The sequence below is a fragment of the Dicentrarchus labrax genome, unplaced genomic scaffold, assembly GCF_905237075.1.
Source record: "Dicentrarchus labrax unplaced genomic scaffold, dlabrax2021, whole genome shotgun sequence".
NCBI lineage: Eukaryota > Metazoa > Chordata > Actinopteri > Moronidae > Dicentrarchus > Dicentrarchus labrax.
The window spans coordinates 4,262,489-5,300,836 of NW_026136717.1; the positions used below are offsets into that span (position 1 = coordinate 4,262,489).

The 1,038,348-nt window shown below is 40.7% G+C and overlaps 15 protein-coding genes and 1 non-coding gene across 41 annotated transcripts; 3 read left to right on the top strand and 13 right to left on the bottom strand.

Annotated features, from left to right (window-relative positions):
* Positions 1 to 19,169: 19,169 nt before the first annotated feature.
* Positions 19,170 to 654,219, bottom strand: nrxn2b (neurexin 2b). Of its 10 annotated transcripts, XM_051375279.1 has the most exons (24): positions 653,984 to 654,217; positions 581,797 to 581,928; positions 573,493 to 574,913; positions 529,739 to 529,759; positions 485,683 to 485,712; positions 448,137 to 448,154; positions 382,909 to 383,210; positions 369,010 to 369,033; positions 359,883 to 360,044; positions 352,021 to 352,459; positions 350,099 to 350,482; positions 347,625 to 347,828; positions 344,220 to 344,246; positions 320,915 to 321,034; positions 319,239 to 319,620; positions 317,537 to 317,727; positions 297,903 to 298,076; positions 292,913 to 293,032; positions 125,812 to 125,993; positions 64,588 to 64,759; positions 51,567 to 51,656; positions 38,798 to 39,123; positions 32,750 to 32,828; positions 19,170 to 22,287 (listed from the first exon to the last, which is right to left on the bottom strand). In XM_051375279.1, exons 3-24 carry the CDS (start codon positions 574,202 to 574,204, stop codon positions 21,404 to 21,406), a joined length of 5,043 nt encoding a protein of 1,680 aa, XP_051231239.1. In that variant the 5' UTR covers positions 574,205 to 574,913; positions 581,797 to 581,928; positions 653,984 to 654,217; the 3' UTR covers positions 19,170 to 21,403. The 10 variants fall into 10 exon arrangements, with proteins under 10 accessions (XP_051231239.1, XP_051231246.1, XP_051231238.1 ...); XM_051375286.1 differs by lacking the exon at positions 581,797 to 581,928 and having other exon boundaries at positions 19,170 to 21,702; positions 653,984 to 654,219; XM_051375278.1 differs by lacking the exon at positions 581,797 to 581,928.
* Positions 654,220 to 791,126: 136,907 nt separating this feature from the next.
* LOC127349506 (RAS guanyl-releasing protein 2) lies at positions 791,127 to 830,484 on the bottom strand. Of its 4 annotated transcripts, none has more exons than XM_051375312.1 (17): positions 830,117 to 830,484; positions 819,837 to 819,964; positions 819,496 to 819,598; positions 819,147 to 819,203; positions 818,703 to 818,834; positions 818,019 to 818,169; positions 816,675 to 816,848; positions 811,914 to 812,030; positions 811,183 to 811,464; positions 806,978 to 807,052; positions 806,371 to 806,493; positions 805,269 to 805,384; positions 805,040 to 805,181; positions 799,125 to 799,161; positions 796,061 to 796,219; positions 794,669 to 794,731; positions 791,127 to 792,687 (listed from the first exon to the last, which is right to left on the bottom strand). In XM_051375312.1, the coding sequence occupies exons 2-16, from the start codon at positions 819,904 to 819,906 to the stop codon at positions 794,673 to 794,675; spliced, it is 1,797 nt and encodes a 598-aa protein (XP_051231272.1). In that variant the 5' UTR covers positions 819,907 to 819,964; positions 830,117 to 830,484; the 3' UTR covers positions 791,127 to 792,687; positions 794,669 to 794,672. The 4 variants fall into 4 exon arrangements, with proteins under 4 accessions (XP_051231272.1, XP_051231274.1, XP_051231271.1 ...); XM_051375314.1 differs by having other exon boundaries at positions 806,371 to 806,490; positions 819,837 to 819,967; XM_051375311.1 differs by having other exon boundaries at positions 819,837 to 819,967.
* On the top strand, positions 828,963 to 839,601 carry alpk1 (alpha-kinase 1). Of its 4 annotated transcripts, none has more exons than XM_051375301.1 (14): positions 828,963 to 829,237; positions 832,424 to 832,579; positions 833,098 to 833,252; positions 833,330 to 833,528; positions 833,855 to 833,914; positions 833,990 to 834,076; positions 834,183 to 834,259; positions 834,381 to 834,476; positions 834,623 to 834,727; positions 835,410 to 837,228; positions 837,397 to 837,544; positions 837,628 to 837,790; positions 838,461 to 838,647; positions 838,763 to 839,601. In XM_051375301.1, exons 2-14 carry the CDS (start codon positions 832,474 to 832,476, stop codon positions 838,972 to 838,974), a joined length of 3,414 nt encoding a protein of 1,137 aa, XP_051231261.1. In that variant the 5' UTR covers positions 828,963 to 829,237; positions 832,424 to 832,473; the 3' UTR covers positions 838,975 to 839,601. The 4 variants fall into 4 exon arrangements, with proteins under 4 accessions (XP_051231261.1, XP_051231258.1, XP_051231260.1 ...); XM_051375298.1 differs by lacking the exon at positions 828,963 to 829,237 and adding an exon at positions 830,706 to 831,752 and having other exon boundaries at positions 832,396 to 832,579; XM_051375300.1 differs by lacking the exon at positions 828,963 to 829,237 and adding an exon at positions 830,706 to 831,752.
* A 1,552-nt stretch (positions 839,602 to 841,153) lies between these two features.
* Positions 841,154 to 844,022, top strand: LOC127379190 (ependymin-2). 3 transcript variants are annotated; one of them, XM_051428474.1, is made up of 6 exons: positions 841,154 to 841,316; positions 841,956 to 841,990; positions 842,112 to 842,246; positions 842,959 to 843,145; positions 843,256 to 843,368; positions 843,482 to 844,022. In XM_051428474.1, the coding sequence occupies exons 1-6, from the start codon at positions 841,250 to 841,252 to the stop codon at positions 843,509 to 843,511; spliced, it is 567 nt and encodes a 188-aa protein (XP_051284434.1). In that variant the 5' UTR covers positions 841,154 to 841,249; the 3' UTR covers positions 843,512 to 844,022. The 3 variants fall into 3 exon arrangements, with proteins under 3 accessions (XP_051284434.1, XP_051284435.1, XP_051284433.1); XM_051428475.1 differs by having other exon boundaries at positions 843,256 to 843,335; XM_051428473.1 differs by having other exon boundaries at positions 841,155 to 841,316; positions 843,256 to 843,343.
* A 691-nt stretch (positions 844,023 to 844,713) lies between these two features.
* LOC127379191 (ependymin-like) lies at positions 844,714 to 847,656 on the top strand. The gene is made up of 6 exons (XM_051428477.1): positions 844,714 to 844,900; positions 845,116 to 845,150; positions 845,296 to 845,430; positions 845,519 to 845,711; positions 845,891 to 845,978; positions 847,203 to 847,656. Exons 1-6 carry the CDS (start codon positions 844,834 to 844,836, stop codon positions 847,318 to 847,320), a joined length of 636 nt encoding a protein of 211 aa, XP_051284437.1. The 5' UTR covers positions 844,714 to 844,833; the 3' UTR covers positions 847,321 to 847,656.
* A 2,085-nt stretch (positions 847,657 to 849,741) lies between these two features.
* Positions 849,742 to 851,335, bottom strand: cskmt (citrate synthase lysine methyltransferase). Its single transcript, XM_051428472.1, has 2 exons — positions 851,157 to 851,335; positions 849,742 to 850,458 (listed from the first exon to the last, which is right to left on the bottom strand). The coding sequence occupies exons 1-2, from the start codon at positions 851,236 to 851,238 to the stop codon at positions 849,770 to 849,772; spliced, it is 771 nt and encodes a 256-aa protein (XP_051284432.1). The 5' UTR covers positions 851,239 to 851,335; the 3' UTR covers positions 849,742 to 849,769.
* A 3,273-nt stretch (positions 851,336 to 854,608) lies between these two features.
* otub1b (OTU deubiquitinase, ubiquitin aldehyde binding 1b) lies at positions 854,609 to 860,523 on the bottom strand. The gene is made up of 7 exons (XM_051428471.1): positions 860,419 to 860,523; positions 859,010 to 859,071; positions 857,718 to 857,816; positions 857,427 to 857,545; positions 857,162 to 857,246; positions 856,497 to 856,691; positions 854,609 to 855,177 (listed from the first exon to the last, which is right to left on the bottom strand). The coding sequence occupies exons 1-7, from the start codon at positions 860,501 to 860,503 to the stop codon at positions 854,980 to 854,982; spliced, it is 843 nt and encodes a 280-aa protein (XP_051284431.1). The 5' UTR covers positions 860,504 to 860,523; the 3' UTR covers positions 854,609 to 854,979.
* Positions 860,524 to 861,016: 493 nt separating this feature from the next.
* On the bottom strand, positions 861,017 to 878,054 carry nectin4a (nectin cell adhesion molecule 4a). Of its 2 annotated transcripts, XM_051428470.1 has the most exons (12): positions 877,649 to 878,053; positions 874,187 to 874,348; positions 873,370 to 873,564; positions 872,525 to 872,692; positions 871,348 to 871,626; positions 870,872 to 870,989; positions 867,091 to 867,245; positions 866,826 to 866,982; positions 866,338 to 866,413; positions 865,883 to 865,945; positions 863,351 to 863,542; positions 861,017 to 863,211 (listed from the first exon to the last, which is right to left on the bottom strand). In XM_051428470.1, exons 3-12 carry the CDS (start codon positions 873,461 to 873,463, stop codon positions 862,813 to 862,815), a joined length of 1,701 nt encoding a protein of 566 aa, XP_051284430.1. In that variant the 5' UTR covers positions 873,464 to 873,564; positions 874,187 to 874,348; positions 877,649 to 878,053; the 3' UTR covers positions 861,017 to 862,812. The 2 variants fall into 2 exon arrangements, with proteins under 2 accessions (XP_051284430.1, XP_051284429.1); XM_051428469.1 differs by lacking the exon at positions 874,187 to 874,348 and having other exon boundaries at positions 877,649 to 878,054.
* Positions 878,055 to 878,858: 804 nt separating this feature from the next.
* Positions 878,859 to 885,769, bottom strand: fcer1g (Fc epsilon receptor IgFc epsilon receptor Ig). 2 transcript variants are annotated; one of them, XM_051428982.1, is made up of 5 exons: positions 885,560 to 885,769; positions 881,479 to 881,570; positions 880,584 to 880,631; positions 879,803 to 879,826; positions 878,859 to 879,708 (listed from the first exon to the last, which is right to left on the bottom strand). In XM_051428982.1, the coding sequence occupies exons 1-5, from the start codon at positions 885,627 to 885,629 to the stop codon at positions 879,655 to 879,657; spliced, it is 288 nt and encodes a 95-aa protein (XP_051284942.1). In that variant the 5' UTR covers positions 885,630 to 885,769; the 3' UTR covers positions 878,859 to 879,654. The 2 variants fall into 2 exon arrangements, with proteins under 2 accessions (XP_051284942.1, XP_051284941.1); XM_051428981.1 differs by having other exon boundaries at positions 881,479 to 881,573; positions 885,560 to 885,768.
* Positions 885,770 to 886,006: 237 nt separating this feature from the next.
* ndufs2 (NADH:ubiquinone oxidoreductase core subunit S2) lies at positions 886,007 to 894,960 on the bottom strand. The gene is made up of 14 exons (XM_051428980.1): positions 894,820 to 894,960; positions 892,939 to 893,042; positions 892,345 to 892,535; positions 890,831 to 890,951; positions 890,514 to 890,626; positions 890,187 to 890,261; positions 890,007 to 890,084; positions 889,831 to 889,916; positions 889,491 to 889,610; positions 888,309 to 888,438; positions 887,226 to 887,321; positions 886,832 to 886,915; positions 886,357 to 886,414; positions 886,007 to 886,227 (listed from the first exon to the last, which is right to left on the bottom strand). Exons 1-14 carry the CDS (start codon positions 894,924 to 894,926, stop codon positions 886,190 to 886,192), a joined length of 1,401 nt encoding a protein of 466 aa, XP_051284940.1. The 5' UTR covers positions 894,927 to 894,960; the 3' UTR covers positions 886,007 to 886,189.
* A 783-nt stretch (positions 894,961 to 895,743) lies between these two features.
* Positions 895,744 to 929,112, bottom strand: kirrel1a (kirre like nephrin family adhesion molecule 1a). 3 transcript variants are annotated; one of them, XM_051429059.1, is made up of 15 exons: positions 928,781 to 929,112; positions 913,375 to 913,524; positions 908,705 to 908,854; positions 908,466 to 908,623; positions 908,201 to 908,351; positions 907,779 to 907,884; positions 907,361 to 907,509; positions 907,041 to 907,168; positions 905,192 to 905,318; positions 904,838 to 904,938; positions 903,102 to 903,318; positions 902,326 to 902,430; positions 901,965 to 902,092; positions 901,566 to 901,679; positions 895,744 to 898,419 (listed from the first exon to the last, which is right to left on the bottom strand). In XM_051429059.1, the coding sequence occupies exons 1-15, from the start codon at positions 928,824 to 928,826 to the stop codon at positions 897,685 to 897,687; spliced, it is 2,565 nt and encodes an 854-aa protein (XP_051285019.1). In that variant the 5' UTR covers positions 928,827 to 929,112; the 3' UTR covers positions 895,744 to 897,684. The 3 variants fall into 3 exon arrangements, with proteins under 3 accessions (XP_051285019.1, XP_051285018.1, XP_051285020.1); XM_051429058.1 differs by having other exon boundaries at positions 902,323 to 902,430; positions 928,781 to 929,109; XM_051429060.1 differs by having other exon boundaries at positions 901,566 to 901,643; positions 902,323 to 902,430; positions 928,781 to 929,107.
* A 2,094-nt stretch (positions 929,113 to 931,206) lies between these two features.
* On the bottom strand, positions 931,207 to 931,280 carry trnar-ucu (transfer RNA arginine (anticodon UCU)). The gene has a single exon. It is a non-coding gene; the product is annotated as a tRNA-Arg (tRNA).
* A 7,852-nt stretch (positions 931,281 to 939,132) lies between these two features.
* LOC127379201 (uncharacterized) lies at positions 939,133 to 948,480 on the bottom strand. Of its 2 annotated transcripts, XM_051428523.1 has the most exons (10): positions 948,243 to 948,480; positions 946,542 to 946,687; positions 944,891 to 945,014; positions 944,618 to 944,717; positions 943,698 to 943,909; positions 943,253 to 943,386; positions 942,101 to 942,230; positions 941,811 to 941,904; positions 941,647 to 941,722; positions 939,133 to 941,520 (listed from the first exon to the last, which is right to left on the bottom strand). In XM_051428523.1, the coding sequence occupies exons 1-10, from the start codon at positions 948,307 to 948,309 to the stop codon at positions 941,431 to 941,433; spliced, it is 1,173 nt and encodes a 390-aa protein (XP_051284483.1). In that variant the 5' UTR covers positions 948,310 to 948,480; the 3' UTR covers positions 939,133 to 941,430. The 2 variants fall into 2 exon arrangements, with proteins under 2 accessions (XP_051284483.1, XP_051284484.1); XM_051428524.1 differs by lacking the exon at positions 946,542 to 946,687.
* A 706-nt stretch (positions 948,481 to 949,186) lies between these two features.
* On the bottom strand, positions 949,187 to 962,769 carry LOC127379200 (interleukin-13 receptor subunit alpha-1). Its single transcript, XM_051428522.1, has 10 exons — positions 962,380 to 962,769; positions 959,815 to 959,945; positions 956,499 to 956,664; positions 956,268 to 956,367; positions 955,182 to 955,348; positions 954,900 to 955,027; positions 953,609 to 953,747; positions 953,170 to 953,269; positions 952,524 to 952,608; positions 949,187 to 950,841 (listed from the first exon to the last, which is right to left on the bottom strand). Exons 1-10 carry the CDS (start codon positions 962,444 to 962,446, stop codon positions 950,743 to 950,745), a joined length of 1,182 nt encoding a protein of 393 aa, XP_051284482.1. The 5' UTR covers positions 962,447 to 962,769; the 3' UTR covers positions 949,187 to 950,742.
* Positions 962,770 to 964,133: 1,364 nt separating this feature from the next.
* dock11 (dedicator of cytokinesis 11) lies at positions 964,134 to 1,031,640 on the bottom strand. Of its 4 annotated transcripts, none has more exons than XM_051428664.1 (54): positions 1,031,350 to 1,031,633; positions 1,024,748 to 1,024,865; positions 1,022,663 to 1,022,751; positions 1,021,714 to 1,021,796; positions 1,020,993 to 1,021,059; positions 1,019,334 to 1,019,429; positions 1,017,840 to 1,017,974; positions 1,016,891 to 1,017,074; positions 1,015,900 to 1,015,979; positions 1,014,679 to 1,014,762; positions 1,014,347 to 1,014,487; positions 1,012,554 to 1,012,844; positions 1,009,447 to 1,009,569; positions 1,009,238 to 1,009,320; positions 1,008,678 to 1,008,800; positions 1,008,340 to 1,008,416; positions 1,007,279 to 1,007,463; positions 1,007,056 to 1,007,121; positions 1,003,770 to 1,003,862; positions 1,001,553 to 1,001,676; positions 1,001,269 to 1,001,381; positions 1,000,972 to 1,001,055; positions 1,000,760 to 1,000,849; positions 999,920 to 1,000,041; positions 999,749 to 999,818; positions 999,515 to 999,640; positions 999,113 to 999,184; positions 998,507 to 998,653; positions 998,174 to 998,257; positions 997,613 to 997,724; positions 997,184 to 997,222; positions 995,342 to 995,523; positions 994,506 to 994,619; positions 993,597 to 993,672; positions 992,270 to 992,358; positions 987,713 to 987,833; positions 987,337 to 987,403; positions 986,822 to 986,869; positions 986,391 to 986,536; positions 982,950 to 983,065; positions 982,447 to 982,584; positions 979,207 to 979,389; positions 978,650 to 978,763; positions 976,982 to 977,197; positions 975,177 to 975,234; positions 974,173 to 974,279; positions 973,644 to 973,766; positions 972,319 to 972,432; positions 971,402 to 971,548; positions 970,782 to 970,992; positions 969,371 to 969,561; positions 969,004 to 969,104; positions 968,717 to 968,855; positions 964,134 to 965,703 (listed from the first exon to the last, which is right to left on the bottom strand). In XM_051428664.1, exons 1-54 carry the CDS (start codon positions 1,031,452 to 1,031,454, stop codon positions 965,614 to 965,616), a joined length of 6,297 nt encoding a protein of 2,098 aa, XP_051284624.1. In that variant the 5' UTR covers positions 1,031,455 to 1,031,633; the 3' UTR covers positions 964,134 to 965,613. The 4 variants fall into 4 exon arrangements, with proteins under 4 accessions (XP_051284624.1, XP_051284623.1, XP_051284625.1 ...); XM_051428663.1 differs by having other exon boundaries at positions 997,184 to 997,240; XM_051428665.1 differs by lacking the exon at positions 997,184 to 997,222.
* Positions 1,031,641 to 1,032,801: 1,161 nt separating this feature from the next.
* Positions 1,032,802 to 1,036,719, bottom strand: haus4 (HAUS augmin-like complex, subunit 4). The gene is made up of 9 exons (XM_051429536.1): positions 1,036,522 to 1,036,719; positions 1,036,176 to 1,036,315; positions 1,035,791 to 1,035,922; positions 1,035,475 to 1,035,615; positions 1,035,143 to 1,035,239; positions 1,034,865 to 1,035,010; positions 1,034,486 to 1,034,616; positions 1,033,817 to 1,033,885; positions 1,032,802 to 1,033,538 (listed from the first exon to the last, which is right to left on the bottom strand). The coding sequence occupies exons 1-9, from the start codon at positions 1,036,586 to 1,036,588 to the stop codon at positions 1,033,352 to 1,033,354; spliced, it is 1,110 nt and encodes a 369-aa protein (XP_051285496.1). The 5' UTR covers positions 1,036,589 to 1,036,719; the 3' UTR covers positions 1,032,802 to 1,033,351.
* Positions 1,036,720 to 1,038,348: the final 1,629 nt, after the last annotated feature.

A 1,038,348-nucleotide genomic window follows, 5' to 3' on the forward strand; every position in this document is an offset into this window, starting at 1 on the left:
TTTTGCAATTCGTCTCAACATGCTTCACCTGCCTCTGTGCCAAATTGGCCACTGTTCGTGGTTGACTTTGACAGGCCTATATGGTCACATTAAAACAACAAAAAAAAACATCCGTCCTCGCACTTGATTTCACAAGTAACCCGTTTCAACAGGAGCATGTCCGAGATAGGACTGTGAAGTGCACGCCAGCGGTGCACAAACAATTACACAGCACAACGCCACCACAAAACCTGCCTGTTTTGTGGCACCCGATAAGAGAGCCCTGAATAAATGTGCCTGCATGCATGAAAGACTTGAGAGGGTTGAAGTGTTTGCAGGGTAAATATTGCGGTTGGCCTTCGTGCATGTGTACAGAACAATTACATGCTTCATTGTTGTGACAAAAATGGGCCGAGACAGCAGCTATTTGCTGCTAATTTAGCTTGAGAAGTCCCCAGCAGTGGGGGGACAAATCTCATTGGATACTGTATGTCAGCAGCTACACCCTCCTATAGGCTGTAGGCTGCAGGCTGTGAAAGGCTCCATTGCAACTCTACAGGATGACAGATAAAAATGACTCAACCGTAGTGGACAGTAGGTTTGCTCTAATTACTGTATAGTGGATCCATTGTGGATTATCACATCTTTAGGTTCATTTACTAATGGATGAATACATTTTCCTACATTTTCCAGCCAATTCTGCAGCAGCAGCAATTACCAAGACAAGGCACCCTAACAACGCATACGTTATCTCTGTTGTTCTTGATGATGATGTGAGGCTGGTTATAATTCAACCTGTCACTACGTCTTGCCTGACTTTCGGTTTGCTAAGATGATTTTTGTCGCACTCATTTTCTCAAGATAATCAGCTACACGCAGTGTGAGCCCAGAATGATCAGATGACTAATGCACTCAGAGAAAACACAATATCCGTACTTGATATTAATCAGGTGGGTCAGTCATTAGGCCATCTCCAGACACTGTGGAACTGTGATGAAACATGAAGTTTGAATTAGAGCATGACCAATAGTCTTGAGGATGATAATAAGGACGCAACCAGTGTTGAGCAAGTTACTGAAAAATAGTAACTCATTACAGTTACTAGTTACTTCTCTCAAAATTAATTTGATTACTTTACCAATTACTTTTAAATGTTATTTAAAAAATAAAATAAAATATTGATCCTTAAATTAATTGATTCTTAAAGTAAAGAGGAGAAAAGTGATAAAAATGAAGAAAAAGAGACTAAAATAACTCAGATTCTTGTATACCAAAGAGAACAAAAGGAAGTCTGAGCATGAGGATCATGATGATATCATCAGCACTGGTAGGCTGCACTACTGCAGAGGGCTGATGGTGCAGTTAATTTGTCTCCCTGAGACTCCGTCCCTGGAGATTTTAGAGTCCATGTGGTGATTCATGACCAGCAGTGGTGCAATTGAACATTTTAAGAGGAACCATGGGTATACAGTACAGCATAAGCCTTAATAAATGGTGTTCTTAAGAGCCATTCATAGCCTGTCCTGAGCACTGGGAAATGATGACGGATCGGTTTTCTTTGCTGTGCCTCATTTCTTATCCAAATGAAATCCGGGAGGTCCATTCATCCCGCTTAGGAGATAATAAATTGGTTGAGTTGTTGCCTGTATATAGAGCTCATGAGTTGACCCACCTCTGTGCTTACTGTGTGCTGGTATCCTTTTACCTCCTTCCTCTACCTCCTCTCTTTTATGTTCACTTTTTTCAAGTATCAATTTATAAAGGTCGACAATAGAAACTTCTGTCATTCACATGCACGAATACATACATAAATAAAATAAATAACTTACAGCCAATACTGTTCTGTCACTTATACGGCTTGAACTTTAAATTTCAATTATAGGAGTATTGGCTTTACTAGTTCTACAAGGCTCATACACCTGCTTACCCTGCTCACTGTTTCAGGGAGCTGGATCCTATCCCAGCTTGCATTTGGCTAGCGTGCTGCTATCAGTACAAGCACTTGGAGTACTTTAAAAGCTGCACCACAGCCAGTATTCCTATGTAAAAAATACAGTAGCTTAAAGACCTATGTTATAAATTGCAACTGAGACACAAATGCTCTATTTGTCACCGGTGGCAGAAATTAAATTTAGTATAAGGCTGAAATCTCACATAGGCCAAGTGATTGCACTTTAGGGCTTTGGAGTGCAGGATAGCTAACCTGTGTTAAAGTAATACTCCATTAAATAATTGATGGAAAAATTGATGATCCCTTTTTATCTCTATGCTTGAATGGTGTTCATTGATGTGTAACACTACCCTCAATGGCCAATCACAACCAGAGATATTGCTGGAATAGCAACCTCCGTACAGATGATATGGTTAACACATGTCTATTGTACATAGCCTCATGATGCTCATCACTAGTTTGTAGTTACTACTTGTAGGTTTAGTCATCTTGGATTCACAATGGTTGCAATTTATTCCATCAGTGAGCCCTGGCCGAAAACGTAAAATGTTTTTCGATACGTGTAAAATGTATCCAAAAAAAATCTAACAAACCACTCCTGCAGTGTGATCCGCTTCCACTGTTGATCCAAAAAAATCAGTGCTCGGCCCAAAAAAATTCTAAATGCGCTTCTTCTGCAGAGCTTTGGAGTGGTAAGGTACAACACTGATACATTTAGCTATGTTGTGGAGAAATATTTAGAATTTGCATTTGGGAGAATTTAAACAGCAGCAACAAGGTAGTGATGAGCTTATATGGTTTCACCTTCAGTATCCACTTTAACTGTGCTTGAGCTCCAAGCATCATCGATGTAAACGCAGTCCACCTCCTCTTGTCCTACGCTCTGTTGGTCCGTCTGTCGAGTGCTTGATCTGGGATGTAACAACTTTTATAGTTCCTAAACATAATTCAAACATACTGATTAGTTTTAGTTTCTTTTGAAATGATTTTGTAGGTATCAGTTTCTCACAGAATAAGCTGTGCATTTATCTGTGCATTTTATACTTTTATTTTCACCAAATTCTAACATTTGATAGCCAAAGCTTTACATCAATTCCAGCCTGCTCATCTTGGAACGGTATCCCTCTCTGAGCCACAGTTCTCGAGCTTTCCATGTCTTCAATGAAGATGTTATAGTTTACCTCTTCCTGAGGATATACATGTCATTATTTTATTGTTTCCAATTATTGTTTGATCCTGTAGCTCTTTGAGATTGTAACTGATGGCTGTAATGTGACAGCAGACTGGTGATATTGCTCTCATTAGACAATTAATCACTAATAAAGCTTAGATCTGTCACTATGTGAACCTGTGATTAAAAAGAAACGTAATTTTCACTCGAGCGAGTTTAATTATTTTTGTGCTGTTAATAGCTCCAATAGTGTACTCCGTCCTGTTGGTGATAGCTTTGCAGCATGTGGAGGAGTTTGACAATTATATATTCTACAGTAACTCACAATTTGAGGTGTTGATGGTAAAATCCAGGCAGATTTTAATGAAGCAGCTTTTACTCCTTCATATTTTGGAGGATGGGAACATTGCGTGTTCACATGTGGAGGTGATAATCAAATGTTTGAGTAAATGAGATCCCAGGAGACCCAGTGTGAGATCCTACGTGATGTTATCATAATGCTGATTTCCATTTATGACAGACAGGTACAAAATGAAAGACAAAGGGTTTACCAGTCACGATGTTTAGTGTTTTAGAGTTAAAGGACAAATGTCCAAACAAATCTGAATACATTTCTTTGGTTGGACTATGGGGAACTTGAGCAATGCAGTTAAACTGAATATTAGCTGGCATCAAGAGAGATTTCTGGGAGGCTTCATCCAAGGTGTGGATTTACACCTGCGGAATGTTTAATGAGTTGTTACAATTTACATATCCGGGGAGACACAGATGTGAACAGATAATGCTTTGTTAACTGTAACACTAAAAGGTGTTGTAGTTAGCAGTTGGAGGTTTCTCACTGTGACAGTTAGGTGATGTTTAGAGACATTTTGTGACTTTTATTGGACAATTCGACAGACAACTCACAGGGAATGATTTCTTGCAGTTCCGCTGCACTTATAAATATGTTATATATATTCACAGTTTATGAATTTCACTTTATCGGTAACACTCTCACTTTGGCATTACTTACATATAAACTCAGCTCAACCTCATAATGTTCAAATGATTCAAATATTATTCAACGTTATTGTAATTTAAAGAAAGGTAGCAAACAGTGCACAGTCAAAATGCAGAATTTACTGAAAGGTCCAACATTTAGGAGGATCTATTGTCAGAAATGGAATATAATATTCATAGGTATGTTTTCATTAGTGTATAATCAGCTGAATATAAGAATTGCTTTTGTTTGTGTTAACTTAGAATGAGCAGCGGGTCCTCTTGTATGGAGTCCGCCATGTTGAACTGCCATGTTTCTTCAGTAGCCCAGAATGGACAAACCAAACACTGGCTCCAGATAGAGCCTTTCGCAAGTTGGAAAGCTGAGCTCTATTTAAATGGTTGCAATCTTCAGCTTCACCGCTTGATGGCTCTAAATCCCACACACTGGTCCTTTTAAGTAAAAGTGGAATTAACAGAAATCCATGTACTGTACATAATCTTGGTTTCCCTACTGAGTATATCCCAATTTGAGCCTGACTGATATATTGGTTGGCCAATATTATATGCTGATATCAGCCTATCGCTGACATATTGTTATGATATCTGTGTATATGTTCTTTTCTGGTATATCATGCAGAACTGTGATTTACAATACTGTGGCAAGCAGCACAGAGTAATAGAGAAGAAGCAGCCCTCAGCAATATCAACTAGAATTTGTTGACAATGTACACAGATCAGCCATAACATTGTGAGCACTGACAGGTGTAGTGAATAACACTGATTATCTGGTTATCATGGCCCCTGTCACACAGTGCATCACAGTTTGTTGGTATGGGGCTGCAGACCAGGGTGCCCAGGTGGTCACAATGTTATGGCTGATCGGTATACATGGTAAATTATTTAACATGTAATGTTAAAAAATATTAAATTTGTTTAGGAATACAGCCTTCTGAGTACCTTTGCAGAGTCAAAACGCTGCAAAATCAATGCTCAATCCACATAGAAAAGGTCTGTTTTTAAAAATTGGTATCGACTGAAATGTACTGAAAACTGTCAAGTAGCAAAGGTTATGATGGACTGTGTGGTCAGATTAGTTATCTAGTCTTTATTTGTTCTTTAATTAGACTGTGTTAAGATTACATTTAAACAACATGTGAGAACTTTGGTTTCATTTGTTAAATGTTAGAAAATGTATGTAACAGTATATTATTCAAAGTAAGTTATTGAAATGTTTTATTATTTTTGGACAAGTACTAATTTAAAAATGTGGGGGTTAACCACTACATTTAATGACTAGAGCTGGACTACGTCCAATTCTGTGATCGGAATAACACAAAACCTTTTTCATTGCAGTAACTCCCACAAGCCTATCAGGGAACCACAGAGACATATGCAGGCTGTGAACCCACCACTGTGTGGTTTTATCAAGGTTACATCAACAACAGCAGCTCCAACGTTGACTTGATTTTATTTGAAATCCCATTTTTCTGTCTTCACAAAACTGATATTTAAGCTCATAAGTGCATGCTTTTAAACACTGGATGATGGTAAGTTATCAGATAGAGGGAAGTTAGAAACGACCTTGTCTGAAAATTGACACATCTAATCAATGAACCACTGTTACACTGATTTGTAATGCAAATCATGCATAATCAGCATTGTGGCATCAGTCATTATGGTTCTGCGAATTATTGTCAATAACTTTTATAGTTTAATCATTTCTTATGACTCTGTATGGAGGACCTGTAGGTTGATAGCAACCATCAAATGAAGCAACCTCTTTTATGGTCCCCCTCAGCCATTGTTTTGTTGTTAGTGATGCAGTTTTCCAGCAGTGGACTACATATTAGAATTTTGAGTCATTTCCATATTCGAGAACTCGGATTGAATTATTGAGTCTTTGCAAAAGAAAAGAAATAATAATGGAACGTAAGAATATGGTCCAAAATGAACATACAGGCAAAAATACGGGTGGGGAACGGTTATCCTGCTTTTCTGTGCTGCACAGACTGTGGATATGTTTTTTTCCAATCTCTACAAACATTCATTTGCTGCAATAATTTCAATAATTAAATAATTAATTCACTTTTTCGTCTACAGCTATGGCTATAGGCTATGGCTAAACAGTAAATGTAGTTCAGACCTCAGTTTCACCCCGCTTTCTTCATTCATCTTCTACGCTGCTGTAGTTGTAGTTCACCATAGTGGTAGCTATGCTAATGGGTCTATGGCTCAACAAAGGCCATTAACTCACAGATGCCTCCTCCATTCACAGACTTTAACGGGAGCATATGTCCAGTCACCATATTTGTTATGAGCCAGCTAATCCTCTAGCATCCCACAGGTGCTTGTTAGCAAATGAAGTGATGAGAAGTTGCCGCCTTCACTGTTTTCTCCCCGTGCTTAATCTGCAAATAGTTAATCACTGAACATTGCTCGCTCCGCATGTTCATTTGGCCTGCTTTCACTTTTATGCCTGGTGATGTGTGACACGATCTGCAGATGCACATGTGCAGTATTGAGCGAGTGCTCGATAGGTTAAATGAATACTGACGTCCATATAGGTAGTCATGTCCACCCCTACTACAGGATGCATCAGTTGCAGCCAGGACCCTGTTCGATATGATTTTACAAAATAAAAATAACAAAATAACTTAATGATATCCAAAACTAGACTTTGACTGGAATTAGTGTGGTACCCTTAAAAAATGTATCCCTGGTAATCAGAGAATACAGTAATGAAACACCTACATTTGAAATAGATGAAGTGAGACAGGAAGCCTTTTTTGGCTGCATACAAAGCTCTTACACTGACTTGTGAGCTGTGTGAAATGATATGATAAACAATCCCACTGAGAAAGCAGAGCAGCAGTGAAACTTGTCATGTTTAAGGTGTAATTCAATATGGCAGTACAGAATGTATCCCTCTCCAGTCCCATTCCACCCTTTTATTTTCCTCATTCCATCTGCTCATGTTACTGATGTATTTTCACTTTATTCATTCATGTTCTTTTACTGAGACCGTCTTGAAAAATGTTGGAATGTTCACTGAATTCATTACATCTTCCTCTGTCTGCAGTAATGTGTGTGTCACACATACTAAACATGAAAACACACACATGCATGCAGCTGTATTCTCATGTACATGGTCACAATTGCATCCACAATGACAGGACACACCGTGGCCTTACTAATGCCCAAATATATGCTATATTTACACACACACACACACACACACACACACACACACACACACACACACACACACACACACACACACACACACACACACACACACAAAACACTTACTTGTGCACATGAATACAATATGCTCACACTGACATAATTGCACACCTGCAGGTATTCACACATACTCAAAAAAGTATGGAACCATTCACATGTGTACCTACACTATTGCAAACACATGCTGAAATGTATACAAATGATCCCACTGGTTGCATTAGTTGGTGTTTAGGGCTGGATGATATGATTGACATAAACACCGATTGTGATAACTAGAAACTTTGATTAACTAGTCACATTACATTATATCGCCCTCCTTCGTTTATGGCCACAAAAACCTAAGTTTAGCCTAAAAATCTCTGTAGTTAGGTGATAATTATATGTGGGTTATTCACATTGCACATTTGATTTATTGTTAACACTAAGTACTGATTAGAGCTTTGAAAACATGCACTCCCGTATAACAGCATGTGCACTGTAACAGCCCTACCACTTTCTGTTGACTGTGTTTCTCAGCACCCTAACCTTAAATTAATTCCATTTCATTACGCTAACCTCGAGTTTTAATATGCGTGTGTTTGCAGCTGTTTATGCGATTAGCTGTAACACTGATGTCACAGTGTGCATTAACATCTTATTTCTCATCCAGGCAGGTCTGCAGTGCCCGTCACCCATTCCACACACATATACACACACATATACACACACACTCACTCATTAGTCCAGAGAGAGTGCAGTGTGGTAATGAGTGGATCCTGCTTGTGTGATAGAGCTGAAGTGTCTTTGGAGGAGGCGAGGTCAGCCGGATGCTGCTTCAATGCCACGGCAGTTTAATTAGAGCGTTCTATAATGGAGCCCTATCTGGAATAGCCCTTAATGAGCACCTAGTCATTCTATGTGTCCTTAATTTGTTCCACATAACTGAGGCCATGAATAATCTCAAACTGTGAATGATTATCTAAGGCCGGTGGGGGTCGGGTCGGGTGCAGAGGTGAGGAGGGGCGGATTATGGGTGAAGTGTGTTTTGGGAGTCATTGTAGCTTTTCACCACGGAGCCTGGAGCCGAGGCGGGGGGGGGCAAGCTTTGAGGTGTGGACAATGCAGTTTCTGCAAGCCTCGACGTTGACTTTACATTCCCCCAAACACAGGCGCACGAGCATAAGGATGATGGTTGCCATGGCAACTGGGCAAAAATAGTAGGGGAGGGATGCCGGAGGGTACACACATAGACACACTCATCAACACGCGAGCCCTCTCAGAAGCTGAGTGATTTTGCAATCTCGCTACACTTTTGTCTCCTCCCTCCCCGACATCTCTCCATCTTTTGTTCCTCACCTCTCGCTCTCTCTCTCTTCACACACTTTTGTGTGAGTGTGTACTGTACGTGTGTCAGACAGTGTAATCTGCTGACAGCCAGATTGATGGGTAAGTGTGGTATGTTTGTATGGCTTCATTCCAGCAGCGGAGGTTTGGAGGCAGCTACCTGTTCATCCATCATCCTCCTCTCTGCCCCGCAGTCTGGATTTTTCTCTGCAGTGACAGCCACTCTCACACACACAAATGCACACACACACTTACTTATGTCCCTATATATTATAGGCACAGGCACACCCATACTGCCTACTGAATAAAAACATACTTTTGTGCTTGCACATTCTTACTTACACATGCCTGCACTGGTGTTCACACTGACACAAGCACACTCACATTCATGCATGCAGACAAAAATACACTTCAAAAGGCAAACTTCAGTGAGCATGCACACACACTGCATAAGGCTTCCCTTACATTTCTCGAGCTCCCTCTATGCCCCATTTTCAGCCCCTGCTCACCATCTTGTATCCAGTTATTTTACCCCCCTTCATCCCCTTCCTGCTGCTGCACAGCTCTGCGAGGCTCCCTTCCATTTCCGCGTCGCTCCTTATACATATTTGACTTGTAAATTGAGGCTCTATTTGTGTCATGCCCAAGAGGTGCTGTCAATTAGTCTAAACACCGTGACGCATCTTATGAGGAGAGAGCAAGAGGGGGAAGAGGGAAAGTAAAGAAGGGAGGTAGGGAGAATGACAGAGAGAGCAACCCTGAGAGAGAAAAAGGGACAGAGATAGACAGAAAGTGAGGTAAATACAGTTGGGAAGAGAAGGAGGCAAGTAGGAGGCTTTTGTCTGGTGTAGCACCATAGAGGGACCTCCCGGTGGTAGAACAAATCCCACATCAGTGCGAGTGTCATCCGACAAAACCCCCCCACTCCAACCTACTGAGCGTCTTGGCAAGAAGACGCTCACCCCCAGAGAGCGACTGAATGCAGGGGAGCGTTGGGATTCATACCACACACGCTGGCTGTCCAGCATATGTTAGAGTGGCCTGCTGGGCGAGACTCACACTCACATAAGGATGTCGAAATTGACTCACAACACACACCCTGTCATGAGTGATCAATTATATGATACACAGTGGATGGACATTATGTAAATTCAGCAGATGTTTAGAGAATATAGCAGTAATATCGTATCAGACAATAAAATAAAGGAGATACAGACACCAAGATGTTTATGGTCTTCACCAGGAAGAGACACATGGAAGCTTCACTTGTTGTTTGATTAAGACTAGAGCTGCAACGATCATTCAGTCGATTAGTTTACAGCTATAAAATTAATTTCCAGCTATTTTGATAATCAATTAATCATTTTGAGTCATTTTATATTTAAAAAATCTCCAAATTCTGATTTCAGCTTCTCAGATTTGAGCATTTTCTGGTGTCCTTAGTCCTTTTGTGTGTGTTTTTTTTTTTTTTTTTTTTTTTTTTTGCATGACTGGACCATTTTATAGTGGTTTATTCTAATGTCAGAAGGACATAGAATATAAAAACATTTTAATGTCATGTATATACTGAAGGCTTTGATTACTATAGGGTTTGCTCGGCCCCACAAAATGACACAATATATGAAGGAATCAGAATGTAAACCATTTTTATTGTGCAAACTGCAACATAGAAAAACAGAACTTAGAAATAAAAAAGATAGACCAACAACTTTAACATTGCTTGCTTTTCAAAAGTAAATCTACAGACATGGTGACCATTTTAGTAAATGTTAAAGTGAGAGTGGGTCTGGTTATTTTGTAGCTAACACTTACTTTATGGATCATTATCTGCTATTAACATGAGGTTACGGTTATTGCTTGACACATTTAGTTGTGTTTCTGTAATGGAAATTGATGATATTACAGTGATTTACCATTCATTCAGTCTTGCCATTCTCTAAATTTCAGGGACCGATACAGATAGTGACATTAATATTTATGTGTTATGGCTGCAGGACCCTGGTGTTACAAACGCTGGTTCACATACGGCACACTCATCATTAATGTTATTAGTCATACCTGTGACACTGACCCTATACTGACGATGTCAATCCTGCTCAGTCTGTACCGCCCACAGTCCTAAGAACCTGTGAGTGACCCACTGTTAGCATCAAGACAGTGGTTAACCATAATGTGTTTTGGAATGTGTGGAAACATTGTTGGCATATAGTAATGATTATTGAATTTAATGGGCAGCAACTCTGAGCTAGTTTAGCAAGCATCTGACTTGTGTACCCAATAATAGGTGTTGTATGTAAATCATTTTAGAGTACATGTGATTCCGTTCCATTGCTTTACAGAATTTCTATTAAAAAGTGGAGTGAATCTGATTAAACCTATGAACCAAATGCAAAATGGCTAACTGGTTGCTAGAAAAACCACTACTCTCTAGCCCCAAATTTCGCCTGCACTGTGATAAGTGATAACCCACAAGTGTTTTAGCTGTTTATATGTTAGGATTTAATTGGCAAATGTCAAGACATCTTTTGATTTTGTATTACGTAGCGCAGTGTGAAATTCACAAATACCTACATTTCCACTGACTAGTAACATACATTAGTGATAGTCGATTAATATGGCGGCCAGTGAATTGTGCCCACTATCTGGCATCGGCTATGCCTGCACTCACGAGGGCTGATAAACAATACAGTACATGTCTGCAGGCAGTCTTGGCAGTGTGGCTGCTGTGGAAGGATGTTAGTGCTTCCCTTTGTGAGTTTTGGGGAGGTGGTGAAAAGGTTAGTTTGGAGCCCTGTACTGCATCCTGCTGTAACCGTTTTCCTCAATTTCCGCAGTCATTATCATCTTTTATAAATGTTAACCTGTTTCTCCTTAATGACAGCAAATCTAATGTAAAACTGTTACTGGCTAACGTTAATATATATTATGTTATAATGTTTAAGTAATGCAGTTGAATAACGTCGCTTCTGACATACTCTTCCCCGCTCTTATTTAAATGTCAGTCACATTCTGAAGTTTAAAGCATCACCCAGTGTATGTTTTTATTTCATTAATTCCATCTAAAACAACTTGTTTCTGGCTAAGATAAGCATTAGATTGTGCATGGGAAAAATGGAATTATACTTGATCAGTCTTGATAATGGCATTATATATTGGCCAATGGCTGCCCTGCACTCTAAATATTGGCATTGGCCACTGGGTCAACCACTAACAGACACAGTTGACAGTGTTTGTGACACTGTTGTAATAACCCTGGAGTCATTAAGTCATTCAGCAAATACCAAAGGTTCAGGGTTTGGGTTCAGGGTTTGGGTTTTTGCATATCACATTTCAAATAAGTTTGTGAATGTCTGAATGCGAAGCTGCAGTGAACCGACATTAGTAATGTTGGATAACAAGGAACACTAGCTTGTGTTAGGTATGTCATCGGGTGCTGTTGTTTTGTAAACAAACAGTCTGTTTCCATCCAGGGTTTCTCACCTAAACACAGTGTGTGTGTCCTTGAGGCCTAATCAATGTGCTGAATGCAGATCCCTACTTATACAACATTTGCTATGTAGATTTTATTTAAATATTCTGAAACTTGCTTTGTTTAGCTCCAGGTTTGCTAGCTAGCAGCCCCCCTGCTGGCACATTGTTCTTTACCATAGCAAACAGTTCCTCAGTGAAATAGTGTAAAATAGTCTGCTGGAATATGTTGACCAGACTTTTTTACAGTATAATATATAAATGATAGAGCCAAGTATTGCTCCATAGTGCCAGAAGTGGTCAGAAATTCCACAGAAAACTTTTAATATCAGTGTAACAAGTAAAGCGTACTGTGGATTGGGCTTGTCTTTTTCTTTTAGGGTTGTAGTCTTTGAACTGCAGCACAGTGTTCCCTCTGCAGTCTGCAGGTGTCCGTGGACGTGCCTTTAACATGTTTTTCCAGGTGCCTGTATACTGAGCCAGGTGACAGAATGTGAGGATTACCTGCCTGGTTGTCTTTGGGGACTTCAAACAAAGTCTGCTCCCGTGGGGCCCCCCTCTGTCATAAACGCCGCCTTGGGTTGGATGATCACACGCACGATTAAACACTGAACAACACGCACACACGTACCAACCAAACACACAAGCATCTCACAGCCCATTTGAGCCTTTACACAGAGAGGCAAATAAACAAATTGAGTCTGAAGCTGCATCGCCTTCTCTGATACTCACATGCACACACACGTGCACTGATACAAGCACACTGCTGATGGTTTGCATGGCAGGGGAGGCTGCTTAGACGGTGTCATAGCTGATAGTCGGTCTAACCAGTGATGTCATATTATTTGTGAAAGCCAAGTTCTGAGGATGTTTACAGCAAAGCTCTCTGGCTGTGGGGAAATGATGCCACAGCTTTGTTTTTGGCTTTTTACTCCTTTTAATTTGATGAATGTCGAGCAGAGCGGGGCAGAAACAAAGCTCTCTCTGTTGGAGCATTGAGTGCGAGGAGGTTGTCTAGTTCAGCCTGGGAATATTTGAGATGTCGTATCGTAGTGTGATCCATGCATCATATTTAACAGATTGGTGGGTAAACGGGGAAAGTGGCCATGGGGTACGTCTCACAGTTGGATAGAAGATTGAATGATGAAATAGGGAGGAAACACCACGCAAAATGGAGTAGAGATGTCTCTTTCCTTCTTACCTTTACTAACCTCTGCTCCAGATTCACTAACAGAGCTTTTGATTTGATACTGTCTCTGTGCGTGCTGATTCAATCCCTGTAGAGCGACTGCTGCAGACTTTTGAGTCACTGTTTTTTTAACTTGATTATGGAAGAATCTTTTTATGCTTGGGGGATGGGGGAGTGGAAAACGCACAAAACTAAAGCATCCCTCACATTTATCACAATGAGAGCTTTTAGAACAAACTGGGTTTCCTTTCAATATTCTTCAACTTTTAGCAGTAATGCATATTTAATGAATTAATCTAAAAAAAAATCAATCAATCACTGATTAGGAGTCTTTATAAGTATATAAGGAGTCTCAATATATAGCAATGAGCCATTTAATACAATTGATTCAAAGTAAAAACATGTATCTCCATCTTTAAGATACGCCTTTATTTTAAAATTCCCTAACATCCGTTATCTGTCTCTGTCCATTTGAGCTTTTTATGAGGACGTAATGACGCTCTAATGGTTTAACTGAGTTGAATTTCTTCAAGGAAACAACTTTATTCTTTTACTGCAGGGAGTCTGTTATTTCGCCCTCGTATACCTCTGACAACAAGTGAATATTCCAAACAATAGCTTTATATATGCTTATATCACAGTTTTGTAGCCCTATTTTAACTTGTAGTTTGTTGATCGTAAAGCAAGTTAATAGTTAGAGGGATAAATTACAACTTCTGGTAGGGCTGTGCTGCTGCTGCTGATGCTGCTGGGACCGAGTGAAAGTTAATCTTGGCCACAATAACAAAACTCTGTTGTTAAAATCTCACAGCAGGGATTAACTGAGTCAGAAAACTGCATAATAACTTTATTATTTGCCTTGTGTGAAGGGAGGCAGAGTGAGGGATGATTTTCTGTTTCACATAGCCTGCTGGGAACTGACTCTGTTTTAGACTCCCCTCCCTGACTATTGCCATTCAAACCTGTTACTAACTGCTCATATTAGTGACTGTCAAGACATCTGTTACACTCCCAGTCATCATGTAGCCTAACTGATAGTGTTAAATGGGCATATGATAGATTGTATTGTGGCCGACTTTGTCGTATCAGAAAAGATTGCATCATTGTCCAAATAATCTATATACTACTGTATCGTGATGAAGCTGGTGATTTACACCCCTGTGGACTACACCCTGGTGTCTGAACTTGTTGGCTTACAAATGGTATGTTGGATTTCCTCTTCTGCGACTGGTGTCACTTTTCCATTGGAAAAAGGCACGTAAGATGTGGGACCAACTTTTATTATGTGTGAAGACAAAAGAAGGTAAGTGTAGGTAGGATATTTTACATTTGATAAATAAATCAGTGCTCTCTGCTGGACAGACTGTGTAATAGAAGCACTGTTTCTAAATGACTTAAACCATATTTCTGGGAGTTTGGTACTGCAATTTGTTTTCTTTTTGCCGACATATCTGCAATAAGCTAAATCTGCCAGCATATCAGCCCAGCCCACTGATCAGCTCTGTTTACTCATTATTTGAATTTGTGATTACATAAATATGGATCCGGTTTCACTCAATGGCAGGAAGACTAAGACGGGACATGAGGACTACTGCCACCTTGCAACAGAACTCCTGCTATGTGGAGAGGTATTTAGGGGCTGATTTCATCAGGACCAGGGCCAGTCTAAGTGGTGGTTCCATCAGTGAAAGAGATTTGCTGTGTAGTTCTGGAAGCAGGGGCTGCATTGAATGGAAAAAAAGAACAAAAACAAAAGTCTGGTGCTTGATGTGCAGACCTCATTGACACTGTGATATGTTTCTTAGGAGAAATGCTTTTGAACTGTTTGTATTTCAGTGGAAGGAATTTTCTGCTAGGCAATCCAGCCAATAGTTGTTGACATATTTAAGTGTGGGCCACTCATGAATCTGTACATTTACATGTCATGATATTTTAATTCATGTTGTGTCATTTTACTTAATGGTTTTAATGAAATTGCCAGGACGGTGGCCTTCCTCACTGTGAAAAGGTTTCTAGAATTCCAGGAAATCAGTGAACAGTGAATAGCAGCAGTTCTAGGGCAACATTTATCTTTTCCACTGCCACCACTAGAGCATGTAAAACTGTAACACATGAGAGGTGTGGAGTCTAGCACAAGCTGTGGTGGTAAGTGATTTACTTTTGCACTTTCTTGTACTTTTGTTTTTGCTACGTGATTTGCTGCAATATTAAAGGTCACTTCATTGTTCCAGCAATCCCACTCAGTCCTCCCCGCCCTCCTTAGTATGCTTGTGTATTTTCTTGGCAATGTTTCTCTGCTTCTTGAATTTGATGCATCAGTAGTTATATATGTATTTAAATGTATAGTATTGTGGAGTACTGTTCGTACTTAGGGGCTGTTGGAATCAGCTGTTTAATTGGTCTGTCATTGGTATCGGTGTTTCAGTGGTGGGTATGGAAGTGCACTACATGCCCCATTAGCCCATCATGGATGTAGGCCTTGTAAACAACTGTTTCTGTTGTGTGTTGAGTGCAGGCTGCAAATAATCTCAACAAGGTGCAGAGCATCTAGGTATGCTTAGTTTGCTATGAGCACATCAGCTAAAGATACCGCCAGTATGAGGAATCAGTCCAACAGTTTGTCTCTATGTAAAGAGGTCAGCTGATCTACAGGAAACGTGTCTGTGTCAGTAGAACATCTGCTCCTACAACACTGTTTTACCATACAACCATTCCGCTGATGCACTTTCATCAATGTTCCTGCATGCAGAGCCTGCTGGCTGTTGCACAAGGCTGAGTGCAAACCATGGCACACTGCTCTGGCAACAGACAGGCATACTGTACCTGGATGACTGTTAATGTTAGAGCTGCCCGATATGGCAAACAAAATCATATTGTCATTACTTTGACAGATATTATAATTGCAATATGACTCATGACCAGTGGGAATCATTTCTGCATCACAATTTTCCTTTACACTGGAAAAACAGACATTTGTTGAAGTCTGTAGTACCAAACAAACATGTTTTATTACACCTAGAGAAGAAGATTTGTAGGCCAGTGTATCTCTGCAGCACTAAAGTACTTCATTATAATGCACACACAGGGATAGCACTATACCAGAAATTCCAATATTCCTCAATACCCAATTCAATAACACGATAAAAATAGGGATATCCTGATCAAAAGTTTTTGCCCCGATCCCCATTTAATATGTATGTGAAACCGAGTCCCAATCCAATACTTGTATTTTCCTCGATAATACAGCTGAGTAGCTCTGCATTTAGGCTGTAAAATAGCTTAACAAACTCTTTTTTTGGTCTTGTCACTGTCTGGAGGGAATTTCTCCCTGTCCTGCAGTGTTTGGTGCTTCATGCAGCCTTTGCTTGAGTTACCTGAATTAACTGTTTTCTGTTGAGTGTTTATCTTCATTGTCTGTGCATCTTTTGCGGATGACATTAATAAATTACTCATATTGGCTTTTTGCTTTACCACTGTCTCGACTCCGAGCCGGAGCTCAGCCCCGCCCTCCTGCACACAGCTGAGCGGAGAGAGTTGACAACGGTTGCACTGTGCACGAAAGCTTAGCGGGTAAAACATCCGTACATCTGCACTTCTTCCAATGACATTTAACAGCAGATTAGAATATTTTCGCATGTGCTGCCCCATAAGGTCTGGAAGAATTGCATCCCCAGTAGGTTTGGTACCCACAGTACTGTAGAAAAACGAGTACCATCAAGTTTTCTGAATTTAGCATCTACTTGGGACCAAAGTATCGGTTCTTGTGACATCCTACTCTCATTTGGACATTGCTCTTTGCCCTATTACAAAGGCTGAAAATATCTCATGAACTGTTGGATGGATGGCCATGAAATTTGGCAAATGTATCTGTGATGCCCAGAGGCTGAATCCTAATAAGTCTGACGATCCCCTGACTTTTCATCTAGCACCATCATTGGATCAAAATATATATTACAATACTTTGGTTTATGACCAAATATCTGCAAAACTAATGACATTCCCATTAACCTCAGCTCTACTTTGTGTTTCGTGCAATTAGGAAATAGAAATTAAAACTGAACATCCTAACTATCAGCATGTTAGGATTTTCATTGTCAGCTTGTATACATGGTGATGTTAGCATTTGTTCTTAAAGCACCACTGTCCTTTTTAATACAGACTCATTACACAGCCTATGAAGCCTGAGAAATGACTTAGTGGATGTGAATAAAAGCCGTGCTGTTTGTGTAGAAGTTACAGGGTGTGCCATATTTATGTGTTGGCAAAGGTGATGCTGTGAGTTGAAGCAGCTCTGGATCAGGTTAGCCTCATATATTACCATGATGATAAATAACTAGCTTTTAGATAGAGGAAAGGCTAAGTTAGGGCCAAACATAGCTGGCTAACCCACTCATCTCTCTGTCTCTGTGATTCAGGAGCCTGGGCCATGAGAATCTGATGCGCTGATGCTGTCCACTTCACAGCTCTTCAGCAGATTGCTCTTGAAGGAAACATCACGTGTACGGTGAGTCACTGCTGAAAATATTAGCAAACTGTATTTAAAGTAGGTCAAATTAACCAGTGCCACTCAACAAGAGACCTGTCCAATTATCCTAACATAAATACTCAATTTCTCACTGAGCCCCAATTCTGTGTCCCAGTCCGATGGACAACTAATAGACTCAAACTGTGTATGAGTGCCTTAAGTTCTCTAACAGTGGACTTCTGTTATTTTTTATTTTACCTCAACTACAGAGAGATGCCGGCCTTTACGTATCTCTGCTTTTAGATAAGTACATTTTATCATATCATCATTATAATGTAATCAATCTTATCTGTGGCAGTATACCTAGAAGATTTATGTGCATTTGAGACTGACAATCTAGATGATCAGATAGTTTTGAGTTTTAAAACTGTAAGTAAGTAAATGACTACGACATTAGAGCACTCACCTCAGTCTTAAACAGAAACAGAAGTAAAGCTGCTGTGAATGCATGTTGCTCCTGATTGGAGAGGTGTTGAGGACTGTACTTGAGTTGTGTGATTGCTCTTTGGAACATTAGCATGCTTTCAACATGGTTTTTAAACATCTTCACCAAACTGATTGGCTACTTGTGATGATTTATCTTGCACTATGTAAAAAAAGTATTTTCCTATTAGAGTTGTAAAGAAGGAATGTAAACGTTAAGCCTTAAAATGCCTTTAAATATGATTTTGACAGGTACCATTATATGAAGTTGCATTTTTCAGTCTCACTTTTAAATGTGTTTTTAAGAAAAAAATTGTATTGATCATGCTGTAACAACTACACAACAAAACCAACATGGAACCAATACCAATTTTCCTTCATTCTTTTTTGCCAGTATTGACATAAAATAAGTCTTACATTGCATTTATAATGGTCTTTAAAGGGTCTTACATTTAACCCACTGAAGCTTGCAGAAACCCTGAATACAATGCTCACATAATATTCTGTTCAGTTGTGTGTGTGTCGTATATTCAAACAGCAGACATTAAGAACAAGACATATTTTGGAGTTGAAATTTCTTCAGTCACTAGGATTGAAATTAGATGTTTTTGCAAGTTTTGGGTTTCACTTATTGGGTTGAATGCACATAGTGTAAGTCACTCTGGATAAAACCATCAGCAACTGTAGAACGCCTCTATTACTAGAGGTCGGATTTAAAATACAGGGAATAAACAAAAATATGTTACCAGCAAGACCTGGTTAGCCTGGTGTTTGACTGTTTCAGTTCTAACTAATATAAACACCAGCTTTGTCTATATATAAATGTAAGTTTTTATAACTGTCCAAATATTCATTGGGCTAAAATCAAATTAGACTGAGACAAGGAGACGATAAAGAGACCACACGACACCGGGAGTAAGAAGTATATAACCAAGTGTATTCCCTCTGTTAATGTACACATATTTAGAGTCATCTCACTGGAACACTTTACAATAACATTTAGAAAGAACAGGAAGATACTGGGAGGAGTATGCTTGGAATGGAGAAAGAGAAACCAGACTAACGTGGCAGGAGGGTGAATCGATGGAGCCTGTCATATGAAATGGCTGCCATCTTGTCTCCAGCCATATAGACAGAAATAGATATAAAACAAGTAAAAAATAAAAAACATGGAGGATGGATAGAGCCTGCTTTCTCCACAGGGTGTGGGTGACATACAATCTGCCATACAGAGAAAAAGGAATAGATGCAGGACGAAAAATAGATTGAGGATGACAGATGGAATAAAAGGAGAGGAACCTTTCTCTCCTGGAAAAGGAGAACAAGTGGTTTCATGTTCATAACCCAAATCACATTTGCTCAATTACCAAAAGAAAATACATAGAAATTTCAGTTTCCCGGAATCATAGTCATTTTTTACTCCAAACAGGAATGATAGTAGGGAAAACACATTTCTCTTAGTAATGGGATGAGAGTCAAATATTTAGACATTTCACAAACTTTTTTCAGGATTTTTCTTTTCTTTTCATGGTACAGTTTTCTTTTTTTAATAGAGTTGAGAAAATTGGAATACTAGAGTTCTGTTGTACATCTTCCAGGGAACTGCCGTTCACCTTTTTGTTTGTGTGCTCTTCCCACAAAGTTTGCTTTGCCCATTGGCTGCCATCAGTCCAGTCAGGCTAGAGAGGGGCGAAAGACACAAGTTGCTTTTTCAGCTGCAACGTATCTCTCTCCACAGTGGAACTCCAGCTAGAATGAATTCAGAATTTCCCTAAAATGTCTCTCATTTCTCCAGAGAAAAGAATCAAATAAAAAAGAAAAAAAAATAGAAGAGCAAACCAAAGTGACTGAGTCTTGCAGCAAGGCATTGCATCAGCCGTACTGTTCATGAGAGGGGTGGGGTCTGGGGACGGGGGTTTGGGCGGTGAAACTGTTCTGACGTCGAAAATCCTAAAGTCCGTCTTTGCTGCGCATTATCAGCGTACTTTTGCTTTTCCACTCGCTCACGCTTTAGGTCCATATGTTTCTGCAACGTCTATACATATATTTATAATTATATAGAACAGAGTTCATCTTGTTTGCTGGAGGTTTTTTCTGTTTTTCGGTTATTAGTAACTGTAAGGACGTGACGCAGTTTCTCTGCTGGCGCACTAGGGGGTGCCTCGGAGCCCCAGAAACACATGACACAGATCTGCTGGAACAAAGGACGACCAAGGGGTTTTGGCCTCAACAAGTTTTTGGCAGCTAAACGTACAAGTTAGCATCCATTAGGTCGGAGCGGTGGTATCTCACATAGTTGCTACGTTTAACGTTGTTATGATCATCAATCATAGTCATATTTTTTGTTTTTTAAACTCCACAGAAAGAAAAACAGTTTTTATCTCTTTTTCGTAAATGAATACTACATGCTTGAAACACGGCAGAGTTCACGTTGCATCAGCTGCTCAGCACCGTAGACAAGGAGAGAAACAGAGTGCATGAGCGAATGAGAGGAAGAGAGAGAGGTCTGACGAGAGGTGAGAGATCAGAGATGTCCAACGCTTACAGAGGTGGGAGAGCTGGGTTTGACACAGTGTTTCTGTAAGCTGGCAGTATATTGATTTTTCCAGAGGGATGTCAAGTTGCTAATTCAAGCCTCGTTGGAAAATAATATGTTGATACTGTCTAAGGTGGCTGCTTACACCACAAGCTCGCCTCAGAATGAAGTACAGACCTTGACACAAATACTGATGGTGGTGCTTTCTTACAGTACTCAAGATATTAAATAACCTGTCATGTACTAATCCATAAATCACTGTTTTATCAGCATTTGGTACACGGTTGTTGTTGGCACAGTGTGTGTAGAGATCTGAGGTGTAATAGGCTTTCCTTAAATTCACACCGTGGTTAACATTTAATAAGTCAAATCAATCAAAGCTGAAAGGTGTGGACAGAACTGTGATGTCACATTGCTGTCTTATTTTACTGCCTCGCTCTGAATAGACTGGAATTGGTAACATGTATGGCCACCTGACAATACTGAGTTTTGAATAAATTTACCTCTGTTATGTTTTCTTTATACTGCCTTCTCTCTCTCTCTCTTTCTCTCTCGTCTCTTTCCTTCTCTAAGTGCGTCTGCTGTCTGTCTCTGTGTGTCACGGCGGTGCGCCCTCAGACGTAGTACTCTTTGTCTTTGTTCTTCTTGTTCTTGGTGACCGTCTTGGCAGTGCTGGGCTGTTTCTCCTTCACAAGGGCTCCGTTGCTCTGCGTGGCTGAGTTGCTGATGTAGTTGCGGCTCTGGTCCACCTGGTAGGAACCTTCGTCGCGGTTGCGGTACTTGTACATGGCATAGAGCAGGATAAGGATGCAGAGGGCGGCGGCCGCCACAATGCCCACCACCATTCCTGTGGTGCTGCTGGACTGCTGCACCTCCACGGCACCGGGGAGCCCTCTCTCAGGAGACGTGGGGTCTGGAGTGGGAATATGGGGGAAATTTGGGGGGTACGTTATTCCTGGAACTCTGCGGTGGCCCGGGTCTGACGAGGGGTGGGCCGGCGGCAGCAGCACCTGGTCCCGGGTGTTCATTTTCCCAGCGGGGATATTGTTGCTACTGCCGCCGGCAGCCGGCTTGATGCGCGGGCCGAGCTGGTCGGGGTTGGCTGTGGGGGTGGAGGAAAGAGGTGGACGGTGGGAGTTGGGGATGCGAGAGAAATGGCGGTCTCGGGGGTTCTGGACCCCACCCTCGACGGCCGGGGGAGGAGGGAGGACAGTCCTGTCGGTGACCAGGGGGGAGTTTTTGTAATAGTCCTCGTCATCCGACTCGGTCATCTCCCCCGAGCCGTACGCCGAAACCTCGATGGTCTCCTCGCAGTCCTCCTGGTCCAAGGGGCAGGGGGGTCGGCCATTTGGCAAGGGGAGGGACTCTTTGGTGGTTTCGAGTAGGGTGAGGAAAGGGCGGTAGGTGGTGGGGGGTGAGGGGATTACTGGGTAGCGGGTGGCGATGGATGGGGGGTCTAGGGAGTCCACCGTTATTATGGGCAACACTAATTCACCTCCTAGGACAAGAAAGAGACAACGGAGGAAAAAAAAGAGTGTTAGAGACCACCTGAGACAGAGACCACCTCCAGATCAACAAAAGAAAAACATTTCAAATGAATACAGCAACACCAGTATTAGAACAGCACTAAAACCTAACATGAGGTTAGTTCTAAAAGTTTAGTTAGTCTGTTCTGTTTAAAAATGTTAATATGCTGACTAACTCTGAACTTTAATAAAATACAAGATCTAAGAAAATACTGTATCCTGCACCTGCACTGACCTATCTCCCTATACTGCATAGACCTACATGTTATAGCACTAAAACAAGATAAAAGTAGACTACAAATTACACTGAACAATTTAACATCTATTGTATTACACAGCCTATCGTTCACTGCTAAATGTCTAGTGTTACCTATGCTTACTACACTAACGCTCAGATGTTTCTGCTGAGATTGGTTAAATAAGATAGCAAACCACGAGGTTCAGGTCACTTACATCAACAAATTGGCCGCATGATTTTTGCATGAAAAAAAAAATTACAAAAAGAAAGCTGTGTAAGATTGTTCTCGGATAGTGATAAACAACTTCCCCCCCTTCTTTACCTCCTCTCCTCTTTAGTTTCTTTATTGGGTGAAAAATAATCAGAATGTAAAGGAATATATTCTTGAATTATTCATTTAGTTTTTTTTTAATTCTCATGAAGAATGGGCTCAATCCCATTTCCCCCCCTTGGGCATGGTGGTTTCTATGGCTCATTTCTAATTAGCTTAATCTGTAAGCAAACCCTCAGGAGCTGCTGCCCCTAATTTCTAACCCAAACTCTCAGTACAGTGAGAGACAGTATTAAACACTACTGCTCCCTGATGCCCACTTCCCTCCCAAACACCACACATAAACATGGGGCAATGATGTTCTTCTTGAACAGCCACCCACACAAGTGAACACTTAAAAAAATCATCTTAATGAGCCAGAATTTGTTGTCAAGCTAGTTATGTAATCAGATTTTTAGCCCACTGTGAAATGAACACCCAAATTAAATCAAGCTTATTGGGTGTCTAATAATAGCATTTGTAAAAAGTTGCATTCATTCAGGAGGAATACCACAGACTGGAAGCCCAGCTGGAGTTAATGGTTAAACATATTGGGAGTATGTTAACAAACATGGCAGAATATCAGTAACACTACATTTGACTTCATAACAGTTTTCTCTTCAGTCTGGCAAATGTGTAAAGGTCACAGTCAAGGAAACATTTGAAAAACATGGCAGTGGGGATTAGATTATGGCACATCTTGGGGAGCGGGGGGAGAAAAAGGGAAAGGTAACAGCAAAACATGACCAAAGAAATGCCAACATCACCAGCATAAAATCATGACTCTGGCTCCGTTCATTTGATGAGGTAAATCAGAGTGACTCAGAGGGAGAGGGGGTTGGATAAGGCAGTTCAGGGATGATTCGGGGTGGAGGTGTTAAGATGGAGGAAAATTCCACCCATGGCCTTTATTCAGCTCAGAAACGCTAAAGCACCACCCAACCCCCCCAACCTTGTCAGTTATACAACCATACATTTTCAATCAAAGAATGGCAAAGGCTTTGTTATAGAGGGTGATGCATTGAGTTAACAAAGCCACTACACATAACAGCATATAACAACACACTTGAGAGAAACAGGCCTTGAAATAAAGCAAAATGTGAGAGAGCTGTAAAGGAAAAAAACTTGTGATTCTTCAACCCTTCTCCTAACTTCTTATTCCTGTACCAGTGCTGGAAAGGCTAGTTTCCATGGCAATGCTAAAGTTATTTCTCTCCATTATGTTTTCTTTCTGTGTTTGAGGGCTGCGTTTCACCTTGAAGGCTGAGAGGACAGCAGAGCGTGGTGGCACATTTGAGGAACAAAGAAAAGCCAAAAACCAAGTAAGATTTCACAAGTTTAGTGCTTTGTTTTATTTTTTTTCCCCCTCCTCCTGCAACTTTGACAAGTTACTTCACTAGCACCGGTTTGGGGAACTCAGACATAGTTCCCCAGAGATCTAGGACTTACATGTGACTGAGGGTGACGGGCGAGATGGTGTCACTATCTTTACTTTGCCATCTGTCTGCATGGTGGAGATGTTGCAAGTGCAATTTCAAGCTTTATACCTTCTGCTCGGTGTGCAGCCCACCAATTACTAAGGAGGTCCCTCCACTCGCTGTGTGCCCCACTTAGAGTACATGTGACTGACACTGCAAATGGAGGGTCCTCTTACGGTAAACTCTTATTGTAATGGCCGCAGGATCAGGAACCCTGCTAAAATCTACTTATTATTATATGAACCCTAAAAAAGACATTCAGGGGGCAAATCGAGATATTCAAAGAATGTTTTTAACAGTAAAGGATTGTTCTGACAAATCACGTCACTCTGCTGTACTCTTGGAGCCAAAGCCTGAAGGCAGTATACCATTACCCAATATGGCTGGCAGGCAGTGGCTACTAGAAAAATAATGAGCCTCAACCCTCATACACAGAGCGAGCCACATCTCAGCACTCTAGGCAGTTATCAAGAGAACCATCTTTTCATTTCCTGCTGTGTGACCCAAGCCTACTGCACCCATAGTTCTTAAACCAATCAACAAGTTCAATTGGCTCTCTCCTTCTCCACGACTGCACCCTCTTCCCTCTGTATGCAGCAACTGATTGTTCAGTTTACACCCACAAGCAGGTCGCTGACAGCCTGGGACAGTTGACTTGAGTTTTCACAAATGACACGTGTGTTCACAGATGTGCTCACCTGCTGAAATCTGCCAAGAACCACACACTGATATGAAACCAGAGGGGTCCTGTGATGGATCTGTAACATGCAGGAGGTTGTCACTGTCAATCCAAGAGCAACAGCATGAGATATTTAATTAAAACGATAACATAGCCTACTCCTATGTTAAAAATACCTAAAGTCCCCTTCCACTTAAAGATGTGTGTTTCTTTGTGTTGTTCCTACAGTGTGATGTTTGATCTTCACTGTGAAGCATGATGGATATACAGAATATGACACAAAAGAATGTTTTCACATTCGTCTGCTGAAGTTTCTCGGCGCTCATTGTAGGGCTGCGCAATGAATCAAATATTAATCGCTATCACAATTTTGGCTTCCCACAATTAAATTGACGTGATCGTCCACAGTAGTGATGTTTAAAATGTGTGCTCGGCTCACAGAAAGTACAACCAGCCACACCCTGCAGCTGCAGCCTGGATACTTTTATTCACAGAAAAAATGCAGCTTCACATTAAAAGCATTTAAGTGGTGAAATGAGTTGACTTTTATTTTGAAGTAGGTCACAGGCAGTGCAAAGTGTTTGTCAGTTAGCATGACACTGGCTGCAATTGTTTAACCAACGTCATTTTTGGACATTTTTGCCAGCGGATCAGTTGGAAATACACAAGAAGAAGCAGCAGCCACTGTGAGCTGGAGGAGGAGGAGGAGGAGCTGCAGGCGACATGCTGCACACCTCCAACTTCACAACCAGGTAACCAAAGTTACTCTCACTGTCACTGTTCACAGACTCATGCTGTGTGTAGCACAAAATCAGACCACAGTTGCGCACAGAACGATGAATAAAAGGTCAATTATTGCGTGACTACTTTATCAAATAAACATTCGTTCGTTTTGCTGCCTCCAGTATTCTGGGACCTGTGGTATTAACCAGGTGTCAGTGCAACTGCATAAGACCAAATCAGAGTAATTGTGATTATCATTTTGGCCGTAATCATGCAGCCCTAGCTCGTGGAAAATCTGATTGTAAGGGGCGGGGCCTATGAGCATGATTTGTGACATCACAAATAGTCAGGAAGTCAGTCCTGGTCCAGTATGCAACTTGTACAGTGTGATGTAGAAACTTGAAGCCACCAGTGCACATCCACTGAGAATGGACTTTACAGTGAAGTAGGAGACATCTTGTGTCCAGCAGGGAAACTTTAGGAATGACCAACATTTCTGTCTTTCTAAGACCAACTTTCTAAGGATTGGGATGTGGAAATGATACATTTTGGTGGGAAAATCAGACACACAATATTGTTCCAAGCAGACTATTTGTATATATGTCTGGAGGGGATCTTTGACATTAAACCCCTCACTCTGGACCTTCCAAAACCAGTTCTGATGCAAACAGTGCTGTAAAACACATATAGCATGATTCCAGTGTACGGGCGTCTGTTTTTTTAACATAACGCTGTCATTTCTACATTAAAGCGAGAGAGACTCAAAGACATTCAGCCTGAGTGATTGAGTTTGACTCCATTGATTTGAACAGCTGAGGCAGTGGAACCACGTTTAGCCCTGCATGATGAAATTTCTTCTTTATCTTTACCCACACGCCACTCCACATCGCTGCCAGTATGAGTCATCCCCCCTTTATTTACTCAAAATGAGAACAGGGCAGATGGATACTGATGCATCTATGTCGGTCTCCTAACAAACATCGTTACTCTGCCGATCACGTCGCCCGCTCACATCCATTTGAAATATTTAGAGCAAAAAAAGGTTGTTTGGAGTTTGACTATTCTATAATTCAGCTTTGATTAGGCTGCAGATGGAAAAATCCAACAGTGTGTCCGAGCATAATATATTTTCCCTTGCTTGCTTTTAAATCACACTATAATAGGTACAATTACGGCTGTATAACCTGTGCAACAGGAAAAAAACCTGTTTCTTCATACGTACAACTCCATAAACTGTTTACAACTGCTGTGTTTGCTGCGTTGGCTGCCATCGCTCTTGGGCAAAGTGATTTATTTTGACACAAAGGGATGATGCTCTGCTCATATCGAGTCGCACCGAGAGTCACATATTGGCTACAGTCAAAGTCACCTCCCTGCAGCTCATCAGCACCTGGATCGACTCCACAAAGCTGGCTGGATTTGTTTTTCTGGCCAGCTCGGTGTTTCCACCTCACTGTGGTGTAAATCTTAGACGTGCACAGAGAATATCAAAATCTACTTCACCACCTCCCTGCCTTTTGCTTTGGGCCTGTTTCTGGCCCACTTCATGGTCTCTAGATCTGGCTTTTTTTCTCATGCTCTGGTGCTGGATCTGCCTCACATCTCTTTTACACTGTAAGCTTTCCTTCAAGTGTATCTATTAGATTAAACTGCAAAGCCAACGTGGCTCTTGGAAAATACAAGTAATGAAAAATTAAGTAAAAAAAGAAAGCACTGGGTTAGATGGTTCAGACAAATTGTGAACCAGTGTTTCTCCTGGGAGACACTAGGATATTTGTTTACAGTTTGAAGTGCGAGTAGAATGACACCCTGCTGAGAAAGCAGTGGCACAAAGAAAAATAAGGTTTTGCAAACATGGATAGTTTGTAGCAGAAATACTTAATGACAAAATGCACCATTGACCAGTTTTGAAGTAAAAATGGTTACAAGGCATCTGAATAGTGTTGAATAATGCAGTTCTTTGGTTTTTGATATGAACAGTCAACAGTAGACTGAGCTGACTGAGCAGCAGCCTCTGCATTCATTTCTTTAGAGCCAACAAATGTAATAACTCATTCCCCTGACTTATCTTTATGAAAGCAATATTTAATCCTTGTTTTTACCCCAGTGGATCTCTGATGAAAGAGCCATCCTGTACACAAACTACTGTAACATTCATAAATAGATGATTCAGAATGTTTTGCTAAATGATGTCATTGTTATTACTAATAAATGATATGTGAATCATTTAATCATTTATTAATATTGTTGACATTTGTTTTTTTCCTTTTGAGCTCTTTTTTGTGTTCTATATAATTTCTTTCTAATCCAATTTCTGTCTTCTATATTGTGATTCCTTTATCTTGTCTTTTGTGTCTTGCGTAAAGCACTTTGAATTGCCTTGTTGAACAATGCTATAAATAAATGTGCCCTGTATAATGTTATTATCCACATGTTTTATTACTATTAAGACATATATAGAATCTAGCTGAAAAGTTTGTGAACCGTGAGTCTGCCTCACAGCGGACTGATGAAACTAGCTTTCCCCAGACATATCTTGCACAATATTTTTTTACAGATATAGCAGTATGATTCATAATTATTGTGGGAATGTTCACTCAAAAAAATAATTAAATTAAAATCATCCTGTGACTTTGGTTGGGGTCTGTCCAAAAAAAAATTATTTTTCTTAAATATGGAAAATAAGATTTGTAGGTCAAGGCAGCTCTGCAGCAGCACAGTACTTCACCATAATGCTGTTTGTCACACATTTTATCTTTATCAAAGACAATAGCAGTTTCTGTGATTTGGATATTGCAATTGGCCATATTGCAATTTCCCTAATATTGTGATCAATTGTCCAGCCCTCTTGGCATGATAAGACTGTATGGGTTCACTTTGGTGAGACTAACCTGGTTTGATCTGTTTCAGGTTGTTTCAAGGTATATTGAATTGATAAAAATACACCTGTTACTTCATATAACAAATGAATGTTCTGATTAAATAAGGAAATAATGGAATTTCCAAATGGTCAGTAGGTTCACGGTTCAGGGTTCAAGCAGCACTGTACAAATAGCCTGCCTGGAACAATAATGTGTGTCTGATATGGTTTTGCTGCAAAAGAAGTTTTGCACCCTTAAAATGTTCAATGAGCACAGAGAAACTTTCCACACATTTCTGATTGAAGAGGGGTTTTAACACTTTGTTCTTTGTTATGATTACATTACCTCATTATCTATACAACCCTGACATCCTTTCTGACATGCTGCTCTGAAATGGTTTTGTAGCAACAGGATGGCGTACTGATTGGAGATCATGCAGAGGACACTGGTTGAAGCCTCTACATCGCCAAACATCTAAACTATGGACCTGTGTGATAAACCCGGGGTTGTTTACATGTGGTGGATGGCTAGCTAGGGGAGATCAATAAAGTACCAAACTGACAAATAACTGACACTGACAACTGGGGTTTGAGTCACACCAGGTAAGGGGACTTAGGGGGCTCTGGGTCATCCCTCATCTATCAACCAATCTTTTAGTTTCGCTGGTCGACCTAAAAAGAACATTCGCAGGTTGTCTTTATAGCATATCGTCTGATGAATTATTGAGGAGCTCCTCAAAGCTCTGATCTTGTCAGAGTAAAACCGATATAGTGCCTACAACATCCTGGGACTGATAAGTAGCTTGGAGGTATGCGAGAGAGGAGAAGTCGGGCTGAGGTAGAGAAAAGACAAAGTGAAATATGGAGATGAAATGAAAGCGTTTTAATGAGCAGGGCTTGTTGGAGAAAGAGCCATTTGGGTAATATCTTCTCTAATTGTGCATCACTGAGAATACAATTAGTGTCTATAGATGACTTTTCATTTGTGTGTTATCGCAAATATACAAACATCCTTTTTAGCAGCTTTTTTTTCTGTGTGTGCATGATCACTTCCTCACTCTACCCCCAACTACATGTTTCATCTTTGTAATCCAGGTCCCCACTTCCTGGGTCTCGTCACTCTTCTGACAGAGGCTCATTAACAACACTGGAAGATCCAAACCACAGCTTTAATTGGGTGATGTAATTAAGGCTCCCTAACAAAGTCAAAGTTTAATTAGCCTGCTGGGAAAGGCAGGAATCATTCACGGGTATTTTTTGCTCTGCTCGCTCCCTCAGTTTCGCGTCCTCTTCTTCCTCTCTCTTGCAAACTCTCTTTTTCTCTCTGTATCTCCGTCTCTGTCCTCTCCCCCATTTCTCTCTTCAGCTTTGAGCGCAGAGGAACGTGACGCAAATCTCAATGAGGGTCAGTCCTTCACAAGCGCAGCTCCCTTCCAGCTCCTTTCCCGCTCATCTCTTCCTCGGGCCCCTTCCTCCCTGCATCCTGCGCTTTGTCTATTTTGCATCCAATCTGAGCACGACAGCAAAGCACGCGACTGCGGCCGCCGCGCAAACACTGTCTGGGCTTTTCACATTGAGGGTCATCGTTAAGCACTAGACAGCCCAAAAGCTTGGGCAAGTTGCATCCCTTGAATTGTGTGTTGTAGTACTACAGCTGGCTGTGTGTACTGTAAGGAGTATTGATCCTCATGTATTCACAGCAGTCATATCTCGTTCAGCTTAATAGAAAATCCACAGCTGTGCTTAACATTTTTTTCTCCTTCCTGAAGGCAGTTCAATATCACTTTCTCAAATGTAATTGAAAACACTGGGAAATGGTCCTATCATACAATGAGTACAGGCCTGTGTTTGTGGAACACTGATTGAGAGGGGACATGTTTTGTGGACAATCCCGATTCTTCTCTCCTTGTCCACAGTTTTTCACCCAGGCTTATCCGACCCCGCTGGCTTGCCTCGCTGAAACTCTTGTGGCATCTGGAAGGTGCGATATGGAGCATGTGCGCGTGTGTGTTTGTTGTTTCTAAGGAGAGAGGGCTGCAGAGAGAAAAGTTTACACCCACAGAGCGAGAGAGACAAGTGTCTGTCTGGAAAGGTGAGCACGTCTGCCACTGTGTGTGTGTTTGTGTGGGCACACGAGAGAGAGAGAGTTGCGTTTCCCCACGGGAGATTAAGCCTGGGCATAGCATCCAGCGAAAAACTCTCATTTCTCCTTTCGATAAGAAGGGAATTGAGTCTCTATTTCGGTCCCAACCACCTACAGAGAAAACCACAGGAGAATGCTACCCTTGAGTTTCTCAACACAGGTTCAGATCAGTTTCTCCTCACACAAACTTACCGATTGCTATAATCTCCTGCCATTTACAGTCCAACATATATTCTATTCACATCACTAATCCCCATTCCTGAAAAACTTTGAAACATGTAGCTTAGGGAAGTGAAGTGCTTTTTCACAAACTTACTATTATTGTAATCCATTGTTTTTTAAAGGTATTTTTGGGGCTTTTTATTTGATGAGACAGGTGAAGATGGACGAAGATGGACAGGAAACGGGAGGGAGAGAGAGGGGGACTTGTTCTTTCATTGTTTGCTGAAGGTCTGCTCTATCCAAAGATCAGGCCTTTATGTTGTAGAATTCATGGTGGACCTATATTAAGATTAGCGGTACATTTTCAATTTTGTTATTTACATTTCTTTCTATTTTGTAAAAGCCTTAAATGAGCCCCTAATAAACTGTTTATGCTCAAGCTTACTTTTTAAATTTCTTTCTTTTTTTTTTTTTTTTTTTTTTACCAGGGATGGGTCTGAGGAACTCAAGGGGTAAGCTATATAAACAGTCTTCATATGCAACAAAGTAAACGAATGAGAATATATGCAGTTTAAGTACAGACCTGAATGTAGATCAGGTGTAGGCATGGTTTCCTAGAGAAGGCTAAGTGTTATAATCTTGTGCTAAATGTTCAGTCATCTCTTGTCACATGTTAAATATGGGTCTTTTTAAATATAGAATTTTAAAGCAAAATCCCTCTCATCCAGTCAAATGTGACTGTTAGTGGCTAGCCAACCCAGTGCACTTGCTCATAGGTGTGCATTTGAATCTCAGTTGGCAAAAACTTATTTTCCATTTTCCAAAGAGCGTGGTCGATGTTTGATTTATTAATTTTTCCCTTGCCTTCCTTAATAATCCTGTACAGCTCCATAACTCTTCACTGCTCTGCATCGCGAATTATTTGCTAAATTATGCCCACATGAAAAATAAGAGAGATTGAATAATAATAAACTACTTTTTGTTTGATTCATTGCAACCTGCCCATTGATCTATTATATACAAACAAAAAAAAGTGTGCATTTATAAGATTCTCATCTTGTATCTTAGCTGTTATTATCTGAATCCCTAGAAGTCGGCACCATAACAGCGTGTATACTGGCAGCGTTTTAATGATAGGTTTCATTGAGGCAATTGCCGTTTTCATCCCACCCACACCAGTCATTTAAATCTGTAATGCCATTTAACAACAAAAATCTTGTCAGACAGAATCTTTCAGGATGAAATGTCATTAAATGTGGATCTGCATATCTCTATTTTGATTTTTTGCAAAGCCTTATTGTAGAGGAAGAAGTCATTTGAATCACACTGATTCAGCGTACGTGGTTCTTGGCAGTTTCAAGTATGGTCGGCTTAATAGAGCTAGAAACCACAGAGGCGGGGAGTAAAACACATGGCCTTTAACTTCCACCTCCTGTCATGGTGTCAGAACATTACTTGACCCGCTGTTCACACTAACAGTGCCTCAGCCACCAGGCCTGCCAGCCCACAGCTGTGTGCCGTGCAGAACAAGCTGCGTTTCCACGTTGAAACTGTCCTGGCTTGTTACAATCGGGGCAGGAGATTTGAGCAACAGCTGGGTAAATGCCAGATACTAACACTTGGCTGAGCGACTGACGGACCACGGTGGTGCTGCTGACTGCCTGCTGCTTTGAAAACCAATAAGAAAGGGTACACATCTGGCCAGTCAGAGCTGCATATAGAGGGCTGCACAGTCACAATATAAAAGTGGAGTAAGGGATATAGCAGTAGTCTGTTCCTAGGCTGCACTTTGGTTTCGGACACCAAGTACTATGAAGACAGAACCCCCTGAGTTGACTCACCATTTCCAGGCTCACACTCCTCCAAATCTTCGTCATCACTAGGACACTCAGCTGATGCTACCAAGAGGTCATCCGCATTCTGGAGGAACAGAGACAAAAAGCAGAGCAGATATAGTCAGGTCAAATTTTATTGGATACACAGAACATCGAAGAGGATTAACCACAGCCACAGATGTCTGCTTACACACAAGCTAACGCAACCAGTAGAGACAAACTTAAAAAACGCTATAGGTAATATAAACCCTACTGTGGATTTATTGTTGAGCACTTTAGTAGTAGCACATTTGCTAAAAAATACGGAGGTGGGTAGCTTTATGAGTGGCACCCATGTGTATTTATGTAAGCAGAGATGTGAAGCTTGAGGGAAGTCAAAGTGAAAAAAGCTTTTTCTGACCAAACACCAACCAGTCAAAGAGGTGTAGCTTGGCATCCTCCATCGTGTGGGCACAAACATCAGAAAATGCAGGCACTATTGCACAATTTTCATTTACATTTATCTATATCAGGAATCTTTCTTTCTTGACCCAGATTGTAGACATTTCTCTGTGACATTTGAACTATGTGATGAAGGAGACAGCAGACCTGAAGTCTGTTAGAGTTTAAAAGTACAGCAGGTACAGCAGCGGGGTCTCAAGATGAAAACAGATTAAATCTGACAAGGTGGTTCCAATTTAGTAGCCAGGGTTTGTCCTCACTCCTGCATGACTCACACAGCTGCATGTCTAGACACTGAACCCCCCCTACCCCACTATCCCCCACCCCTCCTCTCTTCTCAGCCTCTGGTTGTTATTCAAGATGGGGTCATCCGATAGAAAATGGGGGGCTTTTATCAGCATAATTGATTCGAGCGCCACAGTGCTGCGCTGCGTTTTCTCTCCGTTATTAATCCACGGTCCGGGTGTAATGATTTATTAATTACATTGTGTGAGTTTGAGTGTGTGTTCACATCACCTGGCTCCGTCAAATGGGCCTAATGATGCTGCTTCAGTTTCCCAGCAACATCTCCATCAAACATGCACTCACATTTTCTATTCCATCTATGCAACCAGCACCTGCCTAACGCCACATAAAACGGCGCATAATGACTGCTTTAAAATGTGCACTTCTATACAAATTAAGCAACCAGGACATCAATAAATGCCCACATCAGGGTGTGTTTGTGGCTGTAAATGAAAACTTTTTTCAGTAATCCAATGTCTTGCTGACTGTCAAATGGCTGTTTCAGCCTCCTGGAGTTATCACAGTTGTAATTCAGTGCAACATCTGTGACACACTTGTAAACAGCCGACAACATCAGCGCTGTGTCTAATTTATTGGATGGAAAATTGTGACACAAGGCCCACTAACCCAGTGTACTGAGAACTGCTGGAGGACTGCTGAAGGAGGAGTAGCTCCCTAACTCCAGTTTGAACTGGTTAGAACTTTTCTTATCAGCCTCCAAGTTGAATCCACGAGGAGACAACTTGAAGCGTCGCGCATCCTTCCAGACAAATCTGAGTCCACAAACACCTGGGAGTGCTCTCCACTTAAAACAGCAGCAGCAAGGACGTAGCTTGTGATCTTAGTTTTATAACACCCTGGCACCAAATTGAGGTCACAGCGAGACAAGTGATGACTCCCAACTGTTTCATGGAAACCCACAGTATCAAGGGGTCAAGGGAAGAAAAGAAAAAATCAGACCCCCACACACACATCAAAAGGTAGATCTTTTATTCTCAATCATCAAAGCGCATTATTCCACTATGATCAAAGCTACAGCACGGCGGGTAGCTCAGAGCTGTTGGAGAAATTGAAATTTAGGTTTCCGCTTGCTCGCTTTCCGCCACCCTAGTCCTGTCTCCTGTCTCTGCTGTGTCTTGGTGGGTACAGAGGATATTTATTAGAGCGCTATAGTTCCTGTTAGCTTTGCCCAGTGCTATATATGGTATTTCTATGTTTGCTTTAGCACAAGATTATACCACAGGCTACTAGCCAACGGGTTATATATAGATATATAGTGTGAGTGGGAAAGAGAAAGAATTCGGGTATTCCCCATGCCACTGTGATTAAGATAACTGATGCAAGGTCAAGAGGTTAATTTCAACATCTACTTTTCTGCAGATCAGTGATTGCCTGTATAAAACTGTAATCTATAGTATAATTTAAAATTCCTTTCAAAAATATTCCTGAGCAGTCAGTGAATTATCCATTTCATGTAACATTCTGTATATACAAATTAATATAAAGCCTGCAAACTGTGCACAGACTGCCATACTAACACTTAATATTGGGTTAATTATATGGGTTCATTAGAACAACCAGTAATTACCAAATAAAAGTGGAAAACCAAACTACCACTTAGTAAAGAAGAGTTTCACAAAACATAGCTGCAGTCAGAACACATTGACTATGTAAATCACTGCCTAAATAACAGCTCTGCATTATTTAAAGCCACTATATATGGGCTTACCTGGTTCCTGGCCCTCTAAATCACTGCCCATCTCTCCAGTTTTTAAATAGAGATTTAAATAGGTCTTGTGTGGTTGATGATGCCCCTGATGTCAATTTCTTTGACTGGAAAACAAAATGAGCCATCCAGAGTTCTGTAGGCCGCCTACAATTAGGAATGGGGGCATCATCTTCATGTGCGAGATACAAATAATTAGCAACAACATGACAAACATTATCTGCTTCTAGCAACACTACAGCAGCTTCTGTGTGTGCTTCTGAAAATAACGTTGACTAACAGAAAATGGAAAATGACTAATGAACACGACACACCGTTAATCCAGTTTAACCTAGAATCTGAAAATAAGTAAATTTATTCTGAAGATTGTTAAATACTTTTTCTCAACAGTGTTATCTTAACCTTCTGCCCACCGTTGCCGGTGCATGTAACTGACTGCATGTAAGCGACCTTGGGAGTCGCAGATAACTTCTACCCCAAAGCTTTTATGTACACAGGCTCGTATTTGCAAGTTTTATCAATGCTTTTAGAAAAAAACTGATGTTTTCAAACACAATTGTTCATTTTTTAGACTGATTAGTTAACGGGCAGCGTTTCATGCCCGTCTAAGCCGAAAAAATTAATGACCCTTCAGGATGTAGGGGCACCCTGAATAACTCCTTTCACTTTGTGACTCTGCAATGAAGTGAGAAAAAAACAAACAATTAAATATATATTCTACTACTCCATAATAATAATAATAATAATGTTCATTCCTTAATTTCTTTGTGTTAAGTCTAAATGTAAAAGACATTCCTAGTCATAGTGCTACATAATCGCTGCCCATATTTGAGCTATTAACAGTGTTTATCTGTGATTTTGATTGAGTTTGAGTTTTATATGAGTTTAGAGTTTCAGTATGAGACTTGCTTTTCCTCATTTATTCAGCTACGATACACACCACCACTCATGCTAAATATCAAATTTTCTCTATTTATTCCAAACTTCTGCCATAAATATAAAAAACAACATTTCCTGTGCACCACAGGCTTTCTCCCCAGACAGACATACCAGACGCAGAGTGCTTAGAAGAGCAAATATAAAAGATTTCATACACTGTCTACTGCCTCTCAGCTGTTCAAAATCAATGTAATCCTCAACCTTTCATGACTCCTTTGTTTAATTTTACTCAACTACAACTGTGTCTATTCTACACAATTTTAGAACAACAGTTATTCTTTTCCCTCCCTTCACGGAACCGTGTCTGTTTGATTCTTTTCTTCGTCAAGGGGGAGCCGATGAGCTTGCCAGGCCTTCAACACCTCCAAATAAGAATGAATTCCAGAATAAAAGATATTTAGTCTCACTGGGACCATCTGCATGAATGATAAGGTCTGTGTTAGCCAACTATACGCCCCAATAAGGCATTTATGTTTTTGTGCGCACAGTAACATATTGCCTCTTTGATCATTAAAGTATGTGGATGAGTGACTCATTGGTAATGTCTATTCATTCTCACACACATATCCTTAATGCTATTTTGGGCTACTGTGATAATACACTACATTCAGCTAGGCACATAATAATAATAATAATAATAATATTAATAATAATAAAGAAGAAGCTGTTAAAATGTGGGTACATTAGCTGAAAAATAGATTCTTAGCAATAAAAAGCAATCTAAAGGTGGAACTCTGCTTTTTTTATGACCTAACAAACGTCAGTCACTGAATGCAGCACACATTAAGACTTGTAAGAATACAGAAGCAGACAACACTCGGAGTCCTTTGCTATCCTAAAATGGTTCCAGATAATTTATCAAACGGCCGTCTAGGGCTGCCAATTTCACATCACAGACCACTGCTATACAAGCTCATTATATGCTGAACACGGAAGAGTGTTTCCGCCAAGAAGTCTGGAGGCCAGAGATATGATATTGAACGGAGTGGATGGCTACATGTGACATCTTGGAGTCAGGTTCCATTGATCTCATGTTAAGAGAGATGACGCAGAAACACTAAACCACAAGACCATTCATCTGAATAAGTCATGCCAACCGGGCACGCCAGAGACAATGTCGTCTATAAAAGAGCTTTGATTGACCTTTAAGTCCCAAAAAATCTCACCTGCTTGTACTTACATAGCACCCTTAACATGAGTTTTTTGAATACAAGCTGGCATCACTACTCTGATGAGTCTGTGGAGACTTCATTTAGGGACTTTTTCTAAATGTACAAGACAACAACAAATAACCAGGAGTTGATGCAAAACCAACATTCCAATTTTCTTTGAACTGGTTGTTTGCGATACAAAGTGGCATGAATCGTACACTCGTGCCATTGACGGATTCACCTTGACTTCACTGTAATTGGCGCTGCTGCATTTGCTCAAAATGAGACAGGCTTTCAAAGGATGGAATCTGCTAAGGTTTGAGATGATGATAAAGGGACAAAGAGTGAGCCGGTCTAAATATATTCAGAATCTGCTGATCAGGGTTGGCAGGGACGAGAGCGAGTGGCTTGCTGACTGATCTCGGATAAGCTTCTGTGGACATGAATAGTGCTAATGAATACAACTGAATAAGAGAAATGCGCTGGTAATTGGCACCTTCCCTTTGTGTTTTTCCTGCGACATCAGAAAAGTTTGTTGCACGGTTGAAGTTTAAAGTATGAAATGGACAGCTTTCAAGTACTTCCAGTACAAAGTGATTACAATAACATATAAATAGCTGACATAATGTACATCCAGCATAGATCTTGCAATGATGACTGGGATCACACTTACCTTTAAAATGCTGTGCAGCAAGGTCTTTTTGCACACACACAGCTTGTAACTAATGATATTGGGTATGAACTAGAGCATATTCCCCCCTGGAACTCATGGAGCCTGTTATTAGGTCTTTTTATGAGAGTAGTGGGCCTGAAGGACCCACCTCTTCCATCTTTCAGTATGTGAGCAACGGTGCTTCCCTACTGTTTGCTAATTGTTGCTTACCATGATGGTGATGGCTACCCTTAGCACATGTAGATAATCGTCAGACCATAAATCACAGCCTTTCACATTCACATTTATAGCACCCTAAGCTCTGATGTTGCTGCCGCAGGATTTCCTTTTCATTATGTTCCTCCCCTCTAGCCTTTGTTGATCTGTCTGGATGTGCTGTAATTTCCAGCATCCTACCACGTCTCAGGGTTTAGTCAGCCATATCTTCTTATAGGAAATCAAAATTGCAGTGTTGATTGGTCTAATAGGACTAGCAACACAAAGCTGTTATGCGACACCCTCTCAGTTGAGGGGCTGTTTGAACATCTGAATGTGGCTGAGGGCTAAAAAGGGAGAGCTCACACAAAACTCTGTGCTGAGGACGTGACTGTTTGACCTTGCAGCTGACGTATGATTTCTTTTGAAACGCACCTCGACTCGTCCAACGCGGGCCATCTGGTTACTTGGCCATGCTGTTTAATCTTTCAAATATTGTTTTCAGCACTTTGAGACTTTGGAGGAACTTTAGAAAGCCAATTAAAAGTAACTGGCAATGTTCCATCACAATGCACTGCACCACCTTTTAGCTACAGCACATTCTTCTCAGTATGACTCATGTAAACCAGCTTGGATCTGCTCACCTGTGTGACACTGTCCCTCATGGTGGGCGAGCGCTGTTTGCGGGTGGTGGTTGTGGCCATAGTGGTGGTTGTCTCCATGATTGTGGTGGACATATCAGCCAGCGGGGTGGTGGAGGTGGTGTCAGTAGTGAGCACCGAGGGCACATCACCCACCAGCCGCAGGTTGCCCTGGGTCTGTACATTGGGGTCGCCCTCGGCTGCCAGTTTGAGCACCTGCAGGCCATTGTAGTACAGGCCTGAGATTTGGCCCTGGAAGTGGCGTCCCTTCTCTCCACCGCCACCAATTTTGATGAATGCCTGGCTGTTGAAGATGGTCAGCTGACGACCTGATTAGGAAGATGAAGAAATGACGAAGAGGAGTGAGGAAGTGGGGGTAAGAGAAGAAGAGAAACCATGGAAAGAGGGAACAAAAAGGAGAGAAAGGGCAAAATAATACAAATCAGTCATGGTCTCTGGGCGAGCTTGCACATGAAACACAAAGTTATACACAGGAACAGTGTGAAACAGGGGAGATACAGGGACTGTTTCAATCACGTGGGATTCCCCAGGCAACACTTTAGGGAGATTGGACCCTGGTTTGCTGCAGGTGGAGCCATTATTGGGCTGGGCACGTGCCACTTTTAGAAAGGCAGCCTGAATATGGCAGTCAAATAAATTGCAGGGGCAGTTGTGGCTTGACCCTGAGACTGAAGGTTCACAGTGAAATGCATCTCATTTGCCCTGAGATGGAATATATTAGAACACTGCTGGGTCTGTGTCATTGACCTCCAATGCACCTGAGCTGCACAATGATAAAGTACCTCTGCCAGTGGAAAAAAATGTCGCCCCGCTCTGCCATCCAAAGGAGGAAAATAAAATCCTCATTGGAAGGAAATGTTTAATTCAGCAGGGGCTGTTCCTCTCTGTGGTCATTACCATTCATCTGGATGGATAGATGGATGAAGGGAGGATAGGGTCGACCATTTAACCAGGGTCCAATACTAATGTGTTACCAGGACTTGTGGTGAAGGGGTGGAGTGGGGGAAGGTCTGACAGGTGTAGTTTTTCTCCCTTTATTTTCTCCAGCTGATGTTTGCTTTTCTTTATACTTTTTCATTTTTCTACCCCATATTTGCATCCCAGCTCTCCTCTGGGACATCCCACCATAGCACTTGGACTGATGCAACCTTGACCCCTGTTATGAGCCATGTGGATGTGAGGGAAGATGGACAGTGGAGGGAGGGGAGTGTTGGAAGGTTGTGGGTTAAAAACAGACCTGATGAGGTAATTACTTGGAGGAGAAGGACGGGAGAAGCCAAAGAGCTTTTTTATGGGTAAATCAATCCCTGTAAGAAAAGAGGGACTGTGTTTGTTTGTGAAAGGGATACTACACTAATGTGTGCATCTGCAAAATATAGGCTCTCTAGAGATGGTGTGCTACGGACCACTGAAATGAGAGACCCCTCTGGCCTGATGGGAGTGTGTTTTTCTGTATGCAGATTACACAGGTATGAAAGACTACGGCTGCTCCTCAGTGCATGTGTTTTGCACATTTGCACTTCATGCATGTCATTGGCAGACAATGACTTCCGTGTGCGTAATTGTGCTTAATGATGACAAATTAAGCCTCTGAATGTCTTTTGAATGTTGCTATTGTTTCTCAGTGGGAATGCAAGCCAGCGAGGACAGCCTTCCACTCATCAGCGTGGAGACACTAGGGACAGGCCCAGGACCCATTTGTTTTCAATTAAGAAAGCTGAGAGGGTATTTAATCACTGTAATTATGATTTACTCTGTGTCTATATGGGTGCACTTATTCTGACATATGTGTATCACCCAGGTGGGTGGGACTATCAGACATATAGTGTCTATTATTGCACATGCATGTATATGTGGGCATAAAACCACATATTCAGTATGTTTCTGTAAGTTTTCTACAGAAACACATATACTAAGTGCTGTAGAGATAAATCTATTCCACTCAGATGGTCCATTATATGTGCTATCCCATTATTAGACCATTAGGCCTGTCAGGAGCCCACAAGGGACCCGACTCCCGTCCCCTAACTTGATAATGATGAGACTTAATGTCTGGCATATGCACTGTTGACATAATAACTAAGTCTCACTCTATTATCTCATCACGAAGCATGTTTGGTGTGGAAGTGATTGGAGGGACAGATTGTCAAATTGTGGACATCAGCAAGGAAAATTACAGGAGAATAACCAGGCACAGAGAACCCCGAAACATCACACTGGATCACACTTAGAGATGCACATTGGGTCTCAGCCCACATAATGCCCCCCCCCTTCCGTATCACTCTTCCAGTGTCCTTGACAAGAGGACACGCACAGTACATGCACACCCACATGTCAGCCCAGAGGGTCTCCCATTTCAAGCAGCCCCAGTTGGCCACCGTTCTCCCGTAAAGGGTGATGGAGTGCGGAGAAGCTGAGGACAGACATCATCATCCATGTTCCTGAATGCTATCGGTCCCCTTGGTTTATCAAACGGCTCGAGTTCCTTTAAAAACAAACTCTCCCTTCATATGAGCAGCAACTCCAAGACAGTAGATGATCTGTTCAGACAGGACAGTTTACTCCTGAGGAGTTATTGGTGTCACAGTTTCACTCCGGGTCAGTGACACAGTCATAAGTAAGCCATATTGACAAGCGGCTTATGATTATAATGCAGAGTCGGGGGGATTAGTTATACCTCCGAAAGTTAGTACACATGTATCGGCACATGGTGACATATTTCTGTAAGTGTCCAAGCGTTCGTGGGGTGACCCATTTAATCCTGCGTTGCTGCTACAGCATGTGACAATATCCTTCTTCGTAATAAATAAAAAGGCGCAGGAAGGCGAGCCTTGAGCGCAGGAGAGCACTGTGACGGCCATTTATGGACTCATCTCGTCTGAGAGAGAGAGACAGAGCGAAAAAAACGGAAGGTGCCCTCTAGACTAGATGAAGGGAAATCAGTGTTTGTTTTTGGAGCTGTCTGCTCGGGATGAGACTCTAACAGGGCCTGATGAAGTTATTGTTTCAGGGTCTGCCGGGTCAAATCAAAAGTGACATGCGGTTTTAGAGCCAATTTTGGCGTCGGGCATGAGAGGGGGTGGTGTGGAGGGGTGGGGGGGTAGAAAAAGAAGCCTCTGCATGACAAGCAATCACAGTGCTTAATATGACAGGGCTGGATGTGGCGCTGCAGCGGAGAAGAGGGTGTGTGTGCGTGTATATAATAACTTATGAAATATGTCAGTGAAATGACCTTTATGTGTGTGATAGTTGGCCTTTTCAAGTAGTGTGTATTTGCCCAACATTTATTTACATACGTCTTCCCCTTTGTGTGTGTATGTGTTTCCAGAGCCTGCGGCGTGTGTTTGGAGTAGACAGCAGAGCACACGGGGTTTGCACATTGATGAGGGTCTATTGGACCAGTTTGGCGGGATTGGGTGGCTGCTGCCTCGCCTCTCTCCCCAGGGCTGTTAAGGTGATAGGCATTTAATGGGCAGAGGCTAGGGATGGGAGGGGCCGAGCGGGCGGGTGGGGATGAGGAGGTTGGGATTGGTGGGGGGTGGCAGGCAGCCAGCCAGCCAGTCATTATAACAGGCATTCACAGCTGTAGACAATGCCTTAATTAACTGCAATGCAGAGACTGTAATGGTCAGGCTTCTGCAATGAGCCGCTGCAGACACCGAGACACTGAGCTGGGAGTCAAGTTTGAGACATCTGTTTCTGTTTTAGCTCGTATCGGTTTATCCATGCCTCTACCTCTGTTTACCTATTAGTGCTGAGTGATATGGCCAAAAAATAAAAATAGCTCGGATAATTCCAAATTGTAATCATTTTTGTCCTCCTGCAAGACTAAAACAATTAACACATATATTTAGATCTAGAATAAAAAAAAAAAAAAAAAACTGCACCAGTTGACCCCTTTCCGCTCTGTGCTCCAATAATGGTTGAGCAAGCCTCGGTCAACTTCCTCCTTCCCTGTGCTAAGATATGCTATGTGCTAGGCTAATCTATGTAGAAAAGACACATTTTGTTTCGATGGCTAAAAGATAAAAGCGACATATATAGTCACATCTTATGTTAGCTGGCTTATGTTAGCTAACTAGCTTGTGTTTGCTACCATTAGCTGGCTAACTTAAGATGTGACTACGTGTCGCTTTTATCTTTTTACCACCTTCAAAAAGTTGACCATGGTTCTGACAGAGGCTTGCTCAGCTGTGATTGGAGCACAGAGGAGAAAGCTGAGGCTGATGGGACTGTCAGGGTATTTGGTCATAAGCCAAAGTATTGTAGAAATTACAATTCTGACTTGAAGATGGCGCTAGAAGTAAAGTCAGGGCCAAAGAAACACAAATGTCTGTGAAAAATGTTATGGCTTTCCATCTAATAATAGAACACATACATCCAGTCTAATGATCAGTTTCAGCACTGATGGAGCAGAAACGTCTGCACACTAATTCACCCGCCTCTGCTATTTGCATTGCTTCATGATGTCTGCAGACACCTAGCTACCTGCCAACATGGCAGGGTAAAAAAGCAGAAACTCTTCAGACTCCCAGGGGTTCACCTCTTGTAACCAGAGATGAAGTGTCATCAGCGAACACAAACCCAGCGCTCAGATCAGTTTGCAGTCTGTTTTTAGTCTATCCCTCTTCTATGAGATCACCAGAGACACCTGGAGTCATGGAAGTCTTGTAAACCGCAGCAGCTGCACATATACTGTATCTTCATGTCACAGTTTACAGGACTGTTGTGACTCAAGACAGCTAATGTTGCCAGCTATTATTTATGTTGTTTTGACTGAAAATGACCCTTTTGTGCACGTTGTAACACATCATGCAAGGAATGTATCCATCTGTCTTTCCATAGACCTATTTATCCATCTACGCATCATCTGTGAGAGTAGTTATTTTTTTCTTTTAGTTTTGTGCATCCCCGCCAAACTGTCAGTCCCTATTACATTTAAATCCATATAGTATGTTCTCATAAAATCCATAGGGAAATATGGATTGCATAAAGTAGCACACAGTGCTTCTCAAATTTGTCACAACAAAGTGGTGTAAAATTAGCTCTGCATAATAAAGAAATATGCATAGAAACATGGTTGAAAGTGAGATATAAGCAGCATAAAGAGATGGAAGGGAAGGCTAAGGAGGGCTGAGCAGTCAAACATATTGTACTTATAGTCATGTGAATCCCAAAGCTAAGTTTCCAGTGGAGATTGCAGAGGATTTTTCTCCCCTCCTTGACTAGAAATCATGCTTCAGAGATGCTGCAGCTTTGTAAATCCTTGCTCCTGTTCCACAGCCTAGAAATACAGAGTATCCTGGCTAGGAGCTGTACTTTGCTGCTTAAATAGGGCATCTGGGTAAAAGAAGGCGGGCACAACTATTTCTAAAGGCTTTATCATCCGCAATCACACCCGTCTTTGGTTGGATCACCCGGGGGGGCTTAGTGGCTGATAGCCTAGCAGGCGTCATGGAGGAGTGAAAAGCGCTCCGACTTTGATTTCCACACCGAATCATTGTGGTAATGACCCCTGCATGTCACAGCATCTTGTGCAGCTGGGAAAGAGCGTTTATTTTTACATTTATAAGGCACAGTGTAATGCCCCCCACCCCCTCCTCTGCAGCTGGCAGGTGATCAATATGAAAGGAGATGTGGATTTTCTCATGAGACTTTCCTCAGCAGTGTCCCGAAACAGAAGATGCACCGTAATTGGAACTGACTGCAACTAAAACAATAAGGTTTCAAGTAAATCATCACTATTCAGGATACTGATCCGTAACATGCAATTTACTTTTTTTGGTAGTGGCCTGACTTATCTATCAAATGGGGGACACGATAAAGAACGAAGAGGTTGGACAGGGACTGAGAGAATGGGGACATGAGAGCTGACAGGAGCAAGAGAGGATGACAGACGAGTAGGACAGAGAAAGAGTGAGCCTGCATGAAGATAGAATGTCAGAGAGACAGAGCGAGGGCACAGAGGGAGGGAGGGAGGGACGGAGGAGAGTGGATGACAGGCTTGATAAAAAAGAACAAGAGGAATTGTGCAGTTAAAGACAGTGGGTGAGGAAGAGAAAGACATACAGTAATACACAACACTAAGATGCCAAGAAAGAAGTGGAGGGAAAAGTTATGGCAAAAGAAAGCAAAAATAGGTGCAGGAAAGTGCACTGAAGTTCCCATGTAGATGATAAGGAATGGCTGGTGAGTCACCTCTAGCTTCCCACCCTCTTTCCTGAGTACAGTCAGCTAATCACATGGCTAACCTTGTGGTAATAATGACAGGGTTTAATGATATGTACCTGTCTCAGTCTGAGGCCATAGCTTCCTGCTAGTGTATGTATCACTGCATCCCTGTTGTCTGGCCAGAAAAGATGCTCATATAGAGGAAGTGGATATACATTTACACAAGGGCTGGGACGAATACTAAAATAACATGCCTCGCCAGACATGCTGTCAAAAATACTGGTGTGAAAATAGACTTACTGTAAGAAACAGTCTTTGAATATAAATTGCACCTATTGTGTTACTTAAGAAGATGTGGTACTTTGTAAGGTGTGGGTTTAAAAGCTAATTCTCTGTCTTCTATTAGTAATAATGAAGCTGTACTCTCAAAATCAAATTTGCTGAGAATTGTGGGAACACTAAGGTTTTCAAACAGTCTATAGTTGTACAGGCACATAGATCTCCAGTGAAAACCCAAGGAAGAAAAGCAGTGCAAAGTTTGTTCCTATTCATTTTCTTTAGCATGCGTGTGCTGCTTGCCATAGTCATGTAAATTGTCAGACAAGGTCAAAGGTTGCTTATTTGCACAGTGTCTGCTAACGAGCAAGCAACTCACAAGCACTGACACAAGCGAGAGGTGGCGGAGGCCTTTTAGCGCGACTTGTTTGCTACCAGTGGGTCTTCACCGTAATACGAGATTATTATCTATAATTAAGGTGCGCTCACTTTAGGTTTGCCTGCACATCAAGTGGTTTAGATAATCTGGCTAGACTCGTTTACAAACTGTCTGATCATGTGACTGTCTTTCTTTCTCCGTTGGACTTCATAGAGATGTCGCTGTACTCCCCAATCTCAGAAATCTTGATGAGTACAATGTTATCATATCAGATAAAAATGGCCAAAACTATGAAAACGTGATGAAAGTTGTAATAAACGTCTTCTGGCTGGGTTAACTGAGGTCTGTCATTTCATTTTAATAAACCTTGTGTTCTTGTAGGTGGCACTCTTTTCTTTGTTCAGTCATGTTGGCTAAAATTGCTCATACTAAAAGAAAATGCAGAAGGCATCACTTCCTGTGTGCCTGAGGATTTTTCTAATGAAAGACCCATCTGCAGATTTAAGAGGTTTTATCAGTTGGGTGCAGGTTGCATCACTCCTGTTTGATGTCAGGTACAAATAGAGTCAAATTCTATTTAGATGACTTCTTCAAGTGTCCTATAAACTGCTGCAGTAACAGGACCAGTAGCAAGTTTCCAGTAGCAGCTTTGCATCGATGCACCATCCTCCTCGACTTTTTTTCTAAACAGAGAGAAATGGCTTGTCTCAAATGAGTTGTGGTCGGTAATTACAAGCTGAGCCGAGCCAAGCCAGGGAGTGGGCTTGGCTTGGGCCACGCTCGCCTTCCTAATGCACAGATTGCTTGTCGGAGGCTGTGAAATAATGGCTGTATGTTTGCTACAACCCCCAGAAAGTAGGTGGGGAGGAGGGAGGGGACGGCAGCTTGATACCATGCTCTCGCCAGGCTTGACCCCCTCCCCTGGCTGTAAGCAGCTAACATGGAGGAGGTGTTTGTTGGAGGGAGGCAGAGGGAGATTGAAGGGGGAGAGACTGAAGGGGGGTGGGGGTGGGGAGGTAAAAGGATGATCTAAGTGTACCCATCCCCGGAGGAAGGGATATGAAAAGGACTGCTGCTGGAGAGAGCAGTATCTTCCTCCCTCCACCGTCATCATTACGCCTCTCTCATCCTCCTTCTACTCCTGTTATCTCACAGAGAGGAGGGATGCCATATGGTTGCAAGGAGCTTCTATCTGAAATGTTTTCTCTTAGCTGAGTTGCAGGGTGGGAGGGATGGCCCAGAATTCACCTCTATCAATATATTGCTTTGAGATGTGCAGAACAGAAAGTTGGACCATTTGCACGCACAGTCTTTATGGGTTTGTGTTCACAAATCCTTCATGCGCTTGCAGAATTTCTAGTATGTGTATCAACAAACAAGAACTCCCCCTATTTCCATTTTCTTCTCTCCAGAAAAGAAAAAAGAATAAGGAGGGAGAAAGTCGAAGACTGAGCACAATGGGGGTGGGGTGGGATGCTGACAAAGTCGATTATGAAGTGTTCCCAAGTTATCTCCTCGGCACAAGGCTCTCTTTGGTAATTAAGAGCGTTTTGCTTTTTTGCTCCTCAGAAGTTGGGCTGGTTTGGGTAAAACACTATGAATTAATTGTGTTTGACAATGGAGATGAGGGGCCAAATGCGGCATGAAGTCAGACTGAAAGCCTTGAGAGGCAGCGTGGAGCCCTGAGGTACTTGAAGGCAGCTGAGGGCGCCGTGGTTGTGGCGGTGAATCTGCAGGACTTTGGAGACAGTAGATTAGATTTAATTATATGTGGCTCTTCCTCTGATCCTATATCTCAAACAGGCGATACTATCGAGGGAGAGACACAGGGAGAGATCGCTTGATGGTTAGATACTGTAGGGACAATCTTCGCTCGTTTTATTAACTCCAGCTGTGATTATGCTGTTTTTAGGCTATTTCATGGTGGGGGACCATGGAATAACAACAGTGTCCCTTCTTTGCAGCTATAGAGCTGCTTTCTCACAGCCACTTTCCTACTCATGAGCAAGCATTTTCAACATTCATACACTTTCCCCCGTACTTCCTGCAAATATGGCCATAATAGTCAGAGAGATCAATTGAGAAAACAAGAGTAACTCAGCGGGATACAAAACTCATCATGGGGTTGCTAAAAGACAGACTCAGACGGATTTGCTCTCTGCTGACTGCAGCCTGATGTCAGAGAATCTCTGAAATGAAGCTGGGATCATGAATAGCAGATCTGGACCAATGCCTGGCCTGAAGATGTTGATTTGGGCTCTGGCCCCACACCAAGTGGGAGGATTTGATTGCTTTTGATTAGGGAATGGGGGAGCTCACACCAGACCATTAAACACTGAACATTAAACCCAGTACTCCAGCTTGGATTTTAGACCACAGAGACTCGATGTTGTAGTATTCCTCCTCTCCTCCTCCTTGCACTCACGTAGCTCTACTAAAGAGCTGGATGGCCATGCTGTTGGAGAGCTCCAGAGATAGACTCCTTGCCAGAAGGATATACAGTTCCAATTCTTCAGAGGCTTTATTTGCTTCCTTGCTCATCTGCTAAAAGGAACAACTAAGGAGAATTGATTCTTGCTGGTTATTTGTTATCTTTATTTTCTAGTGGAGCTCCCTGATGAGATCAGGAAGCTGCAACACATTATTATTGTTTCCAAAGAAACAGGCTACATCCATGTGGGGAAATACTTTCCATTTTTTTTTTTCAGTGAAGGCTGGCATTGGTGGTTAAGGAAAAGATAAAGAGGGAATAAAAGGGAGTGAGGGGTAGGAAGGCCAGATAGAGAGCAGAAAACCTGGGATGACAGATCCATCACGAGGCGAGACAAAGACGCAAGGAAAAGGGGGGGATGCATCTGAGTAAGTTTTGGCTCATATAGAGCTGTTGAAAACTTTTGGCACTCTGATTTTTCCCCTCCATTGGGTCCCCGTAATGGCTGCCATTTTGGATTTAGTCAGCAGGCACAGAGTCGGACAGAGACGCTCACTCTGATCTGCCTCACACACAGTAGCAGAGATGGGATAAGGGCTTCAGAATGACACAGTGCAGCTCTCTTCCGTGACACTGCTGGCTCCAATGACTTTCATTATATCCTCATGTGACTAAAATACTGATTTGTGAGAGTGATTTTTTATTTATGTCAACACATGAACATAAGAGTGCACGAGTCTTGAGAGGAATGGCACTGTTGTAGTACCAATGGGATCGGAGAGGTGTGGAGGTTTTCCATGCTCGTCGGCATTCACATTTAAGGCACTTGAAGAGGAGACCCATGGGGCTGATTGTGGTCAAGAGCATGTTAAGACCTATACCAAAGATTGGAGACCAAACCCATATATTGGTAACACAGCCTGGACCATTATTGGACATATTACAGGATGAATGATCAAGGCTGTTTACCACACGACAGCCTGTAACTCATTCAAATGTGCATACACCCTTCACTCTGCATTGCAATATAACATATAGAACAGTACGTTCAAAACATGTTCCATTTCCTTTGTGGTGAAAACAATAAATGTTAAAGGGACCTTTTATTTATTTCATCAAACACATTTTGTTTCAATGACCCAGGGCAGGTGCGTCATTTTTGAATTTTGTGTTCAGTTATTTGCTTTGTTTTAACCCTCTGAGTTTTGCATCACATATGGAGGTGACAAGGGGAAGATGTCGGAGATTGGTTTCTTTTAGTAGTAGTTAGAACTTAGTTAGCTTTATTATTTAGTTTTTGTCCCAAGCGATCGCCGCGACCTGTCCAAGTTCTTCCAAATACTGACATCCAGGTCCAAATGTTAAACATCATTTATAACAAGGTTATAACTGAGGGCTCTCTGAATTTGTCACCAGCAGGGCAAAGCTGGAAAATGTTTCCAATCGATTCAAATCATGGCTAGCGGCGGAAGGTGGGGGGTCATGGGGAGAAGCCCTCAGCAGTTAGTGTGGGTGGAGTTTGATTTGCTGTTAGGTGGTTAGATTCTGCTTAGAAGTTTCTTAGCTTTAAGTTCTAGCCGCTTCCTTATCAAAGCAACAAACAGCTTTAACCCTTTGAGCTCGGAAATGTCCGCTAATCCCCCTTGTTATCTAGACTAATATGTCTTATATGCGAAAAGTATCTTAGAAATGCTCTACCAAAACCACTTTGTCTCTTTAGTCCATGACGTGTGTATGACATTTCTTTAACAAATCCAATCAAATTAACAAATATGCAACCTTTCACATTTTTCTGAGAATGTACCCTGATCAAAGCCCTCACTTGAGGTTTGATGGGATTATTTGTTTATTTCGTCTTCCTACTTTCTCCCAATGCTGTCATCTACATGATTGGATGCAGACTCATCTCAAACTATAGAAGAAAGGGAATAATACATTCGGTTTCAAGCTTATTCTCTTTAGAGTTTCATAGCATGCACAAATCATTTAATAAGTGGGTAAGTCATTTTTTATTGATCCAGTTTTTCATTCAGCTTTCATCTCCCCAGTCTTTTTAATTCTGATTTGTGTCCTAACTGTCCTCAGCAGAAGTGCATTCCCTGATGCACCGGAGGAGAGCGGAGAAGTCAATTTATAGAAGCTGGAGATGAATGCAAGGATTGTTTTGTTTCCATGAAATAAATATGCACGCGCTTCAGTTATCTTGTTTGTCTGTCGCCATGAATACTTCATTTTGCTCTCGGAGACAAATTTTTATCTTCTGAATTCATCCCTGCATGTGTTATTGTTCACAATACCATTTCAAAGGAGCACCTAAAGCTAACTGGTTAATGCTTGAAACTCTTAATTCGAGATAATCTAAAAGCATCTCTTATGCAAATAGAAAAGATAATGCAAACCTTACTGTAAAGTCTTTAAGCCTTGGATATTCTGATAATCGAAACCAAAACCATCCATTTCTAAAGATTCTCATCACTAAACTGTGGGTTATATTCTGCTAAATGGTACTGTATGTGCTCTTGTTCCCCTCTTTTGAAACTACCACACTTCACAATATGCACAGAAGTGCATGAGAAATACATCCGCTATGCTTTTACTGCAACACAGAAACTATTTTAAGACTCAGCTCCATTTATTGGTCCGATTTATTTTATCCCTCTCTTTTTGAAGAATCAACCACCTTCAGCAGCACAAACACACGGCACAAGACAAAGACAAAGAGGTTGGGACATTCGGCACTCAAAGGGTTAAAGAATCATCACTTTGATGGGACCACATTCGATACTTATGGCACTAGTTATGCATAATGTTGGGCGGAAAATGGCACCAACACACTGCAATGAATGTAGACTGATTACTGAACACTTCAACAGTCCCTTTAACTTTTAGTGACTTTCAGGGGGGGTTCTTTTTTTCTTGTAATTTGTCTTTGTTTTTGTTTTCATGAATGATTAAATATAGTCAATGCAAATTCACATTCAGCCAACAAAAGACACAGGAAAGAAGCAAACGGAATCAATAGGCTATTTTCATGTGGTCAGGTTATTCGGGGGTTATGTCGGGTTATTTGGGGGTTAATTCTCTGAAGAGATGCAGCCCCAGTTTAAGGTGCTTTGGATATGGTCCCCTGGATTTCTGCATACCAATGCTAGAGAAAGGTGTTATTTTGAAAACTGAATATTTTTTTAAAATGCCAATTACAATTTCAACTGGGCGAACTAGAGTGTAAAATAATGTCAAATATGTGATGGAAATTCTGAATTCGAGGTTGGTTTTTCAGACCAAATAACATAACTAATAATTGAAAGGAATGAGTTAGCAGCAAATTATTATTAGGCATGTTAAATTTGCTGTGAATTATAGGGGACCTACAGTTCCGTTAAAGAGCCAAATCACATTCACCCCTGTTGTATGGCACTGCACCTCCCCCAGAGTGGTGGTTAACGGTAGGTTAGGCGGTTAGGTCATTAGTGGAGTTAAAGGGATTTTATTACCTTTGTCGAGTAGCCACTCATCAACTACCCGACCGAGTCGGTATGGGATTCTTTGTCTAGCAATAGCCAGGCGCTCATTATCAAAGTTCCCTTTAAGAAATTTGGAGAAGACAAATTAAGAGAGGTTACAAAGAAATCTGGAAGTTAAAAGGTTAGAGGTTAGAAGGGCAACATGGCAAACGTTTAGCAAGTTATGTACTTTAAATCAGCTTTAGTTAGGACAGGAAGAACTTGAGGATGTGTTTTTGGGCTGGTTTGTTTGGTTAGACAAGTTAACAGCACACTAGTTACCTTGAGTTTAAGTTTTTTTTAAATGTACTAACAAGTTAAACAGATTTATGAATTATTTAGATATAGTATGATTTGTGTTAACTTAATGATAGCTGTCCGCAAAGAAATGCATTAGCAGTAATCAAGCTAGAATCACACACAGAACCAGCAATCATTGAACAACAGAATTAATACACTGAATGAAAAAAGCAGAAAAAAGGCATCTCAATGTCAGCAATAAACCCATTGTTATTTCACATAAGCATTAAATAAACACACAGCAGAAAAAAACATTTCATGGTTGTTTCAAGGAAGACACATTTTAGTTCCCATTGCACACAAAGAGTTCCTGATTAGAAAATCACCACCTCCCAAATCCAGCAACAGGATGGCATTCTGCCCGTGGAGCTTCCCTTTGACTCCAACTCTTCTACCAAAGTGAAAAGGATTTAGTGAAACTGTCAGCACTCAGGTTTTCTCAGGTTTTTTTTTCCTTGTGCATTAATTGAGCACTTCTCAGTGGCACTTGGCAATTAGCATCACTTCATCAGCGTGTCAAAGAAGTTTCAACGCCGCTGTGCAAACTTATTATCCCTCACTTCACTTCAATCAACCTCTGGGTCACGCTGCGCACATCTCCAACACTGTCAATAGAGACAGAGCTGGAATTAAGGGGAGATGAGGGCTGATGGTGGCCAGGCTGGGGGTTTGATTAAGTCTAATGTGGTGGCAGTGTCAGAAGCTTAATTAGGAGTTATTGTCTATGTCAAACGGGCTCCCAGAAAACCATCACTATAATTTACTGGAAATTATCTAATTTATAACATGTACGAGTGAGAAATTGAATCAAAAGTGTGTCACTTGCTAGATACAAGGTGTTACACTTGAAATGTAAGGGTGTGTTCACACTCAGTAGCCTATGTTTGAGGTGCACTTAATTAACCCCCCGCTACTCCACGCATCACAGAACTCAGAAAAACCAAGCTACCTATGAGTGCAAGTAACTATTTACTCCTGGCTGTGGCCACTGTAAGCCAAAATGAACCAAACAGATGACTCCATTACACTAGATGTTTATGTGATGAACTGTAGCTGTGGTTTCATCCTAAATTAACACAAAACAAAATCTTAAAAGTTTCTGAAAACACAATATGAGCAATTTTGTGCCTGAATGTCTGTTTTGGAGGTTTGTGACACTAGAAAACACTGACACATTGAGTTTGGGACCACAACAGGAAACAGAAGAAGCTCTGAAGTACATCCTGCATCCTAACTATTAGATTTTGCTCCCCCCACTGCTCCGTGCTGCTGCTTCTGCTGCAGTGATCTAAAATAGACCACCTCTCAGTTCTGCAGTACCTACTTCCACTCCCCAGGGGTCTCTCTACCCACGCCTGCCTGCGCAATAATGGTTCACAGAGGCCGAGGGTGTGTGTGTGTGTGTGTGCGCGCATACTGTATATGAACATAAACACTTGTTTGTGCATGGGAAAAGAGGGCCGCTGTGAGAAAGATAATGAGAATTGAATGAAGGCAGAAAGGCAAAATGAGGAAGACTGGATTGAATGAGAGCCGGCAGACGTATGGAGAAACATATAGAGGACGAGCTGGATAAACATATAAGAGTAGGTGGTAATAATGTACTATATGACTCAGTGTCATTGATATGCTGCACTTGTAGCTCTTGGTGTTCATGTAGGTAAGAACTGACTCACCTCCTGTGAGCTCAGAAACAGGACAGGACATGAAGCTGTTAAACTGTTAATGCAGGCTTTGATTTTCCTATAATAGATATTATTGCAAGTGATGACATTTTTTATTGCCTGCAATAACTGCTCAATTAAACCCCCCTGTAGTATTTTGTAGTATTTCCAGTGGTTTTTAGCGACTTGAAGGTGTCTGTAGTGGCACAACTGTTCTAAATTAAGAGTAAACTGTGTTGCAGCATGTTAGTGGGACCAATTACATGCACGTGTTCACACTGCACTTAGGATTAGTTAGGTACTAGTCTGCCTTCTGGAAAGGCAGTGCAGCAATTACAGTGCAGCGCACACACAGCCCTGTTTTTAGAGAGGACATGGGCACTCTGCAGCAATCTGTGAATTAGAGAAGGAGAGACAGATGCTGCTGGTAGCACGGAGACGAAGGAGAGGGAAAGATGGGAAAAAATGAGAGGGGTGTGGTAGCGGTGGGGGCGTTGTTGAGAAAAGGGGATCAAAATAATAACAGCGAAAGGAAAATAGTGGGAGGAAGCGGTCCTTAGTGAGATGAATCAATCCTGTGTTTGTATGTTCTACTGCTGCATCCGCTATCTCAGCCACAAATCCTGACTACATCTCCTCCCCCTTCTAACTTTCCTGCCTGAATCACAGTGAGGCAGCCACTTCCAGTAACTTCATCTGATAAAGGCCCCCATTTCTCCCCAAATAATAGTTGATAATGAGTAATAGCTGGTGAGATGTACTTGTCCCCCTAGTGGCAGCTGTTAGACACTGCAGACTGGAAGCTACTTCTCTTTTATCATCCTTTTCCTCTGTGCCTCCTCTATGGAACGTTTCCTTCCTATTTAGCTTCCATCACTCTTTCCTTAATCCCTTTTCCTTGTCTTACTCACTTTTTCATTCCTTCTTGCTTGCTTCTTTCCGTCTAACCGCTCTTCCTCTTCTGTGCTTGCCCTTGTTCTCAAACAATCATTCATCCACACTTCATTCTGTCCTTTCTCTTACGCTCCTGCCAAAGTGCATTTTTATTTCTTGCTCCCTAATTCCTACCATGCCCCATTCTCTCCTTGCACCTCCATTACCTCCTTCTTGCCTCCCAATTCCCTCCTCTTCCATTATTTCTTCTTTGTCTTTTGATCCTATCTTCCTCTTCCTTCCTCTGTCTACTATGTCCTACTTACCCCCCTTGCTTCCTCCACAATTCTCCCGTTTTATTCATCCGTTCCCCTCAAATTTCTTCCTTCCTTCTGCATTTCTCAAACTTGCCCCCTTAAATCCCTCCTTTTGTTTTGTTTACCTTCACTCCTTCCATCCTTCTTCATTGCCTGGTAACAGAGTGAGTATATTACCAGGAGATTAAATGTGGTACATTGTGACACAGCCACTGCCATCCATGACTACACACTCTCTCACACACACACATTCACACACACACACACACACACACACACACACACAGAGTCTGACTAATAGTATCGTGGGGAGAGTATAAATGCTTAGAGGGAAGTGTGTGTACAGTATGCAAATGTGTGTGTATTCTTTCCCCGGCAAACACGAGTGAGTGACAACATTCTCATCAATAACTAAAAAACAACGGAGGAATCAACAAACAAGGTTTTGTGTATCTACTCAAAACAGAAAGATGGACCCCGGGAAGTAAACTGCGGAAGTGATGGATTGTGACTGCGAGTCTTGTTTGAGCCAAAAAACGTACGTAGAGCCACAAAGTTCTGTCGGACAGATTTCTGTGACATCTACACCGCGGTAAATCTGAATTCCTCCGTGTCCTGCTTGTTTGTTTGCATCTGTTTGCGCTTGGATCCTTGGAGAAATAAGTAATTCTGAGTGAACCAGTGAAACTTTTCCCTTCCCACTCCTCTCCCCACCAGCTGAAGCCTGCTCTGCATGAGAATGGAGGGATAGATTAAACAGCTGGGTCCTTGTCTTCTCCCTCACCGCCATTATTGCGCTCACTCTGCTCCCAAGGCTGTTCCCTTCGCTTGATGTGAGAGACAACAAGAAACAATGCTATTGGACCTGGAGCTCAAGGAAATCTGATATTTAAAAGAGAGAAAAATAAGCTAGTAAATCAAGCAGCGGTCCTAAGCCGTTATATTCTGTCTTTACTTGCCAACCTTGACTAATGGACAGCAGTGGCTACTGTGTGTTTATATGTAGCCTAACATTTCCTTCAAGGGGTGATTTTACGTGTCAGTTAACTCGGTCAAGTCTGAGGAAATAACCCCATATGACGTCATAATGATATAATTAGGGCTTGAGACAAAAAAATGTAGAATTAAAAACCCACATTACAATCTTGGGGTGAGCCAGTCAGTGAACATCCAAAGAAGGATATTATTGGTTATTGGCATTGTGGGAAATGTAGGCGAGCAGGTGTACATAAACATATCTCATTCACAATAACCCGAGTAAACTCTTATTCTGACAACTTGTAGGATAATAATATAATATGGCCATTATCTCTTTTACTGTTGGTTTACATGTTATGTATTTATGCACAGCAGTCACTAGCCAGTTATTTGGCCCCAAGCCTTTAACAAATGAGTCTTCACATTTAAATTGTATCTTTCTAAGGCTTGGTTGTTGAGATTACAAGAGACGTTTAAAGTATTTTGGTAATGATCTATTACAGCTGATTATTCACAAGGCATACTGTACAACTGGTGGACATACGGACTAAAAGCTGGTCTATTCCAATTATAGGTGCATATAAATAGTGTACCTTAAATAAAATGTACGCCAAGGTATGAGAGTGAGTGCATGTAAACACTGGAGTCTGGTCCACACTTATCCACACTAGTCATGTGCAGTTGACCAGCCAGCATGCCTGCGGCTCTGGACCCCCTGAGGCTCAGTACGTCCACCCTGAAACACTGGTGGTATCTTCACTCTGGAAGCTAGAAACCTGTCTGTCCTCCTCTGGCGCCCCATGTTCGGTGCCTGGAGCATCGGCTGCATTAACAGCCCTGATGGGGGCCTGTCCTGGGTGGGTATCACAGCTGCTGTGCTGGGGGCAGGGCAAGGGCACACAGATTGAGTGGCACCTCTGGGAGACACAAAGCAAGGACGGACGAGAGACCTGCGTGGTGTGCTTCGACTGTAGAGTGTCTGTTTCTGTGTCTGTCTGGGAGTACTGATAATCCAGCATATGAATCACACGCTGTTCTGTCTTGCTCTCTGTCTCCTTCTGTATCGGCTCATATGTGTGCGTCTGTATGAGTACATGTGAGTGTGTGTGTGTGGAGACTCTCCAAGGAGCCAGCTGTATATCATGTAGCTCTGCAGGCAGCCAGATGCCCTTGTACAGGACACCCACATCGGAAATCCATCCACAAGAATGGAGATTACATTGGAGACGATTGGCCACCGGCCATCCCGCGCTCCCTCCCTCTCATAGAAACCTCTCTCTGTCAAGCTAGCCTCATTCTGTTTTTCATTAGGTAACTTTAGATGGATTGTTCTCATATCCGCTGGGTGTCTTGGAGCAGATGGGGAGAAGGAACTGCCATATGCACTGTAACCCTGTAACCCAAAAGTCTTATTTTCTTAAAACAAGTAAAAACATTTGCCAGAAAAATACATATTGCAACCTGTTATGTCATTTTCTTCCAGTATCTTGAAAGCAGAAAGAATAAAAAAGTTCGCTGCACTAGAATCAATAAAGATTTTAGAAAATTCTTCAAACATTGTTCAAATATTCTTTGTGCACAGGCAGATTTGTACACTTGTTTAAAGAAAAGAAGACTTTAAGGGCTCATAAATGGATAATTTTTTTGCAGGCATGTTATGTTTCTTCATGTGAATTGCGCAGGGAAAGAAAGTGATTTACATACCCACCACTCTGCTTTGTTCAACGTAAACACATCGCCCACCGATTGTGTCTGCACGCGTTTGAAACTGATGAAATCTCACTGTTTTACCTGCTCATTTATCTTTCATCTGTGCAGCAGTTATCAATCCAATGCGCTCGTTTTCATTTTTTCCCCTCTCGCTTCGACAGGATCCTCACCACCTTTCATCTTGGCCACGGTGGATTTGTGTGAGGGTGGCTGCGGGAGTGAGCCAGAGAAAGCCCCCCCGCTGCCGCCACTCACACACACACTCATGGAAATCAAAGTTGTCACTTCTCTAATTACCTAAAGCAATCTTTTCCCTCTCCTGCTCTGCACTACTTAGCTGTCTCCCTCTCTCTTCCTCTCTCCTCGTCATTACTTTCTTTACTATTTCTCTGTTCTCTCTCTCTCTCTCTCTCTCTCTCTCCCCCTCCATCATCTCATAGCCACAGGCCAATAAGTGGAGATACCTTCCAACTGTGTGAGATCCAATCAGAAGGAGTCGCAGAGCACCAGAGGCCCAATAAGAACCCACAGAAAGAGGGGGAGCTGTCATCAGTGACGAGTGACTGAGCTGGCCGCCCTCAATTAACTCTTTCTGAATTTTTTTTTTGCTGTTGATGAGTAAAATAAAAATCTCAACTATGCCAGATGTCAGTTATGCTTCACATCAGATCAATGGCCTAGGAGGACTAACAGGTCCAATTATTTTGCTTAGGTGTGTTATTTAACAACAATGACTACGGGAATTAATAGCATGTGTAATTTACATGTTAATTTAGCCAAAAGAGTCACTGAGCTACTTAATGGTATATCAGTGGTACCATTGAAACAGTAATTCCCTTCTTCACAAGGGACAAAGTCTTCAAATCCTTTTCTTAAGTAGAAGTAGAAGACAAGAGCTCTACGCTCATTTGCGGTTCAGTATAAAGCTGAAATAATTATCCGCTTTCACCTCAAATTCAAAATGTTGATACTTATCTGTTCTTAAATAATTTAAAACTGGATAGCTAACTACTTTATATATTCTTGATGGTTTTAACATATGATGTATCATATGTTTTATACCATTATATGTTTTTCATGTAAAGTTATAACCTGAAACTATAGAATAGCCGTCAAACTAATGTAGTGGAGTAAAAAGTTCAATATTTCTATCTTACATGCAGTGGAATATAAGTTAAAAGTAGCAGAAAGTAGACATCAAGTTTAATTTGTATTATTTTTAACTCAAATCAAATACCCAATGTGCAGGTTGTAATGATAACACTACAGGCCCGCCTTTAAATGAGCCTAGCTTACAGTATATGGAGGTACTTGTTTAAACATTAAGATAGTAAGATGGTTTCCTGCCAACGGTGACACAAGGCCACACTTTGCTCTGTGCATCAGCCCGCACACTCATCTATCATCTTCTGCTTGGTGGACCATCAGTCACACAGGGCTGCTTTGACACTCCATGCTTGAAGGCCGAGCTAGTGAAGTGAAAGCTAGTCCGCGCTCAGCTTAAGTCCATATGCCTCCAGCCATTTGTCTGACTGTGTTGTCTTATATAGAGTGCACCCCTCTCCTGTCCTAGTCCTGTTGCTTTCCCCTACTTTTAGCATTTTAACTGGTACCACTGAGTGCTCCCATATTGCTTTTGCCAAAGGGAAGAGGTGAGCAGATCTTCTGGGTTGCCTCTGCCTCTCCCTCCTCACACTGTCTCTTTATCTTCCTTGCTTATTCATGGTTGGTTTTCTTTCTCTCTCAGCGTGGAGGTCGCAAAGACAAAGATGGATATCTAGAAACACTGGAGACATAAAGGCTGTGATAAAAAGGGGTAGGAGGGAGGAAAGAGAGCAGCCGAGAGCTTTGTTGACCCCTTTTCTTGGACCATTTATCCGAGGAGTAAGAACATCTTAACAGCTCAGCCGGAAGAGCTGGAGCTGACCTCGCCGGCACAGAGTCTCTTCTCCTCTGTGAATCCATGTCTCTCTTCTTCCCTTTTTCCTCTCTCTAATGGTCAGCCTTCACGCTGAACGGATCCCCTAAATGCCGTACAGAATGAAAACAGGGAATGACAATAGCACTCTCTTTGTGCTTTGTCTATTTTTCCTCTTTCCTTCCCCGCACTTGATTTATGATCTGTATTAAGTGGTGTGTTGATCTACTCAAAATGAACACTGTCGCACTAGAGTGCATTACGAGTAGCAAGTAATGTTTGATATGAAATTATTCCTGGGCTTGTGTACAATGCCATATTGTGTGTGTTTGTATGTGCCTGTGTGTGCTGTATGGTACTGTACCAGCTACGTGTAATCTTCCCTGCTGTGATGCAATCCAATTTGCGAAGTGCTTATTATTCAGTAACATGCAAAGCCTCATCCATCACTGCAGACAGGACTTAGCTTCCAGCACATATACTATGATCTCGCACTCCTTTTTTTTTCCAACTGTTCCCTCACTTCATTCCTCTCCTCCTTCATTTTCCAGGCACTTTGTTGTAGAGTACTATTGCTTTTCATGTCTTCTATATCCCCTGCCTTCAACCCCTTCATCCATGCATTACCAGCACCCCCACCACCACTTCCTCTTTCTTTTAATTCTACTCAACTGCAGCCCTGTCGGAAACTGAAGCTAAATGGCAGCTTTATAGAAGATCTACAGCCTGTAAACACTGGCAAGTGAGAAAGAAACAGTGCGTGTGGAAAAAAGACGACGCACTGTGCGCTCTCATTGGTCATAATGACACAGTTATGAGGCAGCAAAATATGGTAATCACAGCCAATACACTGCAATGGTGACAATATAACTACGGTTGTAAAATGCATAATGATTATTCAAAACTCAGGGGGCATCACAACAAAGTCCAAATGCCAAGTGTGGTGTAAACCCACAGGAAATAGATGGATTCACCATTTACTGTGGTGAATTACTATAATCAAAAAAGAGTTAATGTGAGGTGATTTGGCGATTTGCAAAGAGGGAAGATGATGAGATTGAGGGGGTGTGTGAGACAAAGCAGAGAGACATTCAACACCTGCTTTCCCACTCGCAGGTATTCTCTCAAACATGATATACATCCATATAAGCCCATTAAAGCGACCATATATGTATGGATCTGTACATATAGCCACACAAAAGCAAACACAAAACATGTACAGACACACACCCAGACAACACTATGCTCAAACACACTGTCTCATACATCACACACACACACACACACACACACACACACACACATACACATACGCATGTATTTGATTGCCACTAAAGAAAACTTAATTTGAATTTTTTTAGTTTATAGAATAACATAATACTGATTGACTCAATCTTTCCATATATGCACTTCAACAAATTATCAGAGGTTAAAAAAAAATTACAACACTGTCTCCGCTGCGTGATTAGCAAGTCAATTCTGGGAAAAAGCATTTAATTTAATATTACATTTATTATCAGATTTAATATCAATATTATAGATACTTGAATCAGATCATTAAAGTGAAACGATAAAACTTTAAAAAACGAAAATTACACATTATTTATTAACAAAAAAAGGCACCCTTCTTGAATCCAGTGCACTCAGGGATTTGTCGCTACAGTCTTACTTGGTCAGGTATGGCCATTATCTTTCGGTCGCTAATATTAGCAAACTTTTGGTACATTGGACATCACTCAGTTTGCTGACCATGTGACTCCCTCCACTACTGTTATAGTAGGTTTTAGCATTTAGCATCATAACCTATTCATCACTTGTGACCATTGTTTAGCAAAAGATACAAAGTAAAGCTGTAGTCTGATAACAGCTTAAGGTTGAACTTTTTTAATCAATTCAGAAAATGAGAACTCTACTTCCCTTTTGCAAAACCGAAATGAAATGAGAAATTCTTCAGGGCAATGGTATAAAATTGCAAATAAACTATTGCAGACTACACAATTAGCCATATCATATCTGCTACCTTTCTCACAGCAGATGACCAGTAAATAAAGGGAGTCGGGTGTGAAATGATACAATTACAGTCCGTATGGCACTTCTGCTAACATCTGCCTGTTTATCTGCGGCCAGGTTGAGGTGCTCAGCGTGACACAGGGTTGATTTTTTATTGAGCCACTCTGCCATTTTGGGAATGTGGAAGGTGGGGTGGGCCAATAACTGTTGCTGCAGGACCCACTGGGGACACCTGACACACTGGATTAGCTGGCCGGGTGCTCCTCTGACACTTTTTGTCTGCTTTCTGTCCATCAAATGAATACATGCACACACACACACACACACACACACACACACACACACACACACACAAAGAGTGACACACACAAGATGCACTATGTCATGGACACGGATAGACGCGCGCACTGTCTCACATAGAATCAGACTGAAACACCCACAGACACACACTCCCTGAGGATTACAAACATCACTTCGTGGGACATCAGGAGACGTGTTGCTTTGCTGTTGAATGTGCCTGACCCGTGACGACCATGTTTGCTGTCAACATCCTGTCTCTACAAATCATCACCTCGCATTGGCCTTCTGCTTATAAGCCTGCTGCTGGCAAGCCTGGGCAGTAGGGGAGGCTCCGTGTGGGAAACGATGCAAACGCTTCAGAATCTTACGTATATATTTGGACTGCAGCTCTAATTATAGTGTGTAAATATGTGTGTGTCAGAATACGATACAGAAAGATAACCTGTTACGGTGACATATTTACAGCCTCTCTTTTATCCCCACTGTCCTTGTCCTTGTAGCAGTCCATTGGGAACTTTCACATTTCTTAGGCCACAGTCCACGAAAGAGTAAATCCCACATGTAACTCTCTGTATGCACAAAGCATTAGACAGGGCTCAACACTGCAGTGGCATCCCCAACGAGACTGCCTGATGTGGGTCACAATCGTCCCTTTGGGGAGGGAGATTTCACAGGGCTGTACGTCGTTGTTGTGTTAGAGGAACCAGACAAATGTGGCACCTGTAACACCTAACCGAACGTTCCATTGGAGGCATCTTTCATGACAACTTGCTCTGTTTTCTTCTAAATCTAGCTACATGGACATTTCAAGATTCAGGGTTCCACTGGGACAGCATGGCAAGGATATCACATAATATAAGCCTCAAGAAAACGAAGTGGGTCTGATGTTGTGAGTGGGGTGTATTTTGTCCCGTTTAGAGAATCATCAGATGTCTAAATCTCCAATCTGGGTCACAGGAACTTGATTCACCAAGGGAGCCCCCCCTATTTCTTTCTCCTCTCTATAAAATATAACCCCTTTCTCTCTCTTTACACACCTCCTGTGTCAGATATGAAGTTGCCATCCCAACACCCCCACTGCAATCCCTCACTCACTCTTTTATGAGGGCGCATTCCTCCGCCCTTTTGTACCACAGCCTCAACCGAGCTTTTGCTTTCCTAATGTGTAACATCTCTGTTTCCCCAGGACGCCGCCCCACCAGACGATGATGACTGGAACCTTCAAAGCAGGTGCCGGCGCCTTCAAAGCAGGAGCCCAAAAATAGTTTGAGTGTATCTAGCTCACATAAATGAATCAAAGCTATTCTACACACCCACCAAGCAACCCCCCCTTAACTTTATCTATTTGCCTTCCTTAGTCCCCATAACCTCCTAAAACTTCAGATGGGCTCCAGCCCCCGGCAGACGAACGCAAAACTCATCTAGTAAACTAACAAACAACAACAAAATAACACTCTTCAATTCTTGATCAGCAGAGGAAAAGGAAAGAAAGATTTGACAAAGACAACCAGAGCGGCGAGGGGGGCGGAAGGGAAGAGGAACAAAAAGAATACAATATGGGCTGTGCATTAATGTTTCTTGATGAAACAAAACATACATTTGGATGATGACACTCACTTGTCAATGTTAACAGGCTGCTCTGCTGTTATTTTCTGAGTGGTTAGCACTATTGTTAGTTGAAGGCTCCTCTTTGGAGCGTGTTCTGTAGCGAAAAGGGCTGAATTTCCATCATAATAACAACTGAAAAGAGTGAACTGTCACAGGGCGCTTCCTCTCCTGGTTGTGATGCATGCCCCTCAGTCCGGCCTCGCTGTGCTGACGGATGAGCAAGAGAATACGCTTCCCTCAATGCCAAAACAAAGCCTCAAAATATGGGATCACTGCTGAGACAGAGAATGTCACAGACCCATTGCTCTATATGTCAACTAGAGTAAATATCATGGCCACATTAGTAGCACTCTCCCTGCTGTTTGAAACAATGACAATACATAAAAAGTGTTTTTAGACAATGGTCATGTACTGCATTGATATCAGACGGGATGGACAAAATTGGTTGTAAATTCATGAATGTACCAGAGCTTAGAGATTAGTTTTCCATGTGATCATTAACTCCTATCACTGGGGAGTCTGGCTTAGGGTGGTGTTAACCAAATGTAAACTTGTGACGGGAACGCAAAATGTCTTCCTGTGAACAACCATGAACAAAGTGGGAACACATTGGAGAGAAATTAAGTGAGAGCTTCTGAGCAGCCAAAAATAGCCTCATAATTCATGCTTAAATAGAATACCATGATAGTGGTTAAACAACAAGCTGGGGAATTAGCACACTCCCAGTAGTGACTCATCGGGTGTTTGCCCTCGTTTAAAGTCTGTATGTGTAACAATGTTGCGTCTGTGTTTATCTTGGAGCCGAGGCATGACTTATAAACACCTCCACATACTTTCCCAGCATGAAAGTGTCCTCCCTCTGTATCCTACCTGATACCCATGCTCACCAACCATACCTGCCTGGCATACTCATATTCTGCTGGCCTCGATTCAATGCTGGCTTTCACAGTGCCAGGAGCTACAATGGTAGACCAACTGCAGAGAGCTGGATGCTCTTAGATGGAAGATTGCTTGCCTTAGGAAGGTTGCTTGGCTCTTCCTGCCTTTTAGACCAGAACCTGACTTAATCACCTAGAATAATGCAGGCACGCTCAAAATATGAATGTCACGATAAATAAACTAGAGGCCTCACAGAATGTTCTATAAAAATCACTTTTAGTGGCACACGGAAGACTGAATTAATGAATAATAATTATTTTCCAAAGCTCCTTCTTTCTCTCTCCAATGTGTTACCCACTGTGTTTATCTGAGAATTCAACATGGTAAAAGGTTCAAATCCAACAATGATAACTCCCTCCCTCCCTCCGTCCCCAGATTGGGGCCCCTGTTCCTACCTGAGGGGAAACGTTCGATGACAGGCTGGTTGTCCACCTGTAGTGTGGCATTGCCACCACTGCGTGTGAACCGCACCACATGGTATTTGCCGTCGCTCACCATCACCGCGCCCTCCTCGATGATTATGTCGTCCGTTCCCACGTTGAAGATCACGCCGATCTTTCCCCGTTCCTTTAGAGAGAGGACAACAGAGAACATCATGAGAAAAATGCACTTACATACAGAAAAACTCAACTTTATTAGTAAAAGCACTTTATTAGTACACGGTGAAGGTTGAACAAGGTTAACGCAGACAAGTCATCACAAATTTTTTCCTTTATGTCCAACCTATCAAATAAAACTGCCCTTTTCTCCATAATTAACAGCCCATTGTTTCACAGATAAAATTAACCCTTCCCTGTCTGACGTCCCGCCCCAACATCCTTGTTCAAAAGTAAATACAATGTATCTAAGAAGTTTGATACCAGTTCAGTGATTTAAGTGATTTAGTCCCATGAATTAGAGCCTTTAACAATGGGATATGGAACATTCTGTACTCTAGCGGCATTCTAGTGGGAATGTCAGTCAGTCAGTCCATCACTTTGGTCCAGACTTAAATGTCTCAACAGCTACTGGATGGATTGTCATGATATTTTATATGGATAGTCATGTCTCCCTCAGGATGATTTGTAATTTAGTGTTTAGCTAAAAGCACTATTGTGTTAAGTATGCATTTAGCAATGTGCCTTAGTACAGCTTTGCAGAGCCGCAGGCGTGGCTGTACTGTAGACTTGAAGTCTTGTTTTCACTTTGAAAACCTAAAACCACATTTCAGGAGGTATAATGAACACTCTTTATTATTGATGTCCCATTTCATATTTTTAACCATCAATAAATACGCTCTTAAAAGTCAGGTTTTGAGCTTGCATCACATAATAGGGATCCGAGTAAAGAACCTGCATTAATGTTAATGCCAATAGACATGATAAGGTTGCTCCTTTGCTGTCCTATGGCAAAAATCTAAAGATTTTCACCAAAAAAGGCCCTCAGCACCTGTAGCCTGATGACGCTGTGAGCATCAGATCTCACACACATCGGCCTGATAAAGAACAGAGTACTTGTTGAGGACTCAGGCACCTTTAGTATTCATCAACCCGGTGACCCCCTCCCCTCTCCCATCTATTAGTGTTGACAGCCGCCCACTGCTTCGAGTTTATTACAGTCAACCGCCTACTCTACTCTCATCTCCCGCCATCTCTCTGCTCTCCCTCTGTGGTTCCTGTCCTCAGTCCCAGGAAAGGTCAAAGTCATTTACAGAGTTACAGCCTGCCAGAGAGGCACAGAACAAGGGTGAGAGAGAGAGTGAGAGAGAGTGAGAGAGAGAAACAGACAGAGTACATACCAGACAGCACAATTACAGACAAATCCTCTGTCTGGCAGTAAATCTTCTGTTGCAGTTTTATTCTACACAGCCATAAGATCCAGAGCAGTGACTGTCCTGTTGCCCATACCATTGGCAGGAACATTTCTGGTTGTCACTTCAGGTCAAGCTCATTTGAACAGACCGGTCACTTTTGCACACCGCTATCTGCCCATTCCAGCAACAACTTCATTGATTCCATTATCTCATTAGCTATGTGCATTTATTTTGCCACCTTCCATATGCTGAGACATTCAGAGGTGAACGTGTGGCTTTCGCTCGCAGCGCTTTTCCATTATTCATGGCTGATTAAGTATTTAAAAAAGGAAAATAAACCACCCTTATGTTAACAGAACTTAAAATAGCAAGTTAATTGAGTAAATAAGTGCAGAGGTTGTGCGGTAAGTTAATGAGCAGTATAATCACAGCCAAATTTATGTGCATCCTAACCACTCTTTGGTGCTGTATAAAGTGGTTACAGTATTCAGACAAGGCCACAGTATGGCCATGCACTGATGACAGCCACGATTAGAGTATTAATTGAGCATGCTCAAATGTCACTGCCAGTGCTGGTGGCCATGATTAATGGCGTAGAAGGATGCACTGAATATAAGACACAGTTAAACAGTCAGAATAAGTAAGAAGAATCAATATGGAAGCACAACAGGAAACAGCTGTGAGGGCTCTCCTACGTGGAGATCAGAACTAAGTTAGACCAGGATGAGTTTCTTAGAGTGGAGCTTGATGGACTGGCTCAACAGATGATCTCATTCTGCAAAGAGGGCTGAACGTCTCAAATAGCAAAGTGCTTCCAGCTTCTTGGGCACTTAATCAATTGATTCATGTTATGGACTGACCCTCGCAGTCTTTCTGCCCGCTCTCCCTATGCATGCTGAAATCCAATATTGATTCTGAGACATGAATATGAATACTGTCAGAGAGCGATTAGCGAAGCGCATGTGAATGAAAATTTAATCAAAGCTTTGACTAGTGATACCTTTGAGATACTGCAGCAAGAAAAACAAAATGGAGAGGGTGAGTGAAATGCTTTTGGGATCATCTCCATTACGGCCCATGCACTAGGAAGCTTAGAATAATCATGACACCTTTGCCTGGAGAATTAATTCAATTTGCTAAGGCAAAGCAGAATGAATCCATGCTATTATGACTGAAAAGCAGAGGGGAGAGTGAATTTGAGTGATATTTACAGAGAGATTAGCATTTGTGTTCCGCAACATTAGGGTTCTTCCCGGTGTTGGGGGAATGTATTGAGCCCATTACGGTGGGAAGCCGCTGGGAACCAGTGCTTTTTTAAAAATGATTTTAGTGTAGCGGTAATGACATTTTAATGGCCATTTCCCTTAAGCGAACATATCTCTGGAAACAGAAGGAAAAAAACCTCTTTGAATGACTGGGAGCAGTCAAGCCTGCAACATTGAAATGAAGGGACTGGTGGGTAACTGACAATAAGCCCTGGCTGCTCTTTAAACACCACTGCTTCTAAACTACTGCTTAGCAGCCCTTAATCTGCTGCAGCTGTCGGCTAATGTCAGGAGTAAGAATGTTACGATTTCACTCTTTTATCCAGAGGTTAGCTCATCTTACTTCTCTCTCTGTGGGTCAATCAGTGGTGTAGGTAGGGGGTCCGCTGTGGACTAGAGGGAAAGAGCTTTGCTTTATGCATTTTCAATTACAACCGATTAAAACCTCAAGTGCCTGAGGAAGACAGCATTTCTTTGAGTTCCTGAGTTCAACTAAACAAAGATCTTCAATGATAGGGGTTGGTTGGAAATACCTACAGATGGGAATGAGATTCACTGTCAGCCAAAATCAGTTTCATAGAGTTTATCTGATGAGAAAGCTAGTTAAGAAAAAACCTCTAGAATATTAATTACCCAAGCACAAACTTGACGTCCTTGGCAAATATGTGAGATCTTGATACAACAAAAAGATGTTTTCTGCACTGAAGAAACTGCTGATCAGCTGCTCACACAACAGTGAGTTGATGACAGAGTTTAGCTGCCAGACAAAAAAAAAGTTTGTGTAATCCTCTCATTAGAGTCTCTGCGTCCTTTTTCTCAAAGACAGAGAAAATTGGCTTTGGAATTCTGTGCAGCAGCCACAGACGAGAAAGAGCAGTGCTGGAATACGGAGAGCATTTCCGTCTAAAATATTTCAACATGACCTTGCGATGCGCAAGAGCGCGTCGAGGTAAACGCTGCCGGCGAGATCGGAATGAGAATGAGGCAGCGCCAGAACGAGGCCGCGGTAGGCGTGTGTGTATCAGGGTTATCAGGCAGCCTCAGAGAGCTCTCACTGATCACGCCGAGCAGAAGAGGAAGAGGGAGCGGAGTAGGAGGAGCAAGGGGCAGAGAGAAACACTGCGCGATAAAAGGACAGAGGGAACCTTGATGATCCTCCAGGGCCTCAAGGTACACTGAGTTCAAAGCTGCTTTTGAAGATGTCAAGATCTCGTTCTCTGTTCGCAGCACACACTGGTAGTCAACGAAGAAGGGGAAAATAGACAAAGGGGAACGGGGATGCATTTGTGAAGGATTTGTTTTTTGGTTTCATGTCTTTGTAGACAGCTCAATCATGATGTGCTTCTTCTCTAACACCCCCTACAGCTCCATCTCCGCACACATCTTCCCCCTGATCTATTTGCATTTCCTCAATGTCTTTGTGCATTTCCCTCTCAGATCTGCTACATGAGCGTCAAGCGATTAAACAGAGAAAAACAACAGAGGTGAAACTGCTGCATGGACTGGAGGGTGGATTCAGCAAGCCAGATATGGTTGTTTAAATCACTCAGGGCATTTTGCATTTTGCTGTATCAACGCACCTCAAGAGACGGTCCAGAAACGTGGCTGACCAGTTCAGGAATTTGCTGATGCTAATGATTTGGTTTGACAGATTTCATATTAATAGTCCTGTGGGTGGTGGAAATGCAAACTATTCATCAGCCTCTTTCTCGTTTCCCCAATAATGATCTATCACAGCCTGTATCTGCTTGAGCCTAACTTGACATACCAGTGTAAGTATGCGGAGCTGCAGTATTTATGAGCTTATGAATCAGCCAGTGGAGCAGCATGGACAGAGAAATGACTGATAAATAGATTTTTACTGGATGCCCAATGAAAAGCAATACATTTTTTTGCCCTCTTTTTCTATGGACACACACATCTGACACCACGTGGTGCAAGGCAGCTTAATATTTCATACAGTGTTACAGCTTGAGCAAGCATTTCCACTTATCTCTCTGCACTAATGTTAAATTTTATGTGCTATTTACAGTCACAGATTAATATTGGTGGATATTTTCTAAGATATCTCACTGCCTTCTGCAACCGAGACAGATATACCATCATATGTTATCTCTGCATCTCCCTTTTCGGGGTAATTCTGGCTCTGTGCGACTAATCGGCTTGTCAACATGTATGCATAATGCCTGTGAGAGGAGATCTGCCGTGGCATCTGCTACAAGAAGAACAGTATAGCGGGGCTAATCTTCCACTCTGAAACTGCAGCGTTATGTAAGAAGAAACAGGCTGTTGCATAACATGTAGACTCCTTACCGGCTAAATCACCGCACTTTCCGTTCACCTAACGTCTTCAGAGTGTCTGTGACAGGAAGAGGCAAACACTATGAGGACCAATAATCATTTTGGAGCGGGAATACTGTTATTTAGCAATCGGATTTCACATTTTCCCTTCTCAACATTCACCTCAAATGACACAGGGCTCATACACTCAGAGCTACATGTGCTTTGTTTCGATCTGGGCGACAGAGAAAAAGAGGAAGGCGGTGACAAAACAGTCACTTTTTGGAGAGGATATGCTTGGTTTAATTTACCACACCTTCTCTCGGTTTCCGCTCAGCCAACTCATTTGTATGTGTTTGCCGTGATCTCCAGCAGTCACCTTGACAAAGTTGCCCCCCCATCTCCTCATCTTAATAGCACTTTATCTCTCTGTCCCTCCCCGCTCCAACTCTTTCATTGCGTTGCCTCTTTTCAGTGACGGTGGTCACGGCTGTCCGTTCTTTCCTGCTTTGAAAACGACAAGTGGCCGCTCTGACCGAGAATCAGATCTCATTGAAAAATTGATGAGTTGTTAGACAAATGTGTGTGCGTCTGTGTGTGTGTATGCATCTGAATTCGTCTCCCATCTGAGCATGACTCACGCTGGGCATGCCCATTTGTCCCAGAGCGCACGCACGTGCACACGCACGCACGCACGCACGCACGCACGCACGCACGCACGCACGCACGCACGCACGCACGCACGCACGCACACACACACACACACACACACACACACACACACACACACACACACACACACACACACACACACACACACACAGCGTGCCAAAATACTGCAGAGGGAAGCAACATTTATGCTAAAGAAGGAGGGGGGGAATAAATCAGCCAAAAACATCATCCTCTATAATCCTGATTATGTTGTCAGCTATCACCAAAACTCCTCATTCACTCAGTGTCAGCCTCCAATTTCGAGCACCAGAAAAACAACACAAACACCGACATATAAACACAAGCACACATACATACTGAGTTGATTCTTGCATGATTTGCACCACTGAGACTGCTGATGGATGGTGTCCTTCAGCACAATGACCATCAGACCTGTAGGTGTAGACCTGACCTAACCACTCTCACCATAAACACACGCACATACTTATATGCAAAAATGAGAACGTCCTTTAGTGAGGTTACGCTGAACCCAGCCATACACAACGGCCTTGTTTACAAAGCTGCAGAGAGCTGATGGATACACACATGCACACACACATTTGTGTATGCATTTTCCTAGTGGCTGGGATCCAACTGATTGCACAAAGCGTGAAGTGGAGTGTTGCTGCTTTGTGTTTGATGAACAATTGAAACCATGCAGTCGAACATTGGCATCTGTGCATATAAAGCACTATATTTACTTTATACAATACTGCTGTTGTGGCACACTTGAAGGCAAAAAAAGAAAAAGATAGAATAAAACTCCATTCCCTTCAAAAGTAAGCGCATTCAAGATAATTTGCAGTGGCTCAGTGGTGCAAATTTGTGTTTCAAAGTTCATAAAAAGTTGAACTCTACATAAAAGCATCACACAGATTTGCTATGAGCAAGTCCACTGAAATACTTGATAATTGATTTCAGTCTGAAAATGTGCTTAAACCTCAATTAATTATGTTTTTGGCCACTTGCGGGAAGTGCAAGAAGCTGTCAACAACTTTTACATACAGTATGTGAGAACACAGTTGCCTATTTTCACATCCAGCAGACAAAGAGCAATATTAGTATTCTGGTCACTGCAAAAGATAAATCCAATATTCACATTAATATATTTTGGTTCTGATCTTTAGCTGCTAAATGCTCCTCCATGTCCTCCTGCTAGTTGCTTACTTTGTCCTTCTGCTGTTTGGTGTTGAAAAGGTAGTGATGGTTTATCAGCTGTCTTTTAATATAACCGGCGCTGGCGCGAGCAGGACGCTTATCCAATTCTTGAATTTCCCTCAGGATAAATAAAGTATCTATCTATCTATCTATCTATCTATCTATCTATCTATCTATCTATCTATCTATCTATCTATCCATCCATCTATCCGTCTATCTATCTATCTTTTGCTGAAAACTGCCTCCTGCCAAAACAATGAGCTAAAATATCCACAAAAATAAAGGAAACTGCAGAGTTAGGTGAAAATGTTCTGCAGAGGCAACACTGATATCAAATAGAGTCATTAGAGCCATTGTTCATCTAAAAATATTGATTAGAGCAGCTTTAATATTGTTTTAATTTGATCCAGCACGAAGTGAAACAGTGACCTACGTTAGAGGTTAGCTTTAACTTGCAAAAGACTGGGATGGCAACAAGTTCAATATCCTCCACAGGGGCTCTTTGACAAGGCACAGTTTATTGCCACCTTGCCTGTGGGTGTCAAACCTATGACCTTTTGGTTTGTACAAAGCATCTTTTTCATAAAGGCCACTCTGTGCTTTTCATTCAGGAACACGTCTCTGCTTCAAAAGAGAGGAACTTGAAGCATCCATCAAGTGTTGTCAATCTGCTTTTCACTCACACTTCATAAAAAGAAATTAGTAAATCGGAGAGGTGATATTATGGGAATATGCCACCATAGCACTAAAATAGAAACATCACTTACATCTCTGACTCACTTCCTGACAAGATATGTGTTAAGAAAGAGTGCATTTATCAAGATGCACAAGTGAAACCAGCAGATTTCCAAGATGTTTCATGTCAAGGGCCAGCGTAAGTTGCCAGCCAGAGATGGATGGAGGAGATAAAGTAGAGAGAGGAAGAATTTGCAGGATAAACAAAGCATACGTTTAAGGAATAACAGAGAAAGACGAAGTAGTGGAAATATAATGATATGATGGAAGAAACCGTAACAAAAAGCGGTAAATAGAGGTACAGCTGTTAAAAAAAGAGTTGAGTGAAGGGTAGGGAGCCACGACGCTGGAGCTGTGGGGGCGTATTCCTTGAGGCAAAGTCAGAAAAGGATCTCTGTTAACTGTGGCAGTAGAGATCGATGTCCATCCGCCCACTCTTCATCCCTTTACTAAAAGACAGACATCTACCAGACATTGGTAGATATTTGTCAGTTTGGGTGACTTAATGTGGGACAAAGAGGCTTACAAGACCAATAAAGTTTCCAATCCACGTCGTTTTATCCTTTTTGTCTCTTCTTTTTGTATTCAATTATCCTTTGCCTTTACCAGCTCCACATAATCCTTCATCAATTCACTAAACACTAAGATATGGCAATAATCCCTGTTATCTCCCGCCAAGCTAATTATACTGACTACCTTTCTGGGGACAAAGTGGAGCAATAACTGATGCCTGAATGACATTTTATCAGTGTTATAAAAGTCTAAGAAACTCACTGTTTCTTTACACTAAGCTGTTTTAAAATGACTTTAAAATGTCTGGCAATTGTGTATTTGCTAGTCTAGTTCTAGATTCACTGCCAACATATTCTATTTTTCTGGCAACTGAAACAGTAGATGCTAATAAAGTGAAACCCAAATGGCAATCCAGTCATTATGTTCTTGCAGCCTATTAGAACAATAAAAGCCTCAAAATCAATTTTTGACTTTCTTCAGCGAGGAATGACTATTGCCTCACCTTCAGATGTCCTCCATTATTATTTTTCTCACTTTAGCCTTTACCTTTCCTTTTTCCTCCTTTTTCTCAATTTTCTAATCTGTCTGGCCTCATCACTGGCACTTTCACTCCCCAGAGGCTCATTACTGCGTTGACTGGAGTTGCTAACATGGGTTTGGTAGAATCCAATTGATCCATGCTGTCTTGTGAGTGATCCGAGAGAAGGAGTTGATACCCAGACTGCTCTGTGGGTGATGAAGAAAGGTGCAACAACTCAAAACAAAACAGGTTTGTACATCATTCCGCCTGGCAGCATAAATCTAGTCAGCAAACTGTGAAATGAGATAGCTGAGTCCTTGAATATTGTGCTTAATCTGTCTTTTGTTTAGTAGCTTTGTACAATAATAATCCTTTCTGACATTGTATGGGTTAATTCTGTGGCACAGTCTTAACTTTATGTCTTACTTGATGCTGGAATGAAGCCAAAAATGTATGAAAAAACTGTCTCTGCTATTTATCCTAACTGAGACATTAAAGTGGTTAACAGTTTGGAGATGCAGATAGAATTAAACAGTGGTAACATGCCACTCAATGTTAAGATGTTTAAGTAGTTTCTTAATCCATGAATGCTGACTACAAAATAACATTATACCGTAACATTATATAGTACATGTTAATGTTAGTGGATTTGTGACAAAAACAAAGTACTACATTTGGGTTCCTAAGCTGCAGTACATACGCTCTCTGCATCCAAGCCAGTCCAAAAATTTTAAAATGCAGAACTTTTCTTGTGTTCAAGCTTTCTGACCTGTTTTAAAACAGAGCTGTGGAAAGTGTACCCAAAACCAATGTGCCTAAATCAACTGTAAAGAAACCTGCTCCAAAGGGGATTTGAGAAAGGTCAGACCCTATCTGAAATAGACCTGATGCAAAATGTGTCTGACCCAAACTGACCAAAAAAGAGAGAGAACAGTAAGCCATTTCGTAAAACAAATAGCAATACGTGTACTCAAAGCTGTCTCAAAACCACATTTTTCTTATGTGATAATTATGATGGGCCACCAGATCATGGCTGATATAAATATTAATACAAATTTAAGACATGTAGCAACAAAGCAGGACCTTAATCCAGCCTGATTAGACTGCATGTAATTTGCAAGTGGCCTGACTGGAGTCTCAGCTTCAAGCCTTACTCACAAGATACTGAGTGGGCCCATAAAGACCTCTACCCCTAGTATACTGCCATCTCAAACCTGTCTCCTAGAAATTACATTGATACCAAATTGCTTTCCCAATTGCACAGCTTTGCAGGAGTACAACGCACTTTGAACCAAAGAATTAGAGTTCACATCCTGAGTTGAAAATGTTACATTCACTATCAACACTTACGCAACTTGCCAGATAGGTTAACTAACAACATTTCCTCATCATATTAATAGAAAATGTAATCGCGCCAGAATTACATTTCCTTCAATACACATTTGCTGTTGCAGATTAGTTGTATATAAATGTAATTTATAGGACACAGTGTGGGCCATCTGCAACTGGCCAATCATGATTTATTTCCTCCCACAGAGAAATCCAGTGTAGACGCCATAAAACAACAGGCCTCCAGTTACAGTTAGTATCCTGACATACACTTGCATCTCCATATTCAACAGCATTTGCAAACATCCCAGAGTATATTTTACTTAGAGAATACTGCCATCCTAAAGTTCTTTCTTTTAAGATTTTACTGTATGTTGCATTGTTGTTGGATTAAGATGGTATGTGACTGTGTAACTTTGTAAAAAACCTGCAGGGAATGAACACAAGAGATGAGCCAGTTTGGTTGAGCAGTGGTAGTCAGAGTTTTGTGTGAGAGAACAGTGTATAGACAGACAGCAGAGGAGTCGTCGTCCCCTCTGCTGTCTCTTTTCATCTACAGTTTGCACATACAATTTGTCATGCCCGGGTATACACTGCAAAAAAAATCTGAAATGGGAGATTACTTCTTTTTTGTCTTTTCTTTGTGATGTGTTTACACTTTGACTGTATGACTTTGTGTGTAACTGTGGGCAAGACATGTGTATTGATGTTTGTTTCGGTGTGTGTGTGTGTGTTCTGGAGCAGCCCGTTCCTCTCTGTTGAGGAGAAGTGAGGCAGGCAGCTGGCCGAAATTGAAGGGAATGACTGTGACCTTCGGACAAAATCAAGAGCAAAGTGTTTTCTGTGTCTATTGTTTTCTCCACTCTTCTCCACTTTCTGTCCTCACAGCCTCATTTTCCTTCTCCTGCTCCATCTCTTTCTTTTCCTCACAACTGCACAACATAGCAGGCAAAAAAAAAAAAATGAGAGCATGAATCTGTTTGCTCCCCACACCCCACTTTTTCCTCCTTTGTGGTTCCAAACCACCTTTGATTGAAAACAGCAATGGTACATATTGTACAGTCTGTGGTTTACACAGACTTAAACAGTGCACTTTACTGGCATGACGAAGAAAAGCTCTTTGAAAGTAAGAGATGGAAAATAAATGCCATGCTGTGCTTCCATCAAAAGGCCTGAAGTAGACTTGTACTATAAAATGCAGCAGCATGAAGGGGTATACATAAGTCATCAATATATGACCTATACCTAAGTAGGCTCTGAAAGTAAAAAACTGTGTTTCTTTTGATGTGGACCACAGACAGTCGCTTAGATTGCCCTCTTTCTAACTCTTACTTTCTCTTACTCGCCTTATTTGCTCTATTCAATTTCTTTTACCTGCCTTTTTGCTTCTCTCCATCTGTTACCGTGACAACTCTGTTTTCCTCCCTTTTATCCTCTTCCTTTCTCCCTTTCGCCGTTCTCTTTCTGCCTTTTAGTCTCTGCTGTCAGGGTGTGGGGTCAAAGCCCAGTAGAGAAGAACGGCTGCCGAGCACACAGGCTAATATTTGCCCTGCGCTAAACTGTGCAAACATGGATAAAGCGACCACAATCTCTTTCTCTGTCCCTGGCTGTCTGCCTTGTTGTCCTTTCATTCCCTTCCTGTCTGTCCTACGTTGCTGTAGAGCTGACTGCTGGTTAAGCAACGCACACACTGTGCATGTGTTTCACACAAATCACCGGCTGAGAGATAATTCTGATACACACCACACACAGATTATGGTGTCTTTCTACATCAGTGCGTGTAGATTATTGGTGACACCTGTGCCATCCTGTCCAACAGGCCTGCAAAAAACCATACACTTTTAAAGCTTATAGTGTTCTCGAAGACATCATCATCATATTCCTCACAGTGGTCTTCATCATCACCATCACTGTTTACATTTATGATGTCTTATTTATTCTCCTGTACAGCACTTTGGTCAACTTTGGTTGATTTTAAAGTGCTAAACAAATAAAGTTGGATTGGATTGGATTGAATCAGGCAACATTATGGGGCAGCCGGACTCGTGAGATGATAAGATCACGCGAGAACCCATCTTGTCAGGCTTCATTCTATGCGTTTGTGGCCCAACCACAGTGGTACACAATAACGGCTCCCATCAAGGTTAGCGTAGATGCTGCTTGCCTCCATTCTATCAGAACTGGAGAGTATTTCTTCATTGAAAGAAGAGCAAAGAACAGCACTGAAGGCCTGTGATAGACAGATGGTTCAAAAAAATCAACTGCTTGGTATTTTGTGTACCACCAAGTGCCTAACCTTAACCTTAACCATGATCTTTAGCATACAATAGTAGCAATAGCCAAGTATCATAGACCCCCGTCCTCCAGTTTGTTTGATTACTTGAGTCAGTTACTCACTTTTTATTCTACCCAGATTTCAGAAATGTCCTTAAAACCTTTAAGCAAAGAACAAACAACATTTTAATGGAAAAATAAGCCCTGTGTCACGCAGGTGTTACTGCATTATATTAAAATGTGTTTCAAACATCCTGTCCTTAGCTGGACGAACCTGGTAACTCATAACATGCTAATTCATAACATATTCATGCATGCCAGGCCACCTTCACCCCTGAGCACCTCTATTAGAGCCAGAACTGTCGCCTCAGGTCGTTGGACTCACATCTGTCGAGTGCTGCTGAAGAGCTTGTTATGTTTGTGGCCTAAGTGACAGCAGTGGCCCCACTAGCCTCCAGGCCTAAAATTAATCTGCCCACTTCTACCTTTGGATATTTGATTAAGAAAGGACTGAGTGAGTGTTGGTGAGTATCCATGAATTTGTGCTATTAATGGGTTGAGAACAAAATGATCCAGAACCAGAACTATAGGTTCAACACAATACAAAACTAAACTCAAACACCTAGACTACACCTGTGGAATCAGACCATAAGCATCAGATGCCCCAATTCGATTCAACAACCAAATCAAAGTGTACTTCACTTTGTGGGCATCAAATATATGCAGTTGATTTGCTTGAAAATAACATGCAATGCACACAAATGCATTTCCTTCCTCACTTTAAATAAGTTCCTTAACTGCCAAATGTGCAAGTTTGGTCTGTGATAGTCACTTGCACTGTTCAACCCTTCACAGAAGTCACCTTCTCTCAGCCCTAATTAGCCTAATGACTGTCAATCACACATCACAGGTGAAAGTGGTGTTCCACATTTGGACCTCTTTTTTCTGCATGACCAAACACCACCAAACGGTTATAAAACCCAGCATCCGAACCACAAAATAAAGATGATAACATTTCAGTAAAGACATCAGGTGTCCTATATACTTTTACGTCTTGTGCTGCATGGGATTTACAACGAGTGACAGTACTTAAAAACAAGTGGAATTCCCTCACTTCACTGCCTTTTCTAAGAGAAACACAACTCACTACAAACATGACTTGTTGGGATGAACAATTTATGCAATGTTAATGATGTTTAGTGAATAAATGTGTAATGACTGTATACTGTTTTGTTGTGTGTGTAAATCTCACTGCATATTCAAAGTTACACTGCTGCTCAGATAAAGATAAGAGGTAAAAATAAGCAGAGAAGGTAGATATACATAAAAAAAAATAATTCCCTGTCAGATATGGGAAATTTGATTTGCAGATAGGGATGGAAATAAACTATGTATCAAGTGAACTGCTTTACAAAACGCAATTATTCTGATTTCTCAAAATGTTGCTCAAAGGGAAAAGGTAATTTCACAGTGACATTAAAGACACTGTTGTACCCAATATTACTGTATCCAAACACAAATGATGATTAATAATCACTGTTGTAGATAATGACACCATTTAAATTCTAGCTCCTAGATCTAAATAAATTGCTCGTTAAAATCTACAGAGGCATATGAAAATTCAATGAGCTGTTAGAATACTGAGATAGAGTCGGAGTGCTGCAGCCCATTATCTACCTGAGTAACAAGAAAACAGTATAATAGTTCAAAGTTACCCTAATGACAATGGTTGTAGCTTTGATGAGGTTTTGTGATGTAAAAAACACAAGCAAACTTAACTGACCATCCACAATTATCCATTAACTCTCCATAAATGTTACAGCTAAAAGTCCATAAATTTCACAAATTACTCAAGAGAAAAACATTAAGGGGGTTGACGCAGGTTTGCTGTAAACAAACGGCGCACTGTATATTAAACAGCAGCTAGTGAGCTCATATGGGCTCACAGCTGAGAGGCGCGCACTTTGCAAATGAAACGAAAGTCACATATTATCATGCAGCGAATTACAAGAGATAATGAATCATTAAATGTATAAATTACTTTCTCCTAACCTTTACCCTGTGTCTTGCTGGTATGAGTGCGTTCAGTCATACATGATGTGGATGAAAAATTAACAATGTGTTGCAATCACTCTGAATAGAAGCACATACATGAATATTGTACCATACATGGCTCTCATCACATTCCGCTTGCATAATTAGTGCATGAACTCTTGTGATAAATGCCAAGGTGGTGTTTGTGATTCTTGTTTTCCAAAGGAGGTAAATACAGCAGAGCACAGTGCTAATGTTGTTTGTGACTGCATGCAAATGCTTAAAAAAATATTTTTTCACAAGTGACAGTTACAAAGTTGCTCATAAAGCATTGCGGCTGTCTTCCAGCAGTGACGGCTGTGTGTGATTTTTGTTTACAAGGCGGCATCACAGTCTTCAAAGACCTCAGTTTGAACTAAACCAAAAGAAAGGAGAGGAAAAAAAAGGTTTTCACTCTATCTCTTCTTGAGACAGCGGGGGATGTCAGGGTGCACATCTTCTAACTGGGACTACACGAGATACAAAGTGACAATGTGGCAGGGCGAGACCGGACACACACACACACACACACACACACACTCGTACTGACAACCTGCTCACACCACCCAGGTCATTAACAATTCTAGTGTTATCACCTGCTACCACAAGACTAGCTACTACAACAGAGCCCTCATATCATAACTGGCCAGTGAATACCTTGTAAGGTACAAGCTGTGTATGCTCTTAGATAAGGTAAAGGATAAGGCTGCCAGTCTTTTTATTAATCTCAGCAAATCTCCTGAAAAGACCAAAACCAACAGTCAGTTAGTATGTCTCTCAATACTTTTTCATTTCCCAGCCTGTCTGTGGATCTCTCAAGAAGGAAATGTTTAAAAAACGAATATATAATTTCATTTTTAAAAAAGGGTACATCATTTCCTAAAACAGCTGGCCACTCTAGTTTTTAACAAATGTTACTCAAACAGGAGGAAATAGTGCATTCGTTGGGGACTATTTTCAGTGCTAAATTTGGTGTGCAGTATTTCTGGCAGCAGGATGGTGAATGTGAGATTAAGTCTAAATAAACTACAGTCTGTGTTCATGGTAATGAATAAAGCATGTCAGCTAGTGCAACAGTGTGGCTCACTGATGCGTTTTTAATAGTTTTTGGACTACAGTGGAGCTCTGTGGCACAGAGGAAGAAGATGTATCAGGCTTTGGATACACATTAGGGAGAGCAATTTGCATCGGTGCACCGGCAAAAAAGTTCAAGATGCTATTTCCCCAATTAAAAAAGTGTGCATCAGATACAACAAGAAACAGTGTAGATAGGAGGGAGCAATCTAAATATAAAGTTACCTCCACATTTAGATTTCTCCCTCCTCTCTACACTGTTTCTCAAGCTGCTTAAGAAGAACCAAAGAAATACAATCAAACTACCTTTTACATATTGAATTGCATAACATCATATTCCTTTGCATTGCATCACACCGTAATAAGGGTGAATCGTATTGTATCACATTGGGAGTTGCTTCATATGTACAGTATCTTTAATGTATGGGATTGTTGGTATCAAGCGTATCACATCAGCCTCAGGGATGGAGATCCATCCAGCTAATACACACACAAACTTGTTAGAAGGATTTGATTAGGATTAGTGAACAACCTTCATAGAAGATCTTGTCTGTACAAATATATATTAAACCAACCAATTAGCACCTTCTGTAGGTAACCATGTGCCCACTCCCTTTTTCCTTTGTGTATGTGCTACTAAGTGTATCCTCAATTCTGAGTGACACTTTATCAAATACTGGAGTTTAAGAAAGTCAATGCACGTTCTTAAACTCTTATTCTAGATGATATTTCTCCATTTAAATGAAAGTGTGATCATACGTGTGGGTGGTCAGCTTTCCAGGTGTGACCCGGCACCCCCAGCAGGTGATAAACGCTGCTGTCTCGCCAGCCGCAGGTGCTCTTCCCTCTCTTGCTATGTCACCATAGCAACCCTACCATGCCAGTTTAGAGCGCCGCCGGCAATGCTCGTCAACAATGATGAATTATGTGGCAAGAAAATGAAAGGCTAGTGATATCGAACACTCACGGACTGGCTTTCAGTTTGTTTCTCCCCTCCTTTCTTTTTTTTTTAAAAACCTGGTCCTGTACATACACACATACCGTATGTCTGGACATAACTGAACCATTCCCAACACACACATGCATACACACCCTGGCTGGGCGCCCAAATATTGTAGAAGAACTAATGGTTACACTGAAAGTGGAGAGCAGGGAAAGAGTCAGTGCAAACATCATTCTGATTGGGCTGTCAACTAGCAGCAACAATTTTCCATAAGTGTCGCGCACACACACTCCAAATACAAGACAAACACACACTCCATTAAGATAAAGCATGTGCACACACAGGTATACACAAACCACTCATACAAATGCACGAACTACTATCCATCTACAGTAATATCTGCAGTTACAGTCTTTCCTTAACCCATCTGTTCTTCCACTACAAAGGCCAAGCTTGGTCAATAAATGTTTTCCATTTTAGTGTGGAATCATCGGCACTTTCAGAATGTCCTCCCACCAATTTTAGTAAACTCACTGTTGTAATCTGTAAAATCACTAAAAGGAAAATGCAATTTACCTTTTTACCCCCTTTGACAACTCTTGTTGGCCTTCTTTTATAGCCTCAAAACCCACTGACAGTCCAAATGTTAACAGTAGAAAGGGGCAAATGTATAGGGCTATTTTTCCCACTAACATTTTGAAAGATTTTCTACACCCTAGTGAGCTGCAAATATTTCCTTGGCTCCTCAAACACTGGCACAAGAAACTCTACAGACAATTATCTCCACATGTGACACCCCCACCAGCAAATATCCTGTGCCATTATTACAGGCCTGTGTACCCTGCTTGTGGCTGGCTTGTGATTTCCGTGCCAGTGGGCAAGCCCACCTTGGTCAGGTCACTGGAAGGATGCCAGCGTTAACTGTGTGCACATATGCCCATCTGGCCTGTGTGGACATGGAGTGGTCTGGATGAAAGGATGGAGGCTAAAGCAGGAAGGTGAGAGAGGGGTCACATCCCTCTGGCCGGGTAACAATGGAAGAGTGAACATGATGATAAATGTACAGAAACGCATGTGCACTGAGTGAACTGTGTAGACTCCAGCAAGGGTCACGACTGATTAAAATGAATCAGTTCAGCGATGGAAGGCACACACACACAGGACTCATGACTTGTGTTTATATGTGCAGGTATGAGAAAGACACACACACACACACACACACACACACACACACACACACACACACACACACACACACACACACACACACACACACTGGATTTATGAGGCTGTGTTGTTGGTTATTTACAGGTGGTGCTCTGCTCTATTTACTGTCCATAACTGCGGACTGTTGGCCTTGTTTAGCACTGCTGGGGCAGAACCACTTACTGTACTGTCAGATAGTGTGTGTGTGTGTGTGTGTGTGTGTGTGTGTGTGTGTGTGTGTGTTTACACATGTGTGCGTCGCTCCCACCCACCTTGCAGCTACAAAACCCACCTCCCTATAAATCCAAGATGATTTATCGTGAGCCCCTATTTACTCTCACTCCTTGCGTGTGTCGCCTGCTTCACCACACATCATTGAGGCGTAAAACAAACGCCACGCCACTGTGCTAGCTCACAAGTTTAGAGAGAAAAAAAAAACTGTATTAAAAAAAGAAATCACACATCAAATATCAATCACAGGGCACCCCAATGACTCCCACTTCTCTCATTACTGCTTTGAGGAGCGTGGGAGTGCATATGAGTCTCCTCACTTGATACTCAGACAGTACCCATTCTTCCCCGCTTGCCGCCTTTCCTCCCGAAAACCCTAACCAGACATCTTATCAGCCGATCAAGCAGACAAATCTTCCTTCAGAATATACACCTCATCACTCCCCCCAAATAAATGTTTTCAGCGGCAGCAGGGGGACGATGGATGGATGGATGGATGGATGGATGGATGGATGGATGGGTGGATGGATGGGTGGAGGGAAGGAGTGGAGAAGATGAGGAGAGGGAGAGTAAAATGAGAAAATCAGACAAGGAGGATATGCTTAAGGCAGAAGGACAACCTCTCTTAACAGAAGTTCATAAATACCAGTGATTTAAACTGTGAAATGAACATTCACCTCTAAAACTCTTCATCTTCATGTCTCCGACTACACTAAGTGAAAAGGAAGGACATTTTAAAGTGAAAGAAGTGCAGCAGTGTTTCATCCTTGAATCTGAAAAATGTAAGCTAGCTGAAAACTAAAAACTCCTGGACAAACGATCCAAATACACGTGATTCTGAACAAAACTCCAGGACGTGATATTGGCTTAGCCTGACATTCTTACCCTAACCAAACCCAGTCCTCATGCCTGAACCTAACCAACACAACCAAACTGGGCTGTGTCTGCTCATGAGCAATTTACGTTGCCTAAATAAAATCTCAAATGGACCATACATGTATGTGGTTGAATACAATCTTGTTTTGTTGGTCATTCTACATTTGAAAAATGAATAAAATAGGGCCTGTATTAACCTTATCATTACACTTTCAGAGAGATGAACCTGAATCGGTTGCTCTAAACCACAATGACATCTTGGAAAACAAAAACTATGGCTCACTGTCAAACATTAAATATTCTTGGCTCTACCTCTTTATTTGGGTTATGTGTCAAATTGAAACAGTCTCTGTGACTCCCATGATTTAGTTTGATATTCTCCCGATATGAAGGTCCTGAGCAGGAAATGCCACATGAAGAGACAAAGAGAAAAAGCTCGGGTTTATGTTCTGCGCTTGCTCTTCCTAATGTCAATGCATTTTGACTGAGATCGTGTAATACATGTGAGTATGCATGCAGAAAATGCAAGAGATTGGTGTGAGAGCTCGTCTACATGCACACAAACACAAAAACACAGACGCGATGACAGGCAATAACCGAATGTGTGCTAATGTGGGCAGTGCATTGCACAGCGTGGAAATCCAAACATGCAAACACTACTACTGTGTGTTGTGTTCAGGCTCAAGGCACAGGCACTGTGCATGCTCTCTGCTGACATCCAGAAGTAATTGAATTAGGGATCCACGACTACCTAATATATACACTACAACAGCCTCTCTGTACATCTGTGGCAACACCAAAGGCCATGCTTGGGCGATAACATGGTGGAGTACAGTACAGTATGTGCTGTATAAAGAGGTAGTAGGCTGGAAAAGAAAGGTATAGAAACACAGTATGCTCTCATTCAGATGAGATCAATGTCAGTTTTGATGTATCACACTATAATACACCAAGTTGAGCTGATTGAGTCTGTATGACAAGTGACAGGGCTTAAGAAGATGAGTGATTTAAAAGACACCAAAAAGAATAACAGCTAGAAAATGGATCCCAGGGGAAGGAACTGTAAACTGCAGAACCATATGTGAGTTGAATTCACTTAGAAGAAAAAGAAAGGTATAGCCTGAGGTGAGATCAAGAGAAATAACAGTGTGTGTTTGTAAGTAAAAAAGTTAAGATGCAACTAGATGCTAGAATCTACTGTTTTTGTTTACCCAGCATGTGCCCACTGGAATCATGGGAGAAACATGCCCCCCGGAAAGCTATCTATCTACAGTATAAGCGTGTGTGTGTGTGTGTGTGTGTGTGTGTGTGTGTGTGTGTGCGCTGAAGAGATAAAGACAGAAAAAAATGGGAATAGACTTGAGCCGACAACTTTGCCAGCACGCATCATCGCCTATCTTACACACAGACCTCACAATACCTCAACCTCCACTTGAGCCTCGTGCACCAGACACCTGCCCCCCCGCCACGACAGCCAACCCTGACACACACCACCTGCTGCCAGCTCACACCTGCATGCTGATGTATTAAGACAGGAACACACACAGACACAAATACGTAGGAAGGGCCTGTTCGTTTTGCTGTATGTGTGAGGACCTTGTGTCGACTGCTTTTATTTTGTAAAACAGGGCACATTATTGGGAGCGTGTTAACAGAATCAAAAACATAGTATTATGTTGCACCCTGAAACTCAACTTGTAATCCTAAAGCAGACCTTTTAAGACATTTAGGCAACCAAATATATAAAATCCGCATGTCATAATATAATATTATCAGTTGCTAGCGTCAACGAAATGCAACACTTCACATTAAAAACCTGCCGGGAAATGGAGGGATTATGCCCTTTGAGATCCCAAGAGGCTTTTAATGTGAATCAACTGTTCAGAAAGTGTCATGTTTCACTTAAAATCAATTGAAAAATGGCAAAGTAGAGCTAATTGCAACTAATTATTGAATGAGAAGAGCATTTCTGTTTAAAAGAGAAACCTAGTATGTGATAACTGCAGGACATTACTGTGCTGTTGTACTGACAGAATTAGTACCGTGGGAATATACTGTATCCTAATTTTTCTTTGACCCAACAGAATATCAACATTATCTCTACAGCCTTGCGAGGAATCTTTCGTATTAAAGAAGACAAAGCTACACACGTGCATGCACACACTCGCACATACTTGCCCCACTTGCAAGTAGCCTACATATTAAGGAGAAGGTGAAGGCTAACGGGAAAAGCTTCAGCGAAGTATTTTGAGAGCTGGGGCGATAAACAGAGACAAAAGCATATAAAAAGGGAACGGAGAAGGATGCAAAGAGACAAGAAGTCAATGAGAGTAACGTCATGACCGCTCTCTGCTCCCTCTCGAGCAGCCATGAAACAACAAACTTTTTCCTCAGCTTGTTAATTGCAGTGGCATTGGCAGACGTGCGTGTCTCTTTCTCATTAATCCATTTCTTAATTACAGAGCAGAAGGAAAACGCAGAGGCGCTTCTGCCCGAATTTCTCCTAATGAGCCTCCTCCCTTTCCTTCGCCAGTCACCCGTCTTCTCACTCCTCTCCCTGTCTGCCTTGGTTCTCGCTGCACCTGTGTCTGCCTCTCTGCTGTTTCATGCAAGTCCCAACCAAATTCCAGTCAAACTTTAGAAACATTACAAAAGTGAAATGCTAATGAGGTGAATCTTTATCAGCTGGGTTGATATGAATAAACATTTTATTTCATCTGTAGGAAGAGTTTGTGGCCATATTTTATTTTTGCCTCAAGGCCAAAATGGTCATACAACTAAAACTGGTGCCATACCTAGAAGTGACAGCATGTATAACATTTCTTCTGGCTCTGTTGGATGCCTATTACATAGCATTGTAAATGTACTATTTACTCAATGAATGCCTTTCTTTTTCTGTCACATCTTAACACCTCTTTATTCCAATTAAGCATTTTTTCTTTTGTGTTATTGAGGCCATTTATTCAAAGTTTTCTGTCTCTATTCTCCTCATTCATTTTCATGATCGCTTAATAAATGTTTGCATAAATACTACCCAGCTGGTAGTTCTCTCCCCGCTTCTCTTTGTTCTTGTTATTGTCTGTGTCTCTCTTGAACTCTGTCCTTGTCTATTTATCTCTCTCGCAGCCTCTGTCTCAGCCACTCCCCTGGTTTCTCTTCCTCTCCCTGCACTGTAAACATTAAATTATAACTCATACCCTGCGTGCTTGGGTGTAAAAATAACATTCTTGCACAGCTAATAGCACTTTATATAGCAGACAATGTATATTTAACTAGAAAACATGCGTTTGTGTAAGATTTTCAGTCATTCAGTGTGTAGCTTTTATTCGACAGATTGAACAGACGTTCTTTTGTGATTATGGATTTGCTGTGTCAGTGTGCATTGTACAATTAATTTGGTCTAATAAACACACAGCTCAATTGATCATGATGAGTGTGTATGCAAGTGTGTGTCTCTGTCTTCCTTGATCGCAGAGATAACGCATAATGGAGATTGATTACTGCGGCACTGATCGAGGCAGCTGATCTGATAGGGTAGCGTGTATCTGTCAGGGTTGGGTTGGGTTGGAGATGCTTTACTGAGAGCTGTTTACATGTCAGAGGTTCAGCGTACATGTTTAATACTTGGCTGTTCTTCAGTGACTTTTTAGACAAGTGGCAGGCAGGGAGGAAGAAGCAGGGGGAAAAAAAATAAAACACAGATTGCTGCCTCTGCTTTGAATCTGTCTGAATGCGAAACAAAGCGACCAGGCGCATACAAATAAAGGACACGCATACGACATCATGTGCTTATCATGGCGACAGGAGAAGTAACGGCACTTGGGTCCACGGCCAACGCGCACACTCCCACATAGTTTTGTGAGGTGATGACAAGCACGAGATACAAGTCCTATTTCCTGATAACCCAGATGCCTCAGATCTGGCACCATACTGTAAGTGTCTTGACAGTGTCTGTGTGAGTGTTGGTGTGTGGCTTCTTTGTTCGTGTGTCAGAGATAATGTCAGATACTGAGACAGCAGGATGGCGTGTGTGTATGTAGATGCATCGGTGTAGTGTTTGCGCCCTTCAATCTGTGTGCTTGTGTACTGTACGTGCTGTGATGTGTGTGTATGTGCCTCTGTGTGTGTCACATTAAAAGGCCTTCTCCCCTTATCTCTCTACGAGGATTAGAGTGCATAAGCTAAGCCTGGGGGCTCTGATTCGCCATATCAAACACTATCAATGATCGCTGGACGCCGGCGCTGAGCTCTCTATTAAAGACCCTCTCATATCCAACAGACAGCAATCTAGCAAAGGTAATGGGCCACAGATAGCTCACTCATTTGACACTGCTAAAATGGGATTATTCAGCTCCACTGTGATTGTAAAAGAAAAGGGTTGTGATAATTTGTCATTTTGATTGACAATGTTTATTCGCAGGACCTTACCATGAATGTGTTTTGCTGTATGTGTGGCCACAGAATGTAACCACGTGTTAAACTCTTACTGAAAGGGTTGCAATAACTGATATATGTGATTATATTTGACCTGCTGCTTGGTAACTTTTATAAAAAATAACCTTCAGTCATTATTGCTGAAATTTTTCACTGTGTTTTGACAATAGTACATGAGACAGATACTGTTAAAGAAAACAGGTACCTCTGGCTCGTTCGAGCACTCCTAATGGCATTTGCAGGAATCCCCCGGGCCTGGAGGAAAACCAATCAGAGCCGAGAAAGATACAAAGATGCTTTGGGAGTGTCATTCAGAGAATCCCAAAGCATCTATATTTGACGCCCTGGGAATGACACTCAACAGTCAGCTATCTTTCTTGACACTGATTGGTTGTTTTTGTCCAGGCCCGGTGGATTCTTGCAAATTAGGGGCACTAAGAGGAGCCAGAGGAACCAGATTTTTTCACAGATTATCTGTCTCATGTACTACTGTCAGGATATAGTGTAATGTATAGTATACAATTTCAGCAAATATGACAAAAACATTTTTTAATAAAATGTACCTATTGCAGCTTTAAGTTTAAAAATTATGATTTTTACAAGAATCGACTACAAAAGAGTGGTAAAAACAAGCATCACATTGAGTCACCAGTTTTTCCTGCAGAAACGTGTTTTAGATTTTATGTACAAACTGGAGATTTGTTTACAACTTGACTGCATGTAAACTGACTGCGTTACATGGTTTGTTACACAGAACCATCTGAGAATCGCAGTTGGAAGCCTTCTGGTTAAGGGCAGGCACAGGGCCCAAAATTAACACCCATCAAGGACCAAAATGATGAGTAAATCTTGGAAGACTATTTGCCATACTGGTGGGTAAATGTTTGTACCAAAATAGTAAAAGCAAAAGTGGACACAGTTTTGCTGTCGGTTTGACAAAAACAGCTCATTCAACTGTTCTTATTGTCAGGTGATTATAAGTAACACACTGGAACTTAACCATAAATATATACATATAGATAGCACAAATTGTGCAGTACAGGGATTTGTTGGGTGGGTGGGCTGCAGATAGGGCAGTGACTACTTGGGACATTTTTAAGCAATGAAGTTGCATGGAAGGAAGTTTGTAAGAAATAAGGCTTATATTTAGAAAATGTTGAAGTTTTGCCAATAATGGCTTGTTTCAGAGGTCATACAGTCTCCTTAAAATCAATCAGTAGAACACTTATATGAATTTTGGCCGCAGTTCTGTAATGATCTGTCTGCATAGCACACTACAGTTAGTAAATGCAATAGGAGACTATTGAGCTGTTATTCAGTGACAAAGGGAAGCTGGAGGGCTGAAACAAGTTGTATTCAGTGGAGGTTGAGTTGTAATCCCAGCATACCACCTCCTACAGGGGCCAAAGTGATTTCAACATTACCGTGATTCAGAGGGTTCTTCCTTAAGCTAATATTGCCTTCTAGCCAGACCTGGGGCATTCAGTGCCCAAGGCAGAGACAGAACACATATTTCAATTTTGACTTAGATAGCCTTTTGGTACGGCACCATGACCCTTTCCCTAGACAGCCGATGAATCAAAACATCTATTTTTTTAAATGCAAAATAAGAAGGGAAAGAGATGAGGTGAAAAACGCTGGTTTTAAACCCCCTGGGCAAGAGATGTTTTTGTGAAGCTGTCTCGGCCATAAGCGGAGACTGACAAAAAAGATAAATCCACTCTTGTCGATGCTGCCTGTCTGGGACGAGCTCCTGCCCGACGAATATTTTAGTATAGCTGTAAAACGCTGGTTTGCTCTTGCTTTTGTCCATTTTGTTGGGTTTTTTTCTGAATCTTTTTATTCGACGAGTAAAACTGTCAGAGTGAATGACGTGTTTTGCATCACTGCTTCACTCTTACACTAAGAGAAGTCAGTGTTGAGAGATTGCATCCTGAAATGGATGAGTGAGTTGGATAGAGCATACAATCTAGTTTGTAGGACAAAACACAAAAGTCTATGGATTTTGGTTCATTTGAATGCAAACATTGTTTTACATACAATTACAATCAATCACCAATCACTCCACTGATTTCAAAGTTTAAAATCTAGCTCCCAACATTACCCAATAATTTCTACACTCACTTTCAGTCTGACTAAGGTAGTTATAATGCAGCAGACAAGCACTCTAGAAATGCTTAACTAAAATAAGACAAAGACTGAGTGCGTCCTGCCTGCAGATATAAAAGGAAGCTTTTGATGCTACTCTTCCTGCAGAGATATTTCAGCTCAGGCTGAGTGGCCATTAATGGGGAGTTGAATGTTTTTTTCCGTCTGTATTATGATTCTCCCGGGAAGTGCAGGTCCGGTGATAAATGAACAGCCACCTGGGAAATATTGGAGCCGATGGGAGCCATTCTGGCTCCATTATTCTCAATAAAAGGCAGGTCAACGTGCCTCCCCACCCTCTTGCAGCCCCTCCCTGCTCCTCTATGTGTCAATAAAAAGGCCTCAGTGAATGGAGCCGGGGAACATCATTAGCTCAAAGACAGGCCATAGAGTCTTGAGAGGAATGCAATGATGTGCCTCTTTGAATGATGCTCATGAGAAATACAAGATTTGTTTTTGAATGAGAGCTCTGTTTGCATTATGTGTGTGTGTGATGTATAAACTGATGTGTTTGAGGAGGATTTTTGCCAGGAGTTATTGTTTTTTGTTCTCAGTGTGAGTACGTTCCTTCTCCTCAACTGCATATGGGTGAGAGAGCTCCTACATGTACATTTAGTGATGGCCCTCCATACACTCTCTCTCACACACACACACACACACACACACACACACACACACACACACACACACACACACAGGTGCCCCGTGTTTCTGGTTACGAGCCTCAGTGTTGCCGAGATTCTTTCCATCGCCTACATGTCAGCAGCGGTGAATTGTTTTTCCTCCGCAGCCCGTCTCGCTCTGCTGTGGCTGGAGATTGGAGTCCTGACCCAACGTCTTGAGGACGGTCTCTATCTCATGCTGGCATCTGGCAGCCAATAATGAAAGCATTTGAGGTCTTCATCTGAGACCTCTTTCCCTTCCTGCCTTTCTCACAGCCTTTTTTTTCTTTCATTTTCCTCTTCGTCCTCCAGGCTCTGGCTCAGTGCAGCCTGACATTCTGTGTCTGTCCATCAGTCTCCTGGACCCTTAACTGCATCCTCACCAATTGAATGGTCCATCTTGCTAAAGTGTTGGCTATCAAAGAGCTTGCTGTGTAGTCGACAAGTGATGGAGTGTGCTATCAGTGCCAGAACATGCTGTACTCTACTCCTGGACCCTCTCACTGTCTCTAGCTGTGGCCTTCAACCTGTCACTCATTTACTGCACTACCTGATCTCGGACAACAGATGTGCATGTACACTGTGAAAACTTTTAGCTAAGGATTAGGGAAAACTGCCATGATGCACTTAATGTATATAATAAATCATGCTTCAGAGACGGTCCAGTAATGTCTGGCATTATGCACACAGAAGCTTTCAGAATCTACAGGACTAGCCAGTGCTGGCTGCTGACAAGAAAGCTCACTGGGGAGAATATCCCTACAGTGCCTGTATTGTACTCATAGTGAGGGAGACTAGAATTGGCAAAAGACAGATCACCTGGCAAGCTAAACTCCATTTGTACTCACTTTTATACCCTGCACCTGTCTACACTACAGAGAGACTGCAGTTTATTGTATCATAGTTTTATGTCATAAATATAGGCTGCTTGCTCATCCTGGACACCATTTTAGTTATACAAAATACAAATGTGTCTTTGCACACCATTTTAGAGCAATCCTGAATTTTTATTTAATTTTTTGGGGGTTTTAAAATGCACTTAATAATTTAAGCTTTGATGGTGTGTTGATGCATTTATTTATTTAGCAGACATATTCAGCTGTCAACTCTGATTGGATAATTGAAGCATGAAGTGTCATTTCTGAGTAAAATACCTCTCCGTTGTATAACTGGTAGAGAGCATGTGAATTGCCAAATATGAAAAGGAAACTGGCAGATTTAGTTAGTGTAATACTATACTATATAATATTTTTTCACCAACATCTTTTCTAGTTGAAAGATATGTGATACATGCTGGAATTATTACTATTATTATTAATAATTATTTAAATCGGTCCCTCCTTGTGCCAAACAAGTTATCTTGGTATCAAGCATGTTATGTATTTGTTAAGTATAGAGAGTTTGGATGTTACTTTATATTAATATTGTCACGTACAATAAAAATGTGTGATAGTGTGCCAAATAAACGAAAAGCTACTATAGAGGTTAATAGGTTGGCTATCAGCTAACATGCTAACCCTATTCACTCACAGTTAGTTTGTGGTCGCTAACGGGAGAATATGTTCACACTTTTTATAAAAGAAATGTATTTGTACTCACTATTCATGTTTGACTTGTGTGGAGATGTTTATACTTCAGCAGGAGGTTAAATAAAAGTGGACGGTGCGACAGAGCCAAAAGGCAAGGACAGCTTCCTTCATTTTGGCTCGGGTCAACACTTTCTAGTAGGGCGGACAGATAAATTGTATTTTCATTGTCATCGCCAGATAAACATGCACAGTGAACACATGGCCGGAGACTGCAAAAATACAAAAACTAATTTCATATAGGGATGGGTACAGAAATCAGATATTGAAAGGGCCCCAGACTGGAGTATCTATAACGCTGCAGCCTCCACACACACACACACACACACACACACACATACACACACAGCAAAATCAGCAGAGAGCTGATCACAGGGGCCCCGGTCACACTGAAGTTAACTACCGCTGACAACAACTATGCTGGATACTGTAAGTACACGCAAAAACTTTCACAAGTAACAAAAAGGAAAAACTTCATCACAAGCATTAACATGTAGAAAAGCGATATTTTAATTAGCTCTGACCGCAGTCTCTCATCCACCTCCACTATGATTTAACGTTACTGCACAGAGCTAGCCCAGCTAATATCATTTGCCATGTAATCTTAAAATTTCAATCAAATTTATGTAAACTTAGCTGCTGGCTGAGACAAACCAGCCCGCTCTCTCCACCAGGCAGTGAATCACATCAGAGGACAAAGAGCAGATTGAATGACTGATACTCACTGATGTCTGTGTTTCTTTCTAAACGTTCACTCAGTATCTTGCTATCAGGAATCTGATTTATTTCATGGACAATTCAGATTTGTTTTCAGTGAGTTATTAGTGGCTTTGCTGTTGTAAACATTACTGTTTACATTACTGTTGAATTGAGTTAAAATATTAAATTCTAATCTGTTTCTAAGTAGTCTCAAAAACAATTCTAGCTTATATCCACACTTCAATATTTGTTTATGTATTTCAAGTCATATTCTCATAACAATATTGAACATCGCAGATTTCCCTCCAATCGTGCAGGCCTACTTTCTAAATGGTTTGATTGGTCAACAAATTTGCATGTCAAAGTCATGTCATGTGAAAGCTGAACGCTGTATAAGGAATGGCGTAGACTACCTTACCCATGCAAGCAAACTGTGTGCTGTGATTATACTGACATGAATCAATTGTGCTGCTAAAATGTGTTTACACTACCGGCCACGCACCAAACAGCAGACAGACAAAGCTTCTGACTAGCTACCAGCTTAAGAGTCGGATATCTTTCAAACTGATGTTATGACCAACGAGGTCTTCCTCACAGACGGTTCATTCGTGGTTAGTCATAGGTGAAAGATAATGTATTATTCAAGGATAGAAATGATAATATAGTTATATTCCATGCTAACAGTCTCATGCGGCTTTTAGGGTTGATTATAATAATAATGCTGACATCCAGCCCTACACCTCTCACTATTTTACGACTAACAAGGACATTTACAGTAGGTTGGTTCCGACTGCATGGCATCATTAGGAGGTTGGTTCCGACTGCATGGCATCATTAGGAGGTGAGTGAGGGTTAATGAAAAAGGCTTGACAAATGGTTTGTGGTTGGGCTCTGGTAATGCAGCCATGTTCCTTTGGCTACATTTCAAAACACCTCTGTGACAGCTCCAGCCGCGACCATGGTGAGCTCTCATGTTTTGCTTATGTAATGAGCCCCCTCCACCACCACAGCTGAAATGCAATTATCATTTGGCTGACACTAAAATGCGTTTTCTCGCCTGTGGCCACTCACGATGCTATTTAGAATTTCTTAACTTTAGGCGAGGGAATGGAAAAAAAAAGCTTTCTCTCTCTCTCTCTCTCTCCTGTCGTCCTACTTTTTGGGGGTGAGCCGGAAAGGAAGATGGGAAGAGCTACACGAGAGGGGAGGAGGGGTGGAGGGGAAGAGGAGGAGGAGAGGATGGATGGAGTAGGAGGAGAGGGATGATGGAGAAAGGGAAGAGAGGGAGAGGTTCTGGGAGGATGCGATAATGAGGACAGTTAATTCAGAAACAGGGTGTGAGAGGCAGAGATTAGCCCGCTAGCAGGGCGATGCAGTCCACAGATTTTCTGCTCTGAATGGCTGTCAGTGAGGGCTAAGGGGCTGGGACGGGCCACCGAGTCGAGAGGAGAGGAGCGACAGTTTTAATTAAGGAAGTGTTTGGGTAAATAGGCATTTCCAGGTCAACGTATACTGCATGGGAGGGCAGACAGGGAGAACGAATGGTGGAGGGAAGAAGGAAAAGGACGGCTAAGAAAACTCTCAGCAATGACAGCAGTCAATGTTGGCAAACAAAGACAGCTTGTCTGCTTCCCTACTAATCATGTTTATCTCAATCCTCTGTATTCCATCTACTTCTGCATGCTTTCATATATGTATGTGTAGCACACTGTCATTTCCTTTATCCTTCCATCTAAATTGACACAATTGAACTGTCCTCCAGGCTTCTCCTCTTCTACTGTCAAGTGTTTCTTTTTCCTTTCTCCTTTTCAAGTGATCTGGAACCAGCGGCTGAAAGTTCGTCACAGGAAGCCAACCCAGCCTTGCCCGCTGTCAAAACTCATGATTCTCAGAGAGAAAGCAGCAGTGGTTGGTTGGTTGGTTGGGGGGGGGGTTGACAGTCTGATCTTTTATTTACTAAAAGGTGTCATGTAGGATGCAGTGGATGTAAGGAGTTTGTGCTTATCATTAACTGAGTGCATGCTGTGTGTGACTATGTTAACTTCCCATTCTGTGTACTACTGTTCCGTCTGTTTATGAATGCTCATTCTGAAAAGCACCTTTTCACAATGTGTTTGGTTTTTTTTTACTCTAAACCTTATGACCTTCACCAGTGTTGGAGGGCAAACTTCTGCCTCTCACACATTCATCTACATCCTCCGCTTCATCCCTTTATCTCCAGCTCAATCCCCCTCTGCTCGTCTCTGCTTATTGTCCCAGGCCTATGCCTAAATGCAGCTCTTTCATCTTTGTTTTTATCTGTCAGATCAGTGAGGCGCTAGTCCCACTCCACACAACTCCTCAAAATATAAAGTTAGAAAGTCTCCCAAATCCGGGCAGATCAATGGATAAGGGTTGGCAGGCCTAGCTAATGGAATGCAGCTCGTGCCCTAGATTAGGATGTTTTCTTTTCGCTTGGCTGTCCTCAACCCACCATAAAGCCATAAAAAATGCTAGTGGTGGAGTGGGGGGAGGGAGGGGGAGGGGTGGGCAGACCACAGGCTGGTTGCTTGCTGAGACAGACAGGCAGATGGGCAGACTAACAAGCAGAGAGATGGATTCATACACTAGGAAAAGACTGTCAAACAGCCAAGAGAGTGACAATGTGCCGCTACCAATAACACTGAAGATAATAATGATCTTTTTCTATATAGCACTTTTCAAAACAGAGTTACAAACTCACATCAATAAAAAAACTTTTTTTATAATCTACTGTGGAAGCTGTAACAGCAATAAACTTGCCATCATATAGTCATTGCTTGAAGGAATCAGCATCACATAAACAAACATTGTGCCCCCTCACTAAGAGCCAACAATGTCATTGTTCAGTAGCGTACTGCAAGCACATTTAACTCACAAATGCAGTTGCTAAGTTCAGGGAACACGGCTATACTGCTACAACAAAGTCCTATGGGAAAAGAACCTCGAGTGCTCAAATGATCAGACAGGTTGTAAAACAGCAGACAGCCACATTATCTGAACTCAGGGTTCCTGCAGGTAGAATTTAAGACCTTTTTAGGATCATCATGAATGCAGACCTATTCTACATCAATGCTATTGAAGAATAAGAAGGAAAATAGTTATTTCCATGTCGGTTTCTTTTTATATTTGTTACAGCAGAAGCGAGACTGAAAAATGTCATATTAACATAATTATTTCAATCATTAAAAAAAAAAAAAAAAAAATAAAAAAAAAAAAAAAATTTTTTATAAAAAAAAAAAAAAAAATTTTTTTTTTTAAATTTAAAAAATAAAAAAAAATGGCCCCCCCACAAAAAAATTAAAAATCATATTTAAACGAGAAACTCCATATTTAAAGGACCACTATGTAGGATTTTGTTCTGCTCATGTTTGCACTCCATGTCCTACTTGAACAATGCATAGTGTATATACTTTCAGTTATAGTTTAATATCTTCATTTATATTTTGTAATTTTTTTTGTAATATTCTTTGTTCTCTGTTTTGCACTACTTTGCCCTATTGCTGCTGTGTCAACCTGAATTTCTCCAAAGGGGGATAAATAAAGGAATATCTTATCTTATCTTATTGGATTTGTCTGTAGACAACCTGGGAATGAGAACGGGCTGTTAAGTGTGTAGGAGAAGTGTATAAAAACCAAGAAGGCGGCCAAAAAACGGCTCATTCTAAAAGGTAACAATAATAATGATTCCTATATTCAGGTGACTATTCACTAATGAAAACATACCTATGAATATTATATTCCATTTGTGGCAACAAATCCTCCTAAATATTACACACTGGACCTTTAAGGCCTAAAATTCTAATTGTTTCTGTGTCTGATTGTTGGATTTTAGACCTTTAAAGACCCCGCAGACAACCTGAAGCCCCATCTGGCTTCTTTCTAGCAATGCCATGGCTGTCTTACTTTCAGCCTAATCTAAGCAACTAACTTGGAGAGTACAATGCTGTATTACCAGTAGGAAAGATGGGGAAAAACTATAAAAACAAGACCTGAGTTGTAGAGTAATTACCAGAAAGTATACTGTACTGGTCAGCTCCCTGGAAGGACTGTATTACTGCATGAATGTGAAGCAGAGAGTTGCAGAACATGGCTGCCTTACCCCGCATAAAAACAATGACAAATGAACATCCAGCCAAACCTACAGAGAGCACCATACAAAAAATCGTCTGCAACAGGAATGGACATTACATAGGTGGGATTTCTCAGAGCAGCGTTGGGACAACAAGGAGAGCAGAGTCTGAAACGAGAAACTGAGGATGATCTAGATGATGTAAGACTGCGCCGTTGAGCCCACACAGGAAGAGAGCAGGGCAATAGAAAGTCCAATGGGCTTTTTCTGATTACATTGTTGCTAAATGGGATTAGTGAAGAGGGTATACGGTTGGACGCACTCAGCCACAGAAAGCCCAGTGGAAGAAGAGGGAAATGCTCATAAAAGATGGATATCTTTCTTTCACTCCATCTCGCTCACTTTATCTTGCCGCTAATAGCATTTTCAGGCAGGGCTCGAACAATGAATGCACCATCTTCTCCTCTGCAGCTTGGCTCTGAACTTAATATTTGCTTGTGAAACGGAGGTCTGTCTGTGTTCAAAAGAGCTCAGAATACAACACAGGAGCTCATTGCTGTTAGGACAAGCTAATGCAGCATCTTTAAGAGAACCAGAGTCTCTTTAGATGTTCAAACCTAACAAAGCTGGTACAGTTTGTACATTTTGTCTCAACTCAAAAATAGTCTTGTGCTACTTTGGTAGGTTGAGGAGCCACAGAGAGACTTTCTGAGCGAGAACTGAACATTGTCCTCTGAGTGACACTGACGCTTCGCTGTATTAATTAAAGTTAAATTAAATTTCAGAGATCAGAAAAGAACCGCATGGACCAGTGAGCAACACTGATGGGAGAAGAAAGACAGTTTCAGTTTGATATACAGAATTTGAACAGTGATTGGTAATCCAGTTCAACAAAACATATACAATCTAATATATCAAAAACTAAATACTGGAGTATTTCCATGGAAGTGTTGAGGTGAATTATTTCAAAAACCACCAAGTCATAGTTAGTGCCGTGAAAGAGTTTGCAGAAGGTGCACTGCATGGGATTTGTCAGAAACAAGCTTTTTAGAGCCATTGACCTGAAATTATGGCACATTGTTGCGAAGTTCTAACAATTTCAGCTTCTGATATTTCAAAGGGCGTCAAGTACTTTGTGGTCGGACTGAAAGGCCCCCCACTTCATGGTCAATTATGTGGACTTAAAAAACTCAACTACCTACAAGGATACCTACCTACAAGGAGAAAAGGGGACAAACTGGATAAGAAATTGTGCGTGAAGCACATTCTCACCAAGGTGCAAAGCTACTTGAGATTTTGATTATCATCCCAATCAAGTAAACTGCTCTTAACAGAAGAGGCTCACATTGTCCGACATCAAGTGATGAAGGCAGAGGGGAAGCAGAGAGGAACAGAAAATGAAAAGTAGGAAGATAAAAATGTACAGCAACAAAAGACTCCTGGAAAGTCTTTGGTGGCAAGTGTGGCAGAGTAATTGAATAGAAAGTGGTTTAAAAAAAATCACATTAAGAGCAATGTCACTTCTTAAAGGAGGCAACGTCGAGTATGGCTGATATTATTGAGAAATACATCACTTGTGTTAAAATGCTGCCTTCTCACCTGAGGGGTTTTATTCGTAATGGTTTTATTGAAGAGCTTTACTGTAACATAAAAATACTGGGGCGCCCGGTTAGCTCAGTCGGTAGAGCTGGCGACCCATATGCGCAGCGGCCCGGGTTTGAGTCTGTCAAATAAAGGCCAAAAAAATAATACTTTAAAAAAAAAAATACTGTACATATATAGGTTAATCAAATTAACACATATTGAAGGTTAGCTCCAAATGCTGGTCACTGTAAGTTACCCTTCATCCACAAATGTCTGTGTAGATGAATGAATACAACACAACCCAACAAGAGGTTTTTTTAGCGCTATGTTGCTATTCAACGCAGTGGATAATTATCTGTGAGTTAGCTCAGTGGTTGTACTCCCTTTTCCTCAACAATCCACTTCTGCTTCAACTTCTTAGTTTGTTCATTCTCAGTTCATATTATAACCAGTCCGCTTAGCCTTAGCCTCTGCCTCTGTGTCCCATTATAACCATTCTACTCTGCCTCTGTGTCCCATTATAACCAGTCCACTCAGCCTCTCTGTCCCAGTGCGCTCCACAAAAGAAGAATGAATTCATAAACAATGTAGTGAATGTAGAAAGGATCCACTGTGAGCAGTGCAGCATTAGCATTAATTATTTCCACCTGTTGGTCACGCAACATCTTAGGTGTGTTTAATGTCACTCAGCATGCACGACGGGCGTCGTATTCAATCAGTGGTGTATAAAGGTAGATACGACACAGTTATGTTAAACGCAACCCATAACGATGTTGTCCTTAATTTGAGCCTGCACCCCTCGCACCCCCTGTCACTCCAGTGAACGTAACCTTACACATTCAGTGCGTATGATTTCCAGTGTCAGCTCACTGAGAGCTCTGCTCTCCTGCAGCTGCAAACACACCAGCAGCTTCTCCTACTGCGGCCACTCATTTGGCTCTTTTCTTCTGTGTCATCCCCAGTTTCAGGACTTTTTTATGTGAGCTTTGTTATTACTAAATAGATGTGACTTGAAATGTAGCGAAGTACAATACTTGTTATAAAAAGTACCTCAGTCAAAGTAAAATTGCTGATTTTAAGTACACAAAAAACAATTTCATTACAGTAAGGAGAGTAAATGTATAAGGCTGTGTATGTTCACACTGCAGGCACAAGTGGCCTGAATTAGATTTTTTGCTCATATGTGACTCAGATCAGGTTTTTGTATGTGTGAACAGCACAAATCACATGGAATCTGATCTTTTAAATTCAAATTTAAAAAACAGTCAGATCTGAGTAATAAATCAGAACTGAGTGCTAAGGCTTGCAGTGTGAACGTAGCCTAAGTTATTCCACGACTGGTTAAATCTCTGTTGGAACACCCAAAAGGTACATGTATGTTTACATTCTGTTTACTTTAGCTCAGTTTCACACCAGCACCTTTCAGATCCTTTTTTAATCAAGTTTAAGGGGACAACCCTGCAATCATTGGGCAAACCTCCATCCAGTTAGGGTTTAAATGTTTCAAGATTGTGCACTAAAAGGGCTAAAAGCTTATTTAGTCTCGTATTAGCCCTCGGCTAAGGGTAGACCTGGCCTAAGAATATGTAGTGTGAAAAGCCCTTTTGTAAGTCATAGCTTCCAGTCTGCAGCCTGATGGAGTGCAGTGCTGCAGTGAATCGGTTAAAGCGCTGTGCCGCTGGTTTCCAATGGGAGTGTGGTGGGGTAAAAGCCGAAGTAATTATCCCCAATATTTTCACATCAATATTTTGAAATCCCAGTGATACAATTTCCATCGCTGTTATAAATAGTGAGTGAATTCTGTTCTGAAACTACAGCTGCTGTGCCGAGGTGATAGGATGTAGCGCTCACAGCTCATGTCGCCAGAATTAGTCAGCACAGCTGTCGCCACTGACTGGTGAAAATGAAACCATTATTCACAGCCTATGTAGTGCAGATGGGAAAGAGAGATGGTGATCAGATGACAAATATATTGTACTGAATATAGCCTAATTTTCAAAGCAAAAGCCAACCAAATTAGTGCTGTTTGTTTGCCATTTGATTTGGTTTGTCTATAGGCTAATATGTTTGTGGCCTAAATATTTGTTTCCATTGCTGTATAATTAGGCTAAATCCTGCCTTTCTGTTCAGCCAGTAGGGCTGTTGAATATATTTTTTTATTTTGTCTGTTATATGTCCTTTGTCAGTACAGATTTGGTTTCGCCTTCACAACAGATGATGTATGCAGTTTGTAATACTAGTAATAAGATTATTTAAAGCGCACAAGAGAACATTTGTCTGTTACAGTTTGAAATAAGCTGGCCATAAAAGATAACTGTGTGTGACGTGTACCCATTTAAATTTGCAATAAAGCTATTTTAAGATCTGAAATGTAAAGTGCCCTTCAGTGATGAAAGGAAAATAAGGTGCGTGAAAAAAGATATTCTAGGACACTGGTTAATGTGAGACAGTTAAGCTTCTGACATGTTAATTTCCTGCTTCAAAGTGACCATTTAGAAGCATACATGCGCACGACTCCACGACAGTATAACAATATAACAACAATACATGTCTAATATAAACATGTCTAACATCTGGTGACCATTTTAAGTAATGGCTATTAATATCTTTACTTTGGGTCGGATTAATTTTGGAGGGAAGACTGTTAGATTGCCCAGTGATCAGGGCAGTGCAGTGGATGTCATTGACTTTAGTGGGTTGTGATTACATGTGTGTTCTGTGGTTAAACTGGACCTAATCTGCATAAGTGAATATGAAGATCATAGTGTATGTGTCTGAGGAAGCAGTAAAATGTATGAACCTGTGTGAGTGAGTGAGTTTATCCATTGAAGTCATATTTTGATCTGGTTGATCTGGATGAACATGATTTTCTGTTGCTTGCCCAACCCACAAGGCTTTTTAAAATATGTAACTCCACCTAATATGTGGGGAAAACTGGGAACTACAGCATTCTCAAAGAGATCTGAACACAGCCCTATCCCTACGGTTATCATTGTGACACAAAACATGCCTGCGATCTTGTTTGATAAGTAGTTTGGAGTAAAACGGGGCAGGCGAGAACCCCCCTCAGCCCTGTTGTCTTTGTTCCTTGGGGAGTGTTTCTGTCAGCGCTGTAAGCAACGGGCAGCACACTGACACAGCAGAATTGTAAACAGCTTCATTTACATTTAAGGCATTCAGAAAAAGCGTGTATCCACAGTGACTTCTACTGACTGAGCAGTTTGGAGAAATGTGTAAATCGTACCTGTGATGGTTCTGTAATTAGACAGACTTTCTAGGCCATCCACATACTGTGCAACTTTGACTGACCTGATCCTTGATCGGACTTGCCTTTAAATAGAGCAGAAAGTATCCTGACTCAGCAGTACACCTGTTTTACTTCATTTACTACAAATTTATGATATTCATGTATAATGTTTTCTTGATTATTGTTAACCATTGTCTATTTAAATGCTTGAATATTGTCTTAATGTGCAACTAAGCACTTAAATAAGGAATTTGTCTTCATTCTATTTTGGATAGCGACCATGAGAGACTGAATCAAAATAATTAAAAACAACAGACGAGACAACAAGCCAACATATTGACTTATCATCCAAAGGTGAAAAAAGTCAGTTACAGAAACATCTTCAAAAGTCTGAGGCGAAAGAAAAGATGAATCTTTTATTTTTAAAGAACCATTTTCTTTCCATGTTGTGTAAGCTGACAGGAATTGGCAGGCTAAGCTACAGGCTTCTGTTAGTCAATATCCCGCAAGCCCTTCCAGCTAGTGTTTGCCATAATCATTTCATATTTATCTTCCCTGACCAGATATTCAAGTCATATATACCTCCAAAAACTGAAATATTCACTAAAAAGGGCTCATTCGTTTTCCGAGTGAATCTAAATGGCATTGATACATATAGTATGATCATCACCCTCAGGGCGCCATTTACATTTTAGCACAGAGTTGGAAAGGTTACTGATTCACAACTGGATGAATTGTCTTAGTCATTCCCCCTCCTTCCTCCTGACCCGCCATCCTGGATTCATCTATCCAAAACTATCAATCAAAGTAATTAAAAAGACATCACTGAAATGTCAATGAGCTGTAATAAAGCTTATTAATGGCGCCCACATTTCGTGCTGTAGCCGTCAAATGATGGAGGGCCAGGTGTTTGTAGCCAGAGGGAAAGTGGCGTTTAAAAGAACTGTGATCACTAATTGAAAGGTCCTGGAGGCTTTTTTTGTTGCTGTGACTCAAACTGAGGAAAATGATAACGATAAAATGCATTCGCTTTTGGTGATCATAGTTCTTGAGGTTGAATCATAGGTTTTGAAGGGAAGCAAGGTTGTGCTGAATACACAGAAGTGCACAGTGGAAGCTGGGGTGGGATAAAGAGAGATGACCCAAATTGAGTGCACCTTTTCTAGGCCTCGGCACCTCGGCACCTCGGCACCCCTCCTATCACAGTGTCCTTCAGAGGAAGGGTGGGCCTCAGTGATCAGACTAGCAATATCACTCTGACAGACTCAATCTGATACAGGGAATCATGTCTCCCATAGGAGGTGGAAAGGACGGGGGGCGGATAAAGAGGGCAATAAAGCAAAAGAAAAAAAGGAAAAAGGAGAGAGGGAACTGACTGAGAGAACAGTCAGAGAAATGATGATAAAGAACAAAGAGCCCGGGGCAAAGTGAGACGTTATGAAAAACTAAACCACTCCTCAGTCCTCAGTAAGAGAGATGGAGTGACTGGCACTCAGGTCACTTGACCTGACTCAGTCATCATTTATGCAAATTAGAGTGGTGGGGGACTGGATGGGAGTGAACCCTGATCCAGCTGTTCATACTGAAGTGTGGAAGGACATTTGAAAAGGATGGCAGTTTAGAACAAAACAACACAACAAAACAAAACATGGCTAAAGTCAGTTTGATTTTGCAGCAAACTGGCACAATAATCCTCCCACAGTGCAGTCATGGGGGTATTGGGCTCTCCTGATCGCAGTGTGCAATGATCTGCACCATTTGGTGTTGGACCAATATGGTCTGAACTGCCAACCAACTGCAACATTGCCACCGTTACTACATGAATGGGCTTCCTAAACAATGCCTGCAAATCACTGCTTTCCTATGGCACGAAGTGTGTGTGCTAGTCTCTTTGCATTCTCCTAGTGGTTTTTGGCTTTGCATAAAACATTTTTACAAATGCTTGGTGCTAGGCGTTCTGGACAGAATAGCCCCAGGGCCACAGAGCCGTTTTGCTCTACAGAGTTTACAAAGATCATTCTGAAGTGTTTTGCCATTCTTAAAAACACAAAACACTTCCTCAGTTGCTGTTACCTTCTTAATGAATGGGCTAATGTGAACATTACAAGAGCCTCCCTCTCTGAAAAATCGGAACCCACGACCCTCCCACTAACCAACAGGGAATACCATGGTTTGTAAATAGCTCTTACTCATTAGACAAGAGACATTTTATTGTGTGATAAACAATAAGCTGCCAAAGTCAGTCATTCTGCCCCCACACGATGAGCAAGAAACAGGATGTGATAAGATCCAAAAATGGAGGTAATTTCATTTTTACCAAGTTGCTGGAATAGTGTGCAGTTTTGACATTTACCTTTGATCTATAAATATATTGTGTTATGTATGAGCAAATACCTAATAACCAAGTATGAATAAACCAGTACAATATGTGATTTGAATTTTATATTATGCGATTATACAGGATTTTGTAGAAACTGGTTTTGATAGGACTACGTGATCAGCCCACCTCATCCTCCACACACCTGATGCACACACACACACCAACAACAAGGTTTTGCAACCCCAATTACTGGACTGGTAAATATAACCATCCTAGAGCCAGTGCTGAAGAGGCTGGAGCCAGATGCTTCCATTTTGGCTGGAAGTGAGGACGGGACAAAGCATGGCAGACGGCGCCAAGCAGCATGATGAGAAAACAAGAGCCAGGAAGAGGGTGTGTGAGTGCGTGTGTGGGGGGGGGGGGGCACAGATGATGCAGCCTCAGTGACAGACCACACAATCACTAGAATGGACTTGACAGATTTAGAGCATGCAGATAAAGGTTAGACAAAAGTTGAATAGTACAAAGTAGAATATAATAGAACCCGACCAGCTTGGTTAAAAATACAGTTACAATGAAGCAAAATGTGATGTCATATTACACAACGAGAGGTAATTTTACATAGTAGCAAAGATTTGTTATAGTTATTGGACTTTCTGCATTGTGTGTTTGCACATACCCCTTTTGTGTGAGCGTGACCAACGCTGCAGGGCTCTGTCATCAGGCCCTAGTGTTGACACTCCTCTGTGCTGTAGGGACAGTGGGCACACCCACACAACCATACACACAATGCTGTCCCTCTGAGCTATGGATACTACACCACACAGATCTGTTAACCAGTACACTAAGAAATGCGCCTACACACATCAGATGAGCTAACATTAGTGGTTTGTAGACAAGCTGCTCTCATGTTGTGTTTGTGTATTTGACATGTGGAATGTAATGCATGCGCCTTGTCCTGCATGCATGCTTAGCCACAAACAATGAGAAATAGCACATACAGTGGAGCGTGCAGAATGTAAATACTGCGTGTAAACAGGCCATATCCAGTATATTTTTATATACTTTATAGCCTACTTGTATGTTAGGTCTAAGAGCCTATCAAACTCCCACTGTGGCCTTTTTGGCGTCATATATCCATTGAGCCAAACACTGAATACTTTATCTCTTTGGCAAACGCTTTGCATCCTATATGAATGAAAACCAGCAACATAAAAAGGAAAATGATGTCCAATGCTCTATTAGATTGTAAAGCTGCCATTTTCAGAGCGCTGCACTTCAGAAGGGTATTATTTGCACGGTTAGAAAAAAAAGAAAATATAGCGGTGTAGATACACACAGACAGTTATACATCAGACGATGATTACTTAATCCATAGAGTGAGCGTTTGGGAAACTCAATGAGATGTCCATAACCAGCATTTCCAGGCAAGCCGGCAGTGGGATGTGCACTGTAAGCGTTCTTGGAAGCAGTAAAAGATCGCCCGTCGTCTCAAACACACAGCTCACTTAATGTTAAGATTCAATTCACACACACCTCTTTATTCCTTTACCTCTTCCCCTGCAACACGTGCAGCGCTGTGCACGTAGATGTCAGACACAAAGAACAATGGAGAAGTCTGCACATGCATACACATATGAGGATGCACATGCTCCCGGTGCAGTCCTCCCGACAGCTCTTATTAAAGCCTGTGTTATATCTGAGGTGGCAGCGATGAAGTCGCAGCCCAGGGCTCATTTATTTAAGAGGGGGAATAATGAATTCTTTGTGGCATCTCATCTTCCCATCACTATTAATCTGGCTTTCTGCAGGTATCTGCACAGTGATCCATACTGCATGGGCCTCTAGACTTGTGCCTCAAACATTCAGGTGCTTTACCCACGACAGATTTACAGCCTCTCACCCAGAGGATGCTAATTGTGCATGAGTTTTACAGTCTCCCCCGAGTCCCACAGAGCTGCTAAAAAATAACATGCACGTCGTCCATCACCGATTGTCTCGGTGCAGCACACAGTTATGGTTATTCTACATAGTAGCCTTTCATCACTACTCTAATTTTTCCTTTTCTTTACTCCCTCTTATTGTTTTGCTACTGACACGTGAGAACACCTGCAGCCTACTCTTATGTTCGATGCTTTGGAGGGCCATCATTTTTCTTTCACAACGTGCACGGCACACGCAAACACACACTCCCGTAAACCAATTTGTGCCACAGGCAGACGAAGAAGTAATTTACCCTCCATTGAAAGTGCCTAAAAAGAAAGGCAGGGATTAACCGCGGGCCAATTACAGAGTTGGCTAAACCCCGTCTAACTGGAACAAATACATGGCTGGGCCCAGCCTTTTTGAACATGCATTAAGTTGACCATCTTCAGAGGAAGGTGAATAAAAAGGCCTGAGAAAGAGTAAATGAGGAGGCTAGATGGAAGGAAGGAATGAGAGACAGAGCTAAGGCACGATGGTTCAACAAATCTTTTTGAAAAACCCAAAGGAGTCAAATTTAGATTTTTTGGTTTAATGATGGTGCAGCCTGAATGCCACTGAAGTTGTTTTGCATACAGCCAATGAAATCATTTCATTTCAAACTGTCCTTGCCTTAAGCAGCCAAACAGTGGTCTGCTACACTATAGACTTTGGGCTGCAACCTATTACCAATGTCCCATTCCCTCCACATCTTGCATTACACCTTAGTTAGCAGCATGAGCAAACAAACAAACACTGATGGACAAAAAGCACACAGCAAACCTCAGTTTGCAGACTAGAGAGCCAATTCAGCTGTAACACACTGGACAGCTTAAAAACAAGACTGCAGAAGTCAAGATTAGTCTGTTTAAATGGTAAATTGTGTTGTTATTTCTCAATACAACTGCAAACTGCAATACTTCGGCATTGATATCAGGTGAGCTAAACCCAATAAACCTCTGAAGGGAGGTGAAACGTGGAACAGATCAAAACTGAAAGAGCGAAAAATGACTGGAAAAAGAAAGATTAAAGAGAAAGATCTAGATGTGGAGAGACGGTCAGTGTCTCAGGGCAGGTTGTATCCATCCTGACTTTGACAAGGAGTGAAAGGTTGCATGACACCCTGGCCTCAGCTGACATTAACCCATGTAGAGTGACACCAACAGAGTGAGAAAGGCCGAGGACGAGGCCATGCTGGAGGACACTCCCGGGTTGTGATGCATTATGTACCCGAGTGACATGAAGGTCAATGACAGCCGCCCCGCATAAGACGCTGATACGAGCTGTGTGTTGATGTCTGTCTGCTTATGTCTATAACGTGCACCATATTCCAGCGCTCAGAGACTGTCCAAATCTCTCTGAAATACAGGTTATGTCCTCGCTTTGACAGCCTAGTCGGCTCACATTTGGATGCGAGAAGGAAAGAAACAGATAAAACGAGAATCCCTTTGGATGGATCCCTTCCTTTCGTACGCATGTTGAATCACCTATGTGAGCGGGGGTGGCACAAGGCTGCCGTGCTCCCGCTGGAGAATGCATTCAGGAGCTGCCGCTTTATCAGTTGCCACTGAACACAGCGGCGGTGACATTACACGATTCCCATCAGATTCAAAGTCAACTCTCTTGACATTTTTCTCCTGCTCATTGCTGTTGCAAAATGGCTGCCAGTGAACAAATGTCCGAGAGCTCAAGGACGGCGTGTAACGGTACTTCCAGTAATTAGAAGGGATCAGCGCCATCGCAACAAACACCTCTTATATCATGGCTAATAGCATCAAAGTAACAGATTAAACGTGCTGTAGGACACTGCGAGGAAGTTTACAGTTTAATTAAAGCCTGTTTTAACTTTTGTGTTTGATGAGGGAATTGGTGCCTCCTACCCCCTCACTAGCCAACAGGGAGTGGAATACGAGCACCGCATCTCTAAATACGGCAGTGAGGAGACACTGGCATATGCTGTTAATATCCTTGTAGAATAAACGCAGCTGTAACAAGCGTCATGGCTGCATACATTTATTGGCTGGAGTGTATGGGAATGTGCCTGGAGGATACCATAATGAAGTATTTAGATTCTGCAGCTGGTGCTTTTTAGGGAGGTATTCTCTGAGCACTGTTGATTGTAAAACGAAAAAAAGACGCTTTTATGTCACAGTTTGAGTCTCTTGACATTTCTATTTTAATTGCAAAGTTATTGCTAATAACGTACATATGTTGTATATATTTTCTAGTCTAAAAGGGGGCGGGTGGAAGTAGGGATGATAAATCAGCAGACGTTGCAAAAGGACAGACACAGGTGTTTTCTCACCATCTGTCTCATTCTGGTGATGTGAAAGTGCGTGAATACTAAGAATACTAAATACGTGTGAGAATGAGGGAGCTGTCTGAGAGAGGTGACGGGTGTGTGTCTGTGACCACACCCTCCCCTCTGCGCCTGTCACAATACCTCACCCCATATAACTGGCAGATTAGGGCGACCTTACCTCTCTTTATGTCTCCAGACAAGCATTAAACTTTCTAATATGGCTCCACAGCGAGCGGGGGATCTCATTTTATAAATGCTCGGCTAAATGACCCGCCAGCCGCCACGGGTATGGTTCCGTCTTTACTATTTCTTTTTCATTTTCATCATTCCAGGAGATAATTAAGAGTCGGAGACTAGGCGAAGATGGTAGTGGAGGGGTGCTCCCGTCCTCTCAGTTGCACAGGGAGGTATTTCGTCCCTTAAATTGCCATTCAGGCCAAGTTAGTGTTAATTTGTTGCCAAGGGGTAACTTTAACCCCTCTTTTCTTACTATCATCTAATATACTTCTCATTTAAGATACTGCCTTCTGTGAGATGGGGGATATGCAACACTGTAAGTCAGGCATCACCAATATAAGGATGTGGCCTGAAGGCTAAACTCAAATCTTTCAAAATAAGTATTGTAAGTATTATAAACTATATACTATTATATGCTATATTATAGTATATCATGCCAATAAATAAGTCCTGATTAACTTATATATTTAAAAGCATTAATTATGTAATATATAAGTCCAGTGTGTAACATTTAGGAGGATATATTGGCAGAAATATAATATAATATTCATGGAAATGTTTTCATTAGTGTATAATCAATCAAAAATTAGAATTCTTGTTTGTTTGTAAATTTAGAATGAGCTGTTTTTAATCTGGGTCCTCTTCTACGGAGTCCATCATGTTGAAACGCCATGTTTGAGTTTTATGGCCACTATAGTTTCTCCTACACGAATAAGATGGTGAGGTGACAGCGCCGCAAGCAGCGACTGCATCACTAGATGCCACTAAATCCTCAACACTGGTCCTTTAATAGCGTAACAAACAATAATAACTTACACTAAAATCATATGTATTATTTGTTTAGGTATCATAAGACCTTCTTCCGACTGTAGTCAGAGAAATGCTTCTTTAAATACACCAAAATAGAGATTGTGGTAGATGTAGCCTACTGTTGGCATACTAATGGCATGGCATGTGAATCTACACTCTGAAAGCAATCTTCTACTAAACCCCAGATTACACATACGCTTTACTAATCAGCAAGCCAATTAGACCTACTGGAATAACCTTTCCTGCTATCTGTTTCACCCAGCTGAGCACGGATATAAAATGATGGTTGCCGCTGCAGTTCACATATGTGCATTTTAGCGTTTATAGTTTGCATGCATGCGCTTGAACTATCTAGATTAATATTTCTTCCTTTAAACAGCCAGCTGCAGTGAGTAATACTCTGTAGCCACAAGATATTTTTTGCTAGTTTTTGTGGATGTACACTCATTCTGTTTGGCATCAGGGGAAACAAAACATAACACTGCGTGGTACACAGAGGTAGGTGTGGTCTTGGAGCACTTTGTGCTTAACTGTGAGCAGTGAGATGGTGGTACAGTAAATGGGTGTCAAAGAATGTTTAACCTTTGTAAGAACCTGCATTAGTTTGTTATTGCTTACTCTTTACAAAATCCCTGACTATACTTATTTTTGTATTATTTTTTATGATATGAGCCTAAGAGGGTAAATAAATTGAATTTAGGCAGGTTCACCTTCCTTAAGGGGATTGTACACACTGCAGTAATGTACTGTTGTGCATTTAATAACATTTTGATTAGGACTTGTCACGTCTTGCATCAACAAAATACAGCATGTAATCTTGTTGTAGTACCAGGGAAGACTGTAATGTCCGGAAGGGTCTGATAATGACTGAAGTGACTACTTACAGCTATTTAGCCCTCTACTTCAGTTGTCCTGTGATAGGGTGCTTCCAGAGTCACATATTGTTAACTTGCAGTGAATCAAATACAGCAAAGAAATATATAAAAAGCTATAAACTTTCACTGAAACTTTTCATCTATGGATTGCTCTCTACTTGCTCTGTGTGCCCATAATTTCAGCTGACACCCCCTGTTACGCATTTTACAGCTGAGTGTCACATACTTGTCTCGGGAAAGCAGCAGTATTTCTCTACTGGCATCAGGCCTTACAGGAATATGTACAGGCTATTTGCCACACTTTTCATGTCACATCAGATTCAGTAGCTAACTTGCAGCCCCCTCTGACCCTTCTCTCAGATTTCATCCTTTTTCAATGTTCAAGGACCCTCCAGATTTACACATTAAACACTGGTAGTGCTGTACCAGCTGTCTAGCCGACTCCCTCAATCATCAGACCAGATGTGCAGCTAATTGTCATGGCAAGCGTGGCATCTCAACACCCCGCTGTGACAGCTTCCAGCATGGGGAGATTTATGAAGCATGTGTCTGTACGCATGTTTGTATGTGTATGTGATAAAGTCCCCTTCCCGCTTCCCCTCTAAACCTTCTGACCCCTGGGATGTCTCTGTCAGCAGTGATGCAACTCTAGGCGTAGGTGCTGTCAGATAGGTGTGATGGAGATGAGCTTGTATCGAGTCTTTAGCCCACCCATGAAGGCCAAACAGAGTGCAAGCGGGATCCCTCACACACAGCTGCAAACTTGGCAGGGGGGCACCAGACCTGAGAGGCACCATCTGACCCAGAGAAGGCTCACTGATCTGGGCCTTGTTAAAACAGCAGGTGGGGGCCCTCAGAATAGCTCCTGGGTGTCCTCCTCTTCTCTGTGTAACTGGCATCAGATCATCCCTCCCAGGTGGGTTGAAAATGTGTGTGTCTGCAGTGTGTGTGTGTGTGTGTGTGTGTGTGTGTGTGTGTGTGTGAGAATGAGACAGAGTCTGGATGGCTGGGGAAGTGCCTGTTGTTTACGCATCTTATTTTCTCTCTGATGATAATACATCTGCTGCTTTTGGAAACAGACCATCGTGCGCCATTACATCTGTTGATTAGCTAGCCGATTGCTTTTGATCAAGTGGATGCAGAGAAGGGCATTACTGATGCTCAATACATCTGCCTTATGACTGCCAGTGTAAACAACCCTGGAACGCCGCTGTAAGCGATTGCTGTTAATCCATCAGGGAAATGGTCTCCTCGGCCTCGACTATTGCCTTTTTCTAATTATTGGGACTGCCAGCTTTGATAACTATGCCCTATCTGTCACATATGTATGGATTGCGCCCTGGTTGACTGAGCGAAGATTGCATGGCAATGTAAACCGGTGAGCAGGTGGAGTAAGCAAGACGGGGAAAAAGCTTCATTTGTCAACGCAGATGACTGTGGTCCACCACTGCTTCCATTCATCATGCTTCAGTGGCAGTGATGTGGATCATACAAATCTGACATGCTTTTCTGAATGTTGCACCCTACATATGCCCTGTGGATGAGTCCATAGTAGCAAAGTGCAAACTGACATCCAACCTGGTCACCATGGAAGGGGCTTAGGCTCAGCAGAGTGGCTGCGAGAAGCTAATTTTCATCTGTGTATTAATCAAACAGGCATGTGGGTTCAGCTAATTGCTCTGGGAAGACATCCAACAAGCAAGCCTTCTTTTCCCTCGAGTTGGCCCAGCTCTTTGCAGAGCATAGGAACAGCTTGACGGCTACTGCCCCAGTCTTAGTTGAGTGGGACGGATCCATGTGTCCAAAATGCACAGGATAATAGTCAAGAGTTGGTGGACTCTTTGTCTTGTAAGTGACTTCTTGCTTGCCCTAATGAGCCAATGCTACTGCCAAGTATCCTCTTTAACTTTACAGATATGGTGGGAAATGTCAGATTCTCTGCTGCTGTGGACACATTTGCTGATCTGCCCACGTCCCTAAACGTCTCACATCATAGCCTACACTGAAATAATGTCAGCACATTTCCCTTTTTTGGGCACTATATAAAACACAGCTTCCTACCCTTATTATAGTCAAACTAGCGACTTGTTCCTCCCTTATTTGCAGCAACTCTCCCTCAGCCTTTTGCTACATCAGCTACGGATATAAGGGCACTTATTCAGCATATCATTCTGAAGCCTGGCTCTGTGTAAGTACAAGCACTGACTCAGCAAAGAGGGAGTGGAAGAGAAAAACAGAGATGTAATAAAAGAATTAGAGAGACGGAGAGTTAGGAAATGAGGGAACAAACAAGAATAACTTTAACCTTCAAGCAACATCTATCAATTCTGTTTGGCAAATTAAAATTTTAAAAAGGAGCTTCAAACACATTTAATGATGTCTGTGTTTTCTGGCTCCTGGTTGAGTATAAAGCTCACAGTTTACTTAAGAGATTACCTTTGCTTTCCTTTGTATTTCACCTTTTAATTTGCACTAAAGCATCACTACATGAGGGGAAAGAAAGAAAGAGAGACGAGGCGGGCGTGGTTACAAACTAAATGGCTGAAGGCTGTTGCTGATTCTTGCATCTGATTGTCCCGAACCCAACCGGATGATCCGAAGAAAACGGCGGTACAGCCAATTCCCAGCAGCAGCAACTAAATGAATGAATGATGAACTTCCTTCTCCTCCTAAATTGTGCAGGAATAATACAATGGCACCAATCCTTCAATCACTTATTAGAGGTTCCTCCCTTGTGGCTTTACTTCCCCTAAATATAAGGGAGGGAGCATGTGAGACAGCGCAGCTCAGTGAGAATCAAAGAGCCAGAAAATAGTCTTGATTCTTGACGTATATTCTCAGTCTGACACAGTTTTTTGTTTGGTATTGTTTTTTTCCACATCTCATAAACGTGTCACAAAAGAAATGATCTTCTCTCTCTTCAGGTCTCGATTCACACAGCTCTTATGAATGCAAGCTTAAGGAAACAAAAGCCCTTATTTTGTTTTGTTTACTGAAGCCCATTTGCAGTTTTGGCTGCTTGTGTATTTCCCTCCAACTGACCCCCTCCCAGGAGAAGGAGCGAGACGCTGTACGGCAGCCTGAATGAATCAAAGTGAGTGAGAGCTATACTATTTATTTCCCCCCTTTTCCCACCCTTCCTCTTCCATCTCTGATCATATTCAGAACCAATTCTGACACAAAAGAGACACAAAAGACACAAAAGAGGATACGGTCCATGAGTACATACTGACAGGCAGACAGATTGTTGTTGAAAAGGGGGAAAATGGGGATTGAGTGAGAATAGAGAGCATTAGGCTGCTGCAAAGTCTGTGTGTATTTATGTTGACACAATAACTGATATTTTAATTCTGTGATACATAAAAAAAATGTAATATGGGAACATATATGTGGCATAGATTAGCTTAAAGCCAAAGAGGAGGGGTCTTTATGGAGGTATCCTTATGCACGAGCAACTAAACCACATAAGTCTGTTTGTGTATATTTGCAAACATAATCCACTCACTCCTCTTTCTCTCTTTTCTATCTTCGCCCTCTCTGTACACACCTGTCTCCAACTCAATCACCGCCTTCCCTTCAAATCCAACCAAAAAAGCGCTCTTTACAGCAGATTCACCAAAGCAACACGGCAGCTGCAGCCAACGAATCCTATTTGCACCTTATCGGTCGGGTGATAGCGCATGAAAGATTCAGCAGTGAGCATCCATAGGATGGTCTCTGCGACACAGTTCGCACAGACCTCGGGGGCCCATCGTGCATCGGTAATCGCCGGTCTGACAACAGGATTTCATCTCTGGGGTAAAGAGAGAGGAAGACAGGACAGTCGACTTCTCTCGCTGCTCAGTGAGCTAAAACCACAGTCACTCATATCAGTGGGGATGGATTACCGGTGAAAACTACTCCTCGACCCATAAAGAAGAAAAAATTGAAAAGACAGAAGGGGTCGACGGGCTAAATGTGAGGCATGAGGACATTTTTTGCTCTTGAAGGAAAATTCCTTTATAAAGTCTATTTTCTTGGACTTTGCCAGCCATTATTTCTAGGAGCAAATGACATGGGAACTTAACTGTTGTTACGATATGGGTAGTATGTCCAATTGAGCAGACAATCAGACTTACTTAGAGAGTGAAAACTGTAAAATTATTACCCAAAACTGTCCGTTGTACACATGTGTCACTGTCAGTAGACCATAGACTCATAGATTCAACTTGACTCAACCTTGCATAATTATGACTAGATGACAAGCTGTCACAGACAACTCTTAACAGTTGTATGATTGCAGATTTGGTTGGGTGAAGGCCAACTTTTTACAACTTGGATAAAGAAACCAATCATTACGATAACTCCAATATGGCATACATACGATATTACTACTGACAGTTTTACCTCCAAACAAAGTGATTTAGATAACTGTTGGCTGGTTTACAGCTGCTCTGCTCATGTTGACACAGCGAAGTTGCTGTGTTAACATCTGTACAGTGTTAACAGATAGAATTGATGGCAAAACTACAAACTAATGACCCCAACTGTAAAAGGCCAGAATTGTGTCATTTATTCTGTTCTTTTCAATCTCCCTCCTTCCCTCTACTGTCAGCCTCTTGTTTCCTCTCCAAGCAACAGAAATTAATTGGCAGCAGACCAACAGCTCAAGTTACGGTGAGTGGACTAAATATACTTGGCCTGTGGACATCGACCATCAACACACCCACGCAGTGCATGTAACGGCACTTGTTGTACACAGACTTTATCAGTGGAGCAACCTCAGCGACCTAAAGGTGAACCCCGTCTGAACTGAGTAAATGGAAAAGCATCATGGCACACTCACTGCCATGTTCCTGGTCTCGCCGATTGCCACTTTTTCTTCCACAGAGGGATGAATTTAACTCACTGCTGAACACTGGCTGTGGCATTTATCTTTTATTCCCAAAAGAAATTATAGTTTTAAAAAAAGTGCTCTTCTTATCTTTGCTCTACACTGGTCTCTTTTTAAGATCTTCACTCTCCGTTCTGACCAAATTTATGCTGACGGCTCCGAACATTCATTCTTAATGGCGTTCATTTTCAGCACAACAAAAGCAGTGAATAATGAAGTGTTTTTTCCTGGTCTGCCAACAGCAGAATGCTTGATGGACTTGCAAAGTTAAGAGTGGCGACTGAGAAAGGATGCATTCATCATTGCTGCCTTGAGTACATCACTGGGGGCTTGGAAACACAGACATGTGCGCTCTGCATGGATGAGCAGATGTAAACATCTTTTTTTGCCTCTCCTGGCCTGTAAGACATTCTCTTGTAGTCCATCTTTCTCTCTATGGCTCTGTTGTTTTTCACTCACTCTGTAAGTCCATTTCTCTTTCTACCTATCGGTCTTTCCTGCTCTGCTTTCAGTCTCGACTGTGTTCAAGGTAGAAACATCCTGCCAAGGGTAGTTGACAAGCACACCCAGATAAGAATGAGAAAAGGTTCAGTAACAGTGTATGGGCTTTAAGCTGACCACAATTTTAAGATAGGGGTGGAAAACGTTCAAAACACATTTTTGGAGTCGACACTGAAAAGTCTGAAAGTGTTGATTTTCTTCACAGCAAAACAACACTCACACTGTTTGGGCAATAAGATATAGATTATATTTTCTCTGGGAAAGTGGGCCAAAAGTGATGTAGGATGCTCATTTGGTGGTCGATTGATATATTAAAGGGGAGCATGGACTCACAGCGGTTTTACAATCAATAGAAGACATAAGCTTTATTAAAACAGTACAGAAAGTCAATAGACAAACTTTCATGGAAAGGGCAAGAATGAATTATGGATGTGGTGATGAATCAGAGAGGGGAGAAGACATAAGGGTCAGCCAAAGTCCAAAAAGTATCAGATAAAATGCTAACAGGCAGCTTTCAATGATACTCAGCAGACAATTATAACACACACAGAAGCTGAGGGAAAGAGTTAAATATGAAAACTGCGTGTTCGTATTTGTAGGAATTGTGATGTTTGTTTAAGGATGACGTATCCACTCTGAAATTCCTGCATGTGTCAGCATTATGAGTTAATCATGGAAGAGAATAGTTTTAATGAGAACCTTCAGAATAGGGCAGATACCTGTGCGTTCAAACAGAAAATGAGTGTATTAGTCACAGAGAATCGCTAATAGCGGTGGCGGCAGCAGCAATAGTAGGTGTAGATGAATCAGAATGCTAATGAAGGCATCATTTCTAATGAGTAATGTTGTATGAATTTAGAGTTGTGTTAAATAAATGGGCTGTCCCGTCTGTGCCGGCCCTGGCGCTTACTGCAGCGAGTGATGGGGAGGCTCAGCTAAAGTGCATCCAGAGGGAGCTGAGGGCCGGATGTGCAGCGGTGACATTTGGAAAGGACCTCACAGTGGTCATCTCCTCAGGGCACCTCACTAAGGACAAAGTAGACTGGATACATGTGCTCTTTTTTTCCTCTCCATCTCTGTACGTGCTCTTAATTTCTTCCTGTCCTCCCCTCCTGTTCCCTTCTTCCTCCCAATCTCATGCTACTTCTCTCTCTCTATCAGCTCGGACTGTCAAGACCAGCTATATATATATTTTCTTTTTTCTTTAGGTTTCAAGCTGATCCATGCAGGCGTGTTGTGAAACCCTTACATGTCGGGCTCATTGAGTTAAATCCTAAATCTCTGAGATTAAGAACCCACCCGACGAACGGGAAAACGCTGCACATTAAATTTTGAATAAAACCTCACAGGAGTAGTGAAGACAACAACTGTCAGCACGATGCAGCACAATGCTGATAACATAATCTGTGTGGAAAATTATGAAAATGAAACACATGCATCATATTAGATCGCTGGTAGACTCGCATTTATCAACGCCGTGCAGTCGTACAGTGCTCATCTGGACTAAGCTGATGAACGTATTGTGTATACACTACAAGTACAAAGGTTAGATGGGAGGAAGGAGAAGGCAGACAATGACCAGAAAGAATGGAAACAGGATAGTTTTGGCTTCCCAGGTGATTATTAAAGGCAGGACTGAAACCATACAGACAGGCCTGCTCCCTTGGACCCTAATAGCTTATTGATCCAGAAAGCCTATCCACCACTTTGCTCTCACAGGATACATAGCCAGTGTGAGCTACAAGTACAGTGACCTACAGTCAGTAAAGATTGTTGAGGCCAGCTTGTTAACAAAATAATTAAGTTTTTTATGGACTTCTCATTAGTCAGTTTCAGTATTACATGTGTATTTTAAATGGTATAGACAGCTAATTTGCAAAAGACTATCCTAATTCTATTTGCCAGTAAAGATTTGAATAGATTTGAATTGGTAAGTTGAACAAAGAGACAACCATTTTCAGTAGGTGTAAATATGAGGAAACTATAAGCTTAGTCCTGAATACTCCTTATCCGTGGTTTTAGATAATGCTTTCGGGGTGGGTTAGGGGTTTGTGCACATCTCCAAGTGTCCTTTATGAAGAAACTAAACCCCAAATTGCTTCGGATGCGGACAAAAGCATCTGCTGATTGAGTTTAGCTTCAGTGAATCCACAAATTGGAAACATTACATTACAGTGTGCCTGGCAAACCAAACTCACATCCTTGTAGCTACAGTACAGCGCAGATCAACTGTGAAGATCTATATTTACCAGAAGATATTGGAAACACAATGTAATTTCATCCATTACTTCCTGAGTGCATCTTCCTCAAGAGTACATCAACACTGTATTATATAGGCAGCCCTGCTCTGTGGAGGTTTAATCAGATTGTGCTTCTGACCACACATCAGTCAGCGATGCTAACACAGGTGCTTTCCATCCAGTGTAAAAGGCAAAACAGCTCTTGTGGTTGGCGTGCAGCCACAAGTACGACATGCTTAATACAATATGTGCTTGAAATGCTTCAATCCAGTGCAGTGAGGCGGGACTTTGTGACAGTACGTAATTCAGTGTAGATGTCCATTCTTTCAGCAGCTGCACAGTTGACAAAAGAAATGACCCTCTAATAGCCCATTTACATTTAGATCTGATAAATTAGCCAAGCCGCACGGTGTAGTGAAGTGAAGCTCCACACTTCAGCAGTAGTCAGTTACTTCTTGGATCCATGAAGTGCCACGCATCTAAAAATCCAGACAAATCACCAAACAGGTACCAGCAGAGGCACTGCTTTAAAATGGTCATCCAAAGAGTTGTGAGACCCTCAGGCCCTCTCACCGCTCAAATAGATGGATTTTAGTAATGAATGGCTAGATATGAAAAGAAGTCTACCAATCCTCGTGAAGGAGGTGGGATTTATATGAAGGTCCAGCTCCTAATCCCCTTACCCATCCAAAGTTAGCCACCCATGATGAAACCTCTAAGGTAGAATCTGCCTCCCCGTCAGCTCCCGCCCTGCCGGCCCCTCCACCCGCAGGGACAATTAATTAGTGATGCGAAGGGGAAGGATTAATCGATATGCTGTCAGGCACCCGCCAGCCGAGGAGAGAGACCCTGCCAAACCCACCAGGACCCGATCTCATTACTGACGGCGGCCCACGCTCCCCTTTGCGAGGCAGCTGCATTCATCAAAGCAATGGCTCCCTTTCTCCCCCAATTGTTCTCCACGCTTCATCCCTCTGTCCCTCCCTGCATGTTTGGCTTTTACCCGGCTGACAAGATGAAGGAGAGTAGGTTGGAGAAGTGACACGTATTTAAGAAAGGAACGGTGGGAGAGGGGGTGAGAGTTATAAATAAGGAAATAACAAAAGAATGTGTGGGGCTGCCCTTGTAAATTGTGTGCATGTATTAAAGTGTGCACTAGGGCTAATCATACATGTCTTGTGAGTGAATGTGAAGGTGTCCTTGCAAATGTGTCTATGAGCAACTCTGGCAGCTAGCTGGAACCTGAGAGCAGTGTGTGACTCTGTGTGCTACTGACAGCTAGTTAGGAGTAAAGGCGTACTGTGTGTGTGTGCGTGTGGAATGTGTGTGTGCCTGTACATGTACATGCACACGTATTCCCTCTGTGTGTATATGTGTGTCTGTGTTACCGGGGGCGGGGAGTTGACGATAAAAGCCTCTGCCTCTCTCTGACAGTTTTATCCGCATCACCATCTGCCTTTATCTGACGCCAGCATCTCTCGGCTCCCCGCTGCACTCTCAAAGCTCTCCATCCACCCCGTTCCACTCGCCACTCATCTCATCCCAGGCTGCTGTCAAACATCAAATCACGTTTTTCAACCCATAATTAAACAGCCACTGGCTTAAACCCTTGACAGATGACCTGTGGCGGTGGTATGTCCCCAAAAAAGAGGAGCCTTCCTCTCATTAGGCGGCAGAGAGAGGAAAAGAGAGCATGTTGCAGCTAATGAAGTCAGATGCTACACTTCATGTTTTGTACATGGGGATGCTGACCACAAAAAGCCTCTGTGTCTGACTCTATTCCTTTCTCAATCAGTGTTTGTCACACGCTGGGAGAGGGGTAACGGTTGGGTCAACTGGAGAAAATATAGCTGTGTCCCTTTTGCTTTACCCCCGTCCCTCTCTCTCTGCCCCTGCTCAAAGTAGACAGTTGTAGTGAGCGATGGCTCCCTAACCGGTAATCAGAGGCAGCCCTTATTTAATGCTATGAGCCAGGACTGGACAGCCAGTGATGGAGGTACTTGGGGAGGCCCGCTGTGCGCTGTGCACCGGCCCATAACTGCAGATGAGACACTTCCCACAGAGCAGTTAGCGCGACAACTTGCCAGCTGTAAATGTAATGACTGTCAAATGTGAGCGGTGCCCGTGAGAACAGCAATAAATACAAACAGACACCTCTAAAAAAATATGTTAAAAAAGACTGCGCAAGTCCTAGTTTGAAAGGTGCATCTAAACTGCTACAACTTTACCATCTGTCAGGCCATTTGGAAAGTTTATGAGTAGCTCATGAAGAGAATGACTCTGATATTTGCTCCTTTCTTCATTAATGACTCATCTCTGTGCATAACAAATAACCCCAATTTGCTGCTCAGTTCTTTGTGCATTAATTGCCTTGAGTGAAAACAGCTACATAAAAGACTCCACATTTTAACTGTCTTAAGCAAGGAATATTACTTCTGCTTAGATTAAAGAACCTGCATGGTAATTTCTATTAATATCTGATGAGTCATTAAGCTGAAGATAGTTTAAGTTTTGTGAGGCCCCTCTAGACAAGCTGTTTCCTCCATATTGTAATCAACAAACATTTTTTAGCGAGGGAAGCAAAACATGGGACAATCTTCCAAACCTGGTCTACCTCAGTGCCTTTGTTTACCACACTGGGTGGGGGGGGGGGGGATGCCTGCAGTGCTGTCACCTGAGCCAGGTAGCAGGACAGCAAAGCATGAAACTGGAGAAAGACGAGGCGTTCTAGACAGACTGAAAGGAAAGGTAACACTTGCATGCCCAGTTTTCAATTGTTTGTGTACAGGAGTAAAACGAACAAACTCAGACTATCATGTCAGCACAAAATAAATGAATGTTTTACTTTTGTTTGCACTGAGATATGACTGTGTGAAAACACACCTGACTAGGCCACACAACTGCAGCTTTCACACTCCGTTTAGTAAGGCTAAGGCAGGTGTGTGTCCTTACGACCGTGCTCGAACCGGCTGGTGTATCGCCTAAAATGGCACTACTAGATTGTTCACCTGTTCTGGAAGTTCTTAAATTCTATCACTGCCGCCAACATGAAAAATATCGGTGGACATTTTTAAGTTGCCTTCAGCTTGATCAACAAGTTTGAGTCATCACACCATTTGAAAATTTAAAGTGATGAAAATGGCACTTAGTTTTGACATTCTGAACTGGCAGAAAAGAAAACCTGCTATTGGCTTCAAATTCTTATTTTTATATAAATTATAACCAGTTTCTTTTTGATATGGGTTCCAAGGTCTTGCAAGGACATCTACCTTTTCCAGGAGCCACAGATGGGAGATTTAGCTATCAGCCCACTTCCATATCTGTCTGTACCCTTCATTCCCTGAATCTCACACCCCAGGCCCTGATGGTGGAAATGTCATGAAGATTGGCAAAAATGATGTCCTGCCCTCCCAAATGACCATTTTTACTTCTGTCAAGTTAACATCCTGTGAAAGACATCGTGGGGACTGGGGGACATCCTGTCTACTAAATCGAAGAAAACAGAAATGCTCACTGAAGTAATAAAAGTTGTGTCTGTACTGACTCTCCCTCAACCAAGTTCATCAAAAATGTTCTTAACCACTACTAATTCTCTAAACTATTCTCCTACATGGAAAGACAAAGCTGATTCTAAATGTAAGGTCCACTTTACTGAGCTCTTCCCGGAGCTGTCAGACGAATTTCACGCCCTCTGTCAGCAAATGGACCTTGGTCAGGTGTCGTCTCTTGACCAAAGTACCTTTCATTCACCAAGATCACATCCCAGAGAAAGATCACATCCGACACCAGAGACCATTCATGAATAGAGATATGGGTTATGATCTCCCCCCAGTACAGTATACAACTGCCAATTAACACTTGACTGAGGTCCTCCACTTGGGTCACGTGATGACACCTGAGCAAGTTCTACTTGCTGAAGGAGGCTGTAGCGTATTATTGAAAGACCTGGGAATAGCTAAGTTAAGTGGACTTTCTATCTTCCACACAGTAAATGCATCATTTTATTTGGAATGTGAAGGAGATGAACTAGATAGGATCAGCGGCAACAGCCCCTGATGGCTGGATAGACCAAAGTGCCGTATAATGCGAAAACCCCACAACAGTGACTGCCTACCTCAAAAACAGTTGCAAATTCAAACCTGTGCATTCCTCGGGGGTTACAACATGTTCATCTGAGCATAGTGAGTAAAAGGCGGCTGGACTTGCTAAGGATTCTTGAAAATGTTTCACCATTCATCCAATAGGCTTAATTAGTTCTACTGACTCTTGGGGAGTTCTGTGGTATTTAACTTATGCGGGTGATTAAATACAGAGAAACTCCCCACCAGTCAGTAGAACTGATGAAGTCTGCATGCTGAACAGCAAATGTTCTTCCAGACCAGACAGATATTTCCAACCTGGATGACAGAGAATCTTTATAGACATATGAGCAATACTGCACTGCAAAAGCAATATGCACAGTCATGTTTGGTCTGCTTAGGGATGATTCATTCCCATGGCATTTTCCAAATAATGAATTTCAAAGCTTTTTTTTATCTACAACTCTTGAAATGTCAACTAGAAAGTTTACAGCACTTTCAGACACACCCACAGTAAATAATTAGGGAAGTGCAAGAAACAATGTCTTTTCAGAATATGGCATGTCCTTTTTAAAGCAACCGCAGTCAGCACATTCAGCACACTCAGCATAAGCATCTCAACCCACAACCTCGACTTTACATCTCCTACCCTGGAGCCTCATGACAGCATGTCAAGGAGATGTAGTGAGTGATGTCCTGCCTTCTGTCAGGTGAATGGACAGAAATGGAGGGCAGGAGTGGCATGAAAGAGGTAGAGACCTGGTACGGGAGGAAGGGTATATAAAAGGGACGGGTGGTTGGTGAGAGATAAGGAATAATGCTCTATCACATCCTCGTGGCTATTATCAGCCGAGCCCACCAGTGCACGTATTTATAGTTAGACAGACAGGGACAGCATCAATCAGTGATGTGTCACACCCTGTAATGACAGGAAATGGTTGTGGTCCGAGTCTGTGGGCCGCTGACTCAATGATACAGGCTTAAAAAGGCCATTAACTATAGCATTAATTAATTGCGTCATGAGTAATGGTGGATGTCTGCTGACAAAAAACAGGAATCAAGGACACCTCAACAAAGCAATGCATTTTTTTTCAAATTGCCTATGTCCACTTTCAAATATGTCAGTGAAATCCAATTAGAATCCATGTAACAAGCTAACCTGGAATGAAAAGTGAAAGGCTATTTTTGAACCACTAGCCAAAGCTAACGAACAAGGCCCCAGGTATTGGACCTCAAGGCCACCATCACTGCTTGAACGTGAAGCTATTTTGTAGTTTGATTGGGTCCGTGAGGCCCCCATCAGGCGGGATGATACGGGGCCACGGCTCCTGGGTTCTCAGGTCTAATTTGCCTGTACTTCTCCCCTCAAAGAGAGACGGGCATAATTAACAGGACCCAAACACCCACCGTGGGCTGAACAGAGTCATTTAGGGGAGCGACTCGGGAGGAACGGCAGCAAATGAAATGTAATTGCAATGGGAGCAGAGGAGCCGGGCGGGTGTGTCGGAGTCACTGATGTGTGTGTGTCAGAGGGAGAGAGAGAATGAACGGGCCAGACAAGAGGGAATGAGGGAGTAAATGAAAGACACAGAAGTTAGATAAAGAATATGCAGTTGAGAGCAAAACACAGACTGATAAGTGATCAGGAGCGACGGGCAGAGATAAACCAAGAGGAGCTATTCCTTCAGATCAGTATAAAAAACTACTGCACCTAAAAACTCTACACAAAGTTGAATCTAGGTTAAAGGATCAGTTCACCCAAATTACATTGAAAAAAGACATTATCTTGCCAACCTCTGGTGGAATCTGGCCATGTCGATAGTTGTGTTGTCATTTCCCCAGGTTTTTGCGATATCTGCCTCTGCCTATCTTGCTGTGATGGAGGTAAATGGAATTTTGTTGTGGTGCTCACAGCATTGAAATTACATTAAAATTCAACAGTGATGCCTCATTCCAGAAACAGTTTCTTGTTACTCAGAATAATCCGCAGAAGGCACCGTCAACAGTTTTAATGGGAACTATTTCTTAGTTTATTTTTTATTCCCCTTTTCAATGCTGTGACACAGCAAGGGAAATCTGTTCAGTTCCACTGTATTTTACTGGTTGCAGAAGTCTCAGAGATGGAAATCTAAAAAAATAGGGCAAGTTAATCTGATACAATCTGCATGAAGAGATACCACTAGAGATAAATGAGGAAACATGTTTTTGCAATTTGGGGGAATCAAATATTGGTTTTCTTTTGATATTTCTTTGGCCCATTGGTTGAATCATATGTGACTCTCTCCAAACAATCTTTTGAATATTAAAAAGCAACAGAAATATTCCTAAAAAAACTGGAACTGCCCCTTTCAAAGTTCAAAGTTGTTGCAGTTGAACTTCATTCCCACTTCAAACCCAGCATAATGCATTGAGTCCATTGCATTTACAAATGCAATCTTTCATCCTCACAGTCATTATCATTATTTATCACCAATGTTAAGAGCATTCAAATTGGCCTTGACCTACTTGGTGCATCCACCAGCTCTCCCCCACTACAATTTCACCTATCCCTCTCTCTTTCCCATCATCCCTCCCTTTGTCCCTCTCAGTTTACGGAGCACTGGATGAGAAGTGACCCTGGGTCAACTATGTTCCTGTCGCTTCCAGGCACGGGCAGCCCAAAACAAATTGGGGTCACCGGGATGTTCGAGTGGTGTGATCACACACCCACAGACAAACACACACACATGCTTGTGCAGATGGCTGAGTGTAGATAAGTGTAGATAACAGTGATAGTGTCTTATCACTGCGCACTTTAAGAGAGTGTAAAGGATCTGCGGGAGATCTTTTCCAGCAGCTGATACAGTAACACTGTAGTTGTGAATCTATGTACTATGTTTTATTTTGTGACTTAAGCAACATGATGTGTGGATCAGAGTCACCAGGTGTGGTCTTGGCTGGTAACTAACAAAAAAAGCCCCCATTAAAATGAAAATGAGCTTTGAATGTAATATTGGGTGGAGGAAGCACAGGGTCAATGAGACAATTAGAGCCTGTGTAAATGCATTTTTAAATGCCTGCCGTCCCTTAATTGCCATTTAAAGTTATCATTAGAGGTGGTTTTAAATGACCTTTAATCCTAACATATGAAAGCAATAAAAGCAGAGATGAGGCTAATAACTAGTTTGACAGGGGATAAAAAGAAATGCTGTTGGGTGATCAGTCATTTTCTGGACTCACAGATTGTGACCCTTGCAAGTACTACACACTAAAAAATCTAAATGCCATTTGAAGAAACCTACTAGAGAGGGTATAACAACACAACCTTGTGAAGCTGGAGCTAGACTTCCTCAAAGGATTATTTTGGTTTATTATAATTTAGGTCTTACTTTCATAGTTTGGGCCATCCTACCCATCACACTTTAATTCATGAAACCTAGGAACACACGCTGACACTGCTCAAAAGAATGGTCATCAGTCATACAGCCCCACCACTAGCGCCATGCACACAAACTCCAACCTAGAAGCTTAAAGGCTCCAGAAGGCTCATGATTAATAGCAATATATAGATCAAGGTTTTATCTTTTACCAGTCAATAGTCCAATATTATAATCTTTCCCTCAGCCTCACTCTTACTATTTGTAGTTTCTGCTTTATTCTCCGTCCCTTGGTGCAGGCCATCTTTTCACCATTTTTGACATCCTTTCTCTCTTGCCTGCATTTCCTTCCAACATTCCTTATTTCACTAATCCCCTCCCTCCTTTTTCTCATTCTCCAGTGACTAGCCTAAATGGCCCCAAGTTCTCTCCTAGTCCCTTGGCATCTTTCTACACCCTGCACCAAACTTTATTTTTACCTTTTCACCTTCCCTGTCCTGGTACTTCCCAATCCCCCTTTTCTTTCTGGGTTTTCCCCAGTGATTCATCTGACTGAATGTAGCTTAGGGTACTTTCCCATTCCCCCATAATTTCACCCCCCCCTCCCTTCAATATCCCCAAGGCGGTATCTTACTATGTGCAGCTCCAGATAATCTCCCAGTCCCTTGGCACTCTCTACCCTGACCAGAACGGCCTCCTTCAGCTGCGTGCTGAAGCCCACTGCCAGCCGGTCTGCCCGTGTGCTCGGCCGGTCATTGGGTGGCCAGGTATATGTGATGAGGGCTCCGCCTCGCCCGAAGATGTAAGTTGTCCCAGCTGCAAAACACAAAGAGGGTAGAAAAATGGGCGTTATCACTGAGTTAGAACATAATAACAACTCTTTAAAAGCTGGAAAGAAAGATGTTATTTGTGTTTTCAAACACAAACAGAGAATATCTGCAGTCAGAAAATACAACAGAAAATAACATGATTGCAAAGGCTGATATGATATTGTGTTTTGTCAAAACATTTCATATAACTACCATTTATGAATTATCTTCTTTCACATATTCTTTTGTTGAGTTGAAGTTTATGAAAATAAGCTGCAATAATATAATTTCCTTTTTCTGAATTGAATACTACTTAAAGAGTGCATGATAAATATAGTTTTGTGCTTTAAGTTTCAAAGCCACATACTGACAAACAACAAGAACTCTATTCACTAGCATTTCTGTGAAGAGAAAAACGTCAAAATCAGTAGCCTGATTATCGTACTTTAAAACAATTATGCACATAATAATAATAATAATACAAAAAACCTATTATGTGGCAGTGTATCATGAAGTCATGTTTAGCTTTAGCACTAGTACTAGCACCAGTGTTGGCTGTCACTCCCCTTTGAAATGTTAATCTGCCGAGCCGCTGCAGTTTCAGTTGCACTCAGTTGCCTGCAGTTGCGTTGCATCCAAACTAGGGCGAACTGACAAACTTTGTGTTGGCTATGCTGTCAGTATAACCACCACCCCTCAACGTCAACAAAAGAAATTCCTCAGATCTCCCTGTCAAAGGAACTTTGCCTCAACAGTATTTTGAGTTCCAACCGAGAAAAAATATTCTACCCTCCTCGTGCACTGAGCGATTTCATGTTTGAACCGTAAAAGAGTTAGGACTTGGCTGGGCTCCAATACGCCTGGTGGTGAATGAGAAATGACGGGCGTTGGCTGTGATTAGCATAGAGTAAGGAAACCACAGGGAACTGCTTTGAGCCCTGTGGGTTGTCTATCATAAATACACATACTGTACATATAAAGACAGGCTGTATGTGTAGATACTGATGTATATGTAGCTATACTCAGAAACTCACTCAAAATACACACACAGTTGCATTACCCGATATCGTTTTTAGAAACAATACTGACGACACAGTTTATAAAAGCTGCCCAGTTGAATTGAACTGAAATGCCATTATCAAGATTACCAGTGTTCTCTTATGTGGCTCATGAGTTAAACTTTTAGACACAAAATACCCCAAAGAGTATATACTGACTGACTGAAGAGCAGGATAGTCTCTTTCATATTTAGTTTGATGTCGTTTTGTACATGACATTCTGCTTTCTGAACAAAATGTTTGTTCTAGTTTCCAGATAAATAAGGTTCTTTCAAGTTTTGTTTTACTACACAGTTTGGCCCCTGGTTATGTGTCAGAAAAAAAAGCAAATTAAACAAAATTTCCAAGAACCCAATGATGCCTTCAAATAGCTTCTTGACTGTTTCCAGATAACAGTCCAAAGGCCAAAGATTTTCAATTTGCACAAAAAAAACGAACAAAAGCCTCACTTTTGAAACGCTGCAACAGGCAAGTGTTTGGCATTTTCCCTTGTTAAATAATTGATTATTGATTATTAATTATTGAAACAGTTTTTCTGTTGATTGGCTAATCAATTAATGCACCAATTGCTCTATCTGCAGCACTAATGCATGAACACAGCAGTGGATAGCATAGGTTCTCATCCTGTACCCACGCTTATGAAAGTACATACACGTGAGCACACACACTCAGACACACACATGCGTCCTTGTTTTGTCATGCCCTACAAATCTCTCTGTCTAGGTGTGCTCAGGTCAGAGAGGATGGCTGCAGAGGCTGTGATGACTGCAGGGCCAACAGGCCTTCAAACAACAACCACAGCAACAGGTCGCACACACTCTTAGTCATACACAGGGAAGAGGCAGGCTGATAAAGAATGGAGACATGCAGTCTTCTTGTGCGCACACACACACACACACACACACACACACACACACACACACACACACACACACACACACACACACACACACACACACACACACACACACACACACACACACACACACACTCACTCAGCTACCCGACACTTTCATTATCTAACAATCCGCTGGTAGCCATTTGAAATCGGCTGACACACACAACTATCCTCCCTCTCTCTCCCTCTCTCTATTGCGCTTCCTGTCTCCCTCTCCCTCTCTATGGCTCTCACCATCCCTCCCCCTCCCTCCCTCCTCCTCCTCCTCTCCTCCCTCCCTCCCAGCGGAGCTAAGCCCTCTGCTCAGCTCTTGTTGTTTTCTCGAGGCTGTATTATTTTAGCGCTGACTAATTATCGCAGCATGGCAAGGAGGGCTATAAAGAGGCTGTGTGCCAGAGGAGGGGGGAAAAAAAGAGAGGATGAAGAAAGACAACAGGGTACAGAGGCAGGGAGTAAAGAGGATGGTAAAGTGCAAACTGTGGAGAGATGGTGGGGAGAAGAAGAAAGTTGGCGTTCTCTTTTTATTCTTTTTCTTTCCTGTGTTTATTAACAGTGCAGCAGCAGAGCTTTGCAGACACTGGGCGAGAGACAGCTGTGGAGAAAGAGGAGAAAAGATTTCTAAAATGGCCGACAAACCGAGAGGGAGGGGGAGCCATGTTGTGATAGATGAGAGTGGAGCCATGTTGGGAAAAAGAGAGAATGCTTGATGGCAGCTGAAGCTGAGTGCATGTTAATGTATGTGACTGTAACAGAAGAGAGAGAGTGTGAGACACGAGGAGAAAAAGTTGAGAGAGAAGTAGTTTAACTGCTGCACACACGCACACGCACACACACAGACACACACACACACACACACACACACACACACACACACACACACACACACACACACACACACACACACACAGATGGAATGTAAAGGTGCAGCTCCACCAACTTTACAAGTTAATTTTCACGTCACAGGGATTACTGCTCAGCTTGTGAAAACAGATGTGGGCATTTAACAGGCAGGGATGGTCTTATAAAGGACACTATCACGTTGCATGAAGTTTAGGATCCCATGTTTTTGAGTTTGACCCGTGCAATCAACTAAAAGCCAGGATATCTCAGTGTCTACTGCATCAATTTCAGCCATTCTTAAATTTGTCTCAACTTTATGTAAATGCAATTATCAAATGCTAGAGTGCCTTGTTACAGGAATCCAAAACTCAGATATAGCACAGTAAAATTTCATTTCCGCTATAAGATCCTAATCGGGCCATGCTATTTTTGTTAATTCTATCACTGTGTAGCGGATAACAAATGATTCAATTACTAAAATTGTAAAGACATTTTCATTCAGATAGTCAGATAGCTGTTTACTCGCAAGATGACACATAGACATGATATGATATCACACAGGAGTGAGCATGAATGCTCTTCCATCTTTGTTTTAGTTCTAACATCATTTCAAGTGCCTCTACTATTAGGGATTTCAGATTTAATTATATTCTGCCTGGGCCAAGAGTTGAAGAAGGAGCCCAGAAATCAGCAGGGATGCTACTCAAAAAAAACCCATCTCGAATGCTGGGAGATATAATTTCAAATTTTTGCAAAATATATGTGTATATTAAATCAAAATATGCTGTGTTTTTATAATAAGAGTTACTGTGGTCCATCTCTTATATGGTATTGGTCCTACAGGTCCCATTCCAGCACTGGTTAGTGTATTTAAACTTTAATTTGTGATACTGTGAATCACACTAAATTCCACTTAAATGTCTAAGAAACTATGCATTCCATTCGATGTAATAGTGCAGAAACACAACATGGCATCTTTGTTTTGTTTTTTTCATTTTTTGTCTTGGATCCAGCAGATGCTGTAATACAGTTTCAAAGACCCTCAAACACTAATACCAACAAATATTTAATTTAGGGTATATCACAAATTAGATATGCAGCACGTATTATCGCTGCTTACGTGTGTACTCACAGTGAACTAATTCTCATCAATTAACACCGCTCTCATGCAGAGCATCTACCATATGCTTTGTCTCCCCTAGAGAGTTTACTGTACGCCCGACGCCACTGTCACAGTCACACTTGTCACTTATCACTTTGTCTTTATCATCAGCACATTCTGTTTGAGACATGAATGTCACAAACAGAATGTGCAAAAGTTGAAGAAAAAAACTGACACAACAAGAACTTCTACACTCTGGGAGTACTTGGAAATGCTTCTCTCTCGTTCTTATATCCATCCGATGAGCTTGTGTTGACTTTGCCTGCTTTGATTTGTCCAGCTGATAGTGGCCACCTGCTGCTTTGTGCACTTGTATACGTGCGTTCGTGTGTTTGTGTATGTGCACTCTTCTCTCCTCTAAATGAGGAGACAAAGGAGGTGCAGAGTCTCTAATGAGTAGCCTGACAGGGCGCATCCATGTGTCACCGTTTCTCCCAGCAAACACCTGCTGCTCTGGTTGAGGCAAAATCTACCCAACACTGCAATGCAACACATATAAATAAAGGGACGAGATGGAGCGAAAAAGGTGTTTATCAAACCCAAGAAAACACATCTGAAGGGCATTCTGCCCTGGTTGTCTTCAAGAGTATGATCTCCGTACAATCAGAGTATATCTATACATTGTGAGATGCTCTATGTTTAATGGACGACACCTTTGGCAGATAAACGAAAGCAGAGATGAAATATTTGGTTCAAACAAGTTTTATGTTGATTTTCATAGATGATTCAAATAATCAAGGTCAGTGTCTGCCTAGAAATTAGTCTAAAGGTTTTGGTCTGCTCTCCAAAATGGTCAGCACTAATGTATGTGATGTAAAATAACCGTGAAGTACATGTTTAAAATGTAACAAAAAACACCAGTATTGTCCTTTGATTAGCTGGTATACACCAGACTGTCCTCACTATAAGGAGATCTGCTATGATGATGTTTACCTGAGAACTGTCCTCTTGTGGTCAAGTAAGGAATTACTATCCTCTCTCAGAAGTAATGGTGAAGTAGCGTGATTGTGTTGTAGCAACGCAAAACCTCTTGTGTTGGGGTTTATAGTTGGGCACACAAAGTGACTTTGACACTGAGGGCTTGGCTTTGTATTCAGATTGTTTAAATCGTGACCCTGACCCTAACTGCAACCACTTTTCTGTGTGCCTACGTCCCGATGTGAAAATATGTGCATTTGTGTGTCTGCAACTTCTTAAGAGAACAAGGCAGACAGAGGAATTTGCATCTAAGTTCTCACAAACAGCAACTGTTTGCCTTTATTGAAAACTGTGAGTTAAAAGTAAATTAGTGCTGCCTTGGGAATTGTCTGCAAATAAAAACCTGGCTGGTTATGGATTTCTCTGACCTTCAGTCCACAGTAGTCTAATCAAGCAATCTGCCTGCCCGCTATCGCTAGAATAACAACAATGATGGAAATGCTCTGTTGCATTTGCCCCTCACATCCAAAAAAGAGGCTAAATATTTATTACTTTTGTCCAATTAGCTCTTGCACCATCGATCTGACCAATCAATCCTACCTGTGGCGCTAGAGGTGGAGAGAATGCAAAGAGATGAATCAAAGCATTGCGGGACGCCCCTTGATTATTATTTCCATTCACATGGGTTGGTTGGTAATTTGGCTTGAAGAAGAACGGACAAAAAAATATCATTTTCCTTTGTCTAAAGATCCGGTGGAAAAATAATCAGAAAAGACTCATGAATCAAAGCAGTAATGAAAAACCTATTGATTTTGATTTTTTGCACCCCTCTCCTTTTCCACACTCTTCTTCTCTATATTGGGGTGAGAGGATTTAGGACTGAGTTTGTCATCTGGGATTCTGCGAGGGGGCATTGATTTAGTATAGTGGATTCTAGGCCACTACCATCTACCGTGGGGATAAACAGGTCATATCGGAGAAACAGATGCCATGATTTTTCATTAAGGCCTGCGTTCAATGTTGCAGTGTCGAACGCCAGCTGCAAAGCCTCATGGGAGCTGACAGCGTGAAAACTGGTGACAGACCAGTGATAAAATGGAAATTGCAAGAAAAAAAAGGACTGATGGTGGTGATAAAGTCAATACTTAAGAGGCAATAAGCCTCAAGGTGCACCAGCACTGGTATGCTAGCAACTTCCAGAACAGGTTGGAAAAAATGACATATTTGATAAATACCAATCAGGCTTCCATCAGAAACACAGCACTGAGACTGCTCTGCAAATGACACTGTCATGCAGTTAGACTATGGTGAAATTGCCATTTTAGTTCTTCTAGATTTGTCTGCGGCCAATGACACTATTGATCACGCTTCTCTTTGTTTTTGTTTAAGTATTTCACTTTTATTTTGTATAGTGACAGGAGAGAGACAGTAATGGCAGGGGAAAGGGAGGGGATGACATCCAGTAAAGTGCGGTAAGGACTCAGCCTTGATATGTGGTTTGTGCTCCACCAGGGGAGCTACTGGCCCCAAATCACTTCAATTCAAATTGATCAGCTAGAACAATGGGATGGGTTATCTGGTGTAGCACTACATATTTTGTATCCACTGATGACAAGGTATTCCACTCCCTAGACTTGTGGGGTGCCTTAGCGGTCAATTCCTGGACCCTCTATATTTTTTATTATATATGCTCCCCTTAGGGCACTTGATCTATCAATTTATGTATTTTATCATTGCTATGCTTTTGATACACAACTCTACTTATCTGTAAAGCCCAGGGACCTCTCAAACTTAAGAACTCTGTACAAGTGGGGCAGAAAATAGTCACTGGAGGTCTTAAAAATGTTCTTCAATTAAATCACAGAAAAAAAGAAAGTTTCTACTAAGTCTCTACAAATATCCCCCAACACTTCCATTCATTGGCTTCTAAAATAAAATCTTTGTCCAAAAATCTAGGTGTCATTTTTGACTACCGACTGAAATGTTATTAACACATAAATTCAGTCCTGCTACTTTCACCTGAGATATATTGCAAAAATATGCCTACTGTTCTCTCTCCAGCAGTTGGAAATGGTTATCCATATGTTTGTGTCCTCTCGCTTAGACTACTGTAATGCTCTTTACAGGTTACAGTTGGTCCAATACCCTGCTGCAAGATTACTCACAAAGACCTCATATTAACTCAGCTATGATGTCATTTCAATTCAAGATCGTCCTCCTCATCAGTAAGACTTTGAATAATCACGCTCTAGAGGCTACTAGTGAACTACTAATGCCTTTTACCACTGCTTGGCCCCTTAAGTCCTCTGAACGAGGCCTGCTAGTTGTACTCGTTCAAGACTGAAAACACAAGGAAACCGTGCGTTCTCTGTCTTGGGTCCCAGGCTGTGTAACAGTCTCCCCCACTGGGAGTCAGGTGAGCAAACTCTCTTGAGTTTGAAGTCACAGCTGTAGACGTATCTCTTTCCCAAGTGTTTTTGTGCTTGAATCATGTACACTGTTTTGATTTGTGATTTGTTCTTTTAACCTTTTATCCTTTTATAAAGCACTTTGTGACCTAGGTTTTGAAAGGTGCTATATAAATAAAATTTTACTTACCTTACTTACTTACACCCAGGTAAATTTATACACACTTCTTATTTTAAACTCTCAGACAGGCTCTCAAACAATAACTTAATAACACACAGATGGTTCCTTCAACCTTCATGTATTATTGCATCAGTGCAGACTGATTCTTTGAAGCAGTTAAGGAGAGAGACAGAGCTATTGATTCCTTTTAAACGAGAAGGCTGGAACCTTTTTTGCTACATTTTTTGACACAACATATATTTCAGAGACACTTACAAAGGGATGTGTAGACTGGGAAAAAAGACAGAGAGAGAAAAGGGGGCTGAGATGAGACATTTGCCAAAAGTTTCCAGACAGCTGTTGATCTTTGAAGTTGCAGAGTTACATACACACAGACCCTGACAAGAACTTGGTGAATTGCACACACGCTTTGCTGACATTTTAGGGTCTTTACATCTTCTTTTCTCACTTGTGCGGGCATACACACAAACACCCTCAGATGCAAACATTCCCTTTTCGTAGTCTAACAACCTCCTCAACATTGCCGCCTTTGCTCTGATTGCTATTTCTCTGTGGCGGTATATAAGAAAATGGAGAAATGGCATCCCAAAGATTGGCTGCATCTAGAGTGGAAATAGCAAGTCATCCCCCTCTGATGTGGTTGGATAATATTCCTCTTCTATCTATGCTTTCTGCAAGATTGCTTCGAAGGATGAGAGGGCCCTTCCTGTTACATGAGGTGAAACGACACTTGATTACGGCAGTATCAAAGTTTCCAACACTTTCCAGAGTCCAGTTAGGGACAACACATGATGTATTAACCTGTTTTTTCTACATACATGGATTTGTTAAACATGATATCTTTTTGAAACATGCTAAAGAATTTCGACAAGATGCTAATCAGATGTAACCTGACTGGGCCAGATGGTTTGTTCCCATCTGGGAAGTTGTCAGTGGAAACTGTTTGATTTCAGAAAATACTTGACAGGTGATTTGATGAACCATCTGTCTATCACTGTCTATCAAGAGCAGTCTTAAACCAATCAGCTCAACAAACCATATAACATAGTCAAACTCTTACTGAAGCCAGTCGATAGTTGAGAATCCTATCAATTCCATACCTTGAGGAAATTCAAACTGTTTCTTTCATTAAGACTTAGTTTGATCTCAACAGACTGATGAGAGCTTTAGTAGCAATTGGGTCTGCAGAGTTCTGCAGTACTAGTTGGGAGAGGGGAACATTGCACCTCACTAGCCTGGGATATATTGGAGTAGAGTAATTGGACTGACCTTATACTTGGAAAATAATTGGACTGATTATACATATTCTACATACTGCACATACCCTTGACTCTATCACCATATCTGGAGATGAAATATGTTCCTTTGAACTACAGTTGTAAAGTAGGAAGATCTGTAGGAAGTGACTGTATCACCAATTAAAATGTCTAAAACAGTATGTCAGTGTGAGTGTACATGTCATTTAAATCCTCAAAATGTAATATATCAGACTAAGAGGTCACTCAATGCTATTGAGGTCTAGCATTCAAGCTGCGTCAGCTAGCAAATTGTAGATTTTGTTTTGGGGGCTATTGATGGTAAAGGGCTCTGTGGGAATACTTCATGTGGGAAGTATCGAGAAAAACGGGCCAAAGTCATCTACCAAGAATCAAAGAGGTCATTTACTTCTGATGGCAAAGACCATTATAGATATTATACTTAGACTTATAGACTTATATAAACGCCTGGGCAAGCTCCATCTGTTCATACAGCATGTGAAATGTGGTTCAAAGGTCCTGGAAATCTAGAAAGTGGACCTTAAGGTTGAGCTTATTCTGTCACACATACTGCTCCTAAGGTCAAAAATAAACTTTCATGGTGAAATCTAATTGGTGGTCAAGTTAGAAAGTAACCTTAAACTTTAATTTTGTTTACCTATAACAGCGCATGTGGGCAGCCTAGTAAACTAGCCTGACAGCCTTTGAACACCAAGGCTATTAATCAAAGAAAGATAGAAGTCTATGGCTGGTCGGAGGGTGTGGCCACAGGCCTTTCCTCGTACACTTGAAGGGGGTAACACACGCAACACCCCCTGCAGGCACTCAGGCCTGCTCGGGTCCAAATCAACCAGGAGGATGGCTAACAAAGCCAAATGTATTGATTGTAATCCATGACCAATCCATAGGTACCATGCCTTCCTATATTAAACCTGCTATGATATTGGGGTAGTGCCATTGTCTGCCTGTTTTCCAGTTTATATTCTTCTAAAAGCTCCAAAAACTGTGGCTCTTTGACTCCCTTAAATCAACCCGATAATGTATTCCCACCCCAACTGCTGCACTATCTCCATGAAATGTTTGTATAAATAAAGCTGCAATCTCAAGACACTCAATCTGCCGAAACCAAACCAATAAAGTATAGGGAGTTTGTTATTTTAATGTTCAAGAATGTAGACTGCCTTTAAGTTACATTATCCTCAACACTGTAGCTCTATCCAGATTGTAATGTGTGAACTCCTGCATAGTCATCAGCACATTATTAGGGATTCTAAGAGAAGGGAGTCACAGATTTCTTTGAAGTTTATTGGTGCTTATTTGTTTCTATGATGATACCCATAACAGGGAAATAATAGCTTAGCCCTCTCTTTCTGAACCAAATTACAGGCTACAGACAAAATGGAACTGATTTCAATGGTAGATTGTACCCACTTAAAAGTAATTCTTAAAATCACGTTTTTCTGTCTAGCTTTAAAGATCAAACCGCAGAGCCGGATGACTGAAAAAAAAATGGTTTATGTGTTTTGAATGGCCTCATTTACTTAATTTAAAATGTTAAAGTAATTTATTTAGAGATAACAAGACCACTGGAGTATTTTCTTCAAATGATGGTGTTAGTTGTGAGCTATGTCAACAGCACAGACCTCTATAAACCATACCTCAGACTGTTCAGAAATCACTTCTGTCACCTTGAGATGTCTGATGATTGTTACCCTTCACGATTCTACCTGTGGGGACTTGATACACAGCTGTACCTTTTACAATTCAGCATTAAAATGTTTCTACTCTTTTGCTGTCGACACCAATGATGTGCTTGCGAGGTTTGTTTGAAACATTTCAAAATGCTTGTTATGTCCCTGGAGGGGATGCTACTATCAGAGAGTGATTTTTGTACAAATACCATTCCCCAGCTAGTACTCAGATGCTACCCTTGTGTTTTTCAAAATATCTGTAAATAGAGGAATCCAAACGGGAGTAGTAGTAAGGAGGTGGGGGTTAGGCAGTAACGACACCATGAGAAAGGCTGCCAGGGGGTCATGCTTTTAGACTGTTTTACACTCTGATAAGAAGCAAACTGTCTTTAGAAAGGTTGCTAGGCAGGACAGCACATCTGTGCTGCATATATATCATCTAGAAAGCTTATTGATCAGCCCAAAATACCCTCCTCTGTCTGATAGCCTGCTCGATAGTCTGGTGAGGTTGAGACAGTGACGCCCAACAGTGCTGCTTAGAATGAAAGTAGCAATATTTATTGTAATCACAAGCACACACACAACTTACTGAGGCAGAGGCTTTCGATTTACACGTTGTTCAGCATTGTTGTTTCACAGAACTAGTCTGGGTTCTAGAACTGGGAGCACTGAGTTATCATTGTCAATTACTGTACTGTTGTGTAACTGCGATGATTGAATCAACAGTTACACAAAAAAACGACGTGCAGAAATGTAAAGTGAAGATGCCAAAAAGGAAAGATCCCAGTCTCCAAAGTACTGTGAGGCTGGTTAATAAATATAAGTTTCCATTTGGTTTCTGTTGCTAACTTGAAACCGGACCCGGAATATAGCAGTCAAAATGTAGTGTTGTTCTTGTTTGGTTTAGGAAAAGACTCTTGGCTTCCCGAAAAAAGTCGAACAGTGCCAAAAGGCTCCAGTTGACTTGCAAAATCATAACATGTAGTATTGACTTTGAGACTTTTGAGGGGCAGCAATATGACCTGCAGCACAGAGTCAGAAATTTATTTCACTTGCACCTATACAACGCCGCCCCAAAGAAACTATTGCTAAAAGGATGTGCATCAAATGTTTCATTTAGAAGGTAACCCAGCAGGTTTTGAGGGCAGTTTCTACATAAGGTGAATTATTGTTAACATTGTTTTCCTGAACAAAAATAACTGAATAGCCTAGCACATCGCTACACCATCTCATTTGGTTAGTTGTTTCTGAAGTTTACCAGTGCCTGTGTTTATCAGTGTTAATGTACATTGTTCACGCATGAATGCAATTTTTGTTCAAACACTCTGCTCATACAAGGGGGGGGGTCTGACACCTTAATACCAATTACTCCCAAGCTGCATGCTCACACACCCCAGCTCAGAAACACATCTATGAACACACACACACACACACACACACACACACAGAGCAGCAATAACAGGAGCAACGTTCCACATTAACCCTTCTAATAGCATGCCAATCAAACAGCAGGAGCAGACAGAGACGTGAATATTTCAGCTTCAGGCACTGCCCTGGGACTCAGTTGTTTAATTATTTACCCTGTTTGGGGGGGTATGCACTGCAGCACTGACTAATTCAACCTCCAATCCACCACCACCACCCCACAAATGCTAAGCCTGCAAAATATGGTAAAAGCAGATGACACTTCTTATTAGCAAGACTTTGGCTGGTGTTTATGTTGAAATATAGCAGTGAACAGCCGGCAGTGTGCTTGAGAGAAACAAAAAGAGAAAGGGAAGGGGGGCTAGTGCTTGGAGAAAAAAGATGAGCAAAAGAGAAGTCTGAGGAGACATGCATACTTTGCACATGGGCACTGTCAAACACGGACATGTGCTGCATGAACAGATAATAACAGACCTGCTCAGAATAACAACCTTATTTCCCATACAGAGTCATTAAGCTGTGATGTTCTGAAAAGGTCAGACTGTTTTGTTGCTGCTAGACCTATGGGAATACAGGTGTGTGTTTGTGTTTGTGTGTTGAGGGGGTACAAATGTGCAAGCAAGTGTGTGCACTTCTTGATAATGTTTAATATCCACAGATCCATTAGTGTTAACATCATCCTAATTATGCTGGAGGGGGCTTCACAGTACGTAAACAAACACAGGCTAAAGCTGGTGTTAGCCAATCCATCCCTGAAGTGGTGACCTTATGAAATGGTGGCTCAAATTGTAAAATTACACAAGCGGAAAATTTTTTGCATGAACTGTGCTCACAAGCCATTAAATGGACGGACATGAAATGGATATAAAAGTATAACAGTGTATACCGTAGACATAATACTTATGAATAATATAAAGATATTAGATAGCAACTAACAATTCATTGTATTAATCAATCTGCCGAATAAATTATAATGTAGTATTTAGTCTACAAAATGTCAGAAACAACTTCCCAAAGCCCAAAGGGACTTCTTTAAATTCCTTGTTTGTCCAACTAACAGACTAAAACAAATCCTCACACCAGATTAGCCAGAAGAAGTGGATGTTTGGCATTATAGCTCCAAATTTTCTTAAATGATTAATGACTAATCGATGCCACACTTAACACAAAAGTTATCAGTAATCCTTATCTCCTCGTGTCCTTTCTCAAAATCCAAAGGACAACTTGGTTAGACATTGTGAGCCAGTGTAAAACACTCAAATAAATTCAAAACACATTAAACTACCAGAGTTTCCCCACTGGATAAAATTAGTCTCCACTGACTTCACCTCTCCAGCCTGTTACATGCATGTAATAGCCTCTCGGAAATAGCACTTGTCAGAAATAGAGCGAGCAAGCCAACACCTTGCACAATCAGTTTGTCCGAGCAAATATCAACTTCCACTTTAGCAACTTCAAGTCTAACATGAAATAGACCCCTGCAGCCCACTTGACCAGCGGTTGGAGCAACATTCTAAATGGTTCTTTAATGAAATGAGCTGAGTGCACTGTAGGGCTCAGATAACTTGTTATTGTGGTACTAGAGGTGTAGGAGTGGTTGAGAGAACAAAGAAGAACGTGTACGGCTAAGGGAATAATGACCTTCATCTTGGATGAGGAGAAAAGTTGGTTTTACTGGATGTTAGTTGAGAACAGATGATGTTAGAAAGTGGGGGAGGGGATGGAGTGAGTGATTGAAGGCAACAGAAAGAGGCTGAAAGAGACCAAGAGACGCAAGGGGGATCAATGGCAAGCCTCTTCCGAAGAGCATGAGCGCAGATCCACTCCGTTTCATTCCCCAGGACTGTATTCCTCAGACTCCAGGGTATCCCACATCAAAGGCGGAGTGCAGAGATGAAAGAACGACATAGTCTGTGGTGGATGTGTGAGGTGCATGCATTAAATATTGTGTGCATGTGTGTTGAATGTGTTCTGACACACACGTATGATGAGCTGGCACAGGTCAGTCCACACAGGATTTCGGGATCTTGTGAAGCTTTGGCTGTTGTCAACACATGAAAGCTGCTGGGAGGGATTCAATATAGCACGACTGCATATCCATTTCTACCCACATAGAAGGTCCATTATCTATTCACTCAGCTATCATGGGCTTGCATCCATAAAGATTAGCCTTAGAGGAAAAATAGAGCAAATATAAGCCTGTGTCTTTGAAGACCAAAGGTGGTCCACACTCCGTCTGATCTCATGAGAATTCAAGTTAAACACACTGCTGTGGTGGTTATCGAACTAAATAGCCAAATGCTAAACGCTACGAATGGGTTAGACCCAGCCGATACGGCAAGAAGGCGATTGCAAAAAAATAAAAATCCACATGCCAGCTCTCTGAGGACCCTGGGTAGTCATCTGAAATGTCACTGGTGCCTCTGTTCTCTGATGTCGAATCAGTGTTGAAGTGCCTGAATAAAGCAGAGACAGTCGATTGTATTCTTTTCGTCTTTCTTCCCTCATCTCACTGGGCCCAGGGGGACTCCTGGACAGGGGCGACTGTCTGAGTACACCTGTCACAGAGCTGATAATTCACATGTGGGGGGAGCTGGAGAGACAGATGAGCGAGGCGAGGTATGGGAGATACTAAATAAATGACTGTCTGTACTTTACTTAGAGCCCTTCAATGGGAAAGAAATCAAGCTGAACCAATAATGTGACAAGACAAAACCCAAACACGGGAGAGAAAGGGGAACAGAAAAGAAGATTTGCTGTGCCGTGTCTGGAACCACAACATTTAGCCAGAGGCGCGTCACTTGCTCGTTCTCTCTTTCTCTAACTGCCTGCCTCTCTTTCTCTCATTCTCTTTCCTTAATCTTTAACCCTCCTTTTGTCCCTCCATCCCCTCTCTTTTTCTGCAGGTTGGCAGTCAAACATAGCAGGCTGTGGCCGTTACGTAACAATCCATTTGTTGGCGGGTGCTGAGAGACTGCTTGGCGGCCAATGCACAAGCAGCATTTCAGACCCTTAACAGGGGGTGGGGAGGGAATAAGAATTCACAGACGCTTGTGCGCAGAAACAAACAAACAAACAAACACAGACTGTAAGAGGATGGAAAATAAACACTGGGGTTACTGGTGGAGGCCTCATGTTCTTCTCTGCGGGTGCGTCATGTAAGCTGAGGAGCCAAATGGACTCTCAAGCAATCTGTTGGGTTTAATAATGTTTCGCTGAAGTCACTGACACTTATCCCAATGAGCTTCATTTGTGTTGTATATAAACACACTATAGGCTGTCACATATAGGAGCTGTGCATGTAGTTTTTTTAAAATAGAAATTTAAACCTAGTTTATGCCCTGCATGTTAAGTCTGTGGGATGAAATCAAACAAGGCTTGGCTTTCCTGTATAATATGGTCAAAAAAGCCAGGTCATGCCTACTACATAGCCCAAAATCCCAAGTTTGTCTCTGAGAGCTTTACTATCACTACAACACACAACAGTCTCCATCCAAAGACCATTGATTTGGATACAGAAAAGAAAAAAACATGACTCATGCTTCTTGTAGTTTAAAGGGCGAGTGTGTAGGATTTAGTGGCATCTAGTGGTGAGATTGCAGATTGCAACCAACTGAAACACCTTGACTCAACCAAGCACGAAGGAGAAACTATGAGAACCTTGGGAATAACGTCAAAGGCCCTATATCATGTCAGTTTTCTCCACTCTACTAGTACTGTAACATAAGCACAACAATTCTTATTTTCAGGTGATTTATACACTATTAAAAACATACTTATGAATAACATATTACATTTCTGCCAAAAGTGCCTTCTAAATGTAACACATTGGACCTTAGCTATAAGAATAGTAACCAATCATAATCACTGATAAAAGACCCCGATCAGGAAATAGTACTGACAAACAATGTCATCTTGCTGATAGCGGTGTTCAGCCAGAAAATGCTTATGTCATTTTAGGGGGCAGTTATAGAGTATTTTGATGTTTAATTGTGGAGGCAATTAAAAATAAACAACTTTGTGGAGGCAAAGGAGAGGGGAAGTAGAAATGAAGTTAGACATTGTGTAAATACCACATAAGATACACTGAGCTTACTGAATGTAGCAATAGTGCTCACCACACTGACTCAATAAAGATGTTGCAGGTGTCTGAACTAGACACTGCACAACAATAACGCTTCACCTGCTGATGTGCAGTGTACCTTTGACAAAAGCTGTCCTCCAAATTTAAATGGCACAATTTATATTTCAATGGGTTGGCGCAGAGTGAAAAAAAGAGGCCTCTTTGTGTGTCAGTGGCAGAATGTTGTGAAAAGTCCTTGCTCATTGCTTTGACTGCATTAACCACATTTATCCTTACATACGTGATCATTGTTTCCCTCATACGGATTTTGTTGACTTTTCCTAGCATGCTCGGGGCAGTCTAACCTTCAAACCATGACGTGCACATGTAATTTCCTCTGTTCGCAGCCCGGAGGGGTGCTTGAACCTAAGCAGCATTGATGAATACAAAGATGCTGCACTTTCATGACGGGAAGGAACAGTGGGGAAAAACACAGGCAAGCGCTTCGCCCCAAGCTATCTCGGAGCCTGTTGAGTATGTTTGGACAATGCATGGCAGCACTGGTGAGATGGGCTGTTACGAAGCCATTTACAATTCTTAAATGTCACGATGGTGTAATTCTGTAAAGGAGGAAGAATTAAACCAATGCTGAAAAAGGCCGAACTTTGCAAAGACATTTGTTCTCATTGCATGCTCATTCAAGTGCCTTTAAGTACAAAGGACTGTTCTCTCTCGAAGTGAAATAAGACTTAGGTTATAGAAATGAATTGGAGCCAAGATGGCTGAAAGAGATGCTTGGAGGCAAACAAAGGACTAATCTTATTTCTCGTCTATCTATCTTGTCTTATTAACAGCAGTGAGCAGATAACAGCACAGTTGGCCCTAAACAGAAACAGAAATGTGATTTGATGTAACCAGGCAGCCATTCCAGTGTCAACACACTCCAGTGGCATCTCCGCCACCGCAATAACTCCAGTACCTCAAACAACCTAAACTCATTTCCCGAGCTCATACTTAGTGTGTACGCCGTGGCTAATGAGGGAAATTAGACAAATAACGAGTACAGTTCACCCTGGATTTGAGTCAACACATCTCAGACAACAGCCAGTCTGGGGGGCCTCACAATGGCAAGGAAATATATTGTTTCAGCCAGTTCTCGCTGGTAAACAAACAGCAAACATTTTCTCTGTAATTAGCAGAGCTTCCCTGCCAAAGCACGGACAGGAACTGGTGATTACACTGATCACAGCAATCTTCCAGAGCCTTCAAGATGTATGACATATAAGCTTTCACTGCATATTCGTTAAATCATGTAGTGTATCTCTGTACCCTGCTATCTTTTGACAGGTTGTCTTTTTTCTGTGTTTTCCGACTGTCTCTATGGGACAAGGTGATAAGACAAGTTTTTGGCTGCCTGAGCACAGGTGGAAACACCTTGAATACACAACATCTAATTGTCGAGCTAAATGGATGCAAAGAGACTGAATGTAAAAAGGAATTGAATATATATTTTAGCTCTAAATTAGTGCTATATGCCTTCAGGCTCATCAAAATAACACGTCTCTACACAGTGCATTGACTTTAACAGGGTTTATGATATGAGATGTGAGCTCCAACCTTGCCATAAATGATGTCGGCTTAAAAAAAAAAAAAAAAAGGATTTTCACAGACATCACGGCTGAATGCCCCTCTTGGCAGGACCAAAGGACGTGCCAACAACACTCAGAGAAAAACCTAAGAGGATAATTTTCAAACTGGAGCTGATTTTGTACACAGAAAACTCCTGCAGTTCCTCTACTTTACTTCCTCATTTCCTTTCCCTCCCATCACTTTCAGTCAGCAGATTAAAAAAGGGTTTCACGGATGTCAAGAAGTATTAGCTTCTTGTACAAGGCTATGAGGATACAGGGATAGACCTCCTCATCTTGTGCTCTCTCTCTTTCTCTTTCTCCCCCTGCATCACTCCAAGAGTTCAGTGTATGTAACTAAGCAGAGGCCCCCTACCTCTCGTTCAGTGAAACTGCACTGATGCTCATTTAAACAAGATTTACGGAGGGAGTGGATAAAAGGCAGCTACACGTGAGTCATACTGGACGCCACTTTTCTCTCCTTCATAAAAGTTGTAACAATTCATTTACAGATAAAATAGTTGGAGCCAGAATTGCATGTGCTTGCAAAAAATGACAGTAAGAGGTAATGAACTGACCTCGCTGTGAAGAGGTTTCATAGGGACTATTTCCTCAGAAGAAGGTGGATTATCCAAAGTAAGTGCGACATAAACAATGCTTTAAATGCAATCTTTGAAAATTGAGTAATTTAATTTCCTTCACCTCCTCATTCTATTGGTTTGAGGACATCTCAGAATTTGGGCAAATAAAAGCACTCCTCGCCTGTGTTGCTATCGTGGTATCTCTGTGGTTTGTTTGAGTCTGATCTGTGTGCAGCTGAGTAGAAACTGCTGTTTTTCAGTGAATTATGGATTTATTTTGATCAAAGGAGAGGTGGCCGATTGGTGGTTTGGAGAGTTTTATTTTGTTTCTGTAAATGTTAAATGAAGTTATGATGTTACAATGGTCTGCAAGGTAAAATTACCGTTATTGTTTCTGGAGTAGGGTGAGCGATAGCATTACTACGGCTGTTTTTAGTTAAACAAAAGGTCTGTCACTGTGGGGATCCTTTCCTTAATCTGAGCCTGTTGGTTGCCACAAATATTTTCTCATCTGGCTCAGTGAATTAAGGGTTTATTTTGAACAAAAAAGGGGTGGTGATTGTGTTAAAGACTTTGGAAAGACCAACAAAGATTTCATTTGAGGAACTGAGTCTTTAAAAATGAATTTATAGCACATGTTAGCAAAGTAGTGGCAACATGAAATACATGATGGGTGCTTAATTGCATATGCATACTATTTTTACAGTACCAAGTGGAGCTTTTCTGGTGCAAGGACTAAATATGATGAAAGCATACATAATGATATATTTTTAGCTCTGTTTAGGAGCTGGGCTTTTTGTGTTTGCCTGAAACTGTAACCGTGTAGGTGTGCACTATACTGTTCTTATGCTGCAGAAGACCCATGAACAAATGCAACGAATCATGCATTTATTGCTACATCCCACAATCAGGGAAAAACAAAGAGCATGGGTAAAGAAAAAATGTAGATTTCAGCAGTAGCAAGTGTTCTGTACAAGGTCTGGTTGAGCTTGTCAAAAGACACAAAACTAGAGATCTCACGCTGGAGTCATAGTCAGAGGTGAGATTTATGGGGAGAGGAGAGCATGAGGAAAGAGAGAAAGAATGAGCTGGTGTCAGCCATGACGCAGGCGTGCTAGTAGCGGCTGCAGATGGAGCAATAAGATGACATTTTGCTCTCCATTTCCTCCCACAGCTGTTGCTACCAGCAGGCAAACGCTGAGGGAGAGGGGGAAAGAGACAGAGATGCATATAGAGAGAGATGGATAAAACAGAGTGGAAAGGAAGGAGAGATGATGAGAAGGGAAAGCAGCGATGAAAAATTACAAACCCGCACCTCTGCATTCGCCTATTACTTCTATCCCGTGCCCTTCAACTGCTGCTGCTACATTCTCTCTGTGTTACCTCTTTCCTCACCTCCCTCAATCTCTGCCCTCATTTTTCTCCCAGTCTCTCTGCAGAAGCCCGACACAGGCCGCGCTCTGCCAGCAGGCTAGTCCAAGGTATGTGGGGGAGGCCTTGCTGTTTCTAATGAGATGCCCTCTGTGAGATTTCAAACATCCACCGTGTCCCTTGCCTTCAGCAACCACCCGCACAAAGTGGCGGACAGGGAGAGGTTAGAGTAAAGGAGGGGAAGGATGGAGGGATTAGGATGAAGGAATAGAAGAGATGAAGCATGAGATAGAAAAAGGGATTCAAGATGGAGGGAGAGGCAAAGAGTTAGAGGTGGAACCATTTCTTTTCTGACCTCAAGTCAAGTCACATAAGGTCCATAAGTCCAGCTTTTTTTTTATTCTGAAAATTGAAAGTTTGGTTACTGCAGCATCTACATGAATGGCTTACAAAACACATATAAGACAGTACAAGAAAATAAGATAGTCGTCAGGCATGTAATCTATAGCCAAAAGTCAGTCATCTATAGCGTTAAAGATCTGAGGCTGCACACTGTCTCAGAGTGGGTTCAGAAGTACACGGTATAACTCGAGGGCAAGACCTAATTGTGCTTGAAAAATTGATCAATGAATCTTAAAACTAATCTTCCAACAGGCAGACAGTGAAGAGATGCCATAACTGGGGCGACGTGATATTCTCAGAGGACGAGAGAGAATGAATTAATAAATACCTGAAGACTTGTGTTTTTCTTTTTAAATAAAATGCCATTTTTATGCTCATGGCTGCACTAAAATCCATCTCAACAATCTGTGTTCTGAAATGTATCTTTCCTTAAAGTGGAAAATATCTGACAACAAGGTGAAACAATTTCAGTCGATGTTCCACTGCAAATCAAGTTGAGTTCAGAGCCATTTTCTCAGCACAAGTAATCTGCCTTATTTCACATTATTTGCTGGAAAATAATGCACTGAAAATGCATCTTTATTGCCTGGCTTTTCAGGAAAAATAAGACTTATAGACTGAATTACATTTCAGATGTACATAAAGATGTCTCATGTATTTTGAAATCCTCAGGATTAAACAGTTTATTATAAAGTCTGAATTTGTGCGTGCAATATCAGGTGGCTTACAATGTTAAATAAAACAGTGTTTAATTATGTGAGCCGTATGATCATACAGAAACTGTGGTAGTGTGTGTGACTGAGTGGGATGGCTTTAGTAAGTAATGTAGCTGCTCACACAAGCATATACAAAAGATAGCAGCTCTGCTCCAGAGAGGAGGGGGCAGCCATTAATGAGAGAGATGGGAGGATTGCTGTAATCAGGAGCTACAGAGAGTTGAGGGTTGTGTGTGTGTGTGTGTGTGTGTGTGTGTGTGTGTGTGTGTGTGTGTTGCTCTCCTTTTGCTTCATTTGCCCTACGGTGAACAGCCACCACATGGTCACAGCGAGACCACAAACCACTCACTTTACAGCCATCACATGCCTTCTTCTTAACTGAATGCTTGACTTTGAAATCCTTCCATAATGTGTGTCCCATCCTCTCCTCAGTCTCCCCCTCGCTTCTTTTTTTGTGGAGCTTGTTAGCTTCGGACAACTGCTGCGCTGCCCAGTCAGATAACTGGGACACTGGTGTATTGGCTGGCAGGCAAATTGGGGGATTGAACACATCCTTTGCTCTGTCAGGTTCTTTTACACATGTGGTCAGGCTGTATCTCTTTAAGACTGGATTTAATGCATTAAATGATACTAAATCTCTCTCTAAAGCCACTGTAATTACACAAAGCAACCACTGGGGGTGCACAGGCATGACAGAAGAAGAGCAGCTCACGACTATCCAATGGGCTGAAACAAACTGGGTTTTAGTCTTATTAGCTGTTATTGCCATGGTTAATAACAACACCCCCAATCCCCTAACATGATAAAAATATTTTTCGAGGCACAACATCAGCCTCCCGCCTGCAGCCTCTTGCAATAAATCCCCTTAATGCAATTTTAGATCCTTACCCTTGACACGTCAGCGAGCTGGCATGTTTGAAATATAAACACGATCTCTGTGTTATTATAGAGGTATACATGTATGAATGAGAGAGTGCACGGAGCAAACGGGAGTTACAGCACATAGAAGGAGTGATTTACAGTGGCCCACAGTTTTGCAATGACCTACTTTTAATTGGGCAGGGAGGGAGAGAGATCTTTAATAAATGCATCACAGCTCACACTCTCATTTCCATGAGGTTTGGAGAAGTCTCCCTGCTCTTCACAAGCCTTCTCATGTACCATTCTGTAGGTGCTATAGATGCTGACATGGGAAGATAATTTAATTAACGCATGCTGAAAGTCAAGATGGGAAACTTTTTTTTCAAAGCGTTGCTCTGTTGAGTTGCACGAGAACCATTTCTAGATTCTAGAGAAGTCTTTCTGAATTCTTCTTAAAAACAGGATATTTTTCGATACTGTTAATTACAGTGAAGTGGATAGCGCTACAATATTCTTCTTATACAAGACATAGTATTCCATGTTCAGAGTTGGGGTCATAATTGCATTAACACTACTACAACTCGGAGTGTTAAAAGCTTTCTATCGTGGATAATTTACTTTTAGCAAGCCATTTCTAAGTCTCTGCTTGCTTGCTAACTAGTTTTCATGTGCTCTCAATCACAGCAGGTGGTGTTAGGGTGTTAAAAGTTTGTTGATGGGAAGCGTGTCCTGAGCAGTCAGCCTGCTGTAGCTGTTATTAAAACATATAATTACTCTCAAGATCATTTTCACACCAATTCACTCGCTGTGTGTTTTACTGCTAACCCTTACACTGTGCTGCTTTTTAACAAATCACAATTACTATTTTTTTGAATGTTTTCCACATACTCACTGGTATGTGCAGAAGATATCCCCGGGGTACAACTACCTCTGGTTGGAAAACTGTTTTAAAGTATGCACTGTCAGTGGACAGTCAAAATAAATAAATAAATAAAAATATCTGTACCATGAGCTTGGTGCGTGAAAAGCTGACAAAGAAGTTGAAATGATGAAAGAGGAGTGGGCTGGCTCCTGCTTAACAACAAACACGAAACAAACAGTGTGTGAATCAGAGAGTGACATGCACAGTGAGATGGTGACAGAATGAGAGAGCATTAATGACAGAGAGGAAGAACACAAATGTCAAACACAGTGAGTCAGACGTGTCGATTAGCGAGCATTGTGTGTATATATATATATAATATAAATAGCTGTTATGAGTGTTAGTTACTATATGGATAAACGGCTAGATAGCTAGCTAGAAAAAAACATAAATTGCCACAATCGATCAATCAGTCAGTCAATAGCTGAGTCACTCCCTCGCTCTCTGTTTCATCCCGTCTCTCTCTCTCTGCGCCCCCCTGCCTCTTTAAATCAACCTCACTCTTCAACGCCGTCCACACTACTTGACTCGTCGTTAGTGTTGCACTAATCAACCGCCGCCCATTAAAATCCATTCTCTCCCTAGCGGAGGCATGCTGGTGACGGGGGGGGGAAGTGATGGAAATTGGCCTTAATAACAGACACACAGTGTTTGCGGTGTCCACGCTGCAGCACAATCAGAGAGGAGAAAACAGGAAGAGAGAATGGATGTTGGAACAATGAAAAAGGAACTACCCTACATCGAGGAGAGCACCAAAAAACACAGCTGACCTTTACAAAATGGGGACGCTTGTCAGTGAGAAAATGGAGGCTGATGCAACTAAGCCTCTAATCTAGAGGAGAGTTTGTGTATAAGCTGCTTCAAAAACCTCCAAACCACTTTATAGGACTCAATTTCTGGGGGACAAAGTGACGCGATGACTAATGTCCGGCTAAATATTATTAAGGTCAAAGTAATAAATCACGTTGAAGTAATAAATCACTTAATGTAGGTCACTAAACTATCACCTCACAGGAAACTTTGGCCCTGGAGCCTCACTTTGGGTGAATTTACACTTTCAATGAATTGAAATGGATGGACACAGGGGAAAAAAATGGACTATAGACAAAGAAAGGGACCAAAGCTTTACCTTAAAAGCAGTGAAGAATAAAAGTCATGATCAGTTTTGACCCTATTTAAGTCACTTTTGACCAAAAAGGTTCAAGTTGACATGATAAAACACAATCCTAGAGAATAAAAGGTTGAGATAACCTCCACAGTTTGCACATAAAAAGCACTCTCTAAATCTTGCATCACCTCATTCTTCAAGAAAAAAAACAGACAGCCTCCTCCTTCTTCACTCACTGAAAGAACAGTGCAGTGACAGTGGCAGCCATTTTGTGCCTGTGTTTTCCCCCCAAGCCTAAGTGCTGAGTGAACAAGGAAAGAGTTGGGATGGGAGCCAGGACAGCGTCTTGGCAGGAGTAGATGTACAGGCCAATGCATGACAAATGAGTGTGTCATGCATACTGTTGAGCCCGGGCAGGGGCCTCCCCGGCTCATCCGTTTGGTGAACACGGCACAAGTCAATTTCACTACAAAGACCCCCTCGCTGCCACTTACTTCACTCCTCCCTGCCTCCTGTATCTGGAAAAGGATGCAGGGAGCTGTCTTGATTTGGCTCTCCAAGGAGGAGAGGGGGATTGAAGGGGTGGGAGGAAGAGTGCAAGGGGTGACAGAGAAATATGGGAAGAGGAGATGGAATAAGAAGGAAGTGGGAGGCTGTGAAGAAGGAGAGAGATGGGCAGCATGAGCAAATAAACAGAATGTGCGCAAGGAGATGGTGATGAAGTGAGTGAGAATTAATGACAGCGAAGGGGGAAAAAAGGAAAAAGCAGAAGGAGTCAGAAGTTTCAATTTGTAAGCTTCAACCACTTTTTTCCCCACTGTGAGTATTATTATGATTTCATGTTTTAGAAAAATACTCCTCGATAGGGGCCACAACTCCATCAGAACACATACAATATGCATACAGAGCAGAGCCCTTGTTCTCCCAGCGACAATAAATCATCCCCTCCTGACTGTTTTATGCTCAGCGAAGCACTGGCTTTGACGACAGTTCATTTCATGCCAATTGTTCGCCGCTTTTTCCTCTCCCCCCCAGCTCCCTCATTCTCTTTTCATTCGACAAAGACAGACTCCTGCATGCGTCTGATTAAAAAGCTCTCTCCGACAAGAGGCAAGATGTTGGCTGCTACGGGAGCAAATCAATGGCACCAAATGGCTCCCTATACTTTTGTAAGTGTGTTTAATTTTTAATTCGGCAAAACATGTTGTGCATACATACAGCTGACCTGCGTGGGTGAGAGGTGCAAAGGCTAAATAGATTTCTATGTTCACCTGAAATCCTCACTGATGCTGAGTCGTGCTGCAGAAACCAAAGGCAAACAACATGCGTAGTGTTGACCAGCAAGAGCAGCCGCTGTGTGCCGACCAGACAGTGCATCTGTCACTTTGTTTATGGCCTACAAAAGCTCAACATCTGACAAAACAGCATATATGCTGAAACATAGAGCAGGGCTCCACAGAAGATGGAAGATCATAGATGTGGTGTAGCTTTCCCTGGTGCTGTTAAATCATTGCTGTGCCCCACAGCTGTCTTCTTTTGTTGCTAAAACAGTTTCTCTACGTCTACGTGTGTGTTCGTTTGTGCAAGGCCGGATGCCGCATGTTAAGCAGCAGATGCTGATGTTCCTGTGATAGGAGCTGCTTGTAAATCTCCTCTGCAGACAGTGGACAGACAACAGTCCATTATCCGTAGTGACTGCTGGCTCTGATCAGCTGCTTGACCCAGGTCAAACCCCCCCTTGCTCTACCACTCCACTTTGTTTACAGCTTGAATCTGAGCTCGATGGATGCAACTGACTTCAGAGGAATCAACACCAGCATGTTTTAAACGTTTCTAGTGTGTATTAGACATTCATTACTTGTCCAACTCATGGACCACAGACACTACACAGATTTATTAATCAACAACAACTCACAAGACAAACGTGTTGCATAATCTCCATAGGCAGCATCATATGGTGAACATATTAGAGGAATACTGTGGTATTTTGGGAAATACGCTTATTTGCGTTCTTGTCGAGTGTGAGATAAGAAAATCCATATTGCTCTCATGTCTCGGCATTAATTACGAAGCTAGAGCCAGCAGGCGATTAGCCTAGCTTAGAGGGGACGTATGTGCTGGAATCATTTCTTGGTCAATGACTTCCCCAAAACTCTACTGGTTATCTGGCAACCTCACTGTGACAGCAAGAGAAAGTAATTACACACAGCCAAGATATAATCCAGCAAATAACCCTGCAAAACCACATCTTGTTGTTTCTACACACAGATTTTTGAATGGATTGACCAAATAAGATATAAAGTTAATTAGTGAGCTTTAGAGGTGATGTAGGTGGATATTCTCACCTTTAGACAGAGCTGGCCTAACTAAAGCTAGCTAGATAAGCTAAAGGCCTGCTAGTTTTAACTTCATATTTACCATATAGACATGAAAGTGGTAATGATCTTCCCATATATTATAAGCATATTTTCCAAAGTGTCAAACTATTTCACGTTCCCTGTGGAGTTTTGACCTCCACTATGGAGCCGTTTAGCTCAAGCAAGTACATGAGGAGAAGCATGCACATTCCTGTCAATGGTTTCACACTATTTCACTGATTTACAGGTGGTGGTTACACACCATGATATGCTGCAATGCGCCAGCCAAGACAGGAAAGACACCGACTGCTAAAAAGGATTTAAACAATGGTGGATTTACAATACTTGAAAAGTTGTCTTTGCAAATGTCTTATAAGGAAGGGAATGGATTAAATTCACTCATTGCATTATGGTGAGTAACAGTGAACAAAATAAGAACGCTCCACAGGGAACCTTTAACTACATATGTGTACCCACCAACACCCTCAGCTATACTATGAGCTTTTCATGGGCATATAGAGCTATGCTTTGTGGGGAAATAAAATAACTAAAAAAGTAAAAAAACACAGCATTTCCTTCTGCACATGGAACCTACTTCAAAATATTTTTTGTCCTTTAAACGTATCATTATTTATAATTACACACTGCCAGCAGCTCGATTCTGGTGTGAATTTGGGGTGGGATTCAAACTTAACACTGTATGTGGAAAGAGATAACCTGTTTAATACAGCCTGAACTTCAATAATAAAGTGAAGTACAGTATTTAAGGACTGTTTTAAGGCAATGTTTTCATATTTTGAACTACACCAATGGGACAGAAGCTCTATTAGTGTGTCTTTGGATAAAGGACTCATTTAGTGCTGCTTATGAGCAGTTTTATTAATCCCTTATTGTGCATAGAGAAGTTTTTTGGAATTTTAGTGGGTAATTAAGGCAAATCCACAGTGTCTCTAGAGGAGACGTTGGGATTAAAGATGATAGGATGACTTATTTGTACTTAGAAATCTGTCTTGTACTGCTTATGTTGTCTTTTTTTCTCCTTTTTCAAGTTATCTACTCAATTTTATGTTTCTCTCCCCTTGATTCATCCTTTTTCTTCAGATTTTACGCCTATACAACCCAATTACCTTTCTCCTGTGTCATCTTCTCGATCAGCTCTCTCATCTAATCTCTGCTAATGCAGGTCATTGTCATTGGAGGAGGAGGCTTGACTGTGTCAGACAGCATAACAAAGCACTAATGATGCGCCGCCAAATTAAATACCTGTAATTGTAATCCCACCAGATGGGAGGCTTAATGTAGCATTGCTCCAAGAGATGTCAGCCCAGAGATGTTAGTTTGCCAGCATCAGTTGCAGAGTGAGTGCGTGGTCATGTGACTAACCAATGAGAGATACAATAGGGGAGGAGGAAGAGAAAGAATATGGACAGAAACTTGGGTAAAAGGTGAGGAATCAAAAAGAAAAAGAGACAGGTGAAGAGGAAAAATCCAAACTAGGCAAGATATTCATGAAACAGCCCCATTAGCCTCTTCTAAGAAGAAAATAATTGAACCTCTTCACCACCTCCTTCCCCATCAGACATTAAGAGGAAAATTTAGTTTTGAGGAGCGTACAATTTATTGATGTCACATTAAAGGATTTTGGGGTAATGAAGTCCTTAAAAAAAGGGTGAAGCACCCAGGGTCGCCCACAGGCTCCGTCATCTGAAACCGTCCTATCTAATTAATCAAAGGTTTCGGGATAGAGACCACCCTTAAGGTAAGTTAATTAAAAACACATTTTTCTGCAGGCTGTATTAAGTTTTCACCTCTGGAAAAAATAAATAAAAAAAATTAAATAAACTTCTTGGCTTGCCTCTGGTCCTTCAGAGGCATAAAGTGAAAAAGCCAACTGCTAATTTAGAGCTATTCAAGGGTAAGCGGATTGCACAGAGTGAGGCTTGCGGCTTAGTGCAGATTGCAGGGCAGTGTGTTTAATGCAAGAGAGATAGCAGGGTCATTTAAAGCACCACTGAAACCAGCAGCTCCACTCCCTGCAGCACCAAACCTCTGTTCACACGTCGTCTCTGCACCATGTTCACTCATCTGCTCCCTGCGCCTCCCTTTACCTCCCTCCACCTCCCTTCTTCTCTGCATTCACTTCTGCTTCCTTTAGTCATGCTTATGCTGTATATTTTTCCTGATCCTGATTCATATTCAACTGAAATGCAAATACAAAAACAGTAAGTCTCCAAGGAGTGAATGCATTGCTCAAACATTGCTGATCAAATAGATGATGGTCTCCCTACTCTTAACTGCTGCTTGTCCATGTTTAACGTCATTTAAAAGTCTATGAATTCCTCAGGTCTTGGTACAATCAGATGTAAGCAGCCCACACAGTTTTTTATATTAGAAGATAAATGTGCGTGGGCTTTCAGAAGTCACATAATTTATGGTGAAATCGTTGGCTGGGGGTATTTTTATGTTATTATATTTGACACCATCACAAATGTGATATTGTAGAGGTAATTTGCAGAGGTCTGGAGGACTATCATATAAACTTGACTTCAGTGGGACATTTTGATTTCCATTCAATCAAAACAAGGTTTCTTGAGCAGACTGCGAGAAACTCGAGACAGTCCACTGTCAGAAGTTGATGAGAGCCAGCGTTCATTCAGAAGTCTCAAAGGACATTTCCTCCACAGGGAAACAAATGATTAAAGCTGAGGGAAGAGCAGTGGTGACTGTATGTATTGTTGTTTTTATTATATTGGCTGTATGAGCATTTTTCACAGCTGAACAAAGCAGGTAGTCTCCCAAAGGCTAAATTTTAGTCAGTCAGCTGCTGACAAATCCAACAGCAGATGATCAAAACAGAGAACAGCTGGATCTCACTGCCACATCTTCAACGTCTGCAATATACATGGCCATTCAGAGAGCCTTAGATATTCTGCATTTCATGTCTGACATCTTTAGAATGTACACATGGCAGCACCGATAAAAACAAAGTTGCTGAAGATTAAGACATTACAGCTCAAACAAGCTAAAACTAGAGAAAAAGCATGTTTTGAGGCATGGCCAGGGTGCCTGTAACACCGTTTCATACTTTAAGCATCACTTAGTCAAACATAAAGTCAACATAAAGTACTCCTTGCTCTGTTGACTGATAATATATCAGCAACTACTACGTAATGAAATACTGAAATTTCACAAGCAAAAAGTTGTTTTTTTAATCAACGTGCTTGTACTTTTGACTTTTTAATTTGGAGTTTTGCTTTTTAATTTCCTCTGTTATTTTTTATCTAACTTTTAATATTCCTCTTTCATTTTGGGGTCAATGACAAAATGCATAATACACAGTTCTGTGATTTTTAACTGCACACAGAAAACTTTCAGCCACAGGGAAGAAAAACCATCAAACCTGCCCCTGTCTCATTGTACAAAACACTGAACGACTGTTGATACTGGACAATTGTGCAAAACCCCTGATTATACTTGATGTAAACCATTCATTCACACAGTTTTTAAAATTCTCTACAGTACTGTATGTACCTGCTCATGGCAACTGTGATATGATTGACGTTAGATTAAGATAGTGGTAATGGCCTAAAAGCTATGGTTCAGGTATATTTAAGGGCCGAGATGGGACACAAACTCTTTAACTCAGACATGTTGCACGTCAGTTCCCCACCCAGACCTCTACGCCCTTACATTTTGCATGACTACATGACAAAAAACTATTTCCTGCATTGGGACTAAATGCTGGACATAAATCAGGAGGCACGAATCGTCCTCTGGGCTATACACAACATGAGCTGAGATTAAAGGTGCAAACAGATGTGTACAGAGGCTCTGATAACATTCCGATATTATTGTTTTCACCTTCACCTTCAGTCCTTTCAGGCAAACTCAAGTTTTTTTTTTAAGTCAGGATAAGAAGCAGTCATTGGGAGACGTGCTGCTTTTCATCTGTGGCTATTATTCCAACAAAAAATTTAACAAGTCACAGCCAGTCAACACATTGTTGAAACTGTTATCACATCAATGATACATTGTAACACGGTAATTTTCTTGAATGGAGCTTATTTCATGTGTTTCGACTAAATCTCTCACATACACAGGTGCCACTATTTTGAAAGCCCGATGTTGTAACCATCGATTAAACACTGCAACCAATGAAGGTCAGTGGTTTAATTGCACAGTGTGTAATTTCTCCCGCTAAATAATGATAAAAGATGTATTTTGATGACACCGTGAAGTGGCGTGGGATCATGGGAGTTACTGTCTTCATTCTTAAAAACAGACGAGGTATTATTAAAGTTTTATTCATGCTATATTTAGTCCCGTTCGCCGACTTCCTTCCTCACTCCCTGGTGCATTCTGTGTTTCCCCGGAAGTTATAGCGACTAGAGGGGTTAAAGACGATATGATGCCATTGACAGGGGACCAAAGGAAATGCATAATTACCTTGAATAAAATTATGGATTTCTCTGGGTTTGAGCATTCTTGAAAAGATTTGAGATAATGTACTGTAGGTACACAACTCAACACACAGCACATTTTTCCTCTTTATCCCATAACAATAATTACTTCTCTCATCCCTCTATCCTGCCCTGGGAAGAACATTCTGGCTAAATGTAGAAGAGTAATGACAACATTTAATATCTCTCTCTCAGTTTGCAGTTTGCAAGATGCAATGTTCCCGTAACAAGGTTGTATCTGTATTGGGTTTTTCTTTTCAGTTCAAGTATCTCTACACTTTTATGCCTTTGAAAAAAAACCTATGTTGTTTCATCTCATTCCTGCTGCCACGTCTCCTTGAAACATTGCATTTCTTCTGCATCCCAGATGTCTCATACTTCACTTGCAGCAATGCCTCTATTACCTGTGTTCTCGCTTCTCCACTCTAACAACACGTCACCATATGATGCGTTTGGTGTCATTTACTTTCACCGTAGATAAGTTAGACTGATGCAGTGTGTGGTTTTAAAGTTGTCCTTGTTAAAAAACCTTCTTAAGTTGTTTTAAGACAATGCAGTTCAATGCCCAGGAGGTGTAATGAGAAGAATTACAGTTTTACTTTGAATAACAATACCTTGATAACATCTAGTAGTCACATTGCATATCATTACTATATTAATATGTCTACCAAGTGTTACTACATTTTACACTGGTAAACATCTCAAAGATATATTTCAGGTCTTGCCACACTTAAGGTTACACTGCAAGCCTTAGCGCTGAATTCTGATTTATTTCTACCTTATTGCTTTTTTTGTTTGTCTGTTCACACTCTTTTATGTGGCACAAATCAGAATTGAAAAGATCAGATTTTGTGTGATTTATACTGTTCACACTGTTAGAAAAAATACGATCTGAGTCACATATGAGGAAAAAAACCAACATTTAGGCAGCTTGTGTGAACAGGCATGAAAGTCAAATGTCTGCTTTGCATTTGAAGTATCATCTACACTATGCATTTTATTTGCATATAAACTGCCTAGCAAGACAAAGCACAATGAGAGTACCTTTGGATGTTTGTAAAATGTTAGCAAATGCATTAACTGTTAGCAAATGAGGCAGGTGGGCCTAATCACTGGTTCATTCTTTTTTAAGAATTCTTTTTCTAAAAAAAAATCTGAAAATAGACTACATTGCAGATAATCTCAAATCTAAAAGTGGCTTCGATAGCAGCTGCTCCTTGTAAGTAAGACTTTATGCCAAATTCCAAACCCTATAAAACATGATACTGTGGTCTGTTGTTTACTATCAGTGAGCTGACTATCGGATAAACCTCTAAATTCAAACCGTAATACAACACAGTGTTATGATTTTCTTGTGGCGTGGAACACGGTGGTCATTTTCCCCCTCACACTCATGCTGATTATATTGTTGTCGCCAATGAGGTAAGAGGGCCTTCTCAAGAAAGTGTGTAAATGATTCCAATTACAGAAAGCACTCCATCTGACCTCATGAATTTAAACAGGTTCATGTATTCCAAATACAGCCGTTCGACAAGATCAAATGGGAAAATTAAATTGGAACACACGAGCTCCCGTTGTAAGGCACCGCAAACGCCATCTTGCTCTCTTTTCCTGCCTTATGAGCTGGGAGCTGAATAACAGCACAGGACGTGCCTGCTCTGATATGCATCCTATGCAGAGCAAGGCAGAGGGAGAGAAAAAAAAAAGACAGAAAAGATGGTTCTCATTATTATAAAAAAGGACAAAAGGAGACAGAGAGGAATAATGAAAAGACAGAAGGGTGGAATAAAGCCAGAAAGACAGATGAGCAATTTGCCTTTGTGCTGGAGAGAAAGAGGAGGGTGGTGGCAGAATGCACATGGAAATGGAGGGAGAGCGTGAGGGAGAGAGGGCCAGACAACATGAAGTGAGCGAGAAGTGAACATGTTGTCTCTAATGCAGTCGGCTGTGAGCTCTAATGAGCAACCCAATGATACTTTGTAAAGAGGGACAAGCACAGAGTGAAAAAAGTTAAAACAAACTCCAAATTTCCACCAACTGGTTTGATATAAATTGGCCCATCAACAGCGCCAGGGTGGTGGCATGAGCTGCCCTCATTTACACATACAGGAGGTAATTTGCCTCAAAAAATGCCCCCTTTTATAATCACCATATGTATTAATATTGCAGTCTCCTGCCTATTAAAATATGATACATAGAGGAGTAAGTATAAAATGAATCAGTGGTGGAAGGAAGTGAGATGCATTGCAATCCACTAGTCTATTAAAATTTAATGCTCCGCCTAAATTCTGAGCCACAAAAGCTGGCTCTCTGCAAACTTATAGTCAAGGCTTCCCTCCATTTGAGCTAAATATGTAATTAAAAGCCAGCAGCCGCTTGTGCCTAAATCACTGCCAGAATGACAGCGCTGAGTTTTCCAGAAAACACTGTAACTACAGTGCAGTATGTGAGTAACTGGCCAGTGAAGAGGGCTGTAATTTAAAGCATATACTTTCTGTACAATGGATCTATTTTACCAGCTTTTCGTAGCTTCACAGGTGCACTGATACAGATGTAAACCATTGTCATTCTCATTCAAAAGGACTAGAATCCCATTAAAAGTCATCAGGCAGTGGAAAATCCTCACTACTAAAGAATCCTTGAAGTCCATTCTGCACCTCTTTTGTACCTGCTGCCTAAGCTTGGTGCCATACAGCCTCTGCCTTTTTCTAGCAAAGTAAATGAACCAAATAAGTCAATTTGACATTTTAGTGTGCAAAGTGCAATTCTGTCACTTACCTATTTGGTTGTTTTCAAGGCATCAGTAGCAGCAGGGGGTGGAGCATGAGAGAAAGAAAGAAAGAAAGAGAGAGAGAGAGAGAGAGAAATTCTTTAGTTCAAATGCACCTCAACGAGACTGTACATTCATCACATACTGATAAATTCATCACTCATTTATCATACTTAGCCACAGCTTCTTTTCAGAGGATGTAATAAATGCCGTCCTTTACACAAAGTCATTCATCCAGGACAGAAGAGAAATTCGAGGCAAAGATCAAGAGCAGCACGTAGAGTAGGCGGAGTAAGAACCTCAAGATGTGACGTAAAAGGTGCACGCCAAAATTCTTGCATCCAAAATATGTGTGAGTTAATTTTGCTGCTTCTGCTATCTTAATGTTGTGTCTGGGTCAAATAAAAGACAGAAAATGGAGTGGCAACAACATCAAAATACAGCCAACAGGCTTTTTTTCTTCAGCATAGACTATCCATATTTCTAGGGTGTAGTGACCTAGTTTGGCAGTGGTATATAAGTGGTATATAAGCAGGACACACAGTCCTGTGTTCTGACAGTGTTTCTCCATGCCTGACTATTGGACTGAGACATGCAGCCAATGTGTAGTGATGGAAATGCATCGCGACGAGAGGGTCTTTCTGGGTGAAATCACATGGATAGGAAAATGGGTTTGAGCATGTCGGTTTTTGCAATTTCCTCTCACCTAAAGATACAACCGAGGTGTGACTCTGCCCCAGTTTCTGTGCAAACACACAACCAAGAATTCTAAAGTCATATTTTAACAATAAGTTACCCTTATTTAGTAAAAGGGGAAAAAAGAAAGAACCTACGAGTGAACTACAGCAGCGTCTGCTATAAATACTGCCATCTGGAAGTGGAAGAATATGCAATTGCCTATCGAGCTGTATAACAAAAGGCTAGTCTGCAAGACCGTTGAAAAGCATTTTGATTCTGCTGAAGTCATGTTTTTCCATCTCCTCGCTTTCCACTATCTAGGTCAGCCAAGGAAGATATTTGGGGGAAGGCGGGAGGGGAAAAAAAGAGAGGAAAGGATAAGGACTGGTGGTGTAGAGGGTGTCTGTGTCTGTGTGCGTGTGTTTGCGGTTGTTGATCGCTTCCCATTTTCTCACTGATTGGGTGAAACGGTGTGCAGATGGAGCCGGGTATTGAAAAAAAAGGGGAGAGGCAGCTCTCCAAATGAAAATTTGGCAAGTGGCGGAGGTTATACTTCATTGTTTATTAGCAGCTATCTTAAAAATTTCCATATCAAACGGAACAAGCAACAACTGCTTTGTTGAGCATCTTGGCCTCCTTTCAAGGGAGCAAGGAGCCTGTTTGGGGGGGGTTGGATGGAAGTGGAGGACGTGGGTGGTTGTGGTTTGGGGTAGAGAAGAGACGACAGAATGGAGGAAGCAAAGAGGCTGGGGCGGCAGCCATGCTGAGAGACAGAGTAAGTTCCAGCTTTCAAACACCTATCTTCTGTCACAGAGGGTGCGGAGGGGGAACTGTTCCATGTTGCACCTCCTTAATTAAAACTACCATCACACACACACACACACACACACACACACACACACACACACACACACACACACACACACACACACACACACACACACACACACCTGCTTTACTTTCTCTGCTCACATTAATAGAATCAAGTCTGTGTGCTATCAGATACCTACTATTTTCTCCTGCTAAATCCAATTTGCTGATATTTCCAGAATGTCTCTCCCCCCTCTGCATCCCTCTTTCCTCCCTCCCTCCCTCTGGTCCATCCTTCTTATCGGATTGCAAACAAACTGTCTGGCTCTGTGTGCACTGATTAGTAACACACTGGCGTAAAGATGGGAAGGTGGGAAAGGGAAGAGAGGGAGGAAGGAATCAAGGATGGAGCGCATCCTTCAGGAACAGCAGATAAGCCTTTGCTACTGCTTTGACTTGCTATCAAGGCTGACAGAAGCACGGAGGTGAGGTTGTCTTAAAAAAGACAGCGAGAGAGTGAGATTGATACCAAACACATAATCAAAATACACTATGAACACACACAAAGAAATCACTCTCCATATCCTGTGTAGTCTTAGCGTACAGTCCATGCAATCTCCATTTTCCTCTCCCAACTAACACCCCGCCCATGTTAACGTATCATCCCGCAGAGATGATACGACTCCATGCCAGGAGAGGCCTGTGTGTCCCTGCCAGCACCCACAGGCTTCAAAATCACAGCGAAACACCACCCAAACAAAGTGGCACCGGTGGGGCACGGCCTTCTCCATCTGTGTCATGCCAGGAGGGAACATGAGACCATAAGGGATGCTGGGATTGCTGCAGAGCCCCTACCATTTACTGGCATTTCAGAGAGAACGAGGCGGAAGAGGGGAGTGGTGGCGTCCGTAGAACACTGTTAGCATGCAAATCAGGACGTTATTTAGTGTTCAGGGTGAGAGAATTATGTTAAGTGTTGGTCCATGCTGTGTTGGGAACTGTTAATCTTTACCAAAGACTGCATGAAACAAATAGGAAAAAGGATGTAATTTTTTTATTTTGTTTTTCTAAAACCTTCTTTAGGACAGGTAATTACATGGAACCTCTTTTCCAATCCAGTGTGTTATGACTGGATGGAGTGAATTGAATTTTTGCAAATACATTAAATCTAAACATTTTCTTGTTATGTTATTAAAAAGAAATGTACAAGGCAAGGAAAAGAGACAACAACATACATTTCACTGTTTAGTGTTAGTAAATCACTGGATCGATCAAACATTATATGTTGCATTAATAGCAGTACTTCAGGAAAGTTTGATTAATGTCATGATAATACCATTTACTGTGATAGACATGATGATTGCTAGATTGTTAGAACCTACATCTTGCGCCAATTTCTGTGTGCTGCACAGCATCAACACTACATTTTTGTATTAGCCTTTGGCTCAGTCCCTGACAGGCCGGTCCACGCTTGCCTTGAGCGTACCGAGGTCACCAGCACCGCCTCAGGTCACTGGTATCTTGCTAATGACCAGGAAATTGCTCAGCAGCTGTCCGTTGCCCTTTGACATTCTCTCCTTAGTTCCCTATGCAGCTCACATCTGACATTTTGCGTGCCTTTCCACAAACGCCTCCGTTCTACAGTGCCCAGTACACTTGGCCCTCCCTCTGCTCACTATCACTATCAGCCCCCCAACATCTTTATCCGTTTTAGCCACCACTCCTTCCCCACCCCTCACCCAACACTTCCATGATAAATGTCATGAGAAGCCTTCTGGGGAATAATGGCGTTTTAATGCCAAAGACAAAATAACTATAAAACCATTACAATGCAGCGGTAAAAGGGTGCACCCTGCTCCCTCCGGGGGATTCAAAATGCAATTAAAATGATAGAATGATAATAACAAACACGGATGTAATGTTGTGCCATCAATGAGCTTTGTTCAGTCAAGGCGTGGGGTTATCAGCCTGTGGTGAGGTTATATGGAAATGTAAGGAAAACTAACATGGGCACTGATTCGTCTTCACTGCATTGTGAGTGTGTGATAGTTCTTGGCCCTGGGGTTAACTTTGGCCCCCACCTAGCCTCTCACCTAAGCAAAGAAAATATACAAAAGCAATAAATGAAATAGTAATGCAATGCTGCAAGAGATGAAACTAAAATGGCCTTTGTTTGTGCATGTGTGTGCAGAGAGACGGAGAGGAAGTCTGAGAATGTGTGTTCATGAATAGCGAAGGGCTTGAGTGTGCAGCGTGTGTGTGTTCTTTGAGGTGAGACGGTAAATTATTTACAGTCTCAAACCCCTGACAATGCCACCACTGTGCTGGGGAGCGCCAGTGCCTCAGGCAAACAACCCTCCTCTCTTTTTTACCTTTTCTACCTTTGTTTCCTGTCTGCTTCCCTCTATGCCATGGTTCTCACACAGTTTTCTCTCCCTCAAGTGTTCTTGTATTATAGCAGATAGCGGAATGTATTCATTCATGTAATGCAAACAAACTAATTCTCCAACTATCAGGTGTTTTGGTTGCGGCTCGAGGTTTTAAAGACAGCAGCGCATCAAATATGAATATAGTTCTACTGTATTCACCTCTGAAACATCACATCTCTGCAGCTTGATGTTGATTTGCTGAGTCAGAGGGACAAAAATATCAAAGAATGCAAGAAAAGAAAAGAAAAGAAAAGAAAAGAAAAAACTGAAAAACAATAGAATCGGACCAACAATTTTTACAATGAGCGTAAAGGATAAGCGCCACAGCTTGATCAATTCCTCTATTTCTTGTGACACCAGTGCAGCGAAGGACCACTCTTACATTGACACTATCTTTCCCTCTCCTGGACACACAAGAAACCCAGGAGTGAGAGGAGGGAGGAGCGAGGACTCGATACAAAATGAAGAGCGGGGAGGCAAAGAGGCGACCGAGCGTGTTTCTCTTCAAGGCCTTTGATGTGCTGGGAGACTGGAGAGAGGAGAACAGAGGAGGGGATGGAGAGGAGGAGAAGGACGGTGCTGTGGGGTAGGTGTGTGTCGAGGAGTTGAGGTGGTTTCATTTCTTGCCAGCGTGGGGTTTCTCTCCCAGCAAATTGGCTCCGGCGATTGAAAGTCAGTGAGGTGAGTGAGAGGAACAGGGAAGCTGAGGTGCCTGTGAGATGGGGCGGGAGATTTCCCAGGGCTCTTTTCACTCTTTCTCTCTCTCCCTTCTTTTAGTTTCTTTCACCCTCCTTAAGCATTTATTTCAAGACATAATACCGCGGTAACATCATACCCTCTTCAGTGCAGGATTGGAAATAACAGTTCTTCCCAATGGGCTTCCTCTCCCACGTTTAAGACTCAAGCTGCGTTTAATAGCGTCAGACAAGGATATGCTGTTGCAGCAAGGCCTGCTTTCACCTGTTACAATATCATCTCAGCGACCACAACTAAGCAGGATAATTCAATGTGTATGCCTCCCTGTCTCACAAGGTAGAGTTGTATTTTTCACATATATTTCACAAAAGCTTTTTTTTTTTTTTAACATAAACCACTAACTTGAGGAGTTTTGAACTCTTCAAGAAAAAGTTTCAGCACAGTCTATCAGACACTTTTCTCCAGTTCTAATCCTATCTTCACTGAGTAGGATTAAATAACTGAAGGAGTAAAAGCATTCCAGTAAACTTTTAATATGAATCTTTTACTATGAATCTTCCTATCATAGTTGTGACCTTTCCTAAAGCTCTTACAATCTTCTGCACATTCCATATTAATTTTGAAAATGTCAAACGAAGCAAACTTAAAGAAATATATTGCATATATTAAGATCCATGATATTTGGGGCAATATTGTTAAATCCTGTTTATTATAGTACTAACAAACTCAGAGTCTATATTTAAAACACTGCTTTTATAAACTGCCAGTTATCTTTATGATGCGATGAGGGCTGAGAATTCATTTATGCTTTCAGGGAAAGACATAAAAATGTAATTAAATAGAAATCTAAATCTGAGAAGGCCAACAAATATAGGCAGTGATGACAATTTAAGTTGCACATTTTCATTAAACGGATGGATTAAATTATTAAAATGCATGTGCTCGTGAAGCTAGGGTTAGAAACATCTTCCTATGTTGGTTAATCAGCTTGTGAAGAAGCAGAGGAGCAGCAGTCCCAGCAGTGGAGGAGAGATCCTTGGTTTCAGCACCATGGACAGCTCCCCCGGGCTGCTGCAGCTTGTTCACACTGGTCAGGCCAAACACAGGTCTGGACCGGGATAAACAACACCAGGGAGGATTGGCCTCGTCTCAGAGTGTTTCACCACTGCAGCCTGGGTACACACAGATGCCTTGCATGCCTATGATGTGGCGCTACAGTGTGTACGAGGCCCTGGGAAAGATGACACGGCTTTTCCATTAGGTGAAGTGGTAGGGAGGTGTATCTAAACAACAAATCTCCATCTCTCTTCAGGGCAAAACCCAGAGAGGGTAGCGTGGCTCGGCTTGTTATGTGATGTGCTGAAGCTAAGCAGGCAGCAGGCTTTTGCAGAATACCACAACGTTTAAATTGTGCTGTAAGCAACGCTGCACTAAAGTGAAATGACTTAGGTATGAAGGAACTGTCTGTTTTGTGTTAAATTCAACTACTGAGGCTCTGTAACAGCTATAGAACAGATCACAAAATGAATTGCTTAAATCTGGGATTCAGCATCATTGCTGAAGGACAGGACAAGAAACAGCAGTCAGACGATCAAACAGGTTGTAAACAACTCCCAGGTTAGCCAGGAAAAAATAAAGGCTGACAGCAACAGACCAGCTTTTAGTTCAAGTTTGACCTTCCATACTTACTGTACTGTAGTTGTGAGCACATACAGATTTTGTGTGTCATAAGGGATTTTTACAAACATTTTGGGTGCTCTCACTCTTCATTTTACCTTTAAAAGTGTTTTTATAACTACCTTAAAGGGAAAACTTGCCACATTTTCTGTCCAATAAGTGTTGATGGTACATGTAGTCAATTGAAGCAATAAATTCCTAACTGCGTGCTATGTGGACAGAGAAACAGTTGTGACATCTGTTGTTCCTCCGGCACAAGCGCTGTCTTTTGACTTGCACAGTGATGTAGTTGGTGTCAAGGCAGAAGTACAGGCTATTTCAGCTTGGAGCTTGAATGTATAGCTACATGTGAAAAAGAAATGGTCAAACTGCAAGAATTTATTTTGGCTTTAAGTAATTTTGATTAGCACCCAGCAGCTTACTCATCTTGCTCCGTGAGCGTGGGAATCAGAAGCTCACGCACAATACATCCTGGTACATGTAGGCACTGCCGGTGCGGCTCCGCCAACAGGAGAACTCAGTTTCCTTTGTAAATTGACCACACACTGAGGAATTTATTGCTTAAATTGATTACATTTACCATCAACAATGATTGGACATCCACAAAAAACATGGCAAATCTTGAAAGAAACCATGACTTTCCTTTAAGTAGCAGCCTAATGGAGGAGCCAAAAGCCAATCAGGTAAAAGAACAGGCAGGGGACAAGTATGTGGAACGTTGTTTTTAAAATAGCATTTGGGTGAATGAAAAAAGGAGGTCACATATGTTATGCATTTTAAAAGTGATAGGACCGCTTATACTGTTTGTTTTGGCCTCCTTTCTCTTTGTCTCCAGACCTCTGTCCATGTAACCACCAGCTGTTTCTTGGTCTCTCACTTAGTCGATATGTGTCTGATTCTCTCCTTCTGCCCATCTGTTTGTAATTCTGCACGTCTATCTGGCGCTCGCCAGACTAAACACACACACACATACACACATGTTCGGTTTTTCATTAAATATACCAATGACAGGATATGACAAGCTCTCCCAGCTTTTTAATTTAGCGCCGGTGTCCGCCCACCTCCTCAGAGAGCTGGTCTAAAACCTGTCACAGCCAACTGTCGAGGGATGACAAGGTAATTAATAGTGTTTCACTACAATGCAGCCAACTCTTTTAGGAGCCGGACGGACCGGATGAGCTGAAAAACAGGGGAGCGTATGGAAAGAGGAAAGATTAGGCGACAGGGACAAGCAGAAAAATATCGACAGAAGCAGCAAGAAGAAACAGGAGCAAAAATAGTTTGGTAAACCACACCGATGCCCCTCTTGACATTAATTGCTGTATGTAGAGGATGCAGATATAAATGTTTCAAACCAAAAAACAAACAAGCGCAAATCAGATTCAAATTTCTTCTTCACTCTCGGCCCCAAGCAGATTCAGTGATTGAAAAGCTGCCGAAAGATGAGGGGTAACTGTGGACATTTTATGAAGCCATTAATCAGCAGGGCAAGCACCCTCAGAAATATTTAGTATCTCTAATCCAGACCAAGCTTGCCACTGTGTTTCATCCATCTCTCTTGATAAAGCGTTATCCAGTGATGTATAGGAGGGTATATATGCGCATTCTGCAGAGTGGAGAGATCAATGGCGCTAAAGGGCTGTTCTCAACCTCTTTGATAGATCACTGATGTCGCTCATAAAGCTAGCTGCCCCAGCTAAAAATAATTTAGCACGAGGAAAGGCCAGTGGATTTTGGTGGTCTAAGGCCAAAAATGCGTCAACTGGAAGGCATGCGGGTAAATTCAGTCTAGAAAACACCCCATAAACGACTAAATATTGAAAAGAAAGAACGAAAGTTGGTCTAAAAGAAATCATAGAATCGCAGGTCAATGCTATATTGCAGCCAAGGACCTCAGACACTTTTATTTTGTCCCAAAAGGTGTGTTGGATAGTGTTCAAGAACCTGATACAGGAACATATTACAGTAATATTCCTGATTTTCCCAGCAAAGACTACAAAGACGATTAGCTTACTTCCTTTAACCCAGTGTCATACACTGATTTGATTCTCACTGTGTTCTTTTAGAATGTAAGTAAGCTGAGAGATGGTAGAAACGTCTCTCTGGGAGGACATATTCTCACTACTTTGGAAGAGATCAGAACAATGTTGCACATCAAAGATATCTGGTTTCCCTGGTGATCCAGCAGGAAAGCAAATCACACTATGAGTCATTTTAGGTTTTGAAGGGAAGAGAGGATGTAATTGCTAAAATAACTGGATGAAATTAGTTAAGGTAATGATGTTATTTTTGTTTTACCACTGCCCGGAAGCATTTGTGAAGAAAACAAGGATCCCTGTGAGACTGCAAATTCAGAGGCACATATGTGCTTACATACACTGACAACTTCCCGCACTGACACGCGATGAGAGTTGCAAACACCCGTCCGCATGCACATTCTCCTCTCCAAATGTCACAACATCATTATCATGCAGTATTGATCCCGGCGAGGGGGATCCATCTGAATTCCAATCAGGATAGATGCGACAGTTCTTTGGCTGCCGCACCGCTGCTGTCTTGGCCAGTCCTGGCAGTAAACACGCTATCGTTAGTCCGCTCACGACCGCAGATGGCCACAAGACGCTGGAATCTCCCTCTAAAACATCCACTGATTAGAACCAGAATACCTGGGCGCTCTGTGTGTGTTTGTCACTCTGCACTATTCACCCCCAGGCTGAAATATGTGCCATTGGTTCAATGGATCAACTGGGCTAAAGGGTGTTTCTGATGTTTACAAATCTATATTCATAATCCTGAATGAAGTAGCTACAACGACTCTATCATGGCAGTTGCTCGGTCATATATCATAGAGCAATTGGTCATCACCTCCCTCTCTAGCCCCACACACTCGAACAGCTGGGAGCCCCTCCAGGCATGTGGAACTGGCATGAGGATGATACAGAAGACAACACAAAGGGGGAGCTAAACATACCCAATTACATCTTGCTGCAACATGTGGGAGTGGTAGCCTTGTGTGTATGGCCTCGAGAACGCAATGCTAGATGATGTTTTGCAATAGGCATGATGCATTTGACCTTTACGCCTGGCTTACGCAATGTTTATGACGTCTGGTCATCACCCCCTTTTGATCAAAAGTATATATCTAGGCTATTTTCTGCTACACTGCTGGAGCTGACAGTTCCATATTCCTTGTGCATGGACTTACTTGTTCTCACTTTCTTTTCTTTTCTCCCTCGGATCTTAATGCAAGTGCAGATAATCAGCGATAATCTTATCTTCTTCTCTCAATCACTGTGATCTTGCCTATTCAGTGTCATTAGCCTGCCCGACTCCCCTGTTTCCTTCAATCACTTTTACTATTTCAATTTTCTTTTTCTTCCCCTCTCTAGCTTTGTCTCTGAACACTGCATTAGCATCAACGCTGCCACTCAAGAGTTCAAGTGCTCCCTCTTTCTTTCTTTGCCTCTTCCTCTGTCTCTTTCAATTCTCCCCCACCCTCCCATTGACAGTCAATCACGGACAAATGAGAGGAAGCTATTGTAAGGTAATAAAACTCTACAGTGGGTCATATCATCTACAAACATGCACTCATACTCCGCCTGCTTTTAAAGCCTTTTTGCCGATCTTCCTGCTTCCGTCAAGCATATAATCTATAGAGGAAAGCAAGGAAGGTCAGATGGTTCTCTCTCGCCATTTTCTAGAGGTCTAGGTTTCAGCACACACACACACACACACACACACACACACACACACACACACACACACACACACACACACACACACACACAAGACAAATGTGTCATGTAAAGTGCTATGCTCCCACAATACTGCTTATTTTAATGAACCTTGCTTTCAGGGCAAAAATTAGAAACATTTTGGCTGCGTGCTAAAGCTAAACCTCTGTGTTGCTGGTGACGTATTGTATTTGGGGAGCAATAATAAGCAGCTAATGAAAAATCCTGGCGAGTAATGTCGGGCATATTAAAAATCAAACAACTGCGGCAGTCTGCAGTGAGGCGAACCCACAAAAAAAAAGAAAAAGAAATATGGATAGCTGCATCTGCTTTGCATCAAAGGCCGAAGCGCGGAGATTCTCATTACAGCTCTTCTTCCGTTTCATCACTTTCATCCCAAGGCCATCCACCTCCCAAACACAGATAACAGAGGCACCCCAAATATCTCTTTTAAAGAAACTACTTAAAAATCCACAGTCAAAGAGAGAGAGAGAGTGACTCTGAAGAGTGTGAAAGATCCTCTCAAATAATTAAGGAGTGGGGCATGCATTGCAGATAATGAGTTTCTAGCATCACTGGCTACACAGTATTCCCCCGTCTTATCACCTGCTGCTGTCACTCACTAATGAAGTTGCTATTTCCAATTACTGCTCCCTATTAGGAATCATTATTAGGCCTGGACTGTTATTGTGGTTGCTTCTGAGGAAGGAGATAGAGCGCAAATACACACAACACGTCAGTCAAATCACAGGCTCACTATACTGTAAGAGCAGAGTTATCACAATACTTTACAGGCTTTCATGTTTTAAAAAGACACTGAGCTTCTTAGTCTGGAGCTTCTGTGAGTGCTTTGAGTGTGTGAGTATACCAGTGTGTTTCAGCCATTCATACGTACATGTTCATACAGTAGAGGCAATAATGTATTGGTAGTATGGGCAATCATCAAGCTTGTACATAGGACATAACATATACTTCTTCTTTCAAATACAAACTTAAATAGCATCAGCAATAAAATACACCCTTACTCAAATCAATACACATGGTGGCTAATGATGGGAAACTTTAAATGGTTAACTGTGTAACTGTCATGTCACTTACTTTATGACTAACCACTTTTTTTGTATTTACTGTCACCATCCTGTCTTTGTCACTTGTGGCAGCCATTCAATGAAAGTGACATAGCCTAGTTTTTAGTAATAGCTATAAAAAACCTCAAAAGGTTGCATGCCAAATGCTTCTGTCACTTTATCTCCCATTTCTGGAGCCTTTTTCTTGTTCCATTGTGATTTCTTGAATCGCCCTGGTTAACCAACCCAACGCAGAGGGCATACTATTGTGTAGAGTTATTTTTAGTGCAGCTACAATGGAGTCTAATAGCCGAACAAGTTTTCAGTGATGTAAAACATAACCCCCTCATCTTACAACATGTACAAGAGGAAACCCATCACAGGAGAAAATAACTTTCACTCTGACAGTGGTACAAAAGACCAGAATGCAATGCAGCTGCAAGAGTTAAAATTTCATTAAGGGGCTCTTTTTTTAGACGGAAAAATATCTCACTCACATGCTCTCCGAATGGCTTCATTGTGCCCTCTCCCTCATATGCAGGTCTACGTTTAAAGAGTGTGTGTATTCAGTGATATAATCTTGACTGCATGCCTCATAGGATGGCAGATGGGAGCTGGCAAGTTCAGTGTGTGTGTTCTGCCTCTCCATCGACCAAATACTGAAAAACATGTAAACATATTCTTTAAACCGTATGCTGATTTGTGATCTTGAAATTTACAGGAGTGTGTAGCTAGCTGGAGAGCTCAGAAGTCATCAAGAAAGAGATAGAAGATCTTATTTACCAAATCAGATTTTGGGGGGGGGGATTTGGCTGTTTTATTCATGCACCATTTTGTTGTATTTATGTGTTTAACCTGGCAACATGTGCCTTTTTTTTGTTGTGTGTTTCCAAGAGTATGTGTGCCGTAGTGTGTGTAAGGAGGTGTTTGTCCTGAGAAACTGACATGTGTGATCATTACTGTCTGCAATGACTGGCCTGTTCGCTCTGATGCTGCACCTGATCAATCTCTGCCATCTGCTCTGACACGTAGCAGCCTTTCCAGTGAAGTGTCACAACACACACACTAAAAGACACAGCATGCAGGCCAACTGGACGGACAAAGGATGGACATTTGCCTGTGCTTATGTATTTGTTTATCCTTAAATTGCTATTGCACATTATTAACGTTATTTATGTTGGCAGGAAAGCAACATCATTTGCATTAACTTTGTGTATGTGTGTGTTGTGTGTGTGTGTGTGTGTGTGTGTGTGTGTGTGTGTGTGTATTGGCTTGAAGCTACTGTAATTGTTTGTTTACACTGAGGGCCAAATTTTCCTTGTTCAAATAAGGAAATGTGTATTATTTATCAACCGGGCGCAGAGGGGCACTGTGTGCAATCAGTGCACCTCTCTCCTTCATTGATATGCATTTAAAGGGAGAACAGAAAAACAAGAGAAGATATGATCAGTGGGGTTTAGTGTGCTTTCTGATGGATTCACACAATTTACAGGAGTCAGCTTTGGTGGGAAAATTCCTGCCTCTAAAAAGCAAGGTGCAAAAATGTGCAGGAATGCTAGGTCGGGTGGGGAGGAATTTAAATGAACCTGTATTCTACATAAATCTCAGTGACATTGGGGAAAGGGTGAGTGTACCACAAAAGTATGCAGGGGAGCTACGGTAAATTAGTAAAAAAAGAAAGCCCACCATTAATAAATCAACATAATGTAACTATTTTATAACACCAAAGTGCAGACAGAGAGTCGTGGCTGTGCGGTCATTAAACTTGAACTGGAGCCTGACGTTCACTGAGTTGCTAATCCAATATGGCAATAGCATTAACTGGAAAGCAGTCCTTGTTGCTGATAAAGTAATTAGCTGCTGCCTTAGTAAGTCAAACCCTAATTACATGCACAAACAGAAAGAAAGGCGCCAGCAGACGTTTGTACTTTGCTTTTTTAGGAACACAAATCTGATCTAAAGTGTTTGTAAGATATGATTGAAGATAATCGGACATATAAAAATAGACTTTCAAAATCATGTCTGTGTTCTACAGTATGTTCTTTCATTCTCTAGTTGAGTGTTTATTATTCCTTTTTATGTAATTTTGTTTTTCATAGATGTGACCCAGGAGAACTCACTACCTGAAAACCAAAACGAGCTGAAGCCTGAAAGAGAAGTGGAGGAGTGAAAGAGGGAAGACAAAGTCGAATGCTCTCCATGAGAGAAGATCCTTGGGCATTTCAGACTAAATCCTTCTGCAATCAGTGCACTGGATTTCTCATTCAACTGACATGAATACATGCACTCTTGCTGCTATTATCACATTTTTATCACGCCGGAGCTAAAAATTGACCAAGGAGAAGTGGAAAATAAGCATAGGAGCTGCAAGGTGGTGGGTCAATGTGGTACTCTCAGAGGGTTAACACTCTCCCTGATATTCATGCCCCTTTGTTTAAAAGACAAAAAGGAGATGGAGTGAGAGACGAGGAGTGAACATGGCTGTGTGACTGCGGTGATGCATGAGTGGCTATTTCTGCTTTCAGTGCCTCCACCTCCCCTGAAGGACGCGGTGAAGGATGTGGAGTGGGCAGAGCGCTCAAGGAAACCAAGGAGAGAGGCTGCAGGACAGAGCCAATAAGAGAAAAGACAGTGAGCCATTACAGTTATTAATCGCAGACAAAGAAAGAGATTTGTTCATGTTTTGCATTGTTCACAGCAACACAATCCTATTAAGCAACTCAATAGTAATTTATTCATCGTGTATGCTGTTGTACTTTCAGAATTTATTTAACTACCCGTGTCAACAGAGTGCACCTACGGTGTTCAGATTCAGTGGATCGATTTAAATTTGGGTCGTAAGTAAGGTTATGGATGGGTGAAATTGGTTTTTGAAAGTTAGTTGGCTTACCCATATTGTTTTCTGCAATAACACCTAATTAATCTATGTCTTTAAAATGTCGCTCACTACAGCGCTCTACTCATGTCATAGCTCCCAAGATGACTAAAGTTTGAGTGTGAAGACAGTTGGAAAAAAGGGACCAAAAAAGATGTCAGTGGCGTGTCAGGAAGGAAAATAAGCCAAGAGACAAGGATCTTAATGTCGATGTCAACTTCAAGGATCAGACAATCGAAGGAAAGAAAACAGATATCAGACAAAATGATGATTTCTTCCGCTTGACTCAGCTTGTACAAACTACAGTGAAATCTGCCTTAATTTGCATTTGTTCCAAAGAAGAATTTTAGTTTCCCATGGCTAATAACACTATTTCTTGTACAGACAAATTTCTAAGGGAAATCCATGATTTTTTTTGACTTTTTGACAAGTTAATGGTCCGATGTAAAATATTAAGTATGAGCATCAAATTATCGCCTTAAGGCACCTTCAAACTAAAATTATTAAAATTTTGGTTCTGACTTTCAAAAACCCTCCACCGTCTCAAGCAAGCACTGCCTAAGACAAGTATGCAGTGTGTCCATGCACGCAAACAAACAAAAAGCACACATCCACACCCACACACTTAATCTGCAACACTCTATCTACTCCAAAGAGAAAACATTTAAACAATAAAACAGCGATTACTCTGAGCTAATTCAATAAGACCCAGCTAATCATTTGTCCCCAATCTATTGCACTACAACGTGTTTGGAAAAAAAAGAAGAACATGCTTGTGTGGGTGAAAGGCAGCCGATGCCACAGAGGACGACTGCTTTACTAATTTCACAGAGGGGCCGGGCCCATTTGCTTTGTAGTTGCGGCACGGACAACAAAAGGACGACCTCAGCCAAATCGAAGAGTACATCTGCTCTGTCTCTCCTCCCATTTAACGCACTGAGAGACACGGAAAACCTTCGCTCTGGGGAGCCACAATGTCCTTGTGAGCAGAGGAGAGACAGTCTTTAGAGTGAAATAAAAGAGACAGAAAGACAAGTATCTTTCTTTTTTATTACCAGACATGTTACAAATCCCTTAATATATAACCTCAGGTTTTATAATGCAATTAGAAATGGCAAGGAAAACAACTCAATTTAGCTGTTGCTCTTCATTTGTGACCATGTTTCGCACTATTCTCTTCAATACAGCTCATTCGCCTTTTCCTCCCTCCATCTTTTCCATGTAAGGATGTCAATAAAAACTGCATGGATGACCGACTTTTCTCACACACCTGGTATCATTTGCTTCTCAGCAATCCAATAATCATTTATACCTGTGATGGCATCAGTCAGGGGAAGCTAATAACCCAGTCAATATTGGTGATGAGTGTAGCCAACACTGGCCAGCTGTGTTGGCCTGTTAAATCAATGCTATCCAATTGGTGTCCATTGAGACTGGAAGAAGCAGCATGATGAAGAGTCCACAATCCACAGCTTGTATCTTCTGGTAGAGTCAGTGGACAAAGATTTGTGGTTAGGTTTGGAAAGATTTTTGCCTTTGTTGCTCTTACTTTGTGAGTATCCTTTCTGAGTGGGTCAATGACTGCACTCAGCCCATAGATTACAGATCTGTATTAGAATACAAAACACATCCTCTACAACCTTATAGAGCCAAAGTACAAACGCACACACGGGATGGGCTTGTTGGAAGTACTACTTTGTTAATAAGCAGAACACCTGTGCTTTCAATTTCACGTTGCCAAATCCTGTGATGAATGTGCTTGCTGAATCAGTGGCCCATTGATTTGACCTCTCCCTGCTCATCATGCCACTTCCTCTAGCTTCCATCTCATTTGGGTTTCCATTTTCTTTTGTGGAGCTAAATGCTAACTTGGACTCCTTCCTTGTCTGTGTCCTTAATTAATGCTCAGCTTGACAGCTACCTGTTCCGCTGCTTGGCTGCAGCGGCACAAAAAACAAATCTTAACTATCTGAACTGTAACAGCTTGTCTGACAGTCATTAGCAAGACATGCAACTTTATCTAAGACAACTGAAAGCTGGCAGACTTTTTTTCTGCATAGCAAGTGCTTGTTGAAGCTCACATCTTTGTTATTTTATTAAATAAAATAGGTCGAAGCTATATTCTAGATGTATCTTTGAAGTGATTATCACAAAATTATGTTCAACAGGAAACAGATAAAGAATGAACCTAATTTTGGAGTAATAGGACTGATGCGGCTATTTAGCTATATTGGGAATGAGTGGGCATGTTGCATGTGATTCAGAGAAAGAAAATCTTAGCACACTACATGGTGGGTGGGTGTAGTCATGGAGTTTGACTGTGTGAGTGTGTGTGAGAGTGTGTGTTCTTCCAGCAACACAGCCTCAGGGAGCCTCACAGCGGTCGAGGCCTGGGGAAAGTGAAAGGCCTGCCTCCTACGTTCACAATCCAAAGAGGCCGCACTGTGCACTCTGTTGTACTTGCTATTGACTTTAATGGTAAGTGCAGACATGTCCAACCAATCACACATCCCATCACCAGCCCTCTCTGCTCTTTGACCGCGCTGTCACCTACGCACCGCAACTTAAAAACACGGCTGATGCTTAACAATAACTGATTTACCTTTAAAGAATAAGCAGACATTATAGACAAAGTCTCCCTTGATAGCCTTCCCCCGCAGAGGTTATGTGCAACTTTGCTTTCCTCTAATCTAATCTCCAGATACTGCTTCATAAAAGCTCCATTTGAAATATGCTTCTCATGCTTTTTTCTAAATCCCCGCCTACATCTCGGAAGCTGTTCTCAGATCATTTATCAGACACTTCTCTCCTTTGAGTAATCAACCTTATGGCATTGCGAACATGTGTCCCTGCCTTGTAACCACATTTGAAGCCCTAGCTTTGACCTCCCATGTGAATAATTTTAAATCCATAAGATTATGCTACCTTTTTGCTAGGCTGGGCTAATGAAAGCAACATAAATCCCCAATGGAAGTTAAACCAGAACGAACCTGCAGGTGTGTGCATTAGCTAAGGGTTTATTTGACACCTTAGGCCGAAAACCAATGAAGTCCAAAAGCGAAGTAGCTCTGTAGGTCTGTAGCCAAGGGGAAGAGAGGGCACTAGTGAATAATTCACTAGGCAGCTTCAGAGTTGAGTCAGTGGCAGGAGTTGAAGGGAGGACTTTGGCCAGAACTCTGTTGCGGTTAGCTAAATAATTGATGGCTTCAATCAGCAGCTGACACGGTCCCGGGTCAGGCCTACGCCAAAATGATACATGGTAAATAAAAGAAGATGGGAGATGAAAGAGAGAGGCAGGCAGAGAGAGAAATAAGAGGTGAGATATAGCGGAACATGGGGTCAAGAGGGGAGGACAGTGAGGGAGGCGACTGGACTCTCAACGGTTCAGCTCAACGATGTGCTTATTCGTCTTCAAACTCTGTGGCTGAGTTCCATATATTTTATGTACACACTCATCCTAAGCTGAGAGCTACCACGTTCAGAGTGTCTCTGGTTTTTACAGTTTCCCCCATTTGCAAATCAATTTCCTTTTTTTATACTGGAACATTTCCTGGTTTATGAGCGCTATGAAGGTGAAGTATGGCTGAGGGGTAGAACCCCTCTCTTTTCTCTCTTTTTGGTACCAGATCAAAACCCCTTCAGGTATACAATGCTTGTATCTCTCATTTCTCACTTAGAGATTCTCCTATGAATTCATGTTCACCTCCAGTCAATATTAAAGTCAATGCTTGTTCTTACCTGCAGCAAAACCACACAAATCCATTCATATATGCCTGTTCCATTCACCCTTATGCTATTATATGTTTTTTTGGTCTATGAACTTTATCATAAAAGCAACACCAGTGTAATAATGTATATGAGATCCTAAGCTGCTACCTTACTGCCTCGGTGCCCCCTGCCACCGCAAAGCACCAATTGCATTTGCTATGCATTTCCTTCTTCCTCTTGAATTTCACTGCTCGCCTATCGATTGTTTGGTGCTATTCTCAGCTTCCCCTCAATAGCCTCACTCTGTGATCGCCAGACCTAACCTGATTGTCGTCACCGGTGGGTTAGAGACATGCAAGTTCACAAGCAGAAACTGAATACAGAAAGGGATATATGGGGGAAAAGAGGGCAGGAAGATGGGAATAAAGCAGTATACACCTGTGATCACCCAGCTGCTCCTGCTAATTTCAGTGAGAAATTGAAAGAAGCGAGGAAAGACAAAATAAAGCTAGTGACAGTGAGAAATAATATTTGCCTGGGTTAATCAGCCAGCTGGGCTAGACAGATGTGTTAAAGAAACTGCGAGAGCTGAATACTGTTGTGCAGTTTGGTGACAAAGATGAGCTAATCCAACAAAATCCTCAAAGAAGGCATCCACTGAAAGGTACAATTACACCTGATGAGCTCTGCGCATCTGAAAATGAATGTTAAATAGTTAGATACCAATAATAAAGTGGACACGTGGAAACTGGTGAAAAACAAAAAACTGACCGAGGGTTATTTCATCACCCAACATGTCAGGTGTGCTTTAACAGCATGGTGATATAACTGACTGCCTTTTTAAAAAAGGTTTTACAGAGCGTCTGAATGTGGACGGAATGACAGTGCACACAATGGCTTATGTGCCCAATTACCTTCATTGACAGGCAATTTTGCCATGAGCTGGCAGCTATTAGCAAGCCATCACCTTCTGTTGGCAAGACCGTTTCCAAATAAAGTTCCCCCGCAGAGATAGAGTAAGCATAGTGACCTCCAGCACACTCAATTATGGAATCATAATCCAGGACAGTGGGCTGCTCTGACTAACTCCTAATTGGTGGTCTTTTTATGTATGAGGTTAGCTTTAAGATGGAGCAACGGCGCTGTGGGGAAATCAAGGCCTCTCGCCAAGCCTGTCACTCAACCGGAATTGCTTAAGACTGAATTACTTTCCATCCTCAAACAGATTGGATCATTGCTGTGCATTTATTCCCTGCTCTTATTCATACCCGACATGCTTATGGGTGGCTAAAAAATGATCCCAGAGGTATTTAATCTTTTATTGTGTCTAATTGTAAGTACAGATCATGAAAAACACCATGAGATCATGTCCGACCTCACGAAAAGACAAAACCTGTAAAGGGGCTGCTATCAATATTAGAATCTCAAGAAAACAGGGATTTTCATAAACACGTCTGTTGCTATTATTCTTTCCAGTAAAAGCAATATCCTTTACTTCACAACAAGAGATTAACTCTGATCTAGCTTGCAGTCAGTGCTACAAACACAACAGTGAGCTGCAGGTGTCATATTCTCGGTGAGGTCTGACGGATAAAACATATTGGATTGGACCTACATACCCACTGCAACAGACATCACATATCTTGTCTAACTTCACAGACTGTAACTGTAATGCCTAGCAGCCAATTCTGTGTGTTATAACAGAGTAACTTAAAAGACAAGTCATGATATATAAAAATAAATGTACCCAACACAAAAATGCACGAATCACAGGAGACAAATACATTTTCAGTGAGCTACCACACATGCAACTAACTCCTACATGTCTCTTTTTTATGATAATGCTGGGTAAGCTACTGTTAGTGCTGAAGCATTACCGCTGCCTACAGAAATGGGGAGAATGCAGTTTTGTTTTGTCATTTAAAAGATTGGCTTATCTGTGCTTTACTGGCTGGATTTTTCCTGATTCTGATATGTCTGTGGATGAAAATCACCTCATTTTATGACTCAGATTTGAATTCCCAGAACTGTTGGCTTTATATAATTAAAACGTATTCTCATCAGTCTGTGTCATGATAGGCCGTCAACAATAATGCATTTAGGAAAGTCCTGAAAATAATATGCACTCGAGATTGAATCTAACGGTTGGTTCCACTGAAGTTAACACAACCTATAGTTCACTGTTTGTCACACACTACCTCACTGTCTGCAGTAATGCAAGCACATCTATACTCTCATACTATGTGACAAATCAGGAGAAGAGAGAGGCAATAATAGTATAAGACCCACTTAAATGTGATTTGACACACATTCATGTAATATAAAGAAACACTGACAGTCACATACTACACAAACCAGGTGATTACTGTGAGGTGAATTCTTGTCATGTACTGTAAACATAAATCAAGGCTTTTAGGATGAACAATCAGTGATAGTAGATAAACAGACAGTAAGAAGAGAAATCTCTGTGACGCCTGGCATTTGAGTGTGAGAGATTGACAGACTATCAACACTGTAATCGACCAGGGAGTCATTTTAATACACCTAACCGCCCAACTAATGGAAACCATCTGACAAGCAAACCAGGGCTGATTCCATGTATCAAGAGAGGGCGGCAAGGTGAACACCAACAAAATGTCAGCTTCAATCAAATGTGAATGACAGCCTTCGGTCTTTCACTGACAGTCGAGCTCTCCATCCACTCACAGCCGCCCGAGAAAATGTGTATCCATTTGCCACAGGTTTTTATTGTGTTTTACTCTTATCCTCCACTTTGCTACGGGGCAACTCTACTGCAGACGCTGAATAATCTGTGAAGTGGCACTTGGCTGTCTGTAACCAACTAGCCACTCAACAGTAACCACTTAAAGCTATGCTATGGCTGAAAACAGCAGTCCTTCAAGGGAAAATCCACTCCAAAACTAAACTACCGTACGGCAGCAAGGGTTTCGCCATGCGCTGTGCATCAAACAAACAAGAACTAGAATTTTGTAATATTAGACAAAGTCAAAATTCATTTTAAGATTGGTTGCAAAATACTAAAATAGTCTGAGTTATAACTGAATTGGGTTTAGAATATCTATCCTTTTTACAGCTTACAGTAGTGTCCTCCCTGCTTGTTCAATCCCTTGTGTCACACATAAACATGGACTAAATTATTGCCCTATTATTAAATCAACTGCGGAGATTCTATTAGACGCATTCGATGGGGGGGAACAGCTTGTTTATCAAACACCATGCTGAGCTTCAATTAGTCTAAATAGTCCAGCCTACCAAGAGATATACACTGCATTAAGCCACAGGGGTGAGTCCTCCCCGTTTATTTAAATGTGATACATCTGGGTAAAGCTTAGCATTACAAAGGCCATAACAGAGTTCATTTTCTTGTGAGAGTGGGGGAATTAAGCTGATTAATACAGTAGAAAAAGGAGAGAGCCCTATACCTTTCTGTCACTGGATCTTTTCATGATCAAATTCAAAGGGAGAAAAAGCAAACTGAGCCACTGTGAAGGAAATGTCAAGGGATATAAAGGCTAAGAGGTAGCATATATCCACCACTCACTTTTGCACACACACACACACACACACACACACACACACACACACACAGTATCCTATCTCAGCAGTTCTTACCTTCAAATAATCTTTTTTTTTTGACAGTGGGTAATTGCAGGCTGGATCATGAGAACCAGTGGCCTGGAGAAAAGTGTGAATGCTTCAATGCTCTGACATTCCCAGAGTCAGGTGGACAGGTGATAATCATGCGCACCGTGCGTCTTAATGCAAACTGCTTTGGCTATGTCACCATGCCTTGTGGAACACATTGCTTTGGGTTAGATACATATGCATTGAGGTGTGAGGATGATGTCCTATATGCATGTCAAACAGCAACACCATCTGAAAGACAGTGTCATACCTGCTGTCAGACCTGCAGTGCGCACACATCATATCCTTGTACTTGAAACACGGTACATGCTAGTGATCCCTCTTTGTATTTGGTAAAGAATAATGTCATCCCAAGATGGGAGTATTTTTGTGAAGTATCTGTTTTTCCAGTCCTGACTGTTTTTCCTGTCATGCACCAAGACACATTTAAATCAGCTTAGTTGAACATCTCGGGCTCAGTCAGCCACAGTCACTTTCAAACAGCATTTAAATAACTCTAGGAACTTGGCATTTCGTTACTCAAGTTATCCATTTCTGTTAAAGAGAGGTCAGAAATAGCATGACAATGCTATTATCAAGCCTTACACTTGTATATACATATTAATAGGGATGCTCAATATTGGCTTTTCTGCCGATATCCGATATTCCGATATTGTCCAACTCTCAATTTCCGATACCGATATCACCCGATACCGATATATGCAGGCTTTTTAAACTAAAACTGTTGGTAACAACATAACAGATCTCCTATTGTGGAATTAACACATTATGCCTAATTTTATTGTGATGCCCCACTGGATGCATACATAAATGTAACACTGCTTTCCAAATGTAAACACTGTGCAAAATAAGAGAACAACTTCAACTTTCATTCTATTAATACTGAAAAGAGTGCTAATGCTAATCGCTAGCTACGCGCTAATCGCTAGCTAAGCGCTAGCTTTGGTTAATGTGTTTAATTGTATTATGCACCTGAAGGAGTGCTAATGTAAATTCTAAGCCAATTGTTAGTTTGCTTAAGGAACAGCTCATAGCAGGGTCAAATATTTAAGGTACATTGTGTTAATATTAAAATCATTCAGCTTTAAATTGTTTGCTTGTTAGCCACGGTTAGCAACCAACCAGTCTAGCTGTAGTTGTTGTTGTTCTACGTCATCTAGCGCGCGCCAGTCAACGTCCCATGCTGCGTTCATGCAGGCTCGGAAATGCTGAAGCCTACAGAACAAATATCGGTTATAAAAACCTGATACCGATAATTCCCGATATTACATTTTTTTGTGAATATCGGCCGAATTATCTTATGAATTAGCTAACAGAGTTGTAGAGATGATACAGATGAATTGACTCTTGATTGGGAGAATTAAAAGTGAATAAAAACCTCAAAATGAACACATTACCAAAATGCTGTACGGCCAAAGACCACTGGGCTTGGCACCAGTCATGACAAATCAAGTCTCTTTTTGTATCCTTGTAAAGCCGTGATGCATCAACGAATCAACAACGACCGTACTTCTCCCAAGAGTAAACTAATGTCCATGTGTAGAAGATGCAGGTTTGCTGCTAGCATATATATGGCACCTTAAATTACAGCAGCTGCATCGTGATGCAATAAAGCTGTCAAATATGTTGGATGTATTACATACATGTAATCATATTGTATGCATAAACCTTAAAGGATGTTTTTGTTTTGGTCTCTTGGGGGAGAGAGATGGGAAACATGGAAGAGAAAAACAGGGGATGATGTGACAAAGGCTCATGGCTGGGTGAAATCATGGGCATTGTGTGTAAAAGCCCAATAAGCAGGTCAGCCTGAAAACAACAGATTTTCTTCTATTCATTTGTGGCTTTTCATAATAAAAGCATATTTCTGCATATAACCTCGCAGTGGCCACATTGCACTAAGGTTAAAGTGATCAGAGTTAAAGTTTTTTTCTACTAATATCTCTATTGAGTGTCACTAAAACTGAACCGCAAATGTCTGTGTCACGACGGGGATAATAAGACAGGAGGCAGAATGAAAGAAATAAGAGCCAGAAGAATGGGGGAAGTCAGGTGGAAAGCAACCGCTAACTGCTGGCAGGGGACCGTGCCAAGCCTTGGCCTGGTACATCAGCACATGGATTTATAGGCTGATTTACCTCGCTACTCGCCACTGCATAGGCCATTAAGTTTGGCTCCAACTCCTGCCCTCCACATCCACTTTCCTCCATCTCCTCCCCATCACTAAATCTGTCCGTGTAGCATACACTGTCACTCATCCGACTTCTCCGTTGCATAATATTGTCTATATCCTTTCTCGATTTCACTCCTGCCTTTCTTGACCTCGTATTTGTAATATTGGACAGAATAATAGTTATGGGTCAAATGGTACTCCAGATCTACTTGTTATAATGGAACTAGCCTTTTTATAGTGTTGAAAACCTGAAATCCTCAGCTATCATAACACTACCTATCTCTCATCAAGTGGACTCCAGGGCGCACTAGTGGTAATAAGTGGCAGGATCTCATCAACAAGGCACTGAACTTCCTGTTAGAACATAACCTTCTCGGCAACTACATGATGTTCCGGTCTCCGCCGATACCACTCTCAGGACCCCAACTCCTCTCACTCCCGGGTGCCCTTCAGTTCCCCATGGGGACAGTCATTACTGCAACGATGCCCCTCGCCACTTTTTATCGAAATGAAAATGTACGAACCGCTGATTACAGAGGCCATCGGAAAAATCAATTCTCATTTCGACGGGAAACATTTGTCTTTGTGCTCAGGCGGCCAGCGGAGATTTGACAGCAAAGTTTAACGTTAAAGGGTAAGTGGCTGGAGGGAGGCAGAGAGACACTGAGCGAAAGAGAGGGGTTAGCATAGGAGAGGACATTGTACTGTATGTGGGTATATTTGCGTCACGGTTGCCTTTGATGTGAAGAAGGAATGGGGGGAGGAGAGGAGACGGTCGAAATTCCCCCTCCTTTTATTGATCGTTTGAGGACCACAAGCAGTTGAGGACCCTCAGGCAAGGCAGCGGACTGGAGGACAAACACTGAGAAAACACTGAGAGGCAGAGTAACTATGTGAGTATATTAGCAGAAGATCCACGAGGGAAAAAAACTCTTTCTTAGATCCCTGACATTTAATGTGACATTACTGCTTTATAGAGAGGCTACAACAAATACCCAGTTAGACAATATGACCGGGTAGGTAGCAAGACCCCAGCCTACCAGAGTGCATCTATATTTTACCACATTTTAGCTGACAGCATAGTTGCACTCTTGACTTAAAGACTATTACTTTATCCTTGTTTGCACATGCATCCTGAATTTCTAATACGGTCCATATGGTTAGATTTTAAAGCACAGTTAGCAAAGCTCAAGACACTTGACACTTGAAGTGAAAACGGCAAACCCCTCTTTAGACTGAAACAAATTAGAAAATTAGTTTCTGAAAGAAATCACTCCACATGGCGGAGAAATCGTTAAGTAATTGGTATTGATCAACAGCCCTATCAGCCCCCCGCAGATATATTATGGTCATTTTGTGCAAAGTAGAAATTGCCACTTAAAGTGGGACATAATGAACAGAAAGAGGTCAATGAGGCACTTGGTATTTTCATAGGGACACCCGCAGAGCAGCACCTGGAGCACTCAGAGGACTCACTGTTCGACCCTCAATGGGACTGGCATTGGCTCGTCATGACAAGACATGTAGTGAGAGATGCATTTCTTATGACAACCACATTTTATCCCGGGGTTGGAAACCATCAAAACACTGATGGGAGAGACAGAAAAGAAGAAATAACAAAAGAAAAATACAAAAAGAAATGACAGGTACATTGGTGCCAAACACAGCAAGAGAAACATTTTGATTTTTTTTGTCCGCTTTTGTGTTTCAGGTTCACTTTTTCCCCTCAATTTAACTGTTGGTGGCTGAAGCACAACAGAAAAAATATTTGACAACAGAGATCTGCTGAACTGAGACGAACCGGAGCGGGCTGGCTCCTGGCAGAGGCCCTGGGTACACATTTGAAATAGAACCTGGACAAGGACACACATACAAAGACACACATGCACACATACATTTACCTGCCAAAGGCATTTTGTACCAAAAAATATCTTTCATAGACGCAGCTAATGTGCATTACAGCAAATGAAGGATACAACCCTGGCAGGGGAAATTATTTTCATATCCGAATGTTCTAGGCCCCTTTTAATGCAAAGCTCAAAGAGCAAATCCATTTCACACGCATAACTACATTCTCCATTTCCTCAGCTGCCTTTATCAAAACACAGAACACCTCTGCCTGGTTAAAAAAGATCCCCTCTTTAACCACCATTATCGAGTAACACCACTGCATGTACTGGTAGCCTCGAAAATAAGGGATAATACTATCATGCCTCCTACAGATCAGAACTGCCAACAAAGACTAGTTTAACTCAAGGGTGGCAGTACTGTACTCGACAACAACACAACAACAGTGTACTTTTGTGTATTTGTTTGTTAAAAGCAGTGAAATCTAGGTGGAAGGAAGACAAAGGCATTCTAATTCCCTAAATTAATAGCAGCTTTGACTTTGCACGATATACAGCGGCCTACATTTATTACTGCCTCCCTTAGCTTATCACGCCTCTGTGTGTGTGTGTGTGTGTGTGTGTGTGTGTGTGTCTTCATATGTGCAGGGATGAGAATAACGGAGACAAAATTGACTGCATCGGCTTAGAGTAATAACTATGTGTAGCAGATGGGGTATGGTGGGTTCAAACCTGACTATATCACAAACGAATGAACAGCAATATTGTGGGTATACTCCATTATAATGTATGTTATTAGTCTGCCGCGCATTCTGGCAAATCCAATATTTGAGTAATTCAGCCTGGATGTGAGTGTCGCTGCTGTGTCTCAGAAATGAGAAAGTTTAGTTAGTTTTGGATGCTGTTCTTTGTCACTGTTTTGCATGTAAGAAGAAATCTACTGTGTTGCATAATGAGTTGCACAAGTGGTACTTGTGTTAAATGGGTGTTGAAATAAGAATGCTACTCTTGTCTTTTAATATGCAATATAAAACGATAGAAAGTGAATTGTGTTGACTATATTGTGCCCTTGTGTTTAAACAGGATCACACCAGTCAGCAGCCAGCCTTGAATGCTTTACAGCACTGTAACATTGTTGGAAAAGCGCTCTATTACTTTTTACTTTTAAATAAATGTTTATTCAGTAGAAAGTACTTTGTAGTCCTCCATCCACATAGCCAATTCGGTCTCGATAGAGATGACTATCATTGGATGGGTATTGCTGGGCATGGCCAGTTTGGTTAAGTTGTAAGTGCAAAGATTATAGAGAAGAGTAAAATCAACCAGAAGAGTGAATAGGATAAGAAGATGGAGATGCAAACATGCTGGAGAGGAGGATGAATGAGCTGAGCGGTCTGATGAGGCAGCGTGTTTTAATGCATTGTGGACAGTGGCTCAGCTAGTCACCTTTCCAGCAAATTATAGCCTACCCTCTAGCCTGAATGTGTGTGATTGTGTACAGTATGTGCGGGCATCATGTGCCTCCTCCTGCAGCAAAGACCAGTATTTTGGAATGCTCTGAATGTGCCTTCTGCCTGTGTAACCTGTAAACACAGTGTGCGGCGTGTCATCTTTAGAAAACAGAAACTGCCAGACCCGACTGCGAATACAGCTAGAATGCTTGTCCTGCTTCGAAATAAACAGACATTGTGGAGGACACATTTAGCCTGAGGCATATATTCCATATGAATATAGACAGTGCGCTTCAGAGGGTGCATATATATAGTATCAATTTAATTCACAGTTTAAAATTCCTATGGAATATTAGATGATTGGAATAAAGCAACATGTTATGAAGAAGGATGCCCATTTTTTGACCGTCCTCCCACATTATACTGCAGAAACAGTGTGATCAGCTGTAACTGTTGGGTGGGGAGTGGTTGCTTGAATTCTCCTATTATTTTAACAAAACTGCAATGGCTGAGGCAGCATACCACAGCTCTGCTCTCCCCGAATTTTAACTTCATTAAATTTTCAACTCTTTTCGTGAGTCTGCAAACCGAGAATCGGAGAATCACTGCGGCAGACAACTCATGACCGGCGCAGTGTTTGATTAAAACCAACGACAGTCCCATGGGAACGACGCTCAGTGGCTATTTCATGAGCGCAAAGAGTTTGTTTACACTTCGTACTGGTAGTGAGAGACAACATCTTCCAGACAGTGAAAAATAAACTCCAAAAACAGCGAGGTTTGAACCCCCATCTCACACTCTCTGAGGGACAGGCAGGTAAATTTCCATACATTTCGTTAACATCTATAAATTCCATTACATTATTAACTAAATTATCTTTTCAGGTTAACACAGGGTTGCATTCAACAAAATAGAAAATATGCTTAAGCAATACTGAAAATTGTAACTTGTAAAACTAGCATATTCTTGTATATAGTATACTGTATACTGTCAGCATTCAGTGCATTGTACATAATACTGTAGCTTATGAAGTGGGACTGCTTCCTGGAATAATAAACTTTCACATAACAGGTATGAGATATCCACTCATCTGTCCTCAAACTGGCCCCTGGCTATAATAGGTATGCTTTTGTAGAAGAGATGCTTGTGCCAGGCACTAATTGGACACATGAAAGGACTTGTGGTGCCTTCACACCACCCCATCAGTTTGTATGATAGCACCTGCTGTGGCTGTCTATGATTGATCTGCTCATAGGTACAGTGTGCATGTGAGTGAGTTGTGCGTGTGTGCGTCACACTGTTGGGCGTTCAGATTTTTCATTCTCCTGCTCTTTCCACTGACCCCCATTTTAACCAAGCACTATCATAGTGGAGTTCAGCACAAGCAGATCCAGAGGAGGAAGGAAAGGGTGGTGAGGAGGGTGAAGGTATATAAAGAAGGGGACAGGAGAGAGAGAGAGTGTGTGTGTGTGTGTGTGTGTGTGTGTGTGTGTGTGTGTGTGTGTGTGTTTTTTTTGTAAGAGAGGAGCTGGAAGATCACCTTTCCTCCTTCCATATCCCCGAGCAACTTTCTGGGTTAATTGAAAAGATGGGGATTGGATGAAGAGCTGTGCAGCTACACGGGGGTAAGATGCCAAATGCTAATGAGCTGTGAACATATTTATCTATTTATATGTTTATGTGTTTATTTATTAATCTGTTTGCTTGGTTGTTTATTTCAGTTGGAGGGAATTCAAAATGTGGGGCTCATACAGAGATTAGGCTGCAGTAGGTGTGATTGATAATTTAAATGTGTTTTTCCGAATGGACACTTTTTAACATAACTTTTCAGACGGCAATGTTTTGGTCATTTCCATACAGAGAAAACGATGATTACCATAAGCTGCAGTTAAATTATGCCTGGAACAAAAGCTAGTAATTCTACAGTATCGGTGCTTTAGTTTTTTATTAAACTGGAATCAAAACAAACTTTGGGGAAATCAAATAAGAGCACACATACACACATACAGCACCTTTACATGCACACAAAGTCCACAAATGTCACACACACAGGCCAGGTTATTTTTTTCAGCCACACATAAAAGTTAGAGTGGATTTGACAAAAAGTTTAGCAAAGCATCAAGATGAAACAATAGAGAGGCAGGCATGCGCCACAATGCACACTGTCTGCAGAGAAGCCAGCACACACACTCACACACACTCAAAAATCCACTCCATGCCTGTGTAACCATCTAGATGCCCAGCTGTGTTCATGGAGATTTGGCGAACAAAAGCAATCTGACTGGTAACAGGATCTGTTGGAATACTCTAAACCCGTCCTGACCTGGTGTGCCAAACCCGTGTCAAGGCTTGGACCATTACTTTTCCTTTTCACCTTCTTCTTTCCCAGCCTCAGCAGGTGCCTTCTAACACGGCTGAACAGGCAGGCTGCGCAGCCGGAAAACAAGCAGTCATTTGGAAGAGAGAGGAGAGTGTAGATGACATGGTGGCAAGAGCAGGGCAGAGATGGCATCAGTTTCAGTTGGACTCAGCAGATGGATGGATGGACGGATGGATGGAATGATACGGAAGAAGAGGTGGCAAAGGAGAAAACTTAGAGACCCGGCAAATATTCTGAATGGGTGCAGATGACCTACACCCACTTTGCCTACCACTGTGGTCTCATTTGTCCCTTTTTCTTTGTCCACTGATCTCCCGTATAGGATTTACAACTGTTCCTTAATCTGACTTTACATCCTTTCTGGACTATTAAACCTGAAGTAATTAGGTACATAGATAAATATTCCAATAGATGACAGGTAGAGGGAGAGGGGAAGAAAAAAAATTAGGGACGGAAAATGAAAGAAAACCCTCCAAAAGGCTAACCAAGAACTAAATTAAAAAAAGAAAAACAAGCATTCCCCACTTACACCTTGTAGCACTGACTCAAAAAAGATAATTGTTTGAGCGCTGCAAATTAAACTTCATCCATCTCAGTTGTACTGAGGTGGCAGCAGAAAAATATGACTCAAAACTTGGCTAAACAACACCCACATATTATGCATTAGACCACCAAGGAGAAAATATTTTGAAGTATGGACAAATTGCATTTGCATCTCTGTCACAGTGGATTAAACCTATATAGTGCACAAAGATGGATTTTTCAAGAGTCCCTGAAGGTCTGTGGTGCCATTTTAAAAAGCAAGATACCAAGATAAACATGGTGCATGTAAATTTATACAATCAATATTTCTAATATTCTCAAGATGATTTTTTTTAGCTTACCCTAAATGACATTGTGATTGTGCACATTGACAAACAACTCGAGCATGGAATAAAAAAAGTCTATGTGAAGCAAAGCAAATAAATAAACCAACAATAACAAAAAAGCGAAAGGAGTGATGGAGCTACCCCACAAAAACAAAGAGGAGTTTCTCAGCGGCGCATTAGATCCTTGTCACAATTAATTTGGATCATGGTTGGAAAGCCTAGGCAGGAAATCCTGTGCCAGGGGCTGGAACAGCAGGCGTGGGAGGGCCTGTAACCGAACCAAGGGAGGGTGGCATCAGTATATGTCTGGCAACAAAGCAGGAAATGACCCTCGCCCTGCAGCCTGGGTTTGGGTTAATGAGAGACTACAACCACTGAGGGGGGGAAATAAGAGAGAGCGTTTTAAGGAGAGGGCAGAAAACTACAAAGATGGGTGGATGAGAGGAAAAACAAGGCAAAGCTGCAGAGAATAGGAATTTGTGTTGATTTCTGAAGTCCTTAAACGTCTCTAAAACTCATTCCGCCATCCATTCGCTTTCCTTTAAGGGTTCTCATAGGCAGATTGAAAGGAATATTTAGGCTGCAAGTAACAATTACCTGCACTGTCAATTTAATTGTGACTGTTTTGCAATTCACTGATTAACTGTTGAGTCTATAAAATGGTGAAAAAAGCCAATTACAATTTCGGAGATTCAAATGTTAGGGCTACAAATTACTTGTTTTGTGTGACAAGGAAATCATCAACAACAAAAATATAAACCATAAGCACGCACTGTGAAACAGTGTAGTGGGTAGTGGATACCAATGGTTTTGGTTTTACTTGTTTGTGGGAATTATACTAATAAGTCAAATATGGGGATGATTTTGAGGATTTTAATATGTTAGCATCTGTTGCCAGACACCATATTAACTGATACTTGGAATAATATGCAGCTGCTACTATGACAAAATATGTGAATGTTTGTGGTTGACTTTGTATTAATACGAAACTCCAGGCCTTTGGAATCTCTCTTCAATCTCAACTCCCAAAACACATAACAGATAACACAACAGAGCAGAGGGAGGCACAGACACTGGCAAGCTTTACTGAAGAGAGAAACTCTCCATATTTATTTATATCATCAGCCCCGTGGCCTAAATATTTAGCCAAAAGCCTGCTTCAAAAGAGGGCCTCAAAAGCAAGGCCATCCTAACCAAGGCTCGCGCTACTCATTAAAATCAGAAGAACCTGTACAAAACACTTTCACATAATGGAGATTTCTCGTCAGGCAGACAGTACTATAACCTTATTCTTCCTATATCTTCCCAACTGCAACAAAATTAAAAAAGAAATATTTGATAATTATGGTGGTATAAGATCCAGAAGTAAATATGTAGTTCTTATTGGCTGGAAGAGTTGTTAGTGGGGACAGAGGATGGGGAATGAAACTTTGATGCAAACTGAGGCATGTAGGATTCTTCCTGATTTTAGAGGACCAGTGTGAATGATTTAGTGCCATCTACTGGTGAAGTTGCAGATTGCTAACAACTGAATACAGCTCACCCCGGTTCATGCCAGTGTTTGGTTTGTCCGTTCTGGGTTACTGTAGAAACACTGCTCCCTCTGTAGATAAAAAATGGCCCATCAAAACTCCTTTAAGATCACGTACTGTGCAATGGTAGTCCTACAGTTCAACATTTTGACTGAAAAGGGGAAGTATAGTAGAGCAACACTGGGAGACAAGAAACCTACTCTGAGTAACATGCACAGTAGGAAGTCAAGAAATTGACTTTTTGGTGTCAGATCGGCTACTGGATTGCAACCTCTGCCAACACATTTAGTTTAAGCAGCCTTTCCTAACTCACTTATGTAAAAACTGTGTTCACATTTCTCACTAACAAGCTTATTTTTCTCTTTTTGTAATATTTTGTATCCAGAGGCGCTGACACCCCAATAAAGGCTCTCTTTCCCCTCCTAAAGCTGCCCATAGTTCTGAAAGCTTTTTTATGACAGATGTATTGCGTCCTTTCTCCAGTGGTCCAAATAAAAAGCTAGCTTTCTTATCCCCATTTATTTATGGTGAAAAGCTTCCTTATTTCAGGAAATACAACACTTTATGTAATAACACTGTATTATGTAATAACTCACCAAAACGTAATACATTTTCACTGCATTATGTAATAACACCCACATTTTGTAATAAACAGCATGAACATGAACATGTCATACATTTCCCTGTGTTTTGTAATAAATGCATTATGTAAGAACCAACCAAAATGGATGTCTTCATCTGTGCACATTATATTTTTTAACAATTATTCTAAATTAAACAGACATTAAGTCAGACTCATGTAACCTGTGGACCCCCTTGGTGTTATAGTTGACTCTGACCTTAATCTAAACAGTCACATAAAAGCATTAACAAGATCAGCTTGTTGTCATCTTATAAATACAGCCACACTCAGGGATTTCATGTCAAATATTTAAATATAAAATATTTTTGCAGGGTTGACTACTGTAGTGGTCTTTTGGCAAGGCTCCCCAAAATTATTCAAAATGCAGTTTATCCCACATTTTGAAATAACCACCATGTAATAATTTATTATAAAATATGGGAAAATCTATTACATTTTGGGTGCAGGGTGTTTATTATAAAATGTGCTAGACTGTTATTACATAATGAAGTAAAAATGTATTACATTTTGTCAAGTTATTGCATTGTGTTATAACAAATACATTTACGGAAATGTATGTAAAATAAAAAAAATTCTACATAGCAATAAGCCAATATTCCATATAGAGAAAGCTGTACTGGATAAAAACAAAGTAAGCCGGTGCCAAAAGAGTTCTTCTATAAGAAGAAATTTAGATCCGTGGAGTTAAGCATATGATGTGATGTTACCTGATGCAGCCTTAGACATTTTCCAATCACCTCATTTAACAACTTTGAGGCCCTGCAGTGCTGAAAGCGTACTGTGAATTATATAAATGCATTAAAAATAAGTATGCAATTCCCACTGCATGCTGCCTTATTGAAATGCTGCATCTAACCTGAGGTTGCAGTTTCATTGCACCTTTCTGAGCCAAGTGTCTAGAATGCAGCATATGCTTCTTATTATTTTCCCATTCTCCCTCTCTTCCTTCTCGTCCCACTAGACCTTTGCGATGCCTCGTCTTCAGTCTTTCCTGCAGCATTCCCCTCATCCCTTTCTATCCATTCTATCTAGTTGCCTTTCTTCATTCCTCTCTCCACGTATCTCCCTCCCTCCCTTGCTTGCTTTTTTCCTGGCCCCTGTAAACTCATACATATCCATGTCATCCTCCCTACAGAGTGCCAAGTGCGTTAAGCACAGCTTGGAAATTAATGGCCCCTGAGCAATGCAGCGGCCCCAGCAACATCACATGCACTCTCTGGCTGAGACGGTGGGGAGGCTGTTAACAGTGGTGTGAATGCAAGATGAGAATGGATGCATATGTGTATGCAGATCTTTTGCTACATAGAGATTAAAGCAAGATCTAAAATAAAATATCCACCATTAAAATAAGGATAATAATGTTAATGATGGGATTATGCACCTTTTAGAACTCTTAATGCAACATCTGTTATGTTTAGATACTTTAGATTTATTTTTGTCATATTATTTACTAACATTATCCACTGAAAAAGTTGCAACAAAATAACTCCATATGGGAGTAGCCGTGATGCTAAAAATTGCTCCATTTGCCTATTTTACAGCACTATCTTGTAAACCAATGGATAGATCATCTAAATTGGATATGTCAGAAAACATCAGTGAGCATGAGCGAGCATTAGAGAGTGCTACATATAGCCATCCAACCATAAGGGATCACATGTCACTTTCCTATATTACAGTGGTGCTTTCACAAAGTCTAGTCAAATTAAAATTGGTGCTAAAAACAGAATTCTCAACCTGGTGTTAACATATTCCCATAATAATAAGAACTTCAGTGAGGACATAAATACAAAATTACCAGTATTGTGAAACGGACACTCACTGGTGACAGCTTAAACTCTGACTTTGATACCTCAGAACGCTTGCTTGTTTTTTATCTCATACTACCAGTGAACGTAGGTTACAACCGTCTTTCCATGTCCTTAACTAAGTAATCTAAGTTGATTGAACTAAGATCAGAAAACTCTCATATTAGTCATTTTGGAAGACAATGACACACAACCTATGAATCTGAGGACTTGTTGAGTCCATCCATCTTTATTTTATCTTTATCTTTATCTTTATTTATTTAGCAGACATATTGTCACTGACATTTGCCCAGGATGAGTCCACTTCAAACTGGATCGTTATCTGAATCAAAGGAGTCTCTGTTTTTTGTTCTCACTCTGTCTTAGTGAGCTATGCTAATCACACAGGTGTAATTTGACATACAAATCCTGCAAGGTTCAAATCTACATAAAACAGAGAAGACGAAACATTGCGTGAGCTGATTTTGCAGTGTAACCTAAAGCGTAATGGAGGTAATGGAGGTAATATGGACAAAAAATAGAAGTGAATGCAGTAATGGATAAAAAAAAAGAACATAGGATAAAACAGACGCCATACAGTGGCTATTGGGGGGGGCAAGTCAATATAAAGCAAAAGTCGGAGATAGACATGATGAAAAAAACATTACGCTTATGAAATATGCAGGTCTAATGTGAGCTGCAGGGACGTGTGAAACCCGTACGCCGAGCCAGGCAGCATGGCATATTAGGCTAAAGTGCTCCTTTCTCTTGCGTGCTCCACCACCTTTATCTATGTACTTTAAACACACTAACTCACAGACTCACACACACATACATACATACACACCCTAGCCCACATTTGATTTGCCCAACTTTTTCTGAAATAACAATGAGTGATGGCAAACTGGATCCCATTGAAAGGAAAGTCTTTTCTGAGCGAATCAGTGACCATAAGAACTCTCTTTCCCCAGCTCCTCTGCATTTCCCCGGAGTCTCTTTCTGAATCTATCTAGCCGGACTGAGGCCATGCTTCTTTCATTTAAGCATTATACAGGAGAATATTATAGCAAAGATGACTTCCTCTCCATCATCGACTTCTTTCTTTACCCACTCTCTTAAAATCCCTTGGCAGTGCCTCCATTTCTAACAGAAGCTGAATTGAGTTTTCTTCTTTGTGTTTTGCAACCTTTCCATTTTCCCTTTGTCTCTCTCTCTCTCTTTATTCCAGCACCCTTATCTTTATCATTCCGTCCACTTCCACCAGTTTTCTTTCTTTCAGTGAAGCCTATAAGCAATACATTGAGAGGAAGAAAAATGAGCGAAATAAGAAACAAGCACGCTATTGAAGGATAGACAACAAAACATCTTTCCATCTAACATGCACACACACATACACCCACCTCACCCCCACAAATATGTCTGTGTGTGGCACAGAGATAGCAGCAACACAAACACAGTGATCTCTGTTCAAGCTATCCTGAGGCCGATAAACTGTCTATTCTTTCCCCCCCAAAGTGATAATTGCTGTTATTAAATCATAAAAACTGGCACTTTAAGCCATCAGACGCACTCAGACAAAGATACACCCCTGAACAGATCCTCATATTTGAGCTCGTTTGCAACCCGCACATTCAAAAAAGAACGTTTTGGCAGTCAGATGTCAAGAGAGTGATTGTTGGGTGTTGACCATCGGGGGCATAAATAAAAACCCTGCTGACTCGTGGTCATTATCAGGAGTTGACAGCATCACTAAAATGCTGGCAAAAAGTGGCGATGAGATTAGTGGGCCTGTTGAAAGAGACGCACGGCCCATTTGGCCTGCCAAATGCATGGACATAATCAGTAAGCACTATATGGCTGTTTGTATAGATAAGAGTGGTTCAGACAAACTGCAGCATGAATGAGGACTGCCTCAGCTGGTAGACCCTCACAAACACACCTACACACATGCATTATCCATTATGAATGCAAAATACTATTATATATCAATTATACTGAGATGGCACCGGCTGTCTGACTTAGGAATCACCTTCACTTTGAAACCCCTATATATGAAAAGAAACCAAGCTTCTTAGAGACACGCACACTCCCACCTCACACACATCTGACAGGTCTCATGCTGCGTACGTCAGCATTGTGTCGAAGGGAGATCCTCTTCCTGGTGCTAAGAGGATTGGCTGGCTAAAGACCAGTGACTCTGAAGGCTGCAGACGCCCTGATGAGGGCTTCAGAAAGAAAGAAGAGAGCCAAGTCAGGAGAGCCGGGAAGCTAAGAGAGAACCTGAACTGGGTTTAATAATCGCACTATTATTAAGTCTGCTATCCAAGACAGGCGAGGAACATCGGCTGGTTGGCGTGCTGAGCAGCGCTTTATCTGCAGGAAAGGCCTTAGCCTTGATCCATCGACGGTGGAAGGTCATTGCTTTCTGTGCAGAGCTAAAGAGTACTCCCTGCTATTATTTTTATCTTTTAAAATTTAAAAATGGCTGCAAAGGGGCTCTTCTTTGTCTGTTAGACATAACAGAATAATCAAGGCGAGCGCTTCACCTTTCGTTCTAACACTATTTCCTCAGGCGGTATCATTTTTTGGTGAATACCACCATCAGTAGAAGTATGAGACTCTACATTTAAAGAAAATTTAGATAATATCCTCCAAACTGACATTTGCAAGACACCTAGGTTTTTGTGGCTTTATTCCAATGTGAAGTTCAAAACAGGAGTGAGAGGAAAGAAGCAGTGTAAAACACGCACTAGAGCAGTGCAGTGAGGGCGCTTTGTACTCTGCAGACTTTGGATGCAAAGTAGCCTGCTGTTCAACTTCCACTGGACATATATTTGCTTGTTTGATTGCATAAGATAAGGATAAAATAGGTTTGAGTATTTATCTGTTCCCTTGTACACAACATGCATTTCTGGCTGTGCTGGTTCTGCTCTCTGTGTAACATCAAACTGTTACCAATCCTCTCTTCAGTGGCCGCCCAGCTCTGCCTCACCCCATGCGTTCCTACAGATGGGTGCTTAGTGCGGCCAAGCATCGCAGGCATAAAAGAGACAGGTACAGATCCACTCCTACAGGAGCGCTGAACCATCCCTTCATGCTATGCACTGCTGAACTAACATCTTTTTCTGTACAGAGTGACTCCAAGCCACATGCATATACAAAAGGACATGCGTTGTATTTGAGTACAAAGCATATCACAAATTGTCTTGTATTATAATTGAAAAAAATTACATTTTACTGATTTGATTCTAAAACCTCCATAAACTTCTTTACCTGTTCTCTTCAGACACTACCGCTGTTTGTCTGTACTGGCAAAAAATAATTGTGATTCACAATACTATCATCAAAATGTGCTTAAAACTCTTAAAATGACAGTAAAACAACACTTTACCTTACATTTTGTTAAGAAACAAATCGTTTTATTACATCACAAAGAGGACCCCTCAGACAGGCATTCATTCTTTAGTTTGTAATCCATAGTATTTCCAAAAATTCGGTTGAACTGTCTGTTTGTGAGGGATACAATGGGCTTTTTTGAATGACTGTAAAGATGCAGGCTCCCCCTTGTGGCAATACATCAGTAAATCAATACAGGACTGTACGTGTACAAGTCACTAATATGCACGGTTATTTTTTTTTCGCAATTCGGGATACTGTAAAATACTGTTGCATACCAAATGTTCCTCTGTATCAGTGTAAGCTACGCCATTAGGCACTGGTAATCAGATGAGAAAAAACACTACAAGCATTTGAATGAAACAAATTAAATGTGGAGCACTAAAAGAAATATACTATGTATAATAACCACACCTTATTTAACCACAACCCTCAGTCCCATTTCTGTTCAAAAAATGTATATCCAAGTACGCAAGCCATTCCTACATGTCGACATTTATTATTCACCACAGATAAGAAATTCTTGTCCTATGCATTAAGCCCAGATGTATCTCTGCAGAACAGCATTAGGCATCTAATGTAGCTTTCTGCACCACAGCTCGGTGTTTTCCCCATCTCCCCCATCAACCTTTCTGTTCCATATGGTTCTATCCATCAACTACCTAGCCATCGATCAGCCTTGGCGTTACTTTCTTCTCTGTCTACTTGCTAGGTCGAGCTCATAAAACATCCCAGACATTATTGTGCATTAGACAATAAAGATGTGCTGCAGGGAAAATCCATTAGCTTCTATAGAGAGAGGTGGCATGAATAGAAACGTCTAAGGTCTTGACTGAGATGATCCATCTTGCTCTCTTGGGCTGACGTGCAACAGCTTTTGTGCTGTAGGTGAGTGAACATGTGTTACATTGAGAGCCGACTTTCCCCGGGTGGATTTGCATGCAAGTGTGCAGGGGCAGATAACGTCATTATGAGGGCGGGAGGTTTCAATAATGTGGCACAGGAGGAAGTTGTTGGGAGCATCTGTCTCTCAATCTATTTCTATCTCTTACACAGTTTCTGTCATAGACACACACACAAACACAAACACACACACACACACACATTCTTATGTTGTTTACTCTTTTTTATCTTGCCAGTGGTGAGATTTCAGGATGTCCAAAACTTTGATGAGTATGACATTCTGACCACTATTGGCTTGATCTAGTACTAGTATCTAGATATTCATGCTCCCATAGAGGAAGATACCCTTAAATTCAAGTGACCCTCCCTGAAATTTTGTCTACCACCATTGTCAAATTTTACCCTTCACCAACACTAAAAAATCAGCTCACAAAAATGTATGGCCATATTTCTATGAAATTTGCGGTGAATATTGATCATCTCTTGGGGATAAATCTGAATGTTTTTGGTGCACTCCTGACCTTTCCTCTAGCTCTACCATTAACACATACACTTTTATTTTTTACAGAGAAGCATAACTGGCAGATTGCTACGTTGTTTACTGAGCATGTTGGTTGAACCCCTTCCACTTTGGAAGTTATATTACAATGTAGATGGCAGATTACCATGAATTTCCTGAACACAGTCACATTCCCAAAGAGATGAATCCTTCAGATATGAATCACCTTGTGGCCTGGTGCTTCCCTCAGAACACATTTCACAATTCTTGTCGTACTACTGGTGAAGCTCCAATAGATTTGGCAAAACGTTTGCATAATGTTGGGTATAATTAACCACATAGCCTCTAGGGTACTGCTAGCAGGGCTGTAGACCTTTAGTCTTGTTAAACATTTATTTATGCAGGGACAGTCAACTGAGCATGCATGGTCTTTTAGAGCAATACTCTGACATTCATACAGTTCTACTGGGAGCTGCCCAGAAAGATCAGAGTCTGCTAATGCTGGTCACAGCACAGATGGACTGCAACAGTTGTTTATGTGCCTTGGCTGCCTCTCCCTTGAGAGATGATGTTGGTATTCTTCCTTCTATAACACAACCGAGCTCCTCTTACCTCAAGGTTACTGCCTGCGCCTACTCACTTCCACTGTCGAGTCCCATTCATCCAGTTGGTTATTTCCTCCATCTTTCCCTGCCACAGTTACACTCTAACGGCTGCCAAATTTCCCTCATTTTGGCTCCATCCTTCCTCCTCTCTGCCATTGTCTTTCAGCTGGGCTATAAACTCAGGCTAATGTATGCTCTTCTCTAAAACAAGGGGTGGTCTCTTGGGAAGGGTCCTAACAGGCAGAAGGACAACATGCTCCATCTCTCTCTTGCTTCTAACTTTTTAATGACTGGGGACTTACAGCTCTTTCCTTTTTCCCCCCGATCACAGTTTATTCATAAGGCCACATCTGGAGTAAGACTTAACATGGAACTTATGGAGTCCCCATTGTTTTAAATTTGTAATGTGTGTGTGAAAACAGTGCAGGAGAGCACATATACAAAAGGAATCAACAACTAAACATGCATTTAAGAAATATGTTAAGTTGTAGCCTAGTTACTATAGTTGGGAAACAGAACTCTCTGTTGTTTTCTAATATTTTTAGTTACAATCCCTACCATGATTCACATTTTCTGGTATGTTTTAAAGACAAAAAATATAACTCCTATAATGCTTTTATTGGGGTGTACCTAACAAATTCTGTCCAATTTGAAATGACTTATCATAAACTACAATGTATCTATTTTGGCTGGGGGCAACTTTTTCACTGCCAGTGATCAGGGCAAAAAAGAAAATGAAACAAATGAAACAAATCATAAACTTTCAAACTATATATGACAAAACAACACTGTAAATTCACTGTATGTTTCAATCTATGAATCAGTGTGTCAATACTGGTGAAAAAACTCCTCAAGGGCACTTGATTACAGCTGCATGTCGTCCATTACATGATTAAACATATAGTTTTGTCTTTTCCTTTACTGTTTCACACATACTATAGCATCTTCTTGCCATTATCAGAAAGATTCCTAAGACAATCAACAGTGTGTTTTATTAGGGTTCACCAAGCAGGTTTTCCAGTTCTCCGGGCATCCACCAAGCACCATGTCGACTTCACAGTTGAAAAGCCTTCTGTCCATGAGGCCCCACTTCAAAGTAGCTTTCATTTCTCTGATCACAACATTCGGAGTACAAATTCCCTTTCATGCTGTGCCCCAAACTTTGACCTTTTCGTCCACCATTCCATCTGATGTGTCCGTTCGCATCACGCCCTCATCTGTCTCCCAATGGCACCTTTCATCAATCCCAGTGGTCACTGTGCCTGTCAGTCTACACCTGCTATCACTCTTCATTTCAGTCAGCGGGAGACCTCTGCAAGCTGCCTAACTAACCCCCTAACTTGCTGGACTGGCCTTGGTCTGAGACCCTCCATCACTCCACAGCTGTCTCCTTTGTCTTGTTTCACTTCCTAACACTTTATTTTTCTTCTGAGAGTCAGTGATGTCTCCAGGTATCGAACAAAGAAAAAGCAAGTCTGTTTTAACTGGGAACAGTCAAGTGTTATTCTTAAACTATAATCAAACAGTAGAAGATGAAAAACTGCATTTCCAGTGTGTAACATTTTGGAGGATCTATTCATAGGTATGTTTTCATTATTGTATAATCAGAAGAGCAGCCATTGGGTTGCAGTGATACTGCTTGGAGACCAGAAAGTAGCACTAACCTGAGCGTACAAGTTTATATTTAGTTAAAATATTAACTGTTTAGCAGTTTAAATACATACCAACTTTACCAAATCACCCAAACATTTTCTTAAAGTCTTATCTGAGGTGTGTTATTGCCAAAAAACACAAAGCCCAAACAATGGTGGCTGTATGAGTTTTTCTCCAGAACCTCACTGGGGCATGATGCAGTGGCCATTAATGTTTAGCAAAATTAATTAGTTTGTTTTTATCAAAAAAGTGAAATTAGGCATGTGGTGTGTTCCACAGGGCTTGCGCTGATATCTGTGACTACTGGGGAAAATAGATGGATCTGTGCAGTAAAACAGTCGAATATTGTCTTATATCAAAATTTGTCAGGTTCTGGAACCTCAGTGAAATGAAAAAGGCCCGGAGTGGTATTTCATCACTGAATGTTTTTTAATAACTCCGCATATTAATAGCAGTTATATTTGCAGGTAGACATGTAGTGTGAGTGTTGGAGCAGTGCCAGACTGTTGGTTTGTTGGTGTGTATAACCAAGGGCCTGAACTATAATGGCTCATTCACTCTACAGGTAGGAGGTTCAAGTGAGGCAGTTTCCCTGACAACTCAATTTAAACATTCAATTTTAAAAACTCATTTATCAGCGTTGGGCTAATACACTCTGTGCTGTCTCATATTAAAACCAGTGAACTGTATGTGCACACTGTTCTGTGCTTATGTCTCTGCCACAACAGCTACGTGTTGTTGTGTCTTTAAAGGCAGGTGCGTCAGAGCAGGTGTTCACCTGCTGTGTGTGCACTGTTTGCTAACAAGAACAGACACGGATGCATAATTCTGTTGCTGTGCAATGAATATGTGTGTGTGAGTTTGTACAGTAAATGTACAAACAGCCAGGCCCAGTGACTGTATAATTCAGACTGCAGGATACCCGAGGGTGCAGCCCTCTCTCCTCGCTCGGTTACTCACCAGGAAAAGAGGGAAATACGCCCCTGATCCAGTGGATGCTAGGAAACAAATTGAGCTAAAAGGTCAATCTGCCTCCTACCTCCCACCTAACTTTAATTAACAAATCTGTTGAAAATGCCAGGGAACCAGAGGCTATGAAAATATCACACGGTAAAGTTGCTTCTTCTGCGCTACTCAATGCTAATTGGGTACCATTTAATAGACCAGTGACTGGATGTTGATCATTAGCTAATACACCCAGGCTTTGTTCTATTGCTGGAATGGCTCTCATGTCCTAATGCTGTATAGGTAAAGTTCTTATGACTAATATCTGGTGTGTATTACATTGATTCTTTCTGTCAGAGCTAAAATCAACTGTCAAGTCAGAGAGAGTCAGAGACTTCCGATTCTTCGCCGACAGCCATGCTTGCTGAATAAACTTGGGATGGAAAAAAAAATCATAAACACTGCGCCTGCCAAAAAGAAAATCTCTGAGTTATGCTGAGACACAGCCATTAGTGAGATTGGCAATGCTCTCTCGTACTCAAGTTATCCCCTCCAAACCTCCCTGATTTTATTCGCTCTTCTTCTATCCCTTCATCTATCCATCTATCCTTCTGTCAACCCGCGTCTCAATTAACAGCAGGAGAAACAGAATTGCACTTTTATTTGTTTGGAGTCCTATAACAATGCCACGTAATCAGTCTGAGCAAGACTAAAGGGAGTGAGAAGCATAGGGCAACAAAACCAAAGTGGTGGAATTGTATTAGCTGTAATGAGAGGACCAGAAAATAAAGATAAAGCCTCTGTTGAGTCAGTGCAAGGAGGGTAGAGATGGTGGTAGAAAGGAAACTAGAAGGATAAAGAAAATTGGGGTGGGGGGGGGTGGGCATGTGGCATGAAAGGGTGCATACTGTATGGCAGAGCTGTGGAATAAAAATGAGTCGGAGAGGGGGAAGCAGATGTCTGATTCACCCTGGCCTGGCACTAAGCTGAACAAAGCATGCAAGACTGGAAAAAGAAGTAAAAGCCATAGATAGATGTAGGTATGTCAAGGTTAAAGATGATCTGAAACAGAAGAAATTGAAAGGCAAATGCAAAGACTGGGTGAAGACCAGAAAAGGATGTTGAGATATAGTGATTTCTACATGGAAATTGGGAGCTGGGAGATCCCTATTAGAGTGGCTTCTCTTTTATACACCATAGCTTTTAGGAAGCCAAGCTTGTAATATCTGAAATAGTAGACACATTAGGAGTTGCTGGAAAATAACCATGGTAATCACATTCATCACTCCAAACAGACAATATAAATATAGTTAATCATGTGGAGGAATCCTTTTGTGGTTTGTTGAGAATGTTTTGCTGGTCTGGATGTTAGGTTGCTTGCTTAGGGGGACATTACTGTAAAGAAAATGTTAAAATCCATCAGGATTAATTAATTGTATTATGTCATTATTATGTTCCATTGCCATATTAAAAGTTACACTTCTAGCAAACAGATAGCGCCATTGCTATGGCTGGCAGTTTTACAGTCTGACAACTCAGGTAAATTAATTTTTCCTTATCACAAGCAGACTATGTTTCTAAATACAACTATGAAATAACACTGCCTATCCTTTAAAATGGATAAAGTTGTTCTTTTTCCCCCCAGTTGTCACCTGAATTATAAAGCAGAGTAATGCAGCCCGGAGGCTTGTTCAGTGGGTTTTAAACTAGGCCTGCATGGGCTCTGGTTCTCTTCGGCATGCCTCCACAGTTACTGCCCTGCTCTGCTCCACCAAGGGGAATGCCCCAGGGGAGCCAATTAAGAGTGTCCACTGTGCCTGTGACAGCTGCTCTAGCCGCAGACCCGAAAGCCTCCAAGCTCCACATCACTGATGGGGAAATACAGCAGAACTGGCTGGGAGGGGAGGAGATGGAACAGGGAGAGTCAGAGAGGGGAGAGGGGATCAATAAAGACAGCAGTCGACCTGAAAGCATCAAGAGATCACGGTATGTTGGAGAGGAACCCTTTATGGGGAGTGGGGGCTACACTGGGACTCCGGGCTGTGTACCATCACTTCAGCTGTGCAGGGTGAGTTACAAAAAGACTGTTACATAAAACTGGACCTATCTTTCAACAAATGGACATCTTATCTATTGTAAGCAAAATTCTGATCATTCTTCTTAATAGGCTGGTCACACTAAATCATTTCTGCCATAGAGATTTAAACCGTTTTATCATTTTGTCCCTGTGTTACCTTTTTCTATTCTCAATACAGTGTAAAATCTTACTTACAGAGCTGTAAAATCCACTGGTCTTTTAAAACAACCTAGTTTTGTTCTTCTGTCCTTCATATCCTCTTATCATTCTATTCCTTCTGCTACTTTTTCAAATCATTTGAATAATTTATTGGAGTGCAGAACACAAAATTCTCCGTCATCTCCTTGTCAGAGAAGAACAGAAATCAGTGAGACGAGGAAAGTGAGAGTAAGCAGTATGATGTTTTCAGAACACAACATTGTTACTGAATCAGGGGAAGTTTTTAATTGGGGCCTCTGAGATAACCCGTATGATGCATATAAACAGCAGGTGTGGTGGTGGTGCAGTGATTATGCATTCCAAGATGTATTCTTATTTTCTAACTCACATACTGTAGAAAGTGAGTCAAATTCCTGCTCTAATTTTTTTTCAGGTGTTTGCCTGAAACACCCATGGAGCTCTGCAGAGTGCGATACCGTATCTAGCCATGGATAACACCACTCTGTTGTTTCCAAAGAGGAGGTTTTAGAAGAAAGCTTTTCTATTTTTTCTTCAGAATTCCCACATGCCTTCTTTTCTTCACCATTGATTGCTTAATGCAACACAAAGCCTCTGTGGATTTCATTTGCTCTCACTAATTGATTAAGAGCTGTGACTTGAGGGGAAAAGTGAACAAGTATTCCCCTTTTCTAGTACAGTCTGTTATTTTGTTCAGATAGTGGCTATTTTCTGGATAGCTCTGACAGAGGTGTCTAGCCTAGGTGCCACTGGCCTCAGATTCTGTCATACTGGCAGCCACCCGTGGGCTGGCAGTGGGATGAAAAGCTCCCTGTGCCATGTTAAAGAAACAGGCCATGTCAGCACACCTCCGCTAGGTTTACCACTGGAATGTCACCAACCACCTCCTGATACAGGGCAGTGTCCGGGTGTCTCCTCACAAGTAAAAGTCCTGCATTCAAAATCTTAAGCAAAAGTACACAGCAATATCATGAAAATATACTTAAAGTGGCACAAATCCTCATTTTGCATGTTTCAGAATAATTCATATAACATCAATGGATTGTAATTACTGGTACATTAATGAATAAGGATCACTAATGTTGCCGCTGGTAAAGGTGAGGGTAATTTCAGATACTTAATACAATGGCCAAACTTTGAATGACGTAAGAGTCGAGCTCCAAAAACACTTTCCATTATTTAACTTAATACATTTAATATCTTTAAGTAAACCATCCTACCATCATAAACACTCATGCTTTTCCACTTCATGCATAAACAGTATTTAAATATAGTGTTAGGTAAATTACAATGGAGTTTTATATCGTAGCTTTTGGTTATGTGATGAAAAAAGGAGAAACCCAGCATGCATTATTCTCTCATACAGTAATCCCTTGTCTTATTGCTTCTTCATTGTGCAAGATGTCCTTGAGTCTTGAGTAAATATGAGGAAAAGATTATCAGTTATCTCTTGCCACACCTGTAACAAGGTATCTGTTCACTTCAAGCGTGCAGGGCTTAATTCGTAATCAAACAGCAATGAGACGCAGACAGAGTGGAGTGGATATTCTCCTGCCAATCAAACCTCAGCTTCAACTGTTTGTTTGGAGTGAAAGTCACCTTTCCAGATGCCTGAACGCCAGCTCTTCTGCCACCCACACACATACATACACTGCCTACACGCACATATACACGTGCATTATACATAACTCCACTCCTACTCTGTGCAGTGAGAGAAACCGTCTGTCAGTTTCCACTCATCAAAAGGTGTTGAGATGACACTTAGTAGAGCATTTCTAAACGCAAACAATATAATATACGTTGCATGACTTCCTAACGAGCTTGGCAGCAGATTCCATTTCACAAATTGTACTAACATGCACGCAGACACAGATGCACACTAACCCACGCACTGCAACTACTTGCTTTTCTTCATCTCCTTCCTTCTTCCACAATGCAAATACATTTTTTCCTATGCAGTCTTCTGTGGAACACTCAATTTTCTCCTTGCAACATCCCACAGGTGCAGACAAAGAAACAGTTAAAATAACAAACACCAGGTCCCTGTTCAGCCAGCCCCACCACCCACTGTCTAGCCTCATTTCACCTGACAACTTCCCTCTAAAGCGACCTTACCTCATATCTGACATTTGCTATCATTAAACACCATCCATGCCCTGTTGCTAGTTCAAAGGCTTGAATGTGTGGTTTGGAGGCTGAGGTCCACTACTACCCTGTACAAAAGGCATTTGATGGTCAAGCAGACTGACCGAAGGGTGTTGAAGGTAAAGAAAGGAAGGTCTGGTTTACAATGGAAAGCCAGTGCTGTTATCTGATGGTCAGGTCTGACAGGTAATTACAGAGAAGTAGTAGTGGTTGAGCTGGGACAGGCGGTTCTCTTTACTTGGTAATTGACCACACGAAGGGCCCTCATGGATGCAAACTGAACCACTAATATAGGAAAAAGTCACGTTTGCTGGATAATCAACCATACTGGTATGTCACCAGTACACTATTTGGAGAACTGTCATATCCATACACATGTCCTTTGGTGCCATCTTGACAGATTTTGCAAATGGCCCCATGGTCACATTTACTCTCAATGCTTCTTGTTTCAACATGGCAACAGTATGGAAGCAGTGGTGGAAAAAATAGAATCAATTGTGTGCTTTGGTGATCCATTGGACAAAGGCACATATTGGTATTCACAATGTGGCTGCTGGCTCTTGACCTTAGTCCCATTTCTTGAGAGAAATCAGAGTTGCCATAAAGATTTTCCATAGGGATCCTATTTTCCTATGAAAGGCTTGTAATTGTGAGGGTGAAATAGCAGTCCCTTCAGGAGGGAGGTCAGCTAACCAATGAGAAAGGATCATAGGTGACATCCTGAGGGAGGAAGCCCCGGACACTTTGGTCCTCCACTGAGCCTGTCAACAGTCTGATTAATACATGTGGCAGATCAGAGACAAAGAACATAAAGAAGGATACCAATCCTTTTTTCACTGCCTTCTTGTGTACTGCCTGCCCACATACCAGACATTAATCAAGGAGGAAAAGAATTGTTTTCTCTCTACAGCATGGCACAAAAAATAAAACTTCATCTGCGTCTGGGGCGAAGGGAGGGGTAATGTTGTGTGACATTCTCTTCATATCGCTGAGCTAGAGGTCACCTCCCGGCACTGAGAGAAAAGAGAGAGGGAGAAAAATAACGCTCTCCATCTCTCACCTGCTCGCCCACTGTGCCTGCATTCATCAATCCTCTCCCCCTCGCTCTGCTCCTGTCCTTCCATCTATCTGGCCTTGTGTGACACACACACAGTAACAGTGTACCCATAACACATATTGCTACCTTTGCCATCAGCACAAATTGACTCACATGGCCAGTACTTTGATTATGACATGAACTAACCAACATCCCCTTCCATGATTACTGCTGGGAACAAATGAAACAGTACGGGAACCATAAAGCAGCCTGAACATGCATATCAGGGTTCTCATTTTCTTAGCCAGCATGCATTGGTGGTTTTGTAATTGCTCCTGAGCTATGACACCACAGAACAAACTTTTGCAGGTTCAATTTACACCGTGTAATTAATTTGATTGGTGGAGGATCAGTGAGACAAAGGCTTCATTAAAAGGGTATGTCATTTTAAAATGTGACAAACACACTCTGTGTTTAAAGGTTCAAACACAAAATCTCTCACATTAAAGTGCATTTCCGAAGCTATCTGTGGGAGTGGGCATGATCAGTAAGGGATTTTGTGTGTGTTGGAGGAACAGTTACATTTGCGCAAATGGAATGAGTCATTTTAGATTGACAGACTACAGTACATTTACAGTCTCCCCACATTATAACTTGTGAATCCTCTGCATACTTTCAGCTTCTCTGAATCATTGACATCTCATAGTAAAAATAGATTTGGAATCCCACATCTTCCGTATGTGTGACATGATTGAAATGATATCCAAAAATAATGCTGTGGGTTGCTTGGAGGGCAACGGCTACAAAAAGTTTTAAATGTTTCCCGTTCAAGATTGTGCAACAGTTGCATCCATTATCTACCACTTAAAGGCTTCTACAAGAGCCCAACATCAATCTTGTTTATGACTCTTCTATAGTCCTGACCTTTTGATCCCCAAAGTACGGCTTATGGACAATAGCCTCTACCTGTGAGTGAAATACAATCAATACCTGGAGAGCTTTATGTTTCTCTGCACTGTATGAGAAACCACAGAGCAGGTCCAGCAAAGAAGATAGGGGGCTATGAATGGGGGGAGGAAACTGACAAAGCAAGACTGATGACTGACAGGCAGGGAGCGCACTCTCTCAACAGGGGAAATGATTCAAGTCAAGTGCAGTGCTGGGAACTCCGCCTCTGCATAAAGCCAAGCGCACAAGATGGCTATATATCACTTGGGCCACTCATTGCAAACACACTCTTATATCTGAAAGAAAGCGGGAATTAAAATAGCAAGGGATCTTAACCACGAATAAGAGTAATGCTGAGCAGAAAAGCGTTGGGAAAAAGAAATTACAAAAACAACACTAAATCATTGGCAAACAGATCAAGGCTACTGCGCAGGAAATGTTTCAAATGCAGACAGAAGCAGACACTTAGACAAGTGGACGGCGGAAGGTCAAGCACGTTCGACAGCATCTGAGCAATGGTGTCCAGGTGGAGGCTGTTTGTTTGGCAGTGCCAGGATGTAGCCTTAATTAGCTTCATGCCAACCATCCATCTACCTTGAGCTAGATCTGTCTGGCTCCGTGTAATTCCTCAAATGCCAAATGACTTTTGCTGCTTCCCCAAGTGAATCTTGTTGCAATTTGTTTGCCTTTGTCATGATGCCACCGTGTTTGTTTTGGTAACTATAGAGCAAGCCGGCCTGTAATCTGATCATTACAGGAGCCAGCATAACTAAAAATACAACCAAACCAATGCAAGGGCCACTAACAGCGCAATAATACCCAGTCCCTGTAGGATTTAGTTTCATGTTGACAGTTAGTTGTAATCTAACCCAGTTTGTGGGTAAACCTAGCCCTCTATCCAAGCGAAAAGGGCAGGACTGCTTGTGTCATGGACAGCCATTATCCTGAGTGATGAATATGCTGTAAGATAGCATTGCATTCACAGAGTAGCTCCAAGGTTTCAGGACACAAGATACACAAGTTTAATTGAAACGATTTCAAGGAGCCTAAATTACTTTGGAGTCAAATTCAGTGTAAATTCTCAGTATTTAGCAGGAGTGTTCAATGCCAGTTTCAATTTAATGGCTAAGGGGCCATTTAGTCCTCCAGCATAAACAAATGAGCAGATGAAATGTCATGTTTCTCCCTGTTACATATTTCAAGAAGATATTCTACACTTAGCTGTGCAGTTTAAAATGGGATATTCTGAGGAAACAATCCATTTTCAAATTCTCTGCCAGACCGAGCCTCTTAGCCCGCCCACGTGTCCTGCCATTGGCGGTCAATAATCTTCCCAATAAGGAAACATTAGCTGGCATGTGGAAGAAGAAGAAGAGGGGGAGGTGGATAGGGTGAAGCTCGAAGAGGATGGGCGACTGAGTGATTTGCCTTACATACAGGCCATGAGATAAGCCTCTTGGTTTCCCCCTTGGCAGATAAAGGCCCCCACATTACAGTTATCGTTGCAGACAGGTTATACACTCCACTCTCTCTGTAAGTACAGGATGATGCTGGATAGGCCTTCACTGCACCACCACCATTAGGAATGCTCTGCCTGCACTGTCCTCAACTGCAATCAATCTAGTTTACAGCCACTTCGAGTTATCGCTTTCACTTGACTCTCACTGAGTAGATATTGACCTACACTGTTCCTCCATCCCATGAGGGAACAGGCTACACCTGGTTCATACCCAATCTGAATGTCAGATCCTACAATTAGATAGTTTCAGATTTGCCATAAGCTATACCATAAGATCTTTTATAGCAGTTTGATCATGGAAAATCAACCCTATGCTGGTACTAATGCAAGACATAGAAGGAATAATGTCAAAATATCTGCCAAATGGCTACACAGTCAATGCTTTTGAAATATCTGAGATGCTCTTTTTTCAGTCAGATGTGTGTAATAGAGTGGTAAGTGATGAAAAAGAAAAATGTCAATGCACATTTCAATTGTGCCATGGGGCAGAAGAGCGACTGGACTGAAAGGCAAAGGCTTAGGGCTCCTTGGCCCAGAACTGTGAATCTGAGCGTGGCTTTGGTTAGCCCCAAATGGGACCGTCACCTGGGCGCACTTCTGAATAACCTATTTCCGCAGTGAAATGACTGATGGGATGGGATAAGATGGCAGCGGCACAGAGTAGAGTGGAGCAGAGTGGAAAGTAGCGGGGGTTCGCCTATCTTTGGTTCTGCTCCAGTAGTGACTTGGTTCATCTCTACAGCCCCCCAAAGGCCCCAGGGAGGAGATTTAAGTGTGTCAAGGCTCTGTGTGCAAGAAGATGAGTTAGGGCTTCAAACACACACCATATTGAGACTCTATCACTCTCTGTAGTTCTCTCTCTCTTTCTCTCTCCAGCCTTACTTTGCCTCCCCTGCTGCACAAGATCTCCTTCTTTTCCCTACTCTATTAATCTCCACTCTTTCCACCATTCTTCCTCATTTCCACCAGATATCTCATCTTCCCCCCCTCCTTTCTCCGATATGGAAGCTGCATGCAGGGATGACTTGTGGGCACATTAGGGGTAATGGCAGGGGGGAATGATGGTGATGGATGCCGTGTCTGTCAGTCATCAGAGTCCTGACACAGATGTGTCGGATGAAGATGCTGAGATCTTTGAAGTTCACTTGAACTTTGCAAAGTTACTTTCTGCCGGTAGAGCATGCGTGGGTGTGCGCATGTGTGTACATGTGTATTTATGTGATAAAGTGTATGCACTGACGCAGCAGGAGGTTGCTGTCTGTCAAACTCCTTCAGTAAACCTTTATTTTCATGTCCTGATATATTTCAAACTGTGAAAATGCACGTCTCTACTGAAGCAATATATCACATTTTGCCTTGTACACTTGAACCTCCATAACAACGCAGTGCAACTACAAGGAATAATTAAGCCAAGAAATCAGTGGTCCCAAAGGACTGCAGTAAAAATAAATCATGGGCATAAAACAAGCGTAGCCAATACACTGGCCCGTCCCATGGGTTGCTTCCTCTGTCAACAAGACGAAGAAAACAAAAGCTGACAACAAAACCCCTGTTGACATCCTGCTCGCTGTGAGTGCTCTCAGTCAAGGAAATTACATTTAAATATTTGAAGGCAACACACCCATAGACATTTTTTTTTAATACAATGAAATCCAGGATGGAGCCAAGCAGGAGACCAGCTGAGCAAAGCTAGCTCTACAGATAAATGTTTAATGGGCCATACAGCGTTCACCATAGGTGGGGAAAACGAGACAAAGAATATTGCTGAAGCAGGACTGATTAGTAAGGTATCAACACTGAATTAAATTGAGTAGATGAAGCCTTAAGATTTTTTACTTTAATAGATTTTTGTAAAAACACCATGGGATACTGTCAGAACACGCATCAAGAACTAAGGGAAATTATTCAGGTAAATTACATGACTGTGAACAGAAGTCACAGTGCTTGTCTGCAGCAGCTAGACTCGTTCTCTGATAATCCTTGCAAGATGTGAAAGACACAGAAAGTGGTTTCTAAATAATCTCCTCAATTTTGGTATGCCAGGTTTATTGCAGATACTTTAATGTCTCATCTTCCTTTTGGATTATCCTCTCTAAGATGCAACAGTACATATCCAGCATTCAAATCCACAATCAATATTAATAGTCCTGTGCAAATAACTCTATAACAATCATACACATATTTTGTAAAATGCATTGTATATGAATTACAAATAAAAATCTTCATATTATCATCTTTTAATACATATAATGAATTTGTGTGTGTGTGATGTTTTGTAAACATCGATGTAAAGTGCACTGACAAAGGCACAATTTGCTGCCTGTTATACCAAGCTGTGTCTAAAAAACAGACCCATGTTGTGCTCAGTTCATGAGCTTCACGTCTCTCAGCACCGTCTGTGATTACAAGATGTCATGTAGTGGAATTTCTGCACAGATCTGCACAATGACCAGCATGATATAATATTTGGTAATAAGTAAGCCTATTAGGTCTTGGACAGCTTCTTTTGGAAACAAACTGAAAATGGAGGTTGTAGGTGGGGAATGTTAGCTGTGGGATGGGGAGGTGTGGTTGCATTCACATAGTTGCAAAGCTGATGAAAGCGTTTTCCTCTGCCTCATAAAACTCCTTCGGGTTGGGTGGGGTGGCAGAGGTGGCGGTTTTTCAAAGCATCAGTCATGCATAATACAAGCCACTTTGTTTATTAATGGTGAGCACTCCCAGTGGAGACTGAAATCCTTGGCGCGGGCACCCAAGTTGCACCGCTTTAATATCTGATGGCTAAATAATTAAAGCGGCCTTACATCACCGCAACCTCTGAAGATCTGGTCCCCTCATCTCTGCCGTCTACAAAGCCAAGGCGTTGCCCACGCCGTGATGCACTCCCACTGATGTGCCCGCGGTGCTTTCATGTGTCATGGCAGGGAAGGTGGGCGGGAAGGAGAGAGCATCCTCGCCACACACTACAGAGTAACCATGTCACCTCCCCTGAGCTGAATGCCAACTTTTAACACGTTTTCAGAAAGCTAAAGGAGCCAAGGAGGAAACAATTTATTATTAAAACCCAAGAGAAACTGCACCTGCTTCTGTTGATCAAGGACATAATTTAGCTTGTAAGGACAAAAAAAATGATTTCAAGATATTATTCTTGAGAACAAGATACTATATCAATACCATTATGCAAGACTGCAAACATATAGTGCCAGGAGCATAGCTTCAACCATGTTGTGTGCTATTACTCTGTGTGGTAAAGGTGACAACATCAGCAATGAAAAGACCAGAGACTAATAGGTAACTTGCAAATAACAAGAGCTTGAATGCCATTCCCATTCATATCCGTTAGTTTGTGACATATGGATTGGTGCGTGGCTTCCCTCGCTTTGGAGGGGCATTAATCAAACCCGAGGCGGAGGAGGATCCTCATCACCTCGGTCAGGCAAAGTGCTATCTTTCCTCTCCTCACTTGTGCCTTCGTTTTAATAGAAAAACTATGAATGGCTGTGTTGGGCGAAAAGCGTTCATCTGGCTCCTGCGGCCGTGTATGACACCTTATTTCGTGTCGGCGCCCCAAACACGCGAGAGCAAGACAGGGCAAATCAATTTCACTGGCAGGCAGGCTGGCAGGCAGGAGGGGAAGATGTGCTTGCTAGCTAGCTAGCTGCATGCAGGAAGACTGCAGAGGTGATCGGTGTACTGGTGCATGTCAAACTTTATCTTGTCCTAACAAGAATATTTTACTGTGCTGTATCTCACACTAATGGAAGCATGTGGAATTGAAAAAAAAAGAATGTTTATTCATTTGCACAAGAGAGCAAATAAAGAATAGATTAAAAAAAAGTGAAACATTTTTCATTTCATACAAAATCCCATAAATTATGATGATGTATGTGTGTATGATGACTCCATGCACATCTCTAATGTTATTTCAGCAGCAAGCACAATATTTTGATTGAACCTGATTTAAAAAAGCTACCTAAAATCTCTAAAATCTACCTAAGCTTTTAAAACGACTTTCATGATTTGGTGGTTTTTACATGCACATTGTGTGTTGCCTCTGAATCATCACCCAACAGCAGGCTTCCTGTTGATGTGCTGACCTTACATTTGAGTAACAAAAACAGATCCAGACCATTCTGCAGCAGGCAACTATAGCCAAAGCTAGAGGACGACAAACCCACAGGGTCCACTTCCGCCCCCAGCCTGGAGGTGTCAGAGAAGTACAAATACTCATGCAGAAAAGCAAGACAGCCACCAAAGAGACACTCGTATGGCCAGCAAACACATACCCATACCTATAGGCAAAGTAGGCAGCATAAACTTTGAGGGTACTGCTGAAGTGTGTTTGTGGTATCAGACAACGAGAATGTGGATTCAAACTGCTGCAGAGAGCTGCTTGATACACCCACTCCTGAATTACTCTTCATAAAATGTCAAAAATGCACTGACCTGAAGCCAAGTACCAAGCAGGAGACCAAGAAGTTATTGAAAAAAGAAAACCTGTTAAACTAACTCCCGCAATGGTGGGCTCAATACTTAAAAATCTCTGAACTAACTGAAGTTGATGACACACTCACTCTGGTTGTGGCAGCTTTTTGGAGGAGTGTAGCCTGGCACACTTGGCTCATACAGTATATGTCTCCTTTCACAGCAGCACAAATACTCAGGTGTAAAAGGGGGTTGGGGGGGGTGGAGGTGTGGGAGCAGGACAGAAAATGTCAAACCAGCAAGCTTATCTTAACTGGCCAGAACACCTGAGGCGTCCTTTCTGTTTCTCATCACGATGTGCGTGTCCATGCATGTGGTTGGTGTGGAAGGAGAATAATGAATACTAATAGTGTTCTCTGAAAGAGAAGGGTTGTGACTTGACTCTCAAAGGAGAGCGCTCAACAGCTCTACCCCTCAACATCCACACACACACACACACACACACACACACACACACACACACACACACACACACACACACACACACACACACACACACACACACACACACACACACACACACACACACACACACACACACACACACACACACACACACACACACACTGCACCTGACCTCCTCCTGCAGCCCCGAGATAAAGTGGTGATTATCAAACATAGCAGCTTGTCATTAGCACAGTAACCAGTGATATAGGCCATTGGTGAAAGAAAAGGAGAGGACTTGAGAAGAGAGGGCCACACACTGGGCAGTTTTCAGCAAAGGTGGTACTTGGACCTCAGGACTCAGAGGGCTAGTGGCCCTGCTTGTCCAGAATAGGGCGGATGGATGGGTGTAGGCAGCAGCTGACCTCATCAGTATGCATGCGCAGTCAAGCCAAGCAAACAACAACGCACAGAGGACTACAAACAGCGACTGTTCTCCCAAAGGAAGTGGACCAGGGCATGCAGAAATCATGCCGCCAAAGGAAGAGACAATGCAAAAGGAAAAAAATCTTAGAGGATAATAAGCTCTGAGGGATAAATGTAATATAGACTCAAGGTAAAGTGAATTGAGACAGATGGAAAACACAACAAGGAGTAGAAAGATGACAATGGAGAGAATGGTTCAGAAACAACACTGACATTGGAAGTAATCAGTATGGTAATTATATGCTCAAGTTAAAAAGGTAAAGAAATCCATACCAGAGATGACGATGGGGAATTGAATTTATACTGGGAGGTCAACATGTGTGAATATACAATATTTCTCCAATTACTTTAAGGGCACTGCAAGGTGGGTTGCCATGATTACCGAGGACCAGTGAAAGAGGAGGGGCCGATGAATTCACCGCAACAACCCTCTAATTAACATCAACACAGAGTCCAAGTATAGGGCCTGTGGCTGCAGCTTATTTCACAGTATGATATACACATACAAATATTGCATCCAGTCTTAATGAGTTGTGGACAAACACTTATACAAACAGTAAATAATTATATGTAGTTGGATTTTAATATTGCAAATATAATAATGTATATAATGATATAATGATGCGTTTTTGTAGATTAACCATTTCTATTTTCAGATTTCAATGCTCATTTTGTTGATGCAATTCATATTTTATTTTATCTAAATTTTGAACAATCCAGCCTTCTTGCTCTGCTGTAAACAAAGCTTTGCTGGAAAGATAGCTATGGATGTGTTCTACTTTGATGGTCAGGTTGCAAGACTGAACATAAAAGAAAACAAACTGTGTGATGCGCAAAAAAAGCTACTCAGACAGCATAAAAAAAACAAAAAGAAGGCCTGGATAATGTGTGAGCAGTTGTAATTAGGGCCTTCTCTGAATCTATAAGCATTTGATGTTTTGAGGTAATCAAGGTCAACCGTCTATTTCCTGCCTTCGTTACTTCAGTCTATCGTTTCTTCCTCTGTTTCCTAGGTGACCAGTTATGATGGGCAGGGCAACAGAAGAATGATGCTGCTGATTCTCAAAATTTTGTCATTAGCCACTGCGGGAGATGTTTCAACCTTGGGAGCCTTTCTATAATATTAATGCAAACTTGTAGAGTATTACAAGGCACATGCAAATACACACACACATATGTATACACCAGGCTCACTCCTTAAAACCCAAGTGGACATATTCTGTCCACTGCCAAGGACAAAGTGATCCACCCAGCAGTAAAATCTCTTGGAAGCTCTCCATCTAAAACATCAAAGACAGGCTGAATCAAAATTAGATTTTTAATCCCTTTAGCCCTATGCAGTGGGGTGTTCAGGTATGGATTACCTTGCATGGCAAACATTTCCTTTCTCTATTTCCAGTCCAGAGTCATGAAAAGTGTGCATGTTTGCAAGCACAGATGTGTTGATAGATGAGCAATGAACGAAGCCAGAGACACCAACAAAACCGCAGTCATGCCACTGGTGCGAAAGAGTGATGATCACACGTATAAACAAGCCATGGGCAAAGCTTATTAGTTTATATTTGGAATGATGGAGACTGTTCACACCTCAGTGCAATCTCCCTTGATTTGCAGTGCTAGTGTATTCATGCATGTATTGTAAGGAAAATGGGAAGTGCTTTGAATGCAACACATCTATAAAGCATAATTAGGAACCGACTTACAGGAGGCATTTAAGACTTGTCAAGGTATGACAAGAGAGTCATACCTTCCAACAAGAACGATCTCATCTAAGCAACATGCCAATGCAAGACTAGACAAGACAGCCCAGTGAAATGCCACAGTTCAGTGGTCAAGACTCTCCAGTTAGCTGTAATCAGAGCCGTGTGGGTGAGAGTTTGCTGCATCTGAATAGACAGTAATGAACTGCTTTACATATAGAAGGCTGCAATTGGTTGCTGTCTCGGACAGACACAAGGGGCATTCTAAATCGGGCAGCTCTTCATCCATCACAGTGGATGATGGTTACAATGGAGATCTTTAATCAGTGGCAATTGGTGGGTCCCAGGCTGTGGCCTCTTCATTCTGTGTGAATACTGATATTGGTTAGCGACCACTTTATGAAATGGAGGGAGACGTGTGCACAAAGCGCAAAGCATGGTTCCACCTACGTATAACCTAGCCAAGCTTATATGTCATTATCATATGTGGCATACATGCTATATGTAAGTACAATATATTTTCATTTTAGTCCATATGAATTATTGAATTGCCCCTCACTGCATGTGTAAAATGTTGTTAATGGCTACAATCATTCTATCTGCTGTACTGCATGTGTGTATTTATCGATGGGTGGGTGTGTGCCAGCAAGTAAGTGCAGCATGGCCCTGCAGGAGCTCATCCAGACAGATGTAGCATAATAATGACATTGTGGGAAGAGAGCAGCAGATAAGGCCTGAGCCTTGAATCTCATAGACCCGATATGTTAAACCCAGGGGTGGGTTCAGGGCCACAGTGACAGCTTAATGGATGATAGGTGCCTTCCTTCCGAGCAAACAGTAAGACTCGTTTGGCATACCGTGCGCAGGCAGGTGGAGGGCTTTTGGAGCTGAAGTGAGGTCTGACCAAGGTGGTGGTGGTGTGTGTATCTGAGTGTCTAGGGGTGGCTACAGTGTTGTGACAATGACACCCAGTTGAGAAACTGTCTACCGAAAAAGGCTCTGAAGCAAGTGGGCTCTTATCACTGAGTGGGGTATTAGTGCTGGTAATAAGCTGTGCCACTTGGTTGACAATACATGGAGAGCTGGCATTTCAGACAAGGACTTGATATGCCAGGCTGCAATGGAAGTATTTATGATGGCAATTGAAATTGACTCCCCACACAAGAGCAGCATTTCTAATGTGCGTGTGCTGTCTTGTAGTAGATAATGAAAATGCTGGAAGTGTGCTACTAAAAACAACACAAACCGAATGAGAAACAGCAGCGTTTTTTGTGTAGGCGTACATTAGTAACTGCTACAGCATACTGCCAGGGGAAAAAAGAACAGCAGTTACAGCCAACCAACCAACAAACCAAATAACTTCTCTGTCCTGCTTTAGCTTAGCTGCTTTTCCACTCAACATGTACTTTATGCATGACTGTCAAACTTGCAACATATGAGAACAAACACAGAAGACTGACAGGTGGGCCTGTGCAGTGTGGGGTGACATCCCTGTCTGAGCTTGAGCTCCAAGCTTGCTATGAAAATGAAGCCTTTTCCTTTTCACAGGGCAAACAGACAATTTCTCTTGCAGACCAATATCTTCTGACAGCCATAAATCCAGAGAGAGCCGGGGAACATTTTTATGTTAATTATCTCAATTTAAATAGCTTAGCAACTCGAGATGTGAGAGGTGCAATCCAATTATCCAAGCTAGACGGAAGAGAAGGCAGGAAAATAAAAAGAAATAGCAATAAGAAGAGGACACTAGTTTGAGCTGCCATTTTAGAGGCTAAAATGCCTCTTTGCTGTTTCTATCTTATGACCTACAGTAGAATGTGCTTTTAGGAATTTACTTTAAAATAGAACAATGAAAAATATTTACATCTGGATGGTATGCTGTCATTAAACAATTTTATATTGGAAAAATAAATCATTCACATGCTGTTTCAATTACTGAAAACAGAGATGGAAATGATGATTGCTCTTACATTGATCAGCTACTGACTCAAGATCCCCACATGTAGTAACAATAACACATTTGACAAATAGGCCCAATGCTTACAAGATGAGCTTAGTTGTTATTAGTAAAGGTTTTTGAGACAAAATTTAGACTGAAGCATTAACCATAGATCCTCCTGCTTCCCTCATGTCAACAGTATGGAAACAGTTTGGTTTAACTAAACCGACACCACTAATATAGAAGCACACACAAAATAAGCACTGCTTTCAGCTGCATTCAAACTCAAACTGTAACTCATCTAACCAATAATAAAATATATTTATCTTTTTATATATATGCATATATATTTACCTTACTTTCTTTATATTCAAGTAGGATGGTTTTGCATCTTTTAATACTTCATTGTAAAAATATATTTATATAACCATAAAAGGGTTAGCTCATCAATTTGTCATTGACACATGGAACATTCCTTCACATCTCCTCTATGACACAGGTTAGCCCTCATTTGTGTGCTCAGTCACACGTGAACTAAGAGGACTTGGGCGCATGAAGCTGTGGGCTAGGACGAGAATATGGATAGCCATAAATCCAATGCAGTACTGAGCACCAGGGAAGAGGCTGCATGTGCGCTGATGATGTCTATAGAGGCTCACCACAGCCAATCGACCACAGAGGCTGTACGTGATTGATTGATACGGATTACAGGTATACTGAAGCAAAAGAAAAGAGCAAGGGGAAGGAGGTAGAAGGAGAAGGACAGACAGACAGACAGACAGACAGACAGACATAGGGCTTGTTGGAGAAACACTAAGTGAACGCAAATGGGTCGACGTGAGCATAATCATGCTGAGGAATCAATAAATGGTATTAACGTCTCTTGTCAAAGTAATATATGTAGAGGGTGTTAAAAAGGGGGCAAGGGAAATAAATAGAGAGAAAAAGAGGGAAGAAAAATTGCAGTGGAAAAAGCTTGGGTTGGGGAACATCAAAGGAATCATCAGTGTGAAACTCTGCCTCGTCCCTGACAGCTTAGGCTAAGAACAGTGCAGCAACTGATGCACCACAAAGCACTGAGCCAAAGACATATACTGTAGAAAGTAGGACAAAATAAGGAGTGTTCAGGCAATTATCAATGGATCTTTCTGAGTACACAATGTGCCATGACACACAACATGTGAGATTTAGCATCTCCACAACCAGTTAAGGCCATTCTCTTTTAGTGGCTGCCATCGTGCGTCAACAATTACTACGGATGGTGATTACATGAATTTAAATTGGCCACAGTTCAATACATCAGTAGACCCAAGATGGCTGCTGAGCTTGAAAGACAAGTAGCAGGACCCAGCTGGCTGGGGATGTGCTGCAAAAAGCCCAGAAGGGAACAGCTTCTGGAAACATCATCCGCCAATTCAGGGACATGAATCAAGACACTGGCCTATAGGGAGCTGAGGCAGTGAGGTTGGTTGCCCAGGCCTGGCTCCTCTCTGTCTTTCCAGAGATGACAGAGATCAATAGATGGATGAACCAATTGCCTGAGCTTATGTACTCAACTTAGAGCTCATTGCCACCATAAATCAACCCCTTGAAGAAAATTAACTCCCATTGACCCCTTGAGTCACACTCACACATGTACTTTCTCATGTCTCTCAGCAAAATCACTGGTTAATCATTAGCTGACCAGTTCCACAACAGTGTGGAAAGAAATGGAAACAGATGATCTTACCATGGCCCCCACGTGTAAGAAAGGGCATCCGGTTGATGGCAATGGGCACAGTACCATGTTTGTTGTGGAAGTGGTGGACGTGGTGGGTGGTACTGAGGGAGGAGGAAACTCGGGCGGCAACAGCTGGGCAGGGGAACACCAGCAGCGCCAGAGAGAGCACAAGCCTAAAAAGGAAGGCCGGACTGGCCCACACCACGGGTGATGCTGCTACTGGCCTGGGTACCAGTAGCAACCCTCCGTCCACTTCCACTTCCACCTCCTGCTCCATGGGGGCGGGGCCTGAAAGAAACAGAAGGCCCCTCCCCCTCAAACGGCACAAACAGGAAGTGAGCATCTCAAATGAATCCAGGGCCCATGATCCCCTGCTTTCCAGCCCGGGGAGGAATTTTTTTTTTTTTTAAAGAAAATACGGATGAAAAAAAAATAAGCCAAGAAAGAAAAAAATGATCCTTGTTTGAAAATCCCAAAAATGATTGGAAAGAAAAATCAGGGAAGAAAAAAATAAAAAAATAAAAAAATTACAAAATCCTTCCTGAAAAGAAAGACCCCAAAAAATCCTCCAACAGTCTAGTGTCGATATCCAAAAGCTTCTGACTGGATCCTTGAGAACCAAAACAACTCCCGCTCCTCCCCTTAATCAATTATACCTTTTGTATAACACGTAACCTCTTTTGTTTAACAGGCAACTTCCTTGGCACCCTAAAACAAATAATCACGGCTTAGCAGCACCGATTTAGCAAATACATGACTCCATCTTAGCTCCTTGAAAAATATCTTGTATACAGCTCTTTGAGTTAATTGTTCGACAGCGTTTTCCTTCGCCTTGGGGAGATCTTCAGTGAGTTTCTCCACCGATAATCCAAGCCTCCATCGTGAGGAATAAGACTTCCGACATCCCTTCGGAGTTTTTTGGAGACAACTTAAATGGAGAGCAGCTGGATAGAAAAATACATCGGAGCAAAACCAGGGTGCAAAAGGGAGAGGCGAAGAAAGAAGAGCAGAGGCAAGGGTGCTCAGATGAAGGGGCAGCCAAATCCTATTTCAGGGCTTTGAATCCCTGAAGGAGATCCAAAACCGTTCAGTCTGCAGCTGAGAGCGGGAAAACAAGGGATGAATAAATAGAATACAGGACTGGCAAGAAAAAAGGGTTTGCGAGAAGGAGGACAAGACGGTTGGCTATTTCCAAGTGCGGCGGCGCTGAATTCCCTCTCCTCTTTTCTGACAAAATAAATCAATATGGGTCATGGAATGAAAAGCAGCAGCAAGAAGACACCTTAACAGGATTAAACCATAACCAAAGCTCTGAACCAGCATCAGAGTGGTTGATGTCCAGTTCAACAATCCTCCAATCCCTAGACTTGTAACCCAGCTCCGTCCTACTTGTGATTGCTCTTCACCCTTTGAGAATATGATTCCGTTTTCTCTGCCCCTTTAGACACTGTTCTGGGTGGGAGGCAGATGAGAAGCAGCCTATGGTCCTCTCCGTGGGGCTCCGACACAGGGTGCTGCTTCTGGCTTGCTGAGAGAGTCTGACGATGCTGCTGCCGCTACTGCCGCTGCTGCCTCTGCTGTGAAATTCATGCTAATTGAATCAGAAGCTGCAGCAACGAGCGCATCCTTCCTGCCCGCACAGTTCTCCCTTCTGCTTTTCCTCCGATCAAGTCAGCCAGCCCCCCCCCCAATGGCACACACGCACAGCTCTGTACCGGGCAGGGCAAAAACCAAGAGTCAGTGGCAGAAATAGAGCCGAAAGGGGAAGGTGGACACACTCGGATCCTTTGAATGCACAGACGGTGACTATGATACATAGGGCAGAGCAGAGACACACAGAGAGAGAGAGAGAGTGTGTTTGTGTGTCTGGTTGGAGCAGCGAGCGCGAGAGAGCGAGCGAAAGAGAGAGAGAGTGGGAGGGGAATGAAGGAGGAGAGCACGCACGCAGGAATGATGGTAGGCACACATGCATGTTGGGTTTGTTGTTTGCACACATAGACACAGATGTTTTTTTTATACGCTGCCAGGAGCACATCCTCTGGAGTATGTAAAGCAATGACATACTTCTGTGTAGGTGAGTGTATGTGTGTATCTGCCAGTCACACTAAACACTGGTACAACTACAAACAAAACATGCAGACGATGGAGAAGCCAATAATACACGCATTCATGAGGGGGACTGTGAGAACCCGACATCAGTTGAATTATTTACTGACTGAAAAATGTATTAAAGAATATTTCCCCTCTTTCATCTGTACAGACATTTCCATTGTTATTTCTCATGCGTCTACACTTTTTTCTTCTCATCTATTAATCCTCTTCTCTCCTCCTTTTGTCTATTGACCCCTCTGCACTCAGCATATCTTTCAAGCTTGGACCTTAATTCCCCCCTTTGCATGTCGTTTATTCGCTTCTTGCACACCATGTCCTCATTTTCCGCCATTTTTGTCAAAAAGAGGGCGGGGTACATGGTGTGGGCAAGACAGAAAAAGAAAGACTGACAGGTAGGGGCACTAAGAAAACATGACCGTAAGAGGAGTGGGAGGAACAAGGGATGCAAAATAATGAGGAGGAGAAAGATGCCAGCAGTGCAGAAAGTAGACACTGGATTGCAAGAAGAGGGGAAGTATGAGAGAGAGAGAGAGAGAGAGAGAGGGGGAAAGAGCTAGAAAGAGAGAAATGGAGGTAGATTGCGTATCAGATAAATCATGGCCGATAGAGATCTCACTTGGGACAGGAGCTCAGTGCTAGAGACAAGAAGCAAGAAAAATGGCCAAAACAGGAAAAGCCAGTGCAGGTATTCTGCACTGATGGGGAGGAAAGAGTCTGGACTATTACTCATTTACTTACACACCCACACACCCACACACAAGCAACTCTGCCAGGTGGGAACATCCCAGGGGAGAGGCTATGAGAGATGCTGTGCTTGCTGCTGTCAGGGTGAGGGAGATGTGACATCTAGGGTGACCGGGACACGTGTCCTGATCTTGCACCAAGACTGAACTGCTGAACTCAGAGGAAGGATTACAGAATAAAAAAGAAAAGAAAAGAAAAAAGCCCTCCCACAATTCATCCAAATATGTTCTGTCCAAACCCAAAAGCGTGTGCCCATTCTCTAACTTTCAGTTTGCTGCTTTTGCTTTGGGGGCGAAGATGGTTCGCTAATCCTCCTTTGCGGCTGGAGCATGACAAAACACAGTCCATCCCGTACTGAGAGAGTACTGAAACGTGGAGAATTTACTGTAACTGAACAGGTATGTCTTTAAACTTGATTGACCCAATAGGTCCGTATAATGTTGTATATTGCAATCCAATACAACACCACAATCAAAAAATGAGGGCCGAAAACAATTATAGTTTAATCAACACCTCTCTGACAGGCTCTTAACAAATCCTAAGAAAACCTCAACCAAAATGTAACATTATAAACCTTCCACACTGTACTCAAGAACATGTCTACTTAAAAGCCACTATTATTGTAGTGCTATTGAATTTGACCTTTTTGGCCACACAAGTTAATGGTCGAATGAACAGCGTTGTCCATCTGAAGTGTCATATACTTATTACATTTACAGTAATGAAGATGGTGAGTAGGATTTTTTTTTTTTCCTTTCACACACTGACTCATCCAGTGCACTGATTTTTTTTTAGCCCATTCAACTGAACTTAAAGGTCCAGTGTGTAACACTTCAGAGGATCTATTGAAAAATGGAATATAATATTCATAGATAAGTCTTTATCAGTGCATAATCACTGGAAAATAAGAATAGTCTTTTTGTTACCTTACAGACGTTTTTATCTACAGAGCGAGCTGGTCCTTTTACATGGACGCCACCATGTTGAACTGCCATGTTTCTACAGCCCAGAACAGACAAACCAAAGATAGGGCCTTTTTTGTTAGTTTCACAGCCACTGTAGTTTCTCCTACACACTTAGGATGAACTGTATTCAAATAGTTGCAATCTGCAATCAATTTCACCACTAGTTGATTTTAATTTCAAGCATAATGTGCAGGGAATCCGTAAGGATTATTTTATTTTGAAAGAAGCTATACTGGTGAATTAAATTGTATTTACCATTAAAGAAAACAATGACAATACAGCATTTAAATTTTACACAGAAAGAGAAGTAAGTAAGTAAGTAAACATAAAAAAGATGGTTAGTTGCTTAATTGAGCAGAAATAAAAGAATGTATAATTGAAGTATGTATATAGAAATATTATCTATATGTAACATCATTTACAATTACAGTTTATCATAAAGCTTACCTCTAAACATATTTTAAAGTATATGTAAAATGTGCTGTTTCATTATGAGACTGTCACTGACACTGTAGATGTTTCCTTCAGAGGACAGTGTGCGGACTGGGAACTCATTACGATGAAAAACACAGAGGACTGCCAACACCTGCTGCTCCACTCCCCTCAGGCACAGGAAAAACAAGGAATACAGAGCACAAAAATACACACAGATGAACAATCAGTCCAGACACACACACACGCACATACTAATTGCACTGCACACCGTAACTGTCATGTCAGCGCTGCAGCTGCATGATGTAACACCAGTGTCCCAGAGGTGAAAAGCCTTGCACCTCAGACACCAAATATTCCCCCAATGTAACTACGAACTCCAACATCCCTCAGGGGAAGTGAGGTCATAGATTGAGGAAGTGGGATTAGTTTACTGACAGACGTGGGATCAAAGCCTCTACTTCTAGTCTAATCCTGAGGAAACCTTCTTGCCATTATGCACCTCATTAATTAGACCTCAAACACCTCTCAGTGTTAAGAAGCAAAGATGACGGAAATACAAAGTAAGTGGGGATTCTTTTTGTCAAGGAAGCAAATTATAGAGTCAATGTGGCTATCTGTACATAAATGTATGGATCTATTTAAAGGTGGCAGCAGCAATACACATTGCACCCAAAAAGGAAGAGGAGGAAAGCTCTTGGATTTTTCCGCTGGGTGAGGTCAGGAAACTAGGACAAGCTGAATCTCTTTGCTCTCGCAGCGGGGGAAGGCAAAACACAAAAAGCAAGTCATCAATTTTTAACTCCCGTCTCCTGTTTGTGCTATTCAGTAGCTTTCTTCCGTATTGAGCCCCCGATGTTAGCCGCTTATGTAAGTGCACTGTTGGGAAACTTCCTCCACAGTGAGCCCCAATGTTGGACACTTATATAAGTGCACTGCTGGATACCGCAAACAGGCAAATAAGCCTAAACCAACCAAAAACTGGTTTGGCATTAGCATTACTGATTGTCAACTGCCATCTACCAGGCAGTATGTTCAAAATTATTTCAAAGCCTTTTGTGGAACAAAAATGTCTCATCAATCTATTTTTCTTTCGATAGCTTGGTTACTGAAAAGATTACTTTCCTAAAAGAAAGAAATTCATCAGATAGCAGAAATCGCTAGTTTGAGAAGTGTCTGAATCCAAATTGAAACACTCACTATCCAAGGAAAAGGGCCATCGACTTCTGGGACTGAATACAGTGGCTATTTTATTGCTGAAAGCTTTCTAGTTTTTTGAGAGTGTACTTTCAAAATAGTAAGAAATCCAAGATAAACTGAGATGTCCTCATTCCTAAACAACAAAATAGTTTTTTTGTAATGTCCTTCTAATATGACTAATTTTGAGCATTTTCTGATCTGCGCTGCTATCTTCAAGTTGACATTGTTAGTGCCTTCCAAAATAGCCCACAAAACCATTACAAAAATGATTAATATGAGCAATTTCTAAGGTTATGGAAAGATCACAGTTACGGTCAAGGTTAGAAGAAACCAAGGGGAGACAAACTGCAAACTCTGGTCAGTGGTCAAAGTAGGACACCACGCTACTATTGCTTTTAAAAGAGCTCCAGAGGTTGCTTGTTAAGAAAATAGATATTTTCAAGCGTTAGAACTTCGGAAGACCGAGCAGCAACCTGATTGTTGCTTGTAATGTAATTCATACTGTTTATGTACTTACTTTAATATGCTGCTCTCAGGGAGGTTTGGTAATTAAAATCTATTGGTTTCCCACCAACCTAGCATCAATTATGCTGCCAGTAATCAGATGCATACATTTACCCAACAATGCCTTCAAAGAAAGCCACAGAACAGAGCAGAATGAATGAAGCAAAATATTAAGCCAGAGTTATGGACAAAGGAATCCACTAATAGCATTGTGGCTTCACCCATTTTGAAAACTAAGAATATCTAGTTAAATGAATGCAACTTCATGGTGTATAATGATGGGTTACAGGAACTGAGAGGGATAATGAAACAGAGGTTTAACACATTAGTCTCGATACAGGAGAGTGGGGAATTCAAAGGGAAAGGTTGGTGGAAAAGGACATGATCAAGATGAAAGACGGACAGGAAAAATGTACAGAGTGTATCTTTGGTAAGTAGAGGGTAGGGATTAAAAGGGAACATGCATATTCTGGACAAAACAAGCCCCAGCTAGGTAGTGAAGAGAAAAAATGGTGGGGGGGTGTCTCTTTTTTTGCATGGATGAAGGAGCAGGTTGCACACATCTTAATCATGTGAAATCATATATCCTCAAGGGGAGAGAGGGGGAGACAGCAAGGAGATCAGGAAAAAAAATATAAATCACTTACTCAACCCCCCCATCGCCATAAAAGCCATTTTCTCTGAGATTCCATTAACGATCACGCACCGAATGACATTGTCTGCCAATCTTATGTTAGCTCTCCCTGTCCTAGTTAATTGGGTGTTTGGTAATTACAAAGATCTGATATCTATCAGTAGGTTTCAGATGTTGAATATTTAAACAGCACAGGTATGGCTTGTCCCTCAGGGTGCTGTAACAGCTTCTCATCAGCTGAATCAGCTTTTTTTTTTTCCACCCATAGTCAAAATAATTTAGTGTCTTGACAACACAGAAACGGATGAAGCTCGGTTCACCCCGGGGTAGGGCCACGGTCGATGCTCCAAACAAGCTCCTTGGTCACTTTTTAACTGAGCAATCATGTGCAGATCTATACAGAGCCCTGGTGGTGTCAGGGGTACTTTTTTTATTTGGGTAGTCCTTCAGTCATTCATGCTTTAAAATTACTTAAAGGGAACATGTGCCTGCTCTCAACCAGCTGTGTATTGTAACAGTGTGGGTAGGTATATGCACAACGTTTAACTTCCCTCCGTGTTGCCTTCACCCACAGCTCCCTGCTAATTTGTTCATTTCTCAATCCAAGTTTCCGTAGCTCTAGGGATGCCGTTCGAACTACAAATTCTACTTCCGCATTTTTTATACGCCTGCCTCCGGAGACAGTTGGATCGAAAGAGGAAAAAGTCAGCACTGTTGATGGAAAATTAGTGTGGAGTGCAGGCAACATGGAGGGAAGTTTAACATTGTTAATTTGCATATTCTACCCACGTTGGAATGATACAAAGCTGGTTAAGAATTGGCAGAGTTTCCCTTTAATTCTTGATCATAAATTCATCATTTGTGCTTTTGAAACCGTGTCAAATAGTAAAAGCAGGAACTGGGGTTACAGTTTGTTACCCAAGAGCACACAAAGTGTTAGCAACAGTTATGTTCTGGCGTTGATATCGTCACATTGATATTGTTGGACTACTTCTTTGTTGTGTCCACTAACAGTTGCACGTATACCACTTTGTATCCTACTGTAGGTCAAAATGAACAGTGAAAGTTGTAAGGAAGAATGCAATTTTAGTGAGCCACTCTGGGTTAATACAGCAATACATACAACATTGTGTTTTTGCTTGAATCCTTTATTAATATAATACTGCACGATAATCATTAACTACAGGGTGCACAGCTTATCAACTCAAGAGCAACATTACTAATCTGTGCCACAAGTTGAAAACAAATTTACCCATGACACCTGCAAAGCTCCGCAGATCTCTTATCTGCAAAGAAAAAATTACATTATCTTTTTCCACCTCAATTCCACGGCTGCAGAAATTCAAAATAAGAGCGCTGTTGGTAGGCTGGCAAGCTTTCCCCATCTCTCACTCTCTCACCTCTACTTATCTTCTCTCCATTGCTTCCTTCCTCCCCCTCCAGCCATCCATCCATCCATCTCTGCAGCCTAGCGCTGTGTGGTGAGTCAGCTGTCACTGTCTGTCCCTCCAGCTGTGGACCCAGCTGTCTGGGCCAGATGGGCTCATCTCCACCTCATCCTCCCTCATCCATGATGTCTATGAGGGGCCCCCCCTCTCCCCTCTAACCTGAAGCCACGGACAACTGCCCCTGAAGCGCATTACTCTCACTGAGTCAAAACTATATGGAAAAAAACGATGTTTCTGGTGCAACAAATGAGGTGTTGGTGCAATTCACACTGTGACAAAACTCCAGGCTGTAATGGCTGATTATTGTTATTAGCAGTGGCACTGAAACATTCCTTTTTTTAAAAGTGATTACTCTTTGCTTTGCAACAACTTCAGAAGGTGATTTACAGGTTTACTGGGACCTGAAAACGATTCCTTTCTATGTGCCATTGTGAAGGTAATAATCAGGGTACATGCTCAAAGGTTGGTGGGGAGGGAGAGTGCCTGCTAAAGCCATTCCAGAATAATACTGGCTCACAGTAATCTCCTGCACACAGGGAGAAATTTTGACAAGGATTTAAGGATTTTAAATACAATTTCTATACGCAATGAAGGCCCAACAATAGCACTGGGGAGAGAGGGGGACAGAGCATGGTGCAAGAGTGGAAGTTAGGAGAGGAGAGGGGAGGGGAGAGAGGGAGAGTGCATGAGCGAGAGAAAGAAAGAGTCATCATCTTTCTGGGGAGCCAGATTGCAGAGCTCTAGGGTATGAGACGCCCCAGTGTTTAAAATGCCTGCTGAATCACATCTAATTTATCCAAAGCCTACGTGAAGAGGAACAGCAGTTAATGTAAGTGTGTGTATGTGTGGTAAAGAGGGTAAAAGGAAGAGAGATCAACAGAGAGACAGACAGACAGACAGAGCACACTGTACTGTACAACAGCTTATTTAAGACATTAAGCCGTTTCTGATGCTCTGTTGGGGTCTATGTTCGATAAATGGAAGTGCCTATTGATTTAGACTCCAGATAAGGAGCGCTGAGTCTTCGCTGTTATCACCGAGATTAACACAAAACAACAATGAGAAATCTGCAGGGAACAGATTGCTGAGAGAATTCTCTTGGCCTTATCCTGCACATAAGAGACACATGGTTTGAGCTGCAATTTCTTCTATGGCTGATATCATCCTACATGGTTTGCAAACACAGTCATAGATGCTGAGTATAAAACAGACAAAGCCACCAGGCGTGTTGGGCTCTATTTACTAAATATTTACAGAAGCGCTCATGCATTTATGTGTGTAACAGCAACCTGTGCACAAAAGTGTTCTCACACATGGAGCTCAGGTTTTCACCGGAGATTTAAGTGAGCATGGCGTTCTAATACGCTCTTCAAGGAGTTAATACACTGAAATAGGGGGAGGTGTACCATGTACCCCTAGAGGGTGCATAGCATTTTTATGGCAAGGAGAAGTAATGTGTGACAAAACCTCAGCATTCCCTAAATACAATATTCAGACTACAGCTTTGCACCAGTCTAAAACTGAGAGCTGGATTCAGCTGAAGTTGCCTGGTACTGCCAACACCTGAGACCAGAAACAGACCTGCGATCTGAGAATACAATTTTTAAATGTCATCTATTTCCGACCATTAGTTCACTAAACTAAGTATCTGAACTACTGAACTGAATACATTCACCATTAGACTAGTAACTGAGACATACCCAGTTTTGTGAGTTGCTGAGTGAGGAAAAACTCAAGTTTGTGAAATGCTGTTTACAACTAATTCTTAATTATTTGGTCCTTCTTGTAAATTCAGCAAACGTTCATACATTTATTATTTATTTATTTGTGTAAAAAGTACGAGAGTTAACCAGAGAATAATATTATGCCAGACAGTATTTGTAGATTCCTGTCTGCACAGATATCAGTTAGCACAGCTTCTCAGCACTGAGTGTCCTTATACCACGATGACCCAATCTTTTCTTGATATTCAAACCTGTTATTTTAATCTGTTCTCCCAACACCAGCTCCCAGCTTAAACAAAAAAAAAGCTCTAGTCTTTATCATTCCCTAGCCCTCTGGGAGGCAGTTTGGTCATAATCCCCATTTCTGAGGTTTGCTCCTTCTTGTGTCATCTCTTATCTAAGGGAGAAACCCTTGAAATAAACACTTTCCACTGATTTTGCCTCAGCGGAAAATATTTCCTCCCAGTTCTCTGTATACAGTTTCACTTATCACTGGCAAAGTACAACTTTTCAAAAAACAGAAGCAGAAAATATCCTTTTAGGGTATGTTTCGGGTGAATTTGTGCCTACATTGAGACTGATTGTGCATGTATTGCAGATGTGTGCGTGTGCCCTGTGTTGTGAAAAGTGCAGAGCCTCTGCTGCAGTATAGCTGACTGGAATCAGGATTTCAGAGTTAATGGACAGGGTGACTGCTGCCTCCTCGATGTGTCAGCCTTCGTTACACGCTCTGCACACAGAAGCCACCGCCGCCGCTGTCCGCAACAGGGCAACACAGCAGCCAAATGCATTTAAGAAAAACCAAAATATGAAGGAAAACTGTCTGCTGTGTCTCGTGTACCACTGTGTCTGATTGCTCACTTAACACGCTGGTTAATTTATACATCTTTTCTATTTCTTTGCTTTTCTGAGCAGTGATATTGCTTTGTGCATGTGGGCTTGAGACATGAAGAAAGCCTGCTAGTGTTGTTTACTGCACATTGTTACATTTCTTTCTAGTGCTTTTTCTATCAAAGCCACAGAGTAATCTGTGTTGCCCACCGTGCTAAATCGTTGATGATGTCTGACAGCAAAGACCTTGGACTCAGTCACCCGCGTCGGGCCCCTACAAAGGCTGGCTTCCACACTTGGAACCGACCCCCAACTGGATTGTTCACACTTACAATTACAGGTCAGGAACTGGGCATACAGAAGGCAAAAACATCATCATTTATGGATCCATACTGCACGGCAAATCTGGCAACCCTACAGCTTCTCTATTTCACAAATCACTGCAGTTAACAAATTAATCTTCACAGCACGATTTTATCCCACAGAGCCAATAAGATGCAAAAAATGACAGCAAGTGGGCTGCCCTCCAGTGGCTGGAGATGATTCTGATTTATTTTTTACCAAACATGGACTCAAGCTTTGATCTTGAAATCTTGCAGGAAATACAGTAGGCAAAGAGGATCATACTGCAGGGAGAGTTTACAATCCCTCCACTGTGTGACCGAGAGGGAAAAATGAGAATGGCGGAGGAGAGGAAAAATAGAGACATATAAAGACAGAGGTCCAGGAATGTCCTCAACATTTCTATACCTCTCTCCCTCATCATTCCATTCTTTCTCCTTTGAGAGCTGCTAGTGCTGCAGCTCAGTAGAGGACATCGAGTACCTAAGTGCAGGCCTCCTATTGAGTGGCTACATGAGGGCTCATTAGGGATGAGGCTGATGGAGACATCAGCTTCCAGAGCTTATCTGTTGACTCACAGCAGCGCAAGGTTGAAGGGTTAACATGCTCAGGTTATCAATAGGCAGATGAGGATGCCTGCCTTGATTATGTGAACATGACTTTCCATCATGATATCGACCGCCGCTGCCAATCAGGATGGCAAAAAGAGCTGTGCTGCACATTTTAATGGCCAGGAAGGGATTGAGTTTTTAATTAGTGGAGAGAAATGGTTATCAAACAAAAGCAAAGTAAGTTGATAGGTAAATACATTCAAGGGTGATTTTTTAAATGAAAATCTTTAATTAAATCTATTATTTTATCCCCAGTAATTTTTATATGCTGCTCTTTCTCTCCGTCCCTCTCTCATCCTCACGCACAATAAAGCAAAGAGCCAAGGCACGAGTTGACATCGTCAACATAATAATTAGTCATGAAGCTGTCGTCGTCTTCTCCCGCAGACTTAATGACCTGGAGTGGCTGTATCAGTGTTTATTAAATTAAGTCGTTTTAAGCCACCAGGAAGAAAGAGAGCAACTGTGTGAAACAAACACACAGTACAGTCATACTACTACTGTACAATTATTCTGTTGTGACGCATGTCTATGCTCATTGAGGCATTGAGCAGGCACTTGAGTGGCAAAAAGGAAATTGAGCTGGTTGACACTGAGTAGGCTTGGTAGGGGTGTCAGGTTTAGGGGAATTACACAACAGGAGCCATTTAACAAAAGGGTCAATCATTGAATAATCAGGACTGCAGGCATTACGCCTCCGCACATCTCATATGCAGCTGAGGCACATACCCCTCCTAAGATTAATGTCATACATGATGCTGACCAACACAATGGTTATATTAACTACTGGATTGTGGAGAACCATGTGTTTTGGAATTTAAGTTCTTATGAGGACAGAAATTAACTGTAGAAAGGCATCCAGGCATTCTCCTAACCAAAGGCCTCAAACGTCTTTGCTGTGCCTCCATGTCTCTTTACATGCTTAGTGCGTGACACAGCATTACTTATTCATATGGACACAGGCCAAGTAAACACATCGCATGTATGCACTCAATAATTTAGACAGGGAAAGAGGGCTGTGTGAGCACTTTCTAGGTGCAATCCATATTTGAAGATTAGGTTAGGTGGAGACACTCCTCTTTACTCTCACTGTCAGATGTTGTCTGGTGAACTCAACAGTAATTTCTCTGAAATCTCTGAAAAACATCTGACATCAGTGCATATACTACAGCTGAAAGACATCTCTACTACCTACTGCAAAAGTCTAGTTAGTAGGCAACAAGTGATACAGACCAACTCAGGTCTTTAATGCATGAAAAAGGTAAATGAAATACATGCACCTCTCACATTTCAACCCTATTGCTAGACAGAGCATTCATACTGGATGATTCTACAAACTACAAATTAGGTTCATTGAATGTTTTAAAATGTTTAATGCCAACATTTTTGAATTATTTATTTCTACAATAAACATTTTATATTTGTACACTATTTTCACACACACAGCTTGGTAGGTGTTACTCTCATTTTATTATTGCCATAAAAGATGATGCATTCTTTCCCTGTGTGATAAATGTGATATACTTTGTAGTAGTGATGAAAGATAGGGGCAGTTGGCTTTCAGGCCCTTCTCCCACCATCAGGCTCTATAGCTGGCAGCCATAATACCCTGCTGTGCTTATCAAATGCCAAAATGACAGATTTAATTAAAGACCCTTACACTCTTTATTCAGCTCTGCCCTGTGCCTGGTCCTGTTTATGCACTGCAAGGGTTTACAGGAATCACTCTGTGACAATGTCTGATAGTCATCAGGCATCCACACTAATAATAACAAATAGGCAGGGATGTCCTTTTGTTAACCAATAGATAGGCAGCAGTGCTAGCGTGTAACACGAGAGGATGAATGCTTATGGAAATGAGAGAGGAACATGTAATGGAGGATTGCTAATCTAGGGTGATTGGAACTACTGAGGGAACGATAATTTAAAAAAAGCACATAGGATTAACGGCACACAAAACGACTTGAGTTGAAATTTAATCAGGGGAGGAAATGGATCTGTGGGATTGGCTTGTGAGGGAGCTCCAACTATAGAGTACATGAATGAATCTATGAAAACAATATTGACAACCAAGGCCGTGTCATGGCTGTTTTTTTCATCTTGGCTGCTGTCATCCAAACAAGGGTTTTTTTGAGGCGCGAGTGGAAAGAGTGAAACCAACAGCTTCAAATCCACTCACAGCTCACGGTCCTAGGACCTTTACACCTCAGAGAACAGACAAACCTTGCATTTCAAATAACTTTATGGAAATAACCTACTGAATTTCTATGGGACGGAGAGCTTTGGTACATGCATGGTTGAAACAATGTGAGCCAAAATCTTACCATAAACACTAGCCTTTCTCATCTCCCTCATTTTGGTTCATTCGTTCGGCTCTCTTGCGTTTTATTTTCACTCCCTTGGCCATGATTACAGCACGTACATTTAAATAATTGAATTTGCAATGCCCAGCTTCATAATCATATTCTTCCTCCTCTGCCTTTTCCTCTTTTTCACTGATGCTTCAACTCCCTGGGGGCAAATTTTCTCCTCTGTCTCTCTCCCTTAGTTAAAAAAAAGGCTGGTTTGTTAAAGGCACACAACTTTGATTTGCTGACGATTATCCTCTTGTCTTTCTCCTTTCTTGCATTAGCCAATGCAAACTTAATACTAACTACTCCTCCCCAGCTCTTCTATGAAGGGCTATTAATTACCCCAACCCACTTGTCACCATTTGTCGGTTAAGTGGCAATACTCATTTCTAATCAAAGCCGCTTTTACTCAGCAGTAATAGACCCTCCATTCATTGTTCATACACTGCTATATGGTACATTGTCATGTTCCCAATGACAAAAGCCTGCTTAGGATGCACTACTGTTTTTGCTTACTCTGTAGTTTTATATTTTAAATCTGTCACCATTAGCCTTTCCTTTACAAATTTTGATCAGATTTTAAAGACTCAATAAGGCTGCAGAGAGTCTGTTACACACACCAAAATAATTATACCATAAAACATAATACCTTAACCAGCTAAGCTAAAGTCAAAATCTGAGTAGACCACAGCCATTGCAACTCATACTCCACAGTTTTCTAACCTTGCTAGGCAGCTGGACTCACAAGATCATAAAATCACACGAGGATCCATCTGTGGACCAATGAGCGTCCAAGAAGGAACTAATGCCAGCTAAAAATGCTAAATTGCTAACAGAACTAAATTCAAATAAAAAAAAATTAAAAAAAAGTATGACATTTCCTTTAAGAGATTTAGAGTACAGATTACAAGAACCTCTGCATAGCCAGGTGGTCCCTCCAATTCTCACTCTTATTCTGTACCGCCCATTAATTGTTTCCCCATGTACCACATATGATTCAAGACATTAACCTGATTAACAAACCCTTGCAAACACCCAACCAGAAAAGCATTTGAGGACACCAGAAGTTGGTTTTACCACCTTTCCAATTAAAGTTCAAACAGGACGTCAGAAATATATTTCCTAGAAGGGAGAGTCAGCAGCTGTCTGTAGATAGTTGTGCTTGCCCGTACATTATGCACTCACAGACCTCTTTAGCATGCAAAGCAAACCATGCTGCTCTTACATGCGAAACTTCACTTAACCTAGTGCAAGGACACCGGGTGCTAAGTCACAGCAACACCGATGTACTACTTGAACATTTCTCATGCCCCTGTGAGATGCTCAAGTACAAAAATGGAGACCATAAGCTGTCTTATGTGGCATTTATTTCTTCCTCCAGGATTTTGCCTTTCATATCATATTACTCTTAAATGATCTGTGGTCTCCATAGATTGTACACTCAAAACCAGTGACAGGATAAGGGAGGACAGCAGGATGCATGCGAGTAAAGAGAGAGAGAGAGAGAGATGGAAAATATGTCAGTCAGATTGTACGCTGGCATCATGCTATTGTGCTGGCACGGCATCAACAGCCTGATGGCCAATTAGCAATAAGTAGCAGGCAGGTGGAGGCCTATCAGTCTGCAATTTCACACACTCTCCCTTCCCTGAGTTTCCTCCCTCCTTTTGCTTAATTCCCTCTACCCTGTCCTCCTCCTACTCCAGTGACCACCCACTCCTTTGCACATCTCTCCGAGGGACCAGCCTCTCCGCAGGGGCCTGCAAAAAGCCAGATGGCATTCACAGTTGTGTCAGTGTCTGTGTTTGTATGTTAGCGTGTGTTTGCTCCTTCCCAGACAACCAGCCACCGGCCCACCAAAGCGGGTGCTCCCCCCCACCCCCCCCCCACACACACACACACACACACACACACACACACGGGGCTTCCCAGCATGACTTCTGATCAAGGCCAGAGCATGCCTTTAAACACAGCTTTTATTGGCACTGATTAAGACATGCTGGAACGTGTGTTGTGGGTCCATGGCATTTGCTTTGTATGGACACTCATCCTACACCCTTCTCACACACACACACACACACACACACACACACACACACACACACACACACACACACACACACACACACACACACACACACACACACACACACACACACACACACACACACACACACACACACACACACACAGCTCTCATCACGACTCGTCTTCTGAAGTTTTGAAACACTAGCCTGCAGTGATGTTCGATGGCTTGTGGTGAGGAGAGTGGGGGGGCATTGGTCACATGGGACATTTTTTCTTCAAATTTAAAAAATATATATACTATATTCTCTTTACAGTACTCTATATAAAACAGTGCTTCTTAAAATGCAGAATGACACTCAGGAAAGAAAAGAAAGGAAAGGAAAGGAAAAGAAAGAAAAGGAAAGGAAAGGAAAAGAAAGAAAAGGAAAGGAAAGGTCTGCCCCTGGAGACAGAAGCCTCAGGAAGTGGTCCAGGAGCGTTAAACTGTAAATGCGTATTACTGACACAAAAAATGTCAGAAGCCATTCACTCATGTGCCCTCAAGCGCCCTTCATGATTGGACTGTTTTCTGATATAATCTGTGATTTTAGGACATAAAAGCCTTTCCCTTTCTTCTTGACTTTCTGGCACCCTGCAGCTAAGAGCAGCCATTGCATTCTCCATTCATTAGTCCTGTAAGAGGCTCATTTTAATTTTGTTTAATTTGATTTCAGTATCAGGTGCTATAATCTGGAAAATGACTTGAGGCCAGAGCAGTTACCTGTGTTGAATACTTGATCAGTCAGAATGAATATAATGCAGTTATACCCTTAATGGTGGGCAAGCCGCGGCAAAATCACAGTTTTAGCTCTCTCCTTTCTTAAGAACAGACATCACAAGGCAGAAAGGACATGAATGAATGATGATGTGCACAGTTTGGCAGACAAAAAGTTAAGATAGATACACTTATGTCAATAATAATTGAATAATTTCAATATATATGATGACTGAGAGCAATGTAAGTTTGATGGTACAACACACATTGTTGACCGCGGACCTCAAGCACTATGTAGAACACTCATCGACTGCTGCTACTAAAAATAGAGACATTAATGTGAACATGTAACAAATGTGTTAACAAATTACACTCTCCTCTTTTGGTCTTTGTGAAAAAAAAAAAATACATTGTTATAAAAAATAATAATAATTCATTGAAATTGCAAAGTAGTCTAGTAATCCAACTGTGATGCACATCACATCCAAAATCATTGTGAGGGTCTAATGATTACCAACCAACAAAGGGAGTGGGAAGGGAGTATGCCTGGTGACCACATACATAACGACAGATTTAACAGATTTTGAATATTTTAATCATCAGAATGCATACACTAGTCAAGACGAAGGGCCAAACATTTGGCGTTTATACTAAACGATTTCGGAGTAGCATCCAGGAACTTGGGATCTCGCAGAAAATGCATGACACATAGTTAATAGCTTGGATAAAAAGTATCAAACATCTCAAATAATATTCTACTATAAAAGCTTACCCTGCCTTTAATGGAATCATTTTTAAAAATGACCATGCCAAACTCTGGGTTCATAGAATTGTCACCCACTTTGACACCCCTACAGCCAAGAAGCTGGCCAGAATAACATGGACACTTTTTCTCCCAGGCAGCCAGCCAGATGGGCAGCTGAAACTGCATCAGTATTTCAACACATTAGCCTAGCTTCATTGCCACATTGAGTTATTTTACATGTCTAGATTAATGGCTTTGGATGCTGACTGTTTAGTACAGCGAGGTTTTAAATTGGATTTAAGATTTTGTTTTACTTTAATCAGTCTCTTCACTCAAGATTAGAGAAAATGAAAACAATTTGAAAGATCCTTCCTTCCCCCTTGTATTACATCATGTCCATGGTGTTTTACTTGCTCCCGCTGTTATTTTGCACTGGCTCTGTGACCATTAGTGTAAGTCCCCCATCAGTCTAAAGACAATTCCTCTCTCCTGTTCCTTTATTCCAAGGCTGCCACATACTTCATCTTGTTTTACAGAAAATGGGCATCATCATGGTATGACACTATCCAGAATTTTCCAGCCCATTTCCTCACCTTGCCACTCTCATCTTTCAGTGCTTGTAGACGATGTTCTCTCCACACTTCTTTCTCCGTGTGATCTATCACAGCTGGTAATCCACTGTGTGTAGAAGACATACTAACTGAAAGTGCAGATTTTCAACACTATATGAGGTAGACTCATCTGTAACCACAGACCTTTAGTAGGATGTGTAGACATGTGTGTAAAGAGCATAAGAGAGCAAATTTCTGTATTGTGTAAAACCAATCATGTGAATTTCCAGTATATCCAATTATTATGCCGTCTATGATCATGTATTATTCAATCTAGTAATTAAACATAATGGAAACAAGGATGAGATGGCTTCCTCATATGGCTTTGATAACATGAATTTTTTGCACTGTTTTGTCAGCACTCTAAAGTGGTTAGACCTCTTCATTTCATTCTGACAGCACTTTCTCAATTACTTTCATTTTCCCTCCAAATGCATATAGCCATCGAGCTTAGACAGGGCAGCCACCGTGTCACACTAATGGCAAAGTCATTTTGGGCCAACCAGCCACATTTCAATTAGTAATTGTGGAGTATTTGTCTGTGTTATCAATCAGACACTTTCCCTAGGGCCTGTGCGTTCCCATCATCACATAGTATCAATCAAACTCAGTTTAACAGTAGTCGAACATTAATCAAGGGATCATAGGAATTATCCAGGCACATTACGCCCACCAAGCCACTTAACGCACAAACTGTGTGAACATTTCTCTCAGGGATAGTGAAATAAACTGACATACATGCACAACAGTTGTAATTTAGAACACACCTAAGCACAATTACATTGGTTTGTCAGTTTTAATCAGGTCAACCTAATGATCACATTCAGAGCTTATATTTGTGGGTTTAACATCTCTGAAATCAAATCAACTGTTTAAGGAAACAACTGACTTTACATTTGTTTTAAAGATTTATGTGTTCAATAGGAAGCAATAGGTTTAGGGCTTAGAGTCACAGCTAAGGTAGGGAAGTCAAGAGAGTTTTGGGATTTGCTAACAATGAGAAACCCTAACCCTACAGAATAATGCCAAATTCATCCTTAAAGATTTTTAATTTGTCTTATTTTTTTAATTTTGGTTAAGTAAACCAACTGAACAAATTATGCTATATTAGTTCAGGTACTAGAACATTACGTAAAATATGTAACGTAACGTTTTGACTACGTTTATACACAGAGATATTCACTAATTTCCTCTTAAGCCACGTTCCATGCGGTCCTGAACACCTACAGACACACATATACATACACATGGACATGAAATCTACTGGTCCTTTTTGTGTCCCCCACCACCCCCGTCCTCCTCTTATCCATCTTCTGCACCACTGGCAGAGAAAGACCTTTCCCAGCTCGCTCGAGCAGCACAGAACCTTACCTCTATGTGTGGGAGAGCACCATGTTATAGCTCTTTTTTTATCTTGACGTTACAGCCATAGAAAGTAGTTAAGTATCATCAAAATGAAATGCTGTTGTTGGGAAGTTTTCATGTTCCAAATCCTGCCAGATCAATATGTATGCAGCCGCTAAGATGTGATACAATGAGTGAAGAGGTAGTTAGTCTCGTAGTGTGTGAAATCAATGCCCCTTTCTTGGTCTGTCTGACCTACTTCTATTACTGACTCCATCCATGGTTGTGTGCCAAAGTGTAGAAGCAGTTTGTGTGTGTATTCATAATATTCGTTCATGACTTTATAAGCATTCCTGTCTGAATGTAGCAGTACATTTTTGTGCAAATGTGTGTATCTTTATCCTTGTGTATGCATCTGCTCTGCATAATGCTGACAGACAGTGAGGACCCACTGCACATACACAGTTATCTCCCTGCATTGTTTTCTAGTCAAGTCAGATATATGCATCACAGCAATTCTGTCCATGGTATTCATCATATCAACACAGGGCTTACAGATCAATCAGAAGGGCCAAATGGAGGTGATATCTATTGTATTTATTCATGACATTACTGTCTAGACATCGGACCCAAGGAAGTGACTGCAATGGCTGAATGCTAACCAGAGCTAAGAGTGTGAAGAATCTGTCAGTGCAAAGAAGTATTTATCCACAGTGTGAATAGAAACCTTGTAAACACCAAACCTGTGCTCAGAAACAGGATATCCTCCTGCTTTACAATAGAGATAACTAGATAGCATTGGAAAAGGTTATTAAGCTAAAAAGTTTTTGGAACACACTTGCAAAAAAATTTTATGAGTCCCATCCATGTTATGACCACCTATGTCACGCCATGCCCTTTATACATGGTGGGGCTTTACTGGGGACACTGGGTCCGTGGGAAGGTTAGTGAGGTCACAGGGCATCAGAGGAACCAATAACGACATGAATCCCAGTAATTCACTTCCTGGTTTTTGACTGAACAAGGCCGTCTGTCTTGACCCCTTAATGGAGAATTGCCCAGAATGTAATTAAGGACATGAATGTCCTTCAGGACACTACTCCTTGAATTCTCCATCGCCAAAGAAATCGTTTTAATTTCCTATCAAACCTGGGTCAGAAGTTATCTAAAGCATAGTGGAAGACTGATTAAACAAAGCTAGCCAGAAGTAATCACTTTGTTTTTTCTTTGCCCATGTCCGCTGGGCCTCTTTAGTGGTGTTCACAAGGTGTGGCGTGCACCTGAGGACTTCTTGACGACACAGGGCTGATTTGCAGTGATAAGCGAGGAAAACGGAAAAGGGAGAGAGACATTTTTCTCTGTCACTTTGCTTTTTGGGCTTCATATTTCACTGCCTCGCAGTGTCCCAGGAATCAAGAACGCCCCTTCCCCTGGCTCCTTTGCCCACCCATTACACCTTTAATCACTTCTCTCTCCCTCTTTGTCTTTTACTCCCCCTCCCAACTTTTTTCCTTGCTCTGGCCAGCTCCCTTGATGGCAACTGCTTTAAATTTTGCTCGATCATTATCACTGTAAATTAGACTGGTGGATTGGAGAGGCAGCCTGGAGAATTTTTAGGACAGGCAGCCCTGAACAGCGCAGGCTTTGAATTTGGAGATGAGGGTCATTCTGGGGTGACAGAGGTTGGGAGAGGGGATGTCATTAACATATGAAGATGAGAACTGCACTTCATCATAAGGCTGGACACACACTTCCTTCAAGGAATCAGTGTGTGTTTGTGAGTTGTTTACACTGCCATTCAGCATGGACTCCATCAGCACAGTGCATCTATTGAGCTCCCCCTTTGACCTCTGGGAATCAATGACAGCACTTTTTTTCCAATTTCTTTTCCTTCGCCCCTTTTGCAGTTAAAGAAACAGCCCTTCTCTCTTGGTGTGTGAATACTCCTTTTTTTATGACCGCCACAGATTTTCACAGCAACTTCTTAAGTGAAAGTTCACATTAGATTCAAAGCTACTGTTTTACCACAGGTCACCATCCCTTCTCTGTTGCCCTCACCACCGCTATCTGTCTGGGTCACGCTTTGGTAAAATTGGCTGCAAGTAAAGGACTGTAGGTGGTAATAACCAGCAACGGCACTCAGGCACAACATCCCGACAAATAATAAGGCAGGGAGGATAGTTCAGAGCAGACCTCAACACAGCTGTCCATTTCTTTCAGATTCTTGCTTTCAGAAGATGATTCACAATTGCACACACGCACCAGCATCCAGCTACACATGCAGAAACTCGCGCACCTCACCCTACACACATGTGGAGACAGATGCACACTGTGCCTTTCTTCTGTCAATTTCTCTGAGGGACTAAAACCTGCAGCAATCATCACTGACCCCTCTGCAATCAAACAGAAGGTGTTCTTTCTAGCCTGGCTCTCTCTTTGAACATCCTACACTACAAAGCCAAGGACTGGTGGACAGAGAGAGACAGGACAGACGGACAGACACAAAGAGAGGGACAGAGAGAGGAAGAGAGAGAGAGAGAGAGAGAATGATGAAAATGAAGTGTTTGAGTGAAGGATATGGAGTTATCCTCTTCCAGCAAGTGTACTGTATACAAGGGAAAAAACAACTAAACCAATTAAATTCCAGTTCTTGCATCCCATGTGATGGAAGGTTTGGGCCAGTAAAACATGCGGTTAAGCTTTGGAAAGATACTGTGGCTTTGATAAAATTTTGAAAAAAACAAACAAACCACGTCTTGTTCTTCAAGTTGTGCCAAGCGATGGCCTTTTAGGTATTTAACCAAGACCATGATTTTTCCCAACCTTAACCAAGTGCCTCCAGTTTCCTAAGCATAACCATAAAAACGTAAAAATGCTACTTGCCAGACAAAGGATATACTTTGGAAAGCATTTTATAGAAATATTATTGGTTGTACACTTTAGGAAACAGGGTTAGACTGACACACACATACATCATATTCCCTGATGTTCTTTCTTTCACTTTCACAGCAATGGAGTCAATATTGTTTGGTCAATATATTTAGGGGATTCAAGTAATACAATATTGTAAATAATTTCACAGAAGGTGAAGAGAAGCATTGAAAGCTCAAAATCTTAGCTGATGCTCCACCAAAGGCTTGTTCCAAGGGGGGAGGTGAAATGGAAAACAGAGCTATATGGCTCTTTCAATTCAGACATGTATGTGCATGTGTGGGTGTGTGTAAGCTACGCTATGCACCAGAGCGTTGCTGTCACACTGTCAGCATCAAAACACAACTATGAAGCCTAAAAAGTAAAATATCAAGTATCAGCTGGATTCTGACGTAAACACAGCACACATGAAACGGCTTCCTACAGCATTTCTCCTATGGATGCAAGCACTGAGAATCCCAAAGCAAATGTTAGATTCAAAAAAGAAAGAAAGGGAGAGATAAATAAAGAGGAGGTAAGGTGAGAGCACCAAATCATTGCAGTGTGAGTGGGAAGGCAGAGGATTGAAGGCAGATGAAGGAGTGAGAAAAAAGCAATGTTTGAAAAAAAAAACACTTTAAAAGAAGACACTGATGACTGTCAGAATCCCTCACTTGCATCTTCTTCTTGCCCCCTCCCCCCACACTGAGACTGAATAAATGAGGGAGAAAAGAATGGAGAGGGGGAAGGAAGAAAGAGGGGAGGATGGACTTAGAGAGAACACGCATGGCGGAGCATGAAATCACACGTGTGCAGCCCTTCACCAGCTAACATGAGAGATGAGCAATTGAGTGCGGGGCTTGACATCCGACCATGGATCCTAACCATCGCCATCACCATGACAGCAGAGCACCGAGATTATAGAGCAGACCCGGGGTGAGGAGCAAGGCTGCAGCTGAGGTTCCACTGATCATGGGAGTGATGCTAGAGCCACTGCCAGGGTCACAGGGGCTATCAGGGTAAATGGGGGGTGCAATTGTGGTTGAGAGGTTCTGAAAGCCAACATTATCTACTAGTTAAACATGGCCATTGTCATGTAATTGCAATGTTGGTTTTCAGTATAAATTGTATAACAAAAGAACAACTGCTTTTTTTTATTTTTAGGGAACATCATCTCCTAACCAGCAGTAGATTTAGTCTGCAGGATATGCTAATGTATGATGGCTGAAAAACAAAAAAAACAAAGATAATGTGCTTAATGCACTCAAATAACCGTACAGGTGCCAAGACCATTGCTGCTCGAAGACATTATGACTATTTGAAGGACCAATGTGTAGGATTAAGTGGCATCCAGTGGTGTAGTCTCACACTTCCATTCCAAGCGTGTGAGACAAACTACGCTGGCTGCAAAACTTTCAAAAAACCACGGCGGACTCATTAGCTCATTCTAACCTAACAAAAACACAACAGTTATTTTCAGGTGATTATAAACGAATGAAAACATACCTATGAATATTATAATCATTCTTCCATTAGATGCTCCTAAATGTTACACACTGGCCCTTTAAGCTTGACTCTTCTGTCTTGACTCACACAATATTTAGTCGAAGGCAGTTTGCTCTGCATTTGCAGGCCTCTGGGACACTACACTTCAAATAGATGAATTCTTATGGAAAATATACGTAATATTTCACATCCTATTTTTACATCTGTCATGTTACGGGAAGTGAAGGAAGACAACATAAATGTAGAAACAACCTCAACACATGAAACAGTCCATCACAAGCCCTGTGACGGGTGATGCAGCTCATGCCACATGTCATAGGTAATCGACATCCCTTCAAAGTTACGTAACGCAGCAATGGTGTCATGCACTTGACAAATTCACGTTGCCTTCATTCCTTCATTCTAACATCTCTTCCCGCTGTCGTTAAGATGGAGCAGCTTAAGAGAGAGTGAAGGCACATGATAAATATATTGTGCTTTCATGTCTGTTTTCACAGCTTCACTCTCTAACTCGGTTTCTCTTTTTGGTCTCCTTCACATCTCTATTTCATCACTGCCAGTCTTTACCTTTCTCAGCCTCTATTACATTTGCTTTCTCTCATTCAGCCTCAATCTGCTTCCTCTTTGTACTATCACTATTGCTCCCCCCCTCTTCTGCTCTCTGACATTTTTTTTTGCAAGTAGAGGTCTGAGACCAGCTGTTGCTGTCTGATTTGAGCTGTTTCAAGTGTTCTCACAACAAGGAGAGATAGTGATGGTCTTGGCAGGGTGTGTGTGCACTAACAGCTGAGGGATGTAGAGGGTGAGGAAATGTTGGAGGCTAACAGAAATATATATTTTATATCTATCAGTGTAAATAGAAAATTCAAGTTGGCGTTGAGAAGAGCAACCAATCTCCTTTATCTGTGTGTCCAAATTCTTCTCAAGACACAGGTTTGGGTAATTGGTAGGCAGGCTTGTTGGTGCAGGCTTGTTGGTGCACACTAGGTGATCAATTACAAAGGACAAAAACCTTTTCACTAACAGCAAAATATGAGTGGAATGAAGAGAAACACCAACGATGGATGAGTTGCTGCATTGTTTTGTCACAGTCACCATTAATCCACCGTAGAGGTCAAAGTCTGACAAGCGTACACTTTACAAATGCTCTCAGTGATAAGGTCCATATTAAAGGGGAGATATTATGCTTTTCCTTAGTTTCCTTAATGTTACAATGTCAAATGTTGACATTAAACAAGACCAAAGTGTCAGATAATGAGGTAAATGTATGTAAAAGTTATCCCTATGAGCAGAAAGCTCAGATTTCAGACTGCTCTGAATGCAATGTCTAGCAGCAGCTACAGTTAGCGTTAAAACTAGCTAACCACTAACAACAAGTAAAGCAAAAAAAAATAAATACAGAAAATTCTGTAAATCACTGAAAGAGACCACTTGTTTCAGACAGAGGATGAACTGTGGGGCTGCATGAAGGGCCAGAATAAGATTAATAAGGATGCTTTTGAAGAGTGACTCATGCAAAGCTACTTTAGTGGAGCTTCATACCAAGAATATAGAGCTGAAAATGAGTATAATAGGTCCCCTTTAATACTGTCAAAAATCCAGACTGTTCTTTAAAACTTCCGGCCACAAAAGTACACAGTGCCTGATATAGCTTCTTAAAATATAAATTAAGAAAGTCTTCTAAGGGTGTCTTTGAATCATGGATGTGCTTTCTAGAGTTTTATGACTAATTTGAAGTTCAACAATTGGTAAGTATATTATTATGTATTAATAGATAATATATATATATATATATACAGTTGTTGGTAGCAATGTTTTATTTTAGGGTGTTTCCTACACTGTATGAACCATATATGTAAGAATCAAAAGACAGTAAAAATGAAGGCCCCAATACAGAATGTGTAATTCAGAAGATACAAATAAACAACAACATAACATCATAACTTCTATCTATCTATCTATCTATCTATCCTATCTATAACTTATGTTCGACTTAACTGTGCTCTGAAACAGACAAAACCCAACAAAAACACATAGTAATAATAATAATAATAATAATAATACTAAAAACTCTCAGTACCCAAGGGTCTCCGGTCAGTTAAAAGTCAAGTGTACTGAAACCAAACTCAATCTCAAACTTTCTCAACCAATCTAAACAAAGTTTTCTATCCCAAGCCATTTCACCTTAAACAGATAAGAAGTCCATAAACGATGATTCCCTTGACACAAACCCATCCGGCAGTGAGATGGATAACGCGAGTAGTTCCAAAGAGAACTCTAATTTTCTCCTTTAGATCAGTCTGGGCATGAGAAGGCATTCTTGGCACATCTTTTCTAATTCTCAACCTTGCCTGCCTATGTACCCACCCACTTGCTCACAGGGGTGTAGGTCCCAGCAGTGAAGAGGGGGAAATATCTCTATGCTAACACACTCATTGTTCCTATTCATTATTCATGGAGGCTAATGGAGGTTTGGATAGCAAGCACCGGCAGACATACTCAGGAAAAATGGTGCTGAGAGCAGGACGAGTGTTTTGTCTCACCCTTTGTTTTGTCTATTGCCCTCTCTCCCTCTCTGCTTTCCCCTCTCCCAGTCTGTCTGTGTTGCTGACACAGGGCTTTAACAGGGTTTCAATGAGTAAGATCTCTCAGGCTGCTGCGTGAGTAATGGGACACTGAGAGCATCTGGAATAAATAAAGGGGACGACCGGAACAGCCCTTCCCGCCCCAACTCATCCTCCACCTCACCTGCTCCCTTCTCCTCTCATTGCAATTCAAATGCTGCAGGTTTCAGGGGATCAAAAAACTCTTCCTGAATTCTAATAAGACTTCCTGGAAAATAGATTTTTATTTTGGGACCAATCTCTCCCTTTCAAGATCTATCTGCCATTTGCAAAGATTAAAGTTTTTATTTTCTCTTTATAAGTCCCTCGACTCGAACTCGATCTTAGGTGCACCTCTGTATCCAAGCTACTCTGGAACGAGTGCTGACTGCTTTCTATCCATTTCCTACATTAGGTAGAAGGAAAAAAAAATCTGACTAAGCAGATACTGTCTCTGCATGAATTATTCAGTGCTGAGGAGAATGCTCTGATTCACAGTCATAATGGGAGGTCCTGAAATGGCGCGCCGTCCTGCAACCACTCATATATATTTCAGACCTTGGCAGAGTCTCTGTCATGCAAGAAGCAGAAAGCTTGCCACTATGGGGAAAACCTGCAGCAATGTAAAATAACTGGTTTTGGGTACAGGCAAATATGCCCTTCCCCTCCTTGGCTGGAAAGTCATGTTACTGTTGATCTGTGTCACTCAGCATGTTCACTAACATGAATATGAAAGCCAACACAACATGCATGAAAGCCATTTTAAGAGGAGAAGAAGGACCTGTTTCTAATGTACTACTTAGTATTACAGAGTGACCCTTGATTGAAGGGTATGCAGGGCTTTTCCCCCATCTGCTCTAATTAGATGAGACATATCAACACTTATTGGAATATAGCATATGTGAGCTGGGGAAAAAAGCAATGGTAATTTTTTTCATTCTATTAGGGAAGAAAGAGGCAGTGTCTCAGACACCTTTAAGATGTGGCTGTGCACCATCATTTCAGGTTCCAACTTGCCATTACTATTGGCAGAGTGATACATCACATCACAGGGCCTTTGGATACCTCCTTCTCTTTTCCACCCACACTCCAATACTCTCATTTTGCCACCTATTAAATTGGCCCTGTTAGTGTTTTCCCTCTTCTCTTTCATTGCGACCAAAGACAAGATAGTCAGTCACACAGCGGCTTGGGCTCTGATGAGGACGCTGAGAACTTGGTGTTGTCTCTGTCTAACAGGCCTTCCTCCGGTGTAGAGCTGCTCACTGACACTCTAGCTTTGGTAATTGCCGTCTGGATTCTCCCATCTCAGCAGATTCCTCCAAGTCATAATGAGGAAAAAGTTATGTGTTTTGTGTACTTGTGTCTGTGTCTGTGTGTGTGTGTGTGTGAGTGTCACGTAGGCAACTTGGCTGTACAGGCATCAGAGCAGAGACATTAACAAAGTACAGAGCACCAGAGCTAATCAGAGGATCCATGTGGACTCCACTAATGCAAAGGAAACATAAATGAGTACTAGGCTACTGTTATTGAACTGATTAACCTGCATAACAGCAGGAGAAAAGGTGCCTTAGTTAGCCAGGGAGATTTTAACTGAGATTTCAGCATAACTCACAATATAAAGGTAATTTCCTGGTGTCTATCCATACACAGCAAGCAACCAGTGGGGTAAATTAGCATCATTTCAGTCTGATCCGTTGTGGCCAATACTGAACTAGCTACCATTATTGCTTTATATTGTCCGTATAGTTCATGTCAAGTAAAATGCTGGCAAATGTCATAAATAAAGCTCAACAGCAAATACTAAAAACCTGATAATGTTACTTCATTTTGAATATTACATTAAGAAATTACTTGATTGGCTACATTATTTATCATCCTTTCGCGATACTTAATAAACCCATCTTTGTCTAATAAAAGTTTTTAATATTTTCAGCCAATCAAATTAAAACTGGAATAGTATAACTAAATACTATAAATGTAGAAGGATACTTACTGAGACAGAACAAACACACTGTTATATGTTTTGAGGTGTAGTGTGTTTTGCTGTTTCTATTCTCTGACTTTCATGCATTGATGTTTCCACTTGAAATCCTAGAAAGTTAATAAACCAATAAAACTCCTGGCTGCAGATGTTACAGACATGTGCTACAGACAGAACCTCTAAAGGAGACAGTGTAAATTAACTGTGACAATGTGACCTCACCTTGTCCCTGCCCTACTTTGTAATTTCTCTCTCTACCCCGTCTGAAGACTTTGTCCTCACTGGTCCTCTCATTCCTGTATATCCATTAGTCCAAAGCTTTATATGGGCTTGGCTAATGGGGGCCTGATTAATGGTGAGGACTCAGCTCAAAGCCATTAGCTTCTGGACTCCCCCAGGACAGAGCTGAAGGATGGAGAGAGGTAAGGAAAGGGAAGTAGATATGCAGAAAGGGGGACGTTTAGGGTGAGGCTGGGATACACCAGGCATGAGGCCAACACAAAAAGAGAGGTAGCAAGGCGGTGTGAGGAGGATGGAGACTTTTACTCTGTTATGGAAAAGTCACAGCCACCATGGCTGAATCTATCAGGTATCAAATTATCTTTTAGAGGCACAAACTGCAGATAGAGCCTTCCGGCCCCACAAGACCCCACAAGACTAATTCCCTTGCCAAAGAAGTTCACTTTCAATCCTCTCCGGCTTAATATCATGAAATGATTTGGAAAAATTTAAATGAAAGCCCCATTAAAAATTCATAGCACTTAAGATAGTACTTTTATAGTCCAACCACTCTCATACGTCACAACCAAATTGATCAAAATCATGTTTGACATACTCAGAGGTAAGCAACAATTAGGAAAAAGCAAGTCAGCAACAGCTAAAGAACATATCTGCAATGCTCGTGGATTGACACAGATTCCCTTTGATGACTACCCCCAGGCCTAACAGATGCCTCTGTAGCTTCTGCAGATGCTCTCACAAGATCAAGTTGCTTCTGTTTTTGACATTTCTCTTTATACACTTTGCTGTTATGAGATCCATCCATTAATGAGTGTGGCAGAAAGGTTCATTCCTCCAAACTGTGCTCCGCCCAGGGCACACCGAGCTGTCCTGCTGTGTAACAAGACCATTCACAGAGCACACAAAGGCCATTAAAGTGATTTAACACCATCACAGGGCCACAAGGGTGTGACTAAAAAACATGCAACAACTAAAAAGCTAAGCACAGGGGGTAGATTGGAATAGAGCTGACATAGTTGCAAAGAGGCAACCAGAGAGAGGGGCATAGAAAAAAAAAATAAAAATTCCTCAGATGAAATATGAGGTATTGTATCACATACAATGCTTTAAATTAAGCTTCAAAACGGTGACATAATTTTCCACCACCTACTGAGCCCCTTTCATTATTGCTTTGTGCTGTATATAATAATACAAAGCCTGAATTCCCCACACACAAAGGATTACAATGCCTACTGTAAGTTTTGATAATGTTAGCCAGCCAAGTTGTATTTTCAAGGTTAGGAAAGAAACCAGAAGAAGTAAAAAGTTCTATAGCTCATCCTCTCTCATCCCCTGTAATCACTCAGTGGTAGCAGTGATAGTGATTGCAGTGTCACTCTCCAATGTCAGGCAGGGCGTTGACATTGATTGAGGGGATGTTGCAGTGTAAAGTTATATCACATTATCCATCTCACACATGAATCCACTATTGACAAAAAAATATGATATGAAAAGCCCCTCCATGCCTGTGCTGATCAGGACATGCTTCTCCACACATGGAAGGCAGTGACCAGCATCCTCCATTCCTGGAATTGAGGGTAGGTTGTACTGATACCTTTTTGTATTCAGTTCCTGCGCTGTATTTGTTTTGTCATAATTCATGCTTTGGAACAGATTACAGCGCACCTGCAAAATCATCATGAAAGCCATGCACCAGTAAGTGAGACAGACAGGAGCATGCCAAGGAGAGGCTGGGAATATAAAGGTTGGATAGAAAAATGAAAAAGAATATAAAACAATATATAACACAGGTTATAACGCCATGGCAGGCACTGCACAGTTAACATTTTTATCTGAGGCACAGGCCTACTGATATAATGGCATTCACATTTACAGACCTCTGCAGGAAGTAGAATGAATGTGAACTGAGGGTGGGGACAATCCATCAATTTATTTTGTTCGTTTTCACAACAGATCTCATTTCATATGTCTGTAAATCACCGAAACAAAAGGGACCAGTCCACATGATGCCAAGTGGCAAACTGAAAAAATAAAGCATGGGCTGAGGCACTTTGCTTTAATTATTTAGATGAAACAAAACAGAAAGCATTGAAACAATAAAAGCTGGTGGGGGTGGGTGGGAATATGTGGATGTGCAAACCATACGAGTCAATAAAAATAAACTGGGGAGGTACACCATTTTATTTAAATAAACTGTCACATAAGGCAATGTGTTTTAACTATGGCTGCCTGTTTAGAAATTTGGTGAAAAGAAATGTATGAACACCAAGGAATAGAAAACCACTTCCATGTTATTTATTTGGATGTTGTTTTGCTTGAGATGAAAATTGCAGATGCAGATAGAATAAAATGACTGAAATGAACTACACTGCCCAACAAAACATGTGTTTCACCGAGATAATTTGAGAAGTAAGTAAACATATTACCATAACAATGCTGTTTTTTCCAACAAAACGTGGCTTAGACAAGAAAATGCAGGACTCTAGCTATTCGTCCTTCTCTCTAAATGTCTTCATATAAAGATAAAAAAGAGTAGAGGTTCAACCTTGGCTCTCTACCCCCTGAACACTCGGCTGTCTAATCAGGACTAATTGGCCCACCTTTTTCCTAATAACACCTGGTGAACTGTGCTTCTGACATTTGTGCGGAGTGACAGCTTCGCTTGTTCCTCTCTCTGACCTTTCCCCATTTGCAACTTTAGCCTCGGCATAGGTCCATCTTTCCTTCTCGCCGCCATTTCTACAGGTTCATTATCATGTCTGGCAACAAACTCTGCCAAGAGAGCAACTGCAGAGGATAGGATGAGAGGCCAGTCATCAAACTTTCCAGAGAAGATGAATGCCAGGGGCTCCCTGCATGCTGACTAGCTGCGTTGTTCCAGTTCATCGTTCTCTAAAACTGCTCTGTGTCTGCAGATACAATGCCTCTCTGATTATGTAGTGATGAACACAACCCTAAAAACATTTAATCAAAAAATGGATGACAATCCTGAACCAGTGCTGAAAACCTGCTCGGCTGAAATCCGACTAGAGACAATGCTTCCGTCCTCCATCCATACTGTATTACAGAGTGCATTGGTTTTTGCTGTGATGGCACTGTACCTTCATAAGCCCTGCTGGTTCCCAAAGAACAAACAGAGATCCGCACAGAGATAATGTTTTTGGTAATTTGCAGCAATCACTTGTGTGAAATGAGTTTCAATAGGGTTTTGATTGCGCTATCCATCTCAACAGGTCAGTCATTTACCTACTTGAATAGTGAGCCAGAGGAAAGAGGGACATGCATTCACAGTAAATAGCCTTCCAGCAGTTAAGGGGGCATAATCAATTCTCTAACCAAAACACCTTTTTGGGTTGTATAAATGTGTGTGTGTTATATTGACTAACAGTTTGTCTGTTAATCATCATAATCACTGTACAAAAATACCACTGAGAGTCAGATGAAATCTAACTAAAGGCATGAAGCAAGGTGGTAGCAGTGAAGGGCTTTTACTGTGTTAATGTGTTTATTTGATTTGCAAAGCAGTGATGGACTTCTATAGCTCAGACAAGGCAGGTAAAAACAACTATGAGGCTCTATCTAATGAGCAGAAACAGAAACAAATAATAATAAATATATTTTTTTGCTAGAAATGTGTAGTTACAGTGTTTTTATTCTGGCCCATCGCTATTTGTCAGCATTTTTATACTGCATTTTGTAGATGTTATGTGCTACTGTAACACACAGCTGAGGCAGGATACAGTATGTTACTTAAGTTGTGTGTTGTTCCATGTCTTCTGTGTCAGCTAAACCATAAACCTGTGTTAATTAACCCTTGTAGGATGTTTAACATGATGTGACTCTTTCGTTAGTGTCTCAAAAAAACACTTAAGGTAGCCAATGTTGGCAACTGAGTATGTCTCTTTCAAAAGACATTTGTCATTGAACTGGCAACAGTGCTATTTCCCAACATGACAGACAGGTGTCTTTTAGTATGACTAACGTTTGTACGAATTTACTATTTTGTACTAATCCTGTACTGGCTTTAAAGGACAAACCATGGCAAAAGAGAAAATAGTGCCCTTCACCTTGCTGCTGTTTTATATCAATTCTTGTTTATAGACCAGAACTAGGCTGTAGTGCCAAAACTCTAAACAAAACAAAACAAACAAAAAGAGAAAAAAAGAATAAGAAAGAAAAAACATTACCTCAACCCAAAATGTCCCGAATACTAATTATTTCTACAGCCAGGTCCTAATGGTTGTCTGTCTATGTTACATGAAGTCCAATGAAATGTGTCACATGAATTATGAAAAGTGAAACAAGAATAAGTTATATATAAATAGTTAAATATAGTTCAGTCATTTAGCAGTAACAATAAATGTTCTCCCTTAAGTCATGCAGCTACTGTACAAATAATATGGCAACAAAGCAATGGAAAAAAATGACTTGAGTTTTCCTTTGAGCATCTCTTGGGGAACAAAGTTTCTTAGAGAACAAAGAGAATACAAAAATAATGTAAAGCTAAGAGGAAAATGGCATTCAGATTAGGGAAAAGAAAAACATTTCAAAAAGTTAAACGCATGCAGTGAAATTTTAATTTCAATAAATGAGCAGTGAAGTAAAGCACGGGGAAAAGACAAAGAAAAACGGAGAACACATTAAAAGAAGGAGAAAGAAAGAAATAAGACTTGAGGGGCTTCTTTAGACCCAAATCAGCCTTTACTGCACAGTCAATCGTTGCCCTGTTCTTTTTTATTTCATGTTGTAAAAGAGAACAACATCAGCTCAAAGCGCCAATGCTGACCAATTAGGTCATCTGAAAGGGCTTTTTGAAATGCATTAAGTCAATCAGCCCAGTCTAAGAAAGAGCTTACTTGGCTCTCGTGGTTATTTGTATACAAAGTGAGTGAGTACACGCGACACACTGTACCATTCTGTGTTTCTCTATTCAGGCCAGTCTCGCATGAGCCTTTCGATTCCAGCGGAAACCAGATTACTGTTGCTGTGACTTAGTCTGGCAGATACTCTGTTTTAGTTTGCCTTTGGGCCTCTAACATAGACCCACTGACTGTTTGTCTACAGCTCTTTGTGGAAGACTGTGTCTGCTGTGTGTGTGTGCGTATTTGTGAATGTGTGTATGCGGTTCAAGCTTAGAGTGTGAAACAGACCAACAGACCAACTAAAACCGTTATCTTTCTAAAATACAATAACAATGTGGACAATATTTCCCTCATCTTAAGCAAGTGTCTTAACTGTGTGTGGACACTGTAGGAGTAAGTTATACTTGTAATAATGTTGGCATTCAACATAAAATGAAAATCAGTAATTACAGATTGAAAAAAAAAGAAATAGCACATCCAAAGTCGTTTCAACATTTAACTAACTAGCTGTTAGTGAATAATATATAGCACCGAATGCAAAGTTTGTATGTGAAAAATGAGATAACACAAAGCAGCATTCAAAGCAGTATTCAGTATGAATGCTGCAAGATAAGATGCACGCTAAAACCCTTGAATTATCTGGGTTCAAGTTATGTTACACAACTACTTCTACTGTCATGTAATTACACAGTGTTTTGGGGACCTAGCATAATAAGACATAATATTACCATTTAACTTTAATTTACAGCTCATTTAGATAAATATGACAACAGTGTAAGTAATGACCCTGGTCGATACTGCAAAAATGCATAAGGTACAACAATCATGCCATGACAGCCTGTGTAATGACAATGATTCCACATAATGGCTTCACAATTATCTCCAAGGGTCACAGATTGCTGAGAAGAGCAAGAACACATTAAAGAGAATCACATTAAAACGGTTGTAGCTTGCGGTTAGCGAAGGGAGAGAGACTAGCTTCAAACAAATTCATTATTTAGTTGAGAATGGCTATGGAAGGGGGCACAGTAGGGGATAGGAATCACTGGAAAGCAAACACAGTGCTGGAAGGGTATTAGAGGATAGACAGAGCAATTAGATGATGCTAAGAATACAGAGCTTACAGCTTGCACCGATACACGGTTGGTGGGTGTTCATTACCATGTGTATGTTTGCACAAATAAATGAGGCAAACAAATATGATACCAACTTGTATAAAATGTACATGTTCCATAGACATACTGTATTGCTGCAAATCACAACTTCATCACCCCCTATATATTTTACTCGTCCGAAACAGAAGCATGGTTGATAGTTCTTGGGAAAACAAAACCACCCAAGTGGCTGTAAATCTAGCCTGCAGCCATCACAGCCACAAGGTGTGACAACTTAGGATGCAGCCCTGACAGACACAAATTCAACTGTCCCTGCTCTGAATTATTTCAAGTTTTAAAAAAAAGAAAGAAGAAAGATATGGCAGGAGATGGGAGAGGCTTGGGAGAAGGATGCCGAAAGCCCAAAAAGATGACTCCTCATTCAGTTTTTCACTTTAGTGCCATCAGTGGAAACTATTTGTGAACCAGGTGAAAAGCTACAGCTTTCAGAGGTTGCAAATAGCGTTCCACCAATGCCTTACTGGCAGCAGAGACTCAGTAGCCTCTTCTGGGCTTACATGAGAGATTTATGGTGTTGGGGAGCTGTCACGAAAAAAAAAAAACGGTAGACTCTGCTAGTTTGTGTCCGTGGGGAGGCAGTATGTACAGTAGCAATTCCCTTTATCCCCTCACAGCCACGTAGAAGTAATTTCACAAGTGTCCCAGTTAACTTCAGACAAGTTTCTCAAGGGGAAGCTCCTGAGACAGACAGAGAGGGATTTGAGATAGCTTAACTCTTAATAATCATATAGAAAATGATCCTCTCTCTTCTATACCCAAGTCTTCACTGAGATGAGAGGCTGTAGTGCCAAAGATGGTAACTGAGTATACCATTAGATGAGTAATTCAAAGTAGCAACACATGTTGAACACAATAAATGATGTACCCAAATCCTATTTCTATTAATTATTACACATTAAACTTTGCATAGATATCAAAGAAATGCTTTGGTTGCCTGGATGCATACCAAATAATTACAGTTTCCTGGTAATAAATCTAGTCTGAGACATTTCTCTTATGTTATTTCCACTAGATATTCAATCTTCACAGCACACTTTATCTTCCATTCAGATTCAGATTCAATATTAATATTTGGGTATTCCATTACTGGGAAGTAAGAAATGAGGTCAGACAGAGAAAGAGAAGCGCAGACTAACTGACCTCATGTGTCTACACCACCCCATACCGCGTACTGCCAGTAGGCCGGCTTGAATAAAGAAGGGTTAGCAGCCCAGGGGCTTTGGGTCCCATTTGTAGAGGCACTGATCTGGGCTTTTAGTCCAGCCAGCTCAGCCTACATCCAGCCTGAGTGAAAGGGATAATCATGGAGCTTTGGATCTCCAGTACTCCCAAGACCCATTGCATGATTCACCGTCTGCCCAGACAAGTCAAACCAATCCCAGGCATGTCGCTGGCCAGAGCCCGCCTAATGATGAAAAAATCTTGCCGATGAGTGATGAAGTCATTAAGTGAAGCCGTGGGGAAGAGGGAGATTGAGGTGGGCCCCTGTGAGTGTAGCACAGGCCTTGTAATTTGTATATGTGCATATCAGTGACAAGGGAACAAGGGTAAGGTTGAAACCCATAAGCCTGTTCGACTGTGACAGGCCACTGAATGCTTAATGGAGTTCCCAGGCAATGCTTTACTATGGCTACCTGAAAGTGCTTTATCGTAAGCAAAATGCAAATATGTGAATAATCTGCTAGAGGACATTTTTCAATGTACAGCCCGGGCAGAAGCAGCAGTGACGGCCTCAGCGGAGTTTTTCTCTTGTAACACAAAGTAAGAAAAAGAGTTTTCCTTTAGGACCATCCTTTATACCTCAGACAACATGAAATCATCACCTCTGATGAAACTATCAAAAACTGACTAATATCAATCTTCAACAGAATACTCTAATATATATATATTTAATCATCAAAGCTTTTCGGGGAAATGAATTCCAAGAAATAAGCTGTTAAACTTTGTGATTATGCAATTGTTATTGTGACAAAATTAAAGCAGCAACTCGTGAAAATAGGAAGCACAGCACCTCCACACCTGCCGTGGGAATATCATTCAATTTACTCTAATTACAAATACAGACACTTTTACTGAGGGTCACTTCAAGAAGTGTGCCTTATGTCCTGTGTCCTATTTTACAGGGCTTTTCTAAAAGGTAACTGCCCATTCGGAAACTTGGCCGACCAATCGTGTTTTGGCAGGCTGTGATTCTTTCACCACCCAAAATAAACGGTCTCAGCTCACCACTCGAAGGCATAATCGCAGAGGCGGAGCGGAGTGTACCAGAGCAAGCAGGAGGGGCAGTGGGGACAAAGAGCCAAATCAATTGGGAACCATTTCTGTGCTCCGAAATAATCATTTAACCTATGGGACTGTGAAAGAAAAAAACAACAAAATAAAACCTTGGGAATAGGGAGAGGCAAAGCTGTCTCTCTTCAGCTGTTTGCTACAAAACTGATGACTTCGATTTGTGAAGCTCAAGAATTAATTTCTTGAAAACAGTATGCTAAAAACTGAAATGGTGGCTCCCTATCAACATAAAGAGGCTGTGATGGTGTGATAATGTGAATTTGGTCTTTCAACACTGAAGAACAAAAACTAACTAAGGAAATACATTAACATGAATGAGACATTTTGCAGTCAGGGGTTGATGATGAGTGGATGAATGAAACTTCTTGCAACTTGGCCGTTAAAAATAATAGAAGCATACAATGTTTCAATTCATCTGTCTACAACACCATCCATGCAAGGGAATAGATGTAGGAAAAGGCAAACAATGCCATTCAGCTGCAGGAAGTTTGCCGTTTCTTCCATGCCTCTCTCCTCCTCACCTCCATCTCTGAGTTTCTTCAGTGTGTCATTGGACTGTTCTCAGACTGTGTGTGCGCGTGTTTGTAGCGGGGGGAGGTGGAGGGGGTTGACAGTCATGCTGTCAATGTCACCTTGCCCTGTGTGTTTATCGACACTTTACCACAGAATACCTGTCACTTTTCTCTACCTGCCTCCAGACTCCCAACTTTACAGGCTTCAACATCTGAAAAAAGGGCCATTATGGACTGTATCTTTACCTCTGTGTTTGTGTGACCATGTGTGCGCATACACAAGAAAAAAGTAGACTTTCTGGCAATTGAGTGACAGGCTGAATACATTTGTGCTGACCGGCTTTGAGGAGGGCATCATTACAACAGTGCTAGGTATGATGAAAAAATACAAAAAAAATGAAATTACGTAAAAGGAGAGCATGTCAGTTCAGGGTTTTTTTTGTTTTAAAAATCCCCCCAAGACTATCGGTTCCTCCCTCATTACCATAAAAGGCTGAGGCGGCAAAATGTAAACGCATTGAAATAGGCAGAAAAATATTAACACGCTCAATATCCATTAGTCCAAATAGCCCTGGAGAACTGAAAAAGTGCTTATCTTTAAATAAGCTGGAAGAACTCAAGTAACTGTGACAGGCAATTTACTGATCATAATAATGTAAGTTTGAAACTTGACACTGTAACTGTAAGAGCTATGTGACGTCTCAAACTGACAACTCTATTTATATCTCAAGCTGAGTTTGGAGGATGACTCTTTCTGACTAGTGTTCTGTTACTCTGAGAGCACAAAAATGTCAATAAGATGGGTTTGGCTGGTGAACGCCATTGATCCGCAGCAGAGGAGAGGAAACACGAGAAAGACACAGAAACAGAGAGAGGAAGAGAGAGACACAGAGAAAGACAAAAAACGAGACACAGGGGTGTTTAAGTCAGAGATCAGTGATATTCAATCTTTGATTATGAATTTATGTGATTGATGACGCGACCAGTTGCAATGTTAAATGTAGTCGGTTGTTACAAATATAAAATTGGATGACAATGAGGCGATGTTGAAGATTAAGAAGTGATCTTTGAATGGGGTTAGGCAATATGAATAAAACCACTCTCCAAATATTAAGGATATTTTCCAGTATGGTAAATGTACATACGTGCAGAAAAAACTTATTTTTATTTTAATTATTTTCAATAATTGTATTAGGAGAATTAGTTGTGAATCATTCATTTGGACAAGTTTTCCATTATAAAAAACAGCACACTACCCTCATATTTGAGAAGCATTATTAAAAAATGATTAAAATTACTTTTAAAATTGCTGACATTGATTTTCTGTCAAATGACGTACTGATTAATTCACTAATCGTTTCAGCACTAAGTCGGACAGAACAATATCAGGTCACATTACCACAAAGTGATTCTGCAAAAAGTTGATAATCATTAGTTATAAATAAGAGTAAAATGCGCCAAATGGTAGTTGAGCATTTCTATGGAAGCCTAGTGTTGCTCTGCAGTCAGTATCAGGCTGTGACACCATTCTCTTGCACTGACCAGACCTTAGGCTGACTTTAAATCCTATTCTTACAAAAGCAAAGCAGATACTCGATGGCTTGGCCCAGCCTTATATTAAAACTGTATCTGTTTATGCTAATCTGCTGTACATTGGCTGGCATCGGAATGCCACGACCCATTCAGTATCCACCGTCACCGTTTATCTCCACTAGTTTTACCAATAGTGATTATTTGGCAACCCCTCTGGTGTTAAGAAACCTTTCACAAATCACGCCCCTAGACCTGTCCAATCCAATCATTTTTACTTGAATGCATGAGCGTATCAGCTCAATGTAACTTAACCCGCTCCTATAAAAACTAACAAAATCCACGTTTAAAAAATCTGAATAAGAAAAACTCTCCTTGATGAGTCACTGGAGATACAGCAATCGGCATTACACTCCACCAGCAGGCCAGTAACGGCAGCTGGTAGCTTTGTTCTCTCGTTGTTGACTTACTGAAGAGGCCCTCAACAGGGATTAAGGCAAATGACTCCACACAGCACTGCTGGACTGAAAGTGTAAACACCCACAAAGAAAACAGCTGTAAAAGTAGTCAGTCATACTGGCTGTGAGGCTTATTAGCAATGGAGGACTCTTGTTAACTGGCGTATTAGCCCACGGCAGATGGTACTAAGACTCCAGCTCACTAGCCTAATGTCTGGCTAAAGAATCTGTGTGCATGTGTTTAAATGAACCAATTGTTCTCACTTTAGAGACACAAGCCAGAAAATAATCAAAAATACATGCACACACACACACTCACCCATGAAATATGAACATAAGGAGAAAAGCCTATATTCTCTCTCTCTCTCACACACACACACACACACACACACACACACACACACACACACTTTCTTCTTTTAATTTGGTGGAAACAGTATTTTAGTTTAGTTTGAGGGATGAGCTTTGTGGTGCGTGTGTGTGTGTCTAGCTGTACGTGTTTTAATACAGTGAGTGACCATCTGTCCTGTTGTGACTCAGCATTGTTTTTGGACTCTGCTACCCTTTCATACAATCCTTAAACAGCAATAACCACCCTCTCTTAAAGCAACCTGACTAAATTTGTAGTGTTGCCTTTCTCTGTGTGTGATTAATATAATTTACCCTATCTGCCACAAAACTCGAAACTGACTCACCCTCTAATTGATGTAGGTGAGGTGCCAACTGTGACTCATCACGGGAGCAAAACTGTCTTCGCTTCAGGAGCTGGTCAAAATAAATAAATTAATGGATAAAAAATCAAATAAAAACCATCCACCCTCCCACCTTTAGACTAACATTAATGCTGACAATTCAAGTGAGATAACAGAGAAATTAAAATGTTTGGATATAGAGTGTGGTAACAAAACACTTCTCCCACATGTGCTCAGATTTTTAACTAAGTTGCAGAGTGGGTGACTCAGTAAAGTTTGTGTACCACAGACACCTGTTTATATCCTATAATCTCCTTTTAACAGGGTATCTTGCTTCATGTAAAATGTTTTCACTACTCTGTTACCAAGCCAAGACAACTGTTAATACTTGTTACGAATGCTGCAACAACAATAGGCCAAAACTGTGAATCCCAGTTTGAAAGAAAATTATTCTGCAGGATGGTGGTATTTGGGACCCAAGCCTGTGACCGAAAATACAACAACATTTTGCCCTACCATATTCTATTGTCAGTGTGAAAGCAGGATGCTGGTCGGGCCCACCCGTGAACAAACACCTTACAGTTTGTGGCCCATTACATGGACTTTGAGGTGTTAAGTAGAAGAATAAAAAAACAAATTGTAAATCTAGAGTGCCACTGTCTGCTTCCCTTACTGGTGATTAAAAGCATCATTTATTAACTCATTTACAATATTCAGTTTTCTAACTCCCTTTTAAAAGCTCACTGAAGCATTACACAAGGCACAGGAACAATGACAACTCTGTGAGCAGATAGGTGTTAGATGTGGAAAATAACCTTATGAACAGTGCTTAGGCTTATTTTTGTAGTGAACTGAAGAAAAAAAAACCCACACTGAACTTACTGTAAGAAGCAGCATTGTAATGTCTTGGTATAATGTGATAGGATCGCATATTGACATACATAGTGATGTGTATCTGAATGGCAATGCTATGTCTTAGCTTAAAAAAACATGAACAAAATACAGAGTGTAATTATAAATCGGTAAACTGCATAAACCAATTCAAATCACCTGAGAGATCTGTAATTTCCACCTCTACGTGGATGACCTTTCATAAACACATGTTGCATACTGTACGCACGTGCATAAAAGAAAAACCACCTTGAGCGTCTTATAATCTTGAAGTCACCACCATTCTCCTGGTACCCATCCTGGTTTCCATTGTTACAAATAACATGAATAACATGGGATGCTACGTTCACTTTTCTTCTAGTGTAGTTAATAACTGCAGTACAAACCTTTTCTTTGATTGTAAACGGGTTGTAACAAACTTTAGAACATATTTTGTGTTTCAAAACAGTAGAAAGAGGTCTTCTAAGAGACTATAGGTCCATACTACTAATAACCACCAGACCAAGATATTCACCCACCATTGCCAACTGTTTAATTATGTTACATGTGAAAATGTGTAACACAAAACAAAACATTTTGCCTTTGTTCATTTTTTTGTTGTGCATGTAGAGCTGCTCTCTACTGTGCCATTGTGTTGCTGATTACCCTCAAGGCATGGCAATGCTACCTCATGACCTGATGTGCAAATGTGATGTGCAACTGTTAAATAATAACTACTGTAGCACAATAAATACAATCTGCACAAAACTTCAAGACACTCAAATGATATGCCTCCAGGCATACATTTCTAACTAGGGAATACACACACACACACACACACACACACACACACACACACACACACACACACACACACAACACAGATCCCTGACATACAAAACCCATGCACACACAATTCACACTAAGATCACAGCACAGCCTAAGGCACGCTGAACCTCACAGGTACCGCTGACCTGCTGAGGTGGTCTAACCTAAGAGATCCTCTGCATATGGAACCACTGAACCTCCTCGTGTGTCTCTTCTGCAGCATGATGAAGACAGCTACTGCAGTTTAGTCAACAACAAAGCCAGTAGTGAGTAAGACAAAGACATGTCCATCACTTTATGTTGTTTTGCTGTGAATGTTATTTACTGGAATGCGATGGCATATAGATATATTTTCACTAGGTCAGAATAGTGTGGTTGGCAGAGCAGTTTGCTCCAGAATAGTATCTAGTTATATCATTCGAATGATGACAGTTTCCTGACATGACAAGTAAATAATCAAAAAAATCATATAGGTGAGTAAGAATGCAGGGCTATCGCTGTATAGTCTGACAGAAATATAAACCATGCATACATATCACAAGTTCCTCTGTTCAGCTCTGTCAAGTGACTGCAAACACAACCAATAGCTGGCTGAATTGATTACCTTGGGTACATGGCAGAGCCAACGTATTCATGGTGCAAAGATGGATTAGGGCGTCAGTATGAGATGTAAAACATCAATAGAAAGACATGCTGTCTGGCCTTTGAAGCTTTTAGAGCTACAGCATTGAGTCAGGTACGGTCTGTCTGCACATCCAAATGGGTCTGAACTCTAAATGGACATTACACAACTATGCTCATTTTTCAACTGAGTGCATTGCACACTTCCCTCTGCTGTGCTCAAGTGGTTTCCTGGTAGATTTATTATAATGTACTCCAATTCTATGTAAACTTTTTGCTGTCTAGTTTCTTTTCCAATATATCTCCTTCTCTGGTGGTCTGTGCCTATATCATAATGTTGAAGTCTTTGGGATGCAGAAGTACTGTATATATAATGTCAATATTTAAAAGTATTGGAATAAATGTGACAAAAAATGCGTCAGAAAAACATCTGTCATCTGTCAATCATCCATTTGATCTATTGGAGGAAGGAAAATAGCAATAGGAGTAACATTATACAGTAAAGCTTATTCTGCACCTTCCCCATAGTCTTCCTCCTCCTCCTCCTCCTAATGCTGACAAATGGACAGAGTATGCCAGTAGTGGACTAGAGAGGTGCTGAGACACCAGCTAGTCATCCATCTGCTCTATTCCCTCGGCACTGCCTTCGCCGTGGCAGAGGTCACATACTCGCTGGCTCAACTGTTACTAGAAAACCACACTTTCCTGACACATGCACACTTCCTCTGTAGCTGCCTCACATGCTTTCCCCTCCCTCCCTCCCTCCAGTGCCCTCCTTCATCTTTCTCTTTCTTTTGTCAGTGTTGTTGATGTTCTGTCATTTTCTCTCAAACAAATCTCCCACTACCTTCCTCTCTGAATTAAACAACACTGCTGTCCTCCTTCCTAACATCCTCTTCCAAATAACATCTTAACTTAACTCTTTTTATGAAACCAACAGGAGCCAGTCAGTTTGGAAGTGAATTCAGCACCAGGGACAGCTCCTTCAAACACTCTGCTTTCTTCAGAACCAAAGGCAGGTTCAGCATGTCTCAATTATGCGGGGGGGGCACAAAAACAGGAACACCTTTGTCTAAATATTGCACTTCATAACAGCAGTCCTGCAGTACACAATCTGAGGAGGGTTTAACTATACTTTATATTATTTCAGATTTTCTATATACGGTTGCACACCCCTTACTGCGTGCAGATCCGTGGGAGGGTGGGTTATTATAAAGTTCACAGCACCAAATTAATAATTAGGATGTGTATAACATAATTTGCAGTTCATTGCAAAAGGAAGTTAGTATTGAAGATATTTTTAACTGTCTCTTCATTATCTGCCAGTCACAGGTGGATTTCAACAATACTTTGGAGCTGTGAAGGACATTCATTTTATTCATTTAATAATGACTTTTATTATTCATATATTCATAATTATAATTCATTTCAGTGAATTTTGTTAACACTAGCATATAGCAAGTTCAGCATGGATTCTTTTATTTTATATAATCTCTTTTTGTGTTGTTAGTTAAAGCCTCTGTTTATGTTTGCATAAAACAGGGCATTTCTTTTAAACAACATCATCGACTATATTTACAGCTATCAGCAACCCTATCTATCAACTATCTATAACTATAGTATATTTACATACATCACATGCTAACAAGTATTTCTTTGTCTTTATTTTGTGCCCTGAAGTATATGATATTGTGACATGTCTGTTTCCTCAATCCCTTAAAAATCATTTTCACTGCACTGATGTTTGTTAATGGTTAGTTAAAGGCCATATGAATAAATCCCACTTGACATAAATGAGAATTCCATTTCACATTCAGTTAATTTGACTTTGCATGCAAGCCTGATACCTCAATGCATATATGCATGTGGTTGAGTAATGAACAGAGACAGATATACAGGGATTTTTGCAGAGTTGTTGCTCTATGTTTTGGCAACCTATTTTACATTTTCTCCCTATCCCAACAAATTCTCTCTCGTGTGCTCTCTCTCTCTCTCTCACTTTATGTCTCTTTCACACAGACACACACTGAACTCACTGAGCCAGCTGCTCCTGAGTGACAGAATAATCAGTGATTAAACACTTCAGAGATGGCATCCACTGGAGAATAGATCACAAAGAATACTACACACAAGATTGATCAAAACATGAGTTAAAGACGCAGAGTTTGTGATGTGTGTGCATGTGTATGTATATCCCTGCCTGTGCGCGCGAGCTGTGTGTACAAATACCTGCATTTCTGGTACGAGTATTTAGGTGTTATTCTTATTCATAGCCAAGAATCATTAACAGGTGATAGCTTATGACATGTAAGTGAGGTTTATGGGGAGGCTACTGTTTTATTTGTTTCATTATCACCTCTCTTCTGTGACAAGGAAATGACTAAAGGTGTAAAGCTTTCTAGCACTCTATGAGTAGACTGTGAAGATGCCACTTCATCTATAAAAAGAAAAGAAAATGCACATGGACACGTACTGTAATGTAACAAGGAAAAGCACTTAAATCTTATGTATTGCTTTAACAGATAAATGATGGTGGGAATGACTTCTTAATCCTTAACGGATCCTTGTTCTTTTGAGGCCATGGCTGACACAATCAGTTAAGCCTGTGAAACCCCTCTCCATGAGGTGACGAAAACAAGCAACTTTAGTTGCATATTTCATCCTCAAACCCTTGGTTTTACTGCGTGTGGCCGGAGGTTGTATTAGTATTCTGTGTGAGTACAGATAAATCTGGAAAGCGCGGACGGCTGGAGAATGCAAAGTGGCTCCCTCTAACTAGTGCACCCACAAACTGTTATGTGGTCTTTGCCTCTTTTTCTGTCTCTCTCTCTCAGCCACTATCCCATGCACACTTGCAGTGGACTTCTTGTTTACTCTCTAACAGACTAATTGGCTTGTAATCAGTGGCTTACCTTAGCCTCCAACATGCAAAGCCAAAATACCCTTGTGGAAAGCACCGCCATCAGGCACCAAACACTGATTTTGAGTCACCAGCTTGCATCACATGATATGTTCCTATCAATTAGGGAAGTTGTTTTCCATGTCCAAGGGCAAGGATGGGAATCATATGGGAAGCTCACAACACAGAGGGAACATGTTTTGAGTGTAGGGACTCACTGCACGCCAGCTTGTCTCCGTCACTAAGGCTGGGAGGTATTCTGCTGGGATCTTTGCTACCTCTGAGAGCAGGTTTGTTTTTTTTATACAGTTTTTTTCAGCATCTCGCGGCTGTATGAATCAAAACAAGCCACAAAACACTCTAGGGCTGTGATTATCGGAAGATACAAAATAACTTCTGGCAAAGCAAATACTTGGGATGTAGTGGTCTTCCATCTTCAAGAATTAACCAAGCAAAAAATGACTGGATATTTAATATCAGCACCTAAATCTGTGTTGTCATTGAGAAGAACACGCCCGTCAGAGCAGCACAAGTTGAAAGGGTGTTTATAAGCAGAGACTGTCTTTGATATAAAGCCTGCCTGAATTGATGCACCCAATGCAGACATCACAGATGCACAATGTCTTCAAACTTCAAAAACAATCGCACATCAATGATGGGGGAAAAAAGCTGCTTATTTTTCTGAAGCTAGCATATATTTGTTGCTGCCCCCTAAAAATTTAACTGATGGGGAGGAAATGCAATCAGAAAGATCATCTCTGAAAGAGACACCAAGATGATGAAAAATGCAAACACAAGATCCCTAAAAATTTTGCATCTAATCATCCACACTGTTGGGCTCTTCCTGCTGTAAGTCCTTGCACATTGCAACTGTTGGCAAGTCTTGGCTAGAGCTGAGTGTCAGGTCAACTGAGATCAAAAGTTTTAAGTCATTGGGTATAGGTCAGATCAAGTCTTCATAAGCAAACTGCAGGACTACAGTCATGCATTGTTGTATAGTGCCAGGCCAGACACATGATTCATCTTTTTTCAACCTGAAGAGAACTGTTAATGATGGTAGGAGAAAGAAAGAAACTAAAAACAGACAGGCCAGGAGTAGGAATGAGGATGGGCTTGGAATAACAGAGAAGCACCTGACAGGACATTCTCTGAGTGTGTTAAGGATCTCCCTGTGAGATCTTCGTATGGGATGTAAGCCAGAGCTGGGGACTTGAGACCTGGATTGGAGTCAGACTTGTGTCACAAAAATAAGGATTAAAGACTTATCTTGGACTTGACTGTTGTGAGACTTGACTTATACATTCCTGACTTGACTTAAGAGTTCAAAGCAAAAACCTCATGTCTCAGGTTTAACAATAGGAAAAAATAGAGTTATCAAGAAGCATACGTTACAGAAATAACCACACCTTGAACATTTAACTATTAGACCCAGGCATTCAAACTACTATGTAAAAAAACACTAACAGATAAAATAATAATTTTAAGGGTTAGAAGTCAGAGATCTGAAAGATTTAGAACGAGCAAGCTATTTGCTCTTCTTTGATTAACGACTTGTGACTTGACTGGACTCTTGGGACACGCCCCAAATAACAGCAATGATGTAAACACAGCCAATTCAAGGGAAGCAATTGGCAACCCAACCAATAGGCTATTATTGTCACACAGGCTTAATATGCATGATGTGTTTTACACCAGGTCATGCTCCCTGTGTTAGTGATATATGGGAAATGTCACCAGTGTCAAGAGGATCGTGTCCATGCTTGAGATGATAGGGATGACAGTCCCTAGTGCTCAGAGCATAAGATTTCCATCTCCACAAACTGAGCACTAATCATACACCCAATACCTGATCACGCACACGCACACGTACACACACACACAGCACCACCTCCATCTCATCTGTCACCCATCACCATGGCAAACCGTGACCAAGTGACGGATCAGATAAGTAATGGGTGATTAGCATCGCTTCCCCTGTTGGCGAGGCTGCCACGCTTGGCTGAGGGGCAGGGTGTTGGGAGGAGATGGGGTGAGAAGGGTGGTGGCTGTGGGGAGTGCGAGGTGTCTTGTCAGGGGGCAGGAACGAGCAGCAGGGTGACGTTCCAGGACATTACTTACATAAGGCCTGACATGTGATGAGACAGGGACCATTAATATAACTGCTTGAGGCTGTTTACAGGGGGACTGGATGGGCTGCACACATATGCAGTAAACTGTCATTCTTTCTCTTTCACCACGCCCTTCAATTTGGTCCACTGAAAATCCTGTTGACATGGGGATTGTTATGATGCTTAAAAATATAGTGTTCTGCAGCATGAAGGACATGATTTGATTTTTGAGGTGGCTGACTAATGCTGTCTTCTCATCATGACACATCTTAATATAATTGCTGTTAAAAAAATAAAATAAAATGTGTGAATTTAATTTAATAATAGTTTTATTTAATACTCTTGTCTTCTAGTGTAGTTTTGTAAAATGATAGAACACGTGTATTTCTCTGTAATTTACATCTAAAATATCAAACTCTCTCAAAGCTCTCAACTCTGTGTGTATTGTAACTCTGTTCCAGTAAATGGAATGTGAACATCGGTGCTTTCCCTTTGTAAACATCGTCTTATCGTCCTACTCTGCTGAAGCCTCCCTATTGTTTATCTCCTGTGCTGGTAATGGGACTGAGTAATTTCTCATTTGTAACAATATCAAAAAGCAATTACAGGCTTGTGACTAAAAGCCACTGAACAATGTCCACCATCAATCATCGGAGAGGAAAAAGGCAGAGCGCGCAGAGACATTTCAACCCGCTTATTTCCCCTGCCTCTTGCTCTGGTATTTGTGCTCAGCTGAACTTGGCCCGGCTTTATGGCTGCTTGGGTGCCACCATGAAAGGGCAAAAACCTGTTGCAGATAGCCAGCTAATTATTGGTCTTATTTACCAAGTTAAAATGTCAGTATCCAAACGCTGACCTCCAAATTTTGTGCTTTAACACACCTGTTTACAGCAAGCCTTGTTCACAGTGTCCACGCCTCTCAAGGCATGCATGGCAGGTGCACCAGTTTGTACCTCTTTAAAGAAGCAGCCACATTTCTCAGTGTGGAGACAGGGAAACACAGCATTGCCGGAGGTGTCATTTTCAATTTGCTATTGACTTTTCTTTCACCCTCACGCAGTCCAAGGGAATCATGTCTTGTAGAGATCGGAATATTAAATTCATCTTTATGTCAGAGATTGATTGTTGGTACCTCAGGCAAGTATTGACACCTGCAAAACATGGTAACTCACATTTTCAGTTTGTACATGGAATTAACTTCTCATATTAGTACAAACAACATACTGTACACACAAACTAAGCCCCACATTGCAAAGGTGACTTCCACAGCAGGTTGCATTTTTAACATGCAGTACTTTGACTTTGAGGCAGCGTTGACCGAAGGCTATTCTTGATCGATCTTCAAGGCAGTATACCGTGAAGGGAGCACCCAGTGTCTTTCAATCCCTCTGCAATGTCTGTCTTTGACATTTTCTCTGCCCAGGGCATATATTGACAGCCTATTTCCTTTTTTTCACCCCTCTGCTAACCCTTCAACCTCCACCTCCTCTATCTCCCAGACACACATACTGTCCACCCCTGCAGGCCAGGTTCATCAAGAAAGGAGGAGGGTGTCCACAGTTGATCTGTAAATATGTTTGTTTCCTCCTGTGTGTTGTGAAGAGGTGACACTCCTGTAATGTCCCTTTAGGATTCCAGACAAGCACAGTACACGACAAGCAATGAGGCTTAGAGAAAAAGAATAGAGGTGAAATGTGAAAGAGAGAGAGGGAGAGAGACAGAGAGAGAGAGATAACACAGGAAAACCATAAAGGGAAAAGGGGGGGAGCAAAGAGAAAGAGACAGAGGTGGGGTTGTTTGGGATTGACCATGGGGGATTCTGCATTAGAGTGAACAGGCCAGGTGTATGTCCAGTGTCAGTGGCAGTGCTTTATGCCATTAGTGCTGGTCAAAAGGTGGCAGCACTGAACACAAGGACATGGACTGGCCTGCAGGAAGGTCAGGTGTACACACACACACACACACACACACACAAACACTGACACACACTTTTTCTCACATATGCACATGTAGCTCCATGGACAGGACTTGTGGATGCAGTGCTAAGAACCTCTGTCTGCTATATACCGTCTGCAGTGATGACTATTTGATGAGATTTGATGCCGGTGTATTGTGAGCTTTATCAGAACTGGCAAGGGCACCCATGCATTTTAATGTCCTGTCTCTTTCCCACTACTTTGCCGTTGTGTCTCTCTCTCATTCCGGCACCCCTCAACCCCCTCTGGCTTAGTTTTTCCATTTCTCTATTGAACAAGCAAAGACAGAAGGATTATGTTGATAAATTCAACAAAGACGAGCTCAAAGACTGAGTCAGAGGACACAGGGGTGAATAAGCGCATGTGCGCATGTGAGACAATGTGTGAGCATGTGTCTATACTTGTACGTCTAAGTGAGGGTGTGTTTGTTTATGCATTTTTGAGTATGTGTTCCTCTATACGTGGTTTTGCGCTCCCTCAGCATTCAAGCGGATTTTTTAAGACGCACCCCTCTTTGAAGTCTTTGACGTTGTCACCCGACATTTCCCACTGCGGAGGTACCTGTGGGAGACCGAGACAGCAAACTTGACCGACTTAAACTTAGAGATTTAAGCAGTAAAAAAAACACACCACTTGTTGTCATCTTGCTGACTCTGAAGGCAGTGTGTCATCTGACAAAGCACAATCTCCAAAATAAAATAAAAACTTGCCTAAGCTGATGCCGGTGACATTTTGATGTAAGACAAAGCTCCAAGTAACCTACCTCTGCACAGCAGGGTGGAGAGAAGTGGATGGAAATAGATGTAAGGGGAGAATACATATACTAATACCCAGTAGTGGAGGAAGTATTCAGATCCTATACTTAAGTAAAAGTACTAATACCACAGTTCAAAATACTCCATTATAAGGAGTACTAAAAACCCTGCATTTGTGATGTTAGTGAGTAAAAGTATGTAAGTATAATAAGCAGTTTCACATCTTTAAACAAAAACTCAACCATAGTTGCGGAAGACAATACTAACAGTGCAGTTTATAGGAGATACAAATATATATTTTGCTAATCAGGAGGAGTGGCTTCGTACATGTCATACATTTACATGTCGACGTGACCCCGTTATTTCGAGAAGAACATAATGAAACCTTTTCCAAGGTTCTTCAAGCGCAGTCATTTGAAAACGATACCTGCTTACAATCCAATCCTATCACAATTCCCAGAAAATGAGCCTCCGCAGGACCACAAATATGCATTCCAAAAAACAAGACATTTTAAAATGCTGAATCTTTCATTAACTGGTTTTATATTGACTCACTACTTGTTGTTGTAGCAGCTCGACAAGAGAGCCACAAAAATGTAATGTTTTTATGAAAAACATTGCAACTTTCTCTCTGCTGCTCTCTTGCTCTCTGAACATCTCTCTTTACCTCTCTTGTGCTCCATCCACTTGCTTACAATTGCCAGCAATCTAAGCTCATGGGTAGATGTTAGTGCGGTAGGTCTACAGGTCAACAAACAAACTTCAAACACACTGAGAGGGGACCAGGAGTCAAACAGCTGAACAAGAGACTGCTGTCTCTCTCTCCCTTTCTCTTGCCTCACGATCCCTCCCCAGGGGCACACACAGTGTTTTTTGGCTTCCTCAAAAGCCTGTGGTACCGAAATGGAAGTGACAAAATAAAGGGACAGCATGCCAACAATTTTCCCGGAAAGTAAGCTCCAATAATTAAATGTTCCTGTTTGTGTGTATATTGTAGGATGAGATCACTGATCATGTTTGCAAATGTGTGTATCTGCACCCTGTGTGGCGGCATGTTTCAATCTGCATTTGCCTTTCTGTAGGTTAATGCATGGATATGTGTGTTCATGCTCTTGCACGTCTCCATCAAAATGAAGCAGATAACTGTGTGTTAAATGAGCAGCAGTTTCCATTTGTAGAAGCTCATTATCCCTGCCCCCTGCCCTTGCTATATCTCACTCTGGCCTGGGGACAGCCACACTCCCAGGACATTCCTCTACAATCCTATCCCAGGATCTGCACAATCAATATGCGCTGGCTACTTTTTTAATTATGCAATTCATCCTCTCCACATGCTGTCTACATCCCAATTTCCTTACCCATACCCTCATCCCTCTCTATTTCTGGAGCCATTTTCTCTTTGTTTCTCCAATTTCTTTCCCCTTTAAATAATTATCCCCACAGTGACTGAATGCACAAAAGCGAGCCAGCACACAAACACAGACCTTTGCTTCTCAGCCAATGACTAACAGTCTCATTTAGGCCTATTATTAATAATTTACTACCTGTTTTCCGGGCAAGCCTTGGCATCTTTCTGCCCCTTAATTGCCTCCAGGGTTGATTGTCATGAACAAATAAAGCCTCTTAGGAAATATTATGAGGGTTTAGGCACAACTGTGAAATGTGCTACATAGAGAGGACCAGATCACTTACCAAAACAGCTAATACATTTTTGGTGGGGGTGGAGTTAAGGGCATCAGTGGGTCGGTGAATAAGTCAACTTCATTGTTAATGACGTGGGGTCAGAACCTTCTGATTGCGGGTGAAGAGGGGGCACAGGAGACATCCTGCCCAGTCTGACGAGTTGAAAATTCAACTTAACAGTCTCTCCAAAAATTAACTATTTACAAATCACTGATTACCTGCTTAACATTTAAATTAGTTTCATTCAAACCTCGTCATTGTGAAATCAAAATGCAATTTGGTTTTTTTGAATACCAGTGTAACTACTCATTACTACTACGTTCTCAAGAGCTACATCGAAATAAGGTTTTGTTATTATTATTAGATTACAGCAATTGTCAACTTTACTGCTTAGAATATTGTTTTGATTCAGCATTCAGCTTTAGCCAGAATGGTAGTGAAAGAAAGATAAAGAACATCAGATGTCAAGAGGGAACGACAGTAAGCCATGTTTTTTGGAGCAAATCAAATCAAAGCAGAAAAGCAATCAGCACTTCCCTTGTGACCAAATTCTACAACTGAATGTTTGTCTCTTCGAATGAAACCTTTTCAAAACCAATTACATATTCTCAAAACTGTAGAGATGTCAAGTGAAAAGCAAGACTTCCTATCTTATTTCTTGAAAAGGTAACAGAGGAATAAGGTTGTCACCTTGCATACAGAAAAAGATCAAATACAGACAAAAGTTGAGGCAATGGCAGATTACTGATTACCAGATGTAAAGAAAGTGATATGAAGATGAGAACAGAGTAGTGGACTCCACTAGAGTGCCTGCACAAACACACACGTCTGCTAAACTTATCTCTCTTTACTTCTTTCTTCCTCACTCTGTCTGAAATTCTTTGTGGCTGCCACACACTGCTGCTATATGAATGAAACTGGGGTTCAAAGTCGGAGTGATTTCTGCATCTTAAACTCAAATCACCTGCTTTTTTTATTTTCCCTATACACACACTCTTAGATCTGACCACCACTACTCAATAAAGTGAATGCACAAATTTCCTTTTTATCTCCCTCTTTGCCATTGCTCCCGTGAGAACCCCCCCCCCCCAGTGCACAGTTAAATTAGAAAGAGTGAAAAGAGAAAGGAGTGAGCTCTGTTAGAGAGCTCTGTGACTGTATACTTGTGGGGCCAGAGCAGGGGCGACGATGTAGGACAGGTCCCTTTCCTGACAGTGAAAGAGATGGAAAGAGTAGAAAACTGTGTGAAAGGGGGGAGGAAAAGAGGAGGACAAGGAAGGGAGGATCAAGAAAGATATTCAGTAAAAAGAGAAAGGGAAGGAAAAGATGGAAAAGAAGGTGGGCAGAAACAACATGAGACACAGGGAGGTAGCAGAGGAGGTACTGAAAGAGGAAATGTAGGAGGAAAGTGTTAAAGGTGGAAATGAGTCATAGAAGGGGAGGGAAGGGGGGGGCACAAGAGAGATGGCAAGAAGGACAGAGTGAGAGTGTAAATGAAGTAAGGAGTAAGGTCAAGGTAAGGACAAAGGAAGAAGGTATGGAGAAACGGAAGATGGGAAAATGGAGAAAAGAATCAGGGGGATGTATCAAAAAATGTTGGAGATGGTTCTAAATCTTTATCTGTTTGTTATCTAGAACCACTGAGCATGGTGGAGGTATGTGTGTGTGTGTGTTCATTCCCTGGAGAGCACAGGAAGCGAGGAAACGCTCTCCTCCGACAGTATGGATCTCTTACCTTTTTCTCACTCTTTCATCATTCCGTTTCTTCTCATCTACCTGCCAGTCTGCTTTCTCTCACTTCCAATCATGTAATTTGTGGTCTTTTATTATTTTTTAAATTGTTGTTAAAGAAAAGTAATCCCCATTCGTCTTAATATAATATTTTATAAGTAATCAGTTCACTATTTTTTTCATTATTTAAAAAATATTGCACAATCTAATGATGGCACCTTTCCTAAATAAGGTTGTGCTGTCACAGATTTTTTTTGTAACTTATTTTAATGTAAGTTTTGAATCATTTTTCTACACACAAACAATAGATGTAGAAAATTACAAGAAATCGTTCAACTTGATGATCAAAGTAGGAATGACACCATTTCACAACACATTTTGTAATAGTAGCCTTTGACTAAGTTGTCACATCCAAATATCTGATGTGGGGTGAAGGAGATAGTGGCTGCTTGCCATCAGAAATAAAAACTATAGTCCAATGAGAATGGCAGACATCTGGTTTTCAGCAAACCTTTTTATTAATGGAGACTTAAATCTATCTGAAACTTTGTTTGCACATTTATTTTTCATAAGATAAAGCTGCACTCTATATCATCATTAAATTCATGTTCTTCACAATTATTTATTACAAACAGTAAACTGGACGATACATTTGACCAATAAATCGTAAGCTGATATACCTGCCAATATTAGCTAATTGAAGATATTTGTATTGGTGTATATGTCGACCAGTAACACAAAATTCAAAGGGTAGAGCTCATTTAGAAATAGTGCCACAATTACCTAATTTGTCCATCGGAGAGCAGCCACAAGTTTAATTTTCAACCAGAAAATGTCCCACTCAGTACACTGTACATATTATATTTTATTATTTTTAAAAACCCTCAAATATCACCATTGGTATTGGCCTAAAATGCACTATTGGTCGGCCTATATTTCTTTACCATGGAAACAAGTACAACAGAAGCTAGGAAGGACTTTTCCATGCCACCTGACTCAACAAGTAACATGACCTTAAAAATATTAGAAAATTAAATAAACCTTTTTCCCACCATCTTCTACCTCCCTCTTTTGTCTGCTTTTTTGTCAGCTGTAGTTACCATACGCTACTCACTGGCTTGTCTCCCTCTGTTCACAGTTTCACTGCTGTGATGAATCACTGCCATATGGGAAGAGGAGGGTAGAGAGAGATTGAGAGTCGGACAGACAGAAAGAGAGGCATAGACACGATGGGAGAATGCTAGTTCCAGTTAGGTTCTATCTGGGGGAAAACTGTTAGTGCTGCCGGGACATTGCATCGTGTTATAACCGACAAGGATGCCCGCATGTTTGATTGCCAGCACATACAGAGTAAAGAGCATGTCCGAGAATGACTTAAGATCCATTAAAACACAGAACTGTTTTGGATTTGGATAGGCTTGATATGCCATACACACAGTTGACCGGGTGGCCCTTTAATGAGCTTACACGCACATTTTAATTACCACTACAATACATACACCAACTCTGAATGTGGCTTAGTGTGTCACTTAAGTGTTTTGGGTAGAACCACAGGATTATTAATAGCAAGCCACATGTGTGCTCAGATCAGCCAAGATGCACTTAAGCGCTCAGTACGAACCGCGTCATAAATGAACACATGTACGCGCTGACAAACCAGCAAACCATCCATTTGATTTCCAACAGCACCGTCATTGCTTATTGTGGTGTCATTCACACACACACACTCACTTTCACTCATTCTCACATACAGGGACACACAGGAAAATATGTGCACCAGGACAAGAACAACTACGAGACGAGGTGAGCAAGAGACAGCGAGAACAAGTAAGACAAAGGGAGAGTAATTGATGAGAAGGGGTGAGGTGAAGTATAGCAGCAGTAGGGGGGGTCAGCCTTTTATCTTGAAGCAGAATATCTGAAGAGTGGTGACTGTGAGCTGAAAAAGGCTTCAATATTTTATCACTGCAGCTAGGTCAGGCATCAAAAGTTAGGATTTTTTTCCCCCTCCCTTTTTTGGTCCCTGACAGCCGCAAATGCCACCAATGATGAGTGTGGGTGGGGTGTGAGGTACTGAAACTATACATAAAGTCACAGTTTTCTTCTGTTCTTTCTATTTAATCTTTTCCCCGTTTACCTTGCGCATCCCTTGCTTTCATCCTCTACACTGCATATTAGAAATTATCTCTGAAAAACACCCACAGTCAGAGTTAGTCTGTCCTGCCTGCGGATCTTGATTCTAAGCTAATTCAAATGCAGTCCAACTCGCAAATCACACAACTAACAACTTTTAAAGCAATCCAGACAATTCCCAATGCGCCACAACTTCAAAAGGTAAGAATGGATGGGAGGAGATGGCATTCCTGCTGTTTTAGCTCCCAAAAATGACCAGATTTCTTGCTTCAAAGCCAGAGACTCCGCTCTGCTGTGCACTGCTGCCATGTATTTACACAAAGCTGTGGCTGGGCCCTCGGGGGGGACCTGCAGGCCTGCATGTCTTTCTCCACCTCCCTCCCTCATCCCTCCTTTTCTTTATGCACTATATATCCAAAATTAGGCCACTAAATCGTTTTGCCACTGTTGGCCTTTAATTAAAAGTCACATACTGGCCACTTTCTTGCATCCATTGCTCAGAGGACAAATGTATTTTTCTTTCATTATGTATTTATTGTAGAATGGATCAATACTACACTGGCTATTGATGGAAAGGCAATACATAATGGGATTCATAGAGGACGACAACACACACTTGGCATATACAATTCCAGCCTGTTTTCACTGAATAAATTATCAACCGCTACAGGGAGATTTTATAGCTGAGGAATTTTAAAGCAGATTAACTTTACTGATATTATGATGACCACTCAAATGAGATACATTTTAGAATTATTTTTAGTGTTTATAAGCAGCTGTAGAAGTAGCAGTTATATTATCATAATGGATTACTTTTAAAAATGAGTCAATTCAGCTATTATGGATTCTACTGAATCAATGCATTTCAATACTAAGTGCATTATGAATCATGAGATAAGACAAACACATTGTTTTTCAATATGTATAAAGGTAGGAGAGCAATCTAATCAACCAGTATGTATGTGTGCATGCAAGGGTATGTAACTAAAAGGCTTCAGGTTTTATACACTATTCATAAGAATGAAAGCAACAGAGCACTGCAGCTGTATTCAATCTAGCTGGACTTAAATGGTTTCATGTGACCCTTTGGCCTTTTCCCAGCAGCACATTATACTGCTGCTCACGCTGGCTGTGCAAATCAGTAGTGAGGCACTGCACACCTTGCCATTGAAAATGTCTGTGATATACAATCAGATGGTGAAGACCCCCCTCGCCTGCCTTCCCGCCAGCTTACAACGTGCGGGATACTGGGTAATTGATCGAAAATGAAACCAAATGAGACTGATCAGAGATTTTGCGGCTATATGCTTCAAGATGAGAAGTAATTCAGCTAGAAGATCAGAGGGAGAACAGAGAGCTGAGATATGTGCGAGACGTGTGGGGAGCAAGAGACAGAAAGAGGGAGGCAGAGAAAGAAACTATTGATCAAGCAAAGCTGTGCTGCCTGTCGATACGAGCCTCTCTCCTGGGAATGGAATGACACAAAATGGGGAGGCAATATTTATTAGGCTGTGTGTGTGTGTGTGTGTGTGTGTGTGTGTGTGTGTGTGTGTGTGTGTGTGTGTGTGTGTGTGTGTGTGTGTGTGTGTGTGTGTGCGCGCGTGCAAAGGGAGGGTATAGACATGAGCTTGTATGCATATTTGCACACTGGGGAGAGTCAAGCTGATGGGCTTTTAGATCGAAACACACTTAATGCCTGTATGCAGACTACTCATGCATGCTCCATCTGTGGCAACTAGCAAAGATAGGCCAATTTAGAAGTCTGTAAAACATCTATTGGAAAGTCAAGCTCACCATAAACCACAAAATCATTGAGGGAAAGCAGAGGGATATTTCTTATTGAGTAACAGCAGTATTTTATGATTTTCCATAAAGAATACACAGAAATATAAAACTTTTATGCTCCTAAAGCCACTGCAAGTGTTACTAAGAGCTAAAAATGGCAACTATTACTTTCCAGTACGATGGGCAAGATGCAGTTCTTTATCAAATGTAATTTTACTTCAAGTTCAATTGCTCTTTAAAATACATTTTCGCCCATGCATCTTATATAGTGCATGATTTACTGATACACTGGAAAGGTTGAATTTGAAAGGTCCATTTCAATTCCATTCACTTTTATTTGTATAGCGCCAAATCATAACAGACATTATCAGGGCACTTTTCATATAAAACAGGTCTAGACAGAGACCCATCCATTTCCACTATGCAGCAACCCAGGTCCTTCATTAATGAGGTACAGTAAACAAACACATACACTGGCTACACAGGGAATGCAACATTTATGCCAATGCCAAATTAAAATGAATAAAAAAAAAAAAGACATGGTGAGTAGGGGACGAAGACAAAGCAAGTGCTATTGGCAGAGAGTGGAGAGGTGGATAGGAATTAGGACAGCTAAATTTAACTGTATGAACCACTGGGAATGGTGGTGGTGTGTGTGGGTTGGGGGAGAAGGGTGGGGGGTGCAATAGAAGAGAGAGAATTGCATGTGATTTTCAATTCATTTCCCCTCTAGGTAGGTATTCATTTTTTCGCAAGCCACGTGTTCATTCATGGAATAGGAAGGTTAAAGGTTTTTCCAGATCAAAGGAGGCCATCTCTCTGTTGTGAGGGGGCAACAACAGTGGCAGCCATGATAGACAAACCACTGATGTTGATGACATACTGTAGAAGCATCATCCAACTTCACAGTAGACAACTATGTAAAATAATGAGCTTGTATTAGCAGATCCCACCCAATACTGGTTTGGTTTTTATCTTGAGGTTGTCTTCTTGTCATACAAACTAGTTCAGATGACAGACGTTGAAAATGTCCTAATTTTTGGAAGAATTACATCTCCAATATGCCAGGCACAATGGAAATGATTAGCATGAATTACCTAAAATTAAGATCAATTATGTATTTGAACCTGACCGTCCTCAGAACAAGAGAAAGCATGACTCTTTCTCCAACTGGTCTCTAACTCACCTGAATTTTAAAATGCTGATAAGTTATCCAGCTAATCCTAACTGAAGGGAATGAATTAGGACAACAAAGCACTATACATTGAACAAGTGCAACCCAAATAAATTATTCAACAGCCTCGCTGCTGTAAGCACATTTTCTAGCCTACCATTAGAAGGGGTGGGGGTAAAATTAGCTTTCTGGTCTTGTTTATATAGCCAGGGTTGGCTTAGGCTGCTGGTTGTGTGTGTGTGTGTGTGTGTGTGTGTGTGTGTGTGTGTGTGTGTGTGTGTGTGTGTGTGTGTGTGTGTTGGGGGGTGTAGCCTTAATGCTGACACAGCATTTTGTTTCACTGTGTCATTCTTCTGCTAATTTCCCTCCCACATTGCTTTTAACAGCTCTTACGGCGGAAATGTTTTGTCAGGCCTGCCCATGGTCGCCTCCGATACACGCCAGCTGACTGGGCGAGCTAAGCTACTCTATTTACAAAGAACAGCCTTGCCATAAATAATACACAAAGTGCCAAGCACCGGGTTGGAGACAAGAGAGTGGGGAAGAAGTTCTGGCTTACAAGCCGGTCAGGCAGGAAAACACAGTTGGAAAACACCAGATAGATACATCTGTAGTGAGTGATCTGTCGAGCACAGAGAATGGTATCCAGCAACAACGTGATTCATGGAGACAGGTGGGATGCTCCAGCTGCATCTTCCTCAGTATACACACACAATTAAAACTCTTCTTGATTCTCTGATGAGTGCTAGAAAACAAATTTGCTTTACAGAGACACATTTTCAGTTAGCCTGGCTGAATGACTGCATTCAGAGAGAAGTGGGCCGTCATCACTAGGGGTTATTAATGTGGTTTCTGCTCTGCTCAAGGACACTTGTCTACTTTGTTATGCTCATATGCCTGGCCTCAATCGATCCCCGGACCTCTTCAGATGCACTGTGGTGTAGACTTCTGTGTGTGTGTGTGTGTGTGTGTGTGTGTGTGTGTGTGTGTGTGTGTGTGTGTGTTTGATCCATATAAGATAGCAAGGTCCTAAAAAATATTTGATGATAGCAAATATGTAATACTACTTACACCTCTGTATATGACTGCAAACTAATGTAACACTGAAGCTCATTCATTAAATCAGCATGTAAACATCCCCTGTGGCGGAAAAAGTAACAGACATGAACAGAAAATTGAATAAAAAAAACCAAATAATAATAATTCTGTAATTCTGTAAGCAAGCCGGAGTTATGGTAGCCTTAGTTCTTTAGTATGCCATGCTGTCTTTGATTTTCTCGAGGGAGTTTTAGAGCATATACATTTTAGACTGCATATAATCTCCTTATAACCATATAAAGATACAGCTCCTGAGCCCAAAGCAGGGAAGTCATGGCAACAAAAAGAAAGGAGGAAAGAATGAGGATGGAGAAACCTGCAAGGCCACACATGTTAACAGATGGTAGATGGGTGAAAATCCAATATCCTATGCTTTAGTTAAAGATTCCAAGTCAACTCCCAAAGGTCTACACACTTATGTTTCACTGTTCTATGAACATCACACTACATTTAGAAGCTCAAAGCATATACATGTAGTATAAGTATATAAATAATATGAGTATACTGTGTTAGTCTCCAAACATAAAAATGAATAACAGAACTGGACTAACCAAAAACATCTGTAATTGTATCGCATCTCTTGTGGCAGAGGACTAGGAAGAGTGACCAAAAATAGAGATATAGTAAGGGGAAAATAAAGGCACTGGTCTATGTCTAATTGATATGTCTGATATGATGCAGCTGTGAGGGTGCTGCATGGCTAAATTTTTTATCATTTTAATTTTAATTCATTAAAAACTCATCAGATACAATCAAATGTTATTAATTGTTACAAAGTCAGTCACTGCCTATAAGCAACTGAACCTCAATAATATAGTAAAGAAAAATGAAAAAAGACAAACCTCTTGTGTCAGAGAGTGATGGGAGTGGTTGTGAAAGAAAAAGGCTGACTTGTTAACTTGTTAACTATGAAAGTCAAACTTTCCATCGACAGCTAAAGGAAGGGGGGCTTTGAAAAGAGTGTCATCTCTCTCTCCCTGCCTCTGTCTACATCTCCTTATGCTCTCTTTCTCTCAGTTGCTCTCATCGGTACTTGGCCCATCCCCATGTCATCGGTCAGAGTAAAGAAATCAAAGACATGGAAATGAAGCGATAACTTTGATGACTCTCAGCACACCACATCCCAGTATAGCGACTGCATTGAACTGACGGAGGGACACACAAGCACGTCCACATATCTACATTAAGTCACACAGTGTGAGTCAAACACTGGAGCACATACACTGAAGGTCAAATACACGACTGCTTGTGAGACTAAATATCAATAAGATTACTTTCTGGACACCCACAAGATGATATAACATTCCACACAAGGCTTTGACAAAAGGGGTTTGGGGATAAGTGAGACGGGGAAAAAAAGAAACCCTATTAAAATGTCGCAGCTTGAATCTATGCAGTGAAATGCACCTCTGTGTATATTAATTCTTGAGGGAAGGGGAGAGGGATATTCCTGATTTATCGCCCTCTTCGGTCGCCATCATTTATCACCTCACTAGCCACCAGATTCAGGCCCACTTTAAAATGGCCACTGAGTTTCCGCTTGGGGAATTCCATTACTGGTCTAGGGACAGAGGAGAGGCTGTGTGAGGGCAGTTTTAGTCCAATCGAGTACAAAATATGACAGCCAGTGTTTGGGTGGGAGACTGCTTGCACTATACTGATGCTCCCAAATTTCATGAATAGAAGCACAAACTTACACAATACATACACTTCTTACATTCACATAGACACACTGACATGGGCGTGACCTTTACTGGTTTTGAACAAATTATTACCACTTGAACAAGACAATTAAAACAGCTACATGGAACAGCGACCCATTTAGTGTTCAATTAATGGACATTTGACATGGAGTAGACATTTCATTACATAGCAAATTATGAACAATTGGGGAATTGCCAAAGGAAATGTGCTAGCTGTGTAAGGCACACTGCATCACATTATATTCAAACCCTATCCAGTTCACATGCTTTTATGGGATTCTCCGTCAAACTTACGTGCAACTGCTTAACAACTGCCAGAGCTCATGAAAAGTATTGCTACTACTCCATTCCAGCAATCATTCATGCCATTGATTTCCCTTTTTTCAAAGACATACTGCGGAGGAGTTAAATGTTGGCTTCAGATAAGGTGCATGTTTTCACAACCCATTTTAAGCTTTTAACTAACACCAATCAATTGTTATTTCCGGAGAAGGTGCGAAAAAAAGATTCTCGCTCAAGGACACCATATGAGTTCATGCAGTGCCTGTTGATTACATCTTTCAACAAGAACCTTCATTCATATTAGTTTTCCCACATTGATTGGTACTTTGGTTGTGTTTGGATTCGTTTGCATCCAAGAGCCACAGAAACATATAACAGAATAGTTTTTTCTGATTTAAAATTGCTAATTTCCGATACTTCATCATCATCATCTTCATCATCTCTAACAATGTGGTGATGCATAAAATGAAGCAAGTTATCCAGCGAGAAATTATCTATTCTTTTATCCATATTTCGGATCTAATCTGGCTTTTGTTACGGCGCTATGTTTAGCATGTAAGCATATGTTATCGCTGCTGCATATATTTGGAGATGAAATTACCACGGACCCAAGAGACAAGGAAAAAAGCAAGGCCTTTGTCAGACTATTATCTCTACACAGAGCCTCCCAATCCTTGCTTTATGGTGCAAGACAAGAAGATTTCACTGTTCTTGTATGACAAACAAAGTACATATTTACAGAATGTACAATGGGGGGGAAAGTGTTGTCAATCATTATTGACAATGCCTCAATATCACAGGTGATATTTTTTTGATGACCACTTTGATAAGGCTTCTGAAATGTATTTTATGAGAAGGAAGGTTGTTGCACATTTGCTGCCTCAACTTAATGAAAGTCTGGCTTGGAATACACTCAAAAGACTACAATTAATTTAACATCATCGCTCTAATGTTAAAATTTCTCATGCTTTAAACACTTAATCCCCGTTACCAGTAACATGAGATTGGCTTGGCCTACAGGGAGCAGCAGGGGAAAGGAGAGAAGGAGTAGAGGGCAGGGAGGTAGAGGAGTTGAGGAAGAGGACAGGATGAAGAGGGAAGACAAGGTGAAGAGGAGTCTGTCAGCTCAACTTATCGACAGCTCAGCCCCCACGGGGATAAATACAAGATGTGTGTTTGTGTGTGTGCGTGTGTATGTGTGTGTGTATGTGTCAGTCCTGATGATCTACCATGTCAACTTGAGTAAAGGTCTCTCTCCGTGCTGATGCCCTAAGGAAACATTGACATTCTCAGCAGAGTTTCTTGCGCGTTTGTATGTGTGTGTTGGCATACATGTGTGTCTGGAGAAGGACGGTCAAGCACAAAAGAGAGAGAGAGAACCCAAGAGATTTAGACTGTCTGACATAGTGGTGCTTCCTCCCACTGTGTGGACAGTACTTTCCAATATTTAATGTATTCTGGAGTGCAGTCATCTCTAAAGCACCGGCTATCATTTCAGGTGGTCAGCACTACCAATGATAAACTCTGCCTCTGCTTGTATTGCAGCTGTCATTAATGATAGCAAATGGCTGTCTGATACGTTTTTGGAGCAACTGCAGAGGGGATCATTGTTCTCATATCTGTAACATGGATGTTTGATACAATGCAGAGTTTGGGACAAAAAACACAAGCAGTAAAGCTATTTTAATAGATTAACACATCCATCCCATGTGACCGTGAGTCAGAAAGAAGACTTGGAAATTGGTAATAAATGAGATGACGGAAAGCCTTTTAGCGCCAGCCTGTGATTGCCATCTGTGTCACGACATGTCACACATGAAGTACATCTCTCCCAGTCATGTTTATGTCAGTTTGATTGCAGAAGGTGTGCATGGTATTTGTGAGTGCATTTGCACCAGTGAATTCAATCAGGTCCAGAATATTGACACTAGTCAGACGAGCGACGCTGCTATTTACAAAGCGTCAACAAAGAAATGGACTAATATAAAATGTGTGAACCGAGCGCCTGTGAGAAATAATTGCTTTCCTCTGTTTTTCACCCTTTTTTGTATTTTGATTCTCCTTTCTGAGTCCACACGCACAAATATCCCTCCCACCTCTCTGGTTCTTATTGCAGCAGTGAAAGGCTTTTGATAATGTTTGCAAGTGGCTGGAGTGGTCTCGAAGCAATTACAAAGCACAATTAATTGTCCTTTAATGCATATTGTGGTTTAAAAGCTCATCTGATCTTTAATTAAAACCAAGTAAAGAGTGGGAAATCTGCGCTGCTTCCCCACAACACAGAAACTCATCAAGACCAAAAGAAAGTTTCTTTGGATATTTTTACCCAAAGAAACAAGCAGATTTCTGGCTTACCTGCCAAAGCCACCAGGCTCATAGACACTCTGGGGAAAACAGATGAAGAATGGAATGTTCACTGAAACCCGAAGTTAAAGGGAAATGTTAGTCATTTTCAACCAGGACCCTATTTTAAAATGTTTTGTGTCTAAGTGACTAATGGGGAAGACAATTTTTAAAAATGGTCCAATATTGAGTGAGAGCACTGCAGCTACAAAACAGGCTGCAATGTAATCCTTCGGGGGAAATTGTGCACTGTCAATATATGGCCACTAAAAGTGCTTGGTTTTTCCACTGACTGGTTCTGATTGTTATTATAAGTGTTTGAACCAGAAATAATCCATATATCGCTCTGTTCAAAGCCACCAGACTGCATTGACAAAAACAGTAATTTTACCTTAGATCTGAAACAAAGTCACAGAATAACACAAAGAAACAAACTGATGGAAGTAGCGATAGACCAGCAATTCTAGTGTTCTGTGAGGTAAAATTATTGACAAAATGATGTTTTTGTCAACGGAGTCTGGTGGCTTTAAACACAGCAATATAATGGATGTTTCTGGTTAAACTGTACTGCACTGTAGGTCTTAAAAATTGGCACACTGATTGAAAATTTCAATTAATACCAGTGAAAAGCATTATTTCCACCTAAGCCATATTTTGAGCCAAGCTATTACTTTCACCTACCACCCTCAGCACCACAGGCCACAGAATTTGGCCATCCACCCTCAACCAATCCCCTTCAAGCTCTTGACATGGTGACTTCTTAAGTCCAATGGGCTTAGCGCTGCCCTCTTTTGGAGAGCCAAAATTGCCTTTGCATGCCCAGACACTATTTCTTTCCTCACTCGCACTTTCCACTACTTTCCATCCATCCTCTCATTTTCCTGCCCAGGCTTTTACTCACAGTGTCTGCAAATGGGAAGATAGCTGCAACCTCCCTGCTCTCTCTCCATCTCATTTCTGGAGCAACCCACAACTACACAAGTACAGAGGCTTCTCGTTCGTGTGTGTGTGTGTGTGTGTGTGTGTGTGTGTGTGTGTGTGTGTGTGTGTGTGTGTGTGTGTATTCATGGGCATGAAAAAAAAAAAAGCGAGCCAAGTAATTATTCAGGATTCACACTGCGTTTCTGGCCTAATGAGGTGGCGGTTAATTGCTAGGTCTGGACAGCAGCTCTTTGGGGCTGGCTTGCAAACAGCGCAGAGAGAAGATGGGAGCAGCAGAAGAGGTGGGAGGAGTGAATAACAACAATCAACAAAAATGAGAATGGAGTTATTGAGAATATGTGCCAAAAAAGCTAGTTAGACACCTTCCATGAGTTGGCTTTTATGCGCGACCATGCTTGTCTTTCTCCCAGACGGCTTCTTGGGTGAAAACTGTTGATTTCCCTTATTGGATCAGGGGGTATGAGAGGAGATTTTTTTTCTCTCTCAGAGGTTTGCAGCTCTGCTTACTCATTCCTCTTGAGTTTGGGCTGAGTGATTTCAGCTGGTGATGAGAATCTGAGGGGGCTAAAGCCTCCCCTTAAGTCTGTCCTGATCCACACTGTGTTGAGCACTGAGTCCATGTTGATGCCAGTGTGACCTTCATCACAACAAGTGGCCTCACAATCGATGTTAAGCCTAAATCAAGTGCATTACACACAGTGAGGTTTGATTCATGAGGCTTTTTTGCGCTATAGAGACCAGTAGCCATCTTTGATTTTCTTTTCTCTGCTTCTTTCCCACTCTTTTTTTTTTCTTTTTCTGCATTTCGTACAAAGCAAATGATCACCCGCGGAGTCGCTGGAGAGGATGAGTGCGAATGCATTTCAGTAATCGGGTTTCATTAAAGTTTGGTGAGGAGAGATTACAAGAAGGGCTAGGCGTGACCAATGCCTGTTGAAATCTATCAAGCTTATCAAGAATTAACAGTAGGCCAGCAAAAGCAGGGACTACAACACTTATTGAGCTGCACCCAGTCATTTAGTGATATGGCCCTCACATGGCATGAATACAGGACTCAAGAGACAAAGAACTACAGAAAGTGCAAACTTAAACATTAAGATATGTTTTCGACTGAAAAAGGGGCCCTCCTGTGAGCAAAAGCCACCTTTTGATCCAACATAAAGTTTAAAAATAAAGGTGCATTAAGATTTTTACATGAATAGGCCAAGTGTTACAGATGAGTGTGGGACCAGTAGTATAAAAAAGAGATAGAGACAAGGTATTGGAAGAGGAGGCAGATTGAAATCAGCAGTGCTGCAAACACACTGGCACTCTGCACTCAATTAGTATTCCTGACAGCACTATGTGCCAGGCAGCTGGATTCATTGTATACATGCACGTGTTGTGATAACGCCCAGTGAATGCATACACTTAAACAAAGAATTGCACAGACACAGCCCTGTCCTCGCAGCATCTCCCTCTCCGTCCCTCTCCAACCTTGTTTTCTCGTGGTCGCTCTCTCACTCACGCAAACAGAGAATGAGAGAGTGAGAGAGAAACAAAGCCCTCATACTGCACGCACTTACACAGCATCTCTGTCTGAGTTGGTTCCAGATGAATAAGGCAGAATACCAAGTGGCCCACTTATACGCTACGCAGAGACAAATAGACCAGTCAATCACCGCGGGCTGCTGCTGAATAACAAATGCTCTCTGGTGTGTGTGTGCGTGCATGTGTATAAGACAGTTCTTCTATTTGTTGTGCCTTGAATGCATCGGTGTACATGAACATAGAGGTACAGTATGTGCAACAACTCCCAGATCCAATTGAAAGTGATGTGTTTTTCAGTGCACCAGATGTTTATGCTGTTAATGAGAAGAGAAAAGCAGAGGCTGTTTTAGAAAAGGGATACATTTGATACAGAGTACTTGAGTTTAAATGTGGCTGCCAAGGTAAAGTCAGTAGACTCCCTTTTCGTAGAAAGGGGCAATGCCAAAGACCAATTTCATTTGTTCCTGCTCCTTCCTCCAAGCAGTGCTTCATGTATTAGCCTCCCCCAGCCTCTCTCTCCAGAGTGCAGCGCGGTAGGCCTGTCAGACCAAACTGACCGACTGAAGGGGTCACCATAGAGGTGCAAACAATACTATTCAACAAAATGGGAGATTCTCTGCTGGGATTGGAGCCTCTGAATTACTTCAAATACACAAACACACCCACACCCACTACAGTTTCAACTGCCGCACAGCTTGGCAGAATTGCTACACAGAAACTTGACAAATTGATTCAGCAAGAGTGAGCGTGCAGCTTCCCTTTATCCACGGGTGAAAGGCAACCGTTATAACCCCGGGCTATGGTGATCACTTCCAATATAAACTTTTTGCAAATCAGACTTCTGGGCTTCCTCAATGGTGTCTTTTCTTATCTGCCATGTCAGGTGGGTGCTGAAAAATAATAAGCAGTGCCAGTAAAAAAGAGAAGACTACAGTCCAGTATGACTTGGGAATGGGGGGAAAAAAGAGTAAGGCAATTGGTTTCAATCCAGGGAGGGAGCTCTCAAAATCCGTGTATCATTCGTTCTTTTCATATTCAATTGAGATTCCAAAATCGGAAAATGAAAAAAAAACGTACATTTTTTGTACTTTCGATTTATTGCTCAGATCAAAAATAGGAAATGAAATAACGGACCACGGATCGATTTTGATTTTGATATTTAATTTGTCCGATTTATGTGAACCGGAAGTTATTATCTTCTTTGTGTGTTGCACTTGGAAGTTTGCCGCAATTTCGCAAAGCCTGAAAAAACTTCATCATGCAGTGATTGTACTCGTATTTTTTGAGTAATTTCATATCGACACCATGGTCGCACTGGAACCATGTGCTGATTTAATTAAAGACTTATTTGAAACTTGCAAGACACATGTAGAGATTTCTACTACAATGGCAGCGTGTCCCGGTGGAAGCGGCATTAAAACACGAAAATGAACACAAAAACTCTCTCAAACAACATCATTAGAGAGGGCAGGACTTCATAGAGTTACAGTGAAAAAATAAGAACGAACAAAAATAGAATAAAAGTTAAGAAATTTAAAAAAAAAAAAGCAGACTGGAGTAATGTAAATGGCAGCATGCAGCTTTTTGCGCACGCGCAAGGAAAATGAAGGTGGAAGATGAATGGGAAGATGAATGGAAAGATGAAACTCTCCATGATTGATCCTCAGTTTTGAAGGCTAACGAATTAAGTGCCACTGAAGAAGTGAATCAAGCTAACGAGACATAACTTCTGGTTCAAACAAAGCGAAAAAATTAAATATCAAAATCAAAATCGATCCGTGGCCCGTTATTTAATTTCCTATTTTTGATCTGAGCAATAAATCGAAAGTCCAAAAAATGAACCGTTATTTGTTTTTTGGTATCAGATTCATAAACAAATAAGGAAATAAACTGTTTTTTCATTTTCCAATTTTGGAATCTCAATTGAATATAAAAAGAACGAATGATACACGGATTTCTCAAAAATACTTCCCTGGACCAGGAATTTTGGCGGTAAGAAAATGTGCAATTCAACTTAAAATCCCAGTCATATACTGCAGGCAGGATTATTAAAAATATGTTTTAACAAATGCATTTTCACAGTGTCCAATTCTTTTTCTATATATATATCAATTTTAACTTAACAATACTTACCATACCATTTACAAGAAACAGCTTCAGTGATCAGACCCCTTTTTAACCTTTAATGGATGCCCCTAAGGCAAACCTCTTTAAAAATGAATAAAACAATAACAATGCTGCTAAAAAAAACAAAACTCTAAATTTTTGATGAGAAAGAAACATGAAAGAACATAGAAGCAAACCCTGAGCATGGGTTCATCTCCACCATCAACCAGGTAACAGTGGGATAACCCCATTTTACTTGCAGCTTCTCAACGTGTCACACTTTGATTTGTCCCGTGCCCTCCCCTCTGGGCATTAATATGTCCCTTTTCAAAGGGACAGACACAACAATAAGCATGATTCTCAGATGTAATAAACTATTTGATTAATTGAGTTTGATCATGAAATAGCTTTTATTCTTGGCAGAGTAAAGAGGCTACTGTAACAGAATTTAGATGATGTATCACTAAAACTCACTGAAACCAGAGCTAATGGAACTCTTTAGTAAAACAGCTACTTAAGGCTACCTGAGTCATCCTCCTATTCAGTTATGCAAGTCTGGGATTCAGTAATTTTAGTATTTGCTTTTTATTTACAAATGTATGAATATGGAAAATTAAATGGGTTCATTCCAGGTGTGATAACCTTTACCATATCACAGCCAGCAACCATGACGGGCTGATGTCCAACAAGTAATAGAGACAAATGACTTCATTTTATCTGGTATGAAACATCAATGTTGAAAAACGCTGCACAATTGAACCTTTTGTCTCTACTCTGTTCAACCGTGATTCCGCATTCATAAATAATAACTGCACAGTCAATAATTTTGACAACCTTTCCACCCAGAGTGAAACAAATGACTCCTGGCTAAAACTAAGGAAATCAGACTCAAGCTTTTCTATAGTGAACAATGTTTACCATGTGAAATTCTTACTAAACTCTTAACTGTGTCATTATGGCTGGCTGTAACTGTAGGTGAGTGACTGAGTGTTCTGGCCAGTCGGGTTCATATGTTACATCATTTCTTTAGACAATATTGCTGTGTCAACAGAGCACTGTGGTCCACACACACATGGATACACATACCGACTAGCCACCTAAGGCTCACTCTGTGTTTTCATGGCCACCAAGGAAGGCCATCCACAAACAGCAGTTTGAGCAATGTTGGGAGAATAATTATGCTAATTTCTTCTTCCCCACAGAAAATGAAAAGCAGTGGCAATCACTCTATTCAATTTCACTCTTCTCTGAAAGCAAAATTAAAATACTTTTTGTATCACTTTTGTCCATATGAAAAAGGAAGTACATGCATGGGTGTGACAGAGAGTATAAACAGTACATGTGGGCAACTACTGTGTGCCTGGCAGGTTCAATTGAAGGTACCTTTTAGTGTGTACTGTATGTATCTCTCACAATACGGCTGCTGAGTGAGAAATAAACAGTGTAATCACATGGCAGGCTGGTTCTTTGCTATTCATTTTACTGCACCTGTTTCGGCCCCCTTTTTTGATGACATGCATCCGTACCTTTTATAAAGCTACAAAGAGATGCAACTCATTCACCTGTTTATCCCGGTTTCACTCTCATTATGCATGCAGACACAGGAACATAGGATACAAGCTATTTGATTTGTGTGGCTGCAGAGAGATAATTACATAGAACATTCTACAAGGAATTCAACCCTTTGAAAGCTATCTATTTCAGATATGTAGAAGGCAAATCAAGGGCACATGCTTGGTTAAAGCTATTTCACTCAGGAGTAAAGAGAGAGTGTAACCCGGTCGATAGGGCTGTGAGTTAACACTGCAAGTCCTAAGAAAAAAGAAAATCTCCACACCTGGAGCATAAGTTTCATACACAAATTAAAAACACTGCCCAGTATAATAAATCCTACCTTGGTTTTCAGAGCAGGCTCAAGGAAAATTCCCCGAAGGTTGCCATGTTCAGAAAAATGTTGATTCAGTGATTGTGCAAGCCTAGAAAAGGCTCAAGGATACAAGGCTGCTTGTACGGCGAGAAGTACGGAAACGCAAAGAGAAGGAAGAAAAGACGATGAAGGGAATGAGCCGAAACTTAAACACGGAGCAGGCTCTCAAGGTCAAGAGATGAAATGTGTTTTTCAGTGTTCCAAGTTGGCAGAAATGAAGACTGAAGGGCAGGTCTGAAAATGTGCAGCTGTTGCGAGGAAGGAAAGAAAACGCTGCAATAGAAAACAGCAATAGCAATGCATGCACACTGTGAAAGAGGCTGACATACTGTTGTACGACACATTTGAAAAAAATAAAACCTAGTGTAGGTACATTAGTTGGTAAAAATGTAGTTTTCCAGCTGTTTAATTGATCTTAGAAGTTTTGAATGAATTGCAGTCTTATTTCAAAATGTGCCACACTGCCATATAAAATCAGTGTTCCGCAATTGTGTCACTGGTAAGTATTGGTTGTTCTCTCAGATATTATGAATGTGTTATACTGTAGTATGGCAACCCCTCACCAAGAAAACATTGCGCAAGATTCAAGAAGACAAACAGTAGGGGAGAGTGAACTTTAAACAGCAGCCAATGAACCCATAATAATAATAATATTGTGTGTTCAGAAACAGAAGTATAACAAACTGGTGTCAGTGCTGATGCTCTCATATGTCTGAGATTTTCACGAGTTTGAAATAATTTAGACTGTATGTAGTGTAGACTGATAGTTGTTGTATTTAAATGCTTCTTTTTTTGACTGCAGTTATACAATATCTCTGTTCAGGCTGCTGGTGAGGTCCTTTCCTCCACTCTACACACTCTCACAAAACAGACACACATCTCCTAGGTCTTTCCACAGAACACACCTGGTGCCATACACATCCACCTGTCATCTTTGTAACCAGCACAGTCAAGCCGTTAATGCTCCCCACAGCCAACAACTCGAATGTAGGATTCAGCAACCCTCTCCTCTCCTCTCTTCATCATTTGCTCTCCTCTCTCGAGGAGCGAGGGCTCTCTCTGCTTATCTGGGCATGGCTGTCATGCCGACAGAGCAGTTATTATCGCATTCCTTGAATCTTCCAAGAGCCAAAGGAGCACCTTGCTAATCAGCCCCTTACTGACATGCCCACTCATATTCTGTCTAGCTAACATGGCAACGAACATAACAATGTCAACAACACACAACAATCAGAGATACACTTCATCAGAAATGAAGCATAGGTGGTTCGGAGAAAAAAAAAAAAAATAGAAAAGAAGGAGGGTGATATAGCTTAATTCAGCACCCACCACTTAATAAGCAAACAAAGACTTGTGCAAACAAGTCTATTAGCCTGTCACCCTGCCTCTGCCCCTGTTTAAATCATGCCTGTGAGGAGTGCTGAATGCTAATTGTACATAAGCTCTATGTTATCAAGCTGAGCTCTGCTACACATGTAGTTCTTAAACACTGCAAGAAATATCTATCAACAAATCTTTTATTATCATATTTAGCTTTAAAAAAATAATACATTTATAAATTTGGATTTATGTAAAACAGTTAAAAATAAGAGGTACATCACTCCACTAGTACCAAAATTCAACATCAGATCAGATTTATTGCTGTAGTATTGGGTTTACCATACATTTTATTAACAGCTCCCTGACAAGAAGTCCTGATATTTTCTTTTTTTACACAGTAATTTCCATGCTGCTATGCTGCTAGTTCACACCTAAACAATATCTATGCAAATGTATATAATGCAGCTTCAACAGTGGGTACTCAGTAAAAGCATTAGCCACAATCATATTACAATAAATACATGCTGTCAAGCTTGGAAAGAAACACTTAAAACCAATAAAATAAACAACACACTTGGGATAAATCTATTTCCCCCCCTCTCCATACCTTCCCTCAAGAGCTCCCTTGCTGCCAGCTACCCAGCGGGTGACCACATGGCAGGGACACGGGACGTAAATCACCGTTTCTCCTCACAGCATGTTTTAGCAGTGCCTCAGAAGCCGAGGAGCCACTCTCTTGGTGAACCCTGAGTTTTATATTCCAAGGTGTTACTATGAATAATGTGTGAGTAACAGAACATCAGAAGAGGAGTGAATGTTGAGTGTTGTGCAATCTGTGTGACTCTGCTAAAGCAAGGTAATTAAGTCTTGTCAACTAATATTTCGATTTTGATATTTAACTTGTGAGCAGTAACATGTTAACAAGTTTTACAGCTAATGGACAGAAGCATTTGCTGTTTAAGCGATCTGTGGGGTTCTAATGTGATGCTATTAAAGCTGCACAAGGCGAGATATTTATGTATGTGAAAATGCAACCTTCTCATCAGCTTCAACGACAAATTATGAATCAGAAGATTAGAGCATCCCATTTCCACTAAGTGAGAACCTGCAGATTCACACAAATGAGTTCTTTATTGGGCTGTAACTTACTAACTCTAAGTTCTAGCACCAGCTAGCCGCCTTCCTATATCTCCACCACTCACTCCAGGCATACACAGTCAAACCAAAAAAATAACAAAAAATGTTTCACTTACGATCGTTGCAAAATGAACCTCCATAGGACGTCATGGTGCAGTCGCAGGTGAAGCCCTCCCACTGCTGGAGACACACCCCCTGATGGTAGCAAGACTCCTCCGTACAGGTGGTACTGGGTCCTGAGGGCATAAACAAACACATAGTGTGTCTAAGTAAATCGCATGTTATAGTATTTGTAGCATTTTAGGCTGACGCAGAAACAAAACCCTCGGGCAGCTCTGCTGGCAGTCCATTTCCCTTGGCAACGACAGCTGAGGATACTTTAAAAAAAAAAACTAATAGAAATATCTGATATTTACATTCAAACCACTGCTTTAAATTCAAAGGTTTTCTATTATTAGTACTGTAAATCCTGCTGAGAATCAACACCTTTATCCTGCTGGATGTTTCAGTAGCCAACTGTCATGTGAACTTTTTAAGCCAATAAGACTTTCTTAATGTGAGTTTAAGGACAGGTTCACAATCATTCTGTCTTAAAACCATAGCCAGGTGCATGTAAGAACATTGAAACAGGGTTTTCTTTCAATAATCATCTCTCCAGTTCTTCCTTTCACTACCTGACAGGCTTCCATTGTTAGTGATGGGGGAAAAAAGTTTATGTTGAAGCCTCAAACACCTATGGATTTTGCCCCCCATCATTTACACTGAAGTGCATTGGGAGGTGATCTCTTAACGGCCAATATGCACTGATTACAGCAAGCCTGTTTCAGTGTTGATATAGGCGCCTGACTATAGTTTTAAGACCTGAAAAGAAGTGAACCTGTTCTTTAACTCTGAATATGTTGTTAAAACATTGTTTACTAGCATGAAAGCCAAATATAAAACATAAACTTCATACTGTAATACCAAATACAGTAAGTGATTTGATTAATGTTGCTTAGGAATGTATTCAGATCAAATTTGACTTTGATTCAAGGTTGAAACCTTGTTTAATCATCAAGCTGGGGGACAATGCATTGTAAATAAGTGGCGGTGGAGTCAGTTTAGCATCTCCAGTGCATCTGTGTTTGATATGTGTTTGATATGTGTGTGTGTGTGTGTGTGTGTTTTGGGGGAGTGGGGAGATGCTCTCTCCTGTTGTTCCCTCCCACTGTTATGGATGGCTGAAGACATTTAAATTGTCAATTAGAAACTCCACTGCTGTAATTTCTCAGTGGAATTCCAGCCACTTATTCAGATAGCTAATGTGACAGACTGCCTTGAAAACTCATATGTTCACTTCAGATTATTCATACTACTGATCCAACAGGCATTGTTGTGTGAAAAAGGAAAATAATTTACCAAGTTTGCCTTTGTTGCCTCTGTGTTATCAGAAGATAATACAACTGATGACAATCAAAGATCATCATTAGTTTTCTTCCCAACGAAATTAGATGGGAAAAAGCTGAATGACAGATGTAAGATTAGGATGCAGATCAAGTCTCAGGCAAGAGAATTGTTCTAAAAATAAGTACGTGTGGTGGCTGTCATGTTGGTGGTGGTGGGGATTCTCATTAAAATCTCAATTAAACACAAACATTTCCAAAGACCCATGGTTCAGTGCCAGACTAATTTGTTTCCGCATAAATAAACAGACATCTCACTGTGCCATTTACAAATGGCCCAATTAAAAAAAGACCCCCCAAACATGCAGAAAATAATAAATAAAAAAAAATAATAATTCAATCCACAATCTATCAGAGCTTTTACTTTCTGCTCCAAAATGTCCACTTCAATTCAATGTCATTTCCCTTCTATCTGCTTGTTCCGTTCCTAACCAGGCTAATTGTCCCATTAATTACTCACTAATAAAAGGTTTCCTTGAGGAGGTAATTTAGCACATTGTCATAATTAATAACCAAGTCATATAATCGCTTTCTCACTCTTCCTTCAACTATTGATCACCCTAACACTACATTTGTACAAGAACCTGTTAGTAGGTGCCTTGGGTTTGTTTGAGCATTAAACTCCATCTGCTGTGTTTTCTCCAAATGTTCAGGAAAATCCTGAACAATATAGGAAGCCAATAAGCCTAACATAAACTGTAAAAAACAAAAGTGAACACACATCTCTACTTCCTCGCTGCTGTCACCTGTGTCTACAAGTAACAGCTGGGTTACAACTGAAACATCTGCTCACATATTAGCAGTGTAGAATAGGCCAGAGTGCTCAACTGCAGATCCAGTTGAGCTGTCAGTTCGTAATGAAATTAATGTTTGAAGGAGGCTTTTTTTTTTTTTTTTTACATTATTAATAGTGGTCTAAATTTTTTAAGGTGGACAGAATCTTCACATTATTTCTTGTGTTTTATTTTATTAATCTTGGAAAGGGATTTAAACTCTTGTGAACCCTTCAGAATTGTCTGTATTTCTGCATAATGTGATCCCAAATGTGATAAGATATTCATCAAAGTTCTAAAAATACATGAAGAGGACTCAGTTAAACAAATAACACAAAAAACATGATACTTTTTTTTTTTTCTTTTTGAAATATTTTTATGCAACATTTATTTTCTTTGTTGAAAAAAACCCTTTGCTTTCAGTACCTGCTGTGACCTCTATGAGCAGCAATGACAATGTTTCTGTAACTATTGATAGGTAGCTTGTTGCTGCTTACAGAACTGCTTCAAATCAGTGAAGTTCAACCATTAACTGCCCTCTTCAGGTCTTTCCACCTCATTTCTATTGGATTCATTTATGGACTCCATTCTAGACTGTCTAGACTGAATTGTGTGTTTAGGGTTATTTTCTTTCTGCATGACGCAACATTTGTTAGGCTTCAGTTTTCGAACAAATACCCTGAAATTGTCCTGCAGAATTTCCACACTTCGACAAACTTTTGTGGTGAAGACCAGACTTTATATTCAGGTTTATATTCTTTCCATAGGGCATGGACCTAAACTCACACCTGATTGTCATCCCATTGATTGAAACACCTGACTCAAATCCCCCCCTTAAATGAACTGACTGACTGAGGTTTACATACTTCTTCCAACACAGACACTTAATGTTGGATCATTTTGCTAAATAAATAAAAAATAAATTGTATTATTTGTTTACAGTGAGTCAGCAACACTGTTTATGTACCTGCACTTCAACTCTCTCGGTCTCAGTCTCCTTCCCTTTTCCCCATCTTGTTCTTTGTTGTTGTGATCCGCTGAGTCAGTAGAGAACTACAAGAACAAGCTCAATGTTCTGCCCTTTGTTTGGCCTTCGGTCTAGAGAGACTGGACCAGCAGCCACCTCTGACCATTATGTTTCCTCAGTCCACAAGCTAACAATGACCTCAGAACCAAGTCGGTCAGGACTTTGGCAGTGATCCAGATCCAGGACAACATTGCATTTGAAAAAGTCATCCTCATTACTCTCGGTATTGTTTTTGTAACCCAGGAATTCAGACATCGGATCTGAACTTTTGTTATTAATGAAAATCAATCAACAGTAGAAAACTATTAAATATAGTTTGAGTAATTTAACTGATTTGGAGTTAGGGTTTGGCTTCTCTGGTTCCTGGTAAAGAATACAATTCTGAATTTGATTATAGTAGATTAGATAAGTAGTCTAAATTGTTTTTGATGTATTCCTGTAATATCAACAAAGGGATATGTGGATTTGCAACAGCCTCAGGACTAGGTATACTATTATTTGTCAAAAAGGTCCACCCTTCCAAAACTGGTCAATCCAATCATTAACTAATATTAGCATCCATTTCGGGTGCCTGCAGGAGTCAATATGATAGCTTAATGTAGTTTTAAACTGGTGTTTGGAGCAAAGTAATTGTTGTGTGTAACTGTCGGCTGGTAATAAGGCTGGCTGGCAGAAGTAGCAGCATTGGGGTTCGAGAGAAAAAAAGAAAGAAAGAAAAAAAAAAAACCTGGATCTGTGCCGCATCGAGTCGGCCAGTGTGGCCCTCAGGGAAATCAAGTCAGTGCTCCCTGACACTCAGCACGCCATTGAGACGTGGTGGCGGGGGGGGTAAAGTGTGGGGTGTGTGGAAGGGGAAATGCTATAGTCAAAATCCACTGTTATACACAGGATTAACTACCAGACACTGGAGCCATGCAGCCAGAGACATAGTGGGGAACTGCGCACAGCAGAGGTAAAAACACAACAAATGCAAGATTGATGAGGCAAAAGCCAATGAGGGTGGGGTGTCGCTGAGATTAGCCACAGTGACAATAACATTAGAGGAGAGAGATACCTCCCTCATGCAGGTTTTATGGGGCAATAGAGAGGATATACAGAGGACAGGGGCTTAGACTGTAAAGACTGCTCAGAGCTGTGAGAATTTGGGCGGGGCTGCTGGTGTATATCAGGGAATAACAGCCGCATACAAATGCACCAAATTAATGTAGGGTGTGTCTTTACCAAAAGCTATGTACAAGTGGCCATTTTGTGTGGAATCCATAGAAGGAAACAAATCAAATTTATGGGTGTGTATGGAAACAGAAACAGGTAAAATGGCTATATTAAACAGAGAACCAAGGTAAAATAACTTCAGAAAAATGTTTTATCTTTAAGTAATAATTAACACAACCTATCATCAATATCTGAAACATTTAGCAAATGTTTTATCTTCACCTTGAAATGACAGACTGAAATTAGATTGTACAAAAAACTGATTCTGACCCCATTCCTGACATGTTCTCTTTATAATTAGCTGTCATCTTCTCAAACTGAGATATCCTTGATGAGAATTGTTAGAAAAAGTTGGCATTCTTTGTGACAAATTATTGTCACTATTAATAAAAACACCAGATTATACACCTGATGATAACACAAACACTTAAAATCGATGCCATTTGATTTCCCCTGTTGTCTAACAGGATAATTATTTCTCCTTTTCTTTGAACATGAGATGGATGTCATTAGTAATTACGGGACTGTAGCTACAAATAACAAACAACACCACGCTGGGTATTAAGTAAAGCACTATTACTTTTGAAATAAAAAGTTACGTTCACTGTATGTGAAAGTCTATATGTGACAGACAACTGTTTCCCCCACTCACCATCGCAGCCTCGTTCCACCTGACCCACCCTGTGGAGTGCATCTGCGATCAGGTCGGGGAGTCTCCCATTCAGGTCCACTGAGGCCAGACAGCCTTGGTACCCGTCCCGGGATGCAATCAGCTTGGGCAGATTGCTGTACATGTTCTTTATCACGCCACCGATGTACAGCTCTCCTGCAACACACACACACACATATAGAAACCCCCTGTGAGAAAAAGATTTTACATTATACAAAATCTACAATAAATTCTGATTACCTGTGCACCGCATTCATTATTTGTACAAAACACATTCTGTATAAAAACAGATATAGAGAATTATTCAGACAACCACTTTCATTTAAGACTCCTTTTAAAGATAAACAGAAAACAACATTAGTATACATATCAGTGTTAGGGAGGCGAGGATAAAATGACCCAATAGTAAGATAATGAATTTCGAAGTTCAACATCAAAACAAACACAAATTAAAATGTTATGGTAAAGAAGCAGACAAAAGGCTTAAAAATACTACAGTCTTTTTTTCTATTTTAATATATTCCACCTGCCATCCACTGCAATCCTGAGCATAATTAATCCTGTTGTTGTTGCTGCTGCAAGCATGGTTCATACTGTAAATCACAACCACAACCGAATCCTTAGCCCAGAAAACTGAATTCACTATGGCTTTTTGTGCCATCTTTTACTTAACTTTGTCTATTTATGTTATTCATGCATCACTGGAACACAATAGCATGGATATCTCAAACCTAAAAAAAAGAGTGCCAATCAACAAGGGAACAAGGGCGAGATCACATCACATCTCCACATATCTTATTGATACTGTACACAGGGCACAATACTGTCTGTGCTTGTTTTGTTCTGTCTTCCTGCGTGATCTGTTCAATATGAAAATGTGTCCTTAGGGTTTCTATTGTTAAAGGCTAAATGAGCAAGTCTTTGATCCATTTTGGGGTATCTGGGCTTCATGTGAATCACAGATTGTGTCTGATCAGCAGTGAAGGTGTGTAATACCAGATGCAGGTAGCAGACAGTAACCATTACAGTCAGAGAGAGAGTATGTATATTTTAAAGCCAGGCAGTGTGAATGTTGGGAGGTGTGCTCCTGAGAGACATCCCCTGACAAAATGTTTGTCATTGCAGAGGCACTAAGAAAATGTTTTGACGATTACATGATTCAAAGAACTAGCTTGCAGTTGACATGATTAGAATGTACAGCATCAAGCCTGAAGCATTTGAGATGACATTTGATGCTTAGAAAGATTTATTCTGCAAGCCTGTCCATATACAGTATTCTTCTGGGAGAAGAACAGAATATACACAGAAGCACTTTCTCATGAAGGAAGCAGAATTTGTGTATCCTCAGCAAGATGATAAAGCAAAGTTTTAGAATATCTCAGCGCTCAAGCACAATTAAGGTCTCTTTACATTACAACATAAAAGGAAATATCCATCCACTTTTAAGCCCAATTATTTTCTCTCTCTTTTCGTCTTTTTGGCCTCTGTTCTGTAGAGTTGTGAAGAAAATGCCAAGTGAAATTATGAAAAACACAAAGAGGCCTTTGATGTAAGTGCATATGAATAAACACAGTTTGAAATGCTGCAGGCATTTCTCATCATCCAAACTCCTACTTTACCCTTTATCTTTAAGGAGGCATAAAATGAACATCCAGCAAAACCTTTCACACAGGGGTGCGATCCTGCTACAAAGATAGGAACGTCAGAAAACATTCCTACTCAGGAAAAAAAAAATCACAGCTGAAAACCAGAACTTTTAACTCAAGCAATGAGCCATGAGGTCAATTATATGTGGACTTTGTGTAATGGAATGAGTCAATGATGTTTGCCAACTTCTCTCTGGAATTAATGAGTACTTGACACTTCATATTTCCCAGCAGTGGCTCCGGGGCATTATAATCAATACAACAAATTCATTAGCTGTCCAACTGAGTGATGTCCTGTAAGAACCATTTAGCAAATATGAAATTATCGGCATAGAGTTAATCTCAAAAGAACAAACAGTGCATTTCCTACAGAAATCAACAGCATGTTTGAGATTCCACTGGCTGACTGCATAACTTGAGTAGACAAGAGTAGAGGGAGGGCTGCACCAGATGTACTGTAAAAATTACTCATGCAAGTTTTTGTTTTCTTTCAGTGGAGTTTAGAGTACAGAAAACGATAAAATATGCAGCACACATACGCACACCCACTCAGGGAACTGAGCTCTCATTGTGTTCAGTTTGGAGATATTTTAATTTGAATTACAGATTTCTTTGGGTAGAGTTTTCACCTACTCATTCATTTAGGCAATGAACAGTTTGTTCGGCAGCATACACCACAGCTTGTCTACCTTGTTTTATTTAAATGGGACATGGCCGCAGTGTCACTATCGATATTTACTGTTGAGGTTCCAGCCCCTAAACTCTAAAAGCTGCAAGCAGCCAAGTTAGCATGTGGGAAATTCAAAATGTCATACCCAACACTGATCCAAGTGGTCCAGCTGACTCAGCTGCATGAAATTATGCATGACTTTATATTGGGTATTGCAGCGTACAGGCACATGAGTCAGTATGAAATGGATAAACTTGTCATTTTCCTATAACCAGCATTCAGTCAGGGCACATTTTAGTGAGAGATAAACAAAACCTTTTTTTTTTTTTTTTGTTGACATTTGATAATCACAGTTCCCAATGCAACCGCATCTGCTTTGCATCTCTAGTTTTATTGCCATGGACATAAGATGGCTATGGCAACAAATGGCTTAATTAAGGCAAATGAAAAATGGCTGAGCAGAACCTACAAAGAGCTGGTAGGCGGATACAACCTCTACATTGAAATTAAAGTGTCTATGATCAAACAAACACTTAAAAACACCAGAATCTGGCTATTACTTTCATGGCTGTGATTGTTTATTGCTATATGTGGTCCTATTAAAGCCCCAGGGTCCAGGACCATGCTTCACCACTGCAGTTGCATGACACAAACTTTTATGTATTATTTATTTTCTACCTATACTGTGGAACTATTTTACTACAAAACTGACCTCTTGAACTCCGAGAGGACGTCCCAGGCCGACTTTATCTCTTTCAGAGGCTGTAGCGGGCTCAGATTTAAAAAGTAAAGATACTGATATCATATGAAACTAATAAGTACAATAACCTATTGCTTGTAGCTTGTCAATTTGTGAGTAATACTTTGTGATGAGTGATATGAATAAGCCTGATATTCTAATATGCTACAAGATGTATTTATCATTTATACAACTTGATCTATGGTTTTTAGCTCACAGTTTTTGGGACTGTTCTAGAGTGGGCAGGTTAAAACGATGAGTAACCATTTTCCTCCCAGCCAGAAACTGTGTCCTGGTCTGGCTGAGCTGTCCCAGCAGTGATGAATGCCTGAGCTCAGAGCGATTCACAAGACGGGACCAATTACAGCCTCCCAGACATCGCCAGAGACCACCACCTCCGCATCTCTACGGTTACCATAATGACCTCTCAGGGGCCACTGGGAGGAGTTGGGATGCTGTGATACGGAGCCCAGGAGAGCCTCTGACAGCACAATCTGGAAGAGCACACTGACTTAACATTTACACTAGGCAATCAGGGTTTTCAGAGAGTTTTAAAGTAAAATATAGATATGTGTGATGATGGTTTCATTTGTCTTCCACGCTGTGAAAACCTCCTATATCCAGTTTTGCTGATCCGTAAATTTGATCTGTGAGTCATTGGAGAGGTGAGTGGATGACCTCAGGACCCATGACGGCCAATTGCAACTTCTAACAAGCAGGAGCACTGACTGAAACAATATTAGTAATTTTCTTGATACAACAAGTTTACTTTCTTTGAGGTGCAATGTGTAAATCCCTTGGCTGTGTTATTTGGTCAGAAAAACTAGACACTACCAGACAAGCCAAAACCTCATAGCTCCAATTTCACCGTTTTCATTATCTTTGAGTTATCTACAAGGGGAATGAATTTCATGGGTGTAAGACCCATGACACCCATCTTAACATCCGAATCGTATTTAATGTGTGAAGTGCTTCAGCTTCTATAGAAAAATAATGGAGTTTTGGATTTTCCTATCGTGGAAAAGTTTACTTTTTTTGCCGATGTACTGTTTAAATCCAATAGTAGTGTTAAGCTATTCATTTTATTCGGTCAGTACACCACTCAAGACAAGACCTGTATTTCATCCTTGCCTGTAATTGGCTCCCAAGTGAAGTGATGGTATTGCAGTCTTTGCCCATATCCAGCAATACTGTGGCATACATTATTTATATCCATCACTTGGAGAAGTTTGATAATGAGAATAGACCATGAATGCACAATGCCTGGCCTCATCTCTAAACAATAATCAGCTCCCTCTTGCCAATTCCCTGGCGAACACAAAGCTGACCATTAACTTTCATTAAATGCTCTATTAAGAATCTCTGCCTCCCTCTCGAGTTCGCACTCTCTCCATTCTCTGTTGCTTGTGTTGCTTTTGCTCTCATGCTGGCTCTAATTGACAAAGATTGAATGATTACTGATTAGAAACACAAAAAAGCACACACACACACACACACACACACACACACACACACACACACACACACACACACACACACACACACACACACACACACACACACACACACACGTTGGCTGTGCAAATGAAGACTGTTTGGCAGTGGCAGTGTGTGTTCTAGGCAGGGCTGGGACAATGGCAACCAGCAGGAAGATGCAGGGATTGTGTGATTGCTAATTATAGAGGAGCTCCGATCTGCAAAGACGCCACAAGACGATTGGTGTAGAGAATAAATGTTGATGTTGCTTGTGCGTTAATTGTCGACGCCAAATCATAAGTTGTATAATTATGTTGTGTGTTGCGTCTCTGTGTTTTGGCTGTGTGTGTATCTGCAAACAAATGGTATGGCAAGTGATGTTTTGAATTCAGCAATAAAAAAAAGGACTGAACGCAACTACACAGCTGTAATTATTTGATACTGTAGTGACATGTTTCTACTAACAGATGCATGCTCGCTCTCTCAGTTCTATTGTAACCACAGGTGGTGTGATACATTTTCAAAGTCTCTCTCTTGCTTCCTCTTACACTAACTCTGTCAATGTAGGCAGCTAAGTGAGGGAGAAAGAGCTGTAAACACAGTAATTGGAAACAATGAGTGAAAACACAACATTAAGCAATTACAATGAGGAAAAATGTAATGTGTCGGCATATATTTTGCATAGCGCTACCACAGTCAAGGTTCTTTTATATCAGAAATTGATCAATGACTCATCAGTATTCAAGGTCTTGTTTGTTTTTGGCTTAGAATGTTTAGGCAAGCGTAGATTAACCTGTCTTACACGATTATTACTTAAGTATGACTCAGCCACTAATGTTTGATTGTGTTCGTCATGCACTAATTGCTGTTGTTGCATTGCAGCATGTTGCGTGATAATCATTACAATGCTTAAGATGACTCATTACAATTAAGTTTTCAAAATGCACTTGGACATTTAAACAAAGGCAAACTAAGCAATATAGAGAGGAAGAAAGAGAAAGAAACTGAGTTCCTATTCGCTATCGATTAGGAATCAGCTCATTATTGTTCCTCGAGCAAACAAACAATTTAGTCCGTCTCTCTTAAATACTTTAATAGCAAAGATAAAAATAAACGGCAACCGTTGGTAAGTGAAACTTGATTTAAATGTAAACAAATCAATTGGAAAAAACAGACTGGACACCTTAACATCACCCAGTATCTTCATCTAATAGGGGATCTTGTTTTGCATTTTAACTTAACTGACAGCAACAATATATTCTGTACAATGAAATCCAATCGACTGCAGAAAAGGTTTTGTTTTGTAGGGTTCTAACATGTCCAGTGACCCAGTAATGTTTCAATAAACATTAATTGACATTAACATTAAAAATCAGCTTTCCAAGTGTGTAGGAGAAACTACAGCCGCTGCAAAATCTGCAAAAAATGTAAAAGACCTACTACTACTGTTGAAACATGGTGGTTCAACATGGTGGACTTCGTGGAAGGGGACCAGCTCCCTCTGTAAATAAAAACTGCTCATTCTATGGTAACAAAAACACAAAGATTCTTATTTTCAGGTGATGAAAACATACCTATGAATATTATATTCCATTTCTGTCAATAGAGCCTCATAAATGTTACGCACTGGACCTTTAATCAAGAACAGCAATATTATTTGATTTGTGCATCTCCATCAATTCAGTGGTCTGTCTAAGCTGCTGCACATGCAGTTAATAAACCCCTTGACGCCGTACTTTACAGCATATCATAAGTCTCTTAGCTGCTCCATAATCATTTATGACACACTGTAGCCTGTTGTATTAAAATTATACAAGCTGCAAATAACCCTACAAGTCCCCTACAGGAATGTGTATCTATATTAGAGGAAAGAAAAACAGCTGAATTCATAATTTCTTAAATAAAAACAACCAATTTTGTTTCATCAACCTATACACAATCAGTTAGTATGCAAGTCCTTGAGAGGGCTCTGGATATGTGCGAATGCTTGCTGGTGACACTTTCTGAAAGATTGTATAGTGACACAGACAGGCATCATTACACACTTTCATGCTTCCATTCTCCCTCTATGAAATGTCACTCCATATTCAGTGTCCTTTCGCTTTGCCTTGGCTGCGCACTCTCTCCATTCTACTGTGCTTCAGTTTTTCTCAGTTTGCTCGGTCACTATCTTTTACTCTCCGTTTTCCCTGTATTTGTTTTCATCTCCCTGCCCTTTCATTATCCACCCTCACTCTTTCTCACAATATCCACACCTTGTCTTTCTTTGTCTCCCCTTCCTCTTCCTCTCTCTTTGCTTTACTCAGTTCTATTCTAAATGATATCTGGCACAGATGACAGTACAGGTCAGTTGTTCAGGCCTGTTATCAGAGTGTTTTACTGATCTAGTTTTCATTGCACCTGTTAAAACTGGCAGAAGTTGAATGTGCACACTGTACTTTTGAATTGATGACGTCTTCAGGCTTTTGGTCCACTGACGCTAAAGTAGTGACCAACGGTGTGATCACAGAATTTCTGTTTCAGATATTACGTCTAATACAGTTTGATCTCAGTGAAGAGAGTCCAGCTGGGAATCAGACAATGTGCCCATATCCTGCAGTAAAATCCACTGCTGTCACAGTGTTCTAGCAGTTATTCTATTATTCACTGTCCATGGAACAGCTCTGCAATTTCACTCCAATCTGTCTCTGCTGCAACATAAGGAGACCTGTTCATACTTAAATTAAATGTCTAGAATTCTATGCTTTCATAAAATCTAGGTGGATTTTCCCTTTGATTAAACTCGAGTTACTGATAAGTTGAGTTATTCTTACTGTTTTTTGTTCTGTTATGTCTGTTCTCAAGTGGCCCTTAGTGATGGCCTGATATGATAGCTGTTGTCAGAAATCATATAATGGAGGAAGGCAGGCTTTTCTCTTTCAACCTCCCACTTTCAATCATTCTAAGGTGATGCCAAAGGGGACCTGTGAGTGTGGAAAATAAACAAATGCACCCATGACATTATCCCATTCGTCAGGGGGCATTATTACTAGCTGTACATATCCCCTGCCAGGTAAGTACAGGCCAGCCAATAAGGCCCCAGGGATTTATGACTGACATGGGGTGAAGCCAGTCTCAATGGCTCCTAAATAAACATACAACTGATTGTGGTTTAAATTTATTTCCGTTTATCCATTGTAATTTTGAACATCAAAAAACAGTAAATGGAGGGACAATTTGAAAGGTTCTAAAACCAAAACTGCACCAGATCAATGCTACTTACAGCCTTTCTGGTGTTAGGCAATTTCCATCACATCTTATTTCAGAATTGTTTTATTTCACTATCTGACCAACCATTTTTTCTACGTTAACAAAATATTTTGTAGTGTGTCTTGCATCTTTATTTTTCTTGTGGAAATGGCCATAATTTCTTCTTCTATTCTTCTGTCAGAAAAGAAGCCTTCCACATTTTATCTGGCAGGTATTGAAAACAAGTCTTCTTTTCTTTGCCCATCGGCCTGGGGAGAGGTTATAAATACATCATTACAAAAGAGGGTTAAAATTGTCATCCTCTTTCTGTTTGCATGGGGGAGAATTTAATGAAGTCTAAGTGTGTATGAGTTTCATTTAATTTGCCTTCCCACACACACACATATAAAATGCTTTGTTCTTGTTATGAATTGTAAAACCTGGAAACTAATCCAGCAAATCCCATGTTAAATGCTGTAAATCTAATTTAAATTAACCATCAACAATTTAAATTATTGATAGTTAATTTTTGGACTATTGACTATTCAATGAAAGGAATTATAAGTTCAGTAATAATTTACATTGTTCTGCAATTTATTTATAATTACTTTTATAAGATGTAATTTACAAGTTGGGTCAGCAGAGAGGTTCTAACACTTAGCATAAACTGTACACACATGCACATGTGTGTGGACAGACACACAAAAACACTCAGAGGCAGCACCTTCTCTATCTGTGGCTCCACCACTGGTGAAGAAGCTGGCTTTTGATGAAGGGAGAGATGAGGCAGGAGAAAGGAGAAAGGAGGATGGGAAAATGGCCAAAGCTCTGAGTAATGCCACAGTAAATTGTAATCTAAGACAGGTTGGTGGGAGAAAAAAGCTAAAACACACTGCTCTATTGCGGCACTCAAGCTACCAAGCCTATCATTTATTGAGAGAGCACTGAGCAGAAAAATAGTGGGGATAGAGAAGGACATGGGAGGGCAAAAGAATCTAGAAGGGAAAGTGAGGCTTCATGGGACTGTGTGAAGGACCTACACTGATCAGCATTATGACTGACTGGGCAAACTGACTGGTCTGCAGCTACGCAGCCCCATACCAACAAACTGATGCACTAAGTGTACACCTTTCTATCAGAACCAGCATTAACCTTTTCAGCAGTTTGAGCAACAGTAGCTCGTCTGTTAGATCTGACCACAGGGGCCAGCCTTCACTCCCCATGTGCATCAATGAGCCTTGGCCACCCATAACCCTGTCTCCGGTTCACTTTTCCTTCCTTGGAGCACTTTAGATAGGTACTGACCACTGCAGACCGGGAACACCCCACAAGAGCTGCAAGTTTGGAGATGCTCGTCTAGCCATCACAATTTGGCCCTTGTCAAAGTCGCTCAAATCCTCACACTGCCCATTTTTCCTGCTTCTAACACATCAACTTTGAGGACAAAATGTTTACTTGTTGCCTAATATATCCCACCCACTGACAGGTGCCATGATAACCAGATAACCAGTGTTATTCACTCCACCTGTCAGTGCTCTGAATGGCTGATTGGTGTACATATTTAGGCTCATTTATATCTACATGACAACACAACTTGACATGACATTTGACGTTGCCATGTTCACTTCAAACAATTCTCAGTTGACTACACAACAAAGTGTAATTAAGAGGTGGTTTATAAAAAAAAAGACATAGTTAAGAATGAATGTTGTTGATTGAAAACAATAATGAGGAAGATAAGAATGGTGATGATGGCAACATCACCAACTGTGCTGATGATGTCGATAATGACAAATTAATGGGGCAGTGTGGATGAACTCATCTCTCTCCTAAAGCTTACAATGTAGAGCTGCTATGCAAGAGGCTGAAGAAACTGCACGAGACATTTATACTACCTGACGTTAGGCGCTAATCCAGTTACACTGCAACGATTTGTTTAGCTATTATTATGCAAATGGATTCAGGCGGTGGTTTGGCAGATCTTTATTATATTGCCTCCTCCCTCTGTGTCATTCACAATCCTACACCAGGTGCAAACTGAGACAGTGTTAAAGAGGAAATTGATTAAAGTACACATGTTGTAAACACAGGTACAGACACACATAATCAAACTGACATTTCACAACAACATCTGATTTCAACCAGAACCGTACTTCCACACGTGGTTCACTGTTCGTGCTTACAACATTTTAAGCAAGGAAGTCTTAAGGGGACACTGGGACACTACAGTCTTCTTGTATGAATAAAAAATAATCCATCTAAATAGTTTCTATTATCAAATGTGTTCGAAACTAAATGAAAAGTCTCTTGTGTCCTCTTCACACTACTGATATACCTGATTGAATTCAAAATACCACAGACACTTGTTCCAAGAGAAATCTTTAAACAACCAAGGAACTACAGTATCTTTGCAAAACTGAAGAGTATTAAAGTTTGCATAAACCATGGGGGGGGGGAACCCACCATCTAGGCAGAATACATTTAGCGAAGTGCAAGAAGCCTAGGTGGTTCCACAATGTGTGTGAGTGTGATGGGCTCACACATCAATGAAGTAAACATGCCCGTAGCATACCTCTCTTTAAAGGCAGAAAGAGTAGGGTTTGTCGGTTGCTGTTTGTAAGTGTGCAATTCGAAGTTGGCCCCATACAGAGAGACAGAGAGCAAGAGCAGTGGAGGTCGAGCGAGCTAGAGAGTGAATGAAGAGTGGGAGTGGGAGTGGTGTTAGCGAAAACAAAACAGTGATGCAGAGAAATAAAACAAGTAGCTCACAGATAGAGAACCGAGGAGATGTAACCTGGTTGATATGTTTGGACGGGTCACTAAGTCCCATCCTTAACACCTACTGCCCAAAGGCTGACGCCCAGAAATTTTCCCAACACAGCAAAATAATAGTGGGTCATAAGTGATAATGAATATTCACTCTGCCTTTAAGCCTTCATATCTTTGTCATAGTGATAACTGTCAGAGAACAACAGAAGCAAAATTAACTGTTGAAAACAAAACTTGTCTTAAAAAGGACTGTTTCTATTTAAGAGAGAGACATTGGAGGATTTTTTTCACTTAATTTAACACAGGCTTCGTGGAGCCAGCACCTATAGTGGCCATTAGAGAGGCTGTAGCTTAAAATACGTCCACAATGGTTTCCTGATCCCCATCTGAGATTTCTTTCCAAGTTGAGTGTCAGCTTAATGAGACCTTGGAGCATTTTAGCATCCAAAGCCCTTTAAGCTAAAATTGTATGCTCTTTTAAAGGTTGAGAACATTTCTGAAGAAAGATATGTAATCAGTTTTTTCCCCTCCAGATTCAAATTACTGTCTGTGCTGTTTCCATGGTGGCTGAGGCAGAGGTGAATAGGATTTCATTTTTAACTGCTGGACAATGAATTTCGTTCAGTATGATCACATCTCTGTCTTGTCCTTCACTTGATAGATCTGAACCGTCCTCTTGTTACAGTTGCCCCAGAGATGCTGGTTTTAAAGGCTATTCACACTGAGGTGATGTTATGGAGGAGGGTGATAATAAGAAGGAAATGTGAGGGAGAAGACAAATGTATTCTTCTTACATAATGAAGTAGACCCTGACATTATGGTAATGACATTTCCTTTCCACACAATATAATAGAAGGATAGAAAAACCCTCAGGATGTAAGAATGCATGTCTATCGTCAGAGGAAGAATAGATTATGGTTCATGTCCATTCTGACAAAGGTTCACTCTGAATACCTGTAAGTGAAAATGTTAATGCAATGGTGACAGTGTGCTGCTCAAGAGGACAGGGGATGGGTATGCACAGTGGTATTGACTATGTGCTGCTCGTGACGAGTAATTAAAACAAACCAATGTTGCCCTTACAATAGTACCTTCAAGGCTGAATGCTGGACATATGAAAGAAGGCAGTGGAAAACCTATATGTATTGTTGAGATTGTGTAAAACTCATTGAGCAGCTTTATCAGGATTCTAAGAGGTGAGTAGCACACGTTCCTTTGAAAGAATCTGTATACAATCACCCTTTTTACCAAATATGTCCAATGCTGCTGTGTCCTTGAGCAAAACACTGAATCCATAGCAGCGCCCAAGCTTTTGTACTGATGCTGAAATATAATAGGGAGGAAGGAGGCAAAAGAGGTGGAAGAGGACTCCTGAATTAGTGAAAAGGAACTAGCAGGACAGAAAGACAGCTTTTGTGGTCCCAGAAGCAAAAATACAGGTTTAAGAGGAGTTTGTAAAAGGCCTTAAGATGTGGAGGAGTCTGTCCAAGTATCCTCTGTGAATCTGCAACTAATCAGGGATGGGGGCATGTTGCTGCCAGCCCTTACGTTCGTTCATGAGCTTGCATAGTCAGCTAAAATCACAGATATCACAGATCAGGTTGCCTAAATGAGTTTTCTTCACTGGATGCCTAGGCTCACCCTTACTGATGGGGTCAGGGGATAAGAGATCCAGAAAGAGTTCAAAGAAGAACTGCTGGTCTGTCACATAGAAAGAAGATAGTGTGCGGGTGCATAGATGGATAGATGGGGGGGTAGATGACAGAGGAGATTAGAAAATAAAGAACGGCTAGTGATTGATTAATTTTATGGTTTAAGATTTTGCTGATCAAAACATGCCCGCCCCAAGGACAAAACCAATGTGGAGTCAGGAGGTCAGCTATCCCTGTTAGGTATCTTTTCACAGTAACATCTTAAGTGTCAACCAACTCTGTTTGGAGATAAATGGTAAAGAGAAATATATAATAATATAAATGTTGTTTTCAATGAAAAAATGGAGACAGTACACTTACTATGTTAGCCTGAGTTATAGATGTTTACAGTACACTCTAGTGAGCTGCCTTTGACCAAAGCACTTAACCCACAGCTGCTCCACTCGAGTTGTTTACTGGCTATAGACTCGGCGGGTCGCAGGCATGAATATACTGTATGTACATAAGCTTATGATACCTCTACAGTGTTATTACTGCAACAATGTTCCCTCAGAAAATATCTGCATAAATGTGCAGTAAATAAAAGGCTTCCACTTGGTTCAATCTCTCTCTTAGAAAATCTCTGTTTTACACTTTTGCAGAGGTAAATTTCACCTGATATTGTATATACTACTGCTAATTTTGTGTTTGGCAGAAAAGTAAATATCTATATCACAATAACAACCCACTGATCAGTTTTGTCTTGGGTCACTCTTGCATGTGTGTAGTGTAACAAAGTAGTTGGTATACACAGTACGTGGTAAAATAGAAGTTTACTTGTGCAATAGATATATTTAGCCATATTCATGTTACATTGTTTGTCATATTATTGTTTGTCTTATCATAATTGGCTACATGCACTGCACTCTCCTTCCATATACTATTAACGCACAATTGATAGGATGTAGGTTGAAATAGACATATATAATTCCATTAAATTCCCAGATTGTAACTTTTTATTACTATCGTGCTCAGACTGTACACTGTTTACACTTGATGTGGATCTACAAAATCAAAGAACAAATATTAGTACTGAATATGTATTACCTTTCTTTCTCATTATTGTAATGTGAACATAGAGCTCTTTACATTATGAGAATTGCCAACACTACATGTCTACCAATTTGTAAACTGTAACAACCAGGTTACCATGATAGTAACCCAACATTAAGTATAACTGCTGCAAAAAATCCAAACAGGGTAGAGCTACTAACAGATAGGGACAAAGAAAAGGGATATCTAACAACTTTGACCTTTTTATTGATTTTAAATAAATAAAACCAATACGTTTTAATGGCTGCCCCATTATGAAAATCAGTTTTGTACAATAATAAACACTGGTCATCTTTTGTCCTTCACAATTGTTATACAACTGAAAAACTCCAGTGGTTAGACTTAATGTTGTACCTGGTCTGCTATCAGGTATGACAAGGTTTTGGTATTGTGACAGGATTAGCGACTAGCTTAACTTGATTTGTCACACACTGATATTAACCAGAAAGAAGAAGAAGAAAGACATTCTTTGGGGTGATCAAACGGCTAATCTCAATTTTACCGCTGGCAAGAGCAGAGCTCGTTAAAATGTGTGTACCTGTTTGTCTTTCTCTCCTCCTCTCTCTTCCTTGCCAAACCTCTCCTCCGTATTGTGTTTCAATTTGTTCTGCTTTTGTTGAAATATGGAACATATTCAATGTCATCGCTTTACAATTCGGCACAAGTATGCCTCATTAGCAAGCATCTTCAAAAGGAAGGGACAGGCACCGTCTGAATATTGTATGCCAAATTATTCCTCCTCCATGCATTTCCTCAACCTGACAAAATCTTCTTTAGATTCATTCTACTGTTGTTATTTTCCCATCGCTGTATTTAATAATGACATTAATATCGCTGACATGTTCCTGGCATTGTAAATCAGGGTTTCCCCTCAGGGCCATTAGATGTCTGTGATTACTTCCTCGTTCAACACTGTTTACTTCAACTTCAGCTTGACAAGGAAAATGCAACCATGCAAACAGGACAGCACCACAACAACAGACAGTAACTGAAAAATGCAGTTTTCTGTTTGTTTCCTCGACATTCTGTGCTCCAGTTTTAAGAATCTACAGTTGTGAGTCCTCAATCGCTAATTTCAAACATAAATAATTCTTCCCAAAATTTAGAAACTACATAAGTGAGATTTTAGTATATTTTGGGGTTAATAATGTAACAATGACTGAGAGTGTGACTAGTGCATTTGTTGCTAAATGAGATAATATAATAGTGCCATCTACTGATAACATTTTTTACAGGACACATATTCTCATTGGCTTTAGTCAGAGAACATTCATTAATTAGCTTAAGTGTCCTTGGTTTAGGGTGCTATGTGTAGCGCTAATGAATTAATGATCAATATATCATTGTTAAATGAATTGTGTTACCTTGGCATAATTAGCACAAACAAATGGAGACAACTAGCCTCTGTCTACCCCAAGTGGTATTACTGGTGCGGGTGTTCTTCAAAATGAAGACATATCATATTAACCCTAATGCTTCCTGTCACAAAGAGGATGCTGCTAATTGTTCCTGCTATGTTCCCCAGAGGAGCAGCTTGTGTTCTGGGTGATAGTCTTGTTTAATTTTTTGGAAATTCTACTGAAGCCTCAAAACAAAAATGGTAATTACTAATGTTAAAATGCTACAAGTAACACCTGGCAAGCATAAATCATGCTTCAGGGTTGGAAAAAAGACCCAACATTTGTATTGCGCCGCAGTTGAAACATTTCACAGCACAAATGTGAAAGAACGAAACCACTGCCCCATCAGGTCCGTCTGGCAAAATATCAAAAAGCACAACTGAAACGGGCAAAGCAGCGCTCACAAATTGAAGCATCAAACAACAGGCTGTTTGACACTTTCCTGCAGGGATCGAGAGGATGTGTTTGATGAAGGAAATCCCTTCGCTTTTGAATTGATTCAGTGATAATTAACATCATTTTTACTGGAGCAAAGGAGTGACTGGAGAGGGGTGTTATTGAACTGATTACAATTTATACTGTATACGATCCCCATTGGTTAACATCTTAGGCAGCCATAAGATTTCCAAAATTGAGCACTTTGCTCAACTCTGGTTGTTTTAATTGTATGAATACAATAAGATACATATAAATAAACTTGATTTGATTTGATGTATGCACTTGGTGGAGGCCAGGACTGGTCGCCACTCTATTACCCATTATATCATGCTGCATATTACTAGATATGTACATAATACATTATTAGATGATTAAAATAAATGCATTCTTAAGGAAATGCGACAGGTATTCTAGTAGGTATTTTAAGTTTTTTAGCTTGGCATACTTATTCTGAGCTTTAGAAAGGTGTTTTAGATGCTCCATAAAGGTCTTTTGATTTAGTCTGTGACAATTTGATTAGGTAAGCTCCACTTTTACTGCCCTGTAAGTAACAGAAGGTCCAAAGGAATTTGTTCTGACCAAAATGAGAACAAGTTGACCCGAACAAGCAGTCCTAGTTTGCTAATGACGTAATAGGCCAGTGAAACATACATATACAGATTAAGAGACACTCTTTCTCTCCCTCTACTCTTTTTAAGCATAAGACTGAACAATAGTTTTAGTCAGCTACAACTCAGTCTGGAGTCAGATCTGCTGATCATAATGTGTGTGGTACGTTTTATATCAAATTAACAAATTCCAAGTTTCAAAAATCTGCACTTGCTGTTTGATACTAAATAATGGTATCATATTCAGCTTCTCATGAGTTATGGTATGTTCACATCTAGTGGTATTACTAAAGGTTTTTTCTGTATTATTATCTATTACCATTGAGTTTCTCTGGCATATTTGATAAGGATCCTTTTAAACAGTGTTGCACTGTAGAATCAACAAGACTATTTCAGGGCAAGGAAATGACTTCCTATCACTGTGTTCTGCAGGTTGTCAACAGGAATGACAGAGCCATATTCCCAGTATGCTGTATGTTCAACATGTCTTCTTCTGAGACTTGCATTCACTATACAAAACTAGATCCACTCGGTGCTATCCTCAGGGGCTGTGTGTGTTGTTCCCTCACCATACTTTAGCTCACAAAGAGGGATGCCTTGAAGATTTTTTGCCTGTCCAAAAACAAAGAGACGGAAGACAGAGAGCACAAAACCCATTTTCCCCATTTTCTCTGGGCAATTACACAGATAAAGCTTGGAAAATTGGGTTTTTTTCTTTGAAATGCAGGCAGAAATAGTGTTAAAACAGAGCAAAGAGATTGTGAGAAATGGCTTATTGTTGCTATTTCTTCTGTGTTTGATTTGCAAAGCTTTGTGTGTGACTGCTGAACAGTCAGAAAAGCATGCAAAGAATACTCTGTATGTGTATGCAAATGTAAGACTAATTTTGCATATCATGTTTGGTGGAATATATGTTTATGCATTTGTCAAGAGTATTTGTTTACCCACACACATGTTTAGGTCTGGTGCTTTGGTCTAGTGTTTATGGCACTATAGTGTTTGAGCTGTGTATGATATTCTGTCAAGGGAATGGTCACAGCAGAACTACAGAGCAAGGTTTGAATGCCCAATTAGACAAGGGAATTGAGGATAGAGACATCTTCTCCCAAATAAAGTCCTCTGAAGCAAGATGCACAACTATTATCCTTCCCACTAGCACTCAGCTTCAGCCTTCATCCCCTGCAGGCAAGAGTTGTTCAGATAAAGAAAAAGGTCCCCAGAAAATGAACAAGTTTCCAGACAGCAGCTCACAGATTAATAACACAGATGGAGGGTTACTCCCCAGCCATGTATACTGTGTTGATTGGGCACTGAAAAGGCAAAACGGCTGCCTTCTGTTTCATTTGTGTGACAAATCATTCAATAGGGTGTCTGTAATATTGAATATGCAAATGGGGCCATTGTTGCTGCATGGCTCTGTGGTGGACAGCTGAGAGATCTTGTCGACACACGCTTGGTTGGTGCTGTTTTATAAAAAGGAGGTACAATTGTCTATTAATCACTCAAGCTGAGTGAGGGAATGCTAACACCAGTTGTATTGCTTGGAGAACATTGCTTGTCCCAGTAATGGGAAGATAGATTATGTTTACATTTAGTTAACAATGATGACAGCTGAGGGTGCGCATCTCTTCTGCTTGGGGGTTGGATATGAAACTCTTCAGCTTGATTAGAAAGGACAAATTGCAACATGATTGCATATGGTGGGAGAGGTTGAAGACGGGGATGATGTGGGATAATGGTCCTGGCTAAGAAGCAAACTCAACAATAACTTGGTCCAGCACCGGCAGGATAGTGGCACACTCCCTTAAAAAACTCACTGACTGTCCCTTAATGATTCTCCTGTTTAATCTCAGAGTTGATTGACAGCAGTCTCTGCCATAGCCTAGACACAAGCAATCAATCAAAAACAAAACCCTGCTAATTACAGACATCAATTACTTCACTTTACTGTAGGAGATAGCCAGAGTAGATATGCTGCAAAGAGTGCATGGATGCACAGGAGACTTGTTTTATCTATCAATCACACACAATGTGTAATGAATACATATTACGCTGCAGCTTGCTAGACTCAAAAACCTCGAAAGCGGGCATTCATTATATCTAGTAATTACTGATTCCTCTATTGAGTTGCAGTCTTATGAAATGAGCACACAAATGATGTGACAATTACATTTCTCTTTCAAAGCATATGTGACAATAACGTAATTAGCCATGTGCATGATGCACTTTATTTGCATTTCACCGTGAAATTTAGAGACCTGGCTGCTAATTACCTCTATCACTGCTAAAACCGCTGTATCTAATTATACACTCTTCATTCTCTGTGTCTCCGGCTTATGAAAGCTTGTTCTGCTCAGTACCCTTGCCCATAACCCAGCGTAAGGACATTGGCATAGTGCCATTCCTCTGCACCCACAACACTCTTATGATTATCCTTTTTAATTGCATTATGCTTACCCCAAAGGACAAAACAGAAAAAAGAGTAAGTCTGTCAATAAATCATGTCTTTCCAAAAAAAGCTTGGGCTCGCCTTTTGATCTTTTGACTCCTCGCAGCCTTCAGATGCCCCGGGGGCTCACCCTGACTTCTGATGTGTCTTACACAACAACCCGCAGTCCCCTCAAGAACACTCCAAACTCTGGGACACGTTACAGGCAAAATCAATTTGAATCATCTTAATATTGGTACAGACAGGAACTTGAAAGAGTTTAGCACTGGTGATGCTACCCTCTGTCCTTTGTTGTCCACTGTCAACATCAGAGTATCTTTTTTCCAAGTAAGCTTCTTTCTCTTTCCTTTTGACTCTCTACTTCTATTTCCATGCTGTCACTCTTTCGCTCCACAGGCAGCCACTCTCAAGCATCCAAATAACACATCAGAAAACCTGACTTCTGAGGTCTAAAGCCTACAATTACCTGAGCTTCCAGTCCCAGTCTCCCAGCAGACCAGAGATACCTATTCACACTTAAGTGCCTTGTAACCATGGCTATTATTTCAAGATGATACACAAGGGCAGGGTATTTTAAAGTCAAAGAAGTAAAGGTGTCTCCATCAAAAAATAGTCATCGCATTGCGGGTAAAAGTCAAGTGTGCCCAATGTGACTGTTTTTTTTCAGACGGGCAGCTCGGTGGGAACAAGCGAGTGAAAATAAAAAAAAGAGCAAAGCACAGAAGGATGAAGTGATAAGCTGTTATTGTTTTTGGTATGATTCTTTTTTCATCTTGGTCGGCGATGTTGGATTTAGGTCATATCAGGGTACCAATTGGTAAAGGATATTGCTCTGTTATTGGCCTGTTCCTGTAAAGCCAACATCTGCTGAAAGAGGGGGTATCATCTTTCAAGGTGAAGACAATAGGCTAGCAAGTTTTATTTCACCCCCTGTCCACTCTTGTTTGGCAAGCACATTTTCACTTGGCAGCATCATTTAGTTTTCTCTGTTTATCCTGGGCCCTTGCACTGAAAGGTCCAGAATTTCAGCAAAAACAAACAAACACAGTCACTGTGCACATGTTCAAGCAAACACATGCAAAAGCTTGTAAGCCTTGGCAAATGAATATTAATAATAATGCCATTGTAGAATTGTGCTCTGTGGTTAAACAGCAAAGACAATTATAATCTTTTGTTGTGACAATTTTGTTTTTGCCAGTTATTTAAGAACAAGCGTTTTCAATATGTCTTTTACAAACATTACACTAACAAAAGTGGACCTATTCTAAAATCCAACGTGATCCTGAAAGTGGGACAAATTTAGATGGATTTGAGCTGGCATATGATCATGGCCACCTTCCAACAACACTTAAGGGGACAGACCAAGGATGACACTGGAATTACTTTCCTGTCAGTGGTAATGTTTTCCGGAAAAATCTGTCCCAGAGAGCTGGACGGCCTGCTGCTTACCTTTGAGGTCCAGGTTGCGGGCTCCATTGGAGTGCTGAGTAACGGTGCGTGAGTCGATCTTGAGCGTGTGTACGTTGTTGGCATCCCGGGACACCACCACGTTGTGCCACTGGTTGTCATTGAGTGGCTTGTCTGAGTTGCCCTTCATCAGTGACGGCCCGTTGCCAAGATCAAAGACGTAGTGGACATACCTGTGAAGAAAGATAGAAAGCAATCAGAATCTAAATCCCTGTGTTTTCACTCAGAGAACTTTGTCAGAAAATGGGGACAATCATGGCAGTGCTGATTTAGCTTCACTTTAGAAACTGTATTTTCTCATCATAATGTGTTGTCTTTCAGAGACACACACTAATGATAGGTCACATTCAACAACACTTAACCTCTGATTGTCATGATAAAGTGATTTGTTGGGATAACATTCGGCTCTCCTACTTTGTCTCTGATGTCTCCATCCTGTTTTTTGCATATTTTTGCGAAAAAATTATATTGCCAGTTCATGTGGCAGTACACGAGGCCTGGGATTTGTTTTTGGTTTACTCACTGGTTTGACATGTAAATATAGAAACCTGCTTTTGTCTAAAAGCCCGTTTGCCCAAAGGCAGACGAGGTGGCACAGTTCCCTCCCTCACACAAATATGGCTGTCTTTTGTGTTTTAGGTTTAGGCTATTGTTGCTGTCTCATTCAAGGTGTGTGTTTTTTTTTGTTTTTTTTTTCTACCTCGATTCCAGTTCCTTTATGTAGCCTCTTGTCTTTGTGTGGCAGAGGCGGCTCAGGCTTTTGTGTTGTAACAGTGCTGAATATAGAGCACAAGAGGAAGAGAGGTACACAAGCAAAAGCCTCTTTTTGATACTCTAATTATGAACAGCTTTTAGGGGGATACAATTCACAATTTGTACCAGTTTATTTCTGGTTTGTGCTAGCTTCTTCAGGCTTTTACAGAATAATCGCCAAATACTTTGCCGGTCAGAGAAATGCATTATTCTCACAATTATGCATTAAGAGTTATCAGTTAATGGATTGTGAAATAAATAACCAAAAGACACGTTTTCAAGAAAAAGAGACATGGATATTTCTCCGCTTTCTGTTTCCCAACCAGTAAGTACCAGCAGTATGTGGAGCTTTCAGCTGAGCTTTTAAGACGACAGACTTTGATTACTCATCAACATACACTAAAGTCACTTTCATCCAGCCAACCCTGATTTATAGCAGCATTAAATGACTCACTGTTCTGCGTTAACTCTGAGAAAAAAAAAGCTATGTTTCAGTTTATATTTTGTTTTGTTTTAAATGATAGTTCAGGACTCCTTCCTTGATTAGTGTGGTGATCAATTGACAATTCACTCCTCACTATATTACACATGGTGTGCAACTGGGTTAGATTTGGAAGGAAATGGGCTGTATTGCTTTGCAAAGTGAGATTGCTTCACAGCACAGAACAAAGGACGATGCTTTCAGCACCAACAGAGTTATGTCTTTCATGTTTTTCTGTCAATGGCATTTTGGAGAAGAAGTAAAACCCCGACTGAGAAATAACTGAAAATGTATTTATTGTCATCATTAAAGCCAAAACACAAAGGTAATTGGGGGAAAGTAGGGGCATTTTGTTCAGTAGACAAGACCTTTTTGACAAATAACATAAAATGCTACACTTAGAATCTTTTTTCTCTTGTCATCAATTAATTGAAATTACATGGGACTCACCCCTTCACCAGTTCCACAACAATAAAGTCGCTCCCGTCTCCAGAGTTGAAGAGCATCAGGCCGTCAGGCGTGGTGGTTTTGAACTGAAAGAAGAGGTGCATGGAGGCATAAGCTTGTAACGTGGCTAAAGCTAAGTAGCTGCCTTTCGTTCGAAATGTCACCGGATCTGCAATGATGTGGCGCATGCCAAAGCGGGCGTTCAGTTCACAGTACGAGATGTCCCCATTTTTGCACTGGTCTAGATAGGGAAGCCCATTGAAGGTCAGGCCCTGGAGATGGCCAATAAAGTTTGAGGGCACCACAGATGTGAAGCGGCGTTCAGTCATGATGCCTGTCTCGATGTTGTGGAACTCGAGACGTGTGTGGGCACCAGTCATCTGGCCTGAAATGGTGGAGAATACAGGGAAAACATCATTAACTCGGAACACAAATGGTGATTCATCAACTGCAATGCTCTCCATTTGGCAATGTAAAGTATCCTGGGAAAATGTTTAAGAGTATTTTACATTATAACATTGTGAAAAGATTATAATCATTCTAAGAAGACAAATTTAAAACACAATAAGTTAAACTAGTTATGTTTTGGCATATTTTTGTATGCTTGTTAGATCTTAAAATTGATTTTAGTAGCTTGACATAATGTGTGCTCAGTATATGGTTCTATTGTTTAGCTTCACAAAGGCTGAGCCTATTTTTCTAACCTGCTGTGAAAGAAATTATACAAGCATAATATTCCAGAAAATCTGTTGTTACTTCTCTACATGCCACAATTTATATTGCCTTTACTGGGAGATGTGGAGTAATGAGCTTGGCAAGCTGCCGATTAAAATGCCTTCCATGCTGAAGCCTGACCGGCCCTGCAAGGACTCGCAGGGCACTCCCTCCCTTTTCTTTCCCATGAACCAGTTTGTGAACCAGTCAGAACTTCACAAGGTCATTCTTTGCTTTTGGCCCTGGTGTGCCCACCCTCTTTCCTTCATCTAGCTCACACCTTTTTCTCACCTCTTCCTTCATCTCTATGCCCTACCATCCTTTCGCCTGAGGCCACAATACTGCGAGTGCCCATGACTCCATCTCATCTCTTGACCTTTCATCCTTCTCTTGCTATTTTCTTAGTACAGTACTTGGCAGAACCTGTACCTCCGTATTTTGTACAAGGCCGCTCACTCACAGTCGGTAGGTACACCGATATAAAACCACTTCCTCCTCCTCTTTTGTGCTCAGTTTAAATTACATATATTTCAACCTTTCAGCTATTTATGGATTTGCTGGGGTTGCTACTAGCTTGTTTTTCCAGCATTTTAAATGACACATACTGTAAGTCAGTGTGGGTAACCAAAGTTTTGGATTTTTACCTATACGTAAAGAAAAAAATAAAAATTTAATTTTAGCGATATTATGACATTTGCCAATACATTTTACCACTCGGATATAAATATCTAATTAATAATAAATTAACAAACCATATGCCACCTACATGTCTGATTCATAATCATAATTAGTCACCTTCCACTTTCAAATGAGTCCTTTTAAAAACAAATGGCAAAACAGTTGTCTAACTGTGGGTGGATGTGTTAATAAATGTGAATGTGTGACAATATTCTCACAACTCACTATGGTCTAATTTACTGCCTCTGACCCCAAATTAACCCCTTTGTGTACCGAACACAACTGACCTTCCACTGTGACATTATCCACAGACAGCTGCAGGCTCTTGCCTCTTCGTACCACCTTCACAGTGTGCCACTCATTGTCGTTCAGCTTCTGCCCCGCGAACAGCGTCTCAGGTCCTTTGCCTGTAGTAGGGGGGGAATTCAAATCACAAATAGCACAGCGGGAATGTTGTGTGCGCCTACTCACGCACCCACACATACACACACAGATCATACACAGTAGGTGACAGTGCTAGTGGAGAAAACCTGCATGTTTGAGAAACACGTTCACACTATGGATTCTCCCAGTATACTGGAAATGAAAGAACTCAAATATCTGGCCTGACAGACCGTAAAATCGAATGTCTTCTCAAAGGCTCACAGTGTTGCAGCAGGATGTCATCAAAGACAGTAGGACAAATAAGTCGTAACCAGCTGAGGGAGTAGATTAGAACAGACAGCCAACGACGACTGGATAAGCTGTGTTACAAACATTATATGAAGTCGTGTTCTGCTTTCACAGAGCATTTCATGTCTCAGTTTAGCACATAGAGAACTCTCCTGATTGGGGGGGGACCAGAAGGTTTAACTGCTGATCCCCCAAACTGCTCTCCTCCCTAATTACTCCTTCCACTTCTCTACTCCCAATTCCCTTCTCCTCTCCTCACCTCTCTTGCTGTTGCCACTGAAGGAGACAGTTTGATGCAACAGCATATGGGGTTGTAGGAAATGCTTATTAGAGCCATATTTACATAACCGTCTTTTCAAAGTGGGGAACAGCCTATTTATATCCTGCCAATGACAGAGCCTTATTACATCAACATTAGAACAAATTGTTGGCGTGAGGGAGTGACAGCGGGAGAAACAGTGTGGATTTTGATTAAGACAGCAGTCATGAATCCCTCTTTCAATGCATCATGACCAGCTGATGTGATTCATGGCTAAAGACAAGGCGGTGACTGGTGCTGGTTAACAGATGTGTCGAAGTTTAAGGATTCAAAATAGACAGATTTATGGAAGGAAATCACCCCTCACATGGCTTCAGAAGCTGAATTAGGTCCAGCAGTAGTAGGTGCGCACAGTGTCATGGCATGGAGGTGAAGGTAATCAGTGATAAGAGGGACGAAGGTGGATTCTGTAAACAACAATATAATGAGGGCAGACTTCCACCTCGTTGGCAATAGGGCAGACTGAAATAGCAGAATGCCGGAGGAGACCAGTCACTTCCATTAAGCCACCTTCTGTACTCTCCATGCTTTTAGGCAGCTCTGGAGTGGAGCAAGGGCCATTGTGGCTGGTAAATAAAGAAACTGTGACATCAAAAGACACTGGCTTTCTTCCACCATTAAAACTGATGATTTGTTTATTACAGATCTAACATTAGAAATCCCACAATCTCTACTTTCAGGGACAATGGGTCTTTTCTGACTGGTTGGCTGGCTGGACCTTGAGTGTATTATACCAGCTCGAGTGGATGATATAGTACAGCCTGACGAAATATGATTGTCCCCTTCCCAGTTGTGTGTGAAATTATTTAGTCTAGAGGAAAAAAGGTCCCATCAATTGATGGCCCCGCCTAGCAAGAACACACACATGGCCCATTGGAGAATTGTTTTCCCATTTACTCCTGTTACTTTTTTATTATATTGTTTTTTTTCATGGGCTTTTTGTCTTCAGCCACATGAAATTGGATAGAGAGACTTTTGATCACACCATGTGTGAAGTAAATATAAAGGGAAAGGCTGCTATACTGCTGCAAAGAGTGGGTGAAAGTTGCCAGCAGAGAAGTAAAAGCTGATACAAAGATAGATAGGAGGGTAGAAGGAAAATATGAAAACGGATGAAGATGAAAAAAAAAAAGAGAGTAAAAAGAACCCCAGAAAAGAACTAAAAGCCAGAAACAGAGCAGCAGTGGAGTCGGCTGGCTGATGTAAGATCGTAAAAGTTAGAAGAGTGCAGCACAAATGAATGGGAATGGCGGCCCTTTAGAATAGGGTCCATGTAATATTTATTTGGCTTGGCTGCTACAGGCCACAAGAGAGCAAGGGCCACTGCTGCACACATAGCAAGAGCCATTTGGCCATAATACCACTAACAATGGGGGGCAAAAGATATATATGCTGCTCTGGCCGGGCAAGCAAAGCAACAAAAAGCTGTGGGCAGATGGTGGTAAAAGTGCAGCGAGGGACCTATTAGATTGTAGGGGCAAAGTGCGACGCTCAGTAACAATGCTTAAGGAAAAACACAGGAAAGTTTGGGATGCAAGTTCACTGCCACAGACTTTTCTCTGGATGATGTTTGAGGGGGTCAAAGGTTGAAGAAAGGCTTGTTGAGACCACAAGTATGACTCAAACTTTAACTTACAGAATTCTGCATTGTGTTGATGCAGAGACCATAATGTCTCCAGTGCTGCAATGACTCAAAACCACACACTGATGAAGCACATGGTGTTAGGCTTAGTGTGCATTGCTGACAGTGAAGTGAGGCCCAGGTAACATCACAAACAAGAGAACTGAGAACGAGCCATCCCAGGGTTAAACAAGCTGCTAAGCCTTTAATGCAGCCACTGGCAGAGACAAGTACTCATTGCTAGAAAAACAAAAGGGGACGCAGGGCTCATTAATAAAAGAGCTGGCGATTATTAAAATGCAATTAATTCTCATCCTGCCACTTGTGCCCTCTCACTTTGTCTTGGAGATCTGCAGGGCAGAGGGCTGTGATCACATAAGCAGAAGCTTCCCCTCTCTTCATCTCACCCTCTCTTTTGTTCCCACCCCCCCTCTCAGCCTGTCACTTTTCCTTGCACTTTTCTAAATGTGTCACATGGTAGCTGAAGAGGTGTCAGGGAAATTTCTTAACTAGTATAAAAATAGCCAGGATTGTGGATTATTTTCATTGACTGTGTCTGCACACCATAAATGAGAGGTGTGATGTTTGCGGGCAGTTGCATAATTAGCAGGAGTCATCCATCATTGGTCGCTGTGTTCTCTCTGTAAACAACCTTGATTAATGCAATCGGATCAATGGAACACAAGCCGCCAGCTAATGGCTGCAGGTTGTTGCCATCAGTCTCTATTCAGGCTGTGTGGTTGCTACTGCAGCGGTGAGTACTTGAACACAGTTGTATAATTATTATGTCTAAACCCTAATCAAAACAACTTCAGAGAGTGAAGCTGATCATCAGTCTACAGTGGGCAATGATGACAACATTTCTATGGTGGCAATCAGGAAATGAAAGATGAGAAATGTTTGTTTTCTCTGACTGCGGAGAAGTGGCACAGAGATCAAGATGTCTCTCAGACCACTGATAAAAATGTGTGCCCTCTCAGTCTGAGGGGCTTAAAATAGAAGGAGCATCTGACGGGCTGAATATGTTGCCAAGTAAAATGAAGCCCCATCATGAAGAGAAAATGATTCAGCACCACTATGAGGCATGTTTCATTTTGTTTCTGTTGCATTCTGCATGAAACCAGAGCACTGTGTGGTCCAGTATCCCCGTTGTCACTCGGAATCATCCCTGACTGATGCTGGCCACACAGCAAACCCAGAAAGCTTTCCCTTCACATGGTTGTTAGCTAATGAGTGCGCTGAAGTTGGATGCTGGCCAGAGGGCTCCAAGCCGGCCAAAGAGGAACGATCACTACTAGCCATTGTAATGGCTATAACAACAGCGCCACAGAATGACAGTGCCACAGGCAAGTCCCTGGTAAGTCCACTGCTGGTGCAACAGTAGATGACAACAGAACCAAACATAAGTCATGCGATTGCACATGGAGGGCAAGCCACTGAAGCCAGCTGTTTGTCAGGGTTGCTCAAGCATACGTGGTAGAGTGTTGGGCTTATAGGGGTTAGGGGTAACTGCAGGGTTTGTAGACAAGTCAAAGGGTTAAAGTTTGGAGTGATTGAACATGATATTGTGTCTGAGCTAACAAGACAGTTTATACCCCAATCCATTCAGTCACACTGGTGCCCAGACTGAGCTGTTGGGAGAAACCTGTTGTTAAAATGTCATCGGAATTAAGGGTTTAAATCAGAGGTGAGAATACATGTATGTCCATTAAAACATCACTGCAGCATTAAAAAGTCTCCAATCAGCCTTCACAGACCAGAATAATGAACAGATTTTTTTTTTCTCATTATAGAACAATGCTGTGCCCTCAATATGCCACGCTGCCTTTTTTATCTTAGCTCTGACTCAACTAAACAGAGGAACCTGAGCTACTCTGTTAGTCGAGCTCCATAACAGTAGATCCCCTTTTACAACAGCATCATATTCTCTTTTACGAGGTTTGACAGAACCTGCCATCCTCAAGTATAGAATACAGTAGTGAATGCCAGTTTAAGCTCTGTGATTCAAATTCCCTGTAAGGGAACATAATCATGAGCAGCTAGCGCTCTGGGCTTTTGAGGTCACGGGTTTTCGCAAAGCCACACACATTCACGCATCCACACACACGCACACTCGCAAGCACCCATGAGAAAAGAGAAAATATAACAGTGTACTGCGGTCCAATTAAAATGGGCTCAAGAAAGATCTACACTCCTCAGTGTTTGATTCTCGGCTCAGCAGCCCCACTCTGAGGAAAGAGGGAGGACGCTGATACCGAGTGTCGTTGAAAAGAGGGTGCGAGAGAAATGGAGATGGAGAAGTGAGGCAAGAGAGAAAGAGAAAACAGAAAATGCAGGGATGAGGGGGGATAGCAGATGATTGAAATAGATTTTTCATGCAGAGCAGCAGAGGAGGATAAAAACAGAGGGACCAAATGCTGACCAGGAGGAATTCTAATGCCTGGCTTCTTTGTGGATTCATATGGAAAAGAGGGGGGGCAGAAAAAGATGTCTCCATAAAAATCCTGCTTAGCAAGACAGACAGATGCTGTTATCAAAGTGGGAATATATGTATGTGCAGTATGAGTGTAGGACTTATTTATGTTCATGATTAGCATTTCACTACCAGGTGATGGACCTCCGGCAACCCCCTGTTGTGCACCCATCTGCACATCGCACGTGAGCACACTGTACGGTGCACACTCACACAAAAGCATGCACATACTGGTAGAGGTGAATTAAGCTTTGAATATATGTAGAGATGATATACACTTTGTTCTCTAAAAGTAAAACCACAGGAAATATCGGTTGGTAGAGACAGTTTTGTCAGAATTGGATTGACATAATACGTGATATTTGAAAATTATATAAAAAACAATATAAGCATTATAACATAATAGGTTAGCGTATATATACAGCTAGGTGACAAATTAAAAGAAAAAAAAACGATAAAAGAGTGTGAGAGTGTGGAAACAAATGCAGATGCGTCCACACAGGTGCACTGCATGGTACAATTAAGAAATTAACATCCAATCATGCTCTGTGGCAATAAAATGCTGAGCAGGCCCAGTTGATTCTGACTTTGTCAGTGGAATATTATAGTTGAGTTGCACTGCATAAACCCCTCATTACAAAGATGAAAGCACATTTGAGAGTTAATTGGTTCAAAAACCATAGGCACTGCTCTACAGAGAAGAAAAAGTGATATGGTTAGATGAGTCATCATATACCATATTATCATGGCATACACCAAGAGGACGGTGCGGGCCTGAATGCTTGACCCCTACAGTGAGAGGATTAGGTGGCTCTGTTATGCTGTGGGCGGCATTTTTCTGGCATGGTTTAGGTCCACTTGTCCCTTTAGATGAAAGGGTCACTGCATGTCAACACAAAGTTGTTCTGAGTGATCACCTTTATCCTATGAAGTAACATTTGTACCCTGATGGTAGTGGTCTCTTCCAGGACAACAATGCTCCAATCTTTAGGGTACGAGTGGTCACTGACCCGTTGGATGAGTATGAAAATTATACGAATCATATGCTACGGCCTTTGCAGCCACCAGCTCTCAACCCAATAAAACACCTTTGGAAGATTTTGGACTGACGTGTTAGACAGCGCTCTCATCAACAGAGGGGATACATTTCAGAAGAATGGTGTTCATCCCTCCAGTAGAGTTCCACAGACTTGTAGAATCAGTGCCAAGGCACACTGAAATTGTTCTGACCTAACGTTCATTACATGATGTGTTATTTTCCAATTTTGTGACTCTGACCAGTACCAGCTAAGCATGAGTCAGTCAAGAAATTGCATTAATTGAAATTAATTGAAACAGATCTAAAAATGTGTGTACTGTCTTAACCAGAATCATACATGGACTAAAAACACTCAATTTCATGCCCAAAAATAAACAGGTAAAAGACAACCATATGGCCTCATCACCTGAAAGCTATTTCCTCCTCTATACTGCACCTAAAGGCAAAAACAAATCTGGAATTTAAACATGATCATCCAAGAAAAACCAGGGGATGCATATATTATTGTGGTAACCACTAACCCATTGATCAGTGTTTATTGAAGATGCCAAAACAACAAAACAACAATTTCAGCTTGATAAATAGATGGATTTTCATATAACAAAGTGACTTCAGCTACAGTATAAGAGTGGGGAGGTGGTGGGTGTTTCTTAGGTGTACTGTAGGTACTATAGGCTATGAACTGAGACTACATGTCTTTCTTGCTTCCTACATTTGTGGGAGGTGTGTGTTTGTGTGTGTGTGTGTGTGTGTATGAGAGAAAGTGTGAGAGCTTGCTCTTCCGCTCAACCTTGCAGAGGAGAGCAGTACATGCTGTGCACAATAGATACATCTCCCACACACAAACATGCAGCCCTGCTTTCCTGCCGTGCAAACAGACCATCACTCTTAATTGGACCATTGGGGGTCTGAGTATGTGTTTGTGTATCTAGGTGTGTGTGTGTGTGTGTGTGTGTGTGAACTCCAGATAAAGAGAAAGAGAGAAAGAGAGGGACCCATTTTCAAAAAGGTGCTGTTAAAATTTAATTTAGGTCTTGGGTTATAGCATCGTGGTGGTGAGAGGTTGGATGGAGGGAGCGTAATGGGAGGGCAGTGTGTGTGTGTGTGTGTGTGTGTGTGTGTGTGTGTAGGTGTGTGTGTGAGTGTTAGAGAATGTGAGATGGCTGAAAGATAGAGAGAAATGCAGTGTCAGCACGGCTGCTTTCCCGGCCAAGAGACTGGCACAGGAACACCACCGGATGGCTTGATGACACGTGTTTAGGTGTGTGCGTGTGTGTGTGTGTGTGTGTGTGTGTGTGTGTGTGTGTGTTTGGAGGCAGGAAACATGAAGGAATTTTGAATTGTATATCACAATTATGAGGACAACATATTGAGTTTGAGAACTTGTTCTTTGGAATTACATATTTTTCATGTTGGTTTGAGCGTGTGAATCTATGTGGTGTGAACGTGTGTGTTGCAGTTTACGTGCCAACCCCGTGCCCCCTCTCTCTCCTCTGCCATCTGTGCTCCTGGCATGGCTCCTTAGTGTCGGTAATGGAGAGGAACGCCCCTCCCCCATCCCCCACACACAGAGACACAATCTTTCCACCTTTCTGTCATCTCCTTGTCTGTCTCTCCAATGATCCTGTTCTCCTTCAACATGTTCTCTTTACCTTCAGCTGACTCTGCTGCACTGCAAGCTACTGTCTGCAAACACACGCACAAACACGCACGAACGCACGCACGCACGCCCACACACACACACACACACAACTGATATTTCACAGGTATCTCTGCTATTGAAACACCTTCCTGAACTGCTTCTCCACTGAATCCGCTTGACTTGCTATTGATTTTTTTTTAAACAGAGCTTCACAGCGTGTTGCCTCTTAAGTTCAAACGGCTGAATGCTCTCCTCCCACCCAAATGAACAAATCCTATAAATACAGCACAACTCACTGCTGCACTGAAAGGGACCCCAGAAGTGTTCTGAAACACACACTGATAATAACCTAATCCAACCAGAGATTGCACATTTTTACACAGGTTTATAACCTTGCAACAGCATATTACATCTTGCTGAATGCAAAATCAGTTGAACAGAACAGGAAATATCATATTTGTTGCCTGTCAAAAGTCAGTATGTATTTGGACATTTTCCACCAAATATGGCCAACAAATAAAACATGCACACTTGCAATCCCATTCCTAGAACCCACACACACGTTATTAAACACATCCTTAATCCTACAGCACCCAACCTACAATACATACACCTCTATCTCATGATGTAATGAGACAAAAAATAGGTGAGTAAACTATGAAGTCCATCTGGCGATCACCAAGAGGAACACATCCACAAATACTGTGTAAAATGTCAGAATTGAAAAGGTTAATATTCTGATATTGAAATCAACTGATTCCTACTGTAGGTGAACTATTCCACAGTTAGTAAGGTGGACATCTTAGCCCTAGCTGAGTCTCTACTGAAAACAAACACACCCTCACACTCCATCACTCCCTTGTATAAGCTCTGGACCGTTTTGAGGGCAGTAGTTCAGGAGATTTTTGGAAGCCATGCCTCGCCAAACCACAGGTCCAATGCCCTTTTCCTCATGCTTGCCTCCAATGAGTTCTCCCCTGTGCCAGCTCGGCCTGGAGCAGATGGGTTGGTTCAGCATGGCATCACACCAGCCGACACAGTGGCATGTCAAACAGGCGGTCACAGGCCTGACTGTGCCAAGCACAGCCATACTGTACAGCCATATGGGAATAATATGCACTGAGATCACATTGGATAGGCAGACAGTGTGGGATACAAGGCCTGATTTGACCACATATCAGAATAAATAGAACCAAACGCCAGAGTGTATAAGTGCAAATCAGAAAGTACACACACACACACACACACACACACACACACACACACACACACACACACACACACACACACACACACACACACACACACACACACACACACACACACACACACACACACACACACACACACACACACACACACACACACACACACACACACACACACACACACACACACACACACACACACACGAGCCAAAGACTATTTACCAGACTGTAGTCGGGGCCTCAGACATGCAACTGATGATAGTCCTAGTTGCTGACACGCACTGTGCACTCACACACTTCCCATCAGACACACACTCACAATCACACACAATCCACTCTATTCTTCAGACAGCAATAAAGGGGACACACACTCACAATCCCGTACTACACTCACGAGCCCTGGCACTCGCTCTCTTTTACACACACACACACACACGCCCTCCCCTCTGTCCTCTGCAGGCGGGGATGATGGCCTGTGTTTGGGAGGTTAATGGCTGTTTGCTCCTCACAACCTTCACACTTGATTACTCCAGCCGACTGGTGTCTGGACGGCGGGGCCACAACTCCGGGACACCAAAGCCCTTTCTGCCACCGCTCTCATATATTAACTACGTTCATTAGAAATGTTAATGCATGATTGAGGACAACATGTGTGAATTGTGCATGTCATATCCCTCATGAGAAGCAAACGGAGAGATGCCGTTAAAGTGGGAGAAATCCTCAGCGTTCTTGTGTCAATTGTTAAATTTACATTACCTAAACAAACCACAGCAAGGGAAACAATTTATCACTGCCCTTAACAAAGTCAAAACAAAAGTACATATTGACAGATGTGGGAACATACCATGTTTCCAAAAGTGCTTAGTAGTATGCAGGCCACATGCTTATTCATTAAGTTTTAAGTAATAAAGCGTGGGCTTTCCACTGCATATAATCATTGCCTGATTTCCATTTGGAAGTGAGAGAATGTTATGCTCCATGACTTATTAGGGGAATTACTATGAACTGCAAGAAATGGCACACTCTTCAGTGGTGTTGCAGTTTATAGCCCAGGTGTTACAACTTCAAACACTGCCTGAAATATCTGTACACCATGGTGGAAGATCTATTGGCAGAAATGCAATATAATATTCATAGTAGATATTTCATTGCTGTATTGTTGTGGAAAAATATGGCAATAAATGAACAAAAAAAATATGTATGCAGGTATGGGAGCTCCTCTCAAGTAGTTTAAAAAGACTAGAAAAAAAGGAACAGTCACAGCACAAGTAGACATTGGCTTTACAACGAGAGGTGAGGCTGGAGGTATGGATGGTAGACACCACCGGATAGCAGTGGTAGCTGAGGGAGGTGGAGTCAGAGCTGAGGGTGGGTGGATATTGTGGAGGGGGGGGTTCATCAAAAGTCCAAGGACACCTAGCAATACCAGGTTTGTTTGTCCCTAGTAGTAGCTAGAGTGCAGAGTCAGCAGAAGATGAGGGGAGGGGTGTGTGTGCAACATGACCAGCATGGCACATAGAAAATACAGTAAGTTAGGATGGAGTTCATAGAGAGTTCAATCATATGAAAAAATAAAGAACATTTGGGCATAAACAAACGCCATTGCTTCTCAAAAATTATAAAATCGGTTCTGAGGTTAGGTTGCCTTCCATGCTAAACCGCCATGTTTCTACAGTAGCCCAGAATGGACAAACCAAACACTGGCTCTAGATAGGGCAGTTCGTGTTTTTGGCCACCGTAGTTTCTCCCTCACCCTTGGAGAGGGAGGACTGAAGCCAGTGAGTACGTGCATTTTCTGAGTCCTAACAGAAATATAATGCAGAGCCTGAAATGACACGCTAAGTGAATATAGTGTTCCGGAATAATGTTTTTCTGAAATTGTACATTACTTGTTAATAGTGCTTCCCAATGGTATAACGCCTTCCTCCAACACAGAAACTGAACCAGCAAGCTATAAAAAGTATTTATCAAGAGGTAGCCTCTTTAGCTTGTTTCAATATAAAACCCTTTTCTCTACAGCCTGCATGGATGCAGAAGAGATAATGGAAACTCAGCTATTTAAGCTGTGGGTTACAGATGGTGAGTAAAATTACATTTTTTTATGCAGCTATATAATATAATCTCCTGCTGGCTTCATGGCATACAAATATAATAACTTCTGACAAATTTCACGTTTTATTATAATCTCTTATGCAGAAGGAAATATAATTTGTTAAACAAGCCACTTACAAGAGGAAATACTGTAAATGAGGCAGATTGGAGCCAGACTTCCCCTGTATACAAAGCATTATGCTCAACTAAATGCAACTTGTTTCGAATGCATGATGAGTATCAATAGTGAACTAGACCCTTACCAAAATGTATTATGTATAGTAGTGATAAAAAACCATGACAGTTTCTTATATGCCTGGTATGTACGTAGACAACCAAAGGAGTTCATTACTGTTGATTAGTGTAGCTCCACTTTCTCAGTTGGTCACCACGGTTAGGGTCGAGGCCACTGTGTTTAATCAACCACTTGTAATGGTCTCTCTAATAGTCTCAAAACTGTGTAACTGCAGTGGTCCTATCAAACCAGTTCCTGTAACAAAGCCTACACAAGACTATCAGAGACATATTCATATTCCCTTAGCATAACAAAGAACATAAGCCCAGTGAAAACAAGGAGGGAATTTCACTCTAAAGACGCCGCACCTTCAAATAAATATCACTGTTTGAATTGGCTAACTCCACTAAAGTTACATGACAAGACTTTGATTTTTGTTTTAAAAAATGACAGCATGTACTTGGATACTAATCTCTATAAACATATATCTGCATATAAATGAGGAATCTGTAAGCAAGGGAACAAGATTTTGGCATCGGAAGCATTCTGGTTTCTGTTTGTAGTAGTAGTATTGACCAATCACATTCGAGCAGGTTTTGCGTGCATGCAGGTCCGTGTAGAGAGCAAAATTGATGGATTGGAAAACCCAAAATGCAATCTTGTCAGCTATTGACTGACAAAGATTTACCTTTTTTTTTGCTGTTTTTGAATAAAAACCATCTGCATTCATATGCAGATAATTGTTTATGTGTCTTTCTTGTAATTCTGGCATATCAAGTTGCTCATCAGACTGCAGAGGGAGTCTTAATGATTTCTTTCTGGATATCCACTGACTACACCTGAAGTCCAGAAACACTGGACACTGCCCCCAGAGGCTAAGTCGTCATAAGACGATAACCAAAGGTTTCTGAGATTTCTTGAATACAAGGCAAAAGTTAAAATAGGACAAGAAAAAAAATAGGGGCACATTTAAAATGATGCAAATGCACATAAATTGCACAATGCACAATCTACCTTTTTTGTAACTGCAATTTATATTTGGCAGTTTTCAGTGCAGGTTGATGTAATGCACAGTGCAGTTATTGTTCACTGTTTTTAAATTGTTCTAAATTATATTACACCTCTTTTTAACGAAAAGCTGTCCTAATATATTTGTTTAACTCCACAGTAACAGAAACTGCTCCCCACCATCCAGATACCTGAGCTGTTTCTTATATATGTGGCTAAAATTGAATTTACAGAGGAAGGATTATGCAAATAATGCCTTATTCAGAGACCCTGGGGTGCCATTTTATGAGTCATGCCCAGTAACTGTGTTAACTGCCTTCATTGACTTTCAGATTTGTAAGTGTCTTGTTTAAAAATGAGCAGAGCAATGGCTAAATTGGAAAGCGTGTTTTGACCGAGCCACATAGGCCAATACTATATACATTATACAGTATGTGTGTGTGGGGAGTTTTATATATCCTTATTTTCTTTCTTTCTTTTTGGCTTAGTCACTCCAGGCAGCATTGCAGCATCATTTACCAAATAGTTATTATATATATATGCCATATGTGGGAATGGAAGTAGAAACTACTTTTCTACTGCTGAGGAATGTGGTTTATGAGCATTCTTTCAATGGAGTGACCCATACGGACATGTTATGTTTATGTAAAGGCAAAGGCAGATAGCAACAACAGTTACATAATGCTGCAGAATTTAATATGGTTTCTATGGCAAGAGACAGGATTTACTTCTTCGTAGTTATCAGGATAAGACCTCCTTTGACGATAATGCCATTTGGCTCCTATCTTAAGATATCATATTTTCTATCTCAAAGGAGCGTAGGCCTATCGCTGCAGATCTAATGAAAAGCTGTGTGTGTTTATGTGTGTATGTGTGTGGGTGTGCCTGCACGTGTGCCATCTAAATGTCTGCTAACAGTAAAGATGCCATGATGGAAATGAAAGATATGGGCAGATAACGCTGCTAAAAATGCAAAGAGACATCTACATCAAGACCCTCCTCCATTTATCACTCTTTTCCCTCTTCTCTCATTTCGTTGTTGCGGCTGACTTTCTTTCCTGCACGCACTGTTTTCCCCACTCTAACCTATATTTCTCCACCTTTAATCTATCACGTTCTGCCCCCTGCAAAATGCTCTCCTTTTTCTACTGTACAAGTTGTACCTCTGAGAACAGAGGTATTTATTGGAGGGGGTGGAGGGATGTATTTGTGGTGGGTGAATGGAAGGGATTGGAGAGCGGTAAGTTGGGTGTCTTACAGTCATTTGAGGACACCGTTGCATGCCGACACAACAACAAAACAGTCCCCCTGCGGGCACATCCAAAACATCTCCCACTTGGTGCCGCATCACAAATAGAGACAAAAAATACGGGAGGTGGCCGTGTGCGGGGGTGTGTGGTTATGATGCTAAGGGGTTGATGAGAGAGGAGAAATACAAGGGAGGAGGGGTGCGGCAAACTGATTATGACCCCCAGCCACGATTATCTATGCCTGCCGCTCTGACCCCCCGTGCCAATTAGAGAGATAAGGCAGCCTGTGCCTGTGTGTGTAAGCGTGCACGTGCGCGTCTACTTTTCTTTCTCTGAAGGAAAATGAGTGTGTGATACTTGCTTGCACATTTGTATTCCCTGCTTTCTATCAGGGGCCACACACTTCCTCTTTCCTGCTGTTCTCGCCACTGTGCAGGAAGGGTGTGTTGGTGCTTTAGCATCCATGACAAGATAACCTCTGTTGATAAGTTCTAGGACTGCAGATGCCCACCGCAGGAAGACCTATTTGAGTCGGTAAGATGTTGAGAGGACAGCAGATTGATTTTGAGAAGCGGGAAATGAATCATACATTTTACCCGTCGTCTCCAGAATTTTAGAGCTCCCTTCGGTGCTTCAAACACAGGCGACTCCCTTCTTCCCTTTCGTACTGCCATCTGCACCCTCGCTCCTTGCTTTCCCTTTTTTAATGCTCACTCTCCATTGCCTGCTTATCAGTTTCCTTCAACCTCTTGTTTTTTTCTCCCCCTCCTCACATCTGTCTCCCTCGCTCTTAGAAAAAGGTCCCAAGGGTACTGATTTATGATTTGAACCGCATTTCCCAGCATGGTGTGGCAGGAGGAGGATACGGTCCCATGGGATAGCCATCAGTCCTGCAAGGCAGTATGAGTTTCGACAGCTCCAGGCTGCTGCCGGTTCTCTCATTAGAGCCTCTGTAATGAGTCCACATCTAACCTGTCGCTGGTGCCACGTGGTGCTGAAAGGAGGCAGACTGATCATGGACTGAAGCTATGCCGGTGAGGCAGCCACATCCCATTTCAACACAAAGGTCCTGTCCTCTATGCAGTTGTTGAGATGGGATCAATATCAGGAACTGTTTATTGTTGAGAAAATTCTGTGAAAAATAGATGTAGAAGGAGCTCACATCCCATGTGGACAAAGAAAATCTTTTCCTATTGATGACTGAGTAAAAAGATCTTTTGCACTTCTGCTCTTGAGCGCTTATGCAGAGTACAAACTTTGTAAGTTTATTTGTTTAAATAATGATTGAAGTTCCCCATGCATCTAGCCTTTATTGAGCTTTTGGGCTTATATGTTTGTTTACTACAATAGAGAAGGAACAATTTTATGCTAGGGTCTATTAACGTGCTACCCTTCTGTCTTGTTAGTCTTCTAGTGCTACAAAAGTTACAACAAGTGTTTAAGTTTTCATGAAAAGCTTGGAATCGGTAGCACGAAAACACCCTCCTTGAATTTTATTTGCCAGTTTCCTAAATTTTGACAAACCAGACTTAGTGTGACTGCGATTTCTCAGTAGAACCTCAAGATCAGATATCAGTAATATGGAAAGCCCCTGTTTTTCAGTCATCACTGTATATTGGTCTTACCGGGCAAAAGAGCTCCAGACACGCCTATAAGAGGAGGGATTGTTAACAGAACTTAATGTCTGCAGTCAAATCTCTCCATTATGATTACAGTGCACATTATTGTGCACACTCAATACAGAAGAACTAGAACATTAAATAGAACAGCAGAAATGCGTTTCAGCAAACCATTTACTACATTAAATTATGGCCTCGAGGAGACCACTGGGGGGTGTCTAATAGAATACTAGGTCTTAATCTACTAGTTTCCATTAGAGTGCTGCTATTTTGGCTGTGTTCAAAATAATAATGTCCTAAAAACTACAAAACTATGAAGAAAGTAAAACCGAGTGAGAATAAATTGCTGGCAACTACAGAGGCCACTACAGTTGGACTGAGTGTGTGTAAATCACAACTTGTTACTGGTAAAGATTGCTTCAACCATTTGACTGCACTGTTAAGGTCCCAAAAGGCATTGAGCAAGACAAGCTTGCCACCCTCCTGTCCAACATGGTCCACAAGGTGTTCAGTGGACCAGAAGGGCAGACATGGTCTTCTTAAACATTCTACCCCCCAGTACTTGGCTGGATCCCAGGCGAAAAGAGAGAGAATGCACCTTTCCTCTTCAACCATCTTCAAGTAAAAGAATTGAAATTGTGGCCAGAGTAAAAGTAACATTGGTGTGGACAATTCTTATTAGACTAAAAGGGCATGAAGGCAATCTCCTCACCCGGTTGGGTCTAGTGAGCAGATTGCCTCAGGTGTCTCAAGTTCACAGAGAGCAGTGTCAGGAGGGAGAGAGGAGGAAGTATATTGAAAAAGAAAAACTACAAGGCACAGTGCCATCCTTGTTAGACCTTCATTCGCTCAGCGTTACTAATAACCCCTGCCTTCCCTGATTTCTTGATTTTTCTTTCTCTCCTTCTCTATAGACTCGTTCATCTGTCAGTGTTCGTCTATCCCTACCTGCCAACCTCCCCACACGCTCTGCTTTGTCAATTTAGGTTTCTTCATCCGTCTCCCATGCTTAAACATCTTTGTCCTTTTGGTTTAACAGTGAATAAAGGGCCTCAGACAGCGAGTCGCCTACATTTCTAGGCTGTTGAACACTGAACTGGAATAGAGCATTTGTTTTAAAAAACTGTGAAAATGAAGGATATGAGACTAAGCTTTGTAAGGTCCAGCAGTTTTCATACAACCATGGTCAATCACCTTCCCAGCACGTCCTTCAGCTATAGTATTGCCCTTTCATTTCTGAGAAATGTTGGATTTGAGAGTAGAGCTTTCTTTGATGACTGTAGCGTACAACTTAATACATATGAGCTCAAAAGGTCAGAAACACAGGTTGGGGCCATGCCACTTACTGTAAGTGAAGAAAATATTGAATAATATTCTAAAAACTGTTGGTATCCAGTAAGGAGATTAAAAGGGGTTTAATGTTTTTTTTTAACCCAGCCCTTACACATAATAATACAAATGGCACCTACCAATTACATATTCTTGCATTTGCACTTTTTGCCATAACATTAACACTATACATAGCGCATAATACAGCACATTGTAGCCAGCATATATGTACATACACAATGTATCATCAATTGATGTTCCCACACAGACACACTCACCCTTGCACATTCAATTCCAGCTGTAGTTACGAAAATGTTCTGATTACATATTCCTTTGAAGTTCATATAGGCTTCAAAGCACTTCCTTTATTGGATCATTTCTGTTTAACATTTTAAGAGGCATTTGGTTCATTCCCATTAAAACATGCAAAGAGCAAAATATGATAGAAATGTGTGGAAATTAAATAAAGTTGCATCCATGGAGGAGTTATTTATGTATATGTTTTTTCTAGTCTTTTAAAGATGATGTGTGTGTGTGACAGCACACTATTTTTAGCCAGGAAGAGTATATCCAATGTGTTTACATCATGTATATTTTCTTACTGGTGCTTAACAGTGCACTAGTATCACACAGACAACTGTTAATTATATTTAAACTTGTTAACTACTGGGAAATGTGCAATTAATTTCTGTTGTCCATCGCTGAACTAGATGATTGCTTTTAACATAAATTTATTTATATCAAATGACGTACCCATCTCTGAGGGCGCACAGATCTAAGGCATTATGTTAATAACATACTCCTCTTATTGGCTCATTGGATCACATTTAGCCTGAAGTTTTGGAGGATAAAATGAACATTAAATAAAAAAGGGCTATCCTCCACTGGAGCATTAAATTGACTTTAAAAATCAAATCCCAATCCAAGCATCACCAAAATAAATTTTATACAGTCTAACTCTGATACATGCTCAAACTTCACAAACTGTAGGATGTTGTGTGTGCTGAGCAACTTCTAGTGCCTACTGCCTATCCATCTTTGACATCTATTTGGCTGAAATAGGATGTGATGACTCATGATTTAAGCGAGCGATTGGAAACTCATTCAAATTCAATATTTGTGATTCACTGAGAAAGTAAGAGAGCCATCTGCTTGGAGACAAGTGAGAAAGGGCTGGGGCGGCAGATAAGAACTCAATTCAATATAAATTAGACTGAACAAACCATCCATTCAAATATAAAATGGCCATGACACCTGCCGTCTCTGAACACATATACTGTATCTGCAGTGAAAATGGTTGCAGGGCTACATGAACTGTGCTACATATTTCAGTAGTCGTGACTGTGTAAAACACATGGGGGAGGAGTGTGACACCTGACAACCTGGGTGGAAGCAGTTAAGACTGAGGAGGGTGACAGCTTCAGTGACAGAGATATGCTGTGTAATGGTGTGTGTGGGCAAAATCTCAGATTGAATTCTCTGCCCACAATGTGATGCATGCATCTGTGAACGCATGTGTCAAACATGTGCATCTGTGATTGTGGGCGTTCACATTACTGTGGTAGCATTGGATAGAAATGTACTTATCTCCTGGTACCATTAGTCATCTGTGTGCTATTATTATTGGTCTGTGGTATTGTTCAAAAATAAGCTAAAAATGTGGACCTAAATTCATTTATCTGGAAAATTACTCAATTATAGGATAAGGTGTAAGTCACAGCAGGTCATACAAATAGTTACAACTAAATGAAAATCAATAGGGCTTTGTGCATGCTTCCAAATGAATTGATTTCCCTATCTTGATGTGTCTCTTGCAATTAATTTGAAACCGCAAGTTTTGTTTTTCAGTGTGCAAGGTTAGCCGCCCTCACTGTCTCACACCGCTAGTGATGGTGGTTCATATAGAGAGACAACAGTGGAAACACGTGTTTCACTGCACACTCCGGTTGAGAGTCTGTTTCACCTTTGACCACACCCAGCAGTGAGTGCGGTTGGGTGTGGTCAGCAAGGCAACAGGAACTTTGCTTCAAATTGACTGTTACAGCCACACCCACCAGTGATGTTCAGTAATACTGATATAGCTTGGAATACACAGCACTGCAGCAAGTTCAGCTAAAACAAGAGTTTCAGGGGGTGCTGAGTTACTCTTTAGGGGCTAGTAGTCATGTCCTATTGACATTTTAACATGATGTATCTTCCCATGTTATTCAGTCAATCTGGCAGGCAGAGCGGGTAGTGAAACATTTTAGATTGAGAATATAGTAGTACAGACATGATGTTCTCAAACTATATATAATATAGTTTAATGGTGTGGCTTACTATCTTTTCCCAGATAGGAGTAGACATATTTTTTAATCTTCAACATGTCCAGGATGCACACAAGTGAAAAATCTAATCTGAATGTTATCCCCACAGTGTCTGAATGAATTGCTCTGGGATTTTAATGCTCACTAAATTTGATTGGTTTGATTTAAAATACCGTTTGATTAAAAGAAATACATATCAGTGAATGAATTTCAAAACAAATTAGATCAACAGCTACAGAAAATTGACCCATCACTAACAGTAATAACAGTTTAGATCAATGTTTGCTCATATTACGCTGGTGTGTAAGTGGGTTTGAGATAAATTCCAAAAAACTACTACTAAAACTGTAGCAAATGCTGGAGGTAGTTAGTCAAATCACTGTTGTCACTGACCTCATATTAGCTTTCTGTCCTGCCCTGTTTCTCTGACTCATTCTAACAAAGAAGGAGTTATTCAGACTACTCTGTATAGAAAACAAAGTTTAAGCACTTTTCTCAACATGCACAGATATTTAACCACAGGAATATAACTGGTGTATCTCCACTAAAAAGAGCCTGTTTACCTTGTGAAGCTCAGAAATAAAAAAATGTATTAAACAAAGCCATGCCTCTTGATGACAGCAATAAAATGCAATAAAACATTATCTGGGTTGCGCTAAGTTTGCAACACTATATTTTCCCTATGTAAATGTTTGCATTTGCAATCTTCAGAATTTATTTCTAACATTAACTATTCAAGACTGAACAAAACTACAATCAAAGTTAAAAGGGCGAAATTGCAATATCTGCAACTATGTATGTGCATGCATCCAGCTATTAGCATACACAGTTAATCAGCTGTCCTTTGGCTAATGACCAACTTTTTCACAAAATCTTGTGCAAGTCTGTGAATTCATCTGGAAGACTTATCGCCAACAAACCGACCGTCAGAGCAAACTATAGAACTGGGGAAGGTTCCCCAAAAATGCTCATGTGAAATGAATCAAATTTCAATCAAAACTTCAGCAGAACCAGTAGTGATCAATCCAAACCCTGTTACTCATAATAAAAAGCTTATTGAGAAAATTGTTTTTAGTGCCTCTACATTTTCTTCTTCCTTTACTGTTGTTGGATAGGCCAGGTACTATGTTTTCATTGCGGGGCTATCGAATAATTGCCTGCACAGCTCAGTATCCCCTGGATTTAGATCCATACTGGACAAGCTGGCACCTTACAAATGACATCCAATACCAAGTCCTGTGCCCTTCATTTAATGAGGCAGAAAGTAAGGCTGTGGAGGAGTTCACAGCCTTACTTTCTGCACCTCTTTCACCACCATAGCTAAGTGTTTTAGTTGCCTAACCCTAGCCATAGTTTGTCATAACCACTATCTTTCTGTAACTGTAACTATACCAAGGTTGCCATGTGGAGACAAAATAAAATCAGTTCAAAGGAATAATAAAAAAAGTGTTTTTTCACTGTAATGTTGGCTATTGGTCAACATATAGCAGATGCACTGCTTACTGCCTGGAACTACATTGTCTGGTTGCATATGTTACTGTCAGGTAACATAAAACTTTAGAGCATATTTGGCCATGTCTCTACTCATTTGGAGAGATTCTTAAGCCAATGCTACCTTTACAATGTTTTTTCTAAGTTTTGTTTTCAGAGATACTTACATAATGAAACGTAATCAGCTACTTTCTATCTCTTCTACACACGCAGACGCAGTGTGTGTCTCGGTGTGTTTTGGAGTGAGTACTTGCAGGTGGATAGGCCAAAGGGTATGGCATTAGCAGACGGAGTCCTCGTGCCCCACATGCTGCCCATATGTCATGCCAAATCTCATCTCATCAAGCACTAGGAAAAGGTGCTGCTGGCTGCTGAAAGGCCACCTTCCAAACAGATATCATCAGCCTGACACCCTGACCTGACTGGAGCTGAGGGCTACAGCTCTGCTCCATATCATATCCAGTCACATTAAGGTTGCGAAAGCAGGGTCACGATGTACTGCATTAAAAACACAAAGCTGATCCTTTACTTCCTACGCCTCACAGAACACTCTACAGTCCAGAAATATAAAGATCAAAAGTCAATAGTTGGTCAACAGTTGAAATACTGTAGTTGTAGCAGTATGGTAGCAGGAGAAGGACACAACAAATAAAAGAGAAACAGTACAGTATGCCAATGCTATGTGAGGGCTTATGCAGTTGGTTACTAATTATCAAATAGAACTTGCTGGGTCTCCTTAGTGTCTCAAAATGCAACCAAATGTAATGTCTTCCTGTTCCCATTGTTATTTTGGCTTGTGTTTGCAAGTTATTCATACACGTTATGATGCAGTGATGGTATGTTCAAGTTATTGAGGGTGGGATCACTGTTATTCTGTTACTGATAGATACTGACTGAACATGCCGTTGCACCCTGCTCTGGATATATCTACAGTAGTCACATTGTATTCATGTGAGCCATTTTTTCTCAAAACTAGTCGCTCAGGGCAGTGCAGTTTGATTTGTCCCCTATTGTAGACATTAGAGATACACAGCAGTTGATATTTTATTCCACCACTCACTGGTCTTTACAGTCAATGTGCAGTGTATCGGAGTATCCATTTATACATATTTAGTGAAACAACTAAATAAATGTGAGCAAGAAAACATGTCTGCATGGGCCAGCCAGCAGAGACTTTAGTACCCTGATTTTCTTACAAGAATTCAAGGCTTTAGTTACTGTAGGGCTCTGGAGGAGACATCGACTGGCAGATGTCATGGCATTGAATAAATTGTTGTCAGTTGCTCTACCCTGGTTTGCTCCCTCTCTCTTTTTTCTGGTCTTGCTCTCTCCTAGACACAGTCTCCCCCTCCTTTATGCACTCACACACTATTTCGATTATATAGTGTTGTGTGAAACTGAGTGGCCATGAAGTAGGACATCGCTGTACATGGGTGCTAAGTTAACCAAAAAATATAAAGGTAAAATATATATGATTATTATATGAAAATATAATAAATATGTTCCAAGTCTGTGACATTTTATTCCTCAAGCAGCACCAGTAAACAACCCCATGAATATTTAAAACCCAGCAGCTGAATTAAAAAAATAATAACGGCCAAAGCGGTCTTTCCCTTATAGTGGTATGAAGAAAGACTGACAGCATGTACAATCTATGAAAAACTGCAAGACCTCCTGTCATTCTCTGGCTGCAACAGATTACAGCATACAAATCTGTTGTGACCTCAACCACAATATAAGACAATATACAATAAAGTGGAATTCAAGTCAGTTTCTGTATAGCCTAACAGAAAAATGGCTGTGGTGAGATAAAAAGAAAAAAATAGCTTCAGTCTCCATCTCCTCCCTACTGCAGTGAGCTCAAACAATATCCCTAGTGCTTGTACGACATCTAGTGGTCAACTCGGATATTGACATCCTCTAAGCATTAATTGAATGTGTGTCATGCCAGTGGCTCCACACATTATAAGTGGTGTAATTCGTCATACACTGAGACCACTTCCATGCCTGGAGGAGACTTTTGAAGTTTTTGGATAGCACTAAAGTCTGACATGAACAGCGTTCAAGTGCATTTTAAGAGCAGACACGTGACACACATACAGTGGAAGCATACAACCTAAACCTTTTCTGCACTCTACAAAAGCACCTTTTACTGACAACACTGATTCCGTCACTTTAACCATCAGAACTACACAATAAGACTCTAGCTTTACACAGTTAGAACTTAATGCCAAACACAAACCCTGATCCTTCTGACTGCAAATTGTAAGTACCAATGTCTCCATACATACTCAGCCAAATTATCCAAACACAGTTGTACAAAAGCAAATGAAAAAGCACTATTATTGCTTTGTAATGCTACCTCCTTAGTTGCTGTTAGAGGTTGATCAAAGTCAAGCCCCCATCTTTCTACCCACACAAAGACATAATAAAAAAATCATACACGCAAAGACACGCACATTGTGGCAAACATCAGGTTTTCTCTACTTTTTTGTCACTGTGGCTGGCAGCACTTACCTGTGGGCTAGTTGTTCAATTATCATGATAGAAATAACAGTTTGCTATCATTCTGTCGGCATGGGGCAGAAAAACATTAGCTTGCTCCAAAAACAAGCACGCACCAGGTGGTGCCGTCTCTCTGTGGTATAAGCAATTAGCTTTCTGGGGGCCAAAACTACAGTTTGTCCCACATAGAAAACAAGCTACACCTGTGTGTGCAGCCGAGTGGAGCCGAGACGCTGCATAATAGAAAATAGGAACATCCAACAGGGGAGTGTCAAGTTGCCCTTTTCTGAATGCGTTTTGGAGAAGGTTGACAGGAAAATGAATGGAATGGGTAATAAGCAGGGGAGAGGCAATGAAATAATTTCATAGTGCGTGGTAGGCAAGCGAGGGGGGATTGTGGGGTGAAAAATCCTGATAATTATGCAAGTAAAACATGAATTAAATATATGACAGAAAAGGGTAAATCAAAGTGACAGAACTTAAGGCAAGAAGAAAATTACAAGTTAGATCATGTATTTGAAAAAGAGGTGGTACAGACATACAAATGAGGCGGTAAGATAGACATAAATGAAAGATAGCAATGAGAGAGATCATGGGAAAATAATGTGTAAAGGAGAAAAGAAATTCAACAGATGCTTATCAAAGAAAATATGGAGGAGTGAAGTTTTGGGTAATGAGAGAAGGGTCACTCATCATGAGGTCAGGAGAAAGCAGAAAAGGTCCACAGAATCAAGATGAAATAGACAGATACATTTTAGTCAGAAAAATGGATAGAACCACTTACTGAGGTTACAGTCTATCCTGATACAATCTGGCGGGAGAGAGAGCGAAATGGTGAGATCAAATAAAAAGAAAAAGGAGAAAGAAAGGGATAGAAAGAAAGAAAGAGAAGAAAGGATAAAAGAGAAAAAAACATTTTACATCCTTCAAAGTACATTCTGCAGACAACCAAGCATTGTTCTGGGGCCACCATCCGGGGACAGGCTCTGAGTCAGGATCACCCTTTTCCTCCATCAATCCCATCACCCATCCCTCCTTCCACCCAATAACCCCAAAGCACAACAGAAGGCAAGACATCATAATTTATGGAAATAACCTATACAAAGTGCTCCGTTGTCGGCGTATGAATGCATAATAAAATCTTTACATGTGATTGCAGAGACAACATCAAAATGCAAATTGTGTGTTTTGAATTATAAGGTTCTATCTGGATGGAGTGTGGTACTGAGGTACTGAACATCAAAGATTTAACGTACCATCTGGCAAACTTTTTGGCTTTTATCAACTTCATTAATATTTTATGTCAAAAGTTGTTTTTTTTTCCCTTTGTAGATCATAATAACACTGTATAAAGCATGCAATACTTAAACCATCATTAATATATAATGAACTTCTTTAAACAAGTCAGATAGAGCCTAATAATTTTAACTGCACAAAATGTTTTGGCCAGAATTAGTCTAAATAACTTCAGGTGGTTGCTTTCTTGACTAGGATTGCAAATACACACAGTGAAGCCATTATGCTCATACTGTGTACAAATATCTTTTTTCCTGTAGCTGCTGTGGGGTCCCTACAGCAGACTTTAACTTTCGGCTTCTTTCCTGGCAATTTGAGGTGCACTTGCCTTCTGCAGCACTTTGGGCATGAGAAACCCAACAGTGTAAATGACAAGAAAGGGTGATCTGCACATCCCAGCCACCTCACGCCTGGTGCACACAAACCGCAAGAAATAAGACCCTACGGTGTACCATTTGTACATAAGTGGTGCGACAAAAACACAGCCAAAAGTGTTTTACAAGCTGTGTTGTCAGAATGGTGTGAGTGTTGGTTAAAATGCTTTGTCCTTCAACTGGACTCAGGTTAAAGTAGAGTGTCAGTAGACATCCCCTCTGGTTAAGTGTGGTCTGCCTGTAGCTGGTCTGTAGCTTGACATTTGCCCCCCCCCCCCCTCAGGATGTGGGTACGTAAACAGAGACTTCCTTTACAGGGATCATTAAAGTATCAAATTATTACTCCCCGCAGAATTTTATGTCTTCATCAATGCAGTGCTATTCTGCCCCATCTAGTGGCTATAAACCGTGTGTGCATGTGGCAGTGTGGTTGGGTTGTGGTCTCGAGCTGTCAACCGCTACAGAATAGTGGACACAAACAGCCAGGGACCGGCGTCACTCTGTAGAGAAGTGGGGGTAATACATATATAGTTCCTTTCAAATGTATTTGTGGGCCACATGTGGTGGTAAGCAGCAATGTTTTGGGACATTTCAGAGCACAAAAGAATGTAAAAGCTGTCCCTTCAGTAGCCTATGTGAATGTTTTTTTTTGAATTGATAATTAATTAATAAAATGTCTGATGGTGTTAAACTAGAATGTGGCAGTTGTCATCTGACAGTGTTAGAGTGACAGCCTTAGAACTTTGCACATTGAACAGGTTGTCATCAGTATCTATCGCTGATATCATTAGGGCTAAATCTGTCCAATTATTGCCTTTACTAGAGATTAATTAGCTGGATTTTAATTATCAAAACAAAGATTAAAGCTTTACCAGATATTGAGGATTCCCAGCTGATTGTGGGTTAATTAATTTCCTTGCAAAAGAGCTATGAAAATCTTAAGTAGAGCTATAGTGTCAGTCAACTGTGGGACTTTTTTGAGGTGTCATTTAAGCCCCATTGAACAGATAGAAATGGGACTGGTATGCAGATTCATTTGAGGGCTTTGCTGTTATTGATTAGCCATGAGTGTGTGTTTGGGGGACCGCCAACGGGTCAAGTGGTGACCCTGTGAACAGTGAGTACAAATGTGTGTGGAGCCTCGGACAACTACAGCTGTGAGCCGGTCTCTCTGACTGTTTGATCCGAGGGCCGCAGACATACAGGCCATTGAAGGGATGAAAAGTTCCATCTTCTGAGTTTGGCCAGGTGGGGTGTTGAGTGACAGAAAAAGGGAGAAGTAAAAGGAGAAGGAAAAGAGAGAGGAAGAGAAATAGACAAAGAGAGCGGAGTGGCCACCCTCATTTATCCTACCGCCCCCCATCCTGTCTCTATGGTGGCTTAAACTCCCATATTCCAAGGTTGCACCTCTGTCATGCTCCTCCTGGTTCACAGTTGAGAGTCGGTTTCTTCAAAGGATCAGGACTGACTTAAAAGTATCCAGAGCTAGAAGGTCATACCCCACTTCCCCAGAGCACTAATATTCATGGAAATGAAATTTTAATAAGTCAAAAGTTCTGCACTCTTGCAGACAGTTATTAGAGGGAATGCATTTGCCCCTTTTATGAAACCATCCATCTTCCAAAACCTACTCTACAATTTCACTGGCCGTCTCCCCTCTAAGATTGCCTTTAAGACCTCTTTACACCCCATCTTCTTTGAACTCATCTGTAATTACTTATGATGAGGATTCCTATCTCCTCTTTACACTGCAGCTGGGCAGAAGTAGACCCGACCAGCCCCTCAACTAACTCCACAAAAAAAGGGATTCGAGCAGAACCATGAGGAGGAGCGACACAGGAGCAAAGCCACCTTAGAGCTTCTAGAGACAGGTTTATGGGTAAAGGCTCAAGATTGGGCCAGGGGTACTGTAAGAGATGGAGCTTTTAAACAGGCGGAAGTGCTATGGAGCTTCACAGGGAACAAAAAGAAGGGAATGAATGCAGAGGGGATGGGGGGGGGACAAGGGGTCTAAGAATATGGATCAGAAATCACTGCCGGTTGGCTCCCCACAGTGGGTGTAGTGACTTTGTTCTGGGGATGGATTTTACTTTTAGTCTTATATTCCTGCAGCAAGCACTTTATCAGTATGTGGAGGAGAAGTTTCTGTATTTGTACCTCAGTTTTCTTAAATAAATAACTTTTGAGCACTCTTGGCATTCCTCAGTTAAACCAAGGGGCAGTAATGGGCATAAGTTAGCTTGTTAGCTAACTGGACTGCCAACTGTGCTGATTAAATGAAATAAAGCGCGCTCTGTCATACAGAACAAATAGGATGTAACTGAGGGACAAATTTAGAAGCTTTTTCCCCACCCAACTATCTGACAATGAAAAAAACTAATGGTGTGAAACTCAAAATGTCAAACCATCTTTCTACATTCAGCAGTATAAAATGCTAAAATACAGAGTGAAGATGAGGAGACAGGGGACGGTAAGGGAAAGGTTAGCAGCGGCATCCACAATGAATCACAGTGGTTTACCAAGGTTCACGGTGAGCTTGATGCGGCCTCCATCCAGCTCCAGTCGCAGGGTGTCCGCTGACTCCTTGGACGTGGTGGCCATGAGCAGGCCATACGCCCGCTGAGACATGAAGCGCAGCGCCACGTCCTCGGCCTCTGTGTGCATGGTAACCGGCATCATGATCTTCAGGTACATGCTGCCGTCATAACTCAGCACCGTTGCCTCTGGATAGGGGTGAGGGAGAGGGCAGGAGAGTGACAAAGTGGGTTACGCATTACACAGCTACACACCTCCGCTTACAGAGGCAAAGACTCAGATGAACCCAGAAAATAGGCACGGAGGTCGACTGGATATGACAGCACAGTCTCGACAGTCTAACAGCTAAAGCGTTTGTCAAATTCAATGTCAATCAGCTTAGATTATCTTCCCATGTGATATATTTAATCCCAGTTTCACCAAACACTACAGATCTATTTAAAACTAGATTTAGAGAATGCAGATATTCAATAGTTGTCTCATTATATCAAACAAAGAAACGTATGCCTTAGCATTATATTAGATAGGTCTGTGCCAAAATCCTGTATTTGTCAAAGTAAGTGTATTTGGATGCCGCATCTACAACATAAGATCAAGAGAGCATTCCGTGAGAATGATGATCAAAGCTATACGTGCCTGTAAACCAAAAACCCAGCAATCAAAAAAAAATAGTATCAATCATTGCTGCACAAATGTAAGTGGGTTTGAAGTTTTGATGGAAACATGTAGACTACACCCCTAGGGCTCTGTCTCTTTTTGTGTTTTTGTTATTGCTCCTTCCCTTTGTGTGCCATGCCATTTCCTTAATACATATCATTGCGTCATCATTTGTGTCAAGCTAATGTTTGGCAGCGTGCAAAATATTCTCAGGACTCCTTCTATCCCTATTACATTTTCATCAAATGACGAATCTACAATCCAAAACACAAAGTGAAAACACTCATTATTATGAAAGAAAGAAAAGCATAAAAAATTGTCATAATGAATCTAATATCAGACTCTCCTCAAGCTTAGAAAAATGTCAACAGCTAAGGTGCAGCTTGGTCGTGCACTAGGCACAACCATGGTTACTCTCTTCAGAATCAGCCATGCCAGAAATAGCTTGCTGTGTAGAGTGACAGCTCCCTGAGTACTGCTCTTATTTTGCAGTGTGGGTTGCTGTGTCACCATAGGCTAACATGAGTCACTGTCACAGGCTACTTTAAATGTTTAGGATTTAGAGTGTACAAGTAAAATGATGCTAAAAGATGCAGAAATAATCCCTGCTATGGGTGGGCGAACAGGTAAAAGCAGTGATACTTTAAATGTGTACAATGTAGTTTGACACACACTGGACCAACACACCGTGCCTTCTTTGACAAAAACTCTACTTACATGAAAGTGCGACAAAATCACAATGCAGAATTATTCTATAAATCAACAGGCTATTATCATCCTAAAACCAGCTCAAAATGTAATATCCTCAGGGTTTTCTTCCTCTACTCAATATCATTGATTGTCCTAACACTCTGTTAATCTATGCACTCAGTCTACTGACACAGGGAATTATGTGGCTGGTTATTAAAAAAGTGCCGTGTGCCACATTCCTGCAGGAGCACTTAGCTCCACTAGATGGCAGAAGAGCATCACTGAAACCACACTTTTCATCTGAGCACCCAAAGACAAAACTGTTAAAATATCACCCTTCAAAATAGAGACATTTCATCCTCTACCTCCACTGTCCTGATTTGAATCCAATCTCTCCTTCCCTCATTACCCTCCTTGTCCCTCAAAATCCCATACTGTCATGGCTCACTCACCCCCACGGACGTGCAAAGACAAACCATGAAGTGAGGCGCCTGCAGCTAATTGGAATGAATCAGATGTACGTGGTGCTATTTGACTAGCTCACCTCCCCTCGCTGTGGCATATACGCCACCTGGGTTTGCGTGACTGGCACAGATGGCGGCAGTAGGCCTGGCTGCTCTGCCACACTGTTGCCGGCCAGAGCTTCAGCCCCGACCCCCCCCCCCAGCCAGCGGGCCCTAATGCCACCCTGCCTCGGGTGGCATTTGGTTCACTCATAGCTCCCTGTGGAGCTCTTACTCCTACTATACAGCAGCTTGGTTGTGTCAAATACAAGGAAGCGCGCTGTCAAATACTCATTCTACACTTGTTTTCTGCTCCGCTTTATTGAATAGAGTGTACTTTTTTTATTGTTTCATGTTTTGACCATCTGTGAATCCCTTTGCATACTTCATATTTACAGTATTGTATGTTGGCTTAATTATGAGGAGTTTTTGTCACTCTAACAAAGGTTATTGTTCAAATCTTTGTGCTGTTTGGGATGAAACAGTGCAATTTCTTTTGTGAATTGTGTATAATTGCAAACCAGATGCATGCATGGCTGTTGATGAATTCTAGAGTATTAGAGAGTACCCATAAAGACATCCATTCACTTCAACATCACCCTCCTTACCTATCTCACAGTTGGTACCCAGGTATCCGGTGCCGATGCAATCACATATGTAGCGGTTCCAGCCCTCTTTACACAGACCTGCGTTACCACAGGGGGCGCTGCTACACCGCTTCTGCAGTTCACGCGTGCAGAAACTGCTAACACCAAGCGCACTCTGGATCTCAGCCAGGCGGCGGACGTCGCGGCTCTTGCCATCGATGAAGAGGTCGCGGACGCAGCCTACATAGCCATAGTTAAGCAGCGCCGTCCAAACCTCTGGTGGCAGGATGAGTTCCGTCTTAGACTCGGGCAGCCCGCCTAGGTACATATCACTGTCCAGGTCCAGGATTTCACTGCCCTCTGGGGAGCTGAAGGGCATGCTGCGGCTGTTGACTGAGATGGATCCTAAAATACAGAAACACAAACAAGAACAATTGTTAATGTTATTAAATATTAAAATGCAATATGATATGGATACGCTGGTCTAACTATAGCTGTAAATACATATGGAGTGCAACTTATATGTACGTTTATGTGTGTCTGAGCATGCACCTTGTATTGAGTCTGTGATTCAAAGTGTGTTTTAATGACTCAAAGACAGAGTAAGTGATTGAAGTGTGTGTCTGGATAGGTGAGTGAGTTGGTGAGAGGTCAAGTGGCTGAGTGAGTGAATGGCTGGGTTGGAGGCGCAGTAAGTGGATAATTTAAGGACACACAACACAGACAGAGGGACGTACAAGAGGAAGAATAGATGGCAGTAGATTGTGTGTGTGTGTGTGTGTGTCTAATGTGTCTGTAATAGGCTAAATGGAGGAGAAGGGAAGCAGAATGCAGCAGGGAGTGGGTGAAACAAAAGGCCCTCTCTCTTTCTGTGATTAACGACTCCGTCTTAATTTTCTATTAAAAGCCAATTACAGCAGGAGCAGCGGTGAGATCACATGCATGCGCGCACACACGCACACACAGGCACACCCACGCACGCGCACACACGCACACACACACACAAACACAGACACTCATTCACACCCTCCCTCATTATAAGATGCCATTAGAGGGAGATATAATGTCCAAGGTGCTTTCCCACCTACAGGCCATTCATCAGACACCACACACTCAACATGCAGATGCCCCTGTTTGTGCCCACATGCAGAAAGAGACATTGGAACACAACAAATGGGTATAAACAATACACTCACATGAACAAATACTACTGGATGTATCTTTAATAGCATGTGCAAACACTTCCTTAGCTTTTGTTTTGTCATGCCTGGATTAGCACAGAGAGCTAGACTATGTCAAAGCCAATTCAGCCTCATTTTCTGTGACTGACAAATCTGGGACAGCATCTGAATCCTCCTAATCCAGTGAACTCTTCCAATCTGCTGCCTAAAGAATCTACAGAATACAATGAAAATATGAATAGATTAAGAATAAGTATATGTTTATTCCAAGTGCACATTTTTGGTTTTGTAAATATATATATATATATAATATACTGTGGAGCTAGCAGCAGATATCTAGCTTTTGCAAAGGCAATTGTGAAGCTGCAAATGCACCTCAGTCAGGGATGTGAGTTGTGAAGAGCCATTTGTTGCTATTTTGTATGCGTTTTCAGTAGCGTATATATATAAGAACACAAGACAAAATGTGTTTTTATTGACACGATCCAGGTAGAGAGAACTGTCAGAATACAGGATGACTGTAGATTGGACAAAACTGAATTACATTTCTTAAGGACTATTTGTCACAGTCAAAACAGCTCTGTTTCTTGCTTTACTCACTCGTTTTACTAAATTCTGGATGGAAAGTAAATATTCACATGATTCTGCCTCTTGATATGAAAATGTGGATGATGAATGTGAATAAATAATCCAACAACACTGTAATAATAAAAAAAAGGTCACCAGTTATCAATCTCAACATAAGTTTAAAGCACCCCTCACCTTTCCTCCCTTCCCTCTGGAAATCCACATGGCACCACTCCCCATCATTGACCTTCTTGTTGCTGGCCTTCAGCTTTGTTTTCCCAGAGCCCATATCAATCAGCAGGTACAAATACCCGTCCAGCAGCTCCATAGCAAAGTAATCAGTCTTCAGCTCCCGACCGGGCTTCTGCTCTTTGGGACCCTGAGGGCGGCCGTGGCTGAACAGCAGGAGGCCACTGGGCTCCGTAGTGCGAAAGTCGAAGGAGATAGAGCCTGTCTTCTTGGTGTTCCACTTGGGCAAGGAAATAAAGGACTCTGGGGTCTCAAAGGTGACAGGGTCCAGGGCTGCCACGTCCTCGCAGCGGAACACCAGGTCGCCGTTCAAGGTTATTTTAGGGTCTCGCTCAATGGCCAGCCGTGACAGCTCCAGCTTAAAGTCGTTGTTCTTGTACACCACCTGGAGAGCAAATATGAGAGCAAGGTTATAATTCTGTATGAAATAGAGGTAATGCATTCAAACATGGCAACTAAAATTGTCTTTAAAAAGACATTTTAAAGTGGACTTTACTATAGCTTAAAAACAAAATGCAGCTGCAACAGAAAAGGACATTCTGTCCATAATCCTGAGAGCCTGCAGATGCATCCTAATTGCCCATATTAATTTCAACTGTCAGTTATAGTGGCTGCTGGGAAATCTTGTCAGAATAGGGAAATTATGAATCAAAACATGAAGGAAATACATTACTTTCTCTTGAACAGCAGTGTGGAATCAACAGGCATACAACATCCAACATCCAATCTCCAACCCCACAATCTTCCAACACAAATTTAGGTGAGATTCGTGGTTCGGCTCAGTTTACGGGTGTTCCAAGATTTCTTTCCTTTCATTGACTTTATTGATGTTTGGGAAATCCTAACACTTGGTCAAATCCATAAAGTACAAACTATTTGTTGTTCTACAAAAAACTGTAGCTCAGAAATGTCAGTGTATATGCACAATAAATTGAAAAAAATTAAAAGGCTCCAGGGGATATTCAGGCACAGGGAGAAGTGAATGTTGCCTACAGCCTTAATGCAAATGTCTCCGACAGCCTTTGATGAAATACGGCTCTTGTTTCAGCTCAAAGTGTGTGTCTGTGCCTCACTGTGTGCATTCATAATGGATTAAGTGCTAAAGGCAAAGTAAATTATTCTTGTCTTTCATAGTTTTAGTTTTCCTTTTATTTGTTGAACACTCTGTAGACAGCGATTTGAGAGGCCGTCCTCAAGGTAATAGTGTGAAGCAGCTGAGGCCTTTGCGTTTGTTTGTGTGTGTGTTTTCTCTCATGACTGTAGCGCTCTTCATGCTCTCTCGCACACCCACACATACTCGCTGACAGGTAACGGAGGAAAAAAATGGCTTCTCTACATTTCTATCTTTGCTTTCTGCTGCTGTCGCAGCTACAAGGTTAAGGAAATTGTCATGTTGTTGTACTCCCAGGTTTGATCCTGGCAGTAGATGTGTTCCGTTGAATTGACACGGAGTAAAAACACAGAAAGCTACCTGCTCATTTTGTTTGGACCTTAACACTGTTCCTATGATAAAAAGAAATGCCATATCAGTGGTTTTATATGCATTATCCTGTTAACCACAAATTGTAAACATATATTACTGCGCATCATTTTCAGTTCATACAGTTTTATATTGATTTCTTACCTTCCACATTACTATTCCTTTTGGCAGACTATGTAAATCAACTCAATTTAATACTGATTGCCTCTATATGACCTACATACACACCATCAGCGAGAAGATACAACTTATATCTGGATCCACCGATTTATACCGTTTATTTCCTCAATCTTGCTTCTGAAAGAATTCATAGCTAGTTTGATTATACCTGTGACTTCTGCTTACTCCAAGTGAAATGATGAAGAATTAATGCTGTGTGTCATCTGTGTGTAAAGTCACCATTTTCTTTTGTTTGGGTTGCCTGTTTTCATATTTGCACTACTAAAAGGCTTGTCTTGTGTGATGTGCTTCACTGTACTGCTTCTAATTTCACCAGACTGCTGCTGCCATTCCTCATTGTCTTTCACAGTGTCTCTTTCAAACGCCCTCCAATCTACCTATTTTTTTCACATGCACTCTCTCACTCTCTCTCTCTCTCTCTCTCTCAGCCTCTCTGTCAAACACCACACCTACACATAGATACAGAATGAACCACAAGAACACAGATGTGCTGGGTTATTCTTGAACTTAAGCCTCCTTTGGTTATCTCCTATATTGGCCACGCTGCCACATGTACTGTACACCTCATAATGTCGTCATTAGCAGAGATTAGTCCTGGTAATTAGCTATGATAACGCTAAAACTGGCAGCTAATAAGGCGTGAGCTCGCCTGGCTTAAGGTGTTAGAAAAAGAGAGGGGTAGGTGAAAAGAGAAAAGGCAGTGGGATGAGGGAGAAGATTTATTTAATATTTTATTTATTTTCAGGTATTTATTTTTGCTGCTCCTTTTCGACAGAAACGCAGCCTGGTGCTGTGCTTCTTTATCTTTTTTTTTTTTTTTTTTTTTTTTTACAAAGGATCATACAGCATGTAGGGAAAGGCAAGGCAGGAAACATGCTGTACCAGATGACTTTCAGGCCAGTTAATATCTACAGTGTGGCTAAAATGACTCATTTTGAATATCAACCTAAATCTAAGCTAGCTACAATCACAACTACATCAGATATAATTATTTTGGGTGGGGGCGATGGGACTTGTCATTAAGTCCAATAAATAATTTCGTCCTGACCAACTCATTTATGAAGCAAAGGTCACATTGACATGAAATTTGGTGCGTGTCCCCGACGGGATGATGCCTAATGAAATAGGTTAGGTTAAAAATGTTCCCTTGATCGGTCAGTGACCACACTGATGGTGGCCAGATTCCCTTTATATTTGCTTTGGTATTCTTGTTTCCTTGAAGATGAATCCTAATGTTAACTGTGACCCCTTGACCATCCAAAGCAACATCCAGGCTAATATTCCACTTATATAAAATAAATATCAAGATCCTAAGTTTGCTGTGAAATTTAAACATATACACGGATGCTCACGAGAGGATGGACCTGGCTTTAGACTTGAATTCTGAATCATGTGAGTTAAATGTTAGAACTGATTTAAAAAGTGTTTCCATCTCCCATTAAGCACATACAAATACATTGATATAAACACAGTAGCCAGAATTAGCTGTTTTTAATGCTATGGATCTCCAAAAGTTCAGATGGCAGGTGGCACTGTACATGGCAATAATGTTTATTATTACCAGTTCAGATCATCTGTGAGCCTTTAATATTTTCATACTACCACCTCTAGTGTGAATTTAAGAGCTTTGTGTTAGGTTTGATCTAAGCAGCTGTCCCTCCGTGTTTTAGTGTGTGCGCACAAATCCACCTTGTTGTTTAGTATGTTCAATTCAACAAGGGCAAGACATGAAAATGCTGCGTTAGGCAGTCATTAAATGTGTGAAAAGCTACCTTTTCACAGTCACTTAAGTCTTCCAGTGTGTCTCTAGCAAAAGCATACAAATACAAAAGGAGGGGAGTAGCCAGGGGCAACAAAAAGCAAAAAGCAGAACACAAAAGAAGGTGGGTGAATACAAGGGAGAGGTGTTCAGCAGTAAGGAAGGCTGGAGATGATGGTGGTGAATGACAAATGAGAGGAAGACGAGGGTAAAAGAGGGACGGAGCAATTCATGGGAGCAACAAAGTGTGTGAGACATACAGGGCCAACTCTGAAAGGTGAATCAAATAATCTGTGCCTTTCTAAAAGGCAAAAGAAGCAGATGATCTTCACCCAGTCAGGGGCAGGTTCTGTATAAAGGCATGTGCTGACTCAGTATCTAGACCATATGCCTTTATTTCATATCTTCAAACCCTTGAGGCCGTCTGGCTTTATGCAGACATTTGTAATATGTCCTCCTCAGTATTGGGAGGGTAGGTCTCGACAGCTCATCTAACGAGCCAAACCAACCGCTGCAGAGAAGCTCCGCTAATAAAAAGACCACTGTCAAAGGTTTTAAAAACTTGGGGATCTTGAGCAGAGTTAATAATGACAAACAACACAGCCTCTGTCCCCTCTTTTGATTTGAGGATCACTTGTGACCACTGAACTCATTACCTTGGATAGCAGAGGCACAGGGTGTTTTTTAATTAACTTTAATGATCTTTATAAAATCAGAATGCATGTGGCCCTGACATGGACTGCGACTTGTGCTTTCTCACTGTTCTAACGGTACAGCTGAGGCAGGGCTAAAGCCTTCCTCAGGGGTGACTCCATTGATTTGTTTTGTCATTGAGAAACTCTATAATAATAGTTTTTTTCCTGATGTACTTGGGGTTTTCAATGATCGATGAGCCTATTTACCACATAGTAGGAGCCTGATTTTGTCGTAATGCATTCATACACAATCTGAAAATCAAACACTAAAGGTTGCAAGTTATTTATTTAAAAAGGGACAATGCACATTAATTAACACGAGGACTTAAGTCCACTTTGGAAATGTGGCAGTTAGCCATACAGGCCAATTTTCATCTGCAGTCCCTGTCAGGTCGATGGCATATCAGAAACATTGAAAGAAAACATACAAAGGCACATAAGCAGACGTTGTTGATGTTGATATAAAGTAACTTTAGTGACTTTTGACAGTTTGTGATGTAGTTTCAGCATTACTATACATTACAAAGGGCAGGCTTTGCAGCAGCAACATTCCACCTACAGTCTCAAATGAATGATGTCTTGTGGTGGATGGGGTGTTGCTGGGGCGTTGGGCAACTCTAGAAGATTTTATCACGCAACAAAGGTGAAACTGGAAGGAAGCTACAGCATCAATATGAAGTTGGGAGGGCAGGAAAGGAGAGAGAGTGAAAGAGTGAGGGCAAGGAGGAGGGCGAGAGCATTCATCCAGTGCATGGAATCAGTCGAAGAAATCAATTTTTAATTTGGCCGTCAGGATGGCAAAGCTGGCGTACCAACAGCGCTACCATGGACTTAATTACACAAAACTGCCCCCGAGAAAGGGAAGATGAGAGGCAGAGAGAGGAGGAGAGAAGTGATGAGAGAGGTGGGAAGAGGGAGGAAGACAAGCAGGAGAGAGAGTGAGAAAGACTGACATGGAGGGAGGAGTGTGAAATGGGCGATAGCAAGGTCACTGTCTGGGAGAAAGATGGAGAGGCGGAGGTTGCGGTGGAGAGACAGATGGTGACGTGCAGAAGAGAGGAATCTGTGGAAACAAGACTGGGGGGCTGAGGAGCAGAGAGACCCGATTTCACACCTCACCACTCTGACTGGGAGCCTAGAAAACACACACACATACATCACACAGTGTATGATCATAGCATGTGGGTGACTTTGAATCACACAAACATGAGCATGCGCGCCACACACACACACACACACACACACACACTCTGCAAATAAAAACTTCATAGGGCTTCAGTGCCTCTTTTGGTGCCTTTTTACTCTTTTCTGCTGTGCTCTTCTTCCTTTGGATTTCTGCTGCCTGGAGGGTACTGGCCAAGCGTATCAAAGGCGTTTGACCACGGTGGCGGCATGAAAGCCTTGCCCCAGACCATAACACCACTGATAATCCGAGCTGTGCCACTGAACTAGCACAGGATGAAACACGCCGCTGTCTACCCCACCAACCCCTTACTTTCCTCTTTATTTCCAGCTACTACTACTTTACCTGGCGCTCTCAGTTACTCTCATAGCGGGTTTTCTCAGAGCCTTTCTGCGTGGTTACCTTTCTGGCTCAGTTCAGCTGATGTGGTCATTAGACCTTGACAGGAGCTGAAGTTGAGCCCATAAGGACTTGAACACCAATGAAAACAACCAGTAAGCTGAAGCTCTGGATCAAACACTATATGTTTCTGACCTGTAAACACACCTTCAAGAAGTAACAAAATAAAGGGTCTAGTATTGAGTCTTACACGAACATACACACTCGCTTTACTTTTGTTGATCCACATTGGGAATGTCATCATCAGCTCCCTTGTTGGACCCAGGAAAAATTTATATTTTTTGAGTGAGGAAACTTGAGCATCCAGAAGCTACAGTACCTATGCAAACATGAAAGGAGAGTTCAGGACCTATTTGTTTTGGTGCTAATCTCAGAGCCATTCTGTATATAGACTTTGGCAGCACATACCGGTTACCACTTCATACTAAACCTAGAGTCTACAGTACCATATGGAAATCTTAAAATTCTCTATCTACAGCGGGTCCATAGGAATCAGGAAAAACTGCCTCATGCTGTCAGCAAACCATTTCACTTGATTTGAGAAAAAAAAAGAGTTTAAGATTCTATACTTGACTACACAACGTTTTGAGATATGTTTTGCAGAGCTGACCCAAACCACAGCTGCTAAATGAAAAATGCAGCCCTTGGCAGAAGGTCAAACATGAATGCCAATGTCGGATGTTTATAGTAACACCACTTCTCTCCTGGATGTGTCTGGAGCTTATTCCCTTCACTCTCAACCATATCTCACCTTCACCTTGAAAACTTTCACTTTTTCATTCACTTTCCTTTTCTCACTTTTGTCAGCACTGTGCAATCCATTAAAATCTATAGCTGACAAATGCTGCTCCATTATTCTTAACATTTGCTGTATTAAACTTGCACTTTTAGATCCTCATTTTGTCTGTGCAGCATCAACTCTCACTTAGCTGCATATTGGGAGATCAATTCTCCGCTCTCCTACCATCTGCTCTGACGTCACATTTCCAGCACTTTGCTCACATTGCTTCTTCACTTTCACCTCTATCTGTTACTGTTAGCTCTCACCATTGTCTGTTTTTCTACCGTTCACACCCCCCTCCTCTCCCCTGTGCTCCGTCTGTACGTTGACTGTAAATCCAGCGTCATCTTGATGAGAGAGAGGATAGTTAAACGCCTTGGGAAGTTTAAGACCCACTAGGGATCCTTCCGATAGCAACCCAAATAATGAAAATGTAATTCTGCAGGCATAATTAAGTTAGAGATAGGGCGATTACTGTGCAATCCATTAAAAGTGATGGCAAAAGTAATTACTTATTCAATCAGTGTGGTTTTATGAGGAAATGCGATGGCACCATGTTGCGTCGCCTCTATACAAGTCATTACATTTACAAGGGCATAATACTTTAAGCTGTGATTGGTCCTCTTGACAGCTTGTTAAGCCCTGAATTAAAGCCCTGGCGAAAATAAAAGTAATTTTTTTGTCAAAGTTGAAGAAATAAAGTTTTTATAAGGCAACTGTCCTCTACATACCCATCCATGACTGTGTGTGGTTGTGTGTTGTTTGTTTGTGTATGCTTGCATGGCGGAGTATAAATTTGAATCTGGCTGTGATTATCTATCATCCCAGTGTGGTGTGTGCAGTGCCTATGGATGTGTTTGCTCTGCAGTGTGGTTGGGAAGAGAAGGAGAAAATAAACACTTGAAACAGATTCAGGATACTATATGTCTGACACCTCCTACTCTCAAATATGGGAGTTATATCTGCACAGGCTGATGATTATATCAAGTGACTGTGTCAGAGTCAACAGAAATGTGTGTGTGAGTATGTGTGAGGATGACGCTACACCACATTCGAACATGCGTGTTCTCACTGCAGTGTTTGTGATGTTTGTATGATTTGTGTTGTCATTTGGTTTGGAACAGGGAAATCTGACCAATAGTGTCAAAGCATCCTACAACTGATGTAAACAGATCATCAGATCACTTTGCATGTGCGACTGAGCGGGATATTTTCCATTAATATGGTTGTTTCTGCAGAAAGTAACTACTACAAATTGACATGAGGCAGGGAGATATAGAGGTGATCAGCTACATACATTACATATTCACAAACTAGACAGAGCCACTCACATCTTTCAGGCAGCCCATGAAGTTGTTGCTGACTGGCGATCCGGGCAGGTCGGCGGTGTTGGGGCTCCCTCCAATGTAGAAGAAGTCATCAGAGCCCAGCATGGTGTAATCCTCCTGGGTGTAACCAGTGGTGGTCAATATACCATCCACTGAGATGGTCACCTGGCATAGGCATGGCCCAAGAGAGACAGATGAAAGAAGACAGAGAGACAGAGACAGAGAAATAAAGCAGGGATAGACAGAAATAGAGAATGAGAGATGAGAGTGGAGAGAAATTAGAATGAGGAGGAAAAACAAGGAAGAAAGTGGATTAAACACCAGTGACAGGTGCGGCCGTCCCCTATGTGGTATCGCTTGATTGGTTGCTTTTGGTCACGAGTCAGACATGGGGCTTTCACTCCAGAGTGCAGTTGCTAAGAGAAAACCAATGGAACAGTGCTGTGCTCACTTTCTAATCACTGGAACAATCCTCATGTACTTGAGTAATGGCCAAAGTAAACTTTAACTGTATCCCACACTGGATTAAACATGCCGTTAACACTGACAACTGCCTAAACCAAATGCAGCGAATCATTATGTTATACAAAGCCGAGTACAAAAACATGATCTTACAGGTAACACTATTTTTATAATATCAGGGCTTTCCCTGTGATTGACATAGCTATTCTCCTTTGCTGAGCCAGTCCTCACTCAAGGAACTACCAGTAAAAATGAATCCCTTTTCAATATTCCTGTGCCTCAAGTCTTGTCTTTTGTGCAAGGTTACACATTCTGTGCTGTATGTTTGATCGCTAACAGAGCAGAAAATGCAGAGTGGAATCAAACACACAGCCGCAAGCTGATGGTATGAGACAGTGTAGATTGAAATGCAGAAAACAAGACCTAATATCCCAAAAAATTATTTAAAAAACAGATGCTTAAAGGGTAGATTTCTGAGGCTCCTCCAGGCTTTTCTGTGAGATAGCTGTCTTTTTTTTTCTGATGGAGTTTTTTTTTTTTTAGCTCAAATGGTATTTTGATGTCTGAGGCCGCAGTACGCTCATATTACTGGAACACCTCTACCCTGATCAAAAAGAGTTTTAACCTAAATTATGACAGAATGTGTGGACACTACTCTTGAACTGAGATAACGACCATACAATGTCAGTTCAAAGAATACCTGAGGAATGAATAAAATGACACGAGATGTGCTCAAGAGAAATTAGAATAACAGAAATCTCAAATGAGAATAAGGATTTCCTCCATTTAGTTTGTCCAGTCGTCATATGTAAAACCCTTTTGCATTATACTCATTACAATGCAGCAAGCTGCAGTACTTGTTGAAAATGTTAATATGTATAATTTGGGTGATTGTATTATATCATAGCTGTATTTGCTATCAGTGCCACAGCTATGCTGCTTTGCAGACTTCCAGCCAAATAATGCTGTTTGATTTGGGAGGCATTTTTTGCAATTAGTGACCAATTTATTGTCAAATTATCCTAATAGAGCTGGCCTGGGCCAAAGTGAAGCACTCATGTCTCTGATTCAACATCTGTTATTCTGCATAAATGTACACAGCTTAAATACAGCAACGCAGGGAACCGTGCACAAAACCATCTGTTTTACATTACCTTTGCAAACTAAAAAGTGATGCTAGCACACACTACCTTCCTTTCATCTGAGGTCCAACTTTACATTTTGGTCATTCACAATAAGATTTTGCATATGACAGTACGTCATTTTACATTTTGGATCTACTACACTACTGTACAGTACAGATGGGCATAACTGCGCACTAATAGCAGGTTATGAGCACAGATACATTTTCTTCATTACTACACAAAAGAATTGCATTTATAAAGCACCGAAGCAGAGGGCTGAAAAGAAACCTTAGCAACTGCACTCAACAGGTCAGTCACCCAGCTGAGTGCTCATCTTTTTTTTTTTTTTTCACTTATTTTTTCCTTTTTTGCCGTACTTCCCCTCTTAACAGGGCAACTCATTTTTATGTCTGCTGTTGCTACTTGATGTGAAAGAGCGATCATATTGGACAGATGTGTCTGGCAGGAATCAGCGGTTAACAGTGCTGGTCAGTCAGGGTCATCTTTGAAGATCTTGGATGGGGCTTTCAGCAGGGCAACTTCACTTATCCCATAGTGACGAGAGAGACCTAACAGGTGGCTAAGGAGGAGAAACAAGGGGGCGGGAAGTCTCACGACGGATGTCATTTAAAGCAGTCATACGGACTTTGGCATGACCCATGGCATTACCTCTTTTCAAAATAATAACCAGTACACTTTCTGAAATTAAAATGTTGCCTTAAGTGCTAAAGAACATCAGCACCTTTATGGCCAAGCTAGGCACTTTGGGTTTGGGAGAATATTGTATGGACTGTTGTTGGTGGTACACTTTCAGGGCAAAATGTGCTGATTGGGGCCACGAGGGACTAGCATCAGCTAGCTGCCAGACATCTATAAAGTTCTTAGCTAAAGAGGGGAAATTAGAGTCAAGTGATGCATTTGTTTGTCTTTCTTTCTCTTGCCCTCTTCATCATCCCAGATTCCACCACTTTCAAAGCTTTTAATGTATGCGGGGTAGGGGTGGGCGATATGGGCAAAAAATAATATCTCGTTATTTTTGGGGATTTTGGCAATAACGATAATCAGTCGATATCCTTCAAATTGCGATTGGAATTGTCTGAGTTAGGGCTTGTGTCCACCCAACGCGTTTTTAGCGCTGAGAGCGCTCAAAAACTCATTTTCCGAGCGCCCAGCAGTGTTAAAAGTTGAACAGATTTCAACTTGAAGCGCTCTGAACGCTGTGCTAAAAAAACATTTCCGCTGACATCTTTTTACCGCTGAAGGCGCTTAACGCTCTGAACGCTCAAGCTCATAGGATTTGTATTCAAAATAGGCGCTGCTAGCACTAAAAACGTGTTTGGTGTACACAGACCCTTATCAGTCTTTTCGAAACCAAACCATTTCCATGCCAGAGAGGTAGACCCACGTCTCGGCACTAAATCATCTGAAGTACCGGTAGCTTCAGGGACTGAAGGTGCTTGCATTTTCTCTCTACCATCACAACGCTCTGCTAAACTGTTGCAAGGAGGATGCTAGCGAGAGGTCACGTGATCACGACATGTGATCACGCCACTAGTCGTGTGACTGAATCCTGCCATGCTGTAGAGAGCGTTGCTGCACCGTGTATTAAGTGGATGTGAGGAGTTTCCGCGTGCGTTTCAATATTTTTGGCGAAGTAATTTAAATACTCGATAATGGAAATTTGCACATCGTCAAAACAACAATGACGATATTATCGCAAACGATATATATCGCCCACCTCTAATGCAGGGTATTCAGAAAATACAATCATAGGTCAGAGGAGGGCTCTAAACAGTCATTAAAACCCCACAGAGACAATATGCCAAATATCCAAAATAAGCACATGCATTATTAGTCCAGAAAATGAACAAAAGCAAAACAAATATCCAAGTGTTCCATCTGAGGTAACTTTGTAATTATTCATGTGTAAGCTAGTCTTTGCTTCAACCAGACTGCACATTACGAACACTTGCATCACTGGCCAGAGGACGGAAAGGGTGCTCATGTCACAGGTTGATGGTGGAAATACCCTGGTGCTACGGGCCTGGAAGCCATATAGTTTGAAAGAAATTCAAAGGCATTCTGTTCTCAAAACGTTCTCTGCAAAATGCAGAGAGATTATTCTTTTAATGAATCCCAAGGAGTAAAATATTAAGATTCCACCAGAGAGAATTTGGCTGCTTGTTCTTTCTGAGATCCTTTGTTTTGAATTTAATTATTCAGCATGGAGAAATACAGCTTGAAACAATATTGTAATTGTGGATATTTTACTTGTCATCAAGACAAGGCTGGTCCTGCAGTAATAATCTACATATTTTAGATCCATATCTGTATCTGCTCATCCTTCTGATCCTTATATGTAAATATGATATGAGGCATAAAAGCAGCTAACAGCAGTTTCAAGAAAGTCACTTTAAAGCAAAGTTTCACTTTGATAAAAAAAAATGGTAATATCTGCAGAGGTGAACCTCACTCTGTTATTACTCTATACTTAATGGTGATAATAGCTCACAGGTAAAATTAATGGTTGTCGAGATGTTGGATCCAGGTCACTAAATGAAATGCCACCTGTGTCTGCATTTCCTTGATTGTCAATGTATTCAGAGTAACTGAAGAGACAGAGCTACAGCAGTGCTGATTGAGGACATCCAGAGCAGCCAGGGTTAGTAACAGAACATCCTTAAGTACGGTAGGATACAGCAACTTGCACAACTACCTGATGTCTTAGTATTTCTTACACTGTTTTTTTTTAATGATCATAATTATACCATTGTTAACTGTATAAAACAAATGTGATTTATTTTGCTGGAAAAAATCTATCTAAGAGACCTGCACAGATGCAACAATTTGGCCAGAAAAGAATTATTTGTAATAGTGTGAGCACAGTTTCCGTATTGAAACATAGCCTAGTGTTACAATCTAAAAACAAAATTTGATGAATGCAAAAATATAACTGGCTAATTAACACATTTCTAGCAACCCTGTCTGCTCTTTTTCTAGTAAGAAGTCATTTTACTGGATTTATTCAAATGTGTAAAATTGACAATAGCTAAAACAAGCAACCAAAACGCCAACACATGTGCTGCTTCTACTGGATCCCTTGGTTTTTACACAGCAGCTCTTCAAATACTTCTTTAGCCCAGAAAACAAAGAAACCAAACAGACCTGGCTGATCTGGGCTGAACTGTGTATTCCAGATATCATACAAAACACAGACTGGAGCTGTTTACAGCTGAATATACTGTGAAGTGATTGACACAGCTCTGAATTCAAATCCAGCATTACATTTTACACAATCACATGCCTATATGGAATGGTTTCTATTACGTTATTAACCTCCTGTCATTTCAATCAATCTTTCCCCTTTGTGCCAGTGCCCCATAAACCACCAACTGCTTACAGAATAGAAAAGCTTTGTATAATGGGGTTTCACATGTAGTGTATGGTGACCTAGAACTGTTCTTTGTGTGGAGTCCTGCGGTGTGCTCAGTTGAGCATGTTACTGGCTCATTGACCATATCTGGCTCTGTGACTGCAGGCGAATGGCAACTGAAAGCTCCATGAAGTAGATCTCCCTCTTATCAAGTAAACAAGGGTCAACATGATTCCAGCTGAGCTGGGGATTACACTGACCCCACTTATATTGCACATAAAAAGCCTAATTGAATGCAATTAAGACCATAATGCTATACTTGAAACAATAGGACTAACCACATTCTGCAAACAATAGAACCTTGTTTTATTTTAGTGAGCTTAAATTGTAAATCACGTGTGCTTGGAGATGTATCTACATCTCGCCTTACACACTTGCACACAATTCCCAACATACTGAGAACTATCACAGCTAATCCACTGTCTTTATTGATTTCCAGGAGTCTGGTAGCAACGTATGTGCTGACTAGGGTAAAAATGTTAAAAGAAATGAAAAGTGAGCAAGGCATATCAGCCCTAAAGAAGTGTATCAGAATGAACCCAGGTGGTACTGAGGGGCCAAGGTGGAGTATCAAAGCAAGTCTTGAAGCTTATGTTAACCATATCCTCAATATGAAAGAAAAAAAAGGAGAGGAATTTTACACTTTATGGTATTTGAAGCCATATCCTATAAGGCCTTCAACACACACAATAGAAAAATAGCTTTGTGTGAGCAAAGAACAGATCATGTTCTAGCTTCAATTCCTAAAGGTAGCTGTGATTTGGAGCATCCACTCTTTACTTTCACTGAGAGTCTGTTTCTTTGTCAGCAATTTCAGACTTATACAGCACAGTCTGTCGGAGTACGGACACCTATCAGTGCCTTCCTATATTTAACATCATAATCCGTGCAGAGAGGAGGCAACGAGCTTACCTTGAAAATGTATCACTTACCCATGTTGGCACTACATTTGGCTACCGCCAGAGATCTTTTGCAGGGAGAAACAACGCATTATATTTTAGTTAATATAATACATTACACAGTTGAAGGCTGACATAAGAAACATATCATAATAGACCCCACACACTGCCTCCTCATTAGCTCAGGTCAAAGCCAGACCCAAAGGGAAGGAAGGATGCTTAATAGAGAAAGGGAAAGAAGGGATTCCCATCCAGCAGCGGACTTTGATAGATGTCTGGCAGCTTGTCAATGTGTATTAGCTGGGCGTTATATATTGTTGTATTGAGGGAGATCCGTCTTTCAACACTAAAAAAACATGAGCCTTTGAACTAAGCTACAACTCTAGGTTAGTAAAGGCGTGAGGGAGGATTGGGTAGCTTGTGGCGAGTACCGTTTTGGAAACAGTTGTCAAGGAGATTGGGGGAGAGAAAAGGGGGGGTGGTCGGAGTTTTTTAGTTGTGTGCCGAGAAGAGTTAAAAGGGTTGGAGGGTGAACAAAATCGGTTAGTACTTTTGTAAGTAAGGGAAAAGTCAGACACAAAAATGGTTGTTAGTACAGTTACAACAAAGGTTTGATTCGAACAGTAGATTAGTAACACTGTTTTAGTAAATTTAGTTAAAGTGATAGGAGTAGGTGAGGATTCTTTAAAAGTCCTCTGCAATTTGATTGCTCAAACCAGATCCAGATTTGGACTGAATGTGTTATTTCATGTGACAAGGGTTTGCTTTGGTTAAGAGGAAACAAAATGAACCCATCCAAGCTAACAGGGTGACACACAAGCCATGCACTTACATGGAAAGATGACAGGAAGAATTGTGATGTGGGGATAGTTCCATTAGACACAACACAAACAGACCAACTAGTAAACAAAAAAACAAATAAACAATCTGGCAAGATGCAGTAAAATGGGGAAAGTAGCGGGGAAGTCCATTTAATTGCAGGGCACCACAACACGAGACAAATGGGGAAAGGAACAGAGCTGTCAATGGTAAGGTTTTTACTTGGACAAGAATGCAACAGAAAAAAACATATAGACACGTGTGCAACAGACTGACACGTGCTGGGCTAGAGCAGCATTTACACCCTGTGAGTATGCTGATGTGAAGACGTTCTAGCCAATAGAAACATGCAAACAGGGTGCAGGAATACAACCATCGGATACTGTAACTTTGGAGGTGGAAGTGGGACAGGATGGGACCAATGTCGTCAATCACAGATGAAATCAACGGAAATGAGAGGGTTTTTTAAAGAATAGGGAAAACTGAGAGGGGAGAGAGGACGTCCCTGTCTTGGTGAATAGAGCAATTAGTATTCCAATGGTGGAACATACCGTATCATCACTATCCTTGCCCTCCACACTACAAAAAAATCTGCACTCAGTCATGATTGCAGTTCCAAAGCCAGCTCCAAATTGCTTCATCACTTTTGTCAAATTTGATCTGAGTCACTACCAGATACAGTGACTTGGGCAGATTTATTCCTTAAAGCATCAATCCTCTATTCACCCAGAAAATGAAAATCTGTCTTCCCTCTTTACTTTTTCCCCTTTTTTTGTTTCAGCACGATATGATGTGAGGTCATTATTCATTTTAGTAAGTTAATTTTGAAGTTAATTAAGAAAAATAAATTAATAAAGTAAATAAAGTAAAATTAAATAAATAAAACGGCATCAGGGTGTGGCTAACATGTTTTATGGCCATATTGATTATATTAGGAAAATTGATATATGTATGTATATATGTTAGCCATGATATATACATATACATATATACTCAATGCAATCTGTATATAAAATTAAAAAAAATAAAAACAGGGAAGGGGGGGGTCAAGCCTCTTCATGCAAGGGGTGAGGCCAGTAAAGTATAAGAAATATAAGTTAGTGTTAGTGTTAATGAGGGGTCGATCGCACACAGTTCAGATTTTCCCAGGCAGTTCCCTTTACGGTGTGTATCAATAGGCAGAGAGCTTAACTTATTGATCAGAAAGTCCAGTGAAAGCAAGTAAGACTGATCACAACTGCATATGGTAAGGGTGCTCTGCCAGTGTACACTGGCAGCACTCTAGTACATTCAGCCTAAGATCCCACTAAGGTGTTACTTAATTTTTCATACATTAACGGCAGCTATTTATTTTGGCAAACCTGGCCCAGTTTGCAGCTTAATAAATGTGAAATTGCCATTTTATTTTCAATAATGAGCTTTCATCAGTACTCATTGGTTTGATTTCTGCACCTGAGTTCAGGGGCCTACTGCCAGATTAAAGCACTTTATTAAGTGTGCATGTGTGTGTAAGAGAGGGAGTGCGTTCGCGTGCAGGTCTGGGAACAGCTCCATGTTGATCATAAATCAGCCTAAGGCCACTAATGGGATCAAGGCCTCATTTGAGGCCTACTTTACAGTGAGGGCTTTGGCCACTAAATCAAGAGTTGTAAATACTCTTCATGACTTCATAAAGCACAGGATGGCGAGCCTAGATAACAGGTGGCTCCATAACCGGCTGAAAAGGTCCAACTGAGGCATCATAGCAAGATGGTCCCCTCAGTGCCTCTCATGTTGTTAAAAGGTTGGTGAATTAATGGACAAACCTTTTTCTTTTTTTTTTTTTTTACTTCCTCTCACTGGAGTTGCCATAGTAGGCTATTTGTCTGCTTGAGAACTCTGCTGTGTACGCTCACTTCATAGGGCTCTTCTAAGAAAACAAATCAGGAGGAAAACAGGGATTAAAAAAAAGTAAAGGTAAGTATTAATACTTTTCTATTACTCAATCGAGAAAATATCTTGCATCATGATTCTTTATTTCTTCATACGGATAGTGCTTGAAGTAAAAGAAAATTAACAAATAATCAAATAAAAAGGGACAAAAAAATAAACAGCAAAACAAAAGAAAATCTTAAAATCTAAATTTCTGTAACTTTTTGGGCAGACCTCTTCGGATGAACACGTTAATTCTTTTCAGGAAGGGGAGAACTGGATGGCAATAAAAAGCAATAACATATATATAGAGAGGGCTAAAAGAAAAACAGAGAGGTGGAGTTTTTCAGCTACCTTGGAATTGATGGCGGATTGTACTTTCAGTAAAGCAAACAGAATAGAAAGAGGTAACGGAAAACCCAGGGCAAACCAAAGTATAAGACAATTAGAATGATATCTACCATATAATGCAGTTTGTTTACCATAGCGTGTCCAATGCCTGCGTGCTTCAGGAGAAAACAGGGGGAGGAGAAAGAAAAAAAATAATGACAAACCTTAAACTCAAGAAAAGACACCTCAAACCCAAAATAGTGGGAAAGAAAAAAGAAAAAAAATCGCCTTTTGCAAAACCAGCTTCTCCTTTTAACAGCAAAAGCAAAAATTGAATGTTACTGTATTATATATTTTAAAATAATGTATATTTTCCTTTTGTTTATATAGAAAAAAACATCCAAATAAAGAAATAAAGAAAGCAACTGTATATCTATTTTGTTTTCAAAGGGTACTCTACAAATTAAAGTCATAAAAAAGGAATAAAAGGATAACAATACATTTGTTAGTATGTAAGTCGCAAGTTAAGTAGAGAAAACAACAGATGGTTCACATTCCGTGAATGACACAGTGTTAGTCGTTTAAATTATAAAAGGTAAGGGAAAATAAAATTCACTAATGAAAAGAATCAAATTGGAAGAATTCTGAAGCTTGTTGTTAGTAAAAGAGACAAGAGTTAGCAAATCAACTTCCACAGAGGGGATTTGGGTAGTTTTGATGGGGATGTTTGTTTTGAGTGGGGAAAGGGAATGAGGGAAAGTACATCAGTATTAGTAAGTATTCACTCTGAGAGGCTAATCTGGTCAGCGGGCTTGGCTGGCAGTAGGGACTAGTCCTTTTCAAAATGGTGTTCTTTAGTATTGGGCGAGGCCAATCATGTTTTCAAGACTTGAAAAGGTTCAGATCTCTCAGAAAATGTTTTCCAAGTAGTCACTAAGGGGCTACTGTGATATATATGCAAGACAAAAAGAAAAATTGACAATTACGATAAAAACTACAGTGCATTTCCAGCGTTGAAGGTCATGGTGTGAAATCATCAGGGGCATTTAGGAAAACAGAATTATTTAGCATATTTTTGAGAATTCAAGAAAGGGATAGAGAAGGGCAGAAAGAAGGACAGGAATTTCATTCAGGGTTGTGGTATTTGCAGCATCCTGAAAGAGAGAGAAATGTTTATTTAGTAATTTCCACAATAAAAAGCAAAGCTTGCAGTCCCTGGGAAGAGGAAAACATGCAAACAAGAACATGTAATGGAAATAAATGGATCAATAAATAAGGAATCATGTCACACATCTTATGTCTGACACTGTGTTGCTGCTGCCACTGTGCCAAACAAAGCTAAAGTAGTTAAGTGCACTTTGGACAAAAGTTACATTAGTGAAGCTCAGTTAAACAGCAACATTTTAAGGTACAGCAAACAAAAACTGTTTCATTACTAACATTAGGTCAATCAGGGCCCTGTCTTAAAGAGGAACTAAAAACCAAAACTGTGTAAAAAAACTGCTTTATTAATGTGTGTACAAATTACATGAAAACACCCTCTCACATTGTTGCTGTATATGTGGCATTAAGGTTGGGAAAGGTTGGCAAATGGCAGTGAGAGGGCAAAAGATCTATCACTGAGATCCGCCCTGGGTTTTCCCTCAGGACGGAATGGACCTCTAGAGGACATCTTATATCTTGATCTGAAAGTTGAAATTGTCAGCTACCGTGGGTGACCATATCTGACAGAATTTGGGCAAAGAGAATTTATGGGGTCCCACTTAATAAACTGTATTACTTTATTATAGTGCCTTTAGTCAATTTGTGACTTGAGTGGTTAAGATTTTAGAGGAAGCTATAATTTTGCCTAGTGCTGTTTAAAAACAACAATTCACAACAAAGTTTGAAAGAAAAAGTGCCACTGTGTCGATCATGTTTGCGTAGGGGTCCATACTGCTGTTCACACATGTTGTTCACGTCCCTGTTCTGTCCCTACAGTATGTACAGTACAGTAGGTATAGTACTGTGGGCGTGTTTTTGTGTAGGATGGATTACTGTGTTCGTGCCATCTGTTTGGGAGCTGAGTCTAAGTGGCACCCATAAACAAAGTCCTCCCCATGGGGCTAACTGGTCGATGTGAAGCTTCATGCACGCCCACTCTTTGATCCAGGGTCACTGTAAAGTGCTGTCACCAGTCACCCACTTTGTCTAATGACTCCTCTTAAGCCATTAACTAGGTAAATAAGATTCAATGGTGGGTGTGAATTTGCATATGCACACCACACTGTAGTCCCATGTCACTGAGCTTAGAACAACAACAGTTGATACATCAAAGAACAGATATGATAGGAAGCTCCAACAACTGGGAACCGATTAATTAAGCGAGACAAATGTACCCTAACAAAGGTGACAATGACTGTGGGCTTTTCGAAACTCATTGAAATACGGCCTGTGATACAGCCGAGGAAAAGAAATGAGAGCAACATTTTGAATTCTGTAATTTTTAGATCCCTCATAGGCATTTGATGTCTGGATGTTGAACTTATCTCTCGATCAGTTCTTTGACGGAACAGCCCTGGGAGGGTTGTGAAAAATTTATCCTTCAAAAATTGCTGATGATCTTTGAAATGACGATTGACGATAAAGTGATGGCAGCGAGTGAAAAGATGGCTGGTGGAAATGAAAGGGAGATATTACATTTTGCATGGTGTCTGCATAATCTTGTACAATGAATGAACGTATGTGTGTCGGTCTACACAGTTCTGTGAGCACGCAGTATATGCATATAGGAAGGGCAGGTTTATATTGAATTTCCTGAGCAGGTCTCCACAAAGGGTTAAGTCTACAGGGTTAAGACATAAACACTAATGGATATTGACTGTCTGACAGACAAAGGAATGAAGGAGATATGGACCCTGTGTATTAATGAACATAATGAATAAGACGACTTCATTATTTTTTTGTTCATTGTTTCATTGTTAAATTTGTTCTTTGTAACTTTGACTTGCATTTGACATGTTCATTTGTTTACCTATAGCAGTGTCTTGATTAAGTGTAGTGAGTTGTTGGAACTAAATTGTTTTAAGTTTATCAGCACCATAATTACACAACCATTCCATTAAAAGAAAGTCTACACAGGCAGTTAGACTGGGGTCATGATTTGAAGAGTAAGAAGTAGTAAGAGCTAAATGAATAAACTTCTAGACTAGAAAGAAGTGTAGCGAACTGAGCCACTGAGCCAACTGATGTGTAAAAGTATATGTGTAGAAGATCTAGAGCCATAGCTATTACACAAGTCAGACTTTTTACTGCAGGCTTGAGAACTGTAAGCACTTCTGAACTGGTGCTCCATTGTCAAGATCAATCGTGCAGAAAATTAAAGTTTTGTTCTATTTTTGTTATCAAACGGTGGACAGAATGGTCTGGATTTCCCACTTTTGTTCTGCTCCAAGCTGTTCGAGAAGGAAGTGTGTGCGGCTCTAATGTAGAATGGATAGAGGAAAATGTATGACATCTCCTACAATAGCAAAACATATGAGATGAATGCTTACTTATCCTTCTTATAATGAAGGAATGCCACATAGTCTCAGTGAACGTGTGGGCTGAAAACAACTGAGTGCATCTGGTTAGGGATTTAGGAGATAAACAACTCTAGTACTTTAGAGAGAGTAGGGATGCAAGAGTTTCAAAAATAGACCAGTTCGCCCCTTTCTGTGCTACTAATTTTACTGTCTACTACAGTAAATTTCCTCTTTCATGCAACGTACTTGTTTCAACTTTCCCTCAAACCCAACACGCCTGGAGCCCCTGCTGTGACAGCCCATCACCCTCTCTGTAATTGACCCATGAGGGAAAACGAAGGCTGCAAATGCGGATGTTTGCTGATGGAGGATAAAGCTTGCAGTCATGTAAACAACCACAGGCACTGACAAACAACTTTGTGTTGCATCTGTCTCAAAGGGCCCCCTGGGCTAAGAAATCTTCATGTATTAAATATTGGGGGATGGGTTGGAGAAGAGGAGAAATGCTAATACTGTTAACGTGGTAATTGTTTCGTAGCTTTGCATTTCCCAGACCGGTGAAACGGTCTGGGAAAGCCAGCAGTTTCCAAGATGTAAAATTATGTTTTTTGCGACTTGCTGATCTTTTACACACTCACACTGTGGACGTTACTGAACTGCGGCCACCAGCGAATAAGCTGAATAAATATTTAATGACAAAGTTGTGAAAATGATCAATGGATAGTGCAGTGGAGCCAAGATCCCCAGTCCAGATAGATTTGTCATCGTAACTGAGAGAGTTCTAAGACTGATGACCATTCTCCGATAAATTTCCAATTTTGGCCTTTAAAATAAGTGATAAAACTGATATTGTGGAATAGTATTATGGGGTGGGAAGGGAGGGAATGGGTACTATTTGTCATCAGAAGAAACTTTCACAGTCTGAATTAATGGTTAGAGACAGATGAAAATTCAGTATGCGTTGTAAACATGTAAGTATAAGCTCAATTTGTGTTGGCTGTATGACTGAGACCATCCATATTTTATACATTTATGAACCTTTCTGATTATTTATGCATGTGTTGTGTATCAGGCATTCCTGGGTAACACAGACACTCTGTGGGTGACCGTGTCAGATGGAGGGGAGCTGGGCTTCGATTCAAACTAGCTCTTTCAGGTACATTTGGTTCCGCGTTCATTCCAATCACCCGCCATTCACTCTAGTCCGCCTCTCTCTAAATCTGGCTCCAAGTAATGGAAACTGGCAGACAGGCTTCAGGTGCAAATTTAATGTCACTGCAATTACAGCAGAGAGGAGTCTGCAAACAAACAGTGTGTGAGGGTGTGTGCCTCTGTATAGGTGTGTGAGTGCATGAAGAGTGCAGCAGAACATATTGTGCAATGCAGATGGTCATCATTCTCTCTCCTTTTCAGTTGTGCTTCCTATCATCCTCATCTTTACTTTTCCATCTCTGACTGACTGACTGCCTGCCTCCCTCCTTGTACAACGGCCCTTCTTCCCCTCTAGATTCCATCAGGATGTGGCTAAGTTAAATGTCAACCCACAAGGACAACTGTCAAGGCTATAACACATGGAATTAGTGGCTGCTCTTCTTAAAACAAGGAATATATATATATATATATATATATAGATAGAAATTTCTACAGACAGATGGTTCATCTAACTAAACAAGGCATTGTTATTTACGAATAACAAATTGGGAAAAAAACATTAACTGTATAGTTAATCCATCTCTTATAAATTTTGATCCAGTTTGTGAGCACGCAGCTATAGCAGCTGAACATGAATATGCATGTTTCCAGCTGTTATACTGTTTTGATTTTGTGTATACTTGTGAACAGCCTAGCTGTTCACAAAAAGTGTTAACAGCTAGGCTAAAGAGTACAAAGTACTTCTTAAGTATTACACACCTGACAATGAAGAAGGTATATTTTCCTAGAATTATTTATTTTACTGAACCCATGGCCACCCCCGACTCAGCCTCTCTGCACATAGGGCGCAAATTCTACCAGGTGAGCTATAGGGCACCCCGTTTCTGTCTCACTCACATTTTATTACCTGTTTCCACTTGTGTGGATGTGCTAATGTTGCAGAGATTTGTTATCTGATTATAGGTCTGTGAGACAGAGGGATGAATAAACATGAAAAGTGCTGGAGCAGGTAGTGGCAAATGAGGCTGATGAGTGAGTGAGTGTGGGAATGCGGGAGGATATGCTAATGCAGTGGAAATGTGATGCAAATGAGCTTTTTTCCCTCAAATGCACAGCACCTCTTGGTGTGGGTATCAAACAGCCTGACTGATTTTTTTTCGCATGAGGTGTTTGTAGTTTGGGCAAAGTACTGGCAGAAGCTTTGCTTAAGGTATTGACCACAATGGGGACATCATTCATAATTTAAGGTGAACAATAAAAAATAATAATATTAATAATGAATCCTAAACGCACATCCACTCACAGGATGACAGTGCCCCCCACTTCCTTTCAGCACGGCTGGAGCACATTAGGAATGCTTAAAATGTCATTGGCAGTAAACCGAGAAAGGATTACAGGGGTGTTAGCATGTCATTATGTACATCAAACAAATCCACTGCCCCTGCCTGCCTTGAATAGCAATTCCTATTGTTACCATAGAAGTGTGTTGCTGTATGTGTTGGCACAGCTGAGTACTCTAAATGGTATTTTCGATTTGGCCACAAGAGGTTCAATCTGTCATTATACTAAACACATGCTGTCCTTTTTAAGATGTTAACATGTGAATGGTAGGAGCTAATCCACAGGGTGTATTGGTTGGGGGAGTCCACAACATGTAAACCTAGGGTTCAAGATTAAGATAGCTTGAGTAAACAGTCACTTATTAAGTTAATTAAGTACTTTGTCTTGGATTATTTTTTTCTCGTCCAATGACCAAGGCAGGTTTCTAAATGCTTCCACCTGGTAAGTCAGGACATTCTGTATCCATAATAGCATACTGTTTGACTAGATGTTGCATGGAAAGGGTTAATTCAACTACTGGGGTACTATAGCCAGGGACAATCCAAAACCCAAGCAGACACCGTTGCTAAGTGACAAGTTGCAAGCAAGAATGGACGAGAGAGACAGAGTGAAAATGAGAAAGGAAGGGAGGGGAAGAGGAGCGGGAGAGGAAGTGATTGGCTCTCTCTTAGGAATTCTGGCTACCTCTTAGTGGAAGGTTGGATGAGAGGGAAGGAGAGGAGGGATGGGCTGATGGAAGAGGAGGAGGAAGGAGGGCAATTGTAGCTGATCACGGCTTACAGAAATGGTTGAAAAACAACCTGAACAAGTAGGAGAGGAAGAGATAGAAAGAACAAGAAAGATGGGGGAAGCGTCCAGGCATCTAGTATTGATTGAAGGGGGAGGATTGATGTCTCATGAAATAAATGTGATCATTTCCCCGACATGCCCTGCTACTTACTATAACATGATGCTATAATATGGTGATGTCTTAGTAACACAGATTACAGCATATCAGTGAATGAACGATGAATGAAAGGTTTACATTTCTACAGTAAATTTGGAAATTCCTCATTTTCAAAAGGATAATGGTTTTAGAAGATCACAGCGCATGTAGAAGATCTTACAACGTGAATAAATGACTTATTCTCCCTGATGAATTTATCAGTCATGACAGCAACTGAGCTGTGACAGCTTTGCATTTTCAAATCACACTATATTTTGGGTGGAAAGTCAATTTTCAAAGGATTTCCATCCCTTGACTTGGCCTGTTTCTCTAGATAACAACCATATAGTGGTTGAGAGGTTGTGTGCAGGCGTAGCGTGAGAGCAGTGTTGTGTGTTGAATGTTAATACATACAGTTAGCCGACACCAATTTCTATTACGTATGGAAGACATGCATGGAAGTGAAGAAGAAGTAGCTTGGAATTTGATGGGGTGCATTTGTGTGCTCAACTGAATAACTATAAACTAGTATTGTTTTTTTTATCTAATGTTGTATTGCTGCTTGTTGTCTTTGTATGATAGCCATTATTCTATTGTTACTGATGCTGAGTAGCTTTTTGTTTTGTTTAGTCAAAGAAAGTAAAGCCCTACTGCTGTTGGCAAATATGTAATACACAACACTTCTTGTTAACAGGGGATTGCAGAACAGTAAATATGAAGGTTTTCCTGGGAGGTTGAATCCCTAGTGTTTTATCAATCTGAGCCACAGCAAAACAAACATTTATATATGCCTTTCTCTATAGATTTTTCCAGCTGTGCAGTCCCTGAGTTAATAGCAGAAATACACTTTCTCGAAATTGCATTTCTTGCTGTGCTTACAGTATGTCTAACAGGTTATAATTCTCTATGTGACCTTTGCTGAACTCGATCCTGGTGCGGATCAAAGCTCGCCCTCTCCAGCTGAACTCTGGCAGCTGAATCTCAGGGCTGTACATTCATCATGAACAGACAATTAACAAATCTTTCTGATCCCTTCATTAATTTGATAGCTGCATCCAAGGTCTAATTATATGGAAAAGAGGGTGAACATCAATGCAGAGAGAAAGAGAGAGAGAGAGAGAGATGGCCAGAGACAGGAGAAGGACATGTGATACTGTAGGTGAGAAAGTAAAAAGGGAGGAAAGGGTGACAGTGATACATAAAGGAAAAATAGGATAGCAAAAAAAGAGAAATATTGAGTTCAAAGGTCTCTCTCTAGACGCTGGCTAAGTTACTGGCCCAGTTCTGTGACATAGTGGATGTTGAATCGTCACATTGGGGAATTAAAAGAAAGCCTGCCTCTGTTCTTCTTTTTGTTGTAGAGAAGAAACTGTTGTCTCTCTCCCAGTGCTCCCCCCATCCTCCCACTACTCAGATATTCCTTTAGTCTCAGGCAGCAGCACTGCACTTCATTTACTACTCTCTATTGTGCACACAATCATTTTCTCACTCTCTCCTTCTCTGCTTCTCATGAACAAACAAAAATACAGACATACAAGCGCACACTTCCTTCCCCCTGCCAGTGTGTGTCTCATGTTTCCTTTGACTGCCTGCGCTGTCCTTTGGGATGTAAGTGCCTGTTAAGCTTACAGTCGGGCCGTTGTGATGTGAGGCCATTGTGATTGTTCCAGTTATCGTCAACATGGAGAGTTAGCCCTAAAAGAATACATTAGTCTATGGATTACTGGATTTCTGTATTCCTGTCTTTTCCAGAAGACAGATCGAAAGCATTGCATCAAGCTTTTTTTCCTGGCATTGCATTGCTGTAATTTCAACAAACCATGGACCAAAACCAAACCACTGACAATATTATAGAGGCGAATTAATGAGTCGAACAAATACCACTACAAAAGCTACATTACTGTCAACTACAGAGCAGCCGGGTTAAACTATCCCCTATCATGAATAGCAGGTGATCCTTTTATGAATGTTCCACTACATTATGGAGTAGTAATGGCCAAAAAACGGATTTTCAAAAATTAATGGCGCTCTGCTCAAAAAAGCATTATGTACACGCATGTTTAAATCATGCACTGACTGTCTGCCTTCTGCATTGTTGACTGCAAAGTCTTAGCTTAGTTCTTTTGCATCTTCATTGAAGATCTGCACTAACAGATCTATAGTTTAATCAATAGGACAATTAAATAAAATAAAAGCTGACAAACAGAATGGAATTAATCATGTTACTTGGACTCATTCTTGAAATTGGCTGGACTGGAAGAATATTAACCTCAACAGTAACTATACCTCAGTGTCTTATTATAACTGAGTGGGGTTCCAGATACAGGACAGTTACCCTGCTGGGTGTGATACTGCTCGGGTTGCTGGTTGAACCTTTATTGTTATCAGAAGAGAGAAGAGAAAGCTGATAGAATAAAAATAAATATCCTGACTACTGTCAGGTCTTTTATTCAATGCTCCCATCTCACTGCTGGCAACGATATCCGAACCTGTATATGATATCTAATATTTAAAGGCAATACATTAGCCACCAGATATTCATCAAGAATCAGCCTCTACCTTATATGACCTTGCTCAACTGCTTCTCTGCAATAGACACAAACTGAGTGATTGACTTTGAGTAACTGTAATGAGAGTAATGGCTATGAACATAATAACACAGGCGCCAGTGGTTTTAGTTTCTGTCCAAGGTATGTACAAATGGATCTGTGGCTGATTTTTCCAGTTGTTAATGCTAAAAATAATTTCTGCAAGTAATACAGTAGTGTGTGGATTGGTCCATGTGTCTGCAGAGCTTCTTGGAAAATTAGACTGGGATCATAAAATCAATACCTGAGGATGAGTAGTTTATTTACTTAAACTATCAGCTGTGTATCCAAGACAAAGGTCTTAACTGCTAGATGCATCCAGACTAGAGAGTCATTGCACACTTAATATTTGACCTATTTTCACAATGTGTTCTGCTTTGGTGCAGTATATCAGATATCATTTCCCAAGACAACCTGGCATGAGGGTTTCCATCTTTGTTTTTGCCCTCCCCCCTTTGTGTGATCCCTGTGGAGGGAAAGGGCGAGGATGGTCACCAGCGCAGAAATCTACAAGATGCCCATGATGGTAGATCATCATGTCAGGCAAACCAGAGGGAGGGGGAGGTGATCCCTTACTGCTTATGCTAACCAGTGTGTGCACTGAATGGGACAGAATGGGAGGGGATGTGTGTGTAATGCGGGGAGAGACGTGCACTGAAGACAGGTCAAGGCAAGTGTCCTTGCCTGCCTATCAAATGTACACCACAGGGATTAGTCAATCTCTTCAAACACATACCACTTTCCACACACACACCTGCAGTACTACCAGATGCCACCAAGGGGAGCTCTGAATCTGTGATCATTTGTTAGGCATGTAGCATACCCATTTCCCCCCCACTCCTCCCCTTTCTCTCCTCTCTTGGCAGAGAGTCCCTATCACCTCACCTAATTCTGTCTGCTTCATTTTATCCCGCACAAAGCTGACAAATTCATAGGTTTTGTGGAGAAAGACGGCAAATATACACATACACATACAGAGGGAGAGAGAGTCAGAGAGAGAGCGAGAGACTGGCTTGTGAGAGCTCACAGGCTTTACTTATTTTGGATCTTACTGATGCAGTGGTAGATATGCATGACGTTGCAAGAGCCATTAAGAACAGACAGAGAGTGGATGAGACTTTGGAGGCCACTGGGACTGTACGACAACCTCAGCGGGAATCCAACGCTTGTCTTGTAGACTGCAGGCTATATTGAATGCAAGGTATTATGTTAGCTCCAAGAATAGTAGAAAACAATGTTGTGTTTGTGTGGGTGCGCTGTTTACATTTTCAGTTGCATTTAAAGATGGTGGTTATTTTGTGTTTGAAGTTTCTGACATAAAAGGACTGAGACATTTTCCCATGCTTTGATTATTTAGACAAAAAAAAATAAGAAGGTATACATAGGTGTCAGTTTGTAGGTTTCATTGTTCTTTATTTGTATTTTTTTTTTTTTAAACATACTGTATATAGGGTGTGGACAATATTGCAAGATACAATGTAGTCCAGATTAGCAGCCTTCCAATAAAGCCAGTCTTTGCTAGGTTTTTAATGGGCACTTTTATAAGACTATTGTGGAAGTGTTAATTCAACTCTGGCCATTTGTGGAAGGTAGTCTGTAATATTTTTGCATTGGACAGCATTGCTTTGTGAGGAGTTCTCTACTTTATCCAACCTCTGTAATCTCTCAACAAACACACTTTTGTTTTACAGTTCTGTTTATCCTAACTGTTATATATCTTTCATATAACATACACAGACTATTTTGAACTATCAAATATTTTATATATAAAACTAGAAAAAAGACCAGTAATCACTTCTTTGATAGGCTTAAAATAAAAATAATACCAGATAAATAAATAAATGAACTCCTCATGAATATGTAAAAAATAAGCTTTTCCTAAAGTGTTATCCTGGGGTGCAACTGCACGTGTGAGACTATTTAATTCCTCTGACATGCGTGTAACTGCGGAAATGCATGTGTGTTTTACGAGACTTCCAAGCATGCAAGTGCTTATTGATCAGGTGGGTATCAGCCGGGGAGTAAACATAGGGTCAGAGGTGGTCAATGTCATCGATACCTCTCTCCTTGTGTCTCTCAGTGGGCATGGTCTGGTGTAAATCTAGAGAGCTCTTTAACACTTAGGCCGCCTGTTATGTCAATTACAATGATCCACTGGGGATTCAAGCTGTTATGTGAGGTAATAGAGATGGCTGAGCGGCATCATGTGGGTGCTTAGTTCTGGGTCACGGCATGGACTGAGTACAGGCATTTTGATGTCTGCTCAGCTCACGCTCAAGTTTGCATAAAACAAGATTTTCAGAGATCACGTTGGTTATCATTTCAAGACTAACTTGCACAACATAAGAAAACTCTTAACATCTAATATAATACAATTCTGAATCTTTTAAATCTTGGTAGAGGTCTGATAGACTTAAGATTTATATTTTTTCATTTTCCTCCAAGAACATCGAGAATAAAGTGAGATTACTTCAACACTACCAGATGTGCCTGCTAGTAAGCAACACTTATTTATGTGTACATTTCCAATCAAGTGATTTAACTTTGGAAAGAAGATAAGATTACTTGCAGACTTCTCCCCAGTTATTTTAAAATTTACATTCTAGTTAAGCTTTATACTTAACAACAAGACACATTATAGATAGTATTGTGTTAACTATATTAATAGTATTTCATAGAAGAAATTTAGTAACTGGTATTTCTGGTATTTCTCCCACCAGTATCCTTGCAGTTTGCAGCGCATTTGATTGTAAAAGGCAGTACAGACACACATGCACATAGATGGATTGACAGGCAGATTATAGTGTTTTAGTTTAAGGCGTGTGTGTGTGTGTGTGTGTGTGTGTGTGTGTGTGTGTGTGTGTGTGTGTGTGTGTGTGTGTGTGTGATACTTATTTGCCTAATGGTCATTATGGTGCATTTGGTGGTAGGTGGGTTGGCTCATGCTGTAAATCTTTAAAACTGTTGGCTTCCCAAACTCATTAAGCTAGTCTCACTCTGATGAACACACACAGCTCTACAGCATAACATATTTGACCCTGACTGTGTATGTGTGTGTGTGTGTGTGTGGCCGAGTTGCCGCATCTGAGGTTCTGTGTGTCAGTGAGACTGTGATCATTTATCCTAAGGCAAGTACAGCATATGCTAATAAAACATCAGCTCCACAAATCTTGGACTATTTCCATGTCTAAGTTACCACACGGAAATATATAATAATATTATAGCAATATGACAGAAATTGCAGAGTCTGGTTGGCATGGAAATTTCACCCTATAATTTAACAGCACTTAGTTCACATTAAAAATCACTTTGCTCTCAGGTTTTCCTTTTTTGCGTGGGGAGGAATTTCTTCAGTGTTTAAAAGTGAAAGAGTTTGATACCATTGGCCCCCCCTTTCCCCCACCAACTTTCTTGGGATGTTTTTGCAGGCGCACACAAAGAAGTTGATGTTCCATCTTTGTGTTAATGCATTCACATCAGGCTTTTTGCATTCAGGGCTGCTTACAATGCCCATTATTAAGTCTGACAAGCCATTCATTCCAATTACAATTACCCCCAAAAAATGTGAAGAAGTAAGCACAGCAAGTGTAAGTGAAATTGATTGTATCTCACTGCTGGTATCTGCAAATGCCAATTGATGACCTGGTGCAACCAGGGAGTCTAGTATTCAGAGAGTGTACTGCATGTGTATGTACTCAGAGCTTTGCTATGTTTGTGTGTGTGTGTGTGTGTGTGTGTGTGTATGAAAAAACAAAGATGGAACAAGCTTGGCACAGGCACACACCAATTCACACACATATCCTCAGACATTCAGGTTGCTGGTGCTCTTTTGTTTTCCATTAGCTACGATTAAAGGTTTGTAAAGATGTGTTGGGTAATTTGTTCAGAAAGGGTTTAAGTGCACTGTCACCTTTGATAAATTAGGGCGCATTCCATTTGTGTAGCCGAGTACATTATGTGCATACATACCGAACTGAGCACTTTCTTCACTTGTTCATTAATAACAGCACAAATACAATGTCCTTGGTAACTTAAATGTGCATAGTTGTCTTTGATCTCATTGTATGTAAATGTGTGTAAACTCTCTCTCTCTCTCTCTCTCTTTCTCTCTCTCTCTCTCTCTCTCTCTCTCTCTCTCTCTATATATATATATATATATATATATATATATACATAATTACTATAGTGTCATGTTCACTTGAACTGAACTGTGATGCGTTTTCAACTTTTACCTTTGAATAGGAAAGTTAGATGGATCTTTGGTTATTTAAAGAAAGGAAATTAAGCTAAGAAGAGCAGAAAAAAACAGCTCCAGCCGTCTGATCAATTCCAACCTGGAAAAATGAAATTCCTGTTAAGCTGGACAGCAAGCAATAGGAGAGAAAAGAAGGAAGGTGAAACAAATGCTGCCTGTGTGCTCCAAGTGCAGAGAGAAAAGACGTAAAGATGGAGAGTCAGATAAAGGAGCAGAGATAGGGTGGGTGGCAGACAGAGGCACCACTCCCGACTGCGGTGGCCCTGGATTACACGGGCAGTGTTTACCTGGCGCAGGTTGCGGGTGACGCGCACGTCATGCCAGGCGTTGTCGTTGAACTTGCCGTTGACGGGCTCCACCAGGGCCTCGAATGCCCCCGAGCCCAGGTTGATGACCAGCCAAACTGCGCCGCTCTTCAAGGAAAGGTTCACGTAGTCGGCCGACTTGCCGGTGTGCAGCATGAGGCCGTTGCGTTGCAGCGTGCGGAAGGAAAGTGTGATCTCGTCAGTGCTGCTCTGGATGGGCGTCAGCGACAGGTCGTAGCAGAAGAACTCGTTCCCCTTGAAGGTGGCGACTGACTCCTCCTTACCTGGAGATAAAAGGAGGGGGAAAGAAAAAGAACGGTAAGTTAAGGACACAGTATATGAAAGCACAATTACACCAATATTATCGGTTGGTTGAGAGTATTTTGCTTATTGTTACTTCAGTTGGATGTTGTCCAGTTTGACACTAGAAGGCACTTTCACTGCTGAGGGGAGAAAGTTTCTCTCTTAAATCTCACTTAAACATGTGTATGTACAGGCATGGTGTAGTGACACAGTAAATCCTGGGCTAATGTGCAAACCACACGAGTCATGTGGAAACCTGAAGCCTCCAGTGCACAGACACTGAGAATGGACATTTCAGTTAAATAGGAAACATCTTTTTTCCAACAATTAAAACTTTGTGTGGATTTATTTTTTAAATCAGGAAGGAGTAGTTATGCTTAAATTTAGATTGAATGTACTTTTTTTTGTGGATCAACTGTAACAGACCAAAATTATTATTGATATTATTATTCAAAGCGAGTATTTTTTAATGTTCTAAAAGATGCCTTGAGGGGAACTAATAAAAACATTATAAAGGCAGACTCTAGCTATAAAAGACAAAAATGCTGTGTTTGAGCAGATTAACTACTAAACTCTAGTACCGCTCACAAGTTTCACTTGATCAGCATGGGTCTAACGCTGATATAGCACTTGCAAGGATCTCATGGGTCAAATATTCTGAGATGAAAACGATTAGCTGTGGTTATTGATTCCAGCGTTACAACATTGATTGTTGCCGCGGCTGTAATGCATGCAAGATAGGTTTTCATCAAGGAAGCTTCACAGGGCAAAAACATGTTTTGTTTTAGTTAATGAATAAATGAATAACACATATCCAACACATAAAACACCTTCAGTGTAGAGTGATGTCCATATGTAAAATAAAATTACTTCCATCAGAGCAAATCAAACAGCTGGGTTAGAATCAGATAGGAGGAGGTTTTTTGGATTAGGGGGAAGAAAAGGTGTTGACAACGTTGCTAATGCCTGTCAGTCCGTCCGCAGCACACGGCCTGCTTCCACTGCAGTAAGCTTTGTTCACACACTACCAGTCAAAACAGCCAGTTTGTACAATGGACACATGTCAAACTGCAGCCTAACTGCGTCAAGGGAGGCCACAGTGTGCATCTGTCAGGAACTGAACAAACACCTGCAGCTGTCACAACACAAAGCACCACTGCAGCAACACTCAGGAAAATGGCGAGTCAAAGTGTGGAAACTGAAGCCAGTAAGCATTCACTTTCATCTAATTCTCCATATAATCCCTGATTATTTTATTATAATTATTATGTTATTATACTTTACTGAATACCACGAATCCTGAGACATGCAATACAAATCAGCTGCTTGTGCAAATCTTGTGGCAAAAACTAAATACTTTTGGAAAAAGCACAGACGCAAACAACGCCACCAATAATAGCAAGATCTCTCAACACTCAAATAACTCATCCCGGCTCAGCGGTTATACAAATCAACTGGTTTCCCGACATGAACTGCGATCTGAAGTGACACTCCACGTCCTGTGTTCGTTTGTCCCTCCTCACCCCTGTCTCCCTGGGGAGGCCAGATTGAAGAATCAGCCTCAGGTAATGAGGTTTAGGGCTGAAACAGGAAAGAGAAGGGGCAAAGTCAAACCGCCGAGAGGCCCCTGTACGGGTGGATCATCAAATCTAGTTTATCCTGAAGTTCCATTACAACAAAATCGCTCCAAGACCTCGGTGCATTTCCCCGGGGAGAGAGGCTGGGGCTGGCCAGAGGGGGTGGTCCGTTGGTCGACAGATTGAAAGCCAAATCTCATGAGCGAGCGAGTTCGCCACAGGAGCAATCTTAGGTGGGAAGAGAAGAGTGGTGATGGATAATAGTGTGTCCATTTGATAGCTGTGCGCTTTGTACAGAGACATGACCATGGACAGTTCAACATGCTGTAACCTATATAAGACAAAGTTGATTACAGTCTTACATTAACACCAATTTGAGGAATAAGTGCTGCATGGAGGTCATAAGGAAAAAAAAAAGAAAATCAAAAGAGAAATCCATGGTGAGAGGCAGAAAGAGTGCTGCATTAAGTGACATACTAACTGTTATACTTCAGGGACATTAAAGGCAATAATAGAGCTCACTTTGAAACAAACAGAGCCACATAATATCGGTGCATGCACTCACATAAAAGAAAACATTTTATATGTGGGGGAAAAAATGAGGAAGTGAGGGACAAATGGCATCCAGAGTGAGACAGCTACTTAAAAGAGCATTTTGGCTGAAATCGAAATTTAGAGCAATCTCAACTGAAGTGTGAATTGTCATCGAGAAAAGGCATCAAAGGAGAGAGAGAGAAAGAGATGGAGGGGAAAAAATGACACAGAGAAAAAAAGCAAATCCCCTAGAGCAGCCTCCTGGCGGTGCCTGCGTTGCTGATGTAGGAAGAACAAAAGCGTACCAAATGGACCACAGCAACCATTTTCAATTATGTATTAAGTTGGGCCCCCTCCCAAAGTATGGGCTGTTAACGGTAAGCAACAAACAGCTTGTGATTGCTTCCATGAGCTCAGTGAGATGGAGCCACATGCAACAGAGAGACACTAGCTGCAAACAAAAAACTTTCTTTTGTTTATGTCTGTTTAATGAATAGAAGGCTGAGAAGAGGAGATAAAGCTGGAGAGGATCAGGGAGTGACAGGAGAGGAGAAAGGAGGGGGGGGTTGGAGGGTGCGTCTGTCAGTCTGATCACCATGCCAACAATGCTTCTCGATACACTTTTTTTAAAAATGAACACAATCATATGATTTTTTGTTTTGGAGGAGCCAGAGGTAGCAAGATACAATATTGACAAGCTAGTAATACATCGCGGAGTTGACACTGATCCATCTCATATTGCGTGCTCGATTAAGTCATTTTCTGTATCTCCTGTATGCTCCAGTAAGTCGGTGATCCTCCTCCACTATGCAGAGCACTGGAAAAGCCCTCCTCCCAGTCTCCAAGGAGAAAAAAGGAGATCACTTCAGCCTTGGCTTTCAAGAAACAAAAACTAATACAAAGAACGACTTTCTTTCCTACCCTGAGAACACTTGAGTTCCATTGAATATGTGCTTGTCCCTATATACATCTGCTTCTCCTCTTACATCGACTGTAGCTCTCTATCCCATCCTCTCGCTCCCATGGCAGCACCGTTGTGATTACATGCACATACACACTTGGTGTATGCGCTTTTCGCTGAGATCAAATCTCTTTCCATAAAGCCCAAGAGCCGACACTGTAGCCAGAGGTAAGACAAGACACACAAGCACACAGCAGAGACTTAAGTGCTGTCAAGGTCTCAATTAACCTCACACAAGGCCCTGACTACATTACAGAAATGACTCATTTGAAATTTAGCCACCCGTAATAGCGTCTTTATTATTAATTAAATGTTGGGTTCCTCTGGTATTTGATTTCATTGCATGCGGTGGACAGATCTTTAGAGGGTATTTTTCAGGGGTCAAAAATGATACACCCGGCATCTTAGCAGAGCTATCTAACCAACAATTTCTTCATGACTAAGCAGATGTAATGAAGCAAGCTGCTGTTTATCATCTGGTCACATGTATCCACTTGGCTTCAGCAGCAATTCCTGGCACTTCAGGCTGCTTCTCCTATGCGTCAGATTCAGAGGTTCTTGAAATTTTAACGATGCGAGTACAACAGACAAAAAGGTAAATTCAGACTTCTGCTGGCTGGGACAGATGAAGGTTTTAGCACCCATGCAGTGGCACTGCGAGCACAGCTATTTGTGAAATATCAAAACATAAACCCCAAACCTCTACCAGCTCTTGAAGTGATGCTCACTCGCTGACATCTGATTTTCAGACCAGAAATCAGAACAATACCACACCACCTTTTATTTTTTGTTTAGATGACACTTTTTCTTTCTCCCCTCTGCCTTTTTACGGTACATAAAATGGATTCAATAACCTCAACCTCAACTGTCACCTCTGTCACAATCATGCCACCAGCAATAGCTAAGGATTTTGCTGCAGTCGTCAGGTCAAGCAGTTTGCCTTCTGCAACCCCTGGCTTTCTTTGTTCTTCTTCTTCTGTGAGCTGCACAGTGAAAGAGTGAGGGGGAGGAGGGACGGAGGAAGACGATGGAATTCCAGCCCAAGCGGAATCAATGCCATTGACTTGGACCATCACACACTCCAACCCACACACTACTGTATCCCATATAGTCCTGACAATCCTACTGTACCATCACTTCTTCAAAGTCACAAGCAAGTATGAGCATCAGGATGTGTAAGTAAGTATTCTATCTAGCTTCCCTGCAACAGCAATATCATGAATTACGATCTGCAGATATTTATAACAAGTGTCCCCACTCTGAAAGAGCACAGCATCACAAATAGTGATAAAATGTCACAAGAACACAAATACAATCTGTGTTTGTCAATGCTGCCCCGAAAGTGCCATTTTAGGCGAGTCTTTGGTGAATATTACAGTAATAAAAGCGCAGTGCAGCATGTGTTATTAAATTGGATTCATCTCAGACTGAGAGAGAGCAGGTTTAATAAGATGAGCTGCATGAATAGCTCCATCCAAACTTGTGTGGTGCATTAGTCAACGCATAATGAACCTTAACATACTGCTTTTTGGCCGAATGGATTACATATTGGGAGTAATTAGGTAGTTTTAGGGGAATTAGAAAAGAGAGAATGAAATAAGACAAGTGTGTGTATGTATGTGTGTGTGTGTGTGCATGTGAAAATATCCATAATCTAGATGACCACATGCTGGCAAATTCACTCTTCACATCACATTACCTCGCTGTTCTTACACACAGACACACGTAAAAAACACACCCACATGTGCATGTACAGTCACCCTCTATTAGCTTCCGACGAGTGCCATCCACCCCGCAGAGAGAGTATCCGACAGCTTTGGAGAAACGATTCAACAGTGAGATGAGAGAGAGCAGTAGGAAATGTACGGGGCATATGAAAGCTTTGATGCTCCTTCATGAATCAAACAGGCCTGCTGGGTTTACAGACAGAGGCTAGTGTCCTGCGCTAGTTCCAAGGCCTGTGAACTGTTGGGAAAATGTTTGTTTGCTTATTAAACGTTTGGCCACTTGCACATGCACACACACACATAAAACCACATAAGTGAATAAATAGACACATATGAATACACCAACTCAGCTCTTAGGCAATGATTAAGAGCTCTAGCGCACAGACACACACACACACACACACACACACACACACACACACTCCCCCTTTGGATCTACAGCTGTCTTCATGAAGCATGCTGCAAACTAAAGGAAAGACTTGAAGAGAACAAAATAAAGATAGAAGGAACGAAAGCGCAAAAGCAATAAAGAAAAAAGACAATGACCTAGGGAAAGCCATGCAACACACCAAGATTGAGGGGGAGAGGACGAAGCAATGCAGATTTTGAAAAGTGAGGCGAGTTGTGGTGTCAGAGGGTATTTGGGTGGGGTGCAGAGAAACTGCTGAGGCGGGATGATTGATTGATTGCTCAGATCTCTGTGACCCCTCCCTGCTTCATGTTTCACTCCTGAAAGATTTTACCTTCTTTGTCTCCCTCACACATAAATCTGAACTGTCAGCTGTCCTTAACAAAAACATATGTGGTATTCTAAGCTCGGACAAAAGCCAATCATTTACTCCATTGGCAAAGATCGGTCTCTCAAAACCTGCTGTGTGCTGGCTCAGTGCTGGGATTGGCTGGGTCACCTCGAAAGTAGCAACATACCGTAGGTCACCAGAAAGGTATGCATGCTTAATAATTACTGTAATAATGTAAAAAAGGTTTTCATTCAACCGGTGAGCCTTTATTTTTCCACCACCTGTGTGTAAAGTATGTAACGGTCATCAGACAGTTATATCATATTAAAACACTACTGATTTTTGGGTTTGAATCTCGTGTTTAAACCTCTAAATCACAATGCAATATATGTAACCCCTGTATTGTGCTATGCATCATGTCACCAGATTCTTGCCAATACACAGCCCTGGAAATGTATCTAGTAATCATAAAAATTGTTTTAATGTATAACTCGTACAACGATTCTCTATCATAGGTGACTGTTCTGATGTCTCCATTTTTCTCCCCATGTACAGCCCTGACCTGGCCTGGCCTGTGACACTATCTAGTTAGCTGTATTGGTAATTTGTGGATACATTTATGGATCTCTGCCTCCAGTCTCTTGTAGAGCCATTGACACAAGTCTGAAAAAGAGGAGCATTGTGCCCTCTTCCTCTCCACTCTCCTTCCTCTCCACAGCTAGTGATTACTGTATGTATTGATCTATGGACTGATTGCAATCCTGTAATGAAGGAACTATAATTTGATGTCTGCCCACCTCATTTGCTGGAGGCTAAAGTTCTTTGTTGCACTGACCATTCCTCCCCCAATTAAAAACCTCTTGTTGAGTGCATAGTGAATGTGCTATCACACCATTCAGTGTTTCTTTTGTTCTGAGGGATGCTGCTTAAAGAGCAAGAATGTCGATATCGAATTAGCTGTCCACCACAGTGAGGTCATGTATGAGAACAAAAGTCATTCAAGATGTCTCCATTGCATTTTTTAGCTCATGAGATACAATCTTTATACCCAAGTCTGGGTATAAAGACGATATACAGCCTCACATTTCCTGTAGATGATACTGGTGGATAAAGAGCTTATGCAGAGACAGTATTTTCATCATAGGATGCAGATTGCAGCGCGTGGGAAATCTTCTAAAGAATTCTCATAATATAATATAATACTTACATATATAGTTAGTTACAGAATACATTTTACTGTAGCATTTACTGGTACAATGTGTGTGTATCTGACATTTCATTCACCCACTTGACTGTATTAGTAAAATTTATGTCTACAAGGTGTCTATAGATTTTATTCTAACCCATGACTGACTTTGCAGGCGAAGGACATGCATTTTAAGAGCCCTTGGCATAAAGACACTTGATTAGATTCTTTTTGCTCCTCTACCTTTAAATGTAGCTGCAGGTCACATTTTAAGAGTGCACGGTTCGTTTTAATTTAATCCCTTACGCTGTTGCTTTGATTGACAGTATTTGAAGGTCGCTGGAGGAGTGTGCAGGTGTCAAAGAAAAAAAGGAAGTAAATGTTTCCATAGGGCTGTGAAGAACAGAATCAAGAGTGATTTGCATACTAAATCTGTTCCTCACTGGTAGGCTGGTACTGTAAGTTGGGTCACATAACCCTGACATGACCCTGAAAACAAGGTGCGACTCGAGTCGGGCTGTGTCAGCATTGTGTGTTAAGGGGCAAAGTGGTGTTTGACCCTTCTGACTCCCTCACTCACCGTCATCTCCGAGAGTTTACAGCTAGCATTTTCATGGGACAGTTTTGCTTCTCCTCTGTTCTTGAGGATGATTTGAGGCACTAAAGGATAAGACTTAATGGGAATAAAAAAAGTTGCCTTTAATTGTCTGTCGCCTTGGAAACAATCCATTTTGTAACTGCAGTATCAGACACCATGGCAGAAGCCTCGTGACTCCACTCCACCCCTTTCTCTCTCTTTCTGATTTGCACTCTTTCGTCTTCCTTCTCCTTGCTCATTTTTCCTCAGTCATTTCTTTTCTCTCCTACTGTGGGTGTCTGGCAGGTGACTATTATCACAGTGGAGGGCTGTTCAGTCTCTGGGCTCAACCGGGACACAAAGAAAATGTCAAGTAAACTGACACTAACGATAGGCTTGTGTGCTTCTGAATGGCGGGCTCCTTAGCCAACAGGGAGCTGACTGCAAGACAGGAGAAGTACATAATAAGCCCTATTAATTGAGCAAGAACATGCCCTTCACTCGAGCACGCGAGACCCCCGTCATCGAGTTGCACTTATCCACAGATCTTGGACACTGCATCACATTACAGAGTGTCACTGTTATTTATTAATTATGTTTATTTCTTAGATACCCTCTTCCTTCAGTGTTGGGATTAGGAGCAGGGCAACGCCTTTTTATTGCATAGTACTCGTGTTTTATAGAACGGGAAAAGGAAACTTTAAAAACTAATATCGATTCTATGCATGGTCCTATGAAAAGCGATTCAAAGATTAATCTAGTCAGCAGGGGGAAAAAAATCTGTTGTTTTGTTTGCTGTTTGCAACTGTTTTCAATAATCTAAACAAGAACGTCCAAAATAATACTGTCTCACATTTATGGTTGGCCCCTGTCTGTGTACCTTTACCTCAACAACATGAGAGAAACCACATGAAATGCAGGGGTATGGATTATTTTCTTCCTATGGCTCCAGTGAGCATTGGTTGGACTTGGCTCATTAACTCTATATTGAACTGTGGTGAAAATATCTCGGAGAAGACGCAAAAACTATTTGCATATTTGCACAGAGGCACTTTTATAAACAGCAATCACAAGAGCATATGGTCTGCAAATATAATGTATCAGATACTCTTAAAGAAACAGATTATAGTTGTATTAAAATGTAAACTGACTGCCTAAATGGAAACATACATCAAATTTAATGAAAGCACAGGCTTGCACAATTTATCACAGATTATTGTCAATAAAGCAGAGAGAAAATGACAAACAATGTGGTGTTTATTTGGAAGGGTGCCCAGTGTTGTTTTATGTAGGTTATTTTAATTGCATGTGAATCCTTGGCAAATTGCCTAAAGAATTATCCATTGTAAACTGCTTTACTTAATATGTTAATGTAATAGCTGGCAATATAGTAGACTAGTGTAGCAGTTTAGTGTTGTGTGTGTGTGTGTGTGTGTGTGTGTGTGTGTGTGTGTGTGTGTGTGTGCGCACGCAAGCATGCGTGGCCATCATTACATTAAATCCAATGAGCACTCTACTTTGGAAAAAAAAAAAAACATCTCCCAGAGACAGAAAGAAAGTCTGATTTCTTCAGCGGGATACTTAATTATTGATGATCTCTATACGACAGGACACAGACAAGAAAGCACACTTATCAACTGCTTCATCGCTGGGAAGGAAAAAGAGGAAGCTGGGGACCCCATGTGTCATGGAAGTAGCACATTACTGTAACCCTTCCAACATTAGTGTTAGCAGTAACAGAGACAACAGTACATCAATTCCTAATTGGGAAAGAACTGTAGGAACACAACGAAGAACCAAGAAGAATCTGCAAAGGGTAAGACTGACAGCTTAGGGGGAACACACAAAGAAACAACAACCTAAGTTCAGGTTAAATGTGAGTGAATGCCAATGTTGAGAGAGGTAATATCTAGCACGTTGAGCCACTAATAAGGGATTCAGTCAGCTGAGGAAGAGTTTTAATGAGCGAAACTTGTTGCTAAAGGCTTCTGACCTCTTGAACCTGCTATCAAAAAACTGGAACTGCCCACAGAGGACTTGGAAAACGTGGCTGTTTGCAAACAAGGAGAGAGTTTGGTAGGAGGCAAGGAAAGAAGGATTTGACATTGTTATTTCTGCTAACTTTTAAACTATTAAACAATTAAGGGTGACATGTCAAAGCTGCCTTGGAACAAATACCCCAGGCATCTGGAAAGCCTTTAGACAACAGACTCTTTGTCTCCCCCAACAGCCTGTACCCCTTTGTGACTCCAACTGAATCCTAATGAAGGCCCTAAGTAAAAAATGAAATGTTTGATGAGTCAGTGAATGTGGGTGGGAATGAAATGTATGTCGACGGCTAAGATAAACTTGTGGAAAACTTTTGAAAACTTTCATAAGTGATCAATATTTCCACTGACATTTGAAGGTGAATGTAAAATTATCAGCTTGAAGGGTTCACCAACTGGATAACAAACCGAACACATGAGCTTATATGAGATTTCATCTGCTGATGTATTGGAAACCCTTTAGCTAAATGCTAACCCTTTCCCCTGGGGGCTTGTCAATGATGAATGTAACAGCATGAATGGGCCCATAAGGTGTGCAGTTGCAAAGAAGCACGGAGCTAGGGGTTCTTAATATTAGATTACAGAAGAGTAAAAAGCATTTTTGTTAGGGTGTTAGATCAAATTGCTAATAAAATATCCACATCTTAAAAGGTCATGTGGAATTCCTAGAAAATACAAAAGACAGAAAAATGTAAGTTATGTGCAAGGACTAAGACTTCCTCCAAGGTCAACTTCTAAGACTCAGTTTCCAAAATCAATACAAACAAAAGCTTCTTTGCTTCTCTTTCAGCAACTGTACAGTCACCACACACTTGAGCAATGATTTCAATTACAGCAACAGCACTGTGGCCAACTTCTGTGTGAAGTCGCATGTTTGGTTTGCCAAAACCTCTGTAAACATGACTAATTTAGAGCCAGAGTTTGCTGGTGGTTTTAAAAATAGTGCACGCACACATACGTTGCAGTTCAGCTTTACAGATGGGAGAACACATTGGTGTATTTTATTTCACAGGCTTGTAGGTCATCTTTGAAAACAAAGACAACAGATTGTAACTTAATTTTGGGTAGGAGGACAAAGGAAATTTAGTACATAGTAATAATTAATAATAATAAGTCATAAACTTGTTATCATTACTGGAAATGTATTTAACAATTTAATCAAACCCAACTAGAACACACTGATTGTTCTCACTGCTTAATTCCACAGATTGAGGGTTAACAAAAATAAAACTTTAAAACTGAAAATAATAGTAAATTACTTAAAAATGTACAGTTTGCAGAGCATTGATTACTAATCCACCCAAAGAGACAGACAGCACGATTGCTGTTCTCAGTCTATTGGGGAGACCTGAGCAGCAGTTTAATCTCCTCTGACCCTACAGGGGGTTCTTCCCTACAAAGGCATGTTACATAAACATGTGTTATATAAAGCCACAGAATTATGACAAGTTAGAATTCTGGCAACTGCTGTAACACGAAACATGTCTCACTTGCACATCCCCCCCCCCCCAGATCACTGTGAGCAGCATCCTTCTCCACTGTTTTAAAATGAATACCTTCTTACATGCACCTGCATAACTTGACCAGGATACCCACTGGTAAGATGTCAAGTCAATGGAGAAGTGTGCCACTCTGAGAGAGGCTGCTCAGTTACTCCCCTGCTTTAGGTTGGATTTGGGCCCTAACGGTGTGTTTGCTTGTATATAGAGATACTGACTCTGCATGCACAAAGCTCTTTCAGCTCAGCCCTGCAGCAGGGCTCAGTATTGTTAGTTAGACCACAGTAATCACTCTGAAACATTACCGGACCACTGGGACCCGACCATCATGATTAACATTTTGCCCCTAGCTGTTCCCCGACTTCATTTGAAGGTCCAATGTCTAACAGTTAGGGGGGTCTATTGGCAAAAAGGGAATATAATATTCATAGGCGTTTTACATCAGTGTATAATGACCTGAAAATAAGAATTGTGTTTTCATTCATGTTTTTATCTACAGAGGGAGTGGGTCCTCTCTATGGAGTCTGCCATGTTGAGCCGCCATGTTTCTACAGTTTCCCAGAACAGACAAAGCAAACACTGGCTCTTGATCTAATACACTGGTCCTTTAAGGTAGATGACCTCATCCTACCCCACAAGCCGACTGGCTTCCAATCAAAATAAATATGATCACACAAGAAGTAGGGCTGTCGCAGTGAAGGGATTTCCAATGCTGTGTTTTACAGTGGCTTAAGGGGGCAGTATGCAATATTACCTTACTATTATTACTTGATCCAATGTATTACTCAGCCCTGAGGTATATCAGCAATTCTAGTTTTAGGACACATCATTGTACTCTATAGAATGTGTTAGGTTGGTCATCCCTCACTTTGTGTCAGTTACAACAGTTTTTGTTGGTAACTTTTTGTCTGTAAGATCATCCCAGTCAAATGTTCTACTGACAGAAACAGTCAGAATCTTAAGTGACGCAAATGACCTCAGTTAAATCACATTTTACTAATATATAGGCTGGCAAACCAGCCTGGACTATTACTGGTCTTAGTCCTGAAATGAGCTGCAGGTCAAGCTATGACTCTTATTTCTTTAAATGGTTTTAAACTTAAAATAAAAGTGGTGGTCACTGCTAGTTGCAGTTGATTTTAACTAACTAATGACTAAATATAAGTATATCCTATAACTTTTTATCATACCTGTTGTTACTGCTGTAAATTCATATTTGTATATCTCTGTCAGCGGGTTAATGGATTCAAATGGAATATTTAACCAGAAGTCATGTTTTCATTTGTACTCCTGCTAAGGATTAATATTTCACACTCATGTAGCGTCGGTGATGTATACGCTGATGGCATCCAAGTGTGGGCAAACACACACTAACTAACAAACTTGCATCAGTGCTCGTGCACACATAAGCATACACAACATGCACACCTCTTCTTAATCAACAAATGAGTTGTGTTGTTAGCTGACGCTACAGTGGCTATTGACAGTGAACTAGCAGTACGGGTGATGGGCTGTTTGTCTAATAACCAAGGCTGCATTTCAATTTCACAACTCACTGAACAGCCTGCTTAACCACACAAGACTGATATGACACCGGGCTTAGCAAGAAGCTCTATTTGTGAGCGGCTGTGCGTCTGCTGAGGGTGATAATGGCAAAAAGTCACACATTAACCTCATGGTCTACAGTGATGACTTCAGCTGTTTGAGCCAACCTTGAAACAGGTTGAACACAGGAAGACATTTTTGAGATGAACACACTCACATGCACACACAAACATTAGCCAAAAAAACAAAAGATAAATAAATAATACCCCCTGCTTGGTCCCATGAGGGTCCCATTATACTAGTGGAGCTTGAAAGTGACTTTCCCTTTATACCCCTCCCTTTAGGCCTAGCCTAGTGTGATACACGTAGACAGCAATCTATGTCTGGTCTAATTAAAGACCCTTATTCACTGCCTCCCTCTGCCCCTGCCTCTCCATGTCTTCCTGCCTGTCTTCTGTGTCTTAGTGAGTTGGTTTTGCAATCTCACACACATTTTTGCAGTTATCAACATTTGCCCTGCCTTGTTTTGGACTTATAACAAGTCTGTACTGTACACGTGGCTTCACAGGGAATGTCAGTTCAAAAAATACCCATCAGGTGATTGCACAGCATACAACATCCACATAGTGGTGTTCTGTGCAGAGATGTTGGCTGCAGGTTTCCATGTCTGCAATTGCTGAAGAGAATTCAGCCTGTAGAGGAGCAAGACCCTATCAATCACTATAAATCTGTGTGTAAAAGCTCAGGCAGTTTCTCCTCACGTGGCTGAAGAAAGCACCACAGCCAGTGAAAAGATCACATCCAACTCTACTTTTTATCTCCATACTTTTTTTATCAATAAACTTCGTTCTTAGGGAGGAACCCTGTTCCCTGTGTATAAAATGCATATGCCCGCTGAGAAGTTGGAAAGCTGATCTACACTTAAAAGTACAGATACAGCTCCTTTCCTGCCTTCATATTAACTGTTAAACAGTAGCAGGACTACTCTCCATGTCTTAACAGCACCCTTTTTGTCTGCACCACTGCACCCCGCTTCTCCTTTTCTCTCTCCCCCTCCCTTGCTTCTCCCTAGTGGTCATCATTTGCCTTGGATTTAAGGACACACACATCCTCTGAAGGCAGTAAGTTAATTAGACATCAGGCCCTGTCTCTTCCGGACTATCTGTAGCTTAGAAGAGTCTTGCTGCTTCAGTGAAACCACACATGCACACACACACACAGACACTTCATCTGCGCAGGAGTGAGGGCAGTCGCTGAGCGAGTGTGCGTGGGTGTGTTATTGTGTTTGTGCTGCAGTGTGTATGCGTTTCCTCAGGCCTGTGGGTATTTAGAGAGATTGTTGAGTTTCTTTTTAAGTATGCAATCTGCAAACAGAAGGCTTCTTCTCGCACAAGCACGCTTTGCATTGACAACTACGCTGCACGTTCTGCCTTTTCCCTTAATATGATGGCAGCCTCATCACAACCTTGTCAAATGTAGGAGACGTGACTCCGCTGTGACTCTTGTGTCAACGTCACAACTCTTTACACTGTAGACATCTGAAGTGTTCCCCGAGGCTCAGCTAGCTAACCTTGAATGAAGAACTAAAAAGATAAGGTACATTTGACACCGCAGGGTATATTGTGACAACTCCAGCCATTGTTTACAGTGAAGAGACAGTGACAGTCTATTGCTGTCTAAAGTTCATGTGATATTTATGGGCAAAAATAAAGTGGGGTCACAGTTAACACTTCAAAGTCGCATTACATTTTTATTTCTTTTTTAACAGCAGTATAGCATGTTCTCAACAGTTAATAACAGATGGACTTTTAAATGGATATATCACACAAAAGAAGGGTTGCTGGTCACGCTGCCATGGTATAGAGGTGGATTTACTCTTCTTCTTTTTTGGGCCACAGAGAACAAAGGCATTATTCTCTGTCATCGCTCAGAAAAGAAAAAAGAAAACATATATGCAGCCAAGCCATTATAATTATCTTGTTACTGTAATTAAGTATGTTTTGTACAGCTTTTCTTTTTTTCTGAACCTGCATTTAAATTTGACTACTTTATTGTGGTGTTATATTTAAATTTCAATTACATGTGATTTATACGTGGTCCTAATTTACCAATTTACTGAAGGATGAGAAAAACAAAACTTTTAGGTGCTTGGTCAAATTAAGAAAAATACCACTATGATAGAACCACTATCATTACCTTGTTGAAGCCTTAATTATGCACTTGGTTTTGTACAATTTACCATAATTAGAAGATATGTTTTCAAACCTTTCAAGCCTATACATTACATAAAATACAGGCATTATATTTTCATTATGTATTGTAACATTGCTTAGACCATGCACCCATTTATAATTTATATTACCACGTATGTTACAGCACTTAAACAGAAAGGATAATGCATGCCTTTTCTATTTTATAAAAAATAAATCTTATTGTTGCAAAGGATCCTGTTCTTGGCATCCGTGCCTACATACTATTGGTTGGGTAACAAAGAAGTCTGTTTATACTGAGTGATGAGTTTAACTTCCATGCGATCAGCACAAAATGCAATCAGACAGCTGGAAAAGCCAAAAAGGTTTTAATGCACCCTGACAATGAAGACCAGATTGGTAGTGTTTGTTAGAAACATCCCAGTCAGGGCAGTTAGCATCTGCTGCTCCACAGTATGATAACAAGTTTTTCTTTTCACTTGGAGAATGGAACAAGTTGGGATTTCTACTGAGTGTGAATAGGAAGGAAAAAGAAAGAGGACACGTAGATAAGAGCAGGCCAGTCAATGCATTATTTCTCTTAAAGACTAACTTAACACCCCCTGAAAGACTTGTCTTTGCTGGCCTCAAGTAGTTTCACTTTTCAGTAATAAAAGCTCAATCTGGTTGATGAAATGTTTGTCTCCTCATTATTTAGCCACATTTCAGAATATTATATCATGGGAAGAGAACATGGAGTAGCATACAGCGAACAGTATGCAGCATTCTGGTGTTGTAAATGTGACATGTGGATGGATGGAACAGTACTGTCTGTGTCAAATTTATACCACATAAGGAGTGTGATCCAAGCACAGCAGAGGAACAGGGAGGGAGGAGAAGATGCAATGTCATAATGTCAGGTATCTCCCACAATGAGGGAGGAATATATGAGCTTGACAGAGGAGGAGGGAAATGTTAACAAGGAAAAAGAGAGAGATTTGATTCTTTTTAAATGAAAGCCAGAGCTCATATGGGAGTTTAGATGAGACACGGAGAACGAAGTAGACACGTAAGTGAGGAAGATGTTAACCTTCCATCTCTTTTCCTTTACTCCCATCCAAAGTTCCCCCTAAAACCAAACTCTCAACATCAATATTACAGAGAAGACATTTCCATCACCCCCCCTCCCCCTTCTCTCATCTCCACAGCCCCCCTCCCTTCACCTCCTGTATCTCCCGTCATTCATATTTCATTAATATTTCAGTAAAGAGAATGCCTATCTCACTGGCTCTCCTCCTTCTCTCTCTTCTCGGTCTTGCTTGCTCACACAGCGCAAAATGATCCAAAGGAGCCCTGACACCAATAATTAAAGAGTTATTGAAATTAGCATTGACTGGCCATCTTGTTGCTGCCGAGTGCCAGCAAAGATTCTCTCTCTGCTTTGATTGCCTAAGCTTTCTCCTCATTCTATTAAACTCCACTCTCGCGATTGACTCAGTCACACAGATAAACACACACACTCACCAAGCCTCTGCAGTGCTAACACTGTGCACACGGTGTAAAATATAAAATCACGCTGCCTAGAAAATGAAAAAATGCTGCGCTTTAGCAATTAAATATTAAAAGAAAGGAATATTACTGGCAGTTATTAAATATGGTGCTAAGTTTCAGTCACTTTCTTTTTAATAGTTTGCATATCATCCACATGTAAATACAAATACAAGTGCAGCTTTTGCATCTAAAGAATATTATTTTTGATACAGCAACCTCCATTGTATGAATGATATGCAGGAAACATGTCATGTGGCGCGACATCTCCAACATCCCACACCACTCTCTCTGGCATATCTGCCATGCCAGCATTCCTCCATCTCTTCCTATTCCCTCTCTGCATAATGACTGACACTTCTAATTTTGTGTCCCATTCTCTACAGTAAGCCATCATCCGCCTTCCATTGCCCTGCACGCAACATTCACCATGTTTCGAATCCCTCCAAGCTGGTTCCCTTTTGCATCCCTGCAACCTCTCCTCTGCAGCCCTCACTTCCTCCCTCCCATCTTTCTCCCCGCTGTCAAAGCCCATTCTCTCCCTCCTCCACCAGCTGCGTGGAGCAGAGGCCCGCTGTGCCAAGTGCCATTTGATTAGCCTCTTTCTGGCAGCCACAGTAATTGTGCGGACATTTCCTCTCTTCCTTCTTTCTCCCCATCCATTTCTCTCTTTATCAACTGTACTGTGGATGCATCATCATCATCAACATCATCATCCCTCTTGCTCTATATCTCTTTCTGCATTCTCTCCATCATCTCTCCTCCTCTCTTGGTGGTGGATCCCTAGCATTTTCCCGCATGACACTTTCTCTCCTCCCACATCTCCCTTCTTCTATGCCAGAAAAACACACATGAATACTTCCATCTCTCTGGCAGTCTTCCCCTCCCCATTTATCGGCTCCTTCCCTCTTCTTACATGATCATACAATCCCATGAACATCCTGTCCACAAACTCCCATCTTCTCATCAGTCGGGCTTAAAAGCGCCAACGCCATACGTTCCCCAGATATGAGGCAGTAAATGAATACAGCACCTGATCACACTTAGCCCTGCATACACAACCAAATGAGCTGGGAGACGGGGACAATTTCAAAGGAAGCCAGGGAAACGGAGAAGAAACAGAGTTGGGAATAAAAGAGAAGTTGTTGGACAGAGAAGTGAAGGATGATCAGATGGGGAGGAGGGGACAGTCATTGATGGGGGAGGTGTAGATAAATAGATACTTTATTTGCATGTCTTTATTTCCATGCATTTCCACAGCAGCAGTACACCAACATACCAAACGGTACAAAGAATAGTGGAAGGACAAATGTCAAATAGAAGTACTAACATAAAAGTAAAAAAGTACTCCCTTTTAAGCATATGTGTGATTCTGAATGAATGCAATTATAAATCAAAAAGTTGTAGACTGTGCCATAAGTTACAGAAAAAGTAATAATAAGTTCAGTTAGTGAGTCCAGTAAGACGTCCTCATCCTCCCAGTTCACTGATATCCATACTACAATAGAGCAGGTATGACGGAAACACTTTGATGGCAGGAATGATCTACTGTACTGCTTGGTGGCTTTGGCTTTGGGTGAAGATGCTTCTCTTTTCAACCAGTATATTTGTGGAAGGGGTGGGAGATATTGAGGATGCTAACCAACTCGAACAGCGACTCTCTGGTCAGATGATAGGAATAGAGACCCATCGCTAACAGTTCAATGTCAGGGCTACAGACATGTTCCTTGACAGTGGACATGGTTGACAACGGTTATCCTAGGATGGCACCAGAAGCAAGACACTCCACGATGTCTGTGTTAGATCTTTTGTTCCTCCCAGGCCTTTGCCACTGTAAACCGTGGATTATGTCTTTTTTCCTAAGAACGGAGCCAATTCTACTAGCACACAAACATATCAGTGCAGATAGGTTGGAGCATCCTAATACAGTGATCATCATTAATCAGAGAGAGACTAGTGACTAGTGGTCTAATAATGAATAGGAGTATATAGAACCATGTGGTAAACAAGTGAATGGTTCACTGTGCTGCCATCTGTCCACTGTGTAATTAATGTGGACATTCTCATGAACCGATCATACAGTGTCTGTGTCCACTTTAGAATACTCTATATAAGTACATGTGCTATATGTGTGTAAATGTGTATGCGCATTACATTCTTTTCACATTTGTCAAACAGTACGTCTATGTGTTGTCTGCACTGTATGTGAGGATCTGTTTTGTCCTGAATCCACTGTGTCAGCCCCGCAGGCAAGAAGCGCCGTTTGAAATAAAATCCTCAGTAAAAATACACCTGTTTCATCAGCCAGATCAAAAGTAGAAAAAAAATAAAATAAAAAAAAAATAAAAATCACAGCCAGTGAGCTCTCAGTGCAGAAAAAGCTGGACCTTCAGAAACGGAGCCAACTGTCAGCTTTCAAGATACAGCAACTGCTTGACAACGACAGTGAGGTACATGGAAGGATTCAGTTTACTCTATGTCACAAAGATATAATTCAAATGTACGGCAGGTGAAGTTACGAGTCTGTACTGCAGCTATCTTTGAACTGAACTTTCATGCAAGAGAAGAGAGGAAGATTCAAGAACTACTTGCTACTGAGGGGACTTCTGGAAAAGGAGAGGGAAAGTATGTGTGTTTGTCACACAGAATAAGAAAAATATAATTTGCTTCTTACATTGAAAGGGCGGTCCCTTCCTTTAAACCCTTGAGACATACTCAACTTTATGACAAGTGAAAATGACTTTTTCAGGTTAAACCAAACTCTAACAGCAACAATTTGTTTCTTCTGCTGTTTAATGGTTAAAGTTTAATGCTGTGTGTTTTCAGTGGAGTCTTGAATCTTCAATAGGAAAGACATTAGTCCCCTGTTTCCCTTTGTGTTTCACCACCAGTCAATGACAGCCATCATACCACCATAGTTAGTCTACCTGCATCAGTTAGCATTTGCTCTTGGAAAACAGTAACATTTTACAAGTTATAGGTTTGTTTGGAATATACAGCCTCCATTTACCATGATTTGTACAGTGAAGTAATTTTCTTTGACTAAAACTTGTAATGTATAATATAGATGTTGTCAGATGTCTGATTTATGACATTTCTTCCTCTATAAAAACATGTCAATGACAACTTGTTCCGCCCTCAGATGTAAGGGGTTACAGTTCAATATATTGCAATATTGTAAGCAAGGAGATTTATTGTGATTTGTCATCCAAAAATTAAAATTTTAGTATTAAGAACAAACCACAATATGTATAAAATCTGTAAAATGTAAAAAAAAGTTTACCTTTAATGTAGTCCCAGTATCATCAAGCATCAAAAGCCTCAGTTCATAATTTTGAGAACTGATACCATATCCCCAAACAAAACATCCATACGCAATACCATATTTTCTTACCCCCCTCCATCTGACCATCTGACACTCAGTGGTCTTGAAATGATTGACTGAGAGGGAAGCTTTAGGAACAAGTGATGACCGAGGAAACCTTTGTGAGTAAGCACTCCCTGTTTTAGTCATCAATCTCTTACTTTTGCCCGCTCTCTTCCTTATACACATACTGTACACACAAGCTCACACAGGCACAAACACAATGTCACCTCTGCCCTGGAGGTTCAAAATTGTCTTCACACTGACAAACAAAAAGGATTGATTCATCTCACTCCTTACAAGATGCACAGCAATATCTGCAATAGCCAAGCGTGAGTAGAAAATGTTTTTTTTTTTCTTTCTTTCTATTATGGGAATTTGTGGCTTTATATGGAAAATGTATGTATGCAGTGATCAGCTCATATACGCCAGCTGCATTTATACCACTTTGCAAGAATGGCTACAGGCAGCTGAGTGGTAAAACTGTATAAATATTTATATAAAATTAAAGAAAAACGTGCTGCTAGTTATTCAGGGAGTGCAGAAAAAAAGGGGGATGGTATTATTCAGTAAGATCTACTGTATGATATATAGAGCAAGCTCAACATAATAATTTGATACTTTGATCCTTTTTGGGAATTTCACATATAGAAGAAGAATTAAGTGGATAATTAAGCGCAGTGGATCAGCATTACCACCGTATTCCACACAATTAAACACAGTAAGACAGGTGTTCTTCAGTAACTGAACTTTAGCAGTGCACTGCTTGCTTACAGCAACACTAAACTACTAGTACCTGACTTCACCCCAAATATTAAAAAAAAAAGCTGATAATTGAAGGAATAGTATCAGATATAATTAGCCTCTTATACTTTTGACTATTTGCCCTGTGGTGTCTAGAGTCTGCCAAATCACCAGCACACCAACCAGCCAATGAGCTGACCAGTGACTGGCTGGCAGAGCTGGACAGCACTGCCTGGTGTATTCTCATGTGTGCACCCTGGCATGACCGCGCGTCCGCCAACCATCAGACAGAAAGGCTTTCAGATGCCCAACACAAATCGCCACCTGCCATCAGCCCCATTATCCTGTGTGCAGGCCTCCCTCTGCAACACCAGCCAGATGCTGAACAAAGACCACGATACTACCGCAGCAGCTACACAACTCATTTGTATAGTGTTGGCTAATTATGTCAACATATGCAAAAAGATTTCCACAGCTGAAGGGTGGCACATTACGCAGTGCTATTCCAAATGTGGCTGATATTTGGAGGCATTATTGAGCCTAGTCTGTTTTATCTCTTATGACGGAGCGCACTTTTGTAAATTTTCAACAAATAAAGCAATGTTGTTTATAATGGAGGTTGCTGACATCTTAGCCAGCAACAGCTACACACCTCTGAAAATTCCAATCTCCTTCCAAACAATGATTCCTGGTGTACAGATTTGCAAATGTGACAAAAATAAACAAAAATAATCAACTGACTGCCCAGTTGCATGGTTACATAAAGTTTGGCCGTGCAGGATGCCTTGAGCTCTGGGAAAACACCAAGTTGTAAACTGGTCGGCATTTAAAAAGGACACCCCATCCATTTTTCAAAGCCACGAAGGCCTCACCTTTTTTGTGTTCTCCAGTGACAACCAAAATAGAAATCAATGTGTCTGGGGCAGCGTTGGAGCCCGATGCGTTAATGTGGAATCGATACCTAATGTCACAGTCATTTTTCCTCATCCACCAAGCAATAGAAGCCAAGAGGAAGGCGAGAGCTGGCCTGCACCACTAGGGAGTGGCTGAGGGTCAGTGGGCTGAATGAAAACAGAGACAGCGGAGGGCGTACTGGGATTCCTTGCAAACGTATAAAAAAAAAAAAAAAAGAACCTGGTGTTATACACTCTCCTATATTCTCCACCAGTCCATCCAATTATGTTTTTTTTCTTCTTCATACAGTAAAATGTTAAGGAGCTGCTCTCTGAAACATCATCCCAAGGTGGCAAATTATTATTATTATTTCAGTCACGATAAGTTGAAGTTTATTTTTAATCATATTTAGATCATATTTAAGGCAAAACAATAAAGCTACAACAATAAAATAATAACAATAAAGCAGTAGCTATGTAGTAACCCTGTCTTATACCAGTCAAACTATGACGCTATTTGAGGTCAATCTTGCAAAGAGACTTGAAAAATAAATTCCATCATAACAACAAAAGAGGGGCTGCTGGAGATCACATAAACACATCACACAGACAGTGAGGTCTTGTTGTGCAGTTCCAGGATGTCTGAGGAGATCATAAAAAGAACACACAAAATCATCGACACAAATAAGTTGGCAAAATGTATGAAGCTTGACACCATGGGCAGCACAAAAGCACGCAAAGGCACACATTCACAATCCCTCCAAGCCACTACAATCAGAGTCGAGGCTTCCCATAAAACCCAACTCTGTAATAATCCTCCAGTCCTTAAATATTTATGGGCCAGTGCCTACAATCCCCCACCTCTCCTTTATTATTTGTCAGCAGAAATGATTTAGCCTCTGGAAGTCTGCTACATAGATACATTTTGAAAATTACAGGGGCACTGCTCATCGTTGGTTATTGCGCTCTCTATACCGCTACTACCAGTCATAATAGGGTAAACAAAAATCTTCAGAGTCCAGAGAATGGTAAGCAAACCAGTGTCCGGTGGCAGGCAGGCAGACACCTATCCACTGTGATTGCTGGGCAGAGAAAAGCTATACTTTTGGATGGGATTTGCTACTGTGCTTTGAATGCAGGCAAACTGTTAAGCTTGTGTGCACTGCAAGGCTGGTGTCACTTTGGCTTCATGAAAAAAGGAGGCCTGATGTAGTTCAAAGGATTTTTTTTGTTTTTTAAGTAGCATGCTTTTATTCTAACCCTTTTTTCAGCGACAACAAGCAAATGCCGTCTGTGCCAAATTTGAGGTGGAACACTTTCGATTCCCAGATAAGGGAACAAAAATAGCTTTGTTTTGTCTCCAGTTTTCTTTTCTGCTCATGTTTTCCTGCCACTGATTGCCTTCTAGGGATGACACATAGCTATAGTAAATAATAACATTTAGTATAGAATGAGAAAGTACCTTAACGACGCACCTCCCCAAAATGCACCATAACCTCAAGGAAAGGAGAGAAGTGTGTCTTCGTGTACATGCAAGTGTGTTATTTGGAAAGACGCGAGCATGCGCACAGAAATGTGTCTTTTGAAGTGGCCCACAGATTAAATTACTTTCAGCATGGACGGTAGGGGAGGGGGAAATTGAGAAAATGATTAAAAAATAAATGGAAAAATGATTTCCCATTCTGGGCCCCGTCACAATGGAGGGAGAAGGCAATGGGGCGACTGCATGGTTATTTGTCTGGTTGGGGCCAAAGCATGCCTGTTGTAGCTGCTCATTATAAGACATTACCAATTTATCCTCCTCTATCTCTCCCGACCATTGCTGGCTGGGGACTCCTGGGCCAGATTACATAAATGAAATAATCCTAATCTCTATTCGCAGTTAATTATGTCCACAGGAAAACAATCCCAGCTAGGCCGGCGCCCTTTCAGCGCACTGAATTGGTCCTCATGTGATACCCAGCAAGTGACCTTGAAGCTCTCAAGCTACGTGCCGCTCTGAGCATGAGAGTAAACGCTTGTTTCATAAGTAGTTTTCAGATTTAACATATCTCAGGTAAACTGAAAAACTAATCCTTCTCCACCCTAACAACAAGTAAAACCGAATATGTGCGATATTGCAGTTGCCTCAGTTTCTACCTAAAACAGCCATTTGTGAAGCACTTATTAGCTTCAAATCTATACCATTAACCCTGAATCAGGTAGTCAGTATCAGCTAGGAGATCAGTCACACACAGAATACCTCCACTGCCCTCTCCTTGTACTGGGCCATGTACTCAACGCCTCAACCTCCGTACGTCCATCTTTCGTTTATTCTAATCTGTACCAGGGCCTTGGGTGTGTGTGTGTGTGTGTGTGAGAGAGTACTGGATGGAATGGCTCAGTTGCCATCCATTAGGACAAAGTCGTCCATAAATTGCCACATCCGCATCCACACTTCACCAATCGCCACATAATTACATTTCAAAGACGCAGCGTGCGTTGACCTCCGAGAGGGGCTCGTCGTCGTAAATAACCGGCATGGTAAATCTCCATGCTTGGTTCTCTGAGAGCTTCTTGACACCCTGTCCCACGTTTACAAAGACAGAAGGTAGACATCCAGAGTTCTCCACTGTACTTGCATGGAGAAACACAGGTGTTTGAAAATCTATGTAGGACGTGGAATCATATCTCTATGTAGATCTGAGAACATAAATAATAAAAACACACACACACGCATCTTTACATCCTTCTTCATATCCTTGCATTTTCTGTCTCTGGTATCATCCTCTCTCTTTCTGGTCTATCGGAGACAAGGCCTTTGTGGTTTGTTTACCATGTTTTTAAAGCAATGGTTCACAACCTTTTCCCTTGTATTTTATATTATATTCAATATATAACGATAACAGTAGAGAACACTGTACAATTAACCTAAACAGTGAACACTACAACTGTAGGATGTTTGTGTAAAATTGGCGACTTGGATGAATTTAAAGTCAATCATTTGCTGTCAATATTGCATCAGAGATTGGGTTTTCCTGATATTTTCAGGACCTTTTGACACATTTGTTTACTTCTGCCCGACACTTGGCCATTGTTGAAGGGGAAAAATTCTGTGAATATAGCTTGTGTTCTGATCTTCCCAGTGCGCTTATCATGTGAGATTTTTTAGTTTATATCCTAAATAATAATCTAAACTTTAAATTACAATTTATTTTAGACATAAGCCTATTGTATGTATTTTTAAGGTTTTCTTACACCCCTTAAAGTCAAGAAGGCCTTGTGATCCCCAGTGAGGCCTTGGTATTTAAAAATGTAAAGTGGTTGTCCTGCTGTCAAGTAGCCTGCAGAATTACTAAGTACCAGGGTAGGGTCTTGGCCATGGACCAAAACAGTTTCAATCTGATTTCCTACTTAGGTTGAGAGCAATTGGTTTGATATTTATGTTTAAATATATACTGGCAAAGGATATGATTTCACTCAGCAAAGTCACTAGAGGCAGTCTGTAAAGCCTGCAATTAATCACCAATCCTCTAGCCATACTCACTTTATCAGCAGGGGTTTCAATAGGAATTGTTGCATCAGAATATTTCAAACCTCTATATAATTACATTTTAGAAGGAAATTCTAAATGGACAAATGCTTTGGCATGGGAAGATAGACTGATATCTGTCAATGATTTGTTCTGATCAATCCATCTCAGCCACTCTTAATCAAAACTACAGGGCCATTTAAAATTTCAGAACAGGAAAAAAAAAAAAAAAGAAGATCAAGAAAAGAAGCTGGGAAATGTTGTTCTCAGAAACTAACCAAGTATTACAGTTATCACTGGTAAGCCTTCCAGCAGCAGCTAGCAGCTGTGTGTGGAGGCTAAGACAGAGCAAGGGCAGGATGCAGAAGGAAGAATTGTTTATATCCTGGTGCTCCTCTCCATTCACCATATCTGTTTGCCATCCATCAGTACCTGACAACCTTGACAGGTTAGAGAGAGATAGCACCTCAATACCACTAGGAAAGGACAGGAGAGATACAAGCAGAGAGTTTGTGTGTTTGTGTGTGCGTGTGTGTGCAAGGCAAAGGAAGGGTCACGCCTTGCAACTTCACCACTTCACATCCTCATTCCACACTTACGATATGCTGACAGACCAAGAGAGCGACACAAACAAAAGGGTGAAAAGGGCCAAGGAGCACCCAGGGAATATGTGTGTGTGTGTGTATGTGTGTGTACCTACTGTATTTCTGTGTTGAGGCAGTAAATATGAACAAAATTTTTTCACAGACACAAACAAACTAAAATACCTTGCAAACATGGTGCTGTGGTAGTAAGTCAAAATAAGTGTATCAGCACACAGAGAAAAACACAAAAAGGGGTTTTCCTCAGATAAAAGTAATATAAACTTAAGAATTTTTTGTTTTCTGTAAACACACTGAACCGCATCGTGTCCCTGTGGGGTACAAAGATGAATTTGATTTGACTATTCCCTGCAGCAGGACTGTAAATTATACTAATTAGGTTTAGATCCATGTTAAGGACAACAGTGGGAAGTACCCTAAGAGTACTGAAGTAAAAATTCACCAGTACATAGGTAAAAAAACGATGTAGTATAAATAAAAAAAGATGATGAGCCGTAGGGGGAAAAAGCTTAATACGTCATATGCAAAAAAAAAATTAAATAAATATATATATCTAAATTAATTCTTGTTAAAGTCTACATCAATTTTATTAACATATTTCACAAGTTCTACATGGTGTGCCCATTAGGCACAGAAAGTGCAAACAAGCTGAAGGAGAGTAAAACAGATTTAGAATTCTTGCTGAAGAGTGCAAGGAAAATCCTGAGTGATCCCAGGGGAGATTTTAGAGAGGTTGACCCTCTGAGAAGGATTTCAAAGCATAGTTGTGCGAGGAAAAGCCAAACACACACGATGCACGCACTGAAGAAGAGACGTGGCAGAGCCATATGGACTAAATGGATTTAGCAACAGTGGATTGAGCTGGCATGCTGGGCAGGTGAGTACACACTCCGAACTGAGCAGATGCTTCACAGAAGGGGGGGAAGGGGTGTGAGTGTGTGTTGGGGGAAGGAACATGTGATATGTATGTGTGTTTAGGGGTTACGAACAGGGCACCATCAACTTTGTATGTGCATGTTTCTGTGCACTCACACCTCTTCGTGCAGCTGCTCATGTGCTTGTGCATGCGTTCACACTGTTTAACACACATGCTTAAATATGTCACTGAATAAACAGAAAGAACCACAAAACACGCTCATGTACCCTTGAGATGCATTTGCCAAATCCATCACCTTAATAAACAAATATGCACCCAAACTCTGTAAGCTTTACCGACATGGCATCCGGAAAGCCCAATCAAAGCTAATAAAGGAGGCTAATGAACTCCTCTCATTATGTAGATGCTAATCATGTAACACAATCTTGTAATTTGACACACTTGATTTATGGAGGAGGAAGCCCCCCCCCCCTCCCCCTCCCTCCCCAGCACCGATACGACTATGCACCCACAATCCACCACCCTCCACACACAACTATCTTTTACTATTAACAATCTGAGCATGTCACAGTATGAAGCGTGTAGAGCTGCAACATGCATAATGAGGTGCTTAGGCGACTTATCGCACACTGAGACGATGAAAGAGGGGGAGAGAAAGAGGGGAAGAAGAAGGGAGAGAGAGAAAACAGATCACAGTTGGAGCTGTTAATGTGCGGGGGAGGGATGACGATGTCAAGGTGACCGACTGTTGATGTTTGAATTCACGTGTGAGCCTGTACAGTATATGAACAGTAAACAGGTGTACATAAACACAGACACACTGAACAAATACAAATCCATTCCCCATCCGCCCATCCTCAAGATGGAAGCACAACATCTGCAGATTACAAGTTTGTCATCAAGAACAGCCAGTATATGTTTCCCTGTTTAGGGAATACAGTAAAGTGTAAGCATTAAATTGGTGTACCTTTTGTCTGCAGCATAAAATGCTATTTAAACTGACTAACAAAATTATCAGAAAGAAAAGTACTTAAAAAGGAAACTAATCCAAAACCCCTTTATAATTGTGAATACAGTTTTTTAGAAGAAAACTACTGCTATTTAACCATTTTGTACAAACAGCAGATAATAAAGAGACTTGTGTGGACAGCCATCAATCAAGTACCTTTTAATTCATTAAAATAATATAATACATTTTACAAAGATAAAGTAAAATAGTTTTGTATGTTTGTTTGTTCGCTGTAACCAAGATATTCCTGAATATTCCTACAGTATGTTGCAGCTATAAGTCCTCTCTCCTCTTTGACCTGAATTTTGGGCAGTATTGTATAAGAGCATTCTCCTAACTTACAACGATTTAAGTTTGCCTGCAGACCTTTTTAGTATTGTTTTCCAGTGTAAACACACAACATATTTAAGAACTTGCTGGCTGTGTAGACCTAAAATTACTGTCCAACAAGAAAGATATATGAATGGGGGGCTGTGTGAGAGGCCCTTTACTCCATAGTAACTATCTACTGTCAGGTTAAGATTGAAGGGAAGGTCTGTCATGAGAGCCACTGCTACTACACTATTGCGTACAAGCATGGCTTTTTGGTAAGTAAGTGAAAAGAAGCCTTGAAGGTTCATGTGGTGGGTGCTGGTGATGATGATAATGCTTTTACTGATGATTATAATAGTGTTGTTGACAAAGATAATGATGATGACAGTGAATGAAGTGTTGATTATATGAATGCCAACCATGATGGCAATAAGGTTAGTGGCAGTGATATTGGAATAATGACTAGGATGGTGATGATTATAACGGTGATAATATCAATGATATATTTATAGTGACCAATCCATGTACCATGATTTGACAGCATAAAACAGCTATGAGAATGGCACATAATACTGCTCCACGGATGAATGGGGAATGCATTTCAACCTTTTGGTAACAATTGCTATTTTGTGACAAAAACTGCATCCAGCTATTGTATGCAATCCAACCTCATAATCTGCTATTACAGGATCAAATCCAATTTTCATGTCAAAAGAGGCGGCATTATCCCACACCTTTCAACATACTGTCACAACAGACAAGATATACAGCGACACCATGTTTTCCCTGGTGATTTCACCTTTAAGGACAGGATTTTCAATTCTTAAGATTACTATAGGTCCAGTTTAATCTGGCAAAGTGCATCTTTTGTAATATTTTTTTTTTAATGTAAAAACATTACATAAATTGATATGTCATTATAAATGAACCAATACATCTGATTTATAGGCCCAGATTTATATGTGATTTTGGCCCAAATAATGACCAACCAAGCACAAAGTGATTTCTTTCTTGCTTCGTAATCAATTTACTCTAATATAAGACAGGAAAAGGCGTCAAATAATGACTTTTTAAATTCTGGAACAGGCAAATGTCGGGTATTCGTACAGCTCCATAACTGAGAATGATACAGATGCAAGCCTCTTAGAGATCCCACATCCTTTAATTTAACACATCAAACAGTTTGTGACTCATGCTGTTGTATATGAATATCTTGATATTAATATCCCAATCTGTGCATCCCATTTTTGTTCATAAAATGTCTTTAAAGCCAACAAATCTGAGAAGGCTTTTACATCAGCCGCCTCACACCATGTCAGCATATCCTTAAACTGTGTAGCCCTGAAGGAAATGATACAGATTGCAGCTGATGCACAGCCAGAGGGTGGCAGTAGTCAGAGACGGAGTACACAGAGGGAAAGTTAAAAAGGAGGAGAAGAAGGGAAGAGCGAGGGCAGGAAGACAAACACGTAACAGATGGAACAGTCACAGAGACTGAGGTCATCTTCATTCATGTCAGCAATGAAACTGTGATTCTAATGAGAGGAAAACTGTCTTCTCTTGTATCTATCCATCTCACCTTAGGAAGCTGATGCAAAGGACACATCATACACAAACGTGTCTGCTTGGAGAGAGAGAAACAATGAGACAGGTGACACCTTGAAGATGGACTGACGGGGGAAAAAATGTCAGCGGCACAATTCAAAGCGCCTTGCTCCAAGTCGAAGGCTAGGGAATTAAACTGCATTTGTTTCAACACACAGAGCCATTCTGTGTGCGTTAATTGGGATGTGAATAAGATTGTCATGGAGTCAATATCAAGCACACCCTTTTATCTACAGTGTGGAGTAAAACTGTGTCATTGCCACCATTGTGTTAAGATGTTGTTATATCCCTATTAGGGAAGCATTCAGCACAGAAAGAATAGACACGGGGTATAGCCTTTATATTGCCTTCATTAAACTGCCACTGTGTTCTCTATGTTTGATGAAATATTGAAGTGCGTTACATTAGATTGACATTGTAAAATGATATTTACCGTAGGCATTCCAAATCTCAGCTGCAGCGGTGTTGAATCCACTTGTAATTCATTAATTAAATGTAAATGAATAAGAAGGATGCTTGCTTAGTAGGATGTGACAAACATAACTATGCTAAAAATGTTTGGGTTACATTTTCATAAAAACTCACTTCCCACATTCATTCAGTTGAACACATATCAGTACATATGCATCCAACAGTGCCAGATCTCTATGTTATATTCTATTGTATTATATTTCTGCATCCTCTTTAATATATCTAGCCTTGAAGTGTACAACTCTTTGCATCATGACCTTATTATAATTATTGTAATCTGTCACAAGACAAACTATTCATTTCTAGCTTCCCACACACTCATACTGTATGGTTCTATATGTGTATGAATTCAAACTTTTTATATCTCATAGGGTACATTATTCTATGAAAACAAAGATATATATATAGATTGAAGTTCAGTTATTACAGACAGTAATATATAAGATTAAAAATATTTTCTGTCCAGTCATTTCTGAATTTAAATATTGTGTAATGTTACATTTTTGTTTGAGAGTAAAGGTGCCAGAGAAGTTAAAATGACTGTATAATCATCAGATGATCACATGCCTGACCCCATCAAGTGTCCTATACAATGTGTCTTTGACTCATAATTTCATCAACCCATTCACCCAGAACCTCTGGTTAGAAGCATCAGACAGACATATATTGATGTCTCTATATATGGTATATTTACACCAAGCAGACTGATGAAACTCTGGAGTGTTTATGCCTTTACTTTGGTTTCTTTAAACGAATTGAAACAGACCTTTCAAACTTGTGTTGCAAAAATAACACCATCAAATGCCTCTAAATGTGCTTTGCATCTCTTAAGAGAGCCAGTACATAAATATTTCTGCTTAAATCCTAGCATAACAAAATGAAAAGGGGGCTAAAATTGCAGGCTATGAACAGCTTCTATTAAGCTAAAACATAAAGTATCTTAAAGTGATTTGACAGGAGCAACAGAAAGGTCATTTACAGCACTGACAATGTCATACATGTAGCTCAACAAGAGATGAAAGTTATTAATATTGCCCACAGAAAAAATCCATACTAAAAATGTTAATGTTTTATATAATAATTGTTGTGGGGAATGCTCCTTTTCATATACGACTGTGCAGCAGTTGCATTATGGTCTAGGCTGAATGACATGCAGAGCATAGCCTCAAAAGTATAACAAATGCTATGTGATTATTATTTGGTTCCAAACTAAAGTTTGTTACAAATTTTTCTGTACTATAATGACAAACATACTCTGAAGTCAGGTGTAAAATTCATTACAAAACTGCAAACACTACTGTGTGTCAGTCATGGATTTAACAGTTTTTCAGTGTGCAAAACATTGGCACCTGCAACGAGGCAAGCTTGGCAGCAAGCCCAACAAACAGCAAATCTCTGGAGTGCCGATGCCAGGCAGTGGCATGGACACCCCATCACCATGGAGACTGGGTCCTGACTGGGAGGCAGGCAATATTACAGCCATAGAAAAATACATAGTGTTGGGAGAAAGAAAGAAAAATAAAAAGACAAGGAAAGCAACAGATACCCAGAGAGACTGGAAGAGAGCCCTAAGAGCAAGAGTGAACTTCGAGGTCAGTAGACAGAAAGAGAACAATAAAGATACTGGAGGAGCACTTAGTCCTGGTTTGCATACTTATTTCTTTCTATCAAATGCTCTCCTCAGACCACAGTAACTACATGCGTCACTCCCTTCCAAACTTTTACTATTAACAATGGAGAAATGTTCCAACCGCATTATGTATGTGCCAGGTGGATAGCTAAAAGAGGAAGGAAGGACATGATGTGATTTAATCATTCTCCTAATGGCACACTATGCCACAAAATGTTCAGTCGGTGTCGGTGATGTACAAAAACAGGTCCCTTATGGAACTAGATCACACCAGTCTAGTGTAGTGCATGGAGAGGTTTTAGTGCCACAGACAGTACCACGGCTGAGTGTGTTCGACTTTCTCATTATAATAAACACAATAAATATAAAAAATATAACACTTTGTTTAAATTTAACATATGGGAAACATATTCACACAGACATGACAAGAGATGTATTTTATACAGCACACAAATACTTTTTTATAACGTACTCAAAGTGTGCCAAGTGCCAGCTGTGCAGCCTAAAACGATTCCCCAGAGCAGGATGCTGTGCAAATGAAGGTCAACAACTCTGTAAACCAAACCACAAAACAACAACAAAACTGACAACCATCAATGAGGTTTACATCGCTCCTGGACCATAAAAATAGACCAGACACCGTAGATGCTGGTGGACTGACATTGAGATAGAGAGAACAATGTTCATCTACTCAAAGACATGCAGAGAGCTGGAGAAAGAGGAAACCTAGAGATGCCTAGTTTAAAGTGGGAAAGTATTATATGGACTTCTTCTCCCACGGTTTTAAAAAACAAAGAAGTTGAATGCAAACCAGACTAAACATCAAAACACAGCCAAAACACTAACACTAAAAAAACTTATAAGAGCTTTTAGATAGGAGGCTTCTGTGTTAAGTTCTAATGGAGAAACATCCCCAGTGCATTCACTTTAACATTCACCACGATATGAAGTATTGATTTTTCATCATCATCATCATCATCATCATCATCATCATCATCATCATCATCATCATCATCACTAACACCACCATAACCACACTGTGGATGATTTTAATCAATTATGCATACAATATTCAAACACAATATGCACATTTCTAATTGCCTCCCCACTGATCTCCATGGCAACAAAGGCTCTAAGCACCACAGCAGAGTTTCCTCCCCATTCCCTGGTACAATCATACTTTTTTCCCCCTCCCCTCGCTCTAATTTCCCCCATTAACTCTAAATCAGATATTGAAAAAAGCAAGTAATACTCTCATCCATTTTTAATAATGCTTAACCAAGGGTGTCGTTTCTCCGTCTACCCACCAAACTCACTTTCTCTCTTCTTCCTTCTCCTGCGTTTGTCTCTACAAATTAAGCCCAAACCTATGAAGTGTCTTTAAAGCATTTGTGGCATGACAACATTTTGCAGATTTAGTTATACAAACGTTTCTCTGAGGAGGTAGGACTTTTCTTGACACAGAAATAAAAAAGTTAAGTTAAAACATACTTTGGTGCAGAGTCTTCTCTATTTATTCATATGTGTTGTTAATTTGGTTTCTTTGAGGTTCAGAATGATATTACCTTTCTATGTCTCTGTATATTTTTGTTTTGCAAAATAGCACGACTAAACTACCAACTAAAGTTCACAAACAAGTCCAAGGTGCAAATTTTACTGGCAGACAACAATGCCAAAGTCTGCTCTTGAGGCCTGAACTCGTTTGAAGACATGCATACATGTAACTCCCAACCTGCAAATTGGAAAGGCAAAGAAGGAACTTCAGTAAAAAATATCAATAACAAGTATGAATTGAAAAAAAACCAACCTTTTTTCATTATCTCAAAACCACTGCATTGAATTTGAAAGTCTGCAAACATTTTATATGTATTATTGTAAGCAGACATCCCTTGTCCTGTAAGTTTAACAACACACTGCTAATAAATATTGAAACTTAATAATTAAATATCATCATTTACAGACTTCCAGTAAAATCACCAGGTTAATCAAGCAGGTTGTCCAGGTTAATCAAGCAGGTGGTATGTATTTTATATGTTGTATTCTATATATTATAGATGTATTTTGCATACCACTTCCACATCAGGATATTTAACCATATCAGAAAATGTTGGTATTTTGATCATGATTTCAGCCAAATCGCCCAAGGCTAACAAGCAGAAACTGTTGTTCGTACTGCCAAACAGTTTAGGTTTGGATCAGAAACACTGCTCACAGCGTAGTCCAATTAGCAAACCAGAGGACCAGTCTTACTGCATATCTAACTGTCAGGTACTGTTTTTGGTTACATTTGTTTTTTACTTATTTTCCAGCTGTTCAGGCAGACTCAAGGTATGCTTAATTGGTAAAACTCAAATGAAGTGATTCTGAAAAACAGGGACTAACTACTCAACTTTTGATATTTTTTTACAGACCTGAGACCAACCTAACCGGTTTTCATCCCTTGTGCATAAGCAGCCCTTTGTTTTAATTTCATTGATCTATTTTTAAAATAGATCACATCCATGGGTTTTTCACATACGAGGCAGTGTGAGACTAACGACGCACTAACAAATAGATTAAGCATGTACTAAACTATGTGTGTGTACGTGTGTACCTCCATGGTCTTGCATTTGTTGTTGTGTGTGATATCTTTCCTGACCTGTCCTTCCTTGTATGTTATTGAGCTCCCGCTGACATTTACACAAACACACCCAGCCCCCATCCAGCCACTCACATACACTCCTACATCATGAAGGCATCTAAGCAGTACAAGGCTGCTAACAAGCTCTCCCTTCGGCTCCCAACGTTGATTATGGGCCAGGTAGTCAATAAAAACCACAGCCGGGGCCCTGGCGTGCCACACACACTCAGGTGCCTTTTATCAGCCTCTACCCAGCCTTCAGCTTCGCCAGCAGTCAATAGCTGGAAGAGACTAATCCATAACTGCAGCAGCAGCAGGGTGTCTAAAGTGTGCCCACATGATTAAGAGTGAACAGTCGAGCAGCGTTAGCACCAACATCTGCCGAGCCGGGAGCAACACTTGTGTCCTGATATCGTAAACAGGCCGGCCATAAAGGAAACAGATAAACAGGCTTCAGTCACATAAGACACATACATGTGGCTCATTTGACACACAGCTGGAGGAGTGTCAGGGCTGTGCAGATAAATGCTTGCCCTGGTGTACATGGAAAGCTTAGGTGTTTCTTCTGAGGATGAAAGTTGCACTCAAACATAAAGTGCACACAGATAGGAACACCTGCTCTAGTGAGTGTACACTCACACGAATTAACACACATATGGTCTGTAAAGTCTTCCAAGTATACTGCCTTCAAACCAGCTCTTCAGAGTGACAGTGATCTCTAACAAACAAACATGCACAAAAAAGCAAACAAAAAAGCATAACCTCTGATTGACTATTCCTCATTACCAAATCAACCCTTTAAGGATTCAGTCACACCATTATTTGTAAGTCAAATTATAGTCCAAAATCAATAAATGTTGCTTCAGTTCAGTGGATTAGCTAACCAATTTAATTTGTGTTAAATTTAAGTGAAATTTTATATTAAAAAAACCCTGCTATTGGACATATCTAAACTATCTTCATAGTGCTGACCTTTGAAGGAACAGAAAAAAGGAGAGTGCAAAATTAAGGCAACTATCATTTTAGCAGTATTGCAATTAATCACTACATTACCAAGATTCAAACACCACCTAGTTTGCGATGAAGCACAAATAAGGCTTGCCTTGCCACTTTAAGATGTCTTTAAGATGAATGCAGCTGGAATATATGACAGACTGGCTTATGTCTTTATTTGAACTGCCACACTTGAGTTTGCCTCTTTAAAGCAAAACAAATGTGTGCTTTTGCAAACAAATGTGAAAATCTGCAATTCCAAATCATATATTTAATGCACACATAAAAAAGAAATAAATGTACAAACTCAAAATTGATTTATGAAGATGAAAAGCAGCACATTTCTGCACGTTAAAAATGGTGCAGTGGAACATCTCTGCACACCTCAGGGTGTAATAGAGTTTTCTGGGTGATGCGCAGTAGCCTCTGGCTCTGATCACTGTGCCCTTTGTGAGTGTGAGCCCAGCAAGTGAGCAGCGTGTTTCTATGTCTGTGCAGTTGTGTAAAGCACTGCTGCCTGCCTGCGTGATGGATGCCCCTCTTTGTAGCACAGGTTAGAAGGCATCCTTGATGGGATAGGCCAACTGTTCATCACTCCCCAGCCTCTACCTCTCTCTCGCCTCTCCTTCGTTGCTACCCTCCGCACCTCCATCCATTCTCCCCTTCCCACTGCAGCTGTACATGACGAATGGCCTACACAAGAAATGCGCTCTCCGATATCTGGCCATTTTTCCTCCGCCACAAGCATTTCTTCACCCTTTCATCTGATTGCTTCTTTTTCTTTCTCTACCTCTTTTTTTTTTTGCCATCCTCAGCCATCCATCTCTCATGGAAGGTTGGTGGTTAATGAATCTCCAATGTTTTTCATTTAGTTTCAATCTATATCCTGACAAGTTAGACCCATCTTTGCTGAACTAAGCCAAATTACTTACCTTTGTTCAGTTAAGCCAAAAGTAGTAGAAAAAAACACAGTTTGTCAGTTTGATTTAGCTTTTAACTTATTTACTGGCACTTCTGCAGCTAAAACTTTTTTTAAATTCATCAGGGACAGACAATATCCAATATAAAGAAACTTTGACTAGAATGTTACTGAACAGATCCTCAGTATCTTGAGTATGTCTTGATTATCTAAGCACGGATCTTCTCTGATGTGTCGGTCGAATAACATTAATCTGTGTTTACCCGGAGCTGCCAGAGAAGATACCCTGGGATTTATGCACACCCTTGCTTCCTCACTTTGGTGCAACTGTTCCTTCCGCTGCTACTCATCCACTTATCTAACCAGTGAGATGTTAAGTGAAATGCATTAGGGTTCTGCATCACACCTAGCCATTACCACTGAAGCTTGTTGCAGGTTCACATTTCACTCAGGCGATGAGCAGAGGAGAATAAAAAATCTTCAGCATCCAAATTACCATTTGCTGAAGCCAACGAAAACATCTTCTGGGATGGAGACAGGCCCGTCAGCAGGCTCGTTAATGGGGGCGACTTGATAAACGGAGTAATTCATCATCAATTTCCTCGGCAAGGCACTGCGGAGACAAATTCTCCGCTCTTGTGGCATGGGGAGGGGGGTGCCCTGTCCTTGATGATTAATTTGAATAAACACAGCAACATCAACATTAATGTTGATTGCTGATTAAGTTCAGATCCATTATGTTCCCCCAACTGAGATGCCTCCCTCCATTTTTCTTTATTCATCATTTTCTCTCATCACCTAGTCATCATCCCTCTGTCTCATTTTCTCTATCCACATCTTAAATCTCTGTGCAACCATCCGAGGGGACTGCCGTTAGTGTTTGTTAGCAGCAGGTGCTAAAAGGTCTTGTAGCAAGATAGTTAGCTAAAGACTGAGCCAAGACAATAATGTTCACATTCTGCTCTCTGGTAATGCCTGATCCAATAGCACCAACAAGCCTTATTATATATTCTAGGAGCCCTAAAGTCCTAATACGCTGGCTGGCAAAGACTTTGTTTATTCTCTGCCAACTAACTGGACTGGAGAGAAAACAAGTCAGGCGAGGTTAATACGAAAAGCTAACAATATACTGTAAATCTTGATGTGACTTAAAAACTACATACAGTTGCCCTGGATTAGTGCTCGTCTACTGGACACTGAATCCTATTTGTGACAACAAAGCAGGCCCTATAAGGAATTATACTACATGGATAAGGCCTACTTAGACGCATCCCAAAGGGGCAACACAAAGCATATCCACCACTGTTAAGCACACAAGACTGCTTTCATTTTAAGGAAAAATCTGTTCTCAGGCTGTTTTTTGTTCTGCCCAAAACCCAGATTAGAGTTATTGAACACATTGCCCTGAAGCTATTAAAAACACAGACATATGTCATTATAACCAATATCACCTGTCCCTTTGAGAAGCCAAGAGGAGCGTTGGTAAAGCAGGTTGAGTAATACTGGCAGTCACGCTGTAAAAGCTAACTGGGTTGAAAACGTCCACACTGAGAATACTGCCTTTTACAACAGAGCCAACGTATTGACAAACAGACAAATCAAAGGTGAACATAAACCTAATTCAGTATGGCGAGCAGACCCAACACAGACAGACACACACACCCCTACACACACACACACACACACACACACACACCCACACACCCACACACACACACAAAGCTGCCACTGTTGATGTGACAGAGGACAAAATTAAGTTGACTTCATTCACGTTTCCTGAATGGGCCAGTACACATGGTGTCATTATAACAACAACAATTAAAGATGTGTGTTAATGGGCTGTCAATTGAACCACCATTAAAAATAAAATAGTCCAATCATACATTTCGCATCAAGGAATTATGGGTGTACTGCATATATCTGGCAGGCAGTGCTTTTTTTATTTCCATCACTTGATCACAATTTGATACATTAAATCACCCCTTCCTTTCTTTATATATTGCCATATATCATATTTCCCCTCACTCTGCCTTTCCTAACCAAGGTATTTCATGAGGCATCGAGAGTGCATCCTTCAAAGTAGCTACGGCCCCGTTAATAGTGAGGTGAGTGAGCGGGGCTATTTAAATCAACCGTGATGTGCCGTCTGAGTCCCCTGTTTATCACACTGTCATGTGGCAGCTAGTGCTGATCACTAGGACCAAAACATGATCTCTTCCCGACACTAAAGCATCTACGGGTTCTTAATCTGCTGGGTTAGCCCACCCCGTGACAGCCAGAGTGTTTCTGTGCATACAAATTGCTGCTCCACTCGGCACTCGGGTAGATAAGTAGCTCTGGCTACTGCTGCACACAGACAACTTTTATTAGGGCTTCAAGGCAGAGACAGGTGGCTCTGGGGCCATACAAAGGTCATGGCAATTTGGACTGCAACCTACAGAGAGCCTCTTCCCACATGTACACGAAGGTATATATTGTATATTTGCAATCAACCTTGCATGCACGGACACACTGCCACACACACACACACACACACACAGTGCACATCACTCTAAGCCCAGCACTTGTGAATACAGCAGCACGAAAAATGCACAAATTCCACATAATAGTCTAAGTGCCTAGGAGGCGAGGGCTCTGAAACAGCCAGAGATGCCCTGAGAAGTGTAATTCTAGTGTTGCCATGACGATGGCAGAGTCAAGATGTGCCCGAAGCCCTAATGAGCTGCATGGGCTGACATAGAGGGCAATGAGGAGGTTTGCAAAAATAGTAACATGTACAGAAAAGCAAGACTGCATACATATAAACTCTAAAACACTAATGAACACATGAGCACACACTCACATACCAGAAGCATCCTTGTTCGGCTTGTGTGTGCCTAGGAGCAACAGAACACCTTCAGTTTAAACACTAATTTTTTATAAAACACACGCACCTTATAAAGGCAGTTTTTAGGTCAAACCACCAAGTGTGCTTGCTCTGGCACTACAGTAATTTCCATTCTGATGCATGTAATTCATCATATGCTCAATCATGCATGCATACATACATACATAAACTGCACCCCTAAAAAGGTAAATTAGACTACAGTAGTAGCTTCAGGCTTTGGCCTTTATTAGGCAAGATGGATGTAATGTGATTACAGACTAGTATTTGGCAGTGCCTAAGAGTGGATGTTGCTTGTGATCCAAGGCCAGGTCCTGCAGAGTCAGACCACCTGTGGTACGCAGCGTTAATATCCAATCTCCCCCAGACTTTTTTTTCTGTAGTCAACAGTATTGGCTCTACAAAGACTAATGATCTATGCTGACGAAATGTTATTTCTTTATGCACAGTTGGCCAACAAAACTCTATGAGGATCTCAACTTCAAAAAGAGACTCTAAAAATGTTTTTTAAAAGAATAGGGTGAGGGTAGAGCTGGGATTTTAAGGAAACACAATGCATCAGCATTTTTTACTTAATTTATTGGTGGATAGTACTTATTTTCTTTTATTCCGACCATGTTGCCGTTCTGCCGAAGAAATCCCCAAGCAATTAAATTGGTCTTGACAGAGCCTCCTTTCGATCTGCAGCGGAAGCACTAGTGAAACACCAGGTTTCCAATAGTCACATACCAACATCGCAATGGGATAAGAGCTGACCAGTCTAAACTAATATATGTATAGCAATGTGTAAAATTCTTCTGAGAAAGAAGCAGTATCAGGGAAACTTGGGAATGAATGACTTTGTCACCAAATCAAGAAGAGGTGCCAAAATGTTTCCATTCAGCAGAAATGTCATTCAAAACCTGGATAACTTTTGACAAATGCAGTAACATTTCAAAGTCAAATCTGCAGACTGGGAGGCAGTAAACAGGTTTTCTAATAAAGAAATGTCAGCAAATCCACAGAATGCAAGAATTGCATGCAAATTTGCAGTATACCTTTATGACTTTCTGTACATAAAAGGGGCTTAGGTCAACAGGGAGATAAATACTATGAGCTGGTCTAAGGGTTTGCTACAATGCATACTGGTAGTGAGTAGTGAGTGTGGGGTAGAGCTCCCTTATCTAAAAACAAATTAATAGTTTTAATAAATGACAGACCTCCAGCAGATTTGATATTCACAAGACATTCACAGTGGAAATGGCAATTCTTTCCTTAAAGTTAACAATCATTTACTTAAGAATTTAATTGACTTAGTATTCTAAAGTGCAGCTTTTTTCTCTTTCACATGGGGGTTGTTAAATGTTGGAATAGAACTCTTCAAATAGACTTCCAAAGCTTGTATGGAAAACATCAGTAAATTCAATCAACTTGAGAATAACAAACATTTAATGTTTTATTCTCTATGAAAAAAAATCCCCACCACCAGTATGTGAATCATAACAAATTATGTTTTTATGTTTGCGTAACTATATATCATGACCACTGCTCTCCTCCGCTTCCTGCTCAGGAAAGAAATAACAGATTGAATGGGGCAAAAGTGTATGAATAAAAATACATCATCAATGCAATCAACAGAGTTATTCCTGAGAGCTGTCCAAAACACTGGGGCTAAATTTAGCCATGGACAACACCCTGATCAAATCAAGCACAGAGTAACAGTGAGACTGCAAACATAGTCTCTCCCTCTCTGTCTGTCATGAGCCCCATCGTGCTGGATGAGTGGATGATCGTGGCCTTAGGCAACATGAAAATCTTAAGATGCAGGGAGTCTTCAGCACTGCATTTTCAATGCTTCTATCAAAATCCAATTCCAGAGTCCAGGTTGTATGCCAAAGTTATATTTCTGTATCCATTATGAGTGTAATGTGTGCCCCACCATGCAGATACACAATGACAGCCATGGTGAAATCCTCTATATATTTTGCATTAGCATTGCAATAAGCAATTCTTATTCTGTGTCACACAGAGCCTTATTATGGCCTTTCATTACACAATAAAAAAAAAATTTCAAAAACAGTTTCTGCTCTAGGCTGCAGTATGATAACTGCATCCATGTATATGTTTTTACATTTACTTCTCCAGACAACTTCACTTGACAGATCATTTATACTCAAGTAGCTAATAATAAAAAAAAAAACTGATCATTCCCAAAGTAATGATGCAAAAATGACATGGTTTTAACATTTTTCTTAAACTATTTAATCCCCGGTGATGTGGAAATAGCTCTTATGATGTAATGACCATACGGTTCCTAATAATGTACTGAAATCCATTTCATAGTTGTTAGCTGCTCTGTAAATTAGAGCGCTTTATTGAAGGTTTTAGTACAATCCTCCTACACCACTCTGGAGTGATTTCTAAGGTCAGAAGTGGATGAAAATATTCAATATGTATGAATATATAATCATCAAGTCAGTGTCCAACACCTCTGGTTATATCAGCGGTAGACAGGACTAGTGACGATTTTATCTTTAATAAAAAGCAATGTCAGAAGAGATATGTTGCTGTATCCATAGCCCAGCAGCAGCACCTTTGTTTCTAGCATGTGGTGTTAATTGAATCAGATAGTGAGTATGCTCTCCAGCCCACCTCCAGCCCTTTGCTGCTCTCCTACCCTCCTCTTCAACCCTGCCAAGAGAAGAAAGCCGCTTCACCCTCCTGCCATCCTCTCCTCCTCCAACGCAATCCTGCCACCACATCGCTCCTCTCCTCCTCTCTACATATCCACTTCTCTCTCTCTATCCATCTGTCCACCCACACACGCTTCCTACCTGCAATTTAGCGTTCACCTAACCCCAGCCATAATGCATGTTTCATATAGTAATCTTACTTGATGAAATTCTGATGCCTGTATGCGGAGTTTTCCGCTTTTCATAAAATATTTGCATATTTGTAGCAAATACAAAAGCTTTCTCTGGGGAGCATCCATTCTGTTGTGATTGAAAGGCTGCTCTGGTAATAGAATAGCACACAAGGCGCACAATTACCAACAGTGCTTGAATGAAGCGCTTTCTTCAAAGATGAAGGAGATACTGTCCTGGTGCTTTTGTTTTTACATTAGTAGTTTAATGCATTCAATCGTGGTACATCGAAGTATTCCAGCTAAAGGAAACAAGCTTTACATGATATTATTGTTGTGTCTATGCTTGAGCTCCAACTGCCAGCTAACTGATGGTAAAGATGATACATCTCTTATTTTCATTGTGTCCAAATGTCCAGCTTTAATTAAATTGTCTCTTCTTTTAATCACTTCTGCTGAACAAAGCAGTGCTTTCTTTTTCTGACTACTTTCTTATTTTTAAAGAAAAATCATATATACAGAGTGATCAATAATATTTTCTTTAGAGAGAATATGTGGAGGCTTTGCAAGGGGAAACAGTGTAAAACCTGACTGTGATAATAATAGCAAACTTGCTGTGAATATTCATGGTTGGCGTATGTGCCAAGCTACCTGTATGCCTGTCGGTTGGTGAGGCAGCTGAACAGATTCATCAAATGCATCTGTCTTCCAGTGTCTCGGTGTGTTTTGATGTTGGTGAAGCTTGGAGGGAAGCCTCATTAGTCTCGAAACTTCAACACATGCAGGCTCAAAGGCATGCATGAGTGCACTGACGCCCCCGCGCAAACACTTTGTGTCTCCAGCTCAACTCTGATTGCATTTAGTCACAAGTCTAACCTGACTGAACAGGTGTGTTTGCATCATGAGAAGAGAGACATTACCAAACACATGTATTAGCTCATAAGGGCTGGTGTGAACTGGATCAGGCCAGCAGAGGAAAAAGGTCTTTGTTAGAGACTCAAGTCTTGGAGTTGAACAGATTAAAAATGGCTGAAAAAAGGAAAGCTGAATGGGGAGTGACGCTGAGCCAAAGGGGCAGCTGTTAGGTGTGAGGCAGGACAATGTCCCTGATGGGTTGCCATTTGTGAGTGTGTGTATTCATACTGACCCATTCTCATCATGACAAAGAGGGCCAACAGTCATCTATCACTCTGTCTGGCTGAGTGTGTGTCAACTGTTCGGGTCGCGCCACCTGCTGCAGGTGGAGGCAGCGCAGAGTGGCGGGCGATGGCCGGATACTGAGCTCTTGGTCCTGGCTGTGTTTCATCTGTCGGCTTCATCTAACCCACAGCTAACAGACCCATCAGACCCCCTGTCCTTCACTCTGACCTCAACCTCAGCCCACAGAGCAGGGAGTGAGATACTGCTGCAGTCATAGTCTAGTTTTCTTGATATTAGTATTCCAGTGTTTCCACCAGAATTAGATTCTATTTGTGGTGGCAGCTGACTCACACCTACCCTTTATTTTTAAATGTTACTGTAGATCAGGTGCTCAACTGTAAATATTTTAATTCCCAAGTACTGTGTGATAAATAAATAACTGAACAATATATACATCTGCATTGCTTCACGTAGTGTCAAACAAATAACAAAATGTAGCCGTAGCGATCCTTACGAGCTAGGCTCCTTTCATGCTTGCTAATTACTGCTCTGAAGAGTTTGGGTCACCGAGACTGACAGTGTTGTGTTCAGAACATAGACGGACTAACTCATCAGAATTAACTGAATGCATCAGTTTTGGACAAATTTGTGCAAAGGTGCTCCATCATGATGGAAGAATTTGCCAGCCATCTTCTCTGAGAGGAAAACCCAACAACAATCCCTCCCTCCGTGTATGATCAAGTTTTATCATAGTTTGTATATAAAGATTCAGAGTCTACAATGAAGTAAGATTTTACAAATTTTAAATACTACTTACTACTTCATCGTTCAGCCTGCAGTGGTAAATAGGGCTGTTAATTGAATTCCAGTAGCTCAACAATTACTCTGTAGTGAGATTTGATCTGTACATTGTCTTAAATCAAAAGGATTTTGTGATCACAAACTGCGATCAATCAAGTTCTCATGTAGCGCTGTTATTAGCCACTAGGAATTTAATGACATAAATACAATGAAGGGGCAAACACTGAGGTAAACAGAGCCTGTGCGCTTTTGTATTTTCAGGCTTTGTCTGGATCAAAAATGAAAGGGTTGACAAAGACATTTCTTGGAAAGAAAGGGAAACATGGAGAGAGTCAGAGACTGAAAAACGTAAAAAAAAAAAAAAACACCCGCCCACGGACAAACACAACCAACACCAATCTGGAGTGGTTCCTGAGGAGGATGTTGAAGTCGTCCCCTTCCATCTTCATCACAAGAACACAAAGTCACAAAGTCTGCTCTGGCAGCAATCACTGGCCGAGTGGCTCAAATCACAGTGCCATTGTTTGTCCAAAACCACAATCAGAGCTGTATTGTCAGAAGCCCTGTTGGACAAAAAGCCCTGTGGCTCTCTAACACAATTAAACGCCTTTGGATAGTGAGCTCCAGCGTTTGTAACACAGTATCAAACACAGAGGAGCCTTTCTGTGGACGACAATGACATCTGAGGTGGCCTGGCTGTGAACAACTCCAAGGGAATGGACTGATTTCAACAGCACACTGCAAAGAGTCAAGGAACATTAGTAAATACTGTGTTGTTTGTGTTTGTGTTTATATGTCTGTGTAAAAGACAATGAGAAATAACACAGGCTAAAAGAGTTTTAAAGGCTGATGGACCACAGCTGACAGAAGTAAATATTTGCATCACAACAAAAACCAACTGAACAACAAGTATTTGCGGTATATACAGTAAATATGTCTGTAAACCTGCAACCACAACAGAAATCTTTTTTAATTTCTAAATTCTTATTCTGCTTGTACCCACACATCTAAAAGGTGGTAAATGTGCTAACATAAAATACTCCTGCAGCTGACTTTGAAACCAATAAAGGACATAAAGGACTCAAACGTAACATTCTCCGACCCAAGAGAGCCTCGAGCTAAAAGGAACAGCCTGCTGAGAAATGGCAATGAGCTCACCACCTCTAAGGCGAGAGTAAATAGACAGAAAGACCCCACATCAAAATCTACAGCCCTCTCTGAACATTACAGCGGTGTTGTTGGGGGAGAAAAAACAAGGGAAAAATACAAAACTGAAGCCTGTGATGTGATTTTTTTTAATTCTCTCTTTGGTTGCCTTTGTCAAGTTTCCTTGTTTAACAGTAAATGATGATTTGTTTTTTATGCTTTGATGTTCCTGTCAAAGTGTTAAAAAATAAAGACAAAAGGTTAAACTGGCATTATGTTGGATTTTTGAGTGAGATAAAGACCAGTAGCACATTATTCTACAGTTCATCTGCTCATTATTTCCCATTCTTTTTTATTATTATTCACATATTCACATTTAGTTTCTTTTTGTATTGCAATGGGTCCATAGTTTGATAGGGAAAACCCCCATTTTCATCATATTTAACATATGCTATATTTCTATTTGAGAAAAAAAAGAAAAAAAAAAGATTTCATATTAATAAAAGTGGCCCTGCCATCAGCTGGGAGGGAGAAATGTTGTTGTTCCCAATCAGAGCAGAGGCTTCACATTCAGCCTCTCTTCCTAGCCAGACTGATTACAACCTGTTTAGAATGGTGATTACATAGAAAACAGGGAATTTCTGAATGCAAAGCAGAAGCAAAACCAAGAGGTGGCTGAGTGTTGTGGAGTCGAAATGATGTGTGTGTGTGTGTGTGTGTGTGTGTGTGTCTGTGTGTCTGTGTGTGTCTCTTGAACATCACAAAAAAAGATATTACCTTATCATGAATCTTGTTGTTTTCTTATAGGTGTGAATAACAACTAATGAAGTGCTACCAAATTGAAAGTTGATATGCACATGTGTCATCTGAATTTAGTTTCCATTGCGTTAAGTGTTCCATTATTTGCAATTTATGTCAAATATGGCATACCACCAATTACTAGACCAACTTAAACCAAAGAATCCAGAAAAAAAATAATTGTGCCTGTAAGATGTCACCTTTATACCAGATTTTGAAACTGTAAACATCTTCCTATCAAAATCTTTTTCTCTATTTTATTTATTCATTCATTCTTCTATTTTAAAAACAATAGTAACGCAGTCAATACTGCGTACTGGGACTGGGAATGGTGACAGTAGAAAATAAAGATTGACAGACATTCAGTCCATCGAGTTTAACAATTATGTTGAATTATGTAAGAATTAAAATTCTACATTTTCTCCTTACTTGCTTTGAGTGCTTTGAATACACAATGTATGTACCTTGTAACTTAATTCAAATGTGCTGCCAGTGAGAAATATATGGACCTAACACTCATTTTTGTAACCACAACAGCAGCAGAAAAACAAGCAGTACCACCCACTCTGCAGGAGCATGTTGGCCTAGTGCTTCCAGCCACAACAGGGAGCATCTAACTGTCAAATCCAGCTCACTGTAGCCTGATTAGCTTCAGTGGTGATGCCAACTGACACTAATGGGGTCTAACTGTGCCCTAACATTTTGCTGCAAAATCAAATGAGATAAAGCACTATATACAACTTTAATCTCAGCACTATACATCACATCCTACGTGCTGACTGCAGTATCATAACAGAAAGTCTGATATTTCTGTTATTTCATTTTGGAAAAAACAAACAAGACAACATAAATTCTGCTCCGGGCCGTGTTGCAAAGCCTCTTCCAAAGAAGGTAGCTGCTGTCGCCTGCCAAAGTTCGTATAATTTGGTAGCATCTAAAAATATTTAGAATACATCTAGCCTGATGGCATGGGATCGGGCTGCAATTTACCAAAAATGTGTCATTCAGCATATTTAAAAAAACATTTGTATTAGCCCAGCAGAAGAGGGGCCACTGGCCCCACAGGTAACACACTGCACTATACACCAACTATCACACTAAATAATTGCTTGCATTACCAACCAATTTAATTTGTCAGAGGTATATGAAAAGTTCATATAATTATTTACATCTTCGACATTAAACCATCTAGTGAAGATTCATTATGCATTTCCCTTTCCATCCACTGCACATCAATACACTGAAATTCATGCAAATTGCACAGAAACTGTAGACACTGAATTGTGTTGTGGACATCTGGGAGTAACAATATCAGTCTCCATAGAACAAAATCCCAGAAATGAGTCCATTGCTATTCACTATGCATTCTCAAAGACAATGAGGCAATAGGTGTAAATGTGGATGTGTCTACGCAACCCACACAGCCGTAAGTCTGCCTTCTCCATACACACAAACACACACCAACAACACATTCCAGACCCCACAGTCATACAATGATGAAGATGATGTGTAAGTCGTATGGAAGGTCGTCCACTCTAATGCTCATTAAACCATGTTACACAGTAAAGGCTGTGTGTCACCGTGGCCCCTGTGAATCAGAGCAGTCCTTGGTTACACCCTCAGGCATTTATCAATGGTTCCTCGTGGGTGGATCAGTGTCCTTGGGAGAGAATTCATTGGTAAAGGGCACAACTCACAGTAGAGGTCAACTGCAGCCATATCCGTGCATTGTACAGTTTCCTAGCTCCTAGGTTAACTAAAAGTATGAGTAGAAAATGTGCAAATAAAGTCTTGCACATGTGCAAAAGGATACAATGTGCTTTGATTATCAGATGAAAGATCTGAATTATAGATGCATTTATTTTGAAGAAACTGATGAAAATACTGATTCTAACAAAAATCCAGTTCTTGTGGATCTTACTTTGAAAATACCATTTGAGCAACCACTGTGTTGATTATACATTCTGTTATCCTTTTCTTTTTCTTCTTTTACTTACAAAGAGTTTGGCGCATACTCGGCAGCTCATTCACATATTACTTTTTTCCCCTTCACAATCTATTACTCAGATATTTTCTGATCTGTGTTCATTACCTCTTTAAAACGACATCAATTACTGTAAACTGGAGTATACAGGGCAGTGTCTTCTTGCTACAGGAAACAACAACTAAAAGTGGTTTAAAGGCACACTATACAAGATTTTTACCTTAATATAACAGCTTCAAAGTCATTTCGATGGTAAACGAACTCGTAGTATAGCGAATCATCCCGATAGCAAAGCAGGAGAGGGACTCCGTTGGCAGAACCAGCAATGCAAGTCTGAAAGGTGGCGCCCAGCCAAATCTCGTGAGAATCACGAATTGCTTTACGCCGCGACGTCACATACATCAGCGACATAAGAAGCAGCCTCAATGGAAGACACTAGCAGACATTCACTCAGACATTACCTGGTCAGTGGACATCTTCGGAGTCTATCTTTGCCTGTTGGATGTCCAAGCTTCCATCCTACTGAACATGTGTGTTTTTAGCCTTTGCTATTTTTAACTGTTTTCTTACTTTCTTTCTACTTTGTTCACGTCGCCTAAATACTTTTTTGGCGTTTTTGAGCACTTTTTATTTTTTGTTTGCACGGGTCTCCATGGCGACGGGGAGTCGCATTGTTTACACCCGTGACCAGAAGATTACCCTGAGGCACCCTAGCATCCTGACTGGAGAGAGACCCTCCATACCGGAGGAGCGGAGGAGGAGACGGCGAGGCTGCAGAGCGGGGGTTAAACCGAGGATGAAAAAGAGGAGGTTTAAACTCTACATCCCTGCAGTCATCACTGGAAACAAACGTGGCTACACGAGCAGATACTGGACTCCAACGTCACCATGCCCGGCTTCCAGACGGTTCGAGCCGACAGGGACACCACCACGACCGGCAAGAAAGGAGGGGGACTTGCCGTGCTCATAAACAACAGGTGGTGTAACCCCGGGCACGTCTGTGTGAAAGAGCGTCTGCAGCCCGCACATCGAGCTTGTCGCCGTCGGACTTCTTCCATATTATCTACCATGGGAACTTTCCAGTGTTATCGCCATCACTGTTTACATTCCTCCGTCTGGGAAAGCAGAAGCAGCGTGTGACGTCATCCACACTGTGACTGCAGGACTACAAACGAAACACCCGGAGGCCTTCAACCACGTTTCTCTCTCGTCCACACTCCCAACCTTCCACCAGTTTATCACATGAACCACCAGAGACAATAAGACCTTGGACCTGCTGTACGCAAATGTTCATGTTTTTTATATCTGTATTTATTTCACTCAAATGTTGCTGTGACAAGTGAATTTCCCCATTGTGGGATTAATAAAGTTATCTATCTATCTATCTATCTATCTATCTATCTATCTATCTATCTAATCTGTATACAGGGGGGAGGGGATTAGGCTGTGAGTGCAGAGAAGCAGAGCCGTATATAGAGACGGCTCTGGTGAGTGGTATTTACAATAGTTAACGTTAAATACAAGTACTCCGCAGCGACTCTAGGGGTAGCTGTTTGACAAAACCTGAAAACTGCATACTATGCCTTTAAACCGGTTTAAATCTGGGTATTTTTTTTGTGAAAATCTTGCTTGAACTGGTTGCAAACAACATAATGGGAGAAAGGAGTCACTGACAAACTGATTTTTGTCGCATATATTGTTTTTTATTGGTTTTCTAAACCATTTTTAGATATTAAACTCGCAAGGCAAATCACTGTCACTACAGCCAGATTTTGGCATTCGTATTGTACCTCATAGTTTGTTCAACAGCTGGCAGCCATACAAATCTGAGTACATATCAAACACCTCAACAGGACTGGGATCCCAGCAAATCAGCTTTACTACACAATCAAATCAAACAAGTGGGCTGCTGGAAATGGACACAAGATTTTTTTTTTTCCTTTTATTACTGGCAATTCTAACGGGAAGGGGACACAAACACCTGTCAGCGTTCTACCTGGCATCCCGGCCTGTTTTGAATTCCAGTCAAGGCGGTGATGGGGCCGGAGCAAAATGGAGCTATATCGCTGTCAGAGGCTGTCAACGCTTTAATAACTGAGAGCTTCTTTGCTGTTCTCCCATGCTGACAGGAATGCAGATAATTTCTATGTCTGTTTTTTTTATTTTTTTGTCCTCCCCAGTCTGCTTTTCTTTTTTTTTGCCCCTCCTTTCTCTAATGTCACCATCCGCACATCTCCTTCATCCTTCCTTTTTTGATGCTCCAACCTTAGAGCCCTTTGAGATGAATCAAATAAACATGGCTGAAATACAGAGTAATCACATTTTTTTTGGCTCCCTTCCTCCCTCTGTCTTATTTACTTCTGCCTCAGCTTCCTCCACACAACCGCTTCAATCACTAACCACTTACTCTCTTTTCTCCCTTTCATGCCCCTGCCTTATTTTCCTCCCTTCCCAGCCCATCTAACTCTCTCTTGCTCTCTTCTGATCTGTAAGGCTGCTCATGTCTCTCAAGTCACCCTAATCTTACAACATCAGCTCTGTAATGCGTCTCATTATGAGTGGTGGGCATGGCAATCAGAGTTATAAACCCTCGCCTCCCTTAAATCCACTTTAATTCTAGCTCCTGAGTGCGGCACAGGGGGGTGGGGTGGGGTGGGGTGGGGTGTTATAAGTATTCAAGGCCGAGACTCCGGTGCAATTCAATTCACGCATACTCACACACTTCAGCTACACGCAAACACACACCACCCGTTCCTAGCACACCCTGATAAAGATAAAGATGCCATTGGAGCAACTCCTTGAAAGTACGGATTATGTCTTATAAGTAGATCTGCATCCTTCACACCTCAAAATAAGGTGACTTCCTATTTCTGTGAGAGACAGACTGCATATGATTTACACAGAAAGGCTCACAGCCACTGACACTGTCTTAAGCTATACTGGTGTTCTGCAGGCTGTTAACCACATGCATATTTTCTTTTAATTATGATATCTTGCGTTTTTTAGCATCCACAGCCCTCCATATGGCTCATTCTCCCATGTGACAAATGGTAAATAAAGCTTTCTGCGTGTGTGTGTCTGTGTGTGTTTCACTGCCTTCCACTTTAGGTGCTGGTGCTAATTAGAAGACCTGAAAGGAAGAAAAGGTGGAAAGTAGGAAACAATAGGGTAACCATAGAGGGAGGACAAAATGTGTGAGTTCCACATTGCATGGGGGTGAGTGTGCGTCTGCTTGTGAGCCATTTTACTATGCAGACAGCCACATACTTGTACTCCTGTGTCATTTAGAAAACACAATCTATTCCTTGATGCGTGACCACATTGTTTGTAAATCATTGTGAATGCATTAAATTGTGAGAGAAACTGAGGGTGTTAACACAAACTACACATCTTAAATGTGACTTTGCTCTGGTGCTTGATAAAAATGTAAAATCCACCACCTGAATCGATGTTTATGAAATAAAGTTAACCCATGCTGGGCAGCAAAGATTGGATATTGAATATTCTCCTCACTGTCCTAAACTCAATACTGCAGTGTGGAAGGTTACCCACACATAGAGATATTTTAAAAAAATACATAGAGAAAAAAAACTGTCTCAAAAAGGAAAAGATTTTTTACAGGGTCTAAACAAAAACCAACAAACATTACTCTGTGCTCAATAATTTGTGCACACGGAGTACTTTTGTCTTTGGCATGATACAGCTGCTTTCAAGCTCTATTTCACACACAATTTGTGTGGCTTTAGTTGGCGGAGGCAAGCACACAGAAATTTCAAAAATCACTTTCATGTATGTTGAGGTCAGCCTCTTTTACTTTTCTTGACAATTTCCCAGGCTGCCATGCATTATTAAATGTTACAGATTACGTTGACATGTCATTGAATAATCTCTAATGTATTATTAAATACCTGCAGTCATCACACAACAACAGACATGATACCAGTGCCTCTAATTAGGAATGGCCAGAACAGCAGCATTAACATCATTAATTATTTATGATTATTAATTAGCCCATCACGGCAACATGATCTGTCAGAATCTAATGGTAAATGGCATTGTGTACTTTTCTATCAGGTAGATAAGCTGTAACTCAGAGATTGCAAGTACATCCAGTCAAATCTCTTTTGGGATAAAGCAGCTGACCTCAGAATGAGATTGGGCTCCATCAAATCTGTCATGGCATTTTTATTTCACCGTTGATAAAAGTCCAGACTTAGCTGGGACACATTGCCAGCTAGTTCCACTAATCAGTAAAATGAAATGATGACTGTGGTTATTTTAACATTATTAATATGATTAGGTATTTAGGCCAATCCCAGCACACTTACTTTATTGTGTGAGGAAAAGGAACTTAAGGGGTGTTTTTGCCTAATTTGCACATTCACATTCAAATTGTTTATGTCACTGTACGTAAAAGCCAACTCAGCTATGTGTAAAACAGCTTACCAGTCAGTAGAGTTAGAGCACATGCAGCAGACAGCTTTCTCTCTCTTCTGCACATCAGTGAGCAATGACCTTTCATTTACCAATATTATTAACATGAAGTTTGGTATTTTACTGTATGCTCTTTTGGAACCGCTGTCTGGATGAAATGTCTCCAAGTCAATGATATCACTGCATCAGATATCTGATTTCATGCACATCAGGCTACAACATCATCTCATCTCATATACAGTTATTTTTGGGCAATTATTTGTAATTCAGGGTGCAGTGAAAAACACAGCCAAGCCCTCCAGCAGCCACAGAGCTCTCAATTCTCCCGATCCTCTCATAATAACTGTTAATTAAGCAGATCTTAAAATAAAAAAATAGCGCGTGCTTGTATTTCCACCACTTTGTCACATTTGTCACACTGTAAATATATTATGTAGAGATACTTGGTATTGCAGTTTCAGTAATATTTATGATCCAATCTCAGAGATGGAATGTGGCTAAAGATATCAGATGTTGTCCTGTGTGCAGAGACAGCATTTAACCTATATAGCAGTAATTGACTGTATATTACTTTGTTATATTGTTTTACTATGTTTTTCATGAAGGAGCAGCTTGTGGATTTATTGGGCAGCAAGAGAACAAGAAAAATGGCTGTATCACAGCAAAAACAATATTAAATTGAGAGGACAAATTAAGTAATCTGTGAACATGAATTATTAAATCAATAGCACAAATTATTAAATTGAGAGCACAAGTTAGTAATTTGAGAGCACAGCTTAGTGTTCTTTTACTCTGTGACACCTCCCAGGCTCTGTAGATTTTAAAAAACTAGAATCTATTTTTTAAAATACAGCCCACTTTATCTGCAGTGACACAACAGCCAAGAAAAAATGGAGGGACACAATGAAGCTGAGAAGGGGAGAAGTGTTGCATAACTGTCTCGTCTACATTAATTACCTCTCAGACAACAGAATGTAAGCTTTACAGTTGAATGAGAGGGAATGGAAGACAGAGATGGTGAAATAATACACAAACAAAAGCTCTCATCCAAACTACTGTCTGCTGCCAATATTCTCTCTGTGTTATGTCTTGGAGTTTGTTGTGATAGCAGGTTTTATAGGCTGTGTATAGTCTGTCGAAAATATTAGATAAACGGGATAGGACTATTTAAGAAAAAGGAGAGCTGTTTTTGAGTTAAAGAAAGTAACACAAAAGAGCATAACAGTGAGGGATTAAAATGTTTCTCCTTTTATCTGATATTTTTACTAACCTTGCTTATTGACTGGCAAAAAAGATCAGGTTTAACGTTTCTAAGCTGGATGTTGCAGATGCAATACGTTTAAAAGTATTTCAGCTTTTTCCTTCTGTGAAACTTACAATGTTATTTGATTCTGCTCCAAGGAAAATTCTATTCCAAATGCATTGGCAGACATACACACATTAATTCACACACACACGGGGGTCAGAGGAGGAAGAAGAAAGGAGGAGGAGTAGAAGACAGTCAGGTGAATGATGATGATTGTTTCTGGCAAGCGCATAGTTTTAGCGAAGTGAGCAAATGTCATTCTACGGAAACTAGGAGCTGCTGTGCTGTCGTAGTACGTGTATACATATGTATCTGTGTGTGTGTGTGTGAATGTGTGTGGGCATCGTGTAGGCACTGGCAGGATGACGCACTTTTATGATGTCATCTGTCCTCTGGAACAGATTGGATTTAATTGGTCGGTCGTTTCACAGCCGCATGCCTTTTTCTTTTTTTTTTTTAACAAGCACATCTATCAATCTCACACACACACACACACACACACACACACACACACACACACACACACACACACACACACACACACACACACACACACACACACACACACACACACACACACACACTCTAGTAAAAACTCAATCATCTCTGCTGCAGAGTAGAATATACTTCACCTGGCTCTACACTCAATGAAGTACACAAAATTTTGTGTGAGTGATTCATATCAAAATGTACGATGACTCTTAGATCTTGCAAACACACACATATATACACCAACATAAATTGCATAGTCTCTCCCTCTCCCCATAAATACACACTCTTGCAGCTATTGGCCCTCTTGTTCTCACAATGTTCGCAGAGGCCCTTTACAACATGAATCCTATTGTGGCTGTGCAGCTATATATCAACCTTAGCCTCAGCCAGGCTGTGTCTTACCCCCAAGCTAACCCTGTGTTCTCCTAGTTTGCAGGCCTTAGTAGCACTGATAACACTCCGGGTCTACTGGCCCCTATTTATCACCTCCAAGTACCAGCTCACTGGACGCTTTACTCCATAGCAACACAACAGGACTGCCGAGGAAGACAAGGTACTGGGGATGGACGGATATAATCTCTCTCTTTAGCCTTGAAGTAATGGTAGCATTGACGAGAAATCATCATGAGGAGCTGTGCTAACTCTTTAGCAAATAATAACCACCTGACATCTTGACCTTTTGTCAGCCTGACCGCCAGCTTCTGAGGTGAACAGCCGGTTATCATCATTATGTAAGAAGAACTGTTAACCAGCACATTTATTACTCTCAACACATTGGTTAAATAAAATACATTATACAGTACGAGTTTACGATAACCAGGTTAATGGAGTGAATGAGAACACCATTTCAAGTCTCAACCCAGTTTCTCAACCTAATTTCTTGATTTCAATGTTTAGGGGTCAGTAAGATGCAACAGAAAAATTATTAATGTATGACTTTGGTGTTTATGTTTCTGCCTGTCTCCACACAAAAGCTGGTGTACCATTTTCAATATCTGTACTAGACAACATACTGCAGACTGTGGACCACCCAACTGAATACTTCTCTGATAGAGAGATAAATAGAGAAGGGGGGAGCTGCGATGCAATCCTGTGCTAGCCACGGACATCCGAACATCCATCCAGCAAACTTTCACACTCTGTATTAGACCACAAGCCAGGAAACCAGGGTCCTATCAAACTCTAGCAAGTCCACCATAAAACAGCAGAGCAGCGACGCAGCAGCCTCAGCCACACTACCAACTAGACTCCTGGCCCTTGTACTGGTGGCTGTAGTGTTTATGAGGTGGGATATAACATAAACCTGGCTGCTGAGATGGTGGAATACACATTTTTAAAAAACCCATTGTGTCTTGTCATACAAGGTAATAGAGATGGGCTGTACAGTACTTTAAAAGTACAACTTCTGAAACATTTTTTTGCGATACTTTCAAATTGAATCACAGTTGCCAAAGTGGTTTAGTTGCAGAAGAAAAAGAACATGACAAAGATTCTAAGAAACATACTGATCCTGGAGTTATACATATATTGCAACTCTGGTTGGATACCTGACCACATAGCCACCACTGTAACCAGTTAAAAAAAAGAAAAAACCCTACCACAATGTCCCTAAACAATATTTTCAATACACTGCATAGGTTGTTTACTAGTCATCAAACAGTGCACAGCAAAGTGACATCCATTAATCTTGGTTATGAAAGCTGTGATTTCATAAACAGTGAATTCATGTCCATGTTTATGAAAGCATGCTGCACTAATGTGTGTGATGGAATTCTAAGCAGTGGAAGCAGCAGGCATCACTAAAGACTGAAAACCTGTTTGTGTGGCATGACGGATCATATACAGTATTTCCAAATGCCAGTTTATTACATGCTAAAAAAAAACCCCAAAGACAACAGTTAAGCTGTTACTAAGCTGCTTAAAGTGAGATCATTTAGACTTTAAAGCAGGAACAAAAACATTTGCTTTGTGCCTGTGCGTGTCTGCATAGCGTTGGCGATGCTGGTGGTAGGTGGACTGAAGAGTCTACATATGGATCATCTGCCTTTACATATAAGCACCTGAGTATGTGCCACGCTTTAGCTCAGCGCATACTATATGCGTCCTGCTATCAGTGTGTGTGTTGGTTCATATCCAGACAGGTTGATTCATGGGCCTCATCTCTCCTATTGGGTTCCCTATCGATCAGGCCGGCTGTGGGCTGCTACTGACCGTGGCCTGGGAACCACAGAGCAGTTATCACTAACAGTTACACAGCGGCTGCGGCATGCTGGGATCCCTGGACCCCCCGAGGCCTCACACAGGGGATGGGGTGAGAATGGAGTGTGCTGACATATTTCTGCCTTTAAACAGAGTGGAAAATTGTGTTGAAATTATGCATTAATTAATGTAGTGTGGAGTGATATCACAAGGGATCCGATATATTGATGTGAATAGGGGACATGAGGGTGTCGCAAAAATAAAATAATTGAGCAGAAAAATTTAGTATAAAGTAAATAATAAAACACTAAAACCTGCTAAGTATAATGTGTAGATGTAAAATGACTAAAGAGTTGCATATTTTCTTACAGTTTGCTTAGTTTGCAAGCAGAGGAAATGAACTGTTTGCACCATAGCCCGATTGGTTGACATTAATCATACCAAAGTTACACTCATTTGACAAACGATCCAGTTTATGTTTAAAACATCTGGAGCAAATGATCTCTATCTCAGTGTTGATGTAATACTTTTTAATCCTTCTTCCATCAAGGCAACTTCTGTGTTTGTGTCTACAATACAGCCTTTCTGCATGTCACTTTTTTTTCCCCTTAAGTGAGAGAAATAATCTTTTCATTTCTCTATGTGCAGTAGAAAAAGGACAGAATCAGATTTTCACATTAGCACAAGTCAGATCAGATCTCTACAGCGGCAATATATAATCTGATACCAGCTTTGGAGCTTAGTTTAAACAAGGTAGAGAAACGGGAAAAGTGTATTTGTGAAGCAGCTAAATATGCTAGAAGCTCAGTGTCTGTCATAATGATGTATGAACTGTCTGTGTCGCTGTGTTGCTCTTTAAAGTAATAATCTCAAATATTTCCCCTTAAATAAATGTCAGCCACTACCTATTTCCAAATTAGGTAACACAATGGTGATTGAGCCTATGGCCCATTAATCAAAGTATTGCAATATTCATGTATTTGCAGTAATATGAACTGGTTGTCTGTTGTGACATTCCTGGGAAAAAAGAAAAAAGTCACTTCTACTGCAAACCAAACATTTCCAAGTGCTGCAGTTTAACATTAAAAGCATTTACCTGGTGAAACACTTGCTGCCTTTTATTATGAAATTGTCACAGGTAAGTGAGATTAGCACAGACTGCTATTGTTAATCAAAAAGGCATATATAAAACAAGTCAGTCTTTTTTGTCTGGAGCAACCACAGTGAGCTATTCAAATTCAGACTACACCCCTCCAACCCCTTTCACTATGCCCTGCTGTATGCAGACTTATGCCATGTGCCATAAAATCCGGTTTCTCACAGAATGATAGAAAAAGGTCAATTGTTGCTAGACTTGTAGTATTAAACCACACTTGCTGTTACCACCAGTACCTAAAGGTGTCGCTATACCAAAAAGACTGAAATCTTAGGATTGTAATGTGAGCACACACACGTGCACACACACACACACACACACACACACACACACACACACACACACACACACACACACACACACACACACTATTGACTGTAGAGTGCAGTGCTTTGTATACTCAATACCTTCACAGCTCTGCTGAAATGAGTCCAGTTAGTACCACTGCCAGACTAACAATAATTTGCTGTAGTCTTGTTTAGTGTCACTTGCATGGGATGAGATGTATCTCACACAAAGAGTCTGAATAAAGAAGTAATGTAGTCAAAATGCGAGCACCTTAGGCATACTTAAGCATGTGTGACACAGTAAAGTAGAAAATTAAAAACTAAATAAATTGGAATGCAATCTTATACAATCACTATTTTATGAGATTCTTTGACACTTAACTTAGCAGGTATGATGTGTTACTGTCTACCATCTATAATATGCCAATCAAAGGCACATTTTCCTAAATGTAATTTTAATGATTTGCTTTAAGTATTCAATTTAATGTTTTGTTTCTTTATGGTGCTTTCCATTGTTTCATTGTCTATTCTCACAGTTTCTTTTTTTTTTTTTCACCTGAACAACTTTGGAAATGTTTTGATTAAACTCTCCCACTTTCCCATTAAACTCTATTCTATTGAGGATTTCCTCTTTGATATTTGATGACGATTGAGATGTCACTGCCAATGATGATTTACAGCTACCGTATTTGTGACTACAGTATATGTACATGCTACAGCTTTCGTAATTGTCAGCTGTGTAATTGTGAGACGTCAGAATCAATGTGACAGACATTCAGTGAACTTGAAGTTATTTTCCTGCAGTCATGGCTAACTGTGGTAGCGGAGACTTCCATCAATGAACATTTCCACAATGGCTAAGATAAAATGATTTGAATACTGCATATCATTTATATTTATGAAACCAAACCATGTGTACTGACAGCTTAGTAAATCTGACGCAAAGTATTTTTTCTACCTTCATTTTTTGGGAAACTCAACACTGAATGACCAAATTAGAGACAAATTATAAAGAAATATATCAAAGCCAGGTGAGAGGTTTTAAAAGGCTTTGGTGCACCGGCATGACGAAAAACCTTTTAGGATTCCAAAGTAGTATTTTTATTTATTTGTTTTCCTTGTGTGGTCTGTGTTTTATGAATAAAATATGAATTAACAGTGCAACAGTTTTTGCTTCTTGAGTTATGAATGTATGCTTAAAGTGTTACGGGAAGTGGTGTAAATATTTACCAGTCATTTAAATAAGCCTGGAAGGTTTACACACATTTCATTAATTTTAACTATCATGTTTTGGTGCCATAGCAGCTTCTCACTGGGATATTCTCACAATCTACAATTACTTTAAATGCTAAAACCTAGCTTAACACGTGCATCGGCCAGAGCTGTCTATACACAACCAAAATGATTTCCAATACTGTCATGCATCAGGTAAGGTGTCTAGAGTATCTCTTCATTAACATGCAGTGTTTAACCCTGTCAAAATATTATCACAGGACCCAATTAAACCACATTTATAGGAATCTGAACAATAAATGGACATAAGCTCCCTCTGTCTCAGACACACTTAACTCTACACAGTGCTGCTGAGTAGAGTTCACAGGTGTGTGCACACAGTCTATTAGAGTCTGCAGGAGTAGACAGTTTGCTGCTGACTCTGTCTGTCATCGCCTCCTCAGACCTACAGTCACACTGTCACGACTCTGAGGCAATACAAGCAAGTGTTGGTCTCAAAAAACAAGATTGAGACAGTCAGACGTCTCTAACTCTGACCGTCAGACAGATAGAGTTAGAGAGGACATATATGAGTGTGCGATTCACTTCCCAGCAAAGTGGCACTAGTGGGTTTTACAGTTAAAGTTACATTCAGGATTATGTTAATGCCAGAGCACAGGAAAAAGTGATATATTTTCAGAAAATATGCTCTGTTCATGTTGTATCTCTCTTTGTATTGAGAGAATGGATATCTGGAAGAACACAAGCCACAGAAAATAGAGTCTTATAATAAAAAGTATGCAAATCTGTCCCCATGTGGTGATGTTTCTTATCTCCTGTTTGCAGTGTGAATTCACAGCATCATATACCTCAGAGGAATGAAAGTAATCAAGTTAGAATGTAGTCAATTTAAAGAGTGAAAGTGCATGTATGTGTGTGATGGCGTGTGTTAATATATGCTGTTGGCCTTGGGCAGTACCCAGCACCAGCTGTTGGTAATAAGCTGCGGCTGTTAATGAACACTCCCTCTAAGCTGTGGAGCTACAGGGCACCAAGGCCCATCTACAGCAGCGACCTGGCCCTATACTTAGCAAACACCCCTGCTGCTCCCATAATATAACCACATTACTCTGCCATTTTTTCCTCTACCCCCTTTATTCCTCACATCCTAGCTCTTTCTCTACCCCCCTCATGGAGCAAAATCAACCTAATAGATCTGCAATGAGTCTGCCGAGCAACGCTAAAGGACATCATGTGAATCGACGCCAATGAGGAAATATGAACGGGGATACGAGAGAGGGTTCTGTGTTATTTAAAACACTGGGGGATTAGCTGAAAGGTTAGGTCAAGATGGAAGGATAAATTGTGTGTGTCTGTGTGTTTTTTTTCTGTTGATTCTCTTGCTTCCTCACGGTCCTGCAATTGTGTCTTACAAGAGTGTGTGTGCATACTGCATGCACAAAAAACCAAAAACAACTCTTAACACCAAGCTCACCTCCTTGACATGCTTTGTTCTCCCTGAACCTTTCATCTCTATATACTGTTATTCCCTAAGTTTTTCTCCCGTCTGTCTGTCTCCGCATTCACACTCCTAAACTCACTCTCACTTTCCCAGGAGATGCAGGTTTTCCTCACAGTATAGAGTATGTCACACCATTATTGCAAGTTAAAGAATCTCCACACTCGCTTAGAAACACCACCTCTTACATAAAATCAACATCTTTATTTCCACAAAGCTGGCATTGTTTTTAGAATTTGGTTAGTGACAAAGTCTTGAATCAACTGAACACTGAATCAAATTCTAGCTAATTAGAAAACACATGAAGTCTCCTCTATGCTGTGATCTTTGAACAAGATGGAAAGATTTAGTCGTGTTTTTTTTGAGTGAAGGAAATCAGACCTGAATTTTGGGGGTCCGTGCAACTTCTCTTTGATTTGAGGATTAGAGCTTTGGACTGTTCACCGCTGTCTTGACAATTACTCTGAGGCTAATGGAAGCGGACGCCGTTAATCTTCACATGCTGGCACCAATGTAGATCTAGCGGTGCTCTCCATCTCTTATTCCCAGTGTGCAGTCTCACACTGCTCAGCTGAATACACTGAGCTCAACAATCACACACTATCAACACACCATCATTTATAACAATCCAACGCAATTTCTCAGCAGTCAAGATATTACAGTTTAATTTATTCACTTGAGACAAGACTTAGATAAAATATAACGGCAGTAGGTTTGAGTGATTGCCATGTCAGGGATTTTCTCTAGCCTCCCAAAAAAAAAAAGGCAGAAAGTCAGCAGAGCATTTAGAGTCACCGTCAGCAGCATAAACATTTTACAAGTCAGGATTTATTGTCATTAGTGTTAATGATGTCATTTCTAAGCCCCACCACAGTCACACTGAATATACAGCCAGACATTTATGGTTTTATATACTGGGAGAAAGGGTCAAACATGCAATTCTTTTTCCACCTAGCATTAATATCTGTCCTGACTCTTGAGGGATAAAGACACCTGAAAACCAAGATGTCGAAAGACCAGAGGATCTATGATCTTAACTCGCTCCATCCAGGAAGAAATGCTAACAATGAGGAAAAAAAGGCTGCATGTATTACATCCAAAAACAGAAACATGCAAATACATTTTAATGGAGGCAGGCAGATAAAATAACATCCTTGTCAAAAAAAAAGACACAGCCTGTCAGCCGATTTGTGGGTGGGGAACAAGTAAGACAAGGTGTCCACTGACAATTTTAAAGAATGCTTATGAGGTAGAAACATTTTACCACCAGCTGTAAAAATGTAATCCAGCTAAATCAGATCAGGAGCTACTCCAAATGTGAGATGCATATCAATAGCAGAGGAAAATGAGCCTGTTTAATTTGAGCAGTAGGCATACAAATGAGGCCAGTGTGTTCTATTAATCTGAAAAAAGGGGCACAAATCATTATTACTTCTCCATGTCTGACTATCATTTTCCAATCTATAAACATACCCATGCTGTCTTCCACATTTGCTGGTCCAGGTTTCCACTGTTTAAGCCACCATTGTTTTAAGACACAGTGGAGCATAAAATGGCATAAATGGTGTCTCAAATGGAGCAAATGAGTGGCCGTTTAATTGTAGTGAGTTAAACTGGTTCCCTGCGGTAGGGGCTGAGAGTGGGACGCCTTGAGTAGTAATTATCTCAGGTAGCTATCTCATTACCGCCCTCCTCTAGTATGTAAATGTGGCCACGGGCTCGGTTGTTATATTGTGCAACGGCCATTTTGCTGGGCTGTTCTGAGGCCGTGCTGTTTATCACCAGGCAGGGAAAATAACTTAAGTACTGGTTGCATTTCCAGAGTTATGAGGGTGTTTTTATTGTCTTGGTTTCTATGTTTGTGGCTGATGTGTAAGACTTGTTCAAGTAAGTAGCCAGGACGCTGCTATCAAACAGAACATTGCCTCAGTGTGCAGCATTTTCATGATCATGTGACAAAAGAAATTCATAAACTAGATTATTTATTTACCATTTCAATGTTTGTAGCATGGCTGTTGCTTCATGCATGTAATAGCTCACAATAAAGCAACTTGAATTGCACTGTGAATAAATACATATTGCTAGTCTCTGGGAGTTGCATGAAAAGCTATGACTGAATTAAAAAAATAGCTCCAGGCATTGACACATTTTTGTGAGGGTTTGTCTGATTACTGAACATTTTAGGCGGGGAGTGTGGAGAAGAACAATATGTTCTACTAAGTGCCACCCGCCACCCAACACAGAGCCTGAATCCCTCATTTTCTTGTCCAAAGTCTAGATGTGTGGTTCACTGAGCATTCTTGGTACCATGTGTGGTGAGCAGACCAATCCCATTACAGCATCAGCTTGAAGAGACTTATGCTGGCTCTGACTAGCCTGAGGTTGGCATTCAAGGGAGGGAGGGAGAAAAAAGGGACAGAGAGATGCTAATCATCTGAGCTGAGGAGAACAAGGCTTGAGAGAGACAGACAGAGAGATGTAGATAGAAAGATGTCTCTGCCTCTGCCAATGCCATGTTTTGGATTTCTGCTTGTAGTGTGTCTGCCTGCCTCTACATCTAAGGAACAACAATTACTTCTGCCACTACCTTCCTCATAATCCTGTCAGTGAAAAGAAAAACTTGACTGCCTAGAAAAACAGCAATATTAACTTCCAGCCATGATATATTTTGCAACACTGTCAAACTGTCTGACTGGTGTGGAGCTGGATGTGACACCCGTTCCCATGTGTATTTGGACAACATTTATTACATTTTCACAAATCTCTGCAGAATGAAGTAAGAGTGTGTCTGAGCATGTGCACTGCACCAGGAAGATCTGGCAATATTTTACACAGCTGAATTTTAAGGGAATGTGGAGCAAAATGATGCATCATGTCAATAAATAATAAGATAATAATAGTACTAATAGTACTTTGCTGCAGTTTATGCAGAACAAAAAAAATGATAGAGCAATAACATAAAGGATGAGCTGCTCAGAAAATGTATGACAGGCTGGTGGGATCTTTCCTGGTGGCTCTACAAAATGTGCACAAAAATTCACACGTGCCAAAACTATGTTGAATTTGCAGACTGACACAGAATCAGCTTGTATCTCAAAAGCAAGACTGAATTATCTCCCTCTTCTTTGCCCGGTGGTCTTAATGAAGATGAAACTCAATTTGCACTGGCCTCCCAGATCACATTTTAATTAGTTTTTTATTCCTTCGCCTCTTTGGATTTTGAGTCTTGCAGGGTAGTAAAAAAAAAAATGGGTGTGGTATTTGAGTATTTGCTCCCACTCTGCACTGCACCCGGAGGGGTGAACATGTCCCTCACCAAACCTCCAGTCCCCACGCAGTTTCCAAGCTGCCGCAGACAGACAAAATGCCACATTAGTATTCAGACAACATCAGACCTGTGGGCCAAACACTCACTGGACAAAGCTTGACAAGCACACACACACACACACACACACACACACACACACACACACACACACACACACTCAAACTATTCATGTATAAGGATCAGGAGACATGCTCGAATTATCACAGCACATAACTCACAAGGGAAATATACACCATGGGATTGGTTAAAAAAGACCTTTTTATCACGACTGTGTGAGAATGACTGCATGTTTTTCTCATTATATGCTACACATTCTGCTGTGCTGTAGATTGCTATTTGCAATTCTTAATGCATAGTAGGTACTGCAGCGAGACAAAGCTAATTATTAGGAGGCGAGCGATAACACTGACACATCACTAAAGCAGGAGCTGGCTGCTGCAAAGTGCTGTGAGCTAGAGTTTTAAACTCTAACCATCTCATTTTCTTATTGTTTGTGGTGTTGATACGCCCCATTAGTCTGTCCATCTCTGCTCTCATCCGCCTATCCCAATCCTATCGTTCACTCATGTCTTCCACCCCCACTGATTCCAAATGATATGCTGATAGAAAGCTAGCATACTGTGACATGTCAGCATATTTACAGATAAAGCCTCTGTCCGCTTTTTAATAAATGCCGTAAATGGTCCAGAGCACTTGAGTAGTAGCACACAACAACATGGAGAACGAACTAGAATGTGCCCATAACTTTGTACTTCCCTCTCATAAGTTACATGAATGGGACAGTCATTTTGAAATTTAGTGCACTGTGGAAGAGCTAGCTAAAAGAAAGTGAGTCGTTGATAGTAGTAGGGATATGCATTGTACATCTGAATTGCTACCACAAGTCCCATTCCAACATGGAAAGCACTCAATCACACACAGATTGAAAGTCTGATAGGTGTAGCGTTAAAATCCACTCGAGGCAGAAGAGCAAATAAAAACTGTATAACTGCATGCACACAGCAGCACAAGACTTTTACTGGAATCCATACAACTGAATGTGGATCACTACATCTGAGTCACTACCTGAGTCACTTCCCCCCTTTCAATTCATGAACTTGACAGAGGAACAACTCGTTGAATCCTGGATCCTGATAAAGCGGTCAGTTGAGCATAACAACGTTGTACAGTACAATGTTATTCAAACAGAACTGAGGCTGGGCTCTCAAACTGACTAGTCATTCACTGAAGCCTGTAAAATCTGAATTTACAGGCAAAGCAATGCAGTTTGTATGACTCACGAGAGAGAGAGAGAGAGAGAGAGAGAGAGTTTTGTCTTCACAGTAAACAGTTTAAAAGCCCCCTTCAATATACAATACAAACAAATGAAAGCTAATGTAGTAGGAAATATCAAAGAGCTTCAATGCATAAAGAATGAAAATTAGAGGGGAGAAAGCCAGAGAGAAAAAGAAAGAGTTCAGCAGTGATTTCTATTCAACAGTTAGCGGTGATTTCAAAGGAAAGTTTCACTATTCATTTTGTACACCAACTGAAGTTTAGAGATAATTGGTGGTTTGTTTGTTTGTGTGCACACTGATGTCCCTAACTGCACTGTATAATAAAGATGGGCTGTAACCATTCAGTCGTTATAGCAGCGGGGTGAGCGCATATAATAGAACATGCATAGGAGGCATAAGGTACAGAAATAAGATGACTTACCGACTTGAGATGAGTCACCTGTAGGGGAAGATAAAAGAGGAGGGGAAAAAAGAAAAGATGGATCAGTTCACAGAGCAAATCAAAATGTCACTGCTCACCAAAAGACAGTCACGACAAAATGAGATATAATAGCACAGGAGAAAAAAGAAAAGTCAGACTGTAATTACAATTTGATGTCTACAAAAGTGCTATTCCACACATACGCTGCTAATTGAGATGGTGGTGGAAAACAACTACCAAGGATGTTCAGAAGGCAGCATTCATACTTTCTTTATAAAGCAGGTCTTAAAGGTCAAAAGAGGACCTCTCAGGCAACAGCTCACTTCTTGACATTCACTTTCTACTTCTCTCTACTCTGCAAATAACTCCTCCTAGGATTCAAACTCATTAAAAAAGATGGTGTAGTGGAGTTCCTTTAAAAAGATTCTCCCGACTGCGTTTACCCTGTATTTGTGACTTTTAAAACACCAGATTATCCAATTAAGATTTTACAAAAGCAACCTAGCCAAAAGGAATAATAATAACAACGAAAAAAAACTCAAGGCAAGAAAAAAAAGATATATTATAAAAACCCAGAATCCCAGAAATGTAAATTATAACTTTTAATAGTTATTGGGAAGACTTAGCATTCTGCCTCTCATCACTTCCTGAAAGAATGACATGGTACATCAACCTATAATGGTTCAGGTTGACCGAACACCAAGCACGGTTACTGTCTGAGTCACAAATAGGGTGATAGACAATATTAGAGCAGGAGGGGTGGAAAGGTATTAAGAAATCCAAAGGACCAACCAATACTCCACAGCCCAGCTCATACTCATTTTGGATTCCTTCCAATGTTCAATAGATGATTCAAAAAAGAAAAAGGAATATGAATAAACATGAATAATTTTCATCTGAAATATTGATTCATGCTGTCAGGTCAAATTCCTAATTAAAGATTGGAGCTACTACATCAGTTGGCAGGTGTTAAGTACTGAGGCAAGTATACAGTAGGTGTTAAGATCAATTCGAGGTGGAGGGTGCATCCAATTAATTTGCGAAAAAGTTTTTTGTTGTTTTTTTTTTCAGGAAAGTTGAGCTGTACACATAGTAGAACTTCTGTATGCAGACAAATGTTAACATGTATAAACACTTGTCTGGGACCCATTACTTAGTGCAACCTGTTGAACATTACACATGAGTTGCACAATTTTCCAGGACTTATGTGCTAACGGTTTATCAAAACTACATTATTTTTTCTGTCCTTCTCTGTCCTAAAATGTGTGATGAATGGCAGTTGAAGAATCCAGATTGGTTGGTTGGAGAAAACTGAACAGTTTGTTCTCCTTTCAGTTTACGACCTTAAAGAGATACAATGTTCTTTTTTAAGAGATGACACTGTATCTTGCAAAACCTTTTCTTGAATTTAAAAATATGTTTTAAGTGCATGGGAAAAACAAGATAACCACTGAACACATTTAAAGTTTTTAATGTTTTAATGGCTCTCAAAGTTCATAAGCTGAGTCAAATGCACAGTGTCAGGAGAGGGCAATTTACACCTTAGCCCAGCTGCTGTTTAGAGTTGTCTCAAAGTATATTACTGCCATCCATGAACAAACAGGCCAGGGATAGGCTGTCAACCATACTGGCGAGCTGGCTACCATTCCATGTCCAAGGTGGAAAGAAACCTCTTCAGTCCAAACACATGGAGCAGAGCAGGAATCCCAGCCAGAGCAGATGGAGCACAGGGTGCTTTGCCTTGCCGTGCCGGCCTTGTTCTTGATCTACAGTCCAGGCACAAGTGCTGAGACAGAGCTTAAATGTCCACAGTGGTGGATGAAGGAAACGGCAGAAAAGGAGCCAGAGGAATGATCGCAATCAATAGGCCTTGCTCTCCCAGGCCTTGTTTGTTAATATCCTGGATTTTGACAAGAATATCTCCAGCTTCCTGCTGCCCTGCTTGCTCTGACATCAACAAACACGCTCTAAACACATGGGGGTACAGCCAATGATGGCGACAAGTAGGAAGTGAGGGAGCGTGTGTGTCAAAGATAGCAAATGAAGAAAGAGTTGGTCAAACATAGCTTGTCTATCATGGCTTTCCACTTCTCCCAGGCTACAGAGAGCCCACCAGTAAAGAAATAAAGACGTACAGAGCGGCATACGTGCTTCCATGTAATATCATGTCAGGACAGCTGTGTACGAATATGAAGTTATGGCAGCCACGCCATCTTTACAGTGTGGGACATAGAGCTGGGGTGACCATGTTTTATTGGTGATATATCATTCTGGAAAGCTGATAGGACCCAGGGGCAGAACTATAAAGTCTCTAGTGACCCCTGTAGTATAGTAAATAACCCCAGCTGGATGCCAGCAACAGTTTGGTGCTCAGTATTTCATGAAGGAAACATATTGAGGCCAAGGTTGGTGAGCTGTAGCTACAGTTTCGACGCTGTGTTGGCTTTAGTAAGCCCAGCCACATTTTCCACACACTATTTCCACTGTATGATACCCCTCATTACACCGAACAATGCATGTAACTTTTTGTGACCATAGTGCCATCACTGGAAAAGCAAGGCCCCCCATCCCCTTTCCTTTTTGGCAACTCAGTCTCACAGCCAAGAAGCAGTGACCCCTGTCTGCTGTCGATTTACTTTCCATCTCTTACCACGCTGTCCACACCTCTCTCTCAGCACCGCTTAGCTGTCAAACTTACTTGCCCATAAATGCGGAGAGAGAGGAGTGTGGAGAGAACACGACACACATGACTGAGTGAGACGCGGAGCACCACACACACACACACACACACACACAAAAGGAGAAGAAAAAAATACAAGGACATATTAAGGGCAACCAAGCTAGTCCACAATTCAGGTTACCGCAAATAAAAACAAACAGAAAAGACACATACATGCATATGAGCAAAATAGCAGTCAGGAAACTATTTGTTTATTTGATTTTGTATTTGTTTTAGTTTAGTTTAGTTATTAAAAGGTTTAGCCTGCTTACTGTTAGATAACGGTTATGCTGGTACTTTTTTTTGTTTTTAGAAAGCAAAAATATTACTTGATGTTATGTAACTTACTGGTTAGCTTTAATATTAGATACACTTATTTTTGTTGTTATTCTAAGCCCTGCAGTATCCAAACACATTGTGTATGTTTGGTTTTGGTTTGGTTTTGTCCCAGTAAGCCTATTCCCTGAGTCGGTACAACCAATACCAGGGCCCTGGAACTGATGCAAGTTAAAATGTTCACAAGTCTACTGATAACAATACTGAAAATCTTCCAAACTCATGGATGAACAAAAGGCCATTGCTATTTATACAAGTATTTTGCACTCTTTGTTTGCTTTACAGCGAACTTGCAGCCACACATAAACAACAGATTTGATGCTTTTTTTTATGCTATGAAGACCAGCTACTTCTGAAAACAGATATATGAGAGGTTAAGGCAGAGACAGTGGGTATGAGGCAACAACAAGAACAACATATTAGGAATCAATGAATTCAGTCAAAAACTCCAACTCAGCATGACTCTTAACTTGAACTGTTTCACTATTAATATTTCATTTCACCACCATGTCTCTGTCAACAAACAACAGTTAAACTGCTCTCGGTGAAGTCTCTTGTTATTTGAATACAACTATAAAAGTTTGACAGTACTGTGTCAATGGTCTTTACACAGAAGTAACAATGTCATGCTTCTACAAGAGTCTCTCCCTGCAGTGGGCAAAGTATGGAAAAAGGAATGACGATTGTGAATTTACTGAATCCACAAGAGACTATACAACTTCAAACCTCATACCTCTTTCAAACAGAGGTGACAACCCGACTGCTGGACTTTGTATTTTCCACAACAATGAACAAGGGAAAACTGCTGGTCTTGATCAAGATCTTATTACTGGTAGATTTCACCTAATAAGCTAAATGGATAGTAAAAGTAAGCTACTCACACCACTGTGCTCTCTTGACTTGTGCAAAGAATAAAATACCCTGAAAAGCTAGAGGTTGACCACAATGATCACCTGTGCACGGCTTACACTATTGAAATGGCTCTCAGGTAACCTGAGGAGACATTTATTGAAAACCAAATAAAATGTTATTCTAGTGAAGAATGGTAATAAAATGACTAAATCCACTGGATAAAACAAAACTTTAAAATTAAACTTTATATGAATATAGTGAAATAAACATCCCATTTGATGAAGTAAAAACCCTCAGTGTACTTTTCATAGACACCTTCCAGTGAGATAGGAAGTTGTGATCCCAACTAGAATTAATTGTTTTTGGAAAGACATAATAATAAAATGGACCCCAGCATAGAGCCATTCTGTACTGCACTGGCAGTGAAGGGAATAAAATGCACATCAGGCATATAATTGATGTTCAAATTAACTCCATTAACAAAACATGTCTGACGCCTCGTTGTGGCAGGCTGAAAAGTACAGAAACAGACTGACTTTTGGAGTTTATTATTCATGTGTTCTGCCTGGGTCACTTTAATAGTAGGACAGCCAATTTGTCAAAGGGTTCAAATGATTTAAATATAACACATTTTTATTACACTAAATTATTGAATACAAAATCAAAGTGCAGAAGTAATTTGCTGTTCCCTGCATTTTTCTCTACGGCTTCAATGGCTTGTCCATTATCTTCTGTCACACATCCGGCTGAACTATATGACATCCCCAGTCAGTACTAGATAAAACGCCATATAGATGACTAATAAGCTACAGTCACTTAGGCTTTACAAGGTTCGGACATGAGGTAAAATGTTCATCCAGCCAAGTGCTAAGAACACGATGTGCATAAGGTACAGCATATGAAGTGGGGCTTTTAATCGCTAACAGGGCAAAGAGATCAAAATGTGACATTCAGTGCCTCTGTTTAATTTTCTCTTAAGATGTCACTGACAATTAATCATCCACTGCCTGGCCTTTAAATAGTGTTCTCTATTTAAACCTATTTTTGCAACTTCTCTATCTGTGTGGAAGTGTGTTACTGTATAAATATTTGAGTTAAAAACTGCAGAATATATATTTATTTCAGTGTTTGGTAGGTGTCACGCATAGAGCCAGGTACTAAAGCTTAGTATGAAACTGCACATGGCAGTGCTAGCTGTCATCACAACTCCAAAAGAACACTTGATTCTCACAAAGGTGGAAATTCCTGCCACAGCAGTGAGTTCATTTGAGCTCTTCAGCAGTATGGAGAGGCACCTACTGATAAGTGGTGAAATTATACACAAATACCATACATAACAATGACGTGTGAGAATTTTTCAAAATGTATGCTTCCCTGTCTTTCAAAGCAGTGCATTTGAACAGGAAGTAACACCTTCCTTGAATTAGTGAAAAGATGAATGAAGATAAATTCCTGAACGTTAGTTCCCATTCTGCCTCTTTATCTCTGCTTTGTTAATTCTCTTCAACAATCTCTGACTCCTGCTCTAACCATCCTCTGTCCTTTTGTCAAGTTATTTTGGATTAGAATCCCTGTGTGCAGTGAGAGTCTGCAGCCCACACTGCGGTCTAATTCTCTGACAGGGGCACAACACCTTTTGAGGATAAAAGCCAACTGAAGGTAAGGCACTGCTGTAGAAATGTAATTACTGTAAAATGATTTATGTCCTTTACAGGGGGGTCACTTTAGGGAAAGGTTGCCTTCATTGAAAGAAGTCATTAGCAAGCAACTCATATTCATCCTATGAAGGGTCAGTGTTTTTAAAGGTTAGGCCAGTAGGCCAAGCATGCAACTTACTTAGTATGCACTCACAAAATAGCAAAGTTTGACTGCACTGGTAATAAACTGGAATCTAAACAATCTAAAACAAGCAGTGAAAATGAGAATGTACAAACGTGAAAAATTCAAAGCCCAAACTGTTTTAATACTGTTTCATTTAACTGTACTTGAAGAAATAGCAGGAAATAGCCTCTTCTATCTATTCTAACCTCTTCATCTGCTGAGTCAGTCCGTAAAGCAGATTCTCAGCTGGGGAAAATGTCGCTGCAGAGAGAGCCAACCAAGGTGATGTAAGTCATATTACTAGTTGACGACAACTATGGTAATGAGCATTGTTGTCGTCAACTAGTAACTAGGGCTGTCGCGAAATATTAACAAGCCAGCCGAACGTCATCACATCATGTTCAAAATTGTTTTTTGAAGACAGGAGCTGTCCCTGAGCAGCGAAGCTAGACACTCGATACAGTGCTGTCTGAAACGCAGTGCTCGCATCTCTTAATTTACAGCCCCCAAGTCTTTGCCCCATTGTTCTGGAAATACTTGCAGTTTTGTAGTAGAAAAGGCAGAATAGTCTGCAAATTATTCCAATTTACCACAGTTAACTAACTGGTTTCTGCGGCTGAAAGTCAAAAGTTTGTAACAGGAGGCAGGAGGACGGAGAGTATGGGTGACTAGTACCGGCATGTATTGAGAGATGAAACATTGTCATTGTCATGTCATTTGCAAAAACAAAAAATGAATACTGCAGGGAAAACTCCTTCACAGCAACAGCCCTATCGTTACCAGATGGTGATTTGTCTTTTTTGTTTATTAATTTCCTTTCTTTTTCTTTATTAATTAGTGCAGGTTTAACAGACAATTTATGCATTTATTGTTTATTTGTATAGGGACAAGTATTTAGCATAAGCAAATGCCACACACCGCAGCATTTATAGTCTAAGCTATTTTGCAATGCCTATCCCTACATGGTTACAAGGTCTATTCACATTTTCCTTATTTTCTATCTATTTCTTCTATTGTGAAAGGTTGGTTCAACATATTACAGGAAGAATGTAATTCTAACACTTCCCTTTGTTTGTTTGTTTCCAATTCCCCCACAACACCCCACAACACCCCCCACCACCCATTCATGATTTGTCAATTTGTAACAGGCGGGATGGCCAAATGGGAGGGTAAGGGTTAGGGTAACCCCTGTGGGTCTGGGGGTGTATTTTCAGCAGCACAGACAATACTAAACCATCATAGAAATATTATTGAAACATTATCAGAATATTACAGGCAGCGGTGTGTCTCTAGGATCATCTGACTCTTGTCACCTTGATTATAAAGGTGAAACTACTCTACAGAGTATATGAGCTACTACATAATTTAGTATTTATAGTATATAGTTTAGAGAATATTATAGATCCCAGTGCCATGGATTTATCAGTACACAGCACAGACAGTTGGAGGTGGGAAACCAAGAGCGGCCACCAGGTTAAAATCCAGTGTTTTGTTCTCTCTATTTCAACATCAACTGGCCTGCTGCTTGGCCTGCATTATAACTACTAGGTCAGCTAGGTGATTTCGTCACTTGAACCATTGGTCCTGTGAACTGATTCTGCACTCTTTCTTAGGTGTCACAACCAACTGACAAAAGGCTTAATTACAAATGTCAAATTATTCACCCACCCTTGTGAAAATGGCAGGAATCACTGTCATCAGTGTTAAGTTATGATTGGATTACCACAAACGGCGTGAATAAGAATCCAGATAAGAGCAAACAAGTAAGCAAGATATTAGTTGACAGATGAGTTGCTGTTGCCCTGCTATTAACATACTCTGTGCTTATACAATATACTGACTGGCTCTTCCCAAGGCAATCCCTGTCAGAGTCTGACCCCACTACCATGTGCCTGTTTTTCTAATCGTGAGAAACATGCAGCTTGTTAGAGCCTTCCCCACCACCACCACCAGCAGCAAACGGTAGCATGCTCACAGGATTACTGGATGGCAGATTCATGTTTCTTTTATGTGGCGTTTACAAGCATCACTCTCCCTCGCCCTCCTCTCTCTCTCTCTCTCTTATTCCATCTCTGTGATTTTTCTGTTTTAGGAGTTCAGAAATACTTTTAAGCCTTTGATCATATTCCAGGGTCATTACTGGAATCCCGAGCAGTCAACAGGGGTTAAATACTCCATGTGCTGCCACCACTGGAGGTGCAAGGTCAGATGGAGACTGTAAATCAGCCCAGCCCAGCCTCACCGGAGACATAAGAGACATTTTCAAACGTGCAATTTTGGAAATAGGACAGCTACTTTTTAGTCTTTCATGTAGGCTGTCTGTGTCCAAGCCCTAATTACACAGTAGCTCCCATTAAACATATCCAGTAGCTCTGGAGCAGTTGAATTCTTTTAAGCTGGCAGAACATATAACTCTAAAATATTAAAATTAAATAGATACAGTAGGTACCACTGAATCATTTCATTGCCATTTACCTTAGGGGATTTTCATACTTTAAAGATGTAGTATGTTTTTATGTTTTGATGCAGTAATTTCAAATTCAAAAGACTTGTCCAGTTAGGTACCACAGAAATGTTAATTACATCGTAATTATAATAGCCTAATACACAAATCTGTGTCTAAAATGGATCTAAGGATATTATGGCATTGAGCAAAAGCTTTTTCAGCTAGGTATAGGCAAAATCTTAACTTTCACAGTTATTAAAGCTAGTTTAGCTTAGTTTTCCCTGTCTGAGTTGAAATCTACAGCATTCACAAATACTAATTGTGACTTTTAAGTTTGTCTTACAAACCGACAAATTCAAACATAGATACATATAACTATACTAATTTATTTTTATTTATTTATTTTTATTGTGCTGCACCCACAGGAGGTGGGAGGAAGCTCTGTTGCCAGGTAACAGGGACACAGTGGAGCAACTAGGCTGGGTTGATAGCTAGAGTGGTTTTCTGATGAACCATTGGTCCTGTGGACTCTCAGCAGCCAGCAAGCTTGAATAGCTTTCCCTGGAGAAAATAAGATTGACGGTGGCAACTGTCTTTACAGCCATATTTGAGTAGAGTGTGCTGCAGGGGGCTAAACAGGGTAAAAAGAATAATAAAATGGGTTTGAGAAGGAAAAATGTAATAGTTTCTCCAGGTATGGATATAGCAAGGCATACGTCAGAATTTGGGGGGAAAAAAGAAGGAAGTGAGCAAGTTCTGTAGGGAGTGGCTGACTAGTTGCCCAACTTTATTGACTGGTTGACTAATTAAAGGGTGTCTATATGTACCTTATGCACATATCCATTTTTTCTCTACCTTTGATAAGAATAGGATTAATAAGAATTCAGTCAGGGAAAATGGCTTTTACCAAAATTCATCAAATCAGAGTAAATTTGCACGTCCTCTATAATCCACTGCACTTTTAAAAGTGTATTTTGCACTCAGTTATTGTGCTGTTACTTCAAATGGCACATTGCACATCATGCTTTCTGTGCATCCCAGTGACCTTGAGGCCTGTGATATGACACAGTACCTCTCAGTTGTTGGGTAGCGCTTGAAGCCAGTGTTTGACCAATGCTTCACACACACACACACACACACACACACACACACACACACACACACACACACAATGGTGAACACACACACACACACCTTCACACACCTAACCCCCCCAAACACACACACAAGCACACACATTGATCCCCTTCTCGTAGTGTGTCTGCACATCTTTTTCCAAGACCCCAGTTCTTGCTCTAATCCTCTGGACTCGATGCTGAGGCTGCAGCCCAGTAATTCACCAAATCCCCTTCTGCTACCCTCAGCCCATACCTCTTCTCTGATGTCAAGTGCTCCTTGACAGTACACATGCACACACATGCTTACATACAAACACATCCACATAAACATGGCATTAAGGCTACATGCTACATGCATACAAACTAAAATCTCTACCAAATGCCTCAATAATTAGATTTTATTTTCCCAGCTGTCACTGTGAACACCATTTTCTTGGCTCGCAGTAAAAGAGTGACTTCTTTTTCAGGGTTTTCAGTTGATAAAGTGTCAGCGTTTACAGCCTGCATAGCTTAGGTCTGTTTTCTGCCTTTTTTTTTCTATAATGAGCTCCTCTTTATGTCTCCATTCTCAAAACTGTCACGGGAAAAACATCTACATTTGATCGCTGATTTCATTAAATGCTTTGTTTTTTCCTTGCAAAACACCAAAGTGCTCCCCGATTTGCCATTAGTGAGCCCCCACAAGAACAATGTGTAATTTCAGCCTGCCACTGAAACTATCTGAGCGCGTCAGTCAAGAGCAAAATGTTGACGCTAAACACTAGATACAACTTGAGATGTTTTTCTTTCTTAGAAAATGGAGATTGCATACGAGGATAAATGATCAAATAGGCACACCACGAGAGATATTTTCTGATTCAAATGTCATCCACACTTCTGTATTAAAATGTCAATCTTATCTTATAAGATAGTGTTTTCATCAAGAACACATTTGTATTATGATAAAACAAAAGCAAAAATAGTATTTCGAGTAGGAAATGTTTTGGGTGTACAAATAAAACAATTGTAAGCAGATATAATTACTCTATAATTACTGGAGGCAAAGCGCACCGTATAAAATACACAAATCAAACATTATCGTCAGGCACTTTTACAGTCTATCTCTGTTCACCGCGATGGCATCTTATTACATGTTGTAAGATAATTGACTTGAAAATCTGCGAGTTGCCTTTTCAATGGTTTAATTTTGTTAGATGGTTATTATCTGTATGATAAACCGATTTAATCAGTTGCTCAGTTGGATATAGCCCCCAGTCTTCCTGCTTGTTTGAAACTAGTTAGGAAAAGCACCTGATTGGGGAAATAAATGCCGTAAGTTAATTCTAAGATGCCTGGCACAGACATCTAGAAATATCCAGCCAATTGTACAAAGGTGGAAGAGAGAAAAAAGACAAAGAGGAAGGGAAGGATGTGTTTAAAAGGGAAAATAAAGCATTTGGCACAGTGTGACTTGTCTATGCATAAGGGTAAAAAAACGACATGAAGGGCACTTTGAAGGCTCTCCCGGGTCTAACAAAGCAGCAACATTTCAGTATGCTTTGGTGCTTTGTGAGGGGTTAAGAAGGGTACTTTGTAAATGCTGGAGTGGCCTGCTATCAAGGCCTCCGCTCTGTTCCTTTATGATTAGTGTGCTTGTTCTGTTAGATATGATTGGACTAATGCTGTAATGCTCTACCCGAGTTAATGGTCTGCGGTTACTGTTGCCAAGCCCTGCTGCTTGATTAAATTATTCACTTAATATTAGTATTAGTTGATTAATCTACCAATTAATTGTCTGGGTCAAAGTGATTGTGTAACAGCCGACTTACAAATGGTGCTGGTGTTATTTGATATTTGCCCAGGGACGACTTGAGTTGGTACCCTAAACATGCTTCTAGAAGCTGGCATCCTAATATCAGTTTCCACCTATTCATCTCAATAGAAGGTTGGTTATCAGCATGGTGTGGTCATCTCCAAGCCCAAACCCACTTGGTTTCTCCTCCAGTCGATGCTATGGCTAGCTCCCTCATGTTCACGAGGAGTTGGGGCTCTTTAGATATAAGGCAAAAAATGATTTAGGGTCGACTTTTATAGATTTCTACTATTATGTTTCATTTTCTCCTGTAAGTGTTTTAGTGATATATGCAAAAAGTGTAGTAGGCTAGTATTGATGGGCTTAATGAGTTAATAAGTGTGTTCAGCAGTGTATACAAAAGCATTGCAATGATAAAGGTTTCCAATTATTGAGGATGGGTGAATATTTATATAAATCACCCATTTAATTTATATGTATATAATTTTGATGTTATTTCCAACAATAAATAGGGTGTTTACTTCTGATGTATAATAAATCACACAGAAGAAAACATACCTGGATGTCAGATCTTTAGGTTCAGTAATCAGTGTTGGCCATGCTTAAAGGCAATTGTTCTCATTTTGCCTAATAAGAGTAGTAAATTCATTCATATAGTTCATACTAGTGCTCAGGGAAAGCTTGGTCACACCATTAATCTTTAACTGCTTCTGAGCAGAGAGTGGCACCTGGTGAACAAGCATCACAACATGAATATAAAGCAGAGGGAAAATAATAATAATAGGAAAATAAACATACATTTTAATTTTGTTGTTGTGATACAATTTTTTGTAACTTCTTAGTGACAGTATGTCACACAGAGTTAAAATGTTAGAGACATCATCAATGTCTTTTACTTGAATTTCACATAATTACAAAGGCTAGTTTGCAACTAAAATCAATAGACATCCTGCCTCACTGCTTAGCAAGTATAAAACTATGCAAATAAAAAGCGAAGGAGGATCTTTCTGTTAAGGTTCATTTATCCTGTCAGACAAATTGGTGCCATTGACAGCATAACACTTCAGAAGCTATTTTAACCTGGTAAATGTAGAAAAGCCTTGCAAGATTGTTTATTTTATCATTTTCACAAGCTCTAACCCTGTGAGATGCATTTGACCATTTAATGGAACTGAATAATTATGAAACCCTTTTAAAGTGCAAGTGTGCAGGAGAAGAAAAGAAGACTGACAGGTCTAGAAAAAGCTAATGATATAAAAGCCAGATAAGCTCATCGTGACGCTAAAAAGATGGTAGTGGGGTAGGAAGTTGGGGGCAGAAACTGAATAATTAACAAGTAGATGCAGGGCAGGAATTATGGGATGAATGGAGAAGAGAAAGCAACGACCCAAATCTCCTTAATGTGCACACAGCACAAAAAAGCAAATCTCTCATCACTATAGCAACTCTTCTTTAAAAGGATATGGGTTCACATCTAAATCCATTCACCTACTACGGCTGTTTCATTACAGAGTTCAAGTGAGTATTTACCTCTGAAGGAGACACAATGTGATCTCTGTCAGTGTTAAAAGCTTAAAGTAATTTCAGCTACATCTGTTTAACAAATTTGAGATTCCCTCAGTGAAGTACTGCAGTACAATTTGAGCTGTTCTGTTATACAGCTGATCTTTCTCTTTGAAGAACTCTCATAAATGTGTTTGGCATGTTCCCAATCAACTCATAGGACTGTTAACAGATAAAGACTGGAGATATATGCATACAGTTTTTTAAAACAAGTTTCAGGTTGTTGTTTTTTATTGCATTTTTTTTATTAGTAAGTTAATTTGTGCTTTGCACATATTAATGCTGGTGCTTCTGTTGCTATTACGATACAAGTGGTCTTGTTTCTATTGTTTAAACATTGAATGCAGGCATGTTGGCTTACATCGCAGTGTGTCATGCAAAATCAAAATTATAATTTGTTATGGAATGCAACAGATCAGCATCATTCTTAGTACCTCTTTTAAAAGTAAAACTTTCATTTATCACTAATTATTTTCTTAATTCAAGTTCACCTCCATACATTGTGTAAATGGATTCATTCATATCTTGTTTAACATGGTTTTCCGACATAGAAAGTAATATATATAAAATAAAAAATGAAGAATCTGGATCTATGAATGCCCCACCCACGACCGCTGAGTGCACTGACCAGTGACAGAGCAGTATACATCAAGATGGCTAGCGTTAGAGGAAACGGCTTAGAGATTCATCCATACATGTTTGAGCCTCAGTCAGACCTAGACTTTGATAAGAATCTGTTGTGAAGTGAAATTGCCAACTAGCAGATGTATCTGAATGGTATATTTGTTTATGCTGTTTATTTAGCTTGTAACTGGCATTGGCTGACACAGCATTAGTGACTGTGAAACATACAATAATATCTGCTACGATGATACAGTACATTCACATTGTCATTGCATACTAGTGGAAGGAAGATTTTGTACATTTGATTGTCCGATGTTAGGGACGTGTACAAGGTCAGTATATTCAAGTTCAGATATTTTAGGGGACATAAACATAAGAAAAACACATTTTTAGTGCAGGGGATCTTTAAAGACACATTTCTAAAATTAGTATATACTTATATTGTACTTACTCACTCATACATATATATATATATATATACATATATATATATACACTTATACTGCGTTCAAAAACCACAATAAGCTGGTTTCATTCATTTATTTTTTAATATATAATTTTGCCTGATAAAATTCTATGCTGTAGGAATCCTGTCCTCCACAATATACACAACCTATCCTCCATTTAGTAGGAGTTGGGAAAGGAATCATTTCTTAATTTCACTATAATGTTATAATGGGCAAGAATAAATGTCAAGTCAGTAATTTTAAGTTGCAAGTTTTTAATGTTCTATAGCCTTATACTGTTTTTTTACCTCGTCACCCTCCCCATGGTAATTCTTTCTAGTGAAGAAAGACAGTAGAAAGGCTTGAGGCACAGGCTGAGATGACATGACATGAACTTTCCTCTGACTTTAGAATCAAACTGGACTCAGATTATCACTTAATTTATAAGAAATTACACAGGTCTACATTTATACTATGCAAATAGGTCCTGAATAGGACCTGAATAGGTTTCTGGGAAGAGAATGCACTGCCCAGCTGACATCACTTCCTACAATAGAAAATGGAAAGAATCAGACTTTAACTTCCTCATTGATGCTTTCTCCGCTGAAACTGGGAATTTCTAACTGTGCATGGCTGTAATTATTATTATTATATCAGTATGAATATTGATTAGGCAATGTGGAATCAAACTGGATAGCTGAACAGACAGCCAGAAGGAGATACAGATGGATGCACTCAGGTATAAAGAGATAAAGAGGAACTCTTTGGAGAATGAATGATGCACGAATATACACAGCACTGCCTGTACACTGTTTTACTCTATATTTCCTCAGGAGGGCATTGTTGTAAAAATCTATACCCTCACACAGTGCCACTTTGAGAGAGGAAAAAAACATAGCTACATGTGGAAGCAGGTGTTACCAATAAGTTGTGTGGTTTTTATTTCAAAGGAATGATATGTGTAATTGAGTGCAAACCAATTGGACAGCCCTGAACTTCGAGATCTCAGAGCTCAGACTATTCTGTTTGCACATAATGTCACAGGCATACTAATATGTACTGTAATTTTTAAGTAGATCATCCTTTTCTTCTAAACCAAATGCACTTGATAAATCATAGGAGAAAATGTTTGATAACTGGCTTTGGGAATTGGGAATTCAAATCATGCACATAGAGAAATAGCTATCATATCTTGTTCATGATTGTGATTGTGGTGCCTACAGCACCATGAAAAAGTTTGAATGATCCTATAACAGAGTATCTCTTTTGTTCTCAATTGACATAAAAGCACACATTCAACATGAAGGTCCTCTCTTCTGCCTAATGGCTACAATTGATTGTTTCTTTTTTTTCTTTTTTAAATCCTCTCCTCATCCAGATCCCCTTCCCCAGTCCTACTACCCCTCTTTCTCCTCATAATATCTCTGTCCGGCTGGTGCTTGCTGAGAAAATTAGCTGTTGTTTGATCTGGTCCTGTAATTTGATATTTCTTGTGTGATGTCAGCTAAGAAGGCGTCAGGGTAGCCCTACGTCTCTGCTGACATTTGGAGCAGCAGTCATTAGTTATGCACTTGATCAGAGCCGCAAACACAAACGCTTTTCCCCCCTCCTCTACTCCTTCCCACCCCGTCTACCTACTCCGTGGATTGCAGTTTCAAACAAGGGGCTCTAATGTTATTCCACTTGCCTCATTGCCTCCGCTTGTATGCTCCGGCGAGCACAAAACCACCCACTGCCCTGTGAATTCTCAAAATTAGCAAGGGGCAAAATTGAGGCGGAGTATTTTGCCGGGTGTAAAATGTTTAATTCAGAGAGGTTGTGACAACCTTTCACTGGCTTTTCTGTTCAATTCCAAAAGAAAAAGTCTGTGTATCCATTCTACTAGGGAAACATGGTGTGGTGTACAATTTCCCTTTTTTAATTCAAGGATTCAATATAATAGTTAAGAAGATGTCATTTAAGTCCGTCAAATACTGATTAGTACATGTACTCAGCAATTTTTTAAAAAGTGTACCTGTGACAAAAGCAGTGTAGTGTAATATTATAATAGGACAGCAAATTAATTGGTAACACCTAAACTAAAAATCTGTAAATTCCCAGTAACCTTGTAAGGAACTTTGCTGTCTGGCTTTTTCAACAGTTCACCTTGATGCAGAGAGCACACAGTAAATGCACTGAAAGCACTCCAGACAGTTGGCACTGGCTGCTTATCTTAACTAGGGGGAATTATTTTGGTTCACCAAGCATCAGTACTATGTTAAAACCTTTCACTACACAAATCATCTGCCCAATTAAGCCCATTTGCAGATAAGATAGGTAGCTTTGATCAGTCCCACGAAAAGAGTCATTTGGAGGACAAGGACCTTGTGAGTCATTTCACAAACGTTTGCTAAGGGATTAAAAACTGCAACTTTGCTGGGAAAGGTCATGACCTGTAACATGCCGAGCCATCTCACTTCCGACTAAGAGAGCTGTGCCATCGTGTAAAGAGGTTTTAGACTGGATTTGCATAATGAGATGAGATCCTCTACCTACATTAATTCAACTTCGGTATCTTCCTTATATGACTTGAACAGATATTGTTTTCTACACAGTTAAATCATGCACTTTTAAATAAAATGCTCTACAGAGACAAAGTAATAATTTTATGTTTCTGTTATTTAGGAATACTGAAGGAAGCATTATAATTAGGGTTTATGATAATATTAACTTCACTGAAGTTTCTTTGTTCCTTTGATGCTCATTTATCAAAAAACAACAATAAGCCTTTCAACACGTATTTGTTGGATTTGTTATTTCCAAGATGAGTCATTATTTAATTTGTCTTTACTGGTCTTTTAAGGAATTAGTTAAGTTCAATAGAATTTTAATGTCTTTTTTCATGCTGTTGGCAAACCGTAGCATAGTTCACAACCTTGGGTCAATGATGGACATTTATTAGCCATTAATCATACATCCACTGTTATGTAAGTCATGAAGATGTATCTTTCCACCTTTAATATATCTAATTATTAAAATGACATGCAGTGTGGGATTACAGGAGGTGAGCAGGAAGCAAGGTTTTTAAAGAGAGTGAATATCTACTAATTAGCCATATGACTGAAACTCTCTAGGGGAAAGGACAGAACACAGTCACAGTATGGTACATGATAGGACAGGTGGGGCACTATCAGTAAGTTGTCTCTAGACATATAATGCTGTAATCTCATCTATTGCATGACTGGAACGTGTTAGCATGTAGTAGTGGGATCTTTCATCTTGTCAGTATGTGCTATTTTTGATGGTATATCTGGGTGCAATGTTATAAAGAAATCGGTGACCATTAAAGCTGCACTTGGCAACTGTGAGTTAACTATGCAACTCATGAATTCAGTAACAACATCAATTATATGCACACTAGGGGTGTAACGGCCCCTGTCTTCAACCCAAACCGCTTGGGACGTTTAGTTCAGTATGCCCTGTGACTTAAACAACAAAGTAGTCTATATATGTCTACTACTCACACATGTGGAACAGAAATTCTAAAGCTGTGGTCTTATCTGGAAAGTTTTGGCAGTGCACTATTTGCTATGAGCTATAGCATGCTAGTTGGCTTAGCCCAGTCAAGTTCACGTAGTGAAGAAAACATAAATGAGAGACCAGAGCTGAAGGATCCCTTTATGACATTTAGACCCACTGTACGGGAGCATTACGGTTTGTGGAAACACTTCAAACATGGCATGTTATTTACAACGGCATTACCTGAATGTGTCAATTAGTGGAATGAGACAAAAACAGACTGGAAGGCGAGTCCTTCACACCACAGCATTCAGGCAGCCTCTCTCTGCAGATTTGGACAGTGCCAAACCAATATTTAATGTTGTAGGAGTGCTTATTGCTGCACAAATGCGACAAATACTCAGTTATAGAGAAGAGAGGACTTAAGTCTATGGTCAAAGTGATTGCGTATTTTAAGCTGTCTGTGTCTGGCCTGTATAAATGAGCATCATCATAATCATTGATTAGCCACAGTTTTATGTTTACATTTATCATAATAAATGACAAAAAAAAATTTCTGTTTACCCTGTTGTACCAAAACATACTGAAGCGTGACCCCAAAAACCAAGTAAATACCGAACTGTGAGTTTTGTGTAACACCTAATACGAATAGATGCCAAAGAGACGAGACAGGTAAAGTATCCAGATTTCTCTGCTGTGGTTTTATTAAGAGAAACCTTTATAACCTTTATATTCTGCTTTTAAATGATTTTCCACCTCCTGTGGGCAGAGAAGCTTTTTAACCATTCTCCTTGCCTGACACAAAATTTGATTTGGCCATAGGAGAGGAGCATTACATGTTTTGTCATTGACCTTTCACATGATTTTTGTTGTCCCTTTAGAAATTAAAGTTAGGCTTCCTACATGGAGGGCAAAGATTCTACTGCTGCACTCTGTGCTTCAAAGCACTTATATCAATATTCTGCTTTCATACAGCAGAGATGGAAACTATTATAGTATTCTCACGTTTTTTTCCACACACTGGGCAAGATTATTACCATTTAGCTAGCACCTGCAGTTTTGGATCAAGTTATTTTTATACTACTTAAATGGGAGGGATTGAAAAGAATGTTGCATTAGCCACAAATAAAAGTGAGGTGTAGTAAGAATGCTGCTATTTAACCACTCTGCAGTTGTAATATGTTAGCAATCTTAACCTAAATTTAAAGTTTGGGAAGTTGCGATCAATACATCTTAAATACTACAAAGACAACATTGCATCTTTTGGTGATTCGCACTGCACATTTGTTCGATGTTTTATTTGGATAGCTGCTTCAGTTACTAAATACTGTATATGAAAACAATGTTAACAATCTCACACACATTATTTAGGATTACACATACAGTATATTTTTTGCTGTGCGAATAGATCCTAACCATAAAATATGGACTTGAAAGGCAGGACTGAAACTCTCTCCCAAGACAACTTGAAAAAGACATTTCTAGGCGCTGGTTTGACTCAGTTGGCCTTGCCTCTGTTCTCACCGTTTTAAATCCCCACATATCTTAATAATGTTCTACCAAATCCCCTTATTCAATTATGGCAGCCTCTAATACATGTGTCAACATGTTTCATTAGTCCGTCCTCCTCTCCCACCAAAGAGATTAGCTTTCCCTTCTCTCTTTTATTTACTAAATGCAGAAATATCATTTTCCTCAGGACAGAGGGAGAGAAACTGTGAAAGAGAGTGATTATTTTTGTTCATTACATTTCATTCTAGTCAGCCAGCCAGAGCTTCTTTTTTTTCCTGAAAAGACTATTAAATATGCGGCCTAAAATTTACTTATTCAGCTTTCAATTTTGCTTCAGTCTACATTTAAATGCTTAGAGAACATTAGAGGGAGTGTGGTACTAGAGCGTGGTTTTAACTCTTAGCTCTCTAAACTCGTCGCCTGAAATGCTTTTATCACAGAGCGAGTATTCATGAGCTTTATGCAATCGAACAATGCTAAGACTGTAGAAATAAGATATGAGGCACGACTGCTTCATCTCAATAAGTGTGTATAAGTGTATGTGTGTCATAAAAGGGGATGATTAATTCTATGAGCGTGCGATCCCTTTGATGTTCCCTGTGGTAATTGTTGGGAGTTCCTGGTCCCTCAAGGGTTTTATAGCAGCTTCTGTATTGTTTAACTGAGTAGGAGAGTATAGAGGCAATGTGTAGGCAGGGACTAGATGTTATAGTACATGCATGCTCTGTGGATTTTTTCCTGTGACACTACAACTGTGGAGACAGCAGTGGAAACCAAGGGCTCACTGGTCATTATCATTCTACACTCATCTCCTGATGGGCCTCATCTCTCCATTCTCCCTCCTTCCCTGTCCCCTTCTTCATTTCCACATATCCCTGTCTTCATCAGTTTCCCCTCACCGCCTGATTTTGTCTCTCTGGGGAGCACACAAGAACAGAGAAAGGGAGACAGCCAGAAACACAGAGAGACAGAAAGAAAGCAAAATATGACAAGAATAGACGGACAAAAATAGCCAGAAAGATGCAAGCAGAAAGAGAAAAGGAAGAGAGGAGCTGTATTTCTCTCACATTTGAAAGCCTTTTTAATCATTGGCCCTTTGGCCATGCTTGTAATAGCACAATACCTTTGGTCAGCCGATACCCAGTGAAAATATGTTATTCATCCTATTTCCATACCTCATCCCTATTTCAGAGTTCTCCTAGCTCTTATGTTCTCATCTGGTCTGTAAATATACTATTGCTTTCTCCCGTTCTCTTTTTTGAGTCCCTTTCCTTTTGCCCTCATCTTTTCCTTTTCTTCCATGTCTGCTCTATATTTTCTTTTACCGTTCATCAGAACAGTCTAACCCACCTCTCCCACTTCTATACTTCTCCCTCAGTCCTTCCTCCATCTCTTAACTCCATCTTATGTGCTCCTCCTTCCCTCCTGCCCATTACATTTTCTCCCTCCCTCTCTTGCCCCTGTTGACCTTAATTACAACATGTAAAAACCTGACCTGGATCCCATTTCCAGCCTCTGACCACACAGACCCAAGATTAATGCCCCATGGGCCACATTCAATTAAGCTCCCTTCTAAATAAGGACTAATTCTTTTTTTTTAAAGGGGATAGTACAAAAGGGTCACACCATTGAATCTTGGAAAAAAAGCATTTGGGTTAAAGGTTCACCTAATTAAAAAAAGGAGAGAAGGAAACAGCTACATATGACTGAACTCACTCTACTGCACTGAGCCTACGCCCGTGTTGTATCAAAGCCGTTAATGACCTCTATCCATCAATGGGTTATCGATATATTTTATTTCCTTGGCAACTCTATGACTCAATCACTGCCTAAAAGTATCCACCCTTATTAGAAATTCATGAGATATTTAACTTTCTTTTTTATAAACATCATTTGAGAAATGTTGGCATTTGTGACACAAAATTTCATTATTTGTCTGTAAAATAACCCAAAGTCAGTGGTTAAACAAAATCTAGCGTCTAACTAAATTTTTCTTCTTTCTAAAGTTCACCCAATATCTACTATGCATCCTCAAGTCAGTAAGTTAAGTTTATGTCAGTTAGGTTTGTATAAGGGCATAGAGTAAGACAGTTAAACACTTAACTTCCCCAGTACACAACCTTTACGGTTAAAAAAAACTAAATAAGACCATAAAACACCCTATATGTGCTTTCATGGACTGATATGCACCAGAAAGGGAGGACATAGCAATTTTGATTTGATTGTTTTATAATTTTATATAAATTACAAAATGTTTCTTTCTTTACAATCCCAGGTTTTGGATAACATAAGCTGTATGGACTGAACTCAGTCGGTACAGTTGTTTTTGACAAGGCCAACATAAAGCTGCACTAGTTGTCTGTGTTACAAGCCTACTTACATTAAGCATTTAATCTGGCTTTTACATTTTGGTGAACAGTTCTTCTGAATAAACTCTTATAGTTTTAATATGTCATGCAGTAGATCCTAACCAACTGATGCAACCTTTACCTTGCTGTCCAATAGCTCAGAGTCAGTGAAAAAGAAGAAGTGGGCATGAGTCCAATCCTCAGCCAGAAATACTCCTTCATATTTCACCCATCGGTTGCACTACTTCTACAAATTTTGTGTTACTCCCATGCCTATTAATAAAAGAGCTTGCTAATGTTTAATCATTACAGTTACATGCTAATGATAGTTAAAACACAAAAAAATCAGCTTTGTTGCATTCCTTTGTCCCGTGTGCTATGAAGGTAATCTGTGTTCGAGAGCCCTTTGCTTCGAAGAGAAGGCCTTGTAAAATACACAGTATTTTTGATATAGTAAGCATACCAGTCACTCACTTGTCAGTGTTGTTGTATTGGCTTCCAATTTTTTTTAACTGGAAAAGACAGTTCTTTGTCATTATGTTCACCAATTTCGTTGAAATGGATGATTCCAGAATCTACTACATTTGATTTGCATTTAAAGAGTTAAAGTTTTTGTTTCTTGGTGTACTACTGTTCTTTTCCTTTTTTTTTTAACCTAACGTTTATGAGAGTAGCAAGTCGTTCGGCAGTACCGGAGCACGGTGGACAGGCTGGGGTGTATGGTCTGACCATATCTTGGATGTAGTATGATGGGCCTGAGCCATCTGCAGCACAGTAGGCAAGTACCAGTGACTTGAAACAGATTAAAGTAGCCCCTGGTAGTCAGTGCAGGGTGCAGGAGTGGTGAAGGACCTTTAGTCTTTGCAGACAAGATTTTTTTGTTGTTGTTTTTGTTGACTACCAGTAATTCATTTTCTTTTGATGTCATGCTGAAGGTGAGAAGCTCAAATGTGTGAATAATTAATGACCCTCAAATGAATCCTGAATGCACTTCAATTCACATTTGTTTAGCAGTTTTGTCCCTCTTTCTGTATCTCATATATGGAACATAAATAGTCATATGTACAGATTTTAGCCCAAAAAAGACCAAAAGAAACATTATTTCATTGTATTTACTTTAAATATACAATTATTTTAATTTTATGATTAATAGGACTTCAGTGCTCTAGTTATGTGTTGTTTGTCCTTTCAATACCGTTCTAAACCCGAGATTAGATTGGACTAATATAATATAATATATATATATATATATATAATATAATTGGCCCTAATATATCTTAATTTTCTTGGGGTTAATCAAGTTGGGTTTCATTTTAGGTTGGCATATATTTTATTTTCTTTCTGCAGTAAAGATAAACTTGTACTTGCAAAATGTATTTGCCATCACTCTTTTAGTATGCTAGAGTATGAAATTAAAGAGTTGACTCAAACTGAACCCAGCTACAGCTCGTTTGTTTTCTACATCTCCTTAGAATTATTTTAAGTAGGAAATAACTGAAGCAAGTACGTTTTTGAACAGGACTAAAAGGGTCTTAAAGCTTAGTCAAGACAAACAGACAGACCTCTTTTATTAGAGTGATATGGCACATATGGGCAGCATTTCCATCACATGGTAGGACTTGACTGGAATTGACTCTAATCAATCTTTTTTGTTTTTTAAATATGGATAGTACTAAGTACTGTTTTGTTATCATGTCAGTTGTTTCCTGGTTGTTTCTCAACTGTGTCTCTCTGGTGATCAGGTCGAGGAGGTATTGTCCAAATTACCCATTACCTTATCTATAGTGGAAAACGAAGCAGAAGTACGAGTAAAGCGAGTACAATAAAGTCGAGTCGAGCCGTACCATGCAGTGAAAATACAGCTATTGTGTTAGATGGCGACAACCTGTGTATTCACTTCAAATTCACAGGTGAGGATTCAAGAGCCAACCCACACCGCTTACGTCCTGCGGTGTCCTGCTTGGGAATGCTTTCAGCCAGATGTACTTAAGTCAGGGTTGACAGATTGGCTCGGAAGAAATAGAGAGGACAATAGAGAATGTTTTATTTAAATTACTTTATTTAATTTTCAGACATTTTACTGCTCCTACATACGAAAGTATTTCAGTGTTGTTACACTCCTTTGCCTGTATTCTTACAATTCATCTGACAGAGGTGAGCCTTTTTGTTTTCTGATTCTCTGTATTGCTTTGTCCAGCTTGTCCAACGTTCATTTATCTATTGCAATGGTGAACTTAAAACTTACAATTACAAACATTGTGATTTGGCATTCCTTTTCATATGCATGTGTATGGTTAATTTTATTCACCTTTCTGCAATGTTTGCATGAGTGATTTTAGTTTTTTACTCTCACTTGGAATACTTGGAATGGATGTTACACCTGCCAGCCAGGCTTATAGAGTTCCCTTTCAATATGAGTTTTTTTTTTTCTAATAAAGTGAAAGACTAACACATGATACTTGAATTTGTTGTTGATTGAGCAAGCAAACTACCACAGGCAGTGTCCAAAAGGGAACACTTATAATAAAGAAATTTGTGGTGTATGTATGTGTGAACAGCAGAGAGCGTCCATTCCTTAGTAAAGTGGGAGTTCGCTGTATGATGTGTCTTGTCAGTTTCTCTAAGTGAGGCTGCCAATAATGAAGCGTGACTAGCCTGGGAAAGACAATGCAGGCCTCCGATCAATCTCAGAGAAGGGGGGGAGAGGGACCGGGGCTGTCACACACCTCACACTCTGTCATTCGCTTCACCCAAGGGATCCACTGAAGGTCACGCAGGGGAGCCTCAGTCCAGCCCTGTCGATCAGCATTAGCCTCATGATTGTGATTACACCATTAACAGGAATTAACTCATACATCATTGACCTTAACTATGGATTTTGATATTATTTGATGGACGGATGCATGGATGATACTTGGACTGCATTTTTGGACATCCTATAAGCATCAGGAAGTAATATTTGTTTATAGACCTACATCTTAGTATGGCTTTAAGGGATTGAAATACATATTGTCATGACATATTTTTATTTTTGTATTTTCATTTTAGCTTGGGCAGGTACTTGTTCACATCTGCTTTATGAAGCAAGAAAGTCAGTATTACTGTTAAAGTTTGTTACCAAGCCAAAATGGCTATCTTCTGTCCACCTTTTGAGCTTTGTGTATTTATTTTTTATCTAGAAATTCTAACTTTGTTTTGGAGTGGAAGATACTGAAATTCTGATAATAGTACTAATGGCATTGATACTCTGTAGTCAGTGGCTCTATAGCTACAGACCTACTTATCCCAGGCTTTTCTCTATATGGCTGTGAGGACTGTGTGCAGCAGATTCAGGCTGCTGTAGAGCTCCATCCATTTTAGCCTGCTGCTGTGTCAGGAGAAATTGCTGCCTGTGTGAGGACTTCTGTCATCCTGGCCTAATGTCTCTGCAGTAGCCTCGCAGGCTTCAAGCCAGACAGCCCACCATGCCCAGGCTGCTGAGCAGGGTAGAAGAGGTCACTGAGAAATTTTAAACGATCATGCCTTGCGATTAACAATAAGGATAATATTATAACTGGATAAACTAATGCTGTGTGAAGGATTTTGTATCCCTATAAAACTTTTTAAGAAAACAATATATTTAATATATAATTATATTTAAACCTTCATTAGAATATCAATTTTGTTCCCACTAAGAAGTTAGTTGAATAAGAGCTTGTAAGTTTCAACTGATAGTTTGAGATGTTTAAAAAAGGTAATTACAACATTTTTAAGATGGACAATAAAGTACGAAAAAGTTACACATATACATGCAGCAACAATGTTAAGTTTAGTGATCATAAAATCATTTAGCTCCCCCTCGGCTGAGGCAAGACATCACCTTTTTAGTGATTGGAGTACTGAACTGAAATGCATTAATTCAACTACAGATTGCTTTTCAACAATTGAATTCAACTATTGGTTTGCTAAAATTTGAATAAGATTACATGAGAGAGTAAGGCAATAATGTAATATTTGTCTAACACACTAATTGAAACAGAATGAAAATATCAGTAGTCAGGGACTGTTTGATTCTATATATATATATATATATATACATACACACACACACACACACACACACACACATATATATATTATTCTTGAAAAAGGAGGATTAAATTTAAATCTATGTTTACTTGCTATAAGATTAGTGTGATTGAATCATCACTAATTACCACTTTAGATTAAATCATTCTGCAACACAGCTTTAGTGGTGGAGCCGTGCAGGAGTTGAACCATGCTGCTGCCCATTCAAATTATCGGAAACCAACTGAAAGAACTTTCACAATTAGGAAAATGTGACAGGAGAAAGTTCTCACCTACTCAGATAACTAACAGATCTCAGTGGTCGAAGTGGTTTTAGGTCATCCAGGAGTCACAGCGTGTTTGGATTATGTACTATTCATTTTTAAGTGCATTATTTTAGAACCAAACCTTTCTATTTGTTTCACTTGTCAGCCCTTTTGCCATAAAGTGCTAGAATAAAAATATAGCCCATACTATGGTGGTAGAAAAATAATCAGTATTTTAAGTCATGGATAATAACATTGTTTGTTTAATGTCCAGAACATTAGATACATTTTGTTGCCTTGAGTTACTGGCATTTTGTCAATAGACTGTTTTCTAATATCACTGCAACAATTCATTTATTACTGCCCACACTTCACAGCACATTTTTTAAAGCTGTTTTAATATTGAACCAACTATAGTCTTTTGTATTTATGCCAATATCCCCACTGCTCTGTCTTTTTTTTATATAATAAAACAGTTTGTTTTGAAAACTGCAGGTGTCTCTTTTTTATCTGTCAACATGTCAAGCCATTGCCAATTAATTCTTTGTGTGTGTGTGTGTGTGTGTGTGTGTGTGTGTGTGTGTGTGTGCGCGTGTGTGTGTGCGTGTGTCTGTGAACATGTGTGTGCATGTGTGTGCGTGTGTCTGTGAGCATGTGTGTGTATTGCTTGTACATGTACACATGCATATCCATGTTTCGACTAAATGGTGAAAGTAGTCTACACTGCTCAAATGAGATCTGGAGAGATTCTAACTCTAGATGAATTCAAAAGGGCAGTGGGCAAATAAGCTGCACTCAAAAACCCATCACAATGTATTCCTGCAATTTATAACAAAGATAATTTAAAAGCCATATTGAAAAATGGAAATAAAGCTTTTTGCAAGATGTTTTGGTTTGAAGCATCTTTATCAATATTTTGTAAAACAAAAAAACTAAACAATAGTAACTTAAGATTTAAAATGTGTTTTATTATTTAATGCTCTGGTATTTACCCTACAATCTTAAAAAAAGCATCTTAAATAGAATATAGAATGTGAAGAAAAAATAATCCACCATAAACATTGTTAATACAGTAATAGTAAAGTCATGCATGCTTGTGTTAGTTCTAAATTAAATGTTACATAAATCAACTGAGGTGAAGTGGAGACACAACATAGACAAGTGTTGGAGTAGAAATCATTTCTAAACCTAATCAGACTGTTTTACAACAACACTAGAAGTCTGACATCCACGTTTTAATTAAAGACAAGTATTGGGCTGACATATCAATACAATGATAAAGTGTAAAGAATGAAGTCCTGTTGGTTTCACACTTATTGAGCTTCACTGCACTTCTCAATGTGTTTAAATAGCTTAGACCAAACGCAGTGGCACATGGACTCCATAAACTGCCCTCAGTGAGCTAAGACAGAGATGGCTATCTTAACCTGGACCTAGTCTATTACATTCGAGGTTAGATACAGATCAGGCTGGATATTCCCTTCATTTTCCCTCCAGTATCTCCAAGGAGATCTACATTAAACCTGCCAAGAGACAATCTCCCGGGGCCTGGTTAATTTGATTCCCAGTATGCATCATGCTGGCCTCTCCAAAAGGGGAGGTGGTGATGGTGGGGGACTTAACTCACATAGAGACCAAATGGTCCGTGGGAAAAAGCATCTGCAATTCTGAAGCCAAGGTGATGGAAATGTTGCCAATTTAGAGCCATTAGCTTGCACATTTGTTCTATTACTGGAAATGTTAGTTTTATTTATTTAAGGGCCCTTTAGTCAGATTGTTAAAGCTGAAACACGTTGAAGGTAGCTGTTCAGAGTGACACGTGAACACAGTGGCTTTTAAACTTAACAATAATATGGACTGTTGATATTTCTATAAATGGAGCCAGATACAATTGCGTATACACTAGGGGTGGGTGATATATATATCGTTTGCGATAATATTGTCGTTGTTTTGACGATGTGCAAATTTCCATTATCAAGTATTTAAATTACTTCGCCAAAACTATTGAAACGCACATGGAAACTCCTCGCATCCACTTAATACATGGTGCAGCAACGCTCTCTACAGCATGGCAGGATTCAGTCACGTGATCACGTCCTCTCGCTAGCCTCCTCCTTGCAGCAGTTTAGCAGCGCGTTGTGATGATAGAGAGAAAATGCAAACACCTCCAGTCCCTGAAGCTACCGGTACTTCAGATGATTTAGTGCCGATATAAATTCTATGAGCTTCAGCGTTCAGAGTGCTAAGCGCCTTCAGTGGTAAAAAGGTGTCAGCGGAGACGTTTTTTTCGCGCATCGTCAGAGCGCTTCTAGTCGAAATCAGTTCAACTTTTAACACTGCGTTTCTAGGGCTGAGAGCGCTCAAAAACAAATTTTTCAAGCGCTCTCAGCACTAAAAACACGTTTGGTGGACACAAGCCCTAACTCAGACAATTCCAATCACATTTTAAAGGATATCGACTGATTAACGTTATCGCCAAAATCCCAAAAAATATCGAGATATTATTTTTTACCCATATCGCCCACCCCTAGTATACACCGGATCGTTACTGTTACACTTAATGCTAAATTATTATTAACTTGATTATATTCAAGCTTTAGTTAGCATTTCTGCATGAGTGGAGAGACAAAATAAAAATATAACCTATTACATATAATAATTACCCTATCACTGAGTTGCTTTCCCATGATTTTCCCATGGTAAATGCAATTAGCAAGTTATTTGATGAAAATAAATGAAGATGTGGCAATTTCCATTGAACCCTAATTTAGCCAATTTTAAGTTGGTTTATTGGTCCTCAACCGAGTGAGCAAAAGTACAGTATACACAACCCTGGTGTCAGCAGGTCCCAATAATAATAAATATTGAATAATTTATGTGCTGTTCAGATGCCATATTTAGTTTGTACAGGGTTTGGACATTACTTACCACTCACGATTAGTCTGGTAACAAAAGCTAAAACCTAAAACCAGGTTTTATGGAATCTCAATGGATGTTTTTGTTTTGTTTGGACAGCTTTATATATAGCTTTGTATATTTAAAATATGCATGTGTGTGCATATTCTCACAGTCATCTGTTGTCTCAGACAAGATAAGCTTGTATATTGTATAATAATTTATTATTTATTTGAAACTGTAATATATTTACATAACTCAATCCAATCAGTCAAAAGGTGTTCTCTTAGCATTGTTCGACTCAGGGAAGACAAGGATTTTCAATATTGTGATGCAAAAACAACTAATAAATGTTTTGGCAAATACCTCCCAAACTGTAACATTTAAAGTCTAATTCAGAATCACTAAAACAAATTGCCTCAATTTCTCCCCCTTTTTCCACCTTTACCTGTGAATGTTGTGCAAACTGTATTTGTGACCAGTGCAAAGTAATCCTATCACAGTGGAAGCTTGACCACACAATTGGTCAAGGTCAGTAGTGCACTACCTTCGGGATAAGCTTGCAAAAGTCTTTTTTATTATTAGGGACCGAGCCAGCGACCGCTGGAGGTGCCTATTGTATTTGCTATGTTTTTTATTATTATTTTTAGCGCCTTTCACTGCGATTTTTCTCCCTGAACATATATGAAAACTCAAATTGTATGTGGCAAAGTGGTCAGGCCTGGTGAAAAAAATGTATATTCTATGCGTCGCTTTTGGGTCCACCACTAGCTGCAGCCACTATCATAAAAAGTGCGTTTAGGCTAATAACTTCTGCATAGTTTGTCACACAATCAAAAACCTCATGCCTACGAATTCGGTGAATGGAGTTGAATCTCCCTATATAGGCCACGCCTAATTTCGCCTGTAATTTTTCTTTGTTAGAGCGTTCGAAATGTCATAAATTACTTTTACGTGTTCCTCCAATGCGCGTTGTCCGATTCGGACCAAATTTTTCACGTAGCATCTGGGGACCGTCCTAATAAAAAGGTTATTTAAAGAATTTTGATATTTCAAAAAATAAGCACGTTATAAAATTAGCACTTCCTGTTGATTTTTCGTCACAAAAAGAAGTGGACCATTTCTCCACATTGGTATGTCCGATTGACACCAAGCTTGGGTCCATAGTTCCCCATGTCTTCCTTAGGCATCGTGCACAATTTCAGGCCATCGCCACAAGGTGGCGCTCTTTAAAATGAAGAAGTTTATATCTCTGCAATGGCATGTGTGATTAAAATGAAACTTGGTATGATGCTTGCCCATGGCTCCCTGAGGCTCCCTAGAAAATGTGTCAACAATCCGCCACTAGGTGGCGCTCTGGTGGCAGGGTACATCACTGTGCGGAGAACATAATAGGTATGAATATGAAATTCGGGCACGTGTAGAGTGGTGCCTGTAGCTCACATACCAAAAATCGTGTTTGTAGCGTCCCCTACAGGATAAAAAAAAGCAACCCTGGCGCCACATTTCACCGATATGTATGAAACTCGGTAGGCACGTGTAACATGCCGAGACGTACAAAAAAGCCTCTTGGACCCATACCCCAAACCCCACGGGAAGTCAGCCATTTGGATTTTCATTTTCACTTTCGGCGAACTTTTCGCGTTGTATTTGAACGAACTCTTCCTAGGGAATTAATTGCATCTTGCAAAATTTGTCAGTACGGTCAAAAAAATGGTGCTGATTAAAAGTAGGGATGACCAATAATATCGGCCCTCCAATATTATCGGCCGAAATTCACTAAAATATATCGGGAATTATCGGTATCGGGTTTTTATAACCGATGTTTGTTCTGTAGGCTTCAGCGTTTCCGAGCCTGCATGAACGCAGCATGGGACGTTTACCGGCATGCGCTATATGATGTAGAACAACTACACCCTAGACTGTTTGGTTGCTAACCGTGGCTAACAAGCAAACAATTTAAAGCTGAATGATTTTAATATTAACACAAAATAAGTGCAATGTACCTTAAATATTTGACCCTGCTATGAGCTGTTCCTTAAGCAAACTAACAATTGGCTTAGAATTTACATTAGCACTCCTTCAGGTGCATAATACAATTAAACACATTAACCAAAGCTAGCGCTTAGCTAGCGACTGGCCCGTAGCTAGCGATTAGCGCGTAGCTAGCGATTAGCATTAGCACTCTTTTCAGTATTAATACAATGAAAGTTGAAGTTGTTCTCTTATTTTGCACAGTGTTTACATTTGGAAAGCCATGTTGCATTTATGTATGCATCCAGTGGGGCATCACAATAAAATTAGGCATAATGTGTTAATTCCACAATAGGAGATCTGTTATGTTGTTACCAACAGTTTTAGTTTAAAAAGCCTGCATATATCGGTATCGGGTGATATCGGTATCGGAAATTGAGAGTTGGACAATATCGGAATATCGGATATCGGCGGAAAAGCCAATATCGAGCATCCCTAAATAAAAGTTGTGCTATTTGTGCATGTATGTTGAAGGACGTGTCCGTTGTATTTGAACAAACTCCTAGAGAATTTATTGGATCTGCTTCAAAATTGGTCAGTACAGTCAAAAAACATTGCTGATTAAAAGTTGTGTTATTTGTTACTGTAGGTTGAAGGGCGTGTCCCTGGCTTTCCCTCAAACTTGGCCATTTTGAATTTTACAGCCATTTTTTGCAATTTTTTGCTTTGTATTTGAACAAACTCGTCCCAAGCAATATATCGGACCAACATCAAAATTGGTCAGTATGGTTAAAAAAAATGTGCTGATTAAAAGTTGTGCTATTTGTGACTGTACCTTGAACAGCGTGCCCGTGGCGTGGCATTGAATTTTGATGATTCGCCATGAAATAGATAGAACTCATAACTTCAATGTACAATGTCTAATCTCCACTAAACTTCACATATTCTGTAACATTCCCACCCTGTACAAGTCCTCATAACTTCAGTGTACATGGTCCAATCTCAATGAAACTTCACGTTTGATAAGAGTCCCGACCTGAACACATCTACATTACAATATTAGTAATAGTGATAGCGCCACCCACTTAGTGGTGAAAGGAAGTGTCATTTTTATACTTAACTGTATATCTTCCAGCAGATTGACCAGATCCAGCTTAAATCCTGTCAGAACTCCCTTAGGATGATGACGATGACATCTATGTAATCATATTCAGTAATAGTGATAGCACCACCTGGTGGCAACAGGAAGTTGACGACAGGAAGTTGACACGTCTACATGACAATATTCAGATATAATGAGAGTGCCACCTACTGCCAACAGGAAGTAAGTGATGCGTGGCAATTTTGAGCTGATTTACTTGCTTCATGTTGTGGTCTGCACGTGTTACGACGGCACGTGACGCGGCCGCAGCACGCCCCGAGATGCGTGGAGAGTGAGGTGCCGCCCAATGCTGCTTGCAGTTTTGATTATTATTTTTTCTCCTTGAACAAGTTAGCCCAAATACTTTACTTCTATGCTGCTGTTGCATATACAGAATTTCTTCACATTCTGAAATTTATAATTCTAACCATATATCTAGATGTATGAACAAATTATGAGTGGTGAGATTATATTATATTACTGAGTATAATTTTTACCTTAGATGTAAACATTTAGGAGATGTTAATCAGAAATGTAGCCGACTTCAATTACTCTGGCTGGTCATTATGTGTGTCAAAGCTATTCTTAAATGATCATCACTATTTTATTGTTAAGTGTAATCTGTTGCTTTACAAACGTGGCTGAATGTGTGGGGTTGGCAGCAGTCTTACAGACAGGCCGATAGAGATCAGCAGTGACTGAAGCCTGGGGTTTGTCCTTCCCACAGCTATGAAGGACAGCCTTGGGTTTGAGAGGAGACTGACATTGATTTTCTTGGCCTGGTTATGTGACGGCTGAGACACCTGCCTCTGATCGTTAACACTGACCAAAACTATTTCTTTTATTGAAAACATTGCTATCCTGACACACACAGACACATACATGTACGCACTGACACAAATATTAAGAAAGGTGATGCCTGGGAAGCTGAAAGGTGTCTAAATCTTTCAGTGAAAATCATCTAATTTGCTAACATGTCACACGTTCTCGCCTTTACCAAATAGGTTTATTGATTTTTCTATTTTAAGATGTTTTTTGGCCTGTCCACTGGGTACAAATTTATTCAGACTAGAGGGTGATCTGGCTAGGCTTTGTTTAATGAAACTAGACTATTTAGCTACTTCACATTGAACTATGATAATATGGCATTCATCCCCCAGGTTATTTACCTTGTGATTTTTGTTTTCATTCAGTCTTTATTTAACATGGGCCAGGTCTGATAAAAGAAAAAATACATTTACCTGTACTGTACAGTAGTGGTTTTATTTTATCTCCAAACAGAATTATGTATTAGACTTCCACTGAATGATTGTTGTGAGATTGTTTTTTATTACATAACAATTTTTGAAAAAAAATAATGAATAAGAGAGAGAGGGAAGTGGATTGCAGTCAGTGACATGCAGATCAAAACAGCTCAGCTGTGCGTGTGATGGATTCAATTTATTCTGTACAACTTTTTACCTCCCCTTATTTTATACAATCCCAACCCCCTTCTCTCTTTTTAAAAGTTTAAACTTGACCAAGTTGACAGGCAATGCACTGTTATGCCTTGGACAAGGTGGATTAGATCCTGCAGGTCTGATGTTGAGATCAGGGCGTGTCTCAGGGGAGATGATGAAGATTCATAGACGCTCTAATGTCAGATTACCCATTCTTCTGGTATGTTCTATTATCTTGGTGTTTGCTCATGTTGCTCTGACAGAGTGGCGGGAGTAAATAGCCAGTCAAGTTTGGTATGGACTACAGACAGGGATCAGAGTTAAATGGCAGCAGGTTGAGGGTGCTATATGGAGGCAGAGTAGAGGCTGCATAGAGATGAAGGGATTATGGTTATGATTCATCTGCTGGTAGCAGCAAATGTCTGCTGGGGATAGAGAAATATATTCCACCTTTGTGTGGAGCCGTATTGGAGCAATGAACTGGTAAACATCTTGCTCGATGATAGTTAAAAAGTAGGCATTGTGAGGAACCATTTTACATAAGTTTTCTGCTGGGATGAGCTCTGAAGCAAAGCTGGGGTTTGAAATATATGGCATAAAAGGTCAGATAAAAAGACAACAAAACATTCAAGCGCAATACATTTCTTTATAACAGCGCTTTAAAAAAAAAAAAGTGCTAACTCAGTTAAATCAAGTAAGAGAAGAGTAAATAAATGTAATCTCAATTTCTGTACTTGAAAAATCATTGCGTAAAGCCAGTAAGTAATTCAGGCTCACAGTGGGCTGTTATGTGATACATGTCACAAGATTAGGGAAAAACAGCAGTATTGAGAATTGGCCTGTCGGCTACCTTATTCAAAATATGTGATCGGAGGATTAGCACCAAGATCATCTGTGTGCCCATCTGTGTACTTGCACACTAACCTAAAGATCCAATGTGTAACATTTAGGAGGACCTATTAGCAGAGATGGAATATCATATTCATAGGTATGATTTTATTCGTGTATAATCACCCAGATATCGGAATCGTTATGTTTTCATTACTTTAGAATGAGCCGTTTTGATCTACAGACGCAGCGGGTCACCTTTCATGGAGTCTGCCATGTTTCTACAGTAGCCCAGAAAGGACAAACCGAACATGGGCTGTAGATGGGGCGTATTGCGGTTTTTGCGAGTTTCACAACCACACTAGTTTCTCCTTCACAGCCTGTTCTCATTCCTACACACTGGTCCTTTAACACAGGGGATATGTATTTTAGAGATTCAACAAGTCTCCAAAAGCCAAAGAAATTTACAATTATGTGATACTGGAATCATCACATTTCAGTTTGACACATGAAATGTACTTATAAAAATGATTGCATGTAAAAAAAAAACTTCAGTTGACTGATCAATTCACTGACAATTACAATAACAATGTTTCTTACTGAATGTAAATAAACTTTTGTGATTATTGTTCCATAATGGTTAGCATAAAACGCTGCAGTCTGAAACGCTCATTTTTACTGTATCCTATCAAAGAAAAGCATGAATTTTGGGAAAATGTTTAAGAATAGTTACATCCTACTACATGATTTTCATCCACGTCAGATTGCTGTACTGTTCACTAAGTTTTTTAGCCCCTGTAATTTAAAATTGAGTATCTGCCGATACCGAGTCCCGATCCAATACTTTTTATCTTACTCTTTATAAGATTATACAGTGCACATTGCACACTTCAGGTAGCATACATTAAAGTTATTAAAATCAATCCAATGTATAGGCTTGCAATTGAATAGCTCTGCATTGCATTAGGAACAAAATGCCTGCATCGGAGCTATTCCTTAATGCTTTTGTTATTTAGCAGCTATTAAATAACAAACCCTCTGTAATCTTTTTGGTGTTGTCGCTGTCTGGAGGGAGTTTCTTTCTCCAGTTTTTGGTGCAGCTTTTACCTGCGTTACTGGAATGAACTGTGTGTATTCTACTGACTCTTTTGTGCCGATTACAATCCTTAATTACTCTTAATGGCATTATGTTCGCAGGACTTTTGTTGCATTTGCCGTGGTGTGTTCAGTGTGGTTGTGTCTCTACCGCTCTTCTCCGAGCAGAGGCAGCCCCGCCTGCAGTGAAACTATGCTGACCACTTCTGCTCTCTCTCTCTCTCTCTCTCTCTCTCTCTCTCTCTCTCTCACATACACACACCTACACACCCACACCCACACACACCCACCCACACCCACACACAGCGGAGGAAAAGAGAGTGATGAGTGAGTCAAACGTAAAACAAAAGATCATATCGGATCAATAATCAACACAGCCGATACCAATGAGTTAAAAAATGCCTTGATCAGTGCCGATACAGATTGCTGAGATCGGATCGGGATATCCCTACTGTTCACACAATGCAACTTTATGTCTTGCAATTGTGAAAAAAAAAAGTCGTTGTGACGGTCACATATTTTAAGATCTTTCACAAAGAGGAATCCGATGAGTCTGTCTGGTCTCCAAACTATATTTTGTCACGAAAACAAACGAGAATACCATGCGGGATACAGTTAAAACGGATAGCTGCTTCTGTGGTTCAGAAAGGACGGTTACAAATACTGGGTTGTGCGGATGATAGTCCCTCTCTGCTCTCATTGGTTGTAGCTTGTTGCATGCTTCACTCAACCTGCTTGATATCTTTTGGGTGTCTGCAAGATCCATGTGATCTGGGCTGTCAGCTATGTCCCAAAAATAATGTGGTAAAAAGTCAGGGCTATAATTCTGTAGTGTGAACTCAGCATTAGTGCTAAGTATCATTATCCAGAGAATGAGGACATTTTTAAGTGATGCACAAGATATGATGATGTACATCTTATGTCCTGTAGATTAACAAGCTACATTTCATAAAGCGCTACTTTTAAAATGAATTTTTAAAAACTATAGGTGTCTAATTGATCTTGTTTGCCTTCTTATGTTATCTACAGCTGTGCCTCTAATGTCATGGCTGGAGACACGTCTCATTGAGATTGTACTCATTTGGTTTAGCTTTACATTTTATCAATCAAGTTGATTACCTATGGGTACCTGTGCACTAAAATTTGCCACTGCATCTACTGGTAACCTTTCAGGCACTCTTTTACCTGCAGTGGTAGAACTGACGGCAGTGGAACTTTTTTAAAGTGATAAAACTAATTTATACTCTCATCATTTAACACATAAGCCTAGAGTGTAATAACAGACGGTACAGTTGACTTTGATTCTGTGGCTGCATTTATCTAATTTCTTCACAGCAGTAATTAAGGTTCTCATCTCAGTTCTCTATTTAACCTACAATGGAAAATTAACTACAAAGAGTAATGATATAATGTTGAAATATAAATTCTGCTTTACATGTTTCACTCCACACCAAATATTGGGTAAGGTAACAAATGTTTCAACAGGGTTCACTTAAAGCCAGTGTGATCTTTTAAAAACAGTCACTTCCTGAATTTGCCAGTGAAACCTGAGTTTTCCCTCAAGAGTTCATTATCTTGAGATGATAAGAAAAAAACTTCAGATTCGTCAGTGAAACAGAGTGAAGGGTTGTTGCTAAAGACTGTGTGAATCACAAACTATGATGAGTGAAGAGGGGAAAGCTCTCTCCACACCAGTAAAGGTCAAAACATTCACTAACTACTGCACTTGTTCACTTCCTTTCTCTCTTGTGAACTTTGCTTTAACACTTTTTTTTTTAATGGACAGTCCTCACTGGGAGGCCAGAGACAGAGAAAGGTCAGAATATAAGGAGAACATAACTGTGATGGATAGTAGTCACATTGGAGCTTGGTGTGCAGTTTAAAATGCATTTTGGCAGCAAAAGTACACAAAATGGCATCCCATTTTCACATTAAATGTCTGTTGCTCATGATTTAAACACCTTCTTCGAAAAACATTTCATATGCACAAAAGATAAGGAAAGTCTGAGGGATAGAGAGAAGTGTGTTTGTGGCAGAGATTAAACAGCTGTGGTGTAAGATGTATTTGTGCTGTAAATGTACACAAAATAGCATCAATAACATCCAGTGTTCATAGCAACATCAAAACAATTGCAGTCACATTTTCTTATAAAAAGGGAAGTCTAACACATATAAATTGAGGTTAAATCAAAACTTGAACTGTAGCCCAAAAATCTGAATGCCAAACAATAGGAATGTCAGCAGAGTGGTGATGAGAAACTCTGCACATTCAACAACACTTTCACCTTGGAGGGATTTTCCAATAGAATCAGCAGTTTGTTTTTTGTTTTTTTTTTTGTTAAACCCAAGCAGAAGGGATAGCAGAAAAGTGTTACCTTCAGCCCCTGGGTCAGGTCGTCGGGGTCAAAGTGGTCAGAGATGAAGGTCCAGGACGTTAGCCATAGGACAGGACAAGGGGTGGGACACACATTGGTGGAGGTCACAGAAAAGCACAAAGACATGGCGGCAGGGAAGGGGAGGAGAAGCAGGAGTCACAACCAAAAAAAAAGATGAGGAGATGTTGAAGGAGAGGAAAAAGGGGGCAGCAACAGGGGAGGATGTTGCAAAGGGTTAAAAAGACAAGGGAGGATTTGGGAAGAAATGGAGGGACATGGTACCGAGAGAAGGTAAAAAGCGGAGGAGGAAATTGTGAGGGAAAGCGGCAGTTTCGAGGGTTGGGGGCAAAGAGGCTGAGTCAATTCCTCTAAAAAAAACCAGAACCAAAATAAAAAGGAATGAACCCATACCTTGGTCGTTTAACGTCAGGTGCGCCAGACCTTGAAAGGGAAAAAACAGAAAAAAAGAACAGAAAGAGGAAGAAAAGAAGGTCATAAAAGGCACGGGAAGAAAAAAAGCATTGTCACAACGTTGGACTGCAGTTTGTGACAGACATCCTGGGGCAGACTTGGATGTCAGAGTTCAAATCAAAGGTAAAAAACGAGAAAGAGAGATAGAGAGAGAGAGCGAATAGTAACAGAAAACAAGCAAACACTTCTTGAGTGAGGTGTGGGGGGTTTTAGAAAAAAAAGCATTTTCATTTGGCGCAACCCCCGAAGGCTATTGCTCTCACAAATGCTTTTTTTTCCTCTGGAGTACTTATGGAACACACAGAGAACTGTTTGGCAGAAAAGGCTTCAACTGGATTCCTACAGTTCTACTGTACTCAAATCATAAAAAAAGAACCTGAGCTCTCATGCAGAGAGGGTCAGACATAAACCTGGAAAAACGCTACAGGATAAAATGTTTTGTTTTGCCTGTAAAAACCCAAAGCCAAAGATTATTCAAACACGGATGTAAGTATACAGCATCACAAAAACAGCCCAAAGTATTTATTTAGCTTACTGGAGAAATTAGTGCACACATCTTGCCAAGACTGCAGATCAGTTGATTCAAAAGAAATATGACCACAATCAGCGCCTGCTAATCATACTGGTAAACAATAGTAACATTAAGTAACTTCTGAATCAGACAGCAATACAGAGCAAACCATTTCACATACCGTAACAATCCATACATGCAAATACATTCACAATATAAAAATTTAAAATTCATTTGTATAGTATAATATAAGCAGAAAACAATGTGGCACTTTACTGTCATCGCTAAAATGCATACAATTTCTGCTTAAACACAACTGTATCCAATCCACTTGCAGCACATTTGTACACACAAGCACATAAATAACAACCACACTATCAAAACTGCCATTGAAAAAAGCAACAGGTCAATCAATCAAACAATTAATCAATTTCCACCAATCAAAGATCATGCCTTCCTAAGTATAAACAGTGAAATCACAACAGGAGGGCCTTACTGTCTTCAATGTCTGAGATACTTTGTTGTACCATCTGTACACTCCTGTCTAGACAGATACATGAAATATGAAAAAAAAAGTTTGAATACTGCTAGAGCAGCAGTGTTTACATATTTACAACCACAATGACATACAAAGAACAGCTCCTCCTGTTTAAAATGTCACATTCAGCTTCCATACAGCAACTGTATGGGAAGGGAATATACAGGGAATTATCAGGGAAAAATGCCCAACAGGAAGGAAAATAAAAGGTAAATATCTGTTCAAACATCATAGCTGGCAGGTGTAAAGATACAGTAACATGTCTTGTGGAAAGAATTCTTGTATTTCTACCTTAAAACAGAGAAAAAGAACTAAGAGAAAAATGAAACATGGTCATAACTATAGGCTAAAGCGAGGTTTATTCCCAAATAAACCGAATGGCTAAAGCATATTGGATTTAACCCCAGGCATCACAGAATATCAACAACGTTATGTCTGTTTGACTTAAAGCCCCAAAAGGTCAAATCTTTTCAAGCCAACCTGTCTTTTCTTGATCAATACCATTTCAAACATAAGACTCCTGGCACTAGCAGCAAACAGCTCAATCTAAATAACCCTTCAGCATCAAGGGAGTACAGTGCTGCAGCCTTGGAGTGTTTAATTCTGTTAGGAAGATCATTCACCATTCAGTATGACCATTTTACCTTATTTATTCAGCACTAGAATGAGCTATTAAACATGTGAAGCACATTTGGAATTTTTGTCTTGATCCTTGAGATTCAGAGTTTGGTATGGTACTGATCTGCACACACTATGACCTTTTTCAAAGAAACACTCACTGTTCTCTGCAGATGATGGTGATCAAATCAACAGGTCTCGATGTTGAAGATATGCAGCACACTATAAATGGTAATCATTCAGAAGCAGAGCTATGATGACTCTTGAATCAAGTTTATACTAAAATACTGATTTCAGAACTCTAGCAGCAGCAAAAAGGGGAGACAGCTTTTAGAGCAGCACCAATCGACACCAAAGCTTCAGCTTCCATGCACAGCAAATGCACTGGGTTTGTCTCTAAGCATCGACATTTAGACCACGGACAGGTTAACTGAGGTGCTTGACAGCTAAGGTTACTTAAACATTCTGTTGCTGCCTTCTTTTTCTTGCAGACAAACAAGGAGGAGATAGTGTCTAATGCCTCAGAAAACAAATTAACACACAACCTCAGCCTAACCGACTAGCTGACACACATATACCACCACCAGCAAGCAGGTAAATCAGAATGCAAAGACTACTGAAGCTCAAATGACTCTTGACAACACGCTGTTCCTATTGTCCTCTTTTCTTAATAACATCTGTGATTCAGGGGCAGAGGAAATGTACAGGCAGAGTGTTTTATTTATCTGGCTGCAGTCCGTTTCCTGCCGGCCCTTTGCAGGGAGTCCAATCATTCTCACTCTGCCTCCCTCTGTTTTTGTTCCCTTGCTCATAATCCATTAAGGAGATAAGGCGAAGGCTCCTGCAATGAAACAGAATGGTGCTGTCGCTGCATACCAAATCATTCAAATACCCTCCAACCCCCACCCTGGCCTCTTCCAACTCAGGCAGGCAAAAGACAGTGGCACAATTTTATGGCAGAGGAAGACAGGAAAAGGTGAAGAGGAGAAGCACAGTGGCAAAGAAAAGCCAAAAAAATCAATCAAAAGGAGAAATTCATTCCAAGGTATTGTATCAGGAAATTAGAAAGTGGTGATTTGATCCGTGCAAAATGCCAAACTTTTCTTTCAGCAGCCATATACACACAAACACATACAGCCAGTCACACACATTATGGTGTCTTGGCAGAAGCATAGGATGGCAGGCTCTTAACATGCCAGATTCTGATTAGGATGTGACGGCTTTCACTAGGAGAGCAAAGAGGCGGCATGACTCAAAATTTTAATTACTGATCACTGTAAGACATCTGAATACGACAGACATAAGGAAAGGCTCCATCTCTCTTAACTTCCATTCTGCATCAGTATAGGAGCACAAACAAAATTATCACAGCCACAAGCAGCATTGCTCGCCACACACACTGGAAACGTGACAAAATTCAAGCCCAAACTATGAGTCTCCCATCTCCTTGACATCTGAACATTTGATTATATCCTTAATTCTGCTGTGAGTACAGATGGGAGTGCCTAACGGAACCAGCACCGATTGGAGAGCGGCTCCGATTGGCTGGTTATGATTGAGTGGCAGATGGAGCAGGGTCATAATTCTGTCATTAGGAGGAGACATGCTTACGTCTTATCTGGCCCCCTCCTCCTCCCCTCTGTTTTCTCCCCATTTCTCCACCTTTTCTTTGCTCCCTGTCTCCACATCTAGCCCTCCATCAGCCAGCTGCAGCTGCCTCCTGCTCTCTTCTTCCTCATCTGCTACTTTCTTCTGCTCCGCTTTCAGGTCTGATGAACACAAGCCACCATTGTTTTGCAAACTACTGATTTCATTCAAATGGGCTGCCACTGTTCTGCCAGATACTGCATGATAAAGACTAAGACAGGCAATGTCAACCAGGGTTATATATATTTGTATATCAGCTCATACATATCCCAGACTGAATCTTGTGTTAAGCAAAATTTATCGACCATCTACAAAAAATCACATGGTTAAAACTGTGGTTTTGGTATGAAGATAAGAGAGTTAATCGACCAGAAACCGGAAATTATTGAGCATCAACAAGTAAGTTCCCATCTCAACTAAAAGATGAGTAAAGACTATGAGGTCCAGTGTTTGTTTGTGTTTTGGCTTGATGTGCAGACTTGACAATTGTTGTTGTGACACCCTACATAGACACACAGATCATGTTAGGACAGGGTATAATGAAAAAAGCATTTAACAGGTACAGTATGTTCTTGAATGACCTTGCAAGACAATCTGTCTCAATGTTCACACACACACACACACTCACTCACTCACTCACACGAACAGATGTGGTGGGTCTCAGAACAGCAGCAGCAACACACAATTGGAGGGGACAAAGAATAATGGGAGTCATCATCATTATCCCTTCCAACCCCTTCCGCACTTCCTTTACTCTCACTTCTTCTATCCCTCGTTCATCAGATGGACTAAGTCAGGAGGAAGAATGTGTTTGCTTCTCAAGCCCCCTGTGGTGCTGGGATGGCATGTTAAATAGCATTCTCCTCCAAGGACTCTTACCAGCATATGGCCACCGCCCTTTACGTGCCTCACAAAAGCACATGCCATGCTGACAAAAAAGCCTCTTCTTTACTTGCTGATCCCAAAATGGTAGTCACACAGCAGCGGTTAAAACATATTTGTGAAGAACAATGCCTTTGATAACTTTAGTGGGAACGAGCATTACCAAAAAGTAAGAACTATTCAAGTGTATAAAAGTCATGAAGTATAAAATAAGAACAATGAATGGTTTTATGTCCGGCTTATTGCTTGGTGTGCACCCCCTTGGCACGAGATATAAAACTGCACAATATCCAAAACGTTTGACACATCCACAAATCACTGGCTTTTACTAGGCCTGGGCACAGATAAAGTTTCACAGCATAATCATCGCTGTATGTCTCCCATTGCCAAAAAGTGCAGGCATGGCCCTCGAGGCCTGAGAAACAAACCAGGGCAATTTGTGAAAACATCTGCTTAAAAGATGTTGGAAAATGGTTCTGATTGAATGTGAATAATATTCATCTCAGTAGGCTGATCTATAATGCATAGTGTCTTTGCACAGCTTAAGTAATATAGAAACTGTAGCAGAATTTAAAGTGCTTTAATAATTCATTGCGGATATCTATTCTATGAGAGAGAGAATGGAAGAGATAGTGGGAGGTAAGGGGCTAAGAAGACCTCTACAATCTTGCAGAGTTATAGATTGATGTTAAAGGCTGCCACGTCTTTCGATGCTTTAAATTATTAACAGAACTTGCCCCAGTTTGAAAAGGAAGAAACATGCTCTATACTTTAACATGAAATGAAATCAAGTTAAAATGTTGCTCATTGGGTCCACTGTGGCTTACTGACAGTGTAGTCATAGAATGACACTCACTGTGATTTTAATAAAGGATAAAAGACTTCAGCGCTGCATTCACACATACAGATACAAAGTAGAAGGCAGGCTCAGTCATCTCATGAAGCTGTAGCTCTGCATGTGTGTTGCACTTAGAATTCAATTTACATACTCTCCTCTGGTTGGACAGTTGCAGTATAACACAGTACTACACACAAGGAGGTTGTTCATTTCTTTGAGTATAGCTTGTTTCCCCGAGTACCAAACAGCTTTTTGCAGCATATGCTTAATACAACAATGGCACACAAGCTGGCACTTTACTACTAGTGGAGGAGAGTAGTAAAAAACTCTATGCTTGTGTTTCTGCTGGCATTAAAACAATCGTGATTGGCGTTCGCCTGGTTGTTCAAACTGCATTACAGGATATAGATAAGCTTTTCTCAACTTTCCCCTGTGGTGTCACTGGGCACATTTTAAATCTCTGTAGCAACACCGGGCTGCAACCAGGTCCCATTCACAGTGAATAGCAGCCTATCATTCTCCCAGTTTTTGAGTCCTTATGTGTGAACTGTTACAGTGAACACACTCTGCCTTGCTCATAAAATGTAGTACATTCTCTTTCTTCTAAGAAATGTCCATCGATTGGTCTGCTTCAGCCAAAAAAGAAAAGAATAAGACATGCTGAGACAAAGCATTGTCAATTACCTTCTGTCTGCACTGACTCTCAATCAAATATCTAAAACATCTTTTTCAACGGTACTGTTTTCAAAATTTTGTAATTGACTTGGTACTGAAGTATCGATTCTCGTGTCATCCCTATGCTCGATAGGTTAAGCTTCTGTCAGTACAGAAATTGAGCCAGTGTTCCTTCAAGGACTGTCTGAACAGTGGAAACACCTAGAGTGCGGTTCACTGCAGTGTCCATTTTGCACATAGAGCACTGGGGCTACCCCCTAAAAATTGAGAATTTGAGTCATCAGTCGAGAAGAACCCAATTTGTCAGATAAATCTCGGCAATTCTGTTTTAGCTGCATCACTGTACACAGGGTAATACAGGAGTGACAGCTTGGGTCCAGTGAGGACTTTCGGTGAAGTTGGCTAAACAACTTTTGAACCAGACAGTGGTACAGCTATCTAATGCTGTCCACTGTGATGGTCAGCTGACAATGCTGTCAGAAGTCCAGGAGGAGAGACATTCCATGGTGAGCAGGGATTTTATAAATTATCTATGAGTAGACTTCTACTTTCACAGACTGTGTGTCAATGTGTTTACACATCACAGATGAAGGCATTAAAATGTTACTCTCACAGGCTAGACATGACATTCATGTAGGCTGATATACGAGTTTAGTGTGGTGCTCAAGTGAAAAAAAGGAACAAATAGTCAAATTTTCAGGCCTATACAGTACACTGAAGAAAATCATGGATGCATGACAACCCTCATAGAATTCTGAATGGATGTTGTAAAAGTTAGATTTGAGCTCATTGCATGCTGCTATATTAATATACTAACAGAGTTAGAACAAAGTTAGAAGTGGGGACAAAAGGACAGTAATGAGATTGAACATCTAGCGCCCAATTGGTGACTTTCTGGTATATTTCTGCAATACTTGTAGAAGTAACAGTTCATGCTGGTCCATTATGACAAATAAGCCAATGTAGTCAATGTAGCTTGAGTGCAGTAAATAGTCAGAATGACAAACATAAATGGCTGACTACAAATAGAAGCCGTGTATTAAGTCCATTAAAGTGTGAATTAAATTGTGTTTTGGCTGTGAGATCTGCTAGTGTTGGTACCCTCACTATGAAGAATGAAACTACTAGTTTTTACATTTAGGGAGGAATGAAACACTTTGAAACACTTCATGGTGGTTGCAGCATTTAGCCCTTGTGGCTGTGGTTTTGTATAGTTGTATAGAGTACAGGGTCCATTAGATATACAGAGGTTCCTCCCTACAGATTTATCCTGCAATAGCACCGCAGACCATCTACCTTGAATGTTACAGTATGCACCAAAGCTCTATGATTACATTGCAACACAAATCTGATTGCTTCTCAGCTGACCAGTTACCACAGTAATAAGAAAAGTGTAAAGCTTGAATTTGAAGCAAAAGGCACGAAGTAGAAGGGGCATTTTACACTGGCAGTACATTCCATGGAATATGCTGAAAGTGGACAGACAAACTGAACCTTTTCACAGTATCATGGCACAGTACTTTTTATTTTCTGCTGACAAAAGATATTTGTATAAGGTCACATTAACTTGAATATATGCAGGTAAAATGTACATAATAAAATATGTTCATAGCATTTATGGACTGAATGTATCTAAATACATGTTTTTTTATTGGTTTGGTGTGTTGGTTTCTGGCAGAATGCCCTAGATTCACAAGGTATCTAAATAAAAAATATGAATCGCTTTTACAGCAATTCAAAATTCTCTTCTGAGTGTGTGTGCATGTGCGTGTGCGTGTGTACGCATGCATTTGATTTCCTTGAAAATTCCACAGGGAACTGTTGACCCCAGGCGAGGCACTTAAGCTGAGCGAGTGAAGCATTAAATCTTTATGGTCACTTTCCACTTTACACAGCAGCAACAGCCATCATCTGTCAGGAGCGATGCACTAAGTTGTTTGGAAGCCTGTCAAATGATGTGATTTACTATTCAAAGTTAGTATTAGACAGAGCCACACTACATAATTAAGACTGCACATGCCAAGGTTTGCAGACAAAATATTCAAACAAATAATGCCATGACAGATAGGTGAGACCGATTATTGTAAACACTGTCCTAACATACTGGAAGATTAAAGATATACAACACACATTTCATTCTTAAAAACATTTCTGTTTATTTCCAACAAGGGTTTACCCATACTGCACATTTTGAGTGTTGTTTATTGGCTTAATAACTGTCTATTTTGTACGTGGGGAGATCATAGTTAAGTCTTACAAAGGAAAATATCTCATATTTAGATATTATGCTCCCCCACATCTCCTAATTAACTGCATAACGCTGAGTGAATCACTTTGACTCACACATTTTGTTCATTAAAACACAGCTAATATGTCATGGGATATGTCTGGAAAAATAAATCAGAGCGTCTTGGAGATTGGTGAGGGGTAGAGATCTGAACAGTTGCCGTTCCATCTTAATTAAACAGTTCATAAATAAATTGGACCTCCATATGTCGAGCTGGATAATTTGGACTGATTTCAGGTTTTAGCCATCGAAGCTAACACACAGAAGGGATGTTGATGATTTCTTCACTTATGCTAATTTACACAAGACAGACTAAGGATGCTCAGAGGAGCTACAGTGCTTTACAAGCTCATATATTAAACCCCACTACATTCACTTCAGAGGAGAAGCTCTACCAACACTGAAAGGAAAAAAGGGTAATAAAGTGAAAATAGCATTCTTATGTCCTAGAGTTTATCTCCTAAATTTAAACTGGTACCGTCCTTCCATTCTTTTTATGTTTTGCTCATACCTCAGGTTCTGAGGTTCTGGTCTGGAAGAGCCATGCTGGGTTTATCTTGGGACAGCCAGTGCATTCTATGTCTGACCTCTATTTTCCTTTCATTTATGAGGTCAAAAGTAATCATTTGTCCCCATTAGACCAGATCTGGTGTCCTCTCTTCATCTGTCCTTCCTCTCCTCTCCTCTTCCTAATCTTCAACTGCCAGCATTGCAGATGCATCCCGGTCCATCCGCCCTCTTTCCACAGTCAATTTCATAGAATGAATGCCTTTGATTGCCCCTTCTGGACTCTACTCATTAGAGAAGCTGAAGTGAAGAGTGGGCAACATAATGCATGTCGTCCTTTACGGTTTTGTTCTGGGATGTTGGAAGCTGTAATTGCAACATCAGATGTGATGGAGAAACCGGCAGCATTGATGGAAGGAAGGAAGCCAGTCCTCAAGTGGATGATTAGCACATGAAACAACCCCCCCCCTTATTATGTAAAAAGCCTCAACCATCCACACACATAACCTACCCAAAGCTAATGCATGCTCCACCTTTTGCTCTTCTTGTTGTTAAAATCTGTCTGTCTCATGTAGGTTCACACTGAGTTTCAAATCTCTAATTTAAAACCAATGAAAAATATCCTGAATGAAAGCATGATCATTTTCAGTTATTAGTGACATGTCTCAAGAATCAATATCTAGAAATGTCCAACTCCAAAGTATATTAAATGACTTGCAAATGGAAATATTGTCACCTCTATTGCAAAAGTAAACCTATGTCAGTGAGATAAAGTAAAAACAACAACAAAATCCCCTGGTCCTCTGAGCCATGGAAGCTCAAGTCAGAGGCGAAGTAATCTACAGGGACATTAGTGTAAAATAGCACCTTGCCTTGAGCGCTTGTTGATGCTTAATGTTTCATTTTGACAATTTTCTCCCTTCAGCCTGCGTTTAGGAGCACACATCCTGTTCCTCTCCACTAACAGCACGGCAGTGAACTGTAGTTTCATGTTAGGAAAAAAAATAAAATCGTAATGACTTTTCCTGGAAATGTGGCTTCCCGTGAGGTTTTGACAGGGCGACTTCCTGTCTTGTGTCAGGGGGTGGGTCTCAGCAGGTAACTACAACAACATCCCATAATGGAAAATTAATGTCTTCCAACTGAGACAACACACTAACTTCATTTAGCTCATTGGGTCGGGTAAACACCATTAGACCATGGAATCTGCAGTGCTCCTGGAAGTTCAGTCATTTTAGAGAGAGTTGGATAATTACGGCAAAATTAATGGAAATTGAGTAACAAATGTATTCATAATTCATGAGACTACTTTCTAAAGCTGGAATCCTCTTTGTGGGGAATGATACGCAGCTTGATTAAACTGAGATTGGAAAGTCCCAACTGGTGCATCCTCCTCACTAACAACAGCGTAATGGTGTGTTTCTTTACTGCACAATGCTAAATAAAATGGCTCTGTAGATGTTTCTTAACAGACTCATAAGCAGGCTGAATTGTGCAGAAACATGTTAAACAGTTTAGTGTCCATCAGTCTTAACTGTATTTTAAGCAAGATAATAGTTCTTACAAGCAGATATTAACCAATTTAATTTTTAACACAGTATCTCAAAAAGGGCTGGTCAACTTCAGCTATTGTCATGAAATTGAAGACTGAAGAGCTTTCTTTAGTTGAACCTTCATAATGTGTATGAATTTTATTGTATTGTATTTTTATTGTATTTAAATGTACCTGGCTGCTATGACGACACAATTTCCCTTCGGGGATTAATAAAGTCCATCCATCCATCCATCCATCTGGATTCTTTTTAAGTGTATGTGTGTTTAGTTCATGGGGAATGTCAAATGTCAGAAAGAGAAAGTCAGACAAATGTGGAAATAAGTGAGAAGTAGTCTTAATATGAAAAAAAACAACAACACAAAAACGTGTATTGAGTGTCCGCCCATCTTTGCCCATAAAATGGCAGAGAGCACCCTAAATTAAGGAAACAACAAATCTCAAGTTGTTTTTTCTCAGAGACACCACAGTATCTCGTTTAGTTTCAGCCGCTGAGCAAAAAGCCCTGCTGCTTGCTTTCATCTCGCCAAACTCTAATTAGGCAAACTGAACAAATACCAGCGAGAGAGAAGTCCTCTGCATATTCAAACAAAAGGGCTCCTGAGTTCGAGCAAGCAGAAGGAGCTAAAGAGAGGGAGAAAAAGAATAGAGAGAGAGAGCTGATCACAAGAAAATTAAACGGCACTGAACCTTGTAAACAAATATTTCAACAATGTTAAACACAATGTAGGAGACGTCTGGTGCCGCTGTGCTGTGAAATAGCCCAGCTCGGTTTGAAATGGGGTTTCACGTATGATGCGCACGGAGAAAAACCTCAGCAAAAGAGACAAAAAGGAAACAAAAACCATCAAGTGTGTGTCTGTGTGTTTGTGAAGCTGTTTCAATAGAACAATGGTAATACAAAGGGTTTTAATACAAAAGAGTTACACATACATTTAACCAGTGGAGCAAGGTGAGGCTTCTTCTTTGTAAGAGGTGAAGCAGAACCCATATTTCTACTCATCGTCCCACCTGCCTGGAAATGCCTAAAGCCCGTCATTGCCTTCATTAATAATTTTTCCTTTAGCGATGTGTGTTCCACCTTGAAGTGTCAGCTATATTTCCCTGAAATATATGAGCTACTGTAGTCGGCCCAAGAACGTTGAGGTGAGAGAGAAGACTGACACAAATCCATTTCTTTTCCCTCAACATCATAGAATTGTTTTCTTCCCAAGTTTAGTTTCTCTTGAAAGTCACTCATCACTTTTTAGGCCTTCTGTGGACAAATGCATGAGATGCTGCAGCCCGGCCCTTGTTGGCATGGCAACTGGCTCCAGTATCTTTTCGACGACGGCCATACTGGTGTATTCACATTCTGATTTGCATTCCTCCTTCCTTCTTGTTGTCTTTCTTCCACTGCCATTCTCATCTATTGATAATGTCGTCTTTGTACTTTTTTCTTTTAGACTATCTTTCATTCATCAAGTTTCCTAACCTCCATCATCCTCTCTTCTTTTGTCCCCCTTTCTTATTTGGCATCAATGTGGAGCTTACTTCTCCCTTTCAGTGCATCTTCCTCTGCAAGCAATTAAGCTTGCCATTGTGTGTTTTTATTACATTATTCACCCAAATACATACTGCTCAAGTCTAAAAAGTCAAGGGGGATTTTCATTTGAAAAAGGTTATAAAACAGAAGAAAAGAATTCACTTATTATATTAAGGATGCATTTGAATCAGTCTCCTGGTTCATTGCCCACAGAGGTAAACTCAGTAGAGATTGCAGGTATAGGGCAATGGAATTAACCTAACCCATTCATAAATCTTCCCACTGCAGCGAAATTGCCTTTTGGGGGAAAATCCTTTTTATTTAGTCAGGAACCCTGTAGCCCATTAAGTCCAAATTGCCATGGCTGTATTGTTTAACTATAAGCATTCGTCAGCATACATAACAACACTGATGAAGTGCAGACAAGTGAAACGAACACAGACCTGCATTAATTTTAATTTTATTACATTACTATCATATAAAAACAAGCAAATGAAATAGGAGTTGCACAAAATCAACTCAACGGAATCAACTGTATATTTAGAGTATGTTATATGTATTTTGGTGCATCAAATATCTTATAACACAGCGGAAACACATTAATCATATCCATTTCTCTGGCACCTGGCTATCTAAAATAACAAGAGAAACAGATTGGAGAAGCCTGTTACCCTGAGGAGCTCTCTGGAGACCAACACAAGCCTCAGGTGCAAGAAGTCCATGTTATCTCACAGCTACACCTGATGTGTGTCTGTGTGTGTATGCATATGCAAAGGTGTACTTTTGCCAATGCCCTTAGGACTTTGATACTGTACGCAGGGTAAATATTGTCATCGCTGCTGCCGCCAAAACCCTCACCACCACCGTCGTCCTGGCTAGCGCTCATACAGTGTAGGATTGCTTAATCAGATAGGGCTGTTATGCTAGGCTTCACTGATCCCATCTGTCACGACTTCATCCTCGGATCCGCCGTGCTGTTTCGAGCCCCACGACAGCTCTTTAAGAAAACCACTCAATCTGTTCTCTGGGCTATTTTTGCATCCTTTGCATTTTTGTTCTCTCAATGAAAGAGAAAGGGAAGCATAGAACTGCAGGTTTCTTGACACAAAGCAATATTTTCATTTCACTTGGTTTTCGTGAGTTGGGTAACCCAACCTCCCTGATCTGTGATGCCACCCTCCTCCGCCCTCCACCTCCACCTCCACAGAGGGATCTGGCGGTAGATCAGAGGAGCTTGGTGCTGCCTGAGTCACCAGCTATTTGGCACTCAATGCCATCATCCCATCCATCATATGGCAGCCATTCCTAGCAGTGTGTCTGCAACTGAACGTCAGTCGCTACTGGATCAGCTCATCCCCAGGGGGTCCACAGGAAACTGGATTAGTGGCTCATAACGCACACGAGAGAGAGAGCCCCTAAATGTGGTGCTTTACTGTGTGTAGTGGCAGGGGGGTACTTGGTCACCAGTTTACAAGTTGAAGAGGACAGATAAGACACTCCTGGAGGGAGCTGCTCCCAAATTAGGTTAGGTTTGTACTGGACATGAGCGTAGCTTTAAAAATGATGTCCGGCCATCTCTTATTAATGAAAGTCCAAATTGCTATGCTCATGAAAACCTAGATTTGCTATTTTGGACACCCAGGGTCTTCTCTGGCTAAATATATCTTTTGGCAGGGAGTGATTCAGTTTTGTTTCCAGTTTATTTGGACTGAAAATTTAACAGCTAGCATGAACAGTGAGAGTCACAGTGACTGAAAAGTGACTGGTAAAATAAAAGAGTGCAATGAACAGATGGAAAAGAACTACGTAAACGGAAATGCCACAGTACCAGCTGAGCTCTTTGATATACAGTCTGTGCAGTGCAGTGTGAAAGCACCAAAGCCATGACTGGTTAGCACCAAAGATATCGTGAAAATCAGAAAAAAAACAAGCTTCCTGAGGATTATCGCTCTAATCCATGATACTCTATGAATGCTAATGTGCCAGCTCGAGGCACAAAGAACTCAAATCCCTTGCGGCCCTCCACTGCTCTCCTTTGCTTATTAGAACTTCTTATTATGTGACACTATAAAAAGATTGATTCTGGTGATCCACAAGAGTGATAACAGTGTAAAATAGTCAGGACATGTACACTGCTGTGTCAGGACTAGCTAAAGACCACTGTTGAATATCTGACATTAGGTTGTCAGGTTTCAGGCTGATAAGTCTTTCCTGGATCACCTTGTCTCCCAAAAGACTAAAACATACTTACAGGCATGTACAGTATATACACACATTAGCTAAGATGGTCTCTCTCTCTGACTATCTACTGTCAAGTCCCACAGACTGGCCACAAGGTCACTGAACTGCTAAATCCAATTATATGCAATTATCCAGTGTGTCTTATAGCAAAGAAAAGAGCTTTATCTGACCTGGGGAGAATGGAAAATTGAAAAGGGAAGCAATTGTATCTCACTGGGATACACTCCTTTGACCATGAATTTCTCTCTGGTGGGGCTCTTTAGGAAGGTGTGTGGCCTGTGTGCATGTAGCTTCCGAGAGATCAACACAAAATGCCTCACATCTTTCGCTGTGATTTTCATATGTGCAGTGTAGCAAACATACAGACAACATACGAATTGTCACAACACATGACATCATGTAGTTGTGAAAACTGACAATGGAGAATACCTTGGAAAACAATGTGTTGATTTTGATGCTACTCTGTACAGAATACAGTATCTAACACCAAAATATTTACAGACCAATGCCCAGACAAAGGTCTGTGTCTCAATAAATGTTCTATTTATAGTTTAATAACAAGTCTAAAAGGTTGGATGTACTGTGTTTAATTTAAAGAATAAAGTGGATAGACAATACTCATTTTGGACTACACTAAAAAAAAAGGCAATGTCTTAGAAATATTACAGTGATTCAGATTAATCAATTTAAATCTAAGGCCCTGTAATTAAAACTAATTGCTCAGCTAAATAAGGCACCTGAAACTGAGATCAAGATTGATACCAGCTGTAGTGGAATGGAAGAGTAAGGCAGTCAAATCAATAACTGTTTCTGAGTATTTCATCAGTGTCAATAACAAAAGCATATAATTAGGGCTGCCTCAGAAATACCAAAATCAATCAAGAGGTGTTTTATGCTTCCTTTTTTTATAAACTGAGGCTTATCACTGACAATTCAACCGTTTTGTGTGTGTTGTTTTTAGTTAACAAGGTGGGAGCACTGCCTTGTCTGCATTCCAATTTCCCCAGACAATGCTTCCATGTAAAGATTTTGGTTTGTTTGCATTCACCTCCCATATTGCCTCCATTCTCCTTACCCTTCTTCACCTTAAGTATCTCTCCGCTCCTCTGCATTTACTTAAAGCGAGGGAGCTCAGGGAGGAGGCGAAAGAGTGATCAGTGTCATCTCCACTTCATTTCTATGATCAACGGTGCCTCTCGGGGCTCCAACCAGCAGATCTTGGTACCCTGCACTTCTGAACAGGCGCCATCTGCCGCTGCCATCCCCGAGGCAGGGTGGCAAGCTGGGGCTGGGGCTCTACGCCGGTGCTGTGGTGAATATGAGTGTATATATGTGTGAGTGTATCACCCTGAGTTACTGGGTAGGGTTATACATATTAATGAGCATCTGTGCTTACGGGGAGCACTCTTGTTGAAATGCTTTTAGTGTTTTCAGTATTGGAGTAGTGCAATACAACAGGTGTGTGTGTGCATATGTTTGTGCTGTAGCTCGTGCACACATGTGCTTAAATTCTAACTGATTGTTAAATTCTGCTCAGATCCTAAAGGAGAAACTAGCAATCAAATAAACAGGACCCACGCTGGTGCTGCAATTACAGTGTTTTCACAAAGTGATGGAGTTCTGAAAAGTGACATGTGTACATGTGTGCCCAAACTTTTTAATGTTACTTGCAAAATAATCTCTCAAAAGATGCCTGGTATTTCAGCCCTGCAATTTACAGAAAGGCTGCATGCATAAAACTATTTTAACAGCAAATCAAAATTTTAATGTCAATTTATGCCCCTTTTGGTTGGTTACTAGTTGACCCTTTAAGCTCGTAACCACATAACCACTGACAAAAACAGACAGTAAAAAGCCTGACGAAATGTCCACACTGTGTGTGGCTGCGAGTGCCTATATACATATTACACAAATTTCAAAAACATTGCTTGAATGATACCAGAACTTCCTTTGGATTTTGTGTATGGAGGTCTCCATGTCCTGTTTTTAACCATGGACAATGTGTATGTGTGTGTGGGCGTATGTGTGCATGTGTGCGTCCTCCTCTCCTTATCTCCTTCAGCCAGGCCACTCTGCCAACATACACTCCAAAGAGCCTCTAGTTGTCATTCAAGGAGTCACACAGCCCCGAAAAATGTCACCATAAGGGGAAGGGGACAGACAAAGAGAGAGAAAAACACAAAGAGAAAGTGGCGAGTGGTGTGGGTTTGAAGCCCCACAAACCACCCTGTTACCTCAGTGGGGTTCCGTTATCTCTTCTTTTATACCTCGTTTTTCCTGCAGGAACAGCCGCATACACACACATGCATAGTGCTTTATCTGGCGATTGCCATAGCACCTAGCACACTAAAATGGTGTCTAAATATACTGTTGTGACAGGGAAGTGTGGGAGGATGTTTAATGTTCGGGCTCACGTTCAAAACAACTGCTCAAAATAACTAGTGACAGCAGAAAGTTTCACAGGTTGTAATTATGGAAAAAACTAGATGAAAAGTATGACATACTGTAAAATGGCTGTATCTGCCTAAAATGATGAAAGGGAGGTCTCAAAACATTTAACAAAAATAAAGTCCTCAGGGCAGACAGAGTGGTAATGTCTTCAATAAGGTCAATGCAGTGTAACACTAGGACATTCACTGGACAATACTTATTTAAAGCTACAGAAAAGTCAAAACCATGAAATTGCAACTTAATACTTATCTTATTTCTGAACATCGGAAAAAATTTTCTACATAAAAGAAGAAAAGTTCCAAAACACGGAATACTGTTCTTGCCTGGGTGTTGCTTTTGATGTGTGAATAACAGATCGTTGACAGATCAATCATCAACTAACTAGAGTTAAAATAATGGCAACTTTCAGATATTTCTGTTGTGTGGAAAAATTCACAAACTATTAAAGGAGAAACCTGCACATTTGGCTTAATTCTTCACAGGAAAAATCCCAATGGAACTCCTACATGAGAAAGAAACAAGATGTTTATATGCAACATAAATTTCAGCCAGAGCTCAATATAAAGCAAACTGGGCTGGTGAACCAAATTTAGTGCAGGACTTGGTAGCTCAATTTTAGGCATTTTGTAAAGCTCAGCAACAGGTGACTTTTTCCAAATACAATGTGATTAGTTATATCTGTGTTACCTGCACATCGTTTTGTACAACTGTTGTAGCTTTGGGCAGATTTGTAAAATACACTTGTTGTGACATACATTTAAATTGTTGTTGTGATGTACTGATTTGTGGCATGTGGCAGCCATAATCTGGTCACACTCACCTACTGTGTATAGAATAAACATCACAGCCTGCTGGAAAAGTTGATGATGCAACACTAAAACGAGACAGATAAAATATTGGGAGCAGTTCAAAGTTGAAAAATCTCTCTTTGGTTAAGCAACCCAGCAGACTAACTGCTATATAAAAGCAGGTGTCAGCTTTAAACACAGTGAATGTAAACACTGGTATAGAGACTGACTCGATTTTTTACAATCCTTATAGGATGAAGAAATGCTATATTGGAGACATAACCACACTCAGAGTGTCACCCTGAGGCTGAAAGCCTTCGCAGATTTAAATTGGAAATCTAATCTGGTACATGCATGTGATCAGAGTGGAGAAGACTCCATCCACGTCCCTAACTTTATCTGTCTTTATCTTTCTCTCTGTGACACACACAAGGAGCAGATCACACTGTGCATTTATTTACCACAGATACTTATCTACCAGGTTCTAGCCGCACGGCATTTGTGCGATTACCATCCTGTGGTAGTTGACAGCCGGCGTGGTGACAACTCACAGTGACAAGTGGACGGTATCATAAATAATGACTGCCATCCATTCCAACTGTCAGGACGAGCAGCATCTCATAACGGGCCGAGAAGGCAGGAAAAACACAAACATATGCTCGCACACAGAGACAGTGATTTATAACCCTTTTACCTTCTGCATGCAGGTGCATGGGCAAAGACCAACACACACGCACAGGCGCACAAACACACACACACAGTACACAAACAATATGCAAACAGTGAAAACCAAATAAAAAGAAAAAAAACTTTTAAATACCCACAAAAGAACATATGCCCGAAGAGCTACAGCAGTGTTTTTAACTGGCATATCTTATTTTTGAAATCATCTAACTGCTAAATTATTCCATCCAAAAATAATCTGTCTTAGAAAGATTCAGGAATTCATGAAGGAAACAAATCAGCACCATCTTTAACTCAAACACACTGTTGTATAGTTGCAGTGCTACAACAACACGTTTCAGCCGGGCTGATTCACATCTATAAAAAACCTGAGTAAAATAAAGTGTATAATTGCTTTTGGAAGCACTGAAAAGATAAAATGTTCCCAAATGGCAATATCTATTTGTTGTGAATCCATATTTTGAACACAATTCATTGCTGTTATCGTGCCCTCTTAAAAGCCCTCTGTCTCTCTTATGCTGCTGAAATAGATTGAAACATTCCACGTTTGTCACTCATTTGACGTGACGGACAGTTCCATTACAATCTCTCTCAGTCTCTGGTGTGTGTGTGTGTGTGTGTGTGTGTGTGTGTGTGTGTGTGTGTGTGTGTGTGTGTGTGTGTGTGGGTGACTAACCTACCATCTGTTCACACAAGCAGTTGTTAACAAGATGTACCTATAATGCAAAATATTCACACAGCTAAGACAGTTTTGCTGTAGCAGTTCCCAGCAAAATAATGTCAGGATGCTGAAGCACATCATGGCAGATAATACCAAGAGGTAGTGATGATGATTATCTTGTAATTTCACTGTAGAATATTTTTAAAGCAACAACACACTTGAGCTGATTGTGCTTATCTCCAACCACTTTAAACACAGACCTGCACGTACGTGCAATCATACACTAGTGGGGGGGGGGCGCGCACCAGAGAGCCAAAGGTCGGAGTCGGACCTATGGCCGTCGCAGCAAGAAGCAGGCCCCAGCACATGAGGCACCAGCTCCACCAAGTGCGCTACCAGGGCGTCCCCGTTCCAACTATTTTGATGTCCAATTATCTATTCCGATATACATATATTCTCTCAGATATCAACTGCTTAACGTATCTGAGATTTGAGAAGGACATACAGCTTGTGTTTTTTTTATTATGATGTGTGCCTTTGGGTTTTTATTTAATTGAGGCATCTCCTTAAATTCAAATGAAGTGAGCAACTTGACTGTTTACTGGCTCACCGAGATTAAATGTCTGCTATTTCTTAATCAAAATTATTGTTTTGTTAATCTTTGTGACAGATTTATTAGTTTCAGTGTGTGTTTGGGGCATCACATGCATTAGAAGTAGCATGGCTTTGTTTTATTTATTTTGGAGCACAAACTGCTTTTTGCTCTTCCCACTGATGCTCAAACATCCCGTCGGTGACACACTGGGGAGGAAAGCAAACTCAGTGGTGGGACGCTTTTGGCTGCTGTGTGAACATAGCATAGTTTTCCCTAATGATGACTGTTCTCAAGCTACATGCTGTCAGGGCAGGTCTGCAGCCGACAGGGAAGCGATAAGATAAGAAACTGTTTATACAGCGTAGGTAGAATAAATCCCATGGTAAAGACCTCACAGTGGCTCGGCGTGTCAGATTGCCAAGTTGGCCTGATCTTTGTCAAAGTGTGGGAGTGTTATTTCCCTGCTGTGGGTAGCAGCTCACCCTGCAAACCAAATAGTATACCACTTCTCCCATCAAGGCTGATCCTTCTCTGTCTCTGTGGCCTCCATAGCGAGTGGTTAAGGAGAGTCCTCACCTGTGCCTCAGTGGAACAAACCTCTCTAGTGTTCTGCCTGCCCTGTTCTATTTTCTTTTCCTCTCAATGCTGTAAGATTTTCTGCTAGATAATCAACGAAATTTGGGTTAAATGTCAAAGCTGTGTGGGTACATCTAGGAAAATGTCTGGCCTCATTGTATACAGTGTGTCATTAGTGAAATTGAAAAAATGTAAATGTATTCACTCTGGAAAGCTGTTGAATAACCATACGAATATGGATGAGTTTCTGCGTTTGCCTAGCAATCAAAAAGATACGGCGCTGCATGTGTCGGTTTGGAAAATAGGAGTCAATCAGAAGCAGTGCAGACACTGTGGGTGTCTCTAACTCTTTCAGACTTGGAAACATTAGAGGAAGCCATTTTGACAATAAATGCTTTAAAGACACAATAAAGAATACATGAATTCACTTGCTAAGGAGGTGATTTCTCTATTCAGTGACTAAGTGTGGGCTGATTGCAGCCGCACAATGAATAATCACATCTTTTAAATCAAATGAAATGAGTGGGCTTTCAGGAGACTTTGTTCTATAATTTGATTCTGATCTATAGGTTTGTCCACATATGATTGACTTGGGGCATACTCCATCAGCCTAAGAGGGTTGAACATATATGAGGTAAGGTAACAAGGGGCAATAATTGCCTTAATCAGGCCACAGGCCTCCATCAGCAACGACTCAAGTGGATTTTATTTGAAAAGTACTGGCTGATTGGGCACTCATGGTGTGTGAGATTTTCTCTGTTCTTTGTATTAGTGTCCATTAGCTATTGATTGGCCAGTGTGAGAAGAGGAAATAGAGAGACACTTGGAACAAACACTGTTATATATATATATATATATATATATATTATTATATGTTATAATTGTCCTTAAGCACCAATTTCTTGAAAACTTTGTTTAAAAGGCAATATATCCGAGGAAATGTCACCTAATAAAACATTTATATTCACTCATATTCACACAATCATAAAGTACTTTACTGCAAACAAATTGTATAATTTCTTCAAAAAAAAGAGAGACAAAAAAAGTGGGCATACCGTCCATTACTGAACATTTGACTGTTTCTTGAATTCAGAAAATTTCACACTGTGAGGGAAAACTGTGCTTAGTCGGCCTACTCCAACACAGACCGCAAAAATGTCAATACCTCAGTAACAACACGGTGTCTTCTATCACTAATACAAATAAAATAGCCCATGTGCATACAGCACAGGTAAATGCACTGAAAGTCCTTATTGTCCCTGAGGCAGACTGGCCTATACCAACATCCAGACATCAGACCTTACAAAAGCTGTCTGAGAGTTATGGTAGTCATCCATCCAGTACCATTAAAGACACAAAGCCAGAACATTTTAAATGCCTCTTAATGGCCTATAATAGCTTCTTAGTTTTGACTTGCTATTATACCACACACTTCACTGCAGCTGGGGAAATCTTGAGAAACCACTTTTTCCTTTAGAGCAAATCAAAGTTCACTGCAATGCATGGAGACAATAAAACAACAGAATAGCACACTCAAAGTGAGCTGCTGTCAAACTGAAGAACAAGGGACTAAAGCTAAAAGCATGTTTATATAAGGATCTTGCTATGTCATTTATAATAATTGTCTGCATCTCTGCTTCGCCATCCATGAAATAAAGGGAAACAAAGCAAAAGGAAAACTTCAAGCTGGCCAGCATCACCCTTGAATAAAGCCAAGCTAATTTAGGAACTAAAACCCCATGATGCTTAATTTTCTGATGACTCACATCCGAGCCCAATTTCCTGGATATTTGATGAGCAGAACGGCTGCATCAAATACCTAAACATAAAAGAAATGATTCAAGATGATTCTTTCCCCTTCCAGATAAAAGTCAGGCAAGTAAATTGACATTTATTTTCGAGCCAGTGCTATGCCTCCATGATTTAGTGCAAAAATACAAGGAACAAGATATGCCTTGCGGCCACAGAAATACTGCATATTGAAAATTAAGGAGAGTGCAACTGAATGCTTATGCAGTTTGCTGCAAGTTATAGTAATCAATAAAAACACTACTTAAAGCTTGGTTAGGGTTTGTGGAGCTTGTGAGCACATTTCAAGTTCATAATATGTTTATTAGAATATCAGGGTGAGACCACGACAGAGCGCACAATATAACACAAACAATAAAACACCTCTGGTATATGAATTCTTGAAACTATTGCTACATAACAATGTAACAGAGTTGTACCAGATTCAGTGTATTTTACTATGCATTATATTTTATTATAGTGCAATGGGGATCCTCCAACTACACCTCAAGTGAAGTGTTACAAGTCTGTATGATCTATATTGGATTTATGTCGCTGTGCATATCAACCAATTCATTTCGTATGTGGCCAGCTTTGGGCCACCTAGTAAGTAGTGTGATAAAAGAAATGAGGGGGGGGAGAGAGAGAGGGGGGCGGGGGGCAGCTGTCTGTGGATATGAAATCTGGGACAAACAAAGAAAGGAAAACTAAAAAATAAAGAAACCCAAAAATCCATGGATCGGTGTAGTCAAGTCTTGATGTCTTCAGTTGATATAAGCCAATGAACTGTGCTGCTCCATGCATGAATTCTCTGTCCTTGATGACAGACGTATAAGTTTATATTCGTTGACATGAACTCACTGTAGGTCCTTCTAGAGCATGAACACACACACACAGTCCAGGATGAAGAGAGATGTATTTATGATTTTTATAGCATCCATTATTTGCACAGGGGTAAGGAAGGGTCATGAAATATTTATTAGGTGTCTGATGTCATTTCATGTAGAAAGAATGGGAAGGTAGGGATGCGGGAGGACAGAGGAAATACTGCAAATAGGAACCCCAAAAAAATGAACACAAAGAAAGGAGGTAGAATGTGTCAGTGACTAGTTTTGAGTGATGCCTCTTTTTATTAAAAACATACAGAGCTCTGAATGAATAAGCAGGGAAGCCAAGTTGTGATTCCTTGTATTGTGCAGTCTCCCTCTTCAACTTAAAAAACGACTCATCTTACGGCTTCCCCCTCTCTCTGACGTCAACCTCCTCCACTGTTTACTGCACCTGGGGGTTGGAGCTGCCTAGTTGGAGTTCTAAACACCTACTTGAATGTATATGAGACACTGGAGATGACAATTCTGTTTCCAAGGCATCTATGAGCTACTTCCGCAAGTGGCTGTTCACATCTGCTGTAAGGAGCTATACAGTAACAATGACCAAAACAGATACTCAATTCTGATTGGCTGACAGACAGGTCCGTCAAATTCCAAACTGGGAAACCTCAAAGTTCCAGCCAACACTTTAATAAAATTTCTAATGTGTTACTGACTGCATCTGTTCTTGACTTTATTCCTTAAGAAAGATGCATCAAACTATTTGCTCAATTGTCACCTACCAGTACAATCTGAACTGATCAAAAGCCACCATTTTCTCACGTTGAAAGTTTAGGCATTTCTTTGGATTTATGCTTAATTTTGCTACAATAACATGTAGGTGCAGGAGAAGACCTTTACCATTAAATAGCAAAACTTTTTTCTCCCCACAGCTTACCATACAATTTACTCATTGGTGCCCAGGCATCATAACTGATCTATTTCAGCTTAAGGTTTTATATGTAAGTAGAGCAGGGATATTCATATTTTTGGATACATGTTCATCCACATGTAAACATGCAGCCTGGCACATTGTCAAAGAATGACCACAGCAAGTAAAGTCTGATTCTAATCTAAATTCTAAATCTGTTATCCACCACCACCGGGACACATCCGCCTACAAGACTATCAACTAATCAATACTAATCTCATAAAAAGTCTAAAGCTTTATGAAGTCGTTGTCCTTTTGGTTCCTTTTCACCTGTGTTGAGCTCATCTTGAGCCAGCAGCCACTACACATATAGTATGTAGGACAAGACACAAAAAGTTACCATAAAAGGTGTGTGGAGATTACTGGGTGGGGTGGGAGGTGCAGGGCAACTACAAGCAACATATTTCCATCCTATCTTTGAACTGAAAAAACTACTTTAAATTCTGTAAGCAAAGAACATGCCACTGCAAGCAATATCTATATCTATACTGTATAATAGCTTTGTTGTATGCAGCCACATCTCTGTTTGTGCTTGAGCAAAATCGCATGCATACAAACATACGTTGATTACATATTTGCAGTTTTGTATGCTTATTTTCCAGGACAGCATAATGAGAGCATGCACACCAGAATTCAAATTAAACAGGCACACACAACACACACACACACACACACACACACACCACACACACACACACACACACACACACACACACACACACACACACACACACACACACACCTGGTTGCTTCATAACTCAAGAGGGTTTTTTCTGAGGATTTGGCAGCTCAGGTCATTTAAAAGCAGCTGCAAATTCAATGGGGGCAGCAACGAGTTCTTTGGATTTGACAGACACAGAGAGGCTAATGGGCCTATAAGCTTTGTCCCCAGCATACTTTATGCATTCTGCCAACAGTATATGTACACATGCTGCTATCAAACAGACTTGGGTCCAACAAATCACTGCAACAAGACTGTGGCTTCTGAAATGTATGCTTGTTATTTATGTGATCCTTTTACCAACAACAGCCCACAATGAGAGAAATGAGTACAAACAAGCACTCACAAGCAGAAAGGACAGCACAGCAGCAGGACAGCAACTACTGGAATGTAAAACTTGTTCAAAGAAAATTGCTCATCAATACATTGTAGTTTCTATAGAGTGCCCCTGCTATAGAACTGAGCTTCTTATTTCATTTCACAACATTCAGTTATTTTCCACGAGAGGGGAGTTGAGTCACATCCATTATGAGCGGGATAAACAGTGCACCTTTTACTTTGGATATCCAGCTCTTTAGATGTGCTAATAATAATGTGCAATACCTAGGGAAAGTAGTCTTGATAGGAGTTTAGCAGCTGTGGATATGAAGTTCACTATGGAGAACACTAATGGCTACTAATAACAGGATTATTATAGGGTGAAGTCTGAAAAAACAGGGGCAGAGACCATAATTAAGCAGGGAAATAGCAATAACAAGATATGCCATTCTGGGTGTCCTCTGTCTACCATTAAGATTGTTGTGGCAGTAAATAGCAGGTAAATTGGTCTCTTCAGGGTCTTTGGGATTGCTTAGTGGACTAATGGCTAGTGTGGCCGTCTGCTACCTTCTGATACACTAAAAAAAACAACATTTATTTCTGCTTATGTTGAGGCTAGCTGTCGCATTTCCTGCTCTGTTAACAGTCAACAGTTGCTACCTAGAGTTGACCTTAACATAGAAAAGATGACTATAATCTAAAAAGGAGCTAAAAGAAACCAGTGAAAAGAAAAGAAAAGAGACACATGAACATTAAAATACTGTCACTGCAGTCATTTCATTGCACATTACAGAGCTTAACTAGTGTTGAGTGAAAGTGAAGGACAGCAGTTTGCAATGCCTACAAAATGGCACAGCACATTAAGTGGAGTACAAAGAGTCCTTCCTGTTCCTTTTAAAACTGGGATCGATAATACAGGGAACAAGGGTCAATATGAATTTGGTGAAATAATAGCTGAATGGTCCTGAGAGACTAAGAGTTGTAGCACTTCCAGGCTAATTAATTAGAGCAACAGGTCCCACCATATATATCTACCATAACCAAGCAGATGGGGGGGGGAGAACCACAACCTGTCACTTGGTTGTGTTTTACCCTCTTGTTTTTCCTTCCTTTCCACTGGAGCAAGACAGACTGCACAACACATTAAAATGCTCTTACTTTTAAATATGCAGCTCAACAGAGTGGCAAATGTGTGTAAATGGCTGTAAACTTTAAAAGGGACAACTATGTTTCAGATGGGCTATAATTACCACTCGTGACTGACATAACATAATGTTTTGTTGGGAAATCAATGTACATATATAATCGACAGTGATTTCACTCTATACATCTCTCTCTAAAGACATGTTGGGGAAGCAGTGAGATGAGATAAAGCCAATTTTAAATCAGTCTCTAAAACCACTTTGATTTTAATTTCTCTTGTGAGTGTGAACGTGATACTAAGAGCTTGTAAAATATGGTGCGCTAGATCAACTCAAATTCCAATGTAGGCAAGACTGTTTGTCCTGCTGCAATTAAACCCCTGTGAAGTCCTGAGGTCAAATATCATTCCATTCCCCCTGAGCTAGTGTGACGAAAGTTTGAAGCTTTGGGGATTAGGATCCAAAAACAAATGTAGTTTTTGCTGAAACGCAGTAGCATGAAGACACTTGGCTTCGTTGTTTGACTCTGTGGTTCTTTGTTTCTGCCAATTTAAAGAGATGTCGATGCCGAAGATACATCTTCCAGGACTTGGTTTCAAGGGCTGGCAGAAGGAGCATGTGTCAAACCAAACACCAGTCCAAACATTGAAAAGGGGGGGAAAAAACTCAACGCAATCATTTATTTTATCCACCTGCCTGGCAGCTGGAAAGGAAAATAGGTTGGCAAGATGAGCACCCGAAGGGCGAGAAGCCCAGAGTGGGCATGTGTCTGCCTGTCATACGTTGGTCGGATCTGCATCAGTCATTGCTGTTGTAGTGCCCACTAAACAGTGGCGGGTCATGACAGAAGTATGAGATGAAACTGACCCAGAGCTAGTTTCAAAACAGCATCATTTGGGAAAATGCTACTATATATGTCCCGAGCCTATCGTAAGTACCGGTATCACAGCAGATCTAGGCATATTTTAAAGGATCCATATTGGCTAAAATAAAGCCCCAACAAATTCCAGCTCTTTTTTGCTGTTCTCTTGCGTGTTTTGTCTACTTCAGCCTGCTAGTGTTGGAGTGCTGCTCTTTGCTTTACAACAGACTACAGTGCAAGCATTTATTTGATATCTTTTTTAAGTATTTTTGGGGGCTTTTATTGCCTTTATATAGATATGTGTATATATATATATATATATATATATATATACACATATATACATAAAACTTGGTATCAGCACATATTCAATATTAAATGGGCATCGTTGCTTTCTGGAGAGAGTTTCTCTCTTCAGTGGTTGGTGCTTTGGTGCAGCCTCTACCCTAAATTAATTACTCTTATGGCTTTTTGTTCACTAAGCTTTTGTTGCACTTGCAGTGGCGTGTTGAGTGTGGTGGTGTCAGATCTTTACCGGTGAAACTTGGAAAGGGGTGGGGTTGCCTCTGCTCTCACACTGACAGAGAGCTCAGAGTGAGGCAGAGAGTGAAGAGAGCTAATGATGGTTCCACCGTACATGAAAGCTTTGTTAGTAAAACTGCTGTGTGACAGTGGACGTAAAACAAAAGATTGCATCAGGTAAATAAAGCTAAATATAGCGGTTACTGATCAGTTAAAAAATGCCTTGATTGGTGCCGATACTGATCTTTGAGATCCCCAATTTTCACTGAAAAAAAAACAAAAACAAATATTAATATTGTGACGATGTGACATTTGTTGGGGTCTGTACCAAACAAACAAATGTTTTTTGCATCTCAAGAACAAGATTTGTATGACACAGAATTTCTACAGCACTATTGTACATTATAATGCTGACACATATTTTACCTTTGTCAAATAATTGCTTCTTCTGGTTTTTGATATTGCACTTGGCCATATTGTGATTTTGATAATATTGCAGCTCTAGTATTTATCTTATCTTATGCTGCTATGTGAATACAAGTATTAGATCAGACTCTGTATTTACATAGACCAAGTATTAAAGGACTGGCCCACAAAAACTTGATCGGGACTTCTTAAATGCTACATACAGCTATTTTCCGGTTTATTATGTACACTTAGCTAAAACTAATGCAGTCCAATACAACAGTGCTGCCATTAATCCTACCTTCATTAAAGTTATATTGTTCAGTTTTTTGTTTCTTTTTTAAACTGCTTTAGGGAGGTGTTGATTCAAGTCTATGATCATTTCATTGTATTTTTTGGTTTTGTTCAAATGTATTATGTTGTTCTGACAGATGTTTCCATTATTGTCTGTTACTAAACAACACAAACATCTCTCTGGATAATGCAATACAGTTCAACAGCACCACAAACTAAATCTTCTAAAATGACCATACTGTCAAAACTGAATGCAATCATCTTCATGAAGGTAGGATTGTTAGGTAGCGTTGTTGTATTGGGCTGCATTAGTTTGAGCTAGGTGTAATAATAAACTGATAACTGAGTGTATGCTAGTGTCAATGTGACCCTGACCTGATATACTATTTATAATAATCAGTCTCAATTTCTATATGCTAATCTTTATGTGGCATTTGTAATAGGCAGGAGTCAGACAGTATGATTCTTATGCCCTTAATGTAACAGCCCGCTCTGCTGACCTCATTTGTGAATCCACATTCTCTTTAATGTGGTGCTGCCCTGCAGAAATGGGGTCTAGCTCATAAAAATCTAAGGTTTACAGGGTGACTCTGAAATTGAGCATAACACAGCTCGGTGCAGCCGTGATCTACCCCTCCGTTGACTCTATGTGTGAGCAGAGTGTGTAATAGACATTTCATCAGTTATTATGCCACATCTTTAGCATGTTCAAATGACAGCATGCCAGGTTATTTGTTGATAAGTTTATTCTGGTGCTGTTGTCTTGGAGATGAGAGGGGTTTTGCTGTGAAGGGGGCTAACAACATTAGACGATAGATCAGGTGGCAGCCTGAACAAGGCAAACAATAAAAACGACAGGAAATCAGTCATGCTATTACCTAATCAGAGTTCTCTTTGTCATAGAATGAAAAAAATAAATAAAAAAAAATTAAATAAAGTTCAACCTTTTTCTGTGCTTGCATAAACACAGCCATTATCTGGGTAAATAATTATTCACAGTGTGTGTGAATGTTGATTACAGCTTCCCCCTGTTGTGTAATGGGAGGGAGACATTCACTCATCAAATATGGATGAAATGAATGTTGATGCTTTCCATCATGGCACTTAATCATGGCCTTCAGTAAACAGTAAGGGCAGGCAGGATGTTATATGGCAACTGGTAACTGCTTGGTAGGCAGGTAAACACAGGCTGGTTTGCCTGCTCGGTGTGTGGTGATGGTGTGAAGTGATGATCGTGTTGAGCAACTCAAAGCTGGATATGGACACTGTTTGAAGTGTAATGTAGGGTTTATGATAAACTTGTGTGAAAACAGTTCTTGGTGTATCATCACATATGGAATGTTAATAAAACCATAGATAATCATTTTAAACGAGGATAAGATGAACACACTCTGGTCTTTATTCATGGATAAGGCGGCTACAGGCTGCCACAGTGGTGAAAAAGCTGACCTCAGATGACAGTTGTGTGTGCCATTGTCCGTACACAGCGCTGTCAACCTGTGTACACAGCACTAGGCACAATGACACTCACAGGTCTACAATCCCCTTACTTAGCAATATGTTTATCACCCTGCCATAGATTTCCTCTCAAGCTGAATGATGAGCTGGAGCCGGCTGAAAACAGGAACACGCCCAATTACTGTGCGAGTTTAGCATGCAGGACTCATCGACCCACAGAGCAGAGACAAACACTAACCACAGACAGGACAGAAGGAAAAAAAACCCTGTATCACCAGAGCGACTAACCCCTTGATCCGCGCTTGATCTTCACTTGTCTTCAAAAGACAGGATCAGTGTCAGGCTAAGGTCAGAAAGTAAAGGCAAGGGGCCTATGGGGAGAGGGGATGAGTTTTACCCCTCAACCACACGATTAGATCAAGTTCAGGCTGAGGACAAATTGGTGAGTAAAAGGGAATACAGGAAATGAGGGATATTTCTGATCACAAGTAAACATGGGAAGAAAACCTGCCTGTATCTGGGCTGATGGATTAGATCTGAGTGGCTACCTGTTACAGTATGCAAAGCGACTAAAAAGCTAAGGATAACAGAGCTCCTCCATTGCCAAATTATTATCCTCCAAGTCAACTATGAAGGCAATATGTTATTTTATGTTAGCTTATTTTTACTCTAACCCTGTAGTACTTTACTTTACCACCTTTGTATTGAAACTGTTACACAGTAATTTCCTTTGGGATAAATAAAGCTTCTTGAATCTTGAATCAATAAAAAATTAAAGCCATGGCTTGAGATTTTACCTACTGATACCTCATAGTTCGAGTCTTTTGGAAATAAATAAGTGGCTTGTTCTTCAGTAACCACGAAGTTTCACTCTTGTTCTGTGTTTGGAAAAAGTGAACCAGCAGTAACACATACACAAAAAAAAAATCAGTCTCGAGTAGCTAATTACTATGCAGGAATAACTAATGCTTGCTGAATGCAGTGGTGTTTATTTTAAAAAGCCATTACGTAAGGTAATGAATATGCGTAGACTCTGGGGGCCAGCGGCTCAGCAAGCTTAGTGTTTACTCTGCTTTAAAAGGGTGCTGCTTGCATTTGGGGCTCATTATAAGCTGTTCTGTATTCAGGGTAAAAGTGGGTGATAGTAATTCAAGGTTTTGTGATGTATAGACTGTATTAGGGAAGTGATTCACAAAGGATGCACAGCAGACTGCTGTAAAGAATTTTTTTCATATTCATTTTTGATTGAAATGACGGACCTACAGTTTACCTGGGAGGAAAAGCAGAAATGGACCACATGTCTGTTTTGTTGTATTGCATTCGATAAGCTTTTGAAGGCAAGTTTTCTCAGAGTGGACTGCGAATCTGCGTGAATATCATGGTTCAAAATCATTTACACTAGGCGTCATGTCTGCTCTTTATTCTGCAATCATAAGTCTATGACAGTAACACAGACAACACTGACCAGGGTGGTGATGGTGGGACTAATGCTACAGCAGCCGAAAGCAGGGAGCATGTGAAAAGGTGAAAAAAGGAATGACGGTGGAGGTGTATGGGACTGGAGTTGGGGCTTAGCATGGCTGCCACGTTCACTACTCTGACAACTAATTTGCCCTAACATTTCAGCAAAAAGGTCAGACAACCCTCTGCCCAAGTTTATGAATAGTGTATAGGGGCTCAGTCTGACGGAGAGGAGAAACAGCGAACAAGGCAGGTAGAAGGTCTCTTCATTGACTTAGCTTAGAGAGAGGAGGGAGGCTGCTCTTGTCAGTGTCCAGATGGGAGCTGCTCTGTATCCGCTAAATCAGGAGTGGAGTTCTGACCTTATCTTATTCAACTGGGCCACTCGCTTAAGGCATTGAATTGTTCAGCTTGCACTCTCTAGTGCTTGCAGATTTCACAATAGGACCTTTGACAGGGGTAAGAAATTAAACGGCAAAACACATACACGCACAAAAGAGAATTCCTCAAATGTAATAAATTCACCCTGCACGCAGAAGCAATACCCATAGGCAGTTTATGGTTATGCCTTTGGTCCTCCAGGATGTAAATAAATGTGCTTTCACACACTGCTCTATTTTCATATCTTAAGGAAAACTAGGGGCACAGCCCATTCACAGACTTCCTTCTACTTGAAGTTGCAGCTCTGACAGCAGAGGAAGTGCACTTCCAATTGAAGAGGCGGTGGCTAGGCTCAATTTCAACAACTGACAGTACGATCCACCTACACTGGTCCTGAAAGGCGGAGATATGGACAGAATACACACATAGAAAAGTAGAATAGTACTGGCTAAAACTTCTCTACATAAAGTCAAACAATATTGACTTAGATGAAAAACTACAACATGAGAGGGACCCCCCCTCTGCCTATGTGAGATTATTCAACACAGACACAAAACATGAGTTTTGAGAAAAGCCTCACTGAACTGTGAAAGGATAAATTAAGGACTGGACTGTTTAATATAATGTTTTGCACAGCATAATTCCTTTGAGAAGGAGCACACACAAGCTTACATTTACAATACACAGGCACAAGCTAAAAGATTAATGTTGATTTTTTTCCTCCCACACGTTACCACTTTACTGTCTCCTGAGCTAGTCACAGGGTCACATGACTCCAAAGTTACTCTTCTTTACCATCCATTCAGACCGCGGTCCACATGAAAACACCCAATTCCCAGAATGCTTTCTGTCCAGATGGGCCGAGCCAGCGACACTTGTTCAATTAAAGGCATCAGGGGAGACCTAACCACTTCATTATCTGCAAGCTGGCCCCACATTGATCAGCCTGTCTGGGACCACTCACAGCCTGTGTGACAGCTTAATCTGGGCCCTGCACATGCACAAACACCGTCTTTTCCACACACGTGCACAACACACACATTTTCACACACTCAATCTATTAGTAGATTGATGTGAGTGATGTGGATAAACTCTGGGTTCTCCACAGGTGTAAGCATGTTTATGTCGGTCTCAGGTCAGCTAAAAAAAGACAGCAAAAGGAACAAGGAAGAGGTTCTGGGGGATTGGATCAGTTTCACCTGTCAAGCCAAGAAAACAAATGGTTGTCTTTCTTTCACTTTCCTGGTGAAACCTGCAGAAATCAAATTGCAAGGATAGATTTAAAGGCCCAATCTGGAGTACAAGCTTAGTGGCCACCTGTGGCACCAGGACTGGTACACCACTTGCTTTCTACACGTTCATTTTGCAGGACTGATGACTCAAACAATACAGAGAATAAAACTAGCCGACCTGTTGATACAAGGAGTTATGGTCTGAATTTCAAACAGAAATGGTACCAAATACAGAGTTATAGTGGGTCCAAAGAACACAGCAGAGAATGCATTTGAATGGGAATTGGGTTTTCTAAACATCCCATTCCAGTAGCTGGTGAGCTTTGAGGGTGCTGTACATCTTAGCTAAGGCTGTATCACAACAATTGGTACACTAGAGACACAATGTAAAAATTACAATGGTTGATGTGTGAAATTCAGAGTTACACAGAAGTTAATGCACTGACAGTCAACAGTGGCACTGTCCCTGCAGGCCTCCCCACAGACAGACAGACAGACAGACAGACAGACAGACAGACAGACAGACAGACAGACACACAGAATGGTCACATGGTGTATAATAACACTTTGTGGACGACACTGGCTTAGTTGACAAAATGAAACCCTGGCCTAGCTGAACAATCATTAACAGTGAGTCTTGGTGAAGTATCTAGGCCACATCTCCTTGCACTGAAACCGCCTGCTGGTTTGACGCCTCAGCTCTTGAGATTTCCCCAACTCCTCCTCTTCCCGGCTTTATCCCTTGTCTCTTGTTTTCCTATCCCTATGTATCTATTTCTTCCTCTCTTTGCATTCCTTTCCTTTGTTCCTTGACCCTCATTTCTCTTTGACCCCTGTTCTCCCTTCATTTGTACTTGTCCGACCTCTATTGATCACGTGCTAAGAAAGCCAGCAGGCCAGGCTTAAGCCAACCTACGAAGGAAGCTGAGGGTCTGTGACATTAAAGCTCCTCCTCTCTGGCACTCAGAGAGTTGGATAGGTGATAGATAAATAAATAGGAGCTGTAGGGAGTGAGGCTTTGTGGCAGCTGCTGAACAAATTTATGGTGTTTCTGATAACAACTCATCATAGCGGTTAGGCCACGCTGACAGTGGAGAAAAGAAAAACTGGGGAGCCCTGTCGGCAGAGATGTTGTGAAAGGGACAGTTCAACCATTTATTTTTCTTAGAGATGACTGTTTTATTCATAAACTAGTCTGCAACTGCACACAGGAGGCCACAAAAAGCAGGATTTTACATAAGAACCTTGAGTTAAGCAATCTACACAAATAAATCTCGGGTATGGCTCAAAGCTGATTTTAATTCATGCTGATTAAAGCTTGGTATGAACTTTTAAAACACAGAGTTCACACAGGTTCATAATGGAGGAGAGAGAGAGAGTTAGAGCTGTGATGCTTGTGGTCGCAGAGCAGCAAATATTAATCAAACACTGATAACAACATTTTTGTGAAAAGTTTTAATAAATGCAGAAAAAAGGCAAGCCAAAGAAATTTAAGCAAGACATTTTTATTTAATCAGTGGGGCGCAGACCCTGGCAGGAGCCAGGATGTGATAAATCAAGAAAAGCCTCATTGTACAGTTTGCTGAAGTGTTGACTTTGTAATTTTGTCATCTTGTGGTTTTAATCCAGAATGGACTAATTTTTCAACGTTAATCGTGAGCTGTCTAGGGCAAATTCCCTTCACTTCTAATGCTTGCTGCAACATAAAAGTAATTTTAAACGAATTTCAAAATGGAATGTAATGACATTTGGTTTGGTTTGTCAAGATGATGGCCATTTCCATTTTACATCAACAGATAAAAGGTTGATTTAATAAAGGACAAGGAAGCACTCAGCAATCAGTGTTCAGCTTTTAATTATGTGAGTGTGTAACTGACATTATGGCCCCCACAGATTGCAAATGGTGGCTTTCAGACTCTTTATACCCTGATTAGAAAATAGTTTCAATAAAATATTTAGGTTTGTCCTTATATATTCTATTACTTTATTACTAGAACCTAGAAAATCTTTACTAAAAATCTCTGTATGCACACTAAGGATAGTGATAATAATGATGACCATTTACTTTATTGCATTTAATGCTGATTTATTTTAAAATTTTGTTTTATCAATTTATATCTCACCCTGTTGCTATGATCAAAAGTTAGACTAAATTGTTGGCTGGAATCTAAGAACACAAAATCCTGGGCTTATGTCAAATAGTCAACAAAAACTAGTTATCAACATATGAAAAATATAGTGCCAAAGCTTTTTCTAGCTCTGTCTAGCTCTATTCAATATTAGAGACAGAATTAATGAAGCAAACACATCTGGATTCTCAACTCAAACACTTTGTCAGCTTGGGCCTAAAGATATTTTGGGGATTTACAAGATGTGAATGTTTTCAACATTTTTGTAATTTTTACACAGTTTAAATACTTTAATTCTGCTTGTCAGTCAAGCGCTTTTAGCCCCTGCATTACCATTATCTGCAAAAGCTAACAAATCTTTACGTAGGTGGTTGACAAGGATGCCAAGTTTCAGACTGACAGGTTTGGTATGATGTTTGTCATTTTAAAGGATTACAGAGATTGTTTTTGTTTAGGCCATTTGGCCATTTGTCTCTTCCAAGCACCTACAGGATCATGGGAAATAAACATTAAAAGCCTGCATTCCAATGTCTGCAACAAGAAAAACAACATTGTTGAGAGTATAATTTTTTTCAATTTATTTAAATTTCAAACCATAAGGTCTGACAACAACAACAAGTAGCGTGTATCAACAGTAACCAAAAAAAGCATTGGTACGTGTGTGCATTTTTGGTTAAAGGTTATTGTGTTACACAAGATATGTTGAGATTACAGCATATTTAGACACCACAGACCTGGCTTTTAAGATGAAATGTGGAGCGTAAGGCTCTGTTAAATATTGTGATATTTTATTTATCTCCTGCTCACCCTCATGAATGGGAATCTTGGGTTAGAGGCATTGTTTGACTTCAAATCACTGCACAATTGTTTTTGTCTAGACAAATAGAAAAGCTTTGGTTTGAAATCAACCACAGCCTGATCACCAGTGGCCAAAACAAGTTACTCTGTGGCCACCATGTTTAACCCCCATACTGCAAGCTCCGGTTGCAGTAGAATCGTTACTGAAAGGCTGTGTGTTGTGTTTGCCAAAGTTATCAGTCATTTGGGGTTTTCTTTTGTTTTTTTTAAAGTATTATAGCAAAATGTACTTAAAGTATGAAAAGTAAAAGTATTCATTACCAATTTACGGGCTTTGTGGGGTCTTTCCCTACCAGTAATCCCAGTGATCAATGCCATATACCTTCCTTTCCATTAATAGAGAAATTGCATGTGAACTGATTTGTGTTTAAAGTTTAAGGTCAAGTCATGCCACACTTATTTTTAAAGATAACTGAATTAAACTCATAAAGTAAAATACGGTGAGTCAAAATAACAAAACAAACAAAAGCTTCAAGGCAATGCCAAGAAATAGAAGGTACAAGAATAAAAACATGCAGAAAGCCTGATGGTGATTGCAAAAGAAGACTAAATAAAAAAGTGATAAGAGATGGGAGAGAGAGAAATAGAAAAGAGGATGGAGCAAGAGAAAAATACATTCTCCAATCTACCCTACTTGAATCCCTAAAGAATATCATTTTACATTCAAGTGGAGGGAGGTCCACAGTGGCAAAACAAGCTCACTCAAGTGTTACTATTTTCCCATTATGAAATTGAGGGAGGGATGAAGAGAGAATAGCTCTATTCCCAATTTCCCTTCTTTTATTGGTCACTCATTCATCTCTCCGGCCTATTGATCTCAATTTTACCAGACCCTTTCTTTCTGTACTGCCTCAGTGCCACCAACAGCCCTTCATACATAATTGTAGACTGCTAAATGAATGTTGGAGAACAAATAACGGCCTAACAAGACAGTTGAATCAAATGTTCACTTGGTGAATGCATCAGAGTACAGAACCTGTTGGCTTTGGACTAAGAAAAAGACTGTGAGATTGAATTTGTACGAAAGTGTGGTATTAGTCATCAGAGAATGAGTTGGGTCATAGACAACATAAATGATGGGAAAACACACACTGGCATATATGTATCAAAAGACAATGCAAAGTCTGTCTTATGAGGAACACAAAAAAAAAAACCAGAAAACACGGACACACCTGCACTAAAGAAAAATGTGGTAGTAACCACCTTCCTGAAGCTTTTGGCTTAGAAGCAGGATGGAAGTGAGAGTGAGTGTGAGTGCTTCTATTTTCTTAGTGCTGGCTTTCGGCTGTGGGGCGGGCAGGAGATGGACTTTTCACTGGGGTCTGCCCAAATGCAATCTCTTGCAGTGTCATTTGGACTCTTAGCTTTGCAGTCAGTGGCATTTCACGGCATAATTGAAATCAGAAAAGGCTGCAGGTACAAAACAGGAGTGTTCTTACACTCTAGAAAGAATGGCAAGTTTTGTGGAGAGAGTCGGAAAAAAAAATATGATGCAGGGACACTTGACAAATCAGGCTGAAAGTGACAGTTGGTGGAAAATAATAATCTATTAGCTTTTACATATATCCCCAGCATGACGGTCTACACACACAGACACACAGAGACACACAGAGACACACACACACACACACACACACACACACACACACACACACACACACACACACACACACACACACACACACACACACACACACACACACACACACACACACACACACACACACACCATAAATCTATGCTTTAGGCTACTTCTCAAACCTTTTAGTAGGGATGACCCGATCAAGTTTTTTTTGCCCCTGATCTCATCCGAGTCATTTAATATTGTCTTGAGTCCTGATCCAATAATAATACAGTTGTCCTTCAAGTACATTAAAGTTATTAAAATTAATACAATGTATATGCTTGACAATTTAATAGCTCTGCAGTGCACCAAGAAAAATAATTGCATGCACTGAAGCTGTTATGTTTATTTATTTATTTATTTTCTACAATATAACAGTAGTCTAATAACAAGTATAAAATAACAAACCCTCTCTGTAATCTTTTTGGCCCTGTCACTGTCTGAAGGGAGTTTCTATCTCCAGTGTTTGTTGCTTTGTGCAGCCTTTACCTGAATTAACTGAATACTGTTGAGTGTTTGTTGTCTGTATATCTTTTGCGCGGATTACATGAATTAATTACTATTATTGGCTTTTGGTTTGCGGGCTTTTGTCGCACTTGCAGTGGCATGGAGAAGTTTGTATGTATGTGGTTGTATCGGCTCTCTCCACTGCTGTTTGTCTCCATTGGAGCCAGCTCTCACACTGACACACGGAGCTCAGGAGAGTGAAGGAGACACAGACAGCGGATTGGAGAGTTGACGACAGCTGCACTCATTGGGTTGCTGTGCGTGAAAGCTTTTCAAGTAAAAAACACTTTGTGACAGCTGACTTAAACCCAAGGATGGGGTCAATATAGCTGATACCGATCACTGAGATTGGATCGGGACATCACTACCTATTACTGCAATTAACGATTATCGATTAATCTGTCGATCACTTTCTCAATCAATGTATTAGTTGTTTGGTCCACAAAATGTTGACCACTTTGCCAAAGCCCACAAATGTCTTATTTTGTCCACAACCCAAACATATTTAGTTTACTGTCATAGAGGACTAAATGAACCAGAAAAATGTCACATTCTGGAAGCTGAAATCAGAAAATTTGGACATATGGACATATTTTCTTCAAAATGTCTCAAAATAATTAATAGATCACCAAAATAGTTGCAGATTAATTTAATAATTGGCAACTAATTGATTAATCAACTAATTGTTAAAGCCCTAATAGCTATACATAACAAAAACCTGTGCGGACATGAGACTTGGCTAAATGTAGCTCAATTTGGATCAGATTAGTTCTCTGGATAATACCAAACCTATCGTGAAGACATCCATTGGTTTGTGGAATACGATTCTGAAGCCTCGAGTTGGGCGTTTTGGCCGCCGCCATGACATTTAGACGGAGCCAGCGCGAGCCAGCAGACGTGAAATAGCACAGTTTTTTTTTACTAAATGAACATCATAATGTATTAAAGAAAATGTTAAACCAGCGACTGAGACCCTAAACTCATCAGGATTTGTTTGTTTACTGAGCCCGTAAATTAAGTGTCAAGTCAGCTAATTCTCCATTCAGGTGAATGGGATTGGTGTATTATTGCAGCCAACGGTGCTGCCACCTGCTGGAATTTACACAGACTGCAGGTTTAATACACTTCCGTGTTGACTTCACTTTTCAGACCTGGAAGTTCTGTCCATTATATACACTGTCAATGGACAATACACAATACAGATGGCCATACGTTAACTGCACCAACATCATCAGAATAGCTGTAAAAGCAAAGAAAAGTGCAATTCTCAATTGGTCTTAAACTGCAAATTTACACCCCTGAAAGCATAGCTCTGGTAGGTTATTCTACTTTGTACACTAGTAACTATGATCTCTTATGATAGTGTCAAACATTACGAGCCTCCAAAAGAACAAGGTCAAAGCTTTATTAAGGACTAACAATGGATGCTAATACCAAAGTCTTGAGGTGTTGCCTTTGAATATATTAATATGTAATAAAACTCACCTTTTTAAAATTGCTTTTAATGTTTAGCTTAGTCCGATGTGTTTTCAGTGTTTTTACTATTTGATGCTGTTTTCGCTGCTTTTATGATTTTATGCAAAGTGTCTGAGTATTCAGAAAAGCGCTTACAAATAAAATGCATTATTATTATTATTATTATTATTATTATGATGATTATGTGGGCAAATAAACGTCTTTCAATTCAATTACATTTCATAGCTGTAAAAGCAAGTTATAATCTAAATATCACAGCATTAAATACACAGTGTGGGCACTAATAATTCAACCTGGGTCCACTTCTTATTTCTTTGCAGTCTCTTCTCCGGTCTACTCTATGTAGCCTTCAACAGCCCAGTAAAGCTGCATTTCACAGCTTCCTATAAAGGGCATCTATCCAATAAGCCTCTTAGCTACCACCTATAAGTTTATCTTTCCAGAAGAGGAAAAAAGGTGATCAAGATGAAGAAGAGAGGAGAGAGAAAAACAGTGGGAGAACTGGTAGAAGGAAAGCAAGGAAGAGACGTCGAAAGTAGAGGTGGCAAGAAGACAAATCAGGAGTTTGACGAGACAGGGTCAGAGCTAAAAAAGGTGTAAGCATAAGGGGAGAGGAAGAGAGAAAAAAAATCATAGAGTGGTAGCTGTAGAGGGATCAAAAAAAGAGGAGGCTTACTAAGACTGTATCCCTGACCGGGCATAAATTAGTTGGTGAAGACAACCAAACGACAGACAAGGCTATATAAACTCCAAATACCCCATAACCCCAAAATCCATTGGGAAATGCATGAAAGACTTTGTCTTTTTTTCCTATTTCAAAAGCAACAAAGGCACAGAGGTGCACAACAAATTTTCATTTTAGTACACAGGAGAAAGGAGTACTTTAAAGAAAGCGTTAAAATCCCTTTCAAAGCTCATTGTAGTATGTCACTGTATAGTAGAAGTGCTGAAGTTATGACTTGTGTGTGGTGGGTAGAGGGAAAACAGTCAACTAAAAAGTGTTGGATTTATAAAAAGTCATGAAAAATGTAATATGCAAAAAACAGTGGTGGTTGGTCTGCTGCACCCTTTCAGCTACTCGAAATAGAAAAGATCATATAAATCAAAATAATCTAATTTTGACGAAGCTCATTGAAAAGCATCATGATTTAAAAACCCAACTACATATCTAGTGTTTACTGTATGTATAGAAGTATAGATAGAGGCTTAGCTAGTTGCCATTTAAAGGTTTTACTGCTCTGTACTAGTCTGCAAATGCAAAACCAAACAAAGAAAAACTCAAGAAAAGCAGCAAAATCTGGCACACCTAATGCTCTTCTTTACATACACACACACACACACACGCACGCACCACACGCACAAACACCATACAACACCAGAGCTCCAGGCCATGTATCGTCCAATCCATTTCTCTCTACATCATAGCAAACAGCCTGTGGCCACGCATGTTGACACTGAAGCATCTGGAGTTGCTCACAAGTGGACGCCCACTCCATCCCTTTAGACTTTGTTATCACACAGCAGAAAAATAGAAAGAGAAAAGAATGTGAGCTGAGTGAGGTGAAATTAACGTCTTGTGAGAACAGGCATGGTTGGACTTTGGCTCCTCCAAGACCTGAGGATGCTTAATCTTACTGCAACATCTGGCAGACTGGGCAAGCAGAGGCAACATCAAGGCATCCTACTGTCCAAAGGCTCTTGAGCAATTTCAGAGCTAAAGACACCATTCACTTCTGTTCCACACTTCCACTCCTTGGTAATTTTTTCCTTGCAATGAGGTTACTCTGTGCATGTGTGTTTGTTTATTTGCAGCCTGTTCTTTTCAAGTGCTTGAGAGTAAATAGCTAGCCAGCAATCTTCCACAATCGATTGCTTTGTTTGAACACTGCAAATCTCTTGTGCGTTCAATGAAAAATGCAGAGTTAAGCTTTATTGATCGGAAAGAATGGACAAATAGCGTTGTTATGCCACGCGGTTATATAAATGAATGCCTATCGTTCTCAATTGCTATTACAATGTATTATTTTTTGGCAAGATCAAAACAGTTTTCATCAACCAGGTGGTCGGCCCTTTAGCCAATGGTATTCCAAAACAGTTAGAATATGAAAAAGGATCATGTACAAGAACCATTTGTTCCAGATACAAACAAAATCTAGGTTAATACCACAATGACATCAATGCATTTAATATTTGCTTTACTCTGTGTTTTCTCCTTGATCCCTGTTGTCTTAATGCAACGCATTTAGAAAACATTCAAGTTTTTGGTCTATGATTTTGTTTTATTTCTCCTGAGCAAATAAGAACAAAATCCATAATCTGGTTTGGATGATCCAAAGTAATCTCCTATAACTACAGGCCCCACTCAAATCTATAATCCTGTATCTCTAGCAAACATCAAACTCCATTTTTTATAAAAAAAATGTTTTTGCCCTCCCCCAAGGGTGAGATTAAGTTTGAGGTCTGCGTAGCTCAGAAAGAAAAGATCATTAGCCTTGATCAGATTGATTAAGATCAGCGTGGGCAGCTCAGAACATCCCTCACCCAAACACAGCACCAGGTCACTAAATCTATCAGCCAGTCTCAGAGGCCAGCCACACTGACCAGGGTTAGGTTTGATCTGTTACTGTCCAACTGTAGATGAGCCATTTCTCTTTCAGCCGTGTCCATGGTCATGGTCATGGTCTGTCAGACCATCAGTTGGAGGAAAATTCAAAATGGGTATCCTTCAGCATCTGAATGAACAACATTCATTTTTATTGCCTCTGGAATGTATTATTGCTTCAGTTTTTCTTTCTGTGAAACAATTTCTCAACCAGGCATAGTCAGCTTTACATTTGCATACATCCATATCAAAAATATAAATCAATACCAAAACAGTATTTCTTCAAGTTCATTGCCTTGCACAAGGGCACCCTCCAAATAGATCCAAGTGGATAAAATGGTTACCTCTAGGTCATAAGCCCATTCACCTAACCTCTAGGCTACCTCTGCCGCAAACTTTATAGCCATTTCTTTATTAGCCTCTACAGGAACACCTCTGCACCAGGCAATGAGGTAAACCTGTGCTTACATAATGAAACTATACATCACACGCGCAGTCCTCAAGGGAGAGGACATGCGCGGCTATCAGTACACAGATGGCCATGCGCGGCTGGTTCGCCAGTAAAAACAGGTCAGTGTCGCAGGCAGATCATCAATTGAGGCCCTACAGCGTAAGAGCGAGGGCCACCGGCCGCCTTGCAGGGGCACTGGCCTCCCCGGGGCTTTCAGCATCTCTCTGCATCATCAATCTCAACCAACCTTTGAACACATGGTCACCGACACTAATTAGACCAAATACGTTCACAGGGAAACCCTAAAAATAGGAGAAAGAAGTGCAGTAGCACTCTGAGGGTTTGGTATCAGAGACAATGGGCCATTAAATAAATCTATCGAGCTGTCTTGTTGATACAAAACACACTGGGAACTGGGAACACAACTCCTTGTTTTTAATTAAATGACATGGCTTTACAGAGCACACATTAATTGAGGTGTTAGCAATTAGATTTTAGGACTCTTCAGTTATATTAAGTATCAGCATAAAACACTTTTTTTGGTTTTCTGACCCTGGAGTATGTGTTGGAGTCAAAATAAATTCTGAAGCTTTTTAAAATATTCTTAAAAAACCCAAGGGATATTTTATATTAGAGTTACGGTGTTGCTGGAGTAAACACCTAGACCTCTGCACAAGGAGAGGTGTTCCCCTCTCAAATTGCTGGGAGCCCACATAATTAATAGTAAGCTTAACCTACAACACATGCCCTTGCCCAGTACAAAGAAATATCTGCAGAATATCCTTCAAATCAGTAAGAAAACTGCAAGAGCTGAGATAAAAATTTAGGCCTGAGTGACATTGCCTTGACATAAACAATACAATAACACTTAACTGTACATCTGTACATGTGTTATTAGCAGCAGGTTAACAGAAGACTCCAGGGTGGCTCAGGAGTTGTCTGCCCTCTCTTGGGACTGTCACAGAGTAAAATCACTTCTCTATACCAGTCTCTCTCTCTTTCTCTCTCTCTCTCTCTCTCTCTCTCTCTCTCTCTCTCTCTCTCTCTCTCTCTCTCTCTCTCTCACAAAGCTTTCCTGCCCCTCTCCTCACTCTACATCAGTCTGGACAGGCTACTGTGCAATTGCCACCATTTAATCCTGCTCCCTACCTTCCCCCTGACATTTTCCTATCAAGGGCTTCAGTGGTACTGGCATGGGTCCCAACTGCAAGGGCATCACACACACGTAGACGTGTACACACACACAGACGGGGTAATTAGAAGAAGCTTGCTCTCACTCATGTAGGAAAACTGAGAATATGTCAGTTTCAAACAGTCTATAAGTACAAGAATTCTACATACCAAGCACAAACCAGAATTCAAATAAAGCTCACAGGGTTGGCAGATGACAATGAAATGACACTATGACATATGCTTTCATATTTACAATATGCAACAAGATTAACAGTTCATGCTTGGTTTAAAGATTGAGAAATAAATGCAACATTAAACTTTTCAGCTTTAAAGAAAAACGCAAGCAAGAGGGTGTTTGTCATAGTGATTTCCCCTGCTGGTTCAGGCTGTGTGATAGGTAATCCATCACCTCAAACTCGGCGAGAAGAAAAAGCAACTCCAAAACATGCAAACATACACACACCCACACACACACACCCACACCTAGGCAGCTGTTCACTACTTAACCCATCAATTCCAAAAAGCTTGTTTCAGTCCATCTGAGTGATTTGACTGGCAAAAAGACTCAGTCAACCAGTGGGTGAATCTCATCCTGAACAGTGCAAAGTGGAAACAGGCAGCAGCCTGCAGACAGACAAGCTAAGGCTGATCCATCCATAAAGTCTGCTACATCCAGCACTGGTTTAGTGCCTGGCCCAAGGGCTAATGAGGCCCCTCAGGGCCCCCCAACTGGCAGCCTTCGTTCACCTTTTTTTGGAGGTAGGATTGGGAGGAAAGCAGGAAGACAGCATCTCAAAACCACCATTTCCTATATCTTGTTAACTTTGACAAAACCTTGTTATCTGGTAAATTGACTCAAGATTGCCAGGCTGCCTTGACATTTTTCTATTTTTTAAGTGCATGAATATATTCCTACAACCATATGCTAAAGTAGAGAGGGATAAACCACAATCAAAACAAAATGAAATTAAGAAAAGACAAGATAAAATAAACAAGAGGTAAAATAGAAATCATTTTGGTTGTACATCCGTCACTTTTGTGTTATTTGGAAACTGTAATTTAGGCCCCCTGGAAGTCACTTATAACCGCAGTCCAAACTGACAATGCTCCTCCCCATAGGGAGGGCACACAGTATTAACAAGCAACCAGCATCAGCATCCATGACAGCAATAAGGGAAGCCATCAGAGGGCCTGAAAAGTAAAGCATCAGTCTTACCTTCAACAGCATACTCTTCAGCTTCAGGGGAAGGTCCAAAGGGAATTCATGGAAGAGAAAGAGAGAGAAAAGACACAAAGAGCAGACTCATTAGATGTTACTCTTTCTTCAAATAAATGTCTTCCTCTTTTTTCTTTAGACAAAATCTTTATGAGATAAAATCTAAATAAAGACCACCAATGAGGCTTGAGATCCTGGAGATTTGACAGAAAAACAAAATTAAGTTTGCTCCCTTGAATATATGATCTGATGTCTTTAGACTGTTGACTATCTTAAAAGCCTGTAAATGGCCCAATAGTTTCACAAACACAAATTACTCTCTTAAAGAAATGCCCAATAGGAGGGTAGAGAACCCTAAACCAGAATACAGTAACCACACTACCTCCCATAGGGAACAGGAGGCTTCAGTCAAAGAGGATCCCCAACTGAGAGACACTGACTTTCACATACTTCTCTCTGGCTTAATGATACAGTGAGGGGAAGTCGAAGAGATCAGGCTCCAGCATGACGCTTTACTTGAAAAAGCTACCCTACAGCAGCAGAGGCCAATCTGTAATGCTAGAAAATAAAACTGCAGCCGCCTGCCACTCTAGAAACCCCATGTTGGAGGATGAGGCACTACCCAAGAATGTAAAACAGCCTCTAGCCTGGCATGGCCTCCCTGTGGAGAGCTTGGCATTTTGATCTGCTGTTGTGGCTGCTGGGCCTGGGTCTTCATGGGACACTGCTGTATTAAGTTGTAGCACGGTCAATACTATTTTAATTTAACTCTACACTGCACTGGCTCAATGTGTTTCTCTGCTACAGTATTTCAGCCAGAGCATTAATAGCTGCAGGCATTTTGTGCCACAGCAGCACAGAATTTATCTGGGGTGTCATGATTCTCAAAATCCACCATTAGATTTAAACTTTTTTTTCCAGCACTAATAGCTATGCCATTGTTAGATTATCTAGCCTTGATATGTAAAGATTAACAGATCACTGGTTTTATGCCCTGACAACTGTCATTTACATGCTCAAATTATTATTTAAAAAAGGTATCAAGTGTGATATAACCGGCATATATTTTTTAGGAATGTACCACACTAAGGCCATATGGTTAAATGATTTATTTAAAATATAACAACCTATTTCATCAGTTAATTGGTAACAAAAAGTCAATTGCAAAAAGCTACCAGACCCCTTTAAATGTCCAGTGTGTTACATTTAGGAGGATCTATTGGCAGAAATTATATATCATTTTCATAGTAATGTTTATATTGGTGTGTGATCACCTGAAAATAAGAACTGCCGTTTATTATACATATATACACACACACACACACACACACACACACAGATGCAGTGGGTTGTATTCCATGGAGGCCGCCATGTTGTTTCTACAGTAGGCCCGAATGGATAAAACAAACACTGAAGCGAGATAGGGCCATATGCATGTTCTCACAAGTTTCACAGCCACCATAGTTTTCCTTGGTGCTTAGAAGATGAGGGTGAAGCAAGAGAGATGCAATCTGCAACTACAACTCTATGTTACTAAATCCTACACACTGGTCCTTTAAGCAAGTGAATACTATAGGGGTAGTTAAGTTACTTTAGCCATAACATGGTGAGATAAGCATAATAGTTGTAGTAATATAGTATAATAGAATGGATGTTTGTGTTCACTGTCACAGAAGAGAAATAAAATGTCCACATTCATGCTGTGTTACAATGGTGTCCTTCAACATTCTTTAAAGCATAGTTGCATTAAACGCTTCTTACCACAGATAAAATGTTACCAGCGGAAAAACACTTAAGTTGTTAGATAACAGTAGTGACAGTGGATAGAGAGGGTCAGTCAAAGAACTGCAATCCATATCCAACTCTGACAGTGGCCGTAATGTCAAACTGGAGTATTTTTTTCCCCATTCGGAGATGTGTTGTAGTAGGCAGTGGTGGAGAGGAAAAATAAATTCTGCTTTTGATTTCGAAGACTGAAACTGAAAGTTAATTTCGACCAGTTTTAGATTTAAGATTGAAATTGTGACACCCCTACAATTTATGGAAACTATTGAGGTAAAGCAAAGTGAAAAATATTCTACATTCTAGAGCTTTGTAGGGAAGCCTGCATAGTTGCTTGCGTTTAACATTAAGATCTGATGATAACATCACCCATTTATAAATCTGAAACCCACCACCAGCCACTAACGTGGCTGAAAAGTAAGAATGTCAGCCAGTTTTTCCAAAACACACCAGTGCAGTTCCTGAAGAGTGGTTTTACTCCCGACTTTCCTGTACATGGACTGAACCTTATCTTTTTCTCTCTGAATTCTGTGCCATTATTGACTATTAATGACTATTATCTATGAAAGCATCTTCAGAGGGTATTGAGCTTAAACAATGACAATACAGATAACTGAAAGCACAGGGTTCATCAAATAACTCCTGGAGACATTATATTCTCTTTTTGCTCTTCTGTTGTCCCCCTCTGTTGTCCCCCTCCACATGGAGCTAGGAGACAACAGCAGTCCTCAAGGACATCTAAACAAGACATCAGGAGTTCTTTAGTTGAAAGATGGTCTTACCATTCATTCCTGCTGAACTGCTCTGAATTGAGTTCAATGGGAAATTGTGACTGTCACAAGTACTGTCATTTACCCTAAAAACCATCAACATAAAAACAATATAGATTAGACCTCTCTTTAGTTTGGGGTGCATTTAAAACAGCAGAAAGAATACCAGCACGCTGATCGAAAGCCCTTCATAAATGATGGAGCATTTGCCAAACTGAAGCATAGGAACCGTGTTTGTCTGATGTCGAGTAGTGGTTGTTTATATAATCACTGGCCATGATTCTGCCTTTCCTCTCGTCTCATCTCTGATCATAGTCCATCATCCTTTCTTTCATTGTGCTCCCTTCATATCCTCCTCTCTCCCAAGCTAAAGCAAAAATGTTTGATGTACAGTAGAGGTTCATATCATCACTGGCCATGGCTTTGCCTTTTGCTTCCATTCATCTCTGAACATAGTCTCTAATCCCATACATCTTTGAGGTCCCTGTCTGTCATAACTCAGCTTCATATGGTACCATAGAGGGAAACCTGGAGAGATAGAAAAACAACAAACTTTTTTTTATTCTGAAACACTAGAACTAATATCTTGGTTTCTTTGGACTAAGTTCCTGAGGATAGCACCAATGCTCAGACCCGCTCACAACTGCTTTGGCAAACAAATGGAAAGACCATTAACTTCTCACATTATGTTTTTCTTAAAAGCAAAGAAACATTTAAAAAGAGAAAAACATGAAAAACTGACAAATGACAATTTCAAGACAGTTTCATGTTTGCACATAAAAGCCAGATGAAAACAACTGAGAGCACCACTTGAAATGGAAAACATATTTCAACAAATTCAACTTTTAGTCTTTCAATAAATCATATTCAAGCTCTAAAACTTTCAATGTTTTTGTCACATTCTCTATATTGCACCTAGGAAGAAATTTCTTATCTCTTGAGAACGTTAACTAATATCCTTCAATATGCCATGTTACAGGAAATAGAAGTCCACCACTAATTGATAAATCTATATAATTTAAAGGTTGACTCCTACTTGACAGATATTCCTTTTGAGCAAGAATTGTTTCACACTGGGAATAGTTGTGAAATCTAGCCTTAGGGAAGAAACACTATATCAGTCAGACACTTGGTAGGATATACCCCATCTCTGTAAGCTTGTTGCTTTCATCCCATTGATGGTTTCCAGTAGTCTTTACCATCTATTACCTTTATCCCAGAGCTGTTTTCCATTAGGCTGTATCCCACATAGCCTCAGGCTTTTAGCTCCACTGGGAGCCTAGTCTTTTCAATGTACTTTGTGATTCATACAGTATGGGAATGTGGAGAACGTTTTTGAGAAGACAACACTCTTAAGCTTTCCTATGTATATGTGATGCCCCGGTGCAAATATAGGCCCCATTGCTAAGGCTTAGAATCCTGTCTGTGATAGAAAGAGGTATTCAAATTCTTTATTCGAACCTTTTCCACCCAATCACAAACTAAAGAAATATAAAAGCTGAAATAAACTCACGTTAAAATTGACAGCCAGTCAAATGTGACATTTCTTTCATATATCTCAAAATTAGTGTGCAGCAAAACTAAAATTAATCAAGGAGACAGTCAGGGTATAAAAGAGAGCAGAAATCAGACGTGGGCTGCAATCAAAATAAATAAAATAAATACTGAACAAAAATTCAGATGGAAGCAATGAAGAAGCTGAATTTCTTCACCAATGAATCCCTGAGGGCTTTGGAGGCAAATGAGAGACTTTTCAGACCTAATCCTCACCAAGCTAACTAAAGGATTTACCGAAGGGAGAAAAGCATGCCTGCATTGAAAAACAACCCCCTCTCTATCACTATCCTCCTATTTCTTTGCACATGAAAAAAGCTACACAATTAACTGTTGGTTGGATACAAAAAGAGCCTGAATTGGTGTAAAGTAACATTGCAAATATTGCACACTAGTTGTAAATATGAATAACAGTTTAAACATAATCATAACTTCATCAGCAAAATTGCATATTTGCAACTGCAGGTTAAATATCATTAAAAAAGTATTTAGGAACCACGTAATAAGAAATGTGGCCTAAGAAGTCAACCATTGTGTTTCTATGTATTGTGATTGCAGATGTCTTTTTAAGAATAATTATCTATACTCATGTTAGATAAGGGGCTAAAGCACAGCAGCAAGTAATCACAAGTTTGACATCACATCAGCAAAAAAGTGATTGTTTATCCCTTGCAATGCTATACACTGCTAGAAAAGCACATGCAAATCATGCAGACATCAATCCCTGGCACGCTCCAACACAATTTTACTAAATTTAATGAACTAGCCACAAACTGAAATACAAATACAATTGAGACAGAAACAAAAAGTTTGAACTCTGTAGTAATGTATGCATGTATGTAAAGTATATAAAATTAACTATATACAATATGATAAAGTTATGGTTACTTAATTACACTAACTAAACAGTAACTTTATGAGACAGCTGGACTCGCAAGATCACAAAATCAGTGGTACAGGCCCCAAGCAGTGTGCTTTGAGGAAGTAATGGCAGCTACAGTAACAGGCGCTACAGATACAGCTGCCTAGAATTCCCGGCTGATCCATGACAGGCCCTTGCTTACCTACAACGAAGGAATGGCGGCTCCCATAAAGGTTTGCATAGATAGTATCAGTTATATCACAACTGGAGAGTATTTCTTCATCGAAAGAAGAGCAAAGAATGGCACTCAAAAATGTTCTCAATGGAAAGATGTTTATCCTCTTCTCCCACAAAAAAAAGCCAATCATCTGGCGCAGTCAAGTTAACTTAAATGTATTTAGACTTTAGGAAACAATATTCTGTCCATAAAGTGGACAGCTAATGCCCTTATCTGTTTTCCAGCTGTAGTTCACCCCCCCGGATCCTCACAGGTTCGGACATTACCCAAACAATGCTGTTTGGTTTCGCTTTTTAGGCAGCAATTGCCATCAAAGAGACCTAAAAGTGCTGCGATCAACACTGCTTCTACTGCTTCCTTTGGTATACCTTGTTGAATTCTACATAATAAACCAAAAAAAGTGTAGCAAAAAGGGATACTTAATTTGATATATATCTGTGTCTTGCTTTGCAAACCATTATTTTACATGGTCTATAGTTGCAAAGAAAAGCCTGTTATTTTGGCCAACAGAGTGTAACTCGGGGAACTGAGATTTCAAAAAGCAAAAGCGAAGAGAAAGAACCCTTTCCATCCAAGGCTATTTGACATGACTTCAGAGGGGTAGAAGAAATGACAACACTTGTGAATAACAGAGACAGAGTAAGTGGAGAGAAGACAGGCAGATGGATAGAAACATGCACATACACAAACTCACAAACTATACCCCTTTCCTCCCCTTCTTTATGTTCTAATCAGAACTCGCCCATATTGTCAAAAACTTTCTGAGTGACAAGCTAATCCACCAGACATGGCCTTTGCAGATTTCACAGGAAATCTCGACAGCAAAACACAAAACTTCCATCCGACAAATGTGCAAATATTGTTGAGGCTGTCTAATCCTGATAAAGAAAAAAAAATAAACAAACTGACTGATTTATCTATACCACACAACATTACAGTATTCTCCATTTAATACAGGATGTCAGGAAGGGAAAACGAGAACTGGGGTCAAAAGGAAAGGATTAGAGAGATGCAACCTTAAACATAGGGTTGTATAGGGTTTTACTTCACTGAACAGTACACATTTCACGTGTACTTAAAATAAAAAATGAAAATCATTGTAATTGTATTAACACAATATTTAAAAATATGGTATAATGTATACCTCACCTGTTTTAAAGTAATGTCAACTGACTTATAAAAAGAACCCTAACCCTAAGACCTAAAGATTTTAAGAAAATGCAATTCTAAGAAACATTTTTCTTTTTAGTCTCAGTTTTAGTTTGGTTAATATGCTTCCTATTTAGATACTTTATGCTCACGCAAATATTAGGTGTTAGCAGATCAGGACACTAATTTTGGGCATAAACTTTAACACTTTTTATTCTTAATATACATTTAGAAATGCTTTCTGTAAGAGTAGACATGATTATTATATAAACAATCATGCACATCTGTAGTATATCTGTTGTACTTTCAGACTTAGAGGGAGACTAGAGTAACCTCACACAGTGCTGACTCATAAAGCAAAAGCAGGTTTTAGAGGGAGGTCAGAGAGAGGTAATAACTTGAGAAATGAATGGGGGTCAACCTCTCCTGCCAATGTCATCACAGCACTGAGAGTTAAAGTTAGAGGACGGGGTAAAGGCAATGGTTGACATACATCAGGGCCCTTGGACAAGGTTCAACAAGGACAAGGTCAGACAGAAATAAACAAAGAGAGAAAGCAAAAAACTGAGATAAAGTATAGACTGAAAGTGGAGATTTAAAATATCCTTTTGTTGCAGTGGGCAACAATAGATACCAAAATGATCATCTTTAATGTGTGGTTCATAAATTAAATGTAAAGCTAATAAATAAAGTCATTTTAGAAGACAGAATTTGAGGAGCGTTAGCTGTAAAACAGTGTAGCAGTTGGATTATTTAGACCTTTTTTCATAAGAAAACATCAACGATGTGTTTCAGCAGGGGAGAGCAAAACAGAACTGATTCCTAACAGTTCAAATGAGACGTAGGCTAATTAAGAAGAGATGATCACTTGTCTAATAGAAGCCGACTGGGGAGAGCAAGGAGTGTGGAGGAGGCAAAAAGACAGTAAAGAAGACAATTTGTTGATGCTCAAAAAGATATGGGCGTGGAGGGGTGGGGGAGCAAACAGAAACATGAGATTACACAACTCAATCTGTTCTGTGAAGAGCAGCAATAAAAAAGGTTTTGTGAGGACAAACCTAGCTTCAAATGCTGTTTCATAAAGGCAACTTAAATAAAAAGACATAGATGGAAAGTTTGTAAGATGACTTGATTTAAATACATAATTTACATTCTACTTCCTTTTCCTCCTGTGGGTGACTGACATAAAGCAAAGTGTAACATAATAAAGCATATGACAACACTTAACTGAGGCACAATGAAATATTGAAAAAACTGAAACTTTAACTAAATCAAATGAAGGCTTCATGTTTGCTGTGATGGATTATCTAGCTCTGTCTATTTTCAAGTCTGTGGAACTTGTTTTTTTACAATATACAAGGATGGATGGCAGCAAATGGCTTCTTATGAAGGGGAGAAAATGAGTCCTGATATCTCTAGCTCTGCTGACTGTGTGCAGGCAGCAAGAAGAAGCAAGCAGACCACTGACAAAATCTACAATGATTATCCTTCACAGATGAAATGAATTGCACCTGTGTGACACAGAAAGCTTCACAGCACTATTAAAATGCTAACAACACTATGCATTAAGACTATTTTAAATTGGAAAAAATGGCAGGTACTTTATAATTCAAACATTTCCTCTGTGTGTGTGTGTGTGTGTGTGTGTGTGTGTGTGTGTGTGTGTGTGTGTGTGTGTGTGTGTGTGGCCAGGAAATTAGTGTATCTTTCACCAATCAAGCGTTGGCCTGGCTTGCTGCCTTCCTGTCCATTAGGGCTCTAGAGCCTAGCGGACTTAATGACATTTGATTTTCAACTCGGCTCATTTTTCACTACATTTAACCTTGATTTTAAACGCCATTGAAGTTTGTATTAATATAATTCACGCGTCACCACAATTAAATTCTGAAGTAATGACTAGTGCTCAGTTAACAAACAGATTCATTTAAGGGGAGAGGAGAAGCATTTTCATGTTTCCATTCAAGATTTGTCAGGGACGGGGAGTGAACTGTTTACTCTGCAGTCACTGATGCCTACATGATGAACTGCAATTTATAATATATTTGAAAGGGATGTCATTCATTGTTACACTGGCATTACTGACAGAAAGAAATTAGTTTGTAATGAAATGTTTTAGCGTACACAACCTGCCTTGTGTAATCCTTCATTAATCAAGTAATTTCCTACATTTCCCAGAATGCTTTTTGACAACCCCAAGACAGTGCTGAAGGTTGTACTTGTAGGTGGAAACAAAAAGCAACAGCTGAGCATATTAAGTTTCATCCAGTGAAGAAAAAGTGAGCACTGCACCACACCATCCAAAACAAAACATGTCTTGTGGCTGCCTAGCATTCTGGTCTATTAAGGCTGCTGTCAGTGGGGTATTTCTGCCTCTTCTACAGCACAATGAGCTTCTCCATGTATGGCTGCTGCTGCAGCTCTAGTAAGCGCTTGCTTTTTGATTATAATGGGCTGAAACCAAAACCTGACGTTAACTGGTGGTGTTTCAAAAGCCGAAATATTTTCTGCAATTAAATTGCGCTCTAGCTATGCTTAATGTGGCATCATGTCATCTCTATTTGGAGAATTATCTGCGGAAATGAGACAAATTTCAAGAGTTTGTTTTAAAAGGTGACATTTATCTTCCCTGAATATAGACTTTATTTTTTCTACATCTAGACATGTCTGACTTTTTTAAATTTGGAATGAGTTCTTGTATTCCAACTAATCTCTGTTCAAGATGACCTAAAGAGATTTGCTTCTATTGCTCCTGGAATCTCTGACTATGATCACAAACTCATCAAATGACATGAAGAGATCATGTTTCTTTGTCCCCACTATCAAATCCTCTGTCAGATTATTTCTTCCAATGAATAAAACAAAGGTTAGATTATTATACAAATATGCAAACATGCAAGGTTGTGTTTGGATTGCTGGAGAGCATTTTTAAAATCAGCATTTGATCTACTACAGCACGTTATATTCATTCTCATTTCATACTAAAAGGTACTGTATGCTCCCTGCAGTAGTCATTGTTTTATTCTGCTGTTCATGTACAACTGTACATGTAGAGTTTTTATATGCTGAACCAATTATCTACATGCACAGTGCTTATTATACAATGAAATTACCTAAAATGTGAAGGCCGTAAAGTGCACAGGTATTAATCATAACAAATCTTATGAACCATTCTTGCCACTTTCATGACATACTGACACCAGAAAACAGCTGTTTGTGGTAACAAATCAAACTGTAAGCCTTCAAGCAACTGCTATGAAGCACAGAAGAGTCCCAGTCAAACAGACGCCATATGCTTCCACAGAGAGCTATAACAGGCTTGTAATGAAGCAGGCATTGACAAAATTCACAAGTACTGACTGCAAAACTGGTCTAAAAGGAGAAACTGAGACGGTTGATGACATCACTGGCTGTTCAAGACAGCCAGCCAGCATAATCTCTGTGAAGTCACTGACTATTTGAAGCCACTTTCTGAGCCATCAGCAGTGATTAGACATCAACTGTAAGTGTGGCTGCCACACTTTGGAGATTTTACTTTTTGAAGTTTCATTCATGCTCTCAGTCCATTTGACCAGTGTAAAGAAAAAGTCAGATTACTCATTTGACGTCAAAGCATTGCAGTGACATTTCACCCTCTGGGCTCAGCATCTCAAGTCTCTATCCTTATAGCAAAGTCGTTTCTATGAGTAGCTCTAAAGACGGAGCAGAACAAACACTAATGGTGCTGAGGTTGGAGACACGCTTCCCATCGGGGTTCCCAGTGCTAAAAATATGTATACTTATGATGCTCTGAGGTGATTTGGATAACAGGGTTCACCAAAATGACACATATAGTTAGGTTCAATCAGCAACGGTAGATCCACCTCATTGATGTCAGTAACTGTTAGCTGGCAGCCACACAGATCCCTCCCTGAGCTCAACAACTGTGAGCAAAGACACATCAACACACATTAAGTGACATGTTTGCTGCTCCATTTCTTTTCCAGACCCCTGACTGAGTGGGCTGATGCCGCTTACCTCTCCCATCATGTGCTCTTTTGTGATTTAATGATACGTCTCTATCATGTTTAATTCAGTTATGTAGATTACTTTATTAATAAAAAAGTTATTAATAAAAAAGTCTATATAAATCATTTGAGGCACGGTGAAAAAAAGTTCAATGTATCATTGAACAAGGCAAAATGAAATATTTTATTAATTGGTCACTCTGCATTAAACCCTGCGTTTAAAAACAATTGTCCTATGGAACATGCATGTGTCATAAGATTTTTTTTGTATAATTGGTGCAGGAAGGTCAGGAGAAGAACGGATGGGAGGAGGTGGTCTGACAGTTCATCGATGATAGCAGCACATTAGTATCGACACCAAGAATTCACTGGGGAGAGCAAATCTTATCTTTGCAAAGCTAGGAAGACAGGGGAGATGGGAGTGAGGGGGGAGATAATGGGAAAGGAGAGGAGTGGGAGGGGAGGGGGGGAGAGATATGAGATGTAAGAAACCTTGGCAGAGGGCTTATCTCTTATGTGAAATAAGAAGCAGGATGAGATGAGACTGAGGCCTGTTGTTTAAGGGTGGGGCACTGAATAGAAATCTACACAATTTGATGAAATAAGCTGTGCAAACTTATGAAAATGACAAAAGTTTCTGATGCAATGTAACTAACTTTCCTGGGTCATTTAGTTGTTAACTGGTGGTGTGTGTAATTGGCCCAATCTTCTTGTCCATGCAATTCCAGGACAGTTACTGTACAATGGAGTTTTAAACCACCAAGGGGAGTTGTGGATTTTTTTAAATCTATTTTTCTTTGACTGTGGTAGCGCATATGGATTATCTCATCTCACCCACTTGTGACCTTGCATTTGTCTTGAAGGGAGGCAGCAGAAGGAATGGTTTGTCAGAAAAACATCTGGTTGCACAGTGTACAGTTTAAGATGCTAATATCACCAATCGTTTTATCAGTGGTCTCTTTTGATGTCTCTCCGAGACAAAGTAAAACACTGTGACACATATTTTAGACTCAACTGAAAGTCATGGTAACTGCTTAAATGGAATATTGTTTTGCTTTCTATGATGATCTATAGTAAGTGCCATGTTGTCACTATTAATACAATGAGTATCCACTGCATGTACACATGAAACCAAATTCTGAATGCACTTAGTCAAGGTAATTTGTTTGAAATCAGAATCACTTTATTGATCCCCAGGGGGAAATTAGTTAAAATATCAACATCACAAAATATTTTTTTCTAATACAAATATCACTATCTGTTCCACTGTTATGTTTTACATCAGACAAGACAAAAATGCAACAATGTAACAATGTATTTTCTTATTTTCTAATTACATTTTTCTTAGAATCATTGATTGGGACAGGAGAATTTTACAAAACGGATCCAACAATATGATCATGATGCAATACAACTTAAATTCAATAAATGTAAAGATTGAATTATTTCCCAGCCCTTAATGTCAGACACATTCTGGACTGTGGAGGAATTTCACACAAAACTGACTTTAATGAAGTCAAGGATGACTTGAAAAGAAATAAAATGTGTCATACTCAGCGTGTGTGGTATGAATCACTGGTAGAGCTTTTGACAAGAGCAAAGAAATTTCACCCAATTCAACTCTTGTTTAACTGCAAAGAATAAAGGCATATTCATGCTCTGAAATCTCAGACTTCTTGCGTAACAGGTCTTGGTACTTTTAAGTCCAGCTGCAGATACAAACGCCTACACCTCTGCAAAAGCTTTAAGATTACGGAAGGGCAGTAGAAGGCAGTTGAATCAAAAAAACAACCAGATGATTGTGAAGAAGACACTGTAAGAGTAAATTTGGGGATTTGGTGTTCCCAATTATTTGTTTATTTTTTTTACATTTTAAATGTATATGGACTATCATACTACTTAGTAAAAAAACAAAAAACAAAACACAGAGTAAGAAAATACAGTTTGAATATACATATTGAATATTAGTCTCAATGGAGGATATGTTAGAATTTGTTTGGAAAAAAGCCAGAGAAAACAGAAGAAGGAAAAAGAAATAGACGTGCAAAAAACTGACAAGGCAGCCTAGAAGACCAACAGCATTCAAGATTGAGGGGGTGAGCAAAACAAACAAGCTGAGAACAAAAAAATGGAGGGATAATAAAAAGGAGGAACAGTGGGGTTGGAGGGGGGGTGACAAATCTCTTAATCTCTCTCTCGCTTTCTCTAGCTATGTTTGTTTTGTGCTGGTTTTGGCCTCAAGTCGCCCGTCGATCCCCTCGTAAATTGCCTGTGTCGATCCAGCCTTACAAGCTTCCACAAACTCCCCGAGTCCCTGTTAAAACGGTCACGCCAATAAAAGCCCATTCACTTGTAATGAATTGAGAGAGAAGCTAAAGACTAAAGGGGCTGATTTAGTGACAATTGCTGATGATCCTCGATTGAGTTAGGATTGAGCTAGCCAGCCTCTCCAGTCCTACAACATGGCTGGTATTGTTGGGGATTTCTAAAAGAAAAAGAAGCCTGCCAATTTCCCTTCCGTCTCATCCATTTCTGAAATAGACTTCCAAACAATGTACATTATGAAGGGAAACACCTCACCCTGGAGACACTAACAAAATCTATGGGCGTACAGCATGCTCAGAACCGTGCACTGCAATGGGCAGGATTCTGCCATGTGCCACTGCAGGCAACAAAACAGAAAGAAAATAAAAGATCATACCATGTCATCTAATGTCAACTGCCTAATTAATATAACACAAGATGTTCCAAAGTGCGTGCTTAGATGGATAGCCACAGCTCAATCTTTGGCTTTCTGATAAATGCCCAGTGAAGTCACTCACCACGGTAGGCTAATGGCACTCAAATCCTGTGGGGTTGCATTGTGAGTGAACTGCTGATGCTGTAATCTCCAGGTAAGCTGTTGTAACATTCGCATCCCTGCTCTTCAATCTCTGCCTCACGCCTGCAAGACTATTAACGTTGAGCATGGGACTTTTGCATCACATCACCATGACGCGCCCCCCACGCAGAGCTGATTACAGCTGTGAGGTCAAGAGAAGCTAATGTGACTTTGTCTGGAACTGCCCAGTGTGGCCTCAAGGCCCCTGGATTACATGGACGAAGGGATTCTAAAATAGAAAAGTACACAGTGCAAGAATTAAATACAAAGTAGGCAGAAGGGGAAAAACATGTTTTTTCTTTGTTTGCAAAAGCTACAGAAAGAGCAAAACCTTATGAACACAGGTGAGGTGGAGTATTGATTTGTTTCTCCACAGCTTTGAAAGATGAGGTGTTATGTGCACGGCAATATGCTTTCGAGAATCACCTATCATTTTCCTCTCAGGCTTGGGAGAATATTTTGTCCTTTACAACAGCAACAACAGCAAACAAACAAAGAAATAAGACACCACATTACATACTATTCAGTAGTTTAATGTCTAATAAATAGTGAGCACAGTGCAAAGTACTCCAGTATGCCAGTATGTCACCTGAAAGCCTTTGAAAGTGGAAAAACTTAGAAATTGCATTTTACAAAATGTACATTTGAATAATATGCTATTTTAATTACAGTTCATTCACACCATGCATCCATCCATCCATCCATTCATCCATCGAATACATTTCTACTTCCTATTCTTGAAGACAAGATTATATACAAAGATGTAAGTATAGAATATACAGTATAGACTCAGTTGCATAGGTTTCCTGGAAAGTTCTCTTGCTACAGAAAAGCAAAATTGCTGCATGATGAAAATATCTTGCAACCTCAAGTAATGTAGCACTTAAGTATGTATATATATATACATACACACACACACACACACACACACACACACACACACACAGTTGTGCTCATAAGTTTACATACCCTGGCAGAATTTGTGATTTTTTTGGCCATTTTTCAGAGAATATGGATGATAAGAGAAAAACTTTTCTTTCACTCATGGTTAGTGGTTGGGTGAAACCATTTATTATCAAACAACTGTGTTTACTCTTTTTAAATCATAATGACAACAGAAACTACCAAAATGACCCTGATCAAAAGTTTACATACCCTGGAGATTTTGGCCTGATAACATGCACACAAGTTGACACAAACGAGTTTGAATGGCTATTAAAGGTAACCATCCTCACCTGTGATCTGTTTGCTTGTAATCAGTGTGTGTATATAAAAGGTCAGTTAGTTTCTGAGCTCCTGACAGACCCTTGCATCTTTCATCCAGTGCTACACTGACGTTTCTGAATTCTGAGTCATGGGGAAAGCAAAAGAATTATCAACGGACCTGCAGGAAAAGGTAATTGAACTGTATAAAACAGGAAAGGGATATAAAAAGATATCCAAGGAATTGAGAATGCTAATCAGCAGTGTTCAAACTCCAATTAAGAAGTGGAAAATGAGGGATTCTGTTGAAACCAAACCACGGTCAGGTATTCCAACAATAATTTCAGCCACAACTGCCAGGAAAATTGTTCGGGATGCAAAGAAAAACCCACAAATAACTTCAGCTGACATACGGGACTCTGAAAATAAGTGTTGTGGCTGTTTCAAGATGCACAATATGGAGGCACTTGAAGAAAAATGGGCTGCATGGTCGAGTCGCCAGAAGAAAGCCATTACTACGCAAATGCCACAAAGCATCCTGCTTACAATATGCCAAACAGCACAGAGACAAGCCTCAAAACCTCTGGAACAAAGTCATTTGGAGTGATGAGACCAAAATGGAACTTTTTGGCCACAACCATAAACGTTACATTTGGAGAGGAGTCAACAAGGCCCTATGATGACCATTCCTACTGTGAAACACGGAGGTGGATCGCTGATGTTTTGGGGATGTGTGAGCTACAAAGGCACAGGAAACTTGGTCAAAATTGATGGCAAGATGAATGCAGCATGTTATCAGAAAATACTGGAGGAAAATTTGCACTCATCAGCCCGGAAGCTGCGCATGGGACGTACTTGGACGTTCCAACATGACAACGATCCAAAACACAAGGCCAAGTCGACCTGACATTGGGAATAAAGTGAAGGTTCTGGAGTGGCCAGCTCAGTCTCCTGACCTAAATATCATTGAGCCACTCTGGGAAGATCTCAAACGTGCAGTTCATGCAAGACAGCCCAAGAATTTACAGGAACTGGAGGCTTTTTGCCAAGAAGAATGGGCAGCTTTACCATCTGAGAAAATAAAGCGCCTCATCCACAACTACCACAAAAGACTTCAAGCTGTCATTGATGTTAAAGGGGGCAATACACGGTATTAAGAACTGGGGTATGTAAACTTTTGATCAGGGTCATTTGGGTAGTTTCTGTTGTCACAGTTGTTTGATAATAAATGGCTTCACCCAACCGCTAACCATGAGTGAAAGAAAAGTGTTTGTGTTATTATTCATATTCTCTGAAAAAGAATGCCAAGAAATCATAAATTCTGCCAGGGTAGGTAAACTTATGAGCACAACTGTACACATATACACACATACACACATACATATATATTCATTTCTTTTTCCTTCTTCGTGTTTTCTCTGGGTTTTTTCCAAACAAATTCTAACATATCCTCCATTGAGACTAATATTCAATATGTATATTCAAACTGTATTTTCTTACTCTGTGTTTTGTTTTTTGTTTTTTTACTAAGTAGTATGATAGTCCATATACATTTAAAATGCAAAAAAAATAAACAAAAAATGTTGTTTTCCCTAATTGGGAACACCAAATCCCCAAATTTACTCTTACAGTGGCTTCTTCACAATCATCTGGTTGTTTTTTGATTTAACTGCCTTCTACTGCCCTTCCGTAATCTTAAAGATTTTGCAGAGGTGTAGGCGTTTGTATCTGCAGGTGGCATTAAAAGTACCAAGACCTGTTACGCAAGAAGTCTGAGATTTCAGAGCATGAATATGCCTTTATTCTTTGCAGTTAAACAAGAGTTGAATTGGGTCAAATTTCTTTGCTCTTGTCAAAAGCTCTACCAGTGATTCATACCACACACGCTGAGTATGACACATTTTATTTCTTTTCAAGTCATCCTTGACTTCATTAAAGTCAGTTTTGTGTGAAATTCCTTCACAGTCCAGAATGTGTCTGACATTTAGGGCTGGGAAATAATTTAATCTTTACATTTATTGAATTTAAGTTGTATGATCATATTGTTGGATCCGTTTTGTAAAATTCTCCTGTCCCAATCAATGATTCTTAGAAAGATGTAATTAGAAAATAAGAAAATACATTGTTGTTTTGTCTAATGTAAAACATAACAGTGGAACACACACACACACACACACACACACACACACACACACACACACACACACACAGCATCTGCCTTTTGTAACCTAATACGAGGTATGGGCCATTTAGTACTACAACTTGTAAGTCCTGGTATGTAACATTTAGAAATAACTGAAATAATGAAGATCACTATCATGGGCCCCTTTTTCTGTGGTTATTAAGGTATACCTCTCTGTTAAATCTAGGGTTGTTTACCTGTTGAAAAAGTCAAATGAATTTACATTAAGGATAACAATGAGCACAGCATATTCCGTTCATGTTACACTTAAAGCACATCTGAGTCCAATATAAATGACCTACAATTAACATCAACTGCCCTTTACCTTGGATAAACCCACCTTCAAGCTAGAGACAAAAATATCCCAAAGGTCAAACTATATGTGCTACATTAGTTAGAAAAAGGTCAAATACATAGAATGTAAGTGGACACATCAACTGCTGCATTACAGTACTGCAACTCCAGTATTTATGTGTTGTTCACCTCCATGTGAAAGATGTTGGCAAAAGTGCAAAAATAAAATGCTGATCTTTCAAGTACCTTCATCTTTAAGAGACTGTCGTTGTCAGTTAAAAGACAAAAAATAAATAAATCTAAAAAGTGTAGAGAGTGCAGAAAAAAGTACCAGCTCACTGAGTCTGAACCTGCTCAAATAAAGAAAAAAAAAATAGACATGCCATTGTCAAAACGATTGCTTCACAGTTTCAACACCTAGTCAACCGTCTTGCCAGGTGCCAATGTGTGTCTAACTCACTGCTGTGCCAAAAATGCTGCTGTCTTAGAAGAAATACGCATTGAGAAAGTAAACATTGCAGGTAATATTTGAAGTTTTTGGAAAACAGTTGGTAGCCTGGAGCACTCCACCTCCTGCCTTCCTTCGAGGTGTACGATAGTAAATCAATACTCCGTGTGTATGTCAGTATGTACAGTACATGTGGGTATGCCAGTGTGTTGACCTACATTAGCTCAATTGGTGCTAGTGTGAGTGCCTGCTTGGTTTCAAGTATGTTTCACTGCACACTGTCATAATCCCTCTACCCACATGAGATTTCAGAGGAGAATCTGAAAATGGATAGAGCTATTTCAGAGAAGTATATCGCAGCAGGAGCTTGTTCTCCTGCAGATATCAAGCGGTCCGGTAATAATAAGGCTGTTGTCTTGTATGGAGATGATCAGGGCTGCTACAGATCAGAAAGTGAAACTACCTAGTCCGTACATGCTTAAGCAGATTCCCATTCACATGGTGACGCCATTATAGCCCAGAAGTGTGACTGAGTCAGTCTAGCCACACTAATCACCTTAATAAACCATCTTATTATTTATTGACTATATTGTTTGTAACCAAAAGGAGAGAATAGTGTATACAGGATCAATATGGTATATAGGAACTGTTAGATATAAATAAACTCGGGAGAAAAAAAATACATAAAGACAAAATGTTCATTAATGTTTTACTTGCAGAAATACTGTACTGTACTGTAAATACTGTATGGCATGAAATGGCATTTCAAACCATGTATTAATTTTTTTTATTTAAACCTATAAACATGAACAATAAACATGGTTGAACATGATTAACAGAGTCTTAGTAGTAATTACATGAATTTAATGAATGTTATTATGTTTACGACCTTTGCAGTACATAATGTATCTGAATAGAGCCATTAGACTGAACACCACTTGAGCTCATTGGAACATTTCAGATGAGTGTGATGTAGCCATTCTTGCTGACAACAAGTCATGGTTGTGTACTTAGCGGTGATGCATCCTGCTCAGGCTGCAAATGATTCAGGTCAATTAAACATTTCTGAATACATCATCAGAAGAAAAAATGAAAATCAGCTTGTGAGTTTCTAACTGGCAGGATTTAAATCCTCATGGTTAGGAATGTAACAATACACTGTGAGTCAATTAAATCGCGATATGAATATGTGAAGATTCAAATTAGTGACAAACAGCAGACGGTGCCATCTATTTTGGACTTTGCTTGTTCAACGTCCTACTCTCTCGCATCAGTCACTGTATCAAGGACATGGCAGCCGCCGGTGAACACTTTGAAATTGAGGATGCACCAGCTTTTTTGCATCTGTTTCTTTTTAACCTTTCACCAAAAAAATATATAAATAAAAGAAACACAATATTTCATAATACCTATTCAAATAGTTAGTAGTTTAATTTGAGGAAAAACCATTTCCTTAATGTACTAGTAGACTAAGGTATATACAATGTGTTGCTAACTGTTGTTGTACACTTTCCCTGCAGGTTATCATACCAAAAATTCTGCCAATAAAAACCCAACAATAACACAACAGATGTAACAACAGAAACTAAACCAGTTTCGACATTTTGATTCAGTTGCTTTAGCGAACCCATGCGATTTGTTTCCCTTCAAATCTTTTGAGAAGAACAGCCAATTCACCCCACCACCAGAGACAACCCTCAGCTTCTTTAGACAACGTGCATTGGATCTGAGAATTGGATGTTGTGACGTTACCTTACAGCACATATAGTTGTCTGAAAAGGTCAGTGCAACAGGGTCTATGAGTTCAGAGACTCTGATTCAGAGACTCGGCGAGAGAGTGGAAAGGCAAAGAAGAAGAGCGAGGGCATCTGCTTTGACCTAGACAGGGAATAAACAAACAAACAGGCTGCCAGGCTATCAGCACACACAGTGAACAAACAGGGAGGCTGACAAATCTCCCTCATATCTATGGAGCCGAGCCAGGTATCACACAGGTTAGAAAGGTGAGGTGTTGGAACAACACACGGGTGGTGTTGATACGACTTTGGAGCTATTCCTGCAATCTTATCCATATGATAACCTTCTTTGTTTCACTAATTCATCAATTACACACATGCCTTAAAAAAACATATGAACCATTGCTTTCATGTATAAATATCGCTGCCCCGACTAGATGACTTCCCCTTCTGAAGGTCAAAGACAGAAATCAACCTAGTGGTGTGATTAAACTGACTGAGCACTGATTACTGTTTTACAGAGAGCTTTACTCATTCACCTCTTACAAATGTAACATCAGTTATCATTCATCATTTATGGCTTGCTCTTGCTAATGACATGCAGTGAAAGCTATACTTTCTCACTGTCAATAATATATCGGAGCAGAGCTCTGGTGTCCAATCACGTCCACCACAAAGTCTGATCGTGTAGCTTTTCCTGAACACTGCACCGAGCACATTTCACTAATTAGTTCTTTCTTCTCAGGTTGAAACTGTGCCAATTACTGAAAACAGCTCATGTTGTGTTTTGGCTGCAGTGGACACCTTCATTCTTTTAGCCTTCGTTAACATGACTCTGCCAAGCCGGGGGAAATGGCAAAGCAGCTCTGTATTCTGTGAGCCAGGGATGAGTGCAGCCGCCCTTACTATTAAACCTTCTAGTAAATGACAAATGTGAGCTTCTGATTGCTTATTTTATTGAACAATGTGTGGAGAAAGCCAGTTCGATAACTTGCCGTTCATTATTCTTCTACCAGTAGACAATGATACGGCCAATGAATAAAAGTCGGACCAGCAATGAAAACTGCTTTGTTACTGTATCACACTCACTCACACACACACACACACACACACACACACACACACACACACACACACACACACACACACACACACACACACACACACACACACACACACACACACACACACACACACACACACACACACACACACACACACACACACACGAAAATCCTGTGCACTCAAACATTCAGTGAACACAAAGATTATACACATATGAATTCATGCACGCATACAGACAAACTAGAGCGATACCTTGCAAAACACACCTGGGATATACCTCAATCTCCTTGAAAAGGTCACCTGCCAATAATGCGCAGTTAAGTCTTAGACGTGCGTGAGCCCAGCATTATTATTTTTTGGTTCCACTCCACCACTGTTTATTGTAATTTCATTAGCTCAATCTCTGTTATTCTAATTACACAGACATCTTTTGCAGCAAATAAAAGTTAATGAGCTTTTATGAAAATGGCTTGACGTGACCTTTTTACTTATTCATTTATATCCCCCCCCTTCCTGTCCTTGTCAAATTGCACTGTGGAATTTCCCTGATATTGTGGGATTGGGAGGGATGGACACACCCCTCTCAAATACACACAAAAACACACACTGCCAAAAACAGTCTTTCCAATCAACATCAACGAGTCTTTTTCCCCCTCCCTGTTTTCCATAGATCATTTAGCCTTGTCATCCATAAATCTGCAGAATGCCCTTTTCAAGCTGCTCATAAACACCCTCATAGATCTCCAAAAATGCCACCACACTCTGAGGCGATAGCTGTTGATGGTAGTGAGCCCACAGCGGTTCAGCTCCCAACAGTCAGAAAGTGATGAATGTCAGAATGAATGTGTATATTACAGTCTGCCAGGCAAGGCCGATGGATTTTGGTTTGAGGTGTCCAAGTGAACTAGCAAGGTGCTGTTCAAGAGCAGTAAATGTAAATGTTATTTACTTGTACAGCCTAAAAACCCTATAAAAGAACATTATTCTATTCTGCTGTTGTAGAGTGCTTTGGTCTGACTTTAATTTGCATAGCACAGGGGTACAGTATCACAGTAATTTTGGAAATAATCTTTATACTTTGTTCTACTACATTAAGATATTAAACATTGAATGATTCAACATCAAAAGCAACATTAAGAAGGGCCTGTTCAACACATTGTGTGCACCATCACTGTAAGCAAAATTAATCTACCACATCTACCATAATATGTTTCTGCTATGATGGGCACAATATTTCTTTTTATTACTGGTGGGTAATAAAGAGTATCTAGAAGAGACTATCTGACTAACTCTTCCCTTTTTGAATAGCTGAATACTGTAGGACTATTATATAAAAGTATAATTCATACATTAATCTGTATTAAAAGCAGAGCAAAAATTGCTTTTTTTATTTATTACAAATAAAACAATTTGTAAGGGTGAACAGAGACTTCATTCAACAGACAGAACTTTTGCAAATCCCCTTTTCCTCTCTTTGAATTAGTCATACACTGAATTATTGCTATCAAAATCATTATGTGGCCTAGTGGATGCCCCTGGGGTTTATTAGCCTGCTCTTTTCTAGCAAGAGCTCCATTATCTTATTGCCTTTAATGTCAGAAAAATAAGGGGGTAAGGTGGGCGATGGCTGCTTTGGGCCACTGCGTTCAACTCAGAGAGCTGGAAATCCAATATTGCCGGGAAGATAGATGTTGAGGAGAAAAGATAGATCTTAACTCGAAAGCTATTACAATGTCTATTGTTTTTCAATGTTGATGTAAATTACCTCAAGCAGCTTTGAGGGCCACTTTGCATTCCATAATTCATGTTTGTTGCAAAGGGAATCAAGATATAATAACTGTATGTGTACAGCACTTCTCTAAAGCAATATTTACACTTTAATGATCAAGATCAACTACAGATGCATAAACATACATAGCCAGGCCAGTAAAATCAGTGATATAGTCATGAAGGTAAAAGTAAGTAAAAAATGATGGGAATAACATTAATCTGACTACTGCTTTGTACTTTGGTTAAACATGATGGACTTGTCTGGTGTCTTTATTTGCACATGAAACAATAGCAGGATATGAAAATCAGTCTAGACTGTGGTTTGCCCTTTCTTCAATTTGATTTGCTCAGCTTTCCAAGGATGAGTAACTCAGAGATATCACGTGTCATCACCTGTCGTTTTGTAACCATCAAGCACCCTTGTACTTAATGAACCACACTACCTCTGTGAGAGGACTTAGTCTTTTACTTTCAGTCACCTAAGTGCAGTTATTTGGTGACATCCATGTTAGAATATATCAGAAAATGCTTTATGGCATTGTTCTAACCTGCCCCATTCAACCATACTAATGGAATAAATGATCCGGAGTTCACAGAAATTCCACTGAAAATGCTTAGCGTGAACACAGCCTGAAACACGTTTACAGGATGATTCCCATCCACGACCAAGTAAACCAAAGAGACAGAAAGATCACAGAGTCACACAGCACAAACTTCAAACCATGGTTTTCTCTAAGGTAAACCACGGCAGCATACACCAGAAAATCAACAGAAGACACAGCAAACCATCATGACTGCAGAGGCACTATTTTGTGAAACCCTCTCCTAAAGCCAAGGTACCATCGGCAGCCGTATGGTACATAAAGTTAACATGAGACTTTACTTGGGGACAACCTCCTTCTCTCTCATAGATCTGACAGCAGGACACTGGCTTGGTTCAAAAGTTACACCTGACCTTGTCTACAGCCCCTCTTTTTTCTCCATTGGACTGAAACATTCATTATTTCCTTATGTGGATGTGGCAACAGGAACATAGGCTTTTCTCCGTCCCTCAATGAGACAGCAGTCATTGAACCATAGGGAGGGTATACTGAGGAAAGGAGTTGGGGTGGGGGGTGCACTGAGCAATTGTTTCGGTCTTGTTCACCAGAGTGAAAGTGAAATGGGCCGTGGGCATTATGTAAAGGGACAGTATGCAGATTTGTACATGATAAAAGGGGGTCAGTGAGTCACCAAATAGGAAGGCTCCATGGGATACACAGCAGGAAGAGGCACTGCTGTTAATACATATAGAATGAGAGTGCAATGACTGCTGGGATGTCACACACAATGGACGAATGTCTACCCAAAACAGACAGCAACAAGCAGATGGAGGCAGGACAAAGTTTTAATGTCAATCCAAATGAGCCCAAGCTTTTCACAACATGACTAGGCAAATGGATGTCAATACAGATACAGATGCAAAAAGACTATTTATAGTAATAGCATGCCATCATATCTATCCAACATTTAAATTATTTGTGGACATTCCTCAACAATCCTTGATTTTAAACCATGGTAGAGACAAAGAGGACACAGAGTTTTTGACTGAAGCAGCTAAAAACAAACCTATCTGACTATTGCCATGGATATGTTAACAAGAAAATAAATAGACTGCTCATTTGAATGTATAGTATGTCATTGTATATGATGGTCACTTAAAAAAAAAAAAAAAAACTAAAATGATGTGTATTTGCTTTCGGTACTTGATGTTTTGTAGTGTACTAGAAGCTATAAACTTATTTGGCCTTCATATGTGCTTCTTATGTCTCATCCCGATGCTGGTTGTCTGTGTAATCGGAGCAATGGACTATGAAGCAGTGACCTCTGTAGCACATCCTGATGCCTCTATTAATCAATATAGTTGAAGAGTAACTGTGCATTTATGTGTAAACATATACAAAGTCCTGTAAACAATAATCCCCATGCACTGCCAACAACAGTCAGGTACTGGTAGGTCACAGGGTTTATATAAAAAGTCCTGTTAGCAAGGTTTGAACCAGCACTATTTTGGCCACAATTGCATGAAATGGTGCCTCATGTAAACAAAAGATATTACTGAGATAACAAGCAATATATACAACTATATACAAATGTATACATTGGTATGTGTCTGTCTCTATGTCTGCTAGGGAAAATTGACTTATTTGCTGAGGAGAATTTCCTCTGATGTGACAGCTTGGAACAAAGGCAGGCCTTACAGGATACCTAGCGTTGGCACTCATGCTCACCCCTCACTTCTATCCCCCCTAAACTCTCTAAGATGAGAGCGTTGCGTGGCCCTGTGAGCTACTGATGTGTCACAGACAAATCACTGCAGGGAAAGTTGACTGGACTCGAGGCTCGCTGCCAAAACCCTAAGAACAAAAGAAGGGCTTTGGAGGAGACAGAACAGAAGGGAGCTGACTGGTCTCCTTTATTTGCCTCCTCTGCCTCATAGCCACTTTCACACTCCAAAAAGCTTGATCACTCATGTATGCAGGTCAGACAGAGTCAAGCGTATAGTACATGTTTCAGCAGCTAAGGCCCCCAAGCACAGGGTGATAAGAGTTTACAATTTTTTACCAGCTGGTAAGCATTTTTGATTTTCTCACTTATGCTGTCTTTCTTCATCTGTCTGCTACCAGTTCTAGGTGTGATCACAGAGTCTCAGCCTGCTGCACAACTGGTACTCTTGGACAATTACGAGTTTATGATCGCCTTTGGCAATGACACCTGGATATTTAAGATGTGGGTGAAACAGCAGCTGGGCTCTCAGCTGGGCATTGTGTACTGGCTTTGGTCAGTGGCAACTGGTGAAAACTATGCAGCTTCCTGGACACAGCGATCAAACATTAAAAAGCAGTCCAATTTCTGTTCCCTCAATAATTAATTGTACCATAATTATTTCTCTACATTAATTATCCATTGAGAGTACCACTACATTGATTCTGCATTATTAGCCCATTTTCTACAAATCACTTTCTGCATATTGCATTGGCCTGAATATAACACGAGCCTGACTACAAGGGGGAAGAAAATCCTTATATTTGGAATAGGGGTGTCACAATACCAGGAATTTACTAGTCAGTACCAGAACCAATGAAATTCTCAACATTTTTTTTGCTCCGATTACTTTTTAAGATTGAGTATCCGCTAAAACTGAGCCCCAATCCAAAACATACCTAGATAATCCAGGTCAATAGCTCTGTACTGACTTAAGAAATTTATTTTTTATACTTTTTAGACCTCAGAATTTTGATATCGTACCAAAGTATCAGTTCCTGTGACATGGCTAATTTGGACCAATCTCATTTCCAATCTGCCTTCCAGCCAGCAACTGATTACCATTTATTCCATTCCATGTATTTTCTTTACTATCACATGATGACCTCAACTGAATACTGAACTGTAAAAAGTTACATCTCACCATAAAGCACTAATCTAGATAGAGACACAAAAGGTCACACATGTCAAACTGCAGTTTGTCGTTCAAGCATAGGTGTACGAATCTTTGTTTTTACTTGTTTTTGCCTTTATGTTAACAATTACATGCATGTGTTGCCTAGATATACAAAGCCACATGGATGCACCTGTATCAGATTTTGTCCAGCGCAAGGGGAGCAACAGTGTGCGGTCAGCACTACCTGCAGCATTTCACGCCAGGCCTCTCCGAGCAACGGAGGAGTCCAGACTGTGTTATTTCCACCTCAGTGGAAACCTGCTCACTGGCCTGCTCCCGTCCCTGCTGCCTGCCACCTGTGCGGTGCAACGACACACACACACACACACACACACACACATCACCCAAAAACCAGGCTATATCACAGTTGTAACCTGGATGAAGACAGGCAGACTAAACAGATCCATCTTTAGCTCATCTCTGTCCAGTTTAGTGTAAGTTTCTGAATATGTGTCACACTAATAAAGATCCAGCACAGTCATAGCACAACATTAACACCCCAGTGGGAGAGGATAAAGGCATAATAGCAGGTCGATCATTCATTACCAGCAAAGTGGGAGTGACTATTGTGTCTTGTAGCTTTGGAAGTATCAAGGAAATATACTTATTTTTGGTCCATATCTTGCCCGCTCACTTCAAGACTGCTGTCCTCTCTCAAGGGCCAAGATAGCCTTTTTGTCATTAGCATCACAAATAAATCATGGAATTATTTCTAACCACCATCTGCCCTTACTTTACAAAATCACCCAGGAAGCCATTTTGAGAGGCTTGAATCATGGTTTAGTCTTTGAAACTCAGGGGGACAGAATGATGCAGATGGTGATTGCGTTGGCTCATTGTACACATGAGCCATGATCAACACTTGGTAAAGATGGGGAAAAAAATTTGAATAAAAATCTGAATAAAAATAGATGGATGAGACAGGAACTTCAGTGGGAGGCTGACTGCAGACTTTCTGAGTCACCATGATCTCAGCGCTCTCACCTGCTCCAGTGGCAATGAAAAGTCAAAAAAAGAGCGGAAGATCCTTGGTCATACTGTACAACGGAGACATACTGGATGGTTGAGGTAATAAATGTTCAAAGTAATATATGGATTACAGTATCAGCCTCAATCAGTCCCTACTACTACATATTTGACAGAAGCTTTGCATTGCGATGCAGGATCATGTAGCTAAAAGTCCACCAGGGAAGATAATCCACTCTCTTGTCCGTACAAGCTGGCATCCCTCCACTATTCTTTGTTCGAGGGGAAATAAAGAGGGTCAGATTTATTGGTATTCAATCACACACTAAAGCAACGGTCGTTCCTGGTGATTGCTTTCAGGTAAAGTGACTGTCAGGACTTCTGTCTATAGAAGCTCCAAGAGCAGAGGAAATGAAATCACACTAAAGCCAGCTCTGCTTTTTCATCACAATAAAAAGGGGAGCTGGTATTATGCTCTCACAAGAAAAAGGGAGAGGTGAACTGTGGGCGAGTAATAGACCTGATGTGGTAAAGTGTTGAAAAGGTCAGTGCATCTTCTAGAGTTAAGCCAGGTAGAACAGCTCCAGTGACAATAGAGTAATAGCATCTTTAAGCTTGATCAGACATGTGAACAGCTGAACAATTTTTTGGGGGATTGTGATTTATCTCATCTCTTTTCACTCTCACTTGCTCTTGTTCTTGCGTCTGTATTCATAAGTCAAGTCTTTTCATTTTTACAATGTTTCACAATTTACAATTGATACTGATGACTTTGTATGACTTTGTTGCTATGGTGGACCTAAATTAAACTAAGGCTCAACGACAAGCATTAGGGGGAGGCATTATGTTTATTCTAACTCTGAGCTGCAAAGATGATTCAAAAAAGTGCATGGCTTAGTGGAATACAGAGACAACAGCTGGCAGAGAAACAGGGACTAGAAGCTGTGCTCATTGTAGAAACTTGGCATGAACTCCTGGCATAACAAGATTAACCCTATTTTCACATGAACTATGTTTTCTGCGTTTACAGTGAAATGGTGTAATTCCTAACATCCCGGATGACCTCTAATCTTATTCCACCCTACGGTCTAAATTATCCCTTGGCAATAGGCCTGCACAGGGGAGAGGGGAGAAGATAAAGGGTGACCATTATCACCAGCACACACTGCCCCTGGCATTCTACCATTTGCAATTAGTGTACTATATGTCCCTTTCAGGCTTCGATAGTCAAAAAGCCCTTTAATGAGAGGACTGTGAGTCAATATTTACCTTCCCTACTCGGCTTGTGAGCAGTGACGCCAGAGGATGTGTGTCAATGTGTTTGTGTGTTTATGGAAATGTGTGATTAAGTCCTTTCGCTGGGAAGGATGGCTGTGAATAAATGCAGCGCTATGTTGTGATGACTGCTCCAAAAGCATGGAGAGATTGAATAATTACAATAATCATTTCAGAATGTGAATAAAAGTCTGTTTTCTTGCATCACATTATCGTATCATGATATTGATGCTGACGAAGGTTGCTGATGAAACTGAAAACTGTCATTAAGGTCCAATGACTGTGTGGTGAAACATTAGTTATGTCAGTGGGAGAATTGGATGTACAGCAGAGAACAGGTGAAACGTCTTCACACACACATTGAGAGACAATCCTGTTGTACCTTTCTTTGTTGTTCCTTTTTTGTGGATATTTCCACACCATCTGTCAACCTGCCTGTGAGACACAGAGAAGCCATGCTGAAAGCCTCACCACTGAGGCCTTGCACAAACTGACACCCACACTCCCCACATATGTCCCCTGATTGCAATTCTATTGCAGACACACAATCCACAGGCTGGCATCACTATGCGTTGCCCCCCAGCACTCACAGTATGCCCCTGAAGCTGTTCCATTTTCCCTGACAAATATCACCCTGGGCAATCCATCAAAGACATAAGCCTATTCTTAAGGCGTTGGACGATTTTGTCCCTACCGCTGCCACATTGCAGCACATCATGTAGCGTCTTTCTGTCCACCAATAAGCCAAAGTACTCTTTACATCCTTACGCTCTCTTTGTGTTCTATAATGTCATTCTTGCTGATTGATACTCCCGACTCCATCTGAACCTCTCCTTTATGTCCCATTCTTGCTGTATGATTGATAAGCTTCCACCTTTAGCAACCTTTGAGTTACTGGCACCATTTGCTTGTCTCTTGGCCTTTGTGTTTTGATTGCTATGACCTCTATCAGTCACTGCCCTTTTTGCTGTATAGCATGGTACTAGGCGGGTAGGGAAATTAGGCTGATGCACCAGGTTAATGCCCAGCACAGTTAAATCCTAGCTTAGTCAGTGAGGACAGGAAGGGAATCATGTTGCAATTTTTTCTCCAAATCTCTCACTTTCTTTTCAACGCTCTGGCAGAACCGGACAGATTGCGCCAGATTACCACAGCTCTCCGATAAGCCTAGTTATTTCATTAAAAAACGCTCAAGCAAATTGGAAGTAGCGCAAAAATAAATAAATAAAGCAGAAGTTTTATCCTCGATGTTGTCAAGTCTCACTCAGCAGCAAGGCGGGAGAGCTCTGATGAGCCACAAGCACAAACAGCTTGCAACTTGAGTGACGGCATTACAGCAGCAGGCACATCAGCAATCAGACCTCATTTCCTAGTAATTTGGTGTCGCCGGCGCTGTATTAACTCCATAGGTGGTCCCGTCTGTTTGGGAGGCTAAATATATAAATAAATGTCATAGAACAAGCCTGGTTCACAGGAGATCTATAAAGTAATAATGAATGCCGCCCTGTTTGTGCAGATATCAGCAGTGATGGCACCTTAGCTCCTTTAGGTAGTCTCCAAAGGCTGATTTCAGTCCCACATGTTGTGATCAAGGCCTCTGCTTTACATGCTTCCGTTTAGTGCAGGGTGCTTTGCACCTGTATCGACAGTGGCTCAAGTCACACACTCAGTCAGAACCTACTCTACTCTATATATCAATATTGCCATATAACAGTAGCAAGGGTCTTTGGCTGGCGAAAGGAGGGGGATTACAGTCCTCTTTTGAAGCTCAGCTGGCAGGTGTTTGATTGAAGTGGAATCCCAAAAAGAGGGGATGTATTGTGGAATGGCAAGGATTTTCCCACAGTCTGTGTTGACAGCAATGTCTTCTGAACATCACAGTGGTCCAAAAATACCCTGCTGTTTGTTTCCCCCAACCTTTCTTCCCTGCCTCGCCATGTATCTTGTTAATGACTCAAATGCACAAACAAGGAGAGGGCCACAGGGGGTCACCTGATGCATAGAGTCAGAAGGATCTCTGATCCGTCACAATACAGTCAGTCATCACTTTCACTAGCAGCCTGGGGTTATAGAGCAAAACTGGTTGACTTAGATTAACAGTGTGCAGCTAGAAGAGGGTGTTCAATGCTTTACTATCTTTCTCTCCCACTTCTTTAGTTTCTTTCTAAATCTGTGCACGTGAAGGTGCAATAAACAATGCTTCGGTTTGTTTCCTTAAGGTTTACAGTGTAGTAGCCTTCAGAAAACACCATAGGGAAAAAAAATACAAACAATGGACCATACATGTCATGGAAACCATGTTTATGTGTGTTAGATAACTTGCTATTTTATAAAACAGAATATCTAACAGCCTGTCTTTCTGACTTCAGTCATTTGATTTCACTGGTAAAACAAAACTGGTTAACAACTAGCTCTAAACAAAGCCTTTTAAATCTATCTTTAAAGGACCACTGCGCAGTGTAGTTGCAGATTGCAACTCCTTCGCTTCATACTCCTCTTCAAAGTTTGATGGAGAAATTACGGTGGCCACGAAATGCAAGAAAAACATGGATAGCACTAGAGCGTTTTTTGTTTGTCCATTCTGGGCTCCTGTAGAAATATGGTGGTTCAACATGGCTAAGGTAACAAAAACATAACGATTCAAATTTTCTGATTATTATACACTAATGAAAACATAGTTATGCATATTATACACACTGAATCGTTTAAACAAAGGAGACAAGGCAAGTAAAAACTAGACAGATTTGATACTGCCAATACCACTACCACTGTATACAGTATCCACTGTAAAATTGCGTATGGGATAGAAATTGATTGCTTTGATTTGTGTTCCTTCATAATTACAAAGTGTTCTATAAGAAGTGTGAGAAATATAGAACATTATCAGGGTTAAACATAACACTACATCTGACTGAGGAATGAAAGGAATAGTTAAGGTAATCTACTGTAGTGCAGCGTTTTTATGTGCAATCATGCAGCAAATTTTATCACTTACAAAATTTTATTGCCAAGCATAAGCACCTCCCCTTGTGAATATGTCCCTTTTTGTCCTCCACTCTGTGTAACATTGCAGCTTTGGATTCCCATGCCCTTTTCAGTGCAAAATATAAATACAGATGCTTTATTTTACTTTAATTACAAATAGCCCTAATAAAAGGATTTCTTTGTTATGTATTTCTTTATTTGCTCAGTTCTAACTGCAAAAAAACACACAAAGAATAACAATGCAAGCTAGAGTATAACCTAGTTCCAAAATGACATTAATCAATTGATTACAAAGTTGCATGAGCAAACATTTGTCAACAGAGGTCAGCTCACAAATGGCAAGATGCAGGAGCCAATATTGAAATAGAACATGTCTGACTACAGCTGATAATACCCCCTTTTCTGGTGACCTCTGGGGAGGCGCCTGTCTGTTAATTAACACCACACACAAATAGTCAGGAGACCTTGAAGGTTTAAAATAAAATAAAAAATCGAGCCTAATTGCATAAAGCTTTGCTCCGGACACTCAAAAATCTATGTATATGAATTTAATGCCATTGATGTGAGTGCATTAGGATACTGATCATGCATAACCAACACAGTGTAAAAACAAGCCATCAGAGAATCCTTTATTGATTTGCTTTGTTGTTGCATTAGAAAAGCTGTCTAATGTGGGCGCCCGGTTAGCTCAGTGGGTAGAGCTGGCGACCCATGTACCGAGGCTGAGTCCTTGCTGCAGCGGCGAATCCGACCTGCGGCCCTTTGCTGCGTGTCATCCCCTCTCTCTGTCTTTCCTGTCTATCTTCAGCAATCTCTTTCATAAAGGCAATACAATCCCAAAAAAATACTTACAAAAAAAAGAAAAGCTGTCTAATGTACTGCAGCAGTCTGAAGTAATGTAGTATTGTAAGGAGATGGTGTATTTCTCACCGATCATTTGAAAAAAAATCTTTTAAATACAAAAAAAAAGTCTCATCTGTAAATGCCATGTATTATAGTTTTATTACATGGTGACGCTGCATTGACACATGGCCTGTGGAACCTCAACACACTAAGCATTTATTTAATGCAATAAGGAAATAATACTATCTCCTACAACTCAACCATTATGGGGATAGATAGCAAGTGACATGTGGCAGGGATGTGTGAGCCAGACCTCTCGTTCACTCTTCCACTTGTAGAGTGACAGCAGAGGTAGAGAGCAAGCTTTAATTGCATGTGACAGCCCATCACCTTCAAGCCAGTAAAGACTCACCTGAAAAAAAAGGGGGAAGAAAGTGGTGGACTGGAAACATCACATCGACACTCTCCCTGGAAGCCATTCGCTTGATTGCACCCAGGCCACCTACATCCTACACTACCACCCCATTGCATCATACAAGTCAAAACAAGTATGTTTTGTGCATGCTTAACACATACTGGCTGCTTTGAGTGAAGCAACTTAACCTCACACTTATCCATTAATGCTTGCTTTTTGCTTCCGTAAGGAGAAGCAATCTGCATGAAAGTATTCATTCCGTGAAAAAAAAAAGGGGGGGCAGGAATTAGGGGATTAGGGACTTAAGGAAGTCTCTCATCTGCAGCAGTTGTTACCAGATTACTTTTTTCCTGTTTGATTTTTAGATGCAACAAAAATCAGGTTATGAAGAAGACTGGAACGGAATCTGTTATTTGGAGTGTATATTAATATGGTTTTCCTCCCTTTTCAAAGAGCAAATGCACAGAGGTAAGAAAAATCACAAGAGCAAGACGTAAGAAGACAACATGGTAAGAGAGAATGAGATGTAACAACATCCTTTGATCAAGGTATGAGGAACAGTGGAATATTGGGCAACCATGCCTAAATAGTGGATTTTTGCATCGCTGTCTGTTCGAGTAAGCTGGGAATCTATCAACATGAGAATGGAGGCCCAGGAGCATCTGTCGTTTGAATTTGGAATTGCTCAGCCAGGAAAAAACCATGACTACATAGTCAAGAATAGAAAAGGGGGGAAAAAAGAAAAGGCAATGGGTAGAAAAAGTAGATCAGTCAGAAGACGAGGAGATTAAGAAAGCAGGTATAGATATTTATTTAATGTGTTAGTGTTAGATACGAAGATTGACAAAAGGGTTTTCCACTGGCTGAATTTGTTCTTTTACTGGCAAACTCAATATGGTTCAGTCCTTGTATCCGGTAGCCCCTCTGAAAAAAAGTAATTTATCAAACTACTGTAACTAGTGTTGCTGAGTAGGTTTTCTTAGAGAAATTATTTTCCTGCTAACTTTACATTTAACTACTACTTTACTGATTATTTGTTATTTACAATATCATTAGTTAGAGATTTTAATTTAGTGTTTACATTGCATGGGATTTACTTACCGAGTACTGGATGTTTTATCAGTAATTTTCTCTACTTGGGCAATTTTCTGCATTGTTTTCTTAGCCTTTAAAAAATATTATTGTGTAGAAATCTATGGCTGGCATTTTGCTCTTACTAATTTTCATATATTTACTATGCACTGACTAACTCTCTTTGGATAAGTACATTCTAATTAAGTCTGTTATTACTTTTACTACTGCTGTGACTTGAGGGAAAAAATTGTACCACTGAAACTTCTAACAACACACTTTAGTAAAATATTTCCGTAGTCTTCCCATCTGTGCCTGTAGGTTATCCCAACCAACACAAACTGAAATTAAGGGAATTGCTTATTGGGCAGCTAAAGGAAGAAAGGAAAAAGGAGCCATAATGATAGAAAGATAACAACAGCTACTACAAACACCAAGTCCCAACAGTACACAGCAGCTGCAGCAGAAGAGCTGTAACGCAGCAGCTTTGATAAACAACAACAAAATCTCAGCAATCAGATCCAATGAAGACTTGAAGCATGGAGGGCTTCATTAAACTTTAACAGTGTAGTTGGTTGGTGAAGGCAAAAAGACATGGCTTGTGATTGTGTCAGACGTAGTGCTGATAAGGTTATCTATAGAACCTCTTCAGGCGGCCTTACAGGGTACAGCCCCCTCATTAGCACTATACTTATTTATGTATACAGGACAAGTTAATTGGGAGTTCAATTATCAGGCAGTGAGTCCTCCCCCTCCCTAACTCGCTCCACCTCGTCCCTCTGTGGTTGCCAGTGGGGAGATAGCGCAATTATCACCATGATGTATGACTCTCCTTGATGTCCTCTGCTCTTTGCCCCAGCCCCGTTCTGTCACCGCCCTACCCCAACTATTACCACTGAAATTCAATGTCCCGCCTCGCCCAACTCACATTTTGGGACATTTAATGTATTATGTATAGCATATCCTAACGTCCACACGGCATTAACATTAGTATCATTTAGACCGTTCCTGCATTCTGCATTTCATGCCATCAGGGTAGACCTGCTAGAAAATCTGCTGGAATTCTTTATTGCCCAAAGGGATGTTATGTTGCAACAGACTGCTTGGCAATGGCAATGACAACAATAGAATGAAATGACAACTACCAATATTCTACTCTGTATTTATCTTTTTCAATGGTAAAAACTTCAGTATAATGGGAGGTAAATATTTGTGCATAATACAACAGGGCTGCCCCTAATACTCGACTAAACTAAACAGAGAAGAGTCTTAGTTGACCCACATTTCATTAGTCAGACAGTCACAGAAAGAAATGAACAACATTAAACTCAGTTTGTAAGCTGCTCCTTGTCACCAGGACTAAAGATTTAGGGCACTGTTGCAACATGGACCGTTGCTCTTGTAACACAGTATGTACCCAGACTGGGAGCTTGAAGGACAGGGGGAGATTTGTTCACACTACTAGCATAGGAGCTAGCATGGAGAACAAGCATGAGAGAGGCATAGATGGTATATATATAATTCAAATAATATTGCACATAAGCAAAGACTACTTGACTTTGATTAAAGACTGCTCGTCAACAAGGAATATCCTAGTCCTAGAACAGAGCCCTAGCCCTACAACACAACTGTACATCTGTAAAAATAAACAAAACATTTTAAAAAAGGGTATTATGGGGTAGGGACATTGTGCTAGGGATATCTTATTTACAGGAGTTATGGACATAATCACAGTAAAAAGATGGCTGTAGCCCCCTCCCTACGTAGAATGTAATTTCATAAAATAAATGTTCAAACATATTCATATGATAATCATCTGAGTGTAGGGTTGTAGTACAAAATGTCATGTTCATGGGCGTGAAGGGGTTCCTGTCTCACAGCTAGAGACAAGAAAAGGTAAAGTTATTTCAACTTCACATTTGAGCTCACCTTTCTACCTGAATGTAATTTAATACAAAAAAAACAATGTTAAAGGCATTAAGTGAAAAATGATGTAGAGCTGCAGCATAAAAAATGCCAAGTTCATGGGTGTTGTAGTGTTAAGAGGCGTGTTGAGCCCTTATCGTTTGTGAATTACAACAGCTGATAAACCCAGATTGGCCTGTCGGAGAAAATAGCATCTGTTCATGGCAGACTATGTTAAAACATCTCCACAGGCTATAAAAAGGACAGTGTGTGTTTGAAGCCTTGACTCCCTGAACGCCTCTCACTCTCTCTCTCTCTGCAGCTAAAGTAGAGGCTTGCCTGAGGTCAGAGCGTCTTTCTTTAAGGGGGGGGGGGGCTGCCTCCCCGACATGCAGGGTGCAGGCCAGTTAACTGCAGGGCTCCTCAGGGACCTAGGTTTCTGCTTAATTCCAACATATATAATAAAAAGTGATGATGAAAGTGAATTGGAGAGTAGTGAGCAGTAATGAACTAAGCAGCTGTTTTTGAACACTTCTCTATATGGCGCTGCCAAGTGGAAAAGGGCTGCTGCATCAACCTTTTTTCCTCATAAATGGTGATATATTGTTTATTCCACTGCCAGAGAACAGGCTGTGAATGTGGACAAATAACATCCAATTTTCTGTGACACTGCCAGATATCATTTCCTGTCACAAGCTAAAAAAGAGAATTCACTCCTATGCTATATAACTGATTAGGTAAGGGAAGATTACATTTAAAATGTAAGCCATATAGCTGACTGCTGACCATCTCCTAAAAATGTAAGTCATATAATGTAGTAACATGAATATTACTTTTACACCTAAACATATACATCCAATGAAGACAAATATTTACCAAATTTAAATTACCGAAATTAATAACATTACATACTCTTACTGCTGGTTATAACACGCTGTCTACACAGGTTTTCATAGTAAGGAGTTACAGAGGTTACAGAGTTGAGAGTTTGGGGACAGAACAGACAGTTTTTACAAAATGTAAAAATATACTTTGGACCATAAATGTATTGAGTGCAAATGAAATACAAGCAGTTAATACGGCCTAGGTAGACCACGCTATTAATCAGAACAGTATTTCTTCTATCAGAGGTGCCTGAGATGGATAAATGAAAAACATGGCTGTAAAATCACTCTTGGGGGTGGTTACAGGTACAACAGAGCACATTTCAGACACTCATCAGCGAAGCTAGGTGAAACAAACTTGAAACATAACCAGAGAGGGCAGCAAAACACTGACACTTCCGCCTTGGGTAAAGTTACTCATCAACTAAAACAAATCTCAATCACAGTGGAAATCACCAGCACTGACCTTCAAAAATCATCGCTAAAGTAATTAAATTCACTGTCTAGATATGTTATAAATTGATACAGTGGAAAGGACACACAGATCAATAAATTCAATATCTGCTCATTTAAGGCTTGAGGAATGAGCCTTATGAGAAAGAGACTATTCATAAGAAAAGCATTCATCTCACGATTCTCTAATGAAGTGACTGGCTACTGTGTATTTACCATCTCTAACAGCTTCAGTCTGTCAAGTCAGCTGTACAGCAATTTAAGGGCTATTTAAAAAAAAATACAAACCACATGACAAATAACTTTAAAGTCAAGTGCAAATCCTGCTTCATGTCAACCTGAAAGACTGTTCACATTTTGTTGTGTAAATGAATGTATTAATATCACAGCAGTCATTTTCACAAATTAATTTAACCTCTAATTACCCTGACTTGAGAGCTCATGGCTGCCTTGCCCTGCGCTGCCGTTCTGGGGGTCAACAGAGAACAAAGCCAGGGTCAGCATCAATTATAAAAACAATGGCCCACAGAGGCACATAGCTGCTTTAATTAGAACCCGTAATGGAAAAAGGCCTGCCCATAACTACTACAAAATGCAAGCTAATATGAACAGTATCCATGATTATGGCATGGAAGGTACAACTACACACATACATTAAGCACATTAATGTTTGAGGCAGAATAGGTTTCATTCTCTGTGAGAATCCAGTATAATATTTGTGAGCTAAGATCTATAAAATTTTGTCTATGATATCAGGAGTCAGTCTAAAAAAATCATCATGTGTTCACCTTTAACCCTCATCCTGCCTGAACAAAATTCCCACTTCACCTGAACAATATTAGCCTAAATGAGCAAAACTGCTAAAAACCTGTCAGTGCCAGACATGGATGAACGGTGCTGAGTGAGATCACTGGTATTCAAATCAAGGCAACAGGAGATACAGACTCTACAAAGGGAGCTGTGGGATAAAAAAAAAAAAAAAAGAAGAAGAAGAAGAAAAAACTATCCTTGAGGGAGATTAGATGGCACAACCTTCTTAAATTACAAAACCTCAGCTGTCAGATCCAATTTTCAGATTTGACTGATTCCACTTTAGGCTGAAATTCAGCAGAACAAATTTCAAAACAGACAATATTTTTGTAGATTATTAGACTTTTGTGTCCAATGGCTTCTATTTCAATAATTTGTCTTCAGTGCACTCCAGGCTGGATGGATTGGTGGTTGTTGAATGTACATATTTTGAGTTGCTGGATATCAAACAGAATTGTCAACTAGTCACACTACATTTAAATTTTCTGTCTGCCTCACTCTAACCATTTTTATGGGGGAGGAGGATGCGATTCTTCCTAAACAGTCACTAGAGACCAATGTATCTGCCTGAATGTAACGTCATTTTAAGTTGAAACTGATGCATTGCCATGCCAACATACTTTTAAGAGTGAAGCAGAGCAAAGTAAAAAATACGATATCTGTGTACGAACCTAAGAAAACAAAAAATGAAGAAAAAAATCACCCTGACAACGGCATTAGTCCTGCCTGTGCAACTGTGGCTTTTTCACTTTTTCAACTGAGAAACCCCTTTTTCATGTCATGATGCCAGACCAGAATTGGTCATCTCTATGGAGTGGGTAGATTCAAAGGTCTGGAGCCAGGCAATCTTTATAAAGATGTATGCAACACAGTGTGGTTAAGATCACGTGGTTGAAGTCTTGCTCTTTTTCATTGCCATCTCTGATTCAGACAGACTAGAAAGCAACTTCTTTGTGTCTAACTCCTTCCCCTTCTTGTATGCTCTAATGTGTACATCAAAGCCTACCACTTCCAAAGCCTGGTACCAAAGAGCATACAGCAGCTATCAGTAAAGAGAAAACCAAAAATGACTCTTATCACTATACTCCCTCTCAGCATCTTGTCCAACTGTTAATAAAGTTGTTGTTGTACTTGATGCATGTTATATTTTCTTTTTTTTTCTTTGTAAAAACTAGATGTTATTCCCACTTTGTAAATCAAAATATCATTGTTTTACACAATAACATTAGTCATTGTCATCCATGTCTCAGAAATACTAATAAAGTCTGGTTACTAGGGGTTTAAAGATTTACCGATATAAGTCGGATATTGGTTTTAACGATCAAACTACATCGGTACACGGCCCCCTATATCGATGGTCCGATTCTAAAGTTATGAATCGTTTGACTGAAGCTTTGTTGCTAACTGCGTCTCCACTCTTGTGAAAGGTAAATGGTCAAAGCAAGGGTCTCTTCACAAGAGCGTCGCGGGTAACGTTGGCACAGCGTGGCTTGCAAACGAACATGTCTGACACAACTTACATATATCATCAAGTCTCAAACCTAAGGTTTGGAAGACATTTGGATTCTATAAGAAGGAAGCAAAGTTGGACAAAAGTCCAGCCATTTGTAAGATCTGTTGGATAGCAATTAAGTACAGCGGTAGCAAACAAATCTAAAGACTCACAAGATAAGACAGCATTTTTTCCCCATGCCATAAAAAAAATATTGGGATTCCCTTGTATTTTATTAAATATATGTATTTAGGTAAACAATGTCACTTTTACAGAATTGGGTTATTTTAATTTAGAATGGAAAATAATTGTCTACATTAAGCAAATGTTAAGAAGTGTATCAGACTGCATTGTATCCATCAAATCACACCGAACTGTTCAAACAATATTTAAATCCATCGGCCCTGAATCATATTGTAGACGATATATCTAGATAAATATTGGTTCGTCTTAGAAAGTTGAGACGCACACCCCATTATTTACCCTAGGGATGACTTTAGTGTTTAAAAGCTGTTCAGAGACTTTTCAACATATTTAGGGATCACAGTTTGCCAGTTGCCAACTGGAGTTAACTTCATACCAAGCTCATTATATTTGGTCTGTAAGTCTCTAATCCCATTTTGACTGACGTTTCTCTAGTTCAAAGATATTGTCAATGTCAATATTTGTCTTTGTTTTGTCATTGAAATTACATTGAATATCATGACAAAACGTTAGCTATAATCCAGAAACCTATTTAAAAAAAATGCACAATAGGATATTACAATATTTTAACTACCAATATTTACATAATAACATTCAGCATGTTTTCTGTGTTAAATGGTCTTTCTTTAGCTCTCTTTAAAGGATTGGTAACTTTCACTTGTCCTGCAATTTTGAATAATTACCTGGTGTCCATGAAACACATTTATTTATACATGTTTCGAGAGAAGCCCATTAGCCATTGTTTTGGTGATTCACATCCCAGTGCTTTTTTTCTACCCACATGCAAACAGGCTGTTATGTTGTCTTTTTACATAAAAACTTTTTTTCTGCTAATGAGCTGCTGCTCTTAGTGGCAACCATACTGATGAATGGATTCATGAATTTCAGACAAATATTGAAACAAATTATCAATTTATGATTATTACATGCCTAAAATCAACCGAACTACATTAGTAACTGCTACATCGTGAAATCTCTCTCCTTGGAAGGTCAGCTTAGCGTACTTTGTAGACAAATGTTCCTGGTACTTCATTACATTCCTCTTAATGTTAGTGCTTTTCACCTTTGTATTACTTCACCTAGGGCAAAGGCAGCCCTTTTAAATCTGTAGCCTCTCCCACTGGGCTTAATATTTCCATCCATTAACAACAATTAATACATTTTTCTTATTATCATTATCTGTTTCCAGCGTCTTAACACAATATATAGTTTAAACACAATTTATTTATAATTTCTCCCCTATTCCTCTTTAACCCAAACAAGTACTTATGGCAAGAATTAATATTACAAACAAAACGTAAAAAACGAAAATCCTGCAACTCTGCAGCGCTCTTGCTAATGGTAAGTTACATATTAATGTATGGATAAATAAACTTAGAACTCCCAAGTGTGCACCCTTGGTTGCGCCACTAAAACAGTGAAGGACGGTGAGAAAATGGCAAGGTTTATTAACAACTAAATGAGAGCAAAAAGTGTGGGTGGGTATGCGTGTATGCACTCTGGCCGCAGTCAGTGACAGTACCGTCACATTGTTTAGTATTTCTGGATTTGGAGCACATGTCCTGTATCCATGGTGGTATCTAGCTATGCAAATTGTTTGGGTTCAAGTTGTCCAGGTTTTCATTTAAAATTTGCTTTTAGAAATATCAACAGCAACATGTCTAACCAGAAACAGTATTTCCAGCGATTAGAAAGCTATTCTGAAAAACACACACCTGAATTTGAATTCATGGCTGAATTTTTTATTTTTTTTTTTTTTTGCACAGTGTTTCTACAAGGATCAACCAGTGCTGAAATGCACATATTCAATTTTAAATTAAATACATTTGTAAAGTCCAACAATGAAATTCCATTTGGTAAATGGTAAATGAACCTGTACTTGTATAGCGCCTTTCTAGTCTTCCTACCACTCAAAGCGCTTTTACACTACGTGCCACATTCACCCTTTCACACACATTCACTCAGTGATGGCAAAGTCCATCGAACAGAAACTAACGCATTCATACACATTCACACACCGATGACACAGCATCGGGAGCCATTTGGGGTTCAGTATCTTGCTCAAGGATACTTCGACATGTGGCAGGAGGAGCCAGGGATTGAACCAACATTTTTTTTACTGAAAATAACCCATTGGTCTATTCCACTGAACTGATATCTGACAAATCAAGAAATGTTGGATACAAAAGTGAAATCCAATATCACCTAAAACATATACTAAAAGTGATAGCTGCTACAGTTGGGAAAAATCTCCTACCACTACCTTCATCTCAAAACGTGTGTACATAAAACCAAAACTATTTGCAAGGGTAGATACAATTAGTAAGATTTTTTTCCTGTAACATGGGTGAACCAGTCCTTTAACATTTGTTTTTCACTCTTGTATGTACTCTTGTTTTATCCTTATGAGCCACCATAAAATCATTATTGCATTGCCATGAAAACAATGTACAGGACTGTCGCTCAGATGTTTGCACTACATATTTTTGTTGTTTTTGTGGTTTTGGAATTCAAGCTTATTCTACTGACTGTAAATCTCAGTGAAGAAGAGCATCAGCTAAATGCCTAAATGATAAAGTAGCACATCATGAATCATCTAGAACAAGACACATGAATATATTGAAAGTGCCACATCTCATCCTTAAAAATGTTCCCATGAAATGATGCGTTCTTCCTCTCTGAAGTGAGCATGCAGCAGCCCTTTAAAAATGATCTTTCCTTTGACCCTTCACCACAGAGCTCACACAGCGAAACATAGACTTGTTAGCACAGACATCTAAAGTGTCTTAAAACCAACTAAAAGAGAGACACCTTTACATTCCCACCCACGTGTTGGATAAAAGGAATAAATACACCACTGCACTAGCAGTCAGCCATAATGACCCAATTATTGGTCCTCAAACCAAAGAACATCTCTGAAAATAAATTAACAGTGAACAAATGAATATCTTCATGCCGTCTTTCTCGTTCTTACTCTCTAACCTGATTTCTTCTAGTTCCGTTTCTCTCCTCCTTACCTCCATCTCCATTCTCTCCCTCTATCTTACACTCTCTCTCCATTTCAAAAGGACAAATGTTTCCTGCAGTCACTGTAGCACTGCATTGGTATTCTGCTCTCAATTTAGCCAAGAGCCAGGCAGCGGTATCTGCTTCCAGCAACCACACAGCAATCTGACACAGAGCACACAGAGAGAGGGAGAAAAGGCTTGAAGAATTAAAGGAACTGAAACATATGAGAGAAACAGCAAGACAGAGAGAGACAGGCAGATCTATATGGCTGTCCAGCAGTGACATCATTTGCTGTGCTATAGGGTCTCTAAACAGCAATGACTTATCCGCAAGAAATGAAGGATTCTGCTTTTGTTTGGCTTCTTTGGAGAGCAAAAAGCTAAACAATACAGCTTCTCAGGCTGTTAAAGACTGTTCTGGTCTTTCTACATCAAAACAACCTAAATGCTTTGATCTAAATCATGGCTGCATGCTGATTTTATTCTTATTACTTCAGATCTATCAAAAGCAATACTGCAACAAACATTTGAACAAAATATTTTGTTTGGGTTGATTTATTTTTCAGCACTGTCAAAGCTTATCTGTGAGTGCCACAAAAATGCAAGACTTCAAACAACTGGCACATAACTGCTGGCAAAGTAGTTATCTACCTTTTGAAGATTTAATAATTACAAGTCATTTCATCACACAGGACAAGGTAGGAGCTACTGAGTCTATTGATTATTATGGAGGTTGCGATGCAATATTAATAGTACATATTATAACAGCAAAACTGGAGATAATGTAGGATGAAGGACTTTTTCCCCCATTACAAATTATCAAGACAGAGCAACCAATTTCTGATGGCTGCATAGGGAATGAGATAACTGACAAGCAAGGTGTGGAAATGCAGACAGTTTGAAAGAAAAAGAGAGGGGAGATAAGTGAGGAAGGAGGAGAGGCAGGAGTAGGAAGTGCTGACAGCGGGTAAAGGTGAAAGAGAGATAAGTGGAGTAAGGGAGTGAACTCGTGAGAGACGGGGGGGGTGAAGAGAGATGGAAAGCCCAGATAGCCTTGAGAAGAGAAGGTAGGAGGCGGGTGAAGGAAATGCTGCGGGACGAAGAGAAACAGAAAGATGGATGAATGTGAAGGAGAGGGAAAAACCATAGATATGGAAATGGGATGTGTCAGTGAAGGAGGGAGCCAGAGGTGTAAAACAGAACAGAGTTTGACATGAGCTGACAGCATAGGAGCACTTCCCAAGAGCATATGAAGGCAAGAGAAAGGGTGTACGCCAGAGACAATAGGCTTGGAAAGAAGGAAAGAAGGAATGAAGGGAGGAAGGGAGGAGGGGAGGAAGGGAGGAAGAAAGAAAGAAAGCAGACCTACAATGTATGATTTTGCATATAAAATATTCTGTTTAGATATTCAGCACCTTTGATGTTAAGTATTGTTTTTTTTTAAATCCCAGCAAAATTCAAAGTAGCACCTGTGCCATGTCTAAAACTTGTATGAGTCACATAATCCCTAAGAAAGTGTTCCCTCTTCAACACCTCAATCTTTCAAGCAAAGCAACGTCTTAAAAACAACTTTGGAAACAGAAGACTGAAAATAGCAAAATGCCTGCCTTAAGTAGCCTTTTCATAAAGTACCTCATCCTCCTTTCTCTTAGCCCTCACTGGATCAACTATTAAACCCTACTAGAATACAGACATCCTGTTGTCTCATACCAAAGAAATTAGTCACACGACTTCTCTGCAAGAGATTATTTTTCATCAGAACTGCACTCATGTTACTCTGCAGAACCTCTCATAGTATTGACCCCTTAGGAGACTGATTTGCTACGAAGTGACTCCCCAAAAACATTAAGGGCCAAATCTCCAACATCTCATGACCAAATTGAAATTTTGAGTAGCCAAGTATCCAACCAAAGAATATCTTTACCATGCCAAAGCGTAGCATACCCTGGTAGCAATAAATGCTGCTCTGGAAGAATGGAAATGGAAATCAGGGGTAGAGCAGTTACAGTATGAGCTTTTCTTACCTTCCTTGCAGTACTTCCCCTTGAAGCGGGTGAGGGTGCAGTCACAGTGAACTTCTCCATACTGAATAGAGCAAAGCCCTCCATTGAAGCACGGGTTCTGTTTGGTGCAGAGGTACTCCAGGTCACTCTGAATGCCCTGGCTATTTAACAAAGTAGGAGGCATCTCCCCCACCTTCAGATTGGAGATCAAACCCTGGAAGGGTGGCTCATACTTCACTGTGCTAGATGTCAGAGCAGAGAGGCGCACATCAGGCGGGATCCCACCCACAAACAGGTCACTGACGACTGCCATCTCCTTCCTCTTGGACTTGACCTCAGCCACTTTTGTCTCACCATCAACCATCAGGAGGGTCTCACGGAAGTTGCGGGTGAGCAAGACCATGTGCCAGCGGTCATCATTTACCCGTGTCTCCATGTGCAAAGTAGCCGGCTCAGCACAGTGGATGGCAAAGCGCAGCTGGAGGCGGCCACCAGCTATCAGCAACTCCAAAAAGTCACAGTTGCCGCCATCATCAAGGTAGAGTACCAAGGCTTTGCTGATGTTGGTCTTGAGACTGAAGCTCAGCTCGCCTACTGATCCAGCTTCCCAGCGTCCATAGCGTGCCCACTGGCCGGGCGCCCCACCAAATTCCAGCATCTTCACTGTAGTGAGCAGGCTGAAGAGGGCCAGAGGCCACAGGGGCCAACACAGGAATCTTAACTCCCTTGTCATGCTCAAAGTTCCCAAGCTTCCCCTTCTCTACTTGATGCCTATTAGGTCTAATAAACCCCAGAGGTAAAACCTCGCTTTGCTGTGGCAAACAGTTTTCAAATGTAAACAACAATTACTATATAACACTGAACTAAGATTTAAAGCACACTGAGTAAAGTAATCCTTCACAGTGGCCCTACTCCTATTTTCGTCACGAATCAGCAGTTTTTTCCTCTTCTCTCTGATGCTCTAATTCTTGTCCTTATCCTGACTCTCTCCTTCGTCTCTCCATCAGTTGGTGCCTCTGGGACTTGGAGGAAAGGAATGAGGAATAGCGGGAGAGTAAAAGAGGAGGGGGTATGATAATTTCAACACAACCGTTTCTTCAAAAGCCTATTGGTCTATCCTGGACTGAAAATAGAATCTTCGTCTCTGGAATCCAGATCTCACTGCAATTTCCAGGAAATTTGAGCTGCCGCCAAAAGCTTGGGGGAAGAGTTATCCGATTGTGATCTTTCTTTAAGGGGGAGGGGAGGGGGGGTGCAAGCAGAAGAAAATGAGCAAAAGAGTGAGACAGCTGTAGAGCAGACAGGTATCAAAGCTTGCTGGTGCCTGCTGGAGCATACGATGTGTTCATAGTTTCAAGGTAAACCCATTATCCTCCTGAAACTTACAGACCACAAAGCTTTACACAGGTATAGGTCCCATCATTATGTCGGCAGGTGGGGATCTGGAAGAAACACACAAAAAAGCAACTGTTAATTACATGCAAAAATAATCCTGTGCATTTCATGTGCATATAAAAACGTGACACATTCTAAATTAAGATAATCAGCAATTACTCTGTTGATAGTCTTGAAAGATTTTAATTTTCTTTATCTTTCATCTACTTGCACCTGCAGTTTTAGACACCATGTACCATGTATACAATGCTCTTTTCAGTTGAAAGCTGACACAAAACATTGTCTAGAGCCAAGCAATAAATAAGCTTTTTGAGTTTCGCATGGCTCCATACTTCCCAGAGGGGCCTGAGCAATATGACTGTCTTATTTCATCTGCTCCTTCACAGTCTTGTCAATAGATATGTCAACCAATGTACTGAACCTCAACATAATGGTTTCATATGCAGTGAAGACAGCTGTCATCCATACACACTTTTTGGCCAATCAGAGTATATTTGATAAATCACACCCTTCCAGTGTGGCGCCCACACACACACACACACACACACACACACACACACACACACACACACACACACACACACACACACACACACACACACACACACACACACACACACACACACACACACACTATGGACATGCATATTCAGACACACACATCATTAAATCAAATGCGATTCAGAGTGGAGTGCTGCAGAGTCAATAGCTATCTGAATAGCCGGTCTTGACCCTGGGGCTTGGCCTAATCCCTAGCCATTATTTCTTGAGTGTGATCTAATTTCCATCACCAAAAGTCTACAATTAAAGCTAGGCTCACAACTGCTTATGCTCCTTTGTGCTATCATGCCTGGCTTCAAAGTGACAACAGTGTACACTAGCATACAAGCAGGGGAGGGAATGTGAGAAATGTGGGAGAAATACAGACAAAGACAGAGAGAGAAATAGAGGCTGCATAATCATGATCTCAGAGGGGTGAGGCTTAACGTTAATGGAGAAAGATGACGGAGAACAGGGGACAGACAAAGCTTTGAGAAACAGAAGGCGGAGGACGACAAATAATATTGGGGCTATTTTTCTCTGGGTGATGTTCATATTGGCAAGAAAGAGATAGTAATGCTGTCTTCAAATGGAACTTGTGAGGTTGTATTTCGACATCGGAAGCGCAATACTTGTCCAGTGTATTATTCCAAAAAAAACAAAAATCACAAATGTCATCATGTCACAACTGCTGAACACTACACATATGAACATACATAAGATCTATTTTAGTCATAGCTGTTGAAGGCTTGCAGCAACATGTATCTTTGGCAATTATTTCAACTGGTACAAAAGTGCAAAAAGAAAGAACAACACCGGCAAGTAGTTTATCTATTATGTTTTGCCATTTTTCTATGAGCCACCTTCCTAAATTTCATCAGGAGATGTAATCTACTCTCTGTGTTGAGTTTATGGGTTACTGATTTACAGTTGTGTTGCTGACAGCAAAAGGAGGACCGGAGTCTTTTGGTAAATGGTAAATAAACTGTACCTGTATAGCACCTTTCTAGTCTTCCAACCATTCAAAGCGCTACACTACATGCCACATTCACCCATTCACACACACACTTATACAGTGATGCCAAACGCTCATCACAAACAGAAACAAATCCATTTCACATTCACACACGGATACACGTTATACAGTTAGAATGGTCATGTGTTCTTAGTCTGCTACGTGTATGGATGTTAGGCTGTCGTTAAATGAGTGACGCTGTCAGACAAAATGTCTTCTAATATGCGGCAGGCACTACATGCCTCTAGGAGTGATAAAACCGGGGCTGGTTTATTTTTGTCTCTGAGTGGCAGAACCCAATCTGCATGTTCCCTTTCGTTTGCACGCATGCATATAAGCATATGCGTATGTAAGCATATACACATATGCATGCTACTGTAAATTGAAAACAGCACAATTCACAGGATTCATTAACAGCAGTTGGCAGAAGAAACGTACATCCTGTTGACGTATGTCCTGTCAAGAGGCATGCTTAGATACACTTTGATCTGGATAGGTACATTCCCCAATATGCAGACATATACTACATTATGAGAACACAGACAGCTGTGTTGTACACATGTAGCCACCCTGCACCCCAATAGATCATGACATTATTTATATTGCTATTATGAACATCAACAAAAACATTATAAAACCCCTGAACATTTGGGGACCAAAAGAACTGCATTTGAAAACAATTTGAGAGCTTACGGTTGTTTAATCAACCATTCTTTTAATCACATCTGTGGGTAAATACATTTGGAATATTCCCTGGCCACACTGAATATTCATTGAGTTATTTTTGTCTCATCGGGGACTCTCTACCACTACAGACAGAAGTAGCATTTCCTGCTCTTTTCACAATGTTGTGTTTACGAAGGTTTACTATGTTGAGTTTCAGTGTATCCTGCATGCAATGTGCTGCTAGTTATTAGGGGGTGTTGGCGGGCTCGCCTGATGGTACTTCTAAATCCCAAGGACACTGGGGAAACATAACAAGCCTCAAGAGATAACTAGAGCTCCGAGGCTTATGCTGTGTGTGTGTGTGTGTGTGTGTGTGTGTGTGTGTGTGTGTGTAGGTGTGTGGTTAGGATTGATTCAAGTTGTGTGTGTAGCTGTCTGTAAAGCAACAGTCCTTGTGTGACAGTGCAGTGTTCATCTGGACTGTGATTTTTGTGTCTATATTTATGCCTGCATTTGGGATTATGATTTTTTTTTCACCGTTGTAGCCCACAATGTCTACAGCATTTGGCCACAGCATTGTTTTACAAATGACATGTACGATCCAGCTTCAGTCCAGTTTCAATCCAAAAATAACAAGTTTGGCATTTGTTTTCTCCAACCACTAGCGTGACTTCCATCTGCCTCAATTCTTTTTTCCTCAAGAAAAAGGACTGCTCTCTCGCTCACAGTGTTGGGCTGAGCGGCAGCAGAGCTCGGAAACTTGACGGAAAGAGCAATCTGTACCCAGCCTCATACACCCTGACCCGACGTCTTGTCCAAGCGGAGCTCTGCAACCCTCAGGATACATGCACAGTCATGTGAGCCACCACCGACCCATTTCCTCTCACACCATCCCATGGGGAATGCTGGCACGATCTTGACAGAAACCCTGCTTCAAGTATTTGGCTACATCCAAACTGCAGTGGAAAACTGCCCCATTTCTTATTTTTATTCTCTCACTTATTGGATGTTATCGAATTTATGACAGCAACAGAAATCACCACAAGAGTTTGCATTTTTTATTTGGGTGGCACAAAATTGTCTGAACTTATTTATCCTAATGCTCTAACTGGGAGTACTCAATAAGGGCCATGACAATAAGTTCATATTAATTTATGAATTAGAGCAGCAGCTCAGCTAAGCAAGCATTATCACAGAGACAATAAGAAAGCAACAGAAACAGAAATCTTGACCCCTTCATTACTACTTGAGCAGACACCCAAATTCAATAACCAAAATATGTTGGCTCTTTTATTATTGCATTATTACATATTCTTTTTGTAAGCAACTGTCAACTGCTATGATACTGGATACTTAGCAAGTGTTTAGCCATGTAACTTTCATAAAAGTGTACATGCTTGCTTGTGTTTTGGGCTATTTGAGCTGAGCTTTTCCTGTGAGTATTGGTGTGTGGGTGTAGATATTTGCAGTATGCCTTGACATACATGTGTGTGTTTTGGTGTTTAATCCATCTCTTGCAGAGCTCCACCTTGGCCCAAGGTCTTCAGATTCCCCACAGACCAGACTACACCTGTTGTGTGAAGCTGTGCCAGGCTTTCATCTTCCTTCTTACGCAAACACTCAGCTCATAGACAATCAGGTGAAATCTGGTTTGAATACTTCACTGCCCACCAGCACTACACAGAGTTCAGTGTTGTGCATTTTTCTTTTTTTCTTCCTAAGGGGCGACACCTTATTTAGAATTGTAAATATGACACTGAAACACTCTTCAAGTGCAATAAAAACGGCTGAAGCGTATGAAATATTTATACAGTACAATAATCTAGACAAAGGATAATAGAGGTGTAGCTCATACAAATATTTATACATGCAAATAGTTTTTCTATGCACAAATACACCTATAAATGCATTATACACACAGTTTCCACATGCAAACAAGCTCACACACACACACACACACACACACACACACACACACACACACACACACACACACACACACACACACACACACACACACACACACACACACACACACACACACACACACACACACACACACACACACACACACACACCATATCCTAGTCAGGCAGGAGCCATTAATCCTGGCCTGTGAGAAGCTCAGCAGTGTACCATCCGTCAGCATGAGGCTGCTGCTGCCGCTGCTGTGCTCTAATTAACCAGAGAGGCACGCTGAGCCACTTTTAATATTCCTGGTCAAGATGGAGAACAAGGGTTTAAAAAAAAAAGGTGGCGGGAGAGGAATTTATAAAGAGAGACATGGAAAGAGAAGGTTGATGCCAAGACATCGAATATCAAAGATGAAGAGAGTACGATGGGGAGAGGAGACAAGAGAAAGTAAATAAAGTCTTTGTGTGCTTCAGTGGCAATTCTTAACAAAACCAGGGAGCAAAAACAAAAGACAGCAAGCTAAATCTACTAATCTAAGTATCCTATGGGAAAGTCAGTCAAATACCCCCTGATGTCAAGCCGCAAGCTAGTCAAGTTAGTTAATTAGCTAAAATGTTAGTAACAGTATACAGGATAATTACATTATAATTTTTATTAATCAGGAATGTTGTTGTTTACAGTCTGCGCTACCATGTTGATTTGATGTCAGATTTAGGTTGAGATACTGTGTATGAGTTTTATTCTTGAGGTTGTAGTGCATGTTTCCTACTGGAAAGCCAACATTTCTCACTGTCTGACATAACTTGAATGTAGCTCTAGGATGAAGAGACATACTTATGATTCAGATATTGAAGGAAGGAGAATTACAAAGACTGGAAAAAAAAAAGAAAAAAGAACAAACCTACATTTCAAAGAAGAAATTGAGGAAACAGTACCTTAAAGCTGAGTGTAAAAAAAACTAACTAATCAGTATTGCGAAAGCCGAGCTCCACGACGCAGTCCTCCAGTCATGTGCACCTTGTGAGCTAACACAGAGGTGAGGGGGCTTTTATTCTACATCAGACTACTGCCTTTGATCAGCCTCGTCAGCTGTAAGCCGCTAGTGACTAGCTTTGGCTGTTAGTGCTAACTGCATTTAGCCCTGATGAGGAGATGCTAATGAAACAGATCAAGGGCTTTAGCCTTGCTGTTAGCTCTGTAACAGCTGGATTAATAATGACTTTAGCGGGACTCCTTGTTGCTCTTTTTGCCGTGACACCTTGACAGAGTGAATCATGGGGAGTAAATGAATTTGCTCTGCAAGCTGAAATGATGTAAGGGTGAAAAGAGAAGGCAGTCAAACAGGATGAGTTGGGGAACAGTATAAAAGGGATGAAGTGAAAGGTAACCGTATTAACTACATATTGTTCTGTGGCTTGCTTTAGACTCTGCTTGGTTGTGCAGTAACAGGTGACCCAAATTTCTCCTTTATCAAGTCAATCAATAACCACTGGCTGGAATAAGTGAAGGTTTTTTAAGGGGAAACTGTGGGAGAGGTTGTTTTCAACTAGTCTGGCTAGTCCAGAGATCAATTACAGACAGGAGACAGAGTGGACTTGCATCTGTGGTGCTGAAAGACAGCCTCATACAAAAAAACAGGTCACGTAAATGACAGAATTGGACACATGAAGGCACACAGAGCCTCACATGTTGTATTATGTAGGCCAGTGACAGCAGAGGCGAGAAGAAGCAGACCCTTCAGTGTTAGCAAGTCACTCAAAGACATTATTTCATCCCTAATCAAGCCAACAAAATGGCAGACAAAGGGAGGGAGGGGAGGGAGAGAAACTTAGCATGAGAAAAAAATATAGAAAAAAACAGAAAGAGGACGTCAGTGACACTTAGCCTGCGATGCTACTTGAGATGCAATCATGCAGCAACACATGCACTCACACGCACATCATCCTCCACACAACAGCATTAGAGCTGCGTGCCATCAGCCAGCTTCATCACACTGCGGTGTAATGTAGCAATCATGTTGTGAGACAGAGGGAGAGAAAGACGTTTTTGCACACATACTGTAACATTAGCGTATGGCTGCCTGCTCATCCAAGCTCTAAATACCTCTCTCGCTTGTCCTTCCATCCTCCTTTTTCCTCCCTGTTTGACACTAACCTCCTCATAATGCCTCTCATTTCCCATCATGGCTCTCCCTCCTCACACTCCCTCTCTCTTTTACTTCCTCTCTCGGTTTATCCAGCCATCCATCACCATTCACTTTGGTACCACCCACTTCCAACCTTTGAGAAGCGTAAGAGTTCGTAGACTACAGGTGCGTCCAGCATTGAAAGTGTAAATCCAAATGAATCCGACCTACGTGCTTGTGAAAGCAGAATGAATTGCTATTTTGTGTACGTACGGTTAAGCTCTGCCGTGTTATCACTCTTGTGTGGAGTTGATAGTGGTCCAAGATGAATACCAGTGTGTGCCACTGGAGTCTAGAGGGTGAAAATGGCTGTACTTCCTATACCTGGAGGGGTAAATTATTGGATCTGTCTTGTGTATGTTATACGTGAACATAGAAGAGTACAAATCAGTGGCAAAGGTGATGCGTGTGAGAGTGCAATCAAAGACTCTCGGCATCTACAGTATGTTTACAGTATACAAGTTTAGATATCTCCAAGTGTTGCTTTTCTCCACTTTCCTTGAGTGACATACTGAACCCCTACCTGTTCAGTTGCTCTGCATGCGTGAAATGTAAAATGTTTGCTGGGGGCATGGGGGAATGTGCGCGATTAAGTTTGTGTGTTATGTACCCAGCAGCATGCGTGTGGCTGTCTTGGTGCCTGGAGATGTTTTGGTGAGAAGCACAAGGCTCACTGGCCAGGCCTCGAGACTCTGCCGTTCCAATTAACCAGCCCAGCAGCCTGCAGCTCTACTGGCCTTATCTGGGAGAAAAGAGAGAAAGAGACAGAGGGGAGGAGGAAGTGATGGAGTGAGACAGGACGTAGGAAAGACAGAAGGTTGGAAGGCAATCGAAAAAAGACAGTAAGGCTTGGGAGTGAGAAGAGGAAAGACAGAATAAAGGGAGAATTCGCACCACAGTCATCTTGCCAGGCTGTGTTTCTGCAGATGCCTGCTTGCTTACTATCTTCCAACTGCTATCCCTTCACACAAACACACATATGCAGACTATTTCCTTCCCTCCTTCCTTCATCTTCTCCCATCAGACAAGGGAGAACCATCGTGGTAAGAAACAAAGACCTGCCTGGCGCCTCACTGCAGGGAGCGAGGCACTGATAATGTGTGGTTGACAAAGGTATTGTGTCTATTTTAGGAAGAAAACACTGCGCTGTCAATATAGCCACTGGACCTTTTCTATTGCCATTGTCAACTAGAAGGTGGAAAAAGGACACTCATTCAGCAGCAGTCACTCGTTGTACGCTGGGTCTCATAATGGCCAAAAGAGACAACTCCGTGAAATGTCAAACCTCAGTTAAACGAAGGATGAATTTTCATCGCACTCCAAAAAGGGAAAGAAAAGTGAGAATTGATTTATTAAAAGGATAGTAGTTGATTTTAAAATGTGGTAATTCCTAATGATTAAATGTATTATTTGTTCTGAGTAGCTTAAGTATTCAGGATCACCTAAAAACAAGTTAACATTTGTTGACAAGCCCAAAAAAAGACGGATACAAACATCTAACGGTGACAAAAAAAGTATCATTTATCAAATCTAATGACTCATGGTCATGAGAATATTCTATTCAGCACAAAAAGTGATGTGAAATTTTGTTGCCCAGGTCATGTGAAAAGGTCAGCTAAAAGCTAAGTTTATGTAAGCAGGGCAACTGTAGTTAAGAATTAACTTTTTTCAACATTTTCTAAGACCAATGTGGATGGTGCCTGTCCATACGTGACTCTACAATAGTGTTTGCATTTCAAAGGCAACCATTATGCTACAACTTGAGATCACCTCTAGAAAATTGAGCTACAGTAGCTCGTCTGTTAGATCGGACCACAGGGGCCAGCCTTCGCTCCTCAGATGCATCAATGAGCCTTGGCCACCCATGACACTGTCTCCGGTTCACTTTTTCCTTCTTTGGACACTTTGGTACTGACCACTGCAGACCGGTAACACCCCACAAGAGCTGCAGTTTTGGAGATGCTCTGTATATATATATATATATATATATATATATATATATATATATATATATATATATATATATATATATATATATACACATACATACACACACACACACACACACACACGCACACACTATATAATCATCTATTATGTGCATTACCGTGTTTTGTCAAGTAGAGTGTGTGTGTGTGTGTGTGTGTGTGTGTGTGTGTGTGTGTGTGTGTGTGTGTGTGTGTGTGTGTGTGTGTGTTCGAGCATGTATGTGAGGCTGGGGCAGGGGACTGCTTTGCCTTCTCACTACCCATGAATTATGGAAGAATCAGACAGGAAAAATGAGAGGGACAGCAGATAGAAAGAAAAGGGAGTGAGATAGAGTGGGAGAGGGAGGGACACTGAGGCACACGTAGCAATTCATAGCGAATTGGCTGTGGTAAATGACAGTCGATTACCATCTTAAATATACTGTCAAAAAGCAATTTGCTCAGCTCATGCCACAGGCCTGATATTTGCACCTTATTAGGAAGGCTGCCCTATATTTTAAGAATCCAACCTCCCAACCTTCCTCAGCTTCCATTTACCCATAAGCCACCTGTGCACCTCTCTAACAGAGGACTTTTTTTTTTTTTAAATAATAAGAATAAAAGAGATAGAAGGCTGTTGCAAAGGCCTGTAATGTAACAACAATTAAACAAAGAGACTAAATAGGCCTCCTGCTACTCAGCAGTGTTAGAATACCAAAATGTTTAATTCAGGCAAGAAGGTGTCAAGGAGGGAATAATGACATTGGAAGGTTTAATCAATTTTGTTGGTTAAGATTCTATCGGCTGTCTTCAGCTATCATAAAAATACCATTAGTGACAAATCCTATTCGAAGGAAACCTGCAATTATTACCAACCTCTTTAATGTTTATTGGCTTTTAGACTTCATACAAAATCTAAAACTTTGAGAGGATATTACAGCAACTGCAGATTTGTAAATGGAACTGACATTTCAATATCGCAGCTAACACTGATGGAGGGTCGTATTGTTGCAACATTTCAGAGGAATCAAAAGAAATACAAGCACGCTGGAGACCTGGGGACCGACAGAAGCAATAAACTGGGGTCTGGATATTCTACTCAACGTTCCAGCTTAGCGATTTCCATTGACGTTAGAGCGCCGATATGATTACCAAGAGTCAAGGCCCACCGATATCTGCAGCAGGTGAGCAATGTGTTTAATTTCACAGACCTTGTAGACTCGCTGAGCTCATTATTGGCCTCTCAATTCACTCAGTGCACTTCCTATGGTGGCATATTGATCTGGGCAATATGGTTGAAAGCAGTGCTGTACAAAAGACCTCTCACCCAGCTCCTCTTGCTTGTAGTCTGCAGTATCAAGTCCGTCTCTCTCCTTCCTCTTTTGAGAAGGAAAGAAGGAAGTAACTAAGAATAACTGATGAAAAATGGAACTGACGCCACTCTGAAAACATTGATTCAGGTCTCCTTTAGTTCAGCTCTAAATCTGAGGGAGCGGGAACATGCACAGGCATGCGGTGCCGCTTTGTGACTCAGAACAAAAAAGTGGCAAGAATTTGCTTTGAAAAGATATGAGGTGACACAGCTTTGCGTGCACATACACACAGGCACACACGTAGGGAGCTGTGAAAAAGGGAACAAAATATGCACGTATTTGCAAGACCCTGGGCAGAAGTAGGTTAGGCAGAAGAGAGACGAGAGGAGACACAGGCTGGATTGGGGGTGGGGGGGTGGGGGCTGTAGTTGAGAATAAAGGATCAGATTATGTAAGCACTGCTAATGCTCAGTCTTTTTCTGAAAAAGTGCTGCAAATGCAGGACTTCTTTGACCATCCAACCTGAACTCACCAGTTAGAATGCATCCTCCTACCAACAGCCTCAGTGGGGATATTACAGACAGGATAAATTATGACCTCTGGAATAAAATAATATTACACCGGCTGCCTCTGAGGCCAATTGAAACCACTCAGTGCCTCAAGATTTACTACCGAAACCAAGTGGAAAAGCTAAAAGACTTCGGAAGGTTCAAGTAATCAATACAAAATGCACCGACTATGACCTTGTAAAATCCATCCATGTAGAAGGAGGTGTGGATGTTATCTCAGGTGTGTTTGTTCAGTAATGCAAGATGCTGATGATCATGTTATCTTAAGATGAAGTTGATATGCTAACCCACTGATTTGGCATCATAACAGGGGCTGGAGTTTGTTTTGTGCAGTGAATAGGCAATGGACAGATGTGAACGATGTATGCTTGCCTGCATGAGTGTGTTTCACATCGACTACAGCAGGGTTTCCCGCAGCACTCGCCGCCTTGACTACGTTGTCAAAAAAAAAGAGAAAAAAAAAAAGTAGGCTGAGTGATATGAGCAATACCAGCGATATCAGCCTATTCTTTGTCCTCACAAAGCCTAATCCTCAGTCCAAATCGACTATTCACTGATGCAGAGAGGAACCTTTAACCTCTGAGGCCATGCAGCCACACACACACACACACACACACACACACACACACACACACACACACACACACACACACACACACACACACACACACACACACACACACACACACACACACACACACACACACACACACACAAATGCATACATTATCCTCCTGAATAATTGCTTGCAAAAACATCTCCTCTTGTCTGGCTATAGATAGCTCATGCTGTGTCTTATTATCATCAATTCACTGCCATATGTAATTTCACCAATCCTTTCACTCACCGACATCCCAATAATCAGTCAAGAATTTACAGAAAAGTAATTCATCCCGATCAATCAGGTTTCATCCCCAATAGATTTTCCTTCTCAAACACAAGGTGTTTGCTTAATTTAATGTATTCAACTAAATTGCCCCACTCCGCCGTGATCTCACTAGATGCCCAGCAGGCTTTTGACCAGGTAGAGTGGAGATACATGTTCGCTGCTCTTGACAAATTTGGTTTTGGGTCGAAATTTATGAATATATTAAAAATGTTTTATGCTGGTCCCCAATCTTCTGTTCTAACCAACCACGAAAGATCCCCCCCGTTCCCGTTGCACCGCGGCACCAGGCAGGGCTGCTGCCTCTCTCCAGTGCTTTTTGCATTAGCTCTTAAGCCACTGGCCATAGCCATTAGAGCCAACCCCCAAATCTCTGGTATAAGGTGCGGCACATCCGAGTGTACCACTGGTCTGTACGCAGATGATATAATTCTGACTCTTTCAGATGTAAAAACATCCCTTTCACCCCTTCTTAACCTGATATTTGGCTTTGGGCGATTCTCTGGGTTTACTATAAACTGGGAGAAATCTGTTTTTATGCCTCTGTCTAACGGTCTCAACTCCAGTTTTCTTCTCAATTTGCCCTTCAGAGTTACCCATGACCACTTTTCTTATCTGGGGATTAACATCCCCAGAAATCCAAAACTTCTCTTTAAACTTAATTATATGGATCTGATTGACAGGCTCAAGTGTATGATAGATAAATGGAAACTTCTCCCCCTTTCATTGATTGGCCGTGTCAACATTGTTAAAATGGTCGTGCTCCATAAATTTACTAATCTATTTCAAAATGTGCCCATCTTCCTCACTTCTTCATTTTTTAAGACGTTAGACTATTATCATGCCCTTTGTCTGGGCCTCCTCCCATATGTCAGAACCCCTGTTTTAAGCCTGGTTTGATGGATACTGTCTTTAAGCACTGATCAGATAAAGGTTTAATTACTATCAGGGATCTCTACATTGATAATCATTTTGCATTTTTTGCCTAGCTCCAGGCTAAGTTCAAACTCCCTACTAATCAATTTTTTCGTTATCTACAAATTAGGAATTTTGTCAAGCAATCTTTTTCTCGCCTAGATGCGACCCCCATACAACATGACTTTTATGATATTATGACCAGACCTCCGACCTCCAAACATTTGATCTCTCGGTTCATTAACCTCTTCATTATGGCAACTCCCTCTCTCCATATTGAAGAGGCGTGGATCAAGGACACAGGCGAAGTAACCTCTGACAAGCTATGGGCGAAAGGGTTAAATAGGATAAAAGCATGCTCTGTTAGCACTCGACTTCAGCTCATTCAGTTTAAAGTAGTTTGTAGGTTGCACTATTCCAAGACTAGACTGAACAGAATTTTTCCTGCTGTCTCCCCCACTTGTGATAAATGCAAATCAGCTGATGGAACTCTTGGGCATCTTTCCTGGTTCTGCTCTAAGCTCTAAGGTTCTGGGTTGACATTTTCAGTTTGTACAGTGCTGTTTATAATAGACAACTGGTTCCTGACTGTCTCTTAGTGATACTGGGCTGCTCCAACGGTTCTTTGGCTCTTCCATCCGCTTTACAATAAGCCCTCATGTTTGGTATGACCATTGCAAAACGGGTCATCCTAAAAGAGTGGAAGTCGTTTCCCCTCCTTGCTTCAAGAGGTGGCTAAATGAACTTACACCTTGAAGAAGTTCGGTTTTCACAAGATAGACCACAAACTGGGACCTAAATGCACTGCACTGTCTTTTTTTTTATTTTTTTATTTTTTCAAACTTGTGTTAGTTATCCATACTCAGACTTTGCCACTCCCCTCCGACTCAGGCCTCCTTGACTGTGTGAGTGGACTTCCTGGGACATCTGTTCAGTGAATCGACATGTATAATTATACATTTTCTTTTCTATATAATGAGTAAGTGCTGGCTGTATGTTTTTTTTTGTTTTGTTTTGTTTTAATTGTCTGGTTTACTGGATTTTTTGTTTGTACTATGTGCACCTATGTTTGTACTATGTATCTGCATAAATAAAATGTCCAAAAAACCAGGTAATTAATCAATCATTTTTGTTAACTTCAATTTATTCTTTCTGTCTGCTTTCCATCATCAAGGTCAGGGAATAGATTTTTTTTATTATATATTGCTAAGTAGCTAATCAACATTCAATTACATTTTGAGAGTAACCATCATGACCCTGACAGGGTGTGTGTGTGTGTGTGTGTGTGTGTGTGTGTGTGTGTGTGTGTGTGTGTGTGTGTGTGTTTGCATAAGTGCAGCTATGAGATAAGATGAAACTTTTATGCTACCCATGAAAAACTGGGTCACCGTAAGTTGGAAATGTATTAATAAATACAGCCAAGAAAAACAGAACATAAATGATGATATAGGAAATAACACATGCAACCAACAATTTCATCCAACAGATTGTGTACGCATGTTTGCCTCTATAAATGGGTAACAGAAAACTGCAACAAGAAGCATACAAGCTTTGGAAAAATCTCTGCCCTTCAGCAAGGTTTAAACTGCATCACTTTCACTAAAAACATAACCAAGCTGTAATAAAGGGAGCCAGTGAAACAATGTTCCAACTTAAAAGGGCCACACAAATAAAGCCTTAGAAATCTTTATAAGCACATTTACGCCAATGCTCACTGATTAACAATTATTACAAACAGTAAGAACAACTTCCACTCAGTGATATGTTTACACCACAGAGCCACCTGTGAAAGTTAAACCCAGACAACACTGTGGTAATCACCTCTGCCATATGGCTGACTGAACTATAGCCAGTACACACTGTGCTCATCCACCAGCACTAAACTAGCTATAATGCGGCAGTAATGACTTATTCCATAATGATGCTGTACACTCACAAGCATGTAAACGGCAGCCCAGCTCTCACACAGAGAACCTTCAATAATAACTGTATGAGTGTCAAATATGCTGGTAGCCAATGGGAAGTTCAAAGAAAAAAAGTTTAGTGGAGCATTTACATAGTTCAGCAACTTCTGTTTTGCTGTCATTTCTGGTACTGCTGGATACAGATAGATATACTTTAACAAGGCAACAAGTACTACTGAGTTTTTCTTTCAATCAATCATTAAAAGCTCTAGAGTAAAATTTTAAATTGCTATTTGTGTCCAGACTTGATGGTTTTCCTGGATACTTCTGCATCTCCCCTCTAACCTCCCATTCTCCTTTTCCCCCTCTTACACTCTTTTAGGGACTTCCTCCAGTGCTGTCTGTGCTACTCCTTCTGCAGCCGACAATTGTTGTTCTAGGTTCGTTTTCTGCTAAGTCAAACAGTGAGTCAAAATGTCATGTTTGCATCTTTCTTCTATAAATCGCTACACAAAGTGTCACTGTACGTGACATGTTGGCCCAGAGGCAATGCCAATGGATTTTTGTTTTTGTCAAGTTGCTGCACGTCAGGAAAACATTTTTTAGAAAAAGATTAAAAACTGAAAAATTAACTGAAAATTGGACTGTTGCTATCACACTTTGCGTCTGCAGTAGCTACAGTTCTCAAATGAAAAGGGTCTGCATTGTTGAGTATCTGGTTTTCACGTGTACAATAAATCAGCAACCTGAGTTGTTCGCAGTCCTCACTGCACCCTCTGCTGCAGTGCAGGGCCCTCACTCTACTCCCCTCCTTTCCTCTCTTTGAATATGAAAGGATTCCATCATATATCATTCATCACACTCCACCTGCTATTTCATGTATTTCCTTTTCAATCTCCCTAAATAAACCCCCGCCCCCTGTATTCTGTCATGTTCCTGTCAGTCCTCCTACTGTGTTTATCTTCTTAAGCACCCAATAACCACGGGTAAGTCCCGACAACAATAGTGGAAGAAAGGCGAGGAGCCAACTGGGGTATCAGTGAACAGAGACAACCTCTCCCTTTCAGTCGTGTCCGCTACCAGAAGAGTACAGTAGGAAATATGGGCGGGGAGGGGGAGAGAGAGGTTGGAGCAGACAGAGAAGAAGCAAGTGAGACTAAAACACGTGGAAAGAGCCCAAGCGTGGCAGAGGGACACAAAAAGTGCCCCTGCTATACAAGCAGGATTTGGTGAATGCAGATCTATGCTGATGGCTTCCCAGACAGCAGGGAGGCCACGTGTGAAGAATGAGGCGAGGTCAGGAAGACTCCAAACAGGGAGTCACACATTGGGCAACAACAGCAACAATAACCCAGCTTGAAGGATAAGTAGTGATGACAGTGGCAGTATAGGGAAGAAGAGAGAGACAAGTTCACTGGAGAGGTCGCAACTACAAGTGTATGGGGAGCTCTGGGTGCCAGAATAGAGCATTACCGCAAAGTGGGCCATGGACATGGCAAGTGGGGCTGTCTATTGGATGAAAATGGGAATGTGTATGTTTGACCAAGTATACATGTACGAGCATTCATACGACACAAGGTGGTACGCTGCTACTGTACTTGTGTGTGTATCTGTGTAGCATATTATGCAACCAGGTGAGGGGACTTGGACGTGCGCCTGGGAGCATCGCATGCGTTCAAAAAACATGCCCGCATATTGAGGCACACAATGTGGACCATTGTGGTGAGGAATGCGGAAGATAATGGAGAAAGCACGGGCCGTGTTGGGAGCTTGAAGGTAAGAGGAACCGAGCGGGGAGAGAACATCCAATTCAATTTGGAAACGGCGCCGGCTCAGAGTACAAACACAAAGGCTTCATTACAGGCAGATCCCTGTTGAAGGCTGGAGCTAATTCACCGTCTTCAAGCACGAGGAGAGAGAACAGCAGGGAGGGAAAGTGGGGGCAGGGACAGAGGGAGCAACAGGGAGATTGGTGAGGAAAAGAGGTGAGGTGGCATCAGGAGGGGAAAAGAGGGGAGAGAAAGACCCAGCAGCGGTTAGTCTGCTCTGAAGGAGAGAGAGAGAGTTCAATAACAAAGGCGCCACTAAGAGCATACTAATACCCTATTACAATGAAACACAGAACAGGAGAGTAATGACTTCCATTATAGTATCAACACACGTGAGAACCATGTAAATAAACTGGAAATAAACATGGTGCAAGGAGAGGCATGTTATTGTGTTCATAAATCTGGTTACACATTAAATGAGCAAGATTATAAATAGATGATTGGCTGGCCAGTGAACTGGTCAGGCTAAAAATAGATGTTTGTTGATAAACAGAGAATGAGATTGTAAGATACGGCCTCCATGTCTCCATGCCCACCTAATAGTTACATCCATATACTCCTGTAAACAGGATGTGTATTTTTGTGTGTGTGAGCACATATGAGGATAGACAAGGAATGGACAATATCATGGAAACATCTTGTGGTTTTATCCAATAAAATACTGATATAACAAATAATACCTTTATATGAAGATTATTTTTGGTTGTTGATGTTCGGCTTTTGTTGAGACTGTGTCATAGAGGTGTTGATTCCCCTCTATAGGAACTTTGATTATTATGCAGAGCTGGTCACGCCTTGCAGACATGCAACTTACAATGACATTAAATGGATCATATTTAGGCAAAGTTTAATCTCACAGGGGTCAAAAAGATTGGAGACCTCTGCACTATAATATATCATGTTCATATACTATAGTGTTCACTGTGTTCTAATAACTGATGTGATCCATCAGTTATTAGAAATGTTAAATATTGCACAGACTGGAATGTGTAGATCATAAACGCAGTTACCAGATTTTTGGATACAACTAGTTAAAAGAAAGTCTAATACAACAGTCCTTCAATAATTCTACCTTCATGAAGGTTTGAACACTCCGTTTTTGATGGAATTGTTTTTGATGACATTTTTTTTGCCAATTTGGAGGACGTGTTTTGCAGTGCTGTTGAATTGTATAGGATATATTACAAACACTTCTCTGTACAGTTTAAACTTTATGAATGCAGATTTTTTTGCAGGGGTGTTGTATTAGACGTCATTGGTTTAAGATGTGTCTACCTAATAAACTGGCAACTGATTCTTTAACTTCTGTCAGTGTCTCTGTGTAAGATTGGAAATGCGGAAGCATTTAGTGTCTGTAAGGGATTCTCATTTTCTCAATCAACAATGCTAAAAATCCGCCAAGTGTCTTATTGATAAACACATTGATCTTCCCACACAAGAGACTGCTGTCAGCTGGCAACCAAAGGACTTTAGTAATTGTGCTATTAATTTCATGAATCGACATTTATACGCAGTGGACAAAATGTTTGTCTGTGTCACTGTGAGAGCATACGAGAGCAGCCTTTTGCTAATGGCTGAAGGTCAGTGGATGCAGACCCCCTCCCCTCTTCCCATTCTCCCCATTCTCCCCCTGCCTGACACAAGCTGCGAAGCCCTGAAGCACAACTACACTGCAGAGGTGTCTGAAATTCACACATGTGCACACATACACACGTTTATACACACACAGCAAGGCCCAAGCACCAGGGGCAGGCAGGACACTGAGGTTTGTGGTCCCAGGTGAAATGCCTCTCCGCTGGGTGTAAATCAAGCTGTGGCTGGGGGACAGGATTCCAAAGGAGACAAAACAAAGAAAGAAAGAAAGAGAAAGAGAGAGAGAGAGAAAGAGACAGAGAGAAAATAGTGTCAGAGCAGATTAAAAATGCATGGCTTTGCTCTAGCTGGCGTAACAATGAGTGTCCTCATTCGTTGCCCGTCACCTCTGGGAACTCATGGGACAGGGTAGAGGAGGGAAAGGAGGAGAGGAATGAAGCCAAAAAGAGTGGATGTACCAGCAGTTGGGAGCAACAAAAGACAGCAGAGAAGAATAGAGGAGAATTGTAGGTGAACTCTGATTCACAGTAGGGCATGAAAAGGGTTGGGAGGGATTAACATGAGACTTCAAGGGGGGGCATCAAAGTTCAGCTTGGTTGGATGATGGTTGAGAAATACTGACCTCTATAGCTCACCTGATCTCTAACACTAACACTAACACTAACACACACACACACACACACACACACACACACACACACACACAAATTAATTGAGACTAGTGGTATCCATAAATTGTCAAAGTCTGGCGTTCATCCAGTCCTCTCCATAATGAACTATATGAAGTATGGTGAAGCGTATGGCCAGAACTAAAATGGATCAGTTGAAGCCAAGCCACCAGGACTTGACATCCATGGCCCATGAAAAGCGTCATTAGGGAACACAGCCTTTGCAAATCACCACTTGCACTCTGACAGTGACTTGGCTAAATACTTTGCACTCAGGGAGAATATGATCAGCATGCCAGCAGAGCAAATGGTGCCTTTGCAATATCTCACATGGTCTCAGTACAATCAGCTCATCACAGAGAAAACAAATAAAAAAAAGAAGAGAAAGGGGTGACAGGTGACAACAATCATCTGGGAGCCTCTCTTCAGTGACCTTGACAAAAAGGAGGATGTCATTTGTGGCGTAATGAAAAAGCTCCCCTCCAGTGAGCCAAACAGGGAAAAAATAAAAGGAAAGAGGGGAGGGAACAAGGGAAGGATAGTTGCCTGCCGAGTTACACAAGTACGTCCAAACAGCTTTTTAATTGCATGTGGAGGAGAGCTGAGGCCACAGCTGTAAACAACCTGTGCTTCTGAAACACTCCACGGAGTACATAACATATGTCAGTGTGTATGTGTTTGGGGAGTTCCAATGTCTGATAAGGTTGTAAATTGATAATAATAGGAATAAAGGCACACATTAGGCCTTTACACTTAACACTTTTCCATTGTTTTCTGATGTTTTAGAGAGTTATTTGGAGCCCAGGTGCAAAGCTGATGCAGAGGGGGCAAGCACCTGTAGTGGGCCCTTAAAAGTGCTAATGGAAAAGCTGTATACAACATATAGGCTGAGAGGGCAAAATGGAGAGAAATGGAGATAAATGGAGATTACAATGAGGTGTGCTATCTAACCACCATAGACAGTGCAATAGATTTATTAAGAAGTAAACAACGAGCTGCTAATATTTAAGAATTACACCTTTTTTTTTAAAGTATATTTTTGGGGCTTTTATTGCCTTTATCATAGTGACAGCTGAAGACAGACAGGAAAGGGGGGCAGAGAGAGAGGATGACACGCAGCAAAGGGCCGAAGGTCGGATTCGAACCCTGGGCCGCTGCAGCAAGGACTGAGCCTCGGTACATGGGTCGCCAGCTCTACCCACTGAGCTAACCGGGCGCCCTAAGAATTACAACTCTTAATAGGGTATTTCATATCCAAACCAGCGTGCATTCAGCATTTGACATGAATCCACTGTGGCCTGCATGAAATGTCACTCTACTCCAACGCGTTTAAACACGAAAAATTCAACATAGAAATACAGCAGACAGGCTGCAAGCATTTAAAACTCCTGGTGTTGAGCCTCCAAATTGACTGGTGGGGACCACAGTGGGGGGCACTGCTTGTGCTGTTTGTTGCGTACCGTCGAGAACTCCTTGGTGGTGGGAGGGCTCATCTCTGCCCGAGAAGACTTTTTTGCCGCAATCAAGACACACAAACAAATGGTGAACATGGTCAGTCAGACAGATTGGGCTAAAGGTGGGGTCCGACAGAACGGTTGGCTCGGGGCAACTGCAACTTCTGCAGGTCTAACTTCCCCTGACGTTAGCATTCAGACTGTGTAAAACCCCCAACAAGCTAACAAGTACCATCTCAGCAAACCACTTATTACTCATTATACTGATTAAATACATTAAGTCTGCCCCACTAAAACTTTTGAAGATAATATTTACTGTATGTAGTTAGATTTGAATAGTCCAAGCAGCATAACAACAACTGGGATTAGGAGATGCTCCTTGACCAAGGTCTTAAACTCAGACTGAGCCAAAGAAGCTTCAGTGAGTGCAGGGCAAATTGTGTTGAGAGTAGGAAAGCTTTCAGATCCTACATTACACATCATATTCCTCTGGGATTTAACAAATTAAGTAATAGAGACAGATAGAGGGAGTGGGAGTAGTAGAGTAATACCTGTACATATGCATGTATCTAGTCAGTACATAAATAGTCCAGTGTGCATCATGTGTAGATTAAGCCTGGTAGATCTTTATAACGACAAGAATAAAGAGAAGGGCAGGGGTGCTGAAAATTGCAACACATTACACAGAGTTAAACAAGAAACACACACACCACCTTTGATGAGCTGAGCAGAAATATTATGTCAAATCCATTAGCTCTTAGAAAGGCAATAACATGCCACCGAACTCACACCTATGTCCATGTAATGATAGATGTGATATTTTCAAACCTCACTCTCAAGGCTGAAAGTAAAGTGCTGTGTAAAATACGACATTTATTAATGTAACAGTGTGCAGATAAATACAGGCATCAGTATGAGATGAGGTATTCACTTTAATAGTGAAAATTTATAGAAAATGGTATATGAAATAAAAAATGTAGTATTTTGTCTGAATGGCCTACGATGCATAGGCAACAGCTACTGCCCACACATAAGGTAAAACATTTAAATCCTTAGTTCAATTACGGGCAGTACATTGTCATTCTGAAATTCATTCGTTGGAAATTTGCTGTCACTTTCATCTTGCCAGTCAAACACGGCACATCAGAGAAATCTGTGGCCAATACGCGAATGAGGGAAGCCGTGAAAATGGGAATCTCACCGGTTCCATTGCCTCTAATGAGCCGAAGTGTCTTGCATAGCCAATCAAGCCTGTCTCCGGTAATGGGGTCCAATGACACCTGTAGGACACTGAGGCATTACAATGAGCCAGTGGCTGTTAAGCTAAAAGGAGTGGACAACCAGCTCGACACGGATCAATGTCTGTTCCTTTAGCTGGGAAATGACAAATGTCATGGTCATACAGGAGCTGAAAATGAAGACCCACATGCAGCTGTACTTTGCATGTCAAACAGATAAGCATTAGTTGGAATAGAAGAAGTATAAATGGAAAGAAGAGAAACCCTATCATTGTTAATCATTGTTTATGCGTATGGCATTCATTATTCTGAAAGTTCATCAGGCCGTTAACAAGCTCACCAATATATGCAGCTACTGTATAGACTAAAGTATGGGTACTTTGAAAACACATTAACTGTCTTAAATACATAAATTAGTGTGTGGATGGATAGGATCTCTTAAGCAAGGTTTCAAGGCTTCTGACCTCTTGTATTTTTCAGTGGGTGTCATGCCAAAGAGGCTGACTATTACAAATAAATATAGAAAAATGGGCCTCTTTGAATCTACTAAATTAGGTCTGACTCAACAAATGCATACAGAGGAATCCTCTGACGAGACAAGCCTGCATAATTAACACTGCCACTTGGATGATGTGTGTATTCAAAATGCATGCAGTTTAATCATTTGTGGCCCCAGTGGGAATCAAACCCTTAACATGGCCCATGAACCCAACAAGTCCTAGGACCAGACATATAAACCAGGGTCCTGGGAAATGTATATCATCTGGAGGATTTGTTTCTAAACAGCAGACCAGTCTTTATAGATGGCCAAATATTTTTGTCTGTATTTTTTATCTAACTTTGTCAGAAGATAAACCTAACAGTACGTGAGAATAGCTCAAAGCATGTGTTTTCTGCTGCTCAGAAATATTACCTGACACTGTTGTGACCTATTGTAAAAAAAACAATTCACTTTGGAATAAGTACAAACACAGAGTTTCTGCCAATGAAATTTCAGATTTAGGATAGTGATACCCTGTAGTTGGGATGACCCAAAGCCTTACTGGGAAGTAAAGTAATCTCAGCCAACACAGCTCTCTTCCCTCTACTGTATAGTAAAGGCTGCATAAGGAGACTATGCTGATTCAAGTGAGGTGAGGAAAAGTTCTGCCTTCCAGAAGTTTGTGCGTGTACTCCCTCCTACTCAAACTCATTGTTTCTTTTCATTCTTATTCCTTTCTGGCACACACAATCACTCCTTGGTCTCTGTGTGGATGTATAGTCGTTTGTCAATCCTGATTCTCTGAGAGAGATGTTAACCTTGGAAAGAGTGAAAGTGCAGAAACTGACAAAGAAATCACAGATTAACTTTAAACCTAAATGAGGAAATACATTTATGCTTTAAGATTTGCAGTTTTGAATCACTTCATAATATTCTTGCTACGTAAATCATGATGACTCATTATGCAAAGCAATGATATAATCTGGAGAGAAATAATCTTTAGCATATTATAAAATTATCAGCATGCAATCTGAATTGCGTTATTTCTTAAGAATGTCATTAAAACTATTTACAGAAAGCATGGATTCTGCATATTACCTCAAATGCTATGCATATCATATCAATTTTGCAGTAGCTCAGAGTGTAGGGACTTGGCTTGGGAACCGGAAGGTTGCCGGTTCAAGTCCCACAGACCACATATATATATATATATATATATATATATATATATATATATATATATATATTAGCTGGAGAGGTGCCAGTTCCACCTCCTGTGTGGTGAGGTGCCCCTGAGCAAGGCAACCTAACCCCAAGAAACAACAAATAACATGCAGCCCCAACACTCCACCATCTCTCTCCCTGTTGCATGTCCACAAGTGCATGAATTGTGTATTTCAGCCTGTGTGTGTATAAAAAAAAAGAGTGAAAAGAACAATTTCCCCTAGGGGATTAATAAAGTATATCTTCTTCTTCTTTGGAAATTTCACAAATGATGCTGTTAAGTCTATCTGGGTTACTGTGGGATGTTTTAACAAACATTTTTGTAAGATAAAATCTGTGAAAGTTGCATAACTGAGTTACACTAGAAGGACTATGGTAAAAAAGTATTATACAGAACCATTAAGAAACAATGATCACATGAAATTAATTGACTTTCTCAACACAGAGAAAAAAATCTACTTTTAAAATGCCCCAACTTGTCACTATAATAAAGGCAATAAAAGCCAAAAAAAAATACTTTAAAATAAAAAATAAAAAATGCCCCAACTTGATAGCCATTGTAAAGATGTTGCTACTCTTCATGTATTTGGAGGGCAAAAAACAACACAGTTGACTCTAGCATACGGATGATGTATCATTGTAGCAGCAGTTTTGGAAGAATAAAAGATGCTGATCATTTTATCAAATGTTTGGACACAAAATAATTAGCCAATGCTCTCTGACGTTTTCAATAAGTTCTTACTGTGGCAAGCTTAGTCTACATTGACCACATTGTACACTATGGCATAGTTGATGTGAAATAAAAGTAAGCCTATACTTAGAAGATGAAAGTATGGAGGGCAGACAAGGAGGTGAAGGACTGAAGGAGAATAAAAAAAGAGGGGAGAGAAGCCTGGGGCATCAAGAGGAGCTAAGGCGGGAAAAGGAGATGTGGATGATTAACGATGCGAGCTCCAGCTGCATGAAAAAATATGGGTGCTGTCCGGTTTGCATTGCCGAGGAGACCCAGAGGCAGAAATATACGCTGCCGATATTGACCCTAAGGCGAGGGTGAGAGCTCACAACTAAGTAACAGTCTTTAGGGGCCCTCTTCCTCAGCAGTCATCACCATCATCATCTTTCCCTTACTGCAGAGCAAGTCCCAGCAGATGACCTTTCAAGAATAGCAGTCAGTCTTACCTAACTAACCTCCATCTGTCTTTGATAGATCTGTGCAAATCAGCTTTCATTAAAACTACACAGTAGAACCACTATTCCTTTGAAATGGGATGATCAAGGATGATATGAGAGTAGACATCACATTTCAGCATAATTGCCGTTTGACTTCTTAGTTTTAGTATGTTTGGTTAGAAGCACTGAGAATAAATCATTAGAGAAGGAGGGAAACACAATTTTATGGAAGCTGTAGCTTCCTCGGGAATGGGGGAGTTGCTCAATCGATTGATCACTGCCTTTGAAGCTGATGGACTCGATTAATTATTAAACAGGATCTTTTAACGAGGTAAAGTGCCTTGACTGGAGGCCACAAAGCGAGGCCATAAAGCTATGTATAGCCTGTCTGCCCTGACGAATAATGCATACTAAAATTAACAATATGCATTTTTTGAGTGCACAGAGCAGCGCCTTTAGACATCAGGGTCAGTGCTAGTACCTGCAAATGTTTCATTAACCTTTGACCTCGGAGTGTGCCAGTTTTACAGCAAAGACATTAGCCAAGGGCAATGCTGATCTTAAATATACGGCAAGGATAGCATGTGTGTCTATGACAGGATGTGAAAATGTTGCATCTTATCTTCTTCACAACATACATTTGTACAAACATTTGCCCACAAATTGCATGTCATATTTTCAGAGAATGAATTTCATTCTTCACCTGTGTGAGAGATGATGAAGGTAGAGCTACACAAAGATGTTCTAACCATAGCCTTGTATACAAGATTGTTTCTTTAGGGGGGTGAGTGGGCAATAATCAGGGAGTGAATAAGTGCAGCAATAATCCTACGGCCTCAAGTCAATAACAGTTGGCACGGCTCTGTGTGTCCCTTGCTTCACCAACTGGATTACACACACATGCACTCTGACGTCCATGACTAACAATAGCACAATATTTAATAATCCCTTTCTCCATTGCTCTGCCTGACTTCTTTCACTATATGCTGTTGTCCCTTTCTTTAGCAATCTCTCAGTTCCTCATATCTATTCCATTTTCTGGCCATATCTAAGACGCATGGATGGAGACCATTCCAGAAAATGGACGTCAGACAAAGCAAAGGGAGCATAAGTGAAGAAGCAATGTAATTGCCCAACAACAAAAGAGGACTGTGTTTGGCTTTAATAGCGCAGGGGCTTCTAGGGAACATAATTAAGGCAGTTTCACCACGTTTTCAGCACTTAATTGTGACAGAATGGCACAATACCTGCCTGTACAAAAGATTTGTGGAGAAGGCTGTGGGTTTTTTTTTCCATTGGGTACAGCAGGCATCTGGGCTGTGGTTTAATTAAAAAACAAGTGCTAATGTTGATGTTTTTACACGATAACCCAATTACAAATATGCATGCTACACTTATTCATTTGACCCAAAAGATCTTACTGGATAAAAACTACTTTAAATAATGGGGCAGTTAAAAAGCTATCTCAAATGAATCAAAAATGGACTACCTCCTCAGCTTTCTCCCCGTAACACCTGAAAGATATTTTCTGGAAGATGAGCACAAAGGATGCTATGTCAAACACTTATATGAAATTTGAGTTCCCATCAACAAATACACACATACACAACAGTGGTGCTTCCTCTGTCAATCTGGTGCACAAAACCCAAGCTGAGATAAGTTTGTTGATATTGATCTTAAGTTTCCATTCCATCTCTTGTCCATCCAGGGGTCACCTTTACCTGAACACACACACACACACACACACACACACACACACACACACACACACACACACACACACACACACACACACACACACACACACACACACACACACACACACACACACACACACACACACACACACACACACACACACACACACACACACACACACACACACACACACACACACACACACACACCTCTCTTTGCTCAGACCTCACTGTTATCCTTAAATCTCAGTTTAACCCCATGATCAGTCCTCTACCTTCCAATATCCTTTCTAAGAAGCTAATCAATAAAACAATGCTAATGCTAAGACTTGAGGATTTGCTTTACACCAAATCCTGTCCTGTTAAATCCACCTCTCTAACAATGAGGTAAAGACACTGTATGTAGGAACTGTCAGGGGACTTCTAATAAAGAGCAGAAGTCTCAAACGGTGGTTGTACTTGTGGTTGCAGCTGTCTCCAGTCTTTCAGTATGTAATTTCTCACCATATGAGACCATGGCACAAAATAAAAATAAATAGGGAATGGGAGATATTAGATATCACCCATTCCATCACTAACAAATCAGAGGCTTCTGGAGTATGCAGAACAGCGCAACTTTGAAAGCAGCAGGACACTGGCTGTAGCCAGCATGTGGCATGCAGACTATCCACCCTAGGAAACTCAGTACAGCGACTGTTAAGAAAGACTGACCTTGACAAGATTCACACACACGACTGTAGAGCGGGCTACTCAAACATCAGTTTCACATGAACACAGTTCATTCTCAAAAACCAAATGGATTAGTAAGATACAGCTTTGAGGTTGAGCACAAATCTTTGTACCACTAAAATTATTGGTTGATTAGTTTACAAAAATAAATCATCCAGAATTTTGATAACTGTCGTTGAATCGTAAGCAAAAATGACAGACATCTGCTGCTGTCCGCCACCTCAATTGTCCAGATTTTCCCCTTCTCTCCATTTTATATCACTGTAAAATGAATACCATTGCATTTTTGACTACTGGTAAAACAAAACAAGCAATTTGAAAATGATGCTTTGGGAAACTGTGAGGTCGTATTTTATACTTTAATTATTCTAAAAATACTCAAAAGACTTACAATTATCAAACAATAAGTGGCAGATTCTATATGCAATACTTCACATCTGATTTCAAACATGTCACAAGACCATGCAACCAGCACTTGAGATCAATGTGGTCAGAGCAGAAATTGTCAACCTCATACTTCCAACTTCCTTTACTTCCCTCTTACCCTGTGCTTTACAAAACATGCTGCCTCCACAACAGTGAGTTCAGTTAATTGAACAGGGGACAGCGAGCAGGTTGAAAGAAAAGATTAGATATAATGAGCGAAGAGTCTGTCTGCACAATTACAGCTTTAATTAAAGCCAGGGAGGATGCCAGAGGCAGCGAGGCCGCTGGCCAATAAATGTAAAGGTTATCTTTCTGGTGGACAAACAGGAGGAAAAAACAATCACTGCTTTGGACAAAAATGACTAGCATATGGCGTGTACATGATCAAACCTCATTGAAAACACCTCTGTGATGCAGTTGGTGAAGTTAGGATGGTTATAAGTTGTTGTGGGTGTTGGAACATTTAAACAAAGTTAATCTTTGCTTTGCAAACAAACTGATGAGTGGTTGGTTTTGGTTGATGTTTAGGCTTGTCACAAGTTTTTTTTGCCCCCGTTCCCTATTAAATATCTGCTCATACTCCCGATCCAATCTTGTATTTTCCTTAATAATACAGAGGTGAATAGCTCTGTAATGCATAATGAAAAAAAATTACCTGCAACCAAGCTGTTCTTTAATGTTGTTTTATAATTAATATCAATATTAGTCTAGCCCATTATATACTGAACAATTAATTTACAAAGCAGGCTAATTATTAGCCTAACAAACTCTCTCTGTAATATTTCTTGATCACGTCGATCTTGTCTTCTTGCTGTCTGGAGGGAATTTCTCTCTCACTTTAAACGTGTCCTGCAGAGTTTGTACATTCAGAGCAGCCTTTACCTGAGTTACCTGAATGAATAGTATTCTGCTGAATGTTGATTGTCCTCATCTGTACATCTTTTGAGCGGATTACATTAATAAATTAGTCTTATTCGCTTTTTGTTTGCAGGGCTTTTGTTGCACTTGCAGTGACGTGGTGAGTGTGCACCTCTGGGTGGCTGTGGCTCAGAGGTAGAACTAACCGGAAGGTTGTCGGTTTGATCCACAGCCCCTCTCGCTGCATGTCGAAGCAAGATACGGAACCACAAATTTCTGTGTCATCGGCGTGAATGTGAATGAATGAGTTAGTTTCTGTTCAATGGGCTTTGCAATCGCTGTGTGAATGTAGCATGTAGTGTAAAGGCGCTTTGAGTGGTTGGAAGACTAGTTACAATTTACCACCTCCACCACTCTCTGTGATGCCTCTGACCAGGAGCTTAGCCTTTCACTGCGGGTGGGGCTGAGCCCCTACATGCACACACAGAGCACAGTGACAGGCACACAGATAGAGGAGAGAGTTGACAACAGACCACTGTGCATGAAAGTTTCACAAGTAAATCACCTGTACAGCTGCACTTTTCTGTACCTTTGGTACCTACGGTAGAAAAACGAGTACCGTCAAGTCTTCAGAATTTTTGTATCAACTTGGTACCAAAGTATTATTTCTTATGACATCCTAAATTAGACCCATTATAACAAAACTCTAAGAGGAAACCCATTTTTGAGACTTGCCATGCTGTTGCGCCAGCATTGCTCGATGTACAATGACGCAGACAATTTTTTTACCAATGTTTCCTGTGATTATATTAATATGTAGTATTTGTAATACTTAACTTAGAAATTACAAAAATGTGAAATTAAATGGCGAATGTATTAAGACTGGAATAAAAAATATTAAGAATGATGTGTCATAATTGCAGATGCTATATTTGATATTTATTATTTTGTTTACTGTTGTTATATTGTTGTTGTTGTATAGCCTAGCAACATTATTGGTGTTTTTGGATTCAACAAAACATCATCACTAACTACAGCCTACAAAATGATTTGAATCAAAACCTCTCAAGCACATTGTCAAAAACAAAAAGAGGCTGTTGTGGTGGGTAACAATGTAAGATCCAGGAATTGACAGTGCTGTGGATTTATACAAAAAGCTGGTGGGCTGCTTCAGCCAAGGTGGGAGGCAGCAGCAAGAGCTTGCCAAGACCTCAAAGGAGCTCAAGCCACCGGAACATGAGCTTAAAACTGAGTGCCCAAACAAGATATGGATCAAAACCATGGATCAAGCCATAGTGCAGATAACTAAACAGCAAACTGCTAAGTCATGTTCTCTCCTCTGATCAAAAGACTAGACACTTCAGTCTAACATGGCACAATATCGACATCCTAGAAGAAATTAACAAGACACTTGGCAAACTCACAAATCTTACTGATGCCCTCTCAGGAGAGTGGTATGTTAATATCTCCTTCTCTGTGAAGTCACCCACTAAAGCCAGTTCTCCAAACATTAGATGTGGTAGTGAAGGAAAATGACTGAATGTAAGAGGAACCACAACATAATGACTTAAACTAATGAATACATCGTAATTTGTAGATGGCTAGACATACAGAGAAAAACATTTCAGTATGAAAAATGCCCAGTAGCTGAACAGATTTAAGTCAATGATGTCTAGGTACTAATGGCAACAACAACTAGCCAGTAGCTTATCGTTATTTCGATTCTGACCAAACATGAATCTCTCAGTGAGATTTGAACAATGCACATCACAATGCACCTTCTTCTGACCTTTTGTCATCTCTACACAGGTTCCCATATGAATTGCCATTTGTTTGTTTGTTTGGTGTGTGTGTTGTCAATGGAGATTAGGCTAATGAATATTCATCTGGGGACAGGTGGTGAGCCACAGGCCAATCAAATGTCAAATCCCTTGTGAGTATTCTCACATGGCAGCGGTCATTTCATGCTCAAGTGTGGTAAACCATTTCACACATAATCATACGTGAGGATAGGGGATTGATGTGCATTTGTGGGCATATGTGTCCATGTGAGGAAGAATGTACGACTAACCGCACCAGCTATTCTCTGACAAGCTCCAATGACTGACAACAATCATGTTTCATTCATGACTGCGATGATGAGCGAACGAAAAAAGGAGAGATTATCTATCTTACAAAACAGAAAAAGTCGAAGGCCATCATGCACTGTCCATATTGACACCTCTAACTCAATACATGTGCTTATGTGCAAACAGCCTTAAAAGCTCCATCTTAAATCTTTATGACCGGTGCGCTCATAAACTTAACCACAAATACATTTCTCTGGGGAGGCTTGCTGGCGGCTCAGACACATCATTTATTAAGAGGCTTCCAAACCCATGAACTTGAAAGAAGGAGGTGAGAAAGAAAAGTACCACTCTCGTAAACTTGAACCTTAATTTTCATCAAGATAGTTTTACAACAGCTTTCGCTAGAGACCGTTATGGGATGACAATCGAGAGACCTCTTTGAAAAAAGATGAGATCATTTTTGTCAATATGGCTGCATGATTGGGTAAAAAAAACAACCTAATGTTGATTTGTTGGGGTCTGTACTACCAAGCAAACATGTTTTCTTACAGATTAAGAACAAGATTTGTAGGCAAGGGCATCTAAAGTACTTAATGATAATGCTGTTTTGTCACACATTTTACCCTTTTCAGAAAATTCAAAACCCAAATTAATCCTAATGCAACATTTCATTAGAGTCCATAAACATGTTATTGTTATCCTGATTTTCAGCAGACAATGTTCAAAGTATTACATGCTTCCTCAAGACCTTGTCAAGCCAAAAAAATGTAATTTACATTAGACACCAACATGCCGTCCAAGCTATCAGTAGCTGAAATAATAGTAGCCCAAAATGTCTGTATCAGATTCAAAAACCCATATTGGTCGAACTCTAATGAACCCATACAAATCCATATGATTGGGCGCATTGAGGGGACATTATGTAAATAAGTCGATCATTACATGGTTGGTCTCCACAGCTTGTAGTACACTGAGTAGATGCGACCTCGAGTCACCTTTGTTTGCCCCCTGCCAGCAATTTGCAAGTATGAGGGAGAGTCCGGCCAAGCGTGTCGCAGAGTCAGGGCGAATGCCAACCACCCACACATAAATAAACTCATTAATAAAGTGGCTTCCACACTGTCTCACATTCCATCAAAATGCAAAGTGCTGATTCGGATGTACCCTCGAGGGCACGCTCCATATTCCACTTAATTATTGCCTTAGAGTTTAATGCCATCTCTCTTTCCCCATTCTTCCCCCTTTCTTTATCTTTCCCTCTCCCACTCTCTACATTGCATATTCACCCTGACCTACTTTTTCAGTTTCCCCATAAACTCTCATTCATTTCTTAAAACAACAGCATAGAAAGAAAGAAATATATTAATCGGTTGACATGGGACGTTTTTCTGTCAAGACTATGATACATAGAGAAATGTCGGAGGTGTCCCTGTGCTGCAATACAAATCACTGCATAATCCTGTAATCCCTCACCAAAGGCTGACAAGGTTAGGCTACAAGAGGCCCTACAGTTCACAGGGTCATATTATTTTTTTTCTATGACAAAGAAAAACAGTTAGGAGACGGAAATCTGTGTTCTATGATAATGTTGCATCATCGTCATTATGAATTCTAGTATTTCTCTCATCCTCAGCCCATCCTGTTTAATACCATATTCACTGATTCAATTTTCAGTGAACAATTAAATCCCAATGCCATTTATCAAGTTCACTTGCCCATAGCAGGGCTCCAGACTAACTTTTTGCATTGGTTGCACTGGTGTGCCTAACTTTTTTTGGTACAAAATTTAGTTGCACCCAAATTTTTCATTGCGTCGCTTTTAACACCATAAGGTCACCTTTTTAATCGCTCTCCATAACTTTCATATAATGTGAATGATTTTTAAACAAGAATAAGGTGTAGAGAAATGCTTGTCTTTATTTGAAGCACTATTATATATCAAAAGAAAAATAAAGTGTTTAAAGTGCTTCACTGAGCTGAAATTGAACATTTCAAACTAAAACACTAAGCAAAATAAAACATTTCCAAATAAAAGTGATTGTACTTAAACTGCTTCACTGAACTGAAATTGAACATTTCAAACTCAAACATTTCAAGTAAAGTAATTATTAATGATAATAATAATGATTACTACTACCTGCCGTTGAAATGCAGCTGGGAGAGGGGCCACTTTCTCTACACACTTGCCACGGCATATCGTGCGTTTTTTAGACATGTTTTTTTAAAGTTTCGATACGAAACATTGTTGGCCGGCTCACAAATGCACTATTTCTGGCCATATTCTGACCGCACTCCTGACAGTACACGCAGTGCATTGTGTTACGTCCTTTGTTGTACCTCAGCCAGGGAAATTGTTTCAGCCATTCCTGTCTGAAGGAATATATTTTGGCCTTTTTAATTTGGGTCTCGGAGCCGGGCTCTATCCCAGTCTCCTCCTCTGGTTCCGAGTCTGATGCTGTCGCCGAAGGACTGGAGCTTGGCATCTCACCAGGGACCGAGGGCTCCGTGTCTTAACAGGATGGACTCTCAGTAGTCGGGATGGATGGGATTATAGTAGTAGGGCTGGTTGTAGGCTTGGCTTTCTTAATGAAAAAACTTTCAATATTTCTGCCTCTCTTCATTTTCCCTTGTTTTGTCGCATTTATTTATTTTTTCCGTTTCAGTTAGTCAGCTATTCTGCCGCTCAGGTCGCGCGCAATTTTTAAACACACAGGACAGGACCACAGCCAATCTGAGGCAAAGACCCGCCCGAGCTCTGGCTCTTATTGGTTTAGAACACGATATTGATCCTACCATGAGTGTGTGAGTTCGGTCACAAGAGAACATAGAGATGATGCGCTTGCGAAATAAATTTATGTTTTCACCCGGGCAGCGTCAGGTGCACCAGTGCGACCTAGAAAGATTATTAGTCGCACTCACACTCTGGAGCCCTGCATAGGCTTGAAAAATAGTATAGAAAGCAGTTAAGTATGAATGGTCTTGTATTCAAATTACCCCCAAAAATCAAAACCATGATAATAAGGATTCTTGACCAAACTAAAAACTTCCATACAGCATGTTGTAAGCAATGTGTAAAAAGGGACTACTTGGAATATAATACATTTTGGATAATGTTTATATATTCACCAACTCAAGCAGCAACTTTCTACTACTTTCTCTGACCACAAGCAAGAAAAGAGACATAACAGTTGTATATAAACACACTATTAACCACTGGGGATAGGCAGGGTAGTGTTGCACGGTGCACCGATACTTCAAAAGTATCGCGATTCTCGGAAGTTAAAAACATCACGATTCGTAAATTTATTAGTATCGATACTTTTAAGAATGACCGCGTTCCAGATTTGTAAGAGACGTATTTCATGTTGGTGTGTCCAACGCATGCTTCCAGTGCCCCCCTATGGACGTCTGTGTTTTTTCTCCTCACGCACGCAGCAAAGAAGCTGCAGCTGTCATGTGACAAACACTATAACAAGATGGCTGCATGTGCGAGCGTGAGTAGTGATACTGTGGCCACCGGTCCACGACTGGTAGAAAAAGATGACACAAGGAGTGAAATATGGAAGTATTTTGCCTACCTTGCTGACAGTGAGGGCAAAGCTACTGATAAGTCGAGACCTGTTTGTCGTCAGTGCTACAAACAAATGCAAACAAAGGTAGCCAACACCTCGAACCGGGCGAAACACTTGGCCGACAAGCATGCAGAGTTGTACAAGGAGTTTAAAGACCGACAGGTTAGTATGTGAAAGATAACACGACCACGTTCATGCCCTTAAATAAGTCAAATGAGTAGGCTATGGTTTATTTTGTGAGAAGTCACTATTTTGCACCACCGTAGTTTGACGAGGTTATCTAGAGAAATAGTAGGCTAACTATGGGCATTATCCTCACAAAACATCAGCTAAAATGATCTATAGGCTATATGATTATAATCAGAGCATGTGCATGTTAGTCAGTAATTTATTTATATTAGGTTATAACAGCATTTAAAGAGCACAGACCTACGCAAAGGAGGTGTATTTGTGAAACGCCTTGTAAGAAGTTATGGACTCAAATATAAAGTTAACCATCAAAGAAATCAGACGTTGAAGTACAGGAAACATTAGTCTATATTAATCCATATATCACAGCTTAAATAACATTAGGTTAACTCATTATTTCCTATTATTAATTATGGTAATGTTATGGTTAAGTAAATGTTAGCAGTTATCACTATAACCACTGCAGATGCTAAGTTAGTCACAAGTTATTGTTACCATCACACATAAACTATTTAGTTCCTCTGTTATGACAAATTTATCACCATCATATTTTAAATATTTCCATTTTCTTCTGCTACAGAAGTCTGGAGCCACGGGCTCAATGGCTGAGTTTTCTCCTCTGAAAGGAAAGGTTGCACAACTGACAAAATAAGTTACAATATGTGAGATATTGCTGCTAAATTTTATTTGCTTTTTCAAAGTTCAGAATCAAGATAAAGTTATGTTTTCTCTTATGTTTCTTATGATAACTGAGATAATGCTGCTAAATTTATTAATTTTTTACCTTGAATGTCATTGCTCTAATTTATTTTTTATATTTTTGATATTTCATATTTTGTTCAAATGTTTAATATATCTGCTGTTCATATGTTCATTCATTAGTGTGCTATATGATTAAAATCTTGTCCCGGTTTTAAAATAAAGCACAGCAATGATATTTTAGAGTGTTTCTCCCTTTTCAGGAAAAGTATCGAAAAAGTATCGAAATCGCAATTCTTGACTTGGTATCGGTATTGAATCCATAATTTTGGTATCGTGACAACACTAAGGGAGGGAGGTAGAGGCAGCGATGAGCAGAAAATGAGACGTGGCTTAAAGAGATGTTTGGTTGTGGGGAAACAAGTGCTTTATTATTGAGAGTAAGGGAAGCAGAAAGAGAAGTGGAGGCTTAGGTGGAAAGGCTCTACTTCACCACTATTCCACTTTCACCCAACATAGTCACCCCTCCTCTGTCATTCCCTTTGCTCTGTCAGCTGGTAGTAAGGCAAAGTACAGACAACACACGCGTTAAAAACAACCCATCTTTCTTGTAGTTCTTGTCATGCCAACACAGGGACGTCTTCCAAAGTGATTTGGCAAAGACAGGGGTCACTTGGATTTGGTTGTGAGGGATCATCACAAAAAAGAACAAAACTGAATTTTGTCACCTAACTGTTGGCACAAGTGGGTGCAACCACAAAATTCTACAAGCTGCTCTTCCTTCAAAGCTCAATGTTTGCACAAAGACAAGAAAGAGAAAGGAGGAGAATAAGCAAACTGCTTTTCAGAATGCAACATTCCTCTGATGTGTTAACATTGCTACCTAGCAAGCACTAACGAGATGGCATCAATCAAATACAAACTGAAAACAATTACTTTGGAGGTTAGCATCAGCCCAAGCAATGGATTTAATAGATCTTCAAGCATTGCTTTTAAGGAGGTTGTTGATATTGGATTTCAAATAAATCTGCTGGGAAGGTTTAAACAGTTGTAATCAACTGAACAACCATTCTGCATGTGTCATGTCAAACTTAAGTGTCACACATGCAAAATGGTCAGATTGACACAAAGTCCAAGTCACACTCTTGCCAAAAACTAGCACATGCCTACTAGGACATGCCTTAAATCTGTATGACGGTCTTTAGCTCCATAGCACATCAGTAACTACTTTAATTTGAACAATTTCCCCTAGAAGATCAATAAAGTATATCTTCTTCTTCTTCTTCTTCTTCACATTTGTTTACCCTTTAAAACCTGCTAAGTGTACCAGCTTTATTTCAGTCAAAACTGTGATAGTGCCAAGTATTGAGGTGTTTTATGTTTCCATCCATCTGGAACCAAAAACGACAAAAAACATGCAACCGAAAACCAAACCCAAAAGGATTTCAGAGATGATCAATAGAAAATGAATATGGGTGAATATTTCTCTTGGTTAACTTAAGTATTCTGAGTAGGACTTAGTGCCAAAAAAGAAATGCTCTCTACCATCCCAGGAAGCAGAGGTTTAGTGTACCATTTACACTAATGTGAAAGAAAAGTTACCTTATGGATGCATTGAGTTGTGTGAAATAACTTTTTTTTGCATGTATTTTGAGGTTACTCACAATGGCATGCATGGCCTGAATCCCTGAAAAGCAAGTACTCCTGAAAGGAAAACAAGCCATTTAACTGACTGGTCTTGCAAATTTTATTATTAAATAACCACTACCTATCTACATCCTCCAACAGGCATACCACAAAAATCCTGCCTCTTTCATAAGGATTAACTGACCCTAGACTAAACCATAGCTCCAACCGTAACCACCTATAAACTGAACCTACACATTTGATCAATAGATGTTGTTGGGAACTGTGCACAGCCTTTCAGGAATTTGCTAGAGAAGTGAACCTTTTAGCAAGAAAGTTCCCAATGTGCACAGCTATTGAATGATGGGATATGTACAGGTACTACTCGGAAAATTAGAATATCCTGAAAAAGTGCATGTATTTCTGTAACTCAACTTTAAAGGTGAAATTTACATATTATATAGACAAATAGTATGCGAATCAATATATTTCAAGCTTTTATTTGTTTTGATTTTGCTGATTAGGACTTGCAGCTTCAGAAAACCTCCAATTCAAAAACTCAGAAAATTAGAATACTGCTTGAAATCAATAAAAAAAAAAAAAAAGGATTTTAAATACAAAAATGTCAGGCCTCTGAATGTAAAATCTTGCATCTGTACTTAGTACTTGGTTGGGGCCCCTTTTGCACGAATGACTGCCTTAATCCGGCGTGGCATGGATGCTACCATCTTGTGGCATATCTCAGGTGTTATGGAAGACCAACATGCTTCAATCGCGGCCTTGAGCTCTTCTTTATTGTTTGGTCTCTTCCCGTTCAGCTTTCTCTTGGCAATGCCCCACAGATTTTCTATGGGGTTCAGGTCAGGTGAGTTTGCGGGCCAGTCAAGCACCATAATCCCATGGTTGTTGAACCAGGATTTTGTACTTTTGGCAGTGTGGGCAGTGAGACAGCACTCTGAGAACACCCAGCTTCTTTTGCTATCACTTTTTGTGTCTTACCCACCTTGTGCAGGGAGTCAATGATGGTTTTCTGCACAACTGTGAGATCAGCAGTCTTCCCCATGATTGTGAAGTCTTCTAAACCAAACAAGACACACCAAACAGACTTTTTAAAGGCTCAGGACCCTTTTGCAGATGTTTTGGATTACTTACCTGATTAGTGTGTGACACTTTGAGCCTACAATACTGAAGCTTTTCACAGTATTCTAATTTTCTGAGTTTTTGGTTTTGAGGTTTTAATAAGCTGTAAATCATAATCAGCAAAATTACAACAAAGAAATGCTTGAGATATCTCACTTTGCATGTAATGAGTCTATAGAATGTATTGGTTTCACCTTTTATGTTGAATTGCCTGAATAAAACAACTTTTACACGATATTCTAATTTTCCGAGTAGTACCTGTAATACATGCATGAGTACCAGCCGTCTGACTCTGCCACAGCCTGTAAGGGTCTGCCTTGTCCTGATCTTGTGCTTGTGTGTCTCTCCTTCAGGTCCTGGTGGGAGGAGTCGGTGATGTGCAACTGGGAGCACTTGGCCTATCCATCCAGGATACATTTACATTACATTACATTTATCTTTTCTGGCTCTCCCCCATACACTATATTACTTTTGTTTGGTTCTGTTTTGACTTTTTTTTTTTTTTTTTTTTTTTTTAACACCATACCATCACCAAAGATCTACTGAACAATTTCACACATTTAGTTAGTATATTTTGTTGCCACTTTTGTAAATAAACTTAATGTAAATTCCCAGTACAACTGAGTGTATTTTCCTCTCTTTGTCATGGACTAAGAGCTGGTATGTTTTTTTATGCTATGCTAACAAGTGCAATTAATAAACCCTTAGAAGTGGACAAGATGTCTTTCCCTTCTTTTGAGACAAGTTGACAATACGTTAAAGGACAACAGCTGAATTCCCCAGAAACCAAAGTTTCCCTCAAAATGGGAACAGAGACTGAAACATGTATATCTTTGCTTGTTTTTCACCATAATACTGAAAAATAAGTATGATAATATATATATCAATTCAAATTGCTGTAAATCGATACTCAGTTCATGTAAATCCTGGCTGATTGCCTGAGTGTTTCTAATCAGCCTTGTGTAACAGAACTGAAAGAAGATGACTTAATATCATTCATACAGGCTTCCAGTAAGCCCAAACCATATGTTGTTTGAAACTTGGATCTCTGTGTAGAATGTGATTTAACTGTTTGGTTCACTAAAGCATTAGTAGAAAAGCTAAAAATATATCTCTCACACACACACGCACACACGCGCAAGGAAAAACAACACATCTCATGCCAAGACATCCACCCACCTGCCCACCCATATACATGTGAAACATGCCATTTTTGCCACACACACAAACACTTCACAGCATGACTGTGTTTGTGCCAAACACACTACAGTGCTGTATGTGTGTTAAAACAGATAATACAGGAGAAGAGCATAAGCCAAAAGCAGCAGCTGCTCTCGACTCCATGCCTGGGGGCTGATAAGGGTGGCTTTGAGACCTGTGACCCCGGATGTGTTGTCTCATTCTGGGCAGAGAGAGCATTTCAGGGTTAGACTCTCTGGTCATGAATTATTCCACGTCCATGCCTTCCTGAGTACCTGTAGTCGGCTCTGCGGAGACAGAGTCAAGGGGCTTTGACTGACAAAGCCTTTGATCCCACAACAGCCACGCACTCTATGATCAGCGTCTCTCCGAAGGAGGGAAGACCAGAGCTCTCTTGACACTTTCTCACACTGAACTCTCACTTGCTTTTACTTGTTCAGCTCTCTTTCTGTCTATCAATCTCTTACTCTTTGTCTGGACGTTGAACTCTATCAGCCTTTTTCCTGTTTTTCAGTCTGCCACTTCACACACTAGTTGTGTCATGGGTTGTCTGTTGATTAACCTTTGAAATTAGAACTCACAACAACTAAACTGCAGTCTAGACAAGTTATCTTTCTTAGCTTTAAATAATTCTACCACTATGCTACACATGGTAGGTCAGAACTCAGTACATAGTACTCAAATCTGTATTCATATTTTGACATCATGCTCAGTGCTCATGATACTACAAGGAGACCTCCTGTTACTGATGTTTCTCAATGCATCCACAGTGCTGACATTTTGCTCCACACCCTGACACCACAAAGCCTAATTTCTCTGGTCCTCCCTGGTGTAGGGCTGGGCGATATGGTTTTATGGTTTTATATTGGATTTTTTTCACACCAAACCCGATTTACGATTTTGATCAGTTTTTTTCCTTCTTAAAAACACACTACAAATGAGGGCTGCGGTCCTGTATATCTCGCAGAGAGCAACATTTCTCCCACTTGGCTGCATGCCTCTGCTTGAGGTGTTGGAATAAATTGGTCGTACTGCTACCTTTGGTTGCAACAGCTTTCAAACAAACTTTGCAGTGGGTCGTGGTTTGTTTGCTGTCGGACGCCACAAAACCAAACCAGTTCCAAACAACCGACGACACTGTGCCTTTTTTGGGGACGAGCTCATCCTGGCTTGCTGCTGTGTTGTGTTTATCTGTGGCGAGGCGGGGGGAGGGGTCAGCGTACTCTGACCTACGGGAGCCCAAAGGGAGCGCCGGTGTTGTGGAAGTTCAAGAGAAAACCGATTTTAGCTAAAAATAAATCGTGTTTAACTACGAATTCAAATTAATCGATAAAATCGATTTATCGCCCAGCCCTACCCTGGTGTTTCCCTCAGTCCAAGTTATATATAAACCACACATATATCTGTTTGCGTGATTTGCCCACCTTTTCACACACACCATTTTCCATTGACATGGCCTACGTTCATGCTTCTGGCTTATTCTAGATGATAAATATACACAACGAGCCACCTGGTACTGGCATTTGGCTCTGCACTACATGTGGATCACCCTGCGGTAAAAGTACACTAAAGTAATCAGTATTTGCTGTCCAGTGGGTATTCAATGGTACAAGAGCAAACAACTTTGTATCAGGAATGTTAAAAAATATATTATAGATATACTTGTAAATTGGATATGTTTTACAAATGAATTACTATGCAGTAAGAAAAATAAATAGAATAAATATACTGCATAGTGGATCAAACACGGCCAACGGTAGCAAGATGCAAAATGTGGCTGAAATGCAAGCAATGCGACCTTTAAACCTGAAGTGACAATTGTGTTCAATTTACTTACAGTCAGTGAGAGTATCATTAATTAAATTCACGGTTCCTCACTGTGTGTTAAGAAAAGATCCCAGCTTTTTTTAAACTGAGCACAATATGTTACAATAAACAAAGGATCTGAAATGGATTACAATTTACTAAATATAGCTGGTACATCTTCTGTATGGATGCAAATACAGTATGTGCACTATGTGAATGCCTGGAAATATACTACACATTCACACATATTATTAGGAATATCCTCTTGATACAAAGCTTGGCAAATACATGCAGGTGTGAGTGTGTGGAGAAAAGAGTGTACAGGTAACTCCTTGGGGAGGAAGAGAAGAAATGCAGCACTTGGCTGAGGATGGGGTGTGGGTGGATTTGGCCAAGCGTCAGCATTTCTTACTGGTGAAGTCTAGGAAACAGTTTCATACTATCAACCCTTGGTTTTGTTTGCTCTGCATTTGCATATTAGCACTTATAGCCGAGGGGTGCTCTGTCACAAACCCAGCCCCAGTTACATGACCCAATAGCAGGCAACAGGACAGGGCTAGAGGGGGTCCCAGTTAAGCTGCTGGAATGGAAGCATTGCCACCACAAGGACAAAAAGGCGATGGGTGGGTGTGGGGGCATATGTTGCCATTTTGGAGCATTTATCTGGTGCAAAGAAATTCTAGTTGTTCAAAGAAACACAAAAACACACAAAAAACAAATAAATAAATGCATTCAAAAGACATAGATACAGCCTATCTCCCTTTGCTCCTCCCTCAAACCCCTCTGCTCTGCTCAATTCAACTTTGCATATGCACGGCATGCTCTGTCACGCACTTCATGAGCACCACAATCCCTGGCTAATCTCATCTGTGAATCAATGGGATTCTCTCATTGCAAAAACAAGTCCATGCCACGCCAGTGGTAACACAAGCCAATAGCATCTTAGAGCATCATCCATCCCACCAGGGATGACTTGAGGACTGCTTCCAATACAATTCGAACCATACTCAACACACAAGTGAAATAATTTATTACGACCAGGAAAAAAAAGTCATGTACAGTCTGTGCTTTATGTAAGCTTACCAATTATGAGTTATATGACCATCAAACAATCATACTGTACTACAGCGGTTTGTATATCATCCCAACAAATAAATGCAAAGGAATGTTTGTTATGATTTTACAGAGATGCATATATATTACTGAACTGTACACTTGCAGTCTATTGTTGTTGGTAGGCTAGTACTAGGGACAGTGAAGCCTCTTACAAAAGAAGTCATTAATATATATTCCTCATTATGCTAATAGGTCCCTCTGGTCCCCTCAAGGGCCCTGACTGTGGGAAGCACGTTATCACCACCATACATTATATCACAGAACAGCTTTAATGTGTCAAAACTTAATGATGGCCACAGGACCACATAATACAGCAAATATGACCTTTATGTACACTTTATGTATCACTTCTGATTCTGCTTCCTTGTATTTTTTCCTTCCCACACTACAAAGGAGCCTTTAGTTTGAAGGACAAGGAACAGGGAGTGGGTAGTAATTAAAATCTGCATGGTTCCGGACTGATCAAGATATAAAATTCATGAATACTGTCATATTATATGCTTTATTCAACTTTATGACAAATTGTGTGTTTGTGTGTGTTGAATTACTAAAAAGTAATTGAAAGTTTGACATCTTTTCTGGTAATCTCCTGCCCACTGTTAGATGTGTACTTCAGTGTGGCAGATATGTGAAGATTTGGTAACAAGGTAAATAAGAATATATATATCTAATTCAGCGAATATTAAATGGTTTTATTCTCGCACCTCATAAGCCAGGTTTACAACTAAATGTAGTTTTGACCAAATCTCCAGAAAATCTGCAAATTTATGATAATTTCCATCTACTACCATTATGCCACATATTAGGTTACACTGCGGTCCACTCTGTGTGTGGATAATAATGTATTTGCAACTGCGGCCTATATGACCACAGTGGCAGTCAGAGGTAGAAAAGCTCAGAAATCTGTGTCACTTTAGTACATTCTAGGCTTCAGAAAATAGGCAATCAGTCTCGTTGGGTTTGGGCAGAGAATCAAGGCTCTAATCTACAGTATATTGCATGTGGATGTGGAGGTCTCCTAGCCATGCATTTGTTGCCCCTCTGCAATGATTTTTTTAAACATAAAGCCTCTTACACTTGCCTTATACGCCTTTATCTACAGGACCTGTAGTAAAAGTACTGGTGACTAGTAATTAGTAGCAAAACTACTAGTAAAAGGAAGATTTTAAAATCCAAGCATTTTGATTTTAATGAGTTTGGGGGTCTTTTGGGGCCTTTATTAAATAGGACAGCCGAAGACTGACAGGAAATGGGGAGCGAGAAAGGAGATGACAAGCAGCAAGCACACAGACTCAAACCCATGGCCACTGCAGCAAGGACGCAGCTTTGGTACATAGGGTGCCAAAACTACCAGGTGAGCTACCACGGCACCCCATATTTTACCCATTTTTAATGTTACAATTAACCTCGAGGTGGATGCACTTCAAGCTAGTCCTCATATTAATTTCATTCGTCATCCAGGCTAAAGACTTGCCACACATGAGCTGGAAATGATGGGCTCAATTTTGCAGATGAGGAAGGGTCAATTACAGTGTAATGCAACATCCCAGTGGAGTTATTATGTTTATATTGCCAGTGATAAGTCAGGGATGATGCTGCCTGCTTTTATGACTCCACACCCAGCATCAGCAAAGCAGTAGTAAAACTTGCCCTTCGTTCAGAATGTGTATTTGTTTTCTACCTCAAGGGAAAACAGAGCGGGTCCCTAAATGCAAAAAAGAAACAACGTGAATAATTGATGAACTTTTGAGTGTGAATATAATGTGCATGTGAGTATTTATGTGCATGCATGTGTCTTCAAAGATGGTATGCTACACAAACAGGAACATGTAAAGATGTCTTACTTTTGCATTCCTTCATGCATGCTGCAGCAAGTGAAGCAGTTACGTCAGAGAAAAAGAAATAAGTGAGATTTTGCACGACGCAGTTAATGAGGCAGAGAGAAAGGGAGAAGAGGGTGGGGGTAGAAAATGAGGCAGAGATAGACAGAGCACAGGTTGGTGTGCTGATCCGATGTGTCTGAGGCCCCCTGAGAGAGGTAAGCCTATTAGCTAATAAAGAGGAAGTGGATGAAAACAAGGCAGAGGTGGCCTAATCAGGTTGGCCTGAGGTGTGAAGGCTTAAGTAGTAGCGGCTGGAGACCCAGAAACGTGTAAGACATGGACCTTGCTCACAGTCGGTTGCCCTCAACACTCCTTTACTGAAACTGACACCCATGTGGTGTAACAAAGTCTCCACTTTCTGAACCCCAAAGGAGCTTCTGTTTTAATTATTGCAGTGTTCTGTAATGGTCAAGTCCCACTTTTCCATATTTCACCAGCAGAGCAGATATGATAACAAAATGAGGCCACAGCGATGAGAATGGAAACTGGCCTTAAAACATTTGTTGAGACGAAGACATGGGACCCCACTAAGCAGTTCTTTACACTTTGTGCTCACATGGATTTGCTCATCTGAAAGGTAAACATTTTCAGATATCTACAGGCCATTATCTGACATGATTAACCTATAGATTCCTGTGTGATCCTAAAGCACAAGAGAGGTACCTGGGATTAAAATGTTTTTCTGTGTTGCAATAAAGTGTGTTGAGAGATGCACTTGATAAGGCTGCCATGCTGGGCAAAAAGACTGCTATCATGAACCAATTATACATAAACAGAGATGTCAGCCGATAAGGAAGAGGATATTACGACAAAGCATAATTGATTTTACTATGAAATCTTTTTCGTGTATCTATTACAGTACTTTGGATCTTGCAGTGAAAGTATAAACACCAGCAAAAAAAAAAAGACAAACACATTTTTTTAATAGGAACCAAAAGTTTTTTTGCGCTTCTGTGTGCTTTGTGCCGCCGTCTGGAGAGAGAGGTGAGGCGACAAACCACCAGTAAGGACAGACAGACTCTATAGCAATTACATTTATCCATGCCACAGACACACGCACAGTCAAAGAAACATACACAAGATCACTATAAATAACTCTGCAGTATCTATACGGGCTGTGCACACAGACTTAAGTCTGCCCTGAGACTGTGTGGACAGTTGAGTGTCACTAATTCTGTCGTGCATGTATTAATAAACTACTGGAGAGGAAAGAGAATTAGATCTGGCACACAACAAAAAGTACATGGCACTTTGAAGTCCCGGACAGGAGAAGGCACTCAGGGATCTCTGGCAACATGATGCATATTTCAACAGGGGTAAAAAGAGAATAAAATAAAAAGGAAAATGTCGACTTCTTCGCTCAGAATTCCATGCCACTGTGAAGAATTTGTCCCTGCATGCCCATCCAAAGAAGACCTTGAAAGCCAATCGAGACTACCCCTCCACGCTTGGAATCTGTGAATAATTCCGATTGGATGAAATAGGGGACAGCAATAAAAAAAGAAATTTCCAACTTATGACTTTGGGACAATGATTGATTTGGCGTAGTTGCTGGAAAAGAGGTGACCATTAAAAATTGACACGGGTGTGTCTATGGCAGACGTTTCATGTATTATTTCAAGTGGAATGAGGAACTTTTATATCGGCAGATGGAAATGAATTATTGAGGGACCTTAACTGTCTCCTTCTCCTGCAACTTCTCCTTCCAATCCCTTTATGTGTCCCACTCCTTAGGACAAGTGGGGTGTACTGAGGATGTCTAAGTGCTTTGACCACTGTTTTCTTTTGACTTCAGTTACATGTAAAATCTGATTTTCATGAATATTACACAAACTCATTGACTCTAAAATGCTTACAGGATATATATGCACATTTAATACTTACAAAGACTTCACATTTAAAAATCACAGGCGATTGGTTAAAATGATATCCTGCATTTCCACACATAGCTAGCTTTGAGAGAGCCAAGTTGGATTCCCACCAAGGTCTTTTTAACAGGCAGCTTTAGGCTATCGATTTATGCTACTATGGTGCTTAGAGCAAGAACAGATGAACACTGTTTGGGCTATGTGTGTGTCTTAGAGAACTGCCTCTGTCCAGAAACTATTATTTATTGAGTATTGTCAGTATTTCGAAAAATAATGGAACTGACATCACTGTCCCATGTTTTAACACCCACAGTGACCCCAGTGTCTACTGGTAGCTGTTTGGAGCCAGCCAGGCTATAAACAATGTCTGACATGAACCAATCTTTTGCAAATGGCTTAAGTAGAAAGGTTAGCTGGAAACAATCCTCTCCTCCAATACAGTAGTGTCTTTAGTGTGTGTGTTTTTCGTACACTCAGTGGCCACTTTATTACAATCTAATGCAGTCCAATGCAACAGCCCAGTCATAGCATCTATTTTTACGAAGCTCATAGTGTTAGGTTTCTTGGTTCCATTGTTTGAAATGTGAAAATTACATATTCATTATTAAGGTCATATTTAAAGGTGGTATTGTACTGGATTGCGTTATTTTGAGAGTTGATTTTCTAATATTCTGCCCCCTCATGTATGTAAATAGGAAGGACAAAAAAATCTAATGCCTCTCAGTATAATGTAGTCCAGTACAACCCTGCCTCTGTCATTGTACAGGTGCACTGACACTGAGTATGCACATTGACGTAGCAGAATTGTTTTTAAAATTGTGTGGCACTGTTTTTTTTTTCCTTTACTCCTAACTTCACAGCATGAGAAAAATAATGTCACATTACTCCCTGCATTTAAATGTATTTTTCTCTTTTTTTTATCATAAACTGAGCAAAGTAATGAAAGTTTCCAGAGCTCACACCACGTCTCAGGCAAGTGGAAAGAAGTATGAGCAATACAGTACTACTATGGAGAGAGGATCCTAAGGGGACCTTTAAAATATAGTCTCTTCAAAAAAAGAGAAAGCACTCAATAAAGTGTATACAACTGTCTATAAGTGTTCTCTTTTATGGCAATTATATTTAAAAACGCATTTAGTTTCCATTGTAACCACAAGCCAAAAGCAGTACTGACCCTGTCATTGCTAATGCCGACTGCAGTGAACTACCTTTTTGTCATTAAAGATTACAGGAGAGAATGTAAAAAAGGAATGTGAAAAAACACCTAAACAAAACAAAAACAACAGTACCTATTCTAAAACAGGGAGACCAGCAACAACCGTTCAGAGAACTGTTTTACAATCAGTCCAGTGGAGACAAAGAAGGGATCAAGTTGCTTCACTCTTCCCCTGGGAGTTCTGCTGTTCTTGTTTTTGGGTTGTTGTTTATTCTTACTTGTTCTGTCATCTCCCCCTACAGTGTATTTGGTAGGCTTAAATCATTCACACTCCACTTGATGTGGTAGTGGGAAGGTAAAACTTGATGAAACATGCTCATGGAGAACCATGAATAATTCAGGATGCTTTTTTTCCACAAAGCATTTGTTTGTGTTTTTTTTATCTGTGAGCTTTATTTCTAGGAGATCTCTGAGCTTTATTTAGCTCCCGTTCTGTTCCTGCCCTGTTGGGGATGAACACAAAAACCTGCCATCTTTGGCCATGAGTCATAGCCTCATCTCATAACTGATAAATCACACACCTGGCTCATGTCAGGGATGCCATTTTAAGAACTCTTGAAGAAATAAAGAGTCTTACCCAAGCATAACATAAGCCTTATACAGCAATGTCTGAGCATACAAAGGGTACAAAAGTAAGAGTTACTTAAGTCCTAATTAATGAAAATTTAAAAACTGCAACCCCATTTCTTGCCTTATTCTCCTTGTGATTGTCAGCTTAAGACATATTAGTGGGTCACTAACTGAGACTTTGATACCAGAGCTTGCAGTAGGTGGCAAAGTCTTAACATGTACAAGAGCAGTAAACCTGTTTTAAAGGGTTAACACTGAAGAGTTCATTCAGTGTAAATTACTTGTAATTTTGTTTGACAAACATTTGTTGTGCCATCAATGACGGTGCAGAGGATGGTTGGCTGATGATTGGTCGATTGTTGGACTGACGGTGGCCAGTTCGAAAATTTTAACATAATGCCCAACACTAGTGCAGAGCATTGCATATTCCAATATATGCTATGTCTTTTCTGGAAATGTAAAAAGTATAATTCTGCTTGTGCTTGAAATATCACTTATTGGCTTCACTAGTCATTAGTAAATAAAACATGTAATATCTCTCCATAAAAGGATGCAGCATAATAATTTAAAGGATATAAATTAATATCTGACAATATACAATGACATATATCCTTTATATGCTGGAACATTTGTTCAAATTTAAATGCTGCTTTCCGTACTAGGGTACCGTCCACTTCTGCTTTTTGCATCACTCAAAAGAAAAGATAGCTGTAAAGAAGTTTGTGTACAATGGACCGAAACAACTACACAGATGCCACAACACTTACATCAACCCAGTCGATACTTTTACACAAGTTGCCATCAACCTCCCTATTTTCACCAAATACGAGTATGTAAAACACATTGCTTTACACACAGCTCTACAGTGCAAGCATTTCACTCACGTACACAAGTGAAAGTTAGACGGTGCGAATGTGAAGCATTATTTGAGAGCACTGATGCGAGTGACTCTGGGTTCTGATGCCAGTTAAAATGACAAACATCACCAAATTGAAACCTGGCTTGTGTCAGGTTTGCATGCTCTGTGCAGCCAGTGTCTCCAGTTTTTGTTGTTTTCTGTAGTAAAAAGATCTAGCTGTTACGTCAATGTCAGGAGTCTAATTCTCCCAGTTTAACCTTAATCCATATCTTATCAATAATTTAAAGAAAAACTTCACAGTTTATTCTATTTTGTGCTGTACACATAATCACACTGTTGGCATGTGATGTTAATACAAGTGTTTTCTTTCAGGGCCTATGATCAGTAACGTTTACTGTGACAAACAGCAGGGCTACAGCTATGTACTAACACTCCTCCCACAGACAAACACACCAGAGAGCCTCTTGTAATAGAGCAGCTAGCCCAGCTAAAACACAGGTACCCACACACTATTTAGACACAAGGCACGTCTCCAACAGTCACTGCTCCCTCACTCCTCTGTTACATTTTTTTAAATATGCCAGGAGGAAAGTATCTAGCAGAATTTGACGGTGTAGTTTCCCTTTAAGGGTATGAGGTTAATAGTTATGAATCAGGACCTCCTATATTTGAATGTTGCTTGTGAAAAATACATGTCAAAGTCAATGGGCTAGAGTTACTGTTATGTCAATGTGCCAGATGCATATTTAATCAACATTTCATATATTTTGCTACTATTAACATTTATTTTACTGAGCATCTATGGCACAAAAATGCCTTTTGCAATGAATTGAGGTCTACCTTATCTCCTCATCAAGTTGAAGCTACAGGTTGTAAACATTAATTAGGCTCCTACTCAAAACAGTGGCGGAACTAGACTTTTATACAACGGGTGGCCAGAGGGTGGTCAAGGCTCTATCAGGGGGGCATATACTAGGCCTAATAAAAGGAAAATACTGGGATACTTTAACCTGGTACTTAACATGCCTTCTTGACTGTTGAGTTAAACTCAGGAAAAAGAGCTTTATGACGAACGGAAAGTGGCTGGAGGAAATGGACCTAAGTTTCACTTAGTGCCAGTGCTACCCCGGCCACCCCTCTAGCTCCGCCCCTGACTCAAAACAGTTTCTGTCCTCTCTCGCCCTACAAGGATCTGACAGCTGAATCTTTTGAGTCTTTTAAATAACTGAAACCAACTAAAGGCTTTCCAAAGCAGTTTTTCTGTAATAAATGAAGCATAATTGTCCGTGTGTTAAAAAAAAAATTATATTGGTTCCAAATATCGGTTACCTATCTTCTTGTCATGTTCAATCTCAACATCTCTAAACACAAAGTGAGTGAGAGCAAGAACAAAAGAATCTCTCCCTACAGCCATGTTATCAGAAGGACATACCATGAATATTACATTGTGAAGGTCAGTTGTGTAAATGAAAGAGAGATAGGTCAAGCACAAAGCTAGCAAAATAGGTGTTTATCAACCAGATATGATTGAATGTTTGCGAACAAGGTGCTCATGTATTCAGTCACTGAGAGCTAATTTGCAACACTCTGCACCCCAAAATCTCCTCATTTAAATTATACCAATACAGCAGTTTGTGATACCACAAAGTTCTCTTCAGCAGTGTTCACATCTACTCTCATCCAGACTTATTGTGAATTTGTTAAAGTAAAAAATGTTTTCTTTTTGCTGGTTTTGCAATGGAGAGACAAAAGGTGTCTAGGACATCAGCAAAAAAATCTGAAGGATTTTAAAAACACTGGTGTCAGCAAGCAATGTTCAAACATTAGCCAGTCCTCATTCTCTGGGCGCAGTCACTATTGATAAAGAATTAACTCTGCTAATGTTTCATTATGTGAGAAGTCCAATTTCATTTCATTAAATAGTGCTGCTGATTTTTAACAGAGAAAAGTGGGTTACTTAATCCCTAGTCCTTGTGGAGCAATTATCATTTGCTAACCTTGTCCAGAAAACTCTAGATTCATCATCATTCAAACCGAAAACAACTTTAAAATGAGAAGTTGAGTAGATCTTTTAATAGCTCACTGGCCAGTTATACCGAAGACACATCAGGACACTGTACAGTAAGTCTACAGGTGAATTATTTTACACCACTAAACTAACATTTTATTGTATTTCTGACATCGGCCTACAAAAAGCTATATTAGTTATGTGCCCTACAAAGCTGCTCATTCAGTTATGCAAATCTTTTCTTGCTGGAGGAGAAGGATTAGTGGGGTGGATGAGGTATGACTATGGGAGGTGGGGGTACTAAAGATGATGTCAGCTTTGTAACCTGAGCCTCTGGCCATAGATCCCAGAGTGGAGGAAAGCAGGGATCAATCCAGGGTTCCTATTACCCTGCCTGCATAGGTAATATCATGAGATGATCCCTACTAGCAGTCTCTGGATGAAAGGTAAGAGCCTACAGAGGATCAGTCTGAGAGAAGAGGAAAGGAGAGGAGAGAGAAGGATTATAAAGAAGTGGAGAAAAGTACAGAAAAGGACAGCAAGGAAAGCACTTCATTTTTGCCATCAGTTCACTTTTCAACTGGGTATTGTTGTGTCTGTGGGAGGAAGGCAAAATTAAGCCATTTCAATGCTGATTACTGAAACTTCCATCCTAAAATAAACACCCAGGCGGAGCAATCAAAGTTAATACTACCTCTTTTGCCTCAGAGGAAGCACAATGCTATTTTCATCACCTGCCTTTAATGGGTACAGTGTCATCAAAGTGATACTCTGAAAATGCCTCTGGCCTTGCCAAATAATCATGCACACTTAAACACACACACACACACACACACACACACACACACACACACACACACACACACACACACACACACACACACACACACACACACACACACACACACACACACACACACACACACACACACACACACACACACACACTCTGCAGGGTGAAACATAACACTGTCTTGCCCCAATAGAGCAAGTGCAAAAGTGATAACAATGGCTGCTTTAGCTGGATGATAGAAAGAGGAGTACTTACAAGTTCTTATCTCTCTTTCCGTCTGCAGCTTTCACTCTCTCTTTCTGTCTCTCACCCCTCCTCTCCTCAGCCCTGTCATTGCTCATCTAGATGTGTGCACTGGGGGAAACCTGAGGAGGATCTCTTACACTCTTCGTCATTGAAGCTGCCTTTTGTGTGTATGCAGACAGGAGCTCATGTATGTGTGTGTGCAAATGTACACTTGTATGCCTTTGTCTGTCTAATAGACCCAAAGTAATGTATCTAGTGTTTGCTCTATTAAGTTATAAAAAAATCCATAACAGTCAAACAATTGATTACAGGCATCCAAGTACTAGTGGAAACTAGGTAAGGAGGAGGAAAGTAGCATGTGGTTAGAAATGGGCCAAACAGTGTTAAATTCATAGTTCTGTCGGCATATGTAGGAAAGCGTTCAGGGCTCATAAAGACAAAGCCCTTCCCTAACTAGGTTATAGGGTTTTTCTCCTTGTCCATTAGTCTCGCAATGAACCACCGGCCCTTTATGACTTCCCTCAGTGGTGCACACTTCCCTATCAGTATCAGTATCCCTATCAAGCAGGGGAGGAAATGTTATACGTGTTGCTGTTGTTGAATAGAAAGCCTCATCTTCACTCATATTTTCAGACTATCAATGTAGCTTTAAAGTACAATGAGCAGTTGGCCAAAATCACAAAGAAATGTGTTTTCCTACTAATGCCTTGTGGTACCTAGTCTTACTGTAGAAATGATTTCCAATGAAAGCTGTTGACAGCATACTGTAGATTATTCAGAACATCTTAGACATTCTTTCTGGGGTGTCACGATTTCGATTTTAAATTGAAATCGATCGAAATTACATCTCAATCTCGAACTTCGAACTCAAAGGTAGAATCGATGCACCCCTAACCCTAACCCACACCCCAAATGTCACGTCCACACACATGCTGAAGTGCGGCGTCAACACTCCTCTAATTTTAGGCTGCAGCCAGTTAAAAAATACACATCAACCGACCGAAATCGAAGCCCCTCTTGCTACTCTGAAATCACCAGTGTGGAAGTATTTTGTCGTTCATTCACGTCAATTATCACTAACTTAGCCTAATCAACTTAGCAAGTGAAAAGATGATCTAGTTACAGTCCAAAATTACTTTAAGACTTAAAATGCACATTGATAAGTACATATTCCATGAACACTAACCTTGGGTCTCTTCGGAGTGTGCTGAAACAATCAAATCATCATTCTGTGTTGTTTCATTTCACTATGTTCACGTCTCTGTTTAATGTTTGTTCTGTTTACAACCTCGCGGTTGGAACGGTTTCAAAATAAAAAGCGGTTCCAAAATGAAAGCCCTCCGAGACAGAATAGGAAAATCGAATTGAATCGCGACTTTAAAATCAAAAATTAAATCGAATCGAGGATTTGGAGAATCGTGACACCTCTATTGTTTCAATGAAGACACACTGCTGTTGTATTTTTTTATGCATTGAACAACACAAACTCCTCCTCTATTTTACTTAATTTCCTTTCCAATTCAAACTATCTGCATGGTTAAACACAAATTGGTGTAGGAGGGAAGATGTATTTTGTCATTTTAAGAGTCACTCCTAAAGAAGCAAGTGTTCAGGTTGGCGCAACTGTGGCGATAAACTGTCTTGCCAACAAAGGACACTAAGAGCATTACTTACAATTGTTCAAGTGATGTTACACTTTCTTAACCTAGCTTTGGCCAGTTTGATTGAATACACCCCATGCAGCAGAGTGGCGTTCCAGAGCCCTTTTGACATGAGTGCACTACATTGGAGTCAGCAATAAGATGGTTGGATCAATAGCAGGCCTGAAGACCGTCTGTGTATGTTTGTGTGTATGTGCACATGTGTCTTTCTCCCCCATCAATCCACAGCTGGATCGCTGCTTATTCCGCCCTAAGGCTACATCAACTTCAGCGGCTCACCATGGGAGAGGGGCTCCAAACCAACATCGATACACAGCATGCTGAGACACAGAGAGAATGACTGATTGAATGAAACCTTAGAGTGGTATTTGAGAGCAAAGCCTCTGACAACAACAGCTCAGTCTGTCAGCCTTCCAAACAGAAGCCTCAACACAAAGCTCCAAGGTTAAAAGGAAGAGGGAAAAAAAAGAGGATGATTTTGTTTGAATAAATGTTATTACTATTAGCTGGGAGGTGAAAAGCCAGACAGCTCATATATCAAATACACTGCAGTGTTCTGAGGGTTTAATATTGTCAACTACAACGTTTTGCTCTTATAAGGTCTAATCTGTTCTTGCAGTATGGTGCCGACTGCTGAAACACTGTAAATCCACTGGTAGTCATACATGTGTCTTTGTGACTATAGACATGCATTGCACTATTGATTGGTATACAGTACACTACAGTTAAAGTGTGGAATCATAATGAAAATAATGTTATAAAGAGTTCGGTCTAGACCTGCTCTTTTTGGAAAGTGTCCTGAGATAACTTCTGTTATGAATTGGCGCTATACAAATAAAATTGAATTGAATCACCCGTTTTCTTTTTTCCTTCAACAATGGCTATTAATGTAGCTAAAAACAGTATAACTGAGATGTTAAATGTATTATTTATATTAAAATAGTTTTGGCCCAAAAAGAATAATTATTACACTACCATTGTGTCAGATTTAGTGGCATCTAGGGGTGAAGCTTATCTAGACCCACTGTTTGAACTTGACACTGAAACTGGAACCTCTTCCTATTTAAATCTCCACAGATGTTGATGCTAAGCTTCCAACTGTTTTGACCAATGGAGATTCATTATATTTTTGTTTAACTGTTGTTCAGAGGTATCGGTCTTTTTCTGCCCTTTAGATTTTCAGTCTAATTGAAACATTGTACAGCATTTTGTTCTCCATCTCCACCATTTTTTGCAAATCCTTCATAAAACATTTTTTAAAAGGACTTTCTACAACCTAAAAGTATGAAAGACCATTTAAAAAATATAGAGTAGGGCACCTGTATAGCTCAGTGGGTAGAGCTGGCGACCCGTGTACCAAGGCTGAGTCCTTACTGCAGTGGCCCAGGGTTCAAATCCGACCTGCAGCCCTTTGCTGCGTGTCATCCCCTCTCTCTCTGCCTCCGGCTGTCACTATATAAAGGCAATACAAGCCCAAAAAATACACTTTAAGAAAAAAAAAAATATATATATATATATATATATATATATATATATATATATATATATATATTATAGTCCTCTCAGCCATCTCACTGTAACCAATCAAGCTTTTGTGGTATGCAATTTCAACTTTTGAACAGTAGTGTAAAAATGCCTGTTTAATAAACAGGTATATACAGCAATATACTGAAGTACTGCAATGCTACAGAGATGTCCTTGTCTACAAATCTTTTCTCCAGATTTAAGAAAACATGTTTGTTTAAGAAAGACCCCCAAAAAGCTTTACATTATGATTTTGATTTTTTTTTTGTGAAAATGTTATTTGTAATGCAAGAATGATTGCATCACAACTACCATCCGTGAATCATATCTCAAATGCAATATCTGTAAAAATAATCACAAAATGATGTTTTTACCATATTGTGCAGCACATACACAAACAAATGTATGGTAAAATTGACAGGATATATATTCAAGGCTTTGTTTAGGCATATGAAATATGGATGTCATGCACAGGTGCAGCAATTTAGCAAACATGCATAAATGTTGATGTTGAACACCTGATTTATTAACTGCGTTGTTTCTTTACACTACAAAATGCCACTTTGGCTCCAATACTATATTTTCTTTCGCTTTCTCTCCTCCTTCGTTTATACAGCAATAAGTCTGTGCATTAATGCAAACATCCCACCAAAGGGGAGTTAGAATAGCTTTGTGCGTGCTAAAATTATAACATTCAGACATTTCATTTACACTGCAGTGCAGAAACACAGCAGAGGTGTTGATGGGGATGCAAGACTTTGGTAGAAAATTTAATCGTGGCTCAGACCAATTGGCAGAACCAGTCTGGAATGAAGCACACACACTACTCATTAATAAATTAATACAATTGATTCAACATTTTGTTTCCCTTCATCCATTTTGCTTTCATCCAGTGTCCCATTCAGCTTACATCCAGCAAGATCAGAATGCCATAGTTATTTTGTAGATCATAAACATTAAGTGGAGGGATTATTAATGAGATTAGACACTCTCCAGTCTCCATCCCTTTTGCTTCTTAAAGCAATGGATTGAACCATTTTAATGAGACTGGAACTATTTCTTCAACTGTACAACACATTTTTCTGGGTGGTTTGTCCTCTTTTACTATTCTATTTAGGGGCTGCCCATGAAGCCCATGATAATTTGATTCCTGTTGTGCAAATGTCTTGTGGCTAAACAACACATTTCAAGTCGCTGTGCCAAAAATGAAGAATTAGAGGAATCAGACCTTGAGAATGTATTGCTAATCCTGCCTCTGCTCTATGATTACATCCCATACTACAGTGCATTATCTTAGGTCAAAGGAAAAACTGAAGGACTGTATTGGCTGGGAATTGCATCTTTGATTTAGAAACACTTTTTTTTAGCAAATTTAGAAACACTTTTTGAATAGTGCAACTAATTAACAGTGTTATGTTTGAGATTAGTTAACACTGATTATCTGAGAGGTAGTCATCTTTGTTAAAGGAAAAACAGAACACCATTCACAAGCTCAAACCTACACAACATAGCTGAATAATAGAGATTACAAGACAACACACATTATATCCTTGTAAATCAATCCAGTAATTACTCATCAGCTGCTTTCTCAATTCTAAATTAATTCCCCCTATCTCTACCTGTAAAGCTGCGTCACAGACAGTTTGAAAAGCTCCTCAATGTAACAGAAGTGCTCAGCTTGGATATTATCCAGTCTTTTTAAAGAGGTTTTGGCTGTAGATGCAAACTACACTTTAAAAATCTAATACTTACAAAAATACAGGAAAAATACACTTTCAATCCAAGTGTATCAGCCAATATGCTGTATTTTCTATTTACATAATCACATTTAAATAATCTATGTGTCTGCATTTAATTCTGACAATGTCAAACTTACTCAAACTGTACCTCAATGGATGTTAAGAGATCATTCTCCTCCTGATATAATGCAGTCCCAAACTAATGTGCCCGATTTTTATCCTCCTGTTCAAAGAACTCCATTAACTCAACCATTGTCTTAACATATATATTCATCCGGACAGAAAATAGAAGTGAACTACTGACCCTGTCCTGACAGTTAACGGCAGACTAGAGTATTTGGAGGCTTATATGCTGCGACATCAGGTCTGACAGAATTGCATCCTCTGTACCGTCTGTAAGAAACACCTGCTAGATGAATCACCTGACCAATCATGACAAATACATCAAAATGTTCTACTTTTGAATATAATGACTGAAGCCAATAAATTCAAAAGAATTTAAATTTGGTGATGGCCTACTTTTACAGGGAGCAGGCCGTGTTGTTACTCTCACATTCCTCTCCAGAACAGTTTTCAAAAGAAAATCAAAGAATGCTGAGAGAACAATATTGTATAATACTAAAAGCTGGCTCAGTGCGCTGTACATTTGCATTGGAAAAATATTGATATGATGATCCTATCATCCCCTGAAAGAGGAATGCTCCCTCCCATAGCTGCTAAACTGCTAACTAATGCTAGAGTCACCTGAAGACTCCCAGAGGAAGATCAGACATGAAGAAAAGCCATCTGAGGTAACTGAGCTGGTAGCCCTTGTCGTCATCATTTGTTGTTGTGCTGCCAACTAACTGCTAGCCAGCATCACAGGGGACTGGCACTGAGAACAGACAGTGGGAGAGCGTGGATGCCCAAGTTCACGTGGAGTGACAGCTAATGCCTTTTGAAAAAGTGGCCGCGGTGCCACCAAAGGGAACCTAGGGGATAGGCAGTGAAAAGTTCAGCTATCTCATCTTGGCTTACCATCGCTCCCCCTGCACTAATCTGACAGCTGCTATACGCCAGCCTGCCTGGGAAGCCCATTTCTTTTCACACTCTCTCTTCCCCTTTATCTTTACATTCAAATTCTCTTTCTCTTTTTCATTTCTTTCCCATATTCACGTTCCCACTCTTTTACTGCCTCCTTCCCTTACCCGTCTCACAGAGTGACTCCTCCCTGCCCGACATAGGATCAATATTGTTTCTTCCACCCTCTGTGGCTCTGATAACAGCAAATGAAATCAAGGATAATGCCAGCGGACTAGGGGGCTAAATACAAGGGAAAAAAATCCCATTGCTCATTTCTTTTTATCAATAGGCTATGACGTGATGGGTGAGGTTTTAGTCTGAATTTCTTCCAAGAAACAAGTCTTCAGGGGAGAACAAGCCTGAAAGCTCATCGACTTACATCTGACGAATTCAGCTGCTTCTGTGAGTAAGAGTCTATGTTCCGCGTCAGTCATCCTGGAGCATCCAGAGCAGGATCATTTGAGATTCGAGTAGTCAGAACAGTCTGAATATGCCAACTCATTTTCTGGTAAATCATATGACGTCCCCATGCATTCTGACTCGCCTTGCATTACCTCAGTCACTGCAGTGACACACACAAAGCTCATTAAACTGATTGAAAGGTTACCTAAGCTAATGGCTGGAGTGTAGCACCACTGATTGATCAGTTTATTGAGTGATTGATTTTAGGGAGTGGTGCTACTGTTTTCAGTCTGAAAATGCTGATGCAGTGCAGTCCCTTTTTCACAGCAGTCAGGTCATATTGATTCATCCTTTTTTGCCACTGATGGAAAAGCAACTTGAGTGTACACCCATAATGTCTACAAGACCAATCTTATGTGTGCTGGAAAAAAAACAATTATCAATTAATGTGATTCAAATATTCTGTCTCTCCTGCCATCTTGTCTCCTCTTCCCTCTCTTTGCTGACATTTCACAGCCCATCTATCCACTAAGGGACTCCTAACAAGATGTTGCCTATTAGATCCTGGGATGGTGGAAGTCTTTAACTATGATGTGTCATCAACATGCCGCCTTTATAGCAGCTCAGCGATTGGAATATTCCCTTCCGCTTCTCCAATAGTCAGCTAATTGAGGACGAGGGACTGATGATTAATTATCCCGTCCCTGTGCACTGTTTACCTAGATGATCGCTGCTGATGAGGGGTGATTAAAATTGAACTGCCACTCAAATTCAGGCTCTGTGTCAAGTATTGTGCAGATGTGGTGATATCAGCTATTTTGTAACTCCCTTTACAATGGTTGTTGCTAGTAAAACACTGCTGTAATGCTATCACACCAGTATATGTATGCCTTATATTAACTAACTGCATCCTTTTTGGCATGTCAAACCCGGTAGACAAATGTTCACATTTCATTCTCAGACAAATTATATCACCATTTTCAGAAGTAAATCCATTTCATACCTCAAACATTACTGTCATTTTTGTTGTATGCTAAAACCTTGAACTTCCAAAATATTAACTTTTCTGCAACAAAAGAAATCACCATTGTTGATCAACCCTTCAATTGAAGTCAAAACATGAAAATAAGCACACATTTTGTGGTAGGTTTCTTCCTCTTAGCAGTAAAATGGAAATTAGTTGGTAAAAGGTGCACGCCAAGGACACAAATAGGGACTTATTGGGTTCTAATTGGCCTTCCATCTTCTTTCCATCTGCAGACATTAATATGTTGGCCAAAACCACAAGTCTTGAGGAGAGTGTGGCCTGGCCCCTGTTTTTGGCCATTAGGCATTTGATGAATGTCCCCGGGAACGCCACACAGGGAGGGACATGTCGCCCAAGCGGCAGGCGGCCATAATGACTCACTGCAGATCACATAAACAGATCAGTCATTTGCCAAACCAAACAGTGCCAAACTGTTGGTGACGCAGCACAGAGAGAGGAAAGACAGCCTGTGCTAGCTGCTTGTTTAGTTTACTTGGACCCATTATTTCAACATTAATGCTATTCCTTTCATTTTTCTTAATAAATAATAAAAAAAAAGCAGAGCCACATACACAATATACTGAGTCACTGCAAAATGACTACACAACATCCCAGCTCTTTCATTAACACTCCCACACACATTCACACACAGTCATATAAATGGAACAGATGTTTATTGTTATGAGTAATTTATTTTTATTTTATTCAGTTGTATTTAGATGCTCTGGCAGTATTCATCAAACATTCATGGCAATAACACAGAGTAAATTGAATTGAGCTGAACTGGAAAGAGAAAGATGAACAAGAAAAGAAAACGGGCAACAAAAAGGGGGGGGGAGAGAGAGAAGAGAGAGAGAGAGAGAGAGAGAGAAAATGGTCTCTTGTGTATAGTCTCTCGTCCCCACTGCTGGATGCACCAAAATTAAACAAGCTGCTGCCCATGAGAGTCAAAATGCCCCTCAAGCTGCATTTGCCTTGATATAAGACAGTGTTAAAACACGCTCAGTGGGGGAGGAGATACAGAACAGACAGTGAGAGAAACCAGAGGAAGAAAAAGAGGAAAGGGAAGGATAGACAGGCCGGTTGTTGAGAGAAAGCCAGAGGGACTGTAAAGCACAAGCTTTTTATTTGAATATTTGAATAATATTTGAATATCAAATGATAGCAATTTTCTCTGCCCATCTCTCCTGCAGGACTCGCTAACACAGAGTGCTTCTGTGAAAGTCAGAGTTACCACAGTGAATTTAAGCTCCACTTTACATGGCCCCTCTGACAATAAGCTCCAACCTCCTGTCTCGCCAATTTTTCCTTCATATCCTCTTCCCTTCACCTTCTCCTCTTCCTCTTCTCTCCAATCAAGCATCATAATTTGCTATTAACAAAACTAGATTAATTTGTTGTCATTAAAATAACACAAGAGGGCTCAAAGCTAGTGATGTATAACAGCTTCAACACAACAACCAAGATGTGGTGGGGTGGTGTTGCTAGATGTGAAGTAAGCGAAGATGTACAGGTATATATATTCTCAAACTCATTCTTGTAAACTTTCCAGTAAGATCCAGAAGGTTTTCAATCTAGTAGCCTTGGACCTGATTAGAAACCATGCAAGTTGTACCTTAATTCACCAGATCCACAGCTTACCACACTTAACACTTACACTTTTCATTTAGTGTGTTCCCTCTTTAATGGGCCTGGCTGTTATACCTCAACACCTCACTTTCATTGGCAATCCACAGGTTAGATTAGCCTACTCATGCAGATCCATTCCATATGAGTGAACTCTCCCTTGATAACAATTGCAGACATCCAATTCACAGCTAAGCGCATGACCAACAAGGCAGCCTGTTTGTGCTGAATTATGCACAATTACATCTTACACATGCATTTGTCTGCTATGCCGTGGGGCCTTAAATGCTTGGCCTCTTCAGTGTGCGAGTGTGTGTGCACTAAAACCCAAACCACAGCAGTGTCTCGACACTGTACTCGGAAATGCTCCCAACCCATCTATGATTTAATCCTCATTATACACGCAGACATCCTCCACAGTACCATCGTTTCAAACCCCAGTCTACCCACCGATTGTAGGCCATTAGATATGAACGTATTACTGCGGCCGCATTGTGTGAGGCAGAAATGTGTCTTAAGCATATTTTTCGGATCTGCCGCTAGGTTGGAATGCAAAAAAGACAGCCAGTGAAAGCAGCCAATAAGTAAATGCAAAAGAAGAGACATGCAAATGCACAGACACCCTGACACATCCAGCAGCATAGAGGAGACGCTTATAAGAACACAAAATGCAGCTGAACTGTGAGGGAATTAGATGGATGGGCCATGGTATATGATCTCACAGTGATGAAATGCAACACACACAGTTGACCAGGGAAGTAAAAGTGCTGTTTAGCTGGTGTCTCAACTATGGCAAATAATATGCATACATTTTTTTTCCACAATCCTCAGGTGGCTACGCTAAACTATGCTAAACTGACAGAAGGCCGATTGAAATAAATGATTGTGCCCCTGCATTCTCAGCTGCAGCCAGAACCTGTGTGGGCGTGTGTGTGTGTGTGTGTGTGTGTGTGTGTGTGTGTGTGAGTGAGTGAGTGAGTAAGTGTGTAAGTGTGAGTATGAGTGAGAGAGAGAGAGTGAGTGTGTGTGTAAGCATGCATATGTGTGAGTGTGGCAGAGGGAGGAAGGGAGCGGGGAGGGAGACAAACAGGAAGGGACAGATTAGAGTTTTGGTGCACAATTGGTGCTAATTGCAAAACTGTATCCTAAATGCATGCATGGTACTTTCAACATAATATATTTACTTGTTAAAACACACAGCTATTCTCTGTCTGTATTGGATAAACCACAGCAGGCTCCCTAAGTGCCGCAAGAGCTCTGATTGAAGGACGTGTCCGACAGCCGTTAAACATTCCCAGATTTACACAGGGCCTGATGATGAAGCAATCATCACCACATCCAGAGCACTGGCATAAATCTAGCGGCCAGCCAGACCCATCACACCCACTACACGCTACATGTAGGCAAGGTAACGTCTCGAGAGAATAAGAAAGTGGATGCATTTTGACCTCCAAAACACAAACAAATTCTCTCCCACAAATATACACACGTCATCCAAAGTCTATTGCATCTTTAACAAGTACACCCACTTCCACATGCAATTCTTTCTGACCTCCTTTACAAATAATGAGCAAGCAGCATTGCATTGGAACTCAGCGTGCCTCCAACATTAGGCCATAAGGCCTGGGCTAATTCAATTATAAAGCCTTCACATACCAATGGGCAGCATCTCTGCAAAAGGCAGCCTACACTCTGAGACATTCCTTCACTGTAAACAAGAAAAGATGATGTGTCCTGCCCAGAGGCTAGGATCCATGGATACTCCCTTACATCTGCTCAGACTCAAACAAGTACACCTTTAGTAACACACAGACAAACATAAGTTGGACTTATTATACTGGTGGACACACTGACACACAGAAGCCCGTAGCAGCATTAAGGTGGTGCAGATGAAAGCAAAGCCATACAGCAGCACAAACACACACCTGAGTAAGATATCCCTGAGTTCAGAGAAGAAACAAATGAAGCGTACAGCCAGAGCTGATTGACCTTTTAATTCAGCACCACTGGGCATGTTTTATCTTCAAGATGTTGCTTGTCCAGTCATGACATCACTGATGAGGCACCACAGCTGAGCCACTAGGTTTGAGGCACTGAAAATGCTCTTAAAACCCTGCTATGTCTTTTACATTTCAACTCCAAATGCACTCTCACCTCTGAACTACAACCATCATTTACCCTGAGAAGTGGCTTGCTCCTAGGGCTGGGCGATAAATCGATTTTATCGATTAATTTGAATTCGTAGTTAAACACGATTTATTTTTAGTTAAAATCGGTTTTCTCTTGAACTTCTACAACACCGGCGCTCCCTTTGGGCTCCTGTAGGTCAGAGTGCGCTGACCCCTGCCCCCGCCTCTCCACAGATAAACACAACACAGCAGCAAGCCAGGATGAGCTCGTCCCCAAAAAAGGCACAGTGTCGTCGGTTGTTTGGAACTGGTTTGGTTTTGTGGCATCTGAAGTACCGGTAGCTTCAGGGACTGGAGGTGTTTGCATTTTCTCTCTACCATCACAACGCGCTGCTAAACTGCTGCAAGGAGGATGCTAGCGAGAGGTCACGTGATTACGACATGTGACTGAATCCTGCCATGCTGTAGAGAGCGTTGCTGCACCGTGTATTAAGTGGATGTGAGGAGTTTCCGCGTGCGCTTCAATATTTTTGGCGAAGTAATTTAAAAACTCGATAATGGAAATTTGCACATCGTCAAAACAACAATGACGATATTATCGCAAACGATATATATTGCCCACCTCTAGCAGTACGACTAATTTATTCCAGCACCTCAAGCAGAGGCATGCAGCTGAGTGGGAGAAATGTTGCTCTCTGCGAGATATACAGGACCGCAGCCCACAAACACCCGCTAAAAAACAGTCTACAAAAAAATCGATTAAAATCGTATATCGGGTTTGGTGTGAAAAAATTGGAGATTTTATTTTTAAGCCATATCGCCCAGTCCTACTTGCTCCTAATCACTGAGTTTATTTGGAACAGCTATTTCAGATCATCCTCAACTACAAAAATAATGCTGCTTTTTGATAATCTACCTATCTAAATGGTATTTCATGATTTAAATGACTCTCCATAAAAATTCTGTTCAACGCAAGCAAAAGTATCTGTCGTTGTATATAAATGTAAAAAATCCAAAAATGAATGCACACATAACTATTTCTTGTTTTAAACATGACAGTTAAACCAACTGAATAGCAAAACCAACTTAGTAAGACCAATCATTCACCATTTAAGACAAGGGGGTAACAAGCTGAACATGTTATGTTCCACTTGCATCACCACTGCCAGGCGCAGCTGACCAACGAGCAGCTGTTTGACAGTCATTCTTTCTTCGTGTTGGAATTCATAAGTGCAGACTGCGCAGATGAAACACTGTGATCACATTAAAATCGTAACTTCAAATCTGTACTCATGTGACTGGCCGAAATGGAATCTGATAGGCTACAGATAATTCCCTTTTTAGGAAAGATTTGTGAATCGAGCTATGGCAGGAAGTCTCAAAAAACCCACACACAAATGCAGCAACATGACATGCAGTTTGTAAATACAGATTCAACAGTATGTATATTTGCAAATACATATATTTGTGGATTTCTGTTACATATATTTAAAAACACATATTTGTGTGTGCATCGGAAAAATATTCTGCCTGATTCAGACCAAAGTAAGTAAGTAAGTAAAACTTTATTTATATAGCACCTTTTTGACAGAGATCCAAAGTGCTTTTCAAACAACAAATAAACAAACATAAACACACAAAAACACAAAACATAGAGAGCATGTAAATACAAACAAAGGAAGATAAAACAAGAGGGAAGGATAAATTAAAAGAGACATGAAAGATGAGAAAACATACAAGGAGATCTATAAAACGGCTTGCCTGTAGACGAGGGTTTGAGCAGCCGCTTAAAACTGTCCACAGATTCAGTGAATCTGAGTGAATGGGGAAGACTATTTCACAAACCTCACATCCAGTGCTAAGGGACAAGGAGCATCACACTGCAGCAATGAGTGACACTGAAGTCACAAAGCCACAAAACCCACACTGATACTGCTCACTCATACTGCACTGCAGTTAAAGTACCATGTAATACAAAGAGTTTCCTTTCAAAATGAGACATCCACCAGTCCCACACAATGAAACCTGTACAAAATTACAGCTGGTATGAAAGCAAAGCCCATTGCGAGTTCCTACTGATGTTACGACCCAGACAAAGGGGACCACGTATTGGGGGGGGAGGATTTGTTATTTATGCATGTGTGTATTTTCGGCCTGTGTGCATAAAATTATGGAGAGGGAAAAAAATCATATTTCCCATACAGGGATTAATAAAGTAAGCTTAACTCTTCTTCTTTTTCATACATATATAAATACATTTAAATAAGGGAGGGTGGGGTGGGGTGTTAGCTACATTATATTAATATAAGGGAACTCAAAATAGGACAGAAACGGTTGCCAGACCTTATAATACTTCTGTGTGGAGCCTTGGGCAGTGTATTTAAGCTGTTTAAGATGAGACAGAACCTCATTCACTCTGAGCTTGTGAGATGGTGGCATAACTTTTTTCCAACTGAGGAGCATCAGACGTCTAGCAGACAACTGGCCAATAGCAAGCTAGAGTTACAATGCTATAGCCTCTCTACTACTCTAAACAATGCAGTAGTACACATGTGAGCATGCATGGACTGCTTGATAGACATTTATTTAACTTCATATGTGAATATTTCTCTCTTTTTTTAATTCATCGTTATTAACGGGCAACTAGTTTGGTGAAACTCACAATTATCAGCATAACGTTAGCTCCAACCTGAGCAGAGGTCTAATCAGCCACGACGGAAAACACCTGTGTTTACTTCTGCCAGAGAGTAAAAGAGTTTGCTACGTTACACGAAGCTGAGATTTATGCACCACGACCCTTAAAAACCCCTTAAGGCCGTTTATACAAGCCAGCATATCTTTAAAGTATTTGAAATGACAAGAAGCGACTTTGTTGTTGTTGCTGCTCTAGACGATATTTTTGAACAATACTAACTGCGTCACTATGTTACGCTGAAGGAAATTGCGCCAATACGCTAAAACACCTAAACGTGATGAGCGTCTTCACTTTCACCAAGTGGCTATGTACGATAAACACATAGGCCACATAGACACATAGAATACAAGAAAAGACGATTGAATTTAATAAACACTCACCAGTTGGACGACGAGCTGAACCTTTATATCCTCCAACAGAAGCCATGTCGTCCGCGTTCCGTGTTCGAGAAAATTAAGCTAGCAACTTGCGCACTTAACACCGCTCTAACACCGAACACTGTGCGCTGGCACTCACCACCTGTGCACAATATATGTCTTATTTTAAAAATGTAGAACTTCCATCCTCCTCATAAGTTTATCTTTTCGTTAACTTGTTTCGTCTCTGCTTCTCGGCCGCAACTTTGCGCAAAATTAGCAAACACGGTCTCGAGACGTCAGGTGAGGACAGGGTCGTGACGCTCTCGGAGTGGGCGGGGCCTCCCGTTTGTCCCAGCAAGCATTACACAAAATACGGTATCAATTAATAATATACCAGATAGTTCCATAGATTAAACCCAGTCCGTTTCTGTCACTTCAATAGCTTCTCTTTAGTGTCTTTGTTCAGATCAAATTATAACATTTTTATATAAAAAATATAATTGCTAGATTTAAATCAAATGTGCGGTGGATGTTCATAGTCACTAAAATCCTGTATTTCTTTCCCAGTCACACACTAATACTGGATACAGTAACCTGACATGGAGAGAAATCTTGTCAATAATTCTGTTATATTATTAGACTTCCTCTGGCAATACCATGCTCTCAGTCTTGTCAGAGTCAGTCTTGTCAGTTTTATCACTCAACTTGAACCAATGCATGTTCTAAGTGCTCCACTGTGCTAAAGAGAAATATTTAGGGGAAAAAATAAATACTGAAATCAGAAATTGGTTACATGTCATTTTTTTACTGAACTGTGCAAAGCTAACCTGCAAGGGAGCTAGATCTCTTAGCAATTTCAGGCAGGCATGCGGCCTACAGCTAGCTTTGACATACCCAGTCCTCTGCTCTCCCACTCCTCCCCTTCTCAGGAGTCAGAGGCAAGGAAAAGGCCTGAAGGGTTGAGAAAGCCATGCTCTGCAGTAAGCAGAAACATGTTTAGCATTTAACACTGCACAGGAGTTAAAGGTCTCTATCTTGAGACTGCCTCTTTTTCTCTCTTCCTCTGTCTCTACTCGCTTTTCCCTGCCTCTCATCCTTGGCATGAACATGACTACGAGTGCTATGCTCCTACTCACGTTGCATCTAAAGGCATATTCCGTGCCCTCTTGGCATCTTGTGACTTACTGTCTCTTTCCCATCTCTGCCTACTGGCCCTCCTCCCTCTCACCTCTCCTCTAATAGGAATGGATGATAGCTGCATTCTCCTCACTCCTCCACATCACTTTCCACAACGGAACCCACTGTCCGCACACCCTGCAGCTCAGCATCCCTTCCCTCTGTGGATACTTCCCCCTGAGTTCACGGGCTGCCTATTTGACGCAGCACAGTCAGTGGAGCATATGAATGAAGGATGGGATGGTTTGGTAGCAATAGGCCAACCGAGGAGGCAGGCAGGCAGAGCAGAAAGGAAAGCCTCAACCCACATGAGGGATTCATTTGGGTATAAGTATTACCCCAGGGCTGAATCTCTTCACTAACCTGTGATGTTACGCGATTGAAGAGATTCCCAATTCACTGTATAAGATATGGATCAGAAGCTATAAGAGTGAGCTCAGGAGACATGTACCAAAGGTCATGATTTGGATTCAAACCAACAAAACGGCAACCAAACTGCACATGAGCCCCAGCCTGCAGGACTATTTGGTTCCCCACAGGTATCGACTGCTAGAGGTGAATTCTGCGGCCACCTGTTTTTCTACTTCCATAAACAAGTGCATTAGCCATTCCCAAGGCCTCAGTAAATTCATTAAAGCAGCAGGGAGTAGGCCAGGGGGAGACAGATAACCCCTTCTTCCAACTGACTGACAGCCAAGGTGAGCCAATGTCAAACCGCAGGTTGCTCTCTGCACCCTCACCGAACCTCATTTCCTCTCCGTCTCTGTCTGTGTCTTTTTCTGGTAGACTCTCACTGTGTTAAGTGGAAAGAGGAACATTTTTCTCTCCCCATCTTCCTCCCCTTCCATTCTTTCCTCCATCTTACCAAATCACCTCTCCTCCTCCTCCTCCTCCTCCTAAAATCACTTCCATTACCATGCCCCATTGTCTCTTTTTTTATTGTCATCACTTCTCTTTCACCTTTACCTAATTTCTCCACTTTACTTTACTTCACTCGTCCCTCCCCTCAGACTCGACATACAAGCCCAAACTAACATTGTTTTGAAGCTGCCCATGCCCCTGAATGACTGCCCTTTGCTCTTTGTATTGTGTGTGGCTGCACACTGGTGTGCTAGTGCTGAGATAAGAAAGAAAAAAAGGTAAGGAGATAGTTTGCATTTGCTAGCACGCAAAAGTGCACACAAACATAAATAAATACCATCTTAAATGCTCCCTTGCCTTCTCACCCTCTTACCCCTCTATCTCTCTCTCTCTGTCGCTGTGACACCCAGCAGCTGTCTCTGTGCCGTGCCGTGGCCTATCAGGACCATCTGTAGGGGTGGGAAAGGCATCAGCTGCCACATCAGCACACTGACTTTACCCTTCCCTAGGTCACAGGTGGTGCCGCGGGACATCAACAGGGCACACGCATGCACAAAATGCATACACATATACTGTTAGGCATATGCATTCATATGCATATAAAACTTTTAAAGGACAAAGGCCCTATGAAGGATGTGATCATTCTTGCCGAAACAGGCATTGCTGGGATTTTTGTGCAAAATGTATTTAATCCTGCATGATGAATACAGAATTTTCTAATTTGATGTAATCTACTTAGATGCATTCCTGCGCACATTCTTTGCACACACAGGCACACGTGCTGTACTGCAATTGCACACTGAGCACAACTGCTATCTACAATAGTCCATAAATCTCTACAGTATTTCCTTCACTGAGAAGCGTTGCACATGCCATCAGACAAAATTTATGCACTTCAAAAGAGCTTACATAGATATTCCACAGCTACCTTAAGTGCACTAAGAGGCTTGGGCTTAACACTCCATGACCTCATCACTACATTTACACCGTGACCTGACGCAAAACCAGCAGCCCAAACATCAAAGAGCTCCAGTCAGCAGTTCTCGCCCTAAGCCTCTATTATGCCGGTCTCAAGTCTGGCTTGATTAAAAAAAAAAAAGACAAAAAAAGCAATGCTAGATGCAAAGCAACAGTGGAATAGTGGACTAAAACAGAGCAGTGTTGTGGGAAGAAGTGGGGGAAGAGAAGAAAGTCCTGCACAGTCATCACTAGGAGGGCTGAGAGCCGTAAATCAGACATAATCATAGTAGTGTTATCCCACAAGGGCCGCAAGCCCTTCCCACTGGCTTCACACAAGTCAATAATTAATAAAACTGGCAGCTCAAGCAACCACCGGCCCAACACACACACATACACACACAACCAACTTTGTATTGTATTTAGAAATAGGCCTGACTGGGTCGTTTCATGGTTGTTTACTTCCTGAGACCTGCCATTAATTTTTTGCAACAGCAGTGAGTAAAAGTAAAAGCACTGTCAGGAAGGTAAACAATGACAGGGCCAAACCAGACTCGGAATTAGAGGGAAAAAGAGACAGAAAGGTGGAGGCAGAGAGAGAGAAAATGGAGTGGAGCATAGTTCAAATGTGTGCAGTTCAAGTCCCCCTGAACACACACACACACTCTAAGACACACACACATACACACCTTTAATCCATCATAAAAAGCCAGGGCAGCAGTCCTTCTGCAGGGAGCTGTCCAGGGAGCTCTACCAACAACAAACTCAGGGTACACACCAAGTCTATGGTACACACACTTGCGCACACACACACACACACACACACACACACACACACACACACACACACACACACACACACACAAAGTGAGAACTGTACTGGGAGGTGTGTAGAAGTAGGTGCTGAAAGAACAGCTCCACTGTGCTGCAGTAGAGAAAAACGGCAGAGGGGGAGTGAGTAGCAGTCCAGGATCTAGAGCTATCCAAGGTGCTGAAATCGTCTCACTCCCTGAGAAACAATTGGCCGGGTTGGAGAGGAGACCAGAGAGTGCAGGCAGAGTGGGATGAGGAGAGGAACTGTCCAAGGTAATGAATCAACAGCACGGCTCTCCTTTCAGCACTGGTTACATTGACATGCACGGAGTAAGCCACTGCCACTATCTTTGATACTATGCAATTGAGTTTCACCGCTGCTGTGAATAAGGCTGCTGACTGAATAATCCTGTTCATAGACAGAATGGACCACCTCCCAGGGATTCCAGGAAAAAGAATCAATAAAAGTAGATATAAAAGTATTGATAGTGATAATAGAAATGGTGCTCATCTCTGCTTAGTGACATACAATACAAATGATTGGTAGCCAGTGGGCTTGGGTAGATCTATGTTCTGTGTTCTGTTAAGTGTAGATTTTCCAGGCAAGCAATGAACACATTCATGACAAATTTAATTTATACATTAGAGAGACAAAAAAAAAAAAAAAAACAACAACAACTAGGATGCAAAAATAGTAGCAAACAATACAAGTAACAGACTACAAATACTTTTACTGACCTTATATACTTACAGCACTTTCAACATGTTAAATTACCTGGAATATGAAAGTATGTATAGGAAACAAAAATCTAACAAATAAATAATTACAACGCTCTTATATTTTATGAAAAATAAATATAATAACAAGTCAGTCTGAGCAATACAGCATATTACAACAAAGAAAATAAAACACTGCTTCTGTTGCCAAGGCTAAAGGGTGAAGTGAAACTCAGATAGCCTAAATGCACAAATAAAAAGGCTTAGAAGTGCAGTATTATCAGAACACAGTGGCCATACTTAACTTTCCATTAATACTGTACTGTATTGACTCTGTAAAAAGATTTCTATTTAAAAAGTGGGTTTCATGTTCTCCAGAGTTGCAATGATGAAATAGGAGTGCAACAGTTCACACTGGACCAATCGATGTTGGGAGTTTTGTAGCACAATTAATAGTCTAAATTTAATTCATTATTGATATCTATGCTCAACTAACATCTATCTGCTATTTGTTAGGCACTTTGTTTTACAACTAGAGAGACCTAGATGATTTAAAAATGTTGTCTATCTAAAAATGTATTGACTTGGTTTTTCTACAGAAATGGTATTAAAATCCTGAACATGTAAACTTTGTTACCAGGGTGATCTACTGCAAAAGTAAGACATCTCTGAGCAATAGGGAAGCAAGTGTTAAAGCCAAGGCTGACTAACCTACTAGTCTGGCTGTGTGAGACAGGCAGATCAGTGTGGGAGAGATGAAACAACGCGTGCGGGCAGAGAACTGTCCATGGTGCTGAACTGACAGCAGTTCACAATACAGCAGCAGTGCCAGGAGCTGTCTGTGAAGTATGTGGTACTGAAGTGTGCCAATGGACTGTGTGCACAAAGCATGTCCTTCCTTGATGGTCATGGAGTCCTCGCAGCCTATCTCACAGTGCATCTTGCACCCATTGTTTCTGGTTCAGCTCTCCTGCTCTGAACCAGAGAAGCTGGAGGTGGCAATGCACTGTGGAATGTGCCAACAGCACTTAATGACATCAAGGAAGGTCAGTGAAATTCTCAGAGCTGACACTCAACACTCCACCGTAAGTAGTGGATGGAGGAAATCTGAATGAAGATAAATAAAAGAATGTTATTAGGAAAGTGTTGAAAGTATGCTAGAGATATTGCACAGGTAAGGGGTGTTTTTAAAGATCAAATCTTTTAATTTCCACTTCACCAATTGTGGCCTGGCAAGGTTTGAGCTTTGAGGTAGGAATTTACTTTTCAAGTTGGACTGTTCTCTCTTTCACTCAGATATCAACATTAATGCTTTCTACAACACACCCGATGAATACATGACTTAATGGGCTCCAATTGGTCTTAACATCCAAATTTGAAATGATAAAAAACACATAGAATGTTTTTAATTTCCCATTATTACTCCCCATATTATGCTGATTGCTCCAGGACATATAACTGTTGGGCTCAGTAAGTTCAAGGTGTTTGTTTCCCTGACTTAAATATCGTAGAACAAACTAAGCTTACGAACATGCTTCTCTGTGGCAATCAATAGCTATGTAGTAAATATTAATATACCCAGAACACTGAAAGAATAACACATCCCAACAGGAATCTCCAATCTCACATTCCTATTCAATGTATTCAGACATAATCAACAAGAGACCAGTAGTGTCTCCTGCCATTAATAATGGATGATTTTTAAAGTGCTGATGTGATAATTTCGCAAATCTATGATGAAGCCCCTGGAAACTGTTAAAAGAGACCACTGTGCTGTGAGAATGCTTTATTCCCGTTTCTTCCCTTCATGAGAACCCAAAACGGATAAACCAGGAAGAACATGGAGATGTTAATGTTAGAGGAGAGAACAACTCACTCACTCTTTCTCCTCATTGACTCGCTCCAGGCCATACAGGTGTGACTAAGTCTTATAGATTCATAGCTGATGGCAGAGCAGGGTTAGCGAGTGAATAGTGGGTAACTGGAGCGAAGTGCCCGCCTTGCACATAGTGGTATCCTTGGAGAAAATGGCTTGGCAAGAGAGAGAGCTTTTCGATCGATAAAGCTCTGAAGAAGTTTGATAGGCCTTTGGTGGGGCTGACTTTTCAACACAGCATCTGTGTTTTGGAAGACCTCAGAGGTCTGCTGGACTTCTATGATCTGCCTGTGTTTGTTTTTTTTCCTCTCTATCTTCTCCATTTTTCTTATTTTCCATGTTAGTATCTCTCTCTGATTCTCTGTCAGCCTGGAAGCTATTCACTGTGATGATATTGATCTTTCTTCTTACTGGATGGTGGACATTACGCAGCTGTATTTCTGGTGTAATATTTGTTCTGTGAAGGTAGTTGGTAGGTAGTTGAATGGCTTGTGTTTTCTGATCTACATTAACCTTCTTGTTTCTCCTACATTTTATACAGCCATTTGTTCATACCTTACAATTGAAATATCTGAGGTAAAAGTCAAAGGTAAAAAGTTTTTTTATACCTTATTTTGCAGCTTTATTCTAACTTAGCTCAAGAAACTGCCAAGAAATCTTGTAATGTGTCCTCCATTTCAGAAAACTGAAAAAGGGTGACGAGCGACAGGCCACAGCAGTGGTGGAAATCCCTGATACATTCCCAGGGATCCATTCTGTCAAAACAGGCACAAGCATCTCTGCTGCTAATACCATCTGTGACACACACACACACACACACACACACACACACACACACACACACACACACACACACACACACACACTTCCTTTCTCCCACACTCTACAGCTTGCTGTACACCAGGGGCCATGTCAAATCGCAGAGTTATTCCAGGGACTTGCTGTGGAGTGGGAGGCACAAGTCACCATACATGCCAGCCCCCAAACACCCAGGCCAAATGGTGTGTCACACCAGCTTGGAAGAGAGGGTAAACACTGATGGAACCTGGACTGCTCCTTTTGGAAATGGGAGAGAGACACAGTGACAGAGAGAGAGAGAGAGAGAGAGAGGGAGAGAGAGACTTGGAAACCTAGTAAGTGCTAAACCCCCACAATTAGCACCATTGATGGGAAGAGTGGCTCTGATCCCAAAACAATCAGATCTGGGCTTTTTTAATTTCTGGGCCATGATTTAAAAGGCTGCAGCTTTGGACATCTTCAGACTATTGAAACCAGACCAGGAGTGTTCTAAACAACTGATTAATTGAAATAGTATTGGGTATAATAATAGTTTAGGATATATAACTCTACAGCTGAGCATCTGTGATATCAGTGCTGTGATGTTTTACAGAACTTGATGCTGATTCACCCAATCTGTCCAATGATGTGACATCCTGTGCTTTCTGCTGATGACATTTCAGATTTTGCAGGTGGTGCTATTCTTTTTCTTCACTTCTTTTTTCAGCATATGAGCCATGATAACTATTACTGCTCATCCTAACTCAACACTTCCTCTAGTGAAACAAATCAAGACAGGTGGAGCTGGAAGTGTGCATTTATCACTTTTTGTGTGGCGGAGGAATTTCCCAGGGAAACAGTGAGAACATCACAATCACATGTACTGCATCCGTGTTGTGTTATATTTGGTACTAAGGTGATGAAACCGAGCAATAACATTACTTTAAAATATACTAATTAAGTAAAATGTCTCAAATGATGTGCATTAGGTTTTGAATAAGTCATATACATTTTGAATGGTACCCGGATTCACAATCGGAAAGGGAAAAGAGTGGAGGAGGAAAAAATTATGCAACAGACTGACTAGCTGAAAATGTCCAAGTATGGAGAGGGACACGGTCCAAAAGACTAAAGAAAAACCTGCACTGCATTAGAGCAGTTAGTCAGCAAGTCTCACTAAAGCTATCTGGATGGATGGTTGGATTGAAACAGCTGGACTGAGATGGAGGGAGGGACGGATGGTCTGGGACTCTGCCCTCCCTTTCTCTCCTTCCTCCTACCCCTCTTTTCCCCTTACCATCATTCTGACACATTCAGCCTTCACGTCTCTACTTTTCCCCTTCAAATGGAGAAAGCGGCAGCCAAAGTGGCAGATCGGCACAAACATGACACAGGCCTCATTTGCCCCTGACAAACAGGGAAATGAAAAAAAAGAAAAACTAAAAAAAACTAAACACTTAAAAATCCATTAAAAGAAAACTTTGAAGCAGGACATATGGTGCAAATAAAAATTAACACTGCAGCTATCATACATTCAATTTCCTACCTCAAAAAAAGAATCAAGATACATAACAACTATAAAAACACAATAAAGCTAAATGTGATTGAATTTTAGTACCCATTTCATTTCTGTTTCTCTTTTGAATCACAAAATGGTGTCAGCAGTCATCGCTCAATTGTGCTTCTCTATTCCTGGCTCATTACAACTGAGAGAATAGTGCTGGGTAATTGTTTGACCCTGCCTGCTCAACCTACGTCCTTGGCTGCTGAGAGCGCTCGACGTGAGAGTTCTATGGGATAAATGGTGGCTATTCCCACACTCTGCCCTGTGGCCGTCCGCAAACAGAGCACCATGGTATCTGTGACAAGAGAAGCCTGATGAAGGTACGCTGGCTGCACAAACCCAATGCAGGCCCCAGCAGCAGCAGCAGCACCTCTCTAAAAGGACCCATTGTGCCCCGCCAAAGCCTTTCCCTCTCTGCAGTGAAGTGGCCATTGTGGTTTGCAGAATAGCCATCCCTCTCCATCGCCTGGCCGGGAAAGTGCTGTCGTGCTCGGGCTGAGTATGGCCGTGGCCGCAGCAGTAGACAGTATCTCAATATCATGACCCCCATCAGCCCTGGAGTGCCCCCTAACGCTCAGCCCATCCTTCCCACAGGTGTGGACAATCCAGACCTCATTTCAGCCACTGAATAGAACGTAAGGAACAGGTCCATTCTGGTATTGGAAATAGCTACATTTCAAAATGTAGCTAGAGGTGGAGAATTAAGTGTGTGGGTATTTTTTAGCATTTAGCATGTATAGCTGAGGTCTTGACATCTTGTGCTGATTTTTCTGCAGGGGTGGGTCTCTAAAGAAGCATATTCATCCACGACAGGATGAACAAAGGCCTTATAGATTTCTAGGAGAGGAATAAACTGTGGTGGAGCACAGCAATTCTCTTAAGGGTACTTGACTGGGAGCAATACATACAGTTTTTCAAGGTGCTCTGTGGAGAGTCAGCTAAGGGAGGAGGAGTTCAGAAGACAAAACACAAACAGAGACATTACAATTAAAGGGCATCTGAGGAAGCTCATCTGGCTGTATGTCCATAGCAGTAGCTTCAGCTCATGTGTGACATATATACAAATCAGTGTAGGGCAACACACACACATTAATATTCTAAATGATGACTCTGATCTCTCCTTGGACTGTCTTATTTCCTGCATCTTTGAAAAATGCTGTACATAGTTCCAGTGGGAAAACAGTCACATAATATGCTTTGTTGACCATAGGATAAATTAATTAAACATTCCCTAAGAGGAAAAGAAAAAAGGCTTATCATGGATTAGCTTGCATTTGATTGCATAAGGTTCTGTCCAAATAGAGAATAAGTGACTGATGGTAATGTCCAGCACTTGTCTTTGAAAGCAAATGCAATTGTGTAGTTAGATATGCAAGTGTTATGCAAACAAATTGCATGATTATGCAAAACTAGAAATAGTGTGGATGAGTGATATCCCACAGCATAAGGATTAGTTACTAACACCCACTCTTCAATTATGAGCATAAAACTCTTATGTAGGGTTTTTTGTGTCCCATATCCCTGTTATGCAACCTGCTCCACTTTGAAATAGGATCCTTTCACAGCTAACCACGTGTTAGCATACCCTGGAATGGATGGGTACAGTTCAGATAAAGATGGGGACAGTCTTCACGTATGATGACGCAGAGCCAAGTGAGGCCCAGAACAGTTTGGCCTAACAGGCACTGCAGTGCAAAAAGCCACCAGTGTTTACTACTGTCTCTGAGAGGAGGGACTATCTTCAGGTTGCAGCTGAACATGATACATCATCATCATCAGTGAGGTTACATCAGCTCGTTTTGTCCGGAACGTGCCCTTCCAAATGGGAAGGTAGGGAGTCTGGGGTGGTATTTTTAAACCCAAGAAACAACAGCTGCCTTTGTGCTGGAGTAATTTAGGTTAAACAGCTCACTGGCGGGTGCTAAAGAGATACGTCCCACACCTGAAACATAAGCCGGCCCTAAAAATGTCTCAGGCCAAGAGTTCCCTTGGTCTAGGTTGGTTCGAGACTTGAGGGAGAAGACATTTGAGGTGAGGCCAAAAAGAGATAAGGTGCAGGCATGACAAAGTGGCTTGAAATGTCTTTTTTATTTCTCTGTTATTGATACTTCCCCATTCTCTTTTAGAAATTCCAGCTTGACTGTAGCACCAAGGATCTCACTTGAGCCTCTTAAAAGGCGAGCAATATGATAATGCAAATATTTCAAATCAGGCTCTCACTTGAGGCTACAAAGAACATCTTCATTAATTCATTGGCAGTGCCTGCTTTTTGAGGGTAAGTCAGATATAAAAAAAAGGGGACTGGGATTACAATACTTTCAACTATTTGAGAGAAGGAAAAAAAACTTCATCCAAGATTCACATGTACTTATGAGCTCTGCTGAATGAATTCATGACCCAATCTTTGTGGAATACAGTAGAGTATGTGGCACAGATCCAGGATTTTCAACACCCAAGTCTCTCAACTCATTCTCAATTAAAAAGACCAAAGGCAAGTTGTTAAAGGCAGCACAGAGCTTTGAACTAATTTGGTGCCATTATACAACAATTTTGTGCCTTCTCTGCAGCCAACACCACGACAAGAGATGTACACACTTTGACTTCCTCAATAATAAATGTCCTGCCAGACTGACTAATATTAGTCCCAATCTAGACACGGATATCCTTCCAGCGTGGCCACACAGGAGGGAAGGGCGTAACTTGATCTGATCGACAGGCCACACTGTATCCTCTCTTCCCTCTTGTTTCTCTCTGTCTACTGCTCCTTCTTGTTCTCTCACAAATCCATCCATGCAATCATTTAGTGACAATGAGAGGTCCTTCAGTCCATCTCTCCATCATTGGCTCTTCCACGTCTACCGTGCCACTGCTTAATCAAAGGAGAAAAGCGATGGAAGGGCGGGAGAAAGAGCAGGCTGGGCACGTCTTTGCTCATCATGGCCCCCACAGCTAAAATGGAGGGCGTGAGGAGGAGATGGAGGAAATCCTTCATTTTCCTATTGCTTTTCCTCCCTTTTTTTTATGGAAGTGAAAGTGTCTGCCTCCTTTATAGCTACCCTAAGCTCCCCTTAACCTCTCTTCTCTCCCTCTTTACAGGCAGACGGTGGACGGATGGACGGGAAGATGGATGACGGCCAGACAGCAAACGGCAGAAGAGTGAGTTAATGAGGCAGATTGCTCTCTTTGCTGCCGTGCGAGGGATTACAGGAAGATTACCCATTCTGATTCTCTTCTCTTCCAGTTTCGCTCTCTCAGTCTCTCTGTGGTGGAAAACTGGAGGGGCGGGCGGGGGCGGGTAGTGGGTGTGGGGACGGTGTGAGTGCCCATGTTTTGATAGAGGTGAGATAGAAGACAGTGCCTCGACTCTCTGTCAGGGGAAAATGACAGCTGCTCAAAACACTGACCTGTGATTGGAGAGAGATTCTGACTGATGCCTCCAATCTGACAGCTGCTTCGAGGGCTGCGCTTGGCCTAAATATACCAAGCATGAGACTGAATATCTTATAAGTCACATGAGATCCAGCTCCTTCCTTCATCAAGTTCATTCTCTGAGATTCACTCAAACAAACTAGGTCGACATATTCCACCCACAGAGTGGACACTTTACAATAAGTTGCATTATGCATTTGAAAAGGTGTTGTTTTTCGGTAGCGTTCAAATGGCATGCTGATTGTGTGTTGACCCAGAATGATGGCATTTGAGTTGAAAAGCTGGAGATTTGTATTCAGGAAAGTTGTCGGAAGCCTCATGTCAGAGGGATGAGCGAAAACAAAGCGAAGCACAGGACCTCAAATCCACTTTTTGCACTCACCGAATAACAAACAGTGAAAAGGTCTGGAGAAATTATTCAAATTGCAGGGGAATTTGCAATTATTATAAGTCATCTCAACCCACAAAGGCAATGTTAAGCACCCTTCATGAAGTGCACTGAAAGCTCAGAGAACAAAAGTGGAATCATGTATGGGCCCATTTTCTGCCTGCAGTGTCTGCTCAGTGTGCATTATAATAAAGGGGAGAAGCTATTTAGGTATTTCCAAAACCATTGTCAAAACTACAGTCGTTAGACTGAGTTGATGGTGGAGTCATTTTTGTGAGAGAGGTTTTTTTTTGCCAATTGGGAATTAACAGCTGGATGCCAAAATGTGCTTGGGGGAAAGGAATATTGGGCCCTGTAATTCTTTGGCTGAATGATAATGAAGTTGCCTGCTGAAAACGACAGAAAAGATAATTTCTGACCCAGTGTTCAAGTGTCAGTGAAGTCCTTGAACCTTTTGTCCTGGCTTTATGCATTCACTCATTTCTGGCTTGGCAACCTAACCAGGAAATAAGTCACATCACCTTGCTTGATTTTTCTAGCACAGGGCTTCATTTGCATCAGGAAGACAGCTGGCTCAATAAGCACCACCACTTCCTGTGTATGGTTCAGCCAATCATCATTACTGTATTGTATTTTCCCCCTCAAGATCTTTAAGCAATGAATTCAGGTCAGTCAATCAGAGCTGGGACACTGTATTCATCAAACTTCACTACAGTGAGCATTAAGTCTACATCTTCACTGTTATTCAGCAAAGTACATTACTGCCATTTTTCCTATAGCTAAATCATTCCCACCTTGCCCAACAAGAAACATGTGGAAGTGGTTTAGATAAGTGATCAACATGCAAATACTGTGAAAAATGACGAGCCAGTGGTTTCATATTTATCATGAAAAAGTTCACACAGCTTCAGTATAAAAAGACAGAGTGGGTCAATTTTCCCACTGGCGTTTACAGGGACTCTCCGTATGTGGTGTCTGCTTTCCTCCTCTCTGTGCTCGCGTCCTTGCCATCCGCCTCTGCCTATGCGCCGCTGAACTAGGAAGACTGTGCTCGGCTGAATTATTGTAAGCAGAACTAACCCCACAACACGACTTGTATCTCATAATCAGGGATCTACCGATTTGTGGCACTTGTTATATATCCTCTGGTTCGGGGGATTTTGTGTAGAGACACCGTTACGCACCCCAGTGGGCGTTTGGCGACACGGTGGCGCAGGAGTCGCATACAGTCGCAGTATAGCCGGCCCAACACAGAGCCCCAAATATCCACAGTGCACACGCGTGTATTCTTAACACATCGTGCTGATCACATTTACATAGAAAAAAAATAAAAATCAGAACCTTTCTGGCCATTAGAAGCCAATTGTACTGCAGCTGCTCAGTAAAGAAAGTATACCCTCCAGTGGCCTAATTTTCCGTGTCATAAAGATTTGATTTGAGCATTTTAAATATAAATTCGTGGAAATGCTAGATGAAATTGTGATAGACGCTGTCGATGGTGGAAAGAAAATCATGAATCGACACTCCACTGGACAAAATTCCACCAAATTTTCTATTCAGGGATTTGGAGTGAAGGAGAAGTACGTGTACAAGTAAGCAGTCTGTGTGTGTGTGTGTGTGTGTGTGTGTGTGTGCGTGTGAGTGTCAATTAGGACACATGTAATAGCAATACATACAATTCATATATCACTTGCTACAATTTAGGCACATTTTTATTCTAAGCTGTTAAAATAAAACGATACCTTAATGAGTGTCGGAACCTGTAATAAACCCTCACAAGTGTCTGGACATTCATCCACAGCTTAGAGAAGCACAAAAACCATAGTGAGATGTTTTTTTTGTGTGTTTTTTGTTGTGAATTCCCACAGTCCGCTGTCGCTGTCACGCGTGGCTTCAAAACATATATGACCGTGATGATTTCCCCCTCATCGGATTCAACGTGTCTGCTCCCAGAGCCGCAGAAAACAAACAGCAGACCTCAAATCCACTCGCCTCCCAAATCTCCTCCAAATATTGACCCATTACGCATCGTTTGCTTCTGGCTCCCTCTCAACAAAACAAAGCCAACAATTGGTCATTACTGGACTATGAGAGCGTATAATTTTTTTTTTTTTAATTTCCCGACATCACCTGTCATCATTTGGAGAGCATTTGCAGAGAGTGACAGATCCTCACAGCCAGAAGAAAACCCCACAGAAGCATACAGTCACAGCAAAGAAGAGAAAAGTCCTTACTTGTGTTTTGCGGCAATCCTTCCGATATTATTCTCCAGACTTGGGGAGGTTTGTAAATATCCCTGGATATAGCCTGGGTGCAATTTACGCTTCTGTGTTTCTTTTTTTTTTTTTTTTTTATCCAGAGCGTTGATCAGACCAGGTTTTCTCCCCCCTTCTCTCCTTCAAGACAGATGTGAACGGTCCTGGCCGAGTCGCTCCACCTGCATCCCTGCTGTCAAGCCAGCCAAAAGCCAAAAGGACGCAACTTCAGATTCTTCTTTTCAAATGAAAACTCCTACATTGATATGTATCGCTGGGGCTTTTATTGTGAAGGTCCCGTCGCCGCGTTTCTGGTGAGTCCTTCTGGGTGTTTCTGGGTGCTTTGACGCATCTCCACCTGCACCCACTCGAACAGCGGTATCGGCTGTGGCGGCGGCACCGCACTGAGGAGGCCGCCCACAGAGACACGCCCCGCTCCGGCTGAAGAAGGCTACTTCACCCTGGGCGAGGGAGTCGGGAGGGCGGTGCTGGATATGCTGCTCACAATACTCCACTTTTCTGTGTAAGCTGGTCACACCTGACAGGCAGTGAAAATGTTATAAATTGAAACATATAGATGCAATTATCAAACAGAGAATCACATAAACCAGTCATCTTGATCAATTGAAATAAAAGAGGCAAATGAAATCAAAGGGAAAGCTCTATTTATAGAAAAAAAAATCAACATAATATACCCAAAGAACAATGTACAGACAACAACTGGTTGTGAAGGCTGGTCACAGCTGCCTCCAGTAATGATAGCAAAGATGACAGCATAGCCTATCATCAGCTATTTGTGAACCTAATTATATAAACTACATAGTCTGAGTCACAAACTTGTTTAAGATATAACTATCAGCTGCACTGCTGCTATTATTTACTAATGACTGCCCACACCCTCAAACATTTCTACAGGCAATTATGTGAACAAAACACTGGGTTTTGCTCCATTTGATTATCACCACAAAGGCAAAATAAAAATAGATCATATCTTCTTCCATAGACGACACTTTTGCTTTACACAAACATTGCTCTCATAAAGATAAAGATTGCCTAAATAGGTGAGTAAACAATAGAATATAGATAAAGAGGAGAGAATATTGCATTTAGGTGGATTTAAGTGCATAGGGGCCTGAATTTCTTCAATAATAAAAGGAATGGAATGAAAATAAGAATATTCACATGCTGCCATAGTCTCATGAGCAATTTAGGCGTCTCTGTGATACTCAGGCTAGTTAATGAATAATAACCCTACTCTGAGATATTTAGGGCCTACTAAAGTATCTAAAGTACTGCTCTAATATTCGAAATACACTACTTTTCCTGTGATAATGGTAAACTTTCCAAATTCATAGTAAACTTCAGTCAGGAAAAATATCATATGCATTCAAAGGTATGATAATGTTGAGAGGCAGAGCTGTTTGTTCAAGTGGAACTGGAATCATTTGCTGAGATATTCTAAATATCCACAGCAGTTTATTTTCTTTCTGTCTGCCAACTGGATTCAAATCTCCCTATTTTTTTACCAGTCTGAAGAGCACTGCCAGTTTTATTTTTCTAGTTAGTTAAATGCATTAAGTTTGCATCCTGAGTGCAAATCAGACCCTAATCAATACTTTAAATGAAAACCAGCAGGGCTCTGATCCGCTGTGGTAAACCACGCTTGTAGCATTTCTTTTTTAGACAACAAGTGGGATCAGCTTTGACTAGCCAAGCAATTTCCTTTCTGCTGCACCATCACCTGTTACCCTAAAGACTGGCCCATCACCATTGCTCCTGGCAAAAACAAGGTGTCGCCTGCACGAGTGGAACCGTTTGATCTGGGCAGAGAAGGGGGTCATTTGAGTCAGGAAGACCATTTGAAGCTGAAACTGCATTTCTCGCCCACTCTCACTTTCTCTTCATTTCCTCCTCTCATTGTGTCAGACACTGGGGCTGACAAAGTTCCTCATTAGTAGCCTTCCATGGCCTCAATGTGGTCTGTTGCTCTGTCTTGCCTCAGTGGGAGAGCAACCGGGTCTGCTCATCATGTCCCACATCATGTCAGCAAATTGTCACAGTAAAAGTCTTCAGTTCAGCCTGTTCTGCTCATTTACGGGATATACTGTCTTTGGTCAGAGTAGTGTGGTCTTTCATAGGAGCATACATGGCACTGATAAGTCTACAAGTTCTCTAATGTTTATATTTCCATAGAAATATACATAATAAGCATTCAAGATCAACTAAATAAATGGCTAGTTTATGCCTTAACGGGTGATCAATCAGAAACCATTGGGAACCATTGAACACACATTCGCTATTGACACATAAGTCAATAATGTGTCTTTGGAGTACTCTTACAGTGTATCCCATCCATCTAGCCATCAGTGTGTTCTGCCTTAAAGGTCTGTCCACGTCAGAGGCGAGCAGTGTGTCGACAGAGAAATCACAGTCCTAGTCAATGAATCTGGAGGGGGTGCATCAATCACAGGCTTATTGAGCAGCATGGCGTGAGAGAAGCCTGTCAAAAGAGTATTGACACCTCTCGGAATTAATTTCTCTGGCTGAAATATTAGATTAAAAACAGTATTGGTAGAGGGCGGGTGGATGGGCTATTGTCACTGCAGAAAGTTGCATCACTGTAGCTTAAAGTTTATAAAGTTATGCCTGCATCTGCATTGTAGACGAGGCTGAGAGGGGATCATTTAAAAGTTATCAGATATTTAGTCCCATTTTAGGTTTTGTGGTCTCAATTGTTACTGCCATGTTTTGTCCTTTAGACATTTTGAGTATTATTCAGGTTCTTTTAAAGTAGCTACTAATAGCACACTATGAAAATACTCCACTACAAATAAAAGTGTTACATTCTAAACTTTACTTAAGAAAATGGATTATCCCAAAATATTGTGCAGTGAGGTTTAGCTCATATTGTTGGGTTGTTTAATCTACAACATTGCATATATTCTGTAAGATCATCATCTTCATCGTTGTGTTTGTAATCACTCTCTTGTGAGAGCAATGCATTTCTAAAAAGTCAATTTTTCATGATACAAACAGCCATGTTTCAGCTTTGTGACAATGCACTTTCCTGCTAATCCAAAATGGATTTTTTATGGTTTATTTAGTTTAAGAAGAAGATAATTTTCTCAACTCACAAAGAACACATTAATCCTTCAGTTTATCAGAAACATTTATATTCAGAATCACCTGAACTGGAGATACATGGCTGTCACTGGATACGAAAGGTATGATTTTAATCTGAAAAGTAACTGGTAACTAAACTTCTTAGACAAATGTAGAGGAGAAGAATAATAAAGCTGCATAAAATAAATGTAACTCAAGTACAGTACAAGTACGTGGAATGTATACTATTCAGTTACATTCTATGGCTGACTACATGTTACAGTCTGATACTTTGGCCTGAGAAATTGATACTTGACTAGTCATACATACAAAATTACAATTAAAATGAGCAGAGGGAGGACTGCTATATTTACTATTAGAGCTGTTACTCATTTCTATCGCTAAGCATAGAAGGTTGTACACAGGTTGAACTGTTCAGACAGACAATACAAGCAAGTTCATCCTGGCTGAAGGTGAAGGAGAGGCTGGTTTACAGTCTTCTAACCTTTTTCTGGGGGTCATCTATTATAAAGCAGCCTTTTCTCAAGGATGACCTTCACAAATAATAAGCACAAATACAAAGCTCAATAAGTAACAATGGATAAGATAGACTACCTATTTCTTAACCCAGAACTAATGCTGGAAAACTTTTCTGTGTGAAGCAGTCATGTATTGGAATGATTCACCATTATTTATCAGAAAAAAAAATGAAAGAAAAGTTGTAGCTTGTTTATTTTTATTTTTTTTTATTTTTATGTACATATTTTCCTAGTAATGTTTGCACCCTTGCTGAGATGGCTTTACATGGTTACATTAAATTATCATTATTCAACAATATAATTGATATTTTCTTCTTGGACCCCAGGAAGAGGAGCTAATACTGAGACAGCTAATAGGGCTCTAAATACATAAACAAGAAAACTTTTCTCCCTGGATGGAGCAGTCTGCAGGGTAAAAGATAGATTAGTTTGGAAGTAATGCATGTTTTATTTTCCAACAAACTCTCAAGATAAGACTCTCAGTAATACAGTGGTTTGTAACCCTACATGTAGGGGTCAGGGCTTATCCAAGGGGTTGTAGAGAAATTGAAGGGGTCATGATGATGGTCATGATTTCTGGGATAGGAAAGAAGGAAGATACATAAAAAAAACCTGAAAGTTTTTTTTCTTGGAAAATACTGGATAGTTTTATTATTTTGGGGATCCACATAATTAGATAAAACAATCTAAGGTTAGTTGTTGGTATCCCTGACATTGATTGTGCACCTTAGACATGCTGCAAGACTCAGCAGGGTGGTCAAGTATGTGATGGCTTCTTCTTGGTTATCACCCTCTCTCCACTAGATCTGCTCACTTTGGGGCCCAGGTCCATTCCCCTCATCCAGAGCCACTGCCTGCCATTATTAGCAGCTCTGGAAAGATATTTGCCAGCTTACCAGTGGGCCTTGCCCTGAATTTCCATCTCCCGGAGTAACCTTGATGTTGATGTGGCCATGAACCCTCTGCAGCCTACCTCCTTTTCTTTCCAACCTTGTTACTGAGCATCAGCTGCAAGCTCAGCTTCTTACACACTGAGGCCTCCTCCACTGCATCCACCCAAGGCACTGTGAGCTCGATGATGTAAACAAGGTAGAATGAGGCTGACCATAGCATAGTTGTGTTGGGAAAAGGGAGCATGTGGGGACTTCTTTGGTAAAAATGCTCAAAAAGTATAGGCCTGTGCCACTTGTGAAAAGGGATCACAAGTTGATACCGCTTCGTTTGAAAGAGTTTTCACCCAATAAAGTTGGAAACTACTCTCTAATACATTATTTGAAGACAGTATGTAGAATTGCAGATTTTGTTTACACTTATGCCCTGACACTAATTCACAATGTCTTCTGATATATAGAAGTCTAAGTTATCATCAGAAATTGCTCTTATGTATATAAGCTTTGTCAGAGCCAGTGCTTTTACAAAACTGCAGGTCTCTGTGATCATTGTTAGATGTATGCTTCAATCAAATGTGAGTCAATTCTCTTTGGTGCAAAAAGAGTTTTCCATTGAAAGGCGACACCTAAAAGTAAATGAAAATATCTCACAGCAGACAGATGTCAACTGAGTGTATAACGAACCAAATATCATCAAATAACCGCCAGCCTGTTATCATGATCTGATTTGAATCCAATAGAGATTTCATGCCTTTTAAATATCAGTATAACTCATTCCAGTCATATGTCTTCCAGCGCCTTGATTTAATATTCTCTACATATAAAGCTGGCTGATTTGATAAGCTTTCACTCATGAGTAATTCATTTCATTGTTGGAGGACCCTGTGAGGTTGTTGTTTTTTTTCTCTTTTTCTCCATTGAGCTAATTAAAACTAATTGAATTGAATTGATGGTACCATGCCCCCGAATCACAGTGCCTCCATCTCAGTCCTGCTCATCCCTGAAATGAGACAAATCAAGTGTGCCGTGTAATCAGACATGAAAAAAGTCAACATGCCAAAGAAGCCATCTCCCTTGTTTGTTGTTATTGTTGTGAGCATATTATCACATTTCCATCAAATCTACAAATAATAACTTGGCATAAAAGAGCAGACGGGGACTTGTTTGAACACAAGTACATTTGGTTGCCTTAGATGTGACAATGGTTGTTATATAAAGTCTCCCTTGCTGCATTTTGTGTTGGCTTGAAATCAATACTTCTAGACTTAAAGATTAGGTTGGGAACTTTATGTAAAAATACATCTGTCTCTGAAAACAATAAACAAAGTGTGGCTCTAACAGCTATAGAAACTAATGCGGATCGAAATGGATCAAGTTTTACTAAACTACAACTAAAATTGTAATGCTGTGAAGGTGTATGAACACAATGAGAGCTTATAAGTGTAAAATATAAAATGTTATTATGAAATGGGTCTTCTTCATAACAAACAACAGTCACAGAAAACAGAAAGACACCAACTTTGATTGATATGTGCCTCCAGATATTGTATTCTTTAACTTTAACTACTCATTGCAAATTAAACAAGAAGTTGTACTACCCAACTGATTCTGTTGGATTTATGAAAGTTAGAATAAAACGTCAGTATTTAACCATGATGCACTATAACACTTATAACACAAAAATGGTAGGATTGTTTGGATATACCCTTTCTATTGCCCTCATTAGAAGGAGGGGCTTAATCAAGAAAACAAGAACAAAGACCTTAAATATTGGTGTAGGTTTGGCGTTTGCATGTGGCAGTATAAACTTGCCAGTCCAGGCAGGGTTAAACTGATGGTTCTCATTTTCAGTTTTACATTTCAGGGTTGACAGAGACATATTTTCAGTGGAACACTTCCTTACGTGTGACTGCAAGATGATGTGAAAAACTACTAAGCGTGGTTGGAACTCATAATGTTGATTTGTGAAAGATATGATGATGACGATAGTGGTGTCACTACATTCGTAAATATCCTTCCCTATCTGTACTGCGCATATGCAACTCTCAATAGTCCCTTACACTATATTTGTAGTTTACGGATTTGTCATATACAGTATCAGATTTATATATGCTCAGCCATTTGGAGGTTGCTTATGGACTGTATATGGCCCATCGGCCGCCAATGTATTAGGCCGGGCCTGCAGCATAAAGTAATGGTCAACTGGGCAGGCTTCAGGGGAGGAGTGTTTAAAGATCAATGTATACTTACTGTAAAGTGAAAATGTTGCGGTTATGGCGAGAAAGCTAAAAGCCTCCATCCAGATCATTAACTAGCAAGGCAAGCTGAGTGGGTTTGCTACCGAGACACAACACTTGTCAGAGAAATTGATCTATTGCTATTGTGTGTAGGATGGATGTTTTATTAATGGTCAACAAATGATGGAGAAAAGGCAGAGAAGAGGTTTGCATGCTGACACTGTGAAGAAAAATGGGAGTTTAATATTTCAGTTACAAATCTGTGTTGCTACCCTCTGAGGCAAATTTGGAGACTGTCCTCCTAAGAAAAATGATAGTATCAGTTGTTTTACCAAATGCCCTTTAAGGACATGATTATGTTCAAGCAGTCTTGCGGCTGTTGGAATTATGACTCTTGTAAGTCAACATTGGTTTCATGACCACCATCATTCCCCAGCTGTACCCAATAGGTTATTTGGTATATGTAACTATGAAGACAAAGGCCCCCTAATCCTAATGTCAGTTATTTTAACCCATGCCATTATCAGCTGCTGTTCTTGCACCTAAACCTAACCCAACTTTAACTATAGCAATGTCAGATGATTAGAAAATGTCCATGTGCCTCCCTGAAGGGGAATTACAAAAAATTTGTTTTGTCGTGTCATGTTGCGGTATTGTTGGACTGAAATTTGTGAATTTAAATGTTGGGCAATATTGTAAAAATGTACTTGATTTGACTTGACTCAAACTACTTCCATTTAGGTTGAAATATGCCACTGTTCAATCCTCCACTTACCAACCAGTGTTTTTGTCATAATTATGTCATAATCTTATCCAATATAATAATATATCTGTCTGGGTACATTATAAATGTGTATATCAAGTTACAGAAATGTTTGCAGGTAAGAGGCATTTTTCATTGTTAGAGTAGAGAACACATTAGATTCAAAGAGGAGGATGCAGATTGTAGATTGTAGTTAAAGTGCAGAAGTAAAAAAGCAAATGGTTTTGGCTAACTAATCAACTGCCTCTTAAACTCAAATTGGGTGAGATAAAATTTTACAGCTATCAATATTGGTCCTGGCTTAACACCTCTTGCTGTGTGCTTTAAATCTCCTAATTTCCAGGAACCTTTTGCTTCTATATCACACTTACTACCTGCATGGATGAAGCAAGCACTCCTTTTACCCAAAAGCAACACTGCTGATTGGGCACAGGAAGACAGTAGCTGTAAATTTGCATTTAAAGTTTTGATGGTATTTCAGACAGTATGAGATTCTAAGAAAAGCAGCAGGTGATGAGAATTAGTAACCACAAGCAAATTGTATGTGCTGAATAGTCACACAGTTTGTCTGAAGTGGCAAAAGAATTAATAGCAGTGATGGAAAAACTCAAAACACATCAATTATCTCCTTAAAAAAAACTGGTAAAGCAGCACTTTATTCAGTCAGTCTTTGTAGCCATCTAAACCGCCTCTGAGATATGAATCTGCAGTGTTGAAGGGCATTGTGGGAGAATTGTGTTATCAGCATGTATGGCGAGGGAAAGAGCAGGCATGCTCTGCTCCCTAAAGGCCTAGTCATGATTAGATGATCAGGCATGATGGCTCCAAACATATTTACCCCACAGAGCCCTTTGGACATGCTGTGTGTGTGTGTGTATGTGTGTGTGTGTGTGTGTGTGTGTGTGTGTGTGTGTGTGTGTGTGTGTGTGTGTGTGTGTCCGTAATGCAACAGTGACAACATCAGCATATTTGCAGATAGCAGCTTCTACATAAAAGAGGGAGAGGAACAAAGACACACAGCACCACTGGAGATGTGTATCTGTTTGTATGAACTGTGTGGCTGCATGAGAAATGCATGTCAGTATTTTCACATTTATTTACAGAAGAGACAGAATGAAACATGGGATGGATTGCCGTAAAGATCACAGACAAGATTGAAACCTGTATCTCTGTGTGTGGGGTCTCAATGAGCCTGTCTCCAGTCCCTGGGCGTGCTCCTCTCCACAGCATGTGCACAGATCTACATCAGGGGGTGATATTTTCCAGGGGGGCCCTCCAGTGATCGCTGTTGCAGCAGTGAACATGGACAGCGGTGCGTTGTCTTTGTGTTTGAGGAGATGGGGGGGGGGGTGCTATCACTGCCATCATGCCTCGCTGCTGATAGGACACACACTTTACACACAATGTGAGGGTAAGCAATTATTGCCTCTCTCTTTTATCCCCCTGAGATAGAGAGCTCCTGCTGATGGTGAACAATGCTGCTTTTGTGCTGCGCAATCGAGGCTGGGAAAACCATCGCAGAGCCCCCCACTGCCCTTCCTGTAAGGCAGCATGTGTACATGTGCTGATGTTTGTATGTGTGCGTGCATGTACATTCTTTTGCTTTGCTGTTCTAGCCCTATCGTTCCCAGGAGTAGTTTTGGAATTTGGAATATTTTAGGTGGTGTCATTTTGTTGTGCCTCACTCTACTTATTTACTTACTTTGCTCTTACTGATTATCTTAACAGGTTTAGAAGTTTTGGTTAAAATAAGGACTAGCTAAAGGACTGATCGAGGCTTTTTGTCTTTCCCCTGCCATAAACGTGGTACTGAGCTAGGTTAAATACCTCATGCTGCCACCTCTGTATTGAATGTGCAGATGAAATTGGTATTGATCTGTTCATCTAACTCCCAGTTTGACAGCAAATAAGCAAATTTCTGGGGTTTGACTGGGGTTTGCATTGGAATACATGAGGAATACATGTTTGCATTGGAATACATGAGGAGGTTTAGACTCTATTGTATTATGAAATTGTGTATGAATGTTGATCAATTATTTTAATTATTTAAAATTAAAAACCCAATTTAGTTATTTTACTCAAATGGAGGGAATGGAATGGTGGAGATTCAGTTTTAGATAATTAGCATTCAAAAGGATCTATATCCTTACCCCTATATATATATATAAATATATATATCAATTTTATTCACCAGCTTAATTGCTGCAAAATGGGGATTGAGGTAACATTGTGACATTTTAGATTCACACTAGCTCACCACCTTTCTATGAAAGCATCTGAACCAACCGGCAAGAGTCACTAGTGTTAGCAGCAAAGACATAATCCCTCACCAGCTTCTCACCAAGGAAGTTTGTTAGAGTGTGCATTCAAATGTGCCTCTGCCACAACTGTTAAAGGCTAGCTTTATGCATACACAGTGAAAGTAAGACTTGTGCTTGGTAGATGAAGTAGAAATGGGCCTTACGAGTGTAGTAAGACAATCTGTTTGTGTGTGTGTATGTGTGTGGTTGCAAAGAGAGACTAAGAGTACCTCTTTTACTCCTGATTGCAAGTCATTTCTTCAATCTCTCACTCAATCTTTCTCTCCCTCTCTTTCTTTCGCTCTCTCTCTCTCTCCAGGCCATCTCTCACTTAATCTCCCATTTTCTCTCTCTCCACGTTCAATTCAGTTTAATTTGCTCGGCTGGCTTGGGAAGTATGCATTTATGTCAGCCAGGCATCCGCAGGGGTAACTGATGGTGCAATAACCATAGGGAAACAATGCTCTCAAACAGGAGGGAGTAGGTATCGCTATTGAACCATTAAATAAGGGAACGCTCAATGCGCTGTGTGACTTTCTAGGAGGGAAATGACTGTCTTTTTACTCCAAATGACTCTGCTATCTACAATAGGATTGGATCAAAGTGTAGAATGGTGAACTAACTTCTAATCTGAGAGGTTTTGCCACTGTACACTATATAAACCCACTCCTGGAGGGGGATAAGTGTGGAGTGTGCGGGTGTAGAACATGCATGACTGCAACTGATGTACTGAAGGTGGCTCCATTTTGATCTAGAAAAGGGATGCATGGATGAACATCCTGTGTTTTCACTGTCAGTGAGGGTCAGGACAAAAGAAAAGATGAGTTTATATGAATGCTTGTGTTGCTAAGCCAACAGAAAATCAGAGACATCTTAGGTTAATGTGAACATTTCACTGACAGCCACAGGGAAGGCTTTCTTGTCAGTTATCCTCCAGTTCTATTGAATTAGGTTACCTGTGAGCAGACAGACTCATTCTCTGACAGATAAGACAGATCAAAGCCACAAGTCAATAAATCAATAGAACATATATGATTTCGCATTAGTTTAACTCTGCCTAAGATGTTGAAGAATTATAAAATTATCCATCTGGATATGGTTTCAGTCCAATGTAGTGGCAGTATTACACAAAAGTTGCTGATTATCTTCCATCAGAATATATTTAAAGATTAGAAAACTGTACCTGCAGTTGTAGTATCATGTCAGCAATGTCATGCACAAAACATTTTCTTCATTATTTTCTTCTATATGTCTACTCATATACATACTGCAACATAAATGCATCCATACTGGCTTTTCAGCCAATTCAAATCTTTTTACAGATCTGTTATAATCATCCTTTTCGAGCTTATTATTGTAATTTTAGACCAATTTGTCCTGGGATAAATGTTCCTCTTTGATATTCAAAAAATGACTACAGATGTAATTTGAGTCACTCTCAGTCTCGTTAATAGTAACTCTGACCTGTAAATTTGTGTAGGTTCTGTTTCTATCTTTTACCCACATGTGCTGGGATTCTTCTGCCAGATATGACACTCATCATGGAAATTCATGTTGAACCTACCTACAAACTGACAGCCATGACAATGTGTCTGAAAAGTTGTCTATTGCACCTATTTCATAATTTCCTTCTTTTAAGAAAAAGATACACCCTCTATTTACTTACAATAAGATATTCTAAGAAAAATGCTAAATGAGGTGACACATTACATTGCATGCACATTGCATCATATCTTCACAAGGGAGGTATGGCATATCATTTAAAAGATTTGATCATTTATGAGACAGGTTTAGGCTTCATGTGGGAAAGTTTTGACATAAACTTGGTGAACTTGTTGTACATGGGAGGTTAGAGAGAAAATGGTAAAGAAAATCTCTATTTTGTTGCTTCATAATCATAAGAAAATAATGTCAACATGTCAATATCACAAATATACTAATGGAAATATTAATATTTCGTGATCACAATATTAAATATGAGGAATCCAGTCCAATCCAATTATGTTAAGTTAATATACTTTTAAAATATTTAAAACCAAAGATATGATCTAAATAATCCAAGCTAATTATTTTCACAAATTAGTTATGACTTAATTACAGGTAGTCTAATCACCAAGAAAAATCCTCTCTAAAATACTAGGTCCTGGGTCCTTTACAGGTCAGTGGTATGTTTATCTTATTCCCTTTGATAACTGGAGAAATGTAGATGATGTGAACATCATGATGAGATATTTCCTAGGCAGATATCACAGAGTCTGCAAGCTTTTTTCCTTATCAAAAACATCAGGTAAATGGTAGGTTCTGGTGTCAAAGAGCAAGAGCTTCTTTGTAAAGCCATCATTTTAAACTGACATTTAACACAATAGTACATCTTACAATAGTACCCTGACAAGACTGGACTGCAATGTAGCCCTTGACAATTTAATCTAATTTCACTTTCAGTAAGTCACACAGACAAAGATATAAACATAGGCTATTTTATCTTCTATTAACTTATTGAATCAGCTCATTTACTATATCAAATGACCATAACTTAAATGGTACTACTCCCTCTGTTTAATAAGGTAAATATGAATAGAAAAACAGATGGTGGTTATGGTGTCTCTGTCAATGTGAACCATACTATCAAACCTTATTAAAATACCAACTGCAAATTTGGCTAAATTGTTCTGCTAATGTAATAATTCTCATTAATTGTCATACTACACTGGAAACCTTCAGATGTCTTTTAATCTTCGCCATAACTAAAATAATTAAGAAGCAGTGGATTGTAGTGCTTATTCATATTAATAATCATATTCTTCCTTAAAAATCATATTCTTCTCCAAGTATCTTCGCTATCAAAAGTCAAAAGGTGCTGTTGTTTAATATCCACAAATCACGTATTAAATGAGAGGATTAAACACCTTTTCAGCTCATAATGTAGGTCCAATAGCTAACGAGATGTGAAATGAGCTGAACTGCTTAACAACATGTGACATTTTCTGGTTAACCACGCACAATGCAACCTATGTTATTCATACCATATGAGTATGGTAACTTGGTATGTACAATTTCAATACTGTTCAGACCTCTCACTGAGGCTTGGCACAGTAGGCTGCCTAACTCTCATCTGGATGTTAACAGTATTGTACTGCGCATCACAAAATAAATGTCACAATTACTGTCCATGAAATGTCTGTAATTTTACGCCATGAGTTATCTGCCTGACTGAACATGTTTATTGTTTAGTTGAATATTTTGAATAAAGTTATGTGTGTTGATTGCGGCAAAAAAAAAAAAAAAAACTGCCAAGGAGTTCTCAATGGTACACAGCAAACATCACCAGCTGGGGCACCGTGGCCTGTTTGTGTTGTCGTTGATTCCAACCCCTCAGTACCCCCTCAATAGGGCCTCTGCCTGCCACTGAGATGATTTGGGTGCGAACAGGCTCAACAGGGGGAGTTTTAAACACTGCAGCCCGCTGTGTTTGTTTTTACCTCGCAGTTTTTCGTAACAATAAACGTGTAAGTAGTCCAGAGGGCGGAGGAAGAATTGTGTGTCCTCATGTGTCCGCTCACAAACTGACAAGTGTCCTGCTGCTAGCTCCACTACTAGCCAAACAAAAATTTAACATGTTAGCCAGGAGCATGGAGCTCATCCAGGGGTAGCTGACAGCAGCCATGATGATGATGATGATGATGATGATGATGATGATGGTGATGGTGATGATGATGGTGGTGGAATACTATGAGTGTGTTTTGTGACTTTTTGGATATTGGACATTTCACAAAGGCTACAGTGGATTCAGCTGCTGGATGAACACATCATCGGTAAGTTGTTTCACGTTCATTATTTGTCATAGACGCTGGCTATTTTTTTTTTTTTAAATATTGTTGTTTGTTGCTGCTTGTATTGTTGACCGCTGTGTCTGTTTGGTTATTGTAGTGATGGCAGGCCACACATTGCTTGCAGACTTGTGTGGGCTGGTTATGTGTCTGTATTGTGTAGGCTATATGGCTGTGAGGCTGTATGGGCATCCAGCATCCTTGGTGACCTGTCCTGCTAGTTGAGTCAGTCTTACTGTTTAAAGAGGCACTCCGCCATAAAATGTGTTTTTTGAGCTGTAAACAAAATTATAGGACTGTACAGTGATTAAACACATAAATGCTGGTGGTAATATTGACATTCTTAGTCATTTTATGAAAGAAAAAAAACATTTCCCTCGACTGTAACTCTCGTGCATGAAAAAGCCAATATTAGTATCTAACACTGGTACCACACAGAAGCTTTCATAAATGTGCTTCTAGTAACTGTAAAAGCTCCAGCTCTGTGTTTCCAGTGCAGGTCTGACATTAGCTGCTCATGGTTGGTAGGTTTGACCACCAGCTCACTGTTCCTGCTACACTGCTGCTCACTCCAGTTGGTGTCAAGGCCACGCCCCCTAAAGTGGCTGTCCTTTGCAGGTCTCTGATGCATTTTCTTGTTAACTTGTTAAGAGGAAGGGAGCTACCACAATTTAAGAGTGTAGTTACACTTTAATGATAAACCCATGGCACTGTCCATGGTGTCTATATAGCATACCTCATTGTTATCCACATTTCTCTCTGTTCCGCCCTTCCAGCCCATAGGCTGTATAGGAGACCACTACAGGGCCTCTGCCTCTCTGCAATGAGTCATTGGCTCCATACCTGATTGGATGTGTCCCGACCTTTGGCAGCAGATAAGGGACAGGATGCAGGATTTTATACTACTCTGTCCATATTCAATACAATTGTGCAATTCTATTATATGCCATTTACTGTACTGCACATTTTAACCTTCAGAAATATGTTCATAATATTCAGTGTAAATCAAACAAATGACCTCCATGAATTTTTTTCTTTTAAAAGGTTTTATTTGAGTAACTATTCTCTCTCGTGGCACTGACGATCATATCACCCCACAGTCTCTGAGCTCTCTCATTTCCTCAGTTCTCCTTTACAGGAAGCCATAAACCACATGACTCCCTGTATGTACAAGTAATCAATTATCTGGTAATATCAAACCGGCTGGTGAATGTATTAAAGCATGCAATTCATGTACGATGCCTTGGTAATGCTTTTATATTTCCCAATATCACTTGTCCATTATAATTGAAATAACATTCCACATGCATTCACTGGCTGTAAGTGTTAATAAGAAGATGCTTATGTATGACTGGCATAGCAAATCACTTGGGATGCTTGTTAATGGATCCAGCAGGATTTCTCCCATACCAAGCCATCCCATAGGACACTTTATAGATATGAGCCAATCACTGATCAAGTGATTTGGCCTTTGACCTGCTGATGTTCTTTCTAGCTCGCTGCAAAAAGTGGTTTTGATTTTTGTGTGGTTTTGATAAAAGAAAATATGAGTTTGAAGTCAGTGTCAAATGCATTAGTTTAACACTCACCAACAGACCTTCCAAGTTTAAGTGGTGGCTTAATATTTGTATACATTTGTAGTCAAAATACAGACACACTCATCTTGTGAGACAGGTTCTGGCAGTTTCATTTTCCATGCTCCTTGTATAATGTGCTGTAATTGTCTGTTAAGTACTAGTGAGCATTGCTGAAAGGCATAGATGGGGGTAAGGGAACGGAGCCAAGTGGGTTTTTGAGTTTTATTGCAGCTGGTTTGAGGCGCGGCAAGAAATACAGGGACGGGAACCAGAGGAGGGAGATATGGGTAGGTGATGCTGTCATTGTGTCATGAAATGGAATTTAGAAAGTTAGAGAGCAGCCAATGTGCTTACAGGTACAGTATGTCTGATACTCACATATTCTTACCGACTCAGAAAAATGCTCACACAAAATCCTTGAAAACTTCTACATCCACTTTTGCAGGCACATTTACCGTTAGTCTCTCCCTAAAATGATGTTTAATTCAGTTTCATCTCTTATTCTCCATCCCAGTTTTGATGTACGGAAAATAAATAATATACCATGCACAGCAGCAGTGGTAGTGTGTGTTTGTGTATTTTTAAGAAAAAGCCTCCGTACTCATCTCCATATTTTTAAAGATATTTCTTGGACAGGGCTGGGAAGCCGAAACAACAAGGCTCCCACTCCAAACATTTATTTACTTTTGGAATTACAGTATGCCATTTCAAAGCTGGATGCTCAGAAAAAACCCTCACTTATTTTCCTTCCTGCAACATGTTTTTTTTTTTTTTTACTGCCAACTCCCTTTGAAAAGAAAAGAAAATGGCTGTCGGTAACAGTAGGGGGTAGAAAATCCCTATTGAGTGTATAATGGGGCTCTCTTTTCAACTGGAGAAGATATAACAATACATGTAGAGCATGTGTTCATCTGAGAATAGTTTGAGCTGCTCTCTGTTTTTGTGGTTGACTTCGGTTTGCTCAGTCAGCAGGAGATGAGGTTAGTGTCTGAACCCCAGAGCATTCTGTTTCTGGAGCGAAACATCATCACACCCCTGGCCTACTTGTGTGTGTTTGAGGGTGCTTCCAATCTCTTCTTCTCCTCCTTCTCCTCCTCATCTGTTTCACTACGTTTTGGTTGCAAAAAATGTTGGACTTATGTTAGCCTTGAGTGTAATTTTATTGCAACCAGAACTTCCAAACCTATGACATACAGAACCAAACATTTTGGCGACATAGGCTATTTGATTAAATGGTGGCTAACAAATGTTAATGATGATGCTGTTTAGAGGGAGCTTAGTCCTGAGTCCTACTATAATGTGATTCATACTGTACATATTATTTTGTGAAGCTTTTCTCCCGCTACAAAGATTACAATAAAAAAAATCATATTTGGACTCACATTAGCAGTTTGTCCTTAGTTACTGTTGCTATGCCTGTCAAGTGCACATATGCAGTGTACAGTGATATCAGTGGCATATTTACCACTCAAAGTATGCAGTAATGTCTAACAGTGGGTTTCCCCATTTCTCACAGAAGTGACAAACGACACGCTCCTTATTTCTGGCCGACAGCTGTGTATTGTGTCTGGAGGAATGATGACTGTTGCCAGCAGGTATCAGCTGGAGCTAACTAGCATAAGCTGATGTTAATGTTAAAATGCTGTGAGTTGGCTGAACACTCCTTCTCCAGTTGACTTTGTAACTAACCTATTGATAATTCGTGTACATTTTTAAAAAAATTAATAATTATTATTGCTTTCCTCTCAAGTCACATCCTTATCAGAGAAAAAACAAAAGTCACATGAAAAAAAGTCAGGATAAACCGTGTGAGAAGGGAAGAAAAGAAAGGAGGAGGAAGAATTATCTGCTGGTTTGGCCGGGCAAGGCAGAGCTTCATATCCAGAGAGATGCCACTGTGCACTTAGCTCATTTTCAATTAAAGATTCTAGATGTTTACATTCATTGGTTAATTGCCAAGGGGTGCAAAGGGTGCAGTCTCTCAAAAATGCACAACAATGCAATTAAAAAAGGATAACATCAGTATGAGTCACTGTTAAGGTTAGCATTATTTTACCTTGGCATAATTGAAAACAAAATTGCCTCTGTTGTAATTAATCACTGATCGAAAGCACCACTTGGTGAGTACAAACTGACCCAACCACACACGCAATGTTGTTGTGTGAGCACAGATGTGGGCTGCGTTAAATTAAACAGTAAGGGGTAATCAGACACTTGTTGAGCTTGTAGATTCTTTTGTTCTTTTGTTTTGCAGTTGACTGAGTCAGCAGCATCTGAGCTTGTTGTAGGTTTAAATATCCTTAATAATATGGATCACATTATCTATTCCACGGTTTAATTTCCACACAACTTTAAGATTTAACTGCTGGTGGAGAAAGCCAAAGCTTGACAGGCCTGCTGTGTCTATATTAGGGTGCAGGGTTTAGCGTCCGGTCACTTACCAGCCTGGCATATTGTCGACGTGTTGAAAGGGTTTTCTATTAGTGAAGATTATGCTGTAGCATGCCTTTCTTGGTAAAGTATTACTATGATTGATGCAATAATGGAAAATGACAAAGACATCTAAAAAAAAAAAAACCCTGAAGCAGTATGCCTGACTTTGTATGTAGCCTCTTTCATTTCTACCAAGATGATGCATAAGCAGCTGATTTCCTTTGTTGCAGCAAAGATCACAATATTTTCTTGACACTTGGATGGCATTGCTTTTCCCTCTGCGCTCTGTCTTTTTTTCTCCCTCCTGCTTTCAAACACAGTGTGGAGGCTTTCTAATAAGCTCCATAAAGACTCTGGTTTTGTTCGTGTAGTGTCATGAGGGAGCGGGGTGCATTTCATGCTCTGTGGCTTTAGTGGGAATAAACAGGTGCATGTTTGCATTGTTTTTCCCTAGCCTGGCTGTAAGTTTGACCGTGTTATTCCCGTACTCCAAACCATAGTCAGCTTGGAGATATGAAAAGTCTCTTTTTAGGTCTAGAGGCAGGTTCAGGTGTGTGTGTGTGTGTGTGTGTGTGTTTATAATACTATGCACATGAGGAATACTTTAAATTCTGGATATGATGTTTATTATTATCATTATCATCATCTCCAAGTGAGATTCAGTCTACTTTCTGAGATATCATTTTGTGTCAGATAAGTCAGGTCACTGCTGGGAAATCTCCACATACAGGAAGTGACAATAAAAGCAAAATGTTAAAGTTTTTCTCGAACAGCAGAGAGCAAATGAACAAGCTGGACTGCTGCCAGAATACCTTACGACCCCAACTCTAATGGACCAAAACAAGTTTTTATACCAGTCCAACACCTGTCAACCATTATGAAAGCAACCCATTGCACATATGTGATAAAAAAATACAATAATATATATATATTTTTATATATATATATATATATATATATATATATATATATATAGTGCTGTTAAGGCCTTGCAAGTTATTGAAGGAAAGTCATAAAACATCTACTGAGTCCAAGTGACACCCCAAACCCCAGCTAAAGCCTGTTGAGCCTTAAATGAATTAAGTTTAGTTAAGAGGTGTTGACAATGAAGGTTTATGTTGATTGTTGACAGAGGGAACCACTCTCAGTGAAGCTGTAAAGTCAACTAAATACAGTGTGTGTATGTGCGTGCACATGTCCACTGATCTTTCACTCCTAGTTAAAGAGCTAACCTTTCTTCGATGAGTTCCTCATAACAGGTTTGCATAACTACTTATTATGCTAATTAGAAGTGATAATGAATGCAGTAAAGTGCTAACACTTTCCTCCCTCATGTTTTTCTGTATGTGTTATCTAAAACCACCCCCATGTTCCACTTGTTTGTCACTTTTATAGAAAATGGCACTCTTTGCATCTGTTGACACGGCCAGTGAATTTCAGCAACAGAGGGAGGAGGACTGAAATGCAAACAACAAACAGGCAGGATGAAGGGAAATTTAGTAAGGCAGTGGTCAGGAACCGGCTTACCAACTGGCAACAGGAGGGCAGTCCAAACAGCATTACAAATCCAAGACGGGTACAAAAGGTGAGCAGGTCAGGAACAGGCAACAAATAAAGCAGGAACAGATGAGATGCAGGTTAGGGTTCAGAAGGACTGAAAACAAAGGCATAAGCAACATTGACAATTTGGCAGGCAGTGGAAATGGGCTGATTAAATGCTGCAGGGCTGATGAAGGAAAGTGGAAACAGGTGAGCTGGCGGATATGATAGTCGATGACTGCGACAGGTGGACAAATCTGAGGGCATCTGGTGGACAGGTAGAGAATGGCAATGAAGGGACCAAGGGAAGTGAAAATGTGGCTGGAGGGAGGGACAGAGAGGCAGAATGTGACTGATCTGTGTCTGAATCACAAAGACGAGAGGAGCTTGAGTTTTTGATGAAGAAAAGAACATTGTCTGGTCAGTCTTACATTGATGTATTCATTTTAACTTGGTACCATGGAATAGCCTCCTACACTGAAAGCTGTGCAGGGCTCTATTTTCCAGTGTGTAACATATAGCGGTATCTATTGGCAGAAATGGAAACTGTTTTCATAAGTGTATTATCGCCTAAAAATAAGATTTTTTTCATTCTAAAGTTTTTTTTAGAATGTTTTCTAAAAATATTGTATTACTTTAGAATGAGCTCTTTATCTAGAAATTATGTGGGTCATCTTCCATAGAGGCCGCGATGTTGAACCACCATGTTTCTGCAGTAGCCTATAACGGACAAACTAAACACTGGCTTTAGACAGGGCCTTTTGCGTTTTGCAAACACTGTAGTTTTTATTTTGCTCTTGGAATTGGAGGTTGAAGCAAGGGAATTGCAATCTGTAACTACACTGCTAGATGCCACTGAATCCTACACACTGGTCCTTCAAACAGTCAAGAAGTCACAACCCCTGTAGAAAAACAGTAATCAGAGCTTGGTCATGAAGAGGCGTTTATATCTTTTTCTCTCCAAACAACAACTTCTTGTAAAAACCAGTTAGAACAACCATATCTCAAGACATCAGGACATCTTAGCACCTTCTCATCTTCATGACAGACTGTTCAGTAGATTTAAACCACGTCAGAGGTTACAGTTGCACTTCAAGTTATACAACAGCTGATCCATCTATGATTCAGTAGTTTTGACATTTGCATTTGTGTAATATCTACCACATTACTGTATGTATTTTTCTGTATTTTTCACTTTTCATCCCAATTATTTGGACTGACTAGTTTCACATGCATTGCAGTCCATTTTTGTGGAGGGTAGACTGCCAGATGTCCAATACACACCAGCCACAGCACTTTGAACTTGTGCAAAGTGATCCCTCATTGGCTTCCCACCCACAAACATTTGTGTTTGAGGGCTCCCCTCCCCCCTGCCAGAACGGTCCCGTCTGTGTTGCTTGACTGTATCCATTGTACCCATACCTATTTATTTAAGCATTAGTCAATTCACTAACAACGACCACGCCATCGAATGTATGAAATAAAAAAAGTTTATTGCACATAATGAACGGATGTGAACCGATGTGGTATACTGAGGGATAAGGGGAAGGGGTTGAAGATAAAGGGATGAGGGATGAATGGATGAGGGATGAATGGATTAGGGGATGAGGGATGAGGGTAGGGGTCGAGGGATGAAGGCGAGAAGGGATGAGAGTTTAGGGATGAGAGTTCAGGGATGAAGGGATGAAGGTCGACGGATGAAGGTCGACGGATGAAGGTTTGTTGGCAGATGGATGAATGGATGGAGGGGTTCGGTGCAATGGTAAAAGGGAACCGAGTGGGTTGTGAGACTCTGAGTGGGGGAGCTGTCTTCGTATCTCTTGTAGAGAGCCCCGGTGGTTCCTGTATTTGGATAAGAGAGGGAGAGAAGTAGAAAGGGTTTTGGGAAAGGGATGTGGAAAATGAGTCAAGGAGGGAGTGAACGGATAAGGTGTGCTTAAATAAGTTTGAGCGGAAATGAGATGAGTGCAGGGCGTGGTCTTCGTTCCCGAACCTAGTTAGAAAACTTAATTTATCGATTAGTTGACAGTGATTCTTAAAATGCATATTCAAGTCAAGTCAAGTCAAGTGAGTTTTATTGTCAAATTCATTTCAACTATTAATTATAAACAGTAAGTCATTTATTGAGGAAAAATATTTAGTTCTCAGATGTGAGGATTTCTTGCTTTTCCCAGTTTTATATGAAATATTTTATATGTATTGAACACATAGGGTTTTGGACTGCTCCGTGATGCTCATTTTTCATAATTTTCTGTAATTTTATAGATGAAATGATTAATTGAAAAACTAATCACCAGATTAATCACTAATTAATTGCAGCCCTATGCCTATCATTGATTTATTTATCTGTTTACACAATGCTGTCAACACAGATTATGCTAATCAATCAGTATCCACATTATCCCTGCTGCGTAGAGAGTAAAGTTAAAAAAATTCCTGATAGAAATAAAAACATTGAGGTCAGCTATATATTATGCTATATGATTATTGTATTATTTACATTATTGCTTATTATTTCTTGTCTCATTCCACTTTCCCCCAGTCCTGTTTACTATATATCATATGCCCCAGTCTATCTCTCTCTCTGAATCACTTCCAGCTTCAATGTGGCTCCTATAAATAAAAAAGTATGGCTACACCACTTGCTCCATCATCACATTAGAAAGAACAACAATCGCATTGATGGGGTTTTTCTTCACAGCCACTGCAAGAGGAAGAGAGGAGTGCAGAGAGTGGGTGGCTGGATGATGATGATGGTGGTGTGGGGCTCCCAGTTGGTATCAGAGGCGAGATGAAAGGGATCCTTCACTCACTCACTTACAAACACACATACACACACACTCTCTGAGCTACACCACTTGCAGCAAACCGCAATATCCCCATGCCAAATGTTAGCCTTAAGTAAGTGAAAGTTTGTGCACTGGAAGGGAGAGAGCTGTGTGTGTGTCTCTCTATCTATGTGTGCCCATTTTATTTTGACCACTGATGTTAGTCAATCTCCTGCCTCCCACTCTCTCCTCTGTCTTTGTGAAACTGCTGATGGTCGGTTGTTGCCTGCATGTCCGGCTGCCATTGGCTCGGCTGGGCAGAAGATCTCCTTGGTGCAGCATTTTCCTGGCTCATCCTGAGGATCACTGAGGATTGGAGGTTGTGTCTCTGAGGCCAGTAAAGACCCTCAGGGCACCTGTTCAAAGCTCAAGAGATGGGGACAGCTCTTTGGGCTGCTGTCCCCAGGGCAAGGCACCTTTCCAGGGGATTAGCAAAGGGAGCGTTAGCCTGTCAGAACCAGAAGGAGGAGATCCTGTGCGGGCAATTGAGTCTCAGGGGATCTGCTGTCTTTAAGTGGGGCCAGTAACCATAAGCCAGTGGTGCTAAGCCAACATACCAAGGTTCAAATACAGTGATAGCAGTATCATAGAAAAAGGACAGCAAAAAAAACCAAAACATATACATACTTATAAGACACACTCCCACACACATACCTATACACACACACACACACACACACACACACACACACACACACACACACACACACAGAGGCGCACACACAAGCTGACTAATCATACTAATCATACTCCTTCCTCATTATATCCCTGAGTAAAAGAATACGGCATCTATGAATTGAGGGCAGTACAAGAGATTGTATGTGAACCACAATCTCTCCTCTCCTCTCCTCTCCTCTCCTCTCCTCTCCTCTGTGCAATACAAACAGCCACATTATTGAAAACAACAAATATTTTTGGCAAAACAATTCCCACCGAAGGCTGTGAGCCTTATTGCCTTGGACGTCCTCTCTTGGCGGCATGAGGGGCTGAAAAAAAATTGATGTGAGATCGGGAGCAGAGCCTCGTTCCTCATCTCTTTAATTTCCTTCCTCAGAGCTCCTGTGCTGAAATAGAGCCAGAGAGTGTTATTGGTGTGATTATTCTGTCGCACTATGTAGCAGAGAGTGGTGGCAAAATGAGCTCACAGTTGCGACTATCTCTGCCCTAACTGAGTACCAGCCGCCCCTACGGACCAGCTGATAGCGACTGCTGTATATGAGATTCACACTGGCCTCTGGCAACTGGCATCATAACTGGATGGGCTGCGAGTAACACAAAGTCCAGACCGGAGTAGAGGTTGTAAAGCTGCTTATCATGCAGTTATGTCCCCAGCCTTGAGCTAGGTGGGGGCAGTATGGTTGGGACAGGGTCAATGTTTCCATGGTGATTGGATATTGGATATAGGTTATTTGTTTGGAGGCAGTATTCGTCCCCACTGTGTCACACCTCTGAGGGATAGACAGCAGCTGCAGAGCTTCTTGATACCACAGAGGATTCAGTTGCACACAGTATCCACTCAGAGATAATTTGATACACACAGAGTAATTCTATTGTGATATTTTGATTAGATATATAATAGCAGTTATGCCTAACAGCACATTTTAGACGGTGGTACAAAGTGGAGGTTGCTGTGACTTAGGCCACTTGAGTCAATGTTGGCAAGCAGCCACACTGCTCAAAGCCCCTGTGTGTGGATATTTGAACATTTCTGACTTCAGTTACTCATAGTGGTAGTATCACCCCTCCCCACCACTACCACCAATCTAACCCAGGGTGATTACCCTGGGCGATGAGTGGGCCCTGCAACAATTTTCACTAGGATTGTTTAATTTTTCTACTAACATGGCAGCGCTAGAGTGGAACAGCCTTCCAGTAGAGATGAAATCAAGTCAGTCCTATGAAAGGTTTAATCATGCATGTAGGAAAAGGTTATTTGACCAAATGAGAGGTTGACCTAGAAAGGTAAGTTGGTGCATGTGTGTAGGTATCTGTGTTTTTGTGGATTATTGGTTGTGAGGGTGCCAGGTGAGGCGTACGCTGGGTGTATATGTATTTTTGTTTATTTATCAAGGGAATTTGTGGGGATTGAGCTCTGAATTCCCAGTGGAGGGGCCTAGAGAACACTGACTCAATGAATCAATGCTAAATGCTTGATGTCCCTGACCATCATTGTCACCTCGAACTGGGATATTTCAGATGCTCATAAAATTTGTTGCAGGATGAATTTAAAGAATACAACTCATTGGATGGTAGGTAATTGTTTCTGTGACGTCTCAGCAGCAGCACACTCAGTGCTGCACTATTGGCTGTACATAGTATGAGGTTCCTTGGTCAAAGCTAAGTGGTGCGTGTCTGTATGGACTCCCTCAATGAACATCTAAAGAACAGCACATTAACAACTCTTCAGACTTGTACCCTCAAAAGAGTAAATGATTGGATCAAATTGGAGCATCAACCAGAAAATTAACTGCTATCACCTCTTAATGCTTTAACACCCGGAGAATGTTTAAATACTGTTACCTGTTCCAAGGGTGTTGTGTTGGGTACTTCAAATGCTTATAATACATTAATTATCTTATTTTTGATCTTATTAGCATAATTTGTGTTAAGCTGTGTAAATTGCGTGATATATTTACGTGATTTAGTCAGAACATGAAGCATCTTAAGTACCTAAAGTTTGAAAATAATGAAGTGAATAACACTGATTATCTGGTTATCATGGCACCTGTCAGTGGGTGGGATATATTAGGCAGCAAGTGAACATTTTGTCCTCAAAGTTGATGTTGATCTTTGACAAGGGCCAAATTGTGATGGCTAGACGACTGAGTCAGAGCATCTCCAAAACTGCAGCTCTGGTGGGCTGTTCCCCTGCTGAAAAAGTTAATGCTGGTTCTGATAGAAAGGTGTCAGAACACACAGTGCATCACAGTTTGTTGGTATGAGGGCTGCAGAACATTATGACCACCAGGGTGCCCAGGTGGTCATCATGTTATGGCTGTTTGGTGTACAATATCATGATACACATTAGTATTAGAAAACCACAAGTATCAGACCTTTGGCAGTCCATTTTGTAAGGCAGCAACTGTGTGCATACGGGTACAGCTGGCTCAGCAGAATCTACCTGGTGAAATTGCCCTATTAGGGGGAAATTCAGGTTTAGGAGGAGATGACTACATGCATGAGTAGCCAGTGGAAACCTTCAGCATGTTAGAGCTCTCGTGGTCTCCCTCCAGCCTGGTTATAGATCTCACCAAGGCAGTGGCTTGTGGCAGCTAGTGTTTAGCCTCAGTGCTAATAGCCCGGTGTACTGAGCCTTGGGAAATTAGCCGCGCACTGAAGCATGCAGCAAGAGGCTCGGTGAGCCTCGGTCGGAGGAAGAGCAGTCACACATAGGTCAGAAGAATCAATGTCCTTTAGGGACCCAGGGGCTGAGCTTGAGAGCACTGAACTCTCTCTAACCTTGGCCAATGGCTGCAGTGTAATTGCACTGGTGTAGTGACGGAGATAGGTGAGAACTGGCAGGAGGTGAAGACAAAAGAAGAGCATGCATGGATGCATTTATTGCAGAAACACCTGCAAACAAGAACTTTCCAGTACTTGTGAGAATATCAATATGAGCAAGCTTGAGCCCTTTTAAAATGTTAGGATTATTTGATATAAATCAGAATACAGGTCAGCAGTGGCTGTGAACAATCAAACATCACACATTTTCACTTCTAATAAAAAAAGTAGAAATTAAAAAAGTTTTTCATTTCAGTGTCAGCAGTGAATGAAAAACAAAAGACAGTTTCTATGTATGATATTTAAACTTATCTCATCCCCCTTGGGATGTGCTTGTGAACAACAAAATATGTTTCGTTTCTCTGATCGTGGCTTGATTATGAGTTTATTCACTCAGTAAAATGAACATGAAAAACTATGAAAGAAGCCAAAGTATGCCTAACATGGGGAATCAGGCCAGATAAAACTTGTGGGAACCTTTGCTTCTACCAATTGCTTAATAACAATTAACACCGGCTGGTGTTCACAACAAACTAACATAACAACATCTAAACTAAGCTATGTGTATTATTGCACTAAAAACCCATTATAATTATGTCATCCAGTCGGCTGCTTGCTTCTTGCTAGTTCACAGCAGGAGTCTTATATTTGGTCTCTTGTTTATGATTTATTTATTTAAATCTATACTTGACTATACTTCCTTATATTTGACCCCAGCTGTGACATGGTTGGCTCATGCTTATTGTAAGTTATGTTTACTTTTATAGACAGTACCATTTTGTCTTTGCCACGCATTGCAGCTGACACGTTGTCCACAGCAAACAGCTGACAAATGTGTTGAATAAATGGCCAGCAGTGTGCTGAGTTTTCCCAGTAGAGTGTTAGTGAGCGATTCATCCCCCAAGAGAGTGACCTGGGTCTGGTCAGGCTCGGTCACCCGGGGAAACCCTCCGAGACTGCCTCTACTCAGCCAGAAAGCACCCGGGAGGTGACTGGGGCACGGACACATCAGTAGGACTGCAGCTCCCATAGGCCACTGGGGTTAGAGATCACAGAAGCAGACGGGAGGTGAGGGAGTGTTTACATTTTGGGAAAGGAGCTGATGGAAATAAAGAATGATTGTGGCAGAGGGGTGGGATGCTCTCGTCTCACTGATACAGAGAGACAGGAAGTAGACACTGTACTAGAAGCAAAGTGCACACTAGAGAAGGTTGGACGGATCCCAAGAAATTAAAAACATTCAGTGTTTTCATACAGAAGTCCGCTCATGGCATAGTGGAGAAGCCCCTGGCTCAGCATTCAGCACTGACAGTTACATCCAGGATGTAAAGTAATTCAGTCAGAGGAGACACAACAAGGAAAGTTGAGATGTTTTATCAAATTCTTTTGAGAGAGATGTTTTAATCATACAAACGAGGCCACATCAAAATGTATATATGGATATATGGACTGACAAGAGACCTAACAGTTAAAGTGTGGTCAGTCAGTCTGGTGAAAGATAATTGGTTGTTGAGTGTCATTCCCAGGTTGTCAAATACCGTTGCTTTGGGTTGCCAAGCTGCTTTGTGTGTTTTTGCTCCAAGCCACGTTTCCCATTTACCATAACCCAAAGCATCAATCTGGGAAAGAGACTCAGCGAACAACAATCTTTCTCCTGAATGACTGAGCCCATCTTTAAGGACCCATGTGTAGGATGTAGTGGCTTCTAGAGGTGAAGTTGGAGATTGTAACCATTTAAATACAGCTCTATCTTCCACTTCAAACATGAAAGTGTTTGGTTTGTCTGTTCTGGGCTATTGTAAAAACATGGCAGTTCAACATGGCTGCGGTGGAAGACACTCACGACCTTTATAGATAGGTAGGTAGATAGATAATGAAAGCACAGTGATTCTTATTTTCAGGTAATTAACGAAAACACACATATGAATATTGCATTCCATTTATGCCAATAGATCTTCCTAAATGTTACACACTGGACCTTTAAGGTGGTTTAAAAATCTTTCAGCTTGAGCGAAAAATGTTGGAGCATTTAATTGGATTCTGAATGAGTAGAGGAGACCTGGTGAGATGATGAAATAAAAATGATAATTGACTCATGGTAGATGCTTCAAAAATAACAGTAATAGCCTAATTATGCATGCTGTCATTAGAATCAAACATATTGATACTGTTGAGAGAAAACCCAGTTAAAAATGCCCAACCAATACCGCATTTTTAATAAAGGGATGGTATTCACAATCTCTCCCATTCTCACACACATACAACCACCCCAGTATTAATGTGTTTCTGCATGTCAGCCTGCCTGTGTGCATGCATACACTTGTCATGTGCACGTGCATTTTGCAGGAATCAGCACATCTTAATTAGCTGCTTATAGTAAATGCGTGGGTGTGTTGTCTAAAAAGTCTTCATACTGTACTATATTTCAGCCATGACCACTGGGTTTTCCTGTTTGAAAAGGACATTGTGGGAAAGGTCAGTACTGTCTGAAGAAAGTGGAGCATGCTCAGAACTATACATATCCTCACTGGAAGATTTCTTTGTTTCTACACTGGCTCAGTAGTTAGAAAGCTGCCTCTGTCTTCCAGTGAAAATACCTGTCCATAACTATTGTTGTTTTGAATTTCTGTTTAGGTTTAACAGCATCTTTGAAGAAGATAAAAGCTCTCGGGAGCCTGATTCTTTTTCCTGGCACGTCAACTCCAGTGATTGAATTAACTGTACAGCACTTGGCACAGCGGCATGAGTGAGTTTCCCCTCATAGTCTTAGCAATCAATTACATCTTTTACTATCACTTCTCATGAAACAAGCACCACATATGTTTCAAATCTCAATGGGAGCTATTTACCAGAGATAGAAAACTAGACAGGCTCATTTGCTATGTGCATTGTTTTTGGCAGTGTGATTAATAAGCCGTAGTTATCGAGCTGGCATTGCTAACAAGAAGAAAGCAAGAAAACAGCAAGCAGTTATTAATAACTACACAGTGCGGATTGCCCCCTAAAACTTACTTACTTTTATTTTGTAAAACAAACTTTGTGCATTTTGTGGTCGATGTATTTTAAATGTCTCCAACTCCCTACAAGAAATATTTATTCTGTAAATATCAAAGAGCAAATTTTGTTTATTATTTATAAGGTGATGATGACAAATAAGTGCCATATTTAGCACAACCACACAGTGTCGAACAATTCTTGCTCTTGTCTTCCTCTGCCTTTTTTCCCTTATACTCAACTGAGAAAAGTTCAAATACCCGACATCAAGAAGCTCGAGGAGACAGCCACGCCAAATGTCAAGAAAACAGGTCAGAAAGCTGTTAGTTCAGATACTTGGGGAGATTGTAAAATCTGGGCAAGGAACAAGGATGACGAATGCTTCACTCACCCAAAACATCAACCTTTCAGATGCCCCTGAGAGAAACATTTAACCTGCATTGTTCCAGTGCAGCTGCTTTGCTGGCTAAATTTCAAAGCAAATGGTTTAGCATCGTGTAAAGTTTACATCTGGAGGAGATGTCCATAAACGCCAACATTTGTTTCTCTCTGTGTAAAGAAACCACATCAATAATTCCAACAACACACATTTATCCATGGCATCTCAGTTAATTGTATGACAGTGAACAGGTGTATTTTAAAACCCATAGGTAACTTTGTAACTTTGACAAAAGAAGCCTGGCAGATTTCAGCATGACTGTGTTCATTTTGATGACATTGTCAGCCACTGGCCTCACTCATTGAAAATACTTATATGCCTGCGACAGGAAACCGAACTTCTCTGCTCAGCCAAGCGCATCATGTGGATGTGTTTGCCTGTGGAGGAGAGAAAAGCAACCCTCTTGTTGTGATGACAGGGGTGACATTGTTCTGCGGCTGCCATTTCTACTGGTGACTCTCCTGTCTGAACGCTGCCTTTGATTGATTGATCTAGATCTAGATTTTTCTTTTTATGTGCGTGATAAAGCACTGAATTACCTGTGTCTGTTCCATGCATTCTTTTGCCGATCAGTGCACTGGGAGAAACACTGTCAGCTAAGTGTGAGTGTGTGTTTTTGTAGGCTTTTTTTCTCCCATCTGGCCTTTGGATGATGAAACTGCTGCTCCTGTGTTCTGACACGACCTGTCCCTTCACATCAGGCCTCTGTGATGGAGACTGTCAGCGAGGCACGCTCGCATTTGTCCCTGACTCATAAATCCCCCTTACACACATGTGCACTAGCTCACTCACACACACACAAATCACCTCTGGCTCACCAACAACCTCTTGTCTCTTTATCTCTTACACACACACACACATATCCCACACGACTGTCAATCACAGCTCCTGAAAAAGTCCACAGAGAGACAGTAGGTGCTTCACACCTCAGACAGACCTAAAATGGAAACACACACACACACATACACACCCACACACACACACACACACACACACGCGCGCACACACGCACGCACGCACGCACGCACGCACGCACGCACACACGCACACACACACACACACACACACACACACACACACACTTACTGTACACACACAGGTACAGCCATCTTCTTTGTTTCCATGTGCCTTTCAAATCCAGATTGCCTGCATTGACATTCAATCACACATCTGGGTACTCTTCTTTTGATATGATACAAGGCTCAGTTGTGATTGATCGAAGATATGTCCACTCTTCAGCTAATGGCCGATAAAAGGACCTTTTATCTGCCGGGCAGCTTGATGCTCAAAACTTTTTCCTGTTTCTCAGCAGCACAGTCAAAGAGGAAGAGCATTGATGGCATAAAAGAGGAGGATAGGGAGATGATGTGGTGTCAAAGCAGAAAGAAACCTAATACATTAGTGGAGGTGAGTTACAGTAACACAAACTTGGCCCAAAGGGGATAGACTGATAATTAAAGAGACACGTTTTTTTCTAGATAAGGAAGCTCTATGGTTTGGCTGAGTCTATATCTGAGGAAATTTAACAAAACTAATGGCTCACATCTTTGGGCCTATTTGTGAACTGAGTGTGAAACTACTTTAATTCAATTAAGCAGGGTGAAGAGTGAAAGCTGCTAGAAGCCAACATTTACTGGTAGTACAGTATCTTTGCTCCACTATCCCTTTGTATGTGGTCAGTTGTGTAATAGGACAACCATTGTGTCTGGAGGTTTAATTTATAAAAGATGTGGGCACAAAGGCTGAGGCTCTCTCTGCTCAGTGGTATAGTGCACGGTATATGCAGGTATATGGAATACACCCACTTATTTTTCAGTCTGCATGAGGTATATGCACTCTAAATCCCCTCTAATGTGTATCATTCACTATTGTCTGCAAGCTGATTTTTTTTTTCCTATGATGGCAAAGACAATACTTAGTTGTCAGTTTTTCATGAGTGGATGGAGTAAGGAATAAGGAATAGTTTACTCAAAGTACATAATTATGTAGTTGTCTCACCCGTCTGTGGGCCAGTACTGATGCAAAATCTCTTCCTCTTCTGTGGCAAATGTTAATTTTATAATGATTCTTACTCCCTGAAGTCAAGCACCAGAAGTTAAGTGACAAAGTGCAAATATTACTAACCCATCATACAGCTGAATATGCAAGAGTGGGGTATTTATTCTTTGCTGGATGGGTCACTTGAAAAAAAACTGGGGGCATCAATTTGGAGTAGACCCACTTCTTTGGGTAATGCTACACCACTGAGTACAGTGATTTCTCTGTTTCAGTCAATTGAACCAAAGTAGTTTTAAAGGCCAGTTCATCCAGATCACTGTATGTTCTGTTGCCATGCTGAGGTTTAGAGATATCTGCTGTTGAGACTTCTGGCACTGCAATAGGAACCTGGAGGTGAATGGAATTTGATTTGTGGCGCTGACACTGAAAAATGCTATTAAAAAAAATTCCATACTGGCATACATTTTTTCTTAAACAATGGCTCGTTTACTCAGGATAGTCCACAGAGCTTGCTGTTAGCAATTTTCAGTTATATTCACCTTTCATAGACAGATTCCAATAAACGCTACAGAATATTCCACCCATCTTTCTTTTTAACAGCACTGTAAAATTATAACATGATCACAGGTGATCACATGGATAAGGTGTGAATAGAATTCTAACCAAGCAACAACATGAGAATAAATAGATCTAGAGGGTTGAAGTGAAAGAGAGAGGAGAAGTGAGAATCCTGCCTATTGTAAATATCACCACCTCTTGTGTCCTGACACACCTTACATGTCATCTGCTCCTCTGATCATGTTTCCTCATTAAGCACCCCCATAAGGCCCGAATGGAAGAGAGACACCGAGTTCAGGGTTCAGGATCTAAATTGCAGCAGGTTCCTCCTGTCCCTAATATTTCATTCCTCCCTTTCGTTGACAGCTATGAATAAAATATTCCCTTTTAATCCAGGTTTTGTCAGCCATTTGATGTGCTGCCTTGCTTCTCATTGGAAGACAAAGCAGCAAGCGAGCACCGGCTTTGAGGTTTTTGATAGCTCACGTACAACCCTGATAGATCGCTCCTTGTGGTGGCAAAAGCTTTAATCAGCGCTCCTCCAATATGTTGGGAACAAACAAACAAGCACAATAGTGTCTGTCCTCAATGCAGACTTGTCTCCGGTTCCCAGCGCTGCAGTGCATGGATGTCAACAAGATGGCTGCCATTTGAAGTATGGGAAAATGTGATGGGGTGGATTGTCTCACATGAGCACACACGCACACACTTCTCTCACTGACAGTTTGAGAGGTGTCGTAGAACCAAGGGTGCAGATGGGGCTGGGGAAAGCCAGATCTTACTCTTGTCTGTATATGACTGACATATAACATTTAACGAGAGACGTATATTTTGCCACTTTCTCTGTCAGACCATCCCTTTTCATTGTGCCTCACATGTCGCTTAGGTGCTATGTGTCTGGTTTGTTAGGAATCACCAAAGTGAGTGATGCCAAAGCTTTAAAAAGATATATCAAAGCAAGTTGCAGGGGCCGTATGTAGGATGGTGTCTGCCTATTTAGAATTGTGAATTCAGTCTAAAATTTACTCCAACACAGGGGGTTGTGAAACCCCAGCTCTGTGATCCGATATCTCCCCTGGAGTCAGACCCTCTGAGACCCAGCAAGAGACTGTGATCATCCTGGACCCCCTGTACGCCTGCACACTCTGCTACACAGCTCTGATCTCACTCTCTTTTTTGTCTAATTGCCACAAGTCTTCAGTAGTGAGATGGTGTGTTTGTTCCCACAATATTCAAAGATACCTCGTTATTGATAAAAAAATTTGAGGAGCGAGCACCTCCAGAAGCTGATCTCAAGTGTTTGAATTTTTATGAACAAGCCGCTTTGCTGCATGCTGTTTGCTAATGATCCCCATGCTGTCACTCACGGTTTATTTTATTGATTGACAGCAACCATTTCTTTCACTCACAAAAAACTTATTTCACACTTAATTTCCAGGCTGTCCCTAAATTGATGGGTCAAACGCTTCATTATGGATGCAGCAGCACAAAAACTAGGAAAGCCCCTTTCAAAAAAGTGAGTGTTAATTGGAAAAAGGGAACGCTTTCTTGTTGCTCTTTGAAGAGGTGACCTTTTGGAGAAACAACTGATTTCATCAGATGGAAAATGAAACATGATATTGATTAAGAGAAAAACTAGGAAATGATAGAGACACTAACAGAGGCAGATATGATGAGCTGTGTGGTTAAACGTCATTCAAAGTCCAATTTAACTCTGACAACACTATACTGTAGCAATATAATCAGAAGAATAAGTCTAACCATCAGTAAGCTATAAAGCAGTGATGCTGGGCTGGCTTAGTTATAGAACATGATTCTATATAATTTTCAAGGGATATTGTTCTGTTGTAAATCAGAAAATGCCTTTTTATCGTGACAACACCACAATTACCCCTATTACTTATAAGCAAAAAAAAAGGCTGAGAAAAAAAATTTACATCTCAACATCTATCTAATTTCGCATGAGCACATATCAGCCCTCCAGGCAGATCAATTTTCTGCCCGACCTCATCAGGTTTAAAGAGGTGAGACTCTGCTCTCAGTCCATTAAGCTCATTAGGAAATGAGTGAGAAATGCGATGTGAGAAGGGAGTAATCTGAGAGACTAGACGGTGTGATATATCAGCTTCAAAACTCCACTCACCCCTCTCTCTCTCTCTTTGATTCTGTCATCCATGTAAACTCTTATGACATATAAATCCCTTTCATCCCTTTTTAATATTACTGCAAGCATGTACAGTATTCTTTTCATCTGGCATGACAGACTGACCACAGCCACCACCCGCCAGCAAAAGCAAAGAATTTGTAAATGCTTTGTTTTGATTCATTTCATAGAAGTTTTCTTGTCATAAACCTAAAGGCATATACAATTCCACAGTCCCTCTGCCATTACAATGAATAACCAACATAATGTAAAGACCTGACAAAAAGAACTGGAGTTGTAGTTAATTATAGCCACAGTGGTGGAAGTAATAAGATCAGTTGCTTAAATAAAAGTACTAACACCACACTGTTAAAATACTCCACTGCAAGTGAAAGTCCTGCATTCATTCTTATTAAAGTAAAAGTATGTAACCATTATCAGCAGAATCTATTCAATAAGTAAAAAAGTAAAGGTAGTCATTGTGGAGTAAAATAGTCCCTGTCAGTGTCATAAATCTGGTGTTTTTGGATTAATATTACTCTTGCATTAATATGTATGTTACATTTTACTGCTGTAGATGTTTCTTTTCTTTTGTTGTTGTTGAGAAACAGCAATGCATCATATTCTATAAGATCATCACATGTTTGTACTGTGCTGTCTTGTGAAATTCCCAGACAGCTTGAGAATGAGAAAGAGAAAACTTGTGTAAAACACAAAAGTTTGGTTTGTCCGCTCTGGGTTACTGTATAAATACATGGTGGTTCAAGATGGTAGTTGAACATGGTACACGGCACATGGTTCACAATTAAAATGGCTCATTCTATGGAAAAATAAATAAAAATCTTATATTCTGGTGATTATACTAATGAAAACATACCAATGAATATTATATTCCATTTCTGCCAATAGACCATCCTAAATGTTACACAATGGACCTTTTAAAAAGTTTTCAACACATAGAGGAAGACTTGATATTGTATACTTGAGATACATGGTTGTCACTGGTCAGGAAGGGTATGAAAAAGGGTATGAAAAATTGAAAAGAAGGCTAACTAAAATTATTGTTTGCTTTCTATTTTTAGCTAAGAGTTTATTGTTTATCTTATACTGTATTTTTTTTATACCTCTTTCATTTTCTATACAAGTGTTTTGTAAGCTGCTGGAAATTCAATTTCCTTGAGGGAGTCGTCCCAAAGAGATCAATAAAGTGAAGTCTAAGTCTAAGTCTAAGTCTAGTAGTAGTAGTAGCTCACAGACAAAGTTTGTGGAATAAAAGGTGCCATATTTACCTCTGAGATGTAGTTGAGCAGAAGTATAAAGTTGCATAAAATGGAAATACACATACTATATACAAGTACCTCAAATTTGTACTTAATTAATTGTAAATTTAAAAGTAAATCTACATGTTACAGTTTGCCACTAATTAGTCACAGATGCAAGCATTGCCATAAAGGTGGTTTATACTGTATTTGGTTAAATACCAATTAGTACCATACTTTTCAAAGAAACATGCAACATCTAACGGCTCCAAATATGTCAAATCATCTGTGCCCAAACAGAATAACTGAACAAAAATCCTCAAAAAACTTCTCAGTCAAAGCAGTAGTGAATTCGTCTATGTTTAGCTTTTTTCACTATATTTTAAGATAGATTTTAAGATTTTATTTACCACATTTACGACCCAAGCTCTTCTGTCCCCCAGCTACACCACTATAGAGAAGCTATTAACTCCCTGTGAGACCAGTTGCTGTCTGAGATCCTCTGGGTGCAGTTATCTGTACCCAAATCATAAAAACCCAGGGTGACCGTGCCTTTGCTTCAGTGGCCCCAAGGCTTTGGAATAATGTCCCTGATCCCAGATCAGGCTTAAAACTTAAATAATAACTTTCAAATTTGTGCTTGTGTTACTTTTTGTTTTATTTTACTGTAATATCATTTGAACATGTTTTTTCAATATCTATCTCATATTATTCATATTATTGTATCATATTTTAATCATGGTTAAATGGCTTTAGTCATATTTGGCTCAGCCTTTGTAAAGTGCTGTGCAATCATGTGTCTATCTTATCACTGTTGAATAGGGGACTGACGAATGGTGCTAACTGGCATACAACTTAATACAGTATTAACCTCCTGTGTAGCACTGCTTCCACTGGTTATTTTGTTTCTTCATGCAGAGACTGTTACACCCTCCCTCATATTATATAAATGCTGAGATAATCATATGAGCAACACTAAACAATTGGAGTGTGCATGAAAGTGAGCAATGTAAAAAATATGCTGCTGTACTGTGATACTATCAGTCATTTCAGCCTGTAAAGATCAGCTTTCACAAACACATTGCAGTAATGTTAGGCATTTGTTTTCCTTTTAAGAGCATGCAATGAATAAGATGAAACAAAGCTCATGCCCTTAATTTTACTATTCCTATACAAGTAACTAATACTGTGTTCTAAATATAAGTCTTTTATTAAATGCCATCAAACATGTAAAAGAAACAAAGCAGATAGGAGAAAACATGCAGCAGCTGTGGTGAAACAAGAGCACAGCAATTACATTTGCTTTCAGGAAACATCCCCTTGTGTTATCTAATTATGATTCAAGGTCATATACATTACATTGTATAAACATATGACTTATTTACTGACTTTGAACTCATGTAGCAGTCACAGCCGTAATTGAATATAATGCATTTCTCAGTGTATTTCATTATGAGAGCCATACTCTTTCATCCATACACGTGCAAACATAATAAGTGAACTACCCAGACACGCTCTGGGTCCAATTCATATGCTAAATAGGGAAATGATGGTAAGGAAAAGGTAATTAGAGAAGGAATGGAGGAAGGAGCAGGGGAGAGGTAGTGAAAATTAGAAAAGTGGAAGCATTGAAGCAGAGAGATTGAGGCATTTTAGAAAGAGCCAAACGCGCACACACATACACACACAGACACAGAACAATAGCATCTCCAGGGTTGAGTCCTAGACAGATGTTCCTCTGCAAACCAAATGCCAGCACGTTATGTAAAATTATTAATGAGGAGTCAAATGGTATTTCAAAAATAACACATTATTACAACACCCAAACAGCCACCTTCACATTCACCTGGATTACCATAAAATGAACATTCACACACACACACACACACACACACACACACACACACACACACACACACACACACACACACACACACACACACACACACACATACACAGGCCCACACATACTTGCATGCAACCAGCAACCCCTGATGGAAATGCCTTGATCTGGCAATCTGGTGAAAATACATTTTTAAAAAACGCCAGTCGTCTGCTGAAGTTCTGATAAGGCTGCCACCCCCTCCAGACAGGATGTTGCCTGTTGGCGTTCTTTAGCTGCATAGAAGCATCAGTACAGATAACAATATCCTCTCATGTTCCTCTACGCATCAGGTGAGCCTGTCCTTAGTTCCTAGTCAGTTTGTCTTAAATCGCCTCTCTTAGCTGCATTGTATCATGCTGGGTAAAAGTCTGCTTTTCTGCATTCTTTTGCAGATTAATTAAACACTCTGTGGGCTGGTCTTTCTTGAGTAAAAAAAAATCCTTTGGTGTATTAAACAAAAAGTTTCTCCGATCTGGAGTAGAGGTTTTTCTAAAATGTGTGTAAAAAAAAGAAAAAGAGTAATAAAGCTCCCCTCTGTAAATTCCAGTATAAGTGTAATTTCAGATGTCTTTTATCATATATCAACACTATAACAGATGTCTGATCAACCACAAAGTCACCTGCTTTGCAAGATTGAAGTATCTAAAAGGGTGTATCTATTTAATACAAGACAATTCATGGAAGCTGAATCTTCATCCATTGATCATATTAAGCTGTGTTGGGATTGATCAAATATAAAAACTGCCTTGGCAGTGCTGTTGGCAGTTGGGCAGGTTCAGTTTCCCTCAGTATGCATCAGGCACTACAGGCTCTTACAGTTTAGAGTACTTAATACAAAGGCTCCGTCTGACAAGCAGCAAATTGGTAAAACCTTTTTCAGGAGTAGATGAGAATTGTTTAAGATGCAGGCAGGATCTGGGCACCTACAGCCACAACTTATGGTCCTGTTCCTGACTGGAGGATTTGCTAATGCTAACCCTCTGATGGCCATATTTGGGGCTGTCCCTTAGGACACTGCTAACCAAGCTGCAGTTGTGACCTTTGGCTCGGTTTTTGAAAAATTGGACAAAACCTTTAGTATGATTGTCAAATCTTGGGTTGCCTATACAGTGCCACGTCTTATTTCTGTCACTTGCATCTAGCCTGGTTCCAGACTTCTGAACTGTACACCTTTAGATTTTTTTCACCAGTTCAAATAGGTCTGGTGTTGTGCTCATTAACAGCTGCTTCCCCTGTTGGAAAGACAACCAGGCTAATAAGAGCTTTGTGGCGGGATTATGATTGCCAAAGCCAGAAAAACTGTGAATCAACATGACAAAAGTTAATGGCTTCTTGCGATCATTACCGGACATTACAGGATGGAGAGGTCTGAGTGAAGGTCAGTAACTACTGATATATTAGGGCAAAACAGTTGGCATGAAAGCCATGTCAGACAATAATTAGTGAAAATGAATCTCAATTTAGTCTTGTTATCAGACTTCCTTCCTTCCATCTTCCTCAACTAATAATTGGCTTCTCTTGTATGATGGAACAAAGCCAGTGTAGAATATTTGTCTGACTGTTTTGAAGAAAGTGTCCTTTTTGCTACAAGAAGCCACTTTGATGTCCTAATGATTACCCTCATTGTCATTGTGAATGGTACAGGGCAGATTGTGCACCCTGCCATGATACCAATTTTCAGGCGCTGTCATGGTTTGGTAAGTACCAATCTAATGTCGGGAAGCATATTAAATTTTGCACATTTTGTCTTGGAAATGGGCTTAAACATGGATTTTGAAGGCATTTGGTACACACAAAACATCATCCAGCCACACCAGGCTGTATGGTACTGAGCTGAATGCATCTTTGAGGTCTATTACACAGCATGTTTTGGCTGGATAATCTGCAAAGCCAAGTAGTTCTGTATTTTAATCAGATGCGTCAAGAAGTTGGTTCATAATTAGTTTTTTCTAATTATAAGTAATTTATTTACCAGTATACCTTCACAGCATACTGGCAGAAAGTGAATGACTCTTCCTTCAGCATTACAGTCGCTCTGGGTCTCTACAATTAGCAGATATTGTCTTCTTCTGTCATGAGCTTCACATAATTCTCCCAATACCTGGGGCACTTCTGTTAACCTTCCAGCAGACAATACCGAATCCTTGAGATGACAATCTCTTTAATGTTTTACTGCATTTTGCTTTTTTCCCATGTTAGGTCACCTAAAATATCCTAACTTTCAATGACTTTCCCAGTCTCTGTTTCATGCAGTGATTTGTATGTCCAACTCTGTCAGTCTAGCACTATTCCCACCAGTGAAGAGTGATTTTTGGCAAATTTAAAGGGATCCTTGCAGAGCTCTGTCCCAGCTGACACTTTCTTTTTCATTTCTATCTACGATTCTCTCCCTCTTCAAGGCTATGAAATGGCTCAAGCTTTCTTGTAGCTCACTTATACACTTTCTTCTCATCTTCTGATGCCTTTCTCCATTTCTTTCTGAGTGTCATTCTCTAGTGTACTATAGGGCTCTCCTTCCCTGTTATGACTAAAACTTCCTTAGTTCTGAGATTGCTCACTCTCTCCAAACTTTTCCATTCTGTAGCTTTACTGTAGAGATAATTACCCATTTTATCTTGTTTATTCTCAACTCTTAAAACCTGACTTGTTCTAGTTTCAGTACTATATGGGATGGTTATTACACAGGTGGACTTTTTATATATCTACTTAACTGAAGCTTCTCAACAAAATTATGTGGGAGTTGAAATATGCTGCGTATTATGGGAAACAATGTTCAAGGTAATTTGTCATTGTACAACACAAGGATGCAGAAAGAAATACAAGTTTTAATTATTTAATGCCACAGACACATAGAACATAACAGATAATTAAATTTAGATGAAAGGAATAATATATAAAAATAAAATAAAACAATATATACAGATATTTATATACATATATACATACACATATACTCCCAAGAAATAACTCTACAGTGCATAATATGGTTTCATCATCAATTTCCATTCACTTTAACTGAGTTTGAGCACCAAGCGTCATCGATGTAAACACCTCCTCTTGTCCTGCCAGAGTCGGCTTTGGTTCGCCAGTCGAGTGCTGATCCGGGACATTGACGGAGCAGGTCTCTGTAAAGATATGGCCGCAACAGTCTCTGATGTTCTGTTGTTTGGCCAGCCAGGAGCAGCCTGAAGTCCAAGCTGCACCAGCATGGCTCCTATTCCGGCTCTTTCTATTATTTTTCTCCCAGGCTAGTCGATCACAGAACCCGTGATCCGGCTGAACAAACCCCACACTTCCTTTCCGATGACTGTAAGCTATTTCTATCATAGCCAAAAAAGACAGATTAAAACAAAACAACAATTAGGTAACATATTAAGAACAGGAATCAAATCAGAGATCCATCTGAAATGTTTGATGTAATTCCACCACCATTCATAATGTTAATACTGGAATAAAAATGGTGTTACACATTTCCTTGATGCTGGAGAACACGTTTTATGTCCACTGCCAAACACGCAACATTTGTGAAGCGTGGTTAAAGCTGTTCCTGTGTTGAGGAACAGGAGGATGCATACTGTAACAGAGCTCCTTTGCCTGATATATCCATAGTGCTAAGCAGAAGGTAGGCCATATAGGCAATACTCTACATGCTTCACAGCTCTTCCGCACTGTACGATGTTCTTACAGTCCACCTCTCACACAAAGGTTTCTTTAAAGTGATAACAGTCAGGAAATGTTCCCTCTTGTGAGTACCCATCAGATCTGACCTGTCTTCCTGTCAAATACTGTATGTTGGTTGTCGACAGCATCTGGAGGCATGACACAAGCCAGACCGGTCACAACCATCTTTTTGTCCATCTGTCCTTACAATGCTAAACGTAAGACTGTCTTGACTATTTTAAAGGGTAACTTAAACACATTTAGTCCGATTTTTTTTTTGCATGTATATGGTCAAAAATTACAGATGGAATTCGTAAGTGACCATATGGTTATATTTACGAAGCAGACCTATTAGCATTTACTGTAAAGCTCATCTCTTAATGTAACGCACTGTGTCCTTCAAACAAACTGCATGTAACTGTGCACTGAGCAGCAGACTGAGCTTAGCAGTTTACCTTTATCTTCATGGACAAGGGTAAGATAAGGGCAGAAATATTAAAGCAAAACTGTCCATCTGTCATAGTGTTTTATTTTATTGTTTTGCTGATCTTTGCTTTACACAACCTCTCTCTCTCTCTCCTTTTCTCTCTTTCTCTCTCTCTTTCCCTGTGCCCCTTACTATCTCTTTTCTATCTATCTCCTGTCTGCGTTGAGAGTGGCGTAGTTAGTGGATCGCTGTGAAATGCCAGCTGTCAGAGTGACAGACGCAGTGTCACCTCTGTGCAGTCACGTCAGCGAGGCGACAAGCCGTCAACATGTGCATGGGTGTATGCGTGGAAGAGAGAGAGACTGTGTGGGTGTTTGTTTGTGTTGCTATACTTGAGAGGACAAGTCAGTGTGGTGTCAGGCTTTTTCAGAGGATACAGGTTAGAATGAATTAAACCTAACAATTAAACATGCTTTAGCTGGGGGGGCATTGGTGAAAAAGTGTATAGTATATACAGTATATGCACATACTGAGGGTTGAAGGGGAAGCAACAGCCTGGGGTTAAGGGAGGAAAGGTCATAACCGAAGTGAACAGAGGGGGTGGGGGGGTATATAAAGGGAGGAGAAGTGCTTGATTGTAGGGCAGCAGCAGTGGAGGAGTAATGAATAAACAAAAGAAAAGAGTGATAAAGAGAGGAAGCGATGAGACGCAGAAAGTGCTTTGTAAGGAAGCACAGTCTGAATGAAAGAGAACAACACTGAGAGAACAAGAAAAAGTAGAGAAGAGAAATGCAGAACAGAAGGTCAAAAGACCAGAATAAAAGAACAAGAGCTGAATAAAAAGAGAGAAATGGAATGTACTCTTGAAAAGCTAAACACGAGGGCAGAGTGAAGGGATTAAAGTGACTAAGTGAGAGCTGGAGATAGGAACAGCAATGAAGTAGATGGATTAAAAACAGTAGGACAAAGGGAGGATAGAGGGTGGGATTTGTTATGGTTGAGGAGGAAACATGAGCCACTGACCAACATCCTTACCAAGCCTGAGTGTCAAACCACTTTAACACACAAACCCTGGGTTTAACACAAGATAATAGACACACATTTATCCTGAGTTTGAATTTGAATTTTCAATTATCCAGCTATGCAAAAAATGCACTGAATGCAGTCTTGTGTACACAATAATCCATCATCAGCATATAATAGCTAACCTAACCCAGCTACCAAATTGTAGGTTCTAATATTGATGACATATTTTTAAAATTATTTTCATTAAAAAATACACAAATGAACAAGTACACAAAAAAGGAGATTAGGAAAAAGAAAAGATGATAACATTAAATACCATTTAAATATGTTGTTAGCATTAAACTCACAGTGACTGAAACAAACAATGAATATATAATCTGACTCCACATTTCTGGACATGTGTCTATTTACAGACCCGATGTCCTGAATTCTTGTATTATCTGATGCTTTACTCATAGTTGCTCACTCGTTTGTTTTTTTCTTGTTGTTTTGAATGTTTGTTGTCTTCAATTGTGCAGGACCTTACAACTGTAAGAGAGGTGCTTTATTTAATGAAATATTTATTATTGTTAATCTGATTTCCGTCTTTGCAACTAATAACACATTTTCATTGCCAATCATAGAAAAACATACACATTCCATTCCTACGTGTCAACAATCTATAAAAATAATTTTTTCAAAGATGGATGAGATTGGTTTCTCAGTACACAGCTTTTGTGTTTCTACAATATAAGCTCAGCTGTATAGATCTTTGATTTTTGGAATATAAAATCTTTGGTCTTAAAATGTAAGCAATGATTATTTACCTATTTTAATATTACCTTGTTTATAACACCTACAATAGATGAAGAGCTTTTTGATAGTGTGATGAGGCATCCATGAAGACTGATTTTGTCCTTTTGTAGAGCAACCATTTAGCCTGACAATATTTGATTTACTTGTGTAACAGAGAGCCAATTTATCTAGCAGCTACTTCAAAATAAAATTCCTCTAGAGTCCATGTTAAGTGTTAACCTAATATTTTTGTATGACATTATGCCCCATCTGGGAAATCATTTCTGGGCCAACACGATGAGAATGGAGTCAAATCAATTTTATTTGGGAGAAAATGGAGGTGCATAAATAATGACAGAGCTCCAGGTAGGAATGGCTTGTCCCGCAGTGAAAATCTGGCATTTGATTTTCATAATGATAAAGAATAAATAAATAACCTTTTGAATAACCTCTGAATATTATGAGCCATACACTGTGGTGACTGTCCACTTGAGATTGAAATCTTGAACAAAACTAGAGTAACAATTTTTCTGCAAGTTCTCTAGTGCCATTTGGCTTATTCATGAGAGCCAATCACTCCTGGGGTACCTGACCCGGCCCTCCATGAATACTAATAAGCACAAAATGATAGGGCTGCAATTCACTTCCTTAGCAACCAAACAGGGTAGAGTAGATATGAAAATAAGGCAACTGGCAAGTCAACAGAATGCCCCGACACCTCTCTGTGGTGTCAGACGACAACACTTTCCCCAGGGGTCTGGGAGAAAACCAAATGGCTTTTATTTACCTGGGAAATGCCGAGGTGCATATAAGTGCAAAATAAGGAGGATGGGGGCGGCTGGGGGAGAAAGACAGAGAGAGTGAGAGATAATGATGAAAGGGCTTTTTTAGCCCCAAGAAGGCAGTGAGTCATCCAATTGTGCGTACTGAGTCACTGCGGCCTGGATACATCCACAGCCTCGAGACACCTTTGGTCACCGTGGTTACTGGGCACACGGGTTACGACATGCTGGAGAAGGAAGTAGGGTGGAAACACATATGTTTATATTTACTTGTATGTTACAGTTCATACTTCCATAAGACACTGAGGCACCCTGAGGAATATGTAGGTTGCCTAAAAGCAGTAGGCAGCGTTTATAATTGCTCTGCGGTTGGCTGTTATTTCAGTCTACAGCCGGCGGGGAGATGTGCTGTCACTATTGACAGACAGACCCTGACTGACAGCCCTGCCTTCTCTCTCTGTCTTTCCTTTCTCTCTCCTCCTCTCTGCCATCGGCCAGCATCTCCATCTCTCTCTGTGTGTTCCAGGGTCTTATAATGAAATTCATTACTGTTACAGATAGGAGAGTAACACCCGTTTAGAGATCTGTGTAGAAAATCAATCACAGGCTGGTTCAGTGTGGGGAAAGTTCACTGAGGTTTCTCTCTCCTTGCAGTTGTGCTTGGCGTCTGTGGCCTCTCTAGCTCTGGTATTTGCTGTTATCAGAAGGGGGATTTCTTGCATTGGCAAGATGATACTTTCTTTGACCTTGGGTGCCTCCTGTATGTGTCTGCACAAATAAATATAGAGTGTGTTATTTGATTTAAGAGAATGAGGCATGGTATTCAGGTTGAGTGCCGCCACCTACATTGATTTCTGATGTAAGAAAGAAGGAAAAGCAGCAGCAAGGTCATGGTCTGCCTCCTTGAAATAAAACTACAGAAGGAGATTAAAAGTCAAAGGTTTACCCATCAAATAATTTTTCTAATAAGCCAAAGGGAACTGACGATGAGAGAGGCACTGCTGTATGGGATGAGTAATTCAGACCTTCTTAAAAACGTTATGTAAACAGTAATATACCTTTATGTTTTTCCCTCTATATTCTTTCTTTTTCCTTTTCTTTTGAATCTTATAAGCTCATGATTCATCTTGTAGCTGGTTGGTTCAATTTAAGGCTCAAATGGAGAAAATGAATATGTACTTTCTGGGCCTCTGAGGAAGATGGCAGCCACATTCCAGCTCTGCATAGGTGGCTGCTCACCTTAAGCTTTATATTAGGCTCCACATTATGACCACAGGGCATTTTATTATTATTACTTCTTGGCTTGGTCGAACAGTCTGCAGCACTTTACATGAATGGTGCCTAAAGCAATAGTATAACTTTAAGATAACTTTAAAAGATAAAATGACTAAATGAAAATATGAATGTTGCTCAAAACAACACAATCAGTTGGCATAATGTTGTAAGTTCAACATTAAGATGAACTGTGTTTGCTTTTAACAGTGAAGTTTAAAAGTACAGTACATATCTTGAATACAGTTAGGCTTATAATTCACCAGAATTGTGATTGTCTGCATTGCTACATCTGTAAACTGCCTGATCAGTGTATGTGCACTCTCAAAAAGAGATGGGACGGAAGTAAGAAGGCTCATTAGTTAGCTACTTTCATACGCTATATATGGAGTTTACTTATTTTGTCATGTATTAGATTTATCTACCGTAGTCTACCATAGTCTCCTTGTGGAAAGCCTATGTGAGGCAAGCTTTTATATTTATACTGGCTTTCAATTGAGACATTTTGGATTAGGTTCTAGGCTCCAATGTGACGATGGGCCATTATTTGCACATTGTAAAGGTCAAAACATTTCATTATTGCAAATTTTGATGAAATGTGGTTAAAATATTAATGTTCAATAAACGTCTTCATTGTTCACTTTTGAGCTAATTTGGTATGTCCTTTCACTGGTGACCATTGTCGTTTTTTAAACATCCTTTCAACTGAAAAATGTTCACTGGGACAGATGGAATAACTTGTCACAGAATAAAAAGAAGATCTATCAAACAGTGTTTGAGACAACTTCATAAACTCCCAGCAATTCTGAGTGGTCTTTCTTCCATTTATTTTCTGAGGAAAAAAATAAAGCTACAGTATGTCATACCAAAAATTACATGCTGACATAAATAATGACTTTTTCCATCTCTGTTCTACAGCTCATTCAAGCATTACTCTTGTATCAAAAATAACCTTATGGAGCTATTGAAAAGACTTACAAACAGGCCTGATTTTCTGCATGAGAATAATTAAGACTGCAGAGTGTTCTTTTTGGAGAAAGCACATTAATTAGTATGACTAATTTGGAAATATTTCTTGCTAAAACAGGCACAATTGTTATTCACAATGTCAAGAGTTACAGTAAACCGAAATAAATACTTGTGGGTTGTGGGATCAAAATATGTAATTCTTCAGAATGATTCTGAAATATGAGAACAGAAAATGACAGCACACAAACAGAAAACAGTTTTTCACTGTTTCTCTTGGTCTACTTTTTGATTGATTCCTGCAGTTCTGTTCCAATACAAGCTTCCTATCCTTTGGGATATTGCATTGAAAACCATTTCTTTATGGCAACCATATTTTGCAGAGCAGAAAGAGGAGCAGCAATAGTAAGCAATGATAAAAGAATGTAATTGCCACAGTAAATCAAGAATTTCTGCCTCTTTAGAATGTTAAACACTTACGACACAAGCGTGTAAGTTCATAACAGCTCGACGGTGTGACAGATTTTATTAAGAGTCTATTTCTTGAAAAGGATCAGTGGAAAAAGTCCTTGAAATTCTAGTCGGGTAGAGACAAAGACGGGCCATTCTTAATTCATTTCTTTTCTTCAAAGCTCCCCATCTCCATCTGAAGAGCTCGTCTGAGTGAAGTGACCCTGCTTTTCAATAACCGTGACTGTAAATGTGTGATTCAGACTCCCAGCCTTATCAGCTTCCAGAGACTAAAATAGGGTCCATCACTCTGCCTGCTTAATGCTCACCCCAGCACCTTCAGGGAAAGTCCTGAAAGTTTGTCACCGCTTGTCAGGTCTTCCATCAAATCCCCAGAGGGCTCAGCAGTCACAAGCTAAAACTATATTTCTTTTCCGTTTTAAGCTCTATTGTAAGTCTGTGATGATAAGAGACCATGACAGGTCAGGACGCTTTTTTATTAGATGTACTTTCTTGTTGAAGGGGAAGGAATAAAGACTTATTTTATGAGTGACACTCCAGTGACCCTGTGTATGTGATTGATTGAATTACTGCAAACATTCTTTCAGAGCAACGGTTTGTTAAGTATATGATGAAAGTAAAGATGAGTCATTATTTCAGCTTTTTTGACATTTCAGTGTGACCTTTTATCATATTGTGTCCTTGCCATTCCCTTTGTAATGAGGCCAGGTAATGGTTAAGGACAGAAAAACAGAAAGCACACACGCACAATGTCCCTGTCCCTATCATCGGCTTTGCATTTTATCCATGATTGAGGATGAAATGCAGCAGCCGGAAAAAAAATTCTCTGCCTTCAGTTGAGTGGTTTGTTTATGTTCTGCTGCAGAAACGGCTTGATTTACTAATCTCACTGATGTTGCCATCTCTTCACCATTGCTACAGTATTTTTCTGACTCACCCTCTGCAGGTGGTAGTTAGCTCGTGTAAATAAATTACAAATATGTCTTTGACAGATGTCAAGACAAATGCAAATGTAAAAATGGGAGAACTCAACAGACAAGGAGCGTGCTTTGAAAGAAGTCTGCTGCAGAAAAAAATATTCCATTATCATCAGGGTGTAAAAAACAAAAACCCTCTCCAAATACAATTAGCAGTTTATCTATTCTGTATTTGCTGTTAAAGCAAAAACAATTCAGAGGAGCAGAAAGGTTATTTGAACATATCAGAGCAGTACACATCATTTAAAAAAGTTACCTCTTCATGATTTATTGTAATTCTTAGAGTATTCATGACTCTGAAATGAATCTCTTTTGTATCTACATGCCTCAAACTAAATTCAACCATCAAACTTGCACATTTTCACGACGCCGGTATAAACTATATATATATATATATTTATATATATATAAAAGTATAATAAAGTTCAAACACTGACCATACCATACCCCCCCCAATCATTTTCTATGATGATAAGTATGTAAATCTGTCTTGAAGAACACAGTGGGATCACACATGATGAGCCTGTGTCTATGGTGCAAGTCAAACAACTTCTTACAGAATCTGAGGAAAGCTAAGGAGCCTTTTGTGGATTTTGGAAGCAAGCGGCATAAAAAAACTATGCACCTCTGAGAATGAACAGGCCACTTGTAGAGAGGATGAAAACCTTTAGCAGTCCATATCGTCCAGAATCTGACATGGTCCACACACACACACACGGACATCTTGTCAGGAGAGGCGAGGCTCTCTGAGGGCTCTAAAGATATACTGTGGTGATGTGGAAAGCATCCTAACAGGGGGGCATCACCAACTGCTGTGGAAACTGCTTTGCACTTGTAATGCCTTATTCAGTCCAACACAGAGAGACTAAGAAAACACTTTCTTTCGTTCCTCAGCCTTGCCTAGCAAATTGTCAGAGAATCCTTTGCACCAACTTGCACATTTAAACATTTGCACGCGAGCAATAGATGTAAATTTTCCATTTTAATACAGTGAAAGATTGCACATCCCACCGCACCATATATTATATATATATATATTATAATTCGTATTTTTTATTGCACACTAGCATTTTTAGCAGCACCTCATGAGTGTACCACCCTGGATTTAACTACACATTTTGAATGAACGTGATAAATCAAACTACTGAATCTTTTAATCTTGAATATGCAGGCAGCATGGAGGACAAATGAACCATGGCTTGAAAGGTGTTAAAGATTGCAGCACAGTATTACACCTGACATCAGTTGTATATGTACTGTATTTAAATGGAAATTGTATCGTCTTATTTTACTGCTGGAATATAACATGTTTTGACTCCAGCTCTGGTTTGTATCATTTGTGTACCTAAACTGCAGCAACCATGAAAACAGAAATGCATTTAAATTGACAATATGATTGATTTACCACCAAGTGTCCAATTGTGGGAGGTATCTGCACCGCCTGGCACCCTCAGCATGTCTGACCTGGTCCTATTCTTACAGATAGATTCAGGCAATTACAATATGGGTTAATGCTCAACAAATTAAATAGTTTGATAAGCATCAGGATTAAGGATAAGGATTTGGTCTTGGTTAAATAGGAAGAGACATTACTCAGAATGATGAGTGAGTCTTCGCATGTGTTTGCTTTAAACTGCTGCATTTGAAGGCAGAATTGTATCCATCACACTATTTGAAAGTTAGTTTGTTTTAAATGATATATTTGGGCCTTTATTTGATACTACAGCTGAAGAGTGTAAGGAGAAGGGAGAGAGAAGTGATGATGTGCAGCAAAGGGTCACAGGCTAGATTCTAACCCAGGCCGGTCCGTGTATCTTTTGGTCATTGGATTTTCCTTTCAGAAACGGGTATTAAAAAATAGAAAACGAGTGGTTATTTGATTTTCGTTTTAAAATACAAAAATTTAAATTTAAATACAAGGTTTTTCTTTTTCATGGTCAAAAAGGGATGAGCGAAATTAAAAAAATATTTGATTTTCATTTTCTATTTCATATAAAAAAAAAAAAATCACTAGAAAAACAGAAACGGAAAAAAGGCCTGTTTTTTCATATTCTGAGACCGGATGTTGTCATTTACAGGACGGTGCTGTGTAGAAGAAACAGTAGGCTAGTAGACTGCGGTCAAGCCAGCCGTGACTCCGATCTCCGTGCTCAAATCAGCCGCACTTAAATTTCGATTGTACAAGTATTCTCAGCATTATAGTAAATGTGGAGAAACAGCATATTCACTTCCGGTTTTCAAAATAAAGGTATTAAGAACAGTAAGCTATAATTCAAACCTACATTTAAAATACAATTTGTGACATTAAAGTGTTTCATGCGCCCCTGATGAATAAAATGAACAGTTTATATCAAGTATCTTTACTACACCAGTGTGGAGAAATGCCAAAATAAAAGTCTCATATTTATGCCTCCAGAGATTGCATATTTGACCATATTTGAGGTACTGTAAAAACATATTGCTGTTTCTTCTCCACAGCACCGTCCTGTAAATGACAACATCCGGTCTCAGGCCTTTTTTCTATTTCTGTTTCTAGGGATTTTATTTTTTGTTTTATTAAATAAAAAATGAAAATCTAATAATTTTTTTAATTTCACTCGTCCCTTTTTGACCATGGAAAAGAAAAACGCCTTGTATTTCAATTTTAATTTTTGTATTTTAAAACGAAAATCAAATAACCACTCGTTTTCTGTTTTTTAATACCCGTTTCTGAAAGGAAAATCCAATGACCAAAACATACACGGACCCACTGTGGTAAAGACTCGGCTACATGGAGTGCTAGCGCTACCAGGTGAGCTACTGTGAGGCCTCAGACTACCTGAAAGTTAAGCAACTTCCTGTTTACAGATCCCCTTTGAAGATTTTTTTTCTCACAATTAGCAGGCACCTAAGATGTGTACGTGAACATGTATCGGTGAAATCCTGCAGGCTATGATATTCTGCGTCTGTGGCTCCAACCACCCCTTTGAAACCGTATCAGTCATTGCTCACATTTGCAATCACACACTAAGGTCATTTCGGATTTCTTCGGAAAGGTCATCTGTGTTTTGTCGTCTGCCTGAGATTTATATCATCTCACATAATCACACACGTATGTATCTGGAATTCTCTGATGAGCAAAGTGTGGAACAAGCTGAGGCGGCCATGCTGAATATGTATGAATGTCGCACATCGTGTTCCGGATGCATAGGTGTCAATGATTTCCTCCTGAGTCATTATCATAAACTGTGATTTATTGGAATAGTAGCATGGCTGCAGCACGACATGATTACCCAAAGCAGTGGCACATAATATTCTAACCTGCATAATCCGAATCTCCCTCAAGAAGCAATATTACTTGAGATGTTCTGACGCTTGGTGTTGTTTCAATTCCACACTCTACCTGAAGTCTGGAGGGGGAGAAACGCCTGTCAATTTTCATATCGCCTCTTGATTTATTTTGAGCAGTTATTAAAGTTCACCTCCCTCTGAGAATTTCCATAATGATCTCTCTTACACTGGTATATATGAGGCACATAGACTGCCTGGGTCTACCAGCATGTCTCTTATTAAATCTGCGGAGCTGTGAATTTACTCAAAGGCATGTATGATTAATGAAGGTAAGGATGCGATACAATATCACTGCCTGTTTCACAACTTCACAACCCACAGCTTCGCTCCGATGGAGAGGAATGGACAGTTGAGGGTGAGCCGACATCTTATCAAGAGCATTTCAACATAGAGTTGCTGCTTTTGTTCATCGTGCAGAGGTGTGTGGATCATGCAATGGCAGAATGCGATTACTGTATCGATAATTGTGCTTCTTGTTTGGAGGTGGTAAACATGCCGACCCCTGACACGCCACCATCTGGCTCTGTGTCTGCCGTCGAAGAAGAAGTCTTGTGCATTTGGCCACGACAAAGATAGTTCAGACTCTTTCAAGTGTGCATTCAGTGCTGACACACTTAATAAACAATCTCAGCATTCAGACAACATACAGAGGGCCAAACAAAGTGAATAATTGCCCTCTGTTTTTCCATAGCAGAGCTGTGTCTGCAGTGGCAGGGGAATTGCCACTGCACTACACGCTACTATAAAGTGCTGAAAACTGACTTTTTCCTCCTCCTTCTTGTCTGCCAGTCATCTCTCAGCAAGAGTTCAATCCCATGCGGAGGAGAGAAACAAATTAAGCAATACATAAACGCTCAGAAATACATATCTGCCGCGGTGGGCTCTCGCATCAAATCCGTCAGTGCGCCCCGGGAGGCCAGCAGAGCTCTTGCTGGGACGTAAACGGATGAAAACATCTCAGCATCCAGACACGTTTGCCTCAAGATCCCCGAGCTCCCCCCATCGACGCAGGCTGCAAGTTGTAGAGACTTGATACTTTGTCACTCCTCGGTCAATAAAGCTAGAGCCCCCTGTGGCGTCTCACTCCATCACCTTTTAATTACAAACCCTTAATATTTAAACAGAATTGAGGGAAAAAGTTCAAGTCCAGGCCGAAAGAAACACGAACTTTATAATGTACTCTCTTTATTTGTCTGACTTTTTCTGGAATGGTTATGCTGCTCCGTCTCCTCTCCTTTTACCACTTTGTCTTCTTCTTCTCGCACTCTCTGCTACTTTATTCCTCACTCCACTCTCACCTTTATTCTTGTCTTTGTCACCCTCATCTATCCTGCTGGCCCAATTTCTCATCTTTCACAGTGTCAAACTTTCAGCTATGGGTTCATAAAGGAACGACAACAGACAGATCTTCACAGATGAGTATTTGGGGAGAAAGTCAGGGCGCTCACCTGCATCCATCAACGTCACTGTGCACAGTTGGTGAGCCCCCGCCAGCATCCTGACATCACAGCGGGAGTTACAAATGGATGTGACACTCTTGTTCCTTTTCTCACAGCCCTATCTCTTTGCTTGCGTGCCTCCCTAGCTGCGACATTCCCAGAAATACAGTGGGTATCTCTCACTGTTGAGAAGATCTATTTTCAGTCTTTAACCTACAGACTTTTAGAGACATGAGCTTTTACCTCTCTTGGATATCTGTGCCTGGTTCCCGGCATTTAGATTTCATCAGTGGCAAAGATGGTAATGTTACATATTTCTCCCTCGGTTCCACGGTTTGAAAAAGTTACAGGATGTGAATATTTGGATTCTGGCTATGGGGGATAATGGTGTGACCTTCAGGCAGATTAAGGTTTGATTCTCATAAGAGCAAATTAATGTGCAGACAAGAGGCTGGAGAGCACTGTGTGGGAAGAGGTAGCGGTGTAGGATCCACAAAAGGTCATGATTACAGTCATTAAGGAAACATACCAGACAGAGGAAATAGATTAAATCACTGGCTTTCTGTTGTGAAACATCTTTCTGGGAGGAAATGAGCAGGCCAGACTGCTGTTGTTGGTGCCGAGGGTAAATTGTATTATCTAAGTATTTATATTTAAAATGTTTGATGCATTTGTTGGAATGGCAACAACAATGATTATTGTGTTCGCAAAACTGGTAAGGTTGTGCAGTTATCTCAAACCCAGCATTTTGCAAGCATTGCTTTTATCGTCCTCAGGTTCAGAGTGCAATTCACTCATTAACCGCTATCATAAATATGGACAGCTGTACACAGGCGTTTGTTATGCCAAGACATAGAAAGTCAGATAATATCCCTTACTAGTCCTAAAGCAAGAAGACCAGCTTGGCGTCTGTCTTGCAGCATGTTATTTCACAAACCTCTCACCATCATTTTTCTTTTCTTATCTTCCTCCGTCAACATCCTCTTTGGTCTCTTAGCCTTTGCCAGTATGTCCTTGGAGGCTGCTGAGCCTGCTGCTGTTGCCTGCTAAATAAGCTAACCAGCTGTTAGCAGCAGTTAGTGGTTAGCGTTACTATTGCAACAAGTAATGCTATCTCTCCATCAGGCAACTCTGTAAATCACTGATAGTTGAGGCAGAGCAGCAGGAGGATATCAGGGAAAACCATTAAACATTTTCTCCAAAAAATATGATCTACTTTCTCCAAAATCAGTGACACAGTAAGTGGTGTGTGACTTGGTGGCGGTAAGTGTTATGACAAGTCAGTGTAGCATCAAAATGAATTTGAAGCTCTTATTTCAAGGTAAAATAGTTGCACAATGTTGCTTTAAAAGGAAACATAGCTAGTACAAAAAGGAGGCTGTGGTTTTCATTGCTCTTGCATTAAATAGGTGCTGCTCATCAGTGTAGTGTCATCTCTTGGAGGGTCCTGCAGCTCATGAGTGCTCCACAGGAGAACAATAAGTGTCAGCTATGCATGCAGAGCAGCCTGAAGTATAATTCTTTTTAACTGTGTCCCATTTCTTACCTTCACCTTTACCCTTCTGCTGAGTGTGCATTCAGCTGAAACGCAGTGATGTGTCCCAGTTAAAAACTTCACCCTGCCAAGTGATTGTTAGTCCGTCCACTCTCTGTCCAAATGGAGGTTTTTCACCACTATACTTGGCAGAGCTTTACGTGACACACCGCAAATAGCTTGCTGTTTCATTACAACCATAAGCTTTTAGATTTGTGGCTTTCATTTGTTGAGTCCACAACGTGTTTGTAACTATGGCAGCCACTAATTTAATATTTTTCTTATTGCTCATTCCGCCACAAAACTGCAACTAAACGTGTTCAATTAATACAATCAATTGCCTTAATCACAAAAGATTGATGCAATTGCAATATGACAGTGAGCCTTCAGCTCACCAAGTAAGCATCATTATCACACCATTGCTGATTCGTTGTAATCGAAAATTCAGTTCTCTAATTGTCAGCAGTGACAGTGCACTGACCTTGCATTGTTTACCTTTATAAGTTTACCACAACTCCAGGCTCTTTAAAATTTCTTCACCGGTGCCAGGTAGGCGCAACGGCCAACACTGATAATATTAGAAACAAAGTTCCTGAGAGCAGACATGGGTAATTGAAAAAGGCAACTACTATGTCAAGATCTTGAGTGCTGCCATAAGAAACCAGATGTTTACAGTAGTTTGCCACTTACAATATGAAATTAAAAAGCTTTCCATGACTGCCAGTTAAATGTCTCGCTAACTGATATACAAACAGTCCACAGCCACAGATGTTGTTTGATGTAGATTACTGACTCCCTACAGAATTAAAAGCAATTCTGAAACCATTAGGATTATATGCTACATCCTAATTTGTACTTCCTCTTTCCCCCAGAGTTTTGCTGTTCATGAAGAATGCTATAGGGGGGGACCTGGATCCCCAATGACGCCAGATGGTTGCCAGTTTCTTGGGCGTTGTCTAGTCAGCTGTTCACAGAGCAGCCGATTGTGAACATGGGGGAACCAGCTAACACCTGAGGGCTTTTGAAATACTGACAGACCCAGTAGAGCGTGATTCATACCGTTTGAATCCAGCTACATGTCCTACTGTACTTGGATCTTAATTGACTACATTCATCCCCTAAATCTAAGCTCTAACATGAATTGAATCACAAACACTATTCCTAAATACAACCCCACTTAGCTGCTGTATTTTGGAATTTGTCCCCTAAATCCCCATCCAAAGTTTGGGCCAGTGACATTACTCCCAAAATGTCTTTTTCAGTCTGTTGGTTGTGTGTTGGATGTACTGTAGCATATTCTTTGTCTCTCCAAGTAAAGCAAACCCTTAGTGCTGGCATTGACTTAAAGGTCCAGTGGTAAATATTTAAGAGGATCTATTGGCAGAAATGGATTATAATAGTATGTTTTCATTGCTGTATAATTACCTAAAAATAAAAATTGTTGTTTTAATTTCATTTTATCTACAGATGGAGCGGGTTCTCTTCCACTGAATCCATGTTGAACTGCCATGTTTCTACAGTAGCTCAGAATGGACAAACCAAACACTGGTTCTAGATAGAGCCTTCCATTTTTTTTTGTGAGTTTTGCGGTCTGTAAAGTTTCTCCCACACACTACACAGTCCCTTCCCATTCCCAGGTTGTCAAATACAGACACAAGTGGTGTTCAGTTAGTTGTAATCTACAACTTCTCTGCTAGATGCCACTAAATCCTACACACTGGTCCTTTGAATTAACACACGGTATAGGCACATAATGTACAGACTGTATTTAGAAGCAATAATCATGATTAGAAGCATGCAACCTGCTCTTTGCAGCTGATATACACCATTATTGAAGGCTAATAGATGTTTATCAGAGAGTCAAATAGTGTCGTGTTGGATTTCTGCTCTTGTATAAACTTCCGACAGCACTAAGGAAACTGTCTAAACTTCATACTGAGGAATCTTCAAATGTGACGTCTGTAAACACCCCTGTCTACCAAAGGAGAAAGATCTGACATTGGTGAGTTCTTACAGTATTCCTCTGGAGCAGAGCACTCACAGCTGTTTAAGTTCAGTCAGCTAGCTCAGATGAGGCAGTTTATAAATATTTAAATACTTATAAGTATGTCAAGTTAATTTTAACCTTATGTGACCCTCTGACTTCATCACTTTCCACACCAAAGTTTAAAGTTGCATGGAGAGAGATTGGGAAGTGACAATAACACATTTCCACCTCCTAAGGAAATATTAGAATTTGTGGTTTAGACTAATTTGACAAGTTTATGCTGTAAAAATGTTACCTTTGGAAACCACAAATGCAACAGAGGGAATAAACACAAGTTTAACGCTTACAAAAAGCCTCCTCAAGTTTACACTGTTATGAGAACATAAATTATCAGGAACATACAGAGCCTGAGTAACTGAGCCTTCTTAGACACAGTCAGTTTATGATTTTTTAAAAAGTTTTATCCAGCAGTTTTGCAAATATTTCCTGAGCTGAGTTCACTGTGAGGCTATCTGTCACCATACAAGACAACACCAGTGTCAATCTCACGCTAATTTCAGCTGGTTATTCAATCACTGTGGTGTTATATTTATGCAAAATTGCAGTCATGGATATGCACATGGATACTTGCAAACGTACAGCCATATACAGGAGGAGGCTTACAATCTAAAACCTTCCAGATTTGGGGCTCCTCTCAGGAGAGACAAACCAATTAAAAAACGACAGCGTAGCCTTATCCAACTTCTGTCTTTGTGTTGCTCAAAAATATCCTTCCTCATTTTCCTCTCCTCACCCCTCTCTCTTTCCCGTCATTTGTGGGAGCTGGTTTAGATTTAAGGCCAGGGTTAGGCGGGGTGGGGGTAGGTAGGGGGCCATCTTTTGTGTCTTTGTTGCTCAGGATATTCGAGTGTAATTGCTGCACTTGGTGCTAATTAACGGTCTAACAGAGATAAGCTGGCAAGAGGCTCAGAGAAGTATCTGTGCGGATTCACTGATAAAGGGACATTTTCAAGAGGAAGCAGACACCCTCATGACAACCTATCAGACATGGACTAACTGAGAAGGAACACTCCTTTCATTATAATTAGGTGGGATACATATAAGACCGTAAAAAGTTTTTGTTGACTATTTCGTTTGGAAGTACTTTAAACGAACATCAGCAGTTGGTGGAAACTTCTGCTTAGTTTTGATTGTGTGTCATTTGTTTGTCGATTGAAAGGGTCAGAGTCAGCAGGCAGCTATATGACTTTGTAGAAAAACAGCTGTTACTAGTAAATGTGCTTTTAAGTCCTTATCAAAGCCTCTTCTTCGTTTACGAGGACTTCTGATTTAGAATTCCCCTGAGAGTATGCAAGAAATACACATACAGACATACAGAAACACACACAAACACATACACACATACACCAGAGAGACATTGTGGCGGGTATGACAGCCAGGCATAGTTCAGTAGTATGTTTTAGCTCTGTATCATCCTCGAGAAGTTCAGAGGAGTTAATCCGTCAATGACGACAGAGCCTTAATATAGAGGCCAAGGAGGAGAGGGAATGTGTGCTGAGGGATTATGGGTAAGCAGATGAGCAAACATTAAACATTATAACAGTAAACACTGACGGATTTGGTCTTGCTGAAAAAAAAAGATGGAGGAAAAAAAAAACAGAGGGATCAGAAGAGGAGCTACAGCCGAAATTGGAAGGGGTGGGGGTGGTTTGATGAAGTGGTTCCCCCTGCTGTTTGCAAATGTGAAAACGTTGTTTTTCACAAGCGCAATTTTTGATAACATAGCAATCTGGGAGGACTCATCCCCAGCTATTTTCAGTCATTACAAAGCAAATTATAGCTGAATGTCAAGGCAATTTCCAGATAATCACTGGTGTTGCGGAGATAGACATTGGTCCCTACTCCTGTCCCTTTTTTCTGCTGATGGCAGTACATTTCACTCTGCAGTTGAAACCAAAAGTATAGCTCCATTCTCTCAGCCGGTGCCTATTATTCCTTGCCTCGGTCCTGTAGAGATTCAATTCCACAATCAGTCTGTTGAACTTGGCATCAACAAAGAGTGGCCCATCCCCAGTGGACTGCTGCTTTCTCCTTCCTATCTTCTGTCTTTCACTCATACGTCTTCCTCTCAACAGTCCCTCTCTCCATGATAGAAACAATAATAGAAACGAGCTGTGGCACACCGATTATTTTTGTCACATTTTACCTCCATAGGGGGTTCATTTTAGTGGCGCGATCATTATCTAGGAAAGGAGGGTCCCATGTGCAATGTGACATGACGATGGCTGCCTAATTTGCTACCAGCTTGCCAAATATCAGATAAACCACCGGGTTCTTGTCTTTACGTTGATGAGGGAGATAGAAATTAAACATACACTACTCGTGATGTATTTACCTGCAAATTGGAGCTTTTTTGGGTCACAGGTGAGGCCATGGACACTTGAAATGACTGAGTCCCAAACAGTGTAGGGAACCAATTACGAGGTAGCGCAACAATGATGCAGTGACAGGACAGGGAGGCGGGGGAGCGCCAATGACACACAGGTGCATTGCCCCTGAGGCAGGGGAGGTAATACTTGTCCCAATAGCTTGCTGACAGGGTTACAAAATAAATGTCATCAACACAGCAACGAGGAGAGCAGCCGGGCAGCTGCAGGACTCTGGCAGACAAACAGAAAACGATGAGAGTGTCTGGCGTGGTGATGCTGCATCAAAAAAGGAGTCTGAAAGAGACAAAGCAAAGTGTCTCTACACCTGTTAGAAGGCATGTTAGCTTGTGTGATCACTGTTTTGGTACACAGGCGGTCGTATTATATCACACTTACAATCCAAACGGTGAGAGGAAACTGCTCTCGCCATCTGTCTCTCCTCTACCTGCAACGCCCCCTCCTTCCCCTCCACCTCGCAACTCGTTTCACGTCTGCTTTCCCTGCAGCGTTTGTGTTTACTCGTTCTGCGGCAACAGTTTCCCTTTCCTTCTTCTCTCCTCTTTCCACTTCCATTCTTTCCAAGCCACTGGCTGGGGCCTTTAATCGTCAGTGGCACCTGTCCCCAAGAGCCGTAATGTCCCCCATCCATCAGTGGTGGATGACGGGCTGTATGCCCCCCCCTCGGACTCAGGCAGGTGGGGAGGGTTCACACTCTACCAGACCAGAGCGGTTGGAAGGGGTGTGTGTTGTAGAAGCTGACACTCATGGTCACTGGATCTGGACTCTTAATCATCAAAGCCTGATATGTGTGTCTCATCCCTCCCACTTCCACCTCTACCCCTACAGCACTTCCTACACATCCCCAGGGGGTGAGAATGGGGACGGAAGAGAGAGGAGGGTAGAGGACACCCTAGACTGTCCCCCTGAAGGATGATTCATCTCCAAGCTCTGTGGCATCCACTAATGCAGTGATTGATGCTGGTCGTCAACAGGAAGTCATCCAGGTTTCTATTTGAGGGTCTGTGAACAGTGCTTGCCAGAGTTAAATCAATATTTTGGAAATTAATCAAATATTACACTGTCATCTTACATATGAAAGTTAAACTAGTTTTCAATAGAAAACTTTAAATTTATATTATTCAAATCAGTTTCTAAGTATAATATCCTAATAATATTTTAATTGGATTCAGTATTTTGATCGTGATTGTCCTGGATTAATATGTAGTTTTGAGACCTTTTCATCTTGACTACAAAGGACTTCTGATTCCAAAATTTATAGGGGAAAGAAAAGTGTACAACTTGGGTCTTATTTTAACAGCTTTGGCCTTCAAGCAAGTTTAGGCAGGACTGATATTGCATTTCCTTTAGCTGTTTCGAATCAGCTGCGTCATTCATTCTTTAGCATCAGTGGCTTATGGTAATACTTGCTCAGTGAACAGGAAGACTGTGTGCGCAGCTAAGGCACCTACAGTAGGTTAAACCAGAAAAGTGATCTGTATAAGGCAATATATTTTAAAATAATGTAATAATTCAAAATAAGTTTGGCTAACATGGGGTTTGTTTAAGACCTGTAGGATTGTTTGACTGCTCAAATGTCATCCCATGTACAGATCTCAGCAATCAATTTGGTGAGTAAGATTTAAGTATTACCAATAGAAATCATGGGCTTATAGAAATAATCCTGACTTGTATAAAAGCAAACTTTCCCTTCAGTGCTTCAGCAGGAATACAAAGACCATCAATGCAGTGCAATACAAATAACGTTAGAACAACCAAAATGCACTCTAGAAACTCACTATTGTACTGTGTATATATATGCAAGACCTTTCACAACAGAATGTTATTTTACAGAATAAAGTAAACACAATTAAAACCAGTAAATATCGGTAGAGTCTTCATGAAACCGATATCTGTAAGGGAGGTGTGGGTTTGATGAGTTTTTATCAGGTAGATACCTTTGAGATTCCTATCATTGTATACAACTATATCACTAGGTCACTAATACTATCATATTTTAGAAAGGTAATTTTGTGTCAGATTAAACATGTTTTTACAAGTGACAAAGGAAATAAAGAGATAAATACAATCAAACCTGAACAGGTGTTCAAGATATTTAATTTCATCACAATTTGAGATGTCTGTAGAAGCATTTTCTCAGAAATATCTTCACTTCTGTTCTTGCAGAAATCACATAAATAGATGATAAAAAGCTCATTAACGGCTGTCTGCAGTGAAATGAGCTCCAACACCACGCCATTTGCTACACGACATGTCACTCAGCCGTAATTGGAAAAATCAGCACACAAAAAAAGATGAACTGACAACATGCCAGCAAGAGATGTTTCTCTTTGCTAGCACTCACTCACTCTTGCCTTCTTCTCCATCTCTATATTTAGACCCAGGAGATGAGCAGGAAAAGGTTTGCAGTCAGAAAAGTGTTTGCCAGAAGGACTTGAAAAAACACAAAACTCGCAGCTTGGGAGGATAAATTCAACATTTTTATGTCCTTTTCTCACGTTTTCCCTTCTTGTTACCATAGGGGCCCTTTATCATCAAATGCCTTTGTCTGCAAATTGGCAACCATTTTACTGTGTGCAAGTACTGTAGCTGCGGTGAAAATCCAAGATGGGGAGAAAAAAAGATTGTCTCAGGGAAAATATATAGCATGAATAGTACATGAGAGCTAGAGACCTGTGGGATTTTTCAGGGACATACTATAGTTCATAGTGAAATGTCACTGTCTTTTCAAATCAAACGAAAATCTGTCTTCTTGTGAAGGTGGAGTCAGCACAGGAGATTCTTACAGTTATACAACATACGGAAATACAACTATAAATGCAGATTAGTGTTTTACTGTGTTTTTTATTGTGTAATACATTCTGGCTCAAGGTGACAGAAATGCTTGTAAAGAGAAACAAAAGGACCTGCATACACACACACACACACACACACACACACACACACACACACACACACACACACACACACACACACACACACAGGTAGGCGAAGCAATACTGGGAGGTTGTTGGTATCACCACACTCCATATGTCTATATCATAAAGGTGTATGTTGTGCCACTAAAAGAGATGCAATGATCTGTATACATTTTATATACAAGAGGAGAGTAAACACAAGTAATAGTTCCTAAAATAATAGTTTACATAATAGGTTAAAGATATATGATGGTAAATTATATCTGGAGTAGATGTAGAGAAATATTCATGGCGTGGCAAAGGTTTGGCAGAAATATATGCTGATGTAATTGCAAACAATCACGTATGTCATATTTGCTTGGAATAACTCCCAAATTAAGACATTTAAACTAAAAAACATTACAATATTGTGGCACTGGTAAAGCACTGAATACACATATCTTAAGGTGGCATTAGAAATCAATAAATAGTTTTATTTCCAAATCTGTCTTTTTTCATTAAACTTAAGCCTATCACTAATGTATGTTAATAATGTAAAATGTCACCATAACAGATTATTAAATTATATGTGTTGATCAAACATGTTATGTTTAAAATGTAATGAAATTAATGTCACATCAAATTTGACAAATGAGTCTTGAGAATTTCTTTTTTTTACATCTGCCCCTGCTTCCTTTTCATATATCACTATATCACATCTCACACTCCTTCTATGCTCGCTACAACCACTTCCTAAATGTTACATACTGGACCTTTATAACATTTACAGCAATGTTTATTAGAGTAAGGCAAAATGCCATGTTTCATCTCTAGTCTCCACTTCTGCTGACAACTAGTATGCACTTCTACTGCTGCCTTTGCTCTACACATAAATGGCTGCAGTAAGCTGAACACTAAAGAGTACATCAAGTGCTATGTTTCCAATCTGGATGCTAACAGTAATGTTGGAAGACGTTTCCACGAAGGAACTTTTTTAATGCCTGCTTTTGACAATGCAAAAAAGCAGAGCATATATATATATACATATATAAACACACACACACACACACACACACACACACACACACACACACACACACACACACACACACACACAACCTTATGAATATACATGATCTTATGAATGCCCTTAGACCATGACATGTCTCACTATCCAAAGATATCCATGTGAGAATGGCTGCAATTCATCCAGTTGATTAACTTGTCCAGTCAAATCACCCACCATCATTATTTTTTTCCTTTGTTGAAGCTAAAAAATCTCCTGGATTTCACAGTATTTTGTTGAATGCAGGCAGGAACTCGTTCACAAAATTGCTCAGTAGTTATCTCAAAGCGTAGGCTTAAAAAACAAGCAGCAGTTTTTACCAACAAAAGCAGTCATCAAGCAGACTGGCTTTCATGAAGCTGAATAAGAAAATGCATCAGAAATGTAGTTGTGCTACACAGCCACAAATATTTAAATAATGCACTTTTACAATCAATCAAGGCCACGTTGTGTTTTTCAAGAAAAAACAGGATTGGTTAAAGACGATCAGAGTACAATTTAAATTACTGATTAGCATGTGCACAGAAAATATCAATCAACAATTATGGTGTCTAAACTTTGTGTCTAAGTCCCAAAACAACATCAACAAACATGTCAATGCAATGTCTGCACAAAATGTCTCCAAAAATACAAAATCCTAGCAGTCATCTGTGGTCCTTTTCTGTCTGCAGGCTATCCTTCCTTTACCTGCTGCAAGTGTTGATTCTAATATATATTGCCCAAAGGGGCAACATGGATTGCGTGTGCAATTTGAGAGGATTTCCCACAAATCGTATGTTTAAAGGTGAAACAGGATGCCCTGAAATGGCTCTGTGTGGTTGTGGTGGTGTGTGTGTGTGTGTGTGTGTGTGTGTGTGTGTGCATGTGTGTGCATGTGTGTGCATGTGTGTCATGACTGCTGCTCCCTGGACACCAGCTAATGTGATGTCAGTGGGGTTTTTAAAGGCAGGATCACTTTCCTGCGTCCTTCACGAACCACTCAGACGTGTGACCTTCACCACCACAGGTGCCTCAGGTCCCGACTAACCTTTTAGATTCACTCGCAGCCAGATAGTATGACACATGTGTCTGTGTGCTGTTGCATTATTATCACTACAATTTGTAGGAAAATCTTCAAAGAGTTTTTGATCCTCATAACTTCTAAAAAGGCAATTTAGGGTCTTTGCTTAGCTTTAAGCTTAATGTATGTTAATAAGGGTCAAGACCAGAGTATTTGATGCCTGTTCAGACTTGTCAGATCACTGAATGACACAGTAGGGCATAATACTCTAAAAGAGGACAAATCCATCAAACAATAAGCAGACAATCTCACCACAAGGTCCATTTAGTGGCCCTTGTAGAGCTTTTGATATTATCACATGCTCTTCATTTGCAGATGGAGTCTGCTGGCTGTGGAAATTCTGCCACCAGCCCAATACAAGGAGTTCAGTGTAAGATAAATGGCCTGTAGATTATCAAGAGTAACTAGGACACTGGACCCTAATGCAAGAACCACTCGTAAGAACTGACTCGTCTTGAGTGGCATGTCGGAGTCATTTTACGAAACACTTAGGTGTGGTCCAGACCTGTTTGACTGAACTTTGACTGAACTGATTAACGACAAACAAGTTTAGCATTCATTTGACAGGACACTTTTAGATTTACACTGGATCAAAGCACATATTATTGAAAAGTTGTGAAATTGTTTTGAATCCAATGGTACCAACTGTTTGGAAGAACTCCTCTATAGTTTTTGAGATACAGCCATTTAGTACATATTTAGTCATTAGGGGTTACTCATCTTATCCCATAGGAAGACATTATAAAATATATTATAAGGTTTGCACAATGGCCGTTCTTGACCAAGAAAACAAAAGCAAAAAATGATAATTTTTCTAAACCAATCTATGTTGTTACCGTATAATATTCTCTCATCCATCTCTGTGATTGTTGATCGCCTCCCATCTAAGTTAGGGAACACTTTATTTAAGCAAGCTATTTTTCAGCATATTGCTTACTGTCAAACAATTTCTCCTTTATTTCTGTCACAGTATGGTGCTGCTCTGACGACGTTGTTGTCAGCCGTGTTAATATTTTCTATTAGAAAAGACGCTGCTAAATTTATGTTTTTGTCTGCTGATTTCAGACAGCGTGACTTCAGACTCCACAGTGTTAAATTCTTGTTTTTATTCATGGGTTACCCTTTTGTGAATAAAATTTGCCCCCAAGAAGAGTGGAACACAGTGACCTTACACAGAAGTGGGGGCTTGCTTATGCTAATGGTCAAATTTGGATAAGAATGCAAAAATGGACTTGAACTCAATAAAAGACACACTGCTATTTCAGTGTTTTGGCGACACCAGTGATATTCCATTTACCTCCTTTTGTTTGTGGGGCAGCAGAAATCTCAGCTACCTCAAAAGCTTGGGCAAATACATGTAAAACGATCTGCATGGGTCAAAGAAGCTGGGGTGAGAAAATATCTTCTCTTTCTAATTCGGGTGAACTGACCCTTTAATAAATCTTGATGCTTGGTGTAGTGCCAGCTGCAATGACTTCAGTGCACACATGCAGTAAGTGTGTGTTAGCATGTGAAGTTCACATCTGTACACTCTCATGCATGTGTGGCTGCCTCCTGCTGACGGTGTCCTCGGGGACAGAGCATGGGAATGTGTCCGGCTGGTGTTCACCGAGCAGTCAGACTCAGTTAAAGGCAGCAAGCTCTCAAGGTCAACCTCCATCAAAGACCAAAAGCCAATCAGGCTGACACGACCCTGCCATCGCCTCATGGCCGGGCAGCGGTGCCACGGCCAAATCCTCTCTCTTCGTCCTCTTCCACTTCCTCCTCCTCCATCCTTCTGACTCTCTTGTCCCCTTCTCTTCCCCTCCACCCACGAAAGCGCTGCTTCTGCCAAAAACCTGCTGCCCTCAGCACTGGTGGAGGCATGTCTCTCAGTCTGTCTCTCAACATACGCACTTGCTTACTCACTGGTTTGCTCATGCCCGCACACACACACACACATACACAGAAGCACACATTTCCCACATATTTCTCTACTCTAAGCTTATTCCTGGTATCCTCCATCTCGTTTTCCTTCCCTCTTATTCCTCTCTCAGTCTCTCTCTGTGACCTCCCACACCCCCTCTGTTGCCAGCCTGAGCTGCCCACCATTTTGTCCATGAGCTTATTGTTTTTGACAGCTGAGTATAAACAGAGAGCCTTTGCTTAAGTTAATCAGAGTGCACACTGTGCGAGCTCCAGACAGCATTTGATAGTCTTTATTCTTGAACAGAGTGCTCTGAATCATAACTGCCCCAGAACCAATCAGGAGAAATTTAACTATTTATCTGGAATTTTGGGGTAGGGGGTTCCAGTATTTATACCTCTGCGTTGAATCGATGCCGTTTGCACAGTGTAGGTTTGGCGTAGCCTTGTACCCTATGCTGTAGCTGTTGCCATAGCCTACACTGTAGTCTATGCTGTAGCCTGATACGCACCTCCCCGTAGATGTAACTACACCCACCATGGACTGCAACAACTGTGATTGGGCCACTTGATGTGCATGCGTTGTCTGAGAATGAGAGGCAAATCATCCAAAACCATGATGACTTATAATACTGTTTGAGAATCCCTCTTCAAACATACACAGATCATTTCTCAGACAAGTGGGTCCTCACACACAAACAGACAAACAGGAACACATGGGACGCTGCCTTGCTTCATGACATGCTGTTGTTTGTCCCCTCATATTGCCTCGTCCTTTTGTTTAACGGACGGCGGGGGAAAAAACGAAATGAGGAAAACAGAGGACAGATTTTGGAGAGAGACGAGGGAGAGTTTTTGTTTTGGTTGAAACCCAACACAGTGGCATAATTACTCCACCACCAACTAGCATTTTGGCATTATTTTCAGAGCAACATAGACACACCAGTGCACAAGTATAAATACTCAAAATGGCGCTGGTCAGTAGGGGTAGGCTACGCTGTAGGCTCGACATACAGCCTATAGGTACAACTATACATCAGTCTTTAGAAAGAGCCATTGTTAAAAGTTACTTGCTGACTCAAGCCACACATTAATATAGGAAATACTTCAGTGTGCTCAATTGGCGAGCTCTCAAAAGCTGTTTGATACTGCGACTGTCTGTCTGTCTGCTCCAGTGGGTGGAGTGGGTGAGGGAGATGATACAGTATTACCAAAAGAAGACGGCACATTGTTACAGATTAACAGCTATATGTATGATACACCTGATTGAAAATGATTTCGAACTGGTCTTCTGACAATTTGAGCTTTTCTCTTGGGAATATGAGTGGAAAAAATGTGCTCTAAGTGCGGTTGCTCATTTCATTGTTTGTGAATGGGCACTGTTTCAGTTTTTTACAGTAAAAAACAAAACGAAACAAAATAGAAAAGTAGGAGGGTATATTTGTTCCTGGAACCAAACAAGAAGGCTGTATGGAGGGATTGTTTTTTTCTAGAATCAGATAAAGAGGATGCTTGAGGATGTGAATATGTGATTTAATGGTCTCCCATGTTGAGTGACCCCTCTCATTAATTTTTTCTCATCTATTCATCATACTTAAAATGGTAAATGGTAAATGGACCTGTACTTGTATAGTGCCTTTCTAGTCTTCCGACCACTAAAAGCACTTTTACACTATGTGCCACATTCACCCTTTCATACACATTCACACACCAATGCACGGCATCTGGAGCAATTTGGGGTTCAGTATCTTGCTCAAGGATACTTCGACATGTGGCACCAGGAGGCGGGGATCCAACCCACAACCTTCCGATTAAGGAACGACCCGCTCTGCCTCTGAGCCACAGCCACCCGTTAAAAGCAATCCATCACTTAGAAAAGAGCAATAAACTGTAACAAAATATTTAAGCTGCGTTAATTTATTTAAATTCCTGAGGAATGTATTTCAAATTCTACATTTAGTGTATTTTATTTATGGGTCCTTGATAATAACAGGTGTCTGGTGTGATGACCTCTCCTCAGCCGTGTCTGTGTGTTGTCATGCCTGCTGGTTGGTTGTGGCATGGTGTGTTGATTGGTGCCTTCTGGTGACACCTGTACCCGGTGTTACCAGCCTGTAAAATCTAGGCTCTGTTACTCACTTGCTCTCTCTTTCTACAGGGCCCCTTCTTGGTTATGTGGCAGTTTCTCCTTGGTTCTCCTTCATTTGTTTTATGCAATGTTCCCACACTAATCTCATCCTCCATGCGTACTCTAGAATACTAACCTTACTGACATTCACATCCCATGTTTTTGATATTTTCTTATTTTTTCTTACATTTCAGTTGCTTGTGTTGACTTTGTTTAACTTTTGAAATGGTCGTTCTCTCATATTTGGACATAGTAACCTTCATTAGGGAATAATTATTTCTTAATATCAGCAGTCTGAAAGGTGCCAAGTACAGCTACCATACACAGCCATTACAATATAATCATCTTTTTTCCTGAAATAGGCTTAAGCACATGTACATATTAAGGAGATTATGTTAAGTGTGACGTGCAGGAAATAACAATTACAGTATGCATTGCTATAAAACTTAAGTAACTGAAATTTAAGTGGTACAATATTGACCAAATATATATTATATTGTCTCGCTTCTCATGCATAGAGGACTGATTCTCAACTTCTTATTTTAATCTTCTTAATTTAGTCTTATCTTAATAGTTTTAAGTCATCATTCTTATCTTATTCACTTTATGCTCACTAAATTACTGTAATTTCTGAGATCTGGGAGCACATTCACATAACTCAAAGAAGTCTGACCGAATAAGAAACATGGCAGTGTTTTAGAAATATATTTATATACTAGACATTTATTTTTGCCAGTTACAAACCACTGGCAGGATAATGTACAATGAGAATGTTTTTCTTCTAGGAATGAAGTGGTACATTCTTGTACCACATGGAAATCACAGGGAGGTGGTCGAATGGTGGGTATACACACAAAGCAAAGGGTGTTGACACCAAAGAATGTGAATATTGAGTGCCATGTGTGGTTAGGTCTAGGCAGTAAAAGCCCTTTTGTTAAGGTTAGGGAAGGATAGTGGTTTCACTTAAAATTAAAACGGCTCCTGCTTCAATCACTGATGACTTTTTCAATATTTACACAAGAGCACAATCTTTTCTTAACCTTAACCAAGTGCTGTGAGTGCCTAATAAAATGTTTCATCAAGCTTTGGCTGCTATGAGTGGATACTACATTGTAAAAAGTGCAGCTAATGACATCACATTACAGCAACCAACTGCAGGCAACGACGCAATTATGGTTGGTGAATTACACTGTGCAAAAATTTGAAGTTGTAACTGGAGGCTTGCGCACACTGCAGCAATCAAAGCTTCATGCAGGCCTTTTTTAGGGGTTGCACACCCACCATATTGCCTATGAGAATACATTGATTTTGATTTCATTTGCAGTATACTGCCGGCTTAACGGTACTTATGACTTAGGGTTTAAAACCAATTTCTAGGCAGACTATTATTGAGAGAATTCCCCCATCTCTTAGAAAAGCAGACTTATCTAAGTGTTCAGTGTTAGATTCATGTGTTAAATCTTCACCTTGATGTGGTTAGACAAGAACAGCTGCTAAGAGCTCCCTAATGAATTGAATACTGGCTTGTGATTTAGAAGATTCACTTAACCATGCTGTGCGTGTAGATGTGGGTGTGAATGTGTGTCTTGCTCATTTCCTTATTTTTACGTGCGTATTCGTCTGCCTACATACCACTGACTGTGTCTGCGAGCATGCATGTGTGTGGTGTCAATCAGTGTCTGCATATACCTGCTTGTGTGTTTAATGCTTAGGTCCTTGTGTGTCTGTGTGCTCACCAGTGATAACCGATAAACAAAGTGGAAGAATAATAGCCCCCCCCCCCCACACACACTTTGTCTCTCCCTCTGTGATGACAGCACTGTCTGCTGGAGTGTGCTGCTTCTTGTCTCTTGGCACATTGTGTACCCATTAACAAGGCCCTGTGTGCAACCCTCCCCCCCAACCCTCCAACCCTCCTCATCTTCCTCGCCCCTCAGTCGTCACATCCACTGAGTGCTGACGTGTCCCCGGTGAAGCTAAGTGCTCAGCTGCTTGCAAGAGGAAGCAACGGCCCAGCCCGGATAAGAAACGGGGTAAGGGGTTGGGACGATGGAGGTTTTGGCTCTCTCTTCAGTTCTGAACCTTATTAAAGGATTAGATTTGACAGAGTTTGGGCTTCTTCCCTCCTAGGCCAGGCAGCAAGACCATTAGCACAGGGAAACTCTCCACAGTGTGCTACTTAGTCTTCATTAACAATATGAGCTAGAATTGCAAAAAAGGACATTTATACATTGACAGTGGGTGGGGTCCTGATAGATAGTAATGTCCTTGGCTTTGTGACGTGTAGCATCAAGGGATTTCATTTGCTCCAGTGATAGTGTCTAAATTGGTCCCTCTATACAGATACCTAATGCACCCAAAGAGGTTTTTTATTCTTGAACTGAGGCACCTGTGGATTTCTCACACTTTGAAATGCATTTTTAAAGCTGCAATAGTCGTGATTGTTATGTAAAGAGAGCAGCAAGTCTCACATATAAAGTTGGATTCACCGATGGTTGAACCTGCTGCACTGTGGTTGAACTCTTCACCATCTCCAAAGCCCATCATCCCACGATGAAGACAACATTTAAAATCCTATTGCATGATCACTAGCAAATGCCCTTACTCTGAAACTCTGAAATATTTAAATGATTGCAGTAGGCATATGGAAGTGAGAGAAGATTTGCACACACAGTTAACAGCTGCAGCTGAAAATAAATTAAACAGTTAATGCCTGTCAAAGAAAAGCACAGGTAAAGCAGAGAATTTAATTATTTAGAAGTAATTTAAACTAAATTCTATTTTTTCAGTTTTCCCATTCTTTCGCTCAACATTTTCAATGATACTGCTACTTTTTTGGGATACTCTTTAGATTTTTAGACAATATGAAACATCTACAGATCAGGGACTATGGAGCTGGTAGACTCTCACTTTCTTGCACAACAGACTGGATGCTTGTTTTTATGGTCTATTGTCTCATGAGCATACAGCTGAAGGACAGTTTTCCAACTCAGAATATCACCATCTGTCCCTTTTACATAGCTTGTATTCACATATGTTCAGGGACATAAACACCAACACACCATAGTAACTGTATTTCACACTGGGCAGATATTAACAGTTTATTTCCATGTATGAAAACATAGTGTAAACATGTAACTAGGAACAAATATCATTGTTGCAGCACCTTTGCTAATTTTTCTCAAATGACCACTAAATCAGAAATCAGTTTTCAATGCTTTTACACTTTGCCAAGAACATTACTATCTGAACCCCACCCACTGCCAAACTATCCTTTTACACATTTCTTTCTACTGGGAAATCCTCACATGGGTACTTGGGGTCGATATGACCTGAATGTAAATTTTAAAAACCTGAACTAGTGTGATCACATTATACACAAACACTAATCCTCTCTCTCTCTCTCTCTCTCTCTCTCTGGACCCACCACATCTCTACTGTATGTACACGCTTGACTTTCACTTTATTTGAAAGGGTCCACCTCTAGGTAATTGTAATAAGAGGTTACAGTACACCTTAAATGATTATTAATGTTATTTCTCCTCCTTGAGAACATTGTGTACAAAAAGTCCCTCCAGTTGTTCACTGAATCAACAATGTCAGATGGAAGTCTGCATAGTGTTGCTCTCCACTGCAGATGTGTACACAGTCAGATTGAGAGATTTGCGATTTTGGAGTACAGTCAACTTGAAAGTGACTCAGGAGAGGCATATAATCTGCACTGTTATCTGTGACAGGATTCAAAGGCAGCGATGAGAGGGGACCCCAGGACATTATGGGGACTAAGTAGCTCTATCTGGCCTAGGCTGGATCAGCACATGATGGGGTAACGACGCTTTGATCACACACACACACACACACACACACACACACACACACACACACCCACACTAATAAACGGAGAAAAGAAAGATAATGATTGCTGCCTCATTCCTCTTGTGCAGGTCATACCAGGTCTTGAATAACTTGTTGTTGAAGCACATATACAGATGCATTTGTGGTGTATGTCCTATTTTGGAATGTAATTTAACAGTATTGATGTGAACACAATAGCATATCATCTACATTCAAGTAAAGATGAAGAAAAGCGGTACTAAAAAACAAAGAAGGCTTGAGCAACATCACCGCTGTTTAGATGCTTGCTTTCTATTCTCTCAACATTCTATTCTCTCAACATTCTCATCTTACCAAAACAAGAAGACTGTGTGTGTGTGTGCCTTTGATCCACTGTTTTGTGTACACCACTTTGGCTTTGGTGGCAGCGTCCCTCTCAGCAGGAGAAACTCGATTCCCGTCACATTAAAAAAGTCACAATGTTGTGTTCATACAGTAAGCAGCCGAACAGCAACTTTTTTTTGTGCCATTTGTGGTGCTTTTCAAGTCATGTTGCACGGAGTAAAAGGAGTAGGTGAGAAAGAAATCGGGGTTGGCGTTAGACAGGGGTCTGGAGCTGGACCCAAACTCATAATGACATGCGGACATGTTATGTGCCTTAGCGTGAGGCGCCACAAAGGGACAGATGTGTTAGATATTTTAAAATTGTATCATAAGATGACACAACTGGGGCCTCATTCATTCTGCATGAGCCACACTCAGGGAAAAATGTTATACTTTGCATGAAAAATAGAGTGACTTGTTCTAGAATGCAGGAGAAGGAAACCACCTCTGGAGGCATCTCAAGTGGAGTTTGATATCCGAGCAGCACACTTTGCTATGGGCCCGTGATACAGCACCATCACTGTATTACACATTTGGTTCTCAGGTTTCTTGCCAGCATTCTGTTATACCATACAAATTCCCTGCAATGGGGATATGAGGATATTTACTCAATAATGAGAAAAAACACTAAATCAAACTCATGAAACCTTAAGACCTTCAGGCATCACAAAGACCAATTCTTCATATCAGGCATACAGCAAACAATGATTAAATGTTGATAACAAAATGGAACATGAACAAAACACACAGAATAAACTCCATCCAGATCCGGCTTAAGGCCAAAATGACATTGTTGTCTCTATTGTCAACACAAGGAAAATTCAATGAATGAGTGAAAAAGGACTCAGACTAGCACTGTGTCGTTGATTCCAACCCCTTCGTACCCCCTTAATATCTTAAAAGCTTGCAACCTGTCTGCTGCATTTCTTTGTACCTCACTGTTTTACGTAACAATAAAAGTGTAAGTAGGTCCACTACTAGCCAAGAAAATTAAAATGTTGGAGCACGCAGCTTATTCTGGGCCTGTAAGATAGCTGAAAGCAACTGTGATGATAATGATGGTGGTGGAATACATCGAGTTTGGCATCTTCAAGTGTGTTGGACTTTGGCTATTGGACATTTCATGTAGGCTACAGTAGATTCATGTCATTTGGATTGAAAGAATTGGATACAAACTGACAGCTTTTGGATGAAAAACATCATTGGTCAGTTGTTTCATATTCATTATTTGAGATGACAGGCTTGTCATAGATGCTGGCTTTCTGGCCCAAAAAAATATTGTTGTTTGTTGCTGCTTGTGTTGTAGACCGCTGTGTCTGCTTGGTTATTGTGTTAATGGCAGGACACGCATTGCTTGCAGACTTGTGTGGGTTGGCTGTATTGTGTAGACTATAGGCTGTGAGGCTGTGTGGGCATCCAGCATCCTTGGTTTCCAGTCACTAGTTTAGTCAGTCTTATGTTTTTTTCTTTTTCTGACTGAATGATTATTGTTCTGAAACATCAGTAGTTGTGCTGCCTAAATGTAAAGCAGGTTGCTGTTTAATGATAAATCCACGCCACTGTCCATGGTGCTGAAAGAGAGTATGAGGGTATCAGACAGTTATGATTTGGTAATGGTAAGAGTCAGGGGATCATCAAAGTTATTAGTGTTCCCCCTGTGATTTCATGGCAATCTGTCCAATAGTTGTTGAGATATTTGGTGAACCGACCAACCTTATCAAGGGATACAGCCATGCTGCTAGTGTGGCTATGAAGAAATTATGCATTTGCAACACTCATTACCTACAGAAGTCATTATCGTTTCTTGCAGGTGTGGAACTAATGAAATACATTTACTGTCATTACTGTAACAAAGTTGTATCTATCTAATTCATCACTAGTTAATACACCACCCAGAAAGCATGCCAAGTGATCCAAATCGAACACACCCGCAATGTTGTCACATGACCAACAGGTAAAAGCTGGATGTGAGTATCCTCTACATTTACTTAGAAACTTTTACCTTGACTGAGGTCTGCACAACCTTTCTCCTGGTTTTGACAATCACTTTTAGAATATACTATGCTGCAATGCAAAGGCATATGTTATTAACTCAGCATGTGTCAATGTCAAATTCCTGTTGTTAAGACCCCCCAGGCAAAAGCCTGATATTACAAGACTCAGTGGACTTAAATGATTGAAACTCATCTGAAACCAGATAGCTTGTGTTATTTTGACAGCTAGATAAAAGAAGAATGGAGTGAATGTTTCAACAGCTCTAAGACACCAGTGCTTACAAAACAGAAAACAATATGGAGTGCCAATCAGTCAAGCCAATTGAGTGCACTACAAAAAGTCTCCATCTGAAGTAATGTAGCTTATATGTCTGATTCTTAAACACATATAAAAGAAAATCTGCTACACTTTATCCAATGCAGTTTTTTGCTCTAGGACTTTTCTGCTATTTTGCTCCATTTTGGTTGTTTTTGTAATACTGACTATGCCTTCACTCACATTAAAATAGTATCTGTGCATGACACACATCGTCAGCCAGAACAGAAGTATTGCTCTGACATACAGTGAAAAAGACTCAACATGATCTTCTGCTGTGCCATGATGAGTGCTCCAGCTCTCCAGGCCTCTTGGAGGTGAAAGATGGTGGGTGTCTCATAGAGAGCCATCTGTTATGATTATGGAGATCCTGAAGGGGGGAAGTGGGCTTCTAATTGAATTGGGTGGAGAGGTAATCTTGTCAGAGTGCCGGGGTGGCTGGCACCACTGCCAACTACTCCTCCACAGGCTTCTCTTTACCCCCATGCTGAAATAATGTACGACAGTACAGTTATGGTAGATATATACTGTAGTATGAGTAGTGTGTGGAGAAAAGATGTTGTATGGTATGAAAAGAGCAAAAAGGGCACAGATTCTTTATGTCTGAAGGCAAAAACATGGATTTGGATTAAGTCAAGAAATATCTCTCTATAGGCAACATATACCATCATTACTTCAAGTTTTATTGGTCCATTTTGATGGCTGATACTTTGACTGCAGCTACATGGAGGTAGAAAATGAAAATCAGGATAAAGCATTAGTTCATAGCATTATGACAGCAGAATGAGACATGCAAGAGGTCTATTTTTCCACTGGGGTTTGCCAGAACATTCTTCAGGTAGTGCTCTGTGTTAAAATATATCTTTTAGCTCAGTCCTGTTGTTCGCTGCTGTTTATGGAGAATAAAGGTGAAACTGGAACTTCCAGTATCTGAATCTGTTCCAGAAATGCAACATTTTTAATAATGCAAATATATATGTGTGTGTGTGTGTGTGTGTGTGTGTGTGTTGTGTCATTCATTCCATATGTCTAGATAAGAAAGGTATATATATTTCTGTTTTTACTGGCCTTTAATGAACACCAGTTCCCACAAGCCTTAGACCATCATGGGAACAAAACCAAAACATGGGTGAGTCCATGGGTTAGTGGAGGGGCTATGGGTTTTTGTTAGCGCCATGTTAACGGCAGAATAGAAAGCAAAAATGTTAGCGCCATGTTAACGGCAGAATAGAAAGCAGCACACAGTGTAAAAATGTTTAGACAGCAGAGACTACAGCTAACTAATATTAGGGCAGAGTGTTGGTGGGTATCATGGAGATGGAAGAAACTTAGTCACAATGACTTAAAATGCTGCTCTGCCCGTACATTTTCATGGGAACTGTATCATTACTTAACATTATTAAAATAACAGATTTTATTTTCTAATGGCATGTGCTGTGGTGGATGCCACCAAGGACAAGCTTAATGTCTTTCAGAAATACAGATTGTGCTGACTTGTGTGGAACAGTGGAACAGGCTATCCCAGATGTGACATCAGGACTTTGACTTCCCATAGTTACCCTGACAATGGACTTCATGCAGCAACATTCTCTAAAATGTATCTTATTTTTCTGAGAAGAGAAAAATAAGAGACATTTTAGAGAATGTTCAATCAACTCCAGAAGCACCAAACTTAACCATCCAATCTGCTGTTACCCAGATGTGCTAAATGATGAATCCCACTATATCATACATTGGAGGCGTGTGGCCAACAGTTTGTTGTTAGCAAATGTAACACCGCCAAAACACTATGTAAGTGCAGGTGTTGTGTTGTGTGCAAATTCTGGCACATGCACAAGAATTGGAAACATGCCACCAAAAACATCTATAAAGATAGACAGACAGACATACATATGTGTGTTTTCATTAGTGTATGATCACTTGAAAATAAGAATTTTTGTGTTTTCGTTATCTTAGAATGAGATGTTTTTATCTGCAGAAGGAGCGGGTACTTATGTTTCTACATCCACATCTAAAATGACTGATTACACACTGATTACTATGCTGGATAGGAGCATTTAGAGCACCCTGACATTTTGCCAAAGATTAATTCTTTCAGGCATTAAACAGATCCATCTAGCTTTAAAGGACCAGTGTGTAGGACTCTCTCGCATCTCGCAGTGAAGACATGTCTCAATATTGTATCTGAAAGGTGCTATTCAGATAGTTTTTTCCTATTTTAACTGTGAATGAAAATGTATACACCATTATATCCAAATAAAATTATATTGACCTGATATATAGTCAATAATCCACACACAAGCTATAATGTTTAGGCTAAAAGATAGGGAGAAATCTTAATACTGTGTTAAATAATATTCACTTGCCACTCGGAGAAGTTTCTTTTCATTAGCGTGCACAGCTCTCCTGTACCGCTGTCCATGCTTGACCTTAATGTCAGCTCATTATCAGCTTAGTTGAAAGACAGAGTTGAATCCCATGTCCATGCAGAACTGACGCATGAACAAGGTTGTCTGTCGTGCACAAACAGACACACGCACACACACACACACACACACACACACACACACACACACACACACACACACACACACACACACACACACACACACACACACACACACACACACACACACACACACACACACACACACTCACACATTCTCATTCACACAATTATTACTCTTCATTCTACAGCTGGAGGCTTGAAGAAGTTTCCTCATTAACTTGCCACAAGTGTGTGTGGGACTGGAGTCGAAAATCGCTGACACTGGTCATTAGCCAAAGATTGTAACTACACATATTGTACATTGGACATTTATTGTATTATAAATATCATAAAATATTTATTTTGTATATATATATATTTTTTTAGTTGTTATGTTACCTAAAAACTGTATTCACAAGATGCTGTTTAAGCTGCACTTTTTAAAGATTACCTCTCAACAAGGGGTGAACTGACTAAATGTTCTGTTGGTGCATCTGTAAAGAACAGATGCAGATTCATTTTTATCTGACATTTTTGTGCATTGCTGGCGTATATATGCACTTTTAATTATGACAATTTTGTAGCAAGTGGTTGGTTACGCCCTCATTGTTGGTGCACACTTCATGCAGAACCAAACCAAACCTTTGGCATTTTACCTGCCAAATGTAACAGCTTGTAATAAAGTTGGTCATTATTGTAATATAGACAGAAGCAAAACTATGCTGGGCCAACTGTTTCTAAAATACAAACACATTAAATTTTACTTGCAAAATACAAGGAAGCCAGAAGTCCAACAAATAATTTAGTAAATTATGACAAACTCGGGGAAAAAAACACAAACACCCTCCTGTGCAGACACACTCATCCACATTTGGGCCTGACCTTCCTGGATGTATGCTGCCTCCCAGGAGGCTGTCATCTAACTTGGGGGAACTTTTTGACAAAGTACCAATGGCCTGGCTCCAGGTCTCCTCATTCATGTGGTCCAGCTGGGAGCTGCAGAGGCCACGTTGCATTGTACTAAGTGAATAGCGTAAGTCATCCACAGGAGCATAATGCAGCAGTAGCTGAATGAAGTGCAGGTCCTCAGCCTGAACTTTCTGCAATGAAACGCTTTTCATTTCTTTTCCGCAAAGTGACCTTCATAACAATAGCTTCTGTGGGGATGTCAAGCTGGGCATGGAGAACAATGGTCAGTGGGTTGGCCAGATAAATGCCCTGTTGATAAACCCTTCAGGTTTGAATCATGACTGGTTTTACTCTATTCATTTTATTCATCATTTTATAATATTTGTCTCCAGATTAGACCCCTAAATGTCATTTTCACTGCCAGTCTGTATTATTGTGTTATGTCGTTGGCTTTTGTCCAGTCTTTTTGTTTCATTTGTGTTGTGAATAATTATTCTCAGTTTAGGCCAATTTATTTGCTCCCATTTGGAAAATTTGTTGAAGTACAATTTGAATGCGCCTTCTTTAGCTGATCTTGTAATTTTTGAAATTACAGTTTCTTTTTGATACTCCCACCTGTAATTAGTGAACAGAAATGTGGAATCCACAGTTAACAGAAAGCTGTTATTCCTTTGCAAAGACTGGGTTAATTTACAATGTTTTAATAGCAGGGTTATAGTAAAAAAAATCCGGTTTTTATGGGTAGAGGCTCATTAAATGCTGCACTGGTTTGTTTTCAGTTCTAGTTAAATCAGAGTCAATGTTAGTTTGTGTAATTGGTCCCGATGAAAAACTGCACAGTATGTGTTCAAATGTTCTGAAAAGGCACACTTCTTCTTTAGCAAGATCTCTCAGTCCTATCAACAATATAAACGAAGCACATGCAATAATACTGACCCTGTTATTCAGCCAAGCCTCACGTTTTCACACTCCGTTGCTCGTTATTCCCCTACTTTATTGGATCACTTCTGGAGAATGGATTCCACGGCTGACCACTCGGCACACTGGTCCCTTTGAGGGCAGATGTGCCTTAGACTCACCAACATCTATAAAATATGACAGGTTTAATCACTGAGGTGTACTTCTGCTGCCCTAAGCAATCCTTAGTCCACCACTAATTGATAGGAGCATTTAAAGCTGAATATAAAACCGTGATCTGAATGAGGGGAGGTACTGGCAGGGGTCCATGCCACTTATAAATGAAAGCATGGCACAGTGGAATATTCAGATAGGGAGTTTGGAAGCCCTCAAGGACTGCAGACATGTCCTTTTTTCTTTCTTTTTTTCTTTATTTGAAGAGAAAGCCTGGCGTTATTTCACAGTGAAGGGCACCTATTTTCCTCACATGGGTAGTCTGACATGGACAAATAGGAAGAGATACAAGGAAAGAGAGCAAGAAAGGCGACTTAAAAGCAGGAGTGAAAAGGCGCTGGGAAAGGATTATGGTGATTTAAAACCTCTTCTACCTCCATGTCTCCTCCCAGTGGTTTTCAGATTCCGACTGGAACGTAATGAAGACAGTCCATCAGTCCATCCAGTTCCTCATTTGAGCTTTCCATTTTACACAGTAGCAGCGATTAGGCTGGTGTGTGTCCGCGTGTACGTGCACGCGAGAGAATGAAAGGAATCAATTTCTTTGTGTCTGTGTGGGTGTGTAGCTGTGTTTGTGTGTCCTATTGTATGCTTTCTTTGCATGTATGCATGCTTGTCTACATAAATCTGTGCTTCATCCCTCCGTCACCTCACCGTTTTTCTTCCTTCCATCCTGCCTCTTGTCTTAACGACCACAGGCAATCGACTGAAACGGCAGGCTTCAGCAGGTAGGAGCAGGGAAAGAAGAAGCAGGCAAATTAATGATCCCACATCATTGCTCAGATAAGAGGCGAGACATATTTCCTCTCCAAAAACAAAACAAAAAAACCCAGTAGCCACCTGTGTTAGATTATCTCCCCACTCTTTCACTAAATCGCTCCTGCTCTTCGTCCTCTCTCCCTCCTTCCTGTGTTCTTAATGCATTGCTGCCCTCACCCTGAAAGTGGGCATTTATTTCGTTGCTAGAAGAAAACCAAAGAGAGGGAAAATGCACAGGGAACTGTCCACTCCACTGGTGCTGAAACACAGGAATTACCGGCGTGCTGCAGGGCGACACGGTGTTTACAGGGAGCACAAACATTACACTGGACTGATCATCATTACAATTTCAACAAAACATTTTTACCTTGAAAACAAAACACTTAGGGAAGATGCCAGAAGCAATTCAGATGCCCCTTTTTGATGTTCACCGCCACATTCTCGCATATCAAAAACCAATTCTTTACTTTTACTTACCTGCCTCGCACCAGTGATTACAATTTCTACATTACTGCCATCGTAAATGAGAGGCAGCATATCAAACACAAGCGTCTGCTTCAGTAACTCTGCTCACTGTGTAAATGAGAAGGGCTGAAGCTGCCTGCTTATTTGTCATTTGTCAATACACTCATAAATAAAGCACAAAGTCAATGACACAATGCAAAGCAAATGCTTCTTTTTAGACTAATTCTGCCTGTAAACATGATGAGAACAGAGCCAAACGGGCCTGCATGCAGCCCTCTGTAGTGTATTAAGCAGAGGCAGCCAAGAGAGATAGCCCTGTGGCATAAATTGATTGCTAGAGACATATGTTGGCAATGCTGTATTTCACTCTGTGTGAAATCTCCCCTATGGGGCAGACAGGGTAAAACAGGGAGGGTGGGAGAGGAGGGAAGGGTGCACCGGTTGTGGAAGAAGCTAGAAATGAGGATGAGGAATGAGCTTCAGAGCAAGCAGGTGTGTGCTTGTGTAGTTTTTGAGTGTGTATATGCGTCTATATTTATGCAAAAAAAGGCGTATGCAGGGTTAGTAGTGTATGAATGTGTATGTTCGTGCATGGGGTATGCAAATGCATAGCCTTGCACAAATCCTCAGTTGTGTGTTTGTGTGTTTTTGTGTGCGAGTGTGATGTCTGCGCGGAGAGCAGACCTTGATGATAAGCGAGTTATCTTACCATGCTGAGTGGGCCATTTAAAAGACAGCCATTTTTCTGGCAGCTCCGTGGAGAGAAGTATGATGGAGAGGGAGGAATGGACAGGGAGGATGCTGAGAAGTGTGTGTGTGTGTGTGTGTGTGTGTGTGTGTGTGGTGCAGAACAGAAAGAAAGAACATAAACAGCCGGTGGGGACAGAGCAACAAGGAATAGAATTCTTCACAGATTGTATATACCTCATGCATGAGCATACATTTGTACCACACATATAATCATAGACTACGTCATGCTTACACGCAGATGTCCACAAACATGCAATTTATATGAAGACAAGCACGGAAGCAAATTAAATATTCCTTTCACCCACACTACGCCACCCCACCTCATCCACCCACCCACCTACACATACACTCACAGCGCTGTGCTTCCATTAGCTGCACCCCCTCTCCATTATCCTCCTCTTCAAGAAATGTTGAGATTGTGTGGATTCCAGAGACAGTTGCACTTGTTCCCCATGCTGATGTTGCCTCTGCTAATATATAAGACATGGTTCCAGACACACTGAAATATACTGCAGTGATTTGTACATCAGTAACTTATTTGACCCTGAGGAACAACTGCCCTTACTTATTTATGTGTTTACAGAGAGCATCCCTGAGCAGGTAAACATATCTACATACTGTCTCTGCAGAATGTGACACTGGTTCTGTGATTTGTAAGCACACTGCAGAGGCCATTACATGGGCTAATCACCTGTGTTCATCATGTGAACCTCTTAGAAACCAGGATTGTAGGTGGAGTGATTTAAGAGGAAGGTGGACAGATGTGGAGGGAGATGAATACTGCATTCTGGTCACATGGAGTTTCCCCTACATATGAGCTTTGACCTGGGAAGAGAGCATGCAAGTGTCAGCCTCCCAGTGGCAATGACATGTGTGACATGTGAGGATGTTTTGATACTGTATCCCCCACATGAACATATATTCTGATTTACAACAAATACAACTACTCTATATTCTAGTCAGTGACAGTAAAAATCCCTAATCCCTTTCACACACACACACACACACACACACACACACACACACACACACACACACACACACACACACACACACACACACAAACAGACATAAACAGTTCTTGCAAAATAACAAGCAATATCTCTCTTCAATTTTAAAGTACTGTTCTAATAAGACTATAATAATAAGACCATGCAGGGTCTTTCAAAAATCAGCAAACATGTTTTAAGTGTACATGAAAACTGTGCATAGTGAACCTACATGTTATATTCAATATTTTTCTATTCTCATTATTCTGGCAATAGCCACACATGGAATAGTTTAAGGTACAGTTTAGTTTAGGCATTTAAAAACATTTGTTTAAAGTCAGTCATGGAATATAATATAATATAATGTAAGTACATGCTGTTATGCTTCAATGCTTGCTCTCCAATAGTTCTTTTTCACCACAGACACTGAGTGTTTCCCATTGTAGGAAAAGCACAGATGTTACTAACGACATTGACAATGGCTTTGTTCTATTCAAGTGTCCCAGTAAGACACAATACAGTATGCCAGTGAGCCAGCATGCACAATACCAGAACCCTGAAAACTGAAGCAGCTAAATTGAATTCAACCGTCATTAATTTTCTTATTTACCGGGGACGTGCACAAATGTTTTGAGGGGCTGTGCCAAAAAAAAATAATCCTACCCCTGCCTATATGTTAGCCAGCTAGCTAAGATTGGTTCATGTGATAGCATCATTATTTTGTCCCGTGGAGGTATGCCTATCAACAAGTAATACAAGTTTGGATGACTGGGCAATTTAATCTAGGCTAACTTTAGCATTCATAGGCTACTCAAATGTATGCAGCCACAAAAGTCAAAATAAAACAATTGGTTTTTCATTTCAGCCAGAGGGACAATTACTAGGACAACTTCAGCCCTGCCTTGTGAATAATATGCTTAGATACCATATACACATATGCTTTCATTACTGAGACATGTCAAAATGTCTTGACTCCATGTTGACAACGTCCAAATATCCACTGTTAACATTTTATTTTAAATTTTATTAACTTTGTTAACCAAAACCATGACTCACTGACAAAAAAGAAAAAAGAAAAATCAAAGCTTACTTGATTTATGAGGCAAAGGAGCTCATCCTAGACCTGGACTAGTCATGCCTTGACAGGAAAATAGATACTCCTTCCTGTGAGCTCTGTTCAGAAGGTCCTGAATTTCTAACAGCACCCCTGGAGGTACAGTTCAGGATCAGAATGATTATTACTGTAAACAGCAGAATGTATCAGTTCAAACAGATGTGAATGGTAAGTGCAGAGTGGTAAAATCCCCCAAAACAACAGATGTTGGGTTTGCTGCAAGAGAGATGATCCAATTACAAAAAAGAATTGGGGCACAGCGAAGCGCAAAGACGACATATGGAACGGTGTGGCGTCTTCTTTGTTGGTCAAAATACTTTCCCCTGGAGTATGAATCAGCGGCTGGTGTGTGTGAAGGCAGAGATGAAGCAACTGGTATGAATATGTGGAGGAGAGAGAGACAAAAGGTAGTGTCAGGACATGGGTGGGTGTAAGTGGGGGGTGAGATGAGGGAGGAGGGCGGCTTTGAGTTTGCATTTGAGATCTACACAAGAAAGACAGGAGTAAGTGAAAGAGAAAGAGTACAGGTAAAAAGCATGGCAGGTGGACGTGAAGAGATGTTGGAAAAAGCACCAAGGCACTCAGAGCCGGAGGACATTTTCACACCTTTTCTCTTACTTTCTCTTTTTGATTTTCAAAACACCCCCTCAAATGTCTATCATGAATCCGCACGCAGAGGAGCACTTTAAAGGGCGAGCAGGTGTAAGCTGTGATGTCAGAATGCACAGAAAACATTTTGATGACTTCTCTCATTCACTAATCAGTCTTAAGGATGGCTGCCAAACACTCCAAATACTTTTGAAAACAGGTGAATAAGCTCAGATCAGTAGTTAACCATGAGTGTGGATGTCTCTTTCAGCCTACAGTAGGTCAGTTAATGTATCCCAGCAGACTAAGCTGGACTAGCTCTGACAACGACTGGTGGAAGGCTTTTCTCCCACGGTTGTAATTTCCATTTCATAAAAGAACGCAGGTGATAAAGAGCGCTTTGTGAAATCCCCCCCTATGCCCGCACCAGCATAATGAAAGGCAGAAATCAATGGGAAAGGACTTACTCTGTTCATTCCTCATTGGCTGTGTGAGCGTGTTGTCTCTGTATGAGCATGCAGTGTGTGCATTTGAGTGTGCAGAAAACCCAATTAAAAGCAGAATCAAAAGTGGGAATCCATAAATGAATGCTATTTCAGTCACTCTGCCTTTGTGCTATTGAAGGCAGCAGCATGTGGTGTGAGTCACTGGAACTGGTTGGGATCGCAATCACACATCTGTGCACTCAGTACCGCCAGACACACAGGTTCATTTTGATCCTCGCTGCATTCTTCGAGCTTCGAGGGGAAAAGAAAAGCAGTGATACCTTTTTTCAAAATGAAGACAACATGAAAAACAGCATCTCTGTAGTGCCATGACAGTAAAATGTTCTTCTTTGCACTTAAAGCTTGTCTCTTCTAATTGATTTTGACATTTTCTTTATGATAGAGCTCCTTATTCTGCATCTTGCCTCTCAAGGTAAAGTTACTAACACTAAAGAAGTGCTCAGAGAATGTGTCTTTTTGTTTTTGTTTTCTGTGATGCTGTCTTTCAGGGTTCAAAGGAGGGGGGGACTCACAGGGAGCTTGACTCCCCTGAAAGAGACGTTCTAAAATATCAAAATTTTTGTTGCTACTCTTTTTCTGTATAAATGTATATTTACATATATCTAGGTTCCTGAGATATATATACAACTTGTCAATGTGTTTTTGTGCATAACAGGCAATTTCAGGCAATTTGTCTATTCTGGCTGTGGCAATCCATTCCTTGAGATGCACTCGATGCATATAATACACTGTAAGTTGTCTTTCAAGTGAACGTCTTCTGGCTGACAAGTGAACACTTGTAAACAGTAATTTTATATTATATCGGTAAGTTGTATAATGTATATGGGCCAGAATGTTGAAATGAAAACAACCTAGTCTTGAGCAATTTGGATTCTTCACACACAAAAAAAACCCCTTTGGCTACATTCACACTGCAAGCCTTAGCGCTCACTCCTGATTTATTGCTCAGATCAGAGTTTTTTTGTTTGCTGTTTACATTGAAGTCACATTGCAAAAAATCAGATAGGTATCTGTTTTGGTCCTCATATGAAAATGGCCCAAGTTAGAATTCAAAGAGTCAATCAGAAGAGTCACATGAGCCAAAAAAAAAAAAGCAGGCTCATGCCACTTGTGCTTGCAGTGTGAATGTAGCCTTTGTTGGCCCAGGCTAAATATTCTCTGCATGAATTGAAATGTATTGAGAGTGTATTTTTTGGACATAGGTGCGTACATTCATGTGTATCCCACCCCACACCCCAAAAACAGGGTTTCCCCCGAAAGCCTGTAATTTGAACACTCTTTCCATAAGTATTTATTTAGATATTTTACTTTATGCTTTAGTTGTGTGTAAAGAAATGAGTGTTGACTTGTCTATTAGGACCTTAAGCAAGACATATGGAACTTTGTAGTGAAATAAATGAGGAGACGTTGCTGAATTGGAAAATTTGACTCTAAATTACATCCTTTAAAAATGCACAAAACACATTTGCTCTATCTACTTTTCAAGAAAGGCCCTATAAACATATACTTACCAGACTCACGAAAAATGTATTTCACAATGCACCTGCTAGTATTGCTGTGTTGTGAATGTGCAAAATATTAGAATTCTTCCTGAAGTAAATGATTCAGGTGAATCTAGCCCTGTTCCTTAGGGATTACTCATTAAATCCAAACCAATCATAAAGCAGGAGATGTAGATAAACAGGAGCAGATGAGTGAGAGATGGATTTTAAAGCTGTGAGACAACTGAGATGTGGATTGTGCATTCGTATATAATAAATGTGCAGGTGTGTATGAGGAAAATGGCTTTGCATTTAGTACACAGAAGGGGACAAATGCACTCCATATTCCCATACAAGCACATGTAATTGTTTGACAGGAAGGTAGTTGAAATACAATCAAATTTTTTTGCACATGCATGCACATGTAGTCACCGGCAGTCACAGTCTCATATACAGCATACAGCACACTTCCCAATAATATTTCCAACACCAAACCTACACACATATGCCCAACACTATACATAAATCAATTTACCGTAGCTTCATGTTTGAGTGGCTGCATGCCACCAAAGCAGAGCCAGCAATCAGGCACGAGACAACCAAGCAAACACTTCACCATAGAGATCCAGCATCACATGCTTTTCATGAGCTCAGACTCTTTACATCTGTCTCTCTCACAACACACACACACACACACACACACACACACACACACACACACACACACACACACACACACACACAAAACTATCTGAGGAGCCATCAGAGTGCTGAGTGTAGATGTAGGCTTCTCTCATCTGTGTCACACATGAGTTAGTTGGCGGCCATTTATCAGTGATGAACCCCTGAGGCACAGCACACACCAAGGACAGATTCATTTGATGTACGTGTAACGTGGTGTTTCCATTGGATGAAGGCTGCGAATGTTCAACAGCATGATCATAGATTTTGTAGCAGAGATAGAAAAGACAGCCATGTCTATTCCATTTTCACTCCTATTGAACTCATTCACCTCAACTTAATATATTGTAAAAGGCTCCCTGCTGTATTATACAATCTGGGGGCTTCCTGGCCTAACATCTTCAGTTGAACCCAACCTTGTGGTTTACAAAAAAAGCTTTTTTATGTTTAATTTGAAATGAATTGCTCTCATTGCTGTGATATCAGTGCAGTCATTTAAAAAAAATAATGCTACACAATGTCAATGTCTTTCTATGAATGATGAGCGTCTGTATACTCTTAAGTACATGCATTGACTGATGCATTTCTAACGCTCTGCTTTTTTACACAACACACTTTGTTATACTCTACCCAACACGTGCAAACCTTCCTGCACAGTGCAGCAAGTATTCGACTTTAAAACACAGAGCAAGCTCATTTGAGCAGCTGGTGCTGAAATGCTTTGCTCAGTGAAGCAGTGACTTCTTCAGACATGGATGAATTAGGAATAACTTCAGTTCACACATTGAATTTTTTCACAGTTGGCTATTGGAACTAAGTTAAACAGGCAACTTTTAAGTCTTGACGCTTGTTTCTTCACACTATGACTACAACTGGCACAACTGATTTTTATCGTTGATATAAAGTAAACAGAAATAAATTGCTGTTCTGTTGCCATCACAACAGTGCTGCAGTCTATAGTAGGCCATATTTAGTTCAAAAGTTTTAAAATACTAATATTTGAAGGATAATATAATAAATAATATTTGTTTGAAATTCTGGTTAATATACTGATCATAATTAATTAATTAAGTAATTTATTAATTAATTTATTTAAAGTTCCAGTGTGTAACATTAGAATTTTTATTGAAATGGCCATGTTTCTCGCCTAGAACCGACAAACCAAGTGAGTTTTCCAGCCACCATAGTTTCTTCTACACTTTGCTAGATGCCACTAAATCCTACACACTGGACCTTTAGGTTCCTATAAGATCTAATATCACCAGCGGAGCCAGACTGATACTGGATTCATCCAGGGCATCTCACAACAAAAAAGCCAGTCAATGCTCTCAAAACAATTTTTGACATTTCTGGACTGGTATTTCTATTACATTCAGTAGTGCAGTAATACAAGGTCAGTTTGTGCAAGGTTATGCAATTGCTAATGTTGATATAATGTAATGCATTCGTCTTTTGAGTAGCAGTACAAGTTGGATACAAGGTCTATATAATACAATACAAGGAGAGGCTGACCATCATTGAATAAGAACATAAACTTACATTAAAAGAAACTCCATCAGCTGAAAATCTAAATAAAGACATCACAATGACTGGATGATAGATGTGTAAATGGATGGAAGGATGAATGTCTGCTGAATCACCCAGTAAGCTGAACACACTGAACCTCAATGCAACCAAATGGCCCTTTAGGCTGAAGGATTCTACAGACAATCATATTATATGTGGAGCATTTAACACAATCCCATTTCCAAATGATCTTCAGCGCATAAAACACTGCTTTATAGACATAATTCATTGACTACTTTTTAGAATCATGTGGCATACTGTTGGCTGGAAATTTGGTACAATTAAATTGCCATCTGTGTGGACTGAAATAAGAGATGAATATGCTCGTCAAATGATTGTGTCTCAAAACAGGCTATGGCTAGCTTTGTGTTACATTATCTATGCAGCAAGGGCTAAGTTTTTAAGTAAGCCATTACTCCATGTACCATTGTGTCACACTGTATTTCACTCTCTTACAAATGGAGCTGTTTGAGAGTGTCTGACAGTAAATACTGTGCACGGTGAAAGCATAATTGCCAAAGCACCCGTGATGCGATGTTGTGACAACACCAGCGCTGATAGGGGATGAGAGGAATCACTTGTGTGTTAAAATTGCCATTCAAACTTGGTCAATCAATCGTGGAAGCCATTTAAATGTTAATGGTTAAAAATGAACTCCTACATTGTTGGTGGACAAGTGGTTCTCTGTAGCCAATGCAGTGTTTATTCTCGAGCTGTTTAATTGCTGACAAGGGCATGTACCTTCTAGCAAAGCGACTACAGAACAAGAGACATTGACAGCTTTTTTTCAGCTGAGAAATCACTGAATAAAAAAATCAATCTGGCTAAGAGAGGTCCCGTATTTATCATTAAATGACAGAGATATATGTCACACATGGGAACGGTGCACATAAAACTCATTATCATATGTCATGTCAGGCATGGGGTGTGAGTGCAGTTTCAATCTGGGGAAAAATATCACAGCATGATCTCTAATACACGGTGTTCAAAGTGTCAAAGAAAAGCCAACCCCTCTTTGTGAATCACACACCCATACAGTATGTCAGAGGCAAATGAAATCATACAGGAAATGGGAAATCCTGACAACAAAAGCGTTTCATATTAACGGTCATTTCATATTAGAAGCGAAACACCATTACTTTCAGGCAGCGAGTCGTGACGAGTGTCCGGAGCTTTCAATATAAGCTGCGGTGGTCGGGGATGTGTTTCAGAAAGGATGAGGGCTGAACAAGAGAAATCCATTAGCCTCACCCTCAAGGAAGACTGTCATATTTATTTTTTGTACCATAAACTACGTCTATATCTCCTCCCTCTCCCTCCACTATGCATTTTATTCCCTCTAACTCACCACTTTTACTTTTATACCACCTCTTTCGACTAAATGCTCTGCTCCCCTACCTTTTCTCACTTTTTTCCATAATTTCACATCCTTCAGCTGTACCCTCCTGCTCCTGAAGAATTCAACTCTGTTAACACCCAGGCTACACCTTCACCTCCTGTGTCCTACTTCCATTTCGCCATTCTTTGCTTGTCTACGTATGCTTTAGGTCGACAAAAAAATACAGACTCCCAGCAAAAAGGCAACAGAAAGTGGAGTCAAATCAAGCCAGTACCAGTCCATCTTTTTGTGGACAATAAGATGTAACTGTCATAAAGATACCAGTGGATAAACCTAGGTGACACTGCTGACATGAGGACATGAACACTGTATATAAGTTATTTCTGTATACTAAACAGAATTGTGGGTTGGTAAAGCTTTGTTTGGCACAAACAAAGTGAAGTTATGATATTCATGATGATATTCATTATATAATATTCAATTAATATAGTACTTTTTTAGTGATTTTAAAAAAACAACAAGTGTCAATGCAGTAGCTTGGAAAAGGAACATACTAAGTAACCCTTATTCTTTACTAAGAATTTGCATCCCCTAATAAAACAAATTGCATTTGTCCTCATTTACTAGAGGCCCACACCGGGGGTTTGTGGTGGTTAAATGCATGAAAAGCGGCAACACTGAAAAGTGTGTGTTTGCTCTCATTTATTACAAGGCTTTCCTGTTTAGAAGTACAAGATACGGAAGGGGGTAATGGAAATGTACATAAATGTCTGGTGCACCTGATTAATCACTGCAGACTGACCACTGCGGCGCTGAGGAAACTGCATCTGAAATTTAACTTGAGGGCAAACAGGTGTAAAATCTGCAGCACTGTTTTAATGGACACACACAGAGGGTAAGAGACTTTAGCCAGGTTGAAACAGTGAGCGAGAGACAAACAGAGCAATAAACTCAAATTAAGAAAAGCAATATAAAATCACACAAGAGAAAAGAGTGGCAATGATACATCCTGTTATTTTTCACACAACCTTCCTTTTGTGTGTCATGCAGTTTACTTCTACTTATTTTTCTTGTCTCTTGTCTGATTCCGTCCAGTGCGATATGATTGAAGCAGCCTGTGACATTGTGAGTATGTTTTAAAAAAAAATGTTTATATGAAATATTATCTAGTCAAACAAATAATAATTTGGTCATTTGCAACAGTCTCCTAAAAGAAAAAACAATTTACATGTAAAAAGCATGTGATATAGTTTTACCTGACAACACTGCTTTTTTTATGTGTAGCCAGTGAAACATTTTTTATAACCTTGCAGTCTAACTGACATGATCACATTACATCATTTCTTGCTTGAAATTCTTCTTTTTCTTTACCACCTTGTGGTATTAAGTGATCACAGTCTGATCAGAGTTGTTCAACATGAAGATGCTCTGCAGCTTACCAAAATCACATCTCACTACATGACTTACGAGTGTAGCATGCCTTGTGCAGCTTAAAGTAAAATTTCTCTCTGAAATGACAGCACTTTACCGGAGAAGGATATTGTAGTCCTCTGCAGCTGTTAAATACATATTAAACATTTCATGTTTCTGAAGTCTACCGCCTTCTTCCTCTCTGGCCTCCCCTCTTTCCTCTCCCCCCCGCCGTGTCCCAGCTGTTTGACAGGCCTATCTGCTCTGCGTGTCGTCCTCATGCTCCATGGACACCGTGGGAAAGAAAGCTAAGCTGAGACAAATAGGTGGGTGGAGGATATGAAAGAGAAAGAGAGAAAGAGAGTACCAGGTCCAGATTAGTGTGGGTTGGCTGGCACAGACACCTGAATCATGACTACCAATTGATAGGCTGTATATTTGGTAGGCTACCGGCTACAGGTAGGCCATTAAGCTCAGTTCTACTTGTAGGATTTTGCTCCTGCAAATACCTGACCAGTGCACATATGCATGAGAAACACTTGCAAAGGATATAACACGTGTAGTGTGAGTGTAGATATAATGTGTAGCCCCCCATGAACTGTACGTAGAAAGCCTATTTCTCAACGCAGCATTCAGTTTAAATGCCATGAGCCACTTTAGATGGAATGAGATTACTCGCATGTATTCCCCTTGATTTATGGCACAGAAAACAGAGCCAAGTTTCGTGTACGACGATAGAAAAAGAATATTGCAATGATTTCTCCAGGACATGGTAACAACAGTCATGCAACGCAATAGGGTGCAACACACACACGCAAAGAAAAGCCTGCGCTCACATCAGGAACAAAAAGGGTTAACTCCACAGTAAACAAGATGTAATGAAAGAGGTGGATTGCCAAGACAGAGATAAGAGATGGAGAGAAAGAGAGAGAGAGAAAAGGAAGAAGGGGCAGGAAGGATGTTCAAAGGGTTTGTTCTAGCATTTGAAAGGGGAATTTACAACAAGCAACACACAACAGCGGGGCTTTGAAGTGTCTGGCTATGTGTGGAGATCCCTATGCTTACGTGCCTTGATTAGCTGGAGAGACTTTCACACCCCCTGCTGCACATGTTGTTGCTGTGATACTCTCACCAAGCAGGGGATGTGGTGATAGTCGGGCTCAGCTGGAGCTGTCTTCATAGGTGTTAGGGTGGGTGTGTGTATGTGTGTGTGTGTAGGCATGGAGTGTGTAGATGTGCCTATAAATGTCTACAACGTTTGAGGGTGTACACATGAGAATATATGTGCATGAGCAACTCATGTGGGTGGAGTGTAGCAGTTTAGTGTGGCGGGGACTGTATTCACAGTATGTGTGTGTGTGTGTGTGTTCATGGGCCAGACTGTCGGCATAATTGGATTGACAGCTCCCACTGTGAAGGGTGCAGCAGAGTCAACTGGTGTGTGTTCCTAGAGAGCTCCCCTGTTGCCCTCTCGTCCTTCCTCTACCTCCTCCTCGTTCCCGTTCTCCTCTTCCCTCCCACCTCCTTCTGCTGTGATCCTAATCAGGAGAGAAAGGCCGACTAAGGAGCTTCAGCTTGTGGTCGCTGGGCATCTTCCTTCTGTGGAAATAGAAACAAGAAGGCAGTTGAGAGACTGTATGTAGTATACTAATATCTTTGAAATGCAGTGTTTATTAGAGATAAGCTTATTATGGAAAATATAACGTTATATCAAATATGAGATTATTGTTGTACCAAAAACAGCAACAGTAAAGGATAATTCTGGTTTATTAGGACTGGGTTGTTAGTTTCATAGTTTTGCCCATTATTTCTATCTGATTGTCTTACAACTCATATCCCTTACCTTGTTGAACTCCCAGATAACTCTATAGAACTCATAAATTAACTGGTATATATCTAATGTCACTATAACTAATAGGAATGCAAAAAAAAAACCAAAAAACAATACAAATATTTGAGAGCCAAATTCGTTTATAGCTGTCTTATAACAGCCACACTTAAAGGCAGAGTAAAATCATTTCCCTCATTTACAGGCATGAATGTGACAATTGTATTTTGTTGTCATTTTCAGACAGTTTCTCACTTTGTTGTTCACACAAAAAAGTGTCAGAAATCTTGTAAATCTGTGTAAAGACTGAAAAAAAGAGTTTCAGAGAGTTCAAACCCAGCCAACTTCCTCACCTCCACACAGCTGGCCAAACACTGCATGCAGTGGGTGTGAATGTCAGATTGTCTGTTTCGGAAAGTTACAGAAAGTTACCAGAGTGTTGATCCATGTGGCATGATCACCATAGGCTCATCGAAAGTGTCCAGTGAATAAGTGAATGAGCAAGTAAATAAACATACAGGCGGACACCCTGCATGTTTAACATTGTGGGTTAGAGTATCGTTGTCACTGGTTGAAAAACATCTCAGAGAATGATCATTTGAAATTTGAGATTGAAATATTTGTTGTGCACAGCAGATTGAGCCCACACATCTCTGTCTGTTGTTTCTGTGAAGTTACATAAATGAAAATGAGAAGTCATTAATTAAATATACAATAAATATAGCATTTAAATATATTGGTACGTTCTGATCATTAATAACTCAGTTCATTGAAATAAAACTATTATACAGCATTAACTTTTTCAGCAGTTTGAGCTACAGTAGCTCATCTATTGGATCAGACCACAGGGACCAGCCTTCACTCCTCACATGCATCAATGAGCCTTGGCCACCCATAACCCTGTCTCTGGTTCACCGCTTTTCCTTCCTTGGACCACTTTTGATAGGTACTGACCACTGCAGACCGGGAACACCCCACAAGAGCTGCAGGTTTGGAGATACTCTGACCCAGTTGTCTAGCCATCACAATGTGGCCCTTGTCAAAGTCGCTCAAACCATCTCGCTGGCCATTTTTCCTGCTTCTAACACATCAACTTTGAGGACAAAATGTTCACTTGCTGCCTGATATATCCCACCCACTGACAGGTGCCATGATAACCAGATAGTCAATGTTATGGCTGATTGGTGTATATATATAAAACTAATCCTGTGTGCCTGTGTAAATGTGTATCCATGCAGGCTGGGTTTGTGCATCTTGCAGTGTGAGTCTGTGTGCAGGTATGTGTACATTTACTGTATGTATTTCTATCTGTGCTGAGGTCACCACCCAGCAAACAGCTATGCATTATCACAGCTGGATCTCCAGGGAGAAGGGTCAGCGTGTTGAGAGGCGGCAGCTGAGGAGGACATGGGAGGAAAAGGATGGTGAATAGAGGAGTAGAGGGGTTACAAGGCTCTGTGATGATGGACTACATGATATATTTGGGTCATGTGTGTTTTGTGACAAGACATATATATGTGGGCAAGGGACTGAAAGAGGTTAAAAAAGAGGTTGTGTTATTTTTGTTATTAGGAGAACCATACCATCATACAAAAGTAAGGAAGTCAACATTGAGTAGTGACTCAAACCCGGACAGTGAGATAAACATTGTAATTGTTGGTATTCAAGTTCCCCTTTTACACACAATGAGCTCTGGTTCTTGAACCAATTCCTTGTAAGATTACTGGAACCTTGGTGCTATCTAGTGAACCAGCCCGTGTTTGCACGAGTTTTGAGCAGAATGAATAGTTTTTATCTTTTCAGCTTGGTGGTCAAATTGGGTAAATGCCGTGATATGTACTGGTGCCTGCGTGTGAACACATGAATGGTTCTGCATTTCCTCAACTGAGATTTTTTTTCTTGCATGTGAGACCCTTGTTACTCTCTGCCCCACCATGCTGATGCTGTTAAGGACACTTTCATATCGGAAGTGGAGCTGTGGGATGCTAGTTAACCACTCTGCGTGTGGCTGATGGTCGGGGCCTAACACGAGCCATGGGTGATCGAGACTGATGGTGGGAAGATGGAGCTTTAAATCCCTTTACTGTTGCGGCTCATTCTCACTTGTCAGGGCATGCCAGTTCCTGCCAACTGAGTGGCAGATTTCTCTCTGCGCTTGTTTGCTCGTGAGGGTCTTTGTTTGTCACTATTCTCTCCCTCTTCTCTGCATCTCTTTTACTCACTCGTTGCGTCTTTTGCTTTTCTTCCTCCTGAGTATAATGCTGTCAACCTTTCCTCATTTAGCCTCATACCATCTCTGACTCATTCATTTCTTCTGCCAAATGTCACCAAGGTGTATGTGCAAATCCCAAGTTCCCAGAGCTTCTTCTGCATGGCAGGCAGCAGGGGGAAGCTCCACCACAGTTGGCCTGCATCCAAAACTCTGACTGCTTAATTCTACCAGGCACGATTGCGTCGCGTTCTGGCTGCAATGTGGCCACCGCAGCTGATCACTGCTACTCTAGACAATGCTTCTGATTCCACCTGTAGTGCCACAATACATTTCCGAAGTGTCTCAGAACCACTTCTGTTTTGCAGATAATACACTACTGGTCTGTTTTTGATGGAAGCTGCGTCAATTTGAACAGAGCAAATCAAGCTGGGGACCTAGTCATACACAGGAACCAGTCAATTTTCAAAATAAAACACCCTGCACAGAACCCCTAATCATAAAACCAGACAAAAAAAAATTAAATTGCATAACAACCCATGGTAGAAGCACAATAATCAAGGAAAAATAACCAAATCAACCAAATCTGAGCAAATTAACAAAATCAGGTGGGCAAAATGCTCCACTTCTGAAATGCTCCCAGTGGGGTATGAAGCTGAGCAGGGGACAGAACAAAACAGCGTCACAGATACGATGTAACAGAGCCGTTCCCGGTGGAATCAAGGTGGGATTCTTGTTACAAGTTCCACAGAAAACCAACAGCTGAGACATGGACAGACCTGTTTTGAACAGCAAATAAAAAAGTCTGAGGATAGTATTTGACCTCATGAATGCACATTACCATTTGTTTTATGATAGTGGTGTAAATTCAGTGACAGCTGTTTGCCTCAGTGGCTTTGGCAGCGGTCCATTGCAAAGGATGCACACCTAAACCTTAATCTCTACTCAGGCACCAGTACAGTTATCTTTCACTATCACTGAAGGAGGTCTTTTTGGTGGTGTTCCTTGCATTCTTGCATCCTACACAATGTAGTATGCAATATTTTATATGATGCATTGTGATATTTGTCGATCACAGAGCAAATCTTATACAAAAAAATATTGAAAGGATAAAGAGCTTACAGGGTTATTTGCAAACTGAGGATATATCTGTACAGTGGCAAATCTGTTAGAAAGCAGCACTGCAACAATGGCGACAAATCTAGATCTAAATGACCTGTCAGTTACAGTATGTGTGTTCTCCATTTAGAAGATAACAAAAAAAAAGTCAATACATAGTCAATATGTCTTTGGTAAGGAGGAGTAAAGACATATAGCACACAGTTGTCACTGCTATCAGCTTACTCATAATGGCTCTTCTGTCCCCCAACTGTCCCTTCCAAACAGGCTGTGTGTGTGTGTGTGTGTGTGTGTGTGTGTATGTGTGGTGCTTATTATGTTTCTCTTGCATGCTCTCTCCCTGACAACCTAATTACTACTTTCAGCGGTACACTGACATACAGATCGAAAATTGCACTGGGGAATGCGGCTCATTTTTGACAGTGCGGTGGTTTATGAGATGTTTGTGTAGGAGGAGATTTTCTCTCTTTTTTCTGTTTTTGTTTTTCATTCTCAGTACTATGGGCAATTATTTACATTGCTGGTGTCACTGAGAAGAATGGGAGAGAGGGGGGCTGATAAGGGAGGGTACGGAGTGAAATCTGTGGGAAACACGAAAGAAGAAGACTTTCTCTCACTGCCATCGAGTGAGTAACTCGAAGCATTTGTACCGCAAGAAACTTAGTTGATGGATCGATCTGTTCTCAGCCGTGGTGGCAGGTGTTCCTTTAATAACATTACGTAATTTTGATTAGGTAACATAGCAAGCTAGTGAGGGATATTAGGTAGCATAAACACAAATTAAACTGTAAAAAAAAAAAAAAAAAAATGACTCCAGGACTTTCCAGTAATCTCTGCAACAAGTTTGACTTTATTTTGATATTTTATACATTATGTTTTCTAATAAAAGCGATGAACAGGCAAGATTATTATTTTATTGAGTGATTTTTATGTAGAATTGCATGTCAGTTATTTGAAGAAGTTTAGTTGCAGTCATTTTAGGCTGAAAAAATGTGTTGACTACTTCAGCTCTACATAGAATCAGTGGACCACTGATTTGATGCATTGTGAAGACACAGCAAGGGTTTCACACTTTAGGCCATTTATTAAATTGGGTTAGGCCACAATCTCAAAAACATTGTTTTTGATGTTTTCTAGTGAAATACATTATTTTATATATTTCCCCCTGCTTTATACTTTTGCTCACAGGTGTGCTGGCCTGTCATACTGCCAAAAAAGTGAAAAGGCAGTAGAACCGTAGCAGCAGTAAACACTGGATTTTTGTTTTTAGTTTTATCAAAGCAAAGCATGAAATTACAGTCATATACAACATCAGATTCACCCTAGGAGTTGCAGAGGGAAAGTTTTTATAATGTACTTCTGGCTAACAAACTAGAGGCAATACCTCAGCACTGCTGTTTTAATCAGAAACTTTCACACCAGCAACTTTTGTTGACTCTGAGTCTCTCTTTATTACCGGTTACAAGCAATGGCCATCCACACTGCTGTAATTTTTTTTAACCAGCCTAAAATGTGCAGGACAACTGAGAGTGGGAATGGTAAAAAAAAATAAAAAAATCAATATGTGGATGGGTCGAATTTCACTTTCTGGCTCTGAGTGGCTAAAGGTGTTTTAGTGGTATCAAGATTAGTTTTTGTGTGCCCGACAATACCTGCCTCAACGGAGGAACCTAAACACTGAGACCAGCCAAAAATTGAATGAATGGACTTGTAGCTATCAGCTCAATACAGAGAACAAAAAAGAATGAGTTACTGTGAACCAGGGAGACCAGAATTTACAAACTATATAGTGGAAGGAAGAGATAATGCAGTTGTTGAAATTAGGCCCTCTAACCCTAGCTGCTGAGTAGCATGGCTTTTTAACAGAAATACTAAAGAGAGCAGAACATTAAAAACCTATAAGAACAAATAAAACTGTTGTTAAGAAAGCTTATCCTGCTGGCACAGTGGACAAAAGCACTTCTTATAATTGCAATGCCTTGTATTCAAATATTGTTCTCAATCAGTGGCTAACCACACCATTCTCTCTGTCTCCTGTTGTTTCTCTTGTGTTTATGTAGGGGAATCTAACTCTGCAACAGACAACAACAATCCTCCGCAATTGAAAAGAAATAAAGCATTCCTGTCCTGTCACAAAATAAAAAGAGAAGGGAAATGTGCTCCTTACAGCACAACACTGAGTCAGAACATTAGCAGTACTACAGAAATACCACAAGTATAACAATCTTTATATAGTTCACTGGTTAGTTGGAAAAGACTGTATACCACAACGAGTAGCCTTTGTCACAAACTAACTGTGTAATACACAAACTGTGGCATTGTCACGTTTTGCCTCACCTAAGCATAAAATAATTCAAATTAAAGTTTGCTGAAGTCTGTGTTAGGTTTAGGCTCAAAAACCTATTGGTTAGGTTTAGGAAACGATTGTACCTGTTGATTTTTGGTTTCACACAAGTCACGAACAGAGGTCTCCTGGGTGAAAGTTAGTTTGAGCCATCCATACACCCAAACCACCCCCTCCTAAAGCGGACTTTATTGTTTTTTATAGTACTGCCCTAACTGCACCTTCATACGTGCGTACTTTTCACATCTAGGTGAGGCAAAACGTGACACTGACACGGTATCTTCTAGTGGATTCTATGCTATTACACACTGTGGTGTGAGACTGGGCTGAGCTTTTCACAATGTTGTACATTTAAGTACATAAACAAAAAGATGTGTGATTGACAGAATTAATAGTCACCAGCAGAGGGTAGTTCAGTTTCTGTGACATTTAAACACATCTCTCAAGCTTGTTAGAGGCAGACACTTTATTGGGAATTATCCTACATGTATTTAATATGAGTGTGCATGTGCCAGCATTATACATGCTAGCATGCTTACATAACACTACACACATGCCAGTGGTGAACGCCACAGTTAATCTGTTTGCTCTCTATCTGAATCACTTTGACCTGTATTTAACATGGAGCTCAGTTCCAGCACATGCAGCATTAATCCACATTAACCTGTGTACTTTTTCTCATGAAGTAACTACTCCAACTACAGTCTACCATGTCTGAATTAATATACTGCACACATAAGGCCATATTTCAGATTAATTCACTGTGGAGACATTACAGGAATGTTATTTGCTGTGCACTAGAGAAGCATTTGGCTTCTGTCATTATATGGAGATGATTACATTTTTAGTACTTGCAAGTACATTTTAAGTAATCTAATACTGTACAGTAGTTTAAGGGATGGGGAAAGTCTTTAATGGTGCTTTAAAGAGGCCTTTAATACAATACAAAATGCCCTGTATCAATTTTAAAAAGTGGTGTTATTTTTCTGCTCTGACTACTTTTATTTTGTTGTGTCGGAAGGAAACTGTAAGTTCATGACCGGTTACATAGTTCAGCTGCAGCAAGCTGTTTTCAGACAGCAGACACATGGACCTATTTACCCAAGTTACAAAGGTTATTTTAGCATAAAAGGGTTTAAGTTAGTATATTGAACCAACAAATAACATTTCAAGCCCTCCTATACACAAAAATGACACAGTGACTCATCGTTAGTTATTTCAACATTCTGTGCTGTACTTTATATAAGGTGAATGAGTTCTTGCAGTTATTACCTGTGTAAAAACCAACACCATGATGCCAATTTCATGGTAAGCTTCACTTTTCATGTGTGATTTATGTTATATATACATACAGACATATTGCCTTATGGGATGTCGATTGCTTTCCCCTCAGTCAGTGTTCAGACAGGACAACATCACCTTGTCTGTGAGTCATTGGTACGAATAATGACACCTTGGGCTGAATGTTTGTGCACAGTTCCCCAAAAGAATGCCAATTTAAAGAAGGCAAAGTGAAGGACGGCTTGCTTTTTGCCTTGAGTGTTTGAAGGGTAGCAGGCAGCAACAATACACACATGCTGTGAGTGGAGGACTGATCAGGAAAGTAATATGTGCTGTGGGTGGAAAATATACTTGAAGGGTGGCTGTGTGCTCAACTGGATTAGAAAGTTAAGAGAGAGAAAACACAAGCAAACAGGAATATATATCAGTCTTAAGCTGTGAACTGGAATGCACAATGCTACTTCCTGCAGAGACTTACTATTTTAACCAGGAAAGCAGATTTCCACATTTATCCCACTATTTATAACTGTTTGTACTGTATGTATCCGTGGTGCGGTGTGGTGCGATTATTCATAAACATGTTTCAGTGTGTATGTGAGCATGTGTGTCTGTTTGTGTTCATTTCAGCACCACCTGCATCCCAGTCACCTCTCCGCGGCAGATTTTCCACTTAACATGATAGAAATGCCTTTGGCCATGAATAACACATTTACTCTCTACTGTACCTCAGGCAAAGTATTACATGATCGGTTTCCTCTGCTAGAATATGTTAAAAATGGAAAAAGCCAGTGTTCCTTCAGGAAGCAGAAGCTAGGGAAGCAGCACGATTTTAAGGATTGAGAAAAATGCTAGAAGAGACAGAAAAACGGGAGATCAACAAAAAAAAAGGGAAAAACAGCCGCAGCAGTCAGTAATGATTTGCGTCCCCTACAGAATCGCAGTTGCTGGGAGGGGAGAGATGGGAGTGTGCGTTTCTGCGTGCAAGTGTCCGCCTGCCTGTGTGTGTCTCTGCGTGTCAGCGCATATGTGTGTCTGAGGGCTGAGTGTGGAGGGGCTAATGGAGTGTTGATTGCCTGGCGGTAAGCAGGCATCAGTGGGTAATTGCAGCTCTACGGTGTAGCAGCTCTAAAATGAAGACGCATTTCACATTCGATCACTGAGCCTCCAGTATGGAGGCACGTCCTTGTGGTGGTGGGTGATGGAGGGTTAGGGTGTGCATATAGTCATGTATTTGGCCAATGGAGCCAGATTTAACAATTGGCAGAGTGATATTGAGCAGCAGGCCACAAACAAAATGACACTGACACAGTACCTGCCTGCTTTGGTCTTCATATGTGTTTCACAGTATAATTGCAAGCTGTTTCCAGTATGCAGCCAAACTGGAGGTTTATATGGAGTTACCAGATTTTAAGAAAGTGAAAGCAGGCTTTGTGTATCACTGTAGCACCATGCAGAAGAAAACCAAAAAGGGTTGAAATCTAGAGGTGGACCTAATACATCCTGTCCTTTCTTTTTCCTTCTGTTTTCTCTCCCTTTGCGCCTGGTTGAAGTCTCCCCTTGGTGAACCTCACTCGTGTTGCCAGGCGACAAGGTTGCCTGGGAGCAGGGCTTTGATGAACAGTCACAGTGTAATGGAGGTAGCTCTGCCAACACACTGAACACAGGGACGGACAGGCGGACAAACACATGCATGTGTGCAAACACGCCAGACTATGGCATGTGTGCAGCCAGAGCAGACAGGACACAAATGTACCCAGCGGAGCCGTGTCTGGGATTCTTTTTTAACTACAGCTTTGGCTCAAGGCAACGCTCATAAACTCATTTATTCTCAGGAAATCTTTCTATTTCACAGTTTCTTCAATTAATGTCTGGGATGAGTAGAACCCCATGTATTTATCACAGTCAGAAGCTACAGTCCTGCTGTTGATTTCTGTTGTAGTTTTCCATGACCCACTGAAGTTATCTGCTCCCTGTGTTTTCAAAAATCTATTAAAACATTTCACAGAAACATTCTGCTGCCTTGGCAAATGTCATCCATCATTTTAAATGCAAGAACGTATTTTTTCCGTACATTACTTTTTTTTTCTCTCATAGGCATTATGTGTGTTGAGGGAAAAGTAAAATTACACTTGCAATATCCCTTAACACTCACAGAATGTGCACTGATGGCTCATGTAAAACAGATACAATATCACTGCACACAATCAGACAGTAAGATTGATGGGGAACAACACAAGCGCTGTGGTCAGCACCATCAAAGCTTAATATCACTGCTGTACCAAAATGGCTGGCTGAAGGGCCCCAGCATACCCATAGATGTGGTAATTAAAGAAACGTTTGATCAATCCAAGTAATGAAGTGCCTAACCCACACACGACACTGCCTGCAGCTCAGCTGCTAACATGTGGTTTCCATATCTCTTTGCATTCTTAAAGTAATAGCCTAATCTACAACTTTTTCAAATAATTGGCCATTTTCTTACTCTCACTCTCTCTGTGTTGAACATGATAGTTATTCAAACTCTGACTCTGGTTCATAAAAGCTTTTACAGTTGCTCTAGGAAAAGTTCCTCTGGCACACATAAGAGATGTGTTTTACATTTCCATTGGCTCCAACAGCATTTCAATTATAGCTTCAGGCTCACAGCCGCTGCTCTCACAGCCTTTCCAGTCAGCTGCATACACAGATGCACACACCACTGACTGTTATGTTTGGGGTTATGATAAGGGGCTGTGAGAGAGCTGCCTGCAAACATGCAGCTGGTGGTGGAAAAAGTACTGAACTTGACTTGTAAAAGAATTAGTACCACCATGGAATAATACTACCTTAAACAGTCAAATAATAGTTTTACTACAAGTAATAGAGTTTTTAAAGTTTTATTTAAACCTGCAATAACTGCTTTTTTGTCAACAAGATGTAAACACAACAGTGACATATTATCAGTCTTGAAGCTGATATGGTGAAACAGTTGCTTATTTATTTATTTATTTTTTTCCAGCAAATACTGAGCGACATTGTCATTTGGAGTCATGTTTCTGGCCAACAGACAAACACCAACAGCTGAGAGGAAATATCTCACTCTGACTCTGCAACATGTTGCACTATGTTCACCAACCTATAGCTAACTTTGTCTGCCATTTGATGCTAGGTAGGTAATGTACAGTCGAGGTCTTCATGGGTCCCCCCGGACACGTACGATAACTGGGTTGGGTACCTTATGGGCCCACCCGTGATCAGCGCGGTGATCATGATGTAAGGGGTGTGTGTGTATTGTAACTTGCCACATTGTAACATTAGGACAATAAATCATGGGCCAGGAAATAAAGTGAAAAACCACAAGTTGAGTGACATCAGAGACAGAGCAGAGTTAAGTCTTACAGTAAAGATGGATACCTTTTTCACTGACGTAAAAAAGCTTGCGTGCTGTTAAATGTGCTGTTATGGGATGTTCTTTCAATAAGGCTGTGCTCATCAGTTTTAATGATGAACTGTTTGAACATGGCTGGTGTACACATTCTCCAAATCTTGTGTCTATGTCACTCAACAAACCCAACCTAACTGTGAATGAATATCACTGATAATTTGAATAAAGAATTCCTACATTTTCAAAGTTTCCATACCTCCCTAAGTATAAAACTTCTCCCTACATCTGCCATATAAACTAATTGTAAAAGAAACTAAACATCATAAATTTTATTTCAGGATACATAAACAGAAAGGAAAATTCTTGTTTCACTGTAAAGAAATCAGACTGGCCCCATTGCTTGATTGACAAGTGTCATTTATGACACATTAATGAGTGTTTAACACCCCAGATCAAGACAAAGTTACTGTTAGGGGATTTCCTCTATACATTCTCAACTGTAATTTCACCAAAGCTGCTAAATCTGTCTAATCAGGTTGCACAAATATTTGTAATGCCTATATTACTAAATAAATTGTCAATCTGTTGCATGCCGATAGATGAGGTGCAAATGTGTGTGTATGTAGTGTGTGTATTGATTTAGACTGCCTGTGCACATCTGTGCACAGGAGTGTGTAGGGATGTCTGTATCCATCAGTCTAATTGTGATTATGGCATTTAATTGAGCCAGATGATTTTCACTTCTGTGGTAACCATTAGTTAGTGTGTGTGTTTTTGTGTGTGTCTGTGCACGTGTGTTTGGAGTTTGGACTGTGCCATTTTTTGAAGACCAAGGATGAAATTATTTTACAGTCTATCCGTCTCACTGCAGAATCCTCATCCACTCTATGGCATGTTTCCTGGAAAAGAAAAACTCTGTTGACAGTGAAATCCTCATCAAACATCAATGTCCTCCTGCTAAAAATAGCCACCTCATGTCAAGGCATGAAAACATTTGCATCTTCCACTGCAATGGAACAGAAGACAGCACCCTAAAATGTCATTGTCATCACTTAGAAACGGCTGCATCACTCACCTTTGTAACCACATAACCTCTGTCAAAGGAGTTTCAACAACAATACAAGACAATAGAGTTCTTTGTGGGATTTGTGAAAGCTTGACTCTGTTGGCTGACTAAATGACCTGTGAAAGCTGGTATGAGAAACACAAAGCTGTGATACATTAACAGATGGAACTTTTTACAGGCATACACTGCTAGCTAGCCAAGTGTGAATAGCTAATTGGAATAAAAGTGATGTAAACATCCCCACCACATATGTGTGGGTTCCTGTGTAGATTTGATATGCATGAGAGGAGACTATAATGGGGGATCTCTTGTTTTGTTTGTTAGCAAATGTTTAAGGGCATTTTAGGCAGAGCCTGGCATGCCCCTTATAATTTTCTGTCCTGTTCATTCATCTACCATCACATCTACAGAGACACTTGACCTGATACTTTATTTGCTTTGATTTTGCAAAGAGACAGCATGACATACATTAGCTTGAAGTTCAAAAAGTGAAAGTGGTGTACTTTAAAGTAATTGAAGTATACTGCCTGTAGAGAACTTATTTTGTACTTATTAGGTATGTTGCTTTTTCAGAATAAGAAATGACACAACATACAGTATACTACAAATGTGTGAGTTAATAAAAGTGTAAACTGATATGAATAAACACATTTTTTTCCCAGTGATTGAAGATTGTTCTGTCCTATATTGCATATTCTTTAGGCATTTTATACAAACTGAGTTGACATTGAATGAATTGGTCTTTTTGCTGATTGCACATAAGCATGCTGTAATGACAATATGAAAAGTAAAATCTAGAATTTGTTCTAAATGATTGCCAATCATTTTATTCTGTCAAGACAGAAATTTATCTAATAATTAATAATTTTTCAGTCGGACAGTACTATTAGTTTTAAACATCTCTGTAGGTACAGAAAACCAAATTGCATATTAATGCTAAAGAGTTGCATGCTAATAATAAAAAATAACTAATGAGTGTATATAAGGCAGGAATGTAGCAGGTAAATTGCTCTTTAAGATTTTCCTCTAACTACCACTACATTTAGCCAATTAACCACTGAGCTTAGTGTAGCTGCGACCTGCACAAGATGAACTCTAAAAGATAACTTAATTTATAATTATAATGACTAACTTATATGAGACTAATTAATATAACCCATTAGTGTTTCCCACAGCTTTAAATCTACCTTTCTCTAGAGCTGGCTCAGTGCAAACATAGTATGGACAAAAATCTGGCAATGCAAGACTATTAACATTTACAGTATATTGCATCTTTCTTCAGATAATGAATCATAGTGAAAGAGAAGGGTTTTCCAAACTATATATGCACCAAGTCTGTGCTGTCCTCTTGACAACTTGCCTAAATGCGTCGTTTCGAGTCATCTGATTTACTAATTGTGATCACATTAGCAACAGCTCTGGCATCAAGAGACATCAGAACACAACTCTCCAATCCATACAGATTTCTCTGCTGTGCTGAGTCGTTACTCAATTCTCTGCATATTTTCCTCATTAGGGGTGTCATGTACACACTGTACAGTCCTTCCATAGGGTTTCATATAGAACTGTTCACTGAATTCTCTCACATTTCCTGAAGTTAATCATTAACTGTTATGTGTCCAGATCCAACATATAGCTCTTTATATTTAAATTGTCTTACAGTTTATTAGTATCTTTTTGTGTGTGTCCAATTGTGTCTTCCAGGCATTTGAAAGTGTGTTATGCCTGAAACCAAGTTAACAAATGAACAAGAAACATATAAAATAAACCAGAGGCAGTGGAAGAAGACTGAAACTGACATTTGGTTTCCTTGGCTAGAGGCAAAGACAGATAGAGTCCAGCCTGAGAATTAGAGAGTGCAGCAGCGAGCGGTGAGAGAGGACACCCAGTGCCTCTCACTCAGCAGTTAGCCCGGCAGTACACTACAGTTTACTCCAAACTAAATCCAATTTGGCAAGTTAGCAAAGGCTGGGAACTGCTGTTGAATATGGCACTGTAAGCTGATGCCAGCATACTCACTGCGACTGGAGGTCTGTTTGTTTATCACCCAGAAATTAAATGCTCCCCTTTTGAAGAAAATGTGAGCCAAAGTTTAATAGTCTATTCACTAGGAAGGACCACCACAACATCATGTCATTTAAAGGTTTAATGGAAGTTGAGGAGGTATTGGATGTTGAGAACAGATAAATGCAGATGCAGAGTTGAGGGGTGAAGGTGGAAGAAGGATGTCGTCTGTTAGGATGGTCTGGGAGGGCTGAGTACTGGGCAGGGATGAGGTGGGAAGGTGAATAGATGAAGGGAAGGGAAGGTGGAAACCCAGGTGATTGGAGGTGTGGTTGTGGTGTGGCCCTCCTCCCAAACCTATAATTAACTTAATCAGTTATTATTAAAAAATAATTCAGTTGTAGTTTATATATAAGTATAGTTAATACACAAAGTTCATTTAATATCCTACTCCTATTCTAGTACAAGACACAAGGTAATGGAACAAAAGGATGACCTTCATCAGACATTCATCTGTGTTCAGTTTTGAAACTTCAGCCATGAGCTACATGTAAGAGGACATTTGGAGATTTAGGGGTACTCTGGGTGCTATAACAAATCCAAGGACTATATGTGTGAACATTTTGCCTTAGTAATTTCACTTCCAATTAAGAAAAACTTGTGCAAAATGACAGCATTTCTACTTGAATAAGATATTTTGGTAGTCCTTCCAATCAGTAGCAATGTCCTCCCTAACCCGACCCTTCCTTGTTTTTCTCTGTTTTTCTCTGTCCTGTCGTCATCTGACAGCAACAACAACAGAAGCAGCAGTGGCGGCGGCGGTGACAGTGCCAGAGGCCATGCTGCTCTGCCACACAGCGATCTGGCAGTCTGTTGCCTGTTGTCCCTCCCTCCTCCTTTTCCTCCCCCTCAATTCCTCTTGCCTCTTCTCCCAGCTCCTCCTCTGTCTCAGCTGATAGACACCTGAGCAAGACAAGAGGTCAACCTTGCCACCGTGCAAGTTGGCCCACCTCCACCGTTTGATGGAGAGTGTATTTGTTTGTGTGTGTGTGTGTGTGTGTGTGTGTGTGTGTGTGTGTGTGTGTGGTTGGTGAGTGTTTATATTTGGCAGGCCTTTTGTCGTTCTGTCCTTTTTTTATCTTGTAGTTTTGGCCTTTTCTTCATCTTGTCCTACTCGTCTACATTAGGGAAATTTTGTTCCACCTCTTTTTAGTCACATTTTCAATTTGTGCAAAGAAGAAATGCCAGAAATGTAAAAAGAAATACTTGGCTGAAGTGAAAAGGGTAAGATATGGAAATGTCAAGATGTGATAAAAGATGACAGAATCAATTTTTTTAGAATATGCCTTGACATTGCGGTACCTGCTTCTACTTCTTCTGATGTGGATAAAGCATCCGTGTCATGCTGCAACCATTACAGGACAGGTCTAGACTCTGGACAGCAGTATGCAAAGTCCGAGTCCAGCCAGAGGCCCTTGTTGCACATCACCCGTCTCTCGTTCAACAAGATGGTTGATAAAAATACAGTTGTGTATACATAGATCAAAGGACACAATGTCATTTATAAAAAGAGGGTCTGCAGCCATGTTAGCTTCACTGTGAGGCTAAAAAGCACAGAGGGGCTTTGAGCTAAATGCTAACATCAGCATGTTAACATGCTCACAATGACAATGCTAACATTGTAATGTCTACCATGTTCACCATCTTGTTTCATCATATTAGCGTGCTCACAATTACCACAAAGTACAGTTGAGGCTGTCATTTTGTACGTGGATAACAACAGTTTATGAAACAAATAAACATTTTGACCAGTTTATAATGTTAAATGGAAAATTAGAGATCACCAAAGTTGTTTGGTGACGGGACAATTAATGTCTTTGCCAAATTTCATACAAATGTCAACCTCATGGGGGAGCTATGGGAAAGGTCAGCAGATCGCCAAAGTCCTTGGTATACATCCTCTGAGGACCATGAAGACCAATAGTTGTTATTTGTTATATGTATTGAGTAGCCCTATCCTACACATACTAAAACAAATTCACATGTAGGATCTACCAAGAACAATAATAGTCATCTACCACCGGCCACCAGCAGCTCTGCTGATGCAGTCTGGGGAATGAAATGGGCACAGTGAGGGTAGTTGAGAGTGGAGATACGGTTTTACATACTCGCCCTCCCCTACCAAAAGTTGCCAGGATGGCTTGGGATTTAAACCAGGCCTGCCTCTAGTCACAAGTCTGCATTTTTAATATGCTGCCCTGCTGGTTCATCACCCTCTCTCTCTCTCTCTCTCTCTCTCTCTCTCTCTCTCTCTCTCTCTCTCTCTCTCTCTCTGTGTCTCTCTCTCCTTCTTCCACTTCACTAGTATTTATTTTTCCTCCCTGGGCCAGACAGATGGGAGTGTTCAGGAATAAAAGCGTCAGTATTTACCATATTATTTACTAGCATCAACGCTAGGCCCTTTGGCCATGCTAGCCTAAGAAAAAACACCTCCTTTCCTCCTCCTTGCCTTACCTAGAACATTTAGGATTTATGTGGGACAACTATGCTGTTGGAGCCATTTTGTAGCTTGATCAAAGATGTGTCAGTGCTGGGATTCACTGCACTGACCCACAGGTTAAGAGTGTTTCACACACTGTGTAGCATATATATCACACTGTGACAGATGAATGGTTTTGTATCTCCGTGGACAACCTGAAAGCAAATACGGACACTAATGGATTACTCTCTGCAGTGTGAGTGGGAAAAAGTCATAACAAGTGAGTGACTGGAATGACATTATGAAGATACTAATCTGGAGGTTTTATAGTATGTCCTGCCAGCACTGGTAGACAATGTGCAGACATTGTGTCATCAACAAGATAGAAACCACCTCCTTGCACACACAGTGTCACCTACACAGGAGATAATCTGATTGGAATGCCTTGATGCATATTCATTTGGAAAAACTTATTTCCCCTGATCCACTGTAACTTCTTAAAGATATAAAATTCCAGCAGTCATAGCTGTAACACCAAATTTGTTATGTGAGATAACATGTGTTGACATAAAGACTGTGCTGCTTAGTGCATTTATTAGCTTTAGGAATTAGCTGTGTGCACAACAGGCTATATTAAAGGTCCAGTGTATAACATTTAAGAGGATCTATCGGCAGAAATTAAATATCATATTGATAGGTATGTTTTCAGTTCATATTGATGTCGCTGGTCTCCTTTCATTGAGTGTTTTTTGCAAGTTTTGCAGCCACCAAAGTTTCTCTTACACACTTAACAGTCCGTTCTCATTCCCAGCTCACCAAATACAGACGCAAGTGTGTTCACTTAGTTGTAATCTCCAACTTCACCGCTAGATGCCACTAAATCCTACACACTGGTTCTTTAAATATATGAATGTGTTTATAGTAGGACACTACTACTTACTAGTAGTAAAATTGTCCAAAAAAACCTGTATGTTATCAGTTTTCATGGGGACAAAACATCATTAATAACCTTAAGATTAACTGTTTTTAAGACCGAACAAGGCAGTGTGTGTTTGTTTCTGTAATGTGTACAAGCTCAACTTTGTATGTGTGTGTGTGTCTGATGCTGGGAGTGTGTAATTATGGGCAGATTATGGGAGAAGTGAACGGCATGAAGCAGTCTTTGATGGGATTAAGCACTCAATTACCCAGCTAAATCGGCCCCCCACCCCCCTTCCCAACTCTCAGGTTCAAACATTTCACTCACATGCATACACAAGCTTGAGCAAAAACACCTTTTTGAGTACACAAAAACATCTTTAAAACAACAACAACAAACAACTTTACCTACTTTTTCCCAGACCTTCAGTCATGGAAAGTCAGTCTATTTGTCTCTCCTTGGGTGTATCAAACACTTTCTTGTTCCCATGATTGTGGGATTTTAACTAGAGAAGGCACTCTAAGAAGGGTTTTGGTCTTCCACAGATTTGATTTGTATATCTATCTAAAAGAAAACTTACTCGGTGTGGCTGACTGTGAACTGGCTAGTTTATCTGAGACTTTCTGGAATACTTTAGGGGTTAAGGGGACTGGCTGCTGGAAGCGGGGTTCAACAGGTAAGTGTGACACAAACCCCCAGAGAGCTGACTTTGCTTAGATGCTAGTGCTTACATCATTCGGGCATGTAGCTGCAGTACAGACAGCCTAGTTTCCGCTACTTTTTGCTGTACCATAATTGATTTCACAGTTGTAATAATCATTTATATTTTACATAAAAACATACACCATGATGTATAGTTGGAGCCTCTTTTCATATTCCTATGACCTGTCAGCAGTTCCACAAAGAGTAATTTCCCCTCTGTATATCAGCCAAAGGGGCAATTTTTCTCCAGGTGTACTACTTACATTTAAACTTTTACTACATTTTGCTGAGCATACTTCTTTACTTTTATTTAAGTAGGTTTTTGAATGCAGTATTTTTTTACATTAATGGACACAAATTTGAGTTTCCACCACTGGGTATTGCATGGCATTGACAGCAATGACATGTTGCAAGAGGTAACAATGACTGATTTAGTTCAGTTGTGTGTGAAACTGAGCTCTTTTTAAAATACAGCTTTATCTATGATTTCAACAGCCAGGACTGAGCAGAATAGACAAGACACGAAAGTTAAATCTCTGAATTCTCCTTATTTCTTTGTTTTATTTCTTCAATATAGGCAGATCAAAATGGTTTCAAAAAACTCAACCAATAGCTTTAATTGCTGACATACAATGCATTTTTCATATTTATGTACTACTGTACCTATTACATTATATGTCAATTTATTAAAACGCTTACATTCGGATAAAAATGTACAACTTTCAGCTCACTTGGGACAATTATGCCGTTCGCTTTGCTCATAAAAGTGACAGCGAAGACATCTCCATCTGCAGTGTCTCTTCTCAATAATTCTCCTAGAGAGATACCGGGAAGTTGCAATTGGCTTCATTTGCACCCATATGTCTGCTGTATGTATACCAGAAGTGTGAAATTATGAAATTATCAAGTTTATCATAGTCACTGGTGTTCAATAGTGCACTGTGAAATGGATATAATAACATAAATTGTCTCAGTGGGGAATCTGTTCTACAGCAAATAGATCCATAATGGCACAGAAACCGGTAAGGTTATTGTTCAAGCCATCAGTGAGCTATGATGCTTCTAAATGTGGTCTAATTGAGACTGATTATAGTATGGTGCCATTATGAAATGAAGTAGGTTAGGTAGCTACAACAACATATATACACTGGTGTACCACAACGTAGCAACCACATACTGTATGTAAAGCAGTCATAGAGACTCAATTGTGTTCTTATTGAAATGGATTTGATGTTTGATGTTGTGAAAAGAGAAAATCCGAGTTCTCCAGCTGAGCTATGTGCATGGTGCTGGAAAGGTTTACAGTAGCAGGCAAGACTAATGTCTGCACATAAAGCTGAATGCTGTCTGCTTTCAGTTTTCCCATCATCTGTTGAGTCTTTTCAATAACAATGTGCTTTCTACATGCATTGGTTATGGTTATTCTTGAGCGTGTAGTCTGTTGAGTCTTTTCAATAACAATGTGCTTTCTACATGCATTGGTTATGGTTATTCTTGAGCGTGTAGTCTGTCAGAGAGAGAGAGAGAGAGAGAGAGAGAGAGAGAGAGAGAGAGAGAGAGAGAGAAAGAGAGAAAGAAATAAAGAAAGAAAGAAAGAAAGAAAGAAAGAAAGAAAGATTGCTTGCCAAGCGGGGGTCGTTTAAGGGTGGCCAATCATCCAATTATCTGGATAAAACAGGTGGCACCTCATTGGGAAAGCTCATTAAAATGGCGTTCAATCTTGGCTCTCGGCTGCCTCTGGAAATGAAAGCACATTTCCTGTTTGGCCTGTTCAAATTTTTCAAATAAAGTCAGGCTGGGAAGAGGCTTTCCCTGACGCTGAATAATTGGATGTTTGGATCTGAGCCAGTCAAGATTTACTTGCTATTTCTCTGGTGGAATCCACGGTGGACTGGTCATCATGATGGAGTCTGGTTTTGGGCCTTGGGCTTTGTCAGCAGAGCATAGCATCCCATCTGTTCTGGGGTCGTCCTTTTAATGCAAGAGCTGTCTTTTCCTCAATCTCACAAGTTTACAATGTCCGCTTGATGGCTATTTATGGTGCGTGAAAGTTCAAATTGAACTTGTGGAAAAAGGTACCCATACCAAATACACACACATAAGCACTACAAAGGCCTTTTGCGGCCAGTGATTTTGAGGGCAGTTGGATTTTTCTCCAATACTCATGGTAGTTAGAGGAATCACACTATGACATTTTTTTCCATATCGCAAATGGTCTATAAAACCAAAGGTCAGGCTTTTTTTTTTTTTTTCAACGATTGCTCACCAATGTGGAAAAGAGAGGTCGATTGGGGAAAAAGTGGGAATTGGTTTGCAAGCTCCTGCTTTACAGTTACTATGTCAGGGACAATAAGTCTTAATGGCTGCAGGGGCAAACCGGAGAGAAAAGCATACAGTACTCACTTAGCTTCTTTCCACTTCAAAAACAGCAGTCCAATTTTTTTGGTAGATTAAAAATAACACTTTGAAATACTCCATAAATTGTATTCATAATTACACACATTGCCTATTTGCTTATACAGTGAAGATGAATTAGCAAGTTGAAATTCCTTATTGTTGCCTTAAAAGCCTTGTTGAAACAATCATTACACAGCTCAGAGTTGGCACCTGAGCTTGATAGTGCTCATCGACAACTTTGGTGCGTTCTTTGTTACCTTCACAGTTGTTATCTTGAATGTGACAATGATGATTAAAAAATGATCAACAAGACATAGACATCATGCATTTTAATGCAATATTTGGAAATCAAACAATGGATCACAAAGAAAGCATTATAAAAAAAACAAATTGCAGTGAAGTTTTTAAAATAATACATATTGCCATGTTTGAATCATGCCATTTTGCCAACGTGGAGTTCAATTCGAGTACAAGCCATTTTATTCTCTACAGGAATCTTATTAGACCTGAGAATGAAGCAATAAAAACAAATGGTAATGGAAGACTAATAGCACCCTATTCATGATTCACCGTGCAACTTCAGGCTGCAGCCGACAGTACACATGCCCTATCATTTGTTTGTCAAAATCTTGATGTTAATTTAGGGACAATGACAGATAACTAGATAGTCTTTTTGTTAAACATACTGTCAAATTATATTTACTGTTTGTCAACTGCATGCAGTGTTATTGACTTTGAATCTTGCTAATGTAACATTAGCTTTCCAGCTTGTAGCCAAGCCAAAGGGTTCTATGATTGGAGGAACTAGAAATATCTCCCATTGTTAAGTCGTGTATGGGATTCATAATATTTACTGCAGTAGTGAACAATGTTTCCATTGCTTAAGAACCTTGTGGGATGGTAATTTCTGCTCCAGGTATCAGTCAAACCCTCAGGTATAACTAGGGAAACACAGTTATGGCCTGTGAAAAACTTTACATTTTGATTGCGAAATACATGAAAATATAAATTAATGGTCTTATTTTTTTTTCTTTGGCAAGTGTCCATGGTATTAACAGGATAATCCCGTTTGAGGTGTACATAATCGTGTGGTTTCCTGTCTAAGAGATTTTGCTATTTGCCATTTGATAGATAATGGAAAGAACGCTGTGTGCATCATCTGGTCTGGGTGGTCACCCCCCAAGTCATCTCACTAACATTTTGTCTAAAGTATCCATATTACCATAGTATGGATGTTCAAAACAGAATCAGCAAATGAGCAAAATTGTTCCATCTCAAATATTGTGCGGTCTTTTTTGACTAAATAAAACAAACCTCTTACAGAAATAGGCTGAATGTGAGACACCTATTAAGTCCCAGTCATAAAAAACAACCTTTTCAGCCTAAAGGTATTTGCAGTGCAGACCCAAGCAGGCAGAAGTGAACCACTCGTCTGTATAATGTCTGTTCTTGCTCTCTTTGCTGTTTTGTGCCATTAAACAGTCCACGATGCACAGTATAATGCAGTGCGGAGGGTGGTAGAGGCTGCTAGTCTTCTTGGAAATAGTCTTGTTTGTGTACAGTAATTACACTAATGTCTCACATTAGTGTGGTAGTTTATTTCAGTTAAAACAAATAGATGTAGCACTTCCAGGTATGGCACTGCATTTATACCTCTCTCATATGGCAAAGTAGCATGAACGAATGCTGTTAATGCTCAACTGCAATTAATCTTTTTCAAATAAACCATCATGTTGTACAAAGCTCACAGTGGCCCAGTCTGCCCTGTTATGTGGAGAGGACCCTATAGAAGCCAGGTATGGAGGCCAGGAGGCATCCCCAGTCATCCTGAAGAAGGAGAGTTAATCCTCCCAGACAGCGGGGAACGGCTGCTATCCTGGCCTGTCACAACCACTCTGGACCCTCACAGCTGAGGCCGTCACACTGAAAACCAGTGCTCCGCAGAGAAGAACAGGACACAGGGGAGAGAAGGAGGGACAAGGGGTATAAAGGAGAGGATTTACATGCGTGACTGTTCTTTTTATGCCACCCAAAGGACTCAGGTGAAGTAGGAGGATTTATGATACCACCTGAGAGGATAGGGGGCTGTATGAAGGATATTAACAGTTTTATTATTTTGACTTTTATATGTGATACAGCTTCTGGTCATATGGTGTTCCTATGTCCTTCTCAGTGTATTTTCAGAAGTCAATCAATAGCGGTGGAATGGAAAGCTGTTTGCCCTCAGTGATTTAAATGACACACACAGAGCTTTGTAACTAGTGTCACGGTTCCCCTTTGTTACACTTCCACACCAATTAAACAAATGCTCTTATTCACAGTACATTCAGGCCCCAGTTGAACCCACAACAGAAAGCCCGGCTCCCACTGATAGATTAGCAAGCTTTAGAGGTGCCAGTTTGAAAGTTGACTGTGCTACTGATTTAGTAAGCATTCTGTATTGTTAATGCAAACAACATTCAGTTGTTTTTTTATCAAGTTCTGACCTCACTTGTGTGCCGGCTTTCAAAAGAACGATAAGAAAGATATTTTATTTTCAATTTGAAGTTGCAAAAAAAACTGCAAGTAATGTATTGTAAATTGGTACAAAGTGGTCATACTCATTTTGGCCTCCTGGACTCCTCATACTTATTAGACACACAAAGAGAGTGTGACCATGGTCTTACAATCACACAAGGTGCAGCAGTTTTCATTGCACTGAACAGAGTGCAGTAAAAAGCAGTAACCATTGGATGAATGGACTTAAGGACACCAGGGGCGAGTTTTCTTGTCATATGTGAAAGCTCCCTAACACAGCTTACCCCTGACCAGTCACATTTGAAATTCCATCAGTAGTGGTCTTTTCAATATAAAAAAGAGGCAGAGTAAAAAAGAGGATGGGGTTTAGAATGAAGAGAGAAAAATAGATCAATATTTAATTTTCTCCCCAGGAGATATGTTCAGGCACTAATCAGCGGCGACTGGAAAAGATGATACCTGGAATAGCAAGCAGCAGAGCTGGGCTGTCCTCTTCTCTCCTTCTACCACATCTTTTGCCTCTCAGGGCAGTCTCTCACTTTGGCTCTGCTGTCTCTGTCAGCATTGCATTTCTCATTTAGTCAGTCAAATCCATCTCTCCAGCTTGCTCTCTGCTTCCTATTAGTTCTACAGTTTCTGTCTCTCACTTGCCTTCTCTGTCATCCTTTCATTCTCTCCCTTATTCATCTTCTGCCCTCACCATCTCACTTTTCCTTCTGCCATGTCTCTCGCCCTCACAGCCTTCCTCCCTGCCAGCCTCTTCGCCCAATCTCTTCTTTCTCACTTTCAATCTTTTGCTCGATAACTACTTGTCCAGCATGACAGACCAGCAGAGATTGGTCTTGCAGGAGAAAGCAGAGATTCACTTAACAAAACCACTGTATGTGCAGCAGGTATCATTCACAACAGACAATCCAGCTGTGCATGGAATTGGTAATCCTGCATTGTGTGCTCTTTCTTCATTACAAAGCTCTCCAGCCGCTCCCAACACATGAATCTTATACACATACAGTACCCTTGTTGGAGATATATATGGTGCTTCAGGATAAAATAAACCATCACACTTGGGCAATATTTCCTGGAGAGAAGAATTATAACGCAGTGCCGGAGTGATTTCCAGACTAGTTGTGATTTGATTTGCAAGGCTTTCACATTTTCATTTAGCAAAATGGAGCAACCCATCTGTATTTCAAAAGCATTTCAAATTCATGTTCCTTCTCTCACTTAGTTTTAACAAGACCTCAAGCGCAATGAGCTTCATTTCCAACTTGAACAAATTCATACAAATTGGGTCTTATCACTTCAAATTACTGCTCCTAAATCTGTGCCAGAGATGACTGCCTGATAGCATTGTTTTTAATATACCAGACCAGTGGTGGAGGAAATGCTCAAATCCTTTATTTAATTTAAGCAAAGCCGCAATGTAAAAAAAAAAAAAACATTAGAAGGAAAAGTCATGCATTCAATGAAGAAGCACTTTCAACAAAATATACAATACTTAATGTATCAAAGGAAAAAATACCGTGCTAAAACACAAAATGTTGTCTGAGCTGTTAACACATTTATATGCATTTTATTTAAAGAATTCTATCTAGCAGTAGTATATATCAACACTAAATGCTGACCTGAAATGTAAGTAATGGTTCAAAGCTGACTCCACACTGTTTGATGATGTCTTATCAAGGGTTTCTATGTAGTCTGACCTAAAGGTAGACAAACACTGAATGCAGCAACACTGCCAGGAACTGCCCACACTCTGCCACCAATGCAGTAGATCAATCTTTCTGTCAGTCTAAATGCAGTTTCCTTCTTGTTCCCGGTGTCATAGCAGTATTCATTGATATACAGATAGTGAAACTCATACTGCAGGAGGGTTATTTCAAGGATAAAAAAAGCTGCCTTTGTCATTTATTTACAGTAAATTTGCAAATAATATCAGGTATGATTGCAAACCATGCTACAATTTTTAACAGCACCCAAGTCACAGTTCTCCTCACTATATTGGCTATCCCACTGAGCTCCACATAAGGAACTTGCTGCTTCTCTTTGAGGTAGAATGGGAGACAGAAGCTCCACCCAGCTCATCAAGTGTCTTTCTGCCCTAGAGCTTGGTTTATACTTGATGCAAGTGGTTAACAGCCATGCTGTCATAGACACCTTTTCATTTCATCCTTTGATAGCACCACCAACACAGGAGACAGATGTACAGTATTACAGACCAGCCATTCTGCAATGTTTCTCTGCTCAGTTTCTTCAATGCAGTGAATGAGTGAATGAGTGAATGAACCTTATCAAGTGGACCGAAAGGTTGTTCAAGGTTGATCTGTTGTGGGCAATTCTGACATCGGACAGCAAGCTAATCAAGCTGTCTGGGAGATACCCAGAAAGCACACACACACACACACACACACACACACACACACACACACACACACACACACACACACACACACACACACACACACAGACATACACATAACCAGAGGAAAACAGAAACTCAAGAGACAGAATTACCATACGAGACATCCCTTTCAATATTTCACTTTACAGTGTATTTCTTCTGACACTCAGACAAGCATCTGTGGTCTGTTGGTGGGCGTAGTGTTGGTCTCAGATGGAGGAAAAGTATCTATATGTGTGAGTGTGTGGACGGAGGTCTCTTCTGTCTACACAAAGCCTCTGGGGGGAGAAGAGAGAGGCAAAGAGACAGAGAGAGGGGCAGGAAACCTTTGGCCCCGATGGGAAATCCCAATACAGCTGCTGCCTGCCTCCCTGACTCCTTCTCTCTGAGTCTCTGCATGCACTGTCAACCTGTCTGCCCACACACACACACACACACACACACACACACACACACGCACACACACACACACACACACACACACACACACACACACACACACACACACACACACACACACAGACACACACACACTACAATGAAAACAGACAACTGCCTTTATACTGCAGTGGGAATGTGTTTGTGTGTGTGTGTTTGTGTGTGTGTGTGTGTTTGTGTGTGTGTGTGTGTGTGTGTGTGTGTGTGATAAGAGGAAAGTCCAGTCACAACTCAGAAATAGTCGATTTCATACTTAAACCCTCTGCTGAGCCCATGAGACAGAAGGTGACTGATGGGACTCACACACACACACACACACACACACACACACACACACACACACACACACACACACACACACACACACACACCTACACACCCTCACACAGCTACTCCCCTAGTGGGAGACAATGTGTTTAATTAATGCTGACACTATACTCATAGCAGGAAATGTGCGTGTTGGTGTGTGTTTCTATATCTGCGTGTGTTGGTGTGTGTGATTCTATATCTGCCTGTGTGACAGTATGAGCCCGGAAGTCGCTACAGCTACACTATGTGGAGCACGAGTGGCCATTAAATATTATGCAAAGCTCATTCCCTCACATAGTGAAGCCAATCTCCCTCTCAATGTCACCTACAAAGTCTTAAGAAGCCCTCAATTAACTTATTAGCAATTCTGCAGAGCTTAACATGGGTGCTAATGAAGGAAGTATGGAAAGGAAATTAAGTTAATGCTAAGAAATAGGAATCTGGGGCACTGCATCTTGCAGTGCTCTCCCTCATTTTGGATTGGGTCAAAAGTTATAAGTTGTTGATATCTTTTGAAATGTTTGTTGGCATATTTCAGGCTAAAGCAATAAGACATGCTGTATTGGACGTCAGTGTGGGTGAATTTACTTGTAGTAGGTGCAACGCTATGCTGTCTTAGTATCTTATAGAATAAGTCAACCCCTATTTTCTTTTTATTTATCTGTGTTCTATTGGTGGTTTTCTGATACCTCTGTCCACTACATTACTCCCCTCTTTAACTAAGAAACTACTTCCATTATCATTTGCTTTTTTATCAACTTTATTAAATTTTACTCATTACACATTATATATTATAAAACATTACAACCATTTGCCTACCCCATCACCGTTTTCATCTAGTTTAATGGTAATGCCAAGGTGCGTTCTCCTGTTTGTGCAAACATTCTGACCATTCACAATCAACAATAAAGAAATGAAAAGTGAAAAGACATTAGGGGTGGGTAAAAATATCGATTCATCAGTGCATTGCAATATATTTTTTCCCAATTCAATATCGATTCATTAAATCCTCTGAATCGACTCAAGCCCCTGGCCAGTGTGGGCGTGGTGAGCAACACCTTTGTGTGACTTGCGTTGTACTGACGGAGGCCGCACTCGACCACACAACAACAACGTGGCAACTGAAGCAGGTAGCAGCAGTGTTAAACCAGCGCCTTCAACTTTAAAAGCAGTGTAAACCCTGAACACAGGAAATAGACAAAAGTAAGGTAGTGTGTAAGTTGTGCCAGGCAGCACTAAAATACTGCAATAACACAACAAATTTGCGCAACCACTTAAGCCGACACCATGCAGATGATCTGTAGCAACCCGCAGCTAAATCTGTGGGTTCACAACAGACGCAACTCAACAGATCCTTCCTTTGCAAACTGCCGCCAAACTCTGCCTGCGCACAGAAGATAACGGAGTCTGTGGCCGTCTTCATATGTAAGGACCTACGACCGTACAGTGTCGTGGAAAACGGGGGTTTTAAGAGGATGGTATACACACTCGAACCACGATACGCCATACCAACACACAAACACATGACGGAAGTCGCCGTCCCGAAGCTGTACACAGAGGTAAAGACAGCGGTTTTGGAGTCGTTGAAGTCGGCAATTATTGTTATTACACTCTAATGAATTATTTGTGTTATTCTACTTATGACTGAATCAATATCGAAGCATTTAAATGAATATCGAATCGAATCGATATCAAATCGAATTGTGACGTAAAGAATCAAAATCGAATCGAATCGTGAGGTTCTTAACAATACCCAGCCCTAAAGGACATTGTTTTACTGTGTCAGTGACAGCTGAGAAATTTCTCCAAATGTCAAACTTGCCTTGCTTTGCTTTTGTTTCGTGGAAATCCCGGTCTCGCAGTTTAATTTTTGAGCCCGTGCTCCCACTCACAGGAAGGTCAAAACTGCCTGCTCCCACAAGATTTGGGCTGAGGCCCATCCCAATCCTAATGCAGTCCTCTAATATAAAGCTCCATAGAGCTGAGAGGAACTGTGGAGTTCAGTGATAATTCGCTGTGGGCACGTCATTATGAGTGACCTTTTTTATTTTCAAGTAGTCTGTTAGTAAAGTCACCGTTTTCCCACATCTTAGCAATTACTTTGATAATGAGTCAAGATGCTCGAACTTGCTAGGTGAAGAATGGGTCTGTAAAAGCAAAAATCATGAATAGAACAGCTATCCAGCTAAACCATCTATTAATGTTCCATTTATTTGTTAATTCTGTTTCCAGATTGCAGGACATCTGCCTGAAACATTTGGCATGAATAAACAAATGCTGTCCTGTTGGTGATCTCTGAGTACAACATTATCATAAAAAGATGAAAAATTCTTATTCTGACTCAGCACCTGCAAAGACTTTCTGGATGTGCCTCCTGATGATTGCAAAATCATCATAACCAATAAAAATGATTGGTAAAACAATCCAAGCTGTAAAAAACCTGAATTATCCTTTGTGTAATCGCAGTATCTAATCTCTCTCTCTCTCCCCCATTCCCTCCCTCTCTTCTTCACTCTTTGTCATCTTCTCGTGCCCTTCTGTCCTCTCTCTAAACTCTTTGTCAGCCCCTCCTTCTCCCCCTCTTCCTGCCCCCTCACTCTCTCCATCCATTCGTCCTGTCCTTCCTCACGATTTGTTCCCCCTCTCTCCTCCTTCTTCCCTCATTCTCTCTCTCTCTCTCTCTCTCTCTCTCTCTCTCTCTCTCTCTCTCTCTCCCCCTGCAGGCAGTAACCGTCTTGCACAAAGTGATGCGATGGTTGTAATTGGCTGCCCTCTGCCACAAATCAGATCACAGCTGGGAGTGCTCTGGCGATTACCCATAACCCCCCCACCCCACAGATCAGGGGTTAACTCCATTGAGACTGGAAGATAGGCAAGAGGGAAAGGGTTAGAGACTAATTTTGTTCATCTGCTGTGGTTTTTCCTTTCGTCAGACCCCCCGCCGCCATTTCACTACAATGATAGTGGTCATCCATCGATTGAAGGTATTACAAACAACAGCTCATTCTTAAGTGGCTCCTTTTCAGATTAGCAGCAAGCTGATGAGACGGTGCATCAAGAGGGCGAATGATGATAAAGACCTATTCCGCTTTTTTTTTTTAAATCAGCTGTCAGTCACCTTTCTCCTCCTCCTTTCTGTCTGTCTTTTTCTCATTCCCTCTCCCATTGCCTTCTTTCTGTAAAGAGAAAAGGAGCTGATGAAATCTTTGGGCCTGTGAGCAATTGACTTGAGATTGCATGGGCTTCTCAGACACTTCATCGACCCTCCATTCTCAGCGAGGGGTCACGCTTGATGTGGTCCTTTATTAGCTCAAATTAGGCCTCTGTGTCTCCAAGAAGGGAACATCCATCTCCTTATTCATTTGTTCTTCTTGTCCCATTTATTTACTTAGTTGGCTAGGCAGTGGGTTGTTTGGGCAGAGAGCATTGGTCGCCCCAGGCAGGGACACAAATAACGTCTTATGCACATTAGTTACAAATCACCAATGCGAGGTGAAGGTCAGGAAATGGGAAATAGGTGAGGCTATGGGAGGATGTGAGATGCAGTCAGCACTGCGGGGGCAAAAACAACACTGGGCAATCTTACTGGAGAAGTACAAGTACCTTATTTAACCCGATAACTATTCATATTTGAATATACTGTATTAGTTTTTTTTTACATTAAGCCGTTCCTTTTTATACTCGAAATGTAGTAATTTTTGTTATTTGTTGTTGTTGTGATATGTCTAGTCTGAAAACTCGTCAAGAAAAGATGGCCATCCATTATTTCTGCAGAAAAAGCTTTGCATTCGTGTGCAGAAGACCAGCGTTAGTAATATGACATAAAACAATACTCAAAAAGTCGAAAGTCCTACATTAGAAATTTGAAAAAAGTAGAAGTCTAAAAGGTATTAGCAACAAAATGTACTTAAAGTATCATAAGTAAAAGTGTGTGTTAGATGTCAGAGTGTAATATTATCTCATTGTATTATTATCACTGCTTTGTAAACAACAGTATAATGCTGCAGCTCTGGAGGTGGCTACTACTGTTGAGTAGTTTAATCTATCTTCTATCGTATACATCGTATTCTATAAGCTATATTATATGTAACCAGGTGATAAGCACTCTATCCAAGAAATAAAATAATTTTCCGCTGCAGCAGTACTACAGCTGTCGATTTTGGACAGCAGGGAGTGTAGTTTTACCATCTCTAGGAGCAGTGTGCCTGCTGAGAGATCAAAGGGTGCTGGGAAAATACAGGAAGTACAACAAAACACGTATTTTTCGGGGAATGGCTGCTGCTGTCGACGGTAAGAACATTTATGAATAATGTTGAGTTATTTGGCAGCACACAGCAACATGTTGGTTCAATGGTGTGTGATGTAATTCTCAAACTCCACATTTTGTGTAATTGTTGGGTTTAGGATTGCCGATGCTTGGCAGCCACCAGAGCTCGTTATCCATCTGTGAGGTAAAAAACTGTTTGATGATTCCTGATTTGCTGGTTTATATATTTTTTAAGAATGTATTTAACCATATAGAAAAAGTTTGCACAAGTACTGTATAGTGATTTTACAGGACATGTTCTGTTTTCTCCTCCTGATAGAGGGGCCACTGCCATTTTTGTTCCGTATTTGTGCTGCATTTGTGGGGCTTTGGTTGCTTTGGTTCTATATGTGGGTATATTAATGTGGATTTGCATTCATTTGCTTTAAAGAATACCAATTTCATTTTGTAAATTGGAAGCCTGTTCCTTTAGGGGAACACAAGCTTTATTTTACCTTTAATCCTTAAATAAGTATCCCCAATCTCTCCAATTTTGCATTTGAAGTTGTGTGTGATCTAGTCTTCATATATGCTTTGTCTTCTAAAATGTTCTAATCTACAAAGTAACCACAGCACTTGGAAAGCAATGGAGTGGAGGTATGAGGTAACATAAAATGGAAATACCCAACACTAGACAGTAGTAACCCAGAAGACAAACAACGAACAGACATTGTGTTTAAAGTCACTATGTTCTTTTCCTTTTCAATTGTATTCATTTAATTATGAATACAAATCTTGCTCTAACATATCAGCTGTTGGACTGCCCTTTAGCAAAGCAACAGTATATGACTTATTGTTAATAGGCTTAAACATGCAAAACCCCTTATGTTTCTCTAAAATTACTGATAATTGAGTTGTTTCCACCCATAATTAAGAAAAACTGTTTAGGTTTTGCCAACTCTCCACATCTAAAGGATGCCAAAATTTGACTTTCTAGTTTCTGAATAGGCTAAATTGTGTTCTAATTCAAATCCAGTAGAGTGTTTATACTTTACTTTGTTTTTGGCCGCGGGGTGTAAAGCACAGATCTTTCATCAATGACTTGCCATTGCGCATTTCCACAGCTGATTCACGACTCAATTATTGGCTCATTAACACACCGTATCAATTTATAGATTGATGGCAATGAAAAGCAGTGGACCCGGAGGCACTGAAGAGATCAGGATAAAGAAACTGTTAAACATGAGCAATTTGGTAGATATAGAGGATCATTTCTTGTAAATGGAGGTTTAAGGTGGCTTATCTGCATCTTTATAGTGAAACAGATGGTAGGTATCAGGGGGACATTCCTACTGCAAAGATAGATGTTTTCTATGTGGTTTATGCGTGGAAAAGTCCATGAGAGCAGGTTTTGCATGTTTCAGAGTCAGCCAATACATCATAGCACCACATCCAGCACACGTGCGCACATACAAACACATTAACAAGCCTCCCAGCAATTGTTCATGGGTACCCAACAATGACATGTTTAACCCCCCACCCCTTTGATTGTAACAAAAGCAACGCTGCAACAGAAATTCAACTGTTTCTCTCTCATAGAGCCGTGCCTCCACTAGCAAGATACAAAATGTCACCTGGCTGACTTACTCTGGCCTTGTGTCTCTTTCAACACAGCAGGAGGGATTGCGCTGGACGATGAAAGGTGAAGAAGAAGTGAACAAGTGTTCTTGGTGTTTTTCAGTGATTACGCTTGTGGTCGGAGTACGGTCATCTCGAGAGGCCAGCTCTGTGTTTTCTCCCTCAGCTTTGGTTCTTTTAACAGTATCTATTTGAATTTGGAAGCAGTGAAAGAGAGGTGGAGGGAGTGCCTGCTAGGGGCTGATGGGAGCAGACAGAGAGTACAGGGGTTACTGTCTGACAGAGAGCCTCTCTCCTCTGCTTATCTCAAATTCTCTCTCTGTCTGATCACGAATCATAGCCCTGACTCAACTTGAGCAAAGAGGAGAAGCGCTGGACCCCCTCAGCCATCCTTATTGCTTATAGCCCCTCTTCTCTCTTTCTCCTCTCTGTCTCTCTCCCTCTCTTTCCAGCCATGCGACTCGGGCGGCATGCTGGCATTTAAAAAGGCAAACTTGTAATCTGATAATTAACAATCTGCTAAATTTCTCAAAAGGAAAACAGTCATGAGAAATGTCTGCCTCATGCCTGTGAGTAGGATGACCTTTTGCCGAGGCTGGAATGGCAGGCGAGGCGAGGCGACTCACTTAGAAGCATTTAATTAGCTCTGCTCACGGCTGTGTGCGCTGCCAATGGACGGAGGAGGGAGGACGAGATGGAGGAGAAGGGAGGAGGAGGAGAGAGTCTAGTCGATCGAGGCATAAGGAAGGAAAAACACTGTAATTCCAGATGTCTGTTGTTTACTTGTTCCTCGTCTTTATGCAACTTAGTAAGTCTAGAGTGAAGGTGGAAGAGGAGTGGGGGGAGTAGGTTGGAAAAAGAGATCTGTAATGGCTAGCCTCTGTGCGATACTTTCTCTTTTTCTTGTTGTTGTTATTGTTGACTCCACAGGGAGTTGTCTCTTGAAGCCTCAGGGTGAGCTTCTGAGGTCATGAAGTGTGCCTTTAAAGTGTGACTCAAAAAAAAAAAAAAAGATCAGGACTCTCACCACCGAGCACTTTCATTCTGTCCTCTTCTTCTGTGTTTGTTCTTGCTCTTTGCCTTTCTACACCCAGGCTCACTTTTCTATCTACACACTAACCTCGGCGGCTGTATGGGAACATATCAGCCCTTTGGCATATTCAGTGGCTTTCCCGTGTATGTCAGTGTTCATCTACTGCTGGAAAAAGAACAAAGCTACAAAGCAGTAAAAAAAAATCTCTGGATACACACTCTCTCTTCATTTTCAGGAAGCCCTTCTGCTGTTCTTTCATTCTCCATGTTGGAGCATGACTTGATGAACTCCATGTCTCTATTCTGTTCAGTTACATACTGTATCCTATTAGTGTTTGCTCTTTAATGACGCAGTTCCCCCAACTGGGATCATTTCACTTTTCCGCTTCACTGCTTTATTGCTTTATGGGACACAATATGGAAATGTATTCCTTAAATCAAACAGAGCACACTGTCATAATGTCAAATGCAAACTGAAGCTTCGCTATGATTTATTGGCGGAGAAAAGGAATAATGTATCTCAGAAATCCATAAACAAAACAGCCAGAGGAAACCAATGGAAGTCAATTCAACAAAGTCAATAAAGGATCATTATTCCACCTCATTTCAAGCATACATAGACAAACGGTGGGTGAGATATTAACACAGAGGCTTCGAGACGAAGCCAGAGCTAATGCACTTAGAGGGTTAATCACTGCATTTGTATGCAAATATGTATTTAAGTGTGTCTGCCCTTATGGGAGGGTTTAATGAAGGAATTGGGCCCAGGCAGTAGGTGACATTCAGCGACTGTGTAACCTCAGTGGAGAGTTTCCCTGACGCTATTTGTGAATGTTAATTGCTTTTTCAGCTGCCGCCACCTCCCCAGTTTCCACCTGTCCCTCAGTCTTGAGCAACATGGGACTCTCCCTGTCCCTTAATCCGAAGATGTTGTTTAAAAGAGAGACAATCCTCCCAGGTATAATGTTAGTTGTGTTGGAGCATCACGCCAAAACTGACGCCTGTATGATAAAAATGTCCCAGTGCAGAAGAATTTTTTTTAATGCAGAGGCTTCAATTATCGCAGGTCTGACCCCATTCCTGTCTGATTGTGTACCTGGAAATGATGGACTGAAATCTTCCTCGCCTGCTCTCTTCCCTTTTCCTGTGAAGAAAAGGCACTGTAAGATTTGCAGTTTTAACTGAAGAGAAAGCTAATCGGTCCAAATATTATTTAGTGTGAGAGGATCCTGCATAAGACAAAAGAGACCAACCTCTGTATGTTTATTTTTCTGATCTTCTTCTCCATAAGTATACACAGCAACAAGAGAGAGGAGAGGAGGTAAGATGAGGAGAGGAGAAGGGGAGTGAAGATAGAGATCTTTCCATTCCTGACAGGGAGCTTTGAATTGAGGTAATCCACAGAACTGTGAAAATTAAAATCTCATCTGTTCAAAAAAAAATGCAAATAGACCTTTTGATTCAGCTGCAGAAGGAAATTTGCCCAAATCAAAAGATTAGCACCAATACTTATGGATTATGTTTTACTTTTATGCTCAGTCTCCTCACTCCCCCTTCTTTCTTTTTTCTTGTTTTTTTTTACTATTTCTCCCCCTCTCTTGCTTCATCCAGATTTCTGAGTATTAATATATCTCACTGTTTCACAGAGAGGTAGAGAAGAAAGGGAAATGAGTACAGACAGAGAGAGAACAAGAATTTGATACAGACTCTGAAATCTACCTGTTATCTAAATTTGGCCTATAGCTATGATATCAAGTACTTTTCTCAGCCTATTAACAGGATTCACACTGGCAAATAAAATATTCAGCATCGTAAATCAGGACTCAACATCTTGTCTTATCCCTGTGGAGTAAGGCCCAATCAGCATCTATAATAGCTACCGAAAGTATTTGCTCATCAATAAACAGTGCATAAATCTTGAATTTAGCTTGGTTTTTGATTGGTTGAAAGTGGCACTAAACATTTATGAATGCCATGAATCTGTGTTAAAACACTAACCATTTAGTCTGGAGTGGTGTTTAATGGGCTTCGTTAAGTGGACAACATTGCCAAGTCTGTTTCATGGCTATCACCTGCTACCGCTAACAACCTTTCTTTTTTTGTTCCTGTGGCTTGCAGGCTTCCTCTCAGCTAGCGATATTCAAGCAAAAGCCATATAAATGCTAACAACAGCCCATTGATTTTCTTTGTGTGTGTGTGTGTGTGTGTGTGTGTGTGTGTGTGTGTGTGTGTGTGTGTGTGTCGTATCTGATTCATCAGTCTCATTAACATGGGACGCTTCAGGTGAAGGCCTCAGGTCGGAACAATGAAAGACGTAAATTCAAAGTTTCTCTTGGACAAAATGAGGCAGAATCCACAACCTGCAATTATTTGAGCACATTGAAGCTGTAAAGCTAAACAGTAGTAAACACAGAAGAGAATGGGTGGGGTGATGAAAAATGGAAGCCAGTTTATCGGCACAAACACATCAAGCTTAACAACATGGAGAAGTGCGTGCTTGAAAAAAAAGCAGGATGCTGCAAGTTGTCATCATGGCATGGTGACATTCGAGAAAAAGGGCACAGGGATCACAGGGATCAGTGTGTGTATCCATGTATGTGTATGTGAAAACAGTGTCCTGGCAACAACCCTTTCACACATTATTGAGCCCAGAGAAGTATGTGGCTCTAGTGGGTTGTCAGACAAGATACAGCTCACAACAAAGGGAGGTTAGATAAGGGGACATGATCGTGTAGTTTGTGGAAAACAGTCGCAATAACATTTGTAAGTTGCACCAAACCACACAGCAGCTGGGAAAGCCTAAAGGTACGGTTGCTACTAAAGTGGATCGTACATTATTTAACAGCATTTGTGGAAATTTCTCCAATGATATTTTATTTAACTTTAAGCTCACCTAATTGTCAAGAACCAACCCGTCCTCACCAGCAAAGCGGTCATACAGGTCGTTTGTGGAAGCAGATTAGGTGGCGACCTCTAGTGTCCTTAGTAATTATGATGTTAGCAAAGAAGTCAGTCAGATGATGTCAGTCCACGTTGGGAAGACATCGGAGTGGATGAATGGTCAAAGAAACACAGGAGACTGCTGTTTGTGTGAGACCAAAAGTCAATGTTGACCGAGTGCCTAAACCTAACCAAACCATTTCACAATGTTGACCACATGACGACGAAGGTCCGGTACGCCTGTCACTGGTACTCTCCAACTGCCATGACGTTTTGGGAACAGTGATATATGTTGTTTTGGGAGTCACTGGCTATCGACCTATTTACTCTTTTAGGTTTGAGGATGTTTAAAGGGCATTTGTTACGTCAAAATGTTACACACAAAATTCATTCACATGTAACATGTGGTAGAAGCTTGGTGATGTAGTGACTACTTGTAAGTCATGTACTGGCTACCATTGGTTGGGGCAGATACAAAGATACAAAGAACAAACCTCTATTGGCAGGGCTTCTCATTCAGAGCCAAGAATCCAGCAGGGTTATTTATAACTTTTTGCAAACGTAGCTAATATAGCTTCCTCCATTTTTGACTTTGGTTTTCCCTGAAAGTTCAACTGTTAAGACGGTTTTGTGAACAATCTAAATTCATGTGTAAAAGTTGAACCTACATGAGCAAATCCACTGCCACAATTGTATCTAAATTTTGCTGATATAAATGTTGCTGTGACTAAACCATGTGACCTTAATGTCTCCATTTAAAACCTTGACAATTTTGTCTAAATGCAAATTGCATGTCACACTGTGAGACATAGATCTGATAAAGTCTTAGTCACAATCTGGGTCAAACTGTACAAAATTAAATTTTTAGGCATGTCACATGTGCAATGAAACCAGATGCAAATAGGAACAAACAGATGCAAGCAGAGACATGTCACCAACTTGCATCATCCATCTGTGCATCTTATGTTTCGAAAATGTAGCAAAACAATAGATAAGCTTTGGCCTTAGAGCTGGCACTGCTATGTATTGAAAAACCTCAAAAGAAGAAGAGGAGAAAATTGTTAAGTTGGTTGTGGCCAGGGAAAAAAGGGCAACATGCAGATTTTGGAAAAGTGAGTTTGAGGTAAATATGATGTTTTTTAGCATTATGCTTGTTATAACCTTGTCATTTGTTTGTCACCATGGTTCATAGCAACATACAAATTGTGAAATTCTGCCAGAATTTTGGATAGGAGAAGCAATAAGATGAAGAAACAATTCAATGACCCAAAATGTACTAGCTGTAGAGACTGCAATATGCCCACACCCAGCCCAGAAATCCTCACTTGTTTCCATTACAAGCTGAGCAGGTAACTATATCTATCAGCTGTGGTCAATTCTGGGAGTTGATATATTGTTTTCTTTTTGATCTGTGTGCATCTAAGCTCCCTCAGGTTGGGTTGTAAAATCTGTATTTGGAGCTGACAAGCTGGCTTCATCACCTTTCTCTCCATCCCCCTCCCTTGTTCTCGCCGAATGTGGAGGACAAACGCGCTCATAAGCCTTTTTAATCAGCGTGAGAGATTGCCCACATATCTGTTAACTCTGTCACTAATGGCTATTCTTCCTCATTAGGGAATGCTATCATTCCTTGCCCACCACCACATGCGGGTATGATCAATTCCTCCATCATTTAGGACCAGATCAATCTCACGGCCCCTCTTCCTTTTTAAACTTCAATATCTCCCCCTTCCATCATGATGCATTACAGCATCTAATTAGTCACATTGCCTGGGGAGTGGTACTGGAGCAGAGGAACACGTCTGTACATTTAAGGTGGACTCCTGTAGTACAGATCTTCATTAAAGTAGTAAATCCCATATACCCACACACAGAATATAAAGGGCGGATAGTTAAGGGAAGTCTCTTGCTGAAACATTTAAAATATCCTTGGGTATTGACAGTTGTGAGATTCAGTGTGACAGCAGTTATTTTATAGAAATGTGTTGTATTGTAATTTCTTTTGTGCTCCTTCTTTCCCTCAACATGCCTTATATTAGTGCTTCAGGTGGTTCTTTGTTGTATGCCAGAATGCATTTGAAAAACACATTTTGATGCATTGGTATAAAAAACTGCCACACCTCTCAAAACACAAGATGTTTTGTAGCTGCACTGCATTTTGGTCTATTGATGTTACTATCAGTATAAAGGACATATTAGCCACATCTATACTGCAGAAAATCTTCATTTGAACTTGTCACTAATAAATCATTCTCATTTATTGAGTTAGAATTATATTTTTTATAACTTTAATAGTGTAAAACAAATATGGTAAGATTGGTGTTTTCAATAGAAATCAAAGGTTGATTATACACTAATGAAAACATACCTATGAATATAATATTCCTACTAATAGGTCCTCCTAAATGTTACACATTGAACCTAAACCTGCCTCTAAACTCAAATTTCTGGTGCCAACATCCGTCTTGTTTCAATGTATTGACACTCATTTCTACTGGAACAAACTGAATCATCTTTTCCCACTAGTGTAGTAAATAAACCCCCGCAAAAAACAAAATGGGTCAAGACATATAGCTGTTATGTTTACATTATTACAGTTGTAAGGTGGACGTTTCCTTTAAGAGTTAGATAAAGTCTTATCCTTTGGGTGGGAGTGAATGAAACTATGGATGGGCCGGCTTTTAGCAAGGGCATTTGGGAACCATTGTTTCCTCAGCGTTTAACACTGTTATAAGGTCAATACAGCTATGAAGACTTTAGAGACACATAACACACTTATAAAACCTGAGTGTAAAGTCTTGCCTTGCAGCGTAACAACAAAGCAAAAAAACTCAAAGCTCTGTGTAGTAAGAAAGCCGCTGTAAGTTTGAAGAAAGCAGGCCAAGAATAAAAAGATATACTGAAGGGTTTTTTTTCCTCAGGAGGTGATGCCAATTTCATTTTGAATGATAATGAGACATGCTGTTTTGATGACGGTCTAATCAACCTGACGTGATTATAACTTTCTTCCTTACAGAGCAGATTCTGTTACTGGCAGCACAAGGTTAAAAAAACAATACTCGACTTTATGATTTGCAATACAAAGATGGGAGCTGGTAATAGATAAAGAGCAAGCAATTTTATTTTTTCCCCTTTATTTTTTGGAATTACTGGTACAGTTTGGTGGTTTAACCTGTCTTACCCTGCCCTCTAAGATATAGCAGGAGAGTATTGTAGGTCACCAGAACCTGTTGTTACCACTCTGCCATGCTCCTGTCCATCCCACTGTAGAGCTGAGAAGGAGGTATTATTTATTAATAGTCAGTCTCCCCAAAGCTCTGTAAAACATCCTGTTGAGCTCCCTGAGGTGAGCGCTCAGCTTCAAAGCAATTAAAACCGAGGCTACGAGAGTGGGAAGAGAGCAAAAGAAAAATGGATAGAGTAAGGAGAAAGAGAGAGAGAGAGAGAGGTCTGGCCAGCCACCAGTCCGGTGGGTTTGGCTGACTGCACAGTCAAATACTGTACATTCAGCTTTTATGCCTGGGAGGACAGGGGCCCTGAGCGGAATCACCTCCCCATGTCAGGGATCCCTTGTCTGAGTTTAAAGCCCCAGTGAGCCTTTGGGACATCTCTGAGGGATTATATAACCATAATAAGTGAATGTAGTGATCCTCTCCCTTTCCGTCCCTCTGAGTCACATTAAGAAGTTGCAGAAGAAGGGCCAAAGAAGAAAGATGAAGTCTTCTTAATGTCTGGTTTAACATTCTGTCAGAAAGCCTTCAAGCTTTGGAAAGATATTTAAATCAGGAAGTTTGGAGATGCTAAACTACCCTTAGGTGTGAATGTGAGGTTAAAGAATTATCTATTAGCCCCTGCAGGGTGTTTACCTGCACACTGCTGTATCCTGGGATACACTCCAGCCCCGAAAAGACTCCAAATAAGAATGATTGGTGTAATGAAAACAGATGAGTATCCAACAGCTTGTTGGCCAAATTAGCCCAAAGGCAGCCAATAGCTATGAACTTCTCGATATATCTCCACCTAAATCATCAGTTTTCACATGCAAGAAGAGTCACAAGCTGCCTCACACGGTATCCAAAGCCATTCCACTCATAAACCATAAACCTCGTAAACCAGTATGAAGCAAGGTTATGCCTATATCCATCAGCAAGTGCTGTTAGGCACCATAAAGGCAGCTTAAGTGGTCTTTAATAAAGGTAGGTTTTACATGCCTCTCAGGCATTTTCTCATAAAAAACTGAAAGGTTTTGGCGAGCCATCCTGTCTTATGGGCTTGTAAAATCTTAGCATCCTCCTCTGACCACAATGACAATATGAATGTCTTTAGCAGAGGTTTTCTGTGCTTCCAAGAGCCCCATAACCCTTGCATAATTGCCCACAGATGATACTCTGTCCTGGCATACCCTGTTGTCCCCTCAATTTCTCTTTCCATTCCTCTCTTGTCACTCACCATCTATGATCATATTTGTCATGAGCTTGATTTGATCAGAGGGGGAAAACAGGAGAAAGAGAGGATCTGTGAATAACTTATGAGTGCTCCCTCCTCGAAATTGAGGCATTATGATACGTATATTAGTTCCACTGCTTTGCTATTCTGTGCCCATTGTCAAGGTGGGTTATGCAACTGAACAGGCTTAGACAAAGCAACTATTTTGGGCAGAAAGGCTGTGTTTTCCTCAGAGGCATGAAGGAGGAGATGCCTTGTCTCCAGGACAAAAAAGACAATAAAAAGACTAAAATAAGACCTGAAGTGCAGGAGAATTGGCAACCACCTTTGCAGGGGAGGTGTTGAAGAAGACAATTATTTACAACAAGTAGTAACTGGAGGGGACACGAAGAACACATCCATCCATCCATTTTCTGTTTATTCAGGTCTCAGTAGCAGCAGGTTTAGGAAGGTAGCCCAATAATCATTCTCCACATCCTCCAGCTCTTCCTTGGGGATCCCAAGAGGTTCCCAGGCCAGACAGGATATGTAATCCCTCCAGTGTGCTCTGAGTCTGCCCCAGGTCTCACCCCAATTGGACGTGCCCAACCACACTTCCCCAGGAAGGCATTCAGGAGGCAGCCAATCCTTTGCCTGAACCACCTCAACTCACAGCAGTTCTATTCCTTCCAAATATCCCTAAGGGTGAGCCCAGGGAACCTGTTTAGGAAGCTAATTTTGACCTCTTGATTTCAGAGTCTCATTCTTTATGTCACTCGTGACCTTTAGGCGACAGCAACCTTGAAAAAGAATTTACACCAGGACAGCTCAGCATTGTCCACATCTCGTCTACTACTGTCCCCTTTACCTCTGCAGAGATTTTTAACTCATCTTATTGACCTCTGCAAGAAATTTGGGCGATGTTTCAACCAAGACCCCCAGTTCTGCCTCCTCCACAGAGAGTGTGTGTGTGAGTCAGATTAGTAGTTCTTCAAAGTGTTCTGAGTGGGTACATCCTCACTTGAGGTCAGCAGTTCTTGTCCCCTGCTGGGAACAGCCTGGGAAAGGCCCTGCCTCTACTTCCTGTTAGACAGTTTACCATAGTGCCTTGCAAACTTTATCTAAAGGCCACCTTTTTCAGTTTGATGGCTTCCTCCACCTGCAGGTTTTTGGAGTTTGGCCACAGGGTACAAAGATGACCTGCTGGCTATAGCACTGAGTAGCTGTGGTCAGAAGGTATTCAGAGATAATTTGTAATTAAAAATTCTAGTGCAATTTCTTTGCAGTTCACTTGAAAAGGAGAATGAGGGCAGATGTTAATATATTTGGATTACAGACAGCATTTTTGGGGTCCACTGGAAAATATGTACCATGCATCATTTAGCAACTAATATGCACATCTTATAATCCAGTATTCAATTTAGTTTCTGCAGGGTTTTATTTAATTAACATGTACTGACCACACGAGTAGGCCGGTTTGTAGCAGCTGATCAGAGATATTTCCATATTTGGATTTCACATGTTGGAGCTTGACTAGTAAAGGCCCAACATGAATCATTTAAGTCTGAAATTGAATAATCTGCACCACATCTTTGCCTAATGAGTACCAAAGGGATAGTCAAGGGATGGCCAGAACAGCTTCAGAATTATTCAATTGCAATTTGATTTTAGCCTAAACTAAGATTTTGCACAGCAAAGCTCTCCAGTGTCTCTTTTTTTACATACTGTGTGTGTGGATCCTTGTATTACTTGATATACAATACATACATATATAATACAATAATATATATTAGCACTCCTTCCAGATCTTCATGTTATTATTCTTGTTTTGTTTTTTTTCTCAATTATTGTTAACATCACATTTGCTCAAAAGGTACCAAGCATAGTATAATACTAAAAACCAATTAATTCAACCTCCACTACACACATAAGCAACATCAAACAAATGAATGAATGAATGAATGAATGAAGGACATGAAGCTACAAAAAGCTAAAGATCGTAGGATTATTGAGCTAGACTGAAAGCAGACTATTTGATGCATTCAGTGATGAAATATAACTCACCTTTCGGAGAGATGATAGCCTGCATTTAGAGAAAACTCTGTATTGCAGTCATTTATGCATGCATACCTTTATAGCCAATCATATCTGTGCTTTCATGAATACCTCAAAGAGGGAATGTTATATGCACCAAAGACCTGGTTTTAATCTTCAAAAAAACCAAGGGAATGAAAGGCAAAGTGACAATAAAGTAAGGACAGGGATAAGCTTGTTGCCTTCTTTTTTTTTCAAGTCACTCTTGACAACAGCAGCGACCTGGCCATGCGGGTTGTATATAGATAAGTCTGAGGGTCACAAGATACAATCAGCGGGTCCATCAGTCAAAACACACTTGCCCGCTGCTGAGGTCTACTTCCCTCCCTCCTTTCCTCCCCCCAGATTCCTCCCACTGTCCTGCAGCTTCAGGAATATTAAATATGCGAAGCGTCCGCGCTGCAGATGTGATGCTATTGATTTTGTGTCAATCCCGCAGGCCGCAGTAACTCGATTTGGTATCAGTGATGGCTAAATGAGACTACTCCAGGCAGGAACGGAGAGAATTGAAGAAGAGTTGAAGGGTTGGCAGGTTTCTCTTTGGCTAATCTCCACAAAGCACCTGTACTGATTTTACAAGTAAAACAAATAACATTGGTTATTGTCTCCTCTTAATTCAGGAAGTCATTAAAAAGCCTTGGAGTACTGAAACTGCAGAATTAAACCTGACGATACAAGTTCTTTAATTTTTTAACGTTACACAGTAGAGCTAAGAGGTCGTGGCCACATCCCACTGGGTTTCTTTGGCATAAGTTAAATTTTCTCAAAGCAATATTCATCATAACTGATTCTACTCTAATGAGGATTCCAACCCCCTACAGTGCTGAGTGCTTCACCAGAGTCAGCAATGAGCTTAATGCAATTAAGGCCGCAGCCGTCTGGTAGAGCTCCTTCGACTTTGTGAGAGACTGTTTGCCCAGCTGCTTCTTAAATGTGGACAAAGCCAGATAAGCAGAGTTTGAGTGCTAGAGGCACTTTCATGGGAGCCTGTTTGACTTGCCATCAACTTCATGTTTATGCTGTTTGAATTTGAAGATTGACGTGAATCAGGGGTGTCTGTGAATGTAGATTTAGTACAATTACGACCTGGGAGAAAAAAAACAAGAAAACAAATGTATTTCCTTTTTCTCCGCAAAGTCAAGACGAAAAAACAAAAACTGATGAAACACATTCATAACACAACTGAATATCTGTTGCAGCTGCAGTGATATTGAAGGGTTTTCCTCAGTTTGTTTTTGTGTTAGTGTGTGGGCGAAAAAGAGAGACTGTAAGAACTGTCAGCCTATGAAAAACAAGCATGAAGCAACATTTCATTGATTTACAGTGTGTATGTGCTTGTGCATATGCATGGGTTTGATTTTATGGGAAGTAACATATAAACAACAGAGACATGTAGCGCTGTTATCTGCATTGTGATGCTGCATTGTGATTCACCATAAACCCTGACAGAGACTCTGTTTTGTGCCATATCAGTGGCAGTGCTCCCACCTTCCTGGTACCAGGAATCCGTCCTTGTTCTTCGCGCTCCATTTTACGGCTCAACATTGCCACCAAGTGGTAGATAGCACCCATGACCCCATTCGGGCATGAGGTTAACAGCTCCAGATGCTGGCAGTCAGTGCACCGCAAGAGGACAGCATTGCAGATGCAGGTGTCATGGTGGGGTTCAGAAAGATGAGCAGACGTCAAATCATAGCAGAGCTTGGCGGTGGTCCCAGTTTTTGATGAGCGGACATCAAATCAATAATCTGTTCATTAGTCTTACAAGAGGAAATCTAAGAGTGATGTGCTGCTCAAACAAATCAATATTGCATGTAGTTACTCATTTTGCCAAATCCGTATCTCCATCCATGATAACCTTTTATGTGTATCTATAGCTGCTAAAACACCTACCTCCCAATATATCTGGCACAAATAGCCCTCTCTATAGCCTATCAGGGTGATGTGCATTGCAATCTCTGTCTAATTGCAAAGGACTATAGACCTGTGCCATCTGTTGAGGGGGGCAAATGACATCTTTGCCAGAATGCGTTTCAACTATCAGGCCACAAATCTTTTCTCTCCTTGCAATCAAGGTTGCAGCATGAGAGTGCTAACAATGAGTGAGGTTATTTCCCTCCTGCCTTCATTACTGTGTAATTAGCTGCAGTGCGATTCAATTTCCCTCATTTCAGACTTTTCAGATCAATATCACGCAGGCTGCCCGCTAAATGGCTGTTCTGCTAGGAGGGCTTTTCTATAGCTGAACAGGAAGTATCAATCACTCGGCTAAAAGAGTCGTTCGATGCTATAGCAGGCGATGACCACACACACTTTAAGGTGCAATCGTACAGGCTTTGGAGGAAAAGTGGCGTGGAGAAATGTGATATTTCAAAGAGGATATTATGTTAGAGTGTCAGGTTTACGACTCCTTTTTGTCTACCCTGTATCGACCACTATTGAGGTAAAGACACAAATCTGGACATTTCATTGCTTGCAAGGACATTGCCTAGCATGTCACCTTACAGAGAGAACATCCTTTAGTTTGTGTCTCCTTCATCTTGTGGATTTCTTTTGGTGTTTCAGTATGCAAATCAGCTCTTGAAGAATGGAATGCCCATTAATGTGATTTTCTTTGTCTATTTATCAATGATGGACCTAGTATTTTCGTGCTGGTAGAGTAGGCAGCTACATGAGAGAAAGTAATGAAGAACAGTTGCATAATCATGCGGTTAACACTGAATACATCTGTGAGTGTGACCAAGGTCGATAGGCCAAGTTATGAACACATCAGCTCTGCAGTTCATCAGCTCATTGTTAGCCAACACAGTCCCACATGAGAGCATTTAGCAGCATTATAGCACTGGGTGAGATATGAGCCGACTCAAAGGCTGGCTATAGTCAGATCAATGTCCTCCCATAGAACTGAACATACAGAGTGGGAGACAGGCAATCAGAGGCCTGGACTGACTTAATTTCTTAGAGTAACTAGATGTGGCATCGACTGCAAGGCTCATTCGAGGCTGGTTATTAATGTGTGTAATAGACAGTTAGAGGACACTGGATCGTGGTCACATGAAGGATGGCAGAAGTGGTGGCAGTTACAGAATCGATTTCAAAATCTCTCGAGTTTGAGTTTTTGGGAGGGGGATGTGGTCAGAGATTTTGTTGTGTTGCAACTGCTGTGTCTTCGGTTGGAAAGGGTGGACTTACAAAGTAGAAAAAGTAGCTGCCTCAATAAGTTACAATGTGCTGCCAGCTATTCGAGTTGTATTCTAATGGTCTATTTTGTATTAAATGTGGGGGGAACCAAATCATCTCACACCCGCCTCACTGTTGGACCTCCTGTGCTTTTGGTGCAGGGTCAGGCACAGTATGGCTGTGGTTAAGTGAGCCTCATCTCCAAAGTGTCACCATTTCAGGAACAGAGAAAAATTGCTTTGATTTTGGCTTGACAGATGTATTTTACACGTTAAGTTTATTCTAAGATTTGGAAAGTTTTCCAAATCCTAAACATCAACTCTTCAAGTTAAAACATGAAAATTACCTAAATTGCCAGCTTTCACCTGAGATTACTAGTATTAACAATAATTGATGTAAGCTTTGAAGGAAAACAGACTATATTTTTAGATCAAAGCAGCCAATAAAAGCTGAAAATACCCTCTGCTCAAGCAAGCTCATGCCCACTAATTGAATTCCCATTTCAGAAAGACAAGACAAAACCATGTTTTCTTTTTTCCAGTATCATTCTTATTAGTCACAGAAATGCAAAACCAGAACACATATTAGAGTGATGCCTGCTGCATTTAATACTGAGGAATCGTCCGGGACCACAAGGATTAGCATGACATCAGTCTGAAAGATTCATTCATAGAATGACAACAAACATCCTTCGTCAGGCGGGGAGTGACACAGAAGGACCGGCAGCTATTTAGCTATTTATACAGACAAATAAATACCAGCAATGTGAGTCTCATTCAATGATGAACCAGCAGTTAACAATATGGCACTCGAAGTCTGAATTCATCTCTCCACGGGCACAAGGCAACAGAAACATTTCCTCTGTCTGGAATTTCAAAACTTCATGTTTCCTAAATGAATCTTAACTCGGCGTGCAACCTTAAAAAACTAAACGTCTGGCCGGAGAATAGAGCCATGAAGGGAAAAGCATGCAGGGTAAAAACAGCACAATACAACTTGCATCAAAACAGATTCTCAGGGAAATAATATAATATTTATGCTGCTGTCAAATGAAAAGCCTCATTACTCCAGTTTGTGTTTTTTTTGTATATATTTGATTATTTTATTTTTATTGACAGTCTCAGAACTCCAAAGCTCATTTAAAAGCGGATAGAGGAATCAGCAGGAAGTTAACCATTTTCCTGCTCTCTGGTGTCAACATATTTATCGGGAAAGATGAGCTCTTCATCTGACAGCAGCAAATCACTGTTTCTGCTACATTCACAGTACTGCAAAAGGATAGATCATCTATCAGAGCACTGGTACAAGACAGTACTGTATACTGAAAACAACACAACAGCAATAACTATCGGACAGTTACTGATATTCAGGTAAACATGACAAAAATATAACATTGTTAAAAGTCCGTCCTAATTATAACTGTCCACACAGTCATTTCAGCTGTTCCTTTTGTTGGCAAAATGGTTGCTTTTGTCATCAGGCTTCAGATGAGCACCACAAATCGACAATATTTTATCTGACATCAAAATAGGTCCTATTATTGGTCCATTGAAATGTATTTCAAAACAAGATGATTAACAATAAAAAGCAGAGCTTCTCAAAAGAAGACAATAGCTTAGTATGGGTGACAGGTTTACATTCTTGGCAATAACAGCACCTCTTTTATGTTTTTAAAGAAAAACAGCCATTCCAATTTGCAGCACAGTGCGCTCAAATTATACTTCACTGACTTTAACATTCCACCAAGAAAATACAATTTTGTGGATTTTTCTAAATATATATAGTAAATTTTACAGTAACACTCTTGGCCGACACTGAATCAAAATGCAGAATTTTTCGACATAGAAATCATACAAATACAATCCATTCACATTGGTCATCACATTCATGTGAGTTAGCTGGAGTGGAGTTGCTGTTGCAGTATGTGTCCACTGTGTGGCAGCATGTAGGTATCCTGGCTTGTGTTTTCAGTGCAATTTCTCCTCAGTGTTGAGGGCTGTAAAAACTGACATACTGTAGCACATTCTGTGTCTGGCTCCCGACTGCTCGCTGATTTGGCTTCTTGCACACCAACCGTAGGAGGGATTCTAAAATAGAGAGCTGTAGACTGTTACTGGCGTGTTCATCAAAATCACACTTCAGTTCAAGACTCCTGCAAGGATTGTGATACAGTGTCGACTGAAGGGCATAAAACACATCAGCACTGTGATAGAAATGTATAATGGCAGTGTCCCTTGTGAGGCTGGATCACCAGCTGGGCAAAGCAGGCAACAGCCCTGGGACCCCAAACCTCTAGGACCCCTGAAAGCCCCACATTCACTGTATGTCAGTTTGTTTGTGGTAATCTGATTAAAAATACATTGTTAAGGGTATATGAGGCAATTCATTATAGTATTAAGCAAAATAGAATAGGGCCTTAAGGTGGTAATTAATATTTATTAATAATTATAATAATAATTAAAGAGGAGGCCTTTGGAAAAATATATTATTATCAGTTGATGCTCTCCAGTACTTATCCCTAAAAACATTTGTGTTTAATCAAATTGCCACAAAGGAATTGCTCATTTTTTTATAAGGTTGGTCTGCTGATGGTGTCTTGCATTCTGGCAAATCAGTGGTTCCCTGGAGGTCGGGACAGCCCCATTCATCACAGGTGGTGCAGGATGACAGGAAAGGAGAACATTTCTCCCATGCAAAATTAGCTTTTTTATTTATCTTGTTATCTCCAATTATTGCTTGCTTTTTTCTTGTAAAATCCTGATTAGTTTTACCTCCTCAGCCCTATAAAACTTAGCCAATTTAAACAATCTTAGAAGAGAAAATTGCTCTTTGATTGAGCTGCTCACAGCTCATACTCATTTCCAACCTGTGATGAGAAGTTGTAAGTAGGCATTACTGTGTTTTAATGGGTCAAACAGGTTGGTAGATGATATGACAAAAGGATATTTCCTGTGACACTTTACTGATTCCTTATTTGAACAGTCTAATTTTAAATGCTTATTCGATTTCTTGCCAAGGGTTATATGAGAAGATTGTCTCACTCTTAGCACTCTCACGTCTGTCGGTAAATATGCAACCACAGCAGCAGTCTGTTAGCTTAGCTTAGCAGAAAGACTTAAGACAGCTAGCCTTGCTCTGTCAAAGGTAACAAAATCTGCATACCAGCGCCTCTAGGGTATGCCAGGGTTATGTATTTGACTATTTCTTGGCCAGACGCATTAACTTCCTCTTGGTTGGTTAAATTACATGGTGATGATACAAATCCAGGAAGTTACTTTGCCTGGCCAGGAAATAGTCCAACACAAAAACCCCCGTAAAACCCCAACATGTTTTTTCTACACTTTTGTTTTTATACGGAATAAACAAACAAGATTTAGAACCTTAATTAGTGAGCTTTAGAGGTGCTAATTGGTGAATTTAGTTACCTTTGGACTGAGCCAGACAGGCTGATGTTCCTAGTCGTTATGCTAAGCTAAGCTTTCAGGCTCCAGATACATATTTAGCATGCAGACAATAAATCTTTCTCAACAAGATAGCGATTAAGGGTATTTCCCAAAATGTTGATTTATTCCTTTAATGCCCAACATTCAAAAAGCAGATGTTCAACAAACTGTGACTGATCTATTTGCTTATTTGCTTCTATACACAAATACTTTTCATTGTTGTTGTATAACTGGACACCCCTGATGCTGTATGATTCTAGTATTACCATGGTACCCATAAACAGTAGCTTTAATAGAGAAAGTTGCATCACAGGTACAGGTCATGCAGCATTATGATAATGGTTGGTAGCTATAATAAACATTTATAATCCACAGTTACAGTATGTGTAACACACTTTTTTTAAATGTTAACGTCTACAGTACATGATGAGTCTTTAAAGGACACCAGAAGTCATTCTGGTAAAATAGGAAATGATTAACTCAAGTAAAAACTGATTAGGAACACTGAAGATGAGTAGTCACAATAGAAATGCCTATAGAAAATTATAGTTGTGAAGTGAAGAGTGTGAGAATAAGTGACAGGACAAGACTTTACTTCAGCAGCCAAAGTCAACATCTCTCTCACCTGGTTATAGATGAACATCAAACACTCCTTCTTCCACTGTCTCTAGATCCTCTTCAGCAATTACTGGAAACAGAGAAGGTCAGGAAATGAGGAATAGATTAATCAATCAAATGAAAATGCAAAACACTGCCTAGAGCAAATAAAATGTGTGGCCTTTGTCTGTTTACCTTGCCAATTCATTTGCCTTGCAGCACTGTGTAGCCCATTGATCAAGCAGATTCATGGTGATATAAAACATGGCCAGGCAGGGCACCATTTTTGATAATGTCTAATGAAAACATTGCATCTATGAGTCACTGGTCTCGCTGTGGTGGGCCAATCATATTTCCATTGCAAATTACACTCCATTGTTTGAGAATATCTTCCAAATGTCAGTGCCCCATATGCTCAGAGGAAGACAAAAGCACACGTCAAAAAGTGGAGGTGTTGCAGTGTAGACATGAAGTGCTGAAAACGTGTTATAAAAATTCCTCTAAGCTATCATTTTCTGAGAGGATGACTGCATTAGACCGTTTTGGAAAAGAAAATTAGATTTTTCTGCCAGTGATTTTTGGGCACATTTTAGGATTGTGAGGGTGTTTTTCGTGATCATGTTGGTGTACTATATAGTGTCTTAGAAAGCTAATGAAACAATTTCATGCTGCATGTACATCATATGGAAAGGACAGAAGCTTCCCACCTCAAAATAGTCTTTGAGTTTAGGAGTTAGATATAAATCTTAATCCAAATTTACCATCAAATTAAAAATGCCTGCCATGTAAAAAATAATTGCCTTATTGTAAATCATCATTTTTTACCCTATTCACCTGTAGTGTCTTTTCCATACATATCTTTAAAGGCCATTTTCTCATTTTTTTCTCACACTCCAGAAATATCCACTTCAGCACACATACACCAAACCATCCAGTTTTACTCCTATCTAAATTCTGAAGGTTTTCCAGAGGGGTTTGTTCATATATAATTCATAAACTGATTAATATAACATTTTATTCCTAAAAACATGGTGAAAATGGATGTTTTTATGGCTGCTGAAAGTATTTTCTGATTTATGGAGCGATAAAGAGACACCCAAAATCCCTAGGCAAAAAAAACCCCATTGACTTTAATATGTCAACAAAATGAAAAATGTCTGTTCTGTAAATGTATGATAATTAGTGCAGTTTTAATCAGATAATTCTTCATTTGCACATTTAAAGAAGTTTCCTGGGGGTATTTATGAGTTAAAATTGTTCACCTGTGGTGTCGTTTAATGTGGTGCAGAAACGTGTTAAACTCAGATTTAAAGTGACAACGGAGCTGATGAATGTGAACCCAACAACCAATTCTGAAAGCCTTTTAGCCAAGGGAATCATAGGACTGCGTCGTACTTGATACAACCAAAGCACCACTCACCTGTGTTCTGCAGGCTGGGTGGGGTGTTGGCAGGTGGAGGGAAGCTGTAGGATCTGGCCTGGAGGGCAGGCGGAGTCTCGTGGCTGATGCTCTTGGTCCTCTTCCGGCACTCGACGGCCAGGCGGCTTCGGCAGGCCTTGTGGCAGTTGACCCCGCAGGCTGCCGGCCGAGTGTTCATTTGGAGGGAGGAGGACGGCAGCAGGGAGAGGGAGAGGAGGAGAGGACGTGGGGTTCGTCGGAGAGGGAGGGAGAGTTGTCGAGAGAGGAGACGAGATGGGAAAAAGGGAGGGGAAGGCCAGGAACGAGGGGAAGGTGGGGAGTGGGGTGGAGAGAGAGGGAGAGGGTCAGACAAAGGGACGGGTGCAAACAGAAGCATCGGGGTGAATGGAAGAGCTAGTGGTGACAGGAATGAGCTTCTACATGCCATGCAGACACACAAACACTGGCACACGCACACGGTGAGGCCGACTGTGCCCGACAACAACTCTGTCAAGCAGCAGGAGTCTAAGAGGAGGGGAGCGATGGGTCATTAAGCAAGGCATCATGAAAATGTGAGAGTGAAAGAATCTGAACACTCACACACACACGCCACAGTAGTTTGTCAACCAAACTTTCCTTTCTCCTTGACACCACTGCAAATAATTTCCCTGAATATTTAAACTTGAGAAAAGTTGAACAAAGATCTTTTGCACATTAAAACTCCATGTCACTACCACCTCTTGACATTATAATAGGGTAGTTTTCTTCTTCAGTCAGGTTTCAAGTGTATTGCCTTAGTCATTAAATACCTAACAGTCATGATGAACCATCTGAAATGCTGAGGTAGAGCCAATTAAAAACCTTTTAAAAACTGTTAAGTTTCACTGCACTTTTTTCTCTTGGTTTGTTGGTCTGACTTTACTGTGTTATTATTTTGGCAGCCACCTACTCAGTGGCCATATAGCACAGCCAGAAATGCTGGAATAAGCCCCAAATATGAAGTTAAATATTAAGCTACAGCCAGCAGGTTGTTAGCGTACTGCAGCTTAGCATTAAGACTGGATACGGGTGGGGGGATCTAAAAAGTTTTAAAAGAATAAAAGTGGTATTGATCAACTCTCAGCAAAGCTAGCGCACTTCCCAAAAAAATAAGGTCAAAGACAGGTGGAAGTCAAGACCTATTGCTGTGATGTTGTCGTAGCTGTATTGTATTGATATGAAAGTTAGAATACTAACCCATTCAAAGACACTAAGATACCTCTTATATCTAAGTCTAAAAGTCTACTGCTGTAAAACACACACCAAACTCCTCACACACATTCAGGGCTCTCGACACACTCCGCTCCTGCACTGTAGAGGGTGATTCATTTCAATTATGTCCCCGCCGCTCTCTCTACCTCCCTGAGTACGGGCTAACAATGGTAATGGGGATGAATGGCTGTAGGGCTTTCACGTTGACTTCCTGTGGTCTCATTAATGCGGTGGAACAAGCCTGAACTCTCACACACTTCCAGTCTAACTCGGAGATGTACACTCCTCCAGAGAGGAGAGGAGAGGAGAGGAGAGGAGAGGAGAGGGAGGAGATGGGAGCGAGTAGTGTTTGGGGGTGTGAGTGGGAGTATGAGTGTGTGTACAGTACAAAGTGCTCGTGTTCCCACTTTTAACTCCTTTTGTCTCAACAACTGCAATCATGTACGGATGTTTGTCTTTTAATAACTGAATTACCTCCCAAGCACCAGAAAAACTGAAATTAAAGCGATTTTTTAAAAAGACTATCACCAGAAAAACAAGTTAAACTTGATTAAAGTAGAACATGTCTTGGTAATTAAGAAATTAGTTGGTGATCAAATAATAATATTTGTTCTCCTTCTAAACACAAGGTGCAGGGTGCTAGTAAAAGACCACAAGACCTCAAAGGCCCCAAGGAGCATCAATTACTCTAGTTGCTATGCAACTCAAATCTCTGATGATAACTTGCAAGCTCTTTAATAAGCCTTAGTTCGCCAATCTGAGATAAACCTGAATGAATAAGGAAGCAAGAGAGAGTCAATAATTGTAATACTCGTTTTTCAAGAAAGGAACGAGGAGAAGGTGAACACATTACATCCTCTGACATACAAGGACTGTGTCTATATACATGTGTGGCCTGTTTTTCAGGCCATTATTACATTGACTATTACTTAAAATATTCCGAAAAATGAGAAACCAATGCTAGTGCAAACAAATAATTAAACGTGGAGGGGCACACACACACACACACACACACACACACACACACACACACACACACACACACACACAGGCAGCCATGTGCTGTAAACATCAATAGGAACTAATTTGTTGAACACTTCACAAAACAATGAAATCCTGCCTGTAAAATATCTGCCTACTCGAACTTCTCTAATTCATAAGGCTGAGCTGTAATCAATCACTCCTCGAAAGACTCCGGCAGATGGAAACTTGCATGATTTGCATTTTAGATTTGGCATAATTTCCAAAGTGTTCGCTTGACATCTGGACGGAAACATATGTAGCGTTAGTTATTTAGTGCACTGAACGTCTGCAGATTATCACTACTTAATTTTTAGAGTCAGCACGGACCACCAGTGGCACATCCAGAGAGGGAAAGTAGGCAAGTGTGTGGTTTTGAAGCTAATGACCATGAGGACGAGAGGTGTTGGAGGGTCCCTGTGTGTATGTACATTTGTGAAATGAACCAGCTTCTTCAAACACTGGTGTACTGGGAGCTTTGAAAGGGCAAATAATTGTGCATTGTGTGTAGTGTGGTCTCAGCTGATGGACCTTATCCAGCTGTTAGTGAACTGAGCTTTGTGTGTGGACAGCCATTAAAAGAGGGTGATATATTTGCCATGGTTTCTGTGTTGATGACATTTACTCAGTACTTCAACTCTATGGATCTTTATCTACAGAGGGTGTGTGTGTGTAGGTGTGTGTGTGTGTGTGTGTGTGTGTGTGTGTGTGGTGTGTGTGTGTGTGTGTGAAGGCTGGGAATCGATGGTGTCAAAAAGACTAGCTAATTCACACACACATCTGTGCAGCAGTCATAGAGTAAAATCTCTCTTACCTTTACACTTGTAGCCTTGCTTGTAGAAGCCCCATATCTAAAAAAAAAAAGAGAGAAAAAGAAAAGGGCAGCGGGGTTGGGTGTTAATTAGGATGTGCTTTCATTCCTGATGTAGTAATTACACAGAGTTTTGAGCTGACAGAAGGTAGCTGTTAAATGTCCGCTATTGTCGGAATTAGAATGCTCCTCTATACAGTATGACCTAAATGTATGTAACTTTTGTTATCACGAGAAAACAAAAGGTCGTTCCCTCATTTCTTATATCGTTTATCAGAGTGCTATGCCAGCATGCATATATGGTGTAATATTATTATAGAGGTAGCATTGGTCAACATAATGCACAATTCCAGGAAACAGTGTATGAAAAGAATCTGGGCAGCGCAGGGATCTTTGAGCTCATTATTAATCTCAGTCTGATATATTTGGTCAGTATTGCATCACATTACCAGGAAATGAATATTTTAAATGAACTCTCAGACATACAGTCTGGAAACAACTCTCTTTAGCTCACTTATGAATCTTCCCTGACAGTCGTGACAGTGATCTTTAATACTGTAATCCCATTCGATTAAATAATCCAGGCACTCATTTTCAGGTTCTCCACAAATACCCTGTGAACTCAAGTAAACAAAAATAATTTTCTCATGATGAATTATCTTGTGATCTCAACAATATGCCACTACCACACTCATATGTATATATACTTGTACTTTGATTTATTTTTACCTTTCTTGTAGAACCACCAAAAACATGTACAGCAAGTTGTTCCTGCCAAATTCTATTAGAACACTGAATGCATTGCCTCCTCTGCCTCTTTCTTTTTTGCACCCAGCCTCTCTCTGCAATTTTAATGGTTTTTATTACTCCATCTATGCCTTCTAAGGCCACGATGTTCTGTTCTTAATGACTCTCTCCTTACATAATTGTCTTGTTATGGTTTTAATTAAGGTTGTGTGGCAAAAACCCAAAGACAATTTTAAATAAGACAGCAAGTTTTGACACACTAGCTTCAAGCACTATAGTGGTTTTGCATGGTTTAGTTCTGTTAGCTACAAATGTCATATACTTTACATAATTGCCAACTATTAACCATGCCATAAAATGTTAGATTAATTTCCTACTTCTCAGACAGCCATTAGCCTCTGGTCATTTCACTACCGCCTGCTAAGACTTAAAAACCATCATGTTTAACATCATGCTGCCTTTATTTTTGGTCAGTGTTAAGTTAAAGCTACTTTACAATGTAATAAGGTGAACTGGGACACTGGGTCCCTCCAACTCCAGTGTTAGTTGTCCGACTTTTAAATGACTAAACCAACAGTCTTCTCTATGCAGCCTACATGTTGTGCAGGTGCCTTTTTTGTCAGCCGCCTTTGAATGCACCACCAAGGAGAATCTTCAAAATTGAAGTTGTAGTGAGCGGGGAACTAAAATAAATGGAAACCAATATCTGCCAGGTAGGAAATTCATCTAAAAACTTGTGCTTTGGAAAATGGTTGGCAGTAAAGACAAGGTATACGCAATTAGCAGTTAATGGGCTAAAACATGTTAAAACACCCATATACTTCACATCTTGATATCCTCCACTGATGCCGAGGCACCGAGTGAAGGCTGGAGAAAAAAGCAAGTGAAGAAAGGGGCATAATGGAACAGAGAGAGATGTAGGGCGAGGGAGAGAGACAGAGGGAAAGAAAAGAGGGAGAGAGAGGAGGTTGGCGGGACAGAGGGGGGTGGAGGGGGCCAAGATCAAGCGGGACGCAGGGAGCGCACAGACAGTGGGGGGAACAATGACATGAAAGAGCAGAGCTGGAGATCACACACTGCACTGGCACATCTGAAGAGGCACAAAATATCCTGACCTCTTCACACACACACACACACACACACACACACACACACACACACACACACACACACACACACACACACACACACACACAAACCTACATGCATGCATGCAAACACTTGTAGATGCACATAGATGCACACACAAAGACACACAAATACACACACTGAGGGAAACGGTGTGCACAGCCAGAGGCTGTACAACAAAGAGAAGTCAGTTACGAGCAGAACATCTAAACATAACTATCATCACAGCTCTGCCTACACCGGCTGACCTTTACTTCCTCTGTAGAGGCAGTAAACACAATGCACTACAAACAAGAGCTGAAGACACACTGACTTGTTTCTTTGACGGTTTACTGTAAGCTTTGAGAAAACTTTACTATAAATCTAGAAATGATTTGGCACTTAAATAGTAACGTCTGTATTTTATTGTGATGTAAATGTGCTGCTTTTACTGCCAGCTGTTACACTGTAATATTTAAGAAGCACTCCGTGTCATATTTAGGTTTATATTTTTTAATAGTGTCTCCTATATGCTTACACGCTTTTGTTGTGTGTGACTGAGCATGAAACTTGAGCTGACACGTTTGATGTTAATGCATTTAAAATAAAATCTTCCAAGCAGTACTTAACTAGTGATTTATTTTCTCCAGTAAATAATAGCAAGATACAGGAGAAGGAGAGTGACAACACAGCAATCCCATGTCATTCTGTTCCTGCTTTCCTGAATAGTTTGATACAATGGCAATGGCAGGAATATAAACACAAACTGCTTTTATTACACACTGAGGAGAGTTTCCACTTCCCATTTGCATTCCTACATCAAAATTTTTGGCATTCATCTACCACCTTTTTGTAAAGTGATTTAGTATGTGTAACATGTAGGGCTTGGCAGCATTCTCAGAACACTTTGACATACCAGCTATTAACAGTATTATCCTAGTATCCTCAAAATAACATTATCTAGATAGGCTCGAGAGCATATCTCGCTCTCCCTCTCTCTGTCTTTTTTAGCATTTTTAGTTGTTCATAATCTTGAACTTTACAGTGCAGTGGAATGAAACGAAGCTGATGGAATGTGATTTATTTAGGGAAAATAAACAAACATTTGGTTTGCTGATGCTATCGTGCTGCCCTTTGTTGTAATGTAATAAAGTTGTGGGGTGGGAGACTTCTGATGGGGAGGCATTCCAGAAAAACCACTGATGTAATGAATTTATAAGTAATTCATTGTGGGTTCATTTATCTATTTGTCTGTTAAATATAAAGCTATAGCTTAGCTTAGCATAAAGACATCACTAATTAACACATTTCATCTTGTTGAGTCTTGTCATCACCATGAAGTTGCTGGGCAACCAACAGACACTCCAGGAAGTCACTCAAGCCAGAAATATTCCATAACCCCTGGTAACGCCACAAGTTGTCGTTATTACACTTTGGTCTTTATTAAAGATGTAACGTGTTAATTAGTGAACTTTAGAGGTGTTTTTTTTATGTTTGGGCAGAGCCAGGCTAGATTCAGCCCCTGCCAAACTGTGTAATTACAACTTCTGGGTTCGTCACGTGATGCACACTGACCCACGACTTTTGCCATAGAATTACACTGTGACAGAAGAGGCTATAAGATTGTGGATGAAGTTTTTTAAGCCTCACAAACCCCACCAAATGACTCATTTCACTCTCAATCCAAATTTGATCCAGTCTGTCTGATAACATTTGGATCAAACCAGAAGTCAGTCGGCTCAGCCAGCGGAGGTCTCTTGTGCACATGCTCTAGAGCCTGCACAGTTTGCAGATCATTTCTTTGCAGTGGCTTTTTTGGCTTAATGCGCCACTGAGCAACTTTCATAGGAATGAGGGAGACAACGACTCCAACACTGTATGCTTATCTTAATATACATTCATGACCTAGCTGTTTCCTCCTGCTACCAGTCTTTATGCTTAGCTAACTGTCGCTTTGTATTGATCTTCTCATCTAACAAGAAAGCAAATTTCCCAAACACTATTCCTTAACTTTTGCAACATGCAAACACAGAGACAAAAGTCACTGTGGTCTGTGAAATTTTTAAGATTCCTCCCGACTTCACATCCCTCCTCCACACTGCATGCATGGCACAAAGAGATCCAGTGTGGAAACTGAGGACTTAGTGTGAATGTTTCTGATATGCTGCTGTCTTAACAATTAGACAGTGTCATCATCATTCGATTTACAGTTGTTAATTTAATCTTATACAGTGTGTGTCTTCAGCTGGTTATCAAAAGGAAGAAAATTCCATTGTATTTAGCTGATCTTACAGGGACTGGAAACTGATTTGTTTTGGCACACCCCTCTCTACTGCCAAAATCTGCAACGCGGCAGGATAAGGTCACCAAAACATGTCCATGGGAGGTTTGTTTACAAGTGCTGGTTTGCAATATGATCCTGCACCAAATACATAAAAGAAAGCTTTCCGCAGTTTAGACCTATAGGAAATCAATCAGTGGGCGTGATGACCTAAAAGAACAATAACTGTGCTTGATTTTAGCGTTTATTATAGGGCAGATTAGGACAGATTGCCTAGACGGACAGTGTGGAAGGCGACTGCGACTGTAATAACACATTTTCCCCAGTAAGATCATTTTCAAATACTCTATTTTTTAGTTTAGTTGAGTCTTTGTCAGAGTGTACGAACACTCCAGCAGCAGAAGACAAAACAAGAGACTGATTCTTGCTCTTCTTATATTTAGTCTATGAAACTAAAGTGTAAAAAGCCCGAAGAGACTTGTGCACAACCCTCTGCTGTCTCTCATATAAAAGTACTCTGAGGCTCCAGCCGAAAACTTACTGCACTCTCCTGAGATACAAAAAAAACCCTCTGCGATATCTCTTCTTGCTTTGTGCATTTAGTAAAACTCATCTGTGTGCCATTAATTAGGATGTAGGGCCAAAGTTAGCTGCAGGCAAAACAGCATAACATTTTGGAGATCTGTGTGAGACACTGGAGGTGAGTGAACTCTGCGGTGTTTACAAGAGGCCTGGCTTGGCTCGTACAGCGTGTTTAAGAGGAGTACTGAAAAATGGGCTGCGAGGAAAATATTGTTTTTGCACAGGAGCCAAGAGGGAAAACACAAAGCCGGCAGAGGAGGAAGTGGCTAATGTATCTACCTCTGCCACACACACATATTCAAAGGAAGAAGCACGCTGCCAGAGTCCTTATCTTTCCCTGCTCTCTATTCCGAGTTTCCCCTTATGATGGTTTGAAAATGCCAGCGCTTCCCCTGGAGAATGTGTGTGTGTGTGTGTGTGTGTGTGTGTGCGTGAGTGTGTTTTTGAGTGTTAATGAAATGTCATAGATTATATGAATACATACTTCTCTTTTGAGCATTACAGTTTCTCTCTAGCTTCGCTCTATATGCAGTGTACAGAAATGAATGGGATGTCATCTCCATGTCTGCAGTTCAGTATGAGGGCCCTATTCCTGTTCTCATTACAGCTGAGTGCTGACTCACTGTCTGTGTCTAAATAACAGAGGGCTCCTTGGGGGACTTTGGGGGAATGTTAAGGGCCAGAGGAAATACACACACGCAGATGTGACACTGCCACAGAGGAGGGTTATCATCTCGCCCAATTACCTTCCTCCCATATTTCCCAGAGTGCAACTTCAGCAGTGTGTGGTTGTAGCTCAAAGTAATTGGCATTGCCCTGACCTGACAGGAGGAACCTCTGAGAGATGGGCCTATCACGCGCTGCTGGTCACTGGCGAGACAAATAATGAAGTGCAGATAGCCTGTAAGGCTTACATGGCTGTGGAACGTCAGGGTGAGCACAACTGACCTTTGACATTTTTAAACAAACTATGACACGTGCCATTGATTGGGTCAGTGAGAAAATCAATGCATTTAAAACACAATAGCAAAAATCTATATTTATTTAAGACCTGCACACGAGCCAGACTGGTTTATAAATTATACAGTCGATTCTGTATTTAGAATGATCTTTTAAAGTACTGCACAAATAGCATTTCATATGATTTTTAGGATAAATGTGATAAGACACAAGCTTAAACATGTAATAGGTGTTTACTCACAAAGCCAGCGCAGTGCTCGCAGAACGTGGGCTTGACGTAAGTGGCCTCAGTAAAAGTGTGGATGAAACCCATCTTGCAGTTAAGCAGAGAGCTGGCTTTCATGAAGTAGTCAATCATTTCCTCTCTGCTGATCTTCCCGTCTCTGTGAGAGGAAGCAAAGAGAGGTGAGCTGGGTAGGTCTGTAAACTGCGTGGATTTTACAACTGTGAATACATCTCCAAATGCTCACTGGTTCTTGTCCAGTTCTCCAAACTTGCTGAGGTATGGGAAGTTGTTCCTGATTGCTTCAAATTCGTCCCTGGAGATGTGGCCATCACCGTCTGTGTCGAAGTTCTTGAAGACCGACTGTGAACGTGAGAGTTTTTAGTTTCAGTGTGAATTCTGCTGCAGAGTACTGAGTGTTGACTTTGATTTAATTTCACTGCTTGGAATGCTTGGAGAGATCATCTGTAAGCACAATGTTTGTATCCACAAATAAAAATTTGATCCATGAATTTGAATATTTCATTTTGCCCTACTATCAATTACAGGACATGTTTTTGCCTTGTAACTGGCCAAGGTTGGGTATTTGTGATTTGTCTGTGCTTGAACCTTACATAAATAGAAAATAAGAAGTAATAATCACAATTAGACAATTAGGACCCTTACCATCCCCCAATGTTAATCACACAATATGAATAAATTAAGCATGTTTTTGAGCAATCCATGAGCAACCTATTCATTTCCAATTTGTTGCAGTCAGTTACTTAACAGATATCATCATTGCATGACCTGACTGAGAGCAAGAGGAACTGAAACACAACCAGGAAACAACAAATGCCTTTTCCCATCTAAATATAAGTGGGCACGAAAGTATAAGTGGGAACCTGAGTAGCTGAATGGTTAGGACTCATTTCATATTACTTCATGTTTCAGTCCCAGCCGGTGACCTTTGTTGCATGTCATACCCAGCTCTCTGTGCTCATTACATTTCTGCTTCTATTAACTATTTTGTTAAAAAAAAATCATAATAACCTTAAGAACAAGAAGGAGGGAAAAGAAAAGTAAGTAATTCTAATAGGCAGCCATGAGGTATAGAAATACTCCCATTGACTTTAAAAGGATTCTCAACCTGGGAACCATATCATTTTTCATTTACAGGGGTGAAAACAAACATAAACGACTCAAAAAAATTGATTTACTAGGTTTATAAATGACCTTCCCAGCCTTGGTAATTATAGGCAAAGATTGCTAGCCATTTGGCCAAGAGCCAAGAGCACTTGAGTTGCAGTTATTGTGTCAAGATGGTGGTGCACTGAGAGAGAGGAATGTATAGCTGCTGAGAAATTCACCTCCACCATCTTCTCTATGTGTTTCTTGATGACCGTCGGGTCGGCGCTGGGCTTCACCGACACAGCCCAGTCATCGATCATGGTGGGCTTGGGGTCAGTCGCGGGGGCGGGGCTGGAGTTCTGCTGCAACCGATGAGAAACCAAAGACCATGAGATCAATATCAACCCAGGGAAGCAGAAGCTGTCATCTTACAAAGAAAGAAAAAAGGTAGCTGCAGCACAGAGCAGCAGTCGAGGTTAGGAAAAGGAAAACAAAGATTTCCAATATGCATTTGTGACACTTTTTCACACAGCACACAATATGAGCCTTGAGAGCATCTATTATAAGATACAGAAAATATGGCTTCTGGAAGGCTGAAAGCTACATTTAAATATCGTTGAACTTCAAACAGTGTTGAGGATTCATTGGTTCCTACAGAATTCAGTACTTTAAGGATGTCTAAAATACCACGCACATCATCATGTTACAGTAAAACTCTCTGAAATCCAGACAGCGTAGGGCTATTAGCTTCATGGAGCAGTGAAAATCAGGACAGAGTGGGGTACACCAAATATGGGTGGACGGAGAGGACCCAGGGCCCAGAGTGTACATCAGTGTGCTGCTCACCGCTGGCTTGCGAGGTTCTCTCTGTAGAGACATCTGGTAGATCTCCTCCTCTGTGTGGTACTGGTCCAGAGACACCTGCACAGAACAGCGGACAGGGGTTTGTCTTTAAATTACCCAGTCTCCTCATTTTACATGTTTGTTAATGTTTTTTGTGGGTTTAGCCTCCGTTACACTCCCAGATGGATCACCAGTGTTCAACCAGTGGATTTTCTAATTGTCATATATTACACATTTTACGAATCGTTATCAGTGAATTCACTTAAATTCAATTGCAACTAATGGATATGAAACAATGTTGCAACAAGCTGTCAATTATATGAGATTATATAGTGATTATCAGTCCTGATACAGTGTTACATTCAGAAGAGAAGCTTTTGTTATTTCCTTTTAACTTTCCCTGTGAAAATAGACTTGTTATAACCTAAGTAACTTGTGAAAAGCTGTATTTAGTCATTGACACTATCAAATAGTCTCAGTGATTTTTGGGTGATGTAACTCCTAATTAACAAGAAGACTAAACACCAGACTGAAAAGCACTCTCTGGTTGAACGTTTTCTTATCACTGCAAGGTGTAGTGGGTGTGTGCACCAGTAACCATACCCAACAGTACACTTCTAACAGCTACAGCAAGCTGAGAAGTTAAACCAGCTAAGGTGAGCAAAAACTATATTTTTAGGGGTTTAAAGTTACTCTTAAACCCTTAAACAAGACAGAGGTGGCAGTTTTCCCCTCCATATATAGAACCACCATCACCTGACCAAATTTCCACACTTAAAAACCTTGAATAATGAAGTGGTTGAAAGCTTCAAAAAACCTGCAAGTGGGCCTTTGAGTTTAGATTATTTTGTTATGTAGACCGTTCTCAAACATAAAGAATCATTGTTCCTGCTTAAATCCAATACAATAGTAGTTTGTATAGTATCCTTGAAGAGAGTTTCAGTCTGAAACTGTTGTTAAGAGTTTCAACAAGATTTAGACATTCCCAGCATTCATCTCCACCACAATATTCCGGCACAGATTTCAAGCAAAAGAAGCATTTTAGGGGCATAGTCCAACTGCAAATACCAGTGAAATAGACACAAGTGACCACATAAGGCTGTTGTGTACCTTCATTCAAACAGCTGGCAACTATTTGTTTGTTTCTCTGCAGTTTGCTCAGTATGCTACAGTTTGCTGAGTATTGGATGATTTTCATTTTTATATGCTGCGAGCACCACAAATTAAATCCCATTCATCTAGATTTTACTGGAGTGGCAGCAGAACCTTCAGACAGATATCACTGATACCGCTAGATGTTAGTGAGAAAGCATGTTTATTCTTATTTACATGACTTGACACCCACAGACCCCCAGATGCATGCTTTTTTTCATATCTCACAGGTGCTTTATTCTATCACTCCAATGTTACATGACTTTGTCAATCAATTAGTTCCTCATGACTTCATGTTATTGCTTTCTGTTTCTATTTTAATTAATGCTTCAATGTACTGGGGTCCCCCAGGGCCCCAGTCAAAAGCACACAATACTGCCTATGCAGTTTTGATAGAACTATTTATTTAAATCATGTTTGCCATGGGTCCTAATTTAAAGTATCACACACTATCAGGGGAGGTAGGGGCACTCTGTCAGTCATTCTGAAGGAGATAGACACAGATGCAGCATACACAGTTTTCCTCATGTGTTCTGTCTATTTTAGTTTTTACCACAATATGAAATACTTTTAAATCCTCCTCCTCTTGTGTCTTGTTTATATTCACCTCCTTTGCTTCCAGTTTAGATTGTCTGCCCCACACTGTTTTTTTTCACCTGTCTCTCTTTATCCTTCCCCTAACCTGTGTATTTAGTCTTTGTGTTCCCTTGATTCTGTGTCAGTTCATCAGATATACTTGCTTGCTTTTGCCTGTACCAGTACCTGTCTAGCTACCTCCCTGCCTACCTGTACCTGCCTGTAAGCTTAATATTTGCAATGCACTATGCTGTTGGATACTGGTATACATTTCAATGTTGTACATCCCTTATATTTAACCCTTATGGAAAAACATACTAACACACATAAAAAACAATATTCAGGTCAGAATATGCATACCGGTATATATTTGATTTGCATAATAGGTATTTCTAGTATCTACATTTATTTTCTGACGGCACTGCTGACTCCAGTGGAGGTGACTATTTCCGTTTTCAAACCTCCTTTGTTTTCTAGGTATTTAACACAAAGGTCACACACAGACCAGTTCATTACAGAAATAGTTAAGCAGAGCCCTATTTTACTTTAACACAGCCGCTATGGCAACAGTTTTTTTGCTCCAGATAATACACCGCAGCTAATTGCCGCATGTAATCACCCACTGCATTCGTTGTTGGTTTCTCAGTTATTCTCTTACCGGAGCTGTGTTTCCTGGGTTTTATTGAGTTGAAGTGGTAAGTGCAGAAGGGGAAAAAAAGCTTTTCTTCTTGTTTGGCCTGAATTAGTGGAGCTCACAGTATTTCAGCGGAAAGGTTAACTGCAAATTGTTGAGATGATATAATAGAATCTCTTTCAATGTGAAAGGCTGATGAATATGACTCAAAAAGGAGGATACTGCTATTTTAAACGTGTGTGGTTTGCCTGTTTTAGCTGGCAGAAATGCCTGTGTAGAGAGCTTTATTATTTTGAAGGATTTATTGATTTTCTTTCCATCTTCTCACTGTGAGCCAAACAGGTTTCAAGCTAGATCAACTGCAATAAGCACTGGCGTACGATAATTGTGTATTGACTCTGTCCAGAAAACTTCCCTGGTGCTTTTCAGCTCCAAAACCTGTCAAGTAGTTTTCTGTCATTTTCTGCAAAAAAAAAGGGGAGCCAGCTGCAATCTCACACAAACACCTGCCGCCACATTGAGTGATTGATCTCTTGAGATTGTTTAAATTCACAAAGCTCCCCTTCTCAAATCCGGGAAACTCTTATCTGCATCTGCCAAAAATACTGACACACACACACACACGCACGCACGCACACACACACACACACACACACACACACACACACACACACACACACACACACACACACACACACACACACACACACACACACACACACTCAGGGGTTTAGTGTGTTGTGCTAAAAACACCACTGCAGCTTTCATGCTGAAGCGCAGGCAGCAACTAAGCTTGGATCAGTCTCACTCAGTATTGCCACTTTAAGAGCTCTCACTGAATATAAAATGGAGAATCCTCCTGTGAATCTGCCACAGAATATCCTAATTATGATTTAATGGTGATTGACAGGAGTGTAATATAAGTCAAAGAGATAAAACAACACTGAACAAACTACTATATCACTGTACTGTCACAATATATTACTGTGATCTCTTTAAATAAAAGGCTTGCTGAGATTTAAAAGATTCTGCTGAGATCCTCTTTCAGGTCATTTCCAAGCCAAACAGTCTGACAGCAAAAGCCCTTTGGTCTTTAATCAGGATACAGGAACAGACAAGAGGTTTCAGTGCAGGTTAAAAACTTAAAGTTCAGTGAAGTTCAATGAAGAGATGCTGAAACAGGACTCATGACTCTTTGTCTTGAATACAAATACAATCTAAACAATGGATTTCTACCAGATAATATTGTTACAGTAGTCAGACAAGTATGTAGAAGTAAATGCATTAATCCTCCCTGTATCTCTGAATGTCTGTGATAATATAATGTATGCCATCATCTTTAATTATTACTTATTACTGTTTGATCAAACCTTCTTCTGACCTTTTATAGAAGTCAGACAATCCAATTGATTTGATGTTGTTTATTGTTAAAATGCAGTAGTAAGCAAGTAAACCCTGTTTAAGACAATTTACTGCTGTAAGCATGAAGGTTCATGCTTTGAATGCTTTGGTGTCATTTGTGGCCTTGGTCTGTACACAGATTTTGTCCCTGCTGGCTATTGTACGGTTTGCCTGACCACAAGCCAATCAAATCACAGCAGAACTAAATCTGTGTATCAAACAGACTGGACACAAAGTTTTTCCTCCTACTTCACTGCTGTCTGGGTGGTTAATGAGTGCTTTCGAATTCTGTTGCGCTTCATGATGAATAATAAACTCACAGCACCTGATTCAGGACCTGATATTACCCGTTGCAAGCTGTTCTTTGCAGTGTACATCTTTAATTCAAGCCAAACATTTATCTTGGACACTGCAAATACATTTTCTGCCCAGTCTTTGCACTCACCGTAAGCAGGTTGAGCAGATCTGTGTTGGCATCGATGTTAGGCGATGTGGTCTGGATCAGTGCCAGCTCTTGAAGGATGGCGTACAGCTGTTGGGTCTTAGTCAGATTGACCCGTGTTTTCTCTTTGTCTGCCCAGTCTGGCAGCGCCACATGCACGGCTATCAGGTCTTTCAGGTGCACGCCGAGGATAGGGAATCGAAAGCCTGAGCATTCGGAGAAGCGCTTGCGGTATTGACTGTAGTTCCCACATGATGTAACCAGTTCAATGAGGTTGTTAAAAACCTGCAGGTTGAATGAATGCAGTTGGTTGGAATTAATTTGAGAGGAAAGGATAGACAAAATGGACAGGGATAAGAAAGGAGTTGGTAGGAAACAGAAAATCTCAAGAGAGATTTATTTAGGAGAGGCAAAAACATTTTGAAAAACTTTGCTCCAGATGGACTTACATAACTGACAAGACACTGTAACTCCCCCAACTGTTGCATTCAACTTTCCAGTTATATGGCTCAAATTCATATTTCTAAAAAGCCAATGTGTAGGAGTAGTGGGCACAGATAAGGAGCTTGGCAGCTCACACGGGGGAAATGTGGATTACTGAATCAAGATTCAATATCACTTGTAAGCTAAGTGCATCGACATACTGTGAACACTGAATTTGTCTGGTAGTGTTTGGCTGCAGAAGCAGGAAATGGTTCAGTGATGGTTGAGAGGACGGTAGCATGCTACTGTACCTTGTTGGTCTCTGCACTGATGTGGGTCTGCGTGTCTTTGAGGCGAGAGATAGAGCTGTTGCTGAGGCCGCCTACCACCGCCATCAGTGTGTTGAAGTTCTGCAACTGCAGCAGCTTCTGTCAACGACAAAGGGGGAGATATTATGAGGGAGGCTGAAAGAGGAATGCATAAGCCACTTCCAAAAAGAATTTCAGGGAGAGCGAAGGTGGTACAGGTTAAAAAAAGATTTACAGTATAGGGAGTCAGAAAGAAAGAAAATTGAAAGCTTTGGAAGAAAAAGCCAGAGACTTTTTGAGTAGTGTTCAGCAGCCCACATGCACATCCACACATGAACCCAATGTGAGTCTACCAAGATATTACCGAATGTTCTAACCTGTCTATGTCAAACTTAAGCTAACACTTTGTGAATGGCACTCTGCAGGGCTCCATTCTGCCCTTCAGCCTGCATGGCATATCACTGAAAATCAATGGGGTCGCAGCTGTGTGGGAGGGCTGCCAGAGGGGATCATTTGATTCAGCTCAGACACCCTTTGCAATCAATTGGCAAAGCAGTGTGGAGGGCAGCCCAGCATTTGGAGAGTAGGTTTGACTAAACTGCATGTGCAAGTGGCCGCCAGCGAGGCCTGAGAAAGGTTTCATTGTCAACACACTAGGGCTTTCCATCAGTTGTAGAATAAGAGCCGTGTGTACGATAAGGCTGGGAGATAAAGCTCATCCTCTTGTCAACCAATTGTTATCACATAGCCGACTGGTGATGTGTTGTGTTTATCAAAGCCAGAAGGCATAGACCACATAAACATATTGTGAAATGAATTACATTGGCTCTTGCCAATGAGCAGGAAAGGATATTTTTTCATTTTAAATTATAATGAAGGTCTGTGCAGTCAAGAAAAAGACTAATGAACATGAGTCATCTGTAACGCGCTCCCAACATGAAGCTGAAATGGGACACAACCAGCGCACCCTGAGGGAAGCTTTGGGAAATGTCAAGTAAATCGAGGTTACCTTCTGTGCTGCCTCTGAATACATTTGAAATCAGCTTGAGCATAATTTTAGTCTCTGCATGTGCTCCCACTTAGCTACAGAAGTTTGAGGCATGTCAAATTGGCAAAGAATTAATGATTGGATTTTCAGCAGGGATGTTCTGTCTCTGATGTATCTGCACAAATGTTCGTCCATTCTGCATGAATGACACATGTCCACAATGACTTCTGGACAGTTATCATTGGTGAAATTGAAATGGTGCTTGAAATGAACAGAAGGCAGTTTAGTTTAAGACGGGAAAAAGCAATTAACACAATAGGCAAAATGTTTTTACCTCCCACTGTTTAAAGTGGCAGTATATGAAATAGTATTGTGAATATGAAAAAGCAATGAGCAATACGACTCTCGTCTTCTCTTATGGTCATTTTCAAACAGCTTTCTCATAACAAAACTCAGCCCTGCCAGCGGCTCTGTGAGGCTGTTGTCAGGCACACAAGTGCTTTGAGCTAAATGCCGACATACAACATGCTCACAATGAGCATTAAACAAAAAGTACAGCTGAGGCTAACAGGAATGTTATTAGTTTGCAAATATATTGTCATAAACCAAGCTGTTAGACAAACTAAACATTTGACTTGATATCAGCCCTTTTACATTCAGTCGCCTTACGGTTTTTGTGTGAGAGGAGTGAGAAAATTGTACTCTTAACAATTTGCCATGCTCTCTATGTACAGTATTTATTAAAAAAAAATCTAAAAGATAAAAACAAAAGAGGATTCTGTGTATTAATATTTGGAAAGGAGGATAAAGAAAAGAAGATCAGGAGGGAAGGAGGCCAGAAAGAGGTCATTCTCAGGACCTCTGCAGCTCATCTGTCATAGTAATTCATCCCACACAAGGCTGGTCAGAATCAGCATCTGTCTCAAACACTAAGTTTCACGAAACACTGGAAAAAGTCCAAGTGCTGAATATTAAGGAGGGTGAAAGACTTAGAAGAGCTGCTGATGGGCTCCCCTGACAAGAGCCCTGCTGAGGTGTTGGAGCACTGGTGTATTAAGACAGAGGGAGGTGGCGAAACCTGCAGAGACCCTGCTAAATAAATAATTAGTGACAGAAGTTTGTTCTGCAGAGGATGGAGAAAGATAGAGGCATAGTGGGTATGGGACTGAAAACAATCCAGGAGCAGACCTGCAACAAGTAATGAGGAATGTAGCACTGCAGGCAATCAGGATGAAAATGATTTTTCTGAGCTTTCTATGGTTGACTGAAGCTCCCTGAAGGAGAGATTGGTGAATTGTCACATAGAGAGAGAAACCAGCACATCTGGCAGACCAGAGCAAATGATAACGTCAAACTGAAATTACAACAGTTAAAGTGAAGCCCTGGACGCCATTTAAAGGGATGTTTCTGTAGTGAAATAATGCCAGTCTCCAGACATATGGATAGAGACCCATATAAGGCAGTAAACTGGCAGCTTTGTTTGGGAATTGGTGGGGAGAGACCAGATTAAGATTAGGATTAGAGCCATCTTGACCTGTAGATGACCGTAGATGATTTCAGTTGATGAGGCTAGATTTGAAGAGATACATGGAGAGATAAAGGACAGTCTAAATTTGGGCATAGTTTGAGCTTTGTTAGACAAGTATTTAAATAGATAGGGGATAAATATTTGCAACAGACAAAGGTTTGCCAAATGTGCAAAAAACAACTGTGTCCCAAAGATGAATGAGTGCAAGGCTCCAGGGATAGCAATGTCGGTCGGTTGAAACTTTCTTTTTGAATGTGAAATATAAGCTACAGCTATTGGATAGATTCCTGTGAAATGTGGCACAGATATTCAAGGATCCAAAAGGATGAATCCTAAAGATTTTGCCCCTAATAAGGTTACCAGCATGTCAAGTTGTTCACTTATTTAGTAAAATATCTTCAGCATCAACTAGAAAGATCAGTACAACTATTTGTACCGATATTCATGGCTCTCAGATGATGAATCGACTGGTGATCCCCTGACCTTTCCTATAGTGCCACGAGCAGGTTGACATTTTTAGTATAAAATGAAATGCCTCAACAACTATTCGAGGGATTGCAATTAAATTTGGTACGTTAAGGATCTTGTAAGGATGGACTGTAATAACTTTGGTGATCCTCTGCCTCTTAATTTAGCATCATCATCAGGTCAAACTTTAAATTCATCCAGTTTTTTTTGGTTTATGACTAAACTACATAAAAAATTCCTAACAGCTGTACTTTGTCCTTAGTGATACTTAGCAAATGGTAGCACACCTACTGAGGACCTTCTTTGATACTGTTAAGGCATCAGCCATTTTCTTTTGAGTGGTCTGCTGGAGCAGCAGCATCTCAGCCGTCGACAGGAAGAGACTCGACAAACCAATCAAGAAGGCCAGCTCTGTCCTGGATTGCCCCCTCCACTCAATGCAGGTGGTGGGAGAGAGGAGGATAATAGCAAAGCTCTCATCACTGATGGACAATATCTCCCACCCCATGCAGGACACCATCACTACACTGAGCAGCTCCTTCAGCGACAGACTCCTTCACCCAAAATGTGTGATGGAGAGATATCGTAGGTCCTTCCTTCCTGCTGCTGTCAGACTGTTTAACAACCAGCACTGCTCCCAGTAACCCCCCATCTCACATAGTGTTTTTATTTAATTATTTCCCTACTCTTACTGTTTTTTATACTGTTTTTTCTCTATCCACGTTGCTGCTGTAACATTGGAATTTCCCCATTGTGGGACAAATAAAGGAATATCTATCTACCTACACACTAAACTAAGCTGGTGGACCTGGTAAACGTTCCTTATAAATGTATTTTCACTGGGAGCATGTTAGTATGCTGATGTTAGTATTTAGCTTATAGCACCGCTGTGCCTAAGTACAGCCTTACAGAGCTAACTTTCTGTAGTTAGAGCAAATTTAAAGTTACCCAAAATGTACTGCAGTTTGCTTCTTTGTTTCCCTCCAACCTTTCCTCTGTACCTGATATTTTCAGCTCATATAGAGATATATTCAGCTGTGAGTCATGCCAACTGCACAGACTACTCTGTTGTAGGATGCATTATTGATTTCTTTCTAGCCAACAGCAAGTGCGCATACTGTATAATTAATTAATGACACACTATGTCTTTTATATTCTATTATTTGTAGCAAATAGCCAATTATCTTTTAGGATTGCTACATGTTGTCGTATAATTGTGAATATTTTAGATGTAGGTGATTTTCATTCTTTCAAAAGGTTTTAAATGCTCCTCCGTTGTTCAAGACAAATTTACAACCCCCTAGGCCCATAAAAGCCAAAAATGCATCATCAAAAACTAGAATTTCTTCATTCCTGGAGATGCACGTTTCCCTGACAGCAGCATTATCTTAAAGAGCTCTCAGTAGGCCTCCTAACATGCTTATACCTCTAAAGCCGTTTTAAATTAAATTCACTTTTTCACGCAATTTGTGCCACCTAATGGTAAATGATCGCATCTTGTGTTTTGTGTGTGTGTGTGTGTGTGTGTGTGTGTGTGTGTGTGTGTGTGTGTGTGTGTGTGTGTGTGTGCGCAACTCATCAAGTCTCCACCGTGACTTTTCCCCTTCTCTCCAGATCTCTTGGTTTAATCTCCACTTCACCTTTTTACAGATTTTCTCCGAGGCTCCAGGCAATCATCTCCTATCAGTCTGCTTCGACATGCACCCTGAACCCCACAACTCACACAAACATCGCTCTATCTTAAAACCTTTGCAGGTCTTAATGGGCCCATCGGACAGACCTGTGCCACTCTGATGAAGTGGGAGATGACGGCAGCTCTCTGCGGGGCGGTGGGCTTGCTTAGCACCATGAGCTGGATCCACTGGGAGACGCTGTTAAAAAGGGTGATGAAACGCTCCAGGATGGGGTTATCCACTGTGCAGCCGTGCATCACAAAGCTGTGATAGTCCTGAAACTAAAAGGAGAAGGGAGAATTGGTGAAAAACATTCTAGTATTTTTATGAATCCTGATGATTGTATCCTCAGACATTTTGCTGTTTACTTTGACCATGATAGTTATATCACCAGCAAAGGTGATAAATTTGACTAATTTTGTATATGAAGGACAAAGAAATTCTGAAATCAGCTTACAGACAGATCATAGCTAGGTAAGCACTTTGGCTGTGTTACAAATTTGGGGTGTAGGGAACATGGCCATTTACCAGGCAGGAAATGTCCAAGAAAAGACACAATTGAATTGCTTTTTGGGAAATGTAGGATCCAGTGTTTTGGAGCTTGACCTATACTTGAGATTAAAACTCAGAATATCTCAGCTTCTGCTGTTTTTTTAATATGTCGGTTTTATGTATTAGTGCAACACTAAAACGCTGGATTAGCAGTTTAAAGGCACAGTTCAGTTGGGAAATATGCTCATTTGCCTTCCAACTGAGGGGAGATGACAAGGTTAATATCATTCTCATGTCTTTACAGCAAATAGGTAGCTGGAGCCAGCAGCTGGTTAGCTTAGGTTAGTATAAAGACTGTAAACAGGGGGAAACAGCTGGCCTGGTTTTGTCTAAAGGGAAAAAAATCTGCCATCCAGAAGATCAGTAATTAACACGTTATCGTTCGTTTGTCCGTTTGTTTGTTCGTTCATGGGGAATTATGTGCTTTACTATTTCTTATATCAAAGCAGCCAGCTGGCTACTTCACTTGCAGCCAATCTTTAATTTGGGAAATATAATATTTCTATATTTCTCTCTATATCTATTGTGGCTTCCATTATGGCTACTTTTTTGTTGTATACTGAACCAGAATCTCTTTTAGAAGAGAAACAAAGACAAAGGCAGGACAAATCACTACCACTGCCCCCATCTTGCCACCAACACCATCACACTTGAATAGATTTTCTAAAATATACTATTTAAATCAGCACAAACCCAGTCATTGCCTTAGCTTCCCAAAATAACACTCAAAGAGCAAAATGTTTCCAGACAACAAATATAATTACTGCCAGTAAAAGTCAGATTTCAACCACGATTGCTTAGCAACTACAATGAGCCGGCTGCATGTAAAATTAAATTCAAAAGATTTCAAGAGCTGTAAACATCACACTACATGCACAGCTTCAACAGCTTGAACTGACCAGGATCTTGCAGAAGGATTTGTACTCCAGGTAGGTCAGGTGTTCAGCCAGTTCACAGGAATCGAGGTGGTCAAACAGCAGGGACATTTTCCTCTTTTTGGACACTGATGGGACACGCTGAGTCACCTGTCGCTTCCACTTATATGATGGCCTGAGAGAGACAATAAAGCACATAAAAACTGTAAAGGTTTTCTCTTAGGTATTTTGGAAAACACCATAACAGATTATGAGGATCAGCTTTATAGCCCTTCCCAGGTTAAAGCTGCTTCTACAGTGGCATTAGATATCAAAGCAAAGTTATGATGAAAGATCAGATTACATAGTATGCACAGTAATTAAAATCCTTGAGTCCTGTAAAACATGAGAGATACTGAAGCAAACTACAACTATAGAATGAAATACATTTATTTGTTGAAGGTCATTCCCTAATTTGCAAACCAGCTGCAGTAAGTCACAGATCTGCTCCACAAAGCCCCATCCATATAGGAACACTAAAGGGATGTTAAGGACACACAGAAATGGCTTTTATGGGAAATAGAGAAGTCGCTGACCCCGCATAGCACAGCTCAGCAATGTCTGAGAACAGGCAATAAAAGGGCACGCTGACATAAACACCCGCAGACAGAGACATTCATTCACACTGTCAACAACACACACACAGCTTTCAGCAGCCACTTCACTCACACACTGTCGAGGTCAATGAGCTGACTCTGCCTCTCGTTGCCCTCGGTGGTCAAGAGGTCTTTAAAGTCTTTGATCTGGTCCGCCAGCTCCGGGTTCAGATTGAACTCTGCTGGAAACTCAGAGATCCAGTACCTGGAGGGCAGAACAAAGAGATTAAAAGAGAGGGAGAGATGATGAAAAATCCTGGAGGAAAGAAGACTTGTTTACATCCACACAATAATCTGACTGTTGCCAACACAAGAAGCTTAATACCCTTCTATGATTTTGCTGGTTTATATGATGATAAAAAGTGACTCTTTACCAAATAATACAATTTATGTGTGATGTATAATGGCTGTCAATAGTCAACTGAAAACTCCCAAACCAATAATTCAGGTACATCAGATCAAAGTTCAGAGAGCAGTGGCACGGGAAGGGGTAAAGGAATGAATGACAGTTTCTTACTTGACAAGGTGGCATATTCTTGTTCGGCGCTCAGCAGTGCAGCTATCCTCTTGAGATCTGATCCACAAGTCAAGGCGCAACTTTGCTGCAAATTTCTGCAAAACTGTAACTGTTTCTACCCATTTTCAGACTGTGACAAATCTTATTAAGATTTCAGAAAAAGATCAAGAAAAAGACAGACAGCACACTAAAAACTGTTATTTCTCAAACTTCCTGGATTCTTTTTCATCCCAAGGCCCTACAAAATGATTCGTCTTCGATTCCATTGCTCTGTCAGCAGGATGAAAAGAGAATGCCACAGAATGCATAATACATCTCCAAGGTAGCAGAAAACAAAGGTGAAGGATACTTGAGGACTAGCTTCTTAGCCATGTCAGTCGAAGGGATGTACCAAGGTTGCATCATGAGAAACATGCGAACCAAGGGAGTGTCCTTCAAAGCGCCCTTCTCATCTATAAGAAGAAAACACATGTCACTCATCATCAGGAAGATATAGCAAGTCCCGGCACAAGCTGTCTCTCTGGCAGTCAGTGTGCAAGTCATGCCTCATCACCAGTATGCACATTTCTGCAGAAGACATCTTTCTAAATTCCATATAACTGACAAAAATACACAAAATACATCAGTTGTTTTTATGGTTCAATTTAGAATACAGCTAATTATCAATGAAATAGTGTTCAAATGACCAACCGAAGGCTTGGATACACGCTTCCACAAGCTCATCCACTGTGGCCGACTGCTCCGATAATATGGACTCCATCGTTCCTTTCCTCTCTGTGTTTTCCCTCGTTTCTCTCTCTGGTTTCACTCTGGTGCCTCTACTGAACACAAAAGAAGATGAAAACGAAAGGATCAAAGGCGAGCAAGCAAGCAAAAGAGACTAATGATGAAGCAAAGAGAGAGAAAATTAAATTCATATTGGCTGCATGTTTGGAATAGTTGTGTGGTCAGTTGTATTCCACACTACAGTGACTGTTTACACTACATTTAGGGCTATCTGTCTGTCAGTGTCATCCCCTGCTGATATGATGGCTTGATTAGACCCAACAAATTCAAGGTGTCAATCTGTGAAACCAGCAGTGAAACCACTTGATGGAGCACAATTTAATTGGTCCAGCCTTCTGCGGAGAGTTTATATGTCTTATTATGGTATTAAATACTGAGAAGCTTTGCATTCATATGACTCCTGGTGAAATGTAGGGACTGCTAATACGTAAAAGAATAATAAAAATATGTAAGAGTATTTCCTTATTTCCTTAAAATGAGTACTTTTACTTTTGACATTACAATGGATTATCAAGGACTTTCACTTGAAGTTTAGTATTTTTACACTGTGGTATTGCTACTTTTACTTGATCTAATCTCCATCTAAGGTATCCTCCAGCACTGATAAAAATACTGAAATTTTTAAAATACCATATTGGCTGGCAGCTTCAGTTTAAGTGATATTGTTATCCACACTGGTCTTCCATAACTTCCATAAACTTCAATAATATCTGAATTCTAGTTTACATTAATACATCCATCATTTTTTATGACTAAGAACCATGAGATGGTTAACGTGTTAAACCAGTACAAATGTAGCATACAAATAAGGTCATTTTGATGACCAGCTTTCACTTCAATGCGGCTTGTTAGAGAAAGTGATAGCCACCAGCACAATCAACAGGAAACCACAATTTATTATCAGTTCTCGTCATGCTCTGCAGTGTACAAAACAATACAAGCATGTACAAGCAAGTATTCAAGGTCTATTAGCAAATATTTGGACTAGATGATGTCTATATCGTTGTATTGCATTTGTTGCCGAAATTCGAGGTCCAGTGTGTAACATTAGTGTATAACAATTATTAGTGTATAATCACCTGAATATAGGAATCGTTGTGTTTTTGTTACCTAAGAATGAGACGTTTTTATCTACAGACGCCTCAGGTCACCTTCCATGGAGTACACCATGTTGAATCGCCATGTTTCTATAGCAGCCCAGAAGAAGAACAAACCAAACAATGGCACTACATTAGGGCGTTTGTGTTTTTTGCGTATTTCATGGCCACCGTAGTTTCTCCTTTGCACTTGGAAGTGGTGGGTGAAGCGAGGATGTTGTGATCTGCAATTATTTCGCTAGATGCCACTAAATCTTACACATTGGACCTTTAAGAAAGAAATGTATACTGGTCAATTTTTCTTGGTGACTGAGTAAGTCCTCGCAGCAGGAAACCATGGCAACCAAAGCTTACCATCCAGTCACACTTTCACAACATATACACACACCTCTACACACAACGCACATGCACAAAATGCATGTTTTTATATAGAGAAGTCTGGTTTAGGAGCAAGAGAAGCCCGAGGGAATCTTTTTTTATTTATGCTATAATCCTAGATGCGTTTATTGTGTCTGAAGAGGTAAAATACACTAATCCTATCTTCTATATAGGTTACAGCTTAATCTGAAGGTAAAACGAGAGATAAAAGAAGCCACAGGATATTTTTGTCATTGCTGATAATTGTGAAGGTAAAGTTAGTTGAGGTTATACTTGAGTGAACAAAGTTAGATCACAAAATCCACAACAACAGACACCACCACTGCATCTGCTAATGGCTTTTCAATGTTGTGGTTCTGTGGCAGAGTGCGAGAAGGGTGTGATGAGTATGTGTATGTATCTATTGTGCCTGACACAATGAAGCCTTCTACTGCGCTGTCTCTGCTGCAACGTGGTGGGCGGACACACTCAATTACAGGCTTCACAAGCTGTCTTAGCCACACAGACACACACACACACACACACACACACACACACACACATTTCTGCAGGGATGGAGAGAAAAGAAAAGATATGAGAAAGAGATGGTAGTATAACCGTACAGCTTCAAACATCAGTCATATAGTACGAGTGAGCCAAAGTCACTACGATGATAAGTAGGAAATAGTAAGCTCCAAATCTGTGCCTTAATGAAGGACTTGGTCAGATCACAGCGAGATTAAGTGTACAAAAGTGACAGACTGACCACAATCAAAATGACGTGCTGCTGCTATAGATAGACATGAAAGTTGCTGGGAGGGATGCTAAGGTCACCGCAGGAAGTAGGACTGAGCAATAGAGCAGTGCTGTATCTATGAAACCTCAAAGAAAAAAAACCACCAAGACCTGTGGCCTACAAAAAGCAGCAATATTCTTAGTATAGATAACAGTTACCGCTGCTTACACTCAATGATTATAGTAGACAGGAAAGAGGCCTTGGTGTCTATTATGGCCACACAACCAGGGTTATTATTAAGAGTCATCTAGATCTGAGCTGAAATGCATTTTTCTGTGATAAAACGGGCATCTGTTTCACTTTCATGTTCAGTTCAGAACAGCCTGTCCTCAAGATCCGAATGAGGATATAAAACTACTGTCTGATGCAAGGACCTCCTGTCTCCATCCCTCAGGCAGTCACACTGAACAAAAAGAGAAGTGGGGGGGAGGATTCAGTGCCACCTGCGCAAAGGTTGAACCTGCTTTCAACTGAGTGTAGTCTGGCACTGCGGCACAGGCTGTGCCCGTCTTGATGATGATACTATCTTGCCATCTATTCGAATACACCATTCATCATCCCGCTGACAGGAGCTCTTTGTCGCGACCCAGAGAACAATATTCTCTGTGCTTTCAGGAGACCTCGAGGTCTGATTTATTCTTAACAAGCTCCCCCTTCTGTCTTTCTTTTCCAATCTTTAAGTATTTTCCCCACAGTGTGATTTCTGATACTGTTCTAATAGCTGTGAAGCGGTAAATTGATTGTTATATAGCGCAAACTGTTAGAGCTTTGGTGTCATCCTTGGTTGCCTGGTGACGACGATCCAGGGCCATCGATCAGGCAGATTAGGGGTGGGCTGGGGGCGCAGCGGGGATAAAGGGATGTTGACGCGGGGGCCTGGTCAATCCTAGCCATGCAGAATCGGCAGTGGGCATTGAAAATGTCACATCTTCTGTCTAGAAAGAGACAGACAACTTCTCACTGCTGTCCTTCTCATTCTGACTATTATAGCCACTAAACAACATGACAGTGTTTACCACTTTGTTGTACCTGTAACACATCCACATATTACCTACTTGTTATACCAAGAGTTAAAGAGGTTCTGAACCACTGTAAAAGAGCATTTTTTACTGCACAAATATGCACATATGCTGTATATGCAATAACACTGAGCAGAGCTTGTCTGCCTTGGACAGTTTAATGTAGGGCTGCAAATAAGTTACATTCATATTAATTCATCTGTTGACTACTCGGATTCATTGATTTAAGGCAGCCTACAACTAATTAGATTACTTTCATTGCCGATTAATCTGCTGTGTAATTTCTGGACTCATTGTATGGTGTATAAAATATCAGAGAAAAAAGTTTCCTAGAGTCTATAAGACGTCTTCAAATTCCTTGTGTCCGGTCCAAAACAACAAAGATACTTCATTTACTCTCACATATTAGAAAGAAAAGTAGCAAATTTTCACATTTGGGAAGCTGGAACCAGCTACTTTTTGTTGCAAAATTAAACAATTACACAGTACATTGATTATTAAAGTTGTCAATTCATTTTGTTTCAGCAAATGCCTGCTGCTTGGTCAGCGGTCCAAAATTGACAGAGTAATAATCATGGTGGCAAGCACATTTACTAGCACAGACCAACACATTCAAATAGAATTCTTAAATACCTGTATAAAGTGAATATAAATTATTTTGTGTATGCCAGCTTTTGCTTGTCTGATTCACATTAGATTATGTTAAGTATGCCTTCCTGCGAAGCCCGCACATCAGAGGGAAACTTTTCAGGTCTTAGAATTGACACTAGCACTGATTGATGATGAGACACTGACAAACCCACAGACAATGATATCCATCCTGCTATTGATATTCCCACAATGGGCTCATTTCCATGGTAGTAAAATACCAAGAGCTAATGCACAGTCACCATACAGCCATTGATTTAGTCTCATCCTCTCCCCACTGGCATTTGGGTAAAACAAGTTTGATTGATGTTTCCACATGCGGACGCATTTATTCACTCTGATTAGTGGTTGGGCAGGCACTGAACACACACACACACACACACACACGCACACACACACACACACACACACACACACACACACACACACACACACACACACACACACACACACACACACACACACACACACACACTGACTGTTCATTCTGCCTCACACAAACATGTTAAAAGGTTCTATCTCCAGCAATTTTAACCACACTAGTAGTGGCTCTCTATTGAGAGCTATGTGACTAACATTACAATACACTGAATGACCACTGCTGTTGGTGAAATGTCATCTAGAGCCACGATCCGGTCAAAACAATTTGTCCAGTACTTCGGTTTATTACCAAAAACCTACAAAATAACAACAATAAGGTAACAATAAAGCAGTGTTTGCACTGAACATCTATTTAAATATATTACATGTGATTTGAATTCTGTATATTTGGCATTTGGTAATGGTATATACCAATATAAATATACAAGATACTCTTCAAAGAATTTGACATTTATTTGGTTTGTGGCCTCTTTCTTACATCAGACTTATTGCTGGTGCTTGTGCTTCTAAAATAAACACTACATTTCCCATAAAGCTCTTGGCTTTTTTGACACAGAGGATGTTTTTTTCTTTAATATGTGTCTCCTATTCAGCGTACGTAGTGTGGTATAGTGTGCAGTGTAGTTCCATTATCACTTTTCTGGTGAGAATAATTGTTAGGTTTAGATTTCCAACAACAAATCCAACATGGTGGCACACAGTGTAACTTGTAGTTTAAAGGCTGGTGGATGCAGACAAACTTGTTTGTGTGTGGTAACTATGAAATAACTTGAAGTCTGAAATAAATATGGTAATTTATTGAGTGTAACTTTAACTCCAGTTTCCAAAGTCAGAGCTGCACTTTGGAGCTTTATCTCATCTTTCTGTCGAGAGGCCATGTGGATAGAATTACAAGCCTGCAAAAACACATACACACACCACTTCTTCATATAATACACACCACCCTTATCTCCTGCCCAACACCGCCTAGTTTGTTTCGGGAAGTTGCAGCAAGGGTGTCGCATGAAGGGACAGATATAGTTCTTCAGAGGGGCCTACTGAGCGGCTGGTGGCAGGCTCTATTTACAGACTGCATGGTACTGAGAGCAGGAAGGGAAACATTTCCTTTTCCCTGGACACGCAGAATGCCACATCGGTGGGGGGCACCGGCTGCAAACTGAGATTAGCAGCTACAGTTGTTCCTTAGGGAGGGAGGAGAGGGGGAATGGGAGAATGGGAGATAAAGAGGGTGACCGGGAGGCAGGAAGAGAGTGTACACCACCTAGTTTCAGCCCAGTCAAACATGGAAAGCGATTGTTGGCTAAAGAGGGGAAAAGATCAAATAGGGAGGGAGAGTTATGATGGAAAACACAAGAAAAAGAAAAAATGGAGCTTGAATCTGTCTCAAAAGCAAATGGAAACTGATACTATATAAGGCAAACAGGACTTTTTCATAATCTTGAAATAACAAAAAGAAAGTCAGGGAGAAAAATATGTAGATTTCACAATGTCTTGTTGGGACATTGCAGCTGGCAGAGTGTAATGTTTTATAACATGCCCCGAAGTGAAAAAAGTCACGCATCCTGTTCCACATCTGGCACACTCTCACATCTCAACTTTCTGACTTCAATTGAAAAGTGTAATGTGTGTCAAACAGAAAGTGCGCTGTTCTAATATGTGCCTCCAAACACAACCATGTATCACTGTTACAGATTGTTTTTACTGCTTTGTTTTGGGACTTCCTGCTCAAACTTCTTGTCCTTTTTACCAGATGTGAAAGTTTGCTTCATAACAAATACCGGAAGGGTGTGTTGGTATGTGTGTGTGAAATGTGTTGAGTATATGTGCGTGTCCACACTTTTTAAAAAAAACCTTGTTAAACACAATCTCATAAGTATGCAGCGGGTTTGAGTTTATGTGATGAATACTCATTACTCTTTGAAAATGTTTCTCTCTTTTTTTCCCTTACCCTGTCAGTTATCTCCCTGACACACACACTTCCTTGTCAAGCTCTTGCTGTGTGATGAGTGAAAGATGAGACCACATGGTGTATTGTGTAAAAGAGCCGATGTGACAAATCATCTTTTGCAACAGAACATTAGAGTTTGTCTCACACAGTGAACACCCAGTTCACTTATACAGAGCATACCGAGGTCAGCATTCATTTTCTGCTTTTCTGCAGTACTGACATCAGGAGCCTCACTTCCTGTTGTTACTGAGTGTTTCTTCTGGGTTAACAAATTCCACGTAATGACATTACATTAACCACAGAAATATTCGTCTTTGCAAGAATAATGCATTTAGCAGATTTGAGCAAAATCTGATAAATGGCTTGACGATTTCTATATCCACAAATAAAAGTAATAGTTCGACATTTTGGGAAATATGTTTGCACTTAAGTTAGATGAGATGATTGATACATATCATGTATTTTTCTTTTTCATGTTTCCTTATCCTTAAAGGTAAGCTTGGCTAGCTGTTTCCACCTGTAAAGTTACCTTAGAATAAAGACTGGAAATGAGGGGAAACAGTTGGCTAGGCTCAGTCCAAATGCAAGAGAATATGCCTACCAGCACCTCTAAAGCTCACCAGTCAAGATGCTATATCTTGTGTGTTTAATCGGTACAAAAATCTAATGTTAAAAACATGATTAAGACCAGTAACTTCTTGAACTCTCCACTGGTTGCCCAAAATGTTTAACTATTCCTTTAAAGTTGAGCTTAATTTTGTGCAGAAACACAGAGGTAAGGCTCAGACACCAAGTGATGCTGAATTCATTTTCACTACTGCAGGTTTTCTAAGAAATGTGTGGTGTGCAGAACAGGGCACATATTGTACATCTGGAGACCAGTTTGTTCTTCAGTGTTTATGTGCTTCTCTCCCTCCTGCCTGTTAGGGTTGCGCTCACTGAGCAATACAGTGGCTTCATACAATAGTCATTCTGAACTAGTTTCATGTCATGTGTGAATGCCAGGAGTTTCACATTCATCTAGCCAGCCTCTTCATTATCCCCGCAGGCTCACCGTTAGCTCTGGCTAGTTCCTGTTTATGTATTCCTCCCTAAAACTGCTCGCATCCCTGAGCAGACCACAAAACCCCCACAATTTCCTGTAGTCAAAATACACAATTCATTTTGTGCATTTAGTGAAGCGCTTGACAGATTACAAACGGCAAACAGACTGAGTATGAAAACAAATGAATGCACTTTTTTTGACTGCAGGTGCAGGATACCAGAGGCATAATACTGAAAGTGAGGCACGCCTAACATCTGTAGCACAGAAGGATGCCAGTCGGCTGAAACCTTAATTAATCACACCCATGCAATCACCATCACTGCTAATTCACTGCCTTTAGTAATCACTTCACTAGCTAAGATACAGCAGACAGTGAGTTTCGATCCGCCTTCCCACCACGCTCATCCACTACTGTGTTTCACCCTGACTGATTTAATTCCAGCCACAGCGTGATTTATAGCTCTTCAGGTCCGACACTTTCTCTCACCAGCTACTCCTCTGCTGCTGCCTCTCTCTTCTGCGTCCCAGCCATGCCTTTAAAGGTGAGGAGAGCAGGAGTGCAATGACAGACTGAGATTTTACAGGGTCCGTGCCCTTTCATGGGAGGTGACGAGGGAACAGAAACATCCCAGGAGAGACAGAGAAAGAGTAGGGATGACGGTGAAATGAGTTTGTAAAGGTTTGCGCTGAATAAGAAGTGACCCTGTTTGCATTGAGAGATGTTACATTCGCTCACAATTGGATGTTTTTGTTGTGATAGCCACTGTTGGCCTGCCAAGTCAGTGGGAGTCAAACCAGATCTGATACTCCACGTCTTGAAATTCTCTTTTCACACACACTCTGCAGTTTTAATGAATTACTCCAAATGTGCTTAGTGTGAATACAACCAAGCAGGTGAAGTGAGAAAGGTTGGCACAGGTACACGGAGGGACTGTGGAGGATTAGCTAATGAAAAGTGAGATCGGGAAGGTAGAGGCAGAAAGTGCAGTGGACCGTACACCCCAATGATGGCGAACATCCAGCACACGTGTCTGGCTGAGCTGCTCTCTATAATTATTGAGTTTTATTTCCCTCTTCCTCACTATTCCCCTCTGTTCTGCCTTTGTTTTATTCCTTCCTCTCCTCCTCCTCACACATTTGTTGCTGTTGGTCCTTCAGCATAAAGCAGCAGCCCCGTACAATACATCCAATTATGGTTGGCTTTCCTGTTAAGTGCAACACTGCTGCAGGTTGAGGTGGCTAGAAGTGATGCTAAATATCAAGGGTGGCCGCTCCAGAGGCCTGAAGTAATTGCACTGCGGCAGCGGAAGAGAGAAAGGAGAAATAGAGATGCAGAGGCTTTTTTTTAATCTCTTCTACCATACTGTAGGTGCTTTGAATCCTTTCTTTTTAAAACGCTATATCTTTCAAGTCAAGCACCACTTCACTTGTTGGGTACAAGATCACAAAGGCCATGGGTTACTTTGAGGTAACTGAGGATCAAATAAGCTTTGGTCTGATAAAATGGACTTTGGCCTAATTGTTTTATTGATTTGTGCTTTGGTGGCAGATTTGTCTGTGTGGGCACACACTGCACATATGATGGCTGATGTTGATGACTGCTTCATTTGCATTCTCTGAATCAGATGCTGATCTGGACGAACAAGGGCATACACAATGCAAGCTTGTCCAGATATTCAAAACAGGAACAGTTAATCAGCAACATCAAGCTCTTGCCAAACCAGTCACACTGAAAGCCACCGAAGTGACTTCTCTGCCTCCAAAGAGGATGTGATGGGCTGCAGAACTACAGCTGCTAAGACTTTCAAATATCCAGAGAGGCAGCCAGTCGCAGCTTACAAGTCAAATCCCACTGCTGTGACACCAAAAACATGGGTGGATAAGGCAGGGGCGAAGTAATCAGCAAGCCACGACGCTCAAAGATGCTTCCTAATCCCTGCTGCTCTGAGGGCGGCGGGAGAAAATCACCTTGAATCACCACAGTCAGACAGCTGCAGCCTGTCTCAGAGAACAGGTAATGAGGGGGCTGACTGAACAAAAATAAAGTGGGCAAGGTAAGTCTGACCTCTCGCTTGTTTAATTCAGCAGCCAAGGCTGACTCACAATGAGCTGGGATGTGGCCTCCAGTGTTTATTCACCATGGAGAATTCTCATCACCACAGAGGTGTTCATTAGTTATTAGCAGGGCTGCTCAGGGGCCTTGAAAGTATGCGTCAGTGGCATTTGATGGATACCTCAGCAAACCATCAGCCGTGAAAAGATGAATCAGGGTTGAAGGAACAGGTCATCCAGATGGGTCAAGCAATAACTTTGCACGTCAGCACACTTTTGTTTACCATCCTTCTCACGCCAGTCAAGACCCCGCCGCTCCCTAAAATCTAATTTTAGGAACAGGCGTTCCTCCATCCGCTTCTACTCTGCTCACTGATGCTCAGCTCTTCCTGAACATTACTGTGCACAGGCCAGATACAGTAATTCCATTAGTTCATCTAGTAGATATTTCACAGCTGTAGGATGCAACCCTCATCTTCTTCAAGTCTGAGCACAACAGCTGTGAGCACTTTTTTCAACACAAAGTAAGCTACATGAGTATGAGTGTATTCATCACACCTCAATGAGTCAACGTGAAATATTCTGACACTGCTGTGGTTGATGGTGCAACAAGACAAGTCCACGCCTGATCTTATTTATTGTTGCAATAAAATACCACAACTAGCTGATCATAGAGTGATCCATAGAACGGAAACACATATCATAACATAACATGTCTTCTTAATATAAGTGCCTGACCAGTCGATAAAGACAGACATCCCACCATGCGTAAAAATGTCCAAATGAGCTCCAGTGGCTTCAGTACTCTGCACTAACATTCAAGTTATGGCACATTTCTTACCTTTAGAGTTTGAAGGGTCCCATGCTCTGATAGAGGAGGCTGCAGTGATAACAGTTGTGGAGTGAGCACTGAGATGAAAACCGTTACATCACCAGCACCACCGAACTCAAAACGCCTGCTCGGCTTCGGAGTGGGAGCACCAGGTCATGCGGAGAGAAGGCGCCGCCGATGATCGAACCCCACAAGAACTCATCAGAAGAGATACACTCTGCTCCTTCTCCGGAGTTGATGCTGAATGAGCTATGCGGGTATTTCTTTCTTTACGGCACATTAACCCTACAATGCGCACAAGTCCTCTGGCGGCGCACTCGGAAGCAAGTTATGGATGTGGTGTTGTCGTGGCAGAAGCAGTTGATCTCAGTCATCTGGCCGCAGCTGGACCGCGTGCCAGCCCCTCTGGTCGTGTTCCAGCTGTGCAGCTCACAATCACACTGCTGCAGAGCCACAGTCCCGCCTATTGGTAGTATCACAGCAACAGCACATGTACACGTGCTGCTGCGCACCATTACACACCAAAACAATCTGTCTCACTGGTGGCTGCTCTGCCAGATCAGTGCGTGCAGTCAATCTATCTATCTATGTCTCGATCGTCTCACACATGTCTCCACTTCAGTTATTGTGCTGCCTTCAAATGCCTCTCAGGAACTTCTAAAAATGTACAGTTTTAAATGCTTTTCTGCAGGATGACACAGAAGCTTTATTTTGCTGCAGTGGAAGAATGGGGGATTCATGCATTTATTAATTGATACACATCCATCACACTGCATGGCAGGTAGAGAAAATATACGATGCACTGGGGTTTATGGGTGTTTAAGGTTCATCAAAGAGTCCACACTGAATACATCTTTTCTTCATTTTACATACAGATTGTACATTTTATTGTGGATAAACAGAGTCTACCTGTTGCAACAAGGAAGGGTTCTGCCCCCTTCATAACGTCACATGTTGCATTCAGGTCATGCGGGATTAAGTGAGCGACAATCCTAAACATACACCAGTTTGTATTACTTTATTTTATTGGGTCTTGTCATGTTAAGTTAAGCATAGCAACACTAGAGTGGTTCATTTGGTAAAAAGTAAAACACTGATTTGTTTTTTTTTTTTTTTTTGCTCGTGTGTGGAAAGTACGGTCAGTTTGAGAATCACACATCTTGTCACTGAAACGCGTGTTAACTTTGTGAAAGTTGAAGTTACTAACACTTTAATGCTTGAACATATAGCTACTGTTTTTGCCGTATTACAAGAATACAAGTTTCTTTTCTTTTTAGCCTACTTTACAATTAATGGTAGGCTATATTTGACTGTGACATTACTGTTGATTTGTCTTTGCAAAAGAAGAAATAATCATATAATCAGCATAGTTACCACTTTTGTCTCTTGGTTTACATGAACAACAAAAAAAAATACCTTCTAAATAAGTTCATACATTGTTCGAGTTATAGTGGTTGCTATCAATAAATCCCCCTATTCAGTTAATAATGATAAGATAATAGTAGTATAATAACCGACCAATATGACGAATGCATTTGATTCTCAACAAGCTGTCTCAAGTTGAAATTGCGATATTTCCGATACCCTTTGAAGGCAGCACCGTATAGCACTGCCTACCAGGAAGACAAACAGCAGGGGAGACAAGGTAGGTGCTGTTTCACTACTGAGTATGAAAATAAGGTGCTATAAATCGCACATTAAAGCAAAAGGGACACTGTTGTACGGTTGAGGTCAAGCGAGAAGAAGTGTTTTGAATGTGTCTACTTAACAACAACAACTTCCACTCCTGTTGAGTTATGTCTCTAGGTCAATGACTCTGTGTTTGGTATAACATTTACAATGTGAAAACACCTGTACAGCATCATCACACTAACCACACATAACACTGTGTGTTTGCTCTATGCTCACTGAGTTGTCCTGAGTATGCTCATACACCTAAAAGAGCTTTCACACATTTTTGTACATAGTAGCTATATATGTCTGAAAAGTGCTGCAGAATATTAGTTATATGTTAGATATTAGTTATATGTCACTATGTATGTCATTTGCACACAGCTATAACTCTTAACGGTCTATAAATCAATTTTTCATTAGCTGGGGCATTGCTTCATGGGAAACAGGGGCATCAGCAGAAGTGTACTGTCAATAAAATGATAAGTATAAATTACAGCATATATATGGATTTTAATCGTAAAAAGGACATGTCATGTTATTTAATAAAATGTATTTGAGATTGAGTTTTTTATTAATGTACTGACTGAATCTCTTGTTTTGAAATTTACAAATAGCCTGGATGTTGCAATCCTTTCTCAACAGCAGTCTGGTCAATCCATGGGATTCCCCGTTTTGAGTCATCTGTGTACAGAATGGACAGCCAGGAGGTGGGAGGTTTACTGGAGGAATGTCTCCAGGCAGCTCAACAGTCCACCCAGCCCTCTGAGGCAGAGAGGCTGAACTACTGTAGCTGCAGAGGTCAGACACAAGATGGTGCTATTTGGTCACTTTTCATTTGGGTATGGGAGGAAGTCAGATTCGGAACACCAAAAAAAAAAACAACCCCATACTGTCTTTTTTTATTTATTTATTTCCTGCTATTAATTCTAAAATTACACTGAAGCAATTTTATGAAACCAAATACTGGAAACTTTCCAAAGCTACTAAAACTAAGTCATAAAGTGAGTCTGCATCTGTTCTCAGTATTTGGGAATTATGTTGTCAAATAAGAGCACTTTGCTGCCTACTGGCAGTAACACAGGGTTAGATAAGAACCAAAACGAAGTTCTAAACAGCAATCCGTCTAGATTTTCCTGAAGGAAGTTGACAATGTAGAAAGTTTCCTAGTGTAGCTTTAAGTAACATTATTCCCCCCCATGCAAACATTCCCCCCCCATTTTATTCAGCCTTGATGTTTTAACGTTATTAGGCCACTTAATCTTTGCACTACCACACACTTTTGTTGGATTTATTAAATTCCCCTTATTTCCCCGTAGACATGCTTTGTGCAGAACTGGCCTCTCTCCTGCAGGAGGCTATGGACATGAAGTGGCCCTTTGTGCCAGAGAAGTGGCAGTATAAGCAGTCAGTCAGTGCCAGTGACAAGACCAACCTCAATGACCTCGTCAGCAAGAATCTATCACAACTCCTGGTAATAATCACACAGCTGAGTAATGGTTTCTTTGTAGTGTTATATATATTTACTAAATATCTTTTCCATGTTGCCAGGCTGTTCTAAAGGCATCCATCGTGGCTCAGGAGGCACGCACAGCACTGGCAGTTGTCTTCTTAGTCGACCGCTTCCTCTATTGGACCGACGAGTCCAGCCGGCTCCTGAAGATCACCAAGCTGCTCCACAGACGCCACCGTGACACCCCCGTGGCCCCCCAGCTGGTCATAAGACAAGCCAGAGTCTACTTTAACTCAGGTACGGTGTGGTGGAAGTGTGGGTTGGAGTGTATGGGACTGGTGATGATACTTCATTACATTCATTATTATTACATTGTATTATAGCTTTGTGGAGAGCCACTGGCACTGAATAAATATGAAGGATGAGTAACACGTCTTACATCATGCTAATCATTGTTTTGTGGGATAATAGTGATTGATGCAAGCTTACAGTGGAGTTTACGTGTGAAAAGGCTTTCATTACGTTGCCATTCTCATCATTAATCATTTTCATTATACAGATATTTGATGTTTGTTTTGTTACGGTTGGGATTATTGTGAACATTATAATCATCTTCCCTACAGGCAAACTACAGAAGGCAGAATACATACTGAGCAGTCTCATTAACAGTAGCGGGGCCACAGGTACGTTCCTTGCTATGTAATGAACATGTTTTTTACAAGCTAAATTAAAAACTAAATCCTGGCTTTCCCTTACAGGTTATTGGGTGTACCACTCTGAAAGTGACAGGGCTCTTGTGCAGGCTGTTAGTGTTCAAGTGCGTGGAATGATTTTGCAAAAGCTAGGTAAGATCTTTTTCCTGAATAACAGAAAATAGTTTACTCCACTATTTTGTTGCTATATTGGCTAACAGATGTATTGCTCAGGCTCTAATTTTGTGCTCTGTGTCAGGGCTGTGGCTGGAGGCTGCAGAGTTAATCTGGGCTTCACTGGTTGGTTACTACTCACTTCCTCAACCTGATAAAAAGGTAACCCAGATTCCACCCAGATATCACCATTGCGGTTACCACATTGTGAGCTTGTAAACATGCATATACCAGTTTATGCACTCTCATAAACCTTTGCTCTGCATGGCTGTATATTTTATAGGGCATTGGAACCTCTCTTGGCATACTGGCTAACATATTGGTGTCTATGAATGATGAGGACTTCCACGCTTTTAGTAATAATCCAGATATTGATTTGGTAAAAAACAGTTTATATTCTTATTCTTTATTCTTAAATTGAATCCCCACTAGCTTCCACAAAGTGGTCGCTGGTCTTCCTGGGGTCCACACAAAAACAATAACAATAAAAACATGTCTGTCTGTCTGTCTGATTGTTTTGAGCAGTCTTTACTTGGGGACAGCGGCCATCGTCTTCTTTCAGCAGCCCAGGCAGCTAAGATGGCTGTGGTTTATAGCCAGTACACTTCACTCTATGTGTTGACCAATGTGGTAAGTTGTTCTATTGATGGTTCTCTGCCACAGCTCATGGTTTTCAAAATCTGCCACTGTGGGCCCACACTCACTCCCAATTGAGACAACTGCACATCACCCCCCTCTTTGCTTTGGAAGGAGTGAACAGGAACTTTAATGTTGCCATGGAGTCTGTTAGCAGTGAGCTGCAACATAAGCCCTGGTTTTTTATCCTTTATTTGTTTACATTTTGGCAAACTGTCACCATTAAAGATATGCAAAATTAGCTATTTGCAGTGTCTACAGACAACCATCACTAGATTACTTTGACACTGAAGAACAAATGTGGAGCATTTTCTATTATTTCTAAACAGATTTATAGACGTTTATTCCCAATGGAAAGAGATAACAATAATGATAACCCCTAGAAAGGGTAAATCTCACCAAAGCTAAAAATATGTGTATCATGTGTTCAGATATAAGTTATGACTCAAACTTTGTACAAGGTTTAAAGCAAACTGAAGTTCATGCTTCATGTGCCTCCCTTTCAACTCTCCCAGAGGTTCCTAGAGACATAAATGAATAAACTTATACTTTCACAGCAGAGGCAGGATAGCAAATGAGATAGCTTGTACAACACAAGTATCTTCTGAAGAGGTATACATTTTATTTATTGCAGCTTTATTATTCTTCTGCCTTACTCTGACCTCTTTTCTTTCAGGCAACTCAAGGGATCTCCTTGTTATCGTATAGTTTCTCAGTGGAGTGCCCTGCCTCACAAAGGCAGTCTTTCCTCCTGCAGGCTAGAGAGGCATTTACAATCGGCCTGCTCACCAAAGCAGAGGGCCAGTTGGTCACCAGCAAGCAGGAGCTTCACACCTTCCTCAAGGCAGCCTATTCCCTCACTGTCACTCACAAATGGCTTGGCACGCCTCAGGAGGTTGTGGCACAGGCAACCCAAGCTTGCCAAAAAGCGTTGGCAAATTTCTATTATTACGATTCAGACACCCAAGACAAAGACAGTCTCTGTGCTGAAATCATGAATCTGGTCAGCCAAGTCAAGCTTCTGTTGCGAGTGGAGCCTTTCCTTAATTCAGACAAGGGTTCTTTTATCCCTGACAGTTACAGAAACATCAAGGACACATCAGTAAATTTCACTCTGGAAGGTTTCACTAAGGTTATGCAGAGATTCCAAAAGTATCATGCATCACTGTGTGAGACAGGTAACATAAACTGCAAGGGGACAGAAGACGATATAGATACGGCAATGCTTTGTATAACTGCACTGGGGACAACCATTGGTACACTCAACACAGAATGTAGCACTGAGGCCTGCAGAGTGTCAAAAGATGCACCTAAAGGAGACAAGCCAGAACAGACAGGTTCAAATTCATCTGCTGCCCACCCGCCTCAAGAAAATGACCTATGTACCACTTTAGGAAGCACAGATAACCTTGGCTCTTCATGGCAGAACTTCTCCTTGAGTAGTTCAGGGTCTCCTAGGCCCAGCAGCAGCGGCTACACTGGAGGTATTGCAGTTGAACGTGAGGCACACGCAAGCAACCAGAGCTGTGTGACCACTGAGGTTGATGATGATAGGTCAGACAGCATGCTACAATCCGCTACAAACAGGAAGCGAGACTTACAGGGTTGTACCTCTGGTGTCAGTTCCCATACAGCCCAGAGATCCACAATACCTTCCACTTCCTCCTCCAATGCAAGTAGTGATTCAGAGAAGTTTGAAGTGATACAAGCTGCAACAGAGACACTGGGCACTGAGGAGGACTGGATACCTGATATCAGTGTGCCACTGAAACCATCAGTAGCTGAGGGGGCAGTACAATCCTTATCCCAACTTAATTTCAGAACATCCTCCAGCTCCCTCAGTGACAGTTTCAGTTCCCAGTCATCATGGGAAAAAATCTCAGCTGACCTGAACTCCCCCACAAACAGAAAACCTCTGGCAAATTGCCTGTCAGAAGCAGGAACCAGCCAAAGCAGCAAGTCAGCAGGGTCCGATGGAAGCTTCTTCCTCTTGGAAACACTTGATTCGGAAACCAGTGATTCAGCTCATGATCCCACACACAAAAACCACACATCTGGATGGGAAAGTGGAGCCTCGTCCATACCACGACCTCTGCAGAGCCTTAACGTTGGCCCAAAAATGGACACTGAAGCTGATACCGAGAACTCCTTAGCAACCCCACACCCAAACCTCTCCCAGTTTATCCCAGAACAGTGTGTTTCCACTGAAACCTCCACAGAGAGTTCATTTGAGATGCTGGAGGAGAACCAAAGTGGACACCAAGGTAGTAAAGTCACTTCTACAGAGAAAGTGAATGTCCCTCAAACGAAGAACCCCTTATGCTACAGCTGCCTAAAGCACAACCCTGTAGCCGGTGTTGTCCCTGAGAGGCAGTTTATGTTGTCACAGCAGGATTACCAAGCTCTATTGTCTGGAGTTTGCCATGAATGTCTGCTGAAGAGATTGCACAGTGACAAGACGCAATTCAAACTCAAGGAGCACAGGACCGCGTACAGTAAGTTTGAATCACCATTGTCGTTGAAATGTGTCTTCATCATCAGTACATCTTTTTAGCCACAGTAGCAGTGTGACTCTAACGATGGCAGTGTCGAAACTAACTTTAAGGAGTGAATAAAACACTGATTGCAACTGTTCGCTAATCTCTGAATGTCATCTCTATTAGGTGCGCTTCATTTAAAGTTCTCCAAAGCCACAGGACTGTGGACAGCCAGGGAGACCTGCGTTTACATTGGGGAGCCGATGGGAATGCAGGGAAAGCAGAGAACTGCAATATGGGTACAGTTTTTACATCAGGAGGAGAGGTTAAGCAGGTATGCAGCTATTCCAAAAGCAGACACAACCTGAAAATAATGACTTTTAGTCTCACTTTGTCTGTGTATTTACATCCATCTAGTTATGTGGGGAAAGATTACCTGAAGCCAAAGGAAATCCAGTTTCACTTGAAAGATGTGGAGAGACAGATGACAGCCCAGTACTACGTGACTAAATTCAATAAGAGCCTTTACGACAAGGAGGTGATGGCTCAGATCTTCTTCATTCCCTCGGAAGCACTGTTGGTGAGGCCAAATCATAAAGAAAAAATAAACCTGCCAAACATAAAATAATTGCATACAAATTTACATTATGCAAAGAAAGCAGAGATGGCAGATGCTGCATTAAAATTAAAATGACTTCATCCATAAATACAACTTTAATAGGACCACTTACACACACACACACATATATATATATATATATATATATATATAAAACTTTGGAAACAGCAGAGTGCAGGATAGCCTGCAGCAGCCTTGGAGCAGTTTTGGTTGAAATTCAAATGTAATACCCCAGTCCACCCTCCATTTGTTAGTTCCCAGCTAGAAATATACCCTCATGACAGTCGTAGTGCAAAAATGTTGTTGGTTATTAGTCTAGAATGTACAATGAGCTGTTAAAAGGGAAAATGGGAATTTATAATATAAATAATAGCTTAGTGGCGCGCATTCTCTTAATTGTCCCGAATGAATTGACCAAAAAAACAAAAAACAGAACTTGTGTTCTGGAGTTACCATTTTGGCCTCTTCTGAAGTGAAACATAATGTAGTAATAATAATAAAGCCTTTGGATTACAGACAAAAATGAAACCACAGAAATACTGTATTTATGAAGCCATAGTAATGAGTTGTGTACATAGACGGGCTTTACATATTTCGTAATTTCCCTCCTGATTTCTGTACTTGTAAACAGATTTTGGATGGGAATGAGATTGTGGGCTGTGTGACAGTGGAGCCCTACATGCTCGGAGACTTCGTCAAACTGACCAACAACACTGGAAAGAAGGACATGAGTTTACAGGCTACAGAATATGGTCTTGCCTTTGGACACTTTACTTACCTGTTCTCTGACTGTCATGAAGTTGTTGTTGACCTACAAGGTATCGCTGAGTACTGAAATCACTAATAGTTACATGATTTTCCACAAAGTCTTTTCATATGGGATAGGTCTGCATTAACATTTCATATATGAGTTTCTCCCCCTTTTTTATACAGGCTGGGTGACAGCCAATGGCAAAGGGCTGACCTACCTCACTGACCCCCAGATTCACTCCACCAAGACCCCCAGAGGCCCCTCCAACTTTGCTGCCAGAGGCCTCCGGTACTTTCTGGAGGAGCAACATGGACCAGAGTGCAACGCCATTTGCCAGCTGCTCAAACTACCTCCAGTTGTCGGACAGACACATGCTGTGCCTCAGAAACTTTGAGAAGATCCCAATTTTGAGTGTTTGTATTTCAAATTGAGTGAAAAGTGTATATATTTTTAGCAATCTGATTTACCAAAATACTCCCACTTACACTTCCAACCAATCTTTTTCAGTCTTTTTCATATGTTTTTTACAACTGATATAAAAGTGTTTTTTCTTTCTCCAGCTAATTCTGGTAACCTTAGACACACTGCATCAGGGCTACATAAGGCAGGTTCCTCTTATGTAAACATGTCAGTAACATTCTTGTTTATTAATCATGAGGGTAAAAACCTTTTTAAATATGCAAAGTGTAGGAGTTTTTGTTAACTGGGTCAACTTTTGGATATGCTGACTGTAAGAAAATATAAAATCAACATACAATACATTACAATACATTTGAACTACATTGTATCTGTGATGCTAAATATTTACACCATAAACTTGAGTGTAACTTAAATTCTGTCTTTCTCCGCAAAGGTAACACTCAGACTCACTTCAGATGCCTGGATGAGCTTAATGATAAACCAGTTTTATAGGATGTTTAAAAATAGGAAAGAAATTTCATTTGAGTTTCCTGCTGCAATATATATATATAATAAAATACTGGTGCGTCATTTTGTTTTGAAATAAAGTGTTTGAGATCTATCACTCTCTCTTTTCGTTTGACTGGATTGCAGTCTGACTGGATTGGCAGTGCAGGAATCACCTGACACTGTGACAAATAATGTGTAGGTGAAAGACTTCTGAAGAAAATGTTCCATCATCATCATGTGATCTCAGCGTTCCGTAGCCCATTTAACATCCAAATTTAATTTAATTTAATTTTGAGTTTTATTTATTTCTAATTAATTTTTTCAACTGCAGATAGAAAATAAACTTGATTTAACAAAACTTTATTAAAAAATTATGGGGTTGTGATTGATTCTGTGCGGGTCGATACAACAAAGAAGATTTGCTTCAAATTCTATGAATCAAAGGTTATGTTTAGGTTATGTTACAATATTTACTTAACTGTCGTGCAACCAATTTGTTGACTGTTGATAACAAAGTATTGTTCTGCTCTTTTAACCATGAAACCTGTCACAATCAAATGACCATATTATCACAGTCAGTGTTTGACACACTGATGAAAGAGCGATAAGGTCCTCTTGTCATACATACAAACCACATGAAATGAGACCAAATAAGAGGAGAGGTTATATTTGTGCTTGTGATCAATGAGTCATAACAGAAAAATACCAAGGCACACTACATTGCGAAAATTAAAAAGCCTTTGATTAATTTGATTAATGGGCTTAACAGCTATAAAGAGCTGGACTATGTTCCATATCTGTAATTGTATTTGCTGTGACTGTTCGTATGGCATATCTGATGCTATTTGTTGTGTGTGAAGGATTTGCTAATCTTAAAGATATTGATGCCCTTTGAGAATCTACCCAATTATCCAGTGCTACTCTGATTAGTAATGGTTATTTGGTTATGACTCATTGGTCATGGTCTCATGATATGTCCTTGGATCTATAAGAGCACCTGTTGTTTTGATACCTGCTTTTTTTTAGTATAATGTGGCATTTACCCCTTCTTTAGATTTAAACGTGTAAACTTCAAAGTTCCACTTGCAGTTTTGTAGAGCGTTTGAAGTTTAAGTATTGAATTACAGGTTATTGTGAAACCAGTGACATTGTAGATTTGTGTGATAACCAGGTGGTCTGATGGCCGCAGTCACACCTGCACATCATATGACTGTGATGTCAGTCATGGAGCTATTCATTAGCGCACGTGATCCTCCTCTCCTTTCAGACAAAATCCAGTTCAGAGTTTATAAGCCTCCATCTTTAGTGAACACAAACAACATTCTTCACCCCTCACCCACTGTGCACAGACCACATAGTCACACCGATAACATGCACTTAATGAAAAGTTTACTTTTCAGAACAAATTTCACTGACTGTACTGTATAAGTAAGTAAAATATGTATAGATACAAAAATCCTTAATGGTTATACACACTAACTTCAGTACAAGTGTTAAAAACATTAACCAGCCTTTAGTGTACATAAAGTACAACAGTTGTTAGGTAGGAAGAGATACTGGCTGTCAAGGTTTTCTATCTTGATGTGAGCCAGATAACAGAAGCTGTTCGTTGACTCTAATGAGGCACCTAGAGGGTTAAAAATAAAACCCGGCAGCAGGAGTTTCCCTTGAGGCTCAGTGTCTGGAGTTATAAAGGAGTGACACTGCTGTCAAGCACCAGTGTGTTTTTGGCTGACACCAGAAGTGTGGAATCCTCCAATATGAGACTCTTAGTGGTATTAACGTGCTTACTGGCAGGCTGCCTGGCCCAGAAACCTCACCCATGCTGTAAGTAAAATAACGAAAAAGAGATTTTGATTGTGGTTGTGGGAATGAATTTGTCACTCATTGCTTATGTAATTTTATTCTTTCACAATATTGAAGCATAGTTGTACACAGGGATCAGGCTTATTTAAAGGGGTAGTTCAGGTTTCGTTGAAGTGTGGTTGTATGAGGTAACTATCCATTGTAAGTGCATTAGCCTACCTACAGCAGACAGGGGTCAGCACACCCCTAGTTTGAAGAAGCAGACAGGTGTCGTTGGCACAGAAGCTGAGCGGTGCACTGTTGCAGATGGGAGTAGCAGCAAAACATATTTTATCTACCTAAACCTATATAATTTTAAGTGTACTCTTTATGTAGAATAGAAGGTAAAGAAATGAAAATATTCTAAATATTGCATACAATTATGCTGATATTGATTTTGAGCCTTTTCTTAGGTGACTGATACATTTTGTTGCTGTTCACACCCACAGCAGTACATTGCTTAGCTTCTGTGATGGTACTACTGTCTATGTACTATGGATAAGTACCTCATACAACCCTACTTTAAAAAAAAACCACTAACCCTTTAATGCTGTTTTACTGTGTCAAATGTGCGCTTTTGTAAAATAATGCAACGTTCTCAAATCTTCTTCCATAACACAGCAAGTCCTCCTCTTTTGAGCGGGGCCCTCACTGTGGTGAGTGTTTCGAATAGTCTTCTATAAGCACAATAAAGCAGCACCTGACCATATTTACTAAGCAAATTTGCAATCATTTGAAACAGGGAAACGTAAACTCACTCACAACCTCTTTTTCCAGTCCACACAGAATGAGAAGCTGTGGACTTACGCCCAGTACCTGTATGATGCACTGGAGCAGCGGGTTCGGCTCATCGAGATCGGCAACTACGAGAATAAGACGTTCACCTATGACGTCCTTATGCTCTTCAGACAGGTGACCAAATGAACATCCCAAATATTTATTTCAGAGTGCAGTCACTCCTGATCAGAAGTGAAAAGTACAAGGAAAATATTTTTTATTGAAGTAGAGGCACATAGCTCTGCTTCAAAATAATTACATTCAAAGTTTATAGTCAATTTCTATTATATGAACAAAGACTGAGAAGTACAAATTCAGATTCAGAAAATGCAATTGTCTTCAGCATGGGCTCCTCACTCAATAAAAAGGGATCTAGGAAATACAGCACATATATAATGTAATGGACCAATAATAAAAGGTGCGGTGAGTCTAATCTCTTGTTTTTTAATGAGGGGGTGAGGCCTTTCTTTTATTTGTCTGTTTTATCTGTCCATCCCAAAGTTATGGGAGTAGAAATTGTTAGTGGAGCTTGTGAACAAATTACACAATAAATGGCATTTATCTGTCTTGGTTTGTATAACAATTAATGTTAATTTATATATTGTTAATCAAGGTGTAAGTATTTATGTGAAATGAAATGCTTAAAGAGTCATGAAACATGAGTTTTAATTAAGTCATTTTAATATTCAATATCAACTTGTTGTTCAGTAATCGTGCTATACTAAAAAGTTTTAAAACCCCTCACCTTTTTACATACATTTACATACAAGTATAAACATCAGGCGTAAAAGTCAAATGAATCACAATAAGTAACGCTCATCCTCATTCCACTACTTTCATCCATCAGGGTACCATGTATGAGATCAACGAACATAACCGTACATGCAAGAAAAAGCCTCTGAAGTCAGACTTCTACCCTCTGGCAATCCCAAAGGATGCATCTCTGGTGGGCCAGGCTGTTGTGGGCAGCTCATCTGGACCTGGACAAGGACTCCTGGTCAACACTTGGACAGGAGATCTTCCCAACAAAGGAGGTTAGAGAACTTGTAATGGTCAGGGTTAAGAGGGTTACTATGTAATCTGATAATGGTTAGAACTCGATTCATCCATGCCGGGTTATTCACTTTCTTCTCTGACTCTACAGGAAAGTACACAAGCACAGTCACTGAATTCGGATGCATTCCTATCAACACAATGTATCACACGGAGCAGTTTGGATGGATGGTGATAAGGTTAGTTTACACTATCAGCAACATGGTATAAATCACTCTATAGGGCATAAAGAACAGGCGGGACACTGATTTCAGAAAATCTGAAATGTTTGCATCTGACAAAGTAATCATTTATGCCTCTGTCTTTCTGTTCACTAGCTTTTTCAACAACATCATTGGGATGTCTGACCCCAGTAAGCTCAACCCTCCAAGCTTTTGCCCAGATGCAGAGATGAAGGCTGACAGTGAAGAAGAGCCAGCAGACTTCTTCAGCATGTTCCTCAACAAGCCCTGATGGCCTCCTTTAACTAATGTCTTTATTTGAGATTTTAAAGCAACTACAAGGAACTTTCATTTTGTGCCGATTTGGACATGTGGACAAAAGCGGTAGTGATACTACCACCTCTTGTCATAAAGAGTTTGATCGTGCTAGCTAACAGATTTGGTTGCTTGGTAATAGTAAGTTATCAGCATTCCCCTTATCAAATGTCTGTCTAGGCTGAAGAAGGGCAATTCAAGATCAGTTTCATCTGTTGAATGGCTGACCAAGGTTGACTTGTTTTTTGCCTGTGCTTTATCACTGTCTTTTTAAAGTTTTTTGTTCTTCAGTCAATGTTTTTCTTTTTGCCTCTGCTGATCCTGCCCCAGTATCAACCATAAGATAAATATAACATAAAAAATAAAATGATCTTAAGAAAAATCACCTCCTCACGCTTCTTTTTTACTGGCTTATATGTGATATATAATGTCATATCAACAAGATAATATGTCAGTGTTTTATTTTCAGCTTGTACCAATTCTGCTTACATACCATATACATAGTCCCACTTTATGGATGATTTGAGGTGTTACTATAAATGTGAATATGAGGTGAGGTGTGAATATAGATTTTATCAATAAAAATGTATTTTAAGAATACTCAACAAGTGCATATATTTCATCTTGTCTCTGAGTGTAATGACAACATAAAATAAACAGCATTGTAGTAGGGTAAAAGAGATGCATGTCAGGAATTTAAGAGTTCACAATATGTACATAATTCATAATATATATTGCTTGAATTACGGTCCAGTGATGAATCTGTATATTCGATAAATAAACAAAAAGCAAGACACAACAAGAGGAGCAGCATTTCATATTTTATGGATATGGTGTTGATCTGTGGTCATGTAAATGAATTCAAATAAAGGGAAAAGGGAAGAACAGATGTGGCAGCTCATTTCCCGGAGCTCCACAAAGAGAATGACTGTTTTCAACTCTTCCCTGTCCTTTATGTACTGCCAGAATATGCTACATAGAGAGGAGGAAATGATATTACATAAACTCAGACCCACAACATTTTAGCTTTATTCTGACAGGACAAGTGCATAAGCTACTGAGGACTCACAGAAAACCTGGCAGTGGATGCAGGCTGGGAGCCTCACTGGTTTGTTTATAAGGAAGCGAGCACTCTGAAGTGACAGCACATTTGCCTCTGTGTGCAGACGAAAGTAAATCTACCATCGGACAGCATGAGAGTCCTCATCCTGCTTGTGTGCCTCTCAGCGGGCTGCCTAGCTCAGAGACCACAAAAATGCAGTAAGTACAACACCACAGATATTGAGTTAATATGTTTGTCTAGTTGAATGATTCTTTCAATCTTAGCAGTTCACCTCCGAGATAAACACTGATCATGCTGTTCTATTTTTGCCTTTGCATTCATGAGGAAGTGTTATGTTGCATGCTTAGCACAGTTGAGATGTAAATGTTTTATTTATTATCAAACAATAAAAAGACGTATTTCATTTGAACAGAATCCCCACCCCTGATGACTGGAAGCTTCTCTGTGGTAAGTTTGGATCTCTTCATACAAGTGATTATGCAACTGTGTAAAGCAAATGTCCTGCCAATATACTATTCAAAGTAAGTGTAATTATGAGTAATGTAATGAGAAACTTCACACAAAAATAACGTACATTTTGTCATTTTCCCAGTCCACCCAAAGTGAGAAGCTGATGGCCTATGCCAGGTACAGCTACGATGCACTGGGAAAGCGCATCCACCTCAGAGAGATTGGATCCTATAATAACAAGACCTTCCGCTTTGATGTACTTCTGCTCTACAGACAGGTAATGACAACAAATCAATCATATCTAAATTAGGAACTATTATGTACAACATAAATGACATAATATATAATGCTGTCCTGTCCTCCAGGGTGTTATGTATAAGATTAACTACAGGAACCGCACATGTTGCAAGAAGCCACTGAGTGTAGACTTCCACCCGCTGGAGATCCCACAGAATGCTTCCCTGCTGGGACAGGTTGTGTTGGGAAGCTCCTCTGGTCCAGGACAGGGAGTCCTGGTCAACACCTGGGCAGGCGAGCTGCAGATGAAAAAGGGGAAAGGTACAGTAAGATGAAACTAGAGGAAATTAGACAGAAAAATGGCAAAGTCATGTGGTGTTTTGAAGCACATGACTCTGTGATTCTTCTTTCTAATCACTGCCCTTGTATGTTATGTTCTCAAACCTGCTTGTCTGGTTGTCTTGCCTCATCTCCCTTGTGATCCACTTCTGTTTCTGCAGCAAAGTACATGAGCACTGTCACTGAGTTTGGATGCGTTCCTGTCAGCACTTTGTTTCATACCGATAGATCTGGATGGGTGGTGACCAGGTCAGTGCATGCATATGACAACGCACAAATGGGAAGTATCACATTTCTCTCCAGATCTGCTTTATGAGGAACTTGGTTCACTGGTAGTGGGCCTAAGTGCAACAGAGCTATGATTAGAGCTTCTAGTTGAATCTATGTATTTCCTGTTATGCAGAACTTCTATTGTCCAACCAATGTGAAACACTGTCTTTTCTACACCGAGACACAACATAGTGAAACAGCACATCAAAACAAAACTATAGTCTACATATAGATGAAAATCCTTACTGAAAAGTTAAGAACACATGAGAACACTTACTCATCTTGAAGAAATAGTCCAGCATTTTGGGAAATAAGATTATTTGCTTTTTTGCCAAGAGTTAGATGGGAAGATGGATGACACTCTCAAATCTGTCTGGAACACATATTACAATTAGCTTAGCTTAGCATAAACAGCTAAACAGCTAGGCTGGCTTTGCCTACCAGCACATCTCTGCTGGACTATGCTTTATATGTACCATACAAACACGACAGCAGTGTTGATCTTCTCATTTAACTCTCAGCAAGAAAGCAACTATTCCTTTAATGTAAATATGAACAAAAGTTGCATTTTTAAAAGCATTTTTTTACTGTTGAATTACGGTTGTAGGGTTAACTTTTCCTTTAATGTTTGGGTAGTTGTCATTTTAAATTCAGTACAACTCAGACCCTCAGACCCTCAACAGTTGCAATGTTGCAATTGAACAATTAATGGGATTACAATAAATCCCTGTGAATTCTGCGCAACCTTGCAGTTTTGTCCAGTCACTGTAACTTTTCAGCAATTGAATCTTTCCCATGAGTTTAACCAATCATAGTCACACAAAATATTGAGCCATATGTCACCAAATTACTAGCAGTTTTATTCTCACTGGAAAAAGTTGCCCTCAATTTTTTTATAATTCAAAATGCAAAAAAGAAATTGTAAATATTCTTTGCAATTTTCACTTTCTTCCATGATTTATTTGCAAGGAAAATGCTTAAAAAACATCACAACATGCATTGGAATTTTAGTAATTTTAGTAATTTTAGGCCAACAATCCCCCCCAAAAAGCCTGCAAAATCCTGGAGAGACAAAAAACCAGGAGGAAAAGACTACCAAAGCTTGAGCTCTGGTTCTCTCCTCACACTAAACAGATTACAGCAGTACCCACAGTTTCTGTCTGGAGGGTTTCATTGTGGGTTCTTTCTGTTTTTCACCTTTAGCTTCTTCAACAACGTCATCGGACTAGTGGACCCTGGACAACTTAACCCTCCCTTTTTCTGTAAGGATGCCCAGCTGGAGGAAGATGAGGACCCAGTAACCTTCTTCAACCTGTTTTAAAACAGGCTATTTTCTGAAATGTACTGCACTGTGATGATGACTACAGTATATGAATCTTTGCACTTTTTTAAGTAGCCATCATTGCTGTAGTAGCATTTGTGAGCAAACTGTCTTTTGGTGTCATTACTCAGTGACTTCTAATTAGTACATTTGTTGTGAGTTTAAGAATGTTTGTATGAACAACAGATTAATAGTATCTTTATGTCTGAAGTCATTTATTACAAATAAGTGATATGTACTATATCGTTTCACTTAGAAAATATACAATCACAGGGTGGATGTAAAATGTTTCCGTTTTTGAGTTTGTTGCCAGATATTAAAATTTGTTCAATAAGATCTTTCCTTATTTAATTCACATATAATCAGTAAAGTTATGGACAACACAAAAGAACACTACTGAAGATGTGTTGACAAGTGTAAGAGTTTGCAGCCAAGTTAGCGGCTAGGCACAGGGGCATCTACGTCAGCATGCCAACATGCTCACACTGACAATCCATGCTGATGTTTAGCTGGCATGTTTACCACATTCACCATTGTAGTTAACATGGTCACATTCATTTCTTATACATTTGGACTCATCAGGTGGCAGTAACACCCCATCAGGACGGGGTGCAAACACTTTTATTTAAAAGCTTTATGAACATAGTTTCTGATCAACTCACAAGACAGAGGACAATGAGTTCCCACGCATTATGTCTAACTGCCAGACCACCTGCACACTCACAAAAACAAAGACATCCAACCTAGCTGTGGTTTTATTTGGTGCTGTCACCAGTGTTTATAAATGCAAATTCAAGAGCTTTTATTCAAGGACAAGATTTAAGAGAGAATACTTCATTAAAGTGGTTACATTAAATCCTTATTCTGACTTGGGTTTTTTCAAGCAGAATACAACATCATCTAATAGTTAAAACTGAAACCATTAAATTGAGATCGTTGTCAAAGAAATTGTTTGTTCCTTCTGGTCACAACTCCTCATGCACCCACTTGGCAAGCGGGACACAACACTTTAACAATTATGTCTGTCATGAGGGCTGACGCTTAAGAGACTATATGATGCACTTCAGACTCCATACTTCACACCATGTGCTGCTTCGGACCTTTGATCTGACCTCTAAAAGCATCATTCAGTCATATCACTGACTGTGTTATATCAGGCAAAAGTGTGTCTAAATATGTTAACAAGTGGAGGATCCAAAACTCAGAAATTCTGTCCTTGATCAGGGAATATGTGCATTATGCGGGCAGTCTGACCTAGGAATGTCAAAACTTTATATCAGAAGGCAAAAAAACTGTCACATTAAATAATATCGGCATATATGTTTTGACCTATTTTATATATCAATGTTACAGTCATAGCCAGTGACTCATACTCATTATAATATTTTGCCGTCCTTCTTCATGTAAGTGGAAATATCTGATTGATATAGAACACATTTAGAGCTAATGCTAGATAAAATAATGTATCACTACCTGAAAAACACCTACTTTTTGACCTTTAAAAGCACAAACGTTTGAAATGATCATTTACACATAAATTTACACATAAAATTACAACCTGGATGTTGCTCTTTAATAAAAAAAAAAGTGCTACAATTATTTTTGGACAACTAGTTGGCAGGCACAGTGCACAGTTAATGTTGCTTTTTGTTGACGTTTTGTTTTTTCAGAATTTATAATAATAATAATAATAAATTTTATTTATAGAGCACTTTTCTAGGAACTCAAAGACACTTCACATAGAATTTGGACTGGGTTTGTGTGAGTGAGGGTTATGCTGCAGGTATGTTTTCCATGTATGTGTCACATAAAATTTGCCAATGATAGGTTACTGCTGGTAGTTTGACAACAAATGGGGCACAAAATGATCTGCAGATATGGAAAAGAGCAAATATTGAATCAAGTTGCAAACTACAGACAGCAAAATGATAGATTTCTGAAAGACACAAAAAAATATGAACAAAATAAGTAAAAGGATAACTGGCATCAGTCTTCTATAAATGTTTCTAACTGTGTTTTCTTATTTTGCAGTCCACTGAACTCAGCCTCCTTAAATATGATATGAAGGGAATAACAGTGAACTACCTCTCACAGAAAAGATACGTGAATTCTGCATTTTGGAATGCTGGATGAGAGAGTCTGCTGGCCACTAGATGGCAATACATAACAAGTAATGAGAGAGAGTGAAGGACTGGCACATCTTGGCACTTCCAACCCTAAAAATTGATTTTCAGTTAATGTGTGTTGATTCATCACACACACATTCATTCACACAGACTACAACAGCGGCATACCTGAGCTGTGTGTGTATGTGAGACTTGTATACACATGTATGCACATCATTTCTCTCGTCTTGGAGCTGACATATATAGAACAAAGAAACATAATGACAACAATGATTGAGTAGAAAATAAACCACAATCATTTTTTACAATCATGTTTTAATAATTTACTCATTTGATATTACGACACTGCGAGGAGTCACTTGGTAGCAGTAGTAACACACTCCCCTCAGCACCCCGACCTCCTGCACCCCAACATCCGCTGCCATCACCCCCTGCTCCTGTGCCTCAGTCTCCAGCCACAGCAGCCTGGCATCAGGGTCCTCGTCTGAGAACTGGAGCAGAGATCCTGAGCTCCGCAACACCTTCAAACACTGCTTCAGCACCAGCCCGGCCTTCCCTTTCCCTTCCTTAGACCTCAACAAGGCGTCTGTGGTGCCTTTGTCAACTATGAGGTCCACACTGGTAGGAGAATAGTGCTTGTGAAGCTGTGTGCAGTCCAGCTCCACAAACTCAAGCTGAGAAGAAGGATTGTGAGGTTGAATGGCTTTGGCTCGGACGTGTTCCTGCATTAGTCGCACAGCGACGGGGGAAATGTCAGCACACGTGACCCGAACCGGGAGAGGAGAGTGTCTGTAAATACAGGGCCCTAAAGCAGAAGTGCCGCAGCCCATATCCAGGACTCTGAGTAGTGAATCTGGGTGGGACTTGGTCTGCAAAAAGGGCATGATGAAGTCTCGGACAGCGTCAAAGCCGAAGAACCACTCAAAGTTTTTAAAGGTGGTTGACCCACTGCTGCTCTCAGTGTAGAAACGGTCCCAGGTTGCTTTCTTATCCATGTTTTCAATCAGCTCAGCTGCAGAAAACACAGACAGATGGGTTATTAATAAGGGACAGTAACTGAACAGTGAAACATAGATACCACTAACCTTAGTAGTTCTGTCATATATTGAGGGACTCAATATGTAATGTGAAATCTGTCCCTTTAATGTGTCATTATTTATATAAAAAAGGTCCTTTCCATATATCATATGATTTAAGATCTTTTCTTAGGTCCTTGATGGGGAATCTAACCAGCTGACAAACTTTAATTGTGATTTTAAGTTATTATTCTTTCACATTGCTCATGGAAACAAACAGCACCCACTCAGTGTGCACCTGAACTAATGCAGTCTTATAACAGTGCTGCAATAACACTTCCGTCCTTGAAGGTTATAATGTTCAGTGCTCATGTTAAACCGTTGTAGAGAGGTGGTGATTCAACTGTACGGTCATTTTAGACGCTCCAGTTTGTTGAACTGTATTGTGTTATTGTTGTGTTTCTATTATTTATCCGCCCCAGACTTGCACAGAACTGCAGTTGAAGTTAAGTTAAATAAGACCTGACTAAATCACTTTTCGGTATCTATTCGGTAGCTTGTAGCTAACCCAGTGTAGCTGGCTCACTAGCTGACTACAGTGACACAGCCATGTGTTACTAGCAGTTACAATACAAGAACATTCGTGTCAGTGTAGATATCTAACATTGGACAATATTTATTGGTTTAAACGTACTTGTAAGAGAGGAGTGATGCCGTACACAAGCTGCAACTATTCTCCTGCCTGACAATGTCAACGACTTTGAAAACGGAGACATTTTCGCTCCGCCACTCCGCTCGTCCTCACTCTGCTCAGCGGAAGAGCTCTCACTCCGCCCGTATTATGTGGCAGCAGCAGCAGCGGGTAATTGTCGCCCTGAGATAGCGTTTGTTGTTGTAAACGACGATCTTTGATCAAGCAGCAATGACGCGACTGCGCATGTCTATCAGCTGTAGGCTATTCCTGTAGTGAATTCAGTACACTTCTATTATGCTCAGTGGTGGGAAGTAACTAAGTATATTTACTCAAGTACTTGAGTAACGTTTTTACTGCAAAGACTGTGGTTTGTTATAGTCGTTAAAGTTATCACAGTTTCACTTGCTGTTACGGTTTTCAGTCAGTGTTGTTACTCTAACATCCGTTTCACAGGTCACATGATCAACAAGAAGCAGCATCTGAGAGTATTATGGAAGCCATGGGAAGACCTGTCACTTTTTTTCTGTATTTTTGGGGTAGATTATCGATGCTGATAAGATAACCGATCATTTTAAAAAGAAGTTCATAACCTCACTATTGTTAACACAGCAACAACAAACAGCAGTTCTGATTCTTCAAATGTTACATTACTTTTTCTCGTATAGTTCATTAAAAAAAATTTACATACTTGGGCAGTATGAATCGTTTTGCATAAGAATTCATGATATAATTATGAACATTACGAATGTTATCGGCTCTAATTTAATTATGCCGATAATCTTTTCCTTTATCGGCCAATAATTTATCTGTCCTGATAATTGTTGTGCAGCCCTATCCAGTAGCCATTACAGTATATTCTATCAAGATTCTTAGTAACTGGAGACAATGTATTATATGTCTTTAGTTAAGACAGTTTGCTAGTGTACAGCATTTAGGCTCTGTTCACACAGCAGGCACAAGAGGCACAGACCTGTGTTTTTTTTTTCTTTGCTCATATAGACAGTGTAAACAGCACAAATCACATGGAATCTGATATTTTCTGATTTAGGCAATTTGTATAATATGTGGTCCAAATAAGATACAGGTCAGATTTTTTTTGCATTGCAACCTCAGTGTGAAGAGTCATATCAGAATCCATGTGAACTTTACCTCACTGTAGATCAACATTTTTCATGTGTGTCACTTCAGGACTGTGACCTGTTCACACTAGAAGGTCATATGGACCACAGATGAAAAATAATGTAAACAGCAAAACACCCCCCAAAAAAAGGACAATCCCGAGGTGTCCTGGTTCATTTTACAACATTAGTGCCATGACTATTGGACTGGTCAGCTGGAGCTGACTGCCCTTGTTGCTGCTGTGCTTAGAAGGATTCAGTGACTCATCACCTGACCGGCTGAGTCTGACCACCGCAGCTGCTGCCCCTGCCACCGAAGGGGTGCCCTGGCATTGTCGACTGCTGTGTGCTGACTCCTCGACTGGCGGATAGGAATATGCACTGCAGTGACCTAGCTGTTTCATGCAATGCTTCCAACATTTTTTTTTAAGCTGTTGCATCTTGACCTTTCAGTAAAATGTCAGATGCTCATGGTTCTTTGTTCCGTAAGACAAGCTCCAAGCCTATCAGTCCGTCCCATATTTGTTTAAGGGAAAGGCTCAGCCGGTAGCTCAGGTTTTTATGCTTGAATTGAAAAGAGTGCACAAAAACATTTGTGACAGTTAGGCAATGCATTGAAAGAAAGGTCATGTGGCCAAAGGGTGGTTGTGACCCAAGGTCAATGACAGGAAGCTGGAAGAAGTTTTTATACATCTTATGAACCGCTGCACGTCATTCAAATTTGCATATAGTTTGTGTTTTACAGATGTGGTAAGTTGTGGTGGTGGTTTCTGAATATATGTGTTGATATCTTCTTACTCTTATAAACTCTGTTTAGCATGATTTTATTTTCTCAAATAAAACATTTTTTGTGGAAGATTTGGATCCTTAGATACTGTATAGAAAATAACAGTTTAGTAATATACAAATAAAATATGTATTTAAACCATCAATTTCTTTCTTTCTTTAGAGATTCGTGACAAGTTTCCAGAGGATAAATCTTTTGGATTTTTGTAACAACATGGCGTCACCCTCAGGCCAAACTTTACCCTTTATGTTTTTTCTCCACTTTGCAGCCTCCCAGTATTTTATGTGTGTAACAATCAATATCAGCAGCCGCTGTTTGTCTGTCGTACCGTACAGTCAACAGGTAAACTAACGTATTGATCATTTTGTCGTTAAACATTTTATAACAGTTTTGCTGGCTGAGCCAACAGGCTGACAGTTCTCATAAGATAACTACTTTATTCTGGTAATATTATGACTTTATTCTCGCAATATTACGAATTTCTACTTGTAATATTACGACTTTTTTCTCGTAATGTTACGACTTTATTCTTGTAGACCTAATATTATGACTTTATTCTCGTAATATGACTTTTTTCTCGTAGACCTAATATTATGACTTTATTCTCGTAATTTCCCCCAAAAATAAATATTTTTTTTCTCTTAGTCTGGCCCTAATGCTCCGTCCTACTCACATGACTATTTTATGTGTGGAGGAAATATCATTTTTGTTTGTCTTACAAACCCAAAGTAATGCTGAATTACTTAATAAAAAGTTAACTGTGATTTACATAACAAAACTAGGAGCAGAATAAACCTTTTAAATGTATCATACATTATATATAGGTAATCTAAATCCTAATTTCCTGTAACTCTTGATCAGTGGTGGAATAGTACATTCACTCAACCACTGTACGAGTTACTTGTACTTTAGCATTTCCATTTCTATTACTTTATACCTCTACTTCAATACATTTATTACTTTGGAGATTTGATCTTAATAATAAAAAATGAAAAACAATTATGAGGTAATATTGTCAGGAATTTTACCCAGGGATCAATAACTATTGTAAAATTCTCAAGCTATCCAGCAGATAGATAAAATCTAACTTTATATCCATAAACAGAGTTATATTTGGTATTTATTTCATTGCAACACTGCCATTGTTAATTTGTTTAAGGCTTTACTATACAGCAGGTACACTGTAAAGGACCTACATGATTTAGGATATTCCTTACTGCCTCACAGTGTAAATGAATATATTTACAGCTAAGTGTTCTCAAAAGTGTTTAATGAATTGGCAGAATGTTAAAAATTTCAATAACCAATAATCACTACACAAGCTAAACAGTCGTAGGCCGTGAGCTTTCTCAGATGTGATAATTCTCTGCTTTTCCTTGTTTTTGATTCAGTGGTTGAAGATCTTTGGGCTTTGGACTACTGGTTGGACAACATGAGCTATTTGAAGATGTCACCTTGAGTGTATGTAACTGTAAACTGTAAATGACCATTTGTTGTGGCCCTAAATTGAACCACATTAAAAAGATTTAAAAAAACATGACGAGAAATAAGATGTAAATCCCTTTAATAAAACTCAATGAAACGCAGTGTAACAAAGGAAAAGAATCCAACATAGAGCAAGTAGATAACATTTACAACCACAAAAGAAAAAAACCTGTACAACTCTAAATGCCTGGAGTCACTTCTATGCTTCCAAAGATTTTTTTTAATTAACCATTTTGTGATGACTGAGGGTAAACTCGGGGAGAGGGGTAAAGGAGGCATGTAATGTGATTTTATCTTTTATTTTTTTCAAATACATGAGTGTAATCTCATACACAGATGTATGCTTCATCAACGTGGCTGCTGAAGTAATTTTTCGAACCCGCTGCTGTAGAGTACAGCAGGAGGAGGATGAGGTGAGCTGTGGCCGGGAGTGTTATTTGTACAAGATGTCGTAATGGCCAGGTCTATAGAGGAGGAAGATGCGTGGGTCGCCGCCTTCAGGGAAGACGTGGTGATTGACTGTTCCTCCCTCGCCTCTATCCATGTACTCCACCAGGATGGATACGTTTAGGGCCTGGGCTAAGGCGATGATGTGAATGTGGTCACTTTCTTTAGACATAGGCTCTACCTCCTTGAAAGAGAATTAACAAGCACAATAAGTGTGGGTTTATTTTCACAGCAGAACTTAAATAGTTAGACATTGAACATTGTGGCTGATGGTGTATACTTTTTAAGCAACAAAGGCTTCATATGCACACAAAAACAAGCATTTTTTCTTTTTTAGAGCTGCCCTGGGCCAAAAGGATTTAATAGCTATCAACTTAAATGGAGCAGCTGCTTAAAGGCATACTGAATGAAGCTGGTGAGATTTAAGCGTCAGCTTCCACTACAGATGTTCCCTACCAGTCAAAGCACTGGTCAGGGATGAAATGAGTGCCAGAATAAACAATATAGAATAAAGTTTATAACTAGAAGAAGTAAAACTATAAACGCAAAACCTTTTTAAAGGCATCCGTTAAAAGCCATCTCCGCTGATTTCACACATTAGAGTCTGTTTACAGTTCTTAGGGAGTACTACTACATAATGTGAAAAAGGTTGTATACAGTCTTTTGATGATTGAGAGGGAACTGTGTGGAATATGATAGATTACTGCTAGGGTTCAGGATCAGTCTGAAAATGTCAACAAACATAATCTGAGGTTGTGTATTACAAAGAGTGATGTTACCAACCGAGGCCAACAGGCTACATTAGCAGATCCGAATCTCTGACAGAGTTGTTGGCGGTCAGGTTGTGGAGACCACAAGGTTAAGTTGTGTAGATGACCAACCTGCCGAGCTCATGATTTGCCATTTGCTCTGGCAGATTTGTCTGGCCACCTTTCCTTGGATCCAGTCGGCCTAATTACAACCGTTTGTTTCATATGGGTCAGGTTTGGATTCAGCGTTCCAGATTTGAAGTCACATGTAGGCCTATCCTCACCAACTCAGAACAAATAGTCAAACTAGGCAGTGCTGATCAAATATGAATGGAGATCCTGTTACTGCATTGCCATTTTCTGTTTTGAGAAACATTTTCGTGTACTGTTTAATTGTTATTTGAGGAAGTTCGTGACCAATAATTTTTTCCTGCTTGAAGCACTGCCTCAACTTGCATGTGTCTTCCGGCGTTACATCATGTTTCGTTGCTCTGATTGTTTGTATCGCTCGCATTAGTCTGTTGATGCCAGGCTAGTAGGCACCAGGTAATAAGAAAAATACCATATCTGTGAAAGGGGCTGTGAGAAATACTGACCCAATATTTCAATATGTACGAGTATGCCCTTAAAACCAACCCATCTCTAGTTTGGTGAACTTTTCAAGGTGGTGACCATCTTTTCGATTAAAAATGCTTTACTACAGACTGTTTAAATAGGTAATTAATGTGTAAAAAAAACAACAAAAAAAACCCACCTGCTGACAGAACTCCTTAACAGAGCGTCCTCCCTCTATGAAGTGCTGAAAGAAGCTATGCTCTCGCTGCAGGTAGCCTGAGGTGAGCAGCCGCAGGTACACGACCACATAGTCTGACACGTTCTGGTCGTTGAAGGAGCCCAGGACCTCCTGCAGTGTCGGCTGTTTCTCACACAGTTCAATCAGGTCCATGAACTTGGTAGAAAGATATTATTTACATAATTAGATTGATATGTACGTGTCAGGCTTGCCAACTTTCTATTCAACTGGCCAAATCTGGTGGGTCTTTCTGCTCCAGCTGACCAAATACATCATGTACTCTGGCAGATGACCACTCAGAGTCGGCAAGGCAACAAGGAAATAACAGTTTACTCTAGTATCATAATTCAAACAGACATCACACACTCAATCCATCCACTTAATCCAACAAGATACAAGATATACTGTGCACACTGTGAGACTGAAGCCTCTATAGCGTTTATTTATCAGAGTAAGCAATCAATGAAAGCTACTTTATAGAAGCAATGCTAAAAAACCCTATTATATACACTGTTCAGTAAAACAGACAAAAAAAATAGTGTCATAATATTTACTACTTCTGTAATGTCCTCATTTCCATTCATCAGTTAACAATAAACAGTTCATGTATTTTTGTGCAAACTCACAGTATTATGGAAGTCTTCAATAGTAAATTCAGTGAAGCCCTCGTTAACCAGGTCCAGTTTACTTTTAGATGCAACTGCTTTGAACCTGAAGAGACAAAAAAAACCAACATATATTTAACAACCCTGTGAATGTTACGGCTGACATTTTAAGTTCATCAAATCAGCCTCCAGTATAGCCACGAGACAACAAACCTGTGCCAAAACAGACTTTATTAACGTAAGTCTAGAGAGCAATAGCTACTACAACAGCCAATGTGACACTCACTTCTGAAGCTCTTTGCTGTCATCTAGCAGGGACTCGAGATGTGCGAAGCCAAAGGCTCTGTAGAAACAGTTCCCATCTGGTCGCGTCTTACGAATGTACGAGTACTTTTTGTATAGGTCCTGCAACAAAACAAAAAAAGAATTATACAAAAACAAATGCAAAGAGTGTATTTGAATATGCAAACAACAGACAGTTCTGTGGTTCTGGAAATAAGGATACCCTGGACTGTGGACAAAATGTACCCTAATGCGGGTGCTGTAACCAGAGAGCTGGTGATGTGGCTTGACTGACCTTGATCTTGAGCTGATAAACCGTGTCATCATCAGCGTACTCCCTCTGCAGCACTGACAGGTCCTGTCTGTCCGACACTAAAGGGTTACTGTTGGCTATCTAGACAGCCACACACAAAGAAATTAAAATTAGTGCATGCACTGTAAGCAACAGAACTCATGGGTGACTAGCTGTGGGATGTGCTTGTAGTCTTGACATGGGTTATAATTTTCACTGACAAAATTAGCTATTTACATTACATTATACAGAACTTCCACTGCAATTTTGATATGATGTTGTTGATGTTTGATATGTATTATTTCATTATTAGGTCATGGCTGTGGAGTCATAGTTATCTTAACAGGTCACAGTCAATGCTACTGATTACTGGGAAGCTTTACTTAAATTTTCTATTTTCTAGAAATAAAGATCAGTAGGTCAAGAAAAAAAACAATTGTTAATTAAATAATATAAAGGTGATTCATTGGGGAATCTTATTTGGTGTAGACAACTGCATACGCAGAGTGTCCACACCAGCATTCAAAAGTAAGGATGTCCTGTTGTCCCACTGGACAATAAATATTTATTGGACAATAAAACTAGCACCTAGGACACAAAGACATATGTAGTGACTTGTTCAGGGAAATGGCAAGCATGCATGCTGCAACAGCTCTGCCAACAGTGCCGGGGGCTCTACCTCTCCACTTGCGCCGTGCACATACCCCCTGTGTGTGGTGAGTGGGGAACATTTTATTTTTTTTCAGTCTTTCTCTCCAGATGGATTAGGTTGTTCCTATTGCTTATATGTAAATAGTTTGTTTGATTTTCTCCTTCCCTTTGTAGATGGTGTCCCTGTGGTGACCTTGTGATTATTTGGCTAAATAATAATAATGTTCAAAGTGTGCATAGGTAAATTTACATCACCGTCAGAAACAGGTTTACAGTTGCACTGCAGTTTGCAATGGTGCATCGAATGAAGAAACAGTAACTAATCAAAGAATAATAAAATCAGATTGTGGCCAAACACTGGGGGTGATTCAATTTTTTTTAATTAGAGTGCAGGGAATAACCATAGAGGACCAGAGTGAGTAAATTAAGTTATACTTATTACTAAAAACAAAGTGTTTAAACTATATTTATTATGTAGAAATGAAAAAAAAAAAATTAGAAGGTGTTAAATTTGGACAGTTTGAAGTAAAATTTGGGACAGTTGAGGGACACTGCGGGAGGGGGGAAAAAGTAAAAAAGTAATCTTTGTTTATGTTACCTAAAATAATTAATATTGCCCTTGCCAATAAAAAGGGAATTCTCACCTCCTGCTGAATTCTGTCCTGTTGAGCAATTATGGCCTCGTCATATGCGAGGCAGTTCACTCCTGTAAGAGAAAGAGGACAGAATAATTAAAGGCTTCAGGAGTAAACACTCAAAATAGAGACTGAGAGGCCACAATGATGGCAGAGCTTGGCCCTGGTCAGTGATGGACTCCTTTAATGGAATATGTGGCATCTTAACTAAAAAAATATTTTCGGTTAAAATTGACATCCCTTAGTGGAGAGTCACATTGTTACATACTAGCGAATGAGCAGAGATACTGCTTTTGCTGTTTTCTACTGATCTGTTAGAATGCTGAAAGGTCAGTGCTGCAGATTTACAATGCAGCAAATGCAGTAGCAAACAGCAAAAAAGTACACTATTAGATAACACGCTGCACAGTGTGTAGGTGTCATATGCATCTATGCAAGCTGGATTATCTTGTGACAGTATCCACGCACAATGCACCAGCTTTTCCCATTAAAAACAAGACACAATGTCACACAGATTAAAAAAATTATTTGATTCATACTGTTTATAACACTTATTTCTGTAATCATTCTGCGTTGTTCGTTTGCAAAGACAAACAAAATCTGTGCATTTTGCATGCACACAATGTGGTTGTACTGTTTCGGGTACACAAACCAGGTGGCTGAACAACGTGCACAGAAATGCTTCCGTGGTGTCAGAGGAGGTTAGCACATCCAGTTGCACTTTATTAAAGTAACTGTATCGAATCAGGTATATCGATCTGTTTGTTTATTCGTTTGTCTTCTTTACAATAAAAATCGACAGGCGAGTTGCTCTGGGTGGTGAAACATTTCACTCACGTAAATAAAAGAGGAATCAAAGCGGTGTGCATTAAAAATGTAAGTAAATTAAAACAAGATTAACAAATTCACGACTCTACAGTTTCTCTTTCCGACACTACCAGCAACCACAGACGCATTCAGTCGGTTGTCAGCAGATAACATGAAAACAAGTTAATCCACAACACCAGCTAACGTCAGTCAGCTACACTTGGCTAGCTCGACCTGTGCGAAAACAAAACAAATTGCAGTCACGCCGAATAACGTCGTTTTAGCAACCAAAAATACAATGTCCCGTCTACACAACTAAGCCTATACTTTAAACATTTCCCAAAGTCAAAAACTCTGCAACTGTCACTGAACTGTTGCCCTGTCTGTAACTAAACAAGCGTTTTTTCTTTGTGTAGCAATGGTAGCTAGCTAACGTTAGCCAACAAGCTCTGGCCTCTGTCTCCCCCTCATCGCTGCACGTCGGCCGCTGTATCCCGGAGAGGGCAGCGGCTGGGACGGCGAGCGGACACTCGCATGGACGCGGGCTTCACTTGCAAGGGAAAGGACCGCGCTGTTTGTAGAGTATTTTGTGTTGTGACTGTTTCTCTCACCCTCCATCTCTCCCTGTGATGATTCCTGCTGCTCCTCCGCCATCTTAGCTGTCGACTTCTGTTTCCTCCGTCTGCATGACGTCATTCATTCACACTTCCGGGCGGAGTCAAATATATGTGTGTATTTATGTATGGATTATATGTGTGTATTAATTACTTTAATTAATTCATTAATTTTTATTTGCCTTTTTAAAAAGAACACTGTTAGAACTTTTCATGTCAAGGACTACAAACAAGATGGGGGGTGTCTTGCTTTGGATATACTGTAGACTACATTCTCCCATTGAGTTAAATTGGTTGCAGGTAAAGCGGGTCCACACTGGTCCATGGAATAACCCTGATAGTTGAAGAGTTTTTGCTAGAAATATTCAGCCCAGTTTACCTGATAACACAAACAGATACAGAGACTGTGCACCCAGAGAAGGAGCAACAGGTGGATTAATGGGGCCCACAGCTCATTTTTGCCCTCAGCAGTTTAGTCTGAGATAAACCTGCAAAAACCTCCACAGGAATCTCAACAGACAATTTCCTAGCAAACCAGAATAAGTATCAGTGTAAATCCAGACGATCCAGACAATAGTTTTTTACCCAAATGCTGTACATTTAGAAAAAACATGCACATTTATTTCAACCCATCAATACAAGCTGACACCCAGACATAGACTCAAAATAAATGAGATTCCAGGCACATGGCCAGGAAGATCATTTTCCAAAATCACAGTTGAATGCCGAGTCTACAGTATTGCAGTTTGTAGGATCATTCAGGCCACTGCACTTTCCAGCAGTACACATCAGGGGGCAATGTCTGCAACAAATACAACTCACGTACATTCAAACATAATACCATTCAACTGCTACTCTTACCTGTCGATGCCGGCAAATAACGTATTGAACGTTGCCTTTGCCACTAACTCTCCCAACATACTTTTAAACAGCATTTGTAACATTTTGATATCTTTTGACATTTGTGTTGGAAAAAGTAGTATCTATATATAGTATATACAGAAGGTAACATCAAACAAAGAACAATAATAATACTTCATATTTGCAAAAGCAAAAGTGATTTTTTTTTATATTTTCCCTTTGGCACATTGCTTCCCCTATCAGGGGTGTAACACAACCCAACAACACTCAGAACACATATAAACAAACATTTACAACCAATGGTCACAGATACAAATACATGCATGGTTTTGACACATTATTAAAAGTCTGTAACAATTCATGTCAAATTCCTCTTGGAAAGGCATCTTCCTGTCTTAGATGTTGAAAAAGTCCACAGTTGTGGCAGCTTACTGACTTTCCATCTGGGTCTCTAGTGTAAGAGTTCAGATGGATTCACAGAAGTAGCCATCAAGCGATATAATAACATGTAATACAAAAACAAAAAAAGGTGTGAAATTAAAAAGCATTTTACAAATATTTGGCAGCTTTTCCAGCTTTCATCTGCTGTGTATACATGTGAATACCGGAAGGAACACAACATATGCAATCCTCGCAATACAGGAGCAAAGTATATTGATTTTATGGGAACATATGGGAACTAGAAGATTCATTTGTTGGTATGATAATTGACCTGGAGTGAAGTGTTATAGAAATACATCAGAAAATATTTTTTTTGTTAAAGGAAATAATTTCCATATTTGTACAAATGTACAGATCATCGAATCAGAACATGTAAAGACACTATGTTTTGGCTGTATGAAGTCATTATCTGATCCAAACTGTCTCAGTGCTTAAGGCAAAGGCACAATGATAGGAAGACAATATGGAGGTATGCTTGTTGCAGGTGTGGCAAGAGAGGAACAAGCCCATGGTTTGGATCAGATCCCAAAACATGTTGTGTAAGAGAACTTAAAACAGGCACTGATACTGAACACCACTAAAGCAAAAATACACCCTCGGTACAGGGGTGTTGCAATCTACTTTTCTGATGTACCAACATTCCCACAGCTTCGTCTTCTTCTCCTGCATTTCCTGATTTCCTGCTGCACATGTGCTTTCAACATCCCCCACAAAAGGTAGGTCAATAATATATAGAGCAACAGATACTGTATTGCAAAATATAAACAAGGAATATCGTCTGTGATTAAACGCTGTAGTAGCTGCACTGGAAATATTGCGACGTTGTCTTTGCTTGTGTCAGTAATCCAGGGGATATACACAACGCCTTACGCAGAGATCCGGAAGTGTCCAAGAGATGCTTTGGAGTAGATTTTTTTCTTTAGAGACTTCTATTGCACCATGTTCCCGCACAATAAAGAAGATACAGCATTGTAGTCAAGGTGTAGATTTTTTCTGTGTTTTGACCAAACCTTGCCAGTGCATCCACATTTGAACCACCGCCAAGAACCAGAGCTTGTGAGTCTTGTAGTTTAACATGTTAGCTGCCTGCTAAACTATCTGGGCCTTGTGGATGAGGGAGGCATGGGGACTAACCACAGTGGGACTTGGTCGGGGCTTGGGTCTGAGAGTGCCGTTAGTCTGCTGATAGCGTAGTGTACTGTGAGCCTCAGACACCTGGGAGCTGTTGGTCTCACTGTCTTGGTCATCTGGATGCTCCTGACTGGCAGGACCCCCCAGGCCTTCATCCACTTCATCCTCATCATCTGTCACTGGTGGGTAGTTGCAGCTCATTGGGGGGTGCTGGTGACTCTTGGCGACACTTCCTGGCCGTGAAACCCCATCTGTTGGGATGATGGCGCTGCCGTTTAGCTGTCTTCTGACCATTTCAGTGGACTGTACCACCGGGAAGGCTGATGGCGTGAGAGGAGGGTGGAAACGAGTTTCCTGCTGCAAAGACACAAAGCAGACACATGTCTTAATTGCATCATCATCATCAGGTAAGTATGCAAAGGTGAATAAGCTGGGTGAGATGCATTCTGCTATTTGGTGAAATCAGGCTTTGACTTGCCCAGAAATACACACTTACCAACGACATACTGCTGTTTCTCACATATGACTCCACTCTGAGTCGGTTCTCTTCGTCTCTGTCCAGAAGTCTCTCTCTCCCCCTCCGCGAGTTGTTGTGCAGGACTGGTCTGCCCAGGTAATCATACGCTCCCACTCCTCCTCCCCTCCCACCTGAGATAGTAGATCGGCTGTCACGGCAGTGAGCCTGATCCTGTCAGTGCAGGAAAAGATACTGTTCAGTATTCACACGTAAACTGATCAGGTGCACAGATTTGTACTTTTTCATGTTTTTTGAACCCTTAAATTAAACTGAAGAGAACTGAAGAGTATTCCCAAATCATGCTGAGATAATTAAAGTAAAAGTTCACATTTTGGGAGGTATTCTTATTTGCTTTCTCACAGAGAGTTAGATTGATACCACTCTTGAACCTGTGTGCCAAACATAAAGCTACAGCCAGCATGGGTTCATTTAGCTTAAAACGAAGACTGGAAATGGGGGGAAATGGCTAGCCTGGCTCTGTCAAAAGGTAACAAAATCCACCTACCAGCAGTTATATCAGTTATATCTGGTGTGGTTAATCCGTAAAAAAAACAGAAGTGTAAAAATGACACGTTGTAGTTCTAGAGAAAGACAATTTCTTGGCTGAGTGCAGTGACTTCCTGGTATCAGTATTCTCATTTTAGCAAGAGAATAAGTTGATGATTGACATTAACTTAATGGTGAAATCATCCTTTCTGTTAAATGAAAATTCTGTCACCCCATTGGCAGATTTATTTAGTTATTTTAAGAAATACACCATTTTAAAACATAGTTTTTTCTGCTGTTGTTGGCAAGCTGAATGGTAGTGACAACTCTAGGGGCCCTTATAAAAACATGGGGGCCCTTGAATCACCTTGGTAGCCAAATGGTTACAGCGCATGCAGCATGGTCACATGGTTGTAACTGTCACCTGTTTGATTCCAAGCATTGACCTTTGTTGCATACCCCTCTCCCCAAACATAATTTTGGAAAATATAATATATGTATAATGTATAATATATATATATATATATATATATATATATATATAGCAGACAACCTGGAGGGACAAGCCCCTACATGGCACGTACCACCGCCAAATTGAAGAAGTGGCTGATATCGAGAAGACCTACCAATGGCTGGAAAAGGCTGGACTCAGAGACAGCACAGAGGCACTGATCATGGCAGCACAAGAACAGGCCCTAGGTACAAGAGCCATAGAGGCCAAGATCTACAAGAGTAGATCTGACCCAAGGTGCAGACTATGCAAAGATGCCCCTGAGACAGTCCAGCACATAGTAGCAGGGTGTAAGATGCTAGCCGGGTAAACGTACATGGAGAGACACAACCAAGTGGCTGGAATAGTGTACAGGAACATCTGTACCCAGTATGGAATAGAAGTACCCAAATCCCAATGGGCCGCACCACAGAAGGTGGCTGAGAACAACACGGCTAAGGTGCTGTGGGACTTCAGCTTCCAGACTGACAAACAGGTCCTGGCCAACCAACCAGACATAGTGGTGGTAGACAAGGAGCAGAAGAAGGCGGTGGTGATAGATGTGGCCATACCAGCAGACGCCAACATCAGAAAGAAGGAACACAAAAAGGTTGAAAAGTACCAAGGGTTGAAAGAACAGCTGGAACAGATGTGGAAGGTCAAGGCGAGCGTGGTCCCCGTGGTAGTACTCGGGGCAGTGACCCCCAAACTGGGGGAGTGGCTCCAACAGATCCCAGGAACAACAGAACAGAAGCCTCAGTCCAGAAGAGCGCAGTCCTAGGAACAGCTAAGATACTGCGCAGAACCCTCAAACTCCCAGGCCTCTGGTAGAGGACCCAAGGTTGAGGGTGACACAGATACCACCCCAAGAGGGTGAGAGAGAAGTTTTAAGTTTTTATATATATATATATATATATATGTAATTAACTAAACTGTAAAACCCCAACTTGTAGCTTTTCACTTTCACTAGTTATTTGAATAAATAAACAAGATATAACATAATAATAATATATTATTAGTGAGTTTTAGAGATGGAGGCGGTCTGGCGGATTGTGTTACCTTGGGACAGAACCAGGCTAGCTGTTTCCCCTGTATCCAGTCTACATACTTAGCTAAACTAACTGGCTGCTGGCTCTAGCTTCATTTAACAGACAGGTAAGTAGGCAAGTGTTTCTCCCAAAATATCAACTATTCCTTGAAGCACCCTTTAGGATCCATAGAAAGGAAAGTGTTTTAAGAAATTGAAAAAAGCCATACTGTAGAAACAAAATGTCCCAAGAAAAAAGAGCAAAAAAGAAGCTTAAAGGTCTTCACCAATATAAGGTGTTGTTATTATTATTCATATTATTCATATTATTCATATTATTATTATTATTATTATTAATATGATTATTATTATTCATATTATTTGAGATGCACTACATTCAGAATTGAAATGTTGAAGCTCAGAACTTAGCCGCCTGGCATCTGGACAGTAAAGCCTCAGTCCCCGGCCCTGGCCCTGCATGCAGAGTTAGACAGATACGTAGACTGACCCCAAGCGACGACAGGCTGGTCCTTATGGTTCCCTCCACCCTCAGAGGGATGTTTTCTTCTGTCTGAAATGAAAAGAAACAGGCTTGATTAAATGTGGACCAACTCAATCATCCTAAACCCTAAAAAAACACTGTGCTCTTGCAAAATGTCCTAACCCAGTCACTTGTTTCCTTGGAAAGACAAACAAAGTAGGTCAAACAAATCCACAACTAACTGACACACGTGGTTATGACACAGTATTAGGTATTCATCACAGTCAATTTCTAAGTAAGAATCCTTTAATAAATGATTGTGTGAAACATATGGGACCAGCTGTCTCATTGATCAACAGTGTCAGAGTCTCGCAGTCGGAATCAGGTCATGCAGACAGAGGAGAAAACAGAGAAGAGGAAAGAGGAAGGTGCTGCAGAAGGACAGTATGTTCGATGTGAAAAGAATAATTCAGTAATAGTACCGCTCCTCTGGCATCTGTGCTGATAGAATTCATCCTCCTGAAAGAAGCCTGCCTGGAGAGAGTGCTTATTTCCTCCCTGAGAAACAAGAGAGAAACAAAGAGAAATCTATCTAAATTATTGAAGAAAATGACTCCCACTGTGAATTATGTGTATCTTTTGAGCATTTTACGTTTTAATATAGTTCACACTTCATATTTGTAATTTATTATTTAGTTTTCATGCATATTTTCTTTTCATTGTCCTTCCTTGTTTTATTTTGCACATCCTGCACACACACTCATCTATTAACGGAATTTTAAACTTTCCACTCCTCTCATTCTACTTAACACGCTCCACTGTTGTAACTGTCAGTTATAATATGCTTAAGAGCCCTGATTTGTTCCGTTCTCAGTTATTCTTATTGGCTCAGTCTTCCCCCCGCGGAGATCATTACACTTTTATCTCATCTTATCTCATCTTAATTAAACATCACGTTATCTCAGCATACTTCTTCTCAGTCAGCTCCTTCTCCAGTTTCTTGTTCTTGCGTTTGTGGTGGCAAGTGATGGTGATGATGACGATGAGCATCAAGATCAGCAGCCCGCCAGCCGCGGCCCCCACAATGATCATCAGCATGTTCTCAATATATTCGGGCTCCGGGGATTCTGTGAAGAGGAGAGTCAGTAGGGAAGCAGGATTAGATGGATGTATACATCTTTTTACAGTATTATGACAAGTCTTTAGTACGTGATGCTGACACTGCTGTCATATACCTGCCACACTAACTTCCACCTCCACCTTGCTTACTCCCACTTCATTCTTCGCCACACACTGGTAGGTGCCTCTGTCTGTCGCGTTTAGGGGTCTCGCAAAAGCTAGCGTTCCATTGGGGTGAGGGATCACACCTTTCGGCAACTGTCCATTCACTCTGCAAACAGACCGAACCAAAGTTACATCACAGTGCATTTAGATTAACTCATGTACCTGGATGTGTAATCTGGGTTAAGTGGTAATAAGTTCCTAATTTTTTAGAAATGTTGTCAACATCTTCAGAAATTGAGTTTCTGCACTATATTTTAAAGATTATCTTAAACTGTTGTCAGAATTGAAACCTGTGGCAACTTAAGATCACGCAAGAATCCATCTTTTCAAACTTCAAGCTACCCATTGTATCCAAACACAGTGAAGCGAACCAATGAGGGAATGAGGAACTACCGGCAGCTGCGACATGAGCTAGGGACGAGGTGTAATGTCGGGTGTATGAGAAGTGACTGAAAACAACAGTGGCAGCTGCTAAAAAGGTTAGTGTGGATGCTGCTTCCAGCTTTGGTAAGAGTTTGTCTACGTCACATGGTTCATTGATCTTATTGGTTGGACTCTGCCCATGATAGACAGTGATACACAGATGGTTCATCCAATGACCTGCCAAGTGTTTTTTGAAAGTGCTGCCACTTTTCCAAGCTGTTTCCAACGATAACTTCCTAGATGATTCTGTGTAATAAATGGGCCGCAATCACGTCACCTGATCACACAATGGAGGTGAAATTAGCAATTGTGGAAAACATGATTCTCTCGGTTGCCCTACACCTGCTGCTACTGCTTTACAAAAGTTTCTCTAACAAGAACAAGTTGTCCCGTATGACACACGCTGCTTCCAAAATCACTAGTCTCCCAACCCCAAACCTCCCTGATCTCAATAACAGAACCATCATTCGCATGCCACTCACTTTAGCATATGACCCTGGATACCCCCTCAACCTACTTTTCACTCTACACCAACTCAGTCACAGATACAAGACACTCAGATGGAAAAGGGCATGTTTTAGCAGAGGTTTTGTCGCCTCTTTAGCTGTGCTAAATTCCATAGCACACTAGGCTTTCTGAAAATAAATAAATGCATTTATGTTGTTGTGCGTAAATGTACATTTGTTTCTGTGGAAACAAATAAAATGTATATATCTATAATCTATCATGTTTACCAAATGCTCTAGCCAGTCTTTATTTTTGAGCTTTCATATGACACATTTACATGTTTTCACACATCGTCCTGCAATGTGGTTGTACTTCCTGCTGAGGTGCAAAATACAGTGAAGTTGACAGTGACAAATGACGTGCTCTCTGAAGAGATATCATTCAATCTAAAAATACCCTCAACCCACTCTCCTAAGAAATATAGAAAACCATTCAGTAAAAAGAAAAAATACATAACCCCCTTTTTTATGTGATCTCGTCTCATTTGAGCACAGTCCCTCAAAGTTTCTGTAAGTGGTGCAGTTTTCTTTGTTCACACATTTTATCTTTCTATTTCAAACTAACAGGAATATATATAAAATATTCCTTTAACTTTAAGGAGGTTGTCTCTTTTTTACATTCTGTTTACCAGTATCTAAATACTGTCCCTCAGTTGTTTGGAACCACCATGTAGTTCCTGGCAGTGTGACTCAGGGAAATTGTTTTCGATGAGCAACACTGTCCAGGGTGTTGCCTCACTGTTGTTTTGAGTGCATTTGATTTAATCTGTTTGAACAGACTTGACCTTACTGTCTGCCTATTGCTGTGAACATTATCAACCCACATTGCCCCAGAAATACTGGGTGTATTTATTATTATAATAACACATGCAGAGAAACTTGAGTTTCTATTCACAGAGGCTAAACTAACCTCCATATATTGCACAGTGCACAGTTATAGCAGGAAAAAGGAACTGTCAGTTTTGTGTTTGCAGTAGACACCTTCATGATAACATCTCACACAAATCCACACATTCTGCTTCCTCTTCCTCTTTTCGCCGCCCCTTGGTTCACACCAACCCGTCTGCCTACCTGCCCCCACTATATTTCACCTCTCTCCTTATCAGGACTGCTCATCCCTTTCCCTTTTTCTTTTCATCCCCCTCTTCCTCCCTCCTTCGTGTGAAACTGTCTCATCTGTCTGCTCTCTGCACAAGCCGCAACACGACACTGTGACACCAGCTATTACTTCACCTGCCGCCTTTTATTGACAGAGCCAACAGGTTTGCCCGCTACTGCAGCCACTGCACATTTGTGTGTGTGTGTGTGTGTGTGTGTGTGTGTGTGTGTGTGTGTGTGTGTGTGTTCATGTGAAATGGGTATATGAGTAAGGTAAGGAGAGGTTGATTGTAACTGGAGATTGTGAGTGCTGACTTGGTTCTGTGTGTGTGTGTTAATGAGTGTGTATGCTTGTATGGCGTGTGTCTGGTAAGCCTTACTCAAAAACTATTCCAAAGGTGTGTTCCTGTGACTAACAGCAAGTAATGTACATCATCATCTGGAAAAACAACTCAGATCGAAAGAAACCTCACCAAACAGTTTACTTACATTTCTTTACCTTTTAGAAGTACCTACGCTCCATCTGTGTCTAAAGAATTTCACCCTTGGGGCCTAACTGTCACTTCTCATAATGCGATGGGAGCCATTCCTCTACCAGTCACTTTTTGTGGCCCACATTTTTCATTTTTATTCCAGCCAAACTCTATACCACACCCTGAGAATATCTTTATGTGCCAAAGTAAATAGCTTGAAGATGACACCCGGCGACCGAAGCAGAAGAAGTCAAGCGTTTGAGTCAAACCCTCATCTGGGATTACATCTGTATTTTAAATGACACACGCAACATTTGAATCCGTTTCCATTCAGGCAGCAGAATCAAGAGGTGACAATGCCAGGGCCTGTTTAGTTAAGTCATGTGGAAAGGGTGGAGATCTACCCCCCACCCCCACACACGCTATGAAAAGTTATTTCAGCTGAGTATATAAGCGGCCAGCCAGCGTAACTACATTTGTTCAAAGACTCGATTATAGTATGACTGACTCAACATAACTTGATAACTAGACAATCATTTTGATAAACCTCAAATATTAAAGGTGCCCTTTGCAGTTTTCTTATAAACAAACAAAAGTTATGTTTACTTTTAGACTTTCTCACTGAAATGCATTGTGTGTATCCTTGGGGTCTATCAACCATTATGAGTGCATTTTCTTCCTAATTAAAGATTTGCACAGCCGATTTTTTTGAGCATTCCATATTGTGAATTGTTTTCATCCACGTTCACTGGCCAGCAGTCATCTTCACTGCTGTTTCTGGGCACATTGCTACGTTTTTTGTGTATTAAGTGTCGACCAGTGGAATACTGTGACAAAATAGAGACCCACTCTTTGCTCAACTTTGCTCTACTAGGGCAAAAAAAATCCACTGAGTAACACAGATGCTCAAATATACAGTATTTAAGCAGTTACTACTCAAATGTGCATGATAGTCTTCATCATGGTCAGCATAATTTAAATCTGACCTGTGACAGTGAAATTACTAGCATAACTGCATGAGTAACTGTAAATTGTTACTTTGGCCCCTGAGGATGACCTGAGCGCCACCTCACTAAACATCCCATTTGCACTCTTGACTGGTGAAACCATAGCAAAATAATTAGTATAATTACTCCCTTTAAGTTATGAGAAAAGTAACAGTGACCAGACACATCAGACAGTTACTCACACGAGTACCAGACAGCCAGAGAGGGAGGCGGGTCCTACTGTACCTGATCCAGGTGAAATTCTGTGGTTTGGGGTTTCCTTCACTCACGCACCTCAGGGCAGCATTATTCAAACCCACGTACCAGTCTTTACTGTTGCCAGATATCTTTGCCTCTGGAGGATCTGTGAGGGGGAAAACCAGGATCACTTCCATAATAAACCAATTTATATATTATAGAATATATTATTATATATTTTTATTTATAGGTACTGAAAGTCCAACTGTGTAGTACAGAAAGGAAAGTGAGGAGTTAAAGTGATACAGTAGTGATACAGCTGTGAAGTCCATTTCTGCTTTGAAGAAATGCTGACAGTAATAAAAACAGGAAGTAAAGCACTGAAAGAGGTTGTTGAAACAAGTTTTTCTTAGATGTTTGCTTGTTCTTTGCATGTTTTGAATGTGTCCGTGTTTTGGCCAAGAGTTTGCTTTCTGGTTTTCATCGTGTAACACTGCCTCTGTATGATTCTGATGAATACTCACAGTGCACCACCAGGTTGTTTCTGAGCCGACGAGGGCTCTTTGAAGTTGGATGCCACACCAGACAGTCCAGCTTCTTGCCATTCATGCTCCTCAGGGGGTGCAGGGAGTAGTGCAAGGAGACCACCCCATTGTTGGAGGATCGACTAGTGGACTGGCCGTTCAGGTCAGAGTCCCAGGAGAGGCGAGGAGGTGGGCGGGCTACAGAGCGACAGGAAGCAGCCTGCCTGTAGGACTGTCCCTCCACCAGAATAACAGGGTCCAGGGAGGAGATAGGAATGGCTGGAGGGGGGGATTGTTACAATGTTTGATCAGAGTTAAGATAATGATGAGAAGTCAACACACTTAACAGGTAGTGAGACATATAATCTTTAAAGAGATCTTTAAAAGCCCTGTTAACATATTTTGTGAATTAAGAGAACAGTTTTGTTTATTTCACATGAGAGATTTCTTTTTGTATTTTTGCTTTTCTCTCTGGTTTGTAGTGGGCGGGGCTAAATTGGAGAAAGGCAATGTCACATATTATTTCCATGCACCAATCATAGTTTAGCAGGCCACTGTCAATCAAATCTGATAAAACCCTATCCACACAGTCCTGATAAAGCAGACTACCTGAGTTTACTTGATTGTTTGATTGTTGATTGTTGCTTATTTAGTCAAAAAGTCAAGTTTTGAATGCTATAGAAAATTACACAAGATGTAAACATTTACATACCCTTTGAACTACTTTAAGCTATAGTTAACTTGTTATTAATAAAATGATCAAGTAGTATTTGCACTATAGTTTGCTGCTAATTAGTAATTGACATAATGCAGACATGGTTGAAATGCCAACAAGGACAGTCAACAGGTCATTTTTACCCATCACAATCAACTCTGGCAGAAAAATGTTTTAATTTGATTTATACTAGCTTGCTACATAGTCTGGTTCCTCTACTCAATGGACAGATTCTGGTCCAAATCTGGATCAAAATATACAGTTTAATCTGTAATAAAAAACGAGGATACTGATAATATGAAATCACATTGTGGTTCCTGGACTGGAGTGTGCCAAATACTTAACGTGTGAAAAACTACTGACAAATAAAATGTTGGGTAAGTATGAAGCTATTATCATGTATCACTACATTATTAGTCATGTAGTAAACTAATCTTTTACTACTGTATGGGAGAGACTCACTCCACACAATGAGTGACATCTCTGTGTCAAAGTTTCCTGAGGGGAAGGTACTGATGTGGCAGATGTATTTCCCCTCATCCGAGACTTCTGTGTTCGCGATGACCAGAGACGAGTCCGCGATGGGGTCGCTGCTTTTAAAGCGCACACGTTGAAGCCATGTTCCAAATGCTGTAGACAGAGAGGCAGTAGAAAAGGGAAAGAGACAGACAGTAAGGAAGGGAGAGAGTTGAAGGATCATGTGAGGAAGGATGTGACACAAAAAATTAAGTCCAACAAGTTTAAAACAGACCTCAGGGTTTCTTTTGTCACTTTCAGTTCCATGCACATGCCTCCACCCTTGCTTGAAATTGCAATTACATTGTGGGGGCTTAGCTCACGGTCTTGCCCAGCATGTCTCACACTCACAGTGGGTTTAAGCTGCAATTCCCTATATCACAACAAATCAACCTAAAGAGACAAAACCAAAAATACACAGTGCAAAGACCAGAGCCTTGCCATCCCTGAAATATTCCTGTGATATCACAGAAAATTTGTCAGTGTCTCTCACAGTCCACAGTTCATTTAACACTTTTAGATAGTTGTGAACACTTGCCTCAAAGCTCTATTAGTTCTATGAGTGGAGGAATAAAAGTCTCCAACCAACACTTGTCAACTGAAACTGATACATCAACTTGTAATTCCACAAGAAAGTCTGCCTGGTGCTAAGAGTGATAAGAAGACATTTCTCACGTCGAGGAAAGGGGAAGTTATTCAGTGTGATGATATTCTTTTGAAGCTTGTGGCAGACGATGTGACGTGACCTAAGGAAAAAAAAACACTAGAGCTTGATCATGATGACAACTGACCTTCCTGGTCATTACTGTTTGCAGTGATGATCTGCTCCTTTGTGGCGTCAGGTTCCTCCTTAAACCAGGTGACCTGCACCACCACACCATCCATGGCTGGCTGGTAGCGGCAGGGCAGGACGGTCTCGTCTTCTGCCAAGGATTGTATGAGATCGTCCTTAGGGAGATCCACAAAGTCTCCCTGTACCACTGTAACTAAAAGAGGAAAGCGGCAGATAAGTAAATACATCTGACTGTTCAAGCAATAAAAAACATGTAGAGAAAAGGGACAACCAACCTTTTCAGAGATCACGCTGGTTAAATAATAAATTATATTTCAACGTGCGACCCAGTGACCCTGAGATCAACCCAGCTCTGGGGCCGCTGCTCTGAGCAGAGATTGATTTTTGACCTACAACCTGAACCTGCAGTTACAATTACAATAGCTCTAGGAGAAAGAGGTCAGGATTTCACCTCATTTGCTAATTTACACATTTTTTACCCAAAGAAAACAGCTCATCTCGGTAATTTGCTGACTTAGCCATGCAGGAAGAAGCTAATATTGCCAAATGTTGTGCACTTGCCAAAAGAATGCAGTCTCATTTTGGTCCTAGCATCATCTGTTTAGCTAACTTGTGCTCTGAATAATTTGTGGTTTTGTATTTTCCAGCGGACATCAATACTGTTACATTAAACAAACTCTCATTGTTTCTTCCTGTAAATGCAATTCACTTAATTAATAATGACGAGTGTTACATTTGAAGTTAAAGACAATACAGATGTGATAATGAAAAACAGCATCCACAGAGTGCCCCCAGTTTATTCAAGATTGACTTACTTTGACATTGTGAGTGTCTTTTTTGCAGAGATTTAGAAGACAGCAACTAACTTCTTGCAATGTCAAAGTATTGTATATAAAAGACCAATGTGTAGAAGTCAGTGGCATCTATTGGTGTAGTTGCAGATTACAAGCCCCTCGTCTCACACTGTTGTTCCATGCCTGTAAAAGAAACTATGCTTGCTGTGAAACTCTCGAAAAAATGTGACAGGCCCTAAGTAGAGCCAGTGTTGGGTTTGTTCGTTCTGGGCTACTGTAGAAACATGGTATTTCAACATGGCAGACTCCCTCTGTAGATAAAAACAGCTTATTCTAAGCTAACAAAAATACAACAATTCTTATATTCAGGTGATTATACACTAATGACAACATACCTGTAAATATTATATTCCATTTTCTGCCAATAGAGTCTCCTAAATGTTACACACTGGACCTTTAATATAGGGTTTATAATGTTTACGACTGGACCAAAGTTTCAACCCATGTTTTCATGAGCTAAAGTCGCACAATGTTCTGCACTTGGATCAAAAAGGCTAAATGTCTATAGAAGGAATCAAGTAATAATATCACAGTGGGGTTTAAAGAGTCCACACCGAGTGAAGACAGAAAAGGAGGAGAGAGAAAACAGGTTGTCTATCAGAAGAGCTAAGTACCCGTGAAGATATGTTGCTTAACTAGTTGCTCGAGACAAGTTTTCAAAGCAAACTTACAGTGGGTTACCTCAGTGTCTGGACAGAGTGAGACATTCAACAAGGCCTGAGGAAACATATGGGACATAAAACAGTCAACACACACTGTGTATTGAGCGTCTCACACTGTCACGCTGCAACACAACAAACCACAAAAAACTTGCACGAATCTCTCGTTTTTCTACATCTGCCCGTCTGTTTGCAGATCAAATTTGCTAATCCGTTTGATGTAGGCAAACTACACAATGTGTCACCCTATCTTCTGCTGTCATCCAGCACTCACAAAATGTAATGTTTGCCACCTAAATGCCTGAACAGGTGAATAATAATGACAATGTGCTATTATATTGCTGCTCTTGGCCCCGGGCTTGTGTTGCTGGTGATTGATTTACTGTCAGAAGGAGTAGTTTCCTGATGCCGATGACCCTGTTGAGAAAACTGCTTGCATAGGAAATGAACTGCAGCAAACAGATAACTCATTGCTAATGATATATCAATTCACAACATTGTGGACCATGTGTGTCTAAGCTACAATACAGATGGCCTTTTCCTTAGTTGCCCTTAAAATAGCATTATCAGAAAAAAATCACCTCTTTATCTGTTCTCTCATGTCTAACAGTTTCACTATTGTATGATCAAGTTGTGACTTGTTAACATGTAGAATTTGCTTAAAGTGTCAGTATTGTGTGTGTGTGTGTGTGTGTGTGTGTGTGTGTGTGTGTGTGTGTGTGTGTGCGTGTGTGTGTGTGTAAGTGTCAAGTGTAAGTGTCGTGCAAGTAGTGGCAGAATTGTAACAAGAAAACTACAGTGCGGCCATGCTAACAGCTCTGTGACACTGTAGGCACAGCAATATTGTGAGCTAAATGCTAATGTCAGCATACTGTTTAGTGGTCTAATGTTAACCAGGTTCACCATCTTAGTTAGGTTTGTTAGCATGCACTTGCTCATTAGCACTAACCACAGTACAGCTGAGGCTGATAGGATTGTGAGTCAGTTTCAGGTCATAAACCAAACTAAAGTTTATTTTATGAAATTATTTTTAGTGCTGATTTGCTGATTGCAACGCCCTCACCTTACCCTCCCTTTCCAAGCATGTAAGAGAAACTACGCTGGCCTTGAAACTCATATTTGAATTGTCCATTGTAGGTCACTGAAGAAAAATGGAGGACTCAATAAAAGAGGACCTGCTCCCTCTGTAGATAAAACAGCTCATTCTAGGGTAACAAGCTCACCACAATTCTTGTTTTCAGGTGATTATACACTAATGAAAACTTACCTATAAAGATTATACCCCATTTCTGCCAATAGATCCTCCTACACACTGGACCTTTAAGCCATTGCAAAATTCAATACAATTCATCCTAAGGGGGGACATGAATGTCTGTATCAAATCCATGGCCCATAGTTGTTGAGACACTGCTAAAAGCACACTTGTGTACCTTATGGGGGTGCTAGAGAAAACAGGGGATCAGGGGATTTCCAAAGTTACAACTTTAGTCTGGACTAAAGTAATGGTAGGACAGACTGACAGATCATCTGATATTACCATCTATATGCTGCTGGCAAGGCTAGTAAAAAAAATAGAAGTCAAGTTACAGAGCCTGAACATAGGTTTTATATGTGAACTTGAAAAAACATTCTGGTACAGTAGTTTCCTTTAGTCTCACAAAGTTGCTGTTAATATAGTGTCTGTTTCATGTGTGAACAGAACATGATTCTGTAGATAACACCGATTTCCACTAAACCAAGCAGTCACCCAAGAAAGGTAGTTTTGTAAGGGAGCATAAGTTCACAGCCTTTACAGGTGTTGATTCAATACCTGATGTGGGAATCTGTTCAGATATGTCAGCAGGTAGGATATGATTCATTCATTTACCATCAGACGTGATGAGTGTGCTCTGCAGACAGGTGTGTTTTTCCGTGAGTGTGTGTGTTTGTGTGTGTTTGTCACCCAGACATTTAAGCCTACTGTGGAATCTGCCTGTTCTGCATTACTGGCATAACACTGGCATAACCTATCCTGACGTTCTGTAAAGGATAGAAAATGTTTTAATGCTGCGCTCTTATTTATCATTGACATTGGGTAAGTATTCGCATTTGGTACATACATTCCAGACCTTACCTGTTTGGTAAGTAATGGGCGTACACTGGTTAATGCATCATGATACATTGTATTATACTGTACACAAATTCAGGCTTAAGCAACACACACGCACTCACAAGGAGGGTCCTCTGAATCAGACAGGAGGAGGGGGAATTGATCAACAGCAACCTGTTTTTCCTGAAATATCAGACAGCGCCACAAGTGTTTTCTTGAACAGCGCTACTCCAGCTCAGTCTATCCCTGAGAAAAGCTGGCCACCTGCCCACAGTTTACAGAACCCAGCCTAATGAATATGCATGACATACTGTAGGCGAGCTATTAGACAGCTTTCATAATGAAGAACAACTAAAGGTCACTTCTACAGTCTAAAGTATTTTCTTAAAAAACTGATGTTCTTCCAAACTTTACCACATAGATATTCAGTCTGTCACAATGGCAGTATGAGCAGGTCTACCAGACAGTATAAACGTATTGTAGGGCTATTACTGAACTACACATCAAATAGTCCACAAAAGTCACTACGTCCTAATTGTTGAATGAAAACAGTAAGGCCCTCAAATAACATCATGTCTGACACCAGACAAAGACACAAACATACTGTAAAGTCTTAAAAGAATGCCATAGATGTATGATAACACTTTGGACAGACTCCATGTAAAGCCTTCTTACCAAAGATCCTGAGGACAAAGAGACACAGAGAGAGCGCGTTCAGCAGAGATGTCATTCTCCTCGGGAGTTACTGTTTCTGCGCTGTAATAAAGCTCATCAGTCCAGGTAATAGTCTCCTAAATGACAGGCATGCATGAAGCACTGAGACAGACTCATGCCTCGAGCTGCCGGATCATCCTTGGTGGGTTTTTTTGTTATGTCCAGAACCAGATCCCTTCCAAAATGCAGCTGAATAAACTCAGTCCTTGTGAAAAGTGTAAATCCTCTCAGTTTGGTTAGGTGTTGGTTTGTCAAGCACACGCCATCATGTTTGCCCTTAAGAAAAAAGAAGGCGCAGCTTTACCTGTTTGGGATACACCTGTTTGTGCTACACCTCTATTTCTCTCTCTCTCTCTCTCTCTCTCTCTCTCTCTCTCTCTCTCTCTCTCTCTCTCTCTCACTCACACACACACACACACACACACACACACACACACACACACAACTGGCCACAAACACATACGCACACACGCAGATACACACACACACACACTAAAAGTCACCTTTCCGGTTTGGTTAAGGCAACATGACAGTTATTTTCTCGTCTTTACTTGCTCTGCTCAGAGGAGAGGCAGCTGAAAAGCATGCAATGGGGAGCCAGTTTAAACTGTGTCCAAATGACGCAGACCGAATATTATAATAGGCTACTATACTAGGCTGAAAATAAAAGGTGCCTCCTCCCATTGGGAAAAAAACAAATTAATCCTTTCAATTTAAAAGGGATCATCAGTAATGCCAACAAAGAGGAGCGACACAGAGATGCAGATTTTCACCATCTAAACCAATCTGCCCACTTCTGATCTCAAAATACTAATATTTTAATCAAGACATTTAATTGTTTATGTAGAATGAAACGTCACCACATAAATCAATAGTATTCCCCCACATGATGATGATTTCTTTTTCTCCTTTATTGGCTACATGTTAAACAAGTTTTTAATCAGTCAGATCTGTCATAAATGTGACCCAGATTAAATCTTTTCAGACTCTCACAAGCCTTTATGAGCTACATACAATCTGTCAGTAGCCAAACCACTGTCAGAAAATTATTGTTTCTATGTCTTTTTGTGGTTGTTTACCTTACGACTGGAGGTTTACCACTCCCTATATAAACCTAACGTTCAGGAGACAGGTTAGCCCTGATGCACTGCTTCAAAGAGAGACAAGGTCATTTCATAAGCAAGTTAAGTTTAATAGGTTTTGTTCATAACAGCTCTATGCATCCAACAGACAGCAGTTAACATACAAAACTTTACAGCAGTCTGTCTAAATTAGTTTCTATTAGAGAGAAGTGTGTGTGTGTGTGTGTGTGTGTGTGTGTGTGTGTGTGTGTGTGTGTGTGTGTGTGTGTGTGAGTGTGTGTGTGTGTGTGTGTGTGTGTGTGTGCGTATGCGTATGAACAGGTAGGAGCTCAAAGACACCATCACTGCCATCCTGTGGTGTGTAGGGAACACACAATGTTCAGTATCTCTAAGGCTTTACTGAGAAGATGAGAATGGCGATATGGTTTCATAACAAAATTTACAATCTCCTATCTTGCACAAAACTATAACACTTCTGCAGCTATTTGCCATCCCTATATAAAAACACTAACATCTTTCAAATGACCCAAAAGAGAAAGTTAGTTGGAGAGTCTGTAGCAGGAGGCCTAAGTACATCAGCTATACACAAGAAATATATCATTTAATTTATAAGTATTACAATACAAAATGTCTCTGAAGCACCACAGTTATTAAAATATGTTTGCGTAAAAATTAAATATGTGCAACAGAGCTTTAAAAATAACAAAGGGTAAGCAAGAAAACGTTCTGTCTCGTCCTTCTTAACTTCCCATAAATTGCGAGCAAAAGGGAAATGAACACAGTCTCACATTCTCTCAAAATACAAGCAGGGAAGGTTATGCAATATTTAAATACAAAAACAAGTTTTTAAAGGAAATGATCTGTCTTGGACCTTGGCGCACCACCTCATTTTTTCATGCCAATAGTTTCATATGTGTCCTGTGCGTGAGGAGTCAAACCCTGGGAGGAAAGCAGAGAGGGGAGATGAGAAATTACTAACCATAATTTAACATTGAAGCAATTAGCTTTCATTATTCACAGCATCAAAACTCACCGTGTAGATGCCCTCTTCAACATTCTGTCACGGGTAGAAAAAAACAATATTAGATAACAGTAAGAAAACAAATTAAAGACTTTATGTCTGTCTTCTTATTGGCAGCAACGGAGTGCGTACGTGTAAAGAGGAAGGCAAAGAACAGGCTATATGAGGTGATGCAAGCCAGAAAGCAATACACCACATGTGTACAGTCCCAGAGTGTGTGTTTGTGTGTGTCACAGTGCACAGTTTGTGGCTGCTAATAGGAAATAATAGCCTAAAAAGGCAAAGCAGTAAAACAGCGGGTTAAGAGCTCTTGTAACCAAATGAAAAACTTTTAAAAGTTTTAAAACCAACAGAAATTTAGTTTTTCACAAGTAAATAAACAAGGAGGTTGTTATTAAAGCAGCTATATTCAAAAAGTTCTGCCCATGTCATAAACATTTTGCAATTTTAGTGGCAGTTCTTTCATATTCCAGGTATGATGGTTCTTTTCTTGGTGGTCTTGAGCAATCTAAACTTTCTCAGAGGCATATAAACAGTTGCCAGTGCATACGTAGCTGCTGAAAAACTACAATACATTTGTGAGACATGGTATGTGCCAATTTAATTCTTCATATGGCTGTTTGCCTACTGAGGTTTGACCTTAATGGTGGGATTATTTTTGCTTCCGGATGAGCTTTGGTCTAAAACCCCAGTTTGTGCTGTGGTGAACTGTGTACGTGTCTCTGCAAAATTTTAGACTACATGTCTTTGTGTCTATTTCAGTCACATAAAGTGTGTATGAGTTCATTCTCACCTGCTTCGGCTTTCCTTTCCCAGCTTCAGCCTCCTTAGCATTGTAGATCTGTAGAAGACAATGTTAAATGAGTGCTAATTGAAATTCTTACTGTAGTTTTACCATCCATTTATACGGTAGTTTTTATATTGTATTTTCATTAGATATTCAGTTAATTTTGCAGGCCATACAAACATATTGGTACATCAGTGAAGATTGTACTCCAAACAAGCTCATTTAAGTTTTATTTTGGGAGAAAATGTACATTTTTCCAAAATAGCGAATACCAACAATGTGACTCTTTTATTTCCTTTAGTTACAGCACCCTCACTACATACACTCCTCTTGCAAATATGCAGTACATGCAGAAAGGTTAAGTTAAACCAAAATCTAAAAATAACAGAAAAGTACATCAGTATAATATATATTTCTTAATATATATACAGATATTTATTTTTTTTTACTTTTATTTTTTTGCCTTTAATGGATAGTCACAGGAAAGGGGGGTGAGAGAGGTAATAAGATGCAGCGAGGGGCCGCAGCAGCAAGGACTCAGCCTTTGTACACGGGGGACAAGCATTACCAGGTGAGCTATCTGGGAGCCCCTTCATCAGTAAAATATTAGCGTATTGTAGCAAAATGTTTCGTGTCTTTGATCCTTTTTTCCTTTCCTGCATGTGCAGAATGCTTTATTTTGCTGACGACACGCTATTTTTCTCCCAGACATTAATAATGTACCGGATTACTTTTGATGATACTACATCTTGTGTTTCATCAGACAATGCAAAATAAAAAAGAAATTTCTTGCACATTCTGCATATATGTAATTTGTGATATATGTTTAATATGCAATTATGAAAAATGTCAGTTCTTGTCCATGTATGTTTCTGTAAAGGCAAATATGTAGCACACAAACCTTGATTCTACAGTAGAGAGCCGTCAGGATGATGCCGTACAAAAACAGGATCCCATCCAGAATGTAACAGATCTGTGGCTCTGCAAGACCAGCTGCTGGAACACGGGAGAACACTTTGTTAGGAGCAAAACCATAATAACATAATTTCTGTATAATGTTGATGATGCTGATCATTTTAAGGGATTAAAAAAGATTCATGGAACTGGATTGACAACATCAGCACCCTTCCTCCTTAAAGTTGGCCTCATCTTGTACAATTTTATCACACAATTTATCTGCTGTTTTTTGTTGCTTTTAGGGAAACACGCACATCTTACATGACCATTGCTCCTCTCAGTGACAGAGGGGCTGTTTCGTTGTCATTTGAGTAACCAGAGTGTCATCATTTACGATTGAGACACAAACAGCAACCGCAGCCATTACATGAGAAATTAAAGGGTACAGACTGAATGATGTGTGTTATCTAGAATAGTTCTTATACAATCTATGGAGAGATATTTAGGGGAAAATGGGGAGGAAAAGTACACACACAGGACTACACATGTAATATTGTGCATGAAAGGATTCATTATTATTTCATTGAATACTATTAGGAGCAGGAGCATGTGGAGGTTGACAGGCTTTTATGGATGATTGTTTTCATCTTGCTGCTGTTTAAATGATTTTTAAAACAAACTTTGTTGTATATGCAAGCACATTAATATGTTAACAGTTTGGCTTTATACCCATGATTGTTTTTCTAAGCCTACTATATTCAAGATACAGATTAGATGATTCAGATGTTTAAAAAGATTACACATTTCTGAGGAAAAGCCACAGAATTTCAGTAGAGTGAATGGATTTGGAATAATCACAGATTAATAGTAGAATACCCCTTTGATTCATTTTTAAGCAGAAAAAAATGTGTCATCATAAGCACAAACATGTGACCAATGACAAAAGAAAAAGAATGGTATCCTGCCTCTCTCCACACAGACTTCTCCTGTAAGCAGATGCAGCGATTGAGTCATTGTTTGACCAACTACTTCGAAGAAATGTCATGTGCACAAAACTTAAAAATACTTTAGTATTAGCTACCATTCCTAACCAGTGGAAGAGAAACTACTGGATCACAGCAAGAAGCATTGATGCTAGAGGTAAAATGCTCTGACAGCCAACATTTGTGGAATATATTGACCCTGTGTTGATGATTGTTTGAGAATGCCTTACTGTGGGCTTCATACTATATTGCACTGCAAGGTCTAAGTTTTGATGCAATAAAGATAACTATTAGTGGCTGTGGATTTGTATATGTCTTAAATTTTCTCCTCCCCCCCTCATTTAAATTGGTTGTTAAACAATTGATGCATAAAAAACTATTGTGATTATAATGTAATGTGGATGTTGTGTACAAATATGGATCCCTTGTATTTACTTTATTAATGGTGTTTTCAGCACTTATAACATTTTTATTTCTTTAATTTGTTTTTCCTGTTCTAGCATTGACATTTTCATTACATGATCACTTAAAAGTTACTTCTATTTAATTTAATAATGCACAAGAATAAAATAAGGCAGTCCTATGCACAGGGCAGAGCATCAGGCTCTGATTGGTCAGATGAAAAGAGAAGCTCTATCTCACATTACTTCCTTAAATTAGCTTGAATTCAAATTAAAAGGATAACGAAAGTTAAAAAGGATGAATAACAAACAAAATGAAATACGTTGACAGGAAGACACATTTGTAAATTCAATGAGTAACATTTCAAAGCCTTTCAAAAGCATAACTGACAAAACTTAATGGTTAATAAAAGAACATTTCAAGAGAAATTGGACTTTCTTTTTGTTTTCTTTTTTCTTTTTCTCCAATAGTTTGTATCAATACATTTACATTTCATTAAACACATTTCAAGTTCTTTTTTAATGTGTCATTAAACTGACTCAAATCCCTGCAAAGGATTCCAGTAGCACAGTCCAGACTCCACAGATTTGGTGATATTGATCTTTTTCGGATTTATCAGTGAAAACAATTTACACACTGTCCAATCAAATTTGAGCTGTAATATTATGTGTTACTATGTTTGAGAATGTGCAGTATATGTTTAGATTAATTCCATTTTTATGGAATGCAAATGTGATTGGGCCAGCTGATCCTCTCAAGCCATTGGAATTAAGTGAGTTCTGACACCATAGTGCAACATATACAGTAAATAGAATTGCGGTTTCTTTCTCTACATTGCATACACTTCTCTTTGATAAAATCCCCAGACAGCAGACGTCATTTTCTTTTCCTTCCCTTTCTTTGTCCTCCATTACACATTCATATAAATGAATCACTATGACATCTGTGGTCACATGATTATTACCTATAGAGGATCACTTCCAAAAAAATTCCCCTTTTTTTAGAAACAGCAACATTACATATGATTTGGAAATATACACTTGATATTGACTGATATTGTTGGACATGTTTGGCTTGTAGGTTATGGATGGACAGTTTCCCTGTAGAGTCAATAGACCAGTGGACATGTCAAATTCAGTGCTGAATGCCTCTACTCAGTCATACATGTGGGAGATGCTGTGTCTTATCTACATGAGCATCTCCTCAGGTTTCCGCAACACACATGCAGCATACGGGTTCCGGAAACAGACACACTGAAATAACCATTAGCTTGATATTAAAGTGTGACTTATGTGCCTGTCACACTTCAGTATCACACATTACGCAGAATGCATCATTATGCTCCACTAATATTTTATATCCAACCTAGGAGCTCACAAGTGGATCTCTGAACACTTTCAAAGTGCACATTTGTTTCCATATGATGTGGTGCTCATTATGATTAAAATGGAGTCATTTATAATGTCTGCTGTTTTGCAATTGGGGTATATTGTATTTTAAGGGTCTAAGAGGGCTCGCAAACAAGGTGAAGTGTGTAAATGCAACTAAATACACCCTCTCTTTTGAACTGTTACACAAAAGTTGTGGTTTGCAGTTAAAACTGAAATATCTCAGGTATATCATCGCTTACATTTTGAATAATCCTGTTTAATTTGATTTTCTGAGTTGCACAAGAAAACATGAATTGCAGGTGTCTGTGGCTACAACATTTACGATTACTTTCATAATCAACTGATCTAATAATTTGGTCTATAAAATGCCAGAAAATAGTGAACAGTGTCAATCATACCAATTGCCAAAACCCCCAAATTAGGCCTGCTTTAGTTCCCTTTAAAGTAAAGCAAGAAAAATGAGCAAATCCCCACATTTGAGAAACATTGTACAACTGGCCTGTTACGCTGCATTCCCACCAAACACAAACACACCATTAGACCCCTTTACTGACCGCTTTAGGGCTAAATATTAATGTCCGTACTTTACATTGAAAGCTGTAAAATTAGTTTATTTCCTATTACTTTCTTTTCTTAACATCATAGCTGTTTGAGGGCAGTGTAAGGAACAGCTGTTAAAGTTGTGTTACAAACATGTTTTTTTTGTTTTACTGTAAAAGTCCAATATACATATATATACTAATAAATACACTACAGTAAAATGATTAGGAAGCTGAACCTGATCTAATAAACAGAACTTATTAGGTTGCAGCAGCGTCTGCGTGTGAACTGGTTTATCATTAGCGGTAGTTAAAAAAATTGCCATGCACACCGCCCTCAGTGCTTTTTGCCACAAGTTACAAGAACTGACAGGGTCAGCTTCTCTTTTCACAGGAACTCATGTGGTGACTGCATTTCTGCTGCCTACACAGAATGGAATAAGGCCAAAAGTTAGAAAACCTTACAGCTTTATATAAACACATCACCCATCTGCCAGCATCGAGTAGTGGTACTTTCAAAAATTATTTTAGTCAAGGTGTGTCGTACACGGCTAAAGTGTTCATTCTAATCAAAAAATCCTTCACCCTCACCCTGGTAACCATTGAACTCAACAGCACAGCCTCTGTTCAGTCATACTGTATGTGAATTAGGTTATTTTTTGTTCTTATCCTAAATGAAAGTCATCACAGTGAGGCCTTTACACACTGAACCACCCGTACAACCCTGAGCGATATAAAAACTCTCCTCCTCAATTAATGTCACAACTCACCCTCAGCTCTCCCAAAACTCATCCACAGAGGAATCGCCAGCAATAACGGACTCCTGCCCCAAACAGCCATGGTAACACAGGCTCAACACGGATAACTGGGCTACTTCAGCAACCAACACACAGCAAACACGACCAACGGTGAATGTGTTTTTTTTTTCTCTGCGTTGTGATAAAGCACTCGAATGTTGCACACTTCACAGCTAAGAGGGGAAGTTGTGGTCTGAGCTTTAAGTCCATTTGTCTCAGATCTCATCAGACCACTCCCCTTCTAACACCAAACCAGAGGAAGGACAAACAATCGAGGGTTTAGTGCCTGCTGTCATGTTTAATACTTGATTTTCGCTCATGTTTTCAGACAAGTCAAGGAAACGGGGCATTTGAAAAAAAGAAATGTTTTTGATCTAAGTTGCCCTTTCCAGTGTAACAGTGAAAAACACAACTCACTACTTTGCTGTTCGGTGATAAAATATTTATTAGGTTTATTTGGACATTGTACATCACTGATTATGAGCAGTCATCTGTCAAAAGCCTCACTACAGCAGATAGTGAACAGGAAGAGAACCTGACTAACAGATGTGGGGAAGAGAGAATGAATGCTCCTCTTGGGGCAAAAACATGAGCGGCATCGCGTTAACGGTCAACCTCGCCAAACACTATGTCCTGTGTACCTGTCAGAAGAAGAAGAAGAAGAAAAGGCTCAGTATAGATTCATACTTAGATTTGCATTTTTACAAACTTCAGAGAGGAGATTTTTGCCCTTTTGAAACTGGATTCTTGAACAATAATCACTCTCTTACCAATAATGGCCACCACATCAGCGAGCATGTGTCCTTGGGACATTTTATCCAGACCAGCCTAGAGAGAAGAAAACATTTATTAACATTCAGAACAACTGAAGACCAGCTACCATTATTGAGGGCAGATGAGCTCATATAAAAGTGGATATTCATAATTCATAAGATTATAGCCTGAAGTTAATGCACTAACTACTCTAATAGTTTGTTTATGCAACTTTAAAAGACATTTTTAGCCTAGACAACCAAATTCAAATGACTCCGTTAAACAGTTCATGTACCCATGAGCTAAGAGATGAGCAGGAAGGAGGGAGAGGGGGGAGGGGATCTGTTCGCTTTTAGAAATGTTTCTATAGTACTTTGTAAAATGTACTTAATGAAGTAAAAGTAGCCTTAAGGACAAGCCGTTAAACGTGTTGAATAAATGATACCCGGTGTGTTTAATATTTCACTGTCTTGTGAAGTTTTGAGTGCGCACCAAGTGAGCGAATCCAGGAGCTTTGATCTTGCAGCGATAGGGTCTGCTGGAGCCGTCTGATACCAAATAAACACCAAACTCTCCCTGCAAGCGACGCAAACGACACACACACACACACACACACACACACACATAAATAAATAAACTTGAGTAAGCATATTACATCACAACAGATCCCTAAAGGCTTACAAAGGCTTTCCAATTAATTAAGACTCACAGAATCTAATGTATACTAAGGATCTACAGAGTGGTACATTTAAAAAAGTGGGATTTTTATTTGTTAAAAGTCTACTGGGGCATCCACAGATTATCTGATTTAAGAGGCTAGTCAGAGGAAAATAGCAAAAAAGGCATATTTTATACCAAATAATATTCACATTACAAGTGCTCTCACCTTGGGTGCCTCCACAGCTGTGTATGTGGCCCCTGGGGGCACCTGGTAGCCCTCGGTGTACAGTTTAAAGTGGTGGATCAGAGACTCCATGGACATCTAGGACAAGGAATACATAAAACATGTCTCAGCTGTTGTTTTCGTAACAATGCACACAAAAATTAGAGGAAGTTGAACGTGCGTATGATGACACAAATGTACAATTGTAACACTGAAAGTTCTGAGGTGATCTCAAGCCTCGAAGGCAGCCAAATTAAAGTGCATCTTACAGAAGAACTGGGCTAATTCTGTAACAGTTTAGTGCGACGACAAATTAGTGACACCGCTGAAGTGAAACCCTGACAGGAAAAAGGTTTCAAGATTAAATAGCCTGCAGGCATTATAAACTCATCCCACAGGTCTTTCCATCACATATTTCTTATGCACATTTTGAGGTATCACATCACAAAAAAAATTATTCGCTCGCTTGAAGTGGTTTTAGCCTTTTTCAAAATAGGTTGATCAGGCCTCCTGCTCTTTTTTTAAGAAAGGTTAAATATGTTTATATCATTACATCACTGCTGTCTCCAGCAAATTGACTACAGTTCTCTACGGACATCCTCTTAATATCCTCCTCTTGTGTTAATGTTAGGTAACAGTTCAAATCAAGTACAATTTATTTCATTTTACAGAAAAGTCCTCTTCTCACCTATTAGCCTATTTAAGGAAAGAGTACAAGTAGAAGAAGAATCAGTTGTTTCCGCTCCACGCAGATCTGATGTAGACTTCTTCCCATTAATATATGAAACAAACAGAAATGTAATAATTCCGTCATGTTTCCTGCATTGTCAGCGTTTCAGGTTCTATAGGCGCTCTTTTAATCTCGTCATTTTGCCCTCCTTATCTGGTTTTCCGACTGGAGAACTGGCGCCACCCACTGCTTACCTCGATGAACCAACTCCTTATAACCCCATGACGGTCGTGGATGGAAACAGGCATTCATTTCCATTTACTTTTGCCAATTTACTCGAAATCAGGTTAATCTGTGGTACATTTGGATGTAAACATGGCTACAGACTGAAAGGAGGAGTTCTCTACTCAGCTCACCTTCATCTCAGACCTCTTTGGTGGAGCGACCTTGGCGTCATCCACCTTAATCTCTCCTTCTGGCATCTTGTTGAGCGCCTGGTGCATGATCCACAGGGACTGCCTCATCTCCTCCACTCTGCACAGATACCTGGACCACAAACACACACACACACAGAAAACAGCGGTGAGCTATAGATGCTGATGACACCGTGCATCAGTGAATCAGCCATGAGCCATGAACAGCCATTCTGTTGAGATTGCTGGTGACGAGCTGATCACACAAACGGACTGTGTGTCACATTGACAACTCTGTTTGTTTCATTTCTCAGACTGTGTGATTAAGACACTGTGAACTGTGCTACTTCCTATAGTAGGCCGCCTCAATGAAAACCTCTAACCAGCAGAATTAAGCTCACACTACCACGCTGTGTGGGCCACAACTATATGTTATCTAATTATAATTAAACTTGTTGTTTAAGTATGAAACTTAATTTCATCATTCTGGAAAGCATGTTGCACATCTTAAAAAGAACCCGACCACACACTTACGATCAACAATCAATATAAATCTTTATCAGCTTTGAAAACTTGTCACTGCTGTGTCCAAGTGACAAAGACAGCGCACACAGATGATGCCAGATAGAGTCCTGATTCACAGATATGGTAAATGGTAAATGGACCTGTACTTGTATAGCGCCTTTCTAGTCTTCCGACCACTCAAAGCGCTTTTACACTACGTGCCACATTCACCCTTTCACACACATTCACTCAGTGATGGCAAAGTCCATCAAACAGAAACTAACATTCATACACATTCACACACCGATGCACGGCATCAGGAGCAATTCGGGGTTCAGTATCTTGCTCAAGGATACTTCGACATGTGGCACCAGGAGCTGGGGATCGAACCCACAACCTTCCGATTAAGGAACAACCCGCTCTGCCTCTGAGCCACAGCCGCCTGATATCACTCGCACATGGCAGATACAATCTTCTTGCATACTCATGGGTTGCAAGTAGGGTGTTTATTTTTAGTACTGTCCAAATGTGTCCACAGGAAATTATTTCATGTCACAAGTTGCAGTTTGCACGCTGCAGTTTTGTTGAACTGGCCCCTGACTAGAGACAGAAAAGGGGGGCAAGAAAATGGAGCTGAAGGCAACGTTAAATAATAACTACAGCCATTTGCTAATCTTGTACCTGTCATAGCAGTCTCCGTTGCTTCCAATAGGGACGTCAAACTCCACTTCGTCATACTTGTCGTAAGGCTGAGACTTCCTCAGGTCCCACTTGATGCCAGACCCTCGCAGCATCACTCCACTGGAGGAGAGAGGTGATAAATAAATATCACAGTTTATACACATTTCTGCTAATCAGACAGTTTTTTAAATGTATAACAGCTTTCTAAATTACACTCATGTTATACAACTTAAATTTCAACTAGCCTGAGGCTCTCTGTGAATATAGTAGCCCTAAAATATATGTGAACTTTGTAAAAGGAGAATTGAAGGAAAGGAGTATATTTTCATTGGTGGATTACCTAAAGCCGTAGTTGAGGGCCTCCTCAGCAGTAACCACCCCGATGTCCACAGTACGATTCTTCCAGATACGATTGTTGGTCAACATCTGCATAGAATAAAACCAAGAGATTTGAACACTCAGATCTTCACCACATCCTTACTTTGTCTCATCCTGTTAAGAGCTTGTGTCATTCACCTCTTCAACTTCATCGATTCTGATGGAGAAATTCTTGCACCACTCATAGATGTCGTCCATCAGGCCAATGGGCAAATCCTGCAGCGCATTTGAGATCATTAGCAGTTTATCATGACATCATGATGCGTTTATCAAACACGCTCAGATACGACAGGAGCATTGTTCATTGAATTCTCCCACCTGATGAACACCACCAGGTCTGACGTACGCAGCGTGCATTCTGGCCCCGGACACTCGCTCATAAAACTCAAACATCTGAGAGGAAACAACGGATCACACAGTTAGAAGACTTTCAAGTCGTCAACATTCAACAGATACCTAAACATTCCTTCTCTAAAATAAATCCTACCTTCATGAAGGTTATAATGTTTTTAGAGAGGATTCAACACCTCTGTGAAGCTGTTTGATTTGCATTATACTGAGTGGTGTTTGTATTATTTATATACATCTAGGCTAGCTGGCATCATAAAGGATTGAGCATGACATCATGCAGCGGCGCTCCTAAACCTTTTCTCTCTCCTCAAACATCCAGAAGAAGGGAGTCATTGCACCGATGTCGAGGGCGTGTGTGGTGATGGCCATGATGTGGTTCAGGATGCGAGTCAGCTCTCCGTACAGAACTACAAACATAAGACAGAAAACACACCACCATTTAAAGCTGAAATAATGACATTTCAATGGTTCCAGCTGCTCAAAAATTAAGATCAAAAATATTGAGAGGTATTATTTGTTAGACATTAGACATTTTAAGCCTAAAACCATTTGATTTAAAATCAGAAGCCTCTGCAGAATCTGCAGACACCCTGACCATTTCTAGTCTGTACCTCTGATCCACTGTGCACGGGGCGGAGCTTGGATGTTGAGCAGCTTCTCCACAGCCAGAGAGTAGGCCTGCTCATTACACATCATGGAAACATAGTCCAGACGGTCAAAGTAGGGCAGAGCCTGAAGTATAAAAAGAAGAGGAACTGAAGCTTATTGGGTAAGGGACTTCGATTAATTATGTCAGACCACTTAGGTGAGGTCCTCTTAATTTATCGTTGATGAATTCAGTTGATGGCAAGAGTTTAATTTAGTGCTCTTGCACCACCTAGTTAATAAATAATCATTGATCACAATAAATCCAGCTCAGGTAGTATTCATTCCCCACAGTATGTCGTGTTAACCAAAATAAAAAACATATGGTGTGTTGCAATTTACTGTCCTAAACCAAGAGCAGCGCCACTGATTCTACACTTCCTGTTTTCACAACCTTCTGAATGCGATTACATACAGTATGGGCTATTCAAGCCACTTCCTGATAAATATGAGTGACAGAATGCAGAAACAGGCCTGCCCACCATGGGAAGATATTCTGAGTAGCAGTCTAACATTAAGTTCATACACTTTGCACTACATTAGAGGAGCCAAAGGTATAGCTAAATTAAGATTAGCTTCATGTTGCCAATTTTAAAATTACACGTACGTATAAATATACAGTATAGAAAATTTAAATAGTGTATGAAAAATTGGGAACAGTTTCCATAATGAAAGCATTTACTTTGATAGTAGTACCTTTTGCTGCCAATACAGTCCTTTAACTTAAGTAAGAATGCAGGGCTTTTTCTTGGAGTATGTAATGGAGTAATATTTACATTGTTGTACTGCTACTTTTACTTTAAGTAAAAGATCTCAGTACTCATTTTACCAGTGGTTGTACACTACACATTGCCGGCCTACACACACACACACACACACACACACACACACACACACACACACACACACACACACACACACACACACACACACACACACACACTTTAGTTTTTTTCATCCTGCCATGATTTGTTCCTCTCATTACATCCACAGGTTTGCGTGCAATAATATCTTATATTATGAATACTATGAAATCTCATGTTTAACAATCTGTAACACACGGTCAATATAATGAAACATTACTTTGCCAATTCAAATGCCTGGTGAACAAGCAACTTGGCTTGCAAATTACTTAACGTTGGGCTAACACTATTAACGTTAAATATTTTCCCAAGGTTGGCAGGTCTGCATGGTGTTGTGTTGTAGATTTTCACTCTCTTGAAATGACATCACACTTGTCAATCATGATCATCCCTGCTTGATATTTGAGTGAAGGCAAAGGGAATTAATCTGGCGCTATAACTGGTGGAACTCTTCTTCTTCTTTTACTTCTCAGCAGGCTAATCTCTGGCGTCTCTTGCTGTTAGATTTTAGTACTGCACATGCACAACTGAACTCAACTGTACCTGCTACCCAAAATGCATAGATACCGGCAGGTCTGCAGAAACACTACGTACAGATATCGGAAGTGGTTCAGTACCTGCAGGTAGGTCTTGTACTCAATGAGCTTCTCTGTGCCACGGTGAAGCAGACCGATGTGAGGGTCACATTTCTTCACGGACTCTCCGCTGAGCTCCAGGACCAGACGCAGCACACCGTGAGCTGCAGGATGCTGGGGACCAAAGTTGATGGTCAGGTTGGAGACATCCTTCTCTGCAAGAGCATCTTTGTCTGCAGGAATACAATAAAACAATACAGGGCAGTGTCAGGCACTGGTTAATTCTTCAGGATCTGATTTTCTAATCAAAATAACAACAATAAATTAAAACCGTTTTATCACATATTAAGGCAGACAGGGCCTTACTCCATCATAATAAAGTTTGGTGGACTGGCAACACTAGGGTCAAGTCATATAATAAGTCAAGCACTTCATCGACCTCTCTCTCTCTCACAAAGTCGGATATGTTGGATTTCATAAATACAGCTGAATGTTGTAAGCTTTACACTGCCTTGGCAGCCCAACATTTTACATTTGCCTTTTGATTTTAATCAATAAAGGCTTAAAGAACAGTTAGTGGAAAACAGGAGTCATTTAACTAGGAGCCCTAAACATGCGTGTGTGTGTGTCTTCTACCATTCCATGGGGGTAGGGGCCATTTCTCATTCATGGCAGTGGGGTACATCACCACCCCGGAAAACTGCTCTGTCCACTCCACGTCTGGCTGCCATTGTTTCTGCCTGTGAAAAACATTGAAAGTCAGTGGGGGAAAGTACATTTATTCATGTACTGTACAAGTTTGAGCTACAAACACAATTTTGAGGGGAAATAAACTTTTTTCCGTCGCGAAGGCATTATCTCCGTGATCGCATAGTACTTGTATGGGAGTGTGCACATCCAGCTGAAGAACAACTAGCCACAACTGCAGTATCTCATGGTCAGGGAAAAGTAGACGATGAAAGTGTAGGCACTTGTACCTTCTCATTATGTTGCCACCATTTGGAAAGGCACAAACGCGAACCATTTCTTCTCCACAGTAGATCAACAACACACGTTATTCTTACTCCAAGCTTCTTCCCTTGTGAACACCTCCGATATCCACTCTCTTCTTCTTCTGCGTTTACCTGCAACAAGTGAAATCCCGCGCTGAAGTCCGGTGGGATTTCACTTGTTGCAGGGAAGTGTGCAAATCGGACAGTTGTGTGTGAAGACATGGACATTTGAGGGGGAAATAAACTTTTTTTCGTCGTGAAGGCATTATCTCCGTGATCGATTATTCTGGGCTTTCGGTGACGCGAGCGGTGGAAAAACAGGTAGGCGACAGTACTGTTTTGTACGGTTTCTGCACAACGTATGAGTTGAAAAGGCATGTTGTTGTCACGTAAGGACCCTGATCATGTTGCACAGACTTTTTAATTGCATTTTGTGTCTGTTAAGAGGAGCAAAAGGCACTCTTTAGGATATGCCCCCAAGAAGTGTATTATAACTAACTGGGAGCTCTGGCCATTAGCTGCAGGATCTCCAGTTTCCTAGAACCAATTCTGGTCATTGTTTTTCCTATCGACAGTACTCGGTGACCTCTAGTGATCAAGACTAGGGTAAAAATAAAAGTTCCCCTTTAATCTCATTTTGTTTAGGCTGTCATTTGCAGAGGGTGACAATCTGGGCCATATTGTGCCAAACTGACAACTGATAGTCAGATCTGGATGAAGAACACATACAGTATAGAAGTTCTACTAGGATACGTAAACATGTTTATATTTTTATTAATGCCAACTATTGCAACATTGCAGTACACAGCAGCATAAAACGGGTCAAGTCGTGTACAGCTCCTTTATATCAGCACACGTCAATGACAAACCTATAGGTTCATGTCTCCTTGACTTTGGAGCTGCATAATCAGCACAGGAAGGGGCGAAGACTATTTAAGAGACCTGTACGTGGATTTTAATGACTGCCAATAGTTTCTTACTTTAATTATGTTCCATTTTCTTTAATTTATCTAAAATAGTAGCAAAAATACAATGTTTACTCTTCCACAATGGTTAACTAAACTTTGGTTAGTTGTTGTTAAATCCTTTCGACCAGAAACTGATGAGTTTTGTTTACTATATACATTTATATACGGGAAATCCTTTGACTTTACACAGAGTCGAACATACTCACAGAAGCAGTGTGGTAAACACTGACACACGCTGGCTAATCACACCGCTAACAGTAACAGCTTAGGTGTTAGCTAACCTGCCCTGTCACGTAACATAAGGCAGCTTTAAGGATGACACTGCAATAGCGTTAACAGTTATATGCGTGCTTTGTAAAGGCGTTTCCCATTCAGAAAAAAAAGTCTAAATTGTAGCAGACGACTCGAATTGTTATTATTAAGGGACCAAGTCGGCTTATATAGCATTAGGCTAACATTAGCTCTGCAGTGTGTATATTTATGTAGAGCTCAAGCTAACACGGCTGGCAATACAATGGTCACACAAAGCGTCAGGTTCAGTATTTTTGTTAACTTACCGACTCTGCAGGACAGTACAGCCGGGGCTCAGCACATTAGTATTTAATATTAATTTTGTTGAAGGACGTCCTAGTTTTGTAAGCGACCTCAACATCATGGCAGCCATCTTGGCTGTCAGACTCTCTGGCCAATGACGTAGAGGAGGTTTTTCTTTTGTTGTTTTAGAGGCGCGTTACGTCAGTAACGCGCGTGTCCGCCACCTATCGGTATCATATATTATCTCCATATAAAGCAGCCTGCTTTTGTAGTGCAGTGGAGTGTTTTTTTCGTTCTTAAATAAGTTTTAAATATCTTATAAAGTATACATGTAACTATATATGATAAATATAGGAATAATTCATAATAAGGATCATGATAATCTTTATATCTGGAACCTATAACAGCAGGTTATCAACATGGCAAGGCAATAGGAAAGCTATTTCAAATCTGGAAATAGAAAAAAAAAAAAACATACATTATTTTGTGTGTATATATATTACATAAAATCATTAATCCCCACTTTTATCTTTGAAAGACTTGGTACTCAAATACCTGTCACCAGTTTTTATTGATAAGATACACTTTATTAATCCCACACTGGGGAAATTCGCTTTTTACAGCAGCTCCAAATACAACACAACACAACACAACACAAAAGAGTGATTGATAAAAAAAAATACACATAAAATAAGAAATAAATTTAAAAAAACAAAGTAATTGCTTACTATTTGGAGCAAATGCTGTGGATTTGTCATGAAGAAACATTGGTAAAATCAATTAATGTAAATATATATTAAAGGTATATTTAAAAATGATATAATTCTTTTAATAAATGCTATACTACTGTGTATAAACAGATGACACAGATGACAGATGAGTCTACATTTGTCAAAATAATGAACATATGCATTTGAACCCATCTGCCCAAAGACGACAAACTCTGCTTTTTATAAAAAACAGTGCTTTTATTTATGTAATACTGTGGAAAAATAATTACATACCATTTTTAAAAAATATTGAAGATAATGAAATTAAAAAATGAGAGTTTGATAATGTTCGTTGTACATCTTTTGAACAGTTTTCTCTGCTACGAAGAACAGTACAATAAGATAAACATTGGATTTTTCTAAATTCAAAGACACAATAATACAGGATACAGTCCTACCAGAGGTATAAAAGTACTGTAACAGGATTGTGAGAGAAATGATATGGACATATACTGAAACACACACTCAACACAGACATGCACACACATACTGTATACACACCGACATGCATACGATAGTCGCGCGCACACTCGAGTTGGGTGCTGCGTGTTTACAGTATGCTTCCCAGACACACACAGTCATTCACACATCTACACAAACACACTGTACAAATCGATGTGCGCGCTAAACGCCCACACACTCCCTCTTGAACTCTCTCTCTCTCTCACACACACACACTTGCACGCCCACACACTCACAGTCATACACTACTACATGTCAATATTGTGGACAAGCCTTCATTGAACCTCTCCATACACATTCTCCTCTGGCCGTTTTGGCAGACAGACGATGAGGAATGATTCAAAATGGAAATGTACGACATGTTCCCCTATAAGGCCACTCAGTTCTAAACCCAACATCTGTGTTTTTCTCTCCGTCTGCACCAGGCTTGTAGTTAAGAGCTCAGAGAAAAAGGCTCCAGCCTACGAAAATGTCTGGGAATGACTCAAGGCCCCGAGCCTGGTTTGTAAAGCAACAGTCACCAATAGAAGGAGCTTCTACTGCATATACATGGTCTAAGGTGAAGAACAACATGAACACTTGGCACTAGGTTTCTTTTATACACTGATATACCCTTCTGATGTGAAATACGTCCTGAATTCAGGCTCCGCTGTTGGCACAACTCTTTACTCACTGTCTCAGTGGAATCACCCAGGCGAACTCCCACGTTATGTGCGCTCACGTTCAAACTTTTGGTCCATACATACACATTACATGTTTTACATTGACAAAAATAATTCTGTAATGTTAAAAATAGAATACAAAGCTCTAGTCAGGTGTGCAAATAAAAAGAAGACATTACACAGATATAGATAAGGGACGTCTAAGCATGAATACTGTAGATGCAGTGCAAAATGATGACAACCCTCCCAACCCCACCCCAGCCCCAACACACTCCCCCCATGCCGCCTAACAGGCATGATGGCATGTACCACTGTACAGAAGGGCATTATGGGATACTATATATATGTGCTCTATGATCACTGAATATGACGGTTGTCTTATTCAATGATGAAGCAAAAAAACGTTAAAAAATGGCGGCCAGAAATGACTTCCACTGGTTGAGGTTTCTCCCGATCATCGTGTACCATATTTGACAGTCAGTCAGGTTTGCCTTAAGACGTTCTCTTTCATCATTTACAAAGTCAGTTATAGCCAAAGCTATAGGGCTCCAAAGATCTGTGATCTCTCGTCCTCTCTCTGGTTCTTGCTCTCTTTCCCAGTCTTGATTGTGACTTGCGCCGTCCGCTCTTTCAGAGCTCAGATATACACACACATTGGGAGTGAGGGAATTCAAAATTGTGTGGAATTTCCCTTCCCTGTCTCACTAAAACTCCTTTTCTTCCACTCGTCTCTCTGTGCCTCTGTGTTTCTCATACCCTCCCTGTCTCATGGGCATGGTCTTCTGACTCTGTGCATGGGTGTGTGTGTGTGTGTGTGTGTGTGTGATGTTTTTTTGTGTCTGTAGTCGTATTTGTGTTCAGTTGTGTTATAGTGTGTGAAAATGTGTGCGTGTAAATCTATGATTGTGTGTGTGTGTTTTTAGGTGTGACACTATTTATAAGATGCTTCCTCATGCTCTGCTAAGACTGTGAGGTGTTTATGCGTCTCTCTGTCTCACACGTGAGTCTGCATCCTCTGTGTGTGTCGGCTGTGGGAGTAGTCAGAGTGTTGCGAGGTGTAGGAGAAGCGAGTGGAGCTGCCGTACTTCCCTAGTCCAGTCTCTGATCCCGAGGGAGCAGGACCCCCGGGACCCACGCCGACCCCAGGGCTCCCCACCCCGGATCCCACCCCGGGTCCCACCCCAGGTCCCACCCCAGGTCCCACCCCGGGTCCCACCCCGGGTCCCACCCCAGATCCCACCCCATACATTTCATAGGACGGGCCGGCCTCCAGGGGGGCCAGGCTAGACGGGGCGAAACCCATGCGGTAGGTCTGGTAATGCGAGGGGTATCCGTAGTTGTCGTAGGCCAGCTGGGAAGTGGAGTCCAGGAGGCTGCAGTCCCCTGGGAAGTCGCTGGCCACGGGGGCGGGGTTCGCTGGGGGTTGCTGGCTCTGGCCCCCGCGGGTGAAAGTGTTGAACTGGGCGTAGCTGATGTGGGACAGTCTGGAGGGGGGCCGGGGGTCGTAGCAGGCCTGGGGGCGGCCAGGGGAGGTGAGGGGCCCGGGGGGACCTGGGGCTCCTCCGCTGGCCGTGGCCCCTGAGCCGCCGGCGCTGCTGCTAATGGACGCAGCTCCCCCTGGTGTTCCCGCAGGGGAGCGGTAGTCAGAGTAATGCATGGTGGAGCGGGAGGCAGGGCGGCCTTCATCGTGGGTGGAGGCTCTCACGTTATAGTAGCCGTTAGTGGGGTCCTGAAGAGGGAGGCAGAGACAAAAACTCAGAGTGAGCTATAAGAAAAGATATAATGAGGGTGATTGTGAAAATAATTTTCTATATACACAGATTCTTAAGGTCAAAGGGGCTCTTTAATATTAATGTTATGTTCCTTCCTGATCCCCAAAGAGAAATTCTATTTCTTGTAGAAGGTCAGAGGTCAGGGTGAACAGTGCAGCTCGAGCTGGTCTGCATCCAGGTCCAGAGTCATTAAGATTATGCTGTGAGAGCAGTTTGCTCTCTTTTTTGTGACTCAGCTGCTTGAGAGTCCCTTTTCAGAAATGTCTGCAGATCAAGTTACAGAGAAAACAAGTAATCCACCAAGACTGGCATCCTAGAGCACCTTCTGAAATACTGCCAACTTTCAAAAGATCTTCAATGCGCTGTATATCTACTGTATGAACTTTAAAAAGAAGGTGTTATGTTATGTGAAATGTTAACAGGGTGCAATCACAACCTCTAGTACCTCTCGTGACTTTTAAATAAATATTCTTGCACAATGACATTTGAGTATAAATTAAAGAAGATGATGTGAAAAAAGCTGCTGTGTCCTAATTTTATACTACACACTAATAATATATGCTTTGTACAAATTTTTAGTTTTTGGTGTTGGTATTGGTGTATGTATGTTATTTGATATAAAAACAGATTTTTTCCACTATATAGTGCAGAAAAAAAAGCTTGCTTGGTGTCAGTGCAAAGTTTATCCATCAGAGTGCGCTGTGATTTACAATCCTGTGGAAAGCAGATCAGAGTAAGAGAGAAGAAGCAGCCCTTTAAATAGTTTTAACAAAGTTATTTGTTAAAAAAAGCAGCCCTCTGAGAACCTTTACGTCATATTAGTGCAAAATTCATTTTCATTCCAGCTCAAAAATATACTATATCAGCTTTTTTTCTTTATCTAATAAGTATTATTATGTAGTATGGAATGGCACATCTTTAATTTTTTGACCAGGTTAACAAGAAAAAAAAATAATCTGATTTGGCCGTTTTTAGCTTGAAGCATTCATGTTTAAGCTCATAAGTTTACTCCAGCCGGGTGGTTCCCTGCCGACTAGCAGCGTTGATCCCAGACTGCCCTCCCTCCTCACTGCACCCCCCGCTGAACACTCTAATGCTGCTCTACTATTATTTCTGACATTATTCCTCCATCTCATTGTCTCTCACGCACCCGTACTCTTCTCCCCCATCCGACTCTGTTTCGCTTCTTCGGTGCTTCAGGCAGTGGGGAGTTAAAAAAAAAAAAAACAGTCTTGCTGAGGCTGTTGTCGGGCTGATCTAACCACCTCCTGGGGTGGATTCATGTCTGTGTTTCTTCAAAGTGATCCAAGGCAGCACTCCAGCTAGAGGGGTGGTGCGTTTGCCCTCACAAAATATTCATGGGGGGGAGTTTCAGCTGAACATTTTGGCAGCTTTGCGCGTGAAAATACATTCATCACCTAAGCCCAGCCCCGCAGTGTCAAAATGTATAAATGATTCATGCCAGCTGAATGGGCAGCGTGTGCCTAAACTTCCTTTATTTTTATCAAATGTCTTTCCAATTTGAGTTGTATTTTTTCCTGTTTTTCTTTAAATATCTTCAAGATGAGTGAGCGAACTTTTAGAGAAGCTAGTTGCCTCACAGTTGGACTGAAAGCGAGGGTCAAGGAAGACCAAAGGAGCTCCAGCAATTATAGAACGGCCAACTACACTGCTTTTGTCTTAAATCTCCTAATCTCATGCAAATCTCCTGCAAACCAGCGCATGAAGTAGACGGTTAACTGTTTTTGTTGATTGGTCCAAATGACAGACTGGCTTGAAATCCTAAAAATGAGTTTGTGTGTTGTTGTTTTTTTTTAACTTACAGCCAACAACATGTTGACCAGAAGAAAAAAAGCAGCTTATACCAAAAAAAGGAACCAACACAAACATAAAATACTGTAGAATGAAGAAAACTAGAGGACAGGAAGAGGTCTGAATGTTCTTGAAGCTTGAGACAGCTGCACTAAGAGGGGATTTTGTACCGATGCGTAGGTGGAATTGTTTTAACTGGACTGGAGTTATATTTGCAAGTTAGAAGTAATAAGTCATATTTGCTGGCTAACAACAGTCAGATAAACAGCAGCCCCTTTGGTTATGCTCTTATACACTGTAAGAAGATAATAGTTGCATTAAAGACCTGGCAGTCAAATGAAGAGGCAACAACTAGTGAAGTCATTTAATGCTACTTTCATCGCCAGTAGGATATTAACAATTCAGCTTTAATACATGAACTGTGGATGTTTAATTAGGTATTTAATGTGTTTATTAAGCTACAGGCACAAAACAAAATGACATTTGAAGAGAACACGTGAGTTAAAGAAGCAAGCTGTTTATAAAGACAACTCTACTGGATACATTTAATATTTAAATCCAAGGAGCTAATAGTTAGAACCTTCTCCAAGCATCCAGTTTGGTATCCGTTTTAGATGGACAGGGGCTTACACCCCATTTGCACCTGGTATTGAAATGTGTATATATATATATATATATATATATATATACATAAAATGAATCAAGTTGTACTGAACTTTCACTTAAGAATCAATTTCTATCAATGCCCCTTGATTACTATAACATTAGTAAAAACACTTTAGATCAATCAATGGTCAGGTGGGATTATGTATTAAAGAATGAGGCTTAATCTATAGTATAAAACCCTCAAAAGATTATATTTATGTAGTTCATCTGATTCTTATTTCTGCCTGGCAGAGGATACTCTCAGTGTCATACTGGGTGACATCACTTCCATCAGAGAAGAAAAGCTGTACATCATTGGATGAAAGTCATCACTCAGAGTCACCATGTCAGTAACGATTAGGATATTTGCAGCCCTTTGAGGTATAATTAGAACGAAACCTTGCTCTGAAACTCCAGAAGACCTCACTCTGACTTTGGTATCATTTTATTATCAATGTTTTGTTGATTTTAACTTCATATTGACTAGATCTGTGTTTGTCTACCTATTTCTGTACCTGTGATTGTAACTTCTCTCAGCACTTTGTAATTTTTGAGTCTTTCAGTAGCAAAAAGGTGAGTTTCTTTAGATTTTAAAGACAATTTGCTGCCTGGTTTGATACGAACAAGGGTTTCTGTGTGAGCTCACCTTTAGGTCATACTCCTGGCGGGTGTCCAGGGTGTCGCTGCGGAGGTCAGACTTGAGCTCTATGTCATCTTTAAAAGGCTGATTGGAGGGAGAGAAGGACACAGAGGGGAGAAACTAAACCGTCAAACAACAAAACAAAACAAAAACAAAAAGGAGGAGAGAAGGTGCCATAACAAAACAGAAGAGGGAAGGAGGCAACAGAGTATGACAGGAGAAGAGAAAACGGAATTCAAAGTGTTAAAAGGAGCAATTACAGGGGAAAAGCACAGAGTTTGTTCTTAGTCAAAAGGTACATTGTGGCGTAGGGAGAGGTTGCTGAGTTAATCTGAGGTTTTTTCTACAACTACAGGCTGTGTAAACAGTGTCCGGCCCAAGCACACATATCCCGCTGCTGCTCACCGAGTACATGGCCTTGACCATGCGCGAAGCCGTGGACACGCTGCCGGAGTCCTCCTCCAAGCTGTGGGTCTCCTTGTTTATCGTCTCCACCTTGATGTCGGGCTTACCCAGAGTGACCCCGCGCCGACCTGGAAGCAAAACACGGCAAGGTTGAATACAGCTGGACACGCGCATCTTGGCCGGCGTGTTTTCATGAGCTGGAGGAGCAAATTCAGGGGAGGGGGGCTACATCCATATGGTGGAGAGAGAAAGCTGTAGGTGTATTTGCTGAAAGTCTGTTTGGTCTAGCGATGAACTTCTACTACGCTAAATGCACATTGGGACTGTATGTGTTGAGCACATGGAGAGTATGACTCACTGCCTTTGCGCTGCCGGTAGAAGATGAGAACGAGGACCAGCAGGAAGATGAACAAGAGGATGGTAGAGCCCACTGTCCCACCAGCTATTATCCCCACTGGGACCTCCTCTGAAATGAGGGGGTGAGGGAGAAAAAGAGAGAGACAGAGAGGGGGTTGGGGGGGATGGATTGAGTTAGGGATGCAAATGTCTGTCTACAGCGACACAATCATGATTTCAATGTTACAAATACACCTTATAAAGCTAAATTATAGAAGCGCTGCCCTATCCAGTTACTGAGAAGCAATCTGAGATGTCTATTTGTCCAAATGAGATTCTGTTGTTGGCTATATATGGATTTGCAGGTCCATTTGAGGTGTAAAATTTAGACTACATTAGATAAATTGTTTCTTTTCTGTGTCCCAAAGTACAAAGCACTGTGTAATGTACTGATAAATGAATATGAATAATGCATTGGATGTCACCTGTTACCTTATAAAGTTAAAATCAACACTGAGAAGAAGGATTCTCAGGTTTGAGAATCTCTCTCCTTTATTTAAATTAATTTAAATGATTGTTTTAAATTTATATTAATTTTCTTGACCTTTTATATTACAGAGTATTTAACGTCAATATCATCATATATCAATACAGAGTTTTTGCACTCCAAAAAAGCCTTCTGACTGTGAAAGAACTGCGGATTTATGATATGTACTGGGGCTGATAAATGATCGGTTAAATTAATATTCTCCTCAAAAGACACTAGAATTACAGATCATTCTTTGAATTTATGAAACACACCAGTCTCCTCTAGTGTGATGATCATGGTGCCCGGGCCAAACGAGTTCCAGGCAGTGCAGTTGTAGGTGGACAGGAAGTCGGACTCCATCACGTTGTTGATGGTGAGGGTGGAGAGGACGCCGCCGCCCTCGGCCGATGGTTTGCTCTGCTCCACCGTATACCTCTCCAGCAGCGTCCCCTTCTCCTTCTCCCATACGTTCTCTTTCCACGCCCACACCTACAGCGAGCACACACACACAAGGGAGGCAATATTAGATTTTTATCATAATTATTGTGTATACATATATAGTTACTAACTGAATACTATGTAACTCCCCATAAAATGACAACACGTATTTACATATTTTACAGTTCAGTTCATGTTTGGATTAAACAAATAATATATATCTAACCTCTAAAGAAGCAGGCTAGCTGTTTCCTGACCTTTCTGGTCTTTGTGCTAAACTAACTAACTGGCCATTGACATAGTTACCGTATTGACATGAGAGCAGTATCAACCTTTTCATTAAAATCTTGGCAAGAAAGAAAATGAATATGCTGAACTCTTGCTTCAAGGACAGCAATAATATCAGTGTATTGCACTGTGTTTTGTGTCCTAAATATAAAAAAAATTATAATTTAAAGAAAACTATGAATTAATTCTATAAAGTTTGGGGTTCCCTATTGGATTTCATGGAAAACCCTTATCCAGTTGCACAAATAGTGTGTAAAAATGTGTATTACTACCATATGTCCACTAGTATTCATGTATTCATTAGTTGATATGTATTTGTGATTCTGAAACATGATACAAATATCAATCAATAAAGGAGAGTGATGTTACTTTCGCTTAAAATGTTCAAATAAAGGTTAAAAAAAATTTATGTGATATTTAGTAGAAAGCTACTCTTGGCCATATACATCTAACTTGATATATATCTATAACTCAAACACATACTGTAGAAAGGCATGACAGAAATAGACTACATAAATTTACACACTCACATGTAAAGGCACACACTGCATGACTAGCAACAGTTTGTATGTTTCTGCAGACTAAAGTGGAGGTAGGTGACTGAGCTGGCGAGAATCTTGCACATTCTCTAACTTTAAAGCCACTAAAAGCAACTGTATTATTCAGCATTGAAGTACTGTACTAAGGGGAGTTAATTATGCATAAGCCCACATGTTCCCATAATCTGCCCACTTATTCCAGAGGAGGATAATCTCCTGGCTGTGTCGTTTACTGGGACAACTGTTCCTCTCCAGTCCTTTATATTTTATAAATCTTTTTCTGTCCCAACCTCCGCCACTTGCATTAGGAGCGCGCACTGCGAGTCAGGATGGATCAGTCGCCGAGGAACTGCTACTACTGCGTCTCCGTGATACAGTCGAGTGGAGAAAGCATGCAGGCTGATTTCTGACGCAGGAGCTAAAAGCGGACCGGCTTAGTGTTAGTGTTGGTTTGTTTATGTGATGGGATGGAGGAAAATTCTGGGAGAGTTTAAGGGTGAGTCACCACTCAAAAAGAAAAGGGGACACTGCCTAAAAGCATTTACCGTGCAGGAGAGGAGCTTTTAGGCACAGGAAGGTACAGTAACAGTAAAATCTCTGTCAGACAAAAAAGTACAACCATGTGCTCTTTGTGACCAAAGCTTTTCCTTGTTTGGCTTTTCTATATCTTAATAATAGATCTGGGCTAACATTTTAACATGTCATTGAGTGTGTCATTCCCTTTTTCTTTTCTTTTGACTTACAATCTTATCTGGAGGAGGTGTACTGGCTATGTAGCATTTCACCTCTCCTCTCTCCCCTCTCACTGCATACTGGACTGGGTCACTGGAGATTATGGGAGGACCTGCATTGGCCAAAAATGAGAGGATATGTGAGTGTGTGTGAAAGAGAGAAATGAAAGAAATGACACTTAAAATACCACAAACATCATATTCAACCCTGGTGTTGACATTGACCTTACTAGGCCTGTTCAAGAGGAATTGTAACACTTTGGACGTACAACATTTTTTCCAATTACTGACAAGCTGACCTTTTAGAAAGTACAAGTTATTCAACTACAAGCAGTGATACATTAAATTGTGTGGATGTTTTCTGACCGTTGACGGTGAGTGTGACCTCAGTCTCTCCTACTCCAATCCGTGGGACGATGGCCTTACATACATACTGGCCAGCATCCGCTTGGCTCACTGACTTCAGATACAGCTGGTTGCTGTTACTCAGAACCTGTGGGGGAGTGAAAAAAAAGGACACAAATATAAACAAGGCAAATCTGCTAAACAGCAGGAGGGGATAAACAAAATAAAAGCCCACATGTGCATAAGTAGAGGAGAGGCTAATGTACTCTTGTACCTCCACCTGTATACATTATTATTTTAATAGATCATGTTGTGTATTTGCATGTCTGGCCTTATTTGAGTATATGTGTTCTACTCCTCTGACCTTAACTGGCTAACAATGCAAACTTGCACATCTGTTTTTAACCCATCACAAAGGTTTTGCAGTTGCCTAGCAACCACATCCATTGGAAAATTAGCTGTGTGCAAATTATGACTAAATATGTAACCACCTAGAGAGAGAGAAATACCTGAGCAAGACTAATTATATGGTCTTGAATAGTTTGCTGTGGCAGATTTCATGAACGTGAACATGCTGTTTGCTCGCCAAACAGTTAGAGGTCAAAGCAAAGTTTACTTGCACCTATTCGCCACATCTTTAGCTACACAGTGGATCTTAAAAAACAAAACAGGTTAACTTAAGCAGGCTTGTGTCTCAATTTTTTTTTCTACAAAGCTCAAATTAAATTGAACTAAAAGATATTAATAGGGCATCCTTTGACATTTGGCAATTTGACATTGTAGGAAATACGCTTATTTTGAGAATATTGATACCACTCTCATTCTCATATACAGTAAATATAAAAATTGAGCTAGCAGACAATTAGCATGGCCTAGCATAAAGACTGGAAACAGCTCTGAACAATGGTAACAAAATCTACCTACCAACTACATATACAGACAATATACAATATAATTGCCTATAGCGATAAAAACATTGTGGTGTATTTCAATCATTGTGATAATTGTGAATCAGGACAATCATAAATATCCTCAGATAGCTCGACTTGAAACACCTGTTTAGCTCATCATCATACAGTCCTATATTAAGATGCATTTTGAACAAGGCGACCGAGGGGAGCCCACATCTTGCCAATAATTCCAAAATCCTAAGCATGTAACCGTGGCTGAAGGCTCGGCTTCGTTGTACAAAACAGTTAAACCAGATGTGTAGAAATAGTATAGAATTCCAAAATGAAGAACAGGGAGCGGAGGTGCCTATCTGTGATGCAATTAATATATGTTTCTTAACAATATCTAAGGTAAAGTATATTTTCACGAATACTGTGATAATACTGTGTATCGCAATTATTGTGTGAAGCCACAACGTGTCATTTCTATACTTCAAGTGAGATATAACATGTTCATTTTAGTGAACTTTAAAGTTGCCAGTAGGCAGATTTTATTACCTCTGAACAGAGCCAGGCTAGCGCTTCCCTTGTTTTTAGTCTTTGTGCTAAGTTAGATAGTGAGAGTGGTATCAATCTTCTCATCTCATATGAATTTTATTTTTATTATAAATACCAAATGCAATTGGCTTTTCAAAGCCACAGTTGTTCAAGATCTGAAATATGGCTGCTGGACATTGTATTGTCCTCTGTTTCTATTTAGGAGGACTATATGTCTACAGCACAGTCATTGATTTTATTGAATGCAATCCAACCTTAAGAATATCAGGGAAAAGAAAAATACATCCAGGTGTACAGACAGGATAATGCCCTTGAATGAAGGCTGCTTTTGTAAACACTGGAGGAGAAAGCGTGAACTATAAAAGTAGTGTGAACACAAGAACAGAGAAGTAAGGAGCGAGTGTGGGCTCTCAGTTTCTTACCATGTTCGAACCCTTTTTGAACCAGGTGAGTGTGAGCGGAGGGTTTCCAGCCCATTTGCAGTTGAGGGTGACATCAGAGTCAACATCTACTGTTTTTGGCTGCGGCTCCACCAACAGAATTGGACCAACTGGAGACACAGAAACAGAGAGAGAGACATTCTTTGTTGTGCTTGAGTAATAATACAGTAGGACTAAAGGCGAGAAGCTGCTCAGAGGAAAAACACAACAATGGTGTGTTTTATCCCTCTGACTCGAGGCTGTAGTGAGTGAAGTGGGCCGCAAGCAATTGAACAAGGTGAGATGAGTGTTGTGTGACTCACAGTGAACGTCCACCAAGATGCTGACGTTGGTCTTTCCCACAGCGTTGAAAACCAGACAGGAGACAGGCTCGGTGAAGAAGGAGTGGTCGGCCTTGGTGGTGAACACACTCTCCCTGGCTCCCTGCAGCACCACGCCCCCCTTAGCCCACCTGGGGTTAAAACGCAGTGTCATATACGGTGAAAGAATACATGCACACACCCTGGAACTATGTAACACGAATGGGAACCATAAATATGAAACTGATTGTTTTTCTGATCTGCTCTAAATAGATTTACATGTATTACATTTTTTTTATGTCAACTTTGGAATTTTCAACAAAAATCATACAAGACAAAAAGAAGTACTACATTTCTGTCATACAATCTAACTGCTACTTTAGCAGGCCCAGTGAAAGTGAGAATGTATATGCATTCAGACCTGTAGCCCATAATAGGAGGGTTGGCGTGAGCCTGGCAGGTGAAGGTGACTCTGTCCCCCTCCAGGACAGAGCGAGGCTCAATGGACAAGGTCACTGTCGGTGTGTCTGGAGAGAGAGAGAGAGGCAGAGAGACTCATGTAACAACACCCTTACTACATCTAATATATGCAGCAATCTGGAGGTTGGATGCAAAATGGCTTCCATGCATGACTTAATGATATATAAAACATTTAGCTGCTGGCGGGTGTTTAATGTTTCAAAATATGACACCATGTTGCTTTTTATATATTGTATAAAAAGTCTAATTATAGATTGTGATAAAAATGACTAATGTAATGGTAATGTAATATATCACATGACGAAACAATGGTACTTCTTGAGTTAAAATCAGCTTCTGTCTCAACATTAGTGAATTGCTTACGGTGTACGTTGAGGGTGACAGTTGTGCTTTTGCCGGTGGGAACAGCCAGGTTGGTGGCCACACAGCTGTAGTTCCTCCCAGTGTCGCTGTCGACAGGCTGGACTGGCAGGTAGCTACGTGTGGTCACCCTCTTCCTGTCTGGAAGCACCTCCTGATGATGGACAGCAGAGGGACGTTGATGAAACAACACAGATAAAAAAAACAACAACTGTAAAAAGACTTCATGGATGTGTGTGTTTTAGTGAATGCGGTCTCTTAGACTCACAGTGGTACTGGCAGCACCCTCCACAGGCAGACCATCTTTAAGCCACTCGATCATAGAAGGCGGCTTAGCCCCTCGAGACACGCAGCTCAGGTTGTAGGACTCCCCCGCATTCAGCAACACCTCCGGACCCCCATCAATCACCGGGTCATCTGGGGGGACTGGAGCGGGAGAGGAAAGTGTTAGAAACACACAACATCTCACATACATTCTAAGAAATATGCACTGGCAAACTAACGTACTGAGGACGGTGAGTTTGGCCCTCCTGGACCTCAGGGCGGCATCAGGGGCCTGGCACTCGTACAGGGAGTCGTCAGATAGATCCGCTGACTGGATCTCAAGGTTGTACTGACCCAACTCCTGCACACGCAGCACGCGGTACCTGGGCCAGGCTGGGACACACAGACATACATAGTAAAGTAGGAGTCAAAGATGGACTGGAGGGGTCCAGTCATATTAAACCATATCTACAAATACTCTTCTCGGAACAATTATATGTGTCTGATATGTCTTTTCTGTAAACAAAAGTATAATTTACACATCAAAATCCTTTGATTCTCAGTGTATGTGCACTGGCGACCTCAGTTTAAACATCACAAACTAATTACCAAACTATCACAAATCATGCTTGTAGGCCACGTCCCTTAAAATCTGACTTTGAATGAACACTTTCCACTTTCAGCAGATGAATGTGAGAACATACTTCTAGTGTCAACCTCTGCTCATACATCATTCTGCACAGTGAAGCTCAAACATCCAACTGTAGGTACAAAAGGAAAAATATATTTTTGAGCGGAGGGAGACTTTAAATAATCATGATAACTTTTCAGGGACAAACATAAGCTAGACTTCTACCTTCATGATGAATTTTATATCTGATTTGGGTGGCTTTTTATATCTGTTTAAAGTTTAAAGACATACACTATCTGAAAGCAATATAAGCTGGCACGAACGTCAAAAAGAGGAACAAAAATGAGATACATTCCACTTTTTGAACCTTTTTCTTCTGTTCACGTTGAACACATATTGCTTCTAGCTTCACATTTCTTCACATTTTAGCTAAATTAAAACATCTAAAATGTTGATCTGGATATTTTCCTTTTTCCTTTTGTTCTTGTTGTCCTCTGTGCTAAATCTGGCTGAATGTCACTATATCTTTAATATTTGACTATTCAAATACAAACTGCTAATTCGTCACGTCTCAGGATCCCCACATACCCATGTGGTCTGTATCAGAATTTGGAAAAATGCAACACTACACAGCTTGTTCCAGTTCATTCATGCTGATAAGAAAACATCAGATCCAGGCCATACTGTACATAAATAAAAAAACAGACTTTTTCTTCATCAAGCTTAATGACACCAGAGAGATGCAAGGCCACATGATGCGATAGATGTGCACAAACACCAACGCATGACCAAACATACACATTCACACACTTTTGCCTGATGCGCTCACAATTACTCACACGCAACACAGCCTCTTCCCCTTCCCCCATCCGCCACACAGCCCAGCTGTGTCACTGCTGTACATTCTCACCATTAGGTGGCACCCATGCTCTCTCTCACCGGCAGGGGGGAAAAGATGAATGCATTATGACAGCAACGTTTTAGAGGACTCAAATCGACTCCAGTCCATGGTGCAGAATTCATGTTTGCTGCCCAGACGTAGATTGCATGTGAAATTCTCTGTGCCCTTTCCATGCGCAGGCACCCAACTCAGCTTTGCTGCTCGCCTAACCTTGTGTGTCCTTGTTTCTGCATGCACGTGCGTGAGTGTGCCTTGTATATACGTGCATTTGCATGTGAAATGTCGAGAGCGAGAAAGCGTATGAAAAGCCCAGAGAACGAGGCAGGGGGAGAAGAGGGACAGAGCCTCATACACAAATGCACACACACACACACACACACCCACTGAGTGTATGTGTGCATGAAGCGGCCAGTGTTCATTCATATGTTTTTATTTAAAAGCTTTGGCTTGAAGCACTGGACCATTACAGTAACAATATGATTAAAATAAAGCGAGGGAGAAAGGGGAGGGGGAGACAGAAAGAATGGAGAAGGGACAGACGAGGACGGAGAGGAGCAGAGAAAGAAAGGGTTGAAAGAAAAGAGGATGAACTGAGTGTGTCGAAGCAAGGTGAAGGTAAGGAGAGAGAAAGAGCGACAAGGTAGATGAGTTAAAGGAAGAATAGGAGAGAGGGCTCAGCACAGCAGGCAGAGGCAGCTGAAAGAAGGAGAACAAGAGGGAGAGAAAGGAACAAGGGAGCTTAGATGAGGAGGTCGCGAAGGAATAGCATAACAGACAGATGACAGGAGAAGAGAGGAGAGGTGAGGAGAGGTAAGGAGAGGGGAGGAGATGAGAGGAGAGGTGAGGAGAGGAGAGGAAAGGAAAGGAGAAGGGAGGAGAAGAGAGGGGAGGAGAGGAAAGGAGAGGGGAGGTCAATTACAAAGGCCAAATAACAAAAAAATGAATCCAAAATCATAGCATACAGAACATGTGAAGGGAAAACAGAAGAAAAAGAAAGGTAACCAAATCAATTTTTTTTAAACAGAATAGTAAAGCACAAAGTCTGGGGGAAACAACAGCAACATCAACAAAAACAAGGCAACAACATGTCACAAATGATGCAGTCTCCCTCTGGACCAATCAGTTAAAAATATTCCCCACTTGTTTTGACCAGTAATTGCACAGCCCCCTTTGGGCTAATCAGTGCAATTCTGAAAATGCTGCAACACAGCAACGACATGCATCATTCCCCCACGTTTTGTCAAAGTTGAACAAGCTGAGTCTTAAACTGTTGTTGTTGACAGGCGGACAAGCAGGAGACTTAATAAATCAAACTGGAAATCAAAAAAAGTTCTAGGAGAAAGACTGGAGCGAACAGTAAGGGCAAAGAGCTGCACAGTAGAATGAGGGCTATATATTTGTTGATGAATAGGCCTGAATCAATGAAAATCAGATATTAGCCAGTCAGTGTCACCCACTGCTCATGTGACAGAGGTGATGATGTGATGCTCCTCAACCAAGTTGAAGGGTGGGAGTAAAATGTGCCCGAGGGAGCTTAGAATTTCCCATCAAACAGTGGATGATATGTAAAGAAGGTGGCCAAAGTCAGCCTACGTAAGTGCACAGTTTGTCACAACGTGGTGTGACGGGGATAGCTGCTGTGGTAGTCTGGCTGTGTTTAGCATAACAGTAGCCTCCTAACATCTCCTGTCCAAAACTGCTCTGCTGGCTCAGTCCAACTGTAAGTCAAACATTCAGCAGCAAAAACATTTCGTCAGCATACATTAGCCAACACAGCTACACACACGCAATGTCATACAGCGTGTATCATTCAAAGTGCTGGGAAAGAGCTGTGCTTTGTTAGCATTTGGGAAAAATTCCACATCAGTAATACATGAAACAGCACAGCTAGTCCGGTCTAAATATATTTTGCGAAAGATATTTTTGTCACAGGTCAAATATTGGCAAGTGTAACTGTAAAACCTAGCATGACCACAATGCTGAGGCAAGAGGGAACTGGTCATTGAAAATGTAACTGATTGCCTTATATAGATGGATTGGTTCCAGTTCCAGCTTCCATTTTGACAATTTCACCTCCCTGTCTGTACTCAGTTATACTTTTATAGCCTAAACCAGTGGTTCCCCCAACACAACCTTCTCAGATGAGCTTGTGTGCCCCACCATCGTCACCACCAAATGGGTTTGAATAGATTTTAAACTGGGTGTTATTTATTTAACACTATTTTTCAGTAGGTTTGTGCTCATTTATCCATTCACCATTTGGCTAATTCAAATTCTTCGCTCTCTTGCTAACTAACTTTCACGTACTCTACAGCACATAGGCTAGTGTCAGGGTTTTCTAAGCCGTCAGTTTATCACAGCTGGAAGTTTAACAGTTATTGTGACATTAATTATACAGCTGCTGTTTAGCTCAAAGCACTGCTGTGCCCAAGTACAGCAAAGCCTCTTATGCTTTCATATTATGTGAGCTAGTCCATAATATATACTCATACACCCTGGTAACACAATGCAACGATTAGTTGACAAGTCAAATTACAGAAAAACAATCTGCAACTATTTTGATAATTGATAAATCGTTTTCATGTAAAAATGGCAGAAAATGCCATTTACAGCCTCAAAAATATGGAGATTTTCTGCTATTCTCTTTTTTATATATTATGAAACCGAATAACTGACAAAACAAGACATTTATAGACATCACCTTGGACTAAGAAACTGGGATTTTCTTGGAATTTATAGACCAAATACTGGGCAGATTAATCGATAAAGAAAATAATTGTTAGTTGCATCCCTACTGGTATCTGCAGATAGATGGGATACAAGTACCCCTGGTTGGAATTCACTGCAGTATTGTTGGCATACATGCTACAACTTGCATGCTTGTGCATTTTTAGATTTTTGTCGGAGGTTAGAGTAAACTTCACGTCATTTCCAAGATCTCCTTCAAAGTCAAAATATCAAATTTCATGCAAAGTTGGTAAATGTTATGTGTGGCACCTTGGTGGCCTCCACAGAGTTTCAGTTTGAGCTACAGAGCAAAGCACAGCTTTGACCCTCTGCACTGCAAATGTTGCAGATGCCACTGTAAGCATAAAATAGGCTTTAAACATTAAACACGTCTCCCCTCTGCACTCTGAGAAGCGGTACAAGAAGTAAAACGAGTAAATGGTAAGCCATCTTTGCAATTGTGGTGTTAAGAGTAACAGAAAGAACTCAAGACATTCACAAAATCCTCTGTCTCTATAGCGTTAAACATGCAGCATAGCATTTTGCCTATCAGCAGCTCCAATCCAAAAGTATCAGAATCAGCTTTGAGAAACCGATCTTAGTCACATGCTGAACAGAGTGAAGGAGGCCTGAAGAGGCTGTATGATGTCTCACCCCGGAGGTCCTCTCCGATGCCCAGAGCCAGGCCATCTTTGGTCCACTGAACAATGCCTGAGTAGTTGAAGACAACGCAGGACAGGATCACCCTCTGGCCCCGCACCACCGACTGGTCTGCCGGCTCCTGAGAGAACCTCGCTGTCCACGCTGGAGAGACAGATAGAGAATGGGAATTGGGAGAAAAAGAGGGATAAGTTAGGGACTTTCTCACTGTGTACATACTACAGGCAAGCTACTGTAAATTCACCCCGACCACAGATATAACATATTATTGTTTCCGTGGTTTTATGGTTAATTGATTGAAAACTGCATTCCCCCAGCAGAAATGGAATGCCACGATTGCCATCTTTGATCACTCACTGGCTTGCGGCCATTGAGCGAGCGCCGGCACGGAGTAAAGAGCGGCATGGAAAGACCGAGGTGTCAAAGAAGCGGGAAATCAGAACAGATTTAAAGAAGAAGAAAGAGAGAGAAAGAATACAAAGAGGTGGTTAACGCTGACTCAGGAGAGAAGAACTGTGAGATCAAACAGGCAACTTCAGCCATAGGGTCTCTCACACGGCGTTTCTTCTCGCTCCTGACTTTTATTTCTCCACAACTCTCCGTCCCTCCCTCTCGTCTCACTCTCTGTTTCCCCTTTCTTCATTCCTCCCTATGAGTCATCTCCCAGGCTTCCACTCCCCAACCAAAACTACAGTGGCTGTCATTGTCTTCCAGACTCTCTCTCTCTCCAGTCTGTAGTCCACTACCACAGCAGATAGACCAGCGCCGCGCTGGCCCACCGACCAACTGTCTAATATGAGGGGAAAACAAGAAAAAAGCCTCTGCTATTGTTCCACGCTGTATGATGACAAGTTGTAATTAGCTGTCCCTTGAAGACATGACACCCGCACAATAGAGGAGAGGCAATCACCGTGGAGGATTTGCATCACGCTTGAAATTTTTATTCCTCCCGTTCTATCTCTCGCTTTCATTTTTCTCCCCACTCCCACTTATTTCGAAGAATCTCGTACAGTAGATCATTAACCCAATGCTGCATTGTACACCCCCTCAACCCTCCTCCCCTCCACCTCTGCCATTACCTCTCTCCTTCTATTCTCTCTCTATAATGTTGTATGTCCTTTACCCAAATTGCTTTGCTTCACTCTCTGCTTTTCCCTCTATATGTATGCATCCCCACTCGCCTCCTTTACTCTGTACATCTATAATGCTGTATATGAATGTCCTTTTGCTTGCACTGATTTTCCTCTACCTCTCCTCCTCTACAGTATGTATGCGAATCCTTCTTTCTATATACATATATAATGCTGTATATGTCCTTTTACCCATAATGCTTTCTATTTTTGTGTTCCTCCTCCTCGCTGGTTGGAAGGGGGTTAGAGGCGGACTGTCACAACTCATTTATCACATTAAATATCAGCCCTCCAGCACTTTCTCCCTCTCTTTCTCATTCCCCCGTTCACCCATCTCTCTCTTCTCTCACTTTTTTCCCTCACTCCCTTTTCTTCACCTCCTACCATTTACATCTCTCCTTCTCACTTGTCCTCTCCACTTTTTTATCACTTCCCCCCCTTCTCTCATTCCCTCACACTTCTCCCTCTGAGCCCTCCAGCACTTTTCTGAAGGTTCCCATCTCTCACTTTTTTAACAACTGCCATATGCCTCTGCACCCCACCTCCCGCCTCCCTATCATGACCCTCAGTCCCTATCTCTCACGTTTCCCCTCCCTTTCATACACAGACATGCACTCTCCCCCGATCATGTCAGATTTGGTGTGATTTGCAGAGGTACAATATGCCCGATATTACAAAAGAACCCAGTCATGCAAAAAGATTTCCTTACCAATCACAACAATGGCTTCTGACAGTGTAGCACATTAATATTCTGAAGATAAAGGAGATATGCAAGGATACACGATACACAGGAATCAGATGAAGATGGAGCTTTGCAGAATGCATACCTAGAATAATTTAGCACTGAACTGAAAAAATAATAGCGGTCCCTAATTTGCTCCCTGAGGAACACTCAAATTAACTGGATTAATGAATTAAGATAAACAAAGAAAACAACGTAGCAACAATGACTGGCTATGAGAAGTTGGAAAGTAAAATCATGTCATATATGTCACAAAGCTTTTAACATTATGAAAAGGCACCACCAGAAGGCATGTTTTCACCAGCCAGCAACCACTGTAGGGCAACGTTAAAGTCAGTGCAGAAGTACCATAGTTACTTTCTTTGAATGGCTACTACATGCTGGCTTTAAGAACACTATGACTGTGAGTATATTTCTTACATAAGGAAGACATTAAGGCTTAAAGGACCTGAAAACGTATTCTTTCAATCATCCTCTTACTTTGAGTGATGGGGTCCTACATGAACACACAATGCGCTGCCAAAGTTAGAACAATTTTTGGTTATTTTTTCTCTGTGCTCTTCTAAGTGGGCCATGTTCAGTTGGGAAAAGCTGATGTCACATACTTCAGCGTGCCAATCAGGATTTGGCAATATCAGATGAACCAGATTAAGTTTTGTTGTTCACTTCTTGATAAATAATACTTAGAATATAATATAATAATATATTAGTGTTATAACTAATACTAATATATTATATAATAATATAATTTATATAATACAGTCAAAATATGTTGTCTTCTTGTTCCTACAGTGTGATGTTTGAATGATGTACAGAGTTTGACACAACAAGGAAGTTTTCACATTCATCTGCTGTGGAAAGTTTCTCTGTGCTCATTGAAAATCTGATTTTAAGGAGCGGGGCATATGAGCATGGAAGTCAACTTCTACAATTGAGATATAGAAACTTTGAAGCCACCAGTACCCATACACTGAGAATGGACTTTACAGTGAAGTAGGAGGCATCTTGTGTCCAGCTTTAGAAATAAACAAAATTTGCATATTCATAGGTTCTGGAAGTTTTAATGAGGTAGAAGGAGTAGATGCATTTTTAAGGATTTTAATGTGGAAATTACACTGTTGTTGTGGAAAAAACATATCAGACACATATTATTTTTCCAAGCAGACCATTTGTATTATATCTTAATAGATGACTGGAGGGGATCTTTCAGGAAGATTTTTTCTGAACTTGAAATTTCATTGTTGCTCATTTAGTAATGAATATCTAACGTTATTGAGAAACACTTTTCAAACCAAGCGTTCAGGGGCTCTCCGGAGGGCTGTGTTTGAATTCGGTCAGGGCTCAGCTATTCTTGATGCCTCTCGCTTGCCCCTGTTCAGTGGGTCCAAACTTATATTTTCTGGGTTCAGGCAAAGTCAGCAGACGGAGCCCAAGGTGATGTCTTAAATTGTCTTATTTTTTTTATAACCAACAATCCAAAACCCCAATATATTTAATTTAACTTAATCTAATTTAAGTTTTGCTAGGAAAATTACAAAAACAATTAATGGATTTATGGATTATCAAAATAGTTGGCAATTACTATTACATATTATGTCAACAAAACAATCTGAACAACTAATCATTTCATAATTTGTATTCTTTTAAGACTTAAGCCTTTTTTGGCCACTTGAAATGGGGAACCCATCAACAAACAGCTGCATATATACACATTCAGCAAATACGGACTGACATTACCATTAATTTGAAGTTGTTTTTCCAGCCACCCACCCTGTAACTAATACTTACTCTCCTTTTACCGTATCTCTGTTTTTGGTCTCTAACTCCTGAGATAAGTATCTGCCTATTTAGCTGTAAAATGATTTACTAGGCTCACCAGCTAGTTGCCTTTCTGCCATTTAGTGTTGGGCAAGTAGTGTACAGTGGGTTTATCTTAGCTTTTTAACCAAAAACAGCTGTCTGCTGCCACTGAAAATCAACGCGGGTGAAAGCAGTGGACTGAACCGAAACATTAGAGTCGCAGGCAACTAAATAATTAACTAATTATTATGTGCGACCCCTCTCACATAAAAGTAGTCATGTCATCCATTGTAAATATAAAAAATATTGATTACTGCTATATCTTTCAGAGGTGTATAATGCTACACTTTTTCTGGAATGAAGGAACGGTATGTAGATGTGTTCTGAGCCCATTGTAACAAGCACTTACAGCAGTGATGTAGTGGTAATTAAAGTGGAGAACGTATCATCAGCAAGATATTTTGGAAAAACTGACAATACAAACAAAATATAGTATATATATATATATATATAATGAAATTTGCATCCGTCCAGTGCTAATTACTGGAAAATACAGTGTGGATTTATACCATCTTAAAAAGCATGAAAAGCCTTTTCTCAGATAAACATGGGTGTAAAGAGAGTTTAGCTGGGTTTAAAGTACCCCGCAACCTTGACAGTAGCCTCAGGGCAAGCAAATCCTTTCCTCCAACACCTCCAATATGCTAGCTGGAGGTATTCCCTCAACTGCCTCAGTAAACCACAAACATAATCCAAACTGAACACTCCTGAGTGGAGGCTACACAATCTGCAGAGAAAACACCAATGCAAAGGCTGAGGACTGAAAACACTGACTCATTTAAACATGTGCTCATCGCCTTCTGATTTCCATATTACCCAGTTAACACTTGTCAACATGAGTGTATGTGTTTGTGTGTCTGTGTGTGCGTGTTTTAAGAAGGAAATCTACACACAGAGAGCAGTCAGAGGAAAGGCAAGACAGGAGAGTATATGCATGGGAGCTTGTATTCTTTCATTATGTGGGTTATGCTGCAGTGACAAATTTAGAGTGTGTCCTGATTTCCTTGAGTCACTGATCCCAAGATACCACCGGGAGACTCCGAGCACCCTGTCCACACAAAGACCACGGTCACAAAGAGCTGTGACCATGACCACATGTACATGAACACATGCACACAAACAAAAACAGACTGCACAGATGACCTAACCTTCACCACATGGGCTAACCATTTCCTCTCAACACGCACACAAACACAACCACTCTAAACCCCAAACATATAATCGACACGTAGAGGCGGTTTCCCAAACATGGATTACACCACGAGTCGGACTAAACCATCAAGCCAGAGGAGCGTCTCCAGCTCCGTTGAGAACGAGTCTCAGTTTAGTCTAGGATTAAGTATAGCCCTAGTCAAAGTTTGGAAAGGGATTAGGATTAATCTGGAGCCTAGGACAACAGCCCCTGCAGACACTGTGACACCAACCTCAGTTTGTCAAAGCAGACACAAAGCCAAAGGCGAGCACGCACAGCTTCGCCGGGTGACTCACCGAAAGCATGGGCACATGCCGCCATAGTGTGAACCACCACAGCAATTTAGCCTAAGAGCACCTCTCGCACCATGCAATGGTGTTTTAATAGTAAGGTAATGAACCGTCAATTTGTTGCTGAAAATTACTGAAAGGGTATAATATGCATGCAAAGATGTTTGGAGCTATTTTTAGTGTGCTGCTCATATGCCCTGCATTTCTTAATTTGCCACACACCCTGCTGTTAGGTGGTGAATGTCAAAGCTTCCTTTACAGCCTTCAAATACAGGCATGCCTCGCCACAAGAGACAAGGTTGGAAGTGATGTCATGCAGCAAAGAGTTCTGGGAAAGGTTCACTGGTGGCATTCAGTCTTATTGAATGATGCTATTAAATAAAATGGCATTTGTATGGATTGTTATGCATCGATCTAATTATCTTTGTGTCTGGCCCTCTCACCGTACCCCTCTGTACCCCTCCAACAAAGTCCCCCTGCCTCCCTCTCCCTCGTTCCTCTCCAGCCAATCCCGTGCTTTGACTGGATCACAGTCTTGCGTCACCATAGCAACAGCTGACGTGTAAAGTAACTGCCCAAAAAAAAAGTTTTCTGTACGAGCGTGTCTGTGAGCGCACACGCGTATGTGCATCTGTGTGTCTGATGAAACCCTCCCTTATGCTCTGTACACCCATTTTTATGAAAAAACATTTTTCAATGACCTCATCCTCCCTCCACCAATCCAATTAATAGTCAGGCGGCCAAACTGGCCTCTAATTATTTCTCCCCCCCTCCCCTTCACTGTTAGTCAATCCGCTCCAAATTGATTTTGTTATCAGTCTAATTCCATATCGCCGCTGCGTGTGGCCGATGTGTTGGTGTTATGGAGGGGCTGCCTGAAAATGAGATGCAGAAATGGGAGAACAAAGAGACGGCGAGGCCCACAGACACAGAGCTGTGAAGTGTGATGGAGGGGGATGACATCATTGTTTCAGGACAAAGTTGCAGCCATAGGAGTCATGCGGCACTGACTCGCCCTCCCTGTTTTCTCTATATGACTGTACATACAGCTAGAAGTCAGTCCATCAGTCAGTCTGTGCACTGACTCATTCATCAGTGTCGGTGTGTGCATGAGACCCTCTGGACTTTACTGATCCGGAGTTCCCTTTGAATTCAGAAAACATATTCAAAACACAGATGTTTGTTTTAGTTTTAATGTAGTACAGCACTTTGCATTGTAAATGTATACATGCACTATGTAGCATGTAGCCTACATACATATTATGAATGTATGCACAGTGTGTGTATCCACTATATAATGTATGTAATCTATGTAGACCTGTTAGAAACCATTAGTCTCATTGCTGTACGGCTGCAACTAATGATTATTTTCATTTTCAATTAAGCGCCAAATCATTATCTTGATTAATCAATTAGTTGTTTGGTCCATAAAATGCTAGAAAATTGTGAAAAATGTTGATCACTGTTTCCCAAGGTGATGTCCTCAAATGTTTTGTTTTGTCCACAACCCAAATAAATTCACTTTATTGACTAAAGAAACCAGAAAATATTCACATTTGACAAGCTGAATTTGGAAATTTTTTCTTAAAAATTGACTCAAAATGATGAAACTAACTATATAGATTTATAGTAGACAAATAATAGATTAATCATTGCAGATCTAAATTGCTGATTAACGTCCTGTCTAGGAAATAATAGAAAAAGCCCCCAATTTTCTTGAGCCTATGGTGACGTCTTCAAATTGCTTGTTTTGTCCAACCGACAGTCAAAGATATTCAGTTTACAATGGATGGATAGCAACTTTCAGAATTTTTGCTTTACAAAGGATTTATTTATCATAAGTGTTGTCAATTCATATTCTGTCAGCCAGCTAATCAATAAATCGACCAATCATTTCAGCTCCAAACCGTATCCATGTAGCACATGAGCGCGTGCAGTTTGCCCCTCTATTTATCTGGCTGTGGGAACTCTACCACCTGTGCCTGCCTTCTCTCAACAACATGGCCGCCTGGCAGGATGGCCATAATAACCTGTAACCATGGTGACGGCGCTATAGGAATAGACGTAGATTGAGAGAAGCAGGGAGTGAAAGGAGGCGACCCACTGGGCCTGCTGACACCGTGTCACTCAAACACAAAGGTGACTCCTGGAGGTGGGGACGGAGCAGAGGGAAGATCAGGGGCAGAGGGGAGAAGGAGGCAGAAAGAGAAAGACACAGAGACTCCTTCCTTTGTTTGCCGCATTGTCTGCCTGCTCGCTCCCTTCCTCTGTCATCTTACCTTGCCGTCCTCCCCCTTACTAGCAGTCAGCGACCTCTCTCTTTCTTCATCTCTTTTGTGGCCTTGCCCCCTTCTCATTCCCTATTCACTTCCTTTTGTCTGGCAGGCATCTACTTAGAAATGTTCACTCCTCCTTCTTCCCTCCGCCTACCACCTTATTCCCTTCTTGGGCTACCTTTCCACCTTCGAGCATATCTGCTTCTCTTTCCCTCCATCAGTCCTCCCTCTCAATCCTTTTCTCCGTTACTATCAAAATGGTTGCTGTGGAAACACGTTTATTTGAAAATGGCGTGAGGAAGATTATTGCTGCGCTTTTGTCTTGTCGATTTTGATACTAGCGTGTGAATGAGAGTACATACGCTCCTCTGAAGGTGTGCACTCATTGTCTATGAATGTGTGTGTGTGTGTGTGTGTGTGTGTGTGTGCTACCCTCCCAGTCTCTGGGGCTCCTCTCATACATGCATTTCACATCTGAAGAGCTTTATTTGTACCAAACCTCTGTTACAGACATTGTTACCATGGCTACAGCCAGCGAGGACCACTGACACAATGACAGACACAGTGGCCATGGCAACCCCAGGATCAGTGGTGGGTAATATGATAATTCATGGATGAGGCATCTGACACATTACGGGCACATGAATATGCTCAAGCGCTGGAAAGCCGGCCCGTCGCTGGTAATCCACGAGCCTTTGTGCGGCCAACATGCCGAGCGGCTGACAAAGAATACTCTGCTGTAACCAAGGGTGACCAGAACTAACAATAGCCGTCCTCTGGATAAGCTTGAACAAGGGGATACATACATATCAAGCCGTCTCCCTGCAGTAGAGTGCTGTGTAGTTTGTGGCGCAGGGGTTGCCACACAATTCAACGGGCACAATCAATATCATAATGAATCGATAATTCGCGGCAGTGGTTCCCCATTGATTTTGGGCAGCGACCCATTCTTAAAGCCACTCTGCCTCCAAAAGCCACGTGATCTAGCGAGCAAACATCAGTGCCATCAGCTGTGACAGCTTTCAGATGGTCAGCCGATCCACCTCACGTTACAGTACGGCATGGTAATGGAATCCAGCAGGACTATTTTACAAGCAGCATCCCATCGATAAATCACCTCCTCCAAGGTCTGCTTTAATTCAATCCCATGCAATCTAATTTTATTGGTATGTACTGTAGCTTCTTGCAATGTCATCTGTCACAAACCATCCAATAAAAGCCCGGGGCCTTGACCTCCTACAGTGAAGCAATATTCATACAGAGCCCCTCGCCAATATCCCCACCAGTGCCTACTGTCGCTTTGAGGAGGAGGCTTTTTTGTTGATAGCAAACACACTGAAGGACTAGAAAGCAAAGTGAGTGGGGTGATAATAAATCTGGGCTGAGCACTGTAGACTTTTAAATTTAAAAGCCTTTGGATAGCACCAGAAAAATACAGCACAGCTTGTCTAATGAATGAGCAGCATTCTCCAATGGGACAAATAAACACCAAAATCTTTTCAGAAAAGCAACAATTTATACTTTTTTAACTTAAAATACAGCATCACCAAATACTCAGTATTATACTCTCAACATTTTTGGTGTCAAGGACCCACAAATTGATACAGGCTGTGGACACATATTTGATAAGATGTAGTCACAGGGATCCCTGCGTGATAAGATTTAGTTATTCCATAACTATTTGTACTGTAGATTGGCAGATTAACAGAGAAGAGCGTGAAACCTATGAACAGATATACATTTTCTCACTGGGCTAACTTCTAGTCAACGAAAAATAACAGGGGAACCCCTGGAGTACCCTCAAGGACCCATAGGGGTCCCTGGATGCCAGGTTGAGAACCACTGCTTTATATGACCAAAAGTATGTCCTTGATGTGGTGCTATTGTTTATAGTTTGAGCAAGGTCCCTTAGTTCCCACTGAGGGAAATTTTAATACATCACACAATGATATTTAAGACAATAACGTGTTTTCATCTTTGTGGTGACACTGTGTTTGTCCCTTTCAAAATGACAATGCCCACTGTACACAAAGCCAGGTCCATAAAAGAAACGGTTTTCCCAGTCTGGTTTGGAAGAACTTGACTAGCCCGCACAGAGCCCTGACCTGAACCCCATCTTACAGCTTAGCCGGGTACTATCAACCAACATCAGTGCTGGGGGAGCAAATCCCTGCAGCCAGGTTCCAAAATCTTGTGGAAAGCCTGAAACCAGAAGTGTGGAGCTTGTTGTAGCAGCTTGTTAATGCCCATGGTCCACAAACTTTTGGCCATAGTGTATCTTGGATCAAGTTGATATGACTTGATGAGATGTAAAGTTGGTAATCTGGAACTTGGTAAACATGGGTAAAGTGAGTTAAGGTTAAGCTTTATCCTCCAGGCTATAGAATTAGCAGTGGCAGTCTGACAAAATAATGCATCTGCACAAAATGGTTTTAATGACGGGACTTCAAAGCCACTGATGATCATTGCTACTAAGAGATGGCTCACTCATTATTTGTAGTCGGCAGCAATTTAGCCTGCAGGCTGTTATATTACATGACGAGGGGACGGCGAGCGCTGCGGTACTGTGGTAACCGATTTAGTTGGACGGCTGACCCTAATGTTGTTATCGTAAAGGGAAGATGGATGGAGCAAAACCTCTCCCTCTCTCACCCTCTCTCTCTCTCTCTCTCTCTCCCTCTCTCGGCCCTGTCCCTGTAGAGGAGCAGAAAGTGGGAGAGCAGAGAAATGAAGTGACATCATCAGCGTCAGCCACATTCCTGCGGGGGGGGAAGGGGGCGAAAGAGGGAGGAGGAGGAGAATGTCCCAAAACTTTTGAGGTTACAGGACCGACATCCCCCCTCCCCCATCCCCTTACACACACACACACACACACAAATGCATCCATTCTCCCTCTCTCTGCTTGTGTGTGCGCGCTTGTTTTCCAGTGCACGTTACTGTGTGTGTGTGTGTGTGTGTGTGTGTGTGTGTGTGTTACAGTACACGGGCTCCTCTTCCTCATCATGTGCTCCCTGTTTTAATTCATGTGCTTCTTCTCCTGTCCCCCCCCCAACGCACACGCACACACATACACATACACATACTCATACCACCCCCCTCCCCTCCCTTCCCCTCCCCTCTTCTCTTTCTCCCTCCACCGACCAGAGGAATGCAAGAACCACATCTGGAACTTATTAGAGAGCGAGAGAGAGAGAGAGAGAGAGAGAGAGAGAGAAAAGGGTAGATGGAAAGAGAAAGAGAAGTAATGGTGGGTGGGGGGGATGTCGGGGGGGGAGGTAGAAGAAAAAAGTCAGATGAGTCAGTTTAATAAAAAAAAAAAAAGAAGTCCAGGAGGGGACAGAGAGGGAGAAAGAATGAACTTTGGTAAGCAGAAAAATGGGCTGATGCTGGGAGAGAAAAGCCAAAGAAGCAAAGAAGAAAGTTAACAGCAACACCGATTAATGCCAATTAACCTCAGCGGGGACGGGGCAGGGGAAGAGCTCGGCTGGCACCTCAGATGTGGGTTCAATCACTCCCGATTTCAAGCGCAAATGTAGCCTTTGAACCGGCCTCGACCATATTCTGTCTGAATGAGCAGCTCCACTGTCCCCACTGAGGGAGCAGTCGAGCCTGAGTAATAGTCCCTTTCTCTCCGCCACTGGCCTCCCGACCACTCCTCCTCCTCCGTCCTCGTCCCTCTCTCCTCTCTCCCGGCTCGCCTTTTCTATTCATCCAGCGCACACCCTCCACTCCGGAACTACAATGCTGCCCCCCACCCCCCTCCACCTCTAAAACAAACAAAAAAAAAAAAAAAGTCTAATCACTCTCGATCAGGCTTCACCCACCTGCCCTGCGAGACTACCCCCTCTTTGTCCCCCCTCCTTCTCTCCCAAACAACTTTTTCTGTAACACCCCCCCCCTCCATCACCCCAAATTGGTCCTCCTCGCTGCAGAATGTGGCCGTGCAGTTTGGGAAAACAAGGCCAATAGATTCAGTCAGATGTGATAAAGCGTTCCTCTCTTGCTCGGGGGACTCTGCATAAAGAAACATTTTTAAGGGGATGTTTTTTTTTTTCCCCTTCTTCTTTTTATAACTTGGATGCCCCCGGCCTGTCAAACACAATCAGATTATGGGGCCTTTAAATCCTGGAGCTTCACTTGAGAAACTGAGTTCATGTAGCTGTTGAGGATGCTCAAAGGAATTGTGTGTTCACCTTTTGGATTGAATTTATCTCTGACCACGCGTCTGAGTATGAATTATCTGACCAAATTCTTCCGTACCCCATCAGGGTTTTACTGGATCATCCGAAAGCAAGCGTGCAAGCTGCCTCTTTTTCTCCGAGCACCACTTCAAAAAGCATTACAGGACACTCGTGTCCAGAGGAATGCCCTTAAACAAACATATCAACTGAGAGAAGCAATCAACATGTCACACATTGACAAACACCCGTCGGGACAGAAATGCCAAGAATTTGTTGATTGAATGGAACCCAATGGGGAACAGCAGGGGTAGATGTACATTATAACATTACGGGCTCCATTCCCAGATTGAGCTTTACAACTGGTTCAGTGATTGCTTTCAGTGGCTGATGTCAATTAGAGATGCTTTTCGGTAAACAGGCTTCATTCAGATCCCGTAAAAACCATGACCCGAATTCACATATTAACGGTAGGATGCTCCAGAGCCGCATCTCGCTCACTGGGATCAAAATTAAAAACAGGCTTCTGCCTCGCTACATGTGTCACTCCAGATCTACACCCTGAGCCGGAAAGGGTTCACTATAGCACCACAAAATGGTTTGTTAGCCTTGAAATCATGGCAGCATGCTTTCAGAAAGGTTCACCGAGCTATAAATAGTTCTACAAGTGATAATCCACGAGATCCTCATTGGAGGATCTTGACAGGTTTCTGTAGGGGGGTACTTTTTTTTTCATCAGCCACAGAAGCTACTCATGTTTAATCTCTCATAGCCATTATCTGAGCAGAACCAAGTTCACTCAATACAGTGATACAGTTTTAGTGGTTATTACAGCCCACTGTGTCCCCATCCTTTTGTAAGCAACGAATTTCTCCAGATCTGCATGAGCTTAATGAGACGGAGGTCTGCCTGTATGAGATTAGCTCAGGCTAACCACTCAGCTCTTCTTTTATTTCTTCTGAGGACATAAAACACATAAGTTGCTGTATGATGGAAGATATCTGGGAAAGATTTCATGCACTAGCAGTATCTGCAGTCACTGTACATGAATCAGTGGTAGAGCGGAATTTATTTAGATGCAAATGTCACAGATTATTTCTGGCGTGAATGCATGAAATGCTGTAAATCAGCAGTTTTAACAGAGTGTTTTAGTACTGCGCTAGATTCTTTATGAGGCTCCCCTAATTCTTCACTGTTATTTGAACTATTACAGCCCACTTTGAGTCATTAACATTGCACATATAGTAGCAGAAGCACTACTTTCCTGATCAAACAACCCTTGAGGAACCCTTCTTTTCCTGGGTGTAAAAGCCCCCCGAATGTGTCTGACTCTTCCAACATCTGAATATTTTCTTCACTGAGTACAACACAGGAATCCGTCTGAGGTCTATGATTCACAGTGATATGATTCAGAGCCGGAGCGTACAGTATGGGCAGCAGCAGCAGCAGCAGCAGCCCGTGGCCTCAGCCCGCACAAAAGGACAGAGGCTGACAAATGGCACACCTGCACCGGAGCCTTTGTCCGAGTCAGCACTTGAGCCTACCGTCTGGGCTATAGGTGCAGTGCTGCAAGTCCAACCTCAAGGCCTCCTACTCATTAGGAAAAAGGAGTGTGTTTGCAATGATTGATTATGCAGTAACATTTAACAGCTGCGTTAATGGTGGCGCTTGCTTGGGACTTATTACCACGTTGGTATGTAGATACAAGACCAGGAGACTAAATCAATCCTTCCAGTGGTGTTGCTAGTTGAGACAAACTGTAGTTCGTCCCGGTTGCAAATACATCACTGAATCTAAACAACTTAAAAACATTCTGATTCACCAAAGCTTTAATTAGCTGCTCCACTAATAACCATCCAATCATTAGCACTAGTAGGCAATTACATGTGTGCAAATTGCAGGCCATGAAATACTGTTTTACTTGTCTAATGAAGAGATAAGAGTCTGGCTGCTGTTAAAGAAAAATGCTCCCAAACCTAACGTGAAGTCTAATCTCTTCGGAGGTGATATTCATTCCAGCTCTCTCTGGATTCTGTTGCTCCTCTGATGATTCTAAAACCCAAATGCAAAAACCACAGTGCCACATTCGAGACCTTACATTTATTACATCACTTTAAATCTTACTGAGCAAAACACAGCCGCATGCATAGCCTGCTAATCTTGTCTTTGGAAGAAGCCTTTGAGAGCAAACATCTTTGTGTTTGAGAGCCCAGCATGGAGTGATAATGGATTATACAGTTGTAACAGTGCAACAACAGACAATAGGACACGTGTGTTTATGCACATCTGCGGGTGCATGTGTTACTGAGCTAGTCATGTGGACTGAACGGTTTATGTGGACAAACAGGACAACAGCATGTGGCAGTAAGGGGTCTCTGTGGAGGGAGCAGGGGGAGCCGTCTGTTGGTTTGTTGCGACGATTGCCACACTGTGTCATACGTGGCTTCATGGAGCGCCCGATTCGCCGAGGAAAAGGAACCCGCTCCTTACAGTGCGTAGATGTGCTTGTCTGAACCCTCAGCAACACACTATGGGTGGATGCTGAGCATGGCTGAGCGATACAAAGCCTGGCAGACACGGTGACATCATCCCTTTCCATACCTTCCCTTCCCCTCACGAACACGCCCCCTACCTATGATGAAGTGGTCGACCGGCCAGCCAGCAGCCAGCCGCGCACGCTCCCGGTCAGCCAAGGTAGACAATAGGAGGGGGAAAAAAAGGAGGTTTTGCTGTGGCGAGGCGCACAGATATTCCTCGATCAAACAGGTAGCTTATAGAAATTACAACCATCCTCCTCCCCTCCTCCTCCTCCTCCTCCTCCAGCCTCCTGTCTCCCAGCAACTCGGCTACAGCTGTGATTATCATAAGCCAATAGCCTACCTGGCACCCCACAGGTACAGAGGGGGAACAGATGCATGGGCGCTGCTGCTGCACATGCCTCATTGTGCTGCTTAAATGCACAGAGGAAGGCAACAGAGAGGGGGAATGGGCTTTGTGTCAGGCACACAGGTAGGACACCAGGACAGGAGCAGCAGAGGGGGTGTGTGTGTGTGTGTGTGTGTGTGTGTGTGTGTGTGTGTGTGTGTGAGGGGTGAGAGGGGGGGAGAGGGCTGTAGAAGCTTTCTTTCACTACAGGATCACTACAGGGGCTTGTAGCTGTGGTCTCATTGACGATAGCAGTGTGGAGGTGCTGCTGGCATGTAGAGCAGCGCTGGTCAATCACTGTCATTCCCGTCACGTCCTCAGCGCCTCACCACGGCCCGTCTGAATAACGGCACCGGGGGTTTGTCATAAGCAAAAGGTCATTTAGGCCGGCGGGCGCGCACGCACCAGTCATGTTCAAGTTGGACACACGCACGCGTGTATGCGCACGCGTACAGAGGCGCGCGACAATGATGATTTAAGGCGAAAAAGAAGAAAAAAGAAAAAGTGTGGCGATCCATTGCTGCGGTGCAGGACACGCAGTCACACGCGCGCGCGCGCTCACACGTAGCTACACGTGCGCGCGCGCACGCACGCCTAAGGTGATCCATTACTGCGGTTCATATGGGAATGCTATGAAATCATGTTATACGCCTTTCTCTCTCCCCGACACACGCACACACGCGCGCGCTTCTGGAGGAGCAGCAACGGTCAGGCTGTTTTTAAAGCCTCTGTGGTTTTACACAATATTCCATTTAAACATTAGCCACCGTGTTTTAAGCGCTAAAAAAGAGGGAAATGCAGTCTTACCAGTTTGAAAACTCAACAGCAAACTCAGGAGCAGCAGCCTCTGCATGGTTCAGCCGACCAATAAGTCCGTTATTGGCTCAAACCTCCGTGAGGACAGCATCAAAAAGCGGGAGTTTACTGACTTTAATGATAATTATAGAAAGAACAACAATCCTTCTGCGTCGTCCCTCCTCGTCTGTCCCCTGACTCGGTCTGGACTCGTTCAGCTTTTACACCATTTCACTGCTTTTTTTCCACCTCTCTCCTCTTCTTTGCTCTCCAGCGACAGTCCGTTTTCTACTCTACACCGAGGTGTAACGACTCAGTTTCCGGTCAGTTTCTTCAAAATAAAATCCACCTCGAAAAAGACTTGCTTTTGAGGAATTAAAATGAGTAAAGGATATACATTAGCATATTGTGAATAAATGTAGTGTTTATACATATAATATTTACAATATTTATAATACATTCATATGTAATTTACCTTTTTCCAACAATGAAGAAAATTCCCTTTGTTCTGAACCTATTTTTTAGTTAGTATAAGAATGACGTCTGTGTAACGGATTTTTGAAAGAAACCCATTTGGCAGTTGTCATCATCCTCTAACAACAAATACAATGAAACAAAATAAAATGAAAGTTCACCCGTGACTACGCTCTACTTCCGGTGTTGTCCTCGCTGTAATCTGTCTGACTTGACGTCATATTCTCATTAGCGGGGCATTCCTCTCTCTCTCTCTCTCTCTCTCTCTCTCTCTCTCTCTCTCTCTCTCACGTCAGCAGCACCACAGCACTGCCCCCTTTTTTCTCTCCCTCTGGATCTTGCTCAGGCCAACACCGGGGGAGAAAAAAAAAAATACATTATGAAATAAAAAAATAAAATAAACCAGCTTAGAGAGGCATAATCATTTTGACACATTTGCTGTAGTCTGGTCTGCTTGGTTTCTGCTGTTCACAGTGTGCCATTAGGTAATGAAGTCATTTTTCATACCTTAACTCACCTCTGCACCTATGTTTATGATAGAATGATGCAGACGTCACACTAAACACATACATATACTCGAATGTCATAGAAATAATATAGAAATGTCATAAGACAGCCTGCGTGAGGTCAGTTGTAATTGGACTGATGGCGTAGTGATAGTATGTCACACTGAGCTTTAAGGTAAAATAAGAGCATTATATTCTTAGAACTATCAGCTAATAGATCCTGTGTACACTGCAGGAATATGGCACTATTACTTCCTACAATATTCACTATGTATTGGGCTACAGCAGTGATGTCACTATGATGCAACAGGGCGAACAGATGATGGATAAACACACCACGTCGTGGCTGCTGTCACATAATGTAGGTTTACATTTATTTTGGTGATGCCCCCCGATACTGGTGCTGTCACAGCTCAGTAGGTCCGCACAGTGAGCCGCTTCCTCCCGATTCAGACCTGCTGGGGGAATGTGACTTTACACTGATGCTGGAGCGCCCCCTTGCGTCCTCGACCCGGGACGACCCTGCATGTGCTCCGAGCACAACTGGAGCAGGGATCCCTAAATATATCTGCGCACGCACACACATTTCACTGGCACTGTTATTGGCGGGATTCAGATGTAATCCTGATGAGATCTTTCTAACCTGAGACACTCACCTTTTCATTTAGAAAATAAATGGTTTACACCCGCCTTCACTGCCTGATAAAAGCTCTGGGAGCGGCTGAGAATACACAGAATGCAAGTAATATGTTAGATACATTCATATGTGAATGTGTTAGGAATAATAGGTTCATTTCTACATGAGCTGTTCAGGGGGAAATATGATATATGGCCCTAAATGTTTTATAATGTAGAGGTCTATTTTATAAGAATATATTTTTCATTTGTTTGGTTTGTTCTGGTGAAGTTCGATTGCTGTACAATAATTGTAATTGTAAGTATGACCATAGGCTACTGAAAAATACATTTAGGCTACCATACTGTCATATTTATGTTATGATTCACTGTTTATTTACCATGCTACTCCTGTTAAGATGTCAAAATTTCAGGAGACATCTAGCTCAAAAAGATGAATTAATAATAATAAAAAATGATTCAGTGTAAGACACATCAGGATTTTAAGGGCAGATAAAGTCAAAAGAATGTGTTTTACATGCGCCCGCAGTAAGACAGTGTCAGTATAAAATAAGTAGGCTCATATGAGTAAAACTAATTCAGTACGGATTGAATCTATATTGGAGATTTTTTCATCATTAGTTTAAATTAACAAAAATAAATCAAATTATTCAAAGCATGCATCAGCGCAGATGGGGCAGCGTTTCTGTATATTCACCATACACCACATTACTGCGCGGACAATGAAGATAGACAAGCGTAATAATCTGCCGGTAAAACATCATCATCGTTTCCATCTGATAAAAATGACCGCAGGTCTGCCGTGTGGCACACAGAGTGACTCATCTCTGCCGGGACTCGAACCCGGAGCCTCTGGATTAGAAGTCCAGCGCGCTATTCCATTGCGCCACAGAGACTGCGCCAGGATAAACCGGGCCTGGCACGGTTTACATACTTCATATCCCCTCATATCGCTCCTCTCTGCATCCTCGCAGCATCAGGACCAGTCTGAGCGGACATGTTGGCTATACCGGGGCCGGCCACCAGAGGGCGCTGTTGCTACACGCCGAGGTGGGGGAGTCAGACGGAGGTGCGTCAGGTTATCTCGGGTTAGCTGGCCTACAACCGGAAGTGCAGAACTCGAGTGCAAGAAAATAAAAGTCACAGTGACTGTAGATAGCGTGTCAATATATGTTCTTCACTGAGGCTTTAATTTTGAAAGGGCGCCACTAGAAAGCTCCTTATATTGAAGTTAGCTTAACGCTCAAACAGCGCCCAAAGAGCCAAAATGGTGCCTGTCGGAGCTTTGTTTCCCCCGTTAGACAGGGTATTTATTAGGGTACATGCAGGTGATTTTAAAACAAAAGCGAAATAAGGCAGCTTCAAGATAGCTCGCGCCGCCAAAATCCGACGGCTAACCAAGAACAGCCATTTTGAATTTATATGAGAAATAGCTTATTGACAACGTGATTTATTTAATAGAAAATAGACGTTCTACGGTCTTTTTTGCTCTTCATACTCTTGGACTTAGCGTCTTCCTTTCACTCCACGAAGCTCCTTCATGTGTAGCCTAAATAGTGCCGAGCTCTGACTGTGTGGAAGATACACGAGTGGGGTTACACCGAGATTGCATCAGATAACCAATTAGCCTACGAACCTCCTTCCACGTGCCCTTCCCCACAGTGTGACACCTTCATTAATCTCACGTCTGCCCTGTCTCCCTACACTTTCCATGTCAAGGACACTAAGTAGGACATAGACCCAGCTTTTTGTCTTTGGAGTTATTTTCTTCAGTTTTCCTGGGAATATCACCAGTGTTAGTGACATTCATAAGGCCCTTAACCCCGGCAGATCCCTCAGTCTGAAAAGAAGCTGTAACTGGAAATGTAGTGTCATTTTGGACACTAAATATCCACAGACACAAAATAACCTCAAAATAACCTTAAATTATTTTATTATTAATTATTGAGACTTGAACTGACATGTGACTCTTTGTGGAGTTACACATCCACACCAGACGACATGGGCTCATAGTTTAGTGTCTGAAAACCCAAATGAGTTTTATATTACTGTAATCAGTGTCTGATACTCACCAGTACTGAGTATTGGCACTTCTGAGGTCCCTGGTATTTTTCAATAGAAGTTATTCAGGCATAATAATTCAGGCACTGACAGTAATGTTATTGGATCTGGATAACTCAACAGGACACTGTATGACAATAAGTAGCATCTCAGTCATTCTCAGAAATGCCACTTGCAGAAGTTTTGCAATTTTACCGAGAAATCAAATTCAAAACTATCTCATCAGGTTACTCTGAGACTGGCAACTTCCCTCTATAAGTAATGAATCATTTCCTTCTTACAGTTACTATTTTATAACTATTTTCTTAGGACCAATTGTATTCTCCATCCATTAATCACCTTTAGGATACTTATTACAGACTTACTGTATAAGCTTTAGCACTGTGACACAGATAATACACTGTTGTACACCAGAGGAACTGACACAAAGATGAGACTCATCAAGCGGATATTGTGCAAAGAGATATTGTATATTTGTGTTTTGGCTGGGGAAGTATGGGGAAGGTGGCTGCAAAAACAAAATGAATTCGCAAAATGTTAAGAAATTGGTCCAAACTGTTGAAAGTTGCACTTTCAAACAGACAAAATATGACAGAGGGGAGAAAAGAATTAGCCTACAAAATAGTAGGGAGAAGAAAGGACTCTGTACTTTGCAAATTGGCTATTCATTAAAAATTGGTTTTGCTTCTTCAGATATCTGCAAATTCGCAGCTTCATTCAGAATCAAAGCCGGTATGACTGTGACTGTCAGACTTCACAGATGGAACGTTTACTTCTTGGTAGAGGCAAGAAAGCAGTTCTCGGGTAGGGTAATGTAGGGTGGATGATTTTTTTTAGGATCTGGACCCCTTTCTTTAAATATGCTGGTAAAAGACTTACAACTATTGTAATAAAGGGATGATAGATGGCAATGAGGTAAACTGGCTAACTGATGTTTTGGGGTCGTAAGGTTGGACATTAATTTACTTTTTAATTATTATTATTATCATTATTATTATCATTATTAATAATAATAATAATAATTATACATTTTATTTATTTATTTTTATTTTAGCATTTTCTCTCAAATTGATATCATTGTTATTGTCTTTATTACTCTTCTTTCTTTACAGATATGAATTTTCTGCATCGCTGTCAATTGTAATGGGTCTGAGCGTTTCCTTATGTCTGTGTGTAAATGTGTATATGTGTATGTACATATACTTAGATCCCATGTCTTCCCAGTTATACTCTCAGTTTGTTAAGGTAGGGAGATGATTTTCTCTGAGTGTATTGTACTGTGTATATCACATAACAAGTAGTCAGAGATTTGTTTTTTGTGGCCATGTTGTTTTGTTGTTTGTTGTCTGTGTTTATATCATAAAATGTAAAAAAAATTGTTTTGCAACAACTATGATTTGAGAAGTGTACACTGTACATCATGGAAATCCAAATTAACCTAAAAAAGCAGCTCTTCAATGCAGAGTTTACACTGATCTTCCACCGATGTCAACTAAAAAAACCTGCAGATCTTAGAGACTGCTTTTCAATGGATACAACTCTGACCACTGTATCACAGGAAATGGTCAACATGTTGTGAAATACGCTTACTCGGACTTTGCTGACTTATATGAGAAGATTGACACCACTCTGTAGAGCTACTTATTTTAACAAAAAAATCTAACCCTGAACAGAGACAAAGCCGTCTGTAATGCACCGAGAACTGCGGACGTGCATCAGCTGCGCTTGTTCCTTGACACTTTCCACTTCCTCGATTTCTGATGAATTTTATAGCAGACCACACAGGAGACTACGACAGCCAAGAGTGGGGGTGGTATAAGGGACATAAAAAGCATTAGAGGAAATGAAAATAGCAAAGTCCAGCAGGACAGTCCTGCTATAAGACCCAACTGAAAAAAGCTACCCGTAAAGCAGGAAGCTCTAGGATGTGTATAGGCAGCCAGAGAACCGATGAAAGCAGCGAATTCAAGTTTTTTACATTTCAGTTTTTGTATTGATTAAACAAATCAGATATAGCATGTAAATTAGAGGGCTTTAGAGGTGCCAGTGGGCTATACCTTTGGACAAAGCAAGACTAGCCAGTTTCCAGCCTTCATGCTAAGCTAAGCTACTGGTTCCAGCCACATATTTACCATGTACACATGTGCAAAAAAGGAATCTCATGAAAGTAAAAAAAAAAAAAAAAGCATTGTTTTTGGGGAAATTCAACCCAGAGAAGGCCACACTCTCATTGCCCAGAATTCAAAGACTACAACCGTATGACTAGGAAATAGAACACATTGTGGTAAAGTGTAGCGTAGCAGTCACCCTGTCACGACTTCCCTTATCAGAAATGAAAGAAAAAGGGTTTGTCAAACCATATGTGGACGTATGACACTGGACGACACTGAACCCTCGATTGACAGAGGAACAAACACTAAAACAGCAGTGGAAACAGGAACATGGCCAAACCAAACCAACCAGGACACTGCTGCCCAGAACTTGGAATGACTATTGTACTCAATTCCCTTCCACACAGTCATTAAAGAGTTAACAAAAATATGAGCTCACTTTAGATATTCTCTGGAGGTCATTACAGACAATGGCAAGCTGTTTGTAGGACGGCTTTTTAAAACTTTCCTGACATGTGGAATCAAGAACAAACGTGCATCACTACATTATCCAAGATCAGATGGGAAATTAAAAGGGTTTCACAGATATCTGAAGAAAGGCTTCAGAGCAGCTGAACATGAAGGAAAGAAATCAGTGCCGGCAAATGCTAAGGGGGCCGTCCACCTAGGGGGCGCCACAATGGGGGAAGAAAAAAACAAACAAAAAGGTGCAACTTTCAATATTTCTATACTAAAACTAGTTGGTGCTATTATTTCTTAGTATGAAAAAAATAAGCCCACATTAATTTAACTGCATAGCAAAGCCTATTAAATAATAATAAGACTTTATGAAGCCCCCCCCCCTCTGACTCATTAGACTGTAAATAGCGTTAGCTCGTTTTAACCTCAGTTCATGTTATGGAGGGGCCAATAATATATATAATACTCCCACCTTCTGTTTCTCAGGGACATTTGTAAAGATTAGATCTGTTCAGCAGCTGTTTCCATTTGTCTACATTTTATTTGTATTTATTATTGTTTAGTTAACGTTTGCTCTGCTTGTTACAGTCACACACCTTTATATATTAGAGTTGTAAGCGTTGTTGTTTGTTGTGTTACAGTTCAGTATGTTCTAGTGTGTTTATAGTGTTACACTTTACATCCATGTTAAAGTGCACATCATTAATGTTAATACATTCCCATATGTTATATTATTCTGCAGTTTACTGCTTCTTTGCATTCTGCTCATCAGCATTTCACTGTAATGACAATAAGATTCAATCTAATCTAATTTGCATATCAGAAGAAACTGCACTGTATATCATTCATGTACAGTACAGTGAAAGTAATGCATCTCTTAGGTTGTTCATTTTTATTATTAAATTTTATTCCTGGAATCATTTCTTTTATTATTCGACTGTAACACCCAACAGTGTCACTTACTCCTCTTCCCTCTTCAGATGCGCTGTTGAAATATCTAAATCCACCTCCTGCAAATCCTGAGCCATCTACAGTCATCACTGCTTCAACAGCATCACGTGATCCTCCTTCATTTTATCACAAGCTGACAGTTTTTATTTTGTAGGTAGTTAAATGTTGTACTTTGTGTAGGCTATTTATATTACATTTCTAGTATTATTTATGTCTAATTTATTCTTTTCTTGTTAACTGTTTTGATTGAGCAACTTGTTGTTGTTTGGCTTCTTCCTCTTCCTCTCCTCTGTCCTGCTCAGTGTGTCAGATGTTCAGTTATTCCTCTGCCTCCTTTAATGATAATGGTTCTTGTATTAAGTGTAGTTTATTTACTGCGCTGGAGGCGAGGCTTAGTGAGTTAGAGGAACGGCACCGCACCACGGAGATATCTTTAGCCGCTATAGTTAGCCAGCCCCCGGTAGCCGGTGCGGTCCGACCGAAGGTAGCTTCTGTTAGCCGTCCCCCGGTAGTTCCTCCGGTAGTTCCCCCGGTAGTTCCTCCGGTAGTTCCCCCGGTAGTTTCTCCGGTAGTTCCCGAGCAGCCGGGAAGACAGGGAGGCTGGGTGACTGAGCGAAGGAAGACTAAAACACCGAAGCCCACAGGTCACCACCAACCCATTCATGTTCCTAATACATTGTCCCCACTCAGCGATACACCCGCTGAGGAACCAACTCTGGTTATTGGCAGCTCCATAGTCAGAAACATGGAGTTAGTGAAGCCAGCGGCCATAGTTAAATGTATCCCTGGGGCCAGAGCGGGCGACATTGAATCAAATTTAAAACTGCTGGCTAAAGATAAACGTAAATACAGTAAGATTGTTATCCACGTCGGCGGTAACGACACCCGTTTACGCCAATCGGAGGTCACTAAGATTAATGTGGAGTCGGTGTGTAACTATGCTAAGACAATGTCGGACACCGTAGTTTTCTCTGGACCCCTCCCCAATGTGACCAGTGATGACATGTATAGCCGCATGTCGTCATTCCACCGCTGGCTGTCGAGGTGGTGTCCAGCAAACAATGTGGGCTTCATTGATAACTGGAAGCCTTTTTGGGGAAAACCTGGTCTGATTAGGAGAGACGGCATCCATCCCACTTTGGATGGAGCGGCTCTCTTATCTAGAAATATGGCGAAGTTTATCTCTAAAACCTGACAGTCCAGAGTTGGGACCAGGAAGCAGAGCTGCTGTCTTACACACTTCTCTGCTCTTTCCTTAGAACAGTCACCCACCCAAAACCCCATAGAGACTGTGTCTGTCCCCCGACCACCTAAATTATTTAAAGAAATAAAAACGAGTTCAACATAAAAATCTAATAAAAATTAAAACTAACTCCTCAGTAGCACAAAATAAGAGAATGAAATGTGGGCTGTTAAATATCAGGTCTCTGTCCTCTAAAGCTGTTTTAGTGAATGAATTAATATCAGATTATGATATTGATTTACTTTGTCTTACTGAGACCTGGTTGTCCCACGAGGAGTATGTTAGCCTAAATGAATCCACCCCCCAGTCATATTAATACTCACATTCCTCGAGGCACAGGCCGAGGAGGTGGAGTGGCAGCCATATATGATTCGAGTGTTTTAATGGACCCTAAACCTAAACTAAATTATAATTCATTTGAAAGCCTTGTTCTTAGTCTTTCTCACCCAAACTGGAAAACACTGCAGCCAGTTCTATTTGTTATAGTGTACCGCGCTCCTGGACCGTACTCTGATTTTATATCTGAATTCTCAGAGTTTTTATCAAGTTTAGTCCTTAAATCAGATAAAGTAATTATTGTAGGTGATTTTAATATTCATGTGGATGTTAACAATGACAGCCTTAGTAACACATTTATATCATTAATAGACTCAATTGGCTTCTGTCAGAGTGTAAATAAACCAACTCATTGTTTTAATCACACTCTTGACCTTCTATCATATGGCATTGATATTGAACATTTAATAGTCTTCCCACATAATCCTTTCCTATCTGACCATTATTTAATAACTTTTGAATTCATACTATTAGATTATAAGCCATTAGGCAAAACTTCCTTCCTCTCTCTTTCTGCACTCATTCATGTTCCATTAATGCATGTTATAACTTCACTTCTTCCCCGGAGTTCTTGTGCTTTCTCGTCTCGCAGGTTCTTATCGATCCTGGTGGAGCCTCCTGCCATGGTCCTGCTAGATTGCCATTACCAATACTGTTGTTACTGTGCACCTGTCTGTCTGTCTGTCTGTCTCTCTCTTTCTCTCTCACCCCAACTGGTCGAGGCAGACGACCACCCACCTAGAGCCGGAGGATCTGTCCTAGGTTTCTGCCTTTTAACAGGTAGTTTTTCCTTGCCCTTGTCGCCAAGTGCTTGCTCATGGTGGTACTGTTGGGTCTCTGTAAATAATGTTAAAGAGTTCGGTCTAGACCTGCTCTATTTGAAAAGTGTCCTGAGATAACTTCTGTTATGAATTGGCGCTATACAAATAAAATTGAATTGAATTGAATTTACTGCATTGCAAGGGGGCGCCACCTAAAATCTTGCCTAGGGCGCCAAATTGGTTAGGGCCGGGCCTGAAAGAAATTCAGAGTGGAACTCCCTAAGATTCCCCTAGCACATCGCTCAATGCCTCACGGAGCTTCAGGAGAAACAGCAGCCAGGCTCATGCCTTGAAGAGACATCCATACCATGTTACCAAACCTGGCAGCGGAAGATGCTCAGATTACTCCACCAGTCTCAACAGAAAGCTGCATCTGTTTCGGAATAGCAAAGTGATACCAGAGGCACCATAGTTATCAAGAAGCCAGCCAGATCCAGAGAGAACGAAGATAAATGGGGGGGAAAAAATACAGAATCTGTTCAAGTAAATTCTTCAGCATTAAAGGAAAAGAGAATACTGATTCAGTGAAGATTGATATTCCAGATTGATTTTGAAACATGTTGAAATAAGTTTAAGAATAGAGAAATTTAGTTTAAAATGATGTTAGAGAAACAATTTATTAGAAAATCGAATAAATAAAAAACTTTCATTCCAACAAAGGGAAAGATGTAGTGTAGTTGATAACATCGCAGTGTTACATAATAGAGAGAGGGATACAGACAGGAGAGAGTACGGAGATGACAAATGTGAACATAGACTTAAAGAGTTAAAATCAAGAACTGCTTCTTTATTGGACAGTAAAACACACACTAAAGCAGCGAATTAACCTTTTTACATCAACATTTTTGTATGGATTAAACAAATAAGATATAACATGTAAATTACAGGGATTTAGAGGTGCCAAAAGCACATTTTGGACATAGCAAGACTAGCTGTTTCTAGTCTTTATGCTAAGCTAAACTAACTGGCTACTGGTTCCAGCCACATATTTGCCATGTACACTGCAATAAAAAAGCCTTGTTTTTTGTCTAAAAAGAATAACCTCAAGCATGTTTCGCATTAGAAAAGTAATCTGGTATTAAGAAAATATCTCTTACTCTGTCTTAATAAGATATTACAGCTAATATTGAGTTAGATTGAACCAGTAAGCAGTTGCAACAACAGTTTACATAATATCCCAGCAGAGGAACAAGATTATTTTCTTTATTTCAAGACCACTTGCACAACTTCTCAGTTTAAGAGAACGTAGTCCTGTTCCACTGTGCTAAATGAAGCAGCTGTTTAGTTTGTTTATCAAAAATTGATAAATGATAAATATAAGAAGCTTCTGGTTACTTAAACCAAGACATATTTGTATTATGCTGTTTGAATAAATTGTTTGCACAGCTTTCTTAAAATGTTGTACTTTTTCTAGTTTTAGGGCCCGTTACAGTCTTTCAGTGGCTAGATTTATATGCTAGCTTTAAGAATTCTAGCCAAACCCACTGGTAGATTTTTTTGCTCAATACAACAGATGTTGATGATATTTACGAATATTTGGCTTGTTCCTAGAAGGGCTGTTTCGGCAAAAGCTTGATAGAGTGGTATCAAGCTTTTGATTAAAGTCTTTGCAAGAAAGTGAATGAGCACCTTTTCCGATAATGTCACTCTGTTGAGGTCGGCAGCTCTGAATGCCAGATACCTCAGGTTTAAAAACTGTTGTTTTTGAAATGTGACATTAAAACTGAAACTTTACTTTCTGTGCAGACGTGGCGACTCGAAATGTTTATTTAAATGCATTAAGTAGTATATAAAGCACCCCAGAATTAGCCAGTCTGGGCCTGTCATTAAAATATTCAATTCTCTATTTCAAACTGTACAGCAACAACATTGATACATCAGTGTTTTACATGAACACATCATTCATTTCACATTCAGTCCTCAACAGGAAAAAGGAGATCATGGGAACTTAAGTTTGAGATTTTTAGAAATCTAAGCCTAGAACTCATCCTGGGACTCCTTCGTTGTACATTCAGTATAATTATATTCCTTTGTTATCCAAAGTGCAAATCTAATATCCTTCAGGTGCTTTTCAGCTCTCACAACTTCCCTAAGACCAGAAGTTAAATAAATCCTTGCTGAATTTGGCTCTGAGCTGTTTGCTCTCCCAGCAGACAATGGAGTACTGTAAATCAAAATCTTTCATTAAGTCCAAATTGTGGTAGTTATAATCTATTATCTTAACATTCAGCCTATACCCTCGTATCCTCATCTGGTTGCCAACTAAACCATTTTTTAAACCAAGTTCATTTGACAGGGACAATGCCCACTTACCAACAGGTAAACAGATGTAAACCTAGAACGCTAATCTAGTGTCCCTGCCCAAATGTTAACAAAACAAAGACAAAATATAAAAAATATAAAAAAACATCTCAGCAGTGACATCATCAGGGGGCTACAGGTGACAGATCCTCGGTTATTCTTTAGGGTAGATCGTTCAGTTCAACAGAGGCTGCTGCCCCAAAGCCGAGGATGATGCATCCAATGTAATGTTATAAAACAGTAGACATTCCTCACGTCCTCATACAATCTGAGAGCAGCAAGTGTTGTAACAATGCAAGGTAAATGCTAAAACAATGAGTTGTTACAATAGTCTGCAAACCGCTTTAGTTCATATATAATCTGCTATAGCAGCTATACAGCTTGCCGCTCTGTACTACTGAGCTACCAAATGGCGGCTCATTTCCACTGATGCTCTGCTGCTCGGGTTACAACAATTGCATGTATCCAGAGGTTTTCAGTGGCAAAAATGGTGATGCTGGTGTGTGTAAAAATACAATGGTGATAAGGAAATGGAAGGTGTCTAGAATATTGATATGAATGTGAGTTTAGCTTTATGTGGTAACTCACTAAACTGTCTGCATAACAGCACATAGACCTTGTGAAACTCAATTTCCGGTCAGTCTGTGCCAAGCACCCTCCCAAGATTCTCCTGGCTAAACAGTAAGTGAGTCTCCCATTTTCTTTTTTTTGTGCCAGTAATCGGGAGACTTTCAGCTGTTGCCACTGCAGAGGTGTGTCCGGATTAAGGTTTGTTGATTTCAGGATCTAACACCAGAGTTATCTTACAGCTGTGTTCTTCCTCTGCTGGGATGTACAAGTTGCAAACAGTGCTCTGTGGGGGAAAAAAAAGGACAAGGACAAAATGATAGCATGTGAGTACATAGTGTGGCATTTTGAAAAGTAGCGGTGTAGCTGCAGACTCTAACGCTAACGCCCCTATCAACAAACACACAGTCACCTTATTGTTGTTGTCAGAAATATCGCTGAGGAGATCCCGTGGTTCTGGTACTTTGGGGAAGATGTTGTTCTTATTCCTGTACAGAGAGAGTAAAATATCAGAGGCAAATGAGAAGACATGTGAAATGAATAGGAGCCAAGCAAGGAGATAAAGACTTGACATACTTCATGCAGCAAACCAGCATCAGGGCTGCCAGGCCACTCAACAGCAATGGGATGATAAGGACAGCATACAACGCTTCAGGAGCTTTGTCTCTACCTGCACGCCAAACCAGCAGCAACATTAGATCAGCTGAGAGCGACTAATACAGCTAGTGTTTTACACCTAAAAATGGCAACAAAACAAAAACTACATATATTGGCTTTATACTGCTGGGCGTTTCATTTTCTAAAAAAAAAACACTTCAACAAGCGAAACAAGAGAAGACAGAGAGACAGAAAGATTATGACCATACCAAAACAAGTCCTGTTGGTCCATGGTGTCTCTCCTCTCTCATAGAACATCTGTGCTTTAAGAGAGATACAGTACCGACAAGAAGGATCTATGTCCAGTTCATATGAATTTACGCCAGAAAAGGGTTTGAGCTGTGAGAAAATGAAGGGATAATTGTAATAGTGATACAGTAATGAATATGACAATATGACTCAATTCTGTGGAAGCAAACTATAGCTGTTATTATGAATTAGACCACTACTGTTACCACAATGTCGAAATTTAAACGGCACTAATTTAAAACACTGCTCTGGGAACAGTGAAGGTCAGTATTAAACTGAGATTGAGATATTTCAGTGGATAAGTAGAAACCTTTACCATAAGTATTGTATATTTTATATTTTATTGTCTATCTTTTTAGCATTAGTAAATGTCTTATCTGTTGTGAAATTGAATGTTTACTTTTAGTATTAGGAAATGTCTTATCTATTGTGCCTGTGCACTTTATCTGTTTCACCGTGGGAGAGTGAGAAACGTCCTCTCGATTCTTTTGTATGTCTGGTGCATGTGAAGCAATTGACATTAAAGCTGACTTTGAATTGACTTTGAACTTTGACTATGTGGTGGCGCTACAGGAAAAGTCAGGGGATCACCGACATCACTATCTCAATCCATCCAATAGTTGTTTAGATGTTTAGATTGTTTAGATCAATTCTCATTCCCAGGGCATTAAATACCAGCGTTACTCCGTTACATACATTCATGTAACATACTTATCTAAACCTAAACCGTGATCTTTTCCTAAACCTAACCAAGTCATTTTTCGTTGCCTGCAGCTAACTGAACTGCAACCGTTTCACAACATCAGACCTGTCATGACTCATACAGATGCTATTTTGACATTCAAGTGTCCAATGTTTCATCGACTCCAAAACGCACAAATTCATATAGATGGTTTGACAAGTAAAATATTTCAAAGCCAGAACTTCAGTAGAGGGCTGTTAGGTTAGTTAGGTATTCAGTTGCTTGTAAGATGCAAATGAGCACAGCTATTATTTGCATCCATTGAATTCCTATAAGATAAACAGACTAAACTAGACACAGCTTCCATGTAAAGACGTTAGAGACAAACTACAGACAACAAAACAAAATATTGTACCATTGTGTCTCTTACCACTTCTTTATTGCACTTGGTGACATTAAGTAGAATCTTCCAGTCAGAGGGATGAAAGATGTCAGGAGTAGACCAGTTAATACTTAATTTATTCCCATAATAAATTAATCCCCAGTCAGGTGCAGGAAGGTTCACTGTACAGAGAAAGACACACAGAGAGATAGTAACTCCAATCCAGACATACACAGTCCAAAAATACTGAAACAGTCTCTTAAAAATCCCTGAAAGAACTTGTTTTTGCTTTCCTAAAATAGCGACATTGTGTGTTCTCCAAGTTCTACGTTTTGGATTGTGTCATACCCCACATTACACAAGTGCATACACACAGACAGACACACTAACTGCTAAAAAGATTTCCGAGGAAGGACAGGCAGCAACTTCTCTTATAATTGTGAGACTGAATGGGGAAGAGCAACGTATTTCAACATAATGTTTCCACCATTACCCTTGCTTGCTTTAATCTGGAAGGTGTTCCTGGCAGGCTTGTTGTCCACCGTTGCATTAAATACGATGTGGATACCCTGATTCACATTGCTCTGCAGATCACAACCAGTCCTGACCCCGTTACTGGGGGTATACGATGAGCACTCCAGGTATAGTATAGTGGTATGGTTCAAGTCACTGTAAGCCTTTCCAGTGAAATTCTCTTCTGTTAAACTTGGGAAGATGGAGAAAAAGGTAATTTACTTTCATGCCGCACGCTATTCCTGAAATCCTACAAGTAGAGGTAAATTAATGGAACAAACATTTACGAACAACAAACTCAGATAAGGCCAAGTTAAAGGAATAGTTTGACATTTGGGGAAATTCACTTATTCTCTGTCTTGCTGAGAGTCTGATGAGAATATCAACACCAATCATATGCCTGTCTGTTAACACACACACTATATCCTGTGTTGGCAGCCTCATGTTGAGGACAAGACTGCTCTTTCTTTAAACTAGAGGGACTTCAAAACTAATGTGTTTTTAGTTATGGTTGGCTGGCAGTAACAGCTTGCTCTTAAATTAATGTGACATTACCAAACATGGCTTGGGCTTAGAAGAACTCACATAGTCAACAAACACTGCCTAAACTCAAACTGACACCCACCAGAAGCCTGGACGGATAAAAAGCTGAGCCATGAGGAATCTGGCCTTAATTGAACCCTAGTTCATTGCCCATTAGGTTTCAGTCTGACTCTTATGTGATGAAATCAACCACTAGGTATCAGGAAATATTGCAATACAGTCTACGGACATATACTGTGTAAGGGTGATTTTCAGTTTACTAATTACTCTGTTTGAATCTACTCCACTGCTTCCTTACGCCCTTTCAATGTGTGAGCACAAAAAGGGACCAAAAACAAAAACAAACCCCACACTTACAAGTAGAAAAAAGTGAGATTCGATGCATGACTGACTGGGATCCAGGAGCAGTAACTTTGTGTGGAGGAGTAAATGTAGCACTGCAGATCTCTCACCAGTTCTGGGAGAAACACAGACATATATGCACACATCTCAATGAACAAACAAATACACAGTGCAGCCCATATATGGCTCAGGAACTCGAGCAACATTTATTTGTCTATTCAAAAAGCATTCAAACTTTGAGAACAAAATAAAGTCTTATCAAGGGTAGTGGTGAGAAAAATGAGTAACCTGGGTAAGTGATGTTGATGTCAAACGGTTCACTCTCGTTCTTATTACAGACAGTTTTAACAGTCAAGAACAGATCTCCCCCGTCCATCGCCTCATAAAACCTCCAGAAGGGGTCTGACAGTTGCTGAATCCACCAAGAACAGAAAGATGGACAAAAAGCACCAAACCATCATCATCATCATCATCATCATCATCATCATCATCATCATTAACACTGAGGCAACTCACTGTTACACGGCTACAGTCAGAAACGCAGTTGTAGAGTTGTTTCAGAAAAAACACACACTGGCCATTTATCAGTGTAAGCAGGAATATACTACCATATGCAGTGTTATGGATCCTCTATGTGTTCTTCATAGATTTTGGGCTTAAATGTTACAATGTTACTTATGGCAGACAGTTAAAAAATGATCAGATGCAAAATGATATATTATCTAATACACACTTGTGCAAAGGAGACTAGATAGAAAGAAGGTGCATTCAGGCACATTGGTCATACAGGTAATTCACGCAGGTCATATATGATAAAATCTATACATTTAAAAGCCCTTTGTGTAGAATTGAAATATTAGCAAAAGGTATAACACAACTAAGTACATTTACACAAGACCCAGACTTCGGAAAGCTTTTGAGGAACTCACACTTTCATTTGTTGCTGCTTCCTACTTTTACTCCCCTATGATTCCGCCAAAAGCTGCCATTTGATTTCTTTTATATCTATAGTTACTAGTCTTTGCAAAATAAGACTGTATATATAAAACACATGATTAAATCTGAAATATGATACTGTCTCACAGACTGAGTTACCCAACAGTTTATGAAGTAGTTCAAATTTGAGCCATCCTGATCAGCTACCACAAGTTCTGCTTAAACATTTATGAAACATTCAATTTAATGCTGATACCTCTATACAACCTACATAAACAAACCCTCATTCTTTTTAAAGCACTTTTATTGCCTATTATAGTGACAGCTGACAGACAGGAAGGGGGGGGCAGAGAGAGAGGGGATGACACGCAGCAAAGGGCCGCAGGTCAGACTCGAGCCCTGGGCCGCTGCAGCAAGGACTCAGCCTCGGTACACTAACCGGGCGCCCTAACAAACCCTAATTTTCTTATGCATGGTTGGATTCAGACGTCTTTCTGTCTTTCTTCAGCTGTCTCTATCATAAAGGCAATATAAGCCCAAAAAATACCTTGAAAAAAAAAAAACGGATAAAAAAAAACTGATAAAAACTAAACATTTTTAAACAGTACAGACCAAACTTACTCTGGAAACTAACTGAAACTAAACTGAATTAAGAATGAAAATATAAACTAATGAAAAATACAAAACTATGATGTGATGTGCAGATGTGCAGAACGTAGAGATGACATAAACTTCAGTAAGTTGAAAATGGCTCTGCTTAACGCAGGGATTTTTTGTTACAGAGCAGCTGTGTTTTCAGTAAATATTTAAACTGCTAAAATTCTTCAGTATCCTGCACTCTAGGGTACTATTATAACTGGTGGGATACTCTGATGCAGGTGTTACAGGAATCCCCAAATCAGATTTAAAGGGTATCATAAAGTTGGATTGATCAAACCTTTAAAGAAAAGCATTTATAGTTATTAAATAGAATTACTGAATACACAAATATATGCATACTCACATCCAAAGTTTGGCTATATGGCTTCTTGGTTTTTTTTGTCACCTCATATACGCAGTTCTCGTGACCCTGATGTGGTAACCAGGACAACTGTAGGACAAAATCATGAATCCACACTACGGACACATTTTGTGGTTTTAGGATTTGGTCTTAAGTAGAGAAAGAGAAAAAACAGAAATGTGATGACAGTTTTATTTTTTGTACCTTTAATTAGTATGACACACTGGCAACCTAAATGTTATAGTCTTAATTAGTGTTGACTAGGGCAGCACAATTAATCAAAATATTACTGAAATGGCAATATGGTGCAATATCCAAATCGCAGAAGCTGCAATTGTTTGATGAAGGTAAAGTGTGACAAACAGCATTAGAATGAAGTACAGGGTTGCTGCTGGCCTACGAGTCTTGTTCTTAAGATATAATACTTTCATGCTAGTTTGACACGTATGCAAAGGTTCAGGCAAATAACATATGGTGATATATGGCATTTCCCACAATGCAGGAGAAGACTACACAAAGTACTCATTAAGTACTGAAGGTAGGACACCCAAACCATTGCACATGCCACAATGATGTTGTTAGTTTTATTCAGTGTATGAAATGAAATGTAACTAGTCTTGTGCTTCTTTGACTCTTGTTTACAGAGCAGTGGGATTATGTGTACCTCCGGAAGAACAGCTCTGCTGTGAGGAAATTTCCCGGACTCAAAACTTTATGTAGCTATCCAAACCAACAGCTGACAACCTGCCCTGTTTGGAGCCAGTCTCTAGGAGAGAAGAAATATCTTTCCCTGCGTGGCTTCGAGAAAATAGTTATGTTCAAACCTGAAGTCACAGACCATGTTTATGTGGTGGGCAATGACCCCCCCGCTACAGCTTCCTGTGTTTTTTTTCTCTATCTAAAACATTTCCACGTCAGCTCTGTTTTGGAACACATAAATTCGCTCAGTAAACTGAACCTATTGATTTTGTTTGTTTTATATATATATATATACATTATATATGTAGTATTTTGTTGAGCTTGTTGTCCTGTTTATTTATGCTCATTCTGTGTATGTACACTGAGAGCAACTTAGAAACCGGAGTCAAATTCCTTGTATGTGTACACATTCCTGGCCAATAAAAGGGATTCTGATTCCCACTCCCCCTGGCCCCAGTATTTCTCACCTGTGTCTCATTCTCCAAACACTGTCCGTATTGATACCAACTCACTTTCCTCTGCCTGAGTGTCAATGTTGTTCCTGAACACTGAACCAGAACCAGAACCAGAACCTGTTGATAGCTGCCTGTCTGTCTGGAACTCTTCCAGTTATTCTGGGTTCTCGGCACTTCTGTTTGGGTGTGCTGTACTTTTCTTTGAACCTCATGTGTCATCTGAAATTTTCCTCAGCAGTTCCTGGATGTCTGCATTTGGGTCACCTTCCTCGCGGCCAGCTGTACACAGCCTGTGAGCATATCTGAAGGTGGTTTATATGGTTCTTTAGTGTCACAGCACAGCTTTGTACCCTCTCGCTAGGTCTTTCTGTGACGCCTGTCCTCCTGCCTCACACTGACCAGACGTGACGTCAATAAATTACCGGGAATAAGCGTCACGTTCGTACTTGGAAGTCTGTGCAAGAACGGGATAATTCGTCCAGGAGCTAAGGTTAGGTTATGTTACGACACAAACGGTGGGAGAATGTAACACTTATGTGTCTTATCTTACCTGTTTTGGCCGCTAACAAGAGGCAACCTAAAACGTAAAAGTCCAAACGTTGAAAAATTCCTGTCATCCTTTTCCTCAAAATGTATTTATCCACAACCGTCGGTGTGAGGGATTCCCCGTTCCCGTTCCCGAAGACGAACGTCTGCTGAGGTGTCCGGTTTCTACAAAAAGGAAGAAAGTAGCTGGTCCGTGTTTGAATTCGACTTTCGTTTCCAGCTTATTATGAGGCGGAGGAGGACAGGAACAGTTGGAGGCTGGAAGTTGGGCGGAGAGCTTCCTTTTTTGACAGGGACGTGCGCGCCCACACGCACGGTCGCTCAGGCAGTAGACAGTGCTGATAATGAATAGCCTACAGTATATTGTTACTACACAGGGGGATAACAAGATCACAGTTTAAGTTTGAGTCATGAGTTGAGTTCTCATAGAATCGGTATTTTTCCTTCAGATCATAGACGGTGACAACAATGCAACAACAGGAACAGGTGGACTTTTTAAAGGCTAATAAAATATTTGCTGTAGGTTATATGACTCATTGTCGTTTCCACTTTGAATGTGACCAAGTTCAAACAGCCCATTGAAGGAAACTCTTTGTCTAAAAAGACAAATTATCATGCTGGAAGAGATAAAATGTCATCCTAAAAGTTCTTATTTGTGGTTTATAACTGATGTTTGAAGTATCAGTGTAATGACATTAGTGTGATTAAGTGATATGACTATTACAACTCATAAATCCTCTTGGATTGTGGTTGATATATTTGCAGCTTTCTTTGGATGAAATGTGTTCAAGTTGTGACCTGCCCGCTGACAGGAAGATACCTAAATAACATCTACAAGCTGAGACAAGTCAATTTTCATATGAAAGCGAACACAAAGAAGGGTGAGACTGAACTGAATCACTGACTGTGGAGCATGCCATAGGCAATCACAATTACGTAACACTGAAAAACATTTTCACTTTCTCTTTCTTTATTCTCAGTTAAAGGAGTAAAAATCATGAACAATCAGCTAACAGTGTTGGCAAATTCAACAAAGCAACTAAACGTTAAAATAAGCTTAAACCTCAGTTTAAGGAAGCAGGAGGGTGTGACTAATGGTGATATGGCATTTTACATTTGGGTGTGTTGGTTGTTGAGGAAGTACACTGAAAATTACACAGAATCAGACTGACAGACAAGATGTGATCGCTCTAATGTATGCTCAGATGTTGATAGAGATGCAATTCTCTATCGTTGTTCTTTTCCAAAGAGGTGTAAGTTGTGTACGGAGATTAAAAATGCTTCTCAACACCACCGCAGGTCAAATTTTCAAGAGACGTATCAGATCAACCATTGTAAGAAGATTGTTACTTCATCCAGAATATACAAGACATTTAGCCTCCAGAGTCCTCAGTGTCTGCCAGCAAACTTCATGCAGGTCAGTTAGTTTCCTGTGTGAATTAACAGTAGAATTCCTAGTGACATGCATGTTAAGTTGTTTTCCATTAGATATTAAAAATTACACCATAGCCATACCGCTTCATTACACTTTAAATGGAGTCTCTTTCTGTGTTTTTTGGATTGGATGAAAGGATTTCCAGCACAGGCAGCTATCTGCCTTGCACTCACTCCATCGGTTCCTTATAAGTCAGTGTTTTTTTATCCATGCAAACTAGATAACTTTGTTTTGCTCATTTGGTGTACAATATGTGTATGGAGGAGGAGAGCCACTGTAGCTCTTGGCTTCCTGTGCAGTCCTGGGATCACCCTCAGTGGTAAGAAGTACAGTCTGTACCGAGTTTGTACCACTTTAGCTTATTGCTTCCTGCCCATTGTGCACATGCTTTGATGCCAGTCATCCCGACATCTGCTCGCCATTCCTAAAAACAAGACTCATGCTGTGACAATGCATGAGCCTCATTTTAGTCTTTCCCTTCTTCCTATTTCGATTTTGTGATCTCTTAATGTGTACAGTAGATACTCAGGGGTACACCAGCTCCTCTTACAGGTCTTGTGGTTCTCAGTCAATACAGCCTCCGCTAGCCCACTGGCAGTCCTCCACTCTATCCAACCAAACACACAGCACTAATCTTCATCTTCCTCCTCAGTGCTTCACAGGGGGATATCAGCACAGCGCAGATGTGACAGATTCTCTGGTCCTGTTTCTATTTCTGGGTGCATAGCTGGGCAGCTCCCACGATACAGTGCAGCTCCATATCCTGTCCTCGACAGGCCTCAGCAGCGTACATATGCACTTCCTCAGAGAGTAACTTAATAGCTGCTGAAAATTAGATTTTTGCTGACCTCTGGTGGCTGACATACTCAGGTCAGTACAGTAAAAGGTGCAGAGTTCAGAGTTCGCTCCTGACCTCACCTGTCGGACGTGCAGCAGACCTGAGAGTTTCAACCAGAAGGGAAACAAAGCTTTTCAAACTGGTGTTAAATTACTGTGTTAATGTTCCTGATGAATTTGCCCTGAGTGGAAGTCCAGCTTCACAGCAGGCATCGCTGCGAACATGCATGTGTCAGTAGTTTTGCTGGATGGCACTACTTTCGGTTACAAGGGTTATTCTGCAGGGTTCAATGGGTTCTGGTACCGGTGAGTAGAGACTGCTGGTTGTAGTCTGAAAAACAAAACAATGTGATGACTGTAAGTAAAGTAAGTAAGTAAAACTTACTTAGCACCTTTTTGACACAGAGATCCAAAGTGCTTTCCAAACATCAAATAAATAAACATAACACACAAAAACACAAACATAGAGAGCATGTAAAAACAAACAAAGGAAGATAAAACAAAAGGGAGGGATAAATTAAAAGAGACACGACAGAAGAGAAAACAAACAGGGAGATCTATAAAAAGGCCTGTAGAGGTGGGTTTTGAGCAGCTGCTTAAAACAGTCCACAGATTCAGTGAATCTGAGTGATTGTGGAAGACTATTCCACAATGTTGGGGCTAGAACAGCGATGGCACAGTCACCTTTAGATTTTAGAGAGCGTGGAACAGATAAAAGGCAGAGATTTGAGGAGCGGAGTGGCCGAGGAGTGGAATGAGGAACAAGGAGATCTGAAATGTAACTGGGGGCAAGGTCATTAAGTGCCTTATATGTAATCAGTAAGATCTCATAGTTGATTCTGAATTTTACAGGAAGCCAATGAAGGGATGCAAGAACAGGAGTAATGTGGGACAGACGGCTGGTTCTGGTTAAAAGTCTGGCTGCTACATTTTGGACTAACTGTAATCGGTTTAACAAAGCCTGACTGAGGCACGTTTAGAGGGAGTTGCAGTAATCTAGACGGGAGAAAATGAAGCTGTGAATTAATTGTTCCAGATCACTGGAGGACAGGAATCTTTTGATTTTTGCTACATTTCGTAGCTGCAGGAAACAGGACAGTTTTGTGACATGAAGGTCAAATGTCATATGCTGGTCGAAGATGATACCCAGATTCTTAGCAGTGGGTTCGATATTAGTGCGTAGTTGTCCAATAAACTGATCAACTGCAGTGACAAACTTATCAGGGCCAAAAAAAATGATTTCAGTTTTATAAGGATTTAGGTGGAGAAAATTAAGAGACATCCATTCTTTGGTGGCAGCTAAACACTCATGGAGAGAGGACAGTTGATTCAGGTTATTGGGTTTCGCAGAAAGGTAGATCTGTGTATCATCCGCATAACAAAGGTATGACATGTCATGGAAGCAGGTGAACAAAGGAAGGAATGTACAGGGAAAACAGAACTGGACCAAGAACCGACCCCTGAGGGACATCACACAGCAGGGGACCGTAGGAGGAAACATGATTATTAATGCAGACATTAATGTCTTTAGACATTAAAGACATTAAAGACTATTAGTCAAGTAGGAATGAAACCAGTTTAAGGCTGTACCAGCAATGCCAACCCCGTTCTGTAATCTATCCAGTAAAATGGCACGATCGATGGTATCAAAGACTGCAGTCAGATCGAGAAGAATAAGGATGGAGCTTTCACCTTTGTAAGCATGCATAAGAATGTCATTAGACACTCTCAGTAATGCTGTCTCGGTGCTATGTTTTTGGCGAAAACCAGATTGGAATTTGTCCAAGATTCTATGACCTTCTACCAGCTTCAGGAGCTGGTCCGCGACAATCTTTTCAAGGATTTTAGATAAAAAGGGAAGTTTGGAGATAGGTCTATAGTTTTCTAACTGGTCTGGATTGAGAGAGGGTTTTTTAAGAAGTGGCTGAATACTGGCAAGTTTAAAGAAGTCAGGTTTGTACGTTTGTGGAGAGAGCAGGTGAGTAGAGCATAGACATTTTTTTTTTTTAATACCTTAAGTTCTTTGTTTCCGTTCATCATCATTTCCTTGAATATTGCTGAAGGATCTGGTATGTTGGGGCAAATAATTTCCCTGTGCCTACAAACAGACACACCACAACAAGAATGTCAAAGACAGAAAGCAACAACAAACAAACAATGTTTCCACCCCCAAAATCGAGAAGAATGCTTGTGTTTTGTCTTTAAAAAATCCATGTGTGTTCTGACTGGGACATGCAAAACTGTTTAAGAAACAGCAGCTTCCTGTGACCTGTTAGTTTCAGTGTTCTCCTGCTGGTGGCAGGCTAGGGGCAACCAAAATGATTAGGATTAGGGTTAGGTTTGTTTGTTCATGTTGATGGGCGTTTTCTGACAATTATTAGGTTGTTAGTTTTTGAGAAAGCTTCTGCAAAAATCTCTGTGACATGTTGTCACTGCTGCAGATTTCAAATACTGTTTCACAAAGAAACTTCATATAGAAACTGCTGTTGGCATACGTTAGTAATGGACATCTTTTTCCAGTAGTAGAACTTTAACGTTGAAGTGGCCACAAGCCAATTTGAGTACTGAGTTTGAGACCCCTGGTCTAGGGACACTTTTTTGGCCGGTGGGTGGAACTCTTTGACTTAGGCCTACACAGCCAACTGTTTCCAAAACATACCTCCTGAAGCAGTAGCAGGACAGAATGATGCAGGCGGACAGAATGATAGGGAGGACAATGGCAACCACAGTCAGTGTCCTGTCAGAGGGCACATGAGTACCTGCGATCAACAATAGAAACATTTTCTTCAGCTTTCAAGAGTTTTTCAAGCTTCATGTGGCAAGCTATATAATAATAGATAATGATAAAATCTTAAGAAATAGTAAATATTTATTTTGTAAAGATAAATTTAAAAGAAACAACAATAACAACCTCATAGTTAAGTCTAGTTAAAGCAACCCAACATTTCACTTTTTTCAAGAATCATTCAAATGGTTTGTACAACCTAGTTCATATAAAATATAAACATTTAATGTAAGACTAAGTGACTTGATATGAATGTGGTTTTAGTGTACTTAATAAATGCACTCTGAGAAAGTAAAATTGGTTGGATAGTTACCATAAGTTACAACTTCACTGGTGTTGCTGATCACTTTGATACAACGTTCAGTAGTGCTGGCTGTGAATCGGAACTCATAAAAGCAGTTTTTAACGTAGGGGACTTTCATCATATTCTCTTCCTTCAGGTCCTGGCATATCTAAAAAACAGTAAGCACACAAAAACATAGTGTTGCTGTCTGTCAGGTATAGAGAGACTATGTGCCACTGGTGAAATAAAGATTAGTTTATTTAAAGGTTTGGTTTTGGTCATTAGTTTTTGCACTATTTTTTGCAAACATCTCAGTGACATGTTGTCTCAAATACTGTTTCACAAAGATATGCTTTACAACATCAACTTTTGAAACAGACTGCAAAATATAGTATAATGCTAGAAATAGACCTTTGTCAAAGCAGAGTCAGGGTGCTGCTATTGTGGATATAAAAACAGACATTGGTGTAGAGGCAACACATTTGTAATTATGAAACAATCAAAGAATGTGCTGATGTTGAATGGAATGAATATCATCTCCACATGATCTTATGATGACGACAATTACAATGCCTCCTCAAACTGCAACACTAATTTAGCCTGAGCCCATAAATAACAGCTCAAATAACAGAGAATTCCTCTTATCACCTATTAAAAGAGGTAGTGGTTGTTGCATGTACAATTAACAATTAACAAACACTACAACAAATGTCAATCTGATCATTAACAATAGGCGGTATGCATGTAGATGTGACCATCTACAGTAGTTCTAAAATCGATTTGACACCAAAACTTTACTGCAAGTGGTGTAAACAGCTGTTGACTGACGTGGGAGCAAAAATCAAATGGGAGCATTTTTCCGTAGTGCTTTGCATCTGGTAATCCCACTTTGAATTGTTATAGCATGCAGTTTATCTGACCAACAGTCCAGTTTCAAACATCCAGGTTTACGTAATCTGAGTGAGGAGCTAAAATACAATTACAGGACAACATAGTTCAATTCCAGGATATTTGGTAATCTATCTCAATCTATTTCCAGGTGTTTCCATGACTGGAAAACTAGATTTTCCAGGACACGTAGGAACCCTGCTGACATCTAAAAGAGGAGTGGATTTGAAATACAGTAGGCTAATATGACTTTTTTGGGGGGGCCCCATTTGGCCCCAACCACTGTTATAAATGTAAATGGTAGGGACAAATGGTTGGCCCAGGTCTCCCCTTTTTGCAACTCAGTGCCTAAACATAAGAACATTCAATCTCAGTGTAGCAAATAGAAAACCTTATTTCATTAAAAATGGGAGGACTAAATTTGATGACTTACGGACTCATTGCAATATGTGTAGCAGATGTTGTATTTCCAGCAATCACTGCTTCCGTACACTGGCCGTGTCCAGCTCAATTTCAGGTAGTCTCCTTCTTCTGTGACCTTCGGCTTTAGGGAGGGTACCACTGAGGACATTGCAAGAGGACAATTTTATGTTAACTTGTACTTGGCAGCAAAAGAAAACAAGATTCATTTACTGGTTCTGAAAGTATTTTAACAGACAATCATCTATATTTATTTTCACAACACCAGTAACAAACAATTAGAGGTCACACCAACCAAGTTCAGGTTTAAAGGTGCTCATTTTAGCTTCAGTCTCCACAAGGATGCAGACTTCCTCAGGGGGAGCATCAGTGTGCATCTCACAAACATTCCTCTTTCCATCGCTGAAAGGCCGATCACACTTTTTGAAAGTTTTCAGACTTTCTTCCAAACATCCACAAATGCTGTAATGACAAAATGGGGAGGTGATAAGAGAAGTTACAGCTAACACACAAGCTTTATTCAAAGTATTTCATCTAAATAAAAACAATACAAAATTGCTTTTGGTTCATTCGGTTTGTCCTCACTGTTCTGAGAGCCACTATGGGTCCTCCAGTTCCTTCAGTTGCCACTAGATGTCAATAAAGCTCATGGATTATCTGCTGCTCTTACTAATGAGTCATGTATCAATTTGGACTGATGAATGATTCTGAATTGTGTTACTAAATTTAAAAACACCACCAGCCCTGAATAAAGCATGAAAACATCCCCATGTAGGCTTTTTTTCAGATACTGGATTCTTGGAAGATACACAAACAAAAAGTTCGCTAGAAAGGCCATAAGGACAAAGTGGGCTGACGATGATTCACCTTCCGTTTAATCGCGGAAATCTCTGATATTTGATGTTATCACTTTAGAGGAGCTGAGATACCATATTGGTGGGGGGGATAGCCTTTGTAAGAAATTGGGAGAAACCACTCGATCTTCTAGTAAGTACAGTTTGGCATGAAGATGAGCTCAGGGATTGTTTTGTTCATGTACGACCATTGTTTAATACATCTGTGGTCTGTATGTCTCTGGTGACCAGATGAATGCTGTGTGGCTTCCTGTAACAATTACACAGTACGAGTTTCTTTTGGAATTTTTTATATATAAATATAGTAGCTAATCGATATGGCATGCATAATGTTCATGCAAATATATCTTATATTCAATACTACTCTTTTGCCAAAACTTAGTCGTTTTTGAATAATAGGCAACGATTTGCCTTTTGCTGGTCCCAACATCATTTATCATGACTTGACCGAAATGGAGAATTTCAACAACCAATCAAAACCTTACTGCACATATCTGTATTATTTTGGTTGTTGCTGTAATTCTCACCTATAGAACATGTTCAGGGTTAGAGACGGATTTGTTGGGATCCAGGAACAGTTCATTTCTTTGGAGGAGATGAAACATTTGATGTCCTTCACCAGTTCAGCTGTCAGGTACAAAAGCAAAGGTGTCACATACATGACATGTAACAAGATTCAAGTATGGCTTTAAAGCATCATAACACAGGACAATGTAAATACAAAACATTTACTGTCATTTCAGTGTTCTGCTTCTCACCTCGGGTCTTAGGGGAGTAGATGGTTATGTTGGCGGGTGTACTCTCATTCGATGGTTTACAGTCTTCACTGAAAGTCTGAATGCTGAACGTCCAATGACCATAACCCTTTCCCTCTTCTTCCGTGAGTAAACTCACTGAGTAATTTCTGTGGGGCGTCTGAGCCAGCTGAGGAAAAACAACATTGGCTTTAATGACCATTATGCTACCACATATTGAAATGCTTCATCTTCCGCATCCAACCATTTCGATGTTTGAATCCTTTACATGGGATTTTTTTCATCTGTTGCAATGAATACACAACAGTGATTATCACACTGCTTTAATCTTTTTTGCTAATATTTTCTTCTGTTTTTGGCATATTATTTGTCCTCTGGGCTTCATTTAAAAACATAGATGATTTACTGTGGTTTCACAATAAATCATAGTTTGTATATTTATGTGTGTGACAATGGGCCTCATCAAACACAGACTCCTCTCTTACTTTTCCTGTTGTTGTTCCCGTGTTTGGAGTCAGACTCACCAAATGCTCTTAACATGTTAAAGGATCCATTTAACATAATGAAAGCCTTCTGTTCACATGGAGGTGTCATTCATAATAATGTGATACAAGAGAAGCGTGGAACTTCAGCTTCTGCTTTCAAAAATACTAGTGTCGTAAATTTGGCAGCGGTTCCCAACCTTGTTCCTTAAGGAACCCCTGAACTATCATTTAGTGACGGCCCCTGCTTAAGTGACATATTTTATGGATATTCCGTATTATATTAAAAACTGTACACTGAACCCAAACAGTGAACTCAGTAACTGCAGTAAGTTTGTGTAAAGGAGTGATCTGGATGAATTTTGAGCTCTATTTAGGAAACTTTTTATACAATTCTCTGTCTGTATTATGTATTTTTATCATTTTAACCATCATACATAGTCTACTTAATAGGCTTCGTTTTCGACGGATTGTCAGTGTTTTCTTCTCATTGTTCTATTAGCTCTTTGGTTGTTTGAGATCTTCTAATGCAGGGCGAGGCAGTTTATCACCAGCTTGTATTCAGCTCTTCATCTTAGCATCTGAAATAACAATTTAGTTAACTTTACTTTTACTTTTCTTTTCAAGAATGAACAAAATGCGGAGACTTAGGCCTACTGTGTATATCTTGTAAGTTTTATATCATATATCCCTGAAAATCAAGAAGGCTTTGAATTGAAGTTAAATGCTAAAAATGTCTTTCTAGGTAAAGTGGTCAATACGAGAGGCAGTCACAGGGACATGGCAGTCACTGTAAATGAGAGAATATTACAGCCTACAGTAGGTGATGTTACACTGTCAGGTGTTACAGAGGATGCTAGCGGACAGAGACCAGCATAAAGACCCTGTAAATGTATACATTTGCTTTGCCAATAAAAATCAGACAAATCATCTAAAGTATCTCCCAGTTGAACGGGCAGCCACGCTGATAATATTGTAATCAGAATATTCATTTTGCATTTAGTTCTAGTTCATTACTAGGGCTGGGTATTGTTAAGAACCTCAGGATTCGATTCGATTTCGATTCTTTAGGTCACAATTCGATTCGATATTGATTTTAAATGCTTCGATATCGATTCGATATCGATTCGATTCGATATTGATTTTAAATGCTTTGATATCGATTCAGTAAAAAGTAAATCACAGCTTCGGGACAGTGACTTCCGTCATATGTTTGCGTGTTGGTATGGCGTATCGTGGTTTGAGTGTGTATACCATCTTCTTATAACCCCTGTATTCCATGACACTTTACGGTTGTAGGTCCTTGCATATGAAGACGGCCACAGACTCCGTTATCTTCTGTGCGTGGGCAGAGTTTGGCGGCAGTTTGCAAAGGAAGGATCTGTCGAGGTGCGTCTGTTTTGAACCCACAGATTTAGCCGCGGGTTGCTACAGATCATCTGCATGGTGTCGGCTTAAGTGGTTGCGCAATTTTGTTGTGTTATTGCAGTATTTTAGTACTGCCTGGCACAACTTACACACTACCTTACTTTTGTCTATTTCCTGTGTTCAGGGTTTACACTGCTTTTAAAGTTGAAGGCGTTGGTTTAACACTGCTGCTACCTGCTTCAGTTGCCATGTTGTTGTTGTGTGGTCGAGTGCGGCCTCCGTCAGTACAACACAAATCACACAAAGGTCTTGCTCACCACGCCCGCACTGGCCAGGGGCTTGAATCGAATCAGAGGATTTAATGAATTGATATTGAATTGGGAAAAAATATATTTCAATGCACTGATGAATCGATATTTTTACCCACCCCTATTCATTACGACATCATATTTAAAGCTAACTTTTATAATGGCATTTGCAAGTAGATGACACTCAAAAATCTATTATTTTTTTCTTGCTCTGATTGGTTGTTTCTGTTCAGGCCCGGGGGATTGCAAATCCAATTAGAAGTACAAGAACGTGTCGGAGGAACCAGATTTTTTTCACAGACTATCTGTCCCGTGTGCTACTGTCAGGACATAGTCAAAGTTTCAGCAACTATGACAAAAAATGTTTTTTTTTTAAGTTACCTACTGCAGCTTTAAACCTTAGATTAAGATAGTATGACCTGAAAGACAAATTAGTGTTTTCCCAATGGGGAGAAATGATCAATGCATGACTCATACAACAGGTCTGGATCACTTTGTAGTCTAGATTTTATTTTACCATTTTTCAGGCACATGTGTGAGAGGAATATTTTTAGGAATGTTCAACTGTAATGCCAAAGATTCTAAGATCACACACTATGTTCAGATATGTTTGAGCATGTGTTTTCCATTAAGCCAAATGAGTATACTGCATTCAGTGTGTGTTGTTGCCAAAACAGAAAGGGCTATCTTGAATACCATTTTTGGGGCTCTGGAGCTTCAGAGGGTATGTGCGTGTGCTGAGCATGACTGTGTGTTTTTTTTTACTTTTTACTCCAAAACTCATCATGGAATACCTACTCAAAGACTGAATATATGAATAGTTGAATATTCTAGTAGTAGTCCTGTAGCGTAGTCACAATCTTATCAACATATCTGTAGCTTATAAATGCGTGGTTTTCAATAGCCGACTCTAAAATGTGGACAGCAGAGATTTCTTGAATACTTCTAAGAAAGATTTTTCAGAAAAAGACTAAGTGGTTCCTTCTCAATGAATGAATGAAATGAATACAATGTAATATATTACATTAAGTGAGAGCAAAATAACTATAAATAACTTATGGGCTTCAAGTGGAGGTAATTCTCCACTGACATTGCTGCAACCTGGGGACCCCAGGACGCCTCACAAATACCCAAGACACCCAGTTTCATCATGGTCCTTACCTTTCCTTTATGATTCGTAATTTGGTACTTGGTAGTGTTGTCTGGCAGACCCATGGGTCTCTTCCAGGATATGTTCACAGTAAACGGGTCCAGCCACTTGTATGTCAGGTCTGTCGGTGGAGGACACCCATCTGTGGGACGAGAGATTTAAAAAAGTGCAATTAATTTCACCTTTTCAGAATGAATGATACTGTCAGGCTGGAAGAATCACAAGAGGCTATCATTACCCTCAGTAAAAATAATAGAAGATAATAATTTCCAATTTCAATCTTTTTTCTTGTTTGTGAAATGCCCTGTAGAATATTAGCCTAACAATTTCTTAATTTGCACCATTAAAACACAATATTGCATTAACGACTTCACAGGTTTCAAAACGACCCGCGTTAAACTTGAATTTGTAAACAGAAGCCAAAAGATATCATAAAATAAAACTTTTCAAGTACTCACAACTAAATTCACTCATCGCAATACAAATGTAGATATAAAATACATGTTTTGAGAAAATCAAGTAAGAAATAACTGTAAACTCAATGAGCTTTGGAACGTACACATTTCCTCACATTTGACTTTTTTAAACCTTTTTCTTAGATTTCTTAGATTGGCTGAAAATTTGGGTGGATTCCTTTGCAAAAATGTTCTTGTCATGTAAGACTATAATGGTTAGTATGGTCAGTTAGACTATTATGGACTGTTATAGTTAGTAATATTTCATATGGTTATCAAGAGACAGAGTAAGAATTAATTTGAATTTTTAAAAAGAAGAAAACTGTTCACAAGACATCAAAAAGGATGAAAAGTCGTTTTTTTGGCCACTTTGGGTTAATGTATCTTTCTATGTGTATGAGGACCATTCTTAATATGATGTTAGAAGTTTCAGCTAACCTTATTAAGGAAGATGTCTATGTTTCTATTGAGGTTTCTCCACAAATGGCCATTGACATCTTTAACAACCTCAAAAGAGATCTGGGAATCAAATGGAAGTTTCCGTTACCCTTTAGTGAAATCACTTTGAGTCTGTTTTGGCATCATACTGGCACATTTGCAACCAAACATATTCCATATCAAGTTTTGTAGTAAACACGTTTGGTAGTTAAATTTACCAAATAATCTTTTTTTAACCACTGTTAAAAGCTAGAAAATTCCATTATTGAGCAACACCAATATTTGTCACTCAAACGCGCCAGAAAGGGGCTTTTGGAATGTAATTTACATTTACAGGACTGACTGAGAGCTCGACTGAATCGACCAAAAAATGAAAGGATCCTTTCGGGAAGTCATTCAGTTAAGTGTGGTTCCCGACCTGGGCGTTGAGACCCCCACTAGGGGTCACAAAAGTTTTCAGGGGGATCGCGAGGCCCACTTAAATAAGTAAATCTCAGTTTTTGGGGGGGCTTTTATTGCCTGTAAATCTGTGTCTAATAGAACGATGAAGTGTCGGGGACAAGAAAACACTCATCCAGATCATTTTTACACAAACTTCCTGCAGTCACTGAGTTACTGATAATGGTACAGTTTTGAATATAATATGAAATATCGATAAAATAGGTCACTTAAGCAGGGGCCTTCAGTTTCCTGAATGATAGAAAATGGCTCCCTTAAGGAAAAAGGTTTGGAACCACTGAACCAAAAGCTTCTATCGTTCACTGACAACACAACAGCAACAACTGAGTTACTGCCGTGTGGAAGGCCTGATAGAGATCACTCTTTTGCATGCTTATATTGAGCTAAATCGCACCAACAAAAGAGATAAATACATGCGTATGGACCTCTACAGAAAATGAGAAAATCTAGCCCTAATAGTGGGTTTTTCTCTTCCTTGTCTACTTTTGTACAATAGCATACTTTTCAGAGAAGCAGTAATGGTGCTCAATGAAGGACTGTAATGTGTGTGTGTGTGTGTGTGTGTGTGTGTGTGTGTTAACTGGAAGTCTTGGTCACTGTTTTTTATGACCATATGAAATTCAGAGGCAGGGGACACTGGGACATTTTATGTCTTCCTGTGATTAATTCTCCCTCCCCTTGACCAAGACTGTGGCCCTAGCCCTAGAGCTGGCCCTGGAGCCTAACACTTGGTACAGGTTGGGTTGCTGTGCATAGTACTGTGTGTGAGTGTGACGCAAACTTGATTTGATTCTATGGGCGAAAGAATCAAACAGTTCAGATCAATACATCGACTATACTATATACAACTAATTAAAAGAGAGTTTATTTTAAATGTATTTAGATGTTCTGAAACTGTCTGTCTGTTTTACTACCTTTAAAGCACAGCCTCGAGGGAAAATAGTGACCATTTTGCTCATTTCTACATTATTAGAGAGCCAATATCTTCCAACATGTAGGATATTTTTAATGAAAAACATACAATTGATAGCCAAAAGGGTTCATGAACGTTCGACTTTCAATATCCTTGAAATGAATGTGTCCTTTGCAATGACAGGTAAGTTACCTTTAATTCCCCCCCAGTGTTTGAAGTGCGTCATAAATACCTGCTAATTGAACTTTGGTATTAAGCTAGCTACGTGGTCGACTGAAACCACAAGAGGTAATACTTAATATAAAATGTACCTGTAAACACCATCATCGTGACGGAGTATGTGAGGAAAAGTCCAAAAAAGTCCTGAAAGAAAGGCATATTGTCCTCGCTCGTCAGCGTTTATTCCGTGTAAAAAAAAAAAAACAAAACCAAAAAACCCCCTCGGTCCCCTCGCGCAGTCTTCCGAGAAAAAGAGGTAAACTTATGAGACTTTGTGTGACGGCGCGAGACGGGCACGTAAAGGAGACAACAAGTCTCGAGCATCTGCAACCAGATTGAGCGTCGTCCCTGGAGTGTACCGGGAAGAGCGGCGGCGGGGCGGAGTCGCGGTGAGAGCAGGAAAGCTAAAGTGACAGACCGGGAATGACAACAACCTTCTCTCACTTCCCCAAACAGCGTGTGCCCCAAAAGACTCCCAACCGTGCAATAAAACGATGTCCGAAAACAAGCTGCCCATGAGTGTCTCTCCCCTAATAAAGGCAGATTACGCATGCGTGTGAGCTTAAGTGCAATATCCCAAACCTCAAGTCTCCATCCATTCTTCCAGGAAATCAGGCTCTAAATGAGTTTGTGAATCATTACACTGATTATGTGTATGGTAATGGCTTTATGCAGCAACAAAGAGCACAGAGTGGACAAACTGATGGTGCAAGGCCAAGAAAAACACACAGAGGAAACATACTGTATATCTGATCCCCGGCTGTGTCCCAACCCTGTTACACTAAAGGATGAGCGGGGAGCTTGATGCACTGTATGAATGCAAGATTTCACTTGCCTCTTACAAAAAAGTACACTATGTGGTCTTAAGTATGGGGAGTATTTTTTGTACTCTGTCCGAGGCTGTTTTTCATAGTTCTGAGTTAATTATGTTAATTAATGTTAAATAAAACATTTAGGATGATTTAGAGGCATATTTTCATTAGTGTGTAATCACCTAAAAATAAGATTTCTTGTTATTTTGTTACCTTAGAATAAGCTGTTTTTATCTACAGAAGCAGTGGGTCCTCTTCCACGGTGGCCAACATGTTGAACCGCCATCCAGTTTCCAGACCTGTTTTGATGGAAGGGGCACATATGGGGTGCTGACTTATGCAGGGCCGGCATGTGTCTCAGCTTTCAAGTCATTCCCAATTCATGCAATTCCAATACTGTTTATGGATACCAGTATGCAGAAATATTCAAATACACTAGGCGAAAATAACATATTTATACCACATGCAAAAAAACTGCATGGTTTTTGCACCAAAAACTGCCTGAGATTAGCATAAAGTGGGCACGTCTGCCACGGGGAGACTCGTGCCTACCCATAACACAAATTGTGATTCAGCTAGAGGTCAAGGGATCCCTTTGAAAATGTCCATGTCAGGTTTTCCAACGCCCACATTTGCTAGGCATGGTTGGTAACAATTCATGATTTAATACCAGTATTTTCACTCAAGCTTTAAAACTGAGCCCGCTACAGCCTCTGAAAGACAGTGTGGAGTGGAAGAGGTAAGGATGATGGGGTGGCACTTGGGGTGGCCACTCAGCCTGTGGTTAGTGCCACCCCAGACCCCCTCCTGGAAACACCCCTGAGCCCAGAACGGACGAACCAAACGCTGGCTCTAAAGAGGGGCTTTTTAGTTTCTCTTACACGACCAGGATGAGGCGAGGGGTTGCAATCTGCACTGCTAAATGCCACTAAATCCTACACACTGGAACTTTAAAGGGGTATTCCAACAGTTTTGTATACAGTTAGTCATAACGTTGGGGGGCTCACAAGCAGTGGTCCAAGAAGAACTCTCAATAGTTTTCCCAGGTTTTATTGTAAAAAGGCATTACAAAGTAAGTTTGACAAGCAGCTGCACCTCAGTATACAATGAAATAAAAATGAAAAAAATCTCTCTGCTAGGACAGCTCTGGACTAAACAACAGTCCAAAATGTTCTCAAATATAAATACATACATACATACAGTACGTACAAACATACATGGGTACAGAATTCACTTTACAGCATGACAACAAATTATTTACATTTGCTTAAATATTATTCATCTATCTGCTAATTACAGTGTAGCACTTGTGAAATACTGTGAATAACCAGAGCATGATGAAGGTCTTATTACTGAGATAAGGGGGTGATTTTAGAAGGCAGAGCAGAAAGGCACTGGATCTTAACCCAGACGAGGGGAAATGCTTACTCGCTGTGCAGGAGTAAATATTATCACACTGCTGTGATCAGAGTGTCATGTCCTCAAAACCTGTTTCTGACTTCAAAGGCCATCAAATGAGCCCATAGAGAATACTGTTTCAATGATTGTTATACAGCTAGGATAGAATTTAACATCATTATCTTTTCTTTCCTGGTATGAAATGATTCATCACCTCTAATACAATCCAGAACATTATTTCAAACTATTGTTATTGAGCTACTTTTAAACAAAGCAAACTGTAAGCAGCTTTATCACACAGCTTTAATACAACCCTGAGGTCTGTCTTTTCTTTTCTTTAAGTCTGGAACAGACTGAGAAGGCTTTTACATTTGTCATTAAACAAACAGGGTAGAAACTTTGGCCCGGTGCTCCCTATAAGCTGCTGCTTTTTAATGCGTGACTTATCTGTTTATCACAATCTGTTACCCTGGCTGGAATGCGCTCCTAGCCTATAAACACCCTTGGCCTGACATAGTATCTCAAGGCTTTTGGTTTTGGAGCCTGTTACAACAAAACCGGTTGAGTTGGGATATTGCTTACCTTGCAGGCCAGACATGAACGTTAGGCCAAAAACAAAACAAAAAAAACCCACTGTACTGGCACAGCTGCATAAATCTGAACGTGGCAGAGAGAGGACGGAAAAGATTGCTTTAGTACAATATCTCCCTCTGAAGGAACAACAGTCAGTCCAGTTTATCGCAAAGGCAGAAAAAAAAAAAGTGCAATGCAACCTTGCATGACTCAGCATAACACCTCAACCTGACATGCCCACATTCAGTTGGTGTTGCTGCGATACATTCTTAGAAAATACTGCTGCTGTGGTTTGAATATTATATCCGGCTGCTGTGCTGCCATCTTTCAGCCTGACCATTTACTGCCCCCCTTCCTCCCAACCGGCAGAGATGCCGGAGATAGCCAAATGACATCTTTGCCAAGAGGGGGGGGAAGGGTGTTTTGGGAAGTGTAGCAGACATGAAAGAGTTGCACCTGTTATCACCCAGTTCAGGTCCTAATGGGAGAAGTGAAAGGATATACATAAGGGGAAGGGGAGGGGGAGGTCCGGCGGTACAGAGGTCAGCCCAGGTCTGTGGACGTCCCGCTGATGGCACGAAACACATGGAGGGAGTTTTGTAACAGCGAGCGCATCATGTCCTCCTGGTAGATCTGGGGGTCAAAGCAAAACACAGGCAGGATGAGTGTCAGTCCTCACAGAGGGGGGCGGAGGTCACACGCACTTACACCAAACAACCACACACACTGTTTGAATTGCATGGTAGGTATGTGACAAGCCGAATGTACAGTAAGAGTGTGTAATGTGTAATGTGATGAAATAAAACAAAGCTACGAAAGTATTATTATATAACAATTGCAACAAACATAAATATGAACAAGACATCCACACACAGTCTACACAGTATTTGTTTATTGCTGTCCCGCTGTCCTCGCACCACATATTCTGTTACATTCTTATCAGTATTTCTCTCATGTCTGATTATTGTTTTGGTTTGCCCTTGCGTGGTCAACCACTGTGGCAGCTGACAATCGCACCTAATTCTTTAGATAATTATTCTGTTACAATCGCTGTAGAACGATAGGGAGGTCGAGCCAGCAGGTTTCCAACGTGGCAAGTTGAGTTTATACTGCCAGTTGTATTTATTCCAACCAACAGCTGTTCCAGCAGCAGAAATGTATAGTAAATTGTCCATGACTTCTTGCACTCCTCCTAACTTTTGGGGCAATGGTGTTAAAGAAAACATGTACGTATGTATGTCATTAAAATCAAAAAGCCCAGAGGGAAGTATCTGATCTGAGCGATGCCAACACTTTCATTTCAGGGTTTCATTTCACACTGCTTGTGTAACACATCATTTCACATGTCGCACAGAATGTTTCATTGACACGTTGTCATAAAGTCCTCCGAAGGACCGAACAGGTTGCCAGTCAGGCAGCAATTACAAAATGTTTCTTCATTTATTTCATCCTCATCTCACATCACATTTAATAATGAAAATAAGAAAAATGTTTCAGTTGCTTTTCAACACTTTTTAAAAACATTTATTAAAAATACACATTCTTAAAAATGGTTATAAGTTAGTTAGAAAGTCATCTGATGAAGGCCACAAGCTGAAATGTATCCAAGTGTTGTTTTGTTCTCTTCAGACTTGCTAGTTATAAGTCATGAACATGAACACTGTTTTACACACTCAAGTAGATGTATGCACTTTTAAGTGGTCACGTTTTTTTAGTCAGCGGGCATTCGCCCCTGCTCTGTCTGAGCCTAAATAAAACCAGGCTCAAGTCTGTTGAACGTTCCCATAGATGTGCGACTCCACAGTAACCAGACCTCAACTAAACATCTCTGAGAACATTTACAGTAAAAAGAAGAAAGACCAGACATTTGGTAAAATTACAAAGCACTCTGGGGGAGATCTAAGGGAAAACTAGAATTGTGTTGAAACTCTACTTGCTTACAATGAGACTACAGGACTCATCGCTGAGTGTTTATATGTATGCCTGAGTTATATCTGGATATTTTATTAGGGATATGCTTGAGTATATGATTCATCATCTTCATCTAGTGTGTTTTCCACTGTTTCAACATCCTAATTTTTGTTGTTTCTGTACCACATCTATGAGCAGGAAATGACCCCTGCTTCCATTCATGGCTGACTTCACTTCACTTCACTTCTTTCATTTTCTAGTGGACAGCTTCTACAACCTAAACTGCATAACCTGACACTAAGAAGTGGATATCTGTCGGTCTTCTGGTTTATTTTTAGACATAACTCTACTACCAGGAAGTAGTTTTTACAGGTTGGCATGCACATGTTCCAACCCTGACAAAAACACGACTGTGTCTTCACGCAGAATTTAAATAATGACATGGTCTCATTTGCATTGTTTTCAACACCATCTGTGGTGCTTGTGTTGGCCATAATCTGAAATGGAAATAGCTTTTCATGTGTCTCAGTGATCTGAAAGGTTTGCCAAATGTCTACCACATCTGAGAAAAACCTCCTTTAACCCCTGAATGTCTTGTTTCCATTTAAATGCTTTTTGCCTGATTAATTCTCTTTTCTTGACACTTGCTGGTGCAGTGTTCAACATCAAGTGGGATGTAAAAGCCTGAGGCCTTTACAATGAAGTAGGATACATCTCGTGTCCAGCAGGAAGACTGTGTTTATATGTCATAATGTCTTTAACTAAGATGGTGCAAATTCACAGTGAATGTGTTTCAAACAAGGACATAAAAGACAATGTTGAGCTTGAACACACTTTATGATCACATTACCTGTTTTTCCTTAAAGCTAAAGGTCAGCACATTGGAGAAAAAGAGTAAGACCAGTTAGTTTGGTAAAATCAGAGCAGCTAAAGAAATCAATCAGGATCAAATGTCAGCAGGCACAGTAACACGTTTGGTGCAAACATTACACCAAGACCTGTGATGGTTGTGTTGCAATACAGCTGTGACACATTCCACTGACGCCCAGAGAACAAAGTACACAACCACGAAAAGCAGAAAGCGCTGAAATATGTCCCTGTTGAAAGGTGATTGCAAAATCATGTTGAAGTTACAGACAACTTCTCCAGGTACTGAGCTGGATACATCTATTTTGTGAGTTACAGTTTTTTGACCAGTCAAGTTTAACAGGGGCAGATGAGCGTGCAACACTGGGAATCAGTCCCGGAAATGTTCAAGAGGAAATTCAGTTTTCAATGATTCCTGGACGTTACATCAACTCAGCAAATCATAATGACTCACTTCAAGTTAAGAATCACATTAAGAATCACACCCAATGTTACGTTACTGACAACATCTACAAACATCAGGCAAGGCCAGAGTTTATATTTATGAGATCCAACTAGTAGTTAACACAGTGATAATAGTTCTGTGTCAGCAATGTTCATGGCCATAGAAGTGGCTCACTCATGTTTTCTCCTTGTTGCTTTTTATAGCCCCACCACTGATTATTTGCATTGTAAACGCGTCCTAAAATTAAACCGCAGTGCAATGAACTTCAGCTTTGCTGCTGCTAAAGGTAATTATGGACGCAATGAAATAATAGCATTTTTTCTGTGTGGGTTGGGGTAGGGCTATGGTCCTGACAAGGACATCAGAGAGACACACCATCAAAATATTAGTTATCTGGGATATGCCTAGAAAAAGAAACATTACCTGCTCGTGGATGATGTCAGATAGCTCCTTTACCATTTCTTTGAAGTTGGCCTTCAGGCCCTCGTGATACTCAAATTGGTCCTCTTTGATTATACGCTCGTTTATGTCCAGAGCTATACTGCAAGCCTGGACAAAACGCCTGAAATCATTAAAAACAAAATGACAAACTTAATAACAAGTAAACAACTGGAAGATGGAACAACATTATACGACAACATTAAAGACAAACACACAGAAAAATTAAAATGACAATCAAGCAGCTTTGTTAGTTAGATTTCAGTGGGTACCTGAAAATGTCCTTAAGGTCTTTTACTTTCTTATTGCCAGACTGGTTGGATTTGCTGTCATCCAGGAACGCTCTGGCGTAGGCCATGGGACCTGCATTCACCTGTAGCAAAACATGCCTGGAAGTGTTAAGCATTCTTACACTCTCATCAGTACACACACTGATTACTATCAGCACTTACAGTTTGTGCTTTCTCATGACCACGGATCAGTTTTGTGCAATGGCATAAGTTCAACTTTCTTCTTTACAAAAATTTGATATCTAGTCAAATTTGACCAACAAACAGTAATAAAAGCGAAGGGATTTGTCATGAAGCACGTGTGTTTATTTTTCACTCCGCTGTGTCTCTGGCTGGCTGAAAGCTTTACCTGCACAGAGACGCAGCCCTGCAGTTTGAGCTGCAGCTGGATCATGTCCACTTCCTGGCTGGAGCAGAGCTTGGTCAACTCGGCTGTTCGTGCCTTCATCTCATCTATGGCCACATCCACCGGCTTAAGCTCCACCTGCTTCTCCCCCACCACCTCCACGCGCTTCTTCACATATGGGAAGGTGTTGGCAGCTGATGGCAAGAAAAACTGGCTGGGTCATGATATAACAAACAGCGAGATAAGGTGAACACAGGTGACGTGTGCTTCTTAAAGATCCAGTGTGTGACATTTAGGAGGATCTAAATAACTTGAAAATAGGAATCACAGTTTTCCTGAAATAATTCTTACGCTTTTATGCATTACTTTATCCGACGCCACAGGCATGTAGTATAGCCACTTTCAAATGTTTTAAGTTTAGGACAAAGTCACTTATTTTAAAGATATTGTCTTATTGTTTTTTTCTGCTAATTATTAATTAAGATGAAGGTACACATTCTTAGATTCAGCTCAATAAAGTGACTAAAATACTTATTTAAGAGAAGAAAATCTATCTTAAATAACTACGTTTTCATGGATGTAAGCACAACTTGCTTTGGCATTTATTTTCGAGTTTTAGGGCCCGTTACAGTCTTTCAGTGGCTAGATTTTCATGCCAGTTTTAAGAATTCTAGCCCAGCAAAACTGTCTTGCCCCATTGGCAGATTCTCTTGCCCAGTACAAGAAAAATTGATTATATTTCAGAATATTTCACTTGTTTGTAGACGGGCTGTTTTTTCAGTGTACTTAGTCCTGGTTTATTACAGTTGTTGATTACTGATACCCAGCCCTATGGGCAGGCAACAAATGTGGCAACGAAAGCACGCTATAAAGGTTTCTGTAGCAACTGTGGCAACAGAATATATGTTTTCCTGACAAACAAGCAACAGAATGAGCAAAAGCAGCAGTTATTTATTTTCTGCTCCACAGCGTGTTCAATGTCAGTTCACTATGAGAGGTACATATATTAGTCAAGCTAGAGAGAACAACATCGCTCAAGGGTGCTGGTCAATGATAGGAGATAAGCTGGAGATACTTGAATAGGGTGTGGCTGGAGCAATTCCGACCTCCAGCTGCCACTTACTACAGTTACCAGCTGTTTTAATGTTTACTGTAGGAGGTCACCGCACTGCACACAATACAGAGCAATGGGTGTGCAGTAATTATGACTTCAAATGGATGAGATGGAAAACTGAGGTCTTGCTTTGATGTGATAACAAAGAATAATGTATTATTAATGTGGCATAGTTTGTCTAATTGTTTTGTTTTTAACTTTAGACTGTATGAAGTTTATCCAGCAGGTTTGATGAAGCTATCAGAACGGGCGTTGTTTCCTTTACAGCAAAGTGCTTGTGAACGAGGGTGCGTCACGTACTTTTGAGAACGATCCTCCTCTTGCACTGCTCCTCCACGCCGCCGTGTTTTTTGCCCGACAGCGTGTAAGGAGTCTCGAACACAAAGTAGTTGATGTTGTGGCACTTCTCAAAGTCAGTCTTCTTCTCCGGTGCCTCCTTTTCCTCAAAGTACGGCTTGACAAACGTCACCTGGACGTAGGCGAACTTGGGGTCCAGGTCTTTGGGGTTTACCTGTGGGAAAGAAATCATGTCAGTGAGTCGGGTAAGGTAAGTGAGGCATAAATTCACATGAAAGCGGATTGCTGAGGAATGATGAATCCAAAAGCAACTATAATTTTCTTACAACTCGGAGGGAAATAAAATATCCCAATTCACAGACCACAAAAGTTTCTGAAGCCAACACAATGAAACCAGTCAAATAAATCCAATTTGAACCTTCCAACTGAGACTTAAAAATAATTCCATGAAAAAGAATCTGAACATTTCCCACCTTATGTATGTTTTATAAATAAACACAAGAGCAAAGGACTGCATTTCAATAAATGTGGTAACCTGCCATTTAAGGTCAGACACCACACACATCAAGACTGTTTATTCCAAACGTCTCCCACCTTTTCCTTCCTCCATTCATCTACTGCACCTTGTTTGAGTCCTGAATTATCTTGACGTTTTCCGGCCCAAACTTTTCCCCGTAGAGTGTCAGCAACCGCTGAGAGATCTCGGACAGGCCAGTGAGTTTGGGCTCTTTGTAAACGTACTCCTTCCCGTCCTCCTCCTCGAAGAAACCCTGCGCAAAATACACATGTATAGTCAGACAGTGCATCTGAAGTGTGCTGGAGGAAATATGCCTTAAAAGAACCCATTTGGTTCAGTGATAAATCTTAAATCAACTTCAACTGTAAGTGCTAATATCATTGTTAAGATGTGCTATAGAACAAATGCAAGTACACCCCAAACCCCCCTCTGAAAACCACTGCTCTGAGCAACATTTAACAAATGTCCATATTTCTAACATCGGAAGGGGTTTTGTAACATCTCCAGAGTGTTCATAAACATGTGCTTGTGCTATCCAAACAAGTGGATTGAGATTAGGACATCCATTACAACATTAAACGATGGCACTGTGACATCTATGGACACTGAATCAGAGATGTGATGTACTATTATTGTTGGATCTGTATCTGTTTATTATTACTGTGATTGTCATTTTTCCTGCATTGTTAATAAAAGTACCTTGTTTTAAAAAATTCATTCATTAAAATAATACTGAACATCTTGCTTTGCATTTGTACACCTGCATCACTGAAATTTCAGTCCACCAAAACAATACTTAGAAACAATACTTTTAACTGTAAAACATTAGGCATTGTTTGTAGTTTTCTAAACAAAGTGATTCCTCATCACACCCATTCAATTTATATTCCCAATCCTTTTGCTTACAGCTCAGCTCTGCATTCCACAGGTGCATTTGAAAAAAGCCCCCGTTTGAGCCCCCTAACCTACATCATTGCAAAACCAAACAAACAGGTAAAAAGTGCCCCTGCTTGTCGACCTCACCTGTCCGTAAAAAGCCACTCTGAAGTATGTCCCAAGCAGCCTGCGGCCAGATTGCATCACCTCCATTATCTTATTGTATGCCCTGTGCAGAGTGTCGTAAAGGCGGCTTAGTTTCTGGGAAAACAAAATAAAAAAAATAAAAGTTGGGATTGTTTGTTTACTAAAGCAACTCAGCAGGACGTGCAGAAACAAGCACAAGCATTACAGTTATGTAACGTCCCAACAAACACAGAGGATGTCAAGTCGAGCAAGAATTCTGCATCATATAATTATATGGTTTTCTTCCTGGAGTTATGGGAATCACAGTCAATTACAGAAAATTAAAGCACTATTGTGTCAGAGCAAGACGCTTTAAATGTTCCTCAATTTTTCTACCTCATGGTACGACAGAGGTGATACCAAAACAAGTACCAGGTACTATCCACAACTTTTGAGATTGTCAGTCGTGTCAGGCTGTATCATGCAGTGGAAACACAGCATTAGGGCTGGGTGAAATCAAATACCCCGTTATTTTTTATATCAGTTTCAATACTGTGACAATTTTGTAGGGATAACTATTGGTGCTTTCAAAAAATATTAGCACAGTGAAGATTTTTGATAAATAATCCCCAGTAGTGTGGATATAACGACTACATGGGTAAAGGCAAATAATAGAACAGCTAGAACAGTCTGGTAACTTCAGAACATTACTTTACTGTAATGCAGCCTTTAAAAGTAGGAAAAAATAAATACTTATAAATTGCCCAGCCCTGTACGGCGTACGCCTTGTAATAAACTGGCACTTCTGGGGCTCAGTGCATGCAGGGAGGTTGAAGGCCCCCATGGCCCTGAGCAGGATAAGAAAATGATTGGATGGATGGAATGTTGCTACCACTTCCCTCATCCTGATGTTGTTTTTTTAGAGCAAGGAAGAAGAACTATTAAAGCACAGGATGACAACAAGTTGCATTCCAAAAAGGTCAGAAAAAATATGCAGTTGGAACAGTCAAACTGGTATCATGTTGTGTAAGTACAGTCGCTACTCTATGTGGTGGCAGGCAATCCAGTCGTTTGACCCGCTGGCAGATGCTGATCCTGTGAGCACAAGCCAACAGGTCAAAGAAGCCAAGGAGTTAAACGATGGGTGGAAAATTAATCGGGTAAACTTTACACAAAAGTATTTACATCAAGAAAATCCTTCTACATACCAAAGCCCTTACATAGGTGTGATTACTCGACCCTCGTAAGCAGAAGGACGTGGATGAATCACTTCACAAGGATAGGCAAGAAACAGTGGCTGTATGTTTACGCAGCTCTGTCTGAGTGTAGGGATGTTACAACAGTACCTCGTACTCGTGCCGCTTCTCATAGATGGGGATAATGAGTTTGGCAATATGCGTGATGAGCTCATAGCGTTCAGCTTTCCACAGTGCCTCCACGCACACCTCAAGGTGTTCCACCAAGACTTCCTAAAAAGGGGTAGAGAAAGAAGAGCAGATGGACAGATTTTTACCAAAGTGATTTTAACAAAATAAGGTTTCATATTACGATTAGCTGGCCACATTTTAGATTTATCAGTTCTAGTGCTGATAACTTACAGTACTGTTACAGAAATTATATATTTTTTATTTACTTTGAGAAATAGACACAAAAGAGGCCAAAGTTCTCAAATGTTAAATCTCATCTTAACACAAGGAGGCATACATGAACTTTGCCTTTATTTAATAATTGTCAAAATTACAACCTGATTATTATTATATTAGTATTAGTATAGTATTAGTATTATGAAACAGACCGGACATTCATGGTTCAAGTTCTTTTTGTCACTTCACAATGTCTTGTGCAAGAAAGCAAATCCTGCGCAGAAGGCAGCACCTCTGTGTAATAGACGTCTTGCATTCCAGTGTCTTCCCTCATGGCGGCTTCCTCTTCAATGTTCAGGGTAATCTTCTTGAAAGCTGCAAGGCCACTTGGGAACAGCTCTAACAAATGAACAGTAAAGACGAGGTAAAACAAATAAACTGGTTCACATAAGTGTCCAAACGTCTCTCAGCATTTGGTTTGAAAACAGTGAGAATCTGTGCCATGCGTGACAATATGTACAGTTACATTCACTTATTTTTGAGGAGCTGTTTTGTGCACACGTTGCAGAGAAAGATTAAATAGTAGTCCATGTTTGGCAGCTTGTGACTACCTAATAAATCATGATGACAGACACCACATACACACTGCTGCCACCTCTAGACACCAAACAAATTTTTGAGACACCAGTATTAGCTGTCAGCCAACTGTTACACCTCACAAATTATCTTTGTCCGTTGGCATTCCAACTAATAATAAACACCAGCTCACATTTGTTTACAGGATTATTTGACAGCAGGTTTTGCATTAGATAAAAATGACCATAAAATAAAAAAAATACCGCATTGTGAGGCTTTGTTGTTGCTAGATGTCACTGTGCTGGTATGATAGTTTAGGACTATGGAGTGTTTGTGTGCTGTATCTAACAACAGTCGGTGAACAAACTAGCATGTCTTCTATCACCAGTGCAGACTTCCTGGAGGACAACAACACCGCAAAGAGCGTGCATGTTTGCTGATGAGGATAGGTGCATTGTATGGTTGCATGTACTTGCTGTATAGATGTCCTGATAGTATCGGTTAAGAATGTAATCTAACTCTGGAACTGTGGTGACGGTTTGACGTCTTTCCACACCTAACTAATATTTGGTAGTGAATGGCTTGGTGTTCAGTTTCAGTATATGCGTAAACCACAACTGGAGGTAATAGCATTGTGTGTGTGTGTGTGTGTGTGTGTGTGTGTGTGTGTGTGTGTGTGTGTGTGTGTGTGTGTGTGTGTAGATGGACGGAGTGTCTTACTTTTCCTGTGCAGGTATTCTGCAACCAGGGCTGCCACATGAACGTAACACATAGCTGCCTGTGGAGACAACAACGACAACAAGCAGTCAACATTTTTGTTGCAGAAACACCAAGAGTACAAACGTGCAGCTTTTTATGACAGTAAAATCGCAGTCAGCTGCTCTGATCGTAATATTGGCAGCCACTGTAATGTCAGTGTGAAGGATTCATTGTGTTTAGCAGTTCAACTGTACATTTTTTACATTCTTAATCATACCCATAATCCAAACTGGCAGTTTATTGCCTGTGACTCAAACACAGGCATATGCCAAGAGGAAGAGTAAAAGGTTCATCTGTTTTTATTCCTCCAGTCAAACCAGAGTATCCCGTATCTTATACTCATAGGCATATTTAACTTTACTTACAATGAGTGATGGAGATGATTTTCATGAATGCTTATTTTTCTCTTTTTCTATACAAGCACTGTTAAAGAATTAAGTAGAATGAATAAAATAATTACAGGAGAATAAAAAGTGAAATAAAACAAACAGAACCGAATAAAACATAAACAAAAAATAAAAACATAAACTTTAAAAGGACCACTGTGTAGGATTTAAGGTTTAAAGTTTGGTTTGTCCCTTCTGGTCTACTGTAGAAATATGGTGGTTCAACATGGTCGCCCTCATGGGAGGCAACCCTAGGGTAACAATAATTAATAAAATAAAACTGAATTCAAAGTATAAAAAAATACATAAAAACAAAAACAAATCAAATGTTTTAGGATAGCTCTGCCATGCTGCCGTCTTGTCTTTCCTGTCCATGAAAACTCCTCAGCCTTGCTTGTAATAAAAAAAGGGTTAAATAAATAAATGCACTTGAACTCAAGCTAACAGCGTATCAGCTGGACCACCCAGGTTTAATCTCTGCATCCATCCTGACCTTTGACTTTCTTCTGGACAGGAACAAGAGAGTCTTCCTTCAATAAAACATCTCACAGCTATTACAACCCCATTAAAGTAAAGTAGAGCATTATATTATGCTACCCAACATTTTTTTTTTTTAAATCAAGCATTGTGAATGGACAAAGTGTTCATAATATAGTTATATAAACTTGAACTTTTAACTTCAGTGTCCCTTTGTTTACACTGAAATAGATGTGTTTATTTCTTAGTAAACAGAAATAAACTTTTTGTTGTAGCCTCACCAAAATAAAAAGACAAACCTTGACCTGACTTCTCTGTTAAATGTTTGATATTGTAAAAACATTGTTAATGTTGTACTGACAAAATTTGTGGTTATGTTGTTATTCAGTCTGGAGCTCAGGTCTCAGAAGTATAACAATGTAAGCTATGTAGGTATATCATTGTAGTGAAATCTCAATCTCAATTCCAACCCTTGCCAATGAAAATTATCTTTTTAGTACTCCACCTCCAAAACTTCTCTTTACTTAAAATACTCCTAACTGTTCCAGTCTACAACTGAACAACCCAAACCTGGGGCTGGAGGACCGACTGCTTCTGAATGCAGTCAGACATTCTGCAAGGCGTTTGCTTTTGGTGTTGCCACTCAGCAGGGGAGTATGCATTTCACAAAAGAAAACATTTCCTTATGTGTTCGAGCCATTATTAGTTCATCTGTTTTTGTTATGACATATTGCTGTGTAATAGAGAAAGGATAAGTTTGTATGTAACGATGGCAAAACCTGATTATGTTATCAAACAGTCAGGACCTGCATGTCCTGTTGGTGTGCATTATTTAGAGAATCGAAAAACAAAAAACATTAAGAACAAAAGTAAAAAACAGATTATTCAAAGTTTTGTTGATACCTCTGAGAGATCTCCGTTCTTGAGGTGTGCTCGGGCCATGCTGTCCAGCCAGGTTCGTCTTAGTTCGGGGGTGCTGGCGTAGGACCGTGCCAGGCTGTACTGGAGGTCCAGCAGCATCTCCGGGTCTTTCTCATGCTCCCTCATCTGGGCCGTGGCCATCAGCACCGTACGGATCCGCTTGGTCAGACCCTTCACTTCAGAGGGGAACGCCGTGGACTGCGTCATGCAGAGGTTAGCAAACACACACAGACTTTGTGAAAACATTATCAAATCTATTGGAAAAATACAAGCAGGGCCCTGAGTATTGGTTTGTTAGCCTTAGATTAAGTTATTTTAATGTGCTTTTTTTTAAATAAGGATAACATGAAGAGAGAATCAAAACCACATCACGGGCTGAGTGCAGATGAAATTATCACAGCTTCCCTACAGGCCTACAAGATGTTCTGAAGCCTCCCAGCATGCAGACGGGCAACAGACTCATGTACTTGAGTCTTATTTTATGCACTGTTATTGATGCTATTGTGTTTTATATTGTGATCCACAATGTTTGCACACTTCCATTAGTGTTAAACAGTTAGACAGAACCTAGTCTTGCATGGCTATCGATCAGAACTGTCTCCGCACTTTGTTTTAGTGCTGTGCCGGCGCTGGAGAAAGATTGAACCCACTGTCATTCTCAGGCAGCAACCAGGATGCAGTCATGTGCCCTTGCAAAATAGTGTCAGGTAAGAAGCAGATTGTGGAAGAGGAAAACAATACCAAATTAAATAGTTGCCCAAAGTCAGGCTTACGCAATACAGCCTACTTCCTATGATCGGACCAGATTGAACAGGGCTAGATGCAGGATTAGTGAGGTTCACACCATAAAAGGCGAAGAAACTTTTCAGTGATAATCATGAATGCCTGCAGCAACTAATAATTCTTCTGTATGCTGTGAGATCTTGTCTTAAAGGTCTTACCATAATCGTATTCTGACTATGAAATAAACATTTCACAAATTCCCATCATACTTACAGTAAATGCCATTATATTCCAGTTCCATTGGTCACAGAAGTGTACATTTTATTTTGTGTATATTTTATCATATACGTAGTACAGGTACTCTTTATTTCTAAGAGAGATGTTTCTATGTATGTGTATATATATCTGTTTAATAAAAGCTACATATCTGCCAATAAGTCAAGACATTTGATGCATTTCATACATTATGTCTTTTGATTCTGCATCATACCTTCCACAGCAGTGATAATGACTTTGTTCAAAAAGCCAAATCAGTTAACAGTTAACTGAACTTCTAAATAGCTCCTGGTAAGAGAATCAGTCAACCATCTTCTAACATACAGTCTAAACAAACCACATCGTACTGCTAAGCTACATATCTATTCTCACAATCGGAGCAGACTGTTTTAGGAATGGGATCCAGTGGCCGGTCTACAGGGAGAATAAACACAACATATAAAGAGTTTGATCAAAGATAGGCTTTCTGCAGCATTTGGGATGGCTCCTCTCTTGGTTTGGATAGCACAGTGCACAGGGCTTATATGGTCAGATTTCAACTTCCTTTTTATCTTTTGGATGCTTTCTCAGATCATTTATATCGGATTCAGAGCAGTGATTGGTTAAGACTTTCTGGCATTACTGCCCTTGTCTTTTTGACTTCTACTATACCTTCATGGCCTTGTCACTATTGGCAAAGTTGTTGATGATGGAGAGAGACTCCTGGAAGCGTGAACTTCCAGTCAGCGCCACGTCGGAGATCAACTGGCTCACGGCGATGATGATCTGGACCGTAAACAAGGGGTAGAATGAGGTTAAGGTGAGGGGACGGATGGAGAAGAGAAGAAGAAGGGGGAAAAAAATGAAAGGAGTAAAAACACACATCCAGACCAAATGCTAATGGAAAGCTGGACGGCCTTCTGATACTGTGTTAATGGAGAGAAGCCGGAAACTCTGCAGTCCATCTGTGTTTAAACTGTTTAAACACCCTCTTCACATTCTTCACCAGCCTTATGAAAGCAACTGAAGTACTCAGAGGAGTGTGTGTGGACAAAAGGCTAAAGGACAAGGGTGAACATCAGGGTGAATGAAGTACTGACATCAAGAAAGACCACCAAGTGTGTGCAATATTAACGGGGGGGGGCGTTTAACAAGCATGAACAGAGGCCAGATCTGTGTAGGGATGCTTCCTCTTCCACTACTTCAAAAACCAACACTCTCCACTTTACCTGCAGGTGCGTGCGTAGGAAGGTCTTCCTCTTGGTGTACTCGTAGTTGTTCCTCATAAGCAGGTAGAGTAGGGCGGACGCCTCGGCCCTCAGGGAGCCCAGCTTGGAGACGCAGCACTTGAGCACCTCGCAGCACAGAGCCTCACACAGCGTCACGCGGCCCTTGAACAGCACCGACGGGAACTGACGGGACAATGTGTTAGTGTATTAAAGGCAGATTCTGGGCAGGGATGGGATTAGAATGTGCAGGGACGACAACAGGGAAATGGCATTAGAAAGGAGCAGTGCGTCCTAAAACACACTCTCATCACTTTATCATACAGTATTTAGTTCAGTACTTTTTTGTGTCACTGCCTGTTGTTTTGTTTTTTTTAATTATGAGGTTTGCTACCGAGTAGAATGGGTACGTCCACTTAAATTTTAAAAAACATGGATCCTGCACTCAATGCCTTTCACGCCGTTGATCTGCATCTGCAACGTTTTGCCTGCCAGATTTTTTTCACTTGCTCAGATGTTTGTTGTTTTTTGGTGTTGAAACCCGCAACTGCTAGATAGCTGTGTTGTATACGTAAAATGAAAATGGATTCACAAAAAAGGACAGAAAACCACAGCAAAAACATGCTACTTAAGTGTGTTGCACTGACATTGGCCATGTGTCAACACTGGAGAAATGCTTACTTCCTCCTTTTACGGTAAAAAAAAAAAAATTCTGTTTGAGTGGATAGAAGAACTGGAATTTTTATTAAATAATGTTTTCATGACCCTAACCCTAACCCTAACCCTAACCCGTTTGGACCAGAGTGAAAACAAACGTGTGTACGAGCTGAAAAACGAAACGACATATCACTGTATACCACCAGTATGTGTGAAAACACTCACTGTGGCTTTTTAAATGAATTGTTATTTATTCCTAGATTTATATCTGTTATGTTTCAGCTGTGTCTGACTATCAAACTAGACAATAAAAGAAAGTTCAATGTTTTTCTTTTGCTGTATTCATTCATGTTTTACAGAGGATTTAACCTGAACCAGGCTTTGCAACAATAATGTTCCCTTCACTGAAAGCTGTTATGCAGGTTGCCTTGACAATACCAGTTAGCAGCGGTACATGTGAGCTGTCTTTTAGTGCCTTGCGTCGGCTCCATACATGGCTCAGGAGGACCACAGGCCAAAACAGACTCCAGCACCTAGCTGTGATGTCTATTGAGAAGGAGTTGCTTGAAAGAATTGAACGCCAAAGGGTCATTGACAGGTTTGCCACCCTCAAAGTGCGGCGACATAGATTAACTCTCCCAAAGTAGAGTGTATTACCTGCATACATGGAAGAGCCAAATGGGGATTCAGGGGAAGTACTTTCAAATATTTCCCTCTCTTTCCTTTTTTATATCTTTACTTTTTAACTATTTTCAAGACCTGGGTAAATAATCTGGATTTCTTTGACTTTTTGGTTTTACCTTCTTTTTTTTCTTTTTTTTTGTTCTTGATGTGAAGCTTGTTTTATTATTAATTATTGATGACTTATATTGGTTTATGAAAGTTCAGACAGGTGTGCAACCAAGTAGGTTAGAGATGGCCATTTGCAAATAATTTACAGAAGATGACTTGCATTGTGTTGTCCAAGTACCTGTTACTTTGTTCAATGACAATAAAGTTGAATCTTATCTAATCTAATCTAATGACTGTTACAAAAAGGAGGCACATGGAGTTAATGGTCAGAAAAACCAGCTGAGTGAAGAAGGTTTTGTCTTTGTTACAGGCTGTCTGTGTGAACTGTCACAATAAAGCTGGTGTTCTGGAAAGGTCTCCAAAAAAGAAAAAGAAAAATCTGGGTTTTGGAGTTAGTTGAACCAATGTTAAAATTATAGTTATTTTTCAATGTACATATGTTGTGTTTTTGTGTGAAAAAAGGGTGGGTGGTGGCAGTGGGGCTCATTGGGTGCTCAGCACCCCTAAAGCTCTGACAGAATCGGCCCTGCCATAAAATATGCAAATGACAGAAACTGCAACAACTTCTCGTGGCTTTTCAGACTAGACATGGGTAGACGTGGGTAGATGTGGCCAGATTTTAGTTGCAAAATGGCAATTCCTTAAATTGTCAGCAAATAACATCAAAAATACCAAAAAACACATCCTTCTCTCAATAGTGTTCAACTTCCTTGTTTCTCATGTTATGTTCAAATTGTATTCAATGATATTTCCATGCCCTTATTTCTCCTTTCACTATCTCATTCTTAATATTTCATTCATATGTAGGTAAGTTTTAAGGTCAAATGTCCCATTTAATGTTAAAGTGTCCATGCAACAGAGAGGCAACATGTATAAATTAAGGTTGAATAACTAATGTATAAAAGTTTGTTTGAGACTATTTTTAGTGGCAGATTAATCCACATTTGATGCTCTAGTTAGTCTATCTGGCAGTATTTTCTTTCAACAACAGAGCTCTTTGGCACAGAGGACGGACATATATCAGGCTGACTACACTTGTTAGTAGGATCAATTCATTGTTAGTTTTATTTTTAAATTTTTTCTGTATTTCAGTGAACTTTAACTGAAACCTCTTAGAGCAGGATTGTTTTGCATTTGTCAGCGGTCAGATTCACAACACCAGAGATGTTTAGTGCCTGTGACTCTACAGAAGCCAATCTTTGCGCTTTCACTCTTACTATAAATGAACAAAAACATGCCAGAACAGAGCTTCATCGTGCTGCTCTCCTCTGATTCACTGCACAAGCAGCCGACACTGATACTGCCGATTGCTATCAGAGGATACCACTAGGAAGTGGGTGGTCCCTTCCCCTGGGAACTTCATGTGTTCCAGCACTACTTGGAAACTGAGCCATGTTAGAGCTTGCTTGCTGCCCTTTAAATTAAGGAAGTAAATAAATCTAAAAATATAGAGTATTAAGGCAACATGTGAATATGGGAATGAGACAGTGGCAGGACCAACAAACATGGGAAACAAGAAATATTTATTCTAAATGACTCTTTGGCAGTGCAGCTTGTCCTGGCAAAGTGTTGTGGATGTTATAAATAATATTACAGGAGAGAATGAGGCTAGACAAGTGACAACCATGTTACTTCTGCACGTTCAAAAGTAGTGGAAAAGGGTGTAGGCGTCATCATCAAAAACAAGTATCTTATCTTCATCAGTCACTATCTGAGTCATGTCAATTTCACAATTGCAGCACTGTGCTTCACGCCTTAAGTGTGAAGGCATGGGTGATACGGGTCCTGACGTACCTTATTAATGAAAGCCCTGAGTGCGGAGAAAACGTGCCTGAGGGCAGCCTCTGATTGACTGACTTTAAGGAACGTCAGGTAAACGTCAAACACCTTCTTCATCAGTGGGTTGTGACCTTCGCTGTCGAGCAGTTGGGTCTGACTCACACACACACACGCACGCACGCACGCACACACACACACACACACACACACACACACACACACACACACACACACACACACACACACACACACACACACACACACACGTTTTTGTCAGTTAGGAGAGCACTGCATTGAAGTACATTTTTCCCTAGGGAAAGATACTACATGCCTGAACGTAGCCCCCAGCAACATGAGTAATATAAGTATACACCCACACACACCTGATGTAAGAAACACTTTTTGTGCACTGCAGTGTGTATTTGAAATTAAAGAAGATACATTTAGTTATCAGCTCAGTTTATACTCTCTATATACTGTGTGTGTGTGTGTGTGTGTGTGTGTGTGTGTGTGCTGACCTTGAAACAGTGAGTGAAAAGGGAGAGGACATCCAGGACGCTCAGGCAGACCTCAGTGGAGATGTTGCCCTCCAGCAGAGCCTGATGGTGGATTTCTGCTTCCGATGGCCCCGTCCCTTAAACACACATGGACCATGGTAATGGTTCTCATTGCAATAAAGGACACATTCATTACTCACTTCTTTGAAGAAAAACCCTGATGATTACCACAATGTGTTTATCACCACTGTTTTTAATACAGCTTTAAAGGAAAACTATTCATTGTTTACTAGATTTGATTATACACAATCAGAGTAAAATAACTATGGTTTAATGCTGAGATGAAGATGTCATTCTTCACAGTGGCTTTAATTGTGTGTTTCCGTGCAGACGTCTGCAGTCAGGGCATTGCATAGCCTCGCTGTGTAATTTACAGTCACGGTTGTGGTGCAAAGTGAATTCCCTTCTGAACAACTTAAAGCTTCAATGTACAACTTTCAACATTCAAATCTTCAAACAGATAATGGGAGAGGGGGGCAACTGATGGTGATGGGTGCGGGGGTGTGGAAGGAGAATCAGCACATTAAAAGCACTAATGGATAATGGTAAATGTTGCTCATCTGGAAGGCTCTGTCTGTGCTAGTTCCTACTTGTCTCCAAATGCATACACACCTGGGACAAAGTCAGTTTTGTTTTTGCAGCTCAATTCCAGAGCATCATATCAAAAAGTGTCAATAGCCTGAGTACTGACTGAATCAGATCACTGGTCAGGACACAGGAGCCTGACAAAAGTGCTCCTGAGTTTACAAATATTGAAGCAATAGGGACCAATAGATACAGTATATTGATAGGATTTTTATGTGGAGCACATTCTTAGAATAGTTTATCATCCGACAAAACCACACAAAGTGTGGACCACAAAGTTGGAACCACACTCATATTTTCTGGCCTTGTCCGAAGTTGAGTACTTTTTGGAAGGAAGTGTTCGACGCCCTGAGAGAAGTGTTTCACCAAAATATCCCTAATGACCCGAGGGCAGTCCTCCTTGGTTCAATTCCAGAAGGTTTTGAGGGAAGAGCCAAAATCTATCTGTTACAAATACTCTTGGGTGCTGTATCACTATAAGATGGTTGAAACCGGAACCACCAAAATATAATATATGGCTTAAAAAAGTATGGGAACCGTATGAGATGGAACAAATATATAAATACATATGCAATAAGGCTACAAAGACCCACATTTATAAAGAGATGGAGCCCTGTAATGAGTTTGTTAATGCAATAAGAAAAGTGTACTTTTGTCTTATTTATTATTATTTTATTTTTATTTTTTTTAATTATTATTATTATATATTTTTTTCTTTCCTCTTCTTTTTGTGTTTTACTTATTTACGTGTGTATTTTGTCTCATTTTACATGTGTAGGTATATAGTGAAGTGGATATCAAAGCAGCTGTAAATGTCTGAAGTGTAAGGTAAAAATGTAAAATTGTATGTATGGAATGGAATACTTTGGTGAAAATAAAATATGAGTTCCAAAAAAAAAACAAACACACAAAGTACTCACTCTCATATTTTAAGACACTGTAGCCAAGACTAGCCACATATATTTTGAGCCTTAGCCTTACATTTAATATCTGGAAATGGTTTCTAGATTTTTAAAGCTTCTTATTATGGTCTCGTTATGTGATTAGATTCTTACGTCACTGTGTTGAATACTGCTTTAAATAGTTTCTAGAACAAATGTTTCCTGGGGGTACTATCACTGGAAACCCCTAGCGATAACAGGTGGCAAACCAGCTTCTTGATACCGGTTATCCAGGATCGCCAGTGTTAGTAACCCAAAGAGAGACGGAGACCTCAGGACAACAGCAAGCAATATGGAGGTTGGCTGCTAGCGAAGTTCTGCAAACTTCTTTTCTCGCCACAGACAAACTCTGATCATCAATATAATGTGCGTTGCAAGTGTTGTTTGAATGATTCAATGTCTTGGAGTTCACCTCAAACCTGCATCTCATCAGTCCACTTTCTGTCGGCCTTCGTCATCTGTTTTTACTGGAAGGTGTGCATGCACATACACACATGCCTTCAGTTAATTTTGTGGTACACCACTACGCTTAGTACAATGAATGCTGCCTCCACCCAAGTGTGATTAAACATAGAGAAGTATGAGCTTGAACTTGTACGGAGGGAAGGCGATTCTCTTTTGGGGGGATTCCAACTGTGAAAATGATGGGCATGTATGGCGTTCCTGTGCAGAAGGGCAGTTATTCCTGCCCAACCATCTCTGCAATAGAGCAGATATTTCTCACCAAGGTTCTGTGTGGATGTTATGCAGTGATGCGAGGCAATGCTCCGATATCCATTACATTAAGCTCACAGAGGCCTTTCAGTTTGACATAAAGTGGTCACAGACAGGCTCAGGCTCATTTGTCTGTTTATCAACTGTATTTCTGGCTTCTTTCCATTCAGGTACAAATACGGTACTGTACTTTGGTGTAGCCTTATTTGTTCTAGGCTTAAGAGCTCACTGCATGTGTCAACATTTTTTTTAGATGAATTCAAGAACTCGTGTTGCTGTCTCCTCCAAACCCAACTGTCTGGTGCAAGTTTCAACACTGACATTTTGTTTTATCCAGGCCAAAGTATTAGACTTGTTTAATAAGAGCTGGAAACTGCTGCTCTGTCATCTATCATCTATTGACTGTATGTTTATTAGAAGAACATATGAGTTGATAAAAAGTTCTGCATTCATTTAATAACTGTACTTCTACTGTACTTTCTACTGTATTATGGTTGGTAGAGATAGAATTTTCTCTTCGGTCTGTCGGTAAAATTTTGTAAGATTTTGTTTAACAGTGCCAGCGATTTCATAATGATTTCTCTCAAGAAAAAGAAACAGTATACATAACATGTATAGGGAACCAGAAAATGATTTAGTAAGGTTAGGTTTAGTTAAGTAATGTAGACTGGAGTTCCATTTAAAGGGAGACGTTTTGGATTTCCACCAGCTTCGTATCATCACAATGCGGTTCATATATGCTTACACATAATTAGCCTCTCTCAATTTGACAAAAACTCTGGAAGTACAGTCTCTAGTTGGAAGAACCGGTTTCAGTCTGTCAGATGACATGAAAAGAGTGGGGGTGCTTTGGGTGCAGGCAACATGGAGGGAAGTTATTGTTCATTTGCATACACTACCAACATTGTGATGATATAAAGCTGGTTGGAAATTTTTTGAATTTCCCCTTTAAAAGTATGTAAATATGAATCTATTTTTGGAAACTTTATCCTCCGTATTGTTTAAATTGTAAACTCATCTGTAATTTTACATTAAGAAAAGTTTTTCAGAACTACTATTCATGAACCTTTCTAGGAAATCAGAATTACATATCACTTCCTTCCTTAGAAATGATATAGGAAAATAAACCAAAGAGTTTTGCATATGAACTGGTGTGTGTTACCTATATTGAGTGTGAGGGAGGCTTCCATGGTGCTGAACTGGTGTATCTTAGTCTGCATGAGGCTGGCTCGGTTGCAGCGCATAGCTGGCATTGTCTGAGATTTCCTGTCTGAGGAGAACAGCTTCGACATGCACACCTCCTGACTCCTATATGAATGATACATCCACAGAAAGAGAGCATGTATTTGTTGAAATACAGACAGAGAAGAGAGGAAAATGGAAAGAAAGGAAACTCTCCAACTAAGCTACAGATACCTTATCTATTTTATTACCAATTAACACAGAATAACATGGGATATTTTTTCTTTCAGCAACAATGGGTGATGTTATGATTAAACAAACTACTAGGATTACTTGGAACATCCTCTGAACTAGTTTCAACTTTCAGTTTTTTGACAGACAAGGCGGGTATAACAGGTGTTCCGGCCTTACCTGCCAATGTTCCTTTTTCCAATGTATCGGAACTGGATCAGACAGATCCTGCAGGAGCAAAAATAATTAAATAAATAAAATTAGAAGGAAGGGTTAGGGTTATGGATGTTTTGCTCAATTTAGTTTTAGTTTTCAGTCCAGGTATATTTTTCAAGCTTTGTTTTTCTTTAGTCTGGGTATGTGAGCAATGAGGTAGCAGGATGTGAGTAATATCTGCTTTCTATAAACACATGTGCTTGGTTGATAAATGCATTTTTGTGCAAATTTCTTCACCAGACAAAAGTTGCATCACTTACAGTTAACTGAAAAAAGGTGAAAAGGTAATTCGTTTTGTTTTTGAGACCATTTAGCTCTGGATAGCTCGGTTTAAGTCACCTTTCAGATTCGGTATAGTGATGATTTTAGACCAGACAGAACAGACACATGCTTTCACACACATTTGCACTGTGTCATGATCGCTGCATTATAACAGGCCATTATGTGGGAAGGAATTGTTTCTTGTGTGCGCTACTCACTCTAGCAAACTGAGGAAGTTCATGATGTCTTGAGGGTTGATTTTGTTCCAGTAGGCATTGAGGGTGTCTGTGGACAAACATAAAGTCAGACTCTTTGATGCATGTATTTTTTAAACCAACATTAATTAAGGTGTAGTCAACTTTGAATAAATAGCTCCTGTTGATTTTACAGGAGTCATGCAACTAAAACAACCAAACATCCTCTGTGGGAGATGGCTCGGGTGACATTCTTTAACTTCATTGTTCGTGTGAACAGCCAAGCCAAGTTCCTGCGTCGACACCATCCCGAAATAGCAGAGGGGACAGTTATGTCATATCCTGTGTATGGTCAGTGAAGGCCTGACTGTGCGGCGTGCAGGTATAGATGATCACTGACCCTCTGACAAGGTCTTGACGATGTGCAGGAAGGAAAGCAGGAGACCCTTGATCTCATAGTGGCCCAGTTTGCCGATGGGAGGCATGGCGCTGGTGCTCATGGTGGAGCCACGCCTCTGCAGCTGCAAACACACACACACACACACACACACACACACACACACACACACACACACACACACACACACACACACACACACACACACACACAGGCAGTGGTGAGATATTACAATTTGTGGGGCGGAAAAAAAAGAATACAGCCAAACAATGAACACATTTCTGACTTGTACGACTGATTTAGGAGAACTTGCGGCCTTCACCAATTTTATTTTATTTAGAATTTTCTCTTGAACACAAGGACTCTGCTGTTATCCAAAGACACGTTTTTCACTGAAGAATTGTATACCGCATTATTATAAAGAAATTTTGACTTTTCTATGTGAATTACACTTCATAATCATGTTGACATAATCCTCTTTGAATGTACAGTTAACATTATAATATAGCCTAGTTCTAAAATGTATCATATAGCATAAGGTGTATGCAGGTCGCTGGAAACATCCTCTGTTCACTCCAACATCACTTATTATGGCAGAAACAGTCTTTCGTATTTGGTAACAATTTGTAGTCAGAAATGTTTGCTTTTAGAAATAGCAAAAGGTTGCACAAAAAGATGGAGAGACATCACTAGGCATGGGAAGATATGAACATTTCATGTCATGATTGTCCTTGCCAAAATAAATTTAGCAGGTCTTTCACTTCCACTTTTAAAAACGATCTCCGAGCTTGCAAAGTTCTTCTTTTTATTGTCCTTTTTCATAAATGAACTTCCTCACACTGGCCTGGCCGTGTAGCCTTATATGGTATTATCGGGGGTAATAGTTATGCATAATTCTTGTGAACACGTGCTACATTACACACATGTGAAATGAATTTCTATGCAGGTGATTTACACAGAAATCTGAAATTAGGAGTGTTTTGCTGAATCTGAAAAAAGTAAGAGAAAGTTAAGGTCTAAGGCCCATTGAATCTATAAATTAATTAATGAGTTTTTTGTATTTAGTAACTATTTTAAGTCAGAAACGTTTGCTTTTAAAGGGGTCAGCCCTATGTTCCCACAGCCCTATGTTCCCACATTTCTAAGAACTTAGGGTTAGGGGTTAGGGATAACTGGCTCCCATATTGGGAGAAAGGGGGATCAAATCTGATACAAATTTATGAAAAATGAAATGTGGGAACATAGGGCCTAATTTTGAAAAAAACCTTAGAAATGTGGGAACATAGGGCTGTAGGCTCATAGGCACGCTCCCCTTTTAAAAATAGCAAGAGGTTGCACAGAATGATTGAGACACATCACAAGGCATGGGAAGATATAACAATTTCATGTGATGATTATCCTGGCCAAAATATTTTTTTCTTCCCTATTATCACGAACATATATTTGGTCTTGGCACTAAAACACACTGGAATAACTGTATCTTACATGAAACACATTTTTTCTCCCAGTGTCCTATTTTAGTTTGGAATTTAACATATTCCCACTCATCGGGTTAATCATCGGGAGGATACAGTGGGCAAGCCAAGCCTTCTTCAGCCATGCTAACAAGCTTTGGATTTTGGCATGACTGGAAAGCAACAAGCTGGCCATTGTGGTTATTCAAATAATCACTGTCCGCCAGCCAATCAGAAAGCTTTGTCAAGTCGAGTCAAGTGAGGACATTAACGATTATCGCTATTCAAAATTATCTCGATTATGAAAATTCACCACAGTTAATGTTTTATTGTGATAGCTGATAATGTCCTATATTGAGCCATCCCTGCACAGCACACTTACATTTATTCAGAAAAAGTTAATTTAAGGGATAAGTTCTATATTATTCTATACACATAGACAATATGTTGCATCCCTTCTTCAGGTCTTATGATTAGATACTAAGCTATTTGGTGTATTTAGTATCAAATATTATATTGCAAACAATAAGACTGATGTTTTCTGTATTGTGTAACACATCCCACAAAAAGACCAAAAGCAACAACATGTTGGTCCATCTCTCAATACTCTCCCACTTCCCTACCCTGTCCATGGAACGCAGCCACAGGTTCCTCAATCTTTAAAAACAGGTCACAAATATATTGTCTAAGTCACTTTCTAAACCAGCTAAAGGTTTTCAGCAAATGTTAATAGTTCACTTGTGTGGGACTATTTGCAGCCACAAATAGATTGGGTAGATTGGAATTAAGGTACTGAAGGAACATGTCACACAGTGCAAGAGTGTGTCTCTTACACGATGAGCTCCAGTGTTGGGCAAGTTACTTTAAAAAAGTAATTAGTTACAGCTACTAGTAACTAAATTAGTTACTCAGTTACAAATTATAAAGGTATGTAGTTACTTCAGAAAGTAACTATTGCGTTACTTTCAAGTAAATTTTTAAATGCTCAAATGTGACCCCACCTCCACCCCTCTTTAACGGAACTTAAAATACATGTGCATGTTCAATTATTTATGATAAATCTGAATATTATAATGAAATGGACACTTAATACAATACATTATTAACAGAAACAATGTACACAAATCTAAACTATTTTAATGATGCTGTGGGACAAAGTGAGACTAGCCTCCAATCAAATGCCATGTATGTCGATATTATGTTTTTATAGTGGATCGATACAAATAACACAATAGATGTTTTGGAACTTTTGATATTTATTGCCCCTCAACAGGCCACAACTGGGCAAAATTAAATTATGCTTGTTAAGCACTATACCTAAAATAAATAACAAATATATACACTCTTTGTAGTGCAAATAAAAAAAAAAACTTCAGACAATTGGTAGATATACTGTACTTCAAGTATTTTCTTCCTCGAAAAAGTAGAACAGTGTAACAATGTGAGGTGCTTTCAATCTAACATAATAATAATAATAGCACAATGTGCATTTCTCGATTACATTCCTCCTTTAATTTCTTGGAGGGAAAGGTAATGGCTATACTTCCATTGAGAGAAGGCTACTTTTGGATTATTTGGGCTCGCCATACCTGTCTCTCGTTGACTGACTCGCTTGTGTTGTTCGTTGTGTGTCCGACTATGTATGCTTTCGAACACCCGCCCAACTCTACCTCTGATTGGCTTACCATGAAATTTTACTCAACCTCAGCCAATCGTCAGCATTTATGCGCTTGTCTCGTGCACTGTCCACTAACCAAGGAAGAACAGTAAAAAAACAGTCTTTGCCTCTTGGCTCAGAGATCTAGTTGGTCTGATGAAAAACACAGCTTCAATTATAGTAACGCGCCGCATTTTTTGGCAGTAACGGTAACGGCGTTATTAAGATGGGAAGAGTAATCAATTAGATTACTCGTTACTGAAAAAAGTAACGCCGTTAGTAACGCCATTATTCCCATCACTGATGAGCTCTATGGCACAGAGGAACAACATATATTAAGCTTTGGCTACACAGACAGTTCTTGATAATGGGATTGATATGCTGTTGGTTTTGGTCTGCACACGGTGTGTTTGCCTCATTTACAGTCAGAAAAATCTAGAATATGACCGGCCTATTCCTTTAAAAAAAAGTCAACACCTGAAGGACATTTTTGTTGTCCTTCTCATTTTTTATAAAGCAAACAAAAAAAGCATCTCTTAAACTTGCTAATAGTTTGTGTTGAATCATTTTCATCATGAAGCTATCTGGAGCGCAGACATCTGCACGTTAGTTTATGTAATGGCTCAAGTTTAGGGAACCTAGTGTGACCTGAAGTTGCATCAATAAAAGCTTTAACCACTGGGCTGTTGTGCTTCAAATTGCCAGCTACCATAAACCAAAGACGGAATACTGGAAAGTAGTGTAAGTATGTATTTATACAGTTGATAAATAGTCCGCTCCGGTCCATCTATATTCAACATCTGTGTGCATGACCGGGCGACCGCTGCACACTCAGCTCTTGAATCAGACCAGGAAACACGAATAAGCCTCTGTTCACATGAAGCCTATGTAATTTCCAGTATAAACCTATTAAGACGTGTCTCCTCAACATGTGGTGTCAGTCGGAGAAAGGGGGCCCAGATCAAAAGAACATATTAAATCAATGGTAGTGTTTGGCATGTGTTAGATTAAGATTAATACTGTGATTCCAATTCCGTTTCATTTAATGTGCCACATTTACACAGCAGGAAACGGTGAAGGGTTTGTTATGTTGGCCCTGTGTTCAGAGACAGCAACTGAGAGGACAATAATGCTGTTCAAAAACAACATGGAGATGGTGATTTTGTAACGGTATTTGGTAATATATTCAGTTTGTTATGAGAGAGTGTACAGTGGTTACTTCAGATTTGGATCCAAATCAGTGTGTGTGTGTGTGTGTGTGTGTGTGTGTGTGTGTGTGTACATGGCATAAGCCTTAGCCAGCTGGTTGTTAAATTAACTGTACTCATACAAAGATGATTGACAAAATAAATCTAATCTTATTTTCCAAACCTTTTCAACGCCAGCTGTGCTGGGGCTAGATTGATGAAGTATTTAACGGCGGATCGGCCCGTTGTTAACTGTTCTCACCTCGATGCTGTCTGGTGTTCCTGGGTCCATAAACAGGGAGCCTCTGGAGTCCTCTCGCCTCACAACGTGGCCATTCTGAGCTGGCAGACCTGAAGCCGACACAGTGCAATCTTGTTCATTTCCAGACAGAAGCAGAAGTTTACTCACTGACTCATACAACTTTGCTGCCAGTAACTTTTGCAAACTTCAGGGGAGACACTGACTCTCTCAAGCACAACAAAACATTTATTGTTGTGCTGATATTGGCTGTATATAGATACCAAACACACTGAGCCACCTCTGAGTAATGTATATGTTGGCTGGCAATTCCTATTCATAATAGGATATCTGACAGATCTTAATAAACCATCTGATTTTGCACAGCAAGATCAGTTTACTACTCAAAGGAAAACTGTAGAGCCTGTGAACCAAGCTGTACAAAGTCTTCAGTGGCTCTGAAGAAACTTTGTGAAGTCTGAGAACATAACCCTAGTTATGTCACCAGGGAAAAGAAGCTACTGGATTGGATTTTGGGAAGTGTGTGAAGGGCTCATACCAGAACCAAGAGGTCAGGGTCTCTTCTGCTGTTTTGATGTTGAACCATTTATATGCTGTCTTTTATGAGCCCCCAACTGAGCAAAAGTGCAAGACTGAACTGCTGGACATCTCTTTTAATATTTAACGGTGAAACCTCATACAAAGCAACCTTTTAAACACACTTCCAACTAGACTGAAACAGTCATTAGATTTTCCACTTTTCCAACAATCCCCAAATCTGCTTTGGTCTATTACAGGCCCGGAGGTGGTGTGACTTCATATCTTCTGCCTCAGTTCAACAATTCAACAGTTTAATTTAAAGCCACCACAGGCGTCATTAAGAAGCTCTTACTGAACACAGACCATCTGAAATTTGTAAACATATAAAAGAAAACCTTCAGTTTGTTCCTTTTTGAACCAGTGTCTTCTGTTGCTGCTGTGACATCATTGTCCTCACAGTTCGAGAACAATCAACAAATTGATTGTGACATCATTTAACAATACATTTGAATGAAACAGAAAGTCATATGTCTCCATCCTCGCAGGAGAGCCAGCCATCGGGGTAATTGCTGTGATGTACGTGGTGCCAGATCGCATGACAAAAATAAACAACAGACACTGAGTGGCACATGTCTGGCCCACAGCTGCTTTCACACAGAGTGCTGCTAATGGATCAAGTTGTGCGTGGCATGAATATTGTTGTGTAGCTGTGGTTCTGACAGCCTCTGAGGACAAGATAATGGGGGATCTGTAAACAGGAAGAGGCCGGATGCCATATGTACTGTGCAGCGTCTGCGGTTCTTTAACTCACCATGGTCTCTTTCGATTGCGGTGCTGATTCTCCTGCTGTCTGTGGAACCGGTTGATATCAGGTCATCTCTGGAGCCCTGGAAGACCGCAAGGTGGAAGAAGTGAAAACTTACTTTAGGTTTTAGTAAACTGGAGCAATGCTCAGCGACACACACTCCTGTTAAAATGTTTTCTTCATTACGTTAAGAAAAATAGATCCAAAATTGTGTGTTCGTCATGCACAGATAATTCAGGGATCCTCTGTACCTGACAAAGAGCCACTTTGCTTGAATATTTAGTTTTCTTTATCTAATAAACAAAGAAATTTTAGTAGGGCTCTCATAATATCACATTCTCACAACACGATTATCGTCGCCAAAAGAGTTCACGCTAACGATATTATCGCATTATCTATAGGAGATTTGAAAATAAATAAACAAGACTAGGCTGAAACCTTGTATATGGCTGGACCATGTAGGTTTTGGTCAGTCTTGTCAGTCAGTTTTGGTGTCTATAGCTTCAATTCGTGGTAAATATGCATCTGCAATTTTCTGTAGTGGTCCCAGTAATATTTGTTATTAAGGTATACTCAAGCAGATAACATGATATGGGTAAGCTACGTTCAAACAAAAAATGTTAAAAATGCAGTTGCAAGAAGAATACTTTCCACTCATATCTTAAGATGTTTAAACATATTCTAAATCTAATTAGAACTATTCTAATTATCTATTAACTTCCCCTGCTCTTTCATTCGTTTCTATCTATTATCCTGTGTATTATTAACACAAAATCAATACTTATTGTCAATATCGGTATATTGCAAAACCCATAAAAGGGAGTAGATGACAGTCTTGCAAGTCTGCATTAGAATGCAGAAACAATGCACTAAATAACCCCACTGTGGACATCCAGGGCTCCGATTGGGACTCACGTTGAGGCCGAGTCCGGGGCTGGAGGTGTGCGGCTGGGCAGACAGCTGCTTCAAGTTCTGGTAGAGCAGCTCAAAAAGAGGCAGGTAGAGCAAACAGATCCTGGCCTGCTGGTTCTGAAACATTCAAATATGACTGGGTGAGCTCTTTAATAATAAATCCACTGATGTATGAAAACTGATGAGTAACTGATAAAGACTACACATGTAAAGAGTGTATGTATGTTTATCAAACATCTGTTGTCTGCCCTTCACAATCAAAAGCCATCTGTCTGCTGCTGCTATCAACAGTGCCTGCACTCTAAACACTGGCTTCTTTGCATAACAGACAATGAACACAGCGTTAATCATTTATCATATGTGCAGAGGGTTAGTGGTGTCAAACCTGTGTCACATCAAACATTAACTTCTTGCATGCAAACCACGAGGTTTCTGATTCTGCCTGGGTGGGAACACGAGACAATGTTTGCACTTGTCAAGCTTCACTGACAGTCTAAATAATTTTATCATGCTGCACATAAGCATGACAGGGGCACAAAAAGGCTTTGTTATAAATGTTTGGCAGGTTTTGCACTTGTGTGTTCACAGCATGAATTTTGGATTTGTCAGAAAGGCGCATATTCCTTCCAGCACAAATTCAAAATGTGACCTGATATGATGGGGACTTAGACCTTGTAATAATTTCTTGTGATATCTTGAACTTCTGTAAATGGTGGATATACCAGGGGATAAATAAAGGATCACCTTATCATTCTACAAATAGAATTACTTTGAATAATGACTCTTCATCTGCCCACTCTCCTCTTCCTTCCATCGTCAAGTGCCCCACCCGCCCTCACCTTATACGCTGTGTAGCGGTCATCCATGGCGTGTTTAATGAGGAGGTTCTTGAGAACGCTCACGGCCAGCTGTCTGACCTCGGGCCCCTGCTGCAAGGCCTCTGCCACTTCTCTCAGCAGCAGACCCACCAGGAAGTGGTTACGGCAGTATTCCTCCGTCAGGCTGAACTCCAGACTCTGCTCTGTGGTTGGGCCAGACGGGAAGTGTCAGTATGTTAGTATGGGCTGAGATGATGCACATTATCAGTACGGTTTATTGGGACACTCTCTTAGACTAAAACTGAAGTACTCTGAGAAATAAATTTCCTCATACTAAAATCTGATAATCAGTCTTGTGAAATGTGTTTTTTTGTTAAAGCCGTAGCTAGTTAGTACATGCAGACAGATATCTAACTGAATGTACTTCTTACACAGAAGATCTCTGAATTTAATTAGGAATACATCAGATTCCTTCAACAACCAATAATCGCCGGACTTAGATATGTAGTTTAGTATATTTTACTCAAACAAAAGTAACAAATGTGTGACATTCAATCATTCAAAGTGCGACATTGCAAACCAGTATGCAACAGAACCTCAACAGAACCACGTCACACTTTGATTCAGGCATGGTTTCCATGTCACACAAAAAAGGGAGAAAAAAAGGAAATGTTGGACACTTTTCATTGTTGTACATTCAGAGTAGAGGATCGAATCAGCAGGAGTCACAGAGACGTGCCGCTGAGAATGAGAAGTCATCTGTTTCAACAGAGACAATGATGTACAGTTTCACAATAATGTTAATATCAAAACAGACAATGCAGTTGCGACAATGCAACTGAGGAACCATCTGCAATTATCTTCTCTAACGACAGAGACAGACACACAGACCGAGAGAGAAAGAGAGGCAGAGAGGGAACAGACACAAACAGCTATAGGTGTTCCGATACCATTTTTATCATTCCCGATACCTGAACTTTGCATATCGGCCGATACTGAGTACCAATACTATACAAGTGCATAACAAAATATATATATATATATATATATATATATATATATATGTTCTGTCTGAGAACCCTTTGTAAAACATGAACAAATACATACAGAAAATTTAGATTTGACAGTCAGATAAATTGCTGACATTTGGCTAGCATTACACTACTGGAAATCAACTCCTCTTTGCCGCTCTAAAACAGCAGTTGCAATGCCCAGTGGCAGCACAGCACACATGACCCACCCTACTCTGACTCTGATTGGCTAGTACTCGTTGCCTTCATTGGTTCGGGTTGGTTAGATTGGTTAGGGTTAGGGTAAGAATATCAGGTTAAGCCAATCAGAGGCAGAGTATAGAGGGTCATGATGTTGCCAGCCTGGGAAAAAAATATTGTGAAAGGGACACTGCTGGGAGGTAGCAGGCTCCTGTTTCAGGGGTTAAAAAATGACGTGGTATCGGATCAGTGTAAAGACATGCATACTTGCCAATACCCAATCCTGCATTTTAGGCAGTATCGGAGGCATTTCCGATACTGGTATCGGAACAAGTCTACAAACACAGATAGAGAGAACCGCAGTGTCATGAAAGATGTTTCTGTGTAGTGTAATCAAGTCAACGAAGCATTAAGAAAAAGAGGGGTCAGTTGATTCCCACAACAGCCAAGCTCCTCTCCTCTACAACACACAGGCTCGGGCACATGAAGGCGTTAGCCTAGCATTAGCATTGTGCTGAGTGAATGGGTGTCCTTTGTAGAAAAAGGGGGGACAGGATGGCAGGTTAGTGCAGGTCAGAACAAGGAGGTGCAGATTGATTGCAGCAAACATGGCGGCGTTGATGTACGGTATGGTGCGGTGATCATCACCTACCTACAGGGCCAAAAAGCTCCGTCGCATACGGAATAAAATCTGACCACAAGCAAAACACAAAAAACAGAGAGGGGGAGGGGGGGACGTAAAAATAAAGAAACTGGGGGTAAAACTGTCAACAATACATGCAGCATTTCCACAGCACACAGTTGTTTGCCTTTCACTTGTGGTTGTATAAATTATGTGTCAACGAGTGTTGAACTTGTCAAGCAGGTAAAGTAAAGTGAAACTCGCCACCTGCCTAATTATAGACCTGTGTATGCCAAACAATCAGGCAGGTTAATAGAGGAGGATCAGTGTGGTGGATGCAGGTCACAACAAGGCAAGTGAGGGATCAGGGGTTCATGTGAGGGCTAGTCAATGGTTACATGTGTGGTAGGAAGCATAATGCATTCAAATGGAAGCTAAAATTTGATAAATGACTCTCACCTTGTACCCTCTGCAGCTTGGTGCGCCCAAAAGCCATGGGCAGGTTGAGAGGGATGAAGTGTTCGTGGTTGGACACTGTCATCAGGAAATCAAATTTCATTTCTGTCAGCACCTGTGGCAAACATACATAATATGAGTGTGCACGCATATGCAAATATCAACCGCCTTGGTGCATGAATACAATTCTCCTCATTGTTCAACTATAATCCTTGACACTGCTGACAGGGTTTGTCAAACAAAGCCTATTGGTCGCCTCGTGTTGATTTAATTTGTTAATCAAATTTGCCACTGATACAATAGACAGACAGAGAGGTAAGGTAGGGTAGGAGAAACGGCACACATCTGTCTGTTATGTACACATGAAATACAAAACTTTGCCTTCAAGGTAACATAACAGGTAATGTTAATGTGTTTACCAATGTGTGCTATTTCTGTTCCTCTTTTCAATGGCCTTGGACCTTCACACATTCCAGTCATTCCCATACACTGTCTCCCTTCACAAATTACACCTAGAGTACAATGCCTCGCTTTCTTATTGAGTTTGTAGTTGTCGTGTGCTACCTTGGGATCTTTGAGACCGAAATGACACATGTAGTGGTTGACGAGGCCAAAGACGAAGCCTCTGTTCATGACGGTCAGGCACCTCTGAGGAGAAAAAGTGTAGTTAGTGCACATGCTGCTGAGACAAAAGCTGTTAAAAGGAGAAACAATTGCGCAATAATGGCAGGAAGAGCCACTAACTAACTAAACTAACCATATGACTTGATTCACAAACTATCTAGGATTTTCAGGTACATTCTCACTCTCCTTCATTTCATCAGATAGCTTGAGGACGTTTGTCCCCATCAAAGTTAAATGAGGTTGGTTTTATATTTTTGCATATGGCATTCAGACCTTGATAAAATTGGCCAGGCTCAGGTTGATGCAGCGAGCTTCCTCCGGAATTTCCATGTGGCGGATGGTAATGTGCGGCATGATGGACAACACCAGCGACTGCAGGGCCTGGTGGAAACTGTCGGGGAAGCGCTGGGCCCGCGGCATCTAAAGAGATCGTCAGGATAAATGTGTCATGATATATGGCTCAAATTGAAGCCGTAAAGTTAAAATGTCAAACAGCTGAAAACATTATGAAGACCGATCACCAGTATATAGATAAGAGTGGAGGTATACATTTTGCGGTTTCAGTTTGTCAGCATACAGCTACAGCCATCACTTTGCTTACTGCTGAACGTCTGGCTAAAACCCGGACGAAATGCAGACCCGTGGCATCAGAATGTGGAATATACACACGGTTCAATGTTTTACCACGTGTCTCCTGCTCTGTCTTTGAGTGTGTGTGAGGTTTGTTTAAATGTTATGACGTGGTTTCATCAACATCATCATCAACGTAAGTTTGCTTGTGAGATCCATGCCAGATATAGACATTTGACTTCTGGGCAGTCTCACAAGCAAAACCTCACACTGTTACACACACAGATGTGGAAAAAACATCCAACCAACCTTCATGCGATTGCCCTCTTGCAGGTACTGGGCCATGGATTTGGCCATGGTTTCAAGGAAGAACCAGGAGTACTATAAACAGGGATACAAGAAGACTGGAGTTAGACTTCTGTGGTTATTTCCCAATGCTCAACCTTGCGCTTCCATGGAAAGAACAACACTGGTGATTACGTAGTAGGAAAAAAACCATTGCAGAGAAAAAAATAAAAAATAAAGACAGAACAAGCACATACATGTAAACCTTCTCTGCAAGTCACTGCAACAGAATTATGACCATTTCTGTTTTGAGGCTATGATGAGCCATTTTATATGCAAGTATTCCACCTGTTGTTCAATATTGGTACTACAACTGGACTGTTCCAGGAAATGTGTGGGCAAAGTGACGAGAGGCAGGCCACACACCTTGAGCAGTTTATTGCTGGTGTTGAAATCAGCAGTTTGCTTGAGGGTGGCTGTCACAGCGGTGGCCAGCAACTCATGAGTGGTCGCTGAGTTTCCTGACGCAGGGTTGTTGGTCACAAACACATACTAAGAAAAGAGAAAAAAACACAGTCCATACACAGAACATGCACTTTAAACTGAAACGGACAACTTGATTTCATGAGCACTGTAGCAGTGTTTGTGTTGGTCGGTCACCTTGACAAAAGAGCGCAGGTAGTGTTCCAGACCCTCCTCGTGACATCTGGAGACTATATGTATGATCACACTGAAAGCACAGAGCAGGGCAGTGTTACACGAGGAGCAGCATTTTTTTCAGTATTAAATGGTACAAACTGCAGCCACATTTTACACGAGTGAACAACTGACCGCAGGGAGTTGACAGCAATCTCATGGGCTTCTTTGGTTGCTGCTGTGAGAACCTCAAACAGCTGCATCAGCACCGTTGGTAGGAAGTTGACGATTACATGAGTCTCCATGGCATGAAGGCACTATAGGAAGGAAGAGATAGATGGAAATGCAGAAAAGTCAAGTGAAATAAGCTCAACTTTGATTTCAGTGATCAACTATGTCAAAATCTTTAAAGAAAATATTGATTTTGCTAGTTGGGGTCTTCAAGAAGGTTATTATGAAGGGAAAACTAGACTGCAGTATTTGTTATGCAACAATATACCAAGGCAAATTTCTTGTATGTGAAAACCGACTTGGCAATAAACCTGATTCTTACTCTGATTCTGAAAACTCTGGTCACCTTAGGCAGTAAGGCTAGACTTAAAGAATGAAAGATGAAATCACCTAAAGTGTAAGAAAAGTCTTAACAATGTTCTCCAAGAAAAAAGCAGCAACACTGCACCATTCTCTTTACCTATTCATCAAAGCAAGGAGCAAACTATTTCTCCTGATCTTTACATCTAGTTGTAAAAACTGAAATCAAGATTCATGTGACTGAAAAACAGCGGCGGGACTGAAATTGAACCTTGAGGGACACCGCAAGCGATGAGAGTTGAATAGACTGAATTGCTGAGATTTTTCTGCAGTGATGAAGATTACTGTATATGAGAGGTACTGCAAGATGAACTGTACAGGAAGTTCTCGAAAACATTGGTTAATAATTGAATCTAATCATTAAGCTGCACTTATGGAGCCTGAGACTGTAAATTATTTATATATGTAAAGTGATCTCTGCTCTAAAATGAATGAGTCTCTCACCTTCAGGTATTTTATAAGTTCTGCTGGGTTGGCCTCTGATGTTGACCTCATCAGCTGGCAGTGCTGGAAGAATTTGTGTAGATGCAGGTCCTGTAGAGGAAACAGAACAGTATTACTATCATCATGCGCACACGCTCTTTTTATACCAGCTCGCTTAATGCATAACATGTATGTGGGCATTTAAAGAATGATTGAAGAAGAAAGTGTTGTACCTGAGCATATATTGTTGATGCCACATGGGTCTTCACTTTGAACAGTGTCTTGGCATTTTCCACCCACTTGATATCTGGTTGGGACTGTTAAAGTACAAACAAATATGATGCATGTATGTTTTCTGACATTTATGTTACAAGTTAGCTCTTTAAATATGCATACATACCAAAGGTCTGAACCAGAAATCTACAGTATATTAATGTCAAATCCTATGTATTATTAGCTTAAGCATTTTGCTTTGCGATACAAAAAAACAGTGGGGACTGCACTTTTGGTTTAGGGGAACAGGACTGTACCTTCCTGGTGTCCTGGCTCAGGTATCCTGGAGGCAGGGTGGCCGCTACAGGCAGCTGGACCTCTACTGACTGCATCCTCCCGTCTTTTAGCAAAGGCATCCAGGAATAACCCACTGGAAAAAATGAAAGTAGCAGTTTTGGGCTTATGGGCCTCATTTGTCAGGATACAGAACTTCTAACACAGGCAATCATATTCCATAAAATCCCATGGATAAAAAAAAGTCTAGAAACATACCGACATTCAGGGACACGTATAAGTACTGTCAATTTCCCAGCAGACTCACCCAGTGACACCACTCCCTCTCTCTTCTTGCTGCTGGCCTTGCTGCTGGACTCACAGCTGATATGGTAAAAAGTGAAGAGGATGTGGTGTTTCTCGTGCATGTGGACCGGAAGCTCAATCTTAACCTGTACACAGCAGAGCAGGTCACCGTTTTAAACTCAGTATACCAACATCATTTCAGTCTTACACTGACACCAAAATAGTAACATACTGATAGCAGTGATAGATGAATGCAGTACTAGCTGAAACAATATAAAAAGCTGTCCCCAGTACTAAAAGGTTCATCTGAGGCTTTATTGGTCATACTAGAAGGTTTTATCTCATAAACACTTCCCCAAACGCCCTTTCACATACAGAGAAAGCTGGAAAGCATCAGAAGCCTTTACTACCCTTCTGACTTCACTCTACTTTGGAATACAGCTCTAAAATAAATGGTCTAATGTGTTTTTTGTTTGTTTGTTTTAAAAATCAACTGATATAGAATTAGAATAGAACACAAACGTGCCACTTTTAATTCTCCTGTATTTTGATCTTGAATTAATACGGATCAATAACGTTTGCTTGCAAAGTAAACTGTAGTGGTTGATGACAGTATTTGTGAATCCTTAAATGCAGTGGTTCCCAACCTGGGAATCGGGACCCCTCCACTAGGGGTCGCCAAAGCTTCAGGCAGATCATGAGGCCTTTCTGATTTTAGGATGTCTAAGAAAACTAACAAAAGGATGCCTATATTTCACCATTTCCTTCTTTTTTGTGAAGAAAGTAAGTGAAATTGTTACTTTTAAAGTTTAGATTAAAACGTTCAAGAACTGAACACAAGATCTTATAAGTACACAGTTTAAACAACCAAGAGCTAGAAGAAGAAAACACTGAATCTGTCAAAAAAGAACATTATTAAGTATGTATGATTGTTAAAAATATTAAAAAATATAACACAGACAGAGAATTGTATAAATATATCAGGAGAACTAATCTCTGATCAATATTCAGGAAATAATCTGCTTAAAATTCATTAAAATCTCTTGTTTTACACAAACTTCCTGCAGTTATTGTGTTCATTGTTTGGGTTCATTGTACAGTTTATCAGTTGTTCTCTACTGTTTATGCTTTGAATATAATATGAAAAATCCATAAAATATGTCACAGTCAGAGGTTGTCAATTAACTCAGTGATAGAAAAGGGGTCGCTTAAAGAAAAAGGCTGGGAACCAACACTTTTGTGAAAAACTGCATCTTCTCCACCAGGGGGCAGCAACACCAAGGACATTTATTTTCCCTGTGTGCTGATTTTTCTCACAGGAAGTGACACATAGTGCTTCACTGATTTTCCACTGATGCCAATCTAGTAACCAACACATTCCTCAAAATGTGTTGAACGGACATTATGACTCTCCAATGTATGACATGGTTATGAATCCTTCAGTCAGTGTGTTCAGTGTTCTCTCTGGGGAAATTCATCCATAAGATTGTGACAGCCTTTAAGTCTCTCTGTTTCCTGACTAAGATCTTCTGAAATGTCTGAATCCTTGGTACTTTACTACTACTACTACTACTAGTAATAATCCATTTTAAAAAGTGCTTTTAAGAGTACTCAAAGACACTTTAAGGGATAAAAAGATAAAAGATCAAGGTAAAAATGTGTGTTAAAAAGATTAAGCTCATTGTTGTCCTGTTTGAGCAGTAATTCTCCATAATGTAACTGGAAGCTGAAGCATGTGGAGGAAAAGCCCAGTGAGTGTGCTTGTGCGTGTGCATGCTGGTGTGTGTGGGGACTCTTAAGATCCTAATCCGTTTGATATCAGGGCCATATGGACTCCCTCAGCTCTACCTCTTTATCTATAGTATACTGACCGTACCTCTTTCTCTGAGCTCCTGGCTTCGTGTGTGTGTAGCGGGGTGTGTGTGACTGTTTGACCAGGCTAGTGTGAGATCACAGCTCTACCCTGAGACAGATTTATGGGATTATCTCAGCGCTGGCTGAGGAATTTGAGTACTGAACACAGAAAAAAGAAACGGAAGGTTCCAGGGTGTTTGAGAAAAATAAGTCTATCTATCTTCATCTATCGATCCAGTCGCACTTCAAATCCTGTGATGAAAAGTTTTATTCAACAGATACAACACATGCTTGTAAAACTGCTGAACAGTGTGTGTGAAGTGATAGGACATTTGAGCTGACACTGTGGGTGAGTGCGGTCAGGACGACGAGGAAATCGGCTCACCTCGTCATAGAACTCCGGGCTCTGATTGTGGTGCAGGACGGCAGCGTAGGTGCTGCCGGTAAAGAGCGAGTCTCCCGGCTTGCCGTAGATGCACTGAAAGGCAAGCGAGCACAATAATCAGTCATCCAGCTCTGGCCTCTTTGATGCTGGGGGCACAGCGGTGAGAAAGAAATGTGTTATTACCGACAATATTTGGAGAAAAGACGGGGGCGAGTGTGCAAGCCCTTCATCGTATGCTCCTCTAAAGCGGAGGCAGAATAAACAAAAATTCGAGAAACTAGAAAGAGGAACCTGAAATTGACTGACTACATGAGAGGGGCCTCATCATGAAAAATTATATACATTTTCAAGCCTTACAAAGCACTATTTATCTTATTGTAATTAAAGCGACTGTACCCTCCCTCCCACTGCTGGATGTTGATGACAGAAAAACTAACACAACAATTACAGCGCCACATGTGATTACATAAATATCCATTTCTCTTTCCAAATAGCAACTAGAGCCATTAGCAGATGCAAATGTGGGATATTTTATGAACGTACCCCTTAACCTCTAAGAGAAACGTTGCAGAGCTGCAGCCACTGCAAGAAGGTTTGTGGGAAAAAATAAACCTGTGTGGCAAGCTTGACCAGGTCAGGTCATTTCTAATGAGGGGCAACAAAAGCTCAAAAAACAAATCAGACCTGTTCTGATGGCTGGTTTGATACTTTAATTAGGATGCTAACAATTGTAGTCATCTCTAATGAGCAATAACGAGCAGTGCTGGCCAGAGGAAGGACAGACTACTGAGACTAACAGGAGCCAGGGTCAGAAAAAAAACACGCTGTGCTGGAGGACTAGAGGAGGGTGCAGGATGGGAGAGGCCCAGAGAGAAAGAGGACAGGGTTCAGCTCTCAGCTCAGTCTGGGAAGAAGCTGGAGGGGCAAGAGGAGGAGGAGGAGGAGGAGGAGGAGGAGGAAAGGGGGGTGGGGGTGTTCAGCAAAGATCTGTTGTTGCAGATCACAAGGTACTGCAGGCGGTGCACGGTGGTGCGTGGTTTGTGAACCATGGAAAAACCCATTTAGGGGCCTTTACAGCAACAGCAGCAAGTTTAAGAGGCTGATGGGAGTCCAGATTACCTGACTCAGGATGAGGGTGGAGGATCTTATCTTTCAGAGAGGCTGTCCTGTTCATACATGTACTGTACCACACACAACTAAAAGCCAAACATTTTCTACAGTAGAGCTTTAATGCTCTTTCAGGCATTAACAGTACAATTTAAAGCTGCAGCAGGTAACTTTTAAAAAATTACTTTTTTATTTGCGGAGGCTTTCCCTATATCCTGACAGTAGTACGTGAGACAGATAATCTGTGAAAAAAACAGGCTCCTCTGGCTCCTCCTAGTGCTCCAATTGGCATTTGTGAATCCACCGGGCCTGAACGAAAACAACCAACCAGAGTAAGATAGTCCCAGGTCATCAAGTACTAACTTTTTGGGTTGGGGGCTTGAAGATAGTTGATTGTTAAGTCTCATTCCCAAAGCGTCGGTATTCTCTATTCCACTGGTTGTTTTTGTTCAGATGCAGGGGAATCTTGTAAAAAGAGCACTAGGAGGAGCCAGAGGTACCTGTTTTCTTCATTTATTATTTTGTATGCAAGTTAGCTTCTGCAACTTTAAGGTAAGCCCACAAATAAATTAAACCTGAGCTAATGAGTGCAGGTTTGATTGGTCAACAAGTGATTATTTACGACTAAAATAACAGTTTGGAGGCAGCCTAAATTGATGTATTTTCAATTCCCAGCCAATGGGAAATCCCATCTTCTTCGGCTTTCACGTTCCTGTTCCTTAATGCTTCAAAAGAATTTCCTCTCATTCAGATTTGTGTCTTCTGTGAACCCAGAGCCTCCCAGACCTTCCGCTGCCTCTGATTACAATCTCCCGAGAGGTGTGCTGCTGGCTTGTTTGCAGTCTACTGTATCTGAGATATAATACGCATGACTGCATGCTGATCTGTCTGCCGGAACTCTCATAATCAAGAGTCATGAAGTTGAAATGTTTTGGCGGTTTCAAGTCAAAGAATTTCTGTTTTTCTCCCTCCCTCTGGAAAAGTGAAAAGAAGAAAACAAATCTGCGGTGCTTTGATGACTGTTTCCACCCACAAATATTTGACATGTGTGGCCAGAGAGAAACAGAGAGAAGAGAGGAAAAAAAAAAAGAGTGACCATTCATTATCTTCTCTTGCCAGCTATAATAACCAGCTTCTGTGAGCTTTTCCTTTCTCCTTTTCTGGCCCCTCAGCTGCACTCTGACTTCCACTTTGTAAAAAAAGCAATAAAAAGAAGAGTTTATCATGTGTGAGCCCTCTGCTATCGATCAAATCTCACTTAGGACATTCCACAAGTTTTCACGACAGCGTTATTGTTTCTGAGACATTTGCACCAGGCTCCTGCTAAACTGTTGAGAGTAAGCGCACGTTTGTTTCCGCCCCTGATCATTCATCCTCTTGTTTTCTTACATCTTCTGCTTTATCTGCTTTCTTCAGACTAAACTTTATCTGGCTGTATTATTTCACTCTTTCCCTGCCTGTTGCCTGTATGTTCTGCTATTTGTGCATGTACATTGTCCAGGGCATTCTCTTTGACAATAACATCACAAACTGAAACATACCATAAACTCAACTCTCTGGATAATGTTGTTCCTTTCAGAATAAACTCCAATGCTCAAACAGTATCCTACAGTATATTACTGCATTATGTGTGATACAATTGATTTATGGAAGTTTGTCACTTCAAGTGTTTGTAGCAGAAAAAATATGAAGTATTTCAGATGCTTTGTTAGCGTTTCTGATGTAACAGATCTCTATAACTATGACAGAGAATTAGGGCCACTGGTTAGAATCTAAAGACGTAATGTTGCAAGAAAAAAGTGGTAAAAACTTTTATTTTTAAATTGTTTAAAATCCAGGAGAAAAAAGTCCAGATGTTATGATAATAAAGTCATACATGTTTTATTGCATGTGCTGTTTTTCCGCTCCAGTTATTGACTCCTTGTGTAAATGGTTCCATTTCATTTCAGCATTTTAACAAACTTTCTCAAAAATATTTCAACTTTATTCTCAAAATTCTCAGATTAGCTCCTGTGGCCCTAGAAATCCTGTATCCAATCACCAGCGCTAAATCAAAGATTAGATACACCCTCATGCAACTGACCGGTGAATACACTCCTGCATCACAAAGTCAAACGTATGTAGCACTAACATGTCCGGTAGCTTAAATATCACAATATATACAGTTCGTACAACTCACCTTTAAAGGGGCTGCACTTTCGTCATCTGAATCTCGGAACTGGATGCAGACCGCAATGTTTCTAGCCTGCCGTGGAGGAAAATATTACATCAGACAATGCACGCGGCAGAGCAAATAATCAGTGAGAGTGACCCACTGAGTCCAATCTGTGTAGGCAGCAAGACATCCATCATTAATTCCCACCATCACCACTTTTGATCCAGCTTCGTTCGGAGTCACGCACCTTGGTGAAGGTCTTCTGGTTGTCATATTTGAGCTGCAGGGGGTAGATGTAGAGCTGGTTCTTGTATGTGGTGAAGGGGTAGTTGTACTTGGCCTCCTCGGGGAGAAACTCCTCGACCTCCACCGACACCCGCTCGCAGCCGTCCTCGAACGGCTTGACGGGAATGTAAGAGGAAGTCACCGTATCTGGGAGGGACGGAGTGCACGCGTTAGGGGAACCAGAGCCCCACTGCTGTGTTCCTGCTACTGATGCCGTCCCCAACTCGAGGACATACGATGTATTTCTGAGCTGAGTACACTGCAAACTCACATACTGATATTCATCACAAAAACAGCTGAGAGGTTGTAAATCATAGGTACATGGCTTTTGGGCTGCACAGAAAACATCAGTTCTTCATCTTATTTACAATTATCTTAAGTAGTTCTTGGCAGGGCTTCTGGGTACTTCTTCAAGTGCTGCTATTGATGCGGGATGCTATGGTTTATCCTTTATTATAGCTCCTAAATCATGCTCTTTCCTCTATGTGAGTACACTCCATCACCGAAAATCCTTCCTCCTTTCCTTCCCTTTATCCTCCTTCAAAACCGGACTTTCATTCACTGCCAGTCTGTATTGCATTCTAGGAACAGCAGTATTTTGTGTGTAAGGGAACCACGGGCTTGGTCGTTTTACTTGTTACTATTGTTTGATGGTAAACAAGGAATTCAAGTTTAATCCACTTTTGCTTTTGACATTCCACAGTCTAGATAAGGTCAGCGGCTGTAGATATGCAAGAGATCACAGGAAGGCAGTGATCCTTCTTGTAGATAACAATGAATCAATGAATGCACAGCAAAATTTGTGGTTTCCGATTTAACTACACCAGGTTAACAAAGCTCTTTACTGTATGTACTGTATGGTCATTTAATCTAAATAGGGTATTTCTTCTCAGTAAAGAATGCGTGACTGCTCCTTCGTATTTACATTGTGTGTTTAGTGTGTTTTCAGGGACGGCACTTGACTTCCCTGTTAGTGAGACAAATGTTAGGATAATGGGAGTGTGACTAGAAGTGACAACATACTTGAGAAGTCAGGTGGGACACATTCAATGGTGACATTCAGCTGTCCGGGGATGGTCTGAAGTTTGCTCTTCTCAGGTCTGACGAGGAAAACAAGATTCAGAATAAGAACAGAGTGCAATCAGGTCTGAATAGAGGACCTTTCTGAATTTATTTAAACACGTTATTTATTGATGGCAATTGATGACCACCATAATGTTAATCCTGAGTTAGCGGCAAAGTTGTGTTCTAAACAATTCAAAATACAGGCTCAAAAAAGGCATAAATGTGCAAGGGCAGTGTTTTGAGTTATGGTAACTAAGCACTCTCACTAAAATAGCAGAAAAGTGGTGATGACTCACTTCCTGATGTCGGCCAGCAGCTTGATGATGTCGTCAGTGGAGATTTTGCTGCTGTCCTGGCGGTAGAGAGGAGAAAACTTCCCATCCATGTCGAGGCTGCCCTGAGCGTCTTTGAACACCTGCCTGGAAACACATCACACATGGCTACAGTGGCTGCCTCACGCAAACGGCGACCTACTCACATTAAATGAATATATCAGGCTGGAAATGCTGAAATTTGATTAAAACTCTAATGCTGGTATAATGCTGTCCTATTCATTTTCAATGAACCCTTTGTGGGTCCTGTCTCTTTTTGCACTATGCTCCAATAACAGTTGAGCAAGTCTCTACCACAATTTCTAACATTGTGTCTATACAGCCCGCATAGTGAAAGCAGCTTGTTGGCAGAGCACAGCTTCACATATAGAAGACGTGTGGCATTTATACATATACATTATATATTGACTTTTAGCTTTTAAAATCCAACCCATTATCTTTATGCATGCATATTAGGCTGTTCCAAAGATGAATCCAAACAGATTTATTACTAGGTAATATTTTGACTCATGTTCCTGTCTTACTTGGCAGCCCAGGCGAAAGGCATCCTGTACTGGCCCAAGCGCTGGCATGTCTGCTTGGCAGCTTTGAGCACCTTCTGAGCAGTCTGCGGAGACAAACCGAAAACAAAAAATCAATATGGGAGAGAAAAGCCAAAGACAGAATGTTTTGGACCGGAAAGCTCGCCGTTGCTGCTTTCGTCACTTGTGTGTGTTTGAATGAAGCAGCGCACCTTGTTGATGTCGGAGGTCTTGATGTACGGCTCGGCACAGTGTGTGATGCCGTTCTGTAACACCTTCTCTACCCGGGCCACCAGGAAGATGTCTGCATGGGGGTTGGTCACTGAAAAGATACCCTGGAGGAGAGAGGGAGAAATGGAGGCTAATCAGAGTAGGGACTTGATGATATAGTAAACAACCAGAACTGTGGCTCAAATGTGTGGTAGCAGACTGTGAGTGTCTTTCCTTCCTTCTACAACTCATCCAAACTGCTGGGTGCTCAAATAAATTGGCAATCATCAGAAATTCTAACTTGAAATGTCATCAACTGCTTCTCTGCAAGGCAAGTGAGAGGGAAGTGGCTGCTGTTAGCTGAAAGTTATACAGGAAAACCGCATGGGGCTCACATCTATTTTTGGTCTGGTGAGATGTAGCTGTCTTTAAGCTTGGAGTGTCAATTCACACAAACAATCTCAAGTGGACAGACATTACATTCGGACAAATCCAGCTCATATCAATATGCACACACACAAATAAAAAAGCCCACATGGAGGTTTTTTTCTGGGAACAGAAGCAAAAATCTAGACAGAAGCCGCAGGAAGTCATTTTAGAAATCATAAAAGTTGCAGCATAAGTAATGAAACTTAGCGACCAGGGAGCAGTTGCACTAGAGGGGCTAATGCAGCTTTAAATCAAAATAGATGTGGATACACTCACAAACGGCCCATTAAAATACACATCTTGGTGCCAGTCAGACAAACTGGTTACACTGTAAGCCAGGAGCCTGCCTCATTCACTGATCATCACAGTTTTAACACAACCACACACACACACAGCTGCTTCTGGTTTCAATCTTTGACATTATGATTTGTTGTTTATAACCCACTGCCATGCATGTTGCACAATGTGGGGGCAAAAAAACTCCTAAATTCAACATTTTGCCATTATATATTACCAGTTTGCGCCTTTTTGCAAACATAAACCACTGTGCTACTGCTGGGTAGCTGAAACTCGTCACACTTAGACAAATGTATAAGAATTAATGTAATGAGCTGGAACATAAGGCTGTGGCCTCCCTGACATCTGCTGATGCAGTGGAGAGATACACGAGGCTCTGTCCTTGGACCACACCCAATGCACCTAAATTAAACTGTGGTCTGCCGAGCTATAATAGCACACTAATCACAGAGGTAGGGACTGCTCTGTGTGCATGCATGTGTTTGTATGTGTGTGCGTTCTGCTGGTGCAGAACTTTCACAGATGTCGGTTGGCAGAACGTAACATTAAATCCATAAAGTAGACATACAGAAGCTTGGAACTGTTCTTATATTTTATGTCCGTGGCTTTCCTTTTGTATGACAGTGTGTCCTGCTACTGGTCGCAGCATTCTCTATTAGGAATACTGCTCTGAATACTCGTGAGCCTCCCCTATTGATCCTCTGCCCATTAAGTTGTTTGTGTTTTCAATCTGTTTCCATGATAGCCCAGTCGTGCCTCTTGTCATGCAAATGGAAAATGAGTATCTGAGTACGTTTTGTAACCTAACTGCTGCTAATTTACAACAGGCACCAGTCTTGCTGAGTGAGTTAATCACATTAATGGGCCAAGTAGCCAGAGGTGAGGAACAGACTTGTGTGTGTGTGTGTGTGTGTGTGTGTGTGTGTGTGTGTGCTTGCGTGCGTGTGCGTGAGCTGATCTCACAGCACCTGCAGGACTTTCCCTGAGCCAAGAGTAACACTCACACACAGGTATTACTCTTTCCTAAATAAACTCTTGAAATAGAGAGAAGTGACAAGACATAAAGCTGACTTTACCAAACACTGAGCTGATATCAGAAAGTTGGCACACCAAAGGGAGAGTGAAATCACTTGCAAATGCTGGCTGAATGAGCTGAACTGAGGTCTCCTGTGGATCCTTTCAAAGTTTTTAAAGACTGGACATGGACCAAAAGCATTGTCATCTGGAAGTACTACAATGGAATGAAAATTGAAAGCACAGCACTTGGATTAAAAGGGAGGAATCAATATGAAAAGTACTATTATCGTGTATTTGGATTATATAAAGAGCTCCATCACTCCAATAGAGACCACTGACGTAAAGGGGGAGCAGGGAATCTATCTTCTCTTGTCCCACCCAGGCCAGCTGCAGCCAGCGTGAGAATGCTGAGCTATGTTACGGACATAAAAGAAGACTTAAGACTTATTTTACATCCATAATGCCAAAAAAGTACAAAGGATATGAAGGTGAATCGGTATTAGTTACATGTCGGTTTTGACATATTTATAACGAGACAAAAAAATGCAACTTAAATGCAATTTATGATGTGGCAAAAGAATTTTTAAGACCCTGTTTCAGAAGACTTCAGTACTGAAAGGTCTACTGAGGACACAGCACACAGAGGGGCTTCCTGTTTGAACAACATACAGTAAATAAGTTTTAAGTAGTCAATTCATCTCAGTCTTTGGATGGACACGGAGATAGACTATATATGTTTTTACACTGTTTGCTTTAGATTAATGGTTTCTCTTTTGTATGTCTTTACTTGTGACTGCTTTATCTACTTTAATTAATGTTATAAAGAACCTTAAGCTGCTACAAGAAACAACCCCAAAACATTAAGATGAACAGCTACAAAGACAATAGGTATAGACACTGAGGAAGAGCAAACCACGTGCTCATTTTCAGCCAGTTCTTCGTGTGGCCTATTTGCTACGAACATCAGAGAAAAGAGCGGCTCACAAAAATTAAGAATCAGTTTCACATTAGTAAAACCTACATCAGCAAAACCTCAAAGCCAACAGGATGACAGGGCTGCCAAAACTCTGTCTAATAAGCAAGCTTCAGAGTCCATGTGAATTTATTTTGTAATTGAATAGCATCAACCTAAACAATCCTAGAAACTTCCCTCATTGGCATCATGAATATAAATCAGTACTTTTAGTCATGATATTCTGTTTTCTTCACTGACACAAAAAAATGGAACACACTTTTCACACCTTGATCTGTACAAATGACTCAGCAATGATTCAGGCTTCACACCCGCTTCTGATAGGCTAATCAGTGAGTCAGATAGAGTCACTTCCTCAATCAAACAGCTGTCTAAATACAGTCAAGTGTCTACCTGTGTAGGGAAGCGCAGCAGAGCCTCCGACACCCTCTGAAGAACAGGCAGGCCGTTCCCTTTCCCCGAGTCTCCGTTCACCATGACTCCACCTCCCCCTCCCCCCTCCCGGACTCCTCCTCCTCCTCCTCCTCCTCCACCGTCTGAGTCCGATGAAGGGGAGAGCTGGCCCGAGGCGTCGGTTAGCATCTCCCTGACGCAGGGCGGGTTGAGGTCGACGTGGAAGTCGGCCGAGATTTTGCAGCTCTTGGAGACGTCGAAGAGAGCGAGGCTGATGAAGAATGGCTCCACCTGGGGTTTGGCAGAGAGATATTTAAAGGGCTTTTGAATACATCACTAATGTGCCTGGCTTGATTTACTAGTTAAGTTAGTTAGCACAGCAACTGATACCAGTGAGACATTTCACAAGTCAAATGAAGAGTTGTGATATGTGAGTTAGATATAGTGCAAAAATCAATTGAAACTACAGAAAACAAAAACTCGTTTTAGTATCCTATGTTTTTTTTTACATAAACAAATGTGTATGTAATATGCCACAGAAAGAATGTCACGCTTCAGTCCTACCCCAGCCGCCCAGCAGCCCCTCTAAGTTGACTATGAGGTCTTTGCCAATTTAAAAGCCTAAAATAAGATGAATTATGTTTGGGCATGGTCATTCTGAAGACAGAAAGTGCCTGCTCTCATCCATTGTCTCTCAGATAAAACTTGCCTCAGAAGCTGGCAAAGAGTTAATTAATCTGCCATGTTATTCAATCTGCAACAATAAAAGTTATACATTTTTTCCACTTTTAGAAATTGTTATATTAGAGTAAACTAACCTACATATGCAAGAATAAATATTGTGTAAACATTATAAAAATATTGGCTTTCTGTATATCAATTTGGAAGCAAATGTTGGCTCTAGAGAAGTGCCACCCACACATTTTTGAATGACTAAGTGCAGTTATGCCAGAATTAATGGTTCCCGCATGATGGACAAATCTCGCTCCATCCAATAAACATTAAACCTATCAGAGACTGTGGAAGGAAAAGAGGAGGGGAGGAAGAAGGGGAGGCAGAGAGAGAGAGTGTGCTCCTTCCAAACCGCGACTATGAGTCAGTTCAATTCTCCTACCAGCCCCACTAATGCATGGAGGACGTCTAACTCAATGTTTTATGACCATGGCAATCCACTCTGACAGAGGCGGTGCTCACGCGCGCTCTAGACTGCTGCCTCATGCTACCAGGAGCACCTCACTGATATCACATTGAGGACATTTCCACATTCATCAGACTGACTGCTTGCATAACCTTAAGTCCTTGTTTATTTGGAGCAACGGGATTTAAAGCTCAGGTGCTTCCAGCTTAAATAAAAAAAAACAGTGCGTGGAATTGTTGTTTTAAAACTCATTTTATACTGAACTAATTGAGTAAGCATCAATATCTAGTTGTGTTGCCCACTTTTGTCCTGGTTACTTGGTTTGCCTCCAGACAGTCCAACATGAATTATGAAGGTGTGTTATCTGGGGCAGCGCTGCAGAGGGTGAGGACGGTGGTGAAGTTGTGCAGTGTGAAAAGGAAAACAGTGTTGTGATTAGATACGCTTAAGTGCATAAAGACAAAATCACTAAAGAGGTATTTTCACTGGTTATATAACTTTTTAAAACTTTTTAATTCATTTTTCATATTTGGTCATCTAATTGACTTGGAAAAGTTTAGCAGTACATGATAGCATAGAAAATAGTAAAGGTGGTAGAGTCATATGAGCTGAATATGAACTGAATGCTTTCTGTGGAAGCAAGGTGCTGACGTACGTTAGTGAGGACGCCGTCACCCTTCTCACTAACGCAGCCCTGGAGACTGAAGGTCAGGTCGTGGCAGCTGACCACGATGCGGCGGCCAAAGCGCTCCTCAAATGGCTTCACATCTGGCTCGATGCCTGAGAAGTCCAGCCTCTGGATATCAGACAGGAGGGGGGAGATAAAAACAAGACAGAAAGAAGAGGAAGATTGAACCCGTGGAGAGGAGAGAGGACGAAGGGAAAAGTGTAAATGGTGGAAAGGGGAGGAGAGATCAAACAGTCTGAATCAATAGTGAAATAAATAAATCATAAGACAACCATGTGTTAAAAGAAGCATCTTGCTACCTGTGTCTCAGGATCCAGAGAGAAAAGCTTTTGTCTGCCTTCATTCCTGTTGATCTTATTGAGCTGGTCCGTCTCCCTGGCATACTACACACACACACACACACACACACACACACACACACACACACACACACACACACACACACACACACACACGCAGTGGAAGAATGGAATTTAAATTAAAATGTAATTTATTTAATAACGTAAATACAATTTTAATTGTTGGATACCTTTTAGTTTTTATTTTATCATGCTTCTTATATTACCACTCTATTGTCGAAATTATAGGGCCACATAATGTCTTATCATTATTTAACAATTTATCAGTGTATCAACATACATGCACGTGTGTGACTGTAAGACTGTACGTCGGGTCATTTTAGAGAAATCGGATAATAGAAACTGGTTTAAAAACAAACAATAAGGGGCCTACACAGTCTGGGTTGCCTTTTTTGTTTTGCCTCGTTTTCTCTGCCAGTAAACAGACAGAGTAAGACAGAGAAGGAGACAAGCAGACAGAAGGAGAAAGAAGGGGCATCTAATGGAGACGAACAAATCAAACCCCTGGGTCACGGTAAGAGCCCTAATCCATCTCCCTCCCCACTTCTCCTCCCCTTCTTTCTGCTCTCGCTGTGACCAGCCTGCAGATAAACTCAAGTGATCTTTTTGCGTGGAGAGGGAAAAGCTGTGCTGAAGTGGCCCAGAGCAAACACAGTGAAACAGCAGCACAGAGCACAGAGGGCTTTGTTGTCTGAGTGCAGCTCTGGCTTTATAGACATATTAAAACGGCACTGTGCCGCTGTGGAATAAACACCACTGCTCTCAGCGCTTAAAAGACTGATTCAAATACAGAGAGTCCAACAAAAGAGCTGCTCTTCTACAGCTCCTCAATCATGTACACATTTATTAACTTAATAAATATAAACGTGGTCTGGTACAGAAGATCAGAATAATTTTTGAGATGAGAAATTTCTTCTTCTGCTGTCAATACATTCTTCTGTTATAAGGACTTTCATCAGAATCAGAGAACAAGAAATCCTACAAATAAATAATAATTACATTAATAAACCTGTCCACAAGGGATGCAGACAACTACCATGTCAAATACAAGAAATATTACATGTGAAATGTAAATTCTTAAATGTTTCTGTGTATCTATTTCTCACTAACTCAGCCAATCCATCTGAATTAATCATTTAACAATCCATCCATGTTTCATACCTTCAAAAGTTCAGGGTGTAAGCTCCTCCCCAGGCTCTCCAGCAGGCTCTCCCCTTTACCTTGGCTGGTAGTATCGTCATCTGATTGAACAGGACAGTGATCATTCATGAATAGAAGGTCATCAGAATGCACGCTATTGCAAATAAGGTCCAATAAAGCTCTGCTCACTCAGTGTTTGCTTAATGACTCCCCTGTCTAAGCTACACTAATATCTTACATGCTACCGGCCAAATTAAAAAAGGGGCCATTCACTATTCTGCTGACTCCCGGGTGACACATGATGAACTCTTCCATCTTTCTGGACGGCCTCCCACCCGCTCATCAGCATCTTGGAGATCTGTGATCAAGCTAGGCCTATTAGGTTTCACCAGAACATTCTGCAGAGAATATATGTTATTATATAAGAAAAAAAGGGGGCCCACAGATGCTGGCAAGACAAACCTAAAACTGCTGGCGTTCTTTCACAGCTTGGGCCAAGCAATGAGTTCAACAATTGCCCCCTGAAGAAACACACACTTAAGAGAATTTGGGAGTGAAACTAAAGAGCGAAAATGAACAATTGTAACAGCTGAAACCAGTCTTCAGACTCCTGAGCTTTGGTTGATCTCTACCTGCACGGCTGAACATCTTTTAGAAAAATGTATAGCTGATGTTCAAGCATATGACTTCTATCCCTCTACTGGCAGCAGCTACAGGTAGAGTGTTAAGCCTATTTATTCCTTGTATTTCACTGTAATATGGAAGCCATTAAAATGTCATAACACAGGGCTCAGACTTGAATTCAGGGGAGTTTTGGACTCCTTCCACCGCCAGGGAGAGGGATTACTGTAACCCTAACCACCACTAAAACAGGCTCAGAGATTATGCTCTAACATGCTATTACTATTATGATAGCAAAATGGACGATGAATGCACAGCAACCTTTCAGTCAGGCTGAAAGATGATCTAGGCAAGCGTGCATCCTAAGTCTGTTTGGTGCAGTATAACTCACCCAGGGCACAGTCCAGTGTCTCTGCACCGTTCCTTCTGTCCTGGCTGGCCTCAGTGGTGCTCTGCAGAGCCTGTTTCAGGGTGACCACCCACTCCTCCATCTCTGCTTCGCTGTCCGCGGCCAGGAAGTGGCTGTAGCGGTCCTGCATCTTCAGCTCGAAGCCATTACGCCGCATCTTAGGGCTCTGAGGGCAGCAGAGTTATCGTATATGTATACATATATATACATTTTGTTTGAACTTTTTCACCAAACAAAGCATTTAAAAGATCAGCCTATATTCTAGCCTATAAGAGGAGTGTAATAGTTTGGAGCAACACAACAGGATTTCCTTTTGAGGTTAATATAATTTAGCCAATGTATAATTTGTTTTTTGCTTACACAGTGCTTCAGACGGATTCACACAGACAAGGTCCTCACTAAAGATTGTTCTTACATTGGATCATTTTTCTATGAAAGTTACATAAACACTGCTGTCTGGCGCAAAACAGGCTGCACATGTCAAACACACCATACTCCAAGAGCTTCCGAATCAAACCAACTCGCTGGAATGAGTCTCCTCACTCTTCCTCACTCATCTTCCGAATATGTTCATCTGCCTGAAAGCTTCCTGGCAGCTTGTGCGGCCAGTGCAGAACTTGAATGAGGTACCAGCCTGTGCCATGGGCCAATGGCAGCAGCCCCTCATAATCTGCTAGAACCGGACTTTTCAGCCTGAGTCAGTGGAATGCGGTAAATCTATCCAATCAAAGCGGCTAAAAAGCCCCTGGAGCGTGGCGAGACTAGGAAGCACACTGGCTTTCACGTGGGTGAGAGCTTGTGCCAAGAACAGAAAGCTTGCAGTGGGCACAAAGAAACACCAACAATTGGTGCAAAAAAAGTTGCTGCTGCTACTGCAGTATTCTCAACTGTGCTTTTGATGTTTTCTTGTTTTTTTTCCAGCTCTGTATACCTGAACAACGTCTATGCATGAGTCCAGGTAGATGGATCCTTTGGTATCCTTGCAGTTCTTCTCATCCTTGTAGGAGTTGAGTATGTAGGAGCCGTCAGGGAGCTGAGACAAGTAGAAGTACCTCCTTTTGAACACCTGCAATTCACGGCAAAGTTAAGTCAGAGAGTTTCATATCTAACAGTTTATAAATAACTCATAAACAGAGAAATGCATATGACATTGCCTAAATTTAAACATACTAAAATTAGTTTTGTTATTAAACATTATCAGTTTAATATTGATGCCTCAGCCTCAGAACATCAGCGAGAACATTGGCAATTTTTATACAGTTATTCTTAATGCCTGCCACCGGGTCAGATTCAGTCAGATTCCCGTTGAAATCAATAAAACGAGGTGTTTTTTTCCACATGGGCTGCCAAAACTAACACAAAATGAAAGTTCCTTACTCAGGGCTCCAGAGTGCGACCAATTTGGTCGCACATGCGACCAAAATTTTTAAGAGTGCGACTAATAATTTTTCTAGGTCGCACTGGTGCACCTGACGCTGCGTATCGAAACTTAAAAAAAAAATAACATGTCTAAAAAACACACACGATACGCCGTGACAAGTGTGTGTAGAGAAAGTGGCCCCTCTCCCAGCTGCATTTCAGCGGCAGGTAGTAGTAATCATTATTATTATCATTAATAATTACTTTACTTGAAATGTTTGAGTTTGAAATGTTCAATTTCAGTTCAGTGAAGCACTTTAAACACTTTATTTTTCTTTTTATATATAATAGTGCTTCAAATAAAGACAAGTATTTCTCTACAACTTATTCTTGTTTAAAAATCATTCACATTATATGAAAGTTATGGAGAGCGATAAAAAGGTGACCTTATGGCGTTAAAGGCAAAGCAATGAAAGATTTGGGTGCACCTATATTTTGTGCTGGTGCACCTAAAAAAAAAAGTTAGGCGCACCAGTGCAACCGATGCAATAAGTTAGTCTGGAGCCCTGTTGTAGGAGCTTTAAATTGCTCTGCTAACATGATTCAAATTCCTGATTAAAGGGGAGATGCTGCAGATGCTCCACTGCCAGACATTATTTCATGTATTGATCTTTTACTACTGTAGGTGATTTGACCACCCTTCTGTCAGTTATGTTTATGCCTCTTTCCATATCAAACTTACAACACTGCTTTACTATTACTGGTATTTGATTTATTCTACTTTATAAAGCATTTTGTGCTATAATATCGCTGCTATTATAGTTTACAGATGTAAATGCTAATGTTAGTTTAGCTGTAGAGGCTGTAGATGCATAAAGTCTTGATTATAATATACAGTACAGTATGATGGGATAGAACAATGCAGAAGATGACAGGTTGAAGGAGAACAAAGAGCTGCCACGTCTCTCTTGCTCTCCTGTGAACCCTACAGTTTTTGCTGTTGTTGTTCCATTTGTTGCTGTTATGTTGTACGAATAACAGACAGGAGGGTCTGGTGGTGACTCACCCTCATGGAGACAGACAGGCTGCTGTTGATGTTGGCTTTCTGAAGCCAGCCCTGCTTCATGATGCCTCCCCTCTGGGAGCACAGCGATGCCGAGTCCTGACAGACAACAAACACAAGCACAGGAAATCAATCAAGACGTTTGCACATTATTATGCAGGTGAATTCAGGTTAATGCTTCTGGCAGCATAATATTCACTGTACTTGCAGACGGTATACAGTTTCAACAGCTTAAGGTTCTTGATGTGATTTACAATATTTAGTGCCTTATCTGAATGAAACATTTACATTTTTTTGACAAGAAGCTGGTTGCAAGAAAAGTTCACTGATCACAGCTGCGATGAGAATTTCTGGTTGGTTCTGGTTTCCCATAATTCTCCCATCATAATTCAGCCTCAGTCCCCTCAGTGCAGCCTTTCCACCTCATAACTATCATGGGACTGTTCATCAGCACCACAGAAAACACAAACACTCATCACAAGGGAATGGTCTGTTGTACGCACACACAACGCACTCTCTCGGGAGTAATGCACCCGGCCACTTGGAGGAATTCACAGTACGAGGAGGCCTAATTAACTTAATGTAAGCCTGAAACATGACACACATATCATGACATTGAGTGAAAAAGGTTGAGGCGTGTGTGCACAGCTGAGATGAGTCTAATCATGTTGAAGTGGCGTTTTGTCCTCTGCAGCGTCACGCCCCCCCCCTTCTCTCCAGCACTGTCCTGTAATCTAATTGGCCGGCTGTTATCCTCCCGCAGCTTATTTGCGTCCGTACTTTCCTCAGACGTACAGCAATTGACAGTGGCCACCCTGCATACACACCTCGCCACACCCTACCTCATCTGAAAAATGGTAGCATTGTCAGCTAATGCCTATAATTTCCCTGAATTATTATTATTGATTTATTATGTCCCAGTGGATATGAAAGGTTATACAAAGGACATAGAAAACAAACATTTATACAAGCAAATATGAAAGAAATAAGATTATTTTCCTTATCATAACTGCATAATGTCCATGTGTTTTCTCTTTTTGTTCTCTAATATTCTTGCTCCTAGACTGCCAAGACAGCCAGAAAAGATAACACAGAGGTAATGTAACAGTAGCACGGGCCTGTTTCCAGAAGTAATAGAGCCGCCCCACCCCCTTGTCCCGGCAGCACAGCAGCATTTATGTCTCTTCAATTAAACCCTTACTCTCTCTAAGTTTGTCCGCATCCGGCCCGAGGGTAGGGGGAGGAGGATCGATGGGGGCTATTTATAGGACGTATGTAAAGCTGCTGCTGGTCTTGCTGCCTCGCGCTCAGTCTATAAGGGGGTCACACTGCTGGGTGGACTACAGTACTGACAGACCATAAGTCACATGGAAATCTTCCAGCACAGTTACCAGTTCAGTGCCAGACATGTCCACGCTGGGAATGCACCGCTGCTCTCTTTGCTTGTATTTTCATGTTGAATGAGCCAAATTTGTGTTCTTATCTCCATGATTGAAAAAGATTAAAGGGATCACTTTAATTTCCAAGCAGGATTTATAGCGCAGCGCTAAAAGCTGTGCGTATATATGCATGGTTGTCCATAAAGGGCCCAGTAGGTCAATAGCAGACCACTCATCCTCACTGCAGTGATCGATGTCTGTGATCTAAGGCCCCTCTACTCACCTCGTCTTTGGCGTCTTCATCGATCTCGAACACATGAGCCGGCAGCTTGTCTGTCTTCAGGCCTTTGCTATGAAAAGACGGTGAGATAGGGGTCAGTAGTCTTCAATAAATACCCCCCCACCCCTCCACCCACCTACTGTACTTCCCCTGTGGTGAGGTTTGCTATCTCTCTACGCCTTTGTAAAGCATGCAACCCATCACTGCCTGATCTACACATTTTGCACTCCCTCTTTTGCTATGTATGTCCTCCTTTGGTCAGTAAATCATGTGCCACCTCATCTCTTACCTTATTATATTATTCTGGAATTTTTATGATATTTGGCGCATGATGTTACACATGTCTTGTTCACTCCAATTCATGGTTCAAGTGGGGGTTGCGGTGATAAAAAACAATAAGGAAGGAAGCTTTATCACCATTCATATTTATATGAATTCAAAACATCTGGGCTGCACCTGTTGTGCTGTAGATGGGAGTCTGGCTGAACTCTGCAGTAATTTCAATTTTGTATGCGGTATTTCCTCTTTTCTGCTGAAGCACTGGAGCTGCATTAGTACACAGGAACACTGATTTGTTGCATGTCGTCATCACAGCAGAGCCGACCCATGTGAGCACAGTAAATCTCTTGTACATGTTACATATTTGGCAGTTAAGAACTCTGATCCCTAACTCTACATGTTCCACATATCCACACTGTGTTTCTGATTTATGTCCGTTCCTTACCTTGGCAACATGCGGAAGTCACCCGAGTAAGCTTCGTATTTGTAGTTGATTACATGCCAGTCGGTGTTGTACGTCTTGATGCACTGCCAAACAGGTCAACACAAGAGAGCTGGATTAGGGGAAGCAGACACACTCAAATATAACAAGCATGCCATATTAGAAAAGTGACCAACTAAGCCTGATGGTGACTCACAGAGGACAGAGTGCTCGGTTCCCTTTTCTGGGGAGAAAACTCCATATATTGTTCATTTATGAACTCAAAGTAAGCCTGCAAAGTAGCAGGAGAAGCCTTTGCCCCTGTAGTTATTTCTACTGGGTATCACTCAAGATGGTTTTCATTGTACATATTACTTTTTATTCAGTGTGAAACAGCAAGCAGAAATTCTCAATTAAACCAGCTGAAAGGATCTTTGTTCAATAGATGCTGAGTGAGCCTGGGTCTGTTTTAACAATCCCTCCGACAGTTGTTTCCATGCTGTATCATAGTCATGAGAGCTGGCTTTGGAATACAGATCCTGAGCCTGGCCGAGCAGCAGAGTATATCCACAGCATGCCAGAAGAGTCTGCTTTTCATTGCTAATACAATATATCATCAGTGCAGCATGTGTTTACCACTGGCCTGTGCATTCTGTGTTTCTTTATGAGCTTCGAGTGACCACTTTTGGCTCAAATGTCACAAACGCTCATGTGAAGTCATCAAGAAATCATCTTTTATGCTCGTTAATTTAGAGTTTTACTGACTGCATTTAATGTCTGTTTGTTATTGAGCAGATTCTAATTAATAAAAAGGGAGTAAAAGTCAAATTACTGGGAAGATTTAATGTCAAATATGAATACCTTAGCTTGAAATTTGTTCACTCTTTTTTTGTTTTTAGAAAGGGCTGGACGTCATTGCTACGAATGTGCTGTGTGGCCAAGTCATACACATGGGGCCGCTGGGTTATAGTACCTCTTTGGCAAACAGACTCCTGGCCTCCCGCTCGGCATTCTGAGGCACAGAGGGAACAACAGTCCTCCTCTGCCGGGCGATCTGCGACTCCCACACACACACACACACACACACACACACACACACACACACACACACACACGCATGCACGCACACAGACGAGCAAAAAACAAACATGTATACATGAAAAGTTGCTAATGACAGTTCTTTATCTTCTGATGAAATAGTAGCATGGCAGGAAACCACAAACATCAGGCCAAGAGAGAAAACAGAAGGCGCAGATACAAAGAAACAGATGAGTGTCAAAAGAGTGTCTCTAAACAAAACCACATGTGTTTGAGGCAGCGCCAATAAATACAGAGCAGAGGTACCTGGCTAGATTGGATTTGACTGGGCCTCTCTGAGTGACCCGTAAATAACTGAGCCTGGTGTGCTGGGTATGAACAGTGATTAATGATGGGAAACCTTTCCTTAAAAACTGATATTTTACCGCTCTTTGTTCCCGTTTAACTCAGACAGTTTTGCAGGAAGAAAAACTGCTGATTTGGCTGCTTACTGTGGAGATGGCAGCACAGGTGTGTGTTTTCTGTTTTCACAGGCTGCAGATGGGTTTAGTGATGCACGAGGTACATGCAAGAGTTTGGATCCAGCAATGATTCATAGTCCAAATAAATTTGCGAGAGAAAACAGACACAGAATGTTGATTTTTATATGAGTAATCTAAAGGATATATTCAGTTTATTGCAACTTGGGCCTTATTTTTGTATTTGTTATGACAACGCTGTACTTTCCAAAGTAATGGCTGAGGTCGCAGTGCAGTGCAAGAAATACAAGCTGTCAGACAATCAGACAGGCTGTAAACAAGCCAACTCCAAACCGGGTATAAAACCGAGAGGGAGAACACCTGTAATGTCGGGGAATATGTAGAACCCAGAGGTCAGGTCAGATTTATTGAGAAGCTGTCTGATCATTGGACTGCTTCATTTGACCTGCTTTTAGCTATGTAACAGCTCTCCCAGACCCTTCTTCGCTGGGTATAATGTTATTGTAACCAATGAAAATGATGGTCAAAACTCAAATCATGTTATTGGAAAACTGGTTAGTCCTTTAAACTTACAGTATGTAAATTCTGGCACTAGGGGGGCTTTCACATCAAAATAACAATAGTTTGATGACATTGTGAAGTAGAGTGGGATCATGGAAGTTGTTGTCTTCACCACCATTGCTGCAGTCAGATTCTCACGGTTAGGGTTCCTTCGTTGTTCAGGAGGTTTCTACCGGGAGTGAAATTATCTGCAGAGGTCTCCTCTCCAAAACGAATAGACCCGTTACTTAAAACCAGTTCCACCATAAAAATCTGATCGGCAGACAGAGGACGTCCTGGAGGGGCTGCGAGCTGAGCTGCTGCTAACGTTAGCTCAGCTTGTTTCTCTGATAACTTAACATCCAGATGTTCGATGACTAAAATCCTTCATCTGGGTAAAATATATAGTAAAAAACCACCAACATCTTAAAAGTGTATTATAAAAATGTGGCTTAAAACTGCATGAAGAGTCACTTTATGACAACCAGAACACTGTGCAAAGGGGATATGGCGCCATTGAAAGGCGACCAGTGAAAGGCACCATTAATAGAATAAAATGACTGAATTCTCTGGGTTTGCACATTGTTTGAAATATTTTGGGATAATGTAAGAATATCTAGCATTTTTAGACATTGTAATGTGGAAATGTTACCTATTATAGCTTTAAGGGATGTTCATGCTTTGGGGCCTTAAACATGAGAGGTCGGGTGTTTCTGGCTGATATATCGTCATTATTATTAGTTTATTGCTGATATCGGTATCACCAAATTTGTCAACACAATATGAAACCAAAGACATGAGGTCATTTATAAACACCACTGCATAGTTTTTACACCAGAGAGTTGACTTTTATACAGTAAAATGTCCAGCTAAGTACATATATTGATCACAATTACAATTTCAACTGAAGTTCTTAATAAGTGGTGACTTCTATGAGGGTAGGTGACCTGGGTGAGAGCCAGTCGCCACAGGACATGGTGGGAAAGGATGAGGGGGACTCACCGAGACATCGTCGACAGGGCAGAGCAGCAGGTCTCGGTGGGGGTCGCTGTGGATCTGGGCCTTTCTCTGAAACACCACAGCCTCGTAGTCCAGTGGTTCGATGATCTTTGGCTGCTCCTGAGAGGGGAAAAGGGACAGAACAGATACATGTAGCTTCAAATAAACTAACTTCTTTTTGATCTCACGTTGTGATAACTGTGCCTTTACTGCAGCTCTGGCAGGCTCCACATGTCTTTGCTATTTGAGGCCATTTAACAAGGGCTCACCCCCAGAACCACCCATGCAAAGGCAGAGCCACAAGAGATCAGAGAGACAACCACAAAGTTCAGAGGACTGTCACGGTGCAGGGAAACAGTTGCTCAGAGAATTGTGGGTGGATGAAAAAAAAAAGACAAAAGATGACAAAAAGGAAGCAACTGACAACAAACAGCAAAGACAGGGAGGGCAAGAAAGGTGAGACAAAACAGCAATGGAATTATGATATTTGACTTGATGGTTATGTGCGGTCAATTAAAGGTCACATGCTTGCAAAGAGAAATATGTAATAATGAAACAAAACACAAGAAATACTTCACATGCCACATGGCAGTTCTAGCTAAAGATCATAACTTCCTGTTTCGGGTTTCATGGGGAAGTGAATGATATGAAATTTTTATGTCTTAAAGAGGCATACAGGCTCAAACCTTGCCTTGCACAACTAGGTCAAGATGTGATCACAAGTACAAACCACTTGGAAAGACTCAGAATTAATTCCAGGAAAGTGCCACTTTAAGCTCAAGCTAAGCGGTGAAGACGGTGATGATGAATAGCTTAGCCAATAAGCCTTGGCTGAGCGACACTCAAGCAGAGGAAATCAGACTGTATGGATCTGATCAGCTTCTGTGCCACATTGCTGAGCCGCTCAGTATGTAAGCAAAACATGCGGGGCAGCCGACATGCTGCTTTAGGGAACAAACACGGCGGGGAGAAGGACTCTAAAAACCCTGACTGCAGCTGGGAGTGTATGATTGAGTCATATTTCCATTTAAGAGTCGTGCAGCTGAGATGCAGAGCTTCGTTTTCCTATTATGCCAATGTTGGAGGGGGCAGAGGGAGCAGGCCGGTAATAAAGTTATGCAGCAGTTTAGCTGCTGCTTTTTCCCTTCTGCAAGCCATTCTCCCCTTGAAAATTATCACAGCATGTTTACTGTTTACTGTTTGTATTTTTGAGATATGCAGCTTATAGTTAAAGGCCCTGACAACATATTTTCTCTATCATCTTCTTACTGTGTGCGACAGGGATCTTCATGAACACACAAGTTTGAACAGTTTTTTTTTATCTCATATGGGATACTTAGATTATAATTTTCTTCTGAACTTTAACGTTGACTGTTGTTATTTATGCATAAATCTTTAATGTTATAGAGGAATATTTGGATTTGAACCAAGTTTTCAGAGGTTTAAGCAGCCTTAAAGTTGGAAAAAGGATTAAATTCCACACTGTCTGATAGTATCACATGTACATTCTCTTGGGAAATGTTGGATCTCCACTAGAATTTTAAATACAGGTCTGTGGGTTTGAACAATGCTTGGCTACACAGAGAGGGTTCAGTGAGTTTTAAGGGGTTAAAAATCTCCTTCTTGAATGTATCTGTGCACAAGCCAATAAAGGAAAGAAAGTTCTCCCATTCCATGTTCTCTAACCAATAATTTGGCCTGTGAAATAAGCTGGTTACACGTACATGTTCTCTGCAGATTTTTCCACCAGACCCCCGACTTTCTCGGTTGTCCACATGAACGCTGCGTTTGGCTTTTTTTTTCTAAACCCCTAATCTAAATAAAAACTTCCTAACCCTAATGATACTTGTGAAATGTGAAATTTACTATCTGCCAATTCCTCTTTGTTAACTTTGAACACCTAGACCGGGTGCTCAGCGGACAACCAGCAACCTGAGCGCGCAGCAGAGCTCAACGACACCTACAAGTCTGTTGAAAGCATTTACACATGACCGTGCCGCCCCTGCACCCGAAGCAGCAGCCCTGTTTCCTGTCATGTGCAACGAGCTCGACCGCAGCGCTGCAACTCAGAGAGCAACCGTTCGGCAGCGCACTGTGGCTCAACGCCGATCATGTTACAGAGGCAGAGAGGGGAGGAGGGAGGGAGGGGAGAGATGGAAAGACATACAGAGAGAGAGAGAGAGAGAGAGAGAGTTCTGCTTTCAGAGAAGAGGAAAGAAGCTGAAGAATCACAAGCAGGCAGCTGTCAAGCCACAGCCTTGCTGATTGAGAAATGGGCAGAGATGCTTAAACACTAAAGGACGTGGCCTAACACTTGGGTGTAACTATATGACGCAAGCAATCAAGACACAATCTCCGGTTAGGTCCCACACTTTCTCCACTGAGCTATCAACCTGGAAGGAGAACACCAATCACTACAAAAGTACAAAGCACCACTGCCTCCAGGGGACCATGGTGATGATGATAATATTAGCGAGGGTGCATTTCCAGATGTCTGTGTCCCATTACGGTTCAGCAGATGTGAGGCCGCGCTCACGACTACAACGCGACCAGGTGGATTTTATCACGTTGGCTCAGGAAGCTTACACTTATGCACAATGGATGACACACACACACACACACACATACACTGACATGCAAGTCCCATACAGTACGAAGCAGTTCCACTGTCCCACAGCTGACCCCCCACTGTAAGTGCTTCAATCTGTGTGTACATGAGCAGCACAGACACACAGACAGAAGAAAAGGAGTCGAGCTCGTCTCTTTTATCCTTGTATTACTCCCTGTCTACGACATAAAACTATTAATGTATAACTAGAGCCTTTTGCTTTTCAACTAAGCTTATAGTTCACTGGTTTAACTTTGCATTCCTATTACGTAGTTCCTAGTAAACAACTGAAAAGAAGTGTGTTGCTGTTCAATGAAAATGACAGCTTTTAACAATAAAAACAGCCATGCAACTTTGTGACAATGCATTTTTTATATAATTATACCAGATTTTTTAAAGGACCAGTGTCGAAAAATGTGAAAGGCCCCATGTACAGCCAGTGTTTGGTTTGTCCGTTCTGGGCTACTGCAGAAACATGCTGGTTGAACATGGAAGTCCATGGAAGATGACAAACAGCGTCAGTAGATAAAAAAAAAGGTCTCAATCTAAGGTGACAAAAACATGATTCCCTAAATTGAGGTCATTATACATTGATAAAAAAACATGCCTATGTATATTATATTCAATTTCTGCCAGTAGATCCTCCTAAATGTTACACACTGGACATTTAACCCTAAACCATACACAGCAGCATTTAATTCTTAAGTTTATCTCAAGCCTTCACCAAAAAAATGACCAAATATAGCGCTATATGCACGGGTTCACTGCGCAGTGATGCATCAGTGAGGCTTGCATGGCAAAACAGAAATATCCGGCGGACTCAGTGGAACACTCAATCTACAGAGGGTGACAGTTTTCTATGGACTATACACTGACATGCATAGTTGTGTGTGCAGTCACTTGGAGGCTCATGTTTCCGTTGTCAGCAGTACATTCCTCTATAGCAGGGGTTTTCGTAGTCTGAGACTCTGGGCCTCCCCTCAGACAAAGCTTGGAAAAAAGCAAAGTTTACTTGTTTAGTTTCTCTTGGTTCCTGGATGCCTTCAGGATCATGATTATTGTTATTTGTTATTTAATCCCAGAGACATTCAACAGTTGTGCCAAAATAGCCTAATATTGCTGTTTGACATAAGTTCAGACTACACCAAACACATAAGAGGTCTGTTCTAGGGCACTTATTAGTTTCTGACTCTGGGAAAAACAGTCAAATTCCCCCAAACAACTGTATCTCTGAACTATCTCTTTAACCCAATCACACACAGTTAGGCTGTTCTATGTTATCTCCTTTTGATAACTAATCTAATTCTAATGTAATATTTTTTCGCTTCCATTCACTCAGCCTCCCCTGGAACTGTTTTGAACCCCCCCGAGGACCCCCATCTCCCACTTTGAAAACCTCAGCTCTAGAGTGAATCCCAGAACCCCCCCCCCCCAGGTTTCAAGTGCACAGACCCTATTATTAGATTGCATTTTATTTACAGGCAACAAAACAGCACTGGGGACACTAACTACTAAAGGAGCCAAACAGAATTTTAATGAAATGACATTATTAAGAACACAGTTTAAACACACAGAAGACACAAGGCTCTTAGGTTATACTGACAGTGACTGTATGATTATATGTGTGTTCTTCCCCATTCACAATCTGTCCAAAGTGTACTTTATATTTTGATCTTTCTAACCTGAATCTCGATAGTCTCGCTGGGATCCGAGCACTCCCGACTCAGATTCACGGACCGTTTTAAACTTGTCGTGGAAAGAAAAGCACAGGCGGAACTAATGCTATTAACCCTAGCTTTGTTCCAACCATGCAATGCAGCACTCATGTTATTAGTTACACCTGTGTTCTATACAGCCCCCTAGTCATGTGCCTCCCTCCTGCAGTGGGTCTGTGCCACCTTAGTTTGGGAACCACTTCGGGCTACAACTCAACTGACTTCATCACTGATTATTCTGCTTCTTTTTTTTTGTATTAATTGGTTCACGATTCGGTCTATTAAATATCTGAAATTGTAATTTCCCCACAGCCCAAGGGGATGTATTCAAATGTCTTGTTTTAATGCGACCAACAGTCCAAAAGCACAAGTGTGCTATCATATAAGACAAAGAAATCGAGAGCATCTAATCCTCTTGTTTGAAAATCTGGAGCCTTTTTTTCTCCTGGAAAAATTACAACTGATCAATTATCAAAATAGTTGCCATTCATTGTCAGAAAAAGGTCTATTATTGTCCACTTTTTATGCCAAAGAGCAGTAAACTCAGACACACGTGGACTTTTCAGAGGGACTTTCTGTGAACTCCAAGAAGACCAGTAATTACTGACACATCAGCTGATGGGATTCTCATGAAGCAAGTAATCGGCCCGGGGATAGTCTGTCATTTAGAAAACAACACACTTCCATGTTCTGCACTCTGCTGTGTCCTTATGGAAAGTTTTGTTTGACTTTCTACCTGGAAACATGTAATACCTGTTTGTTCCCTGGAAAACCTACAACCACAGAGCATGGCAGCCAATGGGACTGACTTTCTAGAGGAAGTCCAGGATGAACACAGAAACAGCCACAGAGGAAGCATGGTCACAGCATGCCTGAGGGAATCCCCATGTGAGAGGAACGCGGGCCACGCAGCCTCCACAAAACAGCGTTTGTTCTCAGTTACCAAGCCAACTGTTTGCTTCATAAAACGAGCAGCCAAAACCTTCTACTCTACAACAGGAGGAAACACAACAGAACACACATATCACACGTGCCTACAGACACAAACACACACTCCCACCTCTGCTGCGAAGCACAAACTTTATCACATGATTTATTACAGTGTAGATAACCTCTCTGTGTCACACTCCTCAAGATGATCATCATAAGACTAAAACATAGCCCCCAAGGGAACTAGGGTTTATCTCCTATCCAAACTCACCCAGCTCCACTCTCTAAACAAAGATGTATGACTGTTGTGTTTTGAGTCGAAGGAGCAGTTTGTCTTTGGCAAATAATGAGAAAGTGGATGACGGATTTAGGAAAAATAAAACACACACGAACAGGCGAGAGTCACTCTGCATTGACATCACTGGAAGTTTCATGTTAAATGTCACAGCTTTGACATACTGACAGGTAAACAAGTTCCCTCTCTCTCTCTCTCTCTCTCTCTCTCTCTCTCTCTCACACACACCACACACACACACACACACACACACACACATATACAAACACACATGCTGTATCAGCAGGATCCACTGCGCCTAATCCCTCATTATTGCAGTCTGCTCCAAACCACTATCAACCGGCAGCACTGCTGTTCATTCAGAAGGGGAGCACATTAAGAAATCCTTTGCTCTGCACACTCGTCATTAGCAATATGCATCAATCATAAGGACATGCATAAACTGCCTTCTTTTCTGCACAATGTGGCCATCTCCAGCAGGAGAAATAACGAGGCGCACACACACACACACACACTATGCTCCAAGGCAGGGACAGGGAAGCCATGCTGCAGCTGTCCAACTGGCACTGCTCCTCATCCGCCAGCACACAAAAGGAGCCGCACAAGACTGGAAAACCATGTGTTCCTATGGACAATGTCATACTATTCTGTAATGCCGGCAATTTAGGAGAGCAAGGCAACATATGGGAGTTGAATTCGCGACATATATAATAGCTCCATAATAAGTAGCACTGCCAATGTAAAATCGTTCCAGTGCATTCAGAGACATACCAGAGCCTCAGTTAGCTAAGAGATTCCCGTTGGGGTTGACAAGCGCAGTGAATGAAAACTGGAAAAAGAGAAATAAAAGAAAATGTGGGAATGAACCAGAAAGAGCTGTAGTAATGTAGAAAACCGGAATGAAAAAAAAAAAAGCTGTACTCCCCAATGAGGACGGAGGAGAGGGGAGGGGAGGGGAGGGGAGTTAGCGGGCTAACCAGTTAGTTAACGTTACATTATCCCTGTTAGCTAAAATGACCGCCGCCGGTCCACAGACAGCGTTAACGCTCAGCTCACCACAAGGTCCACGGTGCTCCTCACAGCCTCCGACACGCTCTGTCTCACTTCCGCGGCCGTCCCGGGTTTGCTTAACCTCTTTGTGAATTTTCGCACCTCAGACATAGTGCCCCCCTCTCTGGTTAAAATCCACTCCGTGTGTCCCGGTGTGTGAATGTGAGCATGCCGCGGTGCTCGGACGGAGCGGCAGCAGCGCTGTTGTGTGTCAGACAGATGTGGGTTGTGCGTTGTTGGAGGTGAACCAGCCAGCGGTTCGCGTCGCGAGGCGGGGCTGCTGCTGCTGCTGATGAGAGGACGTCAAAGAGGGTTGAACAGCGCGAGAGGCTTCACTCTTGCCTACTTCCGTTTTTTTTCTCAGTGGAGCACACTTTACCAAAGATCGTCTATGTGGCAGGCGTCGACATCACTCTTTACCAAATTATTTTTTATTTTGTACGGTTGTATACAAATTTGTGTTTCACACAATAATTTAATAAAATAAAACTATAATTTCTGCCAGTTATGTTAAACATGAATATGCCAGTGACAATAAACCTGGGGGAGGATGGAGACATTTTTAGGGTCACTTGAAGGAAGTCAGCTCATCTGACAGCTTGAGTAATAAATCATTACTTTGACTCCTATGTTTGTCCTATATGCATTTCGTTTAAGCTTTAAAATGTTTAAATCAAAAAGGTTGTGTTTAATAAATTATCAAATGACATTCCTAAAGTAAAAAAATAAAAATAAAAAGCAAACTAAGGAGTCCACCATATCAAGTAAAAGTATTTAAGTGCAGTGCTCAATCAAAATTTAATGTATACTGCCCCCTTGTGGATTCTACTGCAAACTGCAGGAAAATGGCACTAACCTCAGCAGTTCTCTCAGCTATTTTCCCCAACAAAACTTCTACAAGAAAGCAAGTTTAATGTTAGGGTTTTACCAGAAAACTTTATTTTCATAATATTGATACTATTGGCTGACATATGTGATCAATATGGAAATTCCTCACATAAGTTTATATGAGGAAAAGACTCCCACAGAAAGACAGAACACTGGAGGGCAACATGGACATGACTGATTATTTATATGGCGTGCTGTTTTATTAGGACAAATAGCTATGAGAAGTGTGCCAAGACACACCAAAGGATTATGACACCCATCATATATGAAAGGATGTGGCTTACAGATAATAGCCAATAATTTTGCTAAATAAATAAACGAATCGGTATAATTGTTGGTAGAATTGGTATTATTTGTTTAAGTGGGACCTCTTTATCTAGTTTTAGGATTAGAATGAAGATCTGATCACATTTTAGGTCACATTAATGTAGCAAAACAGAAAACTCTCAGGAGTTCACAAACTTTCTGACAGCACTGCACTTTTCTGGATCTGTCTCCAACCACACACCTGCAGTGAGAAGCTTAGCTTAGGGAAGCATGTTATATGAACATAGGACACTATAACTGACATTCAGATGGCATTTTTTTAGTTTATTTTTTGCACAGTTCATATCACAATATACACAAGTCTCCTCACCCAACTTGAGGTAAGGTGTTAAATGAGAATTCTGATTTTCAGATGAATCACTGCTGCCTCTGCAAACTAGGAAGTCAATTTTAGGGTAACGGTACTTTGCATTGTCAGTAGGAACATAGTGATTCTCACTTCTCTAAGTGGATATAGAAAGCAATCAAAACTTGACCATGAAGTCACGTGTAAGATAGTTAAAGCTTAAACTGTATCTTATTAAAGAGTAATGAATACTAAACATGTCAGGTAGCGACAAAGATAGCAGAAGTGCTCATTGCCATGGTGACGCACTGAACTATTTAAAGAAAACTGAATTTACTGAAGTTAATTAAAAAACAATCTTAAGTTAGGAGCTCTGATGGGAACTTTCAGGTAGCCCACCCCCTACTGTACATGCTACACAGTTCCTGTGTCTCTGTGTCAAGCGTAGCCAGTGTGTCATTGTTAGAGAGGAGGCACTATGAATAGGCAATGTCTGGCAGCAGATCTTCACTTGTCATTGTACTGAGTGAACTCCTTCAGAGCCCAGTTTTTCATTTCTATCTCCTGCCGTAATCTGCAGTACTCTTCAGCCAGGGCCTCGAACTCTTTGCCCAAGATCTCAAAGGAGGCCAGCTTTAACTCGACAGACTGCTTCTCCGCCTGACAGGCCTTCAGCTCAGAGTCCAGCTTCTCTCTGAAATTAGGACAACAAAATGAACAAAGAATTAACAACAAAAGATTGTGAGAGTTATCAGCCAGAATGTAGTTTCTATAAAAGCTTTTCTGAAGGCTCGGATCAGGAATTTACAGTTCTAATTCAAAGAGCCTAATAAATGATAAACACTAGTTAGAAACAGTATGTTTTCTCTCAACTACGAATGTTGCTTTTCAGACAGTCGAGTGCACAATATGAATAATATAAGAATTACATGACAAAAAGGAATTAACAGAGATTAACATAAAGCCTCTTGCCTTATTTTCCTATGAGCAGATAATGAGTCCACTGTGTACGTGTCCAGCTGAATTTCCACCATCTCAGTCCTTTGAGGGAAGAAGAGAAACACATTTGTAAATAAACTGAAATACATGTAAAAAGGATGATCTAAGAATTTGACTTTTGCTCTCCTACCAAGTCTTTCTATAGAAAGGCACCAATAAATAATTGTATGTATACGGTGGTGTGTTCTTTCTACCAGATCATAACCCATGTATTGTGAGTAAAAGAGAAGTATCACCAGATTGCACATAGACAGCCCTAGTTTAAAAAGGTCCAGTGTTCCAGTGTGTATGAGTTTGTGGCATGTAGTTGCTGATTGCAACCCCCTCGCCTCACCCTCCCTGCCCAAGGGTGTAGGAGAAACTACGATGGCACCGAAACTCGTGAAAGGCCCCATCTACAGCCAGCGTTTGGTTTGTCCATTCTGGGCTACTGTAGAAATATGGCAGTTCAAGTTGGCAGACTCCGCTCCTTCTATAGTTAAAAACAGCTCAGTCTAAGGTAACGAAACACACTATTTGTATTCAGGTAATTATACACTAATGAAAACATACCTATGAATATTAGATTCCATTCCTGCTAATAGATGATCTAAATGCTAAACACTGGACCTTTAAGCAGGCATAAAACTGAAAACGTCTTACTTGATCTTCTGTAAGACTAATCCGCATTTTCCCTCCAGGTAGTCTAACTTCTTCCTGTCCAAATCTGTCTGGATCCTCAGCCTGTGGTCCAAGATGAGAGACTGGAGAAGCTGAATACACTTAATCAGCTCCTGGACACAAGTCAATAAGAAGAAAAAAGCAAATTATTGATTTTACAAACTAAAAAGAACACATTAGTGGTTTGTACACTTTATAAGCAACATTTTCCAGTTTAAAAAAAATATTTAAACCAATTTCCAGAGAGTCAATTCTAATAATCATACAGTTACATTATAATATAATGTGACAACCTGCCAAAAACAGAGGAAACGTGTTAGCCTGTTTTTCATTTACAACGTGTCATTGAAAGAGTGCTCACAGAGAGGTAGAGCTGAGTCTGTCTCTGCAGGAGAACTGTGTTTTCCCAGCAGGTCTCCTTCAGACTCTCTGCTCTTTTCTTCTCTTTGTCCAGTAGGGCTGACAGATGAGACAACTTGCTGTTCTTCAGACCCTCACTCTCACTCTCTAGAAGAGATCCCAAAACAACATCCCAGTCATCATTCCATCAATGTAGAACAGTGCAGTGATATAAAGATAGTGAAAGTGAATAGAATTGGTACTGGTGGGAGCAGATAAATCAGTGTCTAGATACTGTACCCCATTCAGGCTGATAGTAAGAGAGGAGGCTCCAACACTTTTTCTTCAGATGTTTCTCCAGCTCTCTGGGAAGTCCCTGTTTCATTCTTTGAACATTCTGGTAAATATAAATACAGCATAAACAAGCCACATTTAAGCATTAATCTGCCATATTTCTGTTGTTACTAAAGTATCCCTCTAATGATCTTTTACAAAAAACTGCAAACAGCTGTGACAACATCCATCGAGCCATCATTTACACAATACAAAATCACACATTAAACACCATAGTACCAAAGCAAACCCTTTTCCTTTAAGCGCGTAGGTGAATGTTCTGTATTGTTATGACTCACCTTCTCTGACGGCATGAGCTCCATCACCCGTTGGGGATTCAGCCCCAGAACAGAGGGCTGGTCCTGGTTGGTAGTGCTACTGGGATCCAGCTGTCTGACACACTGAGACACCAGCAGACACTTCTCCATCGTCTCATAGAACTGCACACACAAATATATGACATGGTAGATTTCTGGATACTGAAGGTCAGATGCTTCAAACTGTGACCTTTAGCTGCTGCTGCAGAGTAAGCTGCCTACTGCATCTTTTAACAATCAAAAATATACATGTTGCCCATGACTCGCTGACAGGTGTGTGTGCTGTTGTGAAATGTACCATGTTCTGGTCAGGGGGTACAGTGGCGTGGTGCTTCCTGATACAGTGCTCCTGGACCATCTCCTGCATCCCTTTGTGGAGGCTCTCGGAGCGCAGCCAGTGACGCCTCTGGCTCTGCAGCTTCTGTTCAGCCTGGAGAAAAGCATGTGTAAGTGCTCACAGACACAACAACAACAACAACAACAACAAACTCTGACCTGTGCAGGACGAGAAAGGTTCCACCTCTGTGTGACTGCAATTCTTACTGGATACCAGTAGAGCTGGGTAAGTTATTGACTACACACTGTTTGGTCTAACTTGAATTTGTATTGCACCATGTCATACTGCATCTTGCACAGAAAGGAGCTTGTATGTTAGCAGATGGTGACACAGTGCCTGCTGATACCTTGTCCAGTTCAGTTTTCAGTGGGACAGTGAGTCCAGTTTGGTCCACATGTTGTGCCAGGGTGGCCAGCAGTTTACAGAACTGAGGGTTCTGGGTCAGATCCTCCTCTGTCATATCACACAGAGGGAAGGAGGCCAGAACTGGACGGGAGGATAGTAAATACAGAGAGTTAAACCTATTGCCAAAGGCCGAACAATTCAGGATAAGAGATTCACAGCAGAACAGCACTCCAACTTTACCTAAATGCGACTATAGCTTCTTTTATCTCTTATTTTTTTCTCTCATTCTGAAATAAATTAGGTTTACAGCCACCATTGAGCAGCAGTTAGTAAACCTGTGTTCTTACCCTGTTGATGTAAGCTGTCAGCCTTCCCAAGCGATGATACATGTGTAGACTCGGGACCAGCCGACATTTTCACCTGAATTGTGTTGCTTATTAACCAAGAAACGAACCACTTCTTTGGACTTCTGAAGACTTTTCTCGCTAACAGGACCGCGACATGTAAATAAAAAGCGTACTTCCTGAATCAAGTTGCGCGCGTCTGCAGAAAGCGTTCCTATTGGCTATGTGACACACGTGGTTACCACACAGAGTTTGTGCCCGCCTTGCTAGAGCTGCGCGCCACCACGGGAGCGCGCACTGCGAAAGCGAAAATTACTAGGCTAAATACATTGGAATGATTTCTGAGGAGGAAAATTACTGTTTAACAGCAATATAATCTTCATTGACCTTAATGATGATAAATGATATGTGGACTAAATTCGAACTAAATGAAAAATCATTCTCTGCAAAATAAGTTAACACAAAAATTACAAAAAAGTAAAAAAAAAAAAAAAAGTTTACTTTGCGGGTTTGGTGATATGACAGAGATGGCAGAGGCCAAGAGAGTAGCTCATGGCTGAACTGGCAAATACAACACAGTGCTCCTGCATATCACACAAGGCAACATGGTAGCCTATACAACACAGTTCATTATCAGACCGCATCTTCCTTCTCCAGTGTGTAACTTAGAGTTAGTAAAGTAGGAACTGGCTAAAAGAAAAGTGCCTTTCACAGTAAAAAAGGAAACGATAATTAATTTACCAGTACGTGCTGCGCTGTGCTGGTTACACTGTTCACCTCCCTGCCTCTCTCAGTTTGTATCTGACTGTAAAACTCTTCTGCTTGAGCTGTGCACTATAGAGGCCGGATTCACGGTCAAAGCCATCTATAACAGGTTTGCTGAGCACTCCAAGTCCTTCCACCAAAAGGACTACAATGAAAGATCTTTCTCTCCCAGAGAGGGCGTCACCTCTGCCATCCAGGATATGGACCATAAAGTGCAGACTGCTGCATTTACCTTCAGCTCAGCACCCCAGATGGGATGTGAAAGAGGGACTTCTGGACTTCTTCATTGGTAAACACAGGTGTTTACCCCACTGCTTCGTGTCAAAATGGCTGCTACGAAAAAGATCTATTTACAACAATAATTCCTCATAACATGGTCAGGTGTTTAAGGAGAATCATAACAATGTTGGTGGTAACACTGTACAAACTACTGGAATAAAGTACAAATGTTAAATTGATGAGTGTTGGTCTTATTTTTGAAGTGTGCTCCCAAGTCAGCCCAAATAGTTGCTTGTTGCTTGTGCTGGGATTGGGTAGTCAAATTCAGAAAATGCCTGTAAGAACAGGGATGGTCACAGTTGAAAAAACATTTCTGTTTTTCATGTTTACACGTGTCCAAATTCTCCCTGTTGCATCTATCAGTGTCTCGATAATAAGCAGCACGGTGTTTATGCCTCTTGATATCTCTACCACCACGAGGGTTTTCTGAAAACTCACCCTGCTGTTCTCATCCCGATGAGCAAATTCAGCCTATTCTGTCTTATAATTTTCATAACCCAAGTACCTGTTCCAAAATACATAAAATAAGGTACTATATTTCCTAAAAACAAACTGGATGTAGGAGATGACTAATGTGGGGATGACTTTGTGATTATGGCTCCTAAGAAAAGAAACATGCTCCCTGAACCCCACCCCTTTGTCTTTTATGTCTCTGCATGGAAAGGTTGTCTTTCATTGCAATTTGATGCTGGTCATCAGTCTCCTTGTCCTCAACATCATTAGATCAGATATTTTCGTGCCCTCGGCTCCGACCGTCAGCCGACACCGTGAAGCTACCCTGCTCTT

Bases quoted from the DNA above. Each gene is read 5' to 3' on its own strand.
- kirrel1a (XM_051429058.1), bottom strand. From the start codon at position 928,826: ATGCAGAGGCTGCTGCTCCTGAGTTTGCTGTTGAGTTTTCAAACTG. The intron at 908,624-908,704 runs GTACGTTAGTTT...CTCCCGCTCCAG, and splicing joins GGCCAAACTCACCGTCCTCA to TCCCCCCAGATGACCCGGTG. The intron at 907,510-907,778 runs GTCTGAATGCAT...TTTTAACCCCAG, and splicing joins CCTCCTATTATGGGCTACAG to GTGGGCTAAGGGGGGCGTGG.
- ndufs2 (XM_051428980.1), bottom strand. From the start codon at position 894,926: ATGGCTGCCATGATGTTGAGGTCGCTTACAAAACTAGGACGTCCTTCA. The intron at 888,439-889,490 runs GTACAAGATTAG...TTTGTGGTCCAG, and splicing joins AACGGAGACTGCTATGACAG to GTATCTGTGCAGAGTGGAGG. The intron at 886,916-887,225 runs GTGAGAGCACTT...CGTCGCTTGCAG, and splicing joins CAGCTGTGGAGGCACCCAAG to GGAGAGTTTGGTGTTTATTT.
- fcer1g (XM_051428981.1), bottom strand. From the start codon at position 885,629: ATGGCTGTTTGGGGCAGGAGTCCGTTATTGCTGGCGATTCCTCTGTGG. The intron at 881,574-885,559 runs GTGAGTTGTGAC...CCCGTGTTCCAG, and splicing joins GAGTTTTGGGAGAGCTGAGG to CAGCTGGTCTTGCAGAGCCA. The intron at 880,632-881,478 runs GTTTGTGTGCTA...TGTCTTCTACAG, and splicing joins CTCTCTACTGTAGAATCAAG to ATCTACAATGCTAAGGAGGC.
- LOC127349506 (XM_051375312.1), bottom strand. From the start codon at position 819,906: ATGGAGTCCATATTATCGGAGCAGTCGGCCACAGTGGATGAGCTTGTG. The intron at 799,162-805,039 runs GTGAGTAAACAC...TTTTTTTTTTAG, and splicing joins GCGAGCACTGCGCTGGCTTT to ATATGGGGCTTCTACAAGCA. The intron at 796,220-799,124 runs GTAAGAGAGATT...CTCGGCCGGCAG, and splicing joins GCAAGGCTACAAGTGTAAAG to CCTGCGGGGTCAACTGCCAC.
- nectin4a (XM_051428469.1), bottom strand. From the start codon at position 877,703: ATGACATCTCTGCTGAACGCGCTCTCTCTGTGTCTCTTTGTCCTCAGG. The intron at 873,565-877,648 runs GTAAGAAGGCTT...TTCCTCTTTTAG, and splicing joins CTTTGTCCTCAGGATCTTTG to TTACAGTGGTACAGGGAGAC. The intron at 872,693-873,369 runs GTCAGTTGTCAT...CTCTGTCTACAG, and splicing joins AAACAGTAATGACCAGGAAG to CATTTGGAACATGGCTTCAA.
- alpk1 (XM_051375301.1), top strand. From the start codon at position 832,474: ATGGACAGCCAGGAGGTGGGAGGTTTACTGGAGGAATGTCTCCAGGCA. The intron at 833,253-833,329 runs GTAATAATCACA...CCATGTTGCCAG, and splicing joins AGAATCTATCACAACTCCTG to GCTGTTCTAAAGGCATCCAT. The intron at 834,260-834,380 runs GTAACCCAGATT...TATATTTTATAG, and splicing joins TTCCTCAACCTGATAAAAAG to GGCATTGGAACCTCTCTTGG.
- haus4 (XM_051429536.1), bottom strand. From the start codon at position 1,036,588: ATGTCGGCTGGTCCCGAGTCTACACATGTATCATCGCTTGGGAAGGCT. The intron at 1,036,316-1,036,521 runs GTAAGAACACAG...CCTCCCGTCCAG, and splicing joins TGACAGCTTACATCAACAGG to TTCTGGCCTCCTTCCCTCTG. The intron at 1,035,616-1,035,790 runs GTACATTTCACA...TTGTGTGTGCAG, and splicing joins TACCCCCTGACCAGAACATG to TTCTATGAGACGATGGAGAA.
- LOC127379190 (XM_051428473.1), top strand. From the start codon at position 841,250: ATGAGACTCTTAGTGGTATTAACGTGCTTACTGGCAGGCTGCCTGGCC. The intron at 841,317-841,955 runs GTAAGTAAAATA...TCCATAACACAG, and splicing joins CCAGAAACCTCACCCATGCT to CAAGTCCTCCTCTTTTGAGC. The intron at 843,344-843,481 runs GTTAGTTTACAC...TCTGTTCACTAG, and splicing joins TTTGGATGGATGGTGATAAG to CTTTTTCAACAACATCATTG.
- LOC127379200 (XM_051428522.1), bottom strand. From the start codon at position 962,446: ATGCCTTTCTTTCAGGACTTTTTTGGACTTTTCCTCACATACTCCGTC. The intron at 955,349-956,267 runs GTGAGAATTACA...TTGTCATTACAG, and splicing joins ACCCTGAACATGTTCTATAG to CATTTGTGGATGTTTGGAAG. The intron at 953,270-953,608 runs GTAACTATCCAA...TGTTGATCGCAG, and splicing joins CAGTGAAGTTGTAACTTATG to GTACTCATGTGCCCTCTGAC.
- cskmt (XM_051428472.1), bottom strand. From the start codon at position 851,238: ATGTCTCCGTTTTCAAAGTCGTTGACATTGTCAGGCAGGAGAATAGTT. The intron at 850,459-851,156 runs GTACGTTTAAAC...TGTTTTCTGCAG, and splicing joins GCATCACTCCTCTCTTACAA to CTGAGCTGATTGAAAACATG.
- otub1b (XM_051428471.1), bottom strand. From the start codon at position 860,503: ATGACGTCATGCAGACGGAGGAAACAGAAGTCGACAGCTAAGATGGCG. The intron at 859,072-860,418 runs GTGAGAGAAACA...TTTCTCTTACAG, and splicing joins ATCACAGGGAGAGATGGAGG to GAGTGAACTGCCTCGCATAT. The intron at 857,247-857,426 runs GTGAGTGTCACA...TTGTCTCTTCAG, and splicing joins GACAGCAAAGAGCTTCAGAA to GTTCAAAGCAGTTGCATCTA.
- nrxn2b (XM_051375278.1), bottom strand. From the start codon at position 574,204: ATGACAAGGGAGTTAAGATTCCTGTGTTGGCCCCTGTGGCCTCTGGCC. The intron at 369,034-382,908 runs GTAAACACTGCC...TTTCTCCTGAAG, and splicing joins TCACCCGCAACCTGCGCCAG to CACGCAGGCATTGGACACGC. The intron at 347,829-350,098 runs GTAAGGAGGGTG...ACCCCTATCCAG, and splicing joins GGGTACCAACTGTGAGATAG to AGGCAACGGTGCTGAGTTAT.
- dock11 (XM_051428663.1), bottom strand. From the start codon at position 1,031,454: ATGTCTGAGGTGCGAAAATTCACAAAGAGGTTAAGCAAACCCGGGACG. The intron at 978,764-979,206 runs GTAAAGTGGAGA...TTTACGGTCCAG, and splicing joins TCCTACGCACGCACCTGCAG to ATCATCATCGCCGTGAGCCA. The intron at 969,105-969,370 runs GTAAAGCTTTCA...GTTTTGCTACAG, and splicing joins AGGGCTGCGTCTCTGTGCAG to GTGAATGCAGGTCCCATGGC.
- LOC127379201 (XM_051428523.1), bottom strand. From the start codon at position 948,309: ATGACAGGAATTTTTCAACGTTTGGACTTTTACGTTTTAGGTTGCCTC. The intron at 945,015-946,541 runs GTGAGTATGCAT...TGGTGGATTCAG, and splicing joins CATATAGCCAAACTTTGGAT to CAACTGTCAGACCCCTTCTG. The intron at 944,718-944,890 runs GTTACTCATTTT...TGTTTCTCCCAG, and splicing joins CATCAACATCACTTACCCAG to AACTGGTGAGAGATCTGCAG.
- LOC127379191 (XM_051428477.1), top strand. From the start codon at position 844,834: ATGAGAGTCCTCATCCTGCTTGTGTGCCTCTCAGCGGGCTGCCTAGCT. The intron at 844,901-845,115 runs GTAAGTACAACA...TCATTTGAACAG, and splicing joins TCAGAGACCACAAAAATGCA to AATCCCCACCCCTGATGACT. The intron at 845,712-845,890 runs GTACAGTAAGAT...CTGTTTCTGCAG, and splicing joins GCAGATGAAAAAGGGGAAAG to CAAAGTACATGAGCACTGTC.